Here is a 1153433-nt window from a genome sequence, read left to right on the forward strand (position 1 = left end):
AGTGCCAGGCTGGCCCCGAGAGGGAGCCTGTTCTGACTGTTACGGCTTCATCTGCCAGGGTGGCACCTCAGCCAGCAACGGGCTCCCAGGGCTGACTACAGCGCCAGTGGCCTGTGCTGCCAGGATATGGGCTTTGGTTTCTGTTTCTTTTTGGTTTTGACTTGTGCTGTTGATGCTGCCTGCTTGGGGCCCGGGGAAGGGGAAGTGCCCTTGTGCCCACGGAAGTGCTGCGGGTGGGATTGAACCCCCGCAGGCACGGGGTCAGAGTGGTGCTGGGGGTGGAGTGCATGTTGGACATGCCCCATTAAAGCCCTTTCCTCCAGGTGATAGGTACGTGCCAGGGTGACCCCTGCCCACCATCAGGCAGGCTGGGAGAAGGGAGGAGGATGGACAGGCGGGGCAGAGTCAGAGGCTCCTGTCTGTGGAGGAGATGGGGAGAGACAGAGACAAGGCAGAGCACAGCAGCCCACTCACTTCCTACCCTCTGCCCTTCACTTTCCTTGGTGCAGAGGCCCCTGGGGAGAGACCTAGGGGGTGTACACTTTCCCTGCCCACAAGCATGTGTGCACACAGTGAATTTCAGGTCCCTACCCCTGCCCTTTCACTTCTCCTCCACTCCCCTGCTGCCTCAAAAGTTGTCCGCTTAGGGAGCAAAGGCCCGAGTCACCCCTGCTCAAAGAGCCTGCGGGTGGGAGGAGGGAGGAGGTGGCTGTGGGCATCAGCACGGGGTGGCATCTCTGTGATCCCCCCTGCGTGGCCGACCATGGGGGGATGGTGCCAATTCCCACCCCCAGTCACATACTGTTCTCGGTTTCTGAACAGCCGGTCTGTGTTGCTATAGGGCTGAGCTGGACATGCCCTCTGTCCTCGGGCTCGTGCAGATGGTGCTGCATCCAAGGGGTTTTCAGGGAAGCTTCATCACCTTCATATTAAAACAAAAAATGTCGGAATCTCCATCAAATGGTCAGGTCTTGGGGATGTTATTAAAAACATGTACGTGGCAAAGGGCATTATAAAGTCACATTTATATCAGCATGTAGTCAGTTACTGATATTAATAGGAAGGGCCTCAACAATAGCAGTGATAAAATCATAAAATGAAATAAATATTAGTGTGGTGGGATTGCGGGTAGAGGGGTTTAGCGCCCATTTTGTTGGTTTGCTTGTTTTTCTGCGTGTGGTTCTGCTTGACTCCCAAAATGCTAAACCAAATGTCCTGCCCTGTCTGCCTTCCACGAGGCTCTTGACCGCCCTTGAGAACAGATGTACCCACCACAGGGTGAAGGTGGGAGTGTAACTTGAAGCTAAGTGAGAATGGAGCTGGATTCTAAAATTATATCCCCTCTCAGATTTACAAGTGTGCACCCTTTCACTCATGGCGCAAGAAGCTCTAAGTCCCCACCCAGCGTGTGAATTGCCTGGGACCCATCCCAGGCTCTCATCACTGGATTAACCAGACCCGAGCAAACAGGACAGCAGAGAGGAGGTGGCAGGTTCCAGGAGAGGGGCCCTGGGCAGGATGAGTGTCTAGTGCTGGGCGTGGAGCCCGGGCCCTTGTGGTGTTTGCCTCGAGGCTGCCTTTCTGGCTGACCTGCTTGCCTGGAACTGGGGGCAATTTAAGCTAATGAACGCCTCCTCTTTTATTCCCAGGGACACATGGGAGCCGCCGGCCCACCAGCCGAGGATCGGCTGAGCCCTGGGGCTGATGCTTGCCCACACTGCTGAGAATGACACCAAGGCCCAGCCAGGCACCAGGACAAAGGTTAACCTGGGACACTCCTGGACGGCGATCCTGATGTCTGTTCTGAGCCGCACACTCAAGGGTGTGATAAGTGAGTATGTTACAGGCTCCCGGGGATCCCAGGCCCTTCGTGCCACAGCAGCAAGGGCACAGGTCTGGAGGTTCCGGTGCTGAGTCTGCTTCCCATCACAGGCCTGTCGCAGGGCTACAGTTCTGGAACAGGAGGGAAGTGTCCAGCAGTTTCAGGCCATGTCACGTGCTGGAGCCATCTTATACCCACATGGACTCTGAAAACTGGGCCAGACCCAGACTGGCTGACCTGAGTGATGTGAGATACCCAGCAAATAGGAGACAGCCAGCATCTCCCCAAATTCTATTTCTTATCTGTAGGCTCATGGATGCTCTGGGCCTCGGGCTTTACTTCTGTGCAGTGGGAACTATACCTCACCTAGGATTCCGGACTCTGCCAGGAAGCCATGAGCAGTTCAGGTGGCCTTGGGTAGAGCCTCCAGGGCATTGGGAGGTGAGGGATTTGTGGCACCTTAGGTGCCGTAAAAGCGACCACCAGGGCTCAAGAGGAGCAAGTCCTCTGATGCTTTCGCCACATTTCAGCGGCACCTCCTCCTCAGTCCAGCAGAGCTGCATGTAGGGCGAGAGGCCCCCACCTGGAGTCTCATCTGTGCTCACATGGCCTTTCTTTCCAGCCTCAGTCTCCGGCTTTTCCTTGATGACGCTTTAAAAAATGACAGTTGGTTGCTTTCCCAAGTCCCAGAGGCCTGTCCGGCTTAAAGGCTGTTCTGTCTGTACAGGGCAGGCAGTCCCACTGTGGAATCGGCGACCAGCAGGCAGAGAGCTCCCGGAAGGCCTTTTGCACTCCTGACTGGACAAGCTTTTATGAGCTGCTGGGCTGGTCCACAGGAGCCTTGAGCCTTAGATTCCACACAGGAGTTTGCAGGGAGGGAAAAGGGTAACCAGGTATTTCTCAGCTTTAGGGAGATCTTGACTCTACTGCCAGTTGAGAGTTTAAAACTCAGGGCTAGAATCTACTTTTCACTCACCCTGGGCTTGCAAAATCAGTTTGCAATTGGATGGTCTTTCAGGAAGTGTATTCTCGGGTTGATATATAGCTGGGGCAGTGTGAGTGAGCCTGGACCGTGGGAGTGGGGTGGGGGTGGAGAGATGGCCATGGAGGCCACAGTGGGAACGTGGTGACTCAGACGGGAGATCTGTTCCCCACATAACACAGAATTCCCCAGAGCAATCCACGTCATTAGCCTTAAAACTGTTGTACCCTTCCGTCTAGTGACCCCACTTCTGGTATTATTCATTAAGAAATCTTTCATTAGGAAATAGTCCCAGAGAAGAAAAGGGCTGAATTCTTTTGTTACAGGCATTAAAAAGATGTTTCTTGTGGTGTCATTGTAGTAGTGGAAACAGGAAACAATTGTTCTCCCTTTGTTGAACATCTAGGTTAAGTAAATTATAGTTTTCCACTTGGTGGAATATTACACGGCCATTAGAATAATGAGAACACAGGCAATATAACAACTTGGGAAAACGATTATGATACATTAAATGAAAATGTCAGGTTATAGAATAAGTACATTATGGTAACTTGTAAAATAAACACATGAGAAAAGATTGCAAGGGGGAAATGATAATGGCTGCTAGTTTGGTGGAATTATGAATGCCTTTCTTTCTATGATGCATGAATTTGCTTCTTTTAAAACTAAATTTAATCTGGATGAATACACAACACACCATTAGTAGTGACTTTCTGTAAGGTGCGAGATGATGGTTACTTTTGCTTTCTAAGTCATTCTTTTCTGTAATGTTTAAATTTCAGCTGTGAGCACATGTTACTTTTGTAATCAGGAAAAATAATAAAGATATTTTAAAATGCTAGAATTAAAATTTTTAAATGGCTATATTTCCCAAGAAAGAGGAGAAGAGAAAGGCTGAGCCAGCTAGCCGTTTATACCTGCCCTCATCAGTGCTGAAGGGCCTGCACCTGTTTGGGCCCATTCATTCATTCAACAGGTATTAGTGGGTCTTTCTGCCAGGCACGGTTCTAGGCACTGGTTCCCCAGCAGTGAACAAGACAGAGCCCCTGCCCTCATGGAGCTTTCATTCTAATTGGGGGAGATAGACAACAAAGTAGCAAAATGTCAGAAAGTAAAAGTGCTATGAAGAAAATAAAATGGGACGATGTGAGCGACAGGGAGGCTGTTTTGGACTGGAGATCAGAGAAGGTCTCCAAGGGGTAACGAGCTGAGACCTGAATGACCACAAGGAGGCCACGTGAGGTCTGGGAAGAGCCTTGCAGGCTATGCACAGGATGCCCAGCCTGCGGGCCCCGCCCACAGGTGCCCTTTGCTGCCTGAGCCCTGAACCTCTGTGCCAGGCTGACTCCATCCCCTAAGCCCACTTGGCCTCCTGCACCTGTCCGCTGGGATTTGCTTAGCATCTGAGGCCCTCTGAAATCCTCCCCCGCCTGCCTCCTCATGTGGAATGATTGCTCCTGGCACTCTGGCTGCTGCTGCTCCAGGCAGACAGCTTCTCTGGGCAGCCTGCACGCTGGTCACTGCCCTTGGCTGGCATTTCCGTGGTGGGGCCGGGCCATCTGAGATTCCCAGCAGCACTGAGGCAAGCTGGCAGTCAGGGAGGCTCTGGGTAGTATGTGTCCTGGTGAGAGATCTTTGAATGGCACATGCCTTGAGGCCCCGAGGGGTGGCTGCTGCCATAGTCTTGTGAGGGTCAGCTGTGACCCTGGAGGACCTTCGTATGGATCCTGCCAGAACTTGGCCTCAGAACAGAATTTGGCTTCTCAGAATAGGCTGAGCTTTCGGTAGCTCTGACACCCAGTTCTGAGCTTCATTGATGATCCACCTAGAAGCTCACATCCTTCTTACATCCATCCGTCTCTCCATATACCATCCCAGCCTTCCAGAAGCAGATACTCAGAAAATGACAGTGCCCTCAGAGGGGCCTGTAGTCAGCCTCAAGGGCAGTGTGATGTGCTGATTGGGAGTGAAGGCTCTGAGCCAGACTTGCTGGGTTTGAATCCCTGCTCTGCCTGTTATAGCTGTAAGAACGTAGGCTAATTATTTAGCCTTTCTCTACCTCAATTTCCCCATCTGTAAATGGGTGTGAGGACTATCTGAGTTAATACATGGCAAGTGCTGAGAAGAGTGCCTGATTATTACTCTTGTGACTTGGGAGGTGGAAGGAGGACCATCTAGGGGACTTTCCTGGGGATGCCCACAGGAAGAGAGCGTGGAACTCTATGGAGTCTGGGCCAGCCAGTGACCACAGGTCTTTTCCCCACTTGCTTCCCTTCTGGCTCTGTAACAAGCCCATGTTTTCCTTACCCCCTAACTTGATGACCCACAGGGGAAGCTCAGATCTTGCATCTTACACCCTGAGGTAAAGGCAACTGCCCACCCCTCATTGATTCCACTCACTTCCAGGACAGAGCCTACCAGGGGACTGGACTCAGGGTCACTCAAGCTGCCCCCCGACTGCCTTGCCCGCAGGGGGCCCCTGGAAGGGCTCTGCATCTCGGAAGTGTAGTGATCGTGGTGCCTGGAGAGGGGAAGTAAATGGGGCGAAAGCGGAAGGGCTGCCCGGCCTGGCTGCATGGAAGGGGAATCCCGATTTTCTAACACGACGCTCCTGTGGACAAAAATTCCCGGAATCATTGTGTTGTGGCACCTTAGCTTCCTGGAATGAGATGGGATTCTTTGGCAAAACCAAGGGCAATCATCCCATCTAGTTTTGTCTCTAGCCTTTTGGACTTTGTGGGTTCTCTTTGCCCCTCTCAACTGCTCGCTCTGCTCTCTGCCACCCCAAGGAACAGCCCAGCAGGATCTGAGAGTGACAGGTGAGACACAACCTTGGAGGGGCAGTGCCCTGCCTGAACAAGTCACCTTGAGTTCTGGCCCTTTGCTGGAACTCCATGTTCCGGGCCCTTTCGTCAACACGTCCAAGGGCTCTTGTATTCGAATGGTGTTCCCCAAAATCCCCTTGTGAAACTGTGCAGCTCTCCAAACTATTTTTTCCTGCTTTTGGTCTTCCCCACCCTCTCCTCCTCTTTACTCCACTCTGCATTTTCCTTCCTGGGCTGTCCCCTCTGTGTCATGGTCCTCAGGACGGTTGTGTTTGTCACCAGGAGAAAGAGGCGAACGTCCAGTGAGCTGCTGGTTCTTCCTGATGCAGGCTTTCCCAGGGCTCTGATCCCAGAGCTGAGCAAGGAGGTACTGGAAGGGTCCGGGGCAAAGGGCTCGGGTCGGGGGAGGCCAGGGCAGGGGTAGGGGTCTGTTGGGCCCAGCAAAGAGTGGGTGAGCCTGCCCTAGCTCAAAGTTTAAGCACGTCTCCTGTGATTATTAGAAATGGATTTGGGGAGTGGAGTTCTGAAAAATCCACCCGAGCCAATGCCTGCCTCTAATCTTAGCATCTGTCCCACCACAGTGGGAGCTGACGTCCCAGCTGATGACACTGTCTCATGCCCCTGTTCCCTGCCTTCACCCCCATCTCCTGGCCCCAGCCAGCACCTCCAGTTTCCCCCATTCATCTTGCGTGGACCAGGCGTGTTCTCCTGGCACGACCCTTGGACACGGCCTGACCTTGCCTAGGTATGCTTCCCCTCCACCTACCCCTGTTCTTCTAGGTAGGGAAGATTCCAGAAACGGAATCCAGGCCTTGGGCTTACCCTGTTCTCTCTCCTCCATCTTCTCTTCTGTTCAGCAGCTTGCCTGCTCCCTCTCTCTGACTGCTTTAATCTTGGTTTTGCTCCTAGGTTTTGGGGGGGGTCCAGCTCTTCCAGGTCATCTGCTCTGGGGGGTGGGGCCTCTGATTTGTCACTGACTGGGAAACTATTCTTAACTGTCCCAAGATGAGACTAAGAGGCAAGGAGAGCAGGACTTTAAAATCAGCATCAAGGTAGGGGGCTGACCTGAGTGATGAATCACTAGTTGTGTCAGGCTGCTGCAGAAGAGCACGTCTGAGCAGGAAGCCCCTTCCGCTAGATCCTGTGGGAAGGAGGAGCCAGGGGTGTGAGGGCGGGTCAGGTGGACAGACCTAAGTCCAAAGGGGCCCGAGCCAGGCAGAGGCAGAGTGGTCTCCAGGCCACCGTCCCGCCTGCCTCGATCATGGGCCCCTCCTCAGTCCGCAGTGAGTTTCCTTGGAGCCTGGGTCTGTTCTCTCCCCGGCCCCTGAACCCCAACCTGCCGGGGGTTCAGGATAGAATGAGGGTGTGAGAAGCTGTGCCAGGAAAGCCGGCCCTTACATTCCACCCTGCTTTTCAAGCCTGGCCTCGGAGGGGCTGGTTCTGAGACCCCTCCCCTTTCCTTAATCCCCCCTGGGCCACACGGAAGCTGGAAGCTCTCATCGACTCAGCTGAGGTTGGTTCTCCTGGAGTCTGCATGTGTGGTTGTTGTTTTCACAGGCTTGCTTGGCTGTCGGGTTGGTGCGCTGGGTGGAGGTGAAGACCTGACCTGCTTGGCAAGGAGGCTGCCCGGCTGCTAGCGAGGGCAGAGGCAGCATGACCCTGCCTCAGGTAGGAGGTGGTGCTCAAAGCGGGAGCCTGGCTCCGTGCCAGAAATGACTGCCACCCTTTCTTGAGCATTTGCTGCGGTCCTAGTGTGTCTATCAGCTCATTCATCCTCACAGTAACCCTGGGAGGTAGCCTCTCTTATTATCCTCACTTCACCTATAAGGAAACTGAGGCACAGAGAGCTCAGGTTAACATGTCTTGGGTCCCGCAGGTGGGGGGTATCAGCCAGGACGCAAACCCAGGCAGTTAGGGTGTACACCCTATTCAAACCTGGGAGTCATGGTTTGTTGTTGGGGATGGCTCAGGAGGGAAGAATCTGTGTTAACTTTACACGATTTCAAGTTTCCTTAGGTTCGTGTGTCTGGCAAATTCATTGAGCATCTTCTATAGACAAGGCACAAAGATGACTAACACATATTCATTCAACAAACATTTTAAAATGTTTATACAAACATGTATAAAAGTTACACATACTTGTTAGAAAAAAATTTTAGAGTAACAGAAAAATATAAAGAAGGAAATAAAAATCACTTATGAGGTTACCATCCAGGGGTGACTGTGGCTAAATGTTTTATATATTTACATGTATGTGTGCCTTTGCAGAATCAAAATCATGTTAAATATTCAGTTTTGAATCCTGCTTTTTGTCTCTTAACATTGTATTAAACAAACATTCATCAGGTGGCTGCTGGTGCTGGCCTTCAGACGGATCAGGAGTGCTGTGTCCCAGAAGTGAACTGGGTGCAGAGGTTAACAGGCAGGGCAGTGGACAGCGCTGGAGTTAGAGGCATTTAGAAAAGTCTTCACAGAGGAGGAGCTGGATCTTGAAGGAGGATGATGGCTTCAAGGGCCATGGGCTGGGGGTGGTGGCAGTGGTGGCAGTTGGGAAGGGCAGCCCAGGTAGCAAAAACAGCAATGTAAAGATCCAGAGGACAGGATCTAAGGCAGAGGTGGGTCACAAAGGGCTTTGCCAGCCGTCCCCAGGGGGCTGAGCCTTCCTCTCAATGAGAGATGTTAAAGATCCACTCATGGGCTGTAAGTGGGGAGAAGCATCGGATTTGCATTTTAGGAAGATTGCTGTTTGTATACAGTCTTTCATGGTGTCATGAGTGAATTGGAAAGGAGCAAGACAGGGCAGGGAGACCAGCTGGGAGACTATGGGAGTCATCCAGGTGAGAGATGATGAGGGCTTGAACCAGAGCAACAGTAATGAGAAAGAGGAAGGAAGAGAAGGAGATGGATTTCAAAGATATTTAAGAGGTAGAAAGGAGTTAACGGCTGACTTGGTTTGCTTTGGCCAAGAAGATGTTAGTGGGCATGACTTAACCAGAGTCTTAAAAAGCGTTGGTGCAGTTGGACTTGCTTGCTCTTGTGCCTCTGCCCTTGCCATGAGAAGAACATGCTGGGGCTAGTCCACTGAGCCTCGGTGAAGGATGAGAGGCAAGTGGAGCAGAGCATAGGACAGAGCCCCCAGAGGACTCACAGTCTCACGATCCTTGCAGCCAAGATCTTTCAACCCACAGACGTGTAAGCTGTAATAATAAATCAGAGTTGATTTAAGCCACTGAGTTTTGGGATGGTTTGTTATGTAGCAATTGCTAACTGATAAAGAATGTCTTCACTCTTGAATTGGATGCTTACTGTGTGCCAGGCAGTATTCTAGGTACTGGGGATGCAGTGCTGAACCAGACAGACAAGGTCCTTACTCTCAGGGAGCTCATGTTAGAGTGGGGATGCGACGGAGGAAGCTAGAATGACGGCAGAGCCTCTGGCTGCTAACTGGGTGTGTGGTGGTACCATTAATCAGGATGGGATCATAGGAGGAAAACAGGTTTTGGAGAAAAGATAATGAGTTTGATTTAGGAAAGGAGTATGAGGTGCCTGTGGGACATTTAGATGGAGGTGTTCAGGAAGGAGTGGGATACGCAGGTGTAGAACACAGAAGAGATCTCCAGCTGGAGACTGAAAGTTATCAATGTATAAAACAGAAGATCATGGACCAAAGAGAGACAGTAAGTGCTGTGGATATTTGGAGGAGGAAGAAAGGACTTGTGCCTGGGAAGATGAAAAAGATTTTTTTCTGAAGGTAACCTGTAACCTGGGTTTGTACTTGTGGAGGTAAGAGGAGAAAGGCACACGAAACACAATAGATAGGATCTGCAAAGGCCTGGAGGTAACACAGGGAGGGCTGGACTGAGAGAATAAGACTGCAAAAGTAGACTGGAGTGAGATCATGGAGAGTCTTGAATGCCAACCTGAGGATGCTGTACTGTTTCATTAGGAAATGGGGAGCCATTGAATGTTTTTGAGCAGGGGAGTGACATTAGGCACGCATGTCTAGGAGATGGGTATTAGTATGTAGTGGAATAAGTTTTGAAGAAGAAATCAAGAGATATGGATTCTAGTCTCAGCTCTACCATTCACTGGCCCTGGGGAATTGGGCAAATGACTTCTTTCTGAGCCTCAATTACCTCTCTTTAAAAATGGGAGTAAAACTACCCGCCCTTCATGTGAATCTTAATTTTGTAAGAACCAATGACAAGATGTGAATGAAAGTGCTGGGAAGACCACAAAGCAATGCACAAGGGTGGGTATTATTGTGACTACCTGCTTTAGCTGAAAGATGAGGCTGGGATTCTCAGACAGGTGGGCAGATGCAGATGTCACCTTGTTAACCTCTGTCCCCTCTCCCACCTCAGAGAGGGGATTGACAGAGATGTCAAGCCTGGTGTCCACTGGCAGCTGGCAGAGCTGGGATTCATGTTCTCGTGCCCTGGGTCCCCATTCTTGATGCAACCCTGAACTCTCCCACCCCATCCTCCACATAAACAACATGTGTCATTTAGAGAATGCCTGCTCAGGAGAGTCCTGTGCCAAGGCTGCAGAACAGAGGACTAGAAAAGAGTTGCTGCCCTCAAGAAGCACACAGGCTAGTTGGATCAAGGGGGCACGTGCCTCAAAATAGTAAATAGAATGGCACTGGATAAAGGGCCAAATGTGTGGTCCACATAGTCGCTGGTGGAGGGCAAGGAGAAGACAGAGAGGCTGTGGGTCAGGCCAGTCTTCGGGGAAGCAGGATGGGGCCTTGAAGACTGGTGGGGTTTAAAAGAGAGGAAGGGAAGGGAATAAGAAGTAGAAGGGAGGACTCTCTGCTCTGTCAGCCCACTGGTTTCCTCTCAACATTGAAACTAAACACCAAAACCCTACTTAATGGAGCAGTTAAAGACAAATGTGACCACAATGAGCTATCACTTCACACCCATTAGCATGGCCATCATCAGAAAACCAGAAAATAACAAGTGCTGGCAAGGATATGGAGAAATTGGAACGCTTGTGCAGTGCTGGTGGGAATGTAAAATGGTACAGCCGTTGTGCAAAACAGCAAGGCCACGCCTCAAAAAATAAAAATAGAATTACCATATGATCCAGCAATTCCATTTCTGAGTATATGCCCAAAAGAATTAAAAGCAGGGACTCGAACAGATATTTGTACACCCATGTTCACAGCAGTATTATTCACAATAGCTAAAAGGTGGAAGCAACCCATTAATGGATGAATGGATAAACAAAATGTGATAATATCTAGATAGATCACAAAGGAATATTATTCAGCCTTAAAAATGGAAGGAAATTCTGACACTTGCTACAACATGCATGAACCTTGAAGACATTGTGCTCAGTGAAATAAGCCAGTCACAAAAGGACAAATACTGTATGATTCTATTTAAATGAGGTACCCAGAGTAGTGAAATTCATAGAGACAGAAAGTAGAGTGGTGGTTGCCATGGGCTGGGGAGGGGATATGGAGTTAGTGTTTAATGGTTATGGAGTTTCAGTTCGGAATGTTGAAAAAGTTTTGGAGATGGATGGTGGTAATAATTGCACAAAAAGGTGAATTACTTAATACCACTTAATTGTATACAGTCATGCCTCACTTAACGATGGGGATATGTTCTGGGAAATGTGTCATTAGGTGATTCTGTTGTGCAGACATCATGGAGTGTACTTACACAGACCTAGATGGTATAGCCTACTACGCACTTAGGCTATATGGTACTAATCTTATGGGACCACAGTCGTATATGTGGTCTGTCATTGACCGAAATGTCATTATGTGGCGCATGACTGTACTTACAAATGGCTAAAGTGGTAACTTTTATGTTATGTACATGTTAACACACACATACACACACACACACACATAAAAGACATATGTGATAGGTTGCTTAGAAAGATCTCAGAAATATAAGTGAGGAGGAACGGTTTGAGAAAAAATGGGAGAAAAGATGGGGCTCCCAACGGATGGGCCTGGTGAGAAATCAGCCAGTAGCCTAGAAATGGGGGTGATTGGTGGGCCAGGACAGCCAACTCTTCCATCCACCACAGATAATCCAAATAAGTTATTATAGGGAATGGAGAAGACATCTCCTTCCAAGTAGCATTTGAGTAGAGTTGCTCAGAGGAAGCCAGTGGGGCTGTTCGTTTTCGTCCTTTCATTTCTCATGCCTGCCTGGCTAAGGTAAGGAATATGGAATAAAGTAATGAACATGGAGTAGGGTCAAGAATGTGACTGGTAACCAAAGAGAAAGGTGGAGGCAGGTTAGAAATCCCCTCCAGTCTGGTCACATCAGAGACTTGGGCGGGACGGTGGAAGCCGCAGGAGGGGCTCCCTCCCTCCCTCACCTGTCTCCTTTGTGTCCCCTCCGCAGCCGGCCCCAGTCGGCGCCATGGCTTCCGCCGAGCCCCTGACGGCGCTGTCCCGCTGGTACCTGTACGCCATCCACGGCTACTTCTGCGAGGTGATGTTCACGGCGGCCTGGGAGTTCGTGGTGAACTTGAACTGGAAGTTCCCGGGGGTCACGAGCGTGTGGGCGCTCTTTATCTACGGCACCTCCATCCTCATCGTGGAGCGCATGTACCTGCGCCTGCGGGGCCGCTGCCCGCTGCTGGTGCGCTGCCTCATCTACACGCTCTGGACCTACCTGTGGGAGTTCACCACCGGCTACATCCTGCGCCAGTTCAACGCCTGCCCCTGGGACTACTCCCAGTTCGACTTTGACTTCATGGGCCTCATCACCCTGGAGTACGCCGTGCCCTGGTTTTGCGGGGCCCTCATCGTGGAGCAGTTCGTCATCCGCAACACCCTCCGCCTCCGCTTTGACAAGGACGCCGAGCCCGGGGAGCCCGGCGGCCCCCTGGCCCTGGCCAACGGCCACGTCAAGACTGACTGAGTGGGGGGCTGGTGGGTGGGGCCCAGGGGTCTCTCATGGACCGTGTGGACAAAGGTACCAAGCTGGTGGGGTTGCCCTTTCTGTACAGCACAAGCCCTGCCCCCGCCGGCCTCAGCCCGGTAGGGCGCACACAGCCCGCACACCCTCCACTGTGGGCGGGCACTGGGGGCGTGGTCAGGAGTGGGGGCGTGGCCAGGTGTTGGCGGTGGGGTGTGAGGCAGCAGAGGGACTTGGGGAAGGGTCCGTGGATCTCAGCCCAGCTCGGAGGCTGGCGGCGGGAGGCCTGTGGCTAAGCAGCAACTGGACTACGTGGATGACTTTGGAAGCAGCAGGCCCTATCCTGGCTAAGGGACTCAGAGAATGGGCAGAAGGTGAGAGGCAAGGCCTGCGGAGGCTTGGGGCTGCTGTAGCGGCCGCCTCTCTCCCTCCCACCTTGTTTAGTCGGGCTTTGGCTGGTTCCATTAGGCAATATTCAGGTGCTTGCTTGCAACCAATACCTCCCTGGGGGCCTGCTGAGCTGGAGCCTAAGGAGAGACTAGGCAGCCAGGAGGCTGCTTGGCAGCAGTGTTGGTCTGCAAGGGCTGGGAGGCCTTCCCTTGGCTCCTCTCCCCTCCCCCAGGGCCCCACGCTGCTCCCTTGGCCTTCTGGGGGCCCCCCCTGGTGCTGGATTCCCACCAACCTTGGGCTTTTGGAGGTTTTAGTCCCTGTGTGTTCGGTGGCGTTTCCCCCTTTTCTCTCTTATTTTCAAGGCCTTTACCACTAGCAGCCCCTTTGTCCATGTCAATCACCCCACCCACCCCCATCCCCAGCTCCCTAGCCAACACAGCAGCCGCCAGAGATAGAACCCTGAGGCAGACCCCGCCCGCCCTCCTGCAGCCTTCCCTCTGCTATTTCTGCTGGCTCGGTGACTGGGAACACCTCGTCACCCCTGGTCTGATGGGCTGTGGCAGTGCTCGGGTGCTCTTCTCCGTGCCCCCTCCCCGCAGTGACCCAGCTGAAAACGAATAATACCCCCAACGCACAGTTAGGCCAAGATGGACCCCGTGAATCCACAATGGGGACCTAGAGACAAATCAATTCGGGATGGTGGTGGTGGGAGGGGTAAAGACACCTGACTGGTTAATTTTCAAGCGAGTCAGGGGCAATCTAGCTTTCTAGGGGATGGAGGTGTTGGAGACCCATGGAGAATGAGGGCGAGAGAAAAAGAGGAGGGCCTTTCAGCTTTGGGAGGGTCTTTGGAGCATCCTTAGTGGGAAGGCCTCAGTTCTGATTCTGCAATAGCCCCAGCCCTGCAGCCAAACCTCCTCAGGACTTCCCCCATCCCTACTCCTCCCCCGCAAGGCTTTGACCCTTTGAGCTCCTTAAACAGTATTAACCCTGCCATGCTCATGGTCGTTGTCATCTCAGTTGCTCTGCCTTCCCCCGTGACAGGTCCATTGCTGGCAGTGGACTGGTGAAATCCTCACTCCAGCCCACTTCCGGCTCCGCCCCCAGCTCCCCGAGGGGAGGGGTCTATCAGAATGGCGGCCTATCCGGTGGTACAGTCTCTTCTTGACCACACTAGGACTCTTAGGTAGAAATTAACCTTTCCCTTTTTATAGGTCATTAAAAGGTGATAATTCCACCCGTGGAATCTCCTCTTGCTGGGCTGCAGCTCCACCTAGACCTTGCAAACAGCACCAGCCAGGGTGGGGGTGGGCTGGGGGTGGGCAGGAGTGGTGTCCCGGATTGGGAGAAAGGCTGGGAGACTTTGTGCAGTTGACCCTGTCCAGGACAGGAAGAAGGGTGTTTCCCGGCCTCTGCGGCCTGGCCAGGCTCCTCAAATCCAGGGATGAACTACATTCTCCAGGAGCCAGCCCTACCTTTGACCTTACTGTGACCCCAATTCCAGGGCCCTGGAGCTTCCAGGGATTCAGGCTTCCAGTGGAGGGGTAGATTGCTTTCCAACTACAGGTGGAGGGGATTCCAGAGGGAAAATATTGTCTGGCTTCTCTGTTCCATCTAGGTCATTGTTTTGTTGGTTCTCTCCCCCAACTCTTCATTTTATCTCAGTCTCCCGGACCCCAACACTCCTCCATGTGGGCCCCTAGACCACACCGCCCACCTTTGCTCTCCCCTTCCACGATAGAATCTGGTGGTCAGCATGTTGATGTCTCCCAGCATAAGGCCTGCATAATTCTCAGCCAGAGCAAGCCCTTGAATGGCCCACTGGGTCTGGCCACTCCAATTGTTGCCTCATGGGCTTTCCCTGGCACCATCATCTCTCTGAGCCCTATAAACCCAAGTGCGGGAGGTCTCGGAGTAAACTTGCCTGCCTGGCAATTGGCAGAGCATTGTGTTTCTGCTTCATCCAGGTGCCCCATGGCTCCTGTTATCCCTAGTAGAGCGCAGAGCCCCCAGCAAAGGAAGGTGATGACCTGGGGCTTGACCACAGGATCTGCAGGCTCAGAGCTCACCAGGGGCAGCCCAGACTTCAACTTTTGCTGTTTTGGGTATCTTCAGGGCCCCAATCCCTTAGTGCCCAGGGACCCAAAGTTTGGAGTAATCCCAGCCCTGCCAAGCAGTAGGGGTGCTGGCGGGGAGAGTCTGCTTGCTGTTTATAAACCTCTGGTGTCCTGGGCCTCTCTCCACTGGACATGGCAGCATCTCTGAGTTACAGATGGTCATGTGCTGCCCTGCATGGTTGAACTGCTTCTGATGTCTGCTAGGCATCCTGTCACATGTGCCCTGTTCCCTCTGATGCCAGTGAGTCACAATGGCCTATGCCTATGCTTATTCACAGCAATAATACCTGGGGAGCGCCCATGGGGTCCTTTTGTCTGGTCCCTCCCTCTCTGCATGGGTCTCCTGGAGAGGCAGCGCTGAGTGGGTCAGTTCCTGGGAATCTGTGTTTACGAAGCTCTGGGCTGTGCAGACATCATCGCAGGGGATGCAGAAGGGAGAGAGGCCCAGCCCTTGAGGAGCCATGGCTAAGGCAGGTGGATTACCTTCCACCCTGAGGCCACCCCAGACCTGGAGGAGCTGCAGGTCTTGGCTCTGCAAAAGGGCCTTGGAAGTGGGTGGGACTGTCTCCATACTGCGGAAGCTCTTCAGAAGAACCCCCGGCTGGTTGGTTCGCCCATTGCCTGCTCTGTCTCCATTGGTCTCTGTCTCTTCCTTTTGAAATTCGTGCACATGAAATATACTGGTGTTTGTGTGTCAGGACTGCCTCTGACCCGTCTCTGTGTCTTCTATTTTGGAGCCCCTGTCTTAGGGGCTGCTGGAGGCCAGGCCCTTCATGGGCTGGCATCACACTGTCCTGAACCAAGATGCCTGCTGTGTGGGGCCACCCTGTTGGGAAGGCGGGTGGCACTCCTTGCTAGTCCTGTTCAGTCTACTCTGGCCCTCTCTGGTAACCTGAATTCTCCACCCAGCCCCAACTCTCCACTGGTAGCATAACGTGGTCCAGGCCTTACTTTGGCCCCACGCACCAGGCATATGGGGAGGCCTGGGTGGCATCCAGGTTGGCTACAGGTTAGCTGCATTTGCTCACGAGGTGAGCTCCTCTCAAACATGCCATGACCTGGGAAGTGTCATGGGATGAAAGGGGCGAAGGGAGGAGGGTGAGATTACCTCCAAAGAGCTGTACGGCCAGACCCCTTTTCATTACATCAAAAGTCATGCTATGAAGAAGAGAGCTCTGCCCTCCTCCGTGGCAGCTCTGCTTTCCCTGAGAAGTGCATGTGGAGGCAGTAATCCCTCCCTACTTTGTGTGCCTCTGCTCTAGCGTCCCTTGTCCCCCACCCCCATGCTCCTGCCCACTTGCCTACTTCCTACTTTCCATTCTGGGAAGATGATGGAGGGTTCAGAAGTTGCTCAGTCAGTTCAACTAAACCCAAATGGCCTGGCCTCCCTGCCACAGCCACTGGTTTTCTGGATGGAATAGACAGTGTGCTTTCTGAATCATTGGGAAGGCCCTCTGCCTCCCCCACTCGAAGGTACTCATTTCTTTGACTGAAGCTTTTCCCCTTATACAAATAAGCAAGCATAAAGCCCCAGCAGTCATTTACATGTTAGTATAAACAAATCTAAAAGGCTATTCCCTAAGAGCAGGTATTTATAGAAAGAAAGAGGCAAGCATACTGAAACAGCGTCTACCTTATGGAGCTTCAGAGAAAAGGCAAGAGGTAGGGCTCAGAATAAGGAGTCTGAGGGGACCCAAGACCCTTCTTAACTGGCTGGCTCCTTCTATACTCTATTCAATGAGTGCCTTCCTTTCTTGATACTTTCCTTCCTCACCTCCCCTGTTCCACCCCTCACCCAATCCAAAGGGACCTTCTGATCACACTGCATTGAGAGAAGTGCCCCAAGAGAGTTAATGCCAAGGACCGTGGCTGCTTTGTCTGAAATCTGCCCAGCCTTTCCAAAAGCCTAATCCTTAATTAGTAACAGTGAATGAATGACCATGGCCTTGCCTTGCCTTCCCAGGGTGCCTATCGCAGAGAGGTGCATTGTCCACACTGCCCCTGGTGCATCCAAGGGGTGGCTGGTCTGCCTGTGTTTGGTGAGCAGGGAAAAAGGTGCAGGAAAAGGGGGCAACTGACTCATCACACCACAGGCTGGAGGAGCCGGTCTTAATAATTTTAACAATAGCTGCGGTTCCTACCACTGCTAGCACCACAACTGCTCATAAAAGAGAAACTAATGTTTAGGAGGAGGAGAGTTGGGGGAGAGACGGGGTTCTAAGGAAGGAGGTAGGGGGTGCCATCTTAGCCAAGACTTAGAGCAGTTGCACAAGGATCCTTCCTGGTGGAGCAAGGGTTGTGAAATTTTGGCCTCTGGCAACCTGGGGTTTAGGTTAACCCCTTCTCTCCCTCTCACAGGCAGCTTTATCTTTGACCTGGGCCTCTTCCTTTTGATCCTATTTCCTCCTCTCGAGATTAAGCCTGAGCCTCCAGCTGTAGGTGCTCTCAGAGGATTTAAAACTACCAGACGAAATCTTTCTTCTTCTGAACACTCATACAGGCCTGAGAATTGACCTGCTTAGTTCTTCAGCCTCTTATCGGACAGCGACAGTGAGCCAGGGACCAGGCTAGTTACTGGGGCACTTAGAGCTAGCTGGGGAGAAAGACGTTGCATGGACGTTCACGCAGATAGTTCTGTCACTGCAATGTTGACCAGCACTCCAATAGAGGAACCTGCCTCGTCTACAGGGATAGGTGAGTATTCCCCAGGGAAGAGGCACAGTGCAGACCTGGAGGTCGAGTACCGATGCTTTTCGAGGTGGGCTGGCTTCTCACTGTCCAGAAATGCAGACGTTGACTGTGCCCTGGGAGGTGCCTAGACACGTACAGTGCACAACAAAGCCAGCACACAGTGGGTGCTTTAAGGTACTCTTGATGAGTGAAGTCTTACAGGCTATCAGCCCCAGTAAGCCCACCCTAAAGGCCAGGCTGAATGTTCCAGAGCACCATGGGCTTCTTTGGGAACCTGAAGCTAGGAATCCCATCTGAACAACAACAATTCCTGCCATTTCTATGCCCACCACCATAGAGCAACTCACTGTCCTACCCCTCTTTCCAAACCATTAGTCCACACAGAGCCCTGCCAGCATCCCAGCTTCACTCTCAGAGTCTCTGGACCTTGGCCAAAGACCTAGCTCCTCTAATTTGTCCATTGCTTCACTCTGGTGATACAGTTTCTTGGTGTGGGCAAAGGTGTCCTTTCAGTGAACAGGACAGAGAAGGAGCATCCACCACTAGCCTGGTCTGGCTCCTTGCCTCTACACAATCACACCTTCCACAGAAAGATGTTCTGGTTTATAAGGGTCCACTGATGGTGAATGGTCCGGAGGCTCTTAGTTCGAGTATAGAACTGTATTTGTTTCCTAGGGCTGCAGTAACAAATCACCACAAACTGAGTTGCTTAAAACAACAGAAATTTCGGGGCCGGCCCGGTGGCGCGAGTGGTTAAGTGCATGCGCTCTGTTGCGGCGGCCCGGGGTTTGCCGGTTCGGATCCCGGGCACACACCGACGCACCGCTTGTTAAGCCATGCTGTGGCAGCGTCCCATATAAAGTAGAGGAAGATGGGCACGGATGTTAGCCCAGGGCCAGTCTTCCTCAGCAAAAAAGAGGAGGATTGGCATTGGACGTTAGCACAGGGCTGGTCCTCCTCACACACACACACAAAAAAAACAGAAATTTATTCTCTCATAGTTCTGGAAGCCAAAAGTTCGAAATCAAGGTGTCAGCAGGGCTTTCCCTCTGGAGGCTCCAGGGGAGAATTGTTCTTTACCTCTTCCAGCTTCTGGGGGCTGTTGGCGTGTCTTGGCTTCCTAGGCCTGGGGCAGCGTCACTTCAGTGTCTGCCTCGATGCTCACATGGCCTCCTGCTCTTCTGTCTGTGTCTCCTCCTCTTCTAAGGACACTTGTCATTGGATTTAGGGCCCATCTAGGTAATCCAGGATGAACTCTTCTCAAGATCCTTAACTTAATTACATCTGCAAAGACCCTTTTTCCAAATAAGGTCACATTCCCAGGTTCCAGGGATTTGGAGGTGGCTATATCTTTTGGGGGGCCGCCATTCAACACACTGTGGGAATTAAGGAGGGAGATTTCTGCTGAGTCCCTTGTACGCTGTGTTCATTTAGGAATTCCATTAAGAGGGAGAGCTAGAAGTACAGTGTGGGGTGACCCGGGAGAGAACTTAAGGATTTAGGTTGAGGATGGAGCTCTCCATCCCAAGATGCCTCCTGTGGCTGTTGTGATTTTTCCTGTTTAGATGCAGATCTGACCATGTCACTCCCTACTCCAGACTCTTCAGTGATTTCCCATTACCTTTAGGATCAAGCTCGCCACCTCAGCGAGGCTTATACAAAGAGGTTACACAAACCTTTGTGTTTTGGCCTCATTCCTCGCCTCCCCCCCGGGTCCTGCACAATCCAGGGAGAACGACTGGTAGTTCCCCTGACAGCTCCCCACTCACTGCCTCTGGGCCTTCAGCCCCTGTGTTCCCTCTCCCTGGAACACTCTTACTCCTTCTCTTAGCCCAACTAGAGACTGAGGAGCTCACTTAGCCCTGGTCCCAGCTCTCGATTTAGTTCAGGCAAACTCAGGATGGGAGCTGTCTCCCTGGAAACTCTCCATGTGACAGCCCACCAGTGACAGTAGCTCAGTTCTTCTGGTGCTGTCAGTGCAGCAGGCTTTCATTTGCCCAGTCACCCTACTATGCGCCAGGTCCTGTGCTAGGCCTGTGGCATGACAGCGAACAAGGCAGACTCATGTCTGCCCTCCCTGCATGGGGCCTTCACCTGAATTACAGGGTGCTGAGAACTCTGGTGGGCTGACTTAGGAGAAGATGAATTAACAAGCTTTAGGGGGTCAGGAAGTCCTTCCGTGTCTGTTACAACCAGGAGAGGCGCGAAGTGAGGGGAAGTGAGGGGAAGAGCAGACCTCCAGGTAGACAGGACAACACATGCAGAGGCTGAGAACTCAGAGAGAGCAGGGGCACCTGCAGTGGTTCCCGGGGTGAATGATGGAGTCCCCAGGAAGCCAGGCTTACTTCATGAAATGTCTGGAAACCAAGGCAGGGAGAGACAGATGATCAACACACAGGAAAATAACAGGTTGTAAGACATTAAAACAGAGTGGTGTGCAAATGAACAGGGAGCTCCTTGAGACTGGGTGGCCCCGAAAGGTCTTCGGGAAGAGATGCTATTTAGGCTGAAAGCTGGGTCATGAAGAGGGTCAGCCATGTGAAGACAGGCGAAGAGTATTTCATGCAGAAGAAACAGCTAGAACAAAGGCCCAAAGGTGGGAATGAGTTTGGATAGTTCGAGGAACAGATAAAAGGCCGGTGTGGCTGGAGCTTGTTGAGAAAGAGAGTGAGGAGGGTAGAGGATGGGGTGAGAGGCAGGCAGGGCTCAGAGTGTGTAAGCCCTGGAGGCCTGGGTCAGGGGGAGGGGAATGGGCGGAAGGACGGATGTGAGGGCTCTTAAAGGAGAATTGTGGGGCCTGGCCTGGCCCCTCCCAGGGAACCCCTGCTGAGGGGCAGGACCAGGCAGGGGAAGATGCAGGCAGAGCCTTGGGTCCCTTGTACCCTTAGCATCTGTCCTGTGCTCCCAGAGGCCTGGTCATGGATTGGAGTCAGTATAACTGACAAGTGGGTCTATTTGGTTTCTGCAAACCCTTCCCTCTACCTGTTACGTAAGCATTCCTGTGCTAGGGTAGATTGCACAGGCTGGGTCCCGCAAGGCTTTACAAACCGAACTTCTCTCTCTTTCTCTCTTTTTCTCTCATACACACACACACCCCGCCCCACAACTCCCCACCTCACTCACCTGGTACATTCTAAGCTTTGTGAGATGGGCCTGCAGAGGCCCTCCTGAAGCTACCTGGGAGCTCATGCCCCCATCCCACACACAGACCCTTGGAGTCTCCGAGAGGGGCAAGGGTGGGGGAACAGCACAGGCATTGAATCAGACAGACTTTAATTCTAAGCCTGCCTCTGCTACTCACTATCGGTATGACTTTTGACAAGACTCTGAGCCCCTTAAGATTTAGTTCAGTGGATTTAGTTCAAATTAGTCAGTTTAGTTCAATTCACTGGGAGCACATTCTAGCCTCCTCCCAAGGCTGAGTGTAAAAGTAACAACATTGAAGGTTTGGAGTAACCAGAAGGGGCTTTAGATTCCAGCTCAGCACAGCAAACAACCTAAAATGGAATATTAGACATCCCTGTTACTGAAAGTCTTTAATAACATTGCCCTTAGATGTTTTTCATTGGCTAGCTCTGGCACACCACTCTGCTGGTGGTAGGCTGACCAGCTGTCCTGAGACTAAGGGGTTTTGCAGGATGTGGGACTTTCTGTGCCAAAACCAGGAAAGTCTTGGGCAAACCAGGGCAAACTGGTGACCCTAGTTAGTGGGAATTTAAAATATCTTTACTAAGTACTATACAATATAGTTTCTGCTTTGCAGAATGACCCCTCTCCCATTGGACACGGTCTCAACAAGTCCTTCTCTCTGTGCCAAGGAAGGACAAGAATATCCAGACAGGACAATCAGCCTCTTCCTCTTTATTTGAATCTCAACACAAGCCTGCAGGGACTGTCCAATAAACCATTCCTGCCACCTGGATCCCGGGAGGTGTTTGAGTCCCTGTTGTTTTCTGAGCATGTTCTTTGGCCTTTCCTTCAACTCCTTGAGGTGCCCCTCACAGTTTTCCAACACATTCCTTTTTGGTTTATGTTTGTCAGTTGATTCTGTGGCTTGTAACCAATCCTCTCCCACTTTATGCACAGCAGTGAGAACCTTCTGGGTGTTGACAATCCAGATGCCTGCTATGCACTTGACTTCTTTTAAACATCTGACTGTTACCTGTGATGGTATCTGTAGCCCTCACACTCCCCCTTCCTAACCTTCATGAGATGCTGCTCAGGCCTTGAACTAATACCTCCTGTCTAATCCCCACCCCTCCTCCAGGAGACCCTGCCTGTTACAACCTATTGTTGACCCCCTTGCACCTGCTCCTGAGTCTTAGGTTGACTGCTGAAAGCTGGAGGAAGCTCCAACATGGAAGCGCCCCAAACTAAGCCCTTCTTTTATAAACTGTAAAGCACCCAGAAGTGCAAACCACAACGTTTCAAATTTTGTATATATCCCAGGATTCAGACTTGATCTAATTGGGATTAATCTGATTTCGGAGCTGTCCTTTTCTGCAGTAGGGTCCCCAGAAGTCCTTTAGAGCAGGCAGTCTGCCAACCACCTCTGGGTGGACAGTCAAGGACAGCTAGTGCCCACTACCTCCCTGGCTTGCCCACGAGCAGCTCCCTGGGACAAAGCCAAGAGTCAAGGCAGGAGGCAGAACCTTGCCTGGACCTCTTCAACACCAAAGAGTAAGCCTCTTCCTTGGATCACTTTAGAAATGACAACAAAATGACGTTAGGTGTTATTTTGCTGACTCGCACTCAATCTGTTCCCCCAGGGTCTCTGGCCTGCTGACCAGCAGGACCAGATGGCACCTTTGCAGGAATATCTCAGCATTTCTGCCTTCCGGGACATCCTAAGAAACGACTTGTCTTCTTCTTCTGATTGACTTATCTGTGCATCCTTTCTAGTTATTCATATATTTTTCCTTCCTATGACTCTGCTGAAGGCACTTTACACCCAATCCTGGCTTACATTTCATGTCCTTGAGATGACAGCTGACCTTGTTGTCCAGAAGAAGGGAGGGCGAGGGGGAGGGAGGGGGAAGGGAATGGGAAAGACAAGGAAATGGAAGGAGCCAGATTGTTCCACATTCATAACTGTTTGCAACCATCCCCTTTCTCAGTCTTTCTGGAATGTGGCCATCTACCCTCCATGTTCCCCTGGGAACTTCCTGAGTACCCAACAAAAGATGCAACATACCAGGCTTTGGAGATATAGACCTGAGTTTGAATCCCAGGTCCCTGACTCACTTGGCCGTGTTATGTAACCTTTCTAAGCCTCAGTTTACTCATCTGAAAAAGGGGCTAATAATAGTCCACACCTCCCAGAATTGTAGAGATCAGATGAGACAATGCTTGTCGAGTGCTTAGCATGCAATCAATGTCAGATATTAGGAGAAATATTCTCCTTTGTAAGGCTCACAAGTCAAATGCAAGCAGATGTCACTCCAGCAAGCATTTCTGGACTCCTGTTGGTGGCGTCATGACGGCCAAATCATGGATTTTGAAAGATCCTACTCTGACCTGGGCCACTTGTGAATAGGAAGGCAAATTACTTAACCTCTATACACACAAGTTTTCTCATCTGTAAAATGGGAGTGATGAAACTTACTCTATAGGATTATTGTGAGAGTTAATTTAAATAAAATGATATGTCTAATATGCTTAGCACAGGTCCCTGATTCCTTACCCAAAACCCATGGGATTTTACAAGACTTTTTGGATTTCAGAAAGATAACACTTATATGCCGTATATTTTCTAACTCCTTAGGCAGGTGTGGGTCAGCACCCCACAGTCAAACACATTATTATTTCCACATGGAAACCTATAAATATCATCCTAAGTGGGATAAATAAAAACTCTAAATGGCCTTACATCCTTACCTTGTGAGAGAGGCAGTATTAAGGTATTACAGTTCCCACTTGACAGATAACAAACCAAAGATCAGTATAGTGGGCTGTTCAAGATCACATGCTCCATAACCAGCAGCACAAAGATCCCTGGGTCATCTGGCCATCCGGTCACCGGCCCAGGGACTCTTCCCAGCACACCACACAGTGTGATGGACACTTCCCTGTTACAACCATTCCCTTTGCTTAATGAACTTTACCAAAAAAAAAAAAAAAAAAAAAAAAAAAGAGCTACTGAATAATCAAGTTTTCTTCTCATCTTTCTATGTGTATGTATGTGTATTTATTTCTATATTTCTTTTCATATTCTGCTTTTCCCACTTTGGTACCTGGTACACGTTTCTCTGTATTGTGTTGTATTCTCATTTTTAGTAACTATAGAGTCTCCGAGAATCTTAATATAATGCAGTTAGCATAGCTATTCCCTTCTTGCTGGGTGTTTGCATGTTTCCAATTTTGCACTGTTCTAAAACAATGCTCAGTCATTCACTTTAAACTTTGCCTTAGGGATGAACAAGCACATTGATCTGAAAACACCTGTCCTTTGAGCCCCCAGCTGGCTGGCAGCATTCGGGCAATTGCCTTTCCAGGCACTTCGACTATATACTTGGTGTTCCCAATCAACTAATCAATTAGGGTTTATTGAGAGCCTACGTGGGGAACATGGTGCTCTTTGGTGCTTGGAAGAGGCACAGAAGCATAGGCCGTGTCTCCAACCCTCCAGAAGCTTATGTGTAACCCAGGAGGCCTTTCAACTTCAAACCAAGCTGGGTTTGTGTCCAACCAGTAAGGCCTTCTAAGCAGGGGCTGATCAAGATGGGCACCAGGGTGTGACGTGTGTGGTGACACCAAGATCTTTAAATAGGTCTCTGATCTATCCCCTTGCCTGTCCAGGGCATTGGTTCTGTTCGGGAAGAAGGTGCTAGAAGTGAAATAGTGAATGCGGAAAACAAGGTCAGGGTCCCCACGAAGCCTTCCCTAATTCATTGTTTTGCTTTCAGACCCTAGTGTTCAGCGTAAACCATTAAAAATCAATATAAAATACCACTTCCCTGACTCCTCTTGTTAGGGGGATCGGTGAAAGGACTGAACAAGACCTGGTTGCTGGCTTCTCTTTAAGTAAATTACTTAACCCGTCTCTGCCTCTGCTTGCCCGTCCAGCCAATGGGAGTGGCATTAATGCTCTCATGGGATCCACAGGATCATAACGAGGATAAACTGAGATGCTGACAAGTGCTTTAGAAAGAGCAAAATGTTGTCCAAATGATCCGTGAGAGGCTGGGGATCATGTCTCATTATTCACCGTTGCATCCCAAGCTCCCAGCATGATGTGGGTCTGGCACACAGAGGAGCTCAATAAACATTTGTTGAAAGAACGAGGGAATTGGCAGGTGTTATCACGAGTCCGTAAGGGGCAGAGAACTGCACATCATTCCATCAACTTGGAGCCTAAGGAAGAGTCTCTCTCCACTCCAGCTCCACCCCCACGTCCATCCTCTCCAGAGCAGTCCACATCCTGATTCTGTCACCCCTATATCCACTGAAAGGAGTCCCTCATTCAGGGCAGCAAAGAATCGAAGCCTAAAATTCACCCCTGCTGGGGGAGCAGAGGCGAGCGCTGACCTCAGCCCATCTCCTCAAGTTTCAAGGGCTGCCGGACTTGCTGTCACAATGGACTGGCCAACTCCATTCTCATTTCCTGCTCCTGGCCACTAAGGCAAAGGATGTTAGGCCATAGAGGTCAGCAGCCGATAGTAGCTCTCCGGCCAGCTGAGAAGGATGCCTGGCGCCAGAGAGAAGCCATGCCCTTATCCACCACCAGCCAGGGCCTCCATGTTCCATCGTCTCCTAGCCCAGCCAGCCTGCTGCACTTGGGGCATTTGGTACCAACAATAGAGACTTCCCAGCCTGTACTAGGGAGCCAGTTCAAAGTGGCCCAAGCCCTGCCCACTGGCTGGACTCTCCCAAGGATGTTTCCTGTATTTCTTGAGTCAGTGTCATCCTTCTCATTGTGATATCCTAGAAGACAGGACAAGCTCTGAAGGTCCCTCCTGCAGCTGTGGGGCTGTGACAGCCAGTCACTTTGCAAAGTCTGTGATTTCTTTCCTTACGCATTTGTCTCTTTATTCTGTCTTCTCCACCCAAATGTAAGGTCCAGAGGCCAGGGTGCATGTCTAACTCTTTCACTGCTTTCGTGTCCCACTGCTGAGACTGTGCCTGACCCAAAGCAGTTTCTTTATTAATGTTTGTGAATGAAAGAATGAACGAACAAATGAACTCATGCAATGTTTATTATGTATGATAAATGATAGTTATTATAAATAAGTGATTACTATAAATGACTTTAAAAAGAAGCAGTAATTTCCATAGTCTCTCAGGATTAACGTACACATCGTCCTGACTTATTCATCGATTATTTATGTATTCATTCATTCATTCATTCAGTTATTCATTCAACCTTGTTTCCGATCTGTAAGAGAGGTGAGAGTTAAATGGTAGCATAGGGCCGGCCCTGTGGCTTAGCGGTTAAGTGCGCGCGCTCCACTGCCGGTGGCCCGGGTTTGGATCCTGGGCGCGCACCGACGCACAGCTTCTCCGGCCATGCTGAGGCCGCGTCCCACATACAGCAACTAGAAGGATGTGCAGCTATGACATACAACTATCTACTGGGGCTTTGGGGGGAAAATAAATAAATAAAAATTAAAAAAAAAAATGGTAGCATAATGTGTTTGTCAGGGCTACAAAATTCTAGAGCATCTTTGATGGGGGGATTTGACCTAGTCAGGGAGGTCAGGAGAAGCTACTGGGAGGAAATCCCATTTTAGCCAAGATCTAAAAGAAGAAAGTCATTAACCGGGAGCCAAAGTGGGGGGGGGGAAGAATATTGCAGAAAGAGAGGATAGCGCAGAAAGAGGGGATAAAGGCCCAGTAGTGGGAGGAAGTGTGCAAGGAGGAGAAACTGAGGGACAGCCAGGGAGTGATGAGACTGGGCAGGATGAGGCTGGGTCAGCCCCCTTGGCAAAGCCAGAGCCCCAGCAGACAGGCCAGCAGCACCCAGATGTGCCCCATAGAAGTGCCCCGGGCCAGTGCAGGGGCCCTTTAGGAGATGTCACCTCCTCCAGGAGACTCTTCCCAACCCCCCAACCTAGATTAGGGCCCCTCCTTTGTGTTCCCAGGGGACCCAGGGCTTCTCCTTATCATTTAACTTATAAGTCTACTTTAATGATCTGTTTTCTTACTTTTTGTTCTCCTTGTCTCTCAATTTGAGCTCCTCGAGGGCAGAGACTTTGACTATTCATCCTATGCCACCAGTGCCTAACACAATGCCTGGACATGATGGTGCCCCATTAGCGTTATGATGAATGAATGAATGAATGGAGTGCCCACAGATAACAGAGTGTCTTGGACAGATGTGGATTTCTACACAGTCAGGAAGCCCCCACTGAGCCCTGGGCTGCAAACAGGAGAGTGTGGACAGGAGTCTCTGCTGGAGGAGAAGGGAGCCAGAAAGCTGGAAAAAAGAGGTCAGGGGATGCTCTGTGGTTGGTGTTACATGAAGAAAAAAACAATTTACAGTGCCATCCTTAAAAGGAAGGCGGGATGACACTTTCAAGGAGGATTTGTTTACCAGACGCTAAAAAGGAATTTCACCAGCTAAAGCTGTTTGGGTTTATAAGGATGAACAAGAATGTCAGCTGGGTATTTAGCAGACTGTCGTGCATTATGTGCCAAGCACTGTTCTAAGGGCTTTGCAAGTATTACGCCATTAAATCCTCATAATAATTGCATGAACCGTTTAACTATGACTATGTCTGTTTTACAGATGAGGAAACTGAGGAGCAGAGAGGTTAATTACACCCCCACAGGACTGAGCAGCCAGGAAGTGACAGAGCCAGGCTGTTCCCCCAACCCCGTGCTGCCCTCAAGCCCGCCCTTGCTCTGTTGCTGGTACGACTGAGGAACTGGGATCTTTTAAAAGGTCCTCCTGAGAGGATGATTCCTCCCCCTGTTGCAGATGAGAAAACTGAGGCTCAAAGAGGTTAACTTGCTGAAGATCAGCCAGCTGGTAAGTGGCAGAGCCAGGATGTACTATTACCGCCACCCTCACTGCCTTCTATGTCTCCCTGATGCTCAAGGTGGATCTCTGAACTCAGTTGTCTTCCCTGCCAGTCCCTCCGCAGCTGGGGAACCGCAGCCCAGGCCCCGCAGATGGCCGCACTCTGTGCACGTTTGTGACTCAGCAGCCCCTTCTCCACTCCCCAGCTTCCCATCCCAGCTCTGAGCCTCTGACCTGCTGTGACTGAGACAGGGACACCATCCCAACCTGGCACAGGATTAGGAGCAACGCAGTCCCTCAGCAACTTTTAGGGGAAAAAATAGGTTCGGCTAAAATCTACTTAGACATCTTTGATGGGCAGGAAGGCGATGGCCTGATCTAGGGGAAGGTGGCTAAGGATGCAGTGAGTCAGCATCCTGGGAACCTGTGTGGGGGACGTGAGGTAGCCCAGGCGGGGCTTGGAGCCTCAGACAGACCCTTTGTCTCAGCACTTGGACGCCAGCATGCTTTTCCTGGTGCTGCCCCGTCCCCTCTCTCTTGCTCCATCCCTCAGGGGCTCCCTTGCGCAAGAGCTGACAGGCTCATGAGGCATCTGAAACCAGGGAAAGGGGCAATTTGGACCCAACCCAGCCTCTTTGACACAGAGCCCTAGGGCCAAACAGATAGCCCGGGCCTGTCAGGGTCATCTGAGCACTTGTGAGCACACTGGCTACTTTTGCCACAAGAACTTGACTCAAAAGACATCTGACGCAGGCTTCACCACTCAGCTCCCCTTCCTGGAGGTGACGTGTCACTGTGATTGTCTCTGCCTCGGTTTCCCCATGTGTGAGAACAGAAGCTTCTTAAGCTTCTAGCACACACAAGCTTGACAAACGGAGCCCTCCCTGAGACAATAACTGAAAAGATTTCCATCTGTGGGCTAAGGAAGGCAGCATGGTGAGGGTAGGAGGCAGGAGGAGCTTGGGTTTCAGGATCAGACAGATCTGGGTTCAAATCCTGGATCTGCCTCTTCCTGTCTGTGTGATCTCTGAGACTTGGAATTAATAACCAATTCAATCCTCAGAACAGCCCTCCTAGGTAGGTGCTATCTCTAGTCACATCTTATAATCCAGAAACTGGGGCACAGAGAGGTGAATAAACTTGCCCAAGGTCACACAGCTGGTAAGTAGCAGAGTCAGGTGGCCTAGCTCTGGTCTGGGCTCCTCACCACCACTCTACACTGCCCTGCTTCCTATAAGACCTTGAAGAGCAGAAATCCGATCCTGGCTTTGCCAGTAACTTAAGTCACACTGTCACTTGGGCTTTACCTGTAATATGGGGGGAGAAGACCCCTGATTCTACACCATGTACCACTATCAGCCTGTGAGTTGTTTCTGAGCATGTGTTGTCTCTGCTCATCGGCCCACAAGGTGCTGGGACAGTTGTTGGGGATCTCTCCTCCTTGCCCCCCACATCGCCATGCCCTGCCTCCTAGCCTTGGCTTCAAGGGTCAGCCACAGGGCTGCAGTGAAAGAGTGTCTTTCCCAGGGTCTCCTGAGCGCCCACAGCAGCCCTCTTCCGAAGCTCCAGAGCACTACGAGGGCAGAGGCCGGCTTCTGGACACTGTGGACAGTGCTGGTAGGTCATATCCTCCCCCACATCAGAGTTGACTTGGCCTCTCAGTCACACTGGGTGACTAATTTAAGGTAATTCTGAGAATCTTAGTGTTGGAGAGGAACGTGCAGGTAGGACAACCAGTCCAGGAACTCAGGAATCCTGTCTTCAGCATTTTGAACCCAGCTGGCGGGTGTGCCCACGTGACAGCAGCTCAACCCCTCCTGAGAGAGTCTGAGCCCTTCCTGGTTTGCCAAAACCGTTCTTCCTGAAGTTGGCTGCAATCTGACTTTTCTGTCAAGTCCGCCTTCTGGGCCTAATGTGGCCCTTTGGAGGATTGTAGGGTCCTTCCAGTGGGACAGTCCTTTACCAGCTTGAAGAGAGTCCCTGTGTCCCTGCCAAGTCTTCTATTTTCTAGATTAAATATCCCCACTTCCTTCAGTTCTACGTCTTGGGTCAGGGTTCTTTGAGGCTTCTTCCTCACTGCCCCACTCCCTCTCTTCCCAATATGTTCTAACGGATTTGTCAGAAATCCTGACTCAGATCCCTCCCAAAATGCTGTCATCAGAGCACAACACTCCAGCTCAGTAGGCCAGTACCACTGTCTACTGTCTCCCTTCGCCATCCCTCCCCTCCAGCCCCCTCCAACTCTCCAGGCTTTCTTCCAGAAATTGCACCCCCAAAAACTCCGCCCATGTGGTCCTTGTAGGGGCTGCTGTGTTTACCTATGATTCCGCCCCCAAGGCAAGTTGATTGGCTAAGAGGTTGGCACTACATTTAGGCTGCTCTGATCAATTCATTTTCTGGGATTTTTGGATTTGAGTGCCTCTCTGGTGACTGAAACTGCGAGATTTAAAACTCAGCAGCTATTTGCAGCTGTATTGATCAGGATAGAGTAGCCTGTGCTGCAGAAACGGATCCATCCTGAAATGTTAGTAACTTAATCCAATTAAGATTTATTTCCTTCTCATGCAAAGTTTGATGGGGTTGGGTACTTCTCCTGGAAAGCTCTTCTCCAAGTGGTGATTCAGGGATCCATGATCCTTCTGTCCTGCTGCTCCATCATCTTAAGGGTCTTTCACTTCTAGCTGCGAAGAAGGAGGTGAGGGAAATGGAGAGATGGGGGGAGGACATGGAGAAGGCCAGCCTGCTCTGAATGGCTTCTACCTGAAAGTGACCCATGTCACATCCACCCACATTCACCAGTCAGATTTCAACCTATAGCCTCACAACTAACTGCAGGGGAGGCTGGGATGTGTCATCTTTCTACGTGTTAAGGAAGAAAAGGAAAAGCAAAGATTGGTGAAAACTAGCAAACTAGCGATAGGAAACTTGCTGTAGCCATGTTTTTTGCCACTCACAGATAGCTGATCTGTAATGAGGGAAGCAGTCATAGGCAGAAGAGGTAAGACACAGGGAGAAAGTTCCTGATCAGACTGTTCCTGAAGCTCGCCCGCCTTCTCTGGGGCTTAGTTGTCTGTGAGATGCCACAGTGTCCCTCCACTACACTCCTCCTGTGCTGAGCTAATTTTGTATTACTTTTGGTCACTTACAGCCAAAGGAGATCTCTCTATCTAATACATTCTTTGTGTTAACATTATAATGCTATTAATGCATTCTAAATAATCACACTCTTTCTCTTTTTTTCATTTCACTTGAACTGTTATAAATTCAGATCTCCCCTTCTGGACTTCCTTGTTTAGTTCAAGGGTCAGCCAGATAGCAAATATTTTAGACTTTGTGGACCGCACGATCCCTGTGCATCTGGTCAACTCTGCTGCTGTCGTGTGAAAACAGCCGTAGAAAGCACACAAGCCAATGAATGCAGCTGTGTCCCCACAAAACCGAATTTTACAAAAACAGGCAGTAGGCCCACAGGCCATAGTTAGCCAACCCTGATCTAGTTGGTCTTTTTGGATCTGAGCTTGGAATTCTCATTTCTCCCCACCAAACATAATCTTGTTAGCTTTAATCCATCTTTCAAGTCAGCGGGCATATTTTCAAATCCTGCTTTTACCATCTAGCATAGCAGCTCTCCCTCCCTGCTCTGTGTCACGCGCACATTGAATGACTTCCACTGTCCTAATGGTTCGTGGGATGAGCAGGCCCTTGAAAACGTGGTAGGGGGTGACCTCGTGCTGCCCCTCCTGGGAAAGGACATGCTAGAAAGAAGCCAGGACTTCAAAGGGTGGGGTGCTTGACAGGACACCCTTCTAATGGTTCGGAGCACACCTCTGCTGATGTGGGAGCTAGCACCCTGTCTCTCTCTGTTTCTCTGATTTCGGTTTCATGGAGGGCATCTGGCTCAGGGGCGGGCAGGGCAGGAGTACTTTGGAGGCTGTTTGCTTCCCGGAAGAATTCCGTTACTCAACATTCAGTTATTCGGTATGATAAACTCCCATGTCCACTATTTTACTGTGTCCTCTAGCAATCTCTGGGGCACCCTCCCTGAGTTAGAGCTGTGGATTCTCACTCTTAGGGCTGGTGGACCTTAGCAATCACCAAGTCCTGTACCTCCTATTTTATAGGTGAGAAAACTGAAGCCCAAGATGGGAGCAACTTACCTAAAGCATGAAAGGCAGCTATGGAAGAGCCAGGCTGGAACCTGGGGTCCTGCTTCTTCTTGTCCACATCCTTCCAGAAGGACCTGCCTTCCAGCCCATGAAGCCCCAGGAGCTGTCCTCTCATACCAGTCCAGTGGCAGAGAGGACAGGGACTGGGGGAACTTGTGTATTTCAGGGCCTCCCAGCTTGCCATTAAAATGAACAGAAGATCTAGTTTTTTCTGGGAAGCCCTGTTTTTGTGGACTGTCTCTCATAGGCTTGGCTCCAAAGCCAAAAGAACTTTACATTAGCCATAAGCAAACTGTGAAGTGCATGAGCTGCTTTGTAAATTGCCTCCCTTAAACCAGGTTGATGATGTTTCCTTGCGAATTACCATTTCTCTATGAGCGTTTTTTTCCAACACCACATGTGTGTTGTTTTTCTACACCAATTCTCCAATTCTCTGTCACCAACTAGGTGTCCAACAATTTAATTCAATTCAATTCTGCCACTACCTGGAGTTAGCATCAGATCCCACAAGTTAAAGGACTCAGTCCCACAAGCCTGCCCCCACTTTAGCAAGTGGAGTCCCCAAGTGACCCTTACTTCTGCCTGACCAACTACAAATTCAGGGTTTCCACGACTCCCCCATCAAGTTCCAAAATTCACTGGAATGACTCACAGATCTCAGGAAAGTGCTCTATTTATGATTACCACTTTATTATAAAGATACAACTTAGGAACAGCCAAATGCCCTCCCAGGGCACATCACCTACCACCTCGCTGTGTTCACCAACCCAGAAGCTCTCTGAGTCTCGTTGTCCAAGAGTTTTCATAACTTAATCTCCAGTCCCCCTTCCTTCCCCAGAGGTTGGAGATGAGGCTGAAAATTCCCACTCTAATCATGTGTTTAGTCTTTCTGGTGATCAGTCCCCATTCTGAAGCTAAGGGTCCCACCCAGAGTCACTTCATTAGCATAAACTCAGATGTATTCAAAAGGGCTTGTTATGGGCCAGCCCTGTGGCCTAGTGGTTAAGTTCGCAGTGCTCTGCTTCGGCGGCCTGTGTTTGTGGGTTTGGATCCCAGGCGGGGACCTACACAACTTGTCGGCAGCCACGCTGTGTTGGCGACCCACATACAAAATAGAGGAAGATTGGCACGGATGTTAGCTCAGGGCGAATCTTTCTCAAGCAAAAAGAAGATTTGCAACAGATGTTATCTCAGGGCGAAACTTCCTCAGCAAAGAAAAAAAGCACTTGTTATGAATAGCAAAAGACACTCATCATTCAGGAAATTGCAAGAGTTTTAGGAGCTCTGTGCCAGGTACCAGGGACAGAGACCAAATATATATTTTTTGTTATACCATACTATACTATAAAGTTCCTAAATCAGCTAGGATGTTTACAGCTTAAAGCCCTAAAAACACACTCTGGACACCTTCTTTGTCACACTCATCATTAAGAGGCCACCCTCCTCCATGAAGGGCGAGGATTCTCATTTGGGGTAGAGGCTTCACTGGAACCACACCATCCTTGCACTCCCATTTCTGACCAGACAGGACTACCTGCCGCTCCCAGAACCTGGCCCTCCTCTCCTTCGCCTGTGCCACACCGTCTGCTTGGGATGCCCTTCTTTCCCTTCTTTTCCTGTCAAATTGCAGGTGAGTAAAAAGGTTTCAGGGCTCAGAATACTTTGTGGTGGTGGTAGGTCTTCTAAGACAGGTCTTCTTAATTTACATTTGTGTCTATTTTTTTTGACTGGAAGAAATCATTTTACACTCTCACAAAACAGAGTTGTAAATTTTGGCTCACAACTTGCAGACCTCACTTAATATAACTTCTGTTGGTTCTATCATATTTCTGATCATCGCCAACCATTTCTCCCCTATGGGAGGTTGGAACGACACACGCCGGCCCTCCCCTTGTCCCTGAGGCTACATTTGTGCTGAAAATCGTATCCATCCCTCCCAGCCCTGCTCAAGTGTTCCCTCCTCTGTGAGGCCTTCGTGGTTCGTCCAGGTAGAATTAAGATGGGTTTTTTTTTTTAATAATTTTATTTATTTATTTATTTTTCCCCCAAAGCCCCAGTAGATAGTTGTATGTCATAGCTGCACATCCTTCTAGTTGCTGTATGTGGGACGTGGGCTCAGCATGGCCGGAGAGGCGGTGCGTCGGTGCACGCCCGGGATCTGAACCCGGGCCGCCAGCAGCGGAGCACGCGCATTTAACCACTAAGCCACAGGGCTGGCCCTAAGATGGGTTTTCCCATAGCACTTCGTACTCTGTGCTCTAATAGCTTGTTTATGAGGCTGTTTGCCTAAGTAGGCTTCAAACATCTAGTTGTTTATCTTTGCCCTGAGCAGTATCTGACACATCACACAGGCTCACTGAATATTTAGTCCCTATCTATAGGAGAGAGGGGTCCACCCAATTAGACAAGAGCCAGGACAGGACACAGAGGAAAACTGGTGTAAAAGCAGGGAGGGGTGCTCATTGATGGTCATCCTCTTTCAAAGGAGAAGCTATTACTATCATATGCCTGGTTCTGTCTACTCTGCCTTCTGCGCTCTTAGACCCATCCCAGTTAGACACACACATAATTCTATTAGATACAACTCAAGATGACAGATCCAAAAATAACCTCTTATTCAAGGTCAGTGCAAGGCCATAGAAACGCTATCTTGGTCAACCCACTGAACCAATGGGTGGATATCAGCGCCCAGGTGAAAAGACTCCCCACCCTCAAGAACAGGGCACTGTGGAGCGTTAGCAGGGTCACATCGTGACTTGCATGGGTCTTAGACACTTGTGCTTTGGTGGGCCCATTCCTCTATAAAAATATATTAAAAATCATATTTTGTGACTACATCAGTATAAAGAGGAAAATAGCCCAGGCTTGACTCATTTTTATGTATTCATTATTATTATATTCATCTTCTTCTTCTGATTTTAAAAGAAATTAAAATTAGAACATTTTCATGGGCCCCTAAAAGTATTGTGGGCCTATATTAGTCTGAGTTCTCCAGAGAAATAGAACCAATAGGAGATTAAATATAGATATAGATATATAAATATATAAAGAGATTTATTATAAGGAATTGGCTCCTTCGGTATTAGAGGCTAAGAACTCCCACAATCTGCAGTTGGCAAGCCGAAGGCCCAGGAGAGCTGATGGTGTAGAAGTTCCAGCCTGAGTCCAGGATTGAAGGCAAGAGAAGATCAATGTCCCAGCTTGAATACAGTCGGGCAAAGAGAGCTCAAATTCTCCCTTACTCCACCTTTTTTGTTCTGTTTAGGCCTCCAACAGATTGGATGAGTCCCACACATACCGACGAGGGCAATCTGCTCCACTGGTCAATCTCATCCAGAAATACCCTCGCAGACACACCCAGAACCACGTTTAATCAAATATCTGGGTACCTCACGGCCCAGCCAAGCTGACACATAAAATTAACCATGGCAGGACCTTAGGTACTTTGTCTGCTGAGCCTACTGGAGAACTTGGCCCTGAGTGTTAGGAATAAATTATATATGGTCCTTTCCTTAGAGTTACCACTTTGTAAACGGGACCCACGGGAGAGATGATGGCTCTGCACACACAGTGGCTACCTGGGCTCACTGCCAGGGGTCTTGAGTTTGGGGGCTGGTGCCCAGGCATTTTAATCCCTAGTTGGAGGAATGGGAATGAGGAGGGCCGGGACCTTGGAGGACTGACTTCACCTGTTCTCTGTCTCAAATCATCTCTATCCCTGGCCAAATATCTGTGCCCTATGCTGAGCCCTGGAGATGAAGTTTGTCGAGCTGGACTTGGAAGAGCAGAGCTTCCTCTAGGCCAGAGGATCAGGAACTTGGACCCCAGGTTTGTTTGCTGGACCCACAGCAGCCGCCACAACTGGGATATTTCTTTTCAGTTTAATTTTTATTTTTATTTATTTATTTTTTGTGAGGAAGACCAGCCCTGAGCTAACATCTGCCAATCCTCCTCTTTTTTTGCTGAGGAAGACTGGCCCTGGGCTAACATCCGTGCCCGTCTTCTTCCACTCTATATGGGACGTCGCCACAGCATGGCTTGATAAGTGGTGCGTCTGCATGCCCAGGATCCAAACCGGCGAACCCCGGGCCGCCGCCGCGGAGCACGTGCACTTAACCGCCGCTCCACCATGCCGGCTCCCTCAGTTTAATTTTTTATTTTAAAAATGTCATCTAAATTTTGCATTCTACTCCATATTGTATTCATATTTATTTTCCCCACAATACTTGAGTAAGAGTTGATGCTCCATTTTTATCCTGTGGCTGCTTTATTCCTGGAACACGGGCCCTCTACTTGGAGAAAGGCGGGTTAGAGAGAAGGGCCCGCACTAGGACTCTCTGTCAGGGACTAGTGACACCACAACAGTTAAGATCAATATTCTGCCGTCTTTCCCTGCCTCCTCTTCCATCTGCCCGTTTGCCAGATGGAGACAGTAAGGCCTAGAGAAGGGGGTCCACGTATGCAGTGTTTCAAGGCAGGCGGTGAAATAGAATCAGGGCAGACTGGAGACCTGCTGGGTGTGTCTTCCATACCCTAGGCGTGATCTGGGAGTGGGTGAGGTGAGAGAGCAGAGATGTTACAGCTCAGACTTTCAGTGCAAATCCCGCCCGCCTGTATACTCTCACCACAGACCACAGTCCATGCACCTAAGGCCCATTTCATGCAACTTTACATTCATATCAAGGAGGTTCGATCTTTGAGAAAATAAACATTGAGTCAGCTTCAAACAAGTCATACCTCCTGCTGTTTATTTTTAGTTCTTGGGATATGTGCAGATCATCACCAACACAAGAAAGAAAATGCAGATGCTTCCCATAATTACCCAGCTAATAACTCATGGCTGAAAGGCTGCTGGGGACAGTGTGCTCTGGTGACCTTTGCTGGGGAGGTAGCTCTGTCTCTGAGGAATAAGTGACATGGGTTGGATGCGGAGTGGACTAGACACTCTGGGCTGGTGCCTCCTGAGAGAAGGCTTGAGTCAGGGCGGACTGAGTCAAAGAATGGATCCTCAGGGGCCTCTCAGAATGAGAAGTGTGCGTGCGTGTGTCTGTGTGTGGTATGTATGTGTGGTGTGTTATGTGTGGGGGGGTGTGTATGTGTATGTGTCATATATGCTGTGTGGTACGTGTCTGTGTATTATGTGAGTCTGTGTGGTGTGGTGTGTGTGTGTGTACACATGTGTAATATGTATGCATGGTGTGTGTGTGGCGTGTATGTGTAGTATGTTATACGTGTGTGTGGTGTGTATGTGTGGTGCATATGTGTAGTACGTTATACGTGTGTGTGGTGTGTCTGTGTGGTGTGTGTGTGTTATGTATGTGTGCTGTGTATGTTATGTGGTATGTGTGCTATGTGTGTCTATGTGGTGTGGTGTGGTGTGTGTGTGCATGTGTAGTATGTATTCATGGTGTGTTACATGTGTGTGATGTGTTGTGTGTGTGGTGTGTATGTGTAGTGTGGGGTGTGTGTGTGTGTGTGTGTGTTGGAGCAGACAGGGTGGGGAATGAGGAAGACTGGGGAAGCCTACTCATGGGTTTTGAAGCAGAGAGGGGAGACTCTGGTCGTGATAGGGTCTATTTCCAGGGGTTTAATGGCATCCAGTGTTTTTTTTTCCTACCCAGAATCTATTTCTCCTTTTTCTGTTGAAATTCTTCTTGAATTTCCCTTTTGCATAAGCCAGTTTGAGTTTGGTTTCAATCACTGGCAAGTGAAAGAGCCCTAAACAACCAATGGGAGAGTCCAGTGACAAGAGCATTAGACTGAAATCAGGGGACCTAGATCCCACACTGGCTCTGTCACAAACCAGGCTTGTGGCCTTGGGCAAGTCACTTCTCCTTCTGCACTTCATTTCCCCTTTTGTAAAAAGATGAGTGGTTTTCAGAATTTGGATTTCATGGGCCAGTTTAAATCATCATAAATAACCACATCACTGACAAGTATCACCAACACTTTATAAAGGAAAGAATATTTTAACACCAAAAGTGTAAAGGACAAAATTGAAAAATGGAGTAAATTTATATTTAAGAAAAATCCACTAGGTTCTTTGTACTTTTTCCCCATCTTGCCCTAGACTGGAGAAAACATCCTTGTAGACTGGTACTGCTCTGAGGCCTGAAGTTTGGTGACTATGGAACTTCATGTACTCCCGGGACTGTCTTCAAGCTCTAATGTGGTAGGATTAATCTTTCAGCTCTGCACCTTCCTCCAAAATTGTCAGTCCGTGGATTGTAGTAGCCCAGCCCTTAGCCGTCCTTTCCACCTTCTGCAGCTGAGAGAATGGAAGTGCAGTAGTAAAGAGACATTTCCCCCTAAAAGACACATACTGATGAAAACCTACTGCTATTACTGCTGCCACTACTGCTACTGCTGCTACTGCTGCTGCGGCTGCTACTGCTACTGCTGCTGCTACTGTTACTACTGCTGCTACTGCTACTGCTACTGCTACTGCTACTGCTACTGCTGCTGCTACTGTTACTACTACTGTTACTGCTACTGCTACTGCTGCTGCTACTGTTACTACTACTGTTACTGCTACTGCTACTGCTGCTGCTACTGTTACTACTGCTGCTACTGCTACTGCTACTGCTGCTGCTACTGTTACTACTGCTGCTACTGCTACTGCTACTGCTGCTGCTACTGTTACTACTGCTGCCACCGCCACCGCTGCTGCCACCGTTACCACCGCTGCCACTGCCACCGCCACCGCTGCTGCCACCGTTACCACCGCTGCCACCTGCCACCGCCACCGCCACCGCCACCGCCGCTGCCACCGTTACCACCACTGCCACCGCCACCGCTGCCGCCACCGTTACCACCACCGTTACCGCCACCGCCACCGCCGCTGCCACCGTTACCACCACCGTTACCGCCACCGCCACCGCCGCTGCCACCGTTACCACCACCGTTACCGCCACCGCCACCGCCACCGCCGCCGCCACCGTTACCACCACCGTTACCGCCACCGCCACCGCCACCGCTGCTGCCACCGTTACCGCTACCGCCACCGCTGCCGCCACCGTTACCACCGCCGTTACTGCCACCGCCACCGCTGCTGCCACCGTTACCACCGCCGCCACCGCCACCGCCACCGCTGCTGCCACCGTTACCACCGCTGTTACTGCCACCGCCACCGCCGCTGCCACCGTTACCACCGCTGCCACTGCTACCGCCACCGCTGCTGCTACTGTTACTACTGCTGCTACTGCTACTGCTACTGCTGCTGCTACTGTTACTACTGCTGCTACTGCTACTGCTACTGCTGCTGCTACTGTTACTACTACTGTTACTGCTACTGCTACTGCTACTGCTACTGCTGCTGTTACTACTGCTACTGCTTCTGCTACTGCTACACTGCTGCTGCCGGTACTACTGCTATTGCTACTGCCACTGCTACTAAAATACGAACAAGAGCCCATTCACTATTCTAAACACTTTACATGTTTAGTATTTGAAAAGCCAACTCACAGGCCAATGGCCACAGCAGGACAGAGTGACTCAGGGCCTTGGGTGTTTGTTATGTTGTATTTTGTTCTATAGATTGTTTAAAAAATTCATCAGGGTCATGCACTGAGGCACAGAAACAAAATAATGAAGTCACAAAATAATTTTCAGTTGACCTTAGACTTTCCTAACTTTGCAGAGGTCAGACGCAAATGTATGTGTGTGTCTAAGGCTTGGGGATGTAGATCAAGGCTCACTGTCCCCGATCCTATAATTTCCTACCTGCTTTAGGAACTGGTGTCTGTCGCCTGTCCCCTTATGGATGGTCTTCTTAAGTATCGAACAACACAATGGCACTAGCTACCACTTATCTGGACGCTCTGGGTGTGAGGCACTTGGCCTCCATAATCTCACTTTTTCCTCACAAGAGTCTCGTAGGAAAGGTGTTTATTATTTCTCTTTCACAGGTGACCTAACTGCAGCTTAGAGAGGTGACCTGCCCAAGGTCACACAGCTGGCTGGGATTTAACTGAGGTCTTTCTGACTCTAAAGCCCCTACTTTTAACCTCATGAAGAAAGGAGGGATTGTGTCCCATTTTGCAGTCAGAAATACAAAATTCTCAGAGAAGGGAAGTAATGGGCCCAGACCAGGAAGAAGCTGAAACCAGGATCAGGCCCCAATCTCCGCGCTTTCCAGGCTCCTGTCCCAACCCATGAGCACCCACCTTCTCGATGCTGACCCAGGAGAGGGCACTGGACAAGCAAGGCATTTTCGGAAAAGGAGAGAGGCTCAACGAGAGATGAGGGATGGGACAAGATATCTTGGGGCCAGATCATTCTGTCCTGGGAGCTGTTGCCAAGATGACTCAAAGTGGCCTTGGTGAGATGTTTGGGCTGGGAAAGAGAGTACTAAACGGGGAGGCCTTGGTCCCTGGGAGCAGAAGGCCCCACGTGGCAAACTGGCTCCTTGGTATTATCTCTCAGCCCTGACCCTTGATTCACTGGGCTCAACCCAGTTTTCTCAGCCTATAAAACAGAGTTAAGAGGCCTCACTCAAGAGGCTGGGAAGGAACATGTGATAATGATTTCCTTGACTTTGGAGTCAGGACAAGCCTTATCCTCGTCCTGTCCCCAACTCCTTGTCCCCCTGGCTCCCACCCATCAGTCTTCCCCCGCTTGGTAAATGAGTACCAAGCACCACCCATCATCTTGCTGCTCAAGCTGGAAGTCTGAGATTCAGCCTCAATTCCTCCCCTTCCCTCCCTCCAGCCCATCAGCAAGCCCTCTAGGCCCAACCTCCCAAACATGTCTCAAATCCCCCACCTCTCTCTGCACTCCACCAGTGAGTCCAAGTCTCACCTGGACACTGCAGGGGCTCCTAAATGCTCTCCTTTCTCCCAGGCCTGCTCCTAAAGCCTATTCCCAGACCTACAGCCACGGTGATGCTTGAACATTGAAATCTGATCATGTCACTTGCTTAAAACCCTTCAATGATTTCCCATTACATTCAGATGAAAATCAAAATCCCTAAACTTAGTCTGACTAGCCTGGCCCCTGCCCACCTTTCCAACCATCTCAGGTCACAGGTCTTACCCTCACTCGTTGAACCCCAACCCTAATGAACTTGCAGTTCCTAGAACACACCAAGCTCTTTTCCTCCACAGGGTCTGTGCCCCTTCTGGCCCTCAGCCTAATGCTGTTCCCTGTCAACAGCTTCCTGTCACCCAGGCTCAGCCCTGAGAGGCCTTCCCTGACCATCTTATCTGAAGCAGAATTCCACTTATTTTCAATCACAGCACCTATTAATTCCCTTCTGAGCACTCATTACAATATAAATGTCATTCCGTGACTTTGCTTACTTGTTTATTTGCTGCCTCCTCCACTGGAGTGTAATTTCCGTGAGGGCCAGGTCATGTCTGTCTATCCACGGTTGTAGCTTCCTACCACAGCATTTGACACATAGTAGGCACTCAGGAAATACTTTTGGATGAAAGATGAAAGGTCCATTCTGTAAGTCACAATAGGATCCCAGGGGTCTGCCCAGTGTCTCTCCTCACCCCTCCTGCTTCTGCTCCTCTGCTCTCTTCCTCCTGAGGGGGAAACACTGCACAGAAGGCTGGAAAAGCCTCTCTCTGGGCTGAATCTGCTCTCTGGGCTGGTTTCTGACCCTGTGGGAAGGACTTGCAAAAGGGCTGAAGGCGGCAGTGAGACTATGGGGTGCCAGATGGAGGCCAGGAGCAGAATGACAACTCCCAAATGGCCACTCTGGTGTCCTGATAGAACACTTTCTCCAGCCTGGTCTCTCTTATGGAAAAGGGGCCCCTTCCACTGGGCCACGCAAGGCTGCCAAAGACTGTGTACCCCCTAGAGGGAGAAGCTGTGAGACAGCCAGGAAGGGGTGCGGTCTGGTATTTCAGGGCCAGGGAATAGATGTGCTAGTTGGAAAGGAGGAGTTTATACTCTCCCTCAGGGCTGCAGAGCAACAAGGATGAAATCTTGGGTATGTTGCTGGGCAAGGCCTGGCTCCCCCAATATCTCCCAGCTACTTCATGGTAGAGAGTGGACTCTCCCCTCCCACACAGGCACCTACTGATCTGGCATCCTGGGCATTTGCCCAGTGTTCTTAGGGGAGGTTGGCCAACCTTGACTGGACAGTAGTATCTTATAACATCCACAGATCCTGGCAAGGAGCCCCAAGGCTCCGGGCAAGAATGGATCTGTAGGTTCCAGGAAAGAGGCTTCTGTGGGAAGCAGAGCTATGGTGGCATTTCTGGGCCTCAGGGATCAGCCTGCAGGGAAATAAGCCCTCTGGGAGCCAGAGAAGCTCAGAACTGCATTAGTAACATACTCCATCAGAGGAGGAGTAACATACTCCTCCTCATCCTGAAAAGGAAATACTCAACAGTCTTCAGCATGCTGCCGGCTAAGCAGTCCCTGACATCCCCCATTCAGTGCAAAAATGTGTGGTCAGTAAAATGTCCTGACGAGAGGATGACATCCCACACAGCGGTGCCAACACTAGACGTGGCCAAGGATGTAATGGGGTGATGCTTAATGGGGTGCCAGGCCTTGGATCGAATCCAAGGCAGAAATGATCTTTATCACCGGGGATAGGGGTCCAAGGGAGAAAAAGGGCAGGGAGTGACATCCAGGCAGGTATGACCTGAGGCAGGAATCCTGGAATTTCTTTGTAGGTGTTCTGTAACTCTCAAGTGACCTTCCTGGGAGTTTGACCAAAAAAATGAAAACTTGTGTGACCATGATGAATTTCTTAAACAATCTATAGAACAAAATACTATGTAACAAACACCCGAGGACTTTGGTTACTCTATCCCATTGTGGCCACTGGACTGTGGGCATCCCGTACCCGGGGTGTTTGCTGCCTGTGAGCTTTGGGGTTCTCTGCAGTCATCATTGTTCCCTCTTCATTTCTGTGCCTGCACAGGGTCTGTCACTCGAGATGCAATGTAGTCCTCCAACGCTCCCATGGTCTGCAGTTTGCTTACGGTTTAGCGGCTCTCAAATTTCAGTGCAGTTATGAGTCATCTGGCCTGCTGGATAAAATGAATATTCCCAGGCCCCCTTCAGAGATTCCACGTACTAGGTCTGAAATGTGGCATGAGAATCTGCATTTCTACAAGTATCCCAGGTAGTTCTGTCATAGAGGGTCCAAAGACCCCACTTTGAGAAACACTGACTTAGAAATTATTGTGCAAGTAGTTGCTTTCTAATTTTTTTCTATTTAAATAATACTGCAATGAAGACTGTAGAAATGATTTTTTTTTTTTTTACATTATTTTCTTTAGACATTGCCTTAGGAGTAGGATTGTGGAATCAAAGGATAGGAATTGTTTTGTAGTTTTTGCTAAATCAGTCTCCAGGGAATTTGAATAATTGAACATGAAGTTTTAGCATTTAAATTGATTTTTATAACAATATAAAGGTTGTTCAAATTGCAAGTTCAAGATTTGCAGTGGGGCCGCTCATTTTCCTATGTAAAGCTTTGTGTACATATCGTCTGCTCATTTCTTTTGACAACTTATCAAAAAATGAGCAGGATACTGGCCTTTTATAGTTATATCAATTCCTTAGCTATTTTGGATAGAAAGCTTTATTTGCCACATATATTTCTTCCCCTTCTGTGGCTTTCATTTTTTTGTTTGCTTTATTACATTCTGTGGCACAAAAGGCTTTTAAAAACACATTTAGATCCATCCATCCTGTCCCTGATATCTATTTTGTCAATAATCAAAATGTTTTCTCCTCGTCACAGTTGAAACACTTTGGCTTTTCCATTTCCTTCTCTGGCTTTTTATGATCCGTTTGAAATGTATTGTAGTATAGAAAATATGGCTATAAGCTAATTCTAATCCATGCTGATGTCCCACCCTTTAGATGATATTTATTAAATACTGACTCTTTCTTATAGCATTGTGTTGCTGCATATTCATCTTACATCAAGTCCTTAAACAACTTCAATTTGTTTCTGTAGAGTCTATTCTATTCTCCTGGCCAATTTTTCTTGTCTTAACTCTGATAAAATATAGTGATGGCTGTCTGGTTGTTTTAAATTCCCCAAAAACATTTTTGGCATTTTGTCCATTCATACTCCCGATGAGTTTTACTATTTATTTGTTAAACCCTGTGATGCATCTCACTGTGTCTTTAATTTAGATTCTGTTGTAATCTTAACTCTACATTTCACAGTCAGGATCAGGGTGTAGCTCTTCATTCATTCATGTTTTCCTTTACTCATTTTTCTTTGAAAAAATATCACTTATTCCAAGTTAAATTAATTCCCAACTATTTACTTTTCAGGGGGGAATCATTCTTGTGAATAAGCCAGCTCCTCCCCTCCCTTCTTCCTCCCCTCTGTCCCACTCTTACTCTCATGCTCACTAAAATACAAGTATTTTGACCCAAAAGACATGCAGACAAAATGATACACACACAGACACACCCCACAGGCCCAGCATATGTTGTTTCCTGGCTTCAGCCCGCAGCAGGCTGTGAGCTGCTCTGAGGACACCTCCATTTGTCTTACTCCCTTTTCCTTTCCCTCCCTGTAGGATGGGCAGAATCGCCCTGACACCACCTTCCTGGGTTAAGGAAGACTCAGAGTATTCTAGAAGTGCCATCCTTATTTACTGAACAAAACAGGAAGATATAATGTACTAAGTTGAATAAGAATCCCCTCAAAACTCATGTCCACAGAGAACCTCAGACTGCGACTTTTTTTGGAAATAGGGTCTTTGCAGATGTAATTAGTTAGAATGAGGTCATGCCTGGATTAGAGAGGGCCCTAAATCCAAAGACTGGTGTCTTTATAAAAGAGAAAACAGAGACATAGACACACACACACACAAACACAGACAGACACACACACACACACACACACACACACAAACACAGAGAAAGAACAGAACGCCATGTGACAACAGAGGCAGAGACTGGAGTGATGCATCTACAGACCAAGGACCACAAAAGATTGCCGGCAGCCAACAGAAGCTGGGAGAGAGGCCTGGAACAGATTCTCCCTCAAAGCCTCCAGAAGGAACCAACCTTGCCAATACCTTGATTTCAGACTTCTGGCCTCCAGAACTGTGAGAAAATAAATTTCTGTGGATTTGAGCCACCTAGTGTGTGGTATTGTGTTATGGCAGCCCTGGGAAACTAGTCCACACAGAGTCCTTGGTCTCGCCTGAAAGCAACCCTAATGCTGACTTTTAATTGTAGGATTATCTAAAACACAGAGGAGAAGTGTCCTTGTAAACCTGCCCCAAAGCAGAGAATGAACAGTCCACTCTGGAATGTAAATACTCAAGAAATGATGAGATTTTTCCTGTTTCCTGACCAACCACAAGTCTCTCTGTAGAAGGCGAACTATTTATGGCATATTTCAAGTTCTAAGAACCCAGGACTCTTTCGCCAAGGGAGGCAATGTGGCATAATTCAAAGGGCTCAGACCACCAGGGTCTAAATCTTGGCTCTGCCATTTACTAGAAGCCTGACTCTGAGCAGGTCACTTAACCTCTTTGAGCTGGACTCCCAATCTGTAAAAGGAGACAATAAAAATTTATGCCTAACGTATTTTAGGGAGTTGTTGCTGGGACAACTCCTCATGAGATAATTGATGGGAAATCATTGTTTAAACTGTAAAGCACTGGGCAGATGTTACCAATCAACCGTGGTTGCCTGTGGGGCGGGAGGGACACGGCGAACGGGTGGGAGGGACACTTCTCACTGTACCCTTTCTTGTCTCGTGTATATATTGAAAAGAACATGTTAAAAAAAAAAACATTTTAATGTGCAATGAAAGGGGAAAAGTAAATGAAACTGTGTGCGCGAGTTCCAATGTCACCCAAAGATGACATCTAGAGTGTGGGCACTGATAGCCCTCGAGTGGGAACCTCTGTCTCTCGCTGAGCTTCTGGTGTGGGAGCTTCTGGGGCACGATGCAGCTCACACCTCCTGAATCATTTTTTCCTTGAACCCAGAGTTTGGAATCTAGAATTGGGTGTCCAGCCCTGCCATGGATTTCACATTGATTTATCTTTCTGAAATCTAGAGAGAATAGTGACCCTCTTGCTAAGTGGTTGGGGCAACTTATAGGATTGTGTGCAGAGACAAAGGCATATTTTCCCAGAGCATTTTAGGGTCTTTTGCTCATCCCGAAGGCATAGCAAGAAGTGACTACTTTGATCGGAGTCCCCAAGGGATCAGAATGGGAAGCTGAACCTTGCGGTCTACCTAATGAAGTTCTCTGCCCCACGCCCTGCCAAGTGATGAGCAGGCCCTCCAAGGTCCTGAAGTCTCATCTGGGTCCTTCCCCCGTTGATTCTATGTCCCGGGGCCACATCTGACAGCCCACTCACTGCCAAGACTCCACTCCTTCAGTGTCACCACTGGCCTCCTCCAGAGCTCTATCGCCTTGATACTGTCAACACTAGCTTGTCAACACGACACTCCACTCAGGTCGTCTCTCTGCCGGTAGAGAAAGGCCCCCGTTCTTCCTTCTTTGGGGTGGAGGGCTTGTAGCAAAGCCACTTGAGCTCTCAATGGGAAGGCTCTTTCAGCTTTGCCATACAACTCTCTCCTTCAGAGCACTCAGACATTCCAGGCACCAGGCACAAGGCCAGCGCAGGCTTTCACCAGAACCAGAGCCACTCTGTTTTTGAGTCAGAGCCACCAGGCCAGATTCCTCCCTCTCTTAAAGCAGCTTTTCTCCCTGTGCCCTGATGTTATTCCCCATAACCTACCTTCCCAGTCCCGACTGTATATAGATGAACCCAAAGTGTACACAGGATTCAGGTTCCATCCCAGGTGGGCCCTGGGTCTATGTCATCCAAGGTGTATGGTTTTGTCGAGCGTAGGAGGGGACTAGAATGTACGGCTGTGGCCTGCCCCCAGGTGCTGATGTATCTGAGCCTCAGCTCCAACCAAGAGACAACTAGGCTCGCTCTCTTCCTGCGAGAGTTGTATAAGGATGCTTGTGATTCCCTTATTCACCATAATAGTTCAGAGCAGCAACTTCGGAGTCAGAGACAAACCTCAGTGCAATCCCCGTTCTATCAGTTTACAGGCCACGTGAGCTTGGGCAGGTTACTCAATCTCTTGGAATCTCAGTTTCTTCATTTGTAAAATGAAGGTGGGACAGAGTCAGATTAGAGGGATGTGGAAACAATTAAGTGAGATAACGCATATAAAGGGCTTAGTGTTGGTAGCTGGTGCGTAGCAAGCACCTAATAAACCTAAGATGTTGTTGTTGTTAACAGAACGATCTAGTTTCTAAGTCATGGCTTCAGCCCAGTTGAGCTTTGTCAACTTGAGCAAGTTATTTCACCTCTGCAGGCTCTTGTTTTATATAAAATGAGAGGATGGGTCTTCAGCCTTAATATTCCTTCCTACTCTATGACCCTACGATCACTTTGACCCTAATGGGATAATTCCATTCACCATGGGGACAAACAAGACGATCGGCTGAGGTGGCTCTCTACATGGTAAGATAAGAGAGGCTGCCAAAAGTCCCCCTGGCTTCTCCAAACCAAAGCCTGTCTGTCCCCAGCCAACTCTGAGGCCTAGACCCCAGGGCAGCAGTGGGGAGGGGCCGAAGGAGCTCGTCTGCTGGAGCAGCCTGGTAGATAACTAATATTAAAGGAAGGAAGGCCAGGCCCCCTCAGGAATCCCTGAGGTCTGAAGGAAGGGGCAGCACTGAGTAGGGCAAGACTCTGCCTGAGACTGAGGTTACGAGGAGAGCTGAAAATGCAGTTTCCCGAGCTCTCTGAAGAGGTGTTGTGTGTCCTGGTTAAAAACCTGGCTGCAGAGCCAGACTGCCTGGGTTTGAATCTTGGCGCTTCCACTTACCAGCTGTGTGACCTTGGTCAAAGTACTTAACCTCTCTGGGCCTCAAATTCCTCATTGGTATAACAGGGGTAATAAGGATAGTTCCCCCTACTGGGTTGTTGTGAACACTGAACGTATGTGAGTACTGAGAAAAGTGCCAGGCATATGATAGGTGCTATATAAGTGCTGCCTGTGAATATTTTCATGATATTGGGGAGCAAGATATCATTTTGGTCTTGGTACACTGAGGGCACCTTTGTATGGGGGTATAGTGGGGGGGCGTCCCCTCTAATTTTGCGGTAGAAACAGTCAGAAGCATCAAGCCGACTGTGGAGGTCTGGGGCGTGGGTGGATCTCCTGTAAGACACCCTCTGGGGAGTCTCAGACATGTATGTAAGAGACTTTTTGGTGGTCCCATAACAGTAGCAGAATATGCCAGAAAAAGTGTCTTACAGTTACTATGACCTCTCCATGCAGGGGCCTGAGGAAACTGAAGTTACACCATCATCATTAGGGATCAAAGCCCCTCAAGTAGGAGCATCTCTGGAAGGGCTAAACAGTCAATTCTCATCTGCTGTTCAGCGTAAACGAGCTTCTCAGATTAGCCAAGATTTCAGTAGAACTCGAGGGAATAAGAACGGAAACTGGATGGGGCAGGTGGTCCCAGCAGGAGCGCCCTGTGGGGGAGCAGGTGGGTGGGGCCCTGGGAGACAGGCAGAGAGCTCTGTCTGAGTGTGTTTGGGGCGTAGAGTGCAGATTCAGAGAGCAGGAGGGAAGTACGCCACACAGGAGGCCCGCTTCAACTGCGCCTCAGAGCCTCCGGGTCCGCGGTCGGCGGATCTGCCACGGGCGGAGCCCCTCTTGCCCTCCTCCCCTTGGTAGAGCAAGGTGGACCTTACCGGCCCGGGACCATCTCAACCGTATGGGCTTGACTGCCCCCTAGTGGCCACTGGGGAGAAGTTCTTCTCTTAAAATGGGTGGCGACAACATGAAGATTTTCTAGTAGCCTTTGGATAGTGCTTTGCAGTTATAAGGCACTGTCACAAATATTAGACTGTAGCTTTTCTGCTTGAGTATGCCCCCACCTGCCACAGACTTCAGCCACCTTGAGCGTACCCCGCCCCCCTCCAGCCACCTCCAACACGCTGCCTTTCAGATTCCCTTGACTCCTCTAATTTCTCCTAATGGGTGGAGGCAAGGGTCCTGGGGCCTGGAGAAGCCTGAGGAGGACTGGGTGAATTATGATTCCTGCAGGGCCTTGGGGCCTTGCTCCAGCCAGAGGACTAGAGAGTGCAGCTGGAAAATGACAGCCCCCTGCACTCAGCTTGCCTACGCTCTCCCCTGCACTCAGCTTGCCTACGCTCTCCCCTCTTCAACAGTGGTCCTGGCTCCCTGGACACACCTCAGGCCTAGAACTGCTCTGAGCTGCTTTTGCTTCCCAGTCAAGCCTCAGGAATCTTCAGATTTTCAGTTCCTCTTAAAACCGGACACACTAAGCCCCTAAATCAGCACACAGTCTGTCCTCTCTCTGCTGCTGCTGAAGGTAATCACACTTGGCCGTTTGAGAGGATGACCAACCGTCCCTATAGTGAAGAAGGCAGCAGATAATGAAACCTCCAACACGGCAAGTCACAGAGGTTCCATACTTTCAAAGGTCTCGAGCCATGGTCCTTGGTCTTTGGTTCCTAACTCTGCTGAGATCATTGAAAACCCCAAGGGTGAGGCTCAAATCCTCTTCCCTCCTCAGTAGCTCAGCGGAGATGCTGTCAGACCCAACAATATTCCCTCTTGTGTGGAGAATGACCTAGAGACTGTTGCTTTGATTATCTTTCCACAGGAAAAGGTAATCTGAGTCATACTGAATATTTTAAATGTTTGATGTTGAGTGTGTTTTGGTTTTTGATGTGTTATTTTGAGAAACCACTTAGAGATGTTTTGTTTTGGGCAAAATGGTTTCATTTCCAGTATTGGAAAGTTCAACTTTGTTTCCCCGGCAAGACAAAGCAGTTGAGCCGTTTGGGATGATGGCCTTCCCCTCAAAAGACTTGAGAAGCATTAAGGCAATGAAAGAGGAGGCTGTAATGGAGGGGAGCTGGCCTGCTCTGAGGGACAAGAGCTGAGTAGGACCACAGGGGACCCGACTTCCAAGCACAAAGTGGGATCACAGCAGTGGGCACATCTTTTCTGATCCGATGGTGCCCTGAAAGCCAGCCGGACCCTGTCAGCTTTACCCACCACAGAAGCCTCAGCAGGGACTCTGCTCAGGCAGATCAGGACCCAAGACTAGGGAGAAGGCCAGATGCTGAGAATGGACATGGGAGGGAAGACGGGGGTGGGGCAGGGGATTGGTTTCACTTCCTTCTCTCTTAACTACCCTCAATATTTTAGCTTCTCTTCCCTGCCTGGTATTGAGCATTCAATTCCAGTGGACCATAATAGGTAAGAAGAGAGAAGTGGATTTAAAATCCTTTAATTCTTCAACTATTGCAGGAGCCATCAGAAATACCCACCAAGTTCTCACTTGCACTTGGATGCTTCTGATTAGGGTGATAGCCACACACTCGCCCTCTCTGAGAGGAAATAACATCCACTGAGACGGAAGAAACACTTGGGACCTAAAGGAAGCTGCATTGGCACAAACCTTGGGGTCTACACCCTTCCCTTTTTTGCAGCTCTCTTCCCGACTGACTGTGCCAATATTTGCCACAACTCTCTCTTGTTTTTTGTCAGATTATCACTTCCTCTTTCCTGTACTACGAGCACCCTGATGCCCACTTTCCCTCCGAGTTCCCCAGTTCTGGCAACGGGCACAGCCCGTCTCCTCTCTGTGGCCCTCCCCACCTCCCACTCCTGGCCCCTCCCCCTTCTGCAAGCACAATGGGGGCCCGGACTGCGCTAGAGGCTGGTGAAAGGGATTCCTAAAATACAGTCTCTGTTATGAAGAAGCTGGTTGGGGAGGAGACTGGGGAGGTGTGGTCATAGGTATAGAAATAACTACAAAACCATGTTGTAAGTACTATCCTGAGGTTTATACAGATGGCCACGTTATTTTTTTAATTCACTCTCGCAAACAGATACCCTCCCCAATCCTTTTTTGTCTATTTCCTTCCTGCTTGGGACACTGTTTTGAGAGAATATGATGTTTGTTGCTGTGGCAGCAAACACACTGATGATGACAGGGCAGAAAAATGAGAAAAGCCTGGTTTTTGATGGCAGCATCGAGCCATTGAGTCAACTCTGGAATCACCTAGCTCCAGACTTCTTGTTAAGTAAATAAAAACATCTCCCTAGGGTTTAAGCCACAGTTGGTTGACATTTTGGTTACTTGCAGCCGAAAGCATTATAACTGACTTATTACAACACATTTTCTTCCATGTATGAGAGAAGGAAATTTAGGGGGACTTGGGGATGGACAAATCACAGTTCTGGTGAGCAGTCTGGGCAAACCCAACTTCTTTGTGGAAAGGGGCAGAAAGTCCTGTGGTGGAGGGACCCACTTCACCTTTACTCATTTCACTTCTTCAGCCAATATTTATGGAGTGGCGCCTAGGTGCCAGGCGTCACGATAAGTGGCTATGGCTAAAACCAAGAGCAAAACCACGCATGATCCCAGTTCTCATGAATCCAATGAGGGAGTAAGACATTAATCAAATAGTAATCCTCACAAGTAAACACTTCGAAGCTGAGCCAAGCACATGGAGGAAAAGAGCAGATGCTGTGAGAATATACAACACAATATATACAATATACAGCTGGGGAGCCAGAAAGACTTCCCTGAGAAAGTGATCTTTAAGCTGGGCGCTGAAGAAGGAAGAGGAGGGGTGAACCAGGCAGATGCTAGTAAGGGCTGGTGGTATAGAGAGCCATGCATGCAAAGGCCCTGGGGTAGGAGGGAACCAGGCTGGTTTGAGAGCCCTGAGAGGAGCAGACTGGAGTTTAAACAGGTTGAAAAGTTTGCATTCAGTGCCTTCCCAAAATCTGGCCTACCAGTGTTCCCCACCCACCGTCTGCTTCTTTGCTCATCCCACACTGCCCCCCACAAGCCCTTTGTCCTCAAGGCTCTTTGACTAAAGTTTGCCTATTCTGGGGTTCCACCCAGACCTGCCCTTCCCTCTACCCCACCATCCAAATGACTCTACCCCCATCAAAGCCCCCTTTTCCTCTCCACAAACCAAGCAACTGTAGAATTTCTCCTATATTTTCTTTCTTTTTGTGTGTGTGTGTGTGAGGAAGATCAGCCCTGAGCTAACATCTGCCAATCCTCCTCTTTTCGCTGAGGAAGACTGGCCCTGGGCTAACATCCATGCCCATCTTCCTCCACTTTATATGGGATGCCGCCACAGCATGGCTTGACAAGCGGTGTGTTGGTGCGCGCCCGGGTTCCGAACTGGCGAACCCCTGGCCGCTGCAGCAGGGCGCGCGCACTTACCGCTTGCGCCACCTGGTGGGCTCCTATATTTTCTTCTTAAAAAGAGACAATGAGATTGAGAGAGAAAATCAGCCTGTCATTGGTGGAATTCAGACAGCAAGCAAAGAACTTTAGGCAGGAGGAGGGCCCTGGACACTGCACCTCCCACACGGCAGTCTCTGGCCTCCTCCATAAGACACCTGTGGGCTCTGCGCGGGAGATGTCTGGGGTGCAGGTCGGGCTCTGTGGGTGGGCCGGCCACTCCCTTCCTTTCCTGGATACACAATAACTTCTCTTCAGCCGCTGAACTCAGAGGACCCCTACCCCAGTTTCTCACAGCAGCAGTGGCCTGGGCTTTTGGGAGGGCTGGGCCACCCTCCGAAGAACTGACTTCCTTCGAAAGGCCCAAGGAGAGGCAGTGTGGCCCAGTGGGAGGAGCCTGGCTTTGGAACCAGACAGCCCTGGGGGCGAGGCCAAACCACAGCTTGCTGCACGCCCTGAACCGTCACTTAGCTTTCTGAGCCTCTATTGCCTCTTCTGCAAAAAGGAAGTAAGACCATCTTCTTTACAGAGTTGCTGTGAGGATTAGAAATAAAAATGTATAAAAGAGGGACAAAGATGAGGTTTTTAAACCTAAGCTAGGGCTCAAGCACACATCTAGTATCCAGGAATTAGCAGTCCAGTCCCAATTTCAAATATTTTGCCCTACGTGCCCATTCCCTTGCAGCAGGCCCTGGGTCCTGAGTTTTTGTTCAGAAAGCATGGTGATTCTTAGAGATCTAGATCTGCATTGTCCAATTTGCTAGCCACTGGTCACATGTGGCTATATAAATTCTAATTAAAATGAAATGAAATTTAAACTTCAGTTCCTCACACTAGCCACATTTTAAGTGCTCAAGAGCCATTAGTGGTATTGGATGGAGCAGATATAGAACATTTCCATCAGCAAAGGAAGTTCTTCTGGACAACACCAGCTTAGAGAAAAGGGCCAAGTGTAAACAGTTCTGTTTCTTTTACTTGTCATCTCACTCCTGGACCAAGACACAGATCGGGATGAACTGGCATTTAGAGAAGCACTGGGAGGTTGGCGTGTGTGCATGCATGTGTGTGCGTGTGTGCGCACATGCACGTGTGTATGGGTGGTGGACAGGCCAGGGGTCCGGCCTTCAGGCCTTCTAGGTGAGCTCAGTGACACTCACCACTTGCAGGACTGGACCTGGTGGGTAAAGTCGCAGAATGAGAGTTCACCACAGAGGTCCCAAACCTGCCCTATCTGTGAGACAGCAAGGCTGGAGGCAGGGAGGAGGCCCACAACCCTGGAATCCAGACCTGACTCAGGAACCCAGGAGGAAAGGACCCCCTGGTGTTGCTTCTAAGGCAGAAAGGAAGAAGGTGTGAAGCTACAAGAGGCAAGTGTACAGCCCCTGGGGCAGAGAGACACGCAACCCCGATTGCTCCCTTGATTCAGGGGCTGTGACAAGGAGCTGGTGGTAAAACAAATGGCCCTCCCCGGGAGTCTGCTCTACAAAAGACATGTAAGGAGGGGACTGGCTGGTTCCAGGTCCTGGGCCTGGGCTGACCCACACCACGTCTGCGCTCCCTGAGCGCTTCTGGGTCTCTGGCTCATAAGTATTGCATTCTCTCAAGTTGTTCCTGGTCTTGAGGGAAATATGTTCTATTTTTCTCCACCAGGCTTACTTCTCAAAGACCTCAGCACCATAGGTGACAGGCTTCCCACCCAAGTCCACTTCCAGGAGCCAGCAACGTCCTGAGCAGGCTACAGCCACAAGGAGAAGCACCCAGGGTACCTCAGAGCATTTCAGCCCTGCAGGCCTGGGCAGCTCCCTGGAACTGTGCTGCAGATTCATTCATTCATTCATTCCATTCAGAAGTCCTGGAGCACTGGGCCTCTGTGCTGGTTTGCTCCTTGGAAGATCATCTCCATAGAACACAATACACTACATGAGTGCACTTCTGAGGTTGAGAGCCCAGAATTGGAGTCAGACCTGTACAACCTTGGCCAGTTACTTCCGTTTCTTCACCTGCAAATGCAAAGAATAACAGCACCTACCTAGGGCTGTTAGGATTAATGGACGACTTAGCACAGGGCCCCAAATACAGTGGCTATGACTATTATTATTACTATTAAGCTGTGGTGACACACAGGGCTGAGCCACAATTCTGTCTGGGGGTAGCTGGAGGGGGCTTCAGAAGAGGGGCCACAGAGGTGGGTCTGAGGGACAGGCAGGATCATGCTAGAGAGGGAGTGGGAGGACCATTCTGGGAGGATGACAGTTACTTTGCTCAGCCCTTGGGGCTACCTGACTGAGCTGACACCTGAGCCTCACCCATTTCTGGCTCCCTAAGCCAACCACGAGACACCTTGAGGGGTCAGAGGAAGGGAGGGAAGAGAAGGCCATGATCTGTGCCCTGGTTTGGGGTGGACACAAATCTGAGGGCTGGATAGCTCGCCACACCACCTTCACATCTCTGGCCATAGTGCGACCCCCATCCCTGATAAAGTGCAATTAGGGGTCCCGGGCAAAGCGCTGTCCTTAATATAAGCTGCCGGATGGTGGCCTCTAGAAAGAGAAGGCACAACTGCCACCGCAGCCTGGATTGCCCTGACTTGTAAAATGAAGTGAAGAGGTGGTCTGGTTCTCAGAATGACCTCAGAAATTCTCTGTCCATCTTCTTATCCTAATAATGACAACTAAAATAATGGCAATAATGTTTAAAGCCTGCAGTTTTTCTGTTATCAATTTCTGTATTGCTACAGCGATAATTCATTCATCCAGAATTCACTATCTGGCAACCGCCCTCATGTGCAAAACACAGCACAGAATCAGAAATCAGGTGAACAAGAAAAAGCCTGGAGAAGCTGAAATAGATGTCACATGACGAAAGCACTAATGCTTTCAGACGCCATTTATCCTTATTTTAAGTACCATTTTAATCACCTGGGTTATTTGTCTGAGTCTAATCAGATTGTAAGCAATTTATAGAGTAGCTGCTGGAGATGGGCACCCTGACAACAATGAGAAGTGGCAACTGGCAATAAGGGAGGAGATGGAGAAGCTAGGAAAGGCAGACCAAGACCCCACAAAGCACGGCAGCCTGGGTCTATTTCAGAGGTAAAGGGTTTGAGGGCATCTCTGCAGTTCCTGCATAATTCCACGCTCTTGCCGACTGGCTAGAACACACATCTCTAGGAGTCCAACAGGTGAGGGACCCAGTGGTTAGGACTGTGTTCGTACAGGGCCAACCCTCACCCTTCCATCCAGTCCCAAGCTCTCCTCAGCATTTCCGAGAGATGTGGTATCTCCTCCTGGCTGTCCTCATCTTTTTTTTTTTTTTGCCTGTTGAGGAGACAGCCCAGAAGGAGGAGCCCTGGCCTGGAGGTCTGGAGACCTGAGCGTGACCTCAACAAGTCGCCCCATTCACTCAACATTTATTCTTCCAGCTCCTGCTGTGGGGCTCGGTTTTGGGCTCTGTGAAACGAAGGTTGGTCTACCCAAGCTGCAGTCTGACGGGCCATCTTCAGGGAGAGGCTGTCCAGGCCTGGGCAATAGTGATCACTAAGGGTATCAAGGATTTACATGCTCAGGTGCTTTCTCAGCACTCTACATGGCTGGCCTTCTGTAATCCTCTTGGCAACCCTATGAGGCTCAGGCAGTGGCAAGGGACCCAGCAATTGTTTTACTTTATTTTATTATTATTATTATTATTGGTGAGGAAGATTGGCTCTGAGCTAACATCTGTGCCCATCTTCCTCCATTTTGTATGTGGGACGCTGCCACAGCATGGCTTGATAAGCAATGCATAGGTCCACACCCAGGATCTGAACCTGCGAACCCCGGGCAGCTAAAGCAGAGTGGGAACTTAACCTCTGGGCCACCAGGCAGGCCCCCCAGCGCTTGTTTTAACACTTTGCTGTCAATGTTTTAAAATTCCTAATTTTTGAACCAGGAGCCAACCTTTTCATTTTCTACTGGGCCCTGCAAGTTGTGTAGCCAGTCCTGGGTTTAAGGTCTCCCCTTTAGAGGAGCTGAGTAACTGACTCTTGTGGTCCCTGACCGTCGGCATTAGCATCATCTAAGAGCCAGTTGGAAATGCAAAGTCTCAGGCCTGGCACAGCTCCCCCCCCCCCCCCCCCCCGTCAGATCCGCACTTTAACAAGATCAGATGCAGAGCCTGCAATCTCAATCACTGCTATTTTCTTCCACGTCTGCATTTACTGGAAACTTATCCTTAATTGCACAGGAAAAACCTCAATTTCTGATCTTCAAGTGAGAGGAAATTCACGCTGCTTATGAGAAGTGGGCATCTAAGGGCCCCAAATCCTAGAACAGCGTGGGTGGGCGTCCCACAGGTTGTCAGAGGGGCCAGCTAAATCAGAAAGTACACCTTCCCCGAGCCGGGACTGGGGCCGGGACTAGGGCGCGAAGAGCAGGAGCCTAGGGCGCAGGATTTAAGGAGGCACGCACTCTCAGGTGCGACTCTGCACCCGCCCGATTCTGAGAGTGCGTGCCTCCTTAAATCCTGCGCCCTAGGCTCCTGCTCGCCCCGCCCTAGTCGGCCGGGTAAGTGTGGGACTTTCAATTAGCAGGCGCCGAGGCCGCAGTGCTGCGCCCGCCCACGCTGCTCTGCGCTCGGGGCACGTCGAAGCGCCAAGCTCCAGTCCTGGGAATTTCTGGTTAGAGCAGCTCCTGTACACTGCAAAAAGGGACATGATTGCTCAGAATCCGAATTCAATCGTCTCACCATCTCTTACCATTTTTAACCCCAGGAGGCCCACAGCAACCCCCTACCCTTCTCGTGCCTGTAGGTTCGCAGCTCTGCGTTGGAGATTGCTGGGGCTAGCTTCACCCTCTTTTAATCTTCCCAGCAAACAGCTCCACCTAGCAACAGATGGCCCCTCCTGTGGGCGGAGCTGGCAGAGTGCAGGGGGCAGGCCAGGCTGGAGACTGGCTGCTCAACCTGAATTCAGCTCGGGCCATTCACATCACCTGGGGGAGGCAGACTTCCCCCAGACAGCCCCTAGTCGGGGCCCCGCATCAGCACGGGGGCTGATCTTCAGCTGGGACCCTGTGGTTGCTGGAGTTGGAGGGGCCCTTCCCTGAGGAACGCTGAGAAGCTCAGGGATCTTCCAGGGCCAAGCTCCCAGAGCCGACTCACCTTCAGAAATTCTTGATTCACCTGGAGAGATTTCTTTTTTTTTTTTTTAAAGATTTTATTTATTTATTTATTTTCCCCCCAAAGCCCCAGTAGATAGTTGTATGTCAGAGGTGCACATCCTTCTAGTTGCTGTATGTGGGACGAGGCCTCAGCATGGCCGGAGAAGCCGTGCGTCGGTGCGCCCCGGGGTTCCCAACCCGGGCTGCCAGCAGCGGAGCGGGAGCACTTAACTGCTAAGCCACAGGCCGGCCCCTGGAGAGGTTTCTTAAAATGAGTATTCCCACGAATCAGAATCTCCTGGGGATGGACGTGGTCTCTGCTACTTTTGTATGAAATAGAAAAAGGCGGCCACTCTGGACAGATGCAGTCCTGTTGGGATGTAGCTTGGCAAGTGAACAGAGCCTTGAGGTGAAGAAAAGTCCCCCCTCACTTTGGGGAATGCAGCTGGGGAGGGGGGTGCTGTGGACTAGGGAGCATGCGCTGCTGTTCAGCCCCCATTTGTCCTCTTTGTTCAGTACACAACCTGCATTGTGGTGAGTGGTGGCCTGGGTGGGGCTGGCAAAAGCCCTGAAGGTGATTCTGATGGTCAGCCTGGCAGGAGCCTCTGAGGCCTAGAGAGCAGATGTGACCAGATGTGAAACACGGTGGCCTGCACGTGGCACCATGGCCACCCCCTTCCTGCTGGGGTTCCTCAGACATTCCCAGGCCAAGGTTCTGCCCCTTTCTTTTTACCCACACAAAATAAGCAAAAAGAAAGTCTAACCTCAGGAATAACATGTAGGGAAGGGAGTGGAGGAGGGAAGCGGGAACAGAAGGAGGAGAGGGCCCTTATCTACATTAAACAGGTCCAGCTCTGCCTGCTAACACAGCTGAGTCATGCTATGCATCCTGCTCCACCCCTCACCCCACCCCTTGAGACAGCAGTGGGCATTTCTCCTTCCAGACTGGGTTCTGGGGGATAGGCAGGGTTGATGGCACTGGTGGGGAAGCAGGGAGTCCGGGCTCTCCTCCACCACAGGCTGGCTGAGCACCCTGGAGAGAGTGACAACCCTCTCAAGGTGTTCCAGCTTTTCCAGTGGAACAGGGAGGCGGGGTTCAGGGTATTAATGAGAGGGCACTCCACCCCTCCATGTCAGAAAGATGTCCCAAGCCATGTAGTTCTGGCATTGCTCTGTAGCATCCATCATAGTGTGAGGGGGCAGCTGGGATGGACAGGGTGGTGTATCAGTCAGCTTCCACTAAGTTACACTGTGGTAACAAACAGTCCCCCCAAAATCTCAGTGTTCACAACACCAAAGGCTTATTTCTCTGTCATGTTGGCTGCAGCTCTCTTCCCAAGTCATCTTCATGTCAAGGTGTAGCAGCAGCCCCTATCTGGGCTGTGCTGGGCTTGTGGCATAGGGGAAGAGCAAGGGTGGAACCAAGTGATGATGCTTACAGCTTCCACTGGGATATGCAGCTGGTGTTCCCTTGGTCAAAGCAAGACACATGACCCATCCTGAGTCTAAGGGGCGGGAAGTACCTATCTCTCAAAGGGCTAGGGCAGTGAACAATCGGGAACAGTAATTCGATCTACCACGGTGGGCCCCCTGACTTAGGCCGATGGGGTTCCTTCTCAGGAAGAGAGAACATCCTTTGGCCAAAGGAGACAGTGCGAGGTATTGGAAAGAACAAGACTTGGACTCAGATAGGTGTAGATTTTACCCGGACTGAGCCAGGTACTGGCTGTGTGATGTTGGCCAAGTTATTTAACTTCTCTGAATCTTCATTTCCATCTACAGAATGGGTATAATACCTAATTCACAGGGAAATTTTGAGGATTAGATGAGATAGTATATGTTAATTCCTTGGCACATAGTAGGAACATGGTAAATATAAACTCCCTACTCTACTCCCTGCCCAGCTTTAGTATTGTATCCATAACTCTAGAGCTACTGATTACTTCTACTAACCTCACAAGGTTGGGGTCAAATGGAATTGAAAGAATTTATTGTGAATCCTTACTGTGTGCCAGGCACTGCACTACACAGTTTACTTTCACAATCTCATTTATTTTGCCCAATAACTCCAGTTTGCACATGAGGAAAATAAGGCTCAGAGAGGATAAGTAACTTGCCAGAGGTCATGCAGAGGTAGGATTTGAACCCACGCTTTCGATTCCAGATCCTGTGCTCTAGAGCAATGCTTTTCAAGGGTGTCTGTTTGGTGCTGCTCTGTGACGAGATAAGAACAGAAATTGAGAGTAAGTGCTTGGAAACTAGTATGGCAGCTGGGCATCACCATGACATTCAAGTGTGTGATCAATGGCCTTGCTTCATTGAGCAGAATATAGACCAGTTTGGGCGATGCAGAAGTCACGGGAAAGCTGCATGTGGTGGAGGCTGTGTTCCAGTCACGCGCAGTAGGGAAATGAAAAACGCTGGTCTTCCCCACAGATGGAGCGGGAAGCACTGCCCTGGAACACTGCACTGCGTGTTGGTGCGCCTGCCCTGTCGGCTGCGGCAGACAAGGGAGATATTTGCATTAATCAAAATGACACCTTGTTTACACTGATGTGTGAGGCCTGGGGCCAGGGTCTGTATACTGCCCATGCCACCTGGTTTGGCCTTTGTACACAGGACATGCTCAATACGAGTCTTCTGCTCAGTGACTCAATGAATAAATGAGTTGATGGATGAACGAATGAATATGTTTCTGGCTGTAACAGGAAACTTGATGGATGGTCTTGGACAAAGATATGAATTGGGCAAAATTTCTCTTGCATCTTTTCCTGCTGCCTGCACTTCTAGCTCCCCTCTCCTCCTCCTTTGGGTCTCTGCCCAAGCTTTTAAGCACCTTCAGGGTGATCTCCTGGCTACCCAGGACCCCATATGCCCTCCTTTTCCTGTGAGTGGTGCCCTTCTCTGGGCCTCTCACTGCCCCCTTCCCCCAGCGACTTCCCAGTTCTGAGTCTTTTCCAGGGGGACCTCCACCAGCTGGCTGTCCCCTGGGGAGTAGGGGTTCACCCTGACAGAGACGCAGCTGGAAATGGTCTTTGCTGGTCCTGATAAAATCAGCAAAGGTTTCTAAAAATACTACACTTAAAGCTGGTGTAGACACCTGAGACTGGCATTATCATACACTGCTGGTGAGGGCATCATATGTACATTTCTAGAAAGCAGTTTGGTGATATGTGTCAAGAATTTTAAAAAGGTATATATACCCTTTAACCTAAAAGCATGCTCTAGACTTTTATCTGAAACAATCATGAATGTGGCAGAATGTTTATGTACAGAGATATTGATCATAGCATCATTTACACAGTGAAACAGGAAATGCAACCTAAATGGAAATGATTAAATTCCTTATGATACAGACACAGTGAAATATTATGCAGCCATTAAAATTGTGTTCTTGAATTATTTTTAATGATCTGATAAGATGCTTATTAGCTATTATAAAAGGGTTCAAAATTTTTAAAATAAAAATATATGTGCAGGTAAAAATACTTATCACCTGTTTAGATGATGGGATTTGGGTGGTTTTGTCTTTTTTGGTATTTTCTAAATTTTCTATAATGAGCACAAATTATTTTTATGGTCAGAAAAAACATAGATAACATTGTTTTAAATCTGCTCTGGTTTTGCAGACAGAGCCTTTCCCTGCCTGTACAGTCTACTCCCTCCCTGCGGTCCTGCTCTGGTGCTGGAGGAAGTGCCCCTGCATTGGCCGGGTGCAAGCCTTAAAGTACTTACACTGTTGGCCTGTATTCTGGTCCTGGCTTTGCCACTGGCAGCAGGAACTTGGACAAGTCATTTTATTTCTCTGGGCTTTGGGAGGTCCTCATTTATAAAATAAATTGTCTGGATTGGATGATTTAAGAGTTAGACTCTGATTCTGTGATTCTGATAAACTCACTGAGTGAAAATACTTATTGTGAATAAGGCTCCTTGATTTACCCTTCTCCACTGTATCTTAAACAGGGGATTCTTCTCTATAGCTAAAGGAATGACTCTTTAATGGTGGAATTTCCATCAAGCTGTGAATCACCTACACCCAAACATTGACCTTACACGTCTCTACAGCTCACACATTCTAGACATTATCTGGCCCTTCTGAGAGAGTCAGGGAACCTTCCACATCAGCTTTGGCCCTGAGAGGGAGAGGAGAGGAGTCTGCCTGGAAGAGCAGGACAAGTTCCTGGGTCCTGAGCTTCCTTCCCTTACCCGCCCCCTTCCCCTAGTCTCAGCTGTTCACCATGTCTGTCTGCTTCCTCTGTCTCCATCGTCTTCCCTGTGGTTGAGTCAGGCTTATGTCAGTGTGGTTCCCTGGTGGGCTGGTGGCTCAGCCACCACAGCTGGGAGCGTCACTCATGCCCCAGGTCCACTGAGTCAGACTTGGGGTGGGCTGGACCACGGGCTTCCCCAGGATGGGATGCAAGTTCTAAGTATGCAGAGTCTTTAGCTTCCTCCTGGTAGGGGCACCACCAGGAGAGAGAACCAATCTTTCTCCCTTTTCCATTTCCACAAACTCATTCAGGAACCCCTCTTGCTAAAGCTAATGCCACCTCTTCTAAGCCTCAGAGGTTGTGTCTGGGTAAGACCAAAACAGCCTGTGCCAATTGCCTGCTCCCCTGGCATCTGGGAGGAAAAAGGAGATAACAGACCATAGTTGAGGCACAGAGGATAAAAATGCCCCATTCTGTCCTCTCATGTCATGGGTTTGAGCCCAGCAAGGTTTCAGAGCACAGATGATTCATTCCTCCCCTTCCCTCCTTGTGAACTGAGAAGCAAGTGCAATCACAGTGCCCTGGAGGTAAAATCCCGGCTTCTGTGACCTTGGGCAAGTTATTTAACTGCTTTGTTTCAGTTTCCTTGGCTGGAAAAAAATGGGGTAATAACCTTACTCATGGGGTTGCTGTGCATTAAATAAAACCTGGCACCCACTACAGGCCTGGCCTCAGAAGGTGCTGAGTCTATGTTCCCTCTGAAACAGAGAGGAAGCCCCATTGCCTTGGGACTCCCTGGGAGAACCAAACATCTGTCAATGCAGAAGGCTGAGGTGGGCCACTTCCAGGGCAGGGGTGCCCAGTGTGGTTTGGGAGTTGGCTCCAGGCTGGTTCTGAAAGGCAGCCTGGGGCACTTTCTTCTGATCTGAGCCTTCTCTTCCCTATTAGGCATCTGGGGCCTTTCCCCTTCCTGGTGAACCGTCCTAATGGGGCCTTTCACATTGCAGTGCAAACAATGAGTAAGCTGTGTCCTAAAGATTACTGGACAGGACTGGTATTACTGTGTTTCCTTTTGTTTCAGGTTCCACATGGCCTGGTAGGACATTGTTGATCCTGTCGTCATTTAAAATTTTGATATTTTGTTCATCATGGATTTTTTTGCATTAATTTTGATTTTTTAAAAATATTGCATTAAAATATTATTTATCTAGATTACTGAGTTCTTTGGCATTCCCTTAATTGCCCCTAATGATGGAATCTTCAGCTCTAGCTTTTTTGGGGGCAGGGGGTATACTGGGGGCAGAGGGCTTCCTGCTTCCTTGAACTTGTGAGCTTCTTGCTAATGGGAACTTTTCTCTGCCCCAACCAGAGGCCAGGATAAATTCCTAGCCTGGTTCCACCCCTCAGCTCTCTCACCTCTATTTCCGTTGAGCCCGGGGATGACTCCAAATCCTAGAAATCCTTTCAGTTCAGTTTAATTCCATAATTACTCAAGGGCAATATACGAAGCGCCAGGCAGGCACCTGGTTAAGGCTGGGGGTGGAGGAAGAGGGGCAGAGACCGCCACGGTGAGAGGCGCGGGGCGCGCTGGAGCACCTGGAGGGGGCAGCCCGCCCAGTCAGGGAGAGCAGGGGCGGGGACGGCTCCAGGGGCGACACAGGGCGCGCAGGTCTCAAAGAGGCGGCTGACCCTGTACCCTGAGGACCAACCACGGACCCTAAGGCACCTGCGGGGGGAAAGCAGGTCAGAAATCCCGACCCGGTCTGGCTTCCTGCCCGGGCGGCCCGCGGCCCCGGGCTCTGGACGCGGGCCAGGGAGGCGGCGCCGGCGGGTCGGAGGCGCTTCCCGGGCGCAGCGGGCGCGGAGGAGCGCGCGGGACGGCGGCGCGGGGACCGCACCTGGAGGGCCCGCAGGCCTCGCGTGCAGGCGGCGACATGGAGGACGGCGTGCTCAAGGAGGGCTTCCTCGTCAAGAGGGTGAGCGTCTCCGGCCACTGCCCAGGCGGCCCGCGGCGGGCGCGACTCACCTGAGCCGGGGCCCCGTCCCCAGCCCGCGGCGGGAGCGGGCGGCGGGGCGCTGCCGGGCCGGGCTCACGTCCGCGCGGAGAGCCGGGGGCGGGGGTTGGAGGCCAGCCTTAGATGGAAAAGAGGCGCCAGGGCATAGGCAAGGAGGAGAATCCCGCTTGGCTAGGGCACGCGGGGTGCGGGTGGCGGCTACCGAGGCGAAGAGCTTAATTAAAACAGCGTATTACAATATGAGGAGTATAGCATTTAAATATGATGTACTGAAACAATGTAAGTGTGCTCTGTAGTTCGCAGCGCACGTCCGTGTAATGCATCCTCTCCTCAGTAACCCCTGAGTGAGGAGGAAGCCTATGGTTCTTCAGCACTTACTGTGCACCGGTCTTGAATTCTCCTACAGTCCCACAGGGCGGTAGTACCACATTACCCCCCTTTCTCCAAGGGGAAAACAAAGCTCAAGGAGATTAAACCGCTTGCTCAGGATCTGAGAGCTAGTGGGTGATGGAGCAGGATCAAACCTGCTCAGGTTGACTCCAGGCCTTTTCCCGTCCACGGCAGGGTGGTTATCGTTATCAATCTATTACAGATGAGGACACTGAGGGTTGGAAAGATGAAATAGCTTGCCCAGAGCCCCAGGGGACAGCTAGGACTAGAACCTCCATCCTCAGTCCTCATCACCCCACGTGGCCTTTCCCATTGCAAGCAGGAGTCCAGAGGAAAATGGGACACGGGATCAAGGTAGAAAATGAACCAAAGAGCAGTTGCAAGAGGAAGTTCGATATTTTAAAGTTCTTTTAAATTTCAGCAGTGATGTTCACACTAAACATTTATGCTAACAATAACAGAGCGTACAGACATATAGATCTGGGGATGAGCCTTTGGGAGGGGGATGGATGAAGAGGGATGAAGGTGCTCTCCTTCCGGTTACCTCCCCTGGCGGCCAGATCAGCCCTGAAGTCTCAAGTGGCTTTCAGGTCCGCAGGTAATGTAGTTGTGTTATGTTACACATTATTTGATATAGGAGGGCGGATGTGTTGTTTGCTCAAAACTGTAAACAGGAAAAGTGGTAGGAGGCTGATGCCAGATCAAGGGTCAGACTGGAAACAAGCAGGTACAGAATTCCACGCCCGCTTCGTGCCACTGCCATTGAAGCGATAGGCCGGTCCCTTGTGGTTTGTGGAGGTGGCTGCACCTCAGAGAGACAAACTATGGGGAATTTCTGTGGTCTCCTGCCGTCCTGCAGCTTGGACCGTGAGAGGGAGAGTGTGAGTTGGGCAGGGGGTTTTGGTGGGCACTGTTGATTGCCGGGACAGCTGGGCACTGACAGGGGCCTATGGAGGACAAATCCCCTCAGATGGGCCCTTGTGGGCCTCCCCCTGTTTCCAGGGGTTACCTTACATGATTCCCCACCACCACATGGTGTCAGAGGAGGGCTAGAAAGGGAAGGAGGGAAGGAAGGATGTGAGTTCTCTTTTGGGCTGGCCACCCAGTCCTGGGTGTCCAGAGTGCAGAGAAGTGAGGACAGTCAACAGGTCTGGCCCCCAAAGCCCACAGAAGGGGCTTGGCTGAAATACCTAAAGCTCATTCCAGCCAAACCCGAAGAATGGCATTTGGAGCCTGACCCTGGGGCAAGCGGAAGACACACCCTTTCCTGCAAGGAGAGGGATGTGGCCCCTGCCCCTGCCAACAGTTCCCGCCTGCTCATCAATCTCAATGTTTTCTCTCCCCCATATCCCCTTTCCTCCTTGGTGGCAGCAGCAGCCCGTGTCCACTGGAGAAGTTGCAGGGCTGCGGCCATGGGATTCCATAGATTAGGAGGGTTTACAGCCCAGAGGCGGGGCAGGGCCTGCGCTGGAAGCCAGAGTACAGAACAGTCGTCACTGGTGAGGGTGAAGCGGGAGGCAGGCAGGGGCATGATGCATTTGGCTCTTAATCCCGCCCAGACACGAAAGAAGCAAAGCTCCAGGCAAAACACAGGGCGCTCCCTTGGCCTGGCTTTAAAGGAGGGTGAGGAGGGAGGAAGCTGGGATCAGTGTGGGGAGGACTGCTTCTCCATTTTTTTTTAACTTTAATTATTTTATTGAGGTCATATTGGCTTATAACATTGTATAGTTTCAGGTGTACATTATTATATATCAGTTTCTGTATAGACTGCATCGTGGTCACTACCAGTGGTCTAGTTTTTATCCGTCACCATACATATGTGCCCCTTTACCCCTTATGCCCACCCCACACACACCCCCTTCCCTTCTGGTAACCACTAATCTGTTCACCGAATCCATGTGTTTTTTTATCTTCCACATATGAGTGAAATCATACAGTGTTTGTCTTTCTCTGTCTGGCTTGTTCCACTTAACATAATACCCTCAAGGTCCATCCATGTTGTTGCAAATAGGACATTTTTGTCTTTTTTATGGCTGAGTAGTATTCCATTGAGTATATATACCATGTCTTCTTTATCCATTCATCTGTTGATGGGCACTTGGGTTACTTCCACTTCTTGGCTATTGTGAATAATGCTGCAATGAACATAGGGGTCCATAAATCTCTTTGAATTGTTGATTTCATGTTCTTTGGATAAATACCCAGTAGTGAGATAGCTGGATCATGTGGTATTTCTATTTTTAATTTTTTGAGAAATCTCCATACTGTTTTCCACAGTGGCTGCACCAGTTTGCATTCCCACCAGCATGAGGGTTCTCTTTTCTCCACATCCTCTCCAACATTCGTTATTTTTTGTCTTGTTAATTATAGCCATTCTGACGGGTGTGAGGTGATATCTCATTGTAGTTTTGATTTGTGTTTCCCTGATAATTAGTGATGTTGAACATCTTTTCATGTGCCTGTTGGCCATCTGTGTATCTTCTTTGGAAAAATGCCTGCTCATATCCTCTGCCCATTTTTTGATTGGGTGTTCATTTTTTTGTTGTTGAGTTGTATGAGTTCTTTATATATTTCAGAAATTAACCCTTTGTCAGTTGTGTGATTTGCAAATATTTTCTCCCAGTCGGTGGGTTGTCTTTGTTTTGTTCGTGGTTTTCTTTGCCTTGCAGAAACTTTTTAGTCTGATGTAGACCCACTTGTTTATTTTTTCTTGTGTTTCCCTTGCCTGAGTAGACATGGTATTCGAAAAGATACCACTAAGACCGATGGCAAAGAGCATACTGCCTATGTTTTCTTCTAGGAGTTTTATGGTTTCAGGTCTTACATTCAAGTCTTTAATCCATTTCGAGTTAATTTTTGTGTGTGGCATGTTATTGCTTTTCCTTTAAGAAGAGGCTGAGACACTTCAGGCATTGCTGCCCTGCTCACACCTTGAACGGCACTCTTAGAAAATGACATTGCAATGTTAACACACTTTGGCCTAGAAATTTCATTTGTAGGACTCTATCCCAAGGAAATACCATAAAAGCTTTATGGACCGAATGTTATCTATGTAGTGAAAAAACTGGACGCTACCTATATATATGTCCCTCCAAGTAAATTATGGTTATGCAGATGTTACAAATGTTTATAATATTATAACCCGGAGTAAAAATATAAGAGGTATGAGTAAAGAAAAAAATATGCAGACTAGAAGGAGTTCTGGAGGCTAGAAGTCTGAAATCAAGGTGTTGGCAGGGCCATGCTCCTTCCGAAAGCTACAGGGGAGACTCCTTCCTTGCCTCTTCTAGCCTCTGGTATTTGCAGGCAATCCTTGCTGTTCCTTGTTTTGTAGATGCATCACTCCAATCTCTGCCTCCATCACATGACCGTCTTCTCCCTGTGTGTCTCTTAGTGTCCAAATTTTCCTCTTTGTATAAGGACACCAGTCACCATTAGGGTGGCCCTAATCCAATAAGACTTCATCTTAACTGATTGTATCTGCCAAGACCCTATTTCCAAGTAAAATCACATTCACAGGGATCGGGGGTTAGAACTTCAACATACCTTTTGGGGGACACATTTCAACCCATAACAGGTGCCGTCTCTGCTCGTTCAAGGTTGTAGGGCCTTGGGCAAGACCTTTTTTGGCCTCAGTGTCCTCATCTTTAGAGTTAGGGAGTAGAATAGGCTTTTTCAAAGGGTCTCTCCAGCTGTCACATTCTGTGCCTCTTAAGCCCAGCCCTAGGGTTGCCATCCCAGCTTATGGACCCTTCTCCTTCTCCCTAAAGGGGCTCTAGGAACTCAGAGCCGCTCACAGTCCCGCTGGCCTCTGGCCCCAGCAAGCCACTTACAGGCAAGGAACCTGGAGAGGGAGGCCTGGGTTCTTTTTCAGCTTGTACCGCTGTGTTTTTGGCCTCTGACCCCCTTTGCCTGGTGACTTTGGACCAGTCCCTTGTGCCCTTGAGCCTGGCGTGGCTCCTCTGTAGAGCGGGGATCATGGTGCTCTCCTTCCCGTTTTGTGGATTACTGCAGCAGCCTGCAACTGAGCTCATCCCTCAGTCTGACCTGCTTCCTTCAGCTGTTCTGCCACAGTGTGGTCAGGGTGATCTTTTTCACAGGAGAACCTAAGCTGTCATTCTTCTCCTTAAAAGTCTTCAAAGTTTCCCCTCTGGCCACAATATAAAGATCAAAATCAACAACATGGATCCTGAAGCCAAAAGGGCCTGCATCACTTCCCCCATCCCTTCCTGCAGGCCTCCGAGCCCAAGCTGTATAGAACTATTCGGGGCCGGCCCCCGTGGCTTAGCGGTTAAGTGCGTGCGCTCCGCTACTGGCGGCCCGGGTTCGGATCCTGGGCGTGCACCGACGCACCGCTTCTCCGGCCATGCTGAGGCCGCATCCCACATACAGCAACTAGATGTGCAACTATGACATACAACTATCTACTGGGGCTTTGGGGAGAAAAAAAAGGAGGAGGATTGGCAATAGATGTTAGCTCAGAGCCGGTCTTCCTCAGCAAAAAGAGGAGGATTAGCATGGATGTTAGCTCAGGGCTGATCCTCCTCACAAAAAAAACAAAAACAAAACCGAAAAACAAAAAAGAACTATTCGGAGTTTCCCAAAAGCGGCGGCAGTTTTATGCTCTCCCTTCCCTGCCTTCCTGACCTGGCCAACTCTACACCACCTTCAAGACTCAGCCCCACTTTCAGCTCCTCAGGGAGCCTACCTAACTCCACTCCACCCTCTCCTAAGCTCTTCCTCCATCTGAGTTCCTCCTTGGCGTTCACATCATGCCCTATATCAGTTATCTATTGTTGTGTAACAATTACCCCAAAGCTTAACATCTTAAAACAATGAACATTTATTATCTCACACAGTTTATGAAGGTCAGGTATCCAGGAACAGCTTAGCTGCAAGATTCTGGCTCCGAGTCTCTCATGAGGTTGCAGCTAGAATGTTACCCAGTCTGGCAGCTGCCTGAAGGCTTGACTGGCTGGAAGATCCACTTCCAGGCTCAGTCACGTGGTGGCTGGAGACCTTAGTCACTCACCTCTCTATAGGGCCTGCTTGCAATGTGGCAGCTAGCTTTTCCCAGATTGCATGATCAGGGAGAGAGAGAGAACCCCCAAGCCTGAAGCCGCAGAGTCTTTTATAACCCAATGTCAGAAGTGACAAACCATCACTCTGCCATATTCTCTTGGTCACACAGACCAACGCTTACACAACGTGAGAAGAGACTACACAGGGTGTGAATACCAGAAGGTGGGGATCAAGGGGGACCCCACCAATCATCTGTCCTGGAATTTATCACGCTGAGTGGGGTTGTTGTCTGTCTCCCCCACTGTCTTGGGTCAGAATCTTGTTCTTTGTATCCCTGCTCCCAGCACAGGGCTTGGTACAGTAGTAATTAGTCATTGATTGTTGAATGAATAGATAAGTGAGTGAATTATTTCCCTAATCTCATCAGGATTTTTGTTTATTTGAATTTAAATTCATTTTCCATTATAAAAATAATACATGCATATTATTTAAAAAAAAAAACCTAGTAAACTACTCAAGTGTAAAAAATGAAAATTAAGTTTCCATTTTCATCACCTTGTATCCAATCTTAGTCCCTAGAGGTGACAACTATTAACATTTCTGGGGTATCCTTCCAGAAATTTTCTAAAATATCTACTAGAATTATTTTTAGGTATTGTATGAAGTAATGTAAGTAAAAGTGCTTTGCCCATGTCAAAGCCCACTGCCGCTGGGATTCCTGGAGACTCAGACTGCTGGGTCTGACCTGAGGACTCCACCAGTGGCCTCTGCTACCATCAGGTAGGACTGGAATTCCTCCACTGCAGCCGCACTGGGCACCATATTGCTACATGGTTAGAATAGTTTGCATTTTTTTTTACTATCATAAGCAATGATCCTCTAAGTGTCTCAATACATAAAAACTTTTGCACATTCTAGATTATTTACTTAGCACAGATCCCCAGAAGTGGAATTATCGGGTCAAAGAATTTGAACATTTTTATGAGGGTCACCAGCTGCTTCGAGTTTTCCACCTACATAGTAAATCCCTTTGCCATCAGTCAGGATTCTTAGTTGCTCATAACACATTCCACTTAAGTGAGTTTGAACAGAAGGGATTTCATGGAGAATAATAAATATTAAGTAACTCAAGAATATTTGGGACCTGGCTGGGATGCTATACCTCCAGGGACAATGCAGCCAGATGATGATACCCAACAGTACCACCAGACATTTGTAGTGCAAACGTCACTGCTGACGCCCTTTGCCCCTTGTCCCTGATAACTCGGGACTGGGTGTCAGAAGACCCTGTTCTTCCACTACCGTCCATGCCAAAAATTCCCGTTTCCCCATGTTTGGTTGCTGCCACACGTGCATCAGTGCCCCACGCGTGGGACTGGCAGCGACTTGGTCACCTACCTGTTCCCTTCGTGCCAGGGATTCTGGGGAAGGCAGCATTTTGTCCAGGAAAGCACAGTTTCTTTGTATTGGTTTGTTCTGCTCAACATCTGTTTGTTACACTTTTCTCCCTAACATTTCCAGTCTCCTTTCTCCTTTCCCTATGGTTTTAGTTTGCTAGGGCTGCCGTAACAAAACACCACCAACAGCATGGCTTAAACAACAGAGATTTATTTTCTCACAGTGCTGGAGGCTGGAGTCCAAGATCAAGGTGTCAGCAGCGTTAGTTTCTTCTGAAACCTCTCTCCTCCCTGTGCAGATCGCTACTTTCTTGCCGTCTGTTCCCATGGTCTTTCCTCTCTGCATATGCATCCCTGATGTCTCTCTGTATATCCAAATTTCCTCTTCTTGTAAGGACCTCAGTCAGATTGGATTAGGGCCCACCTAATGACCTCATTTAGCCTAATTGCCTCTTTAAAGGCCCTATCCCCAAATACAGTCACATTCTGAAGTAGTGGGGGGTTAGGGCTTCATCGTATAAATTTTTTGGAGGGGGGACATAATTCAGCCCAACACCTATGTTTTAAGGTTTAAGATTATTTTGTCCTCTCACCTTTTCCCCCTCACACCAGCCCCTAAACCATCAGCTTAGATTGCACTCTCCTGTCCCCACACAAGCCACACCCTGTGTGACAGCAATTTACTGCTAATGCTGCTCCAGGGACTCCTCAGTACGGGGTGATCGGGAAAGGGGACCTGAGTCTGGGCCACGGGGAGAGCAGTAGAGAACCCCAATTACTGAGGAGTCAGAGCCAAATCTTTTTTGTTTCCTTAAACATGACTGCCCTTGTCAAGGAAAGCTGTCAGCTGTCACGTTACATGTGGATTCTAAGAACAGGATAGAGGGAAGAGACCAAAAATGTAAAAATCAGCCTGAAGACTACATAAGTCTTCCCGTGTGAACAGCTTGATCACCATGTAGCATAACACTTAGACATATTAAGAAACTCTTGTCAGACTAGCTTTGTTACACGTTTTATTTAGTTGTCACAGTAAATTCCATTTGGGCACGGGCCAGGGCTCACATAGTGACTCCTACAGCTTCTGGTTCCCTGGCAGCACTCAGTGCACGCTGAGCGTGGAGTAGAATCACAGCCCCTCAGAGGTGAGAACTGAAGGGCCTTTGAAATGAATAAGTGCTAGGTAAAGAAATGAGAGAATCGGGGAAATGGTCTCTGATTCAGTTAAACCGCATCCTTCTTGGTTAGAACCTAACCCTAATTGGGCTCTGCTCTAGGAAATACGCCAAGAAAGTTGCTGTATGCTAAACTCATTCCTTTCTGATTCCTCAGCAGACGTTCCCCCATCTGTTGGTCTGTTCTAGATGCAGGCTCTCTGCCTTCATCTGACTATCCTGTCCATTGGCGCTGAGAGCCACCTGAGAGTGCCCAAAACTCCCCTGCCTTTTAGGCCTGCCACACCTGGCCTGGGCGTTAGGGTCCTTACACTGGTAGACCGTTTGAGGCATCGACTTTACAAATTGCCCACATCCTTTGACTAGTAATATTCTTTCTAGGAATATATCCTAAGGAAAAACATCAGAGAGGCAGATCAAAATTTATGTGCACGGATATTCAGTGCAGAATTGTTTATCATAGTGAAAATGAAACAACCTCAGTTACAAACAACAGGAGATTGACAGGCAAATGATGTATCCATCTAGGGATCATTAAAAAATATGTCTTAAAAAAGTTGAATGGTGTGAGAAGATGCTCAGAAAATCACAGAACAAAAACTAGAAGATAAAACTATATGTCATATGGTCCTGACTTTTTTACAAACTAGAAAGTAAAAACTGGAAGGAAATGCAAAATGTTAACAATAGTTGTCTCCTAGTAGTAGGGTTTTCTCTTCTGTATAGTTTTCAGTTTCTTTCAAAGTTTATAACCAGAAAAAAGGCCAAATGGAAACTAGAAGGTCAATGCCAATGGTCTTTGTTCCATCAAAAGAGATGACAAAGAGATCCAGACAAAGATAATGCTTTCTTCATGAAAATGAAAGTAAAACATGTGATTCTGAACTGGATCCTTTGCTACTAAGGACATTATTGGGGCAATTGATGAAATTTGAATGTGGTTATGGAATAGATGAAAATAATACATTAATATAAATTTTCTGATGTTGATGGTTATATTGTGGTTATGCTGGAAGGAGATACACAATAAAATATTCAGAAGTGATGGAGCATCATGTTAAAAGTTTACTCTTAAATGGTGATGTAAAAAAAGTTCTTTATTCTTCAACTTTTCTCTGAAATTATTTCAAAATAAAAAAAATGTTAGGCTAAAAATAAAAAGATAATACTGGGGCCAGCCCCATGGCATAGCGGTTAAGTGCATGCGCTCTGCTGCTGGCAGCCCGGGTTCGGATCCGGGTGTGCACCAAGGCACTGCTTGTCAGGCCATGCTGTGGCGGCGTCCCGTATAAAGTGGAGGAAGATGGGCACGGATGTTAGCCCAGGGCCAGTCTTCCAGGGCTGATCTTGATCACACACTCACACACACACAAAAGATAATACTGTCCCCCTTGTTGGAGAGTTGATTCCACGGCACAGTCTGGCTGCCTGTGCTATGGGACACCTCTCCCTAACACAATGTTGTCCCCTTGGCCACCTCACAGCAGGGCTGTCCTGTCTGTCCTCAGGGTCACATTGTCCACAACTGGAAGGCGCGATGGTTCATCCTCCGGCAGAACACGCTGCTGTACTACAAGCTGGAGGGGGGTCGGAAAGTGACCCCTCCCAAGGGTCGGATCCTTCTGGATGGCTGTACCATCACCTGCCCCTGCCTGGAGTATGAAAACCGTCCAGTAAGTGAAGGCCCCTGCTTCTCATCTCCTCCCGCCCCGGACCCTCCCACCTCTGACCTCTTTAGTGAAGATGGGACGCAATGGGAGGAGCTGAATTATCAGCAAAAAACCTGGATTCAAATCCTGGCTGTACCATGTACCAGGTATGGGTCCTTGGGCAAGTAATTGAACCTCTCTGAGCCTTAGTTCCTCATCTATAAAATGGGATAAAATAATGACACCTGATTATCTCCTGTGGTTGTGATGAGGATCGTGAAGGTAATGGTCTGTCAAAACACTTTGTAGGCTAGGAGGTACTACACAAATGTGAGTAATTACTGCTGTTTTGGGGTTCAATATGGTGGTTTTCATCCCCTGAGGGGTGCATGTTCCAAAAGTCAGGGACAGCTTCAACCCTACCATCAAAAATGTATCTGAATCAATCATTTGTTGAGGGCCCATTATATGCCAAGAAATTTGCTAGGCTTGGAGGAGTCAAGGAAGAAAATGGTAAGATCGCTTCTTGTTAAGTTAATAATTTTATTATCAAAGCAAGTGGTTAATTGAAAAACATTCGGAGTTCCAAATGATGGTACAAACATCATTAGCTAGAGAACATTGTATGCCTGAAGAGGAGGAAGACATCCTTATAGGCTATCTGGGTCAGGTGCAAGCTTTGAGAGGAATAGTGATTTGGGCAAAGATCTGAAAGAGGAGAGAGGCAGATGTTCTGGGCAGGGGGAAGGTCTTGAGTAAAAGTAAGATGAGAGATTGGGATAGATTTGGAGATGAGGACAGCCAGTATGGCCAAAGGGGAATGTTCACTGAGAGAGCAGTGGGAGATTGGCTAGGGCTAGATGGAGATAATGGGGAGCCGTTGAAGGTTTTGAGTGTGAGAATGGACTGATAAAAACCCTCTTAGGAAGACTAAAATGAGGAACTAAGCTCAGTTCCTAATAAGATTACTAAGTCCATTACGAAGAGATCTTACAATTTTCTTCTTTCTTATCATGTTTTTCTTTTTTGATTCCTCCAGACCAGTTGATGAAACTTCTAAGTATAAGAAAATATTCATGATGGTCAATTCTGGGTGGTGGGTTTACTGGTGTTTGTTATGCTAACCTCTTTGCTCTTCTGTAGTTTTAAATTTTTCTCAAATAAAAAAACAAAACGAGCTATTAAAATAATCAGGCATGAAATAAGGCAAAAAGAAGGGCTAAACATGAGAAAACATTATTGAAGGAAACATTGATAGGACGTGCTTGACTGGATGTTGAGGGCAAAGGAGAGGGAGGCATTGAATGTCATTCCAGGCTAGGAGGCTGCGAAAATGAGATGTCATTCTAGAATTTCCACTAAAATCTGGAGGTGCCTCTGGTTAAAAAAAGTCAGGTGGGGGTAGCTTTCTGTTGGGGTGGGGGTGGGACTGCTGGAGAATGCTGAACCTGGTAGAAGATTGGGTCTTCATCTTCTTCCTTCTAGCATCCTAAAAATAGCAAACACAATGTCTAGGCACATAGGCACATAGTAGATGCTACGTAAATGTTTGTTGAATAAATGCTGAACAAAGAAGAAATATTTACAGATAACTGAGAGGATTTTAAGAGGAAAACCTAGATTTTTAAGTGAATTTAAGACTCTAGCTCTCAATAAATTAAACCCTAGAGTTTGTAGGTTAACTTGTTGACCTGATGCCCTTTAATAATCTTTAAGGATCAGTGGAGAGCAGAAGAGCTGGTAGAATGGGCTGGAGACAGGAAAACTTTGTTCAAAGTTTCAAAAAAGGAAACAAGTTAAATTTGCTAACTGGAGTTGTGAGCTTCATGTTAATTCTACATAAATTCTCAAACATATTGTCATCTGGCTGGTTCATGAGTACTTGAGCTGGAACAGGTCAAGAGGGGCCAGCAGGTTCACTAAGTTATAAAGTATATTATATATGTGTGTGTCTATATATTTTATTAAGGAAGCTATAAAAGAGCATGTCTGGATTTCAGGTGGAATTTTATAGCCTCTCCTGAAATTCTTTCATTAAAATGGTGAACTGCAGACTGATGGTACAGGTATAGGAACTGGTTGAACTCGCCCTCCCACTGTGCAGATGAGTGAATCGGTGTTAACTTGGAGGAACAGCTTCAGGGTATTCGTTGGGACTGTGAGCCAGGCTTGTCTTATCCACCATTTTTGCTGTTCGTTTAGTTGAGGGATGCTGATTAGGTTTGCAAGCAAAGCAAGTTGGGAGCTAACACATCAGAAAACAGAATCAGAGTGAAATAGAATTCTTCTGTTTTCCAACAGAAGTGCCAGACCCAGTCTACTCAGATGACATTTAATAGGGTCAGCATGCAAAATCCTGCAATGGTCAAAAAAACCCTAAATGTACATTTAAAAGATGGAGGAGATGTGGCCTACATGAAAAAGACTCCCAGCTGACTTCGTGGAGTATGAGTCCACGGTGCCCTGTCGCTGCCCCCAGCTAATGTGGCCTCAGGGTTGTGTTGGCCCACACTGCCCTGCACCCCTCAGACCTTTCCTGGAGCAGCGTGTTCCATTCCATGGGTCATATTTTATGAGAGTATTGACCAACTGCAGAACATTTAGCAGAGTGTGACCCAGTTGAGGACTGTGTGAAAGACTTGGGGATGCTTAGACCCAAGAAAAGAGGGTCAAAAAGGGTATGAATAACAGTTCCTTCTTGGTAGGTGTTAATATCCTCATACCTGAAGCTCAGTGGGTTTCTTAATATACCCAAGCATCCATAGCTAAGTGGCAGAGTTGGGATTTGCATCCAGATTAGTCTGACTTGAAAGCCCGTGCGTTTCCCGCTTCAGCACAGGGGCTGTCATAGGAAGTGAGATTGATTAATCTATGTAGTTCTAGAAGGCAGAATCAGAAGCAGGGAGGCAAAGTACCCGGGAAGCAGTCCCAATGCTAAGTAGTCTGTCCAAAAGGGAAAGGCTACCTTTTGAGGCCGTGAGCTCCCTTCACCGGAGGTGTACCATTGAATCTTTCAAGACCACCTGCTGGGCTGTGGTGGAGGGGTCTGGCGTTCGGCAGTCACTGGACCACATGGTTTCCTGGGTTCGCTGCGGCCCCATCATTTTTGCTGCCCAGCCAGCGTCCTCTTGCCTGCTCGGCCTCTGAGTGCTGGTCTGACTGGCTGTCTCTTCCCACAGCTCCTCATTAAGCTGAAGACTCGAACATCCACAGAGTACTTCCTGGAGGCCTGTTCTCGAGAGGAGAGGGATGCCTGGGCCTTTGAGATAACAGGGGCTATTCACGCTGGGCAGCCAGGGAAGGTCCAGCAACTCCACATATTGAAAAACTCCTTCAAGCTGCCCCCTCACATCAGCCTGCAGTGAGTGCCTGGCCTCCCACCCCTCACCCTCTCTGGCTTTGCTGCAGCCTCTTCTGTCTGTGCACAGTGGGGAGAGGGGGCTCTGTTGTTGCTACACAGGCTTGACTGGTACCGCCATTGTGCTTCAGGGCCTTCCGCCGTCACTGTCCTCTTTATATCATTTTCTCTGCCTGAGAATGGCCCCACCTACCTGCCCTACTCCTCTGTAACCTCTTGGGGCCTCAGCTACTTTTGCCCACCTCAGTGTCTTGCAGCCCTTCCTCCAGTTTCTGCCAGGGTATCCAGGGCTGTGTCACAGCTTCCCAGGAATCTCCACTTACCAAGTCTTTGGTCTTGCTTGCAGCCTGATGGCAAGAATGATATGTTCTGGTAGCAGTTGCGTTCTTGCTCTGTGGGGTTCCTCCTTCATTCAAGAAACAGTTACTGAGTGCCTACTGCCTGCCATACACTGCACCAGATACTCAGGAGGTGCAAAGGGGAATTAACATTGTCTCATCTCAGGGGCTTTCCAGACCAAGTACATAAATAGGAAATGAGAAAAGATCTTGCATTGGTGGCAGGAATCGTCCCACACAGAACAGAAGGAAAGCAGGTCAGTGATGGAGGTGATACTGTAGAGTAGGGATGTAGGGTAGGAGTTCCCGTGGAAACTGTTACAACAGCCCATCTAGGATGCACCCCCTAACCTCCCAGGCAGCAGAACTGGTATACCTGTCAAAGATGCAGTATGAGTCCATTCCTGGGCTCACAAAAAACTCCAAACCAGGCCCTGAAATCTTGACTGTGCATCTAGGGCACTGCTAAACCACGGTGAGGACAGGGAGGTGCAGCAGCAGATAAGAGTGGGTTCAAGTGATGGGTGACTTTGAGAAGTAGCTGGAGGAGTTTGGACTTAATGCAGTAGATCATAGAGAATCATTATTGTACATTCTTTTGTTTGTAAATTAAAAGTCACAGCTTTTTAGTTTTATTACAAAAGTAATGCCTGTCTAGTATAGAAATATTAGAACATTTATGAGCAAGAAGAAAAGAAACGTCCTAAACCCCTACCTCTCAAATTCTGATGCATAGCAGAATACCCCTCTCTTTGTGACGTGTATCCTACCATTTGCCACTTGCTTTGTACCCTTAGCAGCGACTCTTGGACCCACCCTCATACTTGTCAGTGTGATGAGGGTCCCCTCTCCTTTGCCTTCCTTCTGTGTAGTCGTATCGTAGACAAGATGCGCGACAGCAGCCGCGGAATCCGGTCAAGCCCCAACATGGAGCAGGGAAGCACCTACAAAAAGAGCTTCATAGGTGAGCCTCCGCCCTCGGGGGCCAGGCCAGGCAGTGGAAACCTGGGGCATGGTGATCCGGGACTCAGCTGTGCTTGACCAGCCCGTGTCGAGGCTAGGGCTGCCTGCTGGCCAACGGGCTGGCCTGAGATGGCTACATGTACGTGCAGCCACGGCCCTGTGTAGCAGATATGCCCTTCAGTCTGCTCGTGGGTAGAGCCTTAAGGCTTCCCAGGAGGTCAAGGTCAATGAGGTCACAGCTGGAGGAGGGTGGTGTGTAGCCTGTTGTCTGACTGGTGCTGCCCTTGCCCTGATGCAGGCTCCTCCCTGGTGGACTGGCTCATCTCCAACAGCTTTGCTGCCAACCGTCTGGAGGCCGTGACCCTGGCCTCCATGCTCATGGAGGAGAACTTCCTTAGGCCGGTAGGCACCCGAAGCGTGGGAGCCATTCGCTCTGGGGATCTGGCCGAGCAGTTCCTGGATGACTCCACGGCCCTGTACACTTTTGTAAGTTGGGGAGTGGGTTCCTCTTGCCACCGGGGCAGAGGGAAGGAAGAGGCAACAGAGTGGGAGCCAGAGGGCCACAGTCATGGGTGAGAGGCCTAGGGTTGGGGGAGTGGGGTTTCTCTATTGAGGAATTTTCTTTCCCCTGTGGTAGCCCCGTAGCTTGGAACTGGGACTTTTCTGTAACAGAGACCTTGCTCTCTCCTTCCCACTAGGCTGAGAGCTACAAGAAGGAGATAAGCCCCAAGGAAGAAATCAGTCTCAGCACCATGGAGCTTAGTGGCACAGTGGTAAAACAAGGCTATCTGGCCAAGCAGGTATGGCTGCCCAGCAGCAGGAAGGAGACGGACAGTTCTCAGGCCTGGGGGAGGCAGGAATGCCCCCAAAGTGGAGGAAGGCTGAGACTGCTAGAGGGCACTGATTATCAGCAGAATCTGCTAAAGCGGGAGGCCAGCGGCAGCTGCAGGGAGCAAGTCAGGGTGCACGCACATGCCCACTTGTGCACACACGAGTCCCAGACACACGGGTGTTCAGGGAAAAGGTGCACACTAGTAATTATCACCACATTAAAAACAACACCTACGTCACTGCCCAGTTCACATATTTGTCTGGAGGGGTATTGCCAACTGGGTTGGTGTTTGGCATTTGCTGGCCTTCTGCTCCCTGAGGTTTCCCGGGGTCTCTGCCTTCTTTTGTGGGACACAGCATGCTCTCTTGATACACTTTCCGAACAAAAAATAAATATTTTCTCCACCTACTTCAGTAGGTTGAAGATGAATTTCCGCAGTGTAGTTTCAGTGTTTAAAAACTGACTGTGGCCACCACTCCTAACTGTGTTTGGGAGGCAGCCACGTCACAGTCACACCTGCAGCATTTCTACCTGTGCCTAATAGAAAGGCTGTTCTGTGAACAAGATCACTGAGTCCCAGAACATGAAGACTGAAGCGGACCTTCTGTACACCCCTTGTGTTTGTGCGCGTCTCACACCCTCTGTGAATGTGCGTCTGTACAATGGACACTGCTCAGCACCATTCCTGTTGTTACTGGGAGCATGTGCTGTCATTGTCACCTGCCTTTTGCATATCAAGATCCCCATCTGCTGTTAGGTTATTCACCATCCACACAAATGTCTGCCTATCCCAAGGGTCCTGCTTCTGCTGGGCCTGCCTGGTGTCTGGTGAGGGGTGGTGGTGAGGCCCTGGAAGAGCTGGAGGGGATGTGGGAGGGACTCTGGGCTGTTCCAGACTAGAGGGCTCAGGAAGCTTTGTGATCTAGGGGGTGGAACCAAAGAGAGTCATGTCACTATCTTACACATTTAGACGAACATATAATCGATCATTTGTTACTCTTTTTCTGATGCAGAATGTTAAAGTGGTTTTTACTGTATTTGTATGCACATGTATATGTAGATGTAGGTTTGTTTTTGGATTGACACTTAAAAAGTTGGTGCCCTTGGGTTCAAGTTTGCCTGTGAGCCCTCAGTCCAGTTGACACCTGCTGCCTCCCTGTCCTCCTTGTGCCCTGAGTGGTGTCCAGGTAATGCTCCCCCTTTCCTTCAGCGCTGACCCTCGTTGGCTCTGTCAACTCAACTAAATATGACAGTGTTTTTGCTAAAGTGTCACTGAGCACTGGGAAGTCCGTGACACATCACTACAGTCCTTGGTCTCTGGCAGTGTCTTTTTCAGACATAGTCCCATTGGAGCAGGCTGGCTTGGAGTTTTGGCATTAGATGCGTGGAAGTGGGAGGAATTTCTCAGAGCTGTTACCAATGAGCCTTGAACCTTTCTTTGCCTCAGGGGCACAAGAGGAAAAACTGGAAGGTGCGGCGCTTTGTTCTGAGGAAGGACCCGGCTTTCCTGCATTACTACGACCCTTCCAAAGTGAGTGCCCCGTGCTCACTTGGTACCATGTGCCATGCTTGCAGACACTTCTCTCCGAGCATAGCAGGCAGCTGGCTCTACTTCCTTCCCTTCTCTCAGCATCCCTACTGTGACTTCCGCTGCACTATGTCTTTCCTTCCTCAATCCAAGCTACCGCTAGCAGTCTGATCACTCTTTTCTTTCATCGCATCTCAGTGGTTTTTTTGTTGCCCCGCCCCCCACTTCCTATGGGAGAGGATCTGCATTATTTTCAGAGGAAAAGCATCTTTTAGTTTCTCCAAAGCTTACTGTGTGGCTAGGGAGGGTGAGGTGGGCTGATAAAGGGACTCCTAACTGGTGATTCCCAGCCTCTTCTTCCCTTTCTGTCCAAAGAGCCCATGAAGTCTGCCCCCTCAATCTCTTGTCCTCACTGATGTTTTGAAGTTTCTCTCTTTTTTTTTTTTTGTGAGGAAGATCAGCCCTGAGCTAACATCTGCCAATCCTCCTCTTTTTGCTGAGGAAGACTGGCCCTGGGCTAACATCTGTGCCCATCTTCCTCCACTTTACATGGGATGCCGCCACGGCATGGCCTGACAACCGGTGCGTTGGTGCACGCCTGGGCCGCCAGCAGCGAAATGCGTGTACTTTACTGCTATGCCATGGGGCCAGCCCCTTGAAAAGTTTCTTTTACCATCTAATATTTAAGCTATAATTTACTAATTTCCCGCTTTTTTTCTAATTGATCAAAGAATTACTATTCTGAGTTTCAGACAATAAGTATTATTGGGCCGGCCCTGTGGCTTGGTGGTTAAGTGCGCGCGCTGCAATGCTGGTGGCCCGGGTTCGGATCCCGGGTGTGCATCGAGGCACCACTTCTCCGTCCATCCTGAGGCCGAGTCCCACATACGGCAACTGGAGGGATGTGCAGCTATGACATGCAACTATCTACTGGGGCTTTGGGGGGAAAAAAAAAAAAAATAAAATAAAATAAAATAAATAAAATCTTAAAAAAAAAAAAGAAAATTAGAAAATATTAAAAAAAAAAAAAAATAAGTATTATTGCATGATGACTTGATCTAATTCCAGTCTAAAGAAAAGAAAAATGGCCTTGTAGTCAGCCTGGTCAGCCTTGTCTTGGCAGATATATGATTTTCATTCATTTTTTGAAATAGTGAAGAGTGGGAGGTTCCTCCCTCACTGAGCTTCAGTCAGGAACCCACTCCCTACACCAAGAGTGGGTGAAGGAGTGTGAGGAGCCCCCTGGGACCCCGCCAGACCACAGGGAGGGCCGAAAGCCAGGGAGGGGTGTGGCACTGCTGCTGCTGGCTGTGAAATGAAGCCCAGACTTCCTTACTGGTGCATATAACTTGGCCGCGTGATGTCCAAGTTCGGCCTCATCTACTGCAGACTGCTCTCCACTCTCGCTGACTTCTTTAGTTGGCCTGACTGAGGGTGGTTATAGGCGAGGGTGCACCTCTTCCCTTTTGTGCATCCACACGATTCCTAATCAGGTCTCCTATCCTCTGCAGGAAGAGAACCGGCCAGTGGGTGGGTTTTCTCTCCGTGGTTCACTGGTGTCTGCTCTGGAGGATAATGGCATTCCCGCTGGTAAGGTGCAACTTCAGCCCGGCTTGAAGATCTCAGGGCCTCCCTCCCACCCTCTCAATAATGCTCTGCTGATGAAGGACTGAGCTATGGGAGCTGAGTAGGGCTTTCTCAATGAGACCATGAATGGTATGAGTTTTGAAGCCAATTTCAGAATTAGAGAAAGGGTATGTGGGGTGTTCTTAGTGTTTTAACAATACAACTAAATAATCCTTGTCTTTAATATTCTTTCCCCTCAGTTTCTGTGCTCACTGGCCCGTAAGCTTTCATCTAAGAATAATAGCTTACACAATGCTTAAGGGTTAACAACACATTTAATATCTATTATCACACTAATTTCACAATAGCTAGCTAATACAGGAAGATAGTATTATTCCCATTTTATGGATGTGGAAATTGAGGTTCAAAGAAGTTAAACAATTTAGTGAAATCTGTGCCTGCTTTTAACATAAACATATTGGCTTCTTTGATGTGAATGAAATTGTAGATCTATGGTTAGCATAAGGGGTTGGCCAAGAGTGTCTAGCATATCACTGGCAGGCCGGAAGGCACAGGCGAGGGGGAGGGAATGGAAGAGAGGAAAAGAGGAAAGCACGCATCTGGTGAGATTCGCTAACCATATACATTTGTATTTAAGAAATACTTCATTATATGTAGTTTTGTCTGTGTCTCAGTTGACTTTCAGCCGTTTCCAGCAGAAAGCAGACATACATATTCACTCAATGATATTTTTTCCGCCTAGGAGTTAAAGGGAATGTCCAGGGAAATCTCTTCAAAGTGATTACTAAGGATGACATACACTATTACATCCAGGCCAGCAGCAAGACTGAGCGAGCTGAGTGGATTGAAGCTATCAAAAAGCTAACGTGACCAAGACCTGAGGAAACGGAACCAGGATTCCTCCCTCTTACAGGATACAGACAGGATCTCCTGGAGAATGGGAATGTGTTAAGACTTTTAACTTCTTTGTATATTTTGTACTGCTTTGGAGTGAGACTTGTGAAGAGTTCCTTAGATTATAATCAGCAGTGGTGCTATTTCCTTCCCCTGGAAATGCTAGAACAGCCATTAGGCGTCAGCATCTTGACTTTGGCCCAACATCACAGCCAGCCCTTCCTTGGGCACGGAAGTAGTTTCCCTTGTTGTAACATTAACTGGACATGTGGTAAACGAAATAAAACGCTAGTCTCGTGGCAGCTCTCTCTGAAATGCTGTCAACAAATAACTCCTTCTTTGGAATTAATAAAAATTGACATGTTTCTATTAGAATTCCTGGCAAAGCTGTATAGTTTTCAAAGGTTTCTCATGCTTGAGGCTATACGAATTATTATGCAAGCTGACTATGAAAACATCTCAAGTGATCTCTGTCACTAAGACATGCTTCATCTTAAAGTGAGGATGGTGGCAAAATTTTGGTTGAACATTCAGAGGATATTGTTTTGCTTTGAAAAATGTCTGCATAAGTATTATACATTGCAAAGAAATCATGGACTCGGAAAGATTAGTCACATATAAAAAAAGGTAAAATTACAGCTTTTCTAAGAAAAACGTCATTTAGAAAGAGATGCAGAGCAGGAGCTGCTGGAGGACAGGAGCAGGAACTCTCTAAAGGACAGAGACAGATGGAAATAGCAAAAGAATTAAGGCATGAAATTTTGGTTTTAAAGTGAACATTAACTGAGACAAATAGGTACCAAGAAGCTTCACCAGTTAGGAGGTTAATCTGAAGTAGTGAAAAGTCTGTATCATACAATATCTTTAAAAATATTTTTATTACTTTCAAGTTTATACAGTAATCTGGCACAAGCTACTGCCAGCATTCTTGCCAAGTACAAGTGCTTAGACTTCCTTTAATGAATAGATAAAGATAGGTAACTTACATTTAAGGGGAGTAGATACTTCCAAAGTGCTTAAGTAAAAATTTGTCCTCTTAAATAGTTTGAACTGTCTCCTCTTAATCTTGTCTGGAATACCTGCCCTGAATGGTCAGGTATTCCAAGCTAATGAGGTTTTACTTTATCCTTACATGGTAAGAGACTGCCTTTTAAAGCACCATTTTCCATTTGGCATTTCCCCAAGGTCTACTGTCCCTGGAATTCGTTATTGCTTTTAAAATCATCAACAGGTGTTTACTTGAATTCAACTGCATTTGGTTTGATGGCTTCTTGACTCCAAATTGGCACAACTCCACCCCACTCTGGATAGGAGCTATCAGAATCTTCATGCCTTGGAAAGTAATAACCATCACATTGAGGCAAATCAGGGAACAACTCTCACCAACATACCAGCACTTGAATTTTTAAAAATCCATTTTAATTGTTCTTGATGTAAAAGTAGCTAGGTTAAGAATGGCTGAAAGTATGGCAGCTGAGTAATAACTGTACTGCTTAGCATGACGTAGTGCTTAGCATGTTTCTGTAGGTTCCTACTCAATATTCAAACATTATCCACCTAAGTACTGGTTTGTCCTGTTTTGCTATAAAACATGAAAAAACAGTTCATATTTTTTCTTGGCCATTTTTGATTTTCAATTAATTTATGCATAAATGAGAACTAAACTATTGCTAATTTTCAGTTATATGAGTTGATACCCACTTGACCTCAAAGGCAGAATGGGGAACAGATGAAATTAATTTTTAATGAAGAGGCTTTTTGGGGAAAGATCCAAGATTTGGATAAGCTGGTAAACTGTCTTTGTCAACCTGTCCCTCAAGTTATTTGGAGCTGAGTGTGTTTCTTGTCCCCATATTTGAAAGTGATATTTTTAGATCAGCAGGGTGTATACTTTAAGTTCAGTTTTCTCCTTCATGGTATCAGTGAGGTATTAATCTTTTCTCTGGCAAGGGTCATAAATTTGTAAAAAAGTGTTATGGAATTAAGCAAAAGGCCTGCACGGCATAAAATCACTCACCATGGAGGCCACCAGTATTTCTCAATAGTTATGGCTTTTGAAGTATAAAAAATTTCAGTAAAAATTCAATTTCCCTGCCTACAGCAAACATTTAAGAATCACCTGTTATATTCTGATGACATTCTTGATGCTGCAAGCTTTATAGACTTGTTTTTTGACTCCTCAAAAAGACAATGGTGAAAATTATGTGCCAGTTTTGAGCACATCTGGACTCTCCTCTAAATATTCCCAGTGTAGCATGCCAGCTAGCAATCATGGCTCCCTTGTGGAAATGGCCATATGAAGTTAGACTTCTGGATTTAAAAAGCTAGTAGTCTGCTAAATTAAAGGGACAAACCTTCACAAATGGCCCAAACTGTCTCATCAATACACTCCTCTTTTTCAGTCCCTTTAATTTTGAGTTTAGTCCTAGATTGACCAGGATGGGTTAGGTTTAATTTTCTAAGTATTTAAATAGCTATTCTTAGGAATAATTAATATATCTAGTACTTCAAGTATCTTAAGAGATTCAATCTATGAAGCAGACCAAAGTAACTCAAGACTTTCTACACTCTGGCTACTGAAGCAGTTAACTTCAAACCATGTGTTATCTATGAAATTTATTCACTTTTATATTTATTATTTATTTACCTTTAAATCTATATACCTTTAAAATAATTAGTTTGTAAAGATAAAAATAATGGCAACATGTAGAAATATTGTTCTAATTGTGTTCAAACACATCCCTATTCTATTATAAAGAGAACTGAAGTTCTAAGTGGCACCTAGTGAATATTTTAATTGAAAAAAAAAATCAAAAGCTGGGCGATGATACTCAAAATAACTAAATTAAAGCAGCAGCATTTAAGAAAAAAACATACTTTACCACCCTGAATTACAAACTCAAGGCAAGCAGCTCAGTACACCACTGAGGACCAGTGTGATAAATTCTCCCTCATACCACATGTTGTCATCAGTCTCAAATAGGTAAAAGGCACACAACCAATGTAACTCTTTAATTGCATTTTAAGGCTTTTTTCCCCTCAGAGTCAGCTTTCACTGTGTTAAAGATAAAATTATTTCTTCTAAACCCTCCTTTTGAAAGGATCTGCTGTGTATATCTTTTGGTCACCTGTCCTTATATTTCTACATCTAGACTAAAATGAAGATGATAGAATTAGGGTCTTAGTATTCATAATGTTTTTAACTGGTGATAAGAAGGAAGAAGCCTATAGTTAAATATCCCAGAAATTTATTTAATGTTTGCTTGATACATTTTATATAGAAAGGTTGGGACTATTTGCTTTGGGCGCCCCTGGCAAATCTCATGGAGGCACTGAACTACAAAGGGGTGCCAATCTGGAGACATCAGAAATGGAAATCACAAGCCCAATTTATAACTGTTCTTAGCTTAAAGATTTGTCTCTAGTGAAATTAGGCCACTCCCTTAAAAATGTGTTGGAGCTACTGTGTGAAAACAGCTGACATTTAGGAGGGCATTTCACGTTTTGGTCTGTTGGAACATTTAAATACTTGGAAATAAAAAATATTCAGCTTTGAAGTTTTCAATACTGGAAAACTTTCAAGTCTAGGGTTTTCAGCCAAGAAGGGCTGCTTTGTGTTCCTTAAACTGGACTCTGTTTCCCACAAAGTTAATCTTCAGCTTTGGCTTCCATTTCTTCTGCATCATCATCTCCATCCACTTCTGCATTTTCTCTCTCAAGCCTCTCCAGCTGCCTCGCAAGTTCAGTCTCATCCGTGTCTGTGACCACTTTGGGCTGCAGAAGCAGAGGCATAATTTCAAAGTGAAGTAGTTAAATGGTTCACAAATTCAATTTCAATACTATTACTGCCTGGTATTTTAACTCTTAAACACTTTTCTTTCTAACAACTCTGCTTTTGAGTGCTGACATATCAGTGATAAATTCCATTAGATAAGTAATGGAAGAAATTTATGAGAACAAGACAATACAGGAGGGCCGGCTCCGTGGCTTAGTGCGCGCGCTCTGATGCTGGCGGCTCGGGTTCGGATCCCGGGCACGCCCCAAGGCACCACTTCTCCGTTCAACGCGAGGCCGAGTCCCACGTACAGCAACTAGAAGGATGTGAACCTATGACATACAACTATCTACTGGGGCTTTGGGGGGAAAAAAATGAATAAAAAAAAAAAAAATCTTAAAAAAAAAAAAAAAAGACAATACAGGAAAAAGAAATATGTGTGTATTAAAATGCAATACTCTTTCCTTTTTTTGCGGGGGGGGGGGGGGGGAGAAGATTTGCCCTGAGCTAACATCCATTGTCAATTCTCCTCTTTTTGCTGAGGAAGACTGGCCCTGGGCTAACATCCGTGCCCACCTTCCTCCACTTTATATGAGATGCCACCACAGCATGGCTTGACAAGCGGTGCATTGGTCCATGCCCAGGATCCGAACCTGCGAACCCCGGGCTGCCGAAGTGGAGTGCGTGAACTTAACGGCTATACCACTGGGCTGGTCCCCTATCTCCTGTCATTTTTATAAGCTAAAACTGAAAATATATAAAAATAATCTCAGTGGCTATATCTTTCAAACCCACAAAAAGATGTCCTGTAAAAATGTCTCTTCTGGGTTCAAAATAAATTACTTACTATTCCTTTCCACAGAAAGATCATCATATACACACACCCATATGTATGAAAATTAGGTTTCATTCTTGTTGAGATGAGGAAAATACAGGAGACTACTCTTGTTTCTAATTCTGAGATCAAATTTTAAGCATTCCATATTAAATTCTGACACTAACTCATCACTCATTTTCATTGCCTATTTTTTTTCCCCTGGAGGGGTAAAGAACCTAACACCATCAGTGACCATAGTCTTGAATAACCATCCCACGATAGTTCTTATTTATGTATAAAAAGCTCTTTTTGGAATCCTCTGAGTCAATGATTATTTTACGCTTACCAGAGTTATAATCCTAAATGTATCTCATGTTTTAAAAGGCAGTCATTAGGTATTTTAGAATGCAAATCATTCAGATGACATAAATTTCTTAAAAACTTCAAAAATAAGGCAAAACCAGTATTCATCTCACCTCCATTTGAACATTGAAGACACCCCTCTTTTCCTCAATCTTTTCTTTGATAACAGCCATAGCTTGATTGAGGACAGAGAGACCTTCTGTTCTCTCCAGGGTTGTTGTAGTCATCACATACCGAGGAGGAGCTATTAGATTAATCTAAGGAAGAAGACAAAAATTCAATATGAGACACACAACTTTTAGGATGTTCGAGAACTGTTTTGTTAATCTGCTGCCTTAACAAGTCACCCCAAAACTTAACTCCCAATTTCTGTAGATCAACAATTTGGGGTGGTTTTTTTAATGTAGCAAAAGCTAACTGATATAGTGATCTAATGCAGTAGTACAAACAGTCTACTGCAGGGGCTGGCCCGGTGGCGTAGCAGTTAAGTGTGTGCGCTCCACTGCTGGTGGACTGGGTTTGGATCCCGGGTGCGCACCGATGCACTGCTTGTCAAGCCATGCTGTGGGGGCGTCCCATATAAAGTAGAGGAAGATGGGCATGGATGTTAGCCCAGAGCCAGTCTTCCTCAGCAAAAAGAGGAGGATTGGCAGATGTTAGCTGAGGGCTTATCTTCCTCACAAAAAAAATAAAATAAAATAAAAATAAATAAATATTAACAGTCCACTGCAATCCTGAACATGAAGAATTTTGACTTCTGGGTATCTTCCATGGAAAAACTAACTATAGCAATCATCAGCATAATGGGTAATTTGTCTCTAAAACACAAAAATTCCTATTTGGTTCTAAACTAAACTGATAGAAGAAATTCTTCTAAGAAATTCTGAATGACAACCATCTTGTTAATTTTATCGCTAATTAAAGATTCAGACCAAAACTCCTAAAAGTTGTGTGTGACTATGAGAGAATATGTTGCCCTTTTCAAGATTCTATGAGCATTATGGGCATAGTAACTCTTTATTGTAAAGGAGGTTTAGCATAGCTAGCCCTCTGGCACTAAATACCAACAGGAATCCCTATTCACTGTGACAGTAGCGGTAACTACAACTAAAAGCCTACACATGCTCATAAACACCCCCTAGAAATACCAACAAAAACCACTTTTCATAACACTTGTTAAGAAACATGACCATAAAAAAAATCTGATTTGCTTGAGGTGGATAATTCAGCAGGGAGGGAGAAAACTGACTACTTACCTTGATGGGCATGGTTTCTGTAGAACAATTCAAACCTGCTCTCAGGGCTTCTTTTACGGCATCAATGCCTTCATAACCGTAACAAGCCACTTCAATATCTAAAATTATACAAATTCAAATGCTTATACCAAAAAATGCAAAAAAATATTTAAAGGCTTAAAAGAAATCAGAAATATGGCAGGTACACTAGTATTCAAATACTTATGAAAGCTTTCATCATCCTTTCAATTAGAAACTAATCCCAGCTATTAACTTTCATAATTAAAAATATCTGAATATGCAGTGAAATTGTATCTCCTCATCCTCATCAAGCCCGAGTGATAAAACTATAAACGACAGAGACAATTAACACACACTATGAATTCATGGCTATGCCTGGGTTAAATTCATGATTCCAACCTCTCTGTGCTTCAGTTCCTTATTTATAAGATGGAGAGAAGGGGTGTTATGAAGACTGAATGAAACAATAATTGCAAATTGTTTAACAGTTTAGAAATTACATACCCTTCAACCCAGTAGTTCTACGTTTAGGAATTTGCCTTACAGAACACTTGCATAAATGGGTAAGTGTGTATGTATAATGGTGTTAATTTGCAGTTTTTTTTGAAATAATGAAAAAATTGGTACAACCTAAGTGTTCTTCAAGAGGGGACTGGTTTATGTTAAGGTTTATCATTGTGTGGACTATTACCTAGACATTTTAAAGAACGAAAGATACCTATGTTCTACATGGAAGGGCAGCCATGACACACCAAGTGGAAAAACCTAGTTGGAGAAAATTTTGCATAGTATTATCCCATCTCTGTAAGAAAGAAAAAAGTTTATATCTGAATGTAAACAGCAGACATTCCTATACAGCATATGTGTATAGGAAAAATGTCTGAAATATGGCAAACTATTAACAGCTGTTAATCCCGAGACATGGGAGGATATTACTGTACTGTTAGAATATTTTCAAGTATCTACTAAAACAAAATAAATCCCCTCATTTAAAAAAAAAGGCTAACTTAAGGTTAGCTAACTCATGACAGTTTTCACTTGTGTCAATATACACATTTCATGATGATTCAGTAGAAGCAAACATAATTTCTTAAACTTTTCCTGTTATCAAAAACAAACATTTAGAAAAATTTATAGGGGCCAGCCCCGTGGCTTAGCAGCTAAGTGCACGCGCTCCACTACTAGCGGATCCCGGGCGCGCAGCGACGCACTGCTTCTCTGGCCATGCTGAGGCGGCGTCCCACGTACAGCAACTAGCAGGGTGTGCAACTATGACATACAACTATCTACTGGGGCTTTGGGAGAAGAAGGGAAAAAAAAGGAGGATTGGCAATAGATGTTAGCTCAGGGCCAGTCTTCCTCAGCAAAAAGAGGAGGATTAGCACGGATGTTAGCTCAGGGCTGATCTTCCTCACAAAAAAACAACAACACCAACAACAACAACAAAAGATCTAGAAAAATGTATAGATGTTGATGTGGCAACATACTCTTTGGTAAGGCACACTATTTAACAGCTTTTTGGTACATGCAAAATATTTTAAACATTATTTAAAAAAATCATTACCTGCTCGAATTTTGACAGCCTGTGGGGTCAAACGCCTATTAATATTGTTAATGAGTACTTCCCGTTCATCTTCATTCAAATCTAAACTGTCCAAAATAGAGGGATCTCTGATAAAAACACGACAAAAGGTCAAGGTTACTCTACTGATAATTGCAATACCAAACACAATACAGAATAATGTTTAAAAGCACAGGCTTTAATATCAGAATCAGAGTTCAAATCTTAGCTTTACACTTAAGTAACTATGTGTTTTGGGCCTTTCCAAAGACCTCTTTCTAAATTTGTAAAATGAGGATGAAAACAGTACATCTCACAGGATTGTGGTATTAAATGAGATAATGCAAGTAAAGCACTTAGCAGTCTATGACAAATAGAAAACACCCAAGTGACTATTATTAAAACAAAAATTTTAGAAATCTGGTTAAAGTAAGCAATTTAAAATATCTCCTAATACAACAGACATCCCACTATAATATACGAAACATTTCCATGTAATTAGCAGTCTCCACTTCAAGGACCTTAAAAACTAGCTTGGAAAGAACAAAATCCTGGGGGCCAGCCCAGTGGTGCAAGCGGTTAGGTGCGCGTGCTCTGCTGTGGTGGCCCGGGATTTGCCAGTTCGGATCCCGGGCGCGCACCGACGCACCATTTGTCAAGCCATGCTGTGGCGGCGTCCCATATAAAGTAGAGGAAGAGGGGCATGGATGTTAGCCCAGGGCCAGTCTTCCTCAGCAAAAAAAGAGGAGGATTGGCAGATGTTAGCTCAGGGCCAATCTTCCTCACACACACACATAAAAAAAATAAAATAAAATAAAAAAATTAAAAAATAAAATAAAGAACAAAATCATGGAGAAACATTTAAAACTAAAATTGCATCCCTGGGAGTGAGGAGAGAAAGGTATTACTTTCAGTTACTGGGACGAGGAAGGGCTTTATGGATAAAGTGGCATTTCATCTGACTCTAAGTGCCACAAGACAGGCACTAGGGTCTTAGTCACTGGTATGTTTGCTGAATGGATGAAAGAACGAATACATACATACATACATAAATAAATGAAATAATGACTAAGAATAGTAGGACTTTAATAAGCAAAGGTAGAACTGTCGTAAGAAAGTTATGATGTATTAAAACACGAATGGCATAAGCAAGCATCAGGCTTCAAAAGCATAAGTTAAGGAAGGAAAGACAAAAAAATTGGGGTGGAGGCAACTTTCATTCAATGAGTCCTGCCTACAAAGCAACAAGAAGACAAACCAACAGAAAATGGGCAAATGAGATGAACAGATGTTTCATAGAAGAAATACAATCAATAAACATAAGAAAAGTTCTTAACTTCACCAACAACCAACAACAACCAACAGAATGCAAATCAAAATAAGATACTATTGTACATCCATCAGTTTGGCAAAAGGAAAGAAAATCTGAGATATACACCAAATGTTAGTGAGGATGAAGAGAAACAGGAATGCTGCTAGAGGGAATATAACTTGTAGAACCAATTTGGAGAGTATTCTGGCAAAACTGAGTAAATTTAAAGATACATATAATCAATCCTATGACCCAACAATGCTATTCGTAGGTATATACCTTAGAAACTCACAAACGCGTACACACAGAGACTGTATATCGATATTTATCATAGCACTGTTTGAAAAATAGGGGGAAAAATGGGAGGCAAGAATTACCTAAACATCTCTTAATAGAGGAACAAATAAATAAAGCATATTCTCACAATGAAACACTACATAGGAATTAATATGAAGTAGGCATACATCTATTAATTTGGAGAAATCCTGTTCAATGACAGCCTTATGAGTAAAAATTCAAGGTACGAAGATACAATGATAGAATAAATTTTAAATACATGAAATGCTTTTATATATATCTACTTTATGGATACATATATGTAGTAAAACCATAAAAACATAAATGATTATGATACACACTAATTTCAGAATAGTGGTTACCACTGATGAGTGAGGGGAATGGGCTGGGAGTGGTAAAATACTGTTTCCAACTATGTCAGAAATTTTATTTCTTAATTAAAAGAAAAAAAATATGAAGTATACGTGGCAAAGTATTAGCGTTACTTAAATTTGGACAGTCGCTGTATGGCTGATGAAGCAAGTTAAGGGAAAGGGAATAATACATGCCAAGGCTAAGTGGTAACGGAGGGGGTGCTGGAGATGGAAGCTAGGAGAGGTAAGCTGGGACTGGATGATAATGGCAAGCTAAAAAATGTACTGACTGAGGAGTGCAGGACTGAAGTCAGGGAGGATAGAAATACAAAGTAGTACTTGATGGTTAACAGCATAAACTCTGGATGGAGTCAGAACGCCTAGGTTTGAATTCTGGCTCTACCACTTGCTATGCAAACTTGGACAAATCATTTAATCTCTGCCTTAGTTTTCTCATCTATAAGATAGGAATTAACAGCATTTATACTACAGGTTGTTCAAAGAATTATGTAAATGTCAGCTACTATAATTATCATTATTATTCTCACCTTTCCCACATGATATAAAAAAAAAAGTCATATGAGAGGTAAACTGGAAGGGATTTGGAGAACCAAATGAGTCTGCTTGCTGGAGGCTCTAATGGGCCCAGGTCCCACTCAACCATTCTGAGGGCTGAGGGGACCAATATCCCACGGCAGCACAAGGCTTGGGAGAGTAACCTCACTGCAGTAGTGAGGCTGCTTATGGAGCATTAACACTTAGGAAGGAGTGGAAGGCGCAGCAGTAGAGACAGTAACAACAGAGAACTGAAGAAATCTGGCTGTTAAAAGGAGAGGACACCGTGCCTGCTACAGGAGAGAGTAGAGGGAAGGTTGAGAAGTTTGTTTTTTTTTGTATAAATGGGAGAAATCAGAGTATTATTTTTAAGCTGATGGAGCAAAACCAATAAAGGGAAAGGCTGAAGACTCAAGAGAAGGAATAATGGATGGAGAGAGATCCCTGAGCAAAAGCTGGGCCCAGGTGGTAAGATTAGTTTGAGAGCAGGAAGGATACAAATTCCAGTGTGACAGGAGGTAATGACAGGTGGGATGGAGATAAGTTTGCTGCGATAGTGGAAGGAAGTAGAGGAGATTCTGTGCAATGGCTTCTATTTTCTTTATAAAATAGGTAGTGAGCACACCAGCTGAAAGTGAGGAAAAAGGGGTGGAGTGGGTATCTGGGGAAGAGTGTGGGAAAGCTCTAAAACAGCCACTCTAAGAATGGGAAGAAGAACTGACCAGGAGCAGAGAGAATGTGGGGCAGCAGTGAAGGCCCAGCTGAGGTTAGAGGCCATGAATATGCAGTGGCACCAACCTGCAAGACTATGGTTTTTCCTAGCAGCACCCAGCAGTCTACAAGTGCAGAGAAGGCAGGAACATCGATCCAAGCTGGATGTAACAGAAGGAAAAACAGGGCAATAGCTCATGATATTGGCAAGAAAGTTGCTGAAATGATGGGCCATGGTGTACCTATGCTGAATAAGAAAGAGAAGGCATGAAAGAGTGAAAAGACAGGGAGAAAAAAAAGGTTTGGAATCCGAGCCTGACATAAGAATTAAGAAGACACAGAGTAGGACCAACTATGTGGGAGCTGGAAGGACTGGAAGCTGTGGTAAAAGAACAGAATGTGTGAATTAAATGTTTTGGAGGCAGAGCGAATCCTGGTGATAGTCAGACCAGGGTGAGGCCATATGGAAGACTGGCTAAAGTGGGTGGGCTGAAGGTCTAAGGAACTGAGGTATAGAAAACAAGAGATTACGGTTTTAAATGAGACATCTATTTGTCCTGAAGTCACCTAATGCAATAACAAAACCAGGAGAGGAAAATATGTAAGGGAGTAGTGTGAGATGAAAACACATGGTTTATGTAACTATGGTATACAAAATTACATAGGCTTGGCTATATAGGATTGGCCCCACATTATGGGCCTTTTACACAGAAATATTTTAACCTAAATTTGGCAAGGACTTAATACACAGATGTTGTACTATTAAATGTCAGGCTCTCAACCTGTGTGCTAGACCCAGCAGCTGTGATATCAAGGTAGAAGCAGAGCCAAGAAGGTGTTCTTACGAGACTGCATGCTTAAATGCATCATAGGCACCATATCCGGGTCTCTTGTACTTGTCATCAAAGACCCAGGCAGTCCTTTGGAACAGGCTTTCCAGCTGTTCGTCCTTGGTGTACTCTAACACCTCAGCAACATGACGAAGAATGCTGTAAACCTAGACACAAAAGGAAGAGCTCAACAACTCAAAGGGAAGAGGTCTATAAAAAAACTAGATTTTTTTTTCTTTGCTGAGGAAGATTTGCCCTGAGCTAACATCTGTGCCAATCTTCCTCTATTTTGTATGTGGGTGGCAACCACAACATGGCTGACAAGTGGTGTAGATCCATGCCCAGGTTCCTAACCCACAAACCCGGGCTGCCGAAGTGGAGCATGCCAAACTTAACCACTATGCCATGGGGCTGGCCCAAAAAACTAGATATTTTTACATTTCAGTAGACAGCATATAAAAACAAACCTTTGGTTAATTTGATCACAATAATTCCTTAACAATAAAAGATCGCCACACAACAAATACTTTCTCCATATAGAAATATTTGCTGTCCCATAATTAACTCAAGTGGGTATAACAAGTAGAAACAGTACGGAATTTAGCATCCCAAGACCCAGATCAGGTCAACTCTGGGACAAATTAACCTCTGAATTTCTTTCCTCATCTGGAAAAGGGAGATACTAGTATCTCTCCTTTTTATTGCAGAGAGCTCTTACATAGATCAAATATATACAAATACACACTATAAACGGAAAATATTATACAAATGTATTATACAAATGTAAGCTATTATTACTACTACTCCATAGGAGAGCATAGTACCAGGATTGAGATTTTAGTATTTCTTTTGGTCTGTTATCATTTAACAGTTATCCTTCAATTCTAATCACCTCCTACCCACTGCTGCCAAACTTCTTCTAATCTCCTAAAAATAAAAGGGCTTAACGAAGAGAAAGAGTGTAAGAAAGGAGGTTTTCATGTTAATTACACATGAAAATTACCTGAGGAAAACTACTAACATTGGCTACTTCATTCTACCATCTTATCAGGATGAGAAGATCTACTAACATACCTATTTTACAATATTCTAGGAAGACAAGACAAAATGGAAGTTTCCTAGAGCAGTGCTTCTCAAATTTGGATTCTCAAACTTGGTGGGACTTGAGATCCTGCATTTCTAATAAGCAGTCAGGTGATGCAAATGCTAGTGGTCCAGAGACTACATTCTGAGTGGCAAGGTCCTAGAGTTTATTGAAATGGGATTTTACTGACAGTGTTTTCGAATGTGCAAACCACACTGCAGTAATAGCAAACACATCAATGAAACAAAGGGAAAGATTTGGGTAATGGTCTGATGGCTTTTATATTTTTATTCTCTCTCTTACTGGGGTTAAGAAAAATTTTAAAAATCTTCCCTTCATTTAAACATTGTTTTCTTGGCATTTTATCTTGAGGACAGAAACACACATGGCAGAAGACAACAAAAGACACAAGAGAAGGGCAAAGAAAACAGAAACAACAGAAATAGTGCCATTAAGAACCAAGGATGGGGGCCAGACCAGTGGCGCAAGCGGTTAAGCGCACGCGCTCCACTGCTGCGGCCTGAAGTTCGCCGGTTCGAATCCCGGGCATGCACCGACGCACCGCTTGTCAAGCATGCTGTGACGGCGTCCCATATAAAGTAGAGGAAGATGGGCATGGATGTTAGCCCAGGGCAAGTCTTCCTCAGCAAAAAAAGAGGAGGATTGGCAGATGTTAGCTCAGGGCCAATCTTCCTCACCAAAAAAAAAAAAAAAAAAAAAAAGAACTGAGGATCCAGGGAATGAAGGATAATCTAAAAAGGACCAGAGAACAGAAAAATACACACAGAAGATGAAGAATGAAGAAATGGCTTTTCTTGCTTTATCAGTGCTTACTGTGGATAAGTAGGAAATTACAGCAAAAATAATAAGAAAAGGAAAAAGAAATAACCCCAACAAACTAGGGGAAAAAACCCCCAAACTAGTAACTGGCCCCTGCCTTGCTTTCCTAGATTCACAGACTTTTTATAAACCCTTGCTCACTCTTAACATACAACAGGTGGTTGTCTCTGTGACCTTTATCCCAGAACAGGATTGAAAGTCAAGAACTACATGTTTTTGTTTTTTTTTTCTTTTTTTATAATTTTATTTATTTATTTTTCCCCCAAAGCCCCAGTAGACAGCTGTATGTCACAGTTGCACATCCTTCCAGTTGCTGTACGTGGGACACAACCTCAGCATGGCCGGAGAAGTGGTGCGTCGGTGCGCGCCCGGGATCCGAACCCAGGCTGCCAGTAGCGGAGCGCGCGCACTTAACCGCTAAGCCACGGAGCCGGCCCATGAACTACATGTTAACTACGTGTTATGACAAGCCAAATCAGCTGAAATCACCCATAGTTAATTTAACCTAAAACAGCTTAAAAACACTAACGTCCAGTACTGATTTGAGAATATCAGATCATAAGCAATGCTTTAAGATAGTAACACCACGAGACAAAAACACTGTAGTCATATTCTTTTGAAATTAAGTCTTCAAATTATTTTTCTACGTAACACATAACTGGAAACAGAAATACAGAGTTACAGTAAACATGTTTTGTTTTTTATTTTTCTGCCAGGAACATCACATGCTGATTGTTTATTAAACCCATCAAATAGTGGATTAATTTGAGTCAAAAATGAACTTACAGTTTTGGATTTGGTGAACTTATCTTCACATTTGATTGCTTCCTCTGGAGAAACTCTTCTTTTTGACAAATCAATATACCCTGTATGAGAAAATTTTGAAAAAACTTATCTCTGTCCAGGTATCAGCATACCACTGTGACAAATACCACTGTGACAAATTTTCACAATCAGATTGTTTGGTTGGCATACCTACACCTAGTCCCCACTAAAATCATATCAACAAAACACTGCATAAGAAGTATAAGAGATTTTTGTTCTCAGAAATGCATTTTTATCATCATGTCATTTTATACTCCCTATTACCTTCGTGGGGGGAACTAATAATTTTCAATTATCCAAATGAAAGCTAACCAAAAGATTCTGTATTTGTCTGTTTGGCATCCATTCATCACAGGGTCAATTGTATTAACTATATTTTCTGTATTCGTGATGCTCTGACATTTGTGGTCTGGCTGACTGGGCAGAGACTCCCCCTCCCAGGGCTAGGCAATTCTTAGAGATGGCAAAGGGCTCACCAGGAGCAGCCTTTCACATGCAAACTAAGCAATCCAGAGCCCACACCCTCTACCATCTCCTAATCAAAATCTCACACACCAAACGACTATTCCCCTTGCCCTTGATCAACCCAGCGGCAGGCACCAGACAACTCGGGACAGCTCTGATGCACCAAGGCCTGCCAAAACTATTCCAACTAGCCAACCCTAAACTGTTTACCCTGACCTGCCTTGCCTCTCCTGTGGAAACTTTAATAAAGGCTCTGGTCTAGGCATTCCCCTCACTCCTTCCACCTTCTGACCAAAACTGGTGCTTCCTCATGTGGCCCTGCATCACTTGGCATGTCCCCATCTCTTGGGAAACTTAAGTAATAAAAATCTTTCAATGGCATTGGCCTCTCCATGTTGTTAGTCACCTCCCTAAATTAAAATCTCCTGGGTACAAAACAAGACAAGCAGTTAAATGTATTTTAAAGAATTTAATAGGAAAAAAATGGTGTTTTACATTTACCTATATCTTTTCCATTTCAGGCATCACATCTCTTTGCCCTGAACAATTTCCTTTACCATTTCTTATAATGCAGGTCTATTTGGTAATAACACCTCTTAGTTTTTATTTACCTGAAAAATGTCTTCATTTTGGTCTTCATTGTTGAATATTTTCTTTACATACAGAATTCTGGTTTGACAATTTTTTTCTTTCAGCACTTTAAAAATGTCATTCAATGCTCTGACCTCCATTATTTCCAATAAGAATGCCAGAGTAATTTATATTACTGTTCCTCTGTAAATAATGTGTCATTTGCCTCTAGCTACTTTCAAGATTTTCTCTTCATCTCTGTTTTTCAATAATTTGATGTGCCTAAATGTGGTCTTATTAATATTTATTCTGTTTGAGGTTTGCTAAGCTTCTCCAATTTGTAAATTTATGTTTTTTCAGCAAATATGGGAAACTTTTGGCTATGATTTATTCAAATATATTTTCTGCCCTTTATCTTTCTCCTCTTATTTTGGAATAGAGCCTCCGATACTCGATAGGTTGCTCTTTCCCCCCCGCATTCTTCAAATTGGTTCCTTTGTAATGAACGATCTTCAAGTTTCACTCAGCCTTCTGTCATCTTTCATCTATTAGCTCATCCAGTGAATTTTTTAGATATTACACATTTCATTTCTAGAATTTATTTTTAGTTCTTTGTGAGAGTCTCTAATTTCTTTACTGGGATTTCATTTTGTTCATTCATTACAAGCATTTTTTCATAATATCCTTGAGCAGTTATAACATCTGCTTTAAAATCCTTATCTGCAAATTCCAACATCCGGGTCATCTCAAGGTCAGTCTCCACTGCTTGCTTTTTCTCTTCTGTATGGGTCATATTTTCCTGTTTCTTTGAATGGTTAGCAATTTTGGATTGTATCCTGCATATTTTGTTTTTTTTTGTTTTTTAAATTTTTTTCCCCCCCAAAGCCCCAGTATGTCATAGATGCACATCCTTCTAGTTGCTGTACGTGGGACGCGGCCACAGCATGGCCAGAGAAGCCGTGCGTTGGTGCACGCCCGGGATCCGAACCCGGGCCACTGCTGCGGAGCACGCGCACTCAACCGCTAAGCCACCGGGCCGGCCCCTATCCTGCATATTTTGAATGATATGTGGCAGAGACTCTGAATTCCTTTATGTTCCTCTAAGGATACTGATTTTTTGTTTTAGCAGGCAGTTAAACTTCTTTGGATTTAAGCTCTGTCTCCCCAGGTGGAAAGCAACCGAAATCTGTTTCGATTTTTATGATGTTGGGCTGCTTGTAGTCCACTCTGTATATTAGTAGTTCATGGGTCAGTCAGAGATTTGAGCAGAATTTATACACAAGCTTAGGGGCTCTCCCTCTGTGTCTCTCCCTTCCCTAATCTCTATCAATACTTTCCAACTGCTGTGGTTTTCCAGAACTCTCATCTCTGGTTCTCAAGCCATTAAGACTGCAGGTTTCCACTAGAATTTTAGCTGCCCCACTTGAAGCTACCTATAGCATGTGCTCAGACAAAAAGCTGTAAAATTTATCTAGTGCAGTTCCTTTCTTCCAAGTGTCGACTTGCCTTCAGTTTTGGCTGCTTTTGGTTGTTCCCATTGTCTTCAGGAGGTTTTTTTTTTACGTTTGTTCAGGGTTTATAGCTACTGTGTTGAAAAGTTTGTCCAACAGGACCTAATCTTCTAGTATCAAAAATGCAGAAATGGATCCCCTCTATAGGATCTTCTGTACTTTGTTTTTTTTCTTATCGTGCTCTGGAGATTTTTCCATATCAAAATATTCAGATATCACTCTCTGTAAAATTGCATGGATGCATCATGATTTATTTAACCACGATTTTGACTTTTGTTTACTGTTTTTACTTAATACTGTACAAACAATGCTGTTATGGAAATATTTTACATGTATCTATTATACTTACGCAAGTATACCTTTTCATTTTTTCTGATTGCAGTTGAAAATATATGTGATTCCTTCTTGTGTATATATTTTATATAATAGAAAATACAGGGTAAGACACCATTCTAGGTCCTCCTAGGACAGTAATATGAAGACTTACACAAGTTTAAATAATAGTTTCAGTCTTCAAGCAGTTTAACAATAGGGGGGGCTACAAGTAAGCCATATCTAAAACATTTAGAATAATCAATGTGCTAAATGGTAGTCACTACTAAGGGATAACATAAGATGTCTCCAAAGTTTATCATCTAAGATTATAATCAGAAAAATAAAATGTCAGTTATGTATAAAATTAATCACTTACAGAAGTATCAATTAACTAGATAGCTGAGGAGATTCAGAGAGACAAGTTCAATCAGGGTGACTGATTGGTCTTTTAAGCATGATGGTAACTACTTACCTAAACTAACACCCAATAAATTACAGTGAGATGATTGAAACCAGTGATCTTAACTATAATATGCCAGTTGAACCCAAAACTTAATGGTATTGTTCACTGTGTTTAGAAAAAAATGTGTTAACAAACATGAAGATTTACACAGAACCCAGAAATAAGGTACCCAACAAGTAAAAAATACTCATTCAGCACTGTCTGAAAGATCCCATAGGATCTGGGGGGGTCACAGACATTCTGATTACGAGAGAGACATATAATACTGGGTTTTGGTTGAACAATTAAATTGGGTGAATTTTATGTTATATAAATTATACTTTTTTTTTTTAAACCACCAAATTGTGTTTTATTTTATTTATTTTTTAATTTTTATTTATTTATTTATTCCCCCAAAGCCCCAGTAGATAGTTGTATGTCATAGCTGCACATCCTTCTTAGTTGCTGTGTGTGGGACACGGCCTCAGCATGGCTGGAGAAGCAGTGTGTCGGTGCGCACCCGGGATCCAAACCTGGGCTGCCAGCAGCGGAGCTCGCGCACTTAACCGCTAAGCCACAGGGCCGCCCCTAAATTATACTTTAATAAAGCTATTTAAAAAAAATATTGAGTTTTGGGTATGTGTTTGCAGTATATTGCTTTTTCAAAGCTTATATAAAATATTTCTAAAATCCATTTACCTTTGCCCCATTTCCACACTCATCCAATAATCTAATTACTAATTTAGCTTTAAATCAATAAAAAGGCATCTGACAAATATGAATGAACTAGTACTCTAGTTTATTTATCTGTGTCTTCTGAGTTTGGCAACAAGAAGTCAATGATCAAGATCCTGATAATCTCAGGCCAGCCCCCTGGCTTAGCGGTTAAGTGCGCGTGCTCTGCTGCTGGCGGCCCGGGGTTCGGATCCCGGGCGTGCACCGACACACCGCTTCTCCGGCCATGCTGAGTCCGCGTCCCACATGCAGCAACTAGAAGGATGTGCAGCTATGACATACAACTATCTACTAGGGCTTTGGGGGAAAAATAAAAATAAAATAAAATAAAATCTGATAATCTCTGGGAATAAAATTCAAGTTATCTGACTCACAAAAACCAGCCCTAGGATGTACTAATTAAACCACTACTAACTTAAGAGGTCTTATTTAGATGGCTAATTGGCATCCTTCTCTATCAACTTTGTATGTAAAAGAGTTTAAGCATAAAAGGAGATGTTTTGTTCTTTTTTTTTACTGCAGTAGGCAATTTATAAAAAATATATTTTAAAATAAACCATTTTAAATCTGAAATTTGTATTTTAGATATTTATCTCACTTACCTTTTTCTTTGTCCACTCTAATAACAACCACACATTCATTTCTGCCAATTCGGATGAGTTTGTTTATAGAACGGATACGCCTTCTGGACAACTCACTAAGAAGAATCATGCCTTCGATATTGTTGTATTCCAGCAAGCTGACGTAAGCCCCCATTTCAGCAATGGACCTTACGTTCACCATCACTACATCTTCCACCTCAGGAAATTTGTGTTGATAAAATCTACAACTTAGACCCGGCATTCTGCAATTTAAACAAAAGAATCAAGTAAGTGTTCAGTTAAGGTCAAAATAAAGAAATGTCAGTCAATTTTCCACATCTTGCCAGTGGAAGAAGTTACTAGTCTTCTTATCTCTTTAAACTTCTTATGTGATACCAGAAAACAGATGGACGTCCAGGAACCAAGCTTTAATTTTTACTTTGCTCCAAATTTTTGTAAGGCTTGGGTGATTCTCTGTCATCAGTTTCAGAGGTATCATAAAAAATAATGACCATCTATAATGTACTCTGAGACCTAAGGATTAAAGGTAGACCTCAAGAGTAAAATACTATTTTAACATTACCATTTTAAGAAATAACAAATGACGGGAAGCATCATTGTTATTATAAACCTATCAGCCAAAAACTAAATCTACTCTTTCTCCAAGTCAGCTACGATTGTATATGCTACTGTCCACTGCATAAAGGGAAGAATCTTCTGACTACTTAATTCCTAACTTTAACCATATATCAAATGATATACCCTATCATTTATCATAGCCAAAATTATAATATCACATGTCAAGACAAAAAATAAAAATTTATTAATCACGAAAGATATTAAACTAAAATGTATCCTCCTCTCCAAATTTTTTTCCTCTTAAAACAAACTCCAATTTAATTCATCATTACCATATAATTTCCAGCTTCTACTTTTCCCATTACTCCCAAATAGTCTTCTCTTTTGTTGAACAGGTATACCCAATCTTGAGAATAGCTTTATAGATCTGCATTCTGTAAAGTTTAAGTTTCTCTTAACTTCCAAGCATTAAATATATTTAAAACTATGCCCTTTGATCCACCCAGCCTACTTTCAGCATCATTCCTTTTATGACCCATAAGCCTGAAATCATAACACGAGTAGATGGATATTTTTAAAAGGAAGCTCTCAAATTAATCATAGTTGATGATTTTCATGTTTTTCTGCTAAACTTAATCAATTTACTGTTGTCAAAGCTCAGAAGATAGGCAGTAATAGGGCCTAAAGACCTACGAAACATTTGTGAAAACTTATAACTTATTTTTTTAATTGGGAAATAAGGCTGCCATTACTTGATCTTAAGACAGAACATCCACAACCAGCTCATAGAACACCAGAGTTCTGCTGCAGTGCAGTTTGAGAACGGCTAACTAGACCTACATGTATCTTCCCAGTGGCTTTCCATTGATTTATACATCTTTCTAGTACCTACAGGGTCGGATATCATCTGGCCACTGCCCATCTCCCTCAGGTACCACTTCCCCTCCTAGTTCTCTTCATTTTATAGATGGAGCAACTGAAGCACAAGTTAAGCAACTTGTTCTGTCATATACTGCTAACAAGTGATAGTCAGCATTTGAATCTATGAAGTCTGGATCCATAGTCTGTCCTCTTATTCATCAGGCTATATTTTCTCTCAATATTATTGATAAATATATTACAATTAGAAACATCTTAAAAAGCAACATTAATATATATATTTAGTGCTGGAGCATATACCACAGATTAGTGCAAACTTCTGGTATTAATCTAGCCTGTTTAACACAAAATAAAGAAGCATATTAATAATAGTGGCAGAGATGTATTTCTCTTGTAGCTTGACAAAATAGGGATTTAGCAAATAAAGGGAAGTAGACATTCAACGGCCAGAATTACCCACCAAGAAACAGCTGAGCTGGCTGTTCCATTCAAAAAAAAAGAAAAAACAGGGCTTTTTTTTTGGACAACTGTTGTCAAATATCTGTGTGTAAAGCACTAAAATTTGAAAGCGACAAAAGTTTCAAACTGGGTATCAAAATAGATGATGTCATGGAAATGTGTGAAACAGTTTTAAAAGATTTAACAGGTACTAACCACGTTTACTTACCAAGTTTCTTCAAATAGTAAAGCTGATAATTTGGGGGAAGAAATGCTTAATTTGATGGTTGAAGACCATAGGCAATAGTGTAAAAGAATCCTGAAGGGAGATAGGAATGCTTCTGCTTTAGGAGGTACAAGTCTCTTTGCAACATACAGGGTAAATAAGGGAATACTGCTGATGGTATGTTACTCACAATAAAGACAGAAAGTAGCTAAGGACAAAAAGAATCCATTTCACAAAGAACCTGCATGTTGGTTGATACAGTTTGAACATTATCTCATTTCTGCTAATAATAACACTAACTTTTAAAAAGTCAGTCAGGAAAATCGAAGCCACACACCAGATGTCTATCAATCTTTATATAATTTTCAAAGCACTCTGACTTCTTTTATTTGGCCCTCAATAAGCCCTCAAGTCAGGCAAGTAGCACAGTGAACTTCGGGAATAGCTCTAGAGGTGGGTTCCAGTCCTTGCTCTCCTACTTACTGGCTGTGGTTGCTTGGAACTGTATTCCCACTGAACTTTAGTTTCTAGTTTGTGCCATATACCTCACAGATTTGTGGAGAGTATCAAATGAAACAAAATATATGTAAAAACATTTTGAAAAGTGTAATGTGCTATACAAATATAAGATATTAAAAGGCAAAGGAGGTGTTATTTCCATTTTGTAACAATTTATTAAACAATTATTTTTGCAGTATCTACTATACACTAAGCACTACTGATACAACAATTACGACTCTTACCTAAAGAATTGAAGTATAGAGTGGGAAACAAACTAGGAAGCAAATAATTGCAATATAAGGTACCATGAAACAAGCCCTGTGAAGCAATCAATTAACAGGGAACCAAAAAAAAGACATATTAAATGACTTCCTCAAGGACAGAGGCTTAATAAGTACTAGAACAGGAGCTAAAACCAAGTCCTTTGACATTAAATCCAGAGTGTCTTTAACCCACAAAGCCTCAATGTTACAGTACTACAACATGGTACGTGTTCTTTGGTAAAGAATATCCATCTGTCAAAACATACTAACTGAACTTCAAGCTAATTTCAAATACCCTGCACTGGCAGTGATTTTGCCGGGGAAACGGTGGCTAGGACTCCTTGCTTAAACCAGTGCATGGTCAGGTCACCATAATGGACACAGGAAGTCTACATTCCTTTCCAAAGGAAAGTGTTTTAAGTGAGAGAGAAAACGCTTGTGCTAATTCTAATTCAGCTCTAGCACTTACCAGTTACACTCTCTGAACGCTACCTTTCAGTCAGGAGTGCTACACAAAGTTTTTGATCTATTTCATTGTAGTTGAAAGAAAAAGCACCCATCTCTACAAACATTATTGTGCTTCTTTTTGAGGTCTTTTGACAATCAGTAACTGTCATTTGGCATCAGATGAACTGAGAATAGGCAGTAAAGCTCTATATAAATAATTCTCCAACTGTTGAAAAACACACAGTTACAGATTTCTCCCCTCGAATAACATTCAGTCGGGGGGGGGGGGGGGGAAACCCAGACTTCTCTGCTACACCTTTTTTTCCAAGAAACAATGTTTCTTATTTAATGAAAATTAAAGTAGCCTAAATTTGGGGGATAATAAAAGGGACCTCAAGCTAAATACATACTTAAACCTAAAATTCTCTTATCTTATGTTTTTAGTTACGCTTAACTCTAAGACCACAGCGTGTAATTCTACAACTCTATTCTCATCGGGGCTGAACACGGCAAACCGATACTAAGAGTAATAGACTCTTCAATAGTTATGTTTCAGTTTCAACTCAAAGAGTGACTCATTCTACAGAAATGCACAACTCGAGAGAGAAGGTAATATGAGCTTCAATTGTTAAAATTGAAGGGGCGAGGTGTGACAGCGCTCTCCGGGGCCGCCCCACCTCAACCATCCTCGCTATAAGCACACTGAAGAAGCTGTACAGCCACCTGGCCCACTTTCCTTCACGAGATCCCTCCGCTTGTACAATGACACCACGGCAACAGGCGAAGACCGCCACGGAGCCGGCGAGGAGGCCCACGCACAGCCGGCGGGTGGCGGCCGAAGTGTCCAGACACTTCCCGCGCAGGGACGGGAAAGGGAAGGAGTGTTAGCCCGGGGCCTACCCTCTCTCGACCACCCCTGTCACCGGACACAACCAAAGTGAGTTCTTGGAGACACCGATCCCGGGGACTAGTCACCTGAGGTATGTGTGTGATTCCCGCACTGGGGTCCCGCGCCACGCTCTTTAATCGGAGAGATCAGACTTGATCCACCCGCAGCGACCGCCGATCCTCAGCGTGCGCTTCTCTCAACCCCACCGCGCATGCGGAACAACCTCGCAGCACGCGTGCGCCGAGAGAATACCGGCCCCTCTTTGTCACTGACCATAGAGTCCAGGTCCTCCGAGAACGAGGAAGAAGGTGGGTCATAAGAGGACCTGAAAAGTACGTTTTCTCGTTGTCTTTAGTTTTCACTAAGTAACCTTCAAGGCGCGGGGAAGAAGCACATTCTGATTCCTTGTCCCTGACGAATGTATCCTCTTTCAAAGTTTCAGTCAACCATGAGGTGGCGCTGTGACCAGACACGAAAAGTGGAGGCAGAGAAGGAGTGTACTCCTCTCTCCTGTTCTTTCGCCCCGCGCGTGCAGAGTCTTGCGCAGCCGCCTGGGAGCTGAAGGGGGAGGGGCTAGAAGGCGAACCGGAATTGAGAGGCGGTTCCGTGGTGCGCGCGCCTCAACATCCGGGCATCGCCTTCCTCCTTCCCCTCGCCTCCTCTCCGCCGCACACCGTGCCGACAGGAAGCGGAAGTGAAGAATGGGTGTGCGGGCTGCCTCTTAGCAACGAGAGGCGGGTCAAGTGACACAGCCAGCTGACTCCGGTAGAGGAAGACGCTGTGGCTGGGGCTGTTGCAGCCACTCTAGCCCGGCCGGGGACCGAGCCGCACGATCATCGTCAGAATGTCGGGCAAAGACCGAATTGAAATCTTTCCGTCACGAATGTAAGTAAAAGAATGGGACGAGCAGCCCTCACAGGTTCAGGGACGCCTGCCCGGAGCCGCGGTCCCTCCATGCCCTGGACCAGCAGGGTCCCTGTTTCCTGGGCCGACCCTGAGCTCTCCCCAGTCCCTTTTCGTGAGTCCGGGGCGAGGCTTCATGACGGCCCCCTCACACGTTCCTGAGTGAACCAGCCTGGACAGAGCGACCCCGGCCCGTGGGAGCGGGCGCCCGGCCTGCTGGCTTTTGTGGAGGTCCGCTGACTTGACTCTAATCGAGCCGTTCCTTCCACACTCCCTTGTTGAGCCGGGCACTGGATTTATGTAACTATGGATCGTCGCCACTCCTGCCCACAGAGCTCACAGTTCAGCGGAGAGATGGACAATCAACGAGATTTGATAAATGCTCTGAGAAGGGAAGTTTACTGCGGTCGGAAGCGTATAGGAGAACCTTCTGATTGCGAATTGAATTGAATCGAATCGCCCCAGCGTGCTCGTTAGATTCGATCGTGGATCCCCTTACTCATTTTCCAAGATCTTGTGAAATGTCACCTGCGGCGGGAAGATGTCCCGATTTTCTGAGGGACTCCTTTTGCTCTGTCATCATTGCACCTTGTTCAGACCTCTGAACACGTTGAAAAGTGGTATTTATTTACATATGTTTCCCACTGGACTGTGAGCTCTCGCCAGGATGAGGTCTTGATTATTAATCCATAGAAAGTGCACAAAAAATGTTCTTTGAACGAATCCGTGCCTTGGAATCTTTCTCTTTTGACCTGAATTCTTTGGCAGGAGAAATAGCATAGCGCCGTAGGTGTTTGGCCAGTTCGTAAAGAAAATTTTGAAGTTTTCTCAAATGTGCCTGACAACGTGTGGAAAGTAAAGAATGTTCCTATTTGCCCTCTCCTCCTCTTCCTCTTCTTTTTTTCAGTGAGGAGCGGAAAATCAGTTTTGGCTCTGACATTTAGATCTTCTGATCGTGGTCCTGTCGCTTTCGGGGTTTCTGTTGTTTGTCTTCATCCTGACCGTTTTCTCAGAGAATCTGAGGGCACTTAAAATAAAAGTTATATTCAAACCCCAAACCTAGATTTTTGTCTCTGCCTGGGTGGCTACAGCTGGTAATGAAGTGAAGGGGTTTTTGTTTGTTTCTTTTTTAACTTCACCTACTGATTTTCTAATAGCTGTTTGTACTTGGCGGGACGCCGGTCGATGTGGGGAGAGGCAATGCCTGTGAAATGGATAAGGAACAGGACTACTCTGGGGTAGTAGGAACTGCAGACCTCCCAGCACTTAATGACTCTGACTCCGTCCAAACCTCTGCACTGCAAGTCCACCACACTCTAGCGTGGCTTCTAGCAGCCTGAGGCTGTGCTCCTAGGATGACCCCAGGCCCCGTTAAAATGCCTGCCGGAGAAAGCTCATGGCTGCCTGGAAAATTTTGTTTGTTCTATCCAACACCTGACAGTAGGTCCCTGACCTCCCATTCTTAAGGCACTTACTAAAAAGGGCTTACCGTTATGAATCCTTCCTTCTCCTTTGAGATGTATATATCTCTCCAACTTAGAAGTGTCTTTCTCAAGGACCTGAAAACCATTTCTTTGAGATGTAATCATCAGGAGGGATACGGCCTCTGTCTCCCAGTCTCTGTGGAGGGATAGAATCCTAACTTCCCTAATTGCCAGCTAGCAGACACAGCTGGCCTAATCACATTTCCACTGACCAACCCTGTGTGATTTTCACTTCTCTGACTCTACCTGAGTCCCCTCTCACCCCCCTCCCTCATTCTTCCTTTAAAACACCAAGTCACCTCTGCACAAATCAGAATGGAGCTCAGCTCTTTGCCCTGCGGTCAGTGGTTATTGAATAAAATCTGTTTTCACTGCTTTAACTGATATCTGGCTGTGTTGATCTTTGATAGTAGTCAGAGTGTTAACATTTTTTTTTTTTACTTTGAGACTGAAAGGTGAAAATAGACTTCTTTGAGCTTAGACAAGAAAATGATAGGTTTGTGAAGGTGAAAATTGCTGTTTGAGAGCACTCTGCTTGCTAATTGCGAGGAAAAGTAGGTGCAGGAAGTAACCGCTTCTCTAAATAATTTTCCTAAGGCTTAGCAGCAGGTACTGTGTCATGTAGTCAGATGTCTTTGATTCAGCTAGAAACAAAGTCATCATCTTAGCTGAAGGTCAAACATTTTTCGTAGAGCTGAGCAGCTCTGAAACTTGTAAAAGAGCAGGTTTCTTAGGAGCTAGGCTAGAAAATACACTAGCAACTGCTGTTTCAGACAGTTCTACCTTGCAGTTTTATCTTGTGAAACGGGCTTTCACCGACTTGGGCACCAGTGAGGGCAAAACAAGTTTGGGGTGGAAGCAACAGAGGCGTGAAGGATTTGGAGTCAACAGAAGTCAGTCAAACCCAGGTTCTATTACATACTGGCTGTAAGCACTTGGGCAGGTCAGTCTTTGAGTCTCAATTAAAATTTGTCTATTTCACAGAGGTACCATTACCTAGGAGGAAATTAAAATTAGCATGGTAAATTCAATTTTATCAACCAGTTCACCTTTTTACCATAAACTTGCTGGAATCTGCAGTACTAGCATTTGACTTAAATTTGATCCACCTCTTTGAGCCCAAATTCTGATGGTTAGTGTCAACAATATGGTATGTTAAATGTACACATTGGGGTGGATAGTTTCTGCTCAGGCTGGAAACTGAACCAGTTTCACTTGGTTAGACCTCCAGCGAGGCCAGTCAATGCCAAGTGGCCAGTCAGCCACTGATAGCTAGTTTTTTTCCAAAGAATTGTTCACCTGATGCTATAGGCAGTGTGGCACGTGGTTGGGGTACAGTGGACCTAGGTTTGAGCCTTAGTTTGAGTCTTGGGCAGGTCACTGGAGTCAGAAATCTGGTTCAAGTTCCTGCTCTGCCTTTTTTGTGTGTGTGTGTGTGTGTGTGTGAGGAGATCAGCCCTGTGCTAACATCCGCCAATCCTCCTCTTTTTTTGCTGAGGAAGACGGCCCTGGGCTAACATCTGTGCCCATCTTCCTCCACTTTATATGGGACGCCGCCACAGCATGGCTTGCCAAGCAGTGCGTCGGTGCGCGCCCGGGATCCGAACCAGCGAACCCTGGGCCGCCGCAGCGGAGTGCACGCACTTAACCGCTTGCGCCACCTGGCCGGCCCCCCTGCTCTGCCTTTTGACTGAGTGACTGCAGGAAAGTTGTTTCACTTTTATGAGCCTCATTTTCCTAGCTTTTAGGATAACGTCTCAAGTCCCTTCCAGCTATTGAATTGTCTCAGTAACCTTTGCCCTATAGTAAAAGATTTTGGTATCATCTAAGAATTTAGCCAAAAGGTTCATTAATACATGCTATTTTGCAGTTGGTTGTAACACTAGTCATATGAAATTATATCCCCTTAAACAAATCCCTTTAAGTATCTACGTTATACAATGTATTATTGGATCTTATTACCTACTTTTTTTTTTTTCCATTATTGAATTTTATCTGGCATATGGTAGCAAGAACAGAAATGTTGATGCCTGCTGTTGCTTTCTTGACTTTGGTATTGGGGTTTCTGAGGGGAAAACATTGAGATAAGGAGGTAAAGAGACTTCGGTAGCTTGTCACTTCTCAGGAGTACATATATATCATCTGTTAACTAGAGTCATTTACAGATTAATAAAATGATTACTATTAGGGTCTTGATTGATGTTATCAAAACACTTTAATGCCACACTTTTAATAGAAAAAGTAATAAATGGTTGTGGCATAAAATCCAAAAGGTACAAAAGAATATAGTACTAAAAAGTAAATCCATTTTTTTCACTCAGCCCCATTTCCCAAAGGAAACTGTTAGCAGTTTTTGTGAATCCTTTCTAGAACTATCCTCTGTATCTATATAAGCACATTTATCCCTTACTTTGCATAACCAAGACCATACAATATAGGAAGCACATGTAGATCTACCTTCCTCTTTTTTTTATGGCTGCATATCATTCCATTGTATTATGAACCATGATTAATGGAACATTGAACTTGTTTCCACCCTTTTGCTATTACAAATAAGGCTAGAGTACTCATACTTAATCTTGTGCATGTTTTTGTATACATGGGGAAGTAAATCTGTAGGATTAATTCTTAAAGTGGAATTGTTGATCCTGAAGGTAAGTGCATTTCAAATTTTGATACATATTAGTGGACAGGTTTTTTTTTTTTAATCTTTAATACACCTCTAATGGAAACTGAAACACAGATACTGTTTGGACTTACAAATCAAATAAGTATTTAAACTATGCTGGCATAATAAAACAGGGCTCCTGGTAAATTTTATTATGATTTAATAAATACTTATTCCAGATATTGATTAAAGAATTGTTTTGTTTTAAATAAATAAACTTCTCATTTATGGAACACTGGAGATGGAAATCTACAGTATTGAGAAACCAATTAAACCTGTCAGCTACAAATGCTGTATATTCTCACTCTGGTGATATCAAAGAATAAAGCATAATTTTAATACCCTTGGGGAGTTATTTTTATTTTTTTAAACGATGGGAATAAATGTCTTCAACTCTGTTTATATAGGGCACAGACCATCATGAAGGCTCGGTTAAAAGGAGCACAGACAGGTCGAAACCTCCTGAAGAAAAAATCTGATGCCTTAACTCTTCGATTTCGACAGATCCTAAAGAAGATAATAGAGGTAGAAGGAACTTTGCTTAGAACAGTATTTAGTTTAGAAATATCTAAGGAAAGTCCAGCATGGCCCTTGGCATTTTAATTTTTCTTTAAGTTATTTTAATTAAACTTTTTTTCTTTCAAAAGTAAAAATACTATTATAAGTGTAACAAGTTTCAGCTAGTTCATTTAGTAAAATGCAAACTCCTTGCTTTTACCCGCAAAGCCCCACTTGATCTGATCTGGCCCCTGCCTGCCTCACTGACCTCATTTGGAACATTCTTCCTAACAACTTCCTCCAGGACCTTTGCATTAGGTATTTCTTCTGCCTGGAATGCTCTTTCCCCAGAACTTCTTATGGCTGGCTTGTCTGGCCATTCTGGTCTCTTCAGAGAGGCCATTACTGATCACCAAATCTGAAGTGACCACCATATTTACTTCTTTCACATCTACTTGTTTTATTTTTATCACAGTATGTTCTCCTGGATGATATTTTCTTGTTTGATTGTTTACTTCCACTAGAGAATGTAAATTCCGTGAGAGCAAGCTCTTTGTCTTTTCAACACTGTATTTCCTGTGCCTGGAACAGTGCTGGCACATAGTACGTTTTAATTGAATGCTTTTTGGATAAATGATCAGTGAATAGAGAAGTATATAAAAAAAGTGAAGGTTCTTTCCCATGTCCCCCTCCCCACTGCCCCAACTGTCCTTTCATTTCCCAGAGGAGTTCTTTGTGACACTTTGGTTTATAACCTTTCAGTCCTTCCTTCCTCCCTCCCTCCCTCCCAGCTGTATATGGCCACACACATGGATGTTTTCAGTAACAAACATGAAACTATTATATATATATATATATATATATACACACACACACACACAATTCTGTAACATTTCTGCCCCTCTCCGCCTTCCCCCCACCCTTATAGCAAACCATGGACAGCTTTCTATGTCAATACTTATAGATTTGCCTCGTGCTTTGTAATAGCTGCATGGTACTCCATCACATGGAGAATGGAATTTAACCCTTACTGTATTGATGAATGTATAATTGTACCATTTTGGTGGGGGAGGGTACTCTTAAATATGTATGTATGTATGCTGGTATTTCTCTGGAAAAGAATCTTAGAATCTTGAGGATATGTTCATTTAAATTTTTAATAGCTAACTGCCAAGTTGCCCTCTAAATTGTTATACTAATTTACGTTCCTACCAAATGATTAATGAGAGAACCTGTTTTCTTAAATTCTTCCTAACTGGATATTAATCTTTTTTTATTCGTTGCTAATCTGGTGGGCTAAAATTGCTATCTTATTTTAATTTACATTACTTTTGGTTATTTATGAGGTTGAGCATCTTTTCATGTTTACTGGTAATTTGATTTTCTTGGGGAATTTTTTCTCTTATTTTTTGGTAGAAGTTCTATATCTATACATTCTTTTTTTTTTTTTTTTTTATAATTTTATTTATTTTTTTCCCCCAAAGCCCCAGTAGATAGTTGTATGTCATAGCTGCACATCCTTCTAGTTGCTGTATGTGGGACGCGGCCTCAGCATGGCCAGAGAAGCAGTGTGTGGGTGGGCGCCCGGGATCCGAACCCCAGGCCGCCAGCAGCGGAGCGTGCACACTTAACCGCTAAGCCACGGGGCCGGCCCTGTACATTCTAATTAGTGTGTAAAATGCTAAAAATATTTTCTCTAGTATTTTTCTTATCTTTTAACTTATAAAAAATGATATCTTAATATTTGGTCACATCTGTTAGTCTTTTCCTTTATATGGCTTTTGGGTTACATGTGATGCTTAGAAAGTAGAAAATATTCTACTATATATTATATTGTTATTTTATGATTTTTTTGAAAAAAATACCTTTATCTGTAATATTTCTGGACTTTTTTCTTTTTTGTTGTGATGTGAGGTGGTCGAGATTTTTAGCCTTATTTTATAAATAGATGGCCCATTGAATGGTCTTTTTACTAAATTTCCCTATAAACTTGGGCTGTTTCTGAACTCTCTATTCCACTTCATTGACTTATCTGTTCCAGTACCAGATGTATTTCCTTATCATAGCTGTACATTTTTAATACTTGGTAAAGCATCTCCCTACCCACTTGTCCTAGTTTTTCTTCTCTTTCAAAAAAAGTATTGGATATTCTCAAACATTAAATATTGCAGTTGTATTTTAGAATCACTATGCCATTAGGATTTTCACTGCACTGCAGTGAATTTAAGAGATTTGAGCAAATTGGCATGGGCCCATTCGGGAAGAAGAGGTCCTTCAGTCAAGATTCACTTTTCTATTTCTTAATGTGTTTGTTCTGATGTTTTAATTATAAAACTCATAGGTTTACAACATTGTTAGTGACCATAACTAAAACTGTTCAAACAAAATTGAAAATTTTTATTTTTATTGTTATCAAATCAATATTTACATCACACCTGGCATAAAATAGTGATGGTTATTAAAGGAACATAATTATGATGATTTTTCCTTGTTAAAAACTTGGTTGAATCTGCTGTTCATGCTTTTCCAGACTAAAATGTTAATGGGTGAGGTGATGAGAGAAGCTGCCTTTTCACTCGCTGAGGCCAAATTCACAGCCGGGGACTTTAGGTAAGAAGACTAAATGGGGTGTTTTGAAAAAGCAAAGTGCTTTCATGTTCATAATTTCATTTAAAAACCATTTTTAATTTAAAAATATCTAAGTATTAAAGACAAATGATATCTTAATAATAAGGAAGAACACTTTAACCCCATCACCTTAACACCACTGTCAGTATTACCACCCACATGTATCTGTTACATAGTTGCAGGCACCAGATACTTAATATTTTATAGTCTGTTTTTATTTACCATTGTATCATAAACATTTTTCTTTGTTTTCAGATGGCTGCATAATCTTTCTCTGGATGTACCATAATTTATTAACCTTTTCTCCTAATGGTGGACTTGTAGATTGATTTTCAGGTTTTTGGAATATTAGACAAGATGCCAGGATTATCTTCATGCATATATATATTTTTTTTTATAAATTATTTCCTTAGGATCAATTTTTGAGAATGGAATTGGTTGTTAAAGGACATGAATTTTGTCATATCAATATATCCTTTGCAAAGCATACAAAATGGTTTAGTTATTGCTTTACAAAGGGGTTTTGCCAATTTAAATGTTATATGATTCTCCAAATAAGCCTGTGAGGTAGATCAGGCAAGTATTGTTCTTCTCAGTTAAAGTTCAGTGCCTTCCTGAAGTCAAATGCCTGTTTAGGGAAAGAGGTGGAAGTTGTTTTCAGGGTTTTTGATTTTAGTCTTTTTACCCAATGACACAGTGCCTCCATTCTTAGTTTGTATTATCTAGGAGCATGACCTGGTGGGCAGGTCTCACAGCCTGAGGGCCATAAGGCCTTTTGAAGTAGTAGGCTTTAATTTTTGCCAGTGCTGGTAAGGTAACAACTTACATTGACTTTTCCAGCAGAGGGGGGAATCAGTAGTGTATAAGTGGTATATCTGTGTTTTAGGGTGGTTTTGAGGAAAACACTTTATTTTATGATAACAGGTTGAGAGTCAGACAAAGCCAGATGGAAGTTAGGTTCCAGGGTAAAGGAATTGAACTCCTTGCTTAGCCAATTAAACAGCAAACCTAGAAGGAAGGAAAGTTTTCTCCAAATTACGTTGGCGGAATAAAAATCCCTAAAGGCACATGCATGCACCACATGTCTGAATGAAAACTCAAGCAATCCACGTACTTTAAAAGTCGTTCTTTGTTGTTTTCTTATGGCTAATGTTTTAATATTGTGCATTTTTTACTTTCTGAGACCCTTCTGGCAGCAGTGATTTTTCTCCTTTCCTGGAAAAAGACAGTTATCAAAACATATTTAATTGTGACATCTCACTCTTGTTGAAATTATCTGATGGGTCCCTGTAGGTTTATTTCTCATTCTAAAAACTCAACGAAATCAAGGCCTTTTCTTTTTCTGCAGCACCACAGTTATCCAAAATGTAAATAAAGCCCAAGTGAAGATTCGAGCGAAGAAAGATAATGTAGCAGGTAGCTTTTCAACCCTTTAGAACCCTTTGGAGAAAAAAGGTAACATTTTAAAATTAACCGGTTTATACAGCAAGATCTTGATGTCCCAATATCTCTTTTCTACTTAGAACAAGTTGATTGGCTTTACATGTTAAAACCATTGTAACGGGTGGTTGCCAGGGGATGGGGATGGGGGAAATGGGGAGTTGTTGTTCAGTGAATATAAACAGTTATACCAGGTGAATACATTCCGGAGATCTGTACAATATGGTGCCTGTAACAATACGGTGTCATGAAATTAAAAACTTCTTAAGAGGGTAGATCGCATGTTGAGTGTTCTTACTACACACACACACAGGAAAGAGAACAAGAAATCTTGGAGGTAATGGATATGTTTATTGCCTTGATTGTGGTGATGGTATCGTGGGTATATGTGTATGTCTAAACTCATCAAAATGTATATGTTAAATATGTGCATTTTTTTGGTATATTAAGTATACCTCAAAGCTGAAAGAAAAAACATTGTCACAACCAGATCTCTTCTTACTCGGGATAATTTGACTTTTGAATAGGAATGAACAGTTAAGGCAGGTTCCTACATTCATTCATTGAAACCAGTTACAATTCCAGACAATCTCTTGACTTTTGAGTATTTGCTGAAAAACAAACACAGGAAACAGTGATTAAGAAACAGTACTTCAAGGACATGTTTGTGAATCCATCTCTGTTTGTGTGTAACAGGTGTTACTTTGCCAGTATTTGAACATTACCATGAGGGAACTGACAGTAAGTGTGAAACTTTTTATGTTAGTGTGTGTCTCTGGTTTCTCCTGATTCCTCTTTAAATGAGCTTTGTTCTGGAAAATGGTGCTAGATAGATCTTAGAGTTCAGTGGTTCCAGTGTTAGAAGCTTTCTTATCTGTACAGTCAGGACAGTAGTTAATCGGTTAATCACAAAAACGTTATGTCAGGGAGTCATGAAACATTGTACATGTCTTAAAATATTTTATTTCAACCTAGAAATATATAAATGTATAGATTTTATTTCAACCTAGAAATATATAAATGTACAGTCATTTGCTTTTTTTGGTTTGTTTGTTTGTGAGGAAGATTGGCCCTGAGCTAACATCTGGGTCAATCTTCCTTTATATGTGGGATGCCACCACAGCATGGCTTGGTGAGTGGTGTGTGGGTCTGCGCCTGTGATCTGAACCCATGCATCCTGGGCTGGCCCCAGAGACATGGCTTTTCTTTGATTGTGATTCCACAGATTAGACTTCCCATGTTATCTTTCTGCATAAACCACAGTGCATTGTTTATAATTTCCAGTTTGGGTCTCTTTAAAGTAGAATAAAATCTTAGACTCTGTAATACAATCTGAATGCTGAATCTTCCTAGATTTTTATAGCTCACTTTCAATTTTTTAAAGTTGTCTCAGCTTTTCCTAATTTGACAGCATTTTTTGGGTAGTAGCACATCTTTATTGAGTCTTTCCAAGTAATCAACTTTTTTTCATAGAAACAGCAATATTCTTTTTTTGGCCTTCGTTTTTCATTGGTTCACATAGAGTATTTAGTACAGCGCAAATAAAGAGGGAGCACATTCTGTGGAGTCACCTGTTAACAGAGAGTGTCACTGTACTGAGGCATCAGGCAGGATGAGCTACAGAGGGGATGGGGCGCATTGGTTAATGCAGCAAGCTGGTGAAGTGAAGGTTGGTTAAGAGCTTCTCCTCTAGTTATATTCAGAATAGCATCCGTGTGGAAAACTATTTAGCAGCATGTCTACAGGGTCTGGGCAGTGAGATGAGCACTTCGTGTTTGCATGTAACAGTGGTTAGTGGATTTGTTTTCCCATGTTTGTATTATTCTGACATATTCTTTTGGGGAATTTTAGGGAAGATTATTTATTCTCTAATTACAAATGTTTCCTGTGTCTTTCAGGTTATGAACTAACTGGTTTAGCCAGAGGTGGGGAACAACTGGCTAAATTAAAGAGGAATTATGCCAAAGCAGTGGAACTACTGGTAGAACTAGCTTCGCTGCAGGTCAGTAGCAGAATTGCTGGAGAACTCTGCAGTTTGATTTCTAATAGGCGAGTGGGGGAGATTCAGATCTTGAATCAGAGCCTACTGCACTTAGTACTGTAAACTGTTTCCATGAACCTATGTGAAACAAGCGAAAGATGCTTTGACTTCTGAAATGGTGGCTTCTGCACCGTTGTCCCTGCTTTTCATTGCTAACAAAATGTTTGTGCAATGGTATAGTTTCACTCTTTGCTAGGTGAGAACAGCAACAGTCAGTACTAGATTTAAATGCAAATATAACATGGTTTATGCATGAAAGCCATTTTTTTTCCTTTGTGGCCAGTTAATATATATCTAGGTCATCAGTGCATAATTTTCTTGTCTTACCATTTTTATAACTTTAGGTGAGTCTGAAGTAAACAAATTATAATAGCATGGAAATAGTGTTAACTCGATGGACATCTGACAAGAATTTTCTGTTTTTTAAGCATGTTGAAAAGATGTAATCTTGGTTTCCAAAAGTTCTCTGCAAATGCAGTCTGAATGAAGCCAGTGAACAGGGCATGATTATGAAGACTCTTTGCTTACATTATTAATTTGTCCTCTTATTTTAGACTTCCTTTGTTACTTTGGATGAAGCTATTAAGATAACCAACAGGCGTGTCAATGCCATTGAACATGGTGAGTGTGAGCTGCTGTGAGGCTCTTTGTTCTTCACTTGTGCATACTCCACTTGGCTATGCAGCTGCTAGGAATCAGGCACTTAGCGCACGGTGAATGAGACATTGCCCCTGCCCACAGTGGGAAGGTGGTGAGTCAGTAGCACAGGAAAGTGTTGTTAGTGCCTTGGTAGTAGCGTGTGTGTGTGATTTGGGAGGAGTTACAGAGGAGAGTGGTGAGTTAAAAATTATGAAATGTTTTATTCATTTCTGGTTATTCATGAATAAAGGGTGAAATTCTGTTTCTCAAGGGCCCTAGTGTTTTCTTTAGTTCTTTCCAGTGATTGAATGATATATCTTTTTGAATACATTAAATATTTAACTTTAAATCCCTCTCTCTTTGGCCTTGTGTGCAGTTCTTGAGCTGTTGGCCTTGATTTCTAAAAATAAATTTTCTCATTTGATGCATTTATTTTCCATCTGTTTAATTTCATTATTTTAAAACTACACGTAGTGTTGACACAATACTTTTTGCTCAAGAAACTCAGTTTTCATTAAAGAAACATTTATTCAGTTATAAGGTAAGAAAGGAGCAAAATTTGAACAGCAAAGAAATTATTTTGCTTGGGTTCTGTTAGTGTTAAAGAGGAAGTTATCTCATTTTTTACAAACTGAAAACACATTTCCTGACTGTTTGCTAGTGCCAGGCCTTGTACATGAAATTGCAAGCAAACAAAATGGGTAGGTAGCAGTCCAGCTCTCAAGGTGTTCCCAGGCTAGAAACAGAATAGGCAGATTCTGTGCAACTAAATAGAGCCTTGTGACTGACACAAATCTCAACTTACTGCCTTCTCTGCTTGATGCTCTACTTTTTAACAGTGGATTGCTGTTATATTTAAAATAACATCTGTGGTTCAATATTATATATTCATATAAATTCAGTGTATTCATTGTTGTGTATATCGTGGTCCAATGTTACCTGTCCGTAGAAAAGACACTAGAAGGGCACATACCAAAATCGTTAGAATAGTTGCTTTAGCGTAGTTGGATTATACTTCATTTTATTTCTTTTTCTTTGTGTTTTTGCTTTCTAAGTTTTCTGCATTAAATGTATGTTAATTTTACAATTCGAAAAAACAAGTAACTATTATACAAATGAGCACTGGCAGTTTGAAAAAAGGAGGTTTGAAGTTCTCACGTATATATTTTTTTAAACCCTAGTCATCATTCCCCGGATTGAACGTACCCTTGCCTATATCATCACAGAGCTGGATGAGAGAGAGCGAGAAGAGTTCTATAGGTTTGTTGGAATTGGCAGTTATTGATCATTTTTTGTTTTCCATATTCCAAAGGCTCGATTTGCTGAGAGACTTGTTGGCTTATGTTCTTTAGAATTAGTACAGCTTGTATTTTATTCTGATAAATAAAAAGCAAGAAAAAATGTTGCCAAAGGCTGTGGAGGCAAATCTATGCCAACTTTTACACATACCTAAAACATGGCATCTCCAGATTGGAACTTATGCCCTTCAGACAAACTATTAATAGACTTGATTATTCTTAAAAATGAACTAGTGATGTAGATTGGGTGTCACATAAAAAGAAGCTAAAATTAGTCAATCAAATATGTATTGCATGTTGTATATGTTCCAGGAGAAAGTATAAACTACTTGAGGGCGTTATGTAATACAGTCGTGCATTGCTTAACGACGGGCTATGTTCTGATAGGTGCATCGTTAGGTAATTTCGTTGTTATGCGAACATCATAAAGTGTACTTACACAAACCTAGATGATATAGCCTACTACACATCTAGGCTATATGGTACTAATCTTATGGGACCACAGTTGTATTTGCACTCTGTTGTTGACCAAAAAGTCATTGTGCAGCGCATGACTAGTATAAATCATACCATTAGAGCATTAGCACAGGACTTGGAGAGAAATGATGCATGTACATGAATTGGTTATGAACATTTACAGCTAGTAAGGATAATAAATACTAGATAGGTGGTGTACAGGGGTCAGTGTGCCAGATTCAGAGAAGTGGGAGACAGGTGAAAGCAGGCATATTCAGGGAAGACGTGGTTGTCTTGGACCTTGAGTAGCATCTGAGTATGATTTATAATCTTAATTGTCAAAGGTTAATTAGTTTCTGTCCTTCAGTGACCTTCAGGGTTGTGGTGATCCAAATTGAATGATTCAAAATTTTAATAAATGTCTGCTCAAAATCTGTTCCATTATCAAGGAATGGATTTCAAAGTTTATTCACCCCCAGGATAGGAGCTTTTGAAATCAGTTATTAGCATAAAATATTTGTGTATTCTACTTCAAATCTTTTTTTAAAAAATGGGTTATAAAGCCAGCCCCGATGGCCTAGCGATTAAAGTTTGGCGCACTCCACTTCGGTGGCCCAGGTTCAGTTCCCGGGCGCAGAACCACACCACTCGTCTGTCAGTAGCCGTGCTGTGGCAGCAGCTCTCATAGAAGAACTAGAAGGACTTACAACTAGAATGTACAACCATGTACCGGGGCTTTGGGGAGGGAAAAAAAAAGAGAGAGAGAGAGGAAGATTGGCAACAAATGTTAGCTCAGGGCAAATCTTTCTCAGCAAAAAAAAACGGTTATAAATTACTGTTGAAATTATTAAAAGTAAAATTTTGTTGTAGTTTGTAGGTGTTTATTATCCTTGTTACAAAACTAGAAGGAATTAAATCTACTTAGTACTGAAACAGCATTCAGAAAATTCCCTCCTTTATTTTACAGGTTAAAGAAAATACAGGAGAAGAAAAAGATTCTCAAGGAAAAATCGGAGAAGGACTTGGAGCAGCGGAGGGCAGCTGGGGAGGTGATGGAGCCTGCTAATCTTCTGGCTGAAGAGAAGGACGAGGATCTTCTGTTTGAATAATCTTGCCTGCTCTGGTTCTTTCAGAAGCCCTAACATGGCACCATTTTAATTCACAGTGTGTAGGTTTGGTATGTGAGGCTATTTATTTTTTTGGCTTAAGAATTTCACTGGCTGTAAAATTTCCCTGGATGTCTGTCTATGGGATTGCCTTTGCAAAATCATAATTCAGCAACCATTTATCACAGAAAAGATTTGTAGAACCTACCCAAGAACTTAAAAAATTTATTTTGTAGACGTGTCACCCTACTCCCTTTACATCTGTTACAAGTGATCTGCTTACCAAGCATATTAGGAAAGCCCCATTAGGAAATGGCAGTAGTCTCAGGCCAGCACATGGAGGCCAACTACTGCTGGAGCCCCTTTGTTCCTGCCCACTTGCACTCCTTGGCACTGTTACCTGAGATCCTGCAGCCATCCCTGTGTTCCTGTGGTACTTCTCTCCTCAAGCTTCATGAAAACCTTCACTTATTTTTCCATGCATGACAGGTCTCTGTCCTGTCTATCATGGGAGCAGTTCTGCCAATTTAAATGTGACTATGGTATAAACAGTAAAATGATTTAAAAATGAATTGTTCCTTTTTTTTATTAATTTACTGCTAAGACTAACAGTCATGTTCTTATGCTCAGACTGGCACATGGGCTTGTCTTCCAAAAAGAGCTTTCTCTGCAGGCATGTAGGAAGTGGGTAGCCTCCCTTTTTTTCTCCCTTCATTTATCAGTGTTTTACTAATAAGCTGAGATGATTATTGAATTTTGGGGTACTAATAAATGTATGATTGCCAGTGCGTTAAGAGAGCTTATTAATACTTCTTTCCTAATCTAAGAAAAAATACTAACTCCCATTTGGGAGTAAGTAAGAAGGTAACTGTCTACTATTTTATAAGCAGTAACCACTTACCGTCTTCCATATAGGAAGATGAGGCATTTGTGTGGCCGTTATCAGGAGGTGACAGGTTTTTCACGCTGTTTGATTTGATGTGAGCTATCCATGATCACTCAGGCTTTCTTGTACCCAGTTCCAGGCATTTTTGACATGTCTGGCCATGGAACAGTTTTTAGTTAGTGAAATTGTAACACTAGCCTTATTAGTATTGTATTTAAATCCATTGGTATCACAGCCTAGGCTCTCTAAAGTACCAAGTAATTTTGCAAACATTTAACACCTGCTATAAAATAACAGATCTTAGTTATGGCCAGGCACCGTTTTGTGTGTTTTATATGTGTTTTTTATATATATTATCTCACCATTAGCCACCATAAGAAGTACATATTATTTTAAGCCCACATTTCACAGAAGATTTTGAGGCACAAGGAGCTTGAGTAATTGGTCCTAGGTCAAAAAGCTAGAAAGTGAGGAATTCAGGATTTAAATCCAGGCAGTCTACCTTCAGAGTTTTTACACCTTTAACTGCTATCATTTCTGCCTCTCCTATATTTAAAACTTGAGATAAAGCTAAGACATAGGGCCTGTGCTGGATGAGCTGATTTTTAGGAAATCCTGTTGTTGCTCATAGAATAAAATCTCAGATTCAGTATAAATTCAGTAGTGATTAGAAAACCAACAGCTGAGTTCAGAAGTAAGTCTTGAAAATAGGTAACATCATTGAACTGCTTAATATGTAATCCTCCCAATACCCTGGTGAGGTGTAGATACTATCATCTCCATTTTGCAGATGAGGAAACAGGTTGGTCAGGTCAAATAGCACAGCTAGCATGCAGACTAAGTGTATCTTGATTTCAGAGCCTTGGTTCTTAAGTACATACTGCCTCTCTAGGAGGCAAAAATTAGTTTGAAGGTAAGGGTAGAGAGCCAGATTTTTTAGTGGTTTTTCATTTAGGTAAATTGAATGTCCACCTTAAAGCATTGATCCATAAGTACCTTAGATTTCTCCTGTGGCTTCTTAAAGCTCTGGTATTTATTGGCCTTGGCTAAACTCCCTTCAGAAGTGCAGATAATTTTATGGTTTAGCATGTTGTTAAAAAGAAATCAGGAGAAAATTGTGGATAATTTGTTGTGTAGGCTTGGGGTGATCTGATCCACAGGGGAAGGGAATAGATCAGGAATAGTAAAAAGCTGGACTGGGGTAGCAGGTGTGTATATGTGTGACACTTTTTGTTGGTATGTGATTTGCCTCCTTTGGGAGATATACAGTGGTATAGTAGAAAGAGGGGAGAAATGAAATGTCATATATTTTCAACAACTTATATCCTATCCTGAGTCTCCTCAAATCCTTGGCTGCATATAAGCAGAATTTGCCCAAGTATTACATACCTTCTTTTTAAATTTTATTTATTTTTTGGTGAAGACTATCCGTGCGCTAACAAACATCTGTACCAGTCTTCCTCTATTTTGTATGTAGGATGCCGCCACAGCATGGCTGATGAGCGGTGTGTAGGTCCGTGCCCAGGATCCAAACCTGCAAACTCTGGGCCACCAAAGTGGTGTGAACTTAACCACTATGCCACCCAGCCAGCCCCTCTTACGTACCTTCTTCCCCAGAAAACTTTCAAGTTCACAGCGTTGTCCATCTTTAATACAGGTGTTTTGTTTTGTGAGGAAGAGTGTCCCTGAGCTAACATCTGTTGCCAATCTTCCTCTTTTTGCTTGAAGAAGAAAGAGTGTCCCTGAGCCAACATCTGTGCCAGTCTTCCTCTATTTTGTATGTGAGATGCCGCCACAGCATGGCTTAATGAGTGGCGTGTAGGTCCATGCCTGGGATTCGATCCCATGAACACTTGGCCACTGAAGCAGAGTGCATGAACTTCTTAACCACTATGCCACAGCGCCGGCCCTGGTTTTTTTTTTTTTTTTTTTTTTTGGTGAGGAAGATCAGCCCTGAGCTAACATCCAATGCCAATCCTCCTCTTTTTAGCTGAGGAAGACTGGCCCTAGGCTAACATCTGTGCCCATCTTCCTCTACTTTATATGGGACGCCGCCACAGCCTGGCTTGACAAGCAGTGCGTCAGTGCACACCTGGGATCCAAACCTGCAAACCCTGGACTACTGAAGCAGAGCGCGCACACTTAACTGCTGCGCCACTGGGCCAGCCCGGTTGTTTTTTTTTTTTTTTTTAAAAACAAGCAATTAAGGAAACGTAAACTCTACATCTGTGCCAAGAGGGGGCACTCCCCTACCATGAAGAATAAATTAAAAGGTATTTTGTGTTTCACCCAGAGGTTCCAGTGGACTTGGTTCAGGCACAAACTTGAAGACAGGGTGGTCATTAGATATGTTGAAGCTTGAATGGCAGAGGATATAAACCCAGCAAAAGGAAGTACTCAGTGGCTTTTTTTTATTTGAAATATAATTTTACTTTTTATTTTTACAATACAGTGTGCAGTATGACATCTCAAAATAACAGAGTGCAGATACAGGGTAAGAGAATACAAAGGAGGACTAACAATAGATGTCAGGTTACCTTTATTAATGCTAAATCCCTGGTTTATATTTTCCACACACATTCACAAAATTACATTCAAATTATTCCTCATCAATACTTATCCTTAGGCCATGAGAAAAGGAATAAAATTCCAGACATTAGATTTTCATAGAAAGCAAATCTGGATTAGTCTAACTACTATTCTTCTTTCTGTTTGTTCTGACTTAAGAAAATTTAGTAAAGGAAGTTATTTCCTTATTTGAACTAACATGTGCTTTCCATTAGCTATTGGCATCATTCCTATAAGTGGTTAAGACCTCCCCCACACTGGGGTCTCTAATCAGAAGCACAGAGAGACAGGAAATGGAACTGGCCAGAGCGGCTTGACAACTAGGTGTACAGCAAGGCTTTTTTCCATTTTCTTTCATGGAAGTCAGCAACAACTCCGTTTTCACTTTGTTTAGGGACTGTGTTGAATATCAGCACATCCTTATCACTGGATTGAGAAAAGTCTGGGGCATAAACATTTCTATCCCTCTACCATTGCTGATGAGGAAGAAGGACTTTACTGACCCCCAAAATATCTCCTGTCACCTCCCACCTCCTAAAAGTATACTGTGGCATGGCATGCCTTGGTAGGGGATTTGCTTGTTAAAGCCACGTCTGAGTCTATCAGCACATGTCCCTAGTGTGGCCCTGCAGTCTGCAGGCTAACTCAGGGACTGACACAACAGCCACTTACTGACACTCCCTGAAATCTCATCTAACTCAACTCACACTACCAACATTTTACATTTTAGGGTTGAAAACAGTTGCCAGTTATGAGAAGCAGCTCACAAAGCTCCATTGTCTACCACAGACTACCTTTCATTCCCGAAGAGAAAGTAAACTGGAAAACTGAAAACATTAAGTGCTTCTATTCCTTGGATATCAATGCTGAAAATCAGTGACCTTTTCATTTTCCTGCCATAAGCTGGAGTGTTGCAGACCTGAAGAGACAGTATGTATGGCATTCCTTCCCTTAACCCAGGAATGTTACTTTCTTCCTAAGGAACATTATCTTGAAAGTATTTCTGCATAAGACACTCCACAGCCAACTTTGAGGCCATGCAAATTTGAACAGAAAAAGGCAACATATAAACTGTCTACATTTGTTCAAATAAAATTATGTAGAAGAGAAAAAAATCAAATATATACATGACACTGAGACAAACTACTCATTTAAAACAATTGCTTATGTTAAATTAAGTGACAACTCAGTATTATTCCAGTGTTTAGCTGTGGGAACAGGAAATGCTGTAGCTAAAGTCGTCATAAAAATAAAATCAAGACATTCACATTTGAGGTTGTTTGTCACACATCACACCATCCCTAAGGCTTGAAAAAACTAACAAATTAACTTTCCATGTCAATTACAGAAGTTGAATTTTAAAGCTACAGCTACAGACACAGTACGAAAATCCCATTAGCTTAAACATTGATGATTTAGCAAGCTGCTGCATTCTGGTCATAAGAGGCAGACCTTGTTAGGATAAAAACCTGCTTCCATATGCTTAACTTTTTCCCCCAGTGTTCTTTTCCTAAAATGTTCAAATGACTTTCAGGTCATCCTTTCCTTCTGATCTCAAAGTCAATTGTCATAGTATTTCCCTCAGATATATATAATTTTTATTTCAATGTTGAACAAGTGTTCTCAATGACTATTTGTCAATCTGTTAAATATTAGTATACAGTACAGCAGCTATATATTCATCACAGAATTCCAGTTTATTACCTATATATAGAGCACAGTCATCAAATTATACTTTGCTCATATATAAAAATGCAAAATCTGTCAAATGTGCTACGTCCTCTCATGTATATAAAAAACTATCTGCATCATGAGGAAGAAACTTTTTAACAGTCAACACAGTTTATATGAACATCTGCCATTCATAAAAATGTAACTTACACATTCTATTGTACTATGCAGATCAGAGAAAGGAAGCAAAGTTATCAAATCAGTTGCAACAATTTAAGAAAAAAATTCATAAAATCACATTTTAAAAAGATCAGCATATGTTGTATATGTTTAACTAGATCAGAGTTTGCTGAGTGTGCAGTGAAGTCTGATCCACAAAGTGAGCTAAAAAATTGGGGCTCTAATGGAATGTTTTTTAAGAATTAAAAGACAGACAAATGAATTCAAGCCTAACAGAGTAGCTCCAGACCAAAGTGGCAACTTGTTTTTAGGAAAGTATTTCTGATGACTAAACCAGTCTTCTAACCAAATACTGTCTTGCCAGTGCACAGAAGCACAGACCACCCCCTCGCCACCACATTTCCATGAAGTCATTTAAGTTAACTGTTAAATAATATCAATATTTATAACTATGTGAGATATGGACCACTGTGTATATACATACAAGTTTTTCATGGAAATATGACTAGGCGGAAAAGATTTAGTTAGGTGAAAACAGAATTAAAAGGTTTTTACATGGATAAAATGGAACTGCTCTGTTGAAAGCTTCCATTTAGAATCCCCAAACAAGGCAAAAAACTTCTAAAGCCATGTATAGAGAATAAAGACTGCTGTGCACAAATCACCTAAAGGGATTTTCTTTTCACTAGTTTGAGATCTAAGAACAAGTCTACAGCTTATACTGCCTGCCACCATATCCTCAGCGTCTTGCTGAAGTATCAGGGCTATCTTCCTACTGGCAGTTTGCCAGATCAAGTCCACTCATGCCACAGAATGGATGTTTCCTTCACCTCAGCCAAGTGGACGGCACCCACTGAGGTTCAGTATCAAGTTTGTTAATTAATCTAAGCAATTCCTGATAGGCTTTATCAAGATCTGAATTCACAATTGCCGTGTCAAAGTAGTGGCCATTGTTCTGTTCCATCTCTCTAGTCTTCTCAATGATTTCTCTCAGCTCTTCAGGCTGCAAAGGGAAGATAAAAACTGTGAGGTCATTCCACTCCTTACCAAAATATACATGAGTCAGAGATGGATGAAGAACAAGAAATGATCTTACACTGCTTTTTTTCTGTCTCTCAAAATTCTCAACCTCAGGAGCTCCTCCCCAACCCTGTCATGGCCACAGTGATTTCCTTTGCTCTGGCATCTTCAGGACTCACACTGTGAATCATTTGGGACTCAATATAGCCTGTTTATACTGCTATTTAGGTTTTCATATATTTCTGTCTTATCTCACCCGTAAGACTAGAGGCTTCAAAAGCACAGAATGATACTTTGAATTCCGTACAGACATTTGTTTTTAAACATTTTAGCATCATAACCTCTCCCTAAAAATAACATCCTCTGTAACACAGAGTGAACCTTTCTGGTTGGAGCAAGGGTGGGAGGACCCATAGCACCATCTACCCCTGGCTCTTAGACAGCATCCCTGCCCTTTTATGTCTGTCACAGAGTTAGAAAGAGTAAACATTATGGGGATAGCAAAGGATTAATAGAATGGGTATCTTTTTCTATAAAAACATTGGTGGTCAACCCAAGATTTAATAATCTATGTTTTTTGGAGAAATACTCAGCCTAATACTTTCAATTGCCTCTCTATTTTGAATACACAAAGAAGGTCTTTAATAAAGATGCAAAAAAGTATCCTAAGAAGAGTTTGGGAACTGATATAGAACAGGCTACTTTAAAATATTGGGTAAAGGAAACAGCTGTTTCACATAGACAAGCAGGTAGCAAGGCTATACGCAAAATTTATCCAGAACCTTCTGATTTCAGGCACATGTGTTTAAGAAAGTGAAACTACCCCCAAATCACTCCTGTCAATAAAGAGAACTAATTAGACTCAAGTCCAAATGTTTCAGATAAAGTCATACATGAATACTATATTGGACCCACAATACAATTTATATCATTCAACTGGTTGAACTTCTGTAACAATAGGAAAACATATTTAAAATATGATAGTTCTGGCTTGTCCTGAGGCAGTTTCTTGTGTGGCTCTCTAATTTTCATTCTGGAATGTTGTGCATCTGGCTATGGTACACAGAATCCTTTGTTCCCCAGCAGGGACTCCACTACACCACTGTAACTGAACACACTGTAACATTCGTGCTAAAACTTATATCTATTCAAAGCTCAAGATTATTGAAAGAACATTCCATAACTCAGAATCTAAACTTTGTGGTGCTAGAGTTGAACTGTAAATGTTAAGCCCCAAATCTTACATAAATTCATATGAAATCCAATCCACCTAGTTTATCAAATTTAAGGCATTATTTCATCTTTTGCCAAAATGGCTTATATCATTTATTTGGTACTTTATGTTTTAATTTTCTCTTATTTTTCAAATTACAATTCATGACTAAGATGAAACAAAATGTTTTTGCTCAAAAATTTTTGGACTGAGAAAATTAGCCTATAGGCCAAACTGACCGTAGTAGTTCATACTCTCAGTTTACCACTCTCAAGTCCCCATTCTAATAGAACACAGAGATTCAGAGTATAATCAGATAACTGATTGTTTACATTCTGCATCCAGTGAGGAACACCATTACTTTCCTAGCTAGCACAATTTCATAGAGTTAAAACTGAGGATTTGTTTTTACTCAGCAATTCTATTGTGTGAGTGATAAAGCACTACTGGAAATACCAAAGGAGAAAAGCATAAGTGGAATAAAGGCAATCAGACACACCATTCGCTGCCCAACAACTGCTGAATATACATTCTTACTGGTGTGCATAGAACATGCACCAAGACAGAACAAATGCTGGACCAAAAATAAAGTTCAACAAATTTTGAAAGACTGACATCTTATAAAACATGTTCTCTGACCACAATGAAATTATAAATCAATAAAATGTGTTTTAAAAATCTCCAAATAGGTGGAAATTATGTACTTCTAAATAACCCATGGGTTAACAAAGAAAATGACAAAGGGAATCAGAAAATATTTCTAACAAGATAATGAAAAATGTAACCTCAAAATTTGTAAGATGCAACTAAAGAATTGTTTAGAGGGAAATTTATAACTTCATATTGGAAAAGAAGAAAAGTTTAAAAATCATCTAAATTTCCTTCTAGAAACTAGAGCAAGTGCAAATTAAAGCCAAAGGTCTTCGACAAAGGAGCCAAGAGCACACAATGGAGAAAGGAAAGTCTCTTCAACATTTGTTGGAAAATTGGACAGCCACATGCAAAAAAATGAAAGTAGACCATAACCTTACACCATACACAAAAATTAACTCAAAATGGATTAAAGACTTGAATGTAAGCCTGAAACTATGAAACTTCATAGGCAGAAGAAAACATAGGCAGTATGCTCTTCAACATCGGTCTTAGCAACATATTTTCAAGCACCATGTCTGACCGGGCAAGAGAAACAATAGAAAAAATAAACAAATGGGACTACATCAAACTAAAAAGCTTCTGCACAGCAAAGGAAACCATCAACAAAATAAAAAAACAACCTAACAATTGGGAGAAGATGTTTGCAAACCATACATCTGATAAGGGGTTAATCTCCAAAATATATAAAGAACTGATGCATCTCAACAACAAAAAAACTAACCACCCAATTAAAAAATGGGCAAAGACCTGAACAGACATTTCTCCAAAGAAGATATACAGATGGCCAACAGGCACGTGAAAAGATGTTCAACATCATTAACTATCAGGGAAATGCAAATCAAAACTACAATGAGATATCACCTCACGCCCGTCAGAATGGCTATAATTAACAAGACAGGAAACAACAAGTGTTGGAGAGAAGGGAACTCCATACACTGCTGGTGGGAGTGCAAACGGCTGTAGCCACTATGGAAAACAGTATGGAGATCCCTCAAAAAATTAAGGATAGAACTACCATACGATCCAGTTATTCCACTGCTGGGTATCTATTCAAAGAACATGAAAACACCAATGCGTAAAGATACATGCACCCCTGTGTTCATTGCAGCGGTTATTCACAATAGCCAAGACTTGGAAGCAACCTAAGTGCCCATCAAGGGATGAATGGATAAAGAAGATGTGGTATATGTACACAATGGAATACTACTCAGCCATAAGAAACGATGAAATCCAACCATTTGTGACAACATGGATGGACATTGAGTGTATTATGCAAAATGAAATAAATCAGAAGGAGAAGGTCAAATACCATATAATCTCACTCATTAACTAGTAGATAATAACAACAACAAACACACACATAGAGACAGAGATTGGATTGGTGGTTACCAGAATGGAACAGGGGAGGGAGGGAGGCAAAAGTGATAATTAGGCACATGTGTGTGGGGATGGATTGTAATTAGTATTTGGGTGGTGAACATGAGAACATGATGTAATCCATGCAGAAATAGAAGTATAATGACGTACACCTGAAATTTATACAATGTTATAAACCAATGTTACAATAAACAAAAAATAAATAAATAAAGCCAAAGGAAGTATAAGGAAAGAATAAAAATAACTCAAATATAAAACAGATAAATAAAATTAACAAAGATGAAAGTCCTCTAAGTTATTTTTCTAAGTGTTTTAGTTATTCCTTTTAATTTCCATATAAATTTTAAAATCATCTTTTCAATTTCTACAAAAAAGCCTGCTGGGATTTTTTTTTCATTAACAGCTTTCTTGAGCTATAATTCATTTAAAATTCACCCATTTAATGGTGAATGGGACCCAATTCAATGGTAAATTCATACAATTCACCCACTTAAAATGTACGATTAAATAGTTTTTTATTATAGTCACAGTTGTGCAATCAACACTACAATCAAGTTTAGAAAATTTTCATCACCCCCCCCCAAAAAAAACCCTATACCCAATTAGCAGCCATTCCCCATTTTCTTCCAACCCCCAGCCCTAGGCTACCACTAATCTACTTCAGGTCTCTAGATTTGCCTATTCTAGACATTCCATTATTAAATATACAGTCTTTTGTGACTTCTTTTACTTATAATGTTTTCAAGGTTCATCCATGTTATACCATGTATCAGTACTTCATTCCTTTTTATGACTGTTTTTCGAGACTTATAATAAAGCTACAGTAATCAAGACAGTGTGATATTAGCATAAATACAGAATAGAGTCCAGAAACAATCCCCACCCCTCACTGCTACATATTTGGTCAAGTCATTTTTGACAAAGGTGCCAACGTAATTCACTGGTAGAAAGGACAGTCTTTTTCAAGAAATGATGCTATAGCAACTGGATATGTACAGGTGATTAAAAAAACAAACAAACAAAAACAACCTCCACCCTTACCTCACACTAAAACAAAGATTAATTTGAGATAGTTCATAGATCTAAAAGTAAAAGTTAATACAAGAAAGCTTTTAGAAGAAAACATAGGATAAATATAATAATATATATATTTATATATATATAATCTTATATAATCTTAGAGTAGGCAATTTTTTTAGACAGTACACAAAAATCATTAACCATAAGAAAAATGAAAAAGTGTACTCATTAAAATTAAATGTCTGATCTTCAAAAAATATCATTAAGGGGCCAGCCCGGTGACGTAGTGGTTAAGTTTGCACGCTCCGCTTCAACGGCCCAGGGTTTGCAGGTTCAGATCCGAGGTGCGGACCAAAGCACCGCTTATCAAGCCATGCTGTGGCGGCGTCCCATATAAAGTGGAGGAAGATGGGCACAGATGTTAGCCCAGGGCCAGTCTTCCTCAGCAAAATGAGGAGGATTGGCCATGGATGTTAGCTCAGGGCTAATCTTCCTCACACACACACAAAATCATTACAAAAAGGTACTGGGGCTGGCCGGTGGCATAGTGGTTAAGTTCACACGCTCCACTTTGGCGGCCCAGGGTTTGCAGATTTGGATCCTGGGGGTGGACCTACACAATGCTCATCAAGCCATGCTGTGGTGGCATCCCACATACAATAAGTAAAGGAAGACTGGCACAGATGTTGGCTCAGGGACAATCTTCCTCACCAAAAATAGAAAGGTACAAAGGTTTTTTTTTTTTTAATTTTTCCCCCAAAGCCCCAGTAGATAGTTGTATGTCATAGCTGCACATCCTTCTAGTTGCTGTATGTGGGACGTGGCCTCAGCATGGCCGGAGAAGCGGTGCGTCAGTGTGCGCCCGGGATCCGCGCCCGGGATCCGAACCCGGGCCGCCAGTAGCAGAGTGCACACTTAACCGCTAAGCCACGGGGCCGGCCCGGTACAAAGGTTTTGAGGAAATATTTATATCCAGAATATATAAAGAATTTTTACAACTCAACAAGAAAACTCAATTAAAAAAAATAAGACTTGAGATGTTTCACAAAAGAACATGCCTAAATGATTACATGAAAAGATGCTTACTATCACTGGTCATCAGGAAAATGCAAATGAAAACCATAATGATAACACTTCACACCTATTAGAATAGCTAAAAAATTGTTACAAACCAACAACAGCAAAGTTGGTAAGGATGTGGAGCAAATGGAATAAAAGTGGGAGCATAGAATGGCAAACTGTTTTTAAAAGTTGGGCAGTTTTTATACAGTTAAAACATATACTTCCCATTTGATCCAGCAATTCAAGAGAAATGAAAATATATGTCCACCAACAGACTACGAATGTTTAGAGCAGCTTTAGTCATGCTAGCTCAAAACTGGAAACGACCAAAATGGTTTTTAACTGGTGAATGGATGAATTGTGATATATTTAGATCATAGTACACCACTCAGCAGTAAGAAAGTTAGATGCAACAGATGAATCTCAAAAACATTATGCAGATTAAAAGCCAGATGCAAACTTAACATACTGTATGGTTCCACTTGTATGAACTTCTAGAACAGACAAAACAAATCTATATAGAGAGAAAGCAGATTAGTGGTTGCCTGGGGAAGCATGGAGGAGTATTAGTTTCAAAGAGGCATGAGAGAATTTTCTAGAGTGATGAAAATGTTCTAAATTTCGATTGGCATGGTAGTTACACAGGTATACATTTTGCCAAAACTCACTGCATTATACAATTAAAATGCATGCATTTTATTGTATGTAAAGTAACCTCAATAAAGTTAATTTTTAAAAATTAGAAAATTTCTAATTAGAAAATCAAGCATATTGCATACTGTTAAAACATTTTGGTACTGATTAAGTTTCTACTTTAAAAATATGTATAATCAGTATCTTTCTAGACTTCACTCAATTTGGGATAGCTAATTGAAAATAAAGTAGGTAAAAAGTTCCATGAGAGCAGTGCCAGAGACCACCAACCAAAAGAAAGTTGCTTAACATGTTTTGGAATGGTATATGGCCCTTGGCATGATACTGAATCCTTATGGGAGAAGAATAACCTAACAAAAAGTAAGTGTGCTAGAAAACAGAAAATTAGGCTGAACAAGTAGAATGGAGTCCACTCTGGTCCTTAACGTGCACCCCATTCCTTGAACAATCATGGTATTTTTGGTCTACCAAAGTAGTTACTGGGCACTAAATTTCATAGAGTGTTAATCCTGCTTTCCTTATTATAGTGTGATCCTCCTCAAGAACAGCCAGCAACCATGTCTCATATTTCTTTTGTATCATCCTAAGTGCTAAAGACAGCAGATACTCTGACCCAACTTATTTATGAACTTAGAATTGTGTGGCAAAAATGAAAAAGGGGTGAAAAGGGGGTGAAACACTACTTTAACCAACTAGCCTACTTAGCCTAAACAAAGCAACTAGAATTATGTTCAACACGTAGGATGGGAAAATCCCTGAGATCTATAGCCTAAGACACTGAAAAATACTACCCTCATATACAGACTGAATAAGAAATCTAAGTAAACCTAGAGTGAAAAAAGATATCTTGGGGAAGAAAAAGGAGGGTTGGTGGCTGTGGAGAACTGTCAAGAAATGAGGGAAAGGAGTGTTATTATGCTTTTAATTTCTTTTAAGGAGCTTCTAAGGAAGAGTTATTCTGTGTTTTTATGGCTTTTAAGGAGATTCAGGGGCATAGCAAATGAAATAAGGAGATGAGTGATTCCTCTGTAAACTGGAAACATTTAAGAAATCAGCAAAAAACAAGGAAGTATTTGTTACTTTGATATATCAAGTCACTTGACAGTTTTCACTTCACACATTTAAAGTCAATGTTTTCTGATTAATATATTAGCATATTACCATTGATTAATAATATTTAGTATAATATGGACTACCTCAACCATGTCCAGCATCTAAAATAATTTAAAAATTTTTTCCATTTCAGATCATGTGATAAGACCAAAGGGAGAAGAAAAACAGAACATAAAATTTCAATGTGATAAAAGAAAAGCAAGAGCACTCAACTTTGACTCCCCGTATATGGAAGATCTGCAGGAAAAGGTGGTTAATCCCTAAAATCTGCTGAGAACTTTTTTGTGGGGAGGGGGAGGGGTGTGTCATATAATCCCTGTTGGAAATAACATAGACCGATGTGAAGAAGATTAAGGAAGTTTTAAGGAATGCCAAAGGTAACATTTGGGGTAACAACAGGGAATGTGTGGGGAACAACAAGAGGAGCCCCGCCTTGGAGAGCTGCCATAGTCCAATCAGAGGCAACCATAGCAATTTGGGGGACAAGTGGTATGACAGAAAGAATAATCAGATGAATGAATGAATGAATGAATCAGTTGAGCTTGAGTTTGAAAGCTCAAGCTGATGTAGCTTTTCAGCACCATGACATATTAGGCCATGACGTTTCATGTTTATTTTCAATGGGATAGTACAACAGAATAATAACTTTACCTTTGGATTCTTGCCCTCTTTGGCCAACAGTGCCCGAAGTCTTTCTTGTGAAGGAGGTGCAATGAAGATAATATAGGGTTTCAAGTCTGAATTCCGGAGAGTCTTCAATGACTGTAAAGACAAGATATTTTGAATCTTTAAAATAATTTTCATCATTTAACTACTTCCCAGTAAAATACCTGGAATGTAATAAAGTCATTTTTTAAACATTACCTATAAGTGTTTCCAAACATCTTTGTAAGAAACAATTCACAATATTTTAAGATCCTACCATTGGGGCTGGCCCCATGGCTTAGTGGTTAAGTGCGCGGGCTCTGCTGCTGGCGGCCCGGGTTCGGATCCCGGGCGCGCACCGACACACCACTTCTCTGGCTATGCTGAGGCTGCGTCCCACATACAGCAACTAGAAGGACGTGCAGCTATGACATACAACTATCTACTGGGGCTTTGGGGGAAAAATAAATAAATAAATAAAATTTAAAAAAAAAGATCCTACCATTGACTATGAGAATATATTGTGTACCTATAAAATAACACGCACACACAATATTGGCTTGCACTTTTTTTTTTTTTTTTGGTGAGGAAGATTAGCCCTGAGCTAACATCTATTGCCAATCCTCCTCTTTTTGCTGAGGAAGATTGGCCCTGGGCTAACATCCATGCCCATCTTCCTCTACTTTATATGTGGGACGCCTGCCACAGCATGGCTTGATAAGTGGTGCGTAGGTCTGCACCCGGGATCTGAACCTGTGAATCCTGGGCCGCTGAAGCTGAGTGTGTGAATTTAACCACTATGCCACCAGGCCAGCCCCTTGGCTTGCTCTTTTTAGGTAATAAAATAAAAATAAATGACATTGAAGGATTACAACTATGTGATGCTAAAATAACCTGCTAATAAGATCACATACAAATTATAATAACCATATTAAAAATCCATTTTGGAGGAATTAGAAATCAGCAGTCACCTTACTATGTGCCAGGGTCTAATACAAGCAGACTCAGAGAAAAACTTCACACACACATACAAAAGAAAAATCTGGAAAAGCACATCCAAGAAAAAGCAGACTCTGTTTGAATTAGGAGACTGTGGTTTTCACCTTGCCTTTGCTACTACATGACCATGTGTCCCTAAATTGAAGCACTCTACCAAAATGGGGATTATAGGGACATGCCCTTTTCTATCTAAAAACATTACTAATTAAGACAATATGTTTAACTACTCTTGGTTATTTGGTAAATCTGTTAGCCCAAATAATATAAAGAATTCTGAAGAAGGTTAGCAAAAACATTTATACTTCTCTTGAATCAAATGTTTATAATTAAAATAGTAGAGACTAAGCTCTTTTGTCCACTAAAAAACGAAGAAAACCTAATTACTATTTCAGAATAGCCACTTGAGAGTCAATTCTCTTTCACTTACACCTCTTTAATGACCGCTGCCTATGCTTCCTGAGTTGACATATGCAGTACATTTGCTCACATTAAGGAAAGTCTTATGCTGATGCTGTGAAGTCTAGAAAAAGAAAAGAATTTTCCACAACAAACAAAATCATAAACACTCCAAATTTCTAAAATTATTTTATTTTTTTAATGGAAATCTAAGAAGCAACTGTTAGTAATTTTTAAAGTTTTTACTTAGTCTGCCAAATAACAGAAACCAACAGAAGTTTCATAATATTTAGATAAAACCAAGCATTCATTATGATACTTGCTAACACTTGAACTATGGCATTTAAAACCATAAAAGTGACCTCTAAATATTCTAATTTTTCTCAGAACAGAATCAGAAAAGGGAAATTCTTTTATAATCTCTAAAATACTTAACGTACTACCAGTACTATAGTTACTGTATTTTAAGTTTCAGAAAATATATGCATGTGAATATGTAGGCATGTATGTATTTTTCCCTCTGAAGAAACTGAAAGAGATGTAGCAACCTGTCTGATTTCACATAGAGAATCAATGGTAAAAAACTATATGAGAACTTAACTGGGTCCTGTGGTTCTTGGACCAAAATACAGTTTCCACTAAATGACTTTGCAAAAAATCCACTCCAGTTCAACACCCTAAACCAAAATAAACTTACCTGTGTACGAAGACTTAAAAGACATATTTTGCCAGAGTTGATCACTTGCCGTACAGAATCTATGCTGGTTCCATACAAATTTTTCTCAAATTCACCATGCTCAATAAACTTCCCAGCTGCTATGTCTGCCTCGAATGCTTGCCGTGAAACAAAGTGGTAATCTCTACCTGCTACTTCGTGGTCTCGCCTACTCCGAGTTGTATCTAGGCAAACAAAATCAGGTAAAAATAATGCGCATGGATCAGAGTAAGGATGGGGGATAATTCTGCTAGGCAGAAAAAATTTTAATTTTGTAAGACAGATTATAAAATAATGAATCGAGGAAGTGTTAAGAGCTCATGTGTTTAACATTGACTGATTTTACCTCTAGATTGAGAAATGAACAAAAATGTGTTTTTAATATCTTAATAATAGTTACATTTAATTACCTTAATACATTTTATGCTCACACTTTAAAATACTTCATCTTGCATTTAAAACACTACCACTCATCTTTTCCTAAAGTTTATTTCCATAAGATTAGGTACTATATAATATTTAAAAAGAACCTCTGTGTGAAGAGGTTAGGTCTAAATTTCTATCTTCTGCATCAGTTTAAAAAATCAGGAGCTGATTCCATATTGAACAGGAAATTGTAAGAAACCCAAACTGAAATTCATTTAGAAAATAATTAGTACTATATCTTTAGGAACACTTGCAACTTCTCAAGAATGACTATCTTTAGTAACAAATTCTCAAAAGATTTAGTTAAAGCAAAGTTCCTCTTTCATGGATAACACCGTTTTGATGAAATGGATGAAAACTTTCCCTACGCAGTTAGGTTCTAAGGTGGTAAACTGAAAAGCAAAGGAAAATGGGAATGCATCCAAACTTACGAGGAACTGCAGATGCAAAGCGGTCTTTTTCTTTGTTCATAAGCCTCTGACGCAATTCATTCTGGCCACAGTTCTGTGGACCAATCAAAATGATAGGTCTTTTCCTATTTGCTGGCTGATGATAAAGTGACATTTCCTCATATGTTAAGATCTCTTCATTGTCATAATCTTTGAAAAAGAAAAAGTTAAGCCCTTCAGACAGAATTAATGCCATGTAATAAAGATATACTCATAGATCTTTCAAAACAAATGGAAAGAAGCACAATTTATTATCATTAAAAATGCTTAACTTTTTGGATCAAGATAGTAATAACTGGGTAGTATTATATCATAAGTCTTTTCCCATGCCATTATATTTTTGCCAGGATACTATCAAAAAAGACAATATATTAATCCTTCTAGAAATGTTTATTGCTTCTCTTGCTTCATAATGTTTTTGAATGTTTATTACAATATAACTATACCTATTCTTATGTAAAATAGCTATTTGCAGCCAATACTTTGACAGAAGGTAAGGCACTGGGGGATAAACTAATGAGAATAATATCTGTCATGTTTGTAAAATGGGGATACTAATACTTTACTTAGAGAATTGGTTTAAGGATCAGACATAATGTATACACTGAACACAATCCCTGGCATAGACTAGTGTTATAAGAGAAAGCTGGAATACTGTTCTGTGATTATATAACTTGAAAACAGGTCATATCTGTGCTATTCACACTTTCTGCATTCATGGTTACTTTATTCTGGAATACTAACACCAGCCTGAGGTCACGATTCGAGAAGATGTATAAATTATGACAGGCAGGGTAACATTCCTAAAGCCCATAATCCGGATGAAATCAGAGGTGTCATGTGGTAAGAATAAAGGCAGACAACTAGCAGCCTGCCATCTTCTCACTTACACTACTTGACCTGATGGGGAGAGAGCATCAGATGTGTAGTCAGACTCTCTCAGCTATAAGTTCTATGGGGGCCAGGGACCATCTTAGTCTTGCCAGTGCTTAGCACAGAGCACAGAGCAGGAACTCAAACTATATTTGTTTATTTTATTTTTTTTTTAATAATTTTATTTATTTATTTATTTTTTCCCCCAAAGCCCCAGTAGATAGTTGCATGTCATAGCTGCACATCCCTCTAGTTGCTGTATGTGGGACGCGGCCTCAGCATGGTCGGAGAAGCGGTAGCGTCGGTGCGCGCCCGGGATCCGAACCCGGGCCGCCAGCAGCGGAGCGCGCGCACTTAACCGCTAAGCCACGGGGCCGGCCCCACTATATTTGTTTAAATTCCAGCTCCACCATATATTAGCTGTAAGAACTTAAGCAGGTCATTTAATAACTGAACTTGAATTTATTAATTTGTAATCTCAAGGTTTTATTGTGAGAACTAAATGAATGAAAGTATCTAAAGCATACAGTGACTGCCCCTGAAACAGAAGTTATTAAAAATGATAGTTATTAATAAAAATATTATGATGACACCATTATGAACGGAAATGTAATTCCTTCCCTTCTCAAAATGCTTTTTCCCTTTGAAAAATCTGAGTTCCTTCTTCTAACAGGTATGATCAGACTGTGGCAGCATTTTGATTTACACTTAGTTTATTTACCTGTAGACTTCAGATTTGCAAATTTTCTATAGTATAATAGCTATCAGAGCTGAACCAGTTAATTTTAGTGTGTTTCAAAAGATGAAAAACAGAGATATTAAACATTTATCCAAGTAGAAAGGAAAGGATTAAAAATTCAATAATATTTTTAGTTACACTATCAATTAGCAGTAAGGATGCTTATTTTGGAAATTTTTTATTAAAGTAGATCGAATCTCAGATTTTATATGGAATTTTAAAATAATCTACATTTTATTTTCATTAGTTTAATTTATGCTGCCTAAAAGAAATTTCAAGGTATTAAGAGAATAATAAGCCTTATAAATGGTATAAGAAGTTATAGAGTGCCTTTGCTTTATTATTTGGCTTGTTTCTAACACGAACCAAAGCAGGGGCAGCAAATTCTAATGCCCATAAGGACCAACCAAGAAAGTAATGAAAGCAGTAAATCAGGTTGGATCTGCAAAAGTAGAATGTGGTGAAGACTGCTGAACTGAGACAGTGGGTGCCCAATATAAAGGCAACAGCCATCACTCAAGTCAAGCAGACTACTGTCACTTGGGAATATGAGCCCAGTGTTGTTAGAGTTTTTGATTTTAAGAGAAGCTACAACTTAAGAAATTTTTAATCTTAGCAATAAATTAAAATAAAAAAAAAATTCTCCTGTGTGCCTGACTCAGCCAGCAGGTAGCAGGCTCTGTGGAACGAGCTGCCTCAGTGACATGAGTTATTGTAGACAAAAATATTCATTTTTTTACTTAAAATACAGCTATATTGTTAGAATTTGTTAGAAGCATGTATCAATGTTGCAAATAAAAAGCTGAAGTAGGAAAAAAATTAGAGGAAACTATCAATATAACACTATATCTACTAAATCCCACTTTAATATTTATACCAGTTTTTCTCAGAATTCAAAACACTGCATTACTCATAGGATTCCAAAAGAAAATAATTTCTACCAAATAACTTTCTTAAGCAAATATGTTACATTAAGAGGCAAAACAGGACTAGAAATAAAACTCCCTGAAAATATCAGTTTAATTTCTTTTAAGTGTTAGATATGGACCGCTTTCAGATATAATCCAGCTATATCTGAGAGTGGAACTTACCATCATTTTTATTGGCATTATACAAAACCTTTTTCCTCTTCTTTTTATTCTTCTTTGCACACCACAGTTTTCCTGTTGAACAATCATAAACATAACTATAAATGTGGTATTTGTTTCCTTGAACAAAGCTACATATTTCAAACTGAAGAACTCAAACAGTTTTTAATTTAAATTTATAAACATTTATTACATTGTTCATAGAAGAACTATTTTACAGGGAAGTATTTACAATTTTCCATTAATCTCACATCATAGACAATCTTTAATACTTAAATCCTGCCCTTTCTTTACAGTCCTAAAATAATCATTTTTGCCTCTCACATCCCTCTTGCCATGATTACATGTTTCTTGACAGTTCTAACTGATAAGTTAATTTAAACATGGTTCCCAAGGGAGACCCAAGAAATCTCTCATTAATGTCAAATATAAGTGTCCAACCTGATTTTTCTGGCTCCTTATCTTCTTCTATGGTTTGCTTCATGGCTTCCCTTTGCTGCTGAAAGCTTTTCCCTAAATAGCAGAAAGGAAAAAGAATAAAATATTTAAGAGAAAAGGATAGAAGTATTTTTTTTAATCAAGGGAAAACACCAGAAGTAACTCTTCATTGATATTCCCTCCTAAATCCTTCTGCCACCACATGGGAGTATGTCAGCTATGATTATAAGCCTCCAAATGTTTAAAGTATTAAGTTTCAACCTCACTCTCAACCAACTCTAGGACATGTATTACTAGAATATATATCAACTATTAGAAAAGATAAATAATAAGCCGGTGTTAGAAAACTTAATAGTTAAATTTTTACTAAGCTTTCATTGAGCATTTACTATGTGGAAAGTACTATGCTGGATCTTACAATGGTTCTGATCATTTAGAATTATCTCAAATCAAGCAAATTAATTCTACAAGTTAACTTTCCAAAATAACACATGAACATTCATCACTTTTTGATTCCGACACCACTCAACATATTCCCTTGCATTTACTACTCTCATCCCTCTTCTTCTTTGTATGTGTGTATATACATATGTATGTAGATGTATCAATGATTTTTTATTTCCACCTTTAAGCTACCAATGATACAAATAAATGAAAAACATATGTTTTTCCTCTCAGGATTAAGATTTTAATATAGGAAGCTTTCAAGGTTTCTGACCTTCATCTTTCTTTTCAGATATCTACCTTAAAATCAAATGTATTTTTTCTCAAGGGTAAAAGTGGTTTTACTCAGAAAGTTACAGATTAGAGTTCTACTTTCATATTTAATTTTTCCATTTCAAGCCAGGGATTCTTCCCGCCCCCCCCCCAAAGCCCCAGCAGATAGTTGTATGTCATAGTTGTACATCCTTCTAGTTGCTGTATGGGGGACGCAGCCTCAGCACGGCCGGAGAAGTGGTGTGTCGGTGCGCGCCCGGGATCCGAACTTGGGCCTCCAGTAGCGGAGCGCGTGCACTTAACCACTAAGCCATGGGGCGGCCCCTCAAGCCAGGGATTCTTAAAAATCAATAAGCAAATTCCACTATGTTGGGATAATTTGTAAACTTAGGGCATTTCATAAGAGCACAAGCAAAAACATTAATATTGAGTTTGATACACTTAAGAAGCATTAAAGGAAACCAGGTTATCTCCAGGAGCTGTACAGATTGCGCTCCTAGTAAAACAAGTAACTATGACTAGATGGAACATTTTAAGAGCATTAAAATTTAAAAATAAGTATTTGACTTTAACAGATTTAGAAAAAAATAAGGAACAAAATAACTAAATAATTTACATATTATAATGTTTAAAAACATTACAGTGATGTACCTTCCATGGCACATTTTTATAGTGTGCACATATATAGACTATTTTTGAAATAGAAGCAGAATTAATGGGAGACGGACATTATGACCTCTTAAAAATCCTTCTAATTCTAACAGAAAACCATCATCAAACTCACACTAAGGTGGGTTCATTCATTTGTCCTATAAAAAAAGACCTACAAATGATATCACTGAAATCTCCTTGATTCATCTAAATACTTCCAGAAACTCAATGCAATCAATCAGTCAATAAACACTAGTTTTAAGTATTCATGGGCTAAAGGTGGCATGGTGAGAAGATAACAGATCAATATTTCGCACAAGCATTAAGGAGAACCATGATGGCTGCCCAACAGTCCAGGATTCTAGAGGAATGTCCTGTAGTTGTTACTCTGAAGAATCAAGAGTGTGGCATCATCCTCGAAACTTATTATGAGAAGCCCAATCCTCCTTCTTTGAAATATGACTGAGTACAGATAAAATTTGTTTCCAGCTTTTGGGTTTTAAAGCAGATGATTTGTGGCTTTCTGGGACCTTATTATACACATAAAGAACAAATGTAAATATTATGTTGAAATCTCTTGTCACTCAGAAAATCTCCTTGGTTTAGTTCCAGAGTTAGAAAGGAGCCCTTATAAACTGTTCCGGAGTCTTTGGACAATTTCGTCTATTCTACATATCTACATACTACATATCTAATAGTTAACATTTTTTAGTATTGTCTTCATGCTCTCCTTTTCCTCCTTTCTCCTAAACCCATTACTTGTAGTCAAATCCAATGTAAGCCAAATTCTATAGCCAAATCTATTATGCTTAAGATCTTAAGGTTTGAGTAGGAGGGATGATCCCTAAAAAAAGTTATAGGCAAAAGATAGCTAGAAAAATATTACAGAAAAGCCTTAGAAGGTCTAATTCAGAAGCACCAGTTCTGGCAGAACTATATTCTAAAATCATGTTTTATTTATTAATTTAACAGATATTGCCTAAATTTAAAACAATAAATAAGATGCAGTTACTGGCCTCAAGAAGTTTACAAACTGAGACTATAAGGTAGAAAGTACTATAATAGAGGTACACAGAAACAATACCATGGAAGTATGATACAGTAGGGGACAGAAAAGAAAAAAACATATTGTTTTATATTAATGTATAATTAAGGTAGTAACAGATATGCTTTAAAGTATGGAAGAGAAGCTTATTTCAGTACTAAGCAAGGTGCCTTATACAGTGCAGATATAACAATATTTAGTGAATGAATAAACTGAATTATCATCACTTTACCCTATTCCCATTTCATCATACTCTAAGTATTCCTTTGCCTTCTGTAATATCTTATTATACTTCCCTTGGTTCTCTTTCTCTCGCTCCACCTTACCCCCATCCTGGGAACTGAAGCAACAATTTGTAGGAAAACTTATTACATCTGTACACTTTGTTCTATTAAGTATCATCTTCACTCTTTCTAAGAAACATGTTCCCTTAATAACCTTAATGTCCAACGTGAGCTAAAGTTTTAGTTTAGTCTAAATTAGAGACAGTTTTCTTCAATAAAAAATTTGGGGCATCCTATTTCACCCTAAGGTACCTTAGGAGTGATAAAGTCAGTGGTATTACTCTCCTGATTCCTTACAAAGTGATACATCTTAACAAATTCCTACTTAAGAAATCAAGTTTGATGCCCCAATTGATGATAATTGCCTGTTACAGTATTTGTTGCCTTGTTGCTTCTGTTGTTCAATCCAAGTTTTGTTGCCTTGATAACGTCTTAATGTGCCTACAGTAAATGTAGCACAACATGAGAGTGGTTATGAGGTTATATCATAATTCCATTCTAAAGCCCAACACATTCATCACATTTACATTCAAGTTACTTATGGTACAAGTAACTACCTAATTTTTTAAAAGGCATGAAACAGTGAGTTTTTTCTCTGCAAAGGCTTGCATTTTAAATGTTCTTTTAACTAAGTACTTTCTACTATATTGACTCTTACCTGGAACGAGCCCAGCTAGAGGCTGATTATCTTCATCCCCTTCCCTGTAGGCTTGCCACCAATTTGGATCTTCTTGACTGATCACATGAAGTATATCCCCTTTTTGAAAGGACAGACCTAACTCTCGACATGGAACATAAGGGTCATCTGAGGGATCATAGTCAAAATGAGCTTTTACATGGATCTAAAAGATAAAAAGTGTAAAAATAAAACAATAATACCGATAAAATGGCAACACAAAATATTTAGCATAAATATAATTAAAATGTTACAATTTTTCATTAGTGCAAAGAAATTATGAGTTGAAAGAAGGGAGGTTTAGTTAAGTAACAGTATTTTGGGGGCAGTATTTTCTCAGGCTCATCTGTTTTCTTCAGTGAAGTTCATCTCTGTTGACTGCAAACACATACAAAAGTATGCAAAACACTGTACTGTTAGCTGCTGAGGTGCGAAGGAGCCTCAAAGACTTGAGAGAAGCAGAAAGAATGTAGTTGAGACCCATACACCCCCCACCCTCCATTCTTGACTGGTTAAAACAATGACTCTGCAATAAAGTATGTAATTTCTAAACCACTACTACAAGGAAAGGTAGACTTGAAACCTCACCACATCTGTCATCTAAGCAGGTGAGTGTCAGTTTCCCTGGTGCCGTCACTCCTTCCTGACCACACTGTCAGTGCGATCACGTCTTAATCTCTCTCAGTGTTTCTTCTAAAGGATTATGTTCAGGTTCATAAATAATCACACCCCAAAATGCTAAGATTATCTAAATCAAGTTTATAATCAATTCCTATTGTGTTCTATATGTAGGCTTTGAAATATTACCAGTGGTACAAGTTAAAATTTTTGCTAACAATGTGTTTTTGTTGTTAATGGTTTTAGCATTAAAGGTAGGTAAGAATTCACATGAACCTTACTGAAAGCTAAGTTATTTCCTATGCTGTTTCCTCCAATATACCTCTGTAAGATATAACAAAGTATTCTTACTTTTTTTTGGGGGGGGGGGGCAGAAGATCAGCCCTAAGCTAACATCCATGCCAATCCTCCTCTTTTGTATTTTTTGCTGAGGAAGACTGGCCCTGGGCTAACGTCCGTGCCTATCTTCCTCCACTTTATGTGGGATGTCACCACAGCATGGCCTGACAAGCGCTGTGTCAGTGAGCACCCGGGATCTGAACCCCGGGCCGCCAGCAGCGGAGCACGCGCACTTAACCGCTATGCCACAGGCTGGCCAGTATTCTTACTTCTAAGAAGATATAAAGGAATTAATATTCTCTTTAACTTCTTCATCTATAATTTTTACCCAACATGGGCAAGTGGCATGTGGCATTCCCAAAATCTGTAAGAAGCCCACTGTCATCTAATGAAATCCAACACCTATACGCAATGAGTGTTTCTGCCGCACACAGGTTAGATTTCAGGTTTGGGCTCAATGAGCCAAGGAGTTGACTGACAGCAAGAATTGTATAATTCTGAGTCCTTTTCTATCCAACTGTTATTTGGCTTTCACTAAGCCTTCTACCCTCACCATAATATGCAATTTGATAAAATACTTTCTAAGTAATATATATATATATATATATATATCTATCTCCATTATAAAGCATAATAACCAAGAATCCTGATGAAAGCAATAGCCTCTTTCAGAAATTTTGCTGAGGGTCTCATTAGATAGATTTTTTTTAATTTCAGAAAAATATTTTACTAACTAATGTAAATAGGAAATCTAAGTCCCAATATACAAATGGCAACACTGAGGTAAAGCAAGTGATCCAGTTAAAAATGCAGAACTTAAATGCTAGTCTGCTTTTTTGGGGGTAACTTTTCAACAAATAGTACACAAAATCATAAGTGTATAGCTCAATGAATTTTCACAAATGAAACACACCTGTGTAACCAGCACCCAAATCAAGAACCAGAATATCACCAGCACCTCAGAAGCCCCACTTCATGTCCCTGTCAGTCACTAACCACCCTATGCCCTCCAAGGGTAAACATCACCCTGATTCCTAGAAGCATAGATTAGTTTCCCCTGTATTTTACTTCATATAAATGGAATCACACAGTACACACTCTTAGATTAAATATGGTTAAGATACTTCACTCAACTTGACAGTGTTTTGCTGAATTCTAACTACAGAGTGTCCTAAAGAGCCTCTTGATGTGAAAACCGAGTTTTGATTAAAACCTTGAAGATTCTGTCAGTTAAAACCAAAAAGGAATTTTAGAAAGTTATGCAAGGTAGCAGGAAATCAAAATACAGTTGAGAGACTGGGTAAGAAGATTATACATACAATTTTATAGTCTTGCCATGGGAAGTCTCTAATATGTAGGATGATCAAAAAAACCTCTGCTTGCGTACCATCCCTGTCAATCAACAATGCTTCTAAAATCTGTTTAAATTGTTGCTTTCTGCCAAAAAATCTTGGAAATCTAAATATGGAATTATAGGCATCATTTAAGGTGGTGGCGAGATCATTTTTGTTATCAGGCTTTTCAGAGATCTACGAAATCTGACTACTTGTTAGCCTGATTGATGATTTTATCAAATCACTTTCTGAAAGCAATACTCAGCATGTTGTTTTCAAAGTGTTTTGCTCAGATCACCTGCCTGGGATGTTTATTAAAATAGTGAATTCTTATGCCACATCTCAGGCTTTCAGACTCTGCATTTTAATTAGGTTCCTTGCATAACTGTTACATACATTCTGTTTAAAATGTACCCTAAAATCTTAGGGAACTACTACCCTGAGGGAAACTGAATAGGCCAGTGAGGAGGCTGTATCTAGGTCAATGACCTTTGCCAGAGGCCAACAAAATCACCCAGAGATGCTTTTCTCTCTAGTCTCGCCTAGGTCTCACCCCTTGACTATTTGGACTTAGCCAGTTTGGAATGAGACAATCTTTGTGTAGGCTGGGAAGAGGAGTACAGAGGATATGCTTTGCTTACATGACAAGTTTATCTAGTGCTGTTTAAAATGTACCCTAAAATTAAGAGCAAAGTTTATTTCACATAAGAGAAATTAACCATTTGACTGAGTTAGTCTGAGCATTGCCTTGACATGCACTATGTGACTTCTACCTACATATTCCACTGAACAATTCTTATCAGTTCTAGAAGTTATCTCCACTGATCTTTCCTCTCCAGGCTCTGTTAGTGGCTAATTTATTTTGTTTCCCAGGAAAAGGAAAACAGAGCTCTTCTTAAATGAAGGAGAGATGCTGACCCCTATAGGAACGCTCCAGGGTTAAACAACGCTGTAATATCAGTACAGTGTATCTGATCAAAAGTGTTTGGTTTCTAAACCAAACAAAATCTTCTGTTTAAATTTCAAATTATAGAGCTGTTTAGACACAATTATCTTCCAGGCCAACATTTTTCTCTTTGCCTTTTTTTTAAGTACCTGTAAGCTATTCACATTTGAAGTCCTAATGATGGGGATATGGTAAAGGGATAATGATTCATCAGTTTATGTACCTCTTTTCTAAAGGAGTCAATGCTCCAAAACAGTTTTTCTTTGTAATTTTTATTTCCGTATTTCTTCTAATAGAGTTATCTTTAACTTTTAAAATTACTTGTGGAAGAGAAAATAGTGAAAGTGTATCTTCCTTTATCTTAGGCCTAAACTTTAAAGCAGATTATAAAATTAAGGGCAGCATCGAGAAAAGCCTTTGCAGCATCAAGCAACAGTTTTCAAATTTCTTCCCCTAACCCTGAGATTCTTCCTCCCCGACACCCACTCAAGAAGGAATATCTTTATTATTTGTTCTCTTCCATTTTTTACATGAGAAGTTTAGGGCATCTGTGGGACATCCAATTGATGTTAAGTAGTAGGCAGAGAGAAATATGAACCTCAGGGTAACAGCAAACTTAACAGGGAAACTGCTCTCACTTGAAAAGGCATGTCCATTTAATATACGTTGAAATTTTCTATATTTTTTGCATCTTCTGATAAAATATATACTCAAAAAAATACTACTGCATTATAAAATTCCAGATCTTCTTCTAAATGAGAAAAAATTAAGATGAAAAAAATATAATACATTTTATACCTCTAACAGGAAAGTAAAAACATTTGACAGCAGTGGTTCTCAACTTTTCCTTCCAACCCAGTGAACAACCTTAAACAATCATTTTTTAAAATCTGTAAAATTTTTTGCAAATACATGAAGTACATATAAACAGACGGCTTCCCTGACCTGCTCTGCCCACAATAAATACAATTATAGCCAATATCTCTCCTTAGAATTCCAGGCTGATATATTCAATTCTATGTACTCAGTATCTCCACCTGAATGCCCCTTAGGTATCTCAAACCTGTAAAATGGACCTCTTAATTTTCTCCCTAAATCTGCTTTTTCTCCAGATTTCCCTTTAGTAAGCAGCACCACCATCCACTCAGTTGTTAAGCATCCTTGCTTCCTCCCTTTCCTTTATCCTCCACATTCATTACAAGGTCCTGTCACTTCTACTTCCAGAACATAGCCTGATTCATTTTCTCCATTGCCACTGCTATCACCCAAGTTTAAGCCATCATCATACTGTATAATGACTTCAGCAACAGTTTCCTATCTCTTTGCTTCCATTATTGGCTCCTACTAATTCCAATTTCCACACATCAGCCAGAAGTGTTTTTAAAATATAAATCAGATCATGTTACTGTATTTACAGTCCAACCTCCCTGCCATGGCCAAAGAGACCCACTTGATCTGGCCTACCTACCTCTCTTATAATCCCCTCCCCACCTTTCTACTCCTCCACTTTGCTCCACCCCCATAGGCTTTCTAAATACAAAGTTCTCTAGAAATTATACCAGAAAGCTCTTCTGGCAATCAACAGGTCTGGCTTCATCCTCATCCTACAGGTCTCAGTTTCATGATGCCTCCTCCGAGAGGCCTTTCCTGACAACCTTATATAATTAATCCCGCCTCTTTTTATTCTCAATATTCTCAATGTTCACATTCTGCTTATTCCTATCTTCCACTTACCACAAGCTATAAGTGGTTTATGTTATGTTCATTAGTATAAACCCAGTGCTTAATATAGTGCCTAGTACACAAAAGGGATCCAAAAGATATTCATTATAAGAAAAAAAAATTACTTGGGACCTCTAAAAATATATTTCAATTATTAATACCACTGGGCTAGTGGCTAATTCTATGGTTTGTATCCCTGAACTGTGATTTTAGCATCCTCGCAGCCCCAGCCTTTGAGTTCCCCTTAAACCACATCTCTCTCCTATCGTCCCAGCCCAGGCCCCACAAATCAATAGACTTTAGTCATGCTCCCAGTTTTATTAGAGCCATTAAGTCTCCTATAGGCAAAAGAGACTTTACAGCAATTTCAAATACTAAAGTCTCATAATACGCTCTTATTGTGCTCAGAATCCAGACTTACTATCATATACATAGCTACTAAGAGGTTGATTCATCTATAGTTAAAATTTCCTATCATGGTATTCTAATTATTTTCTTTGGACTGATGATAAACAGTAATGCAGAAATCTTCTAATATTTAGTGGCTTTGTGGGACATTATACTACACAGTTATACTACACAGCAGTTAAGAGCTTAGGTTCTGGGGCTGGCCCCGTGGCATAGTGGTTAAGTGGGCGTGCTCTGCTGCTGGCGGCCCGGGTTCGGATCCCGGGCGCGCACCGATGCACTGCTTGTCAGGCCACGCTGTGGCGGCATCTCATATAAAGTAGAGGAAGATGGGCACAGATGTTAGCCCAGGGCCAGTCTTCCTCAACAAAAAGAGGAGAATTGGCATTGATGTTAGCTCAGAGCTGATCTTTCTCACACACACACAAAAAAGAGCTTAGGTTCTGAAATAAGTGTGGGTTCTAGTCCTGACTCACACACTTACCAATAGTGGGCTTGGGCAATTAACTTGACCTTTCTAAGTTCTAGTTTCAATGCCTGTTAAATGGGAATAAAAAAGATATCTATACTTCATAGGGATGCTGTGAGGGCTAAAGATGAAACATATAAAACGATTAGTACTGTGCCTAGCACAGAGTAAGTAATCATAACAACAACTAACACTTATTGGACAATCAATCTTTAACTTTTCCAGTGCATATTCTATCACTAATAAGCAGCGTGATCCCCCTACATTTCAATTTACTCTCTGTTAGATCAGGGCATTTGACTAAATGAAAAAAGTGCCTTCAGCTCAAATGTTCTATTTCTTCCCTCCATATGATTTTAATTGTATTGTAGCATATTCCAACCCTCCTCTCTGTTTTTTTTTTGTGAGAAAGATTAGCCCTGAGCTAACATCTGTCACCAATCTCCTCTTTTTGCTGAGGAAGACTGGCCCTGGACTAACATCCGTGCCCATCTTCCTCCACTTTATATGGGACATCGCCACAGCATGGCTTGACAAGCAGTGTGTCAGTGCGCGCCTGGGATCTGAACCCCGGGCTGCTGCATCGGAGCGTGCGCACTTAACCGCTGCACCACCTGGCCAGCCCCTCCAACCTTCCTCCCTTGTGTCTCCTCAGATTGCAGAGCTACTTCTGAAGTTCAGAGCTTGTCCAGAGGACAGAGATGTGGAAAGGCATAGTGCACAGAGAATCAGGCTGTTAGAATTCAGAGACAAATGATTTCCTCATTTCTCTTCCTACAAAGAACTTTCAACAGAAGGAAGGCTGCAGATGCATCATCAACTTCAGTATGTTCTATAAAGAATAAAGGGAAAATGTGGAATGATAGCCAAAATATAAAGCATAACTGTGATGAAATATTGATAAAAAAATGAAATTGTGTTCTCTTCCAAACTGTTATGCTTTTATAAAAGTTAAGAATAATAACAGATGCAATACATCAGGTTTCTATGTTAATCCAGCACTTTGAGTCTACCATTTAACAGCTTTATTGAGATATAATTCACATACTATACAAGTCACCCATGTACACAATTGGATGGTTTTTAGTGAATTCAGAATTGTGCAACCAAAAACAATTTTAGAACATTTTTATCACCTCAAACGGAAACCACATACTCATTACGGATCTCTCCCATTCCCTCCTAAGTCCCCACCTCTGCACCTAAGGAACTACTAATCTACTTTCTGTCCGTATGGATTTACCTATTCTGGACATTTCATATAAATGCATCAATACATGGCCTTTTGTGACTGGCTTCTTTCACTTGGCATAATTTTTTTCAAGGTTTATCCATGTTGTAGCATATATCAGTACTTTATTCCTTTTTATTACCAAATAATATCCCATTCTATGGATATACAATATTTCGTTTTCCATTCATCAGCAGGCAGACATTTGGGTTGTTTCTACTTTCTGGCTACTATGAATAATGCTGCTATGAACATTTCCGTACAAGTTTTTGTGAGCATGTATGTTTTCCTCTTGGGTATAGGGCAAGGAGTGGAACTGCTGGGTCATATGGTAATAAAGTCTGTCTTGCAATACAGCTTATCGATAAATGTTTAACATAAAGAGCAACATGCATTCTAAAATAAGAGTTGTGCATACTTTTGTAAAAGCACTTTTCCCCTACACTAAGAATGTTTAAGTAAATAAACCCACCTATAAAACAGAAAAAGACAAAGTTCAATGTTATAAGTCATAAAAATTCTGAAAGAGAAGTATTTTCTACTTCTTACTTTTCAGAGTTTACTAAATTTGAAATATTGCTATTTCATATTTATTTAAATAAAAACTACTGAATTGACCTGTTTTTACTAGAATGCAAGAAATATTTAGAGTTACATTTCTGATACTCAAACATAAACATCCATGTACAAGTTTTTTTGCGGACAGAAATTTTCAATTCCTTGGTATTTCCCAAATGAGTTGAAAACTCACGTCCACATGAAAACCTGCACAGGGATGTTTATTCATAACTCCTTTATTCATAACTCCAAAACTTGGAAGTAACCAAGATGTCCTTCAGTAAGTAAGTGGATAAACTGTTTTATATCCAGACAATGGAATATTATTCAGATCTAAAAAAGGAATGAGCTATGAAGCTATGAAAAGACATGGAGGAAACTTAAATGCCTATCACTAGTGAAAAAAGCCAATCTGAAAAGGCTACATACTGTCTGACTCCAACTATATGACATACTGGAAAAGGCAAAACTACGGAGATCAGTGGCTGCCATGGGTTAGGAGGGAGGAAGAGATGAATAGGCAGAGCATAGAGGACGTTTAGGGCAGTGAAACCACTCTGTACGATACAATGGCAGATACATGAATTATATATTTGTCAAAACCCACAGGATGTACAAAACCAAAAGTGAATCCTAATGTAAACTATGAACTTTGGGTAATAATGAAACCATCAATTCATTGATGTAACAAATGCACCACTCTGGTGCAGAATGTTGATAGTGGGGGAGACTGTGCATGTGCAGGGGCAGGAGGTATGTGGGAACTCTGTACTCTCCGCTCAGTTTTGCTGTGAACCTAAAACTACTCTAACATATAAAGTTTCTTAATTAAAAAAAAAAGTAAACAGTAGCCATCAGACAATAAATAATGAACATAAAAAATCACTTACTACTGTTTCTTTGGCAGGAGGAGGCTTGATCTGTTGACTGGGAATCAGAACAAATGTCAAAGTACCATGCATATCAGACTGTAACAGAAAGATCGTATTTATGAAAATCATTCCATGAGCTTATGATCAATATTCCCTAAACCGGACTATTCTGGAACCGCTAGGAGACTTAAAAAAAAAATTGGTAGAGATGAATCCCATTTCATCAGGAAGCACAAATTATGCCTTTCATGAACTCCATTGTCTTAGACCTACCCAGGAACACGGCATTCTGCAGTTTTAGTCCGCTGGGAAAAGCCACTCAGCCCATAAGTCTTGGGTTTTTGTCTTTCATTCAGTTTAAGTTTAGGAAGATTCCACAGTGAAGGATTGGAAGATACCACTTTGCTATTACAATTCTGGGTTATCTACTCTGACGCACATTAATTTTAATACAGCAGAACTTGAAATAGTAATTGTGACTAGGATTAGAAAAGTGATGCAAATGTACAAAAATTCTCACTTCCCGGATGCCTTGTCTCTGTCATCCATTCTATTTCGTAACTGCACAGAGTCTTACTGCTAGGTTCACTATTATTTCCCAGTACACCACTGACTGGCTTGTTCAGATACCTCCAGCCTAGACAGTAATCACAACTGCTGGTCCTGAGATAGCAGGGAGCAGTGCTCAACCTAGAGATAGCAGCCAATAAAACAAGGGCTAAAAATGATCACTGTTGACCATCTACCAAAGCAATGAATGGGGTTGGGTGAAAATAAGGATGTGAGGATGTTTTCTAGATTGTTCAACAGACATCAGCATATTGAAGAGATTCTATTGTAACAACTGACGCTAAGTAAAAAAGAATACAAATCTAGTTTGTGGGTATATACAAACTGATCATAAACTGCCCTCAAAGTTCACTATAAATGGCTTCCTGATTATACCAGCACTAACAGAAATTTCTAGAATGATGGAAATTATCTACACCTACACCTTAATATGGTAGCCATTAGCTACATACTGCTCCTGAGCACCTGAAAAGCACCTAGCATGAATGAGGAACTGAATTTAAAATTTTCCTTATTTAAATTGAAATAACTAGCACATGTACCTAGTAGCTATTATACTGGACAGTGCAGAACTATACCATTGCTATTATCTAATACTGCTAAGTAAACAACAATCAATTATAGATAACAAAAAAACAAAATGAACATAAAAATCATAAGGGCATGGACTTTGATTTGTTACTGTTTACCTAGCAGCTAACACATAGTAGGCACTCAATAAATATCTATTGAATGAATTAATGAGTTATATTAGTGATTTCAGAGGCAAATAAAATATACCTATATGTAATAAAGCTCAAAAGAAATCAGTGGTAACCACCCAAAAATAAAACTCTATTAATAACTACTGTGGAAACAATTATATCGTGAAAATTAGGCTAGAAATTATCTAGTGCTCTTAACAATTATTTTTAAAATACTTTTAAAATATTTTATTCTGAAGTCTCATAATAAAGAAAACAGCTTTTAAGAACCTATCAATAATTCTTCTACCTGTATCAACTTACCAACAAGTCAAAAACCTCATTGACATCTTTCCCCCGAATTTCAATGCCATTAATCTCCAGAACTTCATCTCCTTCATGTAACAGACCACTCTTCTCTGCAGCACCTCCTTTTACTATCCGACTAATGACGACAGAATCCATTTCATTACGAACTGTAGCACCCTAAAAAAAATTTCAATATATAATTTAAAAATAAAAATGTAATTTTTTTGTTAAACTTCATTTTTAAATTCTTATTTTTTTCTTTTCAACAATTCTAGCCTTTATTTATCTTGAGAAAAAATTTACTTACACAGCTAGAGTAATCATGGTAATTATGTTTGAAAGCTGACCATTTTCCCCACAACATTTTCTGCTTCAGAAACATTCTATTCACTAGAATTCTAAAATCAAGCAGTCTTTTGAAGCATACAAAAGCAGAAAAATGCACTTGCTTAAAAACAATGTGAAGACCTATAATCAAATTTGTTCTCCATATGCTAGATGCTATTCAAATAGTTATCCTATATTGAGGCATAATTAGTGAACATGACTTACACCTATGAAAGTCCTTTTTTAAAATTCAAAATATGATGAAGGGATGAATACTAATATAGTTACTTATTCAAATGTTTAATATTATAGCTGCATCCAATTCACACTAAAATGTATTAAACATTAATATTTATTACACAAACTGGAAGCATAACTGAAATATATACAGTCATGTATATATAAAATGGAAATATGAAATACAGAATAAAACTTGAAAGTAGACAGAGTTTGTAACATTTTTCTCCTAAACTTTTATTTTAAAATTTTGTCATAACTTTCCCAATTTCTTTTTTCTGATAGTTACATTAACTGCCCATAACATACAGTTCCTATTTCATGTACTACACTATTCAAGACACAATTTGAGACATCAGGATTCAAGAATATTTCTCTGAAAATAAAGGAAAGAAAATTAAGACAATGAGAGCAGACCAAGAACAGAACTGAAAAAGGTTTACATATAAAAACTCTAAAACAAATATTAACCTTAAGGAATGCATCTCTCTAATTATATGTGAAGTATATAAGTAATTCTGTTTGTTTCAATAGATTTAATTGAATGAAAAGATCAGAATTTCTAATTATTGTTTAAAAAAGAAAGCTAGGAGAATAATGCAGCAGATTACTTATCCCGTCTTTATTCCTTAACAATTATATCACAAGCTATAATTTTCATCAAATTATGGGTGAGAAAAGATGAACAAATTTTTCTCAACTGAATAAGGAATATGAGCAAAAACATAAAAGAATTCCAACAAATTAACCTCAAAAGAGAAAAAGTACCAGAAATGTAAAGGGGTCTTCAACTATCTGCAATACACAAGATCCCTGTGGAGAAAGGATCTCAGATCAGAGATATGGAACACTTACCAATGGAATATCTCGAGCCTTTTCTATACGAACTATTTTTACAGTTTCTCCTCCATACTGGCCAATGCTTTCATAAACTCTCTCATCTGTAATGGGCTCTAGCTGCATTTCCTGTTCAGCAACCTTATCATGGGCCAGTAAAAGTGCCTGTTTCAAAAGAAATACAAAGCATTTAAAGTAACAGCATGATTTATTTCTGTAGAGAGATTTCAACCTAATCATGTACATAGCATTCTATCATTAAACCTTTAAAAGAAGTGCTATACTTAATTATATTCAGATCTTTTTCCAAACTTTCCAATTGAAGTACAGATGCAACCCTGTATCTTTTATAGCTAATAACAACTCAAGATGTGTTAGGTATAACAGGGCATACTCTGGGATGGGTTATGAAAAGTCTAAAATGCTTATTGGGGCTGGCCCGGTGGCACAGTGGTTAAGTTCGCATGCTCCGCTTCCGTGGCCCAGGGTTCACAGGTTCGGATCCTGGGTGCGGACCTACACACCACTCATCAAGCTATGCTGTGGTGGCATCCCACATACAAAAAAAAAAAAAAGGAAGATTGGCAACAGATCTTAGCTCAGAGCCAATCTTACACACCAAAAAAAAAAAAAAAGTAAAATGTGTATTAAACTTCATAAAAACTCATAGATACAGGAAACAAACTGGTGGTTACTAGAGGGGGTAGGGGTTGAGGTGCAGGCAAAATAGGTGAAGGGGATTAAGAGGTCAAGCTTCCAGTTATAAAATAAATAAATCATAGCGATATAATGTACAGCATAGGGAACATAATCAATAATATTATAATAACTTTGTATGGTGACAGATGGTAACTAGACTTATTGTGGCGATCATTTCATAATGTATATAAATATCAAATCACTAGGATGTACAACTGAAACTAATAGGATATTGTATGTCAATTATCCTTCAATAAAAAAAAGTTATAAAAACAAAATCAATTTAAAGGCCCAACACGATAAATAATTAAAATTTATGGAAAATATAACCAAAAAAGGGAGAAATTTTTGTAAAGAATAAGAAGTTGTTTCAAAAAATAATGTGTTTAAGTTTAAATACGAAAAGATATAATCCAACAATAATACCTATTTTGCAGTGGAAGCTGTAAACAATCAAAACAGGTTAGATAATGTTTGAGGTCTTTTCTAGCCCTAAGACACTTTGATTCAAAGAGACTTTGACTGCTGGAAAAAACCCCATATATAATGTTCTATCCGTTTTCTACCTGAATATGTGGAGCATTCAGCAAAGCAGTTAATTCTTGTCCTTCCTTCTGGTGGATTGGCTTCAAAACAGTTTGTACCTAAGAAACAAAAAGAAAGATCATTCTTCCAGGGGCAGGCCCAGTGGTGTAGCAGTTAAGTTTGCACGTTCTGCTTTGGCGGACCGGGGTTCACCAGTTCAGATCCTGGGTGTGGACCTATTCATGACTCATCAAGCCATGCTGAGGCAGCGTCCCACAAAGAAGAAGAACTAGAAGGACCTACAACTAGGATATACAATTATGTACTGGGGACTTTGGTGAGAAAAAAAGAAGAGGAGGAAGACTGGCAACAGATGTGAGCACAGGGTCAGTCTTCCTCAAAAAAAAAAAAAGGAAAGATTATTCTTCTTCCTAGGTTACAGGAAATATCACCAGCATCTATAAAGATATTAATAAACAGGGGAGGGGGAGTGCTGGCCCTGTGGCCTAGTGGTTAAGTTCGGCACGCTCCGCTTCGGCAGCCTGGGTTCAGTTCCAGGGCGTGGGCCTACACCACTCAGCGGCAGCCATGCTATGGTGGCAACCCACATACAAAATAGAGCAAGACTAGCACAGATGTTGTTAGCTCAGGGCGATCTTCCTCAGCAAAAAAAAAAAGGTACAATTTAAAATCGTAAAAACTACTTGTGAGAAAGAAAAGTACTAAAAAGAATTATAAGAAAAAAAAGAATGTAGTTTTTCTCACAGTTTTCAATCTTATCATGGTTAGCAACAGCATTCTTTATTTAAAAAAAAACTAGATAAGATTTTGGTATTTATGCCTATGAATGAACTATTTCCTATTAAAAGTTTCTCCCAACATATTATAAGATAGACTAATACAGATTACATAAGGGAAGAAAAACAGTTCTTGCTATTTTATAGTTTTTTAATCATGCATTTATGTAACCACATTTTAAATCAGAGATGACACTTCAGAATTACAGACTAACAAGATAAATTTATGAGAGTAATGGAATAACACCATACTATAGTGAATTACATTAAAAAATTTCCTGAAGTTGAGCAATTCTTGCATTCCTAGGATAAATTCCATTTGATTATGATGAAAAAAAATTTTTTTTTTGTGAGGAAGATCGGCCCGGAGCTAACATCTGCCAATCCTCCTCTTTTTGGCTGAGGAAGATTGGCCCTGGACTAACATCCATGCCCACCTTCCTCCACTTTATATGGGACGCCGCCACAGCATGGCTTGCCAAGCAGTGCATCGGTGCGCGCCCGGGATCCGAACCAGCGAACCCCGGGCCACCGCAGCAGAGCTCACGCACTTAATCGCTTTTGCCACGGGGCCGGCCCTATGATGAATTTTTTTAGCCTTTGTTTTCCTATCTGTAGAATGCCACCTACCATTTAAGGTTCTTAAAAGACAAGATAATCCATATAAACTGCTTAGCACACTACCTAAGACATAATAAATTATCACTTTAGTATATCTCTAGATGTGTTATTCATATTTTAAGATTTCTACATTAATGTTCATAAATTGGATTGGCCTGTACTTGGTGAGTGCAATCTTGTACACTGCCTTACAAAACTACTCTCTGGTTTTAGTATCTAGGTTATACTACCCTAGTACAATGAGTTGCGAAATAGTCTATATTCATGTGTTAAAACAGTGTTTAACATAAGAATTATATGTTCCTTAATGTTTTGATAGAGCTTGTACATAAAATCATCTGCGCCTGGTAGATTTTTTAGGGGTGGATTTCTGACCAACTTTTAATTTTATCTACAGTTACTGGTCTACTTTTTTGACTATCTTAAGTCATTTTTGGCAATTTACATTTTCTTAGAAAAACCATCTACTTTCACAGTTAGTGACACACAGCTGTAATTGTATTATGTCATAATTTTTAATCTCCCATGTCTGCATTCATGCTCCTTTTTTCTTTTAGTTCTAATGTTATTGGTATTTTTTTCATTTAACTTCTCAAAGGTTTATTTTCTTGTACTTTTCAAAGAACCAGCTTATAACGCTAAATCTACTATTCTTTCCATTTAAATAATTTAATTCCTTTTTCTGCTTTAGTTTATTTACCTTTTCAATTTCTAATCACTTGAGCTGTTTGTCACTTCATTTATTTTCAGTCTTTTTTCTTCTACCATAAATATTTAAAGGTACAGATTTTGCTCTGTAGACTACTTTCCCCCAAAGATTATACTATCTATGTTCTCAATGTCAATACCTCTGATTTTCTTCCCTTTTCTACTACCAGCTCAACTGCCCACCAAAAAGAGTACTTTGCAATAATGCCACTAACAAAACCAAAATTATCATTAACGAAAACATATAGAAGAATGAATTCATATATAATAGAATTTTTTAATAAAAGTAATTCATAATTAAAACAGGAATCCAGTAATTCTCTAGTACCTTTTATGGCTATTATAAATCATTAGTAATTCCTCTATCAAACCTAAGAGATGCTAATTTGGGGATTAACCAATTTGACTACAAGTGGATCAAAGCAATGACAGTACCAAAACCAGCCTGTCCTCTGGTTGTGGTACCTAGAAAGCAGGTTTCTAATTGTAGAGTTCTATATGTATAAACTGGTGGTCTAGTAGTTCCGATTCAGTGCTTTCTCACTGCTGAGGCCTGGGTTCATTTCCCAGTCAGGGAACCACACCACCCATCTGTCAGTTGTCACACTGTGGCAGCTGCCTGTTGCTGTGATGCTGAAAGCTGTGCCACTGGGATTTCAAAAACCAGGAGGGTCACCCACGGTGGACAGGCTTCAGCAGAGCTTCCAGACTAAGACAGACTAGGAAGAAGGACCCGGCCGTCCATTTCTGCAGAAATTGGCCATGAAAAGCCTATGAATAGCAGCAGAGCATTGTCTTAGATAGTGAGGGAAGGTGACAGGATAGTGTAAAAAGACCGGGCAGTGTTCCATTCTGCTGTACACACGGTTGCTATGAGTCGGAAATGACTCGATGGCAGTAACAACAACAAAAATATGTATAAATAGGATGACATAGCAATTATTATCTTCTTCAAGAATTCCATTAAAGCCTTACTACTGGGCAAGTGCAGTAATCCAAAACTGTGGGTAATTAAATTAAAAAAATTTTTAAAACAGGGTGTTTTTCTTTTTAAAATATACCTAATCTAGGTTAATTTAAAATATACCTAATCTAGGTTAATTTAAAATGAAATTTATAGTCCTTGATCATATACCTTTTGATAGCTGGACAAAGAATTCTGAGGGAGAAAGAAAATTGTGGATTAAAAATGTGCCATGGGTGTACAAAATTTACCAAGTCAACTCACTAATAATTTTGGGTACAGACATTTTTTCCTAGTTTTACTTTTAAATCACTTCCTAAACATTTCTGAGATTTTCCCTTCTAAAGAAATTTAGAACTCCTGTTAAGTGTTTATTTCCTTACCCAATTATCCAATTAATCAGGATGTTACCTATTTTACTGTCAACCCACATCATGAGCTAGTTCTACAAAGGCCTAAGGAATTAGAAGGCTATTCTTACATCGTACTGGCTCCTTTCCATTGTCCTATAAAAATGCTCTAATCTCTTATCTTTAAAAAGAAAATACTCTCTCCTGATCTTGTACTCTTCTCTATTTACACTGCTTTTCTCTATTTTCCTTCAGAGCCAAACTCCCTTTTCCATTATATATAAATATTTTAAATTGCAGAAATGGTATATGTGAAATGTGAAAAATCAGAAAATAGATGATCAAAAAGAAGGAAATAAAAGTCATCATAATCCAAAAACCTAGGGATGATCATTTGGTACATATCCTCCTGTATTCTTATACTTGTTTTTACCACAATATTCACCGTGAGATATATATCTGACAGAAAGGCTCGTAACTAGAATATATTAAGAACTCTTACAACTCAGTAAGACTTAATCTGATTTTCAAAATGGGAAAAAGATCTGGCAAGATATTCTACAAAAGAAGATACGGAAAGAGCCTATGAAAAAATGCTCAACATATGGAAATGCAAACTAAAATGAGATACCATTATAGATCTGCTAGAATGATAAACAGAAAACAACCCAAATATCCACCAATAGGTGAATGGTTAAACAAATTGTGGGATATTCATACCATGGAATACCACTCGGCAGGAAGTTACAAACTACATGTAACACACGGATCAATTTGAAAAATATGCTGAGCAAAAGGAGTCAGACACAAAAGACTACATATTACCTTAGCCCATTTATATGAAATGTCCAGAAAAGGCAAATTTGTAAAAATAGAAAACAGATCAGTGGATGCCTAGGGCCTGGGGAGTGGTAGAGAGATGGTTATTGTCTGTAAGGGGCCATGAGGGAGCTTTGTGGAGTCATGGATGCTTCTTTAACTTTATTGTGGTGGTAGATTACACAAGGGTATACATGTGTCAAAATATATTGAACTATACAATAAAATGCACCCATTTTAAGATGGTTACGAAAAAAATAAACCCACAACCTCAAAACTATGAGAAAATCTCTAAGTATATATAATTTACACTTACTTTTACCAAAAGTAAGTGTAACTTACTTTTACCAAAAGTAAGTGTAAATGAGAACAAAATGAGAACATGCTATTTATACTGTTTTATAACAGTATTTTTTAACTATTTCAATTTAATACTAATTATTTTATTTTTCTATATCATTAAATATCCTTTTCAATTCTAAAACAGAAATATACCCATTCTAGTTCTCACTGGCTCTCACTTACATGTAGGATCAAGTCCAAGCTCCTTAGTGTTACCCTTAGCATCGTCTGATTCTTGCCTCTTTTCCGGCCATATCTCTGGCAATCCTCATGCCTTAACTTTTTGGTCCAGCTGTAAACTGCCTGTTGTTCCCTGTATACATCATGCTGTCTCCCTACAGTGACTGTGATTATGCTAGCTGTCCTAGCTACCCTGAATTGCCTTATTCTATTTGCCTAGGTAACATATACTCATAATTTTGAACACATTTGATCTAAAATTGTTGATGGGACTGTTTCCCCACTAGACTGAGCTCACTGAAGATGGAACTGTATCTTATTCAACTTTGTATCCGGCTACTGGCAGAATTCCTGGCAAACAGCACTCAATGTTTGATGAATTCAGTAAAAGGAAAAGAGGGCAGGAAGTCATCCTTGATGTCTCCTTTACCTTTATTCTCCACATAGGGACAATATGTCCTATTAATTTTGTATTTAAATATTTCTTGACTTGTTCAACTGCTACTCAAAATCTTACATCCGGGAATTACAATAGCCTCCATACTCTACGCCTCCATTCTTGACCTCACACATCTTCCACGATGTTATCAGAATAATACTTTATATTGGAAGCCTGTTTATATCAAACTCTATCTATCCACCACCCAGAGACAGCCTTGTTAATAATTATTTCTTGCAATCTCTCTTACATGCATGTTTAAATAGGATATCTGTTTGCATGTGTACAACTTGTATCTATATTTTAATAGGTATCATGTTCAGTATCAATGAATCAAAGATTTTTGTTCTTCAAAGTAACTAATTCAACATATTCAAATTAGAAACAAATTCATATATTTTCCCTGTTCCCTTACAACTTTATATTTCATTACTTTTTCCTGTTTTATTGCACTAGCTAGTACCTCCAGAAAAATACTCTATACTAGTGGTGAGAGTCTATAGATTCTCTGTCTTAACCCAGGCTTAAAAAGCAATGTGCTGGGTGTTTCACCATTAGGTAAGATGCTCCCTATTGGTTTCTGATATTATTCTTTATCAAGTTAACAAATTGCCTGGCTTTCTAAGAATTTTCATCATCAAGGGAAAGGTAGAATATTTTTCAGACATCTTTTCTGAAACAAGTTGATCATATGGTTTTCTCCTTTCATCTATTCATGTAAATTAATTATTTTAAAACATTTACCAATGTGGATCTATCATACGATAAATTTAAATTCATTAATATGGCTTATCTGGCCTTCAGGATCTGGCCTCTATCTTTTAAGATCATATCCTATCCCTTACCCATTATTCAAGAAATATAACAGGCTTTCTCAGTCACTACTGTCTTTGTACCTTTTGCCAACGGAATGGATTTCCTCTTTTTTGGGCTTCCTCGTAAATTCCTAATCATCCTTTAAGACTCGGCAAATTAAATTTTCTTCTATGTTTCTTCTTTCCTCCCATCACTAAGAGCCCCCCCCCCCCCACACACACAATTAGGCACTTCTCATTGTGCTCTGGGTTCCTTTCTCATACTACCATCCTAGTTCTTCTCATTAGATTGTAATTATTTACTCATTGTTCTTCCACAGTGACAGCCTGATTCAACTTTCACTGGTTGATGGACATCTGGGTTGTTTCCAGTTTCTAACTATTTATCTAGCTGCTATGAACATTTGTGCTGAAGGCTTTTTGTGGATATGTTTTTATTTCTCTCAAGTACAGACCCAGAAGTAGAATTGCTGTATATAGGCACATTAGCTTTAGTAGATACTGCCAAACATTTTCTAAAGCGGTAGTACCAATTTATATTTCACCAGTAAGGTATGAAAGTTTCAGTTGCTCCATAAGTTCATCAACATTTGGTATTGCTGGTCTTTTTTTTTTTTTAATTTTAGTCATTCTGGTGTCTACGCAGTGGCATCTCTTTTTTTTTTTTTTTTTTTTTTTTTGGTGAGGAAGACTGGCTCTGGGCTAACATCCGTGCCCATCTTCCTCTATTTTGTATGTGGGATGCGGCCACAACATAGCTTGATGAGCAGTGCGTAGGTGCGTGCCTGGGATCCGAACCTGGGAACCCCAGGCTGCCAAAGCAGAGCACGTGAACTTAACCACTACGCCACTGGCCCAGCCCCCTTATTTTGTTTTAATTTGCATTTCTCTGTTAGCTAATGATGCTGAAAACTTTTTCACGTATACTGGCCATGTAGATATTCTCTTTTTGTGAAGTGTCTGTTAAAGTTCTTTGCCCATTTTTTAAAACCTGTGTAAACCTTTTCTTACTAATTTGCAAGAGTTCTTTTGGATACAAGTTTTTGTCATACGTATGCATTTATACACACATACACACATATGTACCTCAATATCTCAAAATCAAAAAATCAAATACCATTTCCTAGTCTGTTGGCTTGCATTTTTTACTGGATAAGCAAAAGTTATTAAATGAAACCCAAGTTCTCAACCTTTTCTGGATAAAAGCACTTTAACGACCAAAAAACTTGTTTTGCATTTATTAATAAATATCCTAGACTGTCAAAGGTTTAATCTGGATCTCAATATTTGAAGTTTTTATAGGCTTTATTATCTATTATATGATATTTAATGTTTAACTTACATTTTAAGCTATAAAAACAAAGAACACTTCCTAACGTTCTTTCACTAAATTCCTTGAGTTGTTTTTTTACCTACTCGGATTAAATTTCCATTGAAAAATGATACAACTGAAGCATGAGGTAATTTCGTCTTTTAAATACTGCATATTAAAATCGCACTAAAAAGCAAAACATTAAGCAATGGGCACACGAGCAACCTAGCTTTATGCCAGGCACACAACTTTACCTGGCCTAAATGTTCAGAAACATAAAACAGAAGGGTTGATTCAGGTGATTGCTAAGGTTTTTCCAGCTATAAAATAAAGGCAATGAGTCCATTTAACCTTTAGAATTTTGTTATCAGATTTAACACTCTTCTTTGATGAGCTCTGAGTACGCACTTTTCTTAAGTGTTATTTACTCTAAGTCAGGGCTGCCATACAGTTGTGCACGCACGACTCCAGGGGAAGTCATTCACACTGCAGCACAACCATACCTTGTGGCCGTGACTAGGTTCATTATCTTGTGCTCATTTTAATACCAGTCTCAGTCTAAGGTCACTATCACCCACATATTCCACCACCACCAAAGCAATACAATCCTCAAGTATTACTGAAGATATGGTAAGGATGTGAAAGCAAACTTTCAGAAAATCTCCTTGATATGGTACTTTTAAAATTGTGAACCAGGTGGATATGTTAACTATCCTAAAATATTCAAAATTAATTTTATAAAGTCCTTTTCAACCATTTCTTTCTCTCCCAAAACATTTACTCTTTAAGCCACTTCTAGTTCTTTGCCTCTCTCAACTCCTAAAACCCTTTACGCTATGTTGCCTCTTTTATCCTTTGTTTCTACTCTTTCTGTTGTCTCTGTCACCTTCTTCTTTAACTGGAGCAATTCTGATCTCTCCTGCTTATCTCATTCTCTTTTCTACCCATTGTTCTATTCAACAAAACAAAGGCCCAGTAGCTAGCTGGACAAATCTTCCTCCTAAAGACAGGGAAGAGAATGATTATAATTACTTATTATGTATTCCTCCCCACCCTACACAATAAAAGTTATGCTATATTTGTGAATAAATAAGATCAAATCTCTGTAAGGGAAGTAATTTTCTGAAAAATCATTTAAACTATTACAAGTAAAACTACAGGAAGTTGTGTTTTTTTTGGGTTTTTTTTGTGAGGAAGATTAGCCCTGAGCTAACATCCGATGCCAATCCTCCTCTTTTTTCTGAGGAAGGCTGGCCCTGGGCTAACATCCCTGCTCATCTTACTCTACTTTATATGGGACGCCACCACAGCATGGCTTGACAAGCGGTGCATCAGTGCGTGCCCGGGATCCGAACCTGCAAATCCCGGGCTGCTGAAGCAGAGTGTGCACGCTTAACCGCTACACCACCAGGCCAGCCCCTATAGGAAGTTCTTTAAATAAAAAATTTTGCATATTTAATTTTAATAATAAACAATGAGCATAAAGAATAGGTTTTGGAGCCGGCCCTGTAGCCTAGTGGTTAAGTTCAGCACACTCCGTTTTGGTGGCCCCAGTTCAGTTCCTGGGCACAGACCTACACCACTCCTTGGCAGCCACGCTGTGGTGGCGACCCACATATAAAAGAGGAAGACTGGCATAGATGTTAGCTCAGGGTGAATCTTCCTCAAGCAAAAAGAGGAAGATTGGCAACAGATGTTAGCTCAGATGAATCTTCCTCAGGAAAAAAAAAAGGCGTAAGTTTCAACTAGGTCTTTTAAGCTCTAGTGGACAGAAAATTTCCTCTCTAGGAACAGGTCCTAAGGTTATACTCTCCTATCCCGGACAACACCAGACTTCTTTCAGCTACTCTTGCACATAGGATCTTTGCCCATCATAGGCATCTAAATAAAGAAAATACATTCTGTGCTCATCTGAAAAGTGTCTCCTAACCTATTTTAGAGATCTGTAGCTCTGGAAGTCCTACCCTTCCCCCTAGCCCATTTGCTGTCTTGTATCTGGGTTCAATGAAACAGATTTACTTGAGGGCTTCCAGAATTATTAGTTTTTATAATATCAAAACAACTTAAAACCCTATAATAATGACAGAATGTCCACTCTCCAAAATAGGAGATGGCTTATTTATATGCTTTTAAAACTTCAATTTAAAAGATGTTTGCAGAACACATTAAACACTGAATATCAAACAAGCAGCAGAAACTAGACTTAAAAGTCAGCATGTTAAAAAAAACTCTCACTGTATATTAAAATTTAATTATTTTGGACCTTCTATACAGTTTTGATAGAGGAAAAACTGCAAAATATCTACAAGTAGCAAATCTTAGAAGTTATATATTTATGATACTTGATTATCAGATACAATTTTGTCTCATCAGGATTCATTTACCTCAGTTTATAATGTATAATGCTTAAAATAAAACTATACTAAAAGCATTTAAAAACTTTCCCTTTTAGTAATTTAGACAAATATTTCTCTTACTATGCAAATATATAATTTTATATACAAAAATAAACTCCCTTCTTTTCATGAAACAGAGCTCTGACTCTAAACTAAGTATATATTTTTTTAGGATAAAATTCATGCAGCAAATTTTCCTAACATAAATTATTAACATGTGATCAGTGGTAATTAATTCAAACAAGCCTTATATTCACATTAGTATCTTCCAACAATACTGCCTTACTATCACTAACAACTACCGAGTATATGTCAACAAGATGTTCATAATACATACCTCTTGTGCAAGATCTTGTGCGTTGGACATAAGAGGAAATGGAGGACTGGCCTTGTTCATGTGTACTGTGACCGCGTTGTATATCTTAAACGCATTCTGGAAATCTTTATTTTGTACAAGTTGTAAAAGCAGTGAAATATCCTCCTGGCTCTGAGAATCTACCAAAGTATGTTGGATATGTTTAAGTGAAGAAAACAAGTCTTCCACTTCTAGTAGGAAAAGGAAAAGGTATCCAAAAATTAATTGTTTGTCTTAATTCAACATGTGTTTTAAGATAAAATTTCCTGAACTAGTAACAATTTAAGTTTCCAAAAACTTAAAACTTGCACATATTTTTGAGTGTCAAGTCATTGTGATCTCATGGGTTTTTAAGTAAAATTCTTCTTTTTTTTTTTGAGGAAGATCAGCCCTGAGCTGACATCCGATGTCAACCCTCCTCTTTTTTTGCTGAGGAAGACTGGCCCTGGGCTAACATCCGTGCCCATCTTCCTCTACTTTATATGGGATGCCACCACAGCATGGCTTGACAAGCAGTGCGTCGGTGCATGCCTGGAATCCAAACCTGCCAACCTTGGGCCACTGAAGCAGAGCGTGCGCACTTAACTGCTTGCACCACCAGGCAAGTCCCTAAGTAAAACTCTTTAAAAATTATACAACAGAATAGAATAACATCTTTCCAAAAGTGTTAATTATAAAACTAATACATACTCACTATAAAAATAAATGAGAGGAGGAATATAGAAATGAATAAAGAAATTTAAAACCACCAACAGTCCCATCACCTAGAAACAACTTTTTTTTAAACATCTTATGGCATTTCCTTTTTTCATTTAATTGTTTTCCCACATCACCTAAATAGTCTTTAAAAACATTATATATAATGGCACCATGATATTCTATTACATGGCTAAACTATAACTTATAATAACCATTACACCGAAGTTGAGCATTCAGGTTGCTTCCAATTTTTTTCTAAGTAGTAAAAAGCATTTCAGTACATAATCATCACTGCACAAAAATTTGCACAAAATTCGGATGTTTTCTTAAAATAATTCCTAGAAACAGAATTTTTAAATAAGATTCTGACATTTTAAAAGCCAAACAACTTTCCGGGGAGGTTTTACTAATTTACATCCTATTAGCAATATTTTCATCAATATTCAACATTACTGTTTTTTTTTAAATCTTCAAATTCTTTAATAGGGAGGTTGAAGTTTATTCATATTTACCAAGCACTTCTTTTGTGGTCCATAAAACTCTTATGAACATGTAAGTCTCCTGAAATTATTCTGAAAGTTGTGGGCATGTGTATGTGTGTGGTGCCTGTTAGTGTGGATACATAGAATGTGCATTTTTCTGGAGAGGGTTATCCCAAAATGGTTAAGAACCACAAGTTGTCTCTTCCCTGCCCCTCAACAGGTAGATGTGTGCATGTGTGTCTATACTTTGTCACATTTGTTGGAAAGAGTTTTCTACTTTTTCCATTTATCTGTTAATTATATTTGTGGTAGCTTTTACTGTAGAAGTTTTCAACTCTCTCTCTTTTTTTTTTTTTGGTGAGGAAGACCAGCCCTGAGCTAACATTTGATGCCAATCCTCCTCTTTTTTTGCTGAGGAAGACTGGCCCTGAGCTAACATCCGTGCCCATCTTCCTCTACTTTATATGGGACGCCACCACAGCATGGCTCGACAAGCAGTGTGTCAGTGCACACCCAGGATCCGAACCAGCAAACCCTGGGACGCCACAGCAGAGTGTGCGCACTTAACCGCTTGCGCCACCAGGCCGGCCCCTCAACTCTTCTGTGTTAAGAATGATCCACCTTTTTCCGTGCGATTTCTTTCACTTGTTTCTGTACTTATAAACTTTTTCCCCTAGGTCATTAAATATTTACCTACATTTCTCCTAGCTTCTTATGGCTTCTATTTCATAATTAACTTTAACCCATCCAGAATTTATTTTAGTATAGGTTTGAGGGGAAATTTTAACTTCATTTCTTCCAAGTGGTTAACCAATTATTCTAATGCCATTTATTGAATGATCCTTCCTTTTCTAATTTGATTTATGAAACCATCAAATTCTTACATATATCAGGATCTGTTTCTAGTCCATTGGTCTATCAAAACCAAATCTTATTATAGTAGCATTCCAGTCTTTGCTCATATTGATAAGTACTTGCTCATTACTTTTTCAAAAACGTCTTGACTATTCAAAATAAGCTACAGAATCATTTTTTCAAGATATCTCCCACTCTCTCTTTCCCATTCTTCCAAAAAGAAAACTCCTACTGCGATTTTGACTGATAGTAAACCTGTAAATGAGGCTGGGAAAAACTTATAGTGGATACTACCTGTTTCATACACAGTCACATGGAAAAAAACCTCTTGGTTTAAGTCTTTTGTTAAGTTTTCTTCATATAAGGCCTGCAGAAAAGCTACCGATACTTAAACATTTATCTTGTATCCGCTACTTAACAGTAAAGTTGTTTTTATAGATTTGAATAGTTCTTCAATTGATTCTTGAGTTTCCCTATCGTTTCCCCCCAAAATCAAAACAGCTTTAGTCCTCCTTATAAAATATATATATGCTCTTTAATATTTAAAATGCAGCAAAAAACTGGAAAAAAAAATAGAAAGTAAAAACTATCATTAGAATGACCTAAAAAGTTGTGACCCAGAGCTATATAAAACTTGAGAAATAGCCAGAATTTAACCATAAGCTAATATGCTATCTACAAGAGTAGACAGACTATAGATAAGGAAAATTGGGAGATATTAGCCAAAGAGTACAAACTGTCAGTTTTAAGGTAAGTTCTGAGGATCTAATGTACAGCATGGTGACTATAGTCAATAACACTGTATTGTACACTTGAAATTTGCTAAAAGAGTATATCTTAAGCATTCTCACCACACACACACACAAGGTAACTACGTGAGGTGATGGATGTGTTAATTAACTTAATTGTGGTAAATATTTCACAATGTATACATCAAACTATCACATTGTATACTTTAGATATATACAATTTTATTTGTTAATTATACTTCAATAAAGCTGGGGGGAAGAAAAGAATGTGGAATATCAGATTCCATCAAATTCAAAGAGTCTACCACAGAATTACCTAAGTGTGTAAAGAATTCCCTAAGAGTATAAAGAATTCAATAGCCTTCAAGTATCTTTAGAGCCAAACAGGAAAACATTTAAATATCTTAAAAGGAAAAAGAATTAGAAAACCCACAAAGTCGTTAAGGTAATTGGTTACAATCTTATGGGGACTATAGACTTCCCTGAGTGGATAATAAGATTCCTGTTTAAAATTTTAGTAACTGTTTAAAGGGGCTCAGCCTGGTCATCAGGGCAATGAGAAAAATCAGGAGCTTCAGATCTCACCACTGACTGAAATCCATAAATCAACTTTAGTCAGCCCAGAAGGTAACCATCTCCCTAGTGTTTCTCTTCAACCCCAGGGAGATTTAAATTTTTAAAGGCAAAAGAATTTCTGCATAATCTCTCCTGTGTACCAAAGCCACCCACAAGGACACAAAAATACTGACATTATTAAAAAAAAATTATCTGTAGTACTTTCAGCTATAACTACTGGTGTAATTTTGTTATACTATATATAACCTTTCAGGCTTTTTTTTTTTAATGCTGATCTAACCATATAGGTCACATTGTAAATGTTCTGCAATCTGATATTTTCCAATTTTTTTAGAATAAATTCCTAGGATAAAATTACTGGTCAGATAATAAAAACATTTAAAACTCTGATACATATTGCCAAACTGCCCTCCAGATTTGTACTAACTCATACTCCTACCAGCAACGAACTTGAGTGCCTCTTTCTACAAAAACAGACCAAATTAAGGATTATCAATCTTTTCATTTTTGGTGATCTGGTTAGGAAAAAATATATTTCTTTGCCTAGTACTGAGGTTGAATATATTTTCACAAGGTTAATAATAGTCAGTTGTATTTCCTCTTTCATCTATTTTTTGCTTATCTTTTGCTCATTTTTCCAGTTTTTTTCTTCTTTCCTTAATGACTGGAATTACATTGATTATATAAATATCCCTGCAGTCTTAAGCAGCACATACTGAATATAATTTCATCTTTTCTTGCTATATCAGAACAATGGTTCTAAGTCAAGAATATTTATGAGACTTACTAACAAAATTTACTAAGATATGTGTGTCCTGAGTTCTACCTCAAAAATAATTCGTCTCCTGTCTTCTTTAATGATATATATATCATATATATGTACATATATACATATACATATATATATATATTTTTAAGTTGATTATGATGTACCTTTCTGGTTAAGAACCACTTACTTAAAGGCTTTATTTATATCAGTTACTGTAATATTGTAAGACACGATATACTTGGGACTAAGGTTCTCAAACCTATTTTATTCTACAGAGGTTTCTAAATAACCCTGACTGCTATATTGAGTTTTTGTGTCTGCTTTTATAGTTATTCTATTTCCTCCTTGGTAACTATTTCCTTTTGTTGCCCTATTCTTGCTTCTGTGATAAACGCAGTATATAACTTTCATATTTAGAATATTTTAAGTATAAATAAGATAATGTAGCCATAAGCCTGCAAGAAAAACTAGGGAAAGTAAGGTAGGGTAACCTAAACTAGGAACTGCTTAACGAGAGAGAGAATTTGAGATCAATGACGTTATTTCAGGAGATGGGTTATAGTTGAGACACTGCTCAGATAGGAAATAGGAGATTTTGTGGTTAGTCCAAAAGGGATGATAGCTTTCAAGTTCTAAGAAATAGGCAGCTTCTCGTGTTGATAGGAACTGAGGTAAGGAATACAGCTTCCAGAGAAAGATGAAATCTGGTCAATTTGTTCTTACTGTGTTCATACCGAGGAGTTCTAAAGCCATAAAGACCGTCTAGGGCAGTTAAAAATTCAGAAAAAAAAAAATCTCAGGGTCAAACTGGAAATGTCTTTTACTCAGGAGGTCAGGGATCAAGATAAAATCTATAGGAATATGAAGGCTGTAAAGCAGAAGAGAAATACAACTGAGTTTCAAAAAGGCTGATGACCTAGTACCTATCTACATAAGTGATGGGTTCTGGGAGAACCTAAGGACCATGCCAATTTAACTGGGCTTAAGGTTCAAGTTTTTTACGTTAGCATCAAGACCAATTTAAACTTGTTAATTATCGTCTTTTACAATTCACCTTTATGAAGTCCTATTCACATTTTTGTTGTTTAATCAGTAAAAACTGTTTTCACTGAAATTATCTTTTCTTAGGAGTTGTCTCCAGACTTAAAATGTTAATCAGTGTTGCCAGACTAAGTTGAGATCACTTGTACTTAAGCTCAGCTTTTACCATTAAATATCACCAACCATTATTGAAAAACTACAAATATGTATTTGGCCCAAATTACATATTAGTCATTGCCATTACTGAATAGTAAGATACAGAAAAATAGCTTATTATATGCATATACATTACCGTATTTAGTCCTCATAAAAACCCTGAGAAACTTTTTCCAATTTAAAAAAAAAACACCATCACCACCAAAATCTGAGACATCTGTAATTCAGATCAAATCTCCACAGATAGAGAAAATGAAGTCATATACAAAATGGCACCTGGATGAAGAACCCACTTTCTCGACTTCTAAGGTAGTGCTTTTTCTGCCACACCAAGGGAATAAAATAAGATAAACAGGTTTTGCAGGTTCTAGGGCTTGATTGTGATATATCGTTTACCTGTTTTGGAAAAGCTGTCCTGAGATGTCTTTTCGCCCGAAACAGCGGCATGTAATGTACTCTGACTAGTATTTAGAGGAGCTTACTCATTCTAGTATTTAGAGGAGCTTACTCATTCTAGCTATATTATCACGTATCTGTTGGAGGAATTTCCTTTAGCTGTGTTTGTGCACGTTCACACACATGATGCACATAATACATGTGTTTTAACTCACTCTCCAAATGCTACTTTTACAATATTGTTGCATTTTACTTCTGCTATTTTAACCAAGTGTCTTAAGCTTTAAATATTTTCTCCGAGTATTTTATTTCATCTCTAACATTACAATCGGGGAAAGTTCAGGAAAGACACCAAAACTGCAATTTCTGTGAATGCAGAGGCTATGTATCTTTTGAGAAATGCTGTAAAGCATCTTTGGTAGTGTTGCACTAGCCTGGGTAACCAAGTAGTACAGCAAAATTGATAACTATGATTTAAATGGACAGTTTTCAGATAAATTCCATATCTGCTTTCATGACTAATTTAGCTGGGAAAGTTTCCAAAGAGCATTCTTAGGGAGGAAAGCTGCCCAAAGTACTCTCATCCTTCAGGTTCAAATATATTTCCATTAAGAATGTTTAATGAACAAGCAGAACAGATTAAGTTACCGGACACTCAGAAGAATTTTTAAAACTTCATTAAAGCTATGTAGCTTGACAAGAAGATATTAACTAAACCATACGTAGCTGAAACAAATGAATATTTAAGAGAAAATATCAGGGGCCGGCTCAGTGGTGCAGCGGTTAAGTGTGCACTCTGCTTCAGTGGCCTGGGGTTTGCAGGTTCAGATCCCGGACACACACCAACGCACTGCTTGTCAAGCCATGCTGTGGCAGCGTCCCATATAAAGTAGAGGAAGATGGGCATGGATGTTAGCCCAGGACCAATCTTTCTCAGCAAAAAAGAGGAGGATTGGCATCGGATGTTAGCTCAGGGCTGATCTTCCTCACACACACACACAAAAACGAGAAAATACGAAATACTAAATGATACGAACCCTCTGATGAAATTAGTATGCATTTCCAATAAGTTTATCAATGTAAGGACATTAAAAATGATGTTGCCTCTGTCCAATATAGTTTTAAGGTCACATAGAAAGAACAAATACCTACAGCATTAGTTTTAAAATACTGATTATAATAAATGAAATGAGTTCACTGTCTTGACTCAGTTCTTTATTAAAAATTCTGAATGGAATTCTGACAAAGGGTCTTTTCTTTGATATTAAGTATGATGCCATAATGAAAAATAATTGTTGACAACATCAATTCAGGGATTCTCATTTTGACACACATTCTCATTCATATTTTAGTTTCATATAAAAATTCTTAATTTCAAAGGTCAGAATATTTAGTTGTAGGCTTAAAAAAAGTTTGTTCCTATATGGTACCTCTTTAAAAGCACTTTACAAATACGTATTATTCAAGAACAGTTAATTTTCTACACACTTAAAAAAATGTTCCATTGTCTGATGCAGCAACTAGGCTATATCTGTTACTTAAAACAAACAAAAAGCCACCTAAGTTCTTTAACATTCTATGCAATTCCAGAGGGAATTTTTAAAATCCAATCAGATGCAACTAAATCAGTTCTGTCAAATACGTACCCTCTTTTGTAATAATGATGAAGATAGACAACAAAGAAAGGACAGAATACAGAGAGAACAGAGACTTCCCATACACAGAGATCAGAGGCTCCCTTCCCCACTCCCATACTAGAGATACAACAGACACAAAAAGAAAGAACCACATGGACAGAGAAATAGAGAGACAAATGGAGAATGATAGGGTTGGCGAGAGAATGACACAAGTGCACAGTGGGGAGTGAACAAAGAAGAGAGTACTGAGGCAGAGAGATACCAGAGCAAGGCAGGATGGAGGGAGGGCAGAAATGGGGACACTGCAGAGGGAAAGGCAAAGGCAGGCACAGCAAATCTGGCTGTGGTGATAAGTTCTAGTCTGTAACAACTTCTCTACAAGGAAGTTCTTTATATCCAGTTTAAATTCCTTGTCTTGTAGTTTGACCTATTTCCTCTTACTTGATGTTCAGTAGAAACTGTTTTAAGTTCCCATCATCTTCTCTAACATTTCATACAACACTTAAATCTTGATTATTTCTGTTAAAAGAGAGGATATATTATCGAAAAGTAAGAAAAAAAATCACTTACATTCGGCTTTGGGATACAATTAATCACATAAATACAAACATACACATAAGTCCACAAATCTACCCCTGAACTATCTCCTTTCTCTTTGGCCCTCTCCTGGCAGCCTCAAATGTAAAAGAATGAAGACTCTAAAATAGGCAAAAGAAAGCAATAAGCAAGAGTTGCTCTATCTGAAAATTCCATCTTCAAACACCCAAGACTCTGGGCAGCCATACGGGAGAATTTTTTGGCTGTTTAAGGGTAAACAATACAATTACCCAAAGAAGCTGAGGAAGCTCCATCTCTGGAGATCTTTCAAAGCAACGGAGAGAACCATCTACCCTGGATTAGCTTTGCTTATTTTTACTTATTACTATCATTTAACCCACACAAAAACAGAGTTTCCAGAGATCTATTCTAGCATTAAGATTCTTCCATTTCATCGTTTAAATACCAATTCTTTTAACCTGTCAGCAATTTCTAGATTTCAACTAACTTTATGACTTTTTTCCTGAAACTTTTTAATTTCTTCTTTTCCCCTAAAGTGTACAAACTGAATATTCAGATGAGGAACTTAATGTTATTGAGTATGAGGAAATTATGTCAGCTTCCAGTATATCTATCTGATGAATCAAAATTAGAACATTCGTTCAGGAAATCTCTGATTAAATAGGGGTGCTTTTTTTCTTTTTAAATTTAAGAACATAAAATTCAGATCTCTGAACTTTGATTTTTAGTGAACTAGGTCAAAATGAATTTATTAAAAATAACAGAAGCTGATGAAAGATCTTGAACAGTAATTACTCATTAACAAGTTGGGTTACAAATTAAACACAAATACTAGACAAGTATATATGCAAAGATAGTTGAGAGACAGCAGAACAAAAATCTTACCCCTAAATATGCTAAGACAATGGAAAACTGTCATTTTTTTCATTTTCATTCATTCATTGCATGAATACTTATGTGGAATATAATATAATGTAGTGACTATCATTCAATCAAGTACAAAGGCTTCATGACTCTTCTCTGGACAGAAAGAGAAAGGAGTTTGGTGAGAGAAGAAAAAAGCCCCAAGTCTGAAGTCAGAATACCTGAGTGGGTCCTAGTTATAGCTTGATCACTTATTAGTTGCATTATATGTCACTGGACAACTTCAAGTCTCTAGGCTTTTCTATAAAATGAGTGGGTTTGACTAAGACAGTATTTCTCAAGCTTTTGTTGGTGGTCCACTAAAAAATACGTATTTTGGGGCCGGTCCCGTGGCTTAGCGGTACTGGTGGCTGGGGTTCAGATCCCGGGCACACACCACTTGTCCAGCCATGCTGAGGTGGCATCCCACATACAGTAGCAACTAGAAGGATGTGCAACTATGACATACAACTATCTACTGGGGCTTTGGGGAGAAAAAAGGGGGAAAAAAAAGGAGGAGAATTGGCAATAGATGTTAGCTCAGGGCCAGTCTTCCTCAGCAAAAAGAGGAGGATTGGCATGGATGTTAGCTCAGGGCTAATCTTCCTCACACACACACACAAAAATATGTATTTTATTTCTCAACTCAGTACACGTATTTATTTGAAATAAAAGATTTATGAATACTTACATGCAATATAATTTAGTATTTTCTATTTTATTCTAGGTTTTTTTGTGTGTGTGTGTGAGGAGATCAGCCCTGTGCTAACATCTGCCAATCCTCCTCTCTTTCTGCTGAGGAAGATTGGCCCTGGGCTAACATCCGTGCCCATCTTCCTCCACTTTATATGGGACGCCACCACAGCATGGCTTGCCAAGCAGTGCGTCAGTGCGCGCCCAGGATCCGAACTGGCGAACCCCAGGCCGCCACAGTGCAGCACACGCACTTAAGTGCTTGCACCACCGGGCCAGCCCCTATTTTACTCTAGTTCTTAACAAAATTACTAGTTGACAGGATAGCTAAAATTAAAAAGACATATAATGATAAGTAGAAGCGAGGATGTAGAGAAACTGGAACTCTCACACATTGCTGGTTGAGAATATAAAATAGGGCAGATACTGTGGAAGATATGGCAATTCCTCAATAAGTCAAACACAGAATTACCATATGACTCTGCAATTCTACTTCCAGATATATACCTAAAAGAACTGAAAATGTGTTCAAACAAAAACTTATACATGAATATTCATAAAAGCACTATTTCCAATAGTGGTGAAAACAACCCAAATGTACCATCAACAGATGAATGGATAAACAAAATGTGGTATATTCATACAGTGGAATATTATTCAACCATAAAAAGGAATGAAGTACTTGTTCATGCTACAACACCTATGAACCCTAAAAACAATATGCTGTATGAAAAAAAAGCCAGTCACAAAAGGCCAATATCGTATGATTCAGTTATACAAAATGTCCCAAATAAACAAATCTACAGACAGAAAGTAGATCAGGGTTGTCAGGGGTTAGGAGGAAGGGAGAACAGGGAGTGACTGCTAATGGCTACAGAATTTCTTTTTGGGATAAAGAAAACATTCTGGAATTATATAGTGGTGATGGTTACACAATCTTGTGACTGTGCTAAAAACTCATGAATTATACACTTTAAAAGAGTAAATTTTATGGTATGTGAATTATATCTTAAAGCTGTTATTTTTAAAAATGAAATAAAAAATTACTGGATAAGATTCACAAATTAATTTCATCAACTAGAAGGTTAGATGATCTCTCTGGTGGCTTTTGGTTCTTACAAAAGTTAAATTTTAGTCAAACCTACAGTGTGCCACACGCTTATATACATTTTTTACACTTAGTTCTCAAGAAATTCCTGAAACGGAAGCTCAGAAAAGTTAAGTAACTTGTCCAAGTTCAATAGCAATTAAGCGAAGATAAAAAGTATTTAAAATCTACATCTGACTGTAGGCATCCCTATTTGTTACAACATGTAACGATGTCATACATTTCCTAATGTATTGTAACATAATGATGCAAGTCTTTGCAAGAGGCAACAAGTTAAAACCTATTATTACTTAATAGGTGGAATGAAGTTTTCACACATTGTGTCAAAGAGTCAATGGTGTGGCAGTTAATTATTTTTCAGTGGAATTATGCATATTTAACAACCAAACAATACACGACTATACACATATTCTAATGAATTTTTTAATTTTTATTTTAGTTAGCTCTAATTTTAGCAATCTGAACAAATCAGAAAATTTTCAAATGGGTCCCAACATTTTAAACATTAAACCTAGTACCAATTGGTCTAATCATTTCACTTCCAGAAAACAAGTCTCTCAAAGAATGGCTAATAAAGTTTGGAAATATCTACAGCAGTTGAGCAAAAATTTAATAGCAAGAATAATTAACCTCTCAGAAGTAGGCTGCACTCAAGGTTTATTGGCACAGGAATTTTGTTTGTTGGCTTTAACAAAAGCCAATCTTAAAAAAAGTTTATCACAATCCAGCAAAATTCCAGTATATCCCATGGTCAAACAAAAGTCAAACAACATCAGAAAGAAATGTGGAAGAGATATTTTACTTTACAATGTCAAATACAGGAATACTCTCGACTTAATAGTTTGAATATTAATGTTTTGCCGGATGTTCAGAGACATCTGGCAAAAAATATGTAGACACTAATCAAAACTGAAACATGCTATTATTAATATTATGAAAATATTTTATTCATCCTAGTTTTCTTACCCCTGCTGTCTCTTTTTAATTTTTCTTCACATTACTGGCATCTGGTGTAAATTAGAAAGCACCTAATCACAAATTTCAAGTGTCTCCTTATTAACCACAAAGCAAGTAGCTCACCCTGGGTGTGTGCAGGTGTATGTGCATTTCCTAAGGCCTCTTCAAAGGTGTAACAGTCATATAGTCACATATATGATAGATGGCAGTGTTGCCTAGTTTATTTCCTTTAAATATTCTGTCCACCAGATTTACTTGTCCACAACCCTGGCCCCAAGTTACTTATTGTGAATACAAAACAAACAGAACCGTGAAATCTATAATCCAGCGATATCTGGAAATGATCCTCCTCTACCTCATCCCACTCTAACCTGGACTCTGTTCTTTTCTCAGGATTTGTCTCATAGGGTAGTTTGCTTTGCTCATGAAAGAGAACAAGACAATGATATTTTATTTTTAGCAAAGCAAGTTTTAATAACTCATGCCAATTTTAAGGAAAGCCTCCTTAATATATCAAAATTCTTATAAATTTATAATATTAACATTATTCATTTGAAATTAAGTTCCAACATCACTATTTTCTAATTTTCAATAAGACTCTGACCGCTTTTAAACAAAAAATTCAGTTCATCCTTTCTGAATATTTTTTATCAATTCCATCCCTGCACGTTTATTGTTATACAGTGCCAAATTTATAAATACTTTCATTAAAAACCACCACCCAGACAATTAAAGTATCTAACCTTTCCAATTACCTTTTCAATTCTTAAAAGAGTATTTTCTCTACTCACAGATAAATGATGATGTATCACTTGGAAACTGAAGGCTTTCTCTCAAAGAAGTAAATCAGTTGCCCCATCCTTTCCTCATTTAAAACAAGGTTGCTGTTTCTGGCTGTGAAAAGGGCTGAGAAGTTGTCTCCTGGCATGTGTGTATTAATCAAAATACTGGCAGGGAGACACGTACAATTTTAAGGGAGTATTTCTTTCGTAGTTTGATGTGTTAGCAAATTATGAACAGGAAAAAATGTTTCGTACAAAGCTACTACACTTCATTTTAAAATGAAAACTTAAAACAGTATATCCAAAAACTGAAGCTTTGACTAACGATAACAATTTTATAACTTATGCTAACTTTTCATGGGTCCTACAATTAACACATTTGTGTTGAGCATATTAACATTAAATCTATCACTTATTTCTCAAAATACTAAATATTCTCCTATCCAAGAAATGAATTACAGATACCTGGTACTACATACAAATTACTTTAAAATAAATTATGTAAAACAGTCTTAAATTCAAGGATTGTACAAGGGATTTTTGAAAACCACAGTGGATTGCAAGTCGGAAGGAAATACAGCTGTCCTTTCATCTACACTTGCAGAAAAGTTAGCCAAGCAACATACAAACAGAAATACGAAAAAAAAAATTTAAGAGAAATGGTCTCCAATTTTCTGTGCTTAGGCAGAAAAAAAAGTTTCCCTAACTGAGTCTGGCTTCAGCTGTATTTGTTTCTTTACTGCAATTACATGAATATTACCTATTAGGTGGACATTTATGCCTGATCTAAGTAAAGCAAATGGACAAATATATTCATCTTAAAGAAATTTAAACAGAAAAACAGAAGACTCAATCCACTCCGGGCTTGGGTTGGATATATTACAATGTAAACTCTCTCCAAGTCATAGAGAATATTTACAGAATACTTAAAAAATAACGGAGTAGGGCAGGCCCCATGGCTTAGCGGTTAAGTGCGCGCGCTCCGCTGCCAGCAGCCCAGGGTTCAGATCCCGGGCACGCACCGACACACCGCTTCTCTGGCCATGCTGAGGCCACGTCCCACATACAGCAACTAGAAAGATGTGCAGCTATGACATACGACTATCTACTGGGGCTTTGGGGGAAAAAAAAATAAAAATAAAATTAAAAAAATAACGGAGTGGTGGAAGATGAGGGTCAGAGGCACTCGGGAATGAAATATTTTTACTCTAACAAAACTCTTAGGAAAAAAGAACATAAAATTCCTTCAGAAAATGTATTTAAAAATATGTAATCTTTCCATTTTCACTATACTAATTATAACATCTGAAGGCTTTTAGCAGACTTCACTATGACGGAACACGTTTATGATTTCTTAAAACACAGAGAAGCACGCACATTGCTTTCTGTCAAGAAATGTGGATCCTTACTAAATTTATAACACAAAAAAAAGAAGCAGATGACGTGATGTAGTAGAAACTGCTTGAGACTTAGAATATAGAGACATAGTGAGGAACAAATCTAGTATATATGGTACCTTTGGGCAAATCAGAAACAGATGTTCCACTCTTGGTAGCCAGAGCTCTGGCACAGTGAGTGAAGAGCAGGCTGGATGCCAGTCTCCACTCAAACTCTTGGCTCTGTGCAGTATAACAACTGCATATCCAGATCAGGCAAATTCAAACTTGGCTCTACCACTGATTAGCCTGGAGTCTTAAACAGGTGATTTAACTGAGGTTCAACTTCTTTATCTCCAAAATGGAGATTACAGAGCGCTGTTAAGAGGATTATTGTAGATATTACATAGAATGGTGTTTGCTATAGCATCTAGTACAGTACTCAATAGACAAATAAATGGCAAAACAACAACAACAAAAACTCTCTCCATCCATAGAAAAGTGGAAGTCTCTCTTTTCACATCTATAATAAATGGTCAAGAAATAAAATACTTCATTTGAGTTTGCCTAGTTTTAAGGTAACACAAGTTAGTGTATACTCCTAACACTAGTTCAGTGATCACTCGTGTGTGTGTGCAGGAAGAGAGGGCAGTAAGTTCAACGATCAAATAATCTAAGTTTGGAAACATATATTTGACATCAATCTCTCTGTGGATTCATAATGACTATTAGTATTCTAAAGGATCTAAGAAGTCTTATTTTAATCCACTGTTTTCAAAATTTATTTGATCACAGAACTTTGTTTGTATCTCATGGCACTAGTTTTTTTGTTTGTTTTTTCCACAGACTGGAACTTGGGAATAGACAGTATAGGGAATTTTGAGCCACGTTTTATGTGTATTTTGCCATACAAATAGCACCAGTTCTTCTTATTGACAGTCACTAATTAAAGAAAATCAATAGATTTTAAGCTACAGATATTAATTTTATTACTATTTTACAAACTTTAAGGAAATCAGAAATTCAACATCTGAAAGCTGCTTTTCAGTAATTTTGGTATAAAAGTTTGAGTTTGAAATAAAATGTGAATTCCAAGGCTTTAAATGTTAGGCCACATGTAGAAATTTTTAATTCGAAGATTATATCTAAAAACCATGTTGGGGCCAGCCTGGTGGCGTAGCGGTTAAGTGCGCGCTCTACTTCGGCGGCCCAAGGGTTCGCAGGTTCGGATCCCGGGCGCGCACCAACGCAGTGCTTGTCAAGCCATGCTGTGGTGGCGTCCCATATAAAGTAGAGGAAGATGGGCACAGATGTTAGCCCAGGGCCAATCTTCCTCAGCAAAAAGAGGAGGATTGGCAACAGATGCTAGCTCAGAGCTGATCTTTCTCACAAAAACAAATAAATAAATAAATAAAATTAAAATAAAAACCACGTTGTAGTGACTGAACATTTAAGCCATATGTTTAGCTCTATGTGGCTAATAATGAACAATGATGGTTATATGGCTTTTCCAAGAAAAGCACCGATCTTGGTCTGAATTCAAACTGCTATTGTTTTACATCCTCTTAGACTCCTCTTCCTCTCTATACACATTTATGTTAAGAGAAACAAAGCAAAACATTGTCTATTATTCTGCTGTTTTTACTTACCTAATATTTTCACAGCATAATGAGGACTTTCTAATACAACTCCTTCCTCTGTATCAAATATAGGGTTATCTATTCCAGTCTTTGGAGGAATTTGGGCTAGTTTCTTAAGTCTCACAGAAGAATTAAGGTCCAGTTCTTGTTTTTTCCCTTCTTCCTCTCGCCTACGCCTCATGTCCTCCTGCTGTTGCCGAATACGCTCCAACTGTGCACTTCGACGTACTGGCATCATCCTGGTGCCCAAATCTCCAGGGCAGTCAACAGCCATCTCTCGGTGCTTCTGATGATCCTCTGGTGATGCAAGATCAACATTTTTTACTTCGAAGTCTGATTCCTCAGTAACATGCCCATTCATATGGGATGTTGTCATGGTTATCTATAAAAACCTGTACCACTTTTTATAAATCAATTTTTCCTATAAAGCCAATCTCTTGATTCTGTAGTATAAAATCCATGTTACTTCAAAAAAAAAAAAACTTCTCACATCACATAATAATGCTATGAAAATGTATCCATGAAGGAAATCTAAGGGGAAAGATGAGGAAAAAAAGTATAAGAATTACAATATAAAAGTAGATTTTACATAGCCCACTTCCAATCTCTACACAATAAGAAAATATCTCACAAGTATATAATATTATTTTGCTATATAGAGTAAATACTTTCCTTACAAGTATATAATATTATTTTGCTAAATAGAGTAAATACTTTCCTTTTATCTTACAGATAATGCTGGGGAAATCAAGGTGTTTCAAAGGAAAAAAAGTCCCCTCCCAAGAATTTGAAGTATACTGCTTAACTTTACAGCTGATAAAAATGATGATGTAAGAAAGTTTTGGGTACTAGTGTAGTAGAGAACAGGTTGCTTAAGCTATAAAGATGTTTTAATCATCTTTGTATAACTGTCTCAACACAGTACTTTATACTCAATTAACACACCTGAGATAGAAATAACTTCCTAGTTAACTGCTAAAGAAACTGGCATACAGCAAGCCATGTTGGTGGCTCACCTAAGATAAAGGTAGTATTTTGGGGGACAATTCACTTTTAGGAGTTTATGAGATGAAGATACCCAATGAAAAAGAAATTTTAATTAGAAGCTAAGGTATCTATAGGATAAAACCACATTAAGTGAGAAAAAGACTACACGGGTTATCAGTCTTTATAACTGGTCACATGAAAAAAAAAATAGGGTTATTCTTTACAAAGATTCATTCAGAGAAAATAGTAGTACCTGTTACCACCCAAAAAATTTTTAAGTTCATATTGTACAGCAAATGGAACATTTTAGACTTGGAGACCAGAAAACTGAATTTTAATTCTGGCTCTACCACTTCCTCTAGCTTTATGATTTAAGACTGGTCTTAAGACTAGTCAGAAAAATTTCTCTCTATGAACCTCAGATTCCTTTATTCATGAAAATTTATTCATAGGATTGTTCTGAACTTTAAATGAGATAATGTATACACATTTTAAAACTAAAAAATATACATACTTACATTAATTCTTAGTATTAATTTGATTCTATTTAAAAAAATCCTTCAACATATTTTAGACAAGAAAAATATTTTACTGGATGACATTGGCCTTTCATCAAGCCATTTCTCAGGCATAACTAGGCAGATTGTTTATATATGTGTAAACCCACACATTAAATCTAATTAGTCTTCTTTTACTCAAGACTTTAAAAATATTTACAATAATAAACCTACTACCTCCTTGAGTTGGACATCACTTCAGTATACGCCAACTAAGCAAAAGCTGAATTTTCAGACAATATTCCTAACGCCAGCCAATCTTTTTTCAAACAAACATCTTGTCACAGACTGCTTAACACAAACTCATGTCGACTACGAGGAAAACCACTAGTCCCACAATCAGGAAAATAGATACTAGCTACATAAGCCACTAGAATTATATTTTCAAAAGAATTTTGGTTGATTTTTCTGTCTTCTATCCAAATTTTAGCTTCTCTCTTTATTATAACTATGTGCGCTAAACATAAATACCTTATTTATCATTAGTTTGCCTTCTTTTTCATTAAAATGAGAGCTATCAGAATTATGTTAGGCAATTCCTAAGTTTTATATATTGATTATATGCAAATACAAATTTGGGTTAATGTTTTCATTACAAGTAGAAACTTGTGTAGGAGTTACTGTAGTGCTATGCTTAATTTTAATTTTAAAAATCTAGGACTGTATGTAGTTCCAGAAAATTAAAACTCTCAGCTTTCTATATTTACAATGTTTACTAGATATTAAAAATTAAATTTAAGAATGAATAATGTATTTTTTACTTTATATGCTGGTCTACAAAAATTATGATTTGAAATTAAAACTCCCAACTTAAAAACCGTAAGGCTGGGTCCTTACAGTTTACTAGATCACGGGGGCAAAATTATAGATCATGCAAGAGAGGCTGGGCCAGGTGATCTGAGTCTGAGTTCTCATGCTTGGACTATTATCATGCTTGTCTATCTGGATCTAGTCTTTTATTCTCAGAAAAATTTCTTCAACCTGATATTAATCTGCTTAAAATGCCATTTTGGTTATCCCCCTAGGAGTGTTCAAAGTCTACTGAGAGCGACAGCAAAGAAATAATGAATGATATTCTTCCCTAGCTGGTTTCTTCTTGTTAGATTCTAAATTCATTCAAGACAGGGGTCATGTCTTATATTTCTACATGCCCCAGTGCTTAACACAATAATGTCATATAGGAAATGCCCAATAAATATTTGTTTAACTAAACTTAGACATGTCATAAATTCAGATGATGCAAAGATGATGGACTGTGGTAAGGAGTCATAGCAAACACTCAAAACATAACAATACATTTCTTTGAGTGGCATTTCAAAGAACAACAAAAACTTAGCCAGATAGAAGAATCTGTTCCAGGCAAAGGGAATCACATGACCAATAGGAAGGAAGAGTATGAGAATATGGCACTTTCAGAAAACAGAATAGAATGCAATAAGGCCAGATGGGACAATGGCAGCATGTCATACACGAACAATGATAAAACTGGAAAGGCAAGCAGGGGGTCAGACCAAGAAGAGTTTAAGAGCTAAAGACTTTGACCTTCATCCTGAAAGTAGTAAGAATCATTACAGGATTTAAAGCAGGGGATCACATTCACTTTTAGAGAAATATCACTCTGATAGAAGTGTAAAGGATTGACTAAAGGGTGGCAATGACACCAGTTTGAAGGCCGAAGGCAACTAAGAAATGGGGTCCCGAACTAAGACAGTGAGAAGGAAGATAAGTTATATTAAAGAAATATGTAGTTTATAGAATTACTAGAATTTGGTGTCTATATTTCATATAGTAGGGCAAAAAGAGAAGAGGAGAAAGGAAGAAGAGAAGTAGGAAGTAGCAGTAGCAGTAGTAACAACCACAACTATAACATTTACTGAGCACTTACGTGCCAGACAAAATTGCAAGCACTTCATACAGTACTCACTCATTTATTCCTCATTACTACTCTAAAAGTAGGTCTAAATATGCCTGTTTTGTAAATGAAAAATGGGGATTGAAGTAGGCCTTGAAGATAGGATGGAAGAATAAGAAAGAGGCCATATGAACCAAAGACAGGAAGATAAAAAGTTTGGGAAAAGCACAGATAAGGCTGGTTGAACTAAAGCAGTCAGCTTGTATAAGAGAATAGTGAAAGGCAGCTTGTACAACAGAATAGTGGCTAGAAAGGCTGACTGGGTCCAACTTATGAAAAGTCTTTAATTAAGTCCTTAATTCTCAAGGCAGGAAGAAAGCCATCGAAGATTTAGAAAAGCGGGGTGATTTGTACATAAATTTAATTGAGCATTTACCCCTGGCTAGGTACTAGGGTTATAGAGATAGGATCTCTGCCCATTAGTCTATCAAAATGTCTTACAGGGATCTAGAAATTAATGTGTCCAGAATTAAACTCATATTTCCCTTCAATCCACTCATATTCTCCTTGATCCTCTTCCTCCATTCTCAATTCTAATTAATGCCACTATATCCACCCAGTTACCCAACACAGCATAATGTTTAAGAGAACAGTTTCCAGAATCAGACTGTCTAGGACCTAATCCTTGCCTACTCTCCTTTTAAGTCTCAACTCAAATAAATCCTCCTCTGGATTTCCATGACTCCCCAAACCGGATATGTGCCTCCTCTGGATCCCACAATGCCTGTCACATCTCTAATCAAACGGGACTACAGTTATTTGTACCTCTGTCTGTTGGCTCCATCAGACTAGAAGCCCTTAGAGGTCAGGAACCAGCCTAACTCATCTCTGGATCTGTGACATTGCCCAGCACAGGGCCAAGCAAACAGGAGGCTTCAGAATATGAACCCAGGCAGTGTGACTCCAGGGCCACTATCTCTGGGTCACTAGGTGGATGGCAATGTCATTAATTAGGATGGAGAATACAGGAGAAGGAGAGACAGAAGGGGAGAGAAATTAAAGAGTAATATGGGTTTAGTTCTGGACACATTAATTTCAAGGTGACTACAGGTCATATAGGTAAATGATCTAATTAGCAGGGAATCTTTTTGTTTGTTTGTTTGTCCACGCCTGGGAACCGAACCCAGGCCGCCTAAGCAGAGTGTGTGGAATTTAACCACTAGGCCACCGGGGCTGGCCCAGCAAGGAATCTATCTATCTTACTCATCTCTATAGCCCTGCTATCTTCTAAGAGATAAATGCTTAAGTATATGGGCAAATCACTCCTCCTCTGATAGCTTTCATATTGCCTAGAGAATAGAGTCCAAACTCACAAGGTAAATCCAAATTTTCTAAGAGTATCTTTTACTACTTGCCTGCACAAGCCTTCTAAGTTAGCTTCCTTATTTGTGCCTATCCCACAGCTTTTTTCTTCCTGCCCAAATGCCTTATAAACTAAGAAATATGAACTGCTTCTCCTTTCATATTCTACCTTCAAGATCTACCACAAGTCCTTATTCCTTCAAGAAATCTTTCCAGATCACCTCAGTTAAATAATGATCTCACCAAACAACACTCCAAAAGACTTTCTAACGCTCACAAGTTACTTCACAAGGGCCATGAAAGATTCGAAAGTTCTTCCACGATCAAAGAAATATTAGGCTATGTCACATAGTTTTAGTATTATGATCATTATAATCTTTAAACAGGTAAACCATGAATACTCTAGCTCATATTAGTCAATACATATCAATAAACAGTGAAAGAATCCCAATCCAAAGGAATTATACTCTCCCGCTCCAAAAAAAAAGAAAAAAGTTCTTTGATAATTCAGAATCTGGTAAATGACTGAACTAGAGAATTACCTCCTTATACGTAAATAAAAGACTGCCTTATGCAGATAATGTGGTTACAAGTTGCTGGCCCTCTCTTCTCAATCCTCTAATTAGAAATAAATTGTTTTTAAAATGCCTCAAAGACCCACATTTCAAATCTTTGTCAGAGTCCCAGCTCATACCCACCCCCCACTATGAAAAAAATAAATAAAAGAAAAATTGAAAAATAAATCAAAACTGTTTACAGAGTCCACAGAGCAAAAAAATGAATTTTCAGGTTGGCAGGCCAAAGCTGTTTCAAAGCTGACTTCAAACTAGTGGGGGAGAAAGGGCTTTGCTTTTGTGAGTTGGCTACAGGAGATGAGGGTAAAAGGAAGCTAAATAAACTTCAATAAGTACAAATGGTTGAGATCGGGGGGCCTGAAATAGCCTGAGGGATACAGGCCCACTGAAAACTCCACACCGAGAAACAACTATTTGTGGGAGAGCTGGGGAACACGATAGGTTAGCAAGAAGACAATTTCGTATATAATCAGTATCCTAATTTTTAGGCAGAGGGAAACGTAAAACATACAATTCATATGCATAAACATCGTCGGTCTACACTAGTGTCCAGAATTCCAGATTTTTTTTTTTTAATTCCTCCTTCCTCCCCTTGTCCCACAAGTAATGCCCTTTGACCAGCAGCTGGGAAGTCTCATTTTAAATGATCAGCATTCCTCTGACATTCTAAGAAGTTGGACTATTTGTTTCCATAGAAACAGCTTTGTCAGCTAACAGAAGAATCAGGCCAAGAACAGTGAAAAGAACTTACATTATGCAAATTGGAAAGACCTTATCTATTATCCTCTTAAGTTTCTCTTCTCTGATTTTTCACAGAACTCTGGCTAACTTTCTTACTCTGTAAAACAGAAAAGAGACAATCAAGTGTACAAGTCTGCAGTGTTTTTTAGAGGGAGGGAGTGGGAGAGAAAGGTCAATTCAATATGATATCCAACTCCATTTACAGATGGCTAGGATTTCTTAGTATGAAGTAGTAAAAATGCACCCTCCCCCCACAATCTCTAATGTACATCAAGTAAAATCACTTTAAATTACCTGAAATCAGTGATGAGAAAGAGGTAAACGTAACCCGTTTAAAAGCTTTTTAAAAAGGGTAAGACTCTTTTGCAGAGTTTTTTTTTTTTTTTTTGGTGAGGAAGATCGGCCCTCAGCTAACATCTGCCAATCCTTCCCCTCTTTTTTTTTGCTGAGGAAGACTGGCCCTGGGCTAACATCCATGCTCACCTTCCTCTACTTTATATGGGACGCTGTCACAGCATGGCTTGCCAACCAGTGTGTCGGTGCGCGCCCGGGATCCGAACCAGCGAACCCCGGGCTGCCGCAGCGGAGCGCACACACTTAAACACTTGCGCCACTGGGCCGGCCCCTTGCAGAGTATTTTTAATGACACTTTTTGACCTCTAGGTTAAGGCTCAAACAAAAATGCAAGTTTTTGAGTTTTTTTCTTTGTTTTAACTACAACTTCTGGATCAATTTTAAACATTATGAATAGTTTATGATGCCAAGACAATAAGAAGTTTAGGATCCAAAAACAATTTGACAGACAGGAACCACAGTTACCTCAGAGGGGGGGAAATGTTGATGCTACATTGAAGACCAAGACAGAAGAGGATCCTGTCCTAATGGACTTACATTCTGGTAGGGTAACAGATAAGAAAAAGCACACACACAATAAGATGACCTCACATATAGGGCAACAGAGAAAGTAAAATGGGGTAATATAATAGACAATGATGTTTGGAAGGGACAACATTAGATAAGATGGCCAGGAAAGGCCTACTTTAGAAGGTGGTTTTTTTTTTTGGTGAGGAAGATTGGCCCTGAGCTAACAACTGTTGCCAATCATCTTCTTTTCTGCTGAGGAAGATTGGCTCTGAGCTAACATCCATGCCCATCTTCCTCCATTTTGTATGTGGGCTGCTGCCACAGCATGGTTTGATGAGCCATGTGTCAGTCCACGCCCGGGGTTCAAACCTGCGAACCCTGGGCCACCAAAGTGGAGAGCGCATGAATGTAACCACTACGCCATGGGCAGGCCCCTAGGAGGTGACATTTGAGCTGAGACCTGAATGACAAAAAAAAAAAAAATGAGTCAGCTGTGGGAAGATCCAGAAATAAGGGGTTCCAGGTTGAAAGAACAGAAAGTACATTTCTACATGGATGTCACCAGGAATCTTAATTTCAATATACCCCAAACTGACCTCAACTTCTTTCCTACTACTGTTAATTATACCACTATCTGCAAGATCTTTATCTTCAAGCCCCATTATCCAATCAGTTGCCAAGATCTGTTGATTGCACAAGGGTTTCAGAATTCATTGAAGGGTGGCAGAATATGCCTCCTAAAATATGTCACTGAAAGATACTGTTAAGAAAATAAAAAGACTAGCTAAAAAAGAGGGAGAAATATCTGCAAAATATTTATGTCCACTATAAATATTCTTACAACTCAATAAGTCAAATAATCCAATTTTTAAAAACAGGGCAAGAGATTTAACCACTTCACCAAAGAAGATATACAAATGGCAAAAATAAGCACATGAAAAGATATTCAACATTATTAGCCGTCAGAGAAAAGCAAATCAAAACCACAATGAGATACCACTTAACACCCAGTAGGATGGCTAGAATCAAAAAGACAGATAAGTGCTGATGAGGATGTGGAGAAACTGCAACCCTTATACACTGCTGTTAGGAATATTAAATGATGCAGCCACACTGGAAAACAGTCTGGCAATTGCTCAAAAGGCTAAACATCGAGTCACCATATGCACCAGCAATTCCAACCCCGGGTATAGACCTAAGAGAAATGAAAACATATGTCCACACAAAAAAATTTGTACGAAGATGTTCATAGCAGCATTATTCATAATAGTCAAAAAATCCAAATGCCCATCAACTGATGAACGGATAAATAAAATGTACGTCCATAATGAAATACTATTGGGCAATAAAAAGAAATAAAGTACTGATACATGCTACAACATCAACGAACCTTGAAAATAGAAGTAAGAGAAGCCACTCAGAAAGGACCACATACTGTATGATTCCATTTATGAAATGTCCAGAATAGGGAAATCTAGAGACAGAAAGTAGATTAGTGGTTGCCCAGAGCTGGTGGGGGTGGAAATGGGAATGACTGCTGATGGGTACTGGTTTCTTTTTGGAGTGTGATAAAGCTGTTCTGGAATTAGTAATTTACTAATGCCTTAGCAAAAGAGTACATGGGGGTGGGGGAGAGTTACGGCTAAGGGGTGCAGGTTTCTTTTGGGGGGTGATGAAAATGTTCTGAAATTGGTTGTGGTGATGACTGCACAGCTCTGAATATACTAAAGCCACTGAATTGTATAGTGAAATAGATGAATCATATGGTATGTGGAGTACATCTCAATAAAGCTGTTAAAAAACACAATGAAATACCATTAGAAACATACCAAAAATACCATTACAAAATAAAATGGCTAAAATTAAAAAGACTGACAATACTAAGCACTGGAGAGGATATGGAGAAACTGAAACCTTCATACAATACTGGTGAGAACGTAAAATCGTAGTTGGTTTGGCAGTTTCTTAAAAAGTTAAACGGGCTGGCGCAGTGGCATAGCAGTTAAGTGTGCGCGCTCCGCTGCGGCAGCCGGGGGTTCGCCGGTTCAGATCCCAGGTGCACACCAATGCACCTCTTGTCAAGCCATGCTGTGGCAGCATCCCATATAAAGTAGAGGAAGACGGGCATGGATGTTAGCCCAGGGCCAATCTTCCTCAGCAAAAAAAAAAAAAAAGAGGAGGATTGGCATTGGATGTTACCTCAGGGCTGATCTTCCTCACACACACACAAAAACCGTTAAACATACACTTATGATATAACCCGGTGATTCCACACAACAGAAATAAAAACGTATTTTCATTTGTAAAAATCACAAAGATTTGCATGAAATACTCACAGATGCATTATTAATAACTTAAAACTGGACACAATCCAAATGTCCTTCAGCTGGTGAATGGATAAAATCAGAACACCACTGAGTAATAAAAAATGAACTACTGATATATGTAACAACATGGATGGCCTCAAAAACATAATGTCAGACACATATTGTATGATTCCATTTATATGAAATTTCTAGGAAAGACAAAGCTAGTACTGTTAGAGAAAGCAGTTTGGTGGTTTCCTGGAGCTAGGGTGGGAGCAGAAACTGGCTAAAAAAGGACACGAGGGAATTTTTTTAGGTGATAGAATTGTAATAAAACCAGATTTCAGTGATACCTGCACGACGATATAAACTTACTAATACTCAAACTGTACCCATAACATGAATTTGTGGAATGTAAATTATACCTCACTAAAGTTGTTTTTAAAACTCACCAAACTGGACACTTAAAATTAGTGAATTTTAATGGAAGTTATACCTATTGAGCTGACTTCAAATTATACACTTAAAATTGCATCTTATTACATTATAAATTATATCTCAACAAAACCAATTTTTAAAAAAGACCATTGTATATTCCCAAAACAAGTCATGTAGTGACACCACATTAAAACCCTATCTACTCAATAAATGTTTAACTCAATGCATAAATTTCGGTTTCCAACAATGAATGACCCACACATGATCTTCACAGAGAAGGATCCTAGCTATATTTAAAATTAAGTTAATATAAGTCACAACTTAAATATATTTGGGCTAGTCATGCAAGGTATTAGCTCAGAAATTATTACTGACAACAATTTAAACAAAAATATTTAGACTCTCTAAAGATTTAATTTAAAAAACTAGTTTTTCGGGGCCAGCCGGGTGGCGCAAGCAGTTGGGTGCATGCGCTCCGCTGCGGCGGCCCGGGGTGCACTGGTTCGGATCCTGGGTGCGCACGGTTGCACTGCTTGTCAAGCCATGCTGTGGTGGTGTCCCATATAAAGTAGAAGAAGATGGGCACGGATGTTAGCCCAGGGGTCAGTCTTCCTCAGCAAAAAAAAAAAGAGGATGATTGGCAAATGTTAGCACAGGGCTGATCTCCTCACAAAAAAAATAAAAACTAGTTTTTCAATTATTTTTTAAATTATAGAAAACTAAAAAAATTATATTTTAAAAATATTTTTAAAATAAAAAAATCACATATTTTAAGTAAACTTAACTTGTTTAACTCAATTGGTGTAATGTAAAAAAAATTTTTTAAGCTATTAAACAGATTTATACAACTGACAATCAACCCCCTTAAATTAACAAAAAAGACCAAGTGCAAATGTCCTGGGTTTATCTTTTAATAGAACATCCTGACAAGTCCTATAAAAAGGGCAATTCTAAAATTCTACCTAGTTCATCGTTTAGGTTACAGATAGAAGTACCTTTATTTATCATCCAGATAATCGCATTCCAAAGAAGTCATTGCTATCCTCACAGCTTCAAAACTAACTATATTTAGAAGGTAGTATGCCAGATAAATTTGTCAAGACTGGAAGCAAAATTCACTTAATTGAAAAGTCTTCAAAGTAAAAATCAAATAAGTAAAGATTTCAAAGGGAGGTGGGGGTAACACATTATAACTTAAAGCCACTCAAATCATCTGTCCTGACAGACAGAAGAAGAACGTTATGATTCCTGACTCTCAATTCAACTGGATATGAGCAAGGCAACGTCCCTAGCTTAGAAGACACATCTTTCTCAGATGTAAACTTTCAGAGACTTAGCAGCTTTGAACAGTCCTGGCAAAATTGTATATAAAACACATCTGCAACAAAAAGATTTATTATGTTGAGGTACTTTCCTTCTACACCCATTTTGTTGAGAGTTTTTATCATAAATGGATGTTGTATCTTGTCAAATGCCTTCTCTGCGTCTATTGAGATGACCATGTGGTTTTTATTCTTTGTTTTGTTGATGTGGTGTATCATGTTGATTGATTTGTGGATGTTGAACCATCCCTGCGTCCCTGGTATAAATCCCACTTGATCATGGTGTATGATCTTTTTAATGTATTGTTGTATTCAGTTTGCCAATATTTTGTTAAGGATTTCTGCATCTATGTTCATCAGCAATATTGGCCTGTAATTTTCCTTTCTTTGTATTTTCTTTGTCTGGCTTTGGTATCAGGGTGATGCTGGCCTCGTAGAATGATTTAGGAAGTGTTCCATCTTCCTCTATTTTTTGGAATAGTTTGAGAAGGATGGGTATTAAATCTTCTTTGAACGTTTGGTAAAATTCACCAGAGAAGCCATCTGGTCCCGGACTTTTATTTTTTGGGAGGTTTTTGATTACTAGTTCAATCTCTTTACTTGTGATTGGTCTATTCAGATTCTCCATTTCTTCTTTTTTTTTTTTTTTTTTTTTTTTTTAAAGATTTTATTTATTTATTTTTTCCCCCCAAAGCCTCAGTAGATAGTTGTGTGTCATAGCTGCACGTCCTTCTAGTTGCTGTATGTGGGACGCGGCCTCAGCATGGCCGGAGAAGCAGCGCGTCGGTGCGAGCCCGGGATCCGAACCCGGGTCGCCAGCAGTGGAGCGCGCTCACTTAACCACTAAGCCACGGGGCCGGCCCTCTCCATTTCTTCTTGATTCAGTTTTGGGAGGTTGTATGAGTCTAAGAATTTATCCATTTCTTCTAGATTGCCCAATTTGTTGGCATATAATTTCTCACACTATTCTCTTCTAATCCCTTGTATCTCCGTGATATCTGTTGTAATTTCTCCTCTTTCATTTCTAATTTTATTTATTTAAGCCTTTTCTCTTTTTTCTTAGTAAGTCTGGCTAAGGGTTTGTCAATTTTGTTTATCTTCTCAAAGAACCAAATCTTTGTTTCATTAATCCTTTCTACTGTTTTTTTTTGGTCTCAATTTCATTTCTTTCTGCTCTGATTTTTATTATTTCTCTCCTTCTGCTCACTTTGGGCTTTGTTTCTTCTTTTTCTAGTTCTGTTAGGTGTGATTTAAGGTTGCTTATTTGGGCTTTTTCTTGTTTGTTAAGGTGGGCTTATATCGCTATGAGTTTCCCTCTCAGGACTGCTTTTGCTGCATCCTATATGATTTGGTACGGCATATTTTCATTTTCGTTTGTTTCCAGATATTTTTTGATTTCTCCTTCAATTTCATCAATGATCCACTGGTTTTTCAGTAGCATGTTTAATCTCCACATCTTTGTCACTTTCTCAGTTCGTTTCGCATAGTTGATTTCCAGTTTCATAGCATTATGGTCTGAAAAGATGCTTGTTATGATTTCAATCTTCTTAAATTTATTGAGGCTTGCTTTGTTTCCCAACATATGGTCTATCCTTGAGAATGTTCCATGCACACTTAAGAATGTGTAGTCAGCTGTTTTTGGATGGAGTGCTCTGTATATGTCTACTAGGTTGATCTTGTCCAGTTTTTCATTTAAGTCCACTGTTTCTTTATTGACTTTTTGTCTAGATGATCTATCCATTGGTGTAAGTGGGGTATTAAGATCCCCTACTATTATTGTGTTGTTGTTAATATTGCTGTTTAGGTTTGTTAATAGTTGCTTTATGTACTTTGGTGCTCCTATGTTGGGTGCATATATATTTATAATTGATATGTCTTCTTGGTGGTGTGTCCCTTTTAAATCATTATATATTGCTCCTCTTTGTCTCTCTTAATCTGTTTTATCTTGAAGTCTACTTTGTCTGAGATGAGTATGGCAACACCTGCTTTCTTTTGTTTGCCATTAGCTTGGAGTATTGTCTTCCATCCTTTCACTCTGAGCCTGTGCTTGTCTTTAGAGCTGAGATGTGTTTCCTGCAGGCAGTATATTGTTGGGTCTTGCTTTTTAATCCATCCTGCCACTTTGTATCTTTTGATTGGAGAGTTCAATCCATTTACATTTAGGGTAATTATTGATATGTGAGGGCTTAATGTTGCTGTTTTGTCACTTATTTTCTGGTTCTTTTGCATTTCCTTTGTTTCTTGTCTCATTTGTTTTGGACTGCCCATTCAGTTTGGTTGTTCTGTCTTATGACTCTTCCAGTTTTCTCTTTGTTTATCATATGTGATTTTGTCTTGATTATTTGTTTAGTGGTTACCTTGAGGTTTGTATAAAAAATCTTGTGTATGAGATAGTCCATTATCTGATGGCCTCTTATTTCCTTATACTAAGTCAATTCAATCTCTTTCCTCTTCCCCTTCTAAGTCATTCCTGTTACAACTTATTCTATCTTGTGTTGTGGGTGTGTGTTTACAGTGATGAGGTTATATTTATTTTTGGTGATTTCCTTCCTTTGCTCTTTGATTTTGGTATTTAAGTGGTTGCTAACCTATTCTGGTAAAGATCTACTATTTTTCTGATTTTGTCTACCTATTTTTCTCCTTGCTTTAAGCTTTGTATTCCCTTTCTCTTCTTTTTTTCAGGCCTGAGGGCCTTCTTGAGTATTTCTTGTAGTGGAGGTCTCGTGGCCATGAACTCCCTTAGCTTTTGTTTATCTGGGAAAGTTACTATTTCTCCATCATATTTGAAGGATATTTTTGCAGAGAGAGTATTCTTGGCTGAAAGTTTTTGTCTTTCAGTATTTTGAATATATCATTCCAGTCTCTCCTACCCTGTAAAGTTTCTGTTGAGAAATCCACTGAAAGTCTGATGGGAGTTCCTTTGTACGTTATTATTTTTTTTTTTTTGGTGAGGAAGATCAGCCCTGTGCTAACATCTGACAATCCTCTTCTTTTTTTGGTGAGGAAGACTGGCCCTGGGCTGACATCCGTGCCCATCTTCCTCCACTTTATATGGGATGCTGCCACAGCATGGCTTGCCAAGCAGTGCGTCGGTGCGCACCCAGGATCTGAACCAGGGAACCCTGGGCCGCCGCAGCAGAGCGCGCTCACTTAACTGCTTGCACCCCCGGGCCGGCCCTGTACGTTATTTTTTGGTTTTGTCTAGCTGCCGTTAATATTGCTTCTCTGCCCTTAATATTGTTTCTTTGTCATTGACTTTAGCCAGCCTTACCACTATATGCTGTGGAGTGGGCCTTTGCCTGTTGACGTATTTAGGCGACCTACTAGCTTCACTTACTGGTTTTTCCTGCTCCTTCCCCAGATTTTGGAAGTCCTCAGCTATTATTTCCTTGAATAAGCTCTCTGTTCCTCTTTCTCTCTCTTCTCCCTCAGGAATACCTATAATTCTTATGTTACCTTTCCTAATAGAGTCAGATATTTCTCAGAGACCTTCCTCCTTTCTTTTTAGTCTTAGTTCTCTCTCCTCCTCCATCTGGAGCATACCTGTATTCCTATCCTCTATAATGCTAATTTTTTCCTCCCTATTGTCAGCTCTGTTCTTTAAAGATTCCAGATTCTCTTTTATCTCCTCCATTGTGTTTTTCATATCTCCATCAGTACTGACTGGTTTTTCTTTATGATTTCAATCTCTTTTGTGAAGAAACTCCTTATCTCACTGAATTGTTTGTCTGTGTTATCTTGTATGTCATTGAGTTTTTTTATGACAGCTATTTTGAAATCTCTGTCATTTAGGTTATGGATTTCTGTGCCTTCAGGGTTGGTTTCTAGGTGCTTGTCATTTTCCTTCTGGTCTGGTGATTTCATGTACCTTTGCATTGTGGTTTCTGTATTCGCTTTGTTTTTCTTCATCCTGGAAATATCTGGCTGCAGTTTCCACCTGCCACCACTGTGTGGGGGTTAAGGGCTGTGTAACCTGAGCCCCCTGTGCTCCGTCCCAGCTGCTCCCTGCGATTGGCTCGGCCGCTCTCTCTGGTCTTCTCGGCTGAGCTACAGTGTCGGGCATGTGCAGGGTGGGGCGGGGGCCTCTCTCTTTTGCCCGCTGGGTCCCTGGAGGGGGCTTCTCACTCGCCCCTCATTATCCACTCTCCTGGGGTGCTCAGATGTTGATGGCACCCCTGCAGCAGTTCTGAGTCCTCTGTGTGGGAGTTTCCCACTGGCTGAGAGAGCCCGAAGAGCTACGGTTTCCCCGCAGAGGGCCGCCCCTTCCCCTCTCCGGGAGTCGCACAGACCCGGATCGCTGATCTGATGGGGAGGGAGAGGATTTCTCCTTACCTCTCCCCACTTCCTCCAGGGGCCCCAGCACATCCACTCTCAGATGTGCGGCAGTGTGGATCTTTCTGATCTTCCTTTTTGCTGTGTAGGAGTCCGTTGTTGGTCTGTGACTGACCTTTCTGTTGTATCTTATCAGGGCAAGAGTTTACGGGAAAGCTCACTCTGCCATGATGCTGACATCACTGTGCAACGGAAAGATTTAATTTAAAAGTTTCTATTCTCATGCCGTGATTCTAGGCCATACAATTGCCTTGAGACAAAAATAAAAATAAGACAACGTGGAAAAATAGCTGGAAAAATATTGCTGTGTTTATAATTTGTTAAACACCTGTATCTTAAAATATACATTTACCAAAGTTTATCAAAGACTTATTTATAAATATCACCTTGACTCTTCTTAAACATCTTTGGATTCCAGTGATTCTAAAGCAAGAGTGATTTCTGCCTTCCAGAACATCAGGAGAATTTTGACAATGTCTGAACATAATTTTTACTGTCAGGACTAGATTAAGGGGTGCTACTGGCATCTACTTAGCAGAGACCAGGGATGCTGCTAAACATGCACAGGACAACTCCCTGTAACAAAGAATTGTCCAGCCCAAAATGTCAATAATGCCCAAGTTAAGAAACCCTGAGTTAAACAAACACTGGAGTATTAACTAATGCAAAATTGAAACATTCACTCAATAATATTCAATAAGTTTCTCACACATTCAAGACAAAACTTTAAATAGTCAAGCCTCCTTGCTAACCACCTAACAGGATATTTTTGCTTATTGTGTTTCAACTCTTTTTCAAGTATTATTGGTTTCCAAATAATTAATAAATATCAAGGCTGAAAGATCCTTAAATATCATCTAATTCAGTATTTTCCACAATGTTCAAGAAAGGGAATTCAAGGGTCATCTTGGCAGTAGATGGGAAGATAAGAGCAGAAGCCCACTTTTATCTTTCTTTTTAAAGTTCAAAGGAAAAAAATGCTAACTTAAATGTTTAAATAACAAAATAAACTTGGATCTGATGAATTCCTCTTATTCTACAAATGACAAAGGAAAGTCCAGAAAATTTAAATTACTTGCTAAGGTTATACAAATACTTAGTGGCAGAGATCAATAAACCCAGAAATTCAACAAGGTAATGACTGTCAGTAGAACAGGAACAGAGTAAATGGAATAAAAACTACTGCCAAGTAAATTGCCTTATCCTATATACTGGAACCTCACTGGGAAGAAACATAATTTTAGTAATATATTCCAGCATATGATACCTTCTCTACCATCAAATGCTTACAATCTTGCCAGAGAGACAAAACATGCATATAGAATGATAAATTAAACAGTTACATTGAGTGGCCCAAACAAAGAAAAGACTAAAAAAAGTATAGACAAAATATATTTAATAGTCATAGCTAGTATTATTTACTAATTCTCTCTGTGTGAACACTGTGCTACTGTACTTTATATAGTTAATCCTCAATCCTAAAAGTTTAAGTACTATTGTTACCCCCAATGACAAATGAGAAGACAGGTTTAAAGAAGCAAAGTATTTTGCCCAAAGCGCACCTCAAGATAAACACTCAGGAGTTATAACAGGTACTCTTGTGCATATGGTTTCATGTCCATTATATCATAAAATCCTTACAACATCCTTGTATGGTATTTTACAGAGGACAGAGCAGGATTACTTAAATGTTTTGAGTAAGCAGTGATGGTGACACTGGTCAGTAGAAGTAAAAGCAGTAGCACTACCTGCCAGGCACAGTTTCAAGATCTTCCCATATATCACCTCATTCAATCTTTCCAACTCCTCAAAGTTATCCTCAGTTTACAGATGTGGAAAATAAGTATGGAGAGGTTAAGTTGATTCCCAAGGGTCATAAACCTAAATGGCAGAGCCAAGATTCATACCAAGTCTGTATGACTTCACAATAGAAGCTCTTCACTCTTGTCATTATTTTTACTTAGTCTTATCCAATACTAAGAGAAGAGAAAGAAAAATTTCTATTGATTATTAAGATTAATTCTCAGTTTAGTGTTTTAAAACATACCTTCCTGGGCCGGCCCCGTGGCTTAGCGGTTAAGTGCGCGCACTCAGCTGCTGGCGGCCCGGGTTCGGATCCCGGGCGCCCACCGACGCACTGCTTCTCTGGCCATGCTGAGGCCGCGTCCCACATACAGCAACTAGAAGGATGTGCAGCTATGACATACAACAATCTACTGGGGCTTTGGGGGGGGGGGGAATAAATAAATAAAATCTTTAAAAGGTACCTTCCTTAGATTTTCCTTCACTTGTCCATAGAGATTCTCTCTTTTAAACAATGAAATTCTATGAAAATCACAACCAAATTACATCCAATTTACATCCAATTACAGATCCAAACACCTAATAGCCTCTTCTTGCTTTTTTATGCAAAATTTAGCTTTGGCCATAAGTATTCCCAGGGACCAACGGGACTGTATAATGAATCATCATTCAACAAGTTCCTTTACAAATTTGGATATCACTCTGTTATAGTAGTACCTTGCAATATAAAGAACAGTTGGGGGAACAAGAAATCATCGTTTTTTTAAATTTTTTTTAACTAGATAATTAGGCTCCCTGTATTTATTTATTTATTTTCTTCCCCAAAGCCCCAGTAGATAGCTGTATGTCATAGTTGCACATCCTTCTAGTTGCTGTATGTGGCACGCAGCCTCAGCATGGCCAGAGAAGCACTGCATCAGTGCGTGCCCGGGATCCAAACCCGCGCCACCAGTATCGGAGCGCGTGCGCTTAACCACTAAGCCACTGGGCTGGCCCCATAGGCTCCCTATATTTAATATGTAAAATTTTCTGAAGTGAAAAGTATTGTTTTTGGGTTTTTTTTTTTAATTAGGTGGGAAATTTTTCCATTTGCTTATATTAAACACAAAGTTGAAGGTCTGTGGAGATATTCAAGACCACCCACTCACAGAAGGAATTGGTTAAAAGCCAAACAGTATCAAAGATATCAAATGGTTGGTTACTTGAACTGCCCCATTATCACCTTCAACAACTTAGTAATAAAAGATTAAATGCATCCAAGGGGTTAGTAAAGTTTTTGAAAAAGGCACTAGGACAAAAGGTAATTTATAACATTTTCAAACTGACTAGCAATGGATTTTTAAACATGCGGGATAAAATTACTTGCAATATGGCTTTTCAAGAATACATTGCTACCAATCAAGAATATATGTGGTCTAGTTGAAGAACAAGAACAGTCTTGATAAGGAACAGAGCCAGTGTAAGAGATAGAAGATAAAGCCAGAGTTGACTGTGTGCTAAGCTAAATTGTTTGAATTTTCTCCTGCAAGCAATAGGAGACTATGGGTTTCTGAGTAAAAAATAAAGAAGAAAAAAAATAGCTTTTTAGAAAGTTAAATCTACTCTACACTGTAACCAGAGTTGACTAGGCGAAATGTAAGTAGAGCAGGCAATAGAGAGAATGTTTTAATACTTTATGCATGGGAGGATAAAGGAAGTAGCAGAAGGAATGAAAAGGGATAATTTCAAATAATGGTTATTACAAAGGATGATCTGACAGGATTTGGAGACCAGGAGCAAAAGACAATTCTAAAATATTGAGCATGACAATTGAAATTACGGGATGTTAAAATAGGAAAATTCAGAGAATAAGGTTTTTCTCCCTGGGAGAGAAAGAAGGGGGGTGGAAAGAATTGGAAAGGTGATAAATTCCATTTTAGATAAGTATTGCATTTAAAATGGGAATTTTGGCAGGCTGTTAATTGCTAGACAGGGAAACCAAAGAGGACAGGCCAGAAATGAAAAATTGTAAGTAATTTATATATTCATATCTTACATTTTAAAGCTTTTCAGTTTCTACAGTAAATTTAAGCACATTATCTCATTTCATCTCCACAGTTGCCCTGATATGTAAGCAGGCCAGATATCCCCATTTTCCAGAAGATATGTAGGCACTGTAAGTTAAATCACAGAGCTAGAAGTAACAGAACAGGAACTAAAATCTGTGCTTTATGTAGCTCCACAGGGTTATGCTAGTTACATCTCTGTAAGATGATACCATGCTGACAAAAAGTTTCCTTTTAAAAATCACATAATTACATTCTTTTACCTTTAACATGATTAGAGAAAATTCATCTCTTCTCCTCAACTGACTGCTTCATAAAATGAATTTTAATATGATAACTAAAATATGATAACTAATTTCACTATCATGTATGTTAACAGACTACAAGTTTACTATAGCACCAGACTGTGGTAGCATGACATCTCCCGCTCAAACTTTCTAAATACTCAGTTAGCTAGGTGGCAGCGGTGGTCAGGGGAGAAACGACAGAAATGCCTATGAATTTTCCTACTCATTTGAAAAGTGAAACTAAGCTACCAACATTCCTGTTTCCTAGCAATATTTAAAAAATGTTATTCTCTACTCTGTATTGTTCCAATTTCAGTATTGGAAGTACTGAATTTGCCAAAGTGAACCATGTCCTACCTTGAGAAACTGTTTTTAATAATGAATTATTAATTTATGGCTTGAAAAATGAGTATCATAAAAATACAATAGACTAGCTCCTGTCAGAGAAATTAGTTATCTCCCTGAGGTCAAATTTAAGTATTGAAAATCAAAACTGCAATATCCCTAAATATGTTAATGACTAATTATACCAACTCCCATCAATTCTCCCTCCATAATATCTCCCACATACCCCCAGCTTCTCCCTTCTCATACCACTACCTTAAATCATATATTATGCACATTACCTCTTTCATGGGCTTTTCTATGAACTTCTTGATAGTCACCCCAACCCCAGTCTTTCTAGTTGCCAACTAGACCAAAAAGACTTCTACTTTTACACAGTACTGCCAGATTAACTTGCATGAAGCACACCTATTATCATGACACTGTCTCTTTTCAAAAGTTTTGCTGCCTTTCCCCTCTCTTAAGCTACTGTTAACTAAGGGTTTACTATGTACCACTCATTCACTGTGCTAAGCACCTAGCGTGCATTATCTCATTTAACCATCACAACCATCTCCTTGTTCAATTTTGTAATTTAGGTTAGCAAAGACAAATAGCTTGTCCAATGTTAAAAGCTAAACAGCACAGCTTGGCCTCAAACTGAAGTCTGTTTGACTCCAGAGCACTTTAACAACTATTCTGTAGAATACATTTCAAATTCCTTAGCCTGACATTCAAATGACTCCCCTTGACTTAGTCTTAGTATACTATTCTCACTTTATTTCTCCCTCCCCTCTCTTCCAACTCAAACTACTTGCTATTTCTAGTACAAGCCCTGCAATTTCCCACCTCCACAGCTTTGACATATCTGGGGGGAAAAAAATCCTTTCTGTTCAATTCTTTGTCTGCTAAAATTTTCCCCTTCTATGAAGTGTCTTATGAAATCTTCCTTAATCCTGCCTGCTCCCATAAACAACCTACCCTTCTAGAGTACTTAATCTATGCCTCTGCTGTAGCATTCATTTATATATTTCCTTCTCCCCATAAGTTATATTTCACTTTTTAGTTTTTTGTTTGTTTGTGCCCATCTTCCTCCATTTTGTATATGGGATGCTGCCACAGCATGGCTTGATGAGCAGTGTGTAGGTCCACGCCAGGGATCCAAACACACCAACCCTGGGCCACTGAAGTGCAGCATGCGAACTTAATCACTACGCCACCTGGCCGGCCCCTCACTTTTTTTTTTTTTTTTAAAGATTTATTTATTTATTTTCCCCCCAAAGCCCCAGTAGATAGTTGTATGTCATAGCTACACATCCTTCTAGTTGCTGCATGCGGGAGGCAGCATGGCCAGAGAAGCGGTGCGTCGGCACGCGCCCGCGCGTGCCCGGGGTTCCAAACCCGGGCCGCCAGCAGCGGAGCGCACGCACCCAACCGCCAAGCCACGGGGCCGCCCCGGCCCCTCACTTTTTACCTAAATCACTAATACATCCCCACACTCTCTGGTAGAAGAATCAATATACTTTTTAATGTACATATTCGAACAAATCAAGTAATCTATCAGTTTCATCTTTTTTTTTTTAATTTTTAGTGACATCCCTTCTAGAGCCCTCCAGTCTCCAGCTTTAAGTTGGATATTTTCTTTCTACCCAGATCCACTCACCCTTCTCCACCTGCTCCAGGTCTAAGAAGGCTGACCTCTATATACTGCATTAACCCATGTTCTCTTCTCCTCTGGCTTCCAGTGGGTTCAGCCAGAAGTACCCTTTAGGAGGGAGGAGAAAGTGGCTGGGTCATTCCCCCAGCTTCCTCCTGTGATTTGGCAGTTCCTCTAAGGCCACAGTTCCCCCAGGTGGCTCCTCTCCTACAGCAGTAGCTCTTGTAAATTCCAGTGACTACTCCCTCCCTTGTCCCTTCAGGCCTAGGCTTAATAGGCTTCCTGCCATTGCCAACTGTGGGACGCTTCACCATTCCTTGTTAGTTCCCTTAACCCAACCCTACCTTTGTGACCAATGCCTTCACTAAACTCTCTTCCATTACTCAGGTTGATTTTGCCTTCTGTTTTCTGCATGGAATATGACAAAAACATGCTCCAATCTAAATTTATTCTCTAAGTCATCTTCATTCGTTCATCCTTAGCCTGAGAAATTCTCCTGACCTCTTTCCTCTTTCTTCATTTACTCCCTTCTCCTTGAGAGACCTTCAATAGCTTAAGAAAGGATACACGGAGGTAAATTTTTTAAGACCTTGACTTACGTGTCACTAAAGCAGATCACACCCTTTTTGAGTTATTCTTTTGCATCCTTGCACCAACTTTAATTCTTCTCAGTTTCTCATGACTTCCAGCTCTGCCTCTTTTTTGCTGTCTCCCCAAGGAAATACTTACAGTGCGAGAGACCCTTTTCTTTCACTTACAGTAGAAAGAAAAAAAGATGGCATAAATATGTAAAAATATTTACTTTGGTGTATGTAAGATTAAAAAAAATTACTTTTGTGTGTCTGTGTGAGTGACCAATCATGTCCAGTATTGGAAAGATAAAGGAAAACAGACATTATATACTATTGACTCTATAACTCAGTACAATGTTACGGAGGACAATTTTGCAATATCTACCAAAAATATTTAAAATAAACTTTTGATCTATCAATTCCTTTTCTAGAAATTTATCCTATAAAGTATATTTGGAACAATTTGGGTGTGTTAATTTACTTTTCCAACTGTAAACTTAATAAAATATAAATACAGATCAAGTATTTCCAATGAAAATTTATCATTCTAATTGAGATATGCCATCATGTAAAATACACATCAGATTTCAAAGACTCAGTTATGGAAAAAAATGAATGTAAAACATCTCACTGATTATTTTTTGTACTTAATACATGTGGAGATGGTAGCATTTTTTATACATGTTTATATATTGTGTTAAACAAAATACACTATTAAAATAAATTTCACCCATTTCTTTAAAAAAATTTTAATGTGGCTACTAGAGCATGGAGCTCTATATGAACTGACATGGAACAAAGACAAGTGAATAAAGCAAGCTTCAGAATGGTTTTTATATATCATCCCATTTTTACAAATGCACATAAAAGATATGTTTATAAAGTTATTAACAAAAAATCTGGAATAATATACACAATACTGCTTTCACTTAGTATCTCTGAAAAGTAAGGTTAACTGACCTCTCAGGTCTTACTTTCTACTTAAATTTCTGTACTATTTGGATATCTTATGAAATATTGACGAAAAAAGTGTTACTTTCATAATTTGGGGGAAAAACACAAAGATATTACTTTTTTGAAAGGAAAAAAACACAGAAACTTTAAATTACAACTACCTTCTTAAAGTCTATAAAAATTAGCAGCAGCAACAAAGCTCTTTCAAAAGTTCTGGAATCTGTAGACAAAGAGAGGTAATCAAAATATTACCCCTAAGACCCTAAACAATGCAACAATAATATAAGAATTTCTAAATAAAGCACTTAAGCAATCATTAGGATCATGACTCCTTGGGAGTCAGGACTTCCTCTACCACACAAAAATAAATATATTACATCTTTCATTTAAAAATGAAAGAAAACCAGTTTACCAAAGGAATAAGAGCATTAATTACAAGAAAACTTCCAAAAGGGACCACTAACACTTTAAAATATAGCAAGTCAGGTTCATAACTCTGATTAAATCAATTCTTTCATCACGTTAATAACTCACTATGACAAACTCTCAAAGAATCCTAACTACCAAACTCACATGGCTATTGCTTTGCTTCCTAGATGCCTAGTTCTATGCCTATTCCATATAGATTTTCTCCATCTCCTTTAATCTTGGGTGTCAATTCGTTAGTCAATTACTTTTCCTGAAACACATGTCACAAGTTTCAGGTCTCTAAAAACGCATTATAAGAGATTCCAACTTTTGACCTCAAGTGATTTATAGCTTACTAAAGAAAAAAACATGCTCCAAAGGTCAGCAAATTAGTAGATGATTACCTCTACCTAGATGGCTTACTGGTATGCAATTCAACAACTGACCATAAAAAAACAAACAGAGAGAACAGTTTGCCTTGTCATTGAAGAAATACCAAAGAACCATTTCAGAGTTATTAGAACAAGAACATTAAACAAAATTAATAATAAAGATTCATATTTACTGCTATCTATAAATTAGACTAAAAAAGTGACAATAGAGAGTATTTTCAGGACCAGAAATAGGGTTGTGTCATCAGAACAGGAAAAGAGAAGAATCTGAGATGAAAGGAGACTGATGAGGATACAAATGTCACCAAGTTTAGAATCCAATGAACCTTTAGTACTGTAGAATTGCTGACTGAGGGTATGAGTAATGTTCTGATGTTGACCAGACAATCTTAGAAGGCAGGAGAACATAAGGGATATAATGCAAGAAGAAATGAGAACAAAAGGTCAATCTTAAAGATTACTGTACTGCAAATCCTACAGTTAAAAAAGGTTACTAGGGGCCGGCCCTGTGGCTTAGCGGTTAAGTGCGTGCTCTCTGATGCTGGCGGCCCGGGTTCGGATCCCGGGCGCACACCAACGCACCGCTTCTCCGGCCACGCTGAGGCCGCGTCCCACATACGGCAACTAGAAAGCTGTGCAACTATGACATACAACTATCTACCGGGGCTTTGGGGCGAAAATAAATAAATAAATCTTTAAAAAAAAAAAAAAAAGGTTACTAAACTACACTTCCTCCAACAATGTAAGCACCCACTTGGTTCAAAAACCTGGATAGTCATTGGCAAGAAAAAGATTGCTAAGGTGGGGTCCTTAGCTTTAAGAAACTTAAAATCCAGTATAGAAATTAGATAAGTAAACAAGCAAACAAACAAAATCCCTATACAACTGCAATGCTATTTGATAAGTGCTGTACTACAACTGCAGAAAATGCTACAAGAGTTACCTGTAGTAGACGAGCATCCTAAGAAAATTTGTATAAATGGGAAAGAATATAAGACCCAAGACAGATATGAAAGATGTTCATTACACAAAAGGAAAAAAAAGTAAACAAAATATTAACACAAGCACACTGACATCAGTAAAATTAAACAAATGCTTTATCTAAACGTAAGATTTTAAACGACCATAATGAAACTCAACTCTGTAAATGATGTCATTTTTTAAGCCTATTTTAAAACGTGTAACAAAAATGACCTAGTGAAAAATACTCTAGAGTAATGTTTGAGCATCAATAAGAAAAACTGATAAAGCTGAGTAGAACTTGATCTCACTACATATGTAAGCTATTTATACATGTAGTGCAACGAACTGTTTTTCCCCACTGACTTTCACTATTATTTCAGAGATGAAAAAAACTTTACCTTAACACACAATTACAATTATTCATTATTGACTCAGTCTATGACACCCAATTCACACAATTCCTATAAAATTGCTTAATCAAATTATTGATAATCACACAATCTACTCAAAATATATTTATTAAAACACAGGGGCCGGCCCCGGTGGTGCAAGTGGTTAAGCGAGCATGTTCCGCTTCAGCAGCCTGGGGTTCAAAGGTTCAGATCCCAGGCGCGCATCGACGTACCGCTTGCCAAGCCATGCTGTGGCGGCGTCCCATATAACGTGGAGGAAGATGGGCATGGATGTTAGCTCTGGGCCAATCTTCCTCAGTAAAAAAAAGAGGAGGATTGGCATCAGATGTTAGCTCAGGACTGATCTTCCTCACAAAAAAAAACCAAAAAAAACCCACAAAGGGGCCAGCCCCATGGCGTAGTGGTTAAGTTTGGTGTGCTCCACTTTAGCGGCCAGAGTTCACAGGTTCGGATCCCGGGGATGGACCTACACACCACTCATCAAGCCATGCTCTGACAGCGTCCCATATACAAAGCAGAGGAAGACTGGCACAGATGTTAGCTCAGGGACAATCTTCCTCACCAAAAAATAAATAAACAAATACCCAAAAACACCAGGCACTATGCTATCATCATCTCAATTAATCCACAAGATAAGGCTCTGAAGGAGATCAGAATATGCAACCCCAAAATACGACACTTTGGCATAAGGATTATTTTGGCTAAAGACAACTAAGAAACAGCAGACATAGGAAAGAAAAAAAAATTCTCTGCCCTCCCCCTCTATCTGGCTAAAAAGCAGGGCATAAATTTCCCTTTGTAAAGGTAACATAAATTTCCATTTGTAAAGGTACCAGGAAGAACACTCGTAATCCTGGGAGTTGACTGTCAATAGAGAAGGCACCAATTCAAATCTGCATAACAAATCTATTAAAATAACCTTTATCTTCCATTAGTTTCTCCCACATATTTACCTTCCGACAATTTACTGCCCCTAAAAGCCTAAACCTCTTTTCCTTTGTCTTGTCACTTTTTCACAATTTATGGCTCAGTCTCACTGATTCTTTGGGTCTTCAATTCTTTTCTATGAAGGCCTCCATATGCCTAAGTAAAAAAAACATTTCTCCTGCTAATCTATCTTTTGTCAGTTTAATTTGCAGGGCCCCAGAGAGTGAAGCCAGGAGGATAGAGAAAAAATACAATCCCTATTCTGCAGATAAGGAGTCAGACTTTGATAAGTTAACTTGCCCAGAGTCATATACAAGTCAAGGAGGTATTTCAGCACCAGTCTGACTCTATAGTCTGAGTCCTTAATCAGTGCAGGGACTGTAACTGCCCTCCGATGCCTGTCAGTGAGGACTCGTGGAAGAGCAAGAAAAAGTCACAGCAACTTCATCTGTTTGTGTTTATGTCTTTGTAGAGAAAGTTAATCAAGGACATGGGAAAGTTAGATGCCCTCCCCTACTCCACCATTAAATACATTTATTGCCACATAAGATAAATGGGATTGTGTTTTGAATCTCACCTTCTCTCAGGTTATAGGAAGTAACTAGGTTAAAACAGTCTCTAGTATTAAGCTTACAAGCAAGACTAAAGTTTAAACAAGTAAATGATAAAAATGCAAATTGATAACATGCATCTACTATGTGCCATATTAAGCAGTGAGAGACTAAGATAAACAGACATACCCTCTACCCTTAAGGGGCTTACAGTATACAGGTTCAAGATTCTTCCCTTTAATTCAAGTACATCTTAAACATTAAATTAAAGATGGCTTTCCTCAAAAAGATTTTAATCTTACCAAAAAGACAGCAAAATAAGTCTTAAGGCAGGCTAAAATACAAAATAGAAAAATCCAAGGTTTTGGAGTCAAACTGAATTCAAATCCTTGCTATCGCTTACAATACGACTTTGGATAAAATACTGAATCTCTCTGAGCCTCTGTTGCCTCATTTGTAAAAGGGAGAATACCAATAAAAAACCTTGCAGCGTAGCTGTTAATATTTAGAAACTTATACAAAGGATACAGAATACTGCATAACACATTAAGAGATGGGGTAAGGGATACAGCCTGAGTAGGAGTTAAGGAAAAACAAAAAGTACTGTAATTTAGCCAAACTACTACTCTTACCATAAAATTTAAGTATAAAAGGATAAAGTGTAAGTATAAAACGGTAAGGTATAAAAGGAACACTGTCCCTTTAAGATGCCTACAAAGAATTATCAAGTTTCCTTTCATAAACTCTTAAGTATCTATGGAGTACTCTTAAGTGAGTCATTCTGAAAAACATCTGCAGGTCACGTATAGTCCTCAGATGAATCACCTGGCTCAGAGGTTTAAATCTGGGGTTCATGACCTAATTTCCATGAATACCCTGATACTATATGCACAAAAATGCATGTGTTTCAAGGGAAGAGCCCAAAGGACCATCAGATTCACAAAAGATTAATAGTAGACAGTGATATTTACATGTCCAGTATTTATAAAGTGGAATTTATACAGTTTTCAACATGAGGCAATTTGAAGAAACTCAATAGTTTGCTGCTAGAAGGGCATATTAGTAAAACGAATCACACTGAAAAAGAGTTTGGCATCATCTAGTAAGTTGACCATGTCCATACTCTATCATCCAGTGATTTCATTCCCAGTTATGTACTTTAGAGCAGCATGTCCAATAGAACTTTCTGCAATAATGGTTGATATTCTATATCTGCACTGTGCAATAACATAGCCAGGGGCTATATATGGATATCGAGCATTTAAAATGTGGCTAGTACAACTGAGGAACTGAATTTTTAATTTGTTAATTTAAATTTAAATAGTCATATGTAGCTAGTGGCTACCACACTGCAGAGCACAGCCGTAGAGAAACACATGTACGTACGCACCATAAATGTACAGGAACATTCATGGTAACATTATTCATAATGACCAAAAACTAGAAACAACTCACAGGTCTGCCAATAGTAATATTATTAAATAAATTGTGGTACACTATTTTTTTAAATAAACTGTTATAATTCTATAACATTATAAATACAACCCTAAAATTCATTTGCATATTATTTGAGCAAGTCTGAGTTTCAAACAACATAATAAATTCTCTTAAAACAATCTAATCTCAGGGCTAGCCCTATGGCCTAGTGCTTAAGTTCAGTGCACTCTGCTTTGGCAGCCCAGGTTCAGTTCCCAGGCATGGACCTAGACCACTCCTCAGCAGCCACGCTGTGGCGGCGACCCATATACAAAATAGAGGAAGACTGGCACAGTTGTTAGCTCACAGTGAATCTTCCTCAGCAAAAAAAAAAAAAAAAAAACTTATCTCTAAGGAACCATCCATACTTATATTTCAAAGCCAGACCTTTGAAGGAGTGACTTACTTCATCTAATACTTCTCTATATCCTGCCCAAAGTCTTCACATTGTAAACATTCAATATTTACCTATAATTTTCTGTATGAACTAGTTATGAAATTTGAGGTAGACAAAATTATGCAAAAGCGAAAGATGATTACTTGTAGAAAAAAAAAACCCAATTCCTTACACATAAATATCATACAGATAACAACCAATGTAAAGCAGAATTTTTTTAATCTGCTTAAAAATAGCAAAAGTTTTCTTTCACATTAAGTACATTTCTATTCTAAGTTCTAATTGTATTTGAACAATAATATAAAGTTTTCTTAGTAAAACGTGATAAGACTGCAACAGCTTCTGATTAAGCTTTAGGGGAAAAATGGAGAATGTAGGACAAGAAAACAAGGTTTCTGGGAGTCTAGAGGCAGGGAATAATGGAGTTAACAAACCAGGCAATATGCACTGAAAAGAGGACTGAACAGATTATGAATCTGGTACTTGAGATCCAACTCCAGTCCTGCCACTAACTACTAGGGCAAGATTATTCCAATAGCCACCTATCTGGCATCTCTGCCTCTGATTTGTGAAGGAGTACAGATTTTTTTTGGAGGAGAAAGGGGAGTTAAAAATCTCAAATCCAGCTCTTGACAGAAATTTAGAAAGGAAGGAAAACAACTTTCTGAAACTCCACTTATACCCCAAACATTACACAAAAATGAGTACCGAAATATATGTACTCTTTAGTGCAACCAAATCCTAGCAGAGCACCTAGTTCAGTGCACTCATAGGAGGCAGTCAATTATTTTAAACGAATGCAGTCTTGAAGGCACTTCTGAAGCACACAACCAAAATACAGAAAGCCTACTTCTTAGGTCAAATCAAAGTAATGCAACTTAAGTGACATTATCAAACATTATTGGTGACAATGTAAATCCCTCAAAATAAGAAATTATATTTCAACACAAATTCTCAATTTTTTATGCGAAATTTATGATACTATTGTGAAGCCAAGCAGTTATAACTTATATCAAGAAAAGCATAATTCAAAAGACAATTTAGCTATAAATATAAACACAATTATAATTTCTAATATTTGGAATAACCAATTAGATATACCACAAACTGTAAAAAATCTGAATCTCCTTAATTATTTCACATCTGTCAATATGTCACATAGCACTGTGCAGCTATAAAACAGAGGTGGGGAAGCAAACACTTATTAAGTATCTACTATGTGTCACAATATTTTGCTCAGCGCCTTCCATATCTTATTTTAACCTTTCAATCATCTTCCAATCATTTTATGTTACAGATGAGGAAACTGGGGGCTTGGCTGGGAATTACAACATGGAATAACTTCCCAACTCAGCTGACCCTAAGGCTCTTTCCACTACATTTACTACAATTATTTTCATTTCTCTTGCCAACTTTTTGTCTAAAACAAAAGTAGGCAAAGAGCCCACAGGCCAAATCATGCAGGCTCTGTTTTTAGAAATAAAGTTTTATTGGAATGCAGTCACATTCCTTTGGTTACCTTTGCACTGTAACAGCAGAGTTGAGTACTTGCAACAGAAATGACACAGCCTGCAAAGCTTAAAATATTTACTGTCTAGCCCTTTACATAAGGTTGTCAACCACTGCCTTAAAGGATCAAAAATGCCAAGAACCTCAGAGGCCTCCAAACTTCAACATTTGGGCTCTTTGAGACAACTATCAACCTAAGAAGGAACTTTAAAATGATAAGAGACAGAAAGCCAAACTGCTTGAATTTTTTAATGGTTAAATCATATGACAAGCCCAAATTTATAAAAATGATAAAATTAAACAGCTTCATTATGAGGTTAGTGAAACCTTATTCTTCATAAGTAAACTGTCTTCTGCAGTCTGAACTGATGGAGGAAAAACTCACAATTCAAAATATTAAAATATATTTAATAAGCATGCATCTTTTTACCATGTACCTGTATTTTTCAGGAAGGAACATCTTTTTTTTGTGTGTGTGTGAGGAAGATCAGCCCTGAGCTAACATCCTTGCCAATCCTCCTCTTTTTACTGAGAAAGAGTGGCCCTGAGCTAACATCTATTGCCTCCTTTTTTTTTTTTCTCCCCTTTTTCTCCCCAAAGTCCCAGTAGATAGTTGTACGTCATAGTTGCACATCCTTCTAGTTGCTGTATGTGGCATGTGGCCTCAGCATGGCCGGACAAGCAGTGCATTGGTGCGCACCCAGGATCCGAACCCAGGCCGCCAGTAGCGGAGCGCATGCACTTAACCGCTAAGCTACGGGGCCGGCCCCAGGAACATCTTAAGTATAGCAAAACAGAGCCTGGATTTTTCTTACAAGTACTTTATTTCATAATTCACACTTTTTGATTTAGTACATTCACTGAATTCATTCTACTCTGACCAACCCGAACATTTATGTGATTACTCATGGGAGATAGTTGATTTTCTGCTGTGAGGGAGTCTGGTTTTGTTGTTATTGTTGTTGTGTTTTTTAAATTGTTTATTTAAATTGTTTTTAAATTGAAACAATTTTTTAAATTGTTTATTAAATTGTTTTTATCATTGTTTTTATTCCAGGTAAAAATCTCCTAATTAAATCATTTTATCTTCATTCCAAATATACTTCACTATCCAAATACATTTAAGCAACTTGCCTAAATTAACCCAGCATGAGGAATGTTTGATTATGGTGATACAAATAACATTTCCTTTCTTCATTTAGTAATTTAACAAGAGTCCTCCAGTCGTAAAGTACAGTCTACAAACTCCAGTACAGATCAAGAAAACTTAAGTCTTACCAACATGTAAAATTTACATAACTGTTAATATCTTGACTCCTCTGACTTTATAAACACTTTAGTTCACAAAATCTTACTCAGTTGCCTTCTTCATTTTTAAGAATGTTAACGTATATTAAGTGAAAGAAAAATAACACAAAATGATTTTTGTTTGAAACAACTTCTGTTTATTCCCAGAAACATGCAACGCTGATTCAACATTTGAAAATTAATCAGTATAATTCACCATGTTAACAGATTAAAGAAAAAAAAGTCCACATTATCACCTCAATAGATACAAAAAAGGCATTTAACAAAATTCAACATCCATTCTTGATAAAAAAAGGAAACTTCCTTAACCTGATTTAGAGAATCTACAAAATTACCTACAGCTAACATCACATTTTAAAGGTGAAAGACTGAATGCTTTCCCTTTAAGATTGTGAACAAGGCAACAATGTTCTTTCTCACCACTCTTTTTCAACATCTCACTGGAAGTCCTAGCCAGTGCAATAAGTCAAGAAAAAGAAAAGCCATACAGACTAGAAAGAAACATTTCTCTATTCACAGATGACATGGCTGTCTAATTAGAAAAATCCCAAGAAATCTACCAAAAAAAGCTCCTAGAACTAATAAATAAGTTTAGTAAAAACTCAGGATACAAAGTCAACATACAAAAATTAATTGTACTCTATATACTAGCAGTGATCAATTGGAAACCCAAGTTTTTTAAAATGACCATTTACAACAGAACCAAAAAACAGAAACACCAAATATCTGCAGGATATATATGCTGAAAACTATAAAACATTCATGAAAGAAATCAAAAATTTCTAAATAAATGAAGAGAAATACCATGTTCATAAATTGGAAAACTCAATTTTGTTAAGATGTCAATTATCCTCAAGTTGATCTATAGATTAAACACAGGATTAAAAATCCTAGCAGAATTTTTTGTGGCTATCAGCAAGCTGATTCTAAAATTTATACAGAAAGGCAAAAGAACTAAAATAGCTAAAACAATTTTGAAAAAGAATAAAGGTGGAGAACTCATATTACCTGATTTAAGACTTATTTTAAAGCTATAGTAATCGAAATTGCCCCCTACCCCCTAAATCCCCCTGAGCCCCTATTTTTGGGGAAGCGGATTTGAGAGTTGTTCTCTCGTTTTCCTCACTTGGCGGCCTTGTGATTAAATCCTCTCTCTCTGTAAAAATAAATAAATAAATAAATAAATAAATAAAGCTATAGTAATCGAGACACTGTGATCTTGGTAAAAGATAGACAAATAGATCAACGGAACACAAGATTCTAGAAAGAGACCCACACAAAAGTAGTCAAACGGTTTTTGACCAAGAGACAAAGGCAATTCAATAGAGAAAGGATAGTCTTTTCAACAAATGATCATGGAACAATTGGACAAACAAATGAAACTCAACTCAAACCTCTCTATACAAAAATTCAGTAAAAACAGGGGCCGGCCCCGTGGCAGAGCAGTTAAGTGGGCACGCTCCGCTGCTGGCGGCCCAGGTTCGGATCCCGGGTGCTCACCAAAGCACCGTTTGTCGGGCCAGGCTGTGGTGGCCTCCCATATAAAGTGGAGGAAGATAGGCACAGATATTAGCCCAGGGCCAGTCTTCCACAACAAAAAGAGTAGATTTGGCATGGATGTTAGCTCAGGGCTGATCTTCCTTACAAAAAAAAAAAATTAACTAAAAAATGGAACACAGAACTAAATGTAAAATATAAAACTTGTAGGAAAAAAATAAGAGAAAATCTTTGTGACCTTGAGTTAGGCAAAGAACTCTTAGATACAATACCAAAAGTAAGAGCCATAAAAGAATATACTGCTACTTTGGACTTCATCAAAATTTAAAACATCAGTATTTCAAAAGACGTTGTTAAGAGAATAGAAAAGGCAAGCCACAGACTGGGAGAAAATCTTTGCAAATCACATATCTTACAAAGGACTATAAAGAACTCTCAAAACTCGACAATAAGAAAATGCAATTTTAAAATGGGTAAAAGATATGGACACTTCACCAAAAAAGATATACGGATGGCAAATAAGATGATGAAAACATGCTCAACATCATTAGTCATGAGAAAACCACAAATAAAAACCACAATGAGATATTGCTACATACCTATTAGAATGACTGAAATTAAAAAGACTGACCATACCAAGTGTTTATGAGGATGTAAAGTAACGAACACTCATACATTGCTGGTGGGAATACAAAGTGGTTTAGCCTCTTTGGAAAAAAATTTAAAGCGTATAGTCTCCTACGCTGCTGTAACAAACTACCATTTAATGGCTTAAAACAACACAAACGTAGTATTTAACAGTTCTGTAGTTAAAAGTCTGACACAGGTCTCCCTGAGCTAAAATCAAGGCTTTGGCAGAGATGCCTTCTTCTCTGGGGGCTCTAAATATTAAACCATTTCCTAGCCTTTTCCAGCTTCTAGAGACTCCATTCCTTAGTTTATGGCCCCGCTCTTCCATCCTCAAAACCAAGAACTCTGCACCTCTCTGGCCCTGCTTCCATTGTTACATCTTTTTTTCTGGCTCTACTGCTTCTCTCTTTTCCTTTTAAGGACCTTGTAATACATCGGGCCCACCTGGATAATCTAGTATACTCTCCCTATTTTAAAGTCAGTTGATTAGCAACCTTAACCCCACGTGCAATTCACCTTTGCCAAGTAACCTAATTTACTCACAAATTCCAGGGATTAGGACATCTTCGTGGGCCATTATTCTGCCTACCACAGACACTAAAATAAAGTTAAACATACACTTATCACATGACCCAGCAATTCCACTTCTAGGTGCTGACCCAAGAGAAATGAAGACTTACCCTCACACAAAAATCTGTCTGTAAAAATTTATAACAGCTTTATTCATAGTCCAAAAAAAAAAAAACAACCAACTGAAAATAACTAATGTTCTTCAACTGGTGGATGGATAAACCAACATCCACACAATGGAATACTACATTCAGCAATAAACAGAAAGAACTGCTGGTACACTCAACAAAATGGATGAACACTCAAATGTATTATGCTAAATGAAAGAAACCAGACTCAAAAGGCTAAATACAGTAGGATTCCATCTATATGATATTCTAGAAAACAAAACTATAGGAAAAGACAACAGATCACTAGCTGCCAGGGTTAAGGGTGGGGGAAGGGCTGATGACAAAAGAGCAGCTCAAGGGAATTCTGGGTGCTGGAACTGTTCTGTAACTTGATTTTGGTAGTTGCACAGCCCTATGCATTTGTCAAAACAATTGTACGATGAAAAGAGCTAATTTTATTTCATGATAAAGTTAAAATCTTTTTGAAAGAAAGAAAACAAATATATCATTTCTCACCTTTCCAATTGGCAAAAATTAAAAATATGACAACACCAATCTGACAATTCCAAGTGTGGGCAACAATGACTCATATACTTTTGGCAGGAATGTAAACTGTTACAACTTTAGAAGATAATTTGGCTGCAGCTAGTAAAGTCAAAAATACACATCAACCTATGACCCAGCAATTCCACTTATACCTAGGGAAACCTTCACACCTGTGCTCGAGGAGACATGCACAAGGGTATTTATTAAACACTGTCTGAAATATTGAAGAACTGAAAACAACCCTTCAGTAGGGGAATGAAGTAACTGTGGTTACGGTTATTAAAAAAAAGGAAAGGTGGGGGCCAGCCCCGCAGCCTAGTGGTTAAGTGTGCGCGCTCTGCTGCTGGCAGCCGGGGGTTCGGATCCCTGGCACGCACAGATACACCGCTTGTCAGGCCATGCTGTGGCGGCGTCCCATTTAAGTAGAGGAAGATGGGTACAGATGTTAGCCCAGGGCCAGTCTTCCTCAGCAAAAAGAGGAAGATTGGCATGGATGTTAGCTCAGAGCTGATATTCCTCACCAAAAACAAAGGAAAGGAAAAAAAAATGCATAAGGGAAAGAAATAACCCTGCTGGCTACATGTATGATTTTGAGAATGGTAACTTACTGGTTTATTTATTTAACAATAAAATATATAGTGAAAAGAGCACTGTACTTGGAATCTGGAGACAAGCATTTTAGCATTTAGGTCCAACTCTGCCACTAACTAGCAGTCAGACTATGGACCACTTAACTCTATAAACCTCCCTTTCCTTTTCCTGGAAAATGAGGAAGTTAGGCTATACAACCACTAAGATTATTTCCAACTCAACAATTCTATGATTCAATAAGTATATAATCAAAAATTATATTCTAAAGCACCTATGTTGAGAAACTATTTTTCCCAGACACCCTGAAATCAGAAACTATCAGAGAAACAGGGCATCTTAGTATATTGATACATAAAACGGATCAAATTTCTTAGTATGTCTGTAATGAACTCTTTAAACAAGATCATAATTCAGAAACAGCATATCAACAGCTCAACCGTATTGACTTGGGTCACTCAGGTAAAACTTACATATCCTCTCTCATTTTAACATTCTAAAACAAGTTAAAATTATTAAAGAGTCCATCTTTACTTGTCAAGTTCAGGTCTGTCAAGACAAAAGTCACTGAAGTACATGGTAAGATTTACTTGATTTTTTTAAACAAAGATAAAATGATGAATTGTTTTTCGTATTTTTGCCTGTTTCACGTATAAAGATCTTACATTATAATTTAATAGGTTCAGTCTGCTACAATTGTTTAAAGAGCCTTTTAAAAGTTGTAATATGCCATGTCCACAGGGATCTAGTAAAAAACAAATCAGTAGTTCATAATCCAAAAAAGCTCACTTAATTTCATTACCGTCAATACTGATACTTCAAAGACACCAATGATCAACATGTCAATTGTTCCTATTGCAGAATTTAATAGGTTATTAATTTGTGGTATAATCCAAAAGCATAATCAGGATAATATCATTAAAACACGATATTACTTTTTTTAAATCAAAAATACTAACGCCTTTCACCTTTTCAGTAAAATTAAACTTTCAAAAATCTTGTTCTACAGGCTTTCCAAATCTAAATTCTTACAATGCTAAACGAGTACGGAAACAAAACACACACTATAGTCTATTTCTAAAAACCTCGTAGCTATCAGATTTTAATTTTAGCGCCAACTGCCAAGAAAAGCCTTTGGACGGAAACCTGAATTCCATACACATTCCTGTATGTCAATCAACTAAGCAGAAGGTGAGCTATTATTATTAGGAAGTTACATAATTTGCCCCCAAGATTGTTTAAAGCGCCTTTCATTAAATGCAGCTTACAACTGCATTACAATTTAGAGGCTTTAAAACTCACCTTGCCAATTTAGAGTAAATTATCAGAAACCATTAAGGAGATCAGGTTTTTCTTTAAAAGTGGACACAAGGAAGTAGAACTGATTTTTTTGTTTCAAGAACGCAATGAGCAGCTGAATACCGGGAGCTGAGTCAGGCAGAGAAACGATGACTACATTCCCTCTTCTAAAGGAAAGTGTGCGCCCGAAGATTCCCCCACCCGGCCTGGAGGAAGTCCCGGGAGTCGCGAACTCCGGGCGGGGGCGCAGAGGGCAGGCGCCTCCCTACCGCCCCCCTACAACTCGGGCCGGGCGGGCGGGAACCCCGCCAGCCCAAGTGGGTCCCTCGCCAAGGCAGAGGGAGCGGGCACGGCCAAGCAGCGTTCCTCTGTGGGACAAAGGTTGGGCTCACGCCCTCCGCAGCCGGCCGGGGCTCCTGCTGCCGGGGGCAGCGGCGGAGCAGTCCCGGTTCCCCGGGCCGAGCTCCCAGTGTGGGGGAGGGGGTGAGCCCGGCCGCCCCTCCCCCTCGGCTCCCCGGGACCTGTTGATTAAGATCTCCACACCGAGCCACCGCCAGTCCGCCTCCTACCTCCGCGCCACGGCGGCCGCCGATCCTCCGCCCCGGCTGCTCCTAAACACTGCAGGAAGGACAGCTCCCAGCGGCACTTAAAATACCAGATAAAGAATCCAGAAACTCCCGGATTCCCCACCTCACAACCCTTGGTCTCCGCCCCCCACAACTGCCAGTCGCCGCCGTCGCCGCCGCCGCCGGCGACTCCACCTCCAGACCGCGCGAGACCAGCCCCCGCGGCCGCCGCGAGACCGCGCACGCGCCCCCGGGACTCTGGCGCAGTGGGCGCGCCTATCCCAGTCCCTGCTCAGCGCGCCCCGCCCGCTGCTAGCAGAGAGGCTGGCGCGGTTCGCCCAATGCCGAGCCGGCGCGGAGAGAGGGCCCTGTCATTGGTCCGCTCTGGAGCTCCCGAGAGGCAGGTCGCGCGCCTCTAACTATATAAACCGCGAACTGGTTCGTGTGGAGGCACGTTTCCCGTTGAGCCCTGCGGGCTGTGTTGTGTAGAGACTGTTTCCCTGGGACGTGGTGGGGAGCATGCTACCGCTCTACAGCCGTCGACTCTGCTCCCCTTGAATGACCGTCAGGTCCTGAAGAAAATCTGATTCCCCGTGAGGCGACTCCTCATGTCCTGTGAAGCACGCCACACAATCTAACATTTGTTTGCAAGAGAACCATGACATACTTAAACACCTGGATGTGTGTAGTGTCCCACGGAAGAATTCTCTGCTACTGCGGAAGACTCTAAAGCTAGCAGCTAGGACCGAGGTCTGAGCACGAGAAAAGGACGCCAGGGGCCACAGCTGCTTCACAAAACTCCGGTGAATGGATTTAGAGTTACCTGGGCAAACCCACATCCAGTGCAGTGAAATCCAGGTTCTCCAGGATTCCCTAGAAACTATTAGCCATATTAAAAAAAAAAAAAAATGTTAGTGTGTGTCACCTATTTCCTAAGTTTTTAAATGCATAAAGTAAATAACAATTCAAGAGGCTTCATCTAGTTCCTCAATGAATTTTCTTTCCTCTAGCTCAGGTTTTCTCAGCCTCAGCGCTATTGACCTTTGGGCCAGATAGTTCTTGGTTGTGGGGCTGTCCTGTGCAGTGTAGGACTTTTAGCAGCATCTCTGGTCTCTAACCACTAGATGCCAGTAGCACCATTACCCCCATTTGTGACCATCGAAAATGTTTCTAGATGTTACCAAAGGTCCCCTGGCGGGCAAAGTCACTTCCAGTTAAGAACCACTGATGTAGCTGTTCAAAGAAATGGGCTCTTCAGGAAGATTGTCTCTCTTTACCTTACCTTCCTTGCTTGGCCCCAGGCGGTTTTACAAAACACCCCCACCCAAATGAACCCTCCAGCTACCAGCATTGCTTCCCCAGCTGCTTGGACTCCTCTGTCACAGGACCCCACCCTAATAAAATGATGATAGCTATCTGTGTGAGATAGCAGCTCCTGATCTCAAAAGATATGGAAGTTCCTTTGTAAAATGCTATACAAATGTTAGTTACTATTTTTACTTCCTGAGGGTATTTTCATTTTAAAAGAGGGTGGACCCTATGGCAAATAAAACATTTATTCTCTGGTGAATAGAGCCATTCCCAGAATCCCCAAAGCACCCAAATAACTGGTCTTGTGTGCAAAAATTGAAGGGTGGCCGAACGAGTGGAAGGTATAGAAAATGGAGGAAAGGCGATTGGATTTGAGTTTTAGCTTTGATGCTAACTAGTTCTGTGATGAGTGACAACTTTCCTGGGCTTAAATTTTCTCATGTGGAATATAATGAGTTAATTACTTTTTTTTTTTTTTTAGTTTTAAGATTCTAGTAGCCTCTGCATATGGAATCTAACATGAATAGCATAGGGAGTTAAGGAAATATAATATTCATCCCAAAATAGAATGAAATGGGTAATCTGTGGCATAAAACCCCCTGTCAGAAGAGTTGTTCATTCTAGTCACAAGGCAGTTCACCCACTGAGTCACCTGGCAAATTTGTGACTAAGTAATATTTTGGGTGAGTGGTGAAAGCTACACTGTAAAATCGAATGTAAGGTAGAGAGTAACCATAGTAAATATCATCCTTCTTCCTTCCTCATCTTGGCATCTGCTAAACCCATCATCTGCCAACAGCCTCTATCGTGTGTTTATGTAATAAAATGTTGTGCTATTTTATTTTATTAAAGGCTTGGGGGAAATATATTAATATTGCATTTCAGCCATTTGCAACAGGTCTGAAATCTCAGTTTTCAAGATTCTGCCATTCACAATTGTATGTGAAATCCTTAACTAAGGCTATTATATCCCTTTGGTTTGATCGCCTCTATGTGAAAGCCCAGTCTTCACAGCTGAATTAATACCCTGATCACTTAATAATTGTATGAACCAGATGATCAGAGATAATGTAAATTAAAAGAAGAATACCCACTGATTCAGATATGAGAAGTTATGAAACAACAAATTAGTAGGTACATTAATTATTAAATAAATATCTAAAAAAAAATTTTAAATACCAAAAAAACAAAAAGCAAACCATCAAATCATGAACTAATTTTTAAATTTAATTGTGTTTAGTTATTATTTTGATGTTTTAGAGTACTTGTTAACCTTTCATAAATCTAGCTAAAAATATTGTGTCTCTAAGCTAAGAAGGTCAGGCAGTTGTTGCCATGAGGTATGGGAGGTCCCGCCGTCTGAGGTTAGTTAGTGTCAGTGGCATTCAGTACAGGTTCAGTATCATCCAACTCAATTCACTTTAATAAATATTCACTCATTAATTCCAAAAATATATACTGAGTACTTCCTACATGCTAAGCACTGTGCTGTAGGGAATTGAAACAGGTGTCAGTCCCTGTCCTGCAGGAACTTATAGTAAGGTGGGGAAAGGGACGAGTAAGGTCCATTTTACCTATAGGTAAAATACAAGAGAAAGTATGGTAATTGAAAACAAGATGTTCTGTGGACTCAAAGAAAGATAACATCTTATACTAGGAGAAGCTTTACTATCTAATTACAGAGGAGAGGGACAAAGAAAAAGCTACTAGAAAAAGACCCACAATAATAGGAAAACCAAGATCTAATACATGGCTTTAGAAAGATAGACATAAGACGTTTTATCTGGGGCTGGCCCTGTGGCCTAGTGGTTGAGTTCGGCACGCTCTGCTTCAGCAGACCAGGTTCATGGATTCAGATGCTGGGCGCAGACCTACCTCACTCATCAGCCATGCTGTGGTGGAGACCCACCTACAGAATAGAGGAAGATTGGCACAGATGTTAGCTGAGGGCGGATCTTCCTCAAGCAAAAAGAGGAAGATTGGCGACAGATGTTAGCGCAGGACAGATCTTCCTCAACCAAAAAAAAAAAAACAAACTTTTTATCAATTTGAATGACTGAGTGAAGTACACAGAGAAAAGCATGAGCTTGTTATGGGAACAGCAAGTGGTCAACAATGACTTCAGGGTAGGATATTCAATATTTAGGATGCTAGTCATTTATCACAGTTTTATTAGTACTCTTCTTGGCTGGTCCTGTGGTAGGCTGGGGATGTGTAGACTAATAAAACATGGTCCAAGAGAAATTCTCTTTTGGAGAGAGGAGGTAGGCAAATTTGGAGCTTGGAAAATTTTCTAATGAAGGAAAGATCAAGACTGAATGCCAAAAGAAAGGAAATCAAGTTTGTTCTCCTTGAAACGGGCTATGAAATTACCCATATTTTTCCTCACCAAGCTCCCAATCAAATCTCTATCCTGTTTGTGACACAAATCTCAGCTGCCACTTTAATTCAGATCCATAGGTGAATCCCTGTGACTGGGTCTGGGGTGGTGTCTGTGCTGAACTCCAAAGAGTTGAACTCTGATGCCTCTTCTCTCCTCTCTCGGCCTTGCTCTGAGATTTAACGCCACCACTGCTTCAAAACAGCCTTTGTCAAGGTCACCGGTTAGAGCCACTTTGTTAAATGCAAAGGTCGTTGTTCAGTCCTCATCTTCCTTGACCTGCCAGCAGCCTATGATGCCGTTGAGCACTTTCTACATTTGTCTTCCGAGCTCCTGAAACACTGCTATAGCCTCTCTTCCTACCCTCTGGAACTTCCTTCTCAGTCTCCTTTGTTGATTCTTCTTTATCTTCCTGAAGTTGGAATGTCCCAGGGCTCTGAATTCAGTATTTTACTTCCCTCTATCTGGATTTGAATTCCAGATTACCACTTGCTAGCTGTTTGATCAGAAGAAAGTCAATTTCTCCAGAGATTCAGTTTCCTCATTACAAATTGAGGATAATAAAAGTAGCTACCTCCTACAGTGGTTGTGAAGACTAAGTGAATCTCCATATGCCCAGCACTGTATGCATTAACTATCATGTTCTTTATCACTCACTCCCTGCATGATTTCCTCTGGTCTCAGTGACTTTAAATTCCATCTATACGCTGTCAACTCTAAATTTATCTCTAGCCTGAACTTCTGCCCTAAACTCCAGAATCATATATTCAACTGTTGGCTCAGCATCTTCATTTGAATTTCTAATGGACAGTACAAATTTAACATGTCAGAACTTTTTGTTTTTGTCCAGTTTTCATTTCAGTATATGGTAAATGCCACTATTTAGTTGTTCAAGCTTTCTTTCACACTGCACATCCAATCCATCAGGAAATCCTTTTATTTCTTTCTTTTTTTTTTTTTTAAGGTTTTCTTTGTTTTATAATTTTATTTATTTTTTTCCCCCAAAGCCCCAGTAGATAGTTGTATGTCATAGCTGCACTTCCTTCTAGTTGCTGTGTGTGGGACGCGGCCTCAGCATGGCTGGAGAAGTAGTGCATCGGTGCGCGCCCGGGATCCGAACCCGGGCTGCCAGCAGGGGAGTGTGTGCACTTAACCACTAAGCCACTGGGCCGGCCGGAAATCTTTTTATTTCTACCTGCAAAATATATCCAGAATCTAACCACTTCTCACCAACCCCACTGCTAAAACCCTACTCCAGGACACCATCATCTTTTGCTTGGATTACTGCAATAGGCTCTTTCCCACCCGTATTTTCTCTTCTCAATCCTGTAGCCAGAGTGATCCTGCAGAAATAAATGTGAGGCCAACTCACTGCTCTGCTCAGTAGTCTCTGGCCCAACATGATCTCCCTGACCTCAATTCTTACTACTCCTTCCCTTTCTCATTTCACATCAGCCACACTGGCACCTTTGCTGCTCCTCCCGTATTCCAACAGCTTCAGCCTCAAAGCCTTTGCATTTGCTATTTCTTATGCCTGAAATATCCACTCTCCACATGCCTACTCTCCCTCACTTCCTTTAGGTCTCATTTCAAATGTTATCAGTGAGGCCTGTCCCATTCTAGATAAAATAGCAGCATTTCTCATGCCCCACTCCCTAGCACTCCTTATCCCCCTTCTCCAACTTTATTTTTCATTGTATTTATTCACCATCTGACTTATTGTATACTTATTATCTGTCTCCCCAAACTAGAATGGAAGCTCTATAAGAGCCAGTACTTTGTCTATTTTATTCACCACTATTTATTTTTAGATTCCCCAGCATCTTACACAGGACCTGACACATAGATGGCACTCAACAAATATTTGTTGAATGAATGAAATAGACGTGAGTAGGTAGAATAGGGATGATGAAAGAGTCAAACAAAAACTTCAGCTTTGCCAAACGCTTGGCCTATGACTAGGCTGCTTTAGGAATAATTTCTGCCTAAAGATTATTGTTTTTGCTCCTTTGTGGTGCTTTATGTGCTGAGGGAGGGAAACAGTACGGCAAATGCAAAGAGAAAAAGGAAGAGAAAACTATCTGATCTTTACCACCTCCTTCCTGTGCTTCATGGGCCATTCCAGCTACTGTAATAATTCCTCCTCCAACTGATACAGCTGAGAGAAGGTAAGAAGCTCCTTCAAAAGTCAAAATAGATATAACTAATTAGTTGCACTTAACTTTTACTCCTGAACTTACACAAGTCTCTGACAAGCTTCGATATCTTGTTTTTAACATCTAACAGATTTTAAGGACTTATTATGTGTGTGACCCTCTTTAGTGGATGTGTTGGTTCAGAGCATCCATACCCCTGCCGTGAGACAGGGTCAGGGAAGTCAGCCTGAGGAAGAGAGTTTCTGATGGAAATTACAGATCAGGTCTAGGAGGTAGTTTTAACTAAGAATTTGCAAACACTCAGTGGAATCAGATATCTGGGACTTTACAAACTTATTTCTCATGGAAAAGTCCTAACTTTGACATGTGATAGCCTCCAGAAGAATTAGAATATGTATTGACCCTCAACTAAGTTTTAAAAAATGTGTGGGGTGGAAAGAGAGATCTGGAGCCCCACAGTGGATCCCTTTAGGGCCACTGAGAGAAAAGATACCATTTTCTTTTCCTTTTTCCAGAGGTTTTTTGTGTGTGTGTGTGAGGAACATCAGCCCTGAGCTAACATCCATGCCAATCCTCCTCTTTTTTTCTTTTTTGCTGAAGAAGATTGGCCCTGGGCTAACATCCGTGCCCATCTTCCTCCACTTTATGTGGCACGCCGCCACAGCATGGCCTGACAAGCGGTGCGTCGGTGCGTGCCTGGGATCGGGACCCTGGCCACCAGCAGCGGAGCGCGCGCACTTAACTGCTATGCAATGGAGCCGGCCCCTTCCAGAGTATTTTTTAGAAGAATTTTTCAAACCATATTTGGGAAGATAAATTATTTTAAATTAAATAAAAGTAAATAATGTGAAGCTGGTGCCAGGGCCTGGATAACACGTCAAGCAAATGCAGGCAGGCGGAACAGCAAACAAGAGTCTCCCAAGTCTTATAACCTCAGTTCAGGGCACAGAAGAGCTGAGAACAATTTGATAACAAGAATAACAACGCACTGATTTATTTTCTTTTATGTCTAGAATGAATACAGGAATTGAATACACTTAGGATCTTACTAAAATGTGTGAATTAGCTTTTTTTTGAACTTATAAAAAACATAATTTTTAAACATCTATATACATAAACCAAATGTTTAAAGACTCTTGAAAGTATGCAAAAACTCTGAGGGCTTCTTATTTCTTCTTATCCGGTAACCTAGAAGTCAAAGCCATTATTCAAAACCACTGTTTAACAATTATTCCTTGAAAACCATCTTTGTGCACGATTGTGTTTAGCAGTGTAAAGAGCCAACCCCTTGTAAAGCATTAGAAGATTAATAGTTACTTTTTCTTTATACTATGTTAGGACAATTATTTTTTTTTCTCTTACATTTGAATTAGCTTTAATGAAGAAAACTGAGCTGTTTCAAAGGGTGTCCAAAACTTCAGTTAACTTATTTTATAAAAAGTTTAGAAGTTCTCATGTAAAATATATCCAGAAGGACAAGCTCTTCTAATAGTAGAATTAGGGATAAATGAGATTTTGTGATACGAAATTACCTGCAAATGTCATCGCTCAGTTTCTGTGGGTTAGGAAACTGGGACTTAGTTGAGCTGGGTGGCTCTGGCTCAGGGGCTCTCCTGAGGGTACAATTAAGATGTCAGCTGGACCTGCAGTCATCTGAAGGCGTGACTGGGACTGGAGGAACTGCTGCCAAGAAGGATCCCTCACATAACTGTTGGCTAGAGGCCTCAGTTCCTTGCCATGTGGACCTCTCCTTGGGATGTGACAGCTGACTCCTCCCAGGTGAGTGATCCAAGAGAGACGCAACCAAGACAGAAACTGCAGGCCCTTTTTATGACCTAGCCTCCAAAGCTACACCCCATCACTGCCAGTTTATGCACTGGAAGCCAGCACTAAGTCCAGCCCACACCGAAGGCAAGGGGAACAGTTTCCATCTCTTGAAGGGTGGAGTGCCAAGTATTTATGAACATATTTTAAAACCACCAGACAGTCTGATGTTTGACAGGTACTTTAGACATCAATAAATTATCATATTAACATATTTACAGCTGAGGAATATTTTATCTGTGAGCTTGGAGCTTGTTACTCCCCTCTGAGCAATGACCGCTAGGATCAGGTAGATAAAATCAAATAATGTTCAAAGCATCATCACAATCTATTGTCTGCGTCCACATTCACTCTAATAATAGCTGTATTACCTGCTTCACTCCCAAACCCGCCCTCAACCTGCTCCAATTCTTGCAGAAAAATCTTTATCCATTCCTTTATTAGCTTAGGAAATGCCATATCCCACAGCAGGGCTGCTTTCCACCCATAGCAAAACAATTTTGATGTGGCACTTTGTCAAAAAGTGTGGAAAGTTCAAGTAAGTTCATGTTCTAAGATTCTACAGAGTTGCCCTTGTCTTCACACAAATTTAGCCCTCAGTGAACTTTAATAGATTCCTGTGGCATGCATTTCCCTTTCAGAAGTCATGTTGCTTTTCCCCAGTAAGATGTTTACTTATGTGTTCATTGAGCCACATAAGACTTTCTGCCCTGCAAACTCTAGATTTGCTTGATGCATTGAAAGGTACAACGATCCCTCAAATAACATACAAGTTATGAGGATGAGGTTTTTATACTAGTTCCAAAAACGAAAAAAAGCCGTATTTGATCTGTAATATTTCCCTGACGAACTTCACCAATGTATTGGAAAATGTGCTCCAAGTTAAGATTTATAACTCTGGGAATTGATTCCTTCCTACAGCACTCGTGCTATCTCTCCAGTCAGAAAATCTGGGACATGTTTGGTTTGTCCTGATCCCATGAGGTAGTGGCTCTTGCATTTCCAGTAGCAGGGAAGGTGAGAGCTGTCTCGGTGGCTCAGGGTCCTGTAGCAGCAGCAGTGACAGAGGATGAAGGTGCACTTCTGATGTCTCAGCCTGCTTATATCTAAAGGCTTTTCTAACAAGTATTTTATTTTACATTCAAGGACTGACTTTATATCTGAATCATGGAGATCATCTACTTCCTAGAAATGTAACACTGCACCTACTTGCAACAGCCATGTAAGTAGCTTATTGGTCTATGGTTGAATTTTCCTTAAATACTGACATTAACAGACCATGCCATCTAATTTGAAAGCCAGTTATGCTCAAGATTAATATCTGGTATTTATATGTACCACTTATTTGTCTATTCACATGGAATATCATGCTCATTTTATTGAAAAATTTCCAAAGTATAGTTTAAAACATTTTTGTTTTAAAGTAGAATAAGTCATGAATGTATTTTCCTTATAATAAGTGTTGTCTTAAGAATTGTGTTCTAAGGCTATGTGGACCATATTGGACAGCACAGATATTGAGCACTTTCATAATCACAGAAATTCTATTGGACAGCACTGTACTTAGGAATCAGTATGCTAACCCATGAACTATTTTTCCAGTAGAGGATGTGGGAAATAAGTAACATAAAGGAGTACTGGTACCAGGTTCTAAAAGCTTAGGGAAACTTATTTTTTTTTTTAAATTTTATTTATTTATTTATTCCCCCAAAGCCCCAGTAGATAGCTGCATGTCATAGCTGCACATCCTTCTAGTTGCTGTATGTGGCACGCGGCCTCAGCATGGCCGGAGAAACGGTGCACCGGTGCACGCCCGGGATCCAAACCCGGGCTGCCAGCAGTGGAGCACGCGCACTTAACCGCTAAGCCATGGGGCCAGCCCAGCTTAGGGAAACTTAAATGGAAAATGTAATAAACCTATCCTGTGTGTTAAGTTACAAAGAATGATAAATATTGCAGAAAGTTGAAACAACCCAGTTATGGAATATTTATGAAGTTTCTTTGACTACAAACGTATTTTTAAGAAAAAAAATATCAGTACATTAAAAGCAAGGAAGTTTGGGGCCAGCTCCAGTGGCCTAGTGGTTAGGTTTGGTGCGCTCTGCTTTGGCAGCCCGGGTTCGGTTCCCAGGCATGGACTTACACCACTCATCTATCAGTGGCCATGCTGTGGTGGCAGCTCACATACAAGAAGAGGAAGATTGGCAGCAGATGTTAGCTCAGGGCGAATCTTCCTCAGCAAAAAAAATAAATAAGTAAGCAAGTATGTGTGTGTGTGTTTAAACCTAATAAAGATTTGCATCTTCATACTGAACTTCCTCACGTTTCTGTTTTTCTCTAAAAATATGGTATTGCCTTAAAAAATAATTTTATTGGAGTAAGTTTATATGCAATAAAATACACCTATTTTAAAGTATTAAGTTAGATAAATGTATATACATCAACGTAACCACCACAGTCTAGATATAGAACTTTCCTTCGTGTCAAAGAGTTTCCTTGTACCACTTTGTAGTCAATACCCTCCAGCCCACCCCCACCCCATGCAATCACTGATCTGACTTGTCTTTATAAATTAGTTTTACCTTCTAAATGTTGGTTTAAATGAAATCATATAGTATGTATTCTTTTTGTATTTGACTTCTTTCTCTCAACATGATGTTTCTAAGATTCACCCACGTTGTCATTGTTGCATCTATTAGTTTGTTTTTTTTGTTGTTAATTAGTATCATTGTATAAATATACCATGATTTGTTGATGCAGTCACCTGTTGGTGGACATTTGGGTTTTTTCCAGATTTTGGCTATTATGAATAAAACTCCTATGACCATTTGTGTACGAGTCTTGCTTTTAACATATGTCTTGTTGTGAACATGTTTTTATTTTTCTTGAGTAAATACCTAGAGTAGAATTGTTTGGTCATATAAGAATGTCTTACCATTATAAGACACTTCCTGTTTTCCAAAGTGGTTGTATAGGGACCGTGTATGGTGTATGAAAATGTATGAAAGATCTAGTTGTTCCACATAGGCACCTACACTTGGTGTGGTCTGGTACTGCCTTTTCAAGGACTCTGCTACTAGGTACGTAATAGTAATCAATCTTAGTTGTGACTTTCTTCCCTACAGAATCAATTTGTTCCAGATTATCTCTGTCAAGGAAACATTTTCTGTAATGAGACAGCCATTTCCAAATTAGAAACTATTGGTTTATATATATTCATAACTTAAAAATGACCTCAATGGTAATTTCGTCTTGGTTGCATGGAAATCTATTTCACTCCTGATTGTGGAGGTGGGAAAGAAATCCCTTCCATCTCTGGAACAGCAAAGAAAGGAAGAGGAGGAGTCCCTTGGGTTTTGGGCCAAGGGGAATGAGTAGAGAATTTTCCTCTAGAGCATCACTGTCTAATAGAAATATAATGTGAGCTGCATATATAATTTTGTGACAAATTTAGTATGCAATTAAAAAAGTAGAAAGAAATAGATGAAATTAATTTATAAATGTTTAACCTGATACATCCAAAATAGTATAGTCTAAACACATAATCAATATAATAATTATTAATGAAATTTTTTTTCATACTAAGACATGAATCTGATGTGTATTTTACACTTATAGTATATCTCAATTTGGATGCTAAATTTTCAACAAAGTGAAAAAATGTAGCCTTACCAAAACAATAAAGTTATGTTTAATGAAAAAAAATGTTCTATATTGCTTCAGTATTTAAATTTAAATGTAAATTAATTAAAATTGCAAGAAATTTAAAATTCACTTTCTCAGTTGCACTAGCCACATTTCAAGTGCTCGATAGCCACATATGCCCAGTTGCTACCATATTGGACCACTTCTTTCTAGAGGGTTGCCTGTGGGACAGCGAGGGGATGATGGAGGTGAGACATATTCGTTGTTGCAACTCAGGTCACAGTAGAAAAACCAGTACTATCTGTGTGGAATTCAACATATATATATACAATTTTTTTTCTAGTTGTATGATTTTGAACAAGTAACTTAATCTCTCTAAGTTTCACTTCCACCATCTGTAGAAAAGGAAAGTAATAATATCCCTCATAGTATTGTGAAGATTGAGAATGCATGCAAAGCATTGTAGAATGAATGGCAGCTTTTTGAAAATGAATAAGTGGTGGCTTTTACAAATCCAAACTATTCTTTGGATGGAGACTGTCTGTAGTTTCTTTTTTATTTTTAAAAGCATTGAGATTTTAAAAAATCTGTTTGAAAATGCCAGTCATTGATTCCGTAAATACTGTCTCTCAGTCCAGGTGCTCAGCGAGAACACAGAGATGGAAAGAACATGGTCCCCGCCTTCAAAGACCCCACAGTGCCCAGTGTTAGAAACAACACAGTGTTGGGCTAATTTCCAAATGAGAAAAGTGAAACCAAGGAGAATAACAAATTTATCCAACAACCCCAAAGAAAAGAAGCTCTATAGATAAAAATTGAGCTTATGAATTGAAAACCTTATAGGTTTGTATAGTTCTCTACCTTCCTTTATTTTTTTATTTTTATTTTTTTGTGAGGAAGATTAGCCCTGAGCTAACATCCATGCTAATCCTCCTCTTTTTGCTGAGGAAGACCAGCTCTGAGCTAACATCTATTGCCAATCCTCCTTTTTTTCTTCCCCAAAGCCCCAGATAGTTGTATGTCATAGTTGCACATCCTTCTAGTTGCTGTATGTGGGACGCGGCCTCAGCATGGCCGGAGAAGCGGTGCGTCTGTGCGCACCCGGGATCCGAACCCGGGCCGCCAGTAGAGGAGCGTGTGCACTTAACACTAAGCTACGGGGCCGGCCCCCTACCTTCCTTTAAAATCAATACTCACAATTACAATATTTAAGATTTAAGAAGTTAGATTGACATGGATTTAAATGCTTAACGATTAGTAGTAGCCTTTATTTCTGCCACACAGAAGACACTGCTTTGTTTTTCCCTTGCGTTGGTTATTTCTTGAGCTGTGCTTGTTTTTTAGTTGAGTAGTTTTTACTTCTGACAAAAAAAAAAAAAGAGATGGAGAAGTCAGTTCAATTAATTCAAAAGTCTGAAGTACAGAATATTTTTAAAGTTATTCTTAAGTATAAAATTTTTAAAAACTATAAGTAAAATAAGTGATTGAAATAAGTAAAATTACATTTATATTATAAATGTATTATATTTTCTTTTCTTTTCTTCTTAATATAACAATAAAGATACTTTAGACAGATAAGATCTCATTTTTTAAATCTAGAGGTTGAAGCAATGTTAAAGGAACCTCTTAATTTCTTAAAATTTTTGTTTTTAACAGCAATTTCTACCCATGTAAGAATCTAATAAATCAAGATGTCAGGATTAAGATTATGGGCTTCTATTCTTTAAGACTTATAGACATGTCATTGAATTATTTGCATGTTCTTGATCTGTGCTAAACTGAGGCCTAAAATAAGTCATATGTATGTGAGATTTACATACACATAACATATGCTCATTGTAAATGAGGGTCCAAGTAACATTCACATTATTTCAGTTGTAGTAATATGAAGTTTTTATTAGTAACAAACTTTTTTCGCCATTTAAAAAAGTCATCTACCTTTTCCCATATATCAGCAATTCATAATTTAAATATTTGGGAGCCACTTTTTAAAATTTCAGAAGTCAAGATTTAAATGTGGTGTGTATATCATCATTTTTGCCCTTCTTTGGATTTGCAGATCTCTCTTGATGAGACCCCAATATTTGAAATTTCATTGATATAGAATATGTCAATCAAAGAATGAAATCATTATAAAATATTGGTTTATCTTTAAAGGAAATTCTCTCTCTGAATTCTATTTTATATTGAGGGCAGGGCTTGGAACTCTCCCTAGGTGGATTTGGAACCAGCACACGTCACCATGAGTGCCACCCTTCACTGTCCACCACCATAGAACAGTGTTAAGAGCAGACTCAAGGAGGAAGAGAAGGGACAGAAGAACAGGCACGGATTAAGGAGTGTGTGTGCAGGCCAGGGGATTATTGTGCGTGCACATTGTTATTTTTTGGCCACATCGTTTTCCTCTGGTACATTACCTCTGGCCCATGGTGTGCAGCTGGGTGGGGCCCACTTAGTAAACTAAGTGCCCAAGTGCTAAGCTGACTTTGGTGGCAGAGTTACAGAAGGGTGGAAAGAAGGATGGGCACCTCGATTCCAACATCAGAACCCTGATGAGATGGACATGTGGTTCCTGCCAAGGCCACCCCTGGCCCATCAACCTTCCCTTCAGTTCTGTGAACTCAGCCCCTAAGTGCACGCACACACACACGCACAGCGTTAGCTATGTTGGGAGAGGCAGCTGAGAAAAGTTTCATTCTTAAGTAACTTGCAAAGCTGGGGTCTCAAAGAAATTTAGAGTACAGTGGGCCAGGGCCACCACATACAGCTGTGCAGGTTGTGCACTACATGTAGACTACAGTGGGAACGGGCCCCCCCCACTCTGTGCAGTGTACAATCTGCCCAATTGTATATGGCAGTCCTGTAGGCACTCTATAAATATTCTTAGAATTTTGGTATGAAAGAAAGAGGCCTTGGCCGTGTTGGCTAATCTAAGAAAGCAGGTTGGGAAAGAGTATGAGGAGGGAGCAAAGAGGAAGATCAGGAAAGAGAATGAAAGGAATCGCTTGTAGGAGCAGCGGCAGTAATTCCCGTCCTGTGCCTCACCTGGAGCTCTCGCTGCTCCCTGTGCTGATGTTACATTTTGTCCCACGATGGACTCCAGAGCAGAAACCACAACAAAACCCTCAGCATTCCATTCCACCTCTGTTATTACTACAATAGAAGTAATAAGATTCAATGTTAAAAGATTCAATTTATTGACAACTTTTTGTGAAAGTGTCCTGTCTGTTCTTTTTGTCTATAGAGACTTATAATTATAAAAAATTACCTTGTAATTACATGTTTTTCCCAGTGGCCTTTTCTTTTTCTGTTTTACCTTCTTTTCCTCATATCCTTTCCCCTGAGAAAGGGAGAGACAGATAATGTGCAAGATTGAGGAAATTAGAAGAGGATTTGACATAAGGGGAGAGAGCCAGAGGGCAAAAAGAAAAATAGTGGGGGAAAAGTGGAAGAGAGATCATTAGGGAGAGGAGAAGTGGGGAAGAAAGAAAAAAGCCAAAGCAGGAGAGGAAAAAAGGCACAGAAAGAGAGAGAACTTAATTTGGGTCTTAAATTCAAATGATGTTCTAACCACCTCATCAAAAATGTCTTTATTTTTTCCAATGGAGCCCATTGTAAAATTTCACAAACAGCTTCCCTTTTAGGGTCCTTCCACCCTTTCTCTTTTTAGCCTGAGTTTCATAAACACAGAATGAACCTGCTTAGGTTCTGCTGCTTAGGATTCCAAGGAATCCTATTTGCAATATTTAAGAGGGAAGTGGATGAGAAAGCTGGGTGGGGAGGACACGCCCAGTATTTCATAAGCGATGTTCCCCTCTCTTCTGTTCTCCAATCTCTGTCCTTTGTCTCATTTCCTTCCATCGTGGAAAAATACCATAGGATCATACACAAGCCTATTGTTTGGGCTCACTGTAAAGAAATCAGCAAAGTTAAGGAGAATAAAGCCTAGGAAGGTAAGAAATTGAAAGTCAAGAAAGGAGAGAGATGGACCCAGACCCACAGAGACAGGTTTAGCCGTCTCTGCCTCGTAGCCTTTTCCTAAAAACAGGACACCTGAAGTACCACATTACCCAAAACCTCACTCAGAAAGGAGAAAAGGCATAATTCTTTCAAACTGCTGACAAGTTTGAGAGATGAATTAGAGACCATGGTTCCCAACTAGCCTCACCCAGGCATTGGGTGAATGTGACTCTGATGAGGTTCATGGTACCAAGGATTTGTTTTACTGCAGTGGGGAGCAGTTGTTATTCTGGCTTCTGCCTCAAATAGAAATTGGAATGACAGACTCATTTTTAGCCTACATTTAGTCTAAATTCAATGGGACAAAGGATTAAGGTTCTACTAATCTTTGCTTTTCCTGGGGTAAAGAGTGTGAAGTGTAAGAGAGTATGAAAGGAGAGAAGTGATTCAGAGGAGTGTGAAGAGGGGGAAAGAGATGCTAATCAGAGGGAAAATGGAAAAACTATACAATCCTAAGTAAGGAAAAATGGGAAGACAGAGGAGAGAAAAGTAGAAATATTGAGAAAGTACGTGGAAGAAAACAAATGGAAAATAATTAATACTTTGTGAAAACTGCATGCCAAATTTGTACATTGTACCATCCTTGTGATTTAACAAGCTCAGAGTGGAATTTTGCCCCTTGTTTGCTGTATCTTTGCTTAGCTCCTCATCTCAAGCTGCTTGCTAAATTTACAAAGCTGGGCCACCAGGACCACAAACATATCAGCTTATAAAATCACGACAGCAGGAAGGGCCTGGAGACAGCTAATCACGCCCTCCTCATCCCCCACCCATATGCACACACATCTGATAGTTGAGGAAACTGAGGCCCAGAGAGATTAAATGACGCATTCATGAAACAGAGGAAGGACGATTAGAACTCAAACCTAGGGCTTTGATTCTAAGTTCAGTGTTTAATACCTGATTTCTTCATCTTTTCCTTCCAAATTTCCTCCGATTCCATTTCCCAGCTTGTTTCATGGTCTCACTACCTCCTAGTCATGTTGCCTCCCAAGCTCTGTCATCCTCAGTTTTTTTCTCTTGTCCCCACAGGTGGTCGGTCAATAAACCTTGTTGGTCAGGTATTGATGCCCTTGTTCCCATCTGACTGCTTCTTAGGGGGTTCAAGGCTGTGGCACCCTTCCCCTGGACTATTAGAATGACTTCCTACCTCTAGCCTCTTCCAGCTTCTCTTAGAGATTGCAGAGTAGTCCTCCTAAAACATAACACTATGTTGTCATTTCCCTGTCTTTCAGTGGCTCCTCCTTACCTACCAAACAGTACCATCCAAACTCCTTAGTGTGGTCCAAGACCTCTGTAATATGACTGCTGCCTTTCTTTCCGGGTGCGTTTCTCGTTACTCCTAAAGTGAACATGCCCAGCATGCCCACGGGAGCATGTCCCGTCCCTGTAACTTTGCTCACGCTGTTCCCCATATCCAGCATACTCTTCTTTCTCTTTTCCTAACTCAAAGGCTGCCTTCTTCTTAGAATCTTCCATGATTTTCTCTCTTGAGCTAAAACTAGGTTCTCCACTTTTCTCTTAAAGCACCAAAACCTTCTGCTTTATGTTATTTGTGCACTTGTCGTGAGGCCAGGTAGTGTTCTGTCTTGTATAACAGATAGGAATCGAATGCTGATCGAGTTGAACAAAATTGAGTTTGTACCAGGAGACAGATGAAAGAATCAGTCACATATAGGATGAAGATAAAAGTGTCAATGTCCTACATTAATTTTAAATTTCCATGGCTTAAATAACCAGTGCTTCAGAATGTATGTAGACTGTACTAATTATATGCTAATTTATTAATTATATATTAGTGATAAGGCTGCTGCTAGACATAGCCTTTCCTTTAGGAAATAAGGGGAAAATATTTAACAGTTGGACATCCCTGGAATTTCTGAAAATTTACTTTGATTTCTTTTTGAAATAAAATTTGGGGTAGAAATTGATAGATGAAAATTCTATCTACTGCAAGGGAGATTTTGCATTTTCCTTATAAACTACAATAGCATTTCCCTATATGTTCTCAGGTTCAATACTATACATTGGAATATAGGTAAAACCACATTACAGAGAAGTTCGTCTGGTACTTTTGGACATTAAAGCCCAGTGGGAAGGCTCAAAGACAAATCCCATTTGTAGAAACACCTCTCCTCTAATCATTTGCTTTTTTTTGTAGGACTCTTGCAAATGTGACTAAAAATGCCTTCAAGGGTTCTTGGTTTTTAAAGTGGATGTATTTTTTTTCTCTCTCCATTTAAGTCCAGTGAAATATCCTCTCTGTCCCTTCCATGATGTCCTTTTACATGCATGACTGGAGCTGAGGTTAGACTAACTTAGAGGCGGACGGGAGTCAGCAAGGGGAGGGATCTCCACTGGCACCTCTACGACGGCCTCCGTGTCAAAAGCGTGTTACAAGTTAAAGATCCTGAGACGTGGAAATATGTGAAGAAAAAACTGCTGAGAACAGTGTTCAATGGCATTACGTGACAGCAAAGCAGAGGCCAACGATGTAAGCAGAAAGAAAAGAGAGGCTAGGTGATTTTAGATTTACCAAGAAATTTAGTTGTGGACCACCCTCCTTCCAAATCTGCAAGGATTGTTGTCCGGGTTCTGCAGAGCTAGCCTGGTAGTGGCTCATGCCCAATGAGTCAGATTCGGGGAGCTAGGAAACCGAACTCGACCAGCGCAGAAAAAAGTGAAGTGGTGTCTAATTCTTGAAAGATAGATAGCATGAGGATAGGCTCTGAGGTTTCTCCAGTGTAGGGCTCAGAATGGAGCAAAGGCAGGAAAGGGAAGGCATGAAGACATCTAGCTGGACTCCTTAGCTCTTAACTACTCTGTTCCAGGACCCAGATGTGACTACTGGAGCTAAGGATCACAAAGAAATGTAGGGCATTTGTTCCGTACCTGAAGAGTCTGAATGAGTTCTCATGCTCCTGTAAAAATAAACAGCACATTTCAAGAATTTGCCAGGGTAACCACAAATATTTAGAGAAGAATTACTAAGTATGAGATAACCAGCCATTCTCTAAATGTTTTGTGGGTAGTAATGAAACATGTTTATCAAGCCTAGGGTTTTATTGATTATAATACATATTAGAGTAAAATTACCTAAATTTCTGTTAATATGCAAGCTATCCAACCTGTAAAAGCCATAAAAGTGAATTGTATGTAATAACACATAATCTATTTGTATTGTATCTATCATCTGTCACTCAATGAGGCCGCAGGCATGCTATTCTGCTGCCTCTCCAGCCCGGGAAAACTCTTCTGGGGTTGGGACTGAGAGAAGCTAACTGCTGCTGCTCAGAGGCTTCACGTAAACAAAGGCAATTGTTTTGGGAAATAGGGTCTTATAGAGAGAGACCTGGGGTGAATTCTGGAATGGATGGGTGCCTGAGCTTAAGAGTTGCCCACCTCTGCTAGCTTCTTCACCACAATCTCTATGGCCCTATGGCCCTGATGGGGCGACAATGCATGGGAGTCTTGCAGGTGAATAACATGCCCCAGTATTTGCCCAAGTTATTACATTTCTTATGGTTTAGTGGATAAACCGGGAGGCTGGCTGTCAGTTTTTCAGACTATTTCACTTTCAGAAATGTCTTTGGATAAAGAAGTTTGTTTTCTGCATTCCTGATTTTTAAAATTAATAACAAAAATTAAAATACTGTTTTTCTTAACTTCATTGGCATGCTAAAACATAAACTTAAGTCACTTAATTTTCACCAAATCTTTGTTTCTTGGCCACATTTTTGAGAAAAATTTTGGAAATATTGCTTTTTGAGGTAAAGAAAGCGTTTGGAAAGAATAATTACCCTGAGATAATATCTTCCCAGATAAATGTACAAAGACATAATTATGATCTGTTTTAAAGAGTCTGGCAAATACATCCAGTCTCAGTTCTACAATGGATCTTTCTAATGTAAAGGTTAAATTAGTGATTTCCTGAGACATTTGCAGATAAATGCTCATATAGCTTCACCACATAGGTCTCGTGATTTAAATGAAGATTGAGTTTAATGATAAAAGCTTTCAAGAGACTGAGAAATACCAAGTAAACGTAGTTTAAAAAATAGGTGTAAATTAAAATAAAGCCTGCCATTATGCTCTTTAAAACAAAGGGAAGAGTCACAGTAGCTCTATTGTCAAGGTATGAGAGGACTATAAATGCTTTATAAAGTAAATCATTTCTAAAGGAGCTAAAGTGACATTCTAGACGTCTCCATGGTCTTTCACTTCTCTAGATCTAAATTGCTCAATTTACATTTTAAAGACTAATGAATCTGAGAACAAAATATTCAACAAGGTCATTGTTTCATTTTTTTTCATTGTTCCAAAGTACAGTGAGTTAAAAGTGTCATTGAAATCCATGGTCTTGAAGAGAAAAATATATATAACATCACTCTCACAATATCTTGACTTAATCCTACAAATGTTCCAAGAATAAAGCATCAGTGAATTCCATTCTGTTCTTAGATATGACATCTTTCATTCATAATGAACATTCTCAAATTAGGGTCTAGCTAGTAATTATGTTCCTCATGCAAAGAGGCAATAAAAAAGAATCTATGCTGGATTGAATTGGGCTTCAGAGGATTACTTAGAACCAAAATTTGTTTTTTGCTTTTTTTTTTGTTTGTCTATTTCTTTCTTTCTCCTCAGTAGAGTCAGCGGATAAATGACACAAGCTTTGAGACTGGAGGGCAGGGCCTTGAAGAATTTGGGATTTGCTAAACTTCAAGATTCTTTTTATCTTTAAAGTTCTATGATTTTTGCTATTTATATAGGGACTCATTTTCTCATCATTTGGAATAGTGATCATAATAGTGAGACTAACAAAACATTGCACCTGCAGAGCACTTTTCCATCCTAAAAATTTAAGTTATCTTTAAAATTTTTCATTTTTTAAAAAGCCATTAAGAGCTAATATGATGATCAGAGGACTTTTAGGGAGTGAGACTATTCTGTATTTAATGGTGGATAAACATCACTATGTGTGTCAAAACCCACAGAATTGTCCAACACAAAGAGTGAACCTTAAACTAGGGACAATGGTTAATAATGTATCAATATTAATTAATTGTAACAAATGTACCACACTAACGCAAGGTGTTAATAATAGGGGACACTAGGGGTGGGGGGAAAGCGAGAAGGAAGCAGTGGGGTGGGTGTATGGAGTTCCATGTACCATCTGCTCAATAATTCTGTAAATCTAAAACTATACTTTTAAAAAAATAAAGTCTATTAATTATTTTTTTAATTTTTTTTTGTGAGGAGGACCAGCCCTGTGCTAACATCCAATGCTAATCCTCCTCTTTTTTTGCTGAGGAAGACTGGCCCTGGGCTAACATCTGTGCCCATCTTCCTCTACCTTATGTGGGACGCCGCCACAGCATGGCTTGACAAGTGATGCAACGGTGCACACCCGGGATCTGGTACTGGCGAACCCCGGGCCGCCGCGGCAGAGCACGTGCACCTAACCGCTTGTGCCACGGGGCTGGCCGCAATTATTTTGCTTTTTTAAAGGCACTAAAAGCTAATCTAATGCTTCAGGGTATCTATTATGTGCAAAAGGGCAAGGAAAGAAGAAGTCGAAAAGATTTCAACAGTTAAACTTGTGAGAGTTTGAATTGTGGTATGTTCCTGAAGCCTTAGACAAGGGCAGGACATAGAATTTGAGACACGTGGATGAAATAAAGCAGAAGAAAGACATCAGAGTGATCAGACCTGATCAATTATTATTTAGGACCGACTGCTAAATTGGATGGATTTATTTTTATCGTGTCTGTTTTTTAGAAATCTGACACTGTTCTATCAAAGCCATGCTCATGCGAGGTACATTTTCTACTGGTACATTTTCCACCGAGTGACACCTGCTTCTGTTCCTCTACGTCTCGTCTTCCTCTCTCCCATCTCTCACTACCCCTGACTGACGGTTGCTGTTTCTCTCTCTCCTCCTTACTCTCCTTCTCTCCTGGTTTTTTTCTTTACCTTTGTCCTTCTTGCTCCTCTAACACATCAGATTTACCAGTAGCCTTTCTAGTCATTGTTTAGTTCCTCTGAAAGAACTCAGTGGTTACTATCAAGAAATAATAGATGAATGTTCTGGGGGAAATTTCTCTATTTCAGCTACTTCTCTACCCTCAATTTGAAGCAGGAAATTTCTTAAACATTGAACCAAATTTTTATATATTTTTTCTTTTTTGAATCCAAATTTCAGAGTTCCTGTCATATAAGAAAAAATCCTGAAGAAGTCTCCCTTGATTTGAGCCAATAGTTTTTCCAGTGGCTATAAAGGAGAATCTTTTTGGCTATAGGGCCTCAGAACAAGCCCTCATGAGAGAGGAATCCTTGCTAAACCCTACTTTGTACCTAGGATTGGCTTCTCCTAAGACAGTGGTTCTCAAACTTGAGCGTGCATTAGAACCGCTTGGAGGTCTACTGCAACATAGAATGCAGAGTTTATGATTCAGTAGGATGGGATGGGCCCGAGAATTTACGTCTCTAACCCGTTCCCAGGTGATGCTGCTGACCAGCCACACCTGAGAACCACTGGTATCGAAACTAAGACAGCAAACTACGCTTCGCTTCAGCAGACAACCAAAAGTATCGTTAATAGTAATCAAGATCCACCAAGACCTTGAGTGTGCTGGCCATTGGCTCTGGAGGCTTTAGAACTTCAAGAAACGCAGCAGCCCAGGGGCTAAAGCAAACAGTACTCTGATTTCAAGGTTTGTGGAGATCCTAAGGATCGTCCATATTCCTTTACTTCCCTTATTCCCTACTTATCAAGGAAAGAAGGTTAAAAAGAATGTCAGTTTTGAGTACTTAATATTCGGATTATTAAGATATTTTTGAGTAAGTTTTTTTTTTTTTTTTGGAGAAAAGAGCCAAATTTCTTTCATCTACATTATTGGAAATGAATTATTAATGACAATAACAATCATTTACTAAGCACACACTAGGTCCCAAGCCCTTTACGTATTTTATTGCTCTACTTCTCAGGACCCTACAGCGTACCGGGTGTGTTGACATTTTCTCCACCACACTTCTTTAAGGAATCCCCCAGAGCACACTCATATTTGACTTCACCATGCCTTCTGTTGTTTACTTTAGCAGTAGATTAAAAGATAAGAAACATGCACTGGTCTTGACCCCTTGCAGGAGAATGTCTAAAGTCTCCAGGACAAATGGATTAACGTTTGTTTTTGAGAAGTTCCCAGGGTTAAAGACTCCACAACCTTCAGAAACTAGTTCTATTGTTTATTAAAATCTAATCAATGATCTGCATGTATTTTATTGTTTTTTTTAATTCATTGGTGGTTGTATTACTTTACTATATAATAAAATTTTTCTTCATGTTTAGCTAAAATACGTTTTACTTCAAATCTGCTTTTTAAATTTAGCCTTCTGCAGACTTCCTCATACACTGAAGATGGTAATTGTCGCCTATTAGCATTTTCGTCTTCAGTTTAAATATCCTCAATTTCTCTACTGCATTAAGAGTATTTAATAAGTTCTACTTTCTCTCCAGTTCCTCTCTAGGTTCAGTTTACTGAGTAGTCTAGGGAAAAGATAACTTCAGAGGTCCTGTGTGGTATAGAATCACCTTTCTACTGTATTCAACATGAGTCAAATCTATATTAGATTTGTGTTCAGTCTGATCTAGAATCCGAACATTTCCTTCCTCCCTCGCTCCTGCTCTCTCCCTATTTTTATCCGTCTCTTCTTTTTTTGGAGCAATTACCATGTGCCTGACATTGTGAACTTTTGAATAGCAGCTTATTTAATCCCTACAACAACTCTGCATGGTAGGTATCATTCCCGTTTTACAGATGAGGAAACTGAGACCTAAAGAAATTCAGTAACTTGCCCAAGATCACACAGCTAGTAAGAATAGAGGAGCCAGGATTTGAACCCAGGGTTGTCTGACTACAAAGCTCCTTCTCTAGCTGCTATGTCTTCCAATTAATGCATCCAGTTAATACATCCAATTAATGCATCCAATTAATATATTTAGCATCAGTTTGATTTTTAAATTATATATGTAATCAATTGTACAATAAAAGTTTAATAGAAACATCTATCAATAGCTGTAACAAATATCAATTCCTTTAATCACCAACTACTCCTGAACTCTACAGTTTCTTCCCATCCTGTTGTAGAAATATAATACCACCATGTGCACATTTTTTGAAATTTTCCTTTTCCAGCTTATAATTCCTTATTAGCTCTTTTCATTAAAATTCTCCGATTGCTTTTCCTAGTGGGGATCTGCTGTTTCACTATTTCCTGGTTAGCCATTCTCCTATCAGGGGTTGTTTGCATTACTTACACGTTTTAACTACAAAACGCTATGTTCGAGTAAGTTATTTTCCCTTTTGAATTATTTCTTTGACATGTATTCCTATAAGTCAAGGGGTGTAACCATCTGTAGTGTGAATTGCCAAATCACTCTGCAGAAAGCTCCCCCCCTTACAGTGACACCATCGGTGTTAGTAACATCTAACGAAAAGCCCACTGGTAATGGCTTAGCTTGTGTTTCTTTAATTATTAGTGAGATTGATCCGTTTTTAAGTATTTATTTGCTTTCTGGAGTAAATTTTCTATTCATAATCTTGAGTTATTTTTATTTTTTTTTTAATTTTATTTATTTATTTATTTTCCCCCCAAAGCCCCAGTAGATAGTTGTATGTCATAGTTGCACATCCTTCTAGTTGCTGTATGCGGGACGTGGCCTCAGCATGGCCGGAGAAGCGGTGCGTCGGTGTGCGCCACGGATCCGAACCTGGGCCGCCAGCAGTGGAGCGTGCGTACTTAACTGCTAAGCCTCGGGGCCGGCCCCTTGAATTATTTTTTAACTGGATCCTTTACAAATTCCCATCAGCTACCCATATATATGGGATGTAAAATCTTTATAGATTATTTATCTATTTATTATTATTTTCCCATTGTGTTGTTATGTATTTATGTATATATGTATTTATTTAATCACTTAAAATCATTTATTTGGCAGATATTTATAATTGCTATGCAATCAATCAGCTTGGAACTCTATTCCCCCAGAGCTCCACACTTGCTTCAAATCTCTGCTCAAATGCCCCTTCCTTGGAGAAGCCGTCCCTGACCAGTTATATAAACTACCCCTTCTCCCTCCTCAAATCACTGTCTATTCTGTTACTTTATTTTTGTTTTCATCACAGCACATTCCAGCTGGCATACCAGATTTTATTTGCTCATTATCTGTGTCCTCCACTAGAATGAAACACTCCATGAGATAGGGACTTAGTTATTTTCAGGGCTGTGTCCCCAGTGCCTAGCACATAGAAGGTGCTCAGTATTTATTACTGAATGAAGGATCTTTCCTCTGCAACTGAGGCAATGCTACCATTCCATTTTCTTCTAGTTTATTTTAGTTAGCTTTAAAATATTTTACTCTTTCCCCACTTGAAAATGTTTTGTAGTACAGTGTAAATCTTTGACCAACGTTTTCCAGAATTTTGCTTTTTCATGCTTCTTTTGAACCCATATCAGTTTGAATCTATTTTTCTCTCTTTATTTCTATATTCTAAATTTTGCATTGGTGTTTGTGATGACCGTTTAATTATAATATGGCTTAAGATTTTATAGGACCAAGTCCCCTCAAGACATTTTCCATCCCCAATAGTTTCCTTGGGATTCTTACCCCTGTCTTTTCCACATAATTTTCTGATTTCTATGAGATATCATATTGAGATAATGGGTATTGTATTGCATCTATAAATCAATTTAGGAAGGCTTGTCATCTTTGCTGTCTTAAATCTACCAGCCCAGAAAGAGAGCTTATGTTGCTTATTCACATTGTCTTTTATTTCTGCCATGAGTTTTGTAATTCCATGTATGTAGATCTCTTATCACTCTCACTAAATATTTGATTTTTATTGTTGCCTTTGGATGTTCTCTTTTTTCAACACATTTTTGGTTTGTTAATAAAAATCATGAAACATTTTTCGTGAATTTATATCATCTGTAACCTTCCTAAACTTGTTCATAAACTAATATTTTTGATGATTTTCAAATTTTCTAAATATGAACTTCTGTTTGCAAAGAGTGATTTTTAAAATCTCTTATATTTATTTTTTGTATTTCTTTGTCCTATCGCAATTGCTAGCACCTCTTAAATTATATTACGTAGAAATGTTAATGGGAACATCCTTAATTTGTTCCACGTTTTAAGTAGAACACTTCTAAAATTTCTTCATGAAAAATAATGTTGTCTCTGGTTTGGAGTAAATATTCTTTACTGTGTTGAGGAAAAATTTTTCTATATTTTGCGGTTCTTTATCAAGAATATCAAAATCTATCAAATGTATTTAAAGTATCATGATTTTTCTGCTCTTCTATATTTAAATAATGACTTATATTGACAGTTTCCTTAATTTTATATTAAGCTTGCTATATTTTGCCTGCTAAGATTCTATGAAGTCAGCATTTATTGTCACAAGTAGGATTAATCTAGAATTTTCTTTCTTGTGTTGTTTTTGGCAGGCTTTACAATCCAGACAAATTATTTGCTTCATAAAATTAGGAAAACAAAACATTTTTCTATAACTAAAAGAAAACATTACACTAAATAGAGATAATTCTTAGAGTATCTGAAAACTGTCCAATAAAAGTCACAACTATGTCCTTTTCTTTTATGGAGCTCTTGGATAAATTTTCCTGTTTTTAAGTTCTGATGGTGCCAGTTTTGCCTCTTTGCATATTTGCTAATGTCATTTATTTAATTTAGAGTTTCCAAGTTATTAAAGCAAAGTTGTATATCATCTTTCTCAATAACATTTTACTGTTCTTCTTACTAGTTGATATAGCACTTTTTAAGTTTCCAATTTTATCCTTTCAAAAAAATAGTTGTCCAAGATTTGCCTGTTTTGTCATTCTTTTTGAAGAATCAGCCAAACTTCTTTTAACATTTCAAATTATTTAAAATTTTTCTAGTTTATTTCTTTTTTTTGTTGTTTATTTTTCCTGTTTTCCCCTTTTCCTTTTTTATATTTAAAAACAATTTAAACATAATTCGTTACATTCCTCATTTTCATTCTTGCTAACATAAGCATTTAGATCTCTAAATTTTTCTCTGATTTCTTTTTAGAAGTTACTCCAGAATGATCAGATTAACTTTTATCTTTTAACACTACAATGCTCTCTCACATTCAGCTTGCAAACGAGCTATTGAAATTATGGAAACAGTTTTTTCAGATTATTAAGTTATTAGTTGGAAATGTAGAGACGTATAAGGGATATCTAGAGAAGAAAATATAGAGAGGTATAAGGATAAAAGGAAAAGTACCCATAATAATCATTGTAGAGATCAATGCCCCTAACTCCAAAATGTGGACACTGAGTCTATTCTGTTTGCTTCAGCACACACAGCTGACACCAGGCAGATTGCCCAGAGTGCCAAATGAATGGTGTGAAAATAAAAATTCACCAAGGTTGTACCCAATGTGGATAAGAGTTGACTGTCATCGTTCAATTACATTGTTTCTATGTCTGAGAATCTTCAGTAAATGCCCGAGTCGCAGGGACCGTGAAGCGTACCCTTGTTTACGTTTCCGCGCGCCTCAGCATCCCTGGCATCTCCCGGCCTCACATACCTGGATTCTTCAGCCTTGAGAGCCATGGTTTTAAAATCAGTCATCCTTATTTCAGAGGTTTTATCACTCGTCTCTTTAGATGTGTTTCTCTCACTTTCTTCTGGAGTCAAGATAGTGTGAAAACATCTTTCACCTTCGAAATTCAGTGTTATGTTTGAGATAGTGACATAGTTTGAGGATTCTTTTAACTCATTCTTATTTTTTCTATCTTGTAGACACTCAGGCTTCAGAATGTTTTCCAGTTTTTCCTTTGAAAATAATAAGCAGCAGCTAATCAGCTAACAGAACAGCATCAAACAGAAAGAGATTGTTTATGGAGCAGTATCTAACACGGTAATCATTTCGCTTGTATTTACTGAGTGCCCTTGAGCGCGCAGGCGCAATGAGGGCATGAGGCTTCCCGTTGCATGGCCATTGGGAAGAGGCCAAGCGGGCATTGAGCTGCCAGTGAGGGGACCTGATACAGCACGTTCAAAAGCTCACGTGATCGTGTACACCATTGTCACCTCACACAAGAAAATTGGTACTTTATAGCATTCCTCTCCCTGAAGGTTTTCTAGAAATGCCTTGCCAACCTTCTCCCCGGTCTGAGGTTGATCTTGATTTAAGAGCATCTAATAGGTGACAGGAGTTGGAGGTTCATAGTAATACAAAGAGTTTGTTTTTCAAAAGACTTAGAATCTGTATCTAAAACGTAATACCCTAAAATCTCTCCTGTTCTCCTAATTCCCTGGTTTCTGTTAATGCACCGCTTCTCCTAGTTGCCCACTGCCCTCCTCAGAATCTCTCTCAGGCCTTGGAGCAATCGGTTGGCTAGTCCTAAAGACCCTGTCTCCCTAACATCCCTCACACCTGCACCTTCCTCCTCCCATTGCCACTACCTAGTGCGTCACCTCTATTTTGTTTCCTTGAAAATAATGCAATAATCTTCTTCCTTAAAGAGAAAACATTTTTTCTGACAATAAAAGTAATACATAATTATTATAGAATATTTAGAAAATCCTGTAAGATATAAAGTGAAAGGGAGAAAATTATTGCTTCTTTGATGCCAATGGCCAGAAATAACTACCCCTATGGCACACTTCATTCTGGTCTTTTTGTCCATTTATTTATTTTGTACGTGTTTGCTTTGTGATCATATTGCAGTTATGTATCCTACATTTTTCACTTAACAATTTATCATAAGCATTTTCCTCATGTCATTAAAAATTGTGTAAAACTACCTGAATTTTTTTCTAGTTAAAATTTATTTTTATTGTAGGAAATAGAAAATTCAGAAAAGTGCAAAAAAACCACCATGAATTGCCTGTTATCCCACAATCCAGAAATAAACTGCTGTTAAGAATATGACTTTTTCCCCTTCTGTTGTCTATGTGCATATAAATATATTTTTATATAATAGGTATCATATTCTTCATTTTTTGTTCAACTTTATGTCATGAACATTTCTCCAGGTAAAGAAAAATTCTTCAACAATTTTCATAGCTACGGAGCAGTCATTCATTTAACAAACATTTTCTGAGTGGCTATGACCTTGCCAGTTACTGTGATTGCTCCTGAACAAGATAACTATAGCACCTGCCCTTCATGGATTTAAATTTGTTTATCCATCCCCCATGGTGGGTGTTTAGCTTACTTCCATATTTTCATAAACATGGTATAGATGTGGTATGATTAACATCTTTGTAGCTAAATCTTCATTCCTATGTTTGATTAATTCCTTAAGAAAAATTCCTAGAAGTGAAATCACTGAGTCAAAGGGTACAAACCTTTTGTTTATACCCATCTTGATGCATAATGATTTCAGGAAGGTTTGTCCCAATTCTCATCCATACTGTGAATCTATATGAATTTCAAGTTGACCACACCTTTACTAATATTGACTGCTTTTATTCTTTTAATTAACAGTTAAATTTTTTTTCTAAGTTTGCATTTCTTGCATTATTAGTAAGGTTAAATTTTTCCACTATATTCATTAGTGGTTTCTTCTTCTGTGAATTGTCTATCTTTACCCTTTGCCATTTGTCTATTGTGGGCCCATGGAGGTTTTTCAGGTAGTCTTCAAACTGATCTCTTTACCTACAGCCCATCCTATCATCAGATTCGTCTTTTAAAAACACGGCTCCTTCATCCTCTCAGAGGGAAGCCTTTGGCAGCTAAGGTTTGCCCAGAGAGTGAAGTCTACAATTCTTAATTTGGCATTCAAGGTTTGCAAGCAAATTTCCTATCCTGTATCCGAATATTCTCTACGTATATTATGCTCCAGCCAAACTGAACTAACCATTCTTGGATATGGCTCTGTGTTTTTCCACTTTCTGACCTTTTCTAAAGCCGCTCACTTCTTTTGGCATTTTATTTCCCTGTTTCCATCCTTACTTTTACTATTGAAATTTCTCCCCATCCTTCAATATACTGCATACTTTTATATACATTTAAACCTTAAAATAGCCCTTACGTGATGTTAATATCCTCATTTTAGAGATGAGGAAACTGAGGGTTGTACAAGTTCAGTGACTTGGCCAAACTACTATGCAGCAGGGCAAGATTTCCCCCTGGGTCTTCTGACTCTGATCCCAAAGTTCTTCCCATCCCACCACAGCTTTCTGATACTGGGTTAAGGTCCATGGTAAGGATGGTCACTGCCTATTTTAGGAGACTTCTTACAACTCCTTTACACCAGGGTTCAGGGATCAGATCTCATTAAAATTAGATTACTCAGAGTAAATCCCACAGCATTTTGATAATCGACATCAGGTAGCTAACCAAGAAGGGTGATCTTGGTTATCACTCTTATTCTTGATTATTAGAGAATGAGAGTCTTCCACGTCACATACCTTCTCCTCTTGCTTGGCCTTTAGTATGTCATCATCCTCAACCACCACTGTGACCTTCGAGCAGTTTGTGACATCACAGAGGTCTCTGACTTCTGTGACAATTCTTACATCTGGGGCCTCTGTGACCTCATTTTCTGGAACATCTGTGATGTCGGTGACATCGGTGTTGTCTGTGAATTCTGAGAAATCAATGCTTTCTATGGCATGCACAGTGTCTATACACGTGTACATGTGGGGGCTCTGTACCGCTGTGAAGGCGGCAATGTCCATGATGTCCAGGGAGCCTGTGATCTCTGTGCCATTGGTGATTTCCGAGAGGCTCGAGAATTCCGATACTCTAGAAGCTTTGGCTTTCTCCCAATTCAAGAGGGAGATGAGTTCCACCCATTGACAGAATAAGGTGTCCTGTTTGTATGCAGGGGCGCAGAGCTGTAGGTAGTAGGCTCGTCCACTCACCAGCTTTAATTTGAGGCGCATGTTCTCAGCATCGTGCACAGAAAGAGTCACAAACTGCAGAGGGAGAAACCTGTGAACAGACACAAGTGTCCCCTAGAGGCCCAACTGGAGAGCTGTCAGAGGCTTCTCCTTCACGCTGCACAGCAGTCTGCAGAGTGAGACTCAGGACAACAGGCTTGTCTCCCAGACACGCTGGGCAGGGGCGGGCAGGGGTTGGGGCAGTACCGTCCTGTGACTACCACGTTCCCGGGTCTGGTCCTTAGCTTTTGAGGCCCAAAACTGATTTTTAGTACATGTAATCAGGCTCCTGAGGGCCAACTCACCTAAATCACACTCCTAAGATTCTGAGGAACTAAAAAATCAGAGTAACTATTTACCACGAAAAGTTGTCCCATTTAGTTAATCCTGCAAAGCTGAGAGTTAGAGAAGTCGAGTGATTTGCTCTAGGTCATACAGCAAGTGAGTGGCTTGAGGCAAGACCAGAGCTAATTCTGATGGAAGTTGGGACGTTGGGGAAGAGGGAACATTCCAGAGAGGCAGTTTATTATGAGTCTTCACTTCCTGTTACTCAGGTTTAATTTTTTGAAAATTAACTGCCTGTTTGACTGCCAAGTTGTCATAAACTATTTTCCCCGACTTTAAGGACACGACTCTGTCATTTGCAGCAAGGAGTCCAAATGAGATGCTCCCTTGGAGCCATTGTCATTGCTGTTTCTACTTTTGGCTCCTCGGGGTAAAGCACATTTTCTGAGAGATCCTTGACCTCTTCCCTGTGTAACTCACCTGGTGAGCACCAGTTTCTCTGGAGAAGGAGATGTCAGGAGACTTTGAAACAAGGGTTCTGTGTCTCTCTGGGCAGCGGGTGTCGGATGTGCCAGCAGCATCACGTTGGGGGTCTTGTGGGTGTGGCTGGACGAGCAGATGCCGACAGTCACCCAGTTGGCGTGATTATGAAGGTAAATGGACTCACCTCTCCTGTTGACCTAGGGCAGAGAACAGGAGGAGGAATTTGCTTTTCTTTTCTTTTTTTTTTTGTGAGGAAGATCAGCCCTGAGCTAACATCCATGCCAATCCTCCTCTTTTTTGCTGAGGAAGACTGGCCCTGGGCTAACATCCGTGCGCCTCTTCCTCCACTTTATATGGGACGCCGCCACAGCATGGCCTGACAAGCGGTGTGTCAGTGCGCGCCCGGAATCCAAACCCCGGGCCGCTAGCAGCAGAGCACATGCACTTAACTGCTGTGCCATGGGGCCGGCCCCAGGAGTTTTCTGATAAAGTGCATGGCCCTGAGAACTTTGCTTGCCTGAGTGGTGTAGGAAATAAAGGAGAAATGAACCATGATGCATTTATTCAGTCACTTGTTCATACGAATTCTTGGAGATATCACAGTGAACAGGCAGAGACAGCCCCTGACCTGTGGGGGTCTCCCAGGGAAGGTGAACATCAAACAAGCATGTCACTAATGATTATTGTAAGAAATTACCAAGTACAAGTTCAGGGTGCTGTGCTGTGAGGCACATAACAGGGGACTTGACCTAGAGAGGGCTGCAGGCAGTGGTGTGCTGGTAAATGTGTAACAATTATCTCTTGGAAGATACACAGACATAAGTGTGTCATAAATTTTACTGATATGAAAGATGAGTAGCACATAATTTACAAATAATGATATACAATACTCCATTTTAAATTCCAGATAGCCAGTTGATTCTCACAGAAGTCTTTTTTTATTTTTGTGAGGAAGATCAGCCCTGAGCTAACATCCATGCTAATCCTCCTCTTTTTGCTGAGGAAGACGGGCTCTGAGCTAACATCTATTGCCAATCCTCCTCGTTTTTTTCTTCCCCAAAGCCCCAGTAGATAGTTTATGTTGTAGTTGCACATCCTTCTAGTTGCTGTATGTGGGACGCCGCCTCAGCACGGCCGGAGAAGCTGTGCGTCGGTGTGCGCCCGGGATCCGAACCCGGGCCACCAGTAGTGGAGTGCACGCACTTAACTGCTAAGCCACAGGCCGGCCCCTCACAGAAGTCTTTGTTGACCTTTGCCACAGTCTTGTATCCATAACATTAAGAGCACAGATAATAGTAAAATGTAGTAAAATAATAGGAATGATGAGTTTGGAGTATTTGTTGCCTTTGTTTTGAATATAATTTATTTGTAAGTTTATACTATTTGATTTTTAATAATGGCTGCGTTTAACTACTGACTTGCAAACTTCCTGAACATTTGCAGATCGGCTGGCTCCAGCACACCCTGGACATGGGTCAGAGAAGTCTTCCCTGAGGAAGAGACCTCTAGCTGAGACCTGAGCAGTGTGGGAGATAAACTGGCTGGGTGGACAAGAGATCTTTCCAGGCAGAGGAACAGCATATGCAAAACCCCCAAAGTCCAAGAAACTTGGCTAGTAAAATCTCTGCCAGTTGGAAGATGAGGAGACTGGAAAGTGGGCAACACTCGGTTTCTCAGCTGTAGGTTAATTGGTTCAAAAAAATAAATCACTTAAAAACAAAAATACTCCCAAAGCAATCCTGAGGAAAAAGAACAAAGCTGGAGGTATCACACTCTCTGATTTTGAAATATACTACAAAGCTATAGTAACCAAACCAGCATGGTACTGGCACAAAAACAGACACACAGATCAATAGAACAGAATTGAAATCCCAGAAATGAAACCACACATCTAATTAGACAGCTAATCTTCGACAAAGGAGCCAAGAACATGCAATGGAGAAAGGAAAGTCTCTTCAGTAAATGGTGTTGGGAAAACTGGACAGCCACACGCAAAAGAATGAAAATACACCATTATCTTACACCATACACAAAAATTATCTCAAAATGGATTAAAGACTTGAGTGTAAAACCATAAAAGTCCTAGAAGAAAACGTAGGCAGTACACTCTTTGAAGTTGGCCTTAGCAGTATCTTTTCGAATACTGTGTCTACTCAGGCAAGGGAAACAAAAGAAAAAATAAACTTATGGGACTACATCAGGCTAAAAAGCTTCTGTACGGCAAAGGAAACCATCAACAAAATGAAAAGACAACCCACCAACTGAGAGAAAATATTTGCAAATCATATATCTGACAAGGGGTTAATTTCCAAAATATATAAAGAACTCATACAACTCAACAACAGAAAAATGAACAACCCAATCAAAAAATGTGCAGAGGACATGAACAGACATTTTTCCAAAGAAGGTATACAGATGGCCAACAGGTGCATGAAAAGATGTTCAACATCACTAATCATTAGGGAAATGCAAATCAAAACTACAATGAGATATCACCTTACACCCATCAGAATGGCTAATACTAAAAAGATGAGAAACAAAAAGTATTGGAGAGGATGTGAAGAAAAGGGAACCCTCATATACTGCTGGTGGGCATGCAAACTGATGCAGCCACTATGGAAAACAGTATGCAGATTTCTCAAAAAATTAAAAATAGAACTACCATATAATCCAGCTATTCCACTTCTGGGTATTTATCCAAAAACATGGAAACACTAATTCAAAAAGATATATGCACCCCTATGTTCATTGCAGCATTAGTCACAATAGCCAAGACTTGGAAGCAACCTAAGTGCCCATCAACAGATGAATGGATAAAGGAGATGTGATATATATACAATGGAATACTATTTAACCATAAAAAAAGATGAAATCTTGCCATTTGCAACAACATAGATGGACCTTGAGATTATTATGCTGAGCAAAGTAAGTCAGACAGAGAAAGACAAATACCGTATGATTTCACTCATATGTGGAAGATAAACAAACAAACAAACACAAAGATATGGAGCATAGATTGGTGGTTACCAGAGGGGAGGAGCGTGGAGGGAGGGCAAAAGGGGTAAAGGGGCACATGTATATGGTGATGGGTGGAAACTAGACTTTTGGTGGGGAACATGATGCAGTCTGTACAGAAACTGAAATACAATAATTTACAAATTTAAATTACATTAATTTAATAATTATTAAAATACAAAATACAACCTGAAATTTATATAATGTTATAAACCAATGTGACCTCAATAAAAAATAAATTTAAAAAACCACACAAATATACTCGGAAAGAGGTTGTAGCCAGTAGTGTTGATTCCCTACCGAAAGCCACACCATTCTTCTTCCTGATTGGCAGGATTCTGTATCCACCCCTCAGGGATGGTGCCCCAGCTCAGGGGTTAAATACTGATTAACCTAAACCTAAGTGATTGCTTTCAGCAGTGGCATGTGACCCAAGCCTGCCAATGAGATACTAGCGGGGCCTCTTCGTGGCTCTGGCCAAGGATTCTCAGCCTTCACAAAGAGTTGCAAGGATGAGATGCATCTCTCCTGTTGCTGGCAGCTGTGACTGTCCTGTTTGCCTGCGATGTCCTGCGAGGAGACAACTTGAGGGTGACAGAGCGAAAAGAGAGAACGTGGGTCGTTGATGACTCCCTGCAAGTGAGCCGATGCCCTGTGGCTCTTTCACTCTATTTGAGATAATTGCTGTTCTTTTTCATTTAAACTTGTTGAGTCTGGAACCTTGGTAACTTGCTGGCAGAGACATACTAACCATGAGAGGTTCTGCATTTTGAAGTGAATAACTTATCCAGTTATGACATGGGGCCATGTCTGGTCTATAGAATGGTAACTACCTCCCCCAGTATTCATTAGAGCATGCAAGAGCTTATTTGAAAAGGGTGCAGGAAGAGTGTGAAAAATAAAATAAGACTATTAGGAGGAAATAAGCATATGGAAGGCAAAGTACATCAAAGTATGACTGATCCCATGTGTTCTGGGGCATCCCTTAAACATGAGTGTTCTTCAAGGTTTTGCCTCCCACATATGGTGTTCTGGAAGTGAGGAGGTCTCCCTCGTACCCAGGTCTCAGGGCAGAGTGCATGTTTGTGGGAGAGGAAGAAGTGCGTGTTGTCTACCCTGTCGCCCCTCTGTGGAATCAGCCGAGGAGCTGCTTGAATGGGTGTGTTCCCTATTAAGACTTGGTTGTGACATTTCCATGAACTTTAGGGGTAAAGCTCATACCATTGAACTCCTTTCCCCATTTCTTTGTCTGAATTTTTTTTTTTCTAGCTGAGGAAGATTGGCCCTGGGCTAACATCCGTGCCCATCTTCCTCTACTTTATATGGGACGCCGCCACAGCATGGCTTGACAAGCAGTGCGTCGGTCCACGCCCGGGATCCAAAGCTGGGAATCCTGGGTCACCAAAGTGGAGCCTGTGCACCTAACCCCTACGCCAAATATAGGTACATTTTTATGAGAAGGAAACTTCTCTTCCTGACACAATTTGACAATTATGTTTTACCTTCAGGAGTAAGAGCCAAAATTCATTTTAATCCCTCGTTGTGTCATAGATGTCATTCTTTAAAATGTCTTCAAAGGCTAAGAGAGGAGTTATCTGAATGCTTTCCTGTGGCAAGATATTCTAAAAATGGCTATAATCTCTTCATATAATTTTGGAAACATTATGATAGAATGACAATTACGTTAGAGTTAGGACAGAATTTATAGGTAAGAGTTTGTTGAGAAAATTTGAAATGAATTTTCCTTTAACATTATCATTATTTTAGGTTGTTTAAAGTTCCAAACTATTCCCTTTAGTTGTATCACACCTTCCCTAGCCACACTTAAAACAATTCTCCTCCCAACCTTTTCGGTTGTCTTGGGGAAAATTAATTACTGAAGTTATTGGAACATAATTCAGGGCTCAAATATTATTTACCTGGATAAAATTGCTCTCTAATATGGGAGGAGATACGAAAGGGGCATACTCTCCTCCATCCAATGTGTTCTGAAGACCTTCTGGATCGTGGGAGTGTGGGACACAGACAACATCTTGCTTATTGAGCCTCATGGGAGACTTCCTGTTGCTTTTCTTCATTGTGCTTACACACAGACATCAGAAATTGAGGAAATGGAAATACAAGGAACAGATATGGAGAAAATTTAATATAATGATTAAGTTGCCTCATTAATTCAACAAATTTTATCAATACCTATGGTATGTCAGGCCGTGGAGATAGATCTGAACAGGACTGATAAGATCTCTGCCCTCATGAAGGTTACACTCTATGGGAAACAGAGAAGAAGCAAGTAAAAAAAATGTTGGATGATAACAGCTACAAAGCCTGCAGAAGAGATCCATGTAATAAAAAGTGCCTGGGGTGTGGGGCTGGCAACACTAATTAATTAGGGTGGTTAGGAAAGGCCTCTCTAGGAGGCCTCGTAACACAGGCCTCAGGTCCCCCAAACCATTATTTTCTGTCTTTCCAATTAATGGTACCACTATTCTTTCCATTATGCAGGGTTCTCAACTCTTTAGCGTGTCAAAACTATACTAAACTGAGAACATTTCTTCCCGACTCTTCACCCATGACCAAGGCTTAGCTCTTGGTTGGGAGGTAAATAGTGGATATCTGTCTAATCAATGACAGCTGTTCATCTCCTGCTGTCTCGCTCTGGCTCTCTCTCCGGAAACTGCTTCGACAGACAACAATGGTTCTATGTCATTGGTTTCACCGAAATCATAGAATTCTGAGAAGGGAACAAGGCCCCAGAATGTAATTTTGTTCAAATGTTCAGAAGATTACCCTTCCCTCTTCACAAACTCCATGCCAGTTAGAGGAAGGGTCCTTAGCTGGCAAGCAGTAGCTCCTGTGTACGTATTTCCACTTCAATTCTCTCTCAGAGACTCTTTTTTCCCCCTAGCCCAAGATGGAGGGTAAGTATTGAACATGTCTCATTGGTGTCCCAGCCAGGGCCGTGAGATGCAGAGACCACTGTGGCCCGACGTCCTCTGAGCATAAGATTCTGGGCATGGTGAGCGTGGGAATCTCCAGCAGAGCTTCTGCTGGTGGCAACTCAATGCCTCCCTTTAGCACATTTTTTTGCGTGAACATAGGGAAAGTAAAATGAGTCAAGAAAAGCAAGAAAATGAAATAGTCCAGAGAAGCCAAAATGTAAAAAGAATGAGGCAGAATAAAGAGCATTCAGGAAAAAAAAAAAAAGAGAGAGATAAAACAACAACCACCACTACCTGGAAGAGAGAGGATGGAAAATAATAATCAACAAAATTTACTTAGTGCTTGTTATGTGGCAGGCAATAAAGGCTTTACGGGCACGATCTCATTTAATTCTGGTGACACTATGAAGTAGCACTATTAAGATGCTCATTCTATACACCATGCAACTCAGGCTTGGAGAGGGAAAGTAACTTACCTGAGGTCACACAGCTTGTAAGTCCCCATACCAGGAACCAGACCCTCCTAGTCTGACTAGAGGAGCTTTGGCCATTGCCCAAGGTTCAATCCTGTCTTGAGTGCTTGGAAAGATGGATGTGAGAGTTGGCAAGGGTGAGACAGGTCAGGATAGGTCAGGATGGGAAAGAGAAAAAAGGAGGGAGAACTAAAGAATACAGAAGGTGTCCTTCCCCTTCCTCGTGCTATCCCCTTCCTTTCCTGACTAATTTAGTCCTAAACCCATTAGCTGGGACAAAGAGAGGCGGGGCTCTGTACTGGAGAAGTGGGATCCACGGCTCAGAACCCAAGGGAGGCAAGAGGGCATCCATCGCCAGGAGAGGAGGGTGCAGCCCAGTGTAAGTAATCAGAGCCGAGCAGGGAGAGGAGGGTGTCCAAGTGGGAGAGAGGATGGCAGAAGAGATAGGCAACCGGTTACATTAGGGGAATTGATCTAATAAAACAGGAGACATGAGAATCTATACTGATAGAAATAAATGAATAAATGAAAAGTTTGATGAGAAACAGAATATTTACATAGTTCATAGTACCTTCCACCAACATACTTATTAATTTCAAAGGGGAAAAAAGTAACTTTACAGTGAAGAAGCCACACAGATACCATCTTAATGAAGTGACGAGTGAACACTGTCAGTAACAGGACAAATGAAAATGGTGCACCACCATGGAGGATGCAATGAGCAGCACACAGCATCCCTCAGTGATATTCCTCCCAAAGATGCATGACCTGAATCCAATCATTAGGAAATATCAGACAGATCCAAATTGAGGGACTTTCTACAAAATAACTGGCCTATGATCTTAAAAAATGTCAAGTCATGAAAGTCAAAGAAAGACTAAAACACTGTTCCAGACTGAAGGGACAAAAGAGACATGACAACTAGATGCAATGCGTGATTCTGACCTGGAAACTTTAGCGATGCAGGCTATTATTGAGACAAGTGGTGAAATTTGAATGGCGTCTCAGGATTAGATGTGGTAATATGCAATGTTCGTGTCCTGGTTTTGATGGTTATATTTTGGCTATGTAGGAGAATGTTCTTGATTGTAGGAACCACAGACTAAAGTATTTGGGGGTAATAGGGCATCAAGGAGGCAAATTACTCTCAAAAGACTCAGGAAACAAGTTCTTTGTACGGTACTTGCAATATTTCTGTAAGTTTGTTATTGTTTTAAAAAAATGAATGAAAATAATAATACAAGGAAAGAGGAAGTAAAAGAAGGTATAGGAGAGAGGGTGGGAGAGGGGAGATGGACGAATTCTGAAGATTAGGCCGTGAGTGCTAAAGGCTTTGTTCAGTCACCTCAGCTTTCCAAGGAGCGAGCAATGGAGGAATCCTCACAGTGATTGGATGGTAGGAAAAAAGCACATAATAATAGCCCGTTGTCATCTATGTTTTCTCTTCTCCATGACTTATCCAGTAGGACAAGGCATTTATTCCATCATCACTCAGTGTCTGAGAGACAATGAAGCTGCCTTAAGAGAACCAGAGGACACAGCAAGTGCTCAAAATGTTAGTTGAATTCTTTGGGACCTAAATACATAGAGATCTCCTGGAATATGACAAGAAATCATTAGAAAAGGGCATATTTGTATGAGTAAGGTGTGGAGGAGGAAGGAAAGCACAGGTCGGCAACCTTTTGGGTCAGGGTTACAGGCAATATCACAGCAACAGTTCACCCTTGATTTTCCAGAACAGCCGTGATTTCTTACACTTTTGTCCCTCTCAGCTCAGACTCTCTCATATCAGTTCACGTGTCCTCCCTTGAGATCTGGAAAACTTGATCGCTGTAAGCAGTATCTTTGGTACACTGAGTTCCCAGACGAGGGGAAGAGGAAAACAAAGCTGGAAAGTGAGGTATGTAGAAAAGGAAGAGAGAGAGAAAGGAAGAAAGAGACAGGAAAGGAGAGGATGTGATGATGTGGCTCGACATGGTCTCATCCATACGTACACCATATCTTACCTCAACTTGGGGCCAACCCACATTCCTCTCATGGAGACAAAGTTTTTAACTTACTTCAGTTTGGGCTTCCTCCTTTTCATGGTGAAGTCTTTTGTGAAGGAAACAAAAAAAGAAAATGAAGTGTACACAAAGGAAGAAAATTTCAATGCTAATCCTTACTTTTATTTCATACATGATGTCCATGCCTTGGAAAGAGTTCTTCTAACTAAACTAGGCGGGTGAAGTGGTCAGAGGGCTGCTGTCTATACTTGAGCTGAGCTGTTGTTGATGATCCTAATCATGGTCTTTGGGTGGGGGGAACCAGTCGTGGGTCCATAGCACATAGTTGGCTTGAAACTGCCAAATGGTGAAATCCCGGGCTGCTGTGGCCAACGAGGATATTTGATAATGTGACAAAGGAAGTAATATAGACTCACATACCCATTGTGCAATGGAGGGTCATAGAAACCTGAGTAGCCTATACAACTCTCTAATGTTCCAGCTGGTGGTTGTTATATGTATGTTGTTGTTGCATATGTATGTCATACTTATGTACATGTACGCTCACTATTTTGTCACTTGTGTATAGTTCTCACACCATATTGTGGTTGCAGTCACTCTAGACAATCCTTTTTCCTTTCCATAAAATTCTGACTTAACCCCTTCAGGAATACCTGGACCAGGTGGACTATAACTACAATCGCTATCAGAATTCACGTGCTGTAAGGCCAGTATAGAAACTTGGCATAGTGGGAATATAATGGATTCTGGAATCAGACACATCCTGGTTCATATTTGGGTTCTGTCACCTGCTACTTTTGTGACCTTGGATACATTTCTTAACATCTCTGAGCTCAATTTCCTCATCTATAAAATGAAGATAAAACTACCCAACTCAATGCAGTGTGGGACGACTGAACACACTGAGGTGTAAAGACACTGAACACCGTGGCTATCACCTAGTGAGCACCCAAATGGCGCCTCTATTGGCCTACCACACCTGACCCTGTGTTGATAATCTACCCAGCATTTGCTAGGCTGGGTGCCCCCTTGATCATTGCCAGTTTCTTATTTCCCAAATTTCATCCATTCTAAGAAACATATTTTTCTTCAGCTTAAGAACTCTGAAATGGAATGTGCCTGTGATCACTCTCCACTGGTGGGGCAATCGCGTGGTGGTTGTCATGTGGCTGCACATACCAAACTTAATCATGGTTGTTCATGTTAAAGTATGTATATTGATTGTACTACACAGGTTGTATTTAATTACCATTTAAAATGTGTTCCTAACGGGTACCTGAAAACCTATCGTTGACACCTTCTGGTAAGACTAAGATAGTTCCAGGGCAAAACTTGCAGAATGCATGTCAAAGGCCGGGAAGAAGGTCCCAGAGACTAGAGTGGAGACCTCCTTTAAGAAATGCACAGAGGGTGATGGCACAGAGGATGACAGACAGATTTTGTGGAAAAATATTAAGTAATAAGAAAGCATTGAGTTACAAAATTAGCAGCATTTTTTTTCTTTCTCATCTTATAATAGATGGATCTTAGATTTAATGAAATGCAGTAGTCAACTCTTGCTCCTCTAGGAATGGGTGATAAAGTGTACATTTTTGAAAAAAAAGTGACAACATCCACATATCGGAGGGTATGCTATTCTGTAGATGCTTCATGGCCACTGGGACTAGGAATGCCCCTTCCCAGCACAGTCATTTATGTGGCCTCCAGAATCTCTTTGATGTGAGAACAGTTCCTCCAGAGAGCAGTCAGCGGCTGGTCTCCCAGGGGAGCAGGTGTAGCTGTGGATTCAGGGCCACAGAGAGGGAGGGAAACGAGAGGAAGGGAAGGGCTTCAGTGGATTTTCAGCCATGACTGGGCCTTATCCCTTTTGTCCCCTTTGAACTGTGGAACAAAGGGGAGGTCAGCTAAGGAGCAGAAAACATAACAGACTCTTTTATCTTCTCTGGTGTGATGTTTTTTATTTCTAAACACCTGGAATTATTTTGACACTTTTGGATTGTGTGTATAGATGGTAAGTGTGTGCTGAATTGTAACTAGTTTTGTTGTAGCTGTGATTTGGGGTTATCAATCTGTACACTGCAAGCCCCCACAACCTCTCCAATTATCCTGGTTAGTAAGTCGAGGCTGCACTGCTCTTAAGACATATGAGTTGTTCTGTGAAATCAATTTTGGCCACGTACACACAACACCACACATTTTGTCAATGATCGAAAAGCAGGATCAGTTGTTAAATTAACTGTTTACTAGATTTACTCTCAATACCTGGAGATAGTATTGGTATATATACGTCTTTCCAGTTTTACAAATTATATATTAAAATATATGTTATCTCTATATATTATATATTGCATAAAATATATATTAATATTTTCTCATAACATTAAATATTTTTTAAAACAGCAGTTATATCAATCGTGGTGTGGACCTATTTGGAACATCACAATCTCTTGTGAGATGTACCAACATTAATTGTGCCCAATAGTTATACAGATGTTTGAGAAATGATTTTCTCTTAAAGAGCAGATGATTCAAGGTTCTCATTCTGATAAGTTCCCTGTGCTGTGTTTGCTTTCCTGTGGAGGGAGCACAGAGCAGCAGCAGCCTGACAGTCGGCTCACAGCCCCCAGCCCTCTCATCCAGTGAGCAACCTTTACTGAGATATTGTTATTAATTTTGTGATTCAAAATAACTCTCATTTGTGTGGGCTGGACTTTTACAGATAGTTCTGTTTTCCTAATAATTTTATTCATGGATTAGTTTTTAATATAGCTTTATTGAGATATAATTTGCATATCATCAACTTCACTTGTTTCAAGGGTACGATTCAATGATTTTTAGTATATTTACAGAGTTGTGCAACTATCACCATAATCTAACTTTAGAACATTTTCATCATTATCCATGGATAAATTTTTAATAAGGATAAATGAAAAACAAGAATAGTGCACTTATTTTTCTCTTGCATCATCCTGTGACCGTTGCACTTCAGAGAATGACATGACCTTCACGATGAGAAATCAGAGCCAAGAGATGTTGCAAGTGAAATTTGCAATAATGTTATTCATATTAATAAGCTGAACATTTGTAGATTCTACATACATACTTTAAAAATAAAGCAAGGCTTGTTTATGCAAATTCTTTATGAAAGTTCATACTATCTTGCTTTATTAATATTACATATCCAGTAGAGGTCTACAATATAAAACTCATAAACAAAAAGTAAATTTTAGTATTAAAAGTAGATTAATCACATTAAGGGGCCAATGAATGTATGTGTTATGGAATTACGGTAAATATGTGTTGAATGAATGTGTGAATTAGAGCAGAGAAGCAAAACAGGGTTGCTATAGGCTATCGTGGGAACACAGAGCTAGCTTCATTTCACAGATACACAGAATCTTTTGTCATAATTTGTTCTACCAGGATTGTATATTAGTTTCCACAATTACCGTTTATATTTTTCCAATGTATGCCTTTCACTAGGCCCATTAAACGTCCTGTATGTCTAATTAAGCAAGAAGATACAGAGCAAAGAGTTTTAACTGTTTTGCAGAGCACAAAGGAATCTAATTCTATTTGAGGTGGACCCCAACTTATCTTATCACTAGCAGATTCTTTACCTCCTTTGTTATGTGTTTTAATTAGTGCTTTTTTCCCCTTTCAATTCTTTTTCTCTTTTTCAGTTCTAATTGAGTGGAGATTAATTCAGCAGATAGTTACATCAGGTTGTACTTTTCTGCAGAATTACAGTATAATTTTCACTTGAAAAAACATTATTGGCTGCTTTTTGTTAAAGAAAAGGTGGAGAGAGTCCATATTAAATTTGATTAGAGACCAGAAACCAATGCCAGTTGTTTAACGGGGAAACCAGCACGGAGAAGCGATGAACTGCATTTCAGGGGTGAAGCCACTTCAGCTTTGGGCCGGACTTTGCATGATGTCACCAGGACTCCCCACCTGAGCCATGTTTCAGGGATCACCAAGGCCCCATTAGGGCTAAGAACAGTGTGGATATGAGGTCTGTTCACCCTTTGGTGGTGTGGATGTCTTTATTTTCCCAGAAATAAATGCATTCAACAGGAATTTTTTGGAACTGTGACAGCTTGAGTTTTAATGGAAATTGGGAAGGGGAGGGAGGCTTTTCTAACTACTTAATTCAGAGAGGTGTCTATAAATGTCCCTAAAATGTTCTCTATAAGTAAGTGTTTGCTATTTACCATTCCCATGTGGTCTTTTCCCACAGATATTCTATTACTAAATTAAAAACTTTCAAACCTACAGCAAAGTTGAAAGAATTCTGTAGTGAGCACACATATACCAACCTCCCAGATTCTCTTGTTGTCTTTTTCTTTTGTGTGTGTTATTTCTCATCTGTAATTACACGAAAGCTCTTAAAATGAGCTGTTTCCCCATCACTCATTAAAGCTGTTCTCTGTGATACTTGGTGCTGTGAGGTTAGTTCTTCACAGCACTCTGAAGCACAGCATTTACCTAGACGATTTTTCTAAGATTCTTAACATGCTAATAAACATATTTTTAGGATTGGTCTATCACAATTCCAGGTTGCAATTCTGGTTGCCCCTTTGAGAAGGTCTGACTGTTGTGGCCTCTCTCTCTTGACAATGGGGCCCCCAGTTAACCTTTCAGCTTTGAACAGAAAAGTCCTGTGTTCTGGATCTTCTCTCCCATTTGAATAATTAAAAATGACCATCTTTCCATAAATTCAATTTTCAGTCACTTATGGAAGAAAACTGGGGTAACAGTTTGAAAAAATCAAAATTTAAAAATAATCTAGAAAACTTGTTTTCATTTCAAACGCAAACTCTCAATGAAATTATTTTTAAGAACAATTCAGTAACCAGATGTTGATTCTCTGAGCTTTCCTCCTTATTCTGGCTGGGGTACAAGAAATGAAACCAGAAGGAAAAGAGAAGATGGAAAGAAAATAGACATTTTGCCCTCGAGTTATGAGAATTCATTGAACTATTCATATCTTCCTCCCTCAGGTTCGTGTCAAAATTGCAGTAATCGGACAGTCACTTACATAGAGGTGAGGCTCAAATAGATCTCTGGAGATCTCCTAGATGTCTGTTAGGAGAATACTCTCCAAATAGCACGTTTCCAATTCTTTTCACATGTCTTTGGCAGAAGGTGGTGGTGTCTACTGGGCAGGCAACTAACCACTTGGTGAAAGCAGCCCAGGGGGCCAGCTGCTCTGGGATTGTTCTACTGCGCCTGCGTCACAATGTCCTGACAGAGTCTCTGAGGTAAGAGAACACGGGGCAGAGCAGCCTTGAAGGTCAGCCCCTGAGATCAAGGGTTGCCCACATTCCTGCAGAGCTCAGACGGCTCAGGAATGGTAGTTCTGGCTGTGGAGTGAAGTTTTCAGAGGCTTCCTTAGAAAGAAAAGTCAATTTAGCGGTAGAATCACCATGGAAATGATGTCAGACTGAGAAAGTTGAAAACACTTTGTATTGTTTATCGTTCAATTGATAATTTATCATTCATTCTTTCTATAGCTCAATTTTCAGAGACTTAAACGTACTCAAGTCACTATGAGCTTCTGTGAAGAAAAACTTCAAAAGACTGTAGCATTCTTAGAGGGCAGAGGCCTCTACCTTCACACCTGCAGCATCTAGTGCATTCTGGATGCGTGCTATAGTGGGCACTCAGTAATTGTTTGTTGGATGAATGAATGAACATAAATAAATGCACGGTATTCTCTCTCCACAGTTCTCCTCTCTCTTGAGGACATGTGATTGGGTTATCTGTCTTTGCCTTTCCGTGTGGTGGGGAGACCCCCCCGCCCCCCCCCCGCCCCCCCCCGTCATATCATCCTTCTTCACCTTTGTGTTTTAGTCAAGTGCTGCAGACGCCCACCTGTCTGGCTACCTCCTAGCCTGCTCATAAGCACGGAAGGGCGCAAGCAGACACTAACTGACTACTCAGGCAGGGGGGCACGACCTTGGTGAATTCACTTCATTTGGGTCACCACATTCTAGACTCATACACTTGCTTTTGATAGGGCGCTGAGAATATTCAGTCTCTCAGAATAAGCATGAAGTCTCTGAGTTTTTGAGAGGACGATAGTGTTCCTATTTCCTCAAGAACTGTAACTTCTATTTGGGACCAGGTGTTGGTGTCAGGGAGACTAAGGATGTATATCAGGCAGTTTTCCCAGAAGCAGGGTTGAAGCCAGGAATGTTTAATGGCATCAGGCTCTGGTGATAGCTCCCCACATATAACTGGCTCGGTCTGCAGGCAAGGGCAGGCTTCCCTCTCCATGTGCAGGCTCAAAAGGTTTCCTGTTATTTTGCCTCAGATACTGTCTCCTGTCTTCTATCCTGAACGCGCCCTTTTGGATGGACAAACTCTTCCTCTGGTCTTATGAGTACCGTTGACTAGACTTCTATCACCCATGTCTTTGCTCTGCATATTTACTACATGATCACCATTTGCCATGTTCCTGTTCTTCCTGCCTCAGGGCCAGGAAACATTTTTGCATAAATCTGATCTCATCTCTTCTGTGTTGATATTATTAATTTAATTCTGATGTACCTTGATGAAACTCTTTGGTATTATCTCACTTCCATTTTTTTGAGGCTACCAGTATATTAAAAAGTAAAGAAATAACAAAAGAAAGAAATAGAAATCATGGTATATTTTAAATATTTACCTTTAAAATATTAATGTTTTTAAACATGAACAGACTATAAAACCATTAGCATAACTTCATTTGGAGATGACTCCACAAGTCAAAGTTTGAAGGACTTTGTCGACATGAGGTCTATGACCAATTAGCCCTCTGTCCTTGTCCCTAATGAGATGTGCCCACTTGCTCATGCCTGCAGGTGGTTCTCTCTGCTGCGTGCTCTGAGCTTGGGATATGACGTTTTCCTGCCAGGTTCTGTCTCTGGCTCCCTGGTGAGTGCTATACAGGGTGGATTCTGCTGGTCAGTTCAGTAGTAAGTACTTACTATTTACTGGGCACCATGCCATGCTAGGACTACAAAAATGAACAGTCTCTGCCCTCCAGGACTTACCATCAAGTGGAGGAGGGGTCACGTAAGCAGATTATTCCAACGAAATGCAGTGACAAGTGGAAGCACGGATGAGGGAGACTTAGTCCAATTTGGGAATTTAGGGAAGGGTTCCTGGAGGAGTTAATGCCCAAGGTGAATCTTGAACAATTAAGCAGCCTGAGCAAAGGCACTGAGGCATAAAATGACATGGTTTGTAGGGGTAACTGCAAATGGTCTGGTGTCACATAAAGTTGGAGGGGGAAAAAATGAAGTTGGAGGAGGGAGGGGCTTGGACCTCATCTGCGGCAGTGGTTTTGTAACACAGAGTTTCAGCGTGGGGAGACTGATCACTCTGGTAGCAGCATGAAGGATGGGTTTGGGGAGGGCAATTCTGGAGGCACAGAGACCAAGGTAGTAGCAGTGGGAATAGAAATGAGAGGGTTGATTTAGGAACGATTAGTAGAGTTGACAGAATTTTGTGACTAACTGGACTTGGGAATGAGAAGAATGACTCACAGGTTTCTGGTTTGGGAAACTGGGTAAATGGTGATGTCATTAACCAGGAAACAAAAATACAGGCAGAGGAACAGGTGTAGGAGGCAGACAGAATGAGGCCCTCGTTTGCAGGAACCCTTGTCTAGCATGGTGCTTTATATTCAATAGGTGTTTCAGTAAACAGATTTTTTTCTTAAACCTCAGTGGTTTCCCAATGCTCTTAGATATAGCACAAGGGGTGTGTGTATTTAGTATTACATCCAAGAGCCTATACATTTGTGAGCGTGATCCGGCTCCATCCTGGCTTCAGTTCTAACTATACCTCAGACCACTTCCCCCTCCCTCATCATACCTCTGCCTCCTTTCTGGTATCGTATTCTTGAAGCCCTTTCCTGTCTGAAATGCTCTTCTCTCAATTCTTAACATGTGGGGTTTATTTTCATCCTTCAGATCTGAGTGCAAATGTTACCTGTTTAGAGAGCCCTTCCCCCATCACTTGACAAGTGATTGTCTCTCAGCTCCAAATCCACCACTGCATTCTGCATTATGGTGTTGGGGCTGGAACCGCATTTCTTTCGCAGGCGGCTTCCTGTTAGGTTCAACAATAGGCTGCATTAGACTACAGAGAGCTTTGAAAGCAGAGGGAGGGAAGGGACTTGTGCTCCTTCCTGTTAGCTTTTTATTTCTGTCAGTGTCACCCTGGCAACAGCAACTGGTTCTAGCCTCCATTATTTTTTTTGTGGCACTCACAGAATCTGCAGCTGGGCCGTGCCCTCTCCTTAGAGGGTTGAGTCCTAGCTCCAAAGGGTCTGACCTCTGAGCCTCTAGATTCTGATCACTCTAACCTCTTCCTCCTGCCTCCCTGGCCCTAGTTGTGGTAGTTGCTTCCTGTAGTTATCATCTCTGATGTCTCAGTGTTTCCTTTGTGCTTTTCCAGGTCTGTAACACCTATTTAACTTATTCCTACATTCAAGTCTCTTAGTGCGATTTCTGCCTTTTTTAATGGCTGAACCTGACACAACAACCAAATATGATTTAGGCTTCCACCCAGTTACTATCCAACATATCACTGGATTTTCTTCACAGACTTTTCATAATTTATATTAAAAACTTTTTTTTTTTTTACTTTCTCATAATCTTTCTCCTCCATTGTGATACCAGAGTCATTGTCCCATTCATCACTGTATCCTCAGTGCCTATCATGCTGCCTGGCATACTGTAGGAGCTTAATAAATGCTTGTTAAATAAATCATTGAATTATTACAAAAGACTACAGAAGAAATATTGAAAATCGACCATACAAAATGGCCAGAACTGAGCAATTCTTTAACCTTCTGGTTCGAGGCCAAGTTATTGATGAACTCTGTAATGACATAACTACGTTATAGAGAGTCGAGCTTAATACTTCTTATGAGCGTGTTAGAATGCAGTGCATCATGTAACTTAGATCCATCATCATTGGAATAACAACATACATAACTCATTTGCTTTGAATTCTATACTTACATAAATCTCCACTTTCTATAACTAGGAATGATAATGACTTACCTTTTAGGGTTTCATGCAGATTAAGAGTTCGTTATGGGTTAGATCCACAAAATTTTGTTGGTTAGCAAATGATCTTAAAAATGAAAGCCATCCGAAGAATCCACTTGCTGTATCATGCAACATTACTTAATAGCATTTACTTGGTAAACTTTATCTGCTTATGTTCTTTATTTCATTGTGTGATATGGTTTGAAACAACCAAAACATACAACCAAAAAAAAAAAAGCAGGTTAAAAAGGAAATGCTTAACTTCCACACAGCTATAAGCACGAATCTGAAAACATCTTCTCTAGTCTTTAAGTATCAACTACTAAGACATATCTGCATAATTCTAAAATAATTTTGGCCAAATAAATGCAAATAGATTAGATGACATTAACTTCCACTGTGCCAAGTAGAACCATTTCACTGAACCTCAAATTTTAAATTAAATTTCTTTTGTATCTACTTCAAATGTGTTCATATTTTTCCCTTTCCTAACTCTGAAGGAAAAATGTTCCTTTTCTTTTCCAGGCTAATTGGGCCACCAGGGCCCTTAAATCCAGCCCTTCCTTCCTCTTCTTTCTCCATCTGGAGTCTTACTCTTGCATTTTCAATATGCCTATTGCTGTTGTTTCTCCTTTCTTAAAACCCACAAACAAAAATCTTTCCTCCACCTTGTTAGTGGTTCAAGCTACCCTCCTGTGTCTATCTTTCTTTTCTCATGCACAGGTTCCAAGGAATTCATAGTCATGGTTTCTATTTTGCAGTCTGGCTTTTGCCCTCAACCCACTATCAAAATTGCACTCTTGCCGTTCACAAATGATTGCCTCATCAGCAAGTCTTTTTGAGCCTTTACCTTTCTTGAGATTTCTTTTTGAAACTGATTATCCTTCCTTCTTGAAACTCTCCTCCTTGGTTTTGGGAATACTGCAGTACCCTGTTTCTTCTCTTCTACACACTGCTCTTCCCTTCATTCCATTCATGGCCTTTTCCCTTCCACATTCCAAAATACGGCCCAAGGCCCTGTCCTCTTCTCTTGGCAAGCCCTTCCTTGATAATCTTTCCCATCCACTCTTACATTTCAAATACCACCTTTATGTGAATGACCCCCCCAAGGTTATATCCAGCCAGTATCTCTTTTGTGAACTCCTAACCTGTACTTTCAAGTGCCAACAGCACGTCTACCTTCATACTCCTGTGGCGTCTCAAACACGTCCAGACTCATCAGCTCCTCCACAAAATCCATCTTTCTCAATTTCTTTTTTTGCTAATGGTTTAACATTTCCTCAGTCAGCCAAGACTGAAGACTGAATCAATCATCTCTTACTCCTCCAACTTCCTTTCCAAAACTTGTTATCAGTCGTAAAATTCTTTCTATTCTTTATGTCCAGAGGCACATTCATCTGTCATGATCTTCCATCACCATCACCTCCACCACTGTGGTTAAGGCTGTCATCACCCTTCACCTGCACAACCATGATCACTTCTCAACCGGTATCTCACTACAGTTCCTTCCCAATCCAATCTATCCACTCAAAGCTGCCAGAGCATTTTCCCTAAAAGGACAGCTCTGATCCGAACACTTCCCTGATGAAGAATCTCTAACAGTTTGATTGTCTCTAGAATAAATCTAGACTCCTTAACCTGGTATTCAAGAACTTCATAGTTTGGGTCTGAAACGTACTTTTTTTGTCTTACAAATGTATCAATTTTCTGCTTCTCTAGCTTGGTCTTTAAGAGTATGGACTCAAGCCAGGCTGCTAAATTTGAATCCCAGCTCCTCCTCTTAGTAGCTGTGTGACCATGGGCAAGTTTCTTAACCTTTGTGCCTCAGTTTCCTCATCTGTAATATAGGAATAATAACCCTTACAGGGTTGTTGTGAAAATTAAACATATGAAAAGTGCTTAGAAAAGTGCCTGGCATATGGTAAGCTCTATACAATGTGTTTCATTGAACAAATATTTACGGATGCCTACACATATGCACATGTGCCAGGAACTCTTCTAAAGACTTGGGGATAACATCAGCGAACAAAATAAACGAAAATCCTTGCCCTTGTGGAGCCTACAGTCTATAATAGAAATAATTATTACTAATTGTTCGTAATTCTCTGTTTCTGGAATACCCTTCTTCCTGCATCATCATCTTTAAAATTCTGCCCTTCCTTCAGGACCCACTAAAATGCCATCTTATCCCTTGAAATCTTACCTGTAGGAGCTTCTCCTTTGAACTCCTCCAACTCTTTAAATCTGAGTTCTAGTGTTTATCACGTTCTACACTCTCGACTATGTATTATCAAATATCAAACATACCAAACGTTACCGTTACTTGCACATGTTTTTGTTATCTCCCTTGATGGAGTGTAATGTCAGCTACTACCCCATTCATCTTTTTTTTTTTTTTCCAAAATTGAAACTAAATTTTATTGCAAAATTTTATTTTTATTTTTATTTTTATTTTTTTTACTATCTACAAGAGACTCACTTTATTTATTTTTTTTTAATTTTTTGTTTATTGCAGTAACATTGGTTTATAACATTGTAAAAATTTCAGGTGTACATCATTGTACTTCTATTTCTGCATAGATTACATCATGTTCACCACCCAAATACTAATTACAACCCATCACCACACACATGTACCAAATTATCCCTTTCACCCTCCTCCCTCCTCCCTTCCCCTCTGGTAACCACCAATCCAATCTCTGTCCCTATGTGTTTGTTTATTGTTGTTATTATCTACTACTTAATGAAGGAAATCATACGGTATTTGACCTTCTCCCTCTGACTTATTTCACTTTGCATTATACCCTCAATGTCCATCCACGATGTCACAAATGGCTGGATTTCATCATTTCTTATGGCTGAGTAGTATTCCATTGTGTACATATACCACAGCTTCTTTATCCATTCGTCCCTTGATGGGCACTTAGGTTGCTTCCAAGTCTTGGCTATTGTGAATAACGCTGCAATGAACACAGGGGTGCATGTACCTTTACAAATTGGTGTTTTCAAGTTCTTTGGGTAAATACCCAGCAGTGGGATGGCTGGATCATATGGTAGTTCTATCCTTGATTTTTTGAGGAATCTCCATACTGTTTTCCATAGTGGCTGCACCAGTTTGCACTCCCACCAGCAGTGTATGAGAGTTCCCTTCTCTCCACATCCTCTCCAACACATGTTGTTTCCTGTCTTGTTAATTATAGCCATTCTGACGGGCGTCAGGTGATATCTCATTGTAGTTTTGATTTGCATTTCCCTGATAGTTAATGATTTTGAACATCTTTTCATGTGTCTGTTGGCCATCTGTATATGTTCTTTGGAGAAATGTCTGTTCAGGTCTTTTGCCCATTTTTTAATTGGGTTGGTAGTTTTTTTGTTGGTAAGATGCATGAGTTCTTTATATATTTTGGAGATTAAGCCCTTATCAGAAGTATGGTTTGCAAATATCTTCTCCCAATTGTTGGTTGTCTTTTCGTTTTGTTGATGGTTTCCTTTGCTGTGCAGAAGCTTTTTAGTTTGATGTAGTCCCATTTGTTTATTTTTTCTATTGTTTCTCTTGCCCGGTCAGACGTGGTGTTTGAGAAGATGTTGCTAAGACTGATGTCGAAGAGCGTACTGCCTATGTTTTCTTCTAGAAGTTTCACAGTTTCAGGTCTTACATTCAAGTCTTTAATCCATTTGGAGTTAATTTTTGTATATGGTGTAAGGTAAGGGTCTACTTTCATTTTTTTGCATATGGCTATCCAGTTTTCCCAACACCATTTGTTGAAGAGACTTTCTTTTCCCCATTGTATGTGCTTGGCTCCTTTGTCAAAGATTAGCTGTCCATAGATGTGTGGGTTTATTTCTGGGCTTTCGATTCTATTCCATTGATCTGTGTGTCTGTTTTTGTGCCAGTACCATGCTGTTTTGGTTACTACAGCTTTGTAGTATATTTTGAAATCAGGAGTGTGATACCTCCAGCTTTGTTCTTTTTTCTTAGGATTCCTTTAGCTATTCGAGGTCTTTTGTTGTTCCATATAAATTTTAGGATTCTTTGTTCTATTTCTGTGAAAAATGTTGTTGGAACTTTGATAGGGATTGCATTGAATCTATAGATGGCTTTAGGAAGTATGGACATCTTAACTATGTTAATTCTTCCAGTCCAAGAGCACGGAATATCTTTCCATTTCTTTGTGTCTTCTTCAATTTCTTTCAGAAATGTTTTATAGTTTTCTGTGTACAGATCTTTCACCTCTTTGGTTAAGTTTATTCCTAGGTATTTTATTCTTTTTGTTGCAATTGTAAATGGGATGGTATTCTTAATTTCTCTTTCTGCTACTTCGTTGATAGTGTACAGAAATGCAACTGATTTTTGTATGTTGATTTTGTATCCTGCAACTTTACCATACTCGTCTATTACTTCTAAAAGTTTTCTGGTGGATTCTTTGGGGTTTTCTATATATAAAATCATGTCATCTGCAAATAGTGACAGTTTCACTTCTTCCTTTCCAATTTGGATCCCTTTTATTTCTTTCTCTTGCCTGATTGCTCTGGCTAGGACTTCCAGTACTATGTTAAATAGGAGTGGTGACAGTGGGCATCCTTGTCTGGTTCCTGTTCTTAGAGGGATGGCTTTCAGTTTTTCACCATTGAGGATGATATTAGCTGTGGGTTTCTCATATATGGTCTTTATTATGTTGAGGTACTTTCCTTCTATACCCATTTTATTCAGAGTTTTTATCATAAATGGATGCTGTATCTTGTCAAATGCTTTCTCTGCATCTATTGAGATGATCATGTGATTTTGATTCTTCATTTTATTAATGTGGTGTATTACGTTGATTGATTTGTGAATGTTAAACCATCCCTGCATCCCTGGAATAAATCCCACTTGATCATGGTGTATAATCTTTTTAACGTATTGTTGTATGCGATTTGCTAGTATTTTATTGAGGATTTTTGCATCGATGTTCATCAGTGATATTGGCCTGTAATTTTCTTTTTTTTTGTGTTGTCCTTGTCTGGTTTTGGTATCAGGGTAATGTCAGCTTCAGAGAATGAGTTAGGAGCTTCCCCCTCCTCAATTTTTTGGAAGAGTTTGAGAAGGATGGGTATTAAGTCTTCTTTGAATGTTTGGTAGAATTCACCAGGGAAGCCGTCTGGTCCTGGACTTTTATTTTTGGGGAGGTTTGTGATTACTGTTTCGATCTCCTTACTGGTGATTGGTCTATTCAAATTCTCTACTTCTTCTTGATCTAGTTTTGGAAGGTTGTATGATTCTAAGAATTTATCCATTTCTTCCAGATTGTCGAATTGGTTGGCATATAGCTTTTCATAGTATTCTCTTATAATCTTTTGTATTTCTGTGGTGTCTGTTGTAACCTCTCCTCTTTCATTTCTGATTTTACTTATTTGTGCCTTCTCTCTTTTTTTCTTGGTGAGTCTAGCTAAAGGTTTGTCAATTTTGTTGATCTTTTCAAAGAACCAGCTCTTGGTTTTATTAATTTTTTCTATTGTTTTTGGTCTCTATTTCATTTATTTCTGCTCTGATTTTTATGATTTCCCTTCTTCTACTGATTTTGGGCTTTGTTTGTTCTTCTTTTTCCAGTTCCTTCAGGTGCATTGTTAGATTGTTTATTTGAGATTTTTCTTGTTTGTTGAGATAGGCCTGTATCGCTATAAACTTCCCTCTTAGAACTGCTTTTGCTGTATCCCATAAATTCTGGCATGTCGTATTTTCATTTTCATTTGTCTCCAGGTATTTTTTGATTTCTTCTTTGATTTCTTCATTAACCCAGTTGTTGTTCAGTAGCATTTTGTTTAATCTCCACGTTATTGTGGCTTTTCTGATTTTCTTCCTATAGTTGATTTCTAGTTTCATACCGTTGTGGTCAGAAAAGATGCTTGGTATTATTTCAATCTTCTTAAATTTATGGAGACTTGTTTTGTGGCCTAATATGTGATCAATCCTGGAGAATGTTCCATGTGCCTTTGAAAAGAACGTGTATTCTTCGGTTTTTGGATGGAATGCTCTGTATATATCTACTAGGTCTATCTGTTCTAGTGTGTCGTTTAAGGCCAATGTTTCCTTATTGATCTTCTGTTTGGATGATCTATCCGTTGGTGTAAGTGGAGTGTTAAAGTCCCCTACTATTATTGTGTTACTGTCTATTTCTGTTTTTATGTCTGTTAATAATTGCTTTATATATTTAGGTGCACCTACATTGGGTGCGTAGATATTTACAAGTGTTATATCCTCTTGTTGGATTGTTCCCTTGATCATTATGTAATGCCCTTCTTTGTCTCTTTTTACAGTTTTTGTTTTAAAGTCTATTTTGTCTGATATGAGTACTGCTACCCCAGCTTTCTTTTCATTGCCATTTGCGTGGAGTATCTTTTTCCATCCCTTCACTTTCAGTTTGTGAGTGTCTTTAGGTCTGAAGTGTGTCTCTTGTATGCAGCATATATAGGGGTCTTGTTTTTTTACCCAGTCAGCCACCCTATGCCTTTTAATTGGAGCATTTAGTCCATTGACGTTTAAAGTAGCTATTGATAAGTATGTACTTACTGCCATTTTTTAACTTTTTTGTTTTTTTCTCAGTGTTTTAGTAGTCCTTCTCTGTTCCTTTCTTCTTCTATACAGAATTGATGGTCACTTTAGTTTGACCTCTGTCTGAAAGCTGTACTCTTTAACTCCCTTCCTCCCTCATGTTTTCGATATCATATCTAACCTCTTTGTTGTGCATTTGTATCCATTACGTTCTAATCATGGAAATAGATAATTTTTCCTATTTGTGGTCTTTTCTTTTCTTTTCCCCTTAAATCAGTCCCTTTAACATTTCTTGTAACACTGGTTTCTTGGTGACAAACTCCTTTAATTTTTGCTTATCTGGGAAAATTTTGATCTCTCCTTCCATTTTGAATGATAACCTTGCTGGGTAGAGTATTCTTGGCTGTAAGTTTTTTCCTTTTAGCACTTTAAATATATCGTGCCATTCTCTTCTAGCCTGTAAGGTTTCTGCAGAGAAGTCAGCTGATAGCCTTATGGGGTTTCCTTTGTAAGTAACTTGACATTCTCTTGCGGCTTTTAGGATTCTCTCTTTATCTTTAATTCTGGACATTTTGATTATGATGTGTCTTGGTGTGGGCCTCTTTGGGTTTATCTTGTTTGGGGCTCTCTGTGCTTCCTGTACCTGGATGTCTGTTTCCTTCCTTAGGTTAGGGAAGTTTTCATCTATTATTTATTGAAATAGATTCTCTGCCCCCTTGTCTCGCTCTTCTCCTTCCGGGACACCTATAACACGGATGTTAGTGCGCTTGATGTTGTCCCAGAGGTCCCTTAGACTGTCCTCAGTCTTTTTAATTCTTTTCTCTTTTACCTGTTCACCTCGGGTAATTTCTTCTAGTCTTTTGTCCAGCTCACAGATCCGTTCTTCTGTATCCTCTACTCTGCTTTTGAGTTCCTCTAATGAATTTTTCATTTCCAGTATTGTATTCTTCATTTCTGATTGGTTCTTTTTTATATCTTCCATTTCTTTGTTGACATTCTCACTGAGTTCATCTATTCTTCTCCCCAGATCAGTGAGCATCCTTAACACTCTTAGTTTGAACTCTCTGTCGGGTAGGTTGCTCATTTCTGTTTCACTTAGTTCCTTTTCTGGGGTTTTGTCCTGTTCCCTTACTTGGAATGTATTCTTTTGCCTCTTCATTTTGCCTCTTTCCCTGTGCTTGTGTCTACGTATTAGGTAGGTCAGCTACGTCTCCTGCTCTTGGATAGGTGACTTTATGTAACTGATGGCTTAGGAGGCTTCCAATGTGCTTCCCTCAGTTCTCAAAGTTCCAGGGGTGACCCCGATGTGGGCTACGTGTATCCTTCTGTTGTGGCCTGTTTGCTCTCCCTGTAGGCGCCCAGGGAGGCTGAGTTATGCTCCTGGCCAGCTGTTGTAATGCTCAGCTGCTTGTAGTTGTTGTGGGCCCTTCAGTCTCTTTATCAGGTGTGGGGATCTCCAGCACAGTTGGCTGCAAGTTCTAATACCACATTTGTGTTGCAGTATTTCTTTTAAGTGAGTAGGCCCCCACCGTGGCAGGTTGTTAGGCTCAGGGCCTTACAATTGCTGTAAGCCTCTAGCCTATTAGGTGTCTTGTCAGCTCTCTGAGGATTGCAGCTGGGTGGGGCTGGCCTCAGGCACAGGAGCACCCAATTGTATCAGGTTTTGGAAGGTGGAGCAAACCTCCTATGTGGGTCTTTGAGAAGTACAAGTCTTCTGCGGCTGAGAAGCCCTGCCGCCCACAGGTCCACACACACAGTCAACACAGTCCTGCCCCGTGTGAGTGCCCCGACCTCCCCAAGCAGACCCAGTCTCTCCATGGCGGGAGCCCCACACACTCTGCCACCACCCCACACTCTCCACCCGCTCCTTGTGCCCACCCTGCCCTGCTCAAGTCGGCTCAGTTGCCAGGCTGCAGAGAATGCAGTCACCAATCTATGCAGGCCCACAAGTTGCCTGAGGGCTTGTTGTTGGGTGGGGCCAGTCTCTAGGGTGGGCTGCCTGCCCTGGCTGAGCTGGATTAAATCGGTGCTCTAGCGGGTGGGGCAGACCCTGGGCTAGCAGGCCTCAGGGAGAACTCCAATGGCGTCTGTGTCAGCACGCCCACACCAGGCCACAACAATGGCCGCTGCCAATGTCCCAGTCCCTGGAGAGGTCTCACCCCTCACCGAGATGCACTCAGGGCCTATTAGGTGAGTCTCTTGTCACCAAAGCACTGTACACCTTTCTTTCTGGTGATTTTAGGGTGCTTCCTGAAACGGGTGAGTTTGCGCGCGGGCCCTTTAAGAGCCAGTTTTAGTTTCTTTGTGAACCGGGTTTTCTGGGGGTGCTCCCCAGTGTTTTAGTAGCAGGCACAGTCAGATATTATGCCGCTGGTCTCGATTGTGCTGGGTCCACAAAATGCCCACAGCGGGGGCGCTCCCCGGCTCAGGACCCCACGCCTCCAGGGAGGCTGCGTACCTGTGAGCTGCTCCCGGCGGCCGTGAAGCTGGCGGCTTGTGAAGGCGGCATTTTTCCTCTCCAGAAGGGAGTCTCTGCCTCTTCCACCTCAGTTAGGATTGTCCGTTGTTGCAGGAGTTCCTCTCATCCAGTTTTCAGTTCTGTCTCAGGGGTAATTTTTCCACGAGTAGTTGTAAATTGGCTGTGTCCACGGGAGGAGGTGAGTTCCGAGTCTGCTTACGCCGCCATCTTCCTCACTTTCTCCATTCATCTTTGTAAATAGCAGCACGATGTACCTTGTATCCAAGCACATAGTAGATGCTTAATAAATATTTTTTGAATGAATGTAGGTAAAGAACTCTTTGCATGATCTTTTGTTTGACCTCTATTAATTAACTTTATCTTCTTTAATTGCAAATGTTAGAAATTCAAAATATAGAACATTTTATTTTCAACTCTGGAAATATCAAACATCAATATAAAATATTTGTTGTTTACTAGTTGGCTTTATTCATCGCCATCATTTGGCACCTTGTTTACTAGTAGGCCAATTTTTGTTGTTTGCTTTACTAAGTATATTCTACAGCAAATTTAATGTCCCCTTTTACCACTATTTGAAAAGTGCCCCTAAGTTTTTATTCAGGGAGCCATTGTGGATAGAGTCTATTTCAATTGCTGTATTTTCTATGGTCAGTACCGATTTTTCTCATTTCTCACTTCCTTTCTAACATGATCCAAAAATGTCCAGGTATTCATTTGTAATTTTCTGGTTCATTACTTTTTTTTTCTTCCATTCCACAGAACTGTAGATGTCTGAAATTTGTTTTTATGGCATCTAAAATAAAAATTTAGTTTTTTTTTTTTCTCTAAGTTATCAATTATCTTTCCTCTAAATTTGCTTGCTCTTCTCCAGCTATGCCTGGAAAAACCAGACCAACTGCAGATTCTCTCCTACTTTCTAATCTGTATTTTCACAATGCTATAAATCACAGTGCTATAGCAAAATATAGTTATATTATGCCACATTTTAAATCTCCTTTATACCACTTAACCTTGCTAAGCCATCTTAACTATTCCTTTTATCCAGGTAGAACCCCATGAGAATGGTATGACGATCTTCTCTTTTTTAATAACCAGGCCAACACAATAGATTTTTAAATAATGATCAAGGATTGTTTTTATTCATTAAGTTTCAGTATCATTACAGAAAATGTTATGGTACAGAGTTGTTTAACATTATTTTTTCTTTGCTCTTGATTTCCACATGAATGCTGGTAACACTAATATCTGTACAAGATCAGTCTTTGATTTTATTTTTTGTTCTGTACAATTTTAAATGTATTGGTTAAAAAGGCTGTCAGCACTTAAGGAAGCATTTTTTTCCTCCAGTTTGTTTGTTCAAATAAAAGGTATCCAGTTACTGCCCAAGAGTACTGTGCCATGAGGCTGCTGGGTGAGAAACCGCCCTGTACGCTCTGCAGGGGATGGTTCTCCTTGAGGCAGGGCAGGGCCTCCACCCAGCCACTCTTCTTTTGGCACTGTGCACATAAACACGAGATACATGATAAAGAACAAGCAAAAGCTCTCTGTAAAGCGGTTATGAAGCATACTAAGAAGGGAAATCCAAGTGTTGCCTACACTAGTATAAATAAGCAGACAGCCTTGATTTAAGAGCATAAGTAGTTGTATTTTAAAGATGAGAAAAACACAAGTTCTGCAGGCACCTACTGCTGTCTACTAAAAGCTATCGCTATCAGACCTAGCATTGAACACACAAAGCAATTTGCAAGAAAGGAAAAATTTGCCTTGATATAATCAGAATATAGTTGTCTGTTAAGATTGTTTTTTAAGGTGTTTTTTTCTTTAAAAGGTATTTAAATTCTTTTGAAATATAGTTCAAGGTGTTGACTATACAGATCAACTTTTATCCAAATCAGAAAAACTAGCTGTGCCATTGCATATTACAGGATACAGTCAATGATATGTGGACATGCATCAAAGCCTTCTCCTGCTGGTGACCATCATAGCCGTCCAATGACCATGACATCCACCACCTCGCCCTTGTGGAGCTCCACGTACTGCTCTGTCTTTGGAGGTAGCATCAACAATCCGTTGGCGCTGCGCATGCTCATCAGACGGCTGCTCATCTGATTACCTACAAAGAAATACTCTCTTTATAGAAGCATGAGCATCTCAGTGTATACATTTAGAGCCCTTATAGTTCTTTTCAAAATAAAAACCAATGACCAGAAACACAGGTCTTCAGGAGGAAGAGAGCTGGTCAGAATTCCAGTGCCTTTTTCAGGTGGCCTTGCTACTGCATCCTACCACCTTCTCATTAAACTTCAAAAATAAACATTAGAAATTATTGCTTAAAGGAATAAAACCAGGATTTTATAAAATTATGCAAAATGCCACAGAAATTCTTAATTCAGGCTACAATGTTATGTGTGTCTGAAAAAACAAGCTTTTAAAACCTATTAAAATAATAATGATAATAATAGCAGCAGCTACCATTTCTCTAGTATTTACTAAGTACCAGACAAGGTGGTAGGCACTTTATTTAACTATCTTATTTAATTCTCCCAAGATTCAAAAGAGGTTAGGTAACTTGCCTAGCGTCCTACTAACTAGTTGGTGGCCAATTTTAATGCAAGTCACTGCATACTTAAGTCATTGTGTTAGCTGATGCTTGTGCTTGATAGGACCTTTGTTTAAAGGGTAATACAATTTTTCTGGAGTTGTATCTAACCATCAAAAGTTAGGTAAAATATGACTAAAGAAGTTGAGGATAAAAGTTTAAAGTCTAGAGGAGTTAACTATAGAACTCTGAATTTTATCAATATTGGTTTCTCAGTCCTTAAAATTTACCAACAGCTAGGGTATAATAGAGGCTACAGAGAATCACATCCTAATTGGGCTTTACTCTCACATTTTAGGGAGGCATAGCCACCGTCCGTCCTTTTCCTATAACCGAAGTTATGCTCAGAACTTATTGGTTGAACAAATAGATAAAAATCTTCTGTAATTCTAGATTTGTATTTCAAATGTTTACCTGGAAAATTTGGCTCCACAGAATAGCTAAACTTTTATTAAAAATATTTTTTTCCTCTTGTTGTCCTGTTATGCTGTACTGTTTAGGAATAATTTAACTCATCTAATCTTTGAAAAAGGAAAATGTACAACAATTACAAAATTAGGTAGACCAAGGAAGGAGGCTGTATATAAATTTGTGTTTGAACAGGGTGGGGGCATAGAGATACCTGCAGGTGTGAATGACTAACCTGTACTCTGTGCCCAAGGCAGTGGTTCTTGGTGATGCCAAGTCAGTATACACCGATGGTATTCTGGACGAGGATCCAGTTTTACATCACATGATAACTAGAGAATAAAGAGGAAAAGAAAACAAAGTTGATCTCCTGATCATCTCTTAAAAGTACAGGGTGATGGAGGTTGTGCAAAGAATACAGTGGACATGGAAAATATTCCGGCATTCTGCTGTTTCCACCACTGCCACCTTATGTTCTTAATACAGAAAGTCCAGAGGTTGGGCTGCTCTGGTGAAAACAGAAAAGAAGGCTAAGAAGTTCTTATTCATAGTGGGGAAAAGGGCAGATGAAAAAGATGGAGTCTATTTTTGAAGTCTAATTTTATGGTTTGTGAGGACAGATACCTCTGACCTATGAATTGAGAAAGCAAAGCAGATATTTTAACATTGAAAATAAACGAGGCAGACCTAAGCAAGCAAACAAGCTCAATATCCATTTATTTGTATGCCCATTCATTCGCCCATTTAGTAAATATTTACTGAAGTGCTATTCAGCTACCCCTTCATACACCTGTCTTCAGCACAAAGGGGACAGTTAACTTTCTTTTTCTCTTGAATATTCCCCTAGTATCCCAATACTGATATACAATTTCATTAAGGCAAATAAAAGTAGTCTCCTCTAAAAGGTATAGGATTTTGGTTTAGCCACGTCACTGGTACTAAAAGAATTCCTCTGAATGAGTCTTTGCTATGAAATGGCATGTTTCATATCTCTCTAACAAGGATAAACTTCCTTTCCAATATAGCAACTTCAGTTCACTCACATGATATAAATGACCAGTCAACCTTCAACCTGGAGCCATTGTTTTTTGTTATTGATGTCATTAAATTCATCCTGAAATCTGATAAATTAGTGATAATGTGTTGGTAACAGGTGCCTAAGAGGTATTCCTTGAACAAGTTTATACAGTATATAATTACAAACTATAGCCCATCAAAGATTAATTAGTGAAAACAAGACTGGTTCCAGCGCATGAGAATTAACATTTCTCATTAGCACAATAATCATTTAAGTTACTCTACATTAAAATGGTCTAGAAATCTTTATTCAACTACAACAGACACTGCTTAGATCAAATGATACCATTAAAACTTGAATATTCTGGAAATTTTAATTCAACTAAGTCTATCTCCAACCCATTCTGGTTACCATGTTTTTTTTTTTTTTGTGAGGGAGATCACCCCTGAGCCAACATCCATGCTAATCCTCCTCTTTTTGCTGAGGAAGACCGGCTCTGAGCTAACATCTATTGCCAATCCTCCTCGTTTTTTTCTTCCCCAAAGCCCCAGTAGATAGTTGTATGTCATAGTTGCACATCCTTCTAGTTGCTGTATGTGGGACGCGGCCTCAGCATAGCCAGAGAAGCGGTGCGTTGGTGTGCGCCTGGGACCCGAACCCGGGCCGCCAGTAGTGGAGCGCGCCCACCTAACCGCTAAGCCACCGGGCCGGCCCTGGTTACCATGTTTTTAAACATTCTAATTATTCACTATGACAATCCCTGCTTTTCCTCTGGAATCCAGAAAAAAAATTCCATTCTAGGGAGTTTTCCCTTGATTGAATCACATTCAGCTCTTTCACTTGATATTGCTTATGTTTATAGTCCATTTCATATCTACTGGGGGGGGTAACTTGCATTATTCCTGAATTATTTTGTGCTTACCCGAGGGCAAAAATCTCTCTTTCTCTCAATCTCTATCTTTGTGTATTTGTGTTCTCCAGAACCAAACTACAAGAGCTATTCACATGGCTGGGTTATTTGCTAAGTGTTTAAGCAAGGTTTCTTTCCCTAGCAATGGCACTGACTGGCATTACAGTGGAACAAATACTGGAGCGAGATGATAATTGACATGTAGGTTCTACTCCCAGCTTTACTGCTAACTGGTCCTATATCTGTCTGTGCATCTACAAAATGGGATTGTTTGTTTTAAAGAAATATATTAATGTTAATTTAAGAAACAAGAACGAATTGCATCAAATTGAAGTGAATGAAATTTTTTCATAGCTTACACAAACTGCTGTTCCTTTTGCAGCAAGAGATGAAACTGATTAGATTTTTAAGGTGTTTTACTGAAATGCAGAATACTTTATTAATCAACATATTTAGCTGTACTGACATTAGAGTTCTGCTATATTACATCACTTCGCTTAAGAAAGCATCTATTTACTATGAGCATCAATGCTTATAAGAATGATGTACCATGAGTAAATGTAGACACATTTTTTGGTGAAAAAGCATTGCAAATGGTTGATGTTTCACTTCTGATGACTCCTTCTATTCATTCAAAATTGGGCAGTGGGCTGTGGACTAGGACTATTTCCTCTCTTTTCTTTGAATATTTTTCTGGTGTATAGTAGTCACTTAAGAGATAAAATTGTATTACTTGGTGTAGTATTCTATAGTATGTTCTACATGTAAATGTTTAAGGGAGAGAATTAGGGGAAAAAAAAAAAAGGTCAACAGAATGAGAATATAAGCCACAAGACTGTGAGGAAATATTTGCAAAAGATACATCTGATAAAGACCTGTTATCCAAAATACACAAAGAATTCTTAAAACTCAACAATAAGAAAATGAAAAACTTGATTAAAAAATGGGCAAAAGACCTGAACAGATACCTCACCAAAGAAGACATACAAACGGCAAGTAAGCGTATGAAAAGATGTTCAACATCATATGTCATTAGGGAATTGCAAATTGAAACAACAATGAGATATCACTGCATACCTACTAGAAAGGCCAAAATCCAAAAACTGGCCACAACAAATCCTCGTGAGAATGTGGAAGAACAGGAGCTCTGTTATTCACTGCTGGTGGGAATGCAAAATGGTACAGCCACTTTGGAAGACAGTTTGGCAGTTTCTTACAAAATTAAACATACTCTTACCATACAATCCAGCAATTGCGTGCCTTGGTATTTACCCAAGTGAATTGAAAATTTATGTCTACACAAAAACCTGCACATGGATGTTTATGGAAGCTTTATTCATAATTGCCAAAACTTGGAAGCAACCAAGATGTCCTTTAGTAGGTGAATGGATAAATAAACTGTGGTACATCCAGACAATGGAATAGCACTAAAAATAAATGAGCTATCAAGCCATTAAAAGACATGAAGGAATCTTGGGACCAGTCCGGTGGTGCAAGCAGTTGGGTGCGTGTGCTCTGCTGCGGCGGCCCGGGGTTCGCCGGTTCGGATCCTGGGGGCGCACCGCTTGGCAGGCCATGCTGTGACAGCGCCCCATATAGAGTGGAGGAAGATGGGCATGGATGTTGACCTGGGGCCGGTCTTCCTCAGCAAAAAGAGGAGGATTGGCAGATGTTGGCTCAGGAGCAATCTTCCTCACCCCCTCTCCCCAAAAAAAAGACGTGAAGGAATCTTAAATGCATATTACTAAGTGAAAGAAGCCAATCTGAAAAGGCTATCTACTATATGATTCTAACTATATGACACTCTGGAAAAGGCAAAACTATGGAGACAGTAAAAAGATCAAGGGTTAGCAGGAAGGGAGATGAATAGGCACAGCATGGAGGGTCTTTAGGGCAGTGAAACTACTCTGTGTGATACTACAATGGTAGACACATGCAACTGTACATTTGTCCACACTCACAGAATATACAACACCACGAGTGAACCCTAAGGTAAACTATGGACTTTGGGTGATGATGTGTCAATGTAGGGTCATCTATGGTAACAAAGGTACCACTCTGGGGCAGGATGTCAATAATGGGGGAAGTTGTGTGTGTATGAGGGCAGGGGATATATGGGAACTCTCTATACTTTATGCTTAATTTTGCTGTGAACCTAAATGTGCTCTAAAAAATAAAATTTATTAATTACAAAAAGGGGACAATATTTTGCCCTTCTTTGTCCTGCCCATTTTATAGAGAACTCACCTCAAAGAATTCTCAAATAGAGTAAATAATTAATTGCAAATACAGTGTAATAATCTTATCATAGAGCTGTTTATGTGGTGTAAAAGGGCACAAAGAATTAAGTAATCAACCCTTCATAGGGACACTGAGAAAGGCTTCAGAGGGGACATGATGCCTGAGTCTTATGATTAATTTTCCAAGCTGAGAAATGAGATGATGGTGGTTAGGGGAGAACCTTCTAGGAAGGGGAATAATCACAGGTATAGGCAGGGGATCTCATGTCCATTCTGGAAGCAGTAAACAGCTTGGTATGGTGGTAAAGAGCAGGATGGGAAGCAGGTGAAGGCGGAGAGGAAAACAGACTTTGGGATGGAGGGCCTCCTATACTCACTTGAGCAGTTTAGATTTAACCCTGGGGTCATGGGAAGCACTGAAGGATTTTAATTGGAGATGCTGACATGATTCAAGTTAGACAGAAAAGGGATCTAAGAGAAGGCAAGACTAGAAAAAGAGAAACCATTAAATATGCAAAGGGTTATAATCTAGTAAATGTTGCAGCCATCATTCAAACCTAGGCTTAGTTGGCTACAAAACTCAGGGGATACAGAGGGTGAAGGGGCTTTAGGAGAATGGTGCAGATGCGGAAGACTGCAGTGAGGAAGAGAAGAAGCTGACCTACAGGGTATAAACGGATCGCCAGGGGGAATTTTGGTCCCTGCTGACATTTGTAAACTGGAAGTGATAACTCAAACAGTTGTATACTCTTCTCTAGTTGTGCTTAGAGGCCTGGGAATAAAAGTGAAGGACAAAGAAGGGAGGATTGATCCAAGTTTGTGAATTCTTAGAGGGGTTATAATGGAAGGAAGAAGATACAAAAAAACATGGAGGGTGTTGGAAAGAAGTTGCAACACAGGATTTACATTGGATGAGAAAAGTGGTAAAGCCAAAAGGGGCTTATGGACTGAGGGAAAAGGGTAGGGGTAAGGAGTGTTTTACACTCTTTTATATCTACTGATAGGTAACTTGCCACTGTTCCTAAATCGTCTACCAGAGTTGGTGATTTTTGAGATGGAGCAGTTCAGGGTATTGAGAAGGATGCATATGTGAGCTGCCGAGGTAGAAATAAAGGTATTTAGAATTATGAAAATAAAGCAACTGATGGTAAGAGGTGAGGTAGAGAGGAAGACGATTAGAAAATTACCAAAGACCTGAACATCTTTGGAAGGTTTGACGGCAGTAATGAGGAGAAGGTGAAAGCTCCAGAAGATTCAGGGGAACAGGGTGGGACTAAGAGCAGCACAGATTGGAGAAGAGAGTTGGTAAGAAAACAGATGATCAAAGGGGATTTTATTTGGGTGGATGCCCACGATGGCAGCTTGAGGCCCTGCTTGGTGCTAGGGGCTTGGACTCTGCTGGGGTCTGGTCAAAGCTTCCAAAGAGTGATTAAAGGAGTTTTACACTAAGTTTTTTGAAAAGTGCTATAGAAGTTATGAGGCACTGATTTCATTAATCTACCAGAGAGGTCCTTGAGTTTATATACCCTATATGTCACCTGTCTAAAATTTATCACATAGGGGCCAGCCCCGCGGCTTAGCGGTTAAGTGTGTGCGCTCTGCTACTGGAGGCCCGGGTTCAGATCCTGGGCGCGCACCGACGCACCACTTGTCCGGCCATGCTGAGGCTGAATCCCACATACAGCAAGTGGAAAGATGTGCAACTGTGACATACAACTATCTACTGGGGCTTTGGGGAGAAAAAGGGAAAAAAAGGAGGATTGGCATGGATGTTAGCTCAGGGCTGATCTTCCTCACAAAAAAATAAATAAAATAAAATTTATTACGTAGCTTTAAAATCCTTGCACATGCTGATATGGATTAATTTCAAATTCATTTCTCCAAAGTTTCTATAACCTAGTTATATTTTTCATTTCCTAGTAATAAGTTAATTGATTTACATTTCTTATGAATCATGAACAGTTCTATCATTTTCAATATCTGTTTTTTAATCCATAGGCCATAATAGTCTCATATAACAGGCATCCGATAATATATTTTGATGATCAATGACTGATCTTGCCAAAATAAACAATCACATTTCTCTCCACAGTTGCAACCATAGTAGCAATTTTCAAACAACAGAAACGTTTTGTTGAAATGCTTTAAATTTTACTGTTTATGATATCAGTCAGAAAGCATTCATCAAGTTCTTATAGTCTGCAGGACAATAATGCTCAAGAGAAGAGAGAAGGTGGACAAATTACAGTAGTCAGTAGAGTTACAACATGCTCATACCCTCCCAGGACATGCTGATCTGGTCCCACAGGAGATGAAAGTATTTTCCTTTGCCTTCTCTTAATCACTGCCTGAGGTGGGCGGTTAATACTAATAGGAGACACCTCAGGTACGTTTCTAGACAAATAAGTTGAGAACAAGAAACAGCATAGGGTGCTTTGACAATATATTAAGGAAACACATGATAGGATGTCCTTTTGTGGAAACACTAGGTCAATAATTCTATTTGAGAATTGCTAGGATTATGTTTCTGATTATCTACTGAAAATCAGAAGTATTTCAACTTCAACCATAAGTGACCAAGGAAATAGGGCAAATGTTTATTTTATTTTATTATTATTATTAGTTTTAAAAGTTATTTTATTGAGGTCATATTGGCTTATAACATTGTGTAAATTTCAGGTGTAGATCGCTATATTTCAGTTCTGTATAGACTGCATTGTGTTCACCACCAATAGTCTAGTTTTTATTGGTCACCATGCATATGTGCCCCTTTACCCCTTTCACTCTTCTCCCACCCTCCTCCCCTCTGGTAACCACCAATCTGTTCTCCTTATCCATGTGTTTGCTTATCTTCCACATATGAGTGAAATCATACAGTGTTTGTCTTTCTCTGTCTGGCTTTTTTGCTTAGCATAATACCCTCAAGGTCCATCCATTTTGTCGCAAATGACACGATTTCATCTTTTTTTTATAGCTGGGTCGTATTCCATTGTGTAGATATACCACATCTTCTTTATCCATTCATCCATTGATGGGCACTTAGGTTGTTTCCACATCTTGGGTATTGTAAATAATGCTGCAATGAACATAGTGGTGCATACATCTTTTCGAATTCATGTTTTCATGTTCTTTGGATAAATACCCAGAAGTGGAATAGCTGCATCGTATGGTAGTTCTATTCTTAATTTTTTGAGGGATCTCCATACTGTTTTCCACAGTGGCTGCACCACTTTACATTCGCACCGGCAGTGTATGAGAGTTCCCTTTTCTCTACAGCCTCTCCAACACTTGTTATTTCTTGCCTTGTTAATTATAGCCATTCTGACGGGTGTGAGGTGATATCTCATTGTAGTTTTGATTTGCGTTTCCCTAATAAATAGTGATGTTGAACATCTTTTCATGTGCCTGTTGGTCATCTGTATATCTTCTTTAGAGAAACATCTGTGCAGATCTTTTGCCCATTTTTTAATTGGGTTTTTTGTTTTTTTGGTGTTGAGATGTATGAGTTCTTTATATATTTTGGATAGTAACCCCTTGTCAGATATATGGTTTGCAAATATCTTCTCTCAATTGTTAGGTTGTCTTTTCATTTTGTTGATGGTTTCTTTTGCTGTGCAGAAGCTTTTTAGTTTGATGTAGTCCCATTTGTTTATTTTTTCTTTTGTTTCCTTTGCCTAGTAAGACATGCTATTAGAAAAGATGCTGTTAAGATGGATGTTGAAGAGCATACTGCCTATGTTTTCTACTAGAAGTTTTATACTTTCAGGTCTTACATTCAAGTCTTCAATCCACTTTGAGTTAATTTTTGTGTATGGTTTAAGATAATGGTCTACTTTCATTCTTTTACATGTGGCTGTCCAGTTTTGCCAATACCATTTATTGAACAGACTTCCCTTTCTCTGTTGTATGTTCTTAGCTCCCTTGTTGACAATTAGCTGTCTATAGATGTGTGGTTTTATTTTTGGGATCTCGATTCTGTTCCATTGATCTGTGTGTCTGTTTTTGTGCCAGTACTATGTTGTTTTGGTTACTATAGCTTTGTAGTATATTTTGAAATCAGGGAGTGTGATACCTCTAGCTTTGTCTTTTTTTCTCAGGATTTCTCTGGCTATTTGGGTTCTTTAGTTGTTCCATATAAATTTTAGGATTCTTTGTTCTATTTCTGTGAAAAATGTTATTGGGACTTTCATAGAGATTGTACTGAATTTGTAGATTACTTTAGGAAGTATGGACATTTCAACTATGTTAACTTTTCCAATCCATGAGCATGGAATATCTTTCCATTTCTTTGTGTCTTCTTAGATTTCTTTCAACAATATTTTATGGTTTTCAGTGTACAGGTTTTTCATCTCTTTGGTTAAATTTATTCCTAGGTATTTTATTCTTTTGGTTGTGATTATAAATGGGATTGTATTCTTAATTTCTCTTTCTGCTATTTCGTTCTTAGGGTACAGAAATGAAACTGATTTTTGTATGTTAATTTTGTATCCTACAACCTTACTGTATTTATTATTTCTAATAGTTTTTTGGTAGATTCTTTAGGGTTTTCTATATATAAAATCATGTCATCTGCAAATAGTGACAGTTTTACTTCTTTTCCAATTTTGATCCCTTTTATTTCTTTTTCTTGCCTAATTTCTCTGGCTAGGACTTCCAATACTACATTAAATAAGAGTGGTGAAAGTGGGCATTCTTGTCTGGCTCCTGTTCTTAAAGGGATAGCTTTTAGTTTTTCACCATTGAGTATGATACTAGCTGTGGGACTGTCATATATGCCTTTATTATGTTGAGGTACTTTCCTTCTATACCCATTTTATCCAGAGTTTTTATCATAAATCGATGTTGTATCTTGTTGAATGCTTTCTCTGCATCTATTGAGATGATGTGATTTTTATTCTTCATTTTGTCAATGTGGTGTATCATGTTGATTGATTTGCGGATGTTGAACCATCCTGCATCCCTGGAATAAATCCCACTTGATCATGGTGTATGATCCTTTTAATGTATTGCTGCATTTGATTTGCTAGTACTTTGTTGAGTATTTTTGCATCTATGTTCATGAGTGATATTGGCCTGAAATTTTCTTTTTTTATGTTGCCCTTGTCTGGTTTTGGTATCAGGGTAATGTTTGGCCTCACAGAATGAATTAGGAAGCTTCCTTTCCTCTTCAATTTTTTGCAAGAGTTTTAGAAGGATAGGTATTAAGTCTTCTTTGAATGTTTGGTAGAATTCACCATGGAAGCTGTCTGGTCCTGGATTCTTGTTTTTTGGGATGTTTTTGATTATCATTTTGATCTCCTTACTAGTGATTGGTTTATTCAAATTCTGTATTTCTTCTTGATTCAGTTTTGGGAGGTTGTACAGTTCTAAGAATTTATCCATTTCTTCTAGATTATCCAATTTGTTGGCATATAGCTTTTCATAGTATTTGCTTGTAATCCTTTGTATTTCTTAGGTGTCCGTTTTAATGTCTCATCTTTGTTTCTGATTTTACTTCTTTGAGCCTTCTCTCTTCTTTTCCTTGGTGAAACTAGCTAAAGGTTTGTCAATTTTGTTTATCTTTTCAAAGAACCACCTCTTAGTTTCATTGTTTTTTTTCTATTTTTTTTAAGTCTCTATTTCATTTATTTCCACTCTGATTTTTATTATTTCCTTCCTTCTACTGATTTTGGGCTTTGTTTGTTCTTCTTTTTCTAGTTCCTTTAGGTGCACTTGTTTATTTGAGATTTTTCTTGTTTCTTGAGGTAGGCCTGTACTGCTACAAACTTCCCTCTTAGTACCACTTTTGCCATATCCCTTAAAGTCTGGCATGTCATATTTTCATTTTCATTTGTCTCCAGGTATTTTTTGATTTCTCCTTTGATATCTTCATTGATTCAATAGTTGTTCAGTAGCATTTTGTTTAATCTCCACATATTTGTGGCTTTTCTAGTTTTCTTCTTGTAGTTGATTTCTAGTTTTATACCGTTGTGGTCAGAAAAGATGCTTTATATTATTTCAATCTTCTTTTTTTTTTTGTGAGGACGATTTGCCCTGAGCTAACATCTGTTGCCAATCCTCCTCTTTTTGCTGAGTAAGACTGGCTCTGGGCTAACATCTGTGCCCTTCTTTCTCTACTTTATATAGGATGCCGCCACAGCATGGCTTGATAAGCGGTGTGTCGGTCCATGCCTGGGATCTGAACCTGTGAACCCTGGGCCGCCAAAGCGGAGTGCACGAAGTTAACTGCTATGCAACTGGACCGGCCCCTCATTTCAATCTTCTTAAATTTATTGAGACTTGTTTTATGGCCTAATATGTGATCTATCTTGGAGAATGTTCCATGTGCATTTGAAAGGAATGTGTATTCTGCAGTTTTTGGATGGACTGTTCTGTATATAGCTACTAAGTCCATCTGATCTAATGTGTCATTTAAGGCCAATGTTTATTGATCTTCTGTTTGGATGATCTATCCATTGATGTAAGTGTAGCGTTAAAGCCCCCAAGAATAATTGTGTTATTGTCTACTTCTCCTTTTATGTCTGTTAATAATTGCTTTAGTGGCAGCCTGGTGGCACATTGGTTGGGTTCGCTGCACTCCACCTCAGCAGCCCAGGGTTCATGGGTTCAGATCCCAGGTGCAGACCTGTACCACTGATTAAGCCATGCTGTGGCGGCATCCCACATACAGAGTGAAGGAAGATGGGCACAAGATGTTGGCTCAGGGCCACTCTTCCTCAAGCAAAAAGAGGAAGATTGGCAACAGGTGTTAGCTCAGGGCCAATCTTCCTCACCAAAAAAAAAAAAAAAAAATTGCTTTATATATTTAGGTGCCCCTATATTGGCTGCATAGATATTTACAGGTGTTATATCCCCTTGTTGGATTGTTCCCTTTATCATTATGTAGTGCCTTTCCTTGTCTCTTGTTACAGTTTTTTTTTTAAATTAATTATTTATTTTTCCCCCAAAGCCCCAGTAGATAGTTGTATGTCATAGCTACACATCCTTTCAGCTGCTGTATGTGGGACGCGGCCCCAGCATGGCCCGAGAAGCAGTGCGTTGGTGCGCACCCGGGACCTGAACCCCGGCCGCCAGCAGTGGAGCGCACGCACTTAACCACTAAGCCACAGGGCTGGTCCTCTTGTTACAGTTTTTGTTTTAAAGTCTATTTTGTCTGATATAAGTTTGCTACCCTAGCTTTCTTTTTATTGCCATTTGCATGGAGTATCCTTTTCCATCCCTTCACTTTCAGTTTGTGAGTGTCTTTACATCTGAAGTGTATCTCTTGTATGCAGCATATATATGGGTCTTGTTTTTTTTAATCCATTCAGGCACCCTATGTCTTTTGATTGGAAAATTTAGTCCATTGACATGTAAAGTAGATACTGATAAGTATGTACCTATTGCCATTTTGTTACTTTTTTCTGGGCGTTTTAGTAGTTCTTCTCTGTTCCTTTCTTCTTCTCTTGCTCTCTTCCCTTGTGATTTGATGTCTTTCTTTAGTATTATGTTTGGCTTCCTTTCTCTTAATTTTTTGTGTATTTATTATGGGTTTCTGGTTTGTGATTACCATGAGGTTCATAAATAACAAACTTAAGATTGCTCCCAGCCATGAAGCACTGTGGCTAGAATTTGTTTTTTCCTCAGCAAAAAAGTATTTCTGCCTCTTCCACATCTGCCAGTGTTGTTCCTTGTTGTGGGAGTTCTTTTTATCCAGTTTCTAATTCTCTCTCAGAGGTAACTGTTCCACAGGTAACTGTAAATTTGTTGTGTCTGTGGGAGGAAGTGAATTCAGAGTCCTCCTACACTGCCATCTTCCCAGTCTCCAGGCAAGTGTTTATTTTAAAATGATGCTCTTCAGAATGTGTTGATATAAAAGGATGACATTTTTTGTGAGGACCTTTTAAAATAATGCAGCATTGCCCTACTCATAGGACAGTTACATCAGAGTCCAGCAGTGTGAGTTACTGACACCAACATTTAACATCCACCTCACTTCCTGAAAGCAGAATTGGGAGAGGTTGTGATTGTGGCAACCATTTTGGAGAACAGTACTAAGTGGCATTTATAAGCTGCACCTTGGATGGTCAGAAATAGAGACAATAAGCTTTACGATGTTTCAAGGAAGTGAATAAGGTTATGTTCTAAAATGGCAGTTATGTCAGTAAAGGTGTGAGGGTGATTTGGGGAGTTAAAAACAAAAGAAGTAAACAGATAAGCATACTGTTGACCCATTCTGAGAGTCCCAGTGACACTGCTCTGTGTGTGTGAGAAAGGAGTTTGACTTATTCTTAGACCAGTTCTCAATTCCATGAACTGACAGGAATGAGTGGCATCATGAACAATGTACCAAGCATCAGTTTGATTACAGAGCACTATGTCTCATCATTGTTGTCAGAATGGATGGCTGCCACAATGTCAGTTTTAAAGAAGAGATGGTGAATGTCAGAATGAGAAATAAATGAGAAGATTCATAAGAACTCCCCAAAGTCAAAGAGAAATCCTCTTTTTCTTTCTTATAACAATGTGGATTTTTCTTATTTCCTAAATTTAGTAAATATGAAAATAGCGAGCAAATTCAGTATTACTGGTTTGAATGTCTAAGCTTTATGACTGACCTTCTGACTTGATCAGAATATCTTTTGTTCATTGATGGCTTTTTTCTTCTTTTTCCATTTAATTTAAGATAAGACCACCACTGTGATTATTGAAAAATAACCAAAAAACTTTGTTTTCAAAAATATCTAGTTGAATTTTTAAGAAAAGAAGAATATCTCTTCATTTACTAGTCTACAAAGCCTCAGTATTTAGAAGGTCAATGTTGAAAATATCTGAAGCCTAGATTTTCTTAATGTTTTTATCCTATATATCCCCAGAGTAATATTTTATTAATATTTCTTCTTCCTCTTCTATGTTTTTATGTGCTTCCTGCCAACTAATCACAGCATTCTGTCATATCTGAATTTATTTCAGAGCTCTTGAAAAGTAATGGTTTGGGTATTGGGAAAATTGGATATATATATATGCAAAAGAATGGGACTCATCTTACACAATACACAGAAATCAACTCAAAATGGATTAAAGACTTAAATGTATAGACCTGAAACTGTAAAACTGCTAGAATAAAACATAGGGGAAAAGCTTTTTGACATTGATCTTGGCAATGATTTCTTGTATTTGACACAAAAACCACAGGCAATAAAACCAAAAATTGACAAGTGGCACTACATCAAAGTAAAAAGACTCTGCACAGCAAAGGAAACAATCAACAGCATGAAAAGGCAACCTATAGAATGGGAAAAAAATATTTGTAAACCATCTACCTGATAAAGGGGTTAGTATCCAAAATATATAAGAATATATTACAACTCAATAAGCAAACAAATAACCTGATTAAAAAATAGGCAAAGGCCTTGAACAGGCATTTCCCCAAAGCAGACATACAAATTGCCACCGTGTATATGAAAGAGTGCTAACATCACTAATCTTCAGGGAAATGCAAATCAAAACCACAATGAGATATCACCTTACACCTGTTAGGATGGCTATGATCAAAAAAACAAAATATAAGAAGTATTGGTCAGGATGTGGAGAAACTGGAACCCTTATACACTGTTGTATATACTGTGGGAATGTAGAATGGTTCAGTCATTGTGGAAAACAGTATGGAGGTTCCTCAAAAAATTAAAAATAGAGCTACCATATGATCCAGCAATTCTACTTCGGGGCATATATCCTAAAGAATTGAAATCAGGATCTCAAAGAGATATCTGCACCCCCATGTTCAGTGTGGCATTATTCACAATAGGCATGATATGGAAACAAACCAAATGTCCACTGACAGATGAATGGATAAGAAAAATGTGATACATACATATAACGGAATACTATTCAACTTTTAAAAAGAAGGAAATCCTACCATTTGTGGCGACATTGATAAACCTAGAGTACATTATGGTAAGTGAAATAAGCCAGTCACAGAAGGATAAATACTGCATGACTCCACTTATATGAGGTATCTAAAATAGTCAAAGCCATGGAAGCTGAGAATAGAATGGTGGTTGCCAGGAGCTGAGGGGAGGAGTAAACGGGGAATCGTTACTCAATGGGTATAAAGTTTCTGTTACGCGAGGTGAATAACTTCTAGAGATCTGCTGTACAACATAATACCTATAGTTAACAATATGGTTTTGTGCACTTTAAAATATGTTAAGAAGATAATTCTCATGTTAAATGTTCTTACCATGAAATGAACAAATAAACAAACAAAACCACAAAAGAACATGAGAAATTTTGGGGGGTGATGGATATGTTTGGTACCTTGATTGCGGTTATGGTATCATGGGGTATTCGCATATGTCCAAACTCATCAAAACGTAGATATTAAATATGTGCATTTTTTTGTGTATCAATTATATCTCAATAAATCTTAAAAAAATACAAGTAATGGTTTGGTATTGTAGTTTATATACCAAGAAAATTGTTCATTAGTTATACAGAAAGTGTGTTACATAATTAGTTGAGTAGTATTAAATCAGACTGAAGGTAGTGTTGTTGGAGAAGGGGACTCTAATTTCCAAGTGACTTTTACCATAGGTATGATTCCTCAGCCTTACTAGTCCTTTTTCAAACAATATGGTAACTCTTTTCTTATGATTTGCTAGAGTCTCTTTCTAGTCCTTTGACTTTCTTTTTCTGAACTGTTTAAAATTTATCAGGGAGGTCACAGAAAAAGTGAGCAGATAAATTGCTATCCTCTGTAGTTTTACACAGGGGAAAAGGAATTCTTGTTTCTCCTTCCATATAGGTTTAGTTGTTAGGGTGGTGTCAGCCACATTCTACTGACCTTTTTTTCTCCTTGTGAGGAAGATCAGCCCTGAGCTAACATCTTTCGCCAATCCTCCTCTTTTTGCTGAGGAAGACTGGCCCTGGGCTAACATCCATGCCCATCTTCCTCCACTTTATATAGGATGCCGCCACAGTAGGGCTTGGACAAGCAATGCGTTGGTGCGAGCCTGGGAACTGAACCCTGGGCCTCCACAGTGGAGCACGCGCACTTAACCGCTACGCCACCGGGCCGGCCCCTCTAGTGACCATTTTATCATTACATATCCCATATGGACTTCTACCTGGAGAAAATTATTTACTTTAGAATTTCCCTCCATTTTGTATCACGAAGGGGAGAATATTACCACATTTTCCCTCAAAACTAATATAAAATTCTAGATGTTTGTTTTGGTGGTTAGTAAATCATACCCTTAATTGTTATTAGGCTTCAATTTTGGTTCCTGGTCATTAGAAAACATTACCCTGGCTTTGATGATGGTTGGCCGAGGATCCAAGATGCCCTGCATCTTCCTCAGTGCAGGCACAACAAAGAGATTGCAGGTGACCACAGCTGACACAGGATTCCCTGAAAGTCAAATCAAGCAGTTATTTATAGTACATACATAAAAATTTGCCAAATAATTATGACTGTCTATACCTTCAGGTATCATAGAGAGTGAAGTGACTAACCAATAGTCTTCCTCTTCTGAATCACCTTGAATCTAAAAGGATGCCAGAATAGAGCTAAAGTCAACTAAATGCCAGAGGGTGTAAACATGGGTCTACCAGTGAAACGTGGAGACTTCTGATGTCCAGAAGCTATTGAACACTATTTATTTCTGTTTTCCTGGGAGCTATACATCAAAAGCTATTACTAATCTTGATAAGTTTTAAGGCAGATTCTACTTGCTATTTTTTAAATGTTTTAAAATTGCCAAAGTAACACATGCTCAATACAAAAAAAATTAGAAAATAGGATAAGCATAAATAAATTTATCCATAATCCCCTCTACCCAGAAATTTATCTAAATTTTAAAAATAAAACTAAGTGATTTAAGAATTGAAGGACTTGAAGATGAATACTGTTATGGATTGACTTGTGCTCCCCCCAAATTCATGTGTTGAAGTCTTAATCCCCAGTGTGACTGTATCTGGAGATAGGGCCTTTAAAGAGGTAATTAAAGTTAAATGAGGTCATAAGGGTGAGGCCCTAATCCAATAGGACTAATGTCTTTATAAAAAGAGGAAGAAATACTAGGAGTGCAAATATACAGAAGAAAGGCCACATGAGGACATAGTGAGAAGGTGGCCTTCTGTAAGCCAGGAAGAAAGACTCAACAGAAGCCAATGTTGCTGGCACCTTCATGTCAGACTTCCAGTTACCAAAACTGTGAGAAAATAAATTTCTGTTGTTTAACCCAGTCAGTCTGTGATATTCTGTTATGGCAGCCTGAGCAGACTAATAGAAATACCAAGTTCTTTTAAAGTTATAGGAAAAATTTGAGGAATTCAAGTGTACTTATCCAAGAAGAAATCTTGGTATGTCATGCACTTCAAAAGGAGGAAAGGTGGGCTATGAAAAAAAAGACTGGGCTGAGCATAACAGATTGAACTGCTGTGTGGTATTGTTAACTAACCAAGCTGTGTGACCCTGGTGAGTTCCAAACCTTTCTGAGTTTAACTACTCATCCATAAAATGAAAGGTTGGGACAATATGATTCTCAATATCTCTTCTGGCTCTAAAATTCTATTTATTTTTATTTATTTTTTTTTGCTGAGGAAGATTTTTCCAGAGCTAACATCTATTGTCAATCTTCCTCTTTTTTTTTGCTTGAGGAAGATTAGCCCTGAGCTAACATCTATACCAATCTTCCTCTATTTTGCATGTGGGTCGCTGCCACAGCAGGGCTGACTAGTGGTATAGGTCCATGCCCGGGATCCAAACTCATGAACACGGGCCACCCAAGCAGAATGCACAGAACTCAACCAATAGGCCATGGGGCTGGCCCCTAAAATTCTAATTTTATTACTACTTTTATTTAGTAGTATGTGAGTATGTATGTATATATTGTGGGTAGGGGATGAGCTATTAGAGTTTTAGGTTCTCTTGGCCTGGCTATTGTTTAACAATGATTACAGAATTCCTGTAATGCTACTGCTTTACAAAATTATTCTACAAAAAATGAATTACTCGGGGCTGGCCCAATGGCGCAAGCGGTTAAGTGCGCGCACTCCGCTGTGGCGGCCCAGGGTTCACCAGTTCAGATCCCGGGTGCACACCAATGCACTGCTTGGCAAGCCATGGTGTGGCAGCGTCCCATATAAAGTGGAGGAAGGTAGGCACAAATGTTAGCCCAGGGCCAGTCTTCCTCAGCAAAACAAAAACAAAAACAAAAACAAAAACAAAAAACCCACAAAAAATGAATTGCTCTATATAAGAAAAAGGACTGGAAGGACTGAAATCAAAAAATTGCAAATAGTGGTTATTTCAGAGGGGAGAAGGATTATGGATAACATTTCTTAAGGCTTATTTGTACTTTCTAATGTTTTTATAGCAAACGCATTATTATAGTAATTTTAACAAGTTAAACAAATAGCAAGTAGATACACAAAACTTTTAAACTGCTTTAAAAATGATCAAGATTAGTAATGGCTTTAAATGCATGGCATTCAGGAAAGCAGCAATACAATACTGAATTTTAGAATCCTTGTAAAAGGAAGCACTTTGCTGGTTCTACAATCTGAACACGCGAGCTATTGCTGCCCTCTTTTGGTTCATTCAGGCTGAGCAGAGAAAATTTCAAATTAAAGCAGCAATTTGAAAAAAAGTTATTTAATTATAACTTCTTTGGGTGATCAACAATACTTTGTAAGTAATGGCGAAATAGGCTCCCACTATAACATTCTTTGTAGGTCAAGTCATATCTTCTGTAGACAAAGTAAACAGTCTCTTCTAGGCAAAATGAAGCCAGGAAGAGGATGACATTTCTTTGTGTAATGGCTTTCAGGGTCTCTAAAGGCCCTAAGGAGTTCTATACTAGAGATACATTTTGAGGACTACTTTACTTACATTTTTTACTTACATCACTTATTTATTACTTACATTTATTATTACTATTTACTTAAAATTTCCTATATGATAGAAATCTAATCTCTTATGCCTATAGATACGGGTTTTAAAAGTGTTTTTAAAACTCTACATTTTTCTGCCTGCCTTCCTTTCTTTATATCACTATTTCGAGATTTATTTAATATAAAATGCAGGTAAATATCTCAAAGCCACCAGATTTGTGCATCTTAAAGGAGTAAGTAGGTTATTTTCTGAAGGAATCCGTGACAAAAAATAGACAATGGGAGACAGCTACAGATCAGAGGGTAATTTTAAAAACTGAAAAAGTAACAAATAGATTTACAAACTTCTAAAACTGCTTTAGAATTTGTCAAGATTAGTAACAGCTTTAAAAGCATGGCTTTAACCGCACAGCCAAAAATCAATAAAAAAAACTGAATTTGAAAGTCCTTGCAAACTGTACCCCTTTGCTTTTTCTACAATCTGAACATGTGGGTTTCTGCTCACATGGGAGCGAGGGTGGGGATGGTGAGGTGGTCAGACTGGTAACGCCTGGGATTTGGCTGAGAAGCACCAGTACTACTGGAGCTCCCCCCCCCCCCGCCAATCTGGCAAGGATCAAAAGCAGCTTTGTGTTTTTCGTTCGAGTATTTGCCTAGGTGATTCAAGGCCCTTTGGCCCCTTGAGCACAATACGTCTAGTTGTGGGAGGTGATTAAACTGCTAACTTTGACCAATTTTCTATAAGGAAAAGCGAGTGCCCCAGAAAGATTTAGTGACAGCTAACACTTAATTATCATCTTAGTGTTTGGAATGTGCTCTGAAAGATACTATCTAATTTGATTTTCAAACCAACCCTATGAAGTGGATATTAGCCCCATTTTATAGATGAAGAAACTGCTTCAGAGAGGCTAAGTGGTTTGTCCAAGGTCATACAGTAAGTAAAGCTGGGACTTGAGCCCAGGTCTTTCAGATTCCAAATCAAGTGCTCTGATAGGAGACTGGTCACCTGGGATTCAAAAAGATTTTGGTCACTTTTCCAGAAAAAGCAAAAGAAACTATTTCAATTATTCTTACCTGGTAGTGCAAAGATTATTTTTCTTACACCATCAATATCCAAAGTTGCAAATGTCGTTGGCAGGCTAGAGAAAAATGAGGTTATTTGTTAATGACTGCTAAGTAATAAGGACAGTAATTTAAGTACTCCAGTTTTCTTGACATGGCTCTTCATATAGAACACTTATCACATAAAATACCTTGTTGTTGGCTCTTCTTTAGACCTTTATACTCTGAAGTGTTTCAAGAGCCTTTAAATTAATTGGTTTTTAGTATCTTCTGTTTTCAAACTTCCTGGTTTTCTGTAGCTTACTTTTTTTCCTTCCTGCCAGTGCCATTAGAAGCGTATCCCAAATCCTGGAGTTTCTCCACCCCTCTAGTTAATGATGTCTATACTATTTTTGCTGGGGATTTATAACAGTCATTCTTATTATGTACTACCTGGTAATACATGTCTTTTGGATAACTGCCTATTGTTCAAGATGAGTATTTCTCAACCCTTTAAAACTATACCCAGCAATAAACATAAAAACCTGCCTCCTATGAAGGGAGTTTTTTGAAATGTCAAAATAAGTAAAATACCATGACTAGAACAAAATTAAAGCAATAGTAATTAAAAGATAGTCTCATATTATACTTTCTCAAGATTCTGACGTGAATCCTGATCATGGGGGTTTGGAAAGAGGTGAGCGTGAGTGGCATGGAGGGGGAAGGCAGTTAAGAATAATGATTTTTTTCTATTGACTACCATTTATATAGAATTTTAGCTAAAAATTTCATTACATTAATAAAACTTGAGTGATGTAGAATCCTTAAGGAATGCTGAAATTTCCATATAGTTGAAAAATTATCCTGTTAAGCACAGAAATTGTTTTTATTTTTACTAATTTTGCAGGTTGGTCTTTCAAAAATGGATCACTCACTCATTAGCTTTTGTAATAATATGATGAACATTAACATTTTTTGATGATTCACCACCATCATTATTAACTTATTCTACTCTGCTATAATACAGTGATGTTGGGTCACTGGGGTATTTATAAACCATAACCCCATATCACACACTGCTGTGTTTCTGTAGTTCTTGATTCTGTTTTTTTCCCTAGTTTTTTTCTGTGGCTCCCCTTAATGTGACACTGCCATCATCTTGACCCTTAAAGCTGGCTTTAGGTTTGGGAACCAGAGAGTAGTAGTAATAGTATACTGTCAGAATGACAATAATAATAGTAATAATAGAAGTTACTATTTTTAAAGAAACATCGATGCATTACATCCATTATTTCACTTAATTCTCACAACAATTCCATGAGGTAACAATTATCATCCCATTTTATAGATGAAGAAACTGAGACTCAGAGAGATTAAGCCATTTGGCCAAAATAACTCTGCTACTAGGTGGGAAAACAAAGATTTGAACCGAGGTTTTTCTAACTTTATGGCTCATAATTGGATAAGGCTCTCATAGGGTATGCTATGAAGTGCTAGTATGTGGACTTTGAAACCTCTATTTTTGGCTACTTTGAGGCCTTTTTTGCTTACTTTCTAATTCTTTGTTGTGTTTTAGAAACATGAGATTAGATTGTCATATCAACAAACAGGTTATTTGGCAATGATTGTTACTGAGTAATGAAAATAATTTCCAAGACACATTCTTGACAACAGCTATGTTCACTGTAGATGATCCATAAAAATTGTGATTTGTAGATCTGGTTGATAATACCCCAGATGCTTTTTTGAGTATTTCTGTGTCTAAAATGAAAAAGGTTAATTGCATTCAGAATGCACTGTATGTGGGAAGTGCAAAGCTAAATTGTTCTTGAGATTTTTATATTTCTTCTTGTTCTACTGTTAAGTAGCAATTACCTCTAGATTCTTCCTATCTTTAGACAAGTATAAAATTCTGGCCAAGTAAAACAAGCCCATTTAAACTTCTAAACCACGTTACTACAGCAAACTAACAGACATAGTAAGAGTGAGGAGGGGATGCTTAACACCTTCTTTTTACTGTATTTAAAGCCTATTTAAACCATCTTTTGCATCTTGCAGACAGGTACCGTGATTTCTCTAAAGATACCCATTTAAAAAAGATTCCCTTACGATAAAACTTTTTGTTTTCGTTCATTGCTATCATGAGTGCCCTATTGCTAGATGTGAAGTGTTTGTTTAAGCTCTGGAAAGCCATTTCTTGGGAACTCAGCATCTATTGTTCAGTTCTCCTCTTGAGCTCAGAATGTAACAGCATTTGTACAACGACTGAGGTCACAGGGTCTTATGACTTTAGGGGAGGAGAATAAACGTTAGGAACTGATGAAAGCCTAAAGTTGAAGTAAGTGGTAAGTAATAGACTGAAAATAAAGAGTACCAAAATTATATCATAGGTGCTGAGATTAATTTAAACAATAGATATTACAAATAATTCTCCTCTAGAGGTGAGGGCAAGTAATGTTAGCTTCTTTTTCACTGTGAAAGGAATAATCATTTCAATTTTTGAAGTTAGTGAGAAGCACCTTGACATGCTTTTGGGATGTCCTCTGTATTCTAATCAAATTAGTACTGCCCATAGAGACAGGAAAAAAAAAACCCTGTGTGCCAATAGCATAACAATATTTGCTTAATACAAAATATCTTTTTTTTTTTTAATAATTTTATTTATTTATTTTTTTCCCCGCAAAGCCTCAGTAGATAGTTGTATGTCATAGCTGCACATCCTTCTAGTTGCTGTATGTGGGACGTGGCCTCAGCATGGCCGGAGAAGCAGTGCGTCGGTGCGCGCCCAGGATCCAAACCCGGGCCGCCAGCAGTGGAGCGTGCGCACTTAACCGCTAAGCCACGGGGCCGGCCCCAAAATATTCTTAATAAGAATGATCCAAATGCAACAGTTTCAATAACAAAAGGGCCTTGTCAGTAGCAGCCATATTGGGGCAACTACAGACGTAAAATGCCAAGAATTCGAAATTCTATCAAGTTGTGGAGAAAGCATTAGGGATAACCTTAACTTCATACTTAAATGGCAAAATCATGGAGCTAAAGCCTGATCTCTGTCCTAAACTGACATGAAGTACCCAATAAATCAGGGAGATTAGGAGGGCCAGCCTGACACTTAAAAAAGGCTTCTGGAATTTGCTGATAGCTCTATAGCTCACTTGTAACAACTGGTAAGTCTCACCTATACTCTCTCTTAGGGTTCACATGAGCACCCATCAGAGTATAATTCTGAACTAAAGCATCATTACTGTTGTCCCTGACAGCATGGAGGTGGGCTGGAATGTTCACCCACACACTGAGGCCTTTGGATAGGGAAGTAAAGGTTTATAGAGTAGCAGGGGTCTGAACAGGCAGACTATTGCTGAAAGACGTGGCCATACATATTTCATCAACACCAATGTTTGGCATACTTTGAGGATTTATAACTAATTACAGAACCTCTACCAGCTCTTCCCTAGGGAGTTATTAGTTTTTAGGAGATATGCAAGATCTTGGTATGTGGTTATTTTTCTTTCCCCCTGGGAGGCAGTAAGAAGCAGTATGAAACGCTACTTATAAACTATTCTTGCCAAGGGAAAAAAAAATGAAATCTGAATTTAATCAAGCCTTTAGATCTAACTTCCAGTCTATAGAATATACTGGAGAGAAGGGGAAACAAGTTAAACCACCCCAAGGAAGCAATCAGCCAAATTCACTCGTTAGGACAAACTATTCAGTTTCTTAAACACGTCAATGGCATGACAAAAAAGGAGGGGGGGAGTAAATGTTCTTGTTTAATAGAGATTTAACAACTGAATACAGTGAGTGGACCTGACTTGAATCCTAATTCAAAGAAAACGTATGTAAGAAGGCATTCTTTTTCTTGACATTTGGAAGGATTTTGAATATGATCAGGGTATTAGATGATATAAAGGTATTCTTATTTATTTATCGTGATTATGTAAGAGAATGCTGCTGCTGTTGTTGTTATTGTTTAAGATGTATACCAAAACAACATGCCTAGAATTTGCTTTAAAACAGTCTAGCCCTCTGTCCTCCCAAAAAGGCGAGGCGGGGGACTGATAAAACAATTACGGTAAAATGTTGATAGTTACTGAGACTGGGTGATGGGTACATGGGGGTTTCATTGTACTGCCTACTTTTGTGTATGTTTGAGAATTTTCATACTAAAATGTTTTGAAAAAGAGAGAAAGAAGCAGTATGGAGAAAAAGAGAAAGAAGGAACTAGACATGGGAATTAATGGGAGAAAAGGTTTGGAAAGTTGCTTTGCCTTATTTATATCAAACCCAGTGTTTCATAAGGAAGATGAATTTGCATTTCAGATAGGAGCTACAATTGTGCAAAGAAGTCTAACACTATGATATTTCTTTTACTAAAGTAAATAATCCATACAAGAAAATGTAAAAAGAAAACATTTAAAACTTTGTTAGTCAAAGCAAGCCAAACCAACCCCATATATGAGATAAGATTATTGGCATACCCTGGTTTCATAAAAACCCTGCCAAAATGGATCTGAGCATGAAGGTCAATGTCCAGCACCTGCTTGAGATAGTCCTGCAAATATGAAAAATAATCACTTTACTTTCAAACATTCTAATAGCGGACTTTCAAAACTTTAAATGAAAATAAAATGATTTATAAGATTGAAATGAAAAGAAACACCTTATTTTAGTGAAGTTGATTTGCTTAAGACAAATATTCCTTCATCCCTTCATTCCTCAGTCACTCATTTATTCATTCAATAAATATTATTGCACCTGGTATATGCTGAGTACCAAACTAGGTACAGGGAGATATAGCCTTGAACAAAAGAAACAACGTCCTTGCCCTCATAAAAAGTACATTCTAGTATGAGTAGTTAAACCAAATTACCACATTAACATATAAATCATTACTTGATGGGTTATCATCTCTCTTTTCAGACAGAATTTTACGTCTGAGAAAGGATGTTAACAAATATGGCTTAAGAAATTGTGTCTGGGCAGGGAAACCACATGTATGTATCCTCTACTATTTTGCTTAACGGACTTAACGTACATTTCTTGAGGAGAGACTTGAATATTTGCCCACAGATTACCAAATCTAAAGAAGTCAACTAAAATAAAAAATAGAGAGGGAGCTCCAGAACAGAAAGTCAAGGGAGTTTAATTGCTCCAACTTAATATTCTGCTAACAAGCACACAATCAACCTAAGGTTACAACCAACCCAGGTTGACAAAACCTGATCTTTTGAAATGAAAGGCAACACTGCCCTGCAGTTGGTTTTGTAGACATAAAGAAAAAAAATTGCAGTCCTTAGAATTTCTCAACCTCTAGGTCTGTTACTGAGTTTTTTGTTCGTTAATCTAAGAGTGAGTCTAGTAACCTACTAAAATTTTACATATTTCATAAGCTATGGGATACTTTATTTTAAAAGTATATTCCCTTCTTTATCTCCACAGCCTCAGCCAACATCATCTCACCTGGATTATTGACACAGGTCTCTCTGCCAGTAGTCCTGTCCTCCTCCAGTGCATTCCTCCCACAGTAGTAAGAGGGATCTCCCAAAAACAAATCCGATCAAGTCACTATATAATACTTCAATTACTTCCTGGTTTCCAGGAAAAAGTCTCACCTTTTTAATATCATATCTACGATTTTTGTATTTTCTAGCCTCCTTTTTCCAATTGTTGCTCTCATTAGGCAATTCTCTTCCCACCCATCCCTATTCCTCTTTCTCAATCTTTCTTTCTCCATTCCAGCAAGACGATATTGCTTTCAGTTTCTAAAGTTTTCTTGCCTCCAGTCTTTGAAAATGTTCTTCCTTCTGTCTGGAATACTCTTTCTTTCTACCATTCTCTCTCCATCACACCCTTATCTCAGTCTCAGTCATCTTCTCAGGCTTCCCTGAAGTCCCAAGGCTAGCTGATAGATTGATTATTTATGTTTATTTTGAGGCTATATTATTAGATGCAATAAACTTAGAATTGTTATATTTTCCTGATGAACTGATCCATTTAAATATATGAAATGTCTCTCCTAATATCTACTAATTCTTTGTACCTTAATTTTCTCTGTTATCAATACAGCCACACCAGCTATCGTTAATTGTAACTTTTTTCTGATCTTTTACTTTCAATTAGCTGTGTCCTTATATTTAAGATGGGTCTCTTACAAGCACCATACGATTCGTTGCTTTTTAAATCCAGAATGATAATTTTTAATTAGAGGATGTAGTCCATTTACATTTAATATAATTACTGCTATATTTGGGTTTAAAACTGTTACTGTACTGTTATCTGTCACTTCTGTTTTTATTGCCTTTTTTCTTCTTTCATGTTTTCTCTTGGATTTACCATTTTTTTTTTTTTTTTTAGTGAGGAAGATTGGCCCTGAGCTAACATCCGTTCCAATCTTTCCTCTATTTCGTATGTGGGTTGCCACCACAGCATGGCTTGATGAGCAGTGTTGGTCTGCACCCAGGATCCAAACCTGCGATCCTGGGCCACTGAAGTGGAACATGCCGAACTTAACCACTGTGCTACCAGGCCAGCCCCTCGATTTTTCTTTTTTTGTATTTTAACATCTTTCTCTTCAATTAGCTTGTTAGTTATACATTCTTTCATTATTTTAGTTGTTATTTTAGAGATTACAACATGCATTCTTGATTTATTACATTCTACCAGAATTTGGTATTTTTATTACTTCCCAGACAATACAAGAACCTTACAAACATGTTAACTCTATTTACTCCTCCCCGCCTTTTCTGCTATCATGTACCATATATTCTGTATACATTTTAAGTATGTGTGTATATATGTATATATATTTTTAAACTATTATATACATATTCTCTATATATACTATACAGACAATATATACTCTATATTTAATATACAATACTTATATACATTTTAAACCTCACAAGGCATTAGTATTTTATACAATCAACACTTATTTACATATACCCACATAGTAACCCTTTCTTTTGCTCTTTAGTCCTTTCTGCATTTCCATGCTTCCATAATCTTTCTGCCTAAAAACTCTTTAGTATAAGTCTGCTGAGTTTTTGTTTGGCTGAAAACGTCTTTATTTTATCTTCATTTTTGGAGGAAAGTTTTGCTGGATATACAGTTCCACACTAGCAGTTCTTTTCTTTCAGCACTTTATAAATGCCATTCCATTTTTTTTCTGAGTTCCATCATTTCTGTTAAAATCATTTCAGTTAGTTTTACTGTTGGTCACCCTTTGAAGGTAATGTGTCCTTCTGGTAAGACTTTCTTTTTGTCCTTAGTTTTGAGCAGTTTTCCTATAATTATCTAGGTATGGTTTCTTTGTATTTATCCTGCTTGAGATTAGCAGAGCTCCTTGAATTTCTCACTTGATGTCTTTTATCAGTTTTGGAAAACTCTCTGACAATATCTCTTAAATATTGCTTCTGCTCACACTCTCTCTCCTTTCCTTCTGGGACTCCAGTTGCACATGTGTTAGACCTTTCACCATATCTCATATGTCTCTTATCCTCTTTTCCAAAATTTTCTAAAATTTTTTGATTCTTATGAATAGATTCTAGTTTTCTAGCGAACTTCTTTATTTTGTCATTTCTTTTTCATAAACATATTAATTACAGTTTTTAAAATTCCACATGAAATAATACAAGTATCAGGATCATTTTTAGGGCTGTTCTACCATGTTTTCTTTTCTTAACTTTTAGTCATTTTGTCCTGTCTCTGGCATGTCTGGTAATTTAAAAAACTAAAGCCCAAACATTAGGTATGAAAAAAATTGAAGAGGTTCTGGATGATGATATATTTCTCCAGAAAGGATTTAAATTCCTTTTGGCAGTTAGTTAAGGTAAACTAAGATTACCTTGATATAATGGGAGATTGAAATAATTTGAGGCTCAATTTCAGTCTTTGTGAAGGCTGGTTTATTTCCAGTTTGTCTTTATTCCTAGAGCACAGCCCTTCAAGGATTTAAACTGAAAGCCTGAGATATTTGCCAGGGCCCCTCCTCCAGGGCAGGCCCTGAACTCCTAAGACCGCTGAAAATTCTGCTTCTTTTCTTAGCCTCTTAGCTACTCTGTTATACTTAGCTTCTTGGCCTCTTGTACCATTACACCTCCCCCTATCTCCCTGGCTTAGGAACTAGTAAATGCTGTGAGGAAGAATATGGTGAAGAATTCCAGTTTTACTTCTCTGTGGTTCAGTTTTCTTTGAGATCTTAGTGTCTTGAGTCTTGGCTGTCATGATTGTTCTCTTTAGATACCTGCTTTTTCTTCTTTAAAAAATTGAAAAAAAAATTTAAGTAGCTTTTATATTTGTTCTTAGTGGGAAAGTTGGTCTAAATAAGCCATTCCATCATAGCAGAAACAAAAATCTCCAGACCTTTCTTATGTGCTCTTATAATATTATGTCCCTCTGACATCACACACTTATACTGCAATTGTCTGATAACTGATATGTATCCTTTATTGGACTATAAAGTTTGTGAGAACAGAAACCCTGTATATATATTATGAATCCCTAATGAATAGCACACGCTTTTCATTCATTCATTAGCTCAACAAATATTTTTGAGTGTGTATTATGTATCAGGAATTCTACATATACAAGAGATTTAATGGTGAACAAGATAGACATGGTCCCTGACACAAAGATGTCCTGTTATATTTTACTGGAGGAGACAGCTTAAAATAAGTAAACCAACAAATAAAATAATTATAAAGTGTGGTACATGCTGTGAAAGAAATAAGCACGTTCTGGGATAGAGAATAATGGAGTGGGTGAAGAATAAGGAGAGGCCATTTTAAAAGAGGTGGTGAAGATGAGGAGGATTCAGCCATGTGAAGTGTGGAGGGATGAGAATTCCAGGCAGAGGGAAGTCTATACAAAAGCTTCTAAAGCAGTAAAGAGTGAAAAAACTGAAAAGACAATGTAAGGTAGTGAATGAATATGAAAGAAGCATAAGGTGAGGTTGGAGAGATGGGCAGAGGCCATATACCTACAGGGTCTTAAAGGTTATGATATAGAGTTTGGAAAGCAGATATGCTTTTGCAAAATGAATGCAAGTATTTTATTTTTCTTGAAAAAAAAATCCTCTGTTATTAAACATGTCCTTTTTCATTCCTTTTAAACATGAAGGAATGCTTCAAGTTTCTTGTGACAGAGGGAAAGCTTGTACTATACATAGCAATAAAGAGTGACAATCATCATCATTCTTAAATTTTTGTCTACCTGTAGAAGCAGCAAGGATCTCTGTCGGATATTCTGAAAGCTAGAGTCAGATAGGAAGAAGAAAAATGAATGGATGAAGGAGCAAGGTCTTTTCCTCAACTCAGGTAAGAACAAATAACATCAGAAAAATTGAGAGAGACTTTGAAATGGGCAAAAAAGATTATTGGATGTGCAGTGTAGCACAACCTTCTGGGTTATTTGTGCTTTTCATTATCTTTGAGCTATTTTAGAAAAATTAAGCTGTAGAAAATTGATAGTGAACATGATTATTATCCAAAGAAATGCAAATTAATTCTGTCCATGGAGATGTACCTGATTATTCGCTTGTGGATATAGAATAGTTTTGCATCTATTAGCAAGTTTATTTCAGCATTCCTGATTACCTATGTGTGTATTCTTTGAATTCTCCTTTGAACCACTTGTAACATCTTACTGGTTCCCTCATTAATTAACGAGTTAAATAAAATCTTTGACACGTGTTCATTTGATATATTTATGAGATTCATGATTTTATCTTTAGAAAGTTATACTTGAATAATTCTAGAGGCCCCATTGAGATGGCCTATTGATTTACCTGAGAGAGCCAGGTAAACTTGATTCCCAGAGAAGTGCACTTTATGAGTGGCTTACACCTGGCACATCTTTCCTTGGTTGCTGGAGTGAATGCCAAGCAGCAATAAAACGAACTCTGCTGACTTTTGGTTTCTCTCCTTTTGCCCCCTCTATTGATTTGGTTCTAATTTGTGTCTGTGTGTGATCGATAAGGTATTCCCCCTTGTGGCAGCAATGACTGGGAATTTGGTTTTATGGTCTGACCATTTGGTGATTCTTATAAATGGATGATAGAAATCTATTCTGTTAGGTAAAAGAAGAGAGAGGATCTGGTTTATTAGCCTTCCTTATTTATTTGTCTTACTGTCATTCTGAGACCAAATCAACTAAGAACTTTGTGACCTCTAGCTCTTCAGTGGTAGACTGATGAGTTTTTTTCTTTCTGTGTTTACTCTTGACCTATGGTTGAAGTTGTAGAGATGAAGCTATATGTTCTTTATGTGTCTGTGTGTCTAGGTGTCTGTGATCCAAAAAGGTGTTCATTTCATCTTGTGAGTGTGAAATGTTTTCCTATTTCTGGAAGGTATTCATAAATTATATGCCTGCGAGACCACCATGTAGAGCGGGCTGTCCTCAGGGTGTGCTGTGGATTCAGGGTGCCCCCTTTACCCCACCCCTCTCCACCTGAGTCTGATGTGATGGAGGTGTTGGGAAGTGGACAACACAAGAGCTCCTCATCCCCAACTCCCCAGTTTCAGCAGGACCTGGAGAGAAAAGCCCTGACCTCAGGGCCACAGTAAAGTTTGCTTTGCCAGGGGGAAAAAGAAGAAAACTCACCAAAACAATTACATTGTCTCTGAAATTAAATGTGCTCTGTTCTGATCAACTTAGACAAATAAGTGCTTATATAAACACAATATTCCTAAAACTCCCAGATAATAAGAAAATTTAACTTATAATATTTTAAATGTGCTACACTAAAAAACATTCTTCTTATAATTTTAAGAATCAAAGTTCACATAGTTAAGGTAAATCTTTGGCAAATGAGACTAACTTAATTATTTTGGTTATTAAGAAAACCGAGACATGTTCTTCCTCTTATTTATCAGTGTTAAGTATAATTAGGCAAACACATTTTATTTCAATTAAGTTTGTTTTTCCTAAACTTATATAGGTTTACTCATCAAATAAGCTAACACTATTCCTACATAATATTTAAGATTGTGAAAAATGTAAAATCGGGTTCAACAAAATCAAATCATTATTCTGATAAACTTTTAATTTCAATAGTAATTATGTTTGTAGTACGTCAGCTTGAAACTAATTTTCAAGATCTTTAAGTAACTTAAAATCTTGAACTGATATTAAATTAGTTAATTAATGCATAATCATCAGATACCTAGATGATTTCTAAGTAAGATAGAATACTGGATCATTGATTACTAAGTCTGATTTTAAGTTAGTATACTTATGTTCTTAAGTTAATATACTTTGCTTCTTATTTTTATATACTATAGAGAGGCTATATCTTTGGGTTATGTTAATGAATGTGTTTGTTCTTCTTTGCTACATTAAGAAGGTACAAAAGGGATGTGTGTGGCTGTAGAAAGTTGTATTCTCTGTGTTTGTGAACTTTGCTAGTCTGCTAAAATGCTTACATATGATTTCTTAGTTATCTACAGCCCCCTAGTTTTTGCTATGAAATAAAAATTATTTTCTTAAACATCATAATGAACATGAGCTGCAATTATGCTAGGGGCAATAATGACAGAGAAGTATAACTATGTGTGTGTTCTTTTGTTTTTCAAGGAAAAAAAATATTTTTTTAAAAAAGTCCATTTCTCAAAATATTTGGTCTCAAGACCCTTTACATGCTCTTAAATTCAAATTTACTAAGGATCCCTGGAGCTTTTGTTTATGAAAGTTATGTCTATCAATATTTACTGTATTAGAAATTAAAACTAAGAAATTTAAAAAATGTTTCTTTGTTGGTTCATTTAGAAACAGCAATGATGAAGCTATTTTATGTTAACATAAGTAACATTTTTTACACATTGTTTTATAATTTTGAAAATCTCTCTAACATTTGGCTTAACAGAAGTCAGTTGGATTCTCTTATTTGCTTCTGCATTCAGTCTGATGAGATATCACACATCATATAGCCACATGAATAGAAGTATATTCATGAGAGAAGGAGAATAAAAAAGTCAAATAGTGTCTTAGTTTTATTATGAAAATAGTTTTGACATTGCAGACCCACTTAAAGGTCTCAGGGATGTGGGTCTGGAGACCACTCTGTTCTAAAGTGTCAGTTTGTTCAAAAAATATAAGAGAGCATAATAAAGGACAAAACTTTTAAAGGTACTTTTATTTGCCTTGGTTTATAATACCTGTATCTGAAATGAAACTGCTAAATATATCAAAAGTTTAGTAAGTTCACTCAGGTTTGATGAGCTTATTTCTTTGGTTTACTGATTATGCTTGCCCTATGATATTAAAGGTTATTATTTTTGTGTAATCTGCCTTTTTGTGCTTTATGTTTACTTTATTTTGTCTTTGATTATTTAAGAAAATAAAAAAGTAAAAAACAAAGGTTCTCTGGGGCCGGCCCGGTGGCGTAGTAGTTAAGTTCGTGCAATCTGCTTCGGCGGCCCAGGGTTTATAAATTTGAACCCCAGGCACGGACATACGCTCCGCTCATCAAGCCCTGCTGTGGCAGCATCCCATATACAAAATGGAGGAAGATAGGCACAGATGTTAGCTCAGGGCCAGTCTTCTCTCCCCCCAAAAAAGAAAAAAACAAGAAAAAAACCAAAGGTTCCTCACTTATGAATGAGCCAGGATTATTTATAGTCATGTTACCTTCTATTCTTATTTTCAAATATTTTATTGTTGCTTTGAAAAATTAAGTAACCAAGTACTGTTTGTCAGGTACCCATGATCCTATCTTAATCAAATATCCAATTATTTTGTGATAACTCTTTTGATTTTGCCTTCTAAAGATCAGACCTAAATTTAGAAAAAGATAAAATAAAAATTTCAGAATATCTTTTACATCTAAAACTCTTTTTGAAATTTCCTAGAGGACTCCTAGAAAATCACAAAGATTTGTTCTTTCATCTTATAAAAAGAGATGTTAGAAATAATTAGGTTTGTTTGATATGTTACCATTGTAAGAGTTTCATGGAAGGGGAGTTGTTGTCATATCTGAGAAGAGATGCTCAGTGTTCCCTGCATTAGATTCATATAGGTAAAATGTTATTAATATAAATATTTCAGAAATTGTATGCTTTACGGGAAGTGTCTGGAGACTTGACAATGCCCTTGCTCTCCATAATATGTTTTCACCCTCAGGGAAAACACTGACCAAAACTTTTATGAAATAGTTACATACTGTATCCAATAGAGAATTTCACTTATCTTCTATTCTAATATTACTGGTTACAGTAATAAATTAAGCACAGCCATTAAGTATCTGTCATACAGGTATTTTGAACTATTGACATTTTAAAGAATAGTCTCTTGGGTACTGGCTTATGATAGTGAAGTAATATAGCTCAGATAACTTTCATACAGTACCAGTGGACTGAATCAGGAATCCCAGGACTCTTTAGAACGGAAGCAGAGGGCTTCGTGAAAGCAGACTGCTAACCCAACATCTAGCAGCACAAGAATGACACAGGACTGAATGAAATAATAAGGGACATTATATTATATTTATTTGTTTGGAATATTGTTGATTAGTTTTCATATTCTATTGTTCTATGGCTCTAGATTTGCAAAACAAACTCAGAGACGCCTATATGGTTAACACTCTTGCTGCTAAATAATCAGGGCAAGACTTTGAGACAAGTCTTTCTTTGTTATCAATAATAATCTTGGTGATTATTTTGATCATATGGGGTTGGGGAGACACTGTCAGGAAAAATTAAGAGACTTTGAAATAGGCAAAAAATTACTGGATGTCCAGTCTAGTGTATCCTTCTTGGTTATCTGCATCTTTCATTGTCTTTCAGGTATTTTACAATTCTGTAGGTTGTGGAAAATTTATAGCAAGGCATATAACTCTTTAGTTTTCTGGGCAAAAAGCAGACACTGTTTACCCAAAACTCAGTGTTTTATAAAAATGAAAACTCTTTGAGAGGACTACGTGGGGCAGGGGGATGTGGGGGTGGGGAGAGATTTTGAGGGAAGTAACCGTGGAAGAGTCATTTCTCTTTGGCTGAGAAGAGGATAGAAGTCTGGGGATCCCACAAGCAGCAGGGGCCCCCTTCCCCTGCCCCAAGGCTCTGAGCCTCCCCATGATCCCAGTGCTACTAGCATTGCCCAAAGGAACAAAGACCTGAGATCTAATGACCCTACAAGGACACTCTAGATGTATCCAGTGCAGATGGTGACCAGATGTCTCCTTGATGCTCTGCTGCCTCTTAAGCCCCTCCCAGTTCCTTGGCATAATTCTTGAAGGAGGTGAGTCCCATAATGGCTTAAATAAAATTTCCTGCCAGTTCTGTAGCATAAGTGGTCAACAGTAGGATTTAAGTTAAATCAAGTAAATAAATTTCTTGCATACCCGAGTTTCTGCACTTAAGATTCATGCCTGCTACATAATGCTTCTGGATCTTTCCTTGACCTCCCTGTCTTTTCAGTGACTGATTTTCAGGCTTAGCCCTTGGGCTGAAGTAGATGTTCTATCTCTTCCTTACCACAGTTGAGCCATAATTGCCAAGCCCATGTATGCTATAAGCTTGTTGCCTCTTCAGAAGCATTGGAAAAGACAACTTTAGGTCTGCCAAATAGGTATTGTCCCACAATTAAGTTCATTAGCAACCAAGATAAATCATACACGAAATACTCCCTGGAAATAACAAATTTAACATTTAAGTACTCTTAACTTCAGGGTTTGCTCTTGTGATACTCAGAGTAACAGAGGCAGTTTGATGGTAATGAAAACAGACATGTTGTAAATTATTTTTTAGAGCTCTACTACAATGCAGACCTCAGCCCCTAGCCTTTGTGATCCCAGGAGAGGTCTGCAGCAATTTGCTCCACCTGGGGCTAAAGACTTCTAGGAGACTTTGAGGGAAGACTAACCCAGCAATCTGCCCTGCTATAAGAAGAATACCTACTCACACTCCAACGCCTGCACTCCTGGATGTAATCTGAGATGGTAGTCTTGGACTGAGATTCTTTTTCTTCCATGGATTTTGGCAGCTGAAGTGCTATTCTTAAATACTCTAAAACTAAAGTTGTGAATGGAGGGCAGGCATTCTCTGTTCAGGCTACTGAATTCTTACATTTGTTCTCAGAGCCAATAGAGTTCACTGTCCTAAGAGTCAGGTTATAAATTTAGGCAGTTTTATAGCTAGAGAGGGCAGGGACCAAGAACAATCACATACAGCATAAGATCTAGCTAAAAATAAATCAAACTCTTGGAAAATATGAATTTTAGTAAAAACTGCCATTATTACAATATTTTTATAATTTTTCAGTTCAAGCATTAATATGAGATGAAAGAAAACATGGAAAAGGATTGTATGCTGGCAAAACATTTTGTAATCTGAAATATTTTTGAGCCAGAACATAAGGTTGGTTATTGTAGTAAAGAATATTTTGCTTTTATAACACTATTCAATGGACCCAATAATCATCACAAACCAACACGTTTCATTAAGATATGTAAACTTAATGATACTGAGATATTCAAATGTGATTTTCATAGGACTAAGCATACACCATATACAAATATACTTAGTCTTATAAAATCATATACATATATAATGTTTGTACTTTATTTTCATTATTATGATTATGATTATTATCATTTGTCAAGAGGGGAAAAGGAATGCCTAATCCTCTCTTTCTTCCCTGTAGGGAGCTAAAAGTTCTTTACGAGGTTTGGAATATGTGATGGGGGAGGTCACCTTTAAATTTAAGCAGAAGGAAGGATCTTGGAGCTTTACCTTGGGGGTAAATATCACATATAGAGGAAGTCAATGTAGTAAAGTTGAGTGAGCAAAAACCAGAAATCTCCAGGGGAACATCAAAACTATTCTGCAAGTTGTGGGATTCTCCATGCTGCTCCTAAGGTAAGCTCTCTGATCTACCCACAGTGCGTCCCTTTTAGAATGCCCAGAAATTTCTGAAGCCCTGTGGATTTTCAGCTTTGTGGAAGTCTGGTTATGGATACCGGATGTCTACCAGACTATAGTTAATCAACCATGTGCAAGGATATTACATTGCATAAATTTTCATGAGCTCCATTTTTTCATACCTTTTCCCCCATGGACACACCCCCTGATGTGATGATGACATCAGCACGACTGATACCCTCATTCAAGGCATTGAGTAAGTCATCTGGGCTGGAAAAAAATAAAGACAAATAAATTAACACATAAGGAAAAGATTTTAGATATAGGGCCAACTTAAAACTAAACCACCTTATTCACTGAGTAGGTATTAACATGAGTACAGCTCTATATTCTATATGAAGTGGGAATCAAAAGGGTCTCTGCCCAACAGGAGCATAATTCTTATTGTGGAGAAAGAACCTTGCAAGTGTGGAAGTTGTGGCTACTGGTACTTTCACAGGGCTTTTTGCTCTATCTAACAAGGCAGCATAAGCAGGGGAGACAGTGAGGTTTTAGGCTGTCTAACCATCCCAGTTTGCCTAGGAATATCCCAGATTTAGTACTGCAAGTCACATGTCCTAGGAAGTCCCAGGCAAACCTAGACAGTTGGTCACCCTAGGTGTTGGAGAGATCACACAGGAATATTTAGAGGGAATATGACTTAAATTAGTAAGGTCTTGAGAAATGTGTTGGACTTTTACAGGTGGAAAGAAATGGAAAAGGGTCTTGTAAGCAAGAGGACCAGCTTGTGGTGAAGCCTGGTGTTTCTAGATCAGTGGGGACAGTCTAGAGTGAAGGACTTGAATTGGAACGACTGGGATAAGACACAATTTTGAAGGGCCCTCAAGCTCAAGAAATTGGACTTAATCTAATAGGAAAATGGTGGAGGGGTTCCCTAAAAATAGGAAGAGCCAATAGGTGTTTATTGGGGGAAATTTTAAAAGGGTAGAGAAAAAAGAACAAGGAAGGTAGAAACTGTATGAAATATTCTGAGAGGGTAAGGGACAGGATGAATATTAGGGATTGAAAGTAGGCAAATTCCTGACAGTCAACTGAAAAGACAAGTGCACCAGGCCCTTTGATTACACGGGTCAAAGGCCTGGGAAGAAGAGACGGAGCGAAATCAGTGGTCTTATCCTCTAGATGTTAAAAGGGATGCAAAGGCCTAACTTGAGATTGATCAAGTGAGAAAAAAACTAAATGCCAGGATGAGGGCTGATGGAGGGGCAGGAAGGCAGGGAGTAGCTGAAAGGAACTGTTTAGTTACTATTTTAAATCCATACAAAGCTACTGGGCCACATGCACTGAACTTGCATTTCCCTTCAAATGATGGAGTACAGAAAAGGCGCCTTTTGAGGAATATTTGTCCAGGCTACACCCTCGTTTTCTGAGAACTTCTCACCCTGTGGGGAAAAGGGGTGTTTCCCCTTCTCTCCCACGGACATCTAATGTGTACATCTAAAAAGGGAGCAATCGTAACTTCTGATTTTCTAGTTTTTGCTTTTGGTCCCTCTTGAAGCCAATTCTTGCTCTTGAGTTCCATGAGATAACCCCACATCTTCCCCAACATCCTTCTTTTGCTTAAGCTAGCCTCAGCAGGTTTTGTTAACTTGAAATCAAATGATGTCTCAATAAGATAGCATATGTTCTCCTAAACCTCTTGTGAGAGGAGGAGGAAGAGAGGGAGGAGAAGATTTGTAACAAGGACGTCATTTCACTTTTTATCCAGGGGTGACGGAGATAACGGGAGGAACTTGAGATTTACCCGAGAGGCTACCTTCCCAGACTCTACAAGAGATAAGCTAGTTGAGAGGTGGCATAGCACAGAGATTAAGATTGTGAACTCTGGAGTCAGACTGCCTAAGTTTAAATCCTGCTACTTGCTAGATGTAGAACTTTGGATAAGTTGCTTCACTTCTCTTTGCCTTAGTTTTCCATTTATAAAGTAGGGATAATACAGGGTTATTATGAGGATTAACTGACATAATACATAGAAAACAGTTTATGGAATAGTACCTTGACAAACTAAGTTTTCAAGAAAGGTTAGTTGTTATTATTGCTGCAGTAGTGACAGAAGTTTATCATACAAACATACCTGACAACCTGGCAAAGTTCAACTTTATCATGCTTGGCAGTTTTTATTGAGGAGAAGATCCATGACTAACACAGAAGAAAATCATAGATTGGGCCTCAAATACATACATCACAGAACTATATGAGAAAAGCCCAAATGGCTCAATAGCAAGCTAGGCCTGGTTCCAGCCTGAATAGTTTCGTTTACTGTTAGGTTTTCTTACTGGATCTGGATAAAATTCTCCTTCTCCTCAAGCACTGGCCTGTTCATGAGAGTACCGGGGAATGCTCAGCTCTGGGGAACGAGCTCCCAAGGAGAGGAGATAAAAGTAAAAGTTTGAAAAAACGGCTCATATGAGGTTCAACCTAGCAACATAGAGACCCTTTAAAGTCATCCAGTTAGGGCGGGCCCGGTGGCTTAGCAGTTAAGTGCGCGTGCTCCGCTGCTGGCGGTCCGGGTTCGGATCCCGGGCGCGCACCGATGCACTGCTTGTCCGGCCATGCTGAGGCCGCGTCCCACATACAGCAACTAGAAGGGTGTGCAGCTATGACATACAACTATCTACTGGGGCTTAGGGGGGAAAAAAAAAGAAAAATAAAAAAATAATAAAGTCATCCAGTTAATTGCTTATGCAGCCAAAGAGGTACCCAGGTACTCAATGAAGGTAGGATATATGTGTAAAACATACAAATTAAAAAAAAAATCCCTGACATGAATTTCGAAGTTAAACTGGTTGGGCAAACATCTTAGAAATATATTCAATAATGGATGTATTTAAAATATTTTTGAACTAAGTATTTTGAACAGATTTTTCATCAATCTTTTTCATTTTTCTTTAGGAAAAAAAGATAACATTATTCTATTGTGTTGAAATACTATAAGATATGCACATGATGGGTTCCTGATCACTGCATGCCCAGAGCTCTCGGCCCTTTGCCTTGCTGAATCTCATTAAGCTGAGCCAACTGGCTGGCCTATAGAGTAAAAGGGAACATCACAAGCACAGGATGATATGAAATGTGGTTCAGGTGACAATGCATATGATCAACAAAATACAATTTTGTATTAGTATAAAGAGCTAATTTCACCAATCTTATCATATGTCATTTATAACATGTCGACTCTAGAAGATTATGGTAAAGTCATTGGAAACAAAGCAGCAGTGACATGTACATCATCGTGGTATTAATCTTTGTGGGTGGATAAAGGTCCTGGGACAGGCTAGCTGATGACTGCAAATAAATATACTTTTTCTTTTTTTTTTTTTTTTTAAACCCATTTCAAATTATCTGGGAAAGATTTTTTTCCTGTTTTGTAAAACCACAGAGTCATCAACTCTCCATATGAAATTTTCTAATTTATTATTATTATTTCTAAATTTTATTGTAGAAATAAACTAAAAGGGACTAAATAAGCTAAAATCCTTACTGTAATTTATGTTTCAAAGAATATACTCAATGCTGCTTTTTACTCTGTGGCTGGTGGATTCACAAAATCACTGAATCTCAAAGTTGGAAATGTCTTTGGGGGTCACTGTGTTCAGTATCACAGCTGAGCACATTCTTTGGATCCTGCCCTTATCTATCTCCCTCTGCCCCTCTCTTTGACTCTACTTTCTGTTACATACGTCTGGTGTCTGGGATCTAGTATGAGATCATGGCTTAGTAGAGAGACAGGTACCAATGTACGACAATAGTCAGAGGGTCTATATCTTCATTTATGTTGCATGCTATAATTCCTTACCTCACAATAAATCTGTGAGGTAGATTGAATAAGTATTATTATGCCCATTTTACAGAAAAGAAAAGTAATATTTAGAGAGGCAAAGTAGCATATTAAAGGCTAGGTAGAGCAGTAAGTGGCAGAGCAAGGACTAGAACCTCAGGCTGCTTGTTAAGTATTTGTTCCATCCATTGCCTAATCAAAGTGATTGTCTAGTTTTTTCAGTCATATGACAGGTCATACAAGAAAAAGTCTAATGAGAATGGACCCTTTTGCAAAAGTATCAATTAGAGGATGCTAAGGCAGTAAGTGGGGATCTGTTTGGGATGACCAGAAAAGTGCATGTGTGGACATATTAGGATAGTTCTGGGGAATGAAACAAATACGATTCTGAATCCTATATTCAGATGGAAACTAAATAATATTTTGACTAAACATAACTTTAGGGCTTGCTTACAAGTCATAAATTTACTCTCTTTTTTCTAATTCATATTATATTTTAAATGATGAAATATTTCCAACATAATAGTATAACAAACACCCATGTATCCATCTCTCAGATTTGACAAATGCTAATATTTTCCCATATTTACTTCATATTTCCTGTCCCCCTACTTTTTCACTTTTAAGAAATAAAAACTGGGCCGGCCCTGTGGCTTAGCGGTTAAGTGCGCGCGCTCCGCTGCTGGGCGGCCCGGGTTCGGATCCCGGGTGCGACGCACCGCTTCTCCGGCCATGCTGGGGCCGCGTCCCACATACAGCGACTGGAAGGATGTGCAACTATGATATACAACTATCTGCTGGGACTTTGGGGGAAAAATAAATAAATAAATAAAATTATAGAAATAAAAACTGAGTTTGCTTTCTAAGACTAAGAGATTACTCTGAATGATGATAAGAGGAATAGGTAACAAGGATTAAAATCATGGATATTATAGTAGGATAAAAAAAAAATCCATGATTTTCTCAGTTTGTTAAATGAAGAGATCATAGTATACTAATTTTTTCAAAGATAGGAGAATAAAACTAAAACATTATAATCTGATCTTATGTTATCTAATATGACCTTATTGTCTTATACGTGACATTACTTCCTATATATAAGATCAGTTGATATTTAAGAACAAAGTTAATGACAATAATACCTATGTTTTAAAAGAACAATACACTTTCACACCTATGTGTTAATTTTACAACTTTTAGAAGTAGGAAGGGCAAGAGAAGACACTGAAGTTCAGAAGTAGTGACATGTTCAAGATCACTGTATGTTCATTCTACTATTCTTTTAAACTACGGTAATATTCACATTCTGAAAGACACTTCGTTATACATAGTATAGCTTCAGATAAAAGCTATTTATCATTTTTTATCGGGGCCGGCCTAGTGGCATAACACTTAAGTTCACGTGCTCCACTTCCACGGCCCGGGGTTCACAGGTTCGGATCCCGGGCACGGACTGACACACTGCTTGTCAAGAAATGCTGTGGTGGCGTCCCATATAAAGTAGAGGAAGATGGGCACGGATGTTAGCCCAGGGCCAATCTTCTTCAGCAAAAAGAGGAGAATTGGCAACGGATGTTAGCTCAAGGCTAATCCTCCTCACCAAAAAAAAAAAAAAGCCATTTATCTAAATACATAAATCTTATTTGTGTATGCCAAATAATGATGACAAAAAATAACTTGTACTTTCTAAATTTGAAATATCTGCTCACATTGCCACTAAAGGGGATGTTGGATTAAGCAGATTAAGATTTCTAGACATATACCAGTAGCTTCCCTTTTCTCAAAGAGCAGCAGATCTTAAAGGGATATTGTGATATCAGTTAATTCTGCCTTCAATAACAACTGCAGTTTTAATTACATTTGGATGCTGATTAACCATTTCTTTAAAGATAAATATAATACTAACGTTAATCTTGATTTACTAATACTTTCTATCCATTTTCAGTTGATTTATTAAGTACCTACCCCTTGTTCTCTTACAGTACCAATATCATATGAAAGCATTCTAAAAGAGAGTTGATTTAGTACTAAATGCTAAAAATTTAAGTACTAGGTGATAGAAAATAGAACCATTAATTGAAGGCCTGAGTGTCACAAGGTCTAGAATATAATTCTGTCTCTACTGCTAACTGAGATGACTCTGAATAACTAACATCATTTTGTGGGGTCTCTCATTATCCTTATTCGTAAAATGAGAACATTTGGACTAGGGCCTTTCCATCTTTAACATTCCCTGATGTAAACCACTTGAAGCTGACTGGGATCCAGTTTAAGCACAAAGGTATCATTTTTAAGTTGACTCAGAAATCTACTTAAAAAGAACTAAGACTGCCCTATCCCTAAAGGCTGGGAAAGCCCAAATCTTTACGACTAAATGTCCAGGAAGCACAGAGACCTTTTTTTGGCACTTTTAATAGAAGGCTAGCAGCATGCCATTGGTGTGTTGCCAATTCAGGAGTTGTGACTTCCGTGCCTTTACCACTTGTAACCTTCTTTCTACTACAACTGTATTCCCATCAGATCCATGGTACCCTAGCATCTTCCTGAATGCTGATGGCGAATAGGACTCTCAGTAGGCAAAGGAAAATACCAGCAATCTAAGAAGAAAGCAACTGGAGGGTGGAAGACTAAGCATAATATTTGGGACAGCTCCTAGTGAAATAAAACTGCTAGGGGGAACAGACAATTTTCACAACAGCAACAAACAATTAAAGCACGAAAGGAGATTCACTTACAACATTAAAAGGATGTTCTGGAACAAAAAACATGATTTTCAAATTTTAAAATTTAGTAGATGAAGGTGAATACAGTCCCTGTTGAAAACTCTATTAGTGGCCTGGAAGACCAAGTGGTAGAAATACCTCAAAGGAATGTACCAAAATACAAAATGATGGAAGTCATGCAGGAAATAATAAGAAACTTGGAGGCCAGAGGAAAAGACTGACATATTACCAATAGGAATTCCATAAGGAGGAAAAGGAACTGACTGAGGGGGAAAATTTCATTTATTTGAAAAGTCTCAGGCTTCAAGATTGAAAAGATATACTGAGTTCCAGGCAAGATTGCCAAAAAAAACCAAAACCAAAAACAAAAACAAAAAACCAAAACCTAAAAATGTCCTGGTAAAATTTTGTAATTTCAAGGATGAGGAGAAAATCTTACAAGCTGTCAGGCAGAAAGATTGGGTTTACTAACGAAGGAAGAAGAATATTGGCATTGTACTTCTTACCTACAATACGAAAAACTATACAACAGTAGATTAACATCAACATACTCTGAGAAAAACAGCCTGTAACCCCTAAATCCTATAGCCAGTCAGACATCATTCATTTATCAGGATAGAAGAAAGATATTTGTGAAAATGAAAAGATTCAGATAATAAATCAAGTAATGTTCTGGAAAAATGACTCTAAATGAAAAAAATGAATCAGATAAATGATCTTAAGATAGGGCAGATGAAGAGGAGAGGAAACACTAGTGAAATACACACACACGTATAAAACTATATAGCTAAATCTATGATCTAATAGATCAAATAGATCTAATCTAATAATGATCAAATAAACTGGGGAAGTATAATATATGTACTAAACATGGATTCCCTAGAAGTTGTAGAGACATATTGCAAAAGAAAACTTAATAACAGTCTAGAATTAAAAGCATGGTCTCAGCAATACCTAAAAGTTGAGGGGGTGGAAGGAGATAGGGGAAGCAAAGGTACTCTAAAGGTCTCACTGGTGTAGGGGGTGCATGGAGGGAATGGGAATGTCTTTAGGAAGGATATAGTCAGCACTTTTAAAAAATATAACAGTGGGGAAATGTATAGTTGATTATGAGTATCAGAAATTGGAAGGAAAGCATGAGAGCGATGGTAAAGTATAGCATAACTTTCAAAATAATAAGGGAGTAAAAGGGAACAAATAGCACCTGGATCAAACCAACAATAGGGAAAAAGGGAAAAAATAACAATGTTGTGTAAATAGTAAACATAAAGTAAGATGGAAGGAAAAAACATCAAGAGAATCATTTATAGCAAACCTCAAGGTAAAGCAAAATGGACTTTATTCCAGGATTAGGGTTACAGTAACTTAAGGCAGATCCAAGACTGAAGGTGTTTTTTTTTTAAGCTCAAATTCCATTTGAATGTTCTCTACAATGGATACACTTAAAGAGATGAACGACTGAAAATAAAGGGTAGAGCAGAAAGACACCAGGCAAATGTAAATAAGCAAAAAAGTAGAAGTGGCATATTAATGTCAAAATGAAATTTAAAGTTAAAAGAGCTAAAAAGGATAAAGAGAGGCAACAAATTGTGATAAAAGGCAAATTTGTAAAGATGATACAATATATAATTGTCTCACCAGACAAGGTCTCATTTTATCTAGGCTTCTTGACTGCCCCACCAAATCCCTGTACTTGTAGCCACTCAACAAATGAATGGAATGAACCCTGGCCTCAACTCAATCTCTCCACGGTAGCTTTGGGAACGAATAGTGTACAATTATTACAACTATAATGATATTATGAGCAAATAATATTGTCTGCAGATGGAAGAGAAGATACTACTTAACTGTTACACAATCATAAATAGTACTTTCTTTGAAAGGCTCTCATGTAGAAGAGGGAGTCAATTTATTTGGTGTTGCTCCAGAGGGCAGAATTAGGACTAGTGGATGGAAGAAACAGGGATGAAGACTGGCTCAGTGTAATGTAAAACCATCTTCACCATAACAGCCATCCAGCCAACAACAGAATGTGCTGCCTCATGAGGTAAATAAGATCTTTCTCACTAAAAGCATCAAACAAAAACCTGATGGCTAGCTGTTAGAAATTTTCTCTAACACCTCCATTGGGTGGAACATTGGACTAGCTAACATCAGAAGTTCCTTTCAATTCTAAGATATCGTGATTCTATGGAAGTACTGAAATTTATATAAACACTGCGACTATTTTCTCTTTACATTTAGACTGAAGCATAGAGGGAGAAACTGGAGCACTGCAATATTAAACTCATCTTGTAGATCACATTTTTCTCCCTCTCACTTTTTTTTTGTGTGTGTGAGGAAGATCAGCCCTGCGCTAACATCTGCCAATCCTCCTCTTTTTTTTGCTGAGGAAGACTGGCCCAGGGCTAACATCCGGGCCCATCTTCCTCCACTTTATATGGGACGCCGCCACAGCATGGCTTGCCAAGCGGTGCGTCGGTGTGCACCCGGGACACGAACTGGTGAACCCCGGGCCGCCGCAGCAGAGCACGCGCACTTAACGGCTTGCGCCACCAGGCCGCCCCCTCCCTCTCACTTTTTGAACATCAGGAACATTCGACTATTTGTCTTGAGTGAAAAAAAATAAAAGCATTTTTCTTCCCAAAGCTATGACATCCACCTTTAACTTGGGAGATGGCTACCAAAAATAATAACACTCTCCTTAGAGTTCTAACTTAATCAGATGTCAAAGAAGCTTAAACATAGTACAGAGGTAGATAAAAGAGAAAGGAGAAGCATATCTCAAAATAAATCTATCACAGAATGAATGTGCCTTTCTCAAAACTTGAGGTACTAATCAGTTTCTTTGAAGGAAGAATATGTCTAGAGGGTATGATATCTTTTGACTTTGTATCTTTTCAGATTTCAATCTGACTGCTTTGGGGGCCCACTTTTAGTTCAGACTTTTTTGCTTTTTAAAATTTGTATCTGTCTTAAATTACTGTAATGCTGATTCTGGCATATAATTTTTTTTTTGCTTTACCATGAAGTCTGCTATAAAATTCAAAACCAAGACAGAGCATTTATCCAAGTTTAGATTTTATGGATTTCAGACAGAGTATTCAGAATGCAAATGAAGTTTTATTTAAAAATATTTAATATAAACACACAGACGGACGACAGTTGCTAATTAGTTTCCCATTTCATCTGTTACACCAATTGTGAGCTGTATCATTTTAGAATGAGTGAATATGACAGTGGGAGAGTGAGAAAAAAAAATCTAGGATTTGGAGATTAAGAAACAGTGGCAGTTGATCATACTAAGATAACAAAAAATAGTTCAGGACATATACTAATCATATACTAATTTCTTCATAGGTCAAAGAGAAATTCCTCAACTACAAATATTTTCTGTGTGTCTATTTCATGTATGGAATCAAATTACATACTACATATAGCCATCATTTAGTCTTTTTTCAGTCCCACTGGGTATTCAGGCACTATGGAGTCATATAAAGAAAGAAGAAAGCATAGTCCCTACCTTTAATTTTATAAGCTAGTGCAGAAAACACATGACAACGATTTAGGAAAATGAGTGAAATAAGCAATAAAATTAATATCATTGCTTGAATTCAAATACATTAATTCAAAAGAAAATACATATAAGGAGAAATGATATAAATGTTGAGAATGACAGAATGATCAGAATTGGTTTGGGATACTTAGGAAAAGCTTTATGGAAGATATTACTTTTTATGGGGGTCAGGTAAGAAAACAATTTCTAAAAGTATAATAATACCAAGAGCTTATTCTTAGAAGAATCTGTAACAGCAACTCTTCAGGATTAAGAAAGGCAACTGTAATAGCCACTCAGAAAGTCTGTCACCGAGAGTGGGAAGTATCTCTTGTCATTAACGTGTTTGTTAACATAGAAAGAAATATTTTTGGTTAACTAATAGAAAATAAGAAACTTCTGCTGAGAAATGATCAGAAAATAAATCTATTACGTTGGCTCAAAAATTAAGTCTTGGTATTTTGAGCAGAAAAGGGTGTTTATTCCATAAGGGAAGCAGGTAGTTTATAAAGACGACAAGAACCAATTAAATTCAGATCTAAATTCTCCCTGATAATTAGAAATTTCTACTTTTAGAACATTTGGTAAGCACTAGGAAGCTAGGATATGTTTGGTTCACAAATTGGAAGATGTAAGGCACTGGGCTTTGCCCAAATAGTCACTGTACTGTTAAATCTATCTTGATAATTCCTGCTAAATGTGCCAGTTTTATAAGAATCCAATTTGCTATCTCAGTGCTAGTTCCCCTTCTGTTTCATGCTTTAATGTGAAAAGGCAGCTTCTCAAATTGGCAGCAGCAGGAGCAGGCAATTCACATCTAAAACACCGATCAATGACACAGCCAAGCAAGCCCACCATGAATTTGAGTGGGACAGGCTTCTGTAATGGCGATTTTCCAGAAGGGGGAACCCTTTTCTTAATTATGAGAATTTCCCAGCCCTTCAGGCCTTGAAAGACTACAAGGTCTAAGTCTGTAGTTTGGAAGCTACATTACCAAGCTGTTTTAAAGCTGATGTAGAAATATAAACAGCTCAATAGTTAAAATCAATTTTAGGAATGATATAAATTTAATTAACACTGAACTTTATTTTAAAAATTTTCACCAAGTGGATTCTGTGTATTTGAATCATGATTACTACTTGTTATATTCATGAGACAAATGTGTAAGATGATCTATTTAAGCCTGAGGAAGCAGCTCCCTAACTTTTTAAATTAGAAGTTTCTTAAATCCATTTGGAATTTTGTCACTCCCCCTCCCCCCGCCCCCGCCATTTTATATTTCTTTTTCTTCAGAAAATGAATCACCCCAGCTGCAAAGCTTTATATCATGCATTTTTGGGGGATGTGTCTCAGTTACTAATGCAATTCTGTTGTCAGTGGCATACTTTCTGGTCTGTTCCTATAGCTAAGGTTTTTGGACTCACTTTGGAGGGACCCTGTAAGATTCTTCTAGACAGTTGCACAGTTGAAAGTTTCCAGGTTCCATGGAAGGAGAGGGTGGTATAGAAAAAGATGGCAGCGCTGTCTAATCTAGGAGATGTACTTCTACTAAGTGCTGTGGTCATAGGGTTACCAAGATACACCTTGTCCTAGCCTTTGTGGAGCTTATAGTCTGGTGGGAAAGAAAACAACCTTGGCTCAGTATGAACAAATCCTTTTTCCACCCTGTTTAGGCCACACAAGATAGCAATTTCTCTAAGAAATTTTATTGGGAAACTGAGGGAAAACAAAAAAATGCAAAAACAGAGAAGCATTTAAGTGCCCAAATGACCAATATCTTAACCAAGTCTGGCCAATTGTCTTGGCTGGCACATATAGTACTCTGTATTTATTTACCTACTGAAACATTCTCATTTTTCTTAGACACTCCCCCCACAGTAGGGAAACAGTAGCTCATGCTTCCTAGGAGGACAAAAGGAGGCTAACAGATTATTGAACCAGCCACGGAGAAAAGAAAACTAGGACATCTACTGTCCCATATTTGAGGTAGAAACAGGATGGAGCTTAGAAGTAGTTTATCCCTATAAACACACTAATTGGTGCCAAGTTGAAATCTCATTTTATCCCTGCTATCATCGTAGCTTTGCACATGGCAGACACTCAACAAATGGCCATAAAACGAATAAAATAAAAATTTAAAAATGCTCTCAAATAATTGTGGGTATATGCCAAGATTTAGTTATAAAGATGTTCATCATTTACTTACCAGTGAGAAAGATTAGAAACAACCTAATGTCTGACAACAAGGGATTATATAAATAAATCATATTATACTTTATACTAGAGAATAATATGTAAGCATTAAAATGATACAGCAGAGGACTATGTAACGATATGGACAGGTGTTTATGATATATTGAGTATAAAAAAAGGAAGGTTAAAATAAGACTATGATTTCTTTGTTTTCTTACATACACTCATATACACCTAAACTGTATACATGCAGAGAATTAAAGAATGGAAGAAGGGTAACACTGGGTAATGGGCTTATGTGTTAATTTCCTTTCTTTTCTTTTTTTTTACTTATATTTTCTAAATTTTCTTCAATGAACACTTATTTGTTCTAACATTAAAAATTTACATGAAAAATGTACATCTAGAACAATGGCCCAAGAAATGCATAATAGAACTGGACCAGGAATAGAAGATGGTAATGGTATCCCCAATTTAGAATCTTTCAATGTCTTACTACTAATTACGATTCCTTAAACAGCATTAAAAGATACCATGCAGTCAGTACAAAGCTGACTGCTTCAGGAGAGTCTTTTTTGCATAGGTAGTTCCTAACTCACAGTTTATGTTCCCAGAATTTATATGTAAAACTGGTTGGTTGGAACCTGGAATACATTTCTATAAAAATAATATTACAGATGGTGTGCAAGATTCTAGGATAGTTAAAAAACCAAACCCTAATTTAGCTCATAATATTACTAATATATTGCTGAATTATTCTTTGGTACTAGCCTGAATTGTGGAAACAAGACAGAAGACTGAAGAAGAATGCTGAAATGCAAAGCATTTGTTTATGGTATCTTCCCCCCTATAGAAAGGTATCGTACCTTTCTATAGTCCTTTTCTGCTGTCAAATGAACTTCTTGCCAGGCCCCCAGGATCTTATTATGCCAAGGTTCTGATGTGGTCCTGTTCAGGGCTTGCCCTGTGCCTCAGAGAACTCCCAAGTTCTAAGTGATTTGCTCCTGTTCATTCAGGACATCAGATTTACCCAGATATTGGATGTCTGATTTGAACTAATTCATATTATTATGAAAACAACTCTCTTTCAGGTAGAATACTTTTTAACACAAATGGATCTCTAAATATTAGATTATCAGGAAGTACAGCAAAGTGAAGAGAACACATTTAGCCAGTATGGAGGATATTTGGGCTAAATAAAACACTTTTCCTAAATAGGCTGGATCTTGAGGGTCAAGGAACAAGGAGATTAACTGGCCCTCTAGACTGTTCTTGCTGTTCATGGCTTTTCCCCTTTTCACTTCTCAAAAAGCTTTTTCTCCCTTCCCTCCCTCCCTCCATCCCTCCCTCCCTCTCGCACTCTCTCTCTCTCTCCTATAGAAGATACTATGAATTTGGTATAACAAATTACCCAAAGGTAATAAATGCTGCAAAAGCAGCCCCAGCAGTTGTGGGAGGAAAGGTAAAGGAAGAGCTTATAAAAGGAAAGGGGCTTTTGTTTTTATGGAAGCAAGAGTTGTCTATTTTACAGTGAATAAGAATCTTTATTTAGGGTCCAGAACATACACTTGAAACTACTGTAACAGACCCTCCTGTCGTTTTTTCCCACTTCTATATCACCTAAAGATCTAGGATTCAGCAACTCAGGTCCTTATAATTCATTTATACACACAGTCAATATTTAATTCAAAATTTAAACTAAATTTTCCTCTCTGGCTTTTGAAATGTTCATGGCTACTATTTACTTAGGAATCTTATTCATTACAATGGATATGGCCTATTTAGTTTATTAACCTTAATGTTAATGAATTGTGGGTGCTAACCCCACTTGAAAGGTCAGCATGGTAGAGCAAAAGATGCAGGGACTTTGTAGTTAGACAGGCCTGGCTTGGACTCCTTACTCTGCCTTTTACTAGTTGTATGACTCTGAACAGGTTATTTAATTTTTTTAAGCTTCAGTAGTAGTATCTACAAAATAGGGACAAAAGACACTTATCTGGCTCTGTTGTTTTATGAGGCTTAAATAAGATAAGTAAGCGAAAGACTGGAGTATAGTACTATATATAAAGCAAGTACTCAGTAAAGATTAGTGTCTTTTCCTAGGTAAAGATTGACATGTTTGGAGTGAGGAGGCTGGAGAAAATGGATGTGGATTGGGTGGGGAGGAAAGAGAGGAGTGGAATAGAATTGAAAACTTCCTTGTAGTTCTTACCAACAACTGTTTTATTCATCTCTGTAGTACCCAAGACTGGTACAATGCCTGACATAGTGTAACCCTTCATAAAAGCTTGTTGAATTATTAGAATATGCTTACATAACAATAATACACATATGTGTGTGTGTGTGTATATACGTACACACACACACACACACACACATATACGTATAAAACTCCAATTCTGCCACAGATATATAATTTGCATCTTAGGAAGATTATATTGGTAACAGAATGAGGATAAGTTAGAGGGGAACAAGACTTGAGGCAAGGAGACCAGTTAAGAGGTTAGTGTCATATGTCTAGATGAAAAACAAATGAAGCCCCCAACGAAAGCCAGGACAGTAGGGATGAAGAGATGGGAATGTAGAGAAGAAATACTGAGGAGGGAAAATCTATAGGAGTTAAATATAGGGGTGAGTGAAAAAGAGGAGCTATAATGACTTCCATTCAGGTTTCTTCTGGCTTGGATGACTGGGTGGATGGTGGTGGCAGTCACTGAGATAGAAGAACTAAAGGAAATGGAAAAAGAAGGTAGTGGGGAGAGGCATTGAGAGAGGTAGGGGGATGATGAATTTAGTTTTGGATATGTTGAGTTTGCAGTGTCTACTGGACTTGAAGAAGATGCACCTAGTAAGCAGGTGGATCTAGGCATGGAGCTCAAGACAGAGATAAGATTTGGGAGTCATTAGCATAAGAAATCAGAAAGACAGAAAGCCAAAGGTGAGCCATGGAGACACCTACATTTAGGGACCGAGCACATGAAGAAGAGCTAAAAAAAACCAAGAAAGAATGAACTGCAAATGAAGCACGAAGATGTGGAAATGGTGTATTGCTAGAGAGGGATGTATAATTGTGGTAGAGAGACCTAATAGCTGGGTTTTGCAGACATTTTATTTGTGTTTACAGACACATACCATTTCAACAAGGCTTTGTAATCCAGATGAAAATAAATCAACACTGACACTCTTCTTTTCCATGTAATAGCCTTCACAATGTCTTTTGATTTAATCACTTTCTGTTTAATTCTACTTCCAATCTGAGTTTAAGCTCTGGAACTTTCTAAAACATTTTTATGACTGAGCTGTAATTTCTAGTACATGTAATTTCAAGGGCAAGATCTACCTCTGTTTCAGCTTTGTATCTTCAATAGCCTTTGGCTTAAAATTCATAGTAGATACATGACTAAATTTACTATATCCTCATTACTTCCTGTGATCCATGGACCAGCAGCTTGTTATCTTTGGGAGCTTGTTAGAAATGCAAAATCTTGGCCTACTCCAGATTTGCTGAATAACAATCAGCCTTTTTTTTTTTTTTTTTGGTGAGGAAGATCAGCCCTGAGCTAACATCTATGCCAATCCTCCTCTTTTTGCTGAGGAAGACTGGCCCTGGGCTAACATCTGTTAGCCCATCTTCCTCCACTTTATATGGGTCTCCCCCACAGCATGGCCTGACAAGCAGTGCCTCGGTGCGCGCCCAGGATCCGAACCCGGCTGCCAGCGGCGGAGCGCACGCACTTAACCGCTACGTCATGGGCCGGCCCCCGACTCAGCCTTTTTAGTATGATCTCCAGGTGATTAACTTAGGTACACAATCAATACTTCCTGACTGACTGAACAATGAATAAGCAAATTGTATTGGTCTTCTTACTTCTAGTCTGTCTCCAAATTTAGCCCATGTGATACACCTTGGTCAAATTATCTTTCTAAAACAATAGTTTATTAGGTCAATTCTGCCTTAAAAAAAAGAAAAAGCTTCAAATTTAACTGAATTGACTAGGTTCTGCCTGGATTGTAAAGCTTTTCAAAATCTAGTCTCATATTTCTACCAAATTTACCAGAATTATCCTTCTATCTGAACCTCCTATTCTAATCAGTTTGGCCTGACCTGAGTCTACTTCTCTATTTTATTTTATACTTCTCTGTTTTTTCATTCCATGTTTTGTATGTGATTAACACACTCACTTTTTCTTTTCGTTTTTTTTTTTTTTTTTTTTTTGCTGAGGAAGATTAGCCATGAGTTAACATCTGTTGCCAATCTTCCTCACTTTTTGCTTGAGGAAGATTAGTCCTGAGCTAACATCTGTGCCAATCTTCCTCTACTTTATATGCGAGTTGCCACCACAGTGTGGCTGACAAGTGGTGTAGGTCTGTGCCCAGGATCTGAACCCGCAAACCCGAGCCGCCGAAGCAGAACGTGCTGAACTCAACCTCTACACCACGGGGCCAGCACCATCTCTTTTTCTAACTATACAAAACCTATTCATCCCTCATGTTCTAGGTAAAAGAGTTTTATAAAACTCTCTCTGACCACTATATAGTGGTGCTTCCCTTCTGACATATTTATATTTATTAGCTTGTCTTCATAATGATAGCAGAGAATTCTGGATTATAAATGTCACGAAACTTAGATTCCATTGCCACCTCTGCCACTAACTTGTATAATGCTGGGCAAGGCCATTTAACATCTCTGGGTTTCAAAATTTGTCCTTTATTTTAACACTAGGAACCCCAACAGTATTGTGTTCCACACAATATGAGAAAATATGTCTTGGGGAATGTATTTTAATACACATATAATATTTATAAACGAATGGTTTAAAAATATAGTTGTTAACTCTCAGGTATTTGAAGAACCCACCCCTCCCACACTCTTCACTGTACCCTCTTTTTTCTTTTTTGTGAGGAAGATTAGCACTGAGCTAACATCCGATGCCAATCCTCCTCTTGTTGCTGAGGAAGATTGGCCCTGGGCTAACATCTGCCAATCCTCCTCTTTTTGCTGAGGAAGATTGGCCCTGGGCTAACATCCGTGCCCATCTTCCTCTACTTTATATGGGATGCCGCCACAGCATGGCTTGATAAGCGGTGCGTTGGTCTGCGCCCAGGATCCGAACCTGCGAACCCTGGGCCACCAAAGTGGAGCGTGTGAACTTAACTGCTACGCTACTGTGCTGGCCCTCACTGTACCCTCTTTTTAAGTAAAATGTACAATAAGTAAAGACAAAATTCAGCACAATTCAATCCAAAGAAGTTACAAAGTCTTACTCTTCAATTTTAACATTGTTAAAATTATGGTAGGTGATAAGAATAAGAGCTGAGAAGTAGAATCATACAGAATTTAAAAACCAGACTTGAATCTTTCTTTAAACTCAAGAATAGAGCTCTTATTCCCTACACTTATCTGTCATAGCTGACTGAGGGCTCTGTGCTCACTGACATTCTTGAGCTATTTCTCTCCCTGCTTTAAACATAGGGTAGTTTCTCCTATGACCCTGCTTGTTTCTCTGGAGAGTTTCACATAGGGGCTTCTGTATAATAACTTTTGCTCTCATTAGCGAAGGGCTACACAGGAAAGTGAAGAATGAAGAGGGAGGCAACATTCACAGAATATCAACAGGCTTCAGATTAAATATACCTTGTTTCCTTTGCTAAATTCCCAGCCCAGATTTCCATTAGAAGAGTTATAAAATCTTTCCTCCCACATTCCACCTCTGCCTTCTAAACCATTTACTCTGGGCCTCTTCAATATAGCACTCTAAGACTGTGAAAGTCTAGATTTGTATCAATCATATTTTAAAAAAATTGTTCTCATTTTACGTGAGGTATTTTGATCCAAGAAAGGGATACACACTAGAGATTTGTATATTCTCAGAACTTCCAATATCATGCTTATAGTTTTGTTGTTCATTATATGCTGTTTTCAAGGTACATTTTGGAGTTATATGTAATATCAACATTAATTATTAGGAAATGTCTACCACAAATCAATAGCGTGGGCCCCAGACAATTAAATATTAGCATATCAACACATGAGCCTTTCACTGGTCTTTTGGCCCTTAGAGTTAAGTAATGGCAGCGTCTACAGTATATCAAGTAACCTTTTTTTGTATATAAAAGTACAACAATAGGAGAAGAGAATGGACAGAATTATAGTCCAGAACAGCTCAGGGTCAAAAAATGACACATACACAAAAAAGCTCCTTTTACCTTAAAATATTTTTTAGAGCTCATTAATACACTTGGAGGCAGGGCCAGAGCCAGTGGTGGGTAGGAAACAAATCCTAAACAATCTGGTGAGTTTGTACCCTAGAGTTTCAGGCCTGCCCTGTGCGTTTAGAACTCCTGGATTCATCCTATCTCTTCTCAGAAGTTAATTTTTGTCTTCTTTATTTTTTTTATTTTTTATTTTTTTGTGAGGAAGATCAGCCCTGAGCTAACATCCATGCCAATCCTCCTCTGCTGAGGAAGACCAGCCCTGAGCTAACATCTACTGCCCATCCTCCTCCTTTTTTTTTTTTTTTTCCCTTTTTCTCCCCAAAGCCCCAGCAGACAGTTGTATGTCATAGTTGTACATCCTTCTAGTTGCTGTATGTGGGACGCCACCTCAGCATGGCCGGAGAAGCAGTGCATCGGTGCGCACCTGGGATGCGAACCCAGGCCGCCAGTAGCGGAGCGCGTGCACTTAACCGCTAAGCCATGGGGCTGGCCCCAATTTTTGTCTTCTTTAAAGGTGTATCTGCATCAGGATAATTTTTAGGTGCTTGTTTATATGAAAGGATAGGTTATTGTCAGGTCCAAATTCAAATAACCACCCCCCTCTTTTTTTTCAGTGGGTTCTTTCTATTCCCTTCCTGGGGCTGGAGCCTGGGTCAGGGTAATATTAGGTAACCTGTGACGCTGGCTTTACCAGCATGGGTTCTAAGTTGGCTGGTTACTTAGCTATGGACTTCTCTAGAACTAAACATCCAGGTAAATACAAATGGTGAAGACTTTAAAAAGAACGACATTTGAAAATATGTCTAACAGCCTCTACTCCAATGTCTTCAGAGAAAGAAAAAAAATCAGGAGGAAAGAAGAGAACTTCAAAAGGTGAGATGACATAAAAGCTACTATGTTTCAGGTTACTGGCAAGATTCTATGTCCAAGGTTTGGACCACATTGTGTCCAGTCTGAGGCCAAGCTGGGGTTTATAGGTGTCAGAGGATACCTTGTGAAATGGTACAGCAGAATCTCTTCAAAAGCACTTTTGAAAATGTGGGGAAAGCACTCATCTTAAGAGAAGAAGGATCTAGGCATAATGAATTTTACTCAGTGACAAGGTAAGAGAGAAAGTGGTAATTATGGATGGCAGATACATTATGGTATCTGTCACTCAGATTTGTCTCCACTAGGTTGATGTCTGAGTATTTCTAAAAGCAGGCACATCTCTGGTGAACTAGAAATAGTGCCTGGTGAACGATGGCCAAGCAGCAGTGTTGCATGGTAGTGGGATGCTCACAAAGAGCAGAATTGCTTTTGTGAAACAAAAGTTGGAGATTCACAGAAATACCTAGGGAATTTAGCAGAGGGCTGAGTTAACTTAGCAAACTGGGTAATATACTCTTAGAGATGGGCAACTATAGTCAAATGTGCCTGCCTTTGTACTTACAAGTGGGTAAAGCCTGGAGAAACGAGTTACATAAGGATACAAAAATCAATATAAAAGTCTTAGAAAACAATTGTACTTAAACTTCAAAGAATCACTGAGTGCTAATTCTGACATTCTAAGAATCACCGAGTGCTAATTCTGACATTCTAACTCTCCTCACCCATGTTTTCCCTATCTTTCCTGAAACAAGTAGAAGTGTGAATAGGGAGAACACCATCACTGTTACTTCCACTAGGATAAAGCCAACACTATTAAAAAAGACCCCTGTAAACTTAACATACACATAGGGGAGCAAAATATTTATCCTATTGTAATAGGCCTTCCAGGAAAATGTCTATCCCTAAAAGACATAGACATCTCCATAATTCTTTGGCTTCTGAAGAATCAGATATATGAAAATTATGGTGTTAAATTTCTGTCTCTTTAGCAACAATCCCACCTAGTTAGTACTCCCAAAATTCATATTTGTATAGTAACAACTTCAAAATAAAATCCAATACTTACTTGTCTCCCACAATTCCCAAGTTGATTGTGGGGTAACCATGTTCCTGAATTGTTGCTAAGAGGGTTGAACGATTGCTGTCTCGAATCTTTCCTGGTAAGAGGTCATCTTCGGGATTTAGCAGCTACAAAGCCAGAAAAACCACCACAAATTATTCTCTTAGTATAATGTTGCCTATTATTAATGGAAAAAAATAGACCTAGTAAATAGAGTTTAGCATATCTAGCACCTACAACAGTACCTGGCATGTAGAAGATATAGCTCAAAGGATCTGTGCATAAATATTCAAAGTATAGAAGGATGAGAAAACATTCCTCCAGAATTAAAAGATGTGCCGAAATTTAAATGGTGACTAAACAGCAGGCCAAATATCACACCAGCTTTGACTACGATTTGACCAATAGTGCTCTGGAGATACTGGCCTTCCCAGTGGTTCCTCACTGGGGCAAACTAAATAAAACAATTTTCTTTTTTCCTCCCAATATTATTTCCCAATTTGTCTTTCACTGAGAACATCTGAAGTAGAGACTGTGTGACACGATACTCTTAAATCTGAAGAGAACAATCATTTAGCTTTTCTCTCAAGCTTTTTGATCTCTTTTCTGAAGTGGGATCAAAAAAGTTAAACTTATCTGAAGGACAGGGAGACAGATGTCTCTTTACTAGCAAACTTAAACAAGTAACACTTAACTAAACATACCCACAAATCCATGACTCTTAATTGAATCACCCTTTAGAGACAATATCTACTATTATATGTCTATGAAGAAAATTATAAGAAGGTTATTCTACGTTAGGATGTTCCAATGAGACAGTGAGACAGTGTGGTACAGTAGGAAGAGCTTGAGATTTAGGCAAGTTTCAAATTCAAGTTGCCCAAACACATTATGCCTTAATTTTCTCATCTATAACATAAAGTAACAATAACTACCTTGAAAAGTAGTTTTCAGGGTTGAGATAATGAACACTTGGTAAATATAGATAAATACACAATAAATTTGATTGTCTTTTCTTTCTTTATGATATATGATATTGAAAGAGCACCTATTTTCCCCCTAATTGTTCTCATATTGTTACTCCTAGATGCTAGTATATATGGAATTAGCTTATAATGTGAACACAGATTTAGATTTATTAGATTATAAAATACTTAAGAGTAGGGGGTCCTTAACACACATGGACACACACAACATACAACTTTAATTTATGCATCAATTTTAAGATGTATTTTGATTTCAGAAATAATATAAAATGAAAAAAAAAATACATCTTTGATGTGAGAAAATCCAGAATATTATTTTAGGAGGCTGAAGGCAAGCCTGCACATTTCAGATGCTTAGGCTGTTAATATGGCTAATATCCAGGGTTTCATATCTCAGTTCTACCAAACAAAAACCTCTAGCCCCTTCAATCTTCCTCCTGACTCACTGGTGAGACCATGTGGCCAGACCTTTGGCTTTACATTGGAAAAGTAGTAGCTTTGCAACCAACTGTCCCCTTACAATAGCTGGAGAAAAACTCTGATCGTCTTATTCAGTGTCACCTGGGAGTCTTCCCTTCAATATTGCACTAATTTAACTTAATCAGATGCCATGTGACATTGCAACCCACTTTCATCCTTAGTCACTGGCAGAGCTCGGAAAACTGCTATTGCAGTGCTAATATAGATTAATTTTCTAATCTTAATTAACACATGGTTATTGAAGTTACATAATTTTGTAAAGGCCAAAGCTTGCAGCTCTTTAACTCCATTAATCAGACAAGTTGCTTCCAAGAGAAAATTGTGTGGTTATATAATTTTTTTTTTCACGAAAGAGTAACTGACCACCAACTGAGATTCCCCTGTTATTAGGGTGTTTTCTTTGCCATTCATGTTCCTCTCTGTTATTTTGCTGCAAACAGTTCTAGAAATAACAGAACAATTAGAGATCACTGGAGAACCAGTTATTTGTAATTGACATAGTGAAGTAATAGTTAAATAAGGGTGTGGGATTTACAGTGCATTTTAAGTATTTTCAAAGAAAACATAGAGAATTGAATAGAAGATTATAAGGCTGAATATAATCGAATAAATTCACAATATTCCCCTTTAAAACTGAATCTTATTTTCTGGTATACTTCTGGTCAACTCTGGAATGATGCCTGAAACTTATTACAGTTAAAACGCAAATAAAAAAAACACAAAACAAAGTAAAACAAAACATAACCCATTATCTCCATACCTTGTTCCTTTCCTATCTACCACATATTAAATTTCAATTTCCTGTTTCTGTTATTGTCAGTGGTACCACTATCTTCCCAGCTTTCAGACATTTAAGCTTTGATTCTTTTTTTTCCTTCGTAGTCCACCATCTTCCCAAAGGTCTCAATCATTAACAACATCTTAATCCGTCTCCTCCTTGAGCCTACGTTTTCATTCACTCTCTTACCACCCCCCTTCCCCAATTTCAGGCATTTAATATGTCTAAATTTCTGCAAAAGCCCTATAATTGGCTCTCTTGCCTCCAAACTCTTTTCTTCTGAGAAATAAAACAGAAACATCAACTTGCAAAACTGTACTATTACTTGCATAACAGATAAACTGTATCAAACCAGGACATGTAACTCAAACTATCTTAAAAATCTTATCAAATTGTCTTAACACAAGCTTGTTCAGACCTATATGCTCCAAGATAAGACCATGGACAAATTGAGACCATGGTAAACGCACATGGACTCATGTGCTCCAAAGTTAGGACTTACTGTTCCAGCAACTCACCTATTTTACAAAATCTGACCAGTCTCTGCCTAGACCTTACTTAAAACTTCTACCTGAAAACCACCCAATGACCAAACCCAATCCTCTAAATCCTGTAAGTATCCTTCTGTAACTTCCCTGTTTTGAGACACTACTGAGACTCTGTCAAGGTGATGCTCTCCCTTGCTCAGAAACTTTAATATATCCAGCTTTGTATGATCAACAGGTTTCCCTCGTGGTCTTTGTATTAGACCTTTGATAGTCATGGAGGTCCCACCAAGACTTAGGTAAGACCTGTTGCCACCAGTATTCTCATACTGGTTACAGTGCACTTTACTCAGGTCTCTTAAGCCTCTTTGCTCAGGTGATTATTTGTTTATGATCCTAAGTCCAGCACTTTATGTTAAACTCTGATCCTTTTTTGTTGCACTCCCAAAGCTAACTGATATTTACTTTGTTTGTTGTAAGAAAAAGGTTCCCAGGATTTTTTGGTTATCTGACCGAATTTATACTAATTTCTGTTTTCTTTGGTGAAGGTGTGCTAAAGCATGGATTTGATACTAACCATCTTGTTTGGCTACACTGTTTTGTGTCTGTAAGAATGTTTCTTAGTTTATGTTTGAGAAATTGGCTTTGGAACAGATCTCCTCTCTACCCATTCTGGCCTGCTGATTTTTAGGGTCAGCTGTCAGGGGTTCAAACTTAGTGTTAAGGACTTTAGACATAATATATAAGCGATATTTTCCCTTTTGACGGACCCTTAGGTAATTAATTCATGGATTCAGCTAACAATAAACTTGTGCTAACTCCTGGCATAACTCTGGGTTCTGTTTTATCTTTCTTGCATTTATCTTTCTAAAAAGCATAATTTCATCAAGGACAATTTGAATTGCAGTAGTCATTTTGGAGTGCTTTTGACATGACCACAATCATTCATTTGAAAACACTTTTAGAACAAAAGGGGAACACAATTCTGAATATTCACTGATTACCATTTTTATTGTTATGCAAAGATTCAAAATGAAATTTAAATAAAAACATAAAAAAATTCAGTTCTTTTGTTAAACCCTCATGAGAAGGTTTTATTTATCTAAAAGAGAAATCACTTAGTTTATTGTAAGAGACCTCCCTCTTTGTTTCTGTTCTTCAGAGATTTAATCCTATGGTTGTAACCATGGGCCCATTTAGAGCCAGTTTGAACAGACCCCACCTCTTATCAACAAAGTGATTAAGGATTGTCTTTCAGAAAAACTGCAAAGTCACGCAGCCAGGGCATGCACAAAAGAAGAAATCATGACCTGAAACGACCTTGGAACCAAAGAGCCTCCTTCTATGGAACCCAAGGACCAGGATGTGACCGAAACTTGAAAGCTGGACTAGTATCAGAAGCGAGGGGTCCCTCATTCAGGAAAATCCGGTGTTAAAATTCCTTCCCAATTTCATCATAGATGTTTCGAACCTCATCATAAATGTTTAAAACCTTACCATAAATACCTGAAGCCCACCAATGGAAACCTGTCCCACCAGCGTTTCCGTGTGCCAACCTGTTCTCCCTAACCTCTTAAATTTTGTCCCAAATCCTGAATCGGGGAGACAGATCTGAGGGCACACGCCCCCTGTCTCCCTGGAGATCCACTTTGCAGAATAAAAATCTGATTCCTCCCCTCAAAGGCTGGTGCCATAATTAATTGGCTCGTTTATGCACATCGGGCAGAGAACCCCAATTTTGTGCGGTAACAATTGGTGACCACGAAGGCACGAGGTCCTGTGACGACCTGCCCGAGGCTCTGGAACCCCTGGCTGGGTGTGGGGTCTTTTCATCGACCCTAAGCGGCTACCTAGACAATTTCGTCTAGAGGCTCGACTGATTGGATTCCTATTTCCCCACTGCAGCGCTCCAGGCCCAAAGGCGTTTTTTTTTCCTTTGGGAGAAGAAAACAGCTCCAGGATCAGATGTCTTTTGGGTGAGTGACCTTGTTAAAAAGTGCCTGTGCCTAAAACTGTCTAATATTTTCTCAGGATTGTGGGTTAGAGGCCCCACTGGTGAGATCTGGTTGCTGGGTTAAAGTCCCAAGGCAAGGGAGACAATATAAAAGGGTTACAGCCGCTGGGGTACTCAAATGGATTGGGTTCGAGTCGGGAGCTCTGGGATAGGGTCCCAGAATACTGGATTTCTGTGTCTATGTTTGACTGTGTTATTTGTTAAAATTGGCTGATTGGGGACTGAATTTCTCGGTGACCATAACAAACTGCCTTTTAGACTAATCTTATGAGGGTCTTCTGACTCCGAAGAAAAGAGGCACTGTTCTCTCTGGTCCTTTGGGACGTTCCCAGGTGACTGGGGACTTTACAGAGGTGTCGGGGTGACTGCCCATGACCTACAACAGCCTCATAGGGACCCCACCTGAAGAACATATCTTACTGGGCCCTCATTGTTCGTGGTGAGGCAGTCGGCAGTGGCAGCTCATCCGGGGCTTAAGTCACCTGAACTTTGTGGGTGCCAGAATATGTAAGGGAAAGAGTCAACCCCTCGATTATTCTTGGGGAAGCTGTTCCCACAAACACACCTTAAAACACCTTTCCCTAGAAAGACTTTGTTGTGGCCACCTTGATAAAAGCCCCCTCAAAATGGAAAATAAAAATAGTATACCAGAATGTACCCCCCTGGGATATGTTCTTCAAAATTGGGCAATGTTCAGTTATAAGCCCATGGAAAAAAAGAAAATGATTTTCTTTTGTAACACAAGCTGGCCCCAATACTCATTGGAGTCAGATGAGGTACGGCCCCAGAACGGGTCTCTGAACTATAATACCATCTTGCAATTAGACCAATTCTGTAAAAGAGAAAAGAAATGGGATGAAATCCCTTATGTGCAGTCTTTTATGTCTTTATATCAGAATAAGAATTTGGAAAAAAGATGTAAGATCATGATTCAGAGGGAAGATCCACAGAAAAAACCTGTTCTCCCAGAATCAAAGTCCGAGGATGATCTTGTCTTTCCGCATTTGCTGTCTCTGCATTAGCGCCCCCACCATATGCTGGAGGCACAGTTGGAGATGACCAGGAAGGGCACAATGACCCCCCTGAAGCCGCTGGCTTGGCTTTATATCCCCCTCTTCCTAATAGTCAGATAGGAATGGTCTCCCCGTCTCACACCCGTGGGGGTACCCAATTCAGCCCAGGGCATGCTCCACCCCAGGCAGGGCAATTCCCCCTAAGGCAAGTTCCTGCAGGTCTCGATGAACAAGGCCAACCCAGAGGTTTTTTGTATGTGCACACTCCCTTTTCAACTTCGGACTTATACAACTGGAAAAACAACATGCCTACTTATCGAGATGATCCCCAAAAGATGGAAAGTTTATTTACAACCATCTTTGCTACTCATGATCCCAACTGGGCTGACATTCAGGCCCTTATGAACACCCTCCTCACCCCAGAGGAGCGCAGGATGGTACTGGACAAAGCTCATCAGGAGGCTGAGAGACTCCATAAGTTACAACCTAACAATCCAATCAGCGCTCCAGCGGTAGAGGCCATACCCGGAGTTGACCCAGGCTGAGACCCCAATGACCCTGGAGGCCGGGCAAAGTTAAACTATTATAAAGCATGTTTAATAACTGGAATGCAGAAGGGGGTCCCAAAGCTGAAAAGCTTAAATAAGGTCCAGGAAGTACAACAAGGGCCAAAAGAAAATCCTTCAACCTTTCTGGAGAGAGTCTTTGAAACCTATAGAAAGTATACTGACATTAACCCAGAGCATCCGGATAACATGAGACTGACCTTATATGACCGTTATCAATCAGAGTGTCCCTGATATAAGGAAGAGACTGCAAAAATTGGAAGGGGGATTAAGGATGTCCATCTCACAACTCGTTGAGATTGCGTTTAAGGTGTTTACCAGCCGAGACCAGGAACAAGAGAAACAAAAACAGCAGGAGATGCGAAAGCAAGCTTCGCTACGCTACTCGCTACGCTACTCGCTACGCTACTCGCTACGCTACTCGCTACGCTACTCGCTACGCTACTCGCTACGCTACTCGCTACGCTACTCGCTACGCTACTCGCTGCAGCCCTCTGTCGCAATCCTCCAAGGCCTATGAGAGAAGACAGACAGCCGTGGGTAAGACCCCGCGCACCCCTACCTTCCAACCACAAGAGATACTCAGGCCTGGGGCCCAGACAATGTGCCCTTTGTAGGCAGGAGGGTCACTGGAAACAACCTTCCTCGGCCAGAAGGGAAACAGGCTTGCCTCAAAGCCTCCCACCAGATGCCCCAGCTCGCAGATAAGGACCAGGAATGACGGAGCCTGGGGGCTCCTTTAACCTCCATTAGCTCCATCGACATTTCCCACAAGGAACCCTGGGTAACAATAGCAGTGGGAAAGAAACTGATGGACTTTCTAATTGACACCAGAGCTACTTATTCTGTATGAAACACCAGGCAGGGCCCCCTCTTCTCCAAGACCACATCCATTACTGGTGTATCTGGGGAAGTCTCTCATAAGCCTTTTCTACAACCACTCAAGTGTCACATAGTGAAAACGTATCTAAAGCACAGCTTTCTGTATATGCCTGAGTGCCCTATCCCCTTGTTGGCATGAGATTTACTGACAAAATTAAATGCCCAAGTAACTTTTTCACCAGAAAAAGTAGACATTAAAGTCCTCCCAGATCAAGCCTGTGCCTTCCAAGCAGCTGTTACAACTGGGAGAAGAACCTTAATCAGAAGTCCCTGAGGAAATTCTGCAAAACTTAAGAGCGGATGTTTGGGCTGACGGGAGGCCAGGAAGAGCCAAGACGGTTGATCCAATAGTAGTTAAACTCCGCCCAGCCGCCAAGGCTCCAAATTTAAAGCAATATGCTTTAAAGAGACATGCAAAGGAGCGTATAAAACCTCTGATAGCCACCTTTCTGAAATGCTAACTAATCTGACCTTGTCAGTCTCCGTAATAACCCTCCCATCCTGCCAGTACAAAAACCTGGGACCAGAGACTACCGTTTTGTATAGGATTTGAGAGCCATTAACCAAATTGTAGAGGATATACATCTGGTGGTACCAAATCCTTATACTTTGCTTACAACTTTATCTGGAGACTTCTGCTGGTTTACAGTTCTGGACTTAAAGGATGCCTTTTACCGCATACCCTTAAGTCCCGAGTCCCAGGAACTGTTTGCCTTTGAATGGGACGATCCAGAGACTAAGGTAAAACAACAATATTGTTGGATGGTACTTCCACAAGGATTTAAAAATGCCCCCACCATCTTCGGGGAAGCTTTAGCCAAGGACTTAAGGGATCTCCAGTTAAGTGAAGGAGTCTTAGTCCAATATGTGGATGACATACTGATTGCTAGTAAAACTAAGGAAGCTTCAGACCAAAATACAATCCTTACTTTAAACTTTCTGGCAGAACAGGGATATAAAGTTTCTAAGAGAAAAGCACAAATTTCTCAACCGACTGTAAAATACCGAGGATTTGAGTTATCAAAAGGACAAAGAAACTTATTGCCAGCTTGAAGGGAGGCATTAGCTAGGGTGGCCGTGCCCACCACCAGAAGATAGTTGCGAGGGTTCCTGGGCATGGCAGGATTCTGCCGTATCTGGATCCCTAACTTCGGACTGATAGCTAGGTCCCTCTATGAGGCTCTCAAGGGTGGAGATAATGAACCCCTTAATTGGACTGGAGAATGCCATAGAGCCTTCCAAACTATTAAAGAGAAGCTGCTTACCACACCTGCTCTAGGCCTTCCAGACATTCAAAAGCTGTTTGACCTGTTTGTCCATGAGAGGCAAGGAGTTAGCCTGGGGGTACTAACCCAGAATTTGGGTAACACGAGAAGGCCTGTTACCTACTTCTCAAAATGGCTGGATATAGTGACTAAAGGATGGCTGATCTGCCTGAGGGCAGTAGCAGCCACCTATGACTTGTTACAGGAGGCAGAAAAGTTTACTTTGGGTCAGCCCACCACTGTGCACACCCCTCACAGTGTACTTCCTCTTTTGGAACAGAAGGGAGGATACTGGCTCACCTCTGGCAGGCTAGGCAAATATCAGGCCATACTACTGGACAACCCAAATGTAAAATTAAAGATGGTATCCACCCTAAATCTAGCCACTTTGCTTCCCACTACAGCAGGAGAACCTGTCCATGAGTGTATACAAATAACTGAAGGAGTTTATTCTAGCAGACCTGACCTGACTGACCAGCCTCTGGAGAATCCAGATATAGAAATGTTTACCGATGGGAACAGCTTCATGGACCATGGACTTGAAAGGCTGGGTATGCCATAGTAACTCATCAGGAGGTCCTAGAAGCAGAAGCCCTTCCTCCAGGTACATCTGTCCAGAAGGCAGAACTCATAGCCCTCACAAGAGCCCTACATCTTGGAGCTAAGAGAAAGGTAACCATTTATACTGATTCTAAGTATGCCTTCTCTGTCGTGCATGCACATGGGGCTATATGGAAAGAGAGGGGTCTACTAACTTCAGGAAGAAAAGAGATTAAACACACAGATGAGATACTGGCCTTATTAGATTCTGTCATGATGCCAGAAAAAGTGGCCATAGTACATTGCCTGGGCCACCAAAAGACTGATAGTTATATAGCTAAAGAAAATAATCTGGCTGATCAGACCGCCAAACAGGCAGCCAGAACAAAACCCCCAAATCCTAAGGCCCTAGCACTCATCCCAAGGATGGATTTGTCCCTGTTTAAGCCTCAGTATTCAGAAACGGATTTAAACAGAGCAGAAGAATGGGGATTTCATACAGACGCTCACAGGTCAGATGGTAGGCTGGATTTATAATAAACAGGGACTAGTGCTTACACCTGAGCACTTAATGGAAGAAATCATTACTTGCATCAGGGAACCCATTATAGGAGAGATGCAACCTATCATTGGCTACAGAAGTTTACTGTTGGTCCACAAATGCAAAGGACTATCCAGAAGGTAGTACAAAATTGCTTGATTTGTGCCAGAAACAATCCTAAAACTGGGCCACCGCTAATAATCAAAGGGGTACAAACCCGAGGGACAAAACCAGGAGACGACTGGCAAATAGATTTTACTGTTATGCCAAAGCCATGGGGAATTATAGATATTTGCTGGTATTTGTGGACACCTTCACAGGATGGGTCGAAGCCTTTCCGTGCAGGACAGAAAAGCCTTCTGAAGTAACAAAAGCCTTACTAAAGGAAATTATCTCTCGTTTTCGGCTGCATCTTTCAATTCAAAGTGACAACGGAGGAGCTTTCATAGCCAAAGTAACACAAGAGGTGTCTGGAGCCCTTGGAATACAATGGAAGTTACATGCTTCATGGAGACCTCAGTCTGCAGGAAAGACTGAAAAGATGAACCGTACCTTAAAGAAAACAATTGCTAAAATATGCCAGGAAACCAACCTAACATGGGACCAGGTCTTGCCAGTTGCCCTGCTTAGGGTAAGAGAAGCCCCTAAAAGTAGGCTTCAATTAAGCCCTTATGAAATGTTATACGGGAGACCTTTCCTTAAGACTAAGTATTATTGCAATCTTGAAAATGGTCATGTTGTAAAAGAACTGGATGCTATAAAATGTGTACAGTCTCTAGGTGCTACTTTATCTGCTATACCTAAATATGCCTCCAGCTGATTAATGTTTCCTACGGACGTTCCTCTGCATTGCGTAAGCCCAGGGGATTGGGTCCTCGTCAAGACTTGGATAAGTCAACACCCTGAGGACCAACGGCAGCCTAAGTGGGATGGACCCTATGAAGTCCTTCTGGTTACACATTCTTCAGTAAAATTAAAGGGAGTTAAGCCTTGGGTACACCACTCATGAGTAAAAATAGCACCCATTTCCAACCAGGACCTCTGTCGTCCCCTTTATAATTCTCAAGCAGGTAACGCGCTTCGTGGACAGCAGGATATGGAAGGACCAAATCATCTGAACATTGGGTGGGCATGGAGGCCTACAGCCAGCAGTTCTACCCGAGAGTATTCCTATGAGCCTCTAACTGATCTTAAGTTATTTTCAGAAAAAGCAACAAAAACTGAGGAAACTCTTGGGTCTCCAGGTACCAGGCTGAGTGGGTTTCAACTCCTTTTCTGACACCTGACTTTGACTGACCAATACAAATATCTCCAAACCAGGATGAGAAGACGATGACATCTGTTGTAGACCACTGTCCCAAGACTCTGGACCAGGCCTGTATTAACCTTATATCTCTTCATTTAAATCCTTGTGAAGTTTAGACTCTATATAATTGATAAACAATTAATTTCTAGATTGCCTTACTTTTTATAGATTAGCACCTGATTACAAAACCCTTTTTGATTAATCACAAAAATGTCATTTAAGATTTTCCTGATACTATGTTTGTTTTTCCAATCCACATCTGAATGGGCCTCTAATTGCAATGTTTTTTTACAAACATTGCCACACACAAAATCAGTCCAATTGTTGGATATGTGGCCAACTTCCCCTTTCTAGTACATCTGGGTTACCTTGGTGGGTTTCTCCCTTACAAGGTACGGACTGGAAAGCTTTACAACAGTTTATTATGATGGAAAGATCTAATATTCATAGTACATCCAATATTAGTAATTGTGATCCTGAAACATGGCCAATAGCCCACACTGTTAATGATACAGGGCATGGCTACTCTTTCTCTCTTACTCATACTATGCAATTATCCCAACAACTTGCAAAGAAACAAAAGAAGACAGATAATACTGGGAGAACTATGGGAGGTTTTACACAAATCTGGGATGGATATGTTTGGCTTACTCCTAGTTATGGATCTTTAAATGCACCAGTACCCTTATGTTGGGAGCAAAGAAATCATTCCAAACAAAATTTTCTGAATTGCACTCAAAATATGGGATGGATACCCCCCGAATCATGCCAAAATACTGTCATACTTAAAGAAAATGATTGGTTTGGAACAGACTGGTCTCGGTGGCCAGGCATTTACTGGGTGGCTCCTAATGGAACTCAATAGTTAGGTGGAACAAACCTCTGGCCTTGGCTATTGCCTGGATGGCTAGGACGCTGCACCCTGGGTTTCCCTTAGATGCAAGGAAGGATTCGCCCTGAGCTAACATCCGTTGCTAATCTTCCTCTCCTTAAGGCCAGGTGGGCTCATGCGGTGTTCCACTGGTATGACCACCTACCGGCTATATTTGCTTCTTCCGAGGGGCTAGAAGATGTCATAATATGTGTAAAAGCTCTGACTAAATTTACTCAACAAGCCCTTAACGATAGTCAAGCAGGAATAGCCTTGTTAAATACTGAGGTGTCTTTAATGAGAAAGGCTGTCCTTCAAAATAGAATGGCCTTAGATATTCTAACAGTCTCCCAAGGTGGTACATGTGCAATTATTGAGACTGAATGCTGTGTCTACATACCTGACGAATCTTCCAATGTGTCATCCCTCTTAAAGCATGTGAGAAAGCAAGTGAATGCCTTGAGCGATCCCACACCCGGTCTTGATTTATTTGGTTGGCTTCCCTCAGGTATTGGTTCCTTTTTGAGATCCGGATTACAATTTCTATTTCTGTTACTTCTTGGAATTCTTGTGTTAGTCATAATATTCAAACTCATTACTGTTTTCTTTACTCAGTGCTGTAAGACTAGTATGCAAGCTAAAGTAACGATGGCTCAACAATTTGAGATGGTCGATCAATTCTATGACTCTGGATGAATTTCTCTTACTGATCAAGCTTAAGAACTTATTTTAAAACTAGTCTTTCTCTAATTGTAGACAATGTAATCATAAAGAGTCACAAAAAGCACATGTACAATGCTTGCTCAACAATCTAAAAACAGGGCCGGCCCCGTGGCTTAGTGGTTAAGTGCGCGCGCTCCGCTGCTGGCGGCCCAGGTTCGGATCCCGGGCATGCACCGACGCACCGCTTCTCCGGCCATGCTGAGGCCGCGTCCCACATACAGCAACTAGAAGGATGTGCAGCTATGACATACAACTACTGGGGCTTTGGGGGGAAAAAATAAATAAATAAAATCTTAAAAAAACCAAACAAACAAAAATCTAAAAACATATGAAGAGCTTCCTCCGTTAATGTGTGTGTGTATATATATATATAAATATAAATATATCTATGCTTGTCCACTATTTCCCCCCAATGTGGATAACTAGGCAAACTAATGGGATAAAGGCCTAGCACCGAGGGACTTGAGGGACCCAGGGCAGGTAGCAACCACCCTGGCGGTGAGGGACGATATTTTAATCGTCAATGCTTTCTACGGAAAGATTATCAAAGAAGGGGGAAATGACAAATGAATGGAGAGCAAGAGGATATATTAGAATATATGAGGGAGCCATTTGGTTTAAAATTAATTCGGCCTAACCCAGTTTTTTTTACAAAAAGCCCTGACTGGCCTGTTGGGCAGGCTTTGTACATCTGCTTTAAACATTTACAATGCTCCAAAGCCAAGATAGGGATGACGCCTTCCCTCTCACCCTGGCATCTCTTTATAAATAAAAATTTCTTCCTAATGAGGTATGGTTGTACTTACTAATAGGTCCTTTGGTGATGGTCTTGTTACACCTTTTGCCCAGGTTCAAGATTCTTACTTCTCTTGCCAAGTCTATTCCCAGAAACCCAAGGATATCAATCCCTCCGGGAATAATGCTCTGGAACTTGTGTGTAGTTACAATTATAAGCTGGTCATTCCTCAGGCCCTTGTTAGGCCTACGCCCCTTACCAGCAGGAAGCAGCTAGGGCGGTCGTCATCCCATTCCCTCAGGATTGAGGAATGAACAAAAAAGAGGGGAGATTTGTAACCACGGGCCCATTTAGAGCCAGTTTGAACAGATCCCATCTCTTATCAACAAAGTGATTAAGGATTGTCTTTCAGAAAAACTGCAAAGTCACGCAGCCAGGGCATGCACAAAAGAAGAAATCATGACCAGAAATGACTTTGGAACCAAAGAGCATCCTGCTACAGAACCCAAGGACCAGGACGTGACTGGAACTTGAAAGCCGGACTAGTATCAGAAGCGAGGGGTCTCGCATTCAGGAAAATCCGGTGTTAAAATTCCTTCCCAGTTTCATCATAGATGTTTAGAACCTCATCATAAATGTTTAAAACCTTACCATAAATACCTGAAGCCCACCAATGGAAACCTGTCCCATCAGCATTTCTGCGTGCCAACCTGTTCTCCCTAACCTCTTAAATTTTGTCCCAAATCCTGAATCGGGGAGACAGATCTGAGGGCACACGCCCCCTGTCTCCCTGGAGATCCATCTTGCAGAATAAAAAGCTGATTTCTTCCTTCAAAGGCTGGTGCCATAATTAACTGGCTTGCTGATGCGCGTTGGGCAGAGAACCCCAATTTTGTGTGGTAACATCGTCTTGATGAAATTGTTAAAGGGCCTACGACTGGTTGTAATGATTCACTTTCTCTCTTTTGTATTGAAATGGGTTTGTCTGCATCTAAGACTTTTCCCCTCTTTACAAAGGGAAGATGATTAGACTTTTATAGTAGTCAGTAACTCTTTCCATATCCATTGCAAACAGCTCCCTTATACATCCTCACATTTCTTTCTCTCTCTTCTGGAAAACTTAATTTATTAATTGATCAAAAACCAATCCTGGTCATTATGGGCACAGCTTAGAAATACCCAGATAGCCCAGATAAACAGATCTAACACAAAAAGGGGGGGAAAAAGTCAGATTATAAACTCTAATGGAGCATGTTCCTATTCTAAATGGCTTTTCATTAAACTCTGGAAAAAAAAGTTTTAATTGAGAGTTAAGCTAATTGCCTTGGTTACTAGGTTATAAGAAGGAAAAAAGAACACTCAGAGCTTTTAACATAATTTAAGGAGTCTTTAAGAATTTAGTTTATAAATACAGAGATTTACAAATTGTATTAGAAAAAAGTTCATAAGCTATTTCTATTATGATGACTGGACAAATCAGACTGATTTAATAGTTTCAGTTTAAAAACTATCATGTGTTTTCTTCCTGACTTCACCATCATGTAAGAAAATTATACTAGAATAATATTCTAATGATGCAAGCCTGGGGCTTATTTTCTCATACATAAAAAATCCTAATTTTAATCTTCTAAATTTCCTTTACTGGTTTTGCTAGAAAATAGCAAAATTTGTGTTCATCTGAATCTGGGAATGATGATATGGAATGTCTCTGAAAAGAGACTGATGAGGTTCAAGACATGCTATCCGAAAATATGGCACTTGGCATATCAAATATTTTAAGCTGAAGGAATTTGAAAAATGGCATGTGCACGAAGGACTTTCTGACCTTGTCCTGAAGCAGGTCATAAAACCCTCACGTGAGAGGTGCCCTCCCTATGCCCGGAGGAAAGGAGCATCCTTATCTCTGAAGATGAAGGGACACAGAAAGGAAACTGAATGAACAGGCCTTGCTAAGTTTCTCCCAGTTTACTAACTTACCTCATACCCTTTGTCCTATTACATCTTTCCACGACTTCCCACTCTTCATCAAACCTAATATAAAAATGGTCAGGTTTAACCGTTTCTTCAGGTCTTCATTTTCCTATGAAGGTGAAGGGGAGCAGGTTTTGCCACCCCAAGATATGCCACTTTGGCATGAGGATTATTTTGAGATAAAGACAATCAAAAACCCTGCATATTCAGGAAAAGCTCTTTATCTCCCCTCAACTGCCTAATTGGAAAAGGAGCCTGCACCAGCAATAGAGCTATTACCAGAGATACCTTTTCATCTAAGAAACTTATCTGCATAACATCTGTTAATATCTGCTAACATCTGTTGCCAATCTTCCTCCTTTTTCCCTTTTTTCTCCCCAAAGCCCCAATAGATAGTTGTATGTCATAGTTGTACATCCTTCTAGTTGCTCTATGTGGGATGCTGCCTCAGCGTGGCTTGATGAGTGGTGTGTAGGTCCGCACCAAGGATCTGAACCTGTGAACCCTGGGCCACCGAAGTGGAGCACGCGAACTTAACTGCTACGCCACTGAGCCGGCCCCTCTGGCTACCTTTTGAGTCTTCATATCTTTATGGGCTCCTGTACTAGACAATTGTTTGTTTTTTTTTCCTGTTCATCTGTCTTATATCGATTTAATTATTAGACCAGCCAAAGAGCCTAGAAGGGAAGAAGCGAAAATATTTCCACCCCTACAAAGGCTCTCATGTCATGTAAAACTCATATTAAATAAATGTGTATGACTTTCTCTTGTTAATCTTCTGTTACAGGGGTAACAAAATTTATAACCCAAGAAATTAGAAGGGTAGAGGAAAAATATGTTTTTCTTCCCCTACAAGATGATTTCTTATAATGCTTCTACTAGATCATAAGATTTTATATGAAATTAAATCTTAATTTCCAGACAGCTAATTCTAAGAACTTTAATATTAATTTGAGCAACTGATAAATAATCTTGGATATGTAGACAGTATCATGTTTAATATACCAGTGCTCTTATTAAGTACATCATTAACAGGTTAAAGTACCATCATTAACAGGTTAAAAAGGATATATGAATGTAGAGGAATACTTGTGCAAGATAATGAATATGCTTTGCTTATCAGGAAAAAACAGAACAATATTTATCTTTTTTTTTTTTTTTTGTGAGGAAGATCGGCCCTGAGCTAACATCTGCCAATCCTCCTCTTTTTGCTGATGAAGACTGGCCCTGGGCTAACATCCATGCCCATCTTCCTCTACTTTATATGGGATGCCGCTACTTTATATGGGATGCCGCCACAGCATGGCTTGACAAGCAGTGCCTTGGTGTGCGCCTGGGATCCGAACCGGCGAACACCAGGCCACCGCAGCGGAGCACGCACACTTAACTGCTTGTGCCACTGGGCCGGCCCCAGAACAATATTTATCTTAAAGTAAAAATTATCTGATTGTGCCAGAATATGAAGGAAGATAGTGAAAAAATACATTTGGGGGCGTTGTTATACAGTGAGTATAGAAAGTCTGAAGGGAAATGACTTTTATTATTTAGGAGTAATAATGATACTGGCTCAAGATAAGGTTGACATAAGGGAAGCCATATTGTAGAAAAGAAACCCTATTGTAACTTTGAATGACCTCTGACTAACTAACCCAGCTGGATATGCACCCTCCAGGAGATCTAACTGCTCTGTAGATTTTATAACCCCTGCTTGTGCATGTACCTCCCAGCTGCAATAAGATGATAACTTTGTTATTTTGAGTTCCTTAGGAATGTGATGACCCCTGAACAGAGAGTCTACGCTGATAGCCATCATCAACAAAAACTGAAAGACCTGGTGTGGCGACTCCCAGTCTATAACATCCAAGAGTCCACATTCCCATCCCTCTCCCCTATAACCCACCGGCCTACATAACTGCTGTAAGATTTTGTGCCCCCTTAAGATGTTCTTTCAGACATTGGTCGGCCATCTTCCCCCTTGCTAGCAAGCTGTAATAAACTGCCCTTTCTTTTCCAGCATCTTGCCTCTTGACGATTGGCTTTTGTCTCGTGGCAAGGAGATCGTGCCCTTTGTGCGGTAACAATAACTACAAATAATGAATTTACAGGAAGCATAATATGTATTAAAAATATTGACAAAGTTGGTTACATGACATGGGTTTATTCATAAGGAAAAAAGTTCTATAAATCTTTTACTGCAAATTGTTACTGGAATTTGGGTTTTCTTTTTGCTAAAAATGGCCATGTTATTTTGTGCCCAGATAACCCAAGGTCCCTTTTTATAACCAAAATACTCTCTGAACTCTCTGGTTTATGGCATGTTCTTAAATCATTTTAAACAAAAGCTTCTAATAATCACAGTTAACTTATTGCTGATTAAAAAAATATTATCTGTAAATATTTCTTGCCTTTATTTATGACTTATATTAATATCTTGTCTCCTCTGACAACTCTTCTCAGTTTTGCCTTTTCCAAATTCAGAATAATACCGTTAAGATATCTTCTATACTTTTTAAACAATTTTTGAGTTTCCTGGATGGCTACTAGGTAATACAAAGATTTGCTCTTTTCTCCCTATAAAAGGAAAGATACTAAAGTATTTGACGTATTTTCATGCCCAGATTTGGAAGTCTAGAATCATGGCTTTGAAGAACCTTGCAAACTTTGATAATATACTTGTCTTAATGTTTGCTTGTATGGCAGTGGCCAAATGTGTAATCTTGAGAGCCTTAGATGCTGCTGCACGTCTGCTGTTAGGCTATATAGTTCAACAAATTATCATGCAATAAAGAGAACATTGTAGGGGAGCAGAATTTGCCACCTCAAGATGAGTCTCTTTGGCATGAGGATTATTTTGGGCTGGTTATTTTTTAAAAAACTACAGACATGGGAGAAGCTCTGAAAACCAAGTAGAAGTTACCCTTTGTAAGAGACATTTACATTTGTAAGGGAAATCTCCATTTGTAAAGGTGTCTCCCTCTCTGTACCCAGAAGAGGGTGATGACCTTATCACTAGAAACTCTAATCAATGCAGAAGACAAGGACTCAAATCTGCATAATAACCTTACTCTTGTTTACTGTGCTTTTTTTGGTAATCTCCCATAACTGACTCCCATTACCCTCAACATCCTCCTGTGTCTTTAGCTGAAAATGGTTTTTTAGGTGAGGGGCTTCAGCCATTCTGGCGAGTTGCTCAGTTTTCCTGGGTTTCCCCATGTATACATATTATTAAACTTTGATTTTCTTCTGTTGTTCTGTCTCATGTCAATTTAATTATTAGACCAGCCAGAAGGACCTAGAGGATAGAGGAATTGTCTTCCTCCCCTACAACATGAAGGCATGATGCTTGTAGAGCATCAAAACGACTACCTCAGAAAACCTAATACACAATCACCACCCATCAGAAAAGTGGTACAAATCTGAATTGATCACATCTCCAGAAGATAATAACAATTTAATTTAGGCTGAAAGTAGCCAGAAGAGGGGGGACTGAGAAATGACACTGAAATCAGAACTTCCAAAACAGATAAGTTGTGCCAAACTGAAACCAGTTCAACATGAGCTTGACGTAAGGGAAGCCATTTTCGTAGAAAAGGAGCCATATTGTAACTATGGATAACCTCCAAGTGATTAACCCAGCTGGACATACTCTGGCTTGCACGCAGGCTAGACAATAAATAACTGAAACATAAAGAAAACTGCATGCATTATAATTTATGACCCCCGCTTAGCTTTATACCTCCCAGCTGTGATAAGATGGTAACTTTGTTCTTTTGAGTTCCTTAAGAATATAGCTACCCCCAGTCTGTGATGCCAGATGCACAACATTCTTTTTTTTTTTTTTGTGAGGAAGATTAGCTCTGAGCTAACATCCATGCCAATCCTCCTCTTTTTGCTGAGGAAGATTGGCTCTGGGCTAATATCTGTGCCTATCTTCCTCCACTTTATATGGGATGCCGCCACAGCATGGCCTGACAAGTGGTGCCTTGGTGCACGCCCGGGATCCAAACCTGGGCTGCCAGCAGTGGAGCGCACGCACTTAACCACTACGCCATGGGGCCAGCCCCTGGACAACATTCTTGACTGTCTCCTCCAACGACCCCTGGAGAGATTCTATACTGGCATCCATCATCAATGACAGCTGAAAGGTCTGGTGTGGCATCCCTCAGTCTACAGTGCAAGATGGTGTGGCAACCCTCAGTCTATAGTGCCAGATGGTCAACATTCCTGACCCCCTCATCTATAGCCCACTAGCCCTATATAACTGCTTCAAGATTCTGTATTTGCCTTAAGATGGTTCTTTAGGACACCAGTCCACCATCTTCTGATTTGCTAGCTCTTTGCTTAGTAAAAGTCCTTTCTCTACCACCGTCTTGCCTCTTGACGGATTGGCTTTTGTCTTGTGGTGAGCAGATCATGCCCTTTGCATGGTAACAAATCTATGGCACGGAACACAAACTATCTTAGCCTAAATTGTTTTAATAAGCAGCTCATTCAGAACCATATGTTCTAAGATAAGACGATGAACAAATTGATTTAATAGTAACTCCATATAGACTCATATGTTCCAAAGATAAGACCACTGACTGTTCCAGCAATTTGCCTAGATTACAAATTCTGACCCAATCCTACCCAGGTCTCCCTTACCTAAAATCACCTTATGACTAACTCTGGCACATTCAGTATCCTACATATACCCTTCTGTAACTTGCCCCTTTTAAGACACTACTGAGAGTCTGTCAAGGTGGTACCCTTCCTTTCTGCAAATTTAACACCCACTCAAAAAAACAAAAGATAATCAACATGTTTCACGTTTCTCTGGTGGTCTTTGTATGGGGGTTTTGACACTTCTGTTGCTCAGTAACACACATCTACTTAAATTATCTTCCTCAAACACCAATTTCATGACTTTCTCGTCTTCAACTTTACTCAGCACTGTCTCCCAGTCTGCCAATCCACCTCATTTATTTTCATTGTTTAAATACTTTACCAAAGGCTCAAGACGCACCTCCTTTAAGAAACCTACCATTAAAAATTTTATCCCATGCAGCTGTCAGCTGTATTCTTCTAGAACTTTGTATACATCTAATATTAATAAACTATCATTAGTTAGTTTTTTCTCTAATTTTTATATGTGCATATTTCTTTAAAACTTTTTCAAATTTTAAAGTAATTATATATTCACAGAAAGTTGTAAAAATAGTACACAGATGTCTCCTGTACCCTTTACCCAGTTTCATCAGCAGTAACATTTTACATAACTACTGTATAATATTAAAACCAGGAAACTGACATTGGTATAATGTATAATTCTTTGCCATTTTACCACATATGTAGATTTGTGTAACTGCCACCTCAATCAAGATACAGAACTATTTCATCACCACAAAGATATCCCTCATGCTAACCGTTTGTAGTCATACTCTCCCTCCCCTCCATCCATAACCCATGGCAACCCCTAATATGTTTTCCATCTCTATAATTTTGTCATTTCAAGAATGTTATAGGGGGCCAGCCCCGTGGCTTGGCGGTTAAGTGTGCACGCTCCGCCACTGGTGGCCCGGGTTCGGATCCCGGGCACGCACTAATGCACCACTTGTTGGGCCATGCTGAGGCGGCGTCCCACGTACAGCAACTAGAAGGATGTGCAACTATGACATATAACTATCTACTGGGGCTTTGGGGAGAAAAAGGGAAAAAAAAAAAGGAGGAGGATTGGCAATAGATGTTAGCTCAGGGCTAGTCTTCCTCAGCAAAAAGAGGAGGATTGGCATGGATGTTAGCTCAGGGCTGATCTCCCTCAAAAAAAAAAAAAAAAAGAATGTTATATACATGGAATCATATAATATGTGACCTTTTGAGACTGTAAGTATAATCCCATTGAGATCTATCCAGGTTGTTGCACGTAGCAATAGTTCATGCCTTTTGATTGCTGTTTCCAGTTTTTGGCTATTAGAAATAAAGCAGACCATTTATATTTAACCTAATTATTGATATGTTAGGGCTTACACGTGCCATTTTATTTTTTGTTTTCTGTTCGTGCCTCTTTTTATTTTTTGTTTTTCTGTTTCCTTTTTTTTTTTTTGCCTTCCTGTGGATTACCTGAACATCTTTTAGAAATCCATTTTGATTTACTCATAGTGTTTTGGAGTGTATCTCTTTTGTAGATTTTTTTTAGTGGTTGCAAATAAATATGCATGCTCATCACAACATTGTCTATTTTAATAGCGAAAAATAAGCAAATTAAATATCTAACAATAGGGAATTGATTAAATTAATTATGAGACACCCATAAAACAGAACTGTTACATAGCCATCAGAGATGGATTATAGATATATATTACTATCATTGAAAGATATTTGTGATATGCTATTTAAGTGACAAAAAAAGCTGATAATAAAATAGTATTTATACAACTATCTCATTTTTATAAATAAATATATATTTATATGGGCATAGAAATAAGTCTGGATGACTATATATCACAATGTTAGCAGTGGTTTCTTTCTTTTTTTGCATTTCTCTAGAATGTAAGCTTCATGAAGATATGGATTGTTGTTTTTTTTTTATTTACTACTGTATTCCTGGCAACTAAAATAGTACTTCGCATATAGTAGGGACTCAATATATACTAAGTAAATGAATAAATGCTTATTTGTATGTTCTAGTTTTCCTATAAGTAAACTGTTACTACAATCTAATCTCTCTATGTTAAAAATAAATAGTGTATACTCAAAAGAATTTAAAGCAGGTTCTTTAAGAGATATTTGTACACCTATATTCACAGCAGCATTATTCATGATAGCCAAAAGGTGGAAGCAACCCAAGTGCCCATTGATGGCTGGGCGGATAAACAAAATGTGGTGTATACATACAGTGGAATATTATTCAGCCTTAACAAGGAAGGAAATTCTGACACACACTACAACATGGATGAAACTTGAGGACATTTTGCTAAGTGAAATAAGCCATACACAAAAAGACAAATTCTGTGTGATTCCACTTATATGAGGTACCTAGAATAATCAAATTCATAGAGACAGAAAGTAGAATTGTATGGGGCCGGCCTGGTGGTGTAAGCAGTTAAGTGCACGTGCTCCGCTTCGGCAGCCCGGGGTTTGCATCCCAGGTGTGCACTGACGCACTGCTTGTCAAGCCATGCTGTGGCAGCGTCCCATATAAAGTGGAGGAAGATGGGCACAGATGTTAGCTCAGGGCCAATCTTCCTCAGCAAAAAAAAAAAAAAAAAGGAGGATTGGCATCGGATGTTAGCTCAGGGCTGATCTTCCTCACAAAAAAAAGAAAGAAAAAAAAAGAAAGTAGAATGGTGGTTGCCAGGGGCTGGGGTGAGGGGGAAATGGAGAGCTGTTATCTAATAAGTAAAGAATTTCAGTTTTGCAAGATGAAAACAGTTCTGGAGATTGGTTGTACAACAATGTGAATGTACTTAATACTACTGAACTGTACACTTAAAAATGGTTAAGGTGGTAAATTTTATGTTATGTGTATTTTACTACAATTAAAAATGAAAAAAAATTTTTTAATGTCACTGATGACTTGGGCAAAAACAGTTTCAGGGAATAATGATGCCTCTATAACAAGGGGCAAGTCAGGAAGGAAGTATTCCACTCGTTATGGTAAGAAGGGAAAAATGGTGAGTGAGATGAGGTAATGATGGAACATCAGGTGGACATATCCAAAAGAAGTTGAAAATAAAGGCTTGAACTTACAAAAGAGGTCAGGACTGGAGCTATAGATATGGGAAATTACCTGCATAAATTTGACATGAGAGAAAAACTCTAAGGGAGAATTTAGAGAGAGTGGAGGACACAGCAGAGAACAGAATCTTGGAGGAATACTCCATTTAGGGAACGAGAGAAAGATAACGAAGAAGAGGGAATAAAGAAGTAGTAGCTGGGGCACCGAGAAAACAGTCACAGAACACGAGGAAAGAGACAGTGTTAAGGTGGTGAGCGAGCAGTAGCACTGATGTTAAATGGTGTAGACAAGATAAGCAGAATGAATACCAGGGCAGGACTTGGAGATTAGGAGGTTATTAGTGTACTCAAGAAAGCACTTTCTGTACTAACGGGGCACTAATCAGATTTGGGAGTTTTAAGAGAAAGGGATAGTGAGGAAGGAAAGGCAGTGGGTGCAGACCTCTCTTTCCACAAATCTAGTAGTGAATAGGAGGGGAACAGTGCAGTAGCTAAAGGAAGCAACAGGGTGTTAAGTATTTGGATGTGGAAGGGAGACAAGCCACTAGAGAGAAAACAATCAAAGATAGAAGACATAGGAAATAATTTAGAAACCAAAGTTCTGAAGAAGATGAGAAAGAATGAGTTTAAAGGTAGAAGTAGAGGAATTGTTCTTAGAAAGGAGAAGTACTTTTTCCCTTTAGATTAGAAGAAAGGAAGACAGCAAAAGGAATGGGGAAAATTTTGAGGTAAAGAGAAGAGAAGATGAGAGAGTCTCCATCTAGTTCAGTTTGACAAATATTTCTTAGCTTCATTTTTTCTATAAAGGTGGTGAGGTCATCTGCCAACAGTGAGAAAGTAGGGTTGCTACTGAGGTTTAATGAAGGTGTAGAATGTATGAATGAACTTTCCACTGGAGCAATGTCCTAGGAAATCAACAAGACAGTTATATCAGACTTACTGAGCAACTTTAAGTGCCAGGTTGACATCAAATGGCAGAAATTTGTAGTTGGCCAGGTAATCACAGTTCTATGAATCTTTTCAGTTATGTCTTTCTGCTTGGGAGCAAAAATGGAGAAAGTGGAGGATGGAGTCATTCCATTTAGGTATTAGCATAGTAAGTAAAGGAATAGATTAAAGGAGTGAAGCTATCTGAAGTGTTAGTGAGGGCAATTTTAAAGTGGTGAGCCACGGTCTCTAATCTGGACAAGAAGTATAGTATAGCTAGAAGAAAGTAATGGACTATCTAAATTGACAGATTTCAGGGACTGCCATTGAAAAGCTGGAGAAATGAAATTTAAGGAAGCTTTAGTGCAGAGTGGAAAAAAGTCATTACAGCCAAAAGACCTATGTGTAACCAGGCTCCCACACTTACACAAAATATATGATGTTAGGCAAGTTGCTTTGTTTTTGAGTTTCAATTTTCCCTTACATAAAATGAAGGATAATTATACTAATCCCTAGTGTCGCTTTAATCATAAAACACATAGCAGTACTGGTCATAGTAGGCACTCAACTTCCTATTCCTTCTCTTACGAGTGGGGACAAAGATTTTAAAATTCTAGTTTTACAATAGCAGCTGCTTGTGGAAGGTCCCAAAGAATACTATATGGAGATTTTAGACAGACTTTATATATCTAAAGTTCAAACTTGTTTGTACAGGCCTCTGTTATTGACAGCGGCCAAGAAAATTACAAAAGATGGAATAGAATAAGGAAAGGCATAGTGGAGATAAATACACTTGATTCTCTGTGTGCGTATGTGTGTATGAGAGAGAGAGAGAGAAAATATGAATGAATGAATGAATATGAGTTATGTAATATGGCTGAAGGTGATTGAAACAGTACCCTTAAAACTAGAAGATCTAGCATCTACTGAAGGAATAATTATTGCTAATATTTTGGGTAACTAGATAACAAGTGTACAATCTTGTCTTCCTGAAGATAATGGCAGCTGGCTGACTGATGTTCAGATAAAGACCTGTGGGCTACCATCTAAAGTTTCAAGGGGATCAGAATGTATTTTATGAATAAAGAGAGGTGATCAAGAGTCAAATTAGAAAATAAAATTGGGAAATATAAAGGTTGGGCAAAGACGAGCAAGATATAGCTGCCTCCTAAGTGTAAAACTTGCATCTCCTAACTTCTATTTATACTCATTTCCTAAGTGACTTTATCTAGTCTCATGATTTTAAATATTATGTAAATACTGATAACTTCCAAATGTATGTCCTTAACTAATCTTTCTCCTAAGCTGCAGGCTAATACTTTCCATTGTCTACTCAATATTTCTACCAGAATTTCTAATAAGTATGTCAAACTTAACATGTCCAAAATGGAATCTCTGATCTACTGCCTAATGTTTCTTATCTGCGTAAATGATAACTATCCTTAGAATTGCTCAGGCCAAAATCTTGGAGTTCATCTTGACTCTTTACTTTCTTTTATATTCTACTTAGAATTCACTAGCAAATCCTGTTGGCTTTATCTTCAAAATATATCCTGGATCTGATTACTTCTCATCATCTCCACTGCTATGACTCTGGTCCAAATCTCTCGCTGGAGTATTGCAAATCCTTCTAACTAGCCTCCCTGCTCTTTCCCCTTTTCCCTCCAATATGCCATGGCGTATAAAAGCCAGAGTAAACATTTAAAAATTTAAAACTTGTTATGTTCCACATTATGTTTCCTTTCCTCAAAACTGGCATTTCAGAATCAAATGATCTTGTTTCTGTTACCTCTCCAAGCTCATCTCCTTTTACTTCGCTCCTTCCTCTCTACTTCAGCCACACTGACCTCCTTGTTCCTCAAACATGACAACCACACACCCTACCTCAGGGCTTTTCTTTGTTGTTCTCTTTGTTTGGAACACAATTCCTCTCACAGCGCATACACCCTCAATGCCTTCAGATTTCCACTCTAATTTCACCTCATTAGTGAGGCCTGCTTACCCTATATAAAACAGAAGACTCTATCACTCAGATCTGGACAGGAAAATCAAACCTCTTCTAGGTATTTCAAATGGAGGGTGGGGTGGGAGAAGGGAGAATTTAATATAGGGAATTGGTTACAAATGTGTGTTGCAAGAGTTGGAGAAACAAAAGGAGAAAAGTGTGTTACTAAAGATCAGGAAGTCACCGTTATCCGCAGGGCTGTTGGAGGACAGTGAGGAAACTGAGAGTTGAGGAGCTTATACTTCTCCTACCTTCTTTCCACATTTTAATATCATGTTAATGCATCCCAATGGCAAAACCTAACTGGACCACAGCTGGAAAGAGAGCCTGGGAAAACAAGCTTCCAGGCTTCCAGGCTTACTGTATAGGGGAGAGTATAAAAGTGCCGATGTGGGGTAAGTTTCAACAGATAATATCTGGCATATGTCTCTTCTACCCCTGCTCTTTATTATCTTGCCCTTCTTTTTCTTCTTCATACCATTCACCACTATTTGTTTATTGACCATCCCCACCATTAGAATATAAATCCTGTAAGAGCAGGGAATTTGTCTGTCTGTCTTGCTGCTATATCCCCAGTAGTCACATCAGTGCCTGGCATCAGTATGGCAGCATACTAAGAGAGGAGGAATGGTGGGATTGGTCTGTCCCAGTGGAGAGGAATATTTTATCACTGACATTATTTAGAATTGCCAGTGCATGGTGAGAATAAAAAGCAGAATGACTTGTAGTCAGTTTTATTATTGTTTTCTAATTTTCTACAGACAATGCATCCTCTCACATGAGGGTAAAGGATTAACAAAACCCTTTCTCTATCTCTAAGGACAAATTTGACATTGGGTTAACTTTCTAGCTCTGTTCCTCTGGAAATCTGATAAACGTGAAATGTCAGCTTGTTGCTAGGCAACATTTCTTATGGTAAAAATGATCTCTGCTTGGTAACCTGTATATGGACTAGAAGGAACTATAAATGAACTATAAATACCTAGTGGAAAGCCATGCTTTTGTGCTTCCATGTATGTGGTGACACTTGTAAGCAGGCATTTTCCTTGTGGGGACCTTGGAAGCTGCTTAAGACTATTATAAGAAATACTGATTCCTATGTAGGACATGGAGCTTCTAAGTTGGTGGCTCCCATACTCTCCTAGTATAATTCTTGTTTCCTTGCACCTGAATGCCACTTGAAGAACAAAGAGAACAGCTAGCTGTTGGATGGCTGTGTGCACTGCTAAGAGGAATAGTCCCACAGAAGAAAGCCTGATGCTGCCCTGCTGGATAAATTCCTGTTCAATATCTTTCTAAGGAAATTGATTCAAGGTATGGTGTATTCACATTTTGTAAGTCTGATGTTTAGTTAAAAGAACCCCTGGTGGGCATTCCAGCATGTAATAGATGCTCAGTAAATATTCATTGAACAAATGCATGAGGCTGGAAACATACGCCCACAATTATATAATTACTGGTATTAGCTAAATTTTAACTTGCGTAGTTTGTGGAAGTCAACATATGTCTACCTTGGCTATTCTGCATTTGCTATAGTTCATAACTGTACCTCCCCAATTTTGAAATAATTCCCTCATCCTGAACAAGCTCACGTAGTCACAAAATATTGTGCAAGTTTTAAATATAGTATACACAGACATCTCGTATGGCATTCTTTGGGTTGCCCAAGGCGACTGTTCTGCTTACCAATATACCATAATGGATTCAAGAAGTGGACATATGTGAAGCCATATACATCAGGGGTAATCATAACTAATACTTAAGAGGAGCTTGTGCTGTGAGTGACTAAATTATAGACTTGCCACATTAACAGACAAATGTAATTTCTTTTGGCCTTTCTGAAAACAAATGATTCTTTTCTATGGTTTTCTGGCTATCTGAGAATCTCAAGCCTTCAGGAGAGATAATATGCTTTAATCTCTTTTACCCTAGTTTCCAGTATAGTGCCTAGCATAAGAGGTACCCAATAAACATTTGTTTAACTAAACTATATGGTCATAGAGAGTCATAACAACAGCTAACTTTGGATGGGAGTAGGGGAGGAATGTCAAGCTATATGGAACCAGAGACTATAAAATTTAGAAGCATTATTCCCTTGGAAAACCATGGTAAGTACAGCAGGCCAGAGAAAGTAGGGGAAGGGAGTCATACAGAATCTTTCATAACCTCTCTAAGAATAATCAAGTGTATGGGGGCAGGGAACTAGGACTACAAATTTTTCCTTAGATTCCATGATGTAAGTACCATCTCTGTTCTCACCCCATCACTTTTCCTTACCACTAGTAAATAGTTTTAGTAAAAAGTGTAAAAGACAGCTTTAAAAAAATACTACCAATGTACTCCGGGGGATAACTGGGAATATTTGTCCAGCTCTACAAAAGCATTAAGAATACAAGAAATATAACTTAAACAATGTTGCCTAATAACTAGTTATTTATGAGTTTGCTCATTCTCTTTAGCTTTCCCAAACCTCATGAACTCATTTAGATGCACAAAGCATATAAATAAATCACAAATAAGAACAGTTAATTAAGTCAATCAGTTTAACAGAAATTTCTTTCTGATGCTAAACATAGTGTCAGTTGGTCCTAGGGATACTAAAATCTTCACTACATAGATCAGTTGAAAAGAATGTTTATTTTGAGTCAATTAATAGTTTTAGGGAATGACTAGTGCACCTATACTGGGAAGTAAGCAAATCTAGAATGTTGATTTATCTCTCCATTAACAAAAAATATTCCATTCTTTTCTTTTGCCCTTTCTAAAAGAACTATAACAGTAATTAAGAGAGGCCCTTGAAAATGTTCATTTCTAAGACTTTAAGAAATTAAAAATAATGGTAACATTATTGTTACCATTAATGGTAACAAAAAATGGCTTATTTTCAGAACAAAGTTAGAGATTAAAAAAGAAAAAAAAGAAATCCTGTTAATCTTTTTTTAAATAGTAAGGTCTACAAGAATTATTTTAAAAAAATCTCAGTAGTTTTTCATTCTGCTCGTAGGCTTTGAATTTCACTTTTCAATATTCCCAGTTTAACCTTAGAGCCTCCAACTGAAGTTCTGTATAACCTAAGCAAAATGAGGAACAGGAGATTTTTCAAGAGTTCTCAAAAAGATTGACTGAATTCCCCTTCCTAAATCAAGGCTGAAATGATACTTCAACACATTCTGAATAGCATGCCACTAGAGATGCTATCTTTAGAAAAAAACAAACAAACTTGATTTTCAAATCCTTCCTGGTGATTAAAGATCACTTGGAACTTTTAGCAAGAAGAAGGGTTAGCCATGGTGTCCTGATTCATTGAATTACTTCCCACACTTAGGTGGCGCATCATCTCAGCAGCAGAGTGGGTACAATTCATTGTCCTAACAGACTAAGCACTGAGTTTGCACAGTTGAATATCTATAGCTAATAGTCGACATTCTTTGTTTATATGTACTAAGTGTGTGGAAAGGCCATTAGTTGTAATATTTCATTCTAATAAATGGAAGGGAACATTTCTTTTTTTGTGTGTGTGAGGAGATCAGCCCTGTGCTAACATCTGCCAATCCTCCTCTTTTTTTGCTGAGGAAGACTGGCCCTGGGCTAACATCCGTGCCCATCTTCCTCCACTTTATATGGGACAACACCATAGCATGGCTTGCCAAGCAGTGCGTCAGTGTGTGCCCGGGATCCGAACCAGCGAACCCCAGGCCACCGAAGTGGAGCGCGCGCACTTAACCGCTTGCGCCACTGGGCCAGCCCCGGGAACACTTCTTAATACATAATTTCTAGTTCTTCCTTCTTTACATCTTCTGTACTTGAACTATCTTGAGGCCAATTTATTATTTTCCTGTTACAGGAATGTGGTAAGATATATAATCCACAATGTTCTCTTTACAACACAGAACAGATGTCAGAAATACTTTTATCTGAAAGCCTCTCCTCCCCGCTTTTTTTTTACCTCATTCCCTGTTGACATGACTGCAACCACTGGAAACTTATTAACTTCAACCTCTGTGACACCTACAGTTGCCAGAAGACCAATCTCTGATGGGCCCATGTGGGTTCCTTTGGCCAAAACACATTCTCCTCTTTTAATATCATGGCCGATAGGTCTGAAAGTCAAAGCAGAACCATAAGCAATATGACTAAGAATAATATTTTCTCAACTCAGAGGGAAACTTTAGTGTCAGAGAAGGAGGACACTCAAGGCTTGGGGAGGAAAAAGTCAAGAGATGAGATAGAAGCAGAATAATAAAATGAAGAGATTCTAAAAACGCTATGATTTTTTAATTAAAAAATTTAAATCACACAACAGAAGACAGAAATAGGATTTGTATCTATTACTGCAAAACAGGAATATGTTACTTCATATTTGAAAATTATTTTACAAATTGCTTTGTACCACATTACAGTCAAAAACACTAACTGTAAACTTTGTTTGACATAAGGCAAGAATTTATATGAAACTATCCAGTGGCATTAATGATAAAAGGTCCCTAGCTTGTTAGCTTTGTCGTGAGGAGAATAATGCTAATGAGGTTACAGTCATGGAGATAATTTCCATTTTGACCACTTAGTTGGTCCAGTTCTAGGGCCACACAGCCCCATGCACCTTGGCCTGCTATCATAGGGATGGGAGTGTAGCTTTATTACAAGGAAATGTTGAACAAATTAGTATTAATGGAATCAGAGAAAACATAGTCCATTGTAAGAAAAATCATTTAAAATATATGTACTACTTATGGTAGGACAGTAGTCTCATCTTTGTATATAAAGAGTAGCAGATTATTCCATTATTATTGGTAGTCAGTAGAGGAGGGGCTATCAGCTAATTGTGTAAATATCCAATTTTGGGATTATCTGTGTTAATACCCAATTCTGGATTATCTAGGAGTAGAATTAATTGTGGATTATGTAGGCTCATGACTTTCCCTCCTTCTCACGTTGCTTTTGACTATTTCATTTGCCTTTACCATTTGCGTGAAAAAGTAGTCAGGGCAGACGTGGGATGTAGAATTCAGAAAAATTCATTTTGCTACTTGTTAAAAGCTCTGAAAGCTAATGGCTAATTGACTGAGCTGTGATTTATAATAGCCATGCTCTCCTGAGTTCATGATCATGGAGAAGCAAAAGTTGCCTATACGTTCTATATGTTATGAACTTACCTGATATCTTGGCCAGGCCGAGCTTGCACCAGAATTCGTACTTCAAGTTCTTCAGTGCCCTGTAATAAGAACAAGTCATGTAATTTCAAACAGAACAATTTAATAGAATTTCTGATCAACAGAATTTAGCTACTCAGGTGTTTTTATCATCAGATGGGCCCAGAATATATACAAATGTAGAGAAACATAAAACTATCTGCTAAACCCTTTGAGTACAATGAATTTTTACAACACGTTCCTGAAAAACTAGGTTTGATGCCAAGGAATAAATAAATAAATAAAATATTTTCATGTTTTTTAAAAATGTACCAATTCAAATATTGAATTTTACTTTGTAAGTAGTATTCTCAAGGAAAAACAGAAAATATATATATAGATGACTATCCTAATAGATACAGTGAATGTGCATGGAGATCACCCATCTCTTCTGTTCCCATGAATCACAGGTATAATACTAGGCCAAAGGTCCCAGATACCTGCAGAAATTTCAGTGAAGCACTTATAGTTTGCCTGGTAGTAGATTTCTGTAAATTAATGGTGATCATCAATTTTGCATCTATGGGCTATGAATAATATTGTGACACTGGAACTGTGTCTTGTCATCTGGCAGAGTCTGTAGATGCATATGCTCTGCATTTCAATGCTCTACTGGCTTCCCTGATGCCAATAAATCTGCTGGACAGTTTTAACAGCAGGCAATGTGATCTGTAGGCCAACAGTTGAATTTTATAAGTCTAACATGTGGGAAGGTGATTAAAAAGAAAATCCCCAGATCAAGCAAAGTGGCTGTCTCTCAACATGATCGAATTTTACTATAAACCCAGTCCAGGAGAATATATTCTTGTTTTTAACTTCAGATTTTAAAATATAAGCTATCTTAAACTTCTTCACAAAACAAGTAAGATAGCCAGTCATTGAAACCTTCGTTGAAACTATTCTTTTATTAGTGGCTGATCCTCTGGTTTCAATAATTGTTACTAGTTTCAATGAGATGAAAGCCTCGTTTGACCAAAAAAAGATCTCAGGTTCTTTATTTTAGGCAATACAGGGGGAACTGACATCAATTTAATATTTCAAGGCTGTCATTTGGTGGCACAGATATTCCTGAATTATAGAAAACCAGAGCTGGTTTAGTGGCTTAGTGTAATATTCAAGAACTTTCCCAAATGTTCTTTGTTAAATTCTTCTCTATTAAATTATCCTTCACATTTTATCAGAAGCTTGTCCTAATGAACAAATTTCTCAGCCAGAAGGTATGTCAATAGTTAATATCTCTGTTCTTCTACCTTGAGGTAATTTCTTTCCTCGTTTGCATGTGAAATTTCTTGGATCAAATGTGCTTCCAATTCTGCTATAATCACAGTAATGATCATAAAAATGTCTCCTATAACAAAAGATTTTCAAGCCTAAGGCAATTCTTTATTTACTGGAGACCCATATATGTAAGATCCTAACATAACCAAAAAAACTGAGTTAATCTCACAAACATTGCAGAAAATGGGCATGACTCATAATGCTGCCATAGGAATGAAGCGGTAAGACCTGGTAATGACGTACATCATCGGATTCCCTGATAAGTTCGGTATCTTCCACTTGTACTACTGCATCAGCACCGCAGGGGATTGGAGCACCTGTTGTAACTCGCATGACTTGTCCCGGCATTACTGTCTGAGTTGGCTAGAAACACAAACACATAAGAAAGAGTTGATTTACTTTGCTGCTGCAAAGGAAAATCTGCAGGAGATGTAACATTTTTAGAAACAAACCATAAAAGAAAAGTCTTACAGTCTTATTAATTTTGGGCCAATGTAGTAAAAGTCACAAACAGGTGTACTTACACCAAAGAGGCTTTAACTTAATTTAAGATAATGACTATTAGATGTCTTTCTTGGTGCCTGTTTTCCTTTTGAAGAACTGCCACCTACATTTGCCACTTTTTTGTGTGTGTGTGTGAGGAGATCAGCCCCGAGCTAACATCCATGTTAATCCTCCTCTTTTTTTTTTTGCTGAGGAAGACCGGCTCTGAGCTAACATCTATTGCCAATCCTCCTCCTTTTTTTCCCCAAAGCCCCTGTAGATAGTTGTACGTCATAGTTGCACATCCTTCTAGTTGCTATATGTGGGACATGGCCTCAGCATGGCCGGAGAAGTGGTGCGTCGGTGCGCCCGGGATCCGAACTGGGGCCGTCAGTAGCGGAGCGCGCGCACTTAACCGCTAAGCCACGGGGCCAACCCACATTTGCCACTTCTATCTCTCACTCAAATAATGTGAATTTTTTTAATATATGTAAAGTGATTTGAGAGTCTTTAAGAAAAAAATGGCATGCAATATGATTTTATGAAGGACAATTATGAAAAACCGCATTGGTCATTCATTAAAGTTCTGATATTTGAGACATGTAGTACTTTATTAACTAAACTTTTTGGTTAAGTCAAGGCAAGCCAGAAAATTCATTTTACTTATTGCTCTTGAAAATCTTTCTAAAATATATTAGTTCACCTTTCAATTAATAATAGAAATCTAGCAAATGTAATTAAATAATTTTAAAATGATTCCAGTGTCTGTAATGATTTGGGTTAAACATTATATCCACGATTTTCATTATGTGAGCTTTCATACGGATGGTATAGGAGACTGACTACAGCACATGCCCTGTGAACTTCCCCAGTATATGGAAAAGTATATTTCTGAAAGATTCATCTGATAGGTTTGATCTGGCCTCAGAAGAGTCATTTGTCATGGGCCATGATTTAGGTCAGAGTTGGGAAAAGGAGTGCTTCAAATTTCCCCTAAAAGAAAATTCTGAGATAATATTAATTCCTCAATTAAAAAAAGCTATCTCTACAAAGATATATGCTTCATAAGTATTTAAAATCTTAGGTCACAACAATGTGAATATACTTAACACTACTGAACTGTACACTTAAAAATGGTTAAGGTGGTACTTTTTTTTTTTCTTTTTTTGTGAGGAAGATCAGCCTTGAGCTAACATCCATTGCCAATCCCCCTCTTTTTCCTGAGGAAGACTGGCCCTGAGCTAACATCCGTGCCCATTTTCCTCCACTTCATATGGGACGCCGCCACAGCGTGGCTTGACAAGCGGTGCGTCAGCGTGTGCCCGGGATCCACACCTGCGAACCCCGGGCCGCCGAAGCAGAGCGTGCGCACTTAACCGCTTGTGCCACTGGGCCAGCCCCCTAAGGTCGTACATTTTATGCTATATATTTTTTACCACATTAAAAAAAAATTGTAGGGAATGGTTAAGGAAAAATACCCCTCCGCTGGATGAACAATCAAAGTAAAACTGGAAATTTGTTTATTAGAAAAGCATTAAAAAGCTTCTTTCCATGATATTATTGCTGCAAACAATACCACCAATAGCTAATATTTATTGAACCCTCAATCGATGCTAGGTCCAGTGCTAAGTGCATTATTATATTCTAAAATATAAGCCCTAGAAAGATAGGAATTTGTTTTATTTTCTGTTTGCCTCTCCAGATCACATCACCATTCTCTATCCTGTGTTGTTAGAAGGCTGACCTCTATGGACTGTTGCAAACAGGTTCTCATCACTCTGGCTTCTAATTAGGTTCGGCCAATGAGAGGGGCCAACAAGAGATCAGAAGGTAGGACAGGGAGAGAAGTAGAGTTTTTATTCCCCTTGCTCTTTCCCTGCTAGGCTGCAGTCTGTTGATGGCTATGTCATCTCTACCACTGAGGACCACAGCTCCTGTTAGGTGGCTCTCTCCCATAGCTATGAATCTCCCCAGGTCCAGGTACCACTCTGCCTTTGACCCTTCAGACCTAGAGGTGGTAATGGAATGTCACTGTTGCTAGCACCTGGGTGCTTCACATTCCTTTGTTAGTTTGCTTTAACCCTGTCTATATCTTGGATATAGTTCCTGCATTAATCTTCTTTAATCACCCCTTTTCCAGACATATTTATTGCTCTATCATCCCAATGCCTAGAAAGTATCTGGTACAAAGTTGGTAGTCAATAAATATCTCCAGAATGAATGAATGAACATGCATGATCTCATTATCCCAACAACTACATGAAGTATGCAATCCTTCTTGGCTTACAACTCCAGCGTTCTCCCTGCTTTTCTACCGCAGTCATTGGGTAAAGAGATTCTTGGGATCAGATCTGGCACTGGACTATGTACCTTATATCCCCTTATTCTGTTATTTGAATAAAAGACATTCCAGGCTTATTCAGAATTGTTACATTTTAATGTAATTTTCTACCAAGATAATGCATAGGATTTAAAATGAAAAGTGTAGGGCCTAATACATTAAATTTTTTTTTTAATTTTCAACCCCAGACACTACTACTTGTTTGAGACATCTCTTAATCCACTATATATGACCATTTTGCAGTGCAGTGACTTTTGATGAAAAATATTAAAGTTTTGAGTTGATATACGTGTTGTTTAGTAGAGGTGCTAATGCCAAAACTATCTTCTGAGCCTGTGGAACAAAGATATTAATATAGGCCTAAAGAGGTCTTTCTTTTGCTGAAAGTGCCTTTTTGGCTAAGGCAACAAGTAAATCCTAAAGTAAGTTTCAGGGCAGTAGCTTCTTAAGCTGAAATGTGTTAGCCTGGAGCCCTGCCTCAATTTAGTTGGGTTCAATGTACCATATTCTGTAAACTTACTTTAAGTTTTACTGTAGTTGTACCTGTAATTTTCTCCACTTCTTGGCTTAAATCAACTCTGAAGAAGTGTTTTTGTGTGGTTATTAAATAAAAAATTTGGCTCCTTTCCAAGACCAGTAATTCTAAGCGGTAGGTGAAGGATTCCTACCAGCTCACTTACATTAAATCTAACGTAAAAGATATTATTGGATATATAAAGACATTAGAGTAGACATATAAACTACAATTGAATTGAATCAACTGGAAAAGTCTAGCAATACGTGAAGTACCTCCTTTATTTATTTATTCATTTTTTGTGAGGAAGATCAGCCCTGAGCTAACATCCAATGCCAATCCTCCTCTTTTTTGCTGAGAAGATTGGCCCTGGGCTAACATTTGTGTCCATCTTCCTCCACTTTTTATATGGGACGCCGCCACAGCATGGCCTGACAAGCGGTGCGTCAGTGCATGCCTGGGATCCGGGCCTGTGAACCCCGGGCCGCTGAAGTAGAGTGTGCGCACTTAACTGATGCGCCACTGGGTCGGCCCTGAAGTACCTCATTTAGATTGTTAAGACTAGTAACTAATTCTTTTTTATTTTTATTGATATACCTTATGTGCTTTATATAAAGTAAAAACAGTTAAAATTTTGATTTTTCCCTAATGGAGGTATTGAGTTGGATGTTTTGAGCTTTGTCCAATGATAGCACTTTATAATTACATAATATTTTCTTTGAAAGTGTTCAGGGCTAATCAATAGGACCAAACTATAAGTGATTTAAAGTCAAATATTTTGGTATACCAAGAAATCATTTAGTAAACCACTGTCTCAGTGTATGCAATTGCACCCCAATGCTCAAGTGTATGTACTTTCAATAAGTGAGCAATTTGGCTCTTGCAAGATGGCTATAAAAAGTCTGTATGATACATCAGTTATAGATAAAGGACATCACAGGTAATTTGAAGAAAAACTCCATTTTCTTGTATAGTTTGATCTTTTTTCCCATCAACCTTTTATAAGAACTTACAAGAAGTTGCCAACTTTTAAGTTTTACAACTTTTCTTGTGCTCCTAGTTCTCTAGTATAGTTGGAGGTCTTATAGTAAATAAAGTTTAAGTCCACAGGTCCTTAACAATCTGCTACCTATTCCTATGTATACTAGGCTATGACTACAACAAACTATTTGCAGTTCCCTAAGCATTCCACGCAATTTTTTTTTTTTTAAAGATTTTATTTATTTTATTTTTTTCCCCCCAAAGCCCCAGTAGATAGTTGTATGTCATAGCTGCACATCCTTCTAGTTGCTGTATGTGGGACTCGGCCTCAGGATGGACGGAGAAGTGGTGCCTCGATGCACGCCCGGGATCAGAACCCAGGCCTCCAGCATCGCAGCGCGCGCACTTAACCACCAAGCCACAGGGCCGGCCCTCCACGCAATTTTTTAAACATCTTTGGGTCTTGACTTATACTGTTCCCTCTGCCTGGAATGTCCTTTTCTCATTTCTGCTTTTAGGCCCAGCTCCAATGTCTTCTCTCCAATCCCTCTAGGATGACATGCTCAACCTCTCTATTGTGCTCCATGGCTCATGACTGACAGCACTAGTTAAAAACTAAAATATAGTGCTATACTTAGTTGTTTATACTCTGTCTCTTCCACTAGATATAAACTCCTTAAGAGTAGTAATCATGTCTTAATCTACTTTATACGCCTAGAACCTCGCACAGTGCCTGGTACACACAGGCAGCAAGTATGTTTGATAAATGTTGGATAGACTCATTTGAAGATCAGAGAAGTATTCCTTGAATAATTGATATTTTGTGGCTTTGCTATAAAAACGGATGCTTTAGATGCCCATTGCTGATGGAAATATATACCAAGAAGTCAAATAAACTAAGGTGACAATGCAAGTCATTTATACAAAAGGGACCCAGGCCTAGCTGTTCTTTTTGTCAGGAAAAAAGTCACGGGGACTAAAACCAGCCTGGGTACACTATGAACAAGGATCTAATCACTATAGTGCCAGCATTAGCTTCACAGATCTGTACACAGTTCTCCTCAATGCTTGGATGTAGAGATGAGGGAGCTAGGGTCACCACCATAGGCACCATCCTTCTCCTATATACTTCCTCAACCCCTCTCTAGTTTTAGGATATAAGGGAGTACCTGCTAAACCAAGGAAGAAAAGGCATGGGACATAGCTTTTGTCCAAACTGCTATATATATATATTTTTCCTCCTTTATTTTCATATAATGCTTATGAGTGCTTGGTGGTACAAGAGGAGAAAAATGCCTTGGTCTTCCTCTGGTTCTATTCAATAAGGTAGGAGCTCTTTTAATTAACCTTCACAACTCACTGGATTAACATATGCTATTTCCTCTTAAACATAATGATGACCACAGCATAAATTAAGTTTTAAGGTGTTATACTCTTCTCCTATATACCTGTAAACTACCGCTCTAAGATTCAATTGAATTTGTTCCCAAACTGTTTGTACCAGTTTGTGGCAGTAGTCACTACTGAATTATGCAAGTTAAATAAATATTACATAAACCAATGATATATGAGTGTGAAGAGTTATTTTTTTTCCTATAATAATTAAGTTAAACCTTTGGAAAAACTCAATTAAAAATGCTGCTAAAAAGAACTGCTGTCAAACTAGGTGTGGGTGAAGCAACTGTAAAAAATTATAAAAATATAATAAAAATTTAGAAGGATTCTATACTTAGATACCTTGCAAATGTCCTTAAATTTTTCTCCAGTTTAAAGAAACCAAAACTAGAAATCCCGTATAATGCCTTTTGGATGTGATTTATGTAAGAAAGACCAGACAGAAATTCAAATAGTAGATACTTATTATAAGAAAAGCCTTGGCTCTCCATCAAATTATTAACAAATAAATGTTCATTTACTTAAGTTAAATTTATCCTTATTTCAAAAATATAAAATAATTTCCCACTTTTAACTTATTTCCAATTAAATGGCCAATTACTGGGTCTCAAAGGCGTTAAATTAAGAGGACTTCTATTATACTTCCATTAATGGCCCATTAGTGCTTAATTTCTTAAAAGAAATATATGTATACCTGTTCCCTGGCTAGCTCCCTAATGAGAAAAATTAATCTAAATGATTAGCTAGAGAGGTTAAATAATCTGCTTTTTCTAAATTTCCATTTTTAACACAAGTTGGGAAAAAGTCTGAGAAGACCACTTAGAAATTGAAGTTCTATTCAGAACATTAATGTTTATACAGGAAGAAAGAATTATCCAATCACAAGGCTAGAAAATGCTTGTGGGGCATGTCTGTGAGACATACCAACAACACCACGCCATATATTAATAGACACAGATTCTTTCAGTTAAGAAATAATTCTTTTGGTTCTTTCTCATGGGTTCTTTTCATCTCTTTGATAACATAACCCCTCTCTAAGATTTCCATTACAATGATGGTAGCAGTTTAGAATTAGATCCTGAAAGTCCAGGAAACTGAAATCTTTAGGGCCTTTCAGGCCTATAAATCTCACCTGTTCACCAGCTTGGGATTCCCCAATGATGAAACGATCTCCTGGGCCATCAGCAGCTGTGAGACGAACAGCACCAAGAACAAACATCAGAATGAATCTATAGCAAGGACTAAGAACCTAGAATTGGAATTCTAACATGTGACGTAAATGATCAGATAAGGCTTCAGGAAAAGTGCAATACTTTTCTGATCTCCTAGACTAGACAATGGCTTTGATACTACTGGTTTGATCTTTGGTGTCCACAACTCACAAGTACCAACAAAAGTGGCTCTAACTGTGCTCTTTCTTGGTGTCACTGGAGATAGTCTTCCCGTTGCTCCATAATTTCCACACTTGTACTTTTTAAACAGGAAGTTCTTTTAACCTATCCTACTAAATAAATACCACCTTATCCATGGGTACGTGTGTGTGATATGTGTGTGCATACCGATGGAGAGATATATATATATATCCATATTTTTATAAATTTTTAATTATTTCATACTATTTTCTTATTTATCTCTAGTATGATCTTCAAAATAGTGAAATAGGAAGAACATATATTCTTTTCTTCATTTGACATTTGAAGGAAATGAGTTACAGAAGGAAGGAACTCAGGTAGAAAAGGTTAAGTACCTTGAATAAGTTCTGGTTAGTGGTAGAGCTAGGACTAAAATCCAGTCCCTTAATTCCCAGTACAGTATATATATATTTTTTATAATGGGTCAAAATGCTGTTTATGAATTAGAATACATAGGCAGTGCTGCATCACATTTTCCATTGGCTATTTCTTTTTAAATTGAAAGAAACACTGTCAGAATTGAGATGGAAAAAATTTCTTATCCAATTTTTTTTCTACACACAGTACAGCAATGGCCGGGTGAAAAAATATTCCTGGAGATAAATGTATTCAAAAAGGTTTTATTCACATATGATGTGGATTTCAGACCAATACTACTGGAAAGGCAATGCCTATCTAATGAATTTTATGATCATGACCATTACTTCCGTGTCATCTGCATACAGCAAGGGTTTGAGGCACATACACAGAAAAGATAACACTTTCTATATGAGTATTTTAAGTATATTTGCAATCATAATGATAAATATTACACAGTATTTTCCCTCTTTTAAAAAGGACATATAAAATTCATTGTTTCTTTATGTGATTACAAAGTGGTACTTTTTCTAAAGGTTTATATACAATACTGTTTATAATAAGTCACCTTTTTTTTTTTGCACAGATGACTTTGGTTAACCTGATGTGGATAGGGACAAAAAATTAACATTGGGTCTCTTCTACGAACTAGATGTTGTATCTTGTTCTTTACAGACATTATCTTAGTCAATAAACTCTTGGCTTGTGTTTTTTGGAATCCTGTTCTATTTTCAGTGTAAAAACAAGAATAGTTTTCCTGTAATGCTATTCTTATTATGCTGCTTTTATGGGTTCTTTTTTATTTAATTTTTTTAAATGAACAATTTAAAACAGACATACAAGTCACTGCTTCAACAATTATCAACATTTTACCAATCTTGTTTCATCTATCCTCTCACTTTATTTTTGTGTTTAAAGCAAATCACGATTTTCTTACTGTAGAAAATTAAAAGGCAATTTTCTTTCAGAATTCTTCACTAACTGCATTTCAAATGTGAATAAACTTATTTTTAGTTATTTCTCTACTAGAGATATTACCAGCTTGCCACCTCCTATAAGCAACCTAGACATTTTCTCTTTTTGCTTCTTGCACAAAGGGAAATTAACATGGTTTTAGAGTAAAACAAAGCTGAATCTGAATCCTGGCTCTGCCTATTATTAGTCTCAAGACTTTCCACAAATTACTAAACCTTTCTCTAACCTTCAGTTTTCTTGTTGATAAAAATAGGGATAATAATACTTTAAAAAATAATATCTTTTAAAACTTTTGACTTCTTTCATTCATTCACTAAATTTCTACTGAGTGTCTTCTATGCCTCAAGTGTCATATTAGGTGATGGGACAGAGCAAAGAGTAAAACCAGACACTGTTTCTATTCTAATGCAGTGCCAGTCTGTGGCAATGTTTTTCAAACTCTGGATCACAAATGGAGGTGGGCTGTAAAATCATCCTGTAAATAATTTTTTGATTGAAAAAGAATAGAAAGTATATTTCATCATGCATGGTGAGGATGAATATTGTTTCATGAAACATTTTTGTTTACAGATGTGTGTATATGTATATTTACATGTATTGTATATGCTATATATGTTTGTATATTTCATTGACTTGTGATGTATAATGCATTTGATGTGTGTCTTCCTATGGGTGTGGTTAAAATAAAACTCTTAAAGCAACCGATGTAGTGGGGGAGAATGATATTAATCAAATAATCACAATAATGAATATATAAATACAAATTAAGAAAACCACTCTTAAAGGAAAGGTATACGGTTTTATAAAGAGACAGGTACAAGAAAAGTTGCTCTTTTCAAGATGAATTCTATAAGCTTGGATGGGAGGTGGTGGAAGTAGAGGTATGGTGGTATATGAACCGAAGCTTGGAAAGAAAGAAACTAAGCAAGCCACAGTATGCTGTTAAGAGAAGATGGATAGATTCCAAGGATTTCTGTAAGGGCTTAGAATTTTTTCCCCTCCTAATTCTGATATTTCTGTTAATAAGTTTTCTGTTTTGTAACTGCAGAATTTAATTTGAAGGAAGTGATAAAAGCAATATAAACCAAATCCTAACAGCAAATGCATTATATAAGTAATTTATTATGCTTAATGCTAGACCCTGAAGCTGCTCCCATTTCCACTCTCTTTTTTATTTTTTTAAGGAAGATTAGCTGTGCACTAATATCTGTTGCCAATCCTCCTCTTTTTCTTTTTCTTTTCTCCCCAAAGCCCTAGTACATAGTTGAGTATCATAGTTGTAGAGTTGTAGCTCTTCTATGTGGGACGCCGCCTCAGCATGGCTTGACGAGTGGTTAGTAGGTCTGCGCCTAGGATCCAAACCAGCGAACCCTGGGCCACCAAAGTGGAATGCGCAAACTTAACAGCTACGTCACCGGGCTGGTGCCTCCACTCTCTTTTTTTAATGTCCAGAAAACAGTTTTAGTCTTGTTCACCCGTTTATTTGAAGATTTCTGATTATATCATTTGATATAAAATTGATACCATTAGATAACTATTTATTGGGGCAACGTATAGAAAATGATCTTCCCCAAGCCATTTGCCACAGAATTATCCCTTATTTTCATTTCCCAGCCATATGTGAACTCTCTGTAAGCCTCTTGAAATACTTTATAGCTATTCATTTATTTTCAGTGATAAAGAGTCTCATCATTTCCATGTTAGGGCTGAATATACTGAGGCCATAGAGATAGCATAACTTTTAGAGGTCCTAGGAAATATCTTTGATAAAGAAATAAGGCAGAGGGATTAAGAATTTGTTTACTCTGACAACTCAACAACAAAAGACCAAACAACCCAATTAAAAAAATGGGCAAAGGATCTGAACAGACATTTTTCCAAAGAAGATCTATAGATGGCCAACAGGCTGATGAAAACATGTTCAACATCACTAATTATTAGGGAAATGCAAATCAAAACTATAACCAGGGGGCCAGCCCTATGGCATAGTGGTTAAGTTTGGCATGTTCTGTGTTGGTGGCCTGGGTTAGCATGTTCGGATCCCGGGCATGGACCTACACCACTCGTCAGCCATGCTGTGGCAGTGACCCACACATAAAGTAGAGGAAGATTGGCACAGATGTTACCTCAGGGCTAACCTTCCTCAAGGAAAAAAAAAACGAGGAAGATTGGCAACAGATGTTAGCTCAGGGCTAATCTTCCTCAGAAAAACAAAAACAAAAACAAAACTATAATGAGATATGACCTCCCGCCTGTCAGAATGGCTATTATTAAAAAGACAAGAAATAACAAGTGTTGGAGAGGATGTGGAGCGAAGGGAACTCATACACTGCCAGTAGGAAGGTAAACTGGTGCAGTCACTATGGAAAACAGTATGGAGATTCCTCAAAAAATTAAGAATAGAACTACCATATGACCCACCTATTCCACTTCTGGGTATTTATTCAAAGAACACAAAAACATGCATGTGAAAAGATATTTGCACCCCTATGGTCACTGCAGCATTATTCACAACAGCCAAGACTTGGAAACAATCTAAGTGCCCATCAATGGATGAATGGATAAAGAAGATGTGGTATATCTACACAACGGAACTAAGCCACAAAAAAAGATGAAATCTTGCCATTTGTGACAACATGGATGGACCTTGAGGGTATTACGCTAAGCGAAATAAGTCAGACATACTGTATGATTTCACTCATAAGTGGAAGATAAAAACAACAACAACAACAATAACCAAAAATGTAGATATAGAGATTAGATTGGTGGTTACCAGAGGGGAAGGAGAAGGAAAGGGGGCGAAAGGGGTAAAAAGGCACATCTGTATGGCAACGGACAGTAATTAGTCTTTGGGTGTTGAACATGATGTAGTCTACACAGAAATTGAAATATAATGGTGTACACCTGAGATTTATATAATATTATAAAACAATGTTACCTCAATTAAAAAAAAAGGAAGAAAAAAGAATTTGTTTACTCTGATTATGGAACCAAACTAAGACAGGATGATAAGCAACAGAGTAATAACATTTATGTGTATACTAACACTAAGATTATAGGAACAGCTGGGGTGGGGGTAAGCAAAGGTGACAGGACTAGTACAATGGGAGTAATACTTGCTGTTATTATACTGAGGGATTAAATCAGGTGAGTTGAGAATTAACTAAAATTAATTATTCCAATTATCTGCCTGCTCCCATGACTAATGTGAGCACATCATCAAGCCATCTTCTTCATCCAAAGTGTCCTACAGTGGAAGGCAATAGGCTGTCAAACGAGTTGGAGAACCAGCTATGGCCAAAGAGGATTTAAATGGACACAACTAGAAACCCTAGAACATGACTTTCATGAAAGAATAAGAACTAGCTCTAAATCAAAAGGTTATACTGAATTTTAGTATACACTTTAACCCACTGGAAGGAAGTATAACAAAAAGTTAATAGTGGCTAGGCAGTGAGATAATGGGTAATTTTATTTATTTATTTATTTTTTGTGTGTGAGGAAGATCAGACCTGAGCTAACGTCTGCCAATCCTCCTCTTTTTTTTTTTTTTTTGTTGCTGAGGAAGACTGGCCCTGGGCTAACATCCATGCCCATCTTCCTCTACTTTATATGGGACGCTGCCATAGCATGGCTTGACAAGCAGTGTGTCGGTGAGCACCCGGGATCCGAACCTGTGAAGCCCAGGCTGCTGAAGCAGAGCGTGCACACTTTACCACTTGTGCCACCGGGTGGTCCCATATAATGGGTAATTTGAAAATGTTCTTTTTGATTTTCTGTATTTTCCATAACCATGTATTTCAATCAGAATGTAAAAAATAAAAAACTTTAAAACTTCCTTTACACAAATGGCAAGGATTTCTCTTAGTATATCTTTCCAGAATTGTTTGTTACACATGGTTCTCAAAATAATTACAGTCTTGTTCATAATTTTCCCTTTTCTAAATGATCCGAAAACAAGTTCTGAAGGGATAAGCCTTTCAAATTGAACATTTTCAAGAAAGCTGGACTTGAAATTCTGAGATATTTTTGCCTTTGCATCTAAGAAAAAATTGTGAGACAATGGGCACCCACATCTCTACAGGAGGGTGTAAATGCATCAAGATGGTTAGCTTAATCAGTGTGAAGGGAAAAATAACTTCAAAAATATAAAGAATAAAAACATTGTATTGATTCTAATTGGCAATATGCTACTTTCATTTTCTTTTCTCTGCTTTTATCTTTCAAATACACTTCCTCCTGAATGCAGTTTTAGGTTTCTTAGATTACAGGTCTTGCTATTATTTATATCATCATCACTTGATTCCTGCCTTCCTTACACTCTATTGTTTCTTGCTTTTTTTTTTTAAGCTGTTCCTATTTCTTATTTCCTTAATCATGTTTTACTGTCTTGATTTTTCAACCCACATACCTTAAAGCGAGTGATCCTCCAACTGGTTTGGAGTTTTATCCTACATGTTTCTGAAGGATACTGGCTAATGCTTAGTGATCCAGAGCAAGTTAGCAACCTCTTTACACCTAGAGAGTTAGCAATGCTCACAGGTGCCACTGGTTATTACCAGAAGGCCTAAGGCAAAGGCAGAGGATAAGGAAAAAAACGGGGGGCGGGGGGGCGGGGGAAGAAGGAAGCTGGGAGAAAGGAATGGGAGTAAAGGAAGATGGGGGTGAAGAGAAGGTACACGAAGTAGAGTATATTCTCTCAAGGATATTCTTTACCAAAACACAGCCCGGGGGTGGTATTATAACATAGAAAAGACTAAGACTATGCCTTTTCGTTCACTGATGACTTTTGCTGCCTTAATTATGATGTTAATTATATATACAAAGACACACCAACCATTCCCACTCTGAGATTTAACCATATCTGTAATGGTTATCTGTTATGTGTTATGTCTCTGTTAAACGTTCCATATCTTAGAGAACTAGCCACACTTCACAGGAAAGAAGGAGTGTGAATCAGCTGGATGGTAGATTATTTGTTGAACCTTCTATACTGTGAGATGTCATTTTAGATGTTTCGTGTGTGTGTGAAATAACTAAAAACCACCAATCCAAAACAAAAGAATAAATAAGATACTGAATGATACTTTTACATAAAAATCTCTTTGATAGATTCTACAGTAGCAGAAAGGCTCTTTTATGGCTCATGTGGGCCAACTGCTCTTTTTGGCAACTAGAAAAGCTAAGAGCAAGTTTCTTTTTACTGAGCTGCTGTTACCTCATGCAAAAATCACAGAAAAACACTCTGTTTAAGAATAATTCTGCCTCAAATAATTTATTTTCTCACTTTCTCCTACTTCATATTATCAACGATATAAAAAATAGACTTTCTTGGGGCTGGCCCCATGGCATAGCGGTTAAGTGCACACGCTCCGCTGCTGGCGGCCCGGGGTTCGGAAGCCCGGGCACGCACCGATGCACCGCTTGTCAGGCCATGCTGTGGTGGCGTCCCATATAAAGTGGAGGAAGACGGGCACAGATGTTAGCCCAGGGCCAGTCTTCTTCAGAAAAAAAAGAGGACGATTGGCATGGATGTTAGCTCAGGGCTGATCTTCCTCACACACACAGTTAAAAAATAGACTTCCTTGTCCTTTTGGTATTTCATCTGCTGTAGTTGTTTGTTCTACTCTGGAGGTAAGAATTCTTTGTCACTTTATAGTAATCCTATATGGTTACTAATTATAAGTTCAAAACAGAATTTACATTTTAGGGAATAAGAAACAAGAAAAGTCAATGAGGCTATTAGAAGACTAAAATAATTTTCTTTCTGGACAATATTCATTATAACAAACACAGTAAAAGGAGTAAATTTGGAAGAAAAAAACATATGAGCCACTGGAGATTTGTTATTTATGTTTTCAGAAATGCTCTAATTTAGTGAGATCAAGCTGAACAAGGTGAATCCAAGATAGTGTTCTTGAGAAAGAATACACTAGTAAGAATTAATCTCCCTACCATTTTGTTTCATAGAATATGAGAACAATTTAGATAAATGTTATCCTTTTTTCAGAGATAGTCTAAGTAAATGTGTTTATAATAATAATAGTGATAATAATAGTTACTATTATTAAACATTTAAAAAAACAATTATTGAGTACTTTTTTCAGTGTCAGGTACTTTTCTAAGGCTTTCTATGTTTTCACTTAATCTTCACAACAACCTATTGGGGTAAGTATTGTTATAATTATCGCCATTTTACAGACGAGAAAACTGAGTCCCAAAAAGTTTAAGTGATTTTAAAGTTGAAGTTACATAGATGGAACTGGTACCAGAACCCAGATCACTCTTCCTATGCTCAAAGCCCATGACACGAACCATTTGTTATACTGCCTCCTACATAAAAAGATACTGCTAAGAGATGGTGATGGAACATGGGGGAGATTAACGAAGGTATTTAATTACAAAAAAGAGGAAATTATTATTTTTTGTGTGTGTGTGAGAGGAAGATCAGCCCTGAGCTAACATCTGTTGCCAATCCTTCTCTTTTTGCTGAAGAAGACTGGCCCTGGGCTAACATCTGTGCCCACCTTCCTCTGCTTTATATGGGACGCCACCACAGCATGGCTTGACAAGCGGTGCATCAGTGAGTGCCCGGGATCCGAACCTGCGAACCCCAGCCTGCCGAAGCGGAGCGAGCGCACTTTACCCCTTGTGCCACCGGGCCGGCCCCACGAGGAAATTATTTTAACAGCTAGATAGAGTAAAAACAACAACAACAACAAAAAACCAAGTAAAAGACTCCATAAATGACCATTAAAAAGGAATTGGCCTTCTTAACTGCTCTGATAAACTGGGAAATGTTTTTAGACATTTCTTCAATGATATTAGCCTTGAGTTAATTAATCAATAATAGTTCTAAGCAATTCAGTTGTATTTTCATTTTCGGTTCTTAGATTGGACTTTAGGCAGGCAAATACTATTTAGTATTTGCTTTTAAGCTTTATGCAATCACAGGCAACTCTGAAGGTGTGAGCTGCTGGTACCATCCGGGGCTTCAGAGCTTTGAAATATGGCATCTTCCAGGGAATTAAAGGTTTCCCTCATGCTTGTTTTTTATGAAGCCCTTATTGATGTTTGAGTTTAAAGCAGGAGAAAAGACTGTTCCACTTTATCCTTGTATTGGGAATCTACTCTGCTTTCTTTGACCATATAGATGTTTTCAACTAGAAAACATACGAAAAACTTCCAGACCAAGACTGTCTGCTATCCGGGATGTGTAGAGGCCAAAAGAATAAATTATAATATAGTGTTTTTATCAATCTTTACATATTTGTTGTAAGCAAGAATTTTCAAGTAACTGTAGTACTTTCGCTGAAAAGTTTTAATCAAGGTTATGCCAGAAAACACATAGGTGTAGATTAACATTATTATCCGTAAATGAAATTATTTTGACAACCAAGGGGGTAACAGACGTAACAGGTCTTGGGTGCCTGGGCTGAGCCAAAAATCTGAGGAAAAAAAAATACATTGCAAGTATGATGATACACAAGAAAACCAAAATATTTACCTCGGACAGCATAGCCATCTTTCACTGACGCCGGGAAGGGGGGTAGGTTGTCTTTTGCGTATACATCTTGAGCAAGGACTCGCCCCATTCCATCTGAAAGAAGAGAAAAGAAAGAATGAGAGCAATGGTTAAATAGGCAGTATAAACAAGATGGGCATGTGTGCTCATCTGACAAGGTTTGTATATGGGTTCAGTCTGATCTCCTGATTTCTATCCCAAGGAATAGGAGACAGAGGAAGAGATGCATCTAGTGTCTGAAATGAAAGATTAGATTCAGTCAATTAATAGTAATACTTGCAGAGATTATCTAAATATGAGTAGCTACATAGTCATCAAAGATGTGTTAAAGTTGATATATCATTATCCCTTTAACAATTCAAAGCTGATTTTCTTTAAAAAGATAATTCTTAAACATTTTCATATTCATTGATTCAGTAATTTCACTTCTAAAAAGCTACCCTAAGAAAATGGATAAATCTTTATGCATATGTTTATTTCAGAGTTGCTTACATTAGTGAGAAACGGAAAGAAATCAAAAGATCAATAATATAGAAATTTATAGACAACGATCTACCCTTATGATAAAATATTATGTAGGCTAAAGTAATATTTATGAAGCATATTCATTGATACAGGAATATTCTTATGACATATATTTAAAAAACATGCAGAACTGCACATGTAGTATATAATCTTGACTATGTTAGGATATATGTGTATAAATCAATAGAAAAAGACGAGAAGGGCACACATGAAAATATAAAACATTTGTTATTTCATTATGTTAGAAGTATGCATGATTTTTCATATATACTATATGCTATACTTTTCTGAAAATTTCCAAGTTTTCTACAATGATCATGTCTTTTTTTGTTTTTTTGGGTTTTTTTTTGGTGAGGAAGACTGGCCCTGAGCTAACATCTGTTGCGAGTCTTCCTCTTTTTGCTTGAGGAAGATGGTCTCTGAGCTAATATCCATGCCAATCTTCCTCTACTTTGTATATGGGACACCACTAAAGCATGGCTTGATGAGTAGTGTGTAGGTCTGTGCCCGGGATCGGAATCCGCGAACCCCAGGCTACAAAAGTGGAGCGGCCGAACTTAAGCACTATGCCACTGGGCCAGACCCGATCACGTCATTTTTATAATAAGAAAGTTGTTTTTGTTTTCCTTAAGAGAAAAGCAGAGAAAAGGAAGGAGCTTCCTTATCATTCTATTTGAAGTTTAGCCTTTGATTTTGGCTTTATTAACCTAAAAAATTAGTGACTATAAGAAGACGGCCAGTAACCTATCAGGTAAAGTGACTACTGAAACCACTCTGGATGACAATCATTTTTGGCTAGAGCTCAGGAATTTGAACTAGTGCCAACAAGAATAAAAGTTTCAAGAATCATGACTAATTCCTTAAATCCTCTAGTCAGAATCAGTCTTTATTATTATTTTAAAGAAGTAAAAGAATAAATAGGAGATGGAGAGGAAGAAGAGGAGGAGGAAAAAAAATATCAAGCTTCTCTCCAAAGAGTATAAGTAATACAGGACTTAATTTACATGAGATGTTTGTATAATTTAGAAAATTCCATTGTTTCCATAGCTGGATGGGTGAGTCTTTTTGTTTGTTTTTTGTTTTGGCTTTGTCCTTCTTAGCCACCTAGCACCTCTGGTTTCCCGATCCTAGAACCTAGAACTAAGTACAGAGAGATATTTAATTTTGTACTCTGATCCATAGTGATAGTGATATGGACCCTTTCCTTTTAGGGAAGTGACACCTGAACTGGAAGGGAGAACTTCTTGGCAGATTCTAGCTTCAGATACTCATAGCAGGTTGAAGTTATTCTGGAGCTGTCCACAAGCTAGGGACCATACGTTGTAAGACCAGGGAAGTGGTGGGATCAGAGGGTCTAGTTTGTACTCACATATACAACATTAACCCCCAAATGAACCTGAAGCTATAAGGTAGACCCTGGCAGTGAGCCCCATAGCATTTGCCCAGGATTACAATGAACTTCCTGGGGTGGCTCCTTATCTGGAGCTAATCTGGTCTAGGGTGGCGAATGAAAATGTTAGCTCTACACCAGCGCAGATGCTAAGAGAATAACTTTGCTGGGATTTTTAAATAGCTCCGTAATAGCGGTTAATAATCAAAGATAGCACAAAGACTTAGTTTTTCTGGCAGCTGGTCCAGTTAATCTAGTAAATGTTTACATAGCATTTTATAAATTACAAAATAATATCACATATGTAACCTCATTTAATCCTTAGAAAAATCTAGTAAAGCGTTATTATTTACAGATGAATAAAAAGCAGTTTAAACAGGGTAAGTCACTTACCCAAGGTCATATATTTCATAGGTGGCTAAGGTAGGACTGAAATTTAGATTTTAGAACTTCAAACTTGACTACAATGGCAATAGATACTACCATTCACGTTCCCTCTACCTACTGCTCTTCCTCTATTTCCCTGACATTTTAAAAAGCTACAAGGTTATTCCTCAAAAAATTAAACAGAATTACCATATGATCCAGCAATTCCACTTCTAGGTATATATCCAAAAGAACTGATAGCAGAGACTTGAACGTATATTTGCGCACTCATGTTTCCAGCAGCATTATTCACAATACAGTCATGCTGCCTAATGACATTTCAGTCAACAACAGACCACATATATGACAGTGGTCCCATCAGATTAGTACCATATTGCATTGGTGTGTAGTAGGCTATACCATCTAGGTTTGTGTAAGTACACTCTATGATGTTCGCACAATGACGAAATTGTCTAACAATGCATTTCTTAGAACGTATTCCCATCGTTAAGCTACTCATGACTGTAGTCAAAAGGTGGAAGCTACCCAAGTGTCCATTGATGGATGAATGGATAAAAAAATGTGGTATATACATATAGGAATATTATTCAGCCTTAAAAAAGAAGGAAATTCTAACATATGCTATAACATGGACAAAACTTGAAGATATTATGCTAAGTGAAATACGCCAGTCACAAAAGGACAAATACTATATGATTCCCCTTATATGAGGTAATTAGAATACTGAAAATCATAGATTCAGAAAGTAGAATGATCGTTGCCAGGGGCTAGGGAGAGGGGATAAATAGAAAGTTACTGTTTAATGAGTATGGAGTTTCAGTTTGGGGAGATGAAAAAGTTTTGGAGATGGATGGTGGTGACAGTGGCAGAACAAAGTGAATGTATTTAATGCCACTGAAATGCACAATTAACCATGGTTAAAATGGTAAATCTTACCTTGTGTATACGTTACCACCACCACCACCACCACAAAAAACTACTAAGAACTGTTGGCATACACATCAGCAGTTAGCACAGGTTATTTTTCCTCTCTAAGTCCTCATCAGTAGCCCAAGAGAAGTGGTACATCCTCATCATGGCTCTTTTTATTCCCATATTCTAGGAAAGAAGGGGCTGAACACTTTGTATGCTAAGTTTGAAAGACTGCTGATACTGACAATTGTAGATAACATAGTGGCTTAAAATATAAATGAATGAATTAACTTAATGTTCCAAGGACAGGAATACTGATTATCTTCTGCTTTTGCAAGATTTGGACATATGGAAGTGGAGGAATTTGATTCAGGTCTCACTGACAGCCTATTTAGAGAAAAGAATATCAGCTCACTTGATTTCTCTCTTTAATGCCCGAGTTACTCATATATCTTATTGTGCAATTCCATTCTAGAGAATTCCTAAGGTATGGAGTCTACTCAATCATAATTTGATGAAGTTTGATTCTGGAAACTAAAGAAAAAACTTTGTTCTGGAAGTTTCCAATAATATTTGCCCCCCCCATCCTACCATACACATAAATACTAAAAAATAGTGCTCAAATTTCTGAGGATGCTCAAATAATAAAAACTTTGGATTGAGAAGATGCATGTATGATGAGGAATAACTGAGTTATTTAAATGCTACAACCCACCCAAGCTTCATTAGGCTAAAAAATAACACACAGATCCTATTATATGAATTCTGCAATGCTAGCTTAAGACTTGCCTAGCATAATATTGGAAATGTTTATACTGAGATTGAGCTTTATTTACCACAAGTGTTCAGTTTCTGATACAAAGTCTGATTTGCCATATCTTTAACACAGTGGGCTTTTTCTTGTTTCTGTGCCTTGGCAGATAATGCTGCCTTGGACAAGAATTTTTTTTTTTTTTTTTTTTTTTTTTTTTTTTAAAGATTTTATTTATTCATTTTTTTCCCCCCAAAGCCCCAGCAGATAGTTGTATGTCATAGGTTCACATCCTTCTAGTTGCTGTACGTGGGACTCGGCCTCGCGCTGGACGGAGAAGTGGTGCCTTGGGGCGCGCCCGGGATCCGAACCCAGGCCGCCAGCATCAGAGCGCACGCACTTAACCGCTAAGCCACAGAGCCGGCCCTTTTCTTTTTTTTGGTGAGGAAGATTGTCCCTGAGCTAACATCTGTGCCAATCTTCCTCTATTTTGTATATGGGACGCTGCCACAGCATGGGTTGATGACCAGTGTGTAGGTCTGCGCCTGGGATCCAAACCCGTGGACCCCAGGCCACTGAAGTGGAGTGCCTGAATGTAACCACTATACCACTGGGCTGGCCCCAAGAGTGCTTTTTTTCTTTCCTCTTTTCTCCCCCTAGTGAATCTCAAGCATCCTTCAAGGTTCAGCTCAGATGTCATGTCTTCGGTCTTCTGTCTCTAACCAAGGCAAATTAATTCACTGACTGATTTACTTATCTATTTATCAAACATTGGTAACCTACTATGTGCTAGACACTGTGGACAAAAATACTGGACCTGGCTGATTTCCTCAAGGAATTCACATGTAACAGTGTATGTGAGAAAGGGGAAGATGGAAAAATAATGAGATGATTACAAGACAGTATGATATGGGCAGTGACAGAGATATAAACAGGGTAATATGGGAAACATACAGAAAAAATCACCAAGAATTTGTAGAACATCAAGAAAATCCTCCTAGGGGCCGGCCCTGTGGCTTAGCGGTTAGGTGCGCGTGCTCCACTGCTGGTGGCCTGGGTTCAGATCCTGGGCGTGCACCGATGCACTGCTTGTCTGGCCATGCTGAGGCGGCATCCCACATACAGCAACTAGAAGGATGTGCAACTATGACATACAACTATCTACTGGGGGTTTGGGGAGAAAAAAGGGAAAAAAAGGAGGAGGATTGGCAATAGATGTTAGCTCAGGGCTGATCTTCCTCACAAAAAAAAAAAAAAGAAAAAGAAAATCCTCCTAGATAAGATGACATCTAAGCTGAATTTTAAAGGATAAGTAAGAACCAGGTAAGAGAGGGGGTCACTTTAGACAAATGAAGCAGGATCAAAGGAGTTTGAACTTAATCTTGTAAAAATGGGAATCCAACACAGGATCTTTAAGCAGAGTAATGACTTCAAGTTAACCTCCCAGCAGAGTTTAAGTCTCTTCAGAGATAAGGAGATGTTCCTTTTAGGAACTTCTCTAATGACAAGTTATAGAATGGTTTGGAGGGATTGTACTTGTTCTTTATATTCTGATAACATCTGTGTCCATCTGTTATTGTACAATTTTCATATTGTATTATGGCTGTTTGTGAAACAGTCTTGACTTTTCCATCAGGTTGTGAATTCCCTGTTGTCATAGCATATCTCACTCATCTTTGTATCCCCAGTACCAAGCACAGTGCTTGGTACTTAAAAGGCACCCAGTAAATGTTTGTTGAATGACTGCGTCAATGAGTGAGTACATTAATGATTAGGACTTATGAGGGAAATGTCAGATAACTAGAGAAAAAGGTCATATTAGTCAAATACAACCAACTTCATCCAAAGAGGACATAAAATAGAGAAGGACATCTTGCTAACTTCTACTCTCATTATTCCCCAATGGGACTCTTCTCCTCTAAGCAAGTCATTTTTTTGTAGAATTCTTGCTCATCTCCATCTTATGGTCATGACTTTCCTAAACCTGGACTATCATTTTTCTTTTTCTTAACAATATATGTCCATCATCTATTTCAAGACCCCATTCAAGAGAGTAAGTTCTCCTTGATTAGTGCCACTCTGAACACTACTCTTGGATATGTTTTGTCAACTATATATTCAATTTGTAATATATCAGCAACTATTTGCAAAACTGATGTGTAAGAGTTTTCAAGTTGGCATGTGTGAGAAAGTATGTGTTTGGTTTCTTAAGCTTTTGAAGAAAGAGAACTGTATTTGTATTTCCTTTGGGTCTAATCAAAGCAACAAATATAGGTTATACTCTATATAGAGTATAGACTTCTAGAGGTTCTTACTATTATTTAAATTCAGTTCTTCTTAAAAGGCAAGGCAAAATCTAACAGAAATGAAAACATATGTCCAAATAAAAACTTGTACACAAATATTAATTGTAGCATCATTCATAATTGTCAAAAGATGAAAACAATCCAAACATTCATCAACTGATGAATGGATAAACAAAATGTGGTATATACATACAATGAAATATTACTGGGCCATAAAAAGGAATGAGGTACTAATGAAAGCTACAAAACATTGCTGAAAAAAACTAAAGAAGATACAAATAAATGGGAAGACATCCTGTTGTATTTATGGATTGGAAGACATAATATTCTTAGTGTCTATATTACTCAAAGTCATCTACAGATTCAATGTAATCTCAATCAAAATGCAAATGGAATTTTTTTGCAGAAATACAAAAATTTACCCTAAAATTTATATGGAATCTCAAGAGACCCCGAATAGCCAAAACAATTTTAAAAAAGAGCAAAGTTGGAAGACTCACACTTCCTGATTTCATAACATATTACAAAGCTACAGTAATCAAAACAGTGTGGTATTGACATAAGGACAACAAATAGAACATTGGTGTGATGGTTAATTTTATGTGTCACCTGGACTGGACATGGGGCGCCCAGATTAAACATTATTTCTGGACATGTCTGTAAGAGTTTTTCCAGATGAGTTGAGCATTTGAATTGGCGCACTCAATAAAATAGAAAGCCCTCCCCATTGTGGGTGGGATCATCTAATCCATTGAGGGCATCACTAGAACAAAAGCTGGAGGAAGGAATCTGCCTCTTTTGCTTCTAGCCTCCCTGCCTGAGCTGAGACTTTGGCCTTCTCCTGCCCTTGGATGGCATTTATACCATTAGCTCCCTTGGTTTGCAGGCCTTCAGACTTGGTTTGGAATTATAACACCAGCTCTCCTGGGTCTCGGGCTTGCAGATAGCAGATCATGGGTCTTCTTAGCCTCCATAATCATGTGAGCCAATTCCTTATAATAAATCTCTTCCTATCTATCCTATTGCTTCTGTTTTTTTTGGATCACTCTGACTAAAACAAATGGAATAGAATAGAGAGCTCAGAAATGAACACTGGTGTATATGGTCAATGATCTTCAATAAGGGTGCCAAGACCACTCAATAGAGAAAGGAAAGTCTTTTCAACAATTAGTGCTGGGAAAACTGTAAAAGAATGAAGTTGGACCCTTATCTTCCACCGTATACAAAAATTAACTCAAAATGGATTAAAGACTAAATGTAAAACCTAAAACTATAAAACTCTTAGAAGAAAACACAGAGGAGAGGCTTCATGACACTGGATTTGACAATGATTTATTGAATAGGACATGAAAAGTACAGGCAACTAAAGCAAAAATAGATGAATGGGACTATATCAAACTTAAAAAACTTTTGTGCATCAAAAGACATAATCAACAGAGTAAAAAGGAAACCTACAGATATTTGCAGATCATATATCTGATAAAGGGTTACTATCCTAAATATATAAATAACTCCTACAACTCAACAACAAAAAAATCAAATAACCCAATTAAAAATGGGCACAGGCCTTACACAGACATTTCTGCAAAGATGATATACAAACAGCCAACAGGCATACGAAAAAGAGCTCAACATCACTAATTGTCAGAGAAATGCCAATCAAAACCACAATGAGATATCACCTCACACTCATTAGGAGGGCTACTATCAAAAAACCCAGAAAATAACAAGTGTTGATGAGGATGTGGAGAAACTGGAACCCTTATGCACTGTTGGTGGGATTGTAAAATAGTACAACCACTATGGAAAATAGTAAGAAGGTTCCTTAAAAATTAAAAATAGAACTACCATATGATTCATCAATCCCACTTCTGGGTATATATCCAAAAGAATTGAAAGCAGGGTCTTGAAGAGATATTTTCACACCCATGTTCACAGTAGCACTATTCATAATAGTCAAGAGTCGGAAGCAACCCAAATGTTCATTGATGGATGAATGGATAAACAAAATGTGGTGTATATATAAATACACTGTCACATGATACAACATGCATGGACCTTGAGGACATTATGCTGGACCTTGAGAACGTTATGCTAAGTGAAATAAGCCAGCCATAAAAAGACAAATATGGCATGATTCCACTTATATGAGGTATCTAAAGTAGTCAAATTCCTAGCAACAGAAAGTAGAATGGTGGTTACCAGCGGCTGGGATGAGGGGAAAAGGGGAGTTGTTGTTTAATGGGTATAGAGTTTCAGATATCCAGTATGAAAAAGTTCTGGAGATAAGTTGCACTTAATGCCACTGAACTGTATAATTAGTTATGGTTAAGATGGTAAATTTTATGTTTTTTACTATAATAATAATAATAATATTAAAAAGGAATGAGGTACTGATACATGCTACAACATGGATGAACCTGAAAAATATTATGCTAAGTAGAAGAAGCCAGTCACAAAAGACCACATATTATATAATCCCATCATATGAAATGTCCATAATAGGTAAATCTATAGAGATAGAAAGTAGACTAGTGGTTGCTTAGGGCTGGATGGGAGGATGAGGGGACAGGAGGAGGATGATAGCTAAATGAGATGGGGATTCTTTTTGAGGTGATGAAAATGTTCTAAAATTGACTATGGTGATGATTGTACATATCTGTGAATACTAAAAACGCTTCAACTGTATACTTTAGGTTGGTGAATTGTATGGTATATGAATTAAATCTCAATGAAGCTGTTATTTCTTTTAAAAGGGCAAGGATAAGAGATTTTTTAAAAGAAGAAAAATATTTCTCTCATTTCAACATATAACTATATTTGGAAGAGTCAAGAAAAGTCATATTTATAGCACGCATATACCAATCTGGTCTTTACAGACCTTCTTTAAATATCATCAAAAGAAAAATAAAACATTTCATCTGGAAAGAAAGAACTGCTTTACACTTAGTTAAGGTTATTAATACCAATTTAATAACATACATAATTGACTAGCTTTTTATTTTGGACTCATGCTAAATATAGGGGTTGCTATCTTCAAAGTAAATTAGATCCCTACTGGATTAGTTCCACTTTTGGCGTTGGTATTAAGTTAATTTACCAGCAGACTCTAAGTCTCTTCAAAGAGAAAAACATGCATTACCTCAAGTTTTGGTCTAAAAGCCTAAGGCAAGGGAAAAGATTAGTAGAGAAATATGCGATTGATTGGAAAATGGTAAGGGCTCCCAGTTGGCAGCAGATGCAAGAGAACTGAAGGAATAAATGTCAGATACACCTCTCTGCCACACAAGCAACTATATCTCTCAGTAGGGTTCAGGACTAAACATGGACAGCTCTTCCAAGCAATCAATATTAGATTTCATTCAACATCTGACCAGATGATCTATTTGGGGACTTAAAGAGTATGTAGCAGTGCTGCAAATTACTTCATCACATGGGACAATCTCTCTTGAATACATATTTCATATAGATACTTGCACAGATGTTAAACTATCCCTTCTCTTTGCCCATAGGTGGAGCCCAAGTACTAGTGTTGAATAACTTTGGGCATGTGATTTTAGAAAGGAAGCCTCAGCCTTCAAACTTGAATGGGAACCAGGCAGCAATAACTTCTCCACTAGATATTATGATTGTTTAGGTTTAGCACTTGGTAGAGAAACAGCAGGGAGCAGCTCAAGCTGTGGGATCCAAAGGTCTTACTGAAAGATATAATTTCAGAAAAACATGAGCAAAATTCCTTTTTCCCAGTTGCTCCATTCCAATGAGAGCCCCATTTATAATAAGCAGAAGACAGTTTCCCGAATATATAACTAATACAACTAATATTCTTTCTTAGTATATTTGGTGGTGGAAGTTTGCAGCTCGTCATAATCTGCAGTGTATTTTTCAGTTGTAGAAAGTCAGGCTGTGTGCCAAGAAGGTATGGTCCTGCTTTCAGAGTCTGAGGAGATAACGTCCATTCTGTTCTATTTTTCCCCACACATTGTATTCTCTAAGTTTTCTATTAGAAAGAATGTCTTCAATTTGATGAAGATGGTAACAAATATGCATATTTCTAGATTCTGTGGAGGTCAGAAATCTTAAAGGTAAGGCTATGTATCATGGGGGACCCTGGGCCATATATACCATTAAGTGATCTCAAGAGGTTGCTAAGAAGGAAGGAGTGGAAAAGACTGGCTGATGATTTACACGGTTTTGTGTGGTATGCTTACTTGTGCTGCAAGAAGACAGTGGCAGAGTGCTTGGTCAAAAGGTGGTAGCCTTCTTATGTTGGCAGCAGGATATTCATATAAGAGTCAGCTTCTCACATAACAGTCATTAACGAATTCCCTATTCTCCAGGGTGCTATTTTTTTCACACTGGGATGACTAGCCTAAAAATTACCTTCAGAAAGAGTCTTTACAGATTCAAATGGCTGACAATGGACATACATACACACATACAAGGAAAATCAGGCAAGAGAGTTATTTATAAAGTTGAGTATGATTTGTGAGCATCAACCCAAATGTAGTCTCTATAATTTTATTTATTTATTTATTTATTTTTGCCCCCCAAAGCCCCAGTAGATAGTTGTATGTCATAGCTGCACATCCTTCTAGTTGCTGTATGTGGGACGCGGCCTCAGCATGGCCAGAGAAGCGGTGCGTCGGTGCGCGCCCAGGATCCGAACCCGGGCCGCCAGCAGCAGAGCACATGCACTTAACCGCTAAGCTACGGCGACGGCCCCCAAATGTATTCTCAAAATGGTAAAATATTTAATTTCTTTGATTGGGCATTTATTCTGGCCCAGACAATACTCTCTTCTTGCTATTTAAATTAAGATGTTAGGAGAACTGAGTGGCTTTTGGATATAAGAGAGAAAAGCATCTTAATTTCTCAGTCATTTATCAAAACGATTTCACAGTTGTGAAGTTCCCTGTGTAGTTAGTTCTAAGACGGCTTTGGAGGAAGTCAAGGGAAAATTCTGAATCAGTGGTCCAGGAAATTGATTCCTTGTCCTCACTTTGGCTAACCAAGATATTATCAGTTATATGAATCAGGAGAGTAGGAAGAGTGTGGTAGATAACAGAAGGTTGAAAAGAAAAGAAGCTATCCAAGACTTCCTAATATAAAACATGGATATAAGTCAGTGTGTGATTATTAATATCTCAAAAGTTTACTTAAGTTCATTGCGACAGCACTGATACTGCAACATTTAAAAATCACCATCGCATCCAATCTTTGCGAGAGACTACTAAAAGATATTTTTGACATAACAGCTATCCATTGTGCTCACCAAAATACTTGAGAAGGCAGTCTTGGTACATATACTCACTCTGGCCAAACGACCATTGGTGGCAACAATTTAAGTTAAGGCCAAGGATTAAGAGGAAAGCTGAAGCATGTGCAGATTTGGGTCATTACAGCATTAAAAAAAAAAAAAACTTTTTAAATGAAGTATTACATTCTTACAGAAAGCATCATGATTATTTAACAGACACTAAACATTTAAACATGGTGGATGCCCTCATGCCTGTCCCAATATAATTTATTCCCCACATCTTCATTGTAAATTTGAAAGACTAACTAGGCAACATTTTGGTATATTATGGATCTCACTTATGTACTACAGGCTTCACATATACGTAAAGTGAGAAAGACTGAATGATTTAGGGGCAAATATCCCTTTGGTGAAAACAAGTACATTAATCAATCTCTAGTTACTCCAGAAGTCATGTTTATGGAATAGTACGATAAAATCCCTATGCTTTTAAAATACGTAGCTTGTTCAAGGTGGTATTGTGCTGCGTATTTGTGTTTTTCCATCTAAGGATGCTCATTACCTGCCAATGTGATAAATAAGGGCAAGCATTACAGTCCTTACGTCACAAAATAAAGTTTTGTGGAAGGTTACAGAATTTAGAATAAATACAAATGTTATGATGATCAGAAATGATTGAGTCATGATTCAGTAATACAAAAAGATGCAATGAAATTGGTTATGAATGAGTCAAGTTGTGTTGTGGTTTCATGATGTCTATTTTATTACTGAGTGCCTCTGTTACATATATTCATTTCTATATATAAAATATTGGGCTTTAAAAATAATAACTATATAACTGTAAAAAGCATTTAACTTAAAACAAAAGACATATTTTTAGGGGAAATATTAGTTTTAAAAAATATCTAAAATGTTCTTGAGGTCACAGAAAATGTTTCAATTGAGAGTAAGTGCTCACTTCTTTTATACTTAATGATGGAAACCTTGCCACACCCAGTTCAAATGCGTTACTGATAAATGTGTAGCACTTAGGTCTAAGAGGTGAATTTGTTGGTCAGGATTTGGTACAAACAAACAAAATGTTCTTTCTATAGCTGGAACAATTTAAACTCTATTGGTAATTTCTCAGTCACTGTCCTATAAACTGCTATATGCTGCAGAGGGAAAAAGTATTTTCTTACCATAATTTTGAATCACATATCTTAGTATCCTAAAAATAATTCCTAACTTTTTCAACATTGATTGGTCCCATATTAGGATATTACTATGGCTATTAAAACAAAAATGGAAAGGGTAACATGTAAGAAGTATTTTATAAAAAGAAAAAAATCACACGATGAAATAAAGCTCCTAGATGGGATGCAAGAAGAAATAAATACCAAATACACCAGGTATGATATTGACTTTGAAGAAATACTGGTGACTTATTTCCATATTCCATTATATTCCATATAAAATCAAAGTAAGGAAATTAGGCATTTTAGTCTCAAGGTTGCAATAGTATCATTAAACCATTCAGTGTTATTTCCAACTGATAAGACAAAAGGTTAGTATTTGATATTTTTTTTAGTAAGTTAACTAAGCACATTGAGATTCTGTAGAAAAGGAGTTTATAGCAACAGAAAATAAGATTTTTAACCATTTATATGAATTCTGTTTTTGGAAAAATTGAGTTAAAGTTTCAAAAATTATTGCAAATAATATTCCATTCTTATACACCATCAGACATATTACAAAGAACATTGTTGATTCTCAGACACACGAGAATCCTTGTGTCTCTGATTTTCTTCAGATGCTTTTGTCTCACAATTAAATGAAAGGAAGATTTGGGTTTCCCTGGCATATAGCCCAGGCTGCTTGGGGTGAGCTAACAACCTGCCAAGAGTTGCAAAGTTGAGAAAATAGTCAAAAAGGTAACTACTGCAGCACTAGATGCTCTAAGGGGAAAGTTAATCAATTCAAACCTAAAACAAAAAACAAAGAAAAAAGCTATTGCCAAGTTTTCATTCCTGGTAATTCTCTTGCTGGTACTGGCAAATCCTCTACTGCCACTTAAGTTTGTCTCTTTTCATTTGCACTGATTTTCTTCCCTATAGTTTGGAAAATCTTATATATTTACACGAAGTTTCATAATTTTACCAATATAACATTAAGAATAGAGAGGAATGAGTTATTTCCAAAAATCTGAGATTCCGGGAAATTTTTTTAGGTTTAAATTTTTTTTCCTTTTTTTTCATTGTGGTAACATTGGTTTATAACATTGTATAAATTTCATGTGTATATCATTATACTTCTATTTCTGCATAGATTACATCACGTTCACCACCCAAACACTAATTACAATCTATCACCACACACATATGCCTAATCATCTCTTTTGCCCTCCTCCCTCCCTCTTTCCCCTCTGGTAACCACCAATCCAATCTCTGTCTCTATGTGTTGGTTTGTTGTTGTTTTTATCTTCTACTTATGAGTGAGATCATACGGTATTTGACCTTCTCCCTCTGACTTATTTTGCTTAGCATAATACCCTCAATGTCCATCCATGTTGTCACAAATGGCTGGATTTCATCATTTCTTATGGCTGAGTAGTATTCCATTGTGTATTATATATACCACATCATCTTTATCCATTCGTCCCTAGATGGGCACTTAGGTTGCTTCCAAGTCTTGGCTATTGTGAATAATGCTGGAACGAACACAGCTGTGCATTTACCTTTACGCACTGGTGTTTTCATGTTCTTTGGATAAATACTCAGCAGTGGAATAGCTGGATGGTATGGTAGTTTTATCCTTAATTTTTTGAGGAATCTCCATGCTGTTTTCTATAGTGGCTGCACCAGTTTGCACTCCCACCAGCAGTGTATGAGAGTTCTCTTCTCTCCAACACTTGCTGTTTCCTGTGTTGTTCATTATAGCCATTCTGACAGGTGTGAGGTGATATCTCGTAGTTTTGATTTGCATTTCCCTGATAGTTAATGATGCTGAACATCTTTTCACGTTCCCGTTGGCCATCTATATATCTTCCCTGGAGAAATGTCTGTTCAGGTCTTTCGCCCATTTTTTAATGGGGTTGTTAGCTTTTTTTTGTTGTTGAGATGTATGAGTTCTTTATATATTTTGGATATTAACCCCTTATCAGATAGATGGTTTGCAAATACCTTCTCCCAATTGTTAGGTTGTCTTTTTGCTTTGTTGATGGTTTCCTTTGCTGTGCAGAAGCTTTTTAGTTTGATGTAGTCTCATTAGTTTATTTTTTCTGTTGTGTCTCTTGCCCAGTCAGACACGGTACTTGAAAATATGTTGCTAAGACCGATGTCGAAGAGCATATTTCCTATGTTTTCTTCAAGAAGTTTCATGGTTTCAGGTCTTACATTCAAGTCTTGAATCCATTTTGAGTTAATTTTTGTGTATGGTGTAAGATGATGGTCTACTTTCATTTTGTTGTATGTGGCTGTCCAGTTTTCCCAACACCATTTCTTGAAGAGATTTTCCTTTCTCCATTGTATGTTCTTGGCTCCTTTGTTGAAAATTACCTGTCCATAGATGTGTGGGTTTATTTCTGGGCTCTTGATTCTATTCCATTGATCTGTGTGTCTGTTTTTGTGCCAGTACCATGGTGTTTTGGTTACTATAGCTTTGTAGTATATTTTGAAATCAGGGAGTGTGATACCTCCAGCTTTGCTCTTTTTTCTCAGGATTCCTTTGGCTATTCAGGGTCTTTTGCTGTTCCACATAAATTTTAGAATTGTTTGTTCCATTTCTGTGAAAAATTTTTTTGGAACTTTGATAGGGATTGCATTGAAGCTATAGATTGCTTTAGGAAGCATGGACATTTTAACTATGTTAATTCTTCCAATCCAAGAGCACAGAATATCTTTCATTTCTTTGTGTCTTCTTCAATTTCTTGCAACGTTTTATAGTTTTCAGTGTACAGATCTTTCACCTCTATGGTTAAGTTTATTCCTAGGTATTTTATTCTTTTTGTTGCAATTATAAATGGGATTGTAGTCTTAATTTCTTTCTCCTGCTTCATTGTTAGTATATAGAAATGCAACTGATTTTTGTATGTTGATTTTGTATCCTGCAACCGTATTCATTTACTATTTCTAAAAATTTTTTGGTGGATTCTTTAGGGTTTTCTATATATAAAATCATGTCATCTACAAATAGTGACAGTTTCACTTCTTCCTTTCCAATTGGGATCCCTTTTATTTCTTTTTCTTTCCTGATTGCCCTGGCTAGGACTTCCAATACTATGTTAAATAAGAGTGGTGAAAGTGGGCATCCTTGTCTGGTTCCTGTTCTTAGAGGGATAGCTTTCAGTTTTTCACCAATGAGGATGATATTAGCTGTGAGTTTGTCATATATGGCCTTTATTATGTTGAGGTACTTTCCTTCTATACCCATTTTATTCAGAGTTTTTATCATAAATGTATGGTGTGCCTTGTCAAATGCTTTCTCTGCATCTATTGAGATGATCATGTGATTTTTATTCTTCATTTTATTAATGTGATGTATCACATTGATTGATTTGCATAAGTTGAAGCATCCCTGCATCTCTGGAATAAATCCCACCTTATCATCATGTATGATCTTTTTAATGTGTTGTTGTATGTGATTTACTAGTATTTTGTTGAGGATTTTTGTATCGATGTTCATCAGTGATATTGGCCTGTAATTTTCTTTTTTTGTGTTGTCCTTGTCTGGTTTTGGTATCAGGGTAATGTCGGCTTCGTAGAATGAGTTAGGGAGCTTCCCCCTCTCTTCAATTTTTTCGAAGAGTTTGAGAACAGGTATTAAGTCTTCTTTGAATGTTTGGTAGAATTCACCAGGGAAGCCATCTGGTCCTGGACTTTTATTTTTGGGGAGGTTTTTTTTTTGGGGGGGGGAGGTTTTTGGTTACTGTTTAGATCTCCTTACCGGTGATTGGTCTATTCAAGTTCTCTATTTCTTCTTGATTCAGTTTTGGAAGGTTCTATGATTCTAAGAATTTATCCGTTTCTTCTAGATTATCCAATTTGTTGGTGTATAGCTTTTCGTAGTATTCTCTTATAATCTTTCATATTTCTGAGGTATCCATTGTAATTTCTCCCCTTTCACTTCTGATTTTACTTCTTTGAGCCTTCTCTCTGTTTTTCTTGGTGAGTCTAGCTAAAGATTTGTCAATTTTGTTTACCTTTTCAAAGAACCAGCTCTTAGTTTCATTAATTTTTTCTATTGTTTTTTTAGTCTCTATTTCATTTATTTCTTTTTTATTTTTTTATTTGTGTGTGTGTGTGTGTGAGGAAGATCGGCCCTGAGCTAACATCTGCCAATCCTCCTCTTTTAGCTGAGGAAGACTGGCCCTGGGCTAACATCCATGCTCATCTTCCTCCACTTTATATGGGACGCCGCCACAGCATGGCTTGCCAAGCGATGTGTCGGTGGGCGCCCGGGATCCAAACCAGCGAACCCCGGGCCGCAGCAGTGGAGTGTGCGCACTTAACCGCTTGCGCCACCGGGCCGGCCCCATATTTTATTTATTTCTGATCTGACTTTTATTATTTCCCTCCTTTTACTGATTTTGGGCTTTGTTTGTTCTTCTTTTTCCAGTTCTTTTAGGTGCATTGTTAGATTGTTTATTTGAGATTTTTCTTGTTTGTTGAGATAGGCCTGCATTGCTATAAACTTCCCTCTTAGTACTGCTTTCGCTGTATCCCATAAATTCTGGCATGTGGTATTTTCATTTTCATTTGTCTCCAGGTATTTTTTGCTTTCTCCTTTGATTTCTTCATTGATCCAGTCATTGTTCAGAAGCATTTTGTTTAATGTCCACATATTTGTGGCTTTTCTGATTTTCTTCCTATAGTTGATTTCTGGTTTCACACGGTTGTGGTCAGAAAAGATGCTTGGTATTATTTCAATCTTAAATTTATAAAGACTTCTTTTGTGGCCTAATATGTGATCAATCCTGTAGAACGTTCTATGTGCATTTGAAAAGAATGTGTATTCTTCAGTTTTTGGATGGAATGTTCTGTATATACCTTTTAAGTCCATCTATTCTAGTGTGTCCTTTAAGGCCAATGTTTCCTTACTGATTTTCTGTTTGGATGATTATTATTTTCTATTAAAATTGCTTAAAGTGAGATACATTTATAATATGCTTTATTAAAAAAACGATGCTACATATATGGAGATACATAATTGTATGCCTAGAAGGAAGTATGAAATAGGAAGATTAGTCCACCTGGTTGTGACATAGGGTAATTAGGCCAATGTTATAGGTCTGATTCCTATGTGAGTTAATTTTATTTAGTAATATAGGTATAAAAATAAATCCCTCACACAAGGGTACTTTGTGAGTACTGTTTTAACAGCACACATGTGGTATCCACAACACCGGAGGCAAAAAAGCACCTGAGAACACATATACAGAAAGCAGATTGGGAATATAATCACAATCTTTGGATATGAAGAACAGCACAATTGCCTAGATGTTGTGATTATACACACACACACATAAATCATGAATATTATACAGAGAGGGATTTAATGAAATGTTCATATTTGAAGAACGCAAGGAGAAGTATAAAGGGAAGGATGTAATAAGAACCATAAATAGAAGGATATAATGAGATGTACATATTTTAGAAGTGTAATGAAGTTTCTGGACTAAAGAGTCCAAAGAAATGAGACTACCTGAATGGAATTATGAATGAGTTCAAGTGGCTGCACTCATGGAAAAATCTACAGCAAATGCCAGCACAGAACAATATCCCAGGAAATATTTGCAAGTAAACAGAATCATCCTAGGTGAAAACTGTACTAGACTGGAGGTAGAAACTGGAGGCAGTAACTTGGATAATCAAAATATATGCTTTCACTTGAAATATTTGAATAACTATCTCAATTCTCTGCTTCAATTTTGTAAAGTTCAACCAGAGATAAGCAGAAAAACAGTGAAAACTGCTGTTTAGTTAAATTTTCTAATGAAATAGGGAGCACATGCCTGAGTGACCTGGGTGGGTGGAATGTAAATTTGATTACAACGAAATACATAGGGATCCAGAGATTGTTCATGTGGAGCAACAAATGGAGCCGCGCCAAGGAATTGTAGCTTTGACTCTGTAATTTATAAGCGCTTATCCCAGGACTAGGATCTCAGAATCCCCACATGGAAAACGAAGGGACAGGAACAAGTTACTAAATTCCAAATACAGCAGCTTAGCGAAAACTAGATGATCTACGTATATTATTTCCTTTAACAGTATCTCACAATGACCTTATTGGGTAGACATTATTCCTGTTTTTTACATATGAGAGAAATAAGACTCAGAATGTTCAGGCAGCTTGCCCAAGGTTTCTCAGCTAGTTAAAAGCAAAGCAAGGTACAGAATATGTTTGATGGCAAAGTTCCTTCCAGTATACCTTACTTCCTTTTCCTTTATTCTCTGACAGCCCCTGAACCATCAGGAGGAGTGAATGAATTCCTATCATGACTTATGAACCACTTTGGTGAGAACCTCCTACAGCCTGGAATCAGGAGCGTCTGAATTTCTTCTAGAAGGCAGTGAATTTCTGCTTAAGACAACTGCCTATCTTCAGGCAGTTGTCTAACTATAAGTCAGAGACAGGGAGAAGTGCCTCTGCTGTGGTCAGTATTCTAACAGAGATATTTTACTGCTTCAAACTGAGTTCCAACAACAAAGCTTTAAGGTTCCCTGACTAGATTTGCTTAAGTCTTTTGTGGAAAAACAAAGAACCCAGGTCAGAGATGTTGAAGTCTTTGGTCATGTAATCTTAAATAAGAAAGCCTAGAGCTTGTAATCTAAAACAATGCTCCTAAGAAAGCAGAACCCTTTCTATTAAAAGCTCATAGTTTTTCCATCGTTAATTGAAAGAGACTGGGAATTACAGGGAATAGTGTCAGAATATTTTAATCTATTTTATAGTACCTAGTATTGTATCAAATGTAAAGTTGGAATTTATTCATGTCATGCATTTTGCAGGTAAAGAAAATGAATCATAAATGGTAGTCTTATAACTACCATTGTTATGCCAGGTATGCCTCTCCCAAGAAACCAAAGGAAGGTATTTATAATCTCTTGAGCACTTGCTCCTTAAAGGCCTTGCTTACAGATAGGAGCTGAAAATAGTAGATATACTAAAGGACAGAGACAACAGAAAATTCATCTGAGTCAAAACAGATTGAAACAAAAAAACAATACTTGACACATACACGTACATTGCTTCAGATGAATAATTTTCATATTTATTTGAAATGTAGTGTGCTATAGTAGAATGAACAGCAGACTAGGAGTTAAGAATCCTACGTTCTAGTTGTTTTTAATCATAACTATTTGTCTAACTTTAAGAACATTATTACACCTCCTTGGTCCTCAGTTCCCTGGACTTTAGAGTAAGAGAGACTACTTGATCTCCAAGTTACCTTCTTACTATAATATTCTAAGTAGTTCACATATTATACTCGAGAATTCCTTCATAGAGTTACCCTATGTCTATGACCTTGACAGCAATCACTTCCAGCATTTCTGTACATGATTTATCCTTAGTTTTCTGGGATTATTGCTGAATCTTCTCAGACATATAAAAATAATTTTAGAGATGTTACAGTTCCAAACTGCTTCATAGATTCAGTGGTTCTGGACCTCTCTTAGGAAACATGGGCTTTCCTCTATGGACTTTTATAATCACAGATGTCAGAGTATTTGCAGAGGCAGAATACCTGGGATTTCAGAGAACTGTGAAGGTCTTTCAGTATCCCCCCAGCTCCCACACTTTTCCTACTCAGTGATTGATGGATGAAATTCAATAATTAGAGGTACATCTAGCTGAAATCAAAACGAACTATGAGGGTTGTCTCATTAAAATGCAAACATCCTTGATAAAGATAACATTTAAAGTGCAGTGAGAATGAGTTTCTAATCCTTTTTCTGGGGAAAAATCTCTTACCTTCAGTAAGGCCATATTTGACGCATGACAATTCAATTTATAGTGATTCACTCTTACAGCACACTCTGCTTTTTACACCCATGCTGTTTATTAGGGCATTTATAACACAGACTGATCAAATATGTCAGTTCTATCATAAAACACATGAACAAAGTGCTACAGGAACACGGAGGAAGGGTATTTAAACCAGTTAAGGAAAGGGGGAAGTGGACATCAGGAATGTCTTCATGAAGGAGAAGCTTAAGTTTAATCTTAAAGAAAACGTAGTGGGGGAGTGGGGAGATGTTGGTCAAAGAGTACAAACTTTCATTTATGAGATGAATAAGTTCTGGGGATCTAATGTACAGAATGGTGACTATAGTTAATAACACCGCATTGTATACTTGAAATCTGCTAAAAAAGTAAATTTTAAGTGTTCTCACCATACACACACACACACACACACACAAGGTAACTGTGAGGTGATGGATGTGTTAATTAGCTTGGGATTGTGATAATCATTTCACAATGTATATGTATGTCAAATCATCATGCTGTACACCTTAAATATATACAATTTTTATTTTTCAATTATGCCTCAATAAAGCTGGGGGAAGAAAAAGAATACACAACAGTCAGGCAGAAAAGTAGGATAAAGTTGTTCCAAGCAAAAGATAGTATATGCAAAGGCCTGGAGGTAAGAGAATAAGAGGTAAGAAAGAGCGTGGCAGGGTTAGGGAAAAGCAAGTTCTGATGAGAAGGAAGTAAGAGAAGAAACTGGAAAAAGTAGGAAGAAATTAGATTATTAAGGGCCTTATATGACATGTCAAAGAGTTTGGATTTTATCTGGAGGTTACGAGGAGGGCTACTGAAGAGTTGTATGCAGGGAATGTTAGTAACAAATTTGCCATTTGAACAGATTACTTTGGCATCTAACTGGAGAACGCACTGGGAGGATGCTAATAGGGGAAGGAGAGCCTGTTAAAATAATCCAGGAAGTTAAACTAAATTGATAGCAGTGGAGTTAGAGAACAAGGGATGGAGTCAAGAAGAATTAGAAGAAACAAGTATCGTAGAGGTAAGGAAAATAAGTTTAGTATTGGTCATGTTAAATTTACTAGTGGCAGGTATACATTTGGTATATGAGTTTGGAGCTCAGGCAAGGTCTGGGCAATAATACAGATTTAGAAATCACTTAATAGGTGCTATCTGAAACCGTTGGCATGCATGAGGTGATCTGAAGTGAATGTGCAAGATGTGAAAAGGGCCAAAGACAAAAACTCTCAAGAAAGTTTATATTCAAGGAATTGACAAAAGAAGGAAAGCCTACAAAAGAGCCAATAAAAGAGCCAAGTACCACATTGTTTACCTGTCTCATCTCCTGCACTCCACAGTGTGATCCCTGGGGCAGGAGTTTTGTTTTAGTCATCTTTGTATATCCAGGACTTAACACAGTACCTGACATTTAGCAGATGTTTAATAAATATTTGTTGAACAAACTGAATTTTGTTTCTATATATGGTAGTGTTTTCTAAACACCTAACTAAAGTGCCTAGGAGGTTTGATTATAATATTCTTTTGCAGTAAACATCGAGCTTGATCCAATTCAAAGGTTGAATGCAAACCTCACTATTATTTTTCATCATCAGGGTTGGAAACACTTGACAAGGAAGTTAACCATCCATGAAGTGTTTGCTTACTTATGAGTGACAACTGATTTGATGAACAAACGAAGGGGAAACAAGCACATGAAAAGAAAAGAGAATCCATCTGACAGCACTTTTTTTTCCTAGAGGAAAAATAGAAATGGCCATTCCCAATTCTGTTTTTTCCTTAAAAGGACTGGAATTTCTGTCTAAATGTGACTTGGCATAGACAGCGAGATTTTTCTAAGGACTGATGTTAAGGGAAACTCCTCTGAAATTACAAGAGGCCAGGGATGGTTAATTTATTTTTATAATAGGTAAAGTATTATTTAAATTTTATTCCCACTTAAGTTTACATACATATTTTCTAAAAATGTCTTGGTGTTCATCGATATCAAAAAATATCTGAATATTCTGTGTTTAGTAATAGAAAGAAACTATTTCATTAAAATTGATTTCTGAAATCACACGGTTAATTCCTGACTAATTCCCCACTCTAGTCAGTTTTCTAATCTTTATTTCCTTTAATGAAGAGTAAAACAAAAACAAAAGACAAGGTTTAAGCCTAATGATATATATACCTAGAAGAATGCAAGTCAAAGATGTAGGATAAGTGTAAACTATATAAAAATATTTTTTTTCTAAGTAGGGTCAGGGACCAAAGAGTATAAATTTGGCATTTAACATTTCACTAGTTTAGGCCTTTTAATTTTAACATAATTTATTATGTTATCTACTATTTTTTTTTATATTTTAATACTGGAAGAATAGCATTATTATGTCGTAAAAAGAAGAATGAAAGTCTTGAGCCTTAATCCTATTCGTTTTCTGCTGAGTCTGACTTTCTGTGCAGAAATATTAGGGTGTTTGTATAGATGTTCTTTAACGTTCACTGAAGTTTGGATATTTTATGATCTATGAATATAAGTCCTTTATTCGTAAAATCAATCCTTTTGTGTTGTTTTTATCTGCATAAAAAAATTAAGAAACTATAGTTTATTCAGATTGCACTAAATACAACTTCTATGCTGAATTTTTAGAAAGGGAAATGGTTGATTAGAAACTGAAAAAACTGGGGAACACTACCTTACCATTGTCTTTCCACAAGCTGGTCTCAATGTGCTACTAAACTAACAGCAGAAAATGAGAAGACAGATGAAGCAGAAAAAAAAATGAGATCAGACTGGTTGCTCAATGATCCATGGATAAATTAATGTAGTTTTTACATTTTACATTTAAAAACACTACAGGACACATTATCTCCTATTTCTGAGAGAAAGGATATCAGGCAGACTCAGAGTTAACTATTTTTCTCACTCAATGCTGATTGTCCTCTCTTTAGTTTAGAATGTTGGTATTTTGATGGACAGGGGAAACACAGTTGATTTTTTTCCTTTTTTTTTTTTTTAATGAAAAAGAAATTTTATGGGTGCTTTACTGTGTATACTATTAAGACTGATTTTAGAGTTGAGTATAAATAAGAAGCAAAAAGAATGATGATAATTGTGGTAATGGTTAATAATCTTTCTCTTTCAGGAAAACTATATCTTAATGTTACGTAAATCTTTCTTGGAAAAAAGTGAAAAGAAAAGGCAATGGGCAAATATAATAGTACCTCGGTAGTTGATGATTTCTGTCCCAAGCACCGGAGTCATCTCCAGGACTGTGATGAAGGCTTTGTCCATAGATGTTAGAGGAAAAGGAGACATGCGATGTCTTCTAGCCACCTTGGTGATATCGACAGCACTGTGACCTAAACAGGAAGATAATTAACTAAGAATATGATGCTGAAACACTGATTAAAAAGTGGGAATGACTTTAACATTAACTATTGGAACATTAAATCAAGTTAGCAATACTACATCATGTGTCAAGACTTGGTGAAATTTAATGATGATATTGGCTAATCATTTTTGAGTGTTAACTATATATCACAGCACTGTTCTAATTAATCTTTACAGCAACCCTATGAGGAGGCATCATTACTATCCTTATTTACATATGAGGAAAGAGGGGTTTACATATCTTGGTCCAAAACACTGAGCTAGTAACAGAAGAGCCAGGATTCAAACCTAGGTAGCCTAGCTTCAGAGCCCATGTCCTTAACCACTGTACTAAACTTTGAACACTTAATGAGCTAGTTAGTAAAATGAAATCAAGTCATGCACTGCATACTGATGTTTCAGTCAACGACGCACCACATATATAATGGTGGTCCCATAAGACTTGTACCATATAGCCTAGATGTGTAGTAGGCTATACCACCTAGGTTTGTGTAAGTATAATCTATGATGTTTGCACTATGACAAAATTGGCTAATGATGCATTTCTCAGAATGCATCCTTGTCATTAAACAATGCATGACTATACCCAAACTTGAATTTATTTAGGATTTCATAGGAAATTTTCTTTGCTCTGAAAAAAGTCATAGAAAAAGATTAATATTTAGCTACTCATTCCCTACCTAACCTTATCTAGTCCCATAGCATTAACAACACCTACACACGAAAACTCCTAATTTTATATCTCCAATCCCAACGTCTACCTTGAACTCTAGATTTATATGTCATCCAAATAGCTGGTAGATAAGAATATATATCTCCAAACTTATAAATCATCCAACGTGCACTTGGATGTGTAATAGGCAATTCAAACCTAACAGGTCCAAGATCAAACTCTTGATTCTCATCCTCCTATCTTACGCACACGATGTCTTATTCTCTCACCATTCCCACCTCAGTAAATAGCAATTCCATTCTTCCAGTTATTAATCCAAAACTCCTCTTTTCATCAGAACCATATCTAAACTACCTTTGAAATATCTCTAGAATCTGATCATTTCTCACCATCTTCACAACTACTACAACAGTTGGAACCATCATTTATTTCCTGGGAAACTGAACAGTGTCCTCACTGGTCTCCTTGCTTCTACCCTTGTCCCACTACAATTTATTCTCCACACAGTAGTTACAGTAATCTTTTTAAATTGTAAGTTGGATTGTGCTAATCTCTGCTCACAACCCTCCAATGACTTTCCATTTCACTCAGAGTAAAATCTTTGCTATGGCCCACAAAGCCCAACATATTATGGCCCCCACTGTTCTCATCTCCTGTCATTTCCCCCCTTGTTCACTATGCTCTAGCCATACTGGTTCCTTGCTGGTCCTTGAGCATGCCAAATACATCTCTCTTCAGGGTCTTTGTACTTGCTGTTTCCTCTACTTGGACCATTCTTCCCTAGATATTATGGCTCCATCCATCCCTCATTTCTTTCAGGGATGATGTTAAGAGGCCTGATATTAAACATTCTATACAGAATATTATCTACCATCACTCTCTATCCTCCTTACCTTACTTTACCTTTCTTCATGGATATACATATACACATACACACATATATATGGATATTCACAGCCACATACTATACTATATATAATATATATTTATATTTATTTGTTTATAGCCTCCTTCTAAGTAGAATGTAAGCTCCACAAGAGCAGCAACTTTGTCTTTTTTGTTCACTATTATCACCAATAGCTAGAATAGCAGCCAGCACATATTAGGCAATAGAAAATAAGTATTTGTTGAATCAGTAAATGAATCATTTAATGACAAAAAGGGACTTCTTAGAGCATTATACCCTTATGCATAAATAACTTGGCCTTTTCTTAGGAACCTTAAAGGTCTATAGCCCAAAGGGAAAACAGAAAAGGAGTAACTGCAAACACTGTTGCTTGGCTATCTTAACGGCTATCCACAGCTCCCTTCTTCCCTAGCCACTTTGCAGCTAGGAGTGGCCATACGATATAGTTCTGGCCAGTAAGATGTAGGAAGAAGTCCCTGGGACAGGCTTCCTATTACAAATAAAAAGATGAAGAGATAAAGCTTTAAGAGAAGAAAGCTTTTGCCCTTTTACTTTCTTTCTACTTGGAACATGGTTAGATACTGGGAGGCGCCATAGCCATTTTTCAACCAAGAGGATGGTAACCCACATAATAAGTATGGAAACATGAGAAGAAAAAAGAGCCCAAGTCTCTGGATGACAATGGTGAGCTGCCGTACAAGCCCTAGACTGCCTGCCTCTAGACTTTTGCTAAGTGAGACAAATAAGCTCCTATTTCATTAATCTACTTTATAATGATTGTATATATCCCTCGATAGTCTGTAAGCTCCTGGTCCTTGCAATTTATTAAATTTAGTACTCCTACCCCAATTCCAGCAGCTGCTTCAGACATATTAACTGAATTGACTTAAAAGTACCACCCCAAAGAGTTTCCATTCTAAGACGAATGACACTGTCATAAGTACTCAAAGAAAAAGACACATAAAGATGCTTATACTTATGACATTTCTTCCCCACGCGCAATCATAAAATTACAAAATTTTCAAAGCTTGAAGGATCTTAGAGATTATTTAGTGCTAAATATGAAAAACATTTTCTACTCAAAATTTAAATAGGTGAACACTTAAAAAAGAATTATGTATGATTTATCATTCACTTACAATTGAAATGTAAGTTTATTTATAACTCACTTTCACTGAAGTCCTGGCCTTATCATTAAATACCATAAAAACATATTGTCACAACCAGTGTAACTGGAGAGAATGACAGAGATAGGTGCTTCTGCTTTTGATTCAGGTTTATAGGTCTCAGATCTAATCTTTTCTAAGATTATAAAAGATGCTTTACTTTCTTTATGGTGCAAATTGTGTATAATCTTATAAAAGCTGTCCTTTTGAAATGTTTAGTTTCCGAGGAGAAAACTGTACTTTTTAACTGCACTGAGTTTATTTGTTAAATATGCTTCACAATAGAATAGAATTTTTCTTATTAGAAAGCAAGTTGGATTACTGGCGACACACACACCCATTCAACAAATATTTATGGAATGCATTCTATGAACCAGGCACAATTAGGGACTTGGGATACACAGAGTTAAGATATACCCTGCCATGAAGAACATTACAGCTCAGCAGAAAGGAAAGATATGTAAGTAAATAAAAAAATAAGAGCAGGAGGATAGTAAACCACTTGACAGTTCTCTACATAGATTGGTAGTTATTTATTTATTTATTTTTTAATTGGAAATTGTGGATAAAGGTTTGAATATCTACTAGCCTGGAAAAATCTTTCCCATTTTTAAACAATTTTGTACCTTATTTATATTTTTCTTATGCAACCTACCACTCTCCATCTTATGTTACAGACATTTAAATATTTGCCTTAGCTATGTTAGTCAACTGTAAACTCCTTGAAGGCAGAACTATCTTATTAATCTTTGTATCCTTTGCCACTTTTAGAACAGTGCTTTCCTTATAGTAGGTACTGAATAAATACTTGAGGTATGAATGAACAGCAAATCCTTCAAAGTCAAAAGTTGGGAAGGAAAAACAAAGTGGCACCTCCTACTCTGTGCTTTTGCTTCTCTAAGCCCTTCAACATTTATAGACTCTATCACAACATGACTGCCTCACTGGATAAATAATCTAAATTTTGATGCTAATGGGTTAATATTGGTCCCTGGCTAAACTATTTCCATGTTATCACAGGGGCCTTCTGGATAAATAATAAATTAACTGAAAGGAATGTCTCAAAAGAGGAGTATTTTAATTCTCTGGAACATTAGCAGGGGTGTGTGTGTGTGTGTGTTCTCAACACTTACTGAGCACCTTGTATGTGTGAAGCAACTTCTTCCCACTCAAGATCCACCCAAAATCACACAGTAGAAACAGTTAGCTACTTCACCAATAAAGAAGGGTTAACTTGGTCCTGTAGATACGAGGAAAACAGTATTTGTCACTTACTTTCTACACACAAGAATAAAACTAATGAAATAGATAATAGCTGCTCTTTTTAAGTAAAAGAAACTACTAAATAACATTAACACACCTACTTCTTTTTTTTTTTTTTGTGAGGAAGATCAGCCCTGAGCTAACATCCATGCTAATCTTCCCCCTTTTTGCTGAGGAAGACTGGCTCTGAGCTAACATCTATTGCCAATTCTCCTCCTTTTTTTCCTCCAAAAGCCCCAGTAGATAGTTGTATGTCATAGGTGCACATCCTTCTAGTTGCTGTATGTGGGACGCGGCATCAGCACGGCCGGAGAAGCGGTGCGTCAGTGTGCGCCTGGGATCCGAACCGGCCGCCAGTAGCGGAGCGCACGCACTTAACTGCTAAGCCACGGGGCCGGCCCCAACACACCTACTTCTATTGTATCCCTCATCACATGCAGGACGACTATGTGTCCAGATGATTCCATTTAACAGAAGACTGTAGTTAAAATGTTTGAAAATCATTGATGTAGGTGATCCAGTGCTCTCATTTTCAAATCAAAAGTGGACAAACAATGCTCCAGGGACAGCCCCAGGGACACACAGAGAGAGGCACCAGCAGTTGGAGGCAAAGGCTGGGGATGCACAGCACTCACACCTACAGCTCAGGGGCTCTTACGCAAGCCTTCCAAGGGCTGGCGTGGACGCGGCCCAGTTTTAGAAGGCATACATTTCCAAAATAAATGTGGTAAGCAAATAGTTATGTTTGCGTTTTTTTGTTTGTTTCCATTTTTTTTTGGTGAGAAAGATTAGCCCTGAGCTAACATCCGATGTCAATTCTCCTCTTTTTTTTTTTGCTGAGGAAGACTGGCCCTGGGCTAACATCTGTGCGCATCTTCCTCTACTTTATATGTGACGCCGCCACAGCATGGCTTGAAAAGCAGTGCGTAGGTGTGATAGGAACCAGCAAACCCTGCTGCTGAAACGGAACGCACACTTAACCCCTACGCCACCGGGCCAGCCCTGTTTCCATTTTTTAAAGAGACAATTTCAACTATTTTCTGATGTTGACACCAATGATTGACGAGAAGCTTCAAACTGAAAGCTTCAGAAAATTTAAGAACAGTTATCTCTGATTTCTCTTATTTTGCAAGTTACAACCCCACAGCACTTCTAACTGTCCTGGGTCATTAGAGAACTCAATCAGACACGAAAAAGGATCAATAAATGTTCTCCCTCACATCCCAACCCTGTTCTGATTCTGAGCACAGCATAGAAATCTGATATAAGAGAAAAAATTTGAGGAAAAAAGTACATACTTGAAGGCTAGATGGGTTACAGCCTAGTAGCCAGTTTTCATTGAGTGGTGCATAAAACTCATTTACGAAGAAGTAGTAAAGAGAGGAAAAAATAATTTTTTAAAAAGTAAGAAGGTTACAATGAAAAGAATTTTGGTTTATGGATAGAGAAAATATCCAAAACTTTAGAGAAAATTTGGATAGAGTTTTTCCTATAAAGCAAAAACCGTTTCATGGCCACAAACATTCAGATAGCTACCTTACAAATGAATACCAATGGTCACAAAGAAAATCTGTGAGGGCATTAGCTTCCTTCAACCTTGTAAACTACAAAACAAAACAAAACAAAACAAATGTGAAAATATGTGTCCTACAGAGAAGATTATAGTGTTCAAGGGAATATTTATTTCAACTTACAAAAGTAAAATTAGCTAGTAATGTACGGTTGTTACTGATAATTTGTAGGTAGGCTAGCTACTTTGATGAAAAGAAACTACCAAGTGCTTTAGGATACGGGAGTGGGGGCAAGGATGGAGAAAGGAAGTCGAGACATCCTCCCCACTGGCAGCTGTCCAAACTGAGCAAAGAATAACAAGTTGAATTATTATAACATCTAAATTGACAGCATTCTTCTGCAATGGGTTTAATTTTCTGAAGTAGATCTGCAGGATTAAAGCAATTTTAAATTAGCCACAGATTGATGATCTAGAGGTTTCTCTAATAAGCCTAGGCTTCCATAAGTAAAATTTAACTTGTCTCTCTTCTATTTTCTGTTGCGTAAGTCCAGACACGAGGTTGATTATAAGACATGTTTAAATACTAATGGCAGTGTCTATGATGTACAAGGCCTTCAAAGGGACACAGAAAGTACAAACAGATTCCTTTCTATTAAGTAGAGTAACTAAGGATCTTTGTTACATAGTAGTAACCTTTTTCTTATGGCATGGCCATTCTTGAAATGGAGCTGTTTATATCAATGAAATTATTTTTCCCACTTCAAATGCATCCTTTTTAATCTGACAAATTTTAATACACAATGTTTCATCTTGGCTTGAAAATCCATTTTTAAAATTAGAAGTAAATGAAGAAAAAAATGCTTTCAGATGACAGAATAGAATATAATAGAAACTAGATGTTCATGTAGGTTCTTCCTGATTAAATTCAAAACCTCAAGAGGAAATTTCATTCTTCAAACAGTCAATAAAACAGTTTCCCAAACTACCTAAAGTATAAATCATTATTCATTCTTTGGATATACGGAATATCTCAAGGAAGAGACTTGTTCTGCCATATTAATATTACTGCCTCTATTTCCCATTGTATTTGCAGCTTGAATTCCTTGTATTTCTATTTCCTAGATATTTCTGAACAGCAAACCACCTAAGATAATGAATAGCTTTCCTGGGAAACTTAAAGAGCTAAGATGATAGTAATTTGTTCAGGTTAAATAGCTAGAGCTTTTGGTAATTCAAAGAATGTGTGGTTCAGATACACAAAGAATTTAGTCTTTCATATAAATCTCTCAAATTAAGAGAAAACAGGTCCAAAGCTCTATGGAAACAATGCAATGGTAGAGTTTGTACGCTCAGGACTATAGGGCACTTTGCATATCTGAAAATAATTTCTCACATTGTTTTCAATTTAATAGTCGTATACATTTTTCTCCTTGTTTAAGATAACGAGCCTCATAGTATTCTGACAAAACCTAGAAACTATGGCTGAAAGGATTGTGTTACTTTCTAGGGCTGTACAAGAAATATTAAAGGAAAGTACTCTTGGGATTTCTGTGCATCAAGGTTATAAAACAGGGCATTGTTGTCACAAAACGTTTGCTCTATAATTTATATCAATGATTCACTATCACCCACAGAATAAAATTCAAATTCCTTAGAACAGTATATAAAACCCTTCCTTGCTTCCTTTTCAGCCTCATCACTTATTACTCCATCACTTAGAAAACTGATAATATTGTAGAGATCAGAATACACCATACTATTCCATATTTTCCTGCCTTAGCATATGATGTTCTCTCTGCCTAGAATAAATTTGCTCTCATCTTTTTGTTTTCCTGGGGAACATTATCTTTCCCTTATAAGTTTCTTCGGTAAAGAAATACTCAAATAATGATGGGAACATGTCAAAAGGATCTTGGAGTCAATTTGAATAGACTTCCTTTGGTCAAAATTGAGACAACTTGGGCCGGCCCCGTGGCTTAGTGGTTGGGTGCGCGCGCTCCGCTGCTGGCGGCCCGGGTTCGGATCCTGGGTGCGCACCGACGCACCGCTTCTCCGGCCATGCTGGGGCCGCGTCCCACATGCAGCAACTAGAGGGATATGCAGCCATGGCATATGGCTATCTACTGGGGCTTTGGGGGAAAAAATAAATGAATAAATAAAATTATAAAAAAAAAAATTGAGACAATTTAAGCATAAAAATAAATTAGGGGCCGGCCCAGTGGTGCAGCCGTTAAGTGCGCACACTCCGCTTCGGCAGCCCGGAGTTTGCAGGTTCGGATCCCAGGCATGCACCGACGCACTGCTTGTCAAGCCATGCTGTGGTGGCGTCCCACGTAAAGTAGAGGAATATGGGCACAGATGTTAGCCCAGGGCCAGTCTTCCTCAGCAAAAAGAGGAGGATTGGCATCGGATGTTAGCTCAGGGCTGATCTTCCTCACAAAAAAAAACAAAAAAACCAAAATAAATTAGGGTAGTAACAGATCATAGAATCCATTAATAAAATAAAAATAAAAATCCATGAACATATACTAGTACAAATAAATGATTAAAATTCTTCCTTACAACTGAATGTCAAGTGATAAATGAAGAAACGTTGGAATTAGAAAATTGATTCAGGTAAAAATCAATAGATACTAAAACTAGAAGGCGAAAACTTCAAGAAAAACAATATATTTATATGATCTCAACATATATCCCTGGAAGATTCGTATTAACTACAAAGCAAAATAGTAATTTGACAGTGAAGAAACCTGGCAGACACCATCCTAACCAATTGATCAACGTTAATATCACCAGTAACGGGACAAAATGACATCATGAGCCTCCTGATCTGATGCATTGAGAAGGACGCAACATCACATATGAGGTGTTACTGACAAAAATACATAACCTGAATCAAACCATTAGGAAACATCACAAAAGTCTAAATTTGAGGAAGATTCTACAAAATAACTGAGCTATACTCTTCAAAAATGTCAAAGTTATGAAAGACAAAGAAAAATTGAGGAATTGTTCCAGATAAAGGAGCCTAAAGACACATGATAGCTAAAAGTAATGAATGATTCTGGATTGGATCCTGGATCAGAAAAACAGAATGTTTTTTTCCTTTTGCTATAAAGAACAGTATTAGAAAAACTGGCAAAATGTAATTTGAATAAGATTATGTAATAGTATTGTGGCAAGGTTCATTTCCTGACTTTGATAACTGTATTGTGGTTATGTAAGAGAATATTTTTTTCTTTTTCCTTTCTTTTCTTCCTTTTTAAAAAAATAAATAAAATATATACTTGAAGTATTTAGGGGTAAAGAGGCATCATATCTGCAGTTTACTCACAAGTAGTTCACTAAAACATGTATTTTAATACACAGAGAGAAAAGATAAAGCAAATGTGGTAAAATGCTAACATTTGGAGGAATCCGAGTGAAAGATATACAGGAAGTCTTTGTACTAGTCCTGCAGCTTTTCTGAAGTTTGAAATTATTTCAAAATAAAAAAATAAAACTTTTTTAAATAGTCCCTCCTTTATGAAGCAATGCATGACCATCCCATTTTTTTCTGCACTGAGGCACTATAAAATACTCTATCTTAGAATTCTCATTGTACATCGTATTAACTACATATCTTACAGCAATTATACTTATTTATACACATCTGTTTTATTAACTAAATTATCAGCTCTTTGAGAAAGGAAAAAGTGTTTTAACGTCAAGGCTTAAGGATGCTGTACATATAGTAGTCACATAGAAAATTTTTGTTGAATGAGTTTCTAAATGCTTGATTTTAATCAGTCTAGAATAGATAGATTAACAAAGATGGGCTGTAAAGATAAACACTACATACAATTTCAAACCTTATTCTGGTCAATAATTTCAATGTTCTTTTTACTAGAATTGTCTTTTTTAAAAACAACTGCAAACATTTGTTAACAATAGACTGAAAACTGGTTTTTCCTCTCTTTTCTCTACCTTTTTGTTAACAAGTGAAAGAGTCAATGCAGTAGGGAAAAGAAAAAGGAGAATTAAAATATGTGATAATGATCACTTTTAGCTAGGGTCAAGCAATCAGGGAAATGGAAAATTAGCTTTGCTCAATGTATGTACTACCTAGTTTAAAGATTAAATGATAACCCTGTAAGCAAAACTGAAAGTAAATCCTTACAGGTTATTTCTGAGATCAGGAAAACTGATCTATAGAAACAGATCTATAGAAAAAGTGTAAGGCCAAAAGGAGGGGAAAGTAATTCATTTCCCATGGTCAGGTGTGAACTGTCTTTATAGTTGTCTTCTTTTGGCTTTTATTTTCAATTTGTCACAAATAAGTAAGGTAAATATACAATATTAAAAGTAAATAGATAAAATTAGCTGAGAGAACAGGGTAAAAGAGATGAAGTGAAAAATGGTATTAGAAAATATAATGATAAAACATCAGCTAAAGTAACACTAAAAACGAATAAAATTATTTTAAAAAGCTATCAATTAGGAGTCAATTGCAAATACTCCCAACAAAGGCAAGCAAAGTCTTTTGAATTGAGGTAGCTTCAGATAGCAGTCTTTCACGACTGCCTTTATGGAGTGAACTTCACTACAAGGTGTTCTTAAGGACTGAGGGCTCTTGAGGAAGGCCTCAAATTGGGATCCCTGGGTTCTTACTCTTACTAGCAGCATTAGTGCTGTATATACATTAAGAATTGTGCGTACTGGTTATAGCCACCATGGCAAAAGACCAGCTTTCAGATACAATCTTCTCCTTTCCTACACCCCTCTTTCATCAGATCTTTCTCCTCTTTGCTTACACTGTTGGTAATTACCCTTTGCTTTGCTGCCATTGTAGTTCAGGAATATAGACCTCAGAGCTTGTATATTATCTGATCTGGAATCCCTTGGTCCACTCCTATCCTGCTATCTGATTTCTGGTTTGGTGCCCTTTTTGGGTCTCTGAACTCCTGCTTGCTTTGTTACGCTGCTAGGACCCTTCTTTTTTTTTTAACCCTAAATAGCCAAAAAGCTGACTGAGAATTTTTCTATTCCCCAGAGAAAGAGGCTGCCAGGATATAATTTCAGAGACATTAATATAAGTGTAAATATATACATCGTTTTAGTCAGCTTCTATTTGGAATGTCTTCATTTTAAGTGCCAATGGTATTAAAAAGCAAAATTACAATTTTCTTTTCTTCAGTAGGTCCTTGTTCTAAACATTCTCTAGACAAAGGTAGAAAAAAAGTAATTTTTCTTTAGAAATCATAAGTTATTATATCCCTAAAAGTGGAATCTGATGAGTACCTTTTAAAACTCTTTCTAAGCATTTGACTAATTAGTCTCTAAAAGGCCTTGGGAAAAAGGACCAAGAGAAGTTCAAAGTCATCTTTGCAGTTAGAAGAATATCAGCTCATGAAAGTTGCATTTCCCTTAATTAATCTTCCCTACATGGTGTTGTTTCTCATACTATTAGGCATAAGCACACAAGGCTTCAACTTTCAGAATGCCCACCCTACACATTAATTTCAATGATAGACTAATAAAAAAGTAAATTTTGGTTAATATCTTTTGTAAGATGTAAACAGCCAGCCCTGGTGGTCTAGCTGTTTAAGATTTGGCGCTCTCACCACCACAGCCTAGGTGTGTTTCCCGGTCAGGGAACCATACCAACTGTTTGTTGGTTGTTATCCTGTGGTGGCTGCGTGTTGCTGTGATGCTAAAAGCTATGCCACTGGTATTTTAAATATCTGGGGTCATCCATGGTGGACAGGTTTCGGTGGAGCTTCCAGACTAAGACAGACTAGGAAGAAGAACCTGGCCACCCACTTTGGAAAAAATTGGCCATTAAAACCCTATGAATAGCAGAAGAGTCTCGTTTGATATAGTACTGGAAGGTAAGAGGATGGCGCAAAAACACCAGGCAGAGTTCCATTCTGCTGTACACGGGATCCCTAGGTGCTAGAGTTGACTTGATGGCACTAACAACAACAAAAAAGATGTAAACATTATTTAACATAACCTTTAGGCATGTGATAGATATTAATTTGTAGAGTTGAGAAAGGAAATCTTAGAACAGGTGATCATAGAGAATGCAGCAAATGTGAGACTGAGTCAGTGTCATTGGTGAAAACAGAAAACTAGTTTTTCAAGTATTTTGCATATAGGCAGATAGAAACTATGTAGTTTATTCTATATTTATTGGGCACTTGAGATGATCCAGGTCTTTCTACAGGCCTAAAAAGTGGGGTTAATTCACAACTAATTCTGCTGATACGAGTGCTGTAGTTTTAAAAAAAGCATAAATCATAGTATGATTATAACTGTAGAAATAAAATAACAATCCAATGTATATACTGGAAGGAAATAATTATATGTGTTAGTAGTAGTTATTGTTAAGTAGTAGAATGAAAGTGATTTTTTTCTTCCTACTTTTTTGTATTATTCAGATTCTTGACAATGATCCCACATCACTTAAAATATTTAATAAATGCTTTTTAATTTGAAATAATTATTTTCTTAGGTAACTCTAGCCAACATCTTCCAAAGTCATGGTCCCAATTCTGGGGTTCTATGGAAATTTATCGACAGCATCTGATTTAATTGTGTTAACTTTCAAAAGCTTCCTACTGCCCTAAGGATAAAGTTCAGACTACCTAGAGTAATGTGCTAGGCCTTTCACGATCTGTCCCTTCTCTTCAACTTCATCTCTCTTTGCTCTTACACATACCCTTATTTTAGCTATAGCAAACTCAATTTCTAGTACACACATCTGTCTCAATTGCCCTTCTCCTTTCAGTCCAACTGGCAAACACTCGCTTAACTTTTATGACTATGAAGATAAGGTATGGGTCATATCAATATAAGGTACTATAATTCATATACTGCCCAAGTTAGGAATTGGGGGTCATTCTTGACTTCCTTACTTTCCACATCCAGTTCCCTATCCTGTCAATTGTGATTCCTTATTCTTTCAAAAATACTGCTGTATTTTCCTATTTCTACTGCTTCAGCTTTAATTCAAACTCGCATCAGATTCCTGCTTCTGATCTCACCCTGACTCAATCCATTCTCCACACAGTAGTAAATGTTCTTTCAAAAGTTCAAATTCGATCTTGTCATTTCCATGTTTAAATTCCTTTATTGCCCTTTACAATAAAGTTCAAACTCATTAGCATGGCAATTAGGAGGTTCATCTGCAAAAAACTATATGGCCAATTGGAGGTCACAATCTAGTTAACTTCTCCAGCCTCTTCTTTCCCTTATTTATTCTCTTCCTCCTCCTCCTCCTCAAACTGCACCCCCTCCTCCATCTGTGTGTCACCATGTCTGGAACAGGTAAGCTCTCCATAAATGTTAGATACTTCCATTAACATTTTTAATAGAGCCATCATCTGAGACCAATAGACTTAAATTCAGGTACGGAGAACAGTTTGAATAAAGCAGCTCTAATTGCTTCTCCTCATCACTTTCCACTTTTCTCTACCCTGCTCTGTGCCCCCAAGGGGCAAGCATTTATGGATAAGGACCAAGTCTTCTTGTTCCTGTGGCTTCTGCTTGAGTTCAGACAATGGGAAGCACTGGCAGGTAAATGGAGAACAGAAGAAGAGTACAGACAAGGTATTTATTCTTTTGGCCTCCTGTCTGCTAGTTGGCAGTAGTTATGTTCCTCTATTGAAAACCATTTGCTCTGTGAAGCAGCCCCCTATAAGAGACTTGTTTTAGATAACTGCTCCCTTCCTTGGCTCCTTGAGGCTTAGGGGTAGTAACAATTCCCTGCTGTTGCTAGCCCCAAAAGTTATTCAACTTCTCTTGTTTTTCCTTAACCCTGGCCACTCTGTTCTAACTAGTTTCTTCATTAAATTCTCCCCTATTATCCTATTTGAGTGTGTCATCTATCTCCTGCTAGAACTAAGTGATATAGCAGCCAAGGTGAGACTGGACACAATATGTTTAGGGAAGAATGTAGAGATTACTATGATTAGAGCACTGGGTTCTTACTGGGGATCACTGGGAGTTGAGGCTAGAAAAGTAACTAAAACCAGACTGTAGAGGCCCAGGAATGCTAGGCTTGGGAATTTGAACTTTACCATGTAAGCCAATGGGAACCATTTACATAACTTTATCATGTAAGCCAACGTTTTAAAGTTTTTAAGCATAGGAGTGACACCCATAAAGGTTTCTTGTAGTCAACAAATTCTACCATAGAAAGATAAAAAGATTAGCTCAGTGTCATATGTCTAAATAGATAGTAGGTCAAGATGAAAAGACCAGGTCTCCAGATTTTTAGTCTGGTGTGCTTCTTGCTATATCACACTAGGGGAACTTTCTTTCCTTCAACTTCATTTAATAAATATGAACTGAATACTCTATAAAAGGCATTTTATTAAACATTAGGGAGTGATGCTGAGATAAATAAGACAAGATTGCTATTTCCCACAGTCTCATGGAACACACAAATCTGGCTATGTTTTACAGAAAAAGTAAAAAACCTTATAAATCCTTACGTTCTAATGTAAAAACAAAATACTATGTATTATAACACAGAAAAGGGAATAACTAATTCTGATGGGACAAACTGTAAAGCTTCACAGAGGAGGTGACAACTGAGTTGAGCTTTAAACAACAAGAAAAAGGGAGGAACATTTGAAACAGAATGAACAAAATAATAGAGATTTGAAAGTACTTCTAGAGAATGAGGAATCACCTAATGAGGTTAGAGGATGGAGGTGAAGAGGATGAAATATTAGGTCTAAGTCTGGGCAATTCAGTTAAGGACAAATTTTGAAGAGGCTTAGTACTGTAGAAAATGGAGAACTATTTAAGATTTTTAATAGAGAAGTGATACATACTTAAAAATATAATACTTGACTAATGGTAGATTGGAAGGAAGAGAGACTGTAGACAGGCAGAGCAGTTAGTATGCTACTGCAATGCTAAAGGTGAAAGATGAAGAAGGCCTGAACTAACACAATAGGAATTGAAAAAAGGCTACTTAGAAGAGTCATAACAAGGATCCTATGACTGATTGTGCTTGAGAAGAAGAAGGCAAATATTGTGATAAAATTTCAAGTTTGGTTATTAGGGGAAGTGGGAGTGTCATTAACTAAGAGCAATATAAGAACAATTTGGAGGGAAGGGTACTGATGATGAGGGAAATGTGAGAAGACAGCTGGACGTCATGGGGTGATTCCAGTGTGCAACGGCAAGCGGAGTCTGGAATTTGGGAGAGAAGGTAGGCCTATATTTAAGAGACATTAGCATACAGCTGGTAAATCAAATAATATATATTTCTTTTTTTTTCTTTACCTTAACAATTTATAAGTGTACAGTAGTTTTGTTAACTATATGCACATTGTTGTACAACAGATCTCTAGAACTTCTTCATCTTGGATGAAACTCTATACCTATGGAACAACAATGTCCCATTTCCTCCTCCTTCCAGCCCTTGGCAACTATCATTCTATTTTCTGTTTTTTTGAATTCGATGACTTTAGATACCTCAGATAAGTCTAATCATGCCTTTTTGTGAACAGCTTATTTCATTTAGCATAATGTCTCAAGGTTCATTCATGTTGTAGCATATGACAGAACTCCCTTCTTTTTAAAGGCTGAATAATATTCCATTGTATGTATATATTCATTCATCTGTTGATGGACACTTAGATTGCTTCCACATCTTGGCTGTTGTGAATAATGCTGCAATGAACATGGGTGTGCAAATATCTCTTTGAGATCTTATTTTCAATTCTTTTGGATATATACTCAGAAGTGGAATTGCTGGATTAAATGGTAGTTTTATTGTTAATTTTTTAGGAACCTCCTTCCAGTTTTCCATAATAGTTGCACCATTTTACAATCCCACCAACAGTACACAAGGGTTCCAATTTCTCCACATCCCCTCGCCAACACTTTTTATTTCTGTTTTCTTGATAGTGACCATCCTAATGGGTGTGATTTTGATTTGCATTTCCCTTATGATTAGTTATGTTGAGCATCTTTTCATATGCTTGTTGGCATTTGTACGTCTTCTTTGGAGAAATGTCTCTTCTAGTCCTTTGCCCATTTTTCAATTGGGTTTTTTTTGTTATTGAGTTGTAGGAATTCTTTCTATATCCTGGATATTAACTCCTTATCTGATGTATGGTGTGAAAATATTTTGTCCCATTCTATAGGTTGCCTTTTTGTTTTGTTGATTGTGTTCTTTGCTTTGCAGAAGTTTTAAGTTTCATGTAGTCTCATTTGCCTATTTTTGCTTTTGTTGCTGTGTTTTTGTGTCATATCCAAGAAATTTCTGCCCATTCCAATGTCATGCAGCTTTCCCCTTATGTTTTCTTCTAAGAATTTTATAGTTTCAGGTCTTATGTTTATTTAGGTCTTTAATCCATTTTGAGTTAATTTTTGCACATGGTATAAGATATAGGTCCATCTTCATTACTTTGCATGTAGATATCCAGTTTTTCCAACACCATTTGTTGAAGATACTATCCTTTCCCCATGATGTAGTTTTGGCTCCCTTGTCAAAGATTATTTGACCATATATGTGAGGGTTTATTTCTGGGCTTTCTATTCTGTTCCATTGGTCTATATGTCTGTCTTTATGGCAGAACCACATTGTTTTGATTACTGTAGCTTTATAAAATGTTTCAAAATTAGGAAATGTGAGGCCTCCAGTTTTGTTCTTCTTTCTCAAGACTGTTTTGGCTACCTAGGTCCTTTGATTCTCCACTGAATTTTGAGATGGTTTTTCTATTTCTGCAAAAAATGCCATTGGGATTATGATGGGGAGTGTATTAAATCTATAGATTACTTTGGGTAGTATGGATATTTAAACAATAGTAAGTCTTCCAATCCATGAATAAGGGATGTCTTTCCATTTAGCTATGTTTTTAAAAATTTTTTTCAGCAATGTTTTGTACCTTTCAATGTATATGTCTTTTGCCCCCTTGTTTAGTTTATTCCTAAGTCTTTTTTTCTTTTTCTTCTTCTTCTTCTTTTTTTTTTTTTTGGTGAGGAAGATTGGCCCTGAGCTAACATCTGTTGCCAATTTTCCTCTTTTTGCTGAGGAAGATTGGTCCTGAGCTGATGTCCATGCCCATTCTCCTCTATTTTTTGTATGTGGGATGCTGCCACAGCATGGCTCAATGAGCAGTGTGTAGGTCCAACCCTGGGATCTGAACCTGCAAACTCCGGGCTGCTGAGGCAGAGCGTGTGAACTTAACCACTACGCCACCAGGCCGGCCACCCTCCTAAGTATTTTTTTGATGCTATTGTAACTGGGATTTTTTTTGTGTGTGAGGAAGATCAGCCCTGAGCTAACATCCATGCTAATCCTCCTCTTTTTGCTGAGGAAGACTGGCCCTGGGCTAACATCTGTGCCTGCCTTCCTCCACTTTATATGGGATGCCGGCACAGCATGGCCTGACAAGCGGTGCATCAGTGTGCGCCCAGGATCCGAACCCAGGCTGCCGGCAGCGGAGCGTGTACACTTAACTGCTACACCATGGGGCCGGCCCCTGGGATTGTTTTCTTAAGTCCTTTTGTATTGTTCATTGTTAGCATATGGGAACACAAATGATTTTTGATTACTGAGTTTGTATCCTTTGGGTTTTCTATGTATAAGATCATGTCATCTGTGAACAGAGATAATTTTACTTCTTCCTTTCCAGTTGGGTTGCCTTTTATTATATCAAAAGTTTTCAGTTTTTCACTGTTGAGTATGATGTTAGCAGTGGGCTTTTCATATATGATCTTTATTATGTTAAGGTAATTTCCTTACTTGGTGAGTGTGTTTACCATGAAAGGCTGCTGAATTTTGTCAAATGATTTTTCTGCCTCTATAGGGATGATCATGTGGTTCTTGCCATTTGTTCTGTTAATGTGGTGCATTACATTTATTGATTTTTGTATGTTGAACCATCTTTGCACCTCAGTGATAAATCTCACTTTGTCATGGTGTATAATCTTTTTAATGTGCTACTGAATTTTGTTTTCTAGAATTTTGTTGAGGATTTTTGCATCTATGTTCATCAAGGATATGGGTCTATAGTTTTCTTTTCTTGTAGTATCTTTGGCTCAGGATAATGATGGCCTCATAAAATGAGTTAAGAAGTGTTTCCTCATCTTCACTATTTTGGAAGGGTTTGAGAGGACCTGGTGTTAATTCTTCTTTAACTCTTCAGTGGAATGCTACAGTAAAGCCGTCTGGTCCTGGGTTCTTTGTTGGGAGGCTTTTGATTACTGATTCAATCTCCTTACAAGTTATAGGTCTGTTCAGATTTTCTATTTCTTCATGATTCAGTCTTGGTAGGTTGTATGTTTCTAGGAATTTATCCATTTCTTCTAGGTTGTCCAATTTGTTGGCATATAATTGTTCACAGTAGTCTCATAATCCTTTTCATTTCTGTGGCATCAGTTGTAATGTCTCCTTTCTCATTTCCAAATTTAATTATTTGAGTCTTCTCTCTTTTATTCTCAGTCTAGCTAAGGGTTTGTCAAATTACTTGATGTTTTCAAAAAACCAACTCTTAGTTTTGTTGATTTCTTCTATTGTTTTTATATTCTCTATTTCGTTTATTTGTGCTCTAATCTTTCTTATTTTCTTCCTTCTGTTAACTTTGGGTTTAGTTTCTTATTCTTTTTCTAGTTCTTTGAGATGTACAGTTAGGTTGTTGATTTGAGATCTTTCTTCTTTTTTAATATAGGCATTTACTGCTATAAAATTCCCCGTTATTACTGCTTTTGTTGCTTTCCATAAGTTTTGGTGTTTTGTTTTCATTTTCATTACTCTCAAGATATTTTCTAATTTCCATGTGCTTTCTTCTTTGACTCATTGGTTGTTCAAGAGTGTGTTGTTTAATTTCCACATATTTGTGAATTTTTCAATTGCTGTTGATTTCTAGTTTCATTCCGTTGTAGTCAGAAAGATATTGGTAGATTTAAATCCTCTTACATTTGTTAAGACTTTTTTGTGGCCTAACATGTGATCTACCCTGGACAATGATCTGTGTGCTCTTGAGAAGAATGTGTATTCTGCTGCTATTGGGTGGAGAGTTCTGTATATGTCTGTTAGGTCCAACTGTTCTGTAGTGTTGCTCAAGTTCTCTGTTTCCTTATTGATCTTCTGTCTGGTTGTTCTAGCCATTATTGAAAGCAGATATTAAATTCTACTATTATTGTGTTACTATCCAGTTCTCTCTTAAATTCTGTCTGTGTTTGCTTCATATATTTGGGTACTCTGATGTTAGGTGCATATAATATATTTATAATTGTTGTATCTTCCATTGTTATAGAATTGACTCTTTCATCATTATATAATATGCTTCCTTGTCTCTTATAACAGTTTTGTCTGATATAAGTATGGCCACTCCTGCTCTCTTTTGGTTATCATTTACACGGAATAATTTTTTCCATCCTTTCACTTTCAGACAGTGTGTGTCTTTACATCTAAGGCGAGTCTCTTGTAGACAGTATATATTTGCTTTTGATTTTTTTAATCCATTCAGCCACTCTATATCTTCTTTTTTATTTTATTGAGGTCACAATAGTTTATAACATTGTGAAATTTCAGTTGTACATTATTATTTGTCAGTTATCATATATATGTGCCCCTTTACCCCTTATGCCCACCCCCCAAACCCCTTCCCGTCTGGTCACCACTAATCTGTTCTCTTTGTCCATGTGTTTGTTTATCTTCTACATATAAGTGAAATCACACAGTGTTTGTCTTTCTCTGTCTGGCTTATTTCACTTAACATAATACCCTCAAGGTCCATCCATGTTGTTGCAAATGGGATGATTTTGTCTTTTTTCTTTTTTTTTTATAGATTTTATTTATTTATTTTTCCCCCCCAAAGCCCCAGTAGGTAGTTGTATGTCATAGCTGCACATCCTTCCAGTTGCTGTATGTGGGACGCGGCCTCAGCACGGCCGGAGATGCAGTGCTTCGGTGCTCGCCCGGGATCCGAACCCGGGCCGCCAGCAGCGGAGCGCGCGCACGTAACCGCTAAGCCACGGGGCCGGCCCTGATTTTGTCTTTTTTATGTCAGCCACTCTATATCTTTTGATGGAGGAGTTCAATCCATTTACATTTAGAGTTTGTACTGACAGGGAATGACTTACTATTACCATTTCGTCAATTGTTTTCTGTCTGTCTTGTAGCTATTTTGTCCCTCTTTTCTCCTCTTGCTGCCTTCCTTTGTTTTGATTTTTTGTACTGACCTTCTTTGATCCCTTTCTCAATTTCTTTTTGTCTATCTTCTGTAGGTATTCATTTTGGGGTTACCATAAAGCTTACATAAAACATCTTATAGTTATAACAATCTATTTTATGCTGATAATAACTTTAATCATACACAAAAACTCTCCATTTTTACATCTCCCCACTCCCACTTTATGTTGCTGATGTCACAAATTACATCTTTATATATTGTGTATCCATTAACATGGTCTTACAGTTATAGTTATTTTTTATGCTTTTATCTTTTAAATTCTATACCAGAATTAAAAGTGCTTTACATACCACCATTATGATATTATAGAATTCTGTATTTGTCTATAAATTCACCTTTATTGGTGAGTTTTATATTTTAATATGCTTTTGTGCTGCTGTCTAGTGTGCTTTTGTTTCAATTTGCAGGACTAGCTTTAACATTTCTCATAAGGCAGGTCTAGTGGTGATGAACTCTTCAGCTTTTGTTTATCTGTGAAAGTCCTTATTTCTCCTTCATTTTTGAAGGACAGCTTTGCCAGACATAGTGTTCTTGGTGGGTTGTTTTTTTCTTTCAGCACTTTGAATACACCATCCCACTCTTCTCTGGCTTATAAAGTTTCTGCTGAGAAAGCCACTGATAATCTTATGGGAGCTCCCTTAAATGTGATGAGTTGCTTTTCTCTCACTGCTTTCAAGATTTCTCTTTATCTTTGAGTTATGACAGTTTGATTACCACTTGTCTTGGTGTGGGCCTTTTTGGATTCATCATAGAATATTTTAGGCTTCTTGAATTTCTATGTCCATTTCTTTCCTCAGATTTGGGAAGTTTTCAGCCATTATTTCTTTAAATAAGCTGTCTGTCCCTTTCTCTCTTTCCTCTCCTGGAATTCCCATGATGCATATGTTGGTCTACTTGATGTTATTCTATAGTCCCTCATGCTTTCTTCATTTGTCTTCATTTTTCTTCTTTTTGCTCCTCTGACTTGATAATTTTGAAAGATTCTTCTTCAAGTTCTTTCTTCTGTTTGATTAAGTCTGCTGTTGAATGCCTGTAGTGAATTTTTCAATTTAGTATTATATTCTTCAGTTCCAGAATTTGTTTGGTTCTTTTTTTTATAGTTTCTATTTCTTTCTTCATATTCTCATTTTGTTCATGCACTGTTTTCCTGATTTTGCATAGTTGTCTATCTGTATTCTCCTGTAGATCATTTAGTTTCAAGAAAATTACTTTGAATGCGTTGTCAGGAAATTTGTCGATCTCTGTTTCTTTGGGGTTGGTTTCTGGCAATCAATTTTGTTCATTTGATTGGATCATGTTTCTTGTTTCTTCGTGTGCCTTGTGATTTTCTGCTGAGTATCATGCATTTGGAAAAAGAGTCACATCTCCCAGTCTTTATGTCCCAGCTTTGTACAGGGGAAGACTTTTACCAGTCAACCTGGCCAGAGATTCTGAGGGCTTCTGAAATCTTTTTTGGGTGATGTGACTTGTCTTGACTGTGTGTGTAATTTCCTTTTTTTTTTTTTTTTTTTAAAGATTTTATTTATTTACTTTTCCCCCCAAAGCCCCAGTAGATAGTTGTGTGTCACAGCTGCACGTCCCTCTAGTTGCTGTATGTGGGACGCGGCCTCAGCATGGCCGGAGAAGCAGCGCGTCGGTGCGAGCCCGGGTCGCCAGCAGTGGAGCGCGCTCACTTAACCACCAAGCCACGGGGCCGGCCCTGTGTGTGTAATTTCCTAATCAGAGGTTTGACAGTTTTTTTCTGGAGCCCATAATCTCTTATTCCCTCTGGTGTCTGCCTGCAGTACAGCAGGCTCTCTGGTGTGGCAGCAGCAAGCCACCCTGCTTTCCCTTACTCCCAGTGGCCTCTAGGCATCCAAAATAAGTTAGTTCAAGTGCCCTGAGCCAGGTGAGACAGAAACCAGTCCTTCAGGCAGCCCACTGAAAAACTGGACTGCTGGACACATGCTCTACTCTTCTCCCTTCTTCCCAAAGGAGAAGCTGTGAGTTGGGTGCCTTCTCCCCATTGTACTGAGCCAGTGGCCTCTGCACCATTTCAGACTTTCTGGTGTCACTGCAAGCTGCTCCTGCTCTCCCTTGCTTTCAGTGGCCCCCCAGGCACTCAAACTATGCCAGATCCACCAGTGCTCCAAGTCAGGCAAGACAGAAACAAGTTTCTTGGGCAGCCTTCTGAAAAGCTGGAACATTGGATGCACATTCCATTCTTCCTTCTCATTCTCCCTCCATTGAGAGGCTGCAAGCCAGGCTTCTCTGCTGATCATGGTGAGCTGTGCTGGCTTGGGAGAGGAGAGATCACAGGTAAAGGCAAAAGGCTCTTCTTACTCACTTTAACGCAGCTGTTCGTGGCTTGTTCTTGGCTTTGCACTCACCTGGGATATTGCAACTTCTTAACAGGTTTCTGGAGTTCTCATAAAGGTATTTTGGTCCATATAGTGTTGTTAAGTTGGTGACTCTGTGGGAGAAAGAGGAGTGGGACTTCCTATTCCACGATCTATTAACTTAACATTTTTAGCTATACTAGTTACAATATTGACAATGAAGAGGCTAAAAGTAATAAATGAGTCATAACTTTTCATATAAAATAAAAATGTATAATCTAGGAGAACAAGACAAGCTAGATGAAATTTAAATTTAAGGTAAATACTCCTTATGGAATTATTAGGTTTCACAAAAAAGGAACAATATTTGAGAACTTGGTGAATAAACTACACGAAGATATATGAAAGAAACAGTTAATTTTTTCAGGAGTTTAGATGAGAAAGTTGAGAAGGGCAGTGCTTATAAATAGTACCTCAATAAATATTTATGGACGTGAATTGCTAATTGTCTTTAGTTATGTAAAAAAAAAATTGGATAAGTGATGACAAGCAGCTGTTGTCTGATCCAGTAAGTGCCAATCAAGAGGGTAAGGCATTAGATTGCAGCAGGAGGGAATTAGGAAAAATTTTCTAAAAATAACAACTATAAGAAATTAGCATACTTCTTCAAGGACTACTTCATAGTTCTCTTTTCTGGGGATCATAAAGAAAAAAGAAAACCAGGTTTTTGTTTTGTTTTATTTTTTTTCTTTTGGTGAGGAAGGTTAGCCCTGAGCTAACATCTGTTGCCAATCCTTCTCTTTTTGCTAAGGAAGATTGGCCCTGAGCTAACATCTATGTCTATCTTCCTCTATTTTATATGTGGGACACCTGCCAGAGCATGGCTTGATAAGCAGTGCATAGGTCTGCACCCAGGATCCGAACCTGTGAACCCTGGGCCACTGAAGCAGAGTGTGTGAACTTAACCACTATGCCACCATGCCGGCCCCGAGAAAACCATGTTTATTAATAGCCAGGTACAAGAAAATTAACTAGAAGACTGAAAATATCCTTATATTTCTAGGATAGATTGAAGGGCATAAGACTAGAACCAAAAAGTATGTTATACTCCAGTCAAGAGGTAGTACTAGGTCCTAAATCTGGGTGGCAGTAGAGAGAAGGAATGAAGGGATAAAGGCCAGCATGAAAACACGAAATAATTTGGAGAAGGAGCAGTCAAGAAAAACAGTACTGGCAACAAAGAGATTAGTGTTTTTGCTAATGTTTACTGTTTTCCTTCTCTGCTCCCATTCTGATTTCTTACTCTGGTTGTTCTGCTGTCCCTTGCCTGCTCTGCTTGCTGAAACTTTTCCTCTCATTTATTTACTCACTCATCCATTCAACCCATTCATTGAGAGACAGTCATTGTGCTAGTTCCTGGGAAGAGTACCACTGAACAAGATAGACGAGGTACTGCAAAGAGCTTACGGTAGAGTGGAAGAAATAGTGAAGACAGAAAAGTACTATACTGTAAACAGGCCTGCAATAAAGTAAGGGAACTACAGGGCACTAGAGAAGAACATAGGAGGGGCACTTTGCTCAGATTTGGGAGGTGAGAGAAAACCTCTTAGAGGAAATGTAGGATAACTAGGAGTTATCCAGGGGAAGAGATGAGAGAACATTTTGGGAAAGAGGGAAGTATTTGCAAATTGAAAGTTTCACACGGCTAGAACACAGAATTCAAGGTGGGAGTGGAAGAGGTCAAGCTAGAGGTAAGCAGAAGCTAGATGGTAAGCAATTTTAAGGAGTTAGGACTTTAAGAACAATAAGGAACTATTAAAGGATGATAGTCATTAAAGTAGTATGACAGGTTTAGATTTGCATTTTAGAAAGAAAAAAATGGTTGCAGGAATAGGGATAAAAAACAAACACTGTAAAGATTTTCCACTTGGACAACCAGATGGATTGTGATGTCATACCTTGAGATATGTGGAGAAGAGCAGGTTGAGACTATAAATTTGTTTTGGTCATACTGAGTATGAGACACTTATGGAACATCCAAGAGGAGATCTACAATAGATGATTGGAACTGTAAGTCTGAAGTTTAGGGAAAAAATATGGGTTTACTGAACCTTTGTGAGTGAATGACCTTGCTCATGCAGAATACAGAATGTGAATGCAAGATCTAAGAGAGAAATCTGAATAACATTGATATTTAATGACAAGGCCAAAAGTAGGAGCCTTCAAAGAAGCTGGAGAAAAAGGAAACAGTTTAAAAGAAGAGAGCAATTAAAAGTAGTACTCAACCTTGATCTGCCTTCCTTTAGGCTTTCCCTGTCTCTTAAACTATTCCTAGAGTGTAATTTTGAGTATAATTGTAGTTCTGTATGCACGCATTTTCTTAAAACTCAGCCCTCAGAGATGGAAGCCAGATTATCTGATAAATTTATCTAAGATTAATGGATTCTAAAGGCTTAATTTGTTACCCTAGTCAGTTAGCAGATTTTCACTAAAGTTGTAGCTTTTTTTGAAGACAATGACTTCACTCTAAAGAATAATTATTATAATAACATTAATAGTAGTAGTATTAGTAGTAATAATAATAACAGCTAACATTTATTGAGTGATTATTGTGAATCAAGCATTTTACTCTTTAATCCTCACAACAACTCATGAAGTAAATACTCTTATTATCCTCATTTTACAGATGAGGAAACTGAGGCATAGAGAAACTGAGCACTTGCCTAAGTTCAAATAGGTAGTAAGCAGAGAAACAGAGGTTTGAAGATAGGTAGTTTAACCTTAGAGCATGTTTCTTTTTATCAGGTGAGCCAATGAGGGCAGGTGTTTGAGACTGGCAGATTTTTCATTGCATCTCAAAATTTATTAAAAAGGCAACCACTTGCTCTGCTTATATGTAACCTTGTATTTGAGCAGCACATCAATTTCGGGGGTACAGGCTTGTTACATCACAAATCTTGCTTATTGAAAATTGTTTTACTTCTTTCTTAAATTAGAATTAACATTTGGGACCTATGATATTTTAAATACTAAGGGGTTTTAATGGACTGGATCTATCATTACAGGTAATATTTATCAAACCTGATGGTAGTGGAATGATGAACAGGTTTCTTAAAGATATTTAATATCACCATCATTAAAATGAGGATGACAAAAGCAGAATATCTGATATTTATGTATGGGTGTTAAAAGCATGTGAACACACAATCCAGCTATTCTACTGCTGGGTATTTATCCAAAGAACATTAAAACACGAATGCGTAAAGATATATACACCCCTATGTTCATTGCAGCATTATTCACAATAGCCAAGACTTGGAAGCAACCTAGGTGCTCATCAAGGGATGAATATCCTGGATAAAGAAGATGTGGTATATATACAAAATGGAATACTACTCAGCCAGAAAAAGGATGAAATCTTGCCATTTGTGACAACATGGATGGACTTTGAAGGTATTATGCAAAGTGAAATAAGTCAGAGGGAGAAAGTCAAATACTGTATGATCTCACTCATGAATAGAAGATAAAACAACAAACAAACACATAGAGACAGAGACTGGATCGGTGGTTACTAGAGGGAAAGGGGGGAGGGAGGAGGATGAAAGGGATGATTAGGCACATGTGTGTGGTTATGGATTGTAATTAGTCTTTGGGTGGTGAACATGATGTAATCTACACAGAAATTGAAATATAATGATGTACACCTGAAATTTATATAATGTTATAAACTAATGTTACCGTAATAAAAAAAAAGTATGTGAACAAGAAGGAGACATAAGTGGGCTTATAAATAGAAAATCATTCATTATATAATAATTTTAAATTAAATCTAATTTCTGAAAGCTTTTCCTGGAATATTAAGATCAGTGGGAGGAACCCTAAAAGTCATAAAGTTCAGTTGATTAGAATAAGACCAGCAAACTTTTACACATAAAGTAGAAAAAGCAAAGCCTCACAGAAAGGAGCTGCAGATAAACTACCATATCTAAAAATTATCATTTAGTAGTTCTGGAAAGAAATTAAAAAAAAAATTTTTTTTGTGAGGAAGATTAGCCCTGAGCTAACATCTGTTGCCAATCTTACTCTTTTTGCTGAGGAAGACTGGCCCTGGGCTAACATCCATGCCCATCTTCCTCTACTTTATACGGGACGCCGCCACAGCATGGCTTGACAAGCGGTGCGTTGGTCCGCGCCCAGGATCCGAACCTGCAAACTCCGGGCTGCCGGAGTGAGATGGGGGAACTTAACTCCTACACCACTGGGCTGGCCCCTGATAAGAATTTTAATGAATGATATTTATCTCGTCTGCATCCCACTGAACCTTGTTCTATTATATAATAATGTCTCCAATAACATAGTCATGTCCTCAAGTAAACATGTCTTTAAGATAAAATTATTTTTAAATGAAAAGCCCATTAGAAACCTGGGATGAATGTGCTAGTCTCTGAGAACCGGAAAAACAATTTGGAAGAAAAGAGTTTTTGGAAAAGGAGGGCAATGCTTAGTCTGTTTCAAAATAGAGCCATGGGAAATCCCTTACTTCAGTAGTGACTCAACTGAATCCTTATTCCAGTTTCTTGCTGCTGAAGTAGTAAAATCTTTTAATTCATTCAAAGGAGAAAGTCAGTTCTGTCTTTATATAACCCCAAACACAAAGCCCCTATTTTACTTATTTTAGCATATAATTTTACATATAGTTAAATGAAGAAGGATGCCTTTTCACCAAGTTAGGGTGCAGATAAATTATTTTGTACTCTAGGGATATTTCTGCCTAGATAACTAATGGTGGCTATTATATTAGAGTGAGAATTGAAACATGACTTTACTATTCCTCTGTCTTCATCAACATAACTTTATTAATCCAGAAAACTCTTGCCCAGGAAGATAAAACTTGCAAATAACTTTATTATTCATTCTAGGAACTTACTGAAAGACCCATTAGCTCTTAAATAGACAGTATCAAAGACAGTTTACACACCAAGACCCTTTTAAATCCTCACGCCCAAATCCTTGCATTGGAGGTAGCTTGGGAACTGCTGTGGTGCAGAGCCCTTTCCCAGGGAGTGAGACACACTGTGGGCACAGCATTCTGGCCTCCAGTGCTGGCCATGAGGGGACCTATTGCAGGACTGGTGATTGGCCTGGCCTCCCTGGCCCTCGGCCCTTGCTGGAGAAGCGGGTGCAGAGGCAGCTGGGGAAGGATGCCTGGAATCTGGCACAGCAGATCATACTAGTCCCAAGTTTGACACTGATATGCTGGTTTCACCTCTGAGGCAAGAAAATGCAAGAAACATTTGTGTGATAAAAGTTCCTCCAGAGATGAAATATTCGGATTACTTTGTGATTAGGAGTGTAATCTCCACCAGATACTTACATGCCCTGGCCTACTTCACTGTGAAAATGTACAAATACCTGAGATGTAAAAGTGAGCCTCATGTTAATATCCAAAGTAAGATAAAATGGAAGGCTTAATATTGTTAGATGACAATACTAGCCAAAGCAATACCTATCAAAATCCCAATGGCTTTTTTTTCCCCCACAAGTGGAAAAGCCAATCCTCAAATTCATATGGGATGGCAAGGGGCCCCAAAGAGTCAAAACAATATTGAAAAAGAAGAACACGGTTGGAAGACTCTCACTTTCCGATTTCAAAACTTACTACAAAGCTACAGTAATCAAAACAGTGTAACACTGGCATAAAGATAGACATATAGATCAATGGAATAGAATTGACAGTCCAGAAATAAACCAATGCATCTATAGTAAATTGATTTTGACAAGGGCGTCAAGACCTTTCAACAGAGGAAAGAATAGTGTCTTGAACAAATGGGACAATTGAACATCCACATTCAAAAGAATGAAGTTGGATGCCTACCTAACACTACATACAAAAATTAACACAAAATGGATCAATGACCTAAATATAGGAGCCAAAACCATACGACTCTTAGAAGAAAACATAGCAGCAAAGCTTCATGACCTTAGATTTGGCAATGAATTCTTAGAATACGAAAAGCACAAGGAACAAAAGAAACTAAAACAAAAACAAGCAACAAAAGAAAACTTACATAAATTGAACTTTGTCAAAATTAAAAACTTTTGTGCATCAAAGGACATGATCAAGAAAATGAAAAGACACCTAGAGAATGGGAGAAAATATTTGCAAATGATATATATGATACAGGTCTAGTACCCATAATATATAAATAACTCCTACAATCAACAACAAAAAGACAAACCACCCAATTAAAAATTGGGCAAAGGATTTGAATAGATATTTCTCCAAAGAAGATATACAAATGGCTAACAAACACATGAAAAGATGCTCCATATGATTACTGATTAGGGAAATGCAAATCAAAACCACAATGAAACACCACTTCATTCCTACTAGAATGGCTGTAATGAAAAAAAAAAAAGGAAAGTAACAAGTTTTGATAAGGATGTGGAGAAATTGGAATCCTTGTACACTGCTGTTGAAAACGTAGAGTATTTCAGCCATTGTGGGAAATAGTTTGGCGGTTCCTCAGAAAGTTAAACATAGAATTACCCTATGACCCAGCAATTCCACTTCCAAGGTATACACTCAAAAGAACTGAAAACAAGTACTCAAACAAATACATGTATAGGTGTGTTCAAAGCAGCACTATTCACAATAGCCAAAAGGTGGAAACACCCAAATGTCCATCAACTGACCAACGTATAAACAAAATGTGGTATAAATATACAATGGAATATTATGCAGTCATAACAAGGAATGAAATATGGATACATGCTATACAACATGGATGAACCCTGAAAACATTAAGTAAAAGAAGTTAGACAAAATCATCACGTATTACATTCAAATGGAATTGTGTGATTTCATTTATATAAAACACCTAGAATAGGCAAATCCTTAGAGACAGAAAGCAGATTGGCGGTTGCCAGGGCTGAGTGCAGTGGGGAATGGACAGTACCTGCTTAATGGGTATGTTATTTCCTTTTGGGGTGATGAAAATGTTTTGGAACTAGACAGAGGTGGTAGTTGCACAACATCATAAGTTTAATAAATACCACTAAATTGTTCACTTTAAAATGATTAATTTTATATTATGTGAATTTCACCTCAATTAAAATAAAAGATCAAAAGGAAAGACACTGATGACTGGCTCTGTGTGGACTTTGGCAGCCACGGTGATTCATTTGATGCTCCAGAAACCAGAGAAACCTATCAATTAGAGAAATTATGGACCCTGTATTTCTATGCCAGTAAGTTTAGGTAGCACCTGAAACATTACCTGAAGACTTCATTCTTGGAATAGATGACACTTCCTCTCTGACTCCAGTGGAATTTGAGTATGAATGAAATGAAATGAACTGCTTTAGTCATTTAAGATTTAGAATGACTTGCTTCTCTGAAAAATACAGCTCCTTATCTCTACCTAGTTGGTTACATTGTTGTTGTTAACACAAGCCTTGCCTATCTCCTGGGTACTCATGCTGACTGACACCTGAAAATTGTAGCTAAATGAGCTAATACACCAAAAAATCAATACATTCAAATCACAACTTTAACAAGCTGTCTTTATTCTTGGGGATCCCAGCAGGATTTCCTGGAGTTAGCACTGGCTGTTTTGCTCAACTTGAACTTTGCTCAGGTTTTAAATAATTTTGCTTACATGCAAATCTTATTCTGTAGAGTAGAAAGGCCAAAATTTTAAAAAATAAAACCATGCCACACACACACACACACACACACACACACAATCTTCGTCTTGCTATGTCCACCAATCCTAAACCATCATATCATAATCTTTACCCAATTCTAATCAAATTGCCACAATGAAAGACTCAACCTAGCTTCAAAATATCATAAATATCTCAATGCTGAACCCACACTGAATGCTACCAAGACTCTGTTAAGGTAGTGCTCTCCTTTACTATGGTAATCTCTTACTTGTGGGGAACCAGCATTCGACAATCTTAGAGGCCATAGGGAGACCCGGTCAAAACTAACCTCCTTCCCACCAAAGCCCAAGACCCTTGATAAAAGCAAGCTCCTCTGAGGCCCCTTAAGGCTCCTGCTTTGGGGAATGGGAGTGTCTCTAATCACTACAGTCTTGCATTAGATTGAACTCTGATTTCTTTTCTTTGAGCTCCCCAACTGTTAAGTTTATTTTATCTCTTAGGAGTAAAAAATCTTTTTTAGGACTCCTTTGATAATCGGATCAAGTTTGAAAAAGCTTTTATCCTTGGTGGAAATGTATCTTATTACTAACAACATTACTATCTGTTTCTGTCTATCCTTGTCATTTTTTTTGCTATACCTCTATAAGGGGAAAATTCATACGGAAAAAGATGGGCATAGGCCCCAATAAATCTATTTCGAAAACTGGCCCTGGGAATTGAGAGGTTCAGGTTTCCTCTCAAAGTGGTGCCCTTGGATAAACTTTGCCCTGCACTCATCAACCTCTGAGAACTTCCCTTGTTGGTGAGAGAGGACTACGGGGGAGCTCCTCTTCAAACCTTTCCACGCTCTGAAACTACAAATACGTCAGTTTGTAGTTCGTCCAGCCATTAGGAGGGGAGCCTGATGCATGAGGTGCCCAGGCAACACTTTGGATGGACTATTCATAGGTCCTCAAGTTTGTCTTTGTCTAAACCTAAATCTATGCCCCTTCCAGGACAGATTCCTACTTCTTATGTGTATTTATGCTATAATCCAAATTTGTGCACTTATCCTCAATTTCACCAACGATAATGTAGAATTATAGTGGCCACTTTGGGGAACTTTTGATATGAACAAAATTGTTTGAGAGGTGCTGTAGAACAAAACAGGAACAAAATTCCAAACATCTAATGGACTGAATTTTTTGATTGGTATGAGGAAATATCCAAAAGAATTTCAAAAATTGCTTCAAGAAATTCTTTGGCCAAAGCAAAATAAAAATGTGAAAAACTTAAAATAATGCCTCTCTTACATCTTCCAAAACCACATCTTGAACCTAGTGGATTTTATCTTACTATTTCTCTTTCTCCATCCTATACTTCTCCATGTCCCTCTGCCCCATCTCTCCCTCTGCTCCACTTCCCTTCCCTTTTGGCTGGCCAGAAACTTCCAAAGCTTAGTTCCCTCTTAAACTTCCTACAGAACAGAAAAAAGCCACTAATGGTTGTTTTGAAGCCCTGTTCTTCCTTTGAGCTGAGAGTCATCAATGACTTTCCAAAGCCTAGAAAGGATACAGTGAAATTTGCAGAGAAATTTAGAATAATTTGAAAAACATACAATCCAGGGCTTCCAGATCTATAACAGTTAGTTCATATGTTAGCGGAAGCTTGAGATGCAAAAAATTCCATGGGAAAGGCAGAATGGGAAGAACTTGCGAGTTACTTAGAAGAACCTGAATTGCATAGGAAACCAGAGGGGTTTAGAAAAGCTATAGAAGTTGGTCAGCTCAGAGGCTATTCCTCAAGTCTTTCCTGGGAAAGTAGACTGGGCTCTGATTCAGTCTTACAAGCAAAGAAAGGGTGAGAACATTGGAGACTTCAGGGATAGGCTCTTTAACACCTCTGGATGGCACTCAGGAGTGGATCTTAAAGTAGATCTGACTCCTAATTCTCCTCTAGCTTTTTGTAAACAGTCTTTAGCTAAACAGGGGATTTAGTATGCAAGCAAAAACTAATATGGGAAATAATACCATTATCATTCCTTCAGCACCTGGCTGAATATTTTGAGTATTAGAACAAAAATAAAATAAACTCAGAAAAAATTAATGGCCTTACAGATAAAACAACTAGATGTTCCTATCAGGGTCAGTAAATTTCGAAAGGGGGGATCTCTTGAAAAAGATACTTTTAGATCGTATATATAAAAAGGATATGGAAAAAAAATCTTGTCTTAGCTAAGAAAATAAAGGAAGAAAAATGAAGTGAGTTAGTGAAGGTGTTCCAAGGGGGAATCAAGTGCTCAATTTTTTGTTTTACCCTTAAATTCCCAGGGTGAAATTTCTCTAAAAATTAAAGGACAACCTTGCAAAAATTTTTTTATTGATATAGGCATACAATATCAACCTTAAACTCTACCACTGTTACACAATCTCTCCCTTGTAGTAAAAAACTACTCATTGGTGGGTATCCCTAATAATCTTCTGATAGTTCCATGTTATTCATAACTGTCACCGTTGCACATTTAACAGAGGAATGTTCTTTCCTCCTCTGTGATATCACACCTGCTAACTTGATAGGCAGGGTATACTTTGTATAAATGGAATTGCTAGATTAAATATTCCCTTGATGGTCTCTTCCTTGAAATCCCTAAGGACGCTATGTAATGAGATTACAGCTAATTTAGATATTGATTTACTGGCATCTTTGTGTATAAATCAACCCCAAATTGAAGATCTTATGGAGATGCCAGACCTTTCTCATTTTGTGGGCAAAAAGTCAATGAATATAGGGAGGATTACTGGAGCTGAAACCATTAAGATTCAAATCAAGCCATCTAAATCTCTACCCTAAAGTGCAAAATACTCTCTTGAACCAGAAGCTAAGAAGCACTAAAACTAACAGGTGAAGGTAAATAGAGAAATGATTCCACGTATGTTGTACTAGTTCTTGTAACACTTCTATTCTTCCAATCAAAAAGCCCAATGAGCAGGGATACGGATTTGTTCAGCACATCAGGTCCATAATAGAATAGTCATTTCCCACTTCCATGTAGTACCAATCCCCAAACCTATTTTGTCTGTAGTGCCTCCTGAGGCTGTATATTTGACAGTATAGAGTTATGTTCTGTTTTCTTTAATGACTCTTTAGGTCAAAATAGTCAATATTTGTTTGCCTTCTCCTGAGAAAATCAATAATACACCTGGACTGTTATGTTCCAGGAGTTTATTGAAATACTTTCCTACTTTTCAAAAGTCCTCAACCAGGAGCTGAAGGACTTTATATTTCCCTGTGATTCTACTCTTATTCAATATGTGGATAACTTTTTGTTGTGTTCTAAACAAGGAGTGAGCTCTAAGACCGACTCCATCTATCTACTTATTGTTTTAACTCAAAAAGGTTTCCAAAGAGAAGTTACAGTTTTATCTAAGTCAAGTTCATTACCTAGAATATCATTTATCTCAAGGAAGTAAATCTCTTACTCCTGACAGAGTATGAACTTTAAAAAGCTTTCCCATGCCAGCAACTAAAAACAATTAAAGGGTTCCTGAGTCTCACTTACTATTGCAAACAATGGTTCTCAACTTTTCTGAAAATTGCCATGACAATATAAGACTTAACCAAGTCCTTAGAAACTGAACCTCTTTCCTGGGCACCAAACATGACCAGGCCTTTTGTGAGTTAAAATTAGCTCTTCAATAACTTCCTATCTAATTATCATAAAACTTCATCCCTAGAATATGATCCTTGGCCAGAGGCAAATCTGCCCAGATGGCAGAACTCTGTGAGCACACCAGAGGTTTCAGTTAGCTAGAGATATAACAGGGTTAATATATGCACAGATAGTAGCTATGCTTTTGGCTTATTCCATGATTTTGAAATGCTTTGGAAACAAGGAGGGGTTCTTCACCTCAGCAGGAATCCCAATTAAGAATGGTTAGCAATTTACATAACTTTTAAGTGCTCTAATGCTTCCTGATAAAGTGACTCTTACAAAAATAGGAGCTCAGACAAAAGGAGATCCTATGGAGGCTAAAGGAAATGCCTTGACTGATCATCATGCCAGACAGACAGCCCTCACTAAGATTATAGCCCTTATAATATCCCAAGGGACCAACTCTCTGGCTTAAAAGCAAATAGAGTTCAAAGCCTCTATTATAGAATGCCAGTGATCAGCTCCAGAGTCAGAAAAGAGGTACTGGGAGAAATCTGGATGTAAACTGCACTGTTGGCTATTTAGTAGAACTGAAGGACCTCAAGTGGAATCTTGTAAAAATTTTACATGAAATTACCTATCAGTGGAAGAAAAAATTTGCCACTGTACCTAATTAATATTGATGGGAAAACTTTACTGTATTTCATCAGTCACCAACATAATCCTGGTCAAACTATAAAGGTAGGACATGGACAAGAGCTCAAACCTCAGGGCCCACCTCCAACTGGCTTTCATAAAACTACTCTCTGCAGTGGGTTTTGAATATGTCTTGGTTATTGTTTGCTTCCACTTGGGATGCTTTGAAGCCTTTCCTTGACACAGAATTACAACTCTAAAAGTAGCAAAATTTTCTTGATTTTGTGTTCCCAACTCAGGGAATTCTGACCCCTCTCTAGTGATGGGGGTATCCATTTTACTGGGCCCATTACTAAAGAGTTTTATAAAGCCCTGCCACTTACTAAGAAACTTCACTGTTAATTTCACTCCCAATCTTTAGGAAAGGTAGAGAGAAAAAAATAGTTCTGAAAATCAAATTGCTAAACTTTTAGAGACTCTTGCACTTCCATGGCCTAAGGTATTGTCTTTAATACCAATGAGATCAAATCGTTCTGGGGTTCATCAACTCTATCACATGAATTATTAATCGGCCAGTCCATACATCTAGGAATATCACCTTTGATTCTAAATTCCACACTATTGCAAGCAGATATGGCTAAATATTTCAAGGGATTATTCATGCTATACACCAAGTCTTATAAGGTATGAGCAGCCTTTCCTCAACACCCTTCTAAACAACCTGTGCATGACCTAAAACCCAAAGACATGATTTTTTGGAAGAGTCATCAGAGAAAGATAGCTCTGAACCCCACTGGAAAGGACCTTATCAAGTACTGTTAACAATTAGCACAGCAGGATAACTCCAAAGGTTTGATCCTGGGATTCATGTCTCTCAAAGAGGCATAATCTATTCCTGAATTTATGGAAGATCTTAAGGTGAGGAGTTTTTAGGAATCCTCTAGAAGCAGACAGTTCTCTGAAAGAGACATCTTCTACTTAAAACCTTTGACCACATGAGATACAGAGAGTTTCTACCCAAGATCCATAGAACAAGATGGCTGATTGCTACACCTTAATCTGCACTCTTTTGTTTATTTTTGTTGTTATTTTCTTCCCTTTTTCCCTCTGGTTTAAGCCTTCTTTTAACTATGTTATCTATATTGCCTTATTTTTTTAATTTTTATTTTTTGCGAGGAAGATCAGCCCTGAGCTAACATCCATGCCAATCCTCCTCTTTTTGCTGAGGAAGACTGGCCCTGGCATGACATCCATGCCCATCTTCCTCTACTTTATACGGGATGCCGCCACAGCATGGCCTGACAAGCGGTGCATCAGTGCACGCCTGGGATCCGAACCCCGGTAGCCAGCAGTGGAGCGTGCACACTTAACCGCTACACCATGGGGCCGGCCCCTATATTGCCTAATGCCTAATATCGCTCTTTGCATCTTTAATCATTCATTGGTATATGTCTAATACTTGGCTATTATTTACTTGTGAACTAGCTAAGGCATACAACCAAACTGGTTTTGCACACATTTTTCTTCGGTAGCCACCCAGATTCATTTGGTTCTACTTCCTTGTAACGAATCCACTGGTTTCCTGGGTAACTGGACTCAGCTATTAGGTGACTTTTCAGATGACAAACTACATAGCAGGCCAGAGATGATAATTTTAAACCCCCCTCTTAGGTCATACTTAGAAGAGAAGGTTCTTGTCTCCACAAAATAATACTCAGGGATTTCTTTTTGGTGGGAATTATATTTTGTAACCAAACTTGAACAGAAATAGAACTTGTAAGAGAACCAGGAAACGGTGATATATTATTTGGAGGTTGTCTCAGTTTTATACATCTTAAAAGTAAGATACACTATTTCTCTTTTGTTTTGGAGCTACAAGTGATCTCAATACTTTAAATTTTATTCTGTTGCACCGAATTAGTTTTGACGAGTGGCTCCAAATGTTATAACATATGTGATAAGCACATAGGGGTATTTTGGTCAAAAATAGATCACTGGGGGGGCTGGCCTGGTGGCATGGTGGTTAAGTTTGTGTGCTCCGCTTTGGCGGCCTGGGGTTCGCAGGTCGGTTCTCGGGTGCACACTGACGCACTGCTTGTCAGGCCAGCCTGTGGCGGCATCCCATATAGAGTAGAGGAAGATGGGCATAGATGTTAGCCCAGGGCTGGTCTTCCTCAGGAAAAGAGGAAGATTGGCATCGGCATCGGATGTTGCCTCAGGGCTAATCTTCCTCACAAAAAAAACCCCCAAAAAACAATAGATCATTGGGTGTCTCCCAATGACTGGCATTGGATTTGTGGCACAAAAGCCTGCTGGTTACTACCTGCAAACTGGACAGGAACTTATTATCTTGGTAAACTGATGCCTGCCTTCAGTAGAGTCCCCAACATCACCCAGAGTCCATTTTAGCCCATCAATTTCTTTTCTAAGAAAGAAAGATAGATAATTTTTTAAAAAGTAGGAAAATTGGGCCTTGATTTAAGAATCAAAATGCTGATTACTCAAGGGAAATTCTGGATTTCTTTCTTCTTTTATCAAACCTCTTTACTTCAAGCTTTACAAGAGGCCCAGAAAGTAGGGAGGGTGCTACATGCTATGATTCAGAGACTAGGAGGCGAGTTAGATAATGCCACCAAGAATAAACAACTCCTCACTTGAAAGTTTAATGAAATTACAATGGCAGTGACTCAACTACTTTAGGTATAATGTTAGCCTCTCAAGGAATAACCTGAGCTGCTTGTGGGTAAGAATATTGCTTTTACATGCCTGTAGACTTCTCTGAGATGACTGATATTACTAAAAAGATCCAGGAAGCAAACAAAAAAATAAAAAAATTAGGTAATTTGGCTAATAACCATACATCCTGTTCTGAAGGCTCCTCAGATTGAGGATGAGATCTATTCTCCTGGCTTAATTTTGTTTTCATTTTTTCCTCAGTTTTATTGAGATATAATTGACATACAGCACTGGTTAAGTTTAAGGTGTACAGCCTAATAACTGTACTTTCATATATTGTGAAATAATTACTACAGTAAGTTAACATCCACCATCTCATATAGACACAAAAAAAATCTTTTTTCCTTGTGACGAGTACTCTCAGGATCTATTCTCTTAACTTTCAAATATACCATACAGCAGTGTTAACTACAGTCATCATGTTGTACATTACAACTCCAGTACTTATTTATTTTATACCTGGAAGTTTATACCTTTTGACTACCTTCATCCAATTCCCCCACCCCACACCCCTGCCTCTGGTAACCACAAATCTGATCTCTTTTTCTATGAGTTTATTTATTTATTTTTTGATTCTACACATAAGTGAGATCATACAGCATTTACCTTTCTCTGTCTGACTTATTTCACTTAACATAATGCCCTCAAGGTCCTTCCATGTTGTTGCAAACGGCAGGATTTCCTTCTTTTTTATGGCTGGGTAATATTCCATTGTATTGTATATCACAACTTCTTTATCCATTCATACGTCAGTGGACAGTTAGGTTCTTTCTATGTCTTGGCTATTCTAAATAATGCTGCTATGAACATGAAGGTGCAGAAACCTCTTCAACACAGTGTTTTCGTTTCCTTAGGATATATTCTCAGAAGTAGAATTGCAGGATCATATGGTAGTTCTATTTTTAATTTTTTGAGGAACCTCTATACTGTTTTCCACAGCAGCTACACCAATTTACAATCCCACCAACAGTGCATAAGGGTCTCCTTTTTTCCACATCCTCACCAGCATTTGTTACCTTTTGTCTTTTTGATGATAGCCATTTTAACAGGTGTGAGATGATATTTCATTGTGGTTTTGATATGCATTTCCCTTATGATTAATGATGTTGAGAGCCTTTTCATGTACCTGTTGGCCCTTCATATATCTTCTTTGAAAAAATGTCTATTTAGGTCCTTTGCCCACTTTTAAATTGGATTATTTGCTTTTCCGCTATGGAGTTGTATGAATTCTTTATATATTCTGGATATTAACCCCTTATCAGACATATGATTTGCAAAGATTTTTTTCCCAGTCTATAGATTGTATTTTCATTTTCTTGATAGTTTCCTTTACTGTGCAGAAGATTTTTAGTTTGATGTAGTCCCACTTGTTTTTGATTTTGGTTCTTGTCCCTTAGGCGTCATACCCAAAAAATCATTGGCAAGACCCATGTAAAGGAGGTTTTTCCTATGTTTTCTCCTAGGGATTTTATGGTTTGCAGTCTTACGTTTAAGTCTTTAATCCATAGAGTTAATTTTTGTGAGTGGTATAAAATAAGTGTCTAGTTTTATTCTTTTACATGTGAATATCCAATTTTCCCAGCACCATTTATTAAAGAGACTGTCTTTTCTCCAGTGAGTATTCTTGGCTCCCTGTCAAACAGTAGTTGACTGTATATGCATGGCTTTATTTCTGGGCTCTTGGTTTTATTCCTTTGGTCTATGTGTCTGTTTTTATGCCAGTACCATAATGTTTACTATAGCTTTATAGTATAGGTTGAAATCAGGAAGTGTGGTGCATCCTGCTTTGTTCTTCTTTCTCATGATAGCTTTGGCTATTTACAGTCTTTTGTGGATTCATATAAATTTTAGGATTTTGTTTTCTACTTCTGTAAAAAATGCCTTTGCAATCTTGATAGGGATTGTACTGAATCTATAGATGGCTTTGGGTAGTATGGACATTTTAACAATATTAATTCTTCTAATCCATGAACATGGGATACTTTTCCATTTATTTGTGTCTTCTTCAATTTCTTTTATCAAGGTCTTGTAGTTTTCAGTATAGGCATATTTTACCTCCTTGGTTAAATTTATTCCTAAGTATTTTATTGTTTTTGATGCTATTGTAAATGAGACAATTTTCTGTATTTTTTTTCTCAGATAATTCATTTTTAGTGCAGAGAAATGCAACTGATTTTTGTATGTTGATTTTGTATCCTGCAACTTTACTGAATTTGTTGATTAGTTCTAAGAGTTTTTTTTGGTGGAGTCTTTAGGATTTTCTATATATAAAATCACATCATCTGCAAACAGAGAAAATTTTACTTCTTCCTTTCCAATTCTTATGCCTTTTATTTCTTTTTCTTGCTTGATTGCTCTGGCTAGGACTTCCAGTAATATGTTGAAAAGGATTGGCAACAGTGGGCACCCTAGTCTTGTTCCTGAACTTAGGGGAAAAGCTCTCAATCTTTCACCATTGAGCATGATACTAGCTGTGGGCTTGTAATATATGGCCTTTATTATTTTGAGGTTTGTTCCTTCTATAACTAATTTGTTACGAGTTTTTTTCGTGAATTGATGTTGAATTTTGTCAAATGCTTTTTCTGTCTATTGAGATGATCATATTATTTTTTCTTTCATTCTATTAATGTGATGTATCACATTTATTTATTTGCATATATGGAACCATCTTTGCATCCCAGGAATAAATTCCACTTGATCATGGTAAATGATCCCTTTAATGCGCTGGTGAATTCAGTTTGCTAGTATTTTTTTGAGAATTTTTGCATCTATATTCATCAAGGATATTGGCCTGTAGTTTTCTTTTCTTGTAGTGTCCTTTTCTGGCTTGGGTATCAGGGTAATGCTGTCCTCATAAAGTGAGTTTGGGAGTGTTCCCTCTTCTTCAATTTTTTGGAAGAGTTTGAGAAGGACTGGCATTAATTCTTCTTTAAATGTTTGGTAAAATTCACCCGTGAAGCCATCTGGGCCTGGCTTTTCTTCATTGGGAGATTTTTGATTACTGATTCCATCTGCTTACTAGTAATTGGTCCGTTCAGATTTTCTATTTCTTCCTGATTCAGTCTTGGTAGGTTGTACGTTTTTAAGAATTTTCCCATTTCCTCTAGGTTATCCAGTTTGCTGGCATATAGTTGTTCTTGGCTTAATTTGAGACACTCTTGGCTACTGGTTGAGAAAAGGACTATGAACTCTGTTCATAATCCTTCTCACATTTGTGTGGCAGGGTTCAGATATGTGATCTTCACAGTCCTAAATGCTGCTATACAGCCACCATCTCATCAAATGGTTCAAAAAATGATCATCCAACAAATACCGGAAAACGTGACACTTATGAAGGTTGAAACAACTTCTCTAGACAGTTGCTATACTATTGTGATTCCTTAAATAGGGGTGAAGGTCTGGATTGATCAGTTGATCACATTCTTAGATGTTAATGGTCTATCTTGAAGCTCAGGCTGAAGACTCCATAAGGGGAACCCTGATACCTGAAACCATCTATAACTACACAGCTTACTGTCTTCATTAGCATAACATTATTATTCCACTCTCATTATCAAAACTTTTCCCTGGAAGATAAAAGTTGCAAATAACTTCATTGCTCATTCTAGAAACTTCTTAAATAGACAGTATCAATAGAAAGTTTATACACCAAGACTCTCAGAACCCCTTGCCTTGCTGTGTCCATGATTCCTAAATGATTATATCATGATCCTTATTTAATTCTAATCAAGCCCCCACATTAAAAGATCTGCTTTAAATCAAACTTCAAAATCTCATAAACATCCTGAGTTTGCCCTTCCCTTTCTGAGACTCTGACAACAAGACTATGACTTTGTGGAAGTGGCATTCTCCCTTACTATTGTAATAATAAGCTCAGCTTTATTATCAACAGGTTGTTTTGATAATATTTTTGAGGAACCAAAGGAAAGTCACCGCTTACTTGGACAAAGTTACCACAGTTAACTCTTCCTTGAATAATTCTAGACAAGTTCTATTAAGTTCTAACTCTTCTTCTTTCTCTAGGATCCATCGATCTTTTGCTTTGACACATTTTTTAAAAAATTAATTAATTAATTAATTAATTTTTTTCCCCCCAAAGCCCCAGTAGATAGTTGTACATCATAGCTGCACATCCTTCTAGTTGCTGTATGTGGGACACGGCCCCAGCATGGCTGGAGAAGCGGTGCGTCGGTGCGCACCCGGGATCCGAGCCCGGGCCGCCAGCAGTGGAGCACACACACTTAACCACTAAGCCATGGGGCCGGCCCAACACACAGTTTTATATATGCTAAAAAAGAAGTTGATTATAACTTTCTTTATATTGGCTACATTCTGGAAATGTCTTCTTTCAGGATAGTTAATTCAGTAAATAAATGAAAAAATGACTAAAGTGGAAGAAACAGTAGGGGTATACAAGAAGGATTAGTCACCTTGCCTGGGGGGAACTCAGAGGAAGTGTCACAGAGGAGATCACACTTGAACAGAGTCTTGAAGGATAAGTAAGAGTTTTCGAGGAAAACAAGGGGAATGGCTATTTTACGCAGCAGGAGAAAGGGTCCAAAGGAAGAGAGGCAGGACATAGCATTGAGAGAATGGGGAACTGCTAAGGGTCTATATGACTGCAATAGAGTAGCATATGGCAAAGGAAGAAAAAAAGAGAGACAAAAGTAGACTAAATAAGCAATGAGATGTTGAAATTAAGAAGTTCTGAGGTAGAACAGCTTATGGTGATGAAAGAGTCCTGGGTGTGGCTATGGGTATGAGTATGAGTTACAGAGGAGTGTTGAGAGGAAAGACCTTAAACTTATAAAGTCAGAGAACTATCATGCTAGGATGTTGGATGGGCTCTCTACATGGCTCTAAATGGCTATATGGGCTACCTACATGACTATTTCATCCTAAAAAAACATGATCAGAAAACCTGGACCATAATGAAGTCCATCCAAAGTGATTAATAGCCAACAAGCCAGTAAGGGCATAAATGAAATAGAAGGCAATCCTAACAACACAAAGATCCATGATAGGGGTGAAAAAGGGTTCGAGGAAATCTCTTCTCAGAAAGAAATTATTTTTGTTCCTAATCACCATAATCACTGTTAATGACCCATCATACTTTCAGGATCAATAATAAATGGAAATCATACAGTAATCACCATAAAATGTCATTTTTTTTTAATTTACCATCTTTAATTTTATTTATTTTATTTTATTTTTTTTGTGAGGAAGACCAGCCCTGAGATAACATCTGTCACCAATCCTCCTCTTTTTGCTGAGGAAGACTGGCGCTGGGCTAACATTCGTGCCCATCTTCTTCCACTTTATATGGGATGCCGCCACAACATGGCTTGACAAGCGGTGCATCGGTGCGCGACCGGGATCTGAACCCCGGCCACTGCAGCAGAGTGTGCACACTTAACTGCTACACCACTGCGCCGGCCCGTAAAATGTCATTTTTAAAGTTCATTTATCTCTATTGTTTTATTTTAGTGAATATTCAATCATCACTCCCCTGACTCTTAGGTTTCTCAACCATAGGTCTTCATAAGGGATTATAGGACTTCATATCTCTTATAATTGAAAAGCCTCCCTCAGATTCACGTTTGTCAAATGTCATAGAAACTCACAAAAGTATACAAATTAAACATGCCTATTTGCATTTAGTTTTATATAACTATAATATAAAGGTCTTGGGCCAACAGTTGCACTGTGCTTGCCTCTCAATTCAAGGGTTTCAAGCTAAGGTAAGAGATTCACAACACCAACATGGGAAAAATTTACATTAAAGAAAATAAAATAAAACATGAATTTTTGCCAATTTGAAGTTCTCCAATTACTTTTTTGATTGTTAAATAATACATACATTCTACTGGAAATATAAATCATCCCATTTACTAACACTCCCAGTGGTCTAAGTGAATAGACCCATTTCAGTATGGTCCAAGTGTATCTCTTGATAAAGATCAGGAAGAAGATATGGAAGATATCATCAAGCGACAGAGAACAATATTAAAATAATTAGCACTTATTCAGCACTTTTCTCTTAGGATCCCAAAGCTTTTAAGGCACAACCTTCAATGTCACATCATTTTAAGGATATAGGTAAGGCAAAGCTATTTTTAGTTCCTTTTTATAAGATAGGAAAATGAATAATCACAAAGTTAAATGACTTCAAAGTTAATGTTATTAGTGATCAAGCAAAAAAATAAAATTAAGCTTTCTTCATACTTGGTTCAGGGCACTATGTTCTAAAACATGCTGCCTGTGAACATAAAATCTTTCAGGAATTCATATTCACAAAATGATAATGATGTACCCTCTTAGGAGTCACTTTTTTTTTTAAGTTAGATTCCTTTAGTGGACCCCATTAGTCCTTTTTCAAATAACTTTTTGGCAGTGGGGTAATTAAAGAGGGTTCTCATCTTAGAGCCGCAGAGGAGCTCATTACCACCCTAACTAGGACTGCTATCCAAGCTCTGCTCTCCGCTTGCAAAAACACCTGGAATAATGGAAATGTTGATTAACATATCAATACTAAGATTTTTAGAAGGTGAAAGCCCTAATATTCACATTCTTTTTTTTTTTGTGAGGAAGATCAGCCCTGAGCTAACATCTGCCAATCCTCCTCTTTTTGCTGAGGAAGACTGGCTCTGGGCTAACATCCGTGCCCATCTTCCTCCACTTTATATGGGACACCGCCACAGTGTGGCCTGACAAGCGGTGCATCGGTGCGTGCCTGGGATCTGAACCCCGGGCTGCCAGCAACAGAGCACACACACTTAACTGCTACGCCACAGGGCCGGCCCCCCTAATATTCATATTCTTGATGTAAACTTTCCTCGTTGCTCTTCTTCATTTGTTCACCAAAATGTCATTTTTAGCTCTCCTTCCTGTTGAACTACAAGCTCTAATTCAGTAGTCTATCTGAAATGATGACATACTCACTGGCTCTGAGAATGTTCTCCTTGCTGCTGCACCTGGACTGGACCTGCAGAGAAAGCATAAAGTCAGTAATTTAGGGCTTATAACATAGATAGCCAGATATGTATGCATACTTAATGGGCAAGCTCCTGAGGTCTAGAAGCAAAGGCTTTATATATCTCAGATATCAGAACATGTTAGTCAAAATATGTTAAACTTGTTCCATATATTTTTTATTTATTCTTTCCTTAAAGAAAGAACTGACTTGTAGAAAAAAACTGGGGGTACGGTATTGTAAATGGGACAGAGGTAAAACCAAAGGCAATTTTTATTGATATGTATTTGAAATTAGCATGTGGAAAAAAATTCAAGTTACCACATTTTCGGTTGTGAATACAGACTCTTAATCTTAAGGCACTGTGTATATCTTTTGACTAGAATAATAATGCAATTCAAGTAATAAGGTTGTAATCAAATATTCCATTGTAGTCATTTTTAGTTACATATGTTAATGAGGGGAAAATAGAGAAATCCTCGTACACAATATTTATGTGTGATTCTAATGACCTTTGTTATTTATTCAAATATTTTAAGTCAAAGTGGAACATTCTTTTAAATGTTACAAAACTGCTGAATTCAATAGCCATGTTGGATGGCATTAACACTTGTCAATTTCAAAGGCAACTGTATTTAGACTCCACAGCTCCTCTTCCCACTCCGCAGCAGCTTGCCCCAAATGGATATATACACAAATTAATTTCTATCGCTTAACACAATCTACTATTGTAATGAAACAACTTATGAAAGGAATGTTGCAACTTAGGGTGGGTTATGGTTGTCCTTCCCTGAAAAAAACAATTGTTAATGTTTAAAGAAAGAACAATAAAAAAAATCACAAACATACACACAAGAAAAACACACACACACCAAAAAAAGAAAAAAAAGGGAAAAATAATTTCAGATGTTAAAATTATTCTCTTTTGGCCCAGATTGTTTACTTAGTTTTAAATACACTGGAATGAAGAAGCTAATCTGGAAGATAATATTCTTATATTCTTTTACTCAGAGGTTTTATTGAAGGACAATTCTGGACCAAATGGGAAAGAAATTAATGACTACTTAAAGAAAACAATACAGGGAGGAAGACACAAGAGAGAGGAAAAGAAAAAGAGAGAGAGGTTTGAGGGAGTAAATCTAGACGATAGAAAAGAAAAGTATGGGCTTATAGAAGGGACAATTCATAAATGCAGAATGTTCTGCTATTTCTTAATGAAAATTCATACCAAGAGGGTAAGAATGACTAATGAACTTGCTGCAGAATAAACAAGCAAGTTGGCATACCATGGAATGAAGAAAGTGTAACTATACCACTACAGCCTCAAAGGAGAAAAGAAACAAACACTAACAGACAAATTAATAGACAAGCTTAATAAAGAGAGAAACTACATTTTAAAAAGCGATTCAAAGAACACAAGAGAAAGCTAAAAGATGAGAGAAAACTCCGGGAGAGAGGAGGAAAAGAAAGGGGAAAATGTTGAAAGACAAAAACAGAGTTCAAAGAAGTCAAATAGAAGTCAAGAAAGTCTTCAACAAGATGTAGAAACAGAAGGAGCCCAAACCCATAGCGCAAAGCAACGTTTGCGAATGGAAAGCAGCTCCTTTGATCAGTAATAGTTACTCTTAAGTCGTAGCCTCTATTCCTCCAGAGTTCATCTTTAAGCCCTTCCAATCTAGAGTGGAGCTAGTGTATGGACAGAAACAAGAGATTTACAATGAACAGAATAGTTCAGATGAATAGTTCAAATTGTCTTATCAAATGTTTCAACAGATTTATATAATGTCTAAATGGAAATGGTGGTGAAGAATTAGCTGGCTTAACCAAAAAACCCAAACCAAACTAAAACAACAATTAAAAAACACCCTCTCCCTTCCTTAGGTGGCTTAAAAAATTAACAAAAAATTCATTCATAGCATGAATTTAATAAAGAAACCCAAGTCTTGCTTTGTGGTACCTCAGTTTAGAACTATATATTTCAAACAGCTTTGGAAGAGAAATTTGGATGATGAAAACAATTCAATTCCCTAAATCTGAATATTCATCTGGGTTCACAAATTGCCAACAGCAGTATAACCAATGTTTTCTCATTTATATTACATTGGCTATTTGATCCAGATTTGAGAGAAATTACTTTTAAAATCAATGACTACATGAACTTCTTTACTTTCGTGATCTTGAGTATATATATTAAAAAAATGATGGAAAAAAATTAAAAAAAATATTTATGCATGTAGTGGATGCCCTTTTCTCTTGCACCATGAAACTGGTCATCTTTATAATATCTACTTAATTTTATAAAGTCCCAATATTAAGAGTTTACCTAACTCACAATGGGATTTACTTGAAAGAAAAAGTTGAGAAACAAATATTATTCTTGTTCAAACACATATGGATTATAAAGAAGGTAACACAGCTCTATCTCAAGTTTTATGGTTTGTTGTTTTTTTCTTTATCTTACTCTGGCTTTTTACTCAATGGGGAGAAAAAAGGAAAGTCTGAAAAAGAAAATAAAACAGAGAGTTGGGCCTAATACCAAATTTGTCAGGGTTTAAAAAAGAAAGGTATGGTTATAGGATTATCTATTACTTGATTCTATTGGATTATGTTATTTTACTACAATTAACATCTGATTTTATGGTGTTGACAATTAATTCCCCTTTCAACTGGAATCAAAACTAAAATAATGTGTAGAAACAGTATATTATATTAAAGTCAAAGGAGGAAATTAAAAACACAAGAGACTTACTGAAAATATAGGTATTCATTTACTAATCAAGACTGCTTTCAGACATTAAATAATTCATTTAGTTCATTTCAACATGTGTTTACACGTGTAATATAATTTTTGCTGAAGATCACATTGCCCATTAAGAAATCTTAAGCCATGAAACAGAAAATAAAAGGGGGGGGAGAGCACGTAATAAATGGTAAGGAAAAAAAGTGAAATGCTTTAAACGAAGCTGAAAAAATTATAACAAACAATCACAATCTTTAGATACAGTTAGAGAAGTGACTTACCTTATGCTTAGGTCATAACAAGAATAGCACAGTGTTTAAAGTCAGCTCTTCATTATGGGAGGTACAATTGAAAGCCATAGGTTATAATAACATGAATTGCTACACAGAAATGAAGACTTTTTCAGCCCAACATGAAAAGCTAACTCTTATGGGAAAACATTTCAACTTATGTTTAATTAACATGAAGAACAATTGAGGGTGTAAACATCAAAACACATGATCTCACATCAATAAGAGAGAGACAGCCCAATTTCTCAGGAACACAGATTTAATCTGTGACCATAATCTGTGACACATAAGGGAAGGCACATCACTCTAACATTGAAAGATGCATGCACAATGTATAACCACCCACTGACAATCCCCCTCCCCAACCCCCCAGCCCACTGGTACACACACAAGACCACTAAGATATAGGGAAAGAATGTAGTGCCAAGCTGTTATGAAGAAAGCAGGACACACGGAAGCGCAGCAGTGATCATGTGATTTGAGAGGTGTTCTTCCCTTAAACCATCCCATCACCATGCTTATTTTAAAGAAGCCAGGAAAAGACCCCCTTCAATGCTGCAGTAGCTACGAGCCCCCAGCTTGAAGCTAGTGTGTGGAATTTTGATCACCGTTCCCTGCGATGTCAGGGGCTCTCCAGTGGAAGCCAGATGTATAACAGCAGTTAGTGGGGTACAAATGTGTGAATAACAAACATCCTTTCCCTTCTGCCTTTCACAGAAGTGAGGGAGGAGAGAAACAAATGAAATAAAACCCATGTTAACAATAGGTTCATAACAATATAAAGATGTATAAATATTAAAATGGAGATTACATCTCACAGCAGGTTAATACAACTCAGGTTTCATAAAAACGGCCTCTATTTTGCTGCTCACCAGGCTAATTTGTATTCTTTTTCCTTGTAAATACTTGGAATAAATCTATACAATATGGCTCATATTGAAAAATTCTGAGCAGTCGGTTAGATGGGGTCAAAGTCAAGAACAAAAGAAGTCATCTTCTTTGATGGACATTAAGAAAGCCCTCTCTTTCTATTTTTAGCATGCTTTTCCTGGCCAGCAGTCACATTTTAAATTTGAAATTAAGCTTCTGTAAATCTGCTTACTTATGTAATCTGAGATATTCTATGGCAATGGTTTGGAAAGACCCAATTTAAATTTTAATCATTTTACGTTTTAAAAAGCAAACAACAGAAAAGACTATTTAGAAATTGTCACTAAGTTTCCTAGGTACTTTACTGTCAATAAAACTTATTTTAACATGGGCTTTTCCTGTCAATAATAGGGTCATATCAGCTCATTAGAAAAATCTCAGCTTTGCTTTCCTATTACTGATGATAGTGGTAAACTTTATCTATTTTATTTTTTGTATGAGATGAGTTTTGATTCATGTGTGGCATGCAATCTAGTTAGCAGATTTTTAATTGTTCAAAGATCATTTATTATATTACTATTTTCTCTCCCTCATCGTCTTCTTAGCAGGCCAGAATATCTTGACCTTCCCTCTAGCATGCTTTAATATTTTAGGCTCTGGGCCCTCCTTTAATCTATTTCCTCATGGGGAAAATAAAGACTACTATGGGGCCCAAAGGAGATAACACACGTATCAGCAATTTTTAGCTATTAAGGTGGAAACAAGTAGTTACTATGATCAGTGGAGCCACTGACAGTTGTGAAATAACTCTGCAATTACATACCCTCCCCACCGTTAACTTCCTCATCAGCTCAAAACAGAGGCAAATTCTTGTTTTTGACCCAAAGAAAGAAAAAAAATCCATGTACAGTTATGTTTTTCAATGGAGATTGACTAAAACTTTTTGGACATTTCATAGCCATATGGCCACATGTACTGGTAGAAATGCAAGCCATAAAACCTAAGGCATGGAACAAAGTCTGATCTAGCTCCTCTAAAATATTTCTTGTATTTTTGAGCTTTTGGCCTTAGACAAGCTATTTCCTCTCTCTGGAATACCCTGTGGCTTATTTTCTGATCTAAATACTATTTGTCCTTTAAGATCCAGCTTAAATTGTACCAACTGCAAAAAATATTCCCCAAGTTCCTCAATCAGAAATAATTTCTTCTTTCCCTAAACTCTTTTAACAGCTTTATTGAGATACAATCTACCTAAATTCACTCATTTTAAGTATACAGTTTGATGACCTTTTGGCTGAACAACTATTACCACAATCTAGTTTTAGGTTAACCTAAATTCTTAAAGCCTCTTATCTGAACTTCTACTATAAGAGTTATCATAATTACTCATATTCCAATTATTGATCTGGGTCCCCAATGATACTGTAGGTTCTTGGAGGGAAAGGACCATGACTTTAGTTCTCTTTATATCTCCTGCTATGTCAAATACATGGCTTTGTACACAGTAAACATTTGCTAAATCTGAATGTTTATTTCGTAGTAATTATAGTTTTATTCAATCTCAGATTAAAATTTATTTTTTATAGTATAAGTATGATCATAGCCATTCCTATACTATCTTAAAAATGATTTTTACTTATTTGGGTCTGCTAATATTAAGAGATATAATATGAAAGGTATGTGGATTACAGCTATGAAACATCTGGTATCCTACAGAATGATCTTAAGAATTTGGAAAACACTACTATTAATGCTACTTAAGGTTAATCAAATAGTGACATTTGGAGTCCAATAAAGGTTATTCTATATCAAAGGTTTCAGGTCAGGTTAAGAAGATTCCTTATTTTCTAAGAGAACAGGGTGTTCTATATCTCATATAGTCAGGTCACTAGAATGACAGAGATGATAGAGATTTTTGATGCATCACGGCCCTTTTGACTTTAATTTTTCTACTTTATTAAACTTATTTAAGAGTAATCTGTCTCTGAAAGAATAAACTCATCGAATACCCTTTACCGAGAAAAATAAAACTCAAGAAGATGGAGAAAAAGGACCTTATTGGCATTTACTCAGATTACTTGCCTCTTTAGCCTACCCAGAAACAGAAGGAAAGAAAGGTTTGATTTAAACAACATTAAGCCAACAACTCTACAATCTCAGACTTTTCAGTTCTATTTCTTTCTCTTCACTTCTTATAGCAAAAATGGAGAATTGGTCTAGAAAAGCTATCTTCTGTTATTCCATTCATTTATCACTTTATCTGGATAAATTAGGATACAAGTATTTGGCTCATCTGAGCCTAATGACAACTCATTTATGTTTAATTAGATTTATGATATCACAACACACACTCAACTGAAGAATTCAGAGTTTTGCTTTATTTATGACATGAAAATGATAAAGGGAACACCCTTTGGAATCCAGTGGTATGGTTTCTGATATTGGTTTTTCCTTTTCCTAGCTGTTTGACCTTAGACATGACATTTGACATCTTAGGGTTTTAATTTCCTCATCCATGAGGTGGGGAAAATTAAGTAGGATAATGCATGTGAAAGTGAAAACTATTGTAAATGAAAAAGAGCAATATAAATCTAAGTCATTATTATTATCCTTAGGTTTATTTTAAGTCACCTACATTTTATATAGGTAGAATCTGAGGCACAATGAGAATAAAGAATTTGCTCCAGATCATGCCGTGAATCAAACACAAATAACAGACTATACTTGCCAATTTCTAGATGAAAGCTTCAGAGAAAAAGGCTGAGTTAAGATCTGAGGTTACTCCTGCAAGGATTAACCTAATCCTCTTTTGTATGGTTTTATTCCAGTTATCTCACCTCTATGGGACTTAGTTTCCTCATCTGCAAAACGAGGATGTTTCCAGGGGTTTCAACTGAAGTGGATGGACCCCTTGAGAGAATCTGTGGATAAAAGTCAGGGGTCCACTCACTGGGATGGAGGAAAAAATTACAATTTTTATATTCACCAACCTAATTAAATTTTATTATTTTCTTTCATTATAAGCTTAGGTGACGAACCACAGTAATATTAGCAGAACATATTGCTTCAAATTACTGTGGATATCAAAACATTGTTCATGTTCACCAAGACTTCAAATTACAGTTGTCTAATGACTTGTTGCTAGATTTTGTTATTTAATGCATTTAAAAATAGGCAGTACTATTATATCACAATTTGTTTTTTATAGATATTTTGATGATTTCAATTTAATTACTTTTCTTTGTAATCCTATGTATTTTACTTATATATTTAAAAATTTTTTTTGAAAATAAGTCTGTAGGCTTTGCCAGATTCCCAAATGGGTCCATAGGAGAAAAAAGGTTAAAAAACTCTGAACTAGATAATTTCCAGGCTTCCTTTTATCTTTAGGATTTTGTGGCTCTAAGAAACCTTTCCCACCTCCATCTGCTGCCCTTTATCAAATCATATATAAAAGAAGTCTTTCTGTTTTTGAGAAAATTATATAAAATTAGTCACTGAATTAACCAATTGCACATTTAATATACCATATAAGAATAAAAAAAGGAACACGGTTATCAAAAAGTTAAAAAAATTTCAGGCTTACAAAACAATTCTGCTTCACTTGGCTTTCCCCATTCGTTTAGACAATTAATTAAATGCAATAGCCATTTAATAGCCATGACATTTAAAACTCTCAAACCAAAGGTGAATGTCCATACATACACACACACATACACACACACATATACATACACACACAAGTGTGAGTATGTATCCATAATTAATTATTCTTTGCACTCTTAGTCATGTGTTGATCACAGGTAGACAGCAACAATGTTATTATCTATATATAACATAAGCCTTTGCAGGCACACAGACAATATCTATAAGCAATACAATTTCACAAATCTTTTCCAGAGGACCATTCTTAAGTGTTTTCCCACATTTAAATGAAGTATTATCTTATATACCACTGAGCCTTCTTAAGTCCTAGGTAAATGTGAAGAATTCTTCTTTTTTAGTATTTACTTCTTTTAAAAGAAGCTAGAACTATGGCAGGTTACATAGCTGGTGAAGTATAACTACAATTGAAAATCAAAAGCCTACTGATGCTGCTGTTGTGTATTGGTTTGATATGATTTCAAATCCACTTGTTTATGACAAGTGAGTTATTTTAATGCATTTGTTTATGACAAAGATGAAACTTAAGTTGTTGTTTTTGATATAAGAATGAAGTAAGTTGTGTCAAGATATCATCATCTCATCTATTGTCCTTGATAAGAGCTCAGTAGCCCAGCTGCTAAGGGGCTCCTCTGGGGGCTTATCAGTAAAAACATGTGAAAAAGTAACTATGGCAAGGGGATATTTAGACTATAAATACCAAGAGTTTGTGAGAACTATTCGAAAGTTTTGGTCTGGGCAAGGCACACAGGCACACAGACAATATCTATAAGCAATACAATTTCAATACAACTCGCTTATTAAGAGATATTATCCTGTATGCCACTCTTTGCTGACCTAAATAAACTCTCCTTAGGCCTTGGGACATTAGCTCCTACCGAGGCAAGGGTGATTCCCCTATTGGTAGTGGTGAAAGCCATGCAGCGCCCTCTGAAGATCATCCTACTTGCCAACACTGGCGCCGTCATTCTCTAGCAATGTGCTCCTGCAACTGGGGACTTTTCACTTTTGTTTTGCACTCGCAGCAGGATGTCAGCTCTTGGTTGGTCGAGCCACCTCTCCTGAGTGCCTACTCGTATAAAAAGGTACACCTTGAACTGAATTTGAACTTTAATCCTTTCCTCTCCCCTTGCTTGGAACAAAAGTAAGATTAATCTATCATTGGTTTGGAGTATATTATTTCTTTATTCGCTTACTAAGAGATATTACCCTGTATGCTACTGGCTTGTAAAACTATTATAAATCCTACAGCGAACCTGTGTTAAATAAACTATTGGCAAAGACAGTCTCAGTCTCAGCATAATTTTGGCCCTTAAACCAAAACAGTTGCTTTATAGCTAACTTGGTGAGTTCCTTATTCTCAAAGAGAATACTATAATATGTATAACATACCTAAGAACAGAACTGGTTATCACCATGACTCAAGAGAATATGAATTCACACATCAACGGTGAATACTCTTAATGTATAAAAATTCTCCTGTATAAAGTTTTAATTCTAAATTGAGTCATTCTCAATGACCTCTAGAAAATTTGTAAATCCTAAGCTGATCTCCCCTTGGTACCAACAATATTTTTGAGTTGATGTTTGTTCTGAGAATTTCAATGGTGAAAAATATGAGAAAAATATACTACCTAATTATAAATATAACAAAGCTAAATAAAATTTTTGTGTGTGTGTGAGGAAGAGTAGCCCTGAGCTAACATCTGATGCCAATCCTCCTCATTTTGCTGAGGAAGATTGGCCCTGGGCTAACATCTGTGCCCATCTTCCGCTACTTTATATGGGATGCCACCACAGCATGGCTTAAGAAGCAGTCCGGTGGTCCGCGCCTGGGATCCAAACCTGTGAACTCTGGGCTGCAGAAGCGGCGCCCGTGAACTTAACCGTTATGCCACCAGGCCGGCCCCAATAAAATATTTTTTGACTGGTAAAGATTTCGGATCATTCCTAACACCATTTCCCAATCTTCAGATGAATTAATTGATTATTTTACAGAGTAATTTATCTTCATTCTAGAGATAGAAAGCAGGGATTGTTACTGGCTTTAGATCACACAGTAGAGTAGAAATGGAACTTAGCCTTCTTGACTTCCAAATTCATTCCTCTGTGCACTAGTAGATGACCCTATCTTTCTAACCTACCAATGGCAATCATTGCATTTCTAATCAGACCTTGAATTTTAATTGCCTTTTTGCTCTTGTCTATTTCTTTTAGCAATAGGAACCACTCAGAATAGGCATATGGATGTAGAAGTTAAGAAAAACTGGTATAATGAAAGGCAGTTTGGGCATTAGCACTCAGGAGCTAGACTGCCTGGATTTGAATGTTAGCTCTATCATTATTAGCTGTTTAACACTGGATAAGTCATAACGTCTCTCTGTCTTTTTTTCTTATGTATAAAATGAGGATAGCAATACCTATCTCACAGGGTTGTTGTAAAGAAAATGAGATACCATGTGTAAAGTGTTTGCTTAGAAGAGTATCTGGCCCAGAGTGAACAGTGTATGAGTATTAGCTATTATTATGTTTGCTGTTGGTTACTGTTATCATCCTTTTGTTTGGATGATATTTTGTTGGGACTTGTAATAAAGAATGTTGACTAATTTCTTTTTGTGATTTTGACAGCTCTCATAAGTAAGATAAGTTTAGGCAAGTATTTCAACAGAAAGCTTAAAAAAGATACTGATAAACTTTATAAAATACAGCCTAAGAGACAGACACAGTCAATAATATAAAAACCTGAATTATTGAGCATTTGTAATTATTATCATTTTCTGGCACTTCTGGAAGAAAGTCATATTGGTTTTCATTAAACATGAGTTTTGAAATACTGAGTTTCTAACTAGATTTAATACCCTCCTTGGTTTTTCTTGAAGGGTAGCAGAATATGCCACCCTAAAATGTACCTCTTTGGCATAAAGATTATTTTGAGCTGATTATTTTGAGAAATAGCTGATACAGAAGAAGCTCTGAAAACAGAGCGGAAGTTACCCTTTTGTAAGGGAAATTTATACTTTTAAAAGCGATTTCCATTTATAAGGGTGTCTCCCTCTCTGTACCTGGAAAAGAAGGATGACTCTAAACCACAAGAGAATCTTATCAATGGAGAAGGCACCGATTTAAGTCTTGCACAACAAACTTTACTCTTGTTTACTGTGCTTTTCCCGGTAATCTCCCCATAATTGGCTTCCCAGCCCCACCTTTCTTTTGTCTTTAGCTGAAGATGGTATTTAACCTGGTGGTTTAGGCTATCTTGGGACGTTACTCATTTTTCTATGGGTAGCTCCCAAGTATATATGAGGTATATAAGCTAATAAACCTCCATTTGTTTTTCTCTTTTTAATGTTTTATCACAGGGGGTTCTCACCCAAGAACTCAGAAAGGTAGATGGAAAATTATTTTCCCTGCCTACACATTCTTAAATGTCATGTCATATCACTTATTTGTTCATTAAAAAAACCCAAAACTACTGCTTCTACTGAGTATAATACTACACCATGTAAGAGCGTGGCTGCATTGCTGATCTTTCTACATCAAAGGCTGCTATATTGCAGTAGACATTAAAAAAGTTGTGACTTTTATTTCTCTAAATGATTAACTAGCATTCATAAGGCACATGGAAGATGTATAAAGTTTGCCTATACTGTATTAGTAAAAGAGCAATGACTTAGAAAATGTTTAGGAAGTTCCCTTGAGGACTGAAGATAAGAGCTAAGTTTTCTGAAGCCATATATAGCAACCATGTGTGGTGTATATTATGTTGTTAATCAAGTCTCTCATGATCTAACCAAGTAAACAGTTAACAAATGTAGTTTGATAGTATTATTAGACTCTTCCTTACATTATATATGTCCTTTCCATTTTCTCTGAATTCTCAAGTTTTGGATGTTTGAGCTAAATCAAATGGAAAGGCAGAAAATCAGCTGCCATTAAAACTGAACTTTCAGCTTACAGAAAAGGGATAACTATGTTAAAAGTTAATTTTTTAAAAAAGTAAACTCATAACTCTCATACAAATATAAAATGAAAATGTGTCAAAGGTTTTATCTAAAGTGTTAATTAATGAGAGAACCAGAAAGACATTTGGTTTAAAGATAATTGGTTTAAAAGAGAATTAAACAAACATACATGCACGGACCATCATGAATGTTGAAATGAATTTTCAGATCAACTGAGCAAAAATCAATTGCAACTCCAACTGGACACAATCCTATGGATTAGGATGATTTGCGTTACTATTCATATACTACTATTAAAAAGAAACAACAGGCCAAAATGGATTCACTTGTACTAAGCCCCACGTCAGCAAACCAAGACTTAATACCTAACCTAACTGCAGTTTTAGTCTCTCCCAGGAATGTGACCTTTAACCAGTCAATCTGGAATTACCTGGTCAGCACTAATGAGGTAATCTGACTGATAGACCCCTGCCTTCCCCCAAAGGAAGGTGACCTTACCTGAAACAATCCACTCTTTGCTAGAAACTTCCTTTCCCTGCCCCCTTCTGCCTATAAAAGCCTTCAATTTTGCATAGCTCCTCAGAGCTCCTTTCTGTTTGCTAGATGGGATGCTGCTCAATTCATGAATCATTGAATAAAGCCAATTAGATTTTCATGTTTACTGAGTTGAATTTTTTTTTTTAACACTACAATTTAGTGTTGTACAATAGCTCAGACAATGAAAGGAGGAGATGACCCAGAAGGGTGCCCTAGACATGATAGTCAATAGTCTTTTTTGTCTATTTCAAAATCTTTCAGAATTTTACCTGAGAACTTTATGGCCTGGCAGCACCTAGTAACAGAATTTATGTCTGTTAATTGAATTCTAGTTTACTTTTGACGTTGTCCCCTAGTGTTTAACTTCGGTTTCTAAGATTGTATGAAATTCTTCCAGTAGTGACTTTTAAATAGACTGTAGTTTTTGTTTTGACTATAATATTAAAATAGTAGTTTACCATATTGAAAAAATGGAATAAATTTATATGAAATGTACATTGTTTCTTTTTCTTTTTTTTGCTGAGGAAGATTAGCCCTGAGCTAACATCCAATGCCAATCCTCCTCTTTTTGCTGAGGAAGATTGGCCCTGGGCTAACAGCCGTGCCCATCTTCCTCTACTTTATATGGGACGCTACCAGAGCATGGCTTGACAAGTGGTGTGTTGGTGCACGCCCGGGATCTGAACCTGTGAACCCCGGGCCGCCGAAGTGGAGTGTGCAAACTTAACTGCTATGCCACCGGGCCAACCCCACACATTGTTTCTTTTTAAAATATGACTTAAAATATAATTAAGGCTTAATACACAACAAACTTTTCCAGTTTTCTTTTTTACCCAAGTCTAATGAAAACTCAGTTTGAATATAAACCTCATCTTGTCAAGATTCAATCATGAAAAATTCCTAAGGGAAAGAGAACCACCTATTAAAATCAAAGAAAATGCAGTGCAATGTAACATATAATACGATAAATATATTGCCCATGGATTAGTACGTAATTAGGCATTATATTTTCTGGATGAAATTTCATTTTAGATTCTTTTTTAAAAAAAAGAAAAAGCTAAATAATCATGTGTAGAAAAAATCTGAAGAAGAAGGGATATCCTTTCTTAGAACATTGTTAAATTTAGGTTTATAGGTAATTTGAGTTGTCTCAGCCCATTTTAATCATCTTGCAAAATTTGCATTTGTTCCATCTACATTACTGGTTCTACTCCCTCATGCTAGTGTAAGTTCACATTCATGTCACTCATTCTCAGGATGTGCAGGATAGGTAAGATTATTCTAGTTGTGTGTAAATTTTTTTTTCAACATAAGTCCTATAGCTGTAGGTCCAGGGACATGTGCTAATTTGATATGCTAAAGCTGGAGAATTGTGTATGCAATAAATCCTTCTTTAGGCAGACAAAAAGCAGAAAGTTATGCTAGCTACATGACCCTGGCTAAATTAATTAACTTTTTAAGCATTAGTTTCCACATGCATAAGAATCAGGATAATGACACCATTCATTTACTGAACAACACTTTTTGAACACCTACTCAAAACCAGGCTCTAATCTAGGTGCAGACAATAAAACATCAACAAGATTGACAGAGACCTTGCTACCCTGGAGCTTACATTCTAATAGGAGTAGACAGATAACAAGCATGTAAACTAATAAGTAAATAAGATAGTTTCAGATAGCAATAAGCGCTTATGAAGAAAATAAAACACAGTAATGGGATAAAAAGTGATTAGTGATAGGGTATAGCTATTTTAGATAGAGTGGACACAGAAGATTTCTCTGAATAGGTATCTTTTGAGTTAAAATCTGAGATGAAGCCAGATGAAGCCAGCCAGATGAAGATCAAGGAGAAGAACTTTCCAGACCGAGGGAACAGCTAGTAGTGTGCAAAGGCTCATGCTATGCTGAATTTCCACCTCATAGCATTGTTGTGATGCAGGTGGAACATTTGGTATTATACCTGACATTTAATAAACGATAAAGGTGCTACCTTTGATGATGATAATAGGGGTGAGAATGATGATGGCTATGATGATTATGACACCAACTACCAAAAGCCAGGTACTGGAACTACTCTCTTCAATCTGTCCTAGCCTGGAACTGTCTGCAGCCTCTTCCAGACCAAAGAAGAGTACTGTAATCTGTCAGAAGGGCCAAAGATTGGTAATAAAAAGGTATAGTAGGTGTTTAGACCTGGGGTTCCAGCAAAGTGGGGCATAAAAATATCTTTTGGAAAGAATATGATATTTCATAAAAGTCAATGTAGGCATCTCTGATAAAAGAGAATACATTTTTTGTTGTTTATTGAAGTTTTACTATAAATTTCTGCATAAAAGCTCTTGTGATACCATATTAATCCATGATAGCTACTACACTTGTTAGTATTCTCAGACAGTGGATCTGTACTGAATTAGAAGTTTTGAGGCATTTTCAAAGTTTATAGAAAAATGCATCACATAGGATATAATAATCATCAAACTAGTGAAAACTGAGTTATAAAGAATTTCTATTCTTAATAATCATCAATACCCATTTTCAGAATACATCAAGCTTCATTTGGAACAGAAAAATGTTATTAATCACGACAGGGGGTGTTTTGGTTCACTGTTAGTGCCTTTTGTTTCTTTCACCTTCCTGTTTTGCTCCTTTAGATTTCTTATATATTCCTAGTTTAGATCTATGACACTGTGGCTTGGTTGGGGTCAGTAAGAGCAGTTTTTGAGGTATCTTGCCTACTGCTGGCCAGTTTATTTTACTGTTGTCTCAGCACAACAAACAGGAAAATGATAATATATATATATGATTTGTGTATATATATAAAACACACACATATACATATATACATATTTAGTATATATACAGCATATATACACATCTAGTACATGTGTGTGTATTCTATCTCCACCAGCACATACTGAAAATCATTAAAATCATGCCACTAAACCAATGTCATTTTACAAATAAATATAAGCAGAAACAAATCAAGGCAAAAGAGCAAAAGGGATCCTGAGAAATAATTAACCCTTCAAATGTAGGGTCCATATATGCCACACATGTGGAAAGGATATATTTCTAATTTTCTATCATATAATGTATTCTTATATAATGACAATTCTATGCAAAGGGAACTTGAGCTTTGTCATAATTCTTTAATTACTAAAAATATGTCAAAAGATCTAAAGAAATTATAATAAAATATTAATATTTGTTAAATCTAGGTGGTGAGTGTATGGGTGTTTGTTATATTATTTATTCTTTACTATATATTTGAAATAATTCATTAAAAAGTGAGAACTATAAAAAAAAAAAAAGAAAAAAGGGAACTGATTCATCAAAGGACATTTTCATGAGGCTACCAATACCCATAAACTCTTCAGGCTAGATTTCTCAAATTTAGAATTTGGGATCATCTGGATACTCTTTTGCCCTTTTTATTTTAAGAGCAAACACAATGCCAATGTTTTCAGCCCCTATACTTTTCATTATTTTTTTCCTTCGCTGAGTATATATTGAACTGAAAATGCTGTTAAACTGTAACTACTATTCTTGACAGTTTCACCATTAACCAACTTACTCCATCTACCCTTCCTAGGGTTGCTTCAGGTAGCTTTGCTGTGCCTTGCATTGCTCAGTTACATGAGGAATATAATCAAATCAAATTCTACAGAAACTCACCCACCAGAGCTTTCAAACTTTTTTTTTTTTTTTTTAATTTTTGTTTATTTTTTCCTCCCAAAGCCCCAGTAGATAGTTGTATGTCATAGTTGCACATCCTTCTAGTTGCTGTATGTGGGACGCAGCCTCAGCATGGCCGGAGAAGCGGTGCATCGGTGCGCACCCGGGATCCGAACCTGGGCCGCCAGCAGTGGAGCGCGCACACTTAACCGCTAAGCCACGGGGCCGGCCCCAAACTCTTAAATCTCTCATATACTAGCTGTTCTTAAAATTTTTCCACATAGGGAATTCTTTAACGATAATTCTTCACTCTATATATGCTTCTTTCTTCTTTATTTACTCTACATTCTCTACAGAACTCCCTACTTTCTCCTCTCTTTTCTTCAATTCACCATCTGTATTATTTCTTTCTGTTAAATGTTAACAGCAATAAACGTGGGGAAGTTCAAGGGTGATTTTTTTCTCTATGCTTATCTATAGTCTTCATTGAACATGTGAAAAACAAGACAGGGAAAAGGAAAGAAAAATAGAAACTGCTATTGAAAATGATAGACATTTGATTTTTAAAAAAATTCTAAAATTCAAACCTTTTAGTATAATATAGACTGATCATTATATTATTTGTTCAAATCAGTCTCATTCAATTGTTGACAGATTTATTTTGAAACATCAACACATCTTTCCTCAGTCCTTCCCCTGCACGCTATCTGCAATAAGATATTTAGGATTAGTTTATAGTCCATGATCATAGAATAGCTTTGAAGCTAACTGGCGTTACAAATCTGTAACGCTGGACTCATTAGCATTATGTTTTAACTCATCTAAGCGGAAAAGGCACATATCTTCTTCTTATAAATAGTCTGTTCACAGGGACATCGGATGACTTAAATTTTATAGGTAGAAATGTTATATCTAATTCCTTTCTGCTAATTTCATCCAGATCATCTCTCTCATATTCCTGTGAGCTAGTTGGCTTAGAATTTAGGCACAGTATATGTTGGATCACCATATTTAAACACTAAAGCAGCTCTGCTCATCCCATTTTGTTCCTTTACAGCAAACCAAGATCCACATATTAATTTTAACAATTATTAAGATTCATACTCTTTCTCAGTGGCTGAGATGGGTTGGGTTATTATTCATTGAAAAAGGAAAGGAAAACAAGAAACAGCTAGAGATAAAGAAGATAGGTAGTGTCTCTTAAAAAAAAAACACATAAGGAAAGGGAAAAGAAACACAGAAAAGAGTAAAGTGTAGGGAACAGCAGTAAAAAAGTGGGTGAATGGGGGCCGGCCTGGGGACATAGTGGTTAAGTGTGCGTGCTCCGCTTCGGCAGCCGGGGGTTCGCAGGTTCGAATCCTGGGCATGGACTTATGCACCACTCATCAAGCCATGCTGTGGTGGCGTCCTACATACAAAATAGAGGAAGATGCGCATGGATGTTAGCTCAGGGCCAATCTTCCTCAGCAAAAAAAAAAAAAAAAAAGTGGATGAATGTAAATGAGGTAATAAATAGTGAAACAGAGATTCTTATAGATTATTCTCCTCTTCATACTTCTTACTTCAACCTTCACAACACATGGCAGACCCTAAAAACACAAATATCCCTGATCTGAAATTGTCTTTGAAAGTCAATAGGTCATAGTCAAAAGGGATAGCTTATAAAATTTAAAAGGTTTGTGTGTGTAAGGGAAAAGATAGGTATTTTGAATCACATCATGACTAATCTTAAGAGCAGTACCAAAATTTCCCTTTATGGATGGGATGTTTAAAAGGAAGCCAAAGTGATTTCAAACATAACTCAAGGTAATGACACAGTATGACTACATCTACCAGGATTAATGACTCAGTAAAGCAAAGCCCAAGTAGATATCTCTAGCTGGGGAACATTTCAGACCAAAGCCTTGAAACAGAGCTCAGTTATGTCTGTAAGTTAGATAACTGCAAATGAAAGGATAGTGATATAGCTGGACTGAAAGAGTGGTACTTTTATGCTCAAGAACACTTTAGAAATGCTACTAGCACTGACCTGTAACAGCGAGAATGGCTACAGAGACCCTTGCTATATGGTGGCAGTTGAGGCTGAATGAATAACCCAAGATTATTTTGACTTGTTCTTTGAACTAGTGAACTGTGCTACATGGCTCTGAAACAGATGAATTGGGAGATTACAGAGAAACCTGCAATGCATAAAGGAAATAAGCTAAAGGAGGCCACTTGGATGACTCTGAGCTTCTGGTCATACAACACTTTTTGTTTGTTTGTTTAAACTCCATATCAAAGGCTAGAGTAATTGACAGTTGCGTGGTTCAATTATTGTACTTACATTAATTTTATTTAGGAACAAAGTAAGCAAAACTTAATAATTTCTGCCCAGAAAAATTATTTAGGAGTATAAAGATTAAATTCCCAATTTCAGGACTATTCACTTGCTTCCCATCTTTTCAACATGAAACTGTGATGTGAAAGGAAAAAAGGAAGATTTTTTTCTCCACTTGGAAAAATAGCCTCTAGTTTAATATTTTCTACTGAACAACAACAAAAAAATGCATACATGAAACAAGATGAATGCTTAATAGAACTAACGAAGGATGCTGATCACTTGATCATTAAACCAGTGCTCCTAATAAACATTTAAGACATTGAAGGCAATTATAAGGTTTGTTTAAAAAAGAGTTTGGAACTGTTGTGGATATAAAGGAGTTAAGTCATGTTTGATATATTTAAAGCCAGATGATTAGGTTGTGAAATCTGATGGTAAGACAATTAAAATCAGTCCTAATTTGACCAAAACTACTTCAGACCCTGAGTCAAACATTTGAGATTGAAGATTGACTCAACATTTCCTCATAGAACCTCTTTCAAGTCTCAATGGCATCCTTTTTTCTCCTTCCCACTCTCCCACTCATGTGCATTCTTGGAAGGGCTGCTTACCCCCACAACTGAAAAGTACCAGTGACTAACTTAGTAGCATCTGATCGCAGAAGACCATTTTTGCCTCAGTTCTCACTTTTATTCCTGAGGAAGTCTCTTCTCTGTCAAGCAGTGTACAGAAGCTCATCATTAATTACTGCAGCTTCAATACTAAATTCAGAGGGCTAGATTGCTAGAGGAATTTTTTTTTTAGTGCAGATATACACAGCAGCCTTCTCAAAGAGCCATGCATTAGTTAATGCCATGCTTCTCAACAAGAACAGTTAGCCATGGCAGCTCAAACAGAATTAGATTTAATTGTGGTGTGCTGGGATAGCAGCAAGTTGCCAAAGAAAAAAAAAGGCAGCAGCAAGCCCGATTTTCATGACTCTACACAATACTGAGTGTAGAATGGCATGGACAAAATTTCAAAAATAGACTCTTCTTTTCTTACCCTAAGGCAGACTTGGAAACAGGACAAGGAAACTCACTATTATAATTGAAAACTATGGCTATAAAAGTCTCTATGAGTCTGAATTCCATTCAGGGTTTCATGGAACGTGAATCCAAAAATATCTTTAAGGTCTCTCTGAAATCACCCTTGTTCTCTCTCTAAGTTACTGCTATGCTCTGCAACTATTTAATATGGGAAAGTTAGAATAAGTCACTATTCTCTAAATACTGAAGTAGAATAGGGAATGAAAAAACCAGGGCTTGTTTCCTTTCTCTATCCCTCCCTTTCCTCTCTTTTTTCCCCTCCTTCCTCTTTTTTTTCCCATTCTTTTATTCCTTAAAATGCAAAATACTTGAGTACCACTATACCTACTTTCTCTCCCCTCTCATTTCCAAGGGATATATGCAATATTAGTTTTCTTATGCATAATACATATCCAGATGGTTTATTATAAAATAATACTATTTTATATAATAACCTTACTATGTTTCATAATTGTTTGCTCTCTGTAGTAACAAAAGTCACATGGAAATTAAGTCAAAAGCACTTTATTTAAAAGGTAGATTCATAAATGAGGCAAGCACATATATATCAAAGTGAGTATACGTAACTTCAATTTCATATATTTCATATATTTCAAAGTGTGTGCATGTGACTTCAAGCTGTATGTGATTTCAATTTATCATCCAATGCATTGATATTTACTCCTGGATAAAAAATACCTCACTGAAACATAAGTCTGGTTCCCAAAGTATTTAAGCTGAAGAGAATTAAGTCAATATGATAAAATAAGCATACCTATGAAATACTCTGACATTGTATGCATGTAATTATACAAGTTGAAGTCTTCAAAGCTAATGGAAAGGATATTACCCTACATTCTCCATTTTTATTTCTAGCTTAGCCTATTGATGATGATAGGTTACCTTGTGGAAAAATCCTCAACACTTTTCTATAATTCTTCATTCTGTAATTCTTGTCAAAAATGAGAATAAAATGAAAATTCTGTCTTACATGCTGTGAGAAGATAAAAGGATACTATTAAAAAATCTCTCGAAAAATAGGCAAAGTACACATAGGATTATTAAGGCTGTAAAAATTACAGATTAATCTACTCGGATAATGATAGCCACAGCTGTAAAATAAGGTAGGAAGCATTTTATTAGATAACACAAGTGGCTAAAAATACATGGGAAAGATTATCAATATGATTAAAATGGATTCCATAGGATTCAAAATATGAGCTTAAATTCAATGAAGGGAACTTAAAAGATATCAAATTCCTTTTCATAAACTATATCTCCTTTGCACATGCTATGCATTCTGACCTGTCATGTTTACTGGAGTCCTCTCTCTTTCAGGGTCTCCTATACCACTCAAATGTATTAGATAACGTAGCAGAGGAGAGCATTTTAAGGGTGGAAATTTGCATTCTCCTCCAATAAGTAATGTTAATAAAGAGTAATATCACGCTTATTTCTCCTTTCCAAATAGGTCTGTACTTAGCAAATAAATTAGAAAAGCCTTACCACCAACTTAGAATAGCTGACACCATCTCTGTATAGAGAAAAATGTGGCCTAAAGAAATATTATGGCATTTTTAAAGTTATATAATAAGGCTCCAAGAACTCAAATCTTTTCTAGGAAAATCTGCCTTAAGCAAGTTCTTTTTTGGGACTTAACAATAATTTGGTGAATTTCTCATCAGGGAAATACAAATCAAAACCACAGTGAGATATCAACACTCATCTGTTAAGTGCTGGTGAGGATGTGGAGCAAAAGGAACCCCTGGGCACTGTTGGTGGGAATGTAAATTTGGTGCAGCCACTGTGGAAAACAGTACAGAGGTTCCTCAATAAATTAAAAATGGAACTATCATACGATCCAGCAATTCAACTTCTGGGTATTTATCCAAAGAAAATGAAAACACTAATTCAAAAAAATACATGCACCCCTGTGTTTCCTGCAGCCTTATTTACAATAGCCAAGATATGGAAACAACCTAAGTGTACATCAATGGATGAATGGATAAAGAAAATGTGGTGTATATATATATGTATATACACACAATGGAATACTACTCAGTCATAAAAAAGAATGAAATCTTGCTATTTGTGACAATGTGGATAGACCCTGAGGATATTATGCTAAGTGAAATGTCAGAGAAAGACAAATACTGTATGATTTCACTTACATGTGGAATCCAGAAAACAAAATAAATGAACAAACAAAACAAAACAAAACTCATAGATACAGAGAACAGAATGGTGGTTACCAGAGGGCAGGAAGACAAGGCGGGTAGACAAAATGGGTGAAGGGGGTCAAGAGGTACAAACTTCCAGCTATAAAATAAGTAAGCCATGGGGATGTAATGTACAGCATGGTGACTATAGTCAATAATATTGTAGTGCATGTTTGAAAGTTGCCAAGAGAGTAAATCTTAAAAAGTTCTCATCAGAAGAAAAAAAAATTTGTAACTTTGTATAGTGATGGATGGTAACTAGACTTACTGTGTGATCATTGTGTAATGTATACAAATATTGAATCATTATGTTGTACACCTGAAACTAGTATGTTCTATGTTAATTATACCTCAATAATAAAACCAAACAATAATTTGGTGAACTTTTAAATAACTCCTCCATGACTATTTTGTGAACACAGGATCCAAGAATGGTGATTTTCCTATAGACGTTTTTGGGGCTAACACTGAATAGCTTTAATTTTCAGAGCCAAAGGCATTTCCTTGAGTAATATTTTCGAACACCACAGCCTGAATACATTGAATATGACTTTTTAAAAAATAGATAGTATTCTAATTTATAAAATCCTCAAGTGAGGTCCCATACTTAATTTTTGCTACATTCTCTATATACCTAATATGGCAATATCTACTCTGTAGTGTAGATGCTAAATAGATACTTGATGACTAATCATGACCTATTGGTAGTATTAGCAAAACTGAAAGTATAAACAACCAAGTAAAAATAACACAATCGCATTAATCTCAATTTTTACATTCACTCAGGACATCAAAATCCATTATAGAATTTCAAGCTCAAAGCATATTTTTTATCCACATTTGGCACTCTCACTGAACTTTCATGTAGAAAGCAAAATGCACATAGGATAACCAAGATCCAATTCCTTTAAAATTGTAACCATATTTTAACAGGATTAAAAATCCTGTTTGCTATGTTCTTGATGAATTAGCTTTCTCATGAAGAGACTAGGCAGTAGAAATCACCTCTTTTAATTCACAGTCATATATTTGTTTTATTCTGATCAGCTAGCTCAAAGACCTATGTCTTGTTTATAAGATACTAAGGACACAAAAGGCATTTAATAAGTCAGAAAAATCAGCATTCACTAGGAAGAGTTATTAGAACTAATAATACCACACTATAGAAAGCTTATTGAAATTTAACTATTTAGGCATAAACCCTTGATATAAACATCCAATTTATAAATTCATTCAACAAACACTGATTGATGATGCTGTGGAGAAGTCCTTGCCCCACATCGCCAGTTTCCCTCTCCCTTTACTTTCCATTACAATAAGTATTCTAAGGAAGATGTCCCATTTGAGCTGTAGAAGGAAAGCAGGATGCAAGATCCTATCGCCATTCAGAATTCGTCAGGGTGAAAACGCCTCGGAGTAGGCTGGATTCTGTCAGAGGTTAAAATGCATTTTCCCAAGAAATAATGTTACAAATAGTACATATATTCCTACATGACTCCATATATGTCTATTTGACCCTCAATTCAGTGAAAACTATAGTGCTATTTCAGCTTATTAAAGGTTATATAAACTTTTGAGCACTAGCCTAAAAATCTGGTCACCATTTATAAAGTTGTTTTCATGGGAAACTGCTTTGCCCCACTTATAAGTTGGTGAGTGCCTGTAGAGTATGACATAAAATGGAATTCAAGGAGAATATAATGGTGGGGTTCAAGACTTGCTACCCCAAAATGTGGTACCTTGGCATACTGAATATTTTAAACTGAAGAAGTTTGAGAAAATGGCAGAAGCAAGAAGGTTTCTCGGTCCTTCCCTTGCTCTTCTCCCCTGAAACAGGTCATAAGACCCCTGAGTGAAGGGAGCCCTCCCTATACCCTAAGGTAAGGAGCATCCTTATCTCCAAGATGGAGGGACACCAAAAAGAATCAGAATGAACAGGCCTTGCTAAGTTTCCCCCAGTTTACTACCCTTAGCTCATACGCTTTGCTGTGTAATATTTCTCCATGACTTCCCACTCTTCATCAAACCTAGCATAAAAACACTCAGGTTTAACTATTTCTTTGGATCTTCATTTCCTGATAAAGGCTCCTATGTCATGTAAAAGTCATGTTAAATAAACTTGTATGCTTCTCCTTTGTTAATCTTTGTTAGTTTAATTTTAAGACCCAGCCCTAAGAGGGACAAGAAAAACTTTTTCCTACCCTAAAATAACAATTTTAATTAAAAAACCACGATTCTTATTAGCCATAATCTTCAGTGAGGCAGGGTATGTGTGTGCACAAGTGATTAAGACACTAACCAGGAAAGTGATTATGGAGAAAAACACAAAAGAAAAACTGGAGAATATAGTCAACTGGCTGAATGATAAAAAAGATATATCTCATAAATAGATGTTCATATATATCATATTCAATACACTTGACAACGATTAGAAAAAAGAAGCAAGGCAGGAATGGTACATACAAGTGTTGATGTTAACTTAGGTCAAGTTGATAGTGGAGCTAAAAATACTTGATTTTTCAGTCAGGTTGTGGCTAATAATAATATGCAAAACATATTTAACTATGTGACAAATGTAGTAGATAATATGTTTGACAGAGTTCAAACCAAAAAATAACTTTACCTTTAAACCTTTAGTATAATAATCAGTATTGATAATAATAATAGTCAATATTTGAGTATTTATTCATATCAGGCACCGCACCAAGCAGTATTAAGTGAGTCAATCCTTAAGGTACCCTAAAAAGGTGGTATCATTCCAATTTACAGGAATATGAAGCACAGACAAGTTAACTTGCCTAAGATTACAAAGCTAGTAAGAAGCAGGGTTGGGTTTCAAATCCAGGGCTGGGATTCAAATCTAGCCCAAACTCAAACTTTTAAGCACTATACTGAATTGATCTTCAGTAAGTTTACTTCAATACTGTGAGAAAACCAATAAAATATTAACAACTGCCAAAGCATGAACATCTTTAGAATATGGTGAAAAGCTGGTTAACTTCTTGATTCTTTCAGAAAAATAAAGAGTTTACTAAAAAAAGAAAACTCTCAAATTAAAACATGCCTCACACTCTCAAATCTTAAATTCACATGGTAAGCATGAGGCTATTTAGAGATTTTAGTATCCAAAGAAAAAGGCAATAAGGAGAATTCCCAAAGAAGAAATTTTAAGTACGGCTTTAAATAACAAATGGCTTCAAGAAGTACTGAACTACTTAAAAGCAAAGAAAGAATTACTATATCTTTCTCAGCTCTGGGAGAGAATTAAGCCCTGATGCACTATACAGCCATTGTATATAATGAATTAACTTCTCTTTTATGAATCTAGAATGGCACCATCTTCAGAGCGGCTTGAGAAAACAGCCACACATATCACTTCTCATGCTGTGGTTTAGATGAGGAACCCTGGTTGAGAAAGGAGGTGCTTTTGAAAGGGGAAAAAAGGGTGACCAGAGAAAACCGATAATTCTCTTTGCTGAAGTCCAGGCTATACATTTCATTGTACTCAAATGCATGTTTGTGGGAACAAGCAAAAGAAACGTACAATGCTGGTAGTCAAGAAATACATATCTGAATCTTTAAAAATTAGACCAGGATTGGTGGTAAACCAAACCTCGCTGTAAATCTATGGGTACAAACCATGGCAGGTTATGACCATGAGCTGCTCAGTATTCATTAAACTTCTGTAATTTACAGGAAGCTGTGCAAACATGCATTGGTACTACCTTCCATATAGAAGAGGCAATTGGGTTAATTAAGAAGAAAAAGAGAAATGGAGACAAAATGTTGGCCTGTGGTGCATAAGGGCACATGAAGGAAAAGAATGATGGGTATCAGCTCGGTGAGGAGTAAAAATTACTTTCATGTCAATTTCCCTCAGTATTAGATAGAAAGCAGTAAAAAAAGCCACTGGAAATTTATATGTTGATCCTCCTTTTGACTTAAATTGCCTGCCAATATTCCCTTTGTGTCTTGGTAATAGATGAAGAAGCTTTACTCAGAGGCCTATATACAACTTATTTATCAATCAATAACACTAGATTCTGACTTCAATTTTGTTGAAAGCTAACTAAGGAATACTTCCTACTGGCTTACCAATAAACCTCAGCTTTCTATATTTTTTTGCTTGTGTACCAATTCTGATTTCCATATAAATTCTGACTTTATGAGAGCATGATTTTTCATAGACTTTTAATTCCCAGTGTTTTCAAACAGGATGCCAAGGAGACTTATTGGGGTCATGGAGACCAAAGCTGCACTGCTCTAGGTAAGCTTCAAGTTTCAACAGTAGGGCGAGAAAGTCAATTCTACAGTTTGAGACTCTCTTCCCTCCTATTACATCCAAGGTCAATAAGGAATTAGAGTTGTAGAGACTGGAATAACGGATTGATATAGTCTGAGCCCACATTCTAGAAAAATTGGGCCAGCTACTCCTGTTATTTATTTATTTATTTGTTTTAAAAAACGGAATATCAGAGTATACTGTAGGAACAGTCAGGCACTGTAGAATTAAAATATTTAGAAGCATTGACCTAGATTAATATATGCTTCAAAGAATTAGAAAAATGCATGCAATCTTACAGACATTTGACGCATATATAATGGAATATTTGAGACTGGATTCTAACTCATGATATGGTCGATATGTGTTTATTAAATGCTTACTGTGTGCTAGATGGGAGAAGGGAGTAAAACCCAAAAGAAGATAAGTCAATGTCTTTCTCAACCAAGTTTCATAATCTAGTAACAGAGTGAATACTATTGTAAATATAGCAATTGGGGCACAATTAAATGTCATTCATTTATTCATTCAGCCCACACGTACTGAACACCTACTCTTTGCCCCAATCTGATCTAGCCTGTGAATTATAGGTTAAAAAAAGCAGCCTTGGGTCTCTAGGAGCTCACAATACAATAGAGAAAGACAGTGAAGTAAACATACAATTACAACACGTTATGCTAAGTGCTATATTAGAAGTTAGTACAAACCACTATGGGGATATGTAAGAGATGCTCCTAACTCAGACAGGGGTGGGGATTGGGTGGAGAGGATTATCAGGAAATGATTCCCGGAGCTAGGCTATATGAGTTGAGTTTTAAGAACAATTATAATTTAGTTAGGTGAAGAAATGGTGGGAAAGTCAGAGAAAAAGGGAAGTGCAATTCACAGATGTGAGGGACCCTGGCAACTGGAAAATGGCAAAAAGTATGGCTGAAGCTAATTTTAACCATGTTAGAGAGTGGGAAGAAGAGTAGCTGATGAGGTAGGTAGGGACTCATGGATAACCTAAGGGTAATAGGAGGGCCATTGAAAGATTTTAAGTAGGGGAATAGCATGATAACATTAACACTTTAACAAGTTCATTTTAGTGAGCAATATGAAGGTGGGTTAGAGAGATTTATGTAATAAATAATAAGGGTAGAGGAACCACTTTGGAGATTAATCTAGTAATCCAGATGAGAAATCCAACTAAATCACTGAAAGCAGTTCTGAAGAGAAGGGCATAGATTCTAGAGATACAAAGAGGCAGATCTATAGGACTTAGGTTTGATTGGTCATAAGGGATATAAGATAACTCCCAGGTTTCTAGTCTGAGTAATTGGGTAGTGTCATATATTGAAACAGCAGATGAAGGAACAAATTTGGGGGCTGATTTATGTTCAAGGTGCTTATAACTCTGAAGAGAGATGTAGACTGTAGTTGATGCCAATGTAGTTACTATATAGTGATGTGATGGTAATCTATGTGAAGCTCCTAGAATGATCCCTGACCAAACTAAGTGCTATATAACTAGAAGTAACAATAATGACAATGGATGGTGATGATCATAATAATGATGGTTGATTATGAGATCAACCCAGAAGTATACAGAGTATCGCTTTCCAATAGAACTTTTTGTGATGATGAAAATGTTCTATGTCTAAACTTTGCAATGTGGTAGCCACTTGCCACATGTGACTATTGAGCACTTGAAGTGTGGCTATTGCAATTGAGAAATTTAATTTTAAATTTAATTTTAATGAATTTAAATTTAAATTTAAAGTGGCTACTGGTTCTTGTATTGGACAGTGCATATATATAGTGAGAAATAAATGAAATGAAGAGAATCTGTGAGTGAATCAAGTTGGTCATCAACATGTAAGGAACAGCAGAAAAACAGTCAAATAGGCAGAAGGAAAAGCAATATAGGGTAATACTGTCTGTTAGCACAATTGAAATTCTCTTGAGAGGATGACTAGAGTGAATGGGAACTAGTAGAGGAGGCTTTCTGGAGGAAGATGGACTGAAGCTATGAAGTAAAGGAAGGCATTTCAGGGAGAGAGAAAAGCACAAATAATGGCCAACAAGAAAGAAGGAACATAATATGACAAGAAGATTCACCTTGACTAGAGTGGTAGGTATATGATAGGGAGTGAGTGACCAATTATCCTTGTTTGCCAGGGACTAAGGGGTTCTTGAGATACAGAACTTTCAGTTTTAAAACTGGGACAGTCCCAGAACATAGTACTTTCAGTGCTACAATCAGGAAAGTCCTGGGCAAACTGGGATGAGTTGGTCACTAGAAAATAATATATTAGATAAATAGTGGCTGGCCAAAGTATGAAAAACTTTGAAAGAGAGGCATTTACTCTTAATATAAAAAGATAAAACAACTCAGAGGTAGGCTATTATACCTTTTTTGTTTAGAGAACTGAAGGGAATTACAGTAGTGCTCAGGAAGATTAGTCTGACATAAGAGGAAAGAAGAACTATACAAAAGGAATCCAATTATTTAGCTACCGTTATAATCCAAGTCTGAAGTGATGAGGGCTTAAACATCCAAGTTAGAGAAGAAAAAGAAATTTATGTTTACTTAATGCTTACTATGTACCAGGTACTCTCTTAGATTTTACATAAATTATCTATCAAATCTCCCAGAAATCCCAATGTGGAAACTTCATAAACTTTAGAAAAGTTGATTGATTTATTTGTTTAAGCACTTACTCACTATTTCCCAAATATTTTTTGAGTACCTTCTATACGACATGCCAAGTTCATTACTTGTCTTACTAAAGCCAGGATTTGAAAGTAGATCCACCCACAAAGTTCATTATATGTATTAGAAGTAGAATTAAAAAGAGATAATTCAAAGGAAGAAGTAACAAAAATGACAAATTTTTTTTGTGTGTGTGAGGAAGATCAGCCCTGAGCTAACATCGTGCTAATCCTCCTCTTTTTGCTGAGGAAGACCGGCTCTGAGCTAACATCTATTGCCAATCCTCCTCCTTTTTTTTTTTCCCCTAAGCCCCAGTAGATAGTTGTATGTCACAGTTGCACATCCTTCTAGTTGCTGTATGTGGGACACAGCCTCAGCATGGCCGGAGAAGCGGTGGGTCGATGCGCGCCTGGGATCCGAACCCCGGGCTGCCAGTAGCGGAGCGTGCGCACTTAACTGCTAAGCCACAGGGCCGGCCCATGACAAAATTTAATGACACTGTCAAAGATGAAAAATAAGCAAGAGTAAAAAATAACTAGAAGATTTGTACACTGGGAAACTTTAAGAACATGACCTAAGAAACTTTGAAAACATGATAGAGAGAAGAGATTTAGACAGCAGAGTTGGATATACTGAGTTTGAGATCATAAAAAGACATTGCAACAGTAGCTGGAAATGTAAGTATGAATGCAAGTGAGCTATGTCATTTTAGTACACACTATGATGTACCAACATTTATTTGGGCGCTAACTATCCATATTTCTAATTAATGTACTTCACTTGTAAATTCTCTAAAGCATAGGAAAAATTAGAACATCACAACGATAAGCTAATCTGTATTTGTATAAAGCCCGATTTCCATATAAGTATTTTATAAACTCTCTTCATTCTAATTTCCTTGAAGGTGAAGAGATTATTATATAATATATATAGGTATTTTATGTAATATAATGATATCAAATAATATGATATAAAATATCTCTTCTCTCTCTCAAAGATATACAGCTTATATCTTAGTTTTAAGACATTTACCTCAAAAACTTCCTACACTTGTTATCCATGCATTAATATTTCCTCATATTAAACTTTAAAATTCTCATGCCTTATTGTCATTCATGACCTCTTTTGTATTTCAAATGATCAGAGTATATGAGGCAGTATATGAGGATAAGCAGAAATTCACTAGTGTCAACTATAATAGCGTGTTTAAAAAAATCTTACTATGGAAATTTAAAAATGTATGCCCCTGGGAGACAGAAGTACCCATCATCTTTTTTCAAAGATTATCAACCAATTCTTTTCAATTCTTTTTCAAGACCGTTTTGATTAGATAGATTTATTAAATATCCCTGTTAAAGAGAAAGTCATGTGCTTTCCCATTATCTTTACAGCTGGTCACTTATTTGGATGTCAGAGAGAGGTATGTACTTAATTTTCTTATTTGACCCAAACAATTTATATACTCCAATTCATTTTTAAAAATTGGAAAGTAAGGTAGGAGTCAAGAATCTTTGGTAGCAGCAGTTGTAGCGTTTTCAAAAGATACTATTTCTAACAGATTTCTTCACACTATGTCCAAATTCCCAACTAATTTATACAAACAGCATGAAAATAACACACATAAGAGCGAAAGGAAAAAGTGGAACATCACAGAAAACTATATTGAAATTAATAATAAATCAATTATTAAAGATATCCTAAATGAGATTTTGTAAAGTAAAAAATCTTGGGTGATTATTCTCACAGTGTAGAATATTCATTTTATGAAGCTTTATTTTATTTTATTTTTTTACAGTTTTACAGCTTAAATAGCTTGTGGTCCTGCTGGTGTTTAAAAAACGGCCCTATTTTTTTTTTTTTTTACACAGGAAATGCTACAGAGTTTAAAGTTCAATTTTTTCCCTTCCCTTCCTACTTTTCTTCCTTCCTTCCTTCCTTGTATATGTATATCTACCATCTGCAATTCAGCTGTAACTTTCATTTGCAGAAGCTCCAAAGTGTCAGTCAAAGGTTTGTTTAGATCAGCATTGGTGTTCTAATAGTGTGTTAAGAGTTCTAAGGGCAACTGTTTTGCATGTTACAACTTAAAAATGCCACCTTTTCTTTAGGTAGCTAAAAGTTCTTAACCATTAAATAAAAATATAATTGTTTCAGTCTTTGCCCACTCAACAGGAAAAATCAATTTAGCTTCAAAATTTTAAGTTATCTAAATCACCCTTGCTACTGGGAAATCTAAGACATTAAAGATAAGGTTTCAAAGTGTTCAATGTTTATTGATTTTTTTTGGGTTTAGATACTGTTACAAATTATAAAAAATTTATATCTAGTGTATATTCCAGCTTTTCAAAGAAGTTAGAAAGAGCACTATTTCTACCAGGAGACAGTACTAATTCTGATTTTGGTTTAAACTGAGGAAATTCTGAAGCAATTTTTTTCAAAGGATTTTAAAAATGAACACTGTTGGGACAAAACTGAAGATTAGTTAGAAATTTGGAAGGTGAGTTCTTCTCTTTTTTTTTTACTTGGCTTAAAGGGATAAACAATAGTGTACAACCTGAGACACCAATCTCATTACATTCATGATATTTTATACATTCTAAATGTGAAGCCAATTCCGAATGTCAAGAAACAGCTAGAAGATTATAACTGCATTTAAATAAAACATAGTAGGTGCTCAATAAATATTTATTGAATCACTAAATGTAAGAAAAATAAGAATAATAAATGACACAAAGGGATGTTTTTCTAATATTTCCTTGAATTAAAGTTTTGTATCTTATAGATACATCTATATCCTCTCATAAGATAAAACTCAAAACTATATAATCAAACTGAACCAGGTAAACATATACAATGAAACTACAAGACTACTGCATGCCATTCAGAGAGCTGATGACTTTTAATAACTCCTGAACAGCAGAAAGCATGGCATTTAAGAAAAAGCAATTTTCTGCTACATACTTGGCAGTTTTATGACTTTCAGCAAGTGACCCTCAGTTTCCTTGTCTGTAAGATGAAGATGACAATAATGTCTTCTTCAAATAGAGCTGTAGTAAAGATTAACTGAGATAAGATAAATGAGATGTCAAACACAGCTTGTCACATAGTAAGAGAACTGTATTTTTTTACAAAGGGGCCATCAACTACATGGAGTAACATTTGCTGAGCAGTATCAGCCAGGTAAGGTTAGAAATTATCTTGTTCTTGTACAACTCATGGATAGATTCATTTTTGAACAAGTGTTATTTTTTTTGGTGTTATGAATTTCACAGAAGATAGGGACATGAAAGTGGTAAAGCCAATATGCTACATTAGGGGTTAGAGAATTTATTTCTTCAGTAGTGGAGTAAGTGAAGATGATGTTAATGTGAAGGAAAGAAGAGATTGAGCCATGGAAGGTTTGGCTACCTCCATAGTGATGCCATAGAATAAATAATGCACTTTACCAACAGTCCCATCAAGAGGCTTCCAAATGAAAAATTGAAACATGAGGACATTCCTTGAAATTCTAATTATTAAGGTTTATAGTCTAAAATTTTGTGAAATAATCATTTACCAATTTAAGATGAAATAGAATACAATTATGGAAGATTATTTCTATCTGGAGGATTATCATGAATATTAGATTCCCTAAGGTGTTCTTCATGGTATTGGTCTTTATAGCACCATAAATTAAACATAAACACCACCTATGGAGTCCACCAAGATATGGTATTGAGTAGAATATAGAAACTCTACCACAAATGACAAAAAGAGAAACACACTTCATGACAAATAAATAAAGCTCATGTGTCACAATGAAAGAAACAAACCCAGATGAAGCCAGAGGTCATTTAAGAGCTGAGTGCTATGGAGCAAATGCCACAGCATACACAATCCCATCCCCCCAGAAGCCAGTTCCACATTCCAACCTGAGACCCCTCCTGTACACATGCTGTCACAGAGAAAGTAATACCCTGATGGATGCTGTAGGCTGTGATTGGAGATGATGCCAATGGTAGACTTCTTATACATTCTCATGGGAAATGGAGAATTGCCTGGATGAAGTGGCAGAAAGAAATGGGTTATATATTTTTTACACTGTGAATCATAATCCTGGGGAATTAAGAAAAGACTTATGGAAAATGTGGTGATGAGGTGATATCAATCTTCTCTTTCAAAAGTCTTTGCTGATATCACAAGTAATTCATTTGCCTTTCATTACTTTGCTTCTCCCTACAAATACATATTTCAAGAAGACATTAATTCGCCACAAAATCAGTTTTAAGAAAAAAAAGTCTGTAACAGCTGTAATTAGCAAAGGAAAAAATTAAAGAAGATGGCTGTAATTCTATTGACTCAACAAATTCAACTTTGTGAGGCGATGGGTTTAGTCATGCTATATTCCTTTCAAAGCTTTTTCTTAAATTTTAAAGTCAAAAGATGATATTCTGCCTGTGGTTCTGCATACACTACTTGGTATTTTAGATAGTGCCATCTTTCTGTTTTTTTTGCTTGCTATTCTGAGATAATATTTCTGTGATCAGAATTAAGCTGACAATACTGGCCTGCATGTGGTCAGTTATAAGCTATAGTGGCCCGCATGAAGTAAATATGTGTAGAAATATGTCTGTAAAGTGAAAACTTAAGATCTTAAAATTCACAGGCTATTAAAGTCCTTTTATTTACTAGTCATATTTTAAGGTACATAGACTCTTTTCTCTTAGCTACTCAATAGTGCCCCTGCTTTGGAAAGTAGACTTAAAGGATATTCAAAGTCTGTTAATAATATTTCAATGAATCTGGTTTACAGAAACAGAAAACCCATTTATGCTAAGGTTTAACATAGTAAGAATAAAAAATTAAACCCCTAAAAAGGTCAAATTTCATGTAAAATATTTTGTTAACAGAACATGAATTTCATGAGTGATAAAGCTCTTCTAGATTATAAGAACCTTATAAAAATACAAATATCAAGGAAACTATTTTCCTGAGTAACTTAATCAGTTTTTAAAAGGGAGTGAATCTTCTATTTTATATAAAAATAGGGGAATCATATTATCTTTTGACTTAATAACCAATTTTGGATGCCTTCCTGTGTCTATGGTTAATGGGAGAGGATTGTCACTAATTTAATGTAAACCTTCAGCTACCAGAGAGGTATACAGGTCTGCAAACTGGAATCTTTGTCTTCAGCCAATACGAATTTAATAACAAATTATTTGGTTCAAAGGAATCATTATGGAATTCAGGTGATGGTAACAATCAAGTTGGCTATTTGGGCTTTAACCATTTCAACATGATACAGTGACTGCCAAAAAAAACTCAGAAAACAGTGCAGTACAACAATATAGAAATTTCCCCCTAAAACAGCTAATTTTTCCCCTGTGGTACCTTCATCCCTTTCAGCCAAGTGCAAAGTGCAAGGCAAAATAAATTAAGGCAAAAGGAAAATAAAAAAAGAAAAATGGTGAGGGCGAGCATGTTGTTGACCATGTAAGAAAACACGTGCAAAGTATACCTCAGATACACTATAGGTAGATGAGCACGAGGGAAGCCGAGCCTGGTTTTGCAGTGGGGAAAAGAAAACACTGTTAAAGAGGAAATGATAGCACAGTAAGGGTCTCAGAAGTTTAGATGGCTCCATCACCAACACATTTGCCGGACAGGAAAACAGCCTTATAAGCAGACACTTGAGTTTGAAATCTCAAGGTTCAAGCTATTTGAGGAAAACCTTGTGAGAAAAAATTATCCGGCTTAAAAAAAAAAAATCCATGGTGAAGATGACTCCCTCTGATCAGAATCTGGTATGATCTTGCTGAGAAGATGCTCATTTAAGGTTAACAGGAAAGCAGAACACTGGTCACTTTTTCCTACGATACCACACTGATCTTCATTGGTTTAACACTAGCAAACTACATGTGAAGTTATTTATAGGATGACTCTACTGTACATCTTCATATTATTCTTTAAAGAGGGCATCAAAGCCAGCTCAGTAATCTGATTCTGATTTCCTGTTCCTATTATTCAGTTCTCAGTACTATTACTGAATCTCCATATATATATACATATATGCCAATAGCAACACCATAAAAGATATAAAAACTTAAACATAAAACTCTTCTCTAGACCTATCTTTTATCAGAATGTTGCACTGATTTTTTTAAACAGCTATTGTATACTTAACAACCACGTTTAATCTTCAGGACTTCAAATTGATAATTTTCTAGCCTGTTCTTACTTTCTTTTTTTTTTTTTTTATAATTTTATTTATTTATTTATTTTTCCCCCAAAGCCCCAGTAGATAGTTGTATGTCATAGCTGCACATGCTTCTAGTCGCTGCATGTGGGACGCGGCCTCAGCATGGCCGGACAAGCGGTGCCTCGGTGCGCGTCCGGGATCCTAACCCCGGGGCGCCAGCAGCAGAGCGCGCGCACTCAACTGCCAAGCCACGGGGCCCGTCCTAGCCTGTTTTTACTTTCTGGGTTGTCACACTGCTATATTCAATTCTGTGGCCTCTTCTTTCATTAGGTTGTCACAATGCCATGTGAGCTAAAGTTTTAAGTATGCATTCTCTAGTTACAAATTCTTCATGAAGTTCCCAAATACGAAGTTAGGGTGGGGAAATGAAAGTATAGGAGAAGATAGCACAGTGGAGGAATCAGAAATGCCCTAATTATCTGATTTGTTCTTTCTCTGTATTTCCAGCACCCAGCACAGCAGAATGTAGTAGGCGCTCAACAAGTGTTTATTGAATGAATGCATATACAAACTCTTTTTCTTCTACACTTAAAAAACTGAACTGTGTGAAATAACATTGAGAAGGTTTTACACTTACCATCACAGATACGTGAAAAAATCTATCATTGCCACTTAATGGGTTACTTTGAAGAAAGTTTCAAAACTATGGTCAATTCTATACATATTAAGAAATTAAACCTTTTTATCGACCACATACACATCCGATTTTCTTTAGCAAGATGCTAGTTCTAAGAAAACCTTGTATGTTTGTTCTGTTTCTATAACTATACCCATAAAACTGAAAAACTTTATCTTTTAAAACAGTTTGAGTGTCATCTTTTTTTCCCCCCTTAGTTCTCCATTTTCTATCACTAGGGAAATTTACTTGTCAAGGAGATCTTTTATTAGTACCTTATTTTTGTATTAAAATCAATTCTGAGAAGGACAATTCTGCACTAAGCATTTAACACCTCACAGATGTGTCACTTCCACTCCAAATGATGTCTTAGGCTACTGTAGGCGATTTTATAAGTATTAGATTAGAATTTTTTGGTTCAAAGCACAAGACAGATTTTTGTTATTTTTTAGTAGATCTGAAACCTCAGAATTGCATTAATTAACTTTACATGTTAAGCAAATTCTAATAAAGTGAAAGGTAGAAAATTAGCCTGTTTTCCAAAGAGATAATCCTAAAATTGATTTACTGTCATCTTCATCATTATAGTATGCTCATATTTATAAGATTTCATTTACCAAAATACTCAGGATGTTACATAATTATTATAAATTAAATAGTAAATAAATGCAAATTATTAATATGAGTAAATGCCAAAATGTCAAACAAGGAAGACTTAGGAGATTCAAAAAATGTTTTACATACAAGAACCAAAAGACACCGAAATTTCCCTAAAGAAAGTGGAATATACAAACAAACTGATGTTTATTCATTTAAAAGCTACTGAGGGCCGGCCCCGTGGCTTAGCGGTTAAGTGTGTGCTCTCCGCTGCCGGCGGCCCGGGTTCGGATCCCGGGTGCGCACCGAGGCACCACTCCTCCAGCCATGCTGAGGCCGCATCCCACATACAGCAACTAGAAGGATGTGCAGCTATGACAGACAACTATGTACTGGGGCTTTGGGGGAAAAATAAATAAAAATAAAATCTTTAAAAGCTACTGAATGTTTATTCATCCAAGGACTAATGTTCCAGCTGTTCTTCCCCACCTCAGTCAAAGTTGGCTGATTCAATGCAGACAACTGTTAGATTTTTCAGTTCTATATATTAAGATATGAGTATTGATCATGTCAGGGTGTCTTTCCCAGTTGTACAAAATTTCCTATAAGAAGGTATGATTTTAGGTCAGGTCAAATAGGAAATCTAGCAGAAATCAAAAGTTGATCATGCTTTTCAGGAAAAATATTAAGATGTAATGAAGTAATAAACAGAAAAATGCAATGTGTACAGCAAAAAATACTCTAAAAACATATTTTTAAAAAGTTTAAGAGAGCAAGAATGAAATTTACCTTTATACTCTAAGTCTCTGTAGGGGGATCCCCAAAGAAAGGAATTTATAGTCTATACTTTATCCATATGATAGTTCTACATTTGAAGGGTTTAGTGGTAATTGTATGGTGGGTTTACTTTGTGTGCATGTGTGTGTGTGTCATTTGAAGACAGAGTAGCTAGAAAAAACAATGTAGAAAGGAAGAATAAAAACGTAAAGGTAGAAGATTTCAGGGGATCGACTCTCCAGTTACAGGAGGTCTCGGCAAACTTTTTCTGTCAACAGTCTCATAGTAAATATTTTAGGCTTTGCATGCCACGTGCTTTTTGCTGCATCTGTTCAACTCTGCCGTTGTAGTGCAAAAGCAACCACAAATTACATGCAAATGAATGAGTGTGGCTGTGTTTCAATAAAACTTTATTTCTGGACACTGAAATGTGAATTTCATATAATTTTCACATATGAAATGATGTTCTTCTGATTTACCCCCATCATTTAAAAATGCAAAAATCATTCCCAGCTTGTGTGCTCACAAAAGAGAAACAGGATTTGGCCCAGGTGTTGTAGTTTGCTGAGCCCTGAGTTATAGCATTAATTTCATGAATATAAAAGTGCAAAAAACCCAAAGACAATTCATTAAAAATATAAGAAGAGTGAGCTCAGAACTAAGGCTAGAATGAAAGTAACGATCTTAAAACATCTATAAAATCACAACCATCTAATTCATTTATATTAGCCCTATTTCATACTAGTCTTATTTTGGCACTCAGAAAATTAACTGTTAAATGTTTAAAAATCATTCTTCAAAAGACATTATTTTCTGACTTGATTCAGGTATTTTTCTTAAACTTATTAAAAATATAGTCTTATTTTATTTTATTTATTTATTTTTTTGTGAGGAAGACCAGCCCTGAGCTAACATCCAATGCTAATTCTTCCCCCACCCTTTTTTTTTGGACTGAGGAAGACTGGCCCTGGGCTAACATCCATGCCCATCTTCCTCTACTTTATATAGGGCGCTGCCACAGCATGGCTTAACAAGCAGTGCGTCAGTGCGCGCCCGGGATCCAAACCGGCAAACCCTGGGCCGCTGCAGTGGACCGCGTGCACTTAACCGCTTGCGCCACCGGGCCGGCCCCCAGTATAGTCTTATTTTAAATGATAACTTCTTCCTTAACTTTTTCTACTTCGAATAATACCATCCCTTTATTTGTGTTAGCATAGCAAGTACTTATATTTCTTCAACTTCATCATCTTTCTTTTTAGCTCAGTTATGTGCCAATAATCTGTCTTCATAAGTCATCTTCCCTTTGACTGTTTATCAAATCCTTTAAAAATTAACATATTTGGTTACCCAAAACCTATCCATATATATCTGTAGCTGAATAGAAATTTACTATCATATTACATAGACTGAGTGAAAATACTAAATTCGGGGCTTTGAGGTATTTTTACTCCTTTCTTTCTACTTGTTTTTATTTCATGAGCATTTATCTACTTTTTCTGAATATTTTAATATTCAAGCTTCCCAGGGCCCCATTGCTCTTTAAGTAATTAACTCCAATTTTGTAAATTTACCTTGATTTATATTATCCAAACAAAGTATTAGTTTCCATTATCTTATGTTTTCCATAGGATAAGAACTGTCTGGACTGTTCTTCAATCCTGTGCATTACTTTTAATATTCTTCCCATTAGAGTCAAGCATTAAATTAAATGGAAAAATAATTTTTTCCTTTATGTGGTTTTATTCTACAGTCATTATTTTCAACACATTATCAGTCTAAAGATTTATAGTATTTTTGCAGTCATTAAATTATGCAAACTCTACTTAGGTACGAGATGATAATTTTATTATTATTAAAATTACTAAAAACCCACTTAGGGCTCAGAATACTTCAGCTTTGTAAAATGTACAGAAAAAGATGATACATTATTAATTTACAATTCAAGAATCTAATACATCCTACTTTTTCCTAAACAAGAGTCAACATAGGATAAAAAAGTATGTTTTCATATGAAAAATAAATAAAATTTAATATTACTCTAAAAATTACATCTTAACAGAATATCCTAATTTATATCATTGATTATCTGCAATAAATAAGGATGTAGGATTCTTTCCTCTCTAAAAAATAATATATAATATAGGTGATACCAATTAAAGTATTGATGATTTAATTAAATCCTTATCTCAAACTTCTGAATGATGTCTCACATTCTCCAACTATTAAACAAAATATTTAAGTGGCAACATGGTTCTGAATCTCTCATTTTACTAAAATATTTAGCAATGTTTCAATGAATTAAAAGGCTTGTGTGTGTGTGCACTTATAATAAATTTTCACAAGATGAAATGGTCACTATATGTCAATTTATCGCATTTTAGAAACAAACTCTATTTATATAGCCTATGGTACTGAGAATAACTTTATTCTGCTTCTAAGTAACAATTTTTAATATACAAGGCATATTTCAAGGCATTCTTGGGTAATACGAATTAAAGGGGAAGGAGAGAAACTGAACATCCAGCTAAAAATTTGATTTGTATCTTTTCTTAGCTGAACTCTCTAGAGAAGATACTCTTTACCTTTTGATAGTTTGTCTTCCCTATACTTTGCTAGTTAATGGGAATCTTAGAATGATATACCTCATATCCAATCTTTTTAGCAAAAAGGTAATCAGAACAAAGTGTGACCCAGTGCAATGAAACAAAAGATGAATACATTGAGATTAACCATTATGTACTATACCATGCAGTCCAGGTGTTGAAAAAAAATCGAAGAGTAGCATGAGATAATCCAATTTTCGAAGCACAAAACTTTTAATTTAACCCTAATCTAACACTAACTCCCTACCATATAGACCTCAGCACATCTCAACTTTCTAGTCTCAGTTTGATTGAAAGAAAAATCATATCATTTCTCATGATTGGTTAGGGAAAAGTATGACACTAAATGCATATATTGATATTATCAGAATCTTTTTAGGAATTTCTAGAATAATATCCAGGTATGTTACACTAATTTAATCATAAAATTCATACTAATCTTTTAACAGTGGATTAGATTCTGAGGTTAATTATGGATGATCTTTCAAATTCTATAAAAATATGCATAGAAAAGAACAACTGGCTCAAAAGCAAGAAGTAGAAAAATGAGAATTTATATTAATTTCCTTCTCTGTTTAGCTATCAGAATTTAATGACATATTAATAAAAACAACTTTGGACTTTAGTCATCAGAAACTTAATATAGAGGTATACATAACTATGTATGATATATAATTAAAAATGAGCTGAAAAACCATAGAATTATCGTATCACTATTATTTTCTTATTCTACCCTTTATACTAAAACTATTATAGCAATATGAATTACACGTGTGGCAATAATCTTGGGAGAAGTAAATCAGGGCTAGGATTCATAGGAACTTTTTAAAAAAGCCCCAGGTATGGGAGGTCAGGATTAAATAGAGCCAAAAATTATTTACTGCAAATAATTTAGCTTTTCTTCTGCCATATTTACACCATATATCATTTTAGAGATTTTACTTCCATTTGTCTTGAAAAGATATATTCAGGAGAAAGTACAAGCATTCTGACTCTAAACTATCGGTCACAAAAAATACTACTGTTACAATCGCCAATATGATGTATGTACAGTATTGAGTGTCTCTAAATTATTCTTCTCCTTCAAAGTGTTGTCTTAGGTATATTAGCCTTTATTTCCACTATTTGTAAGACGTTACATGACAGTATTCCTGGTGAAGATGCTTACTGTCTGATTTTATTTTTAAACAGAAGATGATATCTTACAGTTATTCCCAAAGAGTCTGAATTAAAAGAAGTCTATTAACTCAGAAAAAATGTGTTTCCTTGCCAGATTACCTATGATGACACTCTAACATTTATCATTTTCCTTGACGATTGAAATTGAATCATCAAGGCTCTATCACTTGGATCCAGTTCATAATTTATAATCCTGCTGACACATCAAACATGGGGCAGAAGACATGGTCAATGGAAAAGCTCCAAATGAAGTCTCATGAAAAGATCCTCAGAAAATTATACAATTGTATAAGAAATAGATTTTGAAAAGAAAGTTTTTATCTTGCATTGGAGGCAGAAGGTTATTAAATCAACCGCAATGTTAGTGTGGCTTCAGGGTTCTCTACTCTGCCAATTTAATCTTTATTTCTTAAATGTGAGCATGAAGCTGCAGCTAGAAAAGAAAGAAAGAGATAGGGAGAAAAGAGACAGAAAGTAAAAAAGATGGCGATGAGAGGACAAACCAATTAGATTTGGAATTACCAGTCAGCAGAAGTTTAGGAAAAAAAAAAATCACCGAGTGAAATCGTACATTTACTCTGAGAGAGTATCCTTTCACATTGCCTTCTAGGTGATCTCTGAGCTCCTCCAGCTTTCGATGGAGCTACATGTAAACATCAGAAAATGAATTGAAAAAGCAACTTGTTCTCTTTTCAGTTGTCCTTTTTCCTTTTAAAAATAAGATCATAGCGTTATACATTTCTCACTGCCTTTGGCAAACATTTCAAAACATCAAAGATCTTTGTGTTACACAAGAATACATGTTCAATAAACCCATGACTAGGAAGCCAATATTTTATTTTAATTATAGCATATTTTCTCCCCAAAGCATTAGAGAAAATAAATACTATAACTATCCTTATAATCCCCTAGAGATTCACTTTAAAATTTTCTATTTGGTAGAAATATGGAGTAAAGATATTTAAAAATTATAAAATTTGCCTTTTCTTTCCCAAACACACTTTTTGATTTAAGCCTGTATCCATATTAAACTAATTGAACCCTAAAATGTATCTTTTGTTCTTATACATATATATGTGTATATACATAATCATACTGTATATACTTTTAAAAACAATAAACATACAATTATAACTTGAAGTTCTGTACATCCAAAAGCTTAACTTAGATAAAATTAAACATACACACACTTGCACACACAATCCAGTTTTTAGCAGATGGTGCTGCAGTTATAGATGTCATTTTACCCTTCACTATCAGTAATTTTCAAAAAGTTATGTTGTACTGCAACGTTTTGAGTCATAATCCAGTCTAAATAATAATCGATTTATCTTCCCTTAAACACAAAGGTAAAATATGATACCTCACAGGTAGACAGTGAGGAATGCTACTGATATATCATCAGGATACATAAACTCATATTTTTCTGACTGAATAATTTTAACTTGCCTTGTTTTTGAAACAGGCATATAATCAACACTTCCCATCCCCTCTGCTTATCCTTAGTGAAATAACATTAAAAAAAAACCGCTACCCAGTACATAGCAGTGTTAGAGAACAGAGAGGATGGCTTGTCTGGAATAAAGGACACAAACATACAGACACACCTTCATTCATGTGCACTCATGTGCATGCACACACACAAATAAATAAACAACAACAAAAAAGTAAAATTAAGAAGGCAGAAGAGGCAAGGAGAGGAAAGAGTGCAGAAATTAGTGCTTCATAAATTGTTAAATGGAAATAAATTGGAGGTGTGTAAAATTCTGAAATGACTTTATATTAGGCCTCAAGGTAGTTACTGAATTTTGGGACATCCCAGTGTAGTGAATTATCTCTCATTTTGATTAACAGTTACTACTGCTGTAAGGACAAATGGGATTGAGATATAAGAAGTAGTTAATTTGGGGGGAGATTCCTCTCATATTTTTAAAATTCAGCAAATTTTCTAACTTGCATTTATGGTGGCAGCATTAAAAGTGATCATTGGCTATGCCTGTGTTTCTTAAGGATGATAACTTGTTTACCTTTTCATTGTGATTAAATGATGAGTATTGAGTGCCCAAGAGATATTGACCAATGGATATTTAACAACTAGCAAAAGGGACCATCAGATCAGAAATCTTTAAGTTATATATTAGCAGATCACATACACAAATGGGCAAACATTTAGATATATGTCAGTTTCTGTTATTTGTTATATCAATTTTTTTAACTTTTAAAAAAGAAAACAAAGGGGGTTGAGAATGCTTAAATACTATTAGCTTCATGTGAGCTCATTATACTAGCAACATATAAAATTCCTTTTCTTTTAATTCTTAAGATTATATATATAAAATACATGTTACTAACTGATAATTATTTTTCTGGAATGAACTACAAATGGTAATGACACTAAAATAACATTTAATTACTTTTTACAAAAAAAAGTAAAAAGGGGAGATAATATTCCGAAAATAAATATTAGTTCTCTATTTAACAGGAACTTCTATATAGTCAGTGACATCAATCAGAGGAACGGTTTACTCTAGAACCCCAAATTATAGGCACCTGTAAGGAGGCAGTTGCCCTTTCTCTTGTTTGTGGTGCCATTCAAAGCTAGTTATTTGGCAGCTTGCCTTCAGCTGGTTGCTCTATGTGTAGCTGAAACAAACAAAAAATATGACCCAACAGCCAATAAAAATATTAAAAGAAAAAAAAATGGGATGGTGAAAAATGGAAAAAGCCCCCTTCCTCCCACCACCCTCCAAAAAGGAAGAAGTGTAGGCTATAGACGAAATCTTGCCAAAAAATGTTAGAAACATATTTACTTTGAGGGATCCAACTCTACTAGCAACTCCTTTGCTTTCATCCGGCCGTCTAATTTGCTACAATGAAGGAAGATGGGTAAAAAAGACAGAATAAAGAAAAAGTGAACTTAAAAATTTTCTACACGTTAGTAAGTAATACATGCAAAAACATCAATTGACTCTTTGAGGTATCTCTTAGGAGGCCAAGGAGTTAACTACTCAGAGGCTATATGACATGCTCTGCAAATAGGCTAGTCACTAAAATTCAGTCTTTGTTATGGCACTATTCCTGAGATGAGCAAATGGGCACTTACTTTTGGTTATCTTGGGGACTTCTGATGAAGCAGTATCTGGAGTAGTGTTACATTTTCATTTGGTTTATGAAAAACAAAGAATTACAAATATACCTATGCAAAGAACTTGGTCTCTTTCAGTGTTTTAGCGTGTATTCCACTGTAATATCAGAAAACACCAATGATATGACTAGAAACATGAGTGTTCCATAAACAGAAAGATAAGTCCTGACAAGCATCATTCTTGATAGGTGACAGAGTGAAGCTCCTCTGCTTGCTGACCCAAGCATTGAGGTTGTCCAGCTGTCACTGAGATTCCCAATTAAACAATTGTGCTGCCCAACCAGAAAATTTTAATGCCAGACCAATGTTAAATACATTCACTCCCTCAAAGCTTTCTGTTATTTCAGCTGCATTTTCCTCTTGGGTAAGACAGGGGAAAAGAAAAGTAAAATTGTTATTTTTAGAACTTGTTTCACATCACTATATAAACAGGAAAAGGAAGATTCTCCACACAAAGTGTTTTATTAGACGAAGTATAAACTAGAAATTCCTTTGCTTTTTAATAGAGCTGTAACAAGAACTAATATTTTGGTTAAAGGGGAAGACACACAAAAAAAAGGTGGAGAAGGGGAACGAAACTTCGGACCAAGTGCTTTTACATTATGAATTCCTTCCTACACATGCAGAATGACGGTCTTCATTCAGACCAGCATAGTCAAGTTAGCTGTGACGCTCCTGCTTGTAGAGAAAGTACCAATGTGATGCCAAGTTCCCAGTGTTAAACTCCTCAGAAAAATAATAAACCTGACCATGCTACAAAATTATATTTCTTGGAGGCAGGCTATAGATTGTCTTATCCCTTTTAGAACATCTCTGATAGCATACGGAGATTGTTTAGGAATCATACGGAGAAAACTGAATTTTCATTTTGAAAAAAAGCCTCTTGGTACATAAGTACTATGTCAACTTTTGGTTTTACTTGGTATAAAAAGTTTTAGTAATTCTTCAGCATTAACTAAATGTTATGCCTAAAAGATAATCACCAATTCTTTCTTCTTCGTGTAATAGAATTTTCAAATTTAGAAACAATGGATCGTAATTAAAACAGCAACACTCTATAAGAAAGGGCCTCTGGATGGACAGTGAGTTCATAATATCTAGTCACTGTGCTATTTTCTTTGTTTTCAGAGAACATCTTTATATCAAAAGCTGTTTCCCATTTTAAATGGAGACTCACAATATCTTGATTATAAAGATAAACTACATGGTTTCCTAAAAACATATAGAGTCTAATGCCTCATGCTGCTTTCTGAAAACTGAAGACTTTCAGAACTGTTATATAGTAACAAGCGAACACTATTGTCAACATTGTCTATTATTTCTAGAAGGCTTAAAATTACATCAAGTCCAGCAACATGAGGTATCTTCTTCCAAGTTACATAGGATGTTAATGACAAATCTAGGAACGACATCCACAGTTCCTGATTTCTAGCTTAAAGTTGTATTCCCTTGACAGGCCTGGAATAAATGAGTTAGCAAAACACTGATGCTCATAACAGGATGTACATGTATATATATGTCTCAGTCTGTCTGTCTGTCTATCTGTCTAACTCTCTAACAATGGAAGAAACTTTATATTACTAATTTATGGAAGAAAATTTTCCTATACCAGTTCCAAACGCAAGTGCAAGTACAGAAACTTAAAGAATGAATTATAAGAGAAAAGATAGTCACCAATGAACTCTGAATGTGAAAAACAGACTATAATACCAATTTAAACAAAGATTTTTGGAAGCAAACGGCTCATCTGTCAATGCTTGACATCAATTTTCTATATATAAACTGACTTTATAAATTTGAAACTATAATAAGAGGAAGACTTTAGAAAACCAGTGTGGTTATTAAAGCCAGAAGTGGTTGTAATTCAAGTGTCATGTGATTTTTTGTGGCCCCTAAAACAGGTAATACCTAATACTGAAAAACTTCAGAAAGAACTTGAAAAAGATTTGTCTCATAAACTAAAATTTCAGAAGTAGAGAAAAGTCAAATTGACAAATTTTAAAATGTAATGCTTTCATTTATTCTAGTCAACCCTTAAGTATCAATTATGATGGAGTAGTATAAATAAAAGTTCACAGCTAATCCAAATGCCTGATTATTGTTTTTCCTTGATATGAATTTAAAAGAGATCACAAAAGATTAGCATTTGAGTAAGTTGAATTAATTACTCTTCATGATAATTATAAGAGCCTCAAATCATTAGCTAATTTTATACATATTTTTCTATGAGGCTAAACATTCTCTATCAGTAACTAAGAGAGGTTAAACTGCAAATGTTTACATTACATATAGGATCATTGCAATATAAATGAAGTTTGAGAAGTAGATGTAAAGAATTGTGGGGATTATTAGTCGGTTGAGATTATTAGTTTATTTAAATATATTGAAAACTAAAATTAGTTGCAAATGAAAAAACGTTAACACTAATAATTTTTCTACCCTGAAGAAATCTTCTAACAAGTATTTCACTGAGAAAAGATAAACCAGATGATCAAAAATATGTCAATCTTCTATTCAGCCTCAGCTAGAATATATTTAACAAACTATCCATTAAAATGAGTGTGAAAATATTGCACTTTATCACCTCTTTTGCAACATTCTAAGAATCTTTCTTTAGGGATTAATTACTGGGAAATCTATCATCAGACATTAATTACCAGGAGGTGGCCTGTAAAGCAGTGAAATGACTCGGCTATTTGTATTTGCCTTCAGATTCTAGAAATGTCATGCAATAAAAGAAATTGCCTGGATGCTAATACAATATGGATTGTTGATTCCCTTTGATTTAGCCCATTTCTCCAAAACTGAGCTCACTGTAAGATCATTTCCACTGTTAAATTTTGAGAAAAGGTTGTATACTTTGTGTTTGTTTTATTGATGAGAGAACTCAGGTCTAGAGAGGTTCAGTGGATTTCTGGAGACATATCAATAAAAAAAAGCACAGCTGATAGTAAATTCTCTGACTCTCAGGACTTTTCATTAAATTTAGGCTCTCATCTATGGAATGGACTAATGTAGATCTCCCCTTCTTCTCCCATTATATTTTATATTGTTTTAGATTAAGATTGTGTAGATTAAACAAACATTTCTGTTTGTTTGTTTACCCTAGGGACTGATTACTTTTAGAACTATCTAACTTACGTTCAGAACCACCCTGAGAGACAAGCATTTTTAACCCTATTTTATTATGCCACTTTTTTTTTTAAGTATGAATATCAATGACAGGAAATAAAACTTTTTTCTTAGAAATTGTTTTTATCTTCCAACCAATATCACTCAGTATATACATGTACAGCTATAGATTGTTGCTGGTAGTTATGATCTGGAGGAGGAGATTTTTAAAAAAGTTTTACCTGAGAGCTCAAAATTTGTGATTATTAAGGCAAAGTAAAAAAGAGGAAAGAAATGAAAGTAAGAGAAGTGATAATCATATAACTGTGTATGAGACAGAAAAAAAAGGTTTATTTTAAGAATAGAATGGCTTAATCTGGATATAAAAATGCTCTAGTATGAATACAGTTATAAAATGAATAAATAGTAGTTGGCTTTATGAAGATTTCCTATAAATTTGAAAATCAGGCAAAAGACATCCCTGTCATTACCAGACCAAATCTAAATAACAAAACAAACAAAAACTTTCTGGGTTAAAAAATAATATAAAATAATTGACAATTCCATCCCTATTCAGTTTTGTTTACTACTTTTTTTTGGTGAGGAGGATTAGCCCTGGGCTAACCGTGCCCATTTTCCTCTACTTCATATGTGGGACGCTGCCACAGCATGGCTTGATAAGCAGCAGCGCGTAGGTGCGCGCCCGGGATCCAAACCTGCGAACCCTGGGCTGCGGAAGCGGTGCACGCACACTTAACCAGTACGCCACTGGGCTGGCCCATTTACTACATTTTTTAACTACATATTTTATTTTGAGCATTTTCCTATGTCACTAAATATTCTTAAAGATATGATTTTTTTAGGTTATATAAATAACATATATGTATGTATTATAAGTTATTTACTCATAGATATTAAAGAGTCTAATTTTTCATGAATATAAATAATGCTGTGATAAATCTCGTACATAAGTCTTTGATGGCCTCTGATAATTTCCATTGGATAATCTGGAAACAATGTGATCAGTTAAAACATAAGAAAAATCTAAGAAAAATTTAAAATTTTAAAATTTATGTATATATGTATAATGTTGTTTGCTTGCAAGGTTATACGTATTTATATTCCTACTAGTGTGAACAGAAATACTCATGTCACTGCTCATTATGGCATTGATGATTATATTTTAAAAATAGTTATCTATTTGATTGCAAAATCTGTATTGTTTTAACTTTGTAATAGATTTCTAGTGAGAGGGTACATTTTTCTCCACTTATTTCTCTGATGAATTTCTTTCTTTTTATGAAGGCTGTTCCTTCCCTTCACTCATTCTATTTCTTTTTTTTCCTATGAGATTAGAAGAGCTCTTTTAGGCTATCAACACTTTATCTGATAGATTTGTTGTAAATTTTTTTTTTCCACAGCAGCTCCACTATAATCCTTGAGGGCAGGGTAAGTCAGTCTACCCATTGCTGTATTCCTAACACCTAGCACAGAATTTGACATAATATGCACTAAAAAATATTGATTGAATAAATTTCTGAATTAACGTATGATTTGTCTTTAATGAAAGACAAGGGAGAGCAGATAATCCTGAAGTTTTAGGTGAGAGAATGCATGACCAACTTTAGAACATGTATCATTTTAAAATATAAACATCTAGAGAATAGTTTAGTTTGGGATATGCTCTCTATTAAAGTTATTCGAGACATGGCCAGTCAATAGATTTGAATCATGGCTATATCTCATCAATTCTGCTGCTGAAATAATGATGGCACAGGTTATTTTTGGTGAGCCGCTTTTGCACAAAACGCGCCCCAAACAATTAAAAAGAAGTTTATAGGAATTAAAGCTATTAAATTAAACTGAAAGCTAATATTCTTAATTTCACTGTTCCTTGCATTTCTATAGTTCTGACTTCCCTGTCTTCCTATATCTTGAACAAAACTCTAGTGGATACCAAGAGAAATCAATATTCCATTTAACAGAGACAAGCTTGACCTAAGTAAGAAAGATCTTAAATGAAATTAGAACATTTTCAGTTGATAATCTTTACCTTTGTGTAGTAGCATAGAATGCAAAAGCTGAAATAAATGTAAATTATATTAACTGGATATTAATATAATATCAGAGAGAAGGCTAAACAGAACAATATTTATTCAGTCAGTGTAGAAACTTATTTCAAAGGAATAAAATTATAAGCCTACAAGGGACTTTAGAGGCTACTTAATTTAATAACATGATGTTATAGATATAGAAACTGAGTTTTACAAACTTTGTGAAGTTGTAAAGTGGCAGACTAGGTCTGATACTCAATATTTAGAGCTTCATAGTGTAATACTTTTACATATCCAATGGTGTTAACTTTTCAAACAACTTTGGATCCATAATTTTTAAACGTCTGCCAATAAATCAGTCAAATGCAAATGCTAAAAACGGTTTCTTCCAGAATATCATTAAATTGAATTCATGAAGATGTAAAAATGATCTCTTCCTGGTATCTATATAAACTACAGGAATCAAGGGCCTAGAAATTCTATACATACTTTCAACAAAGGTAGAATTAAACACAAGTTGCTAAGTTTAATTAAGAGAAGACTCTAAAACATTTAACTTCCAGAAGATTATCACAGCATTGTTTTTAAAACTGCGAAATAGGAAACAACTAAAATATCCAAAATAGGGGCGGGTGAAAAAACTATGCTACATCCATAAATTAAAATACCAAACAATAATCAACTAATATTGTAGAAGATAATTTAAAAACATAAGATGTTCATGACATAGAAAGATGTTCATATTACTAAATGAGTAAGATAGGTTAAAATATTATATAGTTTAATAATAACAGCTGACATTTAGTGAGCACTTCTTACATTTCAAACACGGTGATAAATGATTTATATGCATTTTAAAGTTTAAACTTTAACCTTATAAAGCAAATAGTAATATTATTTTTCATTTTACAGATAACATAACTAAGGTTATAAAGGTGAAATAACGTTCTGAAAGCCACACATCTAGTAAGTGATAAAGCTGAGATTCATTGCAAGGCCTGTCAGACTCCAGAACCTGAGCTCTTAATCACTGCCTTCCCATTATGATCCATTTATACAAAATATTTGAATGCATAGAAAAAAAAAAACAGAATGATATACTGCAAAATTTTAAGTCATTATTTAGTAAGGGTAGTCTTACAGGAACTCCTTTTTTTTGGGTTTATATGAATTTTCTAAAATGAGCATGTATATATGTTTTTTAAATAAAAAAAGACCATGCCACTTATAGACTGTCTAAGCTATGAAACTGTTACCTCTATAGCTAATAACTTCTGGTTAGCTGTATTTTCTCAGGCTAACTAATCAAATTTCATTTACAAGGTCAGATTTCAGACTGCCAATTATACATTTCACCTTTAAGTTATACTTATCTTCAATGATGAATATAATTCTGTAAACATTAAATAATTAGAAAAGGATGGATGGGGAGATTTCCATTTTCAACTATCATTATATATAAAGGCAGAGGGGACACTTAATCAGACGTACGAAGAAACAGAAATCAATGTAAAATCCTGTATTCTGAGCAGAATGTCATAGAACAACCATTTAAAATAATTTGTAAACTCAAAATTAATAGCTAAAATATATTAATATTATCTAATTTTAGTTTTATCTAAATATGAAATACTTTACCATACTGGATAGCCCCTTTCTCATTAAAAAGGTTATAAGAGAACCATCCTTTATTTGAAGTCTCAAAAATATGTTTTGCTATCAAACCAGAATAAATAGCAAAACAAACATTGTTATAAAGGATAAACTAGATAATAATGAACAAGAGTAGAAATCAGTTACTCAAAAGTCTACAGGAGCCAGGCATTTAAAGCAAATAAGTAAAATAGCCTGGAGGGGATAACGAATGCCAGCTGCGTTGTGATGTATGTCAGTGCTGGCCCAGTAATGTCGATCTGATATTTTCAGGAAAAGCTGAAAATTTGTATTTTTATTTAAAATCTCACCAATTTTAAATGTTCCAAACTAATTAAAAAAAAAAAAGAGGCATCCCCAATTATTCCTCTAATAAAATTATCTTCCAATAACTAGGTTATGACTTAAAAGAGGGCTCTCTGTGTACCTATTAGTAGACAGGATATCCTGGGGAAACATCAGTTGCTATCCAAATGCAGAAGTAGTATCACATTGGAAATGAGTAGAGTTAGCTGGTAATTATAATTTCTGCTCTTGTGACTTCTTTGTGAAGTCTTCTCTCATTTTTAATCAGGAAAGAGAAACTCTGTTCCCTGCCCTAGAATTAATCTGGGTCACAGAGTCAGGGTGAATCATTTATAATGCATAAGCATGGTACTGGTGGTCATTTACATAAATGATAAGATCTCTGGACTGAGAATATCACTATAACATTGTCTCAATGGAAAATAGGGAAAAATAAGATTCAACATACATAATTTTGACCCAGGATATTTTCAAGAAACATAAGCCAGTTTGCTCATTTGACCGTACTAGTGGTTCCCTAAGTGTGGTTCTTGGACACCTGAGAGTCCCTGAGACCCTCTCAGGGGTCCACAGGCCAAATTATTTTTTTATTTTTTGTGAGGAAGATTAACCCTGAGCTAACATCCGTTGCCAATCCTCCCCTTTTTGCTGAGGAAGATTGGCCTTGGGCTAACATCCGTGCCCATCTTCCTCTACTTTATATGGGACACTGCCACAGCATAGCTTGACAAGCGGTGCGTCAGCCTGTGCCTGGGATCCGAACCTGTGAACCCCGGGCCAATGAAGCAGAGCACGCGAACTTAACTGCTACGCCACCAGGCCGGCCCCCAGGCCAAATTATTTTAATAATAGTATTAAGACATTATTTGCCTCTTTCACTATGTTGACTTTTGCACTGATGGTACAAAAGCAATGATGGGTTGGCCCCTTAGTGCAAATCAAAGTGGTGGATCCAAATAGTATGAATACTCATTGTATTATTCACTACCATGTACCAGGAATTTAAAAAAACCAACAGATTCAAAACAGAAAAGCCAGTTTCATTTAACACTGTCTTCAATGAAACAGTAAATACTGATTTAATTTAATTGAAACTTGTCCTCTGAGTGTGACAAAATGGGAAGTATGAATAAAATACTTCTATTGCATACCAAAGGATGATGGTTGTCCCAAGGAAAAGCACTTATGCAATTGTTTGAGTTGCAAGCTGAACTAGCCAGGTTTTGTACAGAACACCACTTTTATGTGAATAAATGAAAGAATGACCGACAAACTATGATTATTCAGACTTAGATGTTTGCTAGCCATTTTCTCGAAAATGAATGAAATGAGCCTGTCAATTCTAGGAAAAAGGACAGGATTTGTTGCTTTTTCTGCCAAAGATAAAATTCCAGCTTTTAAGCAAAAATTAGAATTGTGGAAAAAATATATCACCAGGAGCTTCTAATGCTTTTAAGGTTTTTTAAATGAGCTTGGTGGTTATATTAATGAAGATGAATTTTTGATATAATATAATGAAATATGTCAACACTTGGAAGAACTTACATTTTCCAAGTGACCAACAAATGTGTTCCAAAATCATTCCTGGGTATACATAAGATCCATTCAAAGTTTAAGACAGACCATTGGATTTTAATATAGCAGAGTATGGAATGGTCCTTGACAGGATTTTAGATTTCACACTTCAACTAACTTTTAATAGAATATCAATTGTAAATTTTTGGTGTAGTGTCAAAGAATATCCACAATTATCTGAAAATGCTACCAAAATAGTCCTTCCTTTTCTAACTACATAACTGTGTGAGGCTGGATTTGTTTCTTCACATTCTTCAACCAAAACAACATATCACAACAGACTGAATACAGAAGCAGATGTGAGAATCCAGGTGTCTTCTATTAAACCAGACATCAAAATGTATTTGAAAAAATGTAAAACAATGCCAACCTTTTCAGATTTTTTTGTTTTGGAAATTATTTTTTTCCTAACCATGTTAGTTATGTTAACATATAAATGCTTTATTATTCTTATTTTGAAGAAAATAAACATTTAAAAAATTTCTCAGTTTTAATTTCTAGTACAGTAAATATCACTAGATATAACCCACATAAACAGAAGCTATTTGGGGTCCTTAATAATTTTTAAGTTTGTGAAGGGGTCCTGAGACCATTAAGTTTGAGAACTGCTGGATCTGATCAATAATGTTGAGAATATTTTTGCTTACTACCCCCCAGATGGGGCAGTTAACTTTGCACAAAAGAAAACGTATTTTTATGTCCAGAGAACATTCTTTTTTATTTTTGGTGAGGAAGAGTGGCTCCAAGCTAACACTTGCTGACAATCTTCCTCCTTTTGCTTGAGGAAGATGGTCCCTGAGCTAACATCTGTGCCAGTCTTCCTCTACTTTGTATATGGTACGCTGCCACAGCATGGCTCCATGAGCGATGTAGTTCCGCAACCAGGATCCGAACCCATGAACCCCAGGCCACCGAAGCGGAGCATGCAAACTTAACCACCACGCCACCGGTCCGGCCCTGAGACTGTACTTTTACTGTCACTAATTCAGTGTTCTTCAACATTTTTGGTGTCTGTTGACTCTACATGTAGAATCCGTAAATTTCTATAATGTCATTAACAGTTGAACAGATGTTGATATACCAATGTTGATATAATCTCAGACAAAAGCAAAGAAAATTGATGGTTAGTATCATTTTATTGATTTTGTTTAGGTTCATAAAAATAGTAGAAAAGTATTAGCAGACCCCAGTTAATGTCGTGATCTAGGTTAGAATTTGAGCAACTTCACGAGATTCTCCAGCAACTTTGGACTCTCAGGTTTAGAACCAATGAACTAGCCATATCATATAATCACCCTGATGTTCACAAAGGAAAGGGGTGATAAAATGGAATAGTTTGTAAAAACTACAATCACTAGGAAAAATCTCAGAGGGAATGTTATCCTGATACTGGAGCAAAAATGCCATTTTTATTTGTAAAGGAAATCATACTGCTTTTCAGACATACACATTAAAAACTGTGAGTTAAGAAAATAGTTTATTCTTTATCCAGAGCAATCTAAATTCTTTTGCTCAAAGGACAATAACAGAAACCTATAGAGAAGTTATAATTCTGCACTTTATTTGAATGCAAGATTAGACATTAGTGTATTAAATGAACACACCCTTCATACAAAGATATTTCAATATTCTTTTTAATCATTTTATAAACTTTGGTACAATTAGATGACAGTGCTTATATTTCCTTCCTAAGAGAAAAAAAATCGCTCGCTGGTTAATCTGGGCACAAAATTCTATTCTAAGCTTTAAGGTACAAGGGTGTATGTGACAACAGAATATATTTATTTATTTATTTTTTTAAGTCAAACTTTAGATGCTTAGGGAATAAAAGAATAATTGAATCGGTCTTTAAAAAATTCTCTATTTTTTTTTTTTTGTGAGGAAGATCAGCCCTGTGCTAACATCTGCCAATCCTCCCCCTTTTTTTTTCTTTGCTGAGGAAGACTGGCCCTGGGCTAACACCTGTGCCCATCTTCCTCCACTTTATATGGAACGCCGCCACAGTATGGCTTGCCAAGCAGTGCGTCGGTGCGTGCCCAGGGTCCGAACCGGCAAACCCAGGGCTGCCGCGGTGGAGTGTGCGTACTTAACTGCTTGCGCCACCAGGCCAGCCCCTGGAAAAATCTCTATTTTAATAACATCAATAGGGAATGGAAAAGTGATTGAAAGTTCAGATTTTTTTTTTATTTTTTGCTCTCGTCATTATTCTCTACCTCAAGCCTCTTAATTTCTAATAGAGATGCTGCTGCCTTTCATAATTGAAAACCAGCACTCATTTCAGTCGTGAATCATGCTAACTTTAAAATAGAATTTATCTGTTATAAAATTATTCTTTTAGCATTTTTGTGAGACTATCACCACTTAAGAACTTAAGTCTTCTAGATGTTGCCTGCCCTTATTTAAATAGAATCCACATACTATTTGACCTTTAGGGCTTATGCAATATTTTACTTAGGGCAATGAAAGGCTAAAATCTCAAGTTTGTTGTTAAAAGACAGTTCACTGTGTCATAAAGCAAGAGGAATGAAAATCTTTCTTCATTTCAGTCAGATTTCATTAAAAGGAAATATCTGACGTAAAAGAGAAATGACTTTTTTCCCATATACAATAAAATATTACATCAGTTCAGCAAATAAATATTTGCTGGCGATAATTCCATTCTATGAAGAATTGGTTAGAAAAGATAATATATGGTTGTCTTCATTAGACTATGATGAGTGTACCAAAAAGGAAATCCAAACTTAGTATATTTTATAGATCTTGATCTTACTATAGCTAGAGAATCTTAATCTTAAATGATCAAAGCACAATCTAGGATATTACAATGCAATGAACATAAAATGTGAATCCAAAATAATGTTTAATATTATAGTTGTTGACCTAAGATAACTGGATGCACATATGCAAATGGACAGGAAGTGTTTCAGCTTAAAGACTACCCAGTGATAAAAAGCTACAGAGGGAAAGGTTGGAACTGTTAGTTTTGAATCATAACTTGGTTATTTAACCCTTTTGTGTTCTCACAAAGACTAGGTTAAGTGCTTCTGATGGTTATCCCCAGAGTATTCTGTACTTCTGCTGACAAATCGTAGCACGTTATTATACTTTATTATAATTTGTAGTTGCCTGTTTTGTCTGTTTGTAAAGGCAAGACTAACGTCTACTTGCTCATCACTGCTTTCCCAGCAGCAGGTAAAGACTTACTTAATAAATTAGCAAACACTGTTGGGGAGGCAAAGATTACTAGTTTCATCATACACATGAAGCTCTAAAAAGCTGAGCAACTTGCTTAATGTAGTGTGGTTATTAAGTAGAGAAGCCAGCATTTGAATCCAGCTCTTCTATTATCAAGTCAAATGCTCTTTCTAGGGCTGATCATTCAAGACTGTATTGTATTTCTGATATAAAGAAAATATATTTGCACATGTATTTCCACCTATGACAGACTGCATGCCTAATCTGAAACATAGAAGGGAGATTTCTATGGGGTTGGGCCAATGTGTACACTAATGTGTACTAAATTATAAATACTGCTACCAAGATAGAGTAACAATAGCAATGTCAAACTCAACTTGTATTCTAATTTTGTGCTGGATATCATTCCTGGGATGTCTCATACATATCTCAGATTGAACACATTCAAAACCAAAACGCATTAACTCTCCTTTCTTTTACCCTCAAAACTCGCTTCTCTTTTATTCCTTAATATACTCAAAAACATCATCATTTACCCATATCTCAAATTAGAAACCAGACTTTTTTTTATTTCTTCTCTGCCCTAAATTTTTATGCTACAAAATTAAAATAAATAATTCACCCAGAACAGATTTAAGTGCTAAAACCGATGGCCTTGAAATTCGACTCAGTAGGCAAAGGCAAAAAAAATTCATTATTTAAAATTAAAAAAACCCCTGATATCTGAAATTGGATTTTGAAGTCACTGAATTAGACTATTCATGTACTAATGAGGTTTTAGTCTGAGAGTTCTTGATTGGTGAGAACTGCCCTGTAACAACTGCTTTAAAGTGGTCATTATTGCTGAATATAATTCTCAAAACCTGCACCCAGCACAAAAGCTTTTGCTTTGCTTTTATTCATTCTTCGTGTCCCTGGTGAAATGTTACTCCTTTGAGAGGCCTTCTCTGACCATCTTATCTAAGTGAGGTTTCCCTCCTATTATTTTTTATCACTAAAACTCTTTCATTTTGGCTTAGCATAATGACTAAATAAATTATAATTTATAATTACTAGATTATTGTGAAATTATAATTATTAGTATTTATGTTTATCTACCTATTTATTTTAATATACCATCGACTAAACTATAAATTCCATGAGGGCAGAGATTATATCTGTCACTGATATAAAAGCACATATAAGAGCATACAGTTTAGGGGCCGGCATGGTGGTATAATGGTTAGGTTCATGCATTCCACTTCAGCAGCCCGGAGAGTTCACTGGTTCGGATCCTGGGCGCAGACCCAACTCACTACTCATCAAGTCATGCCGAGGCAGTGTCCCATATAGAAAAACTAGAAGGACCTACAACTAGGATATATAACTATGTACTGGGGCTTTGGGGAGAAAAAAGACAAAAAGAGGAAGATTGGCAACAGATGTTAGCTGAGGGCCAATCTTCTAAAAAAAAAAAAAAAAAGCATACAGTTTAGATTCAATTAAGCAGTCTTATAATTTGAGGTTTTTAATAGAAAGATTAACTTGATTTTCTTTACTCCTTAAAAAAATCAATACTCAAACTAGTTTTTTATTATATTAGTATTCTGATTCAGCCTTAAATGTTTAATTTTAAAATTAGATCAAAGTAATAATTTTATCTTTGAGGTATACATTCTAGTGCTGGTAAAAATTACCTAAAAGGAATAGAATTTTATTCCTAGATAAAAATACAGAAAAAATTCCTAGAAAAAAAGACATTCACATACACTGCTTTATTTGAATTAATTGTCAGTTTGAACATCTAAGTGTTAACTAAGGAAAAAATATCAAGACAAGCCACTTGCTCTCCCAAAGTTTTCCAATAAGCAAATTAACTTAATAAATGTTAACATTTTTATCTTTAGGATTTCACTTTAGTAAATTTAGAAATATCAAGTGATTTTTAAAATTGTATTTAGTATTCCTTTTGTAATTAAAATGTAATCACAAAGTTTTAAAAAGGCTAAAGAAATACTATGTATAATTAAATTTAGCTTAAAATATTTATGTTCACAGTAAATTATTATGGAAAAAAAAATACTGTGTCTTGGATAGTTCTGTATTTCCAATATTTAGGTCTTAATATTAGTGAATGACTAAACATTTATACTGGACTATCTTTTAGATTTAATTATTTCTCAGACTTTATAAACAAGTACAGCTTGTACAGTTGGAATTTAATGCAAACAATAAATTAGTTTGTTTAAAAAATTTTAAAGACATGGATGAAAATCTTCTATCCAATTCAAGTCTTGAGAACGCCCTGTTTTCATTCAGTTACAGATGTAGCTGACTGGCCTAAATGGCAGTGACATTCATTTTATATCTAGAATGTTCTTAGTTTTTCTTTATTGAAGATTTAGGAACAATTTTTTTAAACTATAAAATTAACATCAGGTATTTCTGACACAAGTCTAAAAACAATGATAGACAACAGTAACACTCTGAAGACTTTGCTGAGAAGGTTGTACCATGGAATGTAAAAGCAACTGCATTACATACATCAAGAATTGCTTGCGATCATTTCTAATTAAATCTAATTATAACATTCATAAAACTCATAGAAAACTTGGAATTGAGGAAGATCAGTTGTATAAGTCCTTACATTTGATGACAGAGAAAAAGCTACAGTTTGAAAAATTACCTGCAGATCCCTAGAATAAATTAAGTGTATAGCCTGATAGCTACCACTATATCCTATTAAATAAGGAATGTTACTGTTAACCTTTTGATGCCAGTATTGGATCTATCACATAGAAAACTTAAAAGCACCAACAGTAACATAACCAGGGAAGGGACATTGCAAAAGAAAGCAGTCAGAGCCATAATTAAATTTGCTACTTAATTTATCATATACATGAAGATGTGAGGCAGCAAATAAACGTCTAATCCTTTTTTCCCCCCAAACATGATTCAACACTTGGGAAAAATTATAAAAAATAAATACTAAGATAATTCCTTCTTCCTGCAAAGGTTGGCATTAAAACTTTCTTTCTAATCATTTTAGATTTGTTTCCAAATATTAGGCAGCAACATTCCAAGTTGAATATGTTTGAAAAAATTTGGAATGATACTAGAGCAGGGAGCTACCCCAGCCTGGACAAGTTAAAAAAAAATCCCTTTAGTAACATTATTTCATTGTGTTAATTTTGCTGTTTATTGGCCAGAAACATATTCATCCTCTGCATAAACAAATAACTTCACAGTATGCTAAAAAATAGGAGGTATACAACAAAGAAACAGGAGCTACAGAATATGATACCCATAGCTGTGATGTAGGAGTAGACATTTTACATGAAATTTCTGCTGTCCTACTGTTGATCTAATGAGACACTTTGTGAAACAGTAGGTGATAACAATATTACAGTGCATTCATTGTATTATCTTGCATGCAATCCAACCCTGAGAAACAGAGGGAAATATTGGTTAGTTTTCCCAGATTTACATAGCTGAGCAGGCTTAAGGTGCCAAAGAACTGTACTTACTTTTGGTGTTGGGCAGGAAGCTGTAGAAAGGCGAGACGTAGCCTGAGCACGAGGTGATTCTGAAGGAGTAGTGCTGAGGGAGGCTGTGTCTCGTGGGAGCACCTGAACGCCACGAGAAATGATGGAGTCTGGAATCTGAACAAGGGGAACAAGCATGGTTTAACATTCTGAAAATACTGACAACATGTAAAATCAATACCCACAAGTAACTTCTTTTTTGGCATTATTTGCTGCTCAGCTCTTACATATTTGGTCTCACTGTTAGGTATAAATGCACCCAACAATTTGGGATAGAATAGAAACCTTCAGATTTAAAATATTATTTCACAAAAGGCCAAATAATATTTCACAAAAGTTTTATGCGAGGCAGTACAGCATTGTGGTTAGGGGTAAAGTGTTTGGCATTCATGTACTGGCTCTGCCATTTAATAGTTATTTAATTCCTAGGTATTTTCCATTTTACTTGCAGATTCATTCTCTACCCTTCTTCACTCTCTGCTCCAAGATGACCTGTATAGATAGAATCAACAGGCTATTTTGTTCACTCTGGTTTCCAGTTGGGTTCAGCCAGTGGGAGGCACTGTCAGGAAACCAAAGGGCTGGAGGAGAGTAAGGTCTGGTATTTATTCTCCTGGCTCCTCTACCAGGTTACCATAGGTTGCCTAAGATCACAGACCCTGTCAGATGACCCTTGCTTACAGCTCTTTTCTGGATTCCAATAGCAGCTCCCTCTCTTTGCCCCGTTAGGACTGGAGTATTAATAATTAATTCCCACTATTACTAGTCCCAGGGCACTGCATTATGCCTTGCTGCTTTCTATAAAATCAGCCCAAACCTTTGTAAACACCACAGTCCCTTATTAAACTCTCCTCAATTATCCATATAAGTATGCTATGACTTCTGCTGGGACAGTGATGAATATATTTTTTTAATTGCCATTTCCTTCATCTAAAAAATGAAGATAATGATAGCATCTACCTCACTGGATTACTGCTGAGGGTTAAATAAGATAATATATATAATTACCTAGCACTTCCAAGCAGTAAATACTTAAAATGTTGGCTATTATTATTCTTTTATTATACCTATCAACATGGTGAAGACTGATGTAATTGAGTAGCACCATTCCAAAAATATACAAATATAAGGACAAATAATGTGGATTATTGATTTTTAAAATTATTAACATTTATGTGAATTATAAGATTTATTATTTTAGACTATGCATAATTTAGTTTATGTTCTGGGATAGTACCAATGGGTGTAGGTCTTCTAATCTCAAAAGGAGAACTTGACCACTTTCAAGTTTTGTGCACAAGAGGGGAAATACACATGATAAAAGAATAAGCAATTAACATTCAATCAACAAATATCACTTACTGTGTGAAAAAAAGAAAGCAGCAGCCAGACTTTGTGACTAGAAAGGTGCTCCTGATCTTATGCATCATTTATTTCCCACAAAGGACATAATACTATTTCCATAGAAGCTCTTTTATTTAGTTTCCATACGAACGTCCTCAATACTAATGGTACTGCCACCATTTCAGGGCTTGACAAATTATGTGATTTATCAACAATATCTCCATAACAAGGATGAAAAGCAATGGGAATTCTGAGAAGAAAAATGGCCCCATCAAAAACATTGAGTATTTGAGTATTAAATTGTGATAAATATTTCAAAGAAATGGAGGTAGACAGGCTAATTTAGAAGAGCTATAAACTGCCACCGTCTAATACAAAGGGCCATCTATTGGAAAGAAGGTCAATTGCCTCTATTATACTTGACATGATACCATATTCCTCTCCTTCACTGCAATTACCAAACTTATACTACATTTATATATGTGATAGTTTGAACAATGTCTATCTCCCATACTAGAATGCATTGTCATGATGCTGGAACCCTGTTTTTGCCACCAGTACCTAACGAAGCACCTGCACAAAGTAGCAGGTATGTGTGATACCTATATTTCCAGATATACACACATACACGTGTACATATACTACACATCTCTCTCTCTGTGTATGAATGTAAACAAAACAGTAGGATATTTTTAAAAAATTATTTTATTAGGGTCATATTGGCTTATAACATTGTGTAAATTTCAGGTGTACATTACATATCAGTTTTGGTATAAACTGCATTGTGTTCACTACCAATAGTCTAGTTTTTATCCATCACCATAAATATGTGCTCCTTTACCACTTTTGCTCTCTCCCCACCCCCTTCCCTTCTGGTAACCACTAATCTGTTCTCCTTATCTATGTGTTTGTTTGTTTACTGCCCACATATGAGTGAAATCATATGGTATTTGTCTTTCTCTGTCTGACTTAATTTGCTTAGCATAATATCCTCAAGGTCCATCCATGTTGTCACAAATGGATGACTTTGTCTTCTTTTACAGCTGAGTAGTATTCCATTGTATATATACACAACATCTTCTTTATCCATTCATCCATTGATGGGCACTTGGGTTGCTTCCACGTTTTGGTTATTGTGAATAATGCTGCAATGAACATAGGGGTGCATACATCTTTTTGAGTTATGGTGATTTCAAGTTCTTTGGATAAATACCCAGTAGTGGAATAGCTGGATCATATGGTATTTCTATTTTTAACTTTTTGAGAAATCTCCATACTATTTTCCATAGTGGCTGCGCTAGTTTGCATTCCCACTAGGAGTGTATGAGTGTTCCCTTTTCTCCACATCCTCTCCAACACTTGTTATTTCTGTCCTGTTAATTATGGCCGTTATTAAGCGTGTGAGGTGATATCTCACTGTGCTTTTGATTTGCATTTCCCTAATAATTAGTGACATTGAATACCTTTTCATGTGGCTATTGGCCACCTGTACAGCTTCTTTGGAAAAATGTATGTTCGTATCCTCTGCCCATTTTTGGACCAGGTTGGTCATTTTTTTGTTGCTGAGTTGCATGAGTTCTTTACTTATGGAAACTTGGAAACTAACCCCTCGTCAGATCTACGATTTGCAAATATTTTCTCCCAGTTGGTGGGCTGTCTTTTCATTTTGTTGATGGCTTCCTTTACCTTGCAGAAGCTTTTTAGTTTGATGTAGTCTCATTTGTTTATTTTTTCTTACATTTCCCTTGCCTGAGGAGACATGGTATTTGAAAGGATGCTGCTAAGACCCATGTCAAAGAGCATACTGCCTATATTTTGTTCTAGGAGTTTTACGGTTTTAGGTCTTACATTCAAGTCTTTAATCCATTTTGAGTTAATTTTTGTATATGGTGTGAGATAATGGTTTACTTTCATTCTTTTGCATGTGGCTGTCCAGTTTCCCCAACACTATTTATTGCAGAGACTTTCCCTTCTCCATTGTATGTTCTTGGCTCCTTTGTTTGTGACTAGCTGTCCGTAGATATGTGGTTTTATTTCTGGGATCTCAATTTTTTTCCATTGATCTATATGTCTGTTTTTCTGCCAATACCATGGTGTTTTGACTACAATAGCTTTGTAGTATATTTTGATGTCAGGGAGTGTGATACCTCAAACTTTGTTCTTTTTTTCTCACGAGTGCTTTGGCTATTCGGGATCTTTTGCTATTCCACATAAATTTTAGGACTCTTTGTCCTATATCCTTGAAGAATGTCATTGGGATTCTGATTGGGATCGTACTGAATCTGTAGACTGCTTTAGGTGATATGGACATTTTATCTATGTTATATTCTTCCAATCCATGAGTATGGACTGTCTTTCCATTTCTTTATGTCTTCTTTGATTTCTTTCAATAACGTTTTGTTGTTTTCAGTGTATAGATCTTTCACCTCCTTGGTTAAATTTATTCCTACGTATTTTATTCTTTTCGTTGTGATTATAAATGAGATTGTATTCTTGATTTCTCTTTCTACTAGTCCATTATTAGTGTATAGAAACGCAACTGATTTTTGTATGTTGCTTTTGTACCCTGCAACTTTACTGCACTTGTTGATTATTTATGGTAGTTGTTGGTGGATTCTTTAGAGTTTTCTATATATAAAATCACGTCATTTGCAAATAGTGACAGTTTTACTTTTTCCTTTCCAGTTTAGATCCCTTTTATTTCTGTTTCTTGCCTAATGCTCTTGCTAAAACTTCTAGTACTATGTTAAATAAGAGTGGCAAGAGTGGGCATCCTTGTCTTCCTCCTGTTTTCAGAGGAATAGCTTTCAGTTTTTCACCTTAGTCTGATGTAAGTTGTGATTTTGTCATATATGGCCTTTACTATGTTGAGGTATTTTCCATCTATACCCATTTTATTCAGTGTTTTTATCATAAATGGATGTTAGATCTTGTCAAATGCTTTCTCTGCATCTATTGAGATGATCATGTGATTTTTATCCTTCATTTTCTTAATGTGGTATATCACATTAATTGATCTGCGGATGTTGAACCATCCCTGCATCCCTGGAATAGATCCCACTTGACAGTGGTGTACGATCCTTTTAATGTATTGCTGTATTCGATTTGCTGATATTTTGTTGAGGACTTTTGCATCTATGTTCATCAGCAATACTGGCCTGTAATTTTCCCTTTTTGTGGCATCCTTTCTGGTTTTGGTATCAGGGTAATATTGGCCTTGCAAAATGAGTTAGGAAGTGTCCCATCCTCTTCAATTTTTTGGAAGAGTTTGAGAATAGGTATAAAATCTTCTTTGAATGTTCAGTAGAATTCACCAGAGAAGTCGTTTGTTCCCAAGCTTTTGTTTTGGGGGGAATTTTTTATTACTGTTTCAATCTCTTTACTTGCGATTGGTCTATTCAGATTCTCTATTTCTTCTTGATTCAGTTTTGGGAGGTTGTATGAGTCTGAGAATTTATCCATTTCTTCTAGGTTATCCAATTTGTTGGCATACAGCTTTTCATAGAATTCTCTTATAATCCTTTTTATTTCTGTGATGTCAGTTGTAAATTCTCCTCTTTCATTTCTGATTTTATTTATTTGAGTCTTCTTTTTTTTTAGTGAGTGTGGCCAAAGGTTTGTCAATTTTGTTTATTTTCTCAAAGAACCAGCTCTTAGTTTCACTGATCCTTTCTACTGCTTTTTAAGTCTCTATTTCATTTATTTCTGCTCTGAGTTCTATCATTTCCTTCCCTTTACTGACTTGGGGCTTTGTTCTTTTTCTAATTCTTTTAGGTATAGTGTAAGACCGTTTATTTGAGATTTTCCTTGTTTCTTGAGATAGGCCTGTATTACTATAAACCTCCCTCATAGTACCGCTTTTGCTGCATCCCATTAGTTTTGGTATGTTGGCTTTTCATTTTCATTTACCTCCAGGTATTTTTTGATCTCTCCTTTGATTTCTTCATTGATACAACAGTTGTTCCATAGCATATGGTTTAGTTTCCATATATTTGTGACTTGTCCAGCTTTTTTCTTTTAGTTGATTTCTAGTTTCATACCACTGTGGACGGAAAAGATGCTGGATATGATTTCAATCTTCTTAAATTTATTGAGGCTTGCTTTGTTTGTCAACATATGGTCTATCTTTGAGAATGTTCTGGGAACACCTGAGGAGAATGTGTATCCTGCTGTTTTTGGATGGAATGCTCTGTATATATCTATTAAGTCCACCTGATCAAATGTTTTATTTAAGGCCACTGTTTTCTTGTTGACTTTCTGTCTGGATGATCTGTCCATCGATGTAAGTGGGGTGTTAAGATGCCCTACTATTATTGTGTTGCTATCAATTTCTCCCTTTAGATTTGTTAATAGTTGCTTTATATTCTTTGGTGCTTCTGTGTTCAGTGCATACATATTAATAAGTGTTTATGTCTTCTTGGTGGAATGTCCTTTTTATCATTATAAAGTTTCCATCTTTTTCTCTTGTTATCTCTTTTGTCTTGAAGTCTGTTTTGTCTGATATAAGTATAGATACATCAGCTTTCTTTTGCTTACCATTTGCTTGGAATATCATCTTCCATCCCTTCACTCTGAGCCTATGTTTGTCTTTAGAGCTGAGATGTGTTCCTGGAAGTAGCATATTGTTGGGTCTTGTTTTTTAATCCATCCAGCCACTCTGAGTCTTTTGATTGGTGAATTCAATTGATTTACATTTAGAGTGATTATTGATATCTGAAGGCTTAATACTGCCACTTTATCTTTTGTTTTCTGGATGCTCTATATTTCTGTTGTTTCGTTTTCCTTGTATTTCTGTTTGCCATTTCAGCTTGGGGGTTTTCTATGATGTTTTTCTCTTTATTTATGATTTATGACTCTGCTTTGATTTTTTGTTTTGTGGTTACCATAAGGTTTGTGTAAAAGAACTCATAGATGAGACAGTCCTTTTTCTGGTAGCTTCTTATCTCCACTAGCCTATGCAGGTTCTGTCTTTTTTCTCTTCCTCTTCTATGTTATTGTCATAAATTATTCTCTTTTGTGTTGAGATTCTGACCAAATTGAAGTGGTTATAGTTATTTTTGATGCTTTCTTTCCCTTTATCCTTTATGGTATAATTCTGTTTGAGCCTGAAATTTTCTAATTCTATTTATCTCCTTGATAAAGGAGATATAAAGCTGCAATTTTCTAATTCTATTTATTTTTATTATTATTTTTTTTTTGTGAGGAAGATTGGCCCTGAGCTAACATCCATGCCAATCCTCGTCTTTTTTCTGAGGAAGACGGGCCCTCAGGTAACATCTGTGCCCATCTTCCTTCACTTTATGTCGGATGCCGCCACAGCATGGCCTGACAAGCAGTGCATCGGTGCACGCCCCGGATCCGAAACCGGGTTGCCAGCAGCGGAGCGCACACACTTAACTGCTACGCCACAGGGCCGGCCCCTCTAATTCTATTTATCTCCTTGCTCAAAGCTTTGGAAACCTCTGCCTTTTTGTTTTAGGTAGGAGGGCTCCTTTAAACATTTCTTATAAGGCAGGCTTAGTGGTGATGAATTCCCTCAGCATTTGTTTGCCTGGGAAAGCTTTTATTTCTCCAGCATATCTGAAGGATAATTTCGCTGGATAGAGTATTCCTGGGTGGTAGTTTTTATCTTTCAGCATTTTGAATATATCATTCCACTCTCTCCTAGCCTGTGGGGTTTCTGCTGAGAAATCCACTTGAAGCCTGAAGGGGGTTCCTTTATAGGTTATTTCCTTCTCGCTTGCTGCCCTTAATATTTTTTCTTTGTCATTGACTTTTGACAGTTTTAATATTACATGCCCTGGAGAAAGTGTTTTTGCATTGAGGTAATTAGGAGTTCTATTAGCTTCATGTACTTGCATGTCTAGTTCCTTTCCCATGTTTGGGAAGTTCTCCGGTATTATTTCTTTGAATAAGCTCCCTGCTCCTTTCTCCCTCTCTTCTCTTTCTGGGATACCTATAATCCTTATGTTTTGTTTGCTAATTGAGTTGCATATTTCTTGAAGAATTTCTTAAAATCTTAGTTCAGTCTCTTCCTCCACCTGAATCAGTTCTAGGTTTCTATCTTAGAGCTCACTAATTCTCTCCTCCATATGGTCTGCACTATTTTTAATGCTCTCTACATTGTTTTTCATCTCATTAATTGCGTTCTTCATCTCCAGAATTTTTTTTTTAAAGTTTCAATCTCTTTGGTGAAGTAATCCTTCTGTTCATTAATTTTATTCCTGAGCGTGCTATACTGTCTTTCTGAGCTTTCTTGTAACTTGCTGAGTTTATGCCAGCTACCTTGAATTCTTTGTCAGTTAGATTGTAATCCTCTGTGACTTCACGTTTGGTTTCTGGAGAGTTGTGTTTCTCTTTCTGTTTCGCTGTGTTACTGTAGTTCTTCATGGTGTTTGATGAGTTGATCTTCTGCCAGCTCATTTGTGGTAGTAACCACTTTTTCTTATTTGGGTACAGCTTTCGTTACTTTGGCTCTGGGCTGCTTCTGGTTGTATTTGAGAGCCTGCACTTTCTACCCTAGACTGCCTCTGCTAGAGGCATCGTCGCCACCCTCCTTGTGACGTCTTGTGCCTCTGGAGTTGCTGGTGCCTCGCTGCTTATGATGTTGTAGCAGTCTCAGGTGTCACCACTGGGGTGACCATGCTGCAAGCACTTCTACTGCTTCCAGGGTTACCTGGGTCTCGTGTTCCTCCACTGGCTCTCTGTGGGCTCTCCACAGCTCAGATGCTGCTGTCCTGTGCAACACCTGTGCTGCTGCTCCCAGGTTGTCTGGGGGTGCTGGTTGCACTGCTCCCAGGGGTGCTGGATTCATGAGTGTTGCTGACACTGTTGGGGACCCAAGGACTTGCATGCAGCCCCCGCTGCTGGTGGAGCTGGTGTTGGGGGTCCCACCACTATGGGCTGGGTCACCAGTTTTGCTGTGGTTCCTGAAGCCTCTGGTCACAGGTTCCACCTGCTACCACTTCAGATATATAGATGCATGGATCTCTTATGTGTCCTGTTGTGCAGTGTAGGGGATCCCCTGCTGGTCAAAGGATGTCTGATTGGTTGTAACTTAGAGTGGAGTGACAAGGAACAACTCAGTCTGCCATGATCCTGACGTCACTCCTCAAAATACTAGGATATTTGAGGCGGAAGATAAGTTTAAATTTTGGGGTATATACTGTTGGGTTACTAGTCTGGAAATACCCAATGAGCTATTAGAAACATGAGTCTGAAGCTCAGGAAAAAGTCAGGGATTGGATACATACTTTGGGAATTATCAATGGAGGTTATAGTTTTAGTCATGCAAATGTTTCAGATCACACAAGGAGAGTATGTAAAAGAAGAAAAGGTGATGTTTGAAAATTCTAGCTAATGTATTAAGGGGTTAATAGAAGAAAAGGAATTGGGGAAAAAAGATTTGTAAGTGGGCTGACCATATATCCTACTTTTCTTTGAACAATCTGAGTTTATATCTATTATTTTGGCTCAATTATTAAATAGTACATATTTTCATTTTCAAAAATATTTCAGTTTGGAAGATAAATTATTTGGTCTTTCTATCTTTAAGAACCTTTTAGAGACAAAATAGGAAAATCAAGTCAGAGTGAACGTAAAAGGGGAAAAAGAAGAAATTTTCAAGGACATGTTAAAAAATATAAAATATTGGAGAGAATAGGAGTAGGAGGGTTGAAAAGAAGCCATTAGATATAGCAATTAAAGAAGTTACCAGTCAAGTAAAAAGAATCTAAATGAGTTGAGGAAGCAAGTGGGGATGATACAGCAGGGTAATTTGTGGGAAAAGAAGAGAGATATTCACTATTACTCTTTTCTCTGGTGCTTGGAGTAAAGATCTATTTATGAGAAAATGGGGAAGTAAAAGTGGAAAAGATAACTTTAGGAGAGTTATAAAAATCTGGAATAAATGCATTGGTGAATGAGCATGGAGGATAAATAAGGATTTGGCAAAAAAACTATCAACCATTATTGTGGATCCAGTTAATACTGGCAACCATAAATTTGTAATTTCATTATGTAGCCTGGAAATAAATTTTCCACCCATTTCAAAAAAGAAATTTATGCTAGAGTTAAAGGCTTAGAAATTATTTACAGAGATATGGTTGTGGAAGCTACAGAAATAGATGAGATCCTAAAGACAAAGACCATATGAAAAGAATATACCGACATAGCAAAAGTGGAAAGAAACAGACACTAAAGAACAAGATGGGGGTAGTCATTAGTTGCCCAAGAGAGCTATTTCATTATTTGATGAAGATAGATACCTGATTACAAGAGGTAAAAAAAAAAAAAAAAAAAGTTGGAGGTAAGGAAAAGGAGGCAGTGCATATGGATATTTGTATGGTTTCCATTTTGGAGACATTATGAACAATGCTACTGCAAATATTCTTGTTCATGTATTGTGATTCCCACATGCATTAATTCTAGAATACACATACTCAGGAACAGATTTCTTGTTATAGGTATGATTACCTTGTTTCATAAATTTCCAAATTGGTTAAGCCAATTTATATGTCTATCAAAAGAGAATGTTAACAATTCCTCTTCTCTACAATTTACCTCTACCTAGTATTGTCAGTTTTATTAGTTTTTTTCAAATCTGATAGGTAGTAATGATATCTTATTGTCATCTTAATTTCCTTTTCCCTGATTGTTAATGAGAGTAAGCACCTTTTCATGTTTATCAGCCATTTAGATGTTCTCTTACGTAAAGTCCCTGTCCAAGTCTTTTGCCCAATTTTTCGCTTACTGCATTGTTCTTTTTGATTGAATTGCTAGATTTCTGTATCTATTCTGGATAATTAGTCCTTTCTCAGTTTTATATGGTGTAAATATTTATTTCTACTCTGTAGATTGTCTTACTTTATCATGTCTTTTGATGAACACAATATTGTAATTTTAATTTAGTTCAATCTATCAACATTTTCCTTTAATAGTTAGTGGTTTTTGTGTCTTAAAAGAAATCTTTCCTGAGTAATATCAGTGGAAATGGTGAAGTAGGAATGCCAAAAGTCCACCCCTCCACTAAAGAGAGGAAAAACTGGCAAGAATTGTCAGAATCAACTTTACCAGAGAGCTAGAAACTAATTGAAAGTTTAAAGAAACCAGGTGAATGCTTAGTAAAGGAAAAAAAACCCAACTGATCTCCCACTACCCAGCTCAGCAGTGGCCTTGAAGACACAGCTCACATTCCTGGTAAAGATTGTTAGTTCTAGAGGAGAAAAAAATCTTATATTCCAGAATTGTGGTTATCTGTTTGAGTGTGTCTGGTGGCTCACTGAAGGACACACTAAAAGGGCTTGCCTTTATTTCTCCTAACTTGGAACCTTCCCAGGGCTCAGGCAGTTAACAGAAGGGTGATATGTGTCCAAATATTTAAAGGCAAATATATTAGCTGCTGCTGTCTGAGCAAGGGATAATAGTTGGGACAATAGATTAACTGAAACTTGGGAGGAAACGCTATATAATGAGATGCTTTCAGGCATAACGGTTTTGAAAAGCTCCACATAGCCCTGGGAATCCAGAAGGTCATGCTTATACCTAGGGCTCGACATATCCTTAGAAGACTTCACCTAATCTTTCACCTCTTATTGAACTTCAGACTGCACAAGCAGAAAGTAAAGGCTAAGGCAGTGCTGCCTGGCTGCCTGGCTGAGTGTTGAAGGCATGCTCCAACAGATAGAAAGAACCCATCTGCAAATGGGAGATTTTTTTTTCTGTATATATATTTTTTCAGGCATTTAAGGAAATCTTTGTTGAATTTCTGACCACAAAGCTAATGAAACAGAAACTTCAGTGGCCACACACAACAAAGAATAACAGATTTGACAAAAGTAGTTCAGAAAAGTTAATTAGAAAACAAACAACAACAATTATAACAAGCAGCAATAATATACCCCAGGAATTGGGGAGAATCTGATTTCCAGAGTTGCCACTTATAATATTCAAAATGTCCAATTTTCACCAAAAAATTATGATGTATGCAAAGAAAAAAGAAAGTATGGCCCATCCACATGAACAAAAAATAGAAGAAATAAATAGAAATTGATCCTGATAAAGCCCAGACATTGGGTTGACTACACAAAGATTTTAAATCAACTACGTAAAATATGCTCAAAGAGCTAAAGGAAACCATGGACAAAGAAATAAAGAAAGCATGGGAATGATATCTCACCAGTAGCAATTATCAATAAAGAGACAGAAATCATAAAAAGGAACCAAATAGAAATTCTAAAGTTGAAAAGTATAATAAATAAAATGAAAAATTCACTAGAGGAGTTTAGATGTAGATTTGAGCAAGCAGAAGAAAGAATTAGTGAACTTGAAGGTAAATCAATTGAGAATACCCAGTTTGAGGAGTAGACAGAAAAAAGAATGGAGAAAAATGAGTGAGGCTTAAAAAATGTATGGGACAGCAATAAGTGTACAAGACATGCATAATGGGAGTCGCAGAAGAAAAAGAGCGGAAGAGGCAGAGAAATATTTGAAAAAACATTTTTTCCAAATTTGATGAAAGACATGAATCTACACACTCAAAAGAAGCTCAACAATCCCTGGGTGGATAAACTCAAAGTGATCTACACCAAGACACATTATAATCAAACTTTCAAAAATGAAAGATGGAGAGAATCCTGAAAGCAACAAGAGAGAAAGAATTCATACAAGGGATCTTCAAAAAGATTAATAGCCACTTTCTCAACAGAAACCACAAGTATCAGTAGGCAGCAGGCTGACATTCAAAATGCTGAAAGAAAAGTAACCTATCAACCAAAAATTTTATATCTGGAAAACCAAACTTCAAAAATGAAGGAGAAATCAAGACATTCTTAGATAAGCAAAAACAGGGAGAGTTTAATGCTAGAAGAAATGCCCTACAAGAAATGCTAAAGGGAGTCCTTCAGGCTGAAATGAAAGGACACCAGAGAGTAATTTGGAATTCACATGAAAAAATAAATAATACTGGTACTCTATACAGGTAAATACAAAAGTCAGTATTAATGCATATTTTGGTTTATTAATCTGCATTTTTTCCTATATGACTTAAAAAGAAAACTACATAAAACAATAATTATAAATCTGTGTTGATGGGCACACAACATACAAATATATCATTTGTGAAAATAACAACATAAGTGAGGGAGATGGGGCAAAGTTTTTGCATAATATTTAAAATAATTTGGTATTAATTCAAACTAGATTGTTATAAATTAAGATGTTAATTGTAACCCCCAGGGAAACCACTAAGAAAATAACTAAAAACTATTTGGTAAAAGAAATGAGAGGAAAATCAAAATAGTACACTATAAAATATCTATTAATAAAAAAAAAGGAAGTAATGGAGGAAATGAGGAAAAAAAACATAAAAGACATATAGAAAACAAAGAGCGAACTGCAAGAAATCTTACCTTATCAATAATGACATTGAATGTAAGTGGATTAAACTATCTTCCAGTTAAAAGGCAGAGACTGGCATAATGGATAAAAAAACACGATCCAAATATATGCTTTAGATCCAAAGACACAAATAGGTTGAAGGTGAAAGAATGGAAAAAGATATTCTATGCAAACAGTAACCAAAAGTAAGCTGGAATGGCTATAATAATATCAGAGAAATGGACTTTAAGACAACAATTGTCACAAGAGACAAAGACATCATATAAGGATAAAAAGTCAATCCATCAGAAGATATAACAATTATAAATATATATGAACCTAATCAGAGCCCTAAAACACATGAAGCAAAAACCAACAGTATTTAAGACAGAAAAACTTCAACAATAATAGTGGAGACTTCAATGCTCTACTTCAATAATGATTAGAACTAACAAGAAGATCGACAAGCAAAACAGAAGGTTTGAACAGCAGTATAAACCAATTAGATCTAACAACCATACTGAGAACAATCTACCTAACAGTAGTATACACATTTTTCTAAAGTGAACATGGAACATTATCCAGGATACACCAAATGTTAGGCCACAAAATAAGTCTTACTGAAAATATTGAAATCATACAATGTATCTTCTCTGACTATAATGGAAGGAAAGTAGAAATCATTTCTATAGAAAGAAATTGGAAAATTTACAAATATGTGGAAATTAAACACATACTCAGCCAATGAGTCCAGGAAGAAATCACAAGGAAAACTAGAAAATATTTTGATACGAATGAAAATGAAAACACAACATACCAAAACTTACGAGATGCAGCAACTGTAGTGCTTAGAGGGAAATTTATAGCTGTAAATAGCTACTTAAATAAAAAAAGAAAGATTTCAAAGCAATACTCCAACCTTCCACCTTAAGAAACTAGAAAAAGAAGAGCAAACTAAACCCAAAGCAAAGAGTAGGAAGGAAGTAATAAAGACTACAGTGAAGATAAATGAAATAGGGGCCAGCCCTGAAGTGTAGCAGTTAAGTGTGTGTGCTCCACTGCTGGCGGCCCAGGTTCGGATCCCGGGTGCGCACCGACGCACTGCTTGTCAAGCCATGCTGTGGCGGTGTCCCATATAAAGTGGAGGAAGATGGGCACAGATGTTAGCTCAGGGCCAGTCTTCCTCAGCAAAAAGAGCAGGATTGGCAGGGATGTTAGCTCAGGGCTGATCTTCCTCACACACACACACAAAAAAGATAAATGAAATAGAGAACAGAAAAATACTGAAAGACTGAAAGAATAAACAAAACCAAAATTAGTTCTTTGAAAAGACCAACAGAATTGACAAACATTTATTGAGTGACCAAGAAAAAAAGAGAGAAAACTCAAATTACTAAAATCAATAATAAAAGTGAGGGCATTACTATTGATCTCATAGAAATACAAAAGATTATAAGAGAATACTATGAAAAACTGTATGCCAACAAATTGGATAACCGAGATGAAATGGACAAATTCTTAGAAACACAGAAACTATCAAAACTGATTCAAGAAGAAATATAAAATCTGGAATAGACATATAAGAAAGAAATTGAATCAGTAATCAAAAAGACTTCTAAAAAGGAAAAGCTCAGGATGAGATGGCTTCACTAAAGAATTCTGTCAAATGTTTAAAGAAGAATTAATGCAAATCCTTCACAAATTCTTCCACAAAACAAAAGAGGAGGGAACACTTCCTAACTCATTTTATGGGGCCAGTAATACCCTGATACCAAAGACAAGTGAAGACATGACAGGAAAAGAAAACTATAGACCAATACCCTTTATGAATATAGATGCAAACATCCTAAACAAAATACTAGGAAACTCAATGCAAGAGCATTATTAAAAGGATTATATACTATGACCAAGTGGGATTTATTCCATGAATGTAAGAGTGGTTTAACATAAGAAATATAATCAATGTAATACAACACAAAATAGAATGAAGAAAAAACCCCTACAAAATCATCTCAATTGACGTAGAAAAAGAATTTGACAAAACAGAACACCTTTTCATGATAAAAACACTCAGAAACCTAGGAATAGAAGGCAACTTCCCCAACCTGATAAAGGGCATCAATGAAAAACCCATAGCTAACATCTTACTTAATGATGATAGATTGAAAGCTTCCCCCTGAGATCAGGATCAAGGATGTCTGGTCCCACCACTTCTTTTCAACACTGTACTGGAAGTTCTAGCCAGGGAAATTAGGCAAGAAAAAGAAATAAAAGGCACCCAAACTGCAAAGGAGGAAGTAAAACTACCTCTATTCACAGATGACATGATCAGGAATCTTTAGGGTTACATATGTATACTGTAGTCCATATATATATACTATTAGAGCTAATAAAATCAGCAAAGTTGCAGGATACATGAAGAACATACAAAAATCAGTTGTATTTTTATAAACTAACACTAAAATACTAAAAAGGAAAATTAAGAAAGCAATCTCATTTACAATCGTGTCAAAGAGAATAAAATATTAAGCAATAAATTTAACCAAGGAGGTGCAAGACTTGTACACTGAAAATTACCAAACATAAGAAGACATAAATAAATGGAAAGACATACACAGTTAAGATGGCAGTACTACACAAAGGAATCTACAGATTCAATGCAATCCCTATCAAATCCCAATAGAATTTTTTGCAGAAATAGAAAAACCCATTCTAAAATTCATAAGGAATCTAAAGGGATTCCTATAGCAAAAACAATCGTGAAAAATAATGTCGAAGGACTCACATTTCCAATTTCAAAACTTACTTCAAAGGTACAGTAATCAAAAGAGTGTAATACTAGCATAAGGATAGACATATAGATCAATGGAACAGAATTGCGAGTCCAGAAATAAACCCTCTTACCTTTATGGTTAATTGATTTTTGACAAAGGTGCCAAGACAATGGAAAAGAATAGTCTTTTCAAGAAATTGTCCCACAACAACTGGATATCTATATTTAAAAAAATGAAGTTGGATCCTTAGCTCACACTATATACAAAAATTATCTCAAAATGGATCAAAGACCTAAATATAAGAGCTAAAATGACAAAATTCTTAGAAGAAAACATAGAGGTAAATATTCAATACCTTGGATTTGGTAATGGATTATTAGAATATGATAGCTAAAGCACAAGGAACAAAAGAATATTTAGACAAACTGGACTTCATCAAGATTAAAAACTTTTGTAAATCAAAGGACATAATTAAGAAAGGTTGAAATGACAACCTATAGAATGGAAGAAAATATTTGCAAACCATATATCTGTTAATGATCTAATATCCAGAATATATAAAGAACACAACTCAACAACAAAAGACAACTCATTAAAGAAAAATTTCATTTTAAACAAGAAGCAAAAGATTTGAATAGACATCTCGCCAAAGAAGAAACACAAATGGCCAACAAGCAACATAAAAAGATGTTCATCATCATTAGTCATTAGGAAAATGCAAATCAAAACCACAATGAGATACCGTTTCACACCCACTCAATGGCTATAATTAAAAAAAGGGAAATAAGAAATGTTGTTGAGCATGTAGAGAAATTGGAAACCTCATACATCGCTGTTGGGTATGTCAAATGATACAGCTCTGTGGAAAACAGTTTGGTGGTTCCTCAAAAAGTTAAACACAGAATTATGAATTATGTGACCCAACAATTCTACTCCTATGTATATATTCAAGAATTGAAAACTGGTGTTCAAACAAAAACTTGTACACGGATGTTCATAGAAGCATTATTTTAATAATCAAGAAGTGAAAACAACACAAATGTCCATCAATTGACCAATGGCTAAACAATGTGGTATATCTATACAATGGAATATTGTGCAGCCATAAAAAGGAGTACTGATACATGCTACAGCACAGATGAACCTTGAAAACATGATGTTAAGCTAAAGAAGCTAGACATAAAAAGCCACATATTGTATGTTACATTTATATGTAATGTCCAGAGTAGGCAAATCCATACAAACAAAAAGCAAATTAGTGGTTGCCAGGGGATGGGGGAGGGGGTATGAGGAGTGAGTGCTTAATGGGTATGGTATTTTTGGGGGGATAACAAAATATTCTGGAATTAGATAGAGGTGATGGTTGCAAAACATTGTAAATGTACTGAAGCCACTAAATTGTACACTTTAAAATGGTGAATTTTATGTTATGTGAATTTTACTTCAATCAAATTTAAAAAGGAATCCTTCCCTAATCCAGCATAATGAAAATGTTGTCCTATATCAATCTATAAAAGCTTTATATGGCCTTGCATATTTAGGTCTCTAATAAACTTAGAATTGATTTCTGTATACTGTATGAGATAGGGAGACCAATTTCATTTTTTTCATGCAGACAGCCTGTATCATTTACTGAAAAAAGAACTTCTCCACTAATGTGTAATACAAACTCTGTCATGTTTCAAGTGTCCATAGGTGTGTGAGTGTTTTTTGGGCTTACATTCTGTTCCATTGGTCAAAGTGTTAATTCTTGCACGAATAATGCACTATTTTAATTATATCATTTTAAGTCTTGATATTTATAGAGCCAGTCTTCCCACGTTGCTCTTTTTCTTATTAAAGACTATCTTGGTTATTTTGGACCCTTTGCATTTCCAATCTACATAAATTTTAGAAGCAGCTTGTCAAGTTTCTCTCTTTCCCTATCTTAATTAAACACACACATACACCATTTACAAACTGTTAGAATTTTACTATGTTTGTACAGAAAAGTACAGAAAAGTTTTGAAGGATACTCCTCTAATTGAGTATAAAAAGCGTTTACTTTTGGGGGTATACGAAGGCATATGAGAAGAGACAGGGTTCAAGTGGATATTAATCTTATCTATGTTTCATTGTTGTTTTTTTTTTTTTCTTTTGCTGAGGAAGATTCATCCTGAGCTAACATCTATTGCCAATCCTCCTCTTTTTGCTGAGGAAGACTGACTCTGAGCTAACATCTGCATTCATCTTCCTCCATTTTATGTGGGACGACTGCCACAGCATGGCTTGATAAGCAGTGTGTAAGTCTGCGTCTGGGATCTGAACCCATGGAACTCTGGGCCACTGAAGTGGAGCACATGAACTTAACCACTACATCACCAGGCTTGCCCCCCTCATTTTTATTTTATAATAAGGAGAATATATTCATGCATTACTTGTACAATTAAAAAAATTTTAGTAATAAAAACCATGAGAGGGAGTGTTTCAAAACTCAAGAAGTGGTCAACACACTCAACAACTAGGGAGAAGTAAAAGAATGAGCACAATGTCTTATACACAGTTGATACATACTAATTATTTCCTTAATAATAGAGAAGAAATAGAAGCAGCCACCAACTTTGAGAATTACAAGCTCTCTTTGAGAAAGAAGGAATGGAACAAAGTATTAACTCAGAAAAATAGTTTAAGCAGGAAGGAGAGATATTCAGCTTTGATGGTCTTTATTTTAATATAACATGAAACAAGAGGAGAGAACAGGGGAAATGAGGAGGTGAAAAAAGGTAAAGGACTGAAAATTGCAATTCATTAATGTATATAAAAGAGTCAATAAGAGATGAACCAAACGCTTGCCAAGGAGTGGTGAGGATCCACCTATTTGTACTGGGTTAAGTTAGCATAAATGAGAAGGAGAAATGCCAAATCACTTGCAAAAGAAATAACATTCCTACTTTTAGAGAACTAATCTGTATTCCTATTATCTTATGCAATTGATAGCATGGAGAAAACAATTTGTCCCAGTTGATCTCAAACCCTTTGTAGATGTGCAATGTAATTTCAACTGTGAATTATTAAACAATAGAATTTTCCTCATTAAGGGAAATTGTAATGGGAATACATACTTTCTTAGGAACTGTGCTGATTCTTTCCACGTTACTTTTCTGCCTTAAAGCTAATTTGGCTGATTGGGCGAACACTTCTAAAAGAAGAAAGTTATATTATCAAAATTAGAATACATAGCCAAAGTATCATTTCCTCTTTTGAACTCCATAGTCTTTTGAAATGCCAGTAAGAATACCAATAAAGTAAACACACAAATGTGTACTTTGATGCTAAGGAAATTAGTAAGCGGGCACAAATTTCCCCTTCAAATAATTATTTTTATCACTTAAAATTTTTGTGTTTTGAAAAAATGTTTAACCTTACAGAAAAGTTGCAAGATTAATACAACATAAGATCTCTCTGTTATTTGGATTTCATTTTGGGTAGTTAGTGAGCAAATTTATAATAACTGGAGTGAGTCTTCCAAAGCAGCCATGTATGAAGGAGTATGGCTTCCACAACCACAGTTTGTCAGTCTCCATGGTAAGGCTACTGGAGTCCTTGTCCAGCTTGGTGGTTAGCTCCACCACGTATACCCTTTCCTAGTAACTTCTCTATTTAGAGACCTTTTAGGTAGGTTGCATTTTCTAAAAATCCTACTAGACATCCAAGTATGCAATACAGGATCTGAACTATTAATAAAAATAGATTACATATAAATATCTAAATGGGTTCTTTCAGAACATATACATCATGTGTCTTCCCAGAGCTTCTGATGCTGATCCTTTAGAGGCTATGACTAAGTCCTATGAAAATTTTACTTAAGAACAAAACTATCAAACCAGTAGATCTTGAGTTCAGTAAGGTATTTGAGAAGTTATTCATAAAATTCTTGTGGACAAGATAGAGAAAGTGGGTTTTGATGGGCTAGCAGAGAAACATATGTTAGCTGGTTAAGCAATTATAACCAATAGGGTTTCTGGTAGTATATGAAATGGCCTATCCATTTCAGTTCTTGCAGTGACTTGAATGAAAGCATGATAAACATATCTGCAGATGACAGAGCTAGAAAAGACAGGTTATACACTGAATGGCTCATATATATTTAAAAAAGATCTCCTTAGGCTGGACTGATCAGTTGAATATAGGAAAATAAAATTTAACAAGAATAAATGTGAAGGGCCGGCCCGTGGCTTAGCGGTTAAGTGCGCGCGCTCCGCTGCTGGCCCCCCGGGTTTGATCCCGGGCACGCATCGACGCACCGCTTCTCCGGCCATGCTGAGGCCGCGTCCCACATACAGCAACTAGAAGGATGTGTAGCTATGACCTACAACTATCTACTGGGGCTTTGGGGGAAAAAATAAATAAATAAAATTAAAAAAAAAAAAAAAGAATAAATGTGAAGACCTGAACTTAGATTAAAATCAATGATACAAAAAAACCCAGCAAGACTTTATGAATCACATTTATAAAGAAAAGCCACATTTTATGATGTTTGTCTAGACAGTGAACATGACATATGACTATAACAGATCTTTTATTTATGAAAATAAAACTTTAAATATTCACGAGTTTTTTTTTTACATAGACTATTTATACTTAATTAAAATTATTTTCCCATTGGTTAAAATTATTCAGAATTTTTGTTGTTCTCAATGGTATTAATCAGAGTCCTTATTATGATTTGTTTTCCCATAGAAATTTGCCTTCCAAAAAAATAAAAAGGTATAATCTTGCTGATACCTGCATTCCAGTATCAATTTCTGAAGGTATATACAAAAAACTTACAATAGTGTCTGCTATATAGTTAGCATTCAAGTATTATCTACTATAATTACTATAGTCACTTAATATATTGGCTTACTGTAGGGAGAGAATATGCTGATTATTTGTCTGTTTCATGGAAGAGTCCTTCTACATCTTGGGCATTGCTAAATATATCTTGTGTTTTTATATCTGTCTTGTGAACTTAATTAATGGATATCTATTCCTTAGAGATGGATGATGCATCATATTTTTTTCATGGAACATATTTAACAAGTATTTATACAGTGTATACTATGTGCCAAACTGCACTAGATATTGGATAGATCAGATAAACTAAGAGAAGTGATCCTTGTCCTCATGGACCTTACAGTCTACACATATAGAAATCAGACACACAAATAAGTACTATATAATTGTGAAGTGTGATAAGTGCTATAAAGGAAAAAAACAAAGTGCTATGAAAGAAAATAACTACAAGCATAATTTAGATTGGAGGAAGCAGATCGGAGAAGTCTTTCTGTGAGAAAGAGATACTTAAACTGGGACGGAAAGAATAAATAGAGGTTAGCCAGGCAAAGAGTGGGGTTAAGAACATTTCATTAGGGACATGATCCCCAAGGCAAGAAAAAGCTTGATGAAGCTTAGCAAACAACGAGAGGGAGAGGAATGGAAAGAGAAGGGCCTAAAAGAGTAGGGAGGAACCAGGTCTTGTAAAATCTAGCAGAACAAGTCAAGTTTTGGTTTTATTCTAATGTAATGAGAATCCGTTGAAGGTTTCAAGTAGAGAGGTGACATGATTTACTTTATGTTTTAAAAAACTGACTCTGGCTATAAGGGGAAAAGTGGATTGAAGAGAGGCAAAGATGGAACTGATGAGACTAGCCACTGCAATAATTAAGGTGAAAGATGATGTTGGCTTAAACGAGGTTGTTCCCTCAGAATTTATCATGATAAGTAATCTCAAAACAGCCACCTATATATCTCGTAGGATTTCCTAAAATGGAATTTGAAATAGTAGACTAGTTTCTCATCTCATGAGAATACTAAGTTATGGTACACTTATGAAACTGGTTCATTTAAGAATATATTTTCTCATATTACGTTGTGAGTTCCTCAAGGGCAGAGCCCAAGTCACATATAATCGTTTAAAAACTCACAGTATCTAGCAGTGTGATATACACTTATTAATGTCAAAATAAGTATTTGGTGAATGAATGTAATATAAAAGGAAAGATAAATATAGACTGGATTTATGAAAGACTTTATGGAGGAGGCTGGACTTTAGCTAGCACAGGAGTTCTTAATCTATGGGATCTGCCCTGCAATTGTACTCAACATTTGTGTGTGTGAACCTTTGGAGGGGGCAGCAACATTAATCACAGTCCCAAAGGAAGTCACCGCCTATAAAAATGTAAGCACCAATGAGCTAGGCCTTAGAAGATGGCTAAAGGTTGAATAAGAAGGAAAAAAAAAAAGATTGCTCAGTTGAGCAAAGGAAAGAGGAAGTGTGAAGGGAGAACTGAATAAGTAACATCTGAAGGTTGAGTTAGATCAGAGAGGATATCGACCTCCTAATATTAAGCGTTTACGTTTATCCAGATACTGTTAAGTGCTTTTACATCTATTTCTTTATTTGAATATTCATAACTTACTCATGAAGTAATAATAGGGTTAGTATCATTATTATTCCTATTTTAGAGAAGACTGGGGCTTAGAAACGAGAAGCAATTCATCCAATGTCATAGAGCTAAAAACTGACAGAACTGAAACTACCTGATGTTAAAGCTCATGTTGTTAAGTAAAGCACAAAGTATATGGCTTCCCAGATTTGAAAAAGGTCTATGTAGTTTATTTTAATACAGCTTCCTATTTATTTTATTAATAATAGTAAGTTTTGTGAAAAACCTATGAGAACATATATTTATTGGCTCAAATAATAATTACTAATCCATCACACATACACACATAATCAGTCCACAATATTACTCAAGGGTCAATGCTAGGAAAAACCAATTGGCATCCTATCAAGTTAATCTCTCTATTAGCAACTACAGTAGTGATATAAAAACATCTCGACTTTTCTAATTCAAATTTTGAGAAAATGAAAGTCATTTATTATTAAAAATCATATGGCTGTCTACAAAATGCTGCTATGTGGCAACCATATGAGTAGAAACAAACAATAGTATAAACAATAAAAAAGCACATTAGGTTCATGGACATCTTGAAAAAAAAATTTATTTTCTTTTGTAAATATCCATGCATCGTATTTCTTTCATATGTCGGAAAAATTGTGAATGACTTTGAAATGGACAAAAAATATTACCAGGTGTTCTGTGTACTGGACCATTCTGGATTATCTGCACTGTTCACAGTCTTTCAGCTATTTTACAATTCTTAAGTTGTAAAAACTGATAGTAATGTAAACGGTTTTTGTCCAAATGACTCTTTTGTACCATGGAGTGTAATGAACTGCCTTTAAGTGTTCATATAGTGCAAGTGTTGCATCTATTTGTAAATTCATTTCAGCATTCCCAATGCCTATATTTTTGTGTTCTTTGAATTTTCCTGTGAACCAGTTGCAACATCTTTCTGGTTCCTTAATGAATGAATGAAATAACATCTTTGATATGTATTCATTTGGTATTTGCAATAAATTAGGATTTTACCTTTTAAAAAAATTATTCCTTAACAATTTTAGAGATCATCTACAGAGATGCCCAATGAAATCATCTAATAACCAGATAAACTGCATTGCCAGAGGAGAGCACTTTTAAGCACTTGCTTAAGCCCACACGTATCTTTTCTTGGCAACCAGAGGTGAATCCCAAATGCCAATAGAACTTTACTTAGATGACTATTTCTCTAGGTTTAAAAAAACTTAAAAAACCCAGAAAATCCATTATATTGACTTTCGTTTGTCTTTGTTGCTAGTTGGTGCAATGTCAGGAAATTATTGCAGCAATGCTTGGGACTTCAGTTTTATGGGCTCTATTGGGTGCCAGATGAGGAGAATCCTGTTTATAGTCCTTTTTGTCTATTTCTCTATTTTGAGCTCAAAGCAATTAAGAATTTAGTGCCCTCTGGGAAGGAGAACAGGTCTTTGATTTTTTTTTTTTTTGGGTGGCGATGAGTTTTTGTGTTTCTGTGTTTACTCTAGACCTGTGGCTGAAGTTATAGAATTGAAACCATGAGCTCCTTGTTTGTGTCTGTAATTCAGAAATGCCTTTACCTATAATGTGAGTATGAAATGCTTCCCACTCTCTGGAAAGTATTAAACTATATGGCCTATTAAATTAAAGACGCTCTGTTTTAACTTGCTTATAGAGATAAATAAAGGCTTAAATAAGTCAATTAGGGGGCCGGCCCAGTGGTGCAAGCGGTTAAGTGCGTGCACTCCGCTGTGGCGGCCCGGGGTTCGCCGTTTCGGATCCTGGGCGCGCACTGACACACCACTTGTCAGGCCATGCTGTGGCAGGGGTCCCATATAAAGTGGAGGAAGATGGGCATGGATGTTAGCCCAGGGCCAGTCTTCCTCAGCAAAAAGAGGAGGATTGGCAGATGTCAGCTCAGGGCCAATCTTCCTCACCAAAAAAAAAAAAAAAAAAAAAAATTCGATTAGTCCTAAAATTCCCCCAAATAAGGAAACTGAATTTCTAATAATTCAAATATGCTGGACTTAAAAAGAAACCGTCTAATAGAAATTAACTAATAAATATATCAAGAATCCAAGTTCATATAATTAAGGTAAATCTTTGGCAAATAACACTAGCTTAGTAATTTTGGTTTTAAAAATCTTGTCTTGAAACAAATTTATCGGGCCGGCCCCGTGGCTTAGCGGTTAAGTGCGTGCGCTCCGCTACTGGCAGCCCGGGTTCGGATCCGCTTCTCCGGCCATGCTGAGGCCGCGTCCCACATACAGCAACTAGAAGAATGTGCAACTATGACATACACCTATCTACTGGGGTTTTGGGGGAAAAAAAAAAGGAGGAGGATTGGCAATAGATGTTAGCTCAGAGCCGGTCTTCCTCAGCAAAAAGGGGAGGATTAGCACAGATGTTAGCTCAGGGCTGATCTTCCTCACAAAAAAAAAAAAAATTTATCAATGTTAAATATAATACAAGTCTACATTTTGTTTTTCTTGAGTTGTTTTCCCCAAACGTATACAGGTTTACTGATTGAACAAGCTAACATTACTCCTACATAATACTTAGAATTATAAGAAATATATTTATGTTTGACTAAATCGAATCATTATTCTGACAAACTTTATTTCAACAGTATTTATGTTTTTAGCATATCAGTTTGAAGATCATTTCTATGATCTTTAGGTAACAAATTTTGGACTGACATTAAATTGAGTTAATTAATGGGTAATCATTAGATGCCTAGATAATTTTTAAACAAGATAAAATTAGGAAACATTGATTGCTAATCATAATTAAAAATCTTTTTATTGTGGTGAAATACACCTAATAAAACTTACTATTTTAACCAGTTTTAAGTGTACAATTCAATGGCATAAGGTAAACTGACGATGTAACACAAACATCACGACTCTCCATTTCATCATCAGAAAGAGAAATTCTGTACCCTTTAAACAATAACTCCCCATTGCCCACTTTCCCCAGACCCTGGTAACCTCTATCCTATTTTCTGTCTCTATGAATTTGACTATTCTAGGTACCTCATGTAAGCAGAATCATACATTCGTCCTTTTATGTCTGGCTTATTTAACTTAGGATAATGTTTTCAAGGAACATCCATGTTGTAGCATGTATCAGAACTTAATTTCTTCTTGTGGCTGAATAATATTCCATTGTATGTATATATCATATTTTGTTTATCCATTTATCCATCAATGGACATGTGAGTTGTTTCCACCTTCTCGCCATTGTGAATAATGCTGCTATGAACATTCATGTACTAGTCCTTGTTTCAATTCTTTTAGATATATATCTAGAAGTAAAATTGCTGGATCATATGTTTAACTTTTAGAGGAACCACACAAGTGTTTTTCACAGTGGCTGCACCATTTTACACTCCCTCCAGCAGAGCACAAGGGTTCTAATTTCTCTACATCCTTTGCCAACACTTAAATTTTTTTGGGGGGGGAGGATTTTTGGTGTTTTTGAAATAGTCATCCCAATGGATGTAAAGTGGTATCTCACTGTGGTTTTGATTTGCAGTTCCCTAATGACTAGTGATGTTGAATATCTTTTCACGTTCATATTGCTATTTGTATACCTTCTTTGGAGAAATGTTTATTCAAATTTTCGAACTGGGTTGTTTCTTTTTTGTTAGTGAGTTGCAGGCATTCTTTATATATTCTAGATACTAATCCTTTATCAGACATATGATTTGCAAATATTTTCTTCCATTTTGCAGGTTGTCTTTTCACTCTCTTGATAGTGTTCTGTGATACTTGTTTTGATAAAAACAAAAGTTTTTAATTTTGATGAATTACAATTTATTTATTTTTTCTTTTGTTGCACTGATTACTAATCATAATTTTAAGTTTATATATTTTTGATTATTTTTATTTGCTATATAGATGGTAGAGTTTTGTGTCATGTTTACGAACGTGCTCCTTTTTGCTATTTTAACAAGTAGTCAAAGGATTGTATATTGTTGTAGAAAATTGCATTATGTATGTTCATGAACTTTGCTGTCTATTAAAATATACACGTCGGATAGTTCTTAATTATCTACCCCCCAGGTTATCTCTATGAAATGGAAATGACTTACTTTCATTAGAGGTTATAATTAATATGAGTTGCAGGCCGGCCCCGTGGCTTAGCGGTTAAGTGTGCGCGCTCCGCTGCTGGCGGCCCGGGTTCAGATCCCGGGCGCTCACTGACGCACCGCTTCTCTGGCCATGCTGAGGCCGCGTCCCACATACAGCAACTAGAAGGATGTGCAACTATGACATACAACTATCTACTGGGGCTTTGGGGGAAAAATAAATAAATAAATAAAAATTAAAAAAAAAATAATATGAGTCGTTGAGACAATATCAGGAGCAATAATGACACAGAAATACAGTTGAGCATGTGCTTTTGTTTTTTTAAGGAAAACAAAGTTTTCCCTTAAAAGCAGCAGTTTTCAAACTTTTTAGTCTCTGGATCCCTTTGCATATTTAAAATTTACTTAGAACTTCTACAGCTTTTGTATATGTGCATTATAACTATTAATATTTACTGAATTAGAAATCAAAACAAAACAAAAATTTAAAATACTTCATTTGAGAAAAGCAATGATTAACACATTGCATGGTAAATAAATTATATCAAAATATTATTATGAAGACAGTTTTCATCTTGTGGATCATCTAAGAACTGCAGTCCTAAAGCAAAGTATCAGTTTGTTCCAGAGTATTTGACAGAACTTAATGAAGAATAAAATTTGGAAAGTGAAGTTTATTTCCTTTGATTTATAATACCCAAGCCTGAAAATAAGTTACAAAATGTGTTTCAACATTAACAAAGTCCACTTAATTTTGATGGGCCTTTTTCCTTGACTTACTGATTATTGCCTTTACCTACCATCTATCTATGTAATCTGCCTGGACAGCAGAGATGCTGGGTCTTACTAGAATAATTTTTTGTGCTATATGTTAACTCTATTATATGCTTGAGTGTTTAAGGGAAAAAAACCAAAGAACAAAAGTTCCTCACTTATGCAAAAGCTAATTCTTAACGATTGTGTTACCTTCTATGCTTTCAGAAATGTTTTATTGTTATTTTAATTAAAAAGGCAACCAAAAATTATTTCTCAGGCTTCCATAATCATAGCTTAAATCAAGGGTCCAAATTTCCCGACAACTCAAAATTGAATCCTAAATATAGAATAAACTTGTAAAAAATTTCACAGTATTTTTTCGTCCAAAACTATCTTTGAGTTTCCCAGCAAGCTCCTAGAAATCACAAAAATTTGTTCTTTCAGCATAGAAAAAGAGCGATGAAAGATTTAATTAGGCTTGTTCCATGTGTTACAACTGTAAATTTCATGGGAAGTTGTCATATCAAAAGAGAAGCCCAGCCTTCTCTAGGTTAAATTTATATAAGTAAAATGTTATTAATATAACTATTTCAGAAATTGTATGCTTTATGTAAAGTCCCTGGAGAATTTCAAATTCCCCTGTCCATAATGTTTTTACTCTAAGGGGAAATACTGCTCAAAACTTTTTTGAAATAGTTATATTCTATCCCCCAAAAAAGAATTTCACTCTCTTCCATTCTGATATTATTGGTTACAGTTAATAACTACAGCTCTTAAGTCTATGTCATCTACAGCTGGATTTTGATGCTTGCTTGAAAGTTATGCCATAATCTATAGGCCAGCGCTTGTGTATTCAACAAAAAAGGATAGTTTCACGAGCCTCATACCAGATACAACTACTGACACTTCAAAGAATATACTCCTGGGTATGGACTTCTGAAGTGACATTGCTGAGACAACTTTTAGATCATAATGGTGGACTATTTCCAAAATCCTTTTTAGTCTAGAAGCTGAAAGCTTCATGAAAGTAGACTGCTAAGCTAAGATCCTGTGGAATAAGAATGAATTACATAGGACTCAAGAAGAATTTTTTTCCTGGCTATTTGTTTTGAATACTATTGATGTTTCAAATGTTCTATTTTCCGGATATGTGAAGAAGCTCTTTTTTTTCATTGGTGTCATAATAGTTTGTAACATTGTGAAATTTCAGTTGTACATTATTATTTGTCAGTCACCATATACATGTGCCCTTTAACCCCTTATGGCCACCCCCCCACCCCGAGCCCCCTTCCACTCTGGTAACCACTAATCTGTTATCTTTGTCCAGGTATTTGTTTATCTTCCACATATGAGTGAAATCATATGGTGTTTGTCTTTCTCTGTCTGGCTTATCTCACTTAACATAATACCCTCAAGTTCCATCCTTGTTGTTGCGAATGGGACAATTCTGTCATTTTTTATAGCTGAATAGTATTCCACTATATATACACCACATTTTCTTTATCCATTCATCAGTCGATGGGCACTTGGGTTGCTTCCATGTCTTGGTTATTGTGCATAATGCTGCAGTGAACACAGGGGTGCATAAATCTTTTTGAATTGTTGATTTCAAGTTCTTTGGATAAATATCCAGTAGTGGGATAGCTGGGTCATATGGTATTTTGATTTTTAGTTTTTTGAGAAACCTGCATACTGCTTTCCATAGTGGCTGTTTGCATTCCCATCAACAGTGTACAAGGGTTCCTTTTGCTCCACATCTTCTCCAACATTTGTTGTTTTTTGTCCTGGTATTTACAGCCATTCTAATAGGTGTAAGGTGATATCTCATTGTAGTTTTGATTTGCATTTCCCTGATGATTAGTGATGCTGAACATCTTTTCATGTGCCTGTTGGCCAGCCGTATGTCTTCTTTGGAAAAGTGTCTGTTCATATCCTCTGCCCATGTTTTGATCGGGATTTTTTGTTGTTGTTGTTGAGTTGTATGAGTTCTTTATATATTTTGGAGATTAACTCCTTGTTGGGTATGTGACTTGCAAACATTTTCTCCCAGTTGGTGGGTTGTTTTTTCGTTTTGTTCATAGTTTCCTTCGCCTTGCAGAAGCCCTTTAGTCTGATGAAGTCCTATTTGTTTATTTTTTCTTTTGTTTCCCTTGCCTGAGTAGATATGGCATTTGAAAAGTTCCTTCTAAGACCGATATCAAAGAGTGTACTGCCTATATTTTCTTCTAGGAGTTTTATGGTTTCACATCTTACCTTCAAGTCTTTAATCCATTTTGAGTTAATTTTTGTGTATGGTGAAACATAATGGTCTCCCTTCACTCTTTTGCATATGGCTCTCCAGTTTTCCCAGCACCATTTTTTGAAGAGACTTTCCTTTCTGCATTGTATGTTCTTAGCTTCACTGTCGAAGATTAGCTGCCTGTATATATGTGTGGTTTTATTTCTGGGCTTTCAATTCTGTTCCATTGATCTGTGTGTCTGTTTTTGTACCAGTACCATGCTGTTTTGATTACTATCACTTTGTAGTATATTTTGAGGTCAGGGATTGTGATGTCTCCAGCTTTGTTCTTTTTTCTCAGGATTGCTTTAGCTATTCGGGGTCTTTTGTTGCCCCATATGAATTTTAGGATTCTTTTTTCTATTTCCATGGAGAATGTCACTGGCATTCTGATCGAGATTGCACTGAATCTGTAGTTTGCTTTAGGTAGTATGGACATTTTAACTATGTTTATTCTTCCAATCCATGTGCACAGAATATCTTTCTATTTCTTTATGTCATGATCAGTTTCTTTCAATAATGTCTTATAGTTCTCACTGTATAGGTCTTTCACTTTCTTGGTTAAATTTATTCCTAGATATTTTATTCTTTTTGTTGTGATTGTAAACGGAATTGTTTTCTTGAGTTCTCTTTCTGTGGGTTCGTTATTTAAGCATAGAAATGCAACTGATTTTTGTAAGTTGATTTTGTACCCTGCAACTTTGCTGTAACTGTTGATTATATCTAATGGATCCTTTGAGTTTTCTATATATAAAATCATATCGTCTGCTAACAGCAAGAGTTTCACTTCCTCCTTACCTATTTGGATACCTTTTATTTCTTTTTCTGGCTAAAACCTCCAGCACTATGTTGAATAAGAGTGGTGAGAGTGGGCACCCTTGTCTTGTTCCTGAACGCAGAGGGATGGCTTTCAGGTTTTCCCTGTTGAGTATGATGTTGGCTGTGGGTCTGTCATATATGGCCTTTATTATGTTAAGGTACTTTCCTTCTATACCCATTTTCTTGAGAGTTTTTATCATAAATGGATGTTGGATCTTGTCAAACGCCTTCTCTGCATCTATTGAGATGATCATGTGGTTTTTATTCCTCATTTTGTTAATGTGGTGTATCACATTGATTGATTTGCAGATGTTGAACCATCCTTGTATCTCTGGTACAAATCCCACTTGATCATGGTGTTTGATCATTTTGTTGTACTGCTATATTAGGTGTGCCAATATTTTATTGAGGATTTTTGCATCTATATTCATCAGCGATATTGGCTTGTAGTTTTCCTTCTTTGTGTTGTCCTTGTCTGGCTTTGGGATCAGGGTGATGTTGGCCTCGTAAAATGTGTTAGGGAGTGTTCCATCTATTTCAATTTTTCGGAATAGTTTGAGGCAGACAGGTACTAAATCTTCTTTGAATGTTTGGTCGAATTCTCCAGAGAAGCCATCTGGTCCTAGACTTTTATTTTTTGGGAGTTTTTTTTTTATTACTGTTTCAATCTCTTTACTTGTGATTAGTCTATTCAGATTCTCTATTTCTTCTTGATTCAGTTTTGGGAGGTTGTATGAGTCTAAGAATTTATCCATTTGAGGAAGCTCTTTTTCTTTCTTCTTAAGCTATGTATAACCCACAGAATTTAGTAGATCCTGATTTCTTAAAACTAAAATGAAACATTTAAAAATGATATTTGATTCTCACTAACTCTCTCAGAATTCAGAAGCTCTTACTAACGTAGCTTTTCTTGACAATATAGTGATTTCCATAGATATAATAAAAATGGCTTCCTTTTTAACAGGATATAATTGGACAAACTGATGGCAAAATCAAGGACGTATCTGGAGTGTCATATTTGAGAATGGTGCTCATTTAATCAAATATGACTGCCACTTTTGAAGAACAAAGATTGGCTGTACTCATGAAGCCAATGCCTACAAAGCCCTCCTAAGAAAAATGACCTGGTACTTGGAGTAGAGGGTTTCAGCCTTACATGTGGTAAGGAAGGCAACTTATATATGGTAATTAAATTTTGGCCACCTGGAAAGAGAGGAACTCACCCAAATGACAGGTACTTGCAGGTGAAATCTGGTGAAGAGAGTTTCTTGAGCTTGGTTTCCTAATCTTAGGATGGCAAAAATAGAGACTTTTTAAAGTAGAATCCGAGACTTCCGATGAAAACTTCCAGACAGAAGTTAATTTTGTGGCTTTAGTATTTGCAAAACAAACTCAAGGAGGATATATGGTTTATTAATATCTCGCTGTACTTATATAAATAATGAAGCCGAAACTAATGAGACCAGCCATTTTTTTGTGTTTAAAAATAATCTTTGAGATTATTATGATCATCGGTGGGGAGAGAGAACTGTTAGGGAAATGGGCAAGAAAGATTATTAACTGTCCGGATTTGTATACCCTTTTGGATTATTTGCACTTTTTTTTGTCCTGAGAAGAAACAACTGATTATTGTCCTGTGCATATTAACCAAGTTTTATATCTATTTATAAATTCATCTCAGCCTTTGTGACTGTTAATATATTTGTGAGTCCTTTGAATTTTTCTTTGAACTGGTTGTAACTCTTACTGTTATCTCATTAATTAATTAGTTAAATAAAATGTTTTGACAGATTTACTTTATATTTCTATAAGTGTTAAGACTGAACCTTTAAAAATATTATCCTTTAACATATATCATACCCTGTTCTCCAAAGTATTTGGTTTCATGGATTTATCTAAATATATTTCTGATTCCACTGGTCCTTATAGCTGAAAGCTCTGTTGCTTGGATCAGTAAACTTCCAGAGGACAACGCATTCTATTGTTTATAATTCTTAGGTTCTGCAATGCATTTTATCATTCAAGTATTTCAAACCAAGGTCCCCAAATCCCAATTTTCATTTTTGAGAAGAAATTGTAACTAGCTAGTCATCTCCTAGAACTTTACCTTTTCTTTCTCTCGTACTGAGAGGTGCCATAACAGAGTGGTCAAGAGTGCCGATTCAGGAGCCAGACTACCTGGAGTTGAATACCAGTTCAGTCACTAGCTAGTTATATGTCCTTAACCTCTTTGTGCTTCATTTTCTCATAAGTAAAATGACAATGTATGTAAAGTGTTGATATATGTAAAATGTTTAGAAAAGTGTAAAATGTTCAGAAAAGTGACTCAATTAATATTATTTTAATATACCAAAATCCTCGTGGTAGAAACAATGTATAAATATATATATATAAGCGCTTGCATGTTCTTCAATTTTCTGACCAAAACTTTATTAAGTGTCTCTGGTGTTTTGTAATGGTCATTTATTTCCAGACAAATCTATAGGAGGGGCAGGTTGCTAACTCTTAGCATTTCCTCTCTTAAGTTCCAAATAAATGCTCCAGGAAGACAGACTCTTCTTGACCGGCCATGTGAATTCAACATACTGTTTTCTCTATATCCTGTACCAAAAGGAAATCCACACTCTTTTTCTTCCCAGGGCAAGGAGGAGATTTTCTTGCATCCAGTGGAGCTTGAGTAACATCATTATTATGTTAGACCTCTCCAGAAGATTTAATTTCTGTCAGTGAGACAAGATTTCCTATTATGTATCCTCATGGGTATCCTCTCTCATTGTCTCAAATTCCTCCTTGGCTGTCATTAGGTCTTGGAGTTTGAATCTATCACTTGCCTTAAGGCTGCGAAGCACAAGTTGTAATTTCTTTGGATTTGGATCCAGTCTCCTTGAAAAGACCTTCATGCTTATTTAGTAACCACAGAGGAGCAGGATTTATTTTCCTCCTTTGTGTCATACTCCCCTACTCTCTATCCTCTTGAATCAGCTTTCTCACTCAAATAGGAAACTTCAGGGATTCCTATTTGATATACTTCAGTCATGATGAGGAAGACTTTACATCTCTTCGATGAGACAGTATTTATTGAAGTATATTAGTTAAGATGCTTTTTGGTTGCAGACAACAGTATACCCATCTGTATCTCTAATTAGTCTTTTTTTAAAAAAGTAATTTACCGGGTCATGTAACTGAAAGTCAAGAGGTAGGTACAGTTCAACAGGGGCTTGAGTGAGTCGTTCAAACAATCTGACCAGGACCCAATATCTCTCTTTCTCTTCCATTTCTCAGGACTGCTTCTTTACTGTTGGTTCCATTATTGGCAGGCATTCCTTTCATGGTTCCAAGAGGGCAATTCTTGGGTTTATATATTGCCTAATTCATGGGTATATTTCCTCATTTATATTCCTCTGTTTCCCATGGGAAACAGAGAATCTGTGTCCCCAGTAGTTCAAATAAAATATAAGAGATGAGACCCACTTGCTCTGACTGGCCTGAAATACATGTTCCTTTAACTAAAAATTGTGGCTACGTGAAATAGATATGCTGATCATATTAAGCCAACCTACCCTGGAGGTTTAGTCAATCCCACCCAAACTATACGACCGAGAAATGTGGTGTAGTGTTAGGAAGAGGGAATGGGAAATGGCTGCTGGAGAGGCAACTAACAAATATCCATTACAAGAGGCATTCCTCAAACCTTCTTATTTCCTGAAAAAGCAAGTTGATTAGTTTGGCAATAACTAGTAATCAGATCGCTGGCAACTATTAAAGAGTCAGTACATTCATCAGGTTTCACTGTCTTGATCATAAGAAGTAGATAATTGAGTTAGGAAAGTAAAGAAGTAATAAAAAGAGCTCCCTAGTTACACTTTATGGGTTAGAATAATCTATTTATAATTGTATTCTAGGCACCAAGCATAGTGTTTGGCACCTAGAAAGAATTCTTTAAATATTAAACTCTAAATATACAAAGTTTATAATTTTTCACTCATATATTATCTTATTTGCTACAAAAAATAACGTCTTGTGACATGCTGGGCAATTATTATTATTCCCATCTTATAGATGAGAAACTAAACCTTAAATCTTGAGTAGTTTGCCCTAATTATTAAGTGGTATAGTCAGGGCTTATAATCAGGTCTTCTGATTTTAAGTTACATATTTTTTACATTATTCCACATTGCTTCACATGCCTCAGAATGTGACCAGCTGAGAGAAATTGTGTTTTTCTCTTCAATAATTAGACTCTCCCTTTCAAAAATTAATTTTAAAATTTTACATCAGTAAAGCTTGTAAAAACCAGCCAAATAGTTTGTAGAGATATTCCAAATGACTGTTCTCATATAGAGATCTGAAACACTGACAACAAACCAGGGCACTCAGAGCCAATGAGGCTCATTAATGAAGTTAATGCCAGATAAGCATTCCCAGGGTTAACATAGCTTCTTTAGGAGCACCAAGAACATTAAAGGCCTGCCTTTTCATTATTTTCTGTTACCTATTTCTTCTTTTTCATTCTTTTCTATGGATGCTAGGTCTGAAGAACAAGAACATTATACTGTTTGATGTACAGCTCTGATTATCATTTGTCAAAGGAAGCACAAAAATGTAAGTCTACTTACAAAACAGACTATCTGTCAAAAAGACCATAACTACTACTTACAAAGGATTAGTAAATATCAGCTAATAAATGAGAAGTTCCTGGGTGATGCCATATAAGGACATCCAGTTAGAACATTTAAACAGCCATTCTCAACTAGCTCCTCCAGAGAATTAAGCCCTAATAATTTAAGGAATCCATTGTATGTAATAATTAATTTCTCTTCTATGCATCTAGAATGGTACTAGTTATGTGCAATCCTTGGGAGAACTGAAAAAAAAGAGTCACTCTAATTATTTTCAGTGTAATAATATGAAACTCAGAATATGATAACCTAAAAGCTTGGTTATGAATACAAAACTTCCAAATACTTTAGTTTGAAAACTAAGATGATTACTCTAGTTGCTGTGTTGTTTTATAAGATGAGGATACAAAAGATAGTCCTGCTTCAAGTTTGGTACTTTTTGGAAAGTTTAAAATTTATAACAAAGCTATATCTGGACAATTCACATACTAGTTGTCAACTGAAATTCATTAATAATTTTACTAATCAATATTTAAATTTTCTACTTGACCTTTGACTAACTCAAGTTTATTTCCAGCCACGCATGGCTTGTTGATATAAGGGTTAAAGTCTTCATTTGGTAGCGTATCTTCCAAGAGATTATTGATGTTAGTTTTCTCCTCTGTCCTTTCTCAAATTCTGGGTGTTTTTTCTTTCTAAGCATTTAAAGCCAAATTTCATGTTATTGTTTCTTTTTCTTCTTTTTTTCCTCTCATTTTATATCCATACTAGGGATTGCGATAGATTTTTTTGCAGCCATTGTCTAAATTATCACTGCTTAGTCATTTATACTTATCAGTTTAATCTTTCCTAGCCTGGCACTTTTTACAAACTATCATACAGCCAGTGACTGAAAGAAGTGAATAATCTGAAGATTAGTAATCTTACAAAATGTACCAAGATTCAATTCTCTAAATGTTTGTAAAGAGATCATAGTGAAGGAAAAGAAAATAAGATGCAAAATCATGAGGAAAAAAAGCAAGGGTGATACAAATTATAGTTAAGAGTAGCTTAACGACGGGGATATGTTCTGAGAAATGCATCGTCAGGTGATTTCGTTGTTGTGCGAACATCATAGAGTGTACTCACACAAACCTACATGGTATAGCCTACTACATACCTAGACTATATGGTACTAATCTTATGGGACGACTGTCGTACATGCTGTCCATTGTTGACTGAAATGTCATGATGTGGCACATGACTGTAAATATTAGCTTGACCAATCTGTTTAGATTTTAAGACTTAAAGTGATCCTCTTCAGGGATTATCTTAATTAAAACAGGTAGTTTATTTAAAGGTTTGTGTTGAAATTGCTAAAGAAAAAAATACCTTCTGAGCAATGAATTTCTTGGAAGTCACGTGATGAAAGCTCATTGCCACACGGTATAGAATCTTAATGATATTTGAGTCCTTTAGCTACAGGAGAAACTCTAGTAAATTAAATTCCTTGATGGAATATACTCAGTGGCACTTACACTTTCACAAAAAAGCACTGCTGAAGATCCTTCAGAATAAAACACATCTTCCATAACATGTCATAGCCTACCTCCAAGGATAGGAGGTAGGGTGTATGCTTGCAAAATCATTAATGCCAAAGCCTCTTGTCTTACCCGTTCATCTGTACTGCCTGCTGCATGATGGGAATAATTGATGAGACCAGGGATGGGCTGCTCACCGTGTGCCATGAAAACAGCAGGACTGGTGTAGAATGGATGCTTCTAATGCACAACACATAAAAACTATGAATATAGTGACAGGAAAACATGAAACTATACAAGCAAAATGACTGGAAAGGAAAAAGGGTGAAAACAAATGGAACAATGAAATGTCAAAAATTTTCAAATGTAGAATGACAAAATTAGCTTAGATTTCAAATTGTAGAAGCTTTTTTCTTAAGACTGAAATTGATGGTACTTTTTACTCTTCTAATTAAAAGAGACAGAAGATATAATGATTTTAAAAATGTACTTATTTTACCAATCAGTTCCATAAAAATGAAACAAAACAAACCTCACACAGAACTTAAATATTTACTAGCCTTACGTAAGGACTTAATAAATCACTGAATGGATCTGGAGACAGAATCACCCTGTCTTTAGTGAAAGAACCATCTACTGTTTGTCTGAATGGACACTTCCAAAAGATCTCTATGATTCTTTCTAATCTATACGTTTTCAAAAAAACCCTCTCATGCTATGCTCATGGCGAAAATATCTGGATGATCCATCAAAGTTTAGGAGTTACTTCATATGTGATTCGATTTTCAGTCTTTATACTCTCAATCAATGAACAATCATTATTCCCAGAAGTGCTATGCTACTTTCTAAAGATTTTATAGCATACTAAGTGAAATATACTAGGTATAGATAATAATGTAAATCATGTTCTGTGACTTTAAGATGACTAAATTTACTCAAGTACCTCATGGTACTCTACTTACTCTCAGAATTGCCCAGAGAGAATCTGTAATACTTTGATACTGTCCTAATAATACTTATTACTTTATTAGATTAAAAATGCAAATATATCTATTTCCTCTCTATACCACTAGGGTAATTTGTGTCAAGTAATATTTAAATAAATGCTTTGTTAATTGCTGAAAAACCTTGTCTTCTAAAAAAATCTTTACTAATCTTTTTCAGCTAGCTTCTTGAATCATCTAAGGTCTCTTACCTTCAGTTTGCTGCTCCTTTAAGAATCTGTGAATATTTGATGTTTTGAATATATGTCTACAAAAATGATATCACCAAAGAGTTCTTAAATGTCACATTGTTTATCATTGGCAGCTATTACTTCAATAGGTAACAGCAGTATCTTTAATGCCTCAAAACTTAGAACAAACTTTAATGCCTTCAATATGGAAGGAACATAGCAGTGGAGTGTGATGAATATCCCAGTTCTTTTTTAAGGATGCCCTGAAGAGGTATTATGGAAGGATGGAATGGACAGAGGGACGAAATTAGTACATTTACCTGTGGGTCCTTTAGATCTTTGGGTCTCTCTCAGCAGGCTTACCTTGGCAGCAATGGCTGCTGCAGTTATATGTGATGAAGAACTATCTTCTGTTGAAGCAACACCACTGTCTTTCTTTTCTTCTTCCTCTTCCTCACATTGAACCCCTTTGTCTTCTGTCTGTTTATGAGGGCTAGTTGTGGGAGGAGGGGAAAGAGGAGGTGGTGGGGAAGGTAAATCTTCAAGTTCATCATGCACTTCCTTTACTTTTACAATGGCATCACGTAAAAGGTCAATGGCATGAGGTAGAGCTGGCAGTATGAACTGAAAGCATTCCTGTATACAAGAGGAAGAAAAAAAATGAAGATGAAGCACTTTCACAGGCATATAAAAAGGGAGCAATCAAATTTATTTGTGATTTTGGATCTCTATTTCTCTCCCTCCATCTTAAGAAGGAATCATATTTAAAGCATTGTCTTTGCAATGTGAAGTATGAAGTAAGCATGGCATATATTACAATCTTCTCCATAAGCTGAAGAACTACAGTACAATATAAGCACACCACGTTTTTTAAAAGTAAAATTTCTACACAACTTTAGGGTTTAAAAGATACATTATGTGAAACCCAGGAAACAGTTTTCACCTTTCTAGTTAGAGCAGAGCGCTAGAACTAACAAACCAATTGAGGAGTGAACTTTTTTATTCAGAGCACTAAAGTTCTGACTATCATCATAAAGTTACCTAGACACTGTTGTACAATACATAAAAATAGATACAAGTTTGTATAGAGCACTGCATAAAAGTCAATTCAGTTTCCTGCTCACTATTACCTATAATGTATCACCAAAAGAGAATAGGCGAGAACTTTAAAATCAGAACATAGGGATAGATATGTTTGGGCAGAGGTCTTTCTCTTTTACATTTTAGGTAACTTACCTTAAAATCTAAGACATAAAGAAATATATTACAATTTATGGAAGGTTACTGGAATACCTGGAAGGGTGCCTCATCTTTTGACCTCTCTTGGTTTGGCTCAATCACTTTACTGATAAAGATTATATATGAAAGAATCTAACCTTGACCAAAAAGAGGTCTGGCCTTTACTCTCAGCTTTTGGGAGGTGATCTCTGGTTCCTTGGAATGTCATGACTGACAGGAGTGTCTTTGTTTGCCTGGGGGCTTTGGCCACTGGATAGTCTAACAATGTGATTTATTATGAGTGCTTTGGGAGTTTTGCCTCTGGAAGGAACTGGAGACTAAAGGCATCAGTCGTGTCCCCCCCCCCCCCCCCAAGGGCTAGACTAAAGGTCGACCTTGCTGGCAAATGTGATCGAATTCCAGGAAAAATTCTGGGCACCAAAGGTGAAGGTGTGTATGCCTAATCAGCAATACTCTGTGGGTATTGTCTCACATTATGACCGAGAGTAGGTAATACTGTCCATGACTCCATGGGAGAGGATGACTAGAAATTCCTCATTTGGTACCTCTCTCAGACTCTGCCCTACGTGCTTTTTCCCTTGGCTGATTTCAGTTAGGAGCCTTTCCCTGTAATAACCATAACTGTGAATATAATAGCCTTCAGTGAGTTCTGTGAGACCTTCTAGTAAATTATTAAACTGAGGTTGATTTTAGAAGTCCCCTGAATTGAAACTGGTATGAGAAGTAAGATTTGCTAGAAAGATCCTGACTCACTGAAACATGTGATCTGGGAAGAGGAAGGAACAAAGCGTAGGGGATGAAAAATCTTTAGAGCCTGGATGAACACACACAGTACAGAATTGCAGCTGTGCTGCGATTAGTTACTAGAGATAAAAGCTAGCAATGGAATTTTGAAATGCAAGATCCAACTCCTAAGGAACTGTGTTAGTGGATGCATAAAGAAATGCAAAATAACAAGAAACAAGGTAAATATACAAGCCTTTGGCTATTGTTATCTGTACTAGCTAAAACAAAAGTAAGGGATAAGGCTGGGGTGGATCCTGAGGCTGGGCCAAACTTGGATTCTTGCTGGCTAGCCTCAGAGCTGCTTCCAAAGGAAAAAGTTATGTCAAAGCTATAAATAGTGAATAAAGTTAGACTAATTCAGAAGAGAATGGGGAAAGAAACATGAGAGATTCAAGAGACTTGTCCTACCAAGGTGGAAATATTTAAATGGTTAATAAGAAATGAATGAATAAATTGAGTATTGATGGGGGCAAACAAAGGTCTTAACGTAGCACTACTGTGGGTTGAATGGACAAATGGGAGCCCCTGCTGGTCTCCCAACACTGAAGGGTCCTAAACAAATCTCTATTTACTCTACTTTGGAGGTATTACAAAAGCTAGAAGGCAAAGATGACTATAAGAAACCTCACCTTGAATCACCTTAAGTGATGGGCCATAATCCAATCAAGATAAGGCCAGACAAAAGGTCTGGAGCCCTCGGCCCAATCCAGGCCTAGAAATCCAAGGCCAAATGCACATGAATGGGTAAAATGGTCAGGGGATGGAGAAGAGAATTTTCTGGGACTCTTTGACATGGGAACCCCATGTGCTGTGATTCTAAAACCTGTTGAAGTCCTAATGGGGGGTACAGTTAGATTGGGAGGATACAGCAACAGTTGATGGGATTAAGGTGAAAGTCTGGATGAAAATTAGAATGTTTGGACAGTGAACTTTATGAGAAGTGGTGAGTCTCCTTTACCTGAATGTATTACGGGGATGGATATTGCGTTTCGTACCTCGTACTGTAAAACACAAGGCACATAACTCCACTCTTCTGCCAATATAGATTGGACATACTAAATGGGAACCAGTAAGATTGCCTGAACCTACATAGGTCATTAATTTGCTATACAATGGTTCTATGTGGACTGCAGATTGGGGCTTTTGGCAAAAAGCTGTGAGTGCCACCCAGCAACAACTGCTGGGATTTTGGACCAGAAAATTTCCATTTGAGAAACAACTACTAGTTTGCTATTGGACTTTAATTGAGGCTGCCCTTATGACTGAAGGACATAAGATAATCTTGAAACCTGAAATACTCAGATTGTCTTGAGTAATGTCTGAGAAATGCTCTAATGAGGAAGGCTATGCCCAGGAGACTTCCATAATAAAATGGAAATGGTGCACATAGGATCATGCTACCAGGAGAACGCAAGAAGGTACTCACGAGCAGGTGGTCTCTTTTCACCTAGGGCTGACTTCGAAACCACTTGAGGACCTGCTGGATGCTATGGCCACTTGGGCCACTTGGGTGGTACCCTATAAACAGCTTTCTATTGATCAACAAAGAGCTGCTTGGTTTATGGATGGTAATTCCAAGGTGAAGGGACAGCATCCTGTTCGGAAGGCCGCCACTCTGATTGAAGAAGGTAAAAACAAATCGGCTCGATAAGCTGAACTGCGTGATGTTTGCCCCTATGTTTAGGTTTTTACCGACTCATGGGAAGTGTCCAATGGCCTGGCCATACAGTCAGGCAGAAGGGCAATGGAAAACTGGTCTATTAAAGGGATGTCTGTATGGTCCTTTGGAAATCACTCTGGGAGTGTAAGGAGTATATTAAAGTAGGACACATTAACGCCCATCAGAAGAACCCCCTTCCAGAATTGGAAGTTGACTGGAACTGGTGAGCAGATAGCATGGTATGCTTGGCTTGACGTGGCCACCTGGGCCCATGAGAGGAGTGGACATTGGGGGGCTGCAGCAATGCAGAGATGGGCTGAATCTAGATATATTCCTCTTGCACCTTCTGAGGCACAAAATGCCAAGTCTGTTCTGTCTGCTAACAAGAGATATGGCAGAGGGCTACGCAGCAGATTCCACAGGGGAAGGTCCTGCACATGGCTGGCAGTTGGACTGATGCAGTAGACCCTGGAGGCTACAAATAGGTCTTAACAAAAATAGACACTTACTCTGGACTGGGATTTGCTTACCCAGTGGTAGATGCAAATGCTCAGCATACTATATAAGGACCAGAACAGAAGATATTGTACCATTGACCATGGAGTCACATTTCTTTAGACCAAGGAACACAGTTTCATCTTCAGAACAATGATATGGTAGAAAATTGGAATGGGCAACTGAAACATCTGTTGTCTAAAACGGGAGGAGATAAAAGCCTGAAAGGCTGGCTCACACATCTTCATTAGTGTGTGATCACACTTGACATGAAGGAGGGTCCCCACTAGATAGATTCTTCTACTTTTCTGGGGAAGAGGGGGTTAGGAGAGGATGCTGGAATGACTATACTTTTTCTTTAGGACTATAATTTTTCTTTTTTCTCCACGTCACCTCAACTCTCTTTTTTTCTATTGATGCAGTGGTCCCAGGACTTAGGCTGCAACTGGGTGCCAGAAGCAGGGATCATTCCTAAGCAGAACCTATAACTGTGCCTTTAAACCTTTATGTCAGAATTCCTAAGGGCCTGATGTGGTAGACTATGTCTTACTGCATCTGGCCAAATTGGGGTTGATAGTGAATGCAGTTATATTGCCTGGTGTTTGAGACTGCCCACTAGTTCTGTACCTATGTAACTTTACCATATACGAATGGAGATGGACTAAGCAGGAGGTACTTGCTAAACTAGTATTACTGATGGCAATCTGGACCAGCACAATGGCCAAACCAACTGTCTCATTCAAAAATTATCACAGGAAAAGTTTGGGTATAAATGGAGAGAAGGAGGAAGGGTAGCTGAAGGTAAAAGAATGAATAAATGGGGTATGCAATGAGGCAAATCCAATATTTTATTGCTGTCTCAAAAGAGGCTTAGACCAAGAGATGATATTGTTTCTTAGCTCAGTTGTGACAGATGCTGAAAAGGGTAAAGCCATATGTTGCTGAGACTACTCCTGCTTTTGGAATCTGACAAGCTGTAAATCTGAGTAGTATCGATCTAGGAGAGATTTAGGTCACATGAAATGATGATGGTCTAGGCTAACTATTAATGTCTGTGTAGGACTCCAGTAACATGCCAGTATCTTCTGACTTTCATTTTTCAAGTTATATCTACTACTATACCGTGATATGTTATAATACTGGCATTGTTAGTAAGATTATAATACTGATATTCACAGTCATATGTATTGGGAAATTGAGGTAAAGCCTCCTCAAAATGTAATACCAATGGAAAATCACTGGCCTGAGCAAGAGAACTAATTTCTATGGTAAACAGTTCTGTGCGAACGTATCACAGGATACAAATTGTAGTAGATCAAGGTGGAAAATTATTAAATTAGTACAAAAAATGAAAATGTGTACAATGGCTTTAGAGGATGGATTAGTTGTTTCTCTAAATATATCCCTATACCACACTGGTTCCTTCAAATCTTAGGCATATTCACATTGATACTGTTGTGTCTGTAACATAAATGCTATAGTAAATATAGATGCCCAGCCAGACAAATATGATTGTTTTGCTGTAAGAGAGCCTTGGCCAAAGGCTAGGGGATAGCTTGTGTAATGAAGAATTAACCTTATCCAAAGAGAGTCTGGCCTTTGCCCTCAGTTACTGGGAAGTGATAGGAGTGTCTTTGTTTGCCTGGGGACTTTGGCCACCAGATAGTATAACACTGTGATTTATGATAGTGTCTTTGGTCAATGTGGAACCAGTTTTGCCTCTGGAAAGTGTTAGTAAAGGTATCAGACCAACCTCTTGGAAGTGCTAGAGACTAAAGGTCAGCCATATGGGCAGTATGTGATGACCTCCAAAAAAACTATGGACATCAAAGGCTTGGAGCTTCCCTGATTGGCAATACTCCTTGTGTTACACATTGATGCCAGGATAGTACTGTGTCCCTGACTCCACAGGGAAAGGATATTAGAAGCTGTACATTTGGTATGTCTCCTCTACTCTGTCTTATACGCTTCTTTCCTTGGTTGATTTTAATCTGTATCCTTTCCCTCTAATAAACCATAACCATGAGCATAACATCTTTCAGTGAATTTGGTGAGTCTTTCTAGTGAATTATTGAAACTGAGGGTGGTTTGGGGAATGCACTGAATTGCAACTGGTGTCAGAAGTGAGGGCAATCTTGTAGAGTGCTCCAACTTTTTGGTTGGCTAACTCTCACAGCTGGTCAAAACTTCTTACACTAAACCATATAAATCTCAAGGTTGCTTACCTGAGATCCTTTCTTGCTACCTGGCAGGTTAATTATGAGAGTTTTCCCTCTGATTCCACATACAGGCCTGAAAGGAAAGAGAAACCTGATGAATATGAAACTGCAAATAACAGTTGGTTTAAATACATTCAACAGCAAAGATCAACCACTGTACTTTATATGCGAACAACTGTTTTAGGAATAAAATTATTATAGCTAGAGATTCACCAATTGCTATCCAAATTGGGCACTCTGGCTGAGGTTTTTACAATAACGGTTAGTGTGGTGGACTGCAAAAATGCACTGAACATGGAATCAGAATAAATTAACCACTTTAAAGAAATAATGGCCAAATTATCTTCTTTCTCTAACTTCACCTTCTTCATATTTCATACAATTGTAAGATTTCAATGAGATAGTGTATTAAAAAATGCCTGGTATAGTAATATGTATGTTCAAAAGTCTAATACATAAGACACTCAAGAAGTGAGTGAGACGTACATTTGAGGTCTTGCTTTTCAAGAAGTCTATAAAGTTTTAAAGTAAAATAAGGTCTCTCACAAATGAATGGCAGTGGGGAGAGTTTGGAGAGCTCAGTTCCTAATACACCCATTGATAAACACAGGCAATTTAAAGTAGAAAGGTATTACAGAGATCATTGTAAATTTCCAGGTCACTTTTAAACCAAGTGCTTAGATAAGAAACATAAAGAGTGGAAAAGCACTGAAGACCAGAGTCAAGAGTTGAAGGCCCAGATTTCATACGAGAGTTGGAATCATGCTTTGCCAATAATTGGCTGTATTACTTTGACCTAGTAACATCTCATTTTCATTATTTGAAAACAAAGGGATTAGATTAGATTAGTCTATTTCTAAAATTTTACAACTAAGATTGTAAAAGTCATGTAGGAATGTTTTCCCAAAACTTCTTCCTATGATTGAGTTTACTCTTTAACTATTCTTACGCTCTGAAATAACCTAAAATTGTCTTATATTTTATTGGTTTTTTTTGTCCTATTCACAGGAGAAGAGTTGATAGCTATTTATTTAAAACTTTCCATATTCTTTTCTTTTTAATTGAGATTTAATTGACAAATAACATGGTATTAGTTTTAGGCGTACAACATAATGATTTGATACATGTATATACTGCAAAATGATTATCACAGTAAGTTATCCTTCACTACAGATACTTACAAATTTTTTTTTCTTGTGATGAGAACTCTTACAATCTACTCTCTCAGCAACTTTTAAATATACAACACAGTTTTATTAACTGTAGTTACCATGTTGTACATTACATCCCCAAGATTTATTTATCTTATAAGTGGAAGTTTGTACCTTTTGACTACCTTCACCCATTTCGCCCACTCCTGCCTCTCACAATAACCAATCTGTTCTCTGTATTTATGAGTTTCGTTATTGTTAGATTCCACATGTAAGTGAGATAATACAGTATTTGTCTTTCTCTGTCTGACTTATTTCACTTAGCATGATGCAATCAAGGTCCATCCATATTGTCATGAGTAGCAGGATTTCCTTCTTCTTTATGGCTGAGTAATTTTCCATTGTATATATATACACCACATTTTCTTTATCCATGCACCCGTTGATGGACACTTAGGTTGTTTCCACATCTCGGCCATTGTAAATAATGCTGCAGTGAACATGTGGGTGCAGATATCTTTTTGAGATAGTGATTTCATTTCCTTTGGATAAATACCCAGAAGTAAAATTGCTGGATCATATGATAGCTCTAATTTTAATTTTTTGAGGAACCTCCATACTGTTTTCCATAGTGGTTGAACCAATTTACATTCCCACCAACAGTGCATGAGAGTTCCTTTTCTCCACATCCTCTTATCTCTTGTCTTTTTGATAATGGCCATTCTAATAGGTGTGAGGTGATCTCATTGTTGTTTTGATTTGAATTTCCCTGATGATTAGTGATATTGAGTACCTTTTCATGTACTTGTTGGCCATTTGAAAGTCGTCTTTGGAAAAATCTCTCTTCAGATCCTTTGCCCATTTTTAAATCAGATTTTTTTTTTCTATTGAGTTGTATGAGTTTTTTATATATTTTGGATGTTAACCCCTTATCAGATATATATTTTCTGCCAATTTGTAGGTTGCCTTTTCATTTTGTTGATGGTTTCCTTTGCTGTACAGAAGTCTTTCAGTTTGATGTAGTCCCACTTGTTGATTTTTGCTTTTGTTGACTTTGCTTTTGGAGTCAAATCCAGAAAAGCATTGCCAAGAACCATGTCTAGAAGCTTACCCTGTATGTTTTCTTTAAGGAGTTTTATGGTTTCAGGTCTTACCTTCACGTCTTTAATCCATATTGAGTTGATTTTTATATATGGTTTAAGATAGTACACTATTTCATTCTTTCACACGTGGCTCTCCATCTTTCCCAACATTATTTATTGAAGAGTCTATCCTTTACTCATTGTATATTCTTGGCTCCTTTGTCATAAATTAATTGACCATATATGCATGGGTTTATTTATGAACTCTCTATTTTGTTCCACTGATCTGTGTGGATCAGATCACTGTCTCTTGTTACACCAATACCATATGGTTTTGATTACTAAAGCTTTGTAATATAGTTTAATCAGGAAGTGTGATGCCTCCAGCTTTGTTCTTTTTTCTCAAAGATAGTTTGGCTATTTGGGGTCTTTTGTGGTTCCTTTAAGAAAAGTCTCTTCTATTTCTGTGAAAAATGCCACTGGAATTTTGAGAGGGATTGCACTGAATATGTAGATTGCTTTGAGCAATATGGACATTTTAACAATATTAATTCTTCCAACCCATGAGCATGGAATACCTTTCCATTTATTTGTGTCTTCTTCAATTTCTTTCATCAACGTCTTATAGTTTTCATTGTACAAGTCTTTTATTTCCTTGGTTAAATTTATTCCTCAGTATTTTATTATTTTTGATGCAATTGTAAATGGGATTGTTTTGTTAACTTCTCTTTCTGACAGTTCACTATTAATGCATAGAAATGCAACTGATTTTTATATATTGATTTTGTATCTTGCAACTTTACTGAATTCATTTATCAGTTCTAACACTTTTTTGGTAGAGTCTTTAGGGTTTACTATGTATAATATCATGTCATCTGCAAATAGAGACAGTTTTACTTCTTCCTTTTTGATTTGGGTGACTTTTATTTCTTTTCCTTGATTAATTTCTCTGGCTAGAACTTTCATTTATTTCTATGTATTAGACTGTGCTTGAATTTTTGTAGTACTATTAACTATCAGTGTAATCTTGGCTTAGTTATTGAATCTCTCTAATGCTTAGTTTTCAAAACCTGCATTGTTGTAAGGATTAATATAATTCTTCAAATATAATATATAGTACAGTGCCTAGTACATAATGGATACTCAAATACCTGGCCCTTTTTCCCTTAAAAAACACATTTTTTTAATTATTTAGACACTGGAAGTCATGAATTCACTATAAAGAGATAGAATGTATTTTTAAGACATTGGGGACCATTGATGGATTGTGTTCAATACTATCAAGCACTATTTCAGGAATAATAGTCTAAGATAAACTGAAAGGGAATGATACAAGATATAAAGAAAAGAAAGTCTCATCAGAGAAAACAATATATACACGTTGAATGATTTTTGGTTCATGTTCTGTGATATATCGATTTCAGTACCTCATACAGTGGCTTGTTTTTCCTAGAGATATCTTACACTTCCTTTTCTACTGTTTTTCTCTTTTCTTTTTTGGGGGAGGGAAGGGGCAGAGAAATGACTTTTTCTCTTGCCATTAATGATATGGAAATGAGACTGAGATGACTTGTAAATAACTTATCTAACATTTAACTAGTGCCTGTTATATGGCATGTACTTTACTGATATTTTTATGTTACATTTGCAACAACCCCATGAGGTATTCTATATTATTTTATAGTTTTTTATATGTAAATATAAATTACTGTCACCTTTGACAGATGTTACTTGCCTTTAGTTAGAATTTTTAGTACTTCTACATCTGATACAGAGGATAAAATTATTTTTCTCAGCACTATAGTTAGAATAGCAACATATTATTCAATGAAAGGTTGAGATATATTTGCCCGAATTTATACTTATAAAATAAACCTCAGAAATTAAAAAGGAAATAGAAATAGATAAGGATTCTTATTTATTTCCTTTGAAAGAATGTTCTAGTTTTTGTCTTCTTCAAATATATCAAATTAGAAGAGGCATAAACAGTCAGATATATTCAATAGTAAATGGTAATGTAAAAGTAGTTTGTGTTTTTTAAAAAAGAACATATTTAAAAATCAAGTCAACTCAGCTAGTGCACAAGCCTGAATAACAGATTGAATTGTCATTAATTTCAATATAAAGTCATCTAGTGGAGAGCTACCAGGAGCAAAAAACAAAAACAACAAACAAGCACAAAACACCCTGTACCTATTTGCTGACTGTCAGATAATTTAACTTATTTTTGTTATTTAAAAACAACTTCTAAAATATATAAAGTATGGTTACCAGAGTGAATTCATTCATTCATTCAGCAAATACTTAATTACCATGGGCAAACCAGTGTTAGGTAATGGGGCTACTACAGTGAGTAAAGAGTCTTGCCCCAGGGAAGTTTCCAGATTTACATAAAAATAACAATAAATGTTAAGATAGTTGAAAAAGTGCTACAGGTACATTAAAAGCTATGGGAACAATGGGGAAGGCATTTTAGTTTTAGGTGAGAGAGCATGAGGATGGTCAGGGAAGACTTCTAGAAGGAAGAAAAGCCAAGCTGCTATCTGAAGAACAGGTGCTACAGAGGTAGAGTTGGAAGAACATTCCAGGCATGTACAAAGGACTCAGAAGCTAGCAGGAGAACCTGATGTATGTGGTAACAACGAGAGTGGGTGAGTGAAACGGAGTGAATGTCTGTGTCCCCCCAAAATTCATATGTTGAAATTCTACCCCTCAGTGTGATGGTAGTAGGAGGTGGGGCATTTGGGAACTAATTAGGTCATGAGGGTGGAGCCCTCATGAATGGGATTAGTACTCTTATAAAAGGCACTCCAGAGAGCTCTCTCACTTCTCACACATCACTATGTGAGGACACAAAAAGAAGTCAGCAGTCTACAACCAGGAAGACAGCTCTCATCAGAACCTGCCCACGTTGGCACCCTACTCTCGAACTTCCAACCTCCAGAACTGTAAGAAATAAATTTCTGTGGTTTTCAAGCCACCTGAGTCTATGGTACTTTGTTACAGCAGCCCCAATTTGTTTTTTGTGAGGAAGATTGGCCCTGAGCTAACATCGGTGCCAATCTTTACTCTATTTTGTATGTGGGATGCTGCCACAGCGTGGCTTGATGAGCGGTGTGTAGGTCCGCGCTGGGGATCCGAACCCACAAACCCTGGGCCGCCGAAGCGGAGCATGCAAACCTAACTACTATGCCACCGGGCCAGCCCCTAGCAGCCCAATTAAGACAGTAGGGGATGCTAAAAAAGATAGTTAGCAGAGACAACTTATATAGACCCTGGAAAGCAGTCTTAAAGAATTCAGTCTTTATCCATAGGAGAATGAGATTCCACTGAAGTTTTGAGCGGAGGAATAACATACTGATATTTGTGTTTTCAAAAGACAGGTCTGGGCAGACAAAGTGTGTCTGGGCATGGTGTTGACTTCTAGTCTCCTCTGCTGTGATCAGAGTCAATCTTCCCAGGTTAATGAAACTCCAATGGGGGGAATTTATGACAAGTGAGTTCCCTTTGGAGGATCCTACTTTTGACAGATAAGGAGAGTTCAAAGAAAGCCTCTCCCTGCATTTGCTATTTTTCAAGCACCTATAGTTCAAAATAATCAATATACCAAAGTGGCAAATTTGGGGGTGTCATATTCTGCTACCCCTCAGCCTCAAGTCAGTGGAAGACTAGAAATGCAATGATGAGAATCTGCACAAAGGGAAAGGCAGATGGAAGGACACTGAAATGGACCTAAGGAAAACCTGATGACATTGAACGTAGGGGCCAAGGGTGGGAGTAGGGAAGATCCTACTGTTTGAACCTGGAGACACTGGGATGGTTGAGGTATCAAGTGAGCTTAGGAGGAGGCTGGGGATACCGCAGAAGATATTCTAGATATGGTGAGGTGGAGGTGATAGGAAGAATTTCGATATTCTGTGTTAAACTTGATCACAATAGGCATGGGTGTATAAGAATATGAAAAATATAATTTTGTTTCTCAAAAATAAATTTTTATTAAGTATTAAATATATAAAAATTTAGGGCCGGCCCCGTGGCTTGGCGGTTAAGCGTGCGTGCTCTGCTGCTGGTGGCCCGGGTTCGGATCCCGGGCACGCACCGAGGCACCACTTCTCTGGCCATGCTGAGGCTGAGTCCCACATACAGCAACTAGAAGGATGTGCAGCTATGACATGCAACTATCTACTGGGGCTTTGGGGGAAAAAAAGAAATAAAATCTTTAAAAAAATAAAATAAAATAAAAATTTATAATGCATGCATACAATGTAGAAAACAACAATAAAAAACCACCTACGTACCTACAATCTAGGTTAAGAAACAGACTATTACTTATATCTTCAATGACTACTGTGTGCCTTATCCTGATCTCAAGTCCCTTTTTCCCCAGATAACTATTTTCCTGAATTTTAAAATCATTACCTTACTTAGCAACAACTAATCTACTTTCTGTCTCTACAGATTTGTACATTCCGGACATTTCATACAAATGGAATCACATAGTATGTGGCCTTCTGTGACTGTCTTCTTTCACTTAGCACAGTGTTTTCAAGGTTCATCCATGTTGCAGCATAGATCAGTCATTCATTTTCTCAAAAAAATACTTTTGTACATATGTTTATCTAAATATATTGTTCAGTTCAGTATGTTTTTGTAATTTATACAAATGGAATCATACTGTATATATTCTTACATAACTTGGTTTTATCACTCCACATTGTGTTTGTGAAATTCCTCCATGCTGATGTACACAGCTGGGCTGATGTATGTATCTTGATCTTTTATCTAACAAACCTGATGACCTTTTTCACTGGTTCTAAAAAACTACTGATCTCTCATAAGTTTCTATATAATCAAGAAGTTCTTTTTCTCCTTTTCAATGCTTATACCATTTTTTCTTTTATCTTTTACAATGTTGAATAGAAGTAGTTATAATAGGACTCTTTGTCTTATTCCCAACTTCACTATGATATTACTCTATTACTTTTCCTTTTTTCTACTATCTTTTTCTGGTTTTGGTAACAAGATTATCCAAGTCTCATAACATGAATTAGGAAATTTTTACATTTCTACTATTCTCAGGAACAGTTTATGTAAGATTGGAATTATTTGTTCCTTGAAAGTTGTATAGAATATGCCTCTAAAATGAACTGAACTTAGTGTTTTTTAAAAATAGAATTCATTTTTTAAGAACAGTTTTAGATTTACAGAAAAACTGAGAAGATGATATAGGGAGTTCACATATACCCTGTACCCAGTTTCCTCTATATTTAACATCTTACATTAGTATGGTACATTTGTTACAATTAATGAACCAATATTGATAACATTATAACTAACTAAAGCCCATACTTTATTCATATTTCCTAATGTGCTTTTTCTGTTGCAGGATCCCATCCAGATTACCATATTACATTTAGTTTTCATGTCTTCTTATGCTCCTCTTGGCTGTGACAGTTTCAGACTTTCTTTGATTTTGATGACCTTGACAGCTTTGAGGAGTACTGGTCAGGTATTTTGTGGGGTGCTCCACTACTGGAGTTTGATATTTTACTCATAGGTCTAGAGTTATGGGATTTCGGGAGGAAGACCCTGGAAGTGCTATTTTCATCACATCATATCAAAAGTACACGCAGTCAACATGATTTATGACTATTACTGATCTTGATCACCTAGCTGAGGTATTTGTCAGATTTCTCCATGGTAAAGTTACCCTTTTCCTCCTCTTTTCATACTGTACTCTTTGGAAGGAAGTCATTGTGTGCAGTCCATGTCAAGCAGTGCAGAGTTATGTGCCCCCTCCTTGAGGGTGGAGTGTCTACATAAATTATTTGGAAATCTGCATGGAAGAGTTGTCTCCTCTCCCTCAGTATTAATTTATTCAATCATTTATTTATATCAGTATGGACTCGTGCATATTTATTTTATACTTTGGGTTATAATCAAATACTACTTTATTTTGTTGCTCAAACTGTTCCATCTTTGACCATTGGGAGCTTTGTCAGTTGGCTCCTATGCTCCTTTGACATACATACATCAATGAGGTTTTTTATAGTCTTTTGAGCCCTTCTTTACTTTCAAGCACTAAAAAATGCTCTAGGCTCATTCTATATATTTCTTGCCCCAGTCCTAGAACCAGCCATTTCTGCGAGGAGAAATTCCTTTTATTGGCAAATGGTATTAGAAACCAAGATCTGAGCATTAGGTATGCTTATTGTTACTGTTATTTCTTTCAGATCCTCTCTGTTGACATAGCAAAGAAATATATGTGTGTGTGCTAACCTGTGTATATACACATATATACAAATATTTCCATATATAACCATTTGTTTCCATATTAAACTAAACATGAGTCCATACTGATGTCTCCAACTCTGATCCATTACCACATGGATCACTCCAGCCTCCTCTTCTTGCTTGTAAATATGTGATTTCCCACTCTATCAGTGAGAAACATGGTTCCCACCATCCACCATCCATTTACTTAACTGTTCAATTCCAGTATACATATATAGTAATACCAGAATTGTTAACCCATACCTCCTGGGATACAACTTTACCAACTACAGTAAAGTGCTTATGTGCAGTTCTTTTCACCTTTAATCTTATAAACACCATTCATATCTAAAGTTATTTAGGTCAGTATCTTTTCCCTTCACCCTCTTCAAGTGAGATTGTTTCCTATATTTGTAATACATTTAGATTCTCTTGTCAGAGTCTGCATTATTTTTTGGGATCTTCCAACTGCCTAAATCATATTTTTTAAAAATTTTGCATATATAAAGTATTCTTTGTGATGTAGAGTTCTGTGAGTTTTGACAAATGCATAATGTCATGTTTCCATATTTTACCACTACAGTATCATAGAGAATAGTGTTACTGCCCTAAAAATCAGCTTTGATTCATCCATTCATCTATCCCGCTCTTCTCACAAACCTCTGGCAGTCACTGATCATTCTACTATCTCTATAGTTTACTTTTTCCAAAATGTCATACAATTGGAATCATATAGTATGTATCCTTTTCAGACTGGCTTCTTTTACTTAGTAATATGCATTTAAGGATCCCCCATGTCTTTTTGTGACTTGATAGCTCATTTCCGTTTATCACTGAAAAATATTCCATTGAATGGATGCATCACAGTTTGCTTATCCATTTACCTACTGAAGTACATCTTGGTTGATTTCCAGCTTTTGGCAATAATGAATAAAGTTCTCATAGACATTCACATGAAGATTTTTTTTGCATGGGCATACGTTTTCAAATCAACTGGGTAAATACCTAAGAGTTCTTTTTATATTTTGGATACAAGTTCTTTTTCAGATATTGTGATTGAAGAACTAGACGGAAAATCAACAAGGATACAGAAGACCTCAAAAACACCATCAACCAACAGGATCTAAATGAAATTTCTAGAACGTTTCACCTGATAGAACAATCTACATTCTTCTCCAATGGCTATGGAACATTCGCCAAGCTGGATCATATCCTAGACCATAAAAATAAACCTCAACAAATTTAAAAGAATTAAAATCATACAGAGTATGTTTTCTGACCACAATAGAATCAAATTAGAAATCGATAACAGAAAGATAATAGGAAAATTCCCACACACTTGGAACCTAAATCAAGTTTATAAACTTCTGAAAAACCAATAGGTTAAGGAAGTCTCAAAAGAAATGAAAAAATATATTAAAGTGAATGAAAATGAAGAGACAACATATCAAAACTTGTGGGATGCACCTAAAACAGTGTTTCTAATACTTATATTAAAAAGAGGTAAAGTCTCAAATTGATAATATGAGCTTCCATCTTAAGAACCTCATAGCGCAAAATAAATCCAAAATAAGGAATGAAATAATAAAGATGAGAGCCAAGATCAATGAAATTGAAAATAGGAAAATAACAGACAAAATCAATGAAACAAAAAGTTTGTTCTTTGAAAAGACTAATAAAACTGAAATATCTTAAGCAAGACCGAAAAGGAAAAAGGTAAATTATCAATATCAGGAACGAAACAGGGATATTAATACAGACACTGAAGACAAAAACATGATGCTAAGGGGATACTAGGAACAACTCTAGGTACATAAATTAGACTACTTAGAGGAACTGGAGAAATTCCTCAAAAAGCACAAAATGCTACAATTAATAAAATATAAAATAGATAATTTGAATAGCTCTATAACTTGTAGGGAAATTGAATTTATAGTGGAAAAACTCTAGAAAAATCTCCAGGAGAGAGGACTTCACTGGAACATTTTACAAAATGTTTAAAGAAAAACTAACACAAATTCTATATAAACTCTTCCAGAGAACAGAACAGGAGGGAATACTTCATAATTCTTTTTATGAAGCCAGTATTACCTTATACTGAAAACAGATAAAGAGAGAACAAAAAAGAAAGCTATATATAAAGGTCTCTCTCTTTTTTTGTGTGTGAGGAAGATCAGCCCTGAGCTAACATCTGCCAATCCTCCTCTTTTTGCTGAGGAAGACTGGCCCTGGGTTAACATCTGTGCCCATCTTCCTCCACTTTATATGGGACGCCGCCACAGCATGGCTTGACAAGCGGTGCGTTGGTGCGCGCCCGGGATCCGAACCCCGGACCACTGCAGTGGAGTGCGCACACTTAACCACTATGCCACCGGTCTGGCCCTAGATCAATATCTCTTATGAATATAGATGTAAAACTTCTTACCAAAATATTAGTAAATAGAATTCAGCAATACATAAAAAAATGATACACCTAAACCAAATGGAGTTTATCCCAAGATATCACCTCACACCTGTCAGAATGGCTATTATTAAAAAGACGAGAAATAACAAGTGTTGGAGAGGATGTGGAGAAAAAGGAATCCTTATACATTGCTGGTGGGAACGTAAATTGGTGCAGCCACTATGGAAGACAGTATGGAGATTTCTCAAAAAATTAAAAATAGAAATACCATATGATCCACTTCTGGATACTTATCCAAAGAACATGAAAACACTAATTCAAAAAGATATATGCACCCCTATGTTCACTGCAGCATTATTCACAATAGCCAAATCTTAGAAGCAACCTAAGTGCCCATCAACAGATGAACTGATAAAGAAGATTTGCTGTGTATATGTATATGTATCTATATACACATACAAAGGAATACTACTCAGCCATACGAAAAGACAAAATTGGGGGCCGGCCCCCTGGCCTAGAGGTTAAGTTTGGTGCACTCCACTTTGGTGACCTGGCTTTGGTTCCCAGGCATGGACCTACACCACTCGTTGGCGGCCATGCTGTGGCAGCAACCCACATACAAAATACAGGAAGACTGGCACAGATGTTAGCTCAGGGTGAATCTTCCTCAAGCAAAAAAAAAAAAAAAAAAAAATCATGCCATTTGCGACAACATGGATGTACCCTGATGGTATTATGCTAAGCAAAATAAGTCAGATGGAGAAAGACAATTATTGTATGACTTCACTCATGTGTGGAAGATTTGGGGGGAGGGCAAAAGTGGTAAAGTGGCACATACGTGATGGAAACTAGACTTTTGGTAGTGAACACAATGCAGTTTATACAGAAGTCAAAATATAATGATGCACACCTGAAATTTACATAATTTTATAAACCAATGTGACCTCAATAAAGCAAAAATTAAATAAAATAAAATGTGGATGGCCCCTGAAAGCAAAAAAAGAATTCAAGACTGGTTCTATATGTAAAAAACCAATCAGCATAATCTACCATATTAACAGGCTAGAGAATAAAATTAAGATCACACCATCATATCAATTAATGCAGAAAATAGTTATTCAACAGAGTGCTGAAAGTTCTAGTCAGTACAATAGGCAAGAAAAAGAATCAAAGGCATGAAGACCAGAAAGGAAGAAATAAAATTGCCCCTACTGGCAGATGACATAATCGTGTGTATAGAAAATCCCAAAGAATCTTAAAAACAAAAAAACCTCAAAAAACAAACACAGAAAAAGCCCTCCTAGAACTAATAGCACTAGTAGTCAAGCAAGGTTGCAGTACATAAGATCAACATACAAAAATTAATTATATTTCTTATCTTAGCAATGAACATGTGCTAGACATTGAAATTAAGAATAAAATACCATTTACAGACTCCCGGTATCCATGTAAGGAGCTTGGAAGTTGCCACTCCACCCTAACAACAAGTAAAAGCTGAACAGACTGAAAAATCAACTCTTTTTGGATTTGTAAGAGAGGGGAGACACAGGGAAAACTGCTGCCTCCAAGACTGGCGAGACCAACAGGAAAATACAGGGAGTTCCTGCTTACCAGAGCAAAGACTCACAAGTGGAAACGGCTGCAGGAACCAGTGCTGAGGTAGGAAAACCTGAACAGTAACTGATAAATTGCCAGAGGCTCAGTGTGGATAAGTGGAAGTTAAAAATTCCAGGGAGAGAGCCAGCCCTGATCGTCTAGTGGTTAAAGTTCGGTGCGCTCTGCTTCAGTGGCCTGGGTTCGGTTCCTGGGCACAGAACCACACCACTTGTCTGTCAGTAGCCATGCTGTGGCGGTGGCTCACATAGAAGAACTAGAAGGACTTGTAACTAGAATATACAACTATATACTGGGGCTTTGGGGAGGAGAAAAAAAAAGAGGAAGATTTGCAACAGATGTTAGCCAGGGTGAATCTTTCCCAGCAAAAAAACCCACAAAAAAACAACAAAAAAACTTTTCTACACCAACTCCTTCTCATAGGGTTGTTTGGAGATTTAAACAAAATAGCAATGCATAACCCATAGAAAACAACCTAAAATGTGAATATAAAGTTCTTTAAAAAAAAAAAAATTTCCAGGGGGACCCAGTCATACAGGAGCCCCTACCTACAGTAAATATCGGAGAAAAATCCCCTTCTGCTTCTAGCAGGGAGAGAGGAAAGAAACCATTTTGAAATAGCATAGCACTCTGTTCTTCTTAACAAGGCCTGTCCTCCGGGGAAACTAGCTAACCAGAACCTAACCTGCCGGGATATTATCAGAGCCTAAATGACCTGAGAGAAGTGATATATCCAACTCCAGCTCAGTCTAATCATCCTGTCCTACCTAAGAGGGGAGGGGGGTTGAAAAAACTGAGAAACACTTGTGAGGTACACAGTCCAGAAGCATAGACTCACTAAAAGACTCAGATCTAAACACAGGTCTATAGAATGCTTCCCCTCCTCCCAGACCTCACTACCATGTTACTAAAGGACTATTTATAGCAGTTCCTTTTACCCGGTACATCATGTCTGGCTATCAAGAAAAAATCACAAGGCATACTAAAAGGCAAAAAATACAATTTGAAGAGATAGAGAAAACATCAGAAACAGACACAGCAGAGGTGTTGGAATTATCAGACTAGGAATTTAAAACAACTAAGGTTAATATGCTAAGAGCTCTAATGGATAAAGTAGACAGGATTCAAGAACAGATGGGCAATGTGAGCAGAGAGATAAAAACAAAAATGAAGAATGCCTTTGATGGGCTCATTAGTAGACTGGACATAGCTGAGAAGAGAATCTCTGAGCTAGAGGATATATCAACAACACCCCTGAAAACTGAGAAGTGAAGAGAATAAAGAATGAAAAAAACAAAACAGAATATCCAAGGACTACGGGACAACTACAAAAGGTGTTACATATGCGTAATGGGAATACTAGAAAGACAAGAAAAAGGAACAGAAAAAATATTTGAAACAATAATGACTAAGAATTTCCTCAAATTAATGTCAGACACCAAACCACAGATCCAGAAAGCTCAGAGAACATCAAGCAGGATAAATGCCAAAAAAACTATACCTAGGCATATCATTTCAAACTACAGAAAATCAAAGATAAAGTCCTGAAAGAAGCCAAAGGAAAAAAGCTCCTTACATATACAGGAATAAAGAAGAATTATATCTGTTGATTTCTCCTCAGAAACCATGAAAATAAGAAGAAAGTGAAGTGAAATATTTAAGTGTTGAGAGAAAAGAATAAGCAACTAAGAATTCTCTACCCTTGAAATTATCCTTCAAAAGTGTAGAAGAAATAAAGACTTTCTCAGACAAAAATTGAGGGTATTTGTTGCCAGTAGATCTGCCTTGCAAGAAATGTTAAGAAGAGTTCTTTAGAGAAGGGAACTGATATAAGTCAGAAACTCAGATTTACATAAAGTAAGAAAGAGCATCAAAACAGGAATAAGTGAAGGTAAAATAAAAACTTTTATTTTTCTTATTCTTAATTGATTTAACATATAACAGTTTGTTCAAAGTTATAATACCAACAATGTATTCAATTATGTATGCTTATGTATATACATATGTATACATATATATATATATGTTTATATATAAATGGAATGAATGATAGTAATGATAAAAGGGATGGAAGAGAGGAATTAAGATAATTTTGTTATAAGGTATTCACACTACCCATGAAATAGTATGGTGTTATTTGAAAGTGGACTTGGATTAGCTGTAAATGTATATTGCAAACTCTAGGGCAACCACTAAAAGAAGTAAAAACAGAAGTATAACCAATATACTAAGAAAGGAGAAAAAATGGAATCTTGTAAAAGGCTCAATTAAAACCATAAAGGCAGAAAAAGAGTGGAAGATAAAAATAGGAACAAAGAAGGGCAACAAATAGAAAACAATAATGAATATGATTGACATTAATCCAACTATATTAATAATCACTTTGAATGTCAACGGTCTAAATGCACCAATTAAAAGACAGAGATTGTCACAGTGGATTAAAAACACAATCCAACTATATGTTGTCTACAAGAAACCCACTTTAAATATAAAGACACATATAAATTAAAAGTAAACAGGTATAGAAAAATATATCATACTAACATTAATTAAAAAAAGAGCAGCCATATTAATTTCCAACAGAGCAGACTTCAAAGCCAGAAAGGTTATCAGCGATAAAGAAAGACACTACACGGTGATAAAAGGATTAATTCTCCAAGAAGACATAATGATCCTTAACATGTACGTACCCAGGCAGACAATCAGTAACGACATAGTTGAACTCAACAACACCATGAATCAACTGGGTAATCTAGAGACTACTTCATCCAAGAATGGCAGAATAAGCTCATATGAAACATTCACCAAAATAGATCTCATTCTGGGCCATAAAACACACCAGGACAAATTTAAAAGAACAGAAATTATACAATGTTTGCTCTCAGACCACAATGGAATTAAACTAGAAATCAATAACAGAAAGATAACTGGAAAATTCCCAAATACTTGGAGATTAGACAGTATACATTTAAATAACACAGGGGTCAAAGAAGAAATCTCAAGAGAAATTTTAAAGTATTTTGAACTAAATAAAAATGAAAATTTAACTTATCAAAATTTGTGGGATGTAGTGAAAGCAGTGCTTAGAAGGAAATTTATAGCACTGAATACATATATTAGGAAAAATAAAGATTTAAAATCAATAATATGAGTTTCCACCTTAAAAAACAGAAAAAGAAGAGCAAATTAAATCAAAGTAGGCAGAAGAAGAGAAATAATAAAAAAAATCAGAGCAGAAATCATTGAAATTGAAAACCAGAAATCAGTAGAGAAAACTGACAAAACCAAAAGCTGGTTCTTTGAGAAAAGATAAAACTGATAAGCCTCTAGCCAGGCTAACTAAGTGAAAAAGAGAGAAGACACAAATTACTAATATCAGAAATGAAAGAGAGGACATTACTGCAGATCCTATGAACATTAAAAAGATAACAAAGGACTACTGTGAACAAGTCTATGCCCACAAATTTGATAACCTAGATGAAATGAACCAATTCCTTGAAAGATACAATATGCCAAAACTCACAAGGAGAAACAGACAATCTGAATAGGGCTTTTAACTTCTATTAAAGAAACTGAATCAATAACTAATAACTTTCCAAACTAATAACAGCAGGCCTAGATGGGTTTGCTGGTGAATTCTCCCAGACATTTAAGGAACAAATTATGCTACAACCTCTTCAAGAAGATAGAAACAGAAGGAATACTTCCTAATTTGTTCTTTGAGGCCAGCATTACCCTAATACCAAAAGCAGGCAAAGGCAGTACAAGAAAAGAAAACTACTACCAATATCTGCAAAATCCTCAGCAAAATATTAGCAAATTGAATCTAACAACATATACAAAGAATTATACACCATGACCAAGTGGGATTAATCCCAGGTATGCAATGCAGGTTAAACATTTGAAAATGAATTAATGTAATCCATCATATCAACAGGGCTAAAAAAGAAAAATCACATGATCATATCAATAGATGCAGAAAACACATTTGACAAAATCCAACACACATTCATGATAAAAACTCGTAGTAAACTAGGAATAGAGGAAAACTTCGTCAAGCTGATAAAGAATATCTACAAAAAAACTACAGTTAACATATTCTTTAATGGTGAGAAACTCAAAGCTTTCTCAATAAGATCAGGTATGATGTCCCCTCTCACCAGTCCTTTTCAACACTGTACTGAAAGTTCTAGCTAATGCAATAGGGTAAGAAAAGGAAATGAAAGGTACACAGATTGGGACCATGTTTTTTATAGACATGGTCATCTATTAAAAAAATCCAAAAAATCATGAAAAAAAACTCCTGGAACTAATAAGTGATTACAGCAAGGTTGCAGGATACGGAGTTAATATACATAAGTCAATCGCTTTCCATATACCAGCAATGTACAACTGAAATTTGAAATTAAAAACATAATACCATTTATATTAGCCTCCCCCCAAATGAAATACTTAGGTATAAATCTAACAAAATACGTACAAGATCTATATGAGGAAAATGACAAAACTCTGAATGAAATCAATGAATGAAATCAAAGAACTAAATAAATGGAGAGATATCCTATGTTCATAGATAGGAAGACTGAATATTGTCAGGTTGTCAGTTCTTCCCAAGCTGATCCATAGATTCAATGCAATATGAATCAAAATCCCAGCAAGTTATTTTATGGATATCTACAATCTGATTCTAAAGTTTATATGGAGAGGCAAAAAACCTAAAATAGCTAATACAATATTGAAGAAGGACAAAGTCGGAGGACTGATACTCACTGACTTTGAGACCTACTATAAAGCTACAGTAATCAAGAGAGTGTAGTGAAGAACAAATAGATGAATGGAACAAACCAGAAAGCCCAGAAATAGACCCACATAAATACAGTCAACTGATCTTTGACAAAGGAGCAAAGGCAATACAATTGAGCAAAGATAATCTTTTCAACAAATGGTACCGAAACTGGACATCCGCATGCAAAAAAATAAATCTAGACACAAACCTTATACCCTTCACAAAAATTAACTCAAAATGGATCTCTGAAAAAAATGTAAAACACAAAACTATGAAACTCCTAGAAGATAACATAGAAGAAAACCTAAATGACTTGGTTGAGCTACACCACCAAGGGCACAATCCAGGAAAGAAATCACTGATAAGCTAGACTTTACTAAAATTAAAATTCTGCTCTGTGAAAGACAATGTCCAGAGAATGAAAAGACAAGCCACAGACTGGGAGAAAATATTTGCAAAGGACACATCTGACAAAGGAATATTAGCCAAAATATACAAAGAATTCTTAAAAGTCAACAATAAGAAAACAAACAACTTAACTAAAAAATGGGCCAGGGACTGGCCCTGCCGCTTAGCGGTTAAGTGTGCGCGCTCTGCTACTGGCGGCCTGGGTTCTGATCCCAGGCACGCACCGACGCACCGCTTCCTGGCCATGCTGAGGCCGCGTCCCACATACAGTAACTAGAAGGATGTGCAACTATGACATACAACTATCTACTGGGGCTTTGGGGGAGAAAAAAAAGGAGGAGAATTGGCAATAGATGTTAGCTCAGAGCCGGTCTTCCTCAGCAAAAAGAGGAGGATTGGGATGGATGTTAGCTCAGGGCTGATCTTCCTCACAAAAAAAAAAAAAAGAAAAAGAAAAAGGGCCAAAAACCTTAACAAACACCTCACCAAAGATATACAGATGGCAAACAAGCATATTAAAAGATGCTCAATATCATCTGTCACTAGGGAAATACAAATTAAAACAATAATGAAATACCACTACATACCTATTAGAATGGAAGGCTGGTGAGGAAGGAGAGCAACAGGAACTCCCAATTCATTGCTGGTGGGAATGCAAAATGGTACAGCCACTTTGGAAGATAGTTTGGCAGTTTCTTAGAACACTAAACATGATTTTACCATACAATCCAGCAACTGCACTCCTTGATATTTACCTAAACGAATTGAAAACTTATGTCCACACACAAACCTGCTCACCTGATGTTTATAGCAGTTTTATTCATAATTGCCAAAACTTGTAAGTAACCAAGATGTCCTGCAGTAGGTGAATGGATAAATAAAGTGTAACATCCAGACAATGGAATATTATTCAGTGATACAGAGAAATAAGCTATCAAGCCATGAAAAGACACAGAGGAAACTTAAATGCAGATTACTAAGTGAAAGAAGCCAATATGGAAAGGCTACATAATGTATGATTCCAACTATATGACATTCTGAAAAAGGCAAAACTATGGACATAATAAAAAGATGAGGGGTTGCCAAGGGTTGACAGGGAAGGAGGGACAAATAGGCAGAGCACAAAGGATTTTTAGGACAGTGAAAATAGTCTGTATGATACATCAGTGAGGGATACATATCATTACACACTTACCCAAACACATAGAATGTACTCCACCAAGAGTGAATGGCAATGCAAACTATGGACTTTTGGTGATTATGATGTGTCAATGCAGGTTCATGAATTGTAACAAATGTACCACTCTGGAAGGGGATGCTGATAATGGGGAAGGCTATGCATGTGTGGGGGCAAGAAGCATAAGAGAAATCTCTGAACCTTCTCTTTAATTTCGCTGTGAAATCTAAAACTACAAAAAATAATAGCTATTAAAAAAAAGTCTTAAAAATACCATTTATGATGGCTCAAAATGAATAACATGTGTAAATCTAACATATATATAATTTGTATGCTGAAAACTACAAAACACTGATGAAAAAAATAAAAGACAATGCAAATAAACAGACAGACATACCGTGTTCACGGATTAGAAGATTTAACAGAGGAAAGATGTCAATTCTCCACAAATCGATACACAGGCTTAATGCTATTCCTATAAAAATCCTAGCAAGATTTTTGTAGATATAAACAAGCTTATTCTAAAATTTTTATGGAAAATGAAAGGAAATAGAAGAGATAAAAACATTTTTGAAAAAGAGGAATAAAGTGGGAGGAATCAGTTTACCCAATTCAAGATTTATTGTATAGTTACAATAATCAAGACTGTGAGATATTGACAAAGGGAAAGACACAGAACAGAGAAACCAGAAATAGATACACACAAACACATCCAAATAATTTTAAACAAAGGTGCCAAAACCACTCCACAGAGGAAAGATAGTCTTTTCAACAAATTGTGGAGCAAGTAGACATTCATAGACAAAACAAGAAAAATGACAATAAACCTCAACCGAAACTTCACACCTTATACAAAAATCAACTGAAAATGGATCATGGACTTAAAGGTACAATGGAAAACTATAAAAGTTTGAGGGAAAAAAATAGGAGAAAAATCTTTAGACCTTGGGCTAGGTGAAGAATTTATAGACTTCACACCAAAAACACAACTGACAAAAGAAAAAATTGGTAAATTGGACCTCATCAACATTAAAAACTTTTGCTCTGTGAAAGACTCTGTGAAAAGGAGGAAAAGATAATCTACTGACTGGGAGAAAATGATTGCAATCCACAAATCAAAGGACTCTTATATAGAATATACAAAGAACTCTCAAAACTCAGTAAAGGGGCTGGAGCTGTGGCACAGTGGTTAAGCGTGCCAGCTCCACTGCTGGCAGCCAGGGTTTGGATCCCGGGCGTGCACCGAAGCACTGCTTGTCAGGCCCTGCTGTGGCAGCATCACATATAAAGTGGCGGAAGACGGGCACAGATGTTAGCCCAGGGCCCACCTTCCTCAGCAAAAAGAGGAGGATTGGCATGGATGTTAGCTTAGGGCTGATCTTCCTCACACACACACAAAAAAGTATAAAACTCAGGAAAAAAATACAAACAATCCAATTAGAAAGTGGGCAAAAGTTGTGAACAGATATTTCCAAAAATGATGTATACATGGCAATCAAGCATATGAAATGATGTTCAACATTATTAGCCACTAGGAAAATGCAAATTAACACCACTATAAGCCTATCAAAATGTCTAAAATAAAAATAGTGACCATTCCAGCAAGGATGTGGAGAAACTGAATCACTCATACATTGGTGGCAGGAATGTAAAATGGTACCGTTATTCTGGATATTAATTTGGTAGTTTACTAAAAACTTAAACATGCAACTGCCATATGATCAAGCAACTATACCCTGGGTATTTATCCCAGAAAACCAGAAACTTTTGTTCACAAAAAACTGTAGACAAACATTCATAGCAGCTTTGTTCATAATAGCCAAAAACTGGAAATGACCTTTAATGGGAAAATGGTGAACCAACTATGGTACATCCATTCCAGGGAATACTATTCAGCAATAAAAAGGAATGAAATGTTTATTCACATAACAATTGGGTTGAATCTCCAGGGAATTATACTAAGTGGGAAAAGCCAATACAAAACGATACGTATGTTTCTAAGGGACTGTATGATTCTACTTATGTAAAATTCTTGAAATGGCAAAATATAGAAATGGAGAACAGTTTAGTGGTTGCCAAAGGTTAGGAAAGGGAAGCTGGGTGGGAGATGGGTGGGTGTGGCAATAAAAGGGCAACAGGAGGGATCCTTGTGGTGATGTAATTGTTCTGTATCTTGACTGTATCAATGCCAATATCCTGATTGTAATTTTGTGCTATAGTTTTACAAGATGTTCCCAATTGGGGGAAACTTGGTAAAGGTATATGGGATTTCTAGGTACTATATCTTACACTTACATGTCAATCTACAACTAACTTAAATTAAAAAAAGTTTTATTTAATAACAAATTTTAAAAAAATATACTGAATTTTTCAGATGTAAATATAAAATTTTTATATGTAAATATCAGCTGAAGATATACTAAGAGGTACACATGTTTATAAAATTTGAATATAACAAACCAAGTGGTGTTCTACTGAGAAAATATTAACTGAGGAGATGTTTTGAGGGTTTGCCTGTATTTCAATTGCTTTATTAAAAAAATAATCTTATGTTCTTTCTACTTGTCTTGCTCTTTGGTTCTTTTTATTTGTCTCCCTCCTTTCTTGCCTTATTTTGAGTGTTTTCTTCAGTTCATTTCTTCCTTCTGCTTTTAGAAGTTATATACTCTGTCCATTCTTTTAATTAGTACCCTAACACAGTTTTAGTATGTCTACTTAATTTTAAAAAATTACAGTTAATATCTTTAATTTTCTAGAAAACAGGCCTTTTAGAATACTTAACTATGATCACATCATCCCAAATGAAATGCTTTCATGTTTTCAAGAATTAGTTCCAGGGCCGGCCCTGTGGCTTAGCGGTTAAGTGTGCGCACTCCGCTACTGGTGGCCCGGGGTTCGGGTGCCGGGTGAGCACTGACGCACCGCTTCGCTGGCCATGCTGAGGCCGTGTCACACATATAGCAACTAGAAGGATGTGCAACTATGACATACAACTATCTACTGGGGCTTTGGGGAAAAAAAAAAAGAGGAGGATTGGCAATAGATGTTAGCTCAGAGCCGGTCTTCCTCAGCAAAAAGAGGAGGATTAGCATGGATGTTAGCTCAGGGCTGATCTTCCTCACAAAAAAAAAAAAAAAATTAGTTCCAGCATATGCTTTTCTCCCATAAATTAGACATTATTTTTATTGTTTTATATGTTTATATACATATTTTTTAGATTTACTCAGATATTTACCATCATATTTGTTCTCTTTTCTTCTTGAATCTTCAACTCTTCATCTGAAGTAATTTTTCTTCTGCCAGAAGGATATCATTTAATTTCTTTAAGTGAGGTTCTTTTGGTGATAAAATCCTGCCCATTTGTGTTAGAAAAATGACATTTTTTTCCTCCCTCATTTTTGAATGACAACTTTTCTAGATGTGAAATCTTGGTTAATAGTTACTTTCTTTCAGCACATTGAAGGTACTATTTCAGTATCTTCTGTTTCAATTATTGTTATTGAGAGGTTAGCTTTTAGTCAAATTGCTATTTAATTTTAGGCATTCCATGTTTTGTCTCTCTTCAATTTTTTTCAAAGATTTATCTTCATAAAACTGAAATTTAGATTTGACAAAATATTATAAACAAAAATAAAATGACTAATTAGAAAAAACATTACAAGTAAAGTTTAAAATCTTAATATATAAAAAACTTATAAAATCAATAAGGAAGCATACCTGTCTAAAAGTCAGTAAGGAATGAGAATATTCAACTTACAAATGAGGAAATACAGATAGTCAATAAACATATGTAAAATGTTTAATATTGCTATTAAGCAAAAAAATGTACATGTAAATAACGATACACCTTTTACTGCTTACTATGCTGGAAAAGAATCAAAATTATAATATCAAGATATAGGGAATTGTGTATTTTTTCAACTTTACTGAAGGATAATTTACATACCATATAATTAATTTTCTGGCAATTTGGAAGATCTCTTTTTCTGTGGTATTTTACAGTGTTACTATGATGAGTCTAGGTATAGATTTCTTTTTATTCATCCTGCAAAGCAGACGTCTTTCAAGATTTTGAGGTTATTTTTGGTATTATATTTCCAACATTTCCTTTCCTTCATTCTTTATTATCTCCTTCTGAACTCCAATTATATTTCATATTTTCTCATTCTATCCTCCATGCTTCTTAATTTCTTCATTTTTATGTCCCTGTCAATCTGACTTGCATTCTGGATAATTTCTTCAAATAGTTTCATCTAGTTCCCTAATTCTCTCTTCAATTGTATATAATCTGCAGTCTAATGTATCTATTAAGTTTTTAAATTTTGATTATAATATTTTACTTATCTAAATATGCATTCTGTTCTTTTTCAAACTATTTGGTTCCCTGCATATGATTTTCAAGCTTCTTTTTTAGTTTTCTAAATATATTACATTTATTTCTTTTTATTCTGTCTGATAGCACCAGGATTTTAAGTCTTTCAGCATCCATCTGAGTCTCTCATTCCTTACAGTGCCTCGATTCTTGTGTGATTTGTCACCTTTTTCTGGTGTATGTGTGACCCACTAATTTCCTTAGAACTTTGTGAGAAATCTTTGAGGTTTAGGTTGAAATAGAGTTCTTCAAGAGCAGATTTACTTCTGTGCATTGCTTGGGACACTTCCAACCTACAGCCACTTTAAATTAAATTCTCCCTTGCTTGATGTTTTCCAGATTGCACAAGTAGTTCCAACTTCAGCCATTATGTGATTATGATATAGAGGCGATAACAGTTAGCCTCAACTCCCTTCCAGAGCTAAAGAGATATCTGAAGAGGCAATTCTGGTTCCAAATTGTTTACTTAAAAAATGCACTGAACTGATCCTGTGCTCTAGATGCTATGACCTATAAACTGAACTAAAGCTGTACTAGTGTTGCTATGCTCTGTGCAAAGATCTGAAGATACTGGGAGGAACCTGAACTATGTTATTCTGATTGTTTATTATATGACTTATGATGAGTGGGATTCAGCTATCATAAAACTCTTATGGGGCAAAATATACCAGCTGGTGGGAAGAGGGGAAAGGTGCCAGCTTTCCTGGGCTGAGGTGGTCATACACCCCAAGTCTATCTCACTTGTCTTTTGCAACCTGGTGCACTTTCTGTGATGTTGAGTCTGGAAGCTGTGCCTGAAGTATTGCAGAAATGTTCCAAGACAATGTACATCCTATGTATGTTGTATTTCCTATCCAAAGCATTTTTTCAAAATTGTGGTAAAATACACATGCCATAAAATTTACCATTTTAACCAATTTTAAGTGGACAGTTCATTGGCATTGAGAACATTCACATTATTGTACAAACATCATCACTGTCTATCTCTAGAACTTTTTCATCATCCTATATTGAAACTGTGTACCCATTAAACAATAAGTCTCTGTTCTACCCTTCCCCACCCATGGTAACCACTGTTCTACTTTCTGTCTCTATGTATTTGACTATTCTAGATAAGTGTAATCATACAATATTTGTCCTTTTGTATCTGGCTTACTTCACTTAGCATGTCTCCAAGGTTCATCCATGCTGCATCATGTATCAGAACTTCATTCATTTTTAAGGTTAATATTCCATTGTATGTATATAACACATTTTGTTTATCTATTCATCCGTCAACGGATATTTGAGTTGCTTCTACCTTTTGGCTATTGTGAATAATAGTGCTATGAACACTGGTGTACAAATATCTGTTCAAGTCTCTGCTTTCAATTATTTTGGGGTATATACCCAGAAGTGGAATTGCTGGATCATATGGTAATTGTATGTTTACTTTTTTGAGGACCTACCATACTGTTTTGAACAAGTGCTGCAGCATTTTACATTCCCACCAGCAATGAACAAGGGTTCCAATTCTTCCAAATCCTCGCCAGCATTTGCTCTTTTCTGTTTTTCTGATAACAGCCATACTGATGGGTGTGAAATGGTATCTCATTGTGGTTTTGATTTGCATTTCTCTAATGATTAGTGATGTTGAGCCTCTTTTCATGTGCTTATTGCCCATATCCTCTTTGGGGGAATATCTATTCAAGGCCTCTGCCCATTTTTAAATTGGGTTGTTTTTGTTTTTGAGTTAGATATATAAATATATCTTTATAAAATTTTGGATACTAAACCCTTATCAGGTATGGATTTGCAAATACTTTCTCCCCTTCTGTGGCTGCCATTTTACTTTGTTGATAGTGTCCTTTGAGGCGCAATGCTTTTAACGTTGATGAAGTCCAATTTACCTATTTTTTCTTTTGTTGCCTGTACTTTTGGTATCATTTCCAAAAAAACACTGCCAAATCTAATGTCATGAAGCTTTTCCCTGATATTTTCTTGCATGAGTTTTATACTTTTAGCTCTTATATTTCGGTCTTTGATCCATTTTGAGTTAATTTTAGCATAGGTGTTAGGTAAGGGTCCAAATTCATTCCTTTTGCATGTTATATCCAATTTTCCCAACACCATTTGTTGAAGACTGTCCTTTCCTCACTGAATTGTCTTGGCACCCTTCTCAAAAATCATTTGACCCTATACGTGAGGGATTATTCGTGGCCTCTCTATTCTATTACATTGGTCTACAAGTCTGACTTAATGCCAGTACCACGGTTTTGATTATAGTAGCTTTGTAGTAAGCTTGATATCAGGGAGTGTCAGTCCTCCAACTTTGTTGTTCTTTTTCAAGATTGTGTTGGCTATTTGGGGTCCCTTGAGATTATATATGAATTTTAGAATGAATTTTTCTATTTCTGCAAAAAAAAAGTTGCTGTCTTTTGACAGGGATTTCAATAAAGTAGCAGACTGCTTTGGGTAGTATTGACATCTTAACAATATTAAGTCTTCCAATCCATAAACATGGGGTGTATTTCCACTTATTTAGGTCTTCTTTAATTTATTTCAGCAATATTTTGTAGTTTTAAGTTTACGAGTATTTCACCTCCTTGATCAAGTTAATTCCTGTTTTATTCTTTTTGATGTATTATAAATGGAATTGTTTTCATACTTCCCTTTTTGCATTATTCAGTGTTAGTGTATACAAACAACTGATTTTTGCACGTTGGTTATGTATCTTCAACTTTGCTGAATATGCTTATTAGTTCTAATAGTTTTTTTTTGCAGAATTTTTACGGTTTTCTATATACAAGATCATGTCAAACAGAGAGAAATTTACTTCTTCCTTCTCAATTTGGACACTTTTTATTTCTTTTTCTTGCCTAATGCTCTGGCTACAACTTCCAACAGTATGTTTAATAAAAGTGGCAAAAGCAGGCATCTTGGTCTTGTTTCTGCTTTAGAGAAAAACTTTTCAGTCTTTCACCTTTAAGTATGATGTTAGCTGTTTTTTGTTTTTTTTTTTAATATAAGGCCTTCACTATGTTAAGGTAGTTATTTTCTATTCCCAGTTTGTTGAGTGTCATTAACACGAAAGCATGCTGAATTTTGTCAAACACTTTTTCTGTATTACTTGAGATGATCATGTGTTTTCCCCTTTATTCTAGTACTGTGGTATATTACATTGATTGGTTTTTGTATGTTGAACCATCCCTGCATTCTAGGAATAAATCCCACTTGGTCATGGAGTACAACCCTTGTAATATGCTCTTGAATTTGGTTTGCTAGTATTTTGTTGAAGATTTTTGCATCAATGTTCATAAGACATATTGGTCTGTAGTTTTCTTTTTTTGTAGTTCTTTGTCTTTGGTATCAGGGCAATGCTGGCCTCATAGAATTAGTTAATAAGTGTTCTCTTCTTTTCAATTCTTTGGAAGAGTTTGAGAAGGATGAGTGTCTGTTTTTCTTTAAAGGTTTGGTAGAATTCTCCCATGAAGCCATCTGGTACAGGCATTTTATTTGTAGGTACGTTTTTGATTACTAATTCAATCTTCTTACTAGTTACAAATCTATTCAGATTTCCTATTTCTTTGTGATTCATTCTTGGTAGGTTTTGTGTTTGCAAGAATTTGTCCATTTCATCTAGATTATCCAATTTATTGGCATACTATTGTTCATAGTACTGTCTTATAGTCCTTTTTATTTCTGCAGCATTGGTAGAAATGTCCCCTTTTGTTTCTGAGTTTAGTAATCTGAGTCTTTTTTTTCTTAGTCAATATAGCTAAGTTTGTCAATTTTGTTGATGATTTCTAAGAACCAATATTTGGTTTAGTTGATTTTTTCTATTGTTTTTCCATTTCCTATTTTTTTTTTCCAAATCTCTGCTTTAATCTTTATTACTTTCTTCCTTCTGCTATCTTTCAGTTTAGTTTGTTTTTCATTTTCCAGTTCCTTCAGTTGTAATCATAGGTGATGGTTTTGAGATCTTTCTTTTTAAATGTAAGCCTTTACAGCTATAACTTTCCCTCTTAGTATTGCTTTCTTGGAATCACTTAAGTTTTGGTGGGTTGTGTTTTCATGTTAAGTTGTCCATATTTTCTAACTTCCTTTATGATTTCTTCTTTGACCCATTGGTTGTTTAAGAGTGTATTGTTTCATTTCCACATATTTGTGAATTTTCCCATTTTCCTGATGTTATTGATTTCTAACTTCATCTTCTTGTGGTCAGAGACTATATCTAATATGATATCTACCTGTTTAAATCTATTGAGACTTATTTTGCGGCCTAAAATATGGTTTATTCTGGGGATGTCCCATGTGCACTCAAGAAGAATGTGTATTCTATTGTTGCTGAGTGGAGTGTTATGTCTGTTAGATCTAGTTGGTTAATTGTGTTGTTCAAATCCTACATTTCCTTACTTATCTTCTGTCTGGTTCTTCTATCCATTATTGAAAGTAGGATACTGAAGTCTCCAACTACTACTGCAGAACCATCTACTTCCGCCTTCAATTCTATCATCATCTATTTTGATGGTCTGTTATGAGGTACACAAATGTTTATCATTGTTATATCTTCCTGCTCTATTGAACCTTTTATTATTATATAATTTCTTTGTCTCTGTAACCTTTTTTGATTTGGGATACTTAATCTTTTAAAATTTAAAGTCTATTTTGTTTGATATTAGTATAGCTACCCCAGCTCTCTTTTGGTTGCTATTTGCATGAATATCTTTTTGCATCCTTTAACTTTCAACATATTTGTGTCTTGGATCTAAAGTGAGAGTTTTGTTGACAGCATACAGTTGGATCATGCTTTTCTATCCATTCTGCCAATATCTGTGTTTTGATTTAAAAGATTAATCCATTTGCATTTAAAGTAATTATTGAAAAGGAGGGACTTCTGCCATTTTGCTGTTTTCTGTATGCCTTATAGTTTTTTTGTTCCTCATATTCCACATTAGTGTCTCTTTTTGTATTCAGTTGATTTTTTTAGTGAAACATTTTATCTCTTTTCATTTCTTTTTGTGTACATTCTGTAGCTATTTTCTTTGTAGTCACCATGGAAATTACATTTAACATCCTAAAGCTATCACAGTATGGTATGAATTTATACTGGCTTAACTTCAATAGCACATAAAAACCCTGCTCCTAAAGTGCTCCATCCTCACTCCCTTTTAGTTAGTGATGTCACAGATTATATCTTTACACATTGTGTACCCCAAAATATACACTAATAATTTTCTTATGCAATGGTCTTTTAAATCATAAAAATGTAAATAAATAATGGATAAAAAGTGGAGTTACAAACCAAAATTTTAACAATACTAGTTGTTATACTCATCCATGTTTTTACCTTTACTGGAGATACTTATTTCTTCATAAGGCTTTGATTTACTGTTCAGTGTCCTTTTATTTCAACCTGAACGATTACCTTCAGCCTATTTTGTAGCGCAAGTGTAGTAGTAATGAACTCTATAAACTTTTTTAAAATCTGGGATGTCTTAAATTTCTCCCTGCTTTTTGAAGGAGAGTGTTGCCAGTTATAGAATTCTCAGTTGACAGTTTCTTTCCTTTCATCACTTTGAATATATAAACTCCCTGTTTTCTTGCCTCCAACATTTCTGATGAGAAATCTGCTGATAATCTTATTGAGGATTTCTTGTATGTGACATGTATCATTGGTCTTGCTGCTTTCAAGATTCTTTCTTTGTCTTTGGTTTTTGACAGCTCGATTATTATGTGAAAAGTGTGGGTTTCTGTTAGCTTATCCTACTTGGAGTTTGCTGAGCTTCTTGGACTTGTAGATTTATATCTTGTATCATATTTGGGCAGTTTTCAGCCATCATTTCTACAAATAAGCTCTCTGCCCCTTTTGTTCTCTCTTCTTCCGGGATGCCCACAAAGTATGGTCTACTTAATGGTGTTCCATAGGTCCCTTAGGCTCTATACACTTTTATTCAATATTTTTTCTTTCTGTTTCTCAGACTAGATAATTTCAATTTTGCCCTATCTTCAAGTTCACTGATTCCTTCATCTGGCTACTGATATCTGCTTTTGAATTCTGAAACTTTTATTTCAGTTGTACTTTTCAACTCCAGAATTTCTCTTTGGTTTCTTTTTATCTTTTATATCTCTTTATTAATATTTACATGTTGCTCATATAATTTTCTTGCTTTTGTTCACATCTTCCTTTAGTAATTTGTGCATCTTCGAGACAGCTGTCTTAAAATCTTTGTTTAGTAAGTTTACCATCTGGTTGTCCTCATAGATGTTTTCTGTCAATGAATTATTTTTTTCTTTTAAATGGGCCATATTTTCCTGTTTCTTTGTATATCTTGCAATTTTTTTGTTGAAAACTGGACATCTGAATCTTGTAATGTGGTAATTCTGGAAATCAGATTCTCTCCATTCCCCAGGGTTTGCTATTTCTTTGATTGTTGTAGAGTGTCTCTGTGTTGGAGATCAACCTGGGGTGTAAACCTAAGGTCATTCCAGGTCCTTACTGAGCCTGTGTTTGTCTTTGGGCATGTGTGAGGACTTTTTAAATTCCTCCACATATGTGGTTGCTCTTAAGTGTCCTAATCCTTAAGTGTCTGACTCCCAAAATGGGGAAAAGAGAAAAATGATTGGGAAAAAAAAAGCAGGCACTGTCCCTTTAAATCTCCACAAAGCTGCTTCAGCTGGGGGGGTGGGTTGTAACAATGGCAGCTTGCCTTTGTCTGCACCTCTACAACCCAAAGCAATAATCTACAAACAAAATCCAGACCCCTGGGGGGTCGGCCTGGTGGCGTAGTGGTTAAGTGCATGCACTCTGCTTCAGCGGCCGGGGGTTCGCAGGTTTGGATCCCAGGCGCGCACTGACGCAATGCCTGTGAAGCCATGCTGTGGCGGCGTCCCATATAAAAGTAGAGGAAGATGGGCATGGATGTTAGCCCAGGGCCAATCTTCCTCAGCAAAAAAAAAGAGGAAGATTGGCATTGGATGTTGCCTCAGGGCTAATCTTTCTCACAAAAAAAGAAAAAAAAATCCAGATCCCTGATATTAGAGAGGATAAGATCCTCATTGCCCATGCTGGTCCCATAAGCCATACTAGTATGGTTGCCTGCCATGGGGTTGGGAGGGTGGGGGATGCATAGCTACTACCATTCTAGGTTGAAATTGACTGAAATTAACCACAATTTCCCAGTTAAACCTATCCTTGGAAGCTGCAAGACTTTGAATAGACTCCAGAGTTCCAAAATTGTTACATTAAACAGATTCTGTCAGTCCAGTTGTTGTCCAGGTGGAGGAATGGATTTCTGGCACTTCCTCTCTGTTATCTTCTGCTCAGCTCCCCTCTATAGCCTTTTATAACCTACGTATATTTAGTTTTAGGTTAAAAAAGTAGAAACTCTTCAAGATGGTAATATTGATAATGTAAATTACTGTTTTAAATGATACATGTTTTTTAAACCTGTTTTAAAGAATACTAAGGGTAATTTAATTCACTGCTGTAAAAATGTAAATTCAGTGATATTCTTCCTTAAAATATTTTTTAAAACAATATTAGTATGAAACCATTTTTGGCACCAAAGGGAGAAAATTAATTCTTCCCCAGTGGCAATGCATGTGTTTGTTACAGTGTTTAAATTTAGTTACCAACTAGATGAAGCAGAGATCAAATGGCAGTAATGGTAGATAACGAAGCAAACGTGGCAAAAAACAAATTAGTCCTATTTGATACATTAAAAACAAACTAAAGACTTCATGTCCTACTTCATCAAACAGAGAGATCTTATGGAAAATTCTATGTAACTAAAAAATGAACTGAATATTTAAAACACAATTAAAAGATGGGTTATTGAAGATTACAATGGCAAATCTTTTTATAAAATGAAAAAGTGCCTATTACTTTTTCTTTTTATGAATTTAGATATCTATTTATATAATAGTTTTTCTTAATGGTCAAATCTATATAGGACCTCATAACATTTCTATGAGGTATGTGATGTCACTAAAAAACTAAGTAGAGATAACAAATCAAATTAGTGACAAAATTGAGAATAAAACCCTTTCTCTTTTGGTGTCTATCAAGATGGTAGATGCTTAACTATAGCTTCTCTCTCCTACTGATTGTGGACAGAATACAAAGAGTGACTACTTGAGAACTCTGAAAATAAACAATAGCAGGCAGATTGGAAACGGAAGTCAGAACTTGAATAACAGTCCTTAATGGGGCTAGTTCCAGTTGCGGAACTGCACTATGATGATGGTGGTATGAGCACTAAAACCTAGAGAGAAGACATATCTTTCTGGCTAGTGGAACCAGGAAAAGGAGCCTCTAATGTCTAAAGAACTCGGATGGGAGAAAGCTCTGTTATTTTTTTCTTGATTTTTTCATTTATTTTGCATCTTTGCCCTGAAGGTGGTCCTACGGTATAGAATTGCATAATAGAACAGAGGGTTAATACTCCACAAGAAATATCTTCTGGCTAGAGGAACTGGAAATAGGAGCCCTGGGAACTGGAGAGTGTGGGGAAATTTCTGGAGGGGAGAGAGCTGGAGAAGGTGGATCCCCTAAGTCTGCCAATGAACTAATATAAGCCCCAGGCTCACTCTTGAGCTATGCACGTGTGAACAGACTCAAGTATATGAAAGACTTTTAAAAACATAAGTAAAATATACTCCATTGTCCAAGTCTAGCAAAGGCTGAACCACCACCCACAGAAAGTGAGGCAGAAGTTACAGTCAGAATCCAATCAGTCTGATTGCTAAAACTAACTTAACTAACTAACTAACTAACTAACTAACATTCTCCAGAGGACTTTAACAGAGTCCAGAGTCTTACAGTATAATATTCAAAATGTCCAGAATACAATCCAAAATTACTCAACATAGAGAGAACGAGGAAAATCTGACCACTTCTCACAGGAAAAGAAAATCAACAGATGTCAATCCCAAGGTGAGCTGGATATTGAAATTGTTGGAAAAATAGTTTTCAGCAGCTATTATAACCACACTCCATGTCACTAAGGTCAAGATTTTTGAAATAAATGCAAAGATAAAAGTTCTTAGCAAAGAAATAGAACCATAAACAACAGCCAAATAGAAATTTTAGAGCTGAAAGAATACTTTATCCAAAATTTAAAAATTCACTGGCTAGGCTCAAAGGCACAATGGAGATGAAAGAGGAAAAAGTCAGTGAACTTGAAGATAGATCAATAGAAACAACCTGAAGAACAGGTAAAAAATGATTTCAAAAAGTGAACCTCAGGGACCTGTGAAACATTATCAAAAGATGTAAAATTCATGTCACACAAGTCTTAGGAGGAGAGGAGAATGAGATTGGTACAGAAAAAAATATTTGAAAAACTAATAGCTGAAAATATCCTAAATTTGATTAGAGACATAAATTTATAGATTCAAGAAGCTCTTTGAACCCAAAAGGATACACTTAAAAAAAACCACACCCAGACACATAATAATCAAAATTGCTAAAATCTTCAAAGAAAAATATCTTCTAAGCATCCAGAGAAAAATCATATATTATACATAAGGGAACAGCAATTCAAATGACAGTGGATTTCTCCACAGGAACCATGAATCCAGAAAACAATACAATAACATTTTTGTAAAAGTGCTGCAAGAAAAGAACTGTCAATCCAGAATTCTATATTTAGTGAAAATATCCTTCAAGAATGCAGGTAAGATAAAGACATTTCCACATGTAGGAAAGCTATTAGAAGGTTTTGCCAGCAGTCTTGCTCTAAGAACTAGAACTCTCAACCAATAGCAACACAACAACAGTGATCAACACTCAAATAAGACTTCTTATGAATCAGTTGTTCTAAGCACATTACATGGACTAACTCACTTAATCCAAGAAGGTTGGTACTATTACCATCCTTCTACAGATGAGAAAACAAACAAAAAAGGATGTTAAGCAGCTAGTTAAGTAGTAGAGCCAGAACTCAAGCAATCTGCCTTCAGAGATGATGCTCTTAATCATTACTTGATACTATCTTCTCACTTACTTGTACAAAAAACCTGGAGGATATCAAGTTAACCAATTAGATGAAAACCATTTTAAATAGATTTAATGATTTTAAAAATTATTTTTATTTAATACTGCTCTCTAGAGATAAAAATAGGGAGGTAAGGCACCAACTTGATGCATTACTTTACCTTGAAAAATATTATATTAGAACTAGGATGTAACATTGATTTATCAACAGTAACCATAATGAAAAACATTTTTTGAGTACTTATTATGTGTCAGAAGTTGTTTTAGGGGCTGAGGATGTAAAAATGAATGAGATAAAGCTCCCATTCTTAAGGATTTTATACAAATTAGGTAATACGGACAAGTAAGTAAATAATTACACTATAGTATGTGCTATAACAGAAGCACATACAAAACCCAAAGTACATACGAGGTAAAAATGCTGTTGAACTGAAGCATCAATCTAATCATGGCTTTGAAAAGCACAAAAAATGAACATTCAGGGAAATATTCCACAATCCCCTCTTCCATAACTCATGTAGACTACCATCTCTGTTACAAATTTGTAAATAAACTCTTGGTTAAATTAGTAATGAATACAAAGAAAAGCCAGAAGAATCTGTTACCATGCTGTGTATATGTTTTAATTTTCAAAGCCTTCAGCATAAAGATGATAGACTTATTCCAAAGTATTTAGAATCAGCTCCTGCTGGTTAATTTTCCACTCACAGAGCAGCCCAGTGCACAGTAATTATGTGGATTCAGAAGCCAGAGGAGGAATTAATCCAGAAAACATCTTACAATAAGACAAAAAGTGATATTTCCATACTGGATCAAGAAAGTTATATTCAATCTAAAGAGTTATCTTAACAGTTGCAAAGAATAAGTTCTTCAGGTAAACTGTGGGATCCTTAAGGTAAGGACCATGCCTTATTTTTCTTTCTATCCTTAGTATCCCTAATAGTTAATATGCACCTGGCAAATAGAGTATTATTTTGTTTGTTGAATTAGATTTTTACTATAAAAGAATTAACAAGAGATGAAGTTTAATTCTTTCTTGACTATATAACTTGTATGCCAAGAAAGAGTTCTTTTATGTTCAAAAGCCACTACTTAATTCCACAAAGAAAAGAGTCAGTTGTGACCCTTGACATCATATAGGTATGATAAGGAAGGTAACATAAGTAAGGGTTAAAAAAAGAACAGGTCCGGCAATGTAGTGGTTAAGTTTGCACGATCCGCTTCGGTGGCCCGGGGTTCGCTGGGCACAGACCTACACACAAGACCTACAAGCCATGCTGTGGCAGTGTGCCGCATACCAGGAAGATTGGCACAGATGTAAGCTCAGGGCCAATCTTCCTCAAGCAAAAAGAGGAAGATTGGCAACAGATGTTAGCTCAGGGACAATCTTTCTCACACACACAAAAACGAACAGCATAAAAGATTCAATGTGAGTTCCTTCAAGACCAGCATGGGCTTTTAATTTAAAATCTCTATCGTGCTACTTTAATTTTCTTTTTGCTCTTACTAAGATTAAATATTATAATAGAGTACATGTGGCAGCAAAGAGAATATAGTAACTAATGATCCATTCACATTTCCCTGTAGCTGTGCTTCAAGTGGCTGCCATTAATGGGATATAAACAGTCTAAGTAACAGACAGGGCACTCTGACTCATATTCCATGCATTAAATGGATATATTTAGTTTTGTATTCATATTGCACACACGATCAATAAATGGCTATAAATAATGATTGTGAAACCCTGCAATTATAAAGTTGCTGTGTATTTTTAGAGTGCTCTGAGATCAACTGTCTAGTAATGAATGGTCATTCTCACTAAGTTGATACTTCTGTCTTTAACTTAAATGATGTATGCCGTCCTCGTTAAAGGGGATTTTAATCTAAGAGTTGCTAAAATAATAACAAATAAATAACTAAACCATCAGATTGAAGATGGATGTCAACATCTCTGTCAACAACGGCATAGTTTTAAATATGCTAATTTAATATACTAATAATATATTATTGAGCTTTTTTCCATGACCACACATCATTATGCCTATTTACAAACTGGAGGGCCGGCCCCGTGGCTTAGCAGTTAAGTGCGCGAGCTCCACTGCTGGTGGCCCGGGTTCGGATCCCAGGCGCGCACCGATGCACCGCTTCTCCGGCCGTGCTGAGGCCGCGTCCCACATACAGCAACTAGAAGGATGTGCAACTATGACATACAACTGTCTACTGGGGCTTTGGGGGAGGAAAAAAAAGGAGGAGGATTGGCAATAGATGTTAGCTCAGAGCCGGTCTTCCTCAGCAAAAAGAGGAGGATTAGCATGGATGTTAGCTCAGGGCTGATCTTCCTCACAAAAAAAAAAAAATTCTTTAAAAAAAAACAAATTGGAATAAAAGTTCCTAACTTATGAGAACTTATTTTAAAAAACTTTACGGTTCAGTTTTAGTAAATTAGTATTTAATAACAATTAATGAATATTAATTGATGATTACAAAAAAATAATTTTACATCTTAATAAACTGAACTCTTCTCTGGGTTAGGATTGACTACTTTTAGCAGTAATATAATATTTTCTAAAAGTTTAAACAATATGTAAAACATAAAAAATACTTGAAGGAAATTGTGGCCAAGATTTAACTAGATAGGATATTAAGACTTAACTCCAGGAAAAAAAGGGGGCAATCTTAAATGTTATGACTAAAGTTCCTTAGGTTTATCAGTCTACTGTAGTGATTAGCAGTATGGAATTAATTTTCTTTGCAACATGTTGGTGACTTTCTTACCTAGAGAGCATGCCCAGAGGTGTAACATTAAGTGATCCCATCAGCATTGCCAGGGCCATCCCTGGCGCTTCTCGTTCTATTACTTCTTTTGTGGCCTGTAATTAAAGATTAAATAGCAGACTGAGTGAAATTAGCCAAAAAGAAGGAATGCAGAGTAGTAAAATAAACTTAACAATAATTATAAACCATGCTATCTATAAACCATACTTTGTAGTTCCCCAAACATTTTTTTTAAGGCATCAAGACAGTTCTCTGGGACCACTGAATAAAAGCTGAGGATCAGGACATCTGGGGAATTTTTATATTAGCAGACCTTTCTTATCCTTACAACTCAGAAGTATTTGACAGAAGTCTCATCTCACCTAAAAACCTAAATTGCAAAATGAAACCTCAGTTGCTATAATAGCTCAATAGATTTTCATAGGGTAGGAAATCTGGGTATTTTTCTGTTTATTACTCTTGAAATACTTAGTCCCTGAAAAGCTGAGATCATCTTGTATCTATCTCTCCTACCTCTATGATTCTATGATATAATTAAAAGGAACTCAAGAAGTCACCAAGTCAACTTTCCCCATGTATTGGGTAAGAAAAACTCTAGATTTACCATCTTCCATATCTTTAATATAAATTATCTGATTGTTTTAGGCTAAAATTTGGGATTGAAATACATGACAATCCATTTCTAACCCTCTGTTTCTACAAATGTAGCAACTTACAATAATTGGGAGCAATACAGAAATAAAGATTGCAAAATAAAGTTTTCCAGTAAATAAGAAGAAAGGCAAATGAAACAAAAAGTAAATTATGGAGGAATATAGGGAAAGGTTGATATTTTAATATTTCATTAGAAGTAGAGTGAGAGTCCTAAAAAAGATTGTAGCCTTGGGCAAAATTTTGGTTGAGGATTTCGCAAAGCAGTTAAACTGCATCAAGTATGTGTTAGATGCCAGTTGCGTTATGAATAAACTTTAAGATGCATATAAATTAGTTATTTAATCCCTTATAATTATATAGAATAAAGGATTACCAGAATTGACATAATCTACTGAATCCCAGCATAATGCAATATTTAACAATGGCAGAAATTCTAAAGGAAAACTAACACTACCATAATGCTTTTCAATAAAACCTGCTTTAAAAATAGAGGACCAGCAAGCAGGAGAAAAGGAAATTCTTAAATTGCTAAATTTGGGAGTTAATTACTTTTATTTAAATACATAGCTAAAAATTATGGAGCTAGCATTATCTAGAATCTATCCCTTGTGTTCCAAATTCAATCTATCTGGTATGATTTTGAAGTCTCCTGAGAAGAAACACTATTTTCATTTGCTTTATTGAGGTTTACAACTCCATCTTAGAGACTTTGAAATGTTAAGAGTCCTAAAAATCAAGGATGGGATGTTACTGAGAACAAGCTTAAAAGAGTTCTTTGGATAGGGTTAATACTTATTTCATTATCTGCTTGAAAAGTCACATAACCAATGTTTGACATTTAATGAATTTGGGGGTCCAAAAAGATGTACTCCAAAGTACAGAAGCCCACTTTATTTAAGGACAAAGGAAGATAATTTCAACCGATAGCTGAGAGGAAGTATTTCACTTAAAAAGATACTTCAAAGCACATTATCCATCCATACAACAAATATTTATTAAGCATCTACTATGTACTCGGTAGTACTCTAGGCATTGATGTTCCGGTAGTGAATAAAACAAACTTATGAGAGTGTGTAAACTCACTGTCACCTAGTACATGAAAAACTCAATTGACAAATTACATATGAGAAATACCTAAAAGAGATGTAATTAATTTTTCTAAATCCTCTAAAAATATACCACTTGATGTGGCCAGACCACAGCGGTCTATCTGGAATGCCACATTTCACTTTTCAAAGAATTGTTTTACTGGACTTTGCTTTTGTATGCAACTGGATCCAATAAAACAGGTCAGTGTAACTCATATTTACATTAGGAAGTATTTGAGGCCATTGTTTATCACATTGCACTGTGGTCCTCTTTAGGAGGACCCATAGAAGAAATTTTTTCTTAAGTTTCATAACTAGGAATGGGTACTCCTCTGTGCTACCAGTTTGTTTTTAAATTTTGATGCTTGTGAATCAAGTTACCCTTGAGAACAGAGATAAATCTGTGGATACCTTTTCAGTAGGCTTACTGAACACAACCTAATTGTACCTTATTTTTCTTTGCCCTATTTTTCCACATTTATCTCATTAAAAGTTCTGTCGTGGGGCTGGGCCAGTGGCGTAGCAGTTAAGTTTGTGTGCTCTGCTTCGGCGCCCCAGGATTCGCAGGCTCGGATCCCAGGTGCGGACCGATGCACCCGCTTGTCAAGCCATGCTGTGGCAGCATCCCATATAAAGCAGAGGAAGATGGGCACGGATGTTAGCCCAGGGGCAATCTTCCTCAGCAAAAAGAGAAGGACTGGAAATAGATGTTAGCTCAGGGCTAATCTTCCTCATACACACACAAAAATAGATCTGTTGTATTTTATCTATTTGGGTAAACCATCTTGAATATTTTTTAGGGTATTAATAAATATATGGATGATGGATAGATGATAGATGAATGAATATATGTATTCTTTACACAGAGATCATCTTATTCTAAACATAATTTAAGGAGGACAGTTAATTCTTTCTGAAGACTTTCTAGAGAATTTGGGCCTATAGATACAAATCTTGTATATTTGAGAACATAAAAGAAAAATATATATTGTTATGATGCCACTAAAAGGCATTGGTGCTCACAGTGGTGAGTGAGGGAAGGTTGTCTGATTCTCTCTAGGACTAGACAAAAACCAATCTTTTCAATAGGGTGTTCCTAAATAATCACAAATATAGTCTTTTTTACATCTACATCAAATATATCTCTTCCCTAAAACATCAGAACCATTGTATTTCCTTTTTATTTTCTCTTCCTCTTAAGCTGTTTGGTGTAGCAGAAAGAGCTCCATCTGTGAAGTCAGACAATGCCACTACACAATTAAAGTCCATGAGAGTAAGGGCTGGATCTGTTGCAGCACCTAGCACAGTGCCCAACATATAGTATATAGACTCAATAACTATTTGTTGAATAAAAGAATGAGTAAATTAATGAACTAGGTTTGAAACCAGCTTTATCACTTAATTGCTCTATGAATTAGAACAAAATATTTAACCTCGCTGAACTTCAGTGTACTTAAGAATAAAATGGAGATAATAATAAAACATACCTACGTCTTATGAGAACTAAATGGTTTAAGTAAATCACCTAGCATAGAGTAGGTATTCAATACATGTCAATTCTCTCTATGCATCTACTTTCCAATTCTCCTTACATCCTTGCAGTTTTGAACATACTAGTTAGAGAACAGAAATAATACAAAAATCCAGAAACCAAATCTAGAAACAGTGGTTGAGAACCAAAGATGAGGGAAAAGAGAATGAAGAGTAAGAACCTAAATGTAAGAACATTGGCAAATGGGGGGCAGGAAGCAGAATACTGAAACAGCGGGATCTAAAGGGAACAAGCAGCCAAATGAAGTGGGAATTGGAAGATGGATGGGAGGGCAAGAGCTGGGTGAAAACATCTATAAACCGTAAATGGGGAGGTCCAACTGGAGCCAAAGAGCAACAGAATAAAACCTAACTTAAAATAAAACAAGAAAAAGCCATCTGTCTAAATTATTAGAAAATCCAAACAGAAGAATGGTTTTAACAAATGCAACTTTATCCTTTCAATCATATATACTAGTACTATATAGATAAATGAAGGTTATCCGTGCCTGTTAACAAGCACATGACAAGCATTCATTATCAACAGACTATTCATAACCAAATGGCAAAAAGGATGCTTTTGAAAGTTTGAAGCCATTTTTTTCTTCATTAGCTTAAAGTTCTGTTTCCTACTTTTTTATACATTATTAATTTGATTATCAAATTCTTTTCTTCCTTGAGCAATAGAAATTTATATTCCTACTTCAGATATAACCTTTTCTGAACTGGTCAAGTCCAAAATAATGAAGTTTAATTGGATTCAGCTATTCTCTTTAAATAAGACATTTTATCTTTAACTTCTAAATACTTTATAAACTATGAAAGTTGCAATCTCCTATGGAAAATCACTTATTGTGATCTTTTTCTTTTACCCTTGACACTTTGAAGATAAGATTAAAGTCAGAAAGATGCTTCAAAGACTGCTCAAGTTGCAAAAAAGGGTGTCATAAACAATGATTCTACAGCCCAGGGATCAATAAAATTCAGGTCCATTTTTAACTTCACAGGAAAAATGACCTTAAAAAAATGTTATTGCTAGCAGGCAATGATGTTTAAATACGTATAGGACACACAATAGCTAAATGTAAACGTGCAGAAATTCCTTATATGCATGGTGATTTTGAAAAATCACTTAGTATAGTGCTTTTACTTATTTTTATACACAGACTTTTATTAACAGAACATAATTTGTGTAAATATTTACATGCTTTTTACTTGACTAGGTAGATTTAATAAAATTTCCTCCTAATAATTACTGCAGTGCCCTCTGCTGATTAAATAATCTTAAATAAAGACTATCTTTGAAACACCATCTAATGGGTACTAATAACATTGTTAAGCTATCAAGGTGGGATTTGGTTAGAGCAGTGGTTCTAACGCTTTAGCGTGCATCAGAATCCCCTATAGGGCTTGTTAAACATTGATTGCTAGGCCCTGCCCAGAAATTTTGATTCAGAATGTCTGACTGGGGCCTCAAAATTTGCATTCTAACAAGTTTCCAGCTTATGTTTGTGATGCTGGTCAGAAGACCACACTTTGAAAAACACACTGCAGATGGAAGGAATGAGGTAGATTAATGATAATGTGTACCACTTGATCTAATCTTCATGATCATCTTATATTCAACCTTGTAAAGCAGATTGAAATAAATGTGAGAACGCTTCATCAGAGCAAAACATAGACACAGTGAGAAGATAAATTAGGTAAAAATAGGCAGTTTAATGCCAGCCAACTAGATTTTCCTGACTCCAACCCTTAAAGGGCAAACACATTAATTTTATTTTACATTTTAAAAAAGGGTTATAATAAACTAACTATTCAGAGCCTGCCCCTATATGTATCCTATGGTACAGAGAAGCTATCCTTAACATTTTTTTCTCAGGACTACATATGATGGATAAAATTTACATATATGACTAACTCCTAGGGATGTTCAAGGAGCACCAGCTATAAATCTACTCCTTTCTCCTCTCATTTATGAAACAGAGCAGAATGAAAGTAAGAGTCACATTATTATATGGGCAGCCTTGAATTTATTCTAATTAACTGAAAACATTCATTTGCAGATTCTGTTAATTTTATGTTAGTTGCAAACACCTTTCAACCAAACACAACACATTAGTATATCATAACAGAGTGATTAAGTGGTTAAAGACTACTGCCACAAAGAAGGAGAAGCTGCAACCAAGGAATGAAAGCAATTATGCCAGTTTTACTTGGGAGATATGATCTTATTGATAATGTATTTCTTTTCCTCGGAGTTTTAGCCTTCTTAATTATTTATATCTTCTTCCACTCCAGGAAGAAGCAGAAAGCTTTTCAAAACAGAGATACTCAATTTTGTTTTTCAGTTAAGTTGTACAATATTTAAATAAGATCTGATTATGATGAAAGATCAAAGGAGAGAGTACAATTTTAGAGAGAAAGCAAGAAAAAAAGTAAAAGTTTAAGTACTGCAGGCAATTTCATCTTCCATTCCATTCAATGAACATAGACTTTGCATTGAGCATGAGATGTGGAGTTAGGAGTCTGCTATTCTCACAGTCCATCTCAGTTCCCATAGGTGTCACTGAGTTAACATATCACCATGGTAGGTCCAAGTCTAATGTTTAAAGATAAGTATTTCTTGTATAACATGGCCCCTAAAGCAAGCCAACCAATTTATCTGGGTCGACAAAAAGATTTATTTTAATGTTAGAGTAAAAACTGGTTGTTGGGCTACTGAGAATACGTCTTCATATGATACATCACGTGATTAAAAGATTTCCAAGTGTTACTTTAACTATGAAAAATCTCACCCTGTTTGCTAACATTTAGATCCCAACTCTTGTTAAATATCCAACTTGAGTATACAGCAGTGAGTACTTTTCTCTTTTACACAGTGTTATTTTTCACATTATTTTCTTCCTTTATCTAAACATTAATTTGATAATCAAATTATCAAACAAGAAATCAGGAACTCAGATGAGCAAATTATTTTTTGCAAGAGATTTTCACAACAATACTTATCTTGATATTCTACTTATATAAACAGTACTACTTTATATCTCATTCCAGGGAAAGGTGAAAGAATAACGATATTTCCATGGATTATTAGCATTTTTATATCTGCAATATACATTTTTTAATTCTAGCATTATGTGAAAAAGTTCTCCTTTATGGTGTATTGGTTACACATGCCTTTCAATCTATATAGAAAAAAATTCTATTTGTTCATGCTCCTCAAAAGTCGATATGTAGACATGGGGAAATATCCTGTTTCTGAAATCTGAAGAAAGATGAAGTTGAAAGATGATCCAATTTGAAATTGTACTGAAAAGCAGCTGTCAGGTCAGTGAACTGATGAATATATAACCTAGTCTCTTTACTCCAGCTACTCTGGAGTTTTGTTTTGTTTTTTAATGTGGTTAGTAGTATATAATATAAGCAGAAGCATAACAGCTGTCTAAAAAAACTATACATTGGATTTCTACTTTATTAATGATCACACATAATTACTTGGTTTACTTAAAGCTGTGCTAGTTTTTAATGTTTATATAACAACATAACTTTAGGCTGTGCTTAAACATCTTAATTGAGAATAAAAGAAACAAGCTCCTACTTTAGGCTTATCAGTACTATTTGCAAATGGCTCACTGCCAAATGATTTTACAAAGTCTAAAACTTCACTCTTTTGCCCTGAGATGATGTGATAATTCCCATTGGTGACCTCTTTAGAAAGTATCCACGTTAGAAACATGTAATTATCATGTTTGAAGTTCTCTTTCTGCAAAACTAGATTCTCATCAAATGAGGCACATGCGATAAAGTGAGAGAAACAAGAGACAGGTCACTAAAAGAAGTGGAAAGAGTGGAAGAACTGCTGAGAAGAGAGAAAAAAACAAAAACAGCTCTTTTCTATTTTAATTATTATTATAACGTGTTGCCTTTTGTCATCTCATACCACCCTCAGTTTTAAAATTAGAGGCCAACTGGAAAGAGGAAAATGAGTACAGTACTTCCTAAAAGCAAATAAATCCAATATTTCTGTTGTCTTGAGATAAGCTTAACTAAATAGAAGTTCCAAGAGTAAAGATGAGAGGAAAATGTATACACATAAATATTTGGAGGCTACGGCATGCTGTAGCTTGAATTAAGTAACTTGCTCTCTACAGTTTTGCTTCTCTAAAGATTGATTTTAAAGCTACTAACCTCTCACTTCAGGATCAGGCTTTTTATTCATCATCTATAACCTAATAGTTCTTCTTTATTCACATATTAAATGAATATCAGCTTTTGTTCTATGCCTCCAGAAATTTACCTCTCTCTCAGTTTTCCATTTGTAAAAAAAAGGTAATGGTATTTGTTATCCTTCTTATAAAACTGGTGTTAATACTATAAAGCATTTTTAGTTAACTAAAAGGATGTCACGATATTTATGCTAATATGATAACATTTTACACCACATAATTTATAATGCTCTGAAAAAGCTCTTATTTCCTTTATTCACTACATTGGCAAGCTAAATATGAATATTATTATTTAGCCACATAATTCAATAATAGAAGAAATATTCACATCAGAAGTTTTTATTTACAGTGACTTTCTTACAGAACAAATAGATATTCTCTATTTAAATAGTTAACACGTTTCTGTATTACGTAATAAAGAGGAGACATTTATTACTTCTCTTTCTGTAAGTGAAGAAACAGACACGTCAATAAGTTCTAATGACTAATCCAAAGCCACAGAGTAAATCAACAGAAAACTCCAGAAGGGAACTCAGGTCTGTAGACTCCAATTCTGAACTTAATCCATTAATCTATTATTATGTGCTTTCAGGTTATAAGGCACTATACCCTATTCAGACATAGGAATGATCTTTGTATTCTGCTTAAATATGATAGAACACATAAAATGATCAGTATCATTCCTATCACATAGCAAGTGCTTAACAAATGTTGGGTACTATTATTTGTACTAAAAAGCACAAATCTGTTGCAGAAGTTGCTGTTTGGTCTATAGTCAAGCAGTTGTGAAACTGAATAGTTTTATCAGAAGCAGTGTAGAACAGAAGCTATAAGTATGTCTGTTTTTGAATGTGCATGAATTACTGGAAGATGTTTGAAGAATGCCACATGCTAGCAACAATCTTGAAAACTTAATGAAGATTTATCAAGCAGCCGCAGTTTTGGGGACACCAGTTACCAGGAATATAGCCTTGGACATTGGCATAAAACCTCTGAAGTAAATTGGGAAAAGAATGTGAGAAGATTGAAAATGTCTTTTGAAGAAAAAAGAACTAACAGCATCTACTGGATTTATGCTTTCACCTAAGTCCAACAGAAAACAGCAATGTAATTATGTACCTAAACAGAGATGAAAAAAATGTAAGCAAATGTCCATAACTACTTGTGGTAAATAAAACTGTTCAAATTGGTAAACCAAAAAAGTTTATATCAATTTTTTAATTTCCATTAACAACAATATACTAAAAATTAAAGCTGTAAAAACAATAGCAGCCTAGGCCTTTTTTCTTGTTAGAATGGGAATAAGACTCAGAATAACGTGAAATAGGAGAATGTTCCACTCAATTCAAGTTAATGCTCTGCTGCTCATAGTAAACATAAGTGTCTTATCATAATCATTTTAAATGATTTTAAACCATTATTATACTTCATAGTGGAAAAATCTACTTTGTAAGAGTCTCTACAAACATAAGAATAGATAAAAACAATTCAGTAAGTTACAACCTGAAAGAAATATCAAGGGAAGAACACATTATTTATTAAATAAAATTGACATGCTAGGGGCCGGCCCCATGGCATAGTGGTTAAGTGCACGTGCTCGCTGCTGGCAGCCTGGGTTCGGATCCTGGGCGCGCACCAAAGCACCGCTTGTCGGGCCATGCTGAGGCAGCGTCCCACATAAAGTGGAGGAAGATGGGCATGGATGTTAGCTCAGGGCCAGTCTTCCTCATCAACAAAAAGAGGAGGATTGGCATGGATGTTAGCTCAGGGCTGATCTTCCTCACAAAAAAAAAAAAATTGACATGCAAGATAAAAGAAAATCTTTACATTTATTATATTGGAAGAGAAATATCTTAAAAAGGGACTTAAAAATAGTCAGAGGCTTAATTTTTAAAAACGGTTCTGAAAAGAGGTACAGCTATCCTTTGCCACTGAAAAAGATAAAACTGTAAGAATGCAAAAAAGATCATAAAAATAAAAAATTCTTAAAAAAATTAAATAATAGTTCTCATATACACTCTAATTTGAAAGATAAAAAAAGCGTTGTATTTTATAACTATGAGATTCTTCCAAGGATTCATAGTTCATATATTTAAGTGTGTACACACATACAGGCATGCACACACACACATACATTTTTTTGGTATGGAATTTTGGGCTGATATCTCAGAATCAGGATTTGTAATTTAAGCTCTAAAGATCCCAGACTCTTTCAGAACATCCAGATTATGGTGCTGAGAATAGTATCCAAATAAAGCCTACGTCACTTTCAAGTTTGACATTTAGGAAAATGTCAAAATAGAGTCCATCCTTGAACAAAAGAGATTACACTTCATAAAACTGAGGATAATATGTGCGTGTGCGGGTGTGTGTGCATGTGTCCTAGGACTGAGATTGAGTTCTTCAGGTTAAGGCTATAGGCAACTGAATAGTTGACTTGATTAGGACAGCTGGTGGGAGTGGGGAGGAAAAAGTTGGTTGCTATCTACTGGCACTAAACAAATCCCATCACCTAGTCAGAATGTGTAGAAATGACCACCCCTACTAACACACACACAAACATACACACATACTCCTGAGCCTGCTCATTTATAACATTTCCTCTTTAAATGCTACTTTACTGTTCATTTTAGCCCAATGATACGCTCTAGAAATTGCACCCCTAAGTGTGGCTCAGAATATGCAAGAGCCAAACCAAAATCACAAGAATCAAACAAAAAATGACATAAAAAATTCAGGTTTATAAAACAAACCTCAAAGATTTGGTAACCAGGCAATATTATTTTATATTAAGATAATTATGAACAGAGTTAACTCAGGTCCTCTCTTCACACAATAAAAACTAAGTATCGAAGAGCCGAGGGTGCCCAAAGCAGGAACATTAAATGGAGCAGATGGAAACTGACATTTTGCTCAACACTGTAAAGACTTCTATACCAAACCAAGTTTGCCTCTAGGGAAAGGACAGAAAAGAAAGAAATAGGTGGGCTGTGGAGAGCGGCATCACTAGATTCTGTCATGTCATGGTTTTCCAGAGAACTGACTTTTTTTTTTTTTAATTAACGAAAGTTGCCCAGAAGCTATCAAACTTTTTGTAATTTTCTCTGAATAATTTTCAGATACAACAGCTTTTGCAAATTCTCTATTTTTTAAAATAAGCTTTTTATATTATAAAATGATGGGTCTATGCAAAGAACATTTTCCTTAATGCCAGACCTGTCTCTGACAGTCAGCAGCAATGACAAGAAAACATCAAAGAGAAACACTAGTTGTTTAAACTTCGAAGGAATCAGAAAAAAAGAATGAAATTATGACATATATTCATTTCCAGCAACTCAAAATAAATCTGGCCTAAATCAATTAGGGCAAATGTAGGTCTACTCTTAAAAGTTATTTATAAAAATGAACATAAATCTGAATTGTTCTTGTGTCATTGAGAGAGGTACGTCAGGAAGCTAAATAAATAGTAATTAATAGAAATCCAAAACATTAGTCTGTTAAAAGCAGTAAACATTATTTAAAGCAGGGGACACATAATTCAGATCATTATCATAACTGTAAAGTAACCTCAGAATTACTTAGGTGCTACCTCAGAGCAACACAAGACACTACAATGTTTTCAGTCTAATACGATATATTCTGGGCATAAATCTTTAAAGATAAAAAGACACTGCTTTTGGTTAAACTATAGACAACTATGATATAAGGCTCAAAAATGAGTGAGTTTTTAATCCTGGCATATTAATATCATTCTATGGACTGCTCTCAAGATTTTTCAAAGTTTTTCAATTAAGTGGAACAGTAAAATTATTATAAGTGACAGGCAAAATTATTACGTGAGAGAAGCAAAACTTTTAGAATATTATTATTATTATTATTTGTGAGGAAGATCGGCCCTGAGCTAACATCTGCCAATCCTCCTCCTTTTTGCTGAGGAATACTGGCCCTGGGCTAACATCCATGCCCATCTTCCTCTACTTTATATGGGACGCCGCCACAGCATGGCTTGACAAGCGGTGCGTCGGTGTGTGCCCGGGATCCGAACTGGCGAACTCAAGGCTGCCGCAGCGGAGCATGCACACTTAACCGCTTGCGCCACCAGGCCGGCCCCTTATTATATTATTTTTATATTAAATATATACTATTTTTATTATGTGATGAAAGATTTTTAAAAATTGCTCCCCAAAACATCCAAGTGAGAAGGCAGGTAGAGGTAGGAAAATTGAAAGTATTGCATACAGGAAGAGAAAATAATACAATACTTAAATATTCAATTCAGTTTTGAAATATAATTATTTTATTTAAATATTAGTAAATAAAGAAAGTCAAGTATGATTACTAGGTTTGAAGCATCTAAGATACTTAGGAACTATCAATTCTTCTCTGTTTCTAAATCAAATACTATTCAAGAAATTATTTTATAACTTTTAATATAAATCACAAATGTAATGAGTCCATGGCATCCTAGGATTTGATATTATTGCTGTCCTGACCTAATGATACATATTCCTCCAAATTTGCTCATTTATCAAGGATAGTCTCTTGTTATGTCTTTTATCTTTGTAAGTGTGTGTGTTCTTTTAGACCTTTCATCACAGGCAGATCACAGGATCTTTCATCATAGGATCTTTCATCATAACCATACATCCTGGCTTGCCAGGGACAGTTTGATATCTTTGGTGAGTTTTGGTAGTACATTCATTACTTGATCTTAATCTGCTGGAGTATGGCTGACCTAAACTGTGGAAAATTTCCTTTGGAAAAAATTTATTTCTGCTTCCACCTTTCACCACAGGGCACCACTGCCTGGTACCACTTCAGCTTCCCACAAAGGTCTCACAGTCTCAGGGAATCCCAGGCTGAACTTTCCACATTGCTGCTTGTCCAAGGCTAAGTAGTGCTGCAGTGCTGCTATGGGCCTCTGTCCTCAGGGCATCTCCTCCATCTCCCAAGTCCTGGGCTTTCTACAGTTCTGGTTCCTGCTCGGTGCTCTGATCTCCAACTCATGGTATTTTTTGGGAGAGAGGGAATCTAAAGACTGACAGTGTATGGCCTTGTACAAGTTTTTCTATAGTAGGAAGCATTTTCAAAGAACCAAATCAGCAATTATTCCAGGCCATAGACTATTTGTAAATTGCTTTATTCCCCTATAAATTGGATGTATTTTATATCACTACATTGAAATTTTTGACACATTGCAGACTGCTCTACAGAAAGATGGTACCAATTTATGCTCCAAACAACAATGCTCTTTTCACTCAAACCTTGACAATTCTAGGCAATCTCAGTTTTAAATAGTTACTTAACTGTGTACAAAGCAACAGAATATTTTTAAAATTTACATTTCTTACCAGTTATAATGAGTATATATTTAAAAGGAACTTGCTTATTTCCTCTTGCAAATTGCCTGCATATATCCTTTGCCTGTTATTCCATATTGATGGCCATGTTCTTCCTATTGAATTATTAGAAAACTTCATATATTGAAAATATTAAACCCTTGGAAGTTAAATCTATTGCAAATATTAATTTTTAAGTTTGACATTTTTTAACAATTTTTGCTTAGTTGACATTTCCATTGAGAGATTTTTAATGCTTATATAGGGGGTTCCATCAATATTTTTATTATATTTTCTGGGTTTCATATTTCACCTAGAAAGTTTTCTCTTACCTAGAGATCATAAAAATAACCTCAATTTTAAAAACAAACTTCCAGGTTTTTTGGGTTTTTTTTTGTGAGGAAGATTAGCGCTGAGCTAACATCCAATGCCAATCCTCCACTTTTTGCTGAGAAAGGTTAGCCCTGGGCTAACTAACATCCATGCCCATCTTTTTCTATGTTATATGGGACGCTGCCACAGCATGGCTTGACAAGCGGTGCGTCGGTGTGCACCCGGGATAGCAACCTGCAAACACCAGGCCGCTGAAGTGGAGTGCGTGCACTTAACCGCTATGCCACACCACTGGGCCGGCTCCACAAACTTCCAGTTTTTAATGTTTAAATATTTAATTCATCTGTAGTTTAATTTTGCATTGCACGATCAATCTTCTCCCCCAAAATGGATAGCCAATTTTCTCAACACCTTTTATTGAACAATCCTTATTTCCTCTAATGTCTTAAAGTATCACATTTACAATATGTTAAATTCCAGTTTTACACATAGGTATGTTAATGAAATATCATTTGGTTGCATTTATTTGAGTTTATTTTCCTGTAATGTACCAAATATTTTAATCACTGTGCCTTATGTTTTTACATCTGAGTGAATAAGGCCCTCTCACTGTTTTACTTAAAAAAAGTCACTAGTGGGGCCAGCCCGGTGGTGCAGCAGTTAAGTGCTTGCGCTCCGCTGCGGTGGCCCAAGGTCTGCAGGTTTGGATCCCGGATGCGCACCGACGCACCGCTTGTCAAGCCATGCTGTGGTGGCGTCCCATATAAAGTGGAGGAAGATGGGCACGGATGTTAGCCCAGGGCCAATCTTCTTTGGCAAAAAGTGGAAGATTGGCATCAGATGTTAGCTCAGGGCTGATCTTCCTCACAACAACAATAAAAAAAGTCACTAGTTATTTTCATACATTTGTTCTTTTAAAATGACGTTTAGAATCACCTTAGTATATCCTCCTCAAAAATCCATTGGGAATTATATCACATTTATCAATCAATTTAAGGTAAATAGACAATTTCACAAAAATATTTGCATCTAAAAATATGGTGTATATTTTATGCCCTTTAATAAAGTTTTCTTTATTCAGGTCAGTCAAATTTCTTAAGTTTATTCTTAGTTATTATGAAGTTCCCTTTATTCTGCTATTGCAAAATGAGATCTTTTTCTAGTGGGTTGTTTCTAATTTAAGTAATATCAATGTACAGATTTGTATAAAGTGAAATACTTCTATATTCAGCCACCATGCTAAACTCTTCTTGATTCTAATACTTTTTCAATTGATTCTTTTGGGTTTTCTAGGTGAATAATCATATCTATAAATAAAGAGTTTACAACTTAAAATTCATGTTAGAGTTCTTCATCTTCAAAAACATTGATAGACAGTGCTCTGTTATCAAAATTTAATTGCACTCATTCTCTAGGTCACAGAGACAATTAGCTTATCTACTGTCTCAGATAGCAATCAATAAATACATCTTTGAAGTGATCCTATTGCCTGGTGACTATGGGGAACTTGCTGACTCACTGTCTATATTCTCTTTAGGGATGCACACACAAACAAAATTAAAACACAGTAATCTTTCCACCTAGAGATAACAACTGGGAACTCTGTTAATTCCATTTCAGACAATTTCCTTATTCATACAGAGACAATATTTTAACGCCTTTCTCTTTCCTCTCTCAACTCCTGCTTTTAGAATACATACACACACACAAGCACACACCTCTCTCATTTTTTCTTCCTGACCCAAAAACTACCTTATTCATGACTAAATGTATAAATTTAGTGAAAAATAAAAATAAAATTAAAATAGTGGGGCCGGCTCTGTGGCTTAGCGGTTAAGTGCGCGCGCTCTGATGCTGGCGGCCCGGGTTCGGATCCCGGGAGCGCCCCGAGGCACCGCTTCTCCGTCCAGCGCGAGGCCGGGTCCCACGTACAGCAACTGGAAGGATGTGAACCTATGACATGCAGCTGTCTGCTGGGGCTTTGGGGGGAAAAAATTGAATAAATAAAATCTTTAAAAAAAAAAAAAAATTAAAATAGTGAAATTCTGAAACAACAAAAAGGAAGCTGTAATTTCTACATTAAAATGAAAACAAAGAGGCAACGCCATTCACTTTAGTCTAGACTGTAACCAATTTCCCTACAGATTCTCCATAAAGATTTCTATCAATTTATTCATTTTCAACAAATGATATCTGTTTTTCTACAAATTCAAATGCTAAGATAAATTTGGATGTTATTTTTAATTCAATTTTAATTACTAACATCAAATTCTATTATTTTTCTTCATTGCACACATTTTGTAATTTAGTAATATAAATAGTTTTTGAAGGTTGGCTCAGGAAACTGTCCTCTGCGATCTCCATTCTCAGTTAGTCAAAAAGTGCTATTAATTCTATCCTGAGGGAGTCATCTATCCATTTCTAACCTCACCTGCATATAGGTTCTCAGCATCTTTTATTTAAATATTCCAATAATATCCTGATTGGCGTTATAGCTAAGTTTACTCCCATTCAACCTATTCTCTATTCTGCTGCCAAAGTGGTCTTTCTAAAATACAAATCTCATTAAACTCTTCACTGTTTAACATCTTTCAAAAAATCTTCATTTCCTACCAGAAAAAATCCAAATGCCTTTTATACGACAGAGAGACGCCATCGTGACCCTACTTACCTCTCCAGGCTCTCTCTTGCCACTTCCCCCTCAAAATCCATTCTGCAGCCAGACTGACCTACTGGCAGTCTGATGATTTCAGCCATTGTGCCTTTACAGTAGAATTAATAAATTCTTTACCGTAGCTTAATAAATACTGGCAAATTCATACAATGACCTACTGTATGGTAATAAGAATGAACTACATGCAACAATATGAATCAACTTTATAAACACAATGTTGAGCAAAGAATCCAGACACAAAAGACTACATACTATATGATTTCATTTATATAAAGTTTAATAAAAAACAAAAATAAACTATGATGCCAAAAGTCAGAACAGTAGTTACTCTTGAGAGTTGGGCTGTGACCAAAAGAGGGCATAAGAAGGTCTCCTGGGATGCTGATAATATTTTGGTTTCTTGAGCTGGATGCTAGTTACACAGTTATGTTCATTTTTTGAAAATCCATTAAGCTGTAACTATACTATTTGTGCACTTTTTGTAAATTTAAGTAAAAAGTAATAAGAACAAGAACAACAACAGAAATAGTCCCAGTATCACTTCTTTGAAAATTTCCTAAGTTCCTCAGGCAAACTTTATCTTGCTCCTAATTATATCACATATGCACCACTACTATACTGATGATTATGTTATATTTTATTTATCCAATTCTTTCCATTTCCCAATTATAATGTAACTTCTCTAAGTGCTAAGATCATAACTTTCTGTCCATGTGTCCCCAGCCCCCAGCAGAGTGGCTGGCAGTTACTGAGGACTCAACAATATTATGTAAATGGGGGTTTTGCAATATCTGCACTACTAACATTTTGGTCCAGAAATTCTTTTTTGTAGGGGCTGTCCAGTGCATTGTAGGATGTTTAGCAGCATTCCTGGCCTCTCACCTCACCGGATGTCAGTAGTATCCCTCCAGTTGTGACAACCAAAAATGTCACCAGGCATTGTCAAATATCCCCTGGGGACCAAAAACGCCGCTGGTTGAGAATCACTTATATAAATAAATGTTTCTGTGGAAAAATACAAGCCAAGTGCTAAACAATTTACTTATCAAAAAACTTTCAGCATGAAATGGTTTGCATGTTAGGGGTGACTAAAAAAACAGGCTCTTTTGAACACTGGAGGGAAAGTTAAGCTCTGTCAGAAAAAGTTTATAAAATGCTTTAAATGTCTAGCTATATCAAATGTAATTCACATTAATTGCATGCTAGAATACTGTTTCCTTTGGAATTCCAATGCAGAAAAATGAGTTTGCCAAGCAAAATAATTGCGTAAATAGGAGTGTATATTTGGTATTTTTAAAAATGACTGCTAATAGTAGGGATGTGTATTCAATATTCTAATTATAAATTATTTTCCAAGGTTTGTATCTATAAATGGACCATTAATTCTAAAATATTAAGGTTCAGTAATTTTCTATCTATAAAATATTTAACATGAACATTCCGGAAGAAAAGAATAGTTAGAAAATAAACTATTCGCATCAGCTATAAAAAAACACTCATAAAGGGCATAAATAGCTTGTTAGAAAATAACGTGTTTGTATTTTATTAACTGCATGCCTTTGATTCAGGATGTGTTTTGAGTTTGACCTCTGATGTAAGAGGCTGAGTAATGAAATAATTCAGTACTATTATGTTAATGGAGTTTGAGAAAAGAGAAAAAAAATTGGTTTTATATTTATGTGTCAAAATGATATAGTTAAAATATAAATCTGACTCTGCCAAAATTATTTCCTGACAAGCAATTCCTTAAACTTTTCTTTGTAATTAGAATCAGTCTTTAAGAACAGGCTACTGAGCCAAAAGAAAACTGAACAAAGAAAATAGGCAGTTTATAAAAGAAGAAACAAAACTGAACAAATACAAGAAAAGTGTTTAATTTCATTACTAGTCTACAGTATGCCAATAAAGGCATACAATTTTCATCTACCAAACTGGTAAGATTAAAAATTATAATAGATGTGCACTTTCATAAACTGATAGTACGAATACATAAATTTGCACATATATTCTGGAGGGCAATTCGGCAATATATATTACGAGACTTAATTTTGACTCACTTATTCTATTTTAAGGAAATATTTCTAAAGTGATAATCCAAGATGTATATGACAATTTATATAAAGAGAATGTTTATAATAGAAAATAAGACAGAATCTAAATGATTAATGGCAGGGAAATTAAATTACTTATGGCTTGTTTATACGCTGTAGTAATTGACAAATCTTTTTTTTTTCTTCTGTATAACAGTTACTAAATGGAAAAAAGGCTTAATTTATATGAAAAGGAGAGTGGTTCAGAGCAAGGCTCTGGAGTCAAGACTACCTAGTTCAAATTCTAGTTCTATTACCTTCTACTAGCTCTGTGACCTGGGTTAACTTACTGAATGATTTAATCTTTATAAATCTACTTTTCTTATCTGTAAAGTGGTACCTGTTGTGTATGTTTGTTGTGAGGATTAAATAAGATATTATATAAAGTTCTTATCACAATGCCTGGCACACATAAGTGCACAGTAAATTTTAGTAGCTATGGTAACAATTGGGACGATGTTATTAAGAAATCCAAGGGTAGATAATGGGTTCCCAATTGCATAAATTAATCAATTAGTCCTAGCTAATAATTATGTGTCAAGATTATTGGTGGTTGTTATTCACTTCATTTTGCTTTTCTGTATTTCCCAAACTCTTTTTTGGCAAAAACCATATAAACCATATTTAGAAAACTATATTCAGAAAAAAATAGGAGTGTTTTTTTTAAGCTATTAGTAAAAGGCAAGAGAAATAAAAAATCTTCATCTTTTCCTTTTCCTAAACGACCAAATACTTTTTGGTTAAAATCTCATCTTTAATACCATGTCACAATAAAAAGGTCACCATTTTTTGCTCTTATTGAACACCTATAATACACAAAATGTTGTGATCCTAATATTCTAACACTAACCAGGAAGTATGGAAATTTAAGACAAATTTTCTTGTTAATAAAATACGAGCTATCTGCAGATGGTCTTAAGTTTTATTTTTTAGTAACTAACTTAATGAGAAGGAGGATATCTAAAAGGCTTTGTCTTTTACCCCTCTCACAAGATTGATCTTAATTTTGACCAGAAGGCATTGAGTTGAGAATGAGAAAATAACTTATAAGACATATTTCCTTTCAGAATATTTGCTTAAGATCTCTATAACAGGATTATTACCTTTAATTGCAAAGTAAATACACATCTACTACTGTAATACAGCTATGAACAAACCAAACAAAATTTGATTCCTGAACATCTGAGATGTTTTTCTGCTGCTGATATGAATAGAAAATAACCTCTATTTCTTCATAAATACTAAATATTATAAGAAATCTAAAAAGCACTCAGAGATAAATACAAAAAGTTTGGGAGTGGTTTGTATTTTATAAACATCCAAATATCTAACTAGTGAACTTTTCAGGTATTGATTTTGATGCTCATAAAATTAAAGACTGTTAAATATACCTAAAGGAGCTTTGTACGAAATAGTTTCTATATCTGAGGCAATTAACTTTCCCTCAATGATCTCTCTCTCACTTCCTCGGACCTCTTGTGCCACAGGTGTAATGTGTTAGTTTTTGCCAGCAACACTGAAATATCTGATGGTAGGAAGGCAAAAGGGGAGAAAAAGAGATTATTAGATATAGAGACTGGTTATTAGTGCCTGCTATTATCACTGTCTATATTCAAAACCGAAGTGAAACTACCTCCACAAAATGTTTATGTACAATGTTTGCCTACAAAAAATCTCCTGAATGCAAGGAAATTTAGAGTATTTTCTTGTTATTAAATATAAAAAGGACTTGAAGCCTAATAAGGGTGTGATAGAGATACTGCCATTTCAGGTTAACTTTCACATAAAAAGAACATGTTATACAACTCTATTTTCAATTTAGTTTTCCTCAAAATAAAAATAGGATTTCAGAGATCACAAGGAAAAGTTTATTTATTATTAATAAAACAAGTTTAATAAAATGATGTTACTCTTATATTTTCCTTTATCACAGATCTTATACTTTAAAATATCTGCATAATCTTTTTTTGCATTAAAAATGTTTTTCAGAATGAATAGAGGTGAAGCAAATCTTTTAAAATTATTCATTATTGTTAAGAAGACAAATTAAATCTGAATGTAATTTCTATTTTAGTGCTCCTTTCCTGACATGAGAATTTTGATCTTCTCATAGCTGTGCTGTTAAAATAAATAACTTCAGCAGAACATTAGGAGATGGGAGGAAAAATAGGTTACTGAAACATATCTTAAGTGCTGCACTTTAAAGAGATTCCTTTAAAGGAATAAGTGTGAAGTAGTGAGCAATAGGAACGAAGCTAACTGCTCTCAAGTTTGAAGGCACACATCAACACATGGAGGACAAATAAATTCCTAGTTCAAATGACTAATTAATCAAATCCATAATAAAAACTAGTAAACATGATAGAAACTTAGGACACCAGGAATTCAAGTGAGCTTTAGTTGACAGAATAAGTTAAATTCCCAAACATTTTCAATATTAGTATATCGTTGTAATCAGGGGGGAAAATCCCTCATTGTGCTTGCAATTACATTCAGTAACCAACCTCCTGAACATTCATTACCTATTTATCTCCAGCCATTCTCTACTCTTCCACTATAAAACTAGTAACTTTGGCTTTAGGTAATGCTACCAATGAAATCACTAATCTGTCATTGAATGCTCTAGGTTTTAAGATTAAAGAAATTCTTATTGGCTTTTAAACTATTACCAGAATCCTTAACTGTGATGACGCATTAATATAGAAGACATTCTTATTCCTGAATCAATGATGCTTAGAAGAGGTGAAAGGATTTCCTGATACTATACAATCACTCTGACTTGGAACATTTTCCCTGAAGAATTAGAAGAAAATAACAAAATTTTGTGGATCATATTAGAAATGCATTTTTTGTTATATGTCTTTTTCCCTTCATTGGAATATAAGCTCCTCAAGAGCAAGGCCTTATCTTTGTGTCACATACTCCTAACAGACTACATGGCACAGAAGCAAGCCTTTTTTAATAGGTTCTGGGAGAATTATTGGATGTAATGAATTAGCTTCTCTCCTATGCATACAGAATAGTACTAGTTTATGTACTACCTTTGGGAGAATTGAGAAGATAGTCACTGAAATCATTTTCTGTGTTTGATAGTTTTGATGAGGAACCTTGGCTGAGAAATGCTGGATAGAGTATGTAAAATCACTAAAAAATTTTGAGTTAACAAGTGAAAACAATATTACCTAATGTATTGAAAGTCTTCTTTCCTAAATCTATTATTATTGCATAATTACTCCTGTTTTAAATTTCTAGAAGAAAAGGACCAAGTCTTTCCAACTTTTGTAATTCTTGTAAGGTCTAAGACACTGTGGTACAGAGTTCGATTTAACTCACATTGTGTTTTACCAGTGGATTAAAACACACACACACATGCATACACACACTGCCTAAACCATATCCCAACCTACCGAATCAGAATCTCTGGGGGTTGGGGACAGGAATCTTTTTAGAAAAATCTCTACAGGTAGAAGGCTGGGTATCCAGGGTTGAGGACCTGAACTGAAATGAATTCCTATTCCTATTGATGGTTCCTCTAAACACAACCTGGTTGCCTCATCTCAGTCCCATTATCTTCATTTAAACCTTGCCTTTCAAATGCCTACCTCTTCTCTAAAAGCCCACATTATTCCATTTCAAAGACATGCCATCATTCTGTCCTAAAGTTGGTATATTTTTTTAATTCAACCTTCTTCAGAATCATTTTTGCTATCCTTCAAACATCCATACTTATGTTATTTCAACTTCATTCTCCCTTTCATTCTCAGAATATAGGATCTTCTAAATGTCACTTGACTTTCTGTAGCCTTTCTAAAAGTTTATAATTTCTTCTGCTCCTAATACAATATCTTGGACTTCCATCTTCTGTGTTAATTATGTAGTTTCCCTTATGTCTTTGCTATTAATTTAATTTCTTCTTAGACAAAAATATTAAAAGCTACTGATGGGGCCGGCCTGGTGGCCTAGTGGTTAAGTTTGCACGCTCCACTTCGGTGGCCCGGGTTTAGCAGGTGCGGTCCCAGAACTTAACGCACTGCTTATCAAGCCATGCTGTGGCAGGTGTCCCACGTACCAAAAAAAAAAAAAAGTCGAGGAAGATGGGCACAGATGTTAGCCCAGGGCCAATCTTCTTCAGCAAAAAGAGGAGGATTGGCCACAGATGTTAGCTCAGGGCTAATCTTCCTAACAAAAAAAAAAAAAGAAAGAAAGAAAAAAAGCTACTGAATCCACTTCTAAGTAAATACTCAAAAGAATGGAAAAAACCCCAGATACTTGCACAACAATGTTCATAGTAGCATTATTCGTAATAGCCAAAAGATGGAAAAACTCAAGTGTCCATCAATAGATGAATGGATAAACAAATTGTGGTATATACATACAATGGAATTTTAGTCTTAAAAAGGAATGAAATTCTGATATATGCTACAACATGGATGAACCTTGAAAATATTATGTTAAGTGAAATAAGTCAGACATAGAAGGACAAAAATTGGGTGATTTCACTTATATGAGGTACTTAGAATAGGCAAATTCAGAGACAGAAAGTGAAATAGAGGTTACCAGGGGCTGGGGGAGGGAGGAATGAGGAGTTATTATTGCTTAATGGGTACACAGTTTCTGTTTGGGATGATGAAAAAGTTCTGGAAACAGATAGTGGTGATGGCTGCACAAAACTGTGAATATACTAATGCTACCGAATTGTACACTTAAAAATGGTTAAAATGGTAAATTTTATGTTATGTGTATTTTACCACAATAAAAAGAATAAAAAGCTACTGAAATGATTTTCTTGACTTTCCTAGAGCAGCATTTTTCTTCATACTAATTTTATCTCTACTATTAAAGGAAAAGAAAAAAATTAAAAACTGTGTCCATATCTTTTTTCTATATCCCCTAAATTTGTCACTCTCTTTTTAGCTTTTACCTTTTCTCTTTCCCTTGCATTTTTAGTAAAAATAAAATAAAATTTAATATGGATACTCAGCATTTTCCACACTTCAAGCACAATGATGTTGTAGATATATAGAACATTTCAAACCTTGCATGCACACATACACACTACACTTTAAATCTCCTTAGAGTTGAAATTATTTACAAATTTCACCAAAATTCTTATCTACTTCTTGTTTGATCTTGTCTGTCATTTAGATATAAGTGAATAAGACAACAAACTTCACAGTGCAGATAATTTTATACTCCAAGTTCTTTTTAGATGCCAAGTACTTAGAAAATAATGGAAAAACGTCAATTTTAAAAGTTTACCCAAACACAAGAAAAGATAGTCTAAAAGGAGGGAGAGATAAATACAACAAAAGGATCTCTAAAGAACTGATATTACATAAGTCATGGGGCAGCTGAGAAATGTCACTCTCAAAGGAAAAAATAGAGCAGAGTAGAAAGCTACTTGACTCTTAACTATAAAGAATTATAAGATAACTAAATTTATTATTTCTAGAAATGATAAGTTTCAAAAAATTCTTCTAGTCTTAAAGATAAAATCAATAGGAGTAATTTGTCCTCATGAACCTCTTGAAAAATAGGGAAAAAAAATTAAGAAATAAATTTAGTATATGGAAAATTATTGAAAGATCCCATACACAAGGAACAAAAGGACACAATATATGATGTGAAAAAGCAACTGAAGCAAAGATGATAAATGATTTCGAAAAAGTCTATTCTTAAATAAAGGGAAGAATGTGGAGTTGTATAAAAAGGCAGAAAGGACAGGTGGTAGTGAGTTTAAAAGTCAGTTTAGGAGTAAACTGGACTGGACTGTTAAATAGCGAAGCATTTTCCTATTTCTAAGAAATGTTTGGATAATACGTAGGCAACAGTTTTCTTGGAAATAAAATCTGATCTGGGTTACAAGACAACAGAGGAATAATGCCACTGATTTATCAGATGCAGGGAAGTAGAAAGGAGGCAATACGAGCCAATGAGCAAGTTGCAAGGCTGAGTACATAGGATATGAATGCAATGTCTCAAGTTAATTAACGGGGCAGCCATGTGCAGCAAATAGATAGAGGAGATAGCAGTCAAGCAAACTTAGTCAGCAGTCCAACTTGGTGGCACAAGGCAAGTGGAGATAGGTAGCAGAAGTGCTAAACAATCTGAACCTACTTATAATCTTACAGGCACAGACTGGGCAGGGCAAGATCAGGCAGGCAGATGGCATAGCACTTGAAAGGCGATGGTACAGGAGAGTGGTAGGAGAGCAGATAGACAATGCTGGGCAGTCTAAAATGCTAAAACAGCAGATGGATATGGCAGTATCAGGCCATTTGCTGACAGACAAAGCACCAGAGAGTGAGGAATGCAAATCATTCAGCAGATGAGTAAAGTGGGGTAAAAAATAGAGACAAAAATCAAAGGCAGTCAAAGCAGGAAGACAGAACAGCCGAGAAGCAATGACAGATCATCAGAAGCCACTGGGTAGCTTAGTGAAAAGCTGTCAGCAGGGGAACAAAACACCATCCAGGAAAAGATGAGATTGAAAGTGAAGCAGTCCCCTGAGTTGGGTGTCTTCCATCTAGGAAACAGTCATCCATAAACTGTATATGAGAATCCACAAGAGAATAGCACACAAATGGAAACAGCAGATGGATCTGAACTCTATTGCCCTAGAATGACCCTAGAACATAGATACATAACAATCCACAAGGAAATTAAACAGATGGGGAAAATGGGTCCAAGCATTTTTTATGATGATAAAAGAAACCAAAACACTAAAAATTATTAATCTGGAAATGATTGGCTGGGATTGAAGTCTTCGCTTACCCCTTTCTGGAGCCCACAAAATGGGAATGTTGGGAATTTCTGCAGCAGAAAAACAGAAGAGAAAAGGGATTTCTGACTCTCGGGTTGAGGAAAGCAGGTCAAATTTAGGGCTGTATGAACTGGTTCAGGGAAATAAGAACCAGCCTGAACCTTCTCCCTTCCTCAGAATCAAGCCATTTCTGAAGTTTGGGAAAGGTTTCGGAAGCCCTTACCCCATCATTTCCCACAACCTCCCCTTTCACACTTACCTCTAATGCAAACAGTTTCCAGGAAGGAGGTACTTGGGAAAATTCACTCCCATGTTTACACCATGGCAAAATTTGAGGATGGCCAACTAATGGTACTTCCTGTATAGGTCAGGTTTCTGATTCAGTGGGATCCCTTCCACCCTTTGTGAGTGAGTAGAGTAAATAGGTTACTAGAAACCACCTACCTCTTTGAAAGCAGGTGAGAAAGGAAGCAGGGGCAGTAATATCAATCAATAAATAGTAATACTAGTAAATACCTTGGTGATCTCATCAATTGTCATGCATTTTAATTTCATTAAGGTGTTGATGACTCTAAAAAATACTATCTCTAGCCCAGACTTCTCCTCTGAACTCCAGATGCATATATGTAACTGCCAACTTAACATCTCCACTTGGATATCTAAAGGCAGTTCAAGTTTCCAAAGTAAAACTCCTGATCTTCCTTCTCCATCTCAGTAAATGGCAACTCCATCCTTCCAACTGCCCAAGTCCAAATCCTGGTCTTATACCTGACTTCTCTCTTTCTCTTATTCCATCTGTTACCTCTAACTTCAAAATATATCAATAATGTATTTCTCACTACTTCCACCTCTATCATTGGTCTAAATCACTATCAGTTTTCACTTAGGTTATTTCAATAGCCTCCTAAATGGTGTCCCTAGATGGTTAAACTACAAGTCAGATCATGTCATGCCTCTGCTCAAAACTCTCCATACTAAGGGTGATACACAGGTTCTACGTGATCCATGGATTGCTCCCTCTCCTCCTTTAGGTCTTTGCTCAAATGTCACCTTATCAGTGAAGCTTTCCTTGATGGCTTTATTTAAAATTACAAACCTCTTTCCTGCCTGCACTACCTGTCTACCTTCCCTGGTTTATTTTTATCCACAGTACTTATCACTATCTCTAATACTATACATTTTACTTGTTACTTATATTTGTGTCACTCCACTAAAATGTAAATTCCATAAAGGCAGGAACTTTTGACTTCTTTGTTCATTACTGTATCCCCAATATCTTGAACAATTCTTGGCATCTGTATACAAGCAGGCACTCAGCACATATTTGAGTCTATGAAGTGTTAATTTCTTGTGGGGCATCTCCTTTCTCTGTCTTAAATTCTCAGAGAGAAAGCTCACATACTATGAGCTTTTGATTAACAAAGCAGATGCTAGTACACTCTAGCATAGGAATGTTCTAAAACAGGGGTTGGCAAACCACAGCCAATGGGACAAATCCTGCCTGCTGCCTGGTTTTTACATGGCCCACAATCTAAGAGTGATCTTTACATTTTTAAATGATTGAAAAAAAATCAAAAGAAGAATAATATTTCATGACATGTGAAAATTATATGAAATCCAATTTAAGTGACCACAAATAAAGTTTTATTAGGGCATAGCAAGGCCCATTCATTTATATTGTCTTATGGCAGCTTTTGTGTTACAGGGCTGGCAGAGTTGAGTAGTTATGACAGAGACTATATAGCCCACAAAGCCTAAAATATTTACTATCTGGTCCTTAAAGAATAAGTTTGCTGACCTCTGTCCTAAGGTATTTTATATTTAGAAGGCAAAGAGTAATAACTAAAGTTTGAGCAAAGATAAACTAGAACATTGTTGTTAATACTGCTGCCCAAGAAACATCTACGAGAAAAGGTGGATTTATACTAGGATCTGTTTTCAATATTATATCAAAGCAGCCCTCTCATTCCTCTAATTAGTACTTAATACTAATGGTGATATTCACTTGTCTATCCACGTCACTGAGCAGCTCCACCTTAAGGGACAGGGTATAGTATAGGTAAGTTTTGAAAATGGCAAAAGGAGGGCATGAGAAAGGAAAGTAAATGGGGCCCATAAATAGAACTCATATCATAGTATCACATATAAACCTCTAAACACCCTGTTTAACCATAGTGGAAAATTGGCATGATGTGACTCTCTTTTGAACCTCATCAATAGGGCTATACTAAAGTGACCTCGTTATAATGGGGGTCTCCAATACAATGTAGTCTTGAAGCATAGCAAGCAAGAGACACATTATAATAAGATTCTATTATATTTATTCAAAACTAAGTTATTTTCTCATTGGTTCAAATGTCTACATTTGAAAGTTATTTAAAAATTTTCAAAACCCTATTCAAAATCACCTCCTAAAAGAAACTGACCTATTTTCTCATTACATAAAGTTTCACCCTGAGGATTATTACACACAAGGATATTACATTATATGCTGCAATCAAACTTATGGCAAGGGGTGAAAAAGCTGAGGGGAAAACACTTAAATTATCCCAATGACATCCATCACTATAATGCTACCTTCAATCTTCATAAAGGAGTATAATTTACTTCCTCTTATATTCATCGGTCCTTCCAGCACAATCAACTGCTTCTTCCACATTACTGCCTTTGACCTTTGGTCTCTCTCTCGCTCAGTGAAACTGACAACAGTTCCTTTTCAAACCCCACATTTCCAACAGTTTGCTTCTTTCTTCTCAGCATCTTTTGAAGAAACTTGGATTCTTCCTGTAAATTCTCATCAGTGTGTCTGTCATTAATGATTATCTGAAATGGTTACTCCTTCCATTGGACATTTGTCCTCCATTCTTTAATAGCAGCCATGTTCTTTACAAGTTCCAATATGAGGAAATAATACTGGTAAAATTATTAGTGTCATTCCAAATAGTTTATTTTGTTATCTGAATCCACTTTCTGACTCTCTCTCAGTTTCCTTTTATGGCAGGCAATAGCATAAAGTCACAAACATTCTGCCCTTCTAATACAGTGATATTATTTTAAGAAGCTCAGAGGATTTGACAGATATAAATCATTTGTTGTCATCCTATTACATTTTGTGTGAAAAGCAACATTAAGTACATTTTATAGATGGAGATCTAAGATAGAGAAATGAATTTACATTCTTGATTTTAGACAATAATAAAGGAATATCCTGAAATTGTCATTCCTGCAACTATATGTCTAGATACGTATACTTTTAGCATTTTATATTTGCAAAATATTTAATGATATTTTGTTGTTAACGTCTTAGCATATATTTTGCAAAACTAAAGTATTCTGGTATGCCAGCCTCTGTTCATTTTAAGAGAGTAGGCTTGTTAAGGGTGAGCTGGAAAGGTGATTTCAAGATTTTTATCACTCTGATAAATTCAAGGTGAAAATCAACATTTAGCATGTCATCTCTGTTTCTTTTTCCTTTTCCACAACTATACTCTTATATACTTTTAGTTCTATCCTTCTCGATTTTTTCCCCAGAGAAAAGTTCTTTCAATATTTATTCAACCATTATCTACTTATTTTTTAAGTTAAAGCTCTTTCTATTTATATTGTAGATAACAATAGCAAATATTTATATAGCAAATAAATATTCTTTTTAGTGTTTTACTTACATTAACTCACATAATATAACTATCCTATGAGGTAAGTACTCTTACTTTCTCCATTTTACACATAAGAAAACTGAGGTATACGAAGTTATATAAGTTGTGTAAAGTCACACACTAGTAAGAGGTGGATCTAGGATTCAAACCCAAGTAGTCTGTGCTCTTAACCAATATGTTACGCTACCTCACAAGTGGTTATATGGGCAACACTACTATTCTATTAGGAGCTCTAATTAGATGTAAAACTTACCATAATAAGTATATTTTGTACTTATTTGTATGTTTATTGATCTGATCTCTCTTCCCCATAAGAGACTCCAAAAATCTGAGTACATATTTTGGTATAGAGTAGGCATGTGCTTAAGAAATATACTTAAGCGGGGGGCCGGCCCATGGCTTAGCAGTTAAGCGCGCGCGCTCCGCTACTGGCGGCCGTGTTTGGATCCCAGGCGCGCACCTACGCACCGCTTCTCCAGCCATGCTGAGGCCGCGTCCCACATACAGCAACTAGAAGGATGTGCAACTATGACATACAACTATCTACTGGGGCTTGGGGGGAAAAAAAAAGGAGGAGGATTGGCAATAGATGTTAGCTCAGAGCTGGTCTTCCTCAGCAAAAAGAGGAGGATTAGCATGGATGTTAGCTCAGGGCTGATCTTCCTCACACACACACAAAAAAAGAAATATACTTAAGGGAAAATAAGATAGCATTTTATTTAAGGGTTCTCCATCTACGAAATTTTTGTTTTTGCCTTATGCTCAAAATTCCAAAATTCCAACCTTGAGAAGCAATGTACTTTTCCCTCTTTAGTGTTGCTATCTGGAATAGGAGCCTTCTAAGATAATAGTTTTAAATTCAATGTCACTTATTGCTCTAATTAATTTATCTAAATAGTTTAATTTTGTACCTGTAACTTTTCCACTGGTACAACTATACTAAGGAGCTTATCTTTGCAATGTATAAATAAAATTGAAGGTGAATCTCTTGGGAAAGTCTGTGGCTGGTGGAAAAAAACAAATGCAAAAATAATACAAAAGTAAGTGGATTTCAGGGGAAAATATAATATTTATCTTCAAATATCTTCAAACTGTCATGTAAAAGAGGAATTTACCTTCTTGCATAGATTGCAAAAGGCAGAATTAGGATATTTGGGTAGAAATTATAAAGAAGCAGGTTTCAGTTTAATATGTTTGAATGTTTAAACAATTAGAGTTGCACAAGCAAAGAACTCCCAGATGGAAGAAGAAGGGATTGAGATGTGTAGGCAAAGGCTGGGAATGATGAAAAGGGCATGCTAGGACTTTGAGCATAACGGACTTTAAGTTCTCCTCAAACTCTGAGATACTGTGATTTCTCTACTATTATATAGTTTGTAATTTTATATAAAATACTAAGCTAACTTGAAATACAGCACTGACAAAATCTATGATAAAAACATATTTCTTGATTGACTTGATTGTAAGATAAGTATTGACTGAAAAGGCTTCCGAACAACAAATCAACAAAATTGGAACTTGGTGCTTCACAGCAGTTTAAATTTTATACACAAATATTGGTGTGGATAGTCATTAGGTTCGAAGATTAAATCAGGACTTAAAAAAAACAAAGAAACAAACCCAGGGCATAAAAATAATCTTCAAAAAGAATGACGTTAGTCCTACTGGGGAACGTGTTGATGTGCATTTGAATAAATGCCAATTCTCAAAAGGGTCTACTTTTAGAGAGACTTGATGGCACGATTTTACTGTGTGTACTAGTTGATAGTAGACTTATGAATTCCGGTTTCTAAGGAATCTCTGAATAATGACAATTGCTGTTTTTCGTCTCTACAGATAGTACTGCTCTAGTTGTTCTAAGAAAGAACAATTTCATACTGTTGAGTTATCCTATTTATAGGTCTAGTGTATCCATCTTTTTATGTAAAGTGAATCCTCTGCTCTAGCAAGGAAGATTTTCTTTATTTTATCTTTCTCTGTAGCTTGATCATACATTTCCCCCGCTTCCTTACTCTCATCAGTAATGTTTGCCTCTCTCCTTATCTGAATCCTATTTCTCTCCTTCAATTTTAGCTTAATTATTTTTATTGAGGTAACAGTGGTTTATAACTTTATATAAATTTCAGGTGTACATCATTATATTTCAATTTCTTTGTAGATTACATCATGTTCACCATCCAAAGACTAATTACCCCTTAAATTTTACTTGTATAAAATTTCACAGACTACTCAGCTCTCTCTTCCTTAATCTTTCCCTTTAAAAAAATCTTCTGGCCTCAATTGGCTGAACATTTTGATAACAGGTTTATATCATCTTGATTTGTCAAGTGACTATTTTAGGAGTACATGTACTTTAGCATTTGCTCAATAGAGCCCAAGTTACTTGATAAATATGTGTTAAATTAAACAAAGACTATAAATGTTGTTTTTGGCAAACTGGTAGGTCATAAGTATGCCTATGCTTTGAGATAACTGGATAATGCAAAATAATTATAAACCCCAGATACAAAGTGAACCATTATCAAAAAGCTACCCTGAATATCACATATCCGAGCCATTTCAAGCCATATTCCAAGAATTTTAAATTACAGAGGAATTAGAGACCTAAACCAAAATAAATAGGTTCAGACAGGATATCAGGAGGTAATTAATGCAACTGCCCTAATAATCCACACTCCGCATATCATATAGGCTATAGAAATTCTTATTCTTGTTCTTAGCCCCATGCCTTAAAGTAGTCGTGGGGAAATGCTGACTTACATGTCTATTTTTTAGACATATCCACCAGGTATGTGAGTAGCTAACAATGGATACTAGAAGTACAATGGTTAGTAGCAGAAATATTTGAGGCTACCATATATAATTAGAGGTCATAGGTAATATTATTAATTAAATGAGGAAGAAAAAGGTATAGAAAAAGATGAACATTCACCAAGCATTTACAAAGGTGTCAGGAGTTACACTAGATCCTTTTACATGCATTATTGTCACTTACTAGCTTGGATAACCTTGGGCAAATCAATTAACTGCTCTATGTCTCAGTTTCTCCACCTTTAAAAGGGACATAATAATAGTACCTACTTCATATGGTTGTTTTGAAGGCTAAATGAATTAACATATATTTAAAATAGCTCCTGACACATAGTAAGTGCTATATATGTTAGTTTTTATTATCGGCTATTTTTATTATCTCAATTATTAGAAACAACAACCTTGAGAGGTGAGCATTAGCTAATTTAGCAGATGAGAAAACTGAGGTTTGAATAGGTTAACTTGCCTTAATGTCATAGTTAAGAAATTATGGGATTCAAATTCAGGTCTGTCCAACTCTACAATGTTAGTGTTTCCCTTCTATCATTTTGCAACGTAACATGTTTAGACAAAGATAAGACATGGAAACATATTTCCCATGTCCAAGACTATTTCATAAAAATTACAAGAAGAGCTCCTTAAAATGGCATACAATATAACCTTATCTGACCATAGAGGAGTGGTGTATTTTATTTAATCTAGTTTTAAATATTTGCAATATGAGGGTTTCTAGTATTCTGCTTTCTTATCAATTTCATATTGTTGAGTTATCCTATTTATGCAGAACAATTTTAAGAAAGCCAAAATCCTAGTTCAATAGTTATTTTTAGCTTTACCATGTATAACAGGTATTTTATTTTAGTCAAAACAATTCTAGAACTATAAAATAAATATTCATAGAGTTCTAGAGTACCAGTATATGATATTTTGCCAGGGAAACAATCAATGTTTTCTAAAGAATATTGATATGTACTTAAAAACAATTATATAATTTGTGACCTATGTTAGTGATCAAATTTTCTTTCAAAAACAGAAATTATTAAACATGGTGTTCTTGCTATGCTTCTGCTATAATGTAGGAGAAGTTTTCTGATTGCTAAAATGTCCAGTGTTAACTTTCAGGTGAAACTGTTACATGTCAATTCTTACTGATTTTCACAAGAGTCACAAATTGAGAATCATTAACACATATACAGTCTGTAACTCAGGTCAATTATATCTCCCTCCTTTTACTTACACAGTATTCTTGTTTTTGAAGCATTACAATGTAAGAAAAAAATAATTAATGACTGCATAAAATGAAACCTGACATAGTACACTCAGACCTAAAATTATGAAATATATAAAATTCAAAAAATTGATTATAAAATAAATTTTATAGAGGCTGGCCCGGTGGCGCAAGCGGTTAACTGTGTGCGCTCTGCTGCGGCAGCCCGGGCTTCGCAGGTTCGGATCCTGGGCACGCACCGACGCACCGCTTGGCAAGCCATGCTGTGGCGGCGTCCCAGACAAAGTGGAGGAAGATGGGCACGGATGTTAGCCCAGTGCCAGTCCTCCTCAGCAAAAAAAGAGGAGGATTGGCAGATGTTAGCACAGGGCTGATCTTCCTCACAAAATAAACAAATAAATAAATTTTATAAAATAAATAATTTTTTCTTTGATTTGATATTTTTTGTGAAAAAATTCCTAATAACCTATGTGGAAAATATTTGTAGAAAGGTTTAGATAGTAATTTGTTTCAAAGAAATATTAAGATTATAGGCTATAAACAGAATATGCCTTTTGGAATTCATAATCTTTTCCTAGAATTTCATCCTTTGTACCAGATTTTGAGTATTTTACCCCTTTCAGCACTGGTGATTTTGTCAGATGCCTCTTCACTTCCATAATGAACCATAAGAACGCTTTTAAACGAATATCCCTTATATTAAATTTATAGTTTCCTGAAATTTTGCTATTCCTCCTTTTGTTTGATTATTTCATAAGGACCAATTATATGAGGACACTTTTTTTAGAAGGTATTGCTAAGAACAACATTTGAAAATTAAGAGTGAGCTTCTACTCAATGTACAACAAAATTCATTAATTTGATCAATTTTGAAAGTTCAAAATTTTATATATGATTTAGAATAAGGAATCTTTTATTTTTGTTATGTTATATTATCTGTTGACACAACGGAGCAATACACTTTATTATGGCAGGAAAATGTTTTTCTTTCTTTCTTCTAAAATAAAAAATTTAAGAAATGAAACCCAACATTATTTCAGATTACTAAAGAATAAAAGGTAAAAATAAATTTTAAAAAGTCAATAAACAATGTGAGTAAAGATGACTTACTGTCATCCAACAGACCAGAGGTCAGCAAACTTTTTCTGCAAAGGGTCAGACGGTAAATATTTTAGGCTTTGCAGGCTATATGGTTTTGGTGGCAACTACTCAATTCTGCTGTTGTAGCCACGGGCAACACATAAATGAATGAGTGTGGCTGTGTTCCAATAAAACTTCATCTACAGACACTGAAACCTAAACTTCAAATAATTTCCTTGTAAAACAAAATATTATTCTCCTTTTGATATTTTTCAGCCATTTAAAAATGCAAAATCCATTGTTAGTTCACAAACTATAGAAAAAAAGATGACAGGCTGGATTTGGCCTACAGGCCGTAGTTTGCCAACTCCTGTGATAGATTATAAGAGCTTCTTGCAGATAGGAACCACGCCTTATTCATTTTCTAACTCCAGCACCCAACATGGCATCGGATACATATTAAAGATTAAAAATAAAAAGCTTGGGGGCCGGCCCGGTTGTAGCGGTTAAGTGCACACGCTCTGCTGCAGCGGCCCACGGTTCGGATCTCAGGTGCGCACCGACGCACTGCTTGTCAAGCCATGCTGCTGCGGCATCCCATATAAAGTGGAGGAAGATGGGCATGGATGTTAGCCCAGGGCCAGTCTTCCTCAGCAAAAAAAAAAGAGAGGAGATTGGCAGATGTTAGCTCAGGGCTGATCTTCCTCACATACAAAAAAATAAAAAATAAATAAGTAAATAAAAAACTTGATGAATGAATGAGTGGATGAAACCTAGGATGTACGCTAGGCTTTTGTTTAACTCTTTAACTCATGATCAAAATAATATATTAGCTTACAACCCTTTATTCTGGTATAGCCTAGTACTTTAAAAGTGCTAAAAATTATTTTTACCTTATAATATTTAAATAGCTTAATATTTTCTAATTTACCATAACATATACTCAAACCTTTCTTTGTAATTATATAGATGTTCTTTTTTTTTATGCTTCTTAATCTTTTAGTGTCTTCTAGATTTTATGCCTAAAGAGTTTTCACTTTATCTCACTTATATGTCCTTAATTATACTTTTACATTTTAAGAATAATAAAAGATTCTTTATGTAATAATACCTATTTTGGACATACATCATTTTTAAGTGACAATGGGACATGAAGAGATAAATAAAACTTTGTATAACAATGAGTTCTTATGCTCCATAGAATTTTATAAATACTAGCATTTCACCAATGCCAACAGATTATGCAACCTTTATCAGAACAAAGAAAATGCAATCTATTCTTAAAAAATAAAGCTTTTCATATCAAAATAAAACTCTAAAAAGTTGAAGAGTGTGGATTATTATGCTATTATATGTTATCTTTGATAGTATCTCATGTTTGGAGGCAGGAGAAGGCCAGCAGGCATGCAACTATCAGATGAAACATATTCTAAGATACAGGGCCTAAAAATAGAAACCAATTCATAATTTAGGAAAATCAATTCTGATTGCCGTATTCTTATAAAATATGTAAACAGAATACACTTTACTAAACTTGCTATTCTATTTTTCTTTTTAATAGACCTGGGAAGAAATCTAAGTCTATTAAACTTTTCATTTTCTCTAAGGTTCACACCCACTGACAATAACTTTAGATTGCTTTATTTCATTCATTCTATTTATCATTTTCCCTCTTCGTTTTTTTTTCTAACACACACCTCCACAAACAATTGTGCTTTGTATTTATAGATCAAACTAATTATTGACAATTACTGATTGTAAAATATTAGTACCTTAAGGAAGAAGTTTCACATTATTTTACCTTTATTATTAATTAATATTAGTATCGAAGTAAAGAAGTCTAGAAGTTAATAATTCTGACTCTAAAAATATTTGTAACCCCAAGTTGTATATACGTAAATGTGGTCTAGAAATAGTTTCCTCTCTTCTTAGGCACAATTATCCAAGACAAACAATTTAAAGACAAATAACTATACTATTATAGGCCCAAAATTAAATTTCTGGATTCCTAGTTGACATCCCAGTATTGTATTTTAGATATTATAAGAATTGCAACTATTTAAGGGTGTAGAGTAAATGGGAAATCAGTAGAATTATTTTGGGGTGGTCCTATATTGCTTTTAGGTATATTTATTTTTCAAAGGCTTAATAGTCCTATGGACTTTTGCTGAAGATAGTCATACCATATGTATTTATATATATAGGATATGAAGTAAAGTGACTATTAAAGATTAAGATATTCAGAATCAGGTAAGTTACCTGTTTCACATATTTATGTATATTTTAAACTTATTTAAAAAAAACCCTAATACAGTTTACCTAGGTAGTTGCTATAGGCATATATGAATATAAGAATATAAGAGCACTTTTAAGGTTTTCAGGTAACTGAAAAACTTCATTTTAGAATAAAGGACTGGGGCTGGCCCAGTGGCGAAGTGATTAAGTTCGCGCACTCCACTTTGGCAGCCTAGGGTTCGCAGGTGTGATCCCGGGTGTGGACCTACGCACTGCTCATCAAGCCATGGTGTGGCAGCATCTGATATACAAAAGAGAGGAAGATGGGCACAGATGTTAGCTCAGGGACAATCTTTCTCAGTAAAAAAGAGGAAGGTGGCAATGGATGTTAGCTCAGGACCCATCTTCCTCACCAAAAAAAAAAAAAAAGGACTTCTCAACTTCTGATATAATGAAACATACAAGGTCATGGAAAGAGACAGACTCTTGTCAACTAATAGTATCAAAAAAGGTGAGGGGATAAACAGATATCAGAATGGCAGAAATTCAAGACCTCTGATGTACATGGAGACAGAAAAGATAAAATATGAAGTGTACTATATCGAAATTAAAAAATAATTTAACAAGATTGTGAAGATTTCACAGATAGATTTTAAATCTAGTATAAGACAGTTTTTGTCCATTTGGTAGTTACATACAAAAAATACCCCCAAATTTGTCCGCTTGGTAGTTAGGTAGCAACTAATGATAAAAAAAAAAATTAATCCTTATAAATTAACCCTTACATAGCACTTACTAAAATGCCGGGAATAGTTCTCATCGAATCCTCACAGCCACCCTGGTAGACAGGTACTTTCATTTCCTTCATTTTATGGGAAACTGAGGCACAGAGCAGTTTAATGACTAGTCTATAGTCCCCATGTTAGCAAATAGCCAAGCCAGAATTCAAAGGTTTGAATTTTCAAGCCAGCATTTTGGTATTAACTTGAAGCTCTAAAGAATACAAAATACTTAACTTTGTGATGCAAATTATTTCCCCACAATTAAAAATAATGTTGTTATCTGGTTATGAATGAATTCTATGGTAACTTTTTTTCTACTTTTTTGACATAAAAATAAGTAACACGAAAATATCAAACCATCACACAAAAAAATAGGGATATATAAACCCAAGGTCATTTAGTTTCAAACACTTAACACCGAAACTCCAAAAATCAACGTCTTCACATAGATAGGTGATTTTCTTAAAAACAAAACAAAACACAAACACACCTCTACAAGACACGGCTTCCCTACAATTGTACTTTTAAAGTTAGTCTCAAACCTTAAAAGAAATGTAAAAATTGGCCAAAGGACGCAGAAGCTAAATAAATTATGTAACCATGACTTCTTTTTTAAACAGTTGGAGTTAACAATTTCCCAATACAACTCTATTCTGACTGCTTTAAAAGCAAAACTCTTTTATTTATAAGCCTAATTATAACAATATCCAAAAACATTCTGGCCATAAATTTTACACAGAAGAATAGAAAATATTTCACAACTTGTTAAAAAACTTTGCATTTTCATATGCTAGAACAGTGTTTCTCAAAGTTTGGAAGTACGGTCTAGGGGCGAGCAACATCTACGTCACCTGGGGCCTTGTTAGATAAACAAATTCTTGGGACCCACTGCAGATTTACTGAATCAGAAACTCTGTGGGCGGTGCACGGCAATCTGTTTTAACAAGCCCTCTGTCTGATTGTGGTGCTGGCTAAAGTTTGAAAACTACTACTGTATACTAGAGTAAGAAGGACAGTAGGGTGCAGAGCAAACATATCTTGCTGTTAATAAGACAGTAGATATGATAGTATACTGATTTGAAAACAGAAGGACACAGTTAACATGAAGTTGAAATTCAGCCAAGAAACACTTTTTTGGAAAGTAAAGTAAACAATGTTACAAGTGGTAATATAAGTTTGCATATGACTTTGAAGTGACACCTGAAGTTTATGGCTTTCTTAAAAAAGAAAGACTTTTCCCCCTGTATCAATGAACACTGACTACTCTTCATCTTTCCCTAGATTATCTCCCTGAGCAAAGACTGAAGGTGATTCTTGTGGCATGAAGCCTTAGACATTAATTCTGCTTTTTGGCTTATTAAATTCTGTACTTAAATTCACATTTAAAATTATAGAATATATAACCCTTTTTCACCAAATGTACTGTAAAACTGGTATAAATATTCTATTGCAGTCATCCAACTGTGCTTTGAGACCAATGACAAGGGTATCTCAAGAAAAGAGAAATCAGATACAGTTTGAATGATATTAAGAAAGCACATCAAACCAGACGCCACGCTAAGAGTCAGAGTTCTGCTATCACTTCCTTTGGCAATACGCCTGAATTTCAGCTGATACCACAGACCACTGAGCAAATGCAGGATTACCTTCTGGACCAGTTCAACTTTCCTCATATTATGTCATTTCCTCATATTATATCATGATATCAAGCCAAGAAACATTTTTTAATATAATAATTCTTCCATAGCAACTTTTTCACATTCTTAGAACCACAAACCACTTGTTCTGCCTATAGGCAAAATTATAGAAATAATATAAAAAATAGTAAGAGGGATTAAAAATAACATGAATAGTCTACTCCTTGAATATGAGAAAGGCATATACTATCTCACCTCGGGAGTGACATCTCGTGGTGCAAACCCTGTTCCTCCAGTTGTTAAGATCAAATTAAGTTCCTTTTCATCACACCAATCTATCAAGGTTTCCTGAAAGAAAAACAATAATATTGTTACATGCGGAAGGACTTGCCTGACTGCTCAAAACATTCAAGTACACAAATACTTCGTATACAGTAAGGAAACACAGATTCTTTTCAACAATTAACAGGAAAATTGTGAAGCACAATTCATGGAACAGTTTCACTGTTGATCAAAACACACTGCAGTTTTGGGTATTTCTTTTATTCATTATAGAAAATGATGGTGAAGGCACCAAATTCTTGGAAGTGAATGAAACACAGGAAATACCATAAATAGAGAGTTCATCATTAATTTTTATTACGTACTTACATGGCATATCTGATGTTCTTTTCAGCCATTCAAAATATATTCAGGTTAAAAAAAACTGAGCACTATCTAGATGTTAATTATATGATCTCATTATTTAATAACTACACCAATCCTGTCAGGTAAATAATCATTCTTCAACTTTATATTCAAGGAAACAGACTCATTCATTTTTTATTAATGGATTCAAAGAGATCAAGAAACATACTTGCACATGGGCTCACAAACTAGAAGGAGGAAGAGCTAGGATTCAAACCAGATCTGTTGGACCTTCAATATATGTTCCCTATATTCTGCCTGTCACTGAATCAATATTTTCTGCTAAGTTTCAAGTTGTTTAGGAAAGTTTTACATTTTTCAGGATTTATTTTACATGGTTGCCTTATTTCCAGATAAGACAATTGAAGTACAAAGTGGTTAAATAATTTACTTAAAGTTACCCAGCTAGTTTGTAAAGAAGTGGAACTAGGACCTGTCTGCTTACTCTATTGCTAATTCTATTCATTCATCCTACATTTTATCTATTTATTAAAAAGGACTATTAAAGTGCTCATTTAAATTGTAATCAAATATCAGCTTTGGTATAATATTGTTTCATTATCTTCTTACAATTCAGATCCAAAATTTAATAATACCATTATATCATTTAGTTGCTGATAACTAGATGTGAAATACAAGTACAAGGCTGATAACTAGATGTAAAATACAACGCCCTCAGCTCTTCAAATTTATCAGGGACACAAAATGCAGGATAATTATTTAGAAGGGCAAATTCACAATCTAAAAATGATTTTTTCCCTATTCTTGCACATTTTTATTTCATCCTAGTATCACAGGAATGGAGAGTCCAAAGCTCCAACTGAAGGGAATTTTTTTCTGTGCTATGTTTAATTAATGACAACTATTTTTAATAATGACAATTATTTTTAAAAAGCTATAAATTGTAGACTACTCAGAGCCTAACTGAAGAACTTCCTGATACAGAACATCCATGATATAATTTTGTTTTGAGGAAAGCTCACACGCACACAAAAATCAATGAGTATTATAATAAAAGTGATTATGAGGTGGTTTCCCAAGCAAGTTTAAAATTTCCATTGCCTGTGCTTTTATCTATTTACAAAGTAGAAAAGTGTAAAAATTCATCATTCTAAGTAGTTAGTATTATTTCTGATCTACAAAAAAGCATAGTTGACACCACAACTCAGCAATGAGATTAAGTGATCTTGTCCTCCCACTAATGGATCTTGGAACACTTTAGATTTCTTTGTAACATTCCTAAGTATACCACCTCAGTAGTGGATTGCCTATGCCACAGCTTTCTCATCTCTGACCACACTCTATTTATATGAGATCTTCATAAAAAGTGATATGAAATTCAAGTTGTATCAACAAAATATCTCAAGCACTAAAAAACTATATCCATACCTAATACAATTTTCAGTTTTGTCAATAACAAGAGGGCATTCAAACTTTTCAAATTTTTGAGATGCTAATAAAGATAGTCAAAATATTTCCTTTATACTGAAGAATGCTACTGTTAGGGAATAGGCAATACTTCCTTATAACATAATCTACCCATTGATCAAGCAAACATTTACTGAGTACCCACACCATGTATTAGGTGTTATGAGTTAAAAAATAAATGAAAGACTGACCCTGGTTTCAAAGAGCCCATAAAGAGTAATGGTTCTCCACCGTGCTTGTACACTGGAAGCATCTGTGGAGCCTGAAAAAATACTAATGCTTGGGTCCCATCTCTGGGGTGCAGCCTGGGCACTGGGATTTTTAAAAGCTTCCCGGGTAATTTTAAAATGCAGCTCAGCAATTGAGAACTATTAATATAAAGAGACAATTTGTTCAGTTACCTGAAAGTGAATTTCACAGCTAACTCAACTGGGTGAGCCCACAAAGATGTCATACAGCTTGAAATTAGTTGTACCATAGGAATATTACTTAAGTTTTTCTATTCCCAGAATGGATAACTGGTAATACCTACTGCATAGACTTTTTTCATTTAAACAATATTTGATATCTTGAGCTCAATTAAAGACTTGTTCAAGTATTTGGGAAGTAATATTTTGTTGTCCAAACTATCTGTGTGATGTGCAATGGTTTTTCATTTGAGCAAAAATTTTAGTCAGGCTTTTGGGTTTTTAAGACAAAATAGCAATCCTATCATTCACTCAGTTGGTTTCCAAAACATAAGGATTCTCCTTCAACCACTGATATAGAATACAAGTACTTCAGGCACCTAATAGCCGTATATTTATTTAACTTATCAATTCATTTATTTAACAAGAAAATATTTCAGAGCATACTTTTATGCAGGCAATTCATTAGATAACAGAGATAGAAAGATGAATAAGGCACAGTCCCTGGTCTCAAAGATTCAGTCAAGTAGAGGAGCCTGAATCTACAGTTGTCTAGAACCTTGCTACTAAAAGTATGATCTGAAGACTAGCAGCATTTGTATCCCCTGGGAGCTTGTTAGAAATACAGAATCTGAGGTCCTATCCAAGACCTACCAAATCAGAATCTGCATTTTTAGAAAATGCACTCCTGATGGTGATACATATGCACATTAAACTAGACTAAATATGCCTTCTATGTGCCACTCTAGATTTTCTGAGTCTTGTTTTGCTATCATGTTAGATCACCTGAAAGTAATTTATCTTATCACATTTGTTTCTGCACCTATAAGATCCCTTTCGTTCTGAGATGCACCTTAAATTTGGCTGCCTCTACCAGGTAGGATATCACTGAGGATTTCTGCATGAACCACCTTTATGAAAAATTTCTCTGCATCTGTTGCAAAACTGAGGCTGAAGGCATTGTCTAGTTTAACGATTAATTTTCCCTTATGTTGAAAGTATTTCTTTAAAAATTTACTGCCTTGAACTCCCAGGTTAGCATAGCAGAATGAAGTTGTATTGTAGAATTTCCCCCTTTCAGCATCTAACAAACAAAAAAGAGTAAAAACTAGAGAAAAAAATCTCCACCAGCAACAAGCAAATAGGAAAAAATATCTAGCTTCAGTCATAAATCTCAAAAGTTGGGTGGTCAAGGACAGAAACGAAAGATCTTTGAGAAGCATAGTGCAGAATGGTGAGGCTCCCAATGTTGCTTTGGCTCCCAAAGAAGTCACAATGATGAATTATCAAAATCCTTAAAAATCTCAGTAATACCTTCAATTCTAGAGAGAGACAAACTGAAAGAGACTTCTTATCTTTTTCATCTTGTAAGCAGCTGCTGTGAGAAAGAGACGAAACAAGGGGCTGACTGTGATCAAGATGAAGGTTCTGAGAACAAATGCATACTGAATTGGGGAACTAATCTGAAATCTAGTGACACCCCCACATAATAATGAGTTAAACCCTTATCTAGATAGAAAGACTCTAATATTGGATATTTAATAAAATCTCAGAGAGAAAAGCCAAGCATTCCAACAAAGGTTATATATCATCTCTGGTTTCTTGCTTCCTCCATTTTTCTCTGTGCAAGTCTGCCCAGATCTGATACAGCCTGAGCTGACTTTATTATTCTTTCTGCACCTCTGCAATGATTTGTGAAAAAAGCTCAGTTTGAGGACTGGATATTTTTCAATTAGGTTTTTTTTTTTTTTTTTTGATAATCATATAACGAACAGAAACTTGAAGGTAACAAGAGGGTAGGTAAAATAAAATATAACAGTGCTAACATCCTTATCTTTCATAACAGGGATACAATCAATCCTGTCTAAGGTTTAAAAAGATAGTTAAAAATATGACTGTAACCTATTAATGATTTTCCTAATTTTTTTAACTTTAGAAGATTTGTTTAGCACATAAAATGTCTTATGCTTTTTCATTCACTTTCTTTTTCTTCTGTTTAAATGATATAAAATGCTATTCTGTATTAGCTTTAGAGAATTATCCTAATTTTGTTTAACTTTGTCTTTCACTCAATTAAGTATCCATCCATCTTTCTATCTATAGTATAGGCATAGAAAGATGTTGGAATGTTTTACAACTAATCTTAACAATGGTTATTCTTGGGCAATTAGACTTGAAGTGTATTTTATTTTTTACTTCCTTTCTATTTTTTTGCATTTTTGGAATTCTTTATAATTAGCATGTATTAAAAAATAAAGGGATTTTAAAAACTGAATTTTCTAGTGTTTGTTCTTCATTCTGATAAGCGAATACCTTATGCCTCATTTTCAGCAAGCTCAGAAACAAATTTTGTACTCAACAACTGTGCATACACTGCTGTGGGAGATTAAATATGGCCACATATTCTTTATAAATTCTCTTTCAGAGAGTGGAGTCTATTTCCACAACCTTTGCCTCTGGGCTGGACTTGTGACTTTGAATAACAGAACGGAGCAAGAGTCATGGCGTGTGAGTTCTGAAGCCTAGAAAATTAAAAGGCCTCACAGCTTCTGCCCTTCACTCTTTTGGTAAACTTCTGTTATCATGAAAGGAAGCCCAGGCTAAATAATGGAATGATGAGAGACCATGTGGAGAGAAAAGTCTAGCACAACAGACAGCATGAAGGCCTCAGACAACTGAGCAAGGTCACTGTAGATTCTCCAACCCCAGTTGAACTGACAAATTGTTTCAGCCACATGAGTAACTCCAGGTAGGACCAGAAGAAGATACACCCAGCTAAGCCCAGAAAACCCACAGATTTGTGAGAAATAATAAATTGTTGTTGTTTTAAGTCACTGTTTTGTGGTGGGTTTTTTTTTGGTGAGGAAGATTAGCCCTGAGCTAACATCTGCTGCCAATCCTCCTCTTTTTGCTGAGCAAGATTGGCCCTGGGCTAACATCTTTGCCTACCTTCCTCTACTTTATATGTGGGACGCCACCACAGCATGGCTTGATAAGCGGTGCATAGGTCCATGCCCAGGATTCGAACCTGCGAACCCCAGGCCAAAAAAATGGAGTGTGCGAACTTAACCACTACACCACCGGGCCGGCTGGTTTTTAATGCAACAATACAGCACAGATACAACTACTTTCATAGTTAGCATCTATGTAGCCTCTTCTTTTTCTGGCTGTTATTTCCAATTTATATTTTATTAGTCGTAAGTTTACACATCCTTTATAATAAACTTCAAAATAGCTTTGAAGGAAACTTGATGTGAGTTACATTTAAATAAATGGGTATACAGTCTCAAGAACATGATTATATCATTTAATCATTCAGTTTAAGAAACATTCCAATGCCTAGTATATGCCAGGAAAATGTGGGAATGAAAAAAAATGCATGACAAATGTCCTTGATGTCAAAGGGCTCAGAGGTATGAATAAAGTAATATAATACGGTACATCAATATATGATGGTTAGTGCTATGAAAGAGGTATGCCCAGCTTAAGAACTGTTTTACAGATATTATATGTATTTATGAATCGGTAACATTTTCTTCACTATGAACAGAATGAAAACCATCACTAAAGAGATTTTTAGCAATATTTTTTTCTTGCCCAAGAGTAGAGAACCCAATAAAGAAAAAAAAGGGACAGTAATAGAGCTAAGAGGAAGTAAGTATAGACGAGCCATCATTCTCTACATCCATTTGGAGTCTCCTACTCATCTATTATAATACATTTTTTTCTTTTCTCTGCATTTATTGATGGAAACATGAATCATTGAATTAAGCAGACCTCACCAATACAAAATCATTTGAGAAATGTCATATTTTTCTTTAGTCTATTAGAAAGTTCTGATATAACCACCTAACAAATTCCTATTTATACTGAATGAGACACAGTTTTAGGTCATCTCAGTAAAGTCTCCTCTGATTCCTCCAGGCAATTTGTTCCCTGTGTGTCTTCCCAGTCATTCCTCTGGAATAGCACTTTTCACGTTTCACTGAAATTTACTTGTTTACATTTCTCCTTTTCCCTAAGAGTGGTCTCCAAAATTTTGATCATGCATCTCCATCAGTAAAACAATTTCTGAATGTTATCTTCATATACCATTGGACTGAAACATTTAGCATATCATACAAATAGAAATTTTAGAAGAAGAGATAAAGATGACAACATTTAAAATAATTTTTCAGGGCTGGCCTGGTGGCGCAGTGGTTAAGTGCACGTGCTCCGCTTCGGTGGCCTGGGGTTCACAGGTTCGGATCCCGGGCACGCACCGATGCACCGCCTGTCAAGCCATGCTGTGGAGGTGTCTCATATAAAGTAGAGGAAGATGGGCAGGGATGTTAGCCGAGGGCCAGTCTTCCTCAGCAAAAAAAGAGGGGGATTGGCATTGGATGTTAGCTCAGGGCTAAATCTTCCTCACACAAAAATAAATAAATAATTTTTCATTGGATTTTACTAGTTGTGCAAAAATGTTTTTCTCACTAATTTTTTTATGAGAGCAATGTGCTTTAATACGCATTAGTTTAGAAAATCTTGGTTTGATACTTTGTGATGTAGTAATTAAAAAGTAAAAGATAGTTTTAAAGGATAAATAGACTAAAATGGAAGAAGTATAACATTAGGTATACTTACTAAATCATTACACAACATTATTTTTTGAATTTCCTCTACCAAACAATATGCAAATGACTTTTTGAAATGGGGCTAGTCAATTTCAATCTTTCATGATATTAATTAGTTCTTAAAAAATAATTGGAAGATGTTACTTTTAAAATATTTTTAACAAATGAAAATCTACTGAAACTCTTTAAATGGAAGATTTTAAAATGGGTTAGAATTTTGTTTCCTAGTTTTTTTTTAGTATGCAGTTATTAGTTTCTATAAACGACACAAATATTATTTCCACTAAGAAAATAACATAATGCAAAAATTTTAAGTATCCAAGTATCTAAAGCATGCTTTTATATTTTAGGAAAATTTTCCTAAGATCTTGTTTCACGTCTTTTTTTCAAAGTTGTCTTCCTGAATTAATTTAATTGCTCATTTATTTTTCTAAGCAGATTCTCCCATTTCTTCTTGCCCATTAGCCTCATCTTATCTGTATTCATATATGATCTGGACTAGAAATCTCTCTTGAGTCCTTTTTGGTTTTGTCAATCTATTCCAAATCACTTTAAAACTAGCATTCTAGCAATATATTTCCTTAAAACTTTTTAAAAATAACTTTTCTCCATTGGAGAAAACACCAACACATTTTCTAAATATTTGTTAATACAGTTGAAACTTACACTAAGTTCTTCAAAAAGTAAATATAAACAATAGCTGTCACCTACAAGACTAAAGCATATAGCAAGTGATTACTTAAATGAGAAGTATAAGGGTTCCTGAGGTATTTGGGGGGGTTGCAGAGGCACAAGGTAAGCAGATGTTTTTATCCAAGGAGTATTCATGTGTTACTTTTCATACATTCGTATTTTCTATTTGCATAAATATAAACATTATATACATTTATAACATATATTTTTAAAAGTATATATGCGTGTTTATATAATCCTTTGGACATCTCCTGCCCAGAGAAGATCTCATACTAAGATTTTGTTGCATTTCACATTATCATTTGTAATTCTCACACACCCACAAAAAACATCAACCCAGGGTGCCACTTCAGAGTAACTGTACCTCTCCTTCCAAGAAAGTGAGGGCTGATGCTTACTCCTTGGACCAATTTTAATTTAATTCTATTCATTTAAATACCAAGTATCATAATTTTCAAATACTATATATACTACTTATAAAGATATTTTAAAGAATGTGAATGATTAGAGTTCTATTCATTGTTGATCTTAATTAATGCAATGTAAGCCCTTGCAGTGATTGTGTCAAATGGTTGTAGACAACAGATTAATATTATTTATGATAATCTTTTTTTCAGACTTTATAAACGCCTTTTATCAATATGATTTTCTCAACCTTTACGAGATAACAATATATTAATCCTCTCACTACAGAAAGAAATAGAAAAGTAGATGCAACTATATTACATGCCTAATTATTCAGAAATAATTAATTTGTGCTTGGGAATCTCCAGTGTATTGTTCTAAATAAAGGTAACCTGGGTCCACATTCTATAATCATCACAATAGTATGCGAACACTGTATTGTGATGAGGAGTGAGTAACCTCAATTCCTTCACAGAATACCAAGGATTTGTTCCTAATGATGGAATCTCACTGATGCAGGTTAAGCATTTGACAGAGTACTTAGTACATAGTAAGTGCTGAATAAATGGTTACTTTTGTTATTTTTCAACATTATTTATGTCGTAGTTGCACTGGCTAAGTATGGATTTTCTCTACAACTTAACCACCTTAGAAGACCCAAGTAGAGTCAGGGTCATGGTGATCCTTTTCCCACTAATTCTGAAAGCCGAAAAACTGAAATGTCATTTTTTTAAAGGGAAGATAAACCACAAAACAGAACATCCAAGTGATTTATATAGTTGAGTGGATTTAAGAGATATGTTTTTTGACCTTTTTTTCCTAAGGCCTTCCCTGAGCTTAAGAGCCAAATATTATGCATATCTGTACTCTCCAGTGGTCTTTTTTTTTGTGTGTGTGTGTGTGAGGAGATCAGCCCTGTGCTTACATCTGCCAATCCTCCTCTTTTTTGCTGAGAAGACTGGCCCTGGGCTAACATCCGTGCCCATCTTCCTCCACTGTATATGGGACGCCGCCACAGCATGGCCTGACAAGCGGTGCATTGGTGCGTGCCCAGGATCTGAACTGGCGAACCCCGGACCGCCGCAGTGGAGCGCACACACTTAACCGCTTGCGCCACCGGGCCAGCCCTCCAGTGGTCTTAATATAAAAGGTGACCTGAATAAATGGTGATGATTTTACTGACTTTAAGCTTGTTCTAAGATTGACGACCTCTGAAGAGGACTTTGGAATAAATAATTTAAACCATATAATAGTAAAGCAAACACTTATCTCAAGATGACTCAAATAGGAAACCCTAGGAATCTACCCAATACAAGAAACGCAATTTCAGGCTTTCTCCAACCAGCCAAGTATTCGCTATCTAGGAAAAGAGAACAGCTGAAATATGGAAAACAAACAAAAAATCTCTCATCAAAATTCCTCTTAGAATTCTAGGATTAGTTTGTATACATAAAAGAAAAGAAAAGGGAGATATAACACCAACAGTTTGAGAGTAATACAATATTAGGCATTCAACATATTTCAATCAAAACTAAGAGGGCTTTTAAAACAGGAGAAAGAACCATTTTTCTCTTTAGTACAGTAGTCCCCCCTTATCTGTGGTTTTGCTTTCCAAGATTTCAGTTACACCGTGGTCAAATGCAGTCTGAAAATATTAAATGGAAAATTCCAGAAATAAACAATTGCATGCCAATGTTCTGAGTATCATGAGGAAATCTTGAGCCATCCCGCTCTGTCCCGCCTGGGACGTGAATTATCCCTTTGTCCAGCGTATCCGTGCTGTATACACTAACCGCCCCTTAGTCACTAAGCAGCCAACTCAGTTATCAGATCAACTATCACGTATTGCAGTGCCTTTGTTCAAGTCACCCTTATTTCACTTAATAACGGCCCCAAAGAGCAAGAGTAGTGATGCTGGCAATTCGGATATGCCAAAGAGAAGCCATAAAGTGCTTCCTTTAAGTGAAAAGGTTCAAGTTCTCAACTTACTAAGGAAAGAAAAAAATTGTATGCTGAGGTTGCTAAGATCTATGGCAACTTTTATTACAGTATAGTTATAATTGTTCTATTTTATTATTAGTTATTATTGTTAATCTCTTACTGTGCCTAATTTATAAATTAAACTTTATCATAGGAATGTATGTATAGAAAAAATCATCATGGTCCATGGTTTATATTTCTTGTAAAGTCATATCCAAAGTATATACCTACAAGATTTTCCTGAGGGAGAAGAGTCAAGATATCCATAACCTCCAAAAAACTTAAGTATAATTGCTCTAGCCAGCCACATGATAAAATCACACACATTCAGACAGTACTGATGTATCACTTAGTAAACAGTGTAAAGGTGAATATGCATCCAGATTATATAATTGGTATTTCTTGGCTATCTTCTTATTTCCTGACCCCATTACATCCAGATATGCCTCAAAGATATTAAGACTAGTAATTGTAAAACTAATTATACACACTTAAGGTCTATATTAAATTATTTTGCCAGTCTTTTTAACCTTTTCCATTTTCTCACTATTTAGTCCATCCCATGGATTAGGCTTACTTAAAAAGCTTTGTGTATTTGTGTGAGACTATAATCTTTTTTTCCTAAAGAGCTTTATTGACATATATTTCATATATCACAAAGTTACTCATTTAAACCATACAGTTCCCTGGTCTGTAGCATATTCACAAGGTTGTGCAACCATCACCACAGTCTAATTTTACAACTTTTCAACACTCCAAAAAGAAATCTGGTAAACATTACCAGCCACTCCTCTGATTGGGAGGGTCCAAGCAGCCATAAAGTTACTTTCTGTCTCTATGGATTTGCCTATTCTAGACTTTCACAAAATTGGAATCATACAATATGTGGTTTCTTTTGTGACTGGCTTCTTCTACTTAGCAAAATGTTTTTAAGGTTCATACATGTTGTAGCATCTATCAGTACATCATTCTATTTCTTTTCAAAAAATTTTTTTATTATGGAAAAAAATTAGGTAATAAAACTTGCCATCTTAACCATTTTAAGTATATAACTCAGTGGTATTAATTACATTCACAATATAGTGCAACTATCACCACTATCTATTTTCAAAACTTTTTCATCACCCTAAACAAATCAACATTCTTCATTCAGTGTTTGCTTGGATGCTACAAATCTTTGTTTTCTGAAACCGAGTTCTGAAAAAGTTGGTTCTAACAGTTTCTGCTTGTTTTACGGTGTTTCTACTGAGGGATGGGAGCTCTAAAACTAGCTATTCTACTCCCCATTATTAATTCTAAATTGATATGCTATATTACTTTTTTTTTTTTTGGTGAGGAAGATTGGCCCTGCGCTCACACCTGTTGCCAATCTTCCTCTTTTTACACGAGGAACAGTGGCCCTGAGCTAACATCTGTGCCCATCTTCTTCTATTTTGTACGTGAGTCACCGCCACAGCATGGTGTTTTTTTGTGTGTGTGTGAGGAAGACTAGCCCTGAGCCAACATCCGATGCCAATCCTCCTCTTTTATTTTTGCTGAGGAAGACTGGCCCTGGGCTAATATCCATGCCCAACCTCCTCTACTTTATATCAGATGCCGCCACAGCATGACTTGACAAGCGGTGCGTCAGTGCACGCCCGTGATTCAAACCTGTGAACCCCAGGCCGCTGAAGCGGAGCGCGCATACTTAACTGCTGTGCCACTGGGCCAGCCCAGCATGGCTTGATGAGTGGTGTAGGTCCACCCCTGGGATTCAAACCCGAAAACTCAGGCCACTGAAACAGAGCATGCCAAACTTAACCACTACGCCACCAGGCTGGACCCTAATATGCTATATTCTATAAGAAATTTGCCAAGGTAAAATAGTGCATTATCTTTCATGTGGTCTCTATCTTGTACTGAAAGACGATTTTTCAGAGTAAGAATTCTGAATATTTTCCAATTTTCATTTTATTCTACATATAATTTCCACAGTATTGTTCCGCTAATAAACAGTACCACAACTTTCCAAACACAAATAACTAGGCATGAATTTTATTGGTTTGAAAGCAAATCCAACAAACTTTAAAGTTTTATTTAATAACTCTATACATTTATTACATGATTTCATTGCCATCAATCTTATAGTGCCTAATGTGTGATCTTGAATTTAAAGATAAAAAGATGACTTCCAAATACTTTTCAGCTATGTATTTTTCAGTTCTAAAATTTTAATTTGATTCTTTTTACTACTTTATATTTCTCTGCTAAAATTTCATATTTTTTCATTCATTAAAAGCATATTTTCCTCTACTCCTTGAGCACGGTTATAGTAATTACTTTAAAAATCTTTGTTAATTCCAATAGCTGGGTCATCTTCGGGTTAGTATCAGTTGGTTATCTTTTTTTCTTGAGAATGGTCACATTTTCTTGTTTCTTTATATATTAAATAATTTTGGACTATATTCTGGACATGGTCAATCATATGTTGAAGAAACACTAGGTTTTGTCATATTACTCTGAAGAATGTTGATTTATTTTTATTTTAGTAAGCAGATGACTGGGGTAGACTCAACTACAAACTCTGTTTGCTCTGCAGTGGATTGCAATTCAAAATTCAATTCAATTACTTTAGTGCTAGCTGTGCTGCTTATAGTTTATCCAGCACATTCACGGTTCAGAGGTCAGCCAGAGAACTAGGGAGTTTATTTACAGAATTTGAGGCTCCCCTCTTCGGCTCTCTCCTTTTCAGGATTTCCCCCTGTACTTTTTTTTTTTAAATTGCTTTATTTACTTATTTATTTATGTGAGGAAGATCAGCCCTGAGCTAACATCTATTGACAATCCTCCTCCTTTTTTTCCCTTTTTCCTCCCAAAGCCCCAGTAGATAGTTGTATGTCATAGGTGCACATCCTTCTACTTGCTGTATGTGGGACGCCACCTCAGCATGGCCATGCGTCGGTGCGCACCCGGGATCCGAACCCGGACTGCCAGTAGCAGAGCACACACACTTAATGGCTAAGCTACGGGGCTGGCCTCCCCCCTTTACTTTAATGCAGCTGTGGTTGCCCCAAACTATGTTCTTCCAGCCAGTATGCCTGCAGGTTTTAGCTGCCAGCGAGGCCAGATTGGGGCCTACTCTCAGGCTAAAAGTTATAAAAATGGGATACTCTACTAATGTCCTCTTCCAGATGTCAGCATCTGCTTGCCTTTAGTTACTCTCCAGTGCTTTCAGAGAGTTATGTTTTTGTTTGGTCCAGAGTTTATTTTGTTATTTGCAATAATAGATAGGAGCATCTGTCAGGAGCTATTGAGCTATACTAGAATAGAGCTTCTCCTCAAAGCAGTTTAAACACCCATTATTTTATTTATCAATAAAATTTAGTACCACCACTATGAGTCTGGCATTTCAGGCCATTCTACTCACTGCTGTAGAATAGGCAATACAAAAAAAGTGGCTATGTGAAAGAAGTTTGATTAAATTATCACCTGTTATATAATTGTAAACTAGTTCTAGAAGTGACAGTTGGTGAAAAAAATAAATGTTCTGTCTTTTAACCTGATCTTACTTTTTGTTCCACTTTTAATTTTTTGGCCCCAAATGAGAATAGGCTTCGTACTTTTTATGATTCTAAAAATACATGCTTATTAAAAAGACAAAAATGATTCGATCAACATAAAAAAAGTATAAAGAATTGAAAATCACCAAAAATTTACCAACAATAACCCATTTTAAACTTTCATTAATCATTCTTCCATACAAATTTCCATACATAAATAAATACACACACATACACACAGATGCACATAAACACACGGGTGTTTTTAACTTGCCTCTTCAAGTAGACAATAGGTCATAAATGAATTCACTACAATGATTTTTAAATCTACATAATAGTCTGTAAATTTTAATTTAAAAACCCTATTGATAAATATTTATGATAGTATTATTAAATATTTAAACTTTTGGTGCCCACTCGGTTGCGTAGTGGTTAAGTTCATGCACTCCACTTCGGCAGTCTGGGGTTCGCAGGTTGGGATCCCGGGTGTGGACCTATGCACTGCTCAAGCCATGCTGTGGCAGAGTCCCACATACAAAATAGAGGAAGATTGGCACAGATGTTAGTTCAGGGCCAATCTTCCTTAGCAGAAAGAGGAAGATTGGCAACAGATGTTAGCTCAGGGCCAATCTTCCTCACCAAAACACAACTAAAACTTAAACTTTTAGTTTTTTACATCTATAAACAACACTGTTTACTTTTATAAGTTTTTTTAACTGTGAGGCATTGGAACAGAGGTAATGAGAAAAGGAACAGGCTTGTGGGCAAGACAAACCTGGGTGCCCGTTCTAGTTCTAGTGAACTTACTAGCTTTGCATCCATAGGCAAGTTATTAAAACTCTCTGAAACTTGGACCACTGTTAGGAGGAATAAAGTAAAAGAACGTGAAAAGCATCTACTATAATTCCGGGTACATAATAGGAACTTAAAAAATAAGTGCCTGTTTGTACGTGCACACAATACATACACATTATAAACCTATTAAGGAAGCAAAGATACTTGGTCAAACCATATTATTTATTACTGATCTGTATATACCAAAATTTGGTGTGAGAATATATCTTCATATTGAAATTATATAATTAGTAGGAAATAGAAGAATTTCTGTCATAGTTATATCACGTTCTCTCAAATGTCAATGATATACCTCTGACAAAGTTTCAGATATGATGTGGTTTTCTTTTCCTTTGAACATTTTATTGCGGGCTGAATATAGCTAGACAAATAATTGGACCTGGATAACATATATTATTTAATTAATTTAATTCTAATTAAAAATCTCCTTAACAAAAACCATCTGGAAACAGTTTTATTCACTGATATTTAGCCCTATGTGGAATATAAAAGGTCTGATTTTCAATAACTTTTATAGTAATAACTGTCACTATGGTCTAGTTTTCCATTAGAATATCAGTGGTAAAACATCTTTAAGATGTTACAATATAATTTATATGTCTGTTAGCAAAGAATAGCAGAGGAAATTCATCTTAGTAAGGTTAAAGAAAGTATGCTATTCTGATGGAATTTTAGCCAAGACTTCTGTGCAAGATATTATGTAATAATTAGTAAGAGAAACAATAGAACCTTTGATCTATCTATAGGCAGCAAAAAATAGCAGAAAGACAGGTAGGCTTAAACTATCTTTTCAAAAAGAGCCAAGAACTGTTCCCTTTACTAAATCGAATTGTTCTGATGTTGAGAGGAAAATTACCTACTCCACATTATACAACGGTAATGCTAAGTTCTGGTGTTAAAAAAAAAAAAAAGGACTTAATGCTCAGAAATATAGTAGAGAGAAAACCTGCAGCAATTTGATATTTCTTATACTTGAAATATATGTATTTTTCCATCATTCCTCTGGGATGCTTTCACTCTGAGGAGAAGATAACATAGGAAAAGTGGCTCTCAAATAAGTGAATAATACCAGAAAAGAAGAGAGATGAAAATCATCAAGAGTGAACAAATCAGACAAAAGCACTAAATTATTTTATGGGGGAGTGAATAAATTTCCAGTTACAGGACTTTACCAGTATGCCTTAAAGACTCCCAACATTTATTATTCCCCTAAAATATGATTCCTCTTTTGAATTCTTTAGCTCAGGAATTGGCACTATCTTCCATTAAGTTGTCTAAGCTAAAAACCTCAAATATCTTTATTTCTGTTCCTCACTTCTCAAGTCTACTTGGATCATATCATATAGATGCCATTCACCGTGTGTTTACTATGTACAGGTACTGTGCTAAGTACTTTACAAACATTTAATCCTCACAACAACAGTAGGTTTTGTAACCCAACAAAGGTAGATTTTTATTATCTGTATTTTTAGGAAAACATAGAATGGTTAAGATACATACAAGGTCACAATGCAATTAAGGTGCAGAGCCTGTCTTATTAACCACTGTGATGTACTTCCTGTACGTTTCACTACTGTTGCCACTGACATGAGCCTTGTCTTTATCATTGTTCATCTAGATTGGTATAAAGCATCCTAAGTGTTCTGCCTCTATGCCTCCTTCCAATTCGTTTTGATAAGGACATGTAAGTCCTCTGAAATAAACCTGAAAATGTCTTTGCTTCAAAATCTTTAGAAGCTTTTCTCCCTGAGACATACAAATCATTTACAATGTGACTCTAATTTTCCAGTCTCATCTCCTGCAATTATTCTTAATAATCCCTTGACTTTAGCCAAACTTGCACTTCTCAGAAACACTGTGTTTATTCATATTTCATATTTGTTTTGCTTTCGAAGCCCTTCTCGTCATATTTTCCATGAAGAATTCCTTGATTCTCTTTGCCAGAGTTAGTCACTGTCTCCTTTGTGCTTTAAAAAATTTTTATATATATTTAATATAGAAATTACATTTAATAACGACATAAGATTGTCTCTTGCACTAGACATCAAACATCTTCAGGATCATTCATTTAATCAACAAATATTTATTCATTAACTATAACTGAAAAGATTGACAGGCTGACTTACCTTAAAATTAGGAATTTCTATTTATCAAAGACAGTTTTAAGATAACTTTAAAAAGGGAAGAAATAGAGTGGGAGAATAAATGTGCAATATATGCAGCAAACAAAGAACTCTATCCAGAATATATAAGGAATATCAACTAATAAATAAGAAAAAGACAGTTAACCTAATTTTTAAAAACTGGAAGACATGAACTGTCACTTCACAAAAGAGGATATCCAAATAGCCAATAAACATATGAAAAGATGCTCAATATCACTAGTCATCAAGGAAAATATAAATTAAAACATACTTTGGTATCACTATTTTCTGAAATCATTAAAATGAAAAAAGACTGACAATACTAAATGTTAGCAAAAACGTGAAGCAAACTGGATTTCTCATAAGATGCTGAAGAAACTATAAATTTGTACATCTACTTGGGAAAACTGTTTGCAGAATCTGGTAAAATTATTTCTTTGCATACTCTATGACCCAGTATTTCTAGGTCATCTCTATCCTAGTGGTTGGATAGCTAATGGATATGCGTACATATGTGTACCAAAAGACATGTTCAAGATGGTTTACTGCACCATTATTCTTAATAGCCCCAAACTGGAAAGAACCCAAATATCCTTCAACACAAGGACGGATAACTAAATTGTACGTTTAGTAAAACAAAAAACACAGCAATGACCCACTGATATAAAGCTCAAAACAGGTAAAAATAATTCATGGTGCTAGAAATCAGGATAGTAATTACCTTTGGGAAGAAGGGAAGGTGTAGTGATTGGGAGGGGGCACAGGGAGATTTCTGGGATGCTGAGAATATTTTATTTCTTTATCTGAGTGCTGATTACACAAATGTGTCCACTTTGTGATAATCTATCAAGCTCTACACTTATGATGTGTATTTTTCTGTATGTACAACGCATATATAATATTGCACTTCAACAAACAGTTTATTTTAGGAAACAGAACCCAAACAAAAGCTATGAAACTGGATGAGATAACTGAGGAAGTTTAAATACACAGAAAGAACAAATGATAAACTATAATTAAAAATATAAATGGGTGAATGAGAGATTTAAGGAAATTCAGGAAGAGCATTCCAATTAAGAGAAGGGGTATTGGAAAGTAACACATATTGAAGTAAGTGGGTTTGTATTATTCACGGGGAAAGACCAGGTGAATGATGCTTTAGACTACACTACTACTGACTCTCGCTATCATAAAAGAACTCAGACTTTGGGTTTGACTCTGGCTCCACCACTACTTGCTGTGTGACCTTAGGCAAATCACTTAAAACTGTCTTTGCCTCATTTTTTTCATTTATGAACAGGGACAATAATAATACACAGCTCATGTGTTTGTTACGGGGATTAAAATGAGTATTTTTAAAGCAATTACAATAGCGCTTGATACATCAAACATTAAACAAACAAACCAACCAGAATCCTGGCAGGATTTTACTTTGTGATCTCATTTTACTAAAGCTTACTAGAGTCAATCAAATGAAAAACTACTATACATAATAACTGTTGCACAAAAAGTAGTTAAGAAAAAAGATTTATACACAAAACAAACAGCTGTTCTACACCGTACCAAAAATCAGTTAAAAAATATGATACAGAATTCTGCTTTTGGGTAGAATACAATAGGTCATAGCAGGTTAATACTTTCACTATAACAAGTAGACAAAATCAGGCAATCACAAAAATTGTATTTTTTAAAAATTAAAACATCAGAGAGGTACAGAAGCAATAAATTACATAAAATAAAATTCCAGAGATGCGGAAACTTTTCTGAGTTAAACTGATAATCTCTAGTTTTTCCTACCACCTACCCATCCCCACTGAGCATATTTGCTGATTTTGGCCAAAGGGCTGACCATCAGAGAATGGTTTGCCTTTTCCAGGCAGAGAACCTCTGCTGGGAGGAAAAGAAATCAGAAAGCTGTTAGACATTTAGAAATTAAAAACTTTAATAGACTTAAACACACGGCTGTTGTTCTCCTTGGAACAACTATAGATTGTGGTGCTGTACATAAGCCCGTTAAAGCACAACAAAAAGCTTAGGAAAGACAGAGTGAAATAGTTTGCATTCTTCATAGTGCTTAAGAAACAAAGACCTGCTAGGGAAGTAAGCCTGACCAAAGAACAATGCATTTCCCTTTCAAGACATCTGCCAGTTTTTGAGCTTATATTGGTTAGACTGGAGGCTAGAGAGCTAGGCTGGAACCTATGAATATCAGAGCTAAATCTCCTATTGTTGTTCAGGAATGAGGGAATGGAAACCCACTATATTATCAACCCAGCTCAATTCCTAACTGGGCTGGAGTGATGAGCTTCTCATACTTTCTGCCTATCAGTAGAAAGGGAGACATTCTAAGATGGATGATAAATCATCTATAATCAATATGGTTCTTTTACACACAAAATAAACTTATAAAAATTACTTGGCATGCAAGAAAATAGGATCCAATATTATGATGAAAAAACAGACAAAACCCCCCACAACAGATGCATGGGGAGTTTGCAGCCAAGAACTTTAAGGTAAACTGATTAATATATTCAAGAAAATAGAAGATTAATATATTCAAGAAAATAGAAGATAAAATAGATGAAATGATGGAAAATTTCATCAGAAAACTGGAATCTATAAAAAAGTTAAATGAACATACTAGGACATAAAATTACAATATCTGAATTTCAGATCTAAATGAGTTGGTTTATCAGGATTAAAGAATGTAACCACATGTCAAAAGGAGAAATGCAGCAGAACACAGGAATATTTTTTTTTTTTTTTTTTTTTTGTGAGGGAGATCAGCCCTGAGCTAACATCCGTGCTAATCCTCCTCTTTTCTTTTTGCTGAGGAAGACCAGCTCTGAGCTAACATCTATTGCCAATCCTCCTTTTTTTCCCCCCAAAGCCCCAGTAGATAGTTGTACGTCATAGTTGCACATCTTTCTAGTTGCTGTATGTGGGACGCAGCCTCAGCATGGCCGGAGAAGCGGTGCGTCGGTGTGCGCCCGGGATCCGAACCCGGGCCGCCAGTAGCGGAGTGCGCGCACTTAACCGCTATGCCACGGGGCCGGCCCAGAACACAGGAATATAAAACTCAAAGACAAACCAACAAAAAAGTACAAATTGATGTAGAGAAAGTAGAAAGAATGAACAAACAGAATAGGACAAAACAAATATGTGAGACATACTCAAAAGGTTGAATATAAGTATAATTAGATCCCAGAAAGAGAGGAAAGAGAGAATGGGAAGAAGCAATAGTCAAAAACAATGTTTAAAAATTTCCCCATATTGATGAAAGATATCAATAAAAAAGCAATTATTAGTATTGGAAATGACAAAAATAATTATGAGTATTTAAAAAGGTAACACATGCATGTTGCAATACACCCTGGGATAAATCACCAAAAAAAAAAAACCCTACAAAAACCCCAAAACAAAACACACTCAAAATATATAGCACTAACAAATTAATAAAAGCAAAAAACTAAATAATAAAAGCTACTCAATCTAAAAGAAGACAAAAAAAGAGAGGAAGCAGAAACTAACAGGCGAAATAAACAATAAAAGCTATATTAACAATTATAATAAATATAAATGGTCTAAATGCTCTAAGCAAAAAACAAGAGTTTCGGGAAAAAAGTACAAAGATGTATATAAGTGACATTTACATTTTAAACATAATAACAAGAAAGATTAGAATTAAAATGATAGAAAAAGATATATCACGCAAACATCAACCAAAATAAAGTGGTTGTAGCAAATTATATTAAACAAAGTAGACTATAAGGCAAGAAATATCGTAACAGACTAAAAATATTTCAAAATGATGAGTCAAGCAGATATAAAAATATTTTGTAAACATCCAGTAACATAGCTACAAAAATATATAAAGCAGAATTTGATAGAATTAAAAGGACAAACAGACAAATCTCAATCATAGTTAGAGATTTATGTGCAACACTAAATGCAACCACTGCGGAACATAAAGACTTTTTCAAGGGCAAATGTAACAATTACCAAAATAGACAATATACTAGGACAGCAAGACTAGACAGCAAGTCTTACAAAATTTTAAAGAACTGAAATCACACAAAGGGAAAGAATCAAGCACTTATCCTGCTTTTTCTGTATGAACTGTATCACTGCATAAATAAATAATAGATAAGGGGAAGCATCTCTTATAAAAGTATTCTAGCTAATAAAACATTTTAATTCTGTCATTTCTTTTGGTTATTGTTTGCATGATACACAGTTTTTTATCTTTTTTTTTTGGTGAGGAAGATCGGCCCTGAGCTAACTTCCAATGCCAATCTTCCTCTTTTTGCCGAGGAAGATTGGTCCTGGGCTAACAACTGTGCCCATCTTCCTCTACTTTATATGGGACAATGCCACACCATGGCTTGACAAGTGGTGCATTGTGCACGCCTGGGATGTGAACCTGCAAACCCTGGGCCACCAAAGCAGAGTGTGCGCACTTAACCACTACGCCACCAGGCCAGCCCCCTGTTTTTCATTTATTTATTTTTTTTCTGAGGAGGACCAGCCTTGAGCTAACATTTATTGCCAATCCTCCTCCTTTTTTTTTTTTTTTCCCTTTTTCTCCCCAAAACCCAGTAGATAGTTGCATGTCATAGTTGCACATCCTTCCAGTTGCTGCATGTGAGACGCCACCTCAGCATGGCCAGACAAGCGGTGCGTCGGTGCGCGCCCGGGATCCGAACCCGGGCCACCAGTAACAGAGTGCGCGCACTTAACCGCCAAGCCACGGGATCAGCCCCTGTTTTTTATCTTTTTAATTTTATCCTATATGGCATTTTTCAATACACAATATGTCTACTGTAGAGAGCATTTAGTTGTGTCTTTAAAAAAATTTTTCCTTTTTTTGCTTGAGGAAGATTTGCCCTGAGCTAACATCTATGCCCATCTTCCTCTATTTTGTATGTGGGTCACTGCCACAGCATGGCCACTGACAAGTGGTGTAGGGTCCGCACCCAGGAACAGAACCCAAGCTGCCAAAGCAGAGCGTGCTAAACTTAACCGCTAGGCCATGGGACAAGCCCCTTTAAAAATTTTTTTATCCAGTTAAACTATATGTGCCTTTTGATTGGATTGTTAAATCCATTCACATTTTAAGTTATTACTGATATAGCTTGATTTATATCTGCCATTTTACTTTATGTGTTCTATTTGTCCCTTCTCTCTCATTCACTCATTTATTACTCTTCTACTCCTTTCTTTTGCATGAAGTGAATATTTTCTAAGGTAATATTTTAATTCCTTTAATGATTTTTTCACTATTGTTTTTGGAGCTATTTTCTTCGTAGTTGCTCTAGGGTTTACTATGTATATCTTAGCATCAACTTCAGATTTGTATTAACTTAATTTCATGAGATATAGAAACACTTCCTATATAGATCTATTTTCTCTTCTCCCTTTTTGTGCTATTATTTTATACATGTTACATACATATTTTTGTAGACACAAATATATATGTATATACACACAAACGCACGTATATCAAACCCAACAACTCATTGCTAATTAATATTTTATATAATTTATGTCTATTAAAAAAGCTGAGGAAAGAGGAAAAGTATATATTTATAGTGTGTGTTAAGTATTAACCTTCTTATGTACTCTTTCTGGTTTTCCTATTTTGTTCTTGTAGATTCGAGATACCATCAGTGTTATTGTACTTACTCCAATGTATCTTTGCTCTCCCACCTACCTTCTTTGTGCTGTTATTGTCAAATACACTACAATTCTATATGTTATAGGCTCAACAAAACAGTTATATATGTATTGTCTTATACAATTGTGTTTTAAATCAGTTAAGAGAGGAAGGGACAAGAAATATGCATTTATATCGTCTTTTATGCTTATGTAATTACATTTACCAGTGCTTTCTGTGTTTTATGTGGATTTGAATTACTGTCTGTGGTCACATGTTTTTAGCCCGAAGAATTTTCTTTAGTATTTCTTGCAAGGCAGATCTGCTAGCAAGAAATTCTCTCAGTTTTTTTTAATCTGGTAATATCTCTATTTCATCTTCAATTTTGAAAGAGTTTTCCTGGATATAAGATTTCTGTAGTATATATGTATATGTATATAGTTGATGGGTTTTTTTCTTTCGGTACTTTGAATATGGCCTTTTAGTGCTTTCTGGCCTCCATTTTTATTGATAAGTCAGATGTTAATTTTATTGGGGTTCACTTGTATTTGATGATTCATTTTTCTCTTACTGCATTAAATTTTTTTCTCTTTGTCTTTTGCAACTTTTACTATCATGTGCAGTATGGGATGAATGTTTGTGTCCCACCAAAATTTCTTATGTGGAAACCCTAATCCCAAGGTGAGGGTGTTGGAGGTGCTGCCTTTGGAGGTAATTAGGTCATGAGGGTGGAGTCCTTATGAATGGGATTTGTGCCCTTATAAGAAGAGACCAGGGAGCTAGCTGCTATCTTTCTGCCATGTGAGGATACAACAAGAAGTCAGTTGTCTGCAAACCAGAGAGGGTTCTCACCAGAACCTGACCATGTTGGCACCCTCATCTCAGACTTCCAGCCTCCAGAACTGTCAGATATAAATTCTGTTGTTTGTGAGCCACCCAGTCTATGGTACTTTGCTATAGCAGTCTGAACTAAGACAACGTGTGTGGGTGTGGATCTCTCTGAGATTATCCTATCTGGAACTGATGGAGCTTTTTGGATATGTAAGTTAATGATTGTAATTAAATTTGGCAAATTTTCAGACATTATTTGTTGTAATATTTTTTGTGCTCTTTTCTCTCCTGTTTGTATTCTCATTATCCATATGTTGGTGTGCTTAATGGTGCACCACATTTCTCTGAGGCTCTATTCATTTTTCTTCATTCTTTTTTCTCTCTGTTATTGAGCTTGCGTAATCTCTATTAGCCTATCTTTAAGTCTGCTGATTCCTTTTTCTGTCAAGTTGGAACTGTTTTCAGCCCTTCTAGTGAATTTTCCATTTCAATTACTATAGTTGCAATGCCAGAATTTGAATTTGCTTCTTTAAAAAAAAATTTCTGTTTCTATTGATAGTGTCTATTTGATGAGACATTGTCATCACGGCTTTCTTTCAGTAGGTTTCCTAAATTTAAATTTAAATTTAAAACATATTTAGATAGACTGCTTTGAAATATATCTGTTAAATGTAACATCTAGGACCTTTCACAGGTAGTTTCTGTTGTCTGCTTTGTTTCCTGTGTATGGGTCACATTCTCCAATTCTTTGCTTGTCTTGTAACATTTGTTAAAAACTGGACATGTTATATAATGCATTGTAGCAATCCTGGATACTGCCTCCCCTCTCTCTCTTCAGGGCTTTTTTGTTGTTCTTTGCTTGTTTACTGGTTTACTGAATTGGCTAGGCTTCTTTAGTAAAGTCTATTTCCACTTCTAATATTGCTCTTCAGAGGGCACAGCAAGGCATGCACAAAGTCACCTTGGGATGACAGTGGTTTTAGTAGGGTTCTCTTTGACTGTCTCTTTTCTTTCCTTGATGTCTCTGTTAAGCTATTTCCCTCTTTGCTAGCACACCCAGCTGTTAAGCTCCACTAACTTTCAGCTAATTGCACTATTATTATAAACAATGCTCAGCGACATAAATTGCTCCATAGTCTGATCCAATTAAATTTAGGCAGGGCAGTTTTTCAGTCCAGTCTTTGAGGTTTGTTCTGACCCAAGGAGGATTCTTTTTAGCTACTTCTTTCCCAGGTTCTTTCTGGTAAACTAACTGATTTAGCTTCTTGTTCTTTTAGAATGTTTATCAGCTTTATCAGCCACCTCTTAATTGTTTACCACCAAAATCTCCATTGTTTTTGAGAGTACTCTTAGGCTTGAAATTCTCCACATTCTTTTTCAAATAAGGCCATTTCTCTTGGGAAGAGCTTCAGAGCAATCTGTTCTTGTGAACTGCCTTAGATAAAATCAGTAAGCCACCTTTTCAAGTGCTGTGTAGCGGTGGTGGCCTTTGGTCTTCTTGGTTTTCCTCTCTGAATATGGATGTTCTGCCCTACCAGCAAGTTGAGGTAAGGGTGATCAGGCCTCCAATATTCTTAGCCTGCTGAATCTGGGCTACAGCTTCCATTCTATGAATGGGGGCTAGGTGGAGGAAGGGAGCCCCTGACCTTTCAGCTGCACTCCTCAGGAATTTAACCTCTGCAAGTCAGAGTTGGAAGCAAGAGAAATGATGAAGTCCTGTCCATCTTGGAGAGATACTGTGTCCCTTAACTGAGAGCTGAGGAGAAAGAGAGTCCCATACTCTAGACCACACCTACCCAGAGTGAAGTTTCCATCAAGCTGAGAAGGCGTGGGAAAAAGATCAGGTTGTGGGTAAGTGCCACAGACTCTCATTGTTTTATTTGATACTAGATTTACTTGAATAAATGTTTCATTTGCTGTTTGTCCTTAGAATATCCAGATACTTTAAATGGTTGTTTCTCTATAATTTTTACCAGATGAGGTTGATATACTGGGGCATGGGTCCAATAGAGTTCCTCATTCATGATTTGCAGAAGTAGATTTGGTGACAATCCAATTTTTAAAAATATCTTATACCTCAATTATGTTAAAATATATAGGTAATGTTAAAATACAAATATAGAGAAAATATTCCATTTATAGAAGGAAACAAAAATAGGACATTAAAAATAATTTTAAAAGAAATTGCAAAGATCTTTATGAACAAGACTAAATGATTTTACCTACGGACTTATATTTCATTTCTGAACATGAATACTCACTACTGAAAACATATTTGCTTCCTAAATTAAACTGTAAAGTTAATGAACTTTTATCTAAATTTTTGTATAGGGCCGGCCCCGTGGCTTAGTGGTTAAGCGCGTGCGCTCTGCTGCTGGCGGCCCGGGTTCGGATCCCAGGCGTGCACCGACGCACCACTTCTCCGGCCATGCTGAGGCCGTGTCCCACGTGCAGCAACTAGAAGGATGTGCAGCTATGACATACAACAATCTACTGGGGCTTTGGGGGGGAAAAATAAATAAATAAAATCTTTAAAAAAAAAAAATTTTTTTTGTATAAATATTTTTTTGGAAAACTTATTTTGTCTTGTTTTTTTTGCCTATTTTCTAATAAAAAATTTTTTGTTACTGTTAAATTTGAGAATTTTTTATATATTCTACATAGAAGCCCTTTGTTGGATATGTGGTTTGCAAACAATTTCTCCCAGTGTACAACCTGACTTTTCATTTTCTCACAGGTTCTTCTGCAGAGCAAAATTTAAAAATGTTCATGAGTACCAATTTATAAAATTTTCCTTTTATAGATTGTGCTTTTGTTGTTGAGTCTAAAAAATCTTTGCCTAACTACAGGCATATTTCCTTAATAGTAAAAATACTATCCTTAGTCTCCTTAATAGTAAAGATAGACATGCATATTTATTCATACATGGTATATTATAGTGAGTATATGTTGAATTTAAACTTAATTGTACTATTTAGGTAATTTAAGATTACTCAGCTATTAGCCAACTAAAATGAACATTATAACCAGACATTTCACATTTCTTCTAATCAAAACAAAAAGACTGTATCTGATTTCAGTTGAAAATGCTAATAGGGACATCAAATGTTGATGAAATATTTTATAACAGTTTTTCTTCCAACACTTTTGAAAGCAAGAATCAATTTCATATGTTTTATGCCTCAGGCCTCAAACTCTTCGAAGCTGTTTTAGATGAATTACCAGTAAAACTGATGGAAAAAATCATATATTACATGTCATCTATGAATCATGTTTTTTTCAAGGAGTCTCCTGAGGGATAACTCTTATAACTCTAGAATTTCAAAAACAAAATGAAAAAACTACTTCTTTAGAGAAAAGTCACTATTAAAAAAAAAGGCAACAATTCCGTTAATTAACTAAACTAATAAAAGAATACATTAATCCTCTGGTTCTAGGATGGGCCTTCCCCAGGTCAACAGTTTTGGTCCACTGTTATTACCTCATACAGCTTTTTTAGGTGATTCGATTCACTAGCATGGCCTCAACTAACTCTTGCATAATGACAAACCCCAATATCAATCGAAAGACTTATCTGTCTTCTGAGTTCCAGGCCAATTTATCCAATGACTTAGTGGATATTTGGTTATCTGAGAGGAACTTCAAATTCAGTAAGTCAAAAACTTACCCTCTTTCCTTTCAAATTATTCCTTCTCTTATTTCTCCTCTTTAACAGCAACACAATCTATTCAGTTATCCAAGCCAGAAACCTGAGTCAAACTTTCCATCTTCCCCTAAACATCCAATAAATCATCAAGTATTGTTGATTCTACTTTCTTGTTTTTTTTTTGTGAGGAAGATAAGCCCTGAGCTAACATCCATGCTAATCCTCCTCTTTTTGCTGAGGAAGACTGGCCCTGAGCTAACATCTATTGCCAATCCTCCTCTTTTTTTTTTTTTTTCCACAAAGGCCCAGTAGATAGTTGTATGTCACAGTTGCACATCCTTCTAGGTGCTGTTATGTGGGATGCGGCCTCAGCATGGCTGGAGAAGCGGTGCGTCAGTGCGCACCCAGGATCCGAGCCTGGGCCGCCAGTAGCGGAATGTGCGCACTTAACTGCTAAGCCACAGGGCTGGCCCTGATTCTACTTTCTTAAATAATATTTCTTGAATCTGAGTTTTTTCTTCAGCCTCACTGCCACTACTTTAGCTCAGGTTTTAATTATTTTGCGCCTACATTCTTGCATTCTGGTTTCTTTCCTTATAGATGGAACCTCCTTTTCTCCACTGAGATAATTTTTCTCGCTCATCATAGAAAAACCTAAAAAAATTACCAACCTAATCATGTTACTTTTTTCTAAAAATCACATAACGGCACCCCATAGTTTTCATTATAAAATCCAAATTTCTTAACATGGCATAAAGGCCCACCGCCAGTCCTATATCTCAACAGTCTTTATTTTACACCCTGTGATCTGGTGCCATATTATCTCATATTTATGCTTTCTCAAATGCCTCTGCCTCTGTATAGAACTCCAATTTGCTGAGTTTACCTCTTGGAAAGACTTTGCTGATTATCTTTTTCAAATGGCCAAGTGCCCTTCCTATGTGTTTCATAGAATACTTTGTTTACCTTTATCACTTAACATGTATTATAATTGTAATATAAGATAGAGCACCTTTAAGATAGATGGATTTTAACTCTATATCCTTTACATAAATGCTGCTTAATTATTTATATATACATTTACAGATTACTTAAAGTTTCTAGAGTTTGATTTTTTTTCTCAGTCATTATAAAATGTATTTCAAGAAGGAATATACTCATGTTATTCTGACTCTTTAACAACACTTGATTATATTTTTGGGAAGTAATTACTGGACCTCAAACAACAATTTCAACAAGTTAACCTTTATTAATTTCCATTTTCTCTTCCAAAAAATAGGGGATCTGCATTAGACCTAAGGTTCTTCCCACCCAAACTATTTTATGAATTTATATCAAGTTGGAATGAGTCTCTTGACACTCCTGTATTTTTTGGATGCTAGAATATAATCATGGTATTAATTCCTGATGTTGACTACACAGAACACATGACATTAAAACTAATAATATATTACATAATAAAGATCACCAAGCTTAACTGATTTAAAAATAACATAAACAAATTAAGAATTATTTACTGAGATTTCAGTTTATTGAACTTAATTTTGAAAGTCTGATCAAATCAAGCTTAATGATTTCTTGAGATCTTTACTTATTGTTAACAACTTAATTGTTTATTCTTGACTCTTGCTATACAATTGTTAAATTTATTTATGGAATAGATAGTAAGTTCGGGTCTCATTAGACTGTAAGTTGGTCTTGGACAAGGGATGCATGTTATGCTGGAAGACCAATAGTCCATAGGATTTATTAAAACGTTAGAGACAGAAGAATGTAGTAATGCTGTAATTTTCAAAGAGTAAGGTCAATTTTTAATTTATTGGAGTGTAAATTTTAAATTGAAATTGGCATACCATGTTTTCAAAGTAACCAGGAAATATTTACTAGAAGATTGATACTATTTATAATTGATGAAAGCTTATAGTGAAAAGAAATTAAAACAAGATAAAAAGATAATCCAGTATGCACACTAATGCTTATATACAGTGCTTTCTTAAGTAGATTTTCAATGAATTTCATAGGAAAGGGTTCTTTTTTGATTCCCCTAATATTTGTCTTAGAAATGCATTGATAATGGTAGATGAAATCTGATAATGATTATCTGATACATATATTTTTTAATTCAAATAGGATAACTTGGAATTAAATGATGTCCTAACACACCCAAAGATTCAACAGTGTAAAGAAAAAGTAATTCTTCCCCTCCCTCCAAGATACTAAGTCTTTGTAGAGGTGAAAAATGCCATACTATACCTTGATTTCTTCTATTTCATCTGGTACTATCTTGTATGCTGATATAGTCCCACCCAACCTGAAATTAGGAGAAGAAAATATTCTCAAAACCAGCAACAGTGTATAAAAAAATATGGACTATTTCTGCCATTAGCATCAAGTGCCACCAATAACTGCCCATTACCCACCCCAATAACCATGGAGGAAAAACAACTCTTTTGTGCTTCAGTTTTCCATATATTAGTTAAAAAGAAGTAGATAATGAATGACTACTGGAAGAGAAAACATTGTTAGATTTTTAATCATAACTAAACTTCTTTTATTGATGGTCTTAATGATGCTGAAACTGCCCCTTTTACTGATGGATTCTGTTACCACTAAGATGTGTCAAGAACCAACAGCAGACAGTGTGTTCATTTTTAGTTAATAGACTTCACCTTTTAGAGTAGTTTTAGGTTCACAGAAAAACTGAGCAAAAAGTAAAGAGATTTATTTCACAGACTGCCCACCAGTTTTCCCTATTATTAACATTTTGCATTAGTGTGGTACATTTGTCACAACTGATGAATCAATATTGATTTTGCATCTTTTTAAAAATAATTTAAACAAGGAGTCAGAGAGATGTGTGTGCCCAGCACTCTCCAAAGGAAAGAGATGAGTGTTTGTAGGTTACAAATTTAATCCCTGAGATATGATCTTTGCCTGGAGGCAGTGATGTCATTACATTCATGTTCACTTATTTGAAATATTTTTTTAGAAAGCAGCTAAGATTTATGTAACACTTACCATTTACCAAGCATGTCATATATTATCTAATTTAATTCTTACAACTGTCTCCATTGTAAAAATGGGGAAATTGAGACATGAAGGGATTCAGTAATTTTCCCAAGTGAAGGAGCTAATTGAGATGTACATTAAGTGTAAATTTACGTACCAGATTTCAAATACTTAGTATAAAAAAATATTAATTTAAAAATATTGATTACATGTTAAAATAACATTGTGGACATATTGGGTTAAATAAAATATTATTCAAATTAATTTCATCTGCTTCTTTTTAGTTTTTAAAATGTGGCTACTAAATCTTTTAAATTACATATATGGCTTGCACTTGTGGCTACTATCATATCTCTATCAGGCAGGTGCTCTAAGCTCTTAAAACTCCAAGATTACCTACTTCCCTACCTTTGCTCTAACTCAGTGCTTAAAAAGGAACTTTCTGATTACTTATTTGATAAGTATCTCAATACCAGAAAAGACAGTATCATAAATAAGGGACTTATGTATTCTAGTACTTTAGGATATCTTCTGTCTCAATTGTAAATTAAGAAATGACATTCTAGTTTCCATTAAAAAATAACTTAATTCAATCAAATGATTTTTATTGAAAACTCTGCATTTAAACTCTTTAATATTACCATTTATCTTTGCTAATGGAACTAGTGTTCAGATATTTATTTGAGAATTATTTCCTAGACTTTAAAGTTCCATGACTGAATGATGAAAATACTAATGAAATTTAACTTAATTCATATTATATAGGGTATATAAGTAACATACTAAATAAGACCATAGTAATATAACTAGTAAAAGAGCAGCACTAGATGTTACTAAAATGAAAAATTATATAACTCTCTGTAACAGGTTTAAAGTAGGCATTTAAAAATTTTTTTCATTGTCAATTATTAATGTTATTCAATGAGAAGTTGAGATCGTTGGGATATCAATGAAGACAGAGCAAAGACTACTGAAGACTCTAGGACTTCAATTTATAGCACTGGAAATAATGAGTTCATCATTTTATTCATTGAGTTCTTTTCATGTAATGGATATAATCCAGGGAATGAGGATACAAAGAAGTCATAGTCTTGTAGAGGAGCAGATGAATAAACAAATATCTGTAATACAATGCACTGAAGTTTTACAATAGAACTAGGTAGAAGCTAAAAGTTTGAAATTATTTCAAAATAAAGTTTTTAAAAAGTACCTATCATTGTAAAACAGACTGGTTATAACACAAGCAGTTTAAAACAACTGTTACATAAATGGCATAGATTACAGAAATAGTTTCAATTTGTTAGTACAATAATGATTCAAAGATGTCATGATGATAATGGCTGATTTCTGAAAGAAAAATAAAAACCAAGTCGCTATGATAAATTTCAATTCAATTCTACTTCAATAAACAATTCATTTTTCTCTTCATTAATGTTGACTAATAGTCCCTCAAATATTGCCTCTGCTGGAATCCCAACCTAGGGAAGAAAAGCTTTCAGATTAGTATTCCCACATCAACTTCAAACCAATGATAATAGTTTCGACTGTGAAAAGGCAGGTAAAATATATCATTTAATATATTCCTACTTGGATTAAAATGGACATATGACATATAAACATTATGCCTATGAATAGTATGTTGATAAAACAGTAGGATAATCATATGATCATGTTAAAAACAGGAAACTTGGAGGGCCTCTGTATTATACTAAACATAGAAATGAAAAAGGAGATTAAAGCTGAAAACGCACCAGAAAACAAAATCCAGTAAAAAGCAACAATCTAGAAGTAATTAAAGGAAACATTTGAGTCATAAGCAAGTTAGTGAAAAAAGAAAAAAGTTCGAGAATAAACTTACTGCAACTCATCTATTTTTCCTATTCCCTGACTATAACCAAACTAATGGCAACTTTACCAACTATTAATTTTGACTTTTGAACTGATTTCTGAAAATAACATTTCTATTTTCATGGCAGCATGAAACATGGCTAAATTTAAAATATCTTTAAATTTAACATACTATCAGTATTTCATAGTTAGCACACTCAAGCAGACTCATTCCAAATTTCTTGCACTTTCCATTACAACAAACTGTCCTCATTGTTGAAGAAAGAATACACTCTGGAGGTAGAGTTCTATTTTATCCTAGTCAACATATAAAGGGCCGGCCCCATGGCTTAGCGGTTAAGTACGTGCGTTCCGCTACTGGCGGCACGGGTTTGGATCTCGGGTGTGCACCAACGCACTGCTTGTCCAGCCATGCTGAGGCGGGGTCCCACATACAGCAACTAGAAGGATGTGCAACTATGACATACAACTATCTACTGGGACTTTGTGGAAAAAAAAAAAGGAGGAGGATTGGCCATAGATGTTAGCTCAGGGCCGGTCTTCCTCAGCAAAAAAAAGAGGAGGATTGGCATGGACGTTAGCTCAGGGCTCATCTTCCTCTCACACACACACACAAAAAATGTATATATATATAAATGGTATTACACTGGCAGTGATAATGGCAGTAATAGTAGCAATACTACTACTAGTAGTTTATTGAGCATTTACTACATGCCAAGCATTATGTCAGGCTTTATATGTATTTTCTCATTTAACTCTCATAACCTATAATTATGATTATGAAAAAAAAAATGAGACAAGCAATTTTTTGGAAGTCATACAACTAGGAGTGGCACAGCTGGGCATAAGAACTAAGCTCCAAAACTTGATATGCAGATTCTAAAATTGATATGGAAATTCAAGGGACACAGATTAGTCAAACAATCTTTAAAAGAAAAAAGTTGGAGGATTCCCACTTCCTGACTTCACATTACTACAAAGCTCCACTCATCAAGACTATGTGGTACTGGCATACAGATAGACATATAAAGCAATAGGATACAAATTAAAAGCCAGAAACAAATATCACATTTATGGTCAACTGGTTTCTGTTTTCCTTTTTATTTTATTGTGATAAATATATTTAACAAATTTTCATTTTAACCATTTTAAGTGTACAATTCAGTGACATTAATTACATTCACAATGATGAACAACCATCATTACTATCTATTTCCAAAACTTAGCCATCAAATAAACAGAAACTCTGTAACCATTAAGCAATAACTCCCCATTTTTCCCCTCTCCTCAGCCCCTGGTAATGCCTCACTAACTTTGTTTTTATGAATTCGACTACTCTAGGAACCTCATATAAGTGGAATCACAAAATATTTGTCCTTTCATGTCTGGCTAATTTCACTCAGCATAGTGTTTTCAAGAACGTCATTCCTTTTTATGACTGAATAATACTCCATTGTATGTATATACCACATTTTATTTATCCACTCAACTGTTAATGGACACTTAGATTGTTTCCATTTTTTAGCTATTAAGAATAATGCTGCAATGAACACTGGCATACTAATACCTGAGTCTCTCTTTTCAATTCTTTTGGGTATATAGGCATATTCTGTTTTATTTCACTTCGCTTTATTGTGCTTCAAAGATACTGCATTTTACAAGACCCTCCACCAGCAAAAAGATTACAACTCACTGAAGGTTCGATGATGGTTAGCATTTTTTAGTAATAAAGCAATTTTTAATTAAGGTATTGTAGCACCCAAAGGCGGGGTTGTCTGCCCGCTGGAAGACATGCCAACAGTCAAGAGGCAGGGAGGTAGGAGAGAAAGGACTTTATGGCTTGCTAGCAAGAGGGAAGGTGGCTGACTCATGTCCAAAAGAACCAGCTTACAGAACACAGACTACAGGCCAGTTATATAGAGGGCTGGTCTCCACGTTGGGGAGGCATCTGGTCTCAACGTGGGGGCACCCATCTGATCTCCGGGTGGAGGCACACCTTTAGTTTAAGGGTGGGGGCATCCATCTGATCTCTGGGTGGAGGCAGATATCTAGTCTTGCAGGGTGGGGGCATCCATCTGTTCTTAGTTCCTGACAGTCCTTTGTTTTACTGGATATGCATCAGAGACCAGAGCAACCCGCTATACCCTGATCTTTCAGTTGTCATTGATGATGGCTATCAGCATAGAGTTTCTGCCTGGGGGTCATCACATTCCTAAGGAACTCAAGGGAACAAAGTTATTAACTTATAGCAGCTGAGAGGGGCCATAAAATCTTCAGAGGATGTCTGGGTTAGTTAATCAGAGGTCATTCAAAGTTACAGTATGGTTTCTTTTCTACAATATGGCTTCCCTTATGTCAACCTTGTCTTAAGCTGTTATCAGTATGTACAATGTTTTTTAGACATAATGCTACTGCACGCTTAATTGACTACAGTATAGTATAAACATAACTTTTATATGCACTGGGAAACCAAAAAATTTATATGACTCGCTTTATTGCAATATTTGCTTTATTGCAGCAGTCTGGAACTGAACCTGCAGAATCTGCGAGGCATGCCTGTATACCTAGGAAGTGGAATTACTCAGTCATATGCTAATTCTATGTTTAGCATTTGAAGAACTGTCCAACAGTTTTCCACAGTGGCTGTACTACTTTAAATCCCAATTAGCAATGTATGAGGATTCCAATTTATTCACATCCTCACCAACAATAATTTTCTTTTTTTTTTTTTAATGGCCACCCTAATGGATGTAAAGTGGTAACTCATTGTGGTTTTGATTTTCATTTCCCTAATGACTAATAATATAGAGCATTTTTTCATGTGCTTATTGGCCATTTGTATATCTTCTTTTGAGAAATATCTATTCAAGTCCTTTGGCCATTTTAATTTTTTTTTGTTTTTCTTTTTGCTGAGGAAGATTAGCCCTGAACTAACATCTGTTGCCAACCTTCCTCGTTTTTTGTGTGAGGAAGATTAGCCCTGAGCTAACATCTGTGCCAGTTTTCCTTTGTTCTATATGTGGGTCGCCACCACAGCGTGGCTGACAAGTGGTATAGGTCCTCCCCTGGGATCTGAACCCACAAACCCAGGCCGCCCAAGGAGAATGCACCAAACTTAACCACTAAACCATGCCACAGGGCCTGGCCATTTTTGAATTGGGTTGTTTTGTTGTTGTTGTTGAGTTGTAGGAGTTCTGTATATATTCTGGATATTAAACCCTTATCCAATATATGATTTCCAAATATTTTCTCCCATTTTGTAGGTTGTCTTTTCACTTGCTTGATAATGTCCTTTGATGCACAAAAGCTTTCAATTTTGAAGAAGCCAAATTTTTCTTTTTTTCTTTTTTTGCTCATGTTATTGGTGTCATATGTAAGAATCTATTGTCAAATCCAAGGTCATTAAGATTTATCTCTATATTTCCTTCTAAGAGTTTTGGGTTTTAGCTCTTCTATTTGGGATGTTGATCCATTTTGAGTTAATTTTTGTATATGGTGTGAGATATGGGTTCAAGTTAATTCTTTTCCATGCAGAAATCCAATTGTTAAGCACCATTTGTTGAAGAGACTTTTCTTTCCCAAAGCTGTTTTCACACCTTTGACTTAGCACTTTTGTCTAAAATCAATTTGCCATAGTTACATAGGTTTCTTTCTGGATCCTCAATTCTATTCTATTGTGCCACACTGTTTTGATTACTGTAAGCTTTGTGGTAAGTTTTGAAATTGGGAAGTGTGAGCCCTCCAATTTTGTTGTTCTCTTAAAAGATTGTTTTGGTTATTTGGGGCCCCTTATAATTTCATATGAATTTTGGGTATGGCTTTTCCATTTCTGCAACAAAAGGCAGTTGGAATTCGGATAAGGAATTACACTGCATCTGTAGATCACAATGGGAAGTACTGCCATCTTAACAGTATTAAGTCTTCCAATCCATGAACATGGGAGACATTTCAATTTTTAGCTATTCTTTAATTTCTTTCAGCAAAGTTTTGTAGATTTCAGTGTACAAATCTTTTACATCCTTGATTAAATTTATTCCTAGGCATTTTATTTTTCAGATGATACTTTAAATGGAGTTGCTTTTAATTTCTCTTTCAGATTGTTTATTGCTGGTTTATAGAAACATAAATGATTTTTGTGTGTTGGTCTCGTACCCTGCAACTTTGCTGAACTCATTTATTGGCTCTAATAACTTTCTTGTGCATTCTGTACGATTTTCTGTATAAAAGCATCATGTTATCTGTGAACAGAGAAAGATCTACTCCTTCCTTAACAGTTTGAATGCCTTTTATTTCTTTTTACTGTCTAATTGCTCTGCCTAGAACTTCCAGTGCAATGTTCCATATCAATGGTGAAAGCAGATATCCTTGTCTTGTTCCTGATCTAAGGGGAAAGCTTTCAGTTTTCCACCATTGAACATGATATTAGCTATGGGTTTTTCATAGATGCCTTTTATCACGTTAAGGTGTTCCTTTCTATTTCTAGTTTTCTGAGTGCTTTCATCATGAAAGAGTGTTGAATTTTTGTTAAATGCTTTTTCTGTGTCAAATGAGATGATCATGTGGGGTTTTTTTCATTCTTTCAATAAATGTGGTGTATTACAGTGATTGATTTTCTTATGTTGAGCTACCCTTGAATTCCTGGGATAATATTACTTCGTCATGGTGTATAATCCTTTCAATATCTTGGATTCAGTTTCCTAGTATTTTGCTGAGTATTTCTGCATCTGTATTCATAAGGGATATTGTTCCATCATATTTTTTTCTTGTGATGTCTTTATCTGGCTTCAGTAGAAAAGTAATGCTGGACTCAAAGAATGAGTTAGGAAGTGTTCTCTTCTGATTTTTTGGAAGAGTCTGAGAAGCGCTGGTGTTAATTCTTCTTTAAATGTTTGGTATAATTCAGCAGAAAAGTCATCTGGTCTTAGATTTTTCTTTGTTGGGAAGTTTTTGATTACTGATTAATCTCTTTACTTGTTATAGGTCTGTTGAGATTTTCTATTTCTTCTCGTGTCAGTTTAGGTAATTCATGTGTTTCTAGGAATTCGTCTATTTCATCTAGTTTATCTAGTTTGTTGGCATACAATTGTTCATAGTATTCTTTATAATCCTTTTTATTTCTGTAAGGTCAGTACCAATATTCCCACTTCCATTCCTGATTTTAGTTTTTGTCTTCTCTTTTTTTCTTAGTCAATCTAGCTAAAGGTTTGTCAATTTTGTTATCTTTTCAAAGAAGAAAATTTGGTTTTGTTGGTTTTCTATTGTTTTCCTATTCTCTATTTATCTCCACCCTAATCCTTATTATTTTCTTTCTTCCTCTTTTCTTTCTTTTTCTCTCCCTCCCTCCCTTCTTTGCATTATTGCCTTCTCTCACGTTTATATTATTTTTTCCTTTTTTGTAGTAAATCATTTTGATTCCCTTGTCATTTCCCGTTGTATATCTTTTAGATATTTTCTTTGTGATTATATTGGGGAATACATTTAACATCCTAACTTTATAGAATATAGTTGAATTGGCAACAATTTCACTAGCATACAAAAACTCTGCCCCTAACAGCTCTCTTCCCATTTTTATGTTGTTGTCACAGCTATGCTTGCTACTTTTGGGTTTGGTTTTCTCTTCTTTTACAGTTTGTCAAGTTATAAAGTTAGCTTATTGATTTGAGATGTTTCTTCCTTTTTAAGGTGAGCATTTGTAGCTATAAATTTCCCTCTGAGGACTCTTTTCTCTACATTCCATAAGTTTGGTATGTTGTGTTTTCATTTTCATTTGTCTTAAATATTTTCTAATTACCCTTGGGATGTCTTTTTGACCCACTGGTTAAAAGTGAATTGTTTAAATTCCACACACTGTGAATTTTTTACTTTCCTTCTGTTGTTGATTTGTAGTTTCATTCCATTGTGGTCAGAGAAGACACACTGCATGATTCCAATTTTTTTACATTTACTGAGCCTTTTCTCGGTGATCCAACATTTGGCTTATCCCGTAAAATGTTCCATGTGTTCTTTTCTGTATTCTCAGCAATTCCATTTTGAAATATGACTGTGCTTGGCTCTCCTAATTTATTATAAGTATTAAATATGATAATACATTTATTTTCTTAATATAAGTTCCTTTAATAGACTTTTAATTGTATGAATTTTTTGAATGAATTAATCTATGTAATAAAAATAAAGAAATTTATAGGTAGTGATTATTACCATTGGTGAAATTATTCCAGAAAAAAAAATCTGGTCCAAATTCATTAAGAATAGTAATATTCAGAGTTGCTCAGAAATAATTTAATTTTCTCCCCTAACGCAAATCTGCGCATCGACTTTTCCCCAGTTTTTGTTGTGAAATGTTAATTGATCCAGTAGTCCATGTCAGAAGTGTGGAAATCTTGGATGTCTTTCTCTTTCTCTGTCCCTACAAAAATTAGTGTCTGAGTCATATTTCTACTTGCCTTAATTTATCTGGAAAATACCTATTCCTCCATTTCCACTTTCTTACTTTACGATTTTATAATTTCTAACCACAGTTTTAATTGTCTCCTCCTCACAGCTGTACAAGTTTGATCTTTCTAAGATGCAATTTTTGTCATGTCACATCCTTATATTAATTAATAGATGATTTAATGAGACAATTTCCTTTATAAACCAATTCCTGACTCCATTTCTTGTTTCAGTTCCTATCATCCTTTTACAGTCTCTCTTTGTTCTAGCCATGCCCAATTATAAGTAGTTTCATAAATGCATCAGGCGATCTCTTGCCTTTATGTCTTTCTATTACCCCTATCCTGAATGCTCTTCTCTATCCCCAAAACTCCTAATAATCAGCCTTCAGGAGTTGTATATCACTTTCAGAAGACTTATCCAAACTCTGGAAGTAGAGATAAGCACTTTTTCTACCATGACTGAATGTGCCTTACTTGTATCTGCATTATAGCCTTTGTTCCATTAGTGTAATTAATTACTTAGAGATCTATATCCTCCATTAGATTATGAAGGTGCAGATTATATTTTAAGTTACTTTTGTACATCTGGCACATAGTGGGTACTTAAAGCTTGGTAAATCAGCACGTTTGGTTAGTTAATGAATAATGTTAGAGCAGATAGATACGAGAATTTTCACCAAGATCATCAGCAAATCCTTTGTTAATAGCAGTATCTCTATTTTAATAATTTTATCATACATTTTTGATACACACAATATGATATCCACTGACTTCTTTTATAAAATAAATCTTAGATGTCTTAGTTTGGGCAGTGTTCTACCCTCAAAGCTTTCAACTTGACTGAAGAAGCGAGCAGGATATATTTAGTGATTTTCATAAGAAGCCAAACTATTGATTCATACATTAACCTTTTTTTTTTTTTTTCTTTTTTACCAGACAAATTTTTTATTATACTATCCCCTGGTCTTTGGCCATGGTTCCCTTAGAGAAAAATGATCATAATTGTCTGAATTTCTACATTTGGTTAACTTTTAGCAATGGTAGCAACATGAATATGGTTAACATTTGAAGGATCCAGTGTGGAGTATGGATAGGAGGCATTTAGCTCAATTTCCCATTAAAAATAGAAGTCAAAAGATAGTGGCACATTACTAGAGTCCCATTCAGTCATTAATAATTAGTCCAGTTCATCATAATATTGTCATACATTAACCTTTAATGAATTAGTCTTGCTTAGGCAGTATTCTAAACATATCTGGGCACTTGGCTTGATTCTTGCCATTTGTAGAAACTTCAGATGTCACTTGAGCATTAAGTAACAATAATTTTTTTTCCCAGGAAGATCATGTTGTCTAAATGATTTCAATCCCATTAGAAAGCATCTTCTGTTAAATATAAAAGCGAGACTACTAGCCTACTTAACACATACATATATCCAATAAATTCTCTAAGTGGTTATTTTTAGTGTTTTTTATGTTTAAGGCCCTGTGGTCCCAACCAAGTCCTAGCTTCCAGCTCTAACTGAAATTCAAATCTAAAATTGTTACAAGAAATTATATCTCCTGGTAATATAGCTTATCACTGGTTTATTTTAAAATATGTAATATTAAGAAAACAAGTAGTAAAATTACCAAATCAAGAAACTGGGTGTCTCTTTATTCAGTTATATTTTTCTTATTATTTGTTTTAATGATTTACTCAACAATTATTTCTTTCTCACAATACTTTTCAACTTATTAAAGGTTTATTGAATGCTATAAAATCACCAGGTGCCTCAAATAAATGGCATTTTTTAAATTAAAAAAAAAAACCCTCCTCTGAAAAGGAAATTATTAAACAATATCTAGGTCCAGCCATAATTCGTCACAAATAATATAAAATGCTAACATAGGCACCAATCTTTCAAAAATATGGTTTCTTGGGAAAGAAGTCTATAAATCAACAGTCCTCTAAATTTTATTCCCTCGGAGGAAGTTAATAATTTACAGGTTTTAATATCACAATGACAGTGACACTCAGAGTAAAGGTATGTTTTAAGGAAAAGGTGTAGTATCTGCAGAGCTGGAAACACAACTTTACAAAAGCAAACCACATTTGAAATTTTCACAGATTTTAAGAAAGTACACTTTTATGTCATTTTGAAATGCAACTACAACTTCTAAATGTGCAGCCTAATAGACAGAAAAAAACAGTCTGAAAAGTCAATGCATGTTAACAGCACAAAGGGAGGATCTCTGGTCTGCTCTATTTGAACAATAATATAACTATGGAAATCACATATTAAACCAAACAGATAGGAATGAAAGGTTAAAGGAAAACTGTGTTCAATGACTTAGAAAGTTCTCACGTGAGTGCCACACAATTAACTAAACAGCTCATTAAATGATATATGTGGAATACGAGACTTTTTGAAAGAAAAAAACATATAGGTACAAAAATACTAAATAAATTCACATTACAAAAATGTGCAACCTACGAAAGAAAAGTTTTGAGAAGCACTTTGAATTTAGTGAGTAAGGTAAAGTATATGAATTATTGTTAACTATATCATACTAACGCTTTGGGGTAAAAAGAAAAGTTATATTTTTTCCTCTCTAATTGTAATAAAATTATTTTCCTCTTTGTGGGGCAGCATTTTGAGGAAACAACCAACATAAAAAGATAAAGGAAATTAATCCAAATGATGTCAATATTAAACTTTGTAGGTACAACGCTCAATAGTCTTTTTTTTCCTTTTTTTTTTTTTTGTTTTTTTTTTTAATTGTGAAATTTTTGTTGTACATTATTGTTTATCAGCCACCACATAAGTGCATCCCTCCACCCCTTGTGCCGCCCCCCCAGTAACCACCAAAGAGTTCTATCTGTGACAATGTTCAATATTCTTATACAGGTGGTCAAAATTGCAAAATATAAAGATTCCCTCTTGCCCAATGAGACTAAAATGCTCTGTTTGGTGGCATTTAGAACTCTGACTTCAGTGATTTCTCATTTCTAAAGAGAAAGAGGATCAAGAACTAGGAAAGATATTATCAAAGGAGTTCTACAGATCAGAATTCCTAAGATTCGTCAGAGAACAAATCTATTACTGGCAGTGATTTATTTTCTTATGTCTAATATTTCTAGTACTCAATTATGCCCATGTTATTGGTCTTCAGCATGTACAATGTTCATATAAAGAGATGGAGAAGGAAAGAGAAAAAATGTCTTTTGATTACAAAGGACATGACAATTTTTCTAATGTGGCCAGATATTAAATCATATCTAGAAAAAATTACATAAATGTAATCTTCTTGGGCATAGGATCCAGATTTTATTCATTTTTGAATTCTATACAATGTCTAGGATAATGTCATACAAGTATTAAATAAATTTCTGTTGAATGAATAATTACATTCATGTGGCATTCCCCAAATTGTGTTCTTTTAGGGATTAACAAATAGACTTCCCTCTCCATACCAAGGTTACATATACAAATGAATTTAGAAAACCAACATGCTAAATCTCTTTCTTGGAGATATTCCTCATAATTATCATTAGTACATTAAAGTCACTGGGAAGTTCTGCAATAAAGTGCTGAAAGAAAAACACTGCTAACCAAGAATACTACAGCTGGCAAAACTATCCTTCAAAAATGAAAGAGATATAAAGACTCCCAGACAAACAAAACCTGAGGAGCTCATGACTACTATACCTGCCTTACAAGAAATGCTAAAGGCAGTTTTTCAAGTTGAAACAAAATGATGCTAAATAGCAATAGAAAAGTATAAGAAAGTATAAAACTCACTAGTAAAGATAATTATATAGACCGATACAGAATACTGTAATAATGGAATAGCAGTGTGTAAATAACTTCTAATTTTAGTATTAAAAGACATAAGCATTAAGATTAACTTTAAATCCAAAAATTTGTTAATGGATACACAATATAAAAAATGTAAATTGTGACATCAATAATATAAACTGTATGGGAGGAGAGGGAAGTAAAAGTGTAGAGTTTTTGAACGTTATTGAAGATATCAGCTTAAAATAGACAATTATAAATATAAGATGCTTTATGTAAGCCTCATAGTAACCACAAGGCAAAAACCTATAGTAAATACATGAAAGGAATCAAAGCATAACACTACAAAATATCATCAAATCACAAAGGAGGACAGCAAGAGAGGAAGAAAGGAACAAAAGAACTACAAAAAAATCAGAAAAAAATGAACAGAATGCCAATAGAAGCCCTTAGCTATCAATAACTACTTTAAACGTAAATTAATTAAACTCTCAAATCAAACAAAATCAAGTGATTAAAAAAGATCAAACTACATACTGTCCTCAAGAGACTCACTTCAGAATTAAGGACACACACATGCTGAAAGTGAAGGACTGGAAAAAGATACTCTATGCAAGTGGTAACCAAAAGACAGCAGGAGTTGCTATCCTTACATCAGACAATATAGACTTTAAGTCAAAACCTATCAAGAGACCAAGAGACAAAAAAGGTCATTATATAATGACAAAAGGGTCAATTCATCAGGAAGACATAACAATTATAAATATATATGCACTCAACATCAGAGTACTAAGTATATACAGCAACCATTGATGGATTTGAAGGGGAGAAATAGACTACAATACAATAATAGTAGGAGATTTTAATACTCCACTTTTGACAATGGATAGAACATCTAGACAAAAAACTAATAAGGAAACAGTGGACTTGAACAACACTATAGACCAAATGGACCTAACAGACACATGCAAAACATTCTACCCAATAGCAGACTACACATTCTTCTCAAGGGCACACAAAACATTCTCCAGACTAGATCACGTGTTAGGTCATGAAACAAGTCTGAACAAATTTAAGAATATCAAAATTATAGAAGGTATCTTTTCTGACCACAATGGAATGAAACTAGAAATCAATAACATCAGGAAAATCACAAATATGTGGAAATAAAATAACACAATCTTGAACCACCAAAGGGCCAAAGAACAAATCATAAGAGAGATGAGAAAATATCCTAAGAAAAATGAAAAGAAACATAGTATACCAAAATTTGTGGGATGCAGTAAAAGCAGTATTAAGAGGGAGTTTTACAGTGACAAATCTTACATTAAAAAAAGAGAAAGATCTCAAATAAACAATTTAACTTTCTACTTCAAGGAACTACAAAAAGAACAAACTAAACCTAAAGTTAGCCAAAGGAAAGAAATATCAAATATTAGAGCAGAAATAAACAAAATAGAGAATAGAAAAATGATAGAAAAAAATCAAGGAAACTAAGTTGGGTTTTTGAAAAAATAAACAAATTGACAAACTCTTAACTAGACTGAGATAAAAAGAGAGAAGACTAAAATAAAATCAGAAATGCAAGAGGAGATATTTACAACTGATGCCACAGAAATAAAAAGGCTTATAAGAGACTATTATGAACAATTATGCACCAAAAAATAGGATAACATAGAAGAAATGGATACATTCTTAGAAATGTACAATCTACCAAGTCTGAATCTTGCTTCTTGAATTTGTGGATTGTTGCCTTCAATTTTATAAAATTCTCAATCAGTATTTTGTGAAATATTGCTCTGTATCATTCTCTCTCTAAATGGTAGACATTTTCACCAGGTACAATATGTGTTTTAGGCTCTTTTTTGCTTTTATCATTTTTGTGTGTGTGTTTCAACATGTCTAGTTTCAAGTGAAATCTCTTCCTGTTCTTTTATTCTCTATTTTTTGTGCCTAATCTTCCAGTAAACCTATCTAATAAATTCTTCACTTCATTTAAAGAGTCTTTCCACTTCTACACTTTGCATCTGACTCTTTTAAAAAATACATTTTCGATCTCTGGTAAAACTCTCTATCATTCTCTTTATTTTTATGAACATATATTAATTGCAGTTACTCTAAAATCTCTATCTGATAGTTCTAATATCTGAACATCTATGAGTTTGTTTTTTCCTCTTGGTATTCAATCACTTGGTAGTGCTTATTTGCCTGCCTTTTAATTTCTGATGAGATGACTGACATTAAGGTTGAGAAATTTTGTACACTCTGGATGTTATCTTTCTAGAAAAGGATTACAGTTTTCTTCTGTCAGGTAGAAAGAGTACCAGTCGTATATAAACTATTATGACCTCAAAAAAAAATTCCTTTAGTATAGCTATTATTTTATAGCTGAGGAAGCCATGGTACGGAAAGGTTAAGTAATTTGTCCAGGGTCAAATAGCTAAAAAGTGGTTAAGTAGCCTGGCCACTGAGGCTGTGCTCTTAACCAACATATTATACTGCTAACTCAAAGAATTATTGCCTATTTTATTTTAGCAGCTTATGTGATCATCCAGAAAGAATGAAAGCATTGAGAAATATACCTCTCAATAATAACGCATTCAAACTTTGCAAGTTAGTAAACAGATGCCTAATCAACCTAAAGAGGTCCTAGAAGGCTCATCCACCTCATGATAATATTTGGCCTTACCTATATCATTCAAGTGTGCATTCACATAAAGATTTACAAATATGAAAGATAAACCCATCATAAATATCTACATTTCACTTCAAACATGGAAATCAAGAATCCATTTAATAATTATCGACAGACAATTCATTTCTCTGCCCTCCTTCTTTAATTTTTTAGTTATTAGTGTGAAAAGGTGATGTGTGGACGCTATGTCACACAAAAGTCTGGCACACTATCAAAAGAAGCATGAAAAGAACACTTTGTCTTAAACACTGTTTAACAAACAGTTCCTTCTACACAGAGATAATGGAATCATAATAGACTGTTGAGTTTTCTACCTAAACATTTGCCTCAGCTTTAACATTATTTAATTTGTTATAACTTATTTGTGTATATTTGAATGAATCAAAAGATCCAAAACAGCACTGCTGAAGTAGTCCCTCTGTAACACATTAATCTTTTTTTCCCTATTTTGCAAGAAGAAACACTGCTCGTTTATTATAAGCTCAAAAGTTGTAAATGACCTAGATAAAACATGTACTAACCACTTAGCATTAATCAGTTTTTTAAAAACATAATTACCATATCCCAAACATGTATGAAGTACTGTATAAGTGAGACAGAGAATTGTAATGGAAACCAAAAGATATTATCAGACAAAACAGACTTTTAAGCCAAAGTGTTTCCAAGAGACACAGAAGGATATTATACACTGATAAAAGGTTCAATACATCAAAAGATATGCCGATTACAAACATTTACGCACGTAACAAGAGAGATCTAAAATATACGAAGCAAAAGTTGATAGTATTAAAGAGAGAAATAAAAAGTTCTACATTAATAGTTGGAGACTTCAATATCCTATTTTTTTGTTTGTGTGTGTGTGTGTGTGAGGAAGATCAGCCCTGAGCTAACATCCATGTCAGTCCTCCTCTTTTTGCTGAGGAAGACTGGCCCTGGGCTAACATCTGTGCCTATCTTCCTCCACTTTATATGGGATGCTGCCACAGCATGGCCTCACAAGCAGTGCCTCAGTGCGCGCCCGGGATCCGAACCCAGGCCTCCAGTAGCAGAGAGCACGCACTTAACTGCTACACCACAGGGCTGGCCCAATACCCCAATTTTAATAATGTATAGAATAAACAGACATTAATAAGGAAACAGAGGACTTGAACAACACTAAAAACCATTTGACCTAACAAACATATACAGAACAATCCACTCATTAGCAGAATACACATTCTTCTCTAGTACCCATGGACCATTTTCCAGGATAGACGATATCTTAGGCCACAAAACGAGTCTTAATAAATTTTAAAAGATTAAAATAATACAAGGTATCTTCTCTGACTACAACAGAATGAAACTAGAAATCAATAACAGAAGTAAAACAGAAATTCACAAATATGTGGAAAATTAACCAACACACTCTTCTGCATCAAAGAACAAATCACAAAGCAATTAGAAAAAACCTTGAGATGAATGAAAACAAAAAAACCATGCACCAAAATTTACGGGATATATCAAATGTAGTGCTAAGAGGGAAATTTATAGCTGTAAACGCCCACACTAAAAGAGAAGGATCTCAAATCAATAACTTAACTGTACACCTTAAAGAACTAGAAAAAGGAGAGCAAACTAACCCCAAAGCTAGCAGAAGGAAGAAAATAATAAAGTTTAGGGTGGAGATATATGCAATACAGAAAAGAAAAACAATAGACAGAATCATGGAAACTAAAACTTCATTCTTTTAATAATAAAAGACCAACAAAATTTAAAACCTTTAGCTAGATTGATATCCACCCCCCACCCCCGAAAAGAAAGCAAGATAAGACCCAATTTCCCCAAACCAGAAATGAAATGAGGACATTACTACAGACCTTACAGGGAAAAAAAAGGATTATAATAGAATACTATAAACAATTTTATGCCAACAAATTACATAATCTAGATGAAATGCACAAGTCCCTAAAAACATAGCTACCAAAAAGTAAATCAAGAAAAAATACAAAATATGAATATACCTAGAACAAGTAAAGAGATTGAATCAGTAACCAACAACCTCTCAACAAAGAAAAGCCCAGGACCAGATGACTTTACTGATGAATTATACCAAACATTTAAAAAAGAATTAACATCGATCCTTTTCAAACTCTACCAAAATACTGAAGAGAAGAGAACAGTGTCCAGTTCATTTTATGAGGCCAGCATTATCCTGATATCAAAGCTAGACATGGACATTACAATAAATGAAAACTATAAGCAAATATCCTTTATTAATATAAATGGAAAAATCCTCAACAAAATACTAGCAAATCAAATTCAGGAGCATATTAAAGGATTATACACCATGATCAGTGGTATTTATCTCAGAAATGCAAGAGTGGTTCAACATATGGAAATCAATCAATGTAGTATACCACATCAATATAATTAAGGAAAAAAACCATGTGATCACCTCTATTGATGCAGAGAAGCATTTGACAAAATCCAACACCCTTTCATGATAAAAACATTAAATAAATTGGGACTAGAAGGGAACTTCATCAACATAGTAAAGCCCATATATGAAAAACCCACATCTAACATAATCAATAGTGAAAGACTGAGAGCTTTATCCCTAAGATCAGGAAAAAGTCAAGCATGCCTGCTTTCACCACTCCTATTCAACATATTATTGGAAGATCTAGCCAGAGCAATTAGGCAAGAAAAAGAAATACCAGGCATCCAAATATGTAATAAAGAAGTAAAATTATCTCTATTTGCAGAAGAAGTGATCTTATATGCAGAAACCCCTAAAGAATCCACAAAAACACTTTGAGAACTAATAAACAAATTCAGCAAAGATGCAGGATACAAAATCACATGCAAAAACCAGTTGTATTTCTATATAGTAGCAATGAACAACCTGAAAAGGAAATTAAGAAAAAATCCCATTTATAAAAATGAATTTAAACAGGGAGGTGAAAGACTGGTACACTAAAAACTACAAAACGTGCACAAATAATTAAAGAAGACCTAAATAAATGGGATGCATTCCATGTATATGGATGGAAAGACTTAATATTGTTAATATAACAATACTACCCAAAGCCACCTACAGATTCCATGAATCCTTATTAAATTTCTAAAAAAAAAAACTATTTTTTCAGAAATAGCATATGAATTTTAGGATGAATTTTTCTATCTCAAGGGACCTCTAATAGCCAAAATAGTTTTGAAAAGGAAGAACAAAATTGGAGGAATCACACTTCTCAATTCAATAATATACTAAAAAGCTACAGTAATGAAATAGCATGGTACTAGCATAAAGATAAATATATAGAAAACTGTACTAGAATTAAAAGACCAGAAATAAACCCTCATTCTGTGGTCAATTTATTTTTGATAGGTGTCAAATAAGAAATAACAGTCTCTTCAATGACTGGTGCTGGGAAAACTAGATATCCACATGCAAACAATGAACTTGGACACTTATCTTACACCATATACAAAAATTAACTAAAATTGATTGAAGACCTAAATTTAAGAGCTAAAATGATAAAATTCTTAGAAGAAAATATAGGGGAAAATATCTTCATGACCTTGGATTTAGCACTGTTTTCTTAAATAGGACAGCAAAAGCATGGGAAACAAAAAAATAGATAAATGGGACTTTGTCCAGAATATATAAAGAACTATAGGAAGAGAAGTCAAGATGGCAGCGTAAGCAGACTCTGAACTTACCTCCTCCCGTGGACACAGCCAATTTACAACTACTCGTGGAAAAATTACCCCTGAGACAGAACTGAAAACTGGATAAAAGGAATTCCTGCAACAAAGGACAATCCCAATTGAGGTGGAAGTGGCAGAAACTCCCTTCTGGAGAGGGAAAACGCCAGCTTCACCAGCTGCAGGGCCTCACGGCCTCCCAGGAACAGCCCAAAGGTACACAGCCCTCCCTGGAGGCACGGGGCCGTGAGCCGGGGAGCGTCCCCATTGTGGGCATTTTGTGGACCCAGCACAATTGAGACGAGTGGCATAGTATGTGACTTTGCCTGCTACTAAAACATTGGGGAGTACCCCCAGAAAAGCTGGTTCACAAAGAAATTAAAACCAGCTCTTAAAGGGCCCACGCGCAAACTCACCCGTTTCAGAAAGCAACCTAAAATCACCAGAATGAAAGGTGCACAGTGCTTTGGTGAAAAGAGACTCACCTGATAGGCCCTGAGTGCATCTCGGTGACAGGTGAGACCACTCCAGGGACTGGGACATTGGCAGAGGCCATTGTTGTGGCCTGGTGTGGGCGTGCTGACACAGACGCCATTGGAGTTCTCCCTGGGGCCTGCTAGCCCGGGTCTGCCCCACCAACTAGAGCACCGATTTAATCCAGCTTAGCCAGGGCAAGCAGCCCACCCTAGAGACTGGCCCCACCCAACCACAAGCCCTCGGGCAACTCGTGGGCCTGCATAGATTGGTGACTGGATCCTCTGCAGCAGGCAACCGAGCCCACTTAAGTGGGACAGGGCAGGCACAAGGAGCGGGTGGAGAGTATGGGGCGGTGATGGAGTAGGTGGGGCTCCCGCCGTGGATAGACTGGGTCCACTTCTGGAGGTCAGGGTGCACACATGGGGCAGGTGTGTTGACTGTGTGTGTGGACCTGTGGGCGGCAGGGCTTGTCACCTGCAGAAGACTTGGGCTTCTCAAAGACCCACATAGGGGGTTTGCCCCACCTTCCAAAGCCTGAAACAATTGGGTGCTCCTGTGCCTGAGGCCAGCCCCACCCAGCTGCAATCCTCAGAGAGCTGACAAGAGACCTAAAGGCTGGAGGCTTATAGCAATTGTAAGCCCCTGAGCCTAACAATCTGCCACACTGGGGGCCTACTCACTTAAAAGAAATACTGCAACACAAATGTGGTATTAGAACTTGCAGCCTAATGTGCTGGGGCTCCCCACACCTGATAAAGAGACTGAAGGGCCCACAAAAACTACAAGCAGCTGAGCATTACAGCAGCTGGCCAGGAGCGTAACTCGGCCTCCCTGGGCACCTACAGGGAGAGCACACAGGCCACAACAGAAGGACACACGTAGCCCACACAGGGGTCACCCCTGCAATATTGAGAACTGAGGGAAGCACACTGCAGGCCTCCTAAGGCATCACTTATATAAGGTTACCTATCCAAGAGCAGGAGACGTAGCTGACCTACCTAATACATAGACACAAGCACAGGGAAAGAGGCAAAATGAGGAGGAAAAGGAATACATTCCAAGTAAGGGAACAGGACAAAACCCCAGAAAAGGAACTAAGTGAAACGGAAATGAGCAAGCTACGTGACAGAGAGTTCAAGCAAACAGTGTTAATTAAGCTCACTGATCTAGGGAGAAGAATAGATGAACTCAGTGAGAATGTCAACAAAGAAATGGAAGATATAAAAAAGAACCAATCAGAAATGAAGAATACAATACTGGAAATGAAAAATTCACTAGAGGGACTCAAAAGCAGAGTAGAGGATACAGAAGAACGGATTTGCGAGCTGGACAAAAGATTAGAAGAAATTACCCAAGCTGAACAGGTAAAAGAGAAAAGAATTAAAAAGAGTGAGGACAGTCTAAGGGACCTCTGGGACAACATCAAGCGCACTAACATCCGTGTTATAGGTGTCCCGGACGGAGAAGAGCGAGACAAAGGGGCAGAGAATCTATTTCAAGAAATAATAGATGAAAACATCCCTAACCTAAGGAAGGAAACAGACATTCTGGTACAGGAAGCACAGAGAGCCCAAAACAAGATAAACCTAAAGAGGCCCACACCAAGACACATCATAATCAAAATGTCCAGAATTAAAGAAAAGAGGGAATCCTAAAAGCCGCAAGAGAAAGAGAAGTTACATACAAAGGAAACCCCATAAGTCTATCAGCTGACTTCTCAGCAGAAACCTTACAGGCTAGAAGAGAGTGGCATGATATATTTAAAGTGCTAAAAGGGAAAAACTTACAGCCAAGAATACTCTACCTGGCAAGGTTATCATTCAAAATGGAAGGAGAGATCAAAACATTCCCAGACAAGCAAAAATTAAAGGAGTTTGTCATCAAGAAACCAGTGCTACAAGACATGTTAAAGGGACTGATTTAAGGGAAAAAGAGAAGACCACAAATAGGAAAAATTATCTATTTCGATGATAAAAGGGTAATGGATACAAATGCACCAAAAAAAGGTTAGATATGATATCGAAAACATAAAATGAGGGAGGTGGGGAGTTAAAGAGTAGAGCTTGCAGACAGAGGTCAAACTAAAGAGACCATCAATTCTGTATAGAAGGAGAAAGGAACAGAGAAGGACTACTAAAACACTGAGGAAAAAAAAAAGTTAAAAAATGGCAGTAAGTACATAGTTATCAATAGCTACTTTAAACGTCAAGGGACTAAATGCTCCAATTAAAAGGCATAGGGTGGCTGACTGGATAAAAGAACAAGACCCATATATATGCTGCATACAAGAGACACACTTCAGACCTAAAGACACTCACAAACTGAAAGTGAAGGGATGGAAAATGATACTCCATGCAAATGGCAATGAAAAGAAAGCTGGGGTAGCAGTACTCATATCAGACAAAATAGACTTTAAAACAAAAACTGTAAAAAGAGACAAAGAAGGGCATTACATAATGATCAAGAGAACAATCCAACAAGAGGATATAACACTTGTAAATATCTACGCACCCAATGTAGGTGCACCTAAATATATAAAGCAATTATTAACAGATATAAAAAGAGAAATAGACAGTAACACAATAATAGTAGGGGACTTTAACACTCCACTTACACCAACGGATAGATCATCCAAACAGAAGATCAATAAGGAAACATTGGCCTTAAATGACACACTAGAACAGATGGACCTGACAGATATATACAGAGCATAACATCCAAAAACCGAAGAATACACGTTCTTTTCAAATGCACATGGAACATTCTCCAGGATTGATCACATATTAGGCCACAAAACGAGTCTCCATAAATTTAAGAAGATTGAAACAATACCAAGCATCTATTCTGACCACAACAGTATGAAACTAGAAATCAACTACAGGAAGAAAATCAGAAAAACCACAAATACGTGGAGATTAAACAAAATGCTACTGAACAACCATTGGGTAAATGAAGAAATCAAAAAATACCTGGAAAGAAATAAAAATGAAAATGTGACAGGCCAGAATTTATGGGATACAGCAAAAGCAGTTGCAAGAGGGAAGTTTATAGCAATACAGGCATATCTCAACAAACAAGAAAAATCTCAAATAAACAATCTAACAATGCACCTAAAGGAACTGGAAAAAGAAGAACAAACAAAACCCAAAATCAGTAGAAGAAGGGAAACAATAAAAATGAGAGCAGAAATAAATGAAATAGAGACCAAAAAAACAATAGAAAAAATTAATAAAACGATGAGGTGGTTCTTTGAAAAGATAAACAAAATTGACAAACCTTTAGCTAGACTCACCAAGAAAAAAAGAGAGAAGGCACAAGTAAGTAAAATCAGAAGTGAAAGAGGAGAAATTACAACAGACACCTCAGAAATACAAAAGATTATAAGAGAATACTATGAAAAGCTATATGCCAACCAATTTGACAATCTGAAAGAAATGGATAAATTCTTAAAATCATACAACCTTCCAAAACTGGATCAAGAAGAAGTAGAGAATTTGAATAGACTAATCACCAGTAAGGAGATGGAAACAGTAATCAAAAACCTCCCCAAAAATAAAAGTCCAGGACCAGATGGCTTCCCTGGTGAATTCTACCAAACATTCAAAGAAGACTTAATACCTATCCTTCTCAAACTCTTCCAAAAAATTGAGGAGTGGGGGAAGCTCCCTAACTCATTATTCTACGAAGCCGACATTACCCTGATACCAAAACCAGACAAGGACAACACAAAAAAAGAAAATTACAGGCCAATGTCACTGATGAACACGGATGCAAAAATCCTCAACAAAATACTAGCAAATCACATACAACAATACATTAAAAAGATTATACACCATGATCAAGTGGGATTTATTCCAGGTATGCAGGGATGGTTTAACATTCACAAATCAATCAACGTAATACACCACATTAATAAAATGAAGAATAAAAATCACATCATCATCTCAATAGATGCAGAGAAAGCATTTGACAAGATACAACATCCATTTATGATAAAAACTCTGAATAAAATGGGTATAGAAGGAAAGTACGTCAACATAATAAAGGCCATATATGACAAACCCACAGCTAATATCATCCTCAATGGAGAAAATGTGAAAGCTATCCCTCTAAGAACAGGAACCAGACAAGGATGCCCACTGTCACCACTCCTATTTAACATAGTACTGAAAGTCCTAGCCAGAGCAATCAGGCAAGAAAAAGAAATAAAAGGGATCCAAATTGGAAAGGAAGAAGTGAAATTGTCACTATTTGCAGATGACATGATTTTATATATAGAAAACCCTAAAGAATCCACCAGAAAACTTTTAGAAGTAATAAATGAATACAGTAAAGTTGCAGGATACAAAATCAACATACCAAAATCAGCTGCATGTCTATACACTAACAACGAAGTAGCAGAAAGAGAAATTAAGAATACAATCCCATTTACAATTGCAACAAAAAGAATAAAATGCCTAGGAATAAACTTAACCAAAGTGAAAGATCTGTATACCGAATACTATAAAATATTGCTGAAAGAAATGGAAGAAGATACAAAGAAATGGAAAGATATTCCGTGCTCTTGGATTGCAAGAATTAACATAGTTAAGATGTTCATACTTCCTAAAGCAATCTATAGATTCAATGCAATCCCTATCAAAGTTCCAACAACATTTTTCACAGAAATAGAACAAAGAATCCTAAAATTTATATGGAACATCAAAAGACCCCGAATAGCTAAAGGAATCCTGAGAAAAAGAACAAAGCTGGAGGTATCACACTCCCTGATTTCAAAATATACTACAAAGCTATAGTAACCAAAACAGCAAGGTACTGACACAAAAACAGACACACAGATCAACGGAATAGAATCGAAAGCCCTGAAATAAACCCACACATCTATGGACAGCTAATCGTTGACAAAGGAGCCAAGAACATACAATGGAGAAAAGAAAGTCTCTTCAACAAATGGTGTTGGGAAAACTGGATAGCCACATGCAAAAAAATGAAAGTAGACCCTTACCTTACACCATACACAAAAATTAACTCCAAATAGATTAAAGACTTGAAATGTAAGACCTGAAACTATGAAACTTCTAGAAGAAAACATAGGCAGTACGCTCTTCATCGGTCTTCGCAACATATTTTCAAGCACCATGTCTGACCGGGCAAGAGAAACAATAGCAAAAATAAACAAATGGGACTACATCAAACTAAAAAGCTTCTGCACAGCAAAGGAAACCATCAACAAAAGGAAAAGACAACCTAACAATTGGGAGAAGATATTTGCAAACCATACATCTGATAAGGGCTTAATCTCCAAAATATATAAAGAACTCATGCATCTCAACAACAAAAAAACTAACAACCCAATTAAAAAATGGGCAAAAGACCTCAACAGACATTTCTCCAAAGAAGATATACAGATGGCCAATAGGCACATGAAAAGATGTTCAAAATCATTAACTATCAGGGAAATGCAAATCAAAACTACAATGAGATATCACCTCATGCCCGTCAGAATGGCTATAATTAACAAGACAGGAAACAACAAGTGTTCAGAGGATGTGGAGAGAAGGGAACTCTCATATGCTGCTGGTGGGAGTGCAAACTGGTGCAGCCACTATGGAAAACAGTATGGAGATTCCTCAAAAAATCAAGGATAGAACTACCATATGATCCAGCTATTCCACTGCTGGGTATTTATCCAAAGAATTTGAAAACCCCAATGCGTAAAGATACATGCACCCCTGGGTTCACTGCAGCGCTATTCACAATAGCCAAGACTTGGAAGCAACCTAAGTGCCCATCAAGGGACGAATGGATAAAGAAGATGTGGTATATATACACAATGGAATACTACTCAACCATAAGAAACGATGAAATCCAGCCATTTGTGACAACATGGATGGACATTGAGGGTATTATGCAAAGTGAAATAAGTCAGAGGGAGAAGGTCAAATACCGTATGATTTCCTTCATTAAGCAATAGATAATAACAACAATAAACAAACACATAGAGACAGAGATTGGATTGGTGGTTACCAGAGGGGAATAGGGGAGGGAGGACAGCGAAAGGGATAATTCAGCACATGTTTGTGGTGATGGGTTGTAATTAGTATTTGGGTGGTGAACATGATGTAATCTACGCAGAAATAGAAGTATAATGATGTACACCTTAAATTTATACAATGTTATAAACCAATGTCACTGCAATAAGCAAAAAATTTTTTAAAAAAAGAACTATAATTTTGAAAAGCCAACTCAAAATGGGCAAAGGACTTGAATGGATAATTTTTCAAAGAAGATATAGAACACATGGCCAATAAGCACATGAAAAGATGCTCAACATCACTAGTCAGCGATATGTAATGAAAACCACAATAAGATAGCCCTTCACACCCATTACAATGGCCACTGTGGGGGATCAGAATTGGCCACCCTAAAACATGTCTGTCTGGCTTGATTATTTTTAAGGACAAAAGACTCTGAAAGAAACTTTGACCTTTCCCCTAACTGCCTAAAAGAATTTAAGATAGAAGGCCTGTCCCAGGACAGGCCATCACCATAGATAAGTCTGGGTATTGGTAGACTGGGAGGGTCGTTGCTAAGCCTATTGTTATCAACGTTCTGTCTCTTGGGTCATGTTGTCTATAGACAACCCAGAAAACATTTGTTTATCAAACATTTGTTTTTCCATCTCCATGTAAATTGCCTAGCTCCCCTTTGAAGTCCCAAATCACTACCCCCAACACCCTCCTTTGTCTTTAGCTGAAGATGGTATTTAAGGTATTGGCTTCGGCCATTTTGGTGAGTTACTCAGTTTTCCTGGGTTTCTCCCATATATACAATGCTATTAAACTTTGATTTTCTCCTGTTATTCTGTCTCATGTCAATGTAATTCACAGACCAGCCAGAAAGACCTAGAGGGTAGACGAATAGTTCTTCCTCCCCTATACTATTTCAAAAAGAAAATCAAAACAAGTGTTGGAGAGGATATGGAGAAATTGGAACCCTGATGCACTGCTGGTGGGAATATAAAATGGTGTAGCCACTTTGGAAACAGGTTGGCAGTTTCTCAAAAAGTTAAACAGAATTATCATATAACCCAGAAACATAGAATTATCATATAACCCTATTATGTAAATATCCAAAGTAATTATTATTTTTTGTGTGTGTGACGACGATCAGCCCTGAGCTAACATCCATGGCAGTCCTCCTCTTTTTGCTGAGGAAGACGGGCCCTGAGCTAACATCTACTGCCAATCCTCCTCATTTTTCTCCCCAAACCCCCAGTAGATAGTTGTATATCATAGTTGCACATCCTTCTAGTTGCTGTATGTGGGGCACCGCCTCAGCATGGCTGGACAAGCGGTGCGTCAGTGTGTGCCCAGATCCGAACCTGGGCCGCCAGTAGCAGAGCGCGTGCATTTAACTGCTAAGCCACCGGGCTGGCCCCCAAAGGAATTTTAAACAGGAGCTCAAACAAGTACGTGAGTGTTCATAGCAGAATTATTCACAACAGTCGAAAGGTACAAACAACTCAAGTGTCCATCGACACACGAATGAACAACAGATTCTGATATGCTGAGTAAAATGAGCCAAACACAAAAGGACAAATATTGTATAATTTCACTCATATGAGTAGTTAAATGTAGAGTGTGGATAGATTTTTGGGATCCCTCTCCCTGATCTAACAAGCCAATCTAGCAAGTAAAGTGCATTGGCTTTAAGTCAGTACAATAAAACCCATGCTGTACTGTGATGTAGCTATACCGTGAAGCAGCCATGCAGGCCATCTTCAGCCTGTGTCAAATGACCTTGCAACCTCACATCTCATGATTGAAGACGCCATCTGGACAGATCTACAACAGGCAGAGATAAAGGGCCACCTCACTCTCACATTTCCCAGCTGCATTTCTTACAGATCGAGGGACTAATTAACGATCCTGGTCCTTGTCTCCCTCTAACATAGATAACGGCAGCATCTCTGAACTTGTTTGATGTATAACCAAGAAATTCTTGTTTATGTTACCTTCACTGTATAATCTAGAGAAGAGCCCAGATGTACTCTATCTCTTCTTTTTTTCAATCTAGTTGTAAGTTTTTTTTTTCTTTTCCTCTTCCCTGCATGTGCACTGTTTGTGAAAGAGATATAAGTTGCACTTAACCTCACACACCTTGGAGCAGTTCCGTCAGAGCACTCTGTTGAACTGTTTTCCCGGGGTTCTAACTCTTCATGCTGATTATTGAATAAACTCCTTCACTAATATTACCTAGACTCTTTATTTCAGTGGACAAAAGACAGAAAGTAAATTAGGGGTTACCACCAGCCAGGGTAAGAGGGAAATGCAGAATTACTGCTTAATGGGTACAGAGTTTTGGTTTTGGATGACAAAAAGTTTCCTGAAATAGATAGTGCTGATGGCTTCACAACATTGTGAAAGTACTTAATGTCACTGAATTGTACACTTAAAAATGGTTGAAATGAGAATTAAAAATAGAGATGCCCTATGATCCAGCCATCCCACTACTGGGAATCTATCCAATGCACCTGAAATCAACAATCCAAAGAGGCTTATGCACCCCTATGTTCATTGCAGCATTATTCACCATAGCCAAGAAGTGGAAGCAACCTAAGTGTCCCTCGACTGACGACTGGATTAAGAAAATGTGGTATATATATACAATGGAATACTACTCAGCCATAAAAAAAGACAAAATCGTCCCATTTGCAACAACATGGATGGGCCTGGAGCGTATTATGTTAAGTGAAATAAGCCAGAAAGAGAAAGACAAACACTGTATGATCTCACTCATATGTGGAATATAAACCAACACATGGACAGAGAAAACTGGACTGTGGTTACCAGGGGCAGTGGGGGTGGGGGGTGGGGGTTGGGCACAAGGGGTGAAGGGAGTCATATATATGGTGATGGACAAACAAAAATGTACAACCCAAAATTTCACAATGTTAGAAACCATTAAAACATCAATTAAAAAAAAAAAAAAAGTCACAGAGAAAACAAACGAAAAAAAAAATGGTTGAAATGGTAAACTTTATGTTTTGTATATTTTACCACAATAAAGAAAAAAAATTTTAAATGCCTTTGTCCTTCACAATCTGGGTCCTACCCGCCTCTGAAGCTACATCTTACAATTCTGCCATTACATCATTCAAAGCAACTGCATTTTCTTAAAAGCTCTGTGGTTTTTCCACAATTTCCTATATTCTTCACCTCACTAAACTCACTTCCTTCAGTGTTGTTCCCTCTTTCTTAATACCTTTTCTTTTATTCTCCACTTCTCACTCCCCAGAGACAATTCACCTGCACAACCATTATCAGTTCTTACACAGTTGGCTAAAGGATAACTTTTCCAAAAGCTTTTTTATTGACATCTTTCTACCTTACCATAACCATCTCCCTACCACTTCCTCTCACCACCCTTTATTGATCTAGGTGACATCCTTCTTTGTAGGAGACAGTTTAGTGTACTAGTTGAGTGTAGGTTCTAGAACTAGATTGTGTAGGTTTAAATTTTGACTCTACTATTTCTTAGGTTTAGGACCTTGGTTAAACTAAATAATAGTGTGGTGTAAAATTTATCTGTAAAATGGTGATAAACATATTATCTATATCTCAAAAAGCTGTTTTTATGAAGATTAAATAAGATATGGACTGAAAAGAAAAATGACTTATACCTACCAAATGCTTAATAAATGTTTGCTATTACCATTGTAAGTAGGTATTCAGCACCTACTTCTATTATAGCACTGTATTATAACTGTCTGTATGCTTCTCTGTCTTTTCCATTTTATTGTGTATACCATCAGGGTAAGAATTTAATTTATTTTCATGTCATTATTCTCAGCACCAAACACAGTATCAATCCCATAGCCTTTGCTTAAATATTCTGAAATTTTGTATAAAATGTTCACGAATAATAAACTTTCAGGATTGAACTAATATTTCAACTTCTTAGGAAAAATCTAGGGTTTGATATCAAAATTAGTTTTGCTATACATTATTGAGAGCATTACGTAGATTTTTTACTTTTCTGGAAGTCCATTTTTCCTGCAGCTTCCGGGATAATAAAATTTTTATTTTGTTTTGTTTTTGTTTTTGTTTTTAAAGTAGTACTTTAATGATGGAAAGCTGTGTGTTCTTGCATAATGATGGGTTGTTATCACCACACCAGCACTACCAACATTTGCTGTTTGTAGTTGCTTTTCTTTTCTTTTTAAGGTTCTAAAGACTTTTATTTTTTTAATTTTTTGTTTATTGCAGTAACATTGGTTTATAACATTGTATACATTTCAGGTGTACATCATTATTTGAAGTTGAAATGTGTATAAAATATAAGGTATTATTGTTTTCCATATTTGTAAGAATTTTCTTGGTCTCATTTCTTTAAATCAACTCTTTTATCTCTTCCCAGAGCTCTTATCTTTATTTTGGGTTTAGTTCACTTTTGTCCTCTATTCACTTTAGTTAAATTAGTATTAAATCTTACATTTAACTCTATTAAATTTTTGGCATCAAAATAAAAGCAAAATGCTTTAAAGAAAAACAGAATTAACTTTATAGTCTCAAGGATATGCTGAACCTAAAAATCTGTATTAAATATTCATAACCACCTTCCAATCTTTCAAATAGCAAGAATATTGTGTGCACTAATCCATTTTTAATTTAAAAATTTTCCTCCTTATTCAGATATTCCACTAGATCACTAGTATCAGGGATCTCACTCATTTATACCTATAGAAAAAAATGAGACCAAGGCATATCTTTTAAATATGTCAAAAGTAAATTAATTACAGATTTTTTTATTCTTATGAACTATTTCCTGGTCTCTGAAAATTTTAAATTATGAAAACTTTGAGAAATAATAAAGTATAGACAATATGACAAACATCCTGTATCCACTACTCAAGTTATGATGTACATACAGCATTACTAAGACAGTGTAAAGTCCCCGTGTAGCTCTTTCTAATCACATAAACTCCCTCACTCCCCTAACCCAGAGAAGCATCCTCTATCCCATATTTGGTTTAAATCTTTTCAAAGTTTTAACCTCCTAAGGCTTTAAATAATAATTTGCCTTGTTTTACATATTTAAATGGTATTCTAAGTATTCTTTGGCAATTTACTTTTTTCTCTCTCCATATAGTGTTTTTGAAATTCATCCATGTTGATACGTGGAGCTTTGCTCATTCATTTTCCCCATTGTAAAGTATTCAGTTTCTGAATATATTCATCCACTTTCACCTACTGATATTCTTTTAGGTTGTCTTCTGTTATCCACTTTTAAACACAAACACCAAATTCTTTAGCTAGATATTAAGACCCCTACTTCCTGAAACTGTCTACCCTTGAATTCCATAACATCATGTTTGCTCTCCTCTGCTTGATACTCTTCCTATTTTCATCACTTAAATGTTGATGTTTCCTTACCTCCCTTCTGTTTTCTACCTTGTATACCCTCTTGAGGTGTTCTCTCATTCACTCCCACGGTTCTCATTGCCATCAACATGTGGACCAAGTCAAATCAGTACCTCCAACCCTTAACTCATGTGAGTGGCTGCTAAGTCTAGAAATATAGTTGAATACATAATAAAGGGTTATATATCACATTATAATATGTAATAAAATAATATTATCTATGTTTCCAGATTTTATGGCCACTCTGTATATCCAACCACCAATATACATCTCCAGCTGACAGCCATAATTGAAGACAGAGGATATTCTGAATTATGTTATCATATAATCTATGGGTTAAAGACCAAATTAATTTTTTTTCCACAATCCTAGATAAAAATTTTAGCTCCGGGCCGGCCCTGTGGCTTGGCGGTTAAGTGCGCGCGCTGCGATGCTGGTGGCCCGGGTTCGGATCCCGGGTGCGCATCGAGGCACCGCTTCTCCGTTCATCCTGAGGCCGAGTCCCACATACAGCAACTAGAAGGATGTGCAGCTACGACATACAACTATCCACTGGGGCTTTGGGGGGAAAAAAAATAAAATAAATAAAATCTTTAAAAAAAAAAAAAAAAAAAAATTTTAGCTCCTATGCAAACCTCATTTTTTACATATTCTTTCTTTCAAACTTCAAAATGTCAAGGTTGGTGGTTTTCTAAATTTTGATCTCAGAATCTCTTTACTCTTAAACATTATTAAGGATTCCAACAGTGAAAAAGGCAAACACATATTATTATGAAAATAGTTTTGACCTCAGGGGCTGCCAAAGGTGTGTCTAACACCTTTTGAGGGTCACTGGTCTATGAAACTATTTTTATTTTTTTTTTAAAGATTTTATTTATTTATTTTTTTCCCCTTAAAGCCCAGTAGGTAGTTGTATGTCATAGCTGCACATCCTTCTAGTTGCTGTATGTGGGACGTGGCCTCAGCGTGGCTGGAGAAGCGGTGCGTCAGTGCGCGCCCGGGATGCGAACCCGGGCCGCCAGCAGCGGAGCGCACGCACTTAACCGCTAGGCCACGGGGCCGGCCCTACGAAACTATTTTTAGAGATGTTTATGTTGCTTCAGAGAAGTTGTAGGGATTCTGCCTGAACAAAGGAAATCAAGAAATCAGTCTCAGGGATTTGTTATTTGGTATTTGATGTACCCACAATTGGCTGACTTACAACTTAGTGAGTTTTTGAAACTCAAACCTGCCCTGGTGCAGGGACATGTCTGAACACAATGGAATGAAGACGATTGAGCTGTACTAGACCAAAATAATTCTGAAAGATAAATGTAGCTATCATTTTTAAATATGGTCAAACCTCGATTCCTAAATGCCTTTGCTTAGAAACTCCCCTCTTTAATATTCGTGAATTTAGCCAACCTTACTTGGGTTAAATGGGTACCTCTTCACCTCACCTCTTCTTTCTATCATTTTGGTAAATGCAGTAGTCATAATTCTGAGAAGAGACTCTGTCCTCATTTCATTCGGGATGGGGGGAGAACTAGAATTTGTTGAGTATTTGTAATGAGCATTACGTTAGGCATTTTTACATATACTGCCTCAGTACTGTCTCTAAGATTAAGAGAGCTTACATTGCTCAAGGATATAGACTGCTAGTAAGCAGAAAAGTTGTCATTTACCCAGATATATCTCATTCCAAAGCCTAGACTTTTTTTACCATGTCATACTCTTCTGTGTCAGATGATGTTTCTTAGAATTAAGTTTTCATATATAAATGCTAGTCTAAGGACTGAGAATGTTCTTCAGATTTTCTTTATTAGAAATATTAATTATCATTAGAAATATTAACTGTAATATATTCTTAACTTCAAACAACTCTCATATAGGTTGGCCACTGGAATACAATCAGTTTGTGTTATTATGCCTTACATAACGTTAAGAGAGAAAGAATTTTAGAAAGAAGTTAGAAAATCTCTTAAGAGTTTTAACAATTTGACATAAACCATTAGCAATTAGTATATTGGATAGAAGCCTTTATTTATAAGTATGCTGTTTCCCTTATTTGCAGTTCTAATCTGTTTTGCAGTCTTACTTTTAATAAATACTAGTACAATTCCATTGCATGTATTTCATATAATATAGTTATAGTAAACATTAAAACTCATAGATTATATGATAATTTGACTATGACACACATAAATTAACCTCTTAATTTTGTTGATATGCAAAGAGTACAATCCATAATTAAATGAGATTGGAGAATAGTATTTAAACTGCATGAATAAAAAACATTTATGGGTCTCTAAATTTTTATTTACAAAAATCTTTTGATATGCTACTAAAATTTTATTAATCTATTTTACTAAAATAACACTCAAACATTTTTCTTCATTCATTCAATAAATATTTATTGAGTACTTACTATGGGCCAGGCATTATTCCATGTGCTAGAGAGAAGGCAATGAACAAAACAAATATAGTACTTGGACTCATGGATCTTATATTCTATTTATTTATTCTATTAAGTAAATAAATAAGAAAATTTCAAATGTAATAAGTGCTGTGAAGAAAACATAAGAAGATGTGTTAGGATGCACAGGTACTACTTGCGATTGGTGGTGCTATTTAAGCTCTGAGAAAGTAATAACTTAAACTAAGGCTTGTTATTAATTACCCTAGTAATTGCATATATTTAAAGTAATAAAGCTATTCTGAAATAAGCAAAAACTATAATTCAAAAGTTTCTCTAATTTAAATGTCAATTTTATTGACATTTGATTTAAATAAGTGAGATTGTATACTTCCATATCTCTTGGTCTAGGCGTAAAGTAATCTGAAGTTATCTTTACTTCCTGCTTTCCTTCTTCTTTGCCTTTTCTTTATCTCTCTTTCCTCTTCCTATAATAGCACATGTTCAGATAAAGATCAATTATATGGTCACCCTACGTATAACCTAAGTACTGCGGAAGGAAATACCAATGACAAAATGATTCAACTGTAGAACTCCTCAAATACTCAGGAATTATACGTACAAGGTACTAGAGAAGGTGGAGAATTAAGAGCTAGGCGATTGCTTATATATAGAAAGACTCCTAAGTCCTCAGTACAGGTAAACAACTACCTACTCTGATTTTGAAGTACACAGAAGAGAGGACTTCAGGAAAAAAGTAGAAGTCAGATTGTTTAATATGTTTGACCAAGTGAGATTTCACAGAGATTTGGAGAAAGGGAGAAAATGTAGCCAGAGATTGAAACAACAAACAAACAAACAAAACAATGATGCAATTATGAATAATAGAAAAAACAAGAAGTTGTGCAATAAACAAAGTACACCACTTGGTTGAACAGTTTTTACAAGACCTAAATAATGAAAACACTGAATATGAATTTAATAAAAAACTGTGAGATTAACTATAATGGGACAATAGTTGGAAAGTGAGGGGAGATTAACAGAGCTAATAATATCCTTATCCATGATAATAGCAATGTACAGTAGGCTGAATAACACCCTTCCCTCCCAAGACATCTAAATCCTAATCCCCAGAACTTGTGAATATATTAGGGTACATGTTAGAGTGGAATTAAAGTTGCAAATGGAATTAAGGTTGTTAGTCAGCTGACGTTAAATAGGGAGTTTATTCTGGATTATCTTTGTGTTCACAATGCAATTATAAGGGTCCTTAAAAGTGGAAGAAACAATCAGAGAGACTGCAGTGTGAAGACTAGGTCTGCGTGATGTTGCTCATTTTGAAGATGGAGGAAGGGGCCCATGAGCCTGGGACAGAAGGTGGCCACTAGAACCAGGAAAAAGCAAGGAAATGGATTCTCCCCTAGAGCCTCCAGAAAGGAATGTAGTCCTGCCCACATCTTGATCTTAGCCTAAAGGAGATCCTGTATGGGATTTCTGAACTACAGAATCATAAGATGACAAATTTGTGTTGTTTTAAGCCACAAAGTTTGTGATAATTTCTTATGGTAGCCATAGAAACTAATACAGAATTCAACATATAATGTCTAAAATTGATACAGCAAAGGACACAATATGAATTATGTATGCAAATATCAGAAGAACCAACTAAAAGAAAGTGGTTGCTTCTGGAAGCAGCAGGAAAAAACAGATCACTGGTTTAAACAGTTGTTATAAGCTATTTTAGCATCATTTGACTTTTTGAAATATATGAATGCATGACCCCAATGAAAAATAGGAACTAAGTTAAAAAAGAAAAACATAAACTAAGGAGGTTGTTTATGTGGTGGAAAAATCTGTTGCTCTTCTAACGTTTGCCAGGAGAGTGGAGGATTCATCTAAGCTGAGCTGTAGTTGATCTTTTCACTGTTTTTGTTTTTACCATTAACCAGCAACTACCTTTCAAACTTTTCTATTCTCCTCACCTTCACACATATCTATTCTTCCTTCTAAAACTCTAACAATATGGAATAAACAATAAGAAGAACTGGAAGAAAAGGTTTGCTAATCATGACTTTCAGCAGTAAAATAGTATATTTTCACTTGCAAGTTAATTGCAGAGTGGTTAGTGGAACTCATAGTATACCACTGCCCCCATATTATTGACTGGAAACTTGCAGGTAGAGGGATGTGTGATTGAGAAAAATCCCTACCTCAGGTCCATGAAATGAGCTCTAACTCTGTAAAAATTTGAATGAAGAGAAGTGATGTCAGCAACATGGTGGAGTGAGCTGTTCCTTTTGTCTCTCCGCCTTCAAACTACAACTAAATGGACATTCATTGATCAGTGGAAGATACCAACATAGCACTTCAGGACACCTGAGAGACCCATGCAGCTATACAGCTGAAGGGGCATGGACTACCCCTGGGCAGGTGGTGGAGATAAGTGAATACTCTCCGGCCCCCTGGGCATCCTCTACATGTGTGTGACTGCTCTCCCAGTTGGAGCACCCACAGCACCGCTGCGACTCTGAAGGGAGGAGCGCATCTTGGTGGGACTGTGGGAGCAGGTGGCGGCAGCCCTGAGGCCCCGCACGATCACTTTCTCATGCAGTGGGAGAGCTCATGGTGCTGCTGCGGTCCCAGAGAGTGACTCAGGCTCGGACCCAGTCAGGAGTCCGCACCCACCAAGCACAACAGTTGGTGCAACATAGGAGGAGAGGTGGTGGATCGGCGTGCCCTAGTGAATGAGTTCCCGGCTGGCGCAAATGCCCATAGTACTGCTGTGGCCCTGAAGGGGGAAAAGTGTCTCAGTAGGACTGTGGGAGCAGGCGGCGGCAGCCCTGAGCCCCCGCATGATCAATTTCCCACTCGGTAATAGAGCTCACAGGGCCGCTGTGGTTCCAAGGAGTGGCCCAGGCTTGGACAGGCACAGCTGACAGGGATTGTGGCGGGCTCAGAATACACAGCTCCTGCCCCCCCCAAGTGGCAGCAGGTGGAATCTGCGACCAGATACTATCACTATGCAAAGGCACAAATCCACCCCATCAAATAGAATGAAGAAATATGTTAATACTCCAGACCAGAAGGAAAAAGACAAACACCCAGAAATCAATCCTGAAGGTACAGCAATCTACAATCTTAAGTGACAGAGAATTCAAAATAGCTGTTATAAAGAAACTCAATAAGTTACAAGAAAACTGAGAGATATAGTTCAATGAGCTCATAAACAAAATTAACGAACAGAGGGAATTCTTCACAAAAGAGATTGAAGCTATAAAGAAAAACCAATCAGAAATGTTGGAGAAGAAAAACACAATGAATGACATAAAGAAAAATCTGGACTCCTGAAAACAGCACTGATATTATGGAGGACAGAATTAGTAATTTAGATGACAGGAATATAGAAATGCTTCAGATGGAGGAGGAGAGAGAACTAAGACTAAAAAGAAATCAAGAAATTCTCTGAGAAATATCTGACTCAATTAAGAAATGCAGCATAAGGATTACAGGTATTCCAGAGGGGGAAGGAGCAGAGAGCTTGTTCAAAGAAATTATAGCTGAGAACGTCCCAAACCTGGGGAAGGAGCTGGAATTACAAGTAAATGGAAGATAACAGAACTCCTAATTACATCAATGTAAAAAGACCTTCTGTGAGGTGTGTAGTAGTAAAACCGGCAAAAGTCAATGACAAAGAAAAAAATATTAAGGGTAGCAAGGCAGAAAAAAATAACTTACAAAGGAACCCATATCAGGCTTTCAGTGGATTTCTCAGCAGAAACATTATAGGCTAGGAGAGAGTGGAATGATATATTGAAAATTCTGAAGGACAAAATCTTGCAGCCAAGAATACTCTATCCAGTGAAAATATCCTTCAGATATGATGGGGAAATAAAAACTTTCACAGATAAACAATAGCTGAGGGAGTTCATCACCATAAGACACTCTGTACAAGTGAAACTCTCGCTGTTTGCAAACACGATTTTATATATAGAAAACCGTAAGGAATCCATCGGAAAACTATTAGAAATAATCAGTAACTACAGCAAAGTTGCAGGGCACAAAATCAACTTACAAAAATCAGTTGCATCTCTATACCCTAATAATGAACTAACAGAAAGAGAACTCAGGAATACAATCCCATTTACAATTGCAACAAAAACAATAAAATATCTAAGAATAAATTTAACCAAGGAGATGAAAGAACTATATAATGAAAATTACAAGATATTATTGTAAGAAATTGATGATGACAAAGAAATGGAAAGATATTCCATGTACATGGGTTGGAAAAATAAACAAAGTTAAAATGTCCATACTACCTAAAGCAATCTACAGATTCAGTGCAATCCCAATCAGATTCCCAATGACATTCTTCACAGAAATAGAACAAACAATACTAAAATTGATATGGGGCAACAAAAGACCCCAAACAGCTAAAGCAATCCTGAGAAAAAAGAACAAAGCTGGAGGCATCATAATCCCCAACTTCAAAATATACTACAAAGCTATAATAATTAAAACAGCATGGTACTGGTACCAAAACAGAACACAGATCAATGGAACAGAATTGAAAGCCCAGAAATAGAACCACACATATACGGACAGCTAACCTTCGACAAAGGAGCTAAGAACATACAACGGAGAAAAGAAAGTCTCTTCAATAAACGGTGCTGGGAAAACTGGACAGGCACTTGCAAAAGAATGAAGGTAGACCATTTTCTTTCACCACACACAAAAATTAACTTAAAATGAATCAAACACTTGAAGGGAAGTCCTGAAACCACAAAACTCCTAGAATAAAATATAGGCATTACACTTTTTGACATCAGTCATAGAGGGATCTTTTCAAATTTCATGCCTACTCAGACAACAGAAACAAAAGAAAAAATAAACAAGTGGGATTTCATCAGACTAAAGAGCTTCTGCAAGGCAAATGAAACCAGGATTAAAAAGACAAGACAACGCACCAGCTGGGAGAAAATATTTGCAAATCACATATCCAACTAGGGGTTAACCTTCATAATATATAAAGAACCCACACAACTGAACAAAAAAACAAACAACCTGATCAAAAAATGGGCAGAGGATCTGAACAGACATTTTTCCAAGGAAGATATACAGATGGCCAATAGGCACATGAAAAGATGTTCAACATCACTAATCATCAGGGAAATGCAAATCAAAACTCCATTAATATATCACCTTATACATTTTAGAATGGCTATAATCACCCAGACAAAAAATAGCAAATGTTGGAGAGGTTGTTGAGAAAAGGGAACCCTCATACACTACTGGTGGAAATGCAAACTGGTGCAGCCTCTGTGGAAAACAGTATGGAGATTCCTCAAAAACTTAAAAATAGAAATACCTTAGGATCCAGCTATCCTACTGCTGGGTATTTATACAAAGAACCTGAAATCAACAATCCCAAGAGGCTTATGCACCCCTATGTTCATTGCAGCATTATTCACTATAGCCAAGAAGTGGAAGCAACCCCAGTGTTCCTTGACTGATAAATGGATAAAGAAGATGTGGTATATATATACAATGGAATACTACTCAGCCATAAAAAAAAGACAAAATCATCCCATTTGCAACAACATGGATAGACTTTGAGGGTATTATGTTAAGCAAAATAAACCAGACAGAGAAAGACAAACACCATATGATTTCACTCATACATGGAAGATAAACTAACATATGGACAGAGAGAACAGTTTGGTGATTACCAGGGGGAAAGGGAATGGGAGTTGGGCACAAGGGGTGAAGGGACACATTTATATGGTGACTGACAAACAATAATGTACAACTAAAATTTCACGTTATAAACTATTATGACATCAATAAAAAAAATTGTCCATCAGTGTTCAAATTTATTATAATAAAATTTTTCATATTAATCCCTTATCTTTTAAAACCCAGCTATTTTGGTAATTCTGTCCCTTTTTCACTACTACTATCATTTATTTGTGTCTTTTCTAAGTTTTTTTATTTTTTGGGGGGAAACAATCTCATCAGAGTAGTGTCTATTTTATTAGTCTTTTATAGATTCAACTTTTTGACTTTACTGAATTTTATTGTATATTTATTCCCTAGTTTATTAAATTTTGCTTTTACATTATATCATCTCTTCTACTTTCTTTGGATTTGTTCTACTATTCTTTTTTATAACTTAAACTGCACATTAAGCTTCTTAATTTTCATCCTTTTTCTTTTCTAATACATGCTTTAATAACTATAAATTTCAGCTTACAAATTTGATATGCAACCATTCCACTATTGTTCATTTTTTGTTGTTGTTGGCTCATGAGATTTTTTTAGAAGAATGTCTTTAACGTTCCAAATGTATGTGACTTGACTCTTTTTCATATCATTATTGACTTCTATTTACTAATATTGTGTTCCGTGAACTTGGTTTGTATCATTCTGATTCAATGAAATTTATGGAGCCTTGTTTTGTATCCTCACCACCTTATATTAGTGGCTGATACCTAAGAGGCATTTAACATCTGTTTAATGAATTAATTGAATCCTTTAAGAATGAATCATATAAGTATGCCATCTTTTCTATTTGAAATCTTATTGTTGAAGGAGAGTGGTTGCCAATCTCAGCTATAGAAGTAGTACTTTTTTTGGTCTTCTGCTGTCATCCATTTTATATGTAATAATGGATAAGGAGACATATGCTTTAAATAACATTCAGAAAGTTGGGTTTAATGTGCCAGAAAGTTAGAAGGATAGTTTGAGATTTCAGTGGCCAGCTTTGACCCATGGAAAAATCCAGAATTAACAAAAATGATATTTCTGTTCATCTCTCAGATATGCCCACTATATATATATCATTTATTAATTCTGCAGTTTGAATATAATACTTACAGTCTGCTTTATATCTGGTCAAAATAAGTTATTTTGAGGTTGCAAATCACTAAGCACCACAGTCATGTACTTCTGCCAAAGAGCCAGAGCTGAAAGAGCCAGTTTCTCCTTTTTTGAGGGCCATGATATTATCCCGACCATTTTTTCCAAAGTACACTGTACACATAATCAACTGAATTAACCTCATATGAGTGGCCAATCTGCTCCCATCTTCTCTTGAAGAGTTTTATTAATTTCTGCTCTTACATATTACTATCTTCTCTCTTCTGCTTTCTTTGGATTTATTCTATTGTTCTTTTATGTCTTAAATTGCACATTAAGCTCCTTAATTTTTATCATAGCTTTCATTAATTTCAGAAGGAAGTTAGATAGTCAAATCCAACGTCATAAGGCAAGATGTCTGCCTCACCCACAATTCCTTGGCCTTTTGACTTTGGATTTGATCACCTAACTTGCTATTACCAGTAGAATGAGTCCCCCTGTATCTGCTTTCGCTCTTACACATCTACCATGCAATGAGAATATAGTGTGACAGTTTATTGGTCTCAGGAGGAGAATGAGAGACACCTCAAGGAGAGCCACCACTCAGCCAAGCCCTATCTCTATCAGATAATATGGTTAGCCACATATTCATGAGTGAACCCGGTTGAGCCCAGCCTAGAAAAGACATTCTTCAGCCAGTCCACAGATTTAGGTGAAATAATAACTTAGCTTGTTTTAAGCCTCTGAGTTTTAGGGTTACAGCAATACCTAACTGACACAAATACATCTATTCTGTTGAAAGAATATTTTAGGGCAAGTTCTATTCTGATATCTTTTCTTACATCATTAATTGATATGGAAACAAAAGACATAGATCTATTGATCCAACAAGAAAAACTATTTGTATTACTGATCTTATTAGACTGTTTTAGCAGAAGCAATCACAGAGCTGCAAGGGGAAAAAACAAAACTAATACTAATTTTTTTAAAACGCTATTGAAATATACTTTACTTACCATAAAACTGACCAATTTTAAGTGTATAACTCAGTGGTTTTTAGTACATTTACAGAGTTGTGCCACCCTCACCAAAATCTAATTTTGAGCATTTCCATCATCCCAAAAGAAATCTTTGTGCCCATTACCAGACACTCCTTTCTTGATCTCCCCAGTCCCACCCTAGGCAACCACAAATCTACTTCCCGTATCTATATATTTGCCTATTCTGAACCTTTCAAATGAATAGAATTATACAACATATGGGTTTTGTGTGTGTGTGATTTTTTTTCACTTAGCACGTTTTGAGGGTAATGTATGTTGTAGCATGTATCAGTACTTACTTCCTTTTTATTTCTGAATAGTATTCCATTATATGAATTTACCACATTTTATTTATCCATTTCATCAGTTAATGGATATTTGGTTGTCTCGATTTTTTGGCTATTATCAATAATGCTGCTGTTTGTATAGACATATGTTTTCATTTCTCTTAGGCAAATACCTAGGAGTTGCTGGATTATATGGCACGTCTATGTTTCACATTTTGAGAAACTGTCAAACTGTTTTTAAAAGTAACTACACCATTTTACATTCTCACCAGAAATTTATGAGGGAAAACTAATAGTAATTTAATTATATTAAATATTTAACTTGTGTTCTTAGAACCTTAATGTTCTAACACAGAGTGTTAATAACTATATATAAAAGATAACAATCAGAAATAAACTATTCTTGGTTTTAAAACATCCAGTCAGAAAAACAGCATCCTTGTAACCAGAGTTTGTTTTTCCTTTTATTTGTAACTCATATGTATTCATGATAATTTAGCTTACTGTTTATTTTTCTCTTGATATAGAATCATTTTCTTAGTTTAGTCCTATACATCCCTATTTTGTGATTGGCATGACATGTACAGGAGTAAATGACTTGAAGAAAGTTCATGGAATATATTTATATATTCATGGATGGATAAATTACAACTGTAGACTCCATTATTAAAGTGAACTTTAATTCTTCCTGTTGGAAAATTGGAGATTTGGTTGGCAGTCGGTAGTGCAGAAGTAGGAATTGGGTTTTGGGTTTAAAATAAAAAAATTTATTCTCCCCGCTCACTCCTTGCCAGGTTTCAAGGGCTTCTGTCAGGCAACCCTTCTCCATACCCGTACAGCTACACCTCCTGCATTCTAATTACTGCTCCCTCCCCTTACCTGTTTAGTCCTAGGTGTAGTGGCTTACCATCGTTGCTGACTATATGATGGTGTCCTATCCCTTGGTGGTTTCCCTAAGCCCAGCTCACACCTTTATTAAACTCTCTTCCCTTACTGAGTCTGAATGTGCCATCTATTTAATACCAGTACCTTTAATTAATAAGAGCCAATTGAAACCTTTAAGATTATCTGATGATGGAATAAAGTTCTTTCTATAGTTTTTAGGAAATTAACTGGTCTGACTTCTCTGACTAACTTGTTTGTTATTGAACATAGAATAAGATGGTCTTGGGAACTCTAAATATGTTTAGTATAGTATACAGTTAATACTTTTCATTGGAATTTCTCAAATTGTTCCATAAGGCACAGAATGCAGTGTCAATAGGGCCTTAATTTAAAATTGGTAACTTAAAATTTTGCTAAAGGTACTTCTCTCCCTTGACTAATATGTATAACTTATGCAACAGTTGAAGAAATGTGTGAGATAAGCCTTTTAAAATACGATCTTAAATCTTACGGTTTTCTCAAGTAATATAAATAATATAATACAATAATATAAATAAGATCTTATTTCTACTACTAATCTATAATATTGTTAAAGAACTAAATGTTATTTTCTACAGTAATTTTGTTGTACTTAAACTCACTTTGACTCATAGAGAAATTAAATTACACTAATTTATTTCCTCCATTTAAGAAATTAAAATAGACTTTTGACCTTCGAGGGCTCTCTCATTTAGAGAAGTTGTCATTATATCTCAGGTGTAGCTGTGGGAATGTGTACTTTACTAAGACTCAATTATAAAACCTAAGCAGGTGTTTTTATATTTATCTTTCTCTTACTTTTCGTGGAAATGTTTAAAATACATTAACAGTGAATATAAGGAAATATTTGGCCATATTTAGACAGTATATTGACCTACAATGCTAGAAAGTCTGCAGCCAAATAACACATTTGTCAGTAGAGCTTAAATAAAAGAATATAATTGATAATTTTGTAGTCTTTTAACTTTAGGAGAAAATTAGTAATCTTTGTCTCTGATTTTGTGCCAAAGAATCCTATTGGTCTGTGACATCAATTTCTAAGAATATAAAGTTATAGAGATACAGAATATCAGGGAGAGTTTCATGCAAGCAAAATACTTAAAAAATTTCAATGGTGTTTCCTAGTAGGAATTAAATGTAGTTATTAGCTTGACATTACTGACTATATTTGCTTAATATTTAAGCTATCAGAGTATAAACTGCATAACATGGGTTTTTTAATGAAGTTTGTTGCTGATCTAAATTTACGTCACTAATCTGGCTCTGGGAAACTTTTCAAGCCTGTCTCAGTACTTGAAGCCTTATAAAAGTGAGCAAGTGACTCATGAATAATAGACATTTTTCTAAAAAGCTGTTTGAAGTATACTCCTATTATTGGCACAATTTCTATGTGTTCCTTGCCCTTTGAGCAGTAGACTTTATAGAGCTATTTGACTAGTCTTATTTTCTGATGATCTTTTCAAATCTCTTTCGCTATGATTTATGGTTCTGTAAAATCTTACCTCTGTGTGTAGCTAGAATTATGTAGTTACATATATTTTCAAGAAAGATAAAAAATTTCTAAAAAAATTTTATGACTCATGAACATTATCAACTAATATAGGAATATAAAATATATCTCTACCCAAATTAGCATGATTTTCTTCCATGTATTTTAAGTGTGAGTCAGGATTGGAAAGGTAGTAATTTAAATACAGTGTGCTGTTTCGTCTCTAAAACTAGTTTAAGGAAAAGAGTGAATAGTTAAAAAGGGAGCCTTTTAGTATGGTACCAAAAAAATATTTGGGCTGGTGAATGAGCAGGGTACAGGATAGTACATGCCAGAGCTTACCTCAGGTCCTGACCTTTAAGAGTTTCTCCCTACCAAACATTGGCCTTAAACGACACACTAGAACAGATGGACCTAGTAGATATATACAGAGCATTCCATCCAAAAACCGAAGAATACACGTTCTTTTCAAATGCACATGGAACATTCTCCAGGATTGATCACATATTAGGCCACAAAACAAGTCTCCATAAATTTAAGAAGATTGAAATAATACCAACCATCTTTTCTGACCACAACGGTATGAAACTAGAAATCAACTATAGGAAGAAAATCAGAAAAGCCACAAATACATGGAGATTAAACAAAATGCTACTGAACAATGATTGGGTTAACGAAGAAATCAAAGAAGAAATCAAAAAATACCTGGAGACAAATGAAAATGAAAATACGACATGCCAGAATTTATGGGATACAGCAAAAGCGGTTCTAAGAGGGAAGTTTATAGCAATACAGGCCTATCTCAACAAACAAGAAAAATCTCAAATAAACAATCTAACAATGCACCTAAAGGAACTGGAAAAAGAAGAACAAACAAAGCCCAAAATCAGTAGAAGAAGGAAATAATAAAAATCAGAGCAGAAGTAAATGAAATAGAGACCAAAAAAACAATAGAAAAAATTAATAAAACCAAGAGCTGGTTCTTTGAAAAGATAAACAAAATTGACAAACCTTTAGCTAGACTCACCAAGAAAAAAAAAGAGAGAAGGCACAAATAAGTAAAATCAGAAATGAAAGAGGAGAGGTTACAACAGACACCTCAGAAATACAAAAGATTATAAGAGAATACTATGAAAAACTATATGCCAACCAATTCGACAATCTGGAAGAAATGGATAAATTCTTAGAATCATACAACCTTCCAAAACTGGATCAAGAAGAAGTAGAGAATTTGAATAGACCAATCACCAGTAAGGAGATCGAAACAGTAATCAAAAACCTCCCCAAAAATAAAAGTCCAGGACCAGATGGCTTCCCTGGTGAATTCTACCAAACATTCAAAGAAGAGTTAATACCTATCCTTCTCAAACTCTTCCAAACAATTGAGGAGGGGGAAGCTCCTAACTCATTCTCTGAAGCTGACATTACCCTGATACCAAAACCAGACAAGGACAACACAAAAAAGAAAATTACAGGCCAATATCACTGATGAACATCGATGCGAAAATCCTCAACAAAATACTAGCAAATCGCATACAACAATACGTTAAAAGATTATACACCATGATCAAGTGGGATTTATTCCAGGTATGCAGGGATGGTTTAACATTCGCAAATCAATCAACGTAATACACCACATTAATAAAATGAAGAACAAAAATCACATGATCATCTCAATAGATGCAGAGAAAGCATTTGACAAGATCCAGCATCCATTTATGATAAAAACTCTGAATAAAATGGGTATAGAAGGAAAGTACCTCAACATAATAAAGACCATATATGAGAAACCCACAGCTAATATCATCCTCAATGGTGAAAAACTGAAAGCTATCCCTCTAAGAACAGGAACCAGACAAGGATGCCCACTGTCACCACTCCTATTTAACATAGTATTGGAAGTCCTAGCCAGAGCAATCAGGCAAGAGAAAGAAATAAAAGGGATCCAAATTGGAAAGGAAGAAGTGAAACTGTCACTATTTGGAGATGACATGATCTTATATATAGAAAACCTAAAGAATCCACCAGAAAACTTTTAGAAGTAATAAACGACTATGGTAAAGTTGCAGGATACAAAATCAACATACAAAAATCAGTTGCATTTCTGTACACTAACAACGAAGTAGCAGAAAGAGAAATTAAGAATACCATCCCATTTACAATTGCAACAAAAAGAATAAAATACCTAGGAATAAACTTAACCAAAGAGGTGAAAGATCTGTACACCGAAAACTATAAAACATTGCTGAAAGAAATTGAAGAGGACACAAAGAAATGGAAAGATATTCCGTGCTCTTGGATTGGAAGAATTAACATAGTTAAGATGTCCATACTTCCTAAAGCCATCTATAGATTCAATGCAATCCCTATCAAAGTTCCAACAACATTTTTCACAGAAATAGAACAAAGAATCCTAAAATTTATATGGAACAACAAAAGACCCCGAATAGCTAAAGGAATCCTGAGAAAAAAGAACAAAGCTGGAGGTATCACACTCCCTGATTTCAAAATATACTACAAAGCTATAGTAACCAAAACAGCATGGTACTGGCACAAAAACAGACACACAGATCAATGGAATAGAATCAAAAGCCCAGAAATAAACCCACACATCTATGGACAGCTAATCTTCGACAAAGGAGCCAAGAACATACAATGGGGAAAAGAAAGTCTCTTCAACAAATGGTGTTGGGAAAACTGGATAGCCACATGCAAAAAAATGAAAGTAGACCCTTACCTTACACCATACACAAAAATTAACTCCAAATGGATTAAAGACTTGAATGTAAGACCTGAAACTGTGAAACTTCTAGAAGAAAACATAGGCAGTACGCTCTTCCACATCAGTCTTAGCAACATCTTTTCAAACACCACATCTGACCGGGCAAGAGAAACAATAGAAAAAATAAACAAATGGGACTACATCAAACTAAAAGCTTCTGCACAGCAAAGGAAACCATCAACAAAACGAAAAGACAACCTAACAATTGGGAGAAGATATTTGCAAACCATACATCTGATAAGGGCTTAATCACCAAAAAATATAAAGAACCCATGCAACTCAAGAACAAAAACTACCAACCCAATTAAAAAATGGGCAAAAGACCTGAACAGACATTTCTCCAAAGAAGATATACAGATGGCCAACAGACACATGAAAAAGATGTTCAAAATCACTAACTATCAGGGAAATGCAAATCAAAACTACAATGAGATATCACCTCACGCCTGTCAGAATGGCTATAATTAACAAGACAGGAAACAACATGTGTTGGAGAGGTTGTGGAGAGAAGGGAACTCTCATACACTGCTGGTGGGAGTGCAAACTGGTGCAGCCACTATGGAAAACAGTATGGAGATTCCTCAAAAATCAACGATAGAACTACCATATGATCCAGCTATTCCACTGTTGGGTATTTATCCAAAGAACTTGAAAACACCAATTTGCAAAGGTACATGCACCCCTGTGTTCATTGCAGCCTTATTCACGATAGCCAAGACTTGGAAGCAACCTAAGTGCCCATCAAGGGACGAATGGATAAAGAAGCTGTGGTATATATACACAATGGAATACTACTCAGCCATAAGAAACGACGAAATCCAGCCATTTGTGACAACATGGATGGACATTGAGGGTATAATGCAAAGTGAAATAAGTCAGAGGGAGAAGGTCAAATACCGTATGATTTCCTTCATTAAGTAGTAGATAATAACAACAATAAACAAACACATAGGGACAGAGATTGGATTGGTGGTTACCAGAGGGGAAGGGGGGAGGGAGGAGGGTGAAAGGGATAATTCGGTACATGTGTGTGGTGATAGGTTGTAATTAGTATTTTGGTGGTGAACATGATGTAGTCCATGCAGAAATAGAAGTACAATGATGTACACCTGAAATTTTTACAATGTTATAAACCAATGTTACTGCAATAAACAAAAAATTAAAAAAAAAATAAATAAAAAAAGAGTTTCTCCCTACCAACTTATCACAATTATAATTAGTCAATATTTGTGCAATTATCCACTTAATGTCTCCCTCCCTTTACTACAAATTGTATGAGCGCAAGTATTGTGTACCTTATTCTTGCCTTTATCCCCATTCCCAGCACAATGTCTGGGACATGGTAGTAGTTGTTCAAAAAAGTATTTGTTAAATATATTTATGAATTTGAATGTTTAACTTATAAATTAAACTTAAAAAGTACTTATGGAGAGCTGATAGATTTAGTATGCATATAATATGAATGTTCATTGCATGTTTACATGGCAATATCTACCAGCTAACAATTATTTAATGCTTGTTTAAAGTTTACAAAACATCTTACCCCTTTTTTTTGTTTGACACAGTAATCCTGTGAGGTAGATGATAGTATTATTTCTGTTTTATAAGCAAGAAATGTGGAATTTAGATAGAGTGAATGATTTGTTGCAAGGACACACAGATTTATAAGTGATAGACCCTGGACTTGAACCATTTGTTTTTACTATCCCTTGGATTTCTATGTTAACCTTGTATCATATACCCAGTTCTTCATTAACTAAGGGATGGTTGCAAAATTAAGGTACATATAGTTTTCATTAAGATATACAAATAAATGAGTATTTTTCATTATTTCACATGTGCTGAGAACAACAGTCATCTTTGATAATGAGCATGAAATTTCATAAATCTAGGTTGTATTCATTTAAATCTGAGTCACATAAAAGAAAACAGAGCAGCCGTATTTCTAAATTAATTCTGCAAAGCAGGAATAGAAATCCATGGCAATTAATAAGAAGTAGCACAGAGTGGTCTTTGAATTATCTAAATTAGTTATTTTCTTGCTTGTCCCAGAAATAATTGAGTTCAGCTCACTAAATTTTCTATTACTCCTTTAAAACCAATGCAATCAACAGTGATAAAAGGAGTGAAAGGAGATGAAAACTGAGTAGAGCAAGGTATTTTAGTTGAGAGTGGGCAGTATGAGATGAGGGTGGGGAACCCAGGAAAAGCCATGACAGTATGAAAAAATAAAAATTAGTGGTATATTTTATTTGAACTGATAGAATCTCTAACTAGAGGTACTCATTATATAAGATCATCTTTTTTGAAAGAATATGTAAACTTTATCTTAATGACTAATAAAGCATGCAGAAGTGAATATTTTACAGAAGTGTGTTTACTTGTGTAAAAAAGGGGATATCTATATCGATATGTATATGCAGTTGCTTTTATATGCATAGAGGGACACTGAGAAAACTGGTATGTCAGGGTAGGGAAGAAGACTTCTAACTACACTTTCCTAACTTTGTAATTTTTTACACCATTTAAATGTATTATTTATTCCAAAAAGTAATTTGAATGAAAAATAATGATTCCTTAAAACAAGTGAATTTTTCTACACGATGGGAGAAAACTGTAATCAGATTGAATTTACGATTTTTATGATTTTCAGTTGAATTTGCTCTGTTTTTTTTTTAATTGGCTATTAGCAATTTGACATTATCCATGATTTTTCTCTAGATTTGTTGGGATCTACTTGATGATAATAAAAAATGCTTAAGATATATCCACTTCCTTGCCCTTTTATTGGTAAGATAGCTATTATTTATTCATTTCTACCTGTGAACTGAATTCTTTGTCTTCACTTTAAGCATATGTTTGATCCCCTTAACTGCATGAAGCCTATCAATAATTATTGATTGTATTTTATTTAAAACCAGAAATGTAGTAAGTTGTAGAATATCTTTTTTTAGTTTTATTGAGGTATAACTGATATACAGAAAATTGCACACATTTAATGTATACATATTAATGACTTTAGGCTTTTGCATACCTCCATGATATCATCCCCATAATCAAGGTACTAAAATATATCCATCACCTCTAAAAACTTCCTTGTGTTCTTTTGTGTAGTTGTTGTTTGGTAAAAACACTTTACATGAAATCTATCCGTTTAACATACTTTAAAGTGCAAATACCATATTTTTAACTATAGGTATTATGTTGTACAGCGGATCTCCAGAACATATTCATCTTGCATAACAAAAATTTTATAACCATTGAAATACAATTTCTCATATCCCCCGAACCCCAGTCCCTGGCAACCACCATTCTATTCTCTGCTTCTATGACATCGATTATTTTAGACACCTCATATAAGCGGAATCATGTAGTATTTGTTCTTTTGCGACAGGCTTATTTCACTTAGCATAATGTCCTCTAGGTTCATCCATGTTATCACAAATGGCAGGAATTCCTTCATTTTTAAGGCTGAATAAAATACCATTGTATGTATGTACTACATTATCTTTATCCATTCATCTGTTGATGGACATTTGGGTTATTTCCATATCTTGGCTATTGTGAATGATGCTGCAGTGAATAGGGTGCAGATATCTCTTTGAGATCCTGATTCAGTTCTTTAGGATATATACCCAGAAGTGGGATTGCTGGATCATATGGTAGTTTAATTTTTAATATTTTAAGGAACCTCCATACTGTTTTCCAGAGTGGTCACACTGTTCTACATTCCCACCAACACTGTATAATGGTTCCCTTGTCTCCACATTCTGGCCAGCACTTGCTATCTCTTGTTTTTTTGACAATAGCCCTCCTAACGGGTGTGAAATAATATTTCATTGTGGTTTTGATTTATACTTCCCTGATGATTAATGATGTTGAAGATCATTAGTGATGACGAATGATGTTTCATATACCTGGTGGCCACCTGTATTCTTCTCTAGAGAATGTCTATTCAAGTCCTCTGCCTATTTTTTAATCAGATTATTATTATCATTATTATTATTTTGCTATTGAGTTGTAGGAGATTCTTAAATATTTTGAACATTAATTTCTTATCAGATAAACGGTTTGTGAATATTTTCTCCCATTCTATGCCTTTTTATTCTGTCGATTGTTTCCTTTGCTGTGCAGAATCTTTTTTAGTTTGATGTAGTCCCACTAGTCTATTTGTGGTTTTGTTGCCTACGCTTTTGATATCAAATCCAAGACATCATTGCCTAGACCAGTGTCAAAAAGGTTTTCCCCTATGTTATCTTCTAGGAGTTTTACAATTTCAGGTCTTACATTTAAGTCTTTAATCCATGTTGAGTTGTTATTTTGTATATGGTGTAAGCCAGGTCCAATTTCATTCTTTTGTATTTGAATAGCCAGTTTTCCCAACATTATTTGTTGAAGAGTCTATTCTTTACTCATTTTGTGCACTTGGCACCCTTGTTGAAGGTCAGTTGACTGCACATACGTTGATTTATTTCTGGAGTCTCTATTCTGTTCCATTGGTCTATATGTCTGTCTTTATGCCAGTATCATACTGTTTTAATTACTTTAGCTTTGTAATATATTTTGAAATAAGGAAGTATGATACTTCCAGCTTTGTCTTCTTTCCTGAGATTGCTTTGGTTATTGTTATTTGAAGTTTTTTGTGGTTCCATATGAACTTTAGGATTGTTTTTTCTATTTCTGTAAACATGCTGGTGGGATTTTGATAGGGATTACATTGAATCTGTAGATCACTTTGGATGGTATGGACATTTTGACACTATTAAGTTTCCCAATCAATGAAGACATGATGTCTTTCCATTTATTTGTTTTTTTAAATTTCATTCAGCAATGTTTTAGTTTTCAGTGTACAAATCGGTTGCCTCCTTGGGTAAGTTTATTTATAAATATTTCATTCTTTTTGATGCTTTGTAAATAAGATTGTTTTCTTAATTTCCTTTTCTGATAGTTCATTATTAGTGTATTAAAATGCAACTGATTTTTGTTTGTTGATTTTGCATCCTGCAACTTTGGTGAATTCATTAATTATTTATAACAGTTTGCGGTTTTTTTTTTTTTTTTTTTTTTTGAGGATTCTTTAGGGTTTTCTATGTATAAGAGCATATCATCTGCAAACAGAGATAATGTTACTTCTTCCTTTCTGATTTGGGTGACGTTTATTTCTTTTTCTTGCCTAATTGCTCTGGCTAGGACTTGCAGTACTATGTTGAATAGAAGTGGCAAGAGTGGACATCATTGTCTGGTACCTGATCTTAGAGGAAAAGCTTTCAGTTTTTCACTTTTGAGTATGATGTTAGCTGGGGACTTTTCATACACAGCTTTTCTTATGTTGAGGTCCATTCCTTCTATGCCTAATTTGTTGAGTGTTTTTTTTTTTTTTTAAGGATTTATTTATTTTTTCCCCCCAAAGCCCCAGTAGATAGTTGTATGTCATAGCTGCACATCCTTCTAGTTGCTGTATGTGGGACGCAGCCTCAGCATGGCCGGAGAAGCGGTGCGTCGGTGCGCGCCCAGGATCTGAACCCTGGGCCGCCAGCAGCGGAGTGCACGCACTTAACCGCTAAGCCAGGGGGCCGGCCCCTGTTGAGTGTTTTTATCATGAAAAGGTGTTGAATCTGGTCAAATACTTTTTCTGCATCTGGTGAGATGATGATATGATTTTTATCTTTCATTCTGTTAATGTGGTATATTACTTTAATGGATTTGGTATGTTGAACTATCCTTGCATCCCAGGGATAAATCTTACTTAATCATGATGTATGATCCTTTTAATATGCTGGTGAATTCAGTTTACTAGAATTTTGTTGAAGATTTTTGCACCTATGATTTTAGAATATCTTTTTTTCTTCTATTTCTGTTGGCTTCCACTACCCTCATACAGTCTCTTATCACTTTTTTTTGGAATATTTCACTATCCTTCTGACTTATATATATATATATGATATATATAATAAAAATATATACATTAAATAATATATAAAATATATAATATATATAATATAAAAATATAACATAAAATATAAAATATACACATATATTTCATATAATATAGATACATGTGTATCATATAATATATGTGTATATTAAAAAAGAAAAAAAAAAGAACAGCCAGACATGGTGGAGCTGCTGGAGGTTTATTTATTTATTTTTATTTTTTATTTTTGTGAGGAAGATTAGCCCTGAGCTAACATCCGCCGTCAATCTTCCTCATTTTACTGAAGAAGACTGGGCCTGGGCTAAAATTGTGCCCATCTTCCTCTACTTTATATGGGACGCCGCCACAGCATGGCTTGACAAACGGTGCGTGAGTGTGCACCGGGTATCCGAACCTGTGAACCTCAGGCTGCGGAAGCAGAGCGCGCACACTTAACCGCTACGCCACCAGGCCGGCCCGTGGAGGTTTATTTTTGAAATCGTAGCAGATGGTTATCTTTATTCTTCCTTAAAACAGTTAAAGAAAAGACTAGACATGAGAAAGTAATATTATTGAATGGTTTCCTTACAGGTTTTTGTTTCATAAAGACTAGTGAAAATATGAAACTTTCAAATAATTGAGGGAAAATCCATTGCTATTATAAAAGTATACCTGCTATCTTGCATAAGTTAAATGTTTGGGGCCAGATACTTAAACACTATGCTTTTTTAAATAGTGTTTTTGAAAGAATCTTAATGACTGTCAAAGACTTCTTTTGGTTTTAACTACAGATATTTATTTTTCATTTCCCACACTAAATTTTCTCCTTTTTGCTGTGTGTAATTTTCCCTTTTCTTACCTTTTTCTTTCTCTTTACCACTTTGGGAAAGTTGAGCTTAGTCACAGTTTCCCTAGCTTTTGATTAGGTAGTTGTATCAGTCAGGATTCAATCAGGAAAACGGAAATCACTCTCGCTTTTTTAAGTAGGAAGGGATTTACTGCAGGGAATTTTAAACCTGTCAAAAGACTAGAGGAATGAAGGTCAAGTAAGACTTCTGCTAGACCTTAGTTTTACTGCTAACATTTAGGGACTCAGGAAGTTGAAGCAACTTAAGAATTGTATAGGGATGATTATAGCTGCCTCCAATTCCAAATGAGTAATTTGTAGAAAAATATCTAGAAGGAAAATATACTGAGTTAGCAGCAGAAACCCTAGCACTATAGTAAAATATAGAAGGAGGATATGGTTAATTCTAGAGAGGAAAGTAAGCTTTATAAATTTTGCTAAAGGCATAAGATAGCATGTTCTTAATGCACCATATTCTATATGGCTATTTGTCACCTTCTTACTAAGCCTGTAAGTACTGACTCTGTTGGAAGGCACCAACTTCTTGCTGTCTCATGTCACTAAATCTGAATCATATTGTGTAATTTTTTTAAAAAGCATGCAGTATTGAAGATAAACCAAATATGCCACATTTAGAAGAACAGAATTATTGAACATACATGAAAAGGAAAACTTTAGGTAACATATTCAAGTATTAATAAAAGTAAAAATGAAGAAGAATACCATTGGATTCTTATACTACATTCAAAATTACCATCTTGTTGGGCAGCATAATTTTCACACTGGACTATCGAAAAAAATAGGTAGTTTCACAGATAGTTTAGAAAAGTGCAAGTACTCATAATTTCAAAAAAATCACTAATTTAGAAGGCAAAGTAACTTGCCTGTGTCAGTTACAGTATGAGTTAGTGACACATAAACCTTTTCATAGATAATCCTAGAATTCTCCTCATAGGTATTTACTGTCTTTGTCATTTAACCTGAGGTAAGACTGTAGGTGAAAAGATTTATCTCACTCCATTGCTGCATCCCTGATGATTCTAAGTATTCTAGTGCTATAATTGCAAATGCCTGAACAATGTTTATGTGCATTAATAGCAACCAGCAATTTATATATATGTGTGTGTGTGTTTATATATATATATCTTCACTGTAATCACGATAATGAGGGAAGAGAGAGCAATAAAAAATGGGCTGCAACTTCTTTGTGTGAGATTGTGAACATAAGCAAACGTTCAGAAAATCATTAGAACTCCAAGGTGAATTTGACCACAAAAGGCAGAAGAATGATATTATTTGAAAATGTTAAGATATAATAAATTTGTGCTTTTAATTATGTAGAGATTAAGTAGTTTAGTCTTTTTCTGGGAAGTCACACCCATTTATTCACCCATTGAAAAAAATCTCAGCTACACAAAGCATTTTTTCCTTCAAAACTGTTTCCTTCAAAACAAATATATCTTCATCCTAAAGAAGCCAAAATTGCTATAAAAGGGAATTTCAAAATTTTATTTCCACTCTGAAGTGGTTTTTTTTTATAACAAGAGATTAAAAAAATCATTAATACTCGTTGAAATGTGAGCAAATAAGAACAGTAACATAGATACTATCTTTCCTACACTTACTTATTTGTTCTGAATATTTTAAGCTGGCCTTAGCAGTAAATATTTTTCTTGATATTTCTATGTCAAGTGTGTATTTCTTATATTAAATTTTACCTCCACATCCATCCAAAAACTTCAGAATACACATCCTTTTCAGATGTAAATGGAACATTCTTCAGGATAGATCACATACTAGGCCACAAAACAAGCCTCAATAAATTAAAGATTGAAATAATATCAACTATCTTTTCTTATTACAATGGTATGAAACTAGAAATCAACTATAAGAAGAAAACTGGGAAAGCCACAAACATGGGGAGATTAAACAAAATGCTACTGAATAACTATGGGTGAACAAAGAAATCAAAAGAGAAATAAAAAAAATACCTGGAGACAAATGAAAATAAAAATATGATATTCCAAAATCTACGGGATAGAGCAAAAGTGGTACTAAGAGGGAAGTTTATAGCAAGACAAGCCAACCTCAAGAAACAAGAAAAATCTCAATATAACGTTACACCTGAAAGGGACTAGAAAAAGAATAACTAACAGAGCCCAAAATCAGTAGAAGGAGGGAAATAAAAAAATCAGAGCAGAAATAAATGAAATAGAGACTAAAAAGACAATAGAAAAGATGAATGAAACTAAGAGCTGGTTCTTTGAAAACGTAAACAAAATTGACAAACCACAGCTAGACTCACTAAGAAAAAAAGAGAGATGGCTCAAATAAATAAAAATCAAAAACAAAAGAGGAGAAATTACAACAGATAGCACAGAAATACAAGGGATTTGAAGAGAACATTATGAAAAGCTATATATCAACAAATTGGATAATCTAGAAGAGATAAATAAATTCTTAGAATTATAAAACCTTCTAAAACTAAATCAGGAAGAAATAGAGAATCTGAATAGACTGATCACTAGTAAGGAAAATGAAACAGTAATCAAATACCTCCCAAAAAACAAAAGGCCAGGACCAATGGCCTCCCCAGTAAATTCTACCAAACATTCAAAGAAGATTTTATTCCTATCCTTCTCAAACTCTTCCAAAAAACTGAAGAGGATGAGATGCTTCCACTCATTTTATGAGGCCAACATTACCTTGATACCAAAATCAGACAAGAACAACACAAAAACTAAAATTATAGGTCAATATTTCTGATGAACATAGATATAAAAATCCTCAACAAAATATTAGCAAATACGACAATATATTTAAAAGATCATACATCACAATTAAGTGGGATGTATTTCAGGGATGTAAGGATGGTTCAACATCTACAAATCAATCAACGTGATAACCACATTAACAAAATGAAGAACAAAAATCACATGATTATCTCAAAAGATGCAGAGAAAGCAGTCAAGAAGATTCAACATCCATTTATGATAAAAACTCTCAATAAAATATGTATAGAAGGAAAGTACCTGAACATAATAAAGGCCATATATGACAAACCCACAGCTAATATCATACTCAATGGTGAAAAACTGAAAGCTATCCCTGTAAGAAAAGGAACAAGACAAGGATGTCCACTTTCTCCACTCTTATTCAACATAGTATTGGAAGTCCTAGTCAAAGCAAAAAAAAAAAAAAGAAATAAAAGGGATCCAAACTAAAAAGGAAAAAGTAAAACTGTCACTATTTGCAGTTGACATGATTTTATATATAGAAAACCCTAAAGAATCCACCAAAAAATATTAGAAACAATAAACAAATACAGTAAAGTTGCAGGGTACAAAATCAACATACAAAAATTAGTTTGTGTTTCTATACACTAACAACGAACTAGCAGAAAGAGAAATCAAGAATACAATCCCATATACAGTTGAAACAAAAAGAATAAAATACCTTGGAACAAGTTTAATCAAGGAGGTGAAAGACCTGTGTCGTTGAAAGCAATCGAAGACACAAAGAAATGGAAAGATATTCTGTGCTCACAGACTGGAAGAATTAACACAGTTAAAATGTCCATACTTCCTAAAGCAATCTACAGATTTACTGCAAGCTCCATCAAAGTCCCAATGACATTTTTCATGGAAATAGAACAAGGAAATCTAAAATTTATATGGAACAACAAAAGACCCCAAATAGCCAAAGCAATCCTGAGAGGAAAGAACAAAGCTGAAGGCATCACACTCACTGATTTCAAAGTATACCAGAAAGCTATAGTAATCAAAACAGCATGGTACTGGCAGAAAAACACACACAGATCAATGGGACAAAATTGACAGCCCAGAAATAAACCTACACATTTACGGACAGCTAATTTTTGACAAAGGAGACAAGAACATACAATGGAGAAAGGAAAGTCTCTTCAATAAATGGTGTTGGGAAAACTGGACAACAACATGCAAAAGAATGAAGGTAGACCACTATCCTGCACCAAACACAAAAATTAACCAAAAATGGATTAAAGACTTGAAAGTAAGACCTGAAACCATAACACTCCTAGAAGAAAACATAGGCAGTATGCTGTTGGACATGGTTCTTAGCAATATCTTTTTGAATATGTTTCCTCAAGCAAGGGAAACAAAAGAAAAAATAAAGAAATGGGACTACATCAAACTAAAAAGCTTCGGCATGGCAAAAGAAACCATCAACAAAACAAAAAGACAACCTACCAATTGTGAGAACATATTTGCTAATCATATATCCAATAAGGGGTTAATATCCAAAATATATAAAGAACTCATACAACTCAACAACAACAAAAAAACTGATTAAAAAATGGGCAGCAGATAAGAACAGACATTTTTCCAAAGAAGATATACAGATGGTCAACAGGCACATGAAAAGATGTTTAATATCACTAATTATTAGGGAAATGCAAACCAAAACTGCAATGAGGTATCACCTCACACCTGTCAGAATGTCTATAATTACCAATACAAAAAACAACAAATGTTGGAGAGGACGTGGAGAAAAGGGAGCCCCCATGCACTACTGGTGGGAATATAAATTAGTGCAGCCACTATGGAAAACGGTATAGAGATTTCTCAAAAAATTAAGACTAGAACTACCATATGATCCATATATTCTATTGCTGGGTATTTATCCAAAGAACATAAAAACACTAATTTGAAAAGATATATACACCACTTTGTTCATTGCAGCGTCATTCACAATAGCCAAGACTTGGAAACAACCTAAGTACCCATCAGCAGTTGAATGGATGAAGAAGATGTGGTATATATATACACAATGGAATCCAACTTGGCCACGACAAAGATGAAATCTTGCCATTTACAACAACATGGATGGGCCTTGAGGGTATTATGCTAAGGAAATAAGTCAGATGGAGAAAGCCAAATACTGTATGATTTCACTTATATGAAGAAGATAAAACAACAATAAACAAACACATAGACACAGAGAATAAACTGGTGGTTACCAGCAGGGAAGGGGGATGGTGGGAGGGCAAAAGAGGTAAAGGGGCACATTTGTACAGTGACAGATGGCAACAAGATTTTAGTGGTGAGCATGCTGTAGTCTATACAGAAGTCAAAATATAATGAGGTACATCTGAAATGTACACAATGTTATAAACCAAGATTTCTTCAATAAAAAAATGAGAAAATAAAATTTAAAAAGGGAGAGACATATACTTTGTTAAAAATACATAAATAAAAATTTTTTCTCCACAATAAGAAAGATTTGTTCATGGAAAATGCTCCTATGGATTAAAGAGGTGAAATATGAGCTTGCCTAACTCAAAAAGTTGGTTTAGGAAACCCAAATTAGATAACGTACATGAAAGTATTTCTTACCCTATAACTGTCAAACAAATGTTAATAGTATTTTTATTAATTCCTCCTGAATAATTTTGTTTAAAATTGACAAGTATAGGGCCGCCCCGTGGCTTAGCGGTTAAGTGCGCGTGCTCCGCTACTGGCGGCCCGGGTTCGGATCCAGGCACGCACCAACGCACCACTTGGCCGGCCATGCCAAGGCTGCGTCCCACGTACAGCAACTAGCAGGATGTGCAACTACCATGTACAACTATCTACTGGGGCTTTGGGGAGGAGGAAAAAAGGAGGAGGATCGGCAACAGATGTTAGCTCAGGGCCGGTCTTCCTCAGGAAAAAAGAGGAGGATTAGCATGGATGTTAGCTCAGGGCTGATCTTCCTCACAAAAAAAAAAAAAAAAAAAGACAAGTATATGTTTCTATTTGCTTCACGTCCTAAATCAGGAGTCCCAAACTCAGGCACCTACAGGAGTGTATTAGAGTTGCTCTGTGCAACAGAACATTCTGCAAAGGTGAGAATATTCTATCTGTACTGTCCAATACCATAGCCACTAATTATCTGTGTCCCCTGAGCACTTGAAATGGACTAGTATAATTGAGGAACCAAAATATTTTATTTAATAAATTTAAATAACCACATGTAGCAGATAGCTACCCTATATGGACAGCACAGAGTTCAAGCAACACTAGATTCTATACAATAAACCAAAATTTCAACCATTCAACCCAAGAGTTTTCTTTTTCACGTAACAGCCCAAGTCCAATTTGAATATTTCTGTATGCCTGGGGCAGGTCTTGCTTCTTCATCTTGTGGCTTCATCATCCCTTAAGACCTTGGAGACCTTTGCTTTCAGAAGGCAAAAGGAGAGAAAAGTCCACTTCTTACAAACCCCAGCCTGAGACTTACAAAGATCACTCTGCTGGCATTCCATCAGGCAGATCTAATCAGGTGGCCACATCTGAACACAAGGAACTGGAAAATGTAGTCATTGGATAGGCAGCCACTATGCAACAATAAATTCAACACTATGGTAGGAGGAACACAGAGTTTTGATGGTCCATTCTGCCACATGAGACCCCAGGCAGGTAATATACAAAAGTGAAATAGGCCAGATGTAAATGCATATGCATTCACTATATGAGGTGGGCAGAGCTATGGCATGCCCAAAAACATAGAGAAGTTATTGTTTGTTATCAGCCAGTGTTGTCCTCTTTCAAGGTGGGACTAATGTTGCCAAATCTTTTAGTTTTAGGATTTGGGATTTTGGGTTTTTTTAATGAAAATCTGAAACCCATATTTTGATGTGAAATAACCCTAGTTTTAAAAGATTATGAATAAAACTGCAACAAACATTCATGTATAAGATTTTCCTGAACAAGTGTTATGTTTGACTTTTAAGAAATTGCAAAATTGTTTTCCTAAATTGCTGTACCATCTTGCATTCCCACCAACAATATATGATAGTTCCAGCTGCTCTGCATCCAGCACTTGTCAGTATTTTTTATTTTAGCCATTCTGATAGATATGTAGTCTTATCTCATAATGGTTTTAATTTCACTTCCTTATTGGTTAATGATCTTGAACATTTTTTGATGTGCTTATTTGCCATCTGTATATCATCTTTGATCAAGTGTTTATTCAAATCTTTGGCCCATTTTTCATTGAGTTGCTTGCTTTCTGACTGTTAAGTTTTGAGAGTTCTCTACGTATTCCTGTACAGATATATGCAAGCCCTTTGTCGGATATGTGATTCACCAATATTTTTTCCAAATCTGTAATTTGTCTTTGCATTTTCTTAACAGTGCATGTCACGGAGCAAAACTTCTCAATTTTGATGAACTTTTTGCCTAACTCTAGGTCAAAGATTTTTTCCTGTATTTTCTTACAAAAATTTATAATTTTACATTTAGATCTATGATCAATATGAGTTAACTTTTGTGTAAGGTGTGAGGTTTAGATCAAGGTTCATTTGTTTGTATTTGCATGTCCAGTTGTTCCACTATTTGTGGGGAAAAAAAGGAGAATTTTGTAGGCTGCCAGGAGGAAATAAGCAAAGGAAAAGATATTTCTTAACTTCTATAGTCTCACTATGGGACTTCCTATAAGGCTTTATCATTCCCATTGTGTAGCAAGTTCATCTGCTATAATGTTTTGACCTTCCTTGAAAATTGCCTAATTGTAATCAAGAGCATATTCATTTATGAATGCTTACCACAAGAAATTCTAACTAAACTATTCCTTTAGATTAAGAATATAAACCTGGTGACGTCAGCAACATGGCAGAGTGAGCTGTTCCCTGTGTCTCTCCCCCTTCGAACTACAACTAAAAGAAGATTCATCGATCAGTGGAGAATAGCCTCACAGCACACCCAGAGACCTCAGAGACCCGAGCAGCTGTATATCTGAAGGTAGATGAACTAGCCCCCCCCAGGAGGTGGTGGAGATAGGTGAGCACCCTCTGGACCCCAGGCAGCCCAGCGCACGTGTAGCACTACTTTCCTAGCTGGAGTGGTCACAGCACTGCTGTGGCCCCGAGGGCGGGACCATACCTCAGCGCGACTGTGGAAACAAATGACAGCAGCCCTGAGGCCCCTGTGTGATCACTTCCCCACCTAGTGGGGGAGCCCTCAGGGCCATGCAGCCCATACAGAGCGGCACAAGCTTGCACCCACTGGGAAAGCCCCGCCCACCAAGCACAAAGGCCGGTGCTACCTAAGAGCAGAGGGTGGCTGAGCTGCCACTCAGGCAAACAAGCTCCTGGCTGCTGTGAACACCCACAGTACTGCTGTGGCCCCAAAGGGGTGAAGCGTGTCTCAGTGGGACTGTGAGAGCAGGCGGCAGTAGCCCTGAGCTCCCGTGTGACCACACTGTCCTCTGGTGGGAGAATCCACAATCCCACCCAGTCCCAGGGAGTGGCTTTGGCTCGGTCCCAGAGGGCAGGTCCCGCCCACCAAGCACAATGGCTGGTGAGACCCAGGAGCAGAGGGTGGCTGAGATCCCAGTCCTGGCAAACAAGCTCCCAGCTGCCGTGAATACCCATAGTACCGCTGTAGCCCTGAAGCAGGGAGCACAGCTCTGTGGGTCTGTGGGAGCAGGAGGCAGCAGCCCTGAGCCCCCTACTTGACTAGTTCCCCATTTGGTGGGAGACCCCACAGGGCTGCTGCGATCCCAAGGAGTGACCCAGGCTCGGATAGCCACACCTGACAAGGATCGTGGCAGCGGGATCAGACTACACAGCTCCTGTGCCCTCTCCTCACCCCTGCCCCGGTGGCGGCAGGTGGAACCTGTGTCCAGAAACTATCACTCTGCGCTGACACAGATCCACTCCACCAAATAGTATAAAGAAATATATTAATATTCCAGACCAGAAGGTAAAAGACAAACACCAAAAAATCAGTCATGAAGGCATGGAAATATACGATCTAAAAGACAAAGAATTCAAGACAGCCATCATAAGAAAACTCAACAAGCTACAAGAAAACTCTGAAATACACTTCAATGAAATCAGGAACCAAATTACTGAACAGAGGAAATTCTTCAGAAAAGAGATCGAATCTATAAAGAAAAACCAACAGAATTGTTAGAGATGAAAAACACAGTGGATGAGATAAAGAAAAATCTGGAGTCCTTAAACAACAGGGCTGATAATATGGAAGACAGAATTAGCAATCTGGAGGATAGGAGCACAGAAATGCTTAAGATGGAGGAGGAGAGAGAACTAAGACTAAAAAGAAATGAAGAAATTCTCTGAGAAATATCTGACTCAATTAGGAAATGCAACATAAGGATTATAGGTATTCCAAAGGGAGAAGAGAGGGAAAAAGGAGCAGAGGGCTTGTTCAAAGAAACAATAACTGAGAACTTCCCAAACCTGGAGACAGAGCTGGAACTACATGTACAGGAAGCCAACAGGACTCATAATTACATCAATGTAAAAAGACCTTCTCCAAGGCATATATTAGTAAAGCTGGAAAAAGTCAACAATAAAGAAAAAATATTAAGGGCAGCAAGGGAGAAGTGAATAACCTATAAAGCAAGCCCCATCAGGCTTTCCGCGGATTTTTCAGCAGAAACCTTACAGGCTAGGAGAGAGTGGAATGATATATTCAAAATTTTGAAAGAAAAAAACTTTCAGCCAAGAATAATATATCCAGTGAAAATATCCTTCAGATATGAAAGAGAAATAAGAACTTTCCCAGATAAACAAAAGCCGAGGGAGTTCATTGCCACAAGACCCCCCCTAGAAGATTTGATCAAGAAAGCCCTCACATATGGGAAAAAAAGAAAGAAAGGATTTACAAAGCCTTTACCAAGCAGATAAATAGGCAGACAAAATCAGAAATTGCAACTCTCTATCAGAACAGATTAGCTAACACTTAATTCTAACTTTAAAGATAAAGGAAAATAAAACATCAAAAATAAATATTATCACTTCATTTTAACCACAAATTTACAACACATAACGGAATAAGTTGTGACAACAACTACTTAGAAGGGGAAGAGGAAAGGGATGAAAACTACTTAGACTAAGGGAACAAGAGGCTATCAGGAAATGGACTATCTCATCTACGAGATCTTTTATACAAACCGCACAGTAACCACTAAACAGAAAATCAGAACAAACACACAAATGAAAAATAAAGAGAACTGAAAAAACCATCATAGAGAGCCACCAAACTGAACTGGCAGTCCAAAATACATGGGACAAGAAACAAGGGAAATACATAATAATTGAAAAACAAGAGATAAAATGGCAGCATTAAGCCCTTATATATCAATAATCTCTCTAAATGTAAATGGATTGAATTCCCCAATCAAAAGACACAGAGTGGCTGGATGGATTAAAAAACAAGACCCAACAATTTGCTGTATCCAGCAAACACATCTCAGCTCTAAAGACAAACACAGGCTCAGAGTGAAGGGACAGAAGACGATACTCCAAGCTAATGGCAAACAAAAGAAAGCAGGTGTTGCCATGCTTGTATCAGACAAAGTTGACTTCAAGATAAAACAAGTAATGAGACACAAAGAAGGGCAATATATAATGAGAAAAGGGACACTCTACCAAGAAGACATAACACTTGTAAATATGTATGCACCCAACACAGGAGTACCAAAGTACATAAAGCAACTATTAACAAACCTAAAAGGAGATACCAAGAACAACACAACAATAGTAGGGGACCTTAACACCCACTTACATCAATGGATACATCATCCAGACAGAAAGTCAATAAGGAAATAGAGGACTTAAATAAAAAAGTAGACCAGATGGACTTAATAGATACCTATAGAGCAGTCCATCCAAAAAGAACAGATTACACATTCTTCTCAAGCACACATGGAACATTCTCAAAGACAGACCATATGTTGGGAAAGAAGGCAAACCTCTATAAATTTAAGAAGACTGAAATCATAACAAGCATCTTTTCCGACCATAATGCTATGAAACTAGAAATCAACTACAAGAAAAAAGCTGGGAATGTGACAAAGATGTGGAGACCAAACAACATGTGACTGAACAAGCAATGGATCATTGAAGAAAATAAAGGAGAAATCACAGAATATCTGACGACAAATGAAAATAAAAATACACCATACCAACTCATATAGGATGCAGCAAAAGCGGTCCTGAGAGAGAAACTCATAAGAATACAGGCCCACCTTAACAAACAAGAGAAATCCCCAATAAGCAATCTTAAACTACACCTAACAGAATTAGAAAAGAAGAACAAACTAAGCCCAAAGTCAGCAGAAGGAGGGAAATAATAAAAATTAGAGCAGAAATAAATGAAATTGAAACCAAAAAAAAGTAGAAAGGCTCAATGAAACAAAAAGCTGGTTCTTTGAGAAGATAAACAAAATTGATAAACCGTTAGGCAGATTCACTAAGAAAAAAAGAGAGAAGGCTCAAATAAATAAAATTAGAAATGAAAGGGGAGAAATCACAACGGATACGACAGAAATACAAACGATAAAAAGAGAATACTATGAAAAACTATATTGCAACAAATTGGACAATGTAGAAGAAATGGATAAATTCTTAGACTCATACAACCTCCCAAAACTGAATCAAGAAAAAATAGAGAACCTGAATAGACCAATCACAACTAAAGAGATTGAAACAGTAATGAAAAACCTCCCAAAAAATAAAAGTCCAGGACCAGATGGCTTCTCTGGAGAATTTTACCAAACATTCAAAGAAGATTTAACACCTATCCTTCTCAAACTATTCCAAAAAATAGAAGAAGATGGAACACTTCCTAAAACATTCTATGAGGCCAACATCACCCTGATACCAAAGCCAGACAAGGACAATACAAAGAAGGAAAATTACAGGCCAATATCGCTGATGAACATAGATGCAAAAATCCTCAACAAAATATTGGCAAACCAAAGACAGCAATACATTAGAAAGATCATACACCACAATCAAGTGGGGTTTATACCAGAGACACAAGGATGGTTCTTTTCTTTTCCCAAAAAGAAACAGAGAAAGAGAGAGAAGCGTACCGTCAGAGAACAGCTGCGTTCCAGCAGGATCTTGAAGCTAACTACCATGCCATGATCTCAGAGAATCGGCGTGCTGTTGCTCAGCTGTCTTTGGAACTTGAAAAGGAACAAAACAGAACGACTAGTTACCGAGAAGCCCTTATCTCTCAGGGGTGCAGGTTGGTAGAAGAAAAGAAGCTGCTGGAACAGGAACGGGCTCAGGTCATGCAAGAAAAGAGACAGTTGCAGCCCTTGAGAAATGCATATCTGAGCTGCCTGGAAAAGGAAGAAGACTGGCAAAGGAGAGCCAGGCTTCTGCTGAAAGAGTTTGAAGATGCTCTGACAGAAAGACAGAATATCTACTGCAGTCTGATTCTCCCTCGCAACAAGAGACTAAAAATAGAGAAGAGCTTGCTGGTTCGAGCATCCACTGACCCCGTTGCTGCTGACCTAGAGATGGCAGCTGGCTTGACTGACATATTTAAGCATGACACATACTGTGGTGATGTCTGGAATACCAACAAATGCCAGAATGGGCGACTCATGTGGCTGCATCTCAGATACTGGGAAGTGATTGTTGAACTGAAGAAGTTTAAGACAGTAGAGAAAGCCATACTAGAAAAGTAAGAGAAGACTGGAATAAAACTTCTTTTAGTGACTCAAAGTCAGACCATCATTGTGGTGTTCTGGGCTATCCCGTGTTTTCTCCTGTGCTGTGCCCATGTGCGCATACAGCCACCTTCCTGCAGAGTGGCTTCCCATTCCTGCCATCCTCTGAGCAGGAAGTGAGGCCTCAGGATGAAGGCTTGCCTCCTTGATCCTCTTCAGCTATTAAGGATGCAGTGTCTCAGAAGCGTTTTTTAAGCTGTCATTATTTTATTAAGCAGAACAGTGGAACCTCATATCTTAGCTCTAGGGTAAAATTGTTTAAAGAAAGTCAAATACAGTGTTGATCCTCACTATAAGTAATTTTCTGTCTGGTTTTATCACTCCCTAAATAAAAGCAATCAATGTGATACACCACATTAACAAAATGAGGGATAAAAACCACATGATCATCTCAATAGCTGCAGAGAAAGCATTTGACAAGATCCAACATCCATTTATGATAAAAACTCTCAAGAAAATGGGTATAGAAAGAATGTATCTCAATATTATAAAGGCCATATATGACAAACCCAGAGCCAACCTCATACTCAGCGGGGAAAAGCTGAAAGTCATCCCTCTGAGAACAGGAACAAGACAAGGGTGCCCACTCTCACCACTGTTATTCAACATAGTGTCGGAAGTTCTGGCCAGAGCAATTAGGCAAGAAAAAGGAATAAAAGAAATCTAAATAGGCAGTGAAGAAGTGAAACGCTTGCTGTTTGTAGACGACATGATTCTATATATGGAAAACCATAAAGAATCCATGAGAAAACTATTACAAATAATGAACAACTACAGCACAGTTGCAGGGTACAAAATCAACTTACAAAATCAGTCGCATTGATATACTCTAACGACGAACTAACAGAAAGAGAACTCAAGTATACAATTCCATTTACAATTGCAACAAAAAGAATAAAATATCTAGGAATAAATTTAACCAAGGAGGTGAAAGAGCTGTACAATGAAAACTATAAGACATTATTGAAAGAAATCAATGATGACATAAAGAAATGGAAAGATATCCCATGCACATGGACTGGAAGAATAAACATAGTTAAAATGTCCATACCACCTAAAGCAATCTACAGATTCAATGCAATCCCAATCAGAATCCCAATGACATTCTTCACAGAAATAGAACAAAGAATACTAAAATTTATGTGGGGCAACAAAAGACCCTGAATAGCTAAAGCAATCCTGAGAAAAAAGAACAAAGCTGGAGGCATCACACTCCCTGACTTCAAAACATACTACAAAGCGATAGTAATCAAAACAGCATGTACTGGTACAAAAACAGAACACAGATCAATGGAACAGAATTGAAAGCCCAGAAATAGAACCACACATATACAGACAGCTAACCTTCAACAAAGGAGCTAAGAACGTACAATGGAGAAAGGAAAGTCTCTTCAATAAATGGTGCTGGGAAAACTGGACAGCCACTTGCAAAAGAATGAAAGTAGACCATCTGCTTTTGCCCTACACAAAAATTAACTCAAAATGGATCAAAGACCTAAAGGTGAGACCTGAAACTATAAAACTCCTGGAAGAAAATGTAGGCAGTACACTATTCATCATTGGTCATAAAGGGATCTTCTCGAATTCCATGTCTACTCAGACAAGGGAAACGAAAGAAAAAATAAAAAAATGGGACTTCATCAGACTAAAGAGCTTCTGCAAGGCAAATGAAACCAAGATCAAAATGAAAAGACAACCCACCAGTTGGGAGAAAATATTTGCAAACCATATGTCCGACAAGGGGTTAATCTCCATAATATATAAAGAACTCACACATCTGAACAACAGAAAAACAAATAACCCAATCAAAAAATGGGCAGAGGATATGAACAGACATTTTTCCGAGGAAGATATACAGATGGCCAAGAGGCATATGAAAAGATGTTCAACATCACTAATCATCAGGGAAATGCAAATCAAAACTACACTAAGATATCACCTGACACCCGTGAGAATGGCTATAATCACCAAGGCAAAAGATAACAAATGTTGGAGAAGATGTGGAGAAAACGGAACCCTCATTCACTGCTGGTGGGAATGCAAACTGGTGCAGCCTCTTTGGAAAACGGTATGGAAATACCCCAAAAAATTAAAAATAGAAATACCTTATGATCCAGCTATCCCACTTCTGGGTATTTATCCAAAGAACTTGAAATCGACATACCAAAGAGGCTTATGCACCCCTATGTTCACTGCAGCATCATTCACTATAGCGAAGACGTGCAATCAACCCAAGTGTCCGTCAACAGATGATTGGATAAAGAAGATGTGGTATACACACACACACACACACACACACACACAATGGAATACTACTCAGCCATAAAAAAAGACAAATTTGTCCCATTTGCAACAACATGGATGGACCTGGAGGGTATTATGTTAAGTGAAATAAGCCAGACAGAGAAAGACAAACACTGTATGACCCACTCATATGTGGAATATAAAATAGCACATGGACAGAGAGAACAGTTTGGTGGTTACCAGGGGGAAGGGAGTTGGGGGTTGGGCACAAGGGGTGAAGGGGCACATTTATATGGTGACTGACAAATAATAATGTACAACTGGAATCTCACAATGTTATAAACTATTATGACATCAATAAAAAAAACAAAGAGTATAAACCTGTAACCAAATGCCCAGAGTTTATCTTCCAGCAAATATGGGAATAAGCCCATTCAAAATAGAATCTAGAAGCAAATGTCTTAATACTTTAAATGTGTGAACTATATGGTTATTTTGGACATTAGGTACATGATTAATCATTCTAACACAAATTTGCTTTAAAATTTCCCTAAGATCATTCAGAAACCAATAAACCAACAAATATTTATTAAGCAATTATTTTCTAGGAATTGTAGTAGGTTCTGTGCAAGATATAAAGAGATAACATATGGTTTTATGTCCTCAAAAATTGTACACTCAAGTTGACATATAGCTAAATATAGAGCTACAAACTCAAATGTCTTTAGTTGCTAAACAAGTGTTAACATCCCAAGTGTCCTGGTAAAGCAACAGGGAGAGTTAGGACCTGTGTTAACCTAGACAGTTCATTCCCTGATTAAAGGCATTCAGATAAACATACACACATACAGATGTCCAAAGAAATCACTTTAAAAGACTGAATTTAGCAAGGGCCATAAGTTTGCAACCCAACCTCTGAGACTGGGGATCAACCATTAGGTGTCAGGAAGGACTATGAACTTGAAAGGAATACCCGCACAAACAGAAGTGTGCAATTGCACACGAATACAGCTTTCTTTGATGAAAAAGCAGATCTTTCAAATTTCTCATTAGGTTTATTTCTAGGTAGTGTGTGTAAGCGTATGTCTGTGTATTTCCTATCATGAACATAGTCCTTTTATTCTCTCTTACATTTTCTAATTGGTCATTATTGGTATTTTAATTTTTGCTGCTTGATCTCATGTCCACGCAACATATTGACCTCTTACTTGTTATACTAAGCCCTTCAATATGAATTTAATTAAAGCTGAAGATACTGAGCTTTCCTCACTTGTTCTTATTTTAGTGAGAATGCTTCTAATTTTCACCATTTAGTATGATGTTACTTTTGATAACGTTATATGTAACTATATATATACATTGTATATCCCATTAATCAGGTTGAGGAAATTTTCTTCTATTCCTAGTTTACGTGAAGCTGTAGCTTTTGCTTTTTTGAATCAGGAGTGGATATAGCATGTTCTCAAGTACTTTTCCCATATCTGTTGAGATGGTCCTATGTTTTTACATTAACACTGAACCTTACTCCAGAGATAAACCTTACTTGGACATGACCTGTTTTTTATTTAATACACTGCTAGAGTGTTTGTGCTTCTACATTTTTAAAAGAACATTAACCTGGTTTTGACACTGAGTTGCTGCTAGCTTTACAGAATACGTTGAGAAGCTTTCCGTCTGTTTTTTTGTGTGTGTGTGTGAGGAAGATCAGACCTCAGCTGACATCCAAGCCAATCCTCCTCTTTTTGCTGAGGAAGACTGGCCCTGAGCTAACATCTATTGCCAATATTCCTCCTTTTTTTTCCCCCTTTTTCTCCAAAAAGCCCCAGTAGATAGTTGTATGTCATAGTTGCACATCCTTCTAGTTGCTGTAAGTGGGACTCCGCCTCAGCATGGCCAGACAACCGGTGCGTAGTGTGCACCCGGGATCCGAACCCGGGCCACCAGTAGCGGAGCGCGCGCACTTAACCGCTAAGCCACGGGGCCGACCACACTTTCCGTCTTCTTTTAATGCTCTGGAATTACTTATATAACACAGGCATTATCTATCAATTCACTGTTTTATAAGACTCACCTGTAAAAACCATCTTGCTTCTGCCGTGACGCCTTTTTAGAAGTGGATTTTGCCTGCCTTGTAACTCCTTCTTTGTGGTTGGACTTTTTTCTAAACTTTTAAACTTCATCCTGTATCAATTTTTATAATTCATATTTTCATAGGAAATCTTTCATTTCCTTTAGCTTTTTCACATTTGTGAGCATAATATTGCATATAGAATTATCGAATAACTTCATATTTTGTTTTTTTCTTTTAATATTATCTGATTTTCTCATGTTACTAAGTGATCTGCAAACATTTTTTGATTTTAGAATATATTACCTAGACATACCATAATTTATATAACTAATTGCATATTTTTTAGACATTTTGGTTGTTTCCAATTGATTAGGAAATAATCTAAATTCACACAATAGTTAGAAATAAAACCCAGCAGACAACTTCTAAGTCAGTGCTTTTCCCACAACACGACAAGAGTTCCACATCATCTGCTCTGCATAACTCTATCATAAGAAAGTACATGTAACTGAAGGCCATTTTTATATTTAGAAATTCATATAACAGCGGGACTATCAAAATAGATGAAGTACAGCTAAGCAAAATAAAATTTTATCCAACAACATGGAGTTAGAGTTTTAGTTTCTCATCATTTTAAATTAAAAATTAGATAATTTTTATTCATTTTAAGACATTTTAGTAAGCTCATACTTATTATGATGATGATCAGATACTGTTTTAGCTTTTCTTAAACAATAATAATCTGTTTCTATATGATTTAGACTTTATAAAGTATATTAATATATATTATTTAATTTGTTTCTGGCAACAAAAGTATGAGGTAGGCAGGTTAGTCATGATTTTGCTTATTTTACTGACAATAAAATCTTTCTCTAAGGGAAATTAAGCAATTTACCTAAAATCTTGTAACTCACTGTTAATAACAGAGCTGTTATCAAGCTAGGGGTTTTTGATTCTCTGTCTGGTGTTTTGCAGACATACCTGAAACATGCATCCCAAACGTTCTTTAAACTAGTTAAGTGCAAATGCCTACTCATTTTTTTAAACCAAGTCCTGACTGTTCTTCTTCCTTAATTTAACATTCCCTGCTTCTCTCTAGTCTACTGTTCTTCTACATCAGATTCTCCGTATTGCATACATGAATTATTACAGTTATCCCTTTTCTGATGTTTTTGTCAGCACCTATTCCTCATGCCCCAATACTGCTTCCAAACTAATCTTGCTCTGCAGGTTAATTTTATGTTTCAACTTTGCTGGCCTAACGGATGCCCAGATAGCTGGTAAAACATTATTTCTGGGTGTGTCTGTGAGAGTGTTTCTGGAAGAGATGAGCATTTGATTCATTGGATTGAGTGAACGGTACCCCCTCACCAATGTGGGCAGGCATGACCCAGTGCACTGGGTGCCTGAATGGAACAAAAAGGCCAAGGAGGGGTGAATTTTCTCTCTCTTCTTGAGCTGGGATGTCCATCTTCTGCCAGCAGACATCAGAGCTCCTGGTTCTCAGGCCTTGGGACTCCAGGACTTACACCAGCAGCCCCCTGGTTCTCAGGCCTTCAGACTTGGACTGAATTATACCACCTGCTTTCCTGGTTTTCCAGCTTGCAGATAGCTGATTGTTCGACTTACTGGCCTCCATAACAGTGTGAGCCAATTCGTATAATAAATCTCCTCATCTGTATAACTGTATCTATATTCATATCCATACCCATACCCTGTTGGTTCTGTTTCTCTGGAGAACCCTGACTAATACATTTCCTAAATCTGCTTTCTTATGTTAGTTCCCTCATCAAAGAAACGTCAATCGCTCCTCACTGACTTCATAATAACAACTGTTACTTAGCCTAACATTGGGCCGGCCCCGTGGCTTAGCGGTTAAGTGCGTGCGCTCCGCTGCTGGCGGCCCAGGGTTCGGATCCCGGGCGTGCACCGACGCACCTCTTCTTCAACACCATGCTGAGGCCGCGTCCCACATACAGCAACTAGAAGGATGTGCAGTTATGACATACAACTATCTACTGGGGCTTTGGGGGAAAAAATAAATTAATTAATTAAATTAAAAAAAAAAAGACCTCCTTGGTCCAGCACCCACCCCGACTGCCGTGTCTTCCCAACCCTATAGAGTACTTCATTTCCACATCCAATTTTTCCAATTCAACATCCAAATCCATGTAGCTCCTTACTACTTTAGCTCACACTGTGCTTCTCACATGAAGTACTTCTCCTCTTTATCTTTACCTATCTAAATTCAATCCGTTTTAGGCTCTAAATAAATTTTATTTTCTCTGTCAGGTCTTGAGTAGCCATTCTAGTCCACCCTGATTTCTTTTCTATCTTCTGTACTCTGCTATTTGATAGTTTTCATTGTCTATATCACTCATTTTAAGTTTAATTATATGTTGCTATACTTAAGTATATTACATTTCCCTAACTATGTTGTCAGTTCGACAGATAAGGATGATGACAAACTTGTGTTTTAAACTTTTTCCTTAGTATTCTCTTCAGTACACAGCACAGTGCTTGGCATATTATAGGTGCTTGTTAAATTTATTTGAATTAAATAAATAAAACTACAATTTTTATTCTTACTGTTTAAATTGGTATGTTGGAAAGACAGAGCAGAACTAATGGAGCAGAACTAACAGACCTTAATCTGTATCAGAATCCATGATAAATATATTGGGGATACTTCTACAAAAAAAATGTTTTCTAGTTTTCTATTTGGTTTCTGCATTCCTCTAATGCAGAGTTTCTCAGTCTAAGTATTTTGACATTTTGGGCCAGATAATTGTTGTGGGGGGCTCTCCTGTGCATTGTACGATGTTAAGCAGCATCTCTGGCCTCTACCCACTAGATGCCAATGGCACCATCCAAGCTGTAACTAATAAAAAATGTGTGCAGACATTGCCAAATGTTCCCTGGGAGCAAAACTGCTGCCAGTCGAGAACCACTCTGGTGATTTTAGTAGATTTTTTTTTCAACGGAGCATAAGCATGTACAGAAGGCAATTAAAATTATAATCTTATTGAATGGGCCCTTGGTTCCTTTTTAGTATTTTTTTTGAATTTCCATGCTATTATAAATGCAGGTTGTTGGACCATAAAGAATGTCATATGGGTACGGTCTTTCAGTGCTATTCTAATTTATAACTTCTGTAGCTCATAATGTCTAAGGTAAATTGTTAGAATGTTGAATTAGCTTTGGCAAGAAGCCTGGAAGAATCACTTAGTAGGGAACAGGCAAAACATAGAAATAGAGAGAAATTAAAAGAAGAAATGAACAAGGTACATTCTTAATTGTTCATCGTTCTCAGTGCAAAACATCTCCATAATTTTTTTCAACATTTATATATAAAGTGCCTTATGTATGCATACAAGAATGCTAAACACTGAGCAGAATATCTTGTAAAAAAAAAAAAAAGCTAAGAACTGTTTCTGGTTTCTAAGTAATGTATACTGCATTGTGAAAATAGCGCACACACGCACGCACACACAGACACACACACACCCCAGAAACAATAACAAAAACAAGACAGTATATGTGATTATATGACAAGTGAATTGGGATAACCAATGCATGTTAAAAGTCTGTGGAAAGGGCCGGCTCCGTGGCTTAGTGGTTAAGTGTGCGCGCTCTGATGCTGGCGGCCCGGGTTCGGATCCCGGGAGCGCCCCGAGGCACCACTTCTCCGTCCAACGTGAGGCCGAGTCCCACGTACAGCAACTAGAGGGATGTGAACCTATGACATACAACTATCTACTGGGGCTTTGGGGGGAAAAAACTGAATAAATAAAATCTTTAAAAAAAAAAAAAAAAAAAAAAAAAAAAAAAAAGTCTGTGGAAAAAGATCATTTCGTCGTGGAAGGTCATTTTCCAAGCAGTTTTCACTAGAAGCATCTTGTCTTTACTCTGCTCTTTCTCTAAAAATCAGGCTATCTTTGTATGGTTAGACTCCTCATTCAATTTTTTTTATTAAGGTTGTAATAGTTTACAACATTGTGAAATTTCGGTTGTACACTATTATTTCTGAGTCACCATATATATGTGCACCATTACCTCTTATGCCGACACCCCAAGCTCCTTCCCCTCTGGTAACCACTAACCTGCTCTCTTTGTCCATGTGTTTATCTTTCACATGAGTGAAATCATATGATGTTTGTCTTTCTCTGACTCGCTTATTTCGCTTAACATAATACCCTCAAGGTCCATCTATGTTGTTGCAAATGGCACAATTTTGTCTTTTTTATGGCTGAATAGTATTCCACTGTGTATATATATATACCACATCTTTATCTGTTCATCAGTCGATGGGCACACAGGTTGCCTCCATGACTTGGCTATTGTGAATAATGCTGCATTGAACACAGGGGTGCATAAATCTCTTTGGATCGTTGATTTCAAGTTCTTTGGATAAATACCCAGTAGTGGGATAGCTGGATTATATGGTATTTCTATTTTTAATTTTGTGAGAAATCTCCATACTGTTTTCAATAGTGGCTGCACCAGTTTGGATTTCCACCAGCAGTGCATGTGGGTTCCCTTTTCTCCACATCCTCTTCAATATCTCTTGGTTTTTGTCTTGGTAATTACAGACATTCTGACAGGTGTAAAGTGATATCTCATTGTAGTTTTGATTTGCCTTTCCTTAATAATTAGTGATGTTGAAGATCTTTTCATGTGTCTGTTGGCTACCTGTATATCTTCTTTGGAAAAATGTGTGTTCATATCCTCTGCTCATTTTCTGATAGGATTGTCTGTTTTTTGTTGTTGAGTTGTCTGAGTTGTTTATATATTTTGGAGATTAACCCCTTGTCGAACATATGATTGGCAAATATTTTCTCCCAGTTAGTGGGTTCCCTTTTTGTGTTGATCACAGTTTCCTTTGCCTTGTAGAAGCTCTTTAGTCTGATGTAGTCACATTTGTTAATTTTTTCTTTTGTTTCCCTTGCCTGAGTAGACATGGTATTTGAAAAGATGCTGCTAAGGTTGATGTCAAATACTGCACTGTCTATACTTTCTTCTGGAAGTTTTATGGTTTCAGGGCTTACATTCAAGTCTTTAATCCTCTTTGAGTTGCTCTTTGTGTATGCTGTAAGATAATAGTCTACTTTCATTCTTTTGCATGTGGCTATCTAGTTTCCCCAACACCATTTATCGAAGAGACTTTCCTTTCTCCATTGTATGTTCTTAGCTCCTTCGTCAAAAATTAGCTGTCCGTATATGTGTGGTTTTATTTCTGGGCTTTCAATACTGTTCCAATCATGTGTGTGTCTGTTTTTGTACCAGGACCATGCTGTTTTGATTACTATAGCTTTGTAATATATTTTGAAGTCAGGAATTGTGATGCCTCCAGCTTTGTTCTTTTTTCTCAGGATTGCTTTGGCTATCTGAGGTCTTTTGTTGTTCCATATAAATTTTAGCATTCTTTGTTCTATTTCGTGAAAAATGTCATTGGGATTCTGATCGGGATTGCATTGAATCTTTAGATTGCTTTAGGTAGTATGCACATTTTAACTATGTTTATTCCTCCAACCTGTAAGCATGGAATATCTTTCCATTTCTTTATGTCTTGTTAAATTTCTTTCAATAATGTCTTATAGTTTGCAATATATGGGTTTCACCTCTTTGGTTAAGTTTTTCCTAGATATTTTATTCTTTTTGTTGCAATTGTAAATGAGATTGAATTCTCATGTTCTCTGTTAGTTCGTTATTAGAGTATAGAAATGCAACTGATTTGTGTAAGTTAATTTTATACCTGGCAACTTTGCTGTAGTTGTTGATTATTTCTCATAGTTTTCCAATTGATTCTTTAGGGTTTTCTATATATAAAATTGTGTCATCTGCAAACAGTGGGAGTTTTACCTCTTCCTTTCCAGTTTGGATTCCTTTTATTTCTTTTTCTTGCCTAATTGCTCTGGTCAAAACCTCCACTACTATGTTGAATAGGAGTGGTGAGAGTGGGAACCCTTGTCTTGTTTCTGTTCTCAGAGGGATGGCTTTCAATTTTTCACCGCTGAGTATGAGGTTGGCTGAGTATGCGGTTTGTCATATATGGCCTTTACTATGTTGAGCCACTTTCTTTCCATACCCATTTTATTGAGAGTTTTTATCATAAATGGATGATGGATCTTGTCAAATGCTTTCTCTGCATCTACAGAGATGATCATGTGATTTTTATTCCTCATTTTGTTAATGTGGTGTAGCACATTGATTGATTTGCGGATGTTGAACCATCCCTATGTCCCCGGATCATACATCATGACCAAGGATGCTCATACACTTGGTCATGGGGTATGATCCTTTTAATGTATTACTGTATTCGGTTTGCCAGTATTTTGCTGAGGATTTTTGCAACTATGTTCATCAGTGATATTGGCCTGTAATTTCCTTCTTTGTGTTGTCCGTGTCTGCTTTTGGGATCAGGGTAATGTTGGCCCCAACAAGTTAGGAAGTGTTCCGTCTTCCTCTATTTTTTAGCAGCTTGAGAAGGATAGGTATTAAATCTTTCTTCAATGTTTGGTAGAAATCTCTAGAGAAGCCATCTGGTCTTGGATTTTTGTTTTTGGGGAGGTTTCTGATTACTGTTATAGTTTTTCATAGTATCCTCTTATAACCCTTTGTATTTCTGTGGGATCCGCTGTAATTATTTCTCTTTAATTTCTAATTTCATCTATTTGAGCCTTTTCTCTTTTTTTCTTGGGGAGTCTAGCTAAAGATTTGTCATTTTTGTTTATCTTCTCAAAGACCCAGTTCTTAGTTTCATTAATAATTTCTACTGTGTTTTTAGTCTCTATTTCATTTATTTCTGCTCTAATTTTTATAATTTCCCTCCTTCTGCTGACTTTGGGCTTTGTTCTTCCTTTTATAGATCTACTAGGTGCAGTTTAAGATTACTTATTTGCGATTTTTCTTGTTTGTTGAGGTTCGCCTGTATTGCTATGAATTTCTCTCTTATAACCGCTTTTGCTGCATCCCATATGAGTTGCTATGTTGTATTTTCATTTTCATTTGGCTCCAGGTACTTTTAATTTGATTTCTACATTGATCCAATGGTTGTTCAGTAGCATGTTGTTTTGTCTCCACAGATTTCTGACTTTCCCAGTTTTTTTCTTGCACTTGATTTCTAGTTTCATAGCATGGTGCCTGAAAAGATGCTTGAGATCATTTCAACCTTCTTAAATTTATTGAGGCTTGGCCTTGTTCCCCCACATATGGTCTATCTTTGAGAATGATACATGTGCACTTGAGAAGAACGTGCATTCTGCTGTTTTTGGATGGAATGCTCTCTATATATTTATTAAGTCCATCTGATCAAGTGCTTCGTTTAAATCCACTATTTCCTTGTTGACTTTTTGTCTGGACGATCTGTCCATTGATGAAAGTGGGGTGTTGAGGTCCCCTACTATTATTGTGTTGCTGTTAATTTCTCCTTTTCGATGTACTAATAGTTGCTTTATGTACTTGGGTGCTCCTGTGTTAGATGCATAAATATTAAAAAGTGTTGTATCCTCTTGGTGCAATTGTTCCTTTTATCATTATATACTGCCCCTCTTTGTCTCTAGTCTTTTAAACTTGAAGTCTGCTCTGTCTGATATAAATATGGCAACACTTGCTTTCTTTTGTTTGCAATTTGCTTGGGGTATCGTTGTCCATCCCTTCACTCTGAACCTGTGTTTCTCTCTAGAGCTGAGATATATTTCTTGGAAGCAGATATTGTTGGTTCTTGTTTTTCAATCCATCCAGCTACTCTGTATCTTCTGATTGGAGAATTCAATCCATTTACATTTAGAGTGAGGATTGATATATGAGGGCTTAATAATGCCATTTTATCACTTGTTTTCTGGTTGTCCTATGTTCCTATTGTTTCCCTTCCTTTGTATTTCTGACTGCTATTTCATTTTGGTGGTTTTCTGCAGCAGTTTTCTCTTTTTTTAGGAATTGTGGTTCTATTCTGATTTTTTGTTTAGTAGGTATTATGAGGTTTGTGTAAAAGATCTTGTAGATGAGACAGTCCATTTTATCCTAGCCTCTTATCTCAATCAGCCTAAGCAGGTTCCATCGCTCTCCTCTTCTCCTTCTGAGTTACTGTTGTCACAAATTATTCTGTTTTGTGTCATGATTTTGTGACTAAGTTGAAGTGTTTACAGTTGCTTTTGATGCTCTCCTTCTATCTTTGAGTTATAATTGAGTATTTGCTTCCCTGTTCTGATAGAGAGCTGCGGTTTTCTGATTTTGTCTGTCTGTCTATCCCCTTGCTCAAAGCTGTGTAGACTTTTGCCTTTTTGTTTCCAGTGTGAGGGCATCTTGAGTCACTTCTTGTAGGGGAGTTCTAGTGGCAATGAACTACCTCAGCTTTTGCTTATCTGGGAAAGCTTTTATTTTTGTATCATATCTGAAAGAAAGTTTTGCTGGATAGAGTACTCTTGGCTGAAAGTTTTTGTCTTTCAGTATTTTGAATATATCATTCCATTTTATCCTAGCCTGTAAGATTTCTGCCAAGAAATCTGCTGAAAGCCTGATAGGGTTTCTTTGTCAGTTATTTTCTTCTGTCTTGCTGACCTCAATATTTTTTCTTTGTCATTGACTTTCGCCCGTTTTACTATCATATGCCTTGGAGAAGGTCTTTTAGAATTGATGTAATCAGACATTCTGTTAGCTCCATGTATTTGTAACTCCCGTTCCTTCCCTAGGTTTGGGAAGTCCTCAGCTATAATTTCTTTGAACAAGTTCTCTGCTCCTTTCTCCCTCTCTTCTCCCTCTCGAATACCTATAATCCTTACATTGCTTTTCCTGATTGAGTTGGATATTTCTTGAAGAATTCTTTCAAAATCTTAGTTCTCTCCTCCTCCACCTGTACCACTTTATATTTCTATCCTATAACTCACTAATTCTTTCCTCTATAACATCAGCTCTATTTTTTAAGGATTCTAGATTATTTTTTATTTCATTAATTGTGTTCTTCATATTCAGAATTTCTGCTTCTTTTTTTCTTTGTAGTTTCAATCTCTTTGGTGAAGTATTCCTTCTTCTCGTTACTTTTATTCCTGAGCTCACTGAACTGTCCTTCTGAGTTTTCTTGTAACTCGTTGAGTTTCTTTCTGATAGGTATTTTAAATTCTCTGTTATTTAGATTGTAAAGTTCTGTACCTTCAGGGTTTCTCCCTGGAGAATTGTCATTTTCCTTCTGGTCTGAAGTGTTCCTGTAGTTTCCCCTGGTATTTGATGAACTAATCTTTTGTTGGTGCATTTGTGGTAGTATTAGGTGGCAAATTCTACCTGCTACCACTAGAGGGAAGCAGGAGCTGAGTTTCTGATGCCACCCCATCTGTTGGAAGTTTTGGGGGTACTATGGGTGCTTGCACTGGCCTGGAGAGCATTCGGGCATATGTGTAGGTTGTGCTTGGGCGGTGGGGCTTCCCAGCGGAGTTCAAGCCTGGGCAACTCCTTAGGGCTGCAGCGGCAAGGTGGGCTCTCCCATCACCAGGAATGTGCTCACCCTAGCGCATAGATCTGCCACCACCCCTTCTTGAGGTCGCGTCAGCTGCTGTGCTTAGCGGGCAGGGCTTCCTCACAGGGACTGAACCAGGGCCACTCCTTGTGGTCGCAGTGGTATGGTGGGCTCCCCCACCGCTATGAAAGCAACCATGAGCTGGCTAAGGGCTGCCGCCGCCTCTTCCTACAGTTGCCCTGGTGCACAAGATCGAATTATTGATACACACAACTTGGATGAATCTCAAAGACACTGCACTGAGAGAAGCCAGTCCCAAAAGGGTACATACTATTTGATTCCATTTATTTGACATTCTAGAAAACATAAACTGTAGTGATAGAAAACAGAGCAGTGGTTGTCAGAAGTAGGGTGAGAATGTCAAGGTGTGACTAGGAAGTGATAACACAAAGGTTTTTGGGGGTATGATGGAACTATTCTGTATCCTGATTATGGTGGTGGTTAGAAAAGGAAAAGTCAGTTTTACTGTATTATTATTTAAAAAATAAAACTAATTTTTAAAAAAAGACAATAGAAATTCAATTAGGGCATCATGAACACATATATCCATAAGTAAACTGTTATGAAGGAATTCAAATCACTTTAAATAATAAAATCAACTAAATAAAAAAAGTTATAGTGGAATATTTCTAAATTATCTGGATTTATATATATATTTTTGATTGGTAAGACACTTTCCACAGCTGCTAAAACATGGAATTATTCTATATCAAATTTCTGACTATATAACAAAATGAAGAGACATCACTACCAAATGTCATTTGGAATACAGAATCAAAAAAGATCTATAAATAATATTTTGGGAAAATTGGAGAAATCTAAATATAGACTTACTATATAATAGGTGATATTATTATGTCAATGTTAAATTTCCAGCATATGATAAGGGTATTGTGAACAACGCCCTTATTTTTAGGGACACATGCTGAAGTATTCAGGATTAAAGTACAATGGTATCTGCAAATATTTTCAAATAGAGAGAAAAAAAGTGATAGATAGATATGTATAGATACAGCATGTATTACAAAATGTTAACAATCATGAATCTAGGTATGGAGTGTACTGGTGTTCACCGTACTATTCTCTCAACTTTCCTGAAAGTTTTAAAGTTTTCAAAATAAAAAGTTGAAAAAATTAAAATTTGAGGCATAACAACAAGAAAAAGGTGAAAATAATGAATACACAACCAAATAAACTTAATGTAGTATTTATAACCTCTATTGAGATGTAAAATTTTTTACATTTGAAAACTTGGTCTCTTCACTCTCCTTTGTCCTAGTTGTCCTTCTAACTAAAGTGTAAATAGAATCATTTTGACCTAAGGCTTTATGGACATCTACCATACGGATAAAGCTCCTGTACGCCACAAGATTTTATCCAAATGTCAAATACTACTTGGCATCATTACCTCTCATAAGGAAGTTTTTAAAAAAAACATTCATTGCTATATTAAATCTCCAACCAGAAATTGCAACTACTCTGTTGCTCAAATATGTGGCTGTTCTTCTAGAAAAGAATCAATCTATACAGAGTCCAGTCTAAGAGCCAGAGTTTTTGTGAATTTTTCTATAATAGCATCTTAAAATATCCTGTCAATTACAATTCTTAAACTTTTAACATTCTGAAATTTTAGTCAATTAATCAATATATAAGAACCAAGTACCCATTATATGTCTGGAATCAGACCATACTTCCTGTATAAGAAAATTTATGAACATTCTTTCAAGGTGTGAAAAAAAAAATTGCAAAATGCATTAGTTAATTCATTGTTTATTCTAAGCACTGGATTTACAAGCAGATAGTTCCATATGTAGTATGATTTAATGGCTGCTATGAAGATCTCATACACACACACCCCTCCCCACCATAAATGGTGTGACTGCATTCCTTGTTTAAACTGCAGATAGTACCAGAAGAAGAACATGTTTCAGACCACCACCAGTTAAATCTTTAGTGAACTGGTTAATCAGATCTTCTTTTCCTGAGTAAAGATTTAATAAGAGGAAGAGGGAGAAATGAAGGCAATGAAGTCAATGAGGATAAGAGGGGAAGGATATGTAAAGGAGAGTAGAAGTGATAAAATTAAACTTTGTGTAGTACAGTAACTCACAGTAGGCCCTCTTTAGTCTCTTACTTTACTCAAAGAAATTTTATAATCAAGTTATAGATAAAAGGCTACATATACTGTTGGATCCAATATCATCAACCTATTATATATAGTAGTTCTAATTAAAATTATAAGTTACTTTTTTATTGAGATGGCTGAAAGATGAACAAGGAGAAAGCTTGGAACCTTTTCGGAGAAGGATGAGAAGTAGTAGTGTAAATAACAGGCAGAATTCTGAGGGTAAGAATAAAATGTAGCTGTTTCATTTAAAATAACATAATATGGCTAACACTTATTCTTTACTAATGATCATTTATCCCTATATTGGACTTGGCAAACATTAAATTCTAAAATTTGTCACTTCTGACAAGACAAGGTAATACAAAAAAATGCAAAGAGAAAAAGGAGTCAAGACTTTGTTAGCTATTTTTTAAGTAATTAAAGAACTTTTATATGGAAGGGTGAGTGAGCTTTTCTGGATGCGCTAGTGAAGGGAATTAGAACTAGCAATGAGACAAAGTTGGGCTCAATGTAAGAGAGGTTAGTGAACACACGAGTCATTTTAAAAAAAGGAAAAATAAATGGAATATGTTACCCTTAAAAGGAAGGAATTTTTCTCCTAGCATGAAATATAGGCAGTACACTATTTGACATCGGTCTTAGCAGTAATTTTTCAAATACCATGTCTACTCAGGCAGGGGAAACAAAAGAAAAAATTAACAAATGGGACTGTATCAGGCTAAAAAACTTCTGCAAGGTGAAGGAAACCATTAACAAAATGAAAAGGGAACTCACCAACTAGGAGAAAGTATTTGCCAAACATATATCCAACAAGGGGTTAATTTCCAAAATATATAAAGAACTCATACAACTCAATAACAAAAAAAATGAACAACTCAATCAAAAAAATAGGCAGAGGATACAAATAGACATTTTTCCAAAGAAGACATACAGATAGCCAAGAGGCACATGAAAAGAGGTTCAACATCACTAAATATTAGGGAAATGCAAATCAAAACTACAATGAGATTTTTACCTTACACCTGTCAGAATGGCTATAATTACCAAGACAAGAAATAACATATGTTGGAGAGGATGTGGAGAAACTGGAACCTTCATATACTGCAGGTGGGAATGCAAACTGGTGCAGCGACTATGGAAAACAGTATGGAGATTCCTCAAAAAATTAAAAATAGAAATACCATATGATCCAGCTATCCCACTACTGGGTATTTATCCAAAGAATATGAAATCAACAATTCAAAGTTATTTATGCACCCCTCTGTTCATCACAGCATTATTCACAATAGCCAAGATATGGAAGCAGCCCACGTGCCCATCAGTGGATGAATGGATAAAGAGCATGGTGGTACATACACACAATGGAATACTTCTCAGCCATAAAAGAGACAAAACTGTGCCATTTGCAACAACATGGATGGACCTTGAGGATATTATGCTAAACGAAATAAGCCAGACAGAGAAAGACAAATACCTTATGATTTCACTCATATGTGGAAGATAAACAAACACACAGTTAAGGAGAGCAGATCTGTGGTCACCAGAGGGGAAGGGGATGGGGCGAGGGCAAAAGGGAGAAAAGAGGCACATACGGATGGTAACTGATAAAAACTAGATCATTGGTGGGGAACACAATGCAGTCTATACAGAAACTGATATATAATAACGTACACCAGAAGTTTATACAATGTTATAAGCCAATATGACCTCAATAAAATAGCTTTTTAAAAAAAGCAAGGAATTTTGTTTTTCTAAGTGTCTGGATAGAGACCAGAGCACTGTCAGTATTTAAATTGATAGTGGGGTTCACTGGAACTCTGAAGGGGAAATATAGATCAAAAATCAACCAAAAGTATAAACTGGAACAACTGAAAAAAAAAAACCCAAAAACCTCTCTACAGGGGGAACTTGTCCAGGGCCCAAAGATCAAGAGAGGCAAATTATCCTGATGTCTGTTCACAAGGAGTGAACAATTGAAGAAATATGCAGGGTCACTCCAATGTGAAAGCAGTAGTGTATCAGAGTAAGTGGCTGTAAAGAAACAAACAAACAAAAAAACTAACTTCAGCTTTATTAAGCAAAAAAGGGAATAAACTAAAGAAAATCAAATGAAGGCCAGAAACCAGGCTCAGAAGATAAGTGGAGACAAAATCACCTCCAAATAGAACAGGAAAAATAATCATATTTTAGTGGAACAGCATGACTTGGACTCTATCACACATTTCTCCAACCTCAGGCCACTATCATGGCTGCTAAATACTATCGCACTGCTTTCACAAATGAATCCTAATAGAAAATGGGATACTAGGCAGTAAAAAAATAAATAAATAAATTTCTACAATAAGAGTTATACAGACTCGGGCATATTCAATCCTGTTCAAATGAGATAGAAACCATAATGCAATAGCCTCCAAATCAACCTGTACACATTTGTCTAGTGTTTCTGCTAATTCTCATGCATGGCACCTCATTTCCTGTGGCTTTTCATATTCATTGGCAAATACCGTGGCTTTTCATATTCATTGGGAAATAATTTGTGGTATTTCTTTGAATTTTAGGATAAAGAATATTCACCAGAGAATTTGCATTTGTTTCTGTCAGGTGGTCAGAGGCACTGTCAGTCATGAACTACTTTAAACTAAATTCACATATTTAAGGGTTTTTGTACCAGATGATATGAGTTTGAACTGCAAATTCATTCTAAGATCAGGTTATAGTTATAACTTCTCAGGGACTTTTCTTAAACCCCTATTTTGTCCAGCTCTAAGGCATCTTTCTGGTTTCCAGTTCTCTAGGAATGGGGGAGAGAGAGTGTGTGTGTGTGTGTGTGTGTGTGTGTGTGTGTGTGTGTGTGTCTGTGTGACAGGAGGTGGGAGGAGTGGAAGGGTGACTAACCACTCTCCACATGTTTAGTGGAATGCCATCCCAAAAGGAAATATAAGATGAGCACTCAATAAAACATGTATTCATAAAAATGGCTGGTTGAAGACATTAATTACCTGGAGTTATAATGACAATATTAAAATGATTTCATTAGGAGGGAGTGGAGAGCAAACTTTCCTCTTAAGATTCCTGATAGAAACTTTCTTAATTAAGGTAAAGATTTTAAACATAAATTCACCTCACTGAACTCTAAACTTACGGAGTTAAATATATTTATTGTAGGAATAAATATGTTGAGTAAAGAGTTTTTATTTATATTTATTCAGTTAATTAGGAATTAGATGTTTTTAATAAAATAATTTTGTCCAGATATAGAGAGTCATTTCTAATAAGAGAGTTTAAAACTCTTTGTTTTTTCAATGGGGGTAATGTAATGTTTTACAAGTACGCTTTCTGCATCAATCTATTTCTACTCAAGGCAAGACACATACTATTAAAAAATCAAGAGTCAAAAATGCAAAGGTTTTCAAGTATTTCCATTTTTCAGATTTTAGTCTAAAATACTTACGGGTATTTAGCAGAGCACATGGCTCAAAAGCATAAATATTTGCAGCTTAACATTTTAAATAGAGACTATACCATTTATAATAGAATAACTTTATAATAGAATGACTACTGTGACAACAGCATGTTTTTAAGTAACTATTTTGGGGTAGGAAGAAAATCTGTTTTAGTTTAACACTTTAAAATAAAACAGACAAGACAGTTTTGAATTAACAGTGCTTCAATTTCTAACTTGAATTTTATGTCACTGTTCAGGATAATATTCAAAAAAGAATATAGAATTACTAACAACTGGTTTCCTAACACCACTACCACCCCAGTATACCTTTTCAAAATTTGCTATAGTCTTATAAGAGTCAGCTATATTTTTTAGGCAAATTTAATCATTTTAAATGTTCCTTGGAGGATTAGGAGTGACTTGGCTATGGCCAGGGCAGTCAATACAGTTCTAACTCCACTTTTGGTAAAGTAACAGCAAATCCACATGGAAGAGTTCTAAGGTTCGTAACTTGCTTCTGATTCAACTAGGCACAGATTCCTGTCAGAGTCTTCAGAAAATCAAATGGGTTGTCTTTTTATACTATGGCAGACCAAGATATTTGGTTATCTCCCCTACTACATCTAAGAATGATGAATATAATACATATTTTTAAAAACTTATTTAAACATATGGCTGGGCTAATTGGAAACTAAATAATTTATAGAACACCATAAGAAAAAAGCAGGCAGAAATCCAGATAGGTAAAGAGTTCTGGCACCAGTATTTCCTGGACCCTGGTGGCATCTGCTGATGTGTGGCCTAGAGTCTGGGATTAAAGAACTCCATTCCTAAGGGCCAGAAATTTAGAGTTCAATCTGGATGTGAAGTCATATCACATAAAATCCATACACAGTCAGGTATCTCCAAATCATAAACTATGAAAAAGAAACAAATAAACAAAAACCTAAACAGGGAGTTGATGGAAATATATGCCTGTCTGCCTAGGATCTGCGTAGAATAGAAAAAAAGAAAAAAGGAAAATGGCTCCCTTGAGAATTAATAACCACAAACCCACACTTACGCAGGTTTATGGCCTGAATTCACATCACCCAAAAATTTAAAGTGGTTCCAGATTAGTACTATCCCCATGTGCATGGGAGAATCACATTCCTCTGTAAAGGAATGAATACTACAAATTCAAAAGTAGCCAAACAAATTAGAAATAAACAAACAAAAAACTACCACAGGAAGTATATGTATAAACAACAAAACACAGAATCTGACCTGAAAATACTGTAAGTATTATAATTATTAGATAAAGAACATTAATATACTTAAAATGCCTATAGAAAGTACTAAATGTAAGAAAACTGACTAGGCAGATTTGAAAATAACCAACCAGGACATCCACAAATGAAACATATAATAATATTTTAGGATTGGAGAAAAAACTAAGGAGCCTGCAGAAGACAGACACAGTTGAAAAGAGAACTCATAACCTGCAAGACAGATGGAAGACACAGAATGCAGAAAAAGAGTCAAAAATATAGAAAATAAAAAACAAAGGTTAAGAGACATGGAACATGGTTGAGATAATTCAAAATACTATCCAAGTTCCAGAAGCAAATAATAGAGAACAAATTATAAAGGGCCTTTTATAGACTCCAGAAATGTCTTTATGCTCTGGAAGCATAAAGGCAAGAACACATTCAAAATGAAAAACTCACAATGAAAAGCTAATTCTGTAGTACCTGACTTCTATGGACTATTAAACAGTAGATGACCACACTTAACTTTGTTCTTTGACCTAACTTAACAATCTTCACTGATTGTCTATTATGGAAATAAGGCTACCAAATACACTAACAAATCTAGTAATCCAGCAAATGACACAAAAAGCCAGTATGTACAATAGGGACTAAGAATTAACATAAAAATTTAACCTTTAGTGTTTACTTCCAATTCTAAGATCTACAACATAGTAGATCTTTGTTCCCCTGATCCTCCACCCAATTAACTTCCCTAAGTTGAAAATAATACTTTATCACCTCAAGAAGGCTTCATTAAGGTTCCTATAAATAGGAAAAAGTCCTGTATCATGAAAATAGTGCAAGCTTTGGAACTAGATTTAAATACTATTTTCACCCCTTTAGCTGTGTAGCCTTGAGCAAAATATTTAATTTCTTTGACTTCTGGTTCCTTGTCCATAAAGTGGGAATAATATTACTCATGCCTCAGGATTGCTGTAAGTATTAAATGAGATTAAAAAATAATGCCTATGACATTGCAAGCACCCAGCAAATATTACTTCTCATTCTCCATGCTTCCTTAGTACTTTATACATGTTATCATAAACAGAAATGTCTTCTAGAGAGGCTGCCAAAGACAAGATCTCCAGAAAAATGCCATGAAAAATTACTAAAATCACACTTGAAGTAGGGAAAAAAAAAAAAAAATCCACATTTGGCTATATGAGAGGTTCCCAAACTTTCTCAGTTCAAGGTGTCCTTAGTGTCTCAATCATTTTTTCATGGCATTCCCAAATCAAAAGAACTACAGTTCTGTTTATTAAATAGTTATGTCCAAACAACTTAATACACTTTCATGTCCTCACAACTAAGTAGTTATTTAAAAACAGAAAACAAAAATTGAAAGAAAAAAATAACATTTAAATTTTATTATTATTTTTTTAAACGATTCTTTTTTTTTTTTAAATAATTTTATTTATTTACTTTCCCCCCACAGCCCCAGTAGATAGTTGTATGTCATAGCTGCACATCCTTCTACCTGCTGTATGTGGGATGCGGCCTCAGCATGGCCAGAGAAGTGGTGCGTCAGTGCGCGCCCGGGATCCGAACCTGGGCCACCAGCAGCAGAGCGCACACACTTAACTGCCAAGCCACGGGGCTGGCCCAAAATTTTATTATTAAATAACCACAATTACTAATGGGATGGGCATACCTCTTGAGTCCTGCACATATTCCAAAACCTTGGAACCATATTGGACACTGCTGCCCTCATTTCCTATTCCACATTGATTTTCCTGCAGTATCTGTTTTTTATCACAGTAACTGCCAGAAACTCAGTTTCACAAAGACATGACATCACCAAAGGTACAATCTAACACTGAAACTGTCAACTACCTTGAGCCAGTATTTTGTGTGGTGTCCAACAGATGTTATTGGGTTTCCCTCAAAATTTTTAACTATCCCATATAGTGACCCTAAAAGTTTGCTATGGTAGGAACCTGAGGCATCCCGCTGTACAGTTTGTAAAATATGGGTCTATATAACGCTGCTTATAAAAAATAACCACTAAAACTACTTGATATTCATGGATTTTGATAATAATCAGTTTCACCCAAATTCTACACCAGACCCCCAATTACCTGCCACATTTAGAGTGAATGCTGAGAACATTTACTGTTCTTTAACTAGGCTAGACAGGTTGCCTCACACAATGCTGAACATAGTAAAATATCGAACTCAAATATTTGTTGAATTGAATTAGCAACAACCTTAGAGTTCTGACTATGCATCAATTCTTACCTTTTTACTTTATTCCTCTGAAAATTAAAGCTCTTTTATTAACTTAAACTGTGAACATGGATTATAATTTTCAGAAATCATCAATTATCAATATTATTAATTTATATGGATGTTATGTTATTGTTTTCTGTGGTTATGATCCTGCATTATAGTCCAGACTTTACCCAGAAGATTAGGGAAATACCCATGTAAAAAATACATTTATTGAGCACCTAAGTGCCAAATGTTCTTCTAGCTAAAACAAACAGAATGAAACTGCCGTTCTCACGGAACTTAGGGAGACAAAAATTAAATAAGAAAGCAATAAATTAGCCGGACAACTTTAGGTCAACGATGTAAAGTTACAGTGAAAGACCACTTTAGGTGAGTTTATTTGAGAAAGTCTATCTGAGGAAGTGACATGAGCTAACACCCATGAGTTAGCCATGTAAAGAGGTAGAAGACAGCAAGAGATGAAAGTTACCAAGATAGAAAAGGGCTTGGAATAAAAAGGAAGTTCTTGTAATAAAAAGGAAGTCAACATAGCTTGTGTGAAGAGAGTGAGAGGAAAAATGGTTACGAGATAAGATTGGAGAGAAGGTCAGGAACCAGATCCCAAAGGGAATAGTAGTCAATATTTAATAGATTGGATTTTATTCTGAATGTTATAGAAATCCACTAAAAGGTTTTAAAAAAGTCATGATCAGATATACAAAGGATTTCTCTGGCTGCTGTATGGAGAATGGATTAGAGGATGATAGGAGTGGAAACATATATTTAGAAGTAGTGCAGTAGTTAAAGTTAGAGATGATGTTGGCTTGAACCAGGACGGTGGTAGAAGGATGAAATGGACAGATTTGATATTATTTTGGAGGTAGAACTGATAGGATTTGATAATAGACTAGATTGGGGGGGGGGTGATAGTGGTGGTAAAGGAAAGGGACCAAAAAACAAGAACGTTTCCTAGGTTTTAAGACTGAGTAGCTAGGCAGATGGTTGTTCCATTTACTGAAAGCAGGTGGAATATTGGAGAAAGAGACTTGTATAATAACCAGGGAGGATTGAATAAGTAACTGGCATTCAATAACCTACTACCAAAACAACACAAAATTGTAACTATCTACTTGAAAATTATTTAATATATGCTTTTATGTTTCTTAAAACATATTCTTTGTTATTTATAAGGATGATGCTAAATTACCTTAGGCGATAACATCCAAAATACATTCTCTTCTGTATATGAGAATTAATAGATTCTTCCAGTCTTAACAAAAGTTTATCCTTAATTCTGGTATAGTTATCTCAGTCAATAGTTATACAGAACTTAGAGTTACTATTTGATTAATATGTGCCTTCCTCACTAGTCTATCAGCTCCAAGGATCAAAAATCATGTTAATCGTTGATCACTAAAGTAAGTGCTCAAAATTTTTAGCAAATGAGTGAATAATTAGAGAGACAAAGTTGATAATCAGTAGATTTACAATAACACAATGAAGAAGGACTACAAATAAAGAACAGAATTTAAAACTTGAGTGAAAATTAAAATTTGTAATGTAAAATCATATGTCTTATTGGATTTATATATAGAAGCTTTAGTTCTCATCTTACCTGATAATGGATCTTAATTAAGCTCAGAGAAGAGATAAATATTATAAATTCTATCAAGAAATGCTAGGTCTCTGATCGTGGAAACACTTATTCAACATTTATTTACTGAGCATTCAATATAGACAAGAAAATACGCAAGATGTTCAAAATTAAATTAATAAATATTCCTTTCAGGGAGCTTGCAATTAATTGATATATACTTATTATTTACTACACGTTAATCAGTACTATTTAGTACAACACAGCTAAAATAAATCTCTTTCCACAGATCAAAACTATTCCTGAAATTGGTTTTAAAAAACTATTCATGACTATTTTAATATTACTTTTCTTTTGTCATTTAAGCTTTGTGGCCTTTCATATCTTCCAAATAAGCACTAGCATACTAACTTTTTTGTCTACCCAACATCATCCTCCCCCAATATTTTCTTTTAAAAACAATATTTCTGACCAAGATGGAATAACAGAGACCAGGTTTTCCCTACTGCCTAAAACAACTAAAAAAGTCAGGCAAAATATATAAAACTATGGTATTCAAACAATGAAACTCAGGCAGTGAAGGGCAGTGATCCCAGAGAGATGGTACACAAATAGATGAGCCTTACAGACTATCCCCATTTTAAAGCCTTGAGAGAATTTCTGGCTGGCTGGCACAAGGAAGAGGTACCCAGGTGGAGCCCAGCAGACGCGGTGGGTTGAGGAGACTGAGTACAAGGGAACCACATTTAGGCACAAGCATAAATCCTACAATAAATCCTTAGTATGTTCCTCTCACCACAGCACCTCAGTTCCTCTGCTGTATATCCCCCCTTGCTGCAGCAATCAATATTATATTAATAACATGCTTATCAATATTATATAAAGTTGGGTTTTTTAAATTAACTCAACCAAGAGTGGATACAGCACATGATAGTCCTGGTGATTGCTAGCTGGTGGGCTTTGATAAATGAAAGTGCTGGCAGAAAACTGAAGGGGTTTTCACTGCTTTCTACAATCTTGGTGGGAGATCAGACCAGAATTACAGTGTATATGAGAAAATTTTCTACCAGAATCTCTTGTTCCATACAAAAAAAAATTAGTAATTGTCACTTTTCTTTCTTTTTTTTTTCTTTTGTGAGGAAGATCAGCCCTGAGCTAACACCCTTGCCAATCCTCCTCTTTTTGCTGAGGAAGACTGACCCTGGGCTAACATCAGTGCCCATCTTCCTCTACTACTATATGGGACACCACCACAGCACCGCCTGACAAGTGGTGCATCAGTGCGCACCCGGGATCCAACCCTGGGCCACTAGCAGCGGAGCGTGCGCACTTAACCGCTACACCACAGGCCAGCCCCAGTTACTGTCACTTTTCTTTCTGACAACCCATTTACTGTTAGTGTCCACAAAAGACATAACGTTTATTTTCCATATATTCCATCTTCTTCACCGTTGCTAAATTGATTTTAAATACAAATTTAATCATATTATACCGCTACCCAAATTCTCATATAAAGTTAACATATAAGAAAACGTAAAGATCTTAGGTGTTGTGTTTGATAAGTTTTGACAATTTTATACACTTGTGAAACTGCCACCCAAACACGACACAGTATATTTCCATCACCCCAGAATGTTTCCACATGACCCTTTCCAGTAAGCTTCCTCTCCCCCAGGTAATTACTTTCAGATTTCTATCACCATAAATTTGATTATATAACCTTTGGATTATATAATTTGTTCAACTTGTTTTGGTTTTTAAGGTAAGACTGCAACTTTCTACACACAAACCAGAAATTCGTTCATAATTTTTTGTGTGTGTGTGTGAGGAGATCAGCCCTGTGCTAACATCTACCAATCCTCCTCTTTTTATTTTTTTGCTGAGGAAGACTGGCCCTGGGCTAACATCCATGCCCTTCTTCCTCCACTTTATGTGGGACGCCGCCACAGCATGGCTTGCCAAGCAGTACATTGGTGTGGGCCCAGGATCCGAACCGGAGAACCCCGGGCCACCGCAGCGGAGCGTGCACACTGAACCGCTTGTGCCACCGGGCCAGCCCCATTCATAATTTTTTTAACAGATAGATCAGTAAATTATTTCTAGTAGTTTGTGAGCAAGTAGGAATTTTCTCTTAGCTATATATGTATTTCCCTTGTGTTCACAGGATTTTCTGGTAATAACTTCTAACTTGTATGAAATACCTGATCTCATAAGAGAAAATATGCTATATAAATGCAAACTAGTAATAACATAAAATCTTCAGGGCTGGCCCTGTAGTGCAGCTGTTAAGTGCGCACGCTCCGCTTCAGCGGCCTGGGAATCGCCAGTTCGGATCCCGGGCGAGGACCCACGCACTGTTTGTCAAGCCATGCTGTGGCTGCATCCCATATAAAGTAGAGGAAGATGGGCACAGATGTTAGCCCAGGGCCAATTTTCTTCATCAAAAAAGAGGAGGATTGGCATCGGATGTTACCTCGGGGCTGATCCTCCTCACAAAAAAAAAAAAAAAAAAAGAAAGAAAAAAATGTTCTTCTTGTCAACCAGCACTCTGACTATCCATTCTCCAGCCAATAATAATTAGGAGATTCCATAATATCTCTGGAAGAAGACTGCCCAGCAAGTGCAATTAAATATAGAAAAACATAAAAAAGGATTCATTACTATGTTGATTTGTTCATCACTGAGCGTAAAAAATATACTAGACCTTCATAAGAACTCATCTTTATAACACTACCATCTTCTAATTAGAATTTGTAGTGAATTTAATTAAGTTCTGTATTTTATGAATTTCAAAATGATTTTACTTCTGCTGTTATGCTTCTGCTAACAGATGCCATCCTGAGAGCTTGGAGTGTTAATTATTCCACACTTTTCTGGAATAAAGCTAAAAAGAAAGTACTTTAGTACATGTTTGAAAATAGTGTATTTTTGCTAATTTAACACAGAGTATATAAGGCATATTTGATTTGTCTTCCAAAGAAGTGTTTACTTTGTGGCACTATTTGATAATTTATGTTTTCTAATTTTAAAAAGCTTTAGCAGTAGCTGTTACTTGTATGTCTTTCAGTTGAAACAGTATCAGCTTTATTTCATTTCTTGTGATCCCAGAACCCAGAAGTGATTTAGAGCTGATGGCAATAATAGCAATCACTAATCTAAGGACCAGATTTATCATGATGGTACATTATAAATGTCAAAGTATAGTAGCAATTTCAGTAGTAAGTTGTCAGAAGGACTTTATTGACCTATTCAGGACCATGTATGACTTGCATGACCATCTTGTGATTCTATGCCAACATTAAAAACTATGAAATATTTTCTTTAAAAAAACCTGAAGCAAAATTTTAGTCTAAGATACAAAAACTGGATTCCATATTCTGCATTTACGAAAGAATACAGAAACAACACAATTAAAACTATCTGTACCTTCTGCACTTGAAAACATCATTTACAAGGATCTACTGCCACAATATGAATGACACTGTTTTCCAGTGAAGGCAAAGAATATGAGGGAAAAAGAAGATTAGAACTAAATAAAGACCCAACCAAATCAAGACCCAAGAAAGTAACTACATACACCTTAAGTCTGACAGTTGTACAACATTTAAGCTCGCCAGGTGTTGTAGCTCAGGTTGCCATAACAAAATACCATAGATTGGTTTAAACAACAGAAATTGATATTTTCACAGTTCTGGAGGCTGGAAGTCTGAGATCAGGGTACCAGCATAGTTGGGTTCTGGTGAGAGCTCTCTTCCTGGCTTGCCTGGCCACCTTTTTACCTTGTCCTCACATGGTGCACCTAGATCTCAGACTTCCAGCTTCAGTGCTGCCGCATGAACTAGGTTAAACCAATCACCACATTCCAATCCCTTGCCAAGGTGATCGTTTCAGGTACATTATGTAAGCCAGCCAACATAATCAGAGTGAATCTACGATCTTTCATTGGGAATTCAGAGATATAGAAGCTCTCTCTTGATATCAATAGTCTGGAATTGCCCTTCACTTTGTCAGGCTGAAAGAGGGCAGAGTTGAGTTGAGAGAAGTACAAAATCAATCAATCAATTAATCAATCAAAACAAAACACAGCTGGAGCTCCAATTAAACCACACTGGAAGCCTAACTACCTATAAACTTGTTAAATATTGTAAACCAATATATTCCTTTTATTGTTAAAGCCAATTTGAGTTGTATTTTCTGTTGTTTCCCAACTGATAAAAACCTAATTTAGTAGATTAATTTTCCCTTAGAATGATAATCCAGAAAAATCTTAAGACTCATACTGTCACACAAAAGAGTAAACAAAAGCAACCTTGATGACAGAAAACAGAACCTTTCTTTTATCATGCCATACCCTATTTTCTGCTTTACCATTTGCCATCAAAACTGTCATTTAATTAATTGATTATTCATCTATTAAAAGATATCAGCAAGGGGTGGGAGTACCAAATTTATACTTACTGGCTGGGTTTTGGTTTATGGTGTATATATATAAAGTGTCATATCCTTAATTAATGCCTGTTAGCCCTTCTTTTCATATGCCAGCAGATGAGTAGAAAGCAATCATTAATCCTTACTGTAATGTTCCAGAATTGTGTTGATAATTAACGCATTTCCTCTATCTTTGAGAGTGAGAGGGGGCCCTGAAGTCAGGGCTCTACTCAACAAATAGACGAGGGATGACCCAACTCCTCTAAACTGGTAGGAAAGTGGTTTACAATAAAACTTGTGAAGTTTTGTTTAGTGTTGTTTTATCTTGGGAGATGCTATAAAATATAAAGAAAGCTAAGCCTAAAAGGATAGCTCATTGAATTCAATCAATACATTGTGCAGACAGTTTACAATGGGTTCATATGTACATTTTCTCCCTTTTTAATTAATCTTAGGCCAACTATTCTAAATTTGAACATATTCCTTTCATTCTTTGTTCACTTGCCTAGTTATATTTTTACAGAACTGCAAATGTAGTATGTATATAAATATAAATCATGCTTTTTAATTTCCTATATTTTTCCTATGATACTATAGTATTCATAATCATAAATTTTAATGGTTTTGTAATGATCCATTGAACAGATAAACAGTAATTTAGGTAGATCTATATTTAGATATTGTCACCTTTGATATCAAAATCTTGGAAATAAAAGATAAATTAGTATAACTTTTTATATTATTTCCTTAGGAAACATGATAAAAAATGGAATTATTGAACCAAATCATAAAACATTTTTATAACTCTTGATAGAAATGCCAGATTTCTTTCCAAAGTTGTACAGTTTGGCAACTAGTGGCAACTAGTAATATCCAGTGCACCAATTTTTACAATAGTCAGACTGTTACATTTTCTGAAACTCAAGGAAAATTTCTGAAAATATGTCCAATAACAAGTTTACTTATGATGCTTCTTAAAAATGTAAATTTGGGGGTCTTACCCCTATTCTAATAGATCAGAATCTCTCAGCTCTGACCTAGGAATATAAAATTTAATAAATTCTTAACATTTGTACAATAAAATTTGCCCAATAAAGTTTGAGAACTATTCTAGTAAAGTTTGTATAGGGCTTTCTCAGATTATTTAAATAAGTCAAATTATAAAAATAATGATTGATAGTTAGCATCTAATGAGGGCTTTCCACTTAGCAGAATCTGTTCCAAGAGCTTTTACCTGTATTACCTTATTCAAGCCTCACAATAATCCTATGTGGTAGGTAAGATTATTATTACAATTGTACAGATGTAGCAGCTGAGGCACACTGGTTAAGAAGTCCTGTTAAGTGGAAAACATATTACTTCAATCCAGGTTGTCAAGCTAGGATCTGAACTCTTAACTTTTGTACTAAACTGCCTCTCTTATGTCAAATATTTTCCCAGATACTACTTCCACCATGAATCATTCATTCCCTTAACAGATGTTCTACCTGAGGGCAAGGGAGCAGATCTGATTAAGTCGGCTACAGAAAAAATAAAGCAGTATAAAATAAAGAGAGAAAATAAAATATAGGGAGTATAAAATATAGGGAAAAATAATATTTGTCAAGCACCTTAAAAAAGAAATTTCATATATATCATGCTATTTTTATTCATATATATGTGAAAAAGACACATCACGACCTGGCTAACTAGCAGCTTCTGAAATGTGATGATGCACAGACTAAGATTAGATCCACTTTAACATAGCTCATATAATATGTAAAGTGTTTTTGAAAAGAGCCTTCTCAGATTCTGAACCCTGAACACATTCTGAGATTTATAAACAGAGAGGAGCAAATTATTAAGTGATTGATGACTGGAATCGATTTAGCCTATATGTGTATTTATAGAAGTAATTCTAGTATTTCAGCAACTTAATATATATCAATTAACTTTTCAAATATGAATAATTTAGAACCCAGGGTGATTTATGAGAGTAGTATGTAAAGTATATACAATTCGTTAATCATCTCCATGCTTTTCAGGATCCAGTCCATTTCACGCATACTAAAGTCAGTTAATCATCCTTCTAATGACAACACTAAACACACCTTTCCTGCTCAAAAGTTTTCCTCCCTTTGTCATTCAAGTCCTTCCTCCAAAACAGTTTCCCATTACTTTCTTTTACATATGTAAAGGTCTGGACAGTCATTATTCCCCAAACAATTTCTATTCTTTTCTTTATAGGCACAACTGTGCTCCTGCAATCCAGCTTACCTCTGATATTGATAACTCAAATACTCTCTCCTTAATGAAGCCTCTGGCTAAAAGGAGATATACTCTCCTTTGGAATACTCTATACTGCTTTTTGATACACATCTTATAAATGGGAAGGCTAAGACTTGAAATTAGGTATTCTCACATCATTAAGGAAATTACTAAGTATGAGGGACTGTCAAGCAATGAAGAAACAGGCTGAAGGATAAATGAGGTTACTCCCCTCAGAGTGCTTTCAATCTGGCAGGGAGTTCTCATCCTGTTTTATAGGTTATTTTCTTTTATTTTTTAAAGAATGGTTATTGAGAAAAAGTAATCTTTCATTAATCTAAATCTGTGGAAACACTATTCAGACCATAAGGCCATATCAAGAACTTTACTGTTATAAAGAGGCACATTACCATCCTACACAAATTAGATAAGAAATAAGCATAATAAAGTGATAATCTCATGATGCATTATAATTCTGTATTCTGTGCTCTTTAATATGTTTGAATCCATTTTATAAATTACTTTATGTTTTGATTCCTATGTATAACGGATTATTAAGAGTTCTTTATATGTTCAACTTTCACTAATTTAAAAGCTTAATATCTTACTAAAATCATTAGGAAGGCTTTCTCAATACAAAGGCATTGGTGAAAGCACTTTCCTGCTAAATTCAATGGGAAGAAAAACAGGTGACTATGTAGTTTACCAGTAAGAATAGGTCCATACTGTTATATGACAACTACTTATTTAGACCTACTTATTTAACATTTAAAAATATAAAATGTTAACATTCTGACTTTCTTCTGAATAATAAAGAACATGCAAACCCAAGAAAATCTGGCAATCTCTCAGACTCAGTTGAAGGGGTCCACAATTTGACACTGTGGCATAAAAATTACTTTGAGTTGAAGACATTTGAGTTCCTAAAATAACTTCTCTGCCTAAAAGCAGAGCCTCCCAAAAGAACTCAAAAGAACTAAATTGTCATAAATTCTAACACCTGTTTGAGTCACATTTCTTTGTGAACTCCAGTACATATATATGTATTTAAATCTATTTTTTCTTGTGCTAATCTGTCTTTGTCAGTTTTATTTGCAGGCCCCCAAGTACTAAACTTAAGAGGGTAGAGGAAAACTTTTTTCTCCCCAACACAGTAAACTATAGCTATAGATTTAAATCTCCTTATAATGATTATGTTTTTGTTACATATTGAAATTATTAAACATGTAAAATATTTGTTTCTTTAAAAGAGAGTTACATTACCTTGTAAATTAATGCCCAAGAAAAGGTTGATGGCTGCCTCTGAATGTGGCTCAATTCTTGTGAACTATAGGCAGAAGATGTTATACTGGTAACAGACTTTTCAGATATATAGTGAGGTAACATTTCACCTACTGTATGCCCATTCGAAATAATTCTAAAAGTTCACGGGGCCAGTCTGGTGGAATAGTGGTTAAATTTGTGTGCTCTGCTTCGGTGGCCTGGGGTTCGCAGGTTCGAATCCCAGGCACGGACCCATGCACCGCTCATCAAGCCATGCTGTGGCAGGCATCCCACAAATAAAGTAGAGGAAGATGGGAGTGGATGTTAGCCCAGGGCCAATCTTCCTCAACAAAAAGAGGAGGATTGGAAACAGATGTTAGCTCAGGGCTAATCTTCTACACACACACACGCAAATACTAACAATAATAATTCTAAAACTTCAGAGATTGAAAATCATTACAGACGTTTCTCTCTTTCATCTCTCTCTAACCCTACTATCCCTTATTGTTAGAAGACAAAGAGGGAAGGTGGAGAGACAGGCAAGAAGGGTAAACTTAGTCTGCTGGGCTCACTGTTTTCTAAAGAAAGCTATGAAGCTTTGAGATGCCTCTCAACTAAAAAGAGCAAAATATCCTAAGCCTTTCAAGAAGTATTTTGTAAAGCAAAAGTGCCCTACAATGTTATTGAGCACTTTTATAAATGAATCATCTAACCTTGGATGCATGTTTTTCAAAATCAGTTCAAAATCTTTACACAAAGTGCTCAATGAATGGAGCACCAAAACTTCAGCTTTCGAAACATTTTAGTGACTTGCAATCATGAAAAACAAAGATTGTAAAGAGCAAGATGCTGAACTTCATCTTTCAAAAGCAAAGGAGGAATTAGATAACTTAAAGAACAAAAGTTCGTACAGGATACAAGATTTAATTTTGAAATTGTATAGTTATGCTTTGTAATATCTTGACTTGTGAGAAGACTCTTTTTGATGGAGCTCTCATTTTCAAATAAAATTAAAACATTTATATTTTGTACAGAATTGAATAAAATGGAGAAGGGCTTATAATTTTGCAACATCTTACTATGGTAAAACATTTCAAAGAATTGTAAACACAAGTTATTTTTAAAGAGATTAATTTTCTAAAACTATCTGTCAAAGGAAGGAATTCTGAATGGAGCAAAAAAAGACGTCACCTGTGGAAGTACTTGGGCTAAAATATTCAAACATTTCAATACTTTTTGAAGAAGATTACAGGCAATTTATTTCAAAATTTAAAGAAATAAGACCAGGGGCCAGCCAGATGGTGCAGCGGTTAAGTGCACGCGCTCCACTTCGGTGGCCTGAGGGGTGGCAGGTTTGGATGCCGGGCGTGCACCGACACATTGCTTGTCAAGCCATGCTGTGGCGGCGTCCCATATACAGTAGAGGAAGATGGGCAAGGATGTTAGCCCAGGGCCAATCTTCCTCAGCAAAAAGAGGAGGATTGGCATCGGATGTTAGCTCAGAGCTGATCTTCCTCACAAAAAAAAAAAAGAAAAGAAAAGAAATAAGACCATTTTAAAATTATATTTTTTAATAAAATATCAGTGACACAATATTACAGATTGATATGGTTAAAAAACTGCTTAAAGCATTCGAATATGTACGAAAAATAAGTATTCTATTTCTGTCACTTTTTATCATGTTAAGATAATCAATATAAATAAAATTATTAACTACCACTTAAAGTGCATGCATATTTGTTATTTTTTAAGATATCGTTTCATTTTTGAAAAGAGCTTCTCAGTAGACTGGTTTTATGGGTCCACAAAGATAAATCCAACTTCTTGGTCAATAAATATTTTAAAAGATATATAATTTTATTTTAATGTCCCATTTTTCTCTCAAACATGAAGTTGTTAGGAATGATAAATTATATACTTAGCCTACTGATAAACTGTCTGATACTGACTTGACCCCAGTTCACTAGCCAATTGGACAGAGAGTCCAAAATTACACTACCGAAGATTGTGGTAAACAGAGCAAAATTGGCTTAAGATTGAATGAAATGTTATATTCCAAGAATCAACATTATGACCCTTCTAAGATAAACCACAGGAAAAACTGGAATTCTGGGAAAGTATGCAATTATGATTTTATCATTAACACTTCAAAATACATTTTGAGTACATATTCTCTAAGTCACAACTTTCAAGAATACCTCCTATAGTTCCATACTTGCAAATGTGAAAAATATGGCACGAGCACGAGCATTTTTATTACATCATCATTTGAATAGCAACAGATTGAACATATCCAAACAGCCATCAACAGAGGACTGCTTAACTGAATTACGGTACATCCACAGAATGAAATGCAATACAGCTACTAAAAAGAGATAGGTCTGTTTATGCTGATATTGAGATCTTTGAAACATAATAATGTTAAATAAAAATAACAACATGCAGAAGAGTGTACATTTATATAAGAAGTATGTGTGTACTTTTACTCAAACATATATTGTGTGCATATATACATACATACATGATAGTTAGTGCTGTCAGGTTGATTCCAACTCCCAGCAACCCTGTGTACAGCAGAGCAGAACACTGCCTGGTCTTTCAGTGCGATCCTCTCATCTTCCGGTTCTATATCAGACAATACTCTGCTGCTATTCATAGGGTTCTCATGGCCAATTTTTCAGAAGTGGCTGGCCAGGTTCTTCTTCCTAGTCTGTCTTAGTCTGGAAGTTCCACTGAAACCTGTCCACCATGGGTGACCATGCTGGTATTTGAAATATTAGTGGCATGGCTTTCGGCATCAGAGCAACACACAGCTACCATAGCATGACAACCAACAGACAGTCAGTGTGGTTCCCTGACCGGGAAATGAACCCAGGCCGTGGTGGTGAGAGTGTCAACTCTTAACCACTAAACCACCAGGGCTGGTTATATACAAATGTATGTAAATAAAAATATATGTACATATGTGTGCAGGTATCCATACATTTACATTTGTGTGTGTGTTCCAGTGTGGGGCTGGGCAAGACAGGGCAGAGGCCTTATAAATCAGATTATAATGGAGAAATGGAATCAAAACAAGATCCAACATGCCTACATGTATTGCCAGATTTTTCCCCCTAAATCTAAATTACAAATATACTTCTTTCATTGAATTTTAATTGTAAAATTATTTTACTTCTCACCCTATCTGGAAAGTCTAGTATTTGTGGCAAAAAAAATCAAAATATTAGTTGACTTGACAGTAGTTAAGTGTCTTTCTCTTTGAAAGCTTACAGTTACATTCAACTAAACCACCTCATTCTCTCACCTCATCCCCTAAAGACAAACAGGGTATTGTGCAGTTTTCCATTTCACTGATATCAAGAATTTTTCAGGATTTTTCTCAGAGGAAATTGTTCCACGTGTAGCTGTAGATTCAGTGTGTCTGTGGGAAAAGGTGAGTTCAGGAGGCTATGTCATCATCTTCGACCAAACTCCAGAAACTCTTACGGGACATTTATTTTATCAAGACCCAGACCTTAGAGTGCTGAATCCCAATGCAGTTGTCCAAGATGGCAACACAGAAGCTTCCTGATCTCACTACCTCACATGGACACACCAAAACTACAGTTTTACACAGAGCAACTCCCTCTAAAAATCCAGAAACAAGCTGAGCAAATCATACACATTCGGTAAACATGAAAATAACCAGAGCCGGCCCGGTGGCATAGAGGTTAAGTGCGCGTGCTCCACTTCGGCTGCCCGAGGGTTCGCAGGTTCAGATCCCAGGCGCGCACCGATGCACCACTTGTCAAGCCATGCTGCGGCAGCGTCCCATATAAAGTAGAGGAACATGGGCACAGATGTTAGCCCAGGGCCAATCTTCCTCAGCACAAAGAGGAGGATTGGCATCAGATATTAGCTCAGGGCTGATCTTCCTCACAAAAGAAAAAAAAAAGAGAAGAAAATAAGCACATCATATCAAAACAGGTCTCGGCACACCTTCAACTACTGGAAGCCACTAAATACAAAGACTGCAGCTTGGAAAATCACAAACGTTTGAGAGGGAAGAAAAGGGCTCAGGCTGGCCTGACTGATAAGGTTCATCTCCTACACAAGACCACTCCATCAAACTGGGAGAGGTGGCTATTTTATCTAATGCATTGAAACCAACACAGAGACTCAAGAAAAATAAATAAACAAAAGAATATGTTCCAAACAAAAAGAAGATAAAACTCCAGAAACAGACTGATGAAATGGAGATAGGTGATTTATCTGATAAAGAGTTCAAAATAATGGTCATAAAGATGCCGAGCTCAGGAGAACAGCACAAAAACAAAGTGAGAATTTCAACAAAGAGATAGAAAATATAAGAAAATACCAAACAGACCACAGAGCTGAAGAATTCAAAAACTGAACTGAAAAATTCAATAAAGGGGTTCAACAGCAGACTAGATCAAGTGAAAGAAAGAATAAGCGAACTTGAAAAAAGGAGGTCATCAAGATGATGTGACTGCCAGCTGACCCATGAGCTACACCTGGGCAACTGGAAGCTTCTCACCCCCTCCCTTGTCTTTGGAATGTGTGTTCCACTTGCCTTCCTCACTCCCAGAAGCTGCTCCAAGAATACAGCCTTGAGATAGAAATATGTTGAGACTATCTGGACTGGGTACATGAGGCCTCTCGCATACATATCATGTATATATTCATTAAATACATACATAAGTATAAATATATCTACATATATGCATACAATATACAATAATAGCAGGGGACATCAATACGACACTTTCAACAATGGATAGATCATCCAAGCAGAAAATCAATAAGGAAACATTGAACTCCACATTAGACCAGATGGATTCAACAGACATTTAAAGAACATTCTATCAAACAGCAGCAAATACATATTCTTCTCAAGTACACATGGAATATTCTCCATGATAAATCATATCTTAGGTCACAAAACAAGTACTACAAATTTAAGAAGACTGAAGTCACATGATATCTTTTCCAACCATAATATTATGAAATTAGAAATCAATATTAGGAAGAAAATTGGAAAATTCACAAATATGTGGAGATTCAACATCTTGCCACTGAATAACCAATGGATCAAAGAAGAAATAAAAAGAGAAATCAAAAAATGTCTTGAGACAAATGAAAATGGAAATACAACATACCAAAACTCACAGGGTGCCACAAAAGCAGTTCTAAAAGGGAAACTAATAGTGATAAACGCCTACGTTAAGAAAAAAAGAAAGACCTCAAATAAATAACTTTACACATCAAGGAACTAAAAAAGAAGAACAGGGGCCGGTCTGATGGTGTAGTGGTTAAGTTCACATGCTCTGATTTCGTGGCCCAGGGTTTGCAGGTTCGGATCCTGGGTGTGGACCTAGGCACCACTCATGAAGCCATGTTGTGGCTGCATCCCACATACAAAAACAGAGGAGGATGGGCATAGATATTAGCTCAGGGCCAATCTTCTTCACCAAAAAAAATTAATTAATTTAAAAAAAAAAGGATTAATGTCCTAAAAGAGAAGAACAAACTAAGCCTGTAGTTAGTATAAGGAAGGAAATAACAAAGACCACAGTAGAAATAAAAGAAATAAAGATGAAAAAGACAATAGAAAAGATCAACAAAACTAAGAGCTGGTTTTCCTCTAAAATCACGAACAAGACAAAAATGCCCACTCTTGCCACTTTTATTCAACATAGTTCTGGAATACCTAGGCAGAACAATTAGGCAAAGAAAAAAAAATAAAAGGCATCCAAATCAGAAAGGAAGAAATAAAACTGCCTCTAACTGCAGGTGACATATTACATATAGAAAACACTTAAGACTCCACCAAAAGACTGTTAGAACTAATCAATGAATTCAGTAAAGTTACAGGATAGAAAATCAACATATAAAAATCAGTGGCATTTTTACACACTAATAATGAATTAGCAGAAAGAGAAAGTAACAAAATAATCCCATTTACAATTGCACCAAAAAGAATAAAATACCTTGGGATAAATTTAACCTGAAAACTATAAGATACCGATGAAAAAAACTGAAGAAGATACAAATATATGGAAAGATATTCTGTGCTCAGGGATTGCAAGAATTAGAATTGTTAAAATGCCCACATTGCCCAAAGCAATCTACACATTCAATGCAATCTCTATCAAAATCCCAACAGTATTTTTTACAGAAATAGAAAAAACAATCCTAAAATTTGTATGGAACCTCAAAAGACCCCCAAATAACCACAGCAATCTTGAGAAAAAAGAATAAAGCTAGGGGCATCATATTTCCTTATTTTAATCTATATTACAAAGCTACAGTAATCAAAATAATATGATATTGGCATATTAATAAACACGTAGATCAATGGAACATAATAGAGAGCCCAGAAATAAACCCACGCATATATGGTCAATTAATTTACAACAAAGGAGCCAAGAACATACAGTGGAGAAAGGACAGTCTGTTCAATAATGGTGCTGGGAAAACTGGAGAGCCACATCCAAAAGAATGAAAATGGACCCCTATCTTACAACATACACAAAAATCAATTCCTAGAAAAACACATAGGGATGAAGCTCCTTGACAATGGTCTTGGCAATGATGTTTTGGATTTGACACCAAAAGCATAGGCAACAAAAGCAAAAATCAACAAGTGGGACTACTTCAAACTGAAAAGCTTCTGCAAAGCAAACAAAACCATTAACAAAATGAAAAGGTAACCTACAGAATGGGAGAAAATATTTGCAGACCATATATCTGATAAGGGGTTAATAGACCTTATCAGACCATATATCTGATAAAGGGTTAATATCTATAAAGAACTGATACAACTCAATAGCAAAAAACAATCCAACTAATACATGGGCAGGGGAATTGAATAGACATTTTTCCAAAGAAGACATACAAACGACCAATAGGTACACGAAGGTGCTCAACATCACTAATCATCAGGGAAATGCCACAACCACAATGAGATATCATCTCTCACCTGTCAGAACAGGTGTCATCAAAAAGACAAGAGATAAGTGTTGGTGAAGATCTAGAGTAAAGATCTTCTGTTGGTGGGAATGTAAATTTGTGCAGCCACTATGGAAAACAGTTTGCAAGTTCCTCAAAAAATTAAAAATAGAACTACTATATGATCCAGCAATTCCACTTCTGTGTATTTATGTGAAGGAAACAAAATCACTATGTTGAAGAGATATCTGCACCCCCATGTTCACTGTAGCATTATTTACAATAGCCAAGACATGGCAACAACCTACATATCTATCCATGGATGAAGAGATAAAGAAAATTTTCTATATATACACAACGGAATAATATTCAGCCATAAAAAAGGAAATCCTGCCATTTGTGACAACATGGATGGATGTTGAGGACATTATACTAAGTGAAATAGGTCAGACAGAAAAAGACAAATACTATATGATCTCACTTATATGTGGAATCAAAAAACCAAACTCATAGAAACAGAGAGAAACTCACAGAGAACAGATTGGTGGTTGCCAGAGGCAGGGTGTGGGGTGGGGGAAATGGGTGAAAGTGATCAAAAGGTACAAACTTACATTAATACGATAAATAAGTTCTTGGGATGTAAGGTACAGCATGGGTGCCTATAGTTAACAATACTGTATTGTATATTTGAAAGTTGCTAATAGTGTAAATCATAAGAGTTCTCTTCACAAGAAAAAAATTTGTAATTATGTGAAGTGATGGACATTAACTAAACTTACTGTGTTAATCACTGGGCTATATATATATACATATCTCGAATCATTATGGTGTACACCTTAAACTAATACAATATTATATGTCAATTATCTCTCAACAAAACTAGGACAAAAACAAAAAAGTTAAGGAAGGTGTAATGATAATTTCTCATCCAATAAAAAATAACAATAAAGAGACAGAAATAATAATACAGGAACAAAATTGAACTTCTGGAGATGAATGTTATAAAACTGACATGAAAATCACTAGATGAATGCAACAGTAAATAAGAACTGGCAGAAGAAAGAACTGATGAATCTAAAGATAGATCGATGGAGATTATATAACCAAAGAACAGAGAGAAAAAATAATAAAGAAAAATGAACAGAGGTTCAGAGAAATGTGGGACACTATTAAGAACACTAACATATGTGTAATGTGAGTATCAGAAGGAGAAAAGAAAGTGAAAGGAGCAGAAAAATCTTACAAAAAAAAAATGATTGAAAACTTCTAAAATTTGATGAGAAACATTGGTCTACACATCTGAGAACCTCAACCAACTCCAATTAAGATAAATATAAAGAGATCCACAAATAGACACATCATAGTAAAAATGTGAAAGATGAAAACAAAATCTTGACAGCAAAAAGAGAAAACTGAGTCATCACATACAACGGAACTCCAATAAAATAAACATTTGCCTTCTCATCAGAAACAATGAAGGCTAGAACGCAGTAGGATAGATGACATATTCAGACTACCAAATGAAAAAGAACAACCTGTCAAACAAGAATCTTATGTCCAGTAAAGCAACATTTCAATAATGAAAGCAAAATAAAGACATTCAAAGATACAGGAAATTGACAGAATTTATTGCTAGCTGAACCACTTCATAAGAAATACTAAAGCTTTCAAGGCTGAAAGCAAATAACACCAGATAGCAATTCAAATACACACATACACACACACACACACACAATGAAGAGCAAAAGTAATTATGTACGTAATTATAAAAGGCAATATATGGGCCGGCCCCGTGGCTTAGCGGTTGGGTGCGCGCGCTCTGCTGCTGGCAGCCCGGGGTTCAGATCCCGGGCGCGCACCGACGCACTGCTCCTCTGGCCATGCTGGGGCCGCGTCCCACATGCAGCAATTGGAAGGATGTGCAACTATGACGTACAACTATCTACTAGGGCTTTGGGGGAAAAATAAATAAAAAAAAAAAAAGGCAGTATAACTGCATACTTTTCCTTTTTTTCTTAACTGACATAAAAAGCAATTACAAAAAATAGTATATATCTATGTATATTTTTGAGCCTATAACACATAAAAACAAAATATAATTAACAAAGGAGCACAAAGGACTTGGGAGGGAGGAACCTGTATTGGGTTAGGAAATGATACTAGATGATAATTGGAATCTACAAGAATAAATGAAAAGAATCAAAAATGGTAAATAAGAATATTAATATAATGGACACCATTATACACACAAAAAAAACTCTTTCTTCTCTTAGCTTCTTGAAAACATATAAAATTATATAACCTAATAATTATAACAACGTATGTACTGTTGGGTTTGTAACATATATAAAAGAAACATGTATAATAATAATTGTACAAAAAGGGAGGAGAGGGGATAGAGCTTACAGGAGTAATATTTCATTATCTCACAGGAATTAAGTTATTATAAATATGAAGTAGAATCTGATCACTTAAGATATTTGTTGTAAGCCATAGAGTAACTATTAAGAAAATATTCAAAACATATAATGAAAAATTATTAAAGGAATTAAAATGTTACACTATTGGAAAACTAGATGTCCATATGCAAAAGAATGAGTTGGATCCTCACCTTACACCTTATACAAAAAATTTTTAAAAATGGATCAAAGACCTAAATGTAAGTAAGACCTAAAGCTATAAAAGTCTTAGAAGGAAACATAGGGCAAAAGCTTCGTGTCATTGGTTTTGTTAACAATTTCTTGGCTACGACACCAATGGCACAAGCAACAAAAGAAAAAAAAGACAAAACAGACCTCATTAAAATTTAAAAATTTTATGGATCAAAAGACAATGTCAACAGTTTAAAGGCAACCCACAGAATAGGAGAAAATACTTGCAAATCATATATCTAATAAGGGATTTATATCCAGAATATCCAGAAAACTCCTAAAACTCAACAATAAAAAAACAAACAATCCAATTCAAAACTGGGCAAAAGACTTGAACAGACATTTCTCCAAAGAAGATATACAAATGGCCAGTAAGCACACAAAAAGATGTTCAACATCACTAATCATTAGGGAAATACAAATCAAATCTCAATGAGCTACCACCTAACATCCACTAGGAAAGCTACTATAAAAAAAGAAAATAAGTGTTGGTGAGAATGTGGAGAAATTGGAACCCTTGTGTGCTATTCATGCAAATTTAAAATGTACAGCCACTGTGGAAAACAGTATGGTGGTTCCTCAAAAAATTAAAAATAGACTTACCATAGGATCCAGCATTTTCACTCCTGAGTATATATCCAAAAAATTGAAAGCAGGGTCTCAAAGAGATGTTTGTATACCAATGTTCATAGCAGCATTATTCACATAGCTAAAAAGTGGAAGTAACCCAAGTTTTATTGACAGACGAATTGATAAACAAAATGTGGTATATGCATACAATGGAATATTATTCAGCTCTAAAAAGGAAGGAAATTTTGACATATGCTACAACATAGATGAACTCTGAGGACATTATGCTAAGCGAAATAAGCCAGTCACAAAAGAACAAATATTTTATGATTCCACTTATAAGAAGTTTCCGGAGTAGTCAAATTCAGAGACAGAAAGTAGAATGCTGTTGCCAGGAGCAATTCCTGGGAATTGGAAGGAAGCATGGAATGAGAGTTATTGTTCAATGGGTACAGAGCTTCATTTGGGGAAGATGAAAACATTCTGGAGGTGGATGGTGGTGATAATTGCACAATAATATGAATGTACTTAATACTACTGAAACATATACTTAAAAATTAAGGTGGTAAATTTTATCTTATGTGTATTTTACCACTACAGAAAAATGGAGTAAAAAAAAAGGGGGATCAGCCACTTCAGAAAACATTTTGGCACTTCCTTGAAATATTAAACATGAAGTTACCATATGACCTAGCAATTCCACTCCTTGCTATATATCAAAGAGAAAAGAAAGCATACTTCCATACCAAAACTTTACACAAATGTTCATGGCAGCATTATTCATAATAGCAAAAATGGGGAAAAATCCCAATGTCTATTAACTAATGAATGGATAAACAAAATATGATATATCCATATAATGGAATATAATTAAGCAATAAACAAGAATAAAGTCCTGATATATGCTACAACATGGATGAACTTTGAAAATACTATGCTCAGTGAAAAGAAGCCAGTCACAAGAGAACATATTTTGTATTATTTTATTTATACAAAATATCCAAAATAGGCAAATACAGAGAGACAATGAGTATATTAGTGGTTGCCTAGGAGAGGGAGGTAAGGGAAAAATGGGGAATAGTTGCTAATGGTTCAGGGTTTCCTTCTGGGGAGATGAAAATATTCCAAAATTGATAGTGGTGATCATTGTACAACTCTGCAAATATACTAAAAACCATTGAAGTGTACACTTTAAAATGGGTGAATTGTGTATGTGATTTATATCTTAATAAAGACGTTTAAAAATAAAAAATATCCCTAGAAAAGGAGGGAAATGTATCCGATCAGCCTCTCTCCCTACCCTACCCCCAACAAAAAAAAGTTACAGTAAATTCACAAAGAATTAGAAGAAGTATAGCAAACATAAATTTCAGCAAATCTTAATTTCCTCAGTGACAGCTAGGTCAAATGGAAAACATTGTGTTCAGTACTTGCCATTACACTTTAAGGGAAGCACTGACAAACTATAGCTTATTTTGAGGTGGCTTTCTCAAATTCAATTATCTTGACTAAGTCATTGATCTGAATAAATCAATGAAATAACTAAATTAAAAAGTTGTAAATATTGTATATAATAAATAACCTAATTTCACTCTTTTTGGAAGGTAATACACTTTACCCAGATGCACAACTGAGCTTTGAACTACATCTCTTTAGCAACACCTGACACCTTCTCACGCCACTGTCCTTTTATAGAGGTATCCTGGAAGCAAAAAGAGTAGCCTGAATTCTATTTTATTAAACTGTCCCAAAAATTATGGCAAGGACCACACCTACTTTACTCATATTATTTTCCAGGTCATACTATATTAAATGACAAATAGTAGGTACTCAATAAATATTCACTAAGTGTTTTTTCCTAAATTCATGGCTTAATTATAAAGGAGAAAAGAATGTTTTTTTATTGATTGATTGATTGATTTTTTATTTACTTCCTTCCTTCCTTATTTATTTGCTGAGGAAGCTTCACCCTGAGCTAACATCTGTTGCCAATCTTCCTCTTTTTGCTTGAGGAAGATTCACCCTGAGTTAACATCTGGGCCAACCTTCCTCTATTTCGTATGTGGGTCACCCCTCAGCATGGCTGCCAACGAGTGGTGTAGGTCCGCGCCCGGGAACCAAACCCAGGCCACCAAAGCAGAGCACACAGACTTAACCACTAGGCCCCAGGGCCGTCCCCAAGAATGTTTTAAACTAAGTGTTTTAAAGTACCCTAACTGAATTTCATCCATTTGTGCTAAAAAATATCAAGACAATATTATGTTGCTTCCAATCTAAGAGAAATACAAGAATTTGCACTCAATGCCAAGTGACTAAGTGAAATTCTCACCAGAATACAAATGTCACCTTACCTCACACTCTGCAACTCATATGTTTTTCCAGTCTGACTACGCTTTTAGTTATTTATAAAAGAGGGAGAGATAACATAGAACTTTATAGAGAAGAAAGAAAAAAACTATCTTCTTAACTTACTTTTTAAATTACTGCCTTTTAAGAAAAAATTTAAGACTGAATTACTCGAAATATTTTTTTCCTCTATCAAAATTACGCTATGAAGTTTTTCTCTAAGTTAACTGTTCAGAAAATACATTCAACTGTAAAAATGCTTTCAGGGATCTTCCTTGATTTCATTAGGAAAGAATGGAATCCTTCTTGGCTGTATCTGTTCTCAGTATTCTGAGAAGCAAGTGCCTATAAATCAAAACCATGGGGATTTGTGAGGTCATCACTTCCTTTTGCTCCTGGAGTTGGGTCTCCCATCATCTCATACACACTTACAAAGATGCTGAGGCTGTAAAGGGAACCAGTGTTGATCAAAGTTTAAATACAGCCATCAGGTCACAAGAGAGTAAATTTTTTTTCTCTCCACCAACAAAGGGCTGAATGTGAGAATCAGAACCTTGTGAAGAGCAGGGAAAAGGCAGGTTTTTCCAACATATATTCACCATACACTGAGTCTGTTACTCTTACTCTCTCCATTATCCATTCTTTCATTTAGTCACTAAACCACTCACACATTCATTCCTCCATTCATCTATTTAAGGAATATTTCTGGTGGGCCTACTGTGTATTAAAACACCATGGTGAGTTGTAGTGATATAACATTAAACATGAACACAGTCTCTGTCCTTAAGGAGGCTGCCATCCATTGAGAAATACAGATAGTACACAGACAATGATAATATACTGTAAAAAGCTATGATAGGTGCTTACATAACACACAGGAGATCACATAGGCCTTCAGGAGAAAAACCAAGCTCAACCTGCCTGCCCTCCTAAATGGATGACACTAAAGGTAAAAATTTGGCTTCCTTCTAAACTTAACTTACACTTCATTTCTTTCTGAGGGCAAAAAAATATTAGAGTAGTTATCATTTACTACACTGTCTAGTTAGAAGTGGAAAAAAGGAACAGCAAGGGCTGGTTTCCTTGAAACTGAAGTTCAATAGTCTAGTATTATGGAGGTTTTCCCAGCTGGTTAGAGGTAATAATCTCTCAAAGAATAGTATTCTAGAATTTTTAAACCATCAAAACATCTAGAAAAGAAACAAATGGTATCCCCTCGCTTTTCTTTTGTTATTTTCTTCCTAATTTGGGCTGAGTCACAAGCAGGAAGTCATTAGGAAAATATTTAGTAAACTTCTTTACCTGCCTATTTGATTGTCTTCCCAACCCACAGCTAGCAATCTTTCACTGAAAAACCCAAAGAGGAGTTCATGTACAGGACTCAACTGTCATTATTCCACTGAGGCTTTTCTTTGCAGTGTTAAATCTCACTTTGTCTCACTTTTAGTCTCTTTAGTTTCACTCCTCAGATACCATAACCAAAGATAACATAAACCAAAACCAAAGGAAACAAAAATTCTATGCCTCCTCCTCCTAAGAAAAATTGAGAATACATAAAAGTTTATGGTGAGAGAACAATTAAAGGTTAAAAATCATACACCTACAAGTCATACAGAAAAAAATATTTTCAAACAATTTCATGTCCGTACCTACACGGCCAGTGCTAAGATGTCATCATCGTGTTTTTAATCAACTTAGCAACACAAATGAAAACCAAAAGATGTCAAGGCATTATGGTGTACATCTTAAACTTATACAGTACTGTATATCAACTGTATCAATAAAACTGGAAAAAAATTAAAATAAAAAACAAAAAACAAATGTGATAACAAACCAAGAAAGTCAAAACTGAGGCTGGGAGTGAAAAGAGCACAATACCTGACAATGTTGTCAGGTGGCCCATCATTATGTAGTTTTATGATCTTAGATAAATTACAACTTAGTTGAACTTTAGTTTTTTCATCTCTGAATTGGCAGAATTAAACTAATTGAATATGAGTCCCAAGTAGGAAAGAAAATTTTAAAAGTAGCATGGCCAACAGACCCTAAGGTGATCCCCAATGATTCCCACCTCTCGCTGTTTACACTTTTATGTAATCCCCTCCCCTTGAGTGTAGGTGGAACCTGTGACTTGCTTGTAACCAAGAAAATATAACAAAGGTGACGGTATGTCACTTCTGTGATTAGGTGACATTATGTAGCAAAGATGATAGGAGCTGTGGATGGAAACTAACCAACACCCAGCAAAAAGCAGGGTATTCAGTCAGCCACCACAAGGATATGAATTCTGCCAAAAACCTGAATTATTTTGCAGCAATTCTTCCCCAGTGGAGCCTCCAAAGGAAAATGCAACCCAGCCAACATCTAGATTGCAATCTTGGGAGACTCAGAGTAGAGGATCCAGTTAAACTGTGCCCCAAATCCTGACTCATGGAAACTGTGAGATAATAAATGAGAGCTGTTTTAAGCCAGTTAAGTTTGTGGTAATTTGTTACACAGCAATATAAAACTAACATAAGTAGATGATGCAATCATCTATTTGTTCACTCTGACCATCAATGTCAGATGTCTCAATGTATTCTGGATGAATGAAATATATGGAAATCAAAACTTTGTTTTAATCATTAGTTTTAACCTCCTAGACTCTCATTCATCTTCAGCCAGACTGGGTTTCTAAACAGCGTAACATACTCACGGAGTTTCCACTCTTCTCACAATCAATTAATTTCAATCTCTCTCCCACCTTCTCTCTTCTGCCTCCCTCCTTTCTTTCCTTCTGCTTTTTTTTATTTATTTTTTTTAATGAAAGCTTCATTTCAAGAATCACCTCTTCTTGAAATACTTCATCAGTGCTCCCATTAAACTTTTATATGCCTCTATAATAATATTCCTTAGTTAAGGTATTAAAATGGAACAGTGAATGAGAATCTTTGACTCCTTTTTCCTTTTTGATTTATAGTGGTGAAGTTCCTTTTTAAGAAAGAAGAAAGTACAGACGGTACTCAACTTACGATAGTTCAACTTATTTTTCGACTTTACAATAGTGCAAAAGTGATACACATTCGGTAGAAACCATACTTCAAATTTTGATCCTTTCCTGGGGTAGCAATATGTGGTACAATGCTCTCTCTTGATGCTGGACCGCAGCAGCAAGCCGCAGCACCCAGTCAGCCACGCAATTGTGACAGTAAACAACTGATACACTTACAACCATTCTGTACCCATACAACCATTCTGTTTTTCACTTTCAGTAAATTATTCAACAAATTATATGAGATATTCAACCATAAAATAGGCTTTCTGTTAGATGATTTTGCCCAATTGTAGGCTAATATAAGTGTTCTGAGCATGTTTGAGGTAGTGTAGGCTAAGCTATGATGTTCAGTAGGTTAGGTGTATTAAATGCATTTTTGACTTACGATATTTTCAACTTACAATGGGTTTATCAGGACGTAACCACATCATAAGTTGAGGAAGATCTGTATGGAAAAACAGAAATAACCTGTTTTTATTCTGCTGTCTCACCAGTTGCAATTAAAGTAATAAATTCATCTGAGTCATTTCACATTTATGTGTGTGTGTGTTATATAAACAGTCAATAATACCAGCAAATAGGGAACACCTGTTATCAATTGAACTATGCAGTCCTTTAAAATTATTACAGGGGCGGGCCCCATGGCTCAGCGGTGGAGTGTGCGTGCTCCACCGCTGGCAGCCAGGGTCCGGATCCCGGGCGCGCACTGACGCACCGCTAGTCTGGCCATGCTGGGGTGGCATCCCACATACAGCAACTAGAAGGATGTGCAACTATGACATACAACTATCTACTGGGGCTTTGGGGAGAAAAGGGGGACAAAAAAAAGGAGGAGGATTGGCAATAGATGTTGGCTTAGGGCCGGTCTTCCTCAGCAAAAAGAGGATTGGCATGGATGTTAGTTCAGGGCTGATCTTCCTCACACACACACCAAAAAAAAAAAAAAAAATTACAGATATTACAACTAATACCTATCTAATTCAGTTACTACGTGCAGGCAGGCAAGATGTTCTATTTTAAAGTAATAATTCTTGACAATGTATAAGTTCTGCCTCAAATTAACAGCTGAGAATCAATACAGTACACATCTCTCAGTTTTATCACTCTTTTTTCTAGGACTACCTTTTTTCTCATTTAATTAGGGTATGCCACTATTCTGGCCACAGGCATCTGTCCCATGACTGTTCAATCAAGATAGCATACACCCCTGGCCACAGTGAATGGCTGAGGTGTGGGCACATGACCAGATTAACAAAATCAGACCACTTCCATATGATTTTACATTTTAGAGCTGGAAGTGAAGAGAGACCATTTTTGAGCTAGAAGGAAGGGAATTTGAGTAAGTCAGCAGTCAACGTCCTCGTTTCATAGAGAAAGCCTGACTGCCATTAAGTGAGACTAAAGCCAAGACAGACCTGAAAAGATGATAGCAGAAGGTGAGAGAGACAAACTCAGTTGCACAAACTCCCTAATTCTATTCTTTGAGGTTGCCACAGCTGACCTGGCTTTTAAAGCTCTTTCTTGATTCCATGAGAAGTACTCCTTAGCTACATAAGCCAGTCAAGTCTCATTTTGCTTTTTAAGCTAGCTTGACAGGTTTCTGTACCCTGAAAATGAAAGAATCAACTAATTTAAATGATACAATGTTTATTTCATTAAAAAATTCTAACACTGGACTGGTCATCTATATGCCTCAGGCAGACAACTCAGATATTGTCCATCTTCAATCATATGTTCGGTGATTACAAGAATAATCTTTGTTAAACCTAATTACTGAAGAAATTAAAATCTACTAGCGCTTTTTCATTAAATAAATTCTAAAATGAATGAAGCCACAAAAAATTTAAACATACATTCTCAGGAATGTATGAAATAATGGAAATGAGGGAAAGTCTTCTAAAGCAAAGTAAAATCCAAAGTCTTTGGATTTCCAGTTCTGACATGGAACATACTACCATAACACCATAGCACCAGCCTAGATTAAGCTGTATTTTCCCAGTATACACTTTATAGACCAATAAATATATAGTCTAAAAAGGAACATGATTAAAAATGATTTAAAAAAACCTTACAGTCAGAGATATTACTATAAACAAGAGCTTTAGTAGCTGTCTGAGATTTAGCAGAACTATCAGCAGTAGAGCAAAATGACTGATCGATAATTTTTAAAATGCTGACATTGGAAAAATACATTTCTACAGCAAATGAAATTTATCTACAAAGAAACAAAGGATAAAAATATAAAAACTTGTCTTTTTTTAATAAATATTAAAGGTCTCAAAGATACTCTAAAATTGAAATTTAGTAAAAAGACCATAAAAAACATTAACTAAATTCATTTACCTGAAAATGCAATATGAGAATGTACAGCTAAACGGAAAATAACCACTTCAAAAAACATTGTTTATCCTTTGCTGACTGGCATTTTTAAGAAATTAAATTCACCATAGCAACCTGTCTTAACACCAGCAGGTAAGTACAGGCTATATTTAGATATGATTGCTTTCCAGGCGACAATTTGGCCTTTCCTTCATATTTAATGCCATGATCCAAGGGACCAAAATATCATTCAATCAGATTATAGTGTGAAGACAAGTATACTCAGGGAAAGGAGGCTGTGTTTCAGAACCATGAAAAGAACAGTTTCCACCCAAGGTGGTAAAATTGGTAAAGTACATAAAGGTAAATAGAATTTTCATGTCTGAGAAATCTACAATCAGACACAACTATTTTGTTCAATTTTATCTTTGTTCTTAAACATGAAATGCTATTATCAAGCACTAATGATCTATAATATCAAACTACATTTCAACTAGCAGGTGGTTATTGTTATTTTTTAATTAGTATGTTGCCTTTCCAATCTGGCATCTTCTAACTGAAAGAGAATGTTTTTTTTTACTCAAAAGCAATCCTTTACAGATGAGGTACCACAAAAGCAGAAGTAATATAAGGCAAGTAATACAATACAAAATAAGGAGATGAATTGATTAAAATGCTATTGTTGCAAAATTACTATGGATGTATTTGTACTTTATAATCTTCATAATGATAGTGAAAAGAATTTGTTTTACTAAATAACACAGTTTTATACAGTTTACCTCACAATATACTAAAGTATAGTAATCAACATAGACAATACCTTTAATTTTTCTTTCCTCTGTAGATGAGTTGCATCAAAATCATTATTAAAGACAAGACGTGAAGAAGTTAAAGTGCAGTTCAACTAAAGTTGAATTAAAAATACCAAGAACATATCACTTCACATCCAATAGGATGGCTACTATCAAAAAATAAACAAAACAAACAGAAAATAACGGCATTGGTGAGGAAGTAGAGAAATTGGAACCCTTCTGCATTGTTGGTGGGAGTATAAAACGGTGCAGCCACTAGACAAAACAGAACGGCAGTTCTTCAAAAAATTTAAAAAGTAGAATTAGTATACGATACAGCAATTCCAGTTCTGGGTATATATCCAAAAGAATTGAAAGTAGAGTCCCAAATAGATATTTGCGCACCCATGTTCAGACCAGCATTATTCACAACAGCCAAAAGAAGCAACCCAGTGTCCATGGATGGATGCATAGATAAAAAAAATGTGGTGATATATATATAACAGATTATTCAGCCTTAAAAAAGAAGGAAATTCTGACACATGCTACAACACGGACGAACTCCCTTGAGGCCACTATGCTAAGTGAAACAAGCCAGTCACAAAAAGATAAACACTGTATGATTCCACTTATATTAGACTTCTAGAGTAGTCAAAATCATAGAAACAGAAAGTAAAAGGGTGACTGCCAGAGGCTGAGGAGAGGGGAAGAAAGGAAGTTATTGTTTAATGGGTATAGAGTAGCAGTTCTGCAAGATAAAAATTCTAGGAATTGGTTGCATAACAATGTGTATATATTTAACACTACTGAACTGTATACTTAAAATTGGTTAAGATGGAAAATTTTATGTTATATTTATTTTACCACAATTTAGAAAATTATCAAGAACATTGATGAGAAGTATTTCCTGATCCATAATATAATTTATCCAGAATTGAGACTTAAGAGATTGCTGTCAAGATGGCAGTGTAGGTGGACTCTGAATTCACTCCCTTGCACGGGCCCAACAGACTTACAACTACTCTTGGAACAATTACCCCTGAGAGAGAACTGAAAACAGGATAAGAGGAACCCCTGCAACACACAACAGTCCTGACTGAGGTGGAAGAGATAGAAATTCCCTTTTGGAGGAAAAAAAAGCCACCTTCGCAAGCCACAGCCCTTCATGGCTGCCCGGCAGCAATCAAAGGTACACAGCCCTCCCTGGAGGAGTGGGGGACCTGAACTGGGGAGCATGGCCACTGTAAGTATTTTTTGGACCCAGCACAACCGAGATGAGTGTCATAATATCTAGCTTTGCTGGCTACGAACAACAACAGGAAATACCTCCCAAAAAAAGCCAGCTCTTAAAGGGCTCATGCACAAATTCACCCGTTTTGGAAAGCAACCTAAAATCACCAGAAAGAAAGGTGCACAGTCCTTTGGTGAAAAGAGACTCACCTGATAGGCCCTGAGTGTATCTTGGTAAGAGGTGAGACCTCTCCAGGGACTGAGACATTGGCGGCAGCCATTGCTGTGACCTTGTGTAGGCATGCTGAAACAGACGCTGGCAGACACCATTGGAGTTCTTCCCCTGGCCTGTTAGCACAGGGGTCTGCCCCACGCACTAGAGCACTGATTTAATGCAGCTCAGCCAAGGAAGGCAGCCCCACTTAGAGACTGGCCTCACCCAACAACAAGCCCTAGGGCAACTTGTGGGCCTCCATAGGCTAGGTGCCTGGATTCACTGCAGCTGGATGAGTGGGCCCACTGTGGTGGGGCAGGGTGTGCGTGAGGAGTGGGTGGAGTGTGTAGGGAATTGGTGGAGTGTGTGGGACCTCTGCCACGGGGCGACTGGGTCTGCTTCAGGGGGTCGGGGCATGTGCACAGGGGAGAACTGTATTGACGGTATGTATTGCCGTGAGGGCAGTGTGGCTTGCCAGCTGCAGAAGACTTGTGCTTCTCAAACAGCCACAGAGGGGGTCAGCCCCACCTTTCAGAGCCTAAAACAATTGGGTGCTCCCCTGCCGGGCACCAGCCCCATGCTGCTACAATTCTGAGACAGCTGACAAGAGCCTTATAGGCTGGAGGCCAACAGCACTTGTAAGCCCTTAAGCCCAACAACAAGCCACACTGGGGGCCTACTCACTTAACAGAAAAACAGCAACAGGAATGTGCTATTAGACCTTGCAGCCAACTGTGCTGGGGGTCCCCATACCCGATAAAGAGACTGAAGGGTCCATAACAGCCACACGCAGCTGAGCATTACAACCAGACGGCCAGGGGAACAGCTCAGCATCCATGGACATCTACAGCAAGAACACCCTGCCACAAAAGAAGGACACACATAGCCCACACGAGGGTCACTCCTAGAACAATTAGAACTGGTGATGAGAGGGAAGCACACTACGGGGCATCATAAGGCATCTCTTACATAAGGTCACCTCTCCAAGATCAGTAGACATAGCTAACTTACCTAATACATAGATACAAGCACAAAGAAAGAGGCAAAATGAGGAAGCAAAGGAATACATTCCAAGTAAGGGGACAGGACAAAATGCCAGAAAAAGAACTAAAGGAAACACAGACGAGGAATCTACCCAAAAAGAGTTCAAACAAAGAGTCGTAAGGATGCTCACTGATCTTGGGAGAAGAATGGATGAACTCAGTGCAAACGTCAACAAAGAAATGGAATATATAAAAAAGAACCAATCAGAAATGAAGACTACAATAGTGGAAATGAAAAATTCACTACAGGGCCTCAAAAGCAGAGTAGAGGATACAGAAGAATGGATCAGCAAGCTGGAAAAAAGACTAGAGGAAATCACCCAAGCTGAATGGATAAAAGAAAAAAGAATTAAAAAGAGTGAGGACAGTCTAAGCGACCTCTGGGACAACATCAAGTGCACTAATATCTGTGTTACAGGTGTCCCAGAAGGAGAATAGAGAGATAAAGGGGCAGAGAATCTATTTGAAGAAATAATACCTGAAAAATTCCCTCACCTAAGGAAGGAAAGAGACATCCAGGAACAGGAAGCACAGAGAGCACCAAAGAAGATAAACCCAAAGAGGCCCACACCAAGACACATTAAAATTAAAATCTCCAGAATTAAAGATAAAGAGAGAATCCTAAAAACTGCAAGAGAAAGGCAACAAGTCACGTACAAAGGAAACCTCATAAGACTATCAGCTGACTTCTCAGTAGAAAGCTTACAGGCTAGAAGCGAGTGGCATGATATATTTAAAGTGCTAAAAGGAAAAAACCTACAGCCAAGAATACTCTACCCGGCAAGGTTATCATTCAGAATGGAAGGAGAGAGAAAGAGTTTCCCAGTCAAGCAAAAGTTAAAGGAGTTTATCACCAAGAAACCAGTCCTATAAGAAATGCTAAAGGGACTTTTTTAAGAGAGAAAGAGAAGACCACAAATAGGAAAAAATTATCTATTTCCATGATAAAAGGGTAACGGATACAAACACACAAAAAGGAGGTTAGATATGATATCAAAAACAAAATGTAGGAGGAGGGGAATAAACGAGTAGAACTTTTAGAAAGAGGTCAAACTAAAGGGACCAGCAACTTAATACAGATTGCTATATACAAGGTTATTAAATATGAACATCATGGTAATCACGAACCAGAAACCTATAACTACACAAAAAACTAAGAGAAAGGAACCCAAACGTAATACTAAAGAAAACCATCAAACCACAAGGGAAGAGAGCAACAGATAAAGAAATAAACAGAGAACTACTAAAACACCCAGAAAAAAAAGTAAAAAAAACAAAGGCAATCAGTACGTACTTCTCAATAGCTACTTTAAATGTAAATGGATTAAATGGTCCAAAAGGTATAGGGTGGGTAATTGGATAAAAAAACAAGACTCACATATGGGCTGCATACAAGAGACACACTTCAGACCTAAAGATACTCACAAACTGAAAATGAAGGGATGGAAAAAGATACTCCATGCAAATGGCAATGAAAAGAAAGCTGGAGTAGCAATACTTATATCAGACAAAATAGACTTTAAAACAAAAACTGTAACAAGAGAAAAAGAAGGGCATTACATAATGATCAAGAGAACAATCAAACACTTGTAAATATCTATGGACCCAACATAGAAGCACCTAAATATATACAGCAATTATTAACAGATATAAAAGGAGAAATAGATAGTAACACAATATAGTAGGGGACTTGAACACTCCACTTACACCAATGGATAGATCATCCAAACAGAAGATCAATAAGGAAACTTTGGCCTTAAACGACACAGTAGACCACATGGACTGAGTCGATATATACACACATTCCATCCAAAAACTGAAGAATACGCACTTCTTTCCAATGCAGATGCAACATTCTCCAGGATTGATCACATATTAGGCCACAAAACAAGTCTCAATACATTTAAAAGGACTGAAATAATACGAAACATATTTTCTTATCACAACGGTATGAAACGAGAAATCAACTACAAGAAGAAAATCAGAAAAGCCACAAATATGTGGAGATTAGCAAAATGCTACTGAACAATGATTGGGTGAATGAAGAAATCAAAAGAGAAATCAAAAAATACCTGGAGACAAATGAAAATATGACATGCCAGAATTTATGGGATACAGCAAAAGTGGTTCTAAGAGGGAAGTTTATAGCAATACAGGCCTACCTCAACAAGCAAGAAAACTCTCAAATAAACAATCTAACAGTGCACCTAAAGGAAGTGGAAAAAGAAGAACAATCAAAGCGAAAAATCAGCAGAAAGAGGGAAATAAAAAAAATCAGAGCAGAAATAAATGAAATAGAGACTAAAAAAACAACAGAAAAAAATCAATGAAACCAAGAGCTGGTTCTTTGAAAAGATAAACAAAATTGACAAACCTTTAGCTAGACTCACCAAGAAAAAAAGAGAGAAAGCTCGAATAAATAAAATCAGAAATGAAAGAAGAGAAATTACAACAAACAGCTCAGAAATACAAAATATTACAAGAGAATACTACGAAAAGCTATATGCCAACAAATTGGATAATCTAGAAGAAATGGATCAATTCTGAGAATCATACAACCTTCCAAAACTGAATCAAGATGAAATACAGAATTTGAACAGACCAATCACCAAGATCAAAAAGTAATCAAAAGTTCCCCAAAAATAAAAGTCCAAGACCAGACAGCTTCCCTGGTGCATTCTACCAAACATTCAAAAAAGACTTAATACCAATCCTTCTCAAACTTTTCCAAAAAATTAAAGAGGAGGGAAAGCTTCCTAACTCATTCTACAAAGCCAACATTACCCTGATAGCAAAACCAAACAAGGACAACAGAAAAAAAGAAAATTACAGGCCAGTATCACTGAAGAATATCAACGTAAAAATCCTCAACAAAATACTAGCAAATTGAATACAACAATACATTAAAAAGATCATACAGCATGATCAAGTGAGATTCACTCCAGGGAAGCAGGGATGGATCAACATCCACAAATCAATCAACGAGATACACCACATTAACAAATGAAGAATAAAAATCACATGATCATCTCCACAACTGCAAAGAAAGCATTTGACAAGATACAACATCCATTTATGATAAAAACTCTCAATAAAATGGGTATGAAGGAAACTATCTCAACAAAATAAAGCCCATATATGACAAACCCAGAGCTAATATCATTCTCAATGGTAGAAAACTGAAAGATATCCCTCTGAGAACAGGAACTATACAAGGATGCCCACTTTCACCACTCCTATTCAACGTAGTATTAGAAGTCCTAGCCAGAGTAATTAGGCATGAAAAAGAAATAAAAGGGATGCAAATTGGAAAGGAAGAAGTGAAACTGTCAATATTTGCAGAAGACATGATTTTATATACAGAAAACCCTAAAGAATCCTCCAAAAAACTTCTAGAAATAATAAATGAATATGGTAAAGTTCCAGGGTACGAAATCAACATACAAAAATCAGTTGTGTTTCTATACACTCACAACGAAGTAGCAGAAAGAGAAATTAAGAATGCAATCCCATTTGCAATTGCAACAAAAAGAATAAAATACCTAGGAATAAACTTAACCGAAGAGGTGAAAGATCTGTACACTGAAAACTATAAAACATTGCTGAAAGAAACTGAAGAAGACATGAAATGGAAGAAAGAAATGGAAAGATATTCTGTGCTCTTGGATTGGAAAATTTAACATAGTTAACATGCCCATACTTCCTAAAGCAAACCATAGATTCAAAGCAGTCCATATCAAAGTTCCAACAATATTTTCACAGAAATAGAATAAAGACTCCTAAAATTTATATGGAACAACAAAAGACCCCGAGTAGTCAAAGGAATCCTAAGAAAAAAGAACAAAGCTGGAGGTATCACACTCCCTGATTTCAAAATATACTACAAAGCTCTAGTAACCAAAACACCATGCTGCTGGCACAAAAACAGACACACAGATCAATGGAACAGAATCAAGTGCCCAGAAATAAACCCACACATTTATGGACAGCTAATTTTTGACAAGGGAGCCAAGAACATACAATGGAGAAAGGAAAGTCTCTTCAATAAATGGTGTTGGGAAAACTGGACAGCCACATGCAAAAGAATGAAAGTAGACCATTATCTTACACCATTCACAAAAATGAACTCAAAATGGATTAAAGACTTGAATGTTAAGACCTGAAACCATGAAACTTCTAGAAGAAAATATAGGAAGTACATTCTTCCACATCAGTCTTAGCAACATATTTTCAAGTACCATGTCTGACCGGGCAAGGGAAACAACAGAAAAAATAAACTACTGGGACTACATCAAACTAAAAAGCTTCTGCACAGCAAAAGAAACCATCAACAAAATGAAAAGACAACCTAACAATTGGGAGAAGATGTTTGCAAATCATATATCTGATAAGGGGTTAATCTGCAAAACATATAAAGAACTCATACATCTCAACAACAAAAAAACTAACAACCCAATTAAAAAATGGGCAAAAGACCTCAACAGACATTTCTCCAAAGAAGATATACAGATGGCCAACAGGCAAATGAAAAGATGTTCAACATCATTAACTATCAGGGAAATGCAAATCAAAAGTACAATCAGATATCACCTCACACCCATTAGAATGGCTATAATTAACAAGACAGGAAACAACACGTGTTGGAGAGGATGTGGAGAGAAGGGAACTCTCATACACTGCTGGTGGGAGTGCAAACCGGTACAGCCACTATGGAAAATAGTATGGAGATTCCTCAAAAAATTAAGAATAGAACTACCATATGATCCAGCTATTCCACTGCCGGGTATTTATCCAAAGAACTTGAAAACATGAATGTGTAAAGATACATGCACCCCTGTGTTCACTGCAGCATTATTCACAATAGCAAAGACTTGGAAGCAACCTAAGTGCCAATCAAGGGACAAATGGATAAAGAAGATGTGGTATACATGTACACAATGGAATACTACTCAGCCATAAGAAACCATGAAATCCAGCCATTTGTGACAATGTGGATGGACCTTGAGGGTATTATGCTAAGCAAAATAAGTCAGAGGGAGAGAGTCAAACACCGTATGACCTCACTCATAAGTAGAAGATAAAAACAACAACAAACAAACACATAGAGAAAAGAGGTAGATGGCTTACAAAAAAAATCCTTACCCATGAGGTATGTACTAAGTGAATATTGCTATAGAATCATAACTCAGAATAAAATATGTCCTATCATAACAACTGAAAAAAGTACATTATTTTTTCCATACTGGGCATTTCTTTCCCTAAAGAATTTTTATCAAGTAAGAAATATATCTCTAAAATATGAATTAGGGTCATTAATAGTACATTTTAACAATTATTAACAATGAAAAAGTTCTTCCAAATCCAAGTGACAGGGCAAAATGAAATTCTATATCACTGAATTCTTACATTCTACACTAATGCCTAGTTAAGAGTACGATGCTAAATTACAATATCTAGCTAGTTTAAAACAGAAACTCAGAATTATTTTGTCCATGCAATGCAGTAGTGATCTGAGATAAATTTTTCTTAGAATACTAAGATTAAATTTAGAATTTAGTTATAGGTTGCATGATGAATATTATTCTACCGTCTGGAAAGAAGTATCAAATTCTCTCACAACACTACAACTCATTATTATAATCCATTATTCAAGTATAATTCTCTACAGCTTTTATATGATTAAAGTCCATAAAAGCACATTTTTCCATTAAGACTGCCTTAAACAGATACATAATCCCATTGTACCAAAAATATACCTTAGAAATAATACAATAATGAAATTATTTATTTTATTCATTCAAATAGGTGAAATCTTGCGAAGAAATAACGTTTCCTCCCATATCCAAAAGTAAAATAGAACTCTTCATGCAAATAAATGTTATTCAATATTCATTTACTAGGAATATTTACATCCACATGGAATAATTATATTCTTGATTAAATATTTGTAGGACTGAAAAGACAACTGTCAATGTTCATTGTAATAAAAATCATGGAAAAAGAATACTGACAATCCTTTTGAGTGAGGAAAAGAGAGACAGATTAAGAGAAAAAATTGAGAGAGTTGGGTCTGGAAACTCATTTCTGAACTCATTACATGATAAACTTCAATATTCAATCATTTTCAGCATTCTGCATCTTGTGACTATATTTTTTAAAATGATTGGAAAATCATTAATAAATCAATAACCTCCTGGTTCAACACATTCTTAAGTTTTATTCCTCACAAAATTCTCAATGAATTACTAGTAAAACTTGTAGGAGTATAGATTACATGTGATGTGGAAGACTGATTTCCAATAAGAATAAACTTTACTGAACACATTATATATCATTAAAGAAAGCACCTGCCACCACTCAATTTTCTTTGCTCTGCTGTCCAGGGCTTAACTAGTATGGATTTTTTTTTTTAATAAAAGGTAATTTTACTGGGAGGGTATGTTCTTGTAAAAGATAATACACATAACTTCCAGTAAATATAAAACTGCAAAAACTTAATTCATCAAATAGAAAGTGACCCTATAGTAAAGCATTTGCTGATAAAGAATGGGATTAACTCATGAGCAAGAACATTAAACTGAAACCTATAAAACTCTTCAAAAATTTTGTGCTGTATAGAGCTTTCTAATGTACACAGCCATATACCACTTTCTAAAACATTAAAAATATATTCAATATATTCAAATATGTTGTTATTACAAATGACTATTTTAAATTTGTAATTATACTTACAAATAATTATAAATTATTCAAAAAAGCTTAAAATTGATGTGAACAAATTCAATCTCAGCTTCCCAAGCAAATAAACTACTAATCATCTTCTCTGCCTAGTATCTACTGCCACATTGGCAAGATATCATCAGCCATTACCTACTCCATGCAAGTCAAACATTTAATCATAACACTATCCCTTCTTCCAAAATCTCTTCTGTTTCTGAAAAGAAACTGTACCATAACTTCACTCTGCTGAAACTGGTCAATGTGCTTCACTACTATGTAACACAAATTGTTAGAAGACAAGAAATTGCTCAACCTTAAATCAGTTCTCAGTTACAACTCTTTTGAAAAAAGTCACACTAACCATAAAGTTTTAAATTACACTTAGTACTGAAAACCAAATACTCACAAAGACGGATCTTGTACGAGATCCTTGAGATTTATCCCACTGCGATCTTCTGCAAGATTCCTGAAGCAACTATCACTCACTAAACAGAAAAGGGGGAAAGAAAAAGAAAATTAAATTTTACTTACATTTCATTTAAATTACTGCTGACCAAAAGAAATTTTTAAATTAAAGTTGGCTCTCTGGATAGAATTTTTCCAAACATCAATATTGATCAATTTCTGGGCCTGGTAGATTTACCAACAAATATTAATATTCAATAACAAGCCAATAATCTACGCAAACAGACTTTATATAAATACCATATATAAAAGAGTAAACATGTGAATCTAAATTTTGTTCTTACTTTTACAAGATTAATTTACCAGCACACAGTGGCAAGTCACTGCTTTCACAACAACTAGAACAAAAGATAAATTATCCCCCCCAAATCATATTTTTATAGATGTTGGAGAAAACCGAAGCAAAAAGGATAGACTAGGAGAAAAGTGATATCTTTTCTTAGGTAAGCTGAGCCTCCTTATTGTTTTCACTTCTGGAAGATTTGCCATTTAGACACAAGCTAAGAATTAGACAGAGGAACACTACTAACAAAAGGAGAACCAGCATAGCTCTTGATGGTTTATGGGCTGGCATGACAGATTGGAATCTTATGGAGTCCTTAAAACACGGACAGTTTTCTCCATCCGTGAGATTCACTGAGGGCTGGTACTGCATAAGAGGATTTGTGGGAGGAGGAGAGTATGGGCCAGAGGGTAAATAATGTTGTCTGTAGCGTTGTGGTGATTAGGAGTTCAAGTTATACTACAACAGATAGAGCCTACCACTTTCAGAGTAGAACTCCAACAGGTCTCCCCTCAAGACACTTGCTCTCTGGCCGCCCGGTGGCGCAGCAGTTAAGTGCGCGCGCTCCACTTTGGGGGACTGAAGGTTCACAGGTTCGGATCCCGGGCACGCACTGACGCACCGGTTGTCAAGCCATGCTGTGGCGGCATCTCATATAAAGTAGAGGAAGATGGGCAGGGATGTTAGCCCAGGGCCAAACTTCCTCAGCAAAAAAGAGGAGGACTGGCATCGGATGTTAGGTCAGGGCTGATCTCCCTCACACACATACACGAAAAAGACATTTGCTCTCAACAAAAACAACCTCATCTTGAGATGAGTAAAAGGGAGCAGAACCTAAAAGGTACAGTAAAATCTCCACAATTTCATAGTATATAAGTACAAAGTCACCCTAGAAAGAAATATCTGCAACACAACAGGTCTTGATCTTAAAATATTTAAAACCAGAGGTAGACTAAGTATATCTAAAGCTGTCACTCAAATCACCCAGCTCAATTCATGGTTGAGGTGATTAGCACTCATCTTTTCTTTCTAATACAGGATTGAGAGGAAAACATTTACATCAATTTCTATGATCCTATAGAAAACAGTAGTTGGTATGCAATAAAAGTTACAAAGCATGGGAAGGGGCACGAAACGTGACCAATAACCAAGAGAAAAAATAATATATATAAGCTAACCCACAGATGATAAAAAATTGGAAGACAAGAACTTTAAGAAAACAATTTAACATAAGTTAAAGAAGATACAGAAAAATATTCATAGGAGATGAAAAGAGGAAAATTTCAACAGAATTAAAATTTATCAAAAAGAATCAAATAGTAGTATTAGAACTGAAAAATACAATATCTGAAATTAAGAAATCAGTGAGTGAGTTTTATAGCTGACAACACAACAAACACAGGATTAGTGAACTTGAAGAGATCAGCAAAAACTATGCAAACTAAAGCAAAGGGATAAAAAAAAAAATTTTTTTAAACAGCATAAGAGACATGTGGGAATCAAACAGCCCAATGTCTGAAGTTGAGAAGAGGAGAAAGGGGAAGAAACAATATTTTCAGGAAAAAACAGCTAACAATATTCCAAAACTGATACAATACATTAACTCACTGACTCAGGAAGTACAGCGAACTGGAAAAAGTGGAAGAAAATCACACTTAGCAGTCAAATGGCAAAAATCAAAGATAAAAAAATCTTGAAAACAGCCACGGGGAGAAAAAGGACTCATTACCTTCAAAGGAAAAACAATAAAACTGACAGCTGAGTATTCAACATAAACTATGGAATCCAGAAGATAATGAAACAACATGTTTAAAACGATGAGGGGAAAGCTAAGAATCTAAGTCTATACATTGATAAAATAACCATCCTAACATTAAAGGCAAAATAAAACTTATAACTTTATATTTATTAGCATTAATATTTAGTGACTGATTATTTTCTATTTCAATTTAACAGTTTTATTATATACCTTAGAGAACCATTTCTAATCTACATAAGAAGCAAGAAGAATATAACACTAGCCTTGTTCCTTTCAAAGATCCACTGCCTAATATTTTATTTGGACTTTATATTACCTTTTTTTTTTGTGTGAGGAAGATTAGCCCCAAGGTAATATCTGTTGCCAATCCTCCTCTTTTTGCTGAGGAAGACTGGCCCTGGGCTAACATCTGTGCTCATCTTCCTCTACTTTCTATGTGGGAGGCCTGCCACAGCATGGCTTGATAAGCAGTGCATAGGTCCGTGCCCAGGATCCAAACCTGCAAACCTTGGGCTGCTGAAGCAAAGCGCACGAACTTAACCACTATGCCACCAGACTGGCCCCTATATTACCTTTTCTTACAGAGAGTCCCTCAAAATTATAAGCTTTAAACCCCCCAAATCTGGATCTGCCTCTGATATAAATGATTCATACAAGCAATAATGCATTAAAAACATTTGAAGTTGAAAAAAGTTTGGATTGTTTCTTTTGGGTAAGAGTCTTGACATGAGTGCAGCCATGTTTGGCCGTTTCATTAACTTACAGCCACCAGCACACAAAGAAATATAAAGCTGCTTTCTGTGTGGTGGGAACTGGCCTTTCTCCCACAGAGATAGCTGCCATTTGTAAGAATTTCAAGGTCCTTTGGGCGTCAAGGCCTGGGGCAGACTGGCCACCTGTGCCGGGCTGGGACAATAACCAGGGAAAACAATGTACGTACACAACTGCCAGGCTGGGACGATAGCCAGGAGGCTCAGTGCACGTATGCCACTGATAACCATTTGTGCATGGAAACACCGAATGCTTGCTCTGTAAACTCTGTAACTGCTTATATAAACTGCTGGAAACCGAGGCCCGGTGAGAGTCTCACCTGTGGAGGGGACGCCCGGCCCAGGACCTCTGATGATCGGATTCCCGCCCAGCTGTGTCAAGTGAAGGGACTCTCCCCGGCAGCGGGGCGTGGATATTGTGAGTAACCGATCTGAGGTGTTCTCTTTTCGGTCAATCTGGTGTTTCTCTTTCCAGTTGATTTGTGCCATTTCTCTTCAGTTGATGTGGATGTTTTCCCTTTCCAGTCGATCTGATGTTTTTCCCTCTCACTATATGACCTATTCGAATCTGCTGCTATCTCAGTCAATGTGGATGTTTTCCCTTTCCAGTCAAGCTGATGTTTTTCCCTCTTAACATCTGACCTATTTGGATCTGTTTGTGGACTATCGCATTTACTCTCTTCTATATAATAAAATATACTTTCAGTCCATTTGTTTGGAGTGGAAAGCTTCTTTTACGTCTCCAATCAAATCCCAAAACCTCTCATAACACTAAGGAAGATCTGCCATGAGTTAACATCTGTGCCAATCTTCCTCAGTTTTGTATGTGGGTCACCGCCACAGCATGGCCACCAATGAGTGGTATAGGTCCACTCTTCCCATGAAGAGAACCCAGGCGGCTGAAGCAGAGTGCGCCCAACTTAACCACTAGGCCACAGGGCTGGCCCCTGAATTCTTTTTTATTTTCAAAACGATATCCTCCACTTTTTTTTTTGCAATGAGTACAGTAATTTTGTTTAACATATTATTTTCCTTTATATTTAATAGACAATGATCTCAACCTGTTGATTTGAGACAAAGTTTCTGTTTTTCATAATTTAAATACCTATGTTCTTTATTATACCATTTCCTGAGGAGAGCCAAAAGTAAAACAATAGAATGTTGGCACACTGTAAGAAAACTTGGTTTCCAGGTGAACTGAACTAAAATTATAGGTATATCGTAAAATTTGTTCTCATAAAGTTTCTCACCCAATTTGGCAAATACGAGAGCTTAGTTATAAACTTCAAGAGCCTGAAAGTTTTCGAGACTTAATTAAAACATAATAAACCTTTGCTCCTTTAAAGGCTTGCCAGTCAGCTATCTGTGAAATGAGTTTTACTAAAGAATGCACTTTTCTAAAATTCATGTCCCATTCAAATTTTAAGTTAAAAACAGAGCAATAAATCTAAAGAGAGAGTTTCTTAACAAAAATTCTGAAACTTTGGATGCCTAATAAAATATATTTATTGCTTTTAGTTAAGATTTTTATCACAAATACAACAAATTTTGTCTTTAAATTATACATAAGAACATGGTACACTTTAAGAAGCTAGTGAACACACTTTTTTTTCTTTGTGAGGAAGATCAGCCCTGAGCTAACATCCATGCCAATCCTCCTCTTTTTATTTTTTTGTGAGGAAGACTGGTCCTGGGCTAACATCTGTGCCCATCTTCTGCACTTTATATGGGATGCTGCCACAGCATGGCCTGACTAGTGGCGCATCGGTGTGCACCCAGGATCCGAACCCGGGCCGCCAGCAGCGGAGCGCACACACTTAACCGCTACGCGACAGAGCCGGCCCCGTGAACACACTTTTTCATGTGTAAATCACACCAAAATGAATCACTTTTGGTCATCATATTTTTCTGTTGTTTTTTTCCCCCAGTGTATGCCAAGTAAGGGAATTACTATGCTCTTTGTTCCACTGATTAATAAAAATTCCTCAACATGTCATCACATAAGTCAGATAAAACAGGAGAAACTACAATAGAAACACACAGTCAAACTTTATGTACTAACATGAAAATTATAAATTTGCACCTCAATCTGGTTTATACTGATATAATAAGTAACGTGGAGGGGAACAAAGGAAAATTAATTAGAAATATTTGTAAAATGGATTGTTTAGCAGAATTCTTATCCAATCACATGCATTTTTTTCCTAAAAATGTTCATCTTTCTTTTTTTTTTTTGGTGAGGGAGATCAGCTCTGAGCTAACATCTGTGCTAATCCTCCTCTTTTTGCTGAGGAAGACCAGCTCTGAGCTAACATCTATTGCCAATCCTCCTCCTTCCCCCCTCCCCAAAGCCTCAGTAGATAGTGGTATGTCATAGTTGCACATCCTTCTAGTTGCTGTATGTGGGACGTGGCCTCAGCATGGCCAGAGAAGCGGTGCGTCAGTGCGTGCCCAGGATCCAAACCTGGCCGCCAGTAGTGGAGCGCGCACACTTAACCGCTAAGCCACGGGGCGGGCCCAAATGTTCATCTTTCTGATCTATAATCAAGATAATTGATATTGATTATGTGCTAAGTATCTCATACTCATTATCTCACTTAATCTTCACAATCATCCAATAATAGATCTACTATTTGTATCCCCATTTTACAGATGAGAAACTGAAGCATGGGGAGATTAAGCATCCTTCTGGAGATCATATAGCTAATAAGTAGCAGTACTGGGAAAATCCAGACCCCATAACTCTGGAGTCTACACTCTTAACCACTATGCCATATGGACCACAGTTCTCATCAATTTCTCATATATTGTGAATTCTCACACATTTCCATAACTTAAAAAGAAATAAAAGTTATACCATTAAAATTCATTATGATAATAAATGCTACTCAAAGCATTATTAAAGAATTACAGTTCTTAAAAGTTGAAACATTAGGGTTCATCTAGTTAAGTGATTAACTGTGCTTCATATCTCATGGGTTCTATGGAGGCATCTCAGATCAACAACATTCCGTTTCCCCTTTCAGCTAAAGAGTTCTATTTTTATTTGTTTTATATACTAGATTGGTTCAAAAGCTATATTTGAAGAAATTTTACTAAAGAAATTTTTATAGAAGCTGAAACACACACATATACACCTCAAAAGAGTATTAGTTCTACTCATTATTTTGTAGATGAGAATCATGGTTTGCCTATGGTCAGCGAGAGTCAGCATTTAAACTTAGGATATACTTAGAAATATTTTTAAAACGAACACTTAGCAGGGTTTTTAGCTAATCATAAGTACCTTTTTCCATATATATTCATCTTTCTGGTCTATAATTATGGTAATAGTTGACATTCATTATGTAATAAAAAGCACTTCATGTTCATTTTCTCACTTATAACAAGTATAATATAGTATTATGTATAATCAATATGATCTTTGATAAAAATCTTTATCATGTATTTTCTAAGACCTTTTATTAAAGATGACTCCATCTGATTGTTAGGAATTACATTACAGAAAGACCTACCCTTCCCTTTCTTACTTCTAAGATGACATTTATATTCTATCTTGCTCTGGTCAGGAAGGATTTTACTGAAACAAGAAAATTTCTATCCTCAAAAATTCATGTTTAAAATACAGCAATGAGAGGAATTCTGTATTTATAAAACTGATTTTATTGTCCCATGTTTAAGAATATGAAAAAAAAGGACCATTTGAAAATTGCTAAGAAAACAGTAAAAACAGATTCAATTCAAAACTCATTCATTCTGTAGTTTCTAAATATCCAGTGAAATAAAATTCCAAAGTAACGAATGGCCCTGTGAAAGCAACTGATAAGGACAAATGAAACAATAGTTTACAGTCAGAGCAAAGGATAAGGATATTGATGTAAGTGTTTCAAAGACAAATATTTGAATATCAAAAAGTAAGAGCTGGGTCTTGGGAACATTACCAATTTTTCCAAAAATATCTCTCTGATCACAGTGTGAAAGTTAAATGTTTAGTGGAAAATGTCAGCATGCTGTCATTTTAAAATATCAGCAAAAAAATCAGCACTTGACTTGTTTTATTCTATTTTGAAAATACATCAGATAGCTTGATTAATACCTGATATAAGAAAACTTTGACTGACTCCATAATTCTTGGGTTTCTTTTTTCAAGATAAATCTCTAATCTATATTTTCTTTTTTTATTATTTAGGTGAAACTCACATAACACAAAATTAACCATTTTAAAGTGCACAATTCAGTGCCATTTATTACATTCACAATGTTGTGCAACCACCACCTCTGTCTATTTCAAAAACATTTTCATCATCCCAAGAGAAAACCTGGTACCCATTAAGCAGCGAGTCCCATTCCTCCTTTCCCCCAAATCCTGGCAACCACCAAACTGCTTTCTATCTCTATGGATTTAACTATTTTGGATATTTCGTACAAATGGAAGCATACAGTATGTGACATTTTGTGTCTAGATTCTTTCACTTAGCATTATGTTTTTAAGGTTCATCCATATTGCAGCATGTATCAGTACTTCATTCCTTGTTATGGCTGAAGAATATTCCATTGTATATACGTACCACTTTTGTTTATCCCTTCATCTTTTGATGGCCATTTGGGCTGTTTTCACCTTTTGGCTTTTGTGAATAGTGCTGAGTGAGCAAGTGTATACAAGCATTTGTTTGAGTTCCTGTTTTCAATTCTTTGGGGTAAATACCTGGAAATGGAATAGCTGGTAATACAGTAATTCCGTGTTTAACTTTTTGAGGAATAGCCAAATTGTTTTCCAAAGCATTTGCACTATTTTACATTCCAACAGCAAAGTATGAGGATTCCATTTCCTCACATTTATACTTGTTATTGTCTATCTTTTTAAATTTAGTCGTAATAGTGGGGTGCGACATATTGTCTCATTCTGGTTTTGACTACATTTCCCTAACGACAAATGATGTTGAGTATCTTTTCATGTGCTTATTGGCCATTTGTATATCTTCTTTGGAGAAATGTGTATTCAAGTCCTTTGCATACTTAATTTGGTTTTTATCTTTTTGTTGTTGTAAGACATCTTTATATATTCTGGATACTAGAGCCTTATCAGACATACAATTTATAAATATTTTCTGTGTGTTGCCTTTATGTTCTCTTAATAGTGTCCTTTAATGCATAAAGTTTTTTATTTTGATGAAGTTCAATTTGTCTATTTTTTCTTTAGTAGCTTGTTTTTTTGGTGTCATATTTAAGAAACCGTTGCCAAACCCAAGGGCATGGGGAATTCCCCTATATTTTCTTGTACGAATTTTATAGTTTTAACTCTTATATTTAGGTCTCTTATCCATTTTGAGTTAATGTTTGCACATGGTGTGAGGGTAAGAGTTTAACTTCCTTCCTTTACATATGGATATCTAGTTGTCCCAGCACCATTTGATGAAGAGGCTGTTCTTTCCCCACTGAATGGTCTTGTCACTCTTTTGAAAAATAATTGACCATAGACATATGGGCTATTTCTGGATTCAATTCTATTCTATTGATCTGTATGTCTACCTTTATGCTAGTATGACACTATTTTCATTACTGTAGCTTTACAGTAAGTTTTTAAATTGAGACCTGTGAGTCCTCCAACTTTGCTTTTCTTTTTCAAGATATTTTTGGCTACTCAGTATCCTTTGCAATTCCATATGAATATTCATATGGAATTCACATTCACATGAATATTAGGATTCTAATCCATTTTATACATCAAATTTTGGTCCCCATTTTCAGCATATTCATCTTAAGACACATTTTTCTGTTACCAATAATCTATCCTCAGGTACCAATTTATATTTTTTTCCACGCCTAAGACCTACCATTTTCTACCTGCTAGGAGAATAGCTCCCTAAATTCTTCTAAAAAGGATGTAAACTAAATACAAAGAACTACTACTGATCAACTGAATGAGGAACATGAACAATTAAAAAAGGTAAATTGTCATGACAGAAATTTGATAATTTTCTTACTGTATTCAACCTAAAATTACAAGCCAAAACAATGCTTATATGCAAAACTCATACTAGGATAGTCATTTCACAACTACCAATGTTGTTTTAATTTTAAGTAATTTCAAGCTGTTTTATGCACTTTGTGTGCTGTCAAAGGGTAACACATTCATATTCTAACAAAAGTTAAAACAAGAAGCAAAAAGTCCTTTCCCAATAAATTTGCAACAGATATGTTTTCTGAGTTCAAATTACAGTTCCAGTAGCACATTTTGGATCTGATGCAAGTGCAAAGAAAATTTTCATGTTTCAAAATCCACCTAACTTTGCAACTGAGAAGCTTCCACCTTATCTTCAATTGGAAGTGATTATTCTGCAATGTAATGGCATGCTAAAAGGCAAGAAGACAGAATCTAAAAACACATTCCAAATAATGTGCTAAATTAAAATCATATGTTCAGGGATTGATATCAATATTTGCCAGTCACTATCTGTGTGAAAAGACATTTGCAGATAAAATACTCCACACAAATCAGCATTAATAGATGAACACTTGCAATTGATTTTGATGACAGGAAATAGTAACTATAAACTCCAATTATTCCCCTCCAATTCCATTCTTTAAATTGGTAAACATGTATTACAAATATTGCACTCATTTATTATTACATTTCAATTTCATATTTTTAAAAAATTGTGAAAATTTATTTTCTTTCTTGTTATAACAGCATATATATAATATTCTCAATTTTGCCTCTTGGCTCAAAAAACCTAGAATATTTACTATCTGGCCCTTTATGGAAAAAGTTTACTGACTCCTGGTTTATAAGAACACAATAGGGTTACCATGCACTATAGAGAGCTAGTTGATGTTGTAATGCCTGGCACACGCATCAGTATAGCATATAACCATGACTTTGCACAGAAAGTGCTAACTGATATATACACTCTTCACTATTCTTTTATATCTCTGCCTGAAGAGCCCATATCAAACTCAAGTTATTGGGAAAACTTTCAAATATCTTCATCCATCCCCACAGAGGTTCTCCTACCAATCCTAGACAATGAGGGATCAGTGAAGACTCAGTGGGGAGCCAAAAGTACCATGCCCATCCAGCAGTACCAGGTAGGCCCCATTAAAGGAGGCCAAACAGAGAACTTGACGTCTACCCCAATGTGGCAGTAAAGAGACAGTGCCCACTTCCCTTTACCTGTCTGAGTAGTGTCTAAATAAGCCAGCTAAAACAGAAGGTTTAAATAAGATCCACAGTTCATATCATTATACCCCAAATGCCTAGGTTTCAATCAAAAATCAATTGTCATAATAAGAACCAAGAAGATCTCAAACCGAAAGAAAAAACAACTGACAGGTGCCAACACCAAAACAGTAGAGATGTTAGAATTATCTGACAAAATTTTTAAAAATCAAAGAAAAATACACTGAAAATAAAAAGGCTTAAGGACTTATGGGACAATAACAAAAGATCTAACTTTCCTGTCATCTGAGTCTCAAAGGAGAGGAAACGGAGGGCAACGCTGAAAAAGTATTTGAAGAAATAAAGGCTTGAAAACTTTCTAAATTCGGCAAAAGACATAAACATATAGATTCAAGAAGCTGAGCCAATCTCAAACAGTATAAACTTAATGAAATCTATACCAAGACATCTCATAGCCAAACTTCTGAAAATTAAAGACAAACAAAAAATCTTGAAAACAGTAAGAGAGAAACTACACCCTACTACAGGGGGAAAACAATTCCAATGACAGCAGATTTCTTATCAGAAACCAGGGAGGCCAAAAGGAAGCACTTTTTCAAGTGCTCAAATAAAAGAACTGTGAACTCACATCCTATACCCAGTGAGAATATCATTTAGAAATGAAGAAGAAATTAAGACATTCTCAGATGAAGGAAAACTAAGACAATTTGGCATCAGCACACCTACTCTAAAAGACCTAGATATGAGAAAAGATCAATTAAGTTGACAAACCTCTAACAAGACTGACAAAGAAAAATAGAAGCCACAAATTACCAATACCAGGAATGAAACAGGAGATATATCACTACAGGCTCTGAAGAAATTAAAAAAAATAACAAAGGACTATTACAAATAACTCTAAAGGAGTTGAATTGGGCAACATAAAGGAAATGGACCAATTCCTCAAAAAACAGACTACGACAACTCACCCAAGATGAAATAGATAATTTGAATAGTCCTACAACTATCAAGGAAATTGAATTTGTAATTTTAAAACTCCTCAAAAAAGAAAGCTAAAGGCTCAGGTGGCTTCATTGTAAAATCCTATCAAACATCTAAAGAACAATTAACACCAATTCTATACCATCTCTTCCAGAAAATAAGAAGGGAATACTCCAAATTGATTTTATGAAATTACTATTGCTCTGATGCAGAAACCAGAGACAGTGCCAAAAAACAAAAACAAAATCCCACAGACAAATATTTCTCATGTGAATATACAATCAAAAGATCCTTAACAAAATGTTAGCAAATAGAATTCAGCAATATATAAAAAGAACTATACACCATGACAAAATGCAGTTTATTCCAGGAATGCAAGGCTGGTTTAATATTTGAAAAACAATCAATGTAATCCAACATTATTAACAGGCTAAAGAAGTACAATCACATGATCATACAATTGAAACAGAAAAAGCATTTCACAACATTCGACACCCCTCCATGATAAAAATTCTCAAAAAAAAAACACAGGAATAAAAGGGAAATTAATCAACTTGATAAAAAGCATTTATAAAAAAACTTCAGCTAATACAATACTTAATGGAAAAAGACTGAACACTTTCCCCTGAAGGTCAGGAACAAAACAAAAATGTCTGCTCTCATCACTCTTACTCAATGAAGTAATGGAAGATTTAGCCAGTGCAAGACGGCAATAAAAGAAAAGGCAAGCAGATTGGAAAGAAGACAATAAACTGTCTCTTATTGTAGATGGCATGATTGTCAACATAGAAAATCTACAAAAAACTTCTAGAACTGATAAGTGAGTTCATCAAGTTCTTAGGTTATAAAATGAACATATAAAAATCAATTGTATTTCTATTTACTAGCCATGAAAACATGAATCTTGAAGTTAAAAATATAATACCATTTAAAATTGTTCCAAAAAAATGAAATACTCATATCTACATCTAACAAATCATGTATACTTGTATACTAAAAATTACAAAATGCTGGTAAAAGAAATCAGAGAACTAATAAATGGAGAGACATACGGTATTCACGGATTGGAATACTCAGCATAGTAAAGATGCCAATTCTCCCCAAATTGATACATAGGTTTAGGATGCTTCCTATCAAAATCTATGAGTTTTTTATACGTATATTATTAGATAATATACACAATATTATTCTAAAATTCATATAAAAGTCAAAAGAACTAGAATAGCTAAAGCAATTTTGAAAAAGAACTAAGTGTGAGGAATCACTCTTCTAAATTTCAAAGACTTATACAGATAGAGTAATCAAAACCATGTGGTATTAGCAGAAGGATAAATACATAGATGAATGAATCAGAATAGAGAACCCAGAAATAGACTCACACAAATATGCTTAACTCATTTTTGATGAAAGTGCAGAAGCAATTCAATGAAGGAAAGACTGTCTTGGCAACAAGTGGTGCTGGAGCAAGTGGACATCCATAGGCAAAAAAATTTAACCTCCACCTGTCTCACACCTTATACAAAAATTAACTCAAAATGGATCATGAACTTAAATGTGAAATATAAAACTATAAAAGTTTTAGGAAAAAACAGGTGAAAATCATATGGGCTAGGGCCAGGCAAGGAATTCTTAGATTTGACACAAAAAGTACCAACCTTAAAAGGAAATATAGATGAAGTGCATTTCATCAAAATTAAAAACTTCTGCTTTGTGAAAAATCCTGTTAGGAAAAGGAAAAGAAAAGCTACAAAATAGGAGAAAATATTTGCAAACAAGATAGTCAACAAAAAAACTATTATACAAAGAACCCCCAAAACTCACCAGAAAAAAAAATAAAATATTCTAACTAGAAAATGGGCAAAAGACATGAAAGGATATTTTACTCAAGATAATATTCATATGGAAAATATGTTCAACATCTTTAGCCATTAGGAAGTTTTTATGATTAAGATCATAAAAACATATTGTTACACACTTATCAGAATAACTAAAATAAAAAATAATGACAAAAACAAATGGTGGCAAGGACGTTGGTAAACTGAATACTTAGCTGGTGTGAATGCACAATGGTATAGCCATTCAGCGATACAGTTTGGCAATTACTTTAAAAAAATAAGTATGCAACCCAGCAATTGCACTCCTGGGCATTTATTTATCCCAGAAAAATAAAAACTATGTTCCCACTGAAACCTGTACTCAGATGTTTACAGCAGCTTTGTTTGTATTTGCCCAAAACTGGAAACAAGTCAGATGTCCTTCAGTGGGTGAATGTTAAACAAACTGTGGCACAATCATACCATGGAATATTACTTGGTCATATAAAAGAACAAACTATAGATATACACTACAACCTGGATGACTCTCTAGAGAATGATGCTAAGAGGAAAAAAGTGCCCCCAAATATTACATGCAGCATGATTCCACTTCTACTACTTTCTTGCAATAAGAAAATTACAGAAATGGAGAACAAATTCAGGGTTGCCAGGGTTCAGGCGGAAGTAAGGGTGGGAGAGAAGTGGGTATTTTATAAAAACGCAACATGAGGAATCCTTGTGTTGATGGAAATGTTCTATATCTTCACTGGGTCAACATCAACCTCTTGGTTGTGACATTGTACTAGTTTGTAAAATATAACACCTCTTGGGGAAGCTGGATAGAGGGCACAAAGGATCCCCCTGCATTAAATCTTATAACTAAATGTGATTCTACAATTATCTCAAAATAAAAAATTTAATTTAAAAAGTCCATTACATTTTTATATATAAGAAATGAACAATCTGAAAATAAAATTAAGAAAATAATTCCATTAAAATAGCACCAAAAAGAATACTGAGGAATAAATTTAACAAAAGAAGTCTAAAACATACATTAAAAATTTAAAAATATTACTTAAAGAACATCTAAATAAACCCCATTTTCATGGATAAGAAGACTTAATTGCTAAAATAGCATGACTTCCCAAACTGATCTAAGATTCAAGAAAATCCTACCAAAATCCCAGCAGGTTATTTTGCAGAAATTATCAAACTGATCCTGAATTCTGTATGAAATTCATACAGAAATTCAAAGGATCCTCAATAGCCAAAACAATCTTTTTAATTGATATTTAAAAGTTTATTTTTTGAATAGGCATTAATGTTGCATAGTTCAAAATTCAAAACACATAAAAGAAAATATAGTAAAAGGTTTACCTCCCACCCCTGTTCCCCAGTCATCAACTTTTCCTTTAGGGACAACTAATGTTTTCCACTTCTTGGGTATGCTTCTGGAGATATATTCTAAATATGCAGATATGTTGTTTTTAAACTTCTTCACTTTATTTTTATTAAGGTCACATTTCTTTATAACATTATATGAATTTCAGGTATAAATCATTATATTTCGACTTGTGTATAGACTGCATTGTGTTCACCAGCAAAAGTCTACTTGCCATCCATCACTGTACATATGTTCCCCTTTATCCATTTCGTCCTCCCCCCACCCCACCTGCCCTCTGGTAATCACCAATCTCTTCTCTTTACCTACGTATTTGTTTATCTTCTACATATGAGTGAATTCATACGGTAATAAGACTTTCTCCGTCTGACTTGTTTTGCTTAGCATAATACCCTCAAGGCCCATCCAAGTTGTCACAAATGGCAAGATTTCATCTTTTTATGGCTGAGTAGTGTTCCATTGTATTTATATACACCATATCTCCTTTATCCATTCATCCTTTGATAGGCACTTAGGTTGCTTGCATATCTTGGCTATGGTGAATAATGCTGCAACGAACAGAAGGGTGCAAGCATCTTTTCGAATTAGTGTTTTTGTGTTCTTTGGATAAATACCCAGAAGTAGAACAGCTGCATCATATGGCGTTTCTATTTTTAATTTTTTGAGATCTCCACATTGATTTCCATAGTGCCTGCACCAGTTTGCATTCCCACCAGCAGTGTATGAGAGCTCCCTTTTCTCCACATCCTCTCCAACACTTGAATTTCTTCTCTTTTTAATAATAGCCATTCTGATTGGAGTGAGGTGATAATCTCATTGTAGTTTTGATTTGCATTTTGCTAATAATTAATGATGTCGAACATCTTTTCATGTCCTGTTGGCCATCTGTATCTCTTCTTGGGAAAAATGTCTGTTTATATCCTTTGCCCATGTTTTGATCGGGTTGTTTTTTTGTTATTGAGTTGTATGAGTTCTTTATATATTTTGGATATTAACCCCGTATCAGATATATGATTTGCAAATATCTTCTCCAGTTGATAGGTTGTCTTTTCATGGTGTTGATGGTTTCCTTTGCTGTGCAGAAGCTTTTTAGTTTGGATGTAGTCCCATTTTTAAAATTTTTCTATTGTTTCCCTTGCCGGAAGAGACTTGATATTTAAAGAGACTCTGCTAAGACTGATGTCAAAAAGCATACTATCAATGTTTTCTCCTAGGAGTGTAACTCTATCAGGTCTTACATTCAAGTCTTTAGTCCATTTTGAATTAATTTTAGTGTAAGGTGTAAGATAATGATCTACTTTCATTCTTTTGCATGTGACAGACCAGTTTTCCCAACACCATTTATTGAAGAGACTTTCCTTTCTCCATTGTATTTTCTCAGCTCTTTTGTGGAAAATTACCTGTCCATAGATGTGTGGTTTTATTTCTGCACTCTCAATTCTGTTTCATTGATCTGTGTTTCTGTTTTTCTGCAAGTACCATGCTGTTTTGATAACTATGGCTTTGTAGTTTTCGAATTTACAGAGTCTTATACCTCCACCTTTGTTCTTTTTTCTCAGGACTGCTTTGGCTATTCCGGGTCTTATGTTGTTCCACACAAATTTTAAGATTCTTTGTTCTATTTCCATGAAAAATGTCATTGGGATTCTGATTGGTATTGCATTCAATCTGTAGATTGCTTTAGGTAATACAGACATTTTAACTATGTTAATTCTTGCAATCCATGAGCATGGAATATCTTTCCATTTCTTTATGTCTTTATTTTCTTTCAACAATATCTTAAAGTTTTCAGTGTACAGGTCTTTCACCTCCTTGGTTAAATTTATTCCTAGGTATTTTATTCTTTTTGTTATGATTGTAAATGGGATTGCATTCTTGACCTCTCTTTCTGCTAGTCCATTGTTAGTGTACAGAAATGCAACTGATTGTTATATGTTGATTTTGTACCCTGTGACTTGACTGTATTTGTTAATTATTTCTAACAGTTTTTTGGTAGTTTCTTTACAGTTTTCTATATATAGAACCATGTCATATGCAGACAGTGACAGTTTTACTTCTTCCTTTCCAATTTGGATCCCTTTTATTTCTTTCTCTTGCTTTATTGCTCTGGCTAGGACTTCCAATACTATGTTGAATATGAGTTGTGAGAGTGGGCATCCTTGTCTTGTTCCTGTTCTTAGAGGAATGGCTTTCAGTTTTTCACCATTGAGTATAATGTTGGCTGTGGGTTTCTCATATGCGTTCTTTATTATCTTGAGGTACTTTCCTTCTATACACATTTTATTGAGAATTTTTATCAGAAATGGATGTTGAATCTTGTCAAATGATTGTCTACATCTATTGAGACAATCATGTGATTTTTATTCTTCATTTTGTTATTGTGGTATATCACATTGATTCATCTGTGGATATTGAATCATCCCTGTATCCCTGGAATAAATCCCACTTCATTGTGGTGTATGATCCTTTTTTGTTGTATTTGTTTTGCTAGTATTTTGTCGAGGATTTTTGCATTTATGTTCATCAGTGATACTGGCCTGTAATTTTCCCTTTTTTGTGTTGTCCTTGTCTGGTTTTGGTATCAGGGTAATGTTGGCCTCGTAAAATGAAATAGAAAGTGTTCTTTTCTCTTAAAATTTTTGGAATAGTTTGAGAAGGATAGGTATTAAATCTTCTTTGAATCTTTGTCAGAATTCACCACAGAAGCCATGTGGTCCTGGACATTTGTCTTTTGAGGGGTTTTTGATTACGGTTTCAATCTCTTTATTTGTAATTGTTCTTTTCAGATTCTCTATTTCTTCTTTGTTCAGTTTTGGGAGGTTGTATGATTCTAAGAATTTATCCATTTCTTCTAGGTTATCCAATTTGTAGGCATATAGCTTTTTACAATATTATCTTTTAATCTTTCATATTTCTTTGCTATCTGTTGTAATTTCTTCTCTTCCATTTCTCATTTTATTTATTTGAGCCTCTCTCCTTTTTTCTTAGTGAGTCTAAGGGTTTGTCTATTTTCTCTATCTTTTCAAAGAACCAGCACTTAGTTTCATTCATATTTTCTATTGCCTTTTTAGTCTCTGTTTCACTTATTTCTGCTCTGATTTTTATTATTTCCTTCCTTCTACTGACTTGGGACTTCATTTGTTCTTCTTTTTCTAGTTCTTCTAGGTGCAGTGTTAGACTGTTTGAGGTGCAGTGTTAGACTGAGATTTTTCTTGTTTCTTAACGTAGGCCTGTATTACTATAAACTTCCCTCCTAGTATTGCTTTTGCCACATCCCATAGGTTTTGGTATGTTGTGTTTTCATTTTCATTTGTCTCCAGGTATTTTTTTATTTCTCCTTTGTTTTCTTCATTGATCCAACAGTTTTTAAGCAGCATGTTGTTCAGTTTCCACATATTTGTGACTTTCCCAGCTTTCTTCTTGTATTTGGTTTCTAGTTTCATACTACTGTGGTAGGAAAAGATGTTTGATATGATTTCAATCTTCTTAAATTTACTGACACTTGTTTTGTTTCCCAACATAACAGTCTATCTTTCAGAATGTTCCATGTACACTTGAGAAGAATTTGTATTCTGCTTCTTTTATATATTTATATAATGTTCATCTTTGTCTCCTGTAATCTTTTTTGGGCTTGAAGTCTATTTTGTCTGATATAAGTATGGCTATACTTGCTTTCTTTTAGTTGTCATTTGCTTGGAACATAATTTTCCATCTCTTGACTCTGAACCTACGTTTATCTTTAGAGCTGAGATGGGTCTACTGGAGGCAGCATATTGTTGGGTCTTGTTTTTTAATCCATTCAGTCACGTTCTGTTTTTTGATGGGTGAATTCAATCCATTTACATTTAAGTTGACTATTGATAAATGAGGGCTTAATATTGCCATTTTATCTTTTGTTTTCTGGTTGTTCTATATTTCTGTTGTTTCTTTTTCCTTGTGTTTCTGTTTGCCATTTCAGTTTGGTGGTTTTCTGTGATGTGCTTCTCAGTTGCCTCCTTTTTTATGTTTTGTGACTCTGCTCTGAATTTTTGTTTTGTGGTTACCATGAGGTTTGTATAAAAGATTTCATAAATAAGATAGCCCTTTTTCTGCTGATAGCATCTTATCTCCATTTGCCCACACAACTTCTGTCCTTTTCCTCTTCCCCTTCTATGTTTTTGTTGTCACACATTATCCCTTTTTGCATTGTGAGTTTGTTACAAAATCAAAGTGGTTATAGTTACTTTTAATGCATTCTTTCTCTTTAGCCTTTATGTTGTAATTGTTTACTAACCTATTCTGATATAGCATTGCAATTTTCTGATTCTTTCTATTTATCACCTTTCTCTAAGTTTTATATACTTGACTTTTTGTTTCAAGAAAGAGGGCTCCTTTCAACATTTCTTGTAAGATAGGTCTAGTGGCGATGAACTTCCTAAGCTTTTGTCTTTATTTCTCCTTTATCTGAAAGATAACTTTACTGGATAGAGTATCCTTGGCTGACAGTTTTTATCTTTTTTATTTTAAATATATCATTCCATTCTCTCCTGGCCTCTAGAGTTTCTGCTGAGAAATCCACTGATAGCCTGATGGCGGTTCCTTTGTAAGTTATTAGTTTCTTCTCTCTGATGCCTTTAATATTCTTTCTTTGTCATTGACTTTTGATATTTTTAATATAATGTGCTTTGCAGAAGATCTTTTTGCACTGAGCTAATTAGGTGCTCTATTAGTTTCATGTACTTGTGTATCCAGTTCCTTCCCCAGGTTTGGGAAGTTCTCAGCTATTCTTCCTTTAAATAAGCTCTCTGCTCCTTTCTCCCTCTCTTCTCCTTCTGGGATACCCATTGTCCTTATGTTGCTTTTCCTAATTGAGTCAAATATTTCTCATAGAATATCTCCATTTCTTGAAATCTTAATTCACTCTCCTCTTCTGTCTGAATCATTCCCAGATTTATATCTTCAAGCTCACTAATTCTCTCTTCCATATGGTCTGCTCTATTTCCAATGCTTTCTACTTCATTCTTCTTCTCATTTATTGTGTTCTTCAGCTCCAGAATTTCTGCTTGATTCTTTTTTAGATTCAATCTCTTTGGTGAAGTACTTCTTTTGTTCATTAATTTTATTCCTGAGCTCATTAAACTGTCTTTCTAAGTTTGTTTGTAACTTGCTGAGTTTTTCATGACAGCTATTCTGAATTCTCTGTCAGTTAGATCAGTCTTCCATGACTTCAAGTTTGGTTTCTGGAGTCATCATTTTGTTTGTGTGATGCCATGTTACTGTAGATCTTCATGGTGCCTGCAGAGTTGTGCCTCTGCTGGTGCATTTGTGGTAGCGAACAACCTTCTTATTTGGGTAAGGCTTTGTTTACTTTGATCCTGAGCCACTTCTGGTTTTATTTGAGATCCTGCACTATCCACCCTCCACTGCCTCTGCCAGAGGTGTCATCAGTGTCCTCATTGTGCTGCTTGTGATGTTGAGGTTGCTGGTGGCTTCCCACTTAGGATGTTGCTGCAGTCATGGGTGTCACCACCAGGGTCACCAGCCTGGCAAGCACCTCTGCTGCTTGCAGGGTTGTGGGTTCCCCCACTGCAGCAGGAGCTAGAGTCATGGGCAACTCCGCCACGTCCAGGTTTGTTGGATCTGCAGGCGCCATTCCTTTGGTGGGGGAGGCTGAAGCTGTGGGTGCCTCCGCAGCTGGGAGGGACTTGGGTTGTGGGCTCTGCTGTTGCTGTTACCTGGTTCTCCGTGGGTTCTCCATGGGCTATGGCACTGCTGCCACATGTGCCTCATGTGCTGCTGCTCCAGGATTATCTGGGGTTGCTGGCAACACCACTGCTAGAGGTACTGGGTTTGCAGATGTCACTGCCACTGTTGGGTGTGCTGCGGTCACTCATGTGACTCCACCACTGCCACTGGGGATAGGGGTACCTGGGCTGTGAGCGCTGCTAGGTTTCCTGAAGCCTTTGGTTGCTGGCACCTGTGCAGTTCCTGGAATCCCAGGTCACAGGCACCACCACCACTGCCGGGAGCCCGGGGTCTTGTATGTAGCCCCTACTGCTGGCAGAGCTGGTGTCAGGGGTACGACTACCAAAGGCTGGGTCATGGGCACCACTGCAGTTCCTGAAGCCTCAGGTCACAGGTGCCACCTGCCACTGCTGAGGGAGAAGGAGGTGATGAGCCATGAGTGCCGCCAGAGTTCCTGCAGCCTCTGGTCCCCAGCACTGGCGTGATTCCTGGAACTTCAGGTCACAGGTACCATCCCTGCTTCTGGGTGTACCAGGGTCTTGGATGCAGCCCCCACCACTGGGAAGGCCAGGGTCAAAGCCACTGCCACCAGGGGAGGTGGAAGTTGCTGGGTCACAGGTATCACTGTGATTCCCAGAGTCTCTGGTTGCAGGCCCACAGTGATTCCTGGTACCTCTGGGAGCATGGGCTGCTTGGATTCCTACAGCCTCCGTTCACAGCCCTGTTACCTCAGTTCCTGGGGCATTTGGTTGCAAGCACAGCTGCAGTTCCTGGAACCTCCAGTAGGTCTGGTCCACCCACCTTAGGACAGATGTATCTTATCTTATGGTCCACTCACCATAGATGTATGGATCTTTCAGGCATTCTCGTGTGCTGTACAGAGTCCTTTGTTGGTCTATGGATGTCCCACTGGTTGTAACTTAGAAGGAAAAGACAAAGGTAACAACTCTGCCATGATGCTGATGTCACCTCCCAAAATAATCTTGAAAAATAAAAAAGTTAGGGGACTCACACTTTCCAATTTCAAATCTTACTACAATGCTGTGGTAATCAAGACAATATGGTACTGGCATAAGGACAGACATAAAGATCAACGGAATTAAACTGAAAGTACAAAAATAAACTCTGACAGTTAGGGTTAATTGATTTTCGAGAAAGGTGCCAAGACAACTCAATGGAGGAAAGAAAAGTCTTTTCAACAAATCCAGCTGTGACAACTGGATATCCATGTGCAAAAAGGTGGACTCCTATCTTATACCATATACAAAAATTAACTCAAAATAGATCAAAAATCTAAATACAGGAGGCTAAAACCACAAAACTCTTAAAAGACAACATAAGAGTAAATCTCTGTGACCTCAGATTAAGCAATGGTTTCTTAGATATCATACCACAAACAACAACAACAAAAAAGATAAATTTGATATCATAAAAATTAATGACTTTTGTGCTTCATTAAGAAAGTAAAAAGACAAACTCACAGAATGGGAGAAAATATTTGTAAATCATATATCTGATAAAGCAGTATCCAGGATATATACAGAATTCTTATCATTCAACAATAAAAAGACAACCCAATTAAACAATGACTAAAGGAGGATGAGTCAATAATACATGAAAAGATGCCCAACATCATGAGTCATGAAGGAAATGCAAATCAAAACCACGAGATAAAACTTCACACCCGCTAGAATGGCTATAATCAAAAAGACAGGTGATAACAAGTGTCAGTGAGGATGTGGAGAATTTGGAATTCTCATACATTGCTGGTGGGAATGTCAAATGGTGCAACCACTTTGGAAAACAGTTTAGCAGTTCCTCAAAAAGTTAAATAGGGTGTCACCATAAGACCCAATAATTCCACACTCAGGTATATAACCAAGAGAAGTGAAAATATATGTGCATGCAAAAACTTCTATGCAAATATTCATAGCAGCATTATTCATAATAGCCAAAAAAGTAGAAACAACCCCAACGTTCATCAACTGATGAATGGATAAACAAAGTGTGGTATATCAATAAATGAAATATTATTTGGCAATAAAAAAATGAAGTACTGATACACACTACAACATGGATGATCTTTGAAAACATTATGCTGGGCTGGCCCTGTGGCTTAGCGGTTAAGTGCGCACACTCCGCTGCTGGAGACCTGGGTTCTGATCCTGGGCGCGCACCGACACACTGCTTCTCCGGCCATGCCGAGGCCGCATCCCACATACAGCAACTTGAAGGATGTGCAACTACGACATACAACTATTTACGGGAGCTTTGGGGGGAAAATAAATAAATAAAAATCTTAAAAAAAAAACATTATGCTAAGTGAAAAAAGCCAGACACAAAAGGCCACATATTATACACAATGACGAGAATAGGCAAATAAAAAGTCATGTGTCACTTAATGAGTGGATATGTTGAGAAATGTGTCATTAGGCAATTTCGTTGTTGTGCAAACATCACAGAGTGTACTGAAGGCGAACAAAACTGGCCATCCTAAAATGTGTCTCTTTAACATGAGGATTATTTTAGGCTGATTATTTTTAGGAAACAAAAGTCTCAGCAAGTTTCTTAAGTTACCTCCCCCTTAACTGCCTAAAAGAATTCAGATTAAAAAACCCTGTCTCAGAAAGTGAGCTATCACTTTAGCATAACATGAACCAGGTGGTAGACAAGGAGGTACCTAGAAAAGCCTGTTTTGTTGGGCTCCCCTGTGTTCTTCTGTTTCTGTGTGGCCAAAGAAACACTTGTTTTCAGAATGTTTGCTCCCTTTCATCTACCTGTGAATTGCCTTCCTTCCCTTTGAAGTCCCTGACTCTCCCTATCCGCAACATCTTCTTTTGTCTTTAGCTGAGGATGGTATTTAAGGTGAGGGCTTCGATCATTTTGGCAAGTTACTCAGTTTTCCTGGGTTTCTCCCATGTATACACGGTATTAAACTTTTGTTTTCCTTCTGTTAATCTATCTCATGTCAATTTAATTCTTAGACCAGCCAGAAGAACTTAGAATGCCAGAGGAAAATCTCTTCCTCCCCTACAGTACTTAGACAAAAATAGATGGGATGGCCTACTACACACATCCAGGCTATACGGTACTAATCTTATGGGACCACCATCAAATACATGGTCCGTTGTTGACCAAAACATCATTATGCAGCACGACCATATAGAAACAGAATGTAGATTCATAGTTGACTAAGGCTTGTAGGGAGGAGGGAGAATAAGAAGTGCCTGAGTACTTTCATCACTCCAAAGAGTGATGAAAATATTCTAAAACCGATTACAGTGATGGTATCACAACTTTGTTATATACTAAACTCTGAATATACTAAAAACCACTGTAGGTACTAAAATACACTCTAAATGGGTGAATTTTATGATATGTAAATTATATCTCAGTGAAGCTGTTAAAAATTACATGGATGAACTCCTCTATAACCTGATACCAGGAAAAGCCCTGTAAAGATGATTGAAAATCCAGAGGCAATAAAATATAAATATATTCAACTAATTTAAAAAAACACGAAAAAGAAACTTTTACAAGGCCAAAGTACCCCAGGAACTAAGACACATAATAACACATTCACAAGACAAATCACGAATCAGAAGAAAATATTTTAAACACATATTATAGATTAAGGGCTAATATCTGTAATGCATAAATTATCTTTAAAAATCAAAAAGAAACAAACCCTAAAAACATGACCAGAATTTTCAGAATAAAAGATATTCAAATAGCATCTTAATACATGAAACAATGTTCAACTTCACCTACAAAAGATAAATGCAAATTAAAACTAAATTGAGATACAATTATTCACCTACCAAATTATGCTCGGCAATGTTACATTGCTCCCTAGCCTGTGGGGAAAGAACTACTCTCATATATTGTTGGCGGGAATACAAAATGTCACAACTCTTATGATGGAGGATTTAACCATATGTAACAAAAGTATATAAGCATTTGCCACTTGACCCAATAATCCCACTTCTGGGAATTTACCCAGAAGACACTATTCCAATAACACAGGCAAACATATACATAAGATTATTCACTTACTTGTAAAAGCAAAATACTGGGAGTAGAAAACGCTAAATGCTCATACATATTCACACATAAAATATTGGTTAATTATCATACTTCCACAACAATGGAATTTTATATAACTGTAAAATATATGGAAAATCTTTATATGATTTGAAGTGATTTCTAGGGTATGTTAATAAGTAAAATTAGCAAAGGTACAAAAAGTTTACTGATGTCATTTTCAAATAAAAAGAAGAATTTAGAAACTATGTAAGTATGTGTTTACTTCTACAAAAAAGAAGCATATGAAGGATAAACCAGAAAATGAAATGGTTCTCTACAGAGGATGTACAAGAACAGGGTAGACTGGATAGGGAAAGAATTGAGATGTCTCTGAGTGTATTTTTTAATACAGTTTTGACATTTGAACCATGTTAATATTATATATTCAGAAAATTAAATTAAATAAAGATGAAAAAATAGAATACAGGCATACCTTGGAGATATTGCAGGCTCAGTTCCAGATCACTGCAATAAAGCGAATATCGCAATAAAACAAGTCACGCTAATTTTTTGGTTTCCCAGTGAATATAAAAGCTATGTTTATACTACACTGTAGTCTTTAACTGTATAATAGCATTATGTCTAAATAAATAATGCAAGTACTTTAATTAAAAAATACTTTATTGCTAAAAAATGCTAACCATCATCTGAGCCTTCAGCGAGTCACAATCTTTTTGCTGGTGAAGAGTCTTATAAAAAACACAATATCTGCAAACAGCAATAAAGCAAAGCATAATAAAATGAGATATGGCTACAAATAGACAGAAATTAACCCAGCCACATATCAAATAAATAACCTAAGAGCGCAAAAGAAAAAAAATGAAATGAATCCAAGTAATTCATGAACATATTATTCCAACTTCGCATATTTAGTGGCATATATTCTAAAGACAAAAAGAACTGCAAAAACTCTTGAACTTTCCTTAGTAATTTTATTACAGATACAGTAACAATGAAATTATTCCACGTTTTGTAGAATTGAACAAATGAGTAACTATACTGATGTCGCTGAGAGCCAGGATTCTCTCTGTGGGAGAAAGGAGATGCAAATATGGAAGAGGGTAATGAGAGAAAAACTGTGATTCTGGATTGTATTTTAGGTTTCAGTATTAATTCATGATTTTTATATTTCTTTTAATTTTTAAATTTTTTTGCTAGCTGCATCTACTGAAAAAACCCAGGGTTCATGATACCCAGTAGCAATGAGGACACCTAGTACCCTGGAGAAGTGCCTAATTCCAGGGCTAGGGCAGGAAAAAAAGAACACAAAGTGAAACTGGAATATCACCTGGTAACAAAAAGATTAAAAGTGATCAAACACTATGGAAAACATATTAAAAAGATACAGAAGCCAACTTGAAGGATTTCCCACTGACCAATTTGGAATAATCAGAGTGAATATCAGAATGAAAAATGACATAATAGATTATGAAACATCTAATTTAAAATAAGAAAAATTCATGAATACTGATATCAAAATTTTTTTAAAAGGGGAGGAGGGATGAAACAAAAATTTCTCCTTTATAGAAGAATGCTAACAATAACTGTAGAAACAATCATGGAAAATTACCAGCTTGCAACCTCCAGAGTAATAACTGATACAGGTAATAACTGTCAGTGGATGCTAAAACACTGAGTGAGAGACTATAAGGGAACCAACATTCTTAAAACATTACCACAGAAATTATTTAAGAATAATTTGTAATGGAAAAAAGATAACTTACATTGGAGAAATCAAGTGGACACCATCTTAAAGAAGTGATAAATTTAATATCATTAATTGATGATATTTAATATCACAAACCTATCATCCCTATCAAAATTGCTTAATCTGATTCTAACGAAAGAAGAGAAAAAAAAAAAAACTAATCCACACTGAGAAAGAGTCTACAGAACAACTGACCCAGACTCCTCAAAAATGTCAATGTCTTAAAAGATTTTTTTTAAAGATGAGGAACTGTTATATTTAAAGAGGACTAAAGAGTCTAGACAACTAAAAGCAATATATTATCCTTAATTGCATTAAAAATAATAATAATGATGATGACAGGTCATAGATCTGAACATAAAGCTTCTAGAAGAAAGCATTTTAAAATCTCTTTGCAACTTTGGGATAGGCAAAGATTTCAGACTGGACATAGAAAACTATAGTCATAAAAGAAAAAAGCTGATAGATTATACATCATCAAAATTTAAGACTGCTCATCAAACAGATACCATTAAGAAAATGAACAGGCAAATCACAAATTGAGAAAATATTCACAAAACATGTATCTGACAAGGGACTGGTATCCAGAATATAGAAAGAACTCTAACAAATCAAAAATAAACAGTTCAACAAAAAATAAGCAAAAGATATCAGCAGATACTTCACAAATGAAGCTAAACAAATGACCAATAAGCCCATGAGTAAGAGGTGGAGAGACATATGACGGGTCAACATCATTAGTCATTAAGAAACTGCAAACTAAAACTACAATTCCATAGTACTACAAATCCAACAAAATGGCTAAAATTAAGAAGAGTGGTGAGAACAAATGTCAACCAGGTTGTAGAGCAACTGGAACGCTCAAATATCGTTGGTAGGAGCATAAAATGGTAAAGTCACTTTGGAAAAGGATTATTATAAAACATGTACCTATCTCATAGATCCAGGAATTCCACTCCTAGGTATTTACCCAAGATAAATCAAAGCATATACCCATGAAAGACTTGTATAAGAATGTTCACAGCAGTTTTATTCATAACAGCCCAAACTGGAAGTTCAGGGGTCCATCAACAAGAGAATGGATTAAAAACTGTGGTACAGTCATATAATAGAAATACTATTCAACAACAAAAAGTAATGATACATGCAACAAAATGGATGAATTTTAAAAACATTAAACTGAATGAGAAAAGTCCTGCCCAAAAGAGCACATACTGTATGAATCCATTTACATTGTTTTACCTTCATAAAACTAATCAAAGCTGAAAAAAATCACAATAATGGTTACCTCTGGGGGTGGAGGCAGGGACTGTGAAAAGGAATGAAGGAAACTTTTTACGATGATGATAATGTTCCTTAACTGTACAGGGTTACATTACATAGATGAATGTATATGTCAAAAGTCATCAAGTGGTACACTTAAATTTTTGTATTTTGTTGTCTGTAAAATTTATCTCCAGAAAAAAGAACCTGAAGCAAATATTGAACTCTAATTAAAGACATGCATGCTTAAGTTTTTAGGGCTCAAGTGTACTGATATCTGCAACTAACTTTAAAATATATCAAAAAATAAAATGAATTGATAGATAAATAGAGGGAAGGACATATGGACAGAACTATGATAAAGCAAATACAGTATATTAACTATAGAATTGGGTATATAGATACTCACTGTATAATTCTTTCAATTTTGAAACTTTCTTTGAAATTTTTCAAAATAAAATGACAGAAAAAAATTAATAGGAGCAATAATAAAATACAGCCATAAAAGACACTACTGGGCAAAGTGAGGAAATTTGAATTTGGATTGTGTATTAGAAAAGAGCATTGTTATCATTGTTAAATTTTCTATATGTGATCATTGCATTGTGGTCCTGTTCTTAGGAGATTCACGTTGAAATATTTACAGGTGATATATCATGATATCTACAGATTAGTTTTACAAATGGTTCCACAAAAGAACCCTAAAAACATCATACACACACACACATAAGAGGAGAGAGACAGAGACAGGGAGAGAGAGAGAAAGAGAATGAGTGCATACATGTGCCAAAATACTGCAGAATGTTAACAACTAGTGAATCTAGGTGCAAGGAATATAAGCATTCATAGTATTCTTGACATATTTCTATAGATTTGAAATTTTTATTTTTCAAATTAAAAAGTACATAAAAATAAAAGACTTTTGGCAGTATTAGTAAATACAGGACAGGCAACTTAACATAAAATAAGCAAATTGTGGTATATTCATACAATGGAGTACCACACCACAAAGAACATGAATGAACTCGGCAAGAGAAAGTTGACTGAAAGGAGCCAGACACAATAATACATACTGTATGAGTCTATCTAGATAAAGTTCAAAAACAAACAAACAAAAAAACCCAAATTTACTGTGTTAGAGGTCAGGATAGCAATACCTCTTGGTGTAGCGGAGTGACTAGGAGGGGCACAAGAGGGCATTTGAGATTAATGTTTTATTTCTTGATCTAAGTGTTGGTTACATTGGTGTGTTTTTCTTTGTGAAAATTCACTGGGCAGTACATTCATAATTTCTATAGATTTTTCTATCTTGTTATAATTCAATAACAAGTTTGCTTTTTTCTAGGCAAAATTGTGTCTTTTCAGATCAACCAAATACGTCTGCATGTATTTTAAAATATCCAAACCTTTTTTAAAGAAAAACCTCTGCTGTTCACCATCTCCTTACAAAATTATAACAGTAAAAGTGATAGAAAAACATTTATGTATCTTTTATAAATCTATAATTGAATACATTATCCATTACGCTTTATACAATCTTTCATATTGAATATTACTCAAACTTTTTTTAAGAGAGAAGTTTGACTCTCCTGAAAAGTTGACATGATTCTTTTTATCAGATCTTTTTTTATCAGATCTACACGAGATATTTTTTGTCCATGTTTTGTCTTGCGCGTCAAATCTAGTACTCAATTGCAGTAATGTACTGGATGCTTGTAACAATAACTATTCCTGTGTGTGTCTCTGTGTCTGTGTGTGTATGTGTGTGTGTGTGTTTGTTTTGGAAGTTACCAGATCATAATCTCTAATAAATAAATAAAAAGTCTACTGTCAGTTCACATGAAATCAGAAACCAGCCCTGTAACTTTTGAAGACTAAAAAAAATTCTGACTTGTGAGACATTTTAAGCACTCAGGAGCTGTCTCTATAAGGCACTGGAGGCTCAGCAGGAATTCCACCTTCCTCTCTTCTAGAAGACAAATGTCATAAATAACTAGCTATGGAATAAAACGATGAGAAGATCTCCTGGGAAGATGCCCAACAAGTTGTACACTGTATGCTAAAAATTCTAAGAATCATATTCGCTGCAATCGATCAAATTAACTATAGTAAAGTACAATGTTTCCCAAACCATAATATGCATCAGAAACACCTAGGGAGTTTGTTTTGAATACCAGAACCTCCACAGATTCTGACTCAGCAATGGTGAGCTAAGATTTTGGGGTCTAGTCAGGTTTTAAAATCAGTGGTACAGTGGAAAGAGCAGTAAGATTAAAGTCTGAATATCCACCTCAAGTCTGGTTCTAGCAATTATTAGCTATGTGAGCATGAGTGAGTACCTTAATATATCTCTTGAGCTTGAGAGTCTTCATCTATATCAATAGGAATAAGAATATCTGCACTACCTAATGCTCAAGTTTGCTGAAAAGAGCAAATAAAATATGTTAAAGCACCTTGAGACCTGTGAAATACTATGTAAATAAAATGTATGATTATATTATTAGTAACGCAAAGAGATCAATAAGGATTGATAAATGTACAATGGCTTTATAGTTACATTCAGGGTTCCTCTGACTGACATTATTGCATATTTTCAATAGCAAATATTATAATTACTTATTTAAAATTTTTCTGAATATGTGTCTTTTCTTAAAAATAATCTCTCCCAACATGGACAATGACCATCAGCAAGGATTCCTTTATGGTAAAGGACTTTGAATCATGCAAATTCCAGATCGTCTTTATAGGAGCTCTGTTGCCTCTATTCATCTTGTAGTTAGTAATGCAGAGTTAAACTCACTGCAGAAGAGTCTCTGAGTGTCCATAATTAAAAACCCTTTTCTCCACATTATTCACAATCATTTCCAACTACCTGCAATCATAAAACTTATCTCCAAGACATCAATAACATTTGGGTTATTTGGTCCCAAGATCCACTGATTTACATACATACTATCAAACTATGTTTTTTTATTGCAGTAACATTGGTTCATAAGATTATATTAATTTCAGGTATACATCATTATACTTCTATTTCTGCATAGATTACATCATGTTCACCACCCAAAGACTAATTACAATCCATCACCACACACATGTGCCTAATCAAACTATGATTCTTAACTTTCTGGTATCATATTATGAACATCTCCACTGTGGCAGAACTGAGAAAATACAGGTAATAGCAAATTAACTTGGATTTACAAGTTGATTGCTGTTGCAAGTTGATCTTTAAATCAAGCTAGCAAGCTGTTTAAAATGATACTTGAATATTTTTTTTAAAAATCTTCATTTATTTTCCATTTAACACATGCACAGATATTCCATAAAATATTGTCAGTTGCTATGTATCCAAAAGTAAAATACTCACTGATATTTGGTTTCTTGTAAAAATTAAAAGATCCTTAATACAACAGAAGAAGCAAACCTAACTGTAAGAATCATATGCACATTTATTGTACAGTTTTTAATCATTTTTTAAAGGATTTAAATTTAATTTTAAGTATACTGAGAGGCTTTGGAGGGTTGGTATGATTTGATTTACATTTTTTAAACTTTATCTATATAATTCATTTAATTTTCAAAAATTTTTAATTGCAGTAAAATATACATAACATGAAATTCACACCTTAACCATTTTTAAGCATATATTCACATTGCTGTGCAACCAATCCCAGGAACTTTTTCATTTTGCAAAATCAAATCTCTATACCCGTTAAGCAACAATTTCCCATTTTCCTCTACCCCTAGCCTCTGGCAACCACCGTTCTGACTTCTGTTTCTATGATTTTGACTACTCTAGAAATCTCATATAAGTAGAATCATACAGTCATCTTTTTGTGACTGGTTTGTTTCACTTGGCATAATATCCTCAAGATTCATCTGTGTCGTAGCATGTGTCAGAATTTCCTTTTTTTAATGCTGAATAACATTCCATTGCATGTATATACCACATTTTGTTTATCCATTCATCTATCAATGGACGTTTGGGCTGCTTCTACCTTTTGGCCAATGTGAATAATGCTGCTTTGAACACAGGTGTACACATATCAAGAATCAAGGATCAAGAGCCTACTTTCAATTCTTCTGGACATATTCTCAGAAGTGGAACTGCTGTTTAATATGATAATTCTATTTTTAACTTTTTAAGGAATTTCCATACTGGTTTCCACAGAGGCTACACCATTTTACATTCCCACTAGCGGTGCATAAGTGTCCCAATTATTCCACATCCTCATTAACACTTGTTATTTTCTGGGTTTTTGATAGCAGCCATCCTGATGGGTGTGAGGTAATATCTCATACTTGTGGTTTTGATTTGCATTTTCCTAATGATTAGTGATGTTGAGCATCTTTTCACATGCTTGTTGGTTCTTTGGAGAAATGTCTATTCGAAGTCTTTGCCCATTTTTTCATCCAATTATTTGACTTTCATTGTTGAGTTGTTCTTTAAGCTTTTGTAACTAAATTATAACTCTTTTAATAATGTGATTTTAATCATATGTAAGGTTTTTTTTAATCATATGAAAAGTAACCTAGAACAATGGAATAAAACACTGCATCAGAAGGCAGGAGATCTTGTTTCAAATCCCAGTTATATGGCATAATTGTAGGGTGACTTTGTATATACATTTTAACCTCTTTAAGCAAGAGGCCCTCATCTATACAATGGGGACAATTATATCTCCCCAATCAGACCACATAGGGTTAGCCTGAATATCAAGCTAGATAATATATGTTTTGTTGTTTTTTTTGTGAGGAAGATCAGCCCTGAGCTAACATCCATGCCAATCCTCCTCTTCTTGCTGAGGAAGACCAGCCCTGAGCTAACACCTATTGTCAATCCTCCTCCTTCTTTTTTTCCCCCTTTTTCTCCCCAAAGCCCCAGTAGATAGTTGTATGTCATAGTTGCACATCCTTCTAGTTGCTGTATGTGGGATGCCACCTCAGCATGGCCGGACAAGCGGTGCGTCGGTGCGCGCCCTGGATCCAAACCCGGGCCACCAGTAGCGGAACGTGCGCACTTAACCGCTAAGCCACAGGGCCCCAAGATAATATATGTTAATTGTAAAACTATAAAATAAAATTGTATAAATAAATGTTACATCCAAATACAAGCTTTAGAAACTTTTAAATAAAGATGTACCAACATGGAAAGAGGTTGAGATGTTACTGGGCTGTATTATAAGCAAATCAGAAAAACCTGGATAAATGGAATCAGATAAATATCTTTTAGATTAGTGTCATTCTTGTGATTCATACAAACTTTATTTTCTATTTTTCATTTGCTTTGTAGGTTTTTATAAGTACCATGTTCTCCATTTAATGCTTGCTTCCACAATACTTTTATGAAGTTCCTAAATATTCAGGAATTACCATGGAGCAATTTAAGAATTCCGTATCAACTTCACATAAAGATATACTACTACATAGAGCTATAGAACAACCTGCCCCTCTTCCTTAGGACAGACCATGAATTACTTTTTTGCTATGTTTCAACAAAGAAAAGATAAATACAGAAAGATTTCCAAAAATGAAATAAGTACAGTAAATATTTGCATGCCTTACTGAAGAATTTAAGTTAGTATTTTAAATATGCAATTATAAAAATTTTTACTTAAGAATTAAACACTAGTATTTAAATACAATCATTAGCCTCTTCAAAACTTTGAAAATCTTGTAAAAACCTCAGATGTATTCACTTGGTGACTGACTTTGCATCTTTAAAATCTCCTTATCTGTCTTTTACTGACATAGTGGTTAAGAACACAGACTCCGAGGCTAGACGATCTGGATTTGATCATAGTGTATCCATTCAACAGAATTGTGACCCTCAGCAAATTAGTTAACCACTCTGTGTCTTAACTTTTTCATGTTTAAAATGAGGCTAACAATAGCATCTTTGTCATAGTTGTTGCAAGCATTAAATAAGTCAAAACAGATAAAGTGGTTAGAATACTGTCTGACACATTATAAATGTTTGCTTCTATTATTTCTATTACTATAATTATTACTATTATTTCTGCTTTGGCTTTGTGATAAATTCCCTTATAAGGACGAAAGCAAAAGTGAAACATTTTTGATGGTGGGTGGCAGAGTTAAAGGTCTATCTAATTATCAAGGAAATCAGAAAAGATACTAATGTGGGCCGAGAACAAAATTAGTCTTAGAAAGCATCACGAATATCTAAAAAAAGTACACCGAACCACTAGATTACACTGTAATTTAGATAGATTTAGACAAATTTAAGAAGGATGGTATCTGCAGTACACAGATTCTTTTTAGAACCTTAATATATACCTGTAATTACTTCTTCCCCAACTCACAAATTTAACCCAAGGCTTACTGTGAATTTTACAGAACTAATCACAAATCTAAGTAATTAAATAGAGAAATCCAAATTTCAACAAAGCACAGGAAGCTTTAGAGGTAAACTCCAAAGAATATACAAAAGGTAAAAACCGATTAATTAAAATAAACAGTTTAAAATCCCAGTAGAATTAAGCCATCACTTACAAATAAATCTCAGTTGGCTACCTTTGACTATGCACGTACCTTCCTATCTACCTGCCTGGCACAGGTATAAGGCTCAAATAAAAGTGTAAATAATCAGTATCAGTACCATTGCACTGATAAAAGTGAAATAGGAAAAAAAGAGTGAAAAGGCCAATGCTCCAATATAAACATAGACAGGGCTTGGAAGCAGTGCACACATCTTTACTTTTTCAAAAAACAAAACTTTCCTCATGCTTTCTTCCAGTCACAACTCCACCCACCACAGCAGGAATTACTATCTGACTTCTAAAACTATGCATTAGTTTTGCCTTTTCTGATCTTTACATAAATGAAATCACACCACAGACATTCTTTCTGTATCTGGTGCCTTTTGCTGAACATTATATCTTTAAGATTCATCTATGTTTTTAAATTTAATTGAGCGTTGTTCATTCTCATTGTTGTACAGTATTCCATGGTATGAAAATACGATTTATTTATCCATTCTACTATAGGTAGACATTTGCATTGTTTCCAATTTACGCTATTACAAATAGTACTGCCATAAACATTTCTGCAATGTCTTTTGGTGAACATAAGCAAAGATTTCTGTTAGATATATATCTATGAATGAAATTCCTGGGTTATAGGAAATATATTCGGGTTTAGTAAACATTGTTCAGCTTCCCAAAGTGGTAGTACCAATTTGTGTATGAGATATCTGGTTACACAATTTCCTTATCAACACTTGGAAATGTTATCTTTTTATCCAGCCACTCTGGGGGAAGTGTAGAAGTATTTTACAGTGGTTTTAATTTGCATTTTTCTAATGATTATTGATGTTGAGCACATTTTCATGTTCCTATTGACCTTATACTGTTTGCAAAGTGCCTTTACAAGTCTTTTGATCATTTTTTAAATTGGGTTGCTAGAGTTGAGCTCTTTGGGGCCAGCCCCGTGGCCGAGTGGTTAAAGTTCTATGCCCTCTGCTTCGGCGGCCCGGGTTCGCAGGTTTGGATCCCGGGCGCGGACCCAATCCACTTATCAGCCGCGTGTTGCCGAGGCATCCCACATACAAAATAGAGGAAGATTGGCACAGATGTTAGCTGAGGGTTAATCTTCCTCACGCCAAAAAAAAAAGAAGATTGGCAACAGATGTTAGCTCAGGGCAAATCTTCCTCACCGAAAATATATATATACATAAAAATTAAAAAAAAAAAAGAGATGAGTTCTTTGTTGGATATATGTAATCATAAATATCTTCTTTCATTCTATGGCTTGCCTTTTAGTCTTTTATAGTATCTTACCTAAAGTTCTTACTTTTAATGTAATCCAATTTATCAATTTTTCCTGTATACTGTTAAAGAAATCCTTGCCTAACCCAAGACAATGAAGATATTCTCGCATGTTTCCATCTAAAAGTTTTTTATCTTTCACAGTTGGATCTATGATGTATCCGAAATGGATTTTCGTGTATGATGTGAAGTAGAGATTGATGATCATCCTTTCCATAAGGATATCCAATAGGAAAAAAATTCTTTTCCGCACTGTACTGCAATGTTACTTTTGTTATAAATCAGATGATAGCATATGTGTAAATCTTTTCCTGTATGTAATAGTTTTCTGCTGCTATTGTAACAAATTAGCACAGCTAAACTTAGCAGCTTAAAACAACACAAATTTACCATCTCAGAATTCTGTAAATCAGAATTCCTGGATGGCTTGGCTGGTTTTTCTGCTCCAGGATTCAAAAAACAAAAATGGCTCTTATTAGGAGGCCCTGGGAAGAATCCACTTCCAAACTCATTCAAGTTCACAAAAGCCAGGCCCTTTGGTTTCAGGGCTGACATGCCCATTTCCATGTTGGCTATCAGCTGGGAACTGCTCTTAGCTACTAGAGTCCTCTCTCTAGTCTGATCATATTATTAATCAGACACATGACTAATAGTGCACAGAATCCTTCTGACACTTTAAATCTCTCTGATTCCCCCTTCTGCTGAATGTCTCTTCTGCTTCCACCCAGAGAGAGCTTTCTGCTTTTGAGGGTTCATGTGATTAGACTGGGCACACCCAGATAACTCAGGATCATCTCTATATCTTAATATCCCTAACCTTAATTACATTTGCAAAGTTCCTTTTGCCATGTAATGTGACATAATACAGATTCCAGGGGAGGACTGGACATCCTTGGAGGCCATTAGTCTATCATAATGGATACTCTATTCTGTTCCATTAGTTTATCCTTGCACTAATATCACTGTCTTAATAACTCGAGTAGCATACAAAGTCTTATCTAAGTCTGGCAATTATTTTGTTACTCTTTAAGATTCTCTTGACTATCCCTGGTCCTTTGAATTTCCAAACAAATTTTAGACTAGATGATCAATGTTTTTAAAAAAGCAAAACCTATCTGACATTTTAATTGGAATTGCACTAATCTTTAGAGCTATAATCTATATTCCTACATGGTCATTTTTGGATAATGTTTCATATGAACTTCAAAAAAATGTGTATTCTATATTTTCCAGTGACAGGTTCTACAGTTGTTAACTAGGTCACTGATTGCTCTTCTATCTCCTATTTTTTGGTCATCTACTTCTATCAGCTATTGATAGAGGTATCATAATTTCTCCCAGTACAATTGGAGATTTGTCCAGTTCTCCTTTTGTTTCTACCAATTTTTGCTTTATATATTTTAAAACTATCTCACTATGTACATGTAGATTTAGAATTGTGATAACTTCCTAATACACTGACCTTCTTATCATTATAAACATCCATCCTTTATATGGAGTCTTGCCCTTAAAGTCTACTTTGTCTGACATTAGTGCAGCTACACCAGATTTCCTTTAAGTGCTTGCATATCTTTTTCTATCCTTTTACTTCAACCTCTCTTGGTCTTTATATTTAAGATGTGGTTCTTGAATGCAGTAAATAGTTGGACTTTGTTTTGTTTTATAAAGTCTGACAAGTTTAGTGTTTCAATTGGAATTTTAGTCCATTTATATTTAATATAATTGTTAATATGATTAAGACAAAACAGAGGTAGACTAAGGTTTAAACACACATGCAACTGAGAATTGAAATACACCCCCAAGGTAAACTCAGCTGCAGAATGGTCATATCTATACTATATTTTATCCTGTTTTTCTAGTTGTTCTAGGCAAGAATGCTCATTTGCTGCTAGCTACTCCATTCCACTCAGAAGTAAAGTCTCAACACTTAGCTTTTTATATCATCAAATATTTACTTGAAAGCCTATATTACATCCAAAATGGTATTCAAAGTCAAACTTAGTCTCTGAATAATCTTTGCCCCATAAACAGGTTCCAGCAGCATCTTTGACATTTTACAGTATAAATAAGGTAGTGGTATACTTTAAAAATTACAAAGGAATTTCCAAAGGATGGAGGAGGGTGAAAGGAGCAAAAGAGCACGTGTGTACAGTGACAGATGGTAATTAGATTTTGGGTGGTGAACACAATGTAGTCTACACAGAAACCTAAATATAATGATGACATCTGAAATTTATATACTGTTATAAACCAATATTACCTCAATAAAAAAAAATAAAAATTCCAAAGGATAAAAAAATGTTTAACATCATTCATACCATTTTATATTCATTTTTAATGTGACCTAGGAAAGTAACTATCATAAATGCCTTCCAAAACGTTTTCTTTTGCTAGAAAACATTATCACACATACATGTTAACTCAGGAATAAATAAAATATGATCCATTCCACCTAGGCATTTCATCTTTTTTATCACCAATGCCTTATTCCAATCCACGTCATCCCTAATTCCTCATTAAATCCCTACATTTAATCTTTTTTTCTAGTGGCTATAACCTAACCTCCAAAAGACTCAGTTACCCTTCTAAATATAAATATGATAAGCACTACTTACTGTTAGATAGAAAATCTCACCAATGGCAAATGTTGGTTTTAGACAAAATACAGTCCCTTGAGGATGTCACATGAAGCCTTCTAAAATGTGTTCTCATCCCACCTTTTTTAACATCATCTTGAGAAAATATATATATATATAACATATATATATATATTTCCAGGTGTTCTTTTGCCCTTTCCTTCCATTTGCCAAACTTTAATATGTTTTCCAAAGTCCAGCTTAACTTTCAGTATACCAGAAAAAAACAATCATCACAATTTATCAGCTGGGCCAAATGGACAATGTGATTTTTAAAATATTTTCAAGTCATTTTATGAATAATTTACAGAACTAAAAATAAAAGGATAGTGATATGAGAAATTTTTGGTTTTGAATTATATATATATATATATATATATATATATATATATATATATATATATGATCTCCGTCTTCTAAAAGCAACCAACTGCTCATCAACTATCATGCATGAGCTTGAAATATATCCATTTTGTAAATACTGATTCCAGATGTCAAATACATCCCAAATTGGATCTAACTTACCATTACTTCTGGTTCTTCTTGCATTTGCATCAACAAAATGCAACACCTGAAGAATTTTTTTTAAAACCTTAGCCAGCTCATAGTTTTGATGAAGAGAAAATGGCCATCTTCTTTGCTCTATAATTGCAAAACATTTTCATTTTTAGATTTATAACACCACTTATGATGACTAATCAGTGAATTTTTTCATTTCTACACCATCTGTTTCCTTCCAATCACCTTTGTATACTTCTCTTCGGTATTTGTCCACTTACAAACCACATCAAATAAACTTTAGCATAAAATCATAGAGGATGAAAGAATATGTCACATATCCTTTTAATGAAAAGGGATGGTTCAGGTTCTTGTTGCAAAACATTGTGTGATGAAGTCCTTCCTGTTGAATGACTAACTGGATGAGAATATGGTTATTTGCTTTTTGTTCTCAGAAACACATTGTTCACTCATGGATTCTTGTTTGAGAAAATGCATCTAGGACAGTGTCATCTGAAGATTCAGTCAGAATTTGATTTTAAAATCAATTTTACCATCAACATTTGTCTAGAGTACTGTTGTTTCTATGCATTCATCTTTTGACTTGGCTTAGTAATTGTGAAAGTCTTCTTTTGTCAATTTTCATCTTTGCCATTACGAGCAAAAAATAAAAAGTTCTGAATTCTCATCTGTGTTTAATGGAAGCCAAAAGCAGACCACAAAGATGAGGTCTCTGGCTCTCACTGATATCTTCTTGAAAGAAGATGCAATACTTTGGGTAACTTGATAAGAAAACTAAAGGATGATGCAATAGTGACTGTTTATTTAACTACTGCATCACCATTCTTGGCGATTCCATTAGTCTTCCATTTTATTATTATTTTAATCTTTTAAGGATAGTTGGAGATAACTAATGAATAGTGATGAAATAATTCTAAGAATAATAAAAAAGAAAAAAATAAGCACACCATGATACCAAAAAATGTTAGATTTATAAAGGGGTCCAATAGATCTACATGGCAATCACAGAATTAAAATGATTTCATATTTAAAAAAAGAGTGAGGCCAGTCCTGTGGCCTAGTGGTTAAGTTCGGCATGCTCCACTTTAGCAGCCCAGGTTCAGTTCCCAGGTGTGGACCTACACCAGTCATCGTTGGCCACACTGTGGCGGCAACCCACATACAAAATAGGGTAAGACTGGCACAGATGTTAGCTCAAGGCAAATCTTCCTCAAGCAAAAAGAGGAAGATTGGCAACAGATGTTAGCTCAGGGAAAATCTTCCTCAGCAAAAAAAAAAAAAGAGGGAACAAACTTTCTCATTGCTCTTTGGAAGACCTCTAAGAAAGGAAAAAAGTCATAAAATATCAATCCTTACAAATTGTTAGACTTGCCTAAACAAGAAACTCAAAACTAAAACAAATAGATCCTGGTGGTATACTGATGTTAAAGGCCACTAACTTGCTATGATTTTTCCCAGAGAGCCATAAGCAAAATTAATCCCATACCCATCAGTGTTCCCACAGTGATTTACACGTGCCCCCATTATTCCACCCATTACACAGTATTATACATATTCCTGTTTGATTCACCAGCTAGACTATATTTCTAGAACTTATATTTCTGTTTCTTACTGGTTGTTATTACCCTGCAATTACATTTCCTGATGAGATAAAACTGTAATTTTATCATTTTAAGAAAAAGATTTAATTTCCCAAAGCTAATAATGTTTCATGTTTATTATATTAAGGTAGAAAGATAATAACTTGGAATTTTAAAATCTGAGTTATATAATGGCAAAGATTTTTTACTTTATCCTAAATGCAGTGAAATGTCATTAAAGAGTTTTAAGCGTGGTCATGTACAATCTATTAAAAAAATTATAAGTCAAATGACATCCTATCTTCTAGGGCCAAAATCTTAATGTAAATATCCAATGAATTGAAGGACCAAACAAGATAAAGTAACAAACAAACAGGACCTTGGAGGAAACACAAGCAATGCAATAAACAGAAGAATATTTTAAAAACTATACTTTTATTAGAGGAGAGATATATGCTTGAAACAAGAACAGGAAATTATTTAAAAATTAGGCAAACATAAAAATTTGCAAGTGAATGTTTACAGCAGCTTTATTCATAAATGCCAACAACCAGAAGCAATCAAGATGTCCCTCAAAAGATGAATGGATAAACAAACTGTGACACATCCATACAGTGGAATACTATTCAATGATAAGAAGTGAGCTATCAAACCATGAAAAAAAGACATGGGGGAACCTTAAGTGTATGTTGCTAAGTGAAAGAAGCCAGTCTGAAAAGGCTACCAACTCTGTGATTCCAACTATATGATATTCTGGAAAAGATAAACCTATAGGGACATTGAAACTATTCTGTCTGATACTATAATAGTGAAAATATAACATTCTGCATTTGTTAAAACCCATAGAAACCAATAGCACAACACAAAGAGTGAACTCCAATGACAAGTATGGACTTTAGTTAATAATAACGTATCAATATTAGTTCATCAGTTATAACAAATGTACCACACTGATGCAAGATGTTAACAATAGGAGAAACTATGGGTTGAGGAAGGGTGTATATGGGAACTAACTGCTCGGTTTTTCCGTGAATCTAAAACTACTCTAAAAAATAGTCTATTAAATGAAAAAAAAATGTTCATACAAAAATCTGTATACAGATGTTTACAGTGGCTTTATTCACAATCTTGTTTCTGTGTTCCTGAGAAGAGACCCACTGACCAGATTTTCTGACTCACCAGCAGCCAGAACAGGCAAAGGACCTCCAAGAAAAAATACCTACAGAAGTCAGCTCACTTCCTTAAAGTTCTCTTCTCTCTAGAATCATAGCCTCTCTGGTCTTTGCTTTAGTGGTTTGACTGCCTTTTAGCAGATGATTCTTGACTTTTATCTTGCTTTTCTAGTGGTTCTCAGAAGGACCATTAATCTCCTGTCAGTTATTCCATCTTATCCAGAAGTAGAAATCAAAGGGTAATCATGTAAAGACATTTTAAATGGCAGTTAAACTCAAAATGCATGCTATCAATAATGCATATAACAATTTAAGTGAGGACAATATTAAAAGCTATTACCAAGTTTGTGCATTCATCGGCAGTGTCAACTACGTCATAATAATTGCTTCAACAATGTTTGTAAGATGCAACTCAGTTTCAGAGGGTGTTAAAATCTGTGTGTTAAAATTGATGATATTTGATAATAAGTTTATAGTACTAAACAATATGTGCCTGAATTATCCTTAAAATCTAAAATTTCATATGCAACCAAAGCAGGGTAAAAGTTTCTTTATGAGAGCTTGCTAATAATCCTAGAATGTATGTCTTAGAATAATCATTGAGATTGATAATAGAATGTTATTCCAAATGGAAAATTATCACATGCCCAGGTTTATCAGACAGATGTTTTCTTAGATACCTTACTTTACACAGTATTGAGTCAAGTCAATAGATACTGCTTTTCTTTAATTCAAGCAGATCAAAGAATAAACTCCTTCATTAATCAAAAGTATCAAAACTTTCAAAAAGATAAACACTATAAATAAGCTCCACTGTATATCTAACTTGAAGCAGAGGAACAAGTCTGTCATTAGTTATTCATAGAAGATTAATGACTTTGGGATCCAAAATGCTTTACGTAGAATGTTTGATATTCATGTGGGTAATAACCAAATAGGTTAGCATGCATTAAGAAAATATTTAAGGAAATAATCCACATGAATATCACATAATTATAAAAGTTCTGATTAGATGTATTGCCCAAGGAATTAACTCTAATTTGCTGACATTCCATATAAAGTCATATTTTCCTGCCTCTGAATTTCCTCCTGTAGTATCAAACAACTTGGTAATGTGTTCTCTGATTTCCACCCTATCATGATACCTGGCACTATATTAAAAAGTTGTCACATCTTACCAGCAATGGCTAAATGTATTTTTAAGCAACAAAATATGCGTTTTATTTTACTTTTGAATCTGTGTGATAAAACTTTCCATTTAATACTTAATATCAATGCAGCTCCTTGATTCCAAAAGTAAAACACAATAAAAAATATTCTTTTTTAAATCAATATTCATTTTCTCTGATTTTAAATATATATTGTTCCATATCTGTTTCCCTTATTCTTCCTACCTACAATGTTTGGATCACAGAGGGGATTATAATAAAAGAAATCTGCATAATCTATTCCTTTGAGGTAAGGATAACATCAGTAATAACAATAGCAATGCCACAAATAAAAACTAACATTTATTGAGTGTTTCCTGTGTTTTACACCAAAGTGCCTTCTATGCATTATATCATTTTAAAGCCATTCCCTACAGACTTCTTTTTCATAAGTTACAGCCACAAGAGAATGTCACTCTTAACCAAAAAACGAGAATATGATGAATAAACAAAAAAATCACTATTTTTTAAAAACCATCATAGAGCGAAGAGGCAAAGAAACCTACACAAACTAAAATCCAGAAAATGGAAGAAGAGAAGAGCTGTTTTCACCCTTAACAGAGCAGCTGTAGCAGGAGGAAGTCACCATAAATGGGGAAAAAAAGAAACCAGGAAAAATTTTAGTGAATATTTAAAGACCAAGTGTGGACTAGCATGATGATTAGAATCTCTAGAACCCCAGCCACAAAGAAAGTCTGCACCTGCCAGCCAACTCTCCTCCTTTTGGCTAAGCTGATACCCAGAGGTGTACCAACCAAGCGAGCCTGGTAATTCTCTTAGGGGGAAAAAAAGAAGCATCGTGCCCAGGAATGGTCAGGGCAAAATCCTGAATTTTCAAACTAGGTCTACATAATCTTCTACACCTTTGGCCCTGATCATTATTAGCAAGGAAGCAATCAAGAGATGATCCCTGAGGATGGCCACATTTAGAGTCACTGCCTTACCAAGGTATGTGCACCAGGCAGAGTTGAGAGAGTTAGAGAAATCTTTTTGAGCTGATGTTGGAGGAGGCCAATCTATTGCTCAACAATACCAGATGCCTGTGGATGGTACAAAACATAGAACCTCCATCAAATAGTCTGACTACTGGCCCACTGAGCTTGGCCTTTATGACAAAAAGAACACCGTTGTCAGAATGTAAATAGCTCAGAAGGCCAAAAACATGACACAGTAGTTTCAAGGGCCACAATGGTATGGCGAGTCAGCTGATCTGACTGGACAACACTATCATAAGCTGAAAAAGTTACATGAAGCACCAACAACAGATCCAAGAGGGAGTGAAGCACCAAGAGTAGACCCAAAATGGAGTGAAGCACAAACAGTAGACCCAAGATGGAGGCAAAGGTCCTTCACCATGAGAAAACAGGCCAATTTCTGTCAGGAGTAACAAGCTTGGCAGGCAACAATGGCTTCTCCACCGTAAGCATATAGTCCTACATTTTTGGTCCAGTCTATGATGATGGATATGTTGCCACATCCAGCATAACGATGGAGCCAGGTGGCCATGGTAGTGATATGGGCAGTGCAGGACTGATTGGCAGTTTGATTCCAGTCAATCTCATCAAAAAAAGAGGCCCTTATTCTAGGCATCAACATGAGTGAACAAGACCTTCCAAGTGGCAGCTGTGATTTGTTTCCACAGCTTGTGGCCCCACTGAGTGGTGTGCCTTTAATCTGCTATTCTGTATCTTACCCAAGTGAGGCCATTGGCAATAGCCCAACACTTAGAAAAATATAATATACTTGAACCTTTGGAGTATTGTTTAGTGCAGGGGTGGCAAACTTTTTTTTGTGAAAAGGGCAATTAGTAAATATTCTAGGCTTTAAAAGCCACATACAGTCTCTTGCGTGTATTCCTTTTATTCCCAAAACTTTAAAAAATGTAAAAACCATTCTTAGCTCAAGAACAGTACAAACACAGGCTGCAGCCACATTTTGCACACAGGCTGAAGTTTGCCAGCCCCTGGTCTAAGGCAAAGAAAACAGCCTTCAATTCCACCTCTTGTGCTAATCAGCTCTTACCACAGTTGGTCTTCCAGAGTTGTCCTTGGAGCTGGAGGGTGGCTGCCACCCAGTGGACACCATCAGCTTTTCACTTAGCTGAACCATCAGTGAACCAGGCCCAAACATTTAAAGTAAACTCTGCACATGTAATCAGTTCAAGGGCTTTCCTCACAAGGTCAATTTAACATCACTTCCCCACTGCAAACTTTGTTCAAATCTACAAGTTGAATTCAGGCACTTTTTCCCCTACTACAATATAACCAAGGTGTCTAATAGGCACACATCAGGAGCTACAGCAACAGCCACAAATGATTATTATATTCCCAGGTGGAATTGCAGGGAAGAGAATGTAGCATGAGAGAAAAGGGACAGTGGGGACACCAGGAGCAGTAGGCAGGCTTTTTCTCTCCTTCAGCTGCTTGCTCCAGAGTTGATGCTCAAGCCCCGGGGTGGCTTCCTCCCTTTTGTAGCTTCTGATATTTAGAAAGCACCCCAGCTCAAGGTACTATCACTGCAGCTCTTCCCCTCAGTCTTCAGCACTTTTGGCAACTCCTGCACCCAGCTTTCCCTCTTCACATGGGACCAGGAAGGATGGTGAATTGAGTACCTGTATCCAAGAGAGCCATAAAAGTTTGAGTCCTTCCTTTCCTTCAAAGTCCCCAAGGGCATTTAGTTTTTCCCTTGAAGTACCTGAGGTCAAGGTACATGGGGAAGATGGGATCAGAGAATGCAGGCTGAGAAAGTGGCACAAGCCAATAAACGTGGCTTTGCATTTACTTTGTTTTGAGTGGCCCGTCCCATGGTTAAAATAAATAAATTCTAATGTTGTTGGTTCACCCAAAGGTCTATCTCCTCACTGCCGAAACAATTTATTTCAGCTTGGGGGACCCTCTGACTCAGCAGCCAAGCAATACTGCCTTTTGACTTGGGCTGCAGGTCTTGCTACCACATTGTCAGGATAACCTTCCCTTTTCTCTCACATAGAGGAAAGTGAACAACCAAAGTACCACTTGAGCAGCTTGTCTGAATCCTCAAACTCACTGTTTAACCTCTAAATATTTATCAATCAGTAGAACACTGGGGGACTTCCCTCCCCACCCACCCATCACACTCAACACGTGGGTGAAAGCATTGGCTATCAGGTCCCAGGGAATCTTCTCACATTTCCTAACCAGGCCCAAGATGGTCATTGTCCTTCTTCCATAAAGCCAAGTCTCTATCAGCATCCCACTCTCTCATCAAAACTATATAAAAACTACTAGAACTAATAATAAGTAAGTTTAGCAAGGTTATAGAATATAAGGTCAATATACAAAAATCAATTGTATTTCTACATACTACCAATGAACAATCAGAAAATAAAATTAAATGAAATTTTTTCAAGTACCAATTACAATAACATCAAAAATATGGAAATGCTTAGGAATAAATCTGACAATAAATCTGACAAAACATTGCTGAGAAAAATAAGATTTAAATAAATAAAGAGTTATATCTTGTTTGTGGGTAAAAAGACTCAATATTGTTAACATGCCAATTGTTTCAAAATTGATCCACACAGATTCAATACAATCTAGTCAAAAATCCAAACAGATTTTGATAAATTGCTTTTAAAATTCATATGGAAATGCAAAAGATGTAGAACAGCCAAACCTCCCCCCCCAAAAAAAAGTTGGAAAAAGAACAAAATTAGAAGGTTAACACTACCTGATTTCAAGAATTATCATAAAGATAATCAAAACAGTGTGATATTGGTGTAAAAATAGATAAACAGATCAAAGGAAGAAAAGAGTCCAGAAACAGACCTTTACATATATGGGAATTTGTTTCTAGACAAAGGAGAAATTAAGTAGAGAAATTAGTCTTTTCATCAAATGGTGCTGGGAAAGTTGGATAACCGTACGGGAAAAAAAAATGAATTTCAATCCAAACCTCATACCGTGTATAAAAATTAACTCAAAAGGAATCATAGACTTAAAACTTAAAATTGTATAAATTCTACAAATAAACCTAGGAGAAAATCTTTGTAACCCTGGTTAGTCAAAGATTTCTTAGAATTAATACCAAAAGTCTAATCCATTAGAGAACAAACTGATAAACTGACTTCATCTTAACATAACTTTTTATTTTGAAATAATCACAGACTCATAAGAAGTTGCAAAAATACTACAGAGTCCCATGTACCCTTTACCCAGCTTCCCCCAATGGTGATATGTTATATAGTACAATATCAAAACGAGGAAAATTAACATTTGTACGTTACTGTTAACCAGTCTACAACCTTACTCGGGTTTTCAACAATTTTTTACATGTACAGTCATGCGCCGCATAATGATGTTTCAGTCAACAATGGACCACATATACAGCGGTAATATTAGTCCCATAATATTAGTACCATATAGCCTAGGTGTGGTAAGCTCTACCATCTAGGTTTGTGTAAGTACACTCGATGATGTTCGACCAACGACAAAATCACCAAACAATACATTTCTCAGAACGCATCCCCGTCATTAAACGACGCATGACTATATATACTATATGATTCTATTTATATAAAGCTCTAGAAAATGCAAACTAATCATTATTAAAAAAAAAAAAGCTCAGAGATAGATGGAGGTAGAGATGAGGAGGAAGAGGTTACAAAGGGGCACAAAAAAACTTCTGGGAAACTTTGGAGCACGTATAATAGATAGATTTACCATCTTGATTGTGGTGACAGTTTCACAACAAATACATGCACCAAAATGTATAAAATCATGCATTTTAAATGTGCAGTTTATTGTATGTCAATTACGCCTCAATAAAGCTTTTAAAAAAATAAATGGAATCAACACCTCAATTAGAAGAAAGTATCAAGCTAGGGGAAAAAAAGCAAGACCCAACCCTCTGCCACTTATTTTAAAAAACACTTTTTAAAAGATAGACACAAATAGTAGAAAATAAAATTGGAAAACATATGGAAACACTAAAGGAGAGAACAGAGAGTTGTTATTTAACAGGTATAGAGTGTCACCTTTACAAGATGAAAATAGTTATGGTGATGGATGGTGGTAACTGCTGCAGAACTATGTGAATGTATTTACTACCACTGAACTGTACACTTAAAAATTGTTAAGATGGTAAATTTTATGTTATGTACATTTTGCTACAATAAAAAAAAATTGGTATGGCTATAATAGTATCAAACAAAGCATGCTTAAAGACAAAGACAGAGATTAAAGGGGATTTTCTTAATGGTTAAAAAGATCAATTTGCCTAGAATACATAATAATATTGCAACAAATCTCCAAAATACATGGATAAAAAATCGACAACTAAAAAAGGAAACATATTAACCCATAATCATTAGATATGAGATACTTTAATGTCCTCTTCTCAGTAATAGAACAAGCAAAAAGTAAGTATATAGAAGATTTGAACATTATAAACTAGCTTGACATAAAAAAACATTTACAACATGACACACAAGAAAAACAGATACAACCATACTTCATTTTATTGCGCTTTGCAGACAATGTGTTTTTTACAGATTGAAGGTTTGTAGCAATCCTGCATTGAGCAAGTCTATTAGCACCATATTTTCAACAGTATTTGCTCACTTTGTGTAATTCTCGCAGTATTTCACACTTTTTCATTATTATAATATTTGTTATGGTGATCTGTGATCTTTGATGTTACTATTGTAATTGTTTCGGAATGCCACGAACTGTGCCCAGATAAGATGGCAAACTTAATCGATAAATGTGTGTGTTCCGACTGCTCCACCGACTGGACGTTCCCCCATCTCTCTCCCTCTCCTTGGGCCTTCTTATTCCCTGAGACACAAGAATACTAAAATTAGGCCAATTAATAACCCTGCAATGGCCTCTAAGTGTTCAAGTGAAAGGAAGAGTCACACATCTCTCACTTTAAATCAAAGCTAGAAATGATTAAGTTTAGTGAGGAAGGCATATCAAAAGCCAAGATAGGCTGAAAGCTAGGCCTCTTGTGCCAAACAGTGAAGTTGTGAATGCAAAGGAAAAGTTCTTAAAGAAAATTAAGAGTGCTATTGCAGTGAATACATGAATGATAAAGTGAAACAGCCTTATCGCTGATATGGAGAAAGTTTTAGTGGTCTGTATAGAAGATCAAACTAGCCACAACATTACGCCAAAGCCTAATCCAGAGCAAGGCCCAAACTCTCTTCAGTTCTGTGAAGGCTGAGAGAGGTAAGGAAGCTTCAGAAGAAAAGTTGAAGCTAGCAGAAGTTGGTTCATGAGATTTAAGGAAAGAAGTTGTCTCCAAAACATAAAAATGCAAGGTGAAGCAGCAAGTGCTAATGCAGAAGCTGCAGCAAGTTATCCAGAAGATCTAGCCAAGATTATTAATGAAGGTGGCTACACTAAACCACAGATTTTCAATGTAGACGAAACAGCTTTATATTGGAAGAAGATGCCATCTAGGACTTTCATAACTAGAGAGCAGAAGTCAACGCCTGGCTTCAAAGCTTCAAAGGACAGGCTGACTCTCTTGTTAGGGGCTGATACAGCTGTTGACTTTCACTTGAAGCTAATGCTCATTTACCATTCTGAAAATCCTAGAGCCCTATATATCTATTCTGCCTGTGCTCTATAAATGGAACAACAAAGCCTGGATGACAGCACACCTGTTTACAACATGGTTTACTGAACATTTTAAGCACACTGTTGAGACCTACTGCTCAGAAAAAAAGATTCCTTTCAAAATATTACTGCTCATTGACAATGCATCTGGTCACTCAAGAGCTCTGATGGAGACGCACAAGATAATGTTGTTTTTATGCTACTAACACAACATCCACTCGGCAGCCCATGGATCAAGGAGTAATTTCGACTTTCAATTTAAGAAATACATCTCGTAAGACTATACCTGCCATAGATAGTGATTCCTCCGGTGGATATGGGCAAAGCAAATTGAAAATCTTCTGGAAAGGACTCACCATTCTAGATAACATCAGGAACATTCGTGATTCATGAAAAGAGGTCAAAATATCAACACTAAAAGGAGTTTGGAAGAAGTTGATTCCAATCTTCACGGATGACTTTACGGGGTTCAAGACTTCAGTGGAGGAAGTAACCACAGATGTGGTAGAAATAACAAGAGAACTGGAATTAGAAGTGGAGCCTGAATATGTGACTGAATTGCTGCAATCTCATGATAAAACTATAATGGATGAGGAGTTCCTTCTTATGGATGAGCAAAGAAAGCAGGTTCTTGAGACAGAATCTCTCCTAGTGAATATGCTATGAAGATTGTTGAAATGACAATAAAGGATTTAGAATATCACATAAACTTAATTGATAAAGTGGTGGCAGAGACTGAAAGGACTGACTCCAATATGGAAAGTTCTACTGTGGGTAAAATGCTATCAAACAGCATCGCATGTCACAGTGAAATCATTCGTGAAAGGAAGAGTCAACTGATGTGGCAAACTTCATTGCTGTCTTATTTTAAGAAACTGCCACAGCCACACCACCTTCAGCAACCACCACCCTGATCAGTAAGCAGCCATCATCATCAAGGCAAGACCCTCCACCAGCAAAAAGATTATGACTCACTAAAGGCTCAGATGATGGTTAGCACTTTTTAGAAATAAAGTACTTTTTAATTAGGGTATATACACTGTTTTTTAGATATAATGCTATTGCACACTTAAATAGACTAGGTATAGTGTAAATATAACTTTAATATGTACTGGGAAATCACAAGATTTGTGTGACCTGCTTTATTGCAATATATGTTTTATTGTGGCGGTCTGGAACTGAACCTGCAATATCTCTAAGGTATGTCTGTATTCAAGGGTACATGAAACATTTGCCAGACAGATTCTGTGCTGGGCTATAAAATAAGTCTCAATAAATTCCAAACGACTGCAATTATACAAAGTATGTTCTCTGACCTCAAGAGCATTATATTTAAAAAAATCAGTAAAAATAATCAGAAAATTCTCCAAATAATGGGAAATTTAAGACTGTATTTCTAAATATCCCTATGCCATAGAAGAAATCACAAGATAAAATAAAAAATATTTCCAACAAATGATAAAACACAACACATCAAAAATTGCAGGAGGCAGCCAAAGCATTTTGAGGAAAATTTATAGTTCTAAAAGCCTATATTATAAAAGAAGAAAGTTTTAAATTAAAGATGTAAGTTTCCACCTTAAGAAGAGAGGGAGAAAAAAAAGAGCAAACTAATCCCAAAGTAAATAGAAGAAAGAAAATAATAAAAGTAAGCACAGAAATCATTGAAATAGAAAATAGATGAACAATAAAGAAAATCATATCAATAGCTGGGTCTTTGAAAACATTAATAAAATTAATAAATCTGTGACAAGACTGAGAAAAAAACAACACAGGAGACCAATATCAAGATTAAAAGGTCTGACATACGTCACAAAAGATTATACAGACATTACAAGTATAAGTGCTAATATATTTGAAAACTTAGATGAAATGGATCAATTCCTTGAAAAACTACAACTTATCAAAATTAACAAAAGAAGAAACAGAAAATTGGAATGATGCTCTCCCTGATTAAGAACCTCCACCCTCCGACCCTATGTGAAAAAAACCATATACAAAACCTCTAATCTGAGATTCCAGGCACTGATGACTTTATTGGTAAATTCTATCAGACATTTAACTTCTCAATTTATTTTATGAGGCCAGTGTTATCCTAACACCAAAACGATCAAGGACATTACAAGAAAAAAAATACCATACCAGACCAGTACCTATCATGAGTATAGCTGCAAAAATCCTTTTAAAAAGATGGAAAATGGAGGGGCCAACCCTGTTGTGTAGTGGTTAAGTTCATGCGCTTTGCTTTGGCAGCCCAGGTTCACAGGTTCTGATCTCAGGCACAGATCTACACCACTCATCAGCCATGCTGTGGTTGTGACCCACATACAAAATAGAGGAAGACTGGCACAGATGTTAGTTCAGGACAAATTTTCCTCAAGCAAAAAGAAGAAGATCGGCAACAAATGTTAGCTTAGGGCAAATCTTCCTCAACAACAACAACAAAAAAATAGAAAATGGAAAACAGCAATATATAAAAAGGATAATACATCATGGCCAAGTGGGGTTTATCCTACAAATGCAAAATTGGATTAACACTTTAAAAATCTCTACACAGACCAATGAATGAAACTATATAACATTCTCAAAAGATACCGAAAAAGCATTTGAAAAAATTCAACACAAATTCATGATTAAACAAAATAAACTCTCATTAAACTAAAGATAAAAGTAACCTTCCTCAATCTAGTATAGGGTATCTAGTAAAAACCAATAACTAAAACCAAATGCTTAAAATGCTTATAATATTGAAGTACTGAAGGTTTTTCCTCTAATTATTGGCAAGAAAGCAATAATTGAAGGGATTGTGTTGAAAAATTGAATAGAAGACCACCTCAATTCAATATTGTACTGGAGATCCTAGCCACTGCAACTACACAAGAAAAACAAATAAAAGCAATAAGAATAAGGAAGAAAGAAAGAACATCAGTCTTATACAAACTCTACAAGAAAATAGAAAAAAAAAAGAGTTATCCCTTCCAATATAACCTTGATACCAACATTAGACCAAAAAGGAAAATTATAAGACAACTTCTCTCATAATCACTTATACAAAAATGCTAGACACAATATTAGCACATTAAATCCAGTGATTACAAAATACACCTCAGCCGAGTTTATTGAAATGTAAGGTTGGTTTAATATTTTAAAAGCCAATCAATGTATTTCAGTACATTAATATGTCTCTTTTAAAGGAGAAAAACATATGATCATCTCATACTTTTTTTAAAAAATTTTAAATAAAATTCAACATCCCTTCACGTTAACAACTCTGAACCAACTAGGAATAGAAAGGAACTTCCTTATCTGATATCTACAAAAGACATCTCTACAAAAACTCTAAAACAAATATTACACTTAATGGTGAAACATTAAAAACTTTCCTTTTCAAACTGGGAATGAGACAAAAATATCCACTATTATCACTTCTATTCAAAAATGAACTGGTGGTGCCAGGCAATATAATAAGGGGGGAAAAATGCAAAGAATGTACAGATGAACTATTAGAATGAATAAGTCCATTTAGCAAGGTTGAAGGCTATACAGTCAATATAAAAAACTAATTACAACAAGCAATTAGAAATGATGATTTTTAAAATGATACCACTTACAAGGGCATCAAAAGATATAACATAACCTGGAATACGTCTAATGAAAGATATGTAAAATCTCCACACTGAAAATTATGCATTTTTATTCATAAAAATTTAAATACCTAAGTAAATGGAGAGATACATCAAATTCATCGATTAGAAAACTCAATACTTCAAGATGTACCTTCATTCATTTATATCTTAATTGAGAATGTAAACAGAAATTTAATAATATACAGTGGGTTTTAAAGTGAGACTCAGGCGGCAGTACTATGTTGTACAGTGGCTAAGAGCATAGGCATTGGAGTCTTAGTTAAGCCTGGGTTTGAAATCTTGCTCTACCACTTTCTACTCATTTGATTTAGGGACAAGTTACTTAACCTCAAAGAAGCTTGATTTCCAAACTTAACTGTTTGCTGGGAGACCCAATTAATTAATTATGAAAAGTTCATTTACTGTGTTGTTTTTATTGTCCAAGGTCTCAAAACTTGTAAGTGGAAGAGCTGAGCTTTGAATCTAGGCAATCCGGCTCCAAAGTCTGCACTTAACAAGGCTATAGAACCTCTAAAAGTATTAGCTGGGCAAATACAAAGGTGAATTATATACTGTCATCAAAGTTTCCAGTTGGGAGAGGAAGGAAAGATAAGAGATGAATAACTATAGGAAGCAAAAAAATCAAAGGAGCACTACAATGGTTAAAATTAAGGACTGATAATACCAAATATTAGTGAGTATATGAAACAACTGGAACTCTCATGCATCGCTGATAGGAATTAAAAACGGTACAACTACTTTGGAAAAAGGTTTGGCAGTATCTTATAAAGTTAAAGATACTATTTGACACAGTAATTCTACTTATAAATATTTATCTAAGACCAATGAAAACACATACAGTCAATCTTCATTATTCAAAGAACCTATATTTGTAAATTCTCCTACTTGCTAAAATTCATTTGTAACCCAATAATCAATATTCACAGCACTTTCACAACAGTAATTTCTGGACATTGCAGAGTGGAAAAAAATTTGAGTTGCCTGAGGTGCACTTTCTTAGCTCAAGTTGAACATGGTAACACTGTCTTGTTTTAACTCTCATACTATAAATGAGTGTCCTTTCTGTGGTCTCTTTAGCGCCATGTTTTCGTGTTATCGTGCTTTTTGTTGGTGATATCGCTGTTTAGAATGGCCCCTTAGCATAGTGCTGAAGTGCTATCTAGTATTCCTAAGTGCAAGAAGGCTATGATGTGCCTTAAGGAGAAAATGCGAGTGTTAGATAAGCTTCACTCAGGCATGAGTTATAGTGCTTGACATGAATTTAATGTTAATGAACCAACAATATATATTAAATAAGGTGTCTTTAAACAGAAATACACATAAAAGAAAGCTATGTATGATCAGTTGACAAAAATATTGTGACCAGAGGTTCGCAGGAACCTAATCCTGTATTTCCCCCATAAGAAATGGTTCAGTATTAGCTAATTCAATGTTCACAGTGACTTCTGTTGTAGAACATAGTTATGTTGTAGAACATAACTACAACAAATAATGAGAATCAACTGTAGTCACAAAAAGACATATGCAAATATCCATAGCAGCTGTACTCACAAAAGCCAAAAACTGAAAATAATCCAAATATCCATTAACCGAACAGATAAATAAATCGTAGAATAGTCATACATAGGAATAGTACTCAGCAATAAAATGGAATAACAAGAGATAAATATCAGAAACATTATGCAGAGCAAAAGAAGCCTTACATAGAGTATAATTCTATTTACATGGAAAGAACAAGAAAGGTATAACAAATGTAAAGTGAAAAAATTAGTGCTCGCCTCAGGGTGGGAGAACTGACTGGAAAGGGGCATGAGAAACTTTCTGGAGAGATGGAAACATTCTGTATTATGAAAGGGGACAGAGTTTCATGTGTGCACTTAACTGTCAACATTGTACAGCTAACATTTATGAATTTTAATGTATGTAAATTTTACCTCAAAGAATTAACAATAATAACTGAGTGGAAGGTGGAAAGTGGGAGGAGATAGAAATGAAACAAGAATGTCATAATGATTACTGCTGTATCTAGGTGATGGTACAAGGGTACATCATACTGTTTACTTTGTATATTTCTTAAATTTTCCAAATAAAAAGTTTAAAAAAACACTAAGAGGGGGCCAGCCCGGTGGCACAGTGGTTGGGTTTGTGCGCTCCACTTTGGCGGCCCGGGGTTCGCAGGTTCAGATCCCGGGTGCAGACCCACGCACCACTCGTTGAGCCATGCTGTGGGGGCATCCCACATGCAAAATAGAGGAGGACTGGCACAGATGTTAGCTCAGATACAATCTTCCTCAAGCAAAAAGAGGAAGATTGGCAAGAGATGTTAGCTCAGGGACAATCTTCCTCACCAAAATGATAATAATAATAACAATAATAATAATAATGATAGGAGTAGCAAGTATGTAGAGGAACTACAGGAGAGAACATGAGCTTTATAAAAGAGAAACAGTTAAAAGTGATAACTTGATTTGAAGGCCTTCAAGGAAAAGTCATTAGAACTGGGCACATTTGGGAGATTTGGGACATGCAAAGGCAAGGAAAGGCCACTTCAGGAAAAGAAAACTGTAAACAAAATCCTAAAAGTACTATTGGTGTTGGGCTATTCAGGGAACAGTCTGGCTTAAGTATAAAGTCCAGGAAAAAGAATAATGAGAGATAAACCTGAAAAAGTAGATGGAAGATGAAATCACAAAAAAAGCCTGATGTGTTAGGCCCAAGAAAACACATAGAGCAATAGGGAATCACTCTGCACATTCAAGTGTGGGAATTAAAGGATCGGAGGTAAACTTTAGAAACTTTTGAATCGAGCAATAATGTGAAGAATGGTATGGAAGCATTACAATGTCCCTGTAAGAGATAATAATGCCCTAACAGGGCAATGACAGGGGGATTAGGGAGCCAAAGACACAGGCATTTGAGCTGGTAAGTGATGGCTAAGATTTTCAAAAGGGCAAATATCAAGTTATATAAGAGGTTTAAGCACTGAGATTCCTGTCCTTAGCACAGTATAACACTGAAAACACTAACCTACTAAAAACAGAATATGCTGAATTCTGATGCCAATTTCCTCCAGATTTACAACTGGAAGTGTTAATTTACAACTAGAAGTGTCAATCCAATTAATGTTAGAATTTCAGTTTTGTATGTTGTTTTAAAAATAACCCTGTTATGGAACTACTATAAAAACATAAGCAAGGATTCCAGATTTGCCACAAAGTACTCCAAATAGCAATGAGTATATTTTCTATGCTTTGTTGCCTTTACAGAAATGCTGTTAAAACAAAAAGAATTTAAATTGGTGTTAAGGGCATCTTATCCAACAAATTTATTACAGCCTCCCCCCCCACTCCCCCCCACCAATGGCTTTGGCCATGAAAATAATGCTTTATATTCAAGGGAATAAACCTTAGTCAACAGAAATCACCACTACCCTCACATAATGCCTACGGAAGGAAAAGAAGGAAACACACATAACTAAATTACTACTAAAAACCAACCTGCATATCTCTGAACTATATTAGTTTCTTATCTGGAAAATTTCTATTCAAAGTTAAATTCACAATTATTAACGCTGTTTTTATTATTCAATAGGCTTTATAAGGACAAAACTATTGTCTATCTTAATGACAACAAAAATATTGGCTTAAAACTAAAGAATAACTTTAAATTAGACATAAGCACTTATGAGTACAAATACAGTTACAAATTAGAATAATTTTCTGAAGAAAAGAGTAAAATCTGTTTTTCTAAATTATCTTTTAAAAAGAGAGAGATCTAAATTTATATTTTAACTATACTCCAATTATACTCTGAAAGAAGATTTCATTTAATGGATATTATTCTACAACCTAGTGTCTACAAAGTAACTTTTTAATATTTTTAACATTAAAATTTTAGGGGCCGGCCCAGTGGCGTAGTGGTTGGGTTCACGTGCTCCGCTTTGGCGACCTGAGGTTCACAAGTTTGGATCCTGAGCACGGACCTACATACCACTCATCAAGCCATGCTATGGCGGTGCCCCATATACAAAATAGAGGAAGATAAGCACAGATGTCAGCTCATGGCCAATATTCCTCACCAAAAAAAAAAAAATTTTCAAGTTGTGCTGGTGGGTGTATATTCACACCTGAATACATACACTCATATACACACAAATATATGTGTACATATTATATATAGTAAATTTTTCAACTTTTACACTAATGGAGATAATCCACAAGAGCAGATCAACTTCAGAAAATAAACTTAAATGAAAGTAGAAGGAAGAAAACAGTATTAAGTGACATATATTCCTACTATATATGTTTACAAATGCAGACACTAAAGCCAGAGTTCCTACATACATAGTGGTTCTACTACTTATACTTTGTATAAACTTGGGCAAAATCTCTAAGAATCAGAATTCCTCATCTATAAAATAGGATAAAATACTACCTATAGCTCATGTAATATTGTGAGAATTAAATGAGATAATCCAATTAAAGTGCTTAGTCTGACATATACACTAATATTAAAACCGAGTGTTCATACTCTAAGACCATGACAACTCATACATTCAGAGGATAGCACAGAGGCATATTATATCACGGTGGACAATGTACAGTTGATTGTATATAAAGGACAGTGCAATATTCTTCTCAGGAAACATTAACATTAATGATAAGATGTGTAATCAAATTGTTAGATGTGAAGAAATACGAGCCTCCTCCTTTACATTTAAAACTTACATTGAGGAAATACAAGATTCCTTCATTACATCTACAACTGACTTATGTGGAAATAGAATACTAATGAAAATAAACAATATTTTACTTTAGACAAAAGTGACCTAACTTATCAAGTATTTATTGACTACATAACACCAAGATAAATATTTATTTAATGATATAATTCAATAATATTTAAGATAAAATAGAAGCATAGCTGCAAGGCACAATCAATATATGATTTAATATCCCATTCTATCCATCCTAAAAAACAGTAATTGTGTATAAAAATTTATAATGATGCTCAGCACAGCAGTACTAATAATACTGAAAATTGGATATAATAATACTGAAAACATAACAACTGTTGGACATCAGTTATACTATGATATAGGCATTCAATAGAAAATTATATAACCATTTTAAATGATTTTGTACTGAATTTTAATGGCATGGGGAAATGTTCATAAAGTTGAAAAAAGTAAGGAACAAAAGAGTTCTCACAGCATGATTCAAAGTTTGTAAAATATATTCGTGTGTGTACATATACACATACAAAGAAAACAAAACTGGAAGGAAATACAGTGAAATGTTATGATTATTTCTGGACTAAGGGGTTACAGAAATTTTTAACTTTCTTCTTTGTGTGTTTTTGCATTTCTCAAATTTTATTATTTTTATAATTAAAAAGTTTGAATTTTTAGAAACTCTATTCTTTTAGTTTTTACCTACATATAAATTTCCTACCACTAGGATTTCATAACATGAGCCCATGCTTAAGAAAATAATTTTTTCAATTTTCTTTGATGAAATACATGCTCAGTGATCCCCATTTCAGCCTCATAAGCCTGCTGTGTGTAATAGAGAGAACCAAAATTGAACAGTGGATCAATTTCTTAGGGGACAAAAAAACCTGACCAAGAACAAATACTAAGTAACTATAACTCTCATTTAAAAGTGTTCAATTTTATTGGCCTTTGATTGAAGTCTTTGTGATCCTTACACTTTGTCTTCTACCTCTCCTCCCTAAATAAAATATGAGCCCAAGAAGTTCTCAAGTCATATTAAAATGTTTTATTTTCTTTATTTTTGTAGTAATTTGTCTTTCTGACTTTGAATTTTACCTATTGCCTAAATCAAATAGTTTTATCAGAAATAAATGTTTATCACTATAGGCATTAAAATGGAACTGGAGTAAATAACTTCTAAAGTTCCTTCACTAACTTAAGATTTTTATGAAGATCTAAGTAACTTATATAAAATTGAATCCTTTAATATGAACAAATAAGACTAACATTCACATTTCTAATTATATGTATCACTTCTAATTATATTAGTCACAAAGGGTTTTAGAGTATTCATTTAATTAGTCAATAACATTTCCTGTGGGCTTTCTATGTGACGGTACTTTACTAGGCATTAGGAATGCAGAAGATCAAAAGCCACAATTTTCACTTAAACTAGCTTATACTCCAGTAGAGTTATATTATACCTATACCACATATTATAAATCAACTCATTATATAAGAGCCCAACTCTAAGAAGGTAATCACAATTTTGCCTATGAAAAATAAACTATTTGGTTTAAAATAGAGCCTAAAAAATTCTCCTCTTAATTGTCTGGTTTTTATGATGCAGTTAAAAGGTATGGTTTAATGAGATATAGCTGAAGAAGACGATGAGCATATTACAAAAGTACTTACTATATGAGGGGAGAAAAATCTATGTATATTAGCAATTTTTTAATAATCACTTGAATTTTGTTTTTTACTCTGCCACAAAACACCTACTCTTTGCAGTCCTACTATAGAAATGCCAATTGGTTTCAGCTAGTGTTTTTCCGTCTTCCATAACAAGAAATCACATATTTACATTAAAACTCTGCCACGTTCTTTTTCCATTTAAGGGTCCTATTGCCTTTTTTCCTGATATTACAAGAGCAGAAGAAATAAAAATAGATAGTAATTGAAAAACGGTCAAAGAGTGATGATAAGAACACTGAAAACTGAAGAGGTTGACCCTTCCCTACCACTTCCCTATTCCAACAAGACTAGAACCAGCAATTATGTAAAAAAATGAGCACATTCTATATTAGTTGATCTCTTCTATCCTCATTCTATATTAGTTGATCTCTTCTATCCTCACAAGCCCACTTAATGAAATTTTACTGGTTTTTCAAGGCTTAGTTTAGATACCATCATCTACATAAAGCCCTTCCATGGTCTCTGAAATAATCTTTCCTCTGAATATTTATTATATTTTGGTGGTATGACTCTTACACTAGTTAACAAAAATTACCTTGAATTTAGTTATTTTGGCAAAACACCTTATTAACCGTTTTAGACAAGAAAGGGCCCCTAAAGGCAGGTACCATGTCTTGGTATCAGTCATGTTGCTTTAGTAGTGTCCTAGGTTCATCACTCACTGATTGTGTAACACTAAGCAAGCTACTTAACCTCTTTATTGTAGAGTGCATGGTTACAATAACCATCTACCTCACAGGACTGCTGTGATGAATAAATGAATGAATACATATTAAATACGTAGAAGTCCAGTCATTCCTCATTATTCACAGATTCAGTATTTGCAAATTCACGCACTCATTAAAGTTTACTTCTAACTCCAACATAAATACTCACAGCACTTCTGTAATCATTTGCAGATATGTGCAGAGTGGAGAAATACTTGAGTCACCTGAGTCACATGATCTCAGCTGAGGCTGAACAAGGTGATGCTCTGCCTTGTTGCAGCTCTCATACTGTATGTGAGTATCCTTTTCATGGTCTATTTATGCCATGTTTTTGCCTTTTTGTGCTTTTTGTTGGTGATTTCCTGTTTAAAATGGCCCCCTAGCATAGTGCTGAAGTCCTGTTTGGTATTCCAAAGTGCAAGAAGGTTGTAATATGCTTTAAGAAGAAAACATGTGTGTTAGATAAGCTTTGTTTACGCATGAATCACTGTACTGTTGGACAGGAATTCAACGTTAATGAATCAACTATATATTAAATAAGGTGTCTTTAGACAGAAACACACATAAAAGAAGGTTATGCAAAGCTGGAGGTATCACACTCCCTGATTTCAAAATATACTACAAAGCTACAGTAACCAAAACAGCATGGTACTGGCACAAAAACAGACACACAGATCAATGGAATAGAATCGAAAGCCCAGAAATAAACCCACACATCTATGGACAGCTAATCTTTGACAAAGGAGCCAAGAACATACAATGGAGAAAAGAAAGTCTCTTCAACAAATGGTGTTGGGAAAACTGGATAGCCACATGCAGAAAAATGAAAGTAGACCCTTACCTTACACCATACACAAAAATTAACTCCAAATGGATTAAAGACTTGAATGTAAGACCTGAAACTATGAAACTTCTAGAAGAAAACATAGGCACTAAGCTCTTCGACATCAGTCTTATCAACATCTTTTCAAGCACCATGTCTGACCGGGCAAGAGAAACAATAGAAAAAATAAACAAATGAGACTACATCAAACTAAAAAGCTTCTGCACAGCAAAGGAAACCATCAACAAAACGAAAAGACAACCTAACAATTGGGAGAAGATATTTGCAAACCATATATAAGGGCTTAATCTCCAAAATATATAAAGAACTCATGCATCTCAACAACAAAAAAACTAACAACCCAATTAAAAAATGGGCAAAAGACCTGAACAGACATTTCTCCAAAGACGATATACAGATGGCCAACAGACACATGAAATGATGTTCAACATCATTAACTATCAGGGAAATGCAAATCAAAACTACAATGAGATATTACCTTACACCCGTCAGAATGGCTATAATTAACAAGACAGGAAACATGTGTTGGAGAGGATGTGGAGAGAAGGGAACTCTCATACGCTACTGGTGGGAGTGCAAACTGGTGCAGCCACTATGGAAAACAGTATGGAGATTCCTCAAAAAAATCAAGGATAGAACTACCATATGATCCAGCTATTCCACTGCTGGGTATTTATCCAAAGAATTTGAAAACACCAATGCGTCAAGATACATGCACCCCTGTGTTCGTTGCAGCATTATTCACAATAGCCAAGACTTGGAAGCAACCTAAGTGCCCATCAAGGGACGAATGGATAAAGAAGCTGTGGTATGTGCACACAATGGAATACTACTCAGCCATAAGAAACAATGAAATCCAGCCATTTGTGACAACATGGATGGACATTGAGGGTATTATGCAAAGTGAAATAAGTCAGAGGGAGAAGGTCAAATACTGTATGATTTCCTTCATTAAGTAGCAGATAATAACAACAATAAACAAACACATAGAGACAGAGATTGGATTGGTGGTTACCAGAGGGTAAGGGGGGAGGGTGGAGGGTGAAAGGGATAATTCGGCACATGTGTGTGGTGATGGGTTATAATTAGTATTTGGGTGGTGAACATGATGTAATCTATACAGAAATAGAAGTATAATGATGTACACCTGAAATTTATACAATATTATAAACCAATGTTACTGTAATAAACAAAAAATTAAAAAAAAAAAAAAAAGAAAATGAAAACACAGACGCCGGCCCGGTGGTGCAAGCGGTTAAGTGTGCGCACTCCGCTGCAGCGGCCCAGGGTTCGCCAGTTCGGATCCCGGGTGCACACCGACGCGACGCTTGGCAGGCCATGCTGTGGCGGCATCCCATATAAAGTGGAGGAAGATGGGCATGGATGTTAGCCCAGGGCCAGTCTTCCTCAGCAAAAAGAGGAGGACTGGCAGATGTTAGCTCAGGGCCGATCCTCCTCACCAAAAAAAAAAAAAAAAAAAGGGAAATGAAAACACAACCTACAGAATGAAAGAAAATTTTTTGCAAATTATTTATGTGATGAGGGACACAAACTCTTAGAATTCAACAACAATAAAAAAGGCAATCCAATTTAAAAATGGGTAGAGGATTAACTCAAAATAGACCATATATCTAAATGTAAAACACAAAACTATAAAATTCCTAGAAGATAACATAGGAGAAAATCTAGGTGACCTCAGGTGTAGCAATGACTTCTCATATACACCACCAAAGGCATGATGCATGAAAGAAAACAATAAGTTGAACTTCATTAAAATTAAAAACTTCTCTGCGAAAGATACTCTTAAGAGTATAAGAAGACAAGCCACAGATTGTTTGCAAAAGACATATCTTATAAAGGACTATTATCCAAAATACATAAAGAACACTTAAAATTCAAAAATAAGAAAACAAACAATCCAATTAAAATATGGGCAAAAACCTTAATGGACACCTCACCAAAGAAGATATATAGGTGGCAAATAAGTATGTGAAAAGATGCTCAACATCACATGTCATTAGGAAATTACAAAATGAAATGACAAAGAGACACCACTACACACCCATTACAATCGCCAAAATCTAAAACTGACGATACCAAACGTTGGCAAGGATGTGGGGGAACTCTCATTCATTACTTGTGGGAATGCAAAATGGTACAGCCACTTCAAAAGGCAGTTTGCAAATTTTTTACAAAACTAAACATACTCTTTCCATACAAACAAGCAACTGCACTCCTTGCTGTCTACCCAAATGAGCTGAAAACTTATATCCACACAAAAACCTGCACATGAATGTTTACAGCAGCTTTATTCATAATTGCCAAAACTTGGATGCGACCAAAATGTCCTTCAGTAGGTGAATGGATAAATAAACTGGTACATCCACACAACAGAATATTGCTTAGCACTAAAAATAAATGAGCTACCAAGCCTTGAAAAGAGATGGAGGAAACTTAAATGCATATTACTAAGTAAAGAAGCCAATCTGAAAAGGCTAAACACTGTATGATTCCAATTATATGACATTCTGGAAAAGGCAAAACTATGGTGACAGTAAAAGGATCAGTGGTTGCCAGAGATTAGGGGAGGGAGGAACGAATAGGCAGAGCATAAAGGATTTTTAGGACAGTGAAACAACTTCTGTAAAATTTTATAATGTTGGATACATGTCATTATACGTTTGTCAAAACCCATAGAATGTACACCACCAAGAGTGAACCCTAAAGCAAACTATGGACTTTGAGAGATAATGACACGTAAATGTAGGTTCATCAATTGTAACAAATGTATCACTCTAGTGTGGGATTTTGATAGCGGGGAAGACTGCTGTGTGTATATAGCGGCAGGGGGAATATAGGAAATCTCTGTACCTTCTTCTCAATTTTGCTGTGAACCTAAAATTGCTCTAAAAAATGAAGTCTATTTTAAAAAGTGGGCAGAGGATCTGAATAGACATTTCTCCAAAAAAGATATAAAAATGGTCAATAAGCACATGACAAAATGCTCAACATTGTTAGTCATCAGGGAAATACAAATCAAAACCACAATGAGATGCCATAGGATGACTAAAATAAGACAGACGGACAGCACATTTTGACAAGGATGTAGAGAAATTGGGACCCTCATACATTGTTGGTGGGAATGTCAAATGATGCAGCCACTTTGGAATTTTTGGCAGTTCCTTAAAAAGGTAAGCATAAAGTTACAGTAGTGGAATTGCTGTGTCATACTAGGTATTTACTCATGAGAAATGAAAACATAAGTCCACAGAAAAACTTGTATATCAATGTTCACACCAGCATTATTCATAATACCCAAAAAGTGGAAACAACCCAAATGCTCATTAACTGATCAATGGATAAACAAAGTGTGTTTTGTTTATAAACAAAGTAGTATGCTAAGTGAAAGAAGTCAAACACAAAAAAACACATATTGTACGAATGCATTTATATGCAATGTCCAGAATAGTCAAATCTATAGAGACAGAAAAGATGAGTGGTTGCCAGGGAGTGAGGGGAGGAGGAAATGGGGAGTGACTGATAACGAGTACAACACTTCTTTTAGGGTGGTGAAAACTTTCTGGAAGTAGATAGTGGTAATGGTTGCACAACTTTGTCAATATACTAAATACCACTGAATTGTACACTTTAAAAAATAATAAACAAACAAAAAATAAACCAACAGAAAAGTTCTCTTTGTATTTATTCAAATAGGAGAAAACCCACTAACCACAAAATCAACAAACACACTAAAAAGACATTTTGTTACCATGTCGTCAAATTACTTTTATCCTAGTTGTCAAAACTGTTTTTGTTGTTACCCAGAAACAAACGGTATCTCACCCAGTGAATTTGTTAATAAGAGGTTTTGTTCTTCAATTATAACATTACCAATATCTTTTATTAGGTTCACTTTGCAGTTTTTGCTAATCCAGTTATCAAGCGCACGTCAGTTCTATAATAAGGTGCAACTGAAACACATAGATGGCTGAAAGAGATAAGAATATAAGACATAGAAATGAATTAACATCTAAATGTTTATACGGTTTCAGAATAATTTGCTTTAACATTACTCTCCAATATAATATGGTTTAAAATGGTGCTACCTGAAAATTAAGTTTGCTTTTGATTATTGGTTTTTGCTATTTTTAAAAAAACTTTTCAGCATTTTCTATTTCTGAAAAATCTAAGCAAATTTAAGAAAGCAGAATAAACAAATCTAATGGCCAATATTGCTAAACACACACCCATTACAATAAAACCTCTCAAATTCTCATTTATAGTACTTTTATCTTTTTTTTTTAATTTAAAAAAAAGCATTAGGATTTCCAGTTTCGGGCACAATATTGTAGACACATCTCTCCACGCTCCTCCATGCTAAGAACAACTGAAAAACCTGTAAATAATACACCAGACAGTCATAGAAGAACTCTGAAAGATGAAAAGAGGAAGGCAACTAGCTATGGACCCCAGAACTTGAAGAGTAACAACACTACAGCTCAGCACTGCCCAATTCACCACCCAACTAAAAAAGGCACCCCAGGCTTGATGTCACTTGATGCCAAGCCCATACTCAGGGGCAAAAAGCAATCCAGGTAGGCTGAGAAACACCTTCTGCCCCACTAATAGCACCAACTGGGTATTAGTGGGAATCCTGTCAGCAGCAGGTAGCCAGGGGAAGAGTTTTCTGCCCCACAGGCCTGACACCTCCTACCTCTGACTTAGCAGAACCAGACAGGGGACATTCTTTCCAGACTTGAGGACAGCACCATTAAGGACCAAACAGGATTCCCAGCAACACCAGGTGGAAAAAGAAGACCAGAACAGTACTATAAAAGCTCTGAGCACTAAATTGTGATTGGAACCACAGCTCCCAAAAGTAGGCCAAGACCTATACACTAAACTGACACAGTGTGACTGCTTGCTAAAATAGAAGATTTAAATAGAATCAATAACAATATCCAACATTTGTCGGATACAACCAAAAACACTTCTCATACCAAGATCAAGGAAAATCAAAACTTTAATGAGAAAAGAAAATCAACAAACACCAACACGAATCAGATGTTGGAATTATCTGACAAAATGTTTAAAGTAGCCATCATAAAAATGTTTCAACAAGCTATTACAAATACTCTTTAAAATCTCACCAAAAATAAGATATGGGAAAGAATCAAATAGAAATTACAGAACTCAAAAATACAATAACCAAAATTAATAACTCATTGGACAGGCCTGATAACAAAATGAACATGAGAGAGGAAAGAATCAGTGAACTTAAGACAGAACAATAGAAATTAAGCTCTCTGAACAACAGAGCAAAAACAGACTTAAAACACATAGCAGAAACTGAGAAGCCTGTGGGATAATATCGAAAGATCTAAATCCATATCACTGGAAGGAAGAAAAGAATTTACAGAAATTATGAGCAAAAACTTCCCATTTGACAAAAGACATAAACCTAGAAAGCAAACCCTAAAAAAATTCCATGCCAAGCCACATCACAATAACCCCCCAAAATCCATGCCAAGCCATATCATAATTAAACTTCTAAAAACAAAAGTCAAAAGAAAAAACTTTTAAAGAAATCATAAAAAAAACAATATAGGTATAAAGGGGAGCACCAATTCCAATGACAGTGATTTTTTATCTGACATCATGAAAGCCTGAAGGAAGTGGCATAACATTTTTCAAATGCTGAAAGAAAAGAATCGTCAACCACAAATTCTATATTCAGCAAAAATACCTTTCAGAAAGGAATGGGAAATAGACGGTCGCAGACAAATTTGTCATTAGCACACGCACCTTTAAAGAACGACTAAGGGAAGTTGTCTAAACAGAAAATAATAATAAAAGAAGTCTTGGAAGTTGAGAAAGGAAAGAAAGCCAACGGAATAGGTAATAATAGAGATAAATACAATAGACTATTCTTTTTCTCATGAATTTTTTAAATTATATTTGATGGTGGAAGAAAACACTATCTGATGTGCTAAATACAAGTAAAGGAAATACTTATAACAATATTTTTAAATATAAACATAAGGGTAAAGTCGCCTAAATGAAAGTAAGTTTTCTACACTTTTCTCGAAGTGGTAAAATGGTGTCACCTACCAGTAGACTATGATAAATTATGTATGTTTATTTAATACCTATAACAACCACTAAGAAAATTATGCAAAGGATACAGTAAAAAAACACTATAATTAAAATGAAATTCTAAAAAATGTTCAAGTAATCCATATGGAAGCCAAGAAAACGCAAATAGAACATATGAGAAACAAAGGATCAAACAGAAAACTAATAAAACAGCAGACTTGAGCCCTCACATATCAATAATTACATAAAACAGTCTAAATACACCAAAAAAATAAAAAGAAAGAAATTGGCAAAGTGGAAAAAAAACATAACTGGACTATATACTATCTACAAGAAACTCACTTCAAACATAACATAAGTTAAAAGAAAAGGATGTAAAAAGATATGTTTCGTAAACATTAACAATAAAAAAAAAGTAAAGATGGATATATTATTATCACATCAAGTAAGCTTCAAAGCAATGAAAATTACCAGGGACAAAGCAGGATCCTACATAATGATAAAAGGATCAAATCACCAAGAAGACATAGGAATCCTAAATATGTATGAACCAAATGACAGAGCTTCAAAATACATTAAAAAAATACTAAGAACTGAAAGGAGAGACAGACACAATTATAGTTGGGGACTTCAACATCCCACTTGCAGAATGTGATAGAACTAAAATATTAGATAGAAAATTAGCAAACATACGAAGAAACTGAACTATATGACCAGGCAACAGGACTTAAATGACATTTAGAGACCACTCCATCTAATAAAAGAATAAACATTTTTTTCAAGTTTCCATGGAACAATCACCAAGATATATTCTGGACTATAAATTAAACCTCACAAATTAAAAGAACTGAAATCATACAGAGTATGTTCTCTGACTATAATTGAGTCAAACTAGAAATCAATAACCTAAGAACAATAAGAAAATCTCCAAGAAGAAACATTCTTGGAAATTAAAGAACATACTCCTAAAACATCCAGGGGTCAAAGAAGTCTCAAAGGAACTAAAAAAAAATACAAGGAACTAAATGAAAATGAAATTACAACATATCAAATTATGGGTGCAGCTACAGCAGTGCTGAGAGGAAAATTTATAACACTAAATGCTTATATCAGAAAAAAAGATACATCTCAAATCAATAATACAAGTTTCTACTACCTCAATAAACCAGAAAAAAAAGAGCAAACTGTACCCAAAGCAAGCAAAAGGAAGAAAATTATAAAAGCAAAAATTAATAAAATTAAAATCTGGAAAGCGACACAGAAAATAAATGAAACAAAGACTTGGTTCTTTGAAAGGTTAATGAAATTAACAAACCTGTTGTAAAACTGACAAAGAAAAAAACAGAGAAGATACAAATCATTAAAATCAGGAATGAAATAGTATAGATCATATAGCCATTAAAAAGGTAACAAGGAATACTACAAGCATAAATTCAACGAACTAGGAGGAGTGGACCAATTTCTCCAAAACCACAAACTATTAAAACTCACCCAAGATGAAATAGTCCTGAATATCTGAACAGTCCTAAACTATTAAAGAAATTGAATTCAAAATTTTTAAAGTTCCCAAAAAAGAAATCTCTAGGCCCAGATGTTTTCATCAGAGAATTCTACCAAATCTTTAAAGAAAAACTTCATGAAATCTCTTCCAGGACACAGAAGAGAAGGGAACACTTCCTAACTCCTTTTATGAAGCCAATATTACCCTGAATCCAAAACCAGACAAAGACAGTACAGAGAAAACTACACATCAATTCTCTCTCAAGAATTTAAATGCAAAAAATCTTCAGTGAAATATTAACAAATTGAATAACAATGTATAAAAAGAATTATACACTAAGACCAAATGGGATGTATTCTAGGTATGCAAGGCTGCTCAATATTCAAAAATCAATGTAATGTACTATATCAACAAGAGAAAATTGATAAGATCATATCAACTGACATGGAAAAATAATCACAGAAATCTCCGTGGAGGAAATCACAGAAAAAGGAAAAATGGCTATTTTGCTAATATAATAATTGCATTTACTATGTGTCCAAGAATTTTTTATTTTTACACATACAATAAAAAATTTTACACATACAAAAATTTGATATCTTCTATGACCCAAACACTGGAAAAATAAGATGTTAGACTTAAATGAATAATTTTAGTGCTATCTTTCATTCATTTACATTTCGTTTCTGTCACTTGTAAATGAGTAACATTGTGATCTAAAGATTGCTAAAATTAATATTTTTGTGTCTGGTATAAGAAAGATAAAGTGCACATCAGAGCCAGATTAAGAAAATTACACAACTTGACTCAAATTTTTCAATAATAGAGCAACTTCTTTTTGTAGTCCTAAATTGACACTGAGGCTGGCTAGGAAACTCACCACCAAAAGTAAAAAATTAAACTGAACCACCTAGTGTATATTATAGTGACAGATAACACTTTTAGTTTGTGCAAGTCCACATTTGCTTTCTTTGTTACAAAGATAAAAGCATATAAGAAAGTATGTCTCAACACATACATTATAATTGGTCACTTTAATAGCAGGTATTCCATCTCTATCTGACACTAAATTAGAACGGAGCCCTTCCAACCAATTGGTATTTTTATACTAGAACTGCATTAAGTCATCCATCAGTCTCTTTGTCCTACAAAATTATTTATCCCATGCAGATTTCTGTTCCCAGGGTGGTCTTGATTTTCTAATGCCACCTTAGAGACAGCTATAAAGACCTTTTCATATGATTTGTGATCGTCTCCACTCTCAAATCTTTATTTTTTTTAAATCCAGAAACACATTAAACAAATAACACCTAGAGTACCCATTTTATCATATTTTAACTAAAAATATAACCCATGGTGATTTCCATTTATTGGTCCAACAAAAGTATAGGGGTTTTCTCTACCTCATATCATACACAAAAAATAATTTGAGAGGAATAGGCCTAAAAACTATAAAGCTTTTACAGGAAAACATATATATTTGTGTCTTTCAGGTAGAGAAATGTTTCTTGGACAGGACACAAAAAGCAATAAGCATAAAAAAATGACTAATTAGACTTCATTGAATTTTAAAACTTCAGTTTATCAAAAGACACCATTAAGAAAATGAATTAGCAAGCCAGAGACTGTGAGAAAATATTTGCAAAACATCTGACTGATATTCCAGGATATACACAGAACTCCTACAACGCAAATATAAACAAACAACTCAATTTTTTTCTTAATGGGCAAATATTTAAGCACTTCACTGATTAAAATTTTTTTAATTTTTATTCATATATAATGGACACATAACATTGTGTAAGTTTACCGTGTACAATTTCTTGATTTGATATATCTATATATTACAACACAATTACCATCATAGCATTAGCTCACACCTCTATCATGTCACATAATTATCTTTTTTTTTTTTACGGTGAGAATAATTAAGACGTAGTCTCTTAGCAACTTCCCAGTTTATAATACCGTACTGTTAACTATGATCACTATGCTGTGCATTATATCTCCAGGACTTATTTATCTACCAGTTCCAAGTTTTTACCCTTAAATGACATCTCCCGAATTCCAGTACTCCCCAGCCCCTGGTAACCACCATTCTATACTCTGTTTTTATGAGGTCAGCATTTTTAGCTTCCATATATAAGTGATACCACGCAGTATTTGTCTTGCTCTGTCTGGCTTATTTCACTCAGCATAATGCCATCAAGGTCCATCCTTGTTGTTACATTGGCAGGATTTCCTTCTTTCTCAAGGCTGAATAATATTCCATTGTGTATATACACCACATCTTTTTTTTTATGAGGTCATAGCAGTTTACAACATTGTGAAATTTCAGCTGTACATTATTATTTGTTGGTCACCATATATACGTGCCCCTTTACCCCTTATGCCCACTCCGCCCCCCGACCCCTGTCCCCTCTGGTAACCACTAATCTGTGTTCTTTGTCCATGTGTTTATCTTCCACATATGAGTGAAATCACAGTGTTTGTTTTTCTCTGTCTGGTTTATTTTACTTAACACAACACCCTCAAGGTCCACCCATGTTGTTGCAAATGGGACAATTTTGTCTTTTTTTTATGGCTGAGTAGTAGTCCATTGTATATATATACACCATAGCTTCTTTATCCATTCATCAGTAGATGGGCACTTGGGTTGCTTCCCCGTCTTGGCTGTTGTAAATAATGCTGCAATGAACAGAGGGGTGCATAAGTCTCTTTGAATTGTTGATTTCACATTCTTTGGATAAATACCCAGTGGTGAGATAGCCAGGTCATATGGTATTTCCATTTTTAATTTTTTGAAAAATCTCCATACTGTTTTCCCTAGTGGCTGCACCAGTTTGCATTTCCACCAGCAGAGTAAGAGGATTCCCTTTTCTCCACATCCTGTCCAACATTTGTTGTTTTTTGTCTTGGTAATTAGATCCACTCTAACAGGTGTAAGGTGATATTTCACTGTAGTTTTGATTTGCATTTCCCTGATGATTGGTGATGTTAAACATCTTTTCATGTGCCTGTTGGCTATCTGTACACTTCTTTGGAAAAACGTTTGTCCATATCCTCTGCCTATTTTCAGGTTCTTTGGTTTTATTGTTGTTGAGTTGTATTAGTTCTTTATACATTTTGGAGATTAACCCCTTGTCAGATATATGATTTGCAAATATTTTCTCCCAGCTGGTGGGTTGTCTTTTTCTTTTGTTCATGGTTTCCTTTGCCTTACAGAAGCTCTTTAGTCTGATGAAGTCCCATTTGTTTATTTTTTCTTTCATTTTCCTTGCCCAACTATACATGGTATTCGAAAAGATCCTTCTAAGGCTGAAGTCAAAGAGTATACGGCCTATGTTTTCTTCTAGGAGTTTTATGGTTTCATGTCTTACCTTCAAGTCTTTAACAAAATTTGAGTTAATTTTTGTATATGGCAAAAGATAATGGTCTACTTTCATTCTTTTGCATGTGGCTGTCCAGTTTTCCCAACACCATGTATTGAAGAGACTTTCCTTTCTCCATTGTACATTCTTAGCTCCTCTGTCGAAGATTAGCTGTCTGTAGATGTGCGGTTTTATTTCTCGGCTTTCAGTTCTCTTCCATTGATCTGTGTGTCTGTTTTTGTACCAGTGCCATGCTGCTTTGATTACTATTGTTTTGTAGTATATTTTGAAGTCAGGGATTGTGATGCCTCCAGCTTTGTTCTTTTTTCTCAGGATTGCTTTAGATATTCAGGGTCTTCTGTTGCCCCATATGAATTTTAGGATTCTTTGTTCTATTTCCATGAAGAATGTCATTGGGATTCTGACTGGGATTGCATTGAATCTGTAGGTTGCTTTAGATAATATGCTTTAGATAACATTTTAATTATGCTTATTCTTCCAATCTATGTGCATGGAATATCTTTCCATTTCATCATGTCATCAGCGATTTCTTTCAGTAACGTCTTATAGTGTTCATTGTATAGGCCTCTCATCTCCTTGGTTAAATTTATTCCTGATATTTTATTCTTTTTGTTGTGATTGTAAATGGGATTGTATTATTGAGTCCTCTTTGTGTTAGTTTATACCCGTTATTCGAGTATAGAAATGCAACTGATTTTCTAAGTTGATTTTGTACCCTGCAACTTGGCTGTAGTTGTTGAATATTTCTAAGTTTTCTGATGGATTCTTCAGGATTTTCTATATATAAAATCATGTCGTCTGCAAACAGCGAGCGTTTCACTTTCCTCACTGCCTATTTGGATTCCTTACATTCCTTTTTCTTGCCTAATTGCTCTAGCCAAAACCTCCAGTACTATGTTGAACAAGAGTGGCGAGAGTTGGCACCCTTGTCTTGTTCCTGTTCTCAGAGGGATGGCTTTCAGTTTTTCCCCGTTGAGTGTGATGGTGGCTTTGGGTTTGTCATATATGGCCTTTATTATGTTGAGGTACTTTCCTTCTACACCCATTTTATTGAGAGTTTTTATCATAAATGGATGTTGGATCTTGTCAAATGCTTTCTCTGCACCTATTGAGACAATCATGTGGTTTTTATTCCTCATTTTGTTAATGTGGTGCACCACCCTGATTGATTTGCGGATGTTAAACCATCCCTGTGTCTCTGGTATGAATCCCACTTGATTACAGTGTATGATCCTTTCAACGTATTGCTGTATTTGGTTTGCCAGTATTTTATGGAGGATTTTTGCACATACATTCATCAGCAATATTGGCCTATAATTTTCCTTCTTTGCATTGTCCTTGTCTGGCTCTGGGATCAGGGTGATGTTGGCCTCGTAAAATGAGTTAGCAAATGTTCCATCTTCCTCTATTTTTTAGAATAGTTTGAGAAGGATAGGTAATAAATCTTATTTGAATGTTTGGTAGCATTCTCCAGAGAAGCCATCTGGTCCTAGCCTTTTATTTTTTGAGAGGTTTTTGATTGCTGTTTCAATCTCTTTACTTGTGATTGGTCTATTCAGATTCTCTATTTCTTCTTGGTTCCATTTTCGGAGGTTGTATGAGTCTAAGAATTTGTCCATTTCTTCTAGATTGTCCAATTTGTTGGCATATAGTTTTTCATAGTATTCTCTTACAATCCTTTGTATTTCTGTGGTATCTGTTGTAATTTCTCCTCTTTCATTTCTAATTTTATTTATTTGAGCCTTCTCTCTTTTTTTCTTAGTGAGTCTGGCTAAGGATTTGTCAATTTTGTTTATCTTCTCAAACAACCAGCTCTTAGTTTCACTGATCCTTTCTACTGTGTTTTTGGTTTCAATTTCATTTATTTCTCCTCTAATTTTTATTATTTCTCTCCTTCTGCTGACTTTGGGCTTTGTTTGTTCTTCTTTTTCTAGTTCTGTTAGGTGTAATTTAAGATTGTTTATTTGAGATTTTTCTTGTTTGTCAAGGTGGACCTGTATTGCTATGAATTTCCCTCTTAGACCACTTTTGCTGCATCCCATATGAGTCAGTACGTACAACACATCTTTTTTATCCATTCATCCATTGACGGACACTTAGGTTGTTTCCATATATTGGCCACTGTACATAATGCTGCAATAAACATGAGAGTGCAGACATCTCTTCAATATCCTATTTTCATTTCCTTTGGTTTATAGACAGAGGTGGAATTGCTGGATCATATGGTAGTTCTATTTTTAACTTTTTCAGCAACATCCATACTGTTTTCCATAGTGGCTGAACCAATTTACATTCCCATCAATGGTTCCGTTTTCTCCACATCATTAACAAGACTTATGTTTTGTCTTCTTGATGACAGCCATCCTAACAGGTATGAGGTGTTATCTCACTGTGGTTTTGATTTACATTTCCCTGATGATTAGTGATGCTGAGCATCTTTTCATGTACCTGTTGGCCATTTGGGTGTCTTCTTTGGAAAAATGACTATTCAGTTTTTCTGCCCATTTTTCAATCTGATTTTTTTTTTTGAGTTGCATGGGTTCTTAATATATTTTGGATATTAACACCTTATCTGATATATGGTTTGAAAATATCTTCTCCTATACTGTAGTTTGACTTTTCATTTTGTTGATTATTTCTTTTGCTGTGCAGAAGCTTTTTGGTTCAATGTTGTCCCACTTGCTTATTTTTGCTTTTGTTGCTTATGCTTTGGTATCATATCCAAAAAAATCATTACTAACTAGTGCCAAGGAGCTTCTTTCCTATGTTTTCTTCTAGGAGTTTTACAGTATCAGGACTTACGTTTAAGTCCTTAATCCATTTCCAGTTAAATTTTTGTTGAGTGGTATAAGACAGCGGTCCAATTTCATTTTTCTGCATGTGGTTATCCAGTTTTCCCAACACCATTTGTTGAAGAGACTATCCTTTCCCCATTGAGTGTTCTTGGCTCCCTTGTGAAATATTAGTTGACTGTATATGCAGGGATTTATTTCTGGGCTCTCTATTCTGTTCCATTGATCTATATTTCTCTTTTATGCCAGTACCATACTGTTTTAGTTACTATAGCTTTGTATTATAGTTCAAAATCAGAAAGTGTGATGTCTCTAGCTTTGTTCTTTCTCAGGATTGTTTTAGCTATTCAGGGTCTTTTGTGGTTCCATACAAATTCTAGGATTGTTTTTTCTATTTCTGTGAAAAATGCCATTAGAATTTTGATAGGTATTGCATAGAATCTATAGATGGCTTTGGGTAGTATGGACATTTTAACAATATTAATTCTTCTGATCCATGAACAAGGGGTATCTTTCAATTTGTTTGTGTCTTCAATTTCTTTCATCAAAGTCTCATAGTTTTCATCATACAGATCTTTCACGTTCTTGGTTAAATTTATTCTTAAGTATCTCATTGTTTTTGATGCTATTGTGAATGAGATAATTTTATTTCTTTTTCAGACATTTTGTTGTTAGTGTATAAAAATGCCACTGATTTCTTTGTGTTGATTTTATATCCTGCAACTTTACTGAATTCGTCAATTAGTTCCAATAGTGTTTTGGCTGAGTCTTTAGGATTTTCTATATATAAGATCATATCATCTGCAAATAATAATTTTACTTCTTCTTTTCCAATTTGGATGCCTTTTATTTCTTTGTCTTGCCTAACTGCTCTAGCTAGGACTCCCCATACTACGTATAAGAGTGGTGAGATGGGCACCCTTGTCTTGTTCCTGATCTTAAGAGGAAAAGCTTTCCATCTTTCATGGTTGAGTATGAGGTTAGCTGTGGGTCTGTCACATATGGCCTTTATGGTTGAAACCCTCAATAAATTCTATAACCAATTTGTTGAGAGTTTTTAATCATGAAAGGATATTGTATTTTGTCAAATGCTTTTTCTGCATCTATTGAGATGATCATATGATTTTTATCTTCATTCTATTATCTTTCATATTATTAATTAACCGTCTATCACATTTACTGATTTGCATATGTTGAGCCATCCTTGCACCTCAGGGATAAATCATGTATGATAAATCATACTTGATCATAGTGTATAATCCTTTTAATGTGTTGAATTCAGTTTGCTAACTTTTTTGAAAATAATAAGCAGACACTTTATAAAAGAAGATATATGAATGACTAGTAAAACATGAAAAAGTACTCAATTTCATCAGTCATAAGAGAAATGCAAGTTAAAACTATAATGAGATAATATCATATACGGACTAGAATGGCGAAAAAACAATGAAAATTTACACTACTAAATGTTGGCAAGATAGTGGAGCAACAGTAACTTTTATACATCAGTGGTGGAAACAGCACATCACTTTGTCCCAGTAATTCTAGTCCTAAGTATTTACCCAAGAGAAATGAAAACATATCTTCACAAAGAGACTTGTACAAAAATGTTCATATAGCCACAATCTGCAAACATATCAGGTATCCACTAATAGAAGAAAAGAAAAATGTGGTATCTCATGCAATGGAATCCTAATCAGCAATAAAAGGACCAAAATTACCGATATATACAACAATATGGATGAATCTCAAAAACATTAAACTGAGTGAAAGAAGCTTCACACGAGAGTATTCTGTATGATTTCATGTTAATGAAATTCTAGTATAGGCAAAGCTAATCCAGAGCAGAAAGAACAGTGCTTGCCTTTTGAGGATGGGAGTTAGTATTAATTGGGAGGGGTATGAATGAAGTTTTTGGCATGGAAATAATTCTCTATATTTTAATCTGTCTTAGGTTGGGCTGCTGTAACAAAAATACTAGAGACTGGGTGGCTTATAAAAAACCCAAATTTATTTTTCACAGTTCTGGAGGCTGGCAAGTCCAAGATCAAGCCACCAGCATTTTTTTTTTTTTTTTTTTGGAGGAGGACTAGCCCTGAGCTAACAGCCAACCCTCCCCTTTTCTCCAGAGGAAGACTGGCCCTTGGCTAACATCCATGCCCATCTTCCTCTACTTTATATGGGATGCGGCCACAGCACAGCTTAACAAGAGCTCCCAGGATCCGAACCTGCGAACCCCGGGCCGCCAAAGCGGAGCAGGCATGCTTAACCATTGTGCTACAGGGCCGGCCCCGCCACCAGCGTTTTGGTGTCTGATAGAAACCTGCTTCCTAGTTCACATACTGCCATTTTCTTGCAGTGTACTCACACGGCAGAAGAGACAAGGGAGCTCTCTGGAATCTCTTTCATAAGGGCACTAATTCCATTCATGAGGGCTCCATCCTCATGACCTAATCACCTCCGAAAGGCCTCACTTCCAAATACCATCACATAAGGGATTAGGTTTCAACATATGAATTTTAGGGGGATACATACATTGTCTATAGCAATATGGATTTTGATTACATAGATATACGCATTTGTCAAAACTCAGGGAAAATACACTTGAGGTTTGTCATTTCACTGTATGTAAATTTTACATCAAAAAAAAAAAAACTGAAAATCAATACCTGAACTCTAGCTAACAATATGCATGCTGAAGTATTTAGGGAGAAGTGTACTAATGTCTGCAATTTACTCTGAACGCACCAAAAATAAAATGGATTAATAGATGGAATGTGGGATAGACAGATGGCTAAATAAGTATGATAAAGCAAGAATAATAAAATATCAATAGCAGACTGTAGGTGGTGACTAAACGGACGGACATTCAATGCAAAATTCTTTCATCTCTGCTGTATGTTATAACATTTTCATAATCAATGTTGGGGGGAAAGTATAGGGATTTCCATTTATTTATATTCCTCATATTTATCAAATGACACTGGCTCTTTCTTTTTATAGAAAAGAACACGACTACAATTAAGCAAGTTGGTCATAAATCCAAGATATGATTAGAGTCCAAAGTCACCAAAGTACTCCTGTTTCACCCAAAATCTCAAAGCAAATTATTCACGAAAGGAGTTAGTCAATATATTCCTTGCTAATAGTATATAAGTACATCAACCAATTGCTTAGCATCTTTTTTTAGTCTTAGGTCATAAGACACCTTGTGGTGGTTTTATAATGTTCACTTGGATAAGCCAGAACTATGTTTCCCAGAATCCCCTTCCCTCATCAGCTCTGGGCTAATCCAGAGAAAAGTGCATGAGACTTGGAAGGCAGAAGTGAAGCAGCAGCCATTAATTCTGGAGATCATCATGGTTACACGTGGTGAGAGACAGATGCAGAGGCAACAGCTTTCCATAGACTTATCGACTAATTCTATTCTTCGTGATCTCACTCAAATAGTTTGAAATGCCTGGCTTCCTATATTCCCGTACAAGCTCCAATTTGTCCACCCACATTAGTACCTCAGAAAGGGTGAATAGTGACTTTTCTCTGCACTTCCAACTTCCCCTTTAGGATTCTTACTTCCCAGTTTCTCCCACAATTGTGTAAGGTTTTATATAATAAATCCTTAATTCCATAACACTCACAGTGGTTCTGCTTCCCTAACTGAACTCTTATTGATAACACAGGCATACTTCATTTATTGCATTACCTGTGTCTCTAAAAATTATAAACAAATTAAAACTTTGCAAGTCGTTTTTGTTTTACAAAGTATTGTGACACTGTTGTGATGGTTTTTAAAGGAAGCATAATTCTTTTGTAAAGCAAATGTTCAGCTTTTAGCTAATCTGTAATAAATCTGAATTTTTCTTTTTTCAAGAAACAGTATGGTGTAATGGAAGGAAGACTGAACTCAGTCAACCTAAGATATGAATCATGACTCAGTCATTATTAGTCGAGAGACCTTAGTCACTTTACTAAACCTCTCTGCAACCTGTTTTCTTATCCTGAAAAATCTGCATCATAATGATGTCAGTGATGTCTATATAAGAGAGGCTTCAGGATAGCCACCTGCCTGGAAGAGTAGAAGACTAAAAGACTTGTCTTAAATTTTCATGGCAAACATACTGTCTATATACAATATACGTTTATTTGGGGGATTTGGTGGGGGTAGGAATTTTGGGTGAAAATAACAGGAAAAGCTCCAATACCCTCACGCCAATCCCTTAGTGCTGCCAATAGAACAATACATTCATGTAATTAAGACTAATATATTCTTAATAAATGCTAGCTATCATCTTTTTCTTCCATACTATATTACTTAAAGCGATGAACTGTTTTTAAACCCCCCTTTTCTCTCTAAAATGAATTCTAACCATTTAAATAATTCATAATTTGAAATAGCTTTATTAAGTTGAACTGTTCTTCAGTAATGCTAACCTTAAGGAACATGAATCGCCACACTGCCCTTTTCTTAAATCAATTTCTATGCCTTCCAACACACTTTTCACCTTTATTCTGATGAGCAGTTGGACATTCAAGTAACAAATGAAATAAAGAAGCAGTCTATAGCAGTGCTTCTCAAACTTTCACCTTCACATAATCACCCAGGAATCTTGTTAAAATGCAGACTCTGATTCAATAGGTCTAAAGTTGATGCCTGAGACTCTGAATTTCTAACTAACTCCCAGATGAGGCTGCTACTAGTCCACAGACCACACAAAGTATATTTTAAGCAAGGGACTTAAAATAAGACATACTTTTTAACAAAATTTTAGAGCTGGAAGGGACTTCACAGAATTTATAATCCATCTAAAAACACAATATCCTGCTGCTTTAAAGATGAGGACAATAAAAACAGAAAATGTAAGGGTCTTGGACAAGGTCACTATAGCTAGCAGTAGAGCCACAGAAAATCCAACTTATCCTAACCACAGATTTCATGCACTTTCCATTACACCAGTACTTCTCAAACTTTGGTTATTTACGTATAATTATGGGGCACACTCAGGTAAATCCATATAGGGAGCCTGAAATCCCTAAAATGTGTCATGTTACAATTGTTCCTTCTTCATGTTCCCCAGAGTATTATTAAATTATGGCAAGATTTGCCAATCAGGGTCTAAATGATGTCTGTACATCTACACTAAGGAAAAATGAATAACACATGGAAATCCTCCTTCTGAAATTAAGAAATTCTGCTCCCTGCTGTTTCGACCAGTCTCTTCCTAAGATATTTTAGAGAGAGACTTGTCCATTTGATTACCAAATAAAGCAAAAGGAAAAACTACGGGGATTTTGCCTGGGGAGAAGTCTGATGAGATTTCACTATGGACAGAATTATGACTAAATTTCACCATGGGACCCAGAATGTCCGCCCCAGTAAAGGTTTATATACAACCCTTCTGTACTCCTCTGCCCCTAATCACTGAAGGAACAATATCATATCTGGAACCAACACCCTTCAGACAAGTGAAGAGTCCCACTTTCAAACAGAGGACTGACAGCAGAGCATGTAAATATTGTTAAGACATTGCATTTGATACGGAATAAAGAATGAGTCTCTTTGACCCATCCCTCCTAAGATTTATATTTTCTTGTGATTCAAAAGAAATTAAAACAGTCCAGGCAAGAGAAGGAAGACATCATTAATTTTGGCAGTTCTTAAAACACTATACCAGCTTTTCAATGTTAGCCACTTTTAACCAACTCACAGTTTAAACAAAAACTTCCAAATAAAACCTTTATATCATCACCACAACTGAGAAAAAGTACAACTTGCCATAAATAAAAGATAATAGTAAATATATATTTCATTCAATTCTACTAAAGAATGTCGCCCACAGAATGTTCTAAGCCTGAGCCTCTCTTTGTTAAAAAGGGAGAATGGTGAGGGTTCAAGAGGCGTTAAAGGTTTATCTTTATAGGTATAATTAAAAGGACTGAAAAAGAATTAAAAAGGGAAAAGCCTTTTAACGCGATTTGATATTGTTTAAAGCTCTGTCCCCAACATCACTCCAAGTATCTGAACATGACACACTTTGAGAAACATTACACCACACCACGTTGTTTCTTAATTGATATTTCTCTCTGGATAATTCCCAAAATAGCTTAAAATTCTATCGACAGGAAATGAATCTTATATTTAATTCCCTAGAGCACCTAGTCCAATAACTGGTATACAGTAGCCACTTAATGATATGTTTAAGTGAACTGAAAAGATAAGTCATTAAACCAAGCAATTTATTTAGAAGTGTTGAATTCTCAGAGCTGAAAAGACTCATGAGATCACCTACGAGTTTAACTTACTCATTTAAAGATGTGAATGTTAAGGACGAAAGACAGTAAGTGACTAGCTTAATATTCAGACGTCTTTTTAGTGACAATGAGATTTCTTAGTTCTCAATCTGACAGCTCTATGAAGGCAGATGTCAAATGAATGGCTTTAGGCAAATGGATGCTACTGATATTTTATTTAGGGTCAGAAGGACAACAGATTGATAGGGAGGGAGAATGGAAAGGCCATATACATTTAGAGAGATAACTTGCCCAAAAATGCTCCACAAAAAGTAGAAGGAGAAATCTTAGGCTGGCAAGGATACCCAGCCAGAATTCCACCACATTTCTAAGATTCTCTCAGGTTAAAGGGAGAGAGGCAGAGGATCCTCTCAGGAAGGTGGCTGTGCCCAGAACCTGCCTTAGTAGAATTTTCTAAACTTCTTTTATCACTACAAGAACTGTCCCATGCCTGGAATCTCAAACATTTGTTGACTCCACTGGTTTCCTCCAAACTCCCCACACTCATTCCTGAACTGACTTGAAGTAAACGTTCAAAACTGCAAGAAGAGTGGCTATGAAAATACAAAACACAAGTAACCCCTGAGCTGAAAATTTTGTCTCTAAACCCCTGACTTAATGATAAAATTTAAGGCCTTTTCTAGCCCATAGAAAAAGATTTAAATTTGAGGACTAGAGTTAAGTCAGCTTCCTCAGCAGATGAACTTAAAAAACGAACTGGCGGGGCGGGCCCAGTGGCTCAAGCAGTTAAGTGCATGCTCCGCTGCCGCGGCCTGGGGTTCGCCGGTTTGGATCCCGGGTGCGTACTGACGCACTGCTTAGCAAGCCATGCTGTGGCAGCGTCCCATATAAAGTGGAGGAAGATGGGCACAGATGTTAGCCCAGGGCCAGTCTTCCTCAGCAAAAAAAAAAAAAAAGAGGAGGATTGGCAGATGTTAGCACAGGGCTGATCTCCTCACACACACAAAAAAATGAACTGGCAACATTACTACCTATGAAAAATAAAGAGTCATTTTGTTTGCAAATGATATAACAACTTCTAAAAAGGGGGGGTGGGGTAGGGTTATTATAAGATATCTAGATATCTCAGAGTTTATCAAAAACTGGCCAGATTCAGGGCCACTTCAGGGACGTGGGGAACTAGAATCTGGGAATCGGCAACACTATCAGGGTTCTCTCTGTCTCTTCAGCTCTTTGGTCTCTGCTGCTCTGTGAGTGGATCTCATTCTCTCCAATTAAACATAGGTTATCCATCTACGTGGCGTGGGAGATGGAAGGGAGGGCATGCTTTTGGCAGGCTGGAACTTCTGTCTACCCCTGGATATATTACTATAGCCAATGGGACAGGGCATTATGATTGCTACATGAGGGTTAAGTTCCCACCCCCAAACCAAGGGTAGAATATTATGTTTGGTAGTCCCATTAAAAGCACAATAGTGTGTCTGTTGGGGAGGAAGGGGGTCTGTTAAGAGAAATGAGAAAAGTATGCTGGACAAAGAAAAATAATATCTACCATATTTTAATTCAATTTCACAATGATAGTGACAGTTTTCCCTTTCAGTTGTGTATAACCAATTCCCTAGGATACCAACAGATTTATTGGTGCATGGGGAAACAGGTTTGGTTAGTTCTTGAGGGAGAATACCTCTTTCATCGGTCAAGGTTTGTAAGTATCAACAGAGGCATTTAAACACAGGCCATCACTCAGTATTAATAAATTAAGAATGAGAAATACAAAAATATACATATTATATACTATTTCATGGGCTTAAAATGACTTGAATTTAGCTACAATATACAGCACAACACATTTTCTTCAACATGCTTTTTTATTCCTTGAAATAGATGTTTCTTATAATATCTTTTTAAGGCCAAATGTAACCATATGTTTATAAACATGCTATGAATTTATGTAATAATGGGATATCAAGACAATTTTCACAATTCACTGAATTATCCCACTGAGTTGAAAGGACAAGAATTCAATCCATTATTAAAAACAATTTGACTTCAGAAGCAGAAAAGATATACTTGTGAAATGGGGAAAATAAAAGTAGGGAAGCAAGGGATGATGATGAATAAAGTGATATATTCTATAAGCAGTTCAAGTAGGCTTTTGAGAGTATTCAATCTGTTTAATGTACTAGAAAGAGAATGTATTTAAAGTTCAAATTCAATTGCTATTTCCAACCAAGGAATTTTTTTAGAATCAAAGCACCTGTTTATTCATATTCTTTTGTTAAAATTTCTTTTGAAACTGAATAAAGAAATAATTAGATTTAAAAATAAAGAAAAATAACTGAATAAACTTGTATTTTCTTATCTTTTTTCACTTAGAAATAATAATATATGTTATATCATGTCAATGACTCAGTAGATGGCACTGTTCCCATTAAATCAATATGGATCTAATAATCCAGCTTGAAACGTCATAATAAGAAACAGGGCACACAAGCTTAACCAGGAACACTAATGTGCTTTTACCAAAAATATAAAACAACATCCTGAACATTTGTATTAACGAATGTATTGAACCAATCAAATCTTAAATATGGTTAATGATTATTTACAGAACATTTATTTCTTTCCTACTGTAGCTTAACTAGAATATCATAAATTTTATTTTGGAAATATTAATAAATGGTCTAATAACACTTCTAATGAAAAATTAATTGGTTAGTCTCCCCTAATTCAAATGTGAAGTAACAGCAGCTTCTATTTCTTTTAACAGTGCCTTGTTAAAAATAAGAGACTATTAGAGGATAATGTTTTCAAAATACTAACTAGGCCGCCATTATCGAGTTTTGAATTCTCTTCTTAAATGTCACTTATTGCCCTCTTCATTTACTGACTGACATAGTTACCTAACTTTCTACGAGTTAGCTACCCTACTGTAAGCTCCTTATTGGCAGGGAGTACATCTTACATTTTTGTAAATAGCCAGAGTGACCCTCAAAAAACACCTAACCTACTTAACAAAGGCACACAATAAAGTTAATCACTAAACATAATATTCAACAACAAAATAAATTCAATTATTTACTGAGCGGAGTATATATTAGTGAACAAATGCAACAAAAGAGACACCAGTAAAACCTATTACCCAGGCCAGTAATTTAACCTGGAGATTTTATATTCAAGTCCTGAAGTGATGAGCTTATTATTCCCATAATCACATAAAGGAAATAATCCACATAATTTAAAATGGGTTGTATTAATGGTCCTAGGAAATCTGGGTGACCATCTTCATCTATTCAATCATTCAACAAGTATTTTCTGAGAACCTACAATATACAGTATGACTTCACAGTTCAGGATCCAAATAAATCCCAAGGATTTTAACAGGAATCAAGGCAATTCTCCTAGACATATCAGCTCTTCATCCCACCCACTCTCTCTCATTTTCTTGCTCCATATCTGGACATAATAGCCCTGGAATATTCCAGATGAAAGCAATTCAATATTAAATAGCCTTACCTACTTATCTGTTAGGGTTTAGCATTAGTCACCTTTCCAGACCAAGTACTGCCATAGAACCAACGGTGCCAAAGCTACATCACAGTCCCAAGTCCCCTAGGCTGCTAAATAAATCTAAAGATCAGATACCTCCTCTTGGTTCTAATGCTGCTCTGGAGTCTCAGCTTTCCCTAACCAGTAAGCTCAAGATTCTGGGGTTGAATTTGCCTTTGGTACTTGCTTCTCTGTTTTCTTACCAGTTCTTTATTTGGGGATCTGAAGCCATATCCCAGGACTCAGCTAAATTGCAAAATTTGGCTCCATATAATAATTATATCCCTTCACAATGATTACCTATATTGAATTTCCTGATATGCCCTGCCTACCTGATTGACGCTAGCTCCATTTAAAAACTTAGTGCCAATAACACTGTTTTAAAGACAACCTAGCCTGCCATACCTTTTGGTTCCTCTCTTACCTATTCAGTTTCATTTCCCAAGTCAGCATCTACAGCCAAATCTATGCTACAAAGCTCTAAAGAGGCTAAGTCTGTGTTAAGTTCCAGGCTCCTTAATAACTGTCAATAGCCCTGTGTTGCCAAAAGAAACCTTGTCATTTGCCCCAAAATGTGATGTCCTCTGCTTTATTCTGCAAAATATTTAGGAGTCTATAAACACTCTTAAGGCTCTAAAACTCAAAATATCTCCAGTTCAGAAAAGAAACCAACAACAAAAATTAACTGATTACCTCCTAGTGCTAGGCCCGATTAAAGATCTTACAAATGAAGGAGAAAAGAATTCCTTCCTTCAAGGAGCTCAGTCTAGTGGAGTTACAAAACTTACATTAAGTTAACAGGAAGGACAGTAGGGGAATGCATACAATCTAGACTGGGAAAAAAGTAGAAAATAAAAAAATACTTACCAACTGCTTACTCTGTGTCAGAGAAACAGTCAATACAATTCCTTAGTATCTTTATTCCTTCATAAAACAGCCTAGCTATCTTCCAAAGTCAGCTGCAGGTGAGAAGGACAAATACCATATAATTTCACTCATATGTGGAAGATAAACACATAGATAAGTGGTTACCAGAGGGAAACGGGGTGGGGAGAGGGCAAAACGAGTAAAGGAGCACATGTGTATAGTGATAGATAAAAACTAGACTATTGGTGGTGAACATGATGCAATCTACACAGAAATTGAAATATAATAATGTACACCTTAAATTTATACAATGTTAAAAGCCAATATGACCTCCATAAAAAAATAAATAAACAAAAAACAAAACCATGCTTTAAAAAAATTTTTTTCTAAATGAATGAATAAATAAATAAAGTCAGCTGCAGAATTAAGAAAATACCCAAGAGACAAGGACTTACATCTCTTGTATGCCTACCTATTTGATTAAATGGAAATATCACTTCAATGAGAGCTGTTGAATACTTGAATGGATTACAGTGAAATGGTGGAATCACTTTCTCCAGAGATTTTTTTAAGTAGGCTATAGATACTCAAATGCCAAAAATGCTTTATGGTTCTTTAAGGCAAAACCATGAATTAACTAAGTTGCCAGTAATATACAAGTTAAAAGTAGGGAACTGGAGGGAGACTTTTTAAACATGGGATGATATGAGTTCAGTAGGTGTCAAAATTATTACCACTCCTGATGAAGACAAGAAGAATCTTTAGGATCGATAAGCTGATGGTATAAGGTAAAAATAGAAGACCCTAAAATAAATAAATAGAAATTAAATGAATTTTCTTTTTGCTTTTGTTTTGCTCTTATATTGCTTCTTTTTTTCCTGAAAGTCTTGAAAGAATTTTTTGAATCTGATACTATCCTTTAGTCATGTTTTCAGTATTTCCTTACCTACTTTAAATCTCAGATTATTTATGTAGCAGTGTGATAAAATGACAAAGACAAAATTAAAAATGCAAAAACATAAGTTAATATCTATGAGTTCACACATAAAGGGAGGGGGTTAGAGAAAAATTTTCAGTTCAAAGGTTACTTGTGTTTTGTATTTTTATACATATCTTTTGCTACTGCTTTTCTTGATTTTTAAAAATTAGGGTAGCAATAACTTTAATTATTGTAATAAGTATAAGTAATAATATTACATAATCAACAACGTAATAAAGATTACAATATCATCTTTTTACGTTAATTAGTTTAATCCTAACAATCACATAGGTTCAACCACTCTGTTATCAAATTATATAAAAGTAAACCAAGGCTCAAAATAGTTAATCCTCTATCCAAAGATCAGAATTTGAAAAGAGAAGGCGTTAGAGTGGATAATCTCTAAAGCCCTTATAAATCCTACATTTTATGACTATACTGTTTGTTTCAAGCTCTTGCTTTGCCTTTGCCACTCAGTACTAAAATGGCATTTCAGAGTTAAGTGTACACTATTTTTCTTACATTGGAAATACTCAGCTTGTAGGATTTAACTTAAATAAATTTGCTTCTAGAGCAGGAGAGTGAAGTTTTGGCAACTGATAGATCAGAAACTAGTACAAAATCATTGCCTTCCTTATCTTCTATTAAAACAAAAAACTTTGATTCTTATTTTAAATGGTTATATACTTCAAAGAAACAAAGCCTAATTCTCTACAATGAATTATAGGTAACAACAATGAACTATAGGGAGGAACATGGCAGTGTTGCAATAGTAAAGCAAACTTTACCTTATGCTTTGAAACATAGGACACACTCTTGTTTTAATGGAAAACTGTTAACATATTAGTCATAAGATTATTTAACAACACATCTCAGTGTTCTGTCCTTCTCAGACTATATAGTTTGGGACAAAGTCTTATCTTAATCAGAAGTTATATAATTTTAACTGTAAAAATTTGAGAGAAATATTTCCCCATTCCTAATCACTTTTCTTTTACCAAATGAATGGAAGAAAACAAATGATTAGGTTCTCTTATTCACATCAAGAATTTAAACAAAATTATTCTGTTTTAAAAATATTTTAGCCCTCTAGTTTTATATTAAGAAATAACACTTCTACTTTATTCTTGGTCAGATGATGTCTATTCTTTTCCTATAACCTAGGAATTATCATCAAAATAAACTTTTTATTGATTTCGAAGCTTCAATAATTTTAATATTTTAAAAGACTATAAATTTACATTTGTATAGCACTATACCATTTACAAATTTATTCCATATAAGCTATTAATCTTCAAAATTATCTTTATTTTCTTGATAAGGAAACTGAGGCTGAAAAAAGATACATGATTTTTCTAATGGCATTTGAATCCTGAAGTTAAAATATAGGTACCTGGTACCAATTCCAATAGTTTTCCCACCATACCACAGCAATCAGATAAATATATGACATTATTATAAGAAATAATGAACCCCCAAAGGAATCTAAGACTCTTTGTAGCATCATCTAATAACTTGTCCTTGTGGAAACAAATGGGACTAACAAATTGTAACTCTTATTCCTAGCCAAGGTATAAAAAGTCACGGTACCCTTTTCTACAAGATGGATTACCATTTTTCCCACAGAGAAAACAAATAACTTCTCTAAATTCCCTGCATAAAGATCTCTTATTGCCCTTTTTCATGTTTGATGTTTGTCCCCATAAATAGGTTAAGGAAAAATCTGTCCCCTAGTTTTCCAAACAAGGCAAAAAGAAGTTGTCATTGAACCCCACAATTTCTGCCATAGAAAAAGTAACATTAAAGGTCAGAACGTTTCTTCCTTTTGCTGGAGCACTCATTTGCTAGTACAGTTGCCCCTTGGTATTCGCCAGGTATTGTTTCCAGGACTTTCTCCACCCCCCATTAAGGCACATCATGCTCAAGTACCTTCATCGGCCCTCTGTATCTGCGGGTTCTGAACCCACGGACGTGGAACCCGTGGATACAGAGGGCTGACTGCATGTACAGATGTCTGGACACAGATTGGAGGTAAAACTCTCCTACTGGCCAACCTACAATTATTGAGCTAACAAAGCTAGTCCTGAGTACAAGGACTTTTTGGACAATTGAGGATTCTCACTTCCAAGTGGAGGTATAGAAAAGTACAAGTACTGTTTGCATTCCATTGGATAGGAAATAACGGGTGTCAGAAATCCCTTTAATAGGTTTGTTTCCTAGTATACTAAAATTTTCATTTCATTGTGATCAAAAGAATCAAAGTACATGTAGTACAGAAAAAGGCAGTTCTAGCATCCCTAAGACTGTCAGTCCCAAAAACAAATATGTTTCAACATTAACCCACAGAATAAAGGAATTAAGAGGTCAAAAAATAATTCAGTAGTCCAAACACAACTTGGAATAAAATTGCTAATTAACGGCATTGAAAGCAGCTGCTTTAGAGGTTTTACAAAGTGAAATTCTGATGGATTATGAATAAAGAAGATTAAATTTTTTCACTTTAAATTGAATAAATAAACTGGAGTAAAGAAAAAACAAAGTGTAGGCTTCTGGCCTTATTTCCTAATTCATCATTTTTTCTAGTTCTTTTACTGACACATTAAAATATTTATCCATCCTCCAAAGTCACCTATGGAACTGAGCTCATCTTCATCTCTCTTTTCACCAAGTCAAACATTCCAGAACAACTATTCCATCTTCACCTTTTTAAGCAATCAATTTCAGTCACTTTCGTGTAGACTAGTTACAAATGAGTTCACAAGTTTCTTAGGATTGGGTTTCTAGTGATCTCAAAACACACTACTAGAATTTATATTCCAAGTATACTTTTTTTTTTTTTTTAAGTGAAGAAGATTGTCCCTGAGCTAACATCTGCGTCAATCTTCCTCTATTTTGTACGCGGGACGCAGACACAGCATGGCTTGGTGAGAGGTGTGTAGGTCCACGCCCACGATCCAAATCCGTAAACTCCAGGCCACCAAAGTGAAGCACATGAACTTCACCACCACGCCACCAGGCCAGCCCCCCAAGTATACTTTTTATACCATTTGCTTGTGTTTTGTTTTTGTTTGGTTCTTGCTCCACACAATAACTACTCCCTCTTTCCCAATAAACCCTGACCCCACTACAGTCCCTCTCCTCTTTTCCTCTATCAAATCTGACCATTTGTTTCACTTTTATTTTCTTGGCTTCCTTTCCTTTCTTAAGGAAAATGTCTCTTATGTGGACATAATCTAAATTGCCATTCTAAGTAATTGCTTTTCTCTCTATAAATCCCTCATGACCGAATTTTATTTGCATGTATTAACTTAACTTCCTCAAGACGTCGGAAAGTATTAAGTATTATAATCCTACATTTATATGTAAAGAAACAAGCAAAATTTTATTTTATTTTATTTTTTTTTTTTTAAAGATTTTATTTATTTTCCCCTCAAAGCCCCAGTAGATAGCTGTATGTCATAGCTGCACATCCTTCTAGTTGCTGTATGTGGGACTCGGCCCCAGCATGGCCGGAGAAGCAGTGCATCGATGCCCACCCGGGATCCGAACCCGGGCCGCCAGCAACGGAGCGCACGCACTTAACCGCTAAGCCATTGGGCCGGCCCCAAGCAAAATTTTAAAATGAAGATAGTTTAACAATTTGGAGAGTTTGTAATTAATTTATAAATTTAATACTTAATTAAAATGCTATATAAAATGCCGTTATCTTGATTATACAACTTTTTTCCTGATTGACATTCTTTATACTAAAATATAAGAATGTATTTTTTTGCTTTTTCACAATAACTCATTCAAAACTGTTTACTGAACATCTACTATCTGCCAAGTATCATACTAGCTACTGAGGATATAGCAATTGAGAAAATAGCCTGCTGCTTTTAATTTAGCTGCTACCAATTAACACATCTACTTAAAGTTAGAAATTCAACTGTCAGAGAAAATATACATCCTATTTCAGAGAGGAAAATATACAGGAATTAGGACTTTGCTACAAGAATGAGGCGATTTATCACTTAAGTACTTTCTTGCTTTTTATTAAAAAACAAGTTTGGGGGCCAGCCCCGTGCCTTAGCAGTTAAGTGCGCCCGCTCCACTACTGGCGGCCCGGGTTCGGATCTCGGCGCGCACCGACGCGCTGCTTGTCAGGCCATGCTGAGGCGGCATCTCACGTACAGCAACTAGCAGGATGTGCAACTATGACATACAACTATCTACTGGGGCTTTGGGGAGAAAAAGGGAAAAAAGAGGAGGATTGGCAATAGACGGTAGCTCAGGGCCGGTCCTCCTCAGCAAAAAGAGGAGGATTGGCATGGATGTTAGCTCAGGGTTGATCTTCCTCACAAAAAAAAAAAAAAAAAAAAAAACACACAAGTTTAGAGATGATCTCTGTTATATCACTACGAAATGCCAAGTTTTCTGAATAATAACGTTAAAAAAATAGAAAATGTATGCAAATACTAAAGATCAAAAAACTACAGGAACTCTCAATCTAACTCAGCAGTCAGCAAACTATGGCCACATGAAGTGGTCATCTTTTTATAAAGTTTTATTGGAACACAGCTACACCAATTTCTTTATGTATTGTCTATGTCTACTTCTGAGCTATGATGGCAGAGTTGAGTAGTAGTGACAGAGTCCATACAGTGACAGAGTCCATACGGTCCACAAGCCTAAAATATTTACTATGTGGCCCTATAAGAAAAAATTCACCAACCCCTGATGTAACTGATTGGTTTCTATTCTCTATATCAAAATCAAATTATTCCTAAAACACTTGGAATTTCCTAAGTGGTGAGACGGATAAAGGTGTCTTTTGTTATTCATAACAAGCCCCTTTCAACCACACCTGAGTTTATGAGGTGACATTTGGAAAGCCTCTAGATAAGCTAAGGATGGGGGCTGGTTGCCAGGGGAACTAACCAAGTGATTAGAGAACTGGAACTTTCAGCCCCATGACCATCCCCTCGGGAGCAGAGAGAGGCTGAAGATTGAGTTCAATCACCAATTGCCAATGATTTAATCAATCATGCCTATGTAATGAAGCTCCGATAAAAACCCAAAAGGACAGGGTTCAGAGAACTTCCAGGTTGGTGAACACCTTGGAGATGCTGGGAGGGTGGTGCACCTGGAGAAAGCATGGAAGCCCCATGGCTCTTTCCATATAACTTGCACTATGCATCTCTTCCATCTGGCTCTTCCTGAGTTACATCCTTTTACAATAAACTGGAAATCTAGTAAGTAAACTGTTTTCTTGAGTTCTGTGAGACACTCTAGCAAATTAATCGAACCAGAGGAGGAGTCAGAGGAACCTCCAGTTTATCACACGTTAGTCAGAAGCACAGGTAACAACTTGGATTTGCGATTGGCATCTGAAGTTGGGAGGGGGCAATCTTGTAAAACTGAATGCTTAACCCATAGGATCTGATGCTAACTCCAGGTAGACAGTGTCAGAATTGAGTTAAACTGCAAGACACCCAGCTGGTGTCACAAGACTGATGGGTGTGTGGAAAACTCATACACATGGTATCAGAAGTGTTGTGAAGTGGAGTGTTCCGAATGTAAGTAGAGTACTGAGAGCAGAGGAGATACACAGGACTGTGTTTTTCCTTCACACACACCTTCTTGCACACTCTTCCTCTTGGAGCCCCACTAGGAACACAGGAAGATGAGAGAGAATCCTGAGGGAGGAAAACAGTAAACAATGTTGAAATGCCACCCAGAACCACCTAGCCTACCTCCCCTAGAAAACAAAAACCTTAATCTGCAAATCTGTACTTGAGGGCACTGGCACAATTCCATTTAACCTAAGTGGTAAACTTTGACCAGACCCATTTGGTTTATCTCCCCTAAGGAGCAAACTCCTTAACATGTAGGGAGAAGTACATCAAAAACCATAGTCTGATGGAAACTCACTGCTGCTGGGAGAGAGAAACTTGGGAGGAAGAGGTGGCTCTATTCTTGCGGGAGGAGTGGAAATACATGCTAGTCCCAGCATTACAACTGGAAGAGGGACAGGAATGTAAAGACCGTAATTCCTGATAACCAGGTTCATAATGCCTGTCTAAAATTGAGGCTTAATGATAACATTATGTGACAGTAGGAAAGTGTGTATACACACTTATATGCATATATATGTATACATGCATTTAAATACATATATACATAACACCTAACACACACAAAATCTCATTATCCCCCCCTCACACTAGCCTAGAATCTCTGACTCTAATTCCTTCATTAGGTCATACATTGTGGTCAGTAAAGGGATTATTAATAGGATTCTGTCTGATTTAGAACATGCATTCTCTCAATTTCTGAGTCCTAAACCATATTTATATATAGAAAAGGTAAATTTAAATATAACTCAAAACTATTTTGGCCTGAGGGGGGAAAAAAACAGAAAGAATCATAAAATGTTTGTCATCAAATTTTAGAAGTGGATTGGATTTCCCAGATAAACTAGAAATTCAACTCCATTATTTAAAAAGTTAGGAAACTAAAGCCAAGACAGATTTTCCCAAGGTCATACAACTAAATAACTACAGTCAGGGCTGAAACCCAAGTTTACTCAGTTCTTAGCAGATGAATACAACAATCAAACCTGCTAGCACGTTAAAATTTTTTTTCAAAAAGTTTCGGATCAAAAACAAAAAACTAGTATTATTTAAATTCTGTTCCCTGACATTAAATTATATTAGCTTCCCATAACCTACAAAGCAGAAATTCCATGCCTAACTTTGAACATTGTAAACTCAAACTATGTGTCACTTTAAACATATTAATGGTCATTATCATCATAATCACTACATTAATTTTGGTATGGCAACAAACCAGAGAACAAAAGAAATTTGACGAGCAGTATTCAAGCTAGATAGCCTTAATAAATATATTTATATTTGTATATTTATGTTTATATATGAAGTACATAAGGCAAGGCCTAAGAGTGAGAAATAATTTTTTAAATTTGTGAACCATACCATGTAACCAACTCATTCAGGATTATTTGGGTTGTGTAATCATACAAGATTATCTGGATTGTGTAATCATTAGGTTTATCCAGATTGTGTAATCATTCAGGACTATACAGTTTATGAATAGAGAAAGTTCTTTTCACCTAGCTAAAGTTACTTAATTTTGAAAGGTCAAACACAGCATTAAATCTCATATTAGTTGCTTCTGTCTGAGAAGTGACTTTTATTATAAATGGCATATCTAAGTTAAACTAACACAATAAGAAACAGCATAGCAAAAACACCTGCATCCTACATCAGATTAGCAGATTTCTTTGGTCGAGACACCAAATTCACTCTCTAAGAAACCTGTCAAGTCCAGGTAAAATGGACCTATGAAGCTTAAAGTACCACTCTATTCTGAAAGATGTCCATTGTCATCAAAGAGAAGGATTCTTGGCCCACAGTTCAGAAATTTGCCCAAGCTAGTTACATATCTCAGTATGAAACAGAAATATAATCAAAGAAGTGCACAGCATTTTGCCATAGAACATCAGCAAAAAGAATGGAAAATACATTTACAATAAAAAGAACAAAATGCTTTACACTGTGGCTGCTGCAATAAACCGCATTCTTATGAATGGGCATGGTTGTTAGCATATAATACACCCTTCTCCTTGTGATAATATATTTTAATTCCTTTCTAAATTAAACAAAACCTGCCATACCCACTTACCCGTCTCTTCTTCCTCCCCATTTTATAGATGACTCATCCAACACAAAAACTAACTAGAAACAGCGAATTTTACTTCTTACACGTAACTTTGCTATAAAATTTGAGGAAAGCATTTAATGATATACATGCCAAGGAATGCTTTCTAATACTTTTAATTGGTAAAAAAATTCTTCGCTTACAATCATATTAGCACTTGTAAAGAAGTAATTAATAATTATCAATCTAGATTTAATTGTAGCATACTAAAAATATAACAAAGTACTATTTATTTGTATCCTTACTTGTACCAGGAAGAATTTCAAATATAAATGTATTTAAAAAAGTGATGAGAGAGCATAATATAACATGAACTCTTAAAGACAAGAAGAACAAGGGTAAGGCCAAAGTAGAGCCAGGAATAAGGCTAAAAATGTACCATTAGTGTAAACCCATTTGTATATGATAGATGTTTCAATAGATGTATATACAGAAGACAGATTTAAATATAGCCAGCTACTGGTATATGCACAAAATGTGTTTTTAAAAATTATACTAGAAATTTACAGTGATTAACTTTAAAGAGAAGGACAAGGAGTTGAAGTCGAGAAATAATTTTTTATTTTAAACATTTTTGTGCTGTACTGAATATATCATGTGTATATATTTTAATTCTTTAAATACAAATAAATCATAAATAAAGTACTAAGCAGACCATGAAAAAAGCAGCACTAGATGTCCACAACTACAAGGCTCAAGGGTATGGAAAGCACAGAGGATTAGATAGTACTGAATACCCTTCAAGGTGGGAGAATGTGATATTTTTATAGGAAATGGAGTATAAGGGAGGCAGAAAAACAAATTGCTATTTACTATATCAAAATGTTGGATTTGTGATTAAAGGAAGTCACCCTAAGAAAAAGACTACTACTTCTAAATTCCTCCTAGTCCTTGCTTTCAACCATTGGCTAGCTTTAGGATTTAAGAAAGCCACATACACTGAGTTTCAGGCCCCAACTTAAATATAAAAAAGGAGATTACTGTATTAGTGGTACCTAAGACAAATTTTTTTTTAAGTTTTAATCATTCTCAGTAAACTTAGAAAAGTAAATGACAATGTATCGAGTTTTTCAGTAAAGCTAAATTTATTAAATTTAGAGGACTTTTTTATTCAGTAACTTGGTGCCTCCTACTTTTTTTATTTCAATTTCCTTTATGATATGATGGTGATAGCTGATAACAGTTGGGTTTTATTATGCTCTTAGAAAAATAAAAAGTTGACACTTCTTTGTCCATCCTCCAAACTTTTTAATACACTTTATCAGTCAATGAAATCCAAAAATTTAGGAAACACTAAGGTAAATTTTAAGGGCAGTTATTTTTTGAGTCCAATGGAAGGTTTAAATCTCCCTGTAATTTAATAAGCAACCACATTTACATACAGATAGCTATCTATTTCCCCAGAGGGATAACAATGAATAGGAACTTCAGAAATCATTAGGAAATGATTAAGAATATGTGTTCATAGGCCTGTGAATGCTTCAAATGGAACACGCAATTAATTTATTCACCAAGTACTTACTGTGTACCTACTATGAAAGTAATGTGAAACACTAAGATGATAAAAACTTGCTATGGTCTCATTTAAACTCTGGATAGCAGAATCAAGGGTTTGTCAGTGGGCAAGAAAAGCCAGGCTAGAAATTATCAGCACTTGAGAACAGAAAGAGACAGACAAGCATCCAGTGAACAGAAATGCAAGCAGTTAAGCAGAATTACCAAGATGAGCTGGCCAAAAAATCAAAAACTAGCCACGGGGTCTAGGTCTTAGGAGCAAAAGTCCTTTCCCTAAAAAGAGATGGTGATGAATCAGACAGGATACCTATTCTTATTACTGAAACAAAGTACTCAAAAAGAGTTTGGTCATAAGAAATAAAGAAAAATATTGGAACTGGAATGTAAAATAAGAATATAACAACTAGCTTAGTTACTAGCTTAGAACTGCTTACATTTCCTTCAACTAGAAAGAGATAGGTCCCATACTCAGGTCTGGCTGAACTTTCTAATGGGCATTAAACAGCCTCAGATGAAAAATTTAGAGAGCTAAAAGAAAAAGAAGTGAAGTCATTTAAATGAAATCCAGTATTCAGAAATAATACAGAAAGAACTCTTCATTCCTGCCTTCGGAACAGAACTGAAACTACTATCAAAGAATTAGGTATACATATGTTAAACCTACTATGTAGCAAACCCCCCATACATGTAGTACGAGGTTTAAATTACATCTTAATTTATTGTGTACAAAATTAGCCATATCAGATGTTACATCCTATATTATTCTATTTTTAAAAAATTATTTTTGAGGTCATATTGGATTATAGCATTGTGTAAATTTCAGGCGTGCATTATTATATTTCGGCTTCTGTACAGATTGCATCGTGTTCATCACCAATAGTCTAGTTTTTATCCGTCACCATACATATGTGCCCCCCTCATTCCCCTCTGGTAACCATCAATCTATTCTCCTTATCTACGCGTTTGTTTATCTTCCACATATGAGTGAAATCATACGGTATTTGCCTTTCTCTGTCTGACTTATTTCACTTAGCATAATATCCTCAAGGTCTATCCCAAAGTTGTCACAAATGACATGATTTTGTCTTTTTTTATGGCTGAGTAGTATTCTTTAAAATTGTATTTCCAGCATTCAAGAAACTAAGTTCTTGAATCTTATAATTAAAATAGTGTTATTTTTAGAGACGTCTAGAGCTTTACATTTTGTTTAATATGAAGTTCTTCAGATTACACACTTAATAAAATCCCTTAGGGAAAAAAAAAAATGGATCTTATATGTGCCTTCCCAGTAAAAGCTGTCAACATCCTAATCCCCAGAACCTGTGAATATGTTCTCTTACTTATTCACATATATGAAACTACACACATATGGCAAACGGGACTTTGCAAATGTAATTAAGATTATGGACCATGAAATGGGGAGATTATCCTGGATTATCTGAGTCAGCCCAATCTAATCACTGGAGTCCTTAAAAGAGAGAACCTTTCTCAGTTGTTTTCAAAGAAAGAGAACAGGACAGATGAGAGTGTGAGAAGAACCCGGTGCGTCATTGTTGGCTTTGAAGATAGAAAGGACCCAAGAAATGCAGGCAGCCTCTGGAAGTTGAAAACGACAAGGAATCAGATTCTCCCCAATAGCCTCCAGAAAGGAATGCAGCCCTGTTGACACCTTGATTTTAGTCCAGGGAGATCAGTGTTGGACTCTTGACCTACAAAACTATAAAATAACAAATCTGTATTGCTTAAGCCATCTAGTTGGTGGTAATTTGTTACAGCAGCAATAAAAAACTAATACAGTACATATTCTATAAGTAACATTAGTTTTATAAATTAAGATATTAATTTCAATTTACTCAGCCTAATTTTAGAAATAATACACATAGAAACATACACATAGACAAAAACTCTAGACTAAAAATAAGACAACCTGTATTCTAGTTACAGTCTGACAGCTAAATATTTGTGTGAACTTGGGTAAACTACTACTTCACCATTTGGACACCAATTTCCTCATCTGTAAAATGAAATCTATAAAACAATTGTTATGAAATAAAGCAAAAAGGCAATGATAGTCAATACTATCTTAGACTCAAGAAACCTCAGGATTAAACAGAACAAGGAAATAGCCATTAATTCAAAATTAAGTTAATGAGAATAGCATTACATAATTAACTCCATTTTTAACAATGAATTCTATACTAAATGAAATGAGCAATTAAAATAAGAATGACTTACATGTGTAACAAAGCCTTTAACAGAAGGATCATATTTCAAGGCTGAAAAAACCTTAAAGATTTCTTGAAGGAAAGTCTATGATATAAAAAAATATATGGGTCTGATAAGTATCATTATCTAAGGCACAGACAGTAAAATCAATTGTCTTTTTCACTCTTTCTGACGACAACTCTCTCATCGTTTAGAGAATTTCACAGAAAAAATCATTTTTGATCTTCAGAAACTGAATGTTGTCTTCTTTGTGTATTTTCCTCACTGTATTTCAGTACTTTTTATACAAAAGATCAATTATAACAAAGTATTTATGTCATTTCTTAAAATAAATTCTGAGTGGGAGTACATACTACCATGATGCTTTGGTCCTCCAGAAGCAATAAACCACCAGTCTTATATAGTGACGCTTGCAAGTACACCATGGTGAAGATTACCAAAATTCTTCAACTAGAAACCTATCCCACTTTGGTTTGAGAGATTACATTTAAGGGCAAAAAAAATTAATTTTTTCAGGTTTTTAAAGAGAAAATATTTTTATTGTAAAGGCTTTTAGTAATTTTTCAAATCAATTACTAAACTACTCCTAAAATAATGATTATCTACTTAAGACTGTCAAATGTCTCTGGTAGATAGTAATTAGTGCCATATTATAAATTCCAGCCAGGCCAAAGAAACATTCTCAAACCAAAATGAGAATCGAGGACAAGAGGATCATCATAATTTGGAATTCCACAACTACTAGATATATTAATAACTCACATAACTGGAAAATAACTCAGTTTTAAGAGATTTATTCCATACATAATTCTGAAGTAGGACACACTTTTAAAAGCCAAGATGATTTTTGATGACAGCCTTGTTTAAACACACTTAAATCACAGAATCCAGTGGATTTAGAAGGGAACGTACAGATAATCTGACAGTGAGACCTCAACTACCTTTCCTGTGATTTAATAATTTGATCTTATTCATGAGAAAACACGGAAGCTTTGAAAAGTTAATTATATACTGCTTTCAAAAACTATGTAGCATGTTCCACCTTACGATTTAATGTAAAACATGTATCTTCTTTCACTTGAATATTTCCCTTAGAAATCATCATAATTCTGCCAGCAACTGAAGAAAATTCCTAAAGATATGATATAATTTACATAAGCAGTCATTCTATTTATAAATGCCAAGTATCTCAGTCATTGTTCACTTAAATCAGTGATGACTTGTCTTTTATTTTGAAGTGGTAATTAAAAGTTGCATCATTTTATCATATTCTCAACAAAGCTTGGGAAAACATTTTAATATCTTAGTACTCAATAAACATTATCAGATTATCTTTTTAACTAGGACATATAACAAATACAGTAGAAGCCTTTGTATATTCTAGCACCCAAAGATACTATGACAATTGCCATGAAGGAACATCAACTTAGAATGGTAATGAAATAAGACACAGGTCAATATAAAGTACTTCCGTAAATCTTCAACAAATTCAATGTTAAATGTTCAATATATTTAATATGAAACTATATAAACAGACTTTTTTTTTTGAGGAAGATTAGCCCTGAGCTAACATCTGTTACCAATCCTCCTCTTTTTTTCTTCCTGAGGAAGATTGGCCCTGGGCTAACACCCGTGCCCATCTTCCTCTACTTTATGTGGGACGCCTGCCACAGCATGGCTTGATAAGCAATGTGTATGTCAGTGTCCGGGATTCAAACCTGCGAACCCCGGGCCACCAAGGTAGAGCGCGCGAACTTAACCACTATGCCACCGGGCCGGCTCCCCTATAAACAGACTCTTTAAACTAGTTTTTAAATGCAGGCATTTATAATTTAAGGACCAAAAGTTAGGCTTACACTAATCTCTCAAAATCAGTTGATCTGAATATAAACTAGTTTCATTTCATCGTCTAGATTAGAATATATACCTAAAAAGGAATGTCTAACAGGATTAGTTAGATATTCTCAATTATGTCCTTCCATTTCCATTCCCATAGTTTTTTGCAGTCTCTTCATATAAAAAATTCTGACTTAAAGAACATTCTGGGGCCAGCCCCGTGGCTTAGCAGTTAAGTGCGTGCGCTCCGCTGCTGGCGGCCCGGGTTCGGATCCCGGGCGTGCACCGACGCACGGCTTCTCTGGCCATGCTGAGGCCGCGTCCCACATACAGCAACTAGAAGGATGTGCAGCTATGACATACAACTATCTACTGGGGCTTTGGGGGAAAAATAAATAAATAAATAAATAAAGTGCCTTAAATATTAAAAAAAAAAAGAACATTCTGCCTGAACTTCCTATCAAGATGGCATAGTGAGTTTATATTTAAGACTCATCCCGTCAGCTCTGAACACATCATAATAACAGACAAAAGAGAAAAGAAGAAAACTGGGGTTAAAAAAGATATTTAACTAGTCTTAAAAAAAAATACAACTCAATTGAAAAATGGGCAAAAAACTTGAAAAGACATTTCACCAAGTAGAATATACGGATGGCAAACAAGCACATGTAAAGATGTACAATATCATTAGCCAGTAAAGAAATATGAATCACAATAAGATACCTACCTATCAGAATGACTAAAATAAAAAATACTGACAATAACAAGTGCTAGTGAGGATGCAGAGCAACTAGAACTCTCATACCTTGTTGGGAGAATGCAAAATGGCACAGCCACTCAGGAAAACAGTCTGGCAGTTTCTTAACATACACTTACCATAGGACCCAGCAATCCCACTCCTACGTATTTACCCTAGAGAACCGAAAACATATGTTCACACAAAAACCTGTACATGAATGTTTATAGCAGCTCTGTTCAAAATCTCCAAAAAAGAAAAAGAAAAGGCACCCAAATGTCCTTCAACTGCTGAATGAATAAACAAACTGTGGTACATCTGTGCAATGGAATACTACTCAGCAATAAAAAGGAATGAACTATTGATACATGCAACAACTCAGCTGAATCTCAAAGACATTAAGCAGAAAGAAAGAAACCAGTCTCACAAAAGGTTAAATACTATAGGATTCCATTGATGTGACATTCTTGAAAAGATAAAACTACAGTGTCAAAGAACAGATCAGTGCTTACCAGAAGTTATAGGTGGGGGGAGGGTGTGACTAAAATGAGATAGCACATGTGAGGATTTTGGTGTAATGGGGTTCTATATCCTAACTGTGGCATTGGTTACGTGAATCTACGTATGTGTTAAAATTCATAGAACTGTACCAAAAAATGTCAATTTTACTCGACATTAATTTAAAAATATATATATATACACACACATATACATATGTATGAATGTATATATATACATATATATATATACTCCTCCCACTCCTATCCCATGGCCCAAAAATAAAATAAAAATGTTAAGTGCAGGGCCGGCCCCGTGGCTTAGCGGTTAAGTGCGCGTGCTCCGCTACTGGCGGCCCAGGTTCGGATCCCGGGCACGCACCGACGCACCGCTTCTCCAGCCATGCTGAGGCTGAGTCCCACATACAGCAACTAGAAAGATGTGCAGCTACGACATACAACTATCTACTGGGGCTTTGGGGGGTAAAAAAAAAGGAGGAGGATTGGCAATAGATGTTAGCTCAGAGCCGGTCTTCCTCAGCAAAAAGAGGAGGATTAGCATGGATGTTAGCTCAGGGCTGATCTTCCTCAAAAAAAAAAAAAGTTAAGTGCAGCAGAGCTAAAGCTACAGACCTATTGAGCTCCTTTATACAGAAGAAAGCAGTGCCACATAATCAGCCAGTTCCCGAAGGGTAATAGCAACTAAAGTTCTCTAGCTCTAGCAAAGACCACAGCTAGACTCACTGCTTGAACTTACACCTCAAACCACTACCATACCATCACAAGGCTAGCCTCTGGAAATAAGGCTGCGGGTAAAAATAAAACTATTGTCAAACCACTACTGGTACTAAGGCTTTAAAGAACTGCAGAGAAGGAGCCAAAAACCTGCAAAGATATTCCCTCAAGTTGTTAACTTACTCCTAAACAGCACATGCACAGGGCAAAACCCCAAGACTGTCAGTAGAAAATGGCAGCTGGGAAGCTAAAGATCTGATCGGAGATTTCAGTAGACACACAGTATTGGGAAGATTGTAAGGCCTGTGAAGTTAAAAGAACCTTGATAAAACACTCTGGCTTTAAAGTGAGACTTCAGAATGGCCTAGGTTTAGGAATACCAGTCCCAGCGTGCAATAACAGCAAAAGTGAAACAGATCAGCCCTCACAAAACCTAAAACTAATCCTCAACAAGATCACAAAAGATGATTCACAAAACGGGCACATAAATATTTGACATCAAAATGTCATTCCTGTTTTCTTAAGTATAAAACTTCAAATCCTTATGTTCCTATTGTATATGATTTAAAACAGCTAATTCAGGTGAAGCCAGTTTATGTCTCATAGCACCTAAGTATTCATATAGCTATTGCTCTGATCTCTCTACCAACAAGCTACTTTACCTTCTATCCTTTCTCTTTCCTGCTTCCTATGACTTTAGCTGGTACAAGATTCAACTTAAACTAACTCAACCTCATGAAATCTCATTAGTTCAGCTGCACTGCTAAATCATTCATTTTTCTAATTCCAATCAGATTAGATAAAATCATTTTTATAGACAAGAAGAAAAACAGATTGCTGGCCAGTCTATGTATTGGGCTTCTCTTGAATCAGGTGCCCCCTCCTAAGTCGACAGTTGGAAAGAATGGTATCAAGAGATATAAAATGCACACTTGACTGGGCATACCTCTTTGGCAGGGGTCAACAGCACAGAAGCTGTTTCCCTTAGAAAGATGTATGGGTGGAAAGGCAATTAACAACATCTCTTTAGAGTCTAGGCTTAAAGGCCAACAGAGTCTCAAACATAATACTTGTGGCTCTACAATCTCCTTTAAATCATTCAATATGTATTGACCATCAACTACATGAGTAATATTACGCTATATGGCAAATAATTATATAAAAGAGGGTCTCCATACTTAAGAAGTATACAATCTAGTTGAATAACACGCATATACACAAAACATTTAAATAACAAATAATACAAGGTGGAAGGTGATTAAATGCCAAATGAATGGAAACTATTGAAAAGTAGAGGTTAAAAAAAGGTCTCATGATAATTTTAGATACTCATCACATAAAAATGCTTTAGTTGTTATCTGTTCATTAACAGATAAGTTAATGTTCACAGAAAGAGACTCAGGAGAAATCCCCAATACTAAGAACAAACCCCAAATTTTGAGGATAACAGCTCTACTTCAAAGGATTTTGTGTGGGCTTACCCCTAAACTTTATAATGATATTGTATTTGGTAGTACAGTCAGTATAAAAATGAAATCCATCTCTCTGTGCACTCTTTCAAAAGAATGATTCTTTTAAAAAATAGGATGCATTCATTTACTCATTCAATACATTTTTATTAAGCATCTACCACATGCCAGACACTGTGATAGATGCTAGGGAGATAGAGTGGTAAGTAAATAGACATTTGCAAAATAGTCACTTCATTTCCCTATTGATAAACATATATGAATCCTATATCAAAATAGGGAAGAAGATGAAAATTATTACTCGGTATTACAGAACTCACTACAATTTAGATAAATGTGTGTGCATAAATAAATGTGCACATATATATTTGACATAATATACCATATGTGTAATAAACCATTCTATGTAATCTACCACGTGTTCAGGATCTGCTACAGAGATTTTATTTTGTGACACAATAAAGAAACATTAGGTGCTTATGCTACTTCCATCTTCTTTTGTTTTTTGTTTTCTGTTTATAAACTAGGGACGTGTTTATCTTTCAAATTCTGAATCCACTTTTATTCCAATATTTTAAATCTACACATTAATATTATCTGTCACATATTGTCTGAGAACTATTGAAACCTTTATGTTGTACCATGTATGTATTGTACTATGTATTCTTGCCATAACAATCTGCATTGTAAGTATCTATCACAGATGTTCAACTCAGGGTCAATGAAATCCCTGCATACCCATTTTAACAGAATAAAAATGAGGTTATTAGGATCATTTCTAAAGTTGGTTCAGGCACCAAATGTCTGTGATTCCCTGACCATAAAACTGACAGCGTGAGAGCAAAACACAGATAAAATCCAACAATCTGCTGGGACCTGTATCTAATTTAAGATGTCATTGAAGCCATAGTTCCAATTGTTGCACTGGCCATTCTATAGAACCTAACCTTAATCTCATTTTTGTTCCCACCTCTGCCCTTGATTACACACCCATCCTGGCATAAATCATAAGTCCATGTGGTTTTCACACATTAAAAACCCAGAAAGTTCAGGAAAGTAAAATATCCCAAAATGTAAACTTTTAGATAAGTAGCCAAATATTTTTAATTCGTACTAAATTATATCTAGTACCATTTCATAATCAAGATAAAATAAGAGAGCTTTTTGATGAAATTAAACAATAGGAAGACAAAGAAGCCAAGGAACTATTAATATTAAAAACTAATAATTTAGATTAACTGAGAAATTAACTAAATGGAAACCATAAAAAAGAACCAAATAGAAATTCTATAACTTAAAAGTACTCTAATTGAAATTAAAACCTTACTGGAAGGGCTTAACAATATACTGGAGATAGTAGAAGAAAGTGAAGTTGAAGACCAATCAATTAAAATCATCCAACCTGACAGAGAGAAAAAGGACTGAAGAAAAATGAATAAAGCTTCAGAAACCTATACGACAATATCAGATGATCTAAAATATGTGTAATTGCGGTCCCCGAGGACAAGAGAGTGAGACTGGGGCAGAAGAAATATTTGAAAAATAATGGCCGAAAACTTCCCAAATATGATAAAAAACATCAACTTTCAAGAAGTTTAGCCAATCACAAGTAGGATAAATATAAAGAGAACCACATACCTAGGCATATCATAGTCAGATTGATAAAAACCAAAGATAAAGAAAAAAAATCCTGAAAGCAGCCAGTAAAGGAGGAAAAAGGGGAAAAAGACACATCATGTACAAGAGAAACAAGGATAAGAATGACTACCAACTTCTCGCTGGAGGTCAGAAGACAACAGAATGTCATCTTTAAAGTACTGGGGGGGGAAGTAGCAACCTAAAATTTTACATTCAGCAAAAATATCCTTCAAAAATGAGGGTGAAATAAAGACATTTTCAGCTAAACAAAAACTGAGAGAATGCTTCCCAGACAATCTGCACTATAAGAAATGCTAAAGGATGTCTGTCATTCAGGCCAAAGAGAAAGGATACTAAATGCATACTTAGATCTACAGGAACGAACAGAGAGCACTAGAAATGGTAAATAAGTGGATAAATATAAAGACTATGTTTTCTTTCTTCCCATAATTCAAAGTCAAATAACTATGAAATGCAAAATATAACACTGTAAGGTAGGGTTTATAACATATATAAGTAAAATATATGATGAAAATCAAACAAAAAAGGGGAGAGAAAATGGAATTATATTGTTGTAAGGTCTTACACTGGAAAATGGAACCAGGAAGGAAGGTGGGTCAGGTGGAAAATGAGATGGACAGAGAGTACTTTAGGAAGTGTCAGTTGTGAAATGTGAGATAATTTTCTGAGGAGATGGAAATATTCTTATCTTGCCTGTGGTAGTGGTTATATGCAAAGAGATAAGGAAAGTAAACACATTTATAGACATACTAGGGAGTTAGGCATTAATGAACAAGCAGATGTTGAGAAGAATAAAAGCGAGATGTCTAAGATGACTTCAAGTTTTCTGGATTATAGAGCTATCAGTCCCCCTTAACCACACTGGGAGCTACAGTTAGAGAAGGTTTCAAGGATAAAAGCAACGAGTTCTATTTTGGGCATAGGGAGGTGCCTAGAAGACAATCAAGCAGAAAAGAGAATACAGAACGGAATGTAAGAATTCAGAGGGCAACAAACCTCCCAGCTCAAGACTTAGATATAGGAGGCAAGAACATAAAAGCGATAGTTAAGGTAATAAGTATACAAAAGGATACCCAAAAATGATATCTAGCATAAGATGGGCTAAGGACCAGAGACAGAGGTCCAATAAATGCAGATATTTCATACAAAGGAGAAAAAGCCCTTAAAGAATGAAAAGTAGCCATAAAGATAGGTGATAAACAGGGAAAGAGCAGTGTCACTGAAAGACAGAGAAAAGGAGTTTTAAGGAAGAATAGGTTGATCAGCAGATCAAATCCTGTGGAGACTTTAAATCAAGATAAGTAGATGAATAAGAAAAAACGAAAAGGAAATCTCTAGTGCCAGAAGCAAAAATGAAACTCAAACCCACAGTAATAAGTAGGGCTCATACTCAGCAGCCTCTGTAGTTACAAATTCCATCCAGACATCTTAAGGGCTATAGTTTAATGCCTGTTCCCAAAGGAACAGCAGTGGAGGATAGCTGGCACTGGCCTTCTTGCACAAAGCCAAAAGCCAGAAAGAAGCTACCCCTTTCATGAAGAAGAATTAGAAAAACATTGGTCACTGGCTCTCAAACAAGTCATGGAAGCTGGTGGCTCACCTGTGGGCAGAACAGGAGACAATCTTAAAATCAGTCAGAGATGGAACATGAAATCAAGGGAGACTTTTGACAAGATAGGAAAGACTTGAGCATGTCTATCTGTTATCTTTTGCTATATAACAAACCACTCTAAAACTCAGTGGCTTAAAAAATAACCATTTATTTAGCTCATAATTCTGTGGATCAACTGGACAGATAAGGTAAAAATTATAGGAAAAGTTACTTACCTCAGCTAACCTCTGCTGGGCTTGCTCATACATCAACTGGTATGTCAGCTAATACCTGAATTATTAATGCCTTACTTATATGTCTGTCAGTGGGTAGGCTGTCAGTTTGAGCAACAGCGGTGACTGGCCCATATGTGTATCTCATTATTAGCTAGAAGCTAATAATCCAGGTTTCTATACACAGCAGGAGCAGAGAGGCTCCAAAACACAGCAGAGGAAACTACAAGACCTCGAGGTCTAGGTTCAGGACCTGCTAAATAGCGCTTAGCCATATTCAATTGGTCAAAGGTAACAAGATAAGCCCAGATTCAAGGGATGAGATAAAAGGCCCTACATCAGAATAGGAGGAGATGTAAAAAACTGTGGCCATTTCTGCAGTTTACCACTGCATCTTTTTAATAAAGAAAAGATATAAAAGAGAAAAGAGGCAGCTCACTTAAAATGAAGCCAAGGAGTTGATGGTCATTGGAACACAAAGTGAAGCCGACAGGATGCAGAGAACTGTAAATTAGGTACCAAATAACAACCAAAGAAACTTGGAAGCTGAGACTTGATAAGGATTTCTTTAAAAGAGAAGAAGGGCCATGGAAATGGCATATCATTTATCCTTACCACTGAAACAATCACCATGAGAAAGCCTAAAGAGGATTGCCTAAACTGCCATTTTAAAAATAAAACCTGGGGGGCCGGCCCAGTGGCGTGGCGGTTAAGGTTAAGTTTGCGCGCTCAGCTCCAGAGGCCTGAGGTTCGCAGGTTCGGACCCCAGGTGCAGACATAGGCACCGCTTGTCAAGCCATGCTGTAGCGGCGTCCCATATAAAGTGGAGGAAGATGGGCACGGATTATAGCCAGGGCCAATCTTCCTCAGCAAAAAAAGATGAGGACTGGCAACAGATGTTAGCTCAGGGCTAATCTTCCCCCAAAAAAACTAAAATAAAATAAAATAAAACCTGGCTTTTTGTAGCTAAGTTAACATAACTCAATCAAGGACTTCACAAAATGCTACCAAAGTTGATTGGATGACTTATTAATGTCAACATGCTTGGAAATATCTTATCTTAGCATTATTCTGTATGAATAAATTTTTTCAATGATATTTCTTTTACATTAATTAAAATTGAAATTGACTTGTTTTAGAAAAGACAGGTGAGTAACTTCAGCAAATTCACTGGAAAAGAAGATGTTTCAATGTCATTTTCCTTTCCATTTCAGTTATACCAAAACATTTAAAATTGCTATCACTTGGTTGTAAATAAGCCCAAAATCACAAAGTAACAGCTTTATATTAACTGAATACAGTTAACTTAAAAACTAGATACCTGAATAATTCAGCATTATTTTGAAAAATACAAACAAAGCTTCACTTTGATAATTCTATTAAGTAGATATCACTGAATATGAGATTCTGAAATATCTTTTTTAAATTCCCTCACTCAAAAACAGTAATTTCATTCGAAGAGCTAATTATGTTATCTTTAAGTCATTTATCTCAATGAAATAAAGTTGTAGTGTAATACAGTGTAGCGGGTTAAGAACATGGACAATCCAGGCTGCTCAGGTTGAAATTCTAGCTCCACCAGTAAACTACGTGACTTAGATAAATCACTTCACTTCTCTGTGCCTCAGTTTCCTCATATGTAAAATTAGGATAATAGGCCATATTATCTCATCAGGTTATGATTAATTTTAACTGAGTTAATATATGTACAGTGGTCAGTACAGAGCCCGATATATAGTAAGCATGATATGTGTTAACAATGATTATTATTAGAGTTTTTCTCCTGTTATATAGAAAAAGCCCTGGATTGGGGCTTAAGTTCTAATTCTGCCACTTGTTACACCATTGAGCGATTTACTTGACTTCTCTGAGCCTCCTCCATTTCCTTCCTTTGACTCTAAGGTCTCTCATTTTGAGAAACTCTGGTTACGTTATTGTGTGTTAAGGAGAAAATTCACAGTTACTTCTCTCTCCTCATTAAATTAGGAGCTCATATCATCTCTTTCCCTTGCTCATTCTCAAATACATTGTCTCTCTTAATTTCCCATTTCTTTTCATTCATTTTAATATTTACTAATTTTCTTCAGATTCATCAGCCCCATTTTTCCCCATTTGTCTCTGGTGACATTTTCCTAGGGGCTTGACACAATTGTATTCTTACTTGCCTCTAGCAGTCATACCGTTTCCAATAATCTCAGTCCAGTCATGGTCTGCCACCCTATGATGCAATAATAACACCAACAACACAACATTTTTATAGCATTTTTACATTCATTCTCCCATTTAAGTCTCATAACCATCACCCTGAAACAGGTTATCAGGCTCAGAGAAAGAATGTGATTTGATCTACAACATGCAGAGCCAGGACACAAACCTAGGATAAACGTCTCAGGATATTTTTTGTGTTATTCCTCATTGTTTCCTTGTCTTACTAGAATAAGCATGAAATTAGTTATCAAGAGGACCTAATTTTGAGCACCCACTCTGATACTTACCATTTGACCTTGTAAGGATATATTACCACTCTGAACCTCAGTTTCCCCATTTATAATACTGGGATAACAAGAAGTTTTGTAAGAAAAAAACAAAAAAAAAATGCTTTATAAAATCTAAGGGGCTATACTGTTTTCAACATCGTGTTCTTGTCAAAACCTATCTCTTTCTGATTCACTGCATAACTACATTTTCTCCCCTTAGCCCATGTAGCATAGGATTATAACAGCTTTTACTCACTGTTCTGAATTAACCCCCTATTTCTCAGACTCTTTTGCTTCTTTTAATCCATAGAAGAGCTATTCTATGCTTGGAAAGAACAATTCCACTAACAGAGGAAATACGGTCATTCAAAAATTTGCTAAGCATCAACTACATGCCAGGAACTATGAACTATAGAACAATATATCAAGAGAAAGAAAAGAATGGGCCAGCTCCGTGGCTTAGCGGTTAAGTGCGTGCACTCCGCTGCTGGCAGCCCAGGTTCAGATCCTGGGCGCGCACCGACGCACCGCTTCTCCGGCCATGCTGAGGCCGCGTCCCACATACAGCAACTAGAAGGATGTGCAACTATGACATACAACTATCTACTGGGGCTGGGGTGGGGGGGAGAAAGAAAAGAAGAGACCTACTAAAATGGGAGAAAGATCAATAAAAGTAGACGTCTGGTCAATTTTTCACCCATCTACAAGAAGCTGAGAGATCTCTTTTTCCTCCACTTTCTTTCTACTCCTTTAATTCTAACTCCTTCCACCTCCTCTGTTAGATAGAAGAAGAAAGCAAAAAGAAGAATGAGGAAAAGCTGGGTTCAGTTGCAAAGGCTACACCAGGGAGAATGGGATAAAATATGGTATCTAGAAGTCTACAGCAGTCCTAACACTTCAGATATCCTACATAAAGTATCAGTAACTAAGAAACAGGGGGAAAAAGAGAACAAAATTACTTGGCAATTATTTTCTGAGGTTCATACAAGTACATTATCACATTTAATATCTATACAATCTTGAGAAAGAGCATTCTTCTTTCACTCAACCATTATTTACTGGGCACCTATTATGTGCTAGGCACTGTTTCAGGTACTTGGAATACATAAGTAAACAAAACAAACAGATGAAGATCCTTGCCCTAGGGAAACTTATTCTAACAAGAAAGGGACAATAAACAACTAGATATGTAAATTAAGAAATATGTTAATGGCAATAAATGCTATAGAAGAATAGAGAGCAGGTAAGGGGATTAGGAGTATAGAGGTGATGAGTCTATGCGAAAAAGATAAGAGGTTGTAATTTTAATTACAGTGGTTTGAGAAGGTGACATTCAAGGAAGTTGGTTGTGTGGTTCCTAGGAGCCACCGGAGAGTTCTGAGCAGGGAAGTGAAATATTTTACTTATTTTTGAAGTGATCACTTTAATACTTTGTTAAGAAAAGACCATAAGGGGGCAGCTGAGAGACCAGGTAAGAGATAACAGAGGTTTAGACCAGGGCGGTAGCAGTGGAGGTAGTGAGAAATTGACATATTTTGAATATATTTTCATATTTTGAAAGTAGGGCTTGACAAGATTTTGATTACAAATTGGTTGTGGGAGTAAGAAAGAGAAGAATCAAAGGTGGTTCAAACTGGAAAAACATAGTAGACATTTCCTGAGCTGACAAATACTGTGGAAAGAGCAAGTCTTGAGCAGGGAATCAGAAATTTGGTTTGAGACATATTAATTATAAGACGTTAATTAGACATCCAAATGACAATGTCAAGTATGGGATTTATGTGTGTATATATACATGTATATCCCCTACTTGACACATATATGTTCCTACTTGACAGATATATATATATGAGAGTCTGGCATTCAAAAGAGCGCTCTTAAATGGGATATAAATATAAATTTGGGAGTTGTCAGTATATAGTTGGTATTTAGAGCCATGGTCATCAAGGGAATGAGTGTACATAGAGAAGAGAACCAAAGACAGTCTAACTTTTAAGAGACTGAGTAGAGGAGGAGGACAAGTGATACAGCAAGAAAGATTTTTAAAAAGTATAATTTCTTGGAAGCCAAGTGAAGAAGGTATAGGTAAGAGGAAATGATCAACTGCATCAAATGCTGCTGCTAAGTCAAGGGAGATGAGTATTGAGAAATTAACTTGAGATTTAGCAATATGAAGGTCACTGGTAACCTTTTCAAGAGTAGTTTCAATCCAGTGATAATGGCAATAGCCTAATTGTACTGTATTTAAGAGGAAATTGAAGAATGGAATTGGACACAGTGAGCATAGACAACTCTCAAGGAGTGTATGTATGTATGCATGTATGTATTTATTTATTTTTGTGAGGAAGATCAGCCCTGCGCTAACATCCATGCCAATCCTCCTCTTTTTGCTGAGGAAGACTGGCCCTGGGCTAACATCCGTGCCCATCTTCCTCTACTTTACATGGGACGCCGCCACAGCATGACCCGACAAGCGGTGCGTCGGTGTGCGCCCAGGATCCGAACCCGGGCCGCCAGCAGCAGAGTGCGCGCACTTAACCACTACACCACGGGGCCGGCACCCTAAAGGAGTTTATTTTAAATGGGGAGCAAATGAAGTGTTACCTGGTAAGAGAAGTAGGGCCAAGTAACAGATGTCTTAAAAATAGAAATAGCAATAGGTTTGTCTTCTTATGGCAGTGATGCAGTACTGAGAAAACTTTATGACATAGTAAGAGTGGAGAATTGCTGGAGCAATATCCTTAAGTAGGCATAAAGAAATAAAACCTAATGCACAAAGGAGGAATTGGCTCTAGAAAGGTAAAAAGTAATAGGTGAGAATACACAGTATAGGGACAGGAGATGTTGGTAGGTAGGTAGACATGGTTAAAGGAATCTATACAAGTTCTCTTCTGACTGCTTCAATTTTTTTCAGTGCGGTAGAATGCAAAATCATCAGATGAGAACAAGATTGGGGATGAGATATTGCTTGGAAGTCTGATGAGAGAAAAGATGAAATAAACCATCGAACAGAACAGAAAAACAAATGAACTAGGAAAATATCGTATGAACGCCAGGTAGTAGTAAGGACTCACTTGATGTTTGTGACCATGAATTTGAAGTAAAACTAGTCAGCATGATTTTGCACTTTCCTCTAGACACGTACAGCTCCGTAAGTTCAGATTTGGAGTCGAAGTAAGATTGGATTTAACCTAGGTTATAGTTTTTCCTGGTGATCTAGTGGTTAAGATTTGGCACTCTCACCGCCAAGGCCTAGGTTTGGTTCCCAGTCAGGGAACCACACTACCCATCTGTTAGTTGTCATACTATGGTAGGTGTGTGTTGTTGTGATGCTGAAAGTTATACCACTGGTCTTGTAAATTCCAGGCGGGTCATCCATGGTGGACAAGTTTCAGCAAAGCTTCCAGACTAAGAAAGACCAGGTAGAAGGACCTAGCCACCCACTTCGGAAAAAATTGGCCATGAAAATCCTATGAATAGCAGCAGAGCATTGTCTGATATAGCACCAGAAGATGAGAAGATGGCAGAAAAAGACTGGGCAGGGTTCTGCTCTGCTCTACACAGGGTCACTACGAGTTGGAATCAACTCAACAGCACTAACAACAGTTTTTCCAAGTGAGTATGACCAAGTTAGAGTGAGACCAGAAAGTTAAGGATGTATGCCAGGGAGTTGAGGATGCACGCTACAGATAATGAAGGACCATGAAATTTAAGTTAGATAAAACGGGAAGCGATGACTCAAGGGACAAAGGGACAATTAGAAGCTATTAATAACAATTATTATCTCTATTTTATAAATAAGATTTAAATAAGTTGCCCAAAGCACACAGCTTTTTAGTGACATAACTGGAATAGAATCTGAAACCAGATGTGCCTCGTTCAAGCCACTCTTTCCATGGTACCAACAGCACCAAGCTGTCTTGAAAATCTGATTTTCACTGGCATGCCAACCTCCACCAGGTTGGACCTAAGGCAAAATTACAAGTTAGACAATTTTTCCCAGTGCTTTCTTGCCTCTCTCTTCTTCCATGTCCAAATGCTAAGAGCCCTTCAGTGTCCAAACTACAAATGAGTCTTGCCCTCCCCCAATTTGTACAAAATTACTTTCAGTTTTCCCTACAGATGGACCCTCTTGATGAAAATCTGAACCACTAAGAATTGCTCTGAATAGAAAATATCTATAAATATAAACGACTAGATAAACTTAACCCTCTTCACAGGTATTCTCATTCTAACAGGGGGTCTACTTAACTCACTTTAAACTCCACTGTGAAACATATTAGGTAAAAATAATTGAGCTAGATCAAGAACTTTTGTTCTTGACTTTTATTATTTCTAGGACTCTCTCCCTTAAGAAATATATCCTTTACAAAATCCCACAATTCTGATTTTTATCTTCCCTCAGAGAATGAGAAAGTGATGATACTACATGCTGTAGATCAAACCCAAACTCGTATTAAAGACATTTTATATTTAGAAATGTAAATTGGACATGATAGTAAGTCTGGAACTACCTGGCAAAGCAAGAACTAAATGTAGCCATTTTGAGGGCTTTTCTGTTGTTAGAGTACAAGGTTGAAAAAACAAAGGTCTTGTTTATAATTTATGTCAAGAGTATTATTTTTAAAGAAACCATCAAGTTAGCACAATAAGGCTTCAATCCCAAATATACACCAAAGTATCATCACTCATCACTGGTGATCTTGGTGTGCAGAAGGTAGAATTCTACTATAAATAATATACATCTCTGTATTTAATTTATTTTCAGTTAGCATGTATGGTAAATTTTATTACAATATTCAATTATTCACTCCATCTTCCTTCAAAAGGATAATCATGTCCACCTGTTCCTATGTAACTTATAGCACTCTTGTAGGAGTAAATATCTCTGCCCCGCTGACTTTGGTTTTGGCCATTGATTTGCTTTGGCCAATGGCACATAAACAAACATCCAAGCAGAAGTTTTAAGAGTCACTGTGTATTTCTGCCAAATCTGTCTTTTTTCCCTGTTATAAGAACAACGTGGCCCATATAGGAGCTGTTCTCCAGCCTGGATCTCAGAATTAGAAGATACATGAACCAAGAGTAGAGCCACTGCCAACACTCAGCTAACAGGTAGCAAGAGCAAAAAACAAACAGTTGTTGTTGTAACTCAATGAAATATTGGGGTCATTTGTTATGCAGCATAACTCAGCAAAAGTTAATACAGTTAAGTTTACAATCAGAAAAAAACAGATTTCACTGCTTCAATCTTTAAGGATGGCAGTTATTATAATACCTCAACGACAACTAGGGAAAAAAAAAATGAATGAATTGCAATCATATTTTTAAGATATCAGAGAGCTTATGAAGTAACAAGTAGATAAACTGAAATTCCAGACAGAGAAGAGCCCCTCCTAGGTGAGCTGACAATCACCTGCTATTTCTTTCCTAGGAGCATTTAAAGATTCTGGGCATAGACTAAGAATTGAGATTGGCCCAGGCAGAAAGATTAGTAAAAATAGAAAGCAGAAGAGCTTTTTAGTGTGGTGGACTAAAAACCAGGAAGCCCCAAATGCAAGTCTAAAAGGGACATTTGCTGAGTTCTACAGAGATGTAGGAGGCTGGAGGAATGAGCTAGAATGGCAGAGTGAAATCTCCCTCAGTCTTATGATACTTAAGAGAAAACTTGCTGGAAAAGGAGGGATAACCACAAGCAACACATGACAGGTCTCCAACATGTGCCTGAATTTGAAGCAGTATGAAGCAAGAGATCAAGGGCCAATCTCAAAACCTTCAAAGAACAGAATTGAATCTCCTGTAGTCTTTCAGGACTGTGGAGAAGAAAACTGACAGTCTCTCAATCCAAAACCTAGGTCAAGGTTGACAACTGAGAAATGACTCAATCTTACTAAAACTGCAATCCAGACTGACCCTAATTAAATCCAGTTCAATTCCTAATTAAATTGAGGTGTCAGAATTTCACCCAATTGGCCCAATAGTTGAAAAGGGAAACCATCTCTGGAGGAAGATATCCTCTTCAGCCTCTATATAGTTAAATTATATACAATGTTCAGCATATAATTAAAAATTTGAACTTTTATTAATATAATCATGCTTTCTTTTCATCAATATTTTCATGGTATATTTTTCCCTTGCTTCACAATATACATGAAGAGACAGGAAAATATGATCTGTAATCAAGACAAAAACAGAAAACAGAAGCAGAACCAGAGATGATGCAAACAGTAAAGTAAGCAAAAACTTTAAAATAGCAACTATTAATATGTTCATGAAAAGAGGGGAAAAAGTAAATAAAATTTATGAAAGGATGGAGATAGTCAACAAAAATGAGAAAGTATTAAAGAGGAATCAAACAAGGCCAGCCCCAGTGGCCTAGTGGTTAACTTCAGCACTCTCTGCTTCGGCAGCCTGGGTCCAGTTCCGGGGTGTAGACTTACACCACTCATCAGTGGCCATGCTGTGGCGGTGGCTCACATAAACAAAAGAGGAAGATCAGCAACAGATGTTAGCTCAGGACAAATCTTCCTCAGCAAAAAAAAAAAAGATTCAGACTTCCTAGAACTGGAAAAATAAGATATTTGAAATTAAATTCACTGGGTGGATTTAATATTCGGCTGGACACAGCAAAAGAGAGAAGGAGTAAGCTTTACAAACAAGTCAATAAAAAATACCCAACTTCAGGGGGCCGGCCCTGCGGCACAGTGGTTAAAGTCCCATACACTCTGCTTCAGGAGTAAACTTAAAAAACAAGTCAATAGAAAATACCAACTTCAGGGGGCCGGCTCTGTGGCACAGTGGTTAAAGTCCCACACACTCTGCTTCAGCAGCCCAGGTTCGGATCCCAGGTGTGGACCTACACCAGTGTCAAGTCATGCTGTGGCAGCAATCCATATACACAATAGAGGAAGACTGACACAAATGTTAGCTCAGGGCTAATCTTCCTCAAGCAAAAAAAGGAGGAAGATTGGCAACAGATGTTAGTTCAGAGCAAATCTTCCTCACCAAAAGAAAAAAGAAAGAAAATACCCAACTGACCCACAGACAGAAAAGAATAGAGAGAATATGCACAAGAGACATATGGGATACAGTCAAAACATCTAAGAAGGCTGAGGAAAGAGATTAGGGTAGAAGCAATATTTAAAGACATAAAAAACAAATTTTTTCAAAAACTGGTGAAAAATATCAACCCAGGAAACCCCAAAAAGGATAAATGCAAAAAGAATCATGCTTAGAAACCACACAAACTGTCACAAACTAAAAACAAAAAGAAAATCTTAAAAGCAGCCAAGAAATAGATATTACCTTTAAAGGAGCAACAATAAGACAAATGGTTGACTTTGCAACAAAAATTATGGCAGCCAGAAAAGAAAGGAATGACATATTTGTAGTGTTAAAAGAATAAAAGATGCCCACCTAGAATTCTGTACGAGGAAAATTTCCTTCAAAAAACAAACGTCAAAATAAAGACATTTACGGACAAACAAAAGCTAAGAAAATCTGCCTCTAGCAGATCAGTACTATAAGAAATATTAAAGGAATTTCCTTAGGCCAAAGGAAAATTGTCTTAGATGGTAGCAAAGAACTGCAAGAATGAATGAAGAGCACTAGAAAGGGTATATACATGAATAAATAGAATATTGATTGTTTACCAAAAAAAACAATAATGTCTATGAGGTTTATAACACATGTTGAAGTAAAATATATGAAAAGTAGCACAAAGGGCAGAAGGGAGTAAATGAAGTTAAACTGTCTTAGGTTTTCCATTGTTTGGGAAGTGGTAAAAGTATTAATTTAAGATACATTAAAAATCAAAGATGTTTATTAAAATCTCTAGGATTACTAAAAATAATTTAATTATAGAAGAATGTATAACTGAAAAGCTAATTAGTATAAATGAAATTTAGAAGACTTGACAAATCAAAACATAGGCAGGAAAGGAGGAATAAAAAAAACAAAGAACAGATGGTATAGACAGAAAAGAACTAGTGAGATGACAGATTTCTATCCAACCATATCAGTAGTTGCATTAAATGTAAACAGAATAAACATTCCAATTAAAACACAAAGATTGCCAAACTGGATCAAACAAACATGACCCAATAATATGCTATTTCCAAAAGGATCTACCTTAAATATAAGAAAATAGATAGGTTGAAATATAAGGAAGGAAAAAGAAAAAACTACAGAAATACTGATGAAAAGAAAGAGTGATTGTATTAATAGAAGTTCAAAGACTTCAAGGCAAAAAATACTATTAAAGATAAAGAAGAACATTTCGTAATGACATAATGGTTCAACCACAAATTATAACAATCCTAAATTTGTATACACCTAACAAGAGCACCAGAATACATAACAGAAAAGTGGAAAGAACTGAAAAGGAAAAGAGCCAAATCTATAGTCATAGTTGGTGATTTTAAGATTCCTCTGTTATAAACTGATAAAAACAGAAAAAAAAAAAAAAACCCAATCGTTAAAAGATTTGAACATGATTAACCAATTTAATCTTGACACATAACACTAACATCAACAAACTGCAGAATAAACACTCTTTTCTAGTACAAATGAATGTACCAATTGAACACAAACTCCTTCAGAGAATAAAAAGAGACAGAGACTTCCCAATAGTTCTTATGAGGCCAGCAAAACTTGATAACAAAAACTGACAAAGATTTTACAAGAAAGGAAAATTACAGGCTAATCTCTCTCATGAATAGATGCAAAAACCCTAAACAAAATATTAACAAATTGAATCCAGTGATACAATACATCATGACAAAGTGAGATTTATCCTAGGAGTACAAGGTTAGTTTAACATTGAAATCAATCAGTGTAATTCATCATATTACAGAATTAAGGACACAAACAATATGATTTATCTCAATAAAAGCAGAAAAACCATTTGATAAATGTAACAGCCATTAATGATTTACAAAATTCTCAGAAAACTAGGAATAGATGGGAAATTCTTTAATCTGTAAAGAGTACTTACAAAAACCTACAGCTAACACAATAATTAATGGTGAAATATTGAACATTTTCCCCCTAAATTCAGGAATAAGACTATTTCTATTAAACATTGTTCTGAAAGTCTATGCTATTGCAATGAAGAAAAACAAAAAAACAAGTATAAAGACTGAAAAGGAATAAGTAATATTATCATTAAGCTCAGACGATGTGGTTGTAGACATGGGAAACACAAAAGAATCTACAAACTATTAAATATTAAAAATAAGCTAATTTAGGGGCCAGCCCAGTGGCGCAGTGGTTAAGTTCACACGCTCCACTTCTGGCAGCCCAGGGTTCACAGGTTCAGATCCCCCCCCACAGACCTATGCACCACTTACCAAGCCACGCTGTGGCAGGTGTCCCACGTAAAGTAGAGGAAGATGGGGACAGATGTTAGCCCAGGGCTGATCTTCCTCACCAAAAAAGAGGAGGATTGGCAACAGGTGTTAGCTCAGGGCTAATCTTCCTCACGAAAAATAAAGAAATAAATAAATAAGCTAATTTAACAAGGTTGCTGTTTAAAAGACCAAAATACAAAATCAACTGTATTTCTGTGTATTAATATGAAACAACTAGAAAATGAAATTTAAATAAACAATACCATTTACAACAGCATTTTTAAAACATCAAATACCTAGCCATAGGGCCAGCCAGGTGGCATAGCGGTTAAGTGCCCGCGCTCCGCTGCAGCAGCCCGAGGGTTCGCAGGTTTGGATCCCAGGCGCGCACCAACGTACTGCTTGTCAGGCCATGCTGTGACGGTGTCCCATATAAAGCAGAGGAAGATGGGCACAGATGTTAGCCCAGGGCCAATCTTCCTCAGCAAAAAAGAGGAGGATTGGCAACAGATGTTAGCCTAGGGCTGATCTTCCTCACAAAAAAAAAAAAAAAATACCTAGACATAAACCTAACAAAAGATGTGCAAGACATCTACATTAAACACCATAAAACACTTCTGAGAGAATTTAAAGACCCAAGTAAATGGACAGATAACCCATGTTCATAGATGGAAGACTCTATACTGTTAAGATGCCAATTCTCTCCAAATTGATCCACAGCTTCAATGCAATCTCATTCATAATACAAACAATTTGGAGGGGGGCAGGGTGAGGAAGATCGGCCCCGAGCCAACATCTACTGCCAATCTTCCTCTTTTTGCTTGAGGAAGATGGTCCCTGAGCTAACATCTGTGCCAATCTTCCTCTATTTTGTATGTGGGATGCCGCCACAGCATGGTTTCATGAGTGGTGTATAGGTCGGCGCCTGGGATCCAAACCCACGAACCCGGGCCACCAAAGCAGAGCCTGCAAACTTAACCACTATGCCACCAGGCCAACCCCAACAAATTTTTTTTATTGTAATCTGATTCTAAATATATACAACAATACAAATGATGGAGTATAGCCCCCACCTCCAAAAACAAAAAGAAAGTTGAAGAAGAAGAAAAAATTTGGAAAACTTATACTACCAGATATCAAGACTTAGTATATAAAGCCATAGTAATTAAGACAGGGTAATATTAGTGCAAGGATAGAAATAGTCCAATGGAATAGCATATAAACTCTAGAAACAGATTCATCTGATTTATATCAAAGGTACCCTACAATTCACTGGGAAAAAGATGTTTTTTTCAAAATATGGTGCTGGATCAACTGGATATCCATATGTTTAAAAAAAATTCTTGATCTCTACCTTATGTCATTCATACAAACTAATTTAAAATGCATCATAGAACTTTAAGTAAAAGAGAAGCAATAAAGCTTCTAGAAAAAAATTTTGGAGAATATTTTCATGATTCTGCAGTAGGCAAAGATTTCTTAAACCAGACACACAAAAAACACTAAACATAAAAAAATTAATAAATTGAACTTCATTAATACTAAGAATTTTTATTTATTAAGACACTTGCAAGGGAGTGAAAAGACTAGCCATAGACTGGGAGAAGATATGTGCCATACATATAATCCAAAATTCTCATATTCAGACTTATAAAGAATTCTTAAAAATCCATAAGACAAAGATAGCCCTATTAAAAATTAATATATTAAAAGGGGCTCAACATCATTACTCATCTGGGAAATGTAAATTAGAAGCCACTACACACTGACAAGAATGGCTAAAAGAGTGACATTACCAAATTTTGACAAGAATCCAGAGCAACTGAAACTCTCTTCCATTGCTGGTAGGGATAGAAAAGGGTACAACCTTTTCGGAAAACAACAACCCAGCAATTCTACACCTAGAAACGAGACAATATACTCATCAAAAGACATCTATGAGAATATACATAACAGCTTTATTAACAGTAGTCAAAACCAGAAATAATTCAAGTGTCCATTAACAGAAGAATAAATAATGATCCATTCAATGGAATACCACACAGCAATAAAAAAATGAACTGCTACACACAACAACATGGATGAATATCACAGACAACGGTGAATGAGAGAAGTCATTCCATTTATATAAAGTTCAAGAACAGGCAAAATTAATCTTTGCTGATAAAAATCAAAATAGTGATTACTTGGAGGTGCCAGGGATATTGAATAGTAAAAGGAATGAAGGAAGATTCTGGAGTGCTGGAAATGTTCTACATCTTGATCTGGGTAATACTTACAAGGGTCTACACACATGAAAAATTCATCATGCTATACAATTAACATGTGTGCCTTTCACTGTATGCATGTTACATCTCAAATTTAAAAACTGTTGTAGCAGGTAATTCAAGGGACAAATCTTCTTACTACAGAGGATATGCTGTATAATTTTCTTAAATACATAAGACTAGGAATAAGGTGGCCTGAGTTTCAGCCCCAACTCTATCATTTAGATGTGTAAACTTAAATAAGTCATTTAACTGGGTCTTAGTTTCCCTTACCTGCTAGAGTAGGTTAGTACAGATAATCCTTAAAGTTCTTTCTATATCTAAAAACCTGAGTCTTTAAGATAAACTGCTTAATTTAAAAAACTGAATTCTCAAATTTCAAACTACCATATAGTCACCTAAGGCCCGAATGTAGCAAAACCAAGTTAGCTCTTTTAATTCTAATTGAACAAGGTTAAAATCAGATAAGTGCATGCTGCTGTTTATCCTGAATTCCCTATACCTATATTTAATTAAGCTCACCTACTTTAGCCTAGACATTCTGGTGCCACCCCTTCAGCAGCCAAGAAACCTGACAGCCAGATTACCTTTCCTTGCTTTTCTAAGCATGGGTTATTACTTATTCTTCCACACCCTGCTCAAATTTAAAACACCATCCCTCCTACAGCCACTCACTGAAAATTAATTGTTCCTTCCTCTGTGCACCCACAGTACATTGCCTGTACTTCTATTATAGCTCTTATTTCATTCTGTATTATAGTTATTTGCTTTCATGTATGCAAGCGGGCCCTTTCCAGAGGAGGGATATACCCACTCAGCCAGCCAAATCAGCCAATCAACCCTGGAAATCCATGAGTAACAACAGAGTAAGAACATCTTCTATGTTAATGGTGGCAAAGTGAAATAGCAGATACGAAATGCTGCTGTCCTCTACTCAAAGCAAGAAGAGATTATAATGAGTATTCAAGATACTGAACTAATTCCAGTCCTTACTTTAGCCTACTCTCCAGTAGAACAATGAAACAGTCAAAAGGCAGATAGGTGAAGAAAGAAGTAAATTAGGCCTGTAACAGGGAAATAAATTATTTATTAAAACAATTAACAATTTATTAAAATAATTAACAAATTATTTTATGTCAATATATAGATGGTTAGAGAGCAGGCAAGTGAACTTGGGGGTTATATATTCAGCATCTCTTTTCTGTTAACTGACCCTGCTCTTGTCCACATGACCACTATCCCCTGATCACAGATGACTGGTCCAGGACAAAGTTCTTCCTCAAAAATTTCAGAAACACAACTGCAAATATCAAGGCTTCTCTGAATGGCTGAAATGGGGAGATATAAACAATACAGGAGCTGTCAATGGCACTGTTTTTTCCATTGTGGAAAAGGCAGTTCTGCAGTAAGAGAAAATGAAGCTTACTTAACAGAATAAAGCAAAGATGAGAAACAGTCCTTCAAACCCTGGGTCCAACATTCCTAGGGCTTCATTCTGTATTTAGGTTTTGTGAGACAGACACCCCATTATTCTTATAATAAATTTCCCCTTTAGTAAAGCTAGTTCAATTTGAATTGTCACTTGCAACCAAAACAATCCTGTGATAGACTGTTACTTTGATGACCCCCAATTAACCATACTACCTACTACTCCTAGTCTTTTCCCACAATGACTGTGGGCTGGGCCTGTGACTATTTTGATCAATAGAATAACAGCAGAAATGAAGCTGTGCCAGTTTCAGGCCTAACCCTTAATTGGCCTGGCAGCTTCTGCTTCCTCCCTATCACAATGCTTTCTCTTGGAATACTTCTTGGAATCCAGCCATCACACCATGAAGCTAATGAATCAACCATGTGGAGAAACCCACAAGTAGGAGAATTAAAGCCCTGGACAACAGTCCCAGCCAAGCCTCCAGATGTCTGTAGCGATACCAGAACCCCAACCAATGCCACCTAAAGCAGAACCACTGAGTTAATTCATAGAAATGTGAGAGACATTAAATTGTAGTTTTAAACCACTAAGTTTTGTGTGGTTTATAATGCAAATTTTAGCTAATATAAACTTCAATTCACATGCAAGTAACATGGAATTATTCTTTCATAACACAGACTATGTCTTGGAACAAGGATTGGCAAAACATGACCCTTGGGCCAACTCTGGCCCGCCATCTGTTTTTATAAATAAAGTTTTATTGGAACACAGTCATGCTTGTTCATTTACATATTGTCTATGGCTGCTTTCATCCTACAAGGGCAAAGCTGAGTAGCTGTGACAAAAATCATATAGCCCACAAAGCCTAAAATATTTACTATTTGACCCTTTACAGAAAAAGTTTGGTAAACCTTGTCATACAGTACTTAGCAAGTCTTTTAATATATAAATGACTTAAAATGTAAACCTACTTTACAACCAACTCCTCATATTTAAAGGACAACACTATAAATATGTAGTAGTTTTAGCCTAATACAACACGAAGTACATCCCATGGTACATACTGACTATAGACTGAATGTTTGTGTCCACCCAAACTTCATATGCTGAAACCTATTCCCCCAGCGTGATGGTGTCTGCAGGTGAGGCCTTTGGGAGGTGATTAAGTCATGAGGGCTCCATCCTCATGAATGGAATTATTATGTTTATAAAAGAGACCCAGAGAGTTACCTCCCCACTTCAGCCATGTGAGGAGACAAAGAGATGGCAGCTGTCTATGAACCAGGAAGTGGGCCCTTACTGAACAGTGAATCTGCTGGTACCTTGATCTTGGACTTCCCAGCCTCCAGAACTGTGAGAAATAAATTTTTGTTGTTTATAAGCATCCAGTCTATGGTTCTTTGTTATAGCAACCTAAACAGACGAAGACAATACTGAACTGGGTTGTACTGTTTGTTAACAAGTCAAGCTATAGTCAGACTCATATATTAATCACAGACAGTAAAACAACAGAGTAATAAAATCAGATCCATAACTATTTAGCTGCTTAAAAGTTCCTACTATGGGGGTAGGGGAGTCTCAATTCAAGTTTCTCATGTATTAGATATGACCCACTTCTGAATTCCATTAAGAATCAGAAAGGAAAGAATGTTTCATTATGATGCATAATTGACAATTTTTAAAAAATTAATACTACATCATAGACCTATCTTCAGAAGAAAATCGGAAAATCCAAGTCCAGTATTAACCTAAGTCACTGATTCTAAAACTTTCCTACCAAAAAGTACCTTTGGCAATGCTCTAAATTCTATGGATTTTCTTTTGGCATCTGATATTTCATAAAGTATCTCTCCCCTTTTAAACATAATAGTCCTTTGCTTTATGCCCCAAGTCATTGTTTCTTCAACCCAAACACAGTGAGGTCCAAGTCTTGGCTCCTTGTTCCCTGGGGTTTACTACTTTCCTTATCTACCAATCAAAAATCTCTCTTCTACAAATCAACAATTATCTATGCAAATAGTTTTATTGTGCTATCACTTTACCACCCTGCATTATCGCACAATTTAAACATTTAAAACTTTCCACTTTCATATAGTACTCCATCACTATAATACCCACATATATGTATGTAGAGGCAGTTTTCTCCACAGATCCTAACAAGCCTTAGAGAACATAAGCAGCAGTTTCCCATATATACTTTACTTTAAACCTGTACCTCAAAAATCTCAAATTCTTGTCCCTATTTACTATACTACAAATAGCATCTTCTGACTCTAACAGCCCAAAATTTAAGCTACAAAATAAGAATTTAGATCAAGCAGAACCCCAGTACAGTAATGATCATTAATGATGTTTCTAAAGTAAGATAAAATAAAATAGTGGAAAAATCATGGGGATACACCATGATTGAGTCAGAAATCGAAAAGTTGAATTCACTGTTTTCTGTTACCATGTTTATAAAGGTAATTATATTCAAATTTATTATACTACACAACAACAAACATTTAATGAGTACTTATGTGGGCACACATTAAATATTTACATTTATTATCTTGCTTATCACAACAACCCTCTAAGGCAGGCATTAGTATTATTCTCTATTTTATGATGAGAAAACTGAAGTTTAGACAAGTAAAGTAACTCTAAAAACTTCACTAAGTATAAACCCAGGCAGTCTAATCCAGAGCCCACCTACTATTCCGAGTATCTGTATCAACCTAAAACATAATACTGTTCATTAAAAGTATATGTCTTATTTTTATAATAGCTTTATTTTAAATATATAATAGCAAAATCATCATAACTTTTTTGGGGGAAGTACTAATTTTTGGTTTCCAGATCTCTGATATATCACTACAATTTAAGAAAGAAAAAGATAATACCTCAAATACTTCTAAATCACTATTATTTTTCTAAGCTTTAATGTGTAAATGTTATTACACTTACATGCATGTAATTTTTATTCTAAATCTTAAGCATTTTGCAATTTGAATACTCTGTAGCATGTGATATTGAATGAAATAAAATTGCACATATTATGTGGTGGAAGTAACAGACATTTATTTCCATTTACACGTGGGTATGAACATCAACGTCTTTTTCTAGCAATTTTTCCTGTTTGAAGGAAGGGATTTCAGATCAATAACTTTGCTGTCAGTAATAGATTGTAGATAACAAAAACACAAGCAATGAGAGAATGATAAACATGAGGTACCTTCCTGATATTGGGATTAATAAGATTTTAGAGCTGAAGGAGATTTTCGAAAGCATCTATTCAACTTTACCTTTTACAGATAATGATACTAAACTCTCACTGGAAAAATCTAAAATAGAACCTGATCCAATGTTCTTTCCCCATATAGTAGTAACAGAATCAAGAATGGTATTTCTAGTCTTTGCTATCATAGATTTTCAGAATAGGATAATAATATATTCAGCCAACATTTTAAGAAAAAAAGAAAAAGAAAAAAATGAGAGGTGGCAAGTGATTGGGAAAAAAATATATATAGTATTTTTAAAGGCAAATCCAGAACAAATGGATTATTTTGAGATTATTATACAAAACCACTAATTCTACAGCAAAAAGCTAAAAGAATAAATACCAATGTCTTACATAGACTTCCAAAAGATCATTTGCAGGGAAAAAACACTATTTCCCAAAGAGGTGTTGAACAGAACTCTGGTGCCTTGAAAAAGTGTTTTTTTCAAAAAAGTTTTAGAAACACTAGACTATATACAGTTCAACAGGATTCACAACTGTAATATTACTCACATCTTTAATACGCTAACATGCTTTAATATACTGTGAACTTCCAAAGGAGGGATATATTATATAGCACTTTCCAAATTTATTTCACCATGTAAAAACCTGTTCAACCATACCTATTATAACATCTTCCAGGGAAGTGTTACTAGAACAAAATTTAGAAAACACTGGGAGGGATTGTTTGTAGAAAAAAATACTAAAGACCCATAGCTGATCACAATTTAAAATAAAGCAACATAAAACAACTGTTGTAAAAACTAGTAAAATCTTACTCTCTATTACATGTATACTACTTCTAAAATGTCCTTAGATAACCATTCTTACGTAGAGTATGAAAAAGTGGAAGGCAATCATTCTGAGTGCTCCTGATACATAAATTAACCACTGTTGATATTAGAGGGTCCTGAGTTTAACCCACTAATTCTTATACCTTAACTTGCTCCAGTTCTAGTTTAGAACTATCTGCCATAGGACCATCTTCATGGAAGAAGTTAGAGAAAGAAGAAATGGGGCTGGTATAATAAACTATATTCTTAGGAAAAAAAGAAGAAAGCAAAAAGACATTATGACTTCAGAGACCCTCTAGCAAAAGAGTTGTCTGCCCAGCATACCTCTGCCCTTCTAATGGCAGAAACTTCTCTTTTGAAGGCTTCCCTTTCTGCTATGTGGTTCTGGTGAGGCTGCCTATTTACATCCCACTTCCAAGATAGACATGTGATACAGACCCGGCCAATCAAAGTCCTCACTATCCTAGTCACAATGTTTGCCCCAAAGATGGACATGTGAGCCGAGCCGGGTGAAGAAGCATCCTGGAATTTTATACACAAATGCCATGAGAAAGAAAATCTTTCCTTTGGACTCCATAGTTGGAAAGGGGAAAGACTGAAATTGTCTATTATTATATTAATCTCCTAACCTGCCCCTGCCCCTCAATTCCGGCTACTTGAAGGAAGTCAGTCTGCAACATACGCTTAAAAACAAAACACTGAAATGGAGAATAAGACCATGATTACATTAATTCCCTGATCACACTGCTTGAGTCCCTAAAGTCAGTTCATCCTCTACACTCTGTGGCTATGTAAATTAATAAGTTCCCCTTTCCACTTAAACTAATTTTGAGCTGGGTATCTGTCATTTGCAATAAAAAGGTCCTAATCCACATATATAACTCAAGAAAGAGATATATCTCAAAAGAACTTGTAAAGATTAAAAAGATAATACCAAATGAAGGTGAGAATATTAACTACAATTAATACATCCTTTTTGGAAGGCAAGTTTGTAATTTCTATCCAAATTTTAAAATTCATATACCATTGACCCAAAAATTCTACTTACAGTCATTAATCTTACATTTAAAAAAACTCACAGATATGCAATGATAAATGTACAATGTTATTACCTACAACACTTGTCCCAGTGAAAAATAAGAAACTTCAATGTCTATCAATTGAGGACTGATTAAATACAGCATAACCTATGATAGAATATAATAGAGCTATTAAAAAGAAAGACATATATCTATATAAACTAATTGTTATATGCCAAGGAGTATAATGTAGTGGTTAAGAGTTTACACTCTAGGAACAGACTACATGGGTTCAATTCACAGCTTGGCCTCTTATCAGCTTGGCCTTTTATTGCAGTAATTTAAGCAAATTACTTAATCTCTCTCTGTTACAATTTCCTCAGCTGTAAAATGGTATACTATTATGAGGATTAAATGAATTAATACGCTCTATAACAGGCTCTAGAAAAGTATTTTATACTTGTTAAGCTCTCAATAAGGTTAACTATTATTATTTTCACTAATATGAAAAGATGTCCAAGATATGCCAGAGAGAGAGGGAGGTGCAGAATACTATGTATGGGCAAAGATCACAAACTCAAATGCGAGGCAGATACCATAAACAGTTTACCTGGGAATTGTGGGAAACTGGAGAATACATGCCCTATCTCGAACCAACTATCCTCATGTGAGAAATAGTGCTGCAGTGTTGCTGAATCTTAAAAAGCTAAAAATACTGGTTTATATGAAATATAACTTTTTTGTGTGTGTGAGAAAGATCATCCCTGAGCTAACATCTGCCAATCCTCCTCTTTTTTTGCTGAGGAAGACTGGTCCGGGGCTAACATCCATGCCCATCTTCCTCTACTTTATACGGGACGCCACCACAGCACAGCTTGACAAGTGGTGCGTCGGTGCGTGCCCAGGATCCGAACGGGGGGATCCCGGGCCGCCGCCGCCGAGCGCGTGCACCCAACCGCTTGCGCCACCAGGCCGGCCAGGAACACACCTTGTTGTAACAACATAGTAGGGGTCTAATGAAAGGTGTGCTGGTCAGTTATGGGCAATTGTCTGTCAATTTGCAAACTCGGATGTAGTGTATGATTTCATATGTGCGTATTCAAATATATGCTTGTATACAGAAGAATAAACAAAACAAGAATCTTAGAGAGACTGGGAAAGTAAGGTGGTGGGGTTTAATTTCACACTTGACCTTTCCGTACTGTTATATTTTTTACAACTGCACATACTCTTATAAGTTTTTTAAACTAATTAAAAACATAAAAATTTAGGAGCTTTCCCACTTGCAACTAAATTCAAATATAACTTCTATTGTGTGAATATTCATTTTATCAAAGCATAATTTTTTGTGTGTGTGTGAGGAAGATCGGCCCTGAGCTGACATCTGCCAATCCTCCTCTTTTTGCTGAGGAAGACTGGCCCCGGGGCCAACATCCATGCCCATCTTCCTCCACTCCACATGGGACGCCGCCACGCATGGCCCGGGAAGCGGCACGTCAGTGCACGCTCGGGATCCTAACCGGCAAACCCCGGGCCGCCACAGCGGAGCTCGCGCACCTAACCACTTGCACCAGCAGGCCAGCGCCTCAAAGCATAATTTTTAAAATTTGCATCAGAATCAAAATGTTCAGTATTGACTCTTAAGGGGAAAGGGAAAGGTGACCACATTTTTATAATAGTTCATCTTTTTTATGTCTGAAAACAGTATTTACTCCATTGAATTTCTTGTTTCCAAGATAGCCCGAGTTCTTAACCTGAATTCGACTTTAAAGAGCATTAATTTCAAGTGCACCTTTTTCTTAATGTTTTTAAAAAAGAATTTCACAGTACAAAGAGAATTAAAGGAAACATTTCATTTCTACTTAGCACTCAGATTGTCTCTGTTCTCTTCCTTTCACAAGTTTCTGCATTTTTATTAACATTTTCAGCATCAGGCAGACACAATTAGCCATGATCTTGAAATCTCAGAGTACAAAGAAACAAGTAAACTTCTTTGGGTCTTGTAGTAATACCCATTCAACCTCTGATGCCCTAAACCCAAGAGTGAAAATACTTATTATTTTGACCTCACTTCAAGTCTAACTGTATGTGATATCATACATAATTCTCAGCAAGGTTGTTTATGTGCTTCCCAAGGATATAGCAGATTAGAAATTAGAAAGGGAAGATCAAGCGTATAAAGTCACAACTGAAAAGCAAATACAGTACAGAACTATACTACCACTCTCCACAATAACAGATATTCAGAATACAATACAGAAATATAATTGCTAAGAGTACGGTCAGACCTGTGCTTGAATTCTGGCACTGCCACCAGTGTAATCTTGAACAAGTTACTTAACCTCTCTACTTTTCAGGCAGTATAAGAGGAATAATATCGTACCTTATAAAGGTCGTAAGGATTACACAACATGTGCAAAGTGCTTAACACAAACAGGATATATTTATGCCATATATATAGGCCCAATAAATGTTAGCTATAATTACTTAAATCTGATTGAACAAAAAAAAATTATGTTCAACATCTATCTTAGAAAAAAATAAATGTGTAATGGTTTAAAAATTTGTGTCAAAAATGGCTTGATGCGAAAACAGTTTTGGTGTTTATACTTTTTAAGTTATCTACATCAAAAATAAAATATAGAAGCATTTTATTCCTTGAAATACAACATAAATGAGGCATGAATTTATCAATATCCAACTTAAGTAAATAGTGTGTACATGTTAGTGCTAAAATATAAGCTTCAAGAGGTTAAGTGCTTGTGTCTCTTATTCACTATGGTATCCCTAACATTAGCATAGTAGGTGTTGAATATTGAATATATTATGTCTTTTGTTCCTCACATTAATCCTATAAGAGAAGTACAATTACCCCTAGTCAAAGCTAAGGAAACTGAGGTAAAATGTGGTTAAGTGTCTTAAAAGTGGTAGAAGTAGCAGAACTTTTGAATCGTATTTTACACTATTTTGCTATTTTGCCCATCACAATTAACCTTCAAAATAATAGCATTTTCAGAATTTCTTTTACCTATAATTTCAAATTTCCATTTTTTTAAGATGACATTTTAAAAAATTACCCTAAAATACTCCTCATACAGACTATGCCCATCAACTAAGAAGCAATATAGTAAATTTGATAGTATATCTGAAATACACATTATTAATACCATCCTATTACCAGTAATAAATATATAGAAAAATACTAAACCCCACTCCATCTACCCTGAACTATCTTTTTAATAATAATAGTAAAGTTCCGGTTTACCTAAATGTTTCTGGGTAGCTGCTTCCTAAGCTACTGTGTAAGTGCTGTGCCACCCAATTTTTTTTTTTATTAAACACCTTCCATGCAATTACTTCATTAATAGGTTCGATGACAAAGGGCACAAAAGAAGAACAGGATCACCTGTTTCAAGAACTTTAAAAATCTACTTTGAATAAGATGTTTATACATGAAGCTGTTAGCAAAATTGTTCCAAAATAACATATGAAAAGGAAAGGAGGTAAAGACTGAGTGATACACTCCAAGTTAGATATATACACAGTAGGGATTTTCACATTTAGTTCTTACAACTCTGTGAAGTAAGTATTGCCATCTTCATTCTGGAGGAGAAAACAAATTCCGAGAGGTTAAATGACTTCCCAAAATAAAGGCAAATAAGGGTCTGAGATTCAAGTCTGTTTGACTCCCAAGTCCTTTTTTTTTTAACTACACCTCGCAGCCTCCCACATGGACGTGATTAAAGGGTACAGACAACATCTATAAATACTGTAGGAAAACAAAGATACCATTGTAGAGAATAATTCCCAGGAAAGCACTTGTTGAGGAAGTGACGCTTGAGCTGAGTCTGAAATTAAGTGTAAGACTGAAACTACTGGTAACAGAAAGAGGATTAATGCCACAAAAATTTCTAAATGAAAAAAAAATCTAAATATCTTTCCTTCAGTTTACACTGACAGGACCTAATCTCTGAAAATTTTATCTTTTCTTCCATTTCTTATTCTCCTGCATTTTTTATGTATAATCTACCCCTCTTCCATAATTATTCCCACTATAAAGACAAAAAAAAATTAACTAAGCCTGATATCCTACATTTCTCTTTCTAGCTGGTCAAGATGCTAAAGGACAGAAACATACATTGCCATGAGAACTTAAGTGATCTTAAGAGAATGACTTGCTTCATGTTAGTGATGAGAAAAGCTGAGCGAGAGTTAAATAATATTGATCAAGGTTACAAAATTTTACTGTCCAGACTAGCATTAGAAAATGTGTCTTCTAGGGCCAGCCCCGTGGCTTAGTGGTTAAGTGTGCGCGCTCTGCTGCTGGCGGCCCGGGTTCGGATCCCGGGCGCGCACCACGCACCGCTTCTCCGGCCATGCTGAGGCCGAGTCCTACATACAGCAACTAGAAGGATGTGCAGCTATGACATACAACAATCTACTGAGGCTTCGGGGGAAAAAAAATGAATAAATAAAATCTTTAAAAAAAACAACAAAAAAAGAAAATGTGTCTTCTAGTGTTCTTTGTACAACCCAGTGCTCCTTAAATTTTTTTCACAAGTACCAATAACAGAAAAGAATGACCAAGTCTAGAGTTATATAATGGGTTCACTTGAAATTTCTTTGAAGTTTCTGATTTTATCTTGAAAGCTCATGTAAATTCCATACTCTGTGCGTAATTTACTCATGCTTATCTTAATATTAAAGTAGTTTAAATTACATACTCTCAAGTAAAATTGATACTTGAAGAGATTATTATGTTTGTTCCCACAGCTTACATTCTAAGCCTTAGAATTCTTAGAGTATCCCTTGACACAATGCCAGGTACCCCAATTTGAGAAGCAGGGCACAAACTGTGTAATGCTCCTTTCACCACATCTCATTTCTTTGCTTCTTTATTTTTCAAATTAGTAAATTTTTTTAAAGCATGGTAAATTTAATTCCATTCTTTCAAAATGTATACTTACTGGCAAAACTACTATAAAAGTTGTTAGCATTGTTTATTTTAGTTACAAAATTTTCAAGAAGTGCTACTTAGTTAAAATTAAGTAATTAAATTTGCTTATGAACTTATTAAACAACCTGGATAGAACTTCTACCTGACAATACTTCATTAGACATTGGCTTTTTGGGAGGTCACTCAAAAATTAAGTAAGAGTGTAGGCTATTCATATGAACTACAGTCTCAATTACTTTTAAGCAGGTTAAATAATCTTTTCTCCTTCGCTGGTATTTATCTTCTCTGCCCAGATGTTCAGGAAGAAATCCCTGCGGTTTCATTACTTTCTTTTTTAGGATCTCTTGTTTTTAACATCTCAAACTCCAAATATGCTTCATTGTTCTTCAATCCTATTTACAGGAGCAAAGTATAGATTTTATCTATTTTACTCACTGTTTCAAAAAAGCACCTTATTCAATTTAACCAGGAATCTATCACCTGTACCAGTAAACATAGACACTTATTCATCATTTCCTCCCCAGTAACATACTGCTGATTCTCCACCATATACCTCAGTTAGTCAAACTCTCACATGTGTTTTTAATATAGTTAAAACTCTTAATTTCTAACCTATGTACTAATAGTTTATGAGGTCTTTGGCTAGTGATGATAGTAATAAGTATACTCATTAAAAATTAACTTATTGATTTCCTACTTTAATTCTCTTACACATTACTTCCAACCAAAAATTCATTTAAGAATGACCTAGCTTGAGAAATAGGTTTCTTTTTAACCATAGTCATGTAGATCAATATTGGTATGTTTGCCAGAACACACAATTCCATTTGGTAAGATTTAGGTTTTGTCTGCAACAGTGATTTGCCTGCTTAATGACAAAATCTATTCTCAAGATAAAGATATATTTATATATCCTTATCAATAAATGGGCTTTTCAGAAAATAATATTGACAGTTATAATGTACAAGAATAAGGTTGAGGAATGAAAAAAATAAATGCTTGAACAATTCCAGAGTTACAGGATTATCATCTCCTTGGCTTAGAACGTTGGTTTTTTAATATTTTGAATCACTTTACTTATGAATGACTGAAATACTCCCCACACATAACTAATATTTTGATATTCTAACTTACAATTAGTCTTTTATCTCTATTATCTAGTCTTATATTTGTTCTAATATCTCTTGCTGATTACAAATTTACAACTTAGTGCAACAAAAATGTATATTACTAGAGCAAAAATATGATTTTAAAATGCCCTTTCCTAAAAATTTGCATCTTTTTCTCATCCGTGCCACTGTTAGTGAAAATTTAGGTAACGGATTATCATCTTTAGCTAAGTGCTTCGGTACCAAACATTAGCAGTGGCTAACTAATACACTATTAAATAGCCAATGGAACATAATCTATCTCATTCTATATTACATACATACATGTATTCATTATTTGCCTGATGTTTCCGTGGAGCTTTTATAGCGGTAGAACTAGTGTGCTCCTCTGATAAACAGCTTCTTTAGAAATAGAAAAAAGTAGGTGACAATTGACACATCTGAAATATAGTGAGCCTGCTATGTAATTGTTAAAATATTCTAGTATAATTACTACTGAAGTATAATTACTACTGAAGCTGTCAAAGAAAAAAAAATCTTACATCTACCCCACATCTTGTTTCTAGTTTCAAAGCAGCACATACTTGTTTATTTGCCTCATGTTATTCATCATCACATTATCTTTAGTTTCTGTTATAAATAGCAATAGAAGTAGAGAACATTAAAAAAACGTATATTAAAAACTAGATCTCAGGTCACCAAAAACGATATAACCTTCACTTCTAGCAAATAAACATAAGATAGTTACTAATAAAGATATTGTTGTCAGAGATGGACAATAATCTCCAACATAAAATGTTTCCATGATAATCTATTTTTATATTTGTAACTGTTCCCTATTTTCCTGATAAAAAATAATTAGTATAACTAAAATATCCATGTTACATTATCATAATCTGATTTTCAAGTCTTAAATGATTCAAGATAGTCAAGCACAAAAGAAACGCCATTACTAAATATTTTCCTTTCTACCATTATTCTTTCAAAATTCTAATAATTCACTTGATGAGAAGTTTCAATAGACTGTATACTGTATTTGCCAAATTCATAGCTGAGACGAGGATTACAAAAACATCTAGAAGATGAAAAGTTTCAAAGTATAAATATTCTCTTTCAACAAATAAAAAATGTCAAAAAGAAGTCAATTAAAGACTTTATAAATGACAATACAATGTCACCACACTACTAACACAATGTAAAATGTGTGCATGGGTAGACACTACTTTCCACTACCTCTGTAAAAGAGATTTAGATAAAATACTTAAAATCACTATTATGAAGCACACAGAGGATATTTCATAAAACAAGCCTTTCACCTTTAAGAGAGCCACAAATTATAACTCATAAAATCAGTTTTAAGTGTGGCCTCAACTCAATTTTCTTAAGTATGAAATCATAGTACTTAAATTCAGTAAAGAATAATTTTACATAATAAAACTGCACCACTTGAAGTTCTACAAGACACAAAATTGCACAACATAGCTTCATTTTTGTAGGAGTTTTTTTTCCACAAAATCACATGGAATGTCAAGACCACAAATATTAAGCTGTTTGTAGTAAAATCCACTATTTGCAGACTGAAGGCTGGTGCTCTCTCCTCTGATTCTTCTCCATGTTTCCAGCCTCCACCATAGCAGGCAATATTTATATCAATAACTTTTCAAGTAAAAACCTCAGAGTTATTTCTGAGTTCAAATATCCATTTTATCATCAAATCGTATTGTCCTGTTACCATTTCTCCCAAACCTGCAACCTCCTTTTCATTCCTTCAGCTACATCCTTATTACTGACCCTAGACTTTTACCACTAAACTATTGTACCTCATTCTTATGAGATAATTCTCAAAATTATCTTTAATTCCACTGCCAAAGTTATCTTCTCTCCTTGACATTTTGCCTCTGCCACCTATCTCACCTCAGCTTTTCAAGGCCGTTGCACTACATTTTTATTCTCCTCAAGAGCCTTATCCTTACCAACATATTCATTTATAAGGTTGCCGCTGACTTTCACCTTGCCTTAAAAATGCCAGTTTCTTTACACTTTGGTAAATGTACTAATTCTCTCTTCAGGTAACCACCTTTGCTCCTAATCCATCTGAATATGGAATTCCTTTTACCTTTAGCCCCCAAACACATGAGTATTTATTCAGACAGTTTTAGCACAATAATTACCTACATTATTTCTTTAGCTGTTTGCATATCCATGTTATCCCTCTTGGACTGTAGGGATACAGATAAGGGCTGCATCTTTAAAAGCATTCTGTACAACACCTATCTACTAAGTCACTTGACCCAGGTAAGATGATTCACTAAATGAAGCTATTAGGAAAAGCTTAAGTAAACAAAAAATAAATATGTTTTTTTAAAAAAATCTCTATGGTTTAACTTTAAAACATCTATGACCTTCCATTTCCATGGACAGCTGCCATACTTTGGCTTCTACTAAGCTTCACTCTTACTACTCTATTAATTTTCAAAGCACTAGAATTTAAAGTGTAAGTTGATGGTTGATATAACGTATACACTTTTACACCTCGCGATTAGATTCTTTGAAAATCAGCAATGTCAACTCTAAGAATTCTGAGATATAACTCAATCTTCGCACAAGGCAACTGTTTCAGCACCAAGAGGAGAAAACAGCGCATCTTCTGATTTGGGGGTTCCTTTCCCTGCAACTGGTTTAGACTAGTTTCTGTATCCCAGGGGCTGTCGATTAGGAAAACTCAATAAATCACCATTAACATCTGAAAAGAATACCAGAAAAAGGCAATCCGTTTACTTAAAAGAGAGGAAGGGGTATCTCCACGGATATCTCCTTTTCACAAAACTCGGCAGCCAATTTAGGCTTTGCATTCAGTAACTACCGACAGAGATTTTTTTCTACCTAATAAAAGCAAGTCTCTTTCAATTTAGTCCCTTCTCGAGCACCGTCTCAACCTGTCAGAATTTGACAAGGGGAAAAAAATTAAACAGAAGTGGTGGGGGGAGACACTAGGATTCCCGTCTACATCGCTTCTTTTTCCGAAATCACATCAGTTAAGTCCTGGATTTCCTTCTCTTCGAACTAAGCCCTCAGATGCCAAATATAGTTCTTTAACCCCTGCCTCGCCACTCAATTACACATAAACCTTGACAACTACAGAAGCACAGCAGAAACCCCTACAAATCGGCTTGCTATTCATCTCGGAAGTCATGCCCTGCAGCGACTGCCTATCGCCGAACTGAGAGATATTACCCAAATACAACGCCAGGGAATCAGACATGCAGAGCACACACGGCGTCCGCGAGGGAGGGAAACGCGACCCGGGAAAAGTGCGCTCCTCGCAAACCTCGGGACCATCCAGAGGGGGGGTTCCCAAAAGGCAGGGGGACAGAGGAGCCCGAGTCGGGGAATCCTTCCCTCTCAAGTAAAAAAGGCCGGATCCCTGGCCGCAGGCTGCAGCCCGTCGCTCTAAGGAAAGGAAGGGGCGGGCAGAGGGCCCTTTGCTCGCGAAGGCGGACGGCAGACACTTTCCGAGGTCCGGGTGTAAGCCGATCCCCCACCTCCCGGGGGAGACGACGGGTGTCCCATGGGTGGCTAAGGGGAAGCCTGGCTCGCGAGGGGCAGCCGGAGGCGGAGCAGAGTTTCGCCGGATGAACCCCCGTGTCGTGTCCGGCCGGTGCCCCGGGCATGCACAGCTAGAGGGCCGCCCGGGTGTGGGGAGGGGAGGGAGGGTGGAAATGGGATTCCCCCCTCTCTCGGAAGAGTACTAGTCGAGGAAGCGCGGGCCTGCCGAGAGTCCAGTGCTTCAGACTGCGGAGCCGGGATCCCGCCGCCTGCGCCGGCAGCAGGAGCCCCGCAGCGCCAGCCGCACCGGCCCCTCGGTCCCCGGGGGCCAGGGACTTTGGCTGCGAAGGAACTGGGGCCTGACATCCCACGGGGCCGGCCCCAGCTCCCGGGGGGCCCCGCGGGAACACCCCAACCTCCAGCAGCTGTCGGCAGTTGTAAAACGCCCTCCCCCGTCCCCCTCGTCAGCCTTCCCTCCTCCCGGGGCAGCAGAGAAGGGTCACCACAGGCGAGAAGCCGGAGGCAAGTCGGGGACAGCGGCCGCGGCGGTCCCGGATCTCCTCCCCCGGTTACCTGTGAGGACTCCGACGCGGATTTGATGGTCGTGGTTAGTGAGGATCATTCCCTCGGTCGCCATGTTTCCCAGCGCAGTCACCGCACTGACAGGAACCGGGAGAAGCTGGAGCACGGAGCGCGCGGGCCGGGAGCGCGCTCGCCTCGGAGAGCGCGAGAGCGAGAGCGGCCGGGGAGCGGGAAAGGAGGGGTGGGGGGCGGCCGAGCGCGCGGCGGCCTGAGCCGGGAGAGGCCGAGCCCGGAGTGCGCGAGTCCGCGGGAGGGGGCGGAGTCAGGGCGCGCGACCCCGAGCCCGGGTCGGAGGCGGAGAGCTGCGAGTAGTGGACGCGGTGGCCTCCCCAGGAGGCGCGCGGAGGCGTCCGAGCGAGGCCGGAGAGGCGCTGGCCGCTCTGCGGAGCGCGAGACCCAGGGCAGCTAGATGGCTGGAGACCGAGGGGAAAGGAGAGCACACGCTCTGGAGGTTGCGGGGGCGGACTCGAGAAAGGGCGGAGCCACAGCGCGAGGCGTGGAACTCGTGGAGAGTGAGGGGAGGAGTGCTAGCTCGTTTGCGGAGTTCTGGCAGCGCGAAGGAGCCCGCCCAGCCCGGGGAGGAGCGGAGAACGCCCCTGGGCGCGCGGGTAGCTCCGGATTGGCCGGAAGAACGCGGAGCGGGTGCGCGCGAGACACGAACGCAGCCTCCGCCGCGGCCCAGACAGAAGCAATCCCCTGCCGAGCCGGGCTCCTCGTCGGTTGTCGGCGCCCTGGGCCGGCTCTGGAGGCCGCCGAGTCGCTCTCCCGAGGGGACGAGAGGTGGGCTCAGCGTGCGACGCCTTTCCTCGCAGCCGTCGGGAGCGGCCGGCCGACCCCCCGAAGCCGCTAGAGAACCTGGAGGTAGCTTAGAAAGCTGTCTGGGTGGCCGAACCGCGGGTACTATGACAGAGAGCCGGCGTGGGCGAAGAAGGAAGTCTGTCCCGCCTCATCTTCCCGCTTGTTTCTTCAGTCGGCTCGCCCTGCCGCAGGATTTCCGCCTCTCCGGTGCTTCAGCATCCCATCTCCAAGTCTGCACCTGCGTGACCATCCTCACAAGGGAAGCTTAGGAGTCTGCGGCACAGCATCTTGAGTGGAGATACCTGGTTTCTTTTCCTCCCGCTGTCCCGTGATTTTGTGGCCTTAAGCGTCATCGCCACGGTCTCTGCTTTTAGATGAAAAGCACCAGTCTTGGAGAATAAGAACGTGTTCCTCCCACCTGAACCACAATCACAAAATTGGAACCTAGGCCGTGGCAATTGAGTTTCATTTCAGTATTTGTGGGATATGAGACGACCATGAAAATAGCTTTGTTGCCACTTATTTTCATGTGTCTTTCATAAAATGTTATTAATCACCTGTGGCTATTTCACATCGGTTTCGTAGTTCCCGTCTTCCTAGCTCTTTCAACTTCTGAATAAAAATTACATACACGCATATGTATATTTTTTCCCTCATGTTCTCAACCATGTTAAAACCTGGGAAGCATAAAAATGAAAGCAAAGTGTCAAAAAATGTATAATCAACGTTTGTATGCAGCTAAAATCTCAGTCAATTTGGTGATTATGAGTTTTTTGTTGTTCCAGTTGGAACATGAGCGTATCCTCTAACTGAAGATTTAGATTGTGATGTATTTCATTTTAAATAATGGGAGTATAAAGGGGATGATTAGTGGATTGAGGAGGGGTAAAATAAATTAGTAAAAATTTTTTTGAGTATGTGTATTGCTAGTATTTTTGACAGTGGATTAAAAATCGAAGCCAGATCTTGAACCCACTTCCTATAATAATCTATAACCATACAGCCTGGTGGCTAAGGGATTCTTAACTACTTTCAACTGAGAGATATATATGTGGAAGTATGTCCAACAGAATGGTTTCCTTAATCTCAAACTGAAGACGATGAACAAATAGTTGGTTACATTGATACCTTTCTAACCTATCTTTATTCTCTACAGCACCCTCTGATTTGAAATGATTAGAAAATATCTTGAATTTTTAGAGAGAGAAATTCTAAAGCTGCTCACTAACAGGTCCTGTGACCTTAAACAAGTTTGGACCTTTTTCTTCATCTTTTAAACAAGGTAGTGGACTAAATAAGCACCCCTTAAGTAAAGTGGTAGAGAAAATAAGCACCCTTCAACTTAGAATACTATTCTGCAAATATTCATGGAAAGAAGCTGGCACTTCTATTTCACAAATAAATATAGAAGACAAGGGACTAACTTTCTGCATCTATGAAAATAGTAATGGTGAAATTCATTAAAATTTAATTAGGAAAGGTGAATATGAATTAAGCCTTCTAGTGTACGATATATGGAGGTTGGTTTGCTGAACTACTAAAATTGCTGAAAAAAGTAATATTAATAGAACTAAGCTGGAGAATTATAATAGATGCTTGTCTTCCAACAATTTTTCTCAAGTGTATTCATCTCTGCCAAATTTAGCATGGCGTAACAAAATTTACACAGGAAAAACCCAGTGCCCTTACTATCTAGTATGACCTTCTTTTACTCCCGGTTATTGAATGAATATTGCGGTATGCACATGCTCTTTTATCCCTGTTACAGTGCAACATTTCTTCAAAATTCATCCTGAAATCAAATATTAAAATTTTCTGGAAGGTAGAAAGAGAGTAGCATTTCCAAATATTGACATGTATCAGGAAATATGTTGTGAAGGGGGAAAACCAGAGGTAAAAAAGTTGAAAGTTTGTATGGGAAAAATTAGAAGTGCCCAGGGCTTTATTCTCTCCATTCTTAAGGTTTTAATAATGAAAACTATAGGAGTTTACATTAACTGAAAATTAACATAAAAGATAGGTAAACATCTGGCTTTCATAATGATTTTCCTTATGAAGATGAAACTATCAGTAGAAATGAATTACTGAATGAATAAAGGTTGAATTTTTTCCAGTAGTGTATATACACAACTCTACTGGTACTTGAGTTTTTCTGTGGTTAATCACAATTTCAATATAAATAAGGTTCAAGTTTACTAGGCTTTTCTGGGGTCAGACTCTCCTCATTAGCACTAGATGAGCAAGAATGAATTTGGTAACAGATTATTCTTCCTCTAAGGCATATTCCGCTCTTTCCTCTTTCCTGATTGGCTAATGGCCAAAACTAAAACTAAGGCAATTAAAAATGGGTGCAAGCAACATTTTGAATAAATGTCACTGAGTTGTACACTTTAAAATGGTTAATTTTATGGGCCGGCCCCGTGGCTTAGCGGTTAAGTGCGTGCACTCCGCTGCTGGCAGCCCATGTTTGGATCCCGGGTGCGCACCGATGCACCGCTTCTCCAGCCATGCTGAGGCCATGTCCCACATGCAGCAACTAGAAGGATGTGCAGCTATGACATACAACTATCTACTGGGGCTTTGGGGGAAAAAATAAATAAAATTATTTTTAAAATGGTTAATTTTATGTGTATTTAGCACAATAAAAAAAAATGGGTGCAAGGTGAAGCTCTGGTTGATTTTAACCTGTTTTTCCCCAAAGGAAGCTAGATTATAGTGAAGATGAATTTTAGACTGGCTGAATCAGAGAGTGTATTAGTTCCTAGGGCTGCTGTAACTAAGTACCACAAACTGAGTGGCTTAAAACAACAGAAATTTATTCTCTCACAGTTCTGGAAGCTAGAAGTCTGAAATCAAGCTGTCAGTAAAGCCATACTCCCTCTGAAGGCTCTAGGGAAGACTTCTTCATTGCCTCTTTCCAGCCTCTGGTGGTTGCCAGCAATCCCTGGCATTCCTTGGCTTGTGGCTGCATCCCTCCCATCTTGGTCTCTGTCTTCACATGTCTTTCTTCCCTGTGTGTATCTTGCCCTTCTTATAAGGATACCAGTCATTGGATTTAAGGCCCACTGTATTCCAGTATGACCCAATTTTAACTAGTTACATCTACAAAGACTATTTCCAAATAAGGTCATATTCTGAAGTTCTGGGTAGATGTGAAACTTGGAGGGACACTATTCAACCCAGTACAGGCAGTGATAGATTACATTACTGTGTATTCTCATGAAAACATATAAATTAGAAATTCAACCTATCAGAAAAGAAGGTTCAAAGCTTTCTTTAAAAGCTAGGATTTAGAAATTAGACATACTCTTAGAGGAAATACAGATCTATAGAATAGAGAATATGGGTAAATTTTTAATATTTGACCTAAGTAGCCTAATGCTTTTCCCCCAGAAATAGTTTTCTAAATTAGAGTTTTCCCAAGTCTGATGAGATAAATTTATTCATTCCTACTAATGAAATTGACATTTTGCTTTCAGTTCTGATGCCCTTGTTATCTTTTAGTGAAGAGAGGCTGAACCACCTCAATTGCTCATGGAGTTTGATGGAACTTATTTGGGAACAACTAGGATAATGTTTTTCAATGTCTGCCATGTTTATTAAAATAAAGTTGAACTTTTCCTTGCACTTTTGGTATTAAATTTCTGCTGCCCAGATTGCTGCTTGAAAAATTGTTTTGTGCCCTGGTCTTTTGTATTTTTCCCAACTTTACTCTCTTTCTCTGAGGTCCCAACTGGAAATTCAGATGTACAAGAACGTTTTTGGTTGCAAATGACTGATCCTAGTATAAGCCAAAACGAATTCATTGGCTCATGCAGGTAGGAAGTCTAGATATGTGTATTGCTTCAGGATGTGGCTAGATTCAAGATCTGAAACTATGTCATCAAGATGCCATCTTTCAGCTGTTTTCTTCTTTGTTGATTTAATTTTCACATTGGCTCTTCCTACATTGTGGCAAAGATGGTATTGGCTTCTCTAGGCTATAATTTAGATCAATAGTTTTTGAGTCAGTCTGGGAATACCTGGAGACCCAAAGACCCTTTCAGAGGTTCTGCAAGGTCAAAAATTTTTTCATACTAATATTAAGGCATTATTTGTCTTTCCACTCTCATTTTCTCATTAGACACAGTGAAATTTTCCAGAGGCTACATGATGTGTAATGATACCATCACTCTGATAGCTAATGGAATGTGTATTTGTATAGTTTTATATTTTAAAAAATCAGCATAGTAAATATGAATAGATATAATAGATATAAGCTATATTTTTAAGGGTGCAAAGAGGTCCTGAGACCAATATCTTGAGAACCATAGATTTAGATCCTGTCCCTATCCCCAAAGGCAAGGGGAAAGGCATTCTCTGATTGGTTAGATTTCGGTCATGTACTCACCCAGAGAATGGGCATCAGCTGCACCCCTACCAAACGGACTAAGATCAAGGAAGGATGGATCTAGGTACTGTATGTAAGGCTAGTGCCTTGACACATTAGCAGTTAGTTCAACTCTTCTTACAGACTCCTATCGCTCTCCACCATTACTATAGATTTTGTTCTTTTCTAAGGGCTCTAATTTATACCTTTAGTACTACTTGCATGTTAATAAAGAAACTGGGAACAAAAAATTTTGATTTCTAAAGAAAGCATTGGTTTTTCTCCCTTCTTAATTCAAAGAAAGTGTAGACTATAAGGGAGGAGACAATATTTGCTAGAAGAGGAAAGAATTATTAGATAAGAGAAAGGAGAGTGAAATTTGTTAAAAGAAAAAGTAACATTAAGTGACCAGAAGCTATTTGGTTTCTTAAATGGGCTCTGTCTACAGGGCCTTCAATCTGAAGGATTCAGTAGATATAGGTCAAGAAAAGATAGTCCCAAGCTTAACAATTGACATGAATTGAGTTTAAGTGAACTTTTTAAAACAAAAGCATCGTGCTTTTCTAAATTATTATTATTAATAATCGGTTTCCATGTAATTAAACTTAAAGCCCAACTGTTACCAGACACATACCCAGGTTCTTTACCCACCACGCAAGAGGGGCCAAATAAAACTGGAACGCCAGGCTTATGGCAAAGAAAGAGTTTTTATTTTGGGTGACGTCAGCCGGGAGACGAGAGCTTTCAAATTTGTCCCGTCTCCCCGAAAGATGGGAGGCAAGGAGTTTAAAAGTTGTGAGGAATGCAACTGCTTGTAGGGAGGGGGAGCCTGTGGCCTTGCTGGTCAGCGCTTTCCCACCAGCCTGCCTTTGGCCCTGTGAGGCTGCTGGCAGGGAGGAGGATGGCAAGATAAGGGAATCACAGGTGGGTGTCCTTCAACTGTCTCTGTCTCCGTGGTGGATGGTGGATTCTGGCACCAGCAAGCCAAGGAGTTGAGGTCTGAGAAGCTTTAGCTTCTTGATATCAGTTTCCCTGTAACAAACCTCAAGAACTGGTCATTAGCCAAAACTTCAGTGTGAGCCCAGCTTGAATCCACCTGGGCTTTTAACAATTAGTAACTTCTATCTGCCTTGTGAACTTCAGTGATACCAAAAAAAAAAAAAAAAAAAAACCAATAGTTACATATGAGTGTAACTTAGAAAAGCAGGGAAAGAGGATGAGTGCTTTTGGTTTTAACCCCATATATGCTGGGTTTAATGTAGGGGAACTGATATCAGGGCCGGTATCACAACTAACCTTAGAAAAATATTTTTGTCTCTATAAAAGCAATATACAGAAAAAAAGTTACTTTGTTAACCTAAATAATCTCATTTTCTCCCAGGTTGACTCACCATTGGAGGAAATATGGTTTATAGGAATGTTTATACTGTGTTTTAGCTTAAAATGAACCTTAAGTAAAAGTTTCAAATGTTAGGAAGCATAAATGAGTTTGTGACGGAAACAGAAATGATGGATTTTTCAGTTGTCCTGAAAAATTTCATTTTAGCACATAATAATTACATTTCATATTTATCTGTCTGTGCAGAGCAAGTATCTCTTTCCAATACAGTACCTTGTTCTCTTCCCATTTCATAATATTTGAGGACTAAATACAGAACATATGAAGCAATAGGGACTTTGAATTGCTAGCAATGCAGGCTTCTCCCAAGGTGCCAGAGGGGTTATTAGATATATGCCTTGGCATGTTACAGATTGCAGAAGTCTCTTCCTATAGAGACACCATCTAAGGTGGCCATAGTTCACATAAAGAATACTAAAGCTGGATTTTCTGCCTGATCTAAAAGCATAAGACAAAATGTTGCATACTGTCACTTGCCCTCTTTGACGATTGCAATTCTAGACTAAAGATGAAAGTACCAGGTTGTTGTTGGCCTTATTTCATTTAGGAAAGTGTGACAAATGTTACTGATCACTTTGCGGTCATTGCAAAAAGGCAACTTTTGGAGGTGCAATGTTAGCAAATATTCCCCGAATAGCTCGAAAGTCAAAGTAAAATAAATGAGACAAGCCACAAAAGTAGTACTACCCAACATTATAATTTGTAAATGTATTTCTGATGGGACAGTTTCTTTCTCAATTGAAAAGTATCTCCCAAGTACAGACAAGGGTATCAGGGGTTTTATTCTCAGAGAAACATATTTGGGATATTATGAGCATAAATAAAATTGTAATAATGATGTTTCATTTCCACCGATACTTTCTGAGTACTAATTCAGTTTCTTTTTTTCTTCTTTTTTTTTTTGTGAGGAAGATCAGCCCTGAGCTAACAACTGATCCCAATCCTCCTCTTTTTGCCGAGGAAGATTGGCCCTGGGCTAACATCCAAGCCCATCTTCCTCTTAATTCAGTTTCTTTAATAATTTGATTCTGAGATGGGAATGCCCCAAATATAGACATATTCCAACCACATTGGAAGGTATAGCCCTCTCTGTAATTTAAATTAATATTTGATTTATCAGTGACTTTCTTGGGAGTTTGAGTAGCTTGAATGAGTCTCTGATCTGTTGGGTAAGATCACCAAATAAATTTGTACACACAAACCTGAGATCCATATCCCAGATTTATCAACATGTAGACACCCATGAACAGCCAGCCAGCCTGATGACTTTGCACTGCAATGTCAAAGTCAGAGTCCAATGTGAAGTTTTTTTTTTTTTTTGTGAGGAAGATCAGCCCTGAGCTAACATCTGATGCCAATCCTCCTCTTTTTTCTGAGGAAGACTAGCCCTGAGCTAACATCAGTGCCCATCTTCCTCTACTTTATATGGGACCTGCCACAGCATGGCTTGACAAGCAGTGCATCGGTGTGTGCCCGGGATCCAAACCGGCGAACCCCAGGCCACCGCAGCAGAGCGCGCACTTAACAGCTTGCGCCACCAGGCTGGCCCCCAATGTGAAGTCTTAAAGACAAAAGGCTTCACTATTTCAGTTTCGTGTTTTGAAGAAATTGAAAGATTTGGAGCATTTGAGGGAAAGGTGATAAGCCTAACTGATAAGAAACGTACAATTTATGGGCGGGTCCAGTGGCGTAGTGGTTAAGTTCATGAGCTCCACTTCGGCAGCCCAGGATTCACGGGTTTGGATCCCGGGTGCGGACCTGCACACCACTCATCAAGCCACGCTGAGGTGGCGTCCCATATATAAAAAAGTAGAGGAAGATTGGCACAGATGTTAGCTCAGCAACAACCTTCCTCAAGCAAAAAGAGGAGGATAAGCAACAGATGTTAGCTCAGGGCCAATCCTCCTCACCAAAAAAAAAAACAAAACTAAAAACAAACGTACAATTTCAATACTTTGCAGATGGCAAATGACTCATTTTTTAAGAAATTATAAATCTCTAGGAGTAAGTAAACTAGTTTATTTCATGTTTTAGTTAATGAAAAAATAGGGGAAAAAGGTCAGATACCCATCTAAAATCATTTAAGTGGTAAAAAAAAACACAACCATGATTTTCAAACATTCAAATGGTGCTCTATTTTTTTTTTTTTTTAAAGATTTTATTCATTTTATTTTTCCCCCCAAAGCCCCAGTGGATAGTTGTGTGTCGTAGCTGCACATCCTTCTAGCCGCTGCACGTGGGACTTGGCCCCAGGATGAACGGAGAAGTGGTGCCTCGATGCGCACCCAGGATCCGAACCCGGGCCACCAGCATCGCAGCGCGCGCACTTAACCACCAAGCCACAGGGCCGGCCCTGAATGGTGCTCTATTAATCCAATTTTAAAATTGGGAATCTAAGGCCCCTAGATTAAAAGATTTCAGATTAAATGACTTGTTCAAGGTAGTCAGTGGTACAGTCAGATTTTATATTCCTGACTTTTGTTCTCATTGCTCTGTCTAATCCAATTGACTTGGAAAATCTCTCAGAACTGCTAAAGCATAGAGGGACTAAATAAGTACAGAGGTGGCTTTCTTGAACAGAATGTGGATTATACACTGCTAACTCAGTTGGTGGAACATGAAACTAGTCGTCTCAGGGCTGCAGAACCTGTTATTTTTCGTGGTCAAGAGAGGAAAGATATGCGTTGGATTGGAATATGAACTGGCAGTAATAATACCTAGGGTCTGGTAACCAGCTTAACTGTCAATAGCCCCAATTAACTGTGGGGCTATTTTGGACACCCTTTCAAAATATCTGAACTCTAGTTTCCTCCCCTGTAAAGTAAAGGAACTTTGTACTTATTTAAAGTCCCTTCTAATGCCAAAATTCTGTGACTTCACATAAACTTTTTCCAGTTCAAAAGTACATTTTAAAAAATCCACCTTGGGGCTGGCCCAGTGATGTAGTGGTTAAGTTCACATGTTCCACTTTGGCAGCCCGGGGTTGGCTGGTTTGGATCCTGAGCTCAGACCTACTCACTGCTCATCAAGCCATGCTAAGGCGGCGTCCTACATGGAAGAACTAGAAGGACCTACAACTAGGATATACAACTATGTACTGGGGATTTGGGGAGAGAGGAAAAAAAAAGAAAAAGAGGAAGATTGGTAACAGAAGTTAGCTCAGGGCCAATCTTCCTCCAAAAAAAAAATCCACCTTTAAGTATACCTTTAAAGATTTAAATTGACCTTGGGAGAAAGAACATATATATATTAAAAAAAATTTTTTTTGGTGAGGAAGACTAGTCCTGAGCTAACATCCATTGCCAATCCTCCTCTTTTTGCTGAGGAAGATTGGCCCTGAGCTAATATCCATGCCCTTCTTCCTCTACTTTATGTATGGGATGCCACCACAGCATGGCTTGATAGGTGGTGCACAGGTCCGTGCCCGGGATCCGAAACTGTGAACCCCAGGCTGCCAAAGCAGAGCACGTGAACTTAACCACTCCACCACCAGGCTGGACCCAAGAAAGAATATTTTTATTTTATTTATTTTTTGTGTGTGTGAGGAAGATCAGCCCTGAGCTAACATCCGATACCAATCCTCCTCTTTTTGCTGAGGAAGATGGGCCCTGAGCTAACATCTGTGCCCATCTTCCTCTACTGTATATGGGACGCCACCACAGCATGGCTTGACAAGCGGTGCGTGGGTGCACGCCCGGGATCTCAACCTGCCAACCTGAGGCCGCTGAGGCCGAACACACACACTTAACCGCTTGCACCACTGGGCCGGCCCCGAGAAAGAACATTTTTAATTGGTTGATTTACTTTGCTCATTACCAGAATGTACAAAGGATTCCTACAGATTACTAACTGTTTTGTAACAAATCAACTTTCCTCTTATTGACATAAAATAGGAAATTAATGACAGCTTAATCAGAGTAAAGAAAAGATCTGAAGATCTTGGGGACTACAATATGATCCAGTGGTATCTTACTGACACAAGAGAAGGTGTAAAGAGACCTGGGACTTTGCAATTAACTTTCTGTGGCCTTATGCAATATCTTAGCTTCTATCAAATCCTAGGCCCTGTCTTAGGGGGTCAAAATGAAAAAATGAACAAGACATAGTCCTGGGCCTCAAAGAGCTCACCATTTGTTGGGGGAGCTATCTGGATGAAAAAATAATTGAATATAGTTCATTAAGTGCTATAATAGAGGGAAGAGAGCCTAGAACAATAATTCTCAAAACTGGCTACACATAAGAATATCCCTGGGAGCTTTTAAAAAATACAGATGCTCTTGCCCTATCCCTCAGATATCATGATTTAAATAATCTGGAGAGGGGCCCAGTGAATTGATACTTTTAAAAGCTCCCAAGGAGATTCTATTACACAACTAGGATTGAGAATTCCTGGGAAAGAAGAAGGGCACCAGACTCAGGTCTTAAGACAAACAAGCACTGGTCAAACAGACAAGAAGGGAAGAATCTTTCAGGCAGAGGAACAGCTTTGTGCAAAGGCCTGGAGCTAATAGAACTCGTATTGCATCAGGGGAACTGCAAATAGTTCTGTAGAGCTCAGTGTAGGATGTATAAGGGAAGGGGGATAGAGCAAAAGATGAGACTGGGAACATAGGCGGGAGGCAGATCATTACATGATCTGTGAAGCAGTTTTGACTTTATGCTAAAGTCAGTGGGAAACCAGTAGGGAAGTGATATGATCTCATTTCTGTTTTAGAAAAGATAGTCTTGGCGGTGCTGTGGAAGATGGATTAGAGGGACTGGAAGCAGGGAAACCAATTAAGAGGCTGTGGTAATCCAGGCAGGAAGGAGGGCCTGAACTAAAACACTGGCACTAGGAAGGAAGAAGATATTCAAGGAATGGGTAACTAGGAGGCTGAATCAACAGGGAGTAGGATGTGGTTGGTGAGAGAGTAAGAGGAATCTCTGGTGCATAATTTTCCTTATTTTGTACCTACTTTTGCTCGTTTGCCAGTGTTGGATCTCCCCGGACGTAAACATTTCATAGGTAGAGAGGAGCAACTTTTTGTGGACTTAACAACATACAATGTGATTTGAATCTAGTCATTTCAAAATGCTCTAAAAAGCTATCATATCATATCATTGTATATCATATATCATATCATTTCAAATGCATATCAAAAGCTATCAAAATAATCAGACGCTGTTTACAATCCCTAAATAACTAAATTCTTGACATGCTTAAGGCCAAGCATTTCCACCCAGTTTGGTGGTGAGAGAGAGGGGAAACCGCACTAAAACAAAGGTCTGAGAGATTTTAATTAACACACTTGGCTGTGCCCTGTCTTTAAATCTGTCCAAAGCAAACAGAGGGAGAGCTTCCTAATCCTTCAGAGATTCATCTGGCAGTGACTTCAGAAAAAAGAGCCTCCCTCCTATATCATCAAACTGATTCTCTTTCGCTCTTTGTTGTTCTGTGTAGGTCTTTGATCCTAGAATTGTCTAAGACAGGAAAAAAAAAAAAAGACAGCTAAAACATCAAAGTGCATTCACTTTGCAAATCCTCTAAAAATATTATATTACAATGTACGTTAACAAACGCATTCCAGAAATCTACACCCTCATCTATTCAAGCCTTTAAAATGATTTTGAAAATGAAAATAGTTCTCACCAAATTAGATTCATTTTTGCCAGTAGTTGCTCTGCCCATAGTTGTAGTGCCCACAGTACCTGGTGGAAAACATTAGGAAAATGAGAGCTTCCTTTGAGAGAAAAACTAGTTTTATTTTGAGTTGCAAGGCTATTAACATTCATCACAGCATCACATCACTGTAGGACTGACTCTGGTATTGGCATGGATGTGGACTTTCTAACGATTGTTTTAAAAAATAACTTCATCCAACAATATTTTTAAAGTTGGAGTGGCAAACTTTTCTGTTGAGAACACATGTCCCACAGGAAAAAAAAAATCACTTGAGGATTACGTGCAAGTAAAAATTTTATTTGAGAGCCTACAAAAGGCACTTCTAACACAACTTTAAATGAAGAAATAGGATGATAAATCGTATACACATCTACACACCCTCGGATAACCCAGATACATATTCCACAAAAATGGCCAACTGTGGATAGTGGAGAACAAACAAAAGATAAAGGTGGGGGCCAAGATAAGAAAAAAGAAGCAGAGAGAATGACAGGCTGAGATAGAGAGGGGGAAGGGAGGCAATAAAAAGGGGAAAAGGGAGAATTGTAAGGTGCTAAATAGGCTCTGTGGTGAGTCTGCCCTGGGTTGGGGTTGCCAGACTAGAATATAGGATACCCAGTTAAATCTGGATTTTAATAAACAGCAAATAATTTTTAGTATAAGTAAGTCCCATGCAATATTTGGGAAATATTTATACTAAAAAGTTATCATTTATCTGCAATTCAAATTTAACTGGGCTTCCTCTTTCTATTTGCTAAATATGAGAACTCCAGCCTAGACATGCTGCTCTCCTGAGTGTGTGATGCAAAAAGTTTGGAACCTATTGTCACTCATTGAAATAGTCATAATATTAATAAAAGTATAGTTCTTTTTTTTAACCTTCAAAGTTTATATTTAAGAAAGAGGATTTTTATTCCCCGACTGGACTTCTGCAGGGTTTTATAGGGAGTGAAAGAATGACATAGTTAGAAATTAACTTCATAACCTACTAATACCATAAACCTAACCTTGACATTCAAAAGGTTCAAGTTGCCTCAAAGCTTAAAAAAGCCTGTATTTGAGAGCAATATTATTTATCCAGGACCTAGATTTGAGCTAGCTATGGGTTTCCGCCCCTGCCTTTCGGCAGTTTAGCTTAACACTAGTATTTTCCTTTCAGCAGCACCTGCTGGTGTGCATTTCAGCCATCAGGAAGAGTAACACTAAAGCGAAGTAAAGGTTACAGCTGGGAAGAATGACTTGCTTTGGGAACAGAGGGAGTTAGAGAGTAAATAAGGTCTCAAGAGTATTCGTTTCCCACCTCACTGGGCTTTCATCTGAATTTATAAGTGTAGCAAAATATTCACATCCAACCTTTAGCTTCTTCTCAAAAGAGCTCAAAAAAATGCTAAGACTTTTTTGCCGGGGGGGGGGGGGGTGGTTATAGGGGAGGAGAGAAAAGAAGGACATCAGAATCGAATGTCTTATCACAAGTTCTATTATTACTGAAGGTAAATCTCTTCTTTAAACACCAGAAGGTGTGATGGGAAAGTCAGCTGAATTTAAAGATTGTTTGGTGCCTGTGCTCTCTAAGATAGGTGACTGCCAAAGGTCACGAACTGCTCTCTTGACTCCACAGAAGCCAGGGAAGGGCTGCCATACACTCTGGGTCAAACTGTAATTTTACACTGGTGGGAAAGAAAATCCCTTCAAGTGTGATCCGTCTCTGGAAAGACCAAAAGGAAAGACTTCACCCTAGGTATAAAATGTTTTCCTCTTCTATAAGACTACGTAATACAGTATGCTAAACAAATAAAACTGACGATGATGGCAATCCTACAATCTGGGCCTCAAGGGAATTTGCAAGTAGAGATTGACTGAAGTGTAACCAAGTCAGTAATATTAACACAGGATAGTATTTTGCCGGCTACATAGATCACACCACTGCAATGCAGCCAATCAGCACACAGGACAGTTGATGTGGGAGGAGGGATTCTTGGCCAAGAGCAGCCGGAGAAACCCTCCCTCTACTTGGAAATGCCTAGAACAGAAGGACCTATACCCTAAGGTGCGTCCAAAATTACATTCTACCTTTCTTTCAGACAGGTTTGTGAAATTCAATTCTTTTGAAACTAGAGGAAAAGGAACACTAGACAGGAACACTAGTAAGTACTTAAACTTCAAAAAAATCACCACCCTGTGCAATTGGCCAACCCATTTTTTAATTCAGTGTCTCAATCACTTAATTTATCTGTGGTAGAAAAAAAACAGTATTAGATAGGGATTGTGGAGGAAGTGGGCAGTGGCTGTTGTTGGAATGGAGGGAAGGGTAGTTCAGGGAGCAGAATGATAGGTAAGGACTATGCGGAAGAATACTGAATTTAATATGGTTTAATCAAGGCTGCCAGTAATACACCTTGGTGCCAAGGAACATGACAAAAAACATCAATAATTTTTCTTTCTTCATTTGACATATAAATGTAGCACATTTTATCCAAGGGTAAGAGAAGGCCAATCCTCCCACAGCATTTCATGTTTCCTGAATTACCACTATTTGTGGACTAGAAGCCTGGATGTGATTGGTGCCACCTACTGGGCTAAATGCAGAATTACAAATCTGTCGACCCCTTTGAACTGTTCTATGACGGAACAGATTAACTTTAGGAAGTATGATTCTTCACTGTGAGGATTACACATTAAACAGTGATAAGTTTGGATTCGAATCATAGCCTTTAGAAGTGGAAGAGTCATGAGAAATCACATACTTCAACACTGTCATTTTATAGCACATTCTAGGAGATGATATGGATATCATCTTTGGATATAGGGTCAGAAGCCTGGCTTCTCTGAACTTGTTTCTTATTCTATAGTACCTACCACATAGAGTCATTGTGAGGGTTACACAAAACCAAATGTTTTCAACATGCTGTATGATGTGTTGTGGTTGCTTTAGATACGCAAAAACCCTGACACTAAAATGACTTGCCCAGGTCAGGAGTAAGGCCTGCACCTCAAAATCTCACTCTAAATCCAGTGCTTTTTCAGTTAAAGTACTATTTCCCAAAATTTGATGGTGAGATTATTTTAAGTGGCCTCCTAGATAAATTTAGTAGGTGCTGGAACACAGCATTAAATACTATAAATCACAGTGAGAACATTATTTCCTTTCAATTCCTTCAAACTTGATGGCATCAAGAAGAAAGCTCTATTTTGGTGCTGGTTTTCTTTAAAACTCTCTACCTCTTGCTAATCTCATTTCCTGATAAAGATAAAACAGGCCTCAGGCTTCAGCATCTTGTTAGAACATTAAGATTTTGTTTTCTGTATACTTACTATTACAGAAAACTATATTGGTTTTTCATTTAAAACAGTAATATAAATTTTATTTTCAAGGAATGCATTTAAGAAATTAGAGAAGTCAATCTAAACAGAAAACATCGAGTAAACAACAGTCCAAGTGACACAGAAGTTGGGAAACACTGAGCACCACCAAACCACCTCCCTGTCATATCACTGTTGGCAATAATATTTTAACATAATTACTTTGAAAATCCCTCTATGAAGAGAACTAATATTTCTTTTGTTTTATTTTCAATAATCAAACACTAGGTTATAAATAAGTCAACATAACCAAAATCTAGGACTCAGATTTCAGATACACATGGGCTCAAACAAACCCAAAGATTTTGTATGTGTGTGTGTGTTAGAAAATGAAACTGGCCTATAATCAGTACTCAATAAATGCGCAATCAATAAAACACAGGAGCAATGGGTCCCTCATGCCTGTGCCTGCATTCATTTGTGGTAACTGAACAGTTAGTGTCCTATCACTTAATTCTCCAGCACCATAAAAGGAGAGAAGAGAAAAGAGGGTGTTGATCTCGGGCTGTCCCAGTTCCAAGTTCACAGATTTAATGTTCTGCAAACAAGGAGAAAAAATCTCCTGAGATGATCAAGTTAAATGGAACCCTTCACTATTTACTAATCATGGCTTGATTTGAATCTGGAGCTAAAAGATTTTTGGCTCCTTACCCTATGGATCGCTCAAGATGGCCTTCAGCTAATTTTAAATGAAATAAAACAAGGATCTGTCCTCTTCCTAACCCTCCTCTCCTCTGTCCTTTCAATTTGTGTCTTAGTGACTTTATATTGCTTTTGGTTGTATTCCAGGTTCTTACTGGAGAAGAAAACCTCAAGCTTTCTGCTGTCCAGTTCTTATCAAACAACAGTTAAAAGAAAAATATGAATGGAATACTAGCTGAAGGATAGGTAGTCCATCCGAACTCCTAGATTTTCTAAATTTTACATATGGATCAAGTCAGACCAGCAGAGTGCTGTGTACCTGGACCAAATCATCTTAAGCTGATCCATTGTTTTTAAAAATTTCAAATTAATAATTTCTTATCAGATTGTGCCAGGGAACAGATAAGAAACAGCTTAGGAAATTTAGATTCTGAATTCATTTTAGAAATATTGTTGAGGACATTAATTACTATAACACACATAGAGTGTCCTGTCCCCATGATAAGGACCTGTAGGAGAAATTTCTCTCTGGTCTCAGTACCAGTAAAAGCTATGATTCTCCTGAGCAATTGGTTTATTGTTATTTTGTGGATGCTGTAAATCCATGTTTCTTTTTCTGGGAAATTCAGAACCAAGTTTGAAACCTACCTTTACCAGCTATATAGTACTTCCATTATGCATTTTCGTATATTACTTGACTCCAACTTATTTTCCCTTTGCCTTGATTTACTCATCTATATATTTAATCTTATGTGCTGTGTGTGATTTTATAAGCTGTTCAAGCCCTTTATGGAATAAGATTGAGAAGAAATTAGAGATATGCATAATGATGCTGATAAAACATTGTCATTCCTTAGCCATGATTTCTCATTGCACATCTCTTTTTTAAAATACAGAGTTCAGATTCATAGATCTCTGAAAATTTAAGAACCCTTGCCTCCTGCCCCTCAGAAGCCATTCCTTTATTCTATTTTTTAATGGTAAACTATATGATTTCCTCTAATGATGTCATAAATCCTTTGGGGGAAAATGGTGAAACTCCCAGAGGAATATCTGATTGGTGAAATTCACAACCATCATCAGATGTGTATCTCCTTGGCCTTCTGTTCTGAAGTAGCAGAGTTTATTCCAATAAGATTTATGGGATCAAACTACTATAATTCTTAGGAATGGGGAGCACATGAGGAAGAAACTAATATTTTATCAAGTGCCAACTATGTATCAACTACATATGCTAAGTACATAATATATTACTTAGTCTTTACAAAGGAAAATTTCATTTTCTCCAGAAGAATCCTAACTTTGGTACAAGAGCTTCTGAGTAATAATAATAATGATGATAGTGATAACATTTGTTACAACACTACTAACATTTAACTTACTGCATGCCAGGCATTGTGTTGATCACTTTACAAGTAATGGGATCTCCACTGTGAAATAAAACAGAACAAACCTCAAACTGTGTGCCTATGACACTCTACCTACCTTGGGACCCGGAAGGATTCAAAAATGCTTGCTTTGTCTCAAAATTCTGCTGTAAGTACAGTGATAATTTCAGGTCATTGGCCTTCTGGTAGTTCTTCAAGGCTTCAATTCTCAGCTCAATTGCTTTGCCCAAGTCGTTCTACAAGAGAACATTTTTCAAAACTACTCATATAGTATTGGCTTGTCTAAATCCACAGTTACCCAGATCCTTTTAACTCGGAAGTTAAAAAATGATCCCATCATGCTTAGTCTTTAAAAGTTGGGCAGAGGGGCCGGCCCAGTGACGTAGCGGTTAAGTGTGCATGCTCCGCTTCAGTGGCCCGGGGTTTGCAGGTTCGGATCCCGGGTGCGCACCGATGCACCGCTTGTCAAGCCATACTGTGGTGGCGTCCCATATAGAGCAGAGGAAGATGGGCACAGACGTTAGCCCAGGGCCAATCTTCCTCTGCAAAGAGAGGAGGATTGGCATCGGAAGTTAGCTCAGTTCTGATCTTCCTCACAAAAAGCAAACAAAAAAAAAGGAAAAAAAAAAAAAGATAAGTTGGGCAGAAAGTACATGTGATTTTTTCCCCCCATTTCACATAGAACAAAATCAAGACCATACAAAAAAATGCTATTTATCCCAAGTTACTCAAGGGGAAGCTGGAGATAGTTCTGTCCAGCAATCTCCCCATGAAACATTTCCTTTAGCAGGACAGTTGGTAATCCAGATGAGGGAATGAGGCTTAATATTATGAAAATAAAAGCCTTTATATTGTATGAACGAAATTGTACCCCATGTCCAGCCTTGGAAGACCTTAGTACCTGAAGACTGTTGGCTTGTTCCTGATACCTGACCCATGGCATTTTCCTCTGTTGCTTTTCCTGGTGGAAGAAAGAGCCTCTGGGTGACAAAGTAAATTGAGATCAGAAATCAGTTTTCTCAATATGCTGAAAAGACTTTATAGCAAAAATCTGGTGTCATAGATTCACTTATAAATTGGTTTCAACTACACAGCTCTCTTAATTGGCCTCACCTGTACAACCCACTTTCCAAAAGCTAAAAGCTAAATGAATAGGATCATTTTCTGTGAATGAGTTGGTTATGGGAAGATTAGTCACAAGCATAATACCTCTAAATAAATGTTCAAAAACAAATTAACAAGTGTTTTGACATCACAATAGCTATTGCAGAGCTGTCATTGTTGGTACAGCTTCTCCCACTTTGCCCTAGCTAATATGATTTCCCAGAAACTTGCAGTATCACTCTGACTTGAATATAATATCTCAAGGGAACCAGATCGCCTATAAAATTTTGCATCAGTTCAAGAGCACACCAGAGTTTAGGCAGATTACTGCTACCTTAAAGATTTCTAATCTATTAGCTCTAAAAGCCATTCTAGTTCAGAAAGGTCATGCCACCTTCCTTGTTTCCTTCATTTTCTCTGCACATGATGTCTCCAGTTCATTCTTGGTCTTCCTGGGATGAAAGAAGAAAGCTAAAGGAGTAGGAGGTCTCAGGACAGAAGTACAATGTCTCAGCAGACAGTAAATCCAATGTACCCTACAGGCCCAGGTAGATCCTACCTATCTGCCTACCCACACTAGCCCTGATTGTCAACAGGCTGTTTCCAGCTGTGTGGCACCAACAACCTTGAAATTCTAAGTACCATGCAGTCCACTTGCCTTTCTGTCCTGCAAGTATGCCTTGTTTTTTATCTGTGGTGCTTTTTGTTGATCACCGAGTTCTTCTGTGTCGAATGTCTGTAGAGAGACATTTTGGCAAAGCTTTAAACTGGTGGGAATTAGTGAGGGAAGTGGAAAGCCAATACGGGCCAAGGCTTTTGGTTCTTGCCAGTCAGCAAATTCTCAGGGCCCAACCTGAACAGCGTGCCACCAAAGGGGGTTCAGAATGGAATGAACCCTTCCATTGGTTCCTTGAGAATACCTTATAATAATAAAAACTATTAACTGACCCCTTATTATATGCCAATTCCTACTGTAAGCCTCTTACTGCATTACTCTAGTTATACTATAGTACATTACAACCATTCTCATTTGATCCTCACAGGACTATTTATTTCCATTTTATAGATGAGAAAACTGGGACTTGAAGAGGCTAAGTCATTTGTTTAGAGTCACAAAGCTGGGAAAGTACAGAGCTGGAATTTGAACCAGGTCTCTTGGACTCTGAAGCCTGTGTTCTTAACCACTAGGCATGCTGCTTTTCTCTCTCCGTTTCTTCCTGTCTAAAAATATGGGTAGGGAAAGTCAATCAAAAGCTAAGGTATATGGATATCCCTTATAAAAAGTCTTACGGGAGCTCTGGAGAAGCTGGATTTTGATAGAGGAATTGTGCTGGCAGATTTCCTATCATAAGGCCTCAAGAACGCAGGAACTGAAACTTCTGACAATTCATAGAACTGATATGTAGCTGCCACTGAGAGCTAGAAGCAGATGTCAGTACAAGATGCAGGGCTTGATGGTATCCTGATTATTTGCAGAAAGGTGAGATGAAAAAAGCAGTCAGAGAGCACACCACACACCTGTTTATATCACAAGACACAACCTGCTCTTCTAGTCTTGCAGTCTGTGAAAAAGCACTCAGATCCCAAGGACTTAGACCACAAAGGAATTTTCACCCCTGCCTGGTTTTCCAGCAAAAGGCCCTACTATTATTACCTTAAACAAGACCATGATTATTGCAAAATCAGAGGGGAATTAGAATTAGGTATTCATTCAACTTACATTTATTGATTGTCTACTATGTTCCAAGCATTGTGCTATGTGCTAGGGATTCAGGAATGAACAAAGCAAATCAGATACTGGAGGAGCTTATACTCTGGGGCGGGGGGGCGGGGGGGTGGTGGTGGGGCAGGGAGACTAGAAACAAGTAAAATAATAGCCATAACAAAATAAAAATTATAATAAGCTTATATTATAAAAAGTGTTATGGAGGACATGAACAGAGTTGTATAACAGAAAGTAGGAGACAGGGTGCCCTATTTTAGATGGAATAAACAAGGAAGGCTTCCCTGAGGAGGTGACATTTAAGCAGGTACCTGAAGGATGAGATAAGAAAATAGCATTTCAGGCCAGGGATGTAGCAAGAGCAACAGCCTTGAGATAGGAAAGGTCTTGGCATATTTGAGAAATCACAAGGAGGCCAATGGGAGAGGGGAGGACTTCCATGAGAGGAGACTAGAGAGGTAGGCAAGAGCCAGATCATGCCACAATAAGGAGTAAAGGGTTCTCATAAGAAGAGTGACACGATTTGATTGTTTTAAAAGCATCATTTTGGCTGCTGTGCAAAGAATGGATTGGAATGAGGCATGGGTGGGAGCAGAGACATGAGAAAATGAGGGTGGGGATCAGAGGAAAGGCAAGTTCTTTGCTTTATGGATTGTAAGACAATGCTTTCAAGAGATCCTTAGAGGCACACCTTGTTCCATAGCATCTGCATTTCCTTCCGAAGCATCTGGTTTTTCCTTTCCTGTTGGAGGGGGAAAAAACCAAACAAACAGAAACATGTGTTTGTCTAGTCATTAAATTCAAGTTGGAAGAAATTACTAAGTAAAGGAAGGAAAGAGGTTCAGGGACATAGTAACCCACAGAGGAAGGCAATGAATGGGCCTAGTCCAAAATCCAGGAACATGGGAGATGAGTTTGATGATGATGATAATAAAAAAATAATAATTTTGAATAACTTTAATTATGGTATGATATCAGTAGAAATGAGTTCCTCATACAACACTTACGATATTCTAATCATATGGTAATTTCTCTGGGGCTTAGATCACTAATTTCTAATTTTTAAGATCCTTTACATTGTTGATTTTAAAAAATCTTACAAGAATCTCTCAGAGCACACTATTTCTTTTACTTTGATGGGTATTCTCTATTCCTTCTGAAGTGTGAAGTGTTAATATGCTCATGTTCATTAATCCCTAGATGAAAAGGTTTTTAAAAAGCCAGAGAAAAAGAATTTTTGCTAGCCGATCCTTGTTCTTTCCAACATTTCATCTGACTCCCTTCGGATCACCCTGGACTTTCTAGATCAAGGAGACGTGAGTGTTGGAGCATCAGATGCTAGAGACGAGCACTGTCTTTGCTTCCACATCTGACACCAGCAATGGAATTGAGCCCTGTTCAGGAGGCCATCCCCTGGAGCGCCCACCAACACCTTACCAGATTCTGCTTCATCTCTTCTGCTTCTTTAATGAGCTCCATGACTGCAGACTCATCACCCCTCTTCCCTGCCATGATCTGCCTCATGATCTGCAGACTAGAAGGAAGACAGAAACATCATACAACATAATACTTCATAGAGAAGAATATTAATAATCTGCAACCAGTCAGAAAGCACTCTACCACGGGAGTGAGATGGGAGCTGAAAACACAGGAGTTAGGGGACTCCTTCTGGCCATAGATGGTCTCTATAGGATAATTCCATTCCTAACTGACATTTATTTTAGCTATGTGCTCTATAATGAATTCTGTGCTCTTTAACGCTCAAAACCTAGAGAGCCAACAGCCAGTGAGACTCCTCTCCACCCCTTCAGAAGAAAGTTTTGGTGTATGACTTTTGGGGTAGTAAGGGGCACTTTTGCCCCTGTGAACAAGAAGGTCAAAGAACCTGTTGTCTTCAGGGTAAATCCCAGAATTATTCCCTACCCCATATCTGTCCATCTCCTTCACTTTGCTTCTCCATATAAAGACATTTGAGTTAGTTGGGGAAACCACTTATAGCCTTACGGTAGCCCCAAGAGAATCCAAGCCATCAAGAAGTTTCTAACAAAATCTGAATCGATACCAAGTCTTTTGACTGTGAGAGAGGATGTTCTTTCAAGGCAATAATTAATTTATGTTTATGTTCATTGTACTTTTTCCTTCTCAATTATAAGGAGAGAAGCAAGCCTTTGTGTTCTCTTGTCCCGAGAAAAGTCTGAGTTTCTGGGTTGTAAGCAGCTGGTGCTCGACCACGACTTTCTGCCTGGCTTTTGCCTGAGATGCTTATGGTAAGGGTAGAAAATGAAGGTAGACTCATTAAGGTGAGATTCTCTGAGACTAGAAAGAAAACGGAGAGTTGGTGGGTCTCAAGAACAGTGACTGCCCTAGTGAAGAGTTAAAACCTCAACTGGGTAGCATATTTAGAGAGGCCAGACCCTAATCCAGAGGACTCCTAGGCTCAGAAAAGATTGTCGTTCCACTGCTTGGCTTGGAAGAGCAGTCGTCTATCCTAATGTGATTCCACAAACATGAATAAGGAGGTATCAGTGAGACCAAGATAGATTGAAGATATTAAAAGCTCTTATCTGTTTCTTGGGATGGACACCCTAGGGAGAAGAATAACTGTAGCCCCATGAGATGAGGGCTGAGTCATATTTAATTTTACTAAAAGAAAATAAAAGGTTCCTTGCTACTCTGATTTTGTGGTTACAAATTCTTTACCTATTATAGCTGAATGTCTAAACCTTTTTTAAAAAATATAAATTTTCATTGCTATGAAAATCCTATGGATTAAAGTTCTACAGCCTTTTTCCCTCTAGGAAATCCTGAGTAGGGAGCCCTTACCTTCTTTGTTTTTCCTCCAAGTTAGACATTAACTTTTGGAATAAGAGGTTGTTCTTATCTTCTAGAGGTTTAAGCATCTCTAGCAGTTCCTGCTTCCTTAGCTTTAAGTCCTCATTCAATTCCTTCAAGTAGTTGTCATCTATTTTAGAACTTCTGTGGGAAGACACACCACAATATCTTCATTTAGCGTGGGTTGATAATAGAGACTCTCTTTTCCCTCCCGGGTAGTTACCATTTGGCATCTTCTGTCAAAGACTCACCTTGTTTTTGAGGGCAAGTAAGATCCTGGAGAGTTTGAACTGCTTGTCATCTTGAAGGGAAACTTCTACTCTAAGAATAAAGCGGTCTTCTTGAAAATATACCTTCTTGTTCCATTCAGTTAAGTCATCTTTTTTGTGCTGCTGTTCTTGAAACTCCTGTTGCACTGGACTGATTTTAGCTATAGCTTGAGGTCACAAAGGCCCTAAGACCACAGAATCAATAGGTCTTTTAAGTAACTCCAACAACAATGACAGCTTGTTGACTGAAAATACAGTGAATTACATCTGATTGATGCTTTTTTGATTTTTTAAAAATTTCTTCCCTTTTCTTCCTTTTTTTTTTTGAGAGGAAGATTGGCCCTGAGCTAACATCTGTGCCAATCTTCCTCTGATTTGTGTGTGAGATGTCACCACACCATGGCTCGACGTGCGGTGTGTAGGTCCATGCCTGGGATCTGAACCTGCAAACCCTGGGCCGCAGAAGCGGAGTGCATGAACTTAACCACTATGCCACCAGGCTGGCCCCCTGATCAAGTTCTTGCCTTAGCTTTAGCCAATGCCAAAAGTTTTGCTCTGAAGTCTTTGATTGAATAGGACAGAATCACAACACATCCATATTATGGAATTCCTACTGTGTTAGAAAATGGTGGCCTGTCAAAAATAACTCATCAACATCATCTTCCTCGGCAATTAACCTCCATGGAATGTCTACTATCTGTAGAGCACAGTGCTGGATTCTGTGAGTGAGGAAAAGACAAAGATAAAGCATGTACTTTCTGGGGATCTTAGGAGGAGGAGGGGATACCTCTAAGGGATATTTTTTAAAAATAGAGACCAAACTGGCAAATACAAGGTATGGATATAAAATTGAGTAAGTAATATACTATATGAGCCAATTGTCATTATTTTCCTTTCTTTAAAACTTGATATATCACAATGGCAAGATAGAATAATATTGGACACGTAGTAAAAGGATATACTTTGTGAAAGATCCATACTGTCAATATATCCTTCCATAGCCAGGCCCTTTCCTGGGAGGCTGTAATTCTAGACTTACCTCCAGATTCTGATTCTGCCTCCATTTTCCTCTCCTTATTAAAACCACATCTCTCCTAGACCCTAAGATCTCCTGGCTTCATCTATGTCACTTAGTGAGCAGAAGACAACCCCAAGAGTTACATATTTGTTTCTTCATGTCCTTTAAACATAGTTTTAGGGCAGTATTTTCAGTGATGATCTCAACTGTGCATTGTAATGTCAATTTCAAGTATTAACTGAGCATTTCCAGGCATTTTCTAGAGGCATTCTCCAAAGTAACTTAAACTCATTGTCTTTTGGGAAACTTTAAAGGCAGAGTATTTTAGTGGAAATAACACAAGATTTAGTTTGTCAGATCTTGGTTTGAATCTCAGCTTCATTGAGAGCAGTGAGCTGACTGTGACAAGTTACTAAATTCTCTGCGTCTCAGTTCCCACTTTTATAAAAATGAGAATGGTAAATAAAAAGGTTTGTTGTGAGAGTGAAATGTAGTATTATGTGAAGTTCCTGGCTCAAGTCATGCATTTACATTTTAGTGTGTTTTTGGTTGTTTTGGGCTTGGGTATTGTTTAATGCCCTAAGTAAGCGGTCAAATACAAAAAAGCGGATTATACGAAGCTAATGAAGCTTAAGCTTCAGAGTCCTTCATTTTCACAGACTTCTTCCAAAGGCCCTGTACCTCATTTTGTATCTATAATTTTTTCTTCCTTTTTGGAAAGAGAGAACTCCCCAAATTATACACATTTCAGGGTCCCATAAAGCCTGGATCTGCCCTTGGTTAGATATGCTATATACCTCCCTAAATATCCTCTACATCCAAACTTCTTTTTAGGCAGTCTCTACAAATACTTTTTCTAAAGCATATATGTGTCACTTGTAAGTTTTGTATGATGGCTAGAGTAATATGACATTGAATAAGAACATCCATATCAGGTGAAGCACAATGTACTTCACACTGGTTGCACTAGGAGTTCCCATGAAAAGTTTGGATTGAATGAGGGTGAGCAAACTCCACACAGTTAAAAGAAGGAACCAAGTGGACTGATTATTATTAGTGGCTTTTTAGACTGCGAGTGTGGCAGGTTGTGGCAAATAGTAGAGGACAAAAATGGCATTGATCACTAAAGCATGGCCTCTTTAAATTTCATGTTGTGACATTTGGTTGGCAGAATTATGTTAGAATTGTAAAACACTTAATGGGCAGGCAGCTTCCCAGCTCACCTTCCTTTCTGTCCTTGCTTGCAAATGATTGAAAGTGGAAGAACACTTGCTATTCTGATGTGCTCTTTTCTGTAGCCAATCAGCACCTTTTATTTCCTAACATTCCGATGCTTGTTTCTTCAACTTGGAATATGACTTCCAAGAAGAACATTTGCCCTGTAATAATGTACACAGACTTTATAGTAAAGAGCTTAAAACCAAAAGACAGTATTGAAAGGGAATAATTGAAACACTACATTATCTCTGGGACAGAGGTAGGGAGGGTAAAACTACAGATGACTGTTAGAAGTGGAAAGGAGGGAAGTTGAACACTAGTTTTTCCTGAAGTAGGATGTTAGGTCTTCTGTTGATTGAGGAAGCATGGTAGACAACTTTGGAAGAGTAATGACTCGATGTTTGGAATAGCACCCGAGCAGTGGAAAAGGAAGCCAACCAGGCAAGAATGGGAAAGGATTGCTAAGTAGCGCTAAGAGTCAAGGTGAGTTTGGGTGATGAAGATTTGTCATGCTGTGAATCAGCAATCATACAATTTTTCCAGCAGTACTTGACAAACTAGAAGCAATGCTAGAGAGAACAGATGGTTATTTGACTCTGAGCTGCGACTCGGCAGAACGGACAAGCAGAAGTTCAAGTGCCGGTGACAATATCCATCAAAAGGTTGATCGCTGTGTTCAGGCTCTACACAGGGAAGAAAAATGAAGAAGGGGGTGGCTAAGAGGGGAAATCAGGAAGGGGTGGAGTCTAAAGAGTCTAGGGTGGAAGAACAGGAGGTTATAGTCAGTGAATATCCTTCTGTGAAATAACTTGAGGGCATTTAGCACTGTTTAGATGAGTTATAGTAGTAATTCATAATTTCTTTTCTGCCGTAAACTTTCTCTTGTTTCCTGTCACTGCATAATATTCACTGAAACTCATGTGGTACCTCAAAATAGGCCTTATAATAAACTATTCACAATGACCTCATCCAACATTATGGCACTTGATTTTAGTATCTGTTAAGAAAAAGTGTGATTGTGCTATAATTAGAGAACTCAGAGCAATAACATTTTAGTGTTAGTTTTACCAGTAGAAAATCAGATTAGTCTTATTAAGCCGGGTCTCCAAGAGTAGAGGCAATTATTTTCTCATTAAAGCAAAAAAGAGAGAAGCTTTCTTATCCTCGCCTCCCTCAGCTTTGGTTGTGGCAACAAAATTACGGAATTCCTAAGGGAGGAAACGTGAGGACCTTCTGGCCCTATCTGACCCAGAGCCAGTTCAAACCTTGAGGAGATTATAAGAATTTTATCAACTAAAATAAGGAGAGAAGTGCTGGCAAAATCATAATGGCAAAACTTGTAGGCTCTTCAAGATCTCCCACATGTCCTTGCGCTGTTTGTTGTGAGCATTTTGTCCTCTGCATTACCTTAACCCTTGCTATAGCTGTCCTAAGCTAGGCTGCATCTATGGTTGGAATGAATCCAGGTAGTTAAGAAGATTGAGATAAATTTAGGGACTCTTGAATTCTCTGCGTTATTGTTGAGGTCTTTTTGAAAGTAATGCATTCTCTCACTGTGTCCAGACGGTACAGTGGTCTTCAAACTGAGCTATGTGAACTTTCACAAACACTTTTCAAGAAATGTGGAAACAAGGATAGTTTTCAGGGAATCTTTTGCTGGATCCTCAATTTCCACAAGTGCTCTTTTCTACAATGGATCTGCCTGAAAATGCCCCTTGGCCTCTTTTCCCATCTCCCCTATCCTCTTCATACTTTCCCACTTGTTAAAATGGAATACCTTTCAACCATCTGAAATCTCACTTCAATGACTTACTTATCTTACTTCAGTGATTTGCTTTGGGGGCATGTACAAACCTCTAGGGCATTAAACTAACCACAGTTCAAAATGTTGGTGTGGGGGTTAAAGAGAGTGAATGATGGTTAATAACTGGATTGCAAATTATTTTGCAGGTCAGGTGGTTTCCAATTCTTTGCTTTCAACAAAAATTGATGGATGACCTAATCAAATTGTCACCTTAAATTTATCGAAAATAAATGTTGATGATAAATTGCTATATGGGTTTTGGCTTATAATTCAGAAGGAGTTCAAAAATTTGAGCAACACTGCTATAACTAAACACCTTCCATTCGCATCTACTTATTATGGAAACAAGTTTTCTCAGTGAGTATTGTACATAAAGCAAAAAATATGAATAAAACTGATGCTGGAGTCTGTCTTATTCTAATGATAAGTAATATTCACCTATAAATACCTGAACTAAATAGAGGGAAAAGCAATCTACCCATCAAATTAATAGAAGCATTTCCAAAATAATATACCTAAAAATTACTTAGGCTAATGTAATTCTGAAGACATTTTAACACTTAGAACCTTAAGGTCACATGAAATAAAAAAATAAAGTTTCAATGTACATACATATTTTACAGAGAAGTATGATAGGGTGATAAAGAAAAGACTTCCAAGCATAAAATATGTTGCATTTGAATAAAATTCTGTGGAGGAAGTGGGATGGAAATACGACTTCAAGGAGAAAATGTAAAAATTTTGACTGCTAAGGAAGAGGTTGTTCATGTATTTATATTTTATTGGATATGAGTTTTTAAGCTTAATTGTATACATTTTAAAGTGATATAAAAGATTTGTTTGAAAATGTCAATATTACAATACACTTTTTAAATGTTTTCTGTGACTACTTAAACTTGCAGTAAAAAATGTTAGATGTCAACCTAAAAGCATGTGAAATGATACCTAGCTTTTCAAAATTCTTTTAGAACATACAAGCCAAAAAAAAAAAAGCCTAACGATCACTGCTCTAGGGCAGTGGTTCTTGGCTCTGATGTATATAGGAATCCCCTGGGAAACTTGTAAAAGCAGATTTCCAGACTCATCCCCCAGAGATCCCTCTCTGTAGATGTGGAGAGCACTCCCTGGTGATTCTGGTGTGTGATGGGTGGACTGGCCTTTGAGAAATACCACTTTAAGGTTTCCTCTCAGATCACAACGCATCAATGGAAAGCTGCTTACTGGAATCATCTTTTTTCTGGGCCATCTGTAGGACTGCCTCCTCTGAGTCATATTTTGTGTCACACCTTCACCTTTCACTTGGGATGCCCTGAGAAAATTTTATGAAGCCTTCTTGCATTTGTAAAGAAAAGTATCCAAGACATCACTCCATCACCACCTCTCTTCAGCCACAACCGCTGCCCACAGATGACCACACATCATAAATTTCTTTCAGAATTTGGTACTAAAGAAAGTGTTGCTTCTTCAGGGAAATACTGGCATGTATTTTTCCTTAGGGATGAATCAGTAAACTAGTTTTTTTTCTTTTCTTTGCTAGGAATCTCAGAGATAATTTTGTGACTTTGGACATTTGGGTCCTAACCTTCTAAACTAATTAATATTTTTCTTGGTCCTGATGTTTTTTTTTTTGTGAGGAAGACCAGCCCTGAGCTAACATCAGATGCCAATCCTCCTCTTTTTTGCTGAGGAAGATTGGCCCTGGGCTAACATCCATGCCCATCTTCCTCTACTTTATATGGGACGCTGCCACAGCATGGCTTAACAAGTGGTGCATTGGTGCACGCCTGGGATCCGAACCGGCGAATCCCGGGCCGCCGCAGCAGAGCACGTGCACTTAACCGCTTGTGCCACCGGGCCGGCCCCGGTCCTGACTTTTTAAATGCTTTTTTCTTTTTTATTGTTTTAATAAATCACCTCACGTCCTTTCTAGAGAAGTATAAATAAGTAAACAAATGAACAAAAATTATTCTCTTTGTATATATTTTAAAGATATATGGACACAATAGATTGGAACCAAAAGCATTTTCTAGTTTCATTCGTCTGTGGGTGTATTTGTGTATGTGCATGTGTGTGTGTGCATACATCTGTAAAGGAAGTTTTCTTTGCTTGTGGAAGTAGAGAATGATTGATGGAACTTACTGTTATATTTTGGGTGTACTCAGCTGTAAGGCATATTGGGATTTTAGGTGAACAACTGGGTAAATGGGGGGTAGGACAGACTAGATGGACTTGAGGGCCTACCTGGGTGCCCAGGCTTCAGTTCCATTAGGGAACTGTAGTACATAGCAAATAGGAAAAGTAGAATCTTTTTACATGGAGTAGCCTAACTAGTCCATAAGCAGACACAAGGTCTACAGAATTCACCTTAAAGGAGGTCCAGATCCCACAGGCTGGTGACTATGAAGGTGCCAATATTCCTCCAAATACACCTTAAATTTTTTGAGAGTCCTCAAAAATAATGTTTGGTAGAGGGTGGAAGCTAGTAATATGTATTCAAGAATCATTTATTTGTCCTATATTTTAAAAATCCTACTGTATGTCCTGGACCTTCCCAGCCTCAGGGTTACAAAGTCAAATGAGACAAATAAGATAAAATCCTTGCTCTATGACTTTCCAAGCATAGACCAGAATCCTGCAAGGGCTACTAGCCATAGGTCTCCTTTTGTAAATTAGAAAAAGGTGTCCCCTCTTGGCAATGAGGCCCCTCAGGTGCAAGGCCTAGCAAGGGGGAGGGATGCAGGCAGCCCCCACTTGCCTCCCTGGTGAGAGAGTCCCTGTCAGAGCACACTTGCACCACCATACGCAGGGTAAGTGCCTTAAATGAGAGAAGCTGGCAGGGTGTGGGTGCTCAGCGTAAGTGTGGAGCTCTGTGCTTGGTGAGACTGTGCAGGGATAGAGGACAGCAGAGGCCTAGTCTACAGTGGGGTGTGGGGATGGGAGCCACCCCTCAGCTCCAGCAGCAAATGCAGACCCAATCCTCCCAATTCTCAACGACTTTCAAGTGAAAATGGAAATTTGGATTTTTATGTAACCTCTTGACTATTAAATGTTGGACCAAACAACATATTTGTGGGCTTCATTTGGCCTGCAGACTGCCATTTTGGAAACTCAAGTCAAGGTAAATCAATCTTTTGTGTGTGTGTGTTTCGTAAGCTTTTCTTTTTTGTTTTTCTTTTTTATTGCATTGAGATGATCATTTTTAAAGAAGGCATTTAACTCCAGATAACACAAGCAGTATTCTGCCTAAATTATATGAAATGTCAATCTGATCTCATTTCCTAATTTGATAGATTTAGATTCAGTATGTCAGAGAGTGAGCAACAGAGGTAACACTTTTCAAAATAAAATGAAAACCAAAACCCCAAAACAACGGATATTTTTTGACATCTATTGTTAGGCATTATGGAGAACATAAAAAAGTATTACCTAGATCAAATGTAAAATTTGTAAAGGTTTATGGGGTATATAATGCATCTCAAATTAGGTAATCTAGTCATATCGCATAGCGAGAATCAGAAGTAGGCTCAATAGTCTAAACTGAACAGAGAATTCTCTAATTCTGGTTTAGCTGTTCATATAGGCCCATTCACCACCTCAACTGGAAAAGCTGAACCACCTCAAGTATCCCTCTACTGTAATTTTCTTAGTTTAGTAATAACCATGTATAATTTTAGGCACTATAAAATAAAAATAAATCCCAAATTAGGTACCCTTGTCCCCTATACTGCTTCAATGATCAAATACTAAAAATAACAGGTGACATTTGTCATATTATTAAGCCAGTCTTCTGCATAGCAGCATTTTTTTCTGTTTTTTGTTTCATTTGTACTTGTGAATAAATGATTAGAGGAGTAGAAACGATAATTAGGAAAATATAAAGAAGCAAAGTCTGAGCAGGGATTGTATTTTTTAAAGGCTATGTAGCCCTGGGTGACAAAGTTGAGAATCTTCTGGCTTTATAAGCTGCTCTTTTCCATGCACAAAAAGTTTTGTTCAGAGACTTGTTTAATATACCAAATCAGATTCCCTTTCCAATTTCAGTTTAGGTGCACTGTAGCAAACTTTCTGAATGTTACAAAACGAGACGTCAAGTAAAATATTATTTCTGAACTACAGAATTATTCTACATAAATGAAGTGTTATTAGTTGGGTACATGTATTATAAACCAATCTATAAGCCAAGCAGCATTTACTAAAAAATAAAATGCAGCACATTACGTAGTAACATATCATGACAACAAAAGTCTTGAGTTATGAATTAGACATTAACTCTAAATTTTTTAATTCACTAGGAACTATTGGCTCCTGTGTCCAAATTGTCACAAAGCTTCATTTTAAGGGGTTCATATTAATTAAGTAAAATTTCTTTGGAAGTTATGATATGGATTGACATTTAAAAATAATACTGCTCTAGGAATATAAAGAAGTTAAAGGTTTAGAGTCTTAATGGGTCTTCTGGGAAGGCCTCTATAAAGCCATTCTTGGGCATGTGATCATGATGAAACAGAGACAGATACATTCTTTTGTCTTGCCCATTGAACAGATTGAATATTATCAAATTGCGTTGGAATTGATAGTTGAAAGCATCAGCAGTTTTCAGCTTGAAACCTTTTTGAGTGTAGCAGATCCCATCGTTTGTCTATATCAATGCCACTTCCTCTTTTTTCCGTGTGTCCAGTTCCAGGGTTGGAATCACAGTTGGTCTGAACCAATTGTGGCGATTCAGATCCTCTTTTCTGGTGATAGATATAGGTGTGGGCATGTGATTTGGTCCTGGCTAATGAAACATAAGGGGAAGACTGTTGGGGTTTCTGGGCAAAATTTTTCCTTTCTAATAAAAGGAGGAAAAAATAACAAAGAAAAGGTATATTTAGTCTCTACCTTTTCTTGTCTACTTTAGACACTGTCCTAAAATGACAGAAAGCTTGGAGGTACTATGGCCATTTTGCAACAATTAGGTGGAAGGCCAAGAGAATTATGAAGAAACTAACCCAGCACCCAGACATGGTGGAAATGCTGAAACAACCTTTGAGCCACCTCCCTCCAGACTTCGTGTTACGTGAAAAATTAAAATGTAATTATTGTGTAAGCCATTGCTAGCTGGATTTTTCTGTTACTTGCAGCTTAATGCATTCTACATGGAAAACCATATGAATGCAGGGCCAGTGGTGTGCCAGAACCAGCTCACACTGGCCTGTGAGACAACTGTGCCTATGTCTTCCCAATTCTGCTCTGAATGACTTCAAGTTGGTAGCTTTAAATCACCTATGGTAGGAGTATTTATACTATGGAACTAGACCAATGATACATATTAGGGCTTTTTACCCAGAGAGCCAGTTGTTAAACATTTATCAGTCACTTACCTTACTCCCACAGATAATGTAATAACAACTACTATACTATCTATCATATTTTAAAGTGCATTTTTTTTTTTTTGTGAGGAGATCAGCCCTGTGCTAACATCTGCCAATCCTCCTCTTTTTTTGCTGAGGAAGACTGGCCCTGGGCTAACATCCATGCCCATCTTCCTCCACTTTATACGGGACACCGCCACAGCATGGCTTGCCAAGCAGTGCGTCGGTGCGTGCCCGGGATCCGAACCGGCGAATTCCGGGCCGCTGCAGCGGAGCACGCACACTTAACCACTTGTGCCACCGTGCCGGCCCCTAAAGTGCATTTTTAATAGCAAATGGGTAATGAGTTATATCAAGACATTTTTAAGTTGTGGGAGTTTAGAACTGGAAGGAATTTTAGTAAATTTAAGAAGAGCAAAATTAAATCTTAAGTGATTTAAAAACTAACCTAACATTACATAACTAATTAACAGCAGAGTCAAGTCTACACTTTGACTCTTTATTCCCATCTTAGTGATCTTTGCAGTATACCATAGCGCCATTATATTATTTATATAATAATAATAATTCTTTGCTTGTAAACATCTAGCCTTAAAAATATTAAGCTAGTGAGATATTCAATTTGTCTGTAAATAGACCAACCTAGTTTTGATAATGCATATAATAAGCCATGTTTAATTATATGTTCAAAATTTTAGTCTATTCAGCAGAGATGCAGACTTTGAAGAAGGCTGACATACGGAAACTGTTAGCATGAGATTAAAAGCTGCCAACAACCTTCAATCATCGTTACCCACGGTAAGCCCTGCTGAGTAACGAGATGATCAGCTGGGCCGGGGCTGCCTGAGTACACCAAGGATACTCTCATAGACAGGGAGCTGCTGCTCACATCCATTCTCCAGGGGCTGAAGGACTGTCAGTTGAAGTCTGAGCTCCTCTGCTCAATTGAAGATAGGCAGACAATCTTGAAAAATAGAAACTGCATTGTGGGATGAAATGAATTCTCAAAGGATCTGGACTGGACTGGTAGGACAACGCAATGCCAAATTCTGACAACTTAGGTTTGAAATAGCTGACCAAATTACCCATCAAAGATTAGATATTGAAAAAGCTCAATACTGGTTAGAATACTTGTGGGAGCTTCGCAGTGCTAGTGAAAGTGAAGACCGATACATTTCTGGAAAGCAATTAGATGATATACTGCATATAAATAACTTTACAAATAAAGATGTTGCAAAATTTTGAAAAACGTTGATTGTGGTGTGATATGTGTGCAGGAGTTCATTAGACTGGTCTCTCTATTTTGGGGTACAGTTGAAAATTTTCATAAAATTTCAAGAAATATTTATTGTATTTGGCTCAGGAATGCTAATTTTTAGTGATCCATTTTAAGGAAATATCATAGATGCAAAGATGAATAAACATTCATTATAAAGTCATGAAAAATTGGAAAGAATCTAAATTCTAACAACAAGGGAATAGGTGAATAAATTTGATATATCCATACAATGGAATGCAATGGAGCCATTAAAATCGTATTTTGAAAGATATTTAATAAAAAGAGAAAATACTCAAAATATCATATCAAAAAAGAATACAGAACAATAGAGTCTATGTGTATGTGTATGTTTAGAAGACTGAACAAGATGCACTAAAATCAAGGTGTTCTCAGTGACTGTATTTTTCTTCTATTTTTCTGGATTTTCCAAAATTTCTCTAATGAGCATGTAGAAACTTGTAAAATTAAAGATGTTTTTCTTATTACAAAATCAATAATGCTAATGAAAAAAAATAGAAAGTACAGAGAAAAAAGAAGAAAATATTGCAACGTCTATATTTAGAAAAAATAATATAAAATTAAAAGACAGAAGAAACAAAAGTCCTTCAAGTCACTTGGAGATAATTCTGATAAGAAAGCGTATTTGTCTCAATCAGCACTGAACTCTAGAAGGGACAACCGCACACAAAGACTCTGAGTAAGGAACAAAGCAGATTGATTGATAATGCTTTCGGGGAGGTGAGGGAGAGATAGACCGTGGGCTGGTGTTGGGTAGAGTTTTGAAGGAATTGTTAATTGAGAGTGAGTGTTTTTGAGAGCAGCTGACATCTGTGTGAGGCTACTGAGAAGGACAGTAACGGGAAAAGGACTTAAAGGTTCTTGATCTGGGTTTAGAATGCTTTCTCCACTTTGGGGTACATATTTCTCCACTCAAGAAGTAAGGAGTGAAGAGAGTATTGTACTCATAATTACTTTGTGACTTCCCAACAGTGTGTCTCTGAATATGAGAACAAATTGAGAGTGAAACAAGTGAGGCCCAACACAACTTATTTGAGTTATACTGTCATCCCCAACCTAAGACATTGGTCGTCCCAGATATGCAATTACATGGCTCTAGAAATCTGACCAACATTCTCACGTGACCTGAAATGCCCTAGTCTAGACCAGTGGTTGTCAACTTTTTTTCTTTTGGCGACACACAGGACAGATGACGTTCCCATATGGAACATATTCCCATGGTGCACCCAGGGTTAAGAGAACTTTCTCTAACTCCAATTCTTTCTCTCCAAATTAAGAAAGCAATGCTGGTGAGTGTAGTGTTATCATGCAGAAATCCTTGACTGTACTTTGATCTATATTTGAAAATAGTGATTAATTCACAAACGCTGGCTGCCTTTAACAGGCTCATCCCTTGGGTAGGACACCGAGGGGAGCCACCCCGGGGCCTCAGACTTGGAGGCAAGGCCGTGTGGGTGTCGCACCTCTTCCTCTTTTCTGAATGTAATTAAAATCACTTTCAAAAATTCTGCCTAAATTGATATCCCAAGAGGCTTATGAAAGTTGCCGGCAGTGCAGCCTCCTTTCAAGTGAGATTAGCTTGGGCAGGCAGGACAGGTTGAGTTGCCCGGGTCTCACACCTGTCTGGGAGTGGCCTTGCTTTTGAACTTTTCTCAGAATCAAATTACAAATAATCTCACTTGAAAGAAGGCTGCACAGTCATCTTAAATAAGCCTTTTTTTCTTTTTTTTTTGGTGAGGAAGATTGGCCCTGAGATAACATCTGTTGCCAATCTTCCTCTCTTTGCTTGAAGATTGTCTCTGAGCTGACATCAGTGCCAGTCTTCCTCTATTTTGTATGTGGGACACCTCTGCAGTATGGCCTGATGAGTGGTGTGTAGGCTGGCACCCAGGGTCCGAACCTTGAGCTCTGGGCCGCAGAAGCAGAGCACACAAACTTAACCACTGTGCCATGGGCAGGCCCCTTAAATAGGCTCTTTTACCTTGAAATTAAAACTATGGGTCAGAGGAAAGTGAGAAGGATGGCTGATGATATTTATTCATTCATTAACCAATTATTTACGTAAACATTTACTCTATGCAGGCACTGTTCTAGGCTCTAGGAATTCAGCAGTGAATGAAGACAGACAAGATTGATCCCTACTTTCATGAGGCTCTCATTCTAGTGGGTGGAGACGGACATCAGACAGGAAACAAACTCGGAAGTATTGTTGGTTCATTTGCTCCCTCATTCAGTTCATTTATTTAGCTAACACATACCAAAAATACCTAACATGTGCTAGGCATTCTAGATGCTTTCACGTAAATTATCTCATTTAATTTTTGCATTAACTCTGCACAAAAGTATATTATTATCTCCTTTTTATAGATGCATAAATAACATAGTTTGTTGTAATAGTAAAAAAGAGGAACAAATCAATATGTGCAATATAGGAGACTTGTTAAGTAAATTATAGTAATCTGTACAATAAAATACTATATTATGCAGCTTTTTAAAAAAAATGCAGCTATTATAAAGATCTCCATGTGCTGATATGAAAAGCAGCTCCAGATAACAGTGTTAACTTAAAAAAAAAGGCAAAATGCTGAACAGTGTTTAAAATCAGCTCTTGTTTATGTTTTCTTTTAGAAAAAGACATTTGTATAGCTATGTTTGTATATGAAAAGTATATGAAAGTCTACATAAAGAATTCAATAGTGATCACTTCTGGGGAAGGGGACTGGTGATTTTGGATGAGAGGAATACATACTTATAATTGTATATCCATCCTTTTGAAAGTCTTAAATCTTAACCATATACATTAATTACTTTTTCAGTTAAAACTGTTAATGTTTTTTTAGAAGAATGTTGATTGACCTTCTGGGAGCTTCAGGGCTTGTTCAAGGTCACAGGAATTTAGTTCCTAGGTCCTCAATTTAGGAATGAAGATAGGTAAATGTCATATAAAGGAAGAATATATTGACTTGTATGCTTTCAAGTAAATACTGTGTGTGTGTCCCTTAGCATGTATGTATGCATGTTGAAAGGTAGATGGGGTCCTGAACCAAAACTGAGGGACCCAAGGTAAGCTTGATGATTTAGAATAGGTGCTAATGTTTCAGCCTTTGTATTGGCAGCACCTAGTACAGTGCTTGGCACTAGCAGATAATTAGTGTTTGTTAAAAGCCTGTGAGATTATCTGAGGATATTAGGGGTGAGAATGCAATGCAGGTGATTTGCATGAAGTTAAAGCAGTTTCTGGGGTTTATAATATGATTTGATCATCCTGGCTAGAAGAAGATGCAAGAGAAAATGTGGTTCAGAATATCAATTACTCAGTTCCTTCTTATCCCCAGTAAAAGGCATAACCCCCAAGTCTGCTGATTTGGAAAAGCCTTATTTTTTGCAAGGACTGAATTCCCTTACTTGCTATTTATCAGCGTTCTGCTGACAAGTCTTGTTCCTTCTCTGTCTTTAGTCCCTTTTTTGTTTTTCTTGTTAAAAGATCTGTTAAAAAAAAAAAAAAGCAGTTCAGTAGCCCAACTATTGCAAAATCTCATTTCTTCTCATTCGTCATTTATTAATGTGCCTATTTTCTCTTCAGTGTTTCTTATTCCCCAGATATATTTGAGGAAACGATTTTTAAATCTCTGAGGCTATTATTACACCACGAATTCTTTTTACTGCTTTTTTTTTTTTAATCAGACTCAGACTTTAATCACTCTGTATATTACGTCTCCCTCCTACTTTTCCATTTCAAGTACTTTTTTTTTCTCTTCTAAATCTAGTACTCTGAAAAATCTCTAGAGTCCAAGCTGGATGTATTTTTGTTTTGAGAAATTTATCAGATGAATTATAATTTATTACTGCTTACCTCTAGGTTATTTAAGGATGGTCTGGTCTTTTTTTAGCTAACATTTCCCTGTATCTTCTATCATTAGGGTACACAAAGCAGCAGCTTGTTTTGTGGGTATTTAATATTTTCCCCTAATTCTGATTTGCTATTTGTTTCTTAATTTTTAAAAATTGGCTTATTTGCAACCCATTTTTCGTAAACCCTGCCTTCTAAACACGTCTCTTGTCTGTGTCCAATTCTAAGGGCCATTTCAATGTTCTTCTTTTGCATTTCAGTATTCACTTGGTGCTATTGAATAACAGACTCAAGAAAAGAAAAAACCCTTTGCCATCAGAAGGATAGTGGAAAGAATGAACATTAGGTTCAGAGTTAGAAATCCACTGCTAAGCTTTCTGTCTCACACTTTCTTTCTTTCTTCTTTTTATTCGGGCTTTGCCTATCCCTCTTTGCCTATCTAAAATCAATCATCTCCCCCTCTCTTCTTATCTAATATTGAAAAAATGCATAAGAAATTTTGCAAAGCACTATGAATGCCTGTGAAAAAGGGCATTATGTAAATGTCCAGTATTGTTATGCTGGAATTTTGCCATTATGCTGTTTGCAAAAGAATAAGATTTAGAATAATATCTTCTTTCAACCTCCAGGCCAAGGAGGTTCAGTTACTAATACCAGGAGAATGGTTCTTGAATGGTAGACCCAGAGCTAAGCTCCAAGACACTAGATTTAGGCCTTTTTTTTTTTTTTTTAGGGTGATTACTGTCATTATTATTATGTTCACCCTCTTGGGAGAGGCATGGCAATAGAGGGAATTGAGGGCAGAATGTGCTGCCTTTGCTTATTTTGCTTAGATGACGGAAAAGGCAACGAAGGAGTGGGTTCTGCCCGTGGTCCAAATGGTCCAAATAGCTCAGTTTATACATGAGGGAAAAAGTGATGTTGCACAATGCAAATGAAATTTGTGTAAATATTGATGCTACGTATATCGGATATAAGGGTATGTTCTGCCTCCAGAGCCACTGGAAGGTAGAAGGCTGTACTAGACATTCTCAGATGGAAAGGAGTTAGCATCCTACACTGGGCAATTTAAGGGCACAGAAAATCCTGGTCAGCCTCAAAATACTTCTAACTTCCTGGATGCCACCGTCTGAAATCTCCACTATGAGACATACTCCATTGGGGTTCATTTGCAATCAACCATTCTATTTGGAGCCCCTGTATCAGACTAGGTGCTTATGTTTAATACAACTAGCAACTAACTTGCTGTAAGTATGCAAAAGATTGATTCTCACATCTTCGTAGAAAAGACGACTTTTGGATGGGAGGTCTTGAAGGATGAGTAGGGTTCACAAACTCGAGTGCCTTGTGCACTTAACATAAATATATGCAGTAGACTAGATACAACACAATAACTGTAAGCCGCTTGTGTTGCTGGATAAGAATAATATGCACTTCGTTGCCTATTATAGGCCCATTGAAATACCAGACAAAACATATCCAGGCCCCATAAAAATCCTAGGCCACCAGTCTGAGACCCCTGAGTTTTACAGATAAAGGAAGGATAGTGAGGCATTACAGATTGAGGGAGTAATAAGAAAAAGAAAGTCAGAGACTTTCATGTTATCTAAGAACTCTACTGGCATTGATTAATTTATCACAAGGCTTGGTAATATTTCAGAAGCAAGGTTATAAGAAATGACCTCTATTCTTTTGAAAAGATAAACTGGTAGAGCAAGATCTGGTAGCCTAGCAAAATCATCTTAGTCCAAGGGTTCAGAAATATTTCCCATAAATATTTCACCATTTATGCTAACACATTCTTCTTTAAAATGCAGATGTCAGTCAGAAAATTTTAAATCAAATTACCTTGTATAACCTAGCTGAGATTAACCTCAAAGAGAGAATAGAAAATTATATATGGAGAGAGAGGAGAAAATTTAGAGCTTGAGGTTTGAGTAGAAGTCAAAATTGTAGGTGGGTGTGAGTGCTCTGGCAGGCTGAAGGCAGCTGAGGAACCCTGCAGGTATGGGGGTGGGTACTGCAGGGGAAGGAGGAGGCAAGCTTTGCCTAATGTGCAATTTTGCCTAGGGCAGCTAATTGCTTGTGCCCAGAAAATTGCCTCTGGAAGCCTTGGGCAATATGCAGTAGGTTTTCCCTGATGCCTAGTTTAGCAGGTTAAGTTGAAATTTGGTAGGGAAGAGAAGGGGGAATGATGAGCTGAAAGAATTCCTGAGCTGACAGAAACCTCAAAGGTCACCACTTTTTCAACAAACTGTCTCTAATGGCAAAAGAGTGAACTTGAACCTCCAAGAATTGTACCTTAGCCCAAAGTAACACACCGCGTGTGGAAATGTCTTTGGGCACTAAAAGGGAAAGTGGAAGGGGGATTCACTTTATAACTTTTTTCTAGGATTGACTCTGGTATGAAGAATATGTAAAGTAAGGGAAGGGATCTAACATTCGTTGAGTCTCTGTTAAGACCCCATGCTTTGTACTGGACACATTATATTTATTATCTCACTTAATTTTCATAGCAATTGTGGAACAAGTTATCAACATCATATAATACAGGGTTAACAAATTTGCCTATGGCTGCTCAGCTGGTAAGAGGTAAGAGTTAGAATTTGAATTCAGGGCTGTCTGGCTAGGCCATACTGCCTTTTTCTACAGATATTTATTGAATGTCTACTATACGCATGGTATTATGCTAGGTACTTAAGGGCTGTAAACAAGGAGCTTGATTCTCTCCTCTCAGAGTTTATAGTCTAGAAAAGGAACCCCTTAATTAATTAACTGGTCATCTTAGCTTTCTATTTAAATGTCCCAATCTGGTAAAGAACTGGAGGAGATCACTCATAGCCACATAAATTGGAAGATATTCTCAGTGTTCATAAAACCTTTTTAAAAAATTAGGTGAGGTGCCACACATGGCCAAAACCTTTTTTATTAATCCTTTACAGCTTTACATGTCATGTAAAACCATGTTCCCATACTGTCCTAAGATATTAATAGAATCAACAAAAACAAAACAAAACCCCAAAACCTGGTGTTAGCAATATTTTCTCCAAAAGTACATTTGAAAAATACATGTAAGAAAAATACTAAGCACATTTCTGTTAATCTTGTTATGCAAAAGTCTGTCTTTAAGAAGTGGTGGGCAATTCTAAGAGCAAGGGAAGTTGCATATGTCATCTGAAGGATAATTGACTTGTGCTCAATTTGTTAGTTAATGCAGAGTCAGATTTGACAATTTAACCAATGTAATCTAAACATTAGTATATGTCAACTATTCCAAAATCTTCAGCCTATATTATGTATATTTGTGATATGGAAAAAATTTTGATTATGTCTAACAGCAGTTACATTTTCTTTGAGACCAATTTTTACTGTCTACTTTAATCCAAATCCCTATTATATTTTATGAGCTCATGCTGATTTTTCATCCCCACTTTATTTTGAGATCAAACATGTTTGGGAAATATTGATCAAGAACTTGCTGCCAAGTTGGTACCATGCTCTGATTGCCAATTTCCCAAAGGGTACACTAGTCTTCTTGATTTAGTTTCCTACTTTTTGAACTTTTGGTACTTCATTAGACAGGTCTACAATGTCCAATGCACATAGGTCTACAGTATTAAATGCACATACACTTAACACTTTCCTTACACACTTGATGACAAAAAAACATATTACCAGAATGATTAAAATAGTAAATTTTATGTTATATGTATTTTACTACAGGTAAAAAAAATGCAAGGGGGTGACAATGGTTCATAACAATGTAAACTCACACATTGCAAAAAATAATATTTTTGATGTCATATCGTATATAAAACAATAAATAATAATATTTTACTAGTGTCAGAAAAAACATGTAAAAAGAAGCTAAATGTCTTCTAGAATCTAAAGAAAAAATATACCCATGAGAATATTTACGTGGAATTAAGTAAAAATCTGGACCACAATTTCCATGAGGAAATCACTCATTGGTGTGTTCTCAGCACTGGGCATGGTGCCTGACACACAGTATATGTTCCACAAATATTTGTTGAATGGATAAAAGGATTATTTCAGCTCTGGGGCTCTTTCCTTAGTTGCCCATTTAACCTGTTTAAACCTGTTTCCTTTCTAGAGCAGGTTGCATAATTTATACTTAATGTTTCCATGTTCCTGGTTCCCTTAGAACATAGTGAGGCTGAACTAGGGCCATTATAAAACTCTTTGTAAATCTCAGATTAGAAACCAACTAACAACGACAAAAAACTGTTGTATGTAACAAACATATCTGGATAAAAATAATTGTTTAAAAATATCTTTAGGAGGCTTTATTTAAAAAATCATTTATATAGCTTTATTACCATATTAGGATGAACCATATGAAATTGCCATTTTTTGTACGTCAAAAATTGGCAGATTCATATGGTTTGATCTTAGTTTAAAAATTACTGGCTAGTTTATGCCTACGGTTTCAAGTGATGGAAACATTGAAGCTTGGAGAAAATGTACTTTAATGTTCATTAGAAGTGCTCTTCTTTGCTTCCAAATGCCAGGGACTGAAAAGTGATCTAAAAAATCAGAACCAACATCATAGCACTTTCATTAAAATATGTGAAGCTGACACCTTTACTACTAACTTTTATGGTTAATCACAAATCTCTTACTAGAGACTGTGGAATGACCATCTGAATGTATTGTAAAAAGATTTAATGACCTTAAGTATTGATTACCTTAACACATAGCAGTCCCTTCCATTTTTGAAGTTAAAATGAGCACTCTCAATTATAAAGGTTAAAAAGGATGGAAAAGTCATGCATTTCATAATTAAGAATATAATAAAATGGGTCTATGATGTGTTTTTAAAAATACTGCCAATAATGATAAAAGAAAGGGAAATTAATTTTGATCATTCACTGTTGAACAATTTCAAATCCCTAAATAGTTGTAATCATTTGAATGGCCTAGGTCAGAGCTAGGACAATGGCCCCTCAGCCCCTGCAGTGACCATGGACAAAGTCCTACACAGGAAATATAATAACGCTTTGCTTCTGCTGTTATTCATGACTCTTTTAGCTACTTGTGGACACTGCCACAAGAGAGACCCCAGGGGAGAAACCTTCAAAACTGAGAGGCATAGGAGGAGAATTAGAAAGGTGCAAACTACTCCTCCTACCTTCTAGTTGTAACCATTGTGTCCCCTGTCTTCTCCCCGTCTCTGCTTAGCAAGAGAAGAGTTAGGCTGAGTTTACACAAGAATGGCCAGTTATCTAGACTTGATGGTAGACTATTCCAGTGTTAGTGGGAGGAGTGAGGGGGTAATATGCTACATTTGGGGACTGTAAAACCTTCCAGATGTTTTCTATGCTTATATTTACTTATAAATTAAAAAAAAAATGGATCCATATAGCACATGCTGCATTGTAGCCTACTTTCTGAAAATTAAAAAATATGTATATTATGAACTTCATTCCCTGTCATTCATTATTTTTATACAACATTCTTTATAGAGTTGCTTAAAACTCTATCGTGTGTGTGGTGCTCCACAATTCATCCAACGAATCCTCTATTGTTCACTGAGTTTTTCTGAATTCATTTCCTTGCTATTATTAACAATATTTCAGCTAAATCTGAGCATAAATTCTCAATTATTTTCTAGTATAAATGTAGTAAATTCTGGAAATGGAGTTTCATGATTGACAATGGGGATTTTGAATGATTTCCTGGAGAAAACATTTAGCTCCCAAGAGCAGAGATAAGGAAGAGATAAGAGGCAGTAGGTGGACCCTTTCACATTGGGAGAGCTTCTGAAGACAGTCTAGCCTAGTGTTTAGGAATATGAAATGTACATTTGCCACCTAATACTTAGACAATTATTTCAGGCAAAGCCCAGAAAGATAGGCATGGTGAGGAAATCAGAAAAGAGTTAACATTTTTTGAGTATTTATTGTGTGCCAGGCAGTGCTCTAAATATTTTCTGTGTATTATCTCACTTATTCCTACCATCACTCTAGGAGGTAGGTAAGGAATAGAGGCAAGAGAAGTCAAATAACTTTCCCAGGGTCCTGCATCTAGTTCATGGCAGAGCACAGAGCCATCTGTGCTTTTAACAACTGTGCACTGTCGCCTCCTGTCCAATACACTGGTCTGCTTAAGGAGACAAGCTAGGAAAGCCCCCAAATAAAAGAGTCTACAGTGCACACTGTATCTTTCTAAAATCTCCTACTTTTCTCTTTTTCAAAAGTTTGAATTTTCTACAAATGCCGCATTCTTTCTTGGTAGTAAATACAGTGACTATAATCTTAAGTATTTGTCACTAATCATGGATAAGTCATTTAAAAAATTGATCTATGTTAATTATAAGCTACTACATCAACTGTTATTACAGTTGAATTACTAAATTCTAATAGTTGGTGTAAATAAATAATTATTTTTGTATGATTGTTCTTGATCAGGACATTGCTGAATTCTTATTAGATATATTCTTTATGTTCCAATTAGCTTGAAAATCAATCAAGGGTACAAGACCCAACAGGGAAGATTGTGGTAACTGTCCTTTCCAGGAAGTAATGCTGCACAGGCTTTGCTTTTCACATAGTACATAAAAATTTTTATTCTAGATAGATAACTAACAGTGTCCAAGTCAACATGTTCTGCAGAAAACATGGACTCCCATAACATTGTCTCCTCCCTTAAAATGGCTAAAGATATGCACACATTGATATTGAAGAGTAACTCAAAGCACACTTGAGTAAATAAATGAGGATTATATTGCATTTGGGTACATTAATCAATTGGAACAGCTGCTTCCTCCCTCCTTCTCCAAAATTCTCAGTTCCTTTTATGTGCTGATGAGTAGTATAGCAAAGCAGTTAAACGCATGGATTCTGAAGCCAGGCTACTAAAGTTCCAATCCCAGCTCTGCCATTTACTAGCTGTGTGAGCTGGGGAAAGTTCCTTAGCTTCTCTGTGTGTTAGTTTCTTCATCTGAATCTCCAAACCTACATCTCCAGATTTGACTACTCCTCAGAACCGTAGATTCTTATGTGCAATTGCCTAGCTGGTATCTTAACTTGGCTGTCTAAAAGGTACTTCAAACTTATCATCACGAAACAGATGCCTCATTCCTACTCTGCCCTGGTATGTAAATGGCAACACTACCCACTCTTTGCTCAAACTCCAAATCTAGGAGTTTGCCTGATTCTTCTTCTCCCCTCATCCCTATACCTAATCTATCAGTTAATCCCATCCACTTTACCTTCAAAACATATCTCAAATCTGCCCACTTCTTCCATTTCCCCCAGCACTGCCTTATCCAAGCCACTGTCATCTCACCTCTGGGCTCCTGAAATGATTTCTTTACTGGTCTCCACTCTTCCACTCTTACTTCTCTAAAAATCCAATCTCCCAATAGCCAGAAGGATTTTTTAAAAGCATAAATCATATTAGTCACTCCTTTACTCCAAATCCCCCAATGGCTTCTCATCATATTTAGGATAAAAGCCAAACTCCTTTATCTGGCTTTCCAAGTCTTACAAAATCAGTGCTGTAGTAGGTTAAATAGTGTCCGCCTCAAAATCCATGTCTACTTGGAACCTCAGAATGTGACATTATTTGGAAATAGGGTTTTGCAGATGTAATTAAGCTAAGATGAGGCCATATGAGTTAGAGTGCACCCTAAATCCAGTGACTGATGACCTTGTAAGAAGAGAGGACACAGAGACAGAGGAGATACAGAGACGATGGCCACGTGAAGATGAAGGCAGAGGTTGGAGTGATATAGCGACAAGACAAGGAACACCAGCAATTGCTGAGAGCCGGCAGAAGCCAGGAAGAGGCGAGGAAATATTCTCCTCTAGAGCCTAGAGACTTCGAAGGAAGTAGGTCCTGCTGACATCTTGAATTCAGACTTCCAACCTCCAGAACTGTGAGAGAATGTAAATTATGTTGTTTTAAGCCACCAAGCTTATGGTATTTTGTTATAGCAGCCTTAGGAAACTAATACAGATGCACTCTCTAGCTTCAACTCTATTGCCCTCCCCTTGCTTTCTCTACCTCCACCCACACTGTTCTCCCTTCTGCCCTTGGTGGTGGAACACCAAGTTGGTTCCCGCCTCAGGCCTTTTCACTAGCTGTTCCCTCTACTTGGGATGCTCATCTCCTGATCTTTGCATGGGTCTTTCTTGTCGTTCAGATCTCAGCTTAAATGTCACTCTGTCAAATTCCTTCCTCAACCACCGATTCTAAAGTAGCCTCACAAACACTCCCTGTCACATGACCCTATTTGAGTTGTCTGCTTTGCACTTAGTACAATTTGACATTTCTTATTCATTTATGTATTTATGTAGTCTGTCACTACCCCCTCTGTACACATACACACATATGCCACACTCATGCATTCACTAAACTGCACTGTTCAATATATTAGCCGCTAGCCACATGTAGCTATTTAAATTAATTAAAATTAAATAAAATTAAAAATACAGTTTCCAAACTGTGTTGGCCACATTTCAAGATTTCAATAGCCACATGTAGCTAGTGGCTACCATATTGGACAGCATAGATGTAGAACATTTCCCTCATTATAGAAAGGTCTTATTATATAGTGCTGCTCTAGAATATAAGCTCCAGGAAAAGAGGAATCTTGTGTTCCTAGTACCTTGAATTTATATGGTATATAGCTGATGCCAAATAATTAATTTTTGAATGAAGACTGAATGCGTGTTCAAGAAAAACATTGCTGAGCCTTGATGTGAACAAGGTTTGTAAAGGTAAATGGCAGCATCACTGCTAATGGAAAGCAATATGGTTTTCAGGGGAAAGATGACTTCCGTTCTCCTTGCCTTTCCACCTGGGCAGAGTTTCTGTAACCACATCTGCCACTGGTTATTCTTTTTGTTTGTTTGTTTACTCAATAAACACTCAAAAATAGATCTGGTTGTAAAGAAGGTTTCAACAATGTCTCTCATCTTGAGTGGTAGCTTCTTTGGCTTCTAAATAAAAACTTTTTAGTAGGGGTCCATTGAGAAGTGGAAGTGGGGCAGATGGGAGTGTGGCTTGAATATTATCTTCAGTGCAGTATAGTATTTGGTCTAAATGTCTAAAAAGACAGTGTTATCAACCTCACATGTTTAGCAATAATTCCCCTGTACTTTGATTAATGTGGGTGTAAAATATGTCCTATGTAGCAGCAAGTGTCTGAAATATTCTGAGACAAGAAGAGTCAAAAAGTATTTTAATTTTAAAAATGAATTTTAAATAGGCTAAAATGGAATGAAATTAATATAAAAGGTAAGATACTATATTTCTGTATTAAAAGAAAAAGCATAGAAATGTCTCTTTGTCAGACTTATAGGACAAATAGAGCCAGTATGTTTCTAAACCATTAAATTTTTGGCTGTCAGTGTTCTATTCTATTTTCAAATCATTATAATGAGATTAAGATTAAAACTTGTGAGTGTCTGATACTGCGCCTAGCGTATTTTAAAAAAATCAATGGTGGTTTCTCTACTCCCTCCTATTCCTCTATTTTAATTCTCCGATATATGACAAAGTTCTTAAAAGAAGCTCATTGATTAGCTAATAGAAAATTATTGTTGATTTAGCAGTGGAGAATTATCATTTCGGGAGCACCTGTGATTGAAAACCTAGGGACTGACAAGTAATCTGAAGACTGATTCAGAATGAGAGAACTTGAATAATATTTATTAAAACTTACCTATTTCCTTTTTTTTTAAAATTTTATTTATTTATTTTTTTCCCCCAAAGCCCCAGTAGATAGTTGTATGTCATAGCTGCACATCTTTCTAGTTGCTGTATGTGGGACGCAGCCTCAGCATGGCCGGAGAAGCGGTGCGTCGGTGCGCGCCCGGGATCCGAACCCGGGTCGCCAGCAGCGGAGCGCGAGCACCTAACCGCTAAGCCACGGGTCCGGCCCATAAATTTACCTATTTCTTATTACAAAATTGACCACAGAGTGCGGTTAGGACATTGTGAAAATGTAATAATCATGACTTGGTCTGAAACAGTACAGATGCTCCATGCACTATTACCTAATTAGAATAGAGTATTTCCAAACCATAAACTTTATGGCTTTAGGATCATTGCTGATGTTTTTACATGCAATTGAAGTGGAGGAAAACACAGGGAACTAGATTGGACTTCTTTGGTGTGAAATAGAATAAAGAGGGGCGTATGTGTGTGTGTGTGTGTGTGTGTGTAAGAGAGAGGGTGGGGAGAGAGAGGGAGGAGAATAAAAAATTAGAAATGATGGGAATATGTCTGATTTCATAAATCAAGAAAACAGAAGCTTGAAAGGGTTCAGAAAGTTCTGTCCAGACTCTAGATTAGATGATCTTCTCCTCTAACTCTTCAACACAGAGGGACATCTCAGAATTTCTGTGTTGTGTTCAGTGGCCAGGAGACCATGCCTGAGTGATAAAGCTCCTCTGGTAGAGGTGAGTTTACCTCATCCCTACTGGGGTTCTGGTGAGAGGCGAGAAAGAAGCACGAGGGCTGCAGCACAATGATTCTTGTAATCACAATGAATAGGGCCTTGGTTAAAGTGAACTAATTTCAGATCCACCAACGTAAGAAAGAGGGAAGTCCTTTGGCCATGCACAAAAATGATGAAGGTGGGCCGGCCAGTGGCATAAGTTCGCACACTCTGCTTCAGTGGCCTGAGGTTCACGGGTTTGGAACCTGGGTGCAGACCTACATACTGCTCATCAAGCCGTGCTGTGGCGGCATCCCATATACAAAATAGAGACAGCCTGGAAGAGATGTTAGCTCAAGGACAATCTTCCTCAAGCAAAAAGAGGAAGATTGGCAACAGATGTTAGCTCAGGGCCAATCTTCCTCACCAAAAAAAAAAAAAAAAAAAAGAAAAAAGAAAAGGATGAAGAGGGCCGGCTCCGTGGCTTGGCGGTTAAGTGCGCGCGCTCTGATGCTGGCGGCCCGTGTTCGGATCCCGGGAGTGCCCCGGGGCACCACTTCTCTGTCCAACGTGAGGCCGAGTCCCACGTACAACAACTAGAAGGATGTGAACCTATGACATACAACTATCTACTGGGGCTTTGGGGGGAAAAAACTGAATAAATAAAATCTTTAAAAAAAAAAAAAAAAAAAAAAGAAAAGGATGAAGAAACAAGAATGTGCTATTTGGGGGTTCTCCTGCACAATCTACCTTTTCCAGAAACTGAGTCTCCTCCTAGAGTCAATATTTCTTCAGGGAAGTCCCCGTATTTTCCATGGCTTTATGTGTTTTTCTGCGATGAATAGGAGAAGAGGAAAAGACAGTGAAGAGAGCAGAGACGGGGAGGAATGGATGGGAAAAAGAAGAAAGGGACAAAATTTTTTTTTTAAATTGATGTATCATTGACATATAACATTATATTAGTTTCAGGTGTACAACATAAGGAACATTTGTGAGAATTACAATAGGCCTGGGAATCAAGATCCCTCATGGCCCTGCTTATAGAAGGGTATCTGGTTAATATATATTTAGATAGATGATTAGATAGATAGATAGCTAGAGAGATCGACAGGCATGGAGCATAACTTAAAACGTACTCCCCATAAAAATCAAATGTAAGTGCCTCCTGTGTTCAACCAAAAGAACTCCCTTCCTTTCTTCTATGAACAGTTGAAGTGGGTCTGGATAAGAAAGGACTGGTTTCTGGCAAAGGAGAGGGTTGTGGGTTGGAGATATATAGGGGCGGAGGAGGAACAGAGGAGGAAGGAGAGAAGGCGAATGCTTCTGCTGGGCTGCTGCCCACAAGTTTCCTTAGATGCTCCAGGCAATCGCAGAACTGAGCTTGTATCTTGAACTGGCCCCATGGCTCCCTGCCTAGACTTAAAATAGGTTGAGTTCTGAGTAGAGACCACAGCCTCATTGTAACCACTTAATCTCTACTTTACTTGTTATTTATTGGTCCTCCCTTCTTCTTTCCAAGCTCTCTTCAGCCAGTGTGCAGAGAGGGCAGTTGCTGTGGCAGCTCTCATTTTGATTCTTTCTGTCTTTCACCTGCAACTTCGCATCCCAGGAAAAGCTTTGAAGACCCCAGAGGACTCATGGCCCTATTTCACCTCTGCCAGGCACTCACCGTGTCCAGAAATTGAAGGAAAGAAAAGGATTAATGGCATTATTTTGCTGACTTTGTTTTAAGTGAACCCTGAACCAAAAGGTAGACAGGAAGACAGTGAAGAAATACAAGTTTGGCAAATAAACAACTGTTCTCTTTTTGAGAAAATCATTGCATGACAAATCTCAAACTGGATGAAGTAGGATTAGCACTTTATATTGCATAAGCCATCTGTCACTACCGGTTCAGTAAATCAAACAGCAGATCTTTTTAATTTTTTTATTGTTATTTTATTTATTTTTTTAATTATTTTTTAAATTTTTGTAAGGAAGATCAGCCCTGAGCTAACATCTATACCAATCCTCCTCTTTTTGCTGAGGAAGACTGGCCTTGGGTTAACATCTGTGCCCATCTTCCTCCACTTTACATGGGACGCCGCCACAGCATGGCTTGACAAGCAGTGCATCGGTGCGCACCCGGGATCCAAACCCGGGCCACCAGCAGCGGAGCGTGCACACCTAACCACTACGCCGCGGGGCTGGCCCTCAAATAGCAGATCTAAAATCTCTAAGTGATATGTTATTCTACAAATGATGAGAGCAAAATCTGTGATTTGGGTGTTGCAGAAATCAGAAATATGGGGTTAGAAGGAGCCAATCTCCTTATGGTCTAGTTGCTGCACCCTAAAATCTGGTCAATGTGCTATTACCAGATCAATCTCCCTTAAGCCTCTTCTATCACATGAGTTCCCTACTCTAGAAATTTCATCCTCTCTCCATGTCAAATATTTTCTTTCTTCCTACACATTTTCTTCTAAATTGACATTTCTGCAAATTTTAAGTTAGGCTTTCAAAGTCCATCTCTAGTTTCCGATCATCTGTCTATAAGACCTCTGTTTCAGTAAAAGCATTTGCCCATAAACACACCATGATCAGCTTGTTCTGTTCTCTGCCTCCTCTGGGTTTGACCCCTCTCCTCTGGAATGCGCTGCTTTCTATCCAACTTCACCTGCTCTCAAACAGTTCAGCATCATGGCTCCATTCAAACCCTCTGACTTCCATGCAGCCATCCCTGCATGTGGCCTAATTGATATCTCTCTCTTCCAGCCTTCTACAGCTCTTAATGGACTACACAGTCTAGCTTTGATTATATACACTTGCTCATTCTTACATAACATAACATGTGAAAGAGCTTTATAGTCTAAAAATCATAACAGTGTCTGGCGTATAGTAGTCATCCAATAAATATTCATTCATTTATTCCTTTCCTTCTTCATTATTGTTGCATAGTAATTGTTTTCTCCCCAACAAAACTGGCAGCTAACGAAGAAAGCGATCATTTTATTTCCTCTTCTATGTGTCCCCCACAGGGCCTGGCACCCTGGAGAGCACTCAGTAGATAATCAATAGATACTTACTGACTGAATGAGTGATTGACTAGTGCACTTAGCATTTGGATTCCAAGTACAGAGGCCCTTGAGGATGTCCTGGTTATCCTCCAAATGATCTGAAATTGACCTCTACTGCATGGTGGAAAATTCACTACTCTTTTGCAGATGAGAAAGTTGGAATACAGAGAGAATTTAAATACTCCCAAAGTCAAACAGGGCATTAGTGACAAATCCAAGCTAGAATTAGAGGCCAGGCATCTTGACTGCCAGTCCATTGAATTTGGAGTCATTGAACTGTGCTTTTTTTCTGACGTGGTAGCTTTTGTCCACCTGTTAATCTCTGATGTGTAAGCTATAGCACGTTGCTATATGACTCTGCTTCTCTTTTTTTTGTCTATATTTGAGTGACTCTTACGGGTAAAAACGTATCTAATTATCTATCATGGTGGTTGCATCTTAAAACACTTTTTAAAAATTGAGGTATAATTGAAATATAACCTTATGTTACTTTCAGGTGTATAACATAGTGAGTCAACATTTGTATACATTGCGAAATGATTACCACGATAAGTCTAGTTAACACCATCACCATACATAGTTACACAATTTTTTTTTCTTGTGATGAGAACTTTTAAGATCTACCATGGTGGTTGCTTTTTGTTTCTTTGTTGGCCTTGTAAGGTAAGGAACTGTGCCTTATGGGCCCGTACTTGCATATTTGGTGTCTAGCACAGTTCACTTTTTTTTTTTTTGTGAGGAAGATCAGTTCTGAGCTAACATCCATGCCAATCCTCCTCTTTTTGCTGAGGAAGACTGGCCCTGAGCTAACATCCGTGCCCATCTTCCTCCACTTTATGTGGGACACCGCCACAGCATGGCCTGACAAGCGGCGAGTCGATGTGTACCCAGGATGCGAACCCCGGGCCGCCAGCAGCGGAGTGAGAGCACTTAACCACTACACCACAGGGCCGGCACCTAGCAGAGTGCACTTAATAGATGCTTATTGAATGTTAGTTGAATGGATGAATATTATCAGAAAAATGATCTTTTGAGAGTACTGAACAATTAACATACCTAAATCGTCTTTATAACATTGAGGGGAGTTAGACTTATAGATAGTCCTATTTCATTCATAGTAATCTATTCTTAACATGGAATTATAATTCCTTTGCTCAGTTATTGTCCTTTAGGGATCACATGAGAAACTAAATTTACCATAGCATTGTCCTTGGTTTGATTCTTAAACTATAGGCTAGCCTAGACTTTAATTTGCAATTCACAAGTAAGAGTATAACATTTACATATTTAAGAAAAGAAAAGAGGGGCCAGCCCGGTGGGGCAAGCGGTTGGGTGCACGCTCTCCGCTGCGGGGGCCCGGGGTTCACCAGTTTGGATCCCGGGCGCGCACGGACGCACCACTTGTCAAGCCATGCTGTGGCGGTGTCCCATATAAAGTGGAGGAAGATGGGCATGGATGTTAGCCCAGGGCCAGTCTTCCTCAGCAAAAAGAGGAGGATTGGCAGATGTTAGCTCAGGGCCGATCTTCCTCACAAAAAAAAAAGGAAAAGAAAAGGAAAAAAAAAAAAAGAAAAGAACAGAACCTCTTTCAACTGAAATAAGAGGTAATTTAAGGAGACAGAATTATTGGCCCCAAGTTAGCAAAACAGCATTTCGTCCTTGACTCATCTGAGCTGTATGGATTTCATAACTGATGATCAGCTTCTCTTAATCAGTTGAACATCCATGTAAGAGACATATTGATTAGCTCCTTGCATAATTAACAGAACATTAAGTACCATCACTTTGAGTTGAAAAAATTGTTTTGATTAACAGCAAACACTCACAGTTTAACATTAAGTCTTTAAATGGCGTTATCTCAAATCATTATTAATCTGTTTTTTTCAAAATGTTGAGGAGGTGTTTGCAGCTAGATCAGCAACCAATGTTTGCAATTCCCAAAGCATTTTCATTTTTCTGGCTGGCACTGAATTTAATATACCTTTCCCACAGAGAATGAGTATAATATAATGTATAAATAATAACCAACACTAGTATGTGATCAAACTCTCAATAGGTACTAACTCTCTAAAACAGCAAACACAGTTCCAAGGCATAGAACAAGGAAAATAATTAAATATTAAAGTTTTACAAATCATTTCAAAAAGAATTTCTGAGGAATTGGAGAAGGGTTGGCCAAAAGGTTAACATGGAAAGCATGGTTATTAAAGCCTTCAGGATCCATACAGAACGTGATTCATGAGCCAGTAGAAATCACAGAGTTGAATAATGTGAAAATGTGAAAGAGTAGAAGTGAACAAGACATGGGAAAATTAAAGATGTGAAAGATTCTTCCTGCTGAAGCCAGGTCCAAGGAGATATTCAAATGGGGAAGAACAACTGGGAAATGGATCTTGCAATCCACAGGGGGTCAGCAAAGTTGTTTAAAGATGTGCTAGGTCAGTAGTCCATAGAAAATTGCATTAAATTACACAAACACATAATTAAAGCTAAACATTCAGGATGTTAAGGCTGCACCATCCTGAGCCAGATGGTGGGTGATTCTGGCTACACCTTGGGCACTGAGGACCTAATTAGTCTTTTCCAGACGGTGTGCAGGGGTCAGTCAATTCTGGAGTTAGTGCTGAGCAGAGCAGGATGGTTTAATGGAGACATTGGAATATTTGAAATTGATGAGGCCTGAGGCAAGTTTCAAACACTATTTTCAGAAGTTTAGGAACTTAGTGAACGTGCAGGAAATTTGGTTTAGGCCTGTTTCTGGAAGTCTGTATGTTAAATATTTGTCTTTTCATTCATTTCAAATCATCAGTCCCAGTAAGGATTAGTTTAAAAGAGGATCATTTTGTAGGCTCCAATCAATAGGATACTGAACAACTAATCTAAAACAGTCATGTTATTTTTTTTTTTTTAAATGAATTTACTATCTGATTTAAGATTTTATTTATTTTATTTTTCCCCCCAAAGCCCCAGTGGATAGTTGTGTGTCGTAGCTGCACATCCTTCTAGTTGCTGTATGTGGGACTCAGCCTCAGGATGAACGGAGAAGTGGTGCCTCGATGCGCACCCGGGATCCGAACCCGGGCCACCAGCATCGCAGTGCGCGCACTTAACCACCAAGCCACAGGGCCGGCCCAACAGTCATGTTATTTTAATATTACATTTTGTCGGTTCACTAAGGGATGTTTGGCTGTGACAATGTAAATGTTACCTGAATGGTAGCAGAGACCTCAAAATTGCTGACAGTCAAATAACCTGAGTTTCACTAGACCAGCTTCTCAAACAGTGTTCATAAGTGCCTGGCTAGCAAGTTGAGAATACAGATTCCCAGGATTGTCCTCTGTGATTATGATTTAATATGTCAAAGGTGGGACCTGGGAATTTGCACTTTTAACAAATACTGATAGGAGTTCCACGGACCATCCTTTGAGAATCACACACACGCCAACAGTTCCTTGACAGCAAGGACCATTGTTTATTTTTTATAATTGCTTCAGGACCTAATGTGACAATTGAGTGAATAAATATGTGGGTGATTATTTTGCACTCTGGCTTATTCTCACTTAATATCAAAGTAGTTTCAGGTTCTTCAATGCTTGTCTAGAGATTCTAGTCTTAAATTCTTCATCCTAAACAACACAATCATGTTTTGTAGTTGGGGTTCCTGTGCATTCATTCACTCAACATTCAAAAAATATTCATTGGGCTCACACTACATACCAGGGACTGTTTTAAGCACTTAGGATACATCAGTGAAATAGACAAAGATCTCTCCCTCATGGAGCTTACATTCTAGAAGTTTGCATATATCCTACTTCTAAGTCTGAGGTTTTAAAATTATTTTCTGGGAATATAATTAGTGTTATAAGTTCTTCACACCAAAGAGCTTCTTATAGAGTCATGAATTAAGTAAAAAATTCATTTTGGCAACTTTCAAATCTCACTGAGGAGAAGAGAGATTGGCCTAAAGCACCAGGGAGATTTATTTTTGCACATAAATATTTATGTGTGTAAAGGGGTGTGTGGTTAATTATAAGCGACGGCAGGAGAATGACAGATGCTTAGATCCTCTGTCCCCACGGAGAGACAGACCTTGCTTGTTGGAGTGTAGTGGCACATCGTGTGGTCTGTGTACTGAATCACTGAATTAAATATTGCAGCAGCTGGAGTGCAAAGTATATCAGCAAATACTATAGGAGGAGGAGAGAGTGTGTCTTGAATATAAAGTAAGAACGGAATAGGACTGCACAGTCACATTGAACAAGGCTGTGGCTGGCCCTTTTCTTTTTATATTTCAGTTTCAAAGGAGGGCTGGAGAAGGGCAACTACAGTCCAGGGCCACAGGCAGATAAATGAGTAGCAGGCCTGGTGTTACTTCCTAAATCCTAAATTTCTATTCCCTGCAGAGAGAGAAAGAGAAATTCTCATCCTGCCAGGGAAAATCCATTCAGAGAATTCATCTCCATAATGAAAGCACTAAACCAAACAAGTATAGTCCCCCCTTCAGTGCTCATGGGGAAAATGAGAAGGAGAAACTAGTTTTCTTTAGCAACTTTCATTTTATTGCCTCTACTTTGGGTCTAATGTGAAGTGCAAAGTCTTTTTTTCAACTTTCCTTTAATAAATACTATCCATAAGGGCTCGCTAGTTTACACAGACCACAGCTTACCTCATTTACTATTTTTTCCCTAATTTACAGATTAGGAATCTGAGGTACAGAGAGTTCAAATGATGCTACACAAAGATGACTAGTGAGTAGCAGAATGAAGACTAAATCAGGTTCTCTGATTATGAACCTGCCTCCTCCATCAGGCTGCCTCTTCTCACTCTGACTCCTTCGTTCTTGTGATTGTTGTTGTTTCCCTTTTCGCTTTACAATTTCCCAAGTTAGAAATGAGAGGAAAGCTGAGGGAGTGAGGTATTGCGGGTGAGAGGTGAAGAAAATGGCTAATGCTGATGGGTAGAACTTTTCTACTTACAGATACGGTGTTGAAAAGGAGTAGGAAAAAATGAAGATCAGCTTTAGAAGAAGCATGAATTCAAACAGTAAGCAAACAGATACATTTCATACTTGAAACAATGAAATAGCTAAAAATGTGAATATTTTCTCAACATTCTAGAGCTCTCCACTATCACTTGTACAGAAGATTTCACATGTCTGGTGAACTTCTTGGGGAGACCACCTGACTAAAAGTATCCCTTAAAAGTTCTAGGACCTCACAAGATGTCAATCTCAATCTTAACCTGAAAATGTCAGTGATAGTCATCAGAAGTTATGGCCCAGGGTCATTTATTATATTAATTCCTTGTGAGTCTGAGTCGCAGCTCACCATCCATGTTGACGCCAGTGAGTTTTGTAGTGTTTGTGTGGAAACAGCAGGGAACAGAGAGCTGGATTCCATTCTGCCTCATGGCTCATCAACCAGATGGTTGGCTGTATCAAAGCCAGTAATGCTGATGTCAGAGGCGAGAGAACGCAGCTGGATTTTCAGGTTCAAGGGGAAAGAGGGAATCTATAATGCTAAAAGTTTGGGAGGAAATTGCCTTTGGACCAGTGGATAGAGCCAACTAGAACTGATGGAGAGTTTTTAATGCTAAGTCCTACAGCAACATTTCTGTGTAATTGCTTTTTGGGCCATGGTAGGATTTGAATCCTGTTTATCTCACACCTGCTAACAGGCCTGCTGGTGCCAGTCAGCTAGTTATTGTGCACCAGATCCAGAGGAGATGTTAGCACTGACATATTAGACTCCCACCAACTCCTGCATCATATTATCCCTGGGATTTCTGGTGACTAACTTGAAACCAAAAAGTGCAAGGATGGAAAATAGTTTAGAAGACCAGTTCCTAGGAACTTGTTGATGAAGATTTTATTTTTATGAGCATATCAGTGTAATTTTGCACTTTGACTGGGATGTGAGAAAAGTAATACATGCTTTGTTTTCTGGCTTGGTCATGCTAGGGCTAGCAGGAAATCTAATTGCAGGCACATGGGGTCGGAGAGGGGGGACAAGTCTGTTCCCCTACCAGGACTTCCACAATGAAGGAAACTTGGAGAAAAGGCCTCAGTTTTTATTCTGCCGTAGTTGCTGCTAAGGTGTTCATTGTATAAGCCTATCTAGCCCATTTGAATATGAACATTTGAATATCTGGTCCAAACTTGGTCATAGCTCCAAGGGTCCTGGTACCTGGTATCCATGTGTTGCCACATCAGAGGTCCGACCACTACTGGGTCACTGCATGGGAGGGAGGTCCAAGTCTTCTATCTATACTTGAAACACAAAATACCGCCCTTCCCCTCCAAACACCTCCCACTCTACAGAAATCCTCCTCTTTCTCCAGAGTTCAGGCCATTAATCCCTGTTTTCGAAGCACTAGCTTCTTCCCAAACGAAGATCTGGGCGTGAGGTTAGGGGAGTAAGAGGGGTGTTGCTTTCAGGATCTCTTCTGAAACACAAAGAAGCTATTAAAATAATTCCCACAAAGCAAGGGAAGCCAATCACAAGAAGGGAGGTAGGATGAGGAAAATTTCCCTTCCATTCTTTGCATTCTCCTACTGCAGCAAGAGCAACGTAAAATTAATATCTCAATGAATCATCCTGCCACAGAGAAGTAGGTGACTTGTAGGTTATTGAGGTTCAGTGAAGACTTGTGGGCTATGCACGCACTATCTACGACTGAATCAAATTTGGAAATGTAGGACCAGAGATGAGTCCTTGATGAGTGCTTGATCCAGGAAGATTCAGGCAATACTTCACTGGGACAATAATTGTGGCATTTGGTGTCAGGAAAGTAACATATCCAGGGAAGCAGAGCTGTTTAATCCTAAATGTGAGGGAACAATACATTGTATTTCTATTGCCAGGAGTGCCCGCATACGTGTGCATAAAATGCTGAAGCAATATCCTGTCTGTGATGCTGCGAAAAAGACAGTTTCTCCCACAGTTGTTATAGCGAAAGGGGTGCTGTGGATTTTAACTCCCAGGAATTAACCTATGTAAATGACTTCTGGGTAGGAGAGAAGATTTTTTTCAAAAAGCACTCAGCCCAGAAGTTCTTTTCTTGCCAACATTCTTGGTGATTTACTCAACTGTTCCCACTGAAGAGTGCAGAGAGAAGAATTTTGCAGCAAAACGTGATCATGGAACCGGAGGCAAGAGATGTCCTCTGAAGTTGTAACGATCAGAGTTGTAACAGAAGCAGATTGAAAAGATCAGCCGAGTCAAGAAAAACACATTTAGTTTAGCTATAACACTATACTGACGAGATGGGGTTAAGAGTTAACACCTCACCTACCCAGTTCTTATTACTGCCTATTATTTGTAAATAATAACTACTACATGCTTGTTGTAATTAATATATTGCAATAAAATAAAGAAAAATGAACTAACATGTATTAAACAGTTATAATTTTGCTAAATGTCTACGATAGAATTGGCCACAAATTTGCCCCTTCCCTGTATTCACACCTCTGATGGTGCCTTCCTTCATTGCCTCTGGGCTATGCCATATGGGTTGTATCAGTAAATGGGAAAATAGAAAATGTGACCGAGGTAGAGACTTGAAAAGTGCTTGAGCAATGGAACTTGCACTGTTGCTGCTCTTAGAACTCTGAACAGTCGTGTGAACAAGCCCAAGCTACCACGTGGGAGGATGAGGGACATGTAGTCCATTTACTCCCATCATCAAAGCCAACAATGAGCTGAACCCCGGAAGCAGGGTCAACTAGCTGATTGGCAACTGACTGTAGATGCATGAGTAAGCTACACCGAGACAAGCAGAACTGCCCAGAGAAGCCCAGTCAGATTTGTGACCTACCAAACTGTGAGCTAAATAAATGGTTCTTGTTTTAAACAACTAAGTTTTAAGAGTATTTTGTTACACAAATTTGTTATGCAGCAATAGATAATGGATATAGTGCCTTACACACATATGACTCTCTTAATGTGCACAACAACCCTATATAATAAGTAGTATTATTACTCTCATTTTATAGACGGGGAAGCAGAGGCAAAGAGGGAATGAGAATGTGGACCAGTCTCACATAGCTTGTAAATGGCAACACTGAGATTGAGGCAAACCGATTCCAGAGTCCACGCACTGAACTGCTATGCAGGATCAAACATTAACTTATGTCTTAGCTAGTTGCTTATTAAACCAACAAAACAAAACAAAACACTGGTCTAAAAAAAGTAGTTCAATTGTTTTCAATTAATTCTTTCATTTATCTCTAAAATGTTTTGCATTAAAAAGAACCCCTCAGGGGCCAGCCCAGTGGTGTAGTGGTTAAGTGTGGCATACTCCGCTTTAGTGGCTCGGGTTTGCAGGTTCAGATCCCGGGCATGGACATACACCACTCATCAAGCCATGCTGTGGTGGCTACGCCCATACAAAATAGAGGGAGACTGGCACAGATGTTAACTCATGGCCATTCTTCCTCAAGCAAAAAGAGGAGGATTGGCAACAGATGTTAGATCAGGGCCAATCTTCTTCAGCAAAAATAAAAAGAACCCCTCAGGGAATTTCTGGCCCTGATAAAGTAACAATGACCATATTCATTCACCTTCTTTCAACAACTATAAAACTGGACAAAATAAATGAATCAATGGGTTTCAGACATTGGACAACAGGCTGCACCGGACAGTGATCCCTGAGACAAGGGAAACAAATGAGGTGAGTCCCACAATTATAACAGCTTATTACCTGGAGAGAGTTTCCAGACTGCAGCACAGGGTGGGGAATGTAAACAGAGACTGGCAATCTTGCAGAGCTGGGGAGACAGAGTTTGAAGTTTAGGCAAACCAAGGTGGCTAGAATTTTCAGGGAAAAGTATGGGAGAGGTGAGAACTTCACAGAAAGAGATCTTTGCATACTTGTAGAATAAATTTCTTGAATCTTTGGTTGAGTAGTTATCTACAGGTGAAAAAAATTACCTGAGGTCATGGAAAGAACACTGGAAAGGAGTAGGTAAATTTCAGAGAGCTGGGAATAGTTGGTGTGCTCACCAGCCAGAGTGGTAAGATTTCCTGACACAAAGAGCCTACATCCCACTAAAATTACCAGACATCCAAAGAAGCAGGAAAATATTATCCATAATTAGGAGAAAAATCAATAGAAGCATATCCAGAAAGGACAGAGATGTTGGAATTATCTGACAAAGACGTTAAAACACCCATCTCCATATGTTTGAGAAGGGAGAGGAAAGCATAAAAATGATAAAGAGAGAAAGAAAAGATATTAAAAAATCCCAATTGAATGTCTATAAATGAAAAATACAATATCAGAAATGAAAAATACATTGAATGGAATTAATAGATAATTAGAACTCTGCAGAAAAAAAGATCAGTGAATTTGAAGATATCACAGTATAAACTATCCAAAATGAAGCATATAGAGAAAAAAATCAGTAACAAGAAAATTAGTGATTTCTGGGATAATATTAAGTGGTCTAATGTACATGTAATTGGAGCCCCAGAGGAGAAAATAAGAAGGAAAGACATAAAATAATAGTAAAAAAATTATGAATTTAATGAACACTATAATCCCACAGACTTGAGAAGTTCAATATACTTCAAATAGAAGAAACAGAAGAAAACCACACAAGAGATATCATAATCATATTGCTGAAATCCAGTGATAAAGATGAAATCTTAAAGCAGCTAGAGATAAAAGACATATTACATAAAGAGGGACAAAGATAGAATTGATAATAGACTTCTTGTTAAAAACCATGCATGTCAGAAGACAATGGAATAATATCTTTATAGTATGAAAGAAAAAAATCTAACAGGATTTTTATATCCAGCAAAGGTATTTTTCAAACAATAAAGGCAAAAAAAGACATTTTCATAAAAACAAAAGCAGAACAAATTCATCACCAGAAGACTACACTGCAAGAAATTTAAAAGGAATTTCTTTAAACAGAAGGAAAATAATACTAGATGGAAATCTGGAATGAAAAGGATTGGAAATGGCAAATATATGAGTAAATATGGAAGGCCCTTTCTCTCATTAAAAAATTCTAAAAAATGATTATTTAAAAATAATAACAACATATGTTTGGATTAATAATTATGCAGAAATAAAATATAGAACCACAATAGCATAATGGATGGAAGGGGAGAAATGGGAGGATATGGTGTTAAGATTATTACAATATACATGAAGTGGATTAATCTTTTTTGAAAGTAGACTGTGATAATTACAGATATATGTTTTAAATCTGAGAATAAAAAAGTTCTACAAACTTAGGAAAAGACTTTGGCTATGGTGAAAAGTAGCCACCAGAACCAGCTTTAAACCTGTTTAATCAATCAACAACTTACCTCAGTGAACATGCTTTTGCAAGACAACAAACCAACGTCAGCCCCTCACACATCAGTCAATTTGGGATGGATTCGCTTTCATAAACATGCCACTGAGTGCCAACCAATCAACAAATATTTCACCTTAGTAATCACACTTCCACTTACATCTCTCAAAGTCCACCAATCCCCGAACTCCTTACTTCCCCAAACCAAATATAAAATCAGTAATCTGCTCTGCTCTGAAATACTGTGCCTGATCAGTATAGCTCTTCCTTTCCACTATCTTTTTTTTATTGAAGTATAATTGACATACAATATCCTATTAGTTTCAGGTGTACATCATAGCGATTTGACACTTATATACCTTACAAAATGATCACCACAATAAGTCTAGTTATCATCTGTCATCATACAAGATTGTTACAATATTATTGACTATATTCCCTGTGCTGTACATTACATCCCCATGACTTATTTATTTTATAACTGGAAACTTGTGCTCCTTAATCCTCTTCACCTATTTTGCCCACCCCATACCCCTCTCAAGTCTAGTATCCATTCGTTTGTTTCCTATATCTATGCGTTTGTTTCTGTTTAGTTTTATTTGTTCATTTGTTTTGTTTTTTAGATTCCACATAGAAGTAAAATCATATGGTATTTGTCTTTCTCTGTCTGACTTATTTCACTTAGCATAATACCCTCAAGGTCCATCCATGTTGTCACAAATGGCAAGATTTCATTCTTTTTTGTTATGAGTAATATTACATTGTATATATGTATCACACCTTCTTTATCCATTCATCTATCGATGGACACTTAGGTTGACTCCATATCTTGGCTATTGTAAACAATGCTGCAATGAACATAAGGGGGCACGTATCTCTTTGATTTAGTGTTTTGTTTTCTTCAGATAAAGATCCAAAAGTGGAATTGCTGGGCCGGTCCTGTGGCTTAGCAGTTAAGTGCATGCACTCCGCTACTGGTGGCCCAGGGTTCGGGTCCCGGGCGTGCACCCACACACTGGTTCTCTGGCCATGCTGAGGCCGCGTCCCACATACAGCAACTAGAAGGATGTGCAACTATGACATACAACTATCTACTGGGGCTTTGGGGGGAAAAAAAAAGGAGGAGGATTGGCAATAGATGTTAGCTCAGAGCCAGTTTTCCTCAGCAAAAAGAGGAGGATTAGCACGGATGTTAGCTCACGGCTGATCTTCCTCACACACAAAAAAGAGAAACCAAAAGTGGAATTGCTGGATTAAAAGGACCATACACCACGATCAAGTGGGATTTATTCCAGGGATGCAAGATTGGTTCAACGTCTGCAAATCAATCAACATGATACACGACATTAGCAAAATGAAGGATAAAAATTTTGTGATTATCTCAATATATGCATAAAAAGCATTTGACAAAATTCAACATCCATTTATGATAAAACACTCTCAACAGGGCCAGCCTGGTGGCGTAGTTGTTGAGTTTGGTGTGCTCTGCTTCTGCAGCCCAGGGTTCGCAGGTTTGGATCCCGGGCGTGGACCTACACCACTCATCAAGCCATGCTGTAGTAGTGTCCCACATATAAAATAGAGGAAGATGGGCACGGATGTTAGCTCAGGGCCACTGTTTCTCAAGCAAAAAAGAGGAAGATTGGCAACAGGTGTTAGCTCAGGGCCAATCTCCCTCATCAAAAAAAACAAAAACAAAAAAACCTCTCAACAAAGTGGTTATAGAAGGAACGTACCTCAACATAGTAAAGGCCATATATGACAAACCCATAGCTAGCATCATACTTAATGGTAAAAACCTGAGATCTTTTCCTCTGAGATTAGGGGCAAGACAGGGATGCCCAGGCTCACCACTTTATTCAACATAGCATTGGAAGTCCTAGACACAGCAATTAGATAAGAGAAAGAAATAAAATGCATCCAAATTGGAAAAGAAGAAGTAAAATTTTTATTTGCAGAAGAAGTAAAATTTCATTTGATACGATCTTATATGTAGAAAATCCTAAAGACTCAACCAAAAAACTGTTGGGACTAATCAATTAATTCAGTAAAGTTGCAGGATATAAAATCAACATAAAGAAATCAGTGGCATTTCTATACACTAACAACAAAATATCTGAAAAAGAAATAAAATTATCCCATTCACGATAGCATCAAAAACAATAAAATACTTAGGAATAAATTTAACCAGGGAAGTGAAAGATTTGTATGATGAAAACTACACAATTTTGATGAAAGAAATTGAAGATGACACAAATACTTGGAAAGATATACCATGCTCATGGACTGGAACAATTACTATTGTTAAAATATCCATACTACCCAAAGTAATCTACAGATTCAATGCAATCTCTGTCAAAATACCAATGGCATTTTTCACAGAACTAGAACAAAAAACCCTAAAATTTGTATAGAAGCACAAAAGACCCCAAATAGCCAAAGCAATCTTGAGAAAGAAGAACAAAGCTGGAGGTATCATGCTTCCTGATTTCAAAGTATACTACAAAGATATAGTATCAAAACAATATGGTACTGGCACAAAAACATACACATAGATAGATGGAATAGAATAGAGAACCCAGAGGTAAATCTATGCATATATGGTGAATTAACCTATGAAAAAGGAGGCAAGAATATACAATGGGGAGAAGACAGTCTCTTCAATAAATGGTGTTGGGAAAACTGGACAGCTACATGCAAAAGAATGAAACTGGACCACTATCTTACACCATATACAAAAATAAATTCAAGATGGATTAAAGATTTGAATGTGAGACCTGAAACCATAAAACTCCTAGAAGAAAATATAGGCAGTACGCTCCTTGACATTGGTCTTAGCAATATTTTTTTGGACCAATCTTCTCAGGCGAGGGCAACAAAAGCAAAAATAAACAAATGGGATTACATCAATCTATTTTCTTTTTATTTCAGGTATTGAGTGGTGGTCTCATCTTCTCTTGACAAACCCTAGAGCAACCTGCAAAACAAAGTATAGCTAATAAGTCAACTAAGTGAAGACAAAATGGAATCATGAAACATATTCGATTGTTCCAAAAGAAGACAGGAAAAGAGAAAAAAGGAACAAAAAACAGATGGGACAAATAGAAAACAAATAGCAAGATGGTAGATATAAGTCCAACTACGTCAATAATCACATTAAAGATAGATAATCTAGACAATCCAACTAAAAGGCAAAGATTATCAGATTGGATTAAAAATCAAGTCCCAATTATATGCTATCTATAAGAAACCCACTTTAACTCTAAACTCTAAAGATACAGATAAAAGAAAAGATACAGATAAATTAAAAATAAAAGTATAGATAAGACATACCATGCAAATACTAATTTAAAGAAAGTTGGAGTGATTATATTAATACCAGATAAAGCAAATTTCAGAACAAGGAATATTACCAGGGGTAATGATCAATGGGTCAATTCATCAAGAGAACATAACAATTCTAAGTATGCGTGTGTATAATAAGAGAGGTTCAAAATACGTGATGCCAAAACTAGTAGAAAGGAAAGGAGAAATAGAAATCCATAATTATAGTCATAGATTTCAATATTCCTGTCTCAGAGTTGATAGTAGAAGTAGGCAGAAAATCAGTAAGGATGTAGAAGACAAGACTTTACAGACTACATGATTATCCATGTGAAAAATCCTAAGGAATCTCCAAAATCTACTAGAATTTATAAATGAGTTTAGCAAAGTGACAGAATAGAAGGTAAATATCAATTGTGTATACAACTTGAAAAATCAATTGTATTTCTATATACAATTGATCCTCATTATTTGTGGATTCTGTATTTGCAAATTCGCTTACTCACTAAAATTTATTTTTAACCCCCAAATCAATACTCACAGTGCCTTTGTGATCATTTGCAAATATGTACAGAGCAGGGAAAAATTTGAGTTGCCCAACTCTCCCATTGCCAGATGAAGCTGAACAAGGTGATGCTCGGCTTTCTTGTTTCAGCTCTCATCCTGTAAACAAATGTCCTTTTTGTGCTCCAGTGTCACATTTTTCTCATTTTTGTTGATAAGTTTGCTGTTTAAAATGACACCCAAGGGGCTGGCTCCGTGGCTTAGCGGTTAAGTGCGTGTGCTCTGCTACTGGCGGCCCAGGTTCAGATCCCGGGCGCGCACCTGTGCACTGCTTCTCTGGCCATGCTGAGGCCGCGTCCCACATACAGCAACTAGAAGGATGTGCAACTATGACATACAACTATCTACTGGGGCTTTGAGGAGGAAAAAGGAGGAGGATTGGCAATAGATGTTAGCTCAGAGTCGGTCTTCCTTAGCAAAAAAAAAAAAGAGGAGGGTAGGCATGGATGTTAGCGCAGTGCTGATCTTCCTCACAAAAAAATAAATAAATAAATAAATAAAATGACACCCAAGCATAATGCTGAAGTGCTGTATAGTGTTCCTAAGTGCACGAAAGCTGTGATGTGCCTTACTGGTTTTGGATAACCTTCATTCAGGCGTGAGTTATAGTGCTATTGGCTGTGAATTTAATGTTAATGAGACAACAATATATATTGAATACGATGTCTTTAAACAGAAATAGACATAAGGTTATGTATTGATCAGTTGATGAAAATGTTGTGAACAGGGACTCACAGGAACCTAATCCTGTGCTTCCCCTAGGAGCAAAGGTTCCGTATTCACTAATTCAGTGTTTGTGGCGGCTTTATAGAGCATAACTACTGCAAAAAACGAGAATCAACAGTACTTGCAATGAACAATTGGAAATTTAAATAAAAAACAATACTAAATTACAATAGCATCAAAAACTATGTAGTACTTAGGAATAAGTTTAATAAAACGTGCTAGACATATACACTGAAAACATTCACGTTATTTGATTGTGAGAAATTAAAGACTTAAGCAAATGGAGAGGTATACCATTTTCATGAATTGAATGACTCAATATTGTTAAGATGTCAAAATCATCGCAGGCTTATTTTTTTTGTAGAAATTGACCAGCTGATTCTAAAATTTATGTGGAAGCACAAAAGACCTAGTATAGACAAAACAATTTTGGAAATAAAGAACAAAGTGGGAGAACTTGATAGTATCTGATTTTAAGACTCACTGTAAAGTTAAAATGATCAAGGTAATGTGATTTTGGCATAAAGATAGAAAAATAGATCAACAGAACAGAATAGAACGTCTAAATATATCCTAATACGTATGGTCCACTGATTCTTGACAAAAGTGTCAAGACAATTACATTAGAAAACAGAACGTTTATGGGGCTGGCCCAGTTAAGTTTGCGCTCTGCTTCTGGTGGTCCAGGCTTTGCAGGTTCAGGTCCTGGGCGTGCACCAACACACTGCTTCTCGAGCCATGCTGTGGCAGGCGTCCCACATAAAGTAGAGGAAGATGGGCATGGATGTTGGCCCAGAGCCAATCTTCCTCAGCAAAAAAGAGGAGGATTGGCAACAGGTGTTAGCTCAGGGCTAATCTTCCTCACACACACACACAAACAAACAAAAAAAACCCTTTACAACAAATGTGCTGGGACAATAGGATATCTATATACAAAAAGAGTCCCTCAGGTGTGACTTAGAAGAGGGTCATTGTATGAATGGATGATTGATTGAAAACAAGATTCAGCGTTTTTGGAGCCTTACAGGGTGATGCCTGGAAGAGGCCTATTCCTGCTACATTTCATCTCTGAGGTGCATTTTTGGTCCCTCAAGTTCTGGGTATGACTTATATGTCTGAAGATTGATGTCTTTAAGTATGTAATGTGTTACTTATTAGTTTGAGTTGAAAAGCTGCTTCTCCTCTGATATTTAAACAGCTAACCTCACTCACACATGTTGAAGGTACTTATTTTAACAGAGAATATGGGAGAGATCTGTAACTATATTTTGAAAATGCTTAACCTTTGACTAGAGACCTGTGTATAGAAAGGGGAAATATTTTGAAGGCACGAGAGAAAGGTGTATTTCATGTTCCATTACGTATAATTCTGGGTTTAGTACACCCAACATGTTTAATGGTCTATTAATGCATTAGCCATAAACTTCCTAAATTTTCCCTGTTTACTTTTTTCTATCTTTAGATACAATTTTTTTGGTATGTTTTTTATTGTGGTAAAATATAAATAACATAAAATCTACCTTTTTAACCATTTTTAAGTGTGCAATTCAGTGGCATTAATTCCATTCACAATGTTGTACAACTATCACCATTATTTATTTCCAAAACCTTTTTATCACCCCCCGAATCAGGAGCTCTCTAACCACTAAGCAATAATTCCTTATTCCCCCTCCCCTCAAGCCATAGTAACTTCCAATCTACTTTCTGTCTCTATGAATTTGCCTATTCTAGATATTTCATACAAGTGGAATCATAGAATGTTTACCCTTTTGTCTCCAGCTTTTTTCACTTGGCATAGTGTCTTCAAGGCTTATCTACGTTGTAGCATGTATCGGAACTTCATTCCTTTTTATGGCTAAATAATATTCCATTGTACATATATACTGTGTTTTGTTTATCTGTCTGTCTGTTGACAGATACTTCAGCTGTTTTCACCTTTTGACTATTGTAAATAATGTTGTAATGAACATTGGTGTACAAGTATCTGTTTGACTTCCTACTTTCAATGCTTTTTGATATATACCTAGAAGTAGAATTGCTGGATCATACGGTGACAGCATCATTTTTTTAAAGGATAAATAATACACGACTATTACAGAAGAATCAAAATATAGAGATAAGCTTGAAGAAAGAAACAAAATCTGCCCGTTAGTAGTAAATTGTTTTCCCAGTCTTGCTCTGTGCTTTTTACCTGGCATAGTGTAACGTTTAAGTACGAAGTTGGGGTACATGTGGTGCCTGAAAGCAGTTTTTATGATCAACTTCTCTTTATGGTTTACACTCTAGCTACTTGCTCAAAAGTGAGATGACTACCTTTCGAAGCAGGAAAAGAGTAGAAGGAAATCATGACTAAGATAGCATCAGAGTAGGTGAACAACTCCTCCCAGTTTGCCTGGAACTTTCCTGTTTTAGCATTGAAAGTCCCACATTCTGAGATACCCCTTATTCCCAGGCAATCTGAGACAATAAGTCACCCTGTTTCAGAGTCTGCCCACAACCCACACTCTTTTACACAAAGACCTTCTTGTTGTTGTTGTTGATGTTGACTGTGGTATTTAGAAAACTGTGCTGGATCTCACTTTTCTCATTTGTAAAAATGGGTATAATATTTTCTATAAATACTACATAGGTACTCCGGGGAAAATAATATGTGGAAGTTCTTTGGAAAGAACTTAGTGAGCTGTCTGGTGACAGTGGTCTTACTGTCTTAGAAGGGTGTGTGTGTGAAATCTCCATATAATGACTAAATCTCATTTTGTTAACCAATAATTTCAATAGTTTTTTAAAGATTTTATTTATTTATTTTTTCCCCCCAAAGCCCCAGTAGATAGTTGTGTGTCATAGCTGCACATCCTTCTAGTTGCTGTATGTGGGACGCAGCCTCAGCATGGCCAGAGAAGCAGCGCGTGGGTGCGAGCCCGGGATCCGAACCCGGGTCGCCAGCAGTGGAGCGCGCTCACTTAACCACCAAGCCACGGGGCCGGCCCTCAATAGTTTTTTAAATCAAATGTTTTTTCCAAGCAGCTGATAATTAGGCAAACTTACCAATTTAATTTTTGTTCCTTTCTCTTTCCCATCTTGACCTTTGTTGAGTCAAATGGCTAAAACCTGATTGCAGGAGGAATTGTAAGGCAGGGGCACTTCACAAGAATGTCGTCAGTCCGATGGGGAAGTTCACCTTAGGCAAGGTACTGTGCTGAGCTTCCTGTAGGAAAAGTGCCAGTGACAGGTGAATCTCGGGATTTCCAGACATGATCCTGGATTACAGGATTTACAGACCACTAAAGGGAATCACGCAACGTGCGTATGTTATATAACACAACCAGCAGGATCTGCGGCAAGTACTCTGTAATCAAATGCACTGACATTTCTGCAGTGAAATACGTAAGGACTATAAATAGCTTCCCAGCCATTCAGGTCAGGTTTGCTCACAAATGAGTTTATAAAAAAACTTCCAATTTTAGGAGCATTTCATGTTTTGTAATTGTAGATAAACCGTTTACATAGTTGTCAGTGACTCATGCTAGTATCTTTTGGGTTGAAATCATGAAATATTAAAAATACAAGAGAATTCACAGGTCATCTTGTCCAACCATTTTTACCAGTTAGGCAATAATAGCAATATTAAACGAGCTCTTAAGATACCAGTCTTGCGTTATCTCATTTAATCCTGGTGGACCATCACATTAACAAATGTCAGTACTAGCCTCCAATGAAGGACCAGCTCCAGATAATGCCCCAGTAAATCAAACAAGGCTGGTTACCAAATGACAAAGAAGGAAATCAGCATGGCAGCCAAGTTCTCCACAGGGATAGAAGTCTAAACTTTCAAGGTTTCCCCCAAAGAGAGACCTCAGTAGATAGATGGTGGTTGGCTGCTTAGTCTGAATGATTTAGCATCATGGAGACATTTGATAGATTCACAAAAGAAGTTCTTCTTGAATACTCCACTTAAAAATAATTTTCCAGGGGCCTGCCTGGCAGCGTAATGGTTAAATTTGCACGCTCTGCTTTGGCGGCCCGGGGTTCCCGCTTATCAAGCCATGCTGTGGCAGGCGTCCCACATATAAAGTAGAGGAAGATGGGCACAGATGTTAGCCCAGGGCCAATCTTCCCCAGCAAAAAAGAGGAGAATTGGCAACAGATGTTAGCTCAGGGCTAATCTTCCTCACACACACAAAAAAATAAAAAATAATTTTCCAGCTTGACTTATTCTTCAGCTTCATCAGTCTCTTATTTTCTATTAGAAACTCTGTTTATAATAATAGTATTATAAACAGTACTTTATTAAGTACCTACTATGTGCCAGGGACATTATCACTTTTAAGCCTCACAACATTCAAAGTGGATATTATCACCACCATTAACAGATAAGGAAACTGAGGTTCTGATAGCTAAATACCTTGCTCAGACTGCACAGGAGAGACATTATTGGGATTTTAATATGGGCTTGTTTTTCCTTTATGGTGCAACCTTGAGGTTCTACCTTGAGAAAAGTGCTCTACAGAAACCTAAACATAAACCTAGATAAATTAGAAACTTATTTATGTTATAAAGTGATATTTATTTTACAAATAAATTTTCTTAAGTAGCAGAATTTCTTTAAGTTCGAGTTTCCTTGGCACATTGTGTTTATTGGTCATTAGTTACTTGATGGAGAGTCTGGGGAACTACTGCCAAATGCTGATCAATCAGAAATAAGGATAAAGAATTTTTAGAATAATAAAATAAATCACAGGAAAGTACAACTAAACATATTCCATTTTCCATAAATACATCTATCCTATAAGTTGATTGATTTGGGCTGGAAAGGTATTCTTGTCAAGGTAGTTAGGAGACATAGTTTAGAGGACCTGCATTAAAAAGAATCCTGTCAGATATCATTAGGAGAGTCGCTGAACTGAAACAGGAGACGAGATTCTCACGTATGAAATGGGCAGATCAGGTACTAGGTTATGCTGAATGCTGCAAGTAAAGAGATGCTGGTAAAACCCACCCAAAATGTTGTCACAATTATTTTTACTCTATCAGGGTCTTCAAACTTGAAGATCCTCCGCCCTCCTTTTAATTACTTCTATTTCAGATATTCCGCAGGGAATACCCAAGTACTATGCCCAAGGCACATTGATTAGAACCACAGAAGGTGTTTTAACATCACAGAACAATAATAAAGAATTAGTGGAGAAGATGTGAGAGAGTCCATAACAGCATATTTTGAGTAAACAAAAATTAGCTTTCTTGTGGAGGATTCTTCAGAATGAGAAAGTGAAAAAAGGATGAAAATGATGTGAAGGGAAATTGAAAAATAAGCTTCTCCTTTAATAAACTCCTATGATTAGGTAATGAGATTCGTGCGTGATTAAATAAGGCCCAACGACCGGGACATTAAACTGATTCAGGAAAGCAATTCTTTCTAAATACTCCATTTAAAATAATTTTCCAGCTTTGCTTATTTGCTTTCATCAATCTCTTATTTTGTGTTATGGAATTGCCTTTCAAATCTAAGTATTTGGTTTTATCATCATATTCATCCTAAGCATGTCTCCTTCCTCCTTTTTTACAGACTTCTCTATATATTGATTGCTCTATACCTACAAGATTCTTGAGTAAAGTTTCTTCCTTTCATAACAATAACAATAACAAAGACAATAATAATAGCATCTGCCATTGGTGGGCTTCTTTTTCGCCAGAGAGTGTGCCAAGTGCTTTACATGAGTTATTCTCATTTAAGCCCTCAACAAGGAGGAAACTGAGGTTTAGAGAAATTATGTAATGTGTTCAAGGTCATAATGGTAGAGCCAGACTTTGAACATAAGGGTCTGCTTGACTTCAGAGTCTTTGCTCTGACCATTGCATAGGACCAGCCTCCCCTCCAGACACATCCTTGTAGTCCTGAGACCACAGTCCAGAGATCACCCATCTTGTGGAGGGAGGGACGACTCTCCAAGAGATTTCAGGCTCTGTCTTCTGATAACTAGGCAGTAGCTGTTTGGTCCCTTATTTACTTATACATGACTCTTGAATTCCTGATTTTTCTTGGAAGATCTTTGGAGTAGATAGCTATTATTTTAAATCCCAATTTAGGTCAAGAAAGAGAACTAGTCACAGATTAAAAGACTTGCCCAGGGAATGGAATTGGAGGATATTGAGCTCCTTTGGGCTAGGCTCTGCAGGGGAGAGAAAAACAAGTCCAATGGGATAATTGCCCTCATCGTGGGGTTCCTAGTCTAATGGGGTTCAGAGCTAGAGCTCTTGGTCTACCCCAAACCTCCCAATGGATTGTTTCTCCACCACTAATCTTTGCCCTAATGGAGTTGTGTTATCCAGATATATCTTAGTGTACCCTAGGATTGCCCCGGAAGGCTACTACATAAACTTATATGCAGTAAATTGAGGTCCGTGTTTCTATAATGGATGGAAAAAAAGCAACAAAACAAACAACTCACTATGTTAAATCTGATTTTAATTCTCCTTAAAAAAAATTAAGCAACTGGCACGATATTTTGGCAGCTTTTTGACAGCACCCACATTTGATTTGATGTGGTGTGCGCTCCTATTTGAGTTGTGTCCAAAAGAGGGCAGCCAGATGGAAGGCTTTTTACAAGAGGAAAAAAAACCCTGGTTAGTGTAAGCCTGGAATTCCTAATTTGCTTTTAATTTTTTTCTTTTAAAAAGCAATGAATAGGTCTTAACAGATGGGCTAACACTTGAGTTAGAAGCATCCTTTGAAAAATTACAAGCAATGAATGCCTTTTACAGATGTAGAGAGTTCAAAGGCATGCAAACCAAAGCAAACGACACAGGGGGAAGCTGGAGAAACAGAAACTTTCTGAGGAAGGAGGTTCAGAGAAATAAATATATACCCAGCTATAAAACAATCTGCTGTGGCCCTCCAGCACCGCTTTTCAAACTGTGAGTCATGACCCATTACTAGGTCATGAAATCAGTTTAATGGTTTTTGACCAGAATTTGAAACAAAAAGTGGTGGTGGGGACAAGCACCGGCAATATTCAGAGCACACCATGTGTGTTAAGCATTTCATGATGGTTTGCTTCCATTACACACTGTTTATTGGGTCATGATGTATTTCTTACCATAAGTCAGTGTTAAAAAATGTTTTTTAAAAAATGCTTGTCTAGCAGGTGGTTAATGCAACTATGTCACAACCTGACTCTATTCATGAATAACCAAGCTTTATTATGTATTATATAGCGTGAACTATTGAGTTGTGCTTCTGAGTATGCCAAGTACAGTCAAGGAAATCCTAGTTGGCTTGGGCAGAGTTGGCCAGTGGTGGCCTGTGAAAATGTCCTCCCTGCCAGACGTCCCTGGCAAGGATGCCTGGGGCAGACTCAAGCCTGTTGGCATGAGGTGAACAGCCAGAGAGTGCGTGATCAGTTGCCTTTCTTTTGTGGACCCAACTCAGAGATGCTACTTTCAGATCCAAGAGGATGGGGTGATTAGGTATAAGCTAACAAGCAAGAGACCCAGAAGCTAAGCACAGAGGAGAACAACAAAGTGACATCTTGTTTACCTGTAAGTAATTCTAAATGAAAAAGAATAATAAAGGTAATCTAACATTTATTGAGCACTTACTATATGCTATCACTGTGTTAAGTGTTTTCCATGAATTATCTAGTAACAATCCTAGGAGAGAGGCACTATTATCACTGTTCCCATAGATGAGGAAATGTACGCTCAGACACGTAGGGAAATTTATGCAAAGTTACACAGTTATTAGTGGTGGAACCAGAACTTGGATTTAGTTTTGCCTCCGAAGCCTGAGTCCTTCTTACTTCTCTACTGTCTCAGTTACCTCGGTTTACTGCATCCTTTGCTTGGGCTTAAACGGGTTTACTTTCACCAGAATAGATGGCAAGGACTTAGCTCTATGAATTATCCTTGCTTGAGTCCCTTTTTGTTGCCACTCTCCACATCTAGTCCGTTAGTTCTCTGATCAAAATACCAGATGTGCCATAGCCATCCCACTTTTCTCTGTTTCCACTGCTTTCACCCTAATCCAAGCCACATCGTCTCTCATTTTAGGCTATAGAATACTCTCCTCACTGGTCTCCCATCTGTCATTCATGCTGCCCTACAATCCATCCTCCACATGGCAGCTCCAGGAATCTTTTTAAATCATAAATCAAATAACATCACCCTTTCTCCTGAAACTCTTCTCTGGTTTTCTTCTGAACTTGGAGTAAAGTCTAAACTTCTGAGAGTGCCAAGACCTACATAGACTGGCCCCTGCCTACCTCTCCAGCCTCAACTCCCACTATCCTCCCTTAGCTCTGACTTGGCTCAGCCTCGGGCCTGGTATCTGCTCCTCTCTTTTCCTGGAATGTGCTTTGCCCAGATCTCAGCAAGGTGACTACTCTCCTGCACAAGACTTTCTGGTGCCATGTAGACGAGGGTGTGTTCTCTGACCCACCCACCACGTGACGCTGAATACCCTCTCAGAGCCCCTGCACCAGTGGCCTCAGATTTACTTTCTTTGTAGCATTGCTTGATGATACCTTATTTGTTTACTTGTTTATTACCTGTCTCTCCTTCTAGGCACCAAAGCACTGGGATCTTGTCTGTGTTGTCTTTGGCTGTATCTCCAGCATTTAGAATAGGACCATCCTGGCAATAGCAAGCATGCAAAAATATCTCTGAATGTATGAATGGATGAATGAATGAATAAATTTGCTCTAGGATTTTCCAAAAGCCCGCATTCTGAGGGCACCAAACCTAGACAAACTATGAACAGAGTGAAGTGAGAATGTTCTCCTGGTCCTGCTGGTTGGATATGGCAATTTGAAGCCAAAGGTTCTGAGTGTGGTTTCCTCAGTTGCTGCCATATTTGGTTCTCCTTGCACACAAGACTCATTGCCATCCCCCTGACAGACTTGAAAGTCTCAATAATGTGGTATCAGAAAACCAGAGTTCTGTGACCTCTTTGGATCTTGATTCCTTTATCTGTAAAATGAAGATAAGAATAAATCTAACTAGTAGGGACAGTTTGAGGGTTAAATAAGAAATCAGGTGGGAAAAACAAATATTTGCTATTGTGATTACCAGTCTTTTAAGGTACTCTGGAGAAAAGAGAAGTGGATGTGGAAGTCCTTTGTTAATTCCAAACTCAGGAAAGTGCCCTCCACCTGGGCATTATCCTCAAGGCCTCAGTTCCCCTTTTCCCCATATCCAGTCGTCTACCAATTTCTATCAATGCTTCCTCCACTCTGTAAAGTGGCGATACCCTCACTCAACCCCTTTGTCATTTGAGGCCTGATGCGGCGCCCAAGAATTTGATTAGATGAATTGACATGCCTGGAATTCAGAGATATTTTTAAAATATTAGTTTCCTTCTTTTCCTGAGGAAAATTTATTTGTACCTTTCCCCAAGATATCCTGCTTTTCAGTGCCACACAAGGCTCTCCTATGCTGTGAAGATCAGGGTGCTTTCTTGGCCTTGTCAACCCTCAATTCTTTAGCTACAGAGTGAGGGAGTAAATCCCCCTACAGTTTCCCCTCTCCCAGTCCTCAAATGATGTAAATAGTTGCTGAAATCTGATAGATTCCACCTGGGGACTGCAGCATTTTTACTCTACTCCTAACTTCTAACTGGCTGAAGGGATCCCATGCTTGTACCATGCCAGTCTGACAAGCCTGGAGACCTCCTTCATGGTCTCATCCAGGAGGACATTTATGTTTTCACTTGCTTGTCTTGTAGTTTTGCTGGTAATAAGCCACCTTAATTTACTATGATTTTTTAATAAACTTCATTTCCCTGTTCTTTCTTCCCTCCTCATCTAATTATTTACCAGCTGGACTACTTTAATGGCCATTAAGTGGTTTCCTTGCCTTTAATCTCACACCCCTCCAATCTAACTTGCTGTTATTGTTAGTATCTCATCCCCTTAGGCCCATCTCCCTACTTGCACAGATATCCCAATCAGGTAATCTGGGAAAAAATTGCAGCCAGAGCCATGGAGCTGGTGAGGCATGGTTCCTACCTTTCTTATCCATCTCAAAGGAGCTACTTTAAGTGTGCTAACTGTGGACCAAATAAGAGGGTATTGCCCCAGCAGAGCAATTGCAGGTCTGACTATGTACTAGATTGCTGGTTAACCTGGGCAGCTCACATCACGTCTCTGAGCCTTAGTGTGCTCATCTGAAACAATAGAAATAGTAATGGTTAAAATTTCTTTTTTATTTACTATGTGCCAGGCACTGCTTTTAGTGCTTTAAGTGGATCTACTTATCTTTCCAATAACCCTTTCAGATAAATACTACTAATATTGTCCGCATTTTACAGATGAGAAAAATGAGGCACAGAGAGGTTAAGGAATTGGTCCAAAAGCACACAGCTAGGAATTGTTGGGACTCTGATTCAAAGTCTGCTCTCGGATGCTGCAAAGAGAAAGAGTTGAATTAGATGAGCTTCTGGGGTCTCTTTAGCTCATTTAAAAATACCTTACGTTCATGTGTCAGAGAAGGCTGCTGCTTCCCCCAAATAACACAAAGGGCAGGAACAGAGCTACGTTAAGGTGTGACACTGCAGCCAGTACGGTTCAGGCAGGGAACACCGTCTAAATATAGAACCTCCCTTCACATTGGAAGGTCTGACTAAACTAGGTTAGTTATTAGGCGAGGTGCTAGAGGCAGAGCAAGCTGAAAGTTGTGCCATCTGCGCAGTAGTGCTGCGTAACGATGCAGGGCAAGATTTCTCCCTGGGCTGGGCCCGTGCTTTCGTTGCACGTCCTTTTGTGGGATTATATAATGCTGATTAAGGTAGATTACTTTATGAATCAATCTGCCTCTCAGACAAACCAGGGCATTTTGCCAAACGCTTGTCCACCAGGATGAAAATTTCATGCTGATTTTAGGTTTAGGTTGATTCTCTTTGTGTTCGTTTGTCAGTTGCAAGAGAAACTCGGGCATGTGTCTGATCCATGCACAGCTGGACTGTCTTTGGGCATGCACACCTTCCAACGATGTTAACTTCCTCCCTGGTATGCTCTTTGAAAGATGCTTCTAGGCCCTTTAAGTACTACTGTGGGTTGAATTGTGTCTCCCCAAAAGATGTTCAAGTCTTAACCTCCAGTATCTGTGTAACTGGCCTTATTTGGAAATAGGGTCTTTGTAGATGTAACCAAGTTATGATGAGGTCATATGGATTAGGGTGAGCCCTAATTCAATGACTGTGTCTTTATAAGAAGAGGGAATCTGGACACACACAGACACATAGGGAGAAAGCCATGTGATGTGACAGTGGAGGTAGAGATTGGAGTGATGCTTCTATAACCCAAGGAATGCCAAGCATTTTGGGTAAACACCAGAAACTAGCAAGAGGCAAGGAAAGCATGGCCCTGCTGACACCTTGATTTCAGACTGAGAGAGAATGCACTTCTGTTGTTTAAACCACCGAGTTTGTGACAGTTATGGCAGCCCTAGGAAACTAGTGCAGATGCTTCTCTAGATCTTTGGCCAAAGACGTTTGAAAGGCTTCATAAACATAATTCCATTAATCCATACAACATAAATTGAACTGTGTGCAAGGGAGAGCACCATGGAAATAGAACCAGAACACAGGCCTGAAGACCTGAGACGTAGCTCTGGCTGTTACTTACTAGCTCTGATTTATGGGCAAATCACTTAACCTTTATGCATTTTTTTAAATTAAAAAAATAGGACTATTATAAAAATACTGCCCTATCTGCTTCATAAAGTTGTTATGAGGATCAGTAATAATTTACATTTACATAGTACTAGAATATTTACAAAGCACATCCAGGAAAAGGTATTATCTTATTTGTTCTTCCCAATGATTCTACAAAGTGGATAGTTTTCTTTTTTTTTTTTTTTTGCCAGGGAAGATTCCCCCTGGGCTAACAGCTGTTGTCAATCTTCCTCTTTTTTCTTGAGGAAGATTCGCCCTGAGCTAACATCTGTGCCAATCCTCCTCTATTTCATATGTGGGTCACTGCCACGGCATGGCCGCTGATGAGTGGTGTAGGTCCACATCTGGGAACCGAACCCAGGCTGCCGAAGCAGAGTGTGCTGAAGTTAACCACTAGGCCACGGCGCCAGCAACCAGTTTTCTTGATCTAATATTGCTGATCAATACAAAATTTAAGGAAGCTGTTTTCTTGCCAAAGGCGACATGGCTGGTAACTACTAGGGACAGGAATTTCTTGTTTTCCACTCTACACACTCCACTCTGTAATGCTTAGGAAAACATGTTATCTGTAGCAAATGCTCAATGTGCATTTGTTGAATAAACAAAGGGATGAATTAAGCTTTGTTTTCTGACGTTTAAACATGTGAATCTTTTAGAACACTTCAACTGAGAGATTAATGTATTAAGTATACAGTATACAGTTCCTTTCATTCATTTGTGTACACAAAAATATGTGTTGAATGTTTACCAAGTGCTAGGCATGAGTCTGAGTACTAGACACACAGCAGTGACCAAAGAGACCAAGTCCCTTTTCAGATAGAGCTTACGTTCTAGAGGGGGAGATACACAGTAAACAAACAAACTTCTATCTGGACATGAAATTTTTATAGAGAAAATTAAACAGAATAGTGTGGATAGGGATTATGGGGTCGGGGAGAGGGGAGGAAGGTTTTTATTGTACATAGGGTAGTCAGGAAAGGCCTCCCTGATAAGGTGACCTTTGAGCAGAGCTGTGAAGGAAGTGATGGGTATCTAAGGAAAGCCTTTCTTCCTTTTCCTTCCTCAGGCCAAGGAAACAACAAATAAAAAGCAATCCCAAAGAGTTTGCTTGGGATCTTCAAAAAATGTCAAGGAAGCCAGTGTGGAAGAAGAGTGGATTGGAGGTCAGAAAGTTATGCGAGGCCTGATCACGTCACCTTTGTAGATCAGTGACAGGAGTTTGTGGATTTCACTCTGAGATAGGGAGCCACTGAGGGTTTTACACAGAAGATCTACTTATCTTTCCTGATGTAACTGGTATAACCATGTTTTAAAAAGATATGTTTAAAAGGACATTTTAAAGAGATCATATAGTTCCTTCATGGAGAATAGATGGTTGGAAGACATGGGCAGAAGTAGGTTTAAATCAAGGCTGTTGCAATAATGTAGGCAAGAAGTGGAGGTGGCGAGAATGGTCGGATTCTGAATACATTTTGAGGGTAGAAATGACAGGATTTTATGATTGGTTGGAGGTGGGTTGTGGGAGAAAATGATGTGTCAAAGGAGACTCTAAGGTTTTTGATATGAGTAACGATGAGGACAAATTTAAGAGTTATCAAGAAGGTGAATTTTGTGAGAGAAGCAGATTTGGGATAAGAGTGGGGAGACCAGTTTAATTTTGGACACTTTAATTTGAGATTCACTGTAGACTTCCAAGTAGAGATGTTGTGTACACAAATGGACATATGAGTCTGGAGCTCAGGGAGAAGGTCCCGGCTAGAGGGAAAATCTTGGGGGTTGTTGGTATATAGAAAGTAGTTGAGTCCATGAGATTGGGTGAGATCCCCTAAGAAGTGAGTATAGACAAACAATAGGTTCAGAGTTTTAGTCTTGGGGAATTCCTCCTTTCACGGGTCAGGAAAGTGAGAAATAATAGGCGGAAGAGATTGTGAAGGAATAACCAGTGAAGTAGGAGAAAAGCCAAAAGGGAGTGGTAACATAGAAGCTGAGGGAACATGCTGTTTCCAGAACATCTCAAAACTTATTACGCAGAAGAGAAAGGGACAATTGCTGAAACCACAAACTCGATTCACATACTGCTGACTGATTGTTAGGTGAGACTACGTTGTTTCCACTTAGTTATGACATTTTGGAAGTAATTAATAGGTAACCTTGACAAAAGCAGTTTAGGTGTGGGTGGGACCAAATCCTGATTGCAGTGGATTCAGGAGAAAATGGTAGAAGAGGAAGTGGAGACAGAAAATACAGACCCTCTGGAGGAGTTTTGCTGTAAAGGGGGCAGAAAAATACCGTGGGAGCTAGAGAGTAATTTGAAATCAAAGGCGAGAAGTTTGTTTGTTTATTTGCTTGTTAAGAGGAGAAATCCAGTACATGTTTTTTACACAAGTGAGAGCACGCGGAAGTTTTCTCTGAATGCTTCTATTATCCCAGCAATGTAGGAAGCAAGGCCGTCAGCTAAGAGCAAGGAGGGGGAGAGCTGGAATTATGAAGAGGTGTGACATCCGGGAGAGTGGGAGAGTGAATGGACTAAGGAAATGCAGTGGTAGGATTTCCAGGCAACTTTGTATAAAAATAGAAGGGATTATTTTGATGAGTAGAAACCAAGGGCTAGAAATTTTATGCATTTGTTGACAGCCCACCCATGGAAGCCATGCTGCAGGCCTTGGTATACAAAGAATTAAATTGAATTAAATTTAAATTTAATTTAAATTAGGAATTTAAAATCAAGTGTAAGCAATAAAAAATAGACACATGAAAGATTCAAATAATAATTTAAAGCAATAGAAGAGATGTATGTGACAAGGAGGCATATTAAATTGCTGAATATGTGTAAGGAGTTCAGAGGAAGGAGAGAGGTGATCTAGAAGTGACATGATGATTAAGCCTAGTAGAATAGATAAATTCAGAGGGGGCAAGTGAAGATAAAGGAAATTATAGGAACAAAGACTAAAGCCTGGATGGAAAGAGGCAGAGAAATATCATCACCAGGTAGAGTTGCCAGGTAAAACACAGGACACACAGTTAAATTTGAATTTCAGATAAACAGCAAATGACATTTTAGTGTAAATATGTCCCATGCATATTTATCTGAAATCAAAGTTAACTGAGGGTCCTATAGTTTTATTTGCTAAGTCTGACAACCCAATCACCAAGGTTAATGGAAATCAAAAGAACATTAGTTGAACCAAAGGAAGAGAGAATCACAAGAATGCAAAAGGCGTTCAGTGGTGGCAAGTGCTTTAACGAAGCCGTGGAAATGAGGCTTTGTCATTAGGACACCATTGGTGGCATTTGACACAGCAGTGAAAGCAGAGGCCCAATGCAATTGATATGCACCATTCGGTAGAGTGGTTTGATAATAAGAAAGGAGAGAAATATACAATCTAAGGCCAAATATTGAGATAGACCCCCGGCTCTGGGCTCACAGCCAGTGGGATGCGATATGCATTTAGATAATGTGTGAACAACCAAGATCCTGTCTTTAAAACACTCAGTAAATGCCGGAGATTGGCTCCACGGTGAGGTCACAGCTTAGCTGGCTTGGTACTTTAGGGCTTAGGCATCCTTTGTTGGGGAGCACGGCAAGAGAAGGAGACATATTATCGCAAAAGAAATACGCGAGAAAAAAAAGAATAGGAATCCGACTGTTAGCAAAACATTCATTTTATTTCAATAGTAGATTAAATTCAGATACTCCCAGATGGAAGTTGAATTGTGGATTTCAGATTTAAATTGCTTAACAGAACACACTCTTTACCCAGGAGGCTTGCCCTATACTGGATTTTATTTCATTACAACTGGGTAGAAGAAAGTGTCAAAGAAATTCCATAAGAGCCAAGTACTGATGTGAAAAAGTTGATGGCGAATTGTTCCTGCCTGGCCGCCAGAGATAGGGGCTTGGCCGCTGAGGATAGCAACTGCAAGGCCTGTGAAGTATCAGTGGGTAGAAGTGTTAGAATGACAAGGACATGCTTCTCCAGCCGCATTTTATCCTTAGGCACCTCAAGGTTCTATCATATCGTTGTGGAATATTTATCGCTGAAATGCCTGCCCCCAGGAAGAAAAGGTGGCAGCTTTTGGAAGGGATTTTTAAAAACGAGGGTTAACAGAGTGACCTTTGACAACAGCTGCTAATGGATTAGGGTCAGGGACAGCTTGGTGCTCACAGACCTTAGAAATACTGTCATTATCTTTCTCCCTGAATGGAGTGTTCCTGCCAATTCCTGTAGTTAATTAGATTGTTAACTCTATTTATAGCAGCAGACACTTCACTGGCATGTAGCAAACGCTGATTATTAATCAAGGGTCTCTACTGACTTAGGGTGGAACGGAATGTAATTATTCAAATTAGATTTAGGCCAAGGCCCAATGACCTCACAGGCAACATCCTGATTTTGCAAGCCTAGTTTCCATAAGCTGTGTCTCTGCAAGAGGTAGAGATTCCAATCTTCAGGAGCCTTGGGGTGAAGAGTGATGCTGAGTTTAGGCATCTCCCAGCATCCTTAAAAGGATTACATTCTCTGCTATAACTGTACCTGTGCACCTGCCAGCTCATGACTCAAAATCAGCCTTACCAAGTAAATCATTATACAAAGTAGTTATGGATGTAGAATTTTAATAGCAAATCAATGAAAGTTAATTTTCATAGATGCTATTAGGGAGGGTGTTCACCAAGCTTGTCTCCTATCGTATATCACATTACTTTATACTTTGAGAGAAAAGCTAAAATCTTATGCAGTTGATTAAAAAAAAAGACAGTTATTGGAATGGCTCAACCCTCTCTACTATATATGACAAAGTGTCCTCCCCAACATTTACTATTTAGGCCTATAGTGGGAAATAAGGATACCCAGGGCAGGTGGGGTGTAGGAAGAAAACATGAGAGGAGTTCTCTGGGCAGTTTGCAGCTGCTCTGAAGGGGGGCTTCCTTCATTGATGGAGGAGCCAAGTGAGACCAGCATATGCTGTGCGCTCCATGCCCCTTGCCCCTTCGGTTACACATATGTTCCTCTAAACTCCTGCTATGTTTGGGCCTCAGGATGGGGATGGGCAGTGCAGTGTGGGAGTAGAATGGTCACGTGGGTCAGTCATGCAGAGGCCCACCGTGGAACAGTTCTCAGAAAAGAAGGAGTGGTCTGGGTATTTTTGGAATTCCTTCCTTCCTGTCTAACCCCCACATCACCCCCAGCATATCACCTTTAAAATAGTCCTGAGGGGCCGGCCCCGTGGCTTAGCGGTTAAGTGCACGCGCTCTGTTGCTGGCGGCCAGGATTCGGATCCCGGGCGCACACCGACGCACAGCTTCTCCGGCCATACTGAGGCCGCGTCCCACATACAGCAACTAGAAGGATGTGCAGCTATGACAGACAACTATCTACTGGGGCTTTGGGGGGTAAAATAAATAAATAAATAAAATTATAAATAAAATAAAATAAAATAAAATAGTCCTGAGTCATGGAAGTGGTCAGTTGATGACAATTTGTTATTTTTAAATTGAACTGAGGCTTGAATTTTTCTTGAAGACAAAGCACAAAACTCTCTAGCGGCTAATAAAAAGGAACATGTTCGCTTTGAATAGATATTTCTTATGTCAAATCTGTGAGGCAAATGAAAACTCCAGCCCAATGTGGGGCCGTTAACCGACATGTGCAAGGTCATGAAGTGAGTTAGTGACCGTCCTGGAATTAGCACGTGGAACCTCAGTGCTACTGATTGGATTCTCAGGCCACTTGTGGGTTGGAACTGTAATTACTGTCCTTTCTTGTTATTTTGGGACACAAATTCCCATTCTTTATTCATGCTTTTGGAGAATTTGTAGACAAAACCTTACTTACACTTTCCAAAACAAGTTGCTTTATAAAAATCCCAGAATGCAGTCAAGCCCATCTGTTTCCTCGCCTACATTAGCTTATTTGTTTCAGTAAAGCCCCAGACAGTCCTCAGAGAGATGCAGTTATAAAACTGATTATGAAGGAAAGATTTTAGGGTCATTGAGAATTATTCCCCCTGTATGCAAAGTCTGTGTAATGCATGCAATTGCCTGAGATCACCTTGGCATAAAGCAGGGCTCACATTTGAGCAGCTGATGGTGCAACCTGCACATGAGAGGAATAGTAAGCAAAGGATTCCCACCACACAAGGTTTAACAGTCAGGGGCTTAAGATACTGCAATGGAAATGAGGCTGGTTGTGCAGCATTTTAACCGAACATTACTCTGGCGCTTGTCTCCTAGTATTAAGTCTCTCAAAAACTATTGATTTGGATCCAAATCCAAATTAACATCTGCCTTGTCTTCTGTGAAAGTCAAGATAAATGTACACCAGCCAACTGTGAAAGTCAAGATAAATGTACACCAGCCAATCAGAACCTGAGTTAGACTGTGTGCGTGTGTGTCAGAGAGAGAGAGAGAGAGAGAGATTAAGTAGTAGATGCAGAAATCTGAAGGTGGAAGGTAAATAATCATAGATAGTAAACCTTAGAGATACTTTTGATTTACTCCACATTATTTACAATAGTTTATGATCATTCTTTGTCTTTTTTGTGGGGTTAAGCGGACAGGGGTCTTTATTTCTGTTTCCTAGATAAGGCTCCGAGAGGTGGAGTTAGGCAGCTGAGTCCCCACGGAATGGCAATTCAAATGTTATGTGAGCCTGCCTCCCAGCTCACGGATTGTGGGCAGTGTTGCTTCCCCCCTACTCCTGTCTCCAAGAAGGCCTCTAGACACAGCAGGTGACACTGATGGATGGTCCCCACCTGGCTCTTTAGTGAAGCCCCACTTTGTACACAGAACAGGTGAGATAGCTGATGCCTCAGTCAGGGTAGACAGCTATCAGGTCAATAGAAATTCAACCCAAAATTGCTGTCACAGCAACTTGTTATAGCTTTCAGCTGTGATGAACAGCCAGGGCACTTGTAATTCAGCAAACGCGGGCCTGCTTCCTTAGGTGTAGCTGGAACCAGAAGTCAGGGTATGTGGAGCCCAGTTCCAGCTGGAGCTCTGTGACCTTGGGAAGATTTCTCAATGCTTCTGAGACTGTTTCTTCATCTGCCAGAGCAGTGGAGTGGGTGTTAGACTTTCCTAACCAGGCCTGATTAGGATAATGCATGTGAAAGTACTTGAAGAACAAAAAGAAAAAGTATTAGTAATACAACAAAGCCAGGCAGGTCAGAATTCCCATGGGAGCATTTCCCCTTCTAGGTTGGGGAAAGGGGGAGAAGAGAACCAACGTTCTTCTGAAACAGGTATTGCCTATTTTGTCTCATTTAAACCCACCAAGGTAGGTATTATTGCCATTTTGCAGATGAGTGGATTGAGGCTCAGAGAAGATAAGTGACTTGCTCAAAGTTGCTCATTTGGGTGGTACTCAGCAGAGGCAAGACTGGAAGAAGTGTGTCTGATCTCAAAGCTGTGTCTAAGATATGTGATCCCTGCCTCATTGTTCAGCCCAGCACTTACTTCTACATTAGCAACCCATCCCTTCTCCCTTGCTTCTGCCACTTAACTGTTATATGACCTTGGCCAAATGAATCCCTTTGAGCCTGGTGCCTCACCTATAAAAACAGGATGACTACCACTGGCCTTGCAGGCTTGTGTGACGATTAAATGTCTAGGAAGAGTGTCTGGTCAAGTGTGGGCACAGAGAAGGTGCCTCATCTGCCCCCACCTCCAGCCATCTCCCTCATTCGTGCTGCCCCCTCCGTTGTGCTCCCAAAGTTCGACCTGTGCCTTGAGGCCTCCCTTCTCCCTTTAGCAAGAAGAATGAGAAAATGTCACTACGCATTGTCTTTCCATTTTTTACTGACATTAGAAGAATTTTGAGAAACACCCTTAGATATTTCCTAGGCTAGGCACCGAAGCAAGTTCGCTGGGGGTGAACTACTCTTCAGCGAAGGGAGGGAGTGCTCAGTAAAATCTCAGGACAGAGATTTTTGACATCATTGGTCATTTTATCTGTATTTTCTTAGCAGTTGAAAGCTATGGAACCACTATTCTCTCCTAGTGCCCATTATTAATCCCCTTTAATGTTTATTGATAAGTGAATGTTGATAAAGTCTGTGAAATAGCATTATCTCACTTTAAGATAGTGATTTGAATCCACACCTCCACATCTTTTTTCCTCCCAAATTCCATTTGAAATGACCAAAGAAATATTAGAAAACGTCTGCCCTGGAGCTAAAAAACAGAAAATGATACAACCTGAGACCAGAAACTTTAAGAAATTTCTGTAAGGTACAGTTTATATACCACTAGATTTAGAGTTTTACTATAGAGTAGTGAGAAACTCTTATTTTATGAGTTGTTTTTAAAAGCTCAAAATGATATGTTTAAGTCTTAACCCCCAGCACCTATGAACGTGACCTTATTTGAAAATAAGGTCTTTGTAGATGTAATCAAACTAAAATGAGGTCATGCTGGATTAGGGTGGGCCCTAATCCAATGACTGGTGCACTCATAAGAAGAGGGGGATTTGGAACAGATACTCAGGAAAGAAGGTCATGTAACAACAGAAGCAGAGATTGGAGTAGTGCGATTGTAAGCCAAGGAACGCCAAGGATTGCTGGCAACCACCAAAAGCCAGAGAGAGGCGAGGAAGTCTTCTTCCCTAGAGCCTTCAGAGGGAGCATGGCCCTGCCAAAACCTTGATTTTGGACTTCTAGCCTCCAGCACTGTAAGAGAATAATTATTTCTTTTGTTTTCAGTCACCTAGTTTATGGCGATTTGTTACGACAGCCCTGGGAAACTAATACAAGCTTGATTGAAAACTTTAAAAAATGGATTTAGGAAAGTACTGACCCAGATGTAATTCATACCATGTGAAGGCAAGACTGACCTGGAAAATAAGTAGGTAGATTCCCTCAGCAGAGCCCCAGATAATCTCCAAGCTCAGATCAACAAGGGCTCAAGTAAACGTGGGACACATCTGAACCCTACAAATGACCTTGGGAAGCTGGATCTTGACCCTACCCTGGCGTGTCGAGTAAAATGGAGGTGTCATCATGACAGGTTTGACTGAGGAAAGCTGTGCCAGTCAGAGAAGGGGCTGGCTCGGGGGACCACGACAAACACAGGCAAGCATCCACTTTGCACAATGGGCTAAGCAAGTACACCTTCTTGCATATGTTCTTTGCTAACTTCGGGGTACAATCTAGGCTGCCAATCTTGTAAAACTAAAACTACAAAAATATGAAATTTTCCCATTCTCCTTTGTCTGAAACTAAACAGTTTGAATAGAGATCCATGCAGTTTCTCAGAAGCCACTTTTCAAATCCCCAAACAGGAAAAATGTAGACATTCATTCATCACACTCAAATTTTTGTTGAGCACTTACTCTGTGCCAGGCATTGTGCTAGGATGAGGATTTCATTCAGAGATTTTGCATCATATGCAAAGATCTGAAGGCAAGACAAAAGAGAACATGGGACAATCAAGGAGCTGCAAGGGTGGGTAAATAGGGAAAAACCACTGGGCCTGAGACATTATTCAAATTATTCACACAAGGTAGGCCAGTCAGAGCAATCAGAGGAAATGACCCCTCTGAAAAGGACTTATTCCAAGAAATCAGAAGAAAAGACTTTGGTGAATCATCAATTCCTTTTAATATTTCAATACAAGGTTAGAGAGTATGCTATATTTATGAAAACAGAACAATCTGAGGCTAGGAAATACTGCTATAAGATCAGAAATATAATCCTTAAATTAAAATTTTATATAAAGGCAGTATAGAGAAAGTTGAATCCTGCAGTAAATTGGTGAATTAGATGATTAGGTTGAGAAATTCTCCTAGAATGCAGAGGAAAATATACAAACTTAACCACAATGCATGTAAAGGAAAGATGTTCAAAGGATAAATACAACAGATCCAGTATAAATATAAAAAAAAAAACCAAAAGAAGAGAGCAACTACAGAAATGGTAAGAATAAAGACAGAATAGAAAAAAAATACTAAACTTAAGGAAACTTTTGAGTCTTCAGACTAAAAGGATCTACTAGGAAGCAGATAAAATTAGGGTGTAGACTGAGATAGAGCCCAATGTAGGTTCCCTCCTGCACTCAGGCGCACACCACAAACAAACAAAACAAAACAGATTTAGAAAGGGGAAAAAAGAATGCCAGCATACTGCTTTTCTACCATAATAATTTCTGGAAAACAGGGAAAAACATGTATAGGATTTTGAGGGAAAATATTGTTGCCCAAGAATTTCTTATTCGGTTTCTATGTGAGGGCAATAGAAAAATCCATTCTCAGACATTCAAGAACTCATAAAATATTCCTCTTCCTGAGAAAAATTTCTTGAAGAAGTCCTATAGCAATTCAAGACAGAAATCAAAATAAATAATTCAAATTGGATGCCAGAGCATCACAGAACTTTTTGCAAGAAATGAAACCAGTAAAATTTAGTATTACTGTATAAATAATTGCTGTTAACATTATGATATTTAACAAAAAATATTAAAAACAATAATAATCTGGATCTAAAAAAAGTTAGCTTAGTCAGATATAAAATTGGGAGTGTGGAGAAAGAAGGAGGAAATAAAGAGAGCCTCTGTGAGTGTATGAATTTTGTCTGATTTGTTTACTATTTTATCCTTGGGCTTAGAATAGTGCCTGGCATGTTGCAGGTGCCTAATGAATAAAGGGAAAGTCTGCTAAATCCCTATACTCAATTAGAATTTAAAACTCCCCTGAATCAATAATAAAAAGACTGTCTGATAGAAAGACAAAACAAAAATTCAATTTGTGGCAATTTGGAGAAAATAAAAGCCAAACACCTCCCTACCCCCTCAAAGATGCTCAATATAACTAGTAATCAGGAAAATGCAAATCAAAATAACAAAGACATACCAATTCCCATCCATCAATCTGATTGCCCAAGATCAATATGTCTGACAATACCAAGTGTTGGTGACCGTGTGAGGAAACAGGAACTCTCTTAGCTTGTTGGTAGGACATTAAGTTAATACTAATACTTTGGAGAACTTAGTGATATCAAGGAAAGTTGAAGATGTGCATACCCTATGATTCAGCAATTCTACTTCAAGGTATACACCCTAAAGAAACTCTTGTAAATGAGCCCCCCATGAACTCCTCTAAGGATGTTCATTAGGTATGGTTTGTAATAGTGAAAAATTGGAAACAATCTAAATGTCCATCAAAAGGGGGATAGATAAATGAAGTGTGATTAATTTATACAATTGAATAATATGCATCAGTTAAAATGAGTGAACTACATTTGTGGTTTTTTTTTTTTAAAGATTTTATTTATTTATTTATTTTCCCCCCAAAGCCCCAGTAGATAGTTGTATGTCATAGCTGCACATCCTTCTAGTTGCTGTATGTGGGACACGGCCTCAGCGTGGCCGGAGAAGAGGTGTGTCGGTGCGCGCCTGGGATCCGAATCCGGGCCGCCAGCAGTGGAGCATGTGCACTTAACCGCTAAGCCACGGGGCAGCCCTACATTTGTGTTTTAACTAAATATCAAAAACATAAAGTTAGTTTTTTCTAAAAGAAGAGCAAATTCCAGAATGGTATGTATAGCATGCCAGCATTCATGTACATTTAACAAGCCCTCAAAGCCACACCCACATTACTATGAATTGGGTATGCCTACATAGACGAAGAATAACAGTAAGAAACAAGAACTAAGTGGAAACATGCCAAATTCATGATAGTGATTACCTCTGGGGAAGAAGGGCAGGAGAGTTTTGAGACTGTGGATTGAAATAAAGGACTTCAACTTTGTAATGTTTTACTTCTTTTATTCAAAAAAAATCAGAAGCAAAGTGACAGAATGTTAACATTTGTTAATTCTGAATAGTGGATACGTGGGTGTTATATTATTCTTGTATTTTATTTTTAAAACCTTTCACACTCCCCCTAAAGTATAATAAATATCTAACCTTATGTCCTTACAATAATGATTCCATTAGAGGATTGATGAGTTTGTAGTGGGGAGAAAATGGATCCAGGTAACTTCTGAAATGATATTGAAAAAACAAAGCTTCATGTTTGTGTTGCGTGTGTGCATTGTTTTTTTGGAGAGGATACAACTCTATCCCTTCCAAAGGCATTTGGAAATATATGGGGGGAGAGTTTGATTTGCACAATACTTGAATGGTGCTATTGGCATTTAGCACCTGGGCCAGGAATGCTAAATATCCTGCAATTTACAGGTCTGCCCCTACAAGAAAAGAATTGACATCCCCAAATGCCAATAGTGTCCTTTCGGGAAATATTGAGTTAGAAGTTGTGTTTTGCTGAGGATAACAGAAAATCCTACCATTAGTAGTTAAACAAATAATCATTTTCTTTTCCTTATGTAATAGGAAGTCTGGAGGTTGCTGGTATAGGTTCAGTGGCTCAGGAGTGTCAAGGCTCAGTTCACTGTGTTTCTATTTGTCTTTTCCTCATAGTCTCACAATGGCTGCTGAAGCTCTAGCCATCAAATCCAGTGTCCAGACAGGAAGAAAGAAGAGCTAGAGAAGGAAAGGGCAATACCTGTATTTGGAAAGCAAGACTTTTCCAAAAATCCTCCGTAGACTTCTATTTATGTCTCATTGTACCACCTGGCCTTGCTTGCTGCAAGAGAGTTTGGTTTTTGGCTTTTCAGTCTTTATACAAGAGGAAAGCGAGGAAAAAGGGGTTCGAAATGAGTGTTAGGTAAGTCAACCCACAGTATTTGCCGCAAAAATGAATAGGTTAAATTTTCATACTACAATAAAAGGAGTGGGTATCTCTAGGTTTAATCAAGATAACAGAAACCACTCTGGATATTGACCACAATGGGAATTTAGTATAAGAAATCAGTTACACAGGGGATTGAAGAGTAGAGAAGCTAAATGGGAGAGTGAGGGAGCCCAGAGATCAGCAACCTCAGGAAGCTACTGTCCACTCAATGTTAGAAAGAGAAGGGAGAAGGCAGAATTACTGGGGCCACTTGGCAGAAGCCAGAACCAGGACAGGCCCATTCAGCAGGAGCTGGAGACTGAAAAGAGCTGCAGCTATTGCAGAAAATGACACGAGAGGCGGGGGAGAGGAATACCCTGGCTTATCCCTTTCTCCCACTGGTTTCTTCTATTGGCCAAACCCAGTAGGAAGCCAGCTGACAGTCTGTAGGGATCCCACTGTGATGCAGAACTAAACAAGAGAAGGACGAGGGAAAAAGCGGAGTGAAAACAGGTCCAGGGCCAAGCACGCTGGATGGAAATAAAAGACACACGTCTCCGTTGAAGTAAACGGATGTATACACAATAAAAGTAAATTGGGGGACAAAATTAATATCAGATGATGTAGAATTCAAGTGTCAGGCCATTAAATGAGACGAAGAAGGATTTTTCTTTCTTTTTTTTTATTGTCAGCAGGTGCAATCCATAACAAAGATGAAGGAATCACTGAAACTTTAAGTGCTCAATAGCATGACATCAAATACATATAGCAAAACCTCTTAGAAATACAATGAAAAATGCACAAGAACCATAATCATAGATGGGGACTTTAACACCTATGACAGATTAAGCAGACAAAAGTAAATGAGGACATTCAGCAAGAGTTCTTATTAAGACATATGGCAGAGCCAGACCTAAAATCAGAGATATTCACAGCTTTAAGTGCTGTTATTAACACCCAAGAAAAATGAAAATAAATGGATTCAATTATGGCTTCAACTCAAGAGGACATAAAAAACAAATGTAACTTTAGGAATGCAAGAGAAAAGAATCAATAAAAACAAAAACAGAAATCAATATATTTAAAAGTGGAATTGATAAATTTACTAAAAGCCTCTTTCAAAAAGATCAATAAAAGAGACAAACTCTTGTAAAACCTTATCTCAAAAAAAGTGAGCAAAGACCCAAATACACAGTGTTAAGAGTAGGAAAGGTAATATAACCACAGACATAGAGATTAAACACATTGAAAGAGCCATACTATATATGACTTAAACCTAATACATTTCAAAATCTCAATGATAAGGATCATTTTAAAGGGAAATAAAATTATTATAAAATTGAAAGAGGCATTATTATGGCTCTTGAGGCCCTGCAATTCTACTCTGTCATGGAACCACCAGTTTTCCCATATGGCATCTATCATGATGAATGCAAATGGAATTTACTGAACTGTCTCCCCGTTAGACCACAAGCTTCCTGGGGTCAAGGACGACATCTTATGTGATTTTTGCGTCTCCGCTATGTAGCTAAAGGATACAATGCAGATGCTCAGGGGACGTTTGTTGAAAAAATTTTTTCTTTCCTTCCTCCCTTCCTTTCTTTCTCCCTCTGCCTTTATTTGCCTCCTTCTTTCCTTTCCTTCTGGAACACTCCATAGAATAATCAAGAAGCAAGATCCATTTATCTTAGAATAAGCAGTGCCCTATTTACGTTATTCTTTAGGTCCTATGGATGGTCTACTCTCTATAGATCCTGTTGCCCTGTGAAGGAGGCGTGTGCAGGCAGGCTCCCGTGTGGGGACCACAGAGGGTTCCTCTGCAAGCAGCACTGCTTATCAGGAGCTGCCCGGAGCTGGTGACTCAGAGCAGGGCCCTGGCAGGCCCTGGCTGTTACTAGGAAACCACAGTTCCCGGGTGGAACCCAGGACAACACTTGCAGGTTGTCTGATAACTTAGGGGAAATGAAGAGCTGTCAGAAAAGGTAGAGGGAAAAACAAAAAACTAAAATGAAGAAAGTAATTTTCCTTGCCCAGCACTAAATGACATGTATCTATAGGGATTAGAGACAAAAATAGTCAAAAGAGAGGTTGGCATCGTGAACAAAAACCACTTTTGCTCTTGCTTCTTTTGAATGTATTGTGAGAACATGGCCAAAAAGATGTCTGTTGTGTAGATAGTCTCTGAGTTTTCTGGAACTTTGGCCATGGAAGGGTCTGGGGAAGTGATGGAGGACTCTCCCCCAAGATCCCTGTCCACTATCTGATTTGGACCTCTCCAGCTGGGTCAGCTGACTTTTGCAAGTGAGTGCCTCCCCTGGCCTCCAGCACACCTTCGACCAACTGCAAATCAGTGTCGCCCAGGCATGTCCAGAAGAAACAGCAGAAGAATAAAAGAACCCTGCAGCAGTGGTTCTCGAATTTGCTGTGTGTCAGAATTATGTGCAGGGTTTCTTAAACCCAGATTGCTGGACCCTATTCCCAGAGTTTCTGATTCAGGAGACGTAAGTAGGGGCTGAGAATGTACATTTCTAATAAGTTTGTAGGTGATACTGATGGCTGCTGGTCCAGGGACCACACCTTGGGAAATTCTGTCTTAAGCTATTAAATCTTGCAAGAAATTGACAAATCACTTGACTGATGAAGAAACAGAGGTTCAAGGAAGTGCTGTGGATCGCCCAAGGTCACGTAGCTACTCGTGGTGGGTTCAAACCCAGGCTTCCTGAGTTGAACACCAGTGCTTTCTCCACTGCAAAATGCTTTCCAAGCAGCGCCTCTTTAAAAATTCTCCAAAAGACTCCAGATGGCCGCCAACCGGGGTGGTCCTACCAGGCAAATGCCAAGTTGCTAAATCTAACCCTGATAGCGACAGCTTTGAATATGAAGCCAGACACGGTTTGCAAAAGCCTTTGTGTTCTTCACAGCGTTGTCTCTCATCTTTCTAAATACTGCAGATAGAAAAGGAAGCATGTTGAGGAGGAGCAGACGTAGCTAAGCGGGGCTCCGATACATTTCCAAAGAGGCATGCCTCCAGGGCCGTGCTGCCAAGCTAGGGCTGCTGGTGGGAAGCCCCACGGTCTCTGGACTCAAACCACAAGGCAGCTCCCGCTCTCGCCTGCTCCCCCCACCCCACTGGCCTCTGTGTGTGCCGAGATGGCTTCAGAGATATATTTAAAACTTTAAAAATACACATTCTTTCCACTTTTGCTTGAATATAGGCTTCATCAGCCATCAAGGCTAATTGTAAGCTGCAGGACGCAAAAAGAAAAAGTCAGGCAAACAACACATATTAAGAAGGCCTCGCCAAAGCAAAACTAGAGCGGGTATGGAGTTTGTCCTTGGTCCCCCTGGTCTCCTCTTTGACCTTCTCATGACTCTCCGAGGCCCTCCTCTTCCCTTCTCCCCTTGATATCTATTCCTGTACGACCTTGCTGTTACCTTCAGCCCAACTCTGCTAAGGTGTGAGATGAAACAGATTTAAGGGGTCGTTTGCTCACAGGCCTTTTAATTTTAATAAAGGACATTTGAAGACTAAAACCCCTCCAATGCCTGAAAAAATGAAGCTCTAATGATGAAATCTAGGGGTATTGGGGGGGTGGGAGAGGATCACTAAGAACCAGGACCTTACCCAGAATTCTTCATGTTGTACCTCACTAATTTGTCTTCTGCTAAGGCTAAGACTTACCTTGTGTATTGATGATACTGACAGAGGCTCCCGCCTCAGGGACCATCACGTGAATTTGCAGTACCTGCGTTCTTACAAGAACTTTGTGCCCACTAGAGGGCATTCAGCTAGAGCTGGTGGACAAATTCTTATTTCCATAGCTTAATGATGCTGAGAGGAAACGGACTGGAGAGTTCCTCCTTCCCGCCAGGGCTTTAGCTGTGTTCATATTTTCCCTGCCTCGTGGGCGGACTATAGGTCTGTGACCGCTGCCGAGTGAGTGCAGAAATACAAGGCATTTGACTTGTATACAGTGCTTTAAAGTTTTCAGTGTGCTTCACAAACATTCTTTCCTTTGAGCTCACTTCTTGAATTTGTAGAAATTATCATTTCCATTTTACCTCTGAGGAAACAGAGGTTCAAACACATCAGCTAGAAAATAGCAGAGCTAGAAGTTGAATCTAAACCTTTTGATTTCTGATTCTAAATAGGCTATATTTCATCCAAAACCAGTAAATCAGGGACATATCATAGAGGAGACAGAGATTCGCTGACTGAGTAGGCAGAGAAGCCCTTGGAGGGCTAACTGGAGTTGAGAAGTGACTCTGGCCAGCCTACGAAAATATCAAAAAGGAGAACATTATGGTGCCAGCCCTCCCTCTGGTGATCCCAATGGATGTCATGATTTGTGTGCCTTGGGTCTGGAGTAGCAGGGCAGACAGCAACATAGTGCGGCTTGTGACTTTCAGGAAGGCAGGAGAGCAAGAAATTGTGGGTTGGGTTGGCAGAGAGGAAAGGTGGAGCAGAGGGTTCTCCCGGTTACATCTGAGAGTCCATTCATGCAGTCAAGACAAGCCCTGAAAAGAGGGGAAGGTTCCTTCAAAATCACGTGTCAGCTGGGAATGCAAAATGACTGTGGGCAAGCAGAAGGGCTTGTGCTGACTGAGGTCCCCCAGGAATTATCTGTTCACTAATGCTTTATCTAAGTGTTACAGAGTGTTGTGTTGCACTCATATTGTTCCGTCGTAGAGTGCTTGTCCTATATTTCAGATGCTCCCAGGAATGCTGGGAGAAGGAATTATGTTAACCAGCAATATTCCGTGCACTTAATTACTCCTGGGAAATTAATATAGCAATAACGTTGACTAAGGAGTTAAGAGAAGACGGAAGGCATTTCAGGTGTGTGGATTAGCAGGCACAAAGGTACTAAGATGGGAATGAACTTAATCTGTGGGGAAGAATAAAATCCCCTGCCTTGTCAAAGTGGAGAATCTGGGAATAATAGAAAGTAAGGTTGGACAGGTGACTTGAGACTGGATTATAGAGCTTGGAGTGTCACACTGAAGAGGGCTGGCTTGATTGTGGGCGTCACCAAAGGTTTTTAAGCAAGTGTCATTTTAGGAAGATTATTCCAGCAATGCACAGGATGGTTTGGAGTAGGAAGAGCCAAGGGTCAGGGAGCAAAGACATAAGATACTGAAATAGTTTTTATAGGCGGTAATAAAAGGCTGACCTGGTCTGGAAACGGAGAGGAGTGACAGATAGGAAAGACACTAAGATGAGTCCCTTTCACTTGCCAAGGAGAAAAATCAATTGTTTGTTGAACATACTGTCTCCACTGGGATCTTGTGGGCAAAAAGCAGGTTCTCCTGCTATTCTCTTAACCTCACATTCTCGCTGCTTGTTTTCCCAATGTGGTCTCCTGTTGTCTTAATGGAGCAGCAGAGCTCTGCTCATTAAAACTGTGCAGCACATTACAAGTATCAGTCATTTTAAGTAAAACTGATTTTACAGCATTTCAAACCTGCCAAGTTGATAAATTAGGCACTGCACTATTTTACACATTCTGGAGTCTTAGATTTAGGGAATTTTGAAAATTAGCAAATCCTGTGGCGAATGGCAGCATCTGCTGGCAAATATGATATTACAGGCTCACTCGAATAGACAGTGTAATGGCCCGGAAAAGATGAACAAAGAGAACAAAGCTGCAGGAGCTGGGAGGGTCGAGGAGGGGAATCCACAAGCCTGGGGGAAGTTAATACATTCCAGGGAAAGACAGGAAAAGCAATCAGTGATGGCGAGAAAACCCCAAATTTGGAGAAATCAATGCAGAGAATTTTTAAAAACCTAATATGTGTCTATCACTATGCTAGGTTCTTGGACAGTGTAAATGTGATATCAGGCAAGGTTCCTGACCTCATAGATGGTTATACATTTAGAACGATAAATTCTAAAGACCTACATGCTGCAAAAACTTCCTTTAGGATGACAGAGCAACTAGCATTTCAAGAGTCTGACTACCCTCCCCAAACCGTCTTCAACAATAATTTTGTACATAACGCATTGGAGAATTATTTTCTAGGGAATTGTTTTCCCCGAGAAAACACTTTTTAATATCATATTGGAAATTGGTGTGTGTATGGGGAGTTGGGGCATGGTTTCGCTTTACCGTCCTTGTTACTAGAATTCACACATTCTGTAAAGTTAGATTTTCCAGACTATAACATTCTCATACATGATTCAAAGAAGATGACAAAAGTCTTCATAAGGTCTGGTCATAGATTTTTCAGGGAAAGTGGTGTGTAAGAAGCCTTCATAGCTTCTTATTTGTTTACATCCCTGCTTTTTTTTTCCAGAAAGAATTGAAGACTACTTTAAGGCAGATAAGTTCAGCAAACTGTAAAGAACTAACTATGCCCAAAACTGTGCTCGTTACAGGAAGGGATAAGATGAGGCATGAGATATAGTGACTACTCTTAAAGAATCTGGCTGGGAAGATAGGAGTAGGTATAACAAGTTAATGAATAATAAAAGATTATTGATTAAAATGTAGTAAAGACGGGCCGGCCCAGTGGCGTAGTGGTTAAGTTCATACGCTCTGCTTTGGCAGCCCTGAGTTTGCGGGTTTGGATGCTGGGTGCAGACCTACGCACTGCTTATCAAGCCATGCTGTGGCAGGTGTCCCACATATAAAGTAGAGGAAGATGGGCATGAATGTTAGCCCAGGACCATTCTTCCTCAACAAAAAGAGGAGGATTGACAGCAGATGTTAGCTCAGGGCTAATCTTCCTCACCAAAAACAACAACAACTACAACAACTACAACAACAACAACAAAATGTAGCAAAGAGCATAGTTTCTGGAACTTCACTGTCTGGGTCAAATCCTGGCTTTATAGTTGTCTAGCTGGGTAACCTTGGGCAAGTTGTGAGAGCTCTCAGTGTCTGATTGGTAAAAGGGAGATAATAATAGTCCCTGCCTCATAGGGTTGTTGTGAGTTTTAAATAGGTTAATGCATGTAAAGCACTCTACAGAGCCTGGCATTAGTAAGCATTATATGTGTTAGCTACTAGTATTATGGAAAGTGGTAAATGAGTGGCATATTCAGCAATCTCTACAGGAGTCAGCTGTAAATCCTTTTGGGAAATAGTGACATAAATAAAGAAATAGTGTTGAGAAGAAAAGAACACAGAAGGATGAACTGGGGAGGCTTACTGGGAGGGTGGTGGTGGTTCATGTAAGCTAAGTCTTTGAAAAGAAGTAGGATTTACATGACAGAAGAGGCAGGCAGGATGACCTGAGTAACACCACAGAGAGGATCATGTCGCCCGTTACAGGGACGGAAAGAGAGGCTGGTCTGCCTGGAGCAGTGTGATCACAGACAGAAAGTAGTTGAAGCCCTACATTGGGATGATCGTGGAGGGCCTTGAATACCAGGTTGGGAAGTCAGACCTTTACTCTGAAGACTTGGGAGCCACAGACAGGGGTTGAATGGGGGAGTGTGGCACATCAGGAAGATTAATCTGTGCTGGAAGAGTGAAGGATGCCACAAGGACAGGAGACTGGTGAGGGGTGGTAGGGGAAGAAAATAATTCTTCCTCCACCCTTCTGAGTTCTTATCTGAGAACTCTGTAGTAAAAGGCAGATTAACAAGAGAGAAACAAACAGAAGTTTATTAACATGTATGCCTCATGTAGGCATGGGAGATACCCAGGGAAAAATGAGTAACTCCATGAGGTGGCTTAGAATTCAGGCTTGTATACCATCTTAAAAGAGGAAGGGGATGGATATGTAGGCCTCTTAGGGGAGAGTAAATGGTTTTTAGGAAAGATGAATGGACCCTTAGAAGAAAAGTTGGGAAGTATGATAGTTTATGACAAAGTGTGTCTGGGCGTGGTGTTGACTTCTAATCTCCTCTGCTGTGATCAGAGTCAATCTTCCCAGGTTAATGAAACTCCAAGGGGGGGAATTTATGACAAGTGAGTTCCTTTTGGAGGATCTTACTTATGACAGATAAGGGGAGTTTAGAGAAAGCCTCTCCCTGCATTTGCTGTTTTTCAAGTACCTACAGGTCAAAATAATCAATATACAAAAGTGGCAAATTAGGGGGTGGCATATTCTGCTACCCCTCAGTGTCAAGTCAGTGTAAGACTAGAAATGCAATGATGAGAATCTGCACAAAGGGAAAGGCAGATGGAAGGACACTGAAATGGACCTCACTAAGAAAAACCTGATGACATTGAACGTAGGGGCCAAGGGTGGGAGTAGGGGAGATCCTACTGTTTGAAGCTGGAGACACTGAGATACCTGAGGTATCAAGTGAGCTTAGGAGGAGGCTGGGGATACCGCAGAAGATATTCTAGACATGGTGAGGTGGAGGTGATAGGGAAAAATGAACACTCAACGTCTGTGGCAGTTTCCATCAAGGGGCTCAGTTAAATGTTGCTAGCAGTTCTCAGGTAGAGGGTCTCCTTGAGTATGGAGTGCATCCCTAGATAGATATCCAAACGGTTTTCTTAACTTTTCATTTTTAGTTCATGTAATGTCATTACAGTCCTGGTGATTTCACTGCTTTTAGGCTGAATCTGGGTACCGTTTGTCTGAGCTCCTCAAAAAGCACTTGAGCAATGTAAAGTTTTCATCCCTATTAGCACTAAGTGTGGTCCATCCATCCTAACTAATTCACATTCAGCCTTTTGTGCTGACTTTCTGCCTGAGGACCCCTATATCTCTCCTTCCAATTTAGCATTAATATTAATGATGACTGCTAGAGCAGAAAATCAGATCAGCAGGCAGATCTGCTCCTTAAACAGTTCCCAGTTTACCCAAATGCAAAGGTCTAGGGGGTGTTTTTGTCCTTCAGGTGAAGTCTGGTAAGTGATAAGAACTCCTTTTCTCAAGTGAAAGGCTAATGCCATTAGAGATGTTTTGCTCTTTGCAACCTCATTTAGCAGCACACTACACAGTGGTTCATTAAGCTGTAAGCAGCTGTGTGGAGGCACCAGAAGCTTCTGAGGGCACTGGGCTGAGATGGTGGCTTCACTGTTTAACTTCTGAGTCTGGGGCCATTTAGAGCTCTGTAGGAAGAACAGACAGAGTAGTGAGTGCAGTGGAATTGAACATGGTCAGATTTGCCCTAACATTGAGTTAAGGCTATTGGCTCTGAGATCCAGAAATAGTAACAACATTACACATAAAACAAGATGAGGTAAATTTTGCAAGGGATCATTTGTTTTCCCATTTCAAGGCTTGAGTGGTTAGATGTAACAGGAATAGGAGGTAAAATAGAAATAAAAATTGTAATCTATAGCTTGGCCCAGCTTCCAAATTGTGGTTAGGTGCATTTCAGTATGTCTTCAGTTTTTACCTAAATTTTTTTTTTCTATGTGGCCTTGTGGATGGGTTCAAAATTATCTTAAGGTTATGAGATTTCTCCAGTGTGTAATCTGTTCACTTTTCTCCTTCCACTTGTAAGTCAGCAATGCCCCCGGTGGCAGTGAGCACAAATAGCTCAATATGCTTTGAGTCATACTTTCCATTTTTATAAGTTTTGCTTGTTTTATAGTCTAATTTTAGGCCTGACTTATTTTTTCCTCTCTTACTGCTATATTAGTAAAATTCACAATGCCGTGAATGTAGCAAAGAGTCAAATGCTCCTTGAAAGACTGTTTCGTAAGCGTAGTAGGCAGGAAAGAGCTCAGAATGTTCCCGGCTGTGGTGATGCTATTGTGCAAACATTGTAGGCGTAAGAGTAAGGCACACTCAGGTTCTAATCCGATGTCATCATGGGCAATTTACTTAAACTATTTGTATCCCAGTTTCCTCATCTGCTAAATGGGAGTATGATCTTTACAGAATCATTGTGAAGAACAAACAGATAACGTATAAAAAGTGCCTAACAGAATACCTAGCATATTAACAGGCCCTTAGAAAGCATTTGCTAAAGAAACGAATAACTCCAAGGCAAAATTTCAGAAGACATGGGCAGTCTTCCAAATACAACAAAGTTTCTGAAGTGTCATGCTGGTGACATAACATCCATTATGGTGCTAGCTATATATTATACTGTAATCCTTTCTTTCAACATACATTTTTTAAATGCCAGATTTATGGTGAAAGTGAACTTGGACGTCTTCTGAAATGATGTGAAATTTTTCTAAAGGTGAATTGAAAGAGGTTTGCTCTCTGCTTTTTTTTTTTTTTTTTGGTGAGGAAGATTGTCCCTGAGCTAACATCCATGCCAATCTTCCTCTATTTTGTATGTGGGTTGCTGCCACAGCATGCCTTGATGAGCAGTGTGTAAGTCCACACCTGGGATCCGAACCTGTGAACCCTGGGCCACCGAAGTGGAGCACCCGAACTTAACCACTACACCACCAGGCCGGCTCCTACTCTCTGCTTTTAACAATGTAAACCAAGGGCAAAAATGGACTCTATAAGGTACATTCCAACTTGCCATGAGAATTTGAGATTGCTTAAAATGATGAATAAACAAGAAACAGTGTGAGGTAAGCTATATGAAAACTTCAGTGTCTCAAAAGAGCCCTTGCAGACAATATTGTGAATCATGGCCTGAAGATTGGACCACTGCCCCCTAAGAGCCACCAGGGATACTCATGTTCTTATGGATGTCCCAGACCATTTGTGGACACCTCTAACCATCATGTGGACAAATAGTATGACGGACCTATTTTTGTTTTAGGGCTTAATTAGTTTTTCTTCACAGTGTAGTGAAGTAGAATTATTTCTGGGGAAAAAAAGGGGCTTCATGCTGAGGGTACCGTTAGATAATTTCGCCTTTCCTATCCATTAACCGTAATTCAAGAAATCAGAAAAGAGAGACAGGCTCAGAATTAATGGACAAACCACTCAATAAATCAGATAAAAATGGAAGCCCACAGGTTCCTTTGACTAAATGTTCTCTAAACTTAATGTTGGCTGTGGAAATTGAGCATGTGGTCCTCAGGAGACTGACTAATGGGCTTCAGAACCATTAGGTGGGCCCAAAATGCTATAACTGCCCCTCACCCCTGTTTTTCAAAGCCTTGGCTTATTTTTCAGTCACACCCTTTCTTGGACCTTAAATCTTAACTCAATTCATATTGCCTCTCAAAGGGAGAAACTTACCATTTCATAATATTAAACATGCATGCTAAAACTTGCCTTGCTAGGTAACGTTTTATGAGAAACTGCCTTCATTTTAGCAGTCGCCTGAGGTGTCTGTTTTCTAGCTGCAGTTCAGCACTCCTGGGGAGGGTTGAGGCTGTATCCAACTTCCTTGTAACTTTACTCAAATATGACAATGGGGAACTCCTGAAGATGGCAGCAGCACTTTAAATTTCACCAGCCCGGGAAGGGCCTGTGGTTAACATAACCAGAAATCAAATGATGCTGGCAGCCTCCTTAATGCTGTCCCTCCGCCCGCACCAACGTTTCCAGCCACCATCTCAGATTTCAACTTTACCTCTTTGAGCCCTGCACAGTGTAGAGCATAGAGACAAGGAAGTACAGCCCAAGAAATGTCTGTCTAATCCTCTTTATTAAAGAAGAAAGGAATTTTTAAATCTTTCAACACCACCAGCCCCTCCATTTCCCTCCTAAATGTGGATTTTCTCTCCACTGGAGTGTGAAACTGAAGGAATAGAAACGGAGATTGTAGATCATACACTGATTTTTAAAATGATATTATGCTCCACCAGCTAGTTACACTATTAGACAAAAAATAAGCAAACTGTTCCTTCTGCTTTCTATTGCCAGAAATGCCCATTAAAGAAAATTAATGTTGGGGCTGGCCCTGTGGCTTAGTGGTTAAAAGTTTGGCATCCTCTGTGTCAGTGGCCTGGGTTTGCAGGTTTGGACTCTGGGTGTGACGTACACCACTCGTCAGCCATGCTGTGGCAGCGACCCACATACAAAGTGGAGGAAGATTGGCACAGATTCGCTCAGGGCAGATCTTCCTCAAGCCAAAAAAAAAAGGAAGATTGGCCACAGATGTTAGCTCAGGGCGACTTTTCCTCAGCAAAAAAAAAAAGAGAGAAAAAAAGAAAATTAATGTTTATCTGGTAATTGCTGAGAACTATAAATCATAATGCCTGTACATAAGAGGTGTCCATAAATATAAATCTGTCTTTCACATCTGATTTGAAAAGGTATATTACTTATATAATTTTCTATGTTGAGCTGAATATCTAAAACATGTTTTCTAGGCTGACTATTACATTTACGTTTGTAATTGTTTTTAACTTAATTAGATTTTTAAATTGCAGAGGCAATACAAGCTTGCATAAAAAGTCAAACAATTTGGAAATATATATAGAAAATGTTAATAATCTCCTCTGCCCTATCCTACTTCCTGACGTAACTGTTAAATGTGCTTCTACAAATATTTACCAAAAAAAAAGTGAGATCATACTGTATACATTATTGCAACTTTCTCTGGATCAACAGAGGTAGATTGAAGTGTTATATAATAGCTGCATAATATTCCGTAGTATGGATGTAACGTAATTTACTCAACTATAGCTCTTGTGATGAACATTTGTGCTGTGTCCAGTTTTGTTATCACCACAAACAATGCTGCGATCTTGTGTATAGACTTATATGCTGGTGCTTTAATTTCTGTAGGCCAGAGTCCTCAAAGTGGAACGTTGTGCAGAGGGTTTTGTGTGCTGTAAATTTTAGTAAATGCTGCCAGATTGCCTTCTAAAAAGAGTGTAACAATATTGGAGTCTTCATTTTCCTACATCCTTACCAGCACCAATATTTAAAATTTGTTTTGCCAGTCAGTTGGATAGAAAATGGTATTTTTTTTGAATTTGCATTTCCTTGGCAAGACTGCATGGCATAGTGTCTACAAGCATGGGCCCAGAGCCTGACTGCCTGGCTGTGCTTCTTGTTAGCTGTGTGACCTCAGCAAGTTACATAACTTCTCTGTGACTCAGTTTCATTGTTCCCATTGAAAACGGGAAAAATAATAGTACCTGCCAAATAAGATTATTATCAGGATTAACTGAGTTAATATTTGTAAAGATTTAGAATGGTGCTTGGTGCTTCGAGCAGTGCCTGACACATAATAAGTACTATATGAGTGAAATAAATGCATTCTAGAGATATTGAACATCTTTTTATATATCTATTAACCATTTGCATTTCTTCTGCTAAATATGAATGTCAAAGTGTTTAATTTTTAGTGTAAAAAAGTAGATGGATTTTTTTTTTTAAATTTTGAAATCAGATCACTCCCAGGGAAAAAGCGCAGTAATCCTCACCCCACTCCCCTTCTCTGAGAAATACTCCACTGCTTGGGAATGCCAGATGCATTTTGCTGAAATATTTGAATGAGAAGGAAAATAGAAAGCTTTTGAAAAAAACAGACAATTTTCTAAACAAAAGATCATTTCAGGATTAACCCCTGCTTACATAAAAAATGACTTGAACTTTTCTTTCCTAATAGGTGGAACCTCAGTTTACCTCGATAGGGATGTAAATCGATTAGGGCTTTTCAGAGAGAGAGAGAGAAAGAGAGGTGAGGCAGTTGGAAAGCAATTTAATTGCCAAGGGTACAATTTTACGAACGAAAAATTGTCATTTGATAGCTTGAATTTCAGAATAGCTTAGCCTTTCTAGTTGAGATTACTAACCACATACCTTGGTTCTCAACTGGTTATTTTTCACTTGGATTTGTCCTCTACAGGGAATCGTGTATTATTTATCAGTCACATAAATCTAAAAACACCCAGCGTCAGGCTGGCTTAAATGTCAGAGACAACTATTTCTTGTGTTCTTCCTCTGAGCTTCTATCAGCAACATGCTCTTTTCATGTTTTCTCTACATCTTCAGTGCAATGGAAAGATGCTCTTTCATTAGGCATCAGTTTTAGTCTGTTTCGGTTAAATCCAAATTTGAGCTGTTATATTCCATTTCAGAATTTTAGAGGGGAAGGGGAGAGAGGAAGAAGGGAGGAGGGAAGGGGAGGCTTTCTGAACCACATCCACTAGCATCTGTGCAGTACTGTTAGGCAATATCAAACTGACTTTTATTGAACCTTAGAGACAATGGCAGGCAATGTTTATAAAATTGCACCCCCTTCATAATCTCAACTTCAAACACTCTGATATCCTACCACCATCTCCTGTTTTTCCAGCTCCTTCCCTCCAGTACTTGACTCCAATAGTTCTTCTACCTCACCTCCAATCTTTTGAGCCCATCACCTTTGCACTGATGGTGACCTCCCGTAGTGTCTTTACTTCCCTCCTGTGGGGAGAGAGGGAGAATCTCCCTCTGCCCTTTCCCTTAAGGTTCTTCTGGCTGGCCAAATAATCAACAAGACAGGTTAGCAGGAGAAAATAACACCAAGTTTAATCACATGTATACATGGGAGAAAGCAGGGACACTGTGTTTCTCGACACAATAGCAGAAATTCTCGTCTTAAATACCATGTTCAGCCAAAGACAAAGGAGGATGTTGGGGGTGGGGGGAGTCAGTTACAGGAGATTACCACTAAAGCACAGTAAACAAGAATAAGGTTATTATGCAGATTTACGGCCTCACTTTCCACATTGATAAGTTTCTAGAAATGAGGTCATCCCCCCTCTTCCCAATACAGAGAGGGAGATACCTTTACAAATGGAGATTTCCCTTATAAATGTAAATGTTTGTCTGGCAACTCCTCTCGCAGGGCCATCCAGAGAATGTGGCCAGAGAGACAGGACTTCTGATAAGATGCGCTTGTTGGTGCCTTTCCTACTGTAACATCTATTTTACATTATATTACAGGGATTAGATAGAAGATCTGTTCCAGGAAGGAGTTACCATGTCAAATTCTTTAGGCAGTTAGTGGGAGAGGTCAAATGTCTGTCAGAGAAAACAATCAAGGTAAAGAGATATATTTCAGGGTGGCCAAATCTTGATCTCCCACACTCCTTAATTCCCTTGCATACATCTTCAATTCCCTTGCCCCTTTCTTTCTCCATCACCCTACTCTGAATTAATTAGCACAAACCTTAAGTGGATCGTGTGGCCAGCCAATCTTGCAGCATTTCCCAAGTCAGTTCCCTCCCTCCCTCCCTCCTAGATCATCATCTCATACCTTCTCCTCTTCATCCAACCTCCAACGCCCCTCCCTGCTCCTCACTCTCAGCTCATGACCTAATTTCTTATTTCACTGAGAGGATACCGGCCCTCAGAAGAGAAATTCCACCTGCTCTCACCACCAAAACTCATAGCCTAGCTGTAACTGTACCCATAAACCAGCCCTTGCTGTTGTTGCAGTGGGTGAACCGTCCCTGCCCCCTGAGGGGCAGTCCTTCCACTTGGGTGCTCCATTCTGCACATCCCCAGGCTCACTTACTCAAGGACAGCACTGCTGCAGTTGCGCCTTCGTGCTCCTGCAGGATCAGCTCCCCTCCTTACCTGATCCTTGCCATGAACTTATGACAGGCTGCAACATCCCATCTTTTTAAAAACTTCACTACAGGTGTTAATCATAAGCTATAGAAACAAATTGCTGTACAGTCATTTTAATAAGGGAAAGTATTATGTGAAGAGGTGCAAAACAGGAAGCTGGCTCCTTTCCCTTAGTGAAGCATAAAACGTTTTCAAAGCCCCAAATTAGTTACATAGTAAATAGACATTCTATAAAATACGCTAATGCAAACCCTGTAAATTAGTATATTTAAAACTGGATAGACTCCAATATGAAGCAGAAACAGGAGTTATTACCAGGTTTCTGTGGAGAACTAATAAAATGAACACTGTTGGGCCACAAACTTCTAGTAAACTTAGGAAATCATGTAACTTTGATACAGATCATGTTAAAATTAGTTTAGAAGTGGTATAGCTTAGATTCTCCCACTTCCAAGAAAGTACTAGAAAGACAATATATAAATTCTTAAATGTGAAGCTATTTAGAGCATTAATAAACTGTGCACATATTTCCTAAGGAATATGAACACTTCTGTTTCTCCAAATTCTTGAATTGTATTTCTCAGCACTGATAGGAATCATCACCTGTGAGGATACAGGGGGGCAGGTGTATAGTGCCAGATTGGCTCTGCCAGTCCAGGTCACTAGACTCATTGGTGTCTCTCATCTCACGCTGCTGAAGTTTCTGGTCCCATGGTTCACGGAGGTAACTGACTGCCAGCCCTGCAGTTGACTCTCTCCTGTTGGACTTCGAGTCTCCTCCAGCCACATCCTTCATCTGGGTCACATCCTCTGTCTCTGCCACTGAATACTGTAAGGACATGCCTGGGAACTTGTGTTGCCTCTTTGAAGCCCTAAGCATCTGAGCAGTAGAAATATATGCAATTTCAGTTCCGTAATGCCTGTTTCTATCCAGAAACGAAATCTCTGATTGCTAAAAAGATGAGAAACCATTGTTTCAGATCTCTCTTATTTTCCAGAAGTCATAGGTAGTAGCACCCTCAGTGCTCAGCCACACAGGGTCCACCCAAAACTCCCAGGGCAAGGGATTTATATGCAGAAACACTACCCACTCCAGAGACAGTGGTGCTTTCTGGGGATTAGGTCAAACTTGATGTTACATTGTCCACATCTTGGATATTCCTGGTTCGGGACCCACTGTGGTTCTTCCACACCAACCTGGCCACCAAAGCTTCATGTTTGTGTACCAGGAGAGTACCAGCTTCTCGGTGTCAAGTGCATGGCCACTCTGGGGACAGGATGCCACTTCAGTCACCTGCCCGGGCTGCTGACCACTATTTCATCTTGAAAAAACACCTCATTTGACCCCAAATCACCCTCCTGCTACTGCCCACTTATATACTCTCCATTATAGCAAAACAGAAAGCATTATGTATGTTCTTGTTCTCTCTAGTTTCTCTTCTCCCATTTTTTTCTTGAACCCACTCCATTCAGACTTACCTTCCCCCATGCCACCTCCATTTTGTCAAATATAGTGCTATTAGTTACACGACACATTTGGTCACTCCTTCCTTCTTATAACACGTTCTTCTCTTGGTTTCTAAAACCCCATGCTTCCTGGTTTTCCTTCTAGTCCCTTCACTGGCTCCTCATTCTCTCTCTGGTCTCTTAACATTGCAATGCCCCGGGGCTCACACCTTGAGTCACTTCTCTCTTCTCTGTTCACACCAACTTCCTAGGTGATCTCAGCCAGCCCCACCCGTAGGCCTGACAGATAAAATACAGGATTCCCAGTTAAATTTGAATTTCAGATAGACAACCAATAAGTTTTTAGTCCCGTAATTTTATTTTCGAAATCTGGCAAGCTTACTCATCCAGTCTTTTCCCTTGTGACTCCTAAATTTCTATCTCCAGCCTAATTCTCTTTCCTGAACATTTTACAGACGGGAAAACTGAATCTTGCATATTTAATAGCCTCAACATCTCCACTTAGATTTTAACAGGCAGCTCAAACTTACCATGTCCAAAACAAATCTTGATTCTCTTTCCTCTCGCCAAATTTATTCCTCTTGAAGGCTTCTCCCTCTCAGGCAATGCATCCCCATTCTCCCAGTTGATGTGGTTATCTTTGACCCCTCTTTCTCACTTGCTGCACAACCAGTCCATTAGCAACCGCAGAGACACTATCTTCATGATATAATCAGAATTCGCACTTCTGCCACCGCCACCGCTAACACGTTAGCCCTGGCCATCGTCATCTCTCATTTGAACTGGTGCAGCAGCCTCCTAATTGCTCTCCCTGCTTCTACCCTTGCTTCTCTCCCTCAGCATACACTCCACAGAGGAATCCTTTAAAAATATTAATCAGATCATGTCACTTGTCTGCACTACAACCTGTAATGTCTTCTCTTTTCACTTTGAGTAGAATGCAAAATCCATACCATGGCCTGCAAGATTCCATATCGTCTGTCCCTCTGCCATCTCCCTAACCTCATGGGCCATCACTATGCCCCTTGCTTCCACTGCTTCAAGCACCCTAACCTCTTGGCTCTTCCTAGAACTTGCCAAGCACCCTCTAGCTTCCAGGATTTCATTAATATTTCCTCTGTTTGGGATATGCTGCCCCCATATATCTGAATGACTTGCTGTCTTGCTCTGTTCAAGCCTCAGCTACAATGTCACCTAAAGAAAAAGGCATAACAACCACCTGTCTAACACCTCCTCCTTCCATTGTGTTCTCTCCCTAAGCCTGCTTTATTTTTCTTCATACTACTTAGCACCACTGGCATGTCTATTTGCTATCTGTTTCCACTCACTCCCACAGCTAGAATATAAACTCGATGAGAGTAAGGACTTGGTTTTGTCACTGCTGGATATCAGGGGACAAGAATAGTGCTTGCGATCATAATTGCCATCAATACTTGTTGAACAAATGGCTGAGCCAATTAATGAATGGAAGAGAAGAGATTTATTATGGAGGTTGTGATTAAAGACATTATTATCTTTCCTCTTGTTCTATATCTTAATTGAGTTTATAACCAAGAATCTCTCTTTTTCTTGGCCTAACTTTTCAGCTCTGCAAAATGTTTGTGTGGGAAGAACTGTTCCCCTCCCCTGACAAATCAGTAAAATCTTCCATTATTTGTACGGAGAAGAATTTGTAAGAATTCTCAAGCAGAAGGGAAAGATGCATCTTTCACTAAAATAATTTAGAAGATCAAGGACTGGGAAACCTCAAACGAAAATTAAGTATGAAAAGTTAGTTATTTGCCCTTGTAGCCTTTTCATAAAGTATATGTGCCCCTTGGAGCAATGCATTGTCTTAGAAAACAAATGTGACTTTAGGGTTTACAAAGAGCTTTTATTTCCAATCATCACCTCCGTTTCGCAAGTGGGAAACTGAATCTCAAAGAGATTGCAAGGTATATTAGAGGTGGAGGTACTACTAGAGCCTGGTTATGAGCCTCAGTTCAGCCCAATGAGATGAAGAGATAAGGCCTTGGAAACGGTTCTTATTAGAATCACCTAAGTTGACTGTGAGTCAGGAAAAAATGTCTTTCCCATAAAAATTGTGGATAGGGCTTGGGAAAGTGACACTGTCTAAAATACAATTGACAATTTTCACAGCAAGAATGAGAGAACTAATTCAAAGATACTTTTATTTTGACTTCCCTTTTGCTTATCTGTATCTGTTAGCCTAGAGTTTATCTTGTATATTTTTTCTTCAAGTGTGATCTGTTCTTGTGGATTTCTTAACCTTTAGTGGATTTTGAGACTTTAGAAGACTGTGATCCAGAATATGCTTGTTTTAGTCCGTTTGGGCCACTGTAACAAAATACCATAGACTAAGCGGCTTATAAACAACAAGGATTTATTTCTCACCATTCTGGAAACCGAGAAGTCCAAGATTAAGGTGCCAGTAGATTCAGTGTCTGGTGGGGGCTGGCTTCTTGGTGCTATGTTGTCACACAACAGAAGGGGCAAGAGAGCTCTCTGGCGACTCTTTTATAAGGCACCAATCCCATTCATAACGGCTCCATACTCATGACCTAATCAACTTCCAAAGGCCTCACCTCCAAACACCATCACATTGGGGATTAGGTTTCAACACATGAATTTTGTGGGGACACAGGCATTCAGTCTATAGCAAAGCTTACATTATTTTTTTAAAGATGTAATTACCATAAAGTCACAAAATGAAAAAAAATGATAATGAAGTACTTTGTGGATCCTGGAGAGTCCCAAGATCTCATTCTCAAAAATACTTATTTACTACTTTTCCTCATGGTAGAACATAATATATCCTATATTGTAGGATAGGTAGTTAATTCAATAACAGGCTTTATAGCCTATTATTCAATTTTTTTATAAGTGGAAAATAGCTAGCACTTTGCACGCTGGTGTCTGCTCTCCAATCTTTGTTATTAAAAAAAAGTGTCATCCTAAAGTCAGTTTTCAAACTGGACCTGCCACATTTACCGTTTCTGGCTGCTATCTTCTTTCTGGCTCCTGGTAAGGAAAGAGCACAAGCACCAAATATGATGTGAGCATCCTCAGAAAAGGCTGGTCAGAAATGCAAGGTGAGATGAGAATCCAGTTTGCCCAAGATGATTTCTCCTCTGGCCTCTTCTTCCTCCTCCTACCTGGATTTAAATTTCTACCTGCAGGAAAGGCTAGGGAGAAGTGGGCCTGTTCAGGGCTTTTCAGAGAGGTGAAAAGCCTTATTGGGGGTAGTTGAGATTCATCCTCTCAGTAAGCAGCAGGGTTTGGCTAGAGAAGAACTGAATGGATGTTTCTGCCAAGGAGGAGGAGAGGGGCCGAATGTCTGTGCAGAATCATATAACGGATGATGCTGAAGGGAAAGTGCTTCTGGGCAAAGACCTGTTGGCGTCCTGGAGTATTTACTCTCTGAAGTATTCATACAGGAGATAGACAAGAGGCCTTGCTTTAGTTCTCTTACCAATATTAGCAAGCTTATTCCTTCACTGCTCAACGTTTCACTCGAATCTCTGTCCATTCTAGGGACACTTGTGAGTGGTGGTGGCCAGAGGGATTGATTAGGAGGTGTGTGAGTAACAGCTAGATGGATAGAGTCTAGGAAGTGCTTGCACTGGAGGGCTTGGTGGCTGCAGTCCCATCTGTGGTGTATAAGGAGGGCCAGAGAATTGTCAGGGGCCACAGAGTATCCAGAGAGCTGCCTGCCTGTCCAGAGAGAGGAAGAATATTTTTCAGAAATAGGACATCAGCAAGATTGTTCAACATTTGCCCTTAATAATGAAAATTATCTTAGACTTATGTAATGCTTAGTATATTTTAGGTACTATTCAACACAATTTACATATATTCACTCATTCAATCCTTACAACAGCCTACGGGGGAGGTAATTTTATCATGCCTGTTTTACAGAGGAAGAAACTGAGACACAAAGAGGTTCAGTAACTTGCCCAAGGTCAAGTAGCTAGAAACTGGCAAAGCTGAGATTTGAACACAAGCAGTCCGACTCCAGAGTCTGGCCCTTTCACCAGACTACACTGCCTTACTACTCATGTCCCGGCAGTAGCCGGTTGATCAGACAGTCATCCAGTTGTTCATAGTCACTGACTTGAGCCAGATAACAAAGATTGGAGATGGGGCGGGGATGGTGTGTAGGGGGAGGCAGCAGCATGAGTTAAGGAAAGAAATACTTGGAGGTAATGGTGGGATGGGTGTTGCACCAGAAAGGAGAGCATCTTTGCACGCTACTCATGGGCTATCTGTACATGAATAGCACAAACAAAGATATCGGAGTTAGCTATTTGCTGCTTATCGTCTGATTTTCTTTAAGCCCAAAGTACGTGATTTAGCGCTCATTTTCACAGTTGCTGCAGAATTTCAGATAGAAAATCTTTAATGTGTTATAATCTGAGTTCAAAATGTTCACATTTTGTACCTGGCTAAAATCACTAAAGATTATTGGATGTTCTGATTCTGAAAAGGAACAAGATGTTTTCAGTGTCCTTTGCTTGACAAAAGAACAAGTTAGTCCTCGGTTATTTCCAATTAGATTTTATGATATTCTGAGTCTTTCTGCCATTTGATAAGTTCTAAGATCAAAGACTAGATAAATGACTGAGATCCTGTCACTCCAACAAAATATATGTTATGTGGTCAGCTTATCTCCAGTCAGAGATGTAGACTTCTAGACCAGGCCACCAGCCATGCTGTACCTCTAACATTTTCAAAACCAGTTTGAGGTTAGTCAAGATTGAGTGTCGGTGTGATTGAAACCAAGGACAAGAAATGAAACTTGGTGCTTCTCTGTGGAAATGACAACTGTCTCCTCCTCCTCCTCATTATCATTCCTTTCATCATCATCAACACCAATAAACATTTGTTTGCTGCTTTACAGTTGGCGAATTGTGGCATATGATATTGAATTTGCTTTGTTTTTTCATTACTGTTTCTACTTTTCATTAAAGGCTAATATTAAATTATTGAAAGTTGAAATTGTTCCTTTGTCTTTTAAAACTGTGACAGGGACATATACAATTACCAACTCTTACTTATCTAAAATAATTAAACAATGGTTAAAAATATGACAGCAATAATGAGGTCAGTTGACTTGGATGATTAAGATACAGACATGTCCTTTGAATAACAAAAGAAATAAAGAAAAAAACCAGACTTTGTAAGACTGATAGAAGGATAATTCCAAGTGTGTAGTCTTTTTATATTAATGTTATTTCATATCAGAAAACTCATCTTAGAAGCACCTAGAGCTGATTGTAATAGTGAATAAAGAGAAAGATATCAGGAATAGAGTAATAAAATTGCTACAGGTTTGGCCTGAAAATTTTTCCAGTAGAAATGACCTAACTGATTAATAACCGGGACTGGGAATATGATGGCTATGTACCTTATTTTCAGTTCCTGCTTAAAAGATATGTACTCAAATATTGTTTCTTGATTTGAGATGCTGGGCAATAACTTGGCCTCTATGTGTCTCCTTTGCAAACTTATATTCTCTGACCTGACCTCTAAAAGAAGGTTACTGCTGAGGGCCAGCTGATAGGGATGCTTATAAAGAACAGCCAGAAGTGCGGTGCTGTGTAAATGCTAACCAGCAATGATAATGATGCAGAGTGGGAGGAAAGGTATGTTGCCTCCTTTGCCTGAGCTGTGTGCAGTTTGACCTCCAGGAAAGTCATTTTGTTTGTGGGTGTGTGAGCAAGTGTGCATATATTTGAACTATCATAGAATATAGATTTAATAATTTTCAAGTTGCATTTCTATTTTTATCTCAATGTCCTTAAGAGTTTTTAGATGTCAAATCAGTAACATATTCAAATTTGTAACATGAAGGCATTTTTCTGCACAAACTTTTCTCTCTCGTATCTGAGCTTGGATATACAGATAGATAGAAACATTGAGTTTTTCTTGTCATTAACCAACTTTAAAGGCAAGTTCAGTTTAATAGGCTGTAGCTGAGTGCTCCCAACCCAGTCAGCCTCTCTCTGCTTCAGCACAGGCAAGAGTAATTCACTCTCAGTGGGAAGCAGAAAGGGCATGTGCTATTTTCCTAAGAAACCAAAGTAAAAGCTGTGTGTCTGACAGGCATGACATCCCCCATTCCACCCCCAGTGGCGGTTGTGTAGCAAGTCTGTTGAGAACATTTCCCAATGTTGTCACTGAAGTGTGTGGATTTATTTTCCAGAGGGACTACTCCCTGGAACAGTCTTCCTGATGTGACTGCCCTTCCAGTAAGGTCTCATCCTAATTTTGCATTCAGCTGTTACTTCCTGGAAGAGGGTCAGAAACCATAAGGAACAGCAAGGCTAACTGTAGCCAAGCTCCAAATATTGTAGGAAATGAGGATCCAGTTTCCGCATGAAAAGACCTCATTTGAGAGAACTCAGTTCTTGCTTGAAAACTTAATTGGACTGTACGATTTTTGGTTCTTTCAAATTCTGCAATATTTGGTTTTGTTCTATGAAAAATACTGGGAAGCTGCACTGTAGAGAAGCACCCCATTTCTTAAATGCTTTTAAACTTAGGACATGATTTGTGTGGCAAAGGCATAGCAGTGTTTGGCAATGTCCAAAACTGACTCTTATTTTTCTGTCCTTATTGGAAAATGCATCTGGGCTCATAACCTTGTATCTATAAAAGTCATCACCTACTGCCTCCCCAAGATCTTTTAAGGAGAAACTTTTCATCCATGGCTCCTTTCCACTTGGCACTTGGCCCTGGAGACCATGTGGAGAAAGTCACAAAACTTGATTGCCATATCGAGTCTGCTATGAATCTGTATCAATGTGATCCTTCCTAGCACTCATTCTACTCCACAAGAAAATGCAGTGGGAAGGTTGTCTGTCAGTCATGGTTTTGTCCTTCATCATGGATAGATGTGGCCTCTGCATTTCTTCCCTGCCTATATGTCCATCATCTGTGACCAGGGCAAACTCCCTCAGTCTTCATCTAGCAATCAAAAGTAGCTAAAATAAAGTGCAACTTCTCTTCTTCCAATTCTTGGAGTACCCACTACAGGCAAGGCGCTCTCTTGGGGGCAGAGCTCACCACTCTCCTGCAGCTTGGTGGAGAAAGTGAGAAAACATATGTAAATACGTATGCACATACTGGCTCCTGAGGCCCTGCGTGTCTTTTCTCTCATTTATGTCTCAGTGGTTTCTCTCCTCTGAATGTGAGCCCACAGAATAGAGATCAGATCTAGTTGTACATTGTGTAATATCATTACTTTTACAAATAGTAAGAACTATAAACCTACTTTTGATGCTAGCTAGAGCCTTCCTAGGAAAAGAAGGAAGAAGGAGGTAGAGATTTTCTTAAGAGTTTCAAAGGCCATAAAGCTCTCAGAGACCTTGGTTTTCCTGGCATTTATCTTATTCTCTCCTCCCTGTTTTAGGTATTATTTGATTTGCACCAACAAGCAGGGGTGAAGACTATCTCCACATGCGCAGATTCTCCTGGTGTGGATAGAGGACATAGTTTCTGACACAGACTCCATGGAGTTCCAGCTTTGATGAGTGGTTCTTTGATGAGTCCTTTGATCTCGCTCAATTTTTAGGGATCTGTTTCCAGACACCTGACAATAAGCACACTCAGCAGAAACAGCTTTCAGACTTCATTTCCCTCCCACGAGGGAAGCCGTCAACCATGCCCTTTCATCTCTTCCACTACAATCAGATTGTGTCTCTCTCTGACTTGAATTTGCTGAATTGATATTAGGGCTCTAAACTTCCTCACTCTTTGTGTTTTTACTCAGATGAAGCAGCTGTAGCCGGACTTTTGATGAAATTGAATGAAATGAGACTCAAATTCAATAACTCCTTAGAGGGCTATGGTGCCTGGGGAGGAGTGAAAGGGGAGGAGTGGGAGAGGTGCTAACAAAGCCTGGCTCTTACTTCCACCCACTTCTGCATTTTTCCTAGGTTGACAAATCCCAATGCTAAGCACAACCGAAACATAGTGGGTGACGTGCACAACGAGGACACAGGACTGCCAGGCTGTAGATGGTGCGAGAAGGATTAATAGCAGGAAAGGAGAAGTGGCTAACCCTGGGCAGTAAGGAAATAAGTGCTTATTCCAAGGTTCAGAAATTAAGAGCATATCTGCATAAAGAACCTTTCTGGGTTAAAAGGAAAAAGAGAAAAGATTCGGATATTTTAGCATATAGTTATAAACTTCTTACTCAAAACTGTCTTTTTTGAACGTCTTACTCATGCTGCTAAGTCATAGGACTTAATGCTGATGGGAGAGTGTAGTTAGCAGGACATTTCCTGGAAAAGGAGTACAGCAGATCATGCATTGTCAAATAACTTTTTTTAACAGTACATTGGGGAAATTTTTTGATATTGGTGTTAGAAGAAAGGTAATATTTTAGCAGCCTAGAGCACTTGATGACTATCTAAATGATACACAAATTTCACCCAAAGGTGTGGAGAGAAAGGAGACATCAGTGGAAAGGGTTGGTCAGGGAAGGCTTTGTGGAAGAGGCAGGGAAACAGCCATCTGTGCATACTGTGGGCCTTTCTTTCTACATAAACAATGTCATAGACTTCTTGAAAGAGAGGTATGATTATATCCATTTTACAGATCATGAAACAGAGCATCAGAGAGGAGAAGTAATTTGTCTAAGGTTTCCCAGTTCATCAGTGGTAGAGCTGGGGTTTGAACTGGGGCAATCAGATCCTTACCTCTATGATGCACTGCCTTCACTTGGGCTGGACCTGAAAGACAATGTGATTTAGTCATAAGGTAGAGCAGTTTAGGATGAGCATTGGACCTAGAGGAGGGGAGCAGCTAAGGGGAGGGAAAGATGAGTGAACACCGTTCCTCGCCATGCACTTCACCGTGCAGGAATAGAGAGTGAAAAGGAGACCAGCCTAAGGACGAGTGTCCGACCTAGATCATCAACTCAAGTCCCCCAACAGCAAATAAAATGCTCTTTTCGCTATGCTTTAGCAATAAAATATTTTATTCCACAGTTGAAGTAAAAGATAATAGGTCTTAAGATGCAAAAGCATAAGACATTGTGAATGAGTGTGCTAATGTATAAAAGAAGCATGGTGGAGGAGAGTTTGAAAGTCAAGGATACTAAAGAGAGACAGGGAGACTTGGGGAGAGACAGGGAGAAACTGAAGACAAGAGCATCTATTTCCTGGTTTTACCCCAGGGTGTGGGGTGTGTGTGTGTGTGTGTGTGTATGTGTGTGTGTATCTGTTAGTGTGCATTGGGGCACAACCAGGGGCTCCCAGAGACACCTCCTGCCCTGTTTGGCTCAGGCCCACCTACTCTCCAGGGGCAGAACTAATTGTTTCAGCTTTCTCTGTCTTGTCATTGGCAAGACTTACTATTATTTCCCATCACTCAACTCCTAAACAGCCCATGTCCCGCTCTCTTTCTCTCTCTGGAGGCACCAGGCTGGCTAACCCAGGTTCCGTATGGGCCTCATCATAGTAAGAAATATTTAAGATGATTCCAGCTGGGGTGGAATTTTGTCACACTGTCCAGGCTTGATGTCCACCAGTTCTGCTCTGAATATCTGATTCCTGAGTCTCGCCCATTCCTGAGCACTTGCTTGCTCTCGTGGGTTTTCTTTCAGCTCTGAATAGCCTTTAGCTCCCAGGAACTTTCCAGATGTAGCTCCTGGAAAGGCACAAGATCTGCCCTCATAGTCTTGTTGTAGAACTGCTTGTCTGGGACCCTGTAGTGGACGTCCACTATTTCTGCCTACCCTGGATCCTTCCCTCCTGCTGGTAACAACTAGCCCTGCCGCACTGCAAGCAACTCTTCGTGAGACTTGCAATTGAACTATGTCCTTTCTTAGTGTGTGCGTGCGTGCTTGTCGGAATCTGCTGCTTCTACCGGGTGACTGGATGAAAAGAACTATGACAGGGAAAGGTGTTCCACTTACTTCTTGAAGTACAAAAACTGCCAGAACTTCTGGAATTCTACCTGGGTCCAGAGAAGACAGAATGGAGTGAAGCCATCTATGCTTACAGCAGTAGAAACAGACGAAATCTTCGGAGCAGTGAGAAAGATGCCCTATTGAATGTTTGCATTAAAATTATTTACACAACTTAGAAGCAGATGAATATTTTTAATAAATGATTACTGTAATCTTTTAAGACCTAACACACACACGCACACGTACACACACAGAGCACATGAAAAGCCAGGCCAAGCAGATACTCTCTTTAGGAACTTAAATCTTAAATAGACTAACTCCAGGTTGGAGAGTGGTTGGAGGAGTGACCTGGAGCAGCTGTGTAATAGTCCTGCTATTGAGATTACCCAAGCTGCTTTTATTTCTGACTGCTCTAAGGTCTAAGGTACAGCTTTTCTTTAATTTTTGTGAACTGCCCCATGTCCTTCCCAAAGTTTCTTTTTTACTGTTATTCAAATTAGCTAGAGTCAGTTTCTGTTGTTTGCAACCAAAGAACCTTAATCCATACAGATCCTTACTTATTTGAAATCACGGCCGCCAAGGGCAGGGTGGGCTCAGTGAGATGACTAAGCCCTTTCTGTGTGAGTCCTAAGACTGCTCATGGGGTGTTGGGATGACACTGTCCTCTTTGTGCTCACTTGAACCTGGACTGGCAGCCTTTCCTATGCTCTGTCATTCTGGTTACTTTGACCTCGGGTCGGCCTTCCGTGGACATTCCATTCCCAGGACAGCTCCCTTAAGCTGCCTCTGTTTTACCACCTGCTTTGTCACTAAAAAGTTTATGCTTTCTGTCTCTGGTAGTATCTCTAAAAGTCTCCTAGTTTCTATATAATTTTATGGCGTGCCCAAGCAGGATTTCCATTCTCCTTTCCTAGGATTCACTGTCTCAGGAACTCCTCCCTCCCAGGTCCACAGCCCCCAGGCAGTAGAGTAGTGGTGAGGGGGTGAGTCTGAGGCTGGGACAGACCTGGGTTGGCATCTCACTCCCACTATTTATGAGTGGCTTCACCTAATCTCTGAGCCTGTCTTTGCAGAAATGAACGCTATTTACGGCTGCAGAACTTCAGACTGCTTCAGCCCACGTATTGGGCTTTATGTGTGTTGAAGACAAAGCTTTCTGGGTAAAAGAGTGTGGATAACTTAGTGCAAAACCATCAGCCTCTCTGGGAGAAACGACTGCATGGGCTCTAGAGATGGTAAATTTACCTGTGTCATGTTTACATACGAAATGTCACAAATAAGGAAACATAGACCCAGAGAAGTTCAGTCACTTGACTAAAGACATACAGCTGATTAGTTATAAAACCATATTTGAAACTCAGTCCTCCTAATTCTCTTTGAAAAGCGCTATCCTTGCTAAAGTTTCCCTGGATACTTTGTCTGCACAGTTTTTTGATGTATTAACTCCAGTGCCGAGTTCCGTCATTGGAGAGATTCTTCCCCCTGTGATGGGAGTGATAGTAGATGCCTGCATCCGGAGAGGGAGTGAGCTTTCCCCAGCATAAGGAATAGGATGGGGCCCCTTTGGTTTTGTTTATTGAATCAGGAAAGCACAAGCTCTCTGTAGCTCAGAGTCTGAGCATTCTCCAGTGATTTTTCAGGGCAACCTTGGTGTTAGGGTTTCCATATCCAGCCAGCCGGGATGGTTCACAGGGGTGGCCTGTGTCTAAGCAGGGAATGGACACCAGCCGGGGTTATCTGGTCACCCTGGCCCCGCCCACTTAATTCAGCAGAGACGTACACACGGCCCCAGTGAGCCGCTCTAGTTGTTCTGCCAGCTTCTTATCACTTACCAGTCCAGGCAGGCTTCCCTGGCAGAGGGAGGACTGCTGACTTACATCGGACATAAACGAATCAATACAAACCAATTCCTTCACGAAAGAAAACCTAATTAGTCACACTGCTGCCCGAATCAACTGTGTCTTTCTCTCTGAGCAGCTGACACATTCCAATTCCTGCACACAACTGCATTCTAACGCCCATTAAGAAAAATACATATCTATTTTTTTATTGCCAAGTTTAAGCCTTGCCGAGTTTGTTTTCTAAAACACAACTAACAATGGAAACTTGACTATGGTCTTAGAGGGGTTTTCACAGTTTGGAGAAAAGTCAGGTTTTTTGTTAGGAAGTAGAATAAGTTCATAGAGGGTGATGATCTAATCAGAGGTGGGTTCTTACTTGGCTACCTTTGCAAGAGGGAGATGCAGAACTGGGGGATGAAAGCAAGTGGTGTGACGCCATGGCACTCCCTGGAAGATGCTGCAACCCAACTTTAGCCTCTGGGAAGAAGAAGCACTTCCCACAGGCCTTTCCTACTTATAGATACTTTGTACCAATGTAGGAGCCCCCAAGATGTCAAAGGCCACCTGTTAAGGGAAACTCAATTTTTCCTTCGTTCATAGGTCATCACTCTTCCCAGTGACCTTGGCAACCAAAGAGGCTACTGTCTTCCAGGGCCAATGTAGAGTGTTCATTGCTACCCTGGTAACTCAGATGCTGTGAGTGTGAGTTACCTATTGAAGGTTCTACCGTAGATAGTTGAACATGTGGGCTTAGAGTCAAATGCCTGCGTTCAAATTCTGGCTCTGCCACTCACTAGCTGTTTGACTTTAAACAAGCTACTTTACTTCTCCAAGCTTAAGTTTCCTCATCTGCAAAAATGGGGCTGATACTGTAGTTTCTTAGATTTAGGGTGCCACTATTACTGTATGTAAAACTAATAAAGAAAAATTGCTGCCAATCAAACTATGACACAACATTTATTACAAAATTCACCCATTTTAGAGATGTTAAATTGTGAAAAGAAAAAAGAAAAGAATATTACAGTTGAGGAAATAGGATAGCACCTACCTCACGGTACTGACATGAGGACTAAGATAATTCATATAAATGCTTAGCATTTTGCCTGTCACACAGTAAGCCTGAAGAAGTAATTACAACTATTTTACTACCAGGAGGTGGTAGTTTGGGTAATTTCAGCAAATCATTTAACCTTCTGTGCTTTATTCTCTTCATCTTTAAAATGAATGGATAGCCATATGGTCCTGCCACCCAGAATTGGGAAGAAAAACTAATTAAAAAAGGTTTTTAGGTCCTTAGCAGCTCTAAATGTGAAACACTATCAACTCCTTCTGCTATTCATCTTCTGTGTCTGAAAACTAATAAGGAAATATACTCTGTCTACTTTTTACGTTTGTATTAATTTAGTTAGAATTCCAAGGCCAATTTAAACTTTCAACTTGGAGTATTTATATTCCTACTGTAATTGTTAAAAAAGAACTTTTAATTTTTTCTTTACCCTCCTCAATATGACTCTGATTTTTTGTGAATTGTTTTGTTTTATACTGAGAGGGGAAAAATTACCTTAATATAGTATCTCCATGTTGGGTGAGTCTAAAGAAATAATACTTGATTTCAAAATTCTGCATATCTGTGAACTCCCACAAATTTTAGAAGACTGGTAGAATTAATCTCAGCTATATTGGTTAGGTGAGAAAGAAAAATGCATTCCAAATTATTGCAAATGATCACTAAACACAAGAGAGATTGAAATACTAGTCACATAGGGCCTTCCTCTTGGATCCCATTTTGAGTAGCAAGGAGCTAGACCAACAGGGTCAGCTGTTGTGTGAGAGAAGTTCAATTTAATTCAACTTTCAGATATGGAACCTTTAGTATGAAGCAGGCATGGTGTTAGGTGATAGAGATGCAAAGAAATTTAAGACAAAATTCTTGCCCTCCCAGAATTTATAATCTGATAAGAAATGACAACACAGTATAATAACTACTGTGTGTGTGATAAATACTGTGTATGTAAATACTGTGTAAGTATCATAAATACTGTGAAAGTGACATGAGAGTGCCAAGGAAGCAGTGACTAACTCTGCCTAGGTAAGCAAAGGAAGGCTTTAAAGGCTGTATAGGAGTTTACAAAATGGAGAGGTTGGAAACGAGTATTGCCTACAAAGAGAACAGTGCCTGCAAAAGCTATGAGTGTGAAGAAACATAGCTTTCATGTAGCCTAGCATAACTGTAGTGCAATGTACATTGTGTGTGTGTGTGTGTGTGTGTGTGTGTGTGTGTATGGGATGGGGTCAGTTGTGATGATGATGAGAGACCGGCAAGGAAGATTGAGATAAGATTATGAAGGTCCTTAAGTGGCCACACTAAGGAGTTTGGAGTTTATCCCATAGGCAAAAGGTATGGATTCAAGAAGTGTTTGGTGGTAGATTCCATGGGACAAAATGATGAATTGGCTGCAGGGTGGTGAGCGTCACAGAGCAACTAAGAACGATTTCAGGTGCCCATTTGCACTCCTGGGTGACTGGAGGGGGTGGCATTCACTGATAAGGAACATAGGAGGGGCAGGTATAGGGAGAAAAGCACGTGACTAAGACTCAGAACCTGGAATTTGGTCTGAGCTTTTAAAAAACTCCGTTTGAAAATAATTAGATCAGGTTATTGTATTACATAACATACTACACCCCCCCGTGCCTCATTTGCCTAATGGTTATAGAAGGAAGATGGAGAAGTATACCAAGATGACTTAGGAGTTAGGGTGCATGAGTTCAATTTCTGACTGACAATTATTAGCTCTGTGATTTGGGGCAAGCTACTTAACCTATTGCTATTATTCCAATTGAGGAATAATAATAATACCTTCTGATAAGGTTGTTACAAGTTATGTATCAGGCACATAGTAAGGCCTCAATAAATATTTGTTCTTATTATTTTTATTATTATCTCTATCACAAAGTTCTGCATTTCAAAATGGGTTCCATGAAACTTTTGGTGACAGGAATATTACTAATGGATACATTTGTCCTTTCATTTGAGGCAGCAGAATATAGTGGTAAAGAGCATGAACTTGGAACCAGAGCATATGAAATTTAGCCTGCATCTGCCACTCACTGGCTGTGTGATCTTGGGCAAGTTACTAACCTTTCTGAGCCTCACTTTACTCATCTGTAAAATAAAGATAATGAAAGCATCTACCTCATAGGGTTAATGTGAGGATTAAGTGAGATAAAACATGTAAAGTGCTTTGGCAAGTGCCTGGCACCTATTAATGTTTATATAAACGTTTATTATTGTAATCTGACAATATTTTATTTTATTTTATTTTTTGCTGAGGAAGATTTGCCTTAAGCTAACATCTGTGGCAATCTTCCTCTATTTTGTATGTGGGTCGCGGCCACAGCATGGCCGCCAGTGAGTGGTGTAGGTCCGTGGCCAGGAACTGAACCCAGGCCGCCAAAGCGGAGTGCGCCAAACTTAATCACTAGGCCACGGGCCAGCCCCTTAATTTTTTATTTTAATTTCTAAATTGTAAACTGTTTGGGAATGGGGTACTCCATGGAAAAGTAGCTGATTTTCCATGCCAGTGACTTTGTTCAGACAACAGAGCAGTCCCTGCAGAAACAGTCCTGTATTTAGTCGGGTCACACACTCAGTGTGTCCTGCAGGCCAGTGAAGCCAGGGACCACGGCTAGCCTCTGAAATGGCTCCTCTGAATTAAATGGGATGTCTTTCTCCTCCAGATTCTGTGTGGGAGTCTTATACATTTGGTTTGGTAATGAGTTTGCTTTTTGAGTCAAAGAGAAGAGAACAAAAGAAGAGAGAAGGCGTGAGAGGCAATCATAGAAACCTGGAGGCTTAGATCCTCCAAAACGGAAAAGGAGCCTGCATTTCTGCAGAAACAAGGGAGAAACAGCTAACAATCTCAAAGCTCATTATGATGTAACTTTGAGATAGCGTGAAATACAGTGATGTGACCCCTGAAGCCTGTTTTCACTATAAGCAGGACAAAGGAGTGGAAATGGAATGTATTAGCAGGAGTGTAAAGACAACCTCCTCGCTTACAGCTGTGCATACATTAGTGCACGAATGTGCTGTTTAAAGCTACTAAATCTCTCTAAAGTGGCCATTTCCCTTTCTATGGCAAGTGATTGAAAAATCTTTGTTATGTATTTACTTGAACAAAATTCTTGGAACCTTTTAAGACTCTTGCTCTCTGTTGCTAGAAGAACACGAACTCATGACCGATGGCGTCAACAGATAGGAAGTAGTGATAAATCCAGAGGGCGCATTGCCTTGTGTAGCTCAAAAGAGTAAAGTACGAATTCATCTCATTTTTTTTTGAAAAGGAGCATTTCTTGTTGTGTTAGAGTGTTGTAGAAGATTGAAAAAGACAGAAGAATCTGACTGTCCTGTTTTCCCACTGACAGTGCCAGCTGCTTTGCTTCCCTGCGTGTCTGTTATGACTGTGATTATCACCACCATCATCATTCCTGACTTTTCCCATCCGAGGAGTGCAAATTATCCTCAGCGTCACATCGTGAGACGAAAGTCTGAATGGAAGAGCTAGACAGTGGTCCTTGTTTGAATTAATTGTATAAGCTGGAAACTTTGTAATTTGATCTTGAGTATTAGGGGAAGTCAGTGTCCGCAATTATTTAACTTAAACCTTTTAATATACATCATCCTAAGAGGAGTTTGAAAGAATTTCAAAGGATCTGAAGAGTTTTTAAAATTTCAAGCAACCGAATTGACTTACTAAAATGTGTTTCAAATTGATATCAAGGGGTGACTGCACAATTGCAAAGCAGGGATGCAGGTCTGTAAATGTCTTTCAGTCAGTCACATTGTTGAATTCAAATGAGGGTATACAGCCCCCTGTATAGAAAAATGCAAAAGAAAGAAGACACTCTTTTTTTTTTTGCCCTTGAGGTGCTTACTCTGTCTTTTGGCATCACGACTTTATATGCACAATAAAACAGAAGGCGGTATGAATCAGGTGCCCAGGGTCAATGCCCCTTGCTGCCTCTTTAGGACCTTGGGCAACTTGCTTAAAACCTTGCAGGCTGAAGTTTCTTGAAAATGAGTGGGTTAGAAAAGATATTTTCTAATATCCCCTTCAGCTCTAGAAGTATGGTTCCGAGTGAATGCAAATTAACATGGTATGAACAAAATGCTTTGTTCCCTCATTCTCAACAACACCGAGAACATCCTCGGAGCTAAGTACTCTAATGGGGCTGAGGATGTAAAAGACAGGAACATTTAGTCCTGCTTCCGAGAGGCTCACAAAGCAAGAAGCAAGGCTGACCAAGGAGCAATTACAATGCGCTATGCTCAGTGAGCCCTGCCCCCACTCTCCATCCTCTCAACCTCTGGACTAGGTTGGTGGGGGTCCACAGGAGGAAAGGGCTAGCTATGGGGTTGGGCGGGGCAGCCATCCAGGCTTGGGTGGTGATATCTGTGATAGGCCTCAAAACATAAGCAGAAGTCCCTGAGGTAGAGAAGAGGGCAGGACGCCTCTGGCAAGAGGAGCAGCATTGACAAGGCAGGCACCTGTGCTGGAGGGGTTAACTCAAACATGGATATATCAGCAGTGGAAAGTGAGGAGACAGGAGGGTTAACTCAAACATGGATATACCAGCAGTGGAAAGTGATGGAGACAGGAGGGTTAACTCAAACATGGATATACCAGCAGTGGAAAGTGAGGAGACAGCAGGAGTTGTTTGAGACTCGATTGTGAAGAGCCTTTGAAAGTCATGCTAAGAACTTTTGACTTTATCCCAAAGTCATTGGGGAACCATGAAAATAGGAGATATGATCAGATTTCTTTCAGAAAGTTCACTCAGGTGGCACTGTGGAGTCTGAATAGACAGAAGGGAGAGGAAGCTCTTAAGAGACTATTTTGATGGTCCACGGGAGCAATGATGAGAGCCTTACTTGGGGCGGTGACAGTGGGAACAGGGAGGAAGGGACACATCTGAGAGATGGCTCAGAGACTGAATCAATAGAATCTAGTTATTCATTTACTTAACAAATTTTTATTCGGTGCCTGCTGTGTCCCTGCCAATGTGAACCATGAAGAGAACATAAGCACTGCTGAAATGCTGACAGGGGAGTGGTCAGAGTGGCATGGAGTGAAGTGGTACTAGTATGGGTGGGCTTCCTGGGGGAGGTAAGGACTGACCCCGGTTTCCAAGCAAGGAAAAGAGACATGAATTTGTAGAAAGAGAAAGGGGAACATTTTAATGCTTAGCCAAGGGCATGTGAGAAGACAAGAATGAGGAGGTGACCGGCAGATATGCTTGATTAGCAAAGAGAGTCTTTTATTAGACAAAGATGGGGAGATAGGAGGCATTTGGGTGAGAAGACTGAGCAGAAACATCTAAATTTGATGTGCTAAGCCACAGGGAACCACTGTAGGTTTTCAGAAACCACAGGGAACCACTGTGGGTTTTTAGAAGGAGAGGAGTTGTGTGGTATAATAGAAAAAGAGATGGAATTAATGCTCATGGACCCGAGTTAGCTGGGTTTGATGCCAGCCCTGATATCAGTTCCCCTACATTAAACCCAGCATATATGGGGTTAAAACCAAAAGCACCCATCCTCTTTCCCTGCTTCTGTAAGTTACATTCATATGTAACTATCAGTTTTTTAAACTTTCCTATTCCTGAACTTCACAAGGAAAATAGAAGTTACAAATTGTGGGAGCCCAGGTGGCCTCATGCTAACATTTTGGCTAGTTATAGGGAAACTGATATCCAGAGAATATTAAGAAGCTAAAGCTTCTCAGATCTCAACTCCTTGGCTTCCTGGTGCCAGAATCCACCATCCACGATGGAGACAGACAACCAAGGACACACACCTTTGATTCCCTTATTTCACCATCCTCCTCTCTGCCAGCAGCCTCACAAGGCCAAAGGCAAGCTGGTGGGAAAGCGCCGACCAACAAGGCCACAGGATCCCCCTCCCACAAGCAGCCACATTCCTCACAACCTTTAAAACCCCTTGCCTCCCATCTTTTGGGGAGATGGGACAAATTTGAGAGCTTTTGTCTCCCAGTTGATGTCACCCGAAATAAAAACTTTTTCCTTGCCATAAGCCTGGCGTTCCAGTTTTTAGATGGCCCCTCTTGTGTGGCGGATAAAAAACCTGTGTTTGTGTCTGGTAACAGGTCAACATTCAAGTCATTTAATGTCCCCAAAGTTTATATTTGTGTGGGTTAGGATGGGAGCAAAAAAGGTGTTTAGACAGAAACCTAGCTAAGAGATAAGTACAGTAGTCAATTCGAAAATGTGTGTGAAGTGCAAATCATGGACTAGACATTGTATAGACACTGGGGAACACGTGGAAGAAGAAATGGCAGGAAAATGGACTTCGCAGCCTGCTGGGCACCTGTAAGCAAGGATTTGTCCAGAAAAAGCTGCATACTTGCTTTTACTTCCTGCCCTCCCATCTCACCCCATTTCTATCTCTGAATGTGGTCTTGCGGATGCTGTGTTTGACTCAAGAACCAGAAGGATGATGGGAATCTGGAAATATTTCCTATCAAAGGTATGAATTGTTTGCATAAATTCTTGAATAGTGATGCAAGTCCCAGGCATGAAAGGATTAGGCGTGGGCAGCATCACAACACCCAGCCCCACACGTGCTCTGGGCACCAAGGGAAACTGCTAAGAACAGCTCCCTGTGCTTCTGCTCTGGATGGCTACCCTGCAGCATTCTTTTATTTTTACTTTTTTCTGACTTTTTCTATATAATATCATTAATAGTATAATTATTTGTCTTTATAAAATACCTTCTCATTTTTAAAGTTTATGTGAAATACAACTCAGGAATTATGTTTTAAAGCATAAATATTACTTAAATCCTTGAGAACAAGTGGTTTAATATTCTTGTTCATCACGTTTTACATATCTTTTATTTTGAGTTACGTAATGTTTTCTTAACATTCTCATAACCAATGAATGATTTATTTGTTAATTTGTTTATTTAAGATAGTTATAGTTTATATATTTGAAAGGAATTTACACGATAGTAATACCATTTAAGAATAATATTAGTTACTATAATAATACAATGATATGACCCTGACCTCTGTCTAAAATCTCCACTCTTCTATTAATCTTATGACGGTAAAAATAATTGTCAAGTAGTAATTGATCTTGACAACAATTGGTCTTGGCGGGTAGAGTCTCTTGAGAATTTTTCACCATAATGTTAGTTGCCACAACTAAGTGAAGGAATGTGTCTCTAATTCTGGAAGCTATGCAATATAAGATCACTACCTCCATTCTCCCACCTTCCAGCATTCTTGGCCAAATAAATCAGGCACAGATTAAGTGGATGTGGTTCCTCTCTGCTAATTTAAACCTACCTGAATACTGCATCAGTCTTTGCTTTCAATGGATTTACAGTCTAATAGGAAGATAGACATACAAACAATAAATTTCAATGTGACAAGTGGTCTTCATTTCTGCAGACTGGCAGGGTGGTGCTGGGGACCCGAAATACAACAATTTGCTCTGCTGAATTTGGCTGTACCCTAAATTTAGGGTCCCAACCGTTGAGTTTCCTTCTAAAACATTGCGCTGACTTCTAATGAGCGGAGGTGCCCTGGTGGCCCAGGAGAGAATGTTCTCCTGGGGGCTAGGCAGGGACTTGAGAAAAGGGAATTGTGGTTCTTCTTGCCCTCTACAAAAGTGACCCTGGATTTTCCTGCTTAGAATTACATTGCCTAATCTGCCTGTGTGCCTTCTCGTCTTTCTCTGTCTTGGCTCTTCTTGGGCTGCTGATCTGAGAGAAGCTGACTGATGAAAATAAACTTTCTTTGTCTACTGTAGATGCTTACCCAGAAGTCAAGCACCAAGCTGGAGAGGCTGCAAACCTGGGCTCTGTTATTATTTAGATATGAAAATGAAGGCAAGTCATTTATCCTTTTGGGTATAATTTTCTCATCAGCTAACAGGGGCCTATTAGTCCTTCTTACTCAAAAAGCTAACATGAGGATAAAATACTATTTGGAAAGACATTTTTGTAAAATAGAGAATCACTAAATACAATGCACCATTTAATTATCAATCCTTTCTATAGCTTTTTCTAGCCTCCAGTATCTACTAGCCATTTTTAGTTTCATCAGCTGCCTTAAAGTGTTCTCCTTAAATTCTTTCAATTTCAAACTAGGAACCATAATTCATGTTCTTGCTGAGGGACACCTGAAGTCAGTTTTCACTCCTAACCAGGTATCTGAAGCCAGATTTATATTTCTTTTTAAAAAAGGGAAATGAAAGCTTCAATAGAAAGGTTGTCTGGCAACCGGATAAAAGAAGGAATTTCTTTCAGGCTTTCCAAGAAGACAGAATAGGAGTCTTGAAATATAAATTACTTTTCGATGGTGTCTTGAAAAGGTGTTATTCTCAATCATCTGCCTCTCTTACCCTTTTCCTGAATACGGCCCATGCAAGCAATTAAACCATTGTGTATCTTTAAATTGAATAAAAGTGGAGATATTTTAGGAGATGGAAGAAACCTTAGAGATTTCCTGGTTTATATATCTATTTTCTGAAGCAGAGAAGTGGGATTTGGAACAGCTAAAAGATTTCCCCTTGATCACCAGCTTTTCAGTGCTGAGCCGAGTCCAAACCCAGGGTCCCTAACTCCCAGCCCAGGTCCTCACCACTAGGCCAGAGGGGAGATATGAGCACAAGTAACTACACCTGTGGCAGAGAATGGTATGCTAAGTTAGTACCAGGCCTCAATGTCCATCCTGGTGGTAAGGGTGGCAGAAGCAAAGATGCCAGGCCAGGGAGACATCACTCTTTACTCACACTGTCAAAGGGCATTTGGGCTGGAAAGCGTAAATGACACTTCAGATGTTTACCTTGGAGGTGAAACATCTGCTGTGTTGAATTTGAATTGTGCCCATTTCACCGAGGAAGGGCAATTGGTTGGTGTCCTTTGTCCTAGCTGAGAATTGCTCTAGTTATTCTGATCTTTCTGCTCTAGTTTAGGCCCTCTCTCATGGTCTGCCCCAGCAGAAAGCCTGGTGGCTTTCCTCGAGTGTCAGGTTATGGAGAATAAGAGTTCCTAGGAGGAGGGAGAACATCCTTCTGGTCAAATCCCATTACAGTGAACTCCCCATGACTGTCCAAACTCCCTTGGTGTTAACACAAACCAACTCCATTGAGTTATGTAGGCCAATGCCTGGGGCTTAGAAATACTTGTTTCACATGATCTCACTGTGATGGAACATTCCCCCCTGCCCCCATCTTTCTGGTAGAAATGAATTTCTGCTAAGCTCAGAGGGAGTGGAGTCTACCTGAGAAGTGGAGGCCTAGCCCACCCACCCCTCCACCTCTGCCTCTTTGTCCCATGCCTGGGTGACACAGTGCGTGGCTCTCAGTCCTTTGCAGTGCAGGACCCACCGTGTGGCAGTTATCCTGCTGCTTCCTACAAGGGCCTCTTCTTCCATGGACGTGGTGGCCAGTGGGGTCTTCCTTGGAGCCTTGAAGGTCTCACCTCTGCAGCAGATTTTCAGGGGATTATTTACAGTTGGTTATACAACTTCCAGGTAGGGAAGTGCAGTGTCTCCCAGGCTGGGGGAATTGAAGTGTTAAGAAATTCTACGTATGAGGGATTCTGGGCACAGAGAACCACAGAGTCCTAGAGCTGGAAGGGGTGTTGGGATTATCTATGTCACTGCAATGGGTTTGGGTGTGAGACACATTGGGGTCTGGCTGCAGCACACGATCATTTGACAGAGGAAAACATATTTGTTCATGGACACCTAGCAGTGCAGAACAGGGGCAAAGGGCAGGGGAAAAGAAGGGTTCTCTGTAGCCCTGAGGGGTGAAGTGACTTGGCTAAGGACACGTGGGTAGTTCTCTTTCCTGTGTTGCAAATCAGGCAGATGAGTTTTCCAGAGCAGCTGGTTTGAGGAGGTGAGGAGAACTCATCTTCATTAAATGAGTTGGAGCCAGATGTTTGCAGCTGGAGTTGGGCTACATGACTCCTGCCACCTGCTGCTGCCAATTTGTTCCTGGGTTTCTTTTGCCCACAAAGTGAAGCAGTGAAACACTTCTTCTGCCAACAAAGTAAGGGAAAGCGTCCTCCTCCCACTGTTCCATCAGGAAAGTAGCACATCTGGTGACTGTTGGTGCCAATTATTCCTGTCATCTGCCTTCTGGATCCTGGACCAGTTGAGAACTAGGCGTAGGAGTCCAAAAGGGCTCAGTGCACTTGCCTTATTCCAATCTCAGGAGAAAGTGGCTCAGACACCAGAGCGACATGGACTTCATAGTTTTCCCCATCTGAATTGAACTTATGACCGCATCACAGCCAGGGCAGCTAGGATACACAGAGGTAAAGATGGGCTTTTAAGGCATGGAAAAGTCTGGAGTGTGGAGACTCCTGAGGCCCATGGACAGGCTGGATCCAAAAGAGAGCCAATGAGAGCTAGTTACGTACTCAGGACACTTTCCTGTATCGCCAGACAGGACATAAAGGAAATGAAGAAGATGAGGGGAGAGGACATAAGTTCTCATTTTAAGATCTGATGCAGGAATAGGAGAAAATAGCTCCTCTACACCCATCCTTTTTCTCAGTGAAACCTACTTCTCTCTGCATCTTCCACCACCCTTCTCACTTGCTGCCCTCCCAGAGGTTGTCTTCTGCTTATGTTGTGTTTCCTCTCAGCCCACATAGTGCTAAAGAGAGTAGGTTTCTTAGAAAATCTTTGTTCAGACCGTGGTTTACATCTTGGTGAAATAGGAACAACCCAATTCAGCAAGTGGGTCTTCCCTGAGACAAGGATTTGGGTGCCAGGACCTTATTTGGGAAGAGTTGCTGGGAACCACCAGTAGAGGAAGACGAAGTGAGACAGGGAAGGGAGGCAGCCAGTAAAGGGGTGTTATCATGCACCTACTTGGGCGACCGGAGTTTATGCCCCTGGGGAACTCTACAACCAGTATACAAAAGATGCCTAGTCGGAGTGAGGGAGTGTTTATTTACCACATCCCATCAGTCATCATTTGAGGCTGCTTTTCCAGCCCTTCCAGCCTGCGATACACGTGATTGCAATTTGTGCCTTTCAGAGTAAACCCAATCTAGCAGTCAGGTGGGAGCCACTCAACAACTCCCTGTGGTTTGTCTCTGTATCATTTGTTGCTTTTGTCACAAGAGGTTCTCGAAGCTCCCCTCTCAGGTAGAATGTACTGCCACAGTCTCCAACATTTCAAACACTTGTTGTGAAATGAGCGGTCAACCTCTGACACATATACGATAAAACAGCCTCGAACAAAGCTCCATGACCAACCCCCTAACTGGACAAGGTCTTATAGAAACTGTCAAGAGAGAACGGCTGGCGCTACAGTCCTCCAGAAGCTTCACAAAGTGCCTGCCGCTGCTGGGTTGCTGACCTTATTTCAGATACTGACTAGTTGAGAGGGAACTGGCTTCTGACAAGTTTCTTCCTCTCTGAGTTTCAGATGGATCCTGCCTTTTTACTAGTTGACCCTTCAAAATGCTGATGTGGGCACCTGGGCCGCCCCTGGGGGCTGGTGCTTAGAGCTCACCTCCTCAGGCCACTCTCTGCCTCTTCCTGGGATGAACAGGAAAGGGAATCATGAGAAGCGTTCTGCGAAGGCTGCGTGTCAAATGGAACCACCACCGCAGCTGCCTGGCTTCTGTCCTTTTCCCTGCTCTTAGGCACTTACACTCTGCCCAGACACTGGGCTGGTCTTAGCTATCTCCTCTGGTACCTCTGCAGTGCACATAACCACGTGGTAACTTATCCAGCCTCCTCCTAGGGCTGATTATCTGGTAGACTTGGTGGCCGGTGGGGTCTTCCCTGGAGTGTTGAGGATTTTGCCTCTGCGGAGGTGAGGCAATGGATTTTCAGGGAATTATTTGCAAATTCTGCTAAACTTGGAGACAACCCTGTGTGAAAACATTTTCTAGGTTACAGGTCAAGCATCTTCTAGGACAGACCTTTCTATTAGTTTTCCTATTTCTTGATGCAAGTGAAATAGTTTTGGGGGTTCAAATTTCAGTCTACATAATTCAGCTGTGCAAAAGTAGAACTTTATTTTTCTAACGGAACTTAACATTTGTTATGAGTTGAATTTTGTCCCCCGCAAAAGATATGTTGGAGTTCTAACTCCCAGTACCTCATAATATGACCTTATTTGGAGATAGTCTTTACAAAAGTAATCAAGTTGAAATGCATTCATTAGGGTAGGCCCTAATCCAATATGACTAGTCTCTTTACAATGAGGGGAAATTTGGACACGGACATGCACACAGGGAGAACACCATGTGTAGTTAAGGCAGAGATCGGGGTGATGCTCCTACAAGCCAAGGAACGCTAAAGATTGTCAGCAAACTGACAGGAGCTAGCCGGGAGGCATGGGACAGTTACTCTCTTGGCCCTCAGAAGGAAGCAACCACGTCAATATCTTGTTCTTTGACTTTCAGCCTCCAGAATTGAGAGAGGGAATTGTGAGAGTAAATTTCTGTTGTTTAAGCTACCCAGTTTGTGGTGCTTTGTATAGCAGCCCTAGCAAACTAATACAACACTCAAATCTTTTTCAATGATGGGGATAAAGTCAATCTTGCCAATTCAAAGCAAGTTTGGGAGTCTTTGGTTGAACTCAGTCTCTTTTGAATAACTACTTAGGCAATTCAGATTTTCTCTCCTCATCAGCCCTTCTCTCCAGGCTGTGGCCCTAGGCAGAGATGTCTATCCTCTCTGGATCCTGCTGTCTCTGTTTATCTTTGTTGTGTTGGCTCTAAATGCTCTGTGTCCATTGCTAAAGTGTCCACTCGCCATGCCTCCCCTGTATCAGGTCACTGGATCCAATCAGTTTACTGAGCTTCAATAGGCTCATCTTAACTGTGAGGTGTAGGCAGGTCTGCCAGCTCATTCTCGGCCTCATCCATACCTGTCTTAAGCCATGTGGGGTCAGCCAAGGTCAGGGGAACCTTTCAGATGTTGTCCTGAGGCTATCTCTGGGGCCATGGGCTACCAGGGCAGGGAGATGCTGGTCCCAGGACATACTTCTGCCATCCCAGACCTATCCTACCACCACTTTGCCTCTCCTCTGGCTGCTCATGTGTCATTGGACCTTCTGTGAGGCCAAGGTGTGTGAGTTGGAAACTGGAAACATTCTGAAAGCTCATCAATGGGAGAATGACTAAATAAGTGAAGAATATCCATATTATGGAATACTATGCAGCTTTTAAAAAGTGTGAGGGAGCTCTTTTCATCTTGACATGGAAAGATCTTCAAGACATGTGACATTCTAGAACAATACATATGGTGTGACTCCATTTTTGTGAAAACAAAGCTATATATGTGTATATGGATACAAATGCACAGAAAATCCTGCATGGGCACATAACTAAGTGTTAACAGTATTACCAACAGGAGACATAAGAATTGGGAGAGGGGGGCAGGTATGTGAAAGAAGATGTTCACTTTTTCTGCAAAATCTTTTTGTATTTTATAAAATACTAGCAGGACTGTATTACTGAATTATGAAATTTTGACAAGTAAAAAAATAAACCAAACCCCTTAAAACAGCATGAATCGTACTGAGAACAGCCTGCCTATTCCTTTTCTTGGTGCCTCTAAAGTAACCTATTCACTCTCTTTATTAAGTCTGAAAAGGACCAGACATACTTGTCGGCTTTAACTGAATCCTATCTTTCTACTCAGATGTTGTTAGCACAAAACTTTAAGGAATAAATAAAGGACCAGAAAATATAGCTCCCAATTGCCCTCCAGACCACAGCCTGTGTTGTCACAGAAGCCTTTGGCAATCCAAAAGGAATAAAGTTGAATCAAGTAACAAGGGGAAATCAATATCTTATTCATGTTAAACCTGCCCCCATGCCCTCCATTATGTAACTTACCACACAGAGAATTGATCCGTTTCTCTTCTGGTGGAACATGGAGGCTCTAAAATTTTCATTTACATATATTAATTTTTAAGAAGACCACTTCATGGAGCAATTTCTTCTCTATAAAACTAGTGGATTAACAGCTGAGTTTCAGAGCCCCTTATATTTGACTCAGCTCCAGTCCTGCATACTAAGTGAATATTCTTGGAGGAATAGTTCTTGGGTCAGGACAAGGACAATAATGGTCATTAATAACCATCACTCATTACACGGTTCTTCTTCCCCTGAGCTCTTCTAGCCTACTGTTTATAAATGCTCTTTAATGTGCCAAGTGCACTGGCCCCCACAGGAGGCAGACACACACTCAGAGGGAGGGTAATTGCTGCTGTCATTATGATCCCTGGCCTGCGCAGACAGGGTTCTCAGATCACTTCTCCCACCTCTGGGGCTGAGGGTTAATGGTCACCGTGCCAGACTGCTTAGGACAGGGAGTGGTGGACTCAAATTACTTGCTCTTGTGGGTGGACCCATGTGAGTGTCTTTATGAACTGGATGAGCTGAAGTAATCTCCAAGTCTGCGTGCTAACTACCTTCTGGAGGCTATTGTTATTTTGAAGGCCCTAAGGAAATTCTATCTTTATTGTGAGTCTGAAATGTGCCCTAGTAAGGCTCTCTGTTGCCATTACCTGATTCTTTTTGCTCTGAAATCTTCTTGATCCAGCTGCAACTAAATTACCTCCTCATTTTGTGCGAGAGAACCTAGATTATTTCCATTTGTGTAACCATTGTCCCCAGTGTGGATCCCTGTCCTCATTTGTTTCCTGCCTCCCCTTCTCAGCAGCCCCCTCCCCACTTGTAGATTCCCTATGGGTACAAGTGCATGGTTCTCTCTTTCCAAACAAGTTGGAACAGATTTTCTGTTTTCTGCTTTTTGAAGATGTGACTGACACCTTAAAAGGCAGATTCTTGCACCTTTATTTTCTCAACTTTGAGTAGGTGACTGAGTCGTTAGAAGTCAGAAAGAACAAGCAGGATTGATGGTGAACATTATTATTATGGTTGGAGCTTGAAACAGTGTTTGTGAGATATCGTTAATATGATTTTTTCCTGATTTGTGTGTAATGCATATCCACATTTCTTTTGCTAGCAGGTAAATTCTTTATTCCCTGGAACTCCTGGAAAACAGAGTTGCTCTGTTAACGCACAGGTGAATGTTCTGCACATAGACACATCCCCTCATCGTGAATCTTTCGGGTAGACATTTTTGCTACAAAGGCAGGAGCTAAAATGTAAGCTAAGCACGTCACCTGACAAATGATCAGGGTATTATTCTTCTTAAATCAAATGAATGCCCAAATAAATCAGCTCCCTAAAGTGCAGTGAGAGCTCCTCAAGCTGTGCCTGGGAATATTAATATATGGAAGAGACGCCTCTACCCACAGCTTGCATTTCATTGTCCCCCAACCCTGCAGGCAGCAAAGACCCGAAGCGTTGGAGACCCGTTAGCAGGCTGAAGCCTGCCATCTCGTGGCTACTCCATAGAATTACCCAACATTTTGTAAAGTTTAAGAATGGCAACTGTTGGAATTTACCAGAGGTGTTACTGGCAGGTACTCTCAAGTGCTATCTGAATTTGGGTGTGGTTATTCTCTAATAGGTACCAAGAACTCTAAAGCTTGAAAACCACCACCAGGGCATCTTTGACATCTTGCCCTTAGGAAGCAAGGGAGGAGGTGGCTGCTGGAGACGAGCTCTACTCTGCTGTCAGGTTCCTCCCCTAGAATCTTGTAATGCTGAAAAGTGGGACCATCTGGGATGCCAGTGACTGCAGCCGCCTCCGGTTCAAGACAAATGGGTAATTTCTTAAAGTGCCCTTCTGATGAGCAGAAAAACTTCGGGCTTGTTAGCTAAAGTGTCATTTGCGGGTGCACCTGGAAAGATCCTAGCAGGTGGTGCAGTAGAGCACCCAATTCAAGAGGCTGATCCATCCACTGGGTGCTCAGCAAATGAAAGTAATGATGCCTGCTGGCGGTTGGGGGATTTTCCTTCAACCTGGACAAATGGGGATAAAAAGAATAAGAGCATGTTCAAGCTGCTCCCTGTGGCTTATGCTTTTTTAAGCTTAGAGAACATCTGGAGGGGTTTGCTTTTTAAAAACCATTGGTTGGATTCCAATGATTTTTCCACATCCTCCTCCTGCTTTCTACAGGTTCTAGGAGGAGGAAAAGAAGGGAAGATTGTTGCTATGGTAAATGCAATCTATCTGGAGGTAAGAGCATGGGAAAAAGAGGGGGAAATTGGGCTTCTGGAGATCCCAAGGTTACATAAGAAGAGCAAGCTTGAGGGGGCTGAGTATCTTACATGTGTTCAGACACAGCTGCATAATTCTTTTCAGTTTTCCCAGCTGTGAGCTGGAAATGAAGGAAATGATCAAAGTTGCCAACTGATTGTCTTCCAAGGTTGTTCACGTGGTGGACAACCTCTAAGGATGTTAATGTAACCGAGTATATGTGCTCTATTTTAAAAGGTACGCTGACAGATTAAATTTGAGTGTTTTTTCCTCTTTTTTTTAGTGCCATCTGATTCAGTCAAGTTGGGTACAGAAAATCACCTTGAAGCAAATGTTCCTTGTTCTACAAAGAACCCTTGAGTAGACTCCCTTGGTTAGGTAAATGTCAGCCGAGAGGAGCCCAGGAGAAGGGAATGAGAAGACATCCTGTGCTGTGAGTGGCTTAGAAAAGGTTGCCTCGCATCACATCTCGTGGGAGGACTTAGTACAGAGCTGCAGCAGGGAGGGCTGGGTGTTGAACACAGGTGTGTGGTCAAGTGAGATGAAAATGAATTAAATGCCCCTTGGATTTAGTTCCTCACTCAGTTTTCAAAACACTTGTCTGACCTTGACTTTTGCGCCCGGACACTGCTGTTTTTTGCTTCCCTCCTTTACAAGATCATGCTCCTTCACCATCTGTTGGTCCTCCTCAAGGGCTTGGTCCTGCTAAAGTATCATTTTGAAAAACGTAAAATCAAGAGTCTCACACGTGTCGAAGATTTTATGTAGCTCATGAATTAATGATGAAAAAGTGTTAAATCAGATCCAAGGAGAATTTGAAGAACAGACTTAAATACTCAGGAATGCTGAAATGAATTTGCTAATACAGTCGTGCGTCACTTAATGACACGGACACATTCTGAGAAATGTTATCATTAGCCGACATCATCGTTGTGTGACCGTCGTAGAGTGTACTTACACAAACCTGGATGGTATAGCCTACTACACACCTAGGCCATATGGTACTAGTCTTATGGGACCACCGTCGTATATGTGATCTGTTATAGACCGAAACATTGTTATGCAGTGGATGACTGTAGATGCAAAATGGTTAATATTCTATAGAACAATAAAATGTAATTCTTGGGGGCATCTTTTCTACAGGGTGAAAATCAATTGTATCTCTGTTGGGACAAAATTAATTCACAGTGCGATGGACAATAATCATTTGCATTACTAATAGTTTTCTACAAATTAACTTCTACCCCGAGAGAGTTGTCAAATAGCCCGGCCAATAGGAAGAAAATCAAAGGTGCGCAGCTCTCTATAGAGTCAGATAATCCCTGAAGGGTCCACTGGACAACGCCCAGAACTCAGTAATCTCTATTGCCCGTTGCCAAGGTTTTGATCATTTTCCCTGACAGTCCTGAGCTCTCTAACCATTCTGTGCTCTCCTGCGCAAGCTCATCTAAATCATGGCTTCAGTTACCTCCAAAAACAGCTGACTTTCAAGTTTTTATCTTTGGCCTAGTTCTCTCTGCTCCAAATCTGTATATCCAATATGCTTACCTGATAACTCCTCTTAGATGTTTTTGAGAGGATAATTTCCCAAGATCATTTAGCTTGTTAGAAGAAGAGGTGAGATTTGAACTTGGGACTGTCTGATACCAGAACTGGAGCTAAAAGCCTGCAACATTAATAGGAGGTGGTTACGGAGGTGCCCCAATTTAGAGGGCTGGAACCTATGTGGTAGACCCCTTCTCTTTCTGCCATGTGGTAGTGGGGTCCTCTCTGGGGAGGAGGAGGCTGGAGACGTGGACCTCACTGTTTCTCTGGCTGAGCTACAGATGAGAGCCCGTGCTGCTGGCTGTCCATGGTGAGTGTCGCTGCTCCCTTTGAGGAGCAGGAGTAGGTGATACTTTTTCTACTGCTGGGGTTTCAGAGACTGGGGGGTTCTGGTGCTGTGCCCTTGATCTAGCTACCTTCTACTTTTTCCTGTATGAGGAAAGAGGCCTTCAGCCTGGGCCTTGGGTAAGAGTAGAGTGGAGCTTGGGTTTTTCCCATGGAATGATTCCTGGGTCTTCGGAGGGTGTTCCACATCTTCCACCTCTGCCCCGCTGACCATGGTTTCTGCTGCCCTCCCCCTTTAACTCCTCCCTCCTTCAGTGTCCACACTTCCCTGCAGGCAGAATGAAGTCTCAAGCCCCATCAGGCCCTGACTGATCTCGCAAGATTAGCAGCAAACGTTGACCTATGTGGGTGCTTATTTCTTCCTCTGTGATCTCTTTTTCTTCTCTTTCTGGCTTCCCAGTCCCAAGCCCAGAGACTGTTCAATCAGTTGGCGATCAGCTGAAAACAAATGACACAGAGGTAAGGATAGCCAGTAGCCATAAACTCGCTCAATGCCTGTGGAAAAAGTGAATTTGTGCCTGGTGGATAGTATGTGGGAAATATTCTTAAGCAGAGGGAGCCCTGCTTCCAGTCAAATCTAACTACTTGCCTGGTTCTTCATTCTTTTCTCTGCCAGGGAGCCATCATTTATGCAATCCCTGTGTTGGCAAGGACCATCTCAGTGGCGGCTTTGTTGAACTTTATTGGGAGGTCAAGTGGTGGAGAGGTCAGGTTGCTCGCCCTTAGTGTTGACACAGAAACCAGGGAAAATGCATTTTGCTAAACTGGCATTTGCTGACTTGTAAACATTCTTAACAAAGTCTTCTGAAAAATAAGTTCTAGCGAAAAGAGCAAACCAGGGGGTTGAGGGAGGAACACTTATCCCATTTGCTTGAGGTACCAACCACATCACAGAAACGGGCTCTGCCACAGTGTCATCAAGGTACCTGTGCTGCCTGCAGTATCCTTGAACCCAGAGCGAGTCCCACCACAGTGGGGAGGGGCTGGGGAGGAGCAAGCTTGCCCAGGGAATTCCTCTTCCCAGACCTCAGGGCTGTGTCCCCACCCTCCAGGGGTGACTCCTAGCTGGGGCTGGCTCTCAGGCCCCAAGTACACTCAGCCTATTCTTTCTGAGAACATTCCTAGTCTGAGATCGAAGGCTTTTCTGCAGCCAGAGGATCCTACGCACACCTCCTTTGAACTCCTGCCACTCTGAAAAGCAAAAAACTTCTGCCCACAACATGTCACTTTGGAAGTCTCTTTTCCCTTTCTCTTCGATCAGAACTGTCTGAAACCACTTTTTAGCTTAGAGGAAATTGTTATTTGGTGCAGTGCTTCAAACAGGAGTGCCTTAGAAACCACTTTCAATTCTCTTGAATTAAAAAAAAAAAGAATACTCTTTTTTTTTAATTTTTCTCTAGGAATAAGATGATTTCCTTCCCTGCCAACTGTTTCCCTCCCTTTTCAGGGTCACCTTCTTTTGGTCGTATTTGGTGAAAATGAGACTTTTAAAAAATATTATTAAATTGAGGCATAATTCACACATCATATAATTCATGCTTTTAAAATTGTACAATTCAGTGGTTTTTAATATATTCATAAAGTTGTGCGACCATCACTATAATCTAATTCCAGAACAGTTTCATTGTTCCAAAAAGAAACTTTATACCCATTAGCAGTCACTTTTCATTACCCCTTGACCCCCAGCTCCTGGCAGCAACGACCGTTCTGCTTTCTGTTTCTATGGGTTTGCCTATTCTGGACATTTCATATAAACGGAATCACACAATATGTGGTCTGATGTGTCTGACTTCTTTAAGTCAGCATAATGTTTTTAAGGTTCATCCATATTGTAGCATGTATCAGTACTTCATTCCTTCTCATTGGTGAATAATAGTCCAGTGTTTGGATATACCACATTTTGTTTATCCATTCATTAGTTGACGGACATTTAATTTGTTTCTAATTTTTGGCTAAAATCAATAATGCTGCTGTGAACATTCATGTATAAGTTTTTGTATGGACATATGTTTTCAATTCTCTTGGATATATATCTAGGAGTAGAATTGCAAGATCAAATTGTACCTTTGTGTTTCACTTTTTAAGGAACTGTCAAACTGTTTTCCAAAGTGGCTGCACCATTTACACTCCCACCAGCAATATATGAGGGTTCCGGCTTTTCCACATCCTTGTTATTGTCCGTGTTTTTGATATCTATCCTGGTAGGTGTGAATTATATCATCATGGTTTTGATTTTCATTTCCCTAATGACTAATGACTTTGGAAATCTTTTCATGTACTTGTTGGTCATTTCTGAATCTTCTTTGGAGAAAAGTCAAAATTCTTTGACCATTTTTCAATTGGATTGGCTTTTTATTGCTGAGTTATAAGAGTTCTTTATATATTCTTTATACAAGTCTCTTTTCAGATACATGATTTGCAAAAATTTTCTCCCATTCTGTGGGTTTGTTTTTCACTTTCTTGATGCTATCCTTTGAAGACCAAAAGTTTTTAAGTTTCATGAAATCCAATTTATCTATTTTTCCTTTTGTTGTTTTTCTTTTGGTGTCATGTCTAAGAAACCATTGTCTTACCCCAAATTGTAAATATTTATACCTATGTTTTCTTCAAAGAGTTTTGTAATTTTGGCTATTACTTTTGGGTCTTCAGTCTATTTTGAGTTAATTTTTGTGTATGGTGTGAGATAGGATCCAGATTCATTCCTTTGCATGTCCTAGTACCATTTGTTGAAAAGATTATTCTTCCCCACTGAATTCTCTCCGTTTACTGAAAATCAATTGATCATAGGTATATGAGTTTATTTCTGGGCTCTCAATTCTATTCTATTGCTCTACGTGTCTGTCTTTATGTCAGTGGCACACTGTCTTGACTACTGTAGCTCTGTAGTAAGTTTTGAAATCAGGAAGTACTAGTCCCTTCCAACTTTGTTATTTTTCAAAATCGTTTGGCTATTGTGGGTCCCTGGCATTTCTATGTGAATTTTAGGATCAGTTTGTCAATTTCTGTGAAAAAAGCATCAGGAATTTTTATAGGGATTGCATTGACTCTGTAGATCAATTTGGGACAAATTGTCATCTTAACAATATTGTCTTTCCATCCATGCACATAGGATGTCTCTCCATTAAGTCTTCTTTAATTTTTTTAAATGACGTGTTGTTTGTAGTATGTAGGTCCTGCACTTTTTTGTTGAATTTGTTCCTAAGTATTTTATTTGTTTTGATGTTATTGTAGATGAAATTGTTTTCTTAATTCCATTTTTGGATTTTTCATTGCTAGTGTATAGAAAAACAACTGATTTTTATATTGATCCTATATTTTACTGCCTTGTAGAATTTTTTAATTAGTTCTGATGGTTTTATTGTGGATTCCTTAGGATTCTCTGCATACAAGATCATGTCATCTGTGAATAGAGATAGATTTACTTTCTCCTTTTCAATCTTGATCATGCCTTTTATTAGGAGGCTGTTTTTATAACCAGTCTTCCTCCCACAATCCCCCTGCTCCCTCGTCTCTGCTCCTGTCTCCTCTGAAGCTGGCCAATGTTCTCTTCTTATGGCCCCAATGCATGGACATCTTCTTGGGCTTCCTTCTCTCTATAGGTTGCCTTCACACCTCTTCTGGTTTCAATCATCTCAAGCCTCCTTATCTTCTCTCTTTGGGATGCTCTCAAAATTTTCTTCACTTTATTATGCGGAGCAGTTCAACCCTCGTTATCTCATACACTCCTGTCTGTCTATGCTCAGGGGTGTTTCACAATAACAGCGAAACAATTAAAAAATAACCCCAAACCAAGCCCCAAATAAAACACCCCATTAGGATGCATCAAAGTATTTTCCTAAACTAAAGAATTGTCTCCCCCAGAGAGGAATTTTGCCTCTCCCCTAGGAGCCAAAAGTAGCTGTCATCAGTTTTACTAAAAGATAATAGTACCCCTCCCACACCCTCCAGGGGAGTTAAAACCACCTTTTTCTTTTTTGAGAGGCTCTAGCCTGATAAGAGAGTTGTTATCTGGGAAATCAGAATATTCCCAGATTGCCAGGCCTTACACTGAGAGTCTGAGGGTGCCAGCACCCACCTATCTTTCCACAAAGTGAAGCAGGCAGATGCTGGGGAGTGAGTGTGAGTCTACACACCATAACTCAGGTCTTCTGCGTGCTATGTGGTGGGCAGTTCAGGGGTGTCCCATGTGGAGCAGTGTCTCCTCTCAGGTCATGGGCAGAGGAGACAAAACCTAGTACTGACAATGTAGTCAAGAGTTTGGACTCTGGAGCCAGACTGCTTGGGTTGAAATTCCAGCTCTGCTACTTAATAAATGTGTGATCTTGTATAACCTTTGCTATAACCTTACCTTACATTTATATTCTTTTATTCATACCTAAGTTTTTTTTTATCTGTAAAATGAGGATAATAATATCTTCCTCATAGGATTGTTATGAGGATTCAATGAGTTAATATATATAAAGCTCTTAACACAGTTTTTGGCATGTAACTAAGAAAGTATTAAAACAGGGCTGGCCCTGTGGCTTAGCAGTTAAGTGCGCGCGCTCTGCTGCTGGTGGCCCGGGTTCGGATCCCGGGCGCGCACCGATGCACCGCTTCTCAGGCCATGCTGAGGCTGCGTCCCACGTACAGCAACTAGAAGGATGTGCATCTATGACATACAACTATCTACTGGGGCTTTGGGCCGGCCCCGTGGCTTAGCGGTTAAGTGCGTGCGCTCCGATGCTGGCAGCCCGGGTTCGGATCCCGGGTGTGCACCGACGCACCACTTCTCTGGCCATGCTGAGGCCGCATCCCACATACAGCAACTAGAAGGATGTGCAGCTATGACATACAACTATCTACTGGGGCTTTGGGGGAAAAATAAATAAATAAAAAAATTTAAAAATCTACTGGGGCTTTGGGGGAAAAAAATAAATTAAAAAAAAAAAAGAAAGTATTAAAACAAACAACAATCACAACAACAATAATACTCTGAATTGTATGAGGTCTTCCCTGCCAGATTGTATGTGTCTAGATAGGGAGGGACTGTGCCTTATTTATGGAATTTTGCATCTGAGCCCTAGTGCCTAGCACACAGCAAAGACTGCATCAAATATCTATTACTTGAAGGGATGAATGAACTTTTTAGATCCACTCAGAGAGTGATTCCTTGTCAGGCTACAGATTAAAAGTAGATATTGTCAAGCACCTCTGTGAACGTCCTTGGGGGAACTGTTTTTAAAGTCACTGAGGGGTATGTGCATGAAATGTTACGGAGAGTTAAATTTCAGAAGTTAAAGAAGATGCTGTAATTTAGAAAGAACAATCCAGAGAGAAGAAAAGAAAACCATTAAGCAATGTAAGAATAAACATCTTTATTTGTGGGGAAGGAGATTCTGTAACAGTCAGATGAAAAAAACCCCACTAGAATGGGGATTGGCAAACTTTTTCTGTAAAGGGCCAGACAGTAAATATTCTAGGCTTTGTAGACCATACAGTCGCTGCTGCAACTACTCAACTCTGCTATTGTAGAGTGAAGCAGACAGAGACAATATGTAAACAAATGGTCATGGCTGTGTTCCAATAAAACTTTATTAACAAAAACAGCAGGTGGGCTGGATTGCCCTTGGGGCTGTAGTTTGTTGACCTCACACTAGAACAATGTCGGGAATGAATAAAGGAATATCAGTGGGACTGTGACAGCTGGAGAAGCAACTTGCACAGAATCCTTTATGAGAGCAGAGAGTGGCTACCGCAATATCCTGGGGAATCCTTCTGCCACATGTGTAGCTCCAGGGATGATGGACCACTTCAGTCTGAAATGTGGCAAATATGGAGAAGAGTGGACAAAAGATGCCGTAACTTTTTTGATAGGAAATGATACTTCAATGAATTGAAACTCATTTATATTAAAAGTAGAGAGGACAGATAATCCAAAATAGAGACTCCTTAAATTATTTCTATTTGTCTGCAGAATGGATTTTTATATCTATGTTAAAGAAGAGATTTATGATCTGGGAATTCACAAAATTTCAAGCACAGTAATGAAACCAAACCCTGAAAACATCATCTTCAGACTGTCACTTCAGCCTCCCGGCTTCCTTCTCCATGCTGTAGAAATGCTTCAACCTCTCCTTAGGCAGGCATGGGACTTACTCAAGATGAAAGTGGTTCATTGGCAGCCTAGAAAAGCAGCCTCTCCTAGACCACACACCCACTCAAGAACACATGACCTATAAACCAACCTGGAAACCATTTTCTTGTTCCTGAGCAAGATCTTATTTCTATTTGACTCCTACCCGGGAAAGAATGGAGAGAGAGGGAAGAGACTATCTTACAGAGGCAGGCTCTTACTTCCTCACAACTCCATTCCATGGAATGGCCCTATGGCATTTGAATGAAGTAGCTGAGAATGTTTGGTTTTAGCTCTAATAGTCAGTTGTGGTATGTTAATTTCCTAACCATTGGAGCCTTAAATATGGTTGCTAAGTTTGCTGCATCACAGAAGAAATATACTTTCAGCCTGTTGTATAATTATCTCAGGAATTATAAAGACAATAAATGCATGATTGCTTTTTTTATTAATACATTAAAGCAGAGATGCATAATTGGTACCTTAATGAGCTAGTGACAGCAAATTAGATAATAATGTAATTACAAAATGACAATTACTTTTGGCAATTAATTGGCATCACCTTTCAGTAGCCCTTTTCAATATGTTGTTGGGGACTCTCACTGCCAATGAGAAATGGGATCATTCCAAAGCTGAATGGGAGCTGTGGGAAAGAGGTAAGTTAATTACATAACAAAACAAGTGGTTGATCTTTATATTCTTGATCAATGGGTCTTTGGGGTTTAATAACAGCAGTAACATACTATGCCTTTTTCCCTGAATGATGCCCAAACTAAGTATAAACTTTTTGTAATGTAATTACCACCCATAAATCACTTCGTTTCTGAAATATGGTGGTTCTGATGGGATGAGATTGCTTTTTCACAATCTCAAATAGTTTGAGGGAAAGAGAAGAAAAATCTTGCCTCTAATAGAAAGGCAGGTAAGGATGGAAGGTGATTTCACTACATGTTACATGCAAACTGGCTGAGAAAGAAACAATAATGTCATCATACACAGGCTCAAATGTTTGCAAAGCACTTTTATATACACAATTAAATTTAATCCTCACAGCTCTGTATTTCGGTAGCAGTGGGTTTACATGAATTGTTCTAGAGCGAGTCCCAAAACATAAATCTAGTGGTTTATATCAACCAGGTGAAATTTCTGTAGTCTTTGTATATTTGATGGGGCATTTGACTTGTTTTTAATAGATTAAAAAATGGTAATATACAATATACCAAAAAATATTCTTAAAATGTTTTGATTAAATAGTTATAATTATTGACAGATAAACTTATGTTGAAATTGGTAATTGCAACATGACCCTATCTGTTGCTAACTTAAAGCTATATATTTTGTCTGTATTGAATTTCATTACATGCCTCTTGTTCTCTCTTAAAACTGAATAATGAGATTAAGCATCTCTCAGTAATTAGAGCAGACACTATATTGACTGATTTCTAACTGCTCAGCTCTATCTTTGAAATTTTTTTCGTATACAACTTCAGCGTCTCTAAACAGTTCTTTCTGAATTTTAATATCTAGCACCAGAAACTGTATTATAAGGCAACTGAGAATGCTGGCAGACTGAGAGCTGAAATTGAGGCCACCCCACAGGACCCTCGAATCTTTATTTGAAAAGGCCATTTTGCAGAACCATATTGGTGGTTAAATGACAGCCACAAAGAGCAAACCTGGGGACTTTCATATCTGGAATTCTCATTCCAAGAACCCAGTGTTGATGTGTAAAATTGGTCCTTTGTGTTTTTGAGTTCTTGGTTGCAGGGTGAATATTTAAGACTCCAGAGACATATGCAATACTCATTCATTTACTCATTTGCACATTCCACAATCATTTATTAAATGCCTATGATGTTCCAGGCACTGTGCTAGCTACTGGGCACACAGAAGTGAATAGAGCAGCTATGGTCTTTGCCTTCATGGGGAATGCAGCAGTAGTGAGAAGACAGTTTCATATCATTCTGCTTATAAGCAAACTTTCATCCAGATGGAATGGGTTGGTTTCTTTCTGTTTTTCTTCTCTTTCTTTCTTTTTTTGCTAACATCTGTGGCAATCTTCCTTTATTTTGTATGTGGGTCACTGCCACAGCATGGCCACCGATGAGCGGTGCAAGTCCGTGCCTGGGAACTGAACCTGGGCTGCCAAAGCAGAGTGCACCAAACTTAACCACTAGGCCATGGGGCCGGCCCATCTTCTCTTTCTTTCTATGTCTTCCCTTCCTCTTTGTTTTCCCCTCATCTCTTCCGCCTCCTGCCTTCCTTTCCATCTCTTTCCCATGGGGTTCTGAAAATTATCCTCAATTTAATCTGATTTGATGTCACTCAGTTTATTAGATAATGTTAATTTGGGAATGTGAGATAACAAAGTCCTGGGGACCAGCCATGTTTCTATCTGGATCACATTCCTTTTATGTCGGGTTTTAGGTTTCCTGACAGTACTAATCATCCCCAGGAGGAATGTTAGTCCTTAAGAACACATTTTGCTAGTTCCCATTCTCCTTTTCTTCATTTATTTTAACAAAGGAGGAATAGAAAGAAAGGTCAACATCTATTCCACTGAATAACTACCATTTATTGAACTCCTACCGTGTGCCAGGTATTTTCTGTAGATAATCATTAATTTCTCGCAGGAAAACTTTTGAGGCAGCATTGTTATTCTCTTTCCATAGATGAGGAAATTGAAGCTGAGTGAGGTTTGATAACTTGTGTAGGGTCACACAACTTGCGTGTGAAAGCCCTGGGGTTTGCGCTCATGACCATGAGAATACAAAGCCCTTGTTGCCCTCACCATTTCCTACTGCTTCTAGAGCCTTCAGGTGCCGGTGGAACCACAGCTTGATATTTATTTGGATTCTTCCTGTTTTCTTTAAGTAAGGATATAGACAGAGGATGCTTCTTCTTCCCTGTCTTCAAAGCTGAGATAAGTATTTTTTTTGTGTTAGATCACTGGATTATTAGCTAGTGATTTTGATTTTGGTTTAATCCTACCAAGAGCTGTAGCTTTGAATTGGTTCCAGTCATGGTACAAAGTCTGGCCGTGTCTTTCAACCTATGAAAAAAAAAGAAAATTTTATTTCCTCTCTTTCTGGGATAATGAGAAAGTTGACCCATCATTAAAATGTAGTAGGAACGTGGGTCTGTATAGATTCCATTTTCACGTAACATTAGCAGCCACCTTTTGCAGGTAGAAAAAAACGAGGTACAAAGGCATAACCAAATTAATTTTGCATCTGGAGTTAGAGATTAGCTGCAAGTCTAGTAAAGATTGCTTTGCTGGAGTTATCACATGAAGATGATATTATTTTTAACAAAAAGGCTGTTTGTTTTGCTGTTGGATGCCTTTTTATGTTCTACCGTCATTTAGTATTTCTTGGAAGGTGGTCAGAGGGCATTTGTAAATAAATATCACTGGTTGCACATTTTATTTTATTTTAGGAACATTATTTGCTTACCACAAAAATGAAGCTTTTTAACTTGACTTTGAAGTCTGCTCAGCTAGAAAACTGTATTTGTAGCTGAATAAAAGCTTTTAACTCGTAATATGTTGCCTTTGGTTGCTTTTATGCCTGTTTGCAGTAACTTCCCATAAGATCCATGCATAGCCAACCCTAGTGTCAGTAGATAAGATTTTTTAGGAGTTAGAATTAATTGCAAGGGTCTAAGTGAGACACAGTGCTCATTTGCCTCAAGGTTTTTCTGGAAGCTCAAGGTTATATGCCTGAAACTGCTTACAGCCACAATCACTAACAATGGTGGCTCAAACGTGCATGCTGGAAGGAATCTACTAAAAAACTGCACACACTTTTAATACACTTGGGATATATGAAGTATTCATTTATTCAGTCATTCGTTATTTCAACAACGATTTGTTGAATGCTTATTATGTACTAGGCGCTAGCATAGATAGAGGTGAAACAGAAGAGAACAAAACAGTCATGATTCTTGCCTTTGTGGAGCTTACAGTGTAGTGAAGAAGACAGAAGTTTAAAAAGTAAAAGTACAAAATAATATGGATTTGCACATTATAAGAAGAATTCTTAAGGAAAAGTACAGAGTTCTGAGAAAGGGAACCAGAGGGTGGCCAGGAAGGGTTCTACACAGAGGTGTCATTTAAGGGGAATCCTGTAGGTTGAGTACGAGTTGGCTGGATGAGAAGCAGGGAGAACAGTGGAAGTGGAGGGAGCAGTGCTGAGGAGGGGACTAGCTTGGCAAATCAAAGAACTGAAAGAAGCCAATATGATGCAGTGGGTGAGGGGGAAAGCGATGCTAGGATGAGGCATGGAGGCGTGTAGATTCTGGTAAGGACTTTGGATTTTTTTCCCACGCACATTGAGGATTTGTTAAACAGGCAGTGAAATAATCTGATTGACGTTTTAAGAATATTACTCTACTAGGTGGATTTGGATAATGGTTTGGAGGGGGAAGAATAGAAACAGGGAGACTGGTTATAAGTCTATGATAGTAATCCAAGTGACAGATGGCAGTAGCCCAGAGTGGTAACGAAAGAGATGGAAAACAGTGAACGAACTCTGGAAATATTTGGAAGGAGAATCCATAGATTGGCAATGAATTGGGTATGAGGCTGGTAGGAGACAGAGAGACTGAACTCTAAATCATAACTTGCAGCTATTTGGCTTGAGCAATTGGATGGATAGAGACGTCATTTTACTGAGAGAAGACTGGAAGAAGAGTGGATTGGGAGCAGATAATTAAGAACTTCAGTTTTATTTTAGTTTTTTTGTAGATATATTTTATCAGATACAGGATATTACTTTCTATTTCCAGTTTGCTATGTTTTGTTATTTAGTTTAATTTAATTTAATTTTTTGTGAGGAAGGTTAGCCCTGAACTAACATCCATGCCAATCCTCCTCTTTTTTTGCTGAGGAAGACTGGCCCTGGGCTAACATCTGTGCCCATCTTCCTCCACTTTATATGGGACGCCACCACAGCATGGCTTGCCAAGCAGTACGTCAATGTCTGCCCCGGATCCGAACCAGCGAACCCCGGGCCACCACAGCGGAGCGCGCGCACTTAAACACTTGCGCCACCGGCCGGCCCCTGTTTTTTTTAATAAATTGTGTAAAATTGAATTTGAATTCTATGAGCTGCTTTTTCTGTTATCTATTGAGATGAACGTAAGATTTATCTCCTTTGTTTCATTAATGGAGCAGGTTTTATTGAATGATTTTTGAGTGTTGAACCAACTTTGCGTTTTTTGCATTTCCAGCTTGGTTGGGGTGTATAATCTTTTTCACACATTGCTGGATTTGATTTGCTAGGATTTGTTTAGAATTTTTAAAAAAAATCAATGTCATGAGAGAGATAGGCCTCTTAATGTTCCTTTCTTGTAATGTCCTTGTCCAGTTTTTGTATCAAGATTATACTGGCCTTAAAAAATGAATTGAAGAGTGAGCTTTCCTTTCCTTTTCTCTGGAAGAAAGTGTGGAAAAATTGGCATTGTTTCTTCTTGAAATATTTTGTAGAATTCACAGCGAAGTCAACCAGGCCTATAGTTTTCTTCATGGGAAGATTTTTAAACAGTGAGTTAATTTTTAAATTAATTTTAGTTTTCTTAGGTTGTGTGTCTGTTTTATGGAATATATCTAATTTACCTAAATTTTCAAATGTGTTGCATGTAGTTATTTTAAATAATATCTTATTATTACCCTTTTATCTTATTATTTTTTAATGTTTATGGGATGTATAGTGATAGCCCCTTTTTCATTCCTGACATTAATTATTTGTGCCTTTATTTGAAGAAGTTTATCACTATATTAGTCTTTTCAACAAACCTGCTGTTTTCTCTGATGATCTCCTCTATTATATATCTATTTTCTTTTTCATTAATGTATCCTTTTATCTTTATTATTTCCTTCTTTCTTGTTTCTTTGGACTGAATTTTCTGTTCTTTTTCTAACTTCTTGAAGTGGATACTTAGTGCATTTCAGTGATTTTTAAGCCTTCCTTCTTTTCAATTGGAGGTCTTTATGGCTATAAATTTCCATATAAATGTGGTTTGAATATGTATTTTTTTTTTTTTGTGAGGAAGATCAGCACTGAGCTAACATCTGATGCAAATCCTCCTCTTTTTTTGCTGAGGAAGATTGGCCCTGAGCTAACATCCGTGCCCATCTTCCTCTACTTTATATGGGATGCCACCACAGCATGGCTCTATACAAGCAGTACATCGGCGTGCGCGCTCGGGATCCGAATCAGCGAACCCAGCGCCGCTGCAGCACAGCGCGCACTTAACCGCTTTTGCCACTGGGCCGGCCCCTGAATATGTATTTTTTAAAAAAATCATTGGATTAATATTGGTTATATGATTTCCCTTGTGATTTCATCTTTAGTCCATAGATATTTAGAAGTTTACTTCTTGATATCCAAATATAGGGATTTTCTACTTGTTCAGCTTAATTCCACTGAAACAAAAGAACATACTCTGATATGATTTTGATGTTTTGAAATAGGTTGAGACTTGGTTTATGGCTCTTAATATGGCAGTTTTTGCAAATGTTCTTGAAAAGAATATGTATTCTGCAGTCATTAGGGGCAGTGTTCTATGTATACGTATGTCTGTCAGGAAAAGTTTGTTAATTATGTTGTTTAGATTTCCTGTGCCCTTACCGATTTTTTTTTTTTTTTTTTTTTTGGTAAGAAAGATTGGCTCTGAACTAACATCTGTGCTGGTCTTCCCCTATTTTGTATGTGGGACACCACCACAGCATGGCTTGATGAGTGGTGTGTAGGCCAGCACCTGGGATCTGAACCTGCAAACCCCAGGCTGCCAAAGCGAAACACAGGAACTTAACCACTACGCCACTGGGCCGGCCCCCTTACTGAATTTTTGACTGCATGTTCTAGTGATGAAATAGGTGTGCTAAAGTCTTCCACTGTATTTATGGATTTACACATCTCTGTGTTTTTTGCTTTATATGTTTTGAAGATAAGTTATAACATATAAGCAAATCTAGAATTGTTATGTCTTCCTGGAGTATTGACCTTTTTATTATTATGGAATGTTCTTCTTTAACTCTCATAATGTTTCTTGTTCTAAAGTCTTGTTTATCTGACAGCAATATAGCTACTGTAGCTTCCTCTTGGTTAGTGTTTTCAGGGTATATCTTTTTCTATCTTCTTGCTTTTGACCTTTCTGTATTTTATTTAACTGCATCTGTTTAAGCAATGTATAGCTTTTTTTAAATCCATGCTGACAATCTTTATCTTTTAATTAAAATATTTAGTTCATTGACACTGAAGGTAATTACTGATATGTTTGGGCCTAAATCTACCATAGTACTATTTGCTTTCTGTTTGTCCCAACTTTTCTGTATTCTTTTTTATCTCTCCTTTGTCTTTGGATTATTTTCTTTCTTTTTTTTTTTATCTTTAATTTTGTTTATTGAAATAGCTATTTTAATCTAATTTTCCACTATTAAAAATGGTCTGTAATGGCTGAAGTTAATGATAATTGCTTCTTTTTTTTTGAGTGTGGCAATGTATTTTTTTGTTTGTTTATTGCAGTAACATTGGTTTATAACATGGTATAAATTTCAGGTGTGCATCATTATACTTCTATTTCTCCATAGACTACATCATGTTCACCACTCAAATACTAACTACAACCCATCACCACCCACAAGTGCCGAATTATCCCTCCAGCCCTCCTCCCCCCCTTCCCTTCTGATAACCACCAATCCAATCTCTGTCTCTATGTGTTTGTTTATTGTTGTTATTATCTACTACTTAATGAAGGAAATAATACAGTATTTGACCTTCTCCCTCTGACTTATTTCACTTTGCATTATACCCTCAATGTCCATCCATGTTGTCACAAATGGCTGGATTTCATCGTTTCTTATGGCTGAGTAGTATTCCATTGTGTATATATACCACATCTTCTTTATCCGTTCGTCCCTTGATGGGCACTTAGGTTGTTTCCAAGTCTTCGCTATTGTGAATAACGCTGCAATGAACACAGGGGTGCATGTATCTTGACGCATTGGTGTTTTCAAGTTCTTTGGATAAATACCCAGCAGTGGAATAGCTGATCATATGGTAGTTCTATCCTTGATCTTTTGAGGAATCTCCATACTGTTTTCCATAGTGGCTGCACCAGTTTGCACTCCCACCAGCAGTGTATGAGAGTTCCCTTCTTTCCACATCCTCTCCAACACATGTTGTTTCCTGTCTTGTTAATTATAGCCATTCTGACGGGCGTGAGGTGATATCTCATTGTAGTTTTGATTTGCATTTCCCTGATAGTGATTTTGAACATCTTTTCATGTGTCTGTTGGCCATCTGTATATCTTCTTTGGAGAAATGTCTGTTAGGTCTTTTGCCCATTTTTTAATTGGGTTGTTAGTTTTTTTGTTGTTGAGATGCATGAGTTCTTTATATATTTTGGAGATTAACCCCTTATCAGACGTATGGTTTGCAAATATCTTCTCCCAATTGTTAGGTTGTCTTCTCATTTTGTTGATGGTTTCCTTTGCTGTGCAGAAGCTTTTCAGTTTGATGTAGTCCCATTTGTTTATTTTTTCTATTGTTTCTCTTGCCCGGTCAGACATGGTACTTGAAAATATGTTGCTAAGACCAATGTCGAAGAGCATACTGCCTATGTTTTCTTCTAGAAGTTTCATAGTTTCAGGTCTTACATTCAAGTCTTTAATCCATTTGGAGTTAATTTTTGTGTATGGTGTAAGGTAATGGTCTACTTTCATTTTTTTGCATGCGGCTGTCCAGTTTTCCCAACATCATTTGTTGAAGAGACTTTCTTTCTTTTTTTTTTTTTTAATTTTTTGTTTATTGCAGTAACATTGGTTTATAACATTGTAAAAATTTCAGGTGTACATCATTGTACTTCTATTTCTGCATAGATTACATCATGTTCACCACCAAAATACTAATTACAACCCATCACCACACACATGTACCGAATTATCCCTTTCACCCTCCTCCCTCCCCTTCCCCTCTGGTAACCACCAATCCAATCTCTGTCCCTATGTGTTTGTTTATTGTTGTTATTATCTACTACTTAATGAAGGAAATCATACGGTATTTGACCTTCTCCCTCTGACTTATTTCACTTTGCATTATACCCTCAATGTCCATCCATGTTGTCACAAATGGCTGGATTTCATCGTTTCTTATGGCTGAGAGTATTCCATTGTGTATATATACCACAGCTTCTTTATCCGTTCGTCCCTTGATGGGCACTTAGGTTGCTTCCAAGTCTTGGCTATTGTGAATAACGCTGCAATGAACACAGGGGTGCATGTACCTTTGCAAATTGGTGTTTTCAAGTTCTTTGGATAAATACCCAACAGTGGAATATCTGGATCATATGGTAGTTCTATCCTTGATTTTTTGAGGAATCTCCATACTGTTTTCCATTTGTTGAAGAGACTTTCTTTTCTCCATTGTATGTTCGTGACTCCTTTGTCAAAGATTAGCTGTCCATAGATGTGTTGGTTTATTTCCGGGTTTTCGATTCTATTCCATTGGTCTGTGTGTCTGTTTTTGGGCCAGTACCATGCTGCTTGGTTACTATAGCTTTGTAGTATATTTTGAAACCAGGGAGTGTGATACCTCCAGCTTTGTTCTTTTTTCTCAGGATTCCTTTAGCTGTTCGGAGTCTTTTGTTGTTCCATATTAATTTTAGGATTCTTTGTTCTATTTCTGTGAAAAATGTTGTTGGAACTTTTGGATTATTTTCTATCGTCCCAAGTTAGACATTATTTTACTCTTCTTCCATTGGTTATCCTAGAGATTATATTATACATCCTCCACTTATCAAAGTCTAACATAAATTAGTACTTTTCCTCATATCAAATAATGCAAAAGTCTTAGACTAGTGCTACTCAAAGTGTGGTTCTTGGATCAGCAGTGGTTTGTGATCTGTGATGGTTGATTTTATGTGTCAACCTGGCTGGGCCATGGTACCTAGATATTGGGTCAAACACCAGTCTAGATGTTGCTATAAGGCTGTTTTTAAGATGAGATTAACTTTTAAATCAGTAGACTTTGAGTAGAGAAGATTATCACCATGTAGGTGGTCCTAATCCAATCAGTCGAAGGTCTTAAGAGAAAAGACTGGAGTCCCCCGAGGAAGAGAGAATTGTGCCTCCAGACTGCTTTCAGACTTAAATGGCAACATCAACTCTTCCCTGGGTCCATAGCCAACCAGCTTACTGTGCACATTTCTGACTTGCCAGCCTGCATAATCATGTGAGCCACTTCCTTAAAATAAATCTCTCTCTCTCTCTCTATGCATCCTATTGGTTCTGTTTCTCTGGAGAACTCTAATATAGGGTCCCAAACCAAAGCCTAGGGAGTTGATGAGGATTCCCTTCCTTGGCAGGCCCCCCTTTTTTTTTGGCTCCTTGCCTCATAAGTTTGTGGAAAGCTCTGCTCAGCTTCTCTGCCTCTCAGCCATCTCTACATGAATTGGAAGATCTCCCTAGGGAAAAAGTAGTCCCAAAGCTGGACTCATTTCTGTGGATTTCCTTCTTTTCTTGGGTCTTGGCCTCATAGTTATTCACTGCAGTGTTAGTTCTCTGATGCCCTCAAACAGATTTATAACTATTTTCCCAGCTTTTCTAGTTGTTCTCAGTGGGAGAATTGGTCTGACTTATTTTGTCCACCATCACCAGAAGTGATTCTTCTAGAATAGGTGGCTGTCTGTCCTTCTTGATCAAAATCTGTGCAGGAAATCTCAGACCTTTTTTGGATCAAGACTTCAATTTTGCTTTTGTTAAATTTGAGAAGATTTGGAGACATCCAAGGAAAGATCACACAAAAGTGGTTGGATAAACAAATCTAGAACTTGGAAGTGGGATCTCTGTGGAGAAAAATTTGGTTTCACCAGTATACAGATAACATTTCAAACGATGAAATGAATGAGATCACCTAGGAGAAAGTCCAGGTAGAGAAACGAATAGGGACTGGGAATGCATTTTAGGAACTTCAACATTTGGAAGTTAGAGGGGGAAGTAGGAGTGAAGCCCTGGGAAAAGGTTGTCCAAGGGGTAGGAGAAAACCTGCAGTGTCATGGAAGCAGAGAAAAAAAAGGATTTAAAGAAGTAGAGAATGATCAATTATGATTTATCTGATGAAAAGTCTGACAAAATAAGGCCCCAAAATGTATCTAGGTATTCGAGCCTCACAAATATACTGGAGACACTTGATAGATGACCATACTGAAGCAGTGTGGGTGGACAGCCTCAGGAAGAGTGATTCAGGGCTGTGGGAGGCCTGCCCAGCAGCGATCACCCTGGCAGCCTTCAATCTCTAATCTGATAATGAGCTCTGTGCTATCTCAACCTGAAAGACTTATTGGAAACCTGTGCTCTGTCCTTTTGGCAAATAACTTGGGTAATACCTGTCAAGAGCAAAGAAGGATAGTGGTGTTCCTACTTCTTAATACTCACTAGCTCTTCAGGGAGCAAACCTGTCGTTATTGTTCTAAACCTGGCCACAGCTGCACCTCCTGAGGTCAGCTTTCATTGCTCGCCCCCTCAGAACTTTCTCTAAAGCTGGATGTCTCACCAGAACCAAGAAGCACTGATTTCTCATCCTAGAGATGTGTGCTTTTCCACAGCAAGTCTTTTCTACTTCGAGCTCTCAGTGTAGCTTTCTTTGGTCCAGAGGAAAATGTAGGCTAAAAGAGAACCTGTTACTTCTACTTGCCAATATTGCAGAAAAATCCAGTGACAGGGATTGAAAAAAGTGGCGGTTATACACAACATAAACCTCTTTATGTTCTCCTCATTTTCCTAGAAAACTTTAAAGATTGGTTGCTTCCCTGTGGAAATGCTCGGCAATATGTTTGTATATTTATGGTGAGTTTGACTACTAGACACACTGATGGTATCTAGATTATAGTGAAAGGGCACCTGCATAGCACGGAAAACAGTGATCCCCAAAGCCCATTACCCTTGTGTGATACGTGTGGAGCAAAATACAGGCCCTTACTCCAAGCCTATTGACTTGGAACCAAGTGCAAAATGAATTTAGTTATTTCTTTAATTTATCCGATTCACACTTGATGAGGCAAGCAGAGCCTATGGGTCAGGCAAGAAATTATAGCAAACTGGTTCACTCAAGGAAAGAATGCTTCAGAGAGAAGCCGTTCTGCTGCTTTGGGGAAAAGCTCTTTGGACGCAGTTTAAGGCTCCATTAAATGTGGTCTTTAATCAATGCAATCCTGGCCAAGCTGTCTAACGGTACCCATTTGGTGGATCTTAATGGCTATTAAAGGGCATCATATATGATAATATCTCTGAATGAGATTAAATAATTTGTTAAGTGATTGGTGAGATGACACAACCTGAAGTGTTTTAATTCTGTGTAACTGAGTCACTTAATCTTTCTGATTTTGATCCCTAAATGTAATATGGGAATAACTTGTCCTGCCTACTTCACAAGGTTGTGAAGATTAAACAGGATAATGTATGGAAAGCTCTAGATAAAGATAGGAGTTTGTGTACTGTAATGTCATCACCTCCTTTTCAGAAATAATGACTGTGGCTTTACCTCCTGTAATCATTGAGTGCTGGGAAGGCTCTTTGTGGTATCACAACACTGCCCCAGTTTATCAGCATCCAGCACTCGTAACCACCCAGGACAACCATAAACCCTTGGGAGATTTTAAAAAAGACTAGTATAAGCACTGAGGAAAATAGCCAGGAGGTTAGGCTGGAAAGGTCATAGACAATGTCTTGTGATTGGTCATTTTACCAGCCCAGAAGGAAAAGTGTATTTTCATTGGTTGGTGAGGGCCGTAATAGACAACTCTGCCAGCACTAAAGCCATGAAGCACAGGAGAGAGAGAGCTGGAAAAGGTGGGAGTATTAGTCAGAGTTGTCCAGAGAAATAAAAGTCATAGGATATATACATATATCCTCATATAGATAGATGATAGATAGATAGATAGATAGATAGATAGATAGATTTATGTATTATAGGAATTGGCTTGCATGGTTATGGAGGCCAAGAGGTCCTATGATCTGTCATCTGCAGGCTGGAGAACCAAGAAAGCTGGTGATTAATTCAGTCTGAGTCCAAAGGCCTGAGACCCGGGGGAGTCAATGGTGCAAGTCCTGGTTGGAGTCTGAAGGCCTAAGAATCATGAGCACCAATGTCCAGGGCCAGGAGAAGATGGATGTCCCAGCTCAAGCAGAGAGCGAATTTACTCTTCCTCTGTCTTTTGGTTCCTCAGTGGATTGGATGATACCCACCTGCATTGGTGAGAGCAATCCACTTTACTCAGTCTATCTATTCAAATGCTAATCTCTTCCTCACAGAGACATCCAGAAACAATGTTTTACTAGCTATCTGGTCATCCCTTAGCCCAGTCAACTTGACACATAAAATTAACCATCACAGTTGGAGAAGAGATAAAGAAAAGAGAGAAAAGTGATGAGCAGATGGCTCAGGAGAGAATAGCGGAAAGCAGCAGCAATGATTTAAAGTGATAATGAGGGCAATAGGAAGAAGCCCTGGATCAGTGGAGAAAGAAGCTGTAACGTTTTTAGATTTGGAAGGGCTCAGAGATCATTCAGTCCAGGAATGGCAAATGCACAGGTCGTGTGGGGCAAATTTCCCATCTTGCATCCATGGCAGACATTGCTGATCAATCATTGTACTCTTTCTACTCAGTCAAGGCATCTGAGTAGCAAGGCAAAGAGTGAACCCGAAGCTGAAGTCCTTGCTCTGTGGGAATGTGAAGTGTCTCACCTAGAGCCGTTTGGGACAGTGTGCAAAAGGGATGCATATAGCTCATTAAATCATCTGATTCTCACCTGATGAGATGAGCAGAGCCAGTGGGTCAGGCTCAGAGATGCAGGGATCTGGTCCACATAGAGTGGTCAAGACAGCACTCTAGGTTGCTGCCACAAATCTGTTAGAATAGGTACAAGAGATGAAATCTATTTGCCAACTAGGATTTTATCCAACCTCTTCATATGACAATCAGGAAACTGTGGCATAGGGCTATGAAGTAACTTGTTCAAGTTCACACAAATAGTCAACCAGGACTAAAACCTATGTTTCTCTTTCCCCAGTTGGAAACTGAAGACTCATCTTAGTTTGGAGCTACTTTACTGAAGACTGATTCCTGGAATGATTGGGCAAGGTAGAGAAAGGAACATTTTTAGATATTAGGGTTTAAGCCAATAGATCTTGAGTCAGAGTTTTGAAGGTTAGTCTATTAGTTTTCTTGGGCTGCTGTAACAAATAACCAAGACTGCGTGGCTTAAACAACAAATTTATTGTCTCACAGTTCTGGAGGCTAGAAATCTGAGATCAAGTTGTCGGCAGGGATGGTTTCTTCTGAGGGCTGTGAGAGAGAATCTGTTCTACGCCTCTCCCCTAGCTTCTGGTGGTTTGGTGGCAATATTTGGTGTTTTTTGGCTTGTAGACACATCACCCTGATTTCTGCCTTCATGTGGTTTTCTTCCTGTGTGCATGTGTGTTTCTCTGTGTCCAAATTTCCCCACATGGTTATATTGGATTAGAGTCTACCGCAATGACTGCATTTTAACTTGATCATCTACAAAGACTCTATTTCCAGATACGGTCACATTCTGAAGTATTAGAGGTTAGGACTTCAACATATGAATTTTGGGGGCATAATTTAACCTATATTGGTGAGGTTCAGTTTTTTCTAAGTGTTGGGTTTCTGGCCATGGGAGCCAGCTGGAATCTAGTCTAGTAGCTTTCTTAATGAAGTCACATTTAACATTAGGATTGAGTCTTCAATAAGTTGCCAACAACACACCGTGCAGATGAATTCATAAACCATTATGAATTCTATGTTATTATATAATAAAGATGTTCAAGGTGCATATTACTGTGGTTAAGAAGTAGAGGGAGAGGGGGCCAGCCCGGTGGTGCAAGGGGTTAAGTGCTGCAGCGGCCCAGGGTTCACCGGTTCTGATCCCTGGTGCGCACCAACGCACAGTTTGTCAGGCCATGCTGTGGCGGTGTCCCATATAAAGTGGAGGAAGATGGGCACGGATGTTAGCCCAGGGCCAGTCTTCCTCAGCAAAAATGAGGAGGATTGGCAGATGTTAGCACAGGGCTGATCTTCCTCACAAAAAAAGAAAAAAAAAAGGAGAGGGAGTGGCCAGGTGGAGGTCATACCCTGCGGCAGAGAATGATTCCTGTGAAACTTCAGAGTGAGGTTGTGCTATTCTGCTGCTAGTTAGAGGAAGAGACCAAGAACAGCCACAACTCTGGCAGCTGGCAGATACCCTTGGACGAGGCTCCTCTATAGAAAAAGATCTAAAGACAAAGATATGAATCAGGAGATGCCGGGAAACCACCATGTTCTCTGCCATTGGACAGAGCACAGAGGCATGTGAGGTGGGCAAAGTTTCACTGCTGCCCGAGGGCACTGCTCCACAAGAAAAGTAGTGAAATTTGTCTTTGGTGCCAATTCTGTGCTTCCCGTCTTTTCTTCCTGTGACCTCATTTTATTGTGGCACCTCCTTTCCGATTCCCTCAAACACTCAGGACCATAATCTGGCTCTCTTTCACCTGTTGAAAGCTACTCTTAAGGACAGATCTAAAATACATTAATTCACATTTATGCATGAATGACTGATAAGGATTAAAAGTGGGCTCTGTCTTGAACGATTTGTAAGTGCTTGTCAAGGCCTTAAATTAGAGAAGTATCACTCTAAGACTGGAAGTACGGGATCATCCAGTTCTAAATGCACTCTTTCATTAGCTAATCAGCCCCTAAGTTAAAATGCCACCATGTTCATTTACCCTCTACAATTGTCAGTGATCTAGGGATTTGCTGATTACATTAGCAATTTTTCTTTAATTCCTGGAAGACGCAAAATAGAAAGTTATGAAGATATGAACCTAAACTTGTTTTCCATGCTTAACTCACCTACATTTGTGCCGGCAATCTCCATCTGACTTATCGAGAATTTGATAGCACAGGACTTGCTCTTCAGGCCTTATCATAGCCCCTTTTCTTTTCAGCTGGCTTGGAAGTATAAAATCCAATCCTGTTTGTTCCTTGGAAGTCGGAAAGGAACTGCTCTTTCCACCAGGGAAATAGTGCCAAATAGTACAGGATCACTTTAAGAGAAGGGCTTCCTCTACTTCTTTCAAGAATGAAATTCACCATCCTTCTCTTTCCCTTGTCTATGCTCAATCTCCATCAGCCTTTTGTCTAACTCAGTCAAAGAGAAAGGGTATAGATGTCTTGGTACAGGTGAGGTCTATATATAGATGGGGGACCTGGCAGAATCTGTGGGAGCAGAGGATGGCCTGGACTGAAGGTTTCTTGGATCCTGACTTAACTCCTTGCTGTCCCTCAGTGGCTCTGGAGCCTGGCTTGGTCAGTCACTGAAGGTGGTCATCTGCTGCCGTGGGGTCTCCCTGGCGAAGAGCCAACACCCTCACTGTCCCCAGGAGAGTTCACAGTACCGTTCAGAGGAGCGGGCAGGATTCCTCCCATGGGGTCAACACAAAACCAGAAAATCCCTGCTTTTGCTCTCTCTCTTACTCCGACAATTGACCTAACAACTTTATAGGACATCTTAGCAGTGGTGGATATAGGCAACAGAACCAGCAGATAATACATAATTCAGTGAGAAATACATTCCAGAAAACCAATGTGATGTGATCGGAGAGTTCTTTAATAAATATAACGTGTACAAACATTCATTCCCTTGTACTGTTTCATAATATACATGTGGTATTTCGCCTTGGTTTTTTCATTAAACACTATGTCGTGGCCATTGGTCTACCCATTTATTTATCATCTATCAATCAATCATGGGCCTAATTCTTTGTAATGGCTACATAGTATTCCATTTTATGAATGCACCATAATTTATTTAGTCACTTCCCTATTGATGTTTGGGTTGTTTTGTCTTTGGCTGAAGTGATTTCTTTTTTCTTTTTTTTTTATAATTTTATTTATTTTTTCCCCCAAAGCCCCAGTAGATAGTTGTATGTCATAGCTGCACTTCCTTCTAGTTGCTGTATGTGGGACGCAGCCTCAGCATGGCCGGAGAAGCGGTGCGTCGGTGCACACCTGGGATCCGAACCCGGGCTGCCAGCAGCGGAGTGCACGCACTTAACCCCTAAGCCATGGGGCCGGCCCTGAAGTGATTTCTAAGGTGGAGGTGGAGAGCAGTACAGCGAGTCTGGGCTTTGTGTGGGTCGTAGGGCATGTACCTCCTAGATTGTTGGACACTTGAGGGGTGTTTGTGGAGGCTGGGTGGGAAAGAAGAGGAGTTACATCAGAAGACAGATGTTCAATGGGAGACTGGGTGAAGTCTTGCTACATGGGATATGATTTCATTTTCTCCTTCACCTCCTGAGGAAATCTTCAGTAAAATTGAAATTACTGGCAAATGCTTTTGGCGTTCAGTCATCCATTCAGCAAATATTATTACATCCCTTCTATGAGCTGGGCACTGCTCTAGGTGCTGGGGAGACAGCAGGGAATAAAACCATGTCCTTGCTATCATGGTATTTACATTCAGTGGAGGGAAATAAAATTAAAAGCAAATAAATATATAACTTTTCTTGAGATGAAGCAAGGCAGGAGCTCGAGAGCAACAGAGATTGTTAGAATTGTCTTCCTCGGGAGGCCACGCTGTGTGGCTCACTCATGGGTCCAGGGTGGGCGCTGAGGCTGCCGAGAAGTACCACAGCCTCTGGGTTGCCTGCAATGCCCGGTGACCTCCCTCACCCTTCCATCCACATTCCCACATGGGTCTGCCTCCTGCTGGGTGTTGCCAGCAGATGCTGCCTCTGTAGCCAGGAGTGGAGTGCCATCTCCTTTCAAGGTATGTGGTGGAATTTGTGGGGGAGAAAGAGGGAAAAAGGGGCAGAGACTTAAAATAAAGGGATGGTGGCCTAGGGGAAAGTGTGGATGTTCTACCAACAGATTAATTCAACATCACTGAATTACCGAAGGACGTCTCATCAGTCACTGTTTAGCAGGGGGCAGGGAAAATTATGCATTATTCAACATAAGCTCAAATGAAAACGCCACCCTTTGTAAAACATGCGAGGTTACCTACTATGATAACTGCTCACAGAGTTTTAATGTGTCTGCAGCACAGCTAATTAATTTGCTCTGAGCTTCATTGGAATTCCTATTTGAGATGATTGCCTTGGTAACTGAATGCACACCACAGAGAGCGAGAACATCAGAAATGCCTTTTGGGGCTGCTGTAGCAATCTGAGCCTTTCTCAGGGCTTTCTCAGCCACCACCAGCAAGGACTGTCCCATGTCCCCGTCTAGTCCCTCTTAGACTCACAGGGTGGGCAGGATTTTCTAAAAGTTGCAGAGCGCATAGTGTCATATGCGTTGTGGATTAGAATCCAGGCTCTGAAGTCAGACCAGTCTGCGATTTCACATTTACCAGCAGCCACTTACTGTGCAACCTCAGACATTTAACATCACTGTTTCCTCTTCTGTGAAGTTAGAATAATTTTAGAACCTACCTGAGAGAGATTCTGTTAAGATTACAATGGATGTGTTTGTAAAGCACCTGGCCCATCATAAGCTCTCACTGAATAGAGCTGGTTTCTTTTTCTTCTCATTCTCCTCCTCCTTCTTCATTACCACCATCGTCATAATCATCACTGTGATCATGATCATCATTTTTTTTCCTTTCTGTCTCTGTATCTAATTTGTGTGTTGGGATTTGAAGTATTGTGTCCAAACTGGGCAAACTATAAAGGGCAGTGTTGGCACAGCTGAAACCATCTTCTAAGGCCTCCAAGCAATGAGAAATTGGGTGACCTGCCCTCTGGTCCAGGCTTTGCTGCTGCCACATAATTTGGGCCAATCCCTTCATCTCTCTGGGCTCTAGCTTCCTTTTTGGTAGGATAGTGAGATCAAAATTAATGATCTCTTAGTCCTGTCCAGCTCCGAGGGACGCAGAGTCTAACAGACCACATCTAGGTAAGTTAGAGTGTGTTTGGCAGCAAGTAGCAAAGTAACCAATTAACAACGGCTTAAACAAATGGCATAGACTTAAAAAAAAATCTGAACAAATTTTAGCAAGCCAAATCCAGCAATGTGTAAAAAAGATTATATACTACAACCAAGCTGGAGTAGTTTTCTCTTTGCATTCTCTGAATACAGCTCATTCAATAATCCTTTTAACATGTATATGGTTTCCTCCTCAACAACATTGGCTGTTTCTTGAGAGCATTGGTGGTATCTTATATATCTTTGTACCTCCCAAAGTTTCTAGCTTAGTATTTTGCTAAATAAGTATCTATTGATTTAAATGAGAAAACTGGAATGAATAAGAATGGAAAATCCTGGGTATCATAACATCCTGAACTTTCTTGCCTGGTATGTCTTGGGTCTATCAACAACTCATAAATTGGTAGATTGTTGAGACTTTTGTTTTTAGTCTAATGGTTTGCATATATAATTCCTTGGGAGCTCTTAACACATCACAAGAATATTATTAAACAACAACTAACCTTGTGAACAAAAGAGAAGTCACAAACATTATTTATTACTTTGCCAGTCTTAATAAAGACCTAATGTGCTAATAGCTTCTCATGGAGACAGCTGCCATCCGTTGAGTAAAAACATCATTAAGTTGCAATCACAAGTATCAATAGAAGCAGAAGCTACTAGTTCTCTGATTGCTGACAGGCATTAACTGGTTTATGGGCATCCATTCCAAGAGATTTCTGCTGTATTGTGTTGGTTTATGACTGTCTATTAAACACATCCACATCTACACACATTTATTGAATGTTATAGCTGAGAGGCACTTTAAGAATGTCTCACCCAATATTTTTCAAACTGTGGCCGAAGGATCTCTTAGAGGTTTCTGGAAATCTCTTAAGGGACTTTCTGGGTGTGGGAAGGTCAGGGACAATGTACAGTTTTATAGTGAAGCAGGGCGCTCTGACATGGCTGTCTTGATACAGGATTCATCTTGGCGCAATCATGTTGATGGAGATATTGTGTCATGGCCCAGCTGCACAAAATGATCCTGTAAAATCATAACATCACCGGTCCTTATTCAATAACGCATGCAACAGCTACCTTGGATCCTTACTCTACCCCAAACCCTACGCCTGTGAGGGTGATTTTCATTTTCTATTTTATTCACTTATCTTGTGTTTGAATTTTTATGCGTATTTATTACTTTTACTCGGAAAAAATATTAGAGATATTTCTGAGAAGTCTGATTAAACTGGGATAGGTTCTTAGGAGTATCAGGCTTATCTCCCCAAACCAGCGTTACATAGGAAGATTATGAAATGAAAATGTATTTTACCAAAAGTTCTGAGAGGTCTGCTAGAAATTTGATTGGAAATTTCCCGTGCAGTCTGGAACTGAGAACAAGGGGCTAAATATTCATACACACAGTGTCGTTAACTCTGATGGGTGAATGAGAGAATCTGAGACATGGACCAGCCAGGGTGTGAGTAAATTCTTAGAGAATTCCTGGGCCTCATCTTGTCTCTGAACCTCGTTCACGCTCACCACATCCTTTAACTTGACCTCACCCCTACTTCTTCACCCTGGAATGGTGTGGGCAGCATGGTAAAGCTCAGGTAGAGGGTGGGCTTGTCGCTTTCTCACATTACTTGGTGTATTAGTTTCCTGTGGCTGCTGTAACAAACTACCACACTGGCAGCTTAAAACAACAGAAATTCATTCTGGAGGGCATAAATCCAACATCAGGGTGTCAGCAGGGCTGGGCTTCCTCCGCAGGCTCTAGTGGACAATATTTTCGTGTCTCCTCCAGTGTCTGGTGACTCCAGGTGTTCCTTAGGCGTGTGGCAGCAGAACTCCAACCTCTGCCTCTGTTTTCACGTGGCTTCTCCTCTGTGTCTGTGTCTCCTCTTCTGTCTCTTATAAGGACACTTGTCATGGGATTTAGGGACCATCCAGATAATCCAGAATCATCTCCTCGTCTCAAAGTCCTTAACTTAATTATATCTGCAAAAACCTCTTTTCCAAATAAGGTAATATTCAACCTTTTACCATGTAAGGTAATATATACAAGTTCTGGGGGCCACCATTCAACCCACTACATTTGGTAATTTAAAAAGAAAACTGATATATGTTTTTTAAAGTTGAAAGTTTACTAGATTGTCTTTTTTCCTGAGTCAAAACGTTCCTTGGTCAAAAACATCTGCCAGTCTCAAAATGTCACTTTTCTGACCCTGCAGCCCACCTCTACTTCAGCCAGAGCCACTTACCTACTTTCGGCTGTTCTATGTGAGCTTTGAATAGCATAAAACTTCCATAACTAAACATAACTTTGCAAACTCCTACTTCTTGTCTAATAACTTTGTTTTTCTGTAAGGAAACAGACACCCAGAGGCTTGAAAGGAACACTGCTTTTGGAGTCATAAGGGCTGCAATCTTTGTCGCATCTTCACCAATCACCAGTTCTGGGACCACGGTTACATCACCTAGTTTCATGATTGTAGTTTTTCCATTGATGAAGAGATGGTAATAATACTGCTGCCTCTAATTTGTTAGAATTGTTATGAGTATAAAAATGCTTTGAAAATAGATATAAAGTTCTATTTATGATATTATGATGATTTTTCAACATATATTTGCAATTGCCCCTGAAATGTGTTTTGCTTCTACATTAAAAGCGACCAGGGCAGGGTGGAGGTGGGGGGGACCCTGCCTGGTGGCATAGCGGTTAACTTCGCACTCCGCTGTGGCTGTCCAGGGTTCGTAGGTTTGGATCCTGGGCGTGGACCTACGCACCTCCCATCAAGCCATGCTGTGGCGGCGTCCCACATATAAAGTAGAGGAAGATTGGCACGGATGTTAGTCCAGGGACAATCTTCCTCATAAAAAAGTAAATAAATAAAATAACTCTAAAAAAAGAAAAAGTGACTGGGAAAATCAGGTAATTGTGAACTCTGAGCTAGAAGGGACTTACTCCTCCATCATAACTTGCAGCTACCTAGGGAGCTATTGAGAACACATATAAAAATTATAATTTAAAGTTTCAGAAAGGGAAGTAAAGAGGCGGCTAGGAATAATAGAATCTGTTTAGAACCGAGTTAGCAGATTCACAGGCTTAAAGAGGCCAGGGAGATAATATAAACAAACAGAGCAGGGTAAAAAAAGATAGGAACAGATATGTAATAGAAAGTGGTAATTGATATAATGATTGGGGAGCAATGATAGGGAGTAGTAGGGGCTGAGTGAACGGGGGACTGGGGAACAGTATTGGTTCAGTGTAAGGAAACTACTGCTTTCCACCTGCCTGCTGATGGTTGTCACTGAGGTGTAAGCAAAGCAGGCTAGATATTCCAAGGAAGAAATCTGGATTTTTACATGAAATATTCTTGTGTCATTAGGTGGGTAGGCTAGCCTGTGCTGTGATGACAAACAGCCCCCAAATCCCAGTGGCTTAACAAAAGCTTTTTCTCCCTCAAGTGCAGTTCTCTGGGAGTCTGGGCAACTCTCCAGGGCAGCTTCCCTCTATGTGTCAACCCAGTGATCCAGGCTCTGCCATCTCAACCACGGGTCTCCATGGTCTCAGTGGCCAAGTATTGTGGGTTGAATTGTATCCCCCCCAAAAAGATATGTTGAAGGCTTAATTCTCAGTATCTGAGAATGTGACGTTATTTAGAGATAGGGTCTTTACAGAAGTAATCAAGTTAAAATGAGGTCATCAGGTGGACCCTAATCCAACATGACTGATGTCTTCCTAAAAAGGGGAAATTTTGGACACAGAGACAGACATGCACACAGGGAGAACACCTTGTGAAGATTTGGAGTTTTGCTGTCACAAGTCCAGAAACTACCAGAAGCCAAGATAGAGGTCTGGAACAGATCCTTCTCTAGCACCTTCAGAAGGAGCATGGCCCTGCCAACATCTTGATCTCAAGTTTCTAGCCTCCAAAACTGTGAGACAATAATTTCCGTTGTTTAAGCCACTCAGTTTGTGGTACTTTGTTACAACAGCCCTGGCAAACCAATACACTAAGAAACAACAAGACTGTGGAACACAGGGTCTTCTCCCTGCCTTAGCCTGAAAGACACATGTCATTTCTGCTCACAGTCCATTGGCCAGAAGTAGTCATGTGGCCCTACTTACTACTAAGGGATGGGAAAGTATACCCAGAAGAGGATAAGTGGATGTCAGTGAGCACAAGTAATATCTGCTCTCTACTCCTGAGTTAAGAGTGTTAGCAACTATACAGTTTGAAGACAAAGAAAACAAGACTCAGCAAGCCTTCACTGAATGAGCCAAACAATCTGTCCCTTGGTCTGGGCTTCACAGTTGGTTCCAGACTGGGACCTTTCCCGAGGACATGCCCACAGGCAGTGCTGCTCTGTTCATGGGGTAAGATTCGTGCTTCTGAGGGAATGTGGATTTTGGTCATGGGCAGGGTCAAGCACACTTGGTGCACAGAGCCTTTGGGATCAAGTGGAAGTCTGAGCTTGGGGAAAGAATTGCAGAATATGAGACTTAGGGCAGCATGGGGGTCTTGGAAAGGGGAGGATACACAGACCACCACCCACTAACAGTTTATGGCTAGATCCAATTCTTTTTCTATGCTATGTTCCTCTATCTTCTATTTCTTCCCTTCTGAACATACACTCTGCTATCCCCAGGAATCAGACCAGTTCCACCTAGTTTATGTGAGTTATAGGTGAAGATAGTTTTTGGAAATAGCCCTGAGAAGCTGCCCACCCATGGCATTATTTCTGGAAACATACAACCCAAATTTCAAACAGCCAGCTTAGAAAATAATTTTTAAAAAACAGCTCATTGGTGAATTTGGGACCGTGCGTATGTGTTCATGTACATATTTACAACCTTGATTTATATTCTACCTAGCAACAGCATTTTAAAATTATTTGTGTGCAATATACTTTACTCATGTGCATATAATTTTAAAATAATATATCTAGATGCTTTCAACTGAATTTCTCTTAGAATATATATCACATTAACTTGGCTTATGAATCGTGCTCAAAATTATTCTTAAAGAACATGCTTGGTTGGTTTCACGGAGCCAAATTGTTTTGAATATTCTAAAAAGCAAGAGAAAGAAATCAGACAAATGGTACTGTTCATGTACTGTGGCACAAGCTAGAGAAATATAATTGGGCTTCAGGCCAAATTCTGAAGGCAGTTGGAGTTGCTTATGTCAATTGGGCATAATTATTCCTCAACTCTTGTTGACAGAAAGAAGAATTGGTAGTGATCTGCTTCCCAATGCTGGGGATTCAGAGAGTGTTTGGGCTCCAGATCACGGCAGATGGGTGTGTGTAGAAGCCACCGATTTGTCATTTGCGGGGAGCAGGGAATCCTCCAGTTTGGAGGAGTCCTTGTGAATCAGTCGCCTTGGGCCATCTGTTCTATGGCTGAAGGCAGCACCATACACTCAGTAAACATTTGTGGAATGAATAATGAATCTTTCCCAGAGACCTTCCCTGCAAGTGTGTCTGCCTTTTCTTTTCGCCTGACCACTGTATGTCCACTCTTTGGTGACCATGGGAAGGTACAAAGTCTACACTGAAAAGGCTAAGGCCTTGCCTCTAGATTCACTTATTCAGCAAATATTTATTGAATCTACTAGGTTCTGGGGACTGTGCTAAGTCCCCTGGGGACTAGCTAATGATGGCTCAACCTGGAAAAATGGGTTTGTCCTGAAAAAGAGGGAGATGTTGGAGCAGACAGGAGAAGGAGAGGTAGGAGCCTCAGCATGTAGGGCCACGTGCCATCTCCCATCTCTGGAGGATGAGGCATGGCACTAAAAATTCCAAGCTTCTAATCATGGCTTGGTCTTTCTGGTGACAAGCCCCCATCCAGGAGCCACCCAGGAGCCCACCCAGAATCACCTCATTAGAACAAAAGATGTTCCTAGTGCTCTTATCACTTAGGAAATTACAAGAGTTTCTGGAGCTCTGTGCCAGGAACCAGGGACAGAGACCAATAGATATATTTTCTATTATCTCAGTTATATATAAAACATCTCATTTAATCCTCATAACCACTCTATGAAATAACTATTTATTATTATTGCCATTTTACAGATGAAGAAAATGAGGCTTAGAGAAGTTAAATAACTTACCCCAGGTTGTAAGTAGTGAAGCTGGAATTCAAACAGCTAATATTCTATTTTCTCCCCTATGTTTCCTAGTCTTCCTGCTTTTATTTCTAGTCTGGGTATGACTATTTCCGGCCTATGACGCATGAGCAGAAGTGACTTGTATCAATTCTAGGCTGAAGCATGATTCTCCAAAATCTCTTTCTCTCCCGAGATGAAGCCTGAAGCCCCATCTTGAGATGGCAGAGTGTCCATCAGCCTGGGGCCCTGAGTGACTACGAGGAGTGGAACCCCCAGCTGTCCTGCAATGGATATGCAGTGTGAGTGAGCACTAAAATCTTGTAGTTTTAAAGCCACTGAGATTTTGAGATTGTTGTCAGTCCAGCATGTTCAATTCTACCTTGACTATTAAAGACCCTTGTCTTCCCCTACACAGGGCAGCCCTGGGCTCCATTGCAGCAGTCGCATCCCCTGTATAAAGAGAATGTGCAAAGCAAAAGGGAGACCTGGTACTTCTCAACAATCTAATTATCTCTGACAACACAGAGCAGGACTGCTGGATGCGAACTGCTCAACCAGGTCTTATTGGGTTACTAAGTATATGTGAAGTATCATCTCCTTGAAGACTCTAAATATCTAAGTTGGAGAAACAAGAAGGATGAAACTGTAATCAACAAAAATACATACAAGTACAGGCTGTAATTATGTGAGTGCATTGTGGAGGTGGTTAGCAACTGAATAATATTAATTGTGGTAAATTAATGATATTAATCAGGGATGAGGGGTGTAGACCTTGAACTGTCACATCAAAATTGGAGGGGTTTACTGAAGGATTTTTCAATCTAGCATTACTAACATTTGGGCCAGATAATTCCTTGTTGTGAAGGCTGTCCTGTGTGTTGTAGGATGTTTAGGATATTAGCAGCATTCTTGGCCTCCACTTACTAGCTGCAAGTAGCATTACCACCCAACTCCAGCATGACAGCCAACAATGTCTCCAAGCATCGCTGTAAGTCTCCTGGGGGGGCAGCATGGCCCCCAGTTGAGAACCACTGGCTTATTGAATACAGCTGGGGAGGATCTTCTCTCTTGTGTTTCTGCGAGGAGCTAGACAAGAGTAGTTGGGGGAAAATGATGGCTGCTTACGTGGCAGGTTTAAGGAATACCAGGTATGTGGTGCCCACAAACATTTCCCCTCCCTGAAAGATACATTCCCTGGAGACCTCGACTGGGGATTTCTTGTTGAGGGTTAAAGCAGAGAGGCCTTGCTTTCCCTTTTAATGCTCAATATCCATAGGAGGGATTACACAGCAGATTCTAGCCAGGTCTTTATACATCAAAGAGGGAGGATCTGAGAATAAGTCTGAGCTAAGAGGGAGAAAAAAGTAGCAAGAGACTTTGCAATGAAAAAGCAGCAGGGCCAAAGAGGCAGAGCTGATAGCAGGAAGGGACACAGGCTCTAGAATAGTGCTGTTGCAGGCTTGCCTAAGATGAGAGCCTGGTGTTTTCATGGAGCAGAAGGAGGGTGAAAAAGGAGTTTGAAATGCATGAGGAGAGTGTGCAAAGCTGAGCCAGGTGCAAGCCTGGAGAACTCTGAGGACACTGGCTCTGGGATGAGGGGATAAAGAAAAGCCAAAGGAAAGGAAATCCTCGGGACCCTGGCATGCGTACAAGGGCCTGCTGGTCTGGCAGCGGCCTCCTTCTATGGTCTTATCTTACTGCACCCCTCTCATGCTTGGGGGTCAGCCATCATGGCCTTCTTCCAGTTCTTGAAATGCTCTATGTTTCTTCCTGCTTTTCTACATGCTGATCCACCTGCCTGGAACCACTCCTCCGTGCCCTGCCCCAGTTCTTATCGACCCACATCTTCCTAGTTAACTGTTACTCATCCTTCACAACTTCAATCTGTTACTTCCTCTGAGATGCTTCACAACATCCTGCTCTTCATAGCATGTTTCTTAGTTTACCATTGGATATTCATTCGTGAGATTATTACCGACCATCTCCCCCCCAAACTTAAAGCCCTAATGATGGCAGAATGAGTGTCAGTTTTGCTCGTCATGGTCTCCACAGAACCTAATGTCAGGCCTGGAATGCAGTAAATAATTTTTGAATGAATTCGTGAGGGTCAGGATTTTCTTACTGCATAATTGTGCCTGGTTGGGTAGGGGCAGCCTCCAGAGTGGTAGAAAAACTGGTAGAAAGGGTAAAGAAAAAAAATCACAACAAAAGACACACGCTCATCACATCTATAGTCTTATCTTTGTTATTCAAGAAGAATTTGTTCTCCATTATCAAATTCTAGGCTACTAAAAAGTAGCATTTCTGGCCTGTATAATCAAAGTTACCCTAGAAATGTGCTAATAATTAGGCTATGGGACTGTTTTGGCCAGATCCCAAGTTCTTGTTTCATTTAGAGTTGAACCCTATTGGCCAAGGGAGCCCTGGGCATGTGGGCTCAATGAATCTGAATCTCAGTGGGACAGGAAGTAGTTTCTGCCTCCAGGTTTATCTTCTGGAGCCAAAACAACAGTGCAGAAGCAATTCCAGAACCTCTTAGACTGCTCAGAGAGTGCTGGTATCCCTGCACATTTCACATCATAATGATCTTCAAGGGTGGTTGAGCTAGGATTTGAATCACTGCACTTGAGTAGACTGTATTTCTGGCTAACCAGTAACACTGACGTTCCCACGTGGGCATGTGGCAATCCCTTTCCCTACTTCACATGGTCTGGACCATGAAAGTCAGCTCCAAACTCAGTTCTTTCTAAATGTGTTCTTGTTTAAGGGGTTAGCAAATATTAGAAAAGAAATGGAAAGAGAATTTTCCGTGAGTTATTCCGTCATCAAGTCAGTTTTCAAGAGGATCAAGGCTGGGACATAGTCACGAATTTTTTTAATGTGCTGACTATATGCCCACCATTGTGATAGGGGCTGAGGGTACAGTGTTGAACTAGACTGGTGTGGAGTTTACAGACTAGATTTCTAAAATCGTGAGATCTATCTATCTATCTATCTATCTATCTATCTATCTATCTATCATCTATCATCTATTCTAACAAGGGGTATACTCAGAAATGAAATAATCAAGAGAAACTCTGATTCAATGACAATTTAAGCAAAAGTACTGAACTCTTAACAATAAAAATTCATCAAAAGGAAAGAAAATTTTGCCTGAATGCAGGCAAGAGAAGAAAGCTTTAAAACATTCTAATTATTTTATCTATTCAAGAATGGAGATTATTTTTCTTGACAGGGATTAACAATACAAAATGTCCCTGTTTTAATAGTTGTTTCTCCTATATAAACACACACACACACACACACAGGATTTTATTAAGAAAATGTATATATAGGTATACAGGGTATTTAGGGAATGAGGTGAATTTTGTTCTTCTGTATCTGATGTGAGCATGTTTTACAAACCCACAAAGATACATGAGGTCTGGTGATTCAATTTATTTGAATTGGAACAATCTTGGAAACTCAAGGTCATAGAGTAGTCATGTTTGTCTTTTAGACTTTCCTGGTTCTTCTCTGACTTCCTCCTCTTTCATGACTGAAAGCTGTTCTCTTGTGAGATGCATATATATATGGAAACATGGTTCCACTGCCTATGTAAGAGATGGACTCATAATGATCCTCTTATTCTCACCACCTTTGCATGTCCCTCCCTATCCCATTGACATGCTTGGGACTGAAACAGTGAAGATCAGCCATAAGGCTTTCCCCAGTATGACTCAAGTAATAGTCCAGGTCCTCCAGAAAGCAGATGCCAAGACAGGATTTTATTAAGGAAATGCTTGGGGAAATGTCAGAGAATAAGGGAGGAAGGAGAGAGAGGGTGGGAGAGCTGTCAGATCAGGATACAAGTCTGACCTTGAGTAAAAGAGAAAGGAAAGAAAGGTTGGATAGAAGCACCCTGGACTGCTGAGCAGGCTAGGGAAAATTCTAAGGAAAGTTTGGCCAGTCTCTAGGGAAGTCCTTGGGCTAAAGTCACCCATCAAAGGAGTCCCGTATCTCCCAGGAAAGATCCTGACTTAGACTCTTTGCTGGGCTTAGTCATCGCCTGGGAGCAGCTTGTAGGAAGAGTGGCCTTGGCACCATATAGCAGTGATGGATTTCAATGGGTGTCAGAGCCAGCAGCAGTGCGGGGCCCTTGGTCAGTTACACTCCCTGCAGTTGGAAGGCTATGAGGCTCATTCTCATGGCCTCCACAGCTTGTGATGCACTCAGAAGCTGGTTTGGAAAACATGCCTCCTCTGTGCAACAGATGGGAATGTTTTCAAGATTCTGAGGAAACATTTGGCAGGAGAGATTCCAGTCTCAATTACTGTAATTTCTTTCCAGAATGCTGGCTGTCTTCCATATGGATGAAGTCATAGAAGAAATGATATTTGGGGAATGGGGTGAATTTTGTTCTGCTGGATCTGATGTGAGCAAGTTTTACAAACCCAAAAATGTACATGAGGTCTGATGATGGACCCAAATATTTGAACTGGAACAATACTAGGAAATCAAGGCCATAGAGGAGTCATGTTTACCTCTGTACTTCTGTTTCTTCTCTTGCTTCGTCCTCTCTCACGACTGAAACCTGTTGTCTCATTGCATTGAAAGAACTTTCCGACATGAATTGGGTCTTCAGCCCTCACTCCACCCTCTTTCTAGTTCGATATGTTAGAAAGCTATAAAAGCTACATGTCCCAGACTCATGGATGCGAATTTTGTTCTGTCAATTAGGTGTATTCAGGCTGAAATTTGGAAGAAAGGAGGTAGATGCTATTTTCCTACAGCTGCTGTTGCTGGTGAGCTGGGTGATAATGTGTGTGTTGGAAGAGTCTGGGTGTTGGGACCAGGATTCTTGTCTAGTCAGCGAGTTTGTTGGTATGAAGCGTGATTGTGGCAGTGGCTGAAGCAGCAGTTTCCTGGTCTGTGGGTTGTCATGGTTGATGGAGTGACCTTGAACTCCGTAGTTGAGTGGCAGCTCTCTGATGTTCCTCCAGTCCTGCCAATGTCTTTGTAAGCCCCTAATACCCAAAATTAAGCTCTCTGCTTGAACTATCTGGAGTAGTTCCTGTTTTCTACACTCAATCCTGATTATATAGTAGCTAAACTCCCCCCAAAAGAAGATTGTTGTTCATTAACTTATTTGTTATAACTTATTAACTTATTTGTTTGTTTGTTTATTCATTCATTCAACAAATATTTGTCCACCTAGTTATTGAGTATTGGCCTTGTGCCAAGCACTGTGTGAGGCACTGAAGATTCTCTGGTGAACCAGATGCAGATTCTGCCCTTAAAGCACTTACAATGAAAAGCCAGGGTCTGCAGTGGGGTGGAGAGGCAGTACAGAGAATTATTAGTGATTAAAGAGGCCAGTGTAGAATGCCTAATATGGGAAAAGAGGGGAAATTAACACTCATTGAGCATCCATTATGTGTCAGATATTGTGATGGGGCTTTACACACTTTATCATACTTAATCTTCACAACAATCCTGTGAAGTTATTACCCCATTTTGCAGATGTGCAAACTAAAACTCGAAAGGTTAAGTGTCTTGTCCAAAGATCTGAACCAGGACCGGCCTGACCCCAAAGTCCACACTCTTGGAAAGCAAACATTGATAACCTTAGACTATGCTTTGTAATCGCCAGGTGCCCTGAAGAAATGCTTGAAGGACACAGCCTTGGGGTCTCAGCAGGTTCTCAGCGTCTCTGCAGCCCACTGAACATTTGCTAATCCACTCTCCTTTCCCCTTTCTTTTGATTCCTATTATTTTTCTTTCCTTTAAGTCTCCTTTGGCCTGCCCATCAAATGCCTTTTCCCCAACTTTCATTCTGCTGTTGATTGCCTTTTGCCATCTTTCTCTTCCCCTCACTTTGGGCCTCTTGCATTTCTGTCTCCCCATCTCTTTCTGTCCTTCATCTTCCTTGAATAGTATCTTGTGTGTTTCATTCCCCTCTCTGGGCACCCTCAGGTTCTCTGTCTGTCTGTGTCATTTGTTCTCTGCCTGCCCATTACATCTCCCAGAGAGTCCCTGGCTTAGAGCACTTGGGCCTCTGAATTTCTGGTTCCATGCTCAGGTCGAGGGGACAGATGATTTTACTTACTCTCTTGGCTCTGCCTTTTGATGGGAGAGCTAAGGAACTCTTATTTACCTCTTAGTTGACAGTGAAAATGCTCCTTTGCTAGTACATAAGAGTTTTGACTTCCCTTCCTTGTCATTGTTGGGTTCTGTGTTTGCCGCAGGTTGTTCTTGCTCTCACAAAACTCAGCCTGGCGAAGCCACTCTTCCTTCTTTCTCTGCCTGTCTCTGTAGGGAAGTAATGGCTTTGCAGATGTGCCCATGCACTGGGATGACATGGAACGTGGAAACCCCTGCCAAATTTTTTAAAAAATTGTTGTTGACCTGGGTACAAACCAAATGAGGAATAAAAAATTCTAAATGGATTTTGCTCCCAGTTAATCTTCTCTTGTGCATGATCACATGGTAATTGCCAGTGTCTTGGCTGGAACGTCCCTTCTCTGCTGATGGGCAATGTGCCCTGGTTGGGCATCTTGAGGGAGGAGGAGTGGTGGTTTCAAGGGTAAAAGGTCATTATTTAAAAAGATCATCTTTAGAAAAAGAAAGAAATCCCATCACACTTGTTTTTTTAAAGGCAATTTTAGCTTTTGAAAAGACCTACATTTTCTTTTGTTTTCTTTTGAACTAGAAGGGAGAAGCCAGTGAAATTATGGATCAATTTTACTCTTTATCTTCATTTTCTTTGATCGTCAGACTCCATCCCAATACTCTGTCTCCCCCAAGACTCTAGTGGAATAGTTGCCTTTCGAAGCTCATTCCTGAAATTTCAGCGGTAAAGATGCAGATTGCTGTTTTATATTTTGTGGTAAGCACCTTAACCTTTTCAAAAATGTAATAATCACAAACGAATTATGTAACTCAAGATCTCATTTCCTCTCCATTTAATAAAAACTTAAATGGGTGGAGTTAGGTGATTTCTTCCAAATAAATTACCTTTTTTGGCCCTTGGGCTCTAAGGGCCCTTTCCCATCCCCATGTGGAATGGCTGCTGGAAAGTTAATGGGATCCGAGGCTGAATTAGTGACCAAGTTATCCAGTTCAAGAGAAATAATAGTCCCATTGTACTTTGTGATAGTGAGCTTGGGGTTCAGATCTGGGAGCCACACTTTTTGAAAATTACCTACAAACTGGAATTAACAAAGGAAGACAATTGGGGAGGTAACGCGGCTGAAACCTACATTAGGTAAGGACTGGTGAAGTAACCAGGTTGGAAAAGAGGAGTCTGGAGTGGGAAACAGAAGAGAGGCAAATAAAAGCCAATGCTGTACTTACCACAGTATGGAGTTCATCTTCTGATTTAAAATACAGGACATTTGAGATGCAACAGCACTAAGAATTCTTTACTAATTATTTAGTACTTATGCTTTGTGCTGAATATTCATTTTGTTGCTTGTTTGTTTTAACCTCTATAACAACCTCAGAGGTGGGCATAATTATCCCCATTTAACAGGTGAGAAAGCTGAAGCTCAGAGAAGTAAAGAATCTATCCCAAGTTCAGGCAGCTAATAAAGGCCAGATCAGAATTCAAACTCAGGTCCCTCTGACTCTAAAGGTAATGCCCTTAAAGACCACAGGTATATCTCAAAAAGAAGAGATGGTGAGTAACAACTGCTTGGTTGGGGAGAAAAACAAGCGTCCTTTGTTTGATGAGTGGCCATGTCTTTGTACCTGCTCACTTAATAAGGTGAGAAACTGCATTACCTCTTATTTCTATGCATTAGCAAGGTGCATGCATCCCACTTGTCTCAATTTACAGAGCAAAGGCCATGGCACGAGTTCAATGGAAATTTTCTCCCTTGTGTTCCAATCTATTGCTGATGTGACAAGGACAGAATCGTCAGAGCAGCTCCTAATTAAATAGTTCAGAGATTCATTAGGAAGATGTGGCTGGATGCGAGACTCACCAAGCAAGTGCTGACATAACAGTTGACACTAATTGGCCCCTTGACTGGCAGCCTCGGCACAACAGAGGGCCTGGACACTGAGGGGAGGGCAGGGCTACCAGGCAGACTCGGAGACGATCACTATCGCTTAGGAATGGAATTCCCATAGGCACTAGGGTCAAATTTGTCACTTTGGCTTTCTCTCCTTCAGAGAGTCAGTGGCCTTCTAGACCCTAGGCACTTCTGTTGTGGTTGACTTTCAGGCACACACACACACACATGAGCTCACGTGTGCATGCACTCAGAGACCATGGAGGAGCATAATTTGAGGACGTCTCTGTTATGAAAGTACCTCTAACCTATTTAATCTTCCCACTTTTGGGATATGAAAAGTATTCAGGAGACCAGATCACAAGGCTTTCTGAATGAAAATAAAAACGAATTCTTGCCCTTGTACCTTAATAGCCAGAGCAGGAGAAAAGACATGAGCACTCATATGTTCAGTACCAGTTTCTATGGCAGATGTTCTGCGTTGGATTCTCACCGCATTGTGGGGCCTTCCTGACTCAGGAACTCAGGGGTTGACTATTTCATGCCCAGGACCCCGCAGGGCACCCTGAGACTACAAAATACTAACATAAACAACAGATCTTCAAAACAGATTCAGAAATCTGTTAAATATCAGGATTCTGGGTCTATCACTGATTTGTCTTTATACTTTGCTTCCTGAGATCCTGCATGAAAAAATCAATATTTTGATTTCACAAGGGGCATTTGCTATTTTCTCACTTTTATAGTTGAAGAAGCTGGGGCTTAGAGAATACAAAGGACTGATGCAAGGTCTTACAATTGGTAAGAGGCAGAGCAATAATATGTTTCCATTCTTTTGGCCCTAAATTTAACACTTTTCTGCTATGTGACTTCCCTTATAACATTTTCTCTCTTTCCCCCTTGTTCTCCCGTAGACTTCACCACGGTGGACAGTACACACTTTCAGCATTCCCTCCCTTGTCATCAAATAATTTTGGTGAGGTTCCCATCTCTGCTTTATGTTTGATATCATACACATACCCAATAAAAACACAAAGTAATTAAAAAACAACTGAACAGTGGTTAATCTTATCCCCAGATGTCAGACCATCCGACTTCTGGCAGAGAGACTTCTAGAAGCTTGTGTTTGTTCCACCTTCCCCCTGACCCTGAGTAAATGAAGGAAGGCACTGTGGCTGCCATTTTGACCACGTACCTACAAAGGGTCGACTTCAGGATTGCTGTGTGTCCTGTGAAATGAGAAGTGCACACTGAGCATTTGTGAGGTTGTAGAAATACTATGACATTCCTTTAAGGCTGGTTTTGGCTACTTGTTCATCTTAACCTAGTTACTGAGTAGTGAATTTTTGAAAGTGTTCATTTCTTTTTTAATCACCCTGTACATCTTACCGTCATACCTGCCTCCCAGACCCAGTGGAATTCCATCAAAGGAGAGGAAGCATGTTGGGTTTTTATTTATTTATTTTTTGGTGGCACTTGAAGCAATACTTTAAGAGTTTGGAATCATAAGCAGTAGTAAAATATTTTTTTTATTGTATGAAGCTCTTTCTTCTATGGACTTAACTTATGCTATATATCCGAGGAGGATGTTGTCACTCTCTCTAAATCTAGTCTGGGTTATTTAAATTCTGGAATACCATGTATTCTGGCTCCCTAATCTGCTTCAGGCAGCCTAACTCCATTTCCTTGAGTACTATTTTATGGCACAAACGTCTTGCCTTTTAGTCACAGGGGCAGCTGGCCTTGTCATGGTTCTGCCTGAAACTCTCCAATTGGTTGAGCTGGGACTCTTTTTTCAGCTGGTTGGCTCAGAGTGTGATCTCATCCAGGGCCTGCCTCAGGGCATGCTTCCTCAGCTTCGGACTTGGCTGTCTGAGTAAATGAGCACCAAGTGGGTGAGATTTCTCTCTCTTCTGACTTGGAGAGAAGCATCTTCTCGTGGATCTGCTTTGAGAAGGAAAAAGATTCACTCAACGAGCTCCCTGACATTTAGCACCTTGTCAGCCAGGGCCCAGGGCTTCTGAGCTGCAGGCTTCTCCTGTTTTATTCTCAAGGAACACCATCTTCGTGTCTCAGGTTAAAGCGACCGTAGCTTCTCTAAATGGGACATTTGGTCTTCCTGCCTCCTTCCTGTTCAGGAGGGGCAGCCACTCTGATTTTCAGGAATCCGTCTTGGGTGGGCAAGGACATTTTTCTGGCCTCCCTGGGACCCACGGTCAGCATGATGGGCTGAGAAATAGCTCTGAGCTTCAGCTTTCAAGGCGGATGCAGAAGGGCAGTCATAAATGAGAATTTCTAGCTCAGGGAAAAGAAAGGAAAATACTTTCTGTTTTAAAGGGAAAGATAACTTGCTTTATTATTTGAATAGCAATTAAATGTTACTTGAAATATTTCCTTTTTTCTTTGCCTCAAACAATAGTAGTTTCTAAAAGGAGTATTTATTGAACAGAATTTAATATGCTCCTTCTGTTTCTTTAATAATAACAAAAATTTATAAAGCCCTTACTTTGTGCCAAGACTGTGCTAAGTATCTTACAAGCAGTATCTTATTTGAGCCTCTCAAAAATTCTATTAAGAAGGTATTATTAACAATCCCATTTAATAAATAAGGAAAAAGAATCTTACAAGGTTAAAGAAAATTAAGGACAAAGAGCAAATAAGTGTTTTGGGGGATATTAAGAAGAGAAGTTTTGCCTTAGAAGTCTAGAATGATAAAATGAGAAGGAATCTCATAGATCTCCCATGCAACCATCTCATTTTATAGAGTAAAGTCCTGAGAGGTTCAATCACTTGCCCAAGGACTCATACTAATTAGAGGCAGGGGCTGGACAGAAGCAGCACTGCCAGCTCTCATCCCAGCATACTTTCCACTTGAGGCTGCCTTCCTGCAGGAGTTTAGAATATTGTAAAGACACCACCCTTCACCCCAACCCCAGCATTGTAGCAGTGAAAGGGGGCATGTGCTTCATGTTCAGATGAGGGGTGCACATGAAAGGTTCTGCAGGTGCTGAGGGATGGAGGAGATCTTTGGGGACTGCTGGTGTTCCAGGAAGGCCTGGTACAGAAGCAGGTACTTGAGTCAACCCATAGCATGTAGAGGATCTGAATACTCAGGGAGAGAAGAGAACAGGTGTTCTATGCACCAGGCTAAACAAAAGCTTTGAGTTTTAGGGAGGGGTAAAGAGGAGACCTGCCTGGCTGGCAGGAGAGTCACATAAGGGAGTAACGGGAGACAAAAGAGGCAGGTTATTCTGAGCTTTCCACGCCAGGTGTACCAGGGACAGGAGGGAGGCAGAGGGAGTGGGTTCTGGAAATAATCTAGATGTGAAATGATAAGGTCCTAGACAAGAGTGGTGGCCATGGGAGGGTGGAGAAAGGACAGTTTCATGTGGCGACAAGATTTAGGGCATTTCAGGGAGAAATATACATTTGGGTAAACAAGTGGATGCTGAGGGGAGCAGGTTGAGGTGGGAGTGAGGAGCTGTCTTTGGGAAGCAGGAATGATGCGGTTCAACTGTGAGGTCACAGCCAGGTGCAAGACCACAGTGCTGAGTGCAGCCGATTTGCACCCTATTGATTTTCCGGAGCAGACCATTTTCACCTCATCGATTTTCTCGGTTGATTGGCCTATGTTTTCCTGTTGGTTGGAGGTCACTTTGCTCCCCTTAGATTCAGTTTTGGCCTCTTGCTACTTCCTCTTGTTAGTGTGTACTGCTCCAATCATGACTGCCAGCTATTGACCAAATGTGACTTTTTTTACCTCTGATAGTTGGACTGTTGGGAGAAAAGTTGGGGATACAATTAAGAAGTTGAACTCACAGAGGAGTTTAAGTTTAGCTCAGCCATCTGAGAGAAATGCCACCATGAGTAGCACAGAGAGACTGAGATCACAGGAAGGTGACACTGTTCACATGTGTTTAATGCTTGGGTGGACCATTAGGGGTAGGTGGGAGTGTGACGGGGGTTGCTTGCTCACACGGCTGTCTCGCTTCCACACTTAGAGCCAAGCCAAGGTTGTGGAAGACAGCTGTGAAATGAAATGACCCCAGACAAAGTAACTTCATTATCCTGGGCTCAGTTTTATCCTCTGTAAAGTGAAAAGTTGGTATTGTGGCGTGATTCCCACAGCTGGCTCCTCAAGCTCGTTAAAATCCTATCATCCCACCCCAACCAGTTCAGATTTAGTAGGTCCAGGGAGGAGCCTATGAGTCAGTATGTTTAACAAACTCATTAGGTGATTCTAACAAACTAGTCTGAGGCCTGGGGTTTGGAGACCTCTGGTCTGCATGCCCTTCGGGATCCTTCTAGTTTTATTCATTTGCCTTTTTCTTTGGGTTCCAGAGGGTCTTTAGGATGCACTGTGTCCTCTTTCAGTGAGGATCTCCTAATTCCCCACTCTTCATGTAAACAAGGCCTTCTCCCCCTTACATAAAACCTGCTTTTCTACCTTATTGGGAATATAATACACTATATCACCCATCCCAGCACTAAATGTATTTTAAGTCATATTTCTGTTGTAGAATGGACAGTGTTAGGTTCCAGTTAAAGAAATTCCAAGCACCAACAATCAGATAGGGAAAACAACTTGGGGGTTTGGGATGGGACAGGGTCTTCCTGTGAGAGAGTCTATATAAGGGCAGCCCTATATTTTGGCTCCATTTTATTCTCCTCAGTTTTCGCAGAGAGGAGATGGAAACCACAGCAAATTTAATTTCTTCTTACCTATAGATTTTATGCCTCTTGCCAGGTTCCAAATTTAAATAAATAGTCTTTAAACAGTACAAGTGTTTTAGCCTTATAGAAAGTGCCCCTGGAGAATTTCTTCCCTAGTAATAATAATAATAGGCGATAATGGTGATAACTATCTCTAGTGAGTGCTTACTATGGTCTATACACACTGTACTAAGTTCTTTCATATACTTTCATACATTATCTCCGTTTAATTCTCACAAAATCCACCTGAGGTAGATACAATTACTGTCCTCACTTGAAAGATGAACAAATGAAGTTTAGAGAGGTTAAGTAATGTATACCCATAACCACAAGCTAGTGAGCAGTGGAGCAAGGGTTGAGCCTAGTTCCCCAGGTCCTTAGGGCCTGAGGGCTGAATGATCACACTGTATTGCTTGCACTGTGTGGCATCTATTCCTTTAAATTTGTTAAGGCTTGTTTTGTGGTCCAGAACATGGTCTGTCTTAGTGAATGGTCTATGTTCATTTGAAAAGAATGTGTTTTCTGCTTTTGTTGGGTGAAGTATCTTGTAAATTATCTTAATTTGGTTGATAGTGCTGTTTCTTACTGATTTTCTGTCTTCTTGTTCTATTAATTGCTAATAGAGGAGTGTTGAAGTCTCCAGTTGTAATTGTGGATTTGTCTGTTTCTCCTTTGTTTGACTATTTTTTGCTTATAGTTGGTCTTGTTTTTTATACAATTGGAGAATCTGCATTTTAATTGGTGAGTTTAGACCATTTATAATTAGTGTGGCTGTCGATATGGTTGCTTTAAAATCTATCTAGGTAGCTGTGTTCTATTTTTCCATTTATTTTAAAATTTTTTCCTCTATTTTTAATTTTTTTCCCTGTTGGATTATGTACATTTTATGATTCCATTTTACCACCATCATTGGCTTATTATTTATATTTTTTCCTTTTAATTCTTTGTGGTTGTCAATAGGTTTGCAATATACAACTTTATACATATGTAATTAATGAGAGTCTATCTTCAAATAGTATTATATCTCTTTATGTGTAATGTCAGGACCTTACAACAATAATTCCCAATTCTTCCCTTTCGTCCTCTGTGCACATCCTCTGTGCTTGTTGTTATATATTTTACTTCTACATGTGATCTAAACACACAATGCATTTTACTTTAGACAATCAGTGATCTTTTAGAGCCATTAAAAATCAGAAAAAATAAATTTTCTTTTTACCTTCATTTATTCCATTTCAAGTGCTTGTCATTTCTTTGTGTGGATCCTGGTATCTGTCTGGTATCGTATTACTTTTGCTTGAAAATTTCCCTGTAATATTTCTTGTAGTGCAGGTCTGCTGACGATGAATTCTCTCAAGTTTTGTTTCGTTTTTTATTTGTTTGAGAAAGTATTTCTCCTTCATTTTTGAAAGATATTTTTGCTGGTTATGGAACTCTGGTTAACAGTTTTCTTCTTTTAGCACTTTAAATATGTCACTCCATTGTCTCCTAGCTTGCTTGGTTTCTGACAAGAATTCTCCTATAATTCTTATATTTGTTCCCTTCTATGTGATGTATCTTTTACCCCTGGCACTCTTAAAGATTTTTTAAAATTTGTCTTGTGTTTTCAGCAGTTTTAATATGATATGTCTAGTTTTTATTGGTTTTACCTCTTTTTTTTTTTTTTTTTTGTGAGGGAGATCAGCCCTGAGCTAACATCTGTGCTAATCCTCCTCTTTTTGCTGAGGAAGACCAGATCTGAGCTAACATCTATTGCCAATCCTCCTCCTTTTTTTCCCCAAAGCCCCAGTAGATAGTTGTGTGTCATAGCTGCACATCCTTCTAGTTGCTGTATGTGGGACGCGGCCTCAGCATGGCCGGAGAAGCGGTGTGTCGGTGCGCGCCCAGGATCTGAACCCAGGCCGCCAGTAGCAGAGCACGCGCACTTAACCGCTAAGCCACGGGGCCGGCCCAGGTTTTACCTCTTGAGAGTATTTTCTCCTTTCTTTTTCATATGCCTTGTAATTTTTTAAAAAGCTGGACATCTTGTACAGCATAGTAGAGACTGTAAATGGTTTTTGTGCCTGGAAATGAGCACACTTTTCCTTCTGCTAGGCTTTTAGTGAACTGGGTTTGACGTTTGTTGGCGCCATGGCTAGCCTCAGTGCATTGCAGACTTGAAATGCCTCTGGCATTGCCTTGTGTTTAGGATGGGGGCAGGTTCATCAGAGGGTTTTTCTTACAGTCTTCTCCATCCTCAGGTTTCAAACTTCTCTTTGAGTTTTGCCTCAGAGAGAGTTTCTCCACACTCTTGGAAGTCTCTCAGCAATATTTGATTATTTGTTACTTGCTGCTTGTTAGTCTGGAAGTGGTGGGGAGTGGAGAGGCATTCTCTGTCATTCTAATTAGACAGTCTCAGACAGGAGTTCTGTCGAGGGTCTCAGGGCTGTGGTGTTCTCAGTGTTTCTGTCCCTTCCAGGGGTAGTTCTGGGCCCAGCAGGTATTCCTGCCCCACCCGCAGGGGCAGAGGGCTCATTTCTGTTTTCTTCCTTCAGCGGCAGTAGGTTTTGTTTTGTGCCCTAACGGTGACAGTGTATGGCTCTTCCCCCAACAGTGGGAAGCTTTTGTTCTGTTGGGGAGATGGGGCAGTAGGATCTGGGTTAGGTTTCTCATTTTCCACAGCAGCTGCTGTTTCCTTCCCACAAGCCAGGAGCACGAGGGATGCTTTCTCAGGACTCTTGCCAGAATTTTCTGTGAGTGCCCAGTGAGGTCTACGAAGAAGAAACTGCAAGTGGATGTGGATTTCCTGTCTATCCACTCCTCCCAGGGGTTCTAAATACTCTCACCATCTCACACTCGGCCTTTACCAATTCGCTGACAATTTTAGCTGAGTTCTCCTGTGTCCAACAAATCCATCTCAGATAAGCAAGAGCTCAGGACCCATCTCTCTTTGCAGGTGCCTGTCTTTCCTCAGGTTTTGGGTTAGTTGGTTTTCCTGTCACCTCAACTCTTTGAGAGTTTCAAGAAAAGTTTTGTTTTTTGTTTTTGTGAAGAAGATCAGCCCTGAGCTAACATCCATGCTAATCCTCCTGTTTTTTTTTTTTTTTGCTGGGGAAGACCAGCTCTGAGCTAACATCTATTGCCAATCCTCCTCCTTTTTTCTCCCCAAAGCCCCAGTAGATAGTTGTATGTCATAGTTGCACATCCTTCCAGTTGCTGTATGTGGGACATGGCCTCAGCATGGCCGGAGAAGCGGTGCGTTGGTGCGCGCCCGGGATCCGAACCCAGGCCGCCAGTAGGAGAGCGCGCGCACTTAACCGCTAAGCCACTGGGCCGGCCCTCAAGAAAAGTTTTGGATGTGCTGTTTGTCCTTGTAAAATGTTTTTTTGTAAGTGTAGAGTGATGCTTTTTCCGGATTTCTCCATATCAGGTAGAAACAGGAAGTCTCACCATGCACTTGGCAGCCTCCCTGCTTTTGCACATGTTGTTCCCTCTGCCTGAGAGTCCTCTCCACTTTCCTCCTACTTGGCAACCGCCTCCTACTTGTCTCAGTGACTTCATGTTCTCGTCCGCTCAGAAGACAGGGCCATATTTACACAGCGATTAAACCATTAAATTACTCTGTGGATTCATAGACAAAATTAGGATTTATGGTCAGAAGACCTAGAATTTGATTCTCACGTTTATCCTCAGCAAATCCTTTGTCGAATTTGAGCTTTGGTTTTCTTATTTCTAAAGTAGGAATGCCAATATCTGCCCAACCTCCTTTGCCAGGTAAGATGTTATGTGCAGCAATGCCAGACACACCTTTAAAGCTCGGTTCCAGCCCATCAATCCAGCAAGAGGCCTGTCCTGGAGATCCCACTCTTCCCAACAATTCAATGCGTTAGTGGCCCAGGGGGAGCCGGCTTGGTCTTGTGTCAGAGTGGAATCTCTAGGGGGACAAATCTTGCCCTTAGCCTGCCGTCATGAAGTAGAAAAGGTTGAAGCGAAAGGCTGGCCTGGCCCTGTAAGCCCCATATTTTCTTGTTTTATTTACAAAGCTTATTGCCAAATACTAAGGAAAATAAATTGATTTCCATCTTTACTGATGTGTTAAAATTGCTGCAACACCTCATATAATCAAATGGATTTACTGTGTAAATTGGAACATAATTGGTACTTCAGGCAGGTCGCAAATCTACTTTGGCAGGAGCATATCACTCACAGTACATTGATTAAAAAAATTAGTTAATTCAAGACAAACATTGCATCCTCTGATTCCTGGCACAAATCCCTCCAAATCCTCCATGCGTTACTGCTATTGAACTAAAAGATAGATACCCATCAGGTCACTTGATTTTCCGCAGACCTGATTTAGATGGTACTTACGCCAGTGCATCCACCAAGAGGAGACAGATCTCATTTATTAAATCTGCCAGGCGGGAAATTAAATGATGGGATTTAGTAACATTGCACTAATCTGTTGCTTTATCTACTGCTCCCTGTCTTAGTGGTGTAAATCTTCTCATGGAGAATGTTTCCTAATTTGTTCAGTTTGCCTTTCCTTGTGAGGAGCAGGGATGGCTCACTGTCACGTGCATCCTCACGAGAACTAGTATTTTTGAGTGCTTCTGTGCACTGAACAATGTCAGTGCTCCATCCATCCCCTCAAATAACTTTGCAATGGTGGTGTGGTATGTGTGTGTGTTTGCGTGTGTGTGTGTGGGGGGGTGTTGGGGAGGTGGGAGTGCAGCACACTGAATCAGACACTGTTAAAGTGTTTTATTTACGTATTTCATCAGATCTTCACAACTCCATGAGGTAGGTCCTATTATTATCTCTGTTTATAGATGAGGAAGCTGACGAAACTTGCCCAAGGAACTTGCCAGAGATCATGGTACAAGGAAGCGGTAGTGCCAGGACATGGCTCCAGAGCCCCTGCTCTCGACGCTTCTGCCGCATTGCCTCCTACGCATTTCAGTGTCTGGGAAGATAATGACCGTAAGATGGCAGATGGCTGGTGGACGGCTAGCCCTGCTGTAGGTGGTCTTCTCGCTTTCCTTTGCCATTATTTCTGAATCCAGTCTGATCTGCATAGTTACCTTCCACCCTTCTTTAAAAACTTGTGACAGTCCTTTGTTGCTACATATCTGAGGATCCTGTTCAAGTTAAAGTTCAGATCTCCCAGGATGTGGTTGCTACTATTGTATACACTAACGCAGGTTTCCTTTTATTCCACACAGGGTCATTGTAGCTAAAGCTTTTGCTCTTGGTCAGGATATACCAATATCTCCCAGTAAAGAGGAAAGTTGCGAGACAACTGAGAGCTACCGGTTCAAGTCTTCCCCTGGGTCCTATGTTCAGGGAAAATACCACAAAGTATTTCCTTACTGTGACTTCCTGAACAGGTGAGAGGACATTATGCTAGTGTAACTGCAGGCCCTCCAGAACCAGTTCAACTGACCCCATCTAATCAACAGAGTAATTAAGAAATTGTCTTTCAGAAAATTTGCAAAGTTGTGCAGCCAGAGCATGTGCAGAAGATGAAATCTTGACCTGAAATGACCGTGGAACCAAAGATTCTCCTCCCCATGGAGCCAAAGGACTGGGACATGACCGGAACTTAAAAGTCAGACTCTTCTCAGAAGTCAGGGGTCTGTCGTTCAGGAAGATCTGGTGTTAGAATTTCTTCTCCACCTCTTCATAAATATTTAGAACCCCATCAGAAATGTTTAGAACCTTACCATGTTTGAACCTTACAATGCTTGAAGCCCACCAATCAAAACCTGTCTTGCCAGCATTTCCACATGGCAGCCTGTTCTCCCTAACCTTCTAAATTTTGCCCCAAATCTTGAATCGGGGAGACAGATCTGAGGGCATTTGCCCCCTGTCTCCCTGCTGATCGATCTTGCAGAATAGAGCTGACGTCTTTTCCCAAAGCTGATGCCATAATTAACTGGCTTGTTTATGTACATCGGTAGGAGAACCCCATTTTTGTGTGGTAACATCAGGTGCAAAAAAGAAGGGAAAATGAACTTGTTAATGGCAGGAAAAGAGGACAGCCAGGCACCAAAATGAAAGCCAGATGCTCAGCTTCCCAGCACTGCTTACAGCTGGAGGAGATCATGTGAACTGCTCCTGGCCAATAAGATGTAAGGGGAAGCTGGCTTGGGGTATCTGAAATGTCTTTGCTTTCCTGATAAAAGGTACAGCCAAGAGAGGAGAGCTTAGCTGTTGCCTTCACTCTCCTTGAACTTGTCCATTAGAAAAATTACTTAAGGGTAATCAGAAGCTAAAAACTCTAATTAAAAAGGCTGTTGTGAGCTAGTGGGAGAAACCAAAGAATCCAACCAGTTGCATAGCTAGATTTCAGGTTGAATTTGCTTTTGTTTCTGCAACTACAAATTGGAAGTCTCAAACGAGTAATTCCTTACTCTTCTGGGGACCAGTAAAAAACTCTGCAAGATGAGCTCTGCCAGCATTATCTCTGGATTTTCTGCAGCGCACAGTGGGAACTCCCCACTGCTTTGCTGAGAGGCAGATCCCAGCTTAATTTTCAGAAACTGGCTTTGGAAAGCACTACTCTGCACACACCTCCCTCACTGCACACTCCAGCCTGCGTTGGAATTTGCTGTTATGTGCCTGTTGCCCACCACACAATGAACTCCTAGAGGAGCTGTGTCTAATCTGTATTGGTAGTCCAGAGATTAACATAGAGCCTGGCACGGAGGTGGCACTTATATCAATCAGAGGCCTGGCAGAAAGCAGTTGGCACACTCAAATAGAGATAACTGAAAGTTTACTAAAATGATTATTTACAAAGCTGTGGGGTAGGATGTAGGGAACCAGAAGGTATAGTGCAGCATCCTACGTTAGCAACAGTGGGGAGCCATTACCACCCCAAGTCTGGAGGGGCAAGAGGGGGAGGGGTTGCTGGAACCCAGAGACCCAGAGAGCTGTGTGATCAGGGCCACTTTATTCAAGCACTGCAGCTGCCCATGGCAACCCCTCAGAGAGGGAGCCAGGAATCAGTTCTCTGATCTTACTCCCCTCCCTCCTTTATCTCCTGCTGCTGTTCCCCACTGACCGAATCCAGCTGGGTGCCGGGGGCAAGGGCACCCCGTGGATGCAGTCTGTATGGTTTGGTCTCCTGGGGCTCAGAGCACGTGGACATGTGGAGGTGAAAGGAAGATCTCCAGCACAATAAATATCTGCTGAATGAGTGACCATCATGTCCATATAGAGGGTTCCTGAGGGAGTGGGCCTTAGGCTGCTCGTTTCTCCCTTCTTCCCTCTCTTCCTCCCTCCCTCCCTCCCTTCCTCTCTATTTGCCTCTTTTTCATTTATGCATTCAATAAATATTTGTTACTTGCTGTGTGCTATATGCCAAAGAATGTGCCGCGAATCAGGATATCAAGCAATAGATCACCATTGTTAGAAATAACACATTGGGGTAAGGTTGTGGTGATATTATGATGACATTTGGTCAGGGAACACAGAAAGATCTATTCTCTGTGCTGTCCCAGCCACACTTCCCTGCAAGGTCCCAAAGGAAGTATCTGTATGAAGAACAGAGTGATGAAAAGCAGGGTGTCATTGTCGGCCAAGATCAGGAGGCTGTGCTGCACCATGTGGAGGGCCCCTTCTTGCCTCAGTAGGAAGGTGCAAGTAGCTTAAGCCAGAGCAAGCCAAAGGCCTTTGCTTTCCACTCATAACTCCAACCCCAAATCTTGGGCATGGTCATCCCGATTAGAGCCACAGCTACTTTGCCTTAATTCTCCCTCCCCTCATATTCAGCCTGTTCCCTGCTTAGGGATTTTTCTTTCTTTGTCCATTAGAAGTCTCAGTGCTGCCTTTAGGTCATCTTGCTTCTTCTCATACCAAGATCATCTGTAGGGAGAATAGAGGATTATCTGTATTTACAGTGTGATTTTAGGAGGGATGGCAAGACCTGATCCCAGCTCTTACCTTTCTCACCTCTTGGCCGATACCTGAAATTCCACCTTCATTGCTCATTTACTTACCTTGACTTTGTTATGAAGGCAATGCCAGCCAGAAAGAAGAGAAAGAAGTGTTGAGGGATACAAAGATAAAAGTAAGATCACTGAGGAGAGCCTTATGCCAAGACACTTTTGCCCAGAGCTGGCCCTCCTTTGGTCTGGCAGAGTTTCCATTCAGTGACCCTGCTTACTAGAGAGATCACCACTCCCTTCCTTCCTTTTTTCTTCTCTTTTTACAGTTCTATGCCTCTAAACAGAGGCAGAGATTTGCATAACCACCACTACAATCAAGATATAGACCAGTTCCATCACCCCAAGAACTCCTTTGTGCTATCCCTTTATCATATTCTCCTCCCACCCCTGCCCCTGGGAACCACTGATCTGTTCTCTATCACTATCATTTCATCATTTCAAAATGACATATAAATGGAGTCACACAGTGTGTAACCTTTTGAGACCGGCTTTTTTTACTCAGCATAATGCCTCTGAGATTCATTCAACTTGTTGTGTGTTTTACTATCTGCTTTTGATCTCTCACTGATTGGGTCTGCCCTCACTCAACAACACAATGCTTGCAATGTAGAGACTAGAACATTGTACTATCTGTTGTTCAACTCTTATTAAAAGCCTGTGTTTTAGTCAGGCTCTTTATTTGCATGAAATGAAGACCCACTCAACCTCACCCAAGAAAATGGGAGTTTACTACAAGAATCCAGGGCTCTCCCAGGAATCCAAAAACAAGACTCTTATCATAGCCAGATCTGGAAATGGGAGGTGGTTTTGGAGAAGGCAGCTTTTGAGAGATCCACAGTCTCTCAGGAGCTGCATGGTCCCTCACTCACACTGTTTCTCTCTGTGTGTAGATGTGCTCTGTTCTTACTCTTTACCAGCTGGCTTTTCCTGGTTACATATGGCATCTACTTCCCTCTTCCTTAAACTCAGCAATCGGCCATCACAGCCTTTTCCACCCCTGACCTTAGAACCATTCCTGATTCCAACTAGGGCTTTAGATTCAAATTCCTGGGGAACAATCCAAGTGGCTCTGCTCATCTTTCAAGCCAGGGCTCACAGGGCTCTGGTCATCTGATGAAATGCCTGCCCTGTTCTAACCACCTGTGTCCAGTGCAGGTGAGATCATGGTGGCTTGGTGGAGCGGATGCCTTATAGAGGGAGAGTTGGAAGGTGGGGCAGGTCATGATTGACAGCTCTAGTATTTTCCATTAAGAAAGTACTCTTTATGGAGGACTGTTGAAAGTTCCATTCATTTCTTCAGATAATCTGTTCTTCATTCTTTGATCAAACCAGATCATGGAAAAGATGTACTTGGGCCATCTTGCTTGGCCTCCAGCAGACTGCTTTCAGTGAGCTGTGCTTTGTTATCCTGCTGGCTTTCACTGAGAGAAATTACTAGAGCCCTATTGAAGCTGTGACTGCATTTTCTGTTGTTGAGGACTTTATCCATGCAGTGCTTCTAAGAAGAAGCTTCGGGTGAGAAATTTATTTTAGGGAAAAATTTAAGGACATACTTTATTTCCTCTAAGGAATTGGCACACTTTCTTTCTCTTGAACAAAGGAAATTGGGTAACTCAACAAGCCTCCCTTTGTGTTGGTGCCCAGGAAACTCAGTTCTCAATAAACTGAGGTTCAGCCATAGCAGCTGCCCAGCTCCTGTTGGTATCAATCTCTGTGTTCTTGGCCTGATCTTCACACATTCTTATTTTTCTTGATCCTGAATTTTAAACATGCATTTGTTTCCTGTGAGCCATCTCATAATATTTCAAAGAAAGAGGACTGGTATAAACAAATAAACAGACAAACAAACAAATAAAACCATGCTAGAGAGAGCAATGGACTATGGGGTTTAGTTCCTGAACCCAGGCTGCCATCTTGACTGTCCCACTAGGTCTCTTCCAATGACAAATGTCCATTGAGCCAATGATAACAGTCGCACTTTTCCAGGTGGAGAAAACCTAAGCAATCACCAAATAGCATATATTGACATTATACCAAGAGTTCTAAGAACTTATTTGCATCATCTCATTTAATCTTCACAACACCAATAAGAGATCGATATTGGGGAAAGTTGCTTAAAACTCTCTAACACCACACACGCGAGGTAATGGATATGTTAATTAGCCTGATTGCAGTGAATATTTCACAGTATATATGTATATCAAATCACCAAGTTGTACACATTAACTATATACAATTTTTAATTGTCAATTATACCTCAAAAAAGCTGGAAAAACAAAAACAAAAAAACCAAACCAAACCAAAACAAAAAACTCACTAAGCATCAGTGTCCTCATTTGTTGAAAGGCAATAATAATACCTTCCCTCTAAGGGTATGATAAAGGCTAAATGAGATAAAAGATATAATAACCTAACAGTGTGTGACACATAGTAGGCACTCAAAAATATTAGCAGCCTTTCCTACCTTGTCCAAATGTCCACCGCCAGCAGCCTCTCCTGCCATCTTTGGTGAACTTCCTGTCCTATATGTGATGTCAATATTGATTTCATCTAATCTAAGTACCTCTTTAGTGCTTTGGCTCTCTTATCTGCAAGTGCTTATTTGACTACAGCCGGGGCACGGACGATGCTTAACACCCCTTGCCCAGTCACAAGCATAGAAGGCTAATTCCTGCTCAGTCATTTTTGATGATAAAGAGGAGATTTTACCAGTGGAAATTTGTTGCAGCCACCTTTGGATCTGGGAATATATTAAGGAAAGGTTTGTCTTCTGGAAAAATGTGGGGCTGACCCTGATGGACAATTTGGCTTTCCTTGGAGGGACAGGAATTGGGGGGGGGTGTCACTGAGCAGCTCTGGAGTCATTGCTGCTGACCTCACCCCCATGAAGGGGCTCACCTATGCTCCTCTAGCCAGAACTGCTCCTTGTACTGTGGGACTGTTGGGAGCCATTAGACTTGGCTGGCCCTTTATGATCTTTATTATAATCTATCATGGGATCCGTAAGTATTTAGCCAGAGAGACTGCTTCTGAGCTCCAGTGACACAGAACAGGTCAATAGCAGGTCAACTATTTTATAAAACCACAGGGGCTGCTTAACAGAATCGCACTTGACAAGGAATCACTGCCAGGCAGATTCAAAATGGACACTGTGATCTTCTGCGCACAGAGCTCAGTGCAGGGAGCCAATTAAAAGCTGGGCCACCCTCATCTCACCTCACCTGCAACCCCTTGAAGGAAACACTGGTATTGTCATTAAGAGACCAACAGAATATTTGTGCAGAACTGTGAGATGTCATACTTACCTTTCACATCCCTTTAATAGATTGTGGCTGCTAGGAACGATATTTTATCATTATTAATAATTTCCTGGACATTATTTCAAACCAAGCTGTCCTGAGACCAGGCTGATAGGAAGAATTAAGATGCCACATCTCGAGTTTTCATCCAGATGATTTAGAATAAAATGTCAGATGTTTTTATTGACCTTCATCTCAGACATTGAATGACTGAGACTCTGATAGCACAGGGGGCTTCATTTTCTAGCCACTGACCTTGACTTCAAACTTTGAAATACACAGGAAATCAGAGTTTTTATACCCAAGAGGCTCCGGGAAAGGGTAACTATTAGAAATCTCACGTGGGAGGCTCCAGGGTCATGGAACTCCTACCCAGCCCCATGGAGCTCCTGTCTCACCTGCTTAAACTTGAACTAGGGGCAATACTTTTGAAGGGAGTGTGGCTTTGAGCAGGAGACTGGAACCCTAGTCCTCAATTCCCTCCCCAAACTTCCATTTCTTGGACGAAGTTAGACTATTTCTCTCGGGCAGCCAGCCTTGGGAAAGCAGATACAACCCCCACTTCTCTTCACATAGGCACCCTCCGAGAGACTCTTATTTAAAGACGTGGGACACATTTACGTTAATCATCCCCATGCAAGGAGAGGGTGCAAGAGCCAGAGAGGGAGTTAATTGTAGCCCTGTCCCTCCCAGACCATGACACTATTGTCCAGAATCTCCAGGTCCTTCAGTATCGTCCCAGTTAGACTCTCTGCATCTTTTGTGTTCCCCCCTTTTGGGAAACCAGATGTCAGGAGCTTAGCAGAACCTGCAATTCCATCCAACACCTTGACACCTTCCCTTCCTTCAGAACTCCCTCTCTGATAGCAGCCAGAAGCCTCCCCAAGGAGGGCAGATGCTGAGCAAGTGAGGAAGGGAAGAAGGGGATGAGAACTCCCGGTCCAGGGGAAAAGATGCCAAAGGGGAAAGAGAAAGTCAAACCAGAGCCGAAATGAACCACAAAAAACAGCAAGTATATATACATTTGGGGAGTATAGTAAAACTCTGCTATAATATGTCATGTGAGTCCATAATTTAAATCTGAGTTTCAATCATTTTTGACTGTGTCCCATAGTAAGAAATAAATTTTATATTATGATTCAGTGCACATACGCAGTTTTACAAAACAACCTTCACCCTCACTTGCTGGGATGCATGCTGACATTTTTTCCTATCCTATCCCATTCCATTTTTTCCTACCTTACTCTATTCAGACCTTTTCTGTTCTATTTCACTTTAAAAAGAAAAGGGCGGGGGGGGGGAATGGTGGCTACTCACTAAATTAATTTCATGATCCACTAATAAATCATAACTGGCAATTTAAAAAATAGTGGTTTGTTAAACTTCATGGATGTACAGACTTTGGGATTCATAGACTTTCAGAACCGTAGATCATCTCTTTCTAGTATAACCTCATTTTCCAAGTGAAGACACTGAGCCCTAAAAAAGTTGTAATTCAACCTTGATCATACAGCTGGTTGATGGCAGGAACTGTGTTTTTTCACGAATTCACATGGTGATGCAGAAGGGAATGTGGTGTGGAGCAAAGAGCCCTGGGTTGGAATTTGTAGACATGTTCTGTTTAGAACTCTGTGACCTTGAGCAAATCACTTAAATGATTTGACCTCAGTTTCCTATAAAATGGGCTGTTGGGAGGACCAATTAGGTGAGACATTGTAGTGGCTTTGCAAGTGGTAAAGCCCAAAGATAAAGAATAACTCTTTTCCTTGCCTCTATGTAATGGCCTGTGACGCAAGGGCAGGTGTTGTCTGTATTTCCAGACCCCTGGTTTTGGGACAGGAAGGAAACAAGTCTGTGCAGTAACTGGTCTCTTTCTCCTCATCACTGACTCCAAATCCCCCTCCTTTACCCTCTCCTCTTTTTTTATGAGTTATTTTTTTCTTCTTGGTTTTATCTTATCACTTCACATTTCATAACAAAGATCTTTGTCAATGTGTTTTGATCTTTGAGTCTTCTTAAATTATTCAAGGTAAATGCATGGTGGGAAATAAACAGTCCATATAGGGATGATAAACATATTCAAAAGTATCTGTGCAGGTCTGTAGCAACCAATAGACCTGCATCTCTCTCTGTGTGAGAAGTGGAAAGGGGCAGACCAGCCACTTGGAAATTCATCTGAGATGTTCCACCTCTGTCTTAAGAGAATGATGACATTCCACAAACAGAATCAGTAGGAAGGAGTAAGACACGTGGATCCTGTCATCAGTTGGTTCCAGGGAGAACCATGTTGCCCCTGGGGCTTTCAGATACATGAAATTTTCTCTGATCTGAATCTAAGCAAGTGTGAATGGTCTCATACCATGAGAAGCCATGCTTTCATGTAATGGCTTCAGATGGCATCTGGAGGGCAGAGCCTTATTCACAGGTGGCTTTGTCCAGAGGGAGGTTCAGCCGGCCTCAACCCCTGTCAGGAGCTCTGCTTAGACACTCAGGTTCCTCAAGGATGAGTATCGCAGGAGACCAAGGAGGAGGGGGCATGTGGTTGGCTCTCCCTGCAGCTTCTCATACTTGATTTACTCAGGCTAAGTGCTTTCAGGAGGAGAATTGAGCTACATCTGGCCTCATGGTCACCCTGGGGGCATTTCTCGCTCCAGATTAGAAGGGGTTCAAGGGACTGGAATTCACTTCTCAAGGACCTTGATATGTCCTACAACCACAGGAAAATTTTGCTTGGAAAACATTTAAATAAATCCATCTGCTTATCCCACCTGTTTCATATTTGCAAGATATGGCAACGGTAAAGCTCATTTTGTTTTTTCTCCTATCAACATAAATTCTGCTCAAATATCTGGTTCAGTTTCTTTAGTAATTTATGCATTCTCAGCTCAGTGATTTTCTGCAGAACCAGCCTTTTATGAGAAACTAGAATTTTCCTGGGGAGGAAATTGCCTTCTCTGTCACTGTAGTTTATATTTAGTGCATAACCACCTGTGTGACATGACCTGAGTTTCCACATCTAAAAGGAAGAAGCTGTACCTAGAGAACATCTTTCTGCACTGGTTAAGAGCACACATTTGGGACCCAGACTGCCTGGGTTAGATCCCTACCTTTCTACTTACTACTGGTGTGACCTTGGGAAAATTACTTAACCCATCTGTGTTTCAATTTTTTCATCTATAAATTGGTGATGGTAATAACAGTATCTATGTCATGAAAATGATATGAGTTAATGCAGTGCCCAGTTATAGTAACTGCTATATGAGACTTAGTGTTTTTTTTCACTTAGATGATCTGTAAAGTCCCCTATTGTTATAAAAGGGGGTGATAAAATTATAATAATGCCATTTTACATTGGAATAGCTATTGTTTATAAGACTTGTCTCTATATATTATCCTCCAGATGAGGAAATTGAGGCTGAAAAGTTAAGGGACTTGTTTAAGGACATACTTTTTAAGAAGAGCAACTGAGTCTAGAGCTGAGCCTTATGACTTCCAGTTTCCGGCACTTTCGTCACATGATGATGTCATTCAGCTGGGTATTGACATTTTCCTCTTAAATGGTCCTTCTCTTGATACCTCTCATTATATTAAGACAGTGCCACCATTCTCTGAAGTACTGGATGCCACTAGGCACCCAAAAGTATCCATGACTTTTCCTACCCCTTTCCATTTTAATTAAGATAATTAAATTAAATTAATTAATTAACACTAGCTGCTATAAGAGATAAACTAAAAATCTCAGTGGCTTAACACAGTAGCAGTTTATGTCTCACTCATGTAAAGTACAGTATCATTGTTCTCAGTTCTCAGTTGGTAGGTGGTATCCATGTGGCCATTCAAGGACTCAGGTTCTTCCAAAGTGTCTTCATCCTCCTCCAGGACCTTGGAATTCTCTCCTTTTGGGTGGTAGATGAGGCAAAAGAGCATGGAGATTTTTCACCCACTTTTTAACCACTTTAAACCTGAGCAACACACATCACTTCCTTTCACATTTCAATGGCAAAAGCTAGTTGTGTGGCCCTACCTAGGTGCAAGTGGGTGGGGAAGTATAGTCCCTGGCTGGGCAGTCACTTCTTGACAATACTCTTGGGAAGCATGAATTTTTGGTTATCAGCTAGTCATTTTGGCCACCCTTATTCACCCCACATTCAATCACTTGCCAACCATGTCTATTCTGTCTCCAAATTTACTCTCAGATTGGTGCTTTCTTTCCATTCCCATTGGCACCACCCTAGTTCAGGCCCTCCTAATCTCACAGTAAGATACAAACACGGCTCCTTAAGTGATTTCCTTGCTTCTGTTCTCCATGCTTTCCCATGTCTCCCACACGCTACAGCCAGATCAATCACACTGAACTACCCTTTCAAAATGTCATTTTCATTGGCTCCATTCAGCAACAACTCAACAAACAGTGATGGGACTGTTATTCACACAATGATAGGCACTGAAGGGACACATAAATGAATAATACCTGGTCCCTGCATTTAAGCTGCTTACAATGAGCCATGGACCAGGACAGGAAGTAAGTGCTAGCACAGAAGTGCCAATAAATTGCTATATGTGTATAGAGAAGGGAGATATTAATTTCTTGGGAAGGAAAAATAATTTCTACTTAATAAGTATTAAGGAAAGTGAAGCACAAGACTTGGGAGGAGGTAATGAGAGTGTACTTAGTCTCTGAAACTAAGCTCAAGTCTCTGGGCCTAGGTAAATTTCATTTCAGGGAGCTGAGAGATGTAGTTGAAACTGCTGGGTCACCGAGTAACCTTTAGGCCTGGTACTGATTTGGAAAGGTGCTGGAAGATTAAAGATAGGTAGATGTCTGAATTTAAAAAAAAAAGGAGATTGGAGGTTCTATATTCTATAGTTTAGTGAGTTTGGTATTGATGTCTAGAAAAATTATAGAACTTATTATCAAGTAGATAGGACCAACCTGGGCTCACTATGAACAAATCATTCCAGATTGGTCTTGTTTTCTTTCTTTTAACAAGATCATTAAAGATCAATGGAAGATAGAGATTCAGTTTATCTGAATTTCAGCTACAACTGTTATCAGTTTGAATGAAATTCTTTTTTTTTTGTGAGGAAGATTGTCGCTGAGCTAACATCTGTGCCAATCTTCCTCTACCTTGTATGTGGGAAGCTGCCACAGCATGGCTTGAGGAGTGGTGTAGGTCTGTGCCCAGGATCCGAACCTGCACACCCTGGGCCGCCGAAGCAGAGTGTGTGAACTTAACCCCTACGCCACTGGGCCAGCCCTTGAATGAAATTCTTATGGAGAAATTGGAGCAATGTGGCCTGGATGATTGTATGGTTTGGTGGATTTAAGTTGTTAAATAAATTAATATGAATTTGGAGGGAGGTTTATAGAGGTGTGTTCCGGGAATCTGTTATTGCTCTCACCCCCCCCTTTCTAAAAATTAATGATTTTGGTGGAAGACTTGATGCTCAAGTTTATGGTTGATGTGAATTTAGGAGCTAAGCTAATATCTTTGAAGTAGTGAATTCTTCTTAAAATTCTCTGGATACTTTTCTAAACTTGAGGTTGGAATGAAAAAAGACAAGTATGATATTGTCCTATGTATGATAAATTTCCTCTGTATGTGTTTGTCCCCTTTGGAAAAGATAGAAGCCAAAGAATTTCTAATTATATTTTGGCTCAAAAATAATCAAGTATTAAAAGTTAACTTTGTACCAGTCAGCACAACTCAGCCAAAAGGATGTTCTTGCCTCTTAAATTTAAAAAAGAAGTGGTCAAATAGAAGTTAGACCCTGAATCCTCTGCCTGAGTTTCAGGGGGAAATAAGTCAATGAGTTACCCCTCCACGCCGTGCGGATCCCTACCCTGCTCCCTACGTCTGATGTAATAGCCTTGGAGGAAAAGGATCAGTGAGAAGCAGGCTGTGATCTGATGAACAGAAGTTTGGAATTTCAGCGTAAAGGTCTGAGCCTTGAGCACTAATTGGAAGTGCTGTGGTTGGCAGCATCAGGAGATGTCTACTCCCTTGGGTACCCCAGAATGTAAAATAAGGAGCCTGCTAAGCCGAACCATGGTTTAGATGGAGTGATTAAAATCATACCATAAGCCAACTCCAGCCCGAGAAGAACCCTGGAGCATCTTCTACTCTTGGGCCAGGGGTGAAGGAACATGGGGTAGGTGCATGCTCCTAATAAGTGGGCTTTCTTATATAAGTGCCTAATGCCAAAGAGTGCTTAATTCAGTTGTGTTATGCAAGGGGCTGTCTTCTGAGTCAGTAAGGACTCATATCTGGAAATATTGAAACAGAAGCTACATGGCCCCTTGCTAGTGATGCTATAGAGGGAATTCCTAAGCAGGGCAGGAGGCAGGAAGGCTTTTAGGAGGAGAGGCCTTTGAACATCGCTTTCAGTACCAAAAATATCCAAACTCCCAACTTGCCATTTACAGCCCCAACTGTCTGGTTAAGAGCTTGGACTTTAGCAACAAATATATCTGAGTTTTAGTCCCAGCTCTGCCACTTAATTTTGAAATATCGAACAAGTTAGTTCACCTTTCTGTGCCTCAGTTTTGTTCATCTGTAAAGTGGGGATATAATATGAGGATGTCAACAGTTGACTCCTCAAAAGACAGCTAAGAAAACCTGTTGATCAGCACAGCTAAGTTTGTTAGACCTACTGAAGTAAAGGAGAGATGGCTTGGCAAAGACTATAGTATCTCAGAGGGGGACGTCAAGAGAGGGTATTTATAGGGTTTTAAGGTCTGGGCTGCATGACATTAGGTAGGTCTTGAAAGGCAGGAGAGGTTGGGACTGGGCACCTTATGACAATAGCTATGGATTGGCGGGCGACAAGGGTCTTGAAGTGAGCTAGCTATTTTAAGTACTTCACAGTCTTATCTTCCAGAAGGAAGTATTTCAGGAACAAGTAGCAAAACTATTTTTACCTGGTCCTAGTATTGTTTCCAGGGATAGCAAAGTATGTTGGTTTCAGTTAATACTTACCTCATAAGGTTGTTATGAAGATTAAATAAAATAACAGACTAAAGTACATAAAGCACACAGCAGGCGTTCAGCAAATATTAGTTAATATTACCGATTATTGTTCACTTTTTTACACTCCCTACGTTACTTGCAGCCAAAGGAAACCCCACATTTATATGTCAATATCTTTGTAAATATCATCCCCTCACCCTGGAATTTCCTCTCTCAATTTATGCTGTTCTAGAGAAATAGGAAACTTCAAATCTGCTCGATGTCTATTTCCTCCAGCCTGCCTTCCTAGACCTCTCCTCGTAGGGAGAGATTTTGTTTTCTGCATTGCACGTCTTAGTTTGGGGCTCTTCTTGGTGAAACTCATTGCATTCTACTTTCTACCAATGATAGTTATGTGCATCTAGATATTATTTCTCCTGTTAGACTCTCAGATCATGCTTCTCCCCCCATGTGCTCCCCAGAGTCTTCAGCCTAGAGCCTTGTCCATGGAGTGGTTCTCTACATGTTTGCTAATTTAATGAACATATTTTATTACTGACCAAACATTAAATTGAAGACATTAGACAAGAACTGCAGCTTAAGGCAAAGGTCTATCAGCTACCAAATGGTAGAGCTAAAATTCAAAATTTCGCATACTTTGCCACAGTAGGTGAATCTAATGCCTTGAGCTATCTATACATGCGCCAGGCATGATAATAGGGAAGAGAGAGGGGTGCAGAAATAGCAAATAGGCAGTGGAACGTCATGCAGAAAGTGGTGGTGAGAGAACCTAAAGAGCTAGTAGTTAAGGTCAGAGATATGGGCAAAAAAGACTGTTTCAAACGTGGATCATTGGCTATAACTCATGGCTAATGATTTAACAGGCAAGATCAACTGGCAAATTCATAAAATGACCCTGTTTCCCTTAGGTCATGGTCATTGCTCGTTAGGTTACCACACTAATCAACATTTCCCCTCCTGGGATCCATCTGACAGGGTCCACAATAGTTTTGAAGTTAACCTTGGAAGTAGAGACCTACTTTTTTAAGTTAGAAACTGATTGTGTTAATTTAATAGTTATTAAAGCTCCTATACATAATTTATTAAACATTTTATGAAAAAAATGTTACATTGTTTTATAATAATAGCTACCATTTTATGTGTGGTGCTTTATTATACATTAACTCATATAATCCTCACAATAACCCTACAAGGTAAGTATTTTATACCCCCATTTTCCCTGGGAGGAAACTGAGGTTCAGGGGGCTTAAGTTACTTGCCCATCATCTCTTAGCTACCAAATGGTGGAGCCAAAACTCCAACTTAGGAATTTTGTTGTGAATTTTGGAGTGAAGTCACTACAAAGTCATATTTTTAACCACAGAAGTAACTGAATATACATATATACATATATATTAAATAAGGCTCTCATTCAAAAGCAAGATTTTTTACTACATGAAACTTGTTGTGAGGGGTCAGGGGAGATATCATGGAAGGGAGATATCATATATGAATATTATATGTAAAGTTATATAAGTTTTTCTAAGAAACATACAGGTTTAATTATACACACATATAAGCATATATATATAAACTCAACTAATTATAAATATGAATAAAAATACATATTTCTATCAAATTTGCTCAATAGTCCTTAGCTCTATCAGTTTTACTCTCTCTCACATACACGTTATGATTACAAGAGACATATATTTATTAATAAATGCAGGATGAACAGAGCGAAGAGTCAAGGAATATCAAAGACTCCAAGTTTATTACTTTATTCACTTACTTAAACTAACAAGTATAAAGTGTACACGGGGCTCTCAGACCCTTGAGTGGGCTCTGGGGAGTTTATATATGAATTTTTATAGTTGTTTTATCTTTCCTACCAAAAAGCCAAGCATAGCCAGTATGTTCATATAGACGCATATGAAAGTGGTCAAGGGTGACAAAAGCTAACAATTGACTTTGCGTTTAAAGTTAAAACAGGATAACGTATATTTTTTCAAATAGTTCTCCTGCCCCTGGAATCATAAAATAGAGTCTCTTTCCTCAGTCACTTGCGGCTGCCCCTTCCTCACAAATTGGCTGGAACCTTAACCAAACGCATATTATTTTGACTGACGATATTCCTGATGTTTACAGCACTGTCCTCTTTTTCCTCTTGTAACAGGCGGGGAGGAAGCGCTTGTTTCGGGCGGGCGCTGCTGCCGCTCAGCGCGCGTTGCTCATGGCCCTATCCCGCCGTGGGGTCTTCAGTGAGGCAGCGGGACCCCTTGGATTCGTTCCTCCCCTCCCCGCAGGGTGTTTGCACCATCGCTTCCCGGAGTCCCAGCAGCGCGCAAGCTGTGTTGACTGTTGCGGGGTCGTTCTCTTGCTATCGTCCCCGCATTCCCAGGTTGTTCATCTCGTAGAATTCTAGAACAGGAGGAGAGCTTAGAGATCACCTGGTTTCTTTTTTCATTTTATTGATGTGGAAACTGAGGCCCAGGTAGGCTAGTGGGTCCCAAAGTGTGGTCCTCGGACCGGCAGCATCAGCCTCCCTGGGAAACTTTTTGGAAATGCAAGTTCTCAGGCCCCACCCCACACCTACAGAATCTGAAACTATGGGGGCAGTGCCCAATACTCTGCATTTTAACCAGCGTTCTGGAGGATTCTGATTCATCTTATAGTTTAAGAAACGCTGGCTTGAGCCATTTGTCCGAGGTCACGCAGCTGCCAGCAGGACACAGACCCAGGTTTCCTGACGCCTAATTTAGAGCTCTCTCTGCTCCGTCGCTCTGCTTCCGCCCCTTCCTAAGCCTGCACCTACTGTGTTCTTTCTCCTTGGGGTTCTTTTGGAAGCCCGCCTTTGTTCCTTTAGTTTCAACGAGGTCCACTCTGGCTGTCTCCCTCCCCCCTCCCCGCCCCCTCCCCCCAGCTTTCTGAGAGATCTAAGTTCAGGAGCTATTACCTAATTATATTAATTTCATGTCTGGGGATTTTAACAACAATTTCTTCAAATTGAAATTTTAATTTGACCATGAATCCTTGCCCTGAGCAGACGTATTGTTAGTTCTCCTGGTTCATAGATTTTTCTTTACTTTTCAAATGAAGTTCAGCATCTGAGTAGATGCATTTTCTTTCATTCTTCTGAGTAGACAGAAAGGCTCAGGCCCTTTCATGAGCAATTTTCTTTTTCTAGTGATGGTTTTTATCTGATTCTGACAAAACCGCGCATCAGGATTACCCGTTTCAACTTCACACTCAGAGCACCAGCTTCAGTGCCGCTCCTCAACCCCCCAGGTTGAAAGAGCGAGGCCCTCCTAAACTCGGGAGGCTCTCCGCTTGCTTCAGCGGACCCTCGGCAGGCCAGACACCCTTGTCCAGCCCTCCTCCACTGTTCTTCAGGGAGATCCTCCATGTGGCTGTGCTTCCAAGGGGCGTCCACTTCCTTTAATCTCCCTTCTCTCTGCGTGTATTTCCTCTGGGCTTCCGTTGGCCTCCTGGAAGCCTGCTGTGGGTCACATCCTCTGGGAGGAAGTTGTGTGTTTTATGGCTTTTTTCTTCCATGAAAGAAGTTTGCACAAGAGTTGAAAGGCACTTTTGAGCTCTACTAGCCTTCTGGTTCGTGTGAGGCTTAACCTGGGCCCAGGAAACCCTTAGGGCCTTGGACTGATGTTTTCTTCTCTTCCTCCGCCTTTCCAGGGGAGCTCGGTCCATCTGGACCTTCTCCAGGTGGTTAACCCAGGCCACACCCCCAAGCTGGAGAGCTGGTGGGAGGCTGAGGGATTGGAGGGCTGAACTCTGGAAGGAGAAATGCTCTGAGGAGGCCTGAACCAACGCTCAAACCCACCCTGAGTGGACCCAGAGGGTCTGGACTTGACCTGGCTGCCTAAGGGCCCCTCAGGGTGAGGCTGGCCTGGGAACTGACCAGAACCTGATGAGCTACAGAGAGAGAGGGGTGAAGATTTCAGGAAATTTCTCCTAGGTATTTGGACCCACGACATTTGTCTACTTGAGGTGAGGTTTTCAGTACTGAAAACTGTAAATATTAGGATTTATTCGGTGCCTCTGGACTTGAGATTAAATGAGTACGTTTTTGCACGGTGATTCTGTCAACATGTGAAGCTGCTGTGGAGTCCCTTGATACAAAGAGTGACAAAGATCATAATAATGACTACTGTTATGGAGGACATGGCTCTGGGTTCCAGCACTTGATGGACATTACCACTAATCGTTCTATCCCACCTGCAAGGTGGATTCCGTTAGCCTCGTTGTCCTGGTGAGGAGACGGAGACTGAGATTAAGCAATTTGCTCAAAGTAAAACACTTACTAAGTGAGGAAATTTAGTGAGTTTTCTTTTCTCTGTGAGGGTTTGGTATAGTGGCTTAGCACATCGACTCTGAAATCAAAGTGCTGAGTTCAAATCCCAGCTTTGCCACTTAGTATTATAAGACCTGGCTATACTCAATCTCCCTGTACCTCAGTTTCCCCATAGTAAAGTGGGCATAATAATGGCATCTACTTCATAAGGTTGATACAAAGATTTAAAGAGTTAGTATACATTGAGTACTTAAAAAGTGCCTGGCATAAAATAACCACTACTGTGTATGTATGTTGGCTATTAAGAAAATGCAGGGCTGAAAAAAAGCAGTTTCACGTTATTTGCCAAATGAATTAATCCTTTGAAGTAGGTTTTCCACATGTTTAATACTCATTTTCTGGCTCTTTTCAGAGCCTGGTAATAAAACAATTCAGTGCTTAGTAAGAAAGTCCAAGAGGGAATGTGTAATTTTTACTGAGAACAAATAAACCATTTATCACTCCTCTCCCCTCTCCTCCTCTCCCGCCCCTTTCAGAGTGCTCTCTGGGCGCCCTGCACCTTCGTAACTCCTGTGGCTGCAAATCACACAGCAGCCAGTGCTGAATCCATTTGCAATACAAAGAGCCTGCCAGGAAGGAATGGGCTTAATTAGTAGGAGATGTTCAAGGTAAAGCCTTGACAAAAGAGCTAACTGTGCTGTGTTAAAGGGAAGAAAGATGATGAAAGCCACCATTACCAGAGCCGGGATAATGCATATCTTTCTTTACCCTTTGCCTGCCATATCTCACCCCTTTAGATGTCTCAGCTCCAATTTCAGGGGTCGTTCAAAGCTAAGGTTTCTGGCTAGGAAACCACAGAACAGTGCAAGAGCCTTGGAGCTGATGCCATCAGATCTGTAACAATTTTGCCAATTAACGTGCCAGCTTGGGAAATGTAAGTGAAGAAAACAGGGACCCATCTCCCAGAGCTATATGTGAGAAACAGACATGGAGGTACCAGTCCCAAATACAATTGGAGATTTCTAAGCCTAATGCTGGAGATAAAGCACTAGTGGGGGACAGCATTGACTGAGAGGCAGAGATAGCTCAACGCATGCAGGGGCAGCTCAGCAGTGCTGGGCTTGCCCAGGTTACCTGGTAAAGGGAGGGCTATCATGAGCAATAGAATCAGACATCTCAGTTCAAATGTTGGCATTGTCGTTTGCCAATTTTGTGATATTGGGTGAGTCTCTACAACTGTGGGCTGGAGGTTTTTAAGGTCTTACATATTATTCTTCGTAACCTCCACGTACGCGTTAAGTTTTGTGGGAGATCAAGATTTGGGCACCCTGAAATATATCTCTTTACTTTGATTGTTTTCTCTGAGGGACATTTGACATCCCTCACTAACTGCCTAAAGAATTTGACATAGTAACTCCTTCCTGGAACAGATCTTCTATCTGATGGCTGTAATATAATGTAAAATAGATGTTACAATAGGAAAGGCACCAACAAGCCCATCTTATTGGAAGTTCTGTCTCTCTGGCCACATTCTCTGGATGGCCCTGTGAGGAGTTGCCAGACAAACATTTACATTTATAAGGGAAATCTCCATTTGTACAGGTATCTCCCTCTCTGTTTTGGGAAGAGGGGGGATGACCTCATTTCTAGAAACTTATCATTGTGGAAAGTGAGGCCTTAAATCTGCATAATAACCTTACCCTTGTTTATAATGCTTTAGTGGTAATCTCCTGTAACTGACTCCCCCCACCCCCAACATCCTTCTTTGTCATTGGCTGAACATGGTATTTAAGACGAGAATTTCTGCTATAGTGTTGAGAAACGCAGTGTCCCTGCTTTCTCCCATGTATACATGTGATTAAACTTGGTATTATTTTCTCCTGCTAACATGTCTTGTTAATTATTTGGCCAGCCATAAGAACCTTAAGGGAAGGGGCAGAGGGGGATTCTCCCTTTTCTCCCTCAGTTTCATCCAAAGGCTTTAAGGAAGAGACAGAATCTTCTCTAACAAATTGTTAAGGGCTCCAGAGAGACTGGTTGAAGATGGGGCCAATATTTATATGACTTAAATGGAATCTTTGCTTCCCCTTAATTCACATATCCTACCCAGAAGTGAGTGGGCATCTAAGAACTTGTGGCTATTCCAGAAACAATCTTCAGACCACAATTAAGTGGTTATTAACTATTTCCTGGCTTCATTTTTGGTCATTAGTAAGGGTTGCATCTTGTTTCTAGAGTTGGTTGTCTATCTGGAAGTTTAGGGAAAATTCTCTGACCAAACTCAATGTGTAGACTCTATTCTGAGCATTCTAATATTGTTACAGTTCTTGAGGGTGAGCGAAATTTGTTAGGATTCTTGAGGGTGCGTGATATTTGAAATGATATGTAAACTGAGCAAAGTTGGTCATTCATTCATTCAACAAATATTTAATGAGCCCTGACTATGTTCTGGGCACTACACTAGGTGCTGGGGAGATGGCAGTGACCAAGGCAAACCCTGCCATGACACCGTCGAAAATCTACATGTGTGACGACTGGTTCCATATGCATTTACAATAAGATAGGATAAGTTTCATGATAGAAGAAGTGTCGGAAGCATGGCAGAGAGTGTTAGCACTCAGTCCTCTATCTGCTTTTCTATGTTTCTCAGCCCCTTGCCTTGGAAGGGTTGTGGGATTAATTTTCACCAAAGGCGTGGGAGTAGAAGTGATGTGTCTCTTTCATCCAGGGCATGCTTTCTCCACGCTCACTCTTACCTTGCCTCGATGGCTGTGGAGGCCACACATTCCAGAGAGCATAGCTATGAGATGGAGGGGAGCAGCCCAGTCTGCCTCAGACTGTGATGTGAATGAGAAGTAAACTTTTAATGTCAATGTCATAAAAAACAAAGACAGACCATGGCAATATTCCAGATTAAAGGAGGCAACCAAATGCAACATCTACCCCTAGAATGGATTATGTACCAGAAGGGCTGCAAAGGACATAATTAGATCAACTGACAAAATTAGAACACAAATATTAGATTAGATTTTAAAAAGTATTATATTAATATAAACCTGTGAAGATGACAGTTGTACTATGGACATGTAAGGGATCGCTCTAGTCTTAGGAAATACACACTGAAGTATTTAGGAGCAAAGGGCCATAATTTCTGTAACTTACCCTCAAATACTGAGGCAAATGGGGGTAAAATGTTAACAATAGGCAAATCTGCGTAAAGGGTATTTGGGTATTCCTTGTACTATTTTTAGTTTTGCAACGTTTTGTAAGTTTGAAATTATTTCCAAATTAATTGATAAAAAATAAAATTTTATTGTTACTAAGCTGTTGGGGCTTTTTGCTGCTATAGCATAGCCCATACTTTCTTGACTAGTATAGGTGGAATGGGGAATATATTGTAGGGCTAACAAGTTAATTTATTGGATGAGGGGAAAGTTCCTAGAGGAAGATGGTTTGAAAAATAAGTTGGAATTAGCCAAGTGAAGGAGGAGGAGTATTTCACATAGAGGAACTATGTCTATGAAAGCCAGTAGTGGAGAGAGTACAGTACATTAATGGAACAGAAAGAATTCAACATGGCTGGGACATAGAGTCCCATTTGAGGAGGGAAGAAGTGAGAAACGAAGCTAGAGATGTAGACAGGGCCAGGTCCCGAAGGGCCATATAAGCCATGTTAAGGCATTTGGACTTTATATTAAGGGCCACGAAGGGAGTGCCATGATAAGATTTACATTTTAAATTGGAAGGGAAGAAGACTATTTCAGGAAAGGTCAGTGGAGTAGGGGCCACAGGGATGGAGAGGTGTGGGAGATTTGACGTTTGAGAGCTAGTTAGGAGAGGAAGTCTATTGTCCCTGGTGATTGATAGGTGAGAAATAGGAGGAGTGAATAACTCTCTAATTCTGGCTGGGGGAATCTGGTAGATGGTGCTACCATTCCCCGAAATAAGAATCCCAGAAAGAGGGTCAGGTTTGTCAAGGGAAAATAGTGATTTCAGTTTGGACATTTCAATTGGGAGCTCCAGTGGAGAAATGGTCAGGAGGCAGTTGGCTGAATGGGCAGGGAGCTCATGAAAGAGGTCAAAGCTACAGGTGGAGACGTAGGAGCTCTCAGCACCTTTATGGGGGCAGTGGGGTCACCAGGAAGAGGGTAGAGTGGAGAAGAGAGCCCAAGGCAGAACCTGCAGGGACAGTAGCAGTATGGATGGGTAGAGGTTTTGATACTAAGCCTGGGCTTCTGCAGTGCCAGTGTAGAGAGGCTATTGCCACTCTTGTGACTCAGTTTCTCCCTTTGAAAATTGGTCCTATTTCATTGGGATAGTAGAGCTCTGTTAATTGATACTTAGACAAGGGCTTAGATTCAACTAAGAAGCTTCAAAATGGCGTGTTTTTACATTTACAATGGATTTCTGCATGTTGAGTGATTAAAGTATTTTCTACAGTTAGTGAATGATCCGTTGACATCCCATTTTATAGATGAGGTCATAGGGTTCAAGAAGTTCTAATGCTTTATTTCCTGTTTCTCAGGGATTTGGCTGACAAGCTAGGAATGGGATGCCAAGATTTTGGCTTTTAGACTTAGTGTAATTCCAAATTAATTATTCAGAGGTCAGGACATGTTACATATGCCTTTAAAAATTCTTTTCTGGGTTTTAATCCTCAATTTATTCTCTGGTTCAATTAGCCAGTGCTCTCCTTTTTGCTGATGTGTCTTTTGGAAGGCTACATGGAAACACAATTGGTCAACCAACTGATCACCATCCTTCAACTCCTGACTCCTGCTCTTTCTTCACGACCAGGTTCTGGTGTGCTCCTGGAAGTGCTGCTCGCTCTTCCTCCCTAGGCTGGGCTCAGCGCCCACGGGCAGACTTCCAGTATTCTGCTGACAAAGTCTGTTTCCTGTGGTTCTCTCCCATGAGCCTGTGAGCACCTTGAGGGCCGGGACTGGGTCTGACTTGCTCATTTTTGAATCTCCATCACTGTGAGCAGGGCTCATAGAAGATGCTCAGCCTTAGGATTTGCTCAACTTAGCAGAAATTACTAAAAACAGACACTCTATTGAAGGGGCTGAGGGCTCAGCTGGTTAGAATAAGCATCGCCAAAGTGGGGTGTGCACATCTCAGACGTTGCATAGGATGATCCACGGAGGCTAAAAGAAATATTAGAATTTCTATTTAAGAGCATAACAATTATTTATCCCTTCACTTAAATTTCTATTTTTGAGTATGTTTTATAATAGATACAATTATTGGTACAGTTATATCTATATAAATGTATTTATGTGTTAAATACATTTACACACACACTGGAATATTCTTCAACCATAAAAAAGAAGGAACTCCTGCCATTTGGGACAACATGGCTGAACCTTGGGGGCATTATGCTAAGTGAGATACGTCAGACAGAGAAGACAAATACTGTATGATCTCACTTATGTGTGGAATCTAAAAAAAATTGAACTCATAGAAACGGAGAGTAGACTGGTGGTTGTCAGGGGCAGGGAAGTGGGGGACATGGGTGAAAGTGGACAAAGGGTACAAACTTCTAGTTATAAAATGAACAAATTCTGGGGATCTAATGTACAGTGTGATGACTATAGTTAACAATACTGTTATTGGAAAGATGCTAAGAGAGTAAATCTGAAAAGTTCTCACTACACCAAAAAATAAAAAATAAAAAAAATGACTGTGTGAGGTGATGGATATGTCCAGTAACCTTATTGTAACCATTTCACGGTATATGCATAGATCAGATCATCCTGTTGTATACACAAGGTTATGTGTCAATTATATCTCAATAAAGCTGGAAAAGAAAGCCCGCAGACTTCTCTCCTTATTCCTGGTTAGCCTCCTTTCCTGCAATTGTCAGCTCTCAGAGTTGGCCATGAACCCAAACTCATCTTCTCTCGGTTTCTCCTTTCTACACCTGCACCACCCTGCTCAGTATTTGGCTTTTGGCACAGAGTAATTTGGCCTTGCTAGCAATCTGTTGGTCTTATCTTATAGGACACAGGTGGCCAGTTATCTTTTATAAAACCAGCACACAGAAGACCCCTAATTAATGATGATGATGGTGATAATATCGTGATGACTGAACTGGACACCTTCTGGTAGTATCGTGTCCTGGAGGGACTGCTATTCTCCTTTGTTTGGATCAAGGCCTTTGTACCAGGACTTGGAAGATGATTGTGTGTGTCATGGGCTGATGTTGGTAGGGTGGCTGGAAATTAATGCTGCATAAGAAGGTAGGAGGGAGGGAGAGAAAGGGAGAGGAAGCGAAGGAAGTAGGAAATGAGAGATTTGGAGAGAATGGGTCTCTAGAAATAATGGCCAGTGTTTTCACTTTACAGGTCATTTAAACTTCAAAACACCCCCTCTCCCCCAAGGGAAATATTGTCCTCAGTTTACAGACGAGATAACTGGTGCCCAGAGGGGTTAAGTAACTTGCCTAAGATCACATACCTAGCAAGTGACAGAGCTAGGATTCCATCCCAGATCTGAGTGGTGAAACCCGTGCTCTGAGCCCACAGTCCCACCCCCCAGGACACAGCAATTCTGAATAGTTGGCTGGAACACATAGTCTGGAAGCCCTGGAGAGATACCTATAGGCCTTTCTCCAACCTGAAATGAGAAATACTAGAACATGGTGCCCCGTGTGCCCACCTTGTGCCCACCATGGAGTTCCAGGCAGAGTCTGACTTTCATGATGTGCCTGGAGCAGGCAGAGCCTTCTGTAGTCACTTCACAGCTGTTCCCGGGGTGGCACAGCCTGGGTGCTCCTCTCTGCCGTGTTCTTGCAGAATGTTCTTTCTTGCTCGGAAATACGTAGTGTGGCTCTGTTTGGATTGTTGAAGTTACAGCATCTGGTATTTTGTGTGCATTTTCTCCGAAATTTTTTTTTAAAAAAGGTCTATTGTTCTCCCAGCAGCAAACTCTCTGTCTCTCCCTGCGCCCACCCTCCCCTCTTTTTAATTTTAAAGCATTTCTTTGGCACATTCTCCTCTCTTCAGATTGGGTCGCCTTGATGAAATTCAGGTTTCCAGAGTGTCTGTTCCATTCCAGCAGGATTTTGAGGACTTTTAAATTTGTCAGCCAGTCCCTTTAAGCAATGGGCTACCCTTTCAATAATTAAAGGAAAAACCTAAAGCTACTGACAGCCTGCCCTTCCTCTCCTTTTTTCACACTGGTTCTAGCATTTGTGGTTAACACGACTGCTGGATAAATTAGAAAATGAAATCTCTGTGGGTGACCAGGCAAAACTTATTAATCATATAACCCCAGCAGACGGCATAGCCCTAATACAAATATTTGTGCTTCTGTCACTGGCACTCGTCTGATGGCTGCCAAATGGTGACAGATTTTAAAGACAATCACATTAAGTACTAACCAAGCTTGAAAGATGCAGCTGCGCAGAGGCATACCAACGAGCAGGCACCTCCCGCCCGCTTCCTGCACTAACAACATCTACGCCAGCCTGTTATTGCAAATGTTCTTTTCCTCCATAAACATCACTGTCAGCATGCCTAAAGTCTAAAATGGCCGTTGGCTGGCAGGTGACCTTAAGTGACACGGCTCCTACCAGACTATACGTGGAGCTCCAGGCTTCTAGCTTCTCTCTTGCTGCCGCGGTGTGAGTAAGTGTGAGATGTTTGGTGCGGCAATTAGTGAGAACTCTGGGAGGTTAGAAAAGGCAACCAGTGCATGGGGAAGGCCCCGTGGAGTCAGGGCACTCAGGCTGCACCTAGGAGGGAGAGAATACTACAGGAGGGGGACATGAGCGATGGGGGGAACATGGCGTTGGCCGTATCTGCACGGCGGGTGTTGGAGAACAAGGATAATATTTGCTAAATCAGGTGGGGTTGGCAAAGATAAGAAATTAAGAAATTTACGTTGTTATAGTGAAAACTTCTATTTGCCTGAGGAGGCTCTTCAAAGAGAGAAAGCATCTGAGAGGGCAAGAGTTGTTAGTCTACACAGTCTGGGAAGTGGGGCCAGAGAGAAGGGCATTAGGTGGGGACTATCAGCTGGGCAACCCAGGATGATGGGTCCAGCAGTGCTGGGAGGATGCAGAGAGGAGGAAACTGAGGTCCAGTCCCAGCACAGATCCTCCTTGAGTTGCTCAGTACTTGCCTACCTTACCTCAGCGGAGGGACCCCAGAGGCTCCAGAGGTGTTCAGAGTTTCTGGGTATTAATGCTGAAGAAAGAGTAGAGAGAGTTACCAAAGAGAGAAGTGGGCTGGCAGCCCAGTCAGGACCCCATGGGATCTTCCCAGCTGGGAGTCAGCTTCTTAGCTTTGTGGTTTCAGGAGTATGATTATGTCTGTTTGTTCTGAGAAGGCCAGGTGCAGGGAACTGACTCACACGCACCAGACTCATGTGAGCTTGATGTATAAGTGGAAAATCCCAATTACTTATTTATAATGAGTGGGGCAGGGATGAATGTGTATTTGTGTGTGTATAAATATTGAATTGGCTGGTTGATGCCATCTCTCTTTGTAGGAAAATCCACAACTTACAATTAAAAAGTTGTTTAAGAAGTATGAGCTCGTAAAAAGACACTATCCTCTGGGCAGTGCTGAAAACATACCAGCAAATTGTTGTTTGACCTCTATTTGTCTTGACTCCTTGAAGACCACTTCCTCTCATTCTATTTTCACACACCTTTCTGTACAATTAATTAGGTTTCAAGTTATTTCTTCTAGATTAAAACGCCTCCAGGTAGGCCTTTTTTGGGGGATGCAGCAGGTGTTAAGGGCCTGTAGGGGAGACACACTAGGTAGAGAAAATCGGAAGATAATTATCTCTTGATAACTCTTTGCCAAGCAAGCAATACATTTAAGCCCCCAACATTCCTCTCTTCCCTTATTATTGGGAAAAACCATAGAATCATAGAATTTTAGGAGCTAGAATATGCCTTAGAAATAATGTAACCCAGCTCCTTGGGTTGGTATAACGATCCGCTCTTCTGGCCACTTGCATTGACTTCTCACTCATACACCTCCACCTTCTCCTTATTCTTTTGTCTGGGGAGTAGGCGTGCTCCCATCAAGACCAACCACTCTCCCTCCTGCGTGCTCGATCCCACTTCCCTTATTGTGACCATAGAATTTATTGTCCAAACTGGGACATTATTGAGAGTACAGGGGGTGTTATTAATAATGAAGCCAGGACAACAGGCAAAACCAGGCCTGTTCTGAGAAAACTGGGACACACAGTCATCACCATTTCTACTGCCCCTTCCCCACCTTTAAACCCCGATTCTTCAAACAGCTCTTGTTTCAGTTGCTTTTTCAACCTCCCTTTTCATCTGCTTATAAACCAAGTCCCTCATCCACATTTACTGTGAGCCGTCTTTGTGACAATCTTTAGGGGTTTGAGGAGTGGTTTGCCCCTTAGGTAAGACTTATCTCCTGCCTTGGGGAGGAGTGAGGGAGGGGAGGGAACAAGGGCAGAAGCTCTCTCCCCCAGTGCTCCCCGAAAGGCGGATATTTCCCTGGTAAGAATGCTGAGTAAGAGGTTCAAAGTAAGAGTGCTGAGAGAGAAATCGTTTTGCTATAAGCAGTCTTTGCTGTTGCCTCTGCCTCTTCACCATCCATTCACTCTTGCCTGCTAGCTTCTACCTCTACTCAAAAGCTCTCTGACTTTCTCCGTCCTCCCCCTCCTCCTCAGCTCTGAGATTTGTCCCTCACAGTTACCCCTCCCTCTCGAAATGCTTGTCTTTGCCTCCCCTGTCTGTACACTCTCCCTGCAGGGAGCTGTTCAGTGCACCATCCCCAGTGCGTGAATGCAGGGGCCACCTCACTGTCTTTGTCTGCCCCCTGGGGTGTAGCAGAGACGTAGCCCAGCCTACAGTGATGGCTCAATAAATATCTGTTAATTGGAATGAAGATGTGGGGCTGTGAGCGGAGCTTTGGGATTCTGTTTCAGCTCTCTCTTCTTTGTTCTTCCCTGGGAAGACTAAGTATTTTTGGCATTGCTGTCTCTCCACCTGGAGGAAGAAACAACTAACATGCTTGGAGAGTCATTCTTTCACACGGTAGGAGTTAAATTTTCATCAACCCACTAAATGCCCGTATTTAGTGCCTCCTGGGAGATGAAGTGCAAGGTTTCAGGAGTATTGGAGCATCCCGACTTCAGAGACTGATGAAACGAAAAGTTACATCTAAGCTTCTCTCCATTTTGGAGTTGTGGCCCCTCCTGTCCCTTGAAGGTTAAAAGCCCCACACAAGCTGCTGACAATATAGTAATGAGACGTCCACTGGGGGCTGCCTGATGACCCCTTTGTAGGGGTTGATCGAAGCTGGTTCAGCCTCAGGAGTGTGGTTAGAGACATCTTTACCGAGGGTTTGTGAAATTTGTCCCAGGAGTCAGCTCTGGGGATTTGCCTAATAACAAGGCTGGAATCATTTCCTGACCCCTTTCTATCTTCTGCCAGAAATCTCCAAAGGTTCAAGAAGAATCGAGTTCATTTCCCCTGAATTGCTTCCTGTTCGTTATTTTAATGTCAACCTCATCTTGATTTCTTACTCGTAGCCTGACTAGTAATGAGGAAGAAAATATTGATCATTTCCCAAGAAGCTGCTTCAAGAATTTCTCCAGGGCATCAAACACACAGCTTCTGGGCAGGGCCGAAAGTTCAGAAAATCCTTCAGGCTTCTAGATATTCAGTTGCATAGAATCTTCCATCTTGTCACCTGAAATAGACGACACATCTTTTGCCCACTGGCAGGTTCAGATCCACGCCCTGCTCTGCGCCAGGTGTGGGTCCACTCTTAACTCCTTTTTACTGTAACTATGCACTTCTCTCCCAGGTTTGGCATGCTTTTGCTTCCATCAGCCTACCCCTCCTTCCTTTCTTTGCCTCCAGCCACGAGAGTCCCTCTGTCCCCACACACAGAGTTGTCAGGGCCTGGAGTTTACAGTCCCTAGGGCATCCCTTAACCAATGATTGGCAGGCGTGGATCATGAAAGACCAGTTCCCTTGACTTGATTGGGACAAACTCAGGCATAATTTATGCTTCAGAGTTTCCCTGTGGGATCAGGCAGAAGTATCTCGCCATGGGGCTTTGCCTGAAATTGCGCCCTGGCGTGGTTTCTTTCTCTTCCTGTCCTGTTTCCCCCACTGCCTTACCTGTTTCTCCTGGGAGCACTTCATACTGAATCACTTGCCTACGAATCCTTGTCTCAGGCTCTGCTTCTGGGAGACCTGATCCAAGACTATATTATCTCATTGAATTCTCACAGCCATTCTGTGACAATTAACTTTTTAAAAATTTCTTTCATTATTCTCATTTATAGAGAAAGAAACTGAGATCTCTAGAATTTAAGTGATTTCCTCAGGACCACACAACTAATTAGTAAGGCGCAGAGCTGGGATTTCAATCCAGAACTTCTGACTTCAAATCTTGAATCTGGTTAATTTATTTAGAAGGATTTTGGTTTGGGGGAAGACAGGTTTGCATGAAAAAACAAACTCTTTTCTGCCCAAAATGTAATGACATGCAGCTGAATGAAATTAAGTTTAATTTTGTATTTTCTACCCAGATAAGTTTAATTTTGCAAGCTTCGTATGGCTGGGAGCTGTGTTTGTTTTGCTTCTTCTCACTGTCTGTCAACAACATGTAAAAAATCTTATTTGCACACAGCTCACTGCTCCCTTCTACATGCCCCAAGACCTTGGCAAACCTTCTTGGTGCCAATCAGCAGCCTCTAGTAATGCAGAAATCAGTGGCAGCTATGGCTTCCCATTGCAGAGTCTCGCATTAAAATCCATGCTTGGCGGAGCTGCTGGTCCCAGATCACGGATTCCAGCTCGTGGTGAGGAGCTCCAAGGATGGAGACAAAGAATGTACACAGCTTGTTAATGACACTGTCAGAAGGTGGGGTTCCCTTCCAGGTATTTCTAGAGAAATCTAGGCCATTTATCACACACACATTTATTCACTCTTACCTAAGCTCTCATACTCTTTCTCTTGTGGGAGTGTTATTAATAAGCAAAACTTTTCAAAGTCTTTTCTAGTTGGTCACTATAAAGAGAGAAGTGCTAGAGTCTGAGACATCTTTCAATAAACCCAGTTTAGGTGGTAGAGGGGATTCCAAGAAGTATAAGACCATCCCCTGCCCTTCAGAGAATCCCTGTGATTTACTCTCAGGGGTAATAACAATGGTAATGATGATTGTAATTCTCATCCACGAGCTGCTGTTTTACAGTTGACAACGTATTTTCGCCTTTATGAACTCATTGTTCCTGTGGTCCTTTCCCTGGAGTGAAACTCAGCAGTTTTGCTCCATACTGATTTACCATCAATAAACAGGGAAGCTGGCTCTGTTGCTACTGAGTCAATCAAAGTTTCCAGGCCTGTCACCTGTGAATGACCCAAACCTCAAATTACATGACAAAAATCTACCTATCATCTATCTATTTACTGATCAATCGATCTATCTATCTTCAGACACATGAAGTTGGAATCAGTGAAGGCCAAAACAGCTTCTATGGATACCAATTCTCTCAAGGTCTACTTGAATGAACTGGTGGATTCGTATTTCTAACTTCAGAAATGTATAACCATACCCAGAACCTCACAAATCAGGGATAGAGGGTTTTTACTTAATAGATACTTGATAGTGTAAGAAAATGATTTAAAAAAAAAATTTGTTGTGGCCTAACTAAATTATAATGATTAAGATTTATTGAGTTCCTACTATGTGCTGGGAACTTTGCTAAGCATTGTGGACCCAAGAGATATAGGGTGAGGTCCATGCCCTCAAGCAGTTTATACTCAAGTTGGGAAGACCCACTTGAGCTAAGTGGTGGATGCTTGGAAGGGAGAAAAGCTTAGCGGATGGAGAAATTGCTCTGGTCTAGTACAGTCAGAGATGACTTAGAGAGGAGGTAGGATGATTTAAAGACCTTCAATGTGGGATAATATTTGGATAAGTGGAGGGACATGGGAAGAATGCCCCAGGTAGGAGTAGCAGGGAGAACTAGTATTTAGAGCTTAGGATGCACGAGTCGTGTTTGGGAGACAATGCACAGAAGAATATGACCGGAGTGAAGTATTGATATAAGAGAGGGCAGAAACATAAGCCTAGGAATCCAGGTAAAGCTTAAATGCCAAATCAAGAAGTTGGGTCACTGGTGACAGCAACCACACACTGTGTGATAATTAAATATGGTGAATCCAAAAGTAACGATGGTGCCAGTCTAATATTGACCTGGTCCTGCAGTAGGGGTTTAATGTGCTATCATCGCACTTAATCACTTTTTAAATCAGTAAGCATTCCTTGCCCACACTAATTCTCAAAGCAATTCAATAAAGTACTTGTTATTTCTTCCATTTTGAAGATGAAAAATCTGAGGCTCAATAAGGCTAAGTAGCTTATTAGGGCAAAGTCACACAGCTAATTAATGGCAGAACAAAGATATGGCCCCATGTCTGTCTGACAAAGCCTGCATTTTTTGTACAATGCTACACTGCAGGTTTCTCAGTCTTTTTAGAGGCAGGAATAATGGCGGTTGTTTGGGAAGGTGAGCAGGTCAGAGCAGAGAGAGTCTGGAGGAAGGACAACTATTACAATAGGCCCAACAGTGAAGTGGTGGCTATGGTTTGGGGGAAAAAATAAGAAAGGGAAATGTGGTGAAAGTTGAGGTGAACGGAAAGGAAAAGATGAATTCCAAAGACACAATGAGAATCAGAATGTTCAGGACTTTGTGTTTGAGTAGAGAAGAGAGAGAGGGAGGACTTGGAGAAGGACATTTCCAGAGATTCAAGCCTGGGACTTGAATGAGTGTGAGATGTGATTATGATAATCAAGACTCCATGATTTCTTAACCATACTAGAATATGCGCATCCAGAACACGAGGTCCTTCAAACTGGTTACCTTGGGAGACTTTGGTCTTGTTCTGACAACGCTGCCATTGCTACAAAGTATTGGGAACTCTTCCTTCAGGACTGCCTTCAGCCACACAGGAAAGGTCTCTAACTTGAGCCAAGGATGTCATTCCTCAGTCTGACCACCCACCTGATTTTCCTAACTTGGCTCCAAATCACTTGCTTGTTTAAAAATAATAACTGTAAGGGATTGTATTAGTCAGGGTTCTCCAGAGAAACAGAACCAATAGAACATATACATTCTAGGGATATGTCTCAGGAAAGCAAGTAGTGTAATTGAGCCTCAGTCTGAAGGCCTAAGAACCAGTGGAGATGAGGGTGTACCGAGGGCAGAAGACCAACTTCCCAGCTCAAGCAGACGGGTGGAAAGGGATGAATTCTCCCTTCCTCAGCCTTTTGTTCTGTTCAGCTCCTCAACAGATTGGCAGATGCCCACTCACACTGGCGAGGGCAATCTGCTTTACTGAGTCCATCAGATGCTAATCTCTTTTGGAACACCCTAACAGACACGCCCAGAAAGAAAGTTTAGCCAAATATCTGGGCACCTCATAACCCAGTCAAGCTGACATATGAAATTAACTGTCACAGGGATGAAGCTCTACCACTCTTGAGGGTGTTCTCACTCCTAGGGAGACAGGTTGGACAACACAGATGCCAGGGAGTCCTGGGTTTGAACCGTGACTCAGCCAGTTCCTCCGCCAAATTGTTTAACCCCACTGTGCCTCAGATCCTTAACCTATAGAACAGTTATTACAGTTCCTTCCCCAGAGTGTTGTTTTAATTGGAATGCTTTCAGCAGCAGATAATGGAAAAGTCAACTCAAATGGACTTAAACAATGTGGAAATTTATTTGCTCACATAGGGAGAAGTCCAGAGGTAAAGAGGGCTTCAGGCAGGATGCAGTTGTGGTCCAAGCTTAAGTTCTTTCCATTTCTCTTGTCTCTGTCCTCTTCTGATTTTCAGCTTTGTTGTCAGGTTGCCTGCCTTTGCCTTTACAAGAGGGTCATCAACAGCAGTTGGGGCAACATACTTTCTCCCTAGTGTCTAGTGCAGGAGAGAGCAAAACCTCTTCCCCAACAGTTGAATATAGGCACTTTCATTCTACCTGTCTGAACCCTTAACATGGGCTTAACATGGGTGGATGGGGCGTTGGGAAGGATGAAATGGTATAACTCATTGGGCATTTCTGGCCCACAGCTAGCACTCAATAAAAGTTAGTTCTTTTTCCTAATAAAGAAGAGAGTATTATTTGGGTCAGTAACACATACACGCCTTACTATATGTGGAATGCCCTTTCTCCTTAATATTTATCTTCACTCCCTCCTTTAGTCTAGAGGCACAATCTCGCATCCCATCAGAATGGATTACAGGACAGTGCACAAACTGGGATGGTAGCCCTGGGCTGGTTTAGTGCATAAAAAGCAGCTCCATTTTTAAGTACAAAGGCAGAAATTAGGACATATGACCAGGAAGGGAATGCTGAGTTGGGGCTGGGAAAGAGGAGGGATTGGGAATCAGGAGCAGAGACAGCAAAGTGTTATTGACCTTCCTTCTGCTCTATTCCTCTCCTGGTGCTGTCTCTTCCTTCACAAAGACTCATTGGGGAGACGGTGGGGGCAGGGTGGTTCTTACCAGCAATTAGAGGGAAGTTTTTTGTTTTTTTTTTTTTTTTGTGAGGAAGATCGGCCCTGAGCTAACATCTGCCAATCCTCCTCTTTTTGCTCAGGAAGACTGGCCCTGGGCTAACTCCATACCCATCTTCCTCCACTTTATATGGGACGCCGCCACAGCATGGCTTGACAAGCGGTGCTTCGGTGCGCGCCGGGATCCGAACCAGCGAACCCCCGGGACGCTGCAGTGGAGCACGCGCACTTAACCGCTTGCGCTGCGGGGCCGGCCACCTAGAGGGAAGTTTTAAACAACTCATCCATCCAGGCATACTTAGGACCCCATTTCTTCTTTGTGTATTTGGTAACTAGCTGGGAAAGACCAGAACTGAGGCTTCCACACCTATTTAGCACCTGGTTAAGCATCACTTGGCACCTGCCAAATGGGTCTCTACCATTTAGGGGGAATATGCACTGATTACTGTACTAATTAAACAGAAGTCATTGCTCCTCACAATCGTTAAGCTAAATTGGTTTCTGGGGGAAAGTCTTGATAAGCAGCTGCCCGGCTGAGATGGATTTGAAGGCACCACCCCCACACAGACCCAGGCACTGGCAGTTGCTCACACGCCGTCAGCAGCACAAGCTGGACTCTTATGACCGGGTTCTTGATGGTGGCTGAACCCAGGGATAGTTGGCAGTCTCAAAGCTAGGTGGCATGGGTTGTGGAGTCTTAAAAGGTGAGACGCTCCAACTTAATTGAGGTAAATTGTCCCAAGTACCAAGCTTAAGGGGCAAGTCTTGCATTGAGCAGACATTTCACACATGATTGGGCCTGTAACTCTCTTTCCTTTTATTTCCTTTGCATAAATGCTTTTGGAGTAGGCAAATCCCTGCCCCAGTGACTCTCTACATTGCCCTGTGAGTTACTTAGAGCATTTTATGGACTCGTTTTGTGACTGGAGTGTAGTGGGTTGTCTGAACCATGATTCTTAGGATTGATGTGAACTTAGCATTTGCTGGACAGTTTTTTTGAGAAGAGGTGGGGGGTTGTGTGTGGTGGGGAGGGCATATAGCGGTAGCCTTGAGATCCAGCACGTTGGGAACGCTTGTGAGAGTCTGAGGACCTTTCCTGTGGGCAGGATTCTCATAAGAGACTAAGAACTCCTCAAATAACAACATCAGATACTTCACCTGAAGACTAGCACTTTTGGATCAAAGCATAAACTGCATCTGAAGCTTGCCCGTCTATCTTTTTTATAAAATGACTACTGCTTTTTATAGAATGTTGTTTTGGAAGTCAGAGGAGTGTTGAACTGAGTGGGTATTGTGAAAAGTATAATATGGAGAGGAACCTGACCTATATATATTTGGGGACAAAATTTACTGCTTTGAGATAGGCTTGAGGTGCTGTATTGGCTACTTCGAGATGCTAATGTGCATCATGAGGTCAGTAAATTTTCCTAACCCTGTGCATGCCTGTATATTTCTGTCTTCACCAGATTTTCCTGGAATCCTAAGGGAGGTTGTTTCTTTCAGGGGAGGAGGTAGATAGCTCCATATCATTAAAAATTGTGATGATGCTTTGAGACAATTGCATCTCACTTTCTGGAGGGTCAGAGAAAGGAAGTGAATTAGAAACCAATGGAAAATTTCAAACATGGATACAACTCCATATAGCAAATGCCACTGCAATGAAAATGTCTACATCCCAGTGATTCCCAATGGCCTACTTGTATCAGGCAGTATTCAATGAAGGGAACATTTGTCCTAAATTCAAAAGTGGACAATCAAGTCTTGGAGTTTGTTCTATTGCCAAAAATCGTGTGGGAGTAGGGCTGGGAGCAGTGCAGGAACACTGACTTGGAGAGGAGCTTCTGCAGGAAGCTCCCAAAGAAGATAATTTGAGAGTTTAGCAGAGAGGGGAAACCAGATCGAGAGACGACCACGAGGACATGAGCCCTTTCAGAAACACATAGAAATCTTGGAGTTTAATGGAGTGAAGGAGGGTCCCTCAATCCATCTTATTTTTTCAAGTGGAGGGAAGAGTGACCTGGGAAAGCTGGATAATTTGGAACAAACAGCAGACACCTGGATGACATTTAAACACTATTATGCTAGGGGTTCCCATCCACTTAGTGCAGTGCTTGGTACCTGCTCGGTGTATATTAAATAACGATTGTGCGTGTCATATGAGAATGGACACAAAGGTGTTTGTAAATAGTAAAGTGCTATGCAAAAGTTAGATATCATAGGTAATTATAAGTTTTAATGACTTATCAAGTTCATCTCCAGGGAGGAGGTGGGATAGGATGCAAATGAGAGATGATGGTGAAAACAGAGAAAGAGCACAGAGGTGGGAGTGAGGGAAACTGAAGAATTTGCTCCCCAATTGTAGCTGAGAGGGACTCTGCCGCCCCCTGATTTCAGAAGAGAACACTTACATCTTTTGAGTACCCCCTTGTTTGGAGACTGGTATTGCCTGAATCCCTGCGGCCAGTCCAAGGAACCGTGCACCCCTGCTGTCTTGTTTTCTCTCTGGTTTGAGAGACGAATATGGATGGCCCAGGAGCTCATTTCCTCTGCCTTCCTGGCAGCTTTGCTGAGTGCTAGCTCAGCAGCCATGAGGAGGCTCAACAGTTGAACAGGCCACTGGGCTTCAAAGGCCCCACCCCTAACAAGGCTGCTTGAGCCAACAGGGACCGTCCCTTGTTCTGCAGTCCCAAAACTGTCCCCTGCCCCTCTAAATGTGTAGAGCATTCCAGAGACGGCAATGCTTGTGTGGAGTATGAAAGTGGACCGTCTACACTTGGCCTGAGCTGTGGGATGGTGAGAGATCAGGAGTTACATGTGCTCAGCTGCTTCTCCACTTACAAGTCTCCCCCGTACACCCTATTTTATACCTGTACCACATGATGCCTTTGCTCCTTGGGAATTGAGGTCCTTTTCGAAATGAGGTTTGGACTTTCCAGGCACCTGGAATGGCAGAGGGACAATCCCCCCTGCTATGAGGGATTAACAATAAAGAGACCTTTTCCCTTGGAGCAGACAGACGTGGCCTGTCAGCAGAAGGAAAAGCGCAAGGAGAGAGGGAAGAAAGGTAACTAATCTTTCTTGATGCTGAAGCGAAGCTGATTTCCAGCCTTTTCCTTTCAAAGGGATGCTGATTATTGATGCTTTTCTCCCCACTTCCAGCAACTTCCTAGAGCTGCTGGGTTGCTTGGGGCTGGCTGGTTTTCTCTTTGCTGTCAGGGAAAACAGAGATGGGTCGCGGAGGGAAGGAAGGTTCTCTCTGGCTCCTGAGTGAGGAAGGAATGCGAGATGTCCCTGGAGGGATGTGTGGACCAGTGGAGGGGTTTGTTGATCAGCATAGGAAGCTGCACGACAGAGCTGTGGGCACAGAGGCTGGAGTGGCCAGAGCTGCTGCCTGAAGGGGTCGTCCATCCTTCAATGGCCTCCAGTTTACTTGGCTATTTCTTCCGGAAAGTGCCCCAGAGAGCCTGCCTGAGGCCCCTGGGCAGATGCCCTCCCTGTCTCCTGCTGGGTTAAGGGCCTGAGTCTGGGTGGGGGCCGCTCATCCCGGAAGGCTGGCTTAAGTAACTACAGAAAGAATTGATTTCTTGTACTGCTGAAAAGCAGCCTTCCTGCAGATGGAAGGTGGCAGCTCTTGATCCAAGAGTATCGATTTGCTGCAGTCGGTCTGCTCAGGTTGTAGAAAAACTCCGCACAATTGGCTGGCTAGGGAAGCAGAGAGGAGGCTCAGCCAGGCTCAAGGAAGAGGCTCCTTCTCCCCAGGCCCAGCCCGTATTGGCACAGCACTGTGGTTCAGACCCCAGCGTGGGAGTCAGACAGCCCTGGCCCCCAATTCCCTTCCCTCAGGTAGCAGCTGTGTGGACTGGTCGGGTACTTAACCTCTTCTCATTCATTCCCATATTCATGAAATTTGTACTGAGCTCCTCCTACACATGCCAGACACCGTGCTAGGCCCCAGGGATAGGGGGGAGTACAACAGTTCACCCCAGCTATGAAATCCAGCCAACACTAGTACCACTGCCTGGGGCTGCTGCCCAGTGAAGGGCAGCCTCAGTTCCTGGGAAATCTCTGCGTCTTCATACACCTGTGAGGCAGGTTTGGCTCCGCTCCTGTTCTGGATTTGTGAAAACTGCCAAAGGCACAGATGGGAGGGAGGCTGCCCAGCTCTCCTCACTAGCAGTTTAATTGGGAAAGAAACTTGGACGCAAAGCAGTCCCTTGTGTTCTGTGAAAAACGCTATTTTGTCTTTCCTCAAAAGGAGTCTGAAGCAGCCACAAGCTCTGCCTAGGAGAACAGAGGGGCAGCTGTCACCTGAGAGAGGCCCTTGCATAAATCACGGGACACCAGGTAAAGGAGGGCAGGCTCAGCTGAGCATCAGGACCTCTTGGCTTTTGTCCATCAATGACCTGCCAGGGAGCTGGGTTATGTTTCCTTTTTTGCCTCCAAATCAGACATGTTTGCGCTGAAAACCTTAGCCCCTGCTGCTACCCTCTTCAAACAGAAATAAAGAACAGTCTGGACCCCCGAAGGCAGCTCTTTAAATCTCCTCCTGTCCATGCTGCCTTTCCAAGGCAGCCAGTGCTGAGCTGTCAGCACTCTTGTCAAGTTCCCTCCTGGGCGGCCCAGTGCCATGATTGCATGGTGCTAGGTGTTGAGCATATTCCAAAATCATAGTTCCTTCCAGTTAAACATGGCGGTTTAACCCAGGCAGTCAGCTCCTCTTCCTCCTGAAACCTCACTAAAATGACTGCGGAAGAATAAAATGTTATGAAGCCACAGGATAGAGGAAATGTGGGAAACTACAAAAGACGGTAACGCATTCTTGGAGGATGGAGGCAGACGAAAGAATGGCGACCAACTCACCAGAGAGCCAGAAGCCCGGACTTCAGTGCCCAAAGAGAAGGGCGCTGAGGCGAAGGAGGCCGATGGCCCCAGAAGGTGCAGGAGGCAGGCCTGATGCGTGGGCTGAGCCAGGGGATTGATTGAAAATTTGTCTGGGTTCAGTTAGAGTCCCAGGTCCCTCCTTGGCCCCTGCAGAGAGGTGGTACCCAGACTCCTCCCCTCCAACACTCTCAACTTCTCTCTCTAGAAGAGGAACCTGAAGAGGCTCATGCCACGAGGACATCACACACTGAAGATGGTGGAGGGAACACATAGGTTGAATGTGGGGATCATTATATGTCTACATTCTAAAAAAGGGGGGCCTCCAGCTGCCCTCCCCTGCCCTGACCTCCCCGGGAGAGGTAGCTTCTTCTCTGGGGAAACTACATAGGAAATGCTTACAGATCCTGATGTTTGAGGACCCTCTAGACCTTAGAACTTAATAAGCCTAGCCCGAGGCATTAGGAACTTCTCATCACTTCTATTTTTATTTATTTCTTTTTAATTAATTAACTATTTAAAAAAAATCACCAGGAAGTTATCTTGTCTGAACTGAAAATTGCAAACTCCGTCTCCCTCCCCTGTGGTGTGAGCTGAAATCTCCGTTCCACATTTTAGCCTTAGCTGAGCTACTCGGAGTCTGCCTGGCGCATTGCGGCTCAGGAGGCAGCTAGAGATGGGGTGGGAGTTTACACACAGAATTTGGGGCTTCTCCTTTCTGACCCTCTCTTTTCTGGATTGCCCCTCACTTTCTTGTTGCCCGGGACTCGGGTTATTCAAGCCAGTACAACTGTGGGCTTCTATTAGCATTGTTACCCTCCGCTTAGTATAGAAGGGGATTTGTTCTCAGGCTAGGAGCTGTAACAGAATGAGAAATGACCCGGTGCTTCCAGATGTCAACTCTTCTCTAGTATCTGGCTACTTTTGGTCATTCTTCACAGAGTGCCTTCAGGTAGTTGTTTTTTATATTTTGTTCAGGGTCTACAGTGGTCTTCTGGGGGAGGGTCAGTCTGGTAAGAGCTGAGAGGTACCACTTTTTGGTAGTCAGTACTGTTTGGTAACTTTTATTCTCCCATCACTTTTCCCCACCTTACTTTTAAACATGAGTGGACAGCTAAGTATCAGCAGAAGTTTGAGCAGGGCATCCAACATAAAAGACAGAGAAACAAAACAGAACAAAATGGGAGAAAGGTTGGGGAGGGAAGTGCTCAGAGGAAACAGAGATACTGCCCAGAGCAGCACAACACATACAAACAAACCCGCCACAATAATATTCTTAGAAAGACAAAAATATTTCACCTGCAAAACAAAAGCAGGCTAGTATTTAAAAAAAAGAATCCAAGAACAAGAAAGATGTTAGAAATAAAAACATAGAATTACAGAAATATTCAATAGTGTTAGAAATCTCCCACAAAGTAAAACAAAAAGCCAGACATAGACAATAAGAAAGAAAAGATAAGAATGTTAGAGAATCAGTTTAAGAGGGCCAACATCTGACTAGATTTAGAAAGGCAGAATAGAGAAGATAGAGAAGAGAATATTAGCAAAGAAATAATACAAGAAAATATCCCTGAACTGAGGGCCATGAATATCTAGAATCTAAGTCAGGGGTTGGCACACAACAACCCATGAGCCAAATGCAGCCTGCTGCTATGGTTCATAAATAAAGTTTTACTGGAACACAGCCATGCTCATTTGTTTCCATATTGTCCATGGCCGCTTTGCTATAATGATAGAGTTGAGAAGTCGTGACAGAGACCATATGGTCCACAAAGCCTAAAATATTTACTGTCTTGTCCTTGACAGAAAAAGTTGGCTGATTCCTGGTCTGGATGAAAAGATCTTTGCATTGGGCAACACAACGAATATGAAAAGACTCAGACCACGGACATTACTGTGAGTTTTCAGAACACCAGGGATAAAAAGAAAATCCTAAGAGATTCCAGAGAGAAAAGAAGGTCAGGTACAAAGGATCAGAAACCAGAATGGAGGTAAACTTCTCAAAAGCAGCAGTGGAGGTTCTAAGAAAGTGGAGTGATGCCTTCAAAATACTGGGGGAGAAACGACTCTCAGCCTGGAATTCAACCTAGTGTAAGGGGAGGGTAAAGGTGATTTCAGACAGCCACCACTCAAAAATTTACTTTTTGTCTTCTGTGGAGGATATGCTTCAGCACAATAAGGGAGTAAACAAGAAAGAGGAAGCTGTGGAGGGGGGGTGGCACCATGGGGTGGGAGGTGGGGGGTGTCTCCAGGGAAAGTACATGCAACTGATGGCTTGTCTATGTAGAGGAGGAAAACCTCCTTATACCCTCTTACGGCTGGCCTGAGAATGAAACTGACAAAAGACAGATGAACAGCAGGAAAACATACAAACTTGTTTAATATTTTTATGTGTACACGAGAGTCTTCAAAAGATAAATGAAGACCCAAAGAAGCCGTTAGGCTCACAAGCTTATATACCTTTTCACACAAAGAACCATAAATTGTGGGGATATGACAAGACAAAAGGGGCTTGAGCTAAGGGCAGTCAACTGTGGGACAGGGAGTAGGAAATATGTGGGGGAAACTCATGGACCATAAGGGTTACTTTGCTAAGTTTGTTTGTACGGTCCATTCTGGTGTCAACTCCCAGACTCTGGTGATAAGATGGTTCTTCTCTCCTGGTACAGGAAGGGCACCTTCCTCATGGGAAATTTTATGACCTGCTTTTAGGTAGAAAAGAGGAGCTGAGAGAGCCCTTCCTGCATCTGCTGTTTCTCAAGTACATTCAGCTCAAAATAATCAACATGCCAAAGAGCATATTTTTAAGTGGCATGTTCTGAACCCCTTCATCCGTGTGTTGCACCAAGCGGAGGAGAGCTCTGAGAGAGGTTTCAGACTGCCGAGTGTTTGCGAACACTGGCACTGTTATACAGTAAAAAATGCAATTATTTCAGGAAAAACAAAAAAAATTGTGTGAGAAAAAAAATGTAATTACAGTACTGACTCAACAGTGAATAGTATTTGCATAATCTGCCAGGTGGCCGCAGCAGTTCCCCTCCTGTCGAGCGCCCAAGGAGCACCTCCTTCCCCTCGTCCCTCCAGCTCTGGGGGAGGCAGAATCCAGAGTTATGGATCTCTGCTTGCTCTGTCAGCAATTCCATCACTGTCTAACTAATATCCTATGTTAAACTTCCCTCTGTTGGGTTGTCTGGTGTAGGTTTATGAAGTCTGACTGGTACAGAGTCAATTAACAATGGCTATAATTGGTAAATCAAGAAAGAGTAGTGTAAGCATCACGTTAGAAATATGGAAGTAAACACCAGAAAAAAAGACAGTGAAAGTGTTTGCCTCTCAATTTGGGGGTGGGGATAAGAGGGGTGTGTTAGGAGAGATAAAGAAGAGATGATTATTTTAAGAAACAAGTTAATGGTCTTTTTGGTTCTGAAAGACAAGGTTTTGGTGCAGTTTGAGAAGAGAAATTATGGCAAAAGGATTCTACCTGCTCTGTCCAAGCAGAATTATTGAGGCCCCTCACCCACTTCTGCTGCCCCCGACCTGTCAGTGAGGGAGCCAAGGCTGGGAGTCTCTCCAGGGAGAGGAGATGGGAGGACCAGTCACAAGCACCCGACGGGACGGGACGTCAGAGCTCTAGAGAGAGCAGGTCTCACACGGGGCTCCTGTGGCAGGAATGGTCCAGAGGCTCGAGGAGAAGTAATGTCCGTCAGACTTCCAAGGCGGTGTTTTCCTGAACAGTGCTATAACCCTCACATGCTGTTGAGAAAAGATGGGTTTCACACTAGCCTTGTACTAGAGATGTGAGCGTTACTGCACAAAATTGGGGTTCTCTTGCCCCCATTTAATGGTGCATTAAAAAAGCCAATTATTAGGGCATCAGTTTTTGGGAAAAGAGGAGCAGCTTTATCTTGAGATGATAGATCTGCAAGGAGGCAGGGGGCATGTGCCCTCAGATCTGTCTCCCTGATTCAGGATTTGGGGCAAAATTTAAGAGATTAGGGAGAACAGGGTGACGCATGGAAATGCTGGCAGGACAGGTCTTGATTGGTGGGCTTCAAGCATTTATGGTAAGATTCTGAACATTTATGGTAAGATTCTAAACATTTATGGTGAGGTGGGGAAGGAATTTTTAACACCACAACCCTTGCTTCTGATTAGATGCCGACTTGCAAGTTCCAGTCATGTTCTGGTCGTTTGGTTTCATGGGGAGGAGAATCTTTGGTTCTGTGGTCATTTCAGGTCAAGATTTCTTCTTCTGCACATGCTCTGGCTACATGACTTTGCAAATTTTCTGAAAGACAATTCTTAATCACTCTGTTGATAAGAGATGAGGTGTGTTTGAACTGGCTCTAGTGGGCTTGTGGTTACATTAGGGGGACTGAAAAAGAAAGGGGCCAGTGTCCATGTGTCCATACTTGGTGACCAAAATTCAAAGCAGGGGATGTGGCCCGAGTAGAGTTGGAGCTCAGAGGGAGGGAGTGACGACCACCATGAAAATGGAAGCACTTGGAGTGCTCAGAAGTACTGAGGAAGAAAGTGGACTTCCTGCTGTTTGACGTTTCATGGATTCAGCAAACATCTACTGAATGTCTTCTACATGTGGGCCCTGTCTGGGCACTGGAGACACCGGGAAAATAAGACAAAGTCCTTGCCCTCAGTTTATTTCTCTCAAATTGATTCCGGTGCCTTTTGTCTTACCAGCCTCTCTTTAAAAGTTTGTCTTTCATCTAATTAACCCCGCTGGCTAAGTCCAGGCCACAAACCCTCAAAGGTGAGGTCATATAAGCCAGATACACTTCTGCTGGCCTCATCTATGATGATCATTTACTGGTGCTACGTGCCAGGCATCCTGTCAAGCTCTCTATGTATCTAATTTAATGTGACAGCAACCTGGATCTGTGACTCCAAAGCCCCGTCCTGCACCACTTACCATCACTCAAACACTAGCATCTTAAAAGCCTAATTTACTTTCAAGAAAACTACTTCAGACCCAGCCAGTAGAGGGTTATTTTAGAATCCACATCTTTGGGGGAGAACAGTTTTTAAGCATTCTTTCTCCGCAGGGATTTTTTTCATTGTCCTTTTGGTCAAGTATGCCTAGGCTTAAATAGCATCTTTGTTAAAAATATTGTCTTCAAATGTTAAGATACTCCCTTTCAAACTCTGGTCTCTTGTTTACCCAAGTCTCTAGACAGTGCTTTCTGGGCTGCCATCAACTTTTAACATGTTATACATAGGAGAGTACATCTTCAAACACAGACAATGGTTCAGTTTCCTACAGAGTCTCCTGAAGTTCAGTTGGGGATGGGGGTCAGATGGAATATGACATGGTCTAATAGTCTCATGCAAAATGTCCCAATGCTTATTAGGATATAACTGAGGCCATCTTCAGGGACTGCTGCAGAGAAATCCCTAGGAGAAAAAAAATGCTAATTTCTTATTCCAGTTACCAGTATGCTCTTTAATTCAAGTGAAATGCCCTCAGTGTGCTGGATGCCTTATGAGATCCATCACAGAGACATGCCCCAGCCCACAAGGAATTTCCGTCATGAAAAGCTATGACATATTCTAGGGCCACAGAGGACCAGACAAATAACACAGAGGGGAAGGTGAAGGGTACTTCAACTTTTTTTCCTGTGTCAGAGACCAAAGAGCCTGAACCCTGATGAACTTTTCTTCTCCTTTGTGAAGTCTTGCTGTGGGGAGAGAAATAGAGTGGCTGGAGCAGGAGTAATGCTTCCTTTCTTTCCGCATGCACAAGCTCACCTCCGAATGAAACCTTCAATTGTCAGCACCTACAAGAAGTAAAAGCCACACAGGCTCTTCCAGACTCCCTTATAGCCCATTACCCCTCCTACCAAAATATCTCAGGAATTTGTAAGGAAAGTCAACTCATTTTGAGCAACTGCCCCTGCTCATTCTCAGCCATGGGGGAAGATGAATAGGAAGATGGCCGTGTGTGGTGAGTCCAGATGATACCGGTCTGATCAGTCATCTGGATGTGCTTTCTGGGGTGGCGGTGGTAGTGGTGGCTTCAGCTCTCGCCTAGGTACCAGTTTACTTGGATCTAGTCATGTAGGTATATGCATCAGTGAAGATCACTTTAATAAGGCTGCAAGTAATAGAAAACCCTTGTTAAGGACATATCTTCTTAAAAAATTTCATACAAATGTAGAATGAACATATGCCAAAGATTTTACTTCACTCATTAATTAAAGAGTGAACCAGTATGATATTACAACTAATTCAAAGGAAAATGCTAAGAGCAGAGACATATATAAGCAATCAGGAATACTAAAATGAATTTGCTTAGTAGAGCAAAACTATGAGAGATCAATTGTACCTCTGCCAGACAAAATTCATTTGCATGTTTATGGACAAGAATAATTTGCATTGCTGGCAGGTCCATATAATTTACAGAGTTGTAAAATAGCTCAACAACACTGAAACATGCAGAGACACCATAGAATCAGATAACCTGGAGGAGTGCACTAGACAATGCCTAATTTTCCATCGAAGACAATTGGTCCATTTTAAAGTCTTTTAAATTTTTTCCCTTTACCCTACAGTGGCTTAAACCAGTAAGAGGTTGTTCTTCTCGTATACCAAGAAGCCTGGAGATAAGCAGACCTAGGCTGGTGCAGTGGTCTAGGTGTGCATTAGACCCAGTCTCCTTCTATCTCCTGCTTTCCGTCCTTAGTTTCATCCTCATGGTTGCAAGATGGCTGCTAGGCCTCCAGGCAGCTCTTTCTGAATTCCAGGCAGGAAGAAGGGGAAGAGCCCAAATCCTTTTGAGATTTTTCTTTTTATATTTGGGAAGGGAAAACCTCCTCAGGGATCACATGGCTACCCTGAGCTGTAAGGGAGACTGGGAAGGTGAGTATTCTGGCTTTTTGCACTCTACATATAGCAGAGGAAAACAAGGGAAAAGGGGGCACCCAGTGATTTTTGGGCAGTGATTTTGGCCCATCCATATCTGCCATAGTACTGTGGGGGCTCAGAATTGGCCACCCCAAAATGTGTCTCTTTGGCATGAGGATTATTTTGGGCTGGTTACTTTTAAAAACTGCAGACATGGGAGAATCTCTGAAAAGTAGAATTTACCCTTTGT

At 38.2% G+C, this 1153433-nt stretch overlaps 8 protein-coding genes and 1 pseudogene across 19 annotated transcripts; 4 read left to right on the forward strand and 5 right to left on the reverse strand.

Moving 5' to 3' along the window:
• Positions 1-1715: 1715 nt before the first annotated feature.
• TMEM229B (transmembrane protein 229B) lies at positions 1716-44918 on the forward strand. 4 transcript variants are annotated; one of them, XR_015556164.1, is made up of 8 exons: positions 6211-6374; positions 7187-7297; positions 12004-12896; positions 27448-27690; positions 29209-29298; positions 31803-35675; positions 37918-38019; positions 44357-44918. XR_015556164.1 is itself a non-coding variant. In XM_087448344.1 (3 exons), the coding sequence occupies exons 2-3, from the start codon at positions 7283-7285 to the stop codon at positions 12523-12525; spliced, it is 537 nt and encodes a 178-aa protein (XP_087304470.1). In that variant the 5' UTR covers positions 6211-6374; positions 7187-7282; the 3' UTR covers positions 12526-15726. The 4 variants fall into 4 exon arrangements, 2 of the variants coding, with proteins under 2 accessions (XP_004426320.1, XP_087304470.1); XR_015556165.1 differs by lacking the exon at positions 29209-29298; XM_087448344.1 differs by lacking the exons at positions 27448-27690; positions 29209-29298; positions 31803-35675; positions 37918-38019; positions 44357-44918 and having other exon boundaries at positions 12004-15726.
• An 18081-nt stretch (positions 44919-62999) lies between these two features.
• On the forward strand, positions 63000-82946 carry PLEK2 (pleckstrin 2). Its single transcript, XM_004426262.2, has 9 exons — positions 63000-63399; positions 72931-73095; positions 76251-76432; positions 77640-77731; positions 78029-78216; positions 78429-78530; positions 80010-80093; positions 81602-81680; positions 82420-82946. The coding sequence occupies exons 1-9, from the start codon at positions 63358-63360 to the stop codon at positions 82545-82547; spliced, it is 1062 nt and encodes a 353-aa protein (XP_004426319.1). The 5' UTR covers positions 63000-63357; the 3' UTR covers positions 82548-82946.
• Positions 82947-85802: 2856 nt separating this feature from the next.
• On the reverse strand, positions 85803-106245 carry EIF2S1 (eukaryotic translation initiation factor 2 subunit alpha). Its single transcript, XM_004426260.3, has 8 exons — positions 106078-106245; positions 101791-102032; positions 97112-97191; positions 94417-94568; positions 90347-90453; positions 88783-88880; positions 87640-87783; positions 85803-86345 (listed from the first exon to the last, which is right to left on the reverse strand). The coding sequence occupies exons 2-8, from the start codon at positions 102029-102031 to the stop codon at positions 86220-86222; spliced, it is 948 nt and encodes a 315-aa protein (XP_004426317.1). The 5' UTR covers position 102032; positions 106078-106245; the 3' UTR covers positions 85803-86219.
• Positions 106246-106630: 385 nt separating this feature from the next.
• On the forward strand, positions 106631-121724 carry ATP6V1D (ATPase H+ transporting V1 subunit D). The gene is made up of 9 exons (XM_004426259.3): positions 106631-106876; positions 111454-111571; positions 114075-114154; positions 115521-115588; positions 116309-116353; positions 117511-117614; positions 118208-118274; positions 119474-119552; positions 121014-121724. Exons 1-9 carry the CDS (start codon positions 106836-106838, stop codon positions 121153-121155), a joined length of 744 nt encoding a protein of 247 aa, XP_004426316.1. The 5' UTR covers positions 106631-106835; the 3' UTR covers positions 121156-121724.
• Positions 121725-124432: 2708 nt separating this feature from the next.
• On the reverse strand, positions 124433-220162 carry PALS1 (protein associated with LIN7 1, MAGUK p55 family member). 5 transcript variants are annotated; one of them, XM_004426258.3, is made up of 15 exons: positions 220002-220162; positions 188955-189041; positions 182880-183167; positions 167476-167684; positions 157437-157514; positions 156190-156336; positions 154786-154947; positions 153227-153304; positions 144694-144877; positions 141342-141413; positions 140904-140975; positions 138183-138350; positions 137308-137510; positions 135222-135332; positions 124433-127460 (listed from the first exon to the last, which is right to left on the reverse strand). In XM_004426258.3, exons 3-15 carry the CDS (start codon positions 183142-183144, stop codon positions 127284-127286), a joined length of 1926 nt encoding a protein of 641 aa, XP_004426315.1. In that variant the 5' UTR covers positions 183145-183167; positions 188955-189041; positions 220002-220162; the 3' UTR covers positions 124433-127283. The 5 variants fall into 5 exon arrangements, with proteins under 5 accessions (XP_004426315.1, XP_004426314.1, XP_087304471.1 ...); XM_004426257.3 differs by having other exon boundaries at positions 182880-183401; XM_087448345.1 differs by lacking the exon at positions 220002-220162 and adding an exon at positions 219436-219673 and having other exon boundaries at positions 182880-183401.
• Positions 220163-234387: 14225 nt separating this feature from the next.
• On the reverse strand, positions 234388-256124 carry GARIN2 (golgi associated RAB2 interactor family member 2). The gene is made up of 5 exons (XM_087447763.1): positions 255966-256124; positions 251029-251228; positions 249790-250315; positions 246956-247203; positions 234388-234467 (listed from the first exon to the last, which is right to left on the reverse strand). Exons 1-5 carry the CDS (start codon positions 256122-256124, stop codon positions 234440-234442), a joined length of 1161 nt encoding a protein of 386 aa, XP_087303889.1. The 3' UTR covers positions 234388-234439.
• Positions 256125-278634: 22510 nt separating this feature from the next.
• GPHN (gephyrin) lies at positions 278635-921185 on the reverse strand. Of its 5 annotated transcripts, none has more exons than XM_014784309.2 (24): positions 921049-921185; positions 784416-784494; positions 657551-657608; positions 628669-628761; positions 614996-615034; positions 590285-590379; positions 554270-554336; positions 548228-548500; positions 546823-546930; positions 510654-510788; positions 451740-451782; positions 407911-408048; positions 384167-384259; positions 375048-375103; positions 368445-368564; positions 366888-366946; positions 365681-365834; positions 335936-336057; positions 315656-315743; positions 304098-304171; positions 299653-299717; positions 295989-296092; positions 280768-280864; positions 278635-279638 (listed from the first exon to the last, which is right to left on the reverse strand). In XM_014784309.2, the coding sequence occupies exons 1-24, from the start codon at positions 921110-921112 to the stop codon at positions 279505-279507; spliced, it is 2358 nt and encodes a 785-aa protein (XP_014639795.1). In that variant the 5' UTR covers positions 921113-921185; the 3' UTR covers positions 278635-279504. The 5 variants fall into 5 exon arrangements, with proteins under 5 accessions (XP_014639795.1, XP_014639794.1, XP_004426312.1 ...); XM_014784308.2 differs by having other exon boundaries at positions 368430-368564; XM_004426255.2 differs by lacking the exon at positions 614996-615034.
• LOC106801177 (coiled-coil domain-containing protein 127 pseudogene) lies at positions 722972-723727 on the forward strand (annotated as a pseudogene).
• Positions 921186-932963: 11778 nt separating the features above from the next.
• Positions 932964-944660, reverse strand: CCDC196 (coiled-coil domain containing 196). Its single transcript, XM_004426254.3, has 10 exons — positions 944586-944660; positions 944326-944478; positions 942940-943036; positions 942194-942244; positions 940427-940515; positions 940174-940267; positions 939577-939636; positions 938773-938911; positions 933253-933311; positions 932964-933083 (listed from the first exon to the last, which is right to left on the reverse strand). The coding sequence occupies exons 1-10, from the start codon at positions 944633-944635 to the stop codon at positions 932964-932966; spliced, it is 912 nt and encodes a 303-aa protein (XP_004426311.2). The 5' UTR covers positions 944636-944660.
• Between the last annotated feature and the right edge of the window lie 208773 nt (positions 944661-1153433).

This window comes from Ceratotherium simum, chromosome 24, assembly GCF_057802395.1.
Source record: "Ceratotherium simum simum isolate JZ-2026a chromosome 24, ASM5780239v1, whole genome shotgun sequence".
NCBI lineage: Eukaryota > Metazoa > Chordata > Mammalia > Perissodactyla > Rhinocerotidae > Ceratotherium > Ceratotherium simum.

Excerpts from the sequence above, each read along its gene's own strand:
- PLEK2 (XM_004426262.2), top strand. The coding sequence starts at position 63,358 with ATGGAGGACGGCGTGCTCAAGGAGGGCTTCCTCGTCAAGAGG. Across the intron at positions 73,096-76,250 it reads TGGAGTATGAAAACCGTCCA|CTCCTCATTAAGCTGAAGAC; the intron begins GTAAGTGAAGGC and ends CTCTTCCCACAG. Across the intron at positions 81,681-82,419 it reads GGATAATGGCATTCCCGCTG|GAGTTAAAGGGAATGTCCAG; the intron begins GTAAGGTGCAAC and ends TTTTCCGCCTAG.
- EIF2S1 (XM_004426260.3), bottom strand. The coding sequence starts at position 102,031 with ATGCCGGGTCTAAGTTGTAGATTTTATCAACACAAATTTCCTGAGGTG. Across the intron at positions 90,454-94,416 it reads GCATTTAAGCATGCAGTCTC|AGATCCCTCTATTTTGGACA; the intron begins GTAAGAACACCT and ends TGTTTTTATCAG. Across the intron at positions 88,881-90,346 it reads GGCTGTCAAAATTCGAGCAG|ATATTGAAGTGGCTTGTTAC; the intron begins GTAATGATTTTT and ends GTATAATTTTAG.
- ATP6V1D (XM_004426259.3), top strand. The coding sequence starts at position 106,836 with ATGTCGGGCAAAGACCGAATTGAAATCTTTCCGTCACGAAT. Across the intron at positions 114,155-115,520 it reads TTCACAGCCGGGGACTTTAG|CACCACAGTTATCCAAAATG; the intron begins GTAAGAAGACTA and ends CTTTTTCTGCAG. Across the intron at positions 117,615-118,207 it reads TAGAACTAGCTTCGCTGCAG|ACTTCCTTTGTTACTTTGGA; the intron begins GTCAGTAGCAGA and ends CTCTTATTTTAG.
- PALS1 (XM_004426257.3), bottom strand. The coding sequence starts at position 183,246 with ATGACAACATCCCATATGAATGGGCATGTTACTGAGGAATCAGACTTC. Across the intron at positions 157,515-167,475 it reads CACAAGATCTTGCACAAGAG|GTACAAACTGTTTTGAAGCC; the intron begins GTATGTATTATG and ends TTTGTTTCTTAG. Across the intron at positions 135,333-137,307 it reads TTTTAAGTCTTCGTACACAG|TCATTGAAGACTCTCCGGAA; the intron begins GTAAGTTTATTT and ends TTGTCTTTACAG.
- GARIN2 (XM_087447763.1), bottom strand. The coding sequence starts at position 256,124 with ATGAAGAAAAGCAACAGGAAGTCTCCCATGAGGCTCAATAAGCAAGAT. Across the intron at positions 247,204-249,789 it reads AGGCCAAGCAAGAGGAGAAG|GAAAAACTGGAAAACATTCT; the intron begins GTATGTGACGTG and ends TTATTTTCAAAG. Across the intron at positions 234,468-246,955 it reads CTCAAGGCTGAAGAATCCAG|TAATAACAGAGGTGGAATGG; the intron begins GTATGTGAGGCC and ends CTTCTATTGTAG.
- GPHN (XM_014784308.2), bottom strand. The coding sequence starts at position 921,112 with ATGGCGACCGAGGGAATGATCCTCACTAACCACGACCATCAAATCCGC. Across the intron at positions 784,495-921,048 it reads CCGCGTCGGAGTCCTCACAG|TGAGTGATAGTTGCTTCAGG; the intron begins GTAACCGGGGGA and ends TTTTCTGTTTAG. Across the intron at positions 299,718-304,097 it reads AGGGTTTTTATGAAACCAGG|CCTGCCAACGACATTTGCAA; the intron begins GTATGCCAATAA and ends ATTTTTCTCTAG.
- CCDC196 (XM_004426254.3), bottom strand. The coding sequence starts at position 944,635 with ATGACAAGCAGTTCAAACTCTCCAGGATCTTACTTGCCCTCAAAAACA. Across the intron at positions 939,637-940,173 it reads AAATGAAGGAAACAAGGAAG|GAAAAGCAACAGAGGAAAAT; the intron begins GTGGCATGACCT and ends TTCTTCCACCAG. Across the intron at positions 933,312-938,772 it reads GAATCCTTCCGGGTCCCAAG|GTACTGTGGGCACTACAACT; the intron begins GTAGGTAGAGTG and ends GTTTTCCACCAG.